This window comes from Athene noctua, chromosome 2 (genome assembly GCF_965140245.1).
Source record: "Athene noctua chromosome 2, bAthNoc1.hap1.1, whole genome shotgun sequence".
In the NCBI taxonomy this organism is placed as follows: domain Eukaryota; kingdom Metazoa; phylum Chordata; class Aves; order Strigiformes; family Strigidae; genus Athene; species Athene noctua.
In genome coordinates this window covers 110717193-111870625 of record NC_134038.1, presented here as the reverse complement: position 1 = coordinate 111870625, position 1153433 = coordinate 110717193, and the positions used below count along the sequence as shown (strand labels likewise).

General features: G+C 41.0%; 3 protein-coding genes across 8 annotated transcripts; 1 reads left to right on the top strand and 2 right to left on the bottom strand.

Moving 5' to 3' along the window:
* Positions 1-98540: 98540 nt before the first annotated feature.
* Positions 98541-100559, bottom strand: HTR5A (5-hydroxytryptamine receptor 5A). The gene is made up of 2 exons (XM_074897948.1): positions 99822-100559; positions 98541-98873 (listed from the first exon to the last, which is right to left on the bottom strand). Exons 1-2 carry the CDS (start codon positions 100557-100559, stop codon positions 98541-98543), a joined length of 1071 nt encoding a protein of 356 aa, XP_074754049.1.
* Positions 100560-121679: 21120 nt separating this feature from the next.
* On the top strand, positions 121680-156997 carry PAXIP1 (PAX interacting protein 1). The gene is made up of 21 exons (XM_074899914.1): positions 121680-121782; positions 127204-127338; positions 129307-129350; positions 134050-134113; positions 135099-135212; positions 138954-139598; positions 142443-143166; positions 144002-144096; positions 145063-145158; positions 145495-145632; positions 146923-147044; positions 147607-147791; positions 147926-147969; positions 150507-150574; positions 150967-151069; positions 151893-152061; positions 153835-153935; positions 155175-155309; positions 155393-155468; positions 156010-156074; positions 156517-156997. The coding sequence occupies exons 1-21, from the start codon at positions 121696-121698 to the stop codon at positions 156526-156528; spliced, it is 3222 nt and encodes a 1073-aa protein (XP_074756015.1). The 5' UTR covers positions 121680-121695; the 3' UTR covers positions 156529-156997.
* A 46277-nt stretch (positions 156998-203274) lies between these two features.
* Positions 203275-771109, bottom strand: DPP6 (dipeptidyl peptidase like 6). 6 transcript variants are annotated; one of them, XM_074899909.1, is made up of 26 exons: positions 770880-771109; positions 385694-385808; positions 377207-377305; positions 353611-353705; positions 350419-350493; positions 330887-330939; positions 313523-313604; positions 294742-294862; positions 264660-264814; positions 263451-263548; positions 258424-258547; positions 257495-257533; positions 247017-247124; positions 246343-246434; positions 244714-244761; positions 242472-242590; positions 221670-221717; positions 217020-217118; positions 214601-214670; positions 212434-212628; positions 211653-211707; positions 210659-210764; positions 209728-209786; positions 207164-207236; positions 206991-207064; positions 203275-205484 (listed from the first exon to the last, which is right to left on the bottom strand). In XM_074899909.1, exons 1-26 carry the CDS (start codon positions 770937-770939, stop codon positions 205338-205340), a joined length of 2409 nt encoding a protein of 802 aa, XP_074756010.1. In that variant the 5' UTR covers positions 770940-771109; the 3' UTR covers positions 203275-205337. The 6 variants fall into 6 exon arrangements, with proteins under 6 accessions (XP_074756010.1, XP_074756012.1, XP_074756009.1 ...); XM_074899911.1 differs by lacking the exon at positions 770880-771109 and adding an exon at positions 706104-706293; XM_074899908.1 differs by lacking the exon at positions 770880-771109 and adding an exon at positions 621960-622898.
* Positions 771110-1153433: the final 382324 nt, after the last annotated feature.

The window sequence follows — 1153433 nt, the reverse complement described above, 5'->3', positions numbered from 1 at the left end:
CAGCTCAGAGCTGCTGTCAGGGGCTGGAGCCTGTCTGGGCTCTGGGTTGCTTGAGTGTGACCAGGAGGACTAGGAGAGATTTTCTACTGCAAGCTTCAAAGAATGTGTGTCCCTGATAGGAGACAGGGCATCCCCACACTAACTGCATTTGGATTCTACATAGATAAAAATATAAGTTTGAGGTGGTGGCAGCATCTGGATTTTGTGCTCATCTACTTGGAGTTAGGAGAAATGAATCCTGGTGGGAGCCAAATCAAGTGGCTTGGCATTTGGCTCCCATGCCTTTGGCTTGGTTGTGTGTCCCAAAAATGAAAAGGTGAGCTGGGCTGGGTCATCATTCTGCCTTTTGATGCACCAGACTTTGGTGATGTCATTTTTATCAGCCATACAGGTCTGCACCCACGAATGTCATCATTCGTGACTGATCAGCTGCTCATGGTGTAATGTAACATGTGCTCCATATGCAAGGAGCAAAGATGCTTTTTTTCCCCTGAAGACATCTGAGCTCAGCTCATAGTGCAGCATTTGCTGCTGTGCATCCCTTACAGCTGCCTGCAGTGGCTCTCTGGCACAGCTGCTGCGTCTGTTGAGCTGATGCTTCAGTAGGAGTGTTTAATGGGATAAAAAGTGGCTTTCCATTGGGGCACCACTGCTCCTCTGTCCCTTTGGACATCCCAGAGGGAGTTGTCTGACACGCTTGACAGCCTCCATTGCAAGCTGAGGTGATTGCTTCATATTGCCAAGGACAGTTAGCTTTCCATATAGCCAGGACCCTGTGTGCACAGGGTTTTGAGCAGAGTTACAGTTCATACTCTTGAGAATGACAAGGGCTACTGTGGTCTGTAATTGAGTTCTGCTTTGCACTAATCCATGTGCTGTCAGGGCTGTGAGGTCAGTCATGAACAGTGTTCTCCACACAACCAGAGTTGAGTCAACTCTCAACATTGCCCCAGTTCCACATGGAGACCATATAGTGTGAGTGTAGCTTTTCCTCATGTCAGTATGAATATATTCATGCTGTGAACTAAGGCTATACCGCTTTCATATCCTTGCCTGGCTGGTTGCAGAGCTGTAAATGATAAATGGCTCTATTGGGGTTACACTGAGGTGATGCTGGGCAGAGAATGGCACGGATTACTAATTCTGAATACAAATGCTGGAGATGAGCAGAATTAATGGAGTACTACATCCTACACTGATCAGGGGAGAGGTGGGGACAGCAACAGGCTTATTGTGTATTTCAATTCTGAACAGAGTCTGTACCAATCTCTCAGAATTTGAAACAAGTCATAATCCTTTTTTTAGGGATTTTCAAGAAGCATCTTTTATTAAAAGTGCCTGCATGGAAAAGAAATATATTAACGTCTGCTAGGTTTTCCCTCTTGCTGTACGATACGGACTTCTGATTAATGGCAGCAGGCTGGAAGGTAGCTAAAGGCTTTCATGTCAGTTTTCCACCAGTTTGCAGGCTAGATCTTTTCCCTCATGGCACTGCAGAGGGGAGGAAGGTCCTGACTGCTGCAGGCACTCAAGTCACACATGGGTCTTGCTGTCCCCCATGTCAAGCTTTGAATTTTCACATGAATAAATAGGTGTAAAAAATGAGTACTTTCATTCAGAAGCAGCTTGTATTTTCTCTGCATGGACATAGATGACTTCATCAGGGACACTGATGTTTTATCCCTGCACATTTCCTGCCCCTGCATGCACATTCCATTCCATCCATGCAAAAAGTCTTTTCTTCCCTCACTTATCTGTTGAAGATCTTAGGCAGCAGGTACCACAGTAATGAAACCTCTCTAATCACCACAACAGACTTTTTTTGAGGGCTTCTCTTCTCCAGCAGCCTTTCCAAAGGATCTGCAATGAGTGCAAGGAACCTTGGCAGAAACTGGGTTTTCAGTGCTTTTTTTATGCAGCGTCTGCCACGTTGAGGCTCTTAGGTCTTATCACAGTACAGCTAATGCAGGAAAAATAAAGCTGCTCCCAAGACTGACTGATAGACTTGTCATGATGATAGTACACATTTTTGAAATATTATGGCTGCGTTTCTGAAAACCGTAGCTAGGGTAGGCTGTTTCTTTGAGTGCATGTGGCAAAATAACACCTGTGTCATGGTTTAACCTCAGCCAGCAACTAAGCACCATGCAGCCACTTGTTCACTCCTCCCCCCCTCCCCAGTGAGATGAGGAGGAGAACTGAAAACAAGTAAAACTCGTGGATTGAAATGAAAATAAAATATTGTAAAAATAATAGCAATAATAATAATACTAATAATAATGAAAAAGAAGATAACAAAAAGAGAGTGAAATAAAACCTGAGAAAGACAATTGATGCACAGTGCAATCGCTCACCGCCCACTGACCAATGCTCAGCCAGTCCCTGAACAGCGACCCGCCCCTCCCAGCCACTCCTCCCAATTTATATACTGGTCATGACATCATATGTTATGGAATATTCCTTTGGCCAGTCTGAGTCAGCTGTCCTGGCTGTGTCCCCTCTGAACTTCTTGTGCCCCTCCAGCCTTCTTGCTGGCAGGGCATGAGAAGCTGAAAAATCCTCACCTTAGTATAAACACTACTTAGCAACAACTAAAACTTCGGTGTGTTATCAAGACTATTTTCATACTAAGTCAAACCCACAACACTATACCAGCTACTAGAAAGAAAATTAACTCTATCCCAGCCAAAACCATGACAACCCGCTTTGCAGACAGTGGATTTCACAGCTGGGAAGATACAGTGTAGGCGTCTCCAAGAGTATGGTATATTTTTGCTTTGTACACTAAATAATATGATTTGTCATGGAAAAAAAAGCAGGATGAGATGCGAATTCCTAGGTACAAGGGGAAGAGTGTGGTGAGGGATTACGGCTCAGTGGAACTAATAAAAACCATCAGCCATGCCTCTCACTTGAAAGTACATCACTCATTTCTCATGTTCTGCATGGGTCCTGTGACCTGTCACTTGTGCTTCTCACTAGGACTGCTTGACAAGGTCCAAAATAATGTTGCAAAATGCAGCACTGGTTTGTTGAGCCTGAAGTGTTTCATTTTTGTCTGTGGAGACGTTTGCTGGATCTTAATGCAGGCTGCAGACAGGGTTCCTGGTGAGCATCTCCCAGAGCCTCATTTGTTGCTGAGCCCCCTTGCATGGCTTCTGCAGCACTGCCTGCAGCACCCCAGCGTTGGCATTGCTCTGCAGTCAATGGCTGCAAACTCCAGCTCCTTTTAAGAGGGTGCAAGAAGAGGCGGATTTGCTTTAGCAGGGTAGGCTAGGAAGTCAAGGTGTTGTTCTTCCATTGCTTTCTAGAGAGAAGCCACAGATAGGCCTTAGGCAGAGGGTGGAAGAAACCAATTTCTGGGCTGGAATCCACTTGCTGGTTGTCACATTGACTGCAGGAAATGGTGGCATTGCTTCACTGCTCAGAAAACCATCAAGGCATTAACCTTTCCTTAATTAGTTTGCCTTGGTGGCTAATCACCTTTCCCATGAAAAAAATGTGTTCTTTAGTTGACTGGTAATTGGCTGGCTTTAAAATCCAACCAGTACTTCTGGTTTCTTGTCCTCTTTCTTCTAAGGATTTCCTTCCTTTAAAGGTATTGGTGTTCTGTGATCAGTTTTGGATCTTCTTTTTGAAGTCAAACAGATGGAGCTTCTCAGTTCTTGTGCTAGTTAGGCATCTTTTTCACTTCTCACATGTTTCTGTGTTTCTTACTAAAACCTCTCCCATCATTAGACATCCATTCAAAAATGTTGCCATTGAGAACTATATTCAGTATTTTAGTTTCCCTACCTAATCCTACCAATGGTATACATATAGAGGTAAAAATTACCTCTCTGGTCTCATATATTTCCATACTTCTGTGAGGTTTTTTTCCACATAGCTTAAGAAATATGATGTTAAGCTATTTATTCACTGCAAGTTATAAATTCTCGTTACATTTTTACAGGATACAACCACCTATTCTTTATATTTGACCTGATAGCTGTGTTCCACCCTCTATGCATTTAGTTTTACTTAATTTGTTGGTATTTAGATAAAGCAGTTTTATATAAATAGAAATAGTTTGCCAAGAAATCCTGACACCTCTGTATGCTATTGCAAATGCTGCTGCTGTTGTGTTCCTCCCTGATTTCTCCTGCAGCAGCCACCCTTCATGTCTTTCCTGAAAATGAGATGTTTATTTGAATTTATGAGCTGAAAAATACTGGCAACAATCAAGATGCTTTCACAGAGAATAACTCTTTCTTACGTTAGTTTGACAGTGTTCTTTGGTGAGTTTCCTGATGGAGATCAATTGAAAGCACTGTAGTTGTGCTTTTTGAGTGTTATCATCACATGGTATGCTCTAACTTTGTTAAAACTGCATAAAAACTATCTATTAAATAGATTAAAAACTATCTGGCTAATCTCAAAAATTAAGCTAATATTTCTAGTTACGAATTATCAGCTAATTTTTTCATTTGGCATTATACCTCTGCCCGAGACATATCTATATATTTATCATAGGATCATAGAGCTATCATAAATTAAGAGTAAATTATAAATGCTTGGTGAAAAATATCCAGATGACACAGTGATTGTTGGCATGATGATAGGACAGACATATCATTTATATAGCAAGACTTGAATCACTCCATAGCTTGAACAGAATTAAAAAGATATTTTAAGGCAGTAAAAGTAAACTTGTAATTTTAGAATTTAAGAATATATACCATGGTGACAAAACAAGGGACTGGATCCTGGAAAAGGTGAGTTCCCAAAAATGTAAGAGAATTAGTGAAGTCATCAGTGAGTCTGTAGGCAGTGTGTTTCAGGTGAGACAAAGAAAGAATTTAGGTGCCTGAGTTCAAAACTGTTCTCCTCAGCAGGTAAATTGCATTTTGGTAACTTGGAAAGTTCTCTACTTATTTATTTAAAATATGACTGTCTTAGGGTGAGAATAGAATAAGGACTGTATCAGGCAAAGCATCACCCAGGCCTGTACCCCATCTCCAGCAGAGATACTTCTAGTGGTAATTCCCCAAAGTGCTTCTCACTGTGCAGTGATCTGTGATGGGGACCTTCCTAAACCAGAAGGAGTGCATTTGTGTCAAATGACACATACACGATTCTTCTGCCATGCTCGTGTCTGCTTGCCCTTGGAAACTTCTGGTACCTACCACACCCTGTGGCCAACCACAGTTTAATGATTTGTTGCATAAATAATAACCTCCTTCTAACCTGCTGTCTACTTGTTTCATTCAACTGGTCATAGTTCCTGCATGGGAAGGGTTGTTCCTGCTCCATGTGCCACTCATACAGACCTCTGCCTTCCCTCTTACCTCGTGTCTTCTGTAATCCCAGTGTTGGGATTGAGACAAGTTCCTTCACACGAACTCCCTCGCACAGTGCTCCCTGTAGATCCCTCACCCTTGGGGAACATCTAACTGACAGGATGGGGCTCTATAGAATCAGCAGTAACTGATTTCTTTTTCAACATGACTGGGAAAAGGAAGTAGTAGCTGTGCAACATCTTGCTGCTTGGTGAGCGGAGTAGAATACGGAGCAGCCTAATTCAGTTCCTATCCCAGCCCTTTGACGAAGTGCTACAAGCATTTATATTATGTGGGGTGTTGCCTCACTGTATCCTGTTGTGTCTTATGAGAAGGAACAACCTGCTCAGTTCTTGAAGGCCAAACACACTCACCACCAGGGCAATGCTTGGGGCTGCAGACCTTAAGTTGAGTCTTGTGGGCCTTGTGTCAGGTGCTGGAGGTGAGGGAACTGTCCTCTATATGGACAGGTTTAAGTAGCTTAAGTATACATAATGCTTCTGATGACCTTTAGGTTGCTGAAATGAAGATCAGTGCCTGATGCAATGTGCACTTTGGCATTGCTGGAATGACTTCATAAGGTATCAGTTTTGCCAGACCTCCTGATTTCGGGCTGTAGCTCTTCCTGTCTCATGCAGACAGATCAACAGGCTGTTTGCTTGCTGGTGGTGAATTGATGCCTTCCCATGTTCAGACTCAAGGCTGCAAGAGGGCTGACCCTAGCATTACCTCCATAGCTCCTCGTGATGCACAGGCTCTCATCTCCTAAAATAAGAAACAGAGAGCAGTTCCTTGCCCTGGGCTCAGCAGGGGAAGGTGGACTCTGTATGAGAAACCTTGGTACATTGCAGGTTAATTTTTCAATTTGAAATGATGACACAAATATTGGTAGAGTCGAAAAAAGGATTTAGGGTAATTCCTCTTTTTTGAAGCCATAACTCTGGGGCCTGCCTAGTCTTGCCACTAAAATATTAAATTAAATTAATTAACAGGTGCCAACAAGACATTAATTTAATGGGTTTTGTTCTTTTGAGCCCATAATTGTTGTTTTACAGATAACTCTGTATTCACATTTAAGATACATAGAGATTAATTAATGATCTCATTGCTATTTACCCTTGTCATTATCAAAGTACCTGGAAGCCTCTGTCAAACACATGGACTTCATTGTTCTTCCTGCTGAATGCACAGAGTTGGTGGAATTTACCAACAGCTTCAGGTCTAAGACTGAGAAAAACTAACATGCAGATGAGAAAATAAAGAGAAATGGTTTTAGCAAACACCTAGGTAAAGGCGGAGAGCCAGAGACTACTTACAAATACTCGTCTCCTCCTTTTGCAGAAGAGTCCTCCATACCACTTCATTTGCAAAGTTGGCTGAAGTTGCTAAGTAACAATGCTCTGACCCAGCACATGACTCGCTCCAAACACTGTGGGTGAAGACAAGGTGATGATGGCTTTGACATGTAATATTCACAGCTGTGGTACAGAAGAAGTGCAGCGTTTCCCTAGGAGAGCCTGTGCTGGGATCATCCCACTGTGCCGGGATGAAGCTTGGCTAGTTCATAGCCCAGAGGCACCTGCGAAAATGCAGTGCTCACTTCTGTTTACCAATCCCATGCCACTGTGCCGCTGCAATGGACACATCTCCCACTTGCAACAACATTGCAACTTTCCCCACACGGCAAGACAAAACATCAGGTTCCTCTTCATCCATCTCCGTTTCCTTGTTGCCTTTCAATTCCTCTGCTTCTTCCAAGCCAAACTGCAACTCCTTACATTCCTTCCTACAGGCATCATCTACTAGCTCCACCCCTGCTCCTTCCCAAAGCACTAACTTCTGTGTCAAGCTGGTGTTTGTCATAGCTTGTTTGCCATGGCGTTGCTTCTCATGATGAGCTGCTGACCTCCACGCAGTGCCTGAATGCATCAGCCTTCTCCCTCACCAACCTGTCTGGTCATTAAACTTTGTTTTCAAATCCTGTTGCCTCTGAAGTTATAACTTGATGGTAGAAACACAAGCCAGGCAAGAATCTGCAACCATAGATCCAGAAACACTGAATTTTCTTACGGCATGTGACAATGGTGGTCACTTATAGGAAAGTCCTGGGTTTTTTTCTATCCCAGCTGAATTTTGCATTGGTCTTTATGCCATCCTCAAGCCTGAACTCCACAGACATCTGTCCTGAAAATGTCAGAGCTCAATCACCTTGGCTGCTATCCCCTGTAACTGTGATCTCTGCATGGTTCTGAGGTCAGATCTCCTCCTGCAGGATGTTGGGAACTGACCCTTACACTGCTTCCTTCCTTAATGGGAAGACTAACAGTTGCAACCCCATGGATCCCTGCTTCTCCCTCCAGGGAGGGACTCAACTTGCCAAATAACACACCTACGCTGAGGTGTCATGTAGGTGTTTCCATGAAAGTTAGGTGTCTCATCTCGCATTTCCTTCCATCGAATAAGCCAACAGACCAAATGTAGGTGTTTATTAGCTCCCAAGTGGATTGAAAAGCTCTCCAGAGTCAAAGAGAGTGATTAAAGAGTTGAAGGCAGTACTGACACACACACTTTAGTGGCTTACTCTGCAGTCTGAGTCTTACCCTCACCTTGTAAACCCTCCATGATGCCCACAGAAAGAGATAATCACACCAGAGGGGATTCCTTGAGGGTTTCTACTTATCATGGCCAAAAGGGAGTTGGAATGAGTGCTAATAGTGCCTTCAAAAGCAGTGAGGGTGGTTTTGCTATGAGCACCATGGTGTGAAAGAGATGGCACTTGTGGTTGGCCAAGCTGAGGATGAACTGGAAGTGGATCCCAAATGTGAGGAAATGTTCCTGAAGAGACTGCAGAATGGCTTTCTGGTAACAAGACCTTGTTAAAGGACTTCGTTTCTCTAGGATGACATTCAAGGGCAATTGTTTGAAGTAAACAGTTTCTTCTCAAGCTTGCATGGGAAGCAAGCAAACAGTATTGCTGCTGTGCCATTGTTCTTCATCCTCACCTATCTACTAGATAAAGCAACAGTGGCCTCATAGATTTAAAATTGCAGGAAGTAATAATAGTGGAATATATTTTTATTTCAAGGTGGACAAGAAAATTTATCCTTTTGGACCATTCTCATAGCAGACCACTGCAGTATTTATGTACCTTTCATATATAAGCTTGATTGTTACAAAGTAGGCAGTAAGCGGCATGTTCAGAGCTCTTGTCTTGGCTGACAGTAGTACAAGACTGCTCCATCAGCAGCTCCTGCAATTTTGCTGCAGTAACAACACGTCAGCTTAAATTGAAAGGGACTATTCTCAGCTGAAGCTTCTCAGAGTTGGACTTCCATGGGAGTTATTGCTAAGCAAAATCTGCAGAGAACACCCTAACTCTAATTTATTTTAAGTAATAATAAAGTAAACTCTCATTTATTTTAAGCAATGCATTACATTTCCAAAGAAAGTTTTGTCTGTACATGCCAGCAGCTTGATCTAGACTAATGCTGAGCTAGCAAGTGTCCCTCTGAAACAGTAGCATGATGCTTTTAGGCATCTTTAAGCTTCTAGAACACCCAGTTGATTATGTGGGTTACGTGACCCAACAGCAGATGGAGACGAGAAACAAACTTTGTGTGATGAGCTGCCACACTGTGGGCTACAGCAGCTGAGATGACACGGGAGCTGGCTCCTCACTGTTACTTGTTCTCATGATGTTTTTCATTCAGTAGGGCCTTTCATAAGCCTTTCTATTTGTCAAAGAATATCTCTAGCTTTCAGGTATGCTCTCTGATACAAGGTCCAGTGCTTTGGTTTCGGAGCTTTTCAGAGGAAGGAAACCCCTCCCTAGTTCAGCCGATGAATCTCAAGCTGAGACCAAGGAAAACCCCATGCCTCCTCCAGATTCACGGACATGGCTTTAGCGTTATTGGTCCTGAAGTGAGAAAAGATCCTCACAGCCTCCAAAGAAGCCATTCATTTACAGCATGCTCTGTTGTAGACATGTGCCATGGCTTTCTGCATGGCTTGCGAGTTGCTCCATGGAGATCACAGCACTCAGTGACCAGCTAAGGGGGCAGGAGCAGTACTGGGAGATGTGGCTGCTGTTGAAGTGGTGCCTCAGGAGCACCTCTAGCTTGCAAAGTCCAGATAAGCAGCAATGGCCAACATATTTGGCAGTACCCAACAAGACCACGGGGGTGCTCAGGTGCCCTGCATATGAAAGAAGCTGATTAAATGAAGCAGCTATTTTAAGTAAACCTTCCCACTGTTATCTGCTCTTCTCTCAGTGGGGCTGTTCATCCCAGGGTATACAGGTGAGGTAGGTAGGTAGGTAGGTAGGTGGCTGGGCAGGATGGCTAGTGTCACAGTGAATCTTCCTTGGACAGGCAGGTATTTCCACATTGTAGCTGGAAGGAGATGTGTTATTGCCTCCATGACTGCTTTTGGGGCTAAGGAGACGACTAGCCTGCAGTGAGGCTGTGTTTTGATGAATCCAGCATAAGTTGCTTTGGCTGATGAAGTTATCTTGTGACAAGATTAACTACTGATTAGATTTTGTCAGGACCTGGAAAGAGTGTGAATGGTAGGGTGCATTTTAAAAACACTGTGCAAGGAATTACGTGCAGGAACCCTGATATTATTTAAAATCCTTAATTCTCTGCTCTTTCCCTTGTCCTAAAGACTGCACAGTGAATTGACTAACAGGCCAGCACTTTATTTTCATGTAGTGATCATAGAAAGGATATCATTGAGTTGGTTTCCCAGTTACATTACACAAGAGACAACTGCATCAGTGCAGCAGGTATGCAAAAGTGTTTGAGTGAGCTCTACTTGTCAGCAGAGTCATGTGCCTGTAAACCTCTGTGCTGGTTTTGGCTGGGATAGAGTTAGTTTTCTTCATAGTAGCTAGTGTGGGGCTATGTTTTGGATTTGTGCTGGAAACGGTGTTGATAATGCAGAGACATTTTCATAACTGCTAAGCAGTACTTACACAGAGTCAAGGCCTTATCTGCTTCTCACCCCATGCCACCAATGAGTAGTCTGGGGGTGCATGAGGAGTTAGGAGGGGACACAGCTGGGACAGCTGACCCCAACTGACCATAGCACATAGTGTCATGCCCAGCACATAAAGCTGGGGGAAGAAGAAGCAAGGCGGGGGGGAATGTTCAGAATGATGGCATTTGTCTTCCCAAGTAACCTCTATGTGTGATGGAGCCTTGCTTTCCTGGAGATGGCTGAACACCTGCCTGCCGATGGGAAGTGGTGAATTAATTCCTTCTTTCGCTTTGTTTGCGGTGCAGCTTTTGCTTTACTTATTAAACAGTCTTTATCACAACCCAGGAGTTTTCTCACTTTTACTCTTCCAATTCTCTCTCCCATCCCATGGGGGGGGGGGGGAAGTGAGCAAGCAGCTGGGTGGGGTTTTGTTGCCAGCTGGGGTTAAACCATGACAATCTCATGTGACAGATAGCATATCGCAGCATCAGCAGCACCAGGAAAAAACGTCAAAATAGCCAAACTGCAAAAAGGTGAGAGACATAAATATTCAACAGCTCTCTGCCAGGGACCCAAGTGCATGGGAGGATGGACTTTAGGGAACACAGGAGCAGAGACCAGCTGCAGCACTGAAATCTGATGCAAAAGATAATAAATCAGTAACTTTCTCCACCAGTGACTGGCACACTGTAGTGGAGACAGGGCCAAGGCAGTGTTTTTCTGCCCCCATCCCCATACCATCCTCGGCTGCTTCCTCTGCTGAAATGCTGGGGTTTCAACCCCAAGCCCCAAATAAAGGTTGACATATTGGTGGTGAGTTTCCCTTTAAGCTCCCCTCCAGGGTGCGGCCTTGCAGGGAGAGCCATTGGGTAAATGAGCCCCAGGTGTCTGCATTAAGTAACCAAAGGTCAGGGGTCCCACTTAGGGATAAAAGCTGGGAGCACTTGCAGGCAGGGGCGGTGTCTGTCTGTGAGGTGGATGCACTGTGCAGAGTTCTCTGTTGGGGAAGGACCTCCTGCCTCCCTGGGACTGGGCTCTGGTCAGGTCTGGCCTTTCTAAACATGAATTGTGTAGAGATTCATTATGTGGCTTCCTTGGTCTTATGTATGTGGCTTGTTGACTCAGTTGTCTCCCATCCCTTCTATGGGAAACTGCATTTCACCTTTTATTCCACCCACTGTTGGTCATGTGGTGTCATTGTTGGGGTCAGTGGGATTGATGTTGATTATGTATAATCTGACTTGTTTCTACCCCCAGCACTCACCTGTGTACTGACCCTTTTGTATCAAATACAATTTGGTTATTGGTTCCTCTTTATGCTGGCTGTGTCCTTTAGGGTAGGCCTAATAATTGGCAAAACACCTGCCTACATCAAGAGGAGCAAATCTTGGTGGCATCTCTCCAGCAGTCTCTGTCTTTTGCAGCCTTGGCTGTGTCCCAGGAGGGACAGACATCCCACCGGCTGTATAAGTACGAGGGCTGGGCTGAGACATGAGCTGTGCCCTTTTACCAAATGACAAATGGTGTCTGTCACTATTTCCATTGATAGCAGCCCCCAGTAGCTGTTGGACACATACCGTTTTGTAAATGTGATTGTGTTTACACTAACAGTGTTTTATGAGCCTCCTCAGGGTGCAATGCAGATAATTTCTGCAGGAGCTGCTCCCAGAGGAGTGACATGGTGGAGAGGCCATGAACACTCAGCAAATACAAGCTGCAAATGAGTGTGAGTTCATGCACGTAATCCTGGAAGGAGCCAGAAAATAGAAGTGTGTCAGAAATTAGACAAAGAAGACTGAAGAATTTGGCAAAAAACTTCAACCACCAGAATATCTTGAAAGTTAGAATAGACATATAGATTTCAAACTAGGCAGTGTATCTGCCTGTTCTCTTACAAAAATAGCCCCTCACTTAGGGAAGGGAACTGACCAGCTGGCATGAGATTTTGTTTGAGATTCCATTCCATTTGCTCATAAAGCAAAGAGCTTGTGTTACCTGCTGTACAGGTATGGTTATCTTGCTATGGATAAAATGGACTTTAGTTGTTGTATAGCCACCTCTTCTTTGGGTGTGACGGGGTTATGATAGGGGAACAGCCCTGGCACAAGCCCTCTCCAGTGTCTCCCAGGGCTGACCTCAGAGCACCAGATGAAGGTGCAGAGATGCAGAGTATTGGCTGTGCTTGCTCTCAGCCCACACCTCCAGCATGTTTCAGCAGAGTCTTGTCTCCAGCACACTGCTGGCACACACTGGAACAAAAGCAAGATTAAACTTCAGAGCAAATCTCATCTTGAACATCATGAGAAACAGAGGAAAACTCCAAGCCTACATTATAAAATTTTGAATACCACTTTGTTTAAAGAACAAAAGTGTAGCAACAGTTTTCCCAGTGGCAAAGCCCCAGCTGGTATTGGAAGCCTCAAGGATGTACTTCAGATGTAGACATTTCTCCCCCAAGACCAGACCAAATTCTCCTCTCTAAGTCATATCATGAATCCAAGCAAATGATAGTGCTTTGTGAATTTGAACCAAGTCCATGGCATTAAACTGGGAGGAAATCCTGAGGGTATGATCCTCCATCCATGCAGACTGTGCTGCATGAAGGTAGTAGTCCCATCAAACTATCTTCCTGAGCTGGACCCCAAACATTTTTTTAGAAAATAAGCAGGAAAATGCTAAGTCAAAACTTACCTTTCCTACATTTCAGTCAGAGGTGAGATGAATGCCCACCACAGGGTAGATCTTGGTCTCCCTCTAGTGATAGACCTACCAACAGCAATGAAAAACCTAACTCCAGCCTCACAATTCCATCCTTTGTCTCCATTTCTGGCCTTATGTGGTGGTGGCTCAGGATGGCTCTAGCCCTTCACACAGAACAGCCAAGGTCTCCTCACAAAAATAGTTCTTAACATCTTTCCACCACACACCAGCGTGCATAATTCCCTGTGTTTGTCTCATGGGGTAACCTGCAACATGGAGCCTCCTCTCAATGTGTTTGGGTTTACAACTGTGCTAATATTTCATATGCAGATTGCTGCATCATGCAGGAACAGGAGTCATGGTCTTCTGCCTTTTGTTGCTGGAGAGATGTCATAGAGAAAACCCACCACTGCAGCCCCATGGTGCTTATGACCTCAGGGGAAGGCAGAAATAACCATGACACACAGTTGTATGGCCCTTCAAGAAAACATGGGGACATATCCACACTGCCAGCATATGTTCTTTCCAGGAGTATTCACTTGCAATGTTGAATGCTGGAGAAATTGAAGGTGCTAAAGCAGCTGCTCTGATGTCACTTGAGGTAGGAGCCCGTGTATGCAGTGGTCCTATGGAAGTGACATGGGGCACCTTGGGAGGTTCAGAGTACCCACAGTCACTGGCATTGGGTTATGAAGTAGCTGGTTATGAACTCCATAAGGATGCACATGAAGATTTTGGGCCACGTGTTGCAGGCCAGTTTCATTGGTAACCATGAGCTAGATGTGCAAGGACTCCATGGGCTTGGTGACGTCAGATGTAATGTTTCCTGAATTTCATATCAAAGTCTTTCAAGCCTGTCACTTTTCAGTGACATTGTCTCTTATAGCACTTCTAATTTTCTATTTGGAGCTTTGTTGCAGGACGTGATTAAAATTAGGAAGTTTCTGAAAGTCATGCTCTTGAGAGGAACAGGCAAGGGGAAGATGCCCTGAGCAATGCATCAGCATGATCTAAAGAGCCGGTTGGGAAAATAAATGAATAATGTTGTTTAATTATCCAAGACATATTTTCAGCCTTTTTTATTTTCTATATAGATCTTTTAATTTTTAATAATTTTGCCTAAAGAGTTTCCTAGTAGAAAAGTATCAGTAAAGTTGGTAAAAATAATTGGATGCCTACCTTGAAACGAGAGCTGAAGTTGATATGATCTCTCACCTAAACAGCTTCAAGCCAGAAACTTGGAGAATGCTGTAAAATTAAAAGAGATTTTATAATCTGGAAAATTCAGAAAATAAACAATCAGGTTTTGTGGGCTGGACCTGCTATTCTCCTGACACAGAACTGATTTACCATGACAATAACACTGATTTTTCCTTATTGTCTTTCTTGCAGTCAGACTGCCAAATGAGAGGGTATTAAAAAGTTAACAATTCTGTAATTCTCCTAGTTTTTATATGCTGAGATTTTGAATGTTCAAACTCTAAGCATAGCTTTAAATAAACCTCAAATGCTTAATTTTTAAATCAGCTCTAGTGGCAGGAGTTGCTAAAGGCACTGACAGTAAAAATTCATAAACAGGTTTAAACTTCTCATTAACGAAATTAAAGTTACTCCAAGTAAGGACAGCACTCAAGATATATTTAAGGGACTCGTATCTATTGAACACTCCTCTTTGCCTGATGGTCTATCACATTTTTTCTGTTGTTCTTTTCTCCTGAAGAGAAGATGCACAAAGGGGTGTCCAATACTCAGAATTACTTGTTGAGACGGCTCACCCATTGGCTGAAATATTAAGAGGAAAGTGTGTTGTGTCAGAGAGTTACATGGAGGATGATGTCTTCATTACCAAGCAAGCTGCCTTGGCTGCAGTTACACCAATAAACTGTTTATGGGTGTTTTTAAGGACTCCTGTTTTTGACAGAGAAAGCTGGAAGAAGAGTACGACGTTTCACACCAGGGTCGAGCTGTTCTCTGTCAGACTGAAACCAAGGCCTTTCAAAACCCTTCATAACAAGGCATGTTAAGTTTAGACCAAGTGAAAAAGATGGTGAAAAAACAAAGAGCTCTCAGGGACACAGACTGTACTTCAACTATGAAATAAAGCAGCCACCTCCAAAGCTGACAGCTATGGCAACGCCACTGTTGTATGTGTTGAGATGCATGATGAATTGGAACATAGGTCATTTCAGTGTTAGCAAAACGTCTAGTGTCCTCAGGATGTGGTTTTAAACCTGAGAAACCCCTTTAGCAGCTGGGTGTTTCTCCATACATAGCTTTGGATTTGAGAAGCTCTACATGGCCCCAGCTTTGCTTTTATAATTAAAGTCACTCTTCTCAAAAGTATCTCAACTTTATGTCATTGCTTTTTTTTCTGTCCAAATCTCCTGGTACCTAGAGAAAGGGAAACATGAGCCTGGCTCATTCCTTCTTCTGGTGCAGCCTTGTTGATCTTCAGATCAATGTGGGAATAAAGATTCCGAAGACACCAAATAAGACCCTAGGGAGCTGATTCAGTGGTAACCTGATGGTGCTGTTCACAAGGATTGATGAGAGAGTCTCTGAATACAAATGCTGGAGCCTTCAATGCCACCTGTTGATAAAATAGCAGTAAAAACCATGTGGCCACCCAATACTTCATCACTGTCAGTACCACAGTAGGGAGGGGTAGTGTGAATGAAGGCCCAGGTCCCATCTCCTGAGATATGGATGAAGCAGAGCTCATGAACAGGGACTTGACCTTTAGCTGTTGCCAACAGCCAACATGATGCTCTTCGGACCTTCTGTCAGGAAAAGCTGATGTGATGGTGCATGAACTACTGAGTGGCTGAGCCAAAGGTGTTTTTCATGCTCATGTGCTTATTCAGATGCTGATTTGCTGCCATATACACTTAACAGACTTTTGATCTTGCTTGACTTCCTAAACAGTATGTGAAACCTTCCCTTGCATATTAATTTATTTCTCTTTCTCAGTTTATTAGAGGAATTAAAGAGAAGGATGATAACATGACCAGAAGGACCAAACAGGAGGATGAAGCAGCTGATAACCCTGCCAGAAGCACATTAGACATGTTCTAACAGCCAGATAATTAAAGAAGAAGATGAGAGACACAAAAATCAGTCTGTGTTTGATCAGAAACTATGTTTGCTCTTTGATCCTGATAAACTGTAAAGAAAAACAGTTTAGGAAAAGAATGGAAGAATATCCCCTGTTAACATCAAATAGGAGAACCTTGTCAGGGCAAGGAAATGAAATGTGGATGACAGATCAAAGGTGTATTCTGCAGAAAAAAAAATTATGTAAAGCTCTACTCTTCTAAAAGTTTTTCCCAGGCCCTTTTGAGAAATCTTCAGTGAATTTGGGTTGGGGAAGGAACTAGTAAGATATGAAAATAAAAATATAAGAAAGTACACCCTGGAAAGGCAGTATTTACAGAGATGGTCAGAAATTGTTTTTCCTTTTATAGAAACTTGAAGGTATATAATAAAAATTTAAATACTGATCATTTCTTTGCCTGCAAATCAAGTAACCTGTTAAAAATGTGGCAAAGTCCATCAGCAGACCTCTCCTTCTCAGCACCCCCAACAACAGCAGTTCTGTGTTTGCTCTCCTTCCCAGCATATGCCAAGGTTTCCCTCCTGCAGCACCATGGCTGACCTGAATTTATCCCAAGAGCCCATTTATTCACTCCTATTGAAAAAAAGGTGCACGGACCTTGCACACCTGAGTGTTGCCAGCAGGTGAGCTGCGCTCTCACAGATGCACAGGGCTGGAGCCACTCTTGTTTCCAGGCAAGGGTGGATCCCAGGCTAGGAGCCCCAAAGATCTGCAGCCTTATAGCCCCACTTGCAGCCAGATGGGGGTGCCTGACCAAACAGGTGCTCTGCACCCAAAGCATGTGCATGCCAGACCTTGCAAAGCATGAAATAAATGCTGACTGTTGGCATGGACACCTCCTGTCTGTTCTTCAGAACATATCACCCTGATGAGACTGAAGGACTGGTTAAGCTTCACCTTAAAAATGTAATTCATCTTGGTTACCATAATTTACTTCGTATTGCAAGGTTGGGATCTGAAACAGCATCAGACAAGATCCAGACAGAGAATTCCCTGAATAAAATGGGCTGAAACTGCTTCTGCCAAGATGACAGAAACCGCCTCAGCTCCCCTTTGGACAGCCCAGATGCTCTGTGGCCATCACTTCCTCCAGGACCTGGAATCACCCCAGCCAACAAACACTATCTCACCCATCACCAATGGAGGTGATATGGCCCTTCCTTTGGGGGAAGGCCATGAAGAACTGGATTCTGCCATTATAATTCTTACTAGCCACCTTCTTCCCGTTCAACAAACTTTAATGATGAATTGACAGCTTAAAGTTTGATTCCAACTTTTTGTTGGCCTGTGTTGTCTTAATGTTATATAAATGCTGATTTTGGCATTTAGTAGTCTGTAACTCAGAGCTACAATAAACTCAGGCCGATGTAATAATGAATGACATGCTTAATAATGTAACAAACCAGGAGCTTAAGTCAGTCTCCAGGGTTTAATAAAGCTGCTAAATAAAAAATCATTATTTATGTATTATAGTGCTAATAGCTTAAAATGTTGCTGTGAACAGAGCAGTGAGAAATGTGGATGAGGGAAAGGCTGTGGATGTAATTTACGTTGACTTTAGCAAGGCTTTTGACACCGTTTCCCACAGCATTCTCCTGGCAAAAATGACTGCTTGAGGTTTGGACAATCGCACACTTCGCTGGGTTAAAAACTGGCTGGACGACCGGGCCCAGAGAGTTGTGGTCAATGGAGTTAAATCCGGTTGGTGGCCGGTCACGAGTGGTGTCCCCCAGGGCTCGGTTTTGGGGCCACTCCTGTTTAACATCTTTACTGATGATCTAGACGAGGGGATCGAGTGCACCCTCAGTCAGTTTGCAGATGACACCCAGTTGGGTGGGAGTGTTGATCTGCTCGAGGGTAGGGAGGCTCTGCAGAGAGACCTGGACAGGCTGGAGCCATGGGCTGAGGCCAACTGGAGGAGTTTCCATAAGGCCAAATGCCGGGGGCTGCCCTTGGGCCACAACAACCCCCAGCAGCGCTACAGGCTTGGGGAGGAGTGGCTGGAGAGCTGCCAGTCAAGAGGGAACTGGGGGTGCTGATTGACAGCCAGCTGAACAAGAGCCAGCAGTGTGCCCAGGGGGCCAAGAAGGCCAATGGCATCCTGACTTGTGTCAGCAATAGCGTGGCCAGCAGGGACAGGGAAGGGATCTTACCCCTGTACTCAGCACTGGTGAGGCCGCCCCTCGATTCCTGTGTTCAGTTTTGGGCCCCTCACTACAAAAAGGACATTGAATGACTCGAGCGTGTCCAGAGAAGGGCAACGAAGCTGGTGCAGGGTCTGGAGCACAGGTGGTACGGGGAGCGGCTGAGGGAACTGGGGGTGTTTAGTCTGGAGAAGAGGAGGCTGAGGGGAGACCTCATCACCCTCTACAGCTACCTGAAAGGGGCTGCAGAGAGCTGGGGTTGAGTCTCTTTAACCAAGTAATAAGCGATAGGACAAGAGGGAATGGCCTCAAGTTGCACCAGGGAAAATTTAGACTAGATATTTGGAAGTATTTCTTTCCAGAAGGGGTTGTTAGGTGTTAGAATGGGCTGCCCAGGGAGGTGGTGGAGTCCCCATCCCTGGAGGTGTTTAAGAGTAGGGTCAATTTAGAGCTTAAGGATATGTTGTAGGTGGGAACTGTGCTAGGCAAACGGTTGGACTAGATGATCTCCAGGGTCCTTTCCAACCTAGATGATTCTGTGTGATTCTGTGTGTGAAATGGAGTCAGTGAGGGTTTTTTCTGGGGTTTGATGGGGATAAAACTGCTTGTCAGTTTATTTCCAGGACAGAGAGTTGTTAAGTTTCTTTTATGCTAGTGTAGTTCTGTTGACTTCACAACAGTTGCTTTAGATTTGCTAGTTTTGTCACCATGCATGTTCATTTTTCAGGTTTGTTTGGTCAGGGAAAACAGGGAAGGTGTGGGATCACCAGCTTGTGAAGAGATTTTATCTGGAAGGGACATTTGGAGGTTGCCTAGTCCCAAGACACACCTAGGTCAGGTGGCTTACCTGTACAGTCAAGCTTTGCTTATCTCCAAGGGTGAAGACTCCCCAGTACCTCTGAGTCCCTTCACACATTCATTGTGAATCTTTGTTTTTTCCTTACATCTAATTGGGATTGCCCACACTCCAGCTTGTGTCTGCTGCATCTTGTCCTTTTCCTGTGCACCTTCAAGAAGAGCCTGGCTTCATTTTCTGGTTGCAAATGCAATCCAGTATTCAGGAGGCCTTCTTTGCTTCAAGGACATATTGCTGACTTCTCTTCAACTTGATGTCCACCAGGACATCTGCAGACTTTTCTGCAGAGCTGCCTTACAGCCCTCTGGCACCAAGGTTTTATATGGAGGAATACGGTGAGGGTTAAGTGAGAGGCAACCATTTCAGATAATATAGAAGATCTGTTCCCATTTTATTTCAAGGTGAACACCTGGCTGCCAAAAAAATCAGATCTGAACTTGAATGCAAACTTCTTACATGTTACTTTGCTGCTTCTGTAGTTTTACTACTATGCACAGGTAAGGAGAGGGATCAGTAGTAAAGGTCGGGAAGAGCACCTGAAATTAGGATATGCAATAGTTGTTGGAAGTGTTTCCAAAAACATCTACAAATGTTTCTGTTTAACACTTCTGGTGCTTGAAAAAACTGTTTTAATAAAATTCTTGGCATGTCCCAAGGAGGTGGAGAGATGAAAACTAAAATCGGATCCCTCTTTTGTCAAGAGGGAAACACTACTGGAACAGAAAAGAGTAATAAATAATATCTTAAAATGTGCTAGATCCTAAAGGACATTCCTTCGTAGAGAAAGACAGAATGACCTGGGAAGAGCAGAGAGATCTTTGATTATGTGGCAACCCACATGAAAAAAAGAAAGGTGAATAAATCCATCAATATCAGATTAAATACAGATAATATGACTGCTGGGACAATGAATGTAACAAAGTCAGAACACCTCAAGACCTCCATTTTTTCCAATAATTTTCGACATCTTAATGGTATAACACTTCCTTATACTCTTCCATAACAGACCCTAATACTTTCTGATCCATATTTCACAGTAGACAAATCTGTTGCCTCTTATGACAGAGCTAATAAACTAGGTTCTGTGACATAACCCATGTCTGAGGAGGGAAGTTATAATATCATAATCATAGAATCATTCAGGTTGGAAAATACCCTTGGGATCATCGAGTCCAACCATCAGTCCTACTCTGCAAAGTTCTCCCCTACACCATATCCCCCAACATCTCATCTAAACAACCCTTAAGCACATCCAGGGATGGTGACTCTACCACCTCCCCGGGCAGCTGATCCCACTGTCTAACCACTCTTTCTGGGAAATTTTTTTTATGTAATAATGTTTTTAATATGTAATTTCCAGAATATCTACCAAACAATCTGAAATTGCATTTCAATAGATACAACAGGAAATCAACAGACCCTTTGTAAAATGACATTAGAGCCTTGGAGATAGAAAATGTTGCAATTATAAAGTAGACACACAGGCGTCACATTTCTCATAAGCATCATTAAAATTAAATTAGAAACAACGCTTCAAAGATAACAGATCATATTTTGCTTTAGAATTATCGGTTCTCTAGGGCTTAATAATTTCCAAAGAGAAAATGTCTCAGATCCACCAAGCTTTCTGGAGTTTGTCCTGTGGTACTCAGCAGATACTTCTGGTCTGAGTCACTGACCACATGTTTTGGGTCATAACCCCTTGCTCTTTTTTTTCAGGCTGTGTCACAGCAAAATCAGCAGGGGCGAGCAGCTGGAATCTTGTAAAACTTAACACAAATGCCCTCACAGATATGCCTATGACCCCTCCTGAGCTTGGGATCAGTGGCTACACAACATGTGTTTGTGTTTGTGCTTTAACCTCTGCCATCAAGAACCTCCCCATCCAAGCAGAGCATTCAGGTAACAGCAATTCTTGCCTTCAGACAATCTCTTCAAATAATACAGTATCTTTAATTGCAGAATTAGAAAAACAGAGGGATGATTTACACCAATGTTCACCAGCTACACATCTCATGGCTTGGTCCAGAAAGAACTTCAATTAGGACTGATGGCAGATGTTGAAATAGAGGCAATTAAAAAAAAAAAAAAAAAAAGAACCTTGGTGGAATTAAAATGAAAATTAAACTCCAAGGAGCTAAATTAAGTAACTGTGAGACTGTTAAAAAGATAAAGAAGTGAGTAGGAGGCATTTGCAAAAGAGTTTGGGTGACTGTTGGACCTGTACAGTCAATGAGGTGTTACAGCACAGTCCTGAAAAGCAGGAGGGAGCATTGCAGCTCAGCACCCAGTTGTGGATAAACACAGTGCCCTGGCTCAAGCCTGCCCTTGGGCTGAAGGGCCACATCCAGGCATGTATCTAAAGAACTGTCTCCAGGTGCAGATAGCAGGAATAATAGTTATTCCACAGGAGGGGGAATCCATAAGAAAGGTTGGAACTGCTGAAGAAGCAGGAGTGGGAAAGAGTATTTGGACTCAGCTGCCTGTTGCCAAGCTGCACAAGGAGTCTCAGTGGGGTTGAAGTCCTCAGGGAAGAGTGCTCATGGGGCCAGAGGGAGTGACTTCAGATACCCCACAAAAGCAGGCTCTGATCTCCTCTGCATCTGGGCCAGCTTGCTCCTCCTCATCCTCCCTGGGAACGGGATGTGGGATGGAGAGGCAGGGCGAGGTGGCTGTCTGCCCTGGGAAAGCTGGAAGTGTTTACAATAAACTATTATGATTTTTGCATTTTTATTTTAATGGCAGGTCATGAGTCTGGCCTTTGCATACAGTGATGGTTTGATTACCAAGTGTTAATCAGACCCTGAACAGAAGAAAGTCTTAAAAAAATTTGCTTCCAAAAAAATGTTTCTACTTTATTTGATATTTCAGACAAACTCCATTGTCAGTAAAAGACAAGCAAAATTCAGAAGCTGATTACATATATTTTTCATCCTTAGAAAGAAGAAGATTATGGAATAAAGCAGGGAGGAATGAAAAATAAATCAGCATATACACCTGATAGAGGTGCAGCCTTTTATGGGTTACACTTGAAGCAAGGAAAAGTGAGTCCTCTTTATTTCATTGACTAAGACTTTTTCTAGCTCCAAGTTGCATATCTTGTAAGGTTTTGTTTTCCAGTCTCTGGTTTATCAGTCTCTCTCTGCTCACCTGTGCCATGTTCACGCTGATGTAGCATTGCATTTCTGCCTTCCTCTCCTGCTTTATATCAGCCTGAAATTCTCTCAAACATCTTTATTGTGTACAGTAGACATAGATTTTCTAGTCTGCCCTCCAGGCTCAAAGCATTAATGAGATCAAAGCAATAAACCTCCTCTTTCTTGCAATAAGAAAACTAACCTGAGTTTTTTGGTTTGGACCTTGCTAAAGGACTACGTGTCCTCTCAGTCTTTCCTTGGAGACAGAGGCTAATGTCCACTTGAACTGAATGACAAGACATCTCCACTGATAGCTATGGAAATGTTTATGGACAAGTCTGAATGTCACCTCCCTGTCACTGATTCCCAGAGAAGGGTCAGCCATTTGGGCAGCTGGTGGAGCAAGCAGTGAAGAGGTGCATATCCTGTCTGGGTCTTCATTGTCCCTGCTCATCTCTGCTTTCATTTGTCGGTAAGGCACAGCAGCTGTTGCTCAGACATGAAGCAGCTCCTTCAAAATGATTTGTGTTTTGCATTTTCCCTCTTTCCAAAATTGAAGTCACCACATCAGTGTACCTCCTGTTGCACACAGAGATAAGCCAGGTGTTACAGGGTTTCAGGAGTGATATTTATACCTGTTCTAGGTTTCTGAGAGGACAGTGTTGGTTTTGGTCTCCTTCTGAGATTTATTTTATTTTTTCCTACAGGTCACATTCACCCATCTCCTGTGCAGCTGTGCTCTTGCACTGGAAGCCCTTGTCCTCCCTCCTGGTGCAGAGTCACTTGCACTAATCTTACTGTATAAGCTCATTTCTAATTCCATTTTTGCAATCCAGCTGATAAATATTGTAATGTTTGGTGCTTGTCAACCATTTGGTCTGAAATGATTGACTAATCAGGCTTTATCACTTGAAGTAAGAGGCTTAGCTCATGCATACAGAAGTTGCGTTATGCAGGCAGGGACACTGTCCTTCATGAGGATGTTGCAAGAGCTGTATTCAGAAACTGCGCACATTGCTTGCAGGTATTTTATCAAATCAAGTTTTATTTACTTATTCTCACATGGTCCTTATCACTGCTTCTGCTTGAAACTGAAATCAGAAGTAGCATCTGTCATGATGCTAATTTTGGCTTGTAAGTGAAATATAGTTTTGGAGGGGGAAAATCTGGAAAATCTGAAAAATTATTAAACGCTTTGCTTGTCTGCTAGAGATTTTCTCTCCCCACTTACAGCATGGCCAGACTAAAACTTAAGAACATTTGAAGCGGGTAAGAAGAAGAAGAAGCAGCTGAAGAAGGAAAAGGAAGCATGGTGGCTGTGGCTTCCCAGGCTGGATTCCCATGCCATGTGTGAGGGAGCATCCCTGTGGGGTGATCCCATCTCTGCTTGGTGTCTCCTGGTGGACCAGCAGTTGTCTCTTCCATGGTCAAGCATGAATTATTGAGAAGACCTGGAGGTGGAGACTAAGATGTGGTAATCATATCAGACAGTGACTTTAATTTCCCTGTATAGCCAGTGGAAGGGAGATTATTCGAGGGAGAGACTTGTGTGAATACTCTGACACCATCTCAAGCTATGGTGGGTGCTCATCTCTTTCTGCAGATTGTAAGGGAGACTGGCTTAGAGAGGGGTATCTTGGGTTTAGGTGCTTCCGTGGGACACCTAAACTCTACCCCACAGGCCAGTGTTGATGGAGAGTGGGGAAGAAATGCAGCAATGTTTGTGGTGGGATAGAGCCATTGTTTGAATGTGGGTTTTTTTCCATTTCTGTGCCAGTGATTTTATTTCTAGAGCAAAGTTACTGTATTTCTATGGAGGTGTTCAGACATCAGAGATGGGTGAAATGTGCCGTGGAGAGACATGCTTGGGCTCTCTTTTCAGCAGCTGCAATGTGCATGTAGTCCCCTGAAATCCATGACCTTTGCCCATCTATCCCAACTCCAACACCTCTCCCATTTTTACATAGTTATGTTCCTTATTTCCCTCTATATGTTTTTGGACATCTTGCTCACATCCCATTCATCACAATTTCCCCTCCTTCCCTTCCACCTTGCAAGAACACAGACACTGCTGGGGGAACTGACTGCTGCACTGTTCAATCCCCTGTCAGCACACATCACTTTGCCATTGACCTTTAAGACGTGTCCTCTCCCAGTTACCATCGCCCTTTCGCCTTCGCAGTCCGGCTGGAGATGGAGCAGACGAATGTGCCGATAGCAATGTAGGCACCCAGAGGAATCCCGAAGAGTGCAGCAGTGGCAAGACTTGATTCACCGGGAAGGATTAAGGCAGAGTTTCTATTACTGTGCAAGATATGTAGGAATGAACAGCTGCTGGAGTTGATTAAATGCCAGCATGAATGTATAATCAATCACAAAAGCCATTAGCTGCAAGTGGAGGCTATCGCCACCGCAGCAAACATTATTTCCCTGCAAAGGGGGGTCTGACCTCTTCTCTTCTGCAAGGTGGAGAGGAAGCACACAGGGGCCAAAGCCACATGTGGGAAGGTGAGGAACACCCCTTGGTGTGTTTTGACTTGATCTGCTGGCCTGTGGTACCTGCCACACACCAACCTTGTTATCAAGAGCCTGAGCCCACCCAGCTTCAGTGTCACCAGCACTCCCTAACCCCAAGAGCTGAGGATTCTTTTGGCTAGTAATGGACTAAACACAGGCAGAGCAGTCTCTCATGGGGTGCTGCGGTGCAGGAGTGCAGACCCAGCAGTGGGCTTTGTCCATCTCTCCTCCATGAGGTACCTTCTACTGTTTTGGGATGAATGGAGGAAGAATGGTCAGAAAGAGAGAAAATGCTTAAAAAGGATTATGTTCCATCCACACAGATAAGGCAAGGGACTCAAGCTGCTAGTCCTGCTGGGAAAAAACAAGAACTCCCCCATGGAAATGGGAGAGTTTGGCCCTTATCCAGTTCCAGTTTAAGTGTTTTGGCCATTCTTCAAAAAAGCTCAGACAATAATTTAAAAGTTGTAATATTCAAAGTTGAGTTAACAGGGCAAGACCATCCATCTTGTTTGTACATCTAGGACTTTTGAACACCAGTTATCTGTGCTCTGCTAGCTGGATCGTGACTAGCTCACTAGCTCATTTCTTTCTTATCTTCTTTCCAAACAGGCAACGCACTTTTGTTCTTACTGAATTTATCTTAAGAGAAATGGTCACCTAGGGAAATGATCCCTGACCCGTTTTTTCCTCTGCTTTTTTCTGCATGCAGAAGGAAACCTCTGGGGTTTTGAATTTTTATCTTGCATCCCAAGTTGTCTCAGAGCCACATGGTGAGGACAGGTGGGATGCAGCCTGCAGGTTTAACCAGGTAGTTGGGGGACTCTTCTCCCTTCATCTCACATTGGACTGTGATGCCCACCTTGTTACACAGATGGGTACAGGTGTTCCAGTCAGCATGATGTAACACGTGCTATCTTAGCCAAAAAAAAGAAAAGCCATTCAAAAAACAATTTTTGATGAAAATGTCTCCCTATGGGTGTAATCACCAGAGGTGCCAGCCTACTGCTGCATGGGCAATGAAAGCAATGGAATATCCCACAGGTATGTATCCTGCTGGTGATGAGCTTCCACTGTGGACTGTGCTTCTGGTTGTATAAAATTGATCTGTGATATTTTAATTTTTTTCTGGAAGTTTTACATCCATCTGGAACTTTTATATTTTTCTGGACACATTCATACTGCCAAAAGTGGTTTCCTCTCTTCCAAATGGCATGTTCCTATGTATGCTTCTGTGTTGTACATCCTTTCCAAATGATAGAGGAACCTATTGTACTGGTACAGGAGATGTTTGGTTTAGAAAGATGAAACCGTTCTTCTATAATGTAGAGACAATTTTCAGCCAGCACCACCAGAAGTAAAGTGCAGGCACTTTGGGAGGTATGCAGACTGTGTTTCCATAAGGAATTAGGTCAAATCCAGACTTGAAACACACATGAGGTCTGGACAGAGGCACTGGCCCCTCTTCATCACGTAGTTCCATTTGGATGCATGATGGCAGAGGCCACCTTCACCACCAGGTGCACAGATAGGGGACAGGGAGCGTGAAGGCTGTAGGAAGTGGGGGTGACACAGGAGCTGGGGACACATTGACTCACTTGCTCTGGGACCATCCCTGAGCATGTCTAGGAAGGGATTATGCCTGGACAGGAGATGACCACGCTGGAGTAGTGGTCAGACATTGCTTCACAGAGCAAGGCACACCTGATCATGTCAACAAAACTGTGGCATTTCAAAAAGTGTCAGCACTTGGATTGCTGCTTCCTAGTCACATCCTTTGCTATTTTGCTGCACAGGGTGAGACATGCTTTCATGAACAACACAAGTTTCCACTAAGCCACATGAGTTTTGGTTTGCTTGGTTACTCTCAAGAATGAAAATTAAAGGTAAATTAGAAAAGCAAAAGCCAATGTAAATAGCCTCATGTCTCTAATTAAAGTAGTTTTGATCGATCTTCTGCTGAGCATTTATTTTAAGACACTTCTATCATATTTTTTAGAGATAATAAAACATGATTTTTAAAAGCCATGGGCTGACTGCATTCATGCTGCTTTGCTCCTTGTGGGGTGGCCCACACCAATTCCTTGGGTGCGATTCATAGAGCTGACCATATGCAAGCATAATTTAAACTGTGTTTCATTTCAGAGGAAGGAAAAAGGTCAAAATTATATATAAAGTGATAGGTAGCACTCACAAATTTCATGCAAAGGTTAGAGCAAAGGTACTATTGACCTGGTTGTTCAATAGGTGGTATTGCCCTGTGGCCACCTGAGCCCCCAGACACAAATGCAGCACTAACACCCAAGCTCTTATGCTGCTGTGTTGGCCAGAATAAATAAGCTAAATTTCCACTTCAAGAGGCAACAAGAGTGGTAAAGAAAGCACAAAGCCAGAGATGCCGAATCAGCCACACTTTCTTAAACATTGACATCTAATTGCTGGCAAGATGTGGTGTAGTCACTTTATGTGATAATTTTGTGAAGCAGCTTATGAATTCTGACTGATGCCATGGCACTGTGAAATTGCTACCTCTCTTTTTAGTTCCTCTGCAAATGCTCACCAATGTGGCTGCCAAGGATGGTGTCTCTGGCTCCCTGTTTGGACATTGAGAGGAGCTGTGAGCACCACAGCTGGGTGTGCACCTGGGCAGCATGCAGGCTAACAAGGTCAGCTGAGGTCTCTCCCCTGCCTCCCCTGGAAGGAGTCCAGAGCATAGACTGATGGATAGAAGATTCTGTGTGAATGTCCCAGGTACCCAGGGCAGGTGTCACATCTTGGTGTTACCTTCTTTGAGGTTCCAACATCTCCAGAGCTCCCCATCCACTCTTCTCCTCTCAAGTGCCACATCAGACCCTTGGTCCCAGGAACCTGGCCTGGGTGAAATTTGTGCAGCCCTTGGAAACTTGTGATGCCAGAGGAGTGGCAAAGGTGCTCCTGAAAAATCCGGGTGTGTAACCCAACCTCAGCCTCCTACTTTTATGCAGGGGGCCCACCTCTAGGTCTGCAATGAACACAGAGGAAGCAGAGTAAGACCACAGCCTTGGGACTATCTGTGGTGGAGTTTCCATGCCAGGCCATCAGTATTTGAATTACTCATCTATTTGTCCCTTTAAAGCAACTGACTCTACCCACCACCCTCTCACTGTCACAACACCCCTCTTTATGCCTTGAAGCTCTCGGCACTGTGCCTGAATTGAGTACAGAGTTTTTCTCACTACATCTCAGCCATGGAGTATATTTGCAAATATCAGCTCTCATGAAAGCTGGCACCTCTCCTCTCTGTCAGTGCTGGTGCCAGTCATCATACTGGAAATGGCACTGCGGATCACAGGAGCACTCCAGCATCCCGGGGCGAGAGCTCACAAGTCAATTCATTACTGCCTTAATGCTCTCCCCTAATCTCTTACAGCGAGCACTGTCTCTGCCCCTGGTGGAACTAATGTCATTTTTCATCCTTGTGGTCACTGTTAGCAGTCAAGAAAAAAGTGTCAGTTTTAATTACAGCATTTATTTACACATATCTTCTCTGCTTTAAACTGGGAGACAGGCTCCCCCTCATCACACAGGGCTCATACACTTCTGTTAAGAGAAACGGGTGTAATTCTTGCCAAACTGTGTAAATCTCTTAGTAACACCTGCTTATGTTTCTCCTTGAAGCAAAAAGCTGTAATCAGTGACTTATTTAAAAAATGAGAAAATAGTTGGGTGTTTGGGGTTTCTTTTTTTTAAGAGATTTCAAGCTTGCTAAACAGGTGCTGTAGTAAATCTGGCATGTCTTTAATATACTGCTCTGGTAACCCCTGTTTGTTTTTTTATTTCCACATGTATTGCTTGTTTTCTTTATGACCACAATAAACAAAAATGGTGAGAGAATAGCAGGCATCTCTGGAAAAAAACACTCTAAGAAGTATTATCTGAATTATGTTTCTTTAAAATTATGGTTGTGATCCAAGATTCCAGCCACTTGGTTTACCCATGGTCCCCTGAACAGCCATCCATTTGCTTGTCAGCATTTGTTTTAATCTCTTAGTTCATCTGATACTTCTCTTCTTTTTCCTATCCACTTTTCCTGGCACTCCTCTTAAGTGCCATCAGTCAGCACCAATGAATTGTGGAGGATCTCACATCAGATTTCGTGTTTTCTCTGTGACTGGAGTGGCTGGTGATGGCTGGTGGGGAAATCACTGAGAAGTTAACAGGTCTGTTCGCTTTTTTGACTTTATGCATTCTCTGACTGCTTTCTTTTGAACCTCTGACTAAGCAAAAGGCTGTTCTGATTCAGAGGATATGTAATTAGGTCCATCCCGACTGATTTTCTTGTGTTAGCCTTAGCTTTGCCACTTGTATGGGATTGTAGAAGGTGAAAAAGGTGAATCATGGCTTTTTAAGTCTGTCTGGTGATTACAGTGTAGAGAATGATCTGAGTACAGAGTATGTCATCACACCCAAAGACAGACAATCCCAGGCCTGGGGATCAGGCTGGTTATAAATATTTATGCTATATACAGAAAGTCAACATGGTATCTTGATTTATCTGCTTATAATATACACTTTGTAAAAATACTCACAGCACCTTATTCAAGATTGACACGATTTCTCAACATTTTGAAGCACAAAGCAGTTTGTCTGCGTAAGCCAGTTACACTGTTAGCTGATATCCAGTGATACTGAGCAGTGATTGCTTTCCTTCATGAGAAAATAGATGAGGAACATCTTTGTTAACCAGTGAAATGAGAAACATCCCAATGCTTTAGTGACATCATCCACTGAACCAGCCTGAAGGAGTCCCGTTGATTCAATCTGCTGGAGCCTGGAGAATAACTTTGGGAGTGTTTTAAGAAGTGTCAACAGAGGAATTTCTTTTTAAATTGAATGGAACCCATGGAGAGCAGGAAAGCTGTTAGGGTTTGGATATGCTAAGAGTATGAGATACAGAAATGGTCTTCTCTCTTTCCTGTTAGCATGGGCAATTGCTAGGTCTAAAATCTTCCTCGTGTCTGGCTGTTTTCCTTGGAACAAAGTTCAACTTTACTGACAGTAAAAGCCTCAGAAACCAGGAGCATCATTTTAGCAGGCCATGAGGATCGTATCTAATTTCTGGCAATGCTGCTAGAGATCAAGGAGCTATCTCAGTGTTGGTGATGACCGTCTGTGTCTGAGGGCTGGAGTGTCTGCTTTCTCATTGCGAAGCCCATCTCGCCTTGAAACTGAGCATGCTGTGATGGGGCCCTGCTAACAGCTCTCAGCATCACTCCTTCAAGGTGGAAAGTTCTCTTCCAGCATCATTTTCCCTGTTAATAGGATGACCTCTGCTACTCAACATTGGGCTGCAATTCCAGAAAAGGTCAGGCCTTTTTCACGGCTGCTCTTTCCAATTAACTTTTTGGTGTACTCGGGCATGGGTCTATTGCCCTTCAAGCACGGGAGATGCTCAGCATGCCATAAAGCTCAAAGAAGCACAGGGGGCTAAATGATCCTCCCGGGAGGCACCTGACCTGACTGTTAACTCCAGTTTTACTTGGCAGAACAAGAAACTTCCTCTCTATTTTCTGTTGTAAAGACAGAGACAGTGCTGCAGTGAAGCAGCTCTGTGGGTAAACGGAGGTTTTCTGTTATCAGCTACAGTTACATACCTTCAGGTCTGTTACCTGCTTGGCCTAATCCACACCTCTGATGGAGGAGTCATCACCTTCAGTAGGACAGAGCAACTGCATTCAGTATTTCCAAAATATGCCTGCAGAGGCATAACCATTTGGACTGAAATCCCATAAATAATTTGTGACAGCTGACTTATATTGGTTTTCTATAACATACACAAGCGTCAGTCCACTGTCTGCCTGTTCTCACTTTCACCATTCCTCCTCAACATTTGGCCACGTTTCAGCAAATTCTGCAAGTGAGAAGTTCAAAAATAAATTATTTTGCCTAAACTTGGGGAAAATGGGTGGCCAGAGGAGAAAGATGCATTGTGGACCTTTTCCAAAAGGACAGTGCAATATGTGCTCAGACTGTGCCAAGTGCCAGCAAATTCACAGGGAAAAAAGCCCTTGTAAATATCCACACAAAGTGAATAAGATCCACTGGAGTGTGAAGAGCTTTGATTTAAGCTCACACTCTCTCTAAGATCAGTGAATCAGCTATGGGATAAAACACAAAAGGCACCAGGCTCTGAAAGTTCTGGTGCTCACCTTTACACCTCTCAAGGAGAAGTTCATCCTTACCTAAAGGGCAGGCACCCACCTCTGCTCTCCTTGTGGCCAAGTTGCCTCCTGTTTTGAAGGCTGTGTGTTCCTAGGTGTTCAGTTGATGCAACACACCAGGAGATGAACCACAAGCCTCATTTCTAACATTCTGATCTTTCTGGCTTAGTGCCTGAACCACTCATCCTCTGATACAAATATGTGGTCATTGAACAAGAACAGGTTTGGATCGGGTTTTTGCAAGGTCCGCTGGATTTCCCATCCTTACTCCTTGGCACTCCAAATTAGCGGGTACTGCTAGCAGCTATAGCATGCACAGCAAAAGAATGATGAAGCTGCTGAAGGTGGTAAGTGCTGTGGTGCTGGATCCACTAACAGCAGTGAAGCTCTGAGAGACAGATGAGAGGGCTGTGGACACATACTTGAGAATGGGAGCATTTTTCACTGGGTTGTGCAATGGCATGGTCTATGCCAAATGCCTGGGACACGCACTGTACCTGGTTTAGCTACATCTCCCTTGTTGTTGCTCCCCTTCTCCCTGCATGAACATTATTTTTGCAATGTCCCTTCAGCACAGAGGAGGTGGAAACAAGATTTCAGTGTCCAGCAACTGGTCAAGAGCTGGCAGGGCTGGAACTGCAATGTGGGCATTGCCTGCCCTCTAAGTGCCCAACTCTCTAGCCTTTGAAGCCCTTTTGGGTAGCTTGGTGTTGTGCTGTCAGCACCACACACATGTCCATGTCCATGTCCATTCCCTTACTGATCACTTTGTGTGTCCCCAAGGCTCCTCTGACCTCAGGCAGTGGGGTTTATGCCATGAAGAACCAGCCAGCATTCTCCTACTCTGCTTCAGCCTGGAGTATTTGACTGTCTCACCAGTGGGAAATATTCATTCACATAAGAATATCAGTGCAGTAAAAATATTAAGACATAATTCCCTGCCAATCGCCTTGTAAAATCTTGATTTTAGAAACAACTAACAAAAAATGGGAATGCTGGAACTTGAAGTCAATGGGGATCCATAGCTAAAGATTGCCTTTATCAGTAGGGCATCTGTCACTGCTTAATTAAGATGCAAATCATAGCTGTCTCCATAGTGATGAAGTCACTTTTTTGTTTTGATGAAATAGAAACATAGCTAGATGTGCCCAGCTGAACTAGCTATAACCTAAGGAAAAAATGTTGGGGCTGGCTACATCTCCAGCAGCCAAATCCTGCCCTCGTGTTCCCACCAGCAGGCTTCTCTACCAGATCTCTGAGCACAGCAAGGTCCCAGCACTCACATTGATGATGAAATACAGAGGTAAGTACTTAAAAGGGTGCAGTCAGTCAAGAAAAATGGGCTGAAGTGAGTTGGTTACCACTTGCTCATGGCTGAGATTCACCAGCATCACTCGTTTTTTTGTCACGAGTATCCATACCCAGCCAGGGCAGCGGCTCTGCAGAGCCATACACATGAGCCACAGGCACATTGCTGTGGGTGGTAAAAGCCATTTTACCCAGCTTGCAGGGACCAAAAGGACATTAATTATGGGTGAGTGAAATAATTACACAAGCCATAAAGAAGTTTATGAGACATGCCTTCAGGATGGACATGGCAGTGAAGAACATTTTCTACCCTCCAGCTGCCAATTTGCCAGGTCTGTGATGAAAAAAGGCTAATTGCCTAAATCTCTTCTGCTGCACTCACTTTCCAGCTGGGACATACACTGAGCTGTTATACACCCAAAGTGGACCCAAAATGAATGAAATACAAATATTCAGGCAGAAGGCCCAGAGCTGCCAGCACTGATGACTGCGATTTGTGCCTCTGGGTGTCAGACCGTACCTCAGTCCCTGGGGCTGGGCTTGTCTGGGCACCCACAGCTGCAAAAAACTGATGAAAACGGGGCTCTTTTGAGCATCAAGGATTCACAGTAATTTTTTTTTACCCCTATGACTTCTTCAAGCCTATCTCCTGGAAAGCTGTGCTCCTTGCCTGGTTTATGTTAGTATTTTGAAGCAATCATTACTGGTAGCTGCATGACCCTGTTACTGCCTCTTGAGGGACTTTAGAAACTCCTTTGACTGTTCTGCCTCTGTTTCCTCCTACCTCAGTGCTCAGGGTTAATAATAGCAACCTGACCAGAGATATTGATTCTTGTCCCAGCACGTAGCCAGGGCATCTGTGGAAATTTTGGTAGCAAATCATTCTGTTGCTTTGGTGTGGGCTCTGCTGCAAGAAATGAAGCAGATTTTCCTGCACAAATAAAGTCAATGGTTGCCCATTGCACCTATGACCTGGTGTGTGATGTAGCCACCGGCCTTGTAGCTCCTCATGCAGGTGTGTGTGGGCAAATGTGCTATGTAACCACCCAGACTTTATCCTCCAAGTAAATTAGCTTTTTCAACAGGAACAAACTGCATCCAGAGTGAGGGGTCAGCCCCATCTGAGCTCCAGCAGGAGCACGGCTCTCGAATGTAAATGAGCACTTAAGCATGCTTAGAAAAAAAAAAAAAAAAAGAGGCTTGATTGGCTCCCAAGGCAATGTCTTGAAGCGATGAGGAAAGAGTAATTTAAAAACCAGCCACCTAGAGGCAACTGTGGCAGCAGGAAAAATACCCCCTGGTAGCAGCTGAGTGGCTAATTGCTCCAGTTTGGGATTCATGTGATCAGTCATTAGCTCTCATTTAATAAAGATTTACTCCGCACTGATGTGGAACCCTTAATCTGCTCGCCCAGGCAACTCTACAAATATCAAATCCATCCTGAGAGCACTGGAAAGGGGGATGTTGAGCTCTGGGTCACACCCGTGGGGAAACTGAGGCACGGGAGGGTTCAAGGTCCTACTGGAGCCCAGCGGAGCATCCTCTACACCGCATCTCTGGGCTTCCACCCTCCGCACTTTCCCATGCCTTGCCTAGCTTTTCCTGAAGAGCTGAAACCAGAAGAAAGGAGCAGAATTTCTGTGTGACAATAGTTAATCACAGTCATTCCCACCTCTATAAGCTCCTGCAGCCCCTATATCTTTACTGTTAGAAAAGAGGGCAGGAGTAACATAGGAAAACCATTAAAAAGAGGCTGGATGAACAGGTTTAGCACACACACTTTATTTTTCAATGGAGGCTCTTACGAGATCCTCATACACATCTGTCTGCTTCTCCATCGCTCTCTGAATGCTGGTGGGTCAAGAAGTACATTAAAAATTGCACTGCACGATGCTGCATTGGACTAAATGAAAGAACCAGGGAAAGAGAGACTGACTGCATGGAGAGGACTCCAGGCCAGCTTAGTCTGCACTGGTGTCCCACAGCTGCCAGTCCCAGAGGTGTGGGTCTGCTGTGGGGTCTGCAGGGATCAGTCAGTTCAATGTGGGCATCTCAAGTGCAACATCAGTGTGCTGGACACCGAAACAGTCCCCTAAATTAAGGAAAAATTAATTCCTCCCAAAGGGACCAGTCGTTGTAGAAAAATTTTTTTAAAAAATAAAATCAAAACAAAACAGAGGCAAAAAATGCAACGGAATTCATCAGTTAGTGTCAGAAACCTCTTCCTGCAAATGTGTAATTCGACAGTGGAGAATGTTTACTGCATGTGTATCAGTACTCACTGGTAAGGTCCATCAGACTGTGTTTTAACAAGACAATGTGTGTGTTGTATTCAGTGAAAGATTTTTGTAAGACACTGTTTAAAAGTTCAGCTTTTTTATTCTGCCTATATAAAAGAGCAGAGAGTTCTCTGGCTTCCCAAAGATATAGAAAAGAAACCCTTTGCATGACACTGGCAAATCCAACAAACAAGGGAAGATTGAAATTACCTGCTCTTGGCAGACCCTCCTGCCCTCTCAAATGGGCAGAGGCACTGTGTTAGGCTGTTTCCCATTGGGAACCCATTTGACTGACAACCTCTTACCACACCTTCATAGGTTAAATAGTAAAGCTTTTAGTTCTTAGCTGAATTTTACTTTTTCTGTCAGTCCAGGCTAATTCACCACTCTCTGGAAGCATTTGTTCTGGAGAAAGCCATGCCTTGCCTTCCATTTGAAGCATTTTCCACTCCGAGTAAAGCAGCATGCAAGGCAACATAGAACTGCTATGTGCAAAAAACAAAGACGAAGGTAAGTGTTTGGGATTTGCACTGATATGCTGGTTTGCCAGCTACTGCAAAAAGAACAGGAGACCTTTCCCCCTTTAACCAAACTGGAAGGTTGCCTTGGTGCCTTCATTACAGGTCTCATTCCCAGCTTGAGAACCAATGAGCAGCTGGAGACCAGCACCATCCATTTCTACTCCTATTTTTCTCCTTTCAGAATCTTGCAAGCCTGTCCCAAATTTGTGTGTAGTTCACCCACAGGTATCTGAACATGCACCGCTGAATTTTTTGTTATGTCTTCACACAGTTTAAAGGTAACTACAGGATTCACAGGACTATGAATTTTTCCCTCTGCAATGTAGAGGTGGGAGAAGGTCCCTTTGCTGTGGTCCCTTAGCGGGGTCTCTTTCTAGAAACACCCCATGCAGGCGGGCTCATGTGGGGTGGGAGATTGTCCTCCAGACCTTTCTTTATCAGGGTGGTTACAGCTACTAGGTGGGAATGGCAAGGAGAAAACTGGAGCCACTGTGGTGGCCAGCTCTGCACTAGTGATGCCAAAAGTAAAACTTTCTGGAGGGGACACTCTGCTTCCTTCATCTTCAGAAGTGCCAGTGGAGGGGTGGTGGAGCCATCCCTTCACTGTCACTCTGCAAGGCAAACAGGAGAACAATTTTCTGTTCCCTCTCCTACAAAGGAAAGGGCACTGGTGATCAGTGCACTTATTTACCTTCCCAGTCTCTATTGGCAAAACCAGCTGTTCCCAAGCAGAGCCCCAGTCACCATCTCCAGGTACATAGACTTCACTGCTGGCATGGCAGCCTGATAAAGGAAAAGGGAGAGATGTGGCCATTCCTCTGCTATCCTCAGCTTTCACCGAGGAGTCTTGGGTCATCTAAGCCACAATCATTCTTCACCAGGCCTGTGGGGACCTGGGTCACAGCTGAGCCTGTGTCACAAACATGAGCATGCAAGCCTTGGGACAGCCTTTGGGATGGCCTGGGACATGCATCCTGCACTTGGTGGAGATGGTACAAAGGCCTGGGTCTATCACTGCAAACCTCCCTCTGCCCCTCAAGTCAGTCACTGCAAGCACATGGTGCTCTGGGTGTTGGCCTCAGCAGTTTGCCAGGGGTCACCCACAACCAAGGCAAAGACCAGCTGGGCGGTTCTCTTCCTGGCTGAGGCAAGGGCTTTGAATTCATTCCCCTCCAACAGCCCCACTAGACTAATTTTCTGTCCATTTTCAGTCTTCCCTGTGTGACTGATGATGAATTTCATGCGATCGCAGGGTGTCATCTCCATGTTCACCCACATACCAGTGTACACAGAGATTTCTCTTGTCTACTTGGAGGCAGATTAAAAGCAACACCTGCTTGCCAGAGAGCTTTCTGCACTGATCTAACATAGCTAGCCTCAGAGAGGGGTTTTCTCTCCCACAACATTCCCACAGCCAAACTTTATGCTCCTGGCCTGGGTAGGAGCAACAGAAAAATGTCCCAGTGAAAGAATTTCTTCCGTCAAGCTTCCTGGATGCATCAATGCTCAGAGAACACATCACACCGAACTGGCTGCTGTGTTCACCTGGGCCTCTGGTGTTGCTCAGTGATGGTGACACCCAGACACTGAAGGTAGGAGCTTGAAATTACTTTGCAGAATGGTTTATAGACCTGGTATTTTCAGGATCATCTTGAAAGCTCTTACCAGTGGGAATAAATAATTTTATCAGCTGAACCACATGGTGGCCACCACATAGCTCCACAGGGCTGTGACTCATCTGCCATTCAAGCACCACTTTGAACTCAGGAAGTTTATACCTCAGCCTGGTGTTACCCAAAAAATATTAGTGCTGCTTAGCTCAAACGATTTTCAGATGACCTGTCCTATATACATATGGTGCTAATTTCCTAGCATGGCCTGGCACCTTTGTGCTACGCTTGCAGAAGTGCCTTCAGCTGGAGTGTGCCTGCACTGGAGGGCAGACCCTGGGTTGTGCTGGCCGCAGCAGTGGCTTTTTGGAGCTGGGTTGTTTGGTTTCCTCCCGTGTTTAAGTCTTGGGAAAGCACAGCACTTTTCAGAAACCCAGCAAGATGGAGCATTTGTCTCTGATGGCACATTGATGTTCTTCCTAATTAAAGCCAGGTCTTTGAAAAAGGCTACAGCTATAGGTATTACACCTGTGCCTTCATCCCATCACTTTTGTTCTTGTCTTTGACACTTTCAGCTGTTATATACCATCTATATGATCTGTGTCCAGATCACTAATGAATGCCTTGTTAGAACAATAATTGGCTTCTTATTTAGTAGACTCATAATGAGTATAACTGAAGTATATTACCAGCCACAGGGCATAATCTATTTTAAACTGCAGTACACAGGGACTGAGGTTTATGTTCCTTGATGTGATTTCTTTTCTTTTGTAAAAGCAATTATGTGCATTTGCCTGTATATCGCTATTGTTGAAGCCTTTTACGCAAGACTTAGTTGTACACAGAGCAATTTATAAATAGCAATTCAAAGAACAGGCAGCAATACAATGAGACCAGCAAGTGGGCGTAACCAGAAAGGAAACTAAACACAGGAATTCAGTGTGCTCCCGAGAAATTATCTGCTTTCACTCTCATGATGGATTACATTGTCAAGAAGTTGTATAATATTCAAGGCAATATCAATAACTGGTTGCGTTTCTGTATTCCAAATGCCAGCAATACGGCTTAGCAGCGTGTTGATGAAGTTCATGGCTGGGTGATGCTAACCTGGGGGATTTAAGCAACATTCAGGGCTTGGGGAATCCCTTTTGCTGCTCCCTGCATGGATTGTTGCTCTCTACAGTTAGTAGGTAAAAGGAGGTGAAATAGAGATCTCAGCTCTGGTCATCTCTCTGGAAGGTGTATGTGTAATCCAAATAGCCCAGAAGGTACATGTACAAAGGACTGTGGCATCAACTCTTACCCAGCTTCCTTGGTTAACACAAAGCATTAAATACACTGAAAAAGTTGTACCAAGGCAGAGCATTCACCACACACGCTTTAGAAAAAGATACGTGAAGGAGCAAATGGACTTTGTGGGATGGTTTTGCTCTTTAACTATACCAGATACTCAATTTCCAAAAGCAGCTGGAGATCTGTGTGACTTAATTTTTGGCTGCTAAACTAAAAGCTCTTAAAATAAGTTGTCTGACAAGTAGCAAACATCAATTTTCAACAAACAGGCTTCATGAAAGTCTGAAAAGGAAATACAGAAAATAATTAGTGGCTCTAAATCTTAGGTTTGACAACAAAAGGTGCTTGGGCTTGAGTTTCCCAAGAACACTGTCCTTTAGTCAGTTTTCTCCTAGTTTGCTCATCTTATCCATGTACCTCTTTAGATAAAAAGTTAATGGCATATACAGAATCTGAAAAAAAAAAAATTGTTAGAAAAAAAAAAACAAAAACCAAGGCTGAGCTTTCAGTTAGATGATGTTTCTTATTTTTTTGGTCATCTCTGTAATCATGACTTTGTTACTTCTGATGTGCTTCAGGCACATATCTTTTGTGTCCCCTTTTGGAAACTCCTGCTTCCCTTGCTCCATATTTCAGTTTCCTTTGGTAAAATGCTTGAAAAGGTGACGTACACCAAGATGTGCCTTGCTGTTAAGAAAAAGGCTTTCCCTAGCAGAAATAAATTTCTCTGTTCATGTGTTACCTAGGAGCTCTGCACATAGGAGTTTTTGATATGGATAGAATCTTTGTAGGCTGCAGCGGGTCCAACAGGTTTCAGAGGCATCAGACCATGTTCTTGCACAGAAAACATGTTTGGCTTCTCCAGAGAAATGCAGAGTCCTTAAATCCAAACCAGTGGTCATTCTCCAGCAGCAGGAGGACAAGTACCTGTGGGGCACAAGCTGTCTGGGCTCCTTCTCCCATCTGAAATAATCAGAGCTGAGTTAAAACAGATGATTTTGCAGGCTTTTCAATTTCCATCAGAAAAATCTTCATCAAGCTCTTGTTGTGGATTCTAGGTGGCTGTGGATTCTAGGTGGCACCAAGTAGGTACTGCAACCTGCTTAGACAGTACTAGAACAAGGGGGTCCCAGCCTTGGATGGAGCCTTCAGATGCTGCTGTGTGGCACATAAATAACATTAACATGGGGAATGAAATACTTTACAAGGGTTTAGCTTGTCTGTGAGCCTCCCCTTTGGTACTTGTTACAAAAACTAACATGTTTCCTGTTTTCTTTTGTGAAAGTTACTTTAAACCTCCAGTTCCCTTCTAATTTCTCAGAATTGCGCAAACTTCATTATCTTCCCCAAGGCACTGGGAATTGGGATTTCCCATGTTTACTGCAAATGCCAATTACCAGTGCCAAAAAAAAAAAAAGCCCACTGTGTTCCCCTGAAAGCACCATTCCTAGGAGCTATTTGTTTTGAATGAAGAAATGCTACAATAAGGGTAATTAAATTAGAATAGAACTTAATATCTAGAACTTGTGGTAGGAAAGAAGAAGAATGGGAGCCTTAATTATACCTGACAGGGGTTTGTGTCAGCACATCCAAGCACAGTGTGTATATTTTTCACCTGTTTAATACATCCCTGCCCAGTTTATGGCATGACATGCAAAATTTTGATTAGTTTCAGTGGCTATCAGCAAGTCTGGATAATGAATGTTACAAATTCTTGGGTGATTTTCTTGGTGTGTTTTTATTTGTGGGTTTTTTCCCAAGGAAGAAGAGTCTTACTTCTCTTGAGAGCTAGGGTTGGCTGCTGGCTTCTCCACAGGTTTCTTGTAACTTTGCTTTTTTCTTTCTGCTGAGGCAAGAAAAAGACCCTTGGCTGATCTTGGAGGTTAAATCCCCCCAAATAGCAATCGTGCACCCAGAGGGCACTGTTGTTTAATAAGACTTCATTGCCAAGAGGAGGGCCACTTCTCCTTTCCAGTCAAAAGGAAAAACTGGAGATAATGCTGTGCAGACTCTACTGAGCAGTTCTTGGCTCGCCGGCAGCAGACGAAGCTGCTTGCCAGGAGCTGGAGGAAGAGATGAAACAGCGCAGAGCTGGCCAAGATCACCAGAGAAGAGGCTCAAAGCAGGACCAAGGGTTGGGACCCTGGGACCATGGTGCCTAACGTCCAGCTTTGGGACACCCAGGGCCACCTGGCCACTAAGTGGCTCTGCACACCTTGTGCTTGATGGATGTCCTCAAAAGCAGTGTGAAGAGGAGGCATTTTGGGTCTGGCTCTGCCAGAGGGAGCCATGGACTTTGGTGCAGTGTCCAGCCAGGACAAGGACCATGAGTTTCCCAGGATTTGTCCCACCTGTTACTCACAAATCAAGAGATATTTTGTAGGAGACGCAACTCTGACCTCTGTCTTCAAACCAAATAGAGATCCTGTTTCCACCATGTTTTCCCAAGTCTTTTCTCTATCCTTAGTGAGTTTGGAGAGTTTTAGGCAGTATTTGTGCTTTCTCATCCCCCTCCCTCTAAAGTTTCATTTATGCCAAAAGCTTGCCAGATTCCTATCTGCTCCATTACAAACAGCTTTATAACCTTGTGTGTATCCCATCTACAGCTAATCACGCTGTGGCCAATGCATTTCTACTGTCTGTTCATATTTCTCCAGAGCAGTCTTGTTTCTGAGCATGATGCTGGGTTCTGCTGTGCCTTCTGAAACAGAGGAGGAAAGATGTGTGGTCAGGAAATGGAGATTTTCACTATCTCCCTGTTTTTATGCTTTCGGGGAGATGAGGACAGAGTCACTCGGTTACAACTGGAAAGGAAAAAAATTTCCATGTGTACATTGATGGTGGAGATGTTTTGCAGGCAGCAGAGCTGCTATGGGAGGGGGAGCAGACTCCTGCATTTTCTACCTTTGGTCCTTGTGTTCAGCCCTGGCCACCACTTCTCCTTGACTCTAGCAAGTCAAGGCAAGCTCTAGATCAGCATCTCCCAGCTCTGTGTGCTCCACAGAGCACCTGCTGCCTCTCTGAGGCTGGAGAGTGTTCAACATGTCAAAAGATTCAGTTAATTGTCCACTTAGACCAACTTTTGATTTTCCCCTGTATTAAAAGGAAGATAGACAAAGTGGCCTCTCTCTGCCATCTACAAAAATACTCTTATTTTTGTGATCTAGTAATTTAACAAATAAGGCCATTCTGAGTAACTCATCCTCCTGGCACAAAGAATTACTGAATTATTCTAAAACACCATTACTGCCACTGTCTGTTGGGGTCACGCCGGCCTCTGTAGGCACAATAATGACATTGCTCCTTCTGCTTTCTTCTGGCACAGCAGCACGTCTCCCTGAACACCCTCTGATCTTGGTTTTCCTGCTGGGAAGGAGGCAACAACTGCTCGTCTCAGCCTGATGGCAACAGCTCCCACAAAAGATACTGTGGCCTAATAAATAAGGCACTGGCCACTGAGCAAGGAGATCTGCTCTGAGGTCTCCTGGGCAGTTCTGGGTGCAAAACTCTGACTACTATTGGGAAGGTCAGTGTAGGTGTGTTGGTCATGGTAAACGCTGAATTATCCATGCAGTAAGGCTGGTGGGAGCTGAGAGTCCCGCTGCACTGCCCTGCCCAGGACTGAACTGCTGGGTGAAAACCCTGACTCTGGGCTGCTGTTGAGACCCTGCTTTGAGAGGAGGTTATATAAAAATATACTGAGGAAAGTTAGAATTTAACACTTCAGCTACAACTTGTCTTTCTGTGCAACAGCTGAGGACAGGAACTACAAGGAGAGACTGTCCCCCATTGTAACTGCAGAATATGGACATGGAGTGGTGATTCATTTTTAAGAGTAAAGGACCAGAAAGGGCCTGCTAATGTCTTTGAGTTCGTTACTTGGTCATGAGCAAAGGCATGCTATGCTTTCCATAAAGTGGTCAATCTCCCTCTTGCAGACAAGTAGGTTTCTCACCACTATTCCTTGTAATAATATGTAGCCAGAAACCTTCTTCTGTGCTCTAATGTGTAATTATTTGTGATAGTTTGTGCCAGTTCATTCTTCTGACATTACCTTGCCAGTTAAGCCCCTTTCCTTCTTCCCATCTATTTACTCCTTGTGCATTTATAGGGAGTTGCTCCAGTAGCCTGTTTTTCCAGCTGATCAAGCCGAGTTCTTTTAGTCTCTTTTTATATGAATGTCTCCCACTTGCTCTAGTTATCGTAGTGACCCTCGTCCACCACCCTTCTTGGCTGCATCTGCCTTTCACTTGAACCTGGATGATTACAGCCATACGCAGCACTCGGATTGGGGGGCACCAATGCTCTGTCATGTTTCCTACCTCTGCTGCAGAGACCCTTCGCAGTCCAGCCAAGGAATTTTAGCCCCCATCCCTCGTGGGACTAAGACCACGTTTCTCCTTTTCTTAGCTGCATTATGCTGATCATTCTCTGATGAGCTGGTACTCTTCAGTCATCTCTGAGTGATGAACTACACGTTTATATCAGAAGGCTGCATTTTTATTTGGTTCCCGAATGTATTACCTTGCATTTCACACCAGTGAATTTTATCTCTCTGCTCTTACCTCAGTCCTCAGGATCATGTGCTTCTGTTGTTATCTCTCTCCACTTCTATATTGACATTGCCTCTAGATTTTGTCTTTAGCAGATTTTGTCAGGCATTTTCTGCGCCCAAGCAATTAATAAAAATATTGGTCTCAAGACTGTTTCTTAAGGAACACTTATTTCCCTCCAGCCTGATCCTTACCTTTGCAGTAGTGTGTGTTTCCTTCTCCCCTTCACCCAGCAGCACATCCATTTTTTTCATTTAGTTTCCACCATCCCCATCTGATCTAATCTCCCAGATGGTATTTAATCAAATGCTTTCTTCAAGCCAGTGTGGATGAGCTCTATTGCACGCCCTGCATCTATAAAGCCAATTATGTTCCTGAGCTAACTTTGATAAGTCCATACTGCCTGTTACATCATTTATCTCCATTATACTTTTCTTCAAAATCTGATCTTAAATCTTACATGTTTTTGAGATCAGACATAAGAGCATTTTACTCCTTCCCTTTCTTCTCTACCTTTTAAACTTGCTTTTCTCCAGACATATGCCATTCTTGGCTAGAAAGATTAGCTTAAAATGCTTGTTGCTGCCTGGAGGTGCCACGGGGGACTCAGAAAGGGAAGAGGGTCCTTCCAGCTGCTGTATGTGAATTTCTGGAGTTTAAGGTCAGACTGACTCTGCCATGCCATGTCCCTGCTCATATTTCCATCTCCTCTTCTTTCTGGCCTATGGGCAGCATCAGAAATACCTTACTGAAAAAGGAACAAGCATCTTGTGGGCTTGTGCAAAGCATTTCACACTGACCTGCACAGCATCCTTGTCTCTAAATTGGAGACATATGGATTTGATGGAAGGAACACTCGGTGGATAAGGAATTGGGTGGATGGTCGTGCCCAAAGTGCTGTGGTCAACAGCTTGATGTCCAAGTGGAGAGCAGTGACAAGTGGCATTCAGGGGTCAGCGTTGGGACAGCACTGTTTAACATCTTTGTGGGTGACACGGACAGTGGGACTGAGTGCACCCTCAGCAAGTTTGCCAACAACACCAAACTGTGTGGTGCGGTCAACATGCTGGAGTGAAGGGATGTGCCATCCAGGGGGACCTGGACAGGCTTGAGAGGTGGGGCAATGCAATACTCATGAAGTTCAGCAAGGCCAAGTGCAACGTCCTGTAGATGAGTTGGGGCAATCCCAGGCACAAGTACAAAGGCTGGCTATGAGCGGATTGAAACCAGCCCTGTAGAGAAGGACGTGGGAGTAGCAGTGGATGAAAAACTGACTATGAGCCAGCAATGTGTGCTTGCAGCCTGGAAAGCCAACTGTATCCTGGGCTGCACCCAAAAGAAGTGTGGCCAGCAGGTCAAGGAAGGTGTTTCTCCCTTTCTACTCCACTCTTGTGAGACCCCACCTGGAGGACTGCATCGAGTTCTGGGGCCCCCAACATCATGACACGGACCTGCTTGAGCATGTCCAGAGGAGGCCATGAAGATGATCAGGGGGCTGGAGCAACCCTCCCTTTGAGGACAGGATGAGAGAGTTGGAGTTGTCCAGCCTGGAGAAGAGAAGGTTCCGGGGAGACTTTATAGCGGCCTTCCAGTACTTAAAGGGGGCTACAGGAGAGATGGGGAGGGACTCTTCATCAGGGAGTGTAGGGATAGGATGAGGGGTAGCTGTTTTAAACTGAAAGAGGGTAGTTTTAGATTGATACAAGGATTTCTTTACTATGACGGTGGTGAGACACTGGCCCAGGTTGCCTCCTCCCTGGCAGTGTTCAAGGCCAGGTTGGACGGGGCTTTGAGCAACCTGGGCTAGTGGAAGGTGTCCCTGCCCATGGCAGGGGGGTTGGAACTAGATAATGTTTAAGGTACCTTCCAACCCAAACCATTCCATGATTCTATGATCTGTTGTGCAGTTTTATTACCATGCCTCTTGTTGCCTGTTTCTTTGTGATTATGTACATGTATGTGCCAGAAGAACATTTTTATGCTGGATTTGATGTTTGTAATAAGGCCTGGCTAAATATGACTGGCAATTTTTCCTTTAATCACTACAGCTCTTAACTTTAAAGATATGGCTTTCTTCTCTGGCAGCTCCTTTATATCACTCCTTGTATCACTGGTTGTTTCTGTTACTGTTCTTGAGGTATTTGGAGTAATTTCCTATGGACATTTTTCTGGCTGGGGGGACAGGTTGTCAATTTTCCTGCAATACAGAACAAGGACGTCTGAAGCCTTCACCATAGTCCGCTCAGATTCTCTGAAGAAACAACCCATCCTAACATATGAAAGATATGTTCTTGAAACAACGAAATTTAGTTGCAATGGTTTTTTGCCTTATCCCTCCTTTTAAATTTATTGACCTATATTTAGAGGTGTCCAATGTGTTTTTTAGGTTTCCATCTTATCAATGCTGGCTGTACTCTTCCTTCTCTTCTCTGTTACAGTACTCTCCTCTACTTTCCTGCAATATTTGAGACACCTTCTAACTCTAGTGCTAGAGTCTCAGGTAGTCTAATGCCACAAGAAATCTCACTTCTACAGGACAAAATCTTCCTTATAATGTCATCTTTTCTAACTAATGCCTTCTCAGGGTAATTGAAACTAGGTCAGCACTGATTTTCTAATAGACTTCTCATAATTTTTATGCTTTCACCTTGGGACAACATAAAATACAACCATAAAAAGTTGAATTCTCAAACTCTGACACTGGAAATCTAGCCTTAAAAAACACCTTCTATGTCCATAATAAATTTAGGAGTACTCTTGTGCCACTGTGACCCCTTGGAGGAAAGCAAGAAGAAAATGTGTGTCTATGCTTTACACTTTTTTTAGGCCCCTTCTTCTGTTAATATGATGAATTGTCTAATGGTGTCTCAAATACGTGGTAGGCTGTTGATAAGGAAGTCTAGAAGATCATCGGTAAGGATGTCCAGTTAATACTGGAAGACTGAGTGGGATTCATGTCAGAAGTTAAGGCATCTATATTCAGGTGTCTGCAGGTCTGTATTTCTTTGTGAGCACTATGGATAATCCACCATCATAGTCTGGAAATTGAGTCAACAGATCCTAGAAATCCATCCAATTTACACTATGGTGCACATCCATGTGGGATTCACAACTCTAACAGAATTGTCTAAAGGTTCTGGAGATGCCCTAACATACTGTGCCTGACCTCCAAAAAGTGGTGAGACCCTTTCAGGTCTCCTGCTATATCTATCTGCACCATACAGACCTCACAGAAGCCTGATGCTTACAGCTAGACAACTGTACATTTGTTCTGCTGAATCACATGAAAATCTCCCAGATGTGAAGACCTTTGGTTTACATTATTGGTGGATCAGCAGATGCTTGCAGCTGGAGCAGCTAGGAAGTTTCTGATGGCATATGTTGATTTTGACATGCTTTGTCTGAAATGAAGGTGAAAAAAAAAAAAAAACAGCAGCAGCACTACTCCTCTGGCAGCCCAGTGCTCTCAGAGTTCCCAGCTCTTCAGTTGTAGGAAATGCTGGTAGGAGAACAAATGGGTATAAATTGACCACAAATACATTTAACCTGGAAATTAATCAGAAGTTTCTAATTATTAGAACTGTAATGTTCCCACAGCATTCCCACTGGAGCAGTGCTGAATGCTTTTGAGATAGATTAGTTTATTAAACTGATCTGAAGACAAGGTTGTTATGACAGTCAGGGAAGGAGCTTCATGATGTGGGAAGACTCTTTAATGTCTTTGCAAAGTGGGATACACAGGACTTCTAGGTTCTGTGTTTTACAGGGCAGTCTGGGGAGTCACAGGGTCAAATGGCAAATATGTTTGGGGTTTTTTTTTAAATTAATTTTGTTCAGTAATTCCTACCTAGATAGAAAAATTGAAAATTTATCTGCTTTATGAATCAGAAGAAAAAATTATCAGAAGTGACAAAGGTTTTATGTAGCAGAAACTCCAATATTTAGCTTGTTCTAGCTGTAACCACAAAGAAGAAAGGATGGGATATTTCTGTGTTTTCTCTGCTTTCAGTGTAACTTGCTGGCAAAGCATTGAGTTGACTCGTTCTTATATATCTACTTGATACTTCTCTGTTCCTGTGAGTAGAATCCACTACTAAATACTAAAAATGCATAAATTAAATCAGTTATTTTTGTGGTTCACACAACTTGTGAGTCTTCTGTGGTGTCTCAGAAATCCTTGAGAAGGGCTTGCTTGAAGTGGACGTAGTGGAAAGAACATTCTGAAGGATGACACTGGCAAGTGGTTGTACAGGCGTTCTTTGATTTCAGTTTCTGGGAGTACATCTCATTCAGATGAGAATGGAATTGAAGATGAAAAAAAGGAAATTATGTTGTTAAAGAGGTTCTATGGAAAGTATGAATTCTACTGTCAATGGAAAGGTAAATAGCAAATGCTTCAGTTATCTTCACTAAGATTTTTCTTAAATGGAGTTAACTGCAAATTTCAATATTCTTTCCACATCACGCCCATTATAGAACTTTTTGAACACATTCCTGTCTGATTCCTGTGGTATTATTGCAGCCCACATAATTTTCTTCCTTGCAAGGCTCGTAAGAGGTAGCCAGGAACATTTTCCCTGACCTTTTTGCAGTACCATGCACCTGCTATTTCAATAACATTTAATAGCAAAATGTGTTGTTTAATGCAGTCATTGATTTCAGAAAGACCCCAGACAAGCAGGAGTCCTGCACTGAATGTAAAATTGGTTAAATATTTTTTCATATGGAGATACTGGACAAAAATTAAGGTGTTCAAAAATTAAGGTGTTCAAACACTAGTTCAACTAAAAATTATCAACATCTCAGAAAAAGCAGGGACCCCATATCTCTAAATTTCTCTGTTTTTTAAAAATGAAGGAACACAGGCTAAAAAGTGTTTGAGGAACAGCTTGCAAAAGGTATCAAAATAACAACATATGATAATATTTTTTTAAATACTTCAGGACAGGAGGCTTGACCAAGAGGGATAAAGCCTGTAGAAGACTAAGGTGTAGAATGAGATCTTAGATAAGGCCATTACAAAAAAAAAAAAAAAAAAAAAAAAAAAGGATTAATTTTTTAATATATTCTCTTCTTAATGTATCTTGGGGAGCAGCTTTACTTGGGACTCATTAGAGACTTCATCCCAAACTGAAGTGTTGGTAGAAAATCTTATGGAAGAAATCTGCAATATGAAGAGTAACACTCAGGTGATATTAATCCAGGACCTCAGTGGTCCAGGAAGAAACAGCTGAACTGCCAGCAATGGTGTAATTTCCCTCCTTAAATATGCCTCATTATCAGAAAACTGAGAGCTGGTGAATTTAATACCAATTGTTACAAAGGTTGCTGGGGAGGCCAATGCAATAGTAAGTTTAAATCTGAGTGGTGAAAGTTAATAAAAACTCACAGTTTCTAGCAGTCCCATGCCCGCTGTGTCCTGAAGGGCAGGTACATTACCTGCATGTCTTCTTCAGAGCCATCTGCAGATCCCTGGCAAAACCAGCTCAAGCCCCGCAATTTGTCTGCAATATCAGGGGCTCAGTGAAGTCTCCACTTGCCCAGCTCATGGCTGTCTGCTGCCCCTCTTCTACCTGCTGCAACAGCATCAGCCCCGGCACCCATCTTTCATCCTGCTGTCCTTTGCCTTGCACGCACACACCTTGAGCTTCAGATGCCAAGAAAACAGCAAGCCTGGGAGAAGGTCACTCAGTTTTGGGAGCTACAACTAGCAGAAATATTCCTGCAAAATAAATTTTAATTGCTAAGTATAAATAAGTGACAGGGTGTGTGACCAGCATGAATATTTCAAAATAAATATTTTGGGGGCATAAAAAGCAAGTATTATACAGAGATCATTTAGAAAAATGCTGATTAGTTTCAGAATATTAGTGAAGCAGAAAATTGGCTTGGAACATGATTGTTAGCAGCTATCTTGAGAGCTTTATCCATTTATATCACTATTTTCTTTACAAATGAGCTGAGGGATTAGCTTGCTCTAAGTGAACTAAGGACACAATAAATTCCATTCAGGAAGGAGCAGAAGAGTTTTTCGATGTCTTAAAGTGGACTTTCTTGTTAATTTGGCTGTTTCCAATGAACAGCTTCCTGGAACCGCACATACTCGTCTGCTCCCCACAACTCTTCTCCCTAAGAAAAACTTTACCTCCCAGTGGGGAGTTTAACCAGTGGGATCTGCAGGAAGGATGTAGGAAAGGCAACCCTTCCCACCATGTTTGGTTTGACATGTCTATCTACACCCTTTTTTCACTCCGTATCCAGACACTGGTTATAAGTTTGCTGTCTTCCCCTCCACGTGGCTCCAAGTACAACGTCTGTCACATAGTGGCTGTGTACTCTGTGCATGGCAAGGTACAGCTGCCTTAGAGAGAGATGCGTGGGAATCCTGTTATATCTTTAGCCTTAGAGATGATAATTTGCAATCACAGTAACATCCCAGCCAAGGAGCTTTGCAACATTCATTTGGAAAGCAGCCGTGCTGTAGTTTGTGAAGATCACTCATCTTCTTTTAATTACTATGTCAAATCCTTGAGAACCTTTTAATAATTCTTTGTTTACAGTTGAAGACAAGAACATTTGGGCACAGAGTCCTCTTTCAAGTAAACAAGCCACTAATTAAGTTTGCTTTGAATCTGAAGGCACAGGTTTTCCAACCTGATAGAGCACCCTCATCACAACTGTTGTATACTCAGACCCAAAGCAAGCCATTGCGGTGTGCATGGCACAGGACAATGCTGGTATGTAAGAAGGGGAAGGCATGAAGGGAAATCTGAGAGCTTTTTCTAACTTCACCATGTGTTTGCCATGTAAGCCTTGACTATCACTTATTCTGTGCTTAGTTTCTTTGAAAATTGGCATTAGCAATACTCACCTGTTTTACAGGGAAGCATGAAGCCTGTGACTTGATTCAGTGGCCTCAACACTGTTGGGTTGAAATGACTTGGTCATCTAAAGCTTTCCCATGGAGACCATGGCATGGCAGATATAGCACAGGTCCTACAGGAGTCCTGCACCTTTCCAGAGGGGAGGTAAGGCAGGACACTGAGGGTGTTGCAAATGGTGCCTGTGTTAAGGCAGTTGAGGTGACAGTGTACTGGGTTTTATGCATGAGAGATTTTCTAATATGAATTATGTCACCATATTATCAGCCTACCAGCAACTGCATGAAGCAGTTTTCACCATCTGACACAGTCCTATTCAGAAATTACCCGATTGCATCTCGGATGACTACAAATACAAAGCTGTATACAGTTCAAATGCTTTGCTGTCATTTTCCTCTGTGATTCTTCATTCCTGCTCAGAGCCTGCTGTACTCCTCTACTCTTCATCTGTAGGGTACATAAATTTAATTCATTTGTTGACCCATTGACTTTTTTCCCATTGACCTAGAAGCCTGAAGAGCCAAGACGATTGAATAACTGCATGCATGTAAAAAAGGCTGATAAGCAATCAGAGCAACGTATAGAATATGCAAGTAGCTTCTGAGAATAGCAGGGGGAGACTTGCTGCCTTTTCACTGCAGGTTGAACTGTAAACTCCAACTCCTCATGTGCCTTGGTTTTTAGGATGCAAACAAAAATTACCATCTTCAAGCAGAACAGCTCTTATTATTGTAGCCTCTGGGTCAAACAAGACCACAGTGCTGAGCTATATGGCTCCAGCTAGTCATTCTGTACCGTGTATATGTCTATATTGCAGAATTGACTGGGTTATGTCAGTGTCTCCAAAGTGGATGGACCTTCTTAACAAAGGGTAGCATATGAGAAGGAGCAAGGAGAGAGGTGGTTTGCAATGTGCTGTGAAAGATGCATTTACTGGAGTTGGTTCACATTATGATACCCAGGGCAATAACTTCCACCTGGAAACAATATAAAAATAAGCATATTTGGGAGCCCTGTCAGGCTGCTGATCCTAACAAATAAGAGGGAGAGGAGCTATACAATTTCTGTAGGAGGGGTTAGGGGACATAAGAAGTATTACGCTGCATTATGTTTTATGGGATATGAATAGCTGTATTCATGGTCTAAATATCCCAAAAACGTAAGAGAAGCTAAATTACATTAGACAGCCCAGCCCAGCAACCTATCTCAACAGAAGTCAGTAGTGAACACCTCAGGAAGGGCAAAAGAACCATACATGTAGTAAGACTTCCTCAGGGTGCTGTCCTAGACTCCAGTTAGTTGTGGCTTGTGGAGCTGCTGGACCAGAGATGATGACCTTAATAAATACTGCTTATTATTTTTGAGATGACTGTCATAGATCCTCTCAGTTATTTCTCTCCCTGGTCAAAGAGTCCTTGTCTATCCAGAAATTCTTTATGCAGAAACCTTACTACATATTTGATGATATCATCACCCTTCTCTTTAATTCTTCCATTTCTACAGTATTAATTTTATGTGATACTAATTTTCAGCAAGAGGATCAGATTCAATGTGCTAGTGTAACATGTTTTCTTTATGTTCTGTTTTCTAACCATTCCCAATGCACTCTTTGTCCCAAGCTGATGGTTTTGTAAAACCATGTATTATAAACCCAAGATTTTTCTCCTTGTTGGTAATACCTCACAGTCCATCATTATACAAGCAAAATTAGAATTATTTTTCCATTTGCATCACTTTACATTTATTTACACAGAATTTTGTGTGTAATTTTATTGCTTGGACACCTAACGGCACAAAGTGCTTTTGCAATTTTTCACAGTTAACTCATACCTTCTAGCCTAAATTTGTCATCCTAGTTATTGATCTAGATCGCCTTTCTAAGATTTGATTCACAAATATCCAAAGCATTTTAATTTGGATGTGGCAGGTCTGATAAAAGAGAACACAGATGGGTCTGTTCATCACTTACACTGATCCAGAGGCAAAATGAAAAGTCTCAAGCTCTTAAGACCTGTACCTCACCTCTGACACTCTAGATTTGTGCTTCAACTTCAGTATCTCATGATACGAACAAGATTCTTGTGATCAACATGTGGCTTTTAGACAATAATATAAAAGACCAAAAGGCTTGGACCAAAACCATTCCAACAAACCCCGTGTGAGATTCACCTCCAGCAGAGAAACTTTTCCACTTTTCTCTGGATACATCACAACAAACATGCTTATTTTTGACACAGCACATATTGTCCCCTTATTCCCTTAGATGTGTTCATTTTCTTCCTAAAAAGCAGTAGTTGCTCTTTTAAAGAAAAATTGATTTCAGTAGATTTTTTTCTTCCAAATCTGTCTTAATCTGTTGTTGTCTACAAAATAAACTACTTTAGCAGTACTCCCCTGACCTCTGAGATTGAAACCTCCTGTGTATTCATGGCTGCCCCAATTCAATAGCTGTCAGTTACTCCAGATGCATCTCTTGCTTACTGTTGTACTCGGATCATGCACAGCCTTGTTGTTTGGTTTTTTTTTTTTTCACCTAATGGTTGGAAAAAGCTTTGTTTTCTCTTCTGACAGGGCTTAAACCATGTCAGTATTTATCCATCACTCCACTTTTCTGGGAAATGTAATATGAATCTTCCTCTCCTATGTAGTATCTTCAGCCAGAGCACCAGGGATTTCTGGGTCATAGCAGATCTAGGATACATTTTTTGGCTTCTCTGCTATTCTTTGTGGGATGTGAACTACTGCTGGTGATAAATGCACTCTCTCCTCTCTAGATATGAGCAGTTTGATATTTGAACAATGGAGTATGTTCTCTTGGTCATTTCCTAAACAATTTCTCTGATGAAACTGTCAGGTCTTAGCCTCTGTTACCTCTAAGCAAACAGCAGCCTCATTCAATTTCCACAAGGTATTATTTTCCTTCCTTTGAAATGCCTTTCTTTGCTTACTCTCATCCATCCCCTTTCTCATTAAATAGACAATTTCTATTATAATTTCTCATCCACTGTCCTTCCATGCATAATGACAATTTTATTACAAGCCCCTATTTCACCCTGCTTGCTCCAGTGGCTTGTCATATGGTTTTGAGGTTGCTGAAACAACTCCCTTCTCCTGCATTATGATCATGTGCTGTATTTCATTTGTCTGAAGCCTGGCACATCCTGGTGATTATTCTTAACTGTGTATGGATGTAGGGTTTGTACAAAGTAGGGCAACAGATGTCTAGAATGACTGTAATCCCTTATAACTAGCAAAAGCAATGCAGGAGATGTGTATCACTTACGCAATGCTATCGATAACTCTCAAGAAAGTAGTGGCTGAGTCCATTGAAAACGGTCTTGATTTTGCATCCTCAGAGACCTGCTGTGGGGAAGAGTGGTTCCTCCCTGGAAAGAACAGAGACAGAGATATTCGAGACCTATGTAAGGGCTGTGTGCGATACAGAGATGTGGATCATAGGGCTGGAATTGTCTTCAAGAGAGTACAGAATTTTTCCCACTGCCCTGAAAATGGATCAGCTACATATAAAATACTGGAAGATGTTCCTAAAACCCTCCAAATGGGAAGACTTCACTGCCTCCAGGCACGCACCACCCTGCAGCACTGCCCTTGCCACTTGCTTGTTCTTCCAGAGACACATAGAGCTGATAATTATCCCCTCTTGGCATTTCAAGTTGCACTTGAAAATTTTGTACAGTCATACAGTTTTGTACAGTTTTCCAGCTAATGCCTTGCCAGTGCCTCTCTGTAAAGTGATGGGCACTGGCTGATGTGAACATTGCATCATTTTCCCATAATCAAGGTATGTGAGATCACTTCATGGCACAGAAATACTGAAGGCAGCACTCAGTGCTCTGGGTGGATGTTTTCTTCTTCCAGGAGCTCCTACTCTGCCAGATTCTAGCTGTCCATCCTGCACAGCTCAGGGGCTCAGACTCAAACAAAAGCTTTCTTTCCTCTCCTTTCAAGCCAGATTGACTTTTCAAAGCTGTCTCTGGAAACTCGTGGGACAAATTCTGTGATTTTTCAAGCAATGACTATGAGTAGGCTGATGAAGTGTAACAACCCCAAAACTAAAGATGATGAGAGCATCAGTAACTGCTTATGCATTTCTTCAGGGGGTGGCAGGTTGGTATGTCTGTGCACCTTGGACTGTATTGATACCCTTGGACGATGCTAAAATGTGGCAAATCCCTCAAAAAAAAAAATAAATAGAGGAATTCTCTTCAGAAAGCCCAACACCTATCAGAGAAGATGAATTGTGCTGCTGTCTCCATGGGGGCAACAGTCACACTGCTGCAGAGGTAAAAGCTATGAGCTGCAGTACCAAGGCAGAGACCTGTACTCCTGTGTCTTCTAAGGCCCCTGACTGCTTCTGTCTGGTTTTCTCTTCCCATCTCCCTTATTTGGTTTAATATTGATGAGCTATGCTATAGCACAAGGACGGATAACAGAATTCCCCTACTAAGGGAGAGAAACTCCTTGTGGTTCTGCCTAAAATTGCTTTCTCTTCCTAAGTTCCCATGAGAAATGTACAGAGGTGATTTACGTCCTGTTACTTCATTTTAGCTTGGAGCTGAGGGTGCTGATAAAGCCAGGAGTGAGATACATGATGGCAGCACTTTGTCATTTTGGGATGTGCTGCTCTAATAAAAGTGCCTTTCTTGTGTGCGAGCCAGCAAGTTTTAGCCTTTGTGATGCCACCAGTTTGCAAGGCAATCGGCCATGCCAGGTGGAAACCAATAGCCCCACAAGTTTATTAAATTGTTCAGTTTGGGGTTTAGAGCTGGTCTAGTGTGGGTTCAAAACCCCACCAGATACCTTGCTCCAGTGTGCACAGAGATGATTGGATGGACTCAATGCTGCTTGGGAGATGGATGATGTCCTGGAAAGGCATCCACCTGAGGGCCACCAGCCGAGCATTTTGGTAGGTATTGTTTCTCTGTCATTCGCACTGCTGTTAGCTGCTTTAAATATATTGAACCAGACATGAGAATGAGTCTGCTGTCTGCTGGTTAGGTCATCCCTCTGTATGGCAAATCTCCTGTCCAATAGGGTGTGTGCCTCACAGGCCACCAGATCAATGAAAATTTGAATCTGAAGATGAATGAGGGAATCCACAGAATGCAGCTACTTATGCTATAGCCCAGCTCCTCAAAGCATCTCAGCACTGTGCAGTTTCTCCCCTAGGTCTTGTTGTACACAGCATCGGTACAGCCCATTTGTGCTGCAGCAACAGCTGGATCTTGGTCGACATTTCATCTTGTACTGAGCTGCCCACTAGTTTTGCTCAAGGGACAAGGAGCATTTCAGTATCTGTCATAACTGCATCTCCCTTAGTGAGGATGCAGGTAGATTTTCAGTAAACACTCCTCCAAGTTGGCTTAAGTGACTTATATTAACATGCTAGATGATTTTCAGACAAAAGTTCAATAGCACAAGGTTCCTTTTTATGCAGAAGATTTCAAGTGTATCTGAATAAATTTTAGCTCAAGAGGTGCCTGTGTATCTTTCTTTGGTCTGTCTGTGGCAGAGCTGGGAACTGAGTACAGGCCTTCGAAGTCTGAGGCTAACTATTAACTGTCAATTTCTCTTTTCACAGGAAAGCATCTTTCCTCCAATGACTGCCTGGCTAGATCATGCTGGCAATATTTTCAACAGAAGTGACTTTAAACTGAGTTTAAAACTGTTCTTAGAAACACACCTCAGATCAAAATGCAGGTAAGTCTTTAGCAGATATAAAACTGTATGCATGTTTTATGAAACTGTGGTGAGGAGCCTTACTGGACCCCATCAGCAAGAGCATGAGCAGAAGACCTCTTCTCCAACCCCCCACTCCCACCACTGCATTCTGTCTTCTCATGCTGCTCGACTTCATCACCTTGGGGCATTATTTTTAACTAACACTTTTAATGCTCCGATTTCTCAGGTTTCTGGTATATAATTAGAAGTCCTGACATCCTTCTCTTCTTGCTCCCTCATGTCATGGGCCTGCCGAGAGAAGGAGAGAGGCTTTATTCCCTCTCTTGTAACAGAACCAGTGGCAGGCCCTTTGTCAGGACAATACATCTGTCAGACTCTGTCAGCCTCCCTGTAATTAGCTCCAAAGTTAACTGCTTTCCATCTCCCAGAGAGGCCAACACCTTTGTGTTTACTTCTCACTGGAAAAATTCCTCCCACAGCCACCTGAAAGTGTCTGCAAGGTGCCTGCGAGCTGAGAAATGTGCAAATTCACAGTGATGTGCAAATCTCCCCTCAATATCCCTCAATCTGAGATCGTGACATTTCCTAAATGAAGCCTGTCTTTGGCAGGAAAGGCAGTAAGCTGTGCAGCATTGCCAAGACAAAGGGCAATTAATTTAGATGAGTTTTTGAACAAAGTCACAGCACGAGGGCTGTGTTTTTAAAATTCGTGTCTTTCATTTTTCTCTCCATGGAAGGAACTATTGCAATTGCGTGCAGTTATGAATAAAATGAAAAATAATTGGGGAGTAGGAGGAAGTTTCACACAACAGAGACAAATTTTCAAGCTGAACTCCAGGCGCTGCACAGCCCTGGTCTGGAGCCCTCAGTTTCTGTTTTCTCCCCTTCTTTCTGCGAACGGAGTTAGTCCAAGTGGCAGAGCAGTTTTACTTCTGCCACCAATTGCAGGAGATTGTAAACAATGACTATGGTTTTCAGACATCCATAAGACTTGGACAAAAAGGTTTTAACTCTTTTTTTTATTATTTTTTTTTATTTGAGGGGGTGGGGTGTGGCTGCTGTAGGACAAATTATTTACAGCAGTTACTACAGAGCAACTGAGCTCCCATCAGAGTTTAATGAAAATTCTACCATTGACTTTAGGACAGCAGAACCAACCCAGAAACAGGAGCCTTGTGTCCAACGCCTACCAATGAAAAAACTTCCCCTGACTCTGAAGTGACCGGATTAGACTGCACATTTTTATATTGTAGTTCTTAACAACATTTACTCACAGGATAACTTATTTTTGTTGTTCTTAATAATTGCCTTTGTTATTGGGTTTGGGGTTTTTTAAACCCAAAATGACATTTCTTCCCTCATGCCTCTTTGTGTGTATAAAGCAGTACAATGCTGCCTGGGACAGATAATAGTGCTGTTTGGAGGGGCTATAGTGACTAGAAAACAGGTAATATAAGGAAGAAAGTGAAGGCTGGGTTTGGGATTTAAGGTTTAGGGATGCTCTCTGTGTCCTGTGCATAGGAACAGGTCTCAGTTTGATGAGTGTTCTCTGTGCCAGATGCCTTACAGGACCAGCACAGCCATGGGGTTACGAAGTTTATGCCTATTTTGCCCTTGTAATACCAATGACTGTGGAAATGAATGACTTGGCTTTCTCCAACACATTTTTCTTGAGCCTGGTGCATTAATAATCCTTTTTGGCTATAAATCTGAGCTATGCTGAGATTTCAGCCCTGCTGAAGATCTGCGTGGAAAGACCTGTCATGCCATATCTACAGCTCCTCTGAAGAAGACTCCTTTACTTTATTTGAATTAATGAAAGCTTTGTGCATATTTCTTTTAATGATTGGGGTTTATATTGACTTTCCACTGTGCTTCGGAAACCCTATTTTCTGTGTTTATCTGTAATAGGTTAGTGGGTGAGAGGGTGGAGGTGTAGGACCACATTTGTGTGCATGTGTGCCTGAGAGGGAGGAAAAAATAGTTATGATGTTGCTGGGTAACTTGATCTAGCATAATTCATGGGTTCACTGGTAGTATATTTCCCAAGACCATCAGAAATGTCAGCATGTTATACAGTAATTTCTCTATTCAAGTATCAAAATCTAAATAGCTGTGAACTATTTAACAGTGATTCATTATCAATTTCCCCACTTTTCCAAGGCTGGCTTATACTTCTACACCAGAGATCCTTCTTTCCCATGTCTTGTAGAAATAACCTTAGTAAAGTAATCTTTTTTGGAGCTGTGAACATTAAAAGACCTTTGCAGAAGAAGACTGGTTCTATGGGCACAGCAGCAGCAGCTTGGCTTTATAACTTGAAATAGCTTATCTTCTATTTCTATTTATTCCCAGTAAACAACAGTCCAACTTTCAAGGGCTTTTAGAGATAATTACTATTATTACTAGAAAACACAGCTGTCCCACTGAAGGACTGATTAATGCTTAGTTAGATTCCTGGGAATGTTCACTTTGTATTTTTAGAGGAAAGCTATGTATCGGGAGCATGTTTGAGTTCTTCAAAAAGAGTGAATGAGTGTAGGGCAAGATGGATAATAGACAATATCTGAATTTCATGAAGCTTTTGGCAGGACTTTTCCCCTAAGGTTTTTAAGGAAGGTACACTAGTCAAAAAGGACGCTCCTATGGCCAGGGTTGTTAGAAGAGCCTGGATGCATCTGGTGCCACCTTGATATCATAGGTGCAGTAGGTCCTGATTTTACATGTAAGCACAACAAAAGTGGATGGTACACTGTGTGTAAGAGTTCTGGCCACCTGCACAACTTTGGACCTTGGCAGAATAATGTATGGACATACTGTCCTTGGGTATAATAACTGTCTTAGCAGTGAGAAAGGAATGATAGGAAGAAATGCTGAATTTTCACAGTAGAGGAACACTACTTGTGCGATCTTGTGCAAGGGATCTGTGGGATCTGTGCTGGGCCTTGTGCTGTTCAAAATCATAAATGACTATGAAAAAGGGAGCACAGGGGGAGGTGGCAGTGATGACTAATGCCAAACCACTGGCATTGCAGTTTGTCTCACCATGTCCTCCTGAGTGGCCAGGTAGTGAAACAGCCGTTGAACTCAGCATCACTAAATAGATAGTAAAGCACATGCAGGGAAAAGGCATAAAAATTTGCACAGACATGGGTAAATAACATTGTTAAATAAAGCAGAGGAGTTGTCACATAGGGAGGAGGGAGCCCAATCCTGTCCCTACACCTCCTGAGAGTGGTTCCTGGTGCACCCTGGCCCTGGCCCGTGGCAAGTGGAAAATTGCACCCTTGGACCCTGTTGTATTGGCTAGCACAGATGAAGGTTTGGATGGGCTCTTTCAGTTCTACACTCAATCTAAGATTGTTTTCCCCTAAAGCATAGGATTATATTTTAGCTTTCATGTGCTTTTACCAGTCAAAATTCAGTCCCAGCCTGAGCAATTCTGTAATGGGAGAGCCTAACTACAATTTTTAAGAGAACCTGGGTAATTTTGGAGGCTAGTTCCCATCCTATCTTCTATGCTTTATCCTTGAAGTGCAGATGATCTTCATATATAAGATGAGTCAATATTCCCTACACTGCTACTCAGCAAACCCGAATGCTCTGAATTTCAGAATGAGTCCTTGTGTCTAGCATGTGTTTGATCATAATAAAGGTGCCAAAAAAATTTCTGTATTATCTTGAAGTTTTGCCCTCCACTTGTGTGATTCCATTGATTTCAAGACCGCTAAGGCAAGGGAGGAAAAAAATCCATCAAGCTAATTCTTGAAAAAATGCACTGAATATTCCTAGGCAGTAGCCAGCCTAACAAAGCTGTGCCTGCAATGTAATCAGTATTGAAATTTTGTTCTAAAAGTGGATTTTTCTTTTGTTAAAATAGCAAGATACAACACCAAGTACACAAAGGAAGTTAAAACCACTGATGAGCTGAAGATTTTGCTGTGAGCCTTTGGGAACACAGCACTGAGAGGTTTCTGACCTTTATTTCAGTGCAGTTTGGATCTTCCAAACATATATAACCTCCAAGAGATGGTACACAAATGGTGGTACATTTACTCAACATGTATCACATAGTTTAAAAATCATGGTCCTTTTCAGAGAGAAAGACCAAAGAAATGTTAATAAACTGGACATTTAATTTGTTTTTCAGTCTTTATACAAAGGAGCAAAGGAACAGGAGGGACCATCAGCCAGGAGACATCCTGAATATGGGGATAGATTTTCTTTTCTCATTTCCACCTGGCTCATTCGCTTCCGAACTTGATTCTAAATCTAGAAAAATGCTGCAGAGGCAAAGACTTGAACATATGTGCATGGTTATAAAACAGGTTGTGTTATTACCTTTTGCATGGGTATTCCAGGCAGTGACTTACCTCACAGGCCTGTTCATGAGTGGGGAGTACTCCAGAATAAACAGGAAAATATTTGTAAATAGTTGCTTTAAATTAGTATGTGTGACAATTTACATGGGAAACCCAATTTCTACTTGGCCATGACGAGGCTGACTCACTGCTACTCAAGGAGTAGGGTGGGGAGCTCTCCATGCTCAGGAATCTGGCCTGTGGAGACATGGCAAGAGGGCTTTATGAATGCTTTACAGGCTGTCCTCTCAAAGAAAAACATATTTGGGTTCAGAATCCCAGGGTGACTTTCCATAGTATAACCAATGCCCTGAAAAACCTCGTTCCAAAGAACAGAGCTGTCACAGGGCTTCTTCACCTTTCAGACAATGGGGGACTTGGTACTCAGCTTATCCTCATCCCTCTGTTCTGCTCCTTATGGCATCACATTGACCTTGGCTTAGGTGAAACCTCAGGCCCGATTCCATTGGGGCTGAGACTCAGTAACCAGCCAGAACTGCTCCCCGCCAAGAGCACTGCAGCTATCAAGCACTGGAAACAAGTCGTCAGCATTACTGACGGAGCTACAATTACGGGTAGGAAGTAGCTGAGAAATAATGTCAAATCAGTGTGATACTGTTTGTGCCACACTCCAATCTGCAAACAAAACAGGAGAGTAATTCTTCAAATAAATGATTTATTTAATGAATTATTCATCCAGATTTAATCTACTCAGTCAGTCAGCCAGCACCACGGGACATAAATGGACTAATGTTTTTTCACACATCCGTATGGAAGGTAACTGCTGGTCAGCAGCTAGGACAAGTACTTACTGTTTCAGGCTGTGAGATGTGTTCCTGTATGTAGCTGAATCGATGTCTTAGTAAAGCACATTTCAGCTATCCTATATTGAAAATAAACCAAATTCCTTCTTCCCTATTTATTTATCTACCCTATTATATCTCTATAACATGTGGGCAGCCATACAAGGGCCCGTTGTGTAACATCAGCTTGAGATTTGAGGATGTGCAGACAGCTGAGCTGTTTTACACCATCCACCTGAGAAGGTAGGTGAGAGGCAGAGTCCATCATTCCCTCCTTGCTGCAAGGCTCCAAATCATTCCTCATGCTTAGCTTTTGTTTTGCAGGAACTTGCTATTCTCCCCTACCACAATAACCATGCACCATCTCATCATTTACAGTGATATTTACATCCCACCATGAACTTTCTGGAGAACAAAAAGGTTCACAGCTGCTCTGTTTGGAAATGGCTTCTCCTTTTCATTAGAGACTGAACAAGCCATCTCATTTGCTCCTATTTGCATGGCACTTTCAGTGTGATAAATTACCTTGGCCATGCAGAACTTAGAAAACTATCCCTCCTGCTGCTTAACACTGAGGCTACGCCAGCTCCAAACACCATTCTTAGTCTGGGCTTGTGGAGTATTAGACCTGCAAAGTGCATTTACTGTGAACACAACAACATGACTGTATTTTATGCAGGCATAGGAAAAACTTTACGAGGGTAAGAAACCACATCACTAGGAGTGCAATTTTACCAGGATGATGCATTCACTGCCACATTTCCCTGGCAGAGTGCTGCCGATAAGGCTTCAGGGAGGTGTAATGATGGGCTGACACAGATGCCAGCAGGGATTGGTATGAACAGGTAGCCAGGTTTTGGGTTTTGTGTTACACCTGGAAACTTCGGTGCAGCTTCAGTAGCTCAAGCCTGCTCAAGCGCGCTGCTTAGTTACAGGAGAACAACCTCATTTTAACACATGAACAGTCCCGGTGTGAGGGATGCCTGCAGTAGCCAGACAGCTGTTGCTTGTTCACCTTCACAAAGCCAAGAGGCATGTTGTAATCTTATGTTTACCTGGGGATTAGTTTGGGTATTGCAGCTATTTAGGAGAACTCAGCTCCAGACGGAGATCCTTACAGATGCTCATAATGGGCCCAGGGTCTGCAAGTCTCGCTCATTTTTCAGTGAACTGAGGATCATGGAAAGATATCAGGCTCTCCTGAGCATTGCCGTGGGCTTGGTGCTCATTGAGAAGCTCATTAAGTGATGTCAGCTGAGGACAGACTGGCTGGGTCACTTGCAGCCTCAAACCTTCAAATGACTCACATTCCTCTGCCAGATTGAGGGGTGTTCATTGGCTTGTTTTTGATGGTGACAGTCCTGGGTCTTATTACCTAGGGAATATTTTTATCAGCTCCAAATTGTGCAAGGACAAACCAAAGAGAAAAGCAGCCAGGAGGAAAGAATGATCAGAGATGGTATCTGAAGCATGGAGATGTGCATCTCTGCCTTTGTGATTGTCAGCAAACCCAATTACTGATTGACTGGCAGTGAATCGGGGTAAATCCTTTTAGCAGGGATTAGATGGAGGTGGTTAATGAAGTCTCTGAAGGTAGATGTTAGATGCTGGTGTTGACTGGACAGACAAGGGTGCAGTTGGCTCCTGGCTAGGGGTGTATATCTGCCTTCCCTGCATCTGTAGAAATTACTGTGGTGCTTCCCAGGTTGGGCAATGGAGATATGGAGGACATGCAGATGGAAGAAATGGGGCCAGGCAGACTCAGCAGCAGTGCAGGAACAGGGCAATAGAGGCAGAGCCACTGCAGCAACCAGGGTCTGAGTGCTGCAAGCTGAGTTTGTGGGTTTGAGGGAAAAGAAGGAGCTGAGGAGCCTTGTTTGGAGCTCATCTGATCACTGCAAAACTCACAGGGAATATAAAATACAGTCATCCTGCAAACAACTCTTCTGGAGCTTGGAAGAGATGTTCCAGTTCCCTCAATGTTAGGAGCACCAGTGGATGAACAGCCTCTGACACTCCCTCTAAAGAAATTTTGCAATCTGAACCTGGAAAAAATGATGAATTTCAATTGGAACTTGTAGTTTCATTTATAATTGTGCTGAAGCAAAATCTCTGCTATAAACCCCAAAAGAGACTTTTTTGTTTATAACAAATGGGGCTAGATTCTCCTCTCTCTTTCACTAGTACAAATCAATAGTTACTGTATTAAAGCCAGTGAATTCACATGGTACAAAATCAATGCAAAGCAGAAAGCAAACAAAAGCATGTGTTAAAGCAACAAGTGGTATCTTGCCTCTCTTCATATTGTGGGTAGTATTCTGTATCAAAGGTATTTTTCCCCTGCTGCTAAGCTCACTCGAGTATTCATGGTTTGCTTCTCATAACCAAAAAATGTATTAACCTTTTAGATTTTCAAATGCAGCTTTTCAAGATGTTCCTGCAAAACAGAATTTAAGAACTTACAAGTTATCTCAAACTTCCTATTTTTTTGTTGCTTAGCAGGTAAAAAAAATTGGCAAAACAAGATGCGATGCTCCACAGTAAATATAGAAAACCATTCATTGGTACATGATGTGCTCTCAGCAACATGAACAAAGCCATTGCCTCTCTTTATTGCTCTCAAACATTCTTAAAATAAATAAACTTTTATGTGAACAGTTTTCCCTGTCTGGAAAATAGGTGGAAGAAAAGGGAGACAGCACAGAGAGCACAGAAATGAAAACAGAGAGGGAAATATGTGTTGCATCCGGGGCATGTTTTATTTAGTTATGTAGAAATGACCGGTGGCTTTGGGACCTGATTCATCTTCTGCTGAAGTCAGTTGCGATTTAGCCATTGCTTCTAACAGGATAATTCAGTGGTTCGGTGCTGGTGATACACTCAGAGCATCCTCCTTGCAGCCACTCTGTTGTCTCTGGCCATGGCAAATGCTGTTGTGCTCTGCTCTCCCACAGTCTGGTCTGTGGCTTTGGTCCCCTTTGTCCATCTTCATGTCCCTCTGCTGCCTTCTCATGTGCGTAGAGCTGGTGCCTCTAATTTTCCTTCACTTTTTCAGCCCTTCTCTAGCACACCTGCCTCTTCTCACGCCGGCAGGCCACTGGCCAAAGCTGAGCCCATCAGCGATGGTAGTAGTGCCTCTGTGATAACATATTTAAGAAAGAGTAAAAACTGCTGCACAACATCAGCTGGGAGAGGAGTGAGAATATGTGCGAGCAACAACTCTGCAGACACCAAGGTCAGTGAAGAAGGAGAGGGAGGAGAGATGCCCCTGCAGCCCATGGAGGTTAACAGTGGAGCAGAGATCCACCTGCAGCCTGTGGGGGAGCCTAGGCCAGAGCAGGTGGATGCCCGAAGGAGTCTGTGATCTGCACTGGAGCAGGCTCCTGGCAGGACCTGTGGACCCATGGAGAAGAGCCCACGCTGGAGCAGGTTTGCTGGCAGGACTTGTGACCCCGTGGGGGACCCGCACAGGAGCAGTCTGTTCCTGAAGGACTGCAGCCCGTGGGAGGGACCCACACTGGAGCAAGTGGAGAGTATGAGGAGGAAGGAGCAGCAGAGATGAAGCGATATAAACTGACCACGGCCCCTATTCCCTGTTGCCCTGCACTGGTCAGGGGGAGGAGATAGAAGAGTGGAGAGTGAAGTTGAGACTGGGAAGAAGGAAGAGGTGGGGAGAAGGTGGTTTTAGATTTGTTCTTCTCATTATCCTACTCTGGTTAATTTGCAATAAATTAAATTACTTTCCCCAAGTTGAGTCTGTTTTGCCCATGATGGTAATTGGTGAGAGATCTCCCTGTCCTTATCTCAGCCCATGAGCCTTTTGTCATATTTTATCTCCTCCTGTCCTGTTCAGGAGGGGAAGTGATAGAGTGGCTTGGTGGGCACCTGGTATCCAACAAGATCAACCCAACACAGTGCATTTTGTTCAATTTATTCTTTTAATCAGATGTTTCTTCATAATTACTACTTCCAACAAGAAAGAGAAGCAATGGCAAACAGTTTGTCCCGTAACATCTTGTGGCCCTCTGGACTCTTTAACATATACCTGATGTAGACTGAAAGATTTGGATGTTGGGGGAAGTTTGTGCCAGTATGAGATCATTAGACAAATATTTGGACAACAGGCATGTCCAAAGTGGGCTAGAGCTGAGTCTCTCAACCATCAGGATCTCCTTTTCAGTAAAGAGGTGTTTTGGTCACAGTCTGTGAAAGATCAACATCTTTGATGTAGCAGAACAGAGCTGCTCCCGGAACCTGCTGCCAGGAACATCAAAAGATCCTGCAAATAAAGTGAGAAGAATAATTAAGAACCAGAGAGAAAAGGGTAATGTTGGCTTCTGCATAGTCTTTCTGAAGAGCTATGGGTACAAACAGACCCAAGTCCAAGCACCTTTCTCTTTCTTAACCTGTGTATAAGGGTTAACAGCAGGCAGGCGTATGCTTTCGTTGCCTCTAATGGGATGTTTGAGAGGTACCAGCAAATGTTCAGAGGGATTGGGAAGATGAAGCATGGCTGTTGCTCTGCACAGAAATCTCTTCTCTTTAGAGAAGATGCTGCGTAATTCATGTGGCTCTTGCACATCAGCCACACATTTCTCAGAGGTATTGCATGTCTTTCATCTTTGTATTTTTAATAAAGAACAAATGAAAAAACCCACAACCAGTGAACTCTTTTAGTCTCCATCATTTTTATCTCCATTAGATGTTTTACCTGGTTACTTAACCCACATTCACTTTGATTCCTTTACCATTATTTTTCCTATATTAGTCTACAATCATTCAATAACAAGCCAGAAGATGAGCCCCAATCTCCTCTTAAAGTCTGGGCAGCTTTAGTTCTCTGTAGTGCATATATGTATGTACTGAAATGGCCTTTTCATCTCTGGGTTTGCATAAGGAACAGGCTCCTGCTTGCTCAGACAGTGATTATCCACCAGTGTGACAGTTTCCAGCATTTCCACGCCCAGTTATCTCTGAGCTACTCATGGTTTTAGCAGCAGCTCACCACTGTCAGTGCAGAAGCCAGAGGGATTGCATGGTCCATGCTGAAGTCCAGGTTATCCCGTGCTCAGGCAATGCAAAAGGGATTCGTTTCATGGAGGGCAGAACAAACACTCTTCAACAGCTCTTTGCTTAAGCTATTAGAAATTGCAATTTAAGCTCTGATTCTCATCAGTAGGATGATCCCTCCGCTCTGTTCCATCCCTAGGCATGTTCATGGGCTTTATCTCTCTTCCAGAGTGCTTTCATGCCCCTCGAGTAGCACATGGGGGAGGGACTGGTGCAAATGCAATCTCTAGCCCTGAGATTTGTGGTTGGGCATCATCTATATGAACCACTGCTGGCTGACCATGCTCATTGCATGTCTGTAGGGTGAAATTCAAAGCCATGGACCTCATGGTTTTTACTTTGCTTCTTGTTCTACAAGCAAAAAAAATTACAAGTTAGGAGAGGAATTAATCTAAGCACAAAAGTTGTTTCCCAGATGGTAAAAAAATACACAATAAACCATGCCTGCCTGCTTTCTACAGATTCAACAAACTCACAACTGTTTCCCTTGGTCCTCTCACAGTGCTTATTTCTTGTTCGTTATTTCTCCAGAATCAGTTCTCTGTTTGCTTGCCAGTGATTCCACCCACCTTTACATCCTGTCCTATGTGTGATGAATTTCCTTTCATCTTTTCTTCTTAGATTAAGCCTAATAAGATGTGGGACAGAGATGTTCCTTGCTTCCCAGGAGTAAATTCTTCTTCCTCTCACTCCTTGAGCTGTCTATACTAGCGTGCTGCAGCTAAAAATCTCCCCATTTGCAACTGACACACATCTAGAATTTCCTTAAGAATATTTAATGATGCACAGAAGCATTCACTGAGCACATCACATCAATTCTGCAGTAATTATTTTCTCACAATTATGTTTGGTTTGTTTTTTTTTTTAGAAAAAAAGGCAGATAGTCACTGAAAGTAAATCCATTTCTGAGAAGACTTGAATGTTCCAAAGTAAAGACTAGAAGCATCATATCCTGAGCATTTCTGCTCTACAGTCTCTTTGTTCATTTGAGTTCTTATTTAGAAATTATTTCTAATTTCAAAATGCAGCAGTGAGTGAAAGTTCCCATCTGTTCTTGGCTTCATGGTTTCTGCTTCATGAGATCATTTCCAGAAGTGCATTAGTTATACATTCTTGCAGAGCAAGTGTGGGTACTGTCTGCAAAAGCACTTACTGTAGCAGTCACTGAACATTAATAAACATGACACCTCTCCTGTTTTCTTTATGCAGTGAGGTTTCTGCATTAAGTCATCCACCAAATAGGATCACTGTTTCACAGGTACTACTATGCAATAATTATCGGGCAAAAGCATCAGTTAATGAATTAACCACTCTTTGGAACAGCTGATAAAAATTGTAATGCAAATCCCAACCCTGCATCCAAAGTCAGTTGGGTACTATCAGGCATACTTATGCATGGCACCCATTGGATGCCAGTACAAATTTAGCAACAGGAGCTGGATTTCTGAGCAAAGACCTTGTACCCTTCCACATCTGGATCAGCATGTGGGCTGGGATTAACAGAATGATGTGCAGATGACTGAGGCTTTATTCTTTTCCTTTACTTTTCTTTAGGACCAATGTCATGGGAAAAGATCTAGTACCATCTGCTGAATGCAGAAGCAGACCAAGAGATTTACTCTTTGATGAGATTCCTCATTTCTTCCAGTTTAGAGCTATAAAGCCTTTTCACAGCCTTTTTCCTGTGCAGAGCCAGTAGGTGGATACACATAATGACATATTTGGATCTGCATGACATTCAATGGCATGCAATTTTGTTTGCCATTTTAGAAGTAGCAGCTGTAACTTCACCCTCCAGACCTACGGCTCTTCCCAGATGGGGCTGGCAGAAGGAACAAGGGTGCTAGACTGAGAAGCAGCACTCAGACGAAGAGCTCTTTCCAAAACAAGTTTCAGCTGCATTCCTGAACTCAAGATCCTGATGGGATCAGAAAGGAGTGATGCTGTGTATATGGGACAATGCATAGGTGAACTCCAGAAAAACATGGTGGCTTTCACATGAAGATCTGTGCAGAGCTGACCCTGGAGCTGAAGGGGCTGCATTTCCAGTGGAAAACTCTTTCCTGGTCATTGTACATGTGCTACCGCTCTCTGGAAACTCATGGTCCTGAGCAGGGATTTGTGATGGATGCACAATCTGCTCCTCAAAAACACAACCAGTGTAACACATTGGGCCAACCTTGGTCAGACAGTTAGGTTGCTGATAGCTTTGGATTCACACTTATTTGCGGTGGTATGGTTGATGGCACCATGCTTTTAATATTAAATCACATGTTATGGCCTGGAGTTCACTCATTAAAAATTTAGGGTCTCTTGCCTGTTTTTCTAAATTAAGATAGTGAGACTTCTTAGCCTGGAAGGCTCTTTTTTTTTTTTTTTTTTTTTTTGGCATCTCCAGCTACTATGACAGTCTTACCAGGTGTTTGGGTCATGGAGAGGAAGTGACTAAGTTCTGTGAAGCAGACTGAAGGGTCAGAGCAGTGGTGCACTCAGGACACTGCTGGTCACTGTCTGTAAGGTCTGGTGCTGCTGGGCAAAGCCCTTCTCTGATTTCAGCTGTATCGAGTTCTGCACATCTGCGCAACGTTTGCACAACATCTCCCTTCTGTTGTGTGCAATCAAGAGCAGGAAGCTCAGAGATTTGTGGGAAACCAAGAGATGCACATGTAAGTGACAGTCATCAGCAGGACTTCACCTTGGTCACTTACTTTGGAGACTGGATAGATTGTTATGGTTTGCATAGGTTATTGTTTGGTTTGCTTTTTCTTTTTTTCCCCCAAGCATGTAGCACACACCGGCATGGCACAGAGCCATGGTTCTGTGAATAGCACGGGGTGATTTCAGTGACCTGTAGCTCTCATGTTATTTCCACTTGCATTTTATGTGTTGGTAGAACAGCAGGTGTTGATTAACAGGAGAATTAATTGCTAATGTCTTCCAGGCTTGTGCAGCTTTTTCACCTTCAATACACAGACTGTCTGACTGCTCAGCCCTCCTGGCACAGTCCAAGCTGCCTCTATCCGAGTCTGGAGTTTGCAGGGTACTTGTAGTTTTGCAATCAGTGAACCAGGATCTTTCAATGCACAGGAGGAGCTCTTCAACACAAATGTAAGATTCCTGTTTTTTTCATTTAAAATGTGAATAGAGATTTAAGTAGTAAGAAGCATTTAATTTTGCAAAATTTGAAAGTTACTTTGTTCTTTCTGCAGGGATCCTCAGGATCATTGTGAACCACCATACCTCTTGGTGGCTGCACAGAAGTCTCAGGAGCTGGGTTGGACCAGCCTCAGCTAACTATGAGCTCCCACAGGAGAGGTAGGTGTTTCCCTGGCTAGGTGGAAGCAGCAGCAGCAAGGTTTAGTGGTAAATGCAGCACTCTCACCTGAGTGAGTCAGAGGATGTGGGGTGGGTAACCTTGCATTTGCTGTACATGCTGCTGGCCAAAAGAGAGGAGGATGTGAGCTACTATTTTGATGGACTTTCCTCTCCAGCAATAACATGAATCTGTGACCACCACCAGCTGCCTGGGTGTTTCCATTCCTTTATCATAGTCTGCTTGACCAGTACAAGGCTGCGCTATGCCTTCCTTTCACCCAAGCCTTCTCCACCAGCTTTCCACCAACTGCAAGGTTGCTCCTCCCAGGCACTTCCCATTACAGGGGCTAAGAAGGAGAGACCTTCTTAGAGACTTTCATTAAGTCATTAAGTATCTTCTTTCCATCTGCCCACTCTTTTCTTTAGCTCAAGGTGAAGAGCAGTTAGTATTGGTGTCCTAATGAAACGAAACTGTTCAATTTCTATGGCTGGACACTGAAACACTGTTTTTTCACCCCATACTTCTGGCATTTAATTCACACTTCTTCCCAGTTTTGGGAGCTTTTGGACCTAGTGAGTCCTTTTCTATAGATTTTTTTTTCACTTGTCTTCTTGAGCTGTAACTCAGGGAACTTCAGCTCAGCTGAAGTGGTTGACTGTCCATAGCACTGGCTGTGCTGCATCAGGGCTTTGCAGGGTTGTAGTTTATATTACCAAGTCTATGCGACGCATCTAGTTCGGGCACTGATTAAGAGTATCCCTGGGACATTGTGGTCATGAACATGTTTGGCTTCCACATTTTATAGAGTGGGAGGCTGACCTGGGTTATTTTCTGAATTTCCCAGTTGTTGATGTTCTTGAGAGTTGGATCTCTACTTGTAAATGCAAGAACTATGATTCCTGATGAGTTTCAGTGAGTGTTTGTATTTGCTCTTCCACAGGTTGTCTGAATACTGGAGATGTGTCCCTTGTTTCTGCAAGGTGTTATCTCCAGATAGACAGCTCATCACTGCAATATGGTTTTCAATTTACTAAAACATATCAGAAGTGGTTAAAAAAAATCTGTCTTGATCAAATTTATACTAACGGCTGCATATATTTCATCTGAATGAGTTTCCTGCACAACTGAACACGCTGTGTACTTTCTGACAGAGCTACAAAATGCTTGGCTCTCAGACAACACATCTTGATGCAGTGTTAGTTATTTGTATGAGGAGAGCACAGCCAGTGTCCAGATCTGCCATTTTATCTGCAAACCCATAACATTCAGTGTTTCCAAAGCACCAGGTCTTGAAGTAGTGGGAGTGTATGAACAACTTATCTCTCCCTCCTGTAAAAACCTCAACTTAATAGACATAAAGGAAAACTTCACAGGAAAAAATACAGGTTAAAATTTAAAAAGGAGAAATGACCCACAGCCAAAATTGATAAAAATTGATTGGTGTATACATGCTCTGGTTCTGTGAACTGCAGTACCTGTGTATAACACTACACTGGGCTAAGTGACTCATCATGAACCACGGTCCGTGATTCAAAATGTTTAGGTACTGGTTTTTATTTTAAAACTCATTTTAAGCAATTGCTATGATTTTTGTCTACTTGAGGTAGTTATCAATGGTGATGCTAGTACCCTCAGTGGAATTGGGCTGCTGCTGACACCTGGAAGTCCTGAGCTTGATATCCCACGATCTCATGCTGAGGTCTGCCATGACAAAAGCCCAGCAACCAGGCAGTGAACAGCTTTGTACATGTATTTGGTGTGCTAGTTCATAAGATGCATCAAGGGTGTGAAGGAAAAATCATTTAAAGTTGAACAAAACCACTGAAAATGTTTAGAAAGAGAATAGAAATAACAACTCCATTAATTTCTTGAGGTTATTGTAATGAAGTAAAATTTAGAAATGTCATTTAGAACTGCAAAATAGAAATGTAGCAAATGTAGTTTTGTGGAGATTTTCCCTACCAATTCACTCTCCAGTTTCATCAGTTGATTACAAAGCATTGTCATCCCCCCAACCATGCATGACACTGTTTGGAACGAGGATGTTGTGGCCAGTGCTGTGTTGCAGGATGTGGTGTTGAGTGCTAGTTCTGGACAGACAGGCAAGGACCCTTGGAGTGGCCATGGGAAAGAGTAAACCTACAGTTATCTGGCTTTCCCCTTCATTCCATTGTGTGCAAAAGCCACCTCACCTGTGAGTGAGCAGGAGGGGATTCATCCAGGTGCCTGCTGCAGTGGGAATGGCAACTTTGATGCGCAACTGACAGCTATCTCTGATGGTCACAGACCTTCACAAGAAATATTTATGGGTTCAGGGTTCATTTGGGGTTGCATAGTGTAAATTGCCAGTCAAATCCTCTAACTCTTTCCTCCAGAAATTTCTTTTCTCTGTTGACTGCCCAGACCCCACTTCCCTCATCAATGCAATGTGTGGGTGGAGCTGCTTTTCCAACCTAAAAGAGAGAGAAAGAAAACCCTTTAAAAATAGCCCAAGCATACAAAACACATTGTGGACTTAGTCAGTTTGAAGAGAGGCTGCATGGTGCCTGCCATGGCACTGCTGGGAAGGGCTCTTCTTCATCACAACAGTGCGGGAGTTCAACTGGTCAACTACTTCAGCAAGAGTTGATCCTAACAGGAAGATTATCCAGAGGAAAAAAGATTCAGCAGTTGTGCCTGGTCAACTTTTTCACAACTTTAAGTAGGAAGGTTGTTTTATAAAGGGCAGGAAATTAAGCTTTTTATGCTTTGACCTTCTAGTTTGGGGATTTCTGCTAGTGAAGAGAGATCCAAGTGAGTAGCCATGGCAGAAAGCTGGCATGATACAATGGCTCTGAGGGTCCCAAACTCTGTATTTTGTGTGTCAATAATGCTTTCATACTAAGGCAGGGCAGAAGAGAAAACTTATTGCATAAGTGATCCAGGTATTGTGAGCTGGGCTGTAGGGGGAAGTGAAATCAAACTTGGACATCCTGTGAGCTGTGTAGCGATGGCAAACAGAACTTTCTCCTTTGTTGTGGAAGTATGTTGGGAAGAATCGTTGCAGAGGGGGTTGGGAACTTCATTGATAATTTATAATTTTTCTTAAGAGGAAAGCAATCAGAACTTGTTCAAGTATTAATTTTTTTTTTTTGTTAGATATTCCCTTGCAGGACTCTTAACATCAAAAGAATCACCTTGAGAAGTTAGGGTTGCCACAATTGCTACATATGTTACACTATAAGTCAACTTTACCCTAACTGTCCCTTGCCTGCTTCTGCTCACGTCGGTGTTATTTTTCCCATGGTGACAGAGTAGTTGAAGGAGTTCAGTGGAAGAAGGCTGCTGAATAAAGGAATAAATCCAAGAAAGTTGTTACAGGGATGACTGAAGATTGGCTTCTCCGGGGAGAAAAGTCAAGGTCGCTGGTGCTGTGCTGTGCACTGACTGTGGCAGTGGTATGGCATGTGCTTGGGGGTGATTTTTTTCTAAGATGGAATAAACTTCATTGGAAGTGAGATGTTTAATCAGCACCTTTAATGTGAGACAGTGTTACAGACAATTAAGCAAGAGCTTATACTCATGAAATCAAATATGAAATTACTCAGGAGTGCCAGCAATTTGGGAGGAGATTTGCAGAGTGTGGCATTGGAAGGAGCATGAGTCGGTGATGAGAAGCAATGCAGGTAGCAAAGAAAGCTTTAATGTCTGCTGCAATACCATGCACCTTTGAGACTGATGTTTTGGACCACGTGCTGGATGAATGGGAAACGGTGAAATTCTTTGTGGTTGTTGGTTCACTCCTATGCTCAGCAAAGTAGTGCTCTGGATATCTCTGTGCATAAACACAGTGATGTCAAGGATAGATGACTGTGCCTCTCCTTCTGCCTTGCAACCAGAATACCTTGCAGGACTCCTGATTTATATCTCACTAAAATAAAAAGAGGTGATGTATAAGACAGCAGAGGTAGCCAGCTTTTTAAGGAGAATTGTGAGCTGGTCAAGGCAGAGAATGAAATAGAAAGGGTCACAAACCTGGACGTGACAAAAAGGATTTAAAGCCCAGAGGCTTTGCCAAAGGAGATAAAAACAGATCTCTGTCAAGAGGTGTCAGTTTTCCTGGAGAGACTAAACAGCTAGTAAGCATCTTTCTATGAAGAACAAGTGCTGAACATCTGCACATGTTGGGAGCCCATCTGCAAATCCCTCTTTTCGGAATGGTGAATGAGCTCAAAAAAATGACCCACAACCAGCTATAGAAATTTTCCCATAATGTGGTGGAAAGCAAAGAAATATTTGCTGACCTGGCATTTGATGACAGATGTGAAGGGCAGCACAGAAGGCAAAAATTCATCACCAGAAAGGACTCAGTGTGAGCCAGAGGTTTGGCAATGAAGTTGGTCCTGTTGGTGTAATTGGTAGAGACATGACTTTTACAACAGTTCTGTAGAGCTTTGGGTCAAAAAGGACCTCCGACAATCAGAAGTCAGGTCAGGTTTCCTACAAGCTTTCCTCATTCCCCTTTGGGCAACATGGGACCTCACAGAGTTTGGGGGAAACACAGCAAGAGCAGCTTCTTTCCATTTTCTTTTTCTGATTTTTGTTAGAAAGCAAGTTGTTAGTAGAGCATGAGCTCCCTGTACAGCTGTGTTTAATATGCATGAGGACAAAAGTGATCCTCAGCTGGCTCATGACATTACTGGATGCTTAGAAAAAGTCATAAATCCAGTCTGCAATACTAGGGAAATTAGTGATTGTGAAAAAAATAAGGGAAACTGTTCAGTTAACTGCGGGAACAGTGGAAAAATTGGCAAAAAAGGACTACCACAAATATAAGACTACGCAGGACAAATTAGTTTAAAATTGAAATTACTCCTCCATTCTGTGAAACAGGGACACAGAACAGAAGAAACAAATGTTAGAGGTAGAAATATCACCTCTCCATGTGTGGTTTCCATCTGGGTGGGTTAACAACAACAACAGGAATTTGGCTCCTTTCATAATCAGATGTGTGACGGGAATGGCATGCTGAATCCCAGATGAGCTGTCTTTGAGATGAGATGAGCTGAGCTGAGCTGAGCTGTGGAGGTCAGTGAATGGATCTGATGGGCAGCCACCTCCGTGATGTCCACAGGGAGGACAGGGACTACCATTCCAAAAGAGGTGGAGATGGGGCTGCGGGAATTCAAGCAAGGAGCCTGGCTCTGATGAATGCCTGAGCAAGTCTTGGTGGGGGATTCTATTCAGGCAGATACAGGAGGATCTCTTAAACACTGCTGAAGTGTCGTCCAGCACTTGCTAAGGATTCTCAGCAAATGGTCCAAGAGGCATTTTGATCGGGAATTGGGAGATGCTCTCCTACTCTAACATGGATACAACTTTGTTCGATACAAGTTGTACTGCACTGGTTCAGACAAAAAATGGTAACAGATGGCAGCAAACAAAATTAAGTCACTTTTAAGATTCTTATCCATTAACACAGACATATGGCTCCCTGGAGTTTATAGCAGGTTTGGGTTTGTTTTTTCTGTATTAGATTTTAAATACTGCAAATAGAAGTGAATCCAGAAGATGAGGGGAAATCTGCCTTTGGAGCAGGACAAAGACTGTGGTGCCTTAAAATTATGACTTTCAGCCTGTGCATTGTTCCTGGCACATTGGGGAAGCTCATGGAGAAAGCATTACACTGCATGCTTATTGAATTTCAGATAAATATAAAGCACCTAAATTCCTCTCAATTTATTAATGGAAAATATCTTTTACATTTTCTGCATATCAAACCCACTACAAAATTTAGTTATATCAACTCTAGTTGGAAGTAACTGCATTTGCCTATTGGATGCTTTGGTGTGCAGTATTTGAACACTTTGGAGGGATTGAATAAGTGTCTCAACAGGCAAAAGCAGCACATACATACCTGAGAGGCAATGTAAATTGAAATTTTGATAGAGGGATAACAGTGACACCAGGAGAGTCACAGATATGATGGGTAAACCTAAATGTGTTCCAAAAATGGAGATTTGAGCTTAAAGAGCGGCTATTTTCTAAATTACTACTGTCTGCTTGATTTAACAAATGAGACTCTTATTCCCTTGATTGATTGTATCCCTAGTCCTTGAAAGGCCATGTGTCCATGTTGTCTTTGAGTGTGCTTGATTCTTGTAACTGGACACATGCAAACATTCAGAATTGAAAGCATCCTCCACCTCTTTATTGGCTATACATTTGAAATTTGGCTTGTTTTCTGAAATTAAAATTTTGCTCCTTTTTAGTGAATCCTCCCCTTGTCTGAAAACAGTTGAATTTGGAATCCCAGGGTTCAGACAAACACCCATCTGCGCATCACCAGGCATGCATACATAAGGCTGTTTTATATTATTTATAAATGTCAGTAACATAGGAGTGCTTTCTAAACAGCATAGCATTCTTGCCATGAAGAGCTCGCACACCAGTTGGGCAGTGTTGTATGGAAACAGTAATGGGCATTACTATATATCTTGTTCTGAGGTTTATGTACTTTGCACGGCTTTCAAGGCAGCCCTCCTGTTAAAAAAGGATTTGGGGAATGAATATATGCTAAAAAGAGCAATTTAGAACAGACGAGTTAAATGCTGCACTGGGTTTACTAGTTGGCAGAATTGTTCTGAGGCAGTACTTCATACGACAGGTTTAAAAAGTATTATTTAAAATGTATTTGGTTAAAATTATGGATATTCAGCACTATGAAACACCCTCCAGCAAATTTGATCCAAGGTTTTTTTTGTAATAGCTTTTCACATAATAGATAGAGCCTGCCTCAGAATCTTCAATAGCTGATTTTAAATTGCCGGCAAACTGTGAACAAAGCGGATACAGCATGCAAAAACCCACACACTCCTTACTACAGAGGATTTCAATCCTTTTCTGTCAGAAGATAGCTGCTACTATGAGCAGTTCTGGACAAGAAATTACAGCCCCTAGGAAAGCAGTGGGATACAAGGACAAGTTGAGTGAAACGTGCAGAGTGATCTCTGTGATATTTATCCAGACTATCCGAAACATTTTATGAGGACCAACTGAACTAGTTAAAAGGGTTGCCACAGATGTATGTGGACTGTTTCATGTGCCTGGGGAAGGTGGTCTCAGGCAGTTTCCTCCTGCAATGATATGACTCTTTCTCATTCACCAGGTAGGTTAGAAGAGTGTAAACAGTATGTACCTTTTCTATGTTCTATGCTATTTCTAAACATGAATGGAACTTAGATACCAAAAAAAAACCCCATGTAAGGAAACTGATAGTGCCATTTAAGTGTCCATTGCTTCACAGGACCAGGGCTTGTGTACAAATGACTGCATGTGGATGGAAGATGTATGTGCAAGCGAGCATGAAAACTCAGAAATTTTAGGTGTGTGCAGATTCCGTAGCCATTAGAGACAGGCAATAAGCACAGAGGACCACAATCTTGGTCTGCAAGGCTCCTTCCAGCTGAACTGGCCAGCCTTCTGCCTTCCCGAAGGTGTGGCAAAAGCTGCTGGATTCTGCAGTTTCCCCTGGAGAATTACACTGCAGAACAGGAGGCAAGGCTGTCTGGCACATCTTCTGCAGACGTGGGAACTGAACCCCACCGGCCTTGATCATGTTTGTAACACACAAGTGTGTGTCGTGCAACCTCGTGTGAAAGCAGACCTTTCTCGCAGTGAGCACAGAAGATGGTTTCCCTTCTGGAAGGGAGGCAGGGGAAACATACTGCTGTCTAGATCTGAGAAAAGAGCTCAGCCAATGTGCTATAAATTGCTCTGTGCTGTTCTTACTGTGCACATTTCTCATAGCAAAAGAAGACATAATAAAACTGTTTAAAAAAAGATGAGTGTTTAGGAGAATGGGAAGTGGGAATTGCTTCTCTCCCTCCTCAGATGACAAATTTGATTGTTGATGTGAGAAAGTCAGTTTTGTAAAAGCAGAGTGCAGCTGAGAAACATCACACAACTTGAAAGGCAACAGATTTCTCTGAAGGGCCTTCCCTACCTCTGCTGGCATTGGGATTTGGGCTGAAAACCCCAGCACTAGCAGCACTCTGCTCCAGTTTGGACTGCTTGGTCATGTTTATATTAAAACTGATTTGTTTACCCATTCTTTTTTAAAAAAAATATTTTTTACATGAATCTGATAAAATCACACTAAATGTTATAGCCTTGAAATTGCTGGTGTGTGATGTTGGGAGTCGCTGCTATGAAAAGGCAAAGTGGAGGGATGGGAGCTGCCAGGTGTGGATCTCAGTACACTTTACAACTAGAAGGGATTCCTATTCCCAGGCAGTCCTGTAAGGGAGCAGGCAGGTGGAAACAAAACATGTGCTATGTTTTCCCATTGTGCCAGTCCTAAAGACAGCACCAAGGACATGGGGCAAGCTGCCTTGTGCTAAACTGCCATGGACAACTCTGCCCAGCCCTGAGCACAGTCTGATGGAACAGATAGGAACCTGGCTCAGGTTGAGAAGCCAACTATCCCATCCAACACCCAGAACACATGTCCAAGCAAAGAGCTGTCTGACCCCACCAGGGCCAATCTGTAGACAAGTTTGATGAAGAAAATTTTAGTGCATTTAAGTCCTTCAACTCCCTTGTACAATAGACTAGAGTAGACTAGACTAGGGTACTTCAGTTGGAAGGGACCTACAATGAACATCTAGTCCAATGGACTGACCACTTCAGGGCTGACCAAAAGTTAAAGCATGTTATTAAGGGCATTGTCCAAATGCCGCTTAAACAGGCTTGGGGCACTGACCACCTCTCTAGGAAGCCTGTTTCAGTGTTTGACCACCCTCTCAGTAAAGAAATGCTTCCTAATATCAAGTCTACTGTACTTCTCAGTATCCACAGCAAAAGGTCATACATACCACAGGAATGTAAGTTATGAACTGATATCCCCTCTCCTGCATCAGTACTCTGCCCCTTGTTCATCCTCTGCAGACCTTTTACTATAGAGACAGCCAGCCCTAATTAATGAACTTGCAGAACTGCAATGATGCTGGTTTCTTCACAGGGATCTGGAGATGGCCTTCTCATTTATCTAAAATATTCCTGAGGTGGTCAGAAAGATCAGATTTAAAAAAAAAAAAAAAAAAAAAAATAGGAGCTTTTGAAATGTTCCTTACTTCCAATATTGTTACCAAATGCTACAGAGCCTAGTTCAGAGTGCTGAGGGGCAGGTCTGTGGCTGGCATCAACCCATCTTTCTTTGGGTGATCCAGACTGACTTTCTGTCTAAGGTGACTTGCTTGAATATTTAATTAAATGTCTTGGTGCTTTAATTTCAGTCTGATTAACAACATTCTATTCCTCAAATTGTTGCTTATTGCTGTTAAATTTAGGTGATGATAATCAAGGAAGAAGAAACTTTTATCACTAATAACTATTACTTAAAGGAAAAGTCAACTGAAATGTACTCTAGAATATCTCTTTGGTATGTAAATTTTCTGAAATGTGTTTTAGAATCAGAAACGATTGCAAAATGAAAATGTGTTCATTTGGAGGCAATATAATTGTAAGTGTATTCAGAAAGATAGTGTACACAGACTGATGGATCTCTTAAATGGAAAATTCTTCTTGCTGAAGACTTTACACTGGAACAGGAAAGGAGACACAAACCACAGATTAAAACAGCAACTCATTGCTTAATTGAAGAAAGTCATTCTTTTGCAGACATAGCGTATAAATAAGAGACTTCTAAATATTTGATCTCTGTTTTCACCAGGGCTTCTTAGGCATCAGCTGAGAGCCACAGTGATCACTGTATATCTGCAGTGTAGGGAAAAATGCAATTGAAAATGCCAAGAAATTATGTTCTAGACACTTTATTATTTTTAAAGGTAATTAGAAGTCTGTACCTGGACTGGTTTATGTGTGATAATGACCTAAGTGAATGCTATTGAGTATTTCCAGACAGGCCTATAAATCTATAAAGTTCATGCTTCTTCAGGGAAGGTTTGGGAACACAGCACACATTCATCTTGACTTTATTTCTCATTTAAACAAAAATAACTATTTCAGATAAAGATACTCTTGCTCTTACATAAAATTCTAAACTCAGCCTCTGGTTCTTTTTACGGTGTGTGTAATTTATCTAATATGCTGATAAATGAAAGACATTTATCTTATTAATCTCTTTTCTAACCAGGGTAACAAGCTCTGACAGTCTAAACCAGCCATCTAGGGTCCCCATGCAGATACAATGATGGCCACCAGGCAGGTCTCCAGCAGGTCCCCAGTGACCAGGCAGATCTGTGACTCAGACAGGAAGGTGAGGGTCAGCAGTAGAGGAAACCCATGGTTGGAGATGAAGCTGCAGAGCCCATGAACCTCACCCCACCCCTGACCAGGGAAAAGATTTCAAATGAAAAGACTCATCCATGAGATGCCCACACAAGCTCATGTTTTCTGGTGTTTTCCAGATTTGTATCTGCTTTTAAGGCCACTTCTTCTGCCGCTCCAGCAGGACAGTAGCTCTTCCAAAGAATAGTGAAAGAAATTGTTCTTTTTTTCCAGTCTTTTTCCTCTCTCATTAGTCTTATCTTTAGCACAATTCTGAGTGCATTTTATTTCTTTGTGGCCAGAGAAGAGCCCACAACTGTGGAGCTCCAAGAGCATCTCAGATACAGCTCCTTGATCATGGATGCAGTTCACGTATCAGGACGTAATTAAGGGGAAAAAAGGTGATCCCTGTTACGTCAACGGATAGTTTCTCTTTTTTTTTTTTTTTTTTTTTTTTTGGTAAATCACCTATTAGCAGTGAGCTAATGTGCCAGTTTTCATCTGTATCCCAGGCAGTAGCTGACTCTGTCACAGTGCTTTGGCTTAACACAACCTGACAGGCGTCCTTTTGGGTGATTTGTGGGGAGTGCAGCCAAGGCTTAGTGATTAATTGTTCTAAATGGAGAGTGAGCTGTAAACGAGTTTCCTTGGCTCCTACACAGCAATGAGCATTCCCAAATTTTTGAGTTGGATTTTTTTTAATAGTTTTCTTAACTATATCTAAATTTTAGTAGCAATCTGAATACTGACATTTGGATTTAGATTAGTATCTTCTCTGTAGCTTTCATACTAACATAATGAACAGTTCGTGGACCACTGAGAGTTTGTTCTGGGCCTTGAAACTATGTTTCAGGGGCAGATAAGATCCTGTCAGTCTTCAAGTCTTTAATACATCATCTCTTTGTAAGAAGCCCCAGACACTGCCCAAATCCAAACATTGCTGTGATGTGGGTTTCTACTCCTAGCATTAACATGCCTCTGGGCACTTGTTCACCCTGGGATGTCTCACTGCAGTTTTCTCAGTGCATATCATCAACCATTTGGATCAAGTGAGTGGTTTATTGTGGGGTGGGTTTTTTTGGATTAGCAGGCTAGGAGTCCAAGCATTAATGTTAATGTGAGCATCTCTCAGATTCAGTCTTCAGGGCAGTAATTTTTAAATATGAGGGAGTATCAAAGCCAGTAGTATTTGAGGGAACTAAAATCAGAACTATTGGGATCATCCCACAAGACACCCTCATTATAATTTCTATAGGTTTTCACCCGGGTTTCCTTCACCAGCCTCAGGCCGTCTGCTTCTCCTGGTCTGAATCTTTTAGAAAAAACAGTTATTTGTTTTTAAGTAAGGGTAAACTGCTTGGATAGCTCTTCCCACGGTTAACTGACCTGGCAAAATTTGGCTTCTTCATATGTGGTTGAATTTGACTTCGGTCCCTACTGAGGAGGGTCCTTGTTGTCAAAGCCTCCATGTGAGAGAGAAAACAAGAGAATGTAAAGCAGACAGTGGGAGAAGCTCTGGTCTATGGTTTGCTACATGAAAGTGATGGCAAGAGCTTCATGAAGCTTCACAGTGACCCTCAGGGACCTTGTATGAAGAGAAGGTGATTTTTTTTCCTCTATCAACCTTGTATCTTGATGTGCAAACAGGGCTTCCAAATTGCAGGATGGCAGTGATCTCACTGTTCAAACCCAGATCTTCTGGCTTGCAAACAACCATGGCTGACACACGAGGAAGGGCAACACAGATCCTTGAGGAGGCAGGGAATGTGTTGCTCCACTGTACTATACTTAATCATTACTTGCTGGGATGAAACTGTGAATTAAGTGATTCCACTCAGTGTAATTCGAGGAGATATAAACAGCTCAACACAACCCCAACAGAGCACATGCTGCAATACGTCTCCATACCAAGACTTCAGCTCATTTCCCACTGAAATCCAGCGTCAGCCCAGAGCAGGAACATGGATAAGTTCAGCACTGAACACTGAACTCAGATCCTTAACTAAAACTGCTGCAAACTCTCTTAATCTTTCAAACTTTTCTCCTAAGAAAGGAGCCTACTAAGTTATGGTGACTTGTTTTTCCGTTCAGCCTGAAGGTGATGTAATGAAGGTCCTTGCATGAGAAATATCCACAGCTGGTTTACTTGCTGCATGCTGCTCTGGTCTGACTGGCCACGTGGGGCTGTTTTCTTGTCCCAGCACTTTTCCAGCTGCACTTACAGAATGGCAGGAGAGGTTTCTTGCCCCAGTTTCCCTGAAATCTGTAGAATGTTTTGAGATCTCAGAGAAATTAAACAAATTCAACTGGGTGTTTCCTTTTTAGGATGCTTTAAAAATATGAGCACAATTGTTCAAGTCCCTCCAAATTCTGTATTTGCTGATTTTTGAAAATCTAGATACTGGACAACAACTTGCTAGTGCTCCTGTCACTGCTGCCTACATTTTTCCTCCTGCTGATTTAGCCTCAGAAACCAGTGGACCATTCAAACAGCTCTGACTACATTTTCTCTTTGACTTCTTATGTCAGAGTCCTTTGGGGTTTGCAGCCAAGAGCTGATTCAAAGGAAGACCAGCACAGCGCCTGACCGATACTCTTGCCTCTCCACCATTTCCTAAGGCCACATTGCAGGGATACCTACGGAGCTATGCCCCCTCACGATGTGTATGTGGGTCTAAAACAAACATTTCCAGGCCTGAATGAGAAGATCCTACTTCTTTAAGAATTAAAGTCCTCTGGCATTAGGACTCACTCCCTCTGTGTCCATTTTATTTCTGTGTTTATTTCTGAATTATGAGTAGGACCAGGCTCCACCAGGTCTATGGGTGGGTGAGTGCCCAAGCTGGGATCACCCACTTACAGGTTATTTCCATTCCACAAAGCCACCACTTCCCCACTCTGGGGTGGGTTCAGTGCCCTCCACTCTGGTTAGAGGGCCAAGTCCTTGATGACCTTTACAGCTTCCCTCTTTCTTTGTCCACCCCGCACCTTTGTCCTTTTCCCCACTTTTAAAGGCATTTCAGATGAGTGGGTTTAAAAAGCATTTATATAATAAAATTTAGAATTATGAGCTCAGAACAGCCCATGGAGAAACAGCTGTGCTGAGAGCTCTTCTTGTTTGTGGGTTTTGGGCTTTTTTTTTAAATGGAGCAGTACCTACCATGAATCTGAGCAGTATACCTCAAGTGCAAAAATCGTCTTCAGAAATATTAAAGGCCATCTGCTAAGTGTGTCAAAAGAGGACAATTAATATTCTGTAAGTCTGCAGAGCTTGCTGGAGTATTACTTCCAACATCTATACTACAGGACAGAAAATTTCCCGAAAGAGTGACCCTGTTCTGCACTGAGACATCGCTGCTTAATGTCAGTGTGTGCTTCAGAGATGCACACAGTGGTGACTGCAAACTTTGGGCAATGGGAACTCACTATTTTCACAAATAGGTTATTCCTCAGAGAGGAATACAGTTTTGCTCTGCCCCTTCCCCACTGGTCCAGCTCAGAGAGACAGGTCTGGGGCTGCACTGAGGAGAGGTTACAGCACCATGAGTGCTGGGAGATGAGCTCCCAGCTCTCATTTAATGGAAACCTGAACTAAAAATGCAAAGACTGTTTTGTTCTCCAGCATTGCCAGTCCAGCACTAATCACTGAAAACTGTCTGCACTGAGAGCTCCTCCTCTGAGCCTTTTTTTTTTCACTTTCACCTCCCATAAATCCTTTTGGCACCTGCGGCAGGGAAGCAGCAAGAAGCCCTAGCTGGGATCACAGCCCTTTTGAGGGAAGAATTTTACAACAGGTAGTAAAAGAGTAAAGGACATGGTGCATGTGCACAGATCAAAGGCAAGATCCGCACTGCCTATCTGCATACTTTATGCATTTAACTGCAATACGTAAAACAGAAGGCTGATGTCTGGGTATCTATGCTTGGTTCAGCAGTGATGGAAAGGGAGCTCAGAGGAGCAGCCCGTGTCAATGGCCAGTGGGGAATTGCAGAACCTTCAGGAAGCTTCTGAACTGCAAGCTTTGGCCAGCAACTTAGAACTTGAAACTATATACATAAATATATAATCTATACTGTATATTAACCTCATGGGAAGTGGGAAACTCAGTTCTAAACTCTCCCCTCATTCAACAGCATTTTCCTAGCAAGTGCTTTCAGCATCATCCCAGTGACACTGGGCATCTCTGTGGGAATGGGCTCAGCGATGATCCAAGGCCAGGTGGGTCAGGGTTGGGGTGGGGGCCCATATGAAGCCCATGGCCAGGCAAAGGAAGAGCTGCAACAGAAGAATAGCACCAACCCAATGGACATTTTCATGCTTTCAGACCATAATATGGGCAATAAGGTGATTGCTTCAGCCAGGTACCTTCTACCACTTTGCTGTGCAGAACTTCTAGGGAATTACCTGACAACAATTAAGTGTTGCCAATAGAGAACATTTATCTAGGTGGTGACTTCCTGCTATTTGCCTGACGGATTTTCAAAAACCAAATGAGAACCACATATGACCTATTTAATACCAGTTGATAGCAGGCATGTTTTGAAGCACTGTTCCCACCCATGAGCAGGGTGTATACATGTCTCACTTCTTGAGAAGATTCTCAAAAATACAGCTGGTAAATCCAACATCCATTTCCATTGACTACTGAAGGGAAAAAAAACCATAAACTCTGGAATATTTAGGATGGGTGCTTTTGACCTGAAACTGTGGATTGGAAATTCAGCCTACTGTTTTGTCTCCAGGCTCAAAAGTATGTGTAACACTTGCAGTTGTCAGTGGTAAGGTTTTCTGTATTTACTGTAATACTCAGCTGCAAAAGAGTGATTTCTTTTCCACGGGAACCATCACTTAAACAGTGTCAATATTTCTGCCTTTGGACATTCAAGTTCTTATTTACAAATAACAGCCAGTAACCAAAGAACTGGTGCATCACCTGTTAAGAAACATACATTTCCCTGTTGTCTGGTGATGTAGCTGTGGTAAGTTTCCTATTCTACATGGATTTTACAAATGTACTCCAAAGAGCTATTTGACTAGCAAAATCTTGGGCTAAAGAAGAAAATCCCGCTGTGCTCCATCCTATCCGGTCAAATGAAATAACCCCAAGTAATTAGTGCTTGAACTATTCCCAAAACAATGGTTTATATCATCTAAGTCTCATCTTGGATGAAGAGATGCTTGTATTTCCCAGATCCTCTTGTTAACAGATTTATGGAGTGCTTTCTCATGCCTGAGATGTGCACCTGAGCTCTGTATCATTGCAAAGTCCATTTTAGCTGCCTCAGGCAGAAGCACCATGCAACAAGAAAAGCAAAGCTCTGCCAAAAACTCTTCCTGTCTGACTGGATTAACCTTCATTTCCATGAGCCAGCACTGAAGTGCCCCAAGACCCACGCAACTGTTGGCAAAGATGCCACACAGCTGCTGGGTACGTGGGGCTGCCTCCTTGGTGGTGCACGGGCGTGGCTGAGCATTTTTGAGTTCCACAAGGCATGAAGAGCATGAAGGGTCTGAATACAGAGCAACCCGATGGCAGAATGGTAGCTTGTCATCTTCCCAGACAGATCAGCCCTACAGCAGCAATCGCAGAGATACATTGCAACATTGGCCACAGCTGAACATTACTGTCTGTCACCTCCACATTTCTGGCTTTTCTTTAATCCTCAAACCCTTGACTTTTTCTAGAAATGCCAGTCAGATGAACAATTTAAAGTGATGTTTAAACTGTGGGCAAAACTCCTCACTCTTCATTAGCTTCCCCATGGTGTTTGACATACACATAATACACCCACACACCACCAAACACTTCCATGCAACTCACAATATTTTTTTCTAAAGGAAGAAGAAGAAGAAGAAAAAGGCTATTATATGTTTTTCTACTTTAAATACTTGTGAGACATGTAGCTACAAGAATTCTCCAGATGAGCCTTGAAGGCAATAACAAAAGAGAGAAAATAAAATTTTTTCTCTATTAAAAAAAATAGTTTCATTAATTCCTACAGTGCCATAAGTCAGAGGCCAGGCTATATCCCTGCTTCCCACATGCAATCAGACACTGGAACAAAGATTTAACTGCAATAGAGGATATGAATGTGAAGAGAGAAAGTTAGCTGTCATATTGCTGTCCAAATGATATGCTAGTCCCTGCAAGTTTTTCTGCCCTGTTAGTGTAAAGCTAAATACCTTTCAAAAAAACCCCAAACCTCACACAGGTCATTTTGATAGGTCTGGATTAACAGTCAACTCCAGCTCTGAAGTCACAAGCCACTGAAAGTAAGAGTGAATTACACAGGTTACAGAACAGGGGATGGAGAAAGCAGCTTTGCAAATGCAATACTTTTACTAATACTCGTTTCTGGCTCAGAGTAGAATTTGAAACATCCGTGGTCCAAGATACTTTTGTTTTTAGCCAATTGCTCAGACAGGAGCATTATGAATACTTGTTCAAGGTGTAACTAGAGAGCTTAAGACTCAAACCACATGAGTCAAAATATTTTCCTAGAATGCAGTCGTGCATGGAAGCAAAAAAGATTAAATGATGAAAGTTTATAATGGCAAAGAATAGATGTGGGTACCACAAGTTCAGTAGTGGCTGCTACTTTATTGCTTCTGTGGCATCATAGTTGTAATATACATTGCTACCTGCAATGATTTGGAGACATGGCAAAATTTGAAGATGACAAGTTTCTTTAGGTTAGCTGGAGCCTGAGGAGCCTCAGAGAAAGCAAAAAACTTGGAAAATGGATGGCACAGCAGCAAACATGATACAGCAGTAAAAATTGGTTTTCACAGCCCAGATGCCCTAGGCTCACAGGACCAGAACTGACCCTCCACCTACCTCCTTTTTTTATGTGTGAGAGGAGAATCAAAAGAGGGAAGAGGAAAAAAAGCTCTGCCAGCCTCCTAGATTTATCCAGTCATCAGAGACGAAACCAATGTAAACTAATTTTCTGTACTTCTCTTGGTTTTAAATTAATTCATACCCCAAGCAAGATTTATCTCACCTACCTAGAAAAGTCTTCAAGTTTAATGTTTAAACGTGAGCTAGTCTCTGTAGGCTTTTTTCATACTCAGTGGAAAAACATGTATTTTTAACAATACCTCAATTCTTTTGAATGGGAACTTAGGCATCAGTATGCTGCAGAAAATATCACTTGGTGATGACTGTGTTCATCAACTGTAGTGTCTACCTGGACTTCAGTAAGGCCTTTGCCACTGCCTCCCATAAGATCCTCACTGAGAAGCGGTTGGTGCATGGACTGGATAAGCAGATGATAAGGTGGATTGAAAACTGGCTGAATGGCCAGGCCCAGAGAGTGGTGATCAGTGGTACAGTCTACTTGGAGGGCAGTGACAAGCGGTGTACCCCAGGGGTCAATACTGGGTCCGGCCCTGTTTAACATCTTCATTAATGATCTGGATGATGGGGCAGAATGTACCCTCAGCAAGTTTGCAGATGGCAACTGTACCCTCTGCAAGTTTGCAGAGTGGCTGATACATCAGAGGGTTGCGCTGCCATTCAGAGGGACCTCAGCTGGTTGGAGAAATGGGCCAACAGGAACCTCATGAAGTTCAGCAAGGGCAAGTGCTCAGAGAGGTTGTGCAGTCTCCATCCTTGGGGATACGCAGAAGCCATCTGGACATGGTCCTGGGCAATCAGCTCCAGGTGGCCCTGCTTGAGCAAAGTTGTTGGACTAGATGACCTCCAGAGATTCCTGCCAACCTCAGCAACTCTGTGATTCTGTGAACTCCTGGTCGCATTTCTTAGCTCTGTCTATACCAGCCTCTGACTATAACGTCAACCCTTCATGCATAATGATTAATAAAATAGCACTCAATCCTTAGCAATCAGAGTGATTTCCAAAACATTTTGCTAATCTCCTCCAGAAAGAGTTCTGTAAATGTTTTATCTCTTCCAATCACATATAATTGATGCAATAAAAAAATTCATCAAGCTAAACAAAATTTTCCTTGGTGAAAAATAGTTTACCTTTGATTCACCTTTCCTTTTATCCTTGATCAGAAAGAGGCTTTAGTAATTATTTTTTTGCTGAGAGAGATTTTTGTCCTTCATACATTTGCACAGTCTTTCTAGTCAAGAGCAAAATAACCAAAACCCAGATAAAATGGTTGATGCAGCATGAAAAAGAAGCGTGCGTGTGTTCGTGAATGTGTATGTTTTGTAGGAAAATTATGCATCTGTGTTGACATTTTCCAATGTGTGTGGGCTGATCATTGTGCCCAAGAAGAACATATTTCCCTAGGTATGCAGTGCTGTTTGCTTGGTGGGAGCACTCAGAGCAATGAATCTGGGAAACTGATGTGTGTATGTGTTCACATGTCTCTTATGCTGCTCTGCTAAGGAAGCAAAAAACAAAAGAGGTTCCCATACTCACATGTCTCTTTAAAGTCTTCTAAGGACATTTGGGCATTAAAAAGTTGCATCCTGGCCCCATAAAATAAATCAGCTGGTCTTCAGAAACAATATCACCCTACAATCTATGTAATTCTGTTTTTCTTGCCTAGTCAGTGCTCTGGTGTGTTTATGTAGTATCTGGGGCAGCAAGGCTTGAGCTGCACAGACATCGTGAAGCCCATGGCTCTGAGCAACATGCATCACCTGGGACTCTGCTGGCAAGAGCCAGGCTGGGCAGCTTTGCCTTTGCATGCAATAGAAATGTTAGAGGGTGTAAAGCTGGATAAAGGAGTCTGCAAGCACAGTGCTAATCCTACTCTGAAGCATCTCAAAATTCAGAGCACTCAAAGGGGAAGGGGGACAGTGGATTGATCTGATTCAGAAGGCTATTATAACAGCTGTAGAGGGTAAGCAAAAAAGATGTTTTCCACTTACAAAAGGCTGTAAGAAGCTGAGCATCCAAGTGCTGAACAACATGTACACATAGCTCATTTTGCACAGTATTGACACATCTTGCAAAGCTGGAGGATACTTGCTCGGCAGCAGAGAGTGCACCTTTCCTTTCCTTCCACTGTCTGCACTAAGGTTTGGGTTATCTGGATTATTTAGGTGCTTCATTGTCATTCAAATGAAAAAAAAAAAAAAAAAAAAAAAGAAGTCTAAGCATCTCACCATCTCAAAGGACCACACCTGGGAACAATAAAAGGGATATTGCGCCTTTTTCCCCCCTGCATGGCAGCTGGCAGAAGGAAATGAAAAATAATCAGTCTCCTTCTGCCCCATGATGCCACCCTCAAGCAGATAAGAGCACACTCAGCCCTTGACCTCATGTCTTGCCAAACAGACTCTTATCTTGCCACAGAGGAGCAGAAAGGTGAGCAGGCCAGATGGTGCTTTTGACCTCATCTCCTTCCCTGCAAGCTAGCAGAGTCATCTTGCTGTCTGCCTGCTGCCAAAATCCACGGTGGCAGAGCCAGGCAGAGTGTGCTGTCTGTCGCCTGCTCCTGCGGGGCACAGCCAAGCCACAGAGCCTGCGGGAAGCCAGCCACTCTCTCCTTACCCTTCTGCCATGACTCCAGAGCCGCCTCATTTCTTTCTGGCAGGTCCACATCATTATGTATGAGCTGGGGTAAAAGCACGATGTGCTTCATCTTCTTGGTGGCATTGATGCTGGGTGCCTGCGATGATGGACAGGGGGCCTGCTGCATTGCACAGGGTGCATGCAAGTCCTACTGTAAGAAAGGGTGTCCTAAAAGAAACAAATGCCTCTGCCATTAACAGCATTGGAGAGCTGGATTCTGGGGCTGAGACTATTCCCTCTTTTCCTGAAAAAGCATCCCCTCTGTGAGGACCATGCCTATTTCATGGTTTTGAAATGCCTAGAGCCCATTGCAAACAGGCATTTTAGAGGGATACTAGTGCAACTCACCAGCTTTTTATTACCCCATTTGATCTGGGGCATGGCTCATTCAGTTTATGGCGTGATTATCTTCACTACACGCCCTCGAGTGGAGAAGCAGCCCTGACTCCAGGAGCACCACCATGACATCACAGAGGGAACCAGGCTCTGCCAAGCCATCAGAGATCTCCTCTGGGCATCTCCGAGAGCAAGAAGGGAGCCAGGAGAAGCAGTGTAGGGTGGGAGCTTCCACTCAGCTGGGGCTGCTGGCTGGAGGGATGAGAAACAAGAGGGTGAAAACCAGCCCAGCTGCTCCACACCCAGATGAATTACCCAGTGTAGCCAGCCCGACAGCCAGGCCATCTGGGGACAGCAGTCTCCAGGGCTGGAGGTGTTGCCTTGCACCTAAAGCTGAGGAAATCAGGGCATAGCCCCGTGCAGGACAGTTACATGCCAGTGATTCATGAATCACCCAGGGAAGATGCTTTAGTGCACACACGGCAGGTGGGTACATGCTGTCTTGGAGACATGTGTGAATAAAAGTGGTGGAGAAGTTGATCTGAGGAGCAGCAGCAGATCTGCTGTCAAATAGGTTTAATTTAAAAGTTATTTGTTGTGTTCTGCATGCAAACATTGGCCACTTCTGGGGTTTCAGAAGGAATTTAAAGGGTTTATGCTACTTATAGTCTTCTCCAGGTGCCTTAAATGCTCATTTTAATAAGAAACATCCCTGACACTCATTTTGGTTGGCAACTATTAACAGCTTATAGAGTAGCCCTAGGGCTTTAGTCAGGGTAATGTGCTCTGAAATCCCTGGTAAGGCTGAGGAATGTGCTGCAAAACTGCGGGAAGCAGAGGAGTGTGGCTGAGTGCTGCATCATCTTGTCTCGGCATCTACCTGCCTCTTTTTGAAAAGCCTCAGAAAAGCTTAATTACTTAATACCGTAGGCTTGCAGTTTCTTTTTCCATTCAAATTCCAGATATTGAGTAACCCCTTGTGCCAGCAAGTGTACTTGCACTTCGCATCTGCTGTACTCCTCCTGTCTGTTTAATATTCACCCCGACGCCGTGATGTGCGGGTAGAAGGTCCAAGACGCACGGCGGGGGCATTCTGCCTTAATGCACCTGGAAACTTTGGCACCAGGAGAGCCGCTGAGAAGAGAAAAAACATCGCAGACCTGCAACTCCCAGGCAATTGTGCGAGAGGCTCCATATGCTTCGGTGCCCGCCAAAAGAGCTGAGTTTGGCATTGCATCAAAATTATTTCTCCTCGCTCCTTGAAAGCAGGTCTCCATTTAAACTGTGAAACTACGTGACCATGAGCTCTGCTTTTACCCTATGAAGCCTGCCTGACAGGAGCGCAGGTATCCTGTGGGGCAGGATATAAGGCTCTTAGAAGGGGGCAGCAAGGCGATCGCACTAGTTTCCACCATGGTCTATGTGCCACAGGCTCTTTTTGGTTGTGCCATGTCAGGGAAATGTTGCAGAGGCAGCACCCTGACCAACGTGTGAATGGCCTCCTGATGTCCAGAGATCCAGTGCAGCATCACTGCATGCAGGAGAGCAGTAGAAAGGTGGGACATGTGATGGAACTCAGCAAAATAAGCCAGACCAGGCATGGTTTAAGCTTTGGCTGCCCAACCAGGTGTCTTGTGAAGAGCCAGGTGATTCAAACATTGAATCATGGTAGCTCAGGCAAGAGGAAGCAGATCTTGGGATTTTGTGACACCTCGACTGTTGATTTGGCACCTTGAACCCAAGATGAGGGGGTTTTCCTGGCAAGTAAAGATGCTAATTTTGAAGGGTTACCCTCCTCTGTACCAGCAGTTGAGGCTGATCGGACACGTGCGTAACCGCAATTTGGTGATGGAAAGGCAGAAGGAAGAAGCACTGACCTTAGGTTGCAGCCCTGAACTGATGAAAAATGTAATGTTTCAGGCCAGAGCTTGAACAAACTTGGGGACCTGGCCAGCAGCAGATAGCTTTGAATAATACAGAGATTTCCACCCTCTGCAGCTAGCAGTGGGAAGGGGATTGAACTGGGCAGGGTGGATGCCTAAACCATGCAGAAAATGTGTCCTCTCCCAGAGAAGCAGTTAGGGCTGGGGAATTTTTTTCCTGAAATTAGGGCTGCAGTGGATTGGGGAAACTTTTTCCCCTCCCTTTTGCATTCCTGCAGAGATGACCAGACCCATGACAGGGGCAGTCTGGCCAGGTTTGGTCTCACCAGAAGCAGGGAGGGCAGCTAGAAGCAGGATTAGGGACTGGTTTGTCAAGAACGGCTTCAGCAGAAATCTGGGATGAGGGTATAAGCTCCTGTTTTCTCTTTCCCCATCCTAGTCGCTCTCAGAGAACAGTGGTGGAGCAGCACCTGCTCCACAGACCAACCCCTGGAGCTGCACCCAGCCCCGCTCAGTCCCATCCACTGAGCAGGCAGCTGGGGTTTGGCATTGCAAAAGCTGATATTCCCATGGCTGAAACTGTTAGTTAGACAGAGGAACAACAGCAATGCGCTGGGGGATCCAGAGAAAGGGCCCATCTGTCTTGCTTTTTAGGATGATTAGGGAAAGTATTTGACTTGGCCAGCATGGGAAATTACACGGCCAAGAGAATTGCAATGCTGAGGCTGACTGCCTGGCAGCAGCATGGAGGGGGAAACAGTGAAAATGAATTGAAATCGTAGCCTCCCCTCCAGTGACCAGAATAAAATCCATAGCTGGACACAGACCATGCAGAGGTAAGAAATAAGTCTACTTGTCCCCAAAATGCTGAACAGTCCCGTATGTTCAGCTCCTGATGCCCCCTGATGCGGCAGTGCCTCCCTGCCTGCAACAAAGGTCCCATCCTGCTACTCCTGGGTGCGTGCCTTTCCTTCACACTGGGTTAAATGCCCCTGGCTGGTTTGCAACCTCATTTCTCTGTACAAGTGACTTAATTTTCTGTATTTATACATTTTCTAGTCCATGAGTCATTAGCAAATATTGAACCATTTGAACCTCATACTGGTTTCTTCTTCACTTTTTCATGGAAGTGTTAAGTGTTGTCAAGTCAGATTCATTATTGAGGAGTGAACACTTTGTATCACCATCAGCAATGAACCATGCGATGCAATCAAAGAAAGACATCAATGTGATTTATTTTAATTATATTTATTTCCTGTAATTTTTTATTCATTGAGTTCTTTATCAGCTGTTCCACATTTTTGCCAAGGACCAATTTCAAGCTGTAAATCAGTAACAGCATTAGCCTTATAAATACTTGACTCTCCCAATTTGCCCTTTTAAAATACTGGCACAACTTCAGCTCTCTTCTGCAACTTCCTCAGCACTTCAGTGCTACTGAAAAGAATGGTGATTTAACGACCTCTTTGGCCACCTCTTAAATTCGATGAATATTCTGGAGGTTTTGTGATGTTCAGCTGGGGCGTATCACAGTGGGGATGCAGATTTTGCCATAGATGTTTTACCCCACTGTTCCCACACAGAGTGTTAATGATGCCCATATCATGTTCACCATGACTTTGCTGGTGTCCAGTTTTGCTGCTGTACTAATGCAGGCAAAATAAGTGATCCAAGAATAAAATGGTGATGAGCCCTTCACGAACAAAGCAGGAAAATCACTACTTTGCAAAAATCACTTTGACACTTTATCAGTCATACCTCACCACAGCAACCACTGGAACTAGTAGTTATGAATTACCTTTGTCAGGTGAATTTCTTTAATCGCCTGCAACTTTACTTCCAGGAAACTCCTACTTTCAGCTGCTGCTGCTAGTTTAAAGGCCATGTCTCCTAGCAGTAATTTTTAGGAAAAGTCCAGGAAACTTAACAGGGGATGAAGGCATGCGTGGCTCACTTCTGGCTGTACAGGATTGGTACGTGTCCTAGAGTCACCTGCCTGACCTGCCTGCATTGAGAAGAAAGGTCAGTGGGATGAGGTGGGGGAGCAAGGTGGTCAGCCAATCTGTCATGTAATCCAAGGGCATTCTTTTGTGACCTTTTCTCCTCCCTAAAAAATAAAGGGAACACGGTAGCAGACTGCCTGGAGAGCTGCTGCTCCTTGAACCTTGACAATACACATTCAGCATTGCGAGGAGGCATTCAGCAGACAGCTTGCAGCATGCGCTGTCATTGCCCTAGCTATCAAGCTCCCATACAGATGTTCATTGAACTGTCAGAGCATCGAGAGGAAAATAAATTAATTGTAAGTGGAAGAAGGTTACTTAAATCTTTTCTGGAAGTATTATATAGCCATTAAATTGCATAGGAAACTCAATTATAATGGGTAATAATGTTCTTCGGAGGAATTAAATAGAAGCCCAATTTATAATGCTGCTCGGCATTCAAACCAGAGTGTTCCACCTTCCAGGTACATGATAAACATTTACTAATTAATCCTCACAAAGCCTCGATGAGGCAGATCTCTTCACACCACTGATTCTGTTTTATAAATGGGAACACAAAGGTACAAGATACATCCTTTGAAGCTGGGGTTGTGCATGTCTTCAAACATGATTTGGGTCTCTGGGAGCCCACTCAGCACCTGTGTTTGAATAGTGAGAGATATGTAAAAAGCCTGGGAGCCAGGATCAGAAAACAAGGTTTCTTTATGTCCCTTCACTGTGCTCAGACCTTTGATTCTTAGGCAGAATCTCCAGAATACTGGTATTTTTCCTTGCACGGTCATATTACATTGCAGGAATGGTATTTAGAAGAAAAGCCAAAGGTCTTAAGTCTCAGGTAAGAGCTGTAGGAAATGGCCCATAACGCAGCAGCTAATTATGTTGTTATTCAAAAGAACAAAACTTATGACCAACTGGAAGCTGCTATTTGCAGAAGATCAATACGGATGGTATGGGATGTGGGTTGTCAAATAAATGTGGATGTAATTTACACCAGGATGGTGGACTATCCATGACTAGAGACAGATCAGAATTATCTAGTGTCATTTAAAAATTCTCTCTTGTTTCTCTGTCACCGTTTAAGGCATAGCATGAATAAACACAGGGTGTAATGAAAGGGAGCTTCATCCCAGCACCAAGCTGTAGCAGAATTAGGATCTTTCCCACTGATTTCAGTTTAATTTTTGTCTGCTTACACAGGATACTAATTTGAGTTTTCAGTTGATTCCATAGCTTGCAGGGATTCCACACAACACCGGTAGAGAATTTGCAATACTCATCAAAGAGCAAATAAAAATGGGGATGGACACAGCCAGGACTGAAATGGGGTTTTGCAGACATGATGTTACGTGTTAAATGGTGAACTAAAGACCAACTTCCCAGTTAATCCATGCTTCAGTGTTTAAACTGTTGCTGTGGTGGCCTAACAAGTAGTCTCCTAATTTCAGGCACCACCAAGCTTAGCTGAAGGTCTGGCTTGGACAAGGAAGCATCTTTTCCAACTCATTTGTGACTAAATGGTTGAAGGCCATCTAGGGTGCAGTGATCATGATATGATTGAGTCTTCGATCCTTGGTGAAACAAAGAGAGGAGTTAGTAAAACTGGCACCTTAGACTTCCGCAGGGCTAACTTTGACCTGTTCAAAAGACTGATTAACAAAATCCCTTGGGAGGCTGCCTTGAAGGAAATGGCAGTCCAGGAAGGCTGGACATACTTCAAGAGAGAAATCTTAAAGCCACAGGAGCAGGCTGTTCCCATGTGCCGAAAAACAAGCAGGCGGGGAAGGAGACCGGCCTGGCTAAACAGGGACCTTTGGCTGGATCTCAAGATCAAAAGGAGAATCTATTGCCTTTGGAAGAGGGGGCAGGTCTCTCATGAAGACTATAATGATGTAGTGGAGTTATGCAGGGAGAACATTAGGAGAGGCAAAGCACAGCTAGAGCTCAACTTGGCCACAGTTGTTAAGGATAATAAAAAATGTTTCAATAAATTCATTAACAGCAAAAGGAGGATTAGGGAAAATCTCCCTCCTTTGTTGGATACAGAGGGAAACAGTAACAAAGGATGAGGGAATGACTGAGGTGCTCAACACCTACTTTGCCTCCGTCTTTAGCAGTGGAACTGGCTGTTCCCTGGACACCCAGCCTTGTGAGCTGGGAGATGGGGAGGGGAAGCACACTGAGGTCAGCACTATTAAAGAGGAAGTGGTCAGAGACCTGCTGCACCACTTGGATGCACACAGGTCGGTGGGACGGGATGGGTTACACCAGAGGGTGCTGAAGGAGATGGCAGATGTGCTCACCAAGCCACTGTCCATGATTTACCTGAAATCATGGCTAAATGGGGAGGTCCCATTGGACTGGAGGTTGGCAAGTATGACACCCGTCTACAAGAGAGGCAAAAAGGATAATCCAGGAAACAACAGACCTGTCAGTCTGACCTCAGTGCCAGGGAAGGTCATGGAGCAGGTCATCTCAAGTGCCATTAAAAGTCATATAATGGACAACCAGGGGATCAGGTCCAGTCAGCGTGAGTTTATGAAAGGCAGGTCCTGCTTGACAAACCTGATCTCCTTCTACGACAGGGCAACCCACTTATTGGATGAGGGAAAGGCTGTGGATGTTGTTTACCCTGATTTTAGCAAGGCCTTTGACACTGTTTCCCACAGCATTCTCCTGGCAACACTGGCTGCTTGTGGCTTGGATGGGCACATGCTTCCCTGGGTAAAAAACTGTCTGGATGGCCGGGCCCAAAGAGTTGTGGTGGAGTTAAACCCAGTTGGTGGCCAGTCACGAGTGGTGTCCCCCAGGGCTCGGTTTTGGGGCCACTCCTGTTTAACATCTTTATTGATGATCTAGATGAGGGGATCGAGTGCACCCTCCGTCAATTTGCAGATGACACCAAGCTGGGTGGGAGTGTTGATCTGCTCGAGGGTAGGGAGGCTCTGCAGAGAGACCTGGACAGGCTGGAGCCATGGGCTGAGGCCAACTGGAGGAGTTTCCATAAGGCCAAATGCCGGGGGCTGCCCTTGGGCCACAACAACCCCCAGCAGCGCTACAGGCTTGGGGAGGAGTGGCTGGAGAGCTGCCAGTCAGAGAGGGACCTGGGGGTGTTGATTGACAGCTGGCTGAACAGGAGCCAGCAGTGTGCCCAGGGGGCCAAGAAGGCCAATGGCATCCTGGCTTGTGTCAGCAATAGCGTGGCCAGCAGGAACAGGGAAGGGATCTTACCCCTGTACTGGCACTGGTGAGGCCGCACCTCAATTCCTGTGTTGAGTTTTGGGCCCCTCACTCCAAAAAGGACATTGAATGACTCGAGTGTGTCCAGAGAAGGGCAATGCAGCTGGTGCAGGGTCTGGAGCACAGGTCGTACGGGGAGCGGCTGAGGGAACTGGGGGGGTTTAGTCTGGAGAAGAGGAGGCTGAGGGGAGACCTCATCGCCCTCTACAGCTACCTGAAAGGAGGCTGAAGTTAGCTGGGGGTGAGTCTCTTTCATCAAGTAATAAGTGATAGGACAAGAGGTAATGGCCCCAAGTTGCGCCAGGGAAAGTTTAGACTGGATATTAGGAAGCATTTCTTTCCAGAAGGGGTTGTTAGGCGTTGGAATGGGCTGCCCAGGGAGGTGGTGGAGTCCCCATCCCTGGAGGTGTTTAAGAGTCGGGTTGACACAGCGCTGAGGGATCTGGTGTAGTTGGGAACTGTCAGTGTTAGGTTAATGGTTGGACTGGATGGTCTTCAAGGTCTTTCCAACCTAGATGATTCTGTGATTCTGTAAACAATCCTTGACACAACAAAAGGATTAACTTCCTGAAAAGAACAACTTTGCATTGGTGATGGACGGCCCAGAGAAAGCCATGCAACCTTTATATCCTCAGTAAAAAAAGTGGCTTAAGAGTTTATTACAATTTTTGATACATCAGATATGTTACTAATAATACTTTAAAATACGTAACAAAGAAAGAAAATGCTCTTTACTAGCTATAGAGAGACTGGTTGATGGTTAGCACAGATCAGACTCTTTCAGGGGAGTTAGAAGATTGCTCCCATCCCACCTGTCTTCTTGAATTAATTAACATTAAAACTATGGTTTTACAAGATAAGACATGCTAGATAAAATTCTGATTTGCTTGAAAACACTGCGCATTTGTCCATTGCTTTCAATGAGGGCTGAATTTTACCTAATATTTCTAACAGACTTTTATAAAAGAGTGTCAAAAAAGATCTCAAGGGCCATCCTATTTCTCGTCCTGCCGCAAAGATGGATGTTTGTCTAACTGGTCCTGAAAGAGCTGCAACACTTGATAGCACCTTGGGCTCTGCTTCCATTTTCACTTGTCCTGAGATATTAAAAGCAGAAGGACTTTTATTACCTAATCTGGGAGGACTTTTGACTGGTTTAAAGGACAAGCAACAATTTTAACATCTGATGTCTTACAATCTGCTAAGGATACAAACTAATCCTACCCACCCCCAGGGAGCTTTCCCATGATTTATCAACATTTTTCCCTTTTATCTTTTCTTCATGAGATTTCTGACATGAAATCCTGTTGTTCTGATTCCCATCATTTCAGTTCTGGTCTAATTTTGGTGGCTGCCCCATACAAACTGATAGTTAAAACTAGTGCTTTTCTTTATCTGAAGGCCTGTCAGTCTTCCTGTGGTGCAGTTTAAAGTGCATAATTCTAATTCTAGGAGTGAAATGCCAACTACCATAATTATGTTGGCAACATGGAAAGGCAGGGAGGCAACAGAGCAGTAATGACCAGGCAGGACAGGAGATGTAGAGAGGAGGAAAAGGAGGACGGGTGGGCAATAGAAGAAATAATTAAGTCTGGTCCTTGCAGAAGAGCACCTCTACGGTTTGCTTATGCTTCCAGAATGAAACACCACTGGTCATTAGCTTCCCTTTGCCTGCAATCCAGTGCTCACAGAATCAAAGCAGGGTCTTTGGTTTCAAGAAGGCCTGAACTGCACTCAGAAATAGTAAAACACAGCTCCTCATTGACAGGCAATTTGAAATACACTGCTTGCATCCCCTGCAACTACAGGAAACCTGCCCCACAGCTGCCTAAAATACACTTATGGTTTAGAAAGGGAAACATAAAGATTGACATTTACAGCTGGTATTTTTGAAAGTAAAGGTCTGAGGCAGATGGTCATACATAGCAGTCAGAGAACGAGAGGTGGACTTCCCATGCATTCTCTCTCATTCCAGGTTACACCATGCATTAAGCTTTCACAATAAATATATATTTTTTAAAAACTTGCTACACAGAATCCAATAGCAAATAGCACAATTTATTCTTGCTAAAGCATGTGAGAAAAGACTTTGTACTTGGAGTCTGCTCTTAACCCTTACTGAGGGTTTTATTCCCCAAATACAAACACTTAACAATCTCTATCAGCGAAAGACAAGGCAAACAGTCTTTTCAACCAAGCCATAAAATATCTAATTTCAAATATAATCACAGAACCTCCTGACATTAAAGTGTCCCAGCTTTGCACATGGGGCAAAACTGATGAATACTTTGAGAGACTAGCAGTGGCCAAATCAGAGTTTCAGATATGCCTCTTTGCCAGAAGACTCCTCTGCACCATTTTCTGCCACCAAACAGACCATCACTAGGAAGGCGGGAGGAAGGCAGTGGAGAACTGGGGGAAGAATGCTTTACTGCTGGCCAGAGAAACCCTCACATGCTGTCTGCAGGAAAAATAACAGCGGCTGGGATGGAGAGTCTGCGTAGGAACCAGGACTGTTGCTGGCACATACGACCCGTGGGGATGCGCCTTTAGCATCACCTCTATATCTGTGGCTTTGAATTTCCTCACGAGTTTGGTAGGCTTCATTGAGAGTTGAAATTCCTGGGGTAGACAGGAAAGATTTTTCTGCTCAGTGTTGTCTAAAGAACAGGTTCCTGAAGGCATTGTTGTAGTTTTTGTTGAAAGCAGTGTAGATGAGTGGATTAAAAAAGGAATTTGAATAGCCTAGCCATAGAAAAATACTCTTCCAAAGGGGTGGGATGTCGCACGAGCAGAGGGGGTTGATGAGCTCTGTGATGAAGAAGGGGATCCAGCAGAGCACGAAGACCCCAATAAGGATGCCCACCATGAGGGCAGCTTTCTTTTCCTTCTGCTCTCTCCACGTGTCTCCATCCGTCTGGAACGTAACAGTGGCGTGACGGACAGTGAAGACCATCTGTGGCTGCTGGGCAGCTTCTTTTACCTGCCAAACACAAACACAGGTTGCACCATATGTGCCTCAGTCAGCTGATCCCACACAGCAGGTACTCAACCAAACTATGCAAGTGATGGCCAGAGCTCACGGGGAAACGCAGGTCATCTACGTCACGCTCTAATTGAGGGGAAAGTGGTTGTATGAACCTCTTCTGGGTAACGGAGATGATTTTGAAGTGAGGCTAGAAACTAAAGAGAGTAGTGACATATGGACACATGGAATTGCTCACACAGGATCTCAGAAAGATTATTTCCCCATTTACAAGCATATCAGTAGCACAGACACACACCCACATGTCATGCATAGAAGTCTCCTTGCTTCCTCTGAACCCATTGAGTTTAAGAGTCCTTGGTAGGAGAGGCAAGAAAATGAGCACACATTTCCTTCCTCCCCCCAAGTAGTCTTTACAGCGTGCAGTCATTGTGCCTGCGATGAACTGGCATGATGCAACCATGATGAGGAAGGATTTACAAGGACGTTCTGCACGTGTGTCTCCTGTGTGGGTAAATTCACAGCCTCCCCAAAGCCACAGCTGCTTGCCAGGTTATCGTCTGCAGCGGAGATGGGATCCCATCCATTCACACCCCCAGACGCCTCCCCCCGGGAGGAACAGTGACCCCTTACTCACACTTGCGAGCACTGATTCAGCATTCCATGGGGGGACGTCTGTGAGTCACCGCACGCCCACGTGGAGCTCAGGCTCGCAATCTGGCCCAAAGTTGCTTTAGCTACACCTTGCGTGCTCACAGCTGAGGACTCGGAAGGAGTCAAAACACTGGGCTTGCAAAGCTTTGTAGTCAACTTTCCCTTGAAAGCTGCCGGGATTCACAGGGCTTTGGTGGGATGCACACTTTAGCTCTAAGTTTCCCCCACTGCTTAAAGGGCTTGGCTGCTACCAGCAGTTGCCGAGAGCAAAATACAACTGAGCTGACCTACCTCCAGGGCTTCTGGTGTAATGGGGGTGATGGAGTTGCTCTTCCGAGATCCAATTCGAAACTTGGCGGCCTTGTAGATCTTCCAGTATACAAAGAGCACCACACAGAGGGGCAGGTAGAAGGCGCCAAAGGTGGAGAAGATGGTGTAGGAAGGCTCCTGGCTGACTTGGCATGCCTCACTGTCCTCTGAGTAAGTCTCTCCCCAGCCAAAGAGCAGCGGGGCCAAGGAGATGAAGGCAGAGAGTGCCCAGGTGAGGGCAATCATGATGTTGGAGATGCGGCGCCGGACGCGGAGCGTGTACTCCAGGTGGCGCGTGATGGACCAGTACCGGTCGAGGGCGATGGCCGTGACATTCCAGATGCTGGCGGTGCAGCACAGTACGTCAAAGGAGATCCACACCTGGCAGAGCGACCGGCCCAGGCGCCAGCGCCGCCCAGACAGCTCGTGCACCAAGCTGAGGGGCATGACAAGGGCGGCCACCATCACATCAGAGATGGCCATGGAGGCCACCAGGTTGTGGGGCACCCGGTGGAAAGTGCGTACCCGGAGGATGGTGGCCAGGACCAGCCCGTTCCAGAGGAACGTGGCCACCACCAGCATGGCCAACAGGGTGAGGACCAGCACGCTGAAGACGGAGAGGTGCACCCGGCCAACGTCCAGCCCGGCGGAGGACCCGCTCCGGTTGCCGGCGTTGGGCGTCGTATCGGCAAAGCGGCTGAGGTTGAGCGGGCGCTCCATGCCGGGGGGCTCCGGGGCACTCGGGCTCCTCCGGGCGAGGCGGCGGTGCTCGGCGCTGCCCACTCCCCGCGTGGGGTGGGGTGGAGTGGGGAACGCCGCCCTACCGCGGGCGCGGAGGGTCCCCGGCCGCCCCCAGCGGCGCCGGGCGCGGCGGCTCCTCGCTGCCCGCCGCCGGGGTCTTCATCCCCGGGAGGAAGAGCCCTGCGTCAGCCGCCGACTGACGGCAGCCCCCGGCCCGCCCCGCCGCGCCAGCCCCGGCGGCGGGAGGCGGCGGCTCCGCGGGCGCGGCGGGGTGCGCGGCTGCGGAGCGGCGCGGCGCGGCGGGGAGCGGGGCGGCGCTGGCTGCGGCCGCGGCGGCGGAACCCGCGCGGAGGAGCGGCTGCCCCCGCGGAGGAGTCGGCAGGTGAGGGTGAGGGTGAGTGTGTGCGTGTCCCCGCCGTGCGCGGGTGCGGAGTGAGCAGCCTCTCGGCGGGGAGCGGCGGGGCTGGCGAGTTCGTGCTTAGTCATTTCAGTGCGCGGACGGTCCCTGCGAGCCAGCGCCGGCCGGAGCGGGGCGAAGGCAGAGCCGGCAGCCGCTGCCCGCTGCCCGCACCGCGCGGGGCGCAGCCCCGGCGTTGTCTGCTCGGGGTGGCTTCTCCCCCGTGGAGCGCGTTCCGCATGAGAAAGTTAGCATCCCTGTGAGACTGTGCCCGGGCTCTTCTCAAAACGCGTTAGTGAGGAGCCACGGGAATTCTGTAGGTCCCACAGAGGCTAGGGTCCGCGTCCAGCACACCCGTTAGGAATTCTCGTTAATCTGCGTAGGGGGGATGTGGCAGGGGATTATTTCTCTGAGAACTTCTGCTCTGACATTTCCCAACTTGGTAGCGATTGGCGGGCCTTTTATTAGAAATAATCTATCGTTTGGCTGCTGTTATTAATCATTAAAGCAATAACATTAGCCATTAACGATACGTTTGAGCATTTCGCCCGGTTTTTATTATGCTGCTTGTGATGAGAAGTGGGATTCTGGGCCTTATAGCGGAAGGTGGAATTTAAACCCACCGAGCAGCAGCTCCACGCAGGGATGCCAGCCAGCTCCAGCCTGCCAGCCTTGGACGGCGCTCAGGCAGGGCCGTGCCGGCGCTGGCACCCCGCTTCTCCCGACCATCCCGGGATAATGGGTCCAAAGAGCTCTGGGGCTGGAGGTGACGTGATGTGAGAAGCCGGCAGGCACTGCCATAGGGCTCACGGTCTGCATCTCTGGAGGGGAGAAGGAAAGAAGGAAGGGCATCAGCGTTAAGAACCGGTGACAATGACACTTGTCGGTGAACTGCACTTTCAGAGAGTTGGGGGAGAAAACACAAACGAGAGAGACATTCAGGGGAGCACCCGGTGCAAACTGTGCTCACAGTTTAGGGAGGGTAAAACCAAACTGGGGCTCTCTGCCGTCTCTTCCGAATCTCTCTGGACTTCTTCATGAAGCACAGCAAAGGAACAATAACAAGGGCTAAAGAAACAAGGTGTTTTCTAGTGCTGCTACTTGTTTCTCCATGCTACCGAGTGAAACACAACGCAGCATATCCAAAACAGGTCCAGGACCTTGGTTTGGTGGAAGGGGAATTTCCCCATACGGACTCATGCTGTGCTGTGATATCTGTCTTCAGAGCCAGAGGACAGTCCTTGACCTGTTGTAGTTACTAGAACAGATGTAGTCTTAGAGACTAGAACATCATTTCGGAAATATACTGGCATCTTTTGGGGGGAGAGATAATTATTTTATCTTTTATACACATGAATGCTGACAGTTTTGGAATGGGTAGGTTTTTTATTTACAACTCAAAGGACAAATGAGGTTTGCAGGCTTTCATAAAGCCTCCTGATTTAAAATTCCTGGTTTGCAAGGTGCCAAACATCCTTGACTGCCATTCAATTGATCAAAACACTTAGCAACTGCTAGGACTGAGAGTTTTTTGTTGCGTGGGCCCTCCCCAGAAAAGTCTGTGAAGCCCAGAATTAACAGAATCAACCACAAATTATGGAATAAATGATGGGATATGTGCTCCTGAAAAGATATTATTTTTTGCTTCAGGAACAAATAGACAAAAATTACATTTAAAGGGAAATGAAAACTCAATGTATTAAATCTGAAGAAGCAAAACTAGATTATGTTCTAATGAAAAAATTATTAATATTTTCATTATCTTACTGGACTTTTTAAAATATCTATTAGCAGATTCTGGAGTTGTATGGGTCAACTAAGCACTACTTGGAGACAGAAAATGTAGACAAATACATATATATATATATATATATATATATATAACCTATATGGAAATGCAAAGGTCTGCACCCGGAAGGGAAGAACCCTGTACAACAGTACAGGCTGGGGACTGACTGGGTAGACAGCATTTTGCAGAAGAGGACTTGGGTGGCCTCTCGGGCAAGAAGATACTGTCTGCAACGTGCCACTGCACATCCTGGAGCATCCTGGCCAATGTGAGCAAGAGTGTGGCCATCAGGTTGAGGGATGTAACTATTTCACTCTATCCTACAGCCCTTGGAATTTTATGTCCCATTTGGGGTTCCTCAGTACAAGACACTGACATACTGGGGGAAGTCCAGGGGAAGGTCATCAAGATGGTGAGCAGACTGTCATATGATGTATAAAGAGAGGGAGAATGCAGTTGATAAATCTTAAAAAGAGAAGGTTGAGGGCAAAATCACACTGCTGTCTCCAGCTACTTCAGGGGAGGGTGTAGAGAGGGTGGAGGCAAAATCTTCTTAGAGGTGCACAGGAATAGGACAAGATGAAATGAATGCAGGTCACAACATCAGAAATTCCGATTAGAAATTATGAAAAAAACATTCACCTGGAGAGTGGTCAAACACTGAAACAGGTCCAAAGAAGCTGTGAAATCTCCATCCTTGGTGATGTTCAAAATTCACCTGGACAACACTGTAAGTGACCTGATCTAACTTTGATGTTGTCACTTCTTTAATAGGAGTTGGCCTAGGTGATCTCCAGAAGTCCCTTCCAACCCAGAATCATTTCACAATTCTGATTCTGCAATCTTTAAGCACACTGGCTGAACGCACTAGATTCTGGAGGTGACTGAATGTTGTTATTTTTAAGGACAAAATGCTGTTTACTTTGTACAGATCAGTAAGCCCATTGATTTCCTTAGAACTGTTGATATTTATAAAGTGAGTGGAAGGCTGGGATCTGTAGTGAGTGGGTAATGTTTGTGGAATGATCACATCTATGAAAGTCTCCGAGAAAAGGATCTACACTACAATGTCAGGGTTATCTCACATTCTCATTGGTGGAGACAGAGGAAGAGGAATTAAAAGAGACAGGACTTCCCTAGATTTAGCAGGGTCCCTTCCAGCAGAGGCATTAAATGCCGCTTGCTACTAAATACCCTTTACCGGAGGTACCTTCCAATTCAAAATATGTAGCTGATAGTTGGAAGTTAGGAGGGCATTCCCAACATAATCAGTGCCACTGCCTACGTGCACGTTCAAGTAGAATCTGCTCTGGGGAACAGAGTGAATGGACTTACCCTGTGAATCTGCATGCAGATCTTCTGAACATCTGCAGAGGTGGCAGAAGTGGCAGAAAAGGCAGAGGAGATGGATCAGGAGGTGCTTTTGCTGGGCATACTTAATGAATGAATGAGAATTTCAGTCTACAGGGTAGGTGGAGCTGCTAGCTTAAACAAGGATTAAAGGAACATGTATACTCACTGTATATACACACCAACAGTGAAAGCTCTGCTCAGTTGCCAGGCAGACTGCTCAGTAAGTGTGCATCCTGTCAAGGCAATTTCTAAAACTCAGGTAATCATCACTTAAATTGCATGTAACATTCATCAACTGCAGCTCACACTTTTTACATGCAGACATGCTTTTTGAACACACTTGCAGACCAGATCACCCACTCCTCTCCTATAACATCAAAGTGTTCAGATATGAACACAGTTAAAATGCACAGACTGTGAGGTTGTTCTCACACCCTCAGAGCCCATCCACACTTCTGAGTCTCACTCTAGTCTTCCAAAATCAGGGGTTTCAGGGGTGGACAGTATCTGCCCTGTGATAGACTCTCATGATGCCCCACCTCTGACTCAAGTGTCCCGTGGTGTTAGGACTGTAGTTTTGGGAGCGGAGAGGGGGAATGCTGAACCAGAGCTCTTCACAGACACACACCAGCTTTTATGAAACTCATCTCTTTCTCTAATTCATCCCATAAAAGCTGTCTCAGGTGCAGGGTAATAGCTCTAGCTGGGAGGAAGACTGAGTGATTCCCTCTCTCTCCAGGGGTCTGTGAGAGCATGTATTTGGGGCATAAGGCAATCAAGGCTCAAAGCATCCCAGCTCAGGCTACGGGCTTGAATCATGATACCTCATATCCCATGTAAGCATTTGAATTGCCAAGTGGCTGAGTATTCTGAGTAGCCCTCTCTCAGGTTTCTTATGTTGAAGGTGGTTAATAATCACGTATTTACAGGAGCATGGATTTACCTAAGTTTTTCTAATATCCCAGCCAAGTGCCATACAATGGAAAGATGGAATCAGCCTTCCTCTCCCAGTAACATGTAATTACTTACTTCAAAGTGAAACAATTCCTACTGACTGAGAAGCAGAGGTTAATCCTGCCGTGTGTTAGCAGGACACTCGGCAAGACTGTCAGAGTATGTCAGATCAGGAACAAGGAGGACCTGAGTGCCCCACGTCCCCAGAATGCCCCAGTGACTGACCTGTTTGCCAAAGTGGGTTCTCTTGCTCCAGATGCATATGAGGAACTTTGAAAAGTCTCTCTGTTCTGAGGCAGAAATGAAAACAATGAGTTGAAATCCTGTTGTCTTTTTATTTTTATGGTTGGAAAGCTATTCCTCAACCAGCCTCTAACAGCAGGTCTCATTTGGTTTAGGGCATGCAAGCTTTCCTTTAGGAACTGTCACCAACTGCGTAACTTCAGTGACACAACTAAAGTATTGTTTAATTCTGCAATAGGAACAAAGCAGAACAAGGATAAAAGCCGTTCAACACAGCAGCCTCTTTGAGTGTGTCTTGCCTAGAGCATAGTCCTCTCTTCTGTAAAGCCTGTGGTATCTCAGTCCTTGTGTCTCTTGAATTTGGCCACAGTCTATTACACAGCCAGCCTAAAGGGAGGATGGACTCTGTTACCTCACGTTACTGTGTATGTCTCAGTAAATGGCCTGCCAGAAGTGTTTATCTGTCTTCTTCCCAACATGAATTAACTCCTACTGGAATTAAACCCTTCATTCCTGCATAGCCAAAAACATGATCATGGTCAAATGACCAGATGGAACGTAACTTAATAAAGTCTTAGGGCAACTCTGGCATCATTCACTGCCACAGTTAAAGTTGCACTCTCTGTAAAGAAATGAAATGTAAATAATTTTATCACTTTGTTCATACCTTAAGGGACAACATTAATCATCTGTGTAATTTCAGGGGAGTCAGCAGAGTTATGCTAGGTGTCATATTGGCTTTTAGTCAGAAGTGCTTTTCAGTGAGTAGTTATGACAGTAACGCAATAACTTGGAGCCTCCCTCAGGGGGTAGTGCCCTCATAAGGCATCCACAGTGTTCATTTATTACTCTGGTGATAGCAAATACTTAACACATATATACACCAGCACCTGTGATCTTCTTTACTCATGGTCAGTCGCTGAGAAGTAAACCTTTCTCTGGCCTCTGATGGAATTGGGCTCTGCAGGTTGCTTACAAACCACAGTGGAAAATTATCCATGTTTCTGATTTTTTAAAAAATGTTTAAAAATATCAAAATACATTAGGCTTCTGGGAGTACATGGTATCCTGTAGTTCTGTCAATCACCTAGAATAGCAGGCCTATAGAAAAATAATAAGAAACCCTGTGTGGGAAGAACTAGGTAACTCTAACTTAATACATGAGCTTTGGCAATCAAAGCTGCCAATGAAAACTATCAGGATTCTGCCAGGGAGACAGACGGCACGATGACAGCAAATGGATGGATCTCTAAAACTCAATTACCATTTCACTTCAAACCCTTTTCCCACATGCCAAGTTGTGGAAGAGCTTTGTTTATCTTGAGCTTTATGCATTTTGGCAGATAATTTGCATAGGTGTGAAGCTATAGGGAAGGCTGTGATAGTGTTAGGCTGAACATGTTTTTTTCTGTTGTGTGTTGTTTTCCAGGTTACCTTTCTGCTTCCTTGCAGGTGGTAGGTTTCTGAACCTGTATTTACATAAATTCATCTGTAGTTTTGAAATGTTCTTTCAGAACTCCAGAGGCAAAATGTTTTAAGATCCATTTACCATAATAAGGAGAGAAATCACTCTAAACAGTTTTCCAGGCCAGCAGTTCTTCAACGTTTTTTCTTATATCTCTTTCCATACCCATTCTGCTCCCTTTGTCTCCTTAGCAGTGTGTTCCCATGTCCACGTCTTCCTTGGTTGGAGCACCTTATCCTCAAACCACCATTAACTTTAGCATTCAGGACTGGTTTTCTAATTGTAACTAATTGGCAATATGTGCAAAAATGAAACCACTGATGCCCGTCATCAGGTGATGTCTTCAGTGGGAGATTCTCTTTTCTTCTTCCACCCCAATAGCTTTGTTTCTTTATATGCTGTTGGTTGCTGCCTTCTTTCCATGAGATTCTGAACAGCCACAGCCACATCTCTACCTGCCAAAAGAAGCACTGGCATAGTTGTGCAGCCTTCTCAGCTTGGGTGTTGCTGATGACTGTCTCAAATTCATATTCGCATCTTGTTTCCTTCCAGCTGTGGAATTTTTTCCTCCCCCTGATTATCTGGCATACCTGTATGTTACCCTGCCCTCGCCTGCCCAGGTCATGCACATCAGTAAAACTGCGGTTAATTTAAGTCAGGTAAATTCCCAGTATTTTCAAACTGTGCAACATGGCAGGTCATTAGAGAAACTGGGAAAGCTGTGGAATTTTAGTTATTTTTATTTCATATGTGTGTTGCTATTTAAGCAAGTGAGAGGCTCATACAAATGAGAGGAATTATTTGCAAGTTAGAAAAATGGTAGGATATGACCACGTATTTTGTTTCTGCAACTAAAATGAGTCTGCTCCCATGCCTGTGCAAGAAAAGTGTCTGCAGACATCTCCCATAGGCTGACAAAAAGCCTGCTTCTTGTTCACAGGCAAGGAGGCAAACTTTTCCAGCTATTTGACCAGAGACAGCCACTTTTAAAGGACCCCAGACATAATTTCTCTAATAGAATTTGGCAGTATCATGTTACAAATACTTTATTTCTGTTCCTTCTACCACAGCAGGCACCTGATCATGCCATGTCTTCTTGCTACTGCCATAAATTCTCTGAACCCATGGGATGAAAGTAGTTGTATAAATGTGTTTAAATGTCTCTCTATTTTTCACAAGGATTTTTATTAGTACCATCATTATTTTTGACAACCAGTATTCACTACTTTGACAGCAAAATGTTGTCAGACCTTTCTTAATTGTCTAGCAATGCATTTTATTGTAAAATAGCAGATTTTTTTTCTGTCTCCTGGTCTGTGAGTCAAGGTTGGTAGACTGTAACTCTACAGGTAGTAGCCCAGAGGTTTGTGATCTGCAGCAGTTCACCAGCAGTTCATGTTCAGCTCCCACACCGGGGACATGACATGTGACAGTGGGAATTTGCTCGTGGAAGAGCTGGTGGTGGGAAAAACAATCTAGCAGGAGCAGCTGAGGGCAACATCTTCGAGTTACCCTGGGGTACAGCTGTGTGCCCACCCTTGCCTTGTTCTGCAGTGAAGTTACCAGGCTCAGAGGGAGCTGCTGGCATCTGCTACCAGTGAGTTTCTCCTTTCTTTTCAGAACACTCCTTTCCACCTTTCTTCAGGTGCCTCCAGGTAGACTCAATGTTATCATGTAATTCTTGTCCCTCCTCCTTGCAGAGATTTTAGTATGTAACCTGAAAGGAAAAGGACTTGGCTGGCCTTGTTAAGCTGGTGGCTTCTGTAATTCATTTTCTGTAGTTCCTTGTTCTACCTCTTCTATGATTACCTTCTACTTTCAAGTTCCAACTGTATCACAGTGAGTTCAAACTCAGCTGCTAAAGGAACCAAAAATGTGACTTCCCTATTGGAATTCCAGCGTAAATTTAGTAAAAGTCTTCCATTTTGATACCACTGAATTATTCAGGGTCTCATATGAGCATACTTCATAGGCTGTCTTCATTAAAGAAGGTGTTATCCATCTGCACAGAAGGTGGCTCATGTATTACTTTGAAAGTTGAATCTCATTTTGGAAACAAAGAAATCACGATGTTTTAAAAGGACTCCTCACCTGACCCGATACATCTTCCGAGCTTTCTGGGCAGACTGTCAGTGTCCTTTCTCCTCCACACATTTCACCACCTTCACTGTATGTTAATGCCTCTCCTTTCTTCTATGCTTTATTAAGCACTAGAATAGTTAACATGGTCAGCTTTTAAAACATCGCCACTAGCAACTGACTTGGCAGTAGAGTTATAAATTCAATTTTGTAACCATGACCAGTAATTCAATATAGAAATGAGAAAATAACTTTAACATCACTTAACATTTTCGTGTTTTAAAACCTTTCACCTATTCACACATACAGCATTTCCTGTCCCTTAGCTTTGACTACTAGCACTATTCTCAGTGAATAGCTGCCCACACATACATGCACTCCCCATCCCTCTTGTTCTGGTCACACTCCCGCCAGTCTAGCTGCTGGTGCTCTGTCCTTCTTCTGCTATCATCCCGTCTGCAGCATGGCCACACCTCAATGGGAGTCTGTAACTGGAGTCCAGGGCTTGATACATTATGAGGAAGATGCACAAAGACAAATGGTCTCTGCCACAATGCATGTTCTTAATTTCAAGGAGGTTTTCTTGCCACTCTTTTGTTTTTATGACATCTGTGACTGTAAGAAACCATAAATCCCTATGTCCTTGCCCCAGACAATCCCTCCTGCCCAGTGAGAGGCATGCCCCATTAAACACCGCATTACAGCCTCAGATTAATGACAAGTGTTACAAAAGAGCACCATGGGTCGTGGAGAACAACAGGGGTGTTCATTGGGATGCATCTTGCAAACAATTACTGATAAACATCCGGCTGGACTGCTTTATACAGGTGAGGTTTAGTGCAAGGGCTTGGGTTGTGTAAACAGAGTTAGCTATCAATATGCCTAGCATTTATTATAAAAATTTATGGCAGCTGCTTTCTGTGAACATCTGTGAAATAGGTAAGGAAATAGATTTTCTTAAGCAATCTATGGCTCTGGGTGCCTCTCTTCCATTCATCTCAGGGAGGGTTATTATTTTTAAATGTAATAAGATTTTTTATAGAATTTGGATGTCTAAGATGTAGGTATCTAAATCCTCTGTACTGCTTAGTAAATCTCAAAAAGACATACCTATCTGAATCAAGCTTTCTTTTCTTTATCTGAATAATAATATTATAGTAGCCTTTATATCCTTTATTCTTTCAGAGTCAAGCGAGACATGGTAGAGCTTTTGCTGTACAAAAGCAAGACCAAATAGTCTCCAAGGTATGTTCAGTAAGAAATCAAGTCAGCATATTATGAGAAATTCCCTTCTGCAAATTGAGATGCATTAAATGATGACATATATGCTTCTGGTTTTGTCGGCTTAATCTAAGGAGAGTTACATTTAACTCCCTGCATGGTGCTCTTCCTTCCCTTGCCCTGAGCCAGAATGGGAGTATTCAGACAGAACCAGTGAGAGCATGTAACCGCTTGATATTTACCAGCTGGATTATTTATGAATGTGTGAGTCGAATTCTGGTGTGTAGGAGACCCACATGGTAGCTAGGCTCTTCTAGGCAGGGTGGCTCTTCGTGTATTCTGTGATGGACCCTAAATATTTGCATTGATTAGATCCCAGTTTGGTGCTTTTATCATTTAATTTTTATGAGCACTGTACAAATCATAAGCATGTACATATAAAGCATAAAATATGTAGAGCATTACAACTAGCTGATGTGTATGTTAGCCATTGGAATGTGCCCAGTAGGTCATTTTTAACATGGACTTATTTCAGAAACACGTCCTCATTCACGACTGTGTTTAATTTCAAGTATGTGCTTTAGTCCTACCAAAATGAGCAGGGTTTGGGGATATTCTTAAAGCTAAGAATGTGGTTTTGGAGCATCCCTGACTCAGAGACAAAGCTTGGGAAAATTGTCACAAAATATAGGAAGCAAAAAGCTTAGACTGTAGAGAAATGGAACTATGGAAATGTCCCTTCCCTTCTAGGAAAAAAGAACAGAAATTTATTCAGTTCTCTGAGTGCAAGCAACGCTAAGGAAAATACTACACTACACATTTAGAATGAGTTAAATCAATTGACAGATATCCAGCCACAGAGAAAAATAATGTAATTGTAACTGTGAGCAGCAAAATGGTTCTGCCTAATAGTTAAACATCAGTAAGCGCCACTGTGTCGAATAAAATGCAGATCTCATTATCTGTTTGTTATGTGCATCGGGAGATAACTTTTCAAGTTGAAAAGTATAAAAATTTGGTTTAATTCACTGACATTTTGGATACAAGAGGGTCAGGTTGGTCTTGTAACAAGTAACAGCTTGGGGCATATGGAAAGGAGTGTAATTGAAGATAAGGCTCTAGCAAGATGAGTGGAAAATGTAATAGAGTTCAAGGATACATTAAACAAATATATCCTGGCCGTCACACTGTAATCACCTATGTGTGCCATAAGGCAAACAGCAAATGTAATTTACTCCCTGAAGGAAGATCATTACAGCTTTGGTGCTTGCTGCCTCATGCCACAATTTCTTCCATTTGCAATACTGAGAATTCAGAGTTGGCAAGTCCTGGGACCCTGAGGCTGCTCTAATTTATATAGGGAACTCAGAAAGCTCTGAATAAACCCAGAGAAGTTTTCAGTGGCTTCTTTGAAGGTTAAACCTGTATCTGTGAGTGTCTACCGTGGTATCATAGATTAAAAATGACCAACATTGACATGAATATGGCAGAAGCCTCAGTGATGAAGGAGGAGGACAGTCCTTTAAGGAGGAAGATGGTCCTTTAAGCCCATAGGAGAGCTAACACGTTCAGGCTCCAGTATACCAAAACCAAAAGAGGCAGCTTCTTTGTAGCCTGGTGTCCTGGAGAGGTTCAATACAGTCACATTTTCTTGTGTGTGGTATGTCAGTTGTTTCTTTTCCCCAATTCCTGGGCAATTTCAACCATACCTGACTGGGTTGTAGAGGCATCAGGAATATGATAGGTGTGAAAGACCTTGCTAGACACAAAAGGAGCCACACTGTGAACTTAAACCTTATTTGGGCTCAGCCAGTTCACAGAGGAATTAGACCTTGAGACATAAATCGATTGTTGTCTTTCTTCATTCAGAGAACTACTTGTTCATATTGAGGGAGCTTCAGCACATCACAGCATCTTGCAAGTAATCATAACATTTAGGGACTTATAGAGCCCTGAAAAACTCATGGAAACAAAAAAAGAGAGTTAGAGCCAGGACTGGCCTGAGTATAAGCAGTATGCCTGCATTTGTCCTGAGCTTAATTCTAATGAGAGAAGTCTTGAGAGTGAGACCTGTTTCTTTGAATCCCAACTCCTGGTTAGTGCTGAGTAGTTGAGATCATTAAAACAGACTTACTCTAGATGCCAAATCAATAATTCTAATTTTTTTTGCATTGAAGAGTGTCAGACAATTAGGGGCTTAAATAACAAATGTGTTACTTCATAATGTTTTCTGCTTGGCATACTAAAGAGGCAGAGAGTTCTAGATATCAATCTCTAATTAATTAAGCTGGCTCCAAGGTCATGTTAAAATTATTGATTGGCTAAGAGCAGCAGTGGATTCTTCATCTCTTGATGTCTTCAGATCAAGATTCAATATCCTTCAGGAAGTTCCACTTTGACTGACCAGTCACTCAGGATACCCAACTCAGAGCAAGAGTATTTTGGATGAAATTTAAGGGCAAATTATAAGAAAAGCTGACCAGAAGACCTGCTGATTTCTTCTGGCCTTAAGGCTGCTCTGAATGCCCTCAGAACATATTTTTCTAGAATGTCAGTGTAAGTTCTTAGTTTCATTTGAAAATATGTGACAAACAGAAATTAGGTTACTTCCACAGAAAAAGGGGTAACCCAACCCAGCAACAATAACTGCTTGTCTGCATAGTACAGTAACATCCACATGTAAGTACTGTGAGCCTCCCAAAGCTGCAAGCACCAATGTGTGACAAATGCAATCAACTTCTCTGTACTGTACCATAGGCAGATAAGTATGTATACTTCTGTGTCTGTGTTTAAGGATGTGCAGGCACATGTCTTTTGGCTAACCTGAACATGCTGCTCTAAGCTTCAGCATTTGGGAAAGCCATAAAGCAGAAATATGCTCCCAGACTGGGGCTGTTTTTAGAGAAAAACAATGGAGTGATCAATTCTGTTCCCTGTGCTTCATGTAAAAGTTTAATCTAAATGACCTTCTGGCTTTACACTGTAAGTTGGAGGAACTGCTCCAAAGATGATGGAGTTGCTGTGAATTTACGTCAGCCAGGGAGTTTCCTGGCAGAAATATTCTTCATTTGTGTTAGTGCTGAGACCCGATAGCTACATACAAATTTCTCTGGTGGCACAGGCGGCCGGATGGGCTTGTGTAGCTGTTGCCCTCTGTCTCCCACTCTGTGATCCCTGAGTTACTACCTATGCCAAGCCAGCACCGGGTTAACTGAGTCAGGAAAACGACCTGCAGAAAACCAGTCATTTTTAATAGTCTGTTCTCAGCAAGATCCGTGTGGATCACCCCCGAGGCTCTGAAACTTCTGTGTGAGTGTAGTGCTGAAAAAAGTGCAGAGGCAGAAACGAGTGATCAGAACCAGGGCAGGTTTTAGGGTGGTTTAAGTCAATTTAATTGAGATTGCAGGTTGGAGAACCTAAGTTAGTAGCGGGTCCTCCTCTCATCTGAACAGCATGGAGCTCTCCTTTATTCTGCTTCAGGCCTTGCATAAATCCAGGCTCAAGGAACTAGACCAGATGATTAGCTTTCAGCGACTTCAGCTCCGTGTTGGCAAGATAATAGACACAACTTTTTCAAGAGGAGCAACAGAAGTATGGTGAAAACCAACCAGCCAAACAGGCTGCCATGGAAAGGAGGGAGGAAACCTGCCCCTCTTAGCAGCAGCAGCAGCTAGCCAGCAGAATATACAGCTGGGTGTGACGCCGCATCTTCAGGCGTCTTCCCTCTGTTCCTCTTTCCACATGAGTAAAACAAACATTTAACTTTCTGGACAACATATAGAGAGTGATGTGGATGTAAAGATTTTAGCAGCATGAATTTAGGATTTTTATTCTACTCATAAACACAAAGTCATAAATGAATAATGAAGATCATCTCAGAAAAGTACCCAGACTCATTCTTCATATTGTCCTGTAACATGCTCTGGAGTGCCACCAACTTCAGTTGCCGCCTTCTGCATTTATGCATTAATAATGTAAAAATAAATACAAGTGTTAGCCTCCTTTGGATCACATAATAAAGATTTGGCACAAAAAACGTCAAATTTGTTTCTTTGTAGATAAACTCATTTTAGTAACTCCAGGTTTCATTAACATTTTTTCAAGCCTGCATAAATGGAAGGCCAGGCTTAAAGGAAAATTTCCATTCTCTATTGTTTGGCAGATACTAATTTACTCAAATGGAAAGCCTGTAAATGAAGGAAATCTTGACAAGCTACAAAGAAGGGCTATAGCAATAATTAACCTCCTTGTTTCACAAACATTTTTTCTCAAACTCAGTAAATATACAGAAATTGGTGGATATCTTAGTAGGAGCAGAAGCAAAGACTTCTGCTGAGATGCAAAGATTGGAGCCTATAAATTATAGTATCACATTTTATTCATGGCAGAATATTTGTTCTTGCCCAGAGCACTGGGAGGACTTCCGTTCTTCTTTCCTCGTACATTACAATCAGGTCCAGAACTCCTTAAGGAAGTATTATGATGTTATATAATTTTTTAAATATAGATATATATATTTATATATATATGTATATAAAAGTCTCTATGCATGTAGCTAGAAAATTAATATAGAGAGGGTTATTGGTAGTCTGAGGAAATATAGAAAGAAAGAATCAGCCTCATTTACAGAACAGAAGATTTAGATCAGGTATTAGGGAAGATTTTCTAATGATAAGGAATTTTTACAGCACTAGAACAAGGTATCAGGAAGGTTGTATAGATGTTATCACTGGAAGTTTTAAAGGAGAGGGATTAACTAGGGGTTCCTCCTGCTCTCCCCCATCCATGCTCGCGCCTCCTTTCAGCTGTACCTGCAGGAGACTCTGCAGTTTTGAAAAGCCCTGCATCAGTCTGCATAATTAATTCCTTTATTAGCTAAAAACTACTGCGCAGCCCTCCCAGTAGATCTACTTCAAGCAAGCCCTGTAAGGATGTGGTGCTATGTTACACTTGTTGGAGAAGATCCTGGAGCAGGAGTGGCTTTAGGCAAGTGTAACTAGTGCAATTACTCGGTGTACCATTCCACTAGCTATTTTGATAAAGGTATACCCAGCTGTAGCTTAGGGCTGTTTTTTTATCCTTGCAGTGTGACACACAACATCTCATTCACCTTTCCCTGTGGGCTAATATGCCAGATATATTCCTTAGAATGGAACAGAAAGGCATGTATCTCACCCTTTAATACTATGTCTCACTTCTGATAAAAAATGCCCCTATGTTAGATGTGCTAATGAGAGCATTCTCCTACTCTGCTCATTTATGCACAGCTACAGTAAAGGTACACCTTGTTACTTGTCACTTGCAAAACATTTTGTAACTATTATATTAAAAAACAAAACTGTCAAGCAAATGACAAGGCATTCTCCGTGCAGTTCTGGAACTGGAAGAGAATTGAAAATGGAACTACCAGTTCCAAGAGAGCCTTTCAGGATTCAGTAGTAAAGATATAAAGATTTTAATTATAAATTGTATCTGCCGTTGCAAGTAGGGAAAGAGGAAAAATGCACAGACAGTTCATGCCAAAGCAGAACCATCTATGTACTTGTTTTGCATATTTTGGTTCAGATTATAGAACAAGGTTCTTATTCATGTTAAGAAATCGGTATGGTGATAATGCAGGAAGCATGCCTTTTGTGACTTCTCAACAACTTTCCAGACACATTGAAACTAACATCAGCTTTCTGTATAAATCAGGTACTTTATGAAGTTGTATTTTATTTGAAAAGTAACATCTAGAGAGCCAGCTGCTACCAAACGAGTATGTATTGTTAACAAAGGACTCAGAAAGCCTTCTGCTCACCAGAGTATAACAAATATGCAATTTAATCTGAGCTCTGAATTTAATTAACTGCAAGAAAAAAAAAACAACACCACACAACAAAAAAACCCACATTGTTTTTTCACAAGCAATTATGCCTAAATATGATATCGTAGGTGCATATGAAGTTTTCATATAGTCATTTGTGCACACAAATAAGGCAAAGACTAATTGCACAAATCTTGTCAGCTCACTGGGCTTTCACTGTGTGCTACCAATGCTTGGTTCAAAATAAGGATCGCTTCACAACTCTTCTGGAAACATGGTCATAAACTTCTATGTACAGAACTCTCATAGTTAAGACATATTAGATACTGTGCTTGGTATGTTTATAGTATGGATAATGTGCTGTTCAGATCATTGTGGACTATGGTGATGTGCACAGTCCATGTTCAGTCTATTCGCTAGAGTAACTAAGCCCAGAAATAAATTCATATTAAGGCATAATTGGTCTCTGTGAGTGGCTGCTCCCATGCAATTACAGCATTGTGGCTGCATCAAAGCAGAGACTGTACTTAAAGTAAGAGTCCAATCTTGGATGGTTTTTGGATAGCTTAAGGTTCTGCCATGTGCTCAGCACCTCTGCAAGAGTAAAGTTCCTTTGAACTCATCTCATTCCTGTGTGTTGTGATCAGACCTGCCAACAGCTGCTTGGCTTGACACATGAGCATGCCGCCGTGTGACTGAGCATCCCGTGTTACGTGACAGGCACAACTCCAGCAATGTGACAGGGAAAAACTGCACACCCTTCTGAAAGGATGGAATGAATGGGGAGAATGAATACTGCTAGAAGAAAATGTGTCATTCTGGATCCTACAGCCCAAGAGAGACGAGGCTGCTGCTGCTCCACGTCTCCAGGTCCAACCAGTAGCAAGGCTGAACACGTATTCCCATCCAGTACACACACAGAAGCACACATATACACTACAGACATACATACACACATGGCCAGCCACACACATCACAGACACACTCAGAGCGCTCACACCAACACAGACAGCACCAGTTGCCTTATCCTGCTCCCCCTCTGGCTGGACAGTATGGAAGTCCACTAGTGAGAATATATATCTCTATCTATACACATACAGTGCAGCTCCCTGCAGCAGCTGCTCTCAGACACTCAGTCTGCCCAGTAGCTGGCCGCTCAGTCCCAGTCTCCGTGGTCGCTGGCATCTGGATGTACGAGCCCCAAGGCTGCAGCCCTACTCCAGCTGGTGATACAGAGCGTCAGACACACACAGCTGGCGAGGAATTCTCAGGTCCCACAGGTGACCCCCTGTGCTCTTGCCCTAGAGATACACAGGTGCTGTCACACTCAGAGCTGGCTCTTAGAAACCCACTCACACGCTATATTTCACCGACTGGTCCAGCTTGATCTGGGGCTGATGGCTCTGCTGGGACAGCCCTGAGAGGTGCCCGGACAAGGTGGTGGTACCTTGGTTTGTGTTCCCGCAGTGTGCCCCTGTGCTCCTCCTCTGGCTTGTGCAGATGGGCCTCTGATAGGCTGATGGCCCCAGGGATGGGCCTGGGAGCAGCCTGGCAGGGTATTATGTGAGTCCCCCTCCTGCCATTGTCACTCTGAGCTCGTGCAGACGAGCTTTATCTCATAATCTAACAACTCCGTATTGATGCTAGATATAGGTGAGCACTTTGTTCTACCCCTTGCTATGACTAACCAGTGGGACCAGATCACTGATTCGACGTAGTTCTGTGTGCTGACCTGTAAGCAGAGCCCAGAATTTATTTCTGGCAAACACAGGAGATATTTTTCTTGTTCAATAACATATTTTTTCAATCTAGTTTTCTGTTCTTATGGTTTGTAAAATAGATCACACACACACAATGCAGAAATTGGAGCTATTCATTTTTGTTAGAAATAGTCTAATTACTAGAATTTAAATAACTTGTTGACAGGTGACTCATGAAATACATAAAGAAGTAAAAAAATATGTTCGTTAATTTAATTCTACTGCTTATTTAAAAGATAATTAAGGGGAAGAATTTGTGACTCATGTGAGTAGTCTTTTCTCCTGGGAGTGGTCATCTTAAAGCCAACAAGACTGTGGATTAAAAAAAAGATACTGCTGTGTGAGAAGATTAGTATCACTGCTGGTAATACAACAGCCACTCTATGTGACCCAAAATCCAATACTGAGATTTACAAAATTACTTCTCAGGGGCCACTAAAAATGTTAGGTATCTAAACTTCTATCAGGCAGGTTTTCTGTAGACCTGTTGCTGCACATTGTTTCATGGCACATACAGAAATTCCTTTGCTTCGGCTGTGCTGCACAGCTGGTTACCGACATGACATCTCCTTCAGCTCAGGCAAGATTTTCCAAGTCCTTCTTCTTTCACCAAGTACAGTTGCAGGGCTCTGCTTTCAGGGCTAATTCCTTTGGTGGAAGGAGGACGTGATGGTCTCATTCTTCCCATTTTTGTCAAAAGCTCTGTGGTTAAAGAACATGCAGAGGGTGTAGGCATCCAGTGGCCATACCTACCTTGTGTATCCATGAAGTTGCTTCTACTCCATTCAGAGAGAGGACAGACCCAAATGTCCATGTCACACATCCCAGGTCAGGGCTCCAACAGGGCTCCAAAAACTCTATCTTTGATTTTCATGACTGAATTTATAAAAGAAACTTCTTTTGGTAAAGCTATTTCAGTTAATCCTTAACCTCTTTTTTTTTTTTTTTTTTTTTCCCCCCACATTGCATTACGCTTCCACAGTGTGGATGAAATAAAAGTTTATTCTTAGATTTTTGTCATAATTAGTCATAAATAACAATTCTGGTTAAGGTTGACACCTTATTAATGGGTATCTTTTTGTGGAAAACTGCTTTTGCAATGAATTTCAGTGATTTAACACAGTAATCTGACCTTGTATTACTAATATAGAGTATATTGTAGGGAATTTTCAAATTGTTGAGATTTAAAATACTAAATTTATCTCGTATTCTTCTGATTTGACTAGCTGAACAAGCAGAAGATCCAAAGTGACCTCACTTGATGCTGCAATAGCACAATTTCAGCCGAAGGTTTGGGAAGACATATTATTATTATTATTAAAAATCCCATTCAAAGTGTGCTGGTGGTTTGCATTATGCTTCTTTGTCAGTACTAGCATAGCACCTGGTTGAAATACTTGTAATCTTGGAGATGTATGGAGAACTAAAAATAATGTGCCTCTGGTAAATCCAAAGGATAGGAAGGCCAGGGGTACTCATTAGAGTAACAAAGAAAATAGGCTGAGCAGAGAAATCAAGAGGACAGATCACTTTTTTGGTTTTCTTTGTGTGGAGTGGAAATATGCAGCAGCATATGAGATTAGATGTAAGGAAAGTACTCTTGTGAGAAGGGGCAATTTAGCAATCCCACTGAGAAAGAAGATGAAGCCAAGTAATGAACGACATCATGAAGAGAAAAGAACTCAGAGAAAAATGTGGAAAAGAAACCTGAGCGACAGTGATATTTATGAAAGAAAAGAGGTGAGAATTACCAGTGCTGGAAGATGCAGATGATTACAGAGGCACGGAAATCCAAAAGGAAAGGAAACTCAGGAAGCAACGGTGTTAATGGTATCTGATAGATCAAGAATAACAAGAAAAACATTTCACTGCAGGTGAATGAAGATTTTGGTCAAAGTAGTTCTAATTTAGTGGGAAGAAGTCAAAATGGATCAAAAATGGAGTTGAAAAGTGTGAAAGTTACGGAAGAAAGAAAGTAAGGGCTGGACCTGGGGGCATGGACAGCAGCTATAAAGGAAGGCAAGGCTCAGGCAAGTATTTTTCAAAGACAGTCCAAAATACTTGGGGCAGAAGAAAATTACCTTAGATAAGGGTTATTAGAAAAGACAGAAAGTGAGATGAGGATATGAATTATTGGATGAAAGGGATAAACAGATTGAAAAACAGATGTTTATTTCTACTTTTTTTCCTGCACTATGAAAAAAAAAATATCATAGAAAAGTTTAAGGACTTTTTACCTTGGTTTTCATTAAAAAATAGATTGCAATTGGAGGGGCAATACAATAGAACCTGCAACCAAATGGTGAGATCTCTTTCTGAAGTACGACAAGAACAGGTGATAGGTTGGGTATTTCTTATGTAGCTGGAGTAGAAAGGGGTAGATGTTTTGTGGAGGTCCAGGAGACCAGAAAGGCAGATGAAGCACCTTTGTTGAAAAAAGATGAGTAATGTTAGGAACTTGTATACTACAAATTTAACTTCAACTCCCCCCAAAATACTGGATAAGTAATAAATTGCTTGTAAACAGATTAGTAGTTTCTACCCGTTGTATTTCAGGAATAACTCAGGTTAAAGAAATCTGACTTTCTCCTGGGAAAGTGTGACAGGCCTTGTAGATAGGAGGCAAACAATAGTTGTCCTGTATTTTAATTTCGGTAAGCCTTTTGATGCTCTTGTAAGTATGGAGGGAAACAACTGTCCGAAACTCCTTTAGAAAGAGTAACGTGGGATCAAAATTTATCTGACAGGGCACAAATGTTTAAAATACGTTGGATGAACCAGGCTCTTGAAAGTGCTCATTTCTCTCTGTGGACTGTAGTGGTCATTTATATAACGTGATTATTTCCGTTTCCTGATCAGTTATCTAACGTTAGGTAAGATACATCCCCCTCTAGGATTGAATAGTTTACCATCAACACGGAAGGATGCTTTGAGTAGACTTTTGAGGGAAAAAGTACGATTTTGGTAGTAGTCAGTAGGTTCATTAACAAGTTGGATGATGGAATAGGTATTACACCTATTGGATTTGCAGACTCTCCCCGCCGGAAGGGGTAACATGTTTTTTTGGGGAAAGGACTGGATTTCGAAAGGTTCTCGATGAATTGAGAAAATGGTTTGAAACTGGCAGGTGCAAAATATTGTCACTTATGTACAGCGTATATAGCGTATTGTTTGTCACTGCTTGCAGTGGTGACTCGCTGGCTGTTGCTCAAGTTCCCCCGATGAATAGAGATGAAAGCCTGAAATAATGAAGAAAATGGGAGTACCGCAGCCTTGACTCCTCGCTTTCACCGCGGTTTGGAGGATGAGGAGTGCGGCTGCAGCCTCGCCCGGGCCCTCAGAGCCACGCAAGGCCCAGCTCGGGGACCAGAACTCGGGGGGCGCACGGAAACCTGCCTCGCGAGGGGGCCGCCGGGCGTCACCCGCCGCTGGCCTCGGCCCTGTGAGGGCCCCTCCGCCCGCCGGGGTGTCCGCCCGCGGGTGCGGGGGGAGGCGAGGCCGAGCCGGGGCGGGAGCGGAGGGCGGCGGCGGAGCAGAGCCGTAAGGCGGCGGGAGCGGGTGGCGGCGCGCGGGGCGGCCCCGGGGGGCGGGGCTGGCGGGCGGGGCGCTCCCCTCCCCCCTTCCCTCGCCCGCTCGCCAATGGGCGGGCCCGGGTATCCCCGCTGCCCGCCTCTGTCGTTCGGGACGAGTCCACTGCGTCGGTGCGGGGGGGGCCGCGGGCCCGGATGCCGCTCCCGGTCCGGTTCGGGGAGAGCGGGAGGCGCGGAGGCGGCGCCCGCGGGTCGCAGCCCGGCGCCGTCCGGCGGCGGCGGGGGCGGCTGCCGGGGCGGGGGGGGCCGCGCGGCGCGGGCGCTGTCCCCTCCCCCTGCCCCCCCCCGCGCCCCGGCGGGGGATGGTGCGTCCCGCAGCGCGCGCCTTGCTCGCGCGGTTCGGCGGCTCGAGCGGGGGGAGGGGACGGGAGACCCGGGCCCCGGCGGCGTCTCCGCGGTGAGCGCGGGGGGTGTTTGGGAGGGGGCGCGGGGGGGCGGCGGGGCCGGCGGCCGGGACCATGTCGGCGGACGAGGAGGAGCTGAAAGTGCCGGAGGAGATGTTCAAAGATGTCAAGTTCTTCGTGGTGGGAGACATCGACCCCAAGGTACCGGGTCACCCTCCCCCGCGCCCCCTCCCTCGGCTCCCTCCTCCCTTCCCGCGCCCCACGCCCCGGGGGGGGCAGTGGCGGATCGCCCAGCTCCTCTCCCCGCGTCCCCCCCCCCCCCCCGCCCCGACACTTCCCGCGCGGGCTCGACGCTCACGCGCCGCTTCGCCGCACGCGCCCCGCCGCCTCCTGGGGAAGGCGCGGGGGGGGGCGGGCGGGGAGCGCGCGCGCCTCTTGGGGGGGGGGGCGGGATAACGGCCGGTATCGGCCGTGCCCGCGGCCAACGCGCCGCCACCCGCCATGGGAGGCAGCGGCCCCGGCGCGCAGGCCCCGCAGCCGCCTGAGCGGAGGAGGGGCGGGCCGCGGGACTTCCTGTTCCAGCCCGGGCCGGGCGGGCAGCCGCCCGTGGCGCGGGGCAGCGGCTCTGCCGCCGCTCCTCCGGGCCGGCCGCGGGCCGCTCCGCAGGGCCGCGCTGGGGCCCGTCCGCCTGCCCTCGGCGCCCCGCGGTGGCAGCCCCGGCCCCTCCCGTCCCCGCCCCGCCGCTGTATCCGGATCCAGGACGGGGACGGTGGCAGGCCGCTCTCGGCGCGGGGAGGCTTCGCACAGGACGGCTTGGCGGGCTGACCCCTCCCCACACGGACCTGCCTGCCCGCCCGTTCCCCTCCCGCCGCGGTGTGGGCTCAGCCCGAGACCCCCGGGGCTCTGGTGCTCGTCCCGGGACCCTTCGGACCCGTTGGGTGTGCAGAGGTGCCGGTGTGGTTGAGGCGTCATCCCCGTGTTTTCCCTGCCCTCACGCAGAGGAGGCAGGGAGCAGAAGGTGCTGATAAATGACCATCCAGCCCTCTGGCCTAGGGCAATGACCTGCACGACAAGGTTGGCCTAACTCTGGCTTAGGGCAATCCCCGATCTGATGAACCTGGCCTTCTAGTTAATATCATCCAGTCACGTTGGGCGAAGGTGGTTAAAAAAAAGTTTCTGTGGCATGTCCAATTAGACGAGTGTTTGAAGTGTACCGTATCTAGCTTTCGGACAGCACCTTCGTGCAGATTACTACGCATGTCACAGTCAAATGAAAGTCTTTGCTGCTCTGGTAGTTGCTGCAGTTGAATCGTATTTCAGCATCGGGTTCATTTAATCTCATGTTCTGGCATTCAGTGACTCTTCCAGGCCTTTAAGTGAACTTGAGACGTAGGCACTGACCTGTCGAGATAGTTTTTATTCATAGGAATAGGATTATATGCTAAAAGAAATACAGTCTAGGAATATAGTTAAGAACAAGAAAAAAAACCCAAGGTCTTCAGACACAATTTTTTTGACAGTGTGTTAGAGCTTGAATAACAATTCCTGTATTAAAAAAAAACCCTATAGCAGCAATATTACTGTGTGTAGGAAGATGAGTGCAACAAAACAATAGGACTCTCGTATATCGTTTATCATACAAATAGTGTCCCAAAAGGCATGTAGTTAGTTCTGTGTTGACATAGCAAGACAATCAGTGGTATTCCCATAGAGTGAGTAAACAAGAGTTCTGTTAAGCTGGTTTTCTTCCTTATGTTAAGTTTTAGTCTTCTTAGCAGTTAGTGTCATTGTCTTAAGGCTTTGATTTGCTCTAAATTAGGTACACTAAATTCTCCTCTGTTTGTGGATGGCTTCTCTGGGTCGAAGGCAGACACCTAAGGTGGCTCTGGTGGAGTTGCTGGGGTCAGGCACAGCACTGAAACAGAACTGGCTACGCTGCTTCCAAGACCAGGTCGTTCTGGGAGCTCTTTAGCCCCTTTCTCATCATGAGCAATGCCTGGGTCTCAGTCCTGTGGCTCTGAGCTGTTTCTGTGGCTGGCTGGCCTGTTTAAACACTGTTCCCTCCGGTGCTCTGCTTTCTGAGATGGCTTGCTGGCCTGCACAGTGTTACACGGAGGCCAGGGCTCGCTTCTTTCTGTCTGCACTGGTGCTTGCACTGGTGCTTGCACTGGTGAGCCCTCGGGAGCACCAGGCACCCGGGAGGCAGAGCCCTGCCTGGGCTGAGTTGGAGAGCCCATGTCGGAGCGAGGAAGTATGTTGCGCTGAGCTCGGGGCCAGCTCTTGGCCGGTGCCTTTGTCCTCCCTTCTGCAGGTGCCCTCTGTGGTACACTGGGAGCAACCTGAACAAGAGGAGTGTTTACCGGTTGTGTTTTGAACTGATAAGGCAGAAATTCTAAACTCCACAAACTGCTTTTAAAAGCAGTTCTTCTAGTGTTGTTCCATTAGTAATATAAAAATTAAAAATATAGTCGGGGCTCTTCTTCATATACAAGCTGATGCTAGTTTGATTTTGAAGTTTCCTCCTTCATCTTTTGGGGGAGGAGCATGCTTTGATCGCCCTAATTTTCCAAATGGTTTAATGGAAAACCAGTTATCTTAATAAACATTAAAACAGGCCTAGCACAAGTGACCACTCTAAACAAAACAAATCCAAGAGTAAGAAGAAAAAAAAAAAATTGGATATTCAGGTGGATGACTGCATACCGATTACCTACTAAAACATATGCAGCATAAACTAGAAGGGAAACAAAAGTCTGGAATTGTGCCTAGATGTTCTTTGGCAAATGAGAGGGAATTAGGATGCTGGCTCTCAACTTTAAATCCATTCCACTGGGATGTGCATTTGGCTGCTCACACTTTACGGGGGGCGATGAGTTGTTATCAGCTATTTATTTTTTTTTAATGAATGTTTTTTCTACTTTCCTAAAAGATGTAAACCCAAACCATCATGCTTTGGTAACAACAGTTAAAATCAGTATTTCATACAGAAAGAGATAAAAAATAATGCGATGCAGCATAAGGAGTTTGAGCAGGATATTTGGTTTCTGGTTATCTCTTGTTTTATTACTACTTTTTTTGTTTTTAATGCCTGTTCTTACTTCTTTGTTTTGAAATATTCCTCTTGTTTCTTCTAACATCTTAGTGGGAGAGAACAAAGATAAAATTTATATGCCCCAAAAAAAGAAATTTCATTTAATGGGTATGAGCTGACACCTGAAGTGCAGGATTTTTTACAATGATCATATTAGGGCTTTTCAGCATTTTATTTTCTAGTTATAGGTATATGGTTGATACTAGTATAGGTGAAGTTCTTTAACTGTGCCAGTACAACTTTTCTGTCCAGGCACTACTTAAACTGAAGGAGTTGTGTTCTAACAGGAGTTTTGAAGTTGACATGAGCTAAATTAGGAAAAGTCTTTTTCGTACCACTTCAGATAATCATATGAAGTTATTTATAGTGTTTAAACTTAGGACCTGAAACTAGAATAACTTTTTGTATAAGCAGACTCTGCACAAAGTCTTTAATGCAGCATTGTTTCGATATAAAAAAATTCATGCTTCCAGCTCATTAGTTTTAACTTCTGTCTTGTGCTGTCAGATTTGGGTGCTCAGCGTTCATTACATTCACTCCTGTCTTTTGCTTTCCCTTAAACAGTTGAATGAGGCTTGTGCTCAGGGAGAGCTATGTGAGACAAGAACCTTGTGTGGTGTGGCTGTTCTTAAATATCTACTATTTTCAAAAGTGCTTTATTTTGATTTAGCTTTTCCTATTGGAATTATAGCATCTTGTGTTACCTTGTGGTTAATGGGATTTCATGCAGGAAGGTATCCCATGGTTTCGGAGATTGGTGTGTAAAATGAAACATTCCCTCCCATTCCTGACTGTGCGGTGGCAAGGATAGCCAGCTTTCATTATTTTAGAATAATTCTTCTGTAATTTGATAATATCACATATTCATCCATTGCAGAAAAACGTTGATTTTTTAAAAAAAATGGTGTTTTAAAGCCAGGTACTTCAGCCAGGAAATGCTGAAAGTGCACCCTCACTGAGTGCCAATTTTTTCATCCTTGTTTTTCTGCTTAGCAGAGATGCTTCATAACAGCCTTACGCTATGTTTTGAGTCTTTTTTTCAGTGCCTTCTCTGTCCTGTTTAGTGTACAGAGTAATTGCATAAGGACCAATAACTTCGTATTCTGTTTGATGAGCGCAGTGCCTTGCTCTCTACTGTTCGCTGTTGTGGAGAGAACATCCTGTTATAAAGCGAGTATCCCTGTCCCCAGCAGGTTTTAAGAGATAGACATCTGTCCTGAGCAGGTTTTGGAGAGTGAACATCATACCAGTTTGGTTCTGCAAAATCATTATGAAGTGAAACTCTTACTTATTTCTGAATAATAAAAGGAAAGAATAGTCTTAACTGGCATTTTTAACATTTGAACTCTAGACCATAATATTTGAAGACGATTTTTCTCTTCCTCCCCTCTACACCCCACTATCTTCTCTGTTACTTTTATTCAAATAAAAGTGAGTCCTGTTTTGGGGGGCAGGACTGGATTCCTCACACAGACCTCTACAGTTGAGCTAGGAGAATGCTGAACTCTTCACCCAACATCTTCTCCCATGGGCCTTGCAAGAACAGGAGTAAGATGTGCTTTGTGAGTTGTGAGGTGTTTTGCATTTTCTGATGACAGAGCAATGAAGTGAGACATTTCAATTCCAGCTTTTTAAGGTAGTAACTTCACAAGCATGTGGCCTATTTTATTTTCTTCCTTATTTCTCTAAATCTCTTTGTCCTCTGTCACTTCTTTTCCCAATAAGTCAAGTCTTTACTAGAAGGTCTTCCCTTCTCAAGGCAGTGCTTGCAACTTTTTTTTTGCTTACAGATCCTTCTAATACCGAGGGGGTATTAGACATGTTCTTTCCTCAGCTCTTCTGTCTGGCTGCACTGTTTTGGAGCAGCTGGATGGCTTTTCCAAACTTAATCATATGCTCTGGGATGAGGTATATTGATTGAATCTGGAAATATTGGAACCAAATGCATTTGGTGAAGATGGAATTCTTATCTATTAAATGAACATTTACAGAAGATGCATGAACTTTCCTCCCCCCATCCAAGTAAATAACTGGCCAAATCTGGAAGAATTCCTATGAAGACTGCAATGTACAGTTACGATGTTACCTTTTCTAAGGTAATTATTGGGTTACCTTTTTTAAACTTCAGGCTCATCTCTTAAAGTATATTCAAATGCTTCCAAAGCTACCATAGACAAACACTGAGAAGAAGGGTTTTCTTACCCTGCCTGAGAGAAAATTGTTTTGAGATTTTTTTTGAGGAATATGTGTTTTGACGTTTTCCAGATTTCTGGCCCAGCCTGAATTATTTTGGAGAGTAAATCTTTAACTTGAATGATTAAAATATAGCAGAGGTGTAAACCATTGGCAGTCAGGTTTTAAATGGGATTAATCTACTAACTTCAAAAAGAGTGCTAGCCACTTAACAGGAGGACAACCAAGACAGGTCATATTCGTTCAGCTCACATGTTAGTGTGTTCTTGTGTTAACATTTTTTTCAAATAAAAGATGCTAAAAATTGTTGACTTCTTCCTCTTCTCTTTTGGGTTTAGGTTATTCAGCTTCTGAAAGCTGGGAAAGCAAAGGAAGTTTCTTACAATGCACTGGCTTCACATATTATTTCAGAAGATGGGGACAATCCAGAAGTTGGAGAATCTCGTGAAGTTTTTGATCTCCCTGTGGTAAAGGTGATGACTCATCCATGATATTGATCAAGTACTGGCATGGATACTTCAGTGTTAGAACAGAAAACATTCCTGTTAGGATGATGACCAAATAAAACATACTTTTAAAAATCTTTTATTCTTGTTACACCAACTTTTACCCTGACTGACAGACTTACATTAAAATTCTCTCCTTTCTTGCATTGCTCTGTATCTGTCAGTGGTTTGGATTTTTTGTTGTCCTCTGTTTTGTTTTTTTCCAGATTCTTCCTTCAGTCATCTGAGATGGTGTCCTATTAGCTGTACTTTAGAAATGTTTCTGATGGGAAAGTTCTTGCAAGCTTCTGGTGATGGAAAACCTCAATTTAGAATAAGAGTAGACTGCTGAGGGTTTTTTTAAATGCATATAATTGGCAAGATGCAAAATTATTTTGTTGATTCTGCGTATGTGTACTACGCTAATTTTAAAGAATAGGAACTTGTAGAAAAACAGATTTTTTTTTTTTTCCCTCTTGATTTTAGTTTTTCAAGATTGTGGGGTTTTGGTGTTTGTTTTTTTTTTTTTTTTTTTCCTTACTCATACCGGAATTACCAGTATTTTGTTACTATCTTGCAATACTGTCTTATGTTTTCCAGTGCAAGATTCTGGGCTTCATGTTTAAAAATGTGAACTTGTCACTCTGCAAGTCATGAGAGTAATTAGAAGAAAAGGCACCTGTATTTCACTGCCAATACCTTTGGATACCTGATTTTGTTTGGGTTTTTTTTCATATAATTGCTGGTAGCAGTAGAGAATTTGGATAGTTTGTCATGAGAGTTTAGCTGACACTGTAGAAGTATGAATTAATTTCAGAAAATAAAAGGTGTTTAGCTGGAGACCTTATAGTTATGGTGGGTATGCTGTTTAATTTTTAATTCCTTTTTCTGAAGTGTTCTATGGCATAACTTTCATCTTACAAACAAGAAGACTGCTGCCATTCTCATGTGAAGGAAGGACATCAGCATCGTAACAGTGCTTTCGGCTTTGTAATGCCATTTACTTAAATAATTTAATTTTCTAACTGCTGCTAGCTAAACTTTTTCATTTGCCAAATGAGAGCAAGTCTTTCAGTAATGCCACTTAGTTTGACCTGAAAACATCACAGCATGTTCTGTAATCAGAAAGATTAGACTCAGTATTAAGGGAATGGAAGTCAGAGGCAAAGGTAGCTTGTTACAGAGAATAAGGAAGAGAAAGGAGGAGAATCACCCATTTGTTTTTGCAGAGGTCTGAGGAGTTACGCATTAAATGGTTTTAGGTTTTTTCGGTGGGTTTTTTATGCCTTCTAAGGGAAAGAGAATAGCAGGAATTGGGCACCATAAACATGTTACTACAATATTTTTTGTTTGTGTTTGAGGAGAAGCAATTTCATACTGAATGTGATGCCACTCTTTTCCCTTCTTCCTTACATGCTGTATTGGGACCACTGTCCTAAATCTCTTCCGTTCTTCACCACTTCCCTTTATCCCTTTGAGCCCTTCTGTCCCAGAATGCTGTCAGTTAGGGGCCATTACCTGTGTGCTTAGCATCCAGCATTGCTTATGTGCTTCAGAACTTCTTTCTGGGTGAGGTTATGGTTCCTGACTCCTTGGTGATGAGTGTAAGATAGGAATTTCTGTGGCGTTTTTTTGTTTATTTCAGAGCAGGGAAAACTGAAAAAGGGGAGAGTATGAGTAAATACTGTAAATGGTTTTCCTGACACAGTAGAAGGAAGAGAGAAAGGGGTCTTGCTCCCATATCGCTGTATATCCTTTGAGCGGTCTTTATATTAACTCTTACAATTAAATCAAAAGGTTTTTTTGTAAAGACCTAAGTAAATGTCTGTGAAACACTTAGACTTTCAAAGCTGGGGGATATATTTTGAAACTAGCTATATTACAAACTTGGAAAGTAATTCATACTTCATACATGCAGACCTAGGTTTTTAATGTCTTGTGGTTTTTGTTTTTCAGCCTTCCTGGGTGATCTTGTCTGTTCGCTGTGGAGCTCTTCTGCCGTATCCTTTAAGTTAAAATTTGAAACAATTCTATAGGAAGCATGTTAAAATAGGTACCACTGAGGGATTAAAGACTGTTTCAAGTACATACAGCTTACATTTTTTAAATGACAGGATATGTTTTGCCTGCCAAGATTGCAGCGTGCTTGGAGCTTCTTTGTCTTACTTGAGTTTTCTTGTCCTTCTGGCTATTTTGGATGCATAATAGGCACTTGCAAGAAAACTGTCATCAAATGGACTCAAAACATTTTAGCTGGAAGTTGATAATTAACTGTGAGGATCCAGGAAACTTGCTTGAGTGCAGTAAGGGAGTAAATGATGGTTCAGAGTAGAAGAGCCTTATCTGCCTTTTCTAGAAGCAGAATTAAATAAGGGATAAATACACAATAACTTGTATCAACACTGTATCTGTATATAAAGTGTTATTTATATTAGTGTTAGTATTCCCATTTTTGGGATAGTCTGTCCTTGCCTTTGGTAGACCCTTGTTGTTTGTGTTTGGCTAGATCTACAGTTCTGAACTTGTTGGGAACGTATATTGCATATGGATGCCATATTCCTTCCTTTTCCTGTCAGTTACTGCATCTCTATTTGTGTTTGCCTCAGTTTTTTCTTTGGATCACAGGAATGGTGACAATGGCTGTTATTATAGAGAAAAAAAGTGCATTTTTTCTCAGGCAATTCACAGTAAAGATTCTGTATATAGAAAAGCTGAATCAGAGCAATACGTTTCAGTTACAGATACAAGTGGATGGTTGCCACAAAGAATGCCAGGCCTAGGGAGGTATGCTGTCAGGCACGAGATCTCATTTTGGAATGAGGTTAGCAGGTGATTGTGTGTATAATGGAAAACAAGAGGTGGTAGATGCAGTAATCTAGGTGTTTGTAATAGGAAATCTGGTCTTAATGTGCTTCATTGGTTCAGAATTCATGTTTTATACCCGGTATTTCAAGGTATGTGCCTTTGCATCTTGCTGTGTCTTGACTATTAGGGTAGGATTCAGCAGTTAGTGTGAAACACTTGCCATAGTCATGGATAGTCTTCTGACCAAAGCAGAAGAAATCTTTTCCTGAAAGACTTGGCTTCCAAATGGAAAAAATGCACCAAACATTACATGGCAAAACTCAGATTAGCAGAGCTACTCCTGTATTATAAGTTGATTATTGTGATGTGATCTAGGCTGGTGATTTTTGTCTTTTGCATCTGGGAATAATAAATGTGTTCATCATCCTTTCATCATCAGGATGGGAGCGTACAGTTGCTTATGTCACACATCCGTAAACCTTTTCCCTGTTCCTGAGGACTGGTTGAAAAATATAATAAAATAGCTTGGTATTAGCTAAATTTTCAGGCTTAAGTAACCTAGGATTGCATTGTTAGTGTTGTTACTTCCATGAAGAAGTTGCACTATTAGAAAATTGGTCTTCTGTCTGAAACTAGGGATTTTGAAGAGGGTACTCTTAAGAGCTGCTGTTATTACACAACCAGAAGAAAATCAACAGATAAAACCACTGAGTGATGCAGTCCATCACTAAATTGCAGCAATAAATGTGGGAATGTAGCCCTCAAGGGCTGTTGCTTAGGAAGTCTTTATTGTGGTTATATAGGAATGGCCAAATGAAAAGACCAGTGAAAAGACCAGGTCTCAGTAGTATCATGTTCTTGAGTTGTGTGGAAGAAGGAAGTTTGGTACACCTGTCAGCAGTAAATGTGTCCTTGGACCTTTGACTTTATTCTTTCTAGCACTTCATGTCCTTAGAACCTGCTGGTTTTAGATTTTATTCTGAGCCTTATAGTGTTCCTTAAAATTGGTTGTTAAGTCTTAACTTTGTTCTGTTTCTGTCTCTTTATGACTTCTAGTGCAGTGACATTCAGCCTTTCATTAGGGTTTTAATTACTACCATAATGAAAAAAATACAGTAGTTAACAGGAATTAGCTTACAGTTGATTGGTTTTGGACCCTGTTTAGGTAGAGGTTTGAGATTCTACATTTTTGTCTTTTGTTATGTTTTAATTTAGAGTTTTAATGCCCAAAGTGGTCCTTGAATTTCTGAAAAAACAAGTTCTGGAAACATATTTTGTCAGTGATGTTATGAATCTACTAAGAGCCTTAAAGATTTTATCTTGGCTTAACCGGTATGTATTTGATGGGCATTTGCCTGTCAGTTGTTAAAGGTGAAGTTTATTAGGAAGATTTAATACAATATAAAAGCATAATAATTTTGCCTGTTTCTCATAAATACATTTTAATATTCCACTGAGAAAGTTGTTTTCACTGGGGGGAACTTCAGAAGGCAGAGTGTTCTTCTGTTCCATGTGAACTGATGTTTGCAAAATGTGACTAACCTGCAGTTGAAGTGAAGTGACAGAAAAAATAATCTGGAAGCAGCCTTTGTGAAGAAGAAAAGACAGTTTTGTGCATGAAAACCTCAGTTATAATGCCGTAAAGAGGGCTGGTGTTTTCTTTCTTAATTTCTCTTGATGGCAGCAAAATAAAGTGAGGAGGAGTTATTTTTTCATGGTCTTGTACAGATGAAAGAGGGCCAGAGCACTTCTGAATTTTGGTTGCGGGGAGGAAAAAAAGTGAGTTTTGTTGCATTCCCTCCTTTTTGTTTTCCAGACCCACTTGCAACGTTATTGTTGTGATCCTTCTAACTGTTATAAGAGGGTCTATTTCACTCCTAGTCTTTAGAGAGTGCAAGCTGCAGTCAGACTGATAGACCTATTAAAAGTTAAATACTGAGCTGTTCCTGCTTTATGTGCTAGGAGCAGATGTTAAGGCAGGGAGTAGACAACTGTACACATCTGAAAGATCCAGTACTGAAGCTCTATCTTAGATGACATACTGAGCAACACAGTGAAATTTAGGATGTTCATCAGACTTGAACTTCTTGGAGTATTCTGGATAATGACAGTAATCTATTCTTAAATTTTAAAGTGCTCTGGGCTTTGTTGTCAGATTGCTGTGTGTTGTCTCTTCTGGGTCACAAAACAAAATTTAAGTACTGCTGGTGCATCCGTCAACAGCACAGGGAAGGCAATTTTATTTCATTTCCAAAATCTCAGTGTGTACTTGTACCGCAGTATACATCGGTTTCTGTAGTCATTTTTACCAACAAGATATGTATGTATCTTCAAGACAAAATTGTATGAAAGTGTAGAAAAGGGAGGGAAGTTACAGAAGTCAGATGGTCCGTCTGTCTTTCTCAGGTCAACTTCTGTCAAACCGTTCTCTCCTGTTTCACAAGGCCCTTCCCATAGTGAAGATTTCATAGTCTCACCAGTCAATTTACAGTGCATCACTATTGTGTTGTTAGAGTTTAACCCCATTACTGTGCTTCAGTCTAACCCTGTTTTGATTTATGTGAGCCACTCTGAAAAGAGAGAACAAATTAGTTCTCTTTTCATTTGGCAGCCTTTACAGGATTTGAAGATGTGTCATCTTAGCTTCTTAAACATATCCATTCTGGTCTTTCAGTTTCCTCTTTTAAGTCGTATTTACTAGGTCTGTAAAAATTCTCACTGCTCTTTTTCACATACTGTTTCATTTATTTCTTTCATGCATTTGAAAACAAATATGCATTACTACCAGAGATCTTGTTGAACTTCGAAAGCATGGTGGAAAACTTCCTCTTAGTTTCAGGATGTGCTTCTGTTTCTACATCCCAGTGTGGTTTTCTTCTCCATTTGTAATCTCACAGTAGCTCCTAGATTTCCTCCCCATATCTGTTGTCTAGCCATCTTCCAATGCAGAGTTATGCCTTAGGAGGAAAAAATCTGTAGAAGATCTGATAATTGCTTATACTGACTTGCCTCTTGGTTTGGTTTGTTGTTTTTCTTGATATATGAGCTTGTCCCTTGACATCTTTGTTGTTCAGTGCCTTTCATGGACTTGATAACCAGGAGACTTTTTCTACTTTTCTGGTCTTTGAGAAATTGCAAAGGGCAGGTTAGGTTCTAAAAGAAATCTTAAGAATTTTTCAACCAAAACATCTACTATTTGGTTACCAAACTTAGCCATTTCTGAAACCTCTGGGTTCTGTATTGCCTTCTAACACATTTTCTTTCTTTCTTTCTTTCTTTCTTTCTTTCTTTCTTTCTTTCTTTCTTTCTTTCTTTCTTTCTTTTTTTTTAAGGCTCTGCTTTTATTTCTCGCTGGTTTTAAATGAAGTCATCCACCAGATTGCCATCTTTTTTAATAAGTGCAGAAAAGGCACTTTAACTTTCTCACAGGTGTCTGCTATTAGCTTTCATTTTAGAAAAACACACTTTTCTTGGCCTGTCGTGTTTTATCGAATTTTTTCAGTTGTGCATCATAATACTTTGATATTGTGACTGTAGCAAAAACTTCTTCAGATTCTCCTGTATTTTTAAGCATGGAAGAAAGCTCTTGATAATGACTGGACTCCTATAAGCTAAACACCCTGAGGTGGGCCTAGGGAGATGTTCTGGGAAGAGGCAAGTTTATAATGTTATCCACATCGGTCATAATATTAGAGGTTTCCTGATCCAGTTTGTGCCTTAGTTTTTTTCTTGATGCATACAACTTGAATTGGAAACAGACAATATGCTTTTAAAGATAAAAGTTTCTGAATCATAAAATACTTGATAATATCTGAGAATTACTATGCACACTATTTAATTTTCTTCTAATGTCCCTCAGGAAACTCTTTTGCATCCTTGACACCTGCTTTCCAGTGTAAATGGCTTTTCTCCAGAATCATGTCAGATCTTTTTTGGAGTCACTGCTTGTCTCTCTCAGGTAAGAAGTGAGCCATATTTTAGTCTACTCTAATGTACAATACGTGTGCGATGCTTTGGTTTTTTGAGGAGAGATATCAGTTTTTCTAGTGTATTATGACTTTTTTTCTGTATGTTAGGTGAGTTATCACCCAAGACAGTTTTTCACTGAAAATGAGGGCATGAACTGTGAACGTTCAGTCAGTGATTCATCTTGTATTCAGCTGTATGGTGATTCTAAAGTGCAGAGTGCACTAGACTATAAAGTCTTTGGTCCTATTCTTCTGTTTCTGCATTAATACAATACTCAGTCAACACGTTTTACCTACTTCTGCACTGAAACCTTAACAAGGGTGCCAAATAGTAAAGTAAGTGGAAAGATGGTGGTTCAGTTGCTTGTGTTCATAGCCAGCTTTATAGATCTGTGACTAGTGTGTGTGTGTGTGTGTGCAGATGGACAGGATAAGGCCCTAGGTGCTGATGGAATATATGCATATATGTGCTTTAGACTTTTTAATTAATTCTTCCTGTAAGACTATCACTAACTGAATGGTAGTGGCTTAAATACATGTGACTTTCTTGACAGGGGAGGGGGACATTTCTGTGACATAAATTGTTAGAAATAAATGTTTCATGTGTTTACACAGGCTATTAATTTGGTCTGCTTGTTAAGATTCTGCTTAATGAATTTAAACAGGTTGTCTAAGATACTTGTTTGATGGCTAATTTTTTTTCTCTTGTGAAAAGTGATACATTAGTGTTGAGTTTTATAGGAGTGAAGAATGTTTTTCTCTGTGCAGGTTAAAAATGATTGCTTAATGTCTTTTCTTGTTGCATGTCTCTGTCACCCTTTTTTCTCCTTAACTTTCATTCTAATTTGGTATTTAAAAGTGATTGGTAATACATTAGCCAGACTTGTAAATGGTATGTCATGGATTGTACTAAAATTCTTTAAGCAGAAGGCAGCTGGTTGCATGGAACTAAAAGGCTTATTTACTTCCTTTCAGGTTTCATCTGAAGACCGAAGTACGCTGTGGGCTTTGATTACTTTTTATGGAGGGAATTGCCAGCTGAGCCTCAATAATAAGTGTACTCATTTGATTGTGCCTGAGCCAAAGGGGGTAAGAGTTTATTACATGTACAATTCTTCTTGTTGTAGCTCTCATTTGCTTTTGAATAATCAGAAATTTTTCATCTCTCTGAAGTTAGGATTCTTAAGACTGTTTGTTAGTCTAAAACAGCTCAATTCAACACAATTACACATTGCAGCTATTCAGTTCGTATTTATTTTCTGCATGGCTTTAAGTCTGTTTAATTCAAAAGATGTCCAATTTCATATTGATATTTGTATTTCTGGTTGAATAAAGCATTTTATTCTTTATTCCGTTTGTCTTAACCTAATTTTGATATCTTATAATCATTTATGATTGTGATTTGTAAATCTATAGATTCAGAATCAGTGAAGAAAATGAAGGACAGGATTGTAAAGTGCCCTTCAATGTTATGAGGGAGAAAGGAATAAAGAGAACAGAAGGAGGAACAGGGGTTTTGTTGTTTTTATTTTTCTAAAAGAAAACTCTTAAAGAGAGATGGTAGGATAAACAGTATACAGTATTCCTGCCCAACTGCTCATAAAGTAGTCATACCTCAAATCACTCCCATTGTAGCATCATAGCTTATCTCCAGTTGGAAGGGACCCGTAAGGATCATTGAGTCCAACTCTGTCCTCCTCTCAGGACTACATAAGACTGAACCATGTGGCTAAGAGCATCATACAGATGCTCCTTGAACTCTGACAGGCTTGGGCCTGTGACCACTTCCCTGGGGAGCCTGTTCCAGGAACTGACCACCCTCTCAGTGAGGAACCTTTTCCTAATGTCCGATCTGGACTTCCCCTGATGCAGCTTCATGTCCTGTCACTGGTCATAAAAGGAGAGGAGATCAGCGCCTCCCCTTCAGCTGCCTGCCTGGAGGAAGCTGTAGACTGTGATGAGGTCACCCCTCAGCCTTCTCTTCTCCAAGCTGAACAAACCAAATGACCTTTCACCATCTTGGTCGTTCTCTTCTGGACACGCTCGAATAGTTTGATGTCCTCGGCTAAACTGAGGCTCCCAAAACTGTCCACAGTACTCCAGGTGGAGCTGCACCAGTGCAGCATAGGGTGCGACAATCATCTTCCTTGACTGGTTAGCTGTGCTGTGCTTGACACGCCCCAGGACACGCTTGTTGCTTCTGGCTGCCAGGGTACACTGACTTATATTCAACTTAACATCAACCCAGGTCTCTTTCTGCAGAGCTGCTCTCCAGCCTCTTGTCCCCCAGTTTGTACACATAACCAGGATTACCCCATCCCAGGTGCAGAACCTAGCACGCGCTTTTATTAAATTTCATACAGTTGGTGGTTGCGCAGCTCTATCCAAATCTCTGAAACGCCTCTCTACCCTCAAGATGGTCCACAGCTCTTCCTAAGTTAGTGTCACCATTTGAGTTCCTACTCCCATGTAGGAAGTCAAATGTTGCTGTCTTTATGGAAATGGAGAAACGGAATCAGAAAGATCAGGTAACTGGCTAAAGAGAGCATTAAGCACAACAGAATAGCCTCCTCTACTAAAATGCTGGTAATGCTTTGGTTGTAATAGTTTACTGAATCTTCATGAAGTGTTCAGGTACTCCTCCTGAAGAAGAAATATATTTGTAATTGATTTAGTGTGTTTTTTCAGAGACTGAAAATACTTATAATAACTGAAGCTCACTTAAAAATGATTGCTTGGATGCTTTTAGTTGACATGGTTCATAGAGCAAGTTCTTGGTTTCATTTTTTGTCCTTTAATAACATAAGCATGTTTCCATCACCTTTTTTTTTTTTTTTTTAAATTTGAAATCAGTGGGAGAGGTCACACAGTTTAGTTATTTGAATGTGAGTAACTCCAAAATCAGGTTCTATATACTAGCTCCTTACATAAACCGTGAAACTTTGTCAAGTCTCTGATGTTCTATACAAATTGAGTATATTTTCCTGCCAATTACTCCTCTCATATTTTGGAGTTAATGTAAGCTATCTAGTACTAAGATAGAGAAAAACACGTGGCTAGTAGGGCGACAATAGCCTTATGTATGCAATACAAAGAAAAGTGCCTTAGAATAAAACATGGGCTGGCATTGGAGAAGAGAAGGTGCAGACATGAGAAATGCTTGCTTTTTCTTCCCTGTTTCATTTAAAACTACAAGGACCTTTGTAGGTTTGGGGGTGGTGGTGTTGGTGGTGTTGTTTTTTGGGGTAAGTGCATGATCTTCTGTGGAAGATTCAGAAGGGTGTACCGAACATCCCCCTAGTTGCGTCCTCCATCACAACAGAATGTAATGCTTGGACAAAGAGCTTTGCTACCTAACATGGTGTTTTTAAGAAGCAACGTTATACATTTAAGAAGTGTTGTCTTAAATCATGAGCTTTTCAGAGCAAAGGATGTTGTCTTGAGCTTACCAGTCAAGAAACTGAGAGAAAACACATTAACATTTCATATCTGTAGGATAAAATATCTATCCTGTTTAATTTACATAAGCATTAAATGGGAACAATTTTATAAGATGATTATTTAAAATGCTTTAGTCCTGCTGATCTGACATACTACTACAAGGGAATCTGTAGCAGTTTGTAATGAGAACAGTTTTGACACTAGTAAAAACTTAAATGATTGCTTTGACTAGACACAAGATGATAAAACAAGATTCTTCATTCTTTGTGGTGAGAATTATTAAAACTCATATCTGCAAATAAATGTGGTTTCATCTGTAATCTCTTTATTGTGTATGAATGACAGTTTCATTGTAGGAAATAACTCTAGAGAATCATTAAATTAAATTAATTTCCTCTGAGTGTGCTAGTTGTTAATTTATATTGTTTGACATACAAAGAAAATCCCAGTTCAATCACTTCTAAATATTAGATCCTGAAATTACTTTCAAATCTTCTAAAGAAAGTTTTCTCTTTTTTTTTTTTCCCGTCGTCTTGGTATTTGTGAGGGGTTTCCATGAAAGAGGATGTTTGAATAAATAGAGCACTGATTCTGTGTCTATTTCTGTTTCTTAGGAAAGGAATCAGTGAAGTTTTACTGTTTGTATATATCTTAAAATGATGGAATGATAAGGAAGGAGGGAGGGATAAAGTGTTCTACTTTGACAACTTTGTAACCTCTCATTGAAATGGATTTAGCTAATATCTGGACAGAAGTGTAACTTTGAAGTTGAGGGCAATATTACAGTTTGCGGCTTCTGAGAAGGTATATGGGAAATAGTCGACTGCGTTCTGATTTGTATTCCAGCTGAAATGCTTTTTTTCAGTGATCACCTTGTAAATATGTCTCTTGTGAAATTCTGATTTTTCCCTAAATTCTTTTTCATGGTAGTTATTTTTTTTTTAGTGAAGAAAAAGTAAGTATAAACTGTATTTAGACTCACCTTAATGTCCACCTAAAAAATGAGCTGCATCTTAGTATTGACTGTGATGTTCCCAGCACCTGGAGTTCTGAAAGCTTTTCTGGAACCAAGTTTCATTATTTTTGAATCCTTTGGTGACTGGGTTTGAGAAGAATTTTGGGAGTGTTGGTTTTGCAAGGGAAGACTTAATCTTCTGCAGTTGTGTCTTCTGAGTCCTTTGTATTGTAAATGTGGAGGGATTTATTTTAATCTCTTGGAACTTGTGGTTATTCACAGTAGTGTAGTTTGTTTGTCCTGTCGGTTCTGGGAGAGATCACTTTCTGTTACTGGACACCACTTGTGATCTGCCTCTCCATGCTCTCGCCCTACCCTCAAATAAGTTATTTTGGATTTTTGGTCTTTCAATAAAGTCTTATTTTTTTTCCTAGGAAAAATATGAATGTGCATGTAAACGGGACAGCATTAAAATTGTGACACCAGACTGGGTACTGGATTCTGTAGCTGATAAGACTAAAAAAGAAGAGACTCCTTACCATCCTCGTTTAATTATATACGAGGAGGAAGAGGAAGAGGAGGAGGAAGAAGAAGAAGAAGCAGAAAACGAAGAACAAGATTCTCAAAATGAAGCTAGTACCGATGAAAAATTATCGAGCCCAGCATCTTCTCGAGAAGGATCACCAATTGGTGATCAAGTTTTTTCACCAAAATCTACTACTGCTGATAAGGCAAAAGGGGAACTGATGTTTGATGATTCTTCAGATTCCTCTCCAGAAAAGCAAGAAAGGAATTTGAACTGGACACCAGCTGAAGTCCCACAGGCATCTACAGCAAAGCGTAGGTTGCCTCAAGGGAAAGACTCTGGGTTAATAAATTTATGTGCCAATGTCCCACCAGTGCCAGGTAACATTTTGCCTCCAGATATGAGAGGCAATCTAATGGCTTCAGTACAAGGTGCCCAAAGTTCTGATCGACAGGAAATGATGACTACGTGGAGTCCAGCCATGCGGACATTAAGGAATATTACTAATAGTGCTGATATTCAGCAGATTAATAGACCATCAAATGTAGCACATGTAAGTGTTGGATTTTTAATTTATAAGATATTGGACTTTTTCTTAGGAACTATCATATCCAAGAACTTCAATTTCCTTTTATTGTTCTATAAATGTTACAGAGGATTAGAAGTTCCCTGTATCAGAAGTTGTGGCCAAATTAGTAACCTTCCCATAATAAGTAACTTCATTCCTAGCAGGTTCACGGAAGTAAGAATGCATCCGGAAAAAATGTTTGGAAGAGTAAAGCTGTGTTTTTAATTATAGCATGGTTTAGAGTTTCACTACTGATTTCTTGTTCAGAGAAAAAAAATAATTCATTATTTTAGAATTCTTTGACTAGTTCAGGAAACCTGATTTCATACCCTTCAAGCTTTTGCTTCAGTGCAAGGAATTATTTGTGTTATAAACACATAAAACTGTGAAATTGATTGTTCTCACAATAGGTTCAGTTCTATACTGTGTTGTTCTGCTGGTCATCATTAAGTTGTTACATAGTATAGTCAGGATTATGATGGAGAAGTCCTAATTTACAAGTTCTTATGCCACTCATACAGTTGAAATAATTGCAGCTTTTGTATTTAATTTATTTTTAGAAGAAGATAAAAAGTGAGTGAGCATGCACTGAAATAACTTGCAGCATTTAAATTCTTAGATGTTAATGGGAAGGAAACATGAGAAAAGTAGGTGCTGGTAAATGTTAAACATATCTTTTTCTTTAATAATTTCACTGGTGCATTTATTTGGATGTTCATATGATGGTAAAACTTTCAAAGGTGCCTGAATAATATAGAAGCTTACAGCTAGCACTTAAACAACAAAAAGTCAAGTCACTCAGAAATATTGGTTCTTTGTTGTCTATATGACTTCTGAATATGAAATAGAAATACAGGCTTCATTTTAGAACTGAATCTTAGATTCCTCCTGTTGATGCCTTGAATTGTTTAAGGACTGAGACTTCTGGGTAAGACTGAGCAGAACTGCCAACATCCTGGTCAGTTGACCAGTGCTGGTAAGTTGGCTGATGCTTTCATGTCTGAACACCACATCTTCTACAGCCCAGCCATTGGATTATCAAATATTATTTAGTGGTGTCCCTGTGTATGTATTCTTCTTAAGTAATATTTATAGAGCTACAGAGCAGTTGATGGTATCATTCTTCAGCTAGACTTTGTTCTCCAAAAGTCTGTTAGAGACTTGACTGTGGTGTGCAAGGACTGTTCTCAGGTACTGTATCAGGCTGCTGTGTAGGCTGTTGTGCTAGCTCCATGTGGAGAAAAGCTTTGCATTTTAGAGTTGTGAATCTGCTCTTTCTAGAGGGAGGAATGCCAATTCTACTTTTTTGCTTAAAACTTCCCTCTTGTTAGATTAAATTGCACTTCGTATCCTGCTTGGGTACAAGTCTTGGGTGGATTCCACATCTTGGTGCAAAATCTTGGAAAGTTGGTGTTTACTTGAACCTCAGATTTCTGCTGAATGGCAAGATCTGTAATAATATGGCATTTTGTAGATACAAAGGTACTTTCTGAATATAGCACTAGGATACTTTTGAAAGTTTTATCCCTTTATTTTGAAATATGTGTCCTGAAGCTTCTGTAATTTGGACTTTTGGGACTTTTTTTTGTGGAGAGCAGCATGAAGCTATCTCCTCATACTGAGCCATGGAAACATTCTTTTTGTGTATAGTTATTGAATGTTTATACTGTGGTGCTGTCTAGACATTAGTGATGGGTAATGCATTGATAATTGTGGTTGTAAATGTATGCTATACCAACAGTATCAAAATTGCTTAGATGAAACCTGAGATGTTTTGATTGTAAAAAACACTTGAGCTGCTTCTGATGAAGAGTTGATGGACATCTCATTGAGAGGATACAGTTAATTGGCGTTGTGTTGTAGTGATGTGCTTTGATTACTTACTCTGTCTCACACACACACATCACTGGAGTTTACACCGTATGTGATGAAATAGTGTGGGTGCAGTAAACAAGCTTCGCAGGATTCACCAAAGCTGATTTCACAGTTAAAACACTATGGATGGCAAATCTAGAGTTTCCTATTGCTCCTTCTAATTTTTAATAGGTAGTTTATAGTAAAATTCTTCAGTAAATATGTAGAACTCATCATAATCTTAGGAATTTGCCTAATTTTCCCTTTTCTGATGCTTTAAAAACTTTCTTGCTAACTTGTGTCTGCTTAGTGTGAAATGTTCTTTTCTTTAATGACGAGTTCTGCATCTAAAAATGAAATTGAACTCCAGATTACTTTGGCACTCTGTAGAACCCTAAAATCGATTGTTCTTAGGTACAGGTGGGTAGGGTTTTTCTCCCCAAGAAACTATTAGTGCTCAGCTCATCGATGTTTTTCTTTGTATTTTGGGATTCAGTTTAAAAAAATAGAGCTAAATATTCCTGAATTGGTTCAAAAGAAAGTGAGGTTGTATTAAGTTACCATGTTTCAAACAGCACTATGATTAGTAAAGGCAGTATTAGCAATTAAGTTGAAGAAACTTTGAACTTAATGAGCCAACAGGAATGTAAAATTAGTATTACAGTTGAGTGAGTTGATCAGTGTAATTGTTAATAGTCATAATGCTATTGGAGATATCATCAATAATACAGGGATAGGTTTTAATCTTAAATTTTGCTAAAATGTGCATTGCCTTAGGAGCTGTGTACCTCCACGCTTTTCTATGTGTAAGTCCTGTGTTTTCATTTTGCTATTAACAGTTAAAGACTTTTGTTTAGCTCACAGTATATTTAAGCATAGGGTTCTTTTGAGAATTGTATTTTCCCAGTAGTTTTAAAAATATTTTTAAAACTGAATGACAACAAAAAGATCACAAAACTAATCTTTGTTTTCTAGATATTACAATCACTTTCAGCACCTACAAAAGGTTTAGAACAACAAGTAAATCATAGCCAACAGGCACATCCAAATGCGGTGCTGTTTAGTCAAGTGAAACTAACACCAGAGACACATTTATTACAGCAGTCACATCAAGCACAGCAGCAACAGCACCATCCTCTTTTACACCTTCAACCTCAGCAACTTATGCAGCTACAACAACAGCAGCAGCAGCAACCCCAGATATCCCAGCAGTCTTTCCAACAGCAACAGCCTCATCAGTTTTCACAACAGCAACAGCAAGTTCATCAGCAGCACCAGTTTGCACAACAGCAGCTTCAGTTTCCACAGCAGCAGTTACACGCTCAACAGCAGCTACACCGACCTCAGCAACAGCTCCAGTTCCAACAGCAGCATGCTTTGCAACAGCAACTTCATCAGTTGCAGCAGCAGCAGCTACAACAGCAACAGTTGCAGCAGTTGCAGCAACAGAATCTGCAACAACAACAGCTGCAACATCAGCAGCAGCAAATGCAGCAGCAGCAGCAGTTACAGCAGCAGCACTTACAGCGATTACACCAACAGCATCAGCAACAGCAAATGCAGAATCAGGCAACACAACACTTAACTCAGACATCTCAAACACTACAGCATCAAGTTGCAGCCCAGCAGCCACAACACCACCAGCAGCAACAGCAACTGCAACAGCAGCCGCTTTTTGGACATGATCCAGCAGTGGAGAGTTAGTAATTATTGCCTTCTGATCCTGGAAAAAAAGTGGCTAATGACATGACATAATGTGGGTTAGAATAGAAAAAAATAATGCTATGTTTATGGTATGGGATTGTTAGACTAAGAAATGCCATTCATGGCTCAGGACCTGTATTACTAATTTTTAGGCAAACAGATTTAAATCATAACTAATGATCACTGTAACTAGTGATACAGAAATCTGAAAACCAGGAGAGCACTGACGAGGTTCTCTTTTCAAATATATGCTTTATGCCACTAGCATATAAATTATGAGAATAGTGTTCTCTATGCATAGTATACATTTTTAAATTTTTTTTTTTCTTTGGATGGGGGGAAGGGGAAAGCTTTCAGACAGCATAACAACTGGAAAGACATCTTAAATTTTGGAAATACTAGTAAATTAATGAGGATTCAGTATCAGGTAAAGGTTCCCATGCCCTGCTTTGAATTCTGTCCATGCTAGTGGAACTGAAAGCTCTTTGATTGTTTTGACTGTTTGTAACTGATTTGTATAAAAGAGTAAGTTGTCTTACGTTTTCCTTTCAGTGCCCCTTCCTTCTGCCCCTTTAGCCCTCTTCCTCCAGGAAGAAACCCACCCAGAACAGAAAAACCCCAAACAACCGGGGTTCAACTCTCTCTTTAGATGTGGCTGTCAGCTTTGCAGTTTTGGATCTTGCTTTTCTCGAGAAAGATTTACTTCAGAATTGAATGATGGTTATAACCTGGTGATAGGAAAGATTAGTGTAGCAAATATGTTCTGAGATGAACTCTTCAGACTTGTAAGTATTTAATTTTTTGTTCTTTTATGTGCCAAACTATTCCAGTTCCAGAAGAGTATTTCCTACTGGGCTGTGTCTTTGCAATTGCTGATTACCCAGAACAGATGTCTGACAAACAGCTGTTAGCGACCTGGAAACGGGTAAGATTCTGCTGTATTTTTAAAAAACTGATAGAATAATGTCATAGTAACTAAATTCAAAAAGAAATCATTGGAAGTATTTTAGCAGTGTTCACTTTTCTTTAGGTATCCTTTTGTGTAATGTTTGTGTTACAATCTAAAAACCGTTATTCAACTGCAGCTGACCAGAAAAAGTAATAAAAATGCTTTAGATGTGCAGCCTGGTTGAATTAGGTCTTTAGTCGTAACATTAGCTAAATAAGTTATAGCCTTAAGTATTTCCTGATGATTTATGCTTTTAATCACGCAGTTGTAGTGCAGCAAATGTAATACAGCATTACTATCTGTCTTTAACTTGATTGTATAAAAAGACTTTTTTCATATGATCTTGGCATTTAGTAGCCTGTGAGCTATCCACCTGAGTGAATAAGATGGAGGAATAGAGTGTTTCTATTTTTTGCCAACTTCTATTTTTCAGAAAAATCTGATTGTATCCTTTCCTAAATGAGAGGACTTTGATGTTCTTCAGAAACTTCTGATGGATTTTATAGTTGAATTTTCCCTACAATTTTGCATAATCAAGTAAGCTGTTGACATTTTTAACAGCACTTGTGTTTATTGCTGAGATAGAATTGAATAATTCATGAAAAATTGTTTGATAGTTAGTCTGCAAAAATAAAAAATGTGAGAAGGGTTATTTTTGTTTATATATCTTTATTTGGGTATTTTTAATTGATTCTAAAAAATAGACTTTTTGTAGCTCACTGAAAAGGTGCATATTTAATTTTGTTTTCACATTTTTGTTTTTTTCAGAAATGTTCTTAAGCTAGGTATCAAACCTTTTTTGGGGGGGTAACTCTTCAGTGAAATGGTACTAATGGTGGCAAGTGTCCTAAAGAGTAGGCTTTCATATCAGACTGTTTGTTTCTTAGGGTAATTTAAAAATTGTTACATATATTAGAAGTTCTGGGTTTGTTCTCTTACCAGATCATTCAAGCACATGGTGGGACAGTGGACCCTACCCTTACAAGCAGGTGTACACATCTTCTCTGTGAAAGCCAAGTCAGTAACATGTATGCTCAGGTAAGCAAACTAGTGCCGTGTATTCATGCATGCTTTCGTTTTGTTACTGGAAAGGTCAGGCTTTACGGTATGTACTTCATGCTTAAATTGCAAATATAAAATTAAAGTTTTTCATTATGTGCTTTTTTATGGTTTGTGGTTTATGGTGTAACAAACTTTTATAATGCCTGTAGTGAGTAGATTTATTCCAGAGAACACTAAAAAAGATGCTTTGAGAAGGAGAATCCTGAAAAAAATACAGAAAAACAAATGAAATTGAAGCTTTGTATCGTAGAAAAAAGTTTAAAATAAAGATGTATTTTGGTTTCTAAAAGCAGTTTATGGATGTATTCATAGGCTTTAAGAGAAAGGAAGAGATGTATTACAGCACATTGGCTGAACTCAATCTTGAAGAAGAAGAAAATGGTACCACCTCATCGAGCTCTTCATTTTCCAGTGGCATTTCCACCAGGAGGAAAGCCATGCTCTCAACATGTAAGATGAAAAAGTTTATTTCTAAAGAATGCTTGCTTCATTACATGAGCAGTATTAAGATATATCTAGAAAGTGCTTACTCAAAGCAAAATGCACATTTTGTCTGTCTCGGAAGAAAAGCTTCTATTAATCTTAAGGTTCTGTGTTGATGTGGTGCATAATAGTGGGTGATGGAGTGTTTTGCAAGTCTTACCAAGTTCTGAGTGCTGAGGTGCAAAGATTGCCTGAGTTATACATAGGCATAGTATTCCTATGTCATAGCAAGATGACAGGAATCCAAGCTGTGTAGTTTTTTACTAACAGCACATCTAACAGTATATAACCCAACATTTTGAGGGGATTTTTTGAGGGTTTTTCTGGGTCAATACCTAGCAAATACCACAAAAGAAAGCCTGTGCTGTTAATCAGGGAATAGGAGGTCACACTTCCAGTAGCCTGTGCAATGAGGAGCCTGGGAAAGTTGAATTTTCTGGGGTTCAAAGGTAAACTTGCAGTTGAATTGAATGCATCTTGAAATGCACTGTGCAGTATAAAACAAGATGCCAAAGTATGTCTTGGCATTGTGTTTCTTTGTGCTGGATGCAGACATATACCCTTGCTACTAGCCTGTTCTAAAAGACATAAAAAGAAATACAGGTTTGGGAAAATCAGAATATAACAATATGCATGTGAGCACAGTGGTTAGTAGTAAATGTAATATATAATGTAATAAACGTCATTATCAGCAACAAAATTGCTGATGCCTTTTCCTAAATAAAAGGGGAGAATGGCAAAAATTAAAACTTGGCAAAAATAAGGGTAAGAATGGAAGAAGTGGAATTACAGTTCACCACCTATAATCAGTTGGCACAGGTTATGTGGCTTTGTGGCTGGAGACTTTTAAAAGTAGAGTAGGGCAAGTGGGTTTAAGCATTTTTCTGTTTCCTGAATATAAACAGCAGCAGAAGAAAGGTGAGACGTGGGTAAAAACAAGCTGTGAGTTCTTTCATAGTAAAACTGCAGTCTTTGTAAATGAGAAAAGGCTGACCAGAAGAATGAAAATGGTTCTTCCTGAGTCAGAACTAGTGCTAGAAACCTGAAAATTTTATGTATAAACAAATCACTTCTAAATTGTATTGCTATGTACCCTACAAGCCATGTTTTAATTAAGTGCCTATATGCCGTGGTCATGATACTGTATATTTTCGTGTAATGTAAACAAGTTAGTAACAGAAAAATATTTTCAATAGGAATATTTTGTAAGTACCATCTATGTTCAGTTATTTGTTAACTGTCTCTTTCTGTCTGCAGATAATCTCTGTGACAGGATTTGTTGATAGTGACAGAGATGACCTCAAACTAATGGCCTACCTAGCAGGTGCCAAATACACAGGCTATCTGTGTCGCAGCAATACAGTTCTCATCTGTAAAGAGTAAGTGGTTTATCTCTGCAGTACTCACATTCTCAGTTGCCTATTGCTTTTCTTAATGTGAGGTGCTAGTTACATCTCATTATAAGAATGTCAATTTTAATCAATTTTGCAATTTGATAGCAACAAACTTACTGATGACTTTCTTGAACTAATCTACTGCACACTGTTGCATGATAAATTTTGCCTTCTGTAGACAGGCAAAAGAAAAGTTATTTTTACTTCCACTGTTCTACATTCTTTTATAAAGGATGCCAATACATCATCTACAAGTAAAATACCTGGGGTTTTTTTAAAAAAAAGAACTATTTTAAAACATTGGGGGAGGGAAAATTAAGTTAAATCTGGGTCTAACTCGATTCCATTTGAGGCAGAAATTCTCCCCTAATTGACTTTACTAACATGTAAAGCAAAAGTATTTTTTCAGAGTATATACTTCGTCATGGTTGAAATAGATAATAGGCAAACACAGAAATAAGGGTATTTTAGGTTTATTATTAGAAATTGCTATTTTATCTATTTTACTGAAATACCTTATTTTTTTTCTTCATCTCTGAACAATAAGGCCCAGTGGCTTGAAGTATGAGAAGGCTAAAGAGTGGAGAATACCATGTGTAAATGCACAGTGGCTCTGTGACATTCTGCTAGGAAATTTTGAAGCTTTACGGCAGATACAACACAGTCGATATACAGTATTCAGTCTTCAAGATCCACTTTCTCCTAGTCAACATCTAGTTTTAAACCTTCTTGGTAAGAGTTTTGGTCCCAAAGTTCTGTGTTCTGCAGCACTTATATATGTACCCATTGAATGAATAGAAACATGTGTCTTCTGTTATAAATAACTTTGCAGTGGTTTAATTTTTCTTTTGTTCTTCATTTTCTAGATGCTTGGAGAGTCCCATTAAAGGTATCACCAGAACTTCTAATGGTATGTGGAATTATTACAAATATACAGCTATTTTTATAAGATTACTCTTCAGTGTTTTTGATGTGTGAGCACTGTGTTATGGTGTGAGCAGCATGCCAGAGGGACTTAACACAGACCTGTACTGAAGCTCCTGACTGTACTTCCTGCTAGCGTTCTCTCTGCTCTGAGAAACCATGTTTTGTAGAACTAAGAACTTGCACGTGATACACAAAATCAAGTTACTTTTGAGACATCTTGGGCTAGTGTTTCAGTCTTCAATTTTTACATCAGACCTTTAGAAAGGGCTTAGTATTTTTTTGAGTCAGTACATGAAATCAGGCCACATAAGGGTTTTAAGGCAGAGCACCAAAAATCCATAAGAATTTTGTTAAATATTGACTAAATTTTTAATAGAATAGATAATGTAAATTAAGGGTGGAACTACTTTATATTATCTCTTTGAAATATCCTAACAACTAAAACCATGGGCATATATACCATATATTTTATAATTTAAAAATATATCTTGCTTTAAAAAGTGTAGTTGATAACCCTGGAAATAACAACAGTGTAGATGAACAACAGTAAGGACATGAAGAAGGTACCTTAAAAATACAAAACATTTAGTTCTTACCATGTAGTGTATTCTGTGAAACATGCAAACATGAGACAGGTGTAAGAGCTGAGGTGGAAACTGCAACTTATTTTCTGAACTGTTTCCTTGTTTTGAATATGTAGAAAATTTTTCAGTTTTTGTATTACAAATTCTCTTCCCATTTCACATTTACACTTGATAACTATTTTCACAGTGTCTGTCCTGATGAAAGTAAGTCCCAATTTGACCTAGTGAGCTTTCAGTTCATTTGTACAACAGATGACTTGTCAGATAACATTTTATATTGCACGAAAACATTTTGCCATACCACTTTTGTTCTGGTTCACTTCTTATCTCAGTCATTTTATATCCTCTTCAGAAAAGAGGAGCTTAGTAAGTGTAATAGCTTAATTTGAACTAATACTTTAAATAGGGTTTGGCGCAGTGTTTGTTGTTTAGAAGTAGCCACTACTATAGCCCTGGTCATAAGTATGAAACCTTCTTACAGACCCCTGTGGAATTGTTTTGTGGGCCCGTAGTAAACTAATTTTAGGAAATTAAGTACCTTCAAAAATTTGTGTGGCAAAATGAAAAATCCTTGAAGATACTCACTATGCACTATTAATATTTAAAATAGCTTTTAACTGTTTCAGTTTTGAGTTTGTTACCATCACCCTTTGTGTTCACACTGCAGTTGAGTTCATCTTAGAATTGGGAATATGCCACTTTTGTGTGACTCAAACCAGGTGACGGCCCATGTTTTGTCTTATGTAGCAAATGAAGAGAACTTAGAGGTCAGAAAGCCTAATTTAGTACCTCCCTTTCTGTATTTACTATATGGGACCCTTCTTGCCCATGTGAAGTGAGGGTCTTGTAACTTAACGTTGAAAGGGACTTCTGAAGGTAATCTGTCCAGCTCCCCTCAGGATGCCCACGTATGAAGAATATGATTTGGTAATAGAAAATGCCAGGCATGTGGAAGTGTCAGACAAGGTACTTCACTGCCTTCACAGTAGGCATTTCTGTTTGTCTTTGGATTTAAAGTATGGTGTCCTCTTTTGAGGACAGCTGTCTATCAGATGGTGTTGATGCCATCTACATTTTGCATTTTCATAGTTGAAATGTCTGTCAGAAAGTGAGTGCCTGCGCTTTTCTTTCAGCTGCTCTTACCAGTGATTGCCTAGCATAAAAATGCATGTCCCTGAGAATAGGGAACAAACCCCTGTGGCCTGTTCCTCCCAAAGGACCATCCTCACAGCGAGGCTGAAATAATGCTCCCTGTCGTTCTGGTCATGTGCCTCTAGTATTCCTCATTAAATTTCAGGTGTAGATTTGAAGGTTAAAAATTAATAGATGTCACATGCCTCCTGCAAGTGAGAGCTGTGGTTTCAAGTTACTTAGGCCAGGGAGAGCCTAAAAGCTACATTTCTCTACCCCTGGGGAAATGCTGTGGTGGCCGATCTGGTTCTGGGGAGGCAGGAATGTCTATCCAGTGAGTACCATAGCATCCTATGGAGCATCTGTTTAGGTAGTTAGGGAACTTAAGTGTTTAAAACACAGCTGTCAGTATTTTCTGTTGATATTTAAACACCTGGAATAATATTATAGCCTTCAAGTATTTAACAAATGGATGGGTTTTCCAGTCTCTCATTTAATTTTGGGGGATTTCCATTGATGATTATCAACTTTATTTAAAGAAAAAAGTCCCACAGTATTTTATTTGGTGTACACTTAAATAGTTACAGAACTTTGTGGAGAAGCTGTGGTTAATGCTCAGCTTTGCTCACATCAGTTGTGTAAGCAGTAGGTGCACCAGTATGCATTCAGTAGTGTGTCTTTCTCATTTGTGTTTTACTTTTCTTTGATATAGTCTCAAAAGATCAGTGTATAGTTTTCCTATTTCAGAATAAAGTTTGTTTCCCTGGTCAAATCAGATATAAACATGTAGATGATCTAATTTCAGGGTGTGAGGTTGCCTTTGAAACCAAAGCAAAATGAATCCAGTCTTCAGCCATCTTCCAAAAGAGCAAGGTAAGAATAGTGAGCAATCAGTGTCATAATCCTTAATTTACTTTTCCACAGAAGTGTCAGCTGGACATCAGTCTGGTTCCATCCTTTGCCCTGCTAATTGAAATAACTATCAACGTTTTTTGCATATTGCCAGCTACTCAACTGGCAGGAGTAAAGTAGTGACTAAAGAGTGAAGTAGTAAGAGGACTGGGAGAAAACAGGAGAAAATGTCCTGTTCTCAGCCTAGTAATTTTTTCTTCAAAATAAGAGTGATTGTGCCTAGTTCTCATTCATCCGGGTAATTCAACTGGTAAAAGTTGCAAGAGTCTGCTTGTCTAGTTTTAAAACAAAACAAAACAAAGTAAACTTCAGGCCAAAGCTTCTCATTCTGCTGTATTTCATATATTTTGTAGGATTGAAGACCTACCACCACCTACTAAAAAACTCACCCCAGAATTGACGCCAATGGTACTCTTCACAGGATTTGAACCTATGCAAGTTCAACAGTACATTAAGGTGACTTTCATGCTTATCTCTTATGAACTACATTGAAACATCTGTTAACTTTTTTCTTCATGTTGAATTTTTCCTATCTAAGACTTGATTATCGTATTTCTAATGGATAAAACCCCATACTTAATAATTTTTACATAATTTTTGTGAAATTAGTTTTATTTGGTAACTGTTCTGCTTCAGATAATTGCGCTTTTGTGGTACTTGTTTTTTTCTTTCTCTATGATTGTTTTGAAAGGCAAGAAGGCCCTTCTACATTTGTTTTTAAATGAGAAAACTTCATGACCAATTTTAGGTGAGAAAAGTGGTGATGGTTGTACTGGGTAAGACCCAGGATTTTTCTAGTTTAGTTGCTGTTTGTAATGCCAAAAGAAAAAAGGGATAGTTGCTCAGTATTGTCAAAAATACATGTGGAACTGGTGTATTTAAAGAATACATGTTTTTCATTCAAAGAAAAGACTGGCAAATCGAGTTTACTGCAGTGTACCTTCCATAGAAAAGAGGAAAATTACTAATCTGCTTACTTAAATTTTGTGTCCTATAGTTATTTCCTTGCTTAAAAAAACCCAACCCAAAAAACTGCAGAAGCAGAATGTAGCTTTCAGTCCTGGCAGATGAGATTTGTGTCTGGAAGTACCTGGATTTTCAATGGCTTTAAATTCTGTCCTTTAATCATCTTTAGTAAAGGAATGATTGTAACACAGAAATCTCCTATATTTACTGTTTCATTAGGATCTTGAATTTATTTGATGGTGATGATTCTTCATTTTTCCTCCAGTTTTTAGAGGACTACTCCATTCTGATTTGTGTTTTGTACAACTTTCAGAAACTCTATATCCTTGGAGGTGAAGTAGCAGAATCTGCCCAGAAATGTACCCATCTAATTGCCAGTAAAGTGACCCGAACTGTCAAGTTCCTGACAGCAATTTCTGTAGTCAAGCACATAGTCACTCCAGAGTGGTTAGAAGAGTGTTTCAAATGCCAGAAGTTTGTTGGTAAGTTTAACTAGTATCACCTTCTATAATAAACTTAAGGTTCATTGATTCAAGTATGGGAAGATAGCATGCAAGTTGAAATACACTTTGTTGTTCTGACTTCTGACTTTAGTGTCTCTTGCCAGTTTTCTAAAGAGTTCAGTTTTGAAAGCAGAGATTTTAAGTCTACAGCAAATTGTACTAGCATAGTTCTTAAGTGGTGTTATGTTTAAGCAATTACACTAGCAGCTAGTTTGTATTTCACTTGAGGTAGAAGGTTATGTTGGAATTGTTAAATAAAGCTGTCACAAGAATAATCACTTTTTTTTTTTTAATTGAGTGCTCTTTCAACAGAGCATTTTGTTTAATTTAGTTTTCATTTGATTTAATACAGTTTCTTTCCATTAAATGGAAATAATAAATTAAAAAATACTTTAAAGGTTTGCTTTAGAGTGTTTAAATAGTTGGATGTTGTTAAGCACTGTATTTGTTTCTCATATAAACATTTGCAGATTTTTACCTATGGTTACATTACTTTTTAGGCCCCAAATACTTTTGGTTTCAGTAATTTTTCTAAAATAGAAGCTGTAAGGAACTAAGCCACTGTTGGAAATACACACAAAAATCATTTGAGTAATTGAAGTTAAGTAGTCTAGTACCTTAACAGTGTTGGAAGAAACTAACTTTGTGTTTACACTGTTTTTCTGTTGACAGAAAAACAACATAGATAGTTTTGATCTTTTGACAAGGATGTTGGATCTGAAGAAAATGTTCTTAAAGGCTGATTATTTGTTTTGTGATTGTTTTATTCTTTGTATATAATTTGCTTGCAAGGAGCAAATGTATAATACACCTGCCTAACCATCACAAAGACTTCAATCTATGGATAATGAACCAATAAACGAGCAAACATTTTTATAGATCTAGAGAAGGCAACTTGCTTGAGCATCAGTGAACTGGGGAATCAGTACATTTGGAAACTATTAGAAAATAAAGAAGGCCTGGGAATTTAGAAGGATGACTGTTTTGAAATACTTAATCTACTGACATTTAGTGGATTTGTAGATAATGGGCTGCCTTCACTTTTGTACCTAGTACAATGATGGCAAATATGGCAGTTATTTAGAAAAATTGTCCTAATGGCTTTCTTTTTCTCGTGGAAAAGTATTAACACCATCTTCTGCAGGTTATCAGAACTATCCTTGGAAAGACCAATTTGTTCTCCATCTTTTTTTTTTTTTCTTTAAATTTGTGTTTTTTGAATAAATCTGATTTAGAAATGTGTTTGACATAGTTTTGTGTGGAAAGATGAAGTTAAGACTGAAATTCCATCCCTGATTTAAAAAAAAAAAAAAAAAGCCCCTGCTGAAGTAACAGGACAAGGGAAACAGATGGAAAGTTTGCTCTGTTAAGGCTGCATGAGAACTTGAAGGCAGTTTTGGGCCTCTTGTAGGTTGTCACAGTGGTTTGTGCTTAAACTTAATCATTCTGTTCCTTTGTAGAGAATCAATAAGTAAAAGTTTGCAAGTTCCTCCAGTAACTCAGAAAAAGGGACTTCATAGGATGGTGGTTGTTGCTAGATACACAAGTGTGAAATACAGTTTTATTCTCCAAGTAATCGCGGGTCATCCTTGTAAGATGCCTAATAAAAGGTAGTATTATACTCATGTTAAAATTAGTAAGTGTTTACCATTTAGAGTCCCCCTCTTGCCAACATTTTCTAATCAATTTAGATTCTGGGTTACGTGAATGTTTTTGTCTTTGTGCATTACATCATCAGTCTGTCTTTTTCAGATGAGCAGAACTTTGTGCTCAGAGATGCTGAAGCTGAGGTGCTATTCTGCTTCAGTTTAGAAGAGTCTCTGAAGAGAGCACAAGTAGCTCCACTGTTCAAGGTATGCGGTTTAAAAGGACATTTAAATACTCAGAGCTTTTCAACCTAAATTTTTCAGCACTTGGACCACAGCTTTTGTAGCCAAGGGCAATAAAACAGACTAGCGTATAACATGAAGCATTTGTTTTAAATTTTATTTTTTACTTTATGCCCATTTCCTGCCTAAGCATTGTTGGGATGGATCTAAGCTCTCTGAGTGACTGGATCCTGTAGATGTGAACAAAACATACTTAACAGTATTTGTTCCCTTACAAAATTTAGAACATTGCTCCTTTATTTGTAAAATGCAGCTTACAGAAGGGACTTTGGTTGGTTGTTTTTTAACACCAACCTGGTAGTCAAAGCACTTGTCCATAGAAATAAGGGCCTGGGAGTAAGTTTTCACTTCAGCCAAAGGGAGTTATGCTCTGATTCTCCTTGAAAACTGCACTTACCACCAGGCTGTTTGTGAGGAGGGTGCAAGATAGTTTTCACGCCTCCAGTTAAAATGTCACACTGCAAAGAGGTATATGAAGATCCAAGTTGCTAGAGGTTTTACAGTGTAACTGAACTTGAGTTTTTTTTCTTGAGTCAAACCATCTAAAAAGGGTATTTTTACAGCTTGTAATGAATAAGATTCTATATCTTCTATTAAGTCTACATACTACATTTCACTCACTTTTGCATTCTAAAGATAGCAAGGTTATTTGTTTATTCCTAGCTGATAAACAGAGATTATCTACTTTGTGATCTGATCACTTGTATTGCTCTCAGAAAAGTAGTGGGGTAATTTTTGTCAGAAAGTAATATATTGGCTATTAATTAAGAGATTAAAGTTCTTTTGCAATACTTGAGACGTCCCTGTGCTTGAAGAAGCAAGGAGCATTGATGTTCTTATATGTATTACCAAGCTGCAGTTACTTTTTTTTGTTGTTTGGTTGTTTGTTTTTAAAACCATAGTTTAACCTAGTGGTCATTTGAAGGTTTCCTAGTTGTTATTTTCCAGGTGTTGAAATAAGCACACCTAGGCTGTTCAAACTTAGCAAAATTGTGGGTTTGTCCCTACAGGGAGAACATCAGTGGTAATTAAGGACAACTCATCATCTGACGAATTTGTTGCCATAAGCTGTGATATCTAACACCAGCTTACAAAGCCTGCCTGTGATTGTCTAAGAGAAGAGTCACATGATAGTAAAACTTAAGGCATTGCAGAAATCAGTTAACAAACTTCTTACTCTTATTCTTTCTTTCCTCTTTTTAGGGAAAATATTTTTACATTACACCTGGAATTTGTCCCAGTCTTTCCACCATGAAAGCTATTGTGGAATGTGCAGGAGGAAAAGTATTATCTAAACAACCTTCTTTTCGAAAACTCATGGAGCATAAGCAGAATAAAGTGTGTACAGTGTTGCTTTCTAAAAATTACTGGTAATCTCTTACTGTGTTATTCTGAGTTTACAATGTATTTCTTCTGTGTAGAGTTTGCCGGAGATAATCTTGATTTCCTGTGAAAATGACCTTCATTTATGTCGAGAATATTTCGCAAGAGGCATAGGTATGTATAAATGATCAATGTAATTGGAACAGTATAGCTGTTTTTTTTTCTTTTTTAAAAAAATTATTTTACAAGAAAATAAATCTTTTGAAGCTTTCAGGTAATAGTAGAGGAATACATGGTCTGTCCTGCAAATCATGGAGAAATCTGAGGCAGCTGTTTGCTATTTCTAATAGAGGTATTTTAGGCCACCGTAAATCTCTGGAAGGGTAGGCTTGAACTTGGGGCTTCAGTCCTGGATGAGGCAAGATTATTGTCTCAGTATTCATCAAGTTAGTTAAATATCTGGGATTTTGCACTTCAGCGATTTTCACCTCAGTGTAGAACTCCCAAGACATGCTGTATTTATTATCAAAAACATGCATGGGGAAGTCTGGTATTTGCGGTGTGAAATGTGTGATGGGTAACAGGAGGGGCTTCTCCCCTACACCTTTGTGTGAAGAACAGAAAGGTACAGAATGGCCCCTCCTGATGCACATGCAGATTGAGGAAGAATGCCTTTGTAGGATGTGAACTGTAGGTATGTTTTTGGTATTTCCAGATGTCCACAATGCTGAGTTCGTCCTGACTGGAGTACTTACTCAAACACTGGATTATGAATCATATCCTTTTTGTGTAAAGGCTGTCTACTGCTTAGGGAAGTGTGGTTTACTAAAAGTTTTTCTTAATTAGGAAGTAATTATTTATAATTTTTTAGGATGTGTAATGTTTACTTGATAGGAGGGTAGTTTAAAACCCAGAAACCTAGCTTAAATTCAAAGTGGAATTACTTTTTGGTAGGAAATACTTCAGTGGTGGTGGGAGGTAGGGTTGTGAGAAAGTAATAGTAGTAGAATATTAAACAATATTTAAACAAACACTGAGAAAAGTATTTGTCACGAGTTAATTGCAGCTGAGGAAAAGAGCTTTTTACTGAAGATTATAAACCATGTTTGATAAACACAGTGGAGGGGCCCAGTAAGGGTTCTGTGTCTTTATACATGTTTTTATATAAGTTCTATTTTGCAGTCATTTCTTAAAATTGTTCTTTCTTAACAAACATACATATAAATTTACTTGATGGATAGTGAAATGCCTTACTGCTTCGGAATCCTTGGAGCATTAAATCTAGCTGTTCAGCCATTGTATAAAGCAACTAAAACTTCCTGTGGATGCTGTTTTCCAGCTGTTTTCCTAGGGATGATGAGCAGTTTAAAGCAGGAAAGCAAAAATAAACTGCATCTTTTTTAGGATGTGTAATTTTATTATGCTGAAACATAATTTACTATGTTTTGTATTATACTACCATTTTAAGAGCCCACTTTAGGTATCCTGATTAGCCCGTTTTTATGCATTTTAACGTAAATTATGGTATTTCAGCCAAAATTGTAATTTGGATGTACAAATAAAAGGGCTTGCTATCTATTAAATTATGGATGTTGAAGATGAAAATGTTTTGTACTTTATTTTTATTTCTTATACTCTATTTTCTTTTATATTGATATTTTGCCCACATTTTAAATAAATGTACTTTTAAATGTTTTACTCTATATTTTAGTGGTGGTTCATTTTTTTTAATACTGTGCAACAATGGCACTCTGGTAAGAGTAAATTACTCAAATCTTTTCCAAGCAATGTAAAATTATTTTAAGCTTAGTTTACCAGGTATGTTTTAATATATGAAATCCCAGTGCTTTAAAGGGAAATTGTTGTAAATGTCTATATGTTTTTACTGAAACAAAGAAGCATCTTGAAGGAAGGAGAAGCTATAGCCCTGCATACTAAACTGTTGTGATAACGTTTGTTTGTATAGTGAGTTTTACTAAATAAATACTAAAAACAGTCTTCTGAATCTATATTCAGTCGTATTTCCTAATACTCACAAAGTTCTCATCATCTGACTTTCCTGTTTTTATCAGTTTAGATTCTAGTAAATGAAAAAATCATTCTAAAAGCATTTATTCTTTGATCAGCAAGCCATTCAACTGGTGGGACAGTGCAGATACTCCCTTCTCTGTACAGCATCAAGTATATTATAGCACCTTGTGAACCATTCATAGACAATTCAAAGTACAAGTTAGAAAATTACTTCAAACAATAGCTTGTCACACTCCTTTTTTGAAGCATTTTGTGTTTTTATGTGAAACAATTTTACAGAGAAGCTTTTACAAATACAGTATCATTAAACTGGGGTAAGCTGCTATTTTTAACTTAAGCAAACCTTTCTACAGAGAAATTTCAAGTCTTTCTTTTGTGCCGGGGCTTAAAATGTAAATCCACCTGATACCTGACCACTGTTTCTGTTGCCTTTCTTCCCATGCCTCAGTTCAACAAAGTGCTTAAGCAAATGACAAATTCAGGCTGTAAGTGGTAGTAAATTTGAAGATGAGTGAAGTCCTGTGGAGGTCAGTACTGTGCCTGTTGCCTGTTGCTGACTGTGGGTTCCTCAGCTGTCCCGATCTACTCCTGTATTTGCTGTTTCTGTTGTCAGCAGTTAGGGGCGACATGATGATAACAAGAACGGTAAAATTTCTGTCAGCATGACGTTTGGTAAGGTGACAAAATATAGTAAATGAGAGTATTCTCCTTTGGCTCAAGATGGTTTTAGGTGAATTGGAGATTAAAGAGCTATAGTACAGGGTGGGAGACAGGTACTTTTTCCCAAATGACGTTTACCTGTAACAACAGTTATGTACTTTCTCTTAGCGTCATGTTCAGCTTTCATAATACAGTTTCCTCTTTGTTATGAGATAGATTAAGAAAAGGTCTTTAACGTGGAGACCTAAGGTTGGAAGTTGATGACATGATCTTACGCTTTAACTTTTAAAAGTAGTGAAAAAAGGAGAGACTGCAGTGGGAGTTAATTGCTGGCTGATGAGTTATGCAAATTACTTAAATTATTCAGACATGTAGGCCTGGCAAGTCTGCTCTCCTTTTACTGTCTGGAGGGAGAGAGTATCTGTAAAACCTGGCTTACTTAAAGACCCCGGCAGAGAGCACATCTCTTAGCAGTTTAGCAAACTAGTTTAGTTATCTACATCTTCTACATCACAGAAAATAGGTGAGATGAATCCCGCCCTACAGAACTTCAATACTGCGTTGCATAAATACTATTTTTTTAATAGAGAAAAAGTACACTTTTTTATTTCCCCTTCAAATGCACTTTAGAATGTGTAATATTGAAATTATCTAAAGCTGTGTTAATCTCTCTATGGTTTGAGACTTTCTTCATTGTATTAGTTACCACGTTGCAGAAAGTTTTTGGATTCCTTTTCCTTTAAACCAAATATCAACTGTTGTAGCTCTTCAACTTTGGAAATGTTGTGATACACAAAACTTCCTAACTCAAATCCTTCCTGCCTGTCATGCATTCACCATGTCTTCTGTATGCCTTACGAACGATGAATTGCCATATCAGATACAAACACTGGTTTCAGAAAGAGATACGCGCAGGTCAGTGGCTCTGCCTAATTGCATGAAGTCAAACACAAAGCATATGAATTTGCAGGACTGGATTCTAGAACCTAACTTGCTAAAACAGCTTTCTGCAAAATGAAACTTGGCTCTGAAAGAAGAGAGGCAGAGAAACCAGGTTTGAATATGTTAGCAGTTTCTGCCTTGTCAACATGAACTGCTAGACTTGATAATGCAGTTATGCCTCAATAAGAGTTCTCACCTGTTCTTAGGATTAACTTCAACATTTTCCACAGTGGAGCAGTGTTGAGGATATATAATACCTTTGCCAAAGACTACTAGAGTTGAGACATGTATGCAATAGCATCTGAAATGGAAATTTCCTTATGAAAACTATCCAAAATGCTGTCAGATATTGCATAGAGAAGCTTAAGAAAACCAAATGCAATCATGGAACAAATGAACCCCCTGGGAAATGTGAGTGGTAATGCATCTGTTTCATCATCAGTGGAGACAGTGTGTTTATTTAGCCAACATACAAGTATGACTGATTTGATTAACCTTTCAATTAGAGTTAAAAACAGAACCTGCCAAGAAATAGTCTTTCAAGAACCACAGGAGCTGTCCAGAGCCAACTGGCTTGCACAGATGTTACTGTGCGTGTGATTAGTGATAGAGAACGGGTTTGGTGAAGTATTCTGATACTAGGTTGCTGTTATGAACATGCTTTTCCTTCCATCAAAGGTTATAATACTTCAGTGTCTATTTGATCCTGTCTCCTGTACTCGGGAAAAGATAAGTACCTTTCATGTTGTTTAGTTGCTTGCAGAAGCATAAGGTCCATAATACAAGCTTGTGTTCTTTGTAGAAAATCGGTCCTAATACAGCAGTTATTTGGAGATTAATACAGATCATGTCTGTAACAGCAAAGACATTCCATCAGTTAGGATGCTGGAAGTCAGGGAGATGTGGTCTCCACTCATGACCCTGCCACTTTCTTTGCCATGAGTCATAAAGTATAAATGTAGAACAGAATTGTAGAAGTATGGCTGGAAGAGACCTCTGGAGATCCAGTCAAGTTTTCAGTATCTCAAAGGATGGAACTACCACAACCTCTGTGGGCATCCTGTTTCTGTATTTTGCTACCCTCAAGGTAATGAACTGTCTTCACATCTAATGAAAATGTCCATTGTTCTACTAATTTCGTCCCATGCACCTCCAAGAAGAGTCTGCTGCTTGTCATCTTTCTGTCCCTGTAAGGCAGTTGTAGACAGCAGTAAGACCTTCTGCTCTTAAGGCTGAGAACACTCAGCTCAGCCTCTCCTTGTGCACTGTGTACGTACACCCCCTGTCATCTTGATGGTCTTCTGCTGGACTTGCTCAGTAGGTCATTGTCCTATGCTATGGGGGAGCCCAAAACTCTGAAAAGAGAAAAGGTACTGGGTACCTTGGCCTCTTTCATGTCTTTCATTACTATGTCCCTTGCCATGTTGAGCTGTAGACTTTCCTTTTTCTTTTCCTTTCCTTTTTGCTGCTGATCTATTTACAGAAGCCTTTCATGCTGCCTTTCACATCTCTTTCTACTTTCAACTCTGGCTGAGCTCCTTCTGAATAAAAAAATCAGCTGCGCCGTTCAAGATGTGTAAAACATGAGTGGAGAGATAAGCACCAGAACGCATGTGTTTAGGAAGGTTGTGCATTTAATCTTTACGCAGCTCTACTATTAAAAATTCATCAAACATTTTCTAAGCACAGTTTAGTTAGTTTGCCCTACCTCAAGGCAAAAGGATAGACAAGAAGATGGCTCTGTTGATGTTTCAGTATTTTATGTTTAAATATTGTGATGCCTTACAGCATGCTAGGAGGTTACATAGGAGGTACATTAGGCAAGAATTACCCTTTTTATGGATGAATATTCGGATTGAGAGAAATCTGCACTAGGAGTGATGAAGCAGGGAACAAAACCCAGGCTACCTATATTCAAAGTTCACATCTTGACAACCAGTCAGAGCCCGTTCTGCTTCCTCTTTCTTGTGTCTGTCCTATGCTGCTCACAGCAAGAATAAAGAAATATCAAAGCAGTGGAGCTAAGGAACAGCAACAGAAGAATGAGAGCACACACCAGTGAAATAAGGAGAGAGACTCTCAGGCTGACCCCCTCAAAGAACAAACTTTTACAAGTAACTCCAGGGTTTAATAGGGGTAATTTTTCCTAGAATTTCTATAGAATAGTGGTAATGAATAAAAAAATGTTAATAAGGAAGTTGCAGATGTGTTCCATCTTACCTGCAGGTCTAGGCGATTGCAAGAGATTATCTCCAAAATGTTTGCTAAAATTCATTCTGCAGGAAGCAGTATGGGCTACAGGTGCTTTCCTGTTGCTTTCTTAATCTTTAGAATCTGTGCTAGTGTTTAAGAAAAAACATTTTCAGGTTGTTATGGTTCCCAAATGTCTCTGAGCCTGACTAGTACTGGTCATGGACTAGCATTTCTGACCCAAGCAGTACCTACCCAACCCGTTTCGTTCTGATGCAAATGGTGATACTTTCAGAGTCAGCATCGTGAGCTTGCTGCCCCATCCAAGCTCTTCAGAAGAGGGAGTATGATCTGTGTACTGGCTGTTTGGTGCAGAGCAGGTTACACTAGCACCGGGCAGGTGGGTTAGGAAGGTGCCTTCCTTTTCTTAAAAAAGCAATCCAGTGTCTTTGAAATGCAACAGACCCCTCTGGAGGGAAAGACATGCTTGAAAAGCTTCCTCAGTGGGATATAGGAGCTTTCCCTGGAGGAAGGCAAGGGGAGAACGACTGTCTGAGCCCTTGGGAGATGCTTGTAGCTCTGCCAAGGGAATTTTAACCTACAGAATACACATGCAAACAATTGTGAAGAGTGAGTGACGCTTGGAAAAATATTCCTACCCTTATCAATAGGGTACATTTGTTTGATTCTCAAGCACCATTTTGTCAGAAGGGGACCAGGCTGTGCCTGCCAGGGAGAAAGCATGGTAGTCAGGGGACACCCCAGGTCAGGTAGACTGGACACAGCTTTGAATGGGCCTGCCTAGGATGTTTCCTCATAGTAAGCTATGCAAAAAGAAAAAAAAAAAACCAAAACAAAACACTATTTTAAGCTTAGGAGGTCATATTTTATTAGCATGTCAACTAAAACACTTTTAAATTAAGCAGTTACGTCAAAGAGAATGGAGATAAGACAGAGGTTTCCCTCCCAGCTCTGGCTTTTAAGGGCTGATCCTCACCTGATTTCACTGAACACAGGGTGTTTGGGTTGTGGGAAATTGCACAGTCCTTTCTGTTTCTCTTTCCAGATCCTGCAAATACCTTGCTAAGCAATGATATCTCCTCACTGTTTGCATGGCTTTTGGAATTTGACATTTAAATTTTATAAACTCGCAGCTTTTTATGGACAACGCTTCTGTCCTACAGTCCCTGCCTGCTGTACAAAGAGACTTTGTGAGAGAAAATAGAGAAATGGATTTGTCAGAAAATATCTGCATTTCAGCTACATTTGGGAAGTCAGGGTTAACCCATGTGGATCAGAAAAATGAGCCCATCGGCCTTCGGGAGCAAAGAAAGGAAGAGGAGCTCAGTGATATACCAGCCAATAGACCAGGCAAAGGCAGTTAGGCAGTTAAGTTAGCCTTTCCAGGAAGAACCATCTGAAATAAAATACAAGAGTATTTCAAACCTGCTCAACTTGTCTATGTTCTGTTAAAGCAATAAATAAAATATTTTTGAAGGAGAAAAAAGGGGAGAGAAGAATTTGATTTTTCATGTGATGATGGTGGCTTCTAGCCCTGCATGGCGAGAGGCAGACTAGAGCCACTAGGACAGCTTGGAGAAAGAGATGAATTGCAGATGAGTCAGAAGAGCTTAAAAAGTTCTGGAGCGCTGGCTAGGCTGTGTACTCCAAGGCTGTGACAGATGGGAAGTAAACTGGCTTTGTTCTGTCTGCAGTGAAATTTTGCTGTCTCACCTGGGTAAAGTGCATCTAGAGTCCTTCTGTGGTAACTCACTCCAGTGTTCAAACTTGAATATTGCTGAAGCTATAGAAATACTGCAGCTGAGTGCATTTTTGCATTCTAAGCCCAGCTGGAGAGGAGCCTGTGGGAGTGGCCCTGCAGACATGACGAAAATGAACTGGGTGGAAAAGAAAGGAATCAAAACGCAGACATACTCTTCCAGCATCCTTTAGCTGAGAGGCGTGACAGCTCACATCACCTAAGGGGAGAATGGAGAACTTGGAGGAACTGTGGTCTGAGGCATATTTAAGTCAACTCATTAGCAAAGTTTGAAACACAGCAAGCACATCTCCTATTTCTGACTCTACCTGGACTGAACAAGACTCCCATCAACCTGACAATACCAGTATCTTTGAGTTCTCATGCAGTGTGGTTTTCTGTCTGTGCTTCTTACTCTCCCATTTCACACTGCTTTACCCCCTCAGCTCCTTTTCCCCCACTGTCCAGAGAAGGCAGCAATGGCCATGTATTCACCTTTACAGACTTGTGAGCTCTTTTTGGGCTGAAGACTGTTTTATGCCACCATCTTTCTGATAGAGAGCCTAGAGCAGTATATAAACCGTTCAGGATATTAAAAACTGAGGGCATTAAAAGTAGTAGATTTTGTGTCCTTAGACTCTAAACCCTCCAGGATGCTGTCTGCAGTGTGGGCAGCAGCTCTCATTTCCTTATGTTCTCTTTGACTTGTCTGTTCCTCACATGAGCGTGGGGTCATAGCACCACTCTGGAGAGGAAATCAAGCGGTTTGCTCACTAGTAAGTTTCCCAGAGTTTCTCTGCAATGAATTCAAGAGTGTGTTTTAATAGAGTGTTTCCCTCTTGGTCAGCACTGTCTGATAAGGCTTCATTTCCTCTCCTACCATACCAAGAAGTTTTTTTATTGTGAATTGCATTTCTACTTCCATGGAGCAGATAATATAATAAAGTGTAGTTATTAAAAGAAGTATCTCTCTTGATCTTGGAGACAGAAGTTAGGTAGAAGAAAACAACATTTGTAAACTGCTCTGATTTGCTTTGCTGTAAGGTAGCGAAATACCTGAAATACAAATTGATCAAATGCAAGTTCCATTAAATATCCATTCATTTACATTTGTAGTGAAATGCCAATATTAACAAACTGTTGGAAGCACTGTTACAGCTGTGATGATCCAGAAACAAGGAGGGCACATATCTCTTTCTAGGCTAGCTGATATGGATCATCAAAGTGGACAAATTCTGGATGATGTGTGCATCTGGAGAAAGGCTTTTGTGATTGAAAACTTCCCTGTTTTACCTGGTGATATCTGATTAAGTGCAAGACATCATCCCTTCCAACACACTTGCTCCCCTACGTCAGTGAGCTGGGCTATGTGAACCCCCGGGAGCATCAGTCACTCATGAGCAATATGATGGCAAGAGAACACAACCTGCCCAGGGGCTGAAGTTGTGGTACTTCTCTCTGCAGATCATTTCAAAAGATAAACTATTTACACAGCCGTTATAGAACCTATTTTCACATGGGTGTAAGGCCCAGGGACTTTCTAAGAACCAAGAAAGGTATAAGGGCTAAATGAAATATCAAGCTCAGTACTTGGGTCAGTGAGAACAAGGGAATGCAAGATGCAATGATACATGCTGGGATGACTCCGAAGAACAGAGTCACTGGTCATCAGCCTGAAGCTGGAACAGCTGAGCATCCTATGGAGGCATACCACTACCGTGCTTGCTTTGAAAGAGATGCAGGGGTAATACCAAACAAGAGTGGAAACTTCATGCTAGTGCATCTGAGCAATGAAGGAAAATATACCCTGCCCCCCAAAAAAGATGTGTGCAGGGGATTTCATGAGGCTAGGAGCCTCTGGGAACTGACAAGTTAGTAAATTATGCAATTTAAATTGCAGTATTTTGCAAGAAACTGTCAATGTTGATGAAACTAGTTTGGGACTTTTTGACAGGCAAAATGAATTGTTAAAGTATCAACTGATAAAGTAATTGGAATGAAACTAATTGAGAAAACAAAGCAGAAACAAAATATTTTATACAACTGTAATCAAACGTGCTCAATGTGGGGAAGCTGAAATGTGAATTTGCATTTCCAGTTTTGCAGCAGCATCGCTTGATAACTGCTGAAACCATGCAGAAGTCTTGCAGTTTATCTAAACACTGAACAAATAAGGAGAGAAACTTTTCCTCAAACACAGCACTAGGTGTGACTGCTTACTACCAGCTACTTCTTGTAGCACCTCTGATGAAATTGCTAGCACATCATGCAGCACTTCACGCTAGTTCAGTCATTTATTTAGGTGACCTAACTAATGTTAATTGTTTAACCTTCAGTTACACAGACCTCTAGAAATTCATCACCCACCCTCCACACGCAAGCTGCCAACAGCTGCGCTAGCCCTTACTGAGTGAAGTTTCTGTCTTAAGCATCTTCTGCATGATTGGGCTAAGAAAAAAGAGGGGCAGAAGTATAAGGAGAGGTGTGTCCTTCAAAGGACTATCAGGAAAATTACAGCTTTGATACCACTATCCTATAAACTTAAAAAGCACAGTGTGAGAAATATAAAGGCAGAAACCAAGCTCCTTTTCTACCTATAAAGAATTTAATCCCATTTCTTCCCCTCTGAAAAACACCCATACCAAAACCCAGCTTGCACTCAGTTATATTTCATAGTGGAAAAAACATGATTCCTGGGATCCTTATCAGATTTGAAAATTACAAAGGAGGTTGAAGGAGCTGTTGTACTCAACTGCTTTGCTTTGCTTTTTATTCCAGCTGGTCTGTTTTGCTTTGCTGTGGTGAGTATGGCTCCTTGGATTATTAGCAAAGCAATATACCCATTTGTGTCATTAAAAGAGAATTTGTTAGCCAAGGCTGAACTGCTCTCCCTGGGTTTTGCCCTTTACCTGCTGAATCCAGTGAAGAAAGTCCAGGAAACTTCAGTCCTTGGAGAATGAAAACACATTTAACATGAAGCATGAGAGTAAATTTACTGACCTCTCTTCCAGTTACCACCAAACTTAAATCTACACCGAAAGCACTGAAACTAGGGTTGACCAAGTATCAGATGGACAGCCTACTCATGAGAAACACGGACAGAGCCACAGCCATCTATTCCCACCCTTCTGCATCAACACCACTCACTCCTCCCCATTAGTTTTACCCATCATGGCAACTTTCTTCCAAGATGTGTGTTTTGTGGCTGCAAACACACAGAGGCAGACCTCTGGTTTCATTGCTCACCTCTCTTCCAAATCCATGCTCTGCCATTTTGCAGTGAATCCCAATTTCTGCATGGATGAAAACTCATAATAATAACTCAGCAGCATTAAAGAAGAAGAATAATGTCTGCCTTACTTTTTCTGCCTGTGAAATGCACAGAATATGCAGCTTGCTTTAATACGACAGTGAATCTGTGTGACAATGCTAGTTATTGTGTCTGCATAGAAGAAAATACTGATAGCCTGTACAGTGTGCTGTTCTTTAACTCCTGGTTGAGTGTTTGCCACCTGTCCTCTTCCAGACAGTAGTTCAAGACACATCCTTGGTGTCTGAAAAATTCTGTGCTGTTATCCATCACCTGTAGCTTCAGCCTCTTTGAGTGATATATCACCAGTTAACACGTGTGGCAGAGATTTCTGCCATAATTATTGCTCGCAGCTCCTCAACATGCTGTTTCTCCTACATAAACAGGTACTGCCAGGACCTTGTAAAAACAGGTGACAATAGACAGAAGCAAGACAGTATCACCGAGTGCGTGTTACAGGCACACCAGTGTGCTCCTTTCTCAGCAAAACTGACTGCAGTTTCAGGGTCCTGTGACACCTAACAGGAAAAACAGGATCATTTGTGCTCTGTGATCACGTCAAGGACAAGGATGCTCCCTTCTGGAAGGAGGAAGGGAATGGTGGCAAGTCTGTCTGCCATCTGCCGCCTACACCCCACCTCTCCTCCCAGCTGTGCTCTTCATGTTTGACTTGGTGCTCCTCATGCAGAAGTGTGTGCAAACTCTCAGCATTAAAGAGAGCACTGAACACAAGAGGGTTTTTCTTTAGGACAGCATGGAAAAAAGTGCTTGGGGGGGACCAGATTGTGTAGTCGAGTCTTGCTCTGGCGTGGCTGTAACAAGGCTGCTAATGCTGATTTACTTTGCTGATTTTCTTGGGCTCTGCAGCCTGGCAGAACACTGTGTTCCTGATGTGCAACTGATGCTTCGTGTTTAGAGTAAATTGAAAGCTGGTGAGAAGGAAGCCGTTTACAGACAGATTTCTTAAATTAGATTTATTGTTTATATATACATCATCTCAACATTAAGTGTGTGATGTTTTCTGGACACAAATGTCCCTTCTGTAAGAATATATTTATTTATATCTAATGCTAATGATCACTGAACATTTATCTAATGCTGTATTTTTAACTCTAATGAGCTGCTGAGTCATTTGTATGCTGAGCCTTCCAAAGTCACACCCTTGTCTCTCATGTTTGATTTCACCTGCCATACATCTCTTGAGCACAAAGCCATGACCCAGTGATGGACAAAAGCATTGTGAAGTTTGTCTGGACCCTCTTGTCCTCTGTCTGGCAGCATCATGCAGAAGGGGTTGCCTGTGCAAGGACCAACCATGTGAAATTATGTGGTTCGCTTGAATGACATGAATGTCAACACTCACTGATGCCACCCCAGAGGGCTTAAGATCCAGAGGCTGATTTTTTATGATGTATCAAACATATTTTTGATATCTAATTTCAGGGAGTTTCACTGTTAAGTATATTTTCAAGCTTTTCTCATTAGCCACAGGGTTAGAAACATGCTTTTAAATAGGGAATTAGACAACTAAGGAGTTTGTGTTATTCTTAGAATCACAGAATGTTTGGGTTGGAAGGGACCTTAAAGACCATCTAGTCCCACCCCCCCTGCCATGGGCAGGGACACCTTCCACTAGCCCAGGTTGCTCAAAGCCCCGTCCAACCTGGCCCTGAACACTGCCAGGGAGGGGGCAGCCACAGCCTCCCTGGGCAACCTGTTGCAGTGCCTCACCACCCTCATCATAAAAAATTTATTCCCCTCTTCATAGGAGAGATGTTCCAGTTTTCTGGCGATTTTCATGACCTCCCTCTGAACCTGCTCTAACAGGTCCATGTCTTTTCCTGTGCTGGGGACCCCAGAGCTGGACACAGTACTGCAGGTGGGGTCTCACAAGAGCAGAGCAGAGGGGCAGAATCACCTCCCTTGACCTGCTGGTCACATTTCTCTTGATGCAGCCCAGGATACAGTTGGCTTTCTGGGCTGTGAGCACACATTTCCACCTCATCATCAACTTTTCATACACCAGCATCCCCAAGTCCTTTTCCACTGGGCTGCTCTCAATCCATTCAGACCTCAGTTTATTAATACTGGGGATTGCCCCACACATGGTGCAGCAGGACCTTGCACTTGGGGACTCCAAGGAGCTGGAGCTTTAGTTGAAAATAAAAGTGCCACCCAAGGCACAGTGAGTTGTGGAGATGCCAACTCTTGCATTCTTATTATCTACTCAGTGTGCCAGGCCAGAAGGAAAGCTTTGAAAGTCTGACCCTGTGTGCTGAGCTGTCACTGCCTAGTGGTGAGCTCTTCATAACACAGAGAAAGCAGGATTCATGATTATAATTGAGTTCTTCAAAAAAATCCTGTTGTATCCTGGGTATGAAATGCCTAATCAAATCATGTTTACTGCTCAGCACTAGACTGCTAATTTGCTTTGATTTAGAATTTAAAAAGATAATTGCAGATGCGTGCATTTGCGTAGGTTGCTGTGAAAAGGCTTTCCTCTCCATTTAATAAGCAGCCCATTAATATGGACTGCGTTAATTTGACTTTCCTTTTTCAATACGATTGATTTTAGTCTGTTAGAGGAGGAGATTGAAACAGGGAACATCATGTGCTCGTACCAGTGGTACGGAGTGGGAGACAAGGAGCTGAGGAGCAGCCTCCTCTCGTGGGATCTGTGGGATTTCCCTTGCCTTAGAAAGACCCTTCCAGGAAAAAACAGGGACAGATACTCATGCTTTACAGCTCTGCTCTTAATATTCTTGGCAGCAGTTTAACAAAGCCACTTAAACACTTAAATTTACCTCTGTTTTAGCGTTAATAAAAGTGGAATGAGATGAAAGTTGCAGGTAAACATGGTATTAGCATAACACAGAAGATAACTCCTGTTTACCAAAAAGATTCTTTGGGCTTAATTCCTACCTGCAGATGGTCACAGGGGTGAATCCCTGCTCCCATTTGCTTGTGCCCTGATACTGTTTGTTGCCAACACTTTGCAGTCTCTTGCACAAAAAAGCTGCCCAGACTGGGCTGCAGCTGCATGCCTGGAGAACAGGTCATCTGCCCTGTTTTACTGTTTATTTTACTCAAGGATGACTCTGTAGATCACCTTTCCTTGACCTGCAGCCAGCCAAGGCTGCCTCCCAGGCACAGGCACCTACCTGGTAGACCCCTGTGGTTTTTGAGTCCAATTAATCAGATGCTAAGCTTTTAAAGGTGAAGGAGTCAAGGTAATATGAGATCATGTGCCTGGCATGGGGAGACTGTGCACTAGTCTGGTTAGTCTGGTTACTCTTTAGTATCCATGTCTGCAAGAAAGTAATAGGCATGAAAATGCAACAAAGATGCTGACTAGATGTCTGCTCTTTGCAGCTCCTTCTTCCCCACTCATAAATCCACACCAAAGGTCACATCAAATGGGCTGGTGCAGCAGCACTGGGGTGGGATTGCACCGGCTGTGCATTGTTGCAATAACCCAGAGTGGAGCTCAGTCAATGTTGCTTCTGTGTGCGCTGACAGCAAAGGGCATATTGTAAGGGACAAACCTGGATTTTCCCGTAACCTTTGTCTGTCCTCTCCTTCTCCTGCCAACATGAATCTTCAGTTGTCCATACAGGCAGCAGCACTGCTGCCACCTTTTTGCATGGGCTTAATCACATGCAGAAATATGCATTAAAATTCAGAGATCTTCCTTCTGATCTTGCTTGCAAAGAGACAGGAATCAGTTTTTCTGGTCTTCAGGGATGGAAACTTTCTCCAGAGATAGTTCTTGTCATTTTTTTTTCCACTCATGGAAATGGTAGTGATTAACTAGTGCAACTCTCCTGAACTGGTTTAAAATTACTAGCTGTTCTGGAATCCTGTTAAAAAACCCCACCAAGTCTTAGAGTATTCCAGGAGAAATCTCACCATCTCACAAATCTCAAAGTCTACTGATCAAGGCATAAACCAGGATGGTGAGATCCAGCTCCTCTGTAGAAACAGCAGAAGAAGGGTGCTGCCTGCCAGAGTCCTTCAGCCTGTTTGCCGTGATGCCAGGCCCCTCCCAATCCCTGCTTCAGAGCTCTCATGTGGAGGTTTATGACTTCTAGACGTGGATTTAGCAATCTGAGTTGTGGGGTGAAAGACTGTCAGAGTTCAGACTTTGGTGCAACTGCTCCATTTTTAGCTATTACCTCTCCCTGTAAATGATGTTTTATCTAAGCTGGTTTTGTACTATCATTTTATACAAAAGAAGCGTTATCCGAGGAGATGTCTTGTGCTGGGTGGTTTGGTCTAAACTCTCAGCTGTCAGCTGTGTGGGGTTTCCATTGGGGACTGCTCTTGTCCCAGGAGCTGCAGAGAGTACCCCGAGCACAGGGAGGCAACTCAAGGCACAGCACAGACAGGGTTGCAGCTGCCAATCCCAGGGACATCTTCTGTCATCTAGACAAGGACACAGGGAGCAGAGTCCAGGGTAGGCTCAACAGGTGGAAAGCAAGATGTAGGTAGCGGTGTAGATTTTGGGGTGTGAAATTTTTCCTTTACCTTTTCTTCTGTTCAGCTTGGAACATCAGGAAACACCAAATACACCATTTACAGTGTCTCCTCACTTCAGGCAACGACTCTGATCTCAGCCTGCATTAGGCAGAAGTTTCATTTGACACTGGTGAAAGATGTGCAGAAACAACTGTGTCCTCCAAGCCTGGAAAAGAAACACTGGAAAACTCACCTCTTCACTTGTAGTGAACATGTACTCAAAGGGACAAAAGACAGGCCTCTGGAGGGGACAGGTCAGCCGTGAGTGGGTTTTCTCTGGAGAATTCACTTGCAGGAGCAGATTCACATGTCCCACGCATGGGCAGAGCTGATGACACCAGACAGGGCTCACCTTCCCCTGTGCTGCCCCTTCGCCACAGCCTGATGCCAGCCCAGAGGTAAGGCAAGGTCAGCTGTGGCCAGCAAGGGATGTCCCCAAGCAGAAAAACTTGTTCACCGTCAGTATGGTTAGGAATTAAGAGTCTCCTCTGACACAAATTCAATCCCTGAGTTACAGCAATATTTGTCCCTTGAATTTATGTTTCTCATGTTCACCAGCACAGCAATATTTCCTAAGTTGTTTTCCTCTGCGAGTATGTTTTACACAGGAGATAGATCACATGAAGTAGTTTTCTGGTATGATGAGAGGATGTTTTGCATACATTCCTTTAGAGACCTATTGCTACACCTCTGGGGATCTGTAACACTATATCTAATAATACACCTTAATTAAAATAAATAGTGCTCCTAATTATGTCTTGTCACACAGACCACCTGACCAGGAAGACCAAGTGGATGAGGCCCTCTACAGACAGATAGGAGCAGCCTCACATTCACAAGCCCTGTTCTTCATGGGGACTTCAACCACCCCGATATCTGTTGGAGGGACAGCACAGCAGGGCAGAAGCAATCCACAAGGTTCCTGGAATGCATCAGTAATAACTTCCTTCTCGCAAGTGATAGAGAAGCCAACGAGGAGAGGTGCTATGCTGGACCTTTTTCTCACCAACAAGGAGGAACTGGTGAGAAATGTGACGCTCAAGGGCAGCCTTGGCTGCAGTGACCATGAAATGGTGGAGTCCAAGATCCTTAGGGCAGCAAGGAGGGTGCACAGCAAGCTTGCTACCCTGGACTTCAGGAGAGCAAACTTTGGCCACTTCAGGGTCTACTCGGTAGAGCAGCATGGGATAGCCCTGGAGGGAATAGGAGACCAAGAAAGCTGGTTAATATTCAAGGATCACCTCCTCCAATCTCAGGAGTGATGCATCCTAAGAAAGAGGAAGTCAGGTAAGAACGCCAGGAGGCCTGCATGGACAAACAAGGTGCTCCTGGACAAACTCAAACACAAAAAGGAAGCTTACAGCGAATGGAAGCAAGGACAGATAGCCTGGGAGGGATACAGAGAAACTGTCCAAACAGCCAGAGATCAGATTAGGAAGGCCAAAACCCTGATGGAATAAAATCTGGCCAGGGATGTTAAGGGCAACAAGAAAAGCACGAGACACCACGTTACCTGGGATATGGAGAAGGTACTCAATGACTGTTTTACCTCAGTCTTCACTGGCAAGTGCTCCAGCCACACCACCCAAGATGTAGAAGGCAAAAGCAGGATCTGGGAGAATGAAGAACTGCCCACCATAGAAGAAGATCAGGTATGAGACCAGCTGAGGAACCTGAAGGTGCACAAATCCATGGGACCTAATGAGATGCATCTGCAGGTCCTGAGGGAACTGGTGGATGAACTGGCTAATCCACTGTCCATCATATTTGAGAAGTCGTGGCTGTGTGGTGAAGTTCCTGCTGCCTGGGAAAGGGAAAACATAACTCCCATTTTTAAAAAGGGAAGAAAAGAAGACCTGGGGAACTACAGGCCAGTCAGTCTCACCTCTGTGCCCAGCAAGATCATGGAGCAGATCCTCCTGGAAACTATGCTAGGGCACAGGGAAAATAAGGAGATGGGGGAGAGCTGAGCATGCACATGACCAATGTGATCAAGCAACGCCTGTTTATTACAACTAAGAAAGCCCTTTTATAATGTTCTCCCGCACACAAGAGTAACATGCAGTACAAGTCCTCAAGATCGGACAGTAAACTTAGCCCACAATTTAAACCTTCTTATGATTGGATAAGAAGTCCCCCATCAGCCTTGCCAGGCTTCCTGCCTTGTGTAACTTCCTCTTCCATCCCAACCCCTTCTGGGGGTTGTTTGTCTCTTTGAGTTTCTCCCCCCTCATTCAGGGTCACATCCTTATCACATTCTTGCTCGGCTGAGGCTCTTATCAGTCTTGTTCTCATACAGGATTGCTCACATGTCCATTCTCTCACAGAAAGCCCTCTAGAATCCCAACAAGGAGATGATTAGTGACAGCCAACATGGCTTCTTCACTAAGGGCAAATCACTTGATTAATTTGGTGGCCTTCTATGACAGGGTTACAGCACTGGTGAATAAGGGAAGAAAAACCGATGTCATCTATCTGGACTTGTGAAAAGTATTTGACACTGTCCCTCATGACATCCTTGTCTCTAAATTGAGAGACATGGATTTGATGGACCACTCGGTGTATAAGGAATTGGCTGGATGGTCACACCCAAAGAGTCACAGCCAATGGCTCAAAGTCCAGGTGGAGAGCAGTGACGAGTGGCGTTCCTCAGGGGTCGGTGTTGGGACCAGCACTGTTTAACATCCTTCTGGGTGATACGGACAGTGGGACTGAGTGCACCCTCAGCAAGTTTGCCAATGACACCAAGGTGCATGGTGTGGTCAACATGCTGGGGGGAAGGGATGTGCCATCCACAGGGACCTTGACAGGCTGGAGACCTGGGTCTGTGCAAACCTCATGAAGTGCAACAAGGCCAAGTGCAAGGTCCTGCAGATGAGTCAGATCAATCCCAACAACAAACACAGGGTGGGCAATGAGTGGATTGAGAGCAGCCCTGTGGAGGACTTGGGAGTATTGGTGGATGGAAAACAGACTATGAGCCAGCAATGTGTGCTCACATCTCAGAAAGCCAACTGTATCCTGGGCTGCATCAAGAGAAGTGTGGCCAGCGGGTCAAGGGAGGTGATTCTCCCCTTCCGCACCAATCTCATGAGACACCACTGGGAATACTTGTCCAGCTCTGGGGGCCCCAAGCAGATCCAGAGGAGGCTGCAAAGATGATCAGGGAGCTGGAGAACCTCCCCTGTGAGGACAGGCTGAGAGAGTTGGGGTTGTTCAGCCTGGAGAAGAGAAGGCTCCGGGTAGATCTTATAGCGGCCTTCCAGTACTTAAAGGGGGCTACAGGAGAGATGGGGAGGGACTCTTTGTCAAGGAGCGTAGGGATAGAATGAGGGGTAACAGTTTTAAACTGAAAGAGGGTAGATTTAGATTAGGTATCAGGAAGAAATTCTTTACTATGAGGGTAGTGAGACACTGGCACAGGTTGCTCAGAGAGGTTGTGGCTGCCCCCTCCCTGGCAGTGTTCAAGGCCAGGTTGGACGGGGCTTTGAGCGACCTGGTCTAGTCGAAGGTGTCCCTGTCCATGGCAGGGGGGTTGGGACTAGGTGATCTTTAAGGTCCCTTCCAACCTAAAGCATTCTATGGTTCTATTATTCGATGAGTTTGTACCCTACAATTTACTAGTGCAATGCAGCTATGATAAAAACGTTTAAAACATATGTAATTTTACCCATACAAAAGTACTGCTGTGGTGCTTAACAGATTGGTCTCAGTCTTTTATGAAGAAGCTCCATGTCACATTAAGGTTTCCTTAAACTATGTTTTCATAACTTCAAACAGTTCTGCTTCAAGAAGCAGTTTTGTAACTGCTAAGAGCCACAAGAACAGAAAGGTCTAACAAAATACAACCATGAAATGAAAATGGGAGAGAAGAAAATGAAGATAAAGGGAGTTGCAATTTATAGCTTATGCCATAAATAAAGCTTACTCTAACAGCAAGATCAACTTTCACAAGAATGAACATCTTTGAAGTGATGAGAGAATATTTCAAGGGGAGCTGGGAATGGCTGGCACTTCTGTCTTCAGCAAGTTGTGGGTTCATCCTGTTCATGTGCATCTTCGCAGAGTATCACTTCACATTTGGAATCTCTATAAATGAACACCCACCCTGTACCTCTGAGGCACAGCAACATCCGGGTCACTGCAATTGTTTGCTTTTATTTGGGTTTCAGAGTCAGTTTTGATTCCTCAAAATTCTGGCTATCTAAATCCAGACCCATATGGCTTCTTTCTATATAAGTAAATTAAAAAGCTCATTGTACTCGTTCAGCCTAAAATGGAAAATGAAAAATCTTATCTGTCAAGTATTTTGTCCCTTGCTAGTCCTCTTGTTTGTAGAGAGGGGGGGACTCTTCAATTTTCAGAATCACCAGGATTAGTTTTTATTAACTTTACTTGTTTAGTACTCAAAGTATGCACTCTACTAGCCACAGCACAGCAGCCTTGTATGCAGTACAGATGCGATTGCTCTCTCAGATGAACCAGGAAGTCTGTAATCTCCAACAGGCTGTTGCAAAGTGAGAGTTACGCAAAAGACCTTACCTAGTGTGCACTGTGGCTGCTTGAGGCAATGCACCACAAGAAGAAAGGATGTGCTCCAAAATTGACACCAGTGAGGAAAAAGGAGCTGGATTAAATAGTGCCTTAAAAATGTAACTGAAATCTGCTTCTCGGGAGGAAGGATAACAGTAAAAGAAACAATAAAGTCAACTGGTGTTTTCATTGCATCAGTCATTAAGTTCTGTGGTCATCTCCATGGAAATGCCACTCAAGGAGATAGCTGGATTTCTGCTTAGCAGCCCCTGCATTTGGAGCTTAGATCACAAATACTAGGAAAAAGTCTCTTATTTTATCCCCCACAACCCCCCTTGACTGAGATGGGTTTTTTATTTTTTTTATTTTATGATAGGAAATCAAAAGATTCACGGGTATAGGAAGTGCTGGAATTTGTTTGGACCTCACTCAGGTCTCAAAAGACAATGCTGTGAAGTAAGGGCAGAAAAATCACAGCACATAGGCCTGATACCTGGATCCAGACCCCTGGAACTCTCACCAAGGGTGACCTGTAGAATCTCAAAGCTCCTATGGGCCTGGTCTGGAAAGGGCAGTGTCTTTATGGATGCCTGCTGAGCTAAGGCCAACAGCCTCCTCTGCCAAGGAGCCAGGGGACACTGCAGCAAGGAGCCTGCGCTGCATAACACTGTATTATGCAGAAACAGGTGAAAACGCAGAATGTATTTCACTGCTGGGAAGCTTTAAACTGGGATCTATTGCAATAGTCTGTGTCCCTCCTCGCTGTTCCCAGCTCTCACAGTCTGTGTCCCAAATACTTGTCCCCTCTAGATTCACTGCAGGGCAAGCAGCACGGAGCTCGGGGAGTGTACCCCCTAAACAGATGTGCATGGCTGGTCCAACAAAAAACGACTGGCTTGAGAAAAAGAAAAAAAAACCAAACAAAAAACTCAGGAACACAAATTCCTCTCCAGATGTTCGCTGACGGCTGGACCTGGTGCCTGTCCTGGGGAAACCTCCGACCAGGCTAGAAAGGCCTTCGTGGGAAAAGCTCCGCGGGGGGGCGGGGAGCCCTGGGGGGTGCCGGGAGCCTTGGGGGGGGGGGTCGGGGGTCGGGGGGGGTCGGGGAGCCCCGGGGGGGGGGGTCGGGGAAGCCCCCGGGAACGCGTCGGTGCCGGGCGGCCGCTCCGCGCGGCCTCTGCTGCCACCTGCCGCCCGCAGCGACCGGCTCCCCCCGCCCCTCGCCGGGCGGCCCCACGCTGGATTTTCGTCTTATGAAAATGAGGAAAGTTGTTATTTCCCCACGCCCCTCCCTCCCCTCCAAAAATGCTGCCGCAGTTTGCAGGAGTTTATGTGCAGGGAATGCCTTTCCGAGGGAGCGCTGAGGGGTGGCTCTGCCACCTGCGTGCGGGAGCGACCACCTCTGCCCGTCGACAGAAAGGGCATCTTGTCCTAAATCTGCTCACCCCAAGGGAACTTGGACAGTGTGAGGCATTTCTCCATCAGGAGACACAAAAGCCCAGGCCACTGGTAAAGCTGAAAAAAGAAAAAAAAAATCCTGCTGATGCCTCCACCAGCTGATGCTGTTTCCAGTTACAATTTTGTCAGGGTGGCATTCAGAGAAGTAGCTGTGTTTTGGAAGAGGGGCCCCACAGAACTGCTGAGAGTTCTCTTCACTTCTCTTCAGTTGAGAAGGCTGAACTGCCTTCTGAGAGCTGCTGGCACAGCCTCTGCCTTCGACGATGCGAGTGTGGAGCAGGAGCAGGGGGATCTGATCCTATCCCCATCCCTGCTGCACAACCCCTGCTCAAACCTCAGCTGAGACTTCTTTTCCACCTGTGTCTCTCTGGAAGTTTTCCCAGTGGTTGCTCAGGGCTCCCAGTGCTTCCTGTGGAGGGCTGGTGTGAGACTCGCTTCATTAACATGTGTGCATCTCCTTGAGGAAAGTGCTATATATTGTAATTACAAAGTGCAGACAGAGATGACAGGCTGAGTCACTTCTGCTGTCCTCACGTAGGTCCCCTCCAACAGCACTGCAGCATCCTGGCGTTAGAAAACTCTTTCAAAACATCAACATCCACCTCCCTGTCAGGATGCTGGGCACTGCATGAGCTGTGTCTGTGAATTTGAACCTTTTATGGTAAGACTGAGCCTTACCCAGCTCTGCTGACCGTGAGCTAGCAGCCCTTGCACCTCTGCACGGTCTGGGACATGGGGAGAAGGAGTTTATGAACCAAACACCAATGTGAAATTTTGTCCATGACTTTGGTCCTTGTCTGACTTCTTCCTTCCTATTTAAAGCTTGAGTGATGGTACTTAGCCAGGTAAAAGCTAATCTCATCTCTCTTCTCACTTCATGGGAAAGAAACATTTTCTAGAACAGCAGAACAAACACCACCTGCTTTCCAGGGACTTTCTCATGTGTAACTTCACAGATATGCAGTAAATTAATAGTCTTTCTGTGAGGACATTTATGGCTATAGTTCGATCCAAGCACCTGTTTTGACACAACTCGTAGATCAGTATCTTTGGGACTGCTGTCTCTGCTAACACTGAGCAGTGGGTTAAGGAACAATCAGAGCTGGGGAAGGGAGCAGGACAGACAAGAAAATCAACATGTGCACCAGCGAAGAACAATTATGTAAGTCTTGCTTAGCTAAAAATGTGAGTAGCCCCACATCTTGGTTTTCCTCTTTCTCATGCGATTTCTCTCAGTACTTTTATTTTTAGTGGACTAGAAAAAATTTCTGATTCTGTGGCTGCAGCAGTTTTTAACAGGTTTGTCTGGCTGTTAGTGTAGTGGTGGAAGTTATAGAGCAGCCAGTGGTCTTAAAGTCTTTCTTTCTGATCTAATTATATTTTTTTTTTCAGGATTTTTAAGTAAAAATAACAGGAAATCTGAATATTAAGGGCTAAACTTAGTAGGGAGGTGAATCCCCAAAATGGAAGGGCACACTTGTGGAAGGTGGAGAACTTGCTGCTCAAATCCTTGCCTGAACAGAAGCAAGGCATGGTTTGTGGTTTGCCTGCATTGACATGGACCAGGAGCACACGATCCTCGAGTTTAGTGATTTCGTGACGACATTCACAGCTATGTGACTGGTAAAATCTTAATCCCTGCTTTGCTTCTGCCAGCTCTCATGAGCATCCTCCTCACCTACCCAGAGCATCTGCGGGTGCTGCAGCAGAAATGAAGGTCGGATTTCGGCTGCCTGCGTCCCTTGGCCCCAGCAGCAACGTGAAACCTGCTCGATGGCTGGGCTGGAGCCTACTCTGTGTCACACCCCTCGTGTTTCACAGCTCTGGTCTTGCAGGGGTCCTTGTGCTCCCGGAGTCCACTTTGCAGCAGGTTTCCACTAGATGGAGTGGTGTCTGAGCGCTCAGCAAAGCCGGGGAAAAGCTTGGATGCGGTTTTAAAGCAACTGCAAGGGAAACAGCTATTGAACCTAAAAAGTTTTCCTTTTCCTAAGACCTCTTTATAAAAGGAAAATTTCCCAGCTGAGATTTGTGAGGAAGAGCTCTGTTTCCCTGTAGGGAAATACAGCTTTTCTCCTTCATCCTGGAATGAATTGACTTCCTGACAGCCCCCAGTGTGGGAAGAGTAGCCAGTGGCACCGGTGACCCTGTGTCACAGGATGGTGACATCCCTGTACCATGTCCCATGTCTCCCTCTCTCTATCCCCATCCCAGTGCACCGCTCCTGTGTCCATCCTCACAGCCAACACGCTGGACCAGCTCACAGCGCCTCCCTGGGTTTGGCTTGGCTTTTGGCACCTAGATGTTCATGAGAGCCTTTTGCCAACCAGCTGGAAGCTCTTGCTTCAGTTTGAGGGTCTGAGTTCACCCAGGCTGCAGCATAAACTGATTTCACCCAGTTGCATGCTATTTCCTGCACAGGCAGCCTGAGGAAGACTGGGCCATGTGGCAAGCCATGGGCAAGCCATCCTGGACTTCAGGTGCCCAAATGCTGCTTCTCCTTGAGTCCATACTGGGGCTGGAAATGGAGACACCACCCACATCTCCCTCCAGCATGGTCCCTGGCCATAGACAAGGCATTTATCTGCATGCAGGAGATCAGATGTTCTCCCAGGGCTGGTGCTCAGGGCCCTGCTTGCCTGGATCAGGCACATCCTCCCTTCGCAGCTTTGTTGCCACTGAACATGCAGGTGCATTTGCCAGAGTGCAATGACTGCACGTGGCTCTGACCTGCATGGCCTTATGCTGCAGGTCAGAGGTGCCAGGCTGGGTCCCCGCTGGGGTCCATCTCACTCATTGTCTCTTCTGGAGTGGCCAGTGCCAATGGATCTGGTGGAAGGTGCCAGCAAAACTGCCCTGTGCTGGAGGTAATATGGGAGAGCCTGCCCCTGCATTTCCTAGCCCTGCTGATAGCCCCATATCGGCTTGTGCTCTGAAGTCCTGACACATCCACGCGCAGAGGCATCCTGCAGTGCGTGCATATGTTTCAAGAGCTGCAGTGCCGGGTGCTCATGCAAGGCAGTGTGCATCTCAGAAGGGGTCTGTTGCAGAGATGCAGACACAAGGCTGCAGAATCCCAGACCCAGTGCCCCACCATCGTGCTGGTGTGAGGTAAAGGTGTGGATGGTGATGCTTTCATTTGACAGCAACCTTTCTTTTCTTAGAGATGCACTGTGAGAGGAAATAGGGAGGGAGTGACAAATGGATGACCAAAGATTAAAAATAAACAAATTGGGGTGAATTAGAGAGGCACATCCAGCTGCAGACCAGCAGTGAGCCTGATCTGGCTTTACTGCCAGGTTTCACTGGGCAACGCTCCCTCTGTCACTTTGAGGCATTGCAATTCTGAATAACGTTGGGTTTTGTAAGGCTAAAGGCTGTACATGTCCAGTGCTGCAGACAGTTCTTTCCTCTTTAAAAGGCAGTGGTCAAAAGATAAATCCATCTGTGCAGCAAAGAGGGTGAAAACTGCAGGTAGCCTTAGCTCAAATAGTGAATAAGGAATAACAAGAGTCTGAGCAGCCTCAGGCAACATATTTCAGAGCTGACAAGCTGGAAGACTTGGCTTTCTTCAAACATACCTGGTCTCCCCAGTGAGTAACGATAATAGGATCCAAGCAGGGAATCAGACATCAAGACAGGCTGAAGGTTATGGCACACTATTCAGATGAGCTGGGGCCCTAGAGAGGCGGCCGCTTGCAAAAGCTGCACAACTTTTGTCAAGTGCCTTTTGAAAACTTTAACTGACCTTGAAGGATTGGGATTGAAGAAACATTGATCTGTGAGAAGTGGGAACCGTTTCTCTTGCTCTGCAATGCTTCAGTTAATTACTGGAGCAGAGCTTTGGACCCATGGGCCTTTCAGTTTGATGGCCTTTCAACTCTTGTTCCAAAGACCTTTTATGGTTTTTATGGATGGGAAATGTTTCACCCACCAGGAAAACACAGTAGGTTTGGGGTGATTATTCAGCAATATTTGGGTGACACTGATATTATCATTTTTGTCATTAGAGAAGGACATTTTTTAGGCAGTGCATTCAGACGGATGTAAGAACATGCCTGAGAAACTAGGATGACCGTTCCTGTGGTTCATCCACATTTGTGGGGTCTGTTCTGGTGTCTGTCCTGGAGGTACACCCTCTGAACCCTGATGGGATGATCCCTCCCTGCAAGACATCTACTCATTTCGGACGAGATGTGTAGCAGAATCAGGACTTCCAGAGTGGCTGAGTTTTTTCATTCGGTTGCAGACCCAGCTGAACTTTGCTGAATGTTTTACCTTGAATCCTAATGTAGAGAGAAAAAATGCATAATGGAGAGCTTTTCAGTCAATTCACAATAAATTTACATACTTTAAAGCTTTAAGTATTGATCAAGAAATCCATCATTTGATAAAGGAATGTGCATATTATCTGACTAAAACTCAGAAAAAATATCTAATCCCATCTGTCTCTTAAATTTAGAATGAGGTTCACTTCTAAGTGTAACATTTGCTGTGATTCAGCCCTTATCTGTGGCTGAACTTCAACATCGTGGCAGCATCCTGCTCCCAAAGAATCCTTAAAGCTGAACTGAGGCAAACCAGGGGGAAGGGTTTTCCATAACAGCAGCCCTCAGATCCTGCATGGGTACTTTTCTACCATTAACCTCTAATCCTTTCCTAAAAAGCAGTAATTGCCGTTAGGGGGGTTGCTCGCTGGAGGCCTTCTGAAGACCCTTCTGTCCATCCCAATGGTGTCAAACTGTGGTTGGTGTTATTTAGTTGTGCCTGTGAATAAGTTGAGTGACAGACACTGTGAAATACTCTAGAAAGGTGAAAACACAGGTGTGGCTCCACTCAGCACATTTGCTTTTAACCTTACCATAATGATATGGGAGAGCAGACCTGCACTAGCAGGATGTAAAATAGGATGAATGACAGGACAGTTTCCCCACCTAATTCTTGGGCTTCCCAACAGGGTTGGCTGCTGTCCTCCTGTTCCTGTCTCAAACTACTAGGAGGTCTTTTGTTGGCTCTGTAGGTGATGCCAACCTTTGACTTTGTGTTTTTAGAAAAAAAAAAAACTACTTATAACTGTTCAAAATATGAAGTACCTTAACTTCTTGTCCAGAGTCCATCACACTTTAAGGGTAAGAAAGGCACCCTGGGTGTGGGGGTGTGTGCAGATAGAGAGAATTATGTTGATCTATTGTCCTAGAGTTATTAGCATACAGCCATGGAGAGCTTAATTTTCCTTAGCAAAATTGCTAAGTAATGAATCTCTAGCCACAAAGAGCCCTGCTTGGTTACCCATGAACCAGAAGAAATTTGATCTGACTTCTGTGGTCCAGGTCTCATGAGCAGGGTTGTTAGATCAGAAGAATATTTCCTTGGTTCACAATCAGAGCACGCCTGATCGGCAGTCACTGAAAAACCATAAATGTGAACACCCCCCCCCCCCCCCCCCCCCCGTCATGTGTAGAGAGTGGCCTTTTTTCTGAGGGCTACACATGATGGTGCTTGTGCCTGCAGCACTGTGCTGGGGCTGTGGGCTGTGATCCCTGCATGGGGGTTGCTCAGAGCTGAGCCTCAGCCTCATGTGCAGCTGACCCTGTGCCTTGGCTGTCCTCTGATTCTGGCTGCACTTCATGATGGGTATAGTGTAAAATAAAGCTTGTCTTACTCTACCCCTGTGTCATTTTTCTTGCTGCTGATGGGAAGAGTTTTGGCTAACGTGAATGCAGTGAAATGCTGGTTACAGCTCAGTTAATTGCTAAGTAAGCAATTTCATTAGCTAGTAGTCAGTCTGCAAGATAATTTCATTAGTTGGATGCGCATCATTACCTCTCCATTTATATGAGAATTATAAATTTCATTTGGATGTGTATTTTTTTCTTCCTTTTCTGTTTACAATTTCTCCTCCCTGCTTCCTTTCACTGCCATCCCCCCCTACTTGCTAATGATATCTTAAAGTGAGCTTTGAATTGTCCTAAATCATAGAATAGAATAGAATAGAATAGAATAGAATAGAATAGAATAGAATCATTTCAGTTGGAACAGATTTTACAATGATCATCTAGTCCAACTGCCTGGCCACTTCAGGGCTGACCAAAAGTTAAAGCATGTTATTAAGGGCATTGTCCAAATGCCTCTTAAACACTGACGGGCTTGGGGCATTGAATACCTTTTCTACCTGTTTTCAAAGCATCTGGCTTTTGGATGTACTTGTGCACAGCCATTTATGTAACCATGCCAGTGCCTTGCCCTGCATAAAGTCTGTGCCAAAGTATGTTCTGAGTTCTTGCCTGTCTGCTCTCCCAACAGGTTGGGATGTATCTGTGGTCGTGTGACTTGAGGCATAGATAGACTGTTGAGATGTTCCTCTGGTGATGCCAAATGTGTGGCAGCCAGCCTCACTAAAACTTGTCTTATCCATGTGCCTTGTACTTTGCACTTTTCAGGGGAGGGTGCAGATATATCTATGCTCCCTGACAGGGACTAAAGAAGTCCTGCCTTCCTCACGCTCCTCTTCTTCCATGCTGGATGAAACTTCCCTGGACAGAGGATGCTTGTGGTTTTCATGTGGCTACTCTCTGTAGGAAGGCATTTCTCATTGACCGTGTTCATGGAACACATCCATCCATCCATCCATCCGCGCACCACATTTCTTCCTCCCTTCTCTTCTCTGCTCCCTGTGACCATGACACTGCTCACTCATCCCTACTACTTTGAACCCCTTTTTTTTTTTTTTCTTTATCAACCAGGGGCTGCTGATGGGGGCTTATTTCTGGGCTATGTGCTACCTCACCTGAAGTGGAATAGGCTGAGACATTCAGAAAGTAGAGACAAATTGTTTGGTGGTATTTTACTTCTCTCTGAAATTTAAGATTTGCTTTTGGAGGCTTTTTCAAAAGCTATTCATGCACTGTTAGATTGAAATTGTATTTGCAATAACTTATTTCTGGAGCTTTTCTATTGTGCTGTTTGTGCTAGTAATTAATTATTGAGGCCACTTATTTACAGGTGGTGCTTACTTTCTTCTAGCACCTCCAGTGAGATGTGAATAGCAACATTCGTTGTTGCTGGTACAGAGTGGTAGATATATCCTCTTTCAGGGCAACACTGTAATCTAAGCAATAACTCTGAGAGAGATTAATTCTTTATTTAGAAAACCAGAAAGAGTCAGAAATTCAGCCTTTGTGATCACATGTATTGGTCAGTAACCTTGCACTTGTCTGCTGCTGCTTTTTTAAAGTTTTGTTTGTTTGTTTACACTTTACATAAAAGGAAAGGTTGCTCTCAGCTATTCCCATGCTTCAAGGTTGTAGTCTCCACAGCCCTTGCATTGCAGCACTTTGCAGCAGTCTATTAAAAATCTGCCAAATGTGAGTCCTTCTTCCTCTTCTGTCCCTTGTCCCTGGGAAAGACACATGTGCAGTGTTATCACTTGGTATGATAGTTCAGTTACCTTCCAGCAAGCTGCATTTTGCTGTGCTGCTGCAGGTTGGGGACAGTGTGCTGGCTCCTTTGTCACCCCTGACACACAAGAGAAGCTGGACAGAAAGTCCTTGTGGATGTATTTAGCATAAGCCTTCTCTGTCCCAGAGCTCTGGATGATCTTCTGTTCTAGGCTGGGGGAAAAGGCAGGACTTGCACCGTCTGCTGCCTGGAAGGCCAGTGGGGAAAATATCTGCAGTCCTTGTGGGCTTGTACAAGTCAACATGACAGAGGTATGACCCATGGTTTCTTTAAGAACTGGTTAAAAATCAAAACCACACTGGGATTTGTGATTTTTTCTTTTTCTTCATGGTAAGTAGAAGTCATCCCATCAAAGCCAAATCTGAACCAACCAAAACTCAACCTGCATGAGCACTGGCATTTTTTCTACTATTTCTTCTTCTCTTACCCTTGTGTCTCTCTGCTTTACTTCTTCTTAGAAACTTTAACCAAGTAGTCACAAACCCATCCCCTTGAGACACCAACTGCATTTTTTCAGTCCCAGTGACAGTCACGGTACTGATGAGATCATGGCTGTAACCATGCACTGGAGGTTCCTGATTCTGCTGAGAGAGATTTGGGTGATGCTTCTATCCACCATCTTCCCCGCAACTTGGTGGGATGAGAACCCCATGGTGGGCTCAGTACCAGTTCCAAGTCTGGCTTCCAAAATTGCCATAGTGCCACCGTGGACTTACAGCTGGACACTGTATCTGCAGGAATAGGCATATGGGCTGCTCTGCAAGCTGCCCAGGCATTATGTACTTCCTTAACACATGATTAAGAGCTTTGCAATCTGGCATGTCCAGATTCAGGCATGATGCTTCTCTCCTTTTGTCAGTCTGCTCTACGTTTATTTATGTCCAAACATATCACTGCAGTATTTAAGCTCCCTTAGTGCCCTGTTTTGGAGCAGGGTACATGGGCCTGTCACCCAGCAGCAGGCAGGGCCAAGCAGATACTGCTCCAAACCAGCTATGTGTCCACATGAGCACTGCCAGGAGCATGTCATGCTCCCAGCACCTGCATCAGGGCACAACCTGGCCACCCTGAGTCCATTTTTAACAAAACACTTAATTCTTCTCCCCGCCTGCTGCTGAAGCTGGTTGGGAGTGGAGCAGTGGGAAGCATAATGCTTTCCAGAATCCCAGTCCTTTCCAAAAACCTTGCCTTGCCTTGAGTGACAGTGCAGAGCTGTTCCTGACACCCACCTGGACCCTGGGCTGCCCAGCCTGTGCTTTCCAATGGTCCTTTTTCTTCCTTTGGATGGTGCCTTTGGCAATGAGCAGAACACTAAAGTGAGATCCCTGTGGTTTTTCCTGCCCCACTCTTCAAAATAACAAGTCTCCTTGGAAGGCTCTTTTTTATACAAACAAACACCATTTTATCCTGTATTTTGCTTCTTCACAGCTGTGGCTCTGAGCTCTGGCACCTGCAGGACAAGGGCTGCCAAGAGGGACTGCAGGGCACGTGTGTTTTCACACTGCTGGTGCTTTACCTGATGCTTTGCCTCTGGCACCCAGCTTGGCTCTCTACTGAAGCATGTCCCGGGGCTGTTCTCTCTCCCTGCATTTTAGAAATGTGTTTTAAAATAAAATAAAAGCTGCCCATGATGTCCCAAGGAGAAAGATGCTGGAGAAAGTCCACTGCTAATTTTGGACAAGCAGGAGGACAAGTAAGTAGTTCCAGCTTTTATTGAAGTCCATCAGCACATGCTGCAAAAGGAAGCATATTCTGAAGAAGGAGGCTCAGCTTTCTCACTGTCTGCACATCTTCACAGATTTCCTTGGCTCAAACCCTACAAGGACAGAGGTGTGGATAAAAATGTGAGGAGCAGGATTAGGCATCTGCGTATCAGGCCCCCAAGTCCATACTGTTCTCTACTCTCTCTCACCATTTGCACTCAAGCACAGTGGAGATCATTCATATCAGTCACAGTTATATGCTTTTTAAACTTATTTTTCCACTCAGTCTCAAAAGATGCTGAGCAGATGGAAACCTCTGAAAGATTCAATGACCTTTAGCAGGTTTTGGGTTGAGCCCCGATGCCCATCATGGGCTGTAACACTGGAGAATATTTAAACGTGTTCCTGCTATTGCATGGTGAGTAACTCCACTCACTCCCAGTCCTCCCAGGTCACCTCACTTAGGTACAACTGGTATTGCTGACTCTGAATGTAGTGCAAAGCACTTAATCCTTGCCATGCTCTGCTTCCCTGCCTGTAATGTGGAGATAAGGGGACTCCCCAGCCTCTGGGGGCCGTGGTGTGTGCAGGTGCAAAGAGACCTTCAAAGCACCGCATTGCTCTTGATGTGCTCTCTGCAGCCTCCTGAAGCCAAGCTGCTCGTGGAGGTAGACTAGGACCATCTGGGAAAGAAGCACTCACCATATAAAGTCCTGCAAGTCCGTCTCTGCTTCAGGTATGTGTCCAGCTTGTGTGACTTGCTTTGACATTTGCTCCAGTGATTTATGCCCACAGGGTGGAGCAACGTCATCTGGAGGAAAGGGATTTGTCTTTGTGTGTGCAGAGATGTTGAGGTTTAGTGTCTGAGAAGCAACAGGGGTTTCAAAGCCATGCTGTGAATATTTAAATAAATAAACAGCCAGTTGGCATTTCCCTGTCCTAATAGATCTGAAAATGCTGCATCCAGTGCCCGCTGAAACCACTGCATGTTTCCCCAGTGATGAGGACTGTGGTCCAGGCTGAAAGTGAGTGTGCTGGGGTTATCTGGCAGCTATGGGAGATCTGCAGATCCATAGCATGAGGCAGATGCTGACACATTATCGTAACTGATTGATGCCATCCATCAATGCCTGATTAAAATGAGCAGAAATGGTTTTTTTCTTCCTCTGCAGCGGAAGAGCTCTTATGCAGAAAGTGCTTCTCTTAATTACCACTCTGTAAACCCTCAGCAAGACAGAGCATCAGCATTGTAGCTTAATTCTTCTCTGCTGTAATAACCTTCTAATTTCATAAGTGCATAAAGCAGGATAATTCATGTGGGTTTTGGTGGGGTTTTGGTTTTTTTGTTGTTTTTTTTTTTTTTCTTTCATTTGTATCAGAAGTGTCCTTCATTCAGATGGAATTGCAGAAGATGTCGATAATAAGACAGCTATTCTTACAGTAATTAGAGGCAGAGCCATGCTGTAATCTTTGGGGGGTGGGGGAGTTCAGGCTGAGATTGCAGATCCAGCTTTCACATCTGGCTTGTTTCTATTATTGGCCCATCTGAGCTCCCTCACTCAAATTCTAGGTGAAACGTAGTCTGACTGATGTCAGTGACAAAACTCCCATTTGCTTCAATAAGGTTGAAATTTCATCTTTTTTTTTTTTTTTAAATGCCATGACATGTTTAATTTGAGTAGATAAAGTTACTTTTTAAAGTCTTTATGGTACAGGTATCTCAACCATTTAAAGAGGAGTGTCAATGGGTACCTGAGAGTGTAACCTCATTTGCAAAACCTGACTGTGTCAAGGAATCCCATAGGAAACTTAGGCATGGTTGGCACTCTTATATAGCAGTAACAGTTAAAGGGCATATATCAAACAGAGAGGAGTGTCTAGTGCTGTATGGTGAGATTTGGACAGGATCATGTGAGGGGGAGAAAGGGATGGGCAGATTCGCTTAGAAGACACTACGCCCCTGAATTGCTGGCAAGCACACACCAAAAGGTATTAAGGAATTTTTTAAATCAAAGTTAAAAGTTAGTTTTGTCTGGGATAAATGCAAGAGAGTGAAGGTAAAATAGAAAACAAATGCAAGGGAGGGAAGGTAAAATATAAAACAATGGCAGTTGCAAGAGAGGCTAGAGAGCAGGCATTGGGGGGAGAGAGGGGTAAGAACCACCTCAAGTGTCCCCTTTGCTTTGCTGGCTTATACAGAAAGTGGCAAGTGACTCTTCATAATGGTTTTCTAGATGCCTACTGGGTTAAGAAGGGATTATTTCAGCCTAGCTTGGAGGCTGGTGTGGCAGCAGGATAGATGAGCACTGTGGCACCTTGCACCATAGCCACATCAGCAGGGATGTGGCTGCAGTGACACAAAGGCTGTGTCCAGCCCCTTCTCAAGCATCAAGGATTCTTCCAGGGCAAAACCCAACAGAGCCAGTGAAAACCAGAAAAGCCCTTTTGCACTTAAAATTTGCTTTTTTCTCCTTCCATTGAAAGCAGTACAAAGATCTAGGGAAGGCTGGTTTAACAACCCAAGGCAACAAGGAAGCAGTGAGCCAAGAATGTGGAGGCAGGGGCAGGCAGAGCAGGGGCAGCTGTAGCAGGCACAAGTGGAGTTGCGGTGCAGGGTGGGAAGGCTGGGAAGGTGCCCAGTGTTCTGCACTGGGTGACGGGAGGTTGGAGAGCCCAATGTGTGAGGCAGAGATAAATGCTGAATAAAGCCTTGTGCATTACCATTAGCAATTTGAGCCTTCCTGTATTGTTGCTACAAGAGGTAATGAATGTCTACCCATGTCAAAGTGGGTTTACCTGACAGGTTTTTATGAGGAGAATAAGTATTGCTTTCTAAATCTGTGAGGAACAATGCCTGGGCAACCCAGAAAATGGTCAAGGATCCCCAGAAAGCCAGGAGCAGAGCTATAACCTGCACCCAGTTACCTGAACCTCAGGTAATCCCAAAACCCCCAAATCAGCCTTTTGCTCCACATTTTTTGGATGTGGTTTTCCTGATAACAAACCAGACAAATCTGGCCCCCAACCAGATAGCTGTGGCAATTTTTGAGCATCTGTCAAAGTTCCAGTCTGGAGAGCCACAGTCCCTTCTATGTATTGGTACCAGGGCTGGTCCTTGTGATGAGAAGCAGAGTCGCTCCTGTCAGGCTGACTGGGAGAGCAGTTGAAGAGCTGGCTGTATGGTTTTGCTGTGTTAAGTTTCGTGAATCTTTAGCCCTGCAAATGCACCTCCTCTTGGTTGGTGCACCCAAGATGTTGGTTCCTTTAGAAGGGAAGGAGGACTTGTTTTTTCTTCTTTCCAGGGAGACCTCTCTGAAGTCTCCACCAGCATACCACCATATCCAGCTATAGCCACATCCACCCGTGCATGGTGGTCAGAGCTGGGGACAGACAGGGCTCTGACCCAGGGACACCACTGGCATGAAACCACAGCTGCAGCACCAATGCCTGTGTGAGCACAAGAAGGGCTGCTGGCACTGCATGTTTGTGCGCTAAGGAAATGCAGGGCATGGACAGCCAGTGCAGTCATGCAGGGCGGGAAGTGGTTCAGAAGGGTGGAGACAGCTCACTGAGGGCGTCTCCATTCAACTCTCTGTCCAGGTCAGGAACGTTCTTTGGAAACCATAATCCTCATTGTCTCCAGTTACCACCACACTGGTTCTTGTCAGAGGGGTCTTGGGGCACATGTATGAAACAAGTCCCATGCCACTTGCGAATATAATATTAAATCCTCGTGGTGTTGCAAAGAGAAGACCCGGCTTATGCAGCCAACTACTGTCCTGATGTGACAGACTAAGGTTTGTTCAAGCCAAGGTTTACCTTGAAGCTCTTGTAAAAATGAGCAAATTAACAACCTGGAAAAAACACACACCACAAATGACTCTGTGATCAGTTTTATCCAATTCTGATAAGAGCACATTTTGGTCAGCCATGTATGAGGCACAAGAGATTTGAAAACCTCAGGGAGAAGAAGCACATTTTATCCCCCAGAAGAAGAACAGGCTGTTGCAAGCCGATAGGAAACGCAGCTCCCCAGGGAGATGCCTGGAGGCATAACTGCTCTCTGAATGGTGGCTCTGGCTTACCTCAATTTGGAAATATTAAGGTTGCAAAAAAATCACTTAATGGCCCCAAAGCCCAAATAATGTGTCATTGGTGTTCTCTGTAGATTTTTAATGACTGACGATTTTGATGAGTGAAATCAATTACCTAAGAAATCCCACCTTAAATTCACAGGGACAGCTATTAATTTTTGTATGCCTTGCCCAGGACAACTTGCAGCCCACAGCTCAGTGTCTCGTCTGTGTCCTCCCTCCCTTCTCTTCTGTCCAGCTTCTTGCTCCTGCACCATTGCTGTTTGAAAAACTTCAGAAAAAAAACCCTGCAAGAATTTTCTTGTCTTCCCTTCTTCACCCTAATTTCTAGACATGGTGGTTTTTTAACATTTAATTGTTCTAATTGCCTAATTATCTGTCTCACACAATCGTGATTCACAGCTGTAAAATGTTTCTGATCTTCTAGATGAACATCTCATTCAATTGCTCTCATGGAAACCAAGATGAAGTTGTTTTCCTTGGATGGGAGGATGGCCAGTGGCCATCAGAGCACCAGTTTCAGCTTTAAAACTGAGCTGTATTTGCTGTAGTTTCTGTTCCTGTGGAGATGTCCCCAAGACCTCACGGGCCACAGCTCTGTGTTCCACCTCTGCAGGCTGGTGGAGATGCAGAAGGGAGAAAAGTTTGGGTGCAATAAGCAGGAGACAACTGCAGTATCCCTTCGCCTCCTGGCAGAGTCAGACCTCCCTGTGCAAAATTTTGGGGGTCTACTGTCTATAGGGATGCAGGCACAAGCTGCTCAGGGCTTAAGGAGCAGAAAGGTTCCAGAAGGAGTAATTCCAGAGGTGAAAAAACATGAGAGCAGGCAGAGCTGAGGTCCGTCATTCCTTTGTCTTCTCAATAAAGTCAATATCCAGCTAAATACCCAACGTTCTCTTCAGCAGCTCCTGAGGGCTCCATTAGCCATTTGAGAGACTTTGTACTGCTATGACTCAACTTATTTCAGAGTCTGAATCATGACCTTCTGCACCACAGCACAAAGGGTACATTAGTGTGGATCATTGGCAAGAATGGTGTCCAAATCTGGTGGTTTGTTGTGGTGTTGTTTGGGGTGGTTTTTGTTTTTTTTTTTTTTAATTATTCCAAATGTTCCTATCTTGAAGAAAATGTTTGCACTGGGTAACAAGTCATTATCAATGCAAATGGCAGCAACCTTGTGGGACTGGCTCATCCCAGCAGCAGGGACACTTCCCAGATAACCCAGATCATCTGAACTGTGTGGTTGAACCATAATCCAGCTGTCACAGTTTTGTGATGCTTTTAAAGAGCAGAGTGTTTATCTGCTCCAGCTGACTGTGTGCAGTGAGGTGTTTGGCTGGTGACAGCAGAGGTGTTTGCCTCTCTCCCTCTATATACTATTCAAGTTAAAGCTGTCAGAGTTGTACATAGAAAAATGGCTGTTTATAGTACTCGACAGAGTGAGCAAGTTACGAAGTAAAAGCAGACAGTCTCCATATGTTCATGTAGTGACTAAAAGCCTGGGAATTGCTAGACTACATTTTTTGTAGTAGGCTTTCCATATTTATGTTTTCCTGGACTCAGCAGCTAGACTCAATGTATATGCATTGGATTTACAGAGCTTTTGCAGTAAAGAAGATGCTGAGAATCCTTGGCTCAAAACTGTGGGGTTTGAAGTGTACGGTAGAGACTGAATATGGCAGGTGTCAACAAATGTACTTCTTAAAATGTGAGCAAGCGGTCAGTCCTGGGGAGGCACATGGCAGAGGGGTTTGTTTTTCCATGCTTTTCATCTCTCTTTCAAAAACATGATTACTTATAAGTTAAATAAGTTGCCACACAAATACACCAACACTCTGCTATGTAGCTTATGTATACGGAAACCAACCCATAAACCTTGTAGCCTGGGAGTGCTCAGCAGACGAGAAATGTCCATGCCAGGATATGACTGCACTTGGAGAAAGGGCAACACTAACATGTACAAAATTTAAAGCTGGCTTCCGAGTGACAGAGAGATGCATTTGGAGGATTTGAAATTCCAGCAAGGATTCCCCAGGCAATGCCCATGCCTTAAAGCAGGCCAGTGTCCTGTGTAAATGAAATGCTGTAGCACTGACCTGCCTATCCACTGGGGCATGTGGGGAGGGAAGGTTGCACAAGAAGCCTTTCACTTCAACACTGGCACTTTTTTTTCGCATGGATGCGCACTGGATAATCTCTTGCACACCCTAAATGTCTTCCCCTTCTTCAGGAGGACTAGGCACATTCACATCCAGGAACACAAGAGCTCTGCTCTTGAGCCAGCACTACTGATGCTGCTCCTCCCTTTCCATACCAGCCCCATGCAAGGGCTGATCTCACTTAATATGCACAGAGCCAAGGCTGGGTTCAGAGCTGCCACATCCAAAGTGCCTGAATAGGAAAATGAGACCCTTAGCCACTCTGAAATATGAGTCAGCTCCAGAAAGTTTACTTTTTATTTCCTTTTTAAATTTTATTCATGAGAAAGAAGGAGAAGGCAGAGCTGGAGGGAGAGCCAGACTGTGTAGCTGGGGAGCTCTGCCTCTCGGAGACCACTAATAGGCAACAGAGTGGATGTGACAATCCCTCTTTCAAAGATGTGCTCTTGCTTCTGTGCAGCATCACTGGCCCTGTTTGTGGAGCTACAAGAAGCACAGCCCTGACTCAGAAAGGGTCCCAAGGGACTGGGCTGTACAATGTGTGTACTGGGAGATGCCTGAGCTACTGGCCTTGCACAAAACCCCAGGATACCTCTGTGCACTGACTGAGACGCCTCTCCTGCATCCCACTGGGTAGCAGGCATCAGTCCCATCAGCGGCTGGTAGTGGTTGTGTGCTTGGGTCAAGGCCAACCAGATCAAGGGAGGTGGGTCATGAAGCAGGGTACACAGTGCTCGCCTGGTTTTAAGGAGAGTGGGGAGGGCCCGAGATGCCATTGCTACAGTCTATGGGGATGTGTGGGGCTGATCCAGGCTGCTCCTTGGGCTGTGCAGACATAGAGTACACAGCTGTGTGGTATTAGATTCATCAGAGCTATATCAAGAGGCCCTTTTCAGAGCCCCTTTGTTTTTGATGCTGTGCAAAAGCCACCCCCCCAAATGCACATGCCAGTTCCCAAAAGACTTGGGGAACACTCATACTGGGCAAAGAAAAAATACATTGAAGAACTTCGCTGCTTTGAAAATGGTTTGTAAGCCTTCTAAGGGAAAAAAAAAATCTTTCTGAAATTGGTACCTGATATCCTGATAAATTGGTACTGATATCTCTATTACCCTCATGTTGCATCACCATGAATGAATTTATGACCTAATGTGTTTTTATGTCTTCTTCAGCACAAGTTTAAGAGCAACATTTATCTCTGATCTCACCAATTCTTGGGTCAACTTGGTGGCAAAGGTGGTGTTTGTTGTCCTCATGCCAGAGACTCCACTAATGAGGCCGAGTGTTTTATTCATTAAGGGCAGGGAAATCTGGAGCTTTATTCAAGAGGTCCCAGTGGGAAATTTGCATGAAAATTTCATGCTGTTCGTTTGCAGGAGCCCTGCCCAGCAGTATATGCCCTTCTGTGCCACACTGCCCTTTCCCTTATTTCAGGAAATGGCCTCGCTTTGGTTCAGCAAACCTTTTAATAGAAATATAACATACAAAGGGGTTTTTTTTGTTGTGTTTTTTGTTTGTTTGTTTGTTTGTTTGTTTTTGGTTTTTTTTTGTCTGTTTGTTTTGCAGAAGTCATGGGACTGGGAAGCTGTTGTCTGTTTAAAAAAAAAGTAGACCTGAACTTTGGAGACCTGGGAGGCCTTTTGACAGCTCTGGCCGCGTTGAAACACCAGGAATTTGCTCTACTCTTACTAAAGATTAAAAAAAAAACCTCCTACAAGCTTTGAAGATGCAGAAAAGCAGCTTCCCAGTTCTGGAGCAAAGGAGTGGACCAATCTGGGCCAGCAGGTCTGTAGTGTTTGGACATGAAAATAAATCTGAGTTTAATTTACAAAGTTTGGCTTCAGATTGTCAAATGGGATTTGCTGAAGCTCTGGTCATGCTTGCATTTTATCTGACTGTGTCCTGCCTACTTGACTAAAGGTACTGCAGGCATTGACCAGACTAAATCCCTTTCCTGGGGTACACTAACATCTATTTCAGATAACATTCTTTGCTTTGTTTCATGAATGATGTGGGAAACTTAAACCCATGCATGTGTCCAGGCTCTATGCTGCTCCATGCTGTGCTGAGCACATGATGGTGGCTGGACCCTGAGACTTTCCTTTCCAGCCCTGCCCCTTACCCCTGACTGCCATGGAAAGGAAAGTGAGGTATAGGTACAGGTACCAGATCTCCACTGGCCACAGAGAAGCCAAGGGGACAGCTGCACTGAGATGTTTATCCACAGACATGCTTGTAGATAACTCAAAATCTACACTGAGGATTTCACAGACATGAGCAGCCATAGGATTTTTCTCTAAACCCTCTGGATAGAGGACTTTACCTCCTCTTTTGTTCCCAGTGATGCCTCCTGTGACGTTGGACCATTCCATCGTTATCCTGTGGGTCGGGCGGATGGTGACACTGCTGTGGTGGTGCACCTGCATGGTGCCACGACTGTCTCAGAGCACAAGGGCACTTCAGACACACTCAGTGAGGCTGTGACTCTGCACTGAGACAACCTTTAGGGTTACTTTTGGAGGGAGGAGGTGATAATGAGGAGAGAGGGTTTTTTTTACATCATTACATTTTATAGTGATGACCATAATCCCTGTAAGCATGATTTTCTGTGAGACTGTGAGCAATACCAGCTGGACAGTGGGTTGTGGATGTTTCCCGCAAGTGCTCTCTGCCATGAAACACAGCCTGGTGTGAAGGAACTGCAATTGCAGTATCCAAAACAGTCCCAGAAATTTCCTTCAACATCAGCAGATGTTCCTCTGCAGCAGGAATACACTCTTCTGTAACATTTCAGGGGAGACCGGTCCTGTGTCCTGTGTCAAACTTTTCCTAGATTTTTATTTATTTCAATGTTTTGAAGCTTGATTTCCTCCTTTGCTCTTGGAGCCCCCAGTCATTTCAGACATTGCTCCTCTGCTCTCATTTCAGAAGGTCCCTTTCCACCTCTCAGACACTGTGTCCCCCAGGGAGCTCCATGCTTTCTCCTGCCCCTTCTCTCATGGGGACAGAGCCAGGTCAGGTTGCCCTGTACGTGGGGGTTCACATCCTGGATCTCACGCTACAGAAAAGTCCCCACAGAGCCCAGTGAGTAAGACCTGCTTTCCTTTCTCTTGTGTTTTGCCATCAGGCTTTTCCACATGGCTTCTTTGCTGTCTCATATAGTTCAGCTCAGCCTTTCCTCTTGATGGAGAATATCATCATCATCTCCTGCTGGATGCCTGTTTTTCTGAAGTTTGCAAATACCCAATTATCCTTGAGACTCTCTTTTTCCAGTAGCAAATGTCCACTTGGTATATATCTTATTCTGGGTATATACCTTATAATGGTTGAGCATTGGCGATATGCCATCTGCTTCTTCAAGTACCTTATTTTCCTGTTCCCAGTGCTTTGCAGGAGGATGTCACAGGATAGAAGTTCGAATTAAACCAAGTTTTCTTTTTTTTTTTTTTTTTTTCAGTGGAAAAAAGTATTGGCCCATAAAACACAACTATCAAACCAACACATGGTCATTGTGATTGAACCAGTCCAACCTGGAAGCCTGGCTTTAAACAGAGGAGATGTGATGTATGAACCCCAGTGGAGGGGCTGGATCTGCAGTGTGAGCGTGGACAGGGATGATGTGTGTGGGACCTGAGTCTGTGCATTAGCCATTGTGCCATCTGGCAATTGTAACCCCGACCTCAACCCACCAAACAGCTGACCACAGTCTCTGGTCTTGTCTTCAGCATCCAAATGCCATTGGGAGAGGGAAGTGTCTTCAGGAAGGAAAGCCCAGGATAGTTTCAAATGGCGGTTCCTTGCTGGAGAGGTGACTCAAACTGCTGGGCTTTGTCACTTAAGCAAGTCTAGCTTGTGTCCTGCATGGAAGGTAAATTTAGGAGTGCAAGCTTTTGGAACTGTTGATTAATGATTGTTCTGGCAGCCTCTCAGAGTGAGATGCTGAAGCAGAGACTCCTCCAAGGGTTGTAGGGGACTGCACATAGCCCCTCTGAACGTTGCCACTGAGCTGCGTGCATCCCTCCCTGTGTGTGGCTCAAGGCTTTAAGCTATTTTTGAGGGAGAAGCAATTTTTCTTCTTGTTGGTGCTCCCAGTGCTCCCCATGCCAGCTGCCCCGAAGGCCTGGCTGGCAACTGCGCTGCTGAAACTCCTAAGTAATTGATACCTTCTAAAATTGCACCTTCGAAGCAGTTGACTGGCTCCTGCTATGAGCTCCTGAATAATTGAAGCAATATTGGTGGGTTTTGCACTGAAGTACTAACAGCTGTGGTATGTTTTGATATTTATGAAGCCCAATAAATTATGGATTAGTCAGTGCAGTGAGCCCAGCGTGATGCTTATTACTGCTGGAGTGCTGGAGCTGATGATGTGCTATTCATCCCATTTTACTTCCATTGTATGGCTGAGGATGACTGGTATCTATTACTGGACTTAATAGAGCTTGCTTGCAGGTTTAAGTTCCAGTCCCCGAGAGCCAGCAGTGTGTTTTAATTTGTTCTTCACTCTACAGATTTTAGAAAGACATGCTGGGACTATATTTCAGGGTCATAGGGTGATCACATCGACTCACAGATCATATCACATTGACTCACAGATGTGGAGATGATTGTTTCTGCGGTGGTGAAGATGGGTGTTAGCAGAATTAGCAGCAAGTCTTGTCATTAAACTGGAAATTATACAAAACCCAATCTTCTTTGCAAGCTGATCTGAGGTTAAATATCGTATACCTTCTCTGGGATGCCTCTTTCATTGCAAAGCTTTTCTTCATAACTGAGCCAGTGCCTGTGAGATTCAACTCTTCACTCCACTTTCTATTATCTGGCAAATTTTGTATCATGGGTGAAAAAATTTTCACTTTGCAAATTATCCAAACATATTCCAAATTTCCCCCCATCGGCACAAGCTGCCTGCTGCGAATGGATAGGAAGGGAGGAAATAACCGTTCGGAGCAGCAGATGGCATCCTACCACTCAAAAGCTTCCCTGGCACTGTGAAGTGTAATAAATAGATAACAGCAAGTGTCTGTGCTCTGCTTATAGCTGCAGTAAGCAATCTGATAGAAAATTGAGGGGTTTGTTCGTTTCTTAAAAGTCATTCCTTTACAGATCTAATGCTTTCTTTGCTTTCCCTGTCTCCTCTGGTAAAAAGAGGTATCTATAGCTGATCTGCTCACCCAGATCTGCCTGGTCCATGCAACCCATGCAGCACCTGTCATCCCAAAGTGGGCATCTGGAGATGGTGGCTAGATATATTGTGCCCTAAAGTGCCTATTAGTCTTCTGCAAAAAAAAGCTATAAAGAGGGCCTAGACTGGATGTCTAATCTGTGGAGATGTTCAGTGTAAACATCTACATTTCAGTCCTGAAAACAGCTGACACTTGTCCAGAAAAAACTTTGTCATGCTAACTTTTTCTTAAAAGCATCTTGGTACAGGTAACCCAGAGACTTTGCAGGCAAAATGAGCCTTTGCATCCAGTGAAATGCTTCAGACAGGGATTTCTTGCTCTTCTTTACTTTCTTTTCTGAAGGTGCTGAATGAGGGAATGAAGGATATTTTGTCTTTAAAATCCTGATGTAGGAAAGGGCAGTGCTTTTCCAACTGCTATTTGTTGAGCCAGAGTTGCAGATTTTTTCAGGGAAGTTTGGGCTGAGTTTCTGGCTGCTGTTGCTGCGTTGCATGATAAATTGTTTACAGTCTGCCACTCGAGGCAAGTGAGAGAAGTTTCTCCCATCCCAATTTCCTTGAAAATTATATAATTGCAAGAATCATCACAGTGAAAACAAAAGTCTACTGGATCGCAGATAAATCCTACGCAGTTAATGAGGTTTGAATTTAATGTTTCCAGGGCTTCTATCTTCAAAAAATGCCTCTTCAAGAAGAACTGAAGCCCACTGTGCAGAGTCAAGAAGGGTGAAAAATGCTGCCATAGCACTGGCTCTGGTTTCCACTCAAGGCTGGGACACTAGTTGCTCTTTTCCCCTACAACACCATCACCACCAGCAGCTGACAGATGCCTTATTGCCAGCTCCAGTATTGATAACTGCGATTTTTGTTCCTGTTGCAGCACCAGACCCTCTGTGGCTTTCAGTACAACTCTTCACGGCTGACGTGGTTACTGCTCGTATTGCCACCACTGATTTCCTCTGTGACCGTTAACTTTCATGAACACAAGATGCAGGATAAAAATGCAGGCATGGCTGGCAGCTTTTGGGTGAGAAATGTGCCCCTTTTTGTTCCCTCCCAGCACTCTCATCATCATCATGGGTGCAGCACTTCTTGCTCCTGGCAGCTCTGAGAGTGCAGGCTGTGATCAGCTACTCAGAGCCTCTGCCTCAGGGGAACAGCTGGGAGCCAGATCTTAGCTGTTTTCAACTCACTTTTTGATTTCTATACTACTAAAGATTTCCCACTGAGGCTTGCTAGCTAGTAAATTTAAGATTATTGGTGTTAGGTTTGCTTTTCTCATCTGCCTTTTGTGGACCTCTATTAAAGCACAGACCGAAAATGTCTGAGATGGAAGGTCTCTATGTCTTTCATGGGCATAACCCTAACCGTATCAGGGGAGGGACCCCATCTCAGGATGGACTATCTCATCGCTGGGCTCTCATCTTTCCCCCTTCCTCTGCAACACTTTTTAATAGGTGGCAAACTTTTGGGTACATGCCAGACTCCTGCGATGGTTACATTGCCTCATGTAACGGCTATGTTGTTTTGATGAAGAAGGAACCAAGTACAGGTAAAAGAGCATCCTGAATTTCCTGCTTTCTGTGCATCCAAATGTGAATTTACAGGGAACAAAAGTCAGCCAGAAACTATTGCAAAGGACTGCCCTGCTGAGCTCCTGAGTTTCCACACTCTTTTCCCATGGTGTTTTGGAGCAGAACATGGAGCAGAGGATTTGCCTTGTTCAAGTTTTGCTCTGGGTTTGGTTTTCCAGGTGAAGGACTTACCCCACTTCAAGGGGCTCCTAGACAAGATGGTGGGAGCAGGTACTTGGGAGCTTGTGCAGGCTGGTTACCAATCCTCACTACAAATAGTACAAAAACGTTACTGGAAATACTCAGCACAAACTACATTTCAGGACATTGAAAACAACTGTTGCAAAGACAGTGTAAGGCCTTTTTCAGCAAGGAAGAGAGCATTCACATCAGCTCAAAGAGTTGTTTCTTGCTTTAAAATGACCGAAAAGGTACATTTATTATGAAGGAAGGGAAAAAAAATGAAGGAACCTTGCTATTCCACAGGAATACTGAATCATTATTTACTTTTGTGCTTTCCTGGGGCCTCGTTACATCTATATTTGCCTTTTACTTTTCTCTCTTGGTCATGGAAATGGACATTTTGATTAAACCTGTTATCCCAGTGAGGAGGCAGAATGTAGCTTCATTTAATATGAGGCTTTTAATGAATGTCTTGAAGCAAAAAAAAAAAAAAAAAAAGAAGAAGAAGAAAAAAATCCATTTTACAAAGGATTTTTGAATCTTCCTCTTCACAACTTCTAGCACCACAACTGCTGTAGCAGAAATTGTTGTTTACAAAGGACATCAATTACTGTGGCCAAATAAAGGACCCAAGACCACACTGGGAGGGTGATTTTACATTTGGTCATGGGATGGGGAGAAGCTGGTTCCTCCATCCTGGGGCAGTTCCAAGACTGGGCTGTTGGAAACCTGTCCCCTTCTGCCTCACATTGGTGTGAGAGTGGCAGCAGGGGTAGTTTCTCCTCTCCCACTGGTCCCTGTCCCCAGAGGTCACTCCATTTTCATTCTGTCCCCTTTGGAGTTGGTCAGTCAGGGTGATCCCAGCTGAGGGTGCTCAGAAAAAGGATGTCCTCAACCCTTCATTTCTTCAGCTGTGATGGAAAAGTCAAATGATGTTTTAAGGTTGTTACAATCACACCAAAAAAATGCGCAGACAATAGGTAACTTTTGGGGCTCGTTTTGGAAATGAAAACTCTGGTTCTTCTCTAAACACCTGAGTGCCACACTGGGATGTTTTAAGAATAGACACAGGGTTACATCAGTGTCGTGACGTTGAGACAGTTGAAGATTTTCCTCTGTTAATGCTTAGCAAAGACATTGGCAGCTGCTCCCAGAGAGCAGGATCATTGCTTACCCAGTTTTCCTGTCATGCAGACTAGACATGTCCTTATTTCCCCTTGGCTCTGCAGCAAAATTAGGTGGAAGATGTGAAAAAGAAGGAAAGCCGAAGTCTTGTTTCCACATACATGCTGCTTGCTCAGTGGCTTGTGGAGGTGAGCTCCTGATACCTGCTGTAAGCAATGGGTGATGTCTTGCTCAGGGCTATTTCAAACTGATGGATTCTTCCAACAGCAGAGGCATGGGCGCCCCTGGGTTTTAGAGTCCCATCTGTCTGCATCAGCTGCAGTGAGCAGTGGAAGGGTAAGGTGGGATGCTTCACAACTTGAAACACCACAACTGGACACACCGACTGGCTACAGGCCTCTCTATGCTCAGCCTATCCTTTGTCAAAACATGAATATTGCGATATGGTCTCCTATCCCTCCCAAACACCCCTGCTTTTCCCTCTGTGAGCTGCATGATTCTGCACTTACCACAGGCTGCGAGGTGGATGGAGGGCTGGCTGGCTGGTGGGAGTGGGGAGAGCCAGTCCAGCACATGTCTTTGTAGCAGGAGGCCTGGTGCAATAGGGAGGACAAGTAATTAATCTTTGGGATCTTCTCTTCCTTATTCCTTCACAGCAAAAGAATAAGCACCAAGCAAAGGATGATGGCCAAGTATGAATTAACTATTAGAACAATGAATTTATTTTGGTTATGGCTTATTGGGAGAACTCACCATGATGCTTTTATACTTGTCTCTTTCTAGTTTCCAAGGGGGTGCTGGGTTTGCTCTCAGACTGTAACCATGCTGAAAGGGGACAAGACAAAAAGATGGAGGAAGAAGAGACACGTTTTAGCAAGTGTCCTTAACTCTGCTCTGAGCCTCCAGCCTGAAGCTTAAGTTGGGAGAACAAAACAGAAATAAGAAAACAGCTGCCTCAATAAGAGGCAATGATTAAGGAATTGGCAACTGAGATCTTAAGCTTTTTCTGCTACCTTTTCCATTTTTGCCTTTTCCTCTTTTGCAAATGGAAAGCAGATAAGTTCAGGGAAGAATGAGCACCAAGGTGAGCCAGCATTTATCCAGGGCAAGGAAGAAGGTATCCTCAGCACTCACAGAAGCATGGCTGGAAGCTTCATGGCAGCAAGCTTCATGGCAGCCCCAGGAAGGACTGCAGGGCAGATGTGCCCTACGACCTGGTATGCGAAGTTAAAACATGCAGTGCCTTACCTCTGTCAACCTGAGCAAGATTTGGAGACACAACATGAGCATGACAGCAAAAGCACCTCTCCAGGTACCAGCACAGCTCCACAAGGATAACAGCATCAGCCTCATTCTTTTGGTCTCTCCCACTAGACACCGATTTTTCCCTGTTGCTAACAGTACTCTCCACTGGTCTTTCCATGGGAAAGGTTTTGTGAGCATCCCACATACCCTTTCTCCTTCACTCTTTTTTTTTTTTTTCCTTCATACCCGTCAGAGATTCGGCATTTATTTGGCCCAAGCTCGTGGGCAGAGCTTGGATGGATTTATATGCTCCATGCCTGAACCCATAGATGATTACAAACATGGCTGGCTGCCTGGCTTTGTTAATTAGCTACCAGCAATGCCACATTTTTCCCTTTGTGGTTTCCTTCTGAATTAGTAGGGCACTGCTCATTAGTTCCCTTCCGCTTTGGGATGCCACAGTTGAACATTATGGCATCCAGAAATGCTTGATTTGTTGGGACAATAAAAAAATATTAGTTACATTTAGGTAATTAAGCAAAATAACAGCAAAGCTATTTTGTACTGGTACAATCTGCCTGCCCTGGAACAGCGCTCAAGCTTCTTGCTTCCTGATTTGTTGGCAACAAAGATTAGAGTAAGTGTCCACAACAGTTTCTTGGTTTTGCTGTGAAATACTAGATCTCTCTTCCTGTGAATCTGGTTCAGTCAAGTTGGTATCAGCTGATGGGCCATCACTCTGGACACTGATGAGGTGCAGTGAGCCAGCAGGTGCCATTGGAAAGCATCCTTGTCACCCTTGTACTTCCAAGTGGCAGCTTAGCTTCACAGTCTGGATGCATGATTGTCTTTTAGGGTTAAAAGGTATTTTATGTCTTTATTAGGCCTAGAGATATGGGTGTTTGTGCAGATTTAATTTTTTCCTGAAGTTATTACTTGAGATGAAGAGGACAGTGTATTGTAGGGTACAGTCATAGCCAGGATTTTAAATTTGAACAAAAATCTCCATTTTCCCAGGAAATCTATGAAATGAAAGGATTTCCTTTCCAGGTGTAAAGCAGGTGTAGGAACATCCAGCTGATCTTGCAGTCCACAAAGTGCTGTTACAGACGACAGCGAGAGATGGCCCTAACTTGTCCCCCAGCTGTTTCATTCTGGGATAGTCACTCCTGTCTTCACAGCCAGCGGAGTAAAATGGGCACATATTAAAACTGCTGCTTGTTCAAAGGAGGTGTCTGAGGATGGCACTGGCAGGTATATGGCTGTCCTCTTGGCTTGAAGGGGAACAAATAATCTGAATTTGGGTGGGATGACTCCCTCCTCGTTTGCTCCTTTCCTGATAGAGAATCATCTGCAGAAAATCTGCTATGAAACACTCAGTAAGTTTTAGTGCTTTGTTCCCACTTCATAACCCATAAGTGACCTTCGGGAAAAGGGACACTGGATGAAATGGCAAAAATCCCTTCGATAAAGCTGTTGTGTCTGACTGATGCCCTTAGGATGCCCATGTGCCAGGTCAGCAGGCAGAAAGGGAGGAAAGGTGCATTTTTACCAAAGACTAGAGGGTCATAGGGGTCTTCTCATGAACTGCTACTTTGGGCTTGAACTCACTTTGTGCTACTTCATGATTTCCTCAAAAGCAGCCACCATTTACCATGGTAACACCATTTATCAAGGTTACAGGCAGACTAAATGGTGATGTGTATTCATTTATAAAAATTGGTTTTAATTTTTCTGATCTGCACCCTGGAGTTTGGGCTCAGTTCAACAGGAACAGCATTTCCAGCAATTTGATGCTTATTTAAGTACTTAACACTAAATAACAGCAGTAGCAACCAGGGTGGTAAAATAATGTTTTATTCCATGAATGAAGAAACACTACCATGCCACATCCTAAAGTTCTTTCTACAAAAGATTGTGGACAGAGCAGATTTTTACATTTCTCAAGTCAAGTTCATTTCAGGCTTTTGAGCCTGTTCAGTGTAGCAAAATCTGGACACGCAGCATTCTCATTGTCTATTTGGCATTTTGCCGGATAAAGCAGATTTATACTGTAGTTCTTGTTCACACAATGTCGATGCACTGTAAATTAAAGAGGATAATCAAAACCAAACTAGGTAATTTCTGTGGTTTATCAATATATTTTTTATGATGGTCAAAGTACAACCAACATTCAAAGCTTAAAATAAAGATAATAAAAAAGACACACTAAAAGCCACAATGGAAACATCATCATTGCTGTCAGGATGTGAGTTTACCCACAGTACTATGTAAAAAGTAGAAATCGGTATTGACATTCAAGCTGTCAAAACAAGAAAAGAAATTACATTAATTGTTATAATTCCAAGCTAGTACTTCTAAAGAGTCCTGATCAGCAAAGAAGTGTTATCGCATGCATGCTGAACACAAGACTAATATTGGATTGGGGACCTGACAAATAACTGACTTACATTCCTTTATATACAACAAAATGAAATATACAGTATTAATACTGGCTGTACATTTGGTCAGAATATTTTACAAGGAGCGACACTAGTCAATTTTCTTATGATGTGGTAAGTGGAAGTGAATGAAGGTTGGCTTTCTTTCTGGGAGTTGCATGTTTTCACAATAAGCTTTAAAAGCTGCTTTGCACTGCTATAATGAAGTGTTAGATATTTTAAAGCAAAAATGCTCCCTTTTTTTTTTTTTCTTTTATGCTTAGCAAAACTAGTGTGAGCAGAAGAGATAATTAAACGTGTTTGGAATGTGCTAATCATTGACCTGGAATAAAACTAAGCTGCAGAGAGCATGTGCAATAAATGTCTGCACATTGGTTTTGTTTAAATGGCTTTATGAGATGATTTGCGAAGTATCTGGTACAAATTCCTGCTCCCATAGCCTCATCTAGCCTTTTTCCAACAGGCTGCCAACCAATTGTTCCAACACTAAACAAAGAAAAAAAAAATTGTGACTGTCGCCTATTTTTCTGTTATACAATAAAAATATCTCAATGTTAAGCTGATTTAGCTTATTGATGTGCATATTTTTCAAGGCTGCCAAAGAAAATACTCAATCTTGTAGGCAAAGGCTGTGCCAGGAACATGAGAGTGAGATTTCCTTTGCTTTAGTCTAATAGATTTTTTTAATGTCTGGGTACCTCAACCCTCATTGCCTCTTTTAGACCCCTAAGGTCTAAAATGAGTTGGTTAATTCAGTGTATGTTTTTTCCCCATCCAGAACAAGCTGAGAAGCTAATAAGGTAAGCATGAAAACCAATGAAAACAGAAGTAAAAGCTATGCAAAATTAAGAAACAATTACAGGAAGGTAAAGATCGGTGTAACTATAGTGATATTTTGTACAATTGAATTGGTGTGTTCTGTAGCAATGAGAAACCTTCTGAACATGGGAAAGAGCAGGCAAATATGTATGAATCAGTATCCTTCAAAATAATTGTGCTATAATCTTTTCCATGTATTAGGTTAGATTTTTTTCTGCACAGTGCGATGCTAACTATAGTAACCGTAATATGGATGATGGATTTCACTGTTACTGCTTGGTTGCTTGAATGCAAAGAGACATTAAATCTTCCAGTCCTCAAAGCAGTTTCTTGGGGTGTTCCTTCAAGTTCAATGTCTTGCCACTGTCATGCTAAAAGTCACTTTGTGGCCAACAGAACCAAAAGAAAATAAAGAGAAAAAAAAGAAAAAGAAAAAGAAGATGTTGGTTGTGATGGATTAATTTCAGACAGCAGTTTCTGCTGAGTTCACCATGCTGAATGTTCTTCCATTTAGGAAGGAGTTGCTGTCAAGTAAAGCAGATGAGCTGCTTTCAGTTTTCTTTAAATACATGCTAACAATGTAACATCTCTTTCTTCAGGAAAATGATCCAGTTGCATATTGTTAGAGAGATCTGCCTTGTGCTTAGCACGGACAAGAAGGGTTAATCGTCATCCTCCTCCTCTTTCAGTGGGGCTATTGGGAGTTTGTCCTGAACTTGGAAACATTCTACAAAAAAGTTGATGATGGAGTTGTACAAATGCTGCTCTAATGCTGCATTGCTAAAGTAATGGCTTTCATCAGGGTAAATCTGCAAAGAAACAAGGAAATACACAGCATTAGGAGCTTAAAGTCTCAGGACTGACCACGTGTATCTGCAACTTGAGGTGGCCTGCAAACCCTTAACTCCTTGGCACTGCATGTCTTCCCAGGGAGGCACATGAGCTCCAGGGTAATACAGGAACCACAGCACTCTCTGTGCAATTTGGAACTTCCTTCAAAAGGAACTTTTCTGGGGATGGGTTTCCCATTTAATTCCATTCTGAACAAGTTCAGACTAAGCAGAACCAGAACACACTTAAAAATAATGCTTGCTCCCTGTGAAGACTGAAAAAATCCCCAGTGCAAATCCGTGGAGAGAAATGGCATCAGGTTTTACTGACTAAAATGAGGGTTTTAAAGAAAAAGTAATTAAGTAAAAAATTAAAATAAAGCTTACTGGACAAGTAATTAAATAGAAAAAAATGTGGGAAGCTAGAAATGAAGTAGTTTAAAGACAACAGGTAACTTTGCACATGTTGAAGGAATGTGAGAGGATCATAATGGGTTGTCTAGACGGGGATATTGATGGGGGGAAAGAGTTTCTAGGGCTGGATGCTTGCAGACAGAACTGAGGTGCCCTGAGTACCTTGATACAAGATGTAGATCCCTCCGTTCAGTCCTCAACTAACCTCTGATGTGCATCAAGCACATCTGTGCCTTCAGGCTCCTATGTATAACGCTTCTGCATTGGGGAACGTACCAGGGCACCTCAGTTATTGTAGCGCTGACCAAATCTGTGATGGGCTCATTGCTTAGGTCCTGTGTCTCTGCTCCATCCTACCTGTCTTTGGAGCATGATGGAGCAAGCACACCCATCATATGAAGCTCTGCAGAAATGCAGCCAGAGGGAGCTGGTATTCAGTAAATCAGGCATTAGGAGGACTTGGTCACTGCAACACAACCGTCTATACTGTGAGCTGTAGCACAGCTCCTGGCATGGATTGAGTCTGAGCTAGCTGCAGTCTCCTGGTTGTGGCTTGGGATGTAGTAGAGGGTAGGGACCCATGCCCATGGCTGGTGGATGTGTTCATTTAGGAAGCTTTAATAGCTTGGACATGGGCCATTCAGCAAACCAGAGATGTAATTTGGTGGAAAGGGGCTTTCTAGACCAGAGTATGCTGTTTGCAGTGGGTTGCCAAATTTGACATTTCTCTCCTTAACTTTCCTGGTTGATTTAATTTAGATCCCTGTTTCCCTGTAATTCATACTGAATTTGGTCTGTTGTTCCCAAAGAAAGTCAACAGGCATCAATTCCCTAGAGATATGTCTCTTAAAATCTAAGTTACTGTAATTTAATAACTGTTCTACAACTGTCCAGACCAAAACAGTGGTATCAAATAAGCATGCGAGTATACAGAAACACATCATGTGCTGGTGCTATTTCTACTGCCAGGCTGTGTTTGCAGCTGGGTTTTCAAAGCTTGTTTCATAACAGCAGTTTGAGTTCAAACTGGGAAATAACTGTTCAAATTTTAAAAAATGAAACATACTGTACCTGCAAGCTGTAATTAGCCTTTGCCCTAATTAGGTGTGTGATAAGGTCTGCAGTATGCTGAAAATGGATTTTTTCTGTAAAAACAGATTACAATCATTAAAGAGGCAAATTTAATTAAGAAAAATCAAAGCCAAATCAAACATATAATGAGCTCAAATGATGGGCTAACTTACCATCAGCAGTAGCATGAATGATCAAAAATGTCTGTTCCTTCAGTAATGAGACTCTGTGTGCTAATTTGGTGATCTGTGAAGGTAAAGGTTGCAATAAGATTAAAAATCTCTCTAGAAATTAGCAATTTATATTGGAGAAAATAGAAACACTTAATTCCATTTGATACTTCATCACAAGGATAACAACCAGACACCAGTACAGCATATTCTCTTGGCTACTTCAATCAGTCTGGAGGTAAAATAGAACCCACCCTTCCAGGCTCAGTATGAGCAGCAGGAGAGGTCAGAGACCCTCTTCTGTTCTGGTAACGTTCACCAAAAGCCTGAACTGCAGAACACATTGAAAATGTCAAAGGGAATTTCCAGTGAATACAAAACACCGATGAAAAGTGTGCCCAGGTGCCTATGCCCAAGAACTCTCCTGAGAACTGAAGTGGCTTTGGTATGGTTTGAAAGCCAACCTCAATGAGCTTTGACAGCCCAGGGGAGGATCTGATACTAAATTCAAGTGTCCACTGCTGAGAATGCCTTTGCCCCTAACTGTCTTTCAGATGCACAGGGGAAATACAAATCTGAGTGATGGCAAATGGTACTGGGTAAGAGAAATGAAGGACTTCTACACTTTTTGCTCCATTATTCAGAAGAATGCAAGTGTCAAGGAGACTCCAAAAGACTCCAGAATAGTCTTGGAGTGGAAAAAGATATGTGTGTCTCATAATCACAGATGTTACTGCTTTACAGGGGGGCAGGAAAGAAGCTGTCTCAACTTAAATTCATGTTTCCTTCACTGTTTAAATGCGTGTGCCCTAGCTCTGGTTTGCTTAAATGACAATGTATTTTTTAGTTAAGACACCCTTTCAGCAATCCTATCTTTTACCTGTTTTCATCTTCCCACTCTCCTACGTGGTTTCAACAGAAAATAGACAAGTGCATCTCCAAGAGCAACAGGACCTTCCATGCCTGGCTATGGAGGTCAAATTATCTGGCTAAAAACGGTGGCATGTATAATTAAGTTATGGTCACTGTCATTTTATATTACAGGTATGTGTATCTCTCTTTGTTTAAAAGATAAAGCAATTCTGAACATTAGAAGTGGGCCTGAGTATTTCCTTGGTGCTAGAGGTAAATTTTTAGAAATTTTGGTGGATGCAGGCTTGTTCTGGCTTTCTCGAAGCTCCACACTCTGTATGGACTTCGAAAGTGTTTGAAAATTTTAAAAGGGTGCCCTCTTATCTTCCCTCTATTGCTGGACTTCATTAATGAGTTCTCTCATCCTCAGATTGCTGGCTGCGATGCTTAAGTCTCATGACAATGTAGGCACATATCTTGCACTCTGTTCTCCCCTATATGGCTCCTTCCTTTCTGCTACTTCAGTTGTAACCTGCCACACAGCAATACAGCTTTTTTGGAGTCTGCATCAAGTCTTGAATTATGTGACCTTCAAACAGTTCATGTCAGGTCCATGGTTAGGAACAGTTCTTCTCCCTAAGCAACTCATGGCTCAACTGTGGCATGTAGGAGATATGTTATCAGTTAGGGTCCTACCCAGAACAGTGCCATGCTCTGCAGAGAGCTCAGGTGCTGTTCCTAGCAGATAATCCCAAGTCAACCAAAAGTACCACTATTTGCTTTGGTCAGCTTTTTAATGCACAGAGCGTGTGGCAACACAAAGCTCTCATTCTGGAATATTTTCTCTTGCGTTCACCTCTTCTGACCTGCCTTCAAATTTCTAAATGGATTAAGAGAGTTTGCAACAATCTAGAGATCATGAGTGCAAAATCTGAGAGACAATGAACTCAGTATTTAGATAGCCAGGAAAAGCTTCCCCTGCAGGGGCAGAGGGTGCAACCTGCCTTCTCTGTAAGAAAACAGTTTCAAACCTTTGCTGCCTTTGTGTCTTCTACCTGAAGACAAGGCTTAGTAGGCATTACCATGCTTTCTGTTTAAACAAATGTTGCTTGTGTGACTGTTCTTTATTAGGTTTTTCTTCCATGTTATTGAAGGAAAGAAGACATGAAGCAGCCAATCCTATCACACATATTAAACAATATCTTCATTAACTGGTGCCATGTCTCCTTTTCCATGTCCTGCTCAACTCTGGCATAGAGTTCTGCCTACCTGAAATATCACATCTGTGCTTGCATTGAAAAAGCCAAGAGAAGCTGATCTTCACTTGACTTTGGGTCAAAAATTATACCTCAGAGAGAATCAAATTGGCAAGACCATTCGGATGAACTTTAAAGGAGACTGTGACATTGTGTTCACTTGGGTACATGAGAGTAACTCAGCTTCAGCTCTTTCAATCTGTAAAACTGGAATAACTGTATTTACCCAATTTAGAGAGGCAGACACGAAGGCGAATCAATAAAAAACAAATCCATCATTACTATTAACAACAAAAGCAGTATGCAGGCTAAAGGACACCTTCCTACCTTTTAAATATAGAGTTTTACTAGTGAGTGCATCTTGTATATCCCTTTTCCCTCCCCAAAAGAGAACACATTGAGGAAGAGTTAAAACCCTGTTCACATTTTATTAGGGAAATGTAATGTCCATGCAGTTACCTCATATGCTCTGTTATCAATCCCATGCAAACCCAAGTATCTTTCAGAAAAGGCTGAAGCTTGAAAAGGAAAAAAAGAAAACATCTCTTTCAGTCGTGAGTACACTGATGCTTCTGAGTCAAATACTGCAAATGCTAAAAAAGATCTTCTTTTCTAACATTGCCTTAGTTACATAGGACATATTTCTAAAAGTTTTTGAAAATGCACTAAGAAGATGTACGATACTATGGTCTTTCATTGCCACCGTGTACTTACAGTTTCTAAATAAGTCACAGAAGAGCCTTTTGGGTTTTTTTACCTAATGCAACCCAGATATGAGAGAAGAGCACTATCGTGTTGTGTCCTTTCTCTTTTAACATGGGACCATCTCCATCAACAGTCTACTGCAACCTCCTGTTGGGCTCAGGGTTAACTGTATGGGACCTGAAGGCTGTCTTAACATCACTGACTTTCCTGGCAGTCCCCCGATTTTCACTGGCACTAAGTGCAAAGGCAACTGGTGTCCCTAAGAGAAAGGACCATCATATGCAGTGGAGTATTGCCATCAGAGAGAGGATGAAGCCGGCAGGCTGGACCACAGCTCCCACGGATGGATGGTTCAGGCAAAAAAGAAGCACATTCAAAGCAGTGGTACAGGTTGGTGTCCTGTACCACTGGACAGGCTGGAGGTGTTTAGAGCTAATTCACCTTTATTTACAAGGAGTGAATAAGAGAAGTTATTTTATTACTCTGACCACCATGGTTGGTCCCCCTGGTGCCAGCAAAATTGCTCTTGAGTGGGATAAAAAGCTTTATAGCCCGTCCTAAGAACACATACGTAACAAAACAGGCAAGATCTTGCAGAGGGAAGAGAAGCTAACTGGGAAAGGTTAGGGCAGAAACATCATTTGCGGTCAGCAAGAGGGTCTGTGGGCTCCGGGATGGGGTTTACCATATAGTCTGAAGTCTGTCAGTGGGGAAAGAGCAGCTCCACAGGCGAACACCTGGTTCTCTTCACCGGCTGGAAGCATGTAAGTGCTCAGGTAGCCACCATAATCCTGGAACACAAAGGGGGCAGGGGCATCAGCAGTCCTGCCATGAGGCACTGCGGCTTCTGGAGTCGAAGGGCAGCCGAGACCTTGCAGCAAACTCTCAGCCATTATAGAGCCCTTAATACCTTGCCCTGAAAAAACACAAAACAAGGGACACCTCCCTGGCTTTGGCAGATGTGGCTGAAGATGAGCTCTGTACTCACTGCAGTCTCCTGAAGGCAGCAGGGTTGTGTGCCCAAGGGCTTGCCTCTTTGCATCCCACTTTATGGCTGTTGGTCTAATCAGATATGTTACCTCTCCAGAATATTAACCCAGTCTTTCATTATTTAAAATGGACATTACAATTTCAGAGTCTGCCATCAGCCTGTTAACAATTTCCTGCAGAGATGCTGCTGTATGTACAGATCTTTTTGCCCACTCTAAGCCTGTATCTCCCACAACAAACAATTTCTACTTGCAGGCCCATTCTCATTTCAAACGCTCTGTACTTTGCAATTACTGGGTGCACACTGGGGTGTGAATCAGCCTCAGAAATCAATGTTGTTGTTGTAACTTGTAGGACATGCGCTAGATCTACCTACATCCCCATAGACCTTAAGGGACAAGATGAAAATGGAATTAAAGTTTGGAAGGGGAAAAAATAATTAATTATCTGACAGCGTTTTTTTGACAAATACTCACTTTTTGTACTGGGAAGTTAATTTAAAAAAAAGACGAATACATTGATAAAATGAAAGCTTTCATCTTTAACACCTCTGAGCAAGAAGCAGTCTATCTCAAAAATAAATAATAAAAAAGAAGTCACCACTGACATATTCAATAAATCAGGATTTAGATCAGCTGCTTAGTCACATCAGCCAACATCAGCACAGAGCAACAACAGGAAAACATTACCTTCCCAAACACACCGACTCGCATTTTATCAACGTAATGCTCCTTCAGCATTGTCCTAGAACATGAGAGAGGAGAAACAATGAGTTAAAAATATTTTTCCCTTAGCTATAGCAAACCTAGTGTGACTTTTATCATCTTGAATTTGGGGTGGCCACAGAAAAACGGTGTAGACAATCTATATTCACACTGCTACATGCTGCTTTCACATGAGTCTCTGTTCGATTTAACCTTGCAACCTGTTGTGTTGGATTTGACCAAGCAATGGAAAAAAATAACCTGCACTACCTCCGAGTGTCATAATAAAGCTCATGCTATTGCACTATTCTGATAGCGGTTTTAGCATGACTATGTGCAAAATAAATCAAATATGACAGGACTTAACATTTAGGGTTTTGCACTGTTTTTTCTGTTTTAAAAATTTAAGGGTTTAAAGATGGATTTTTTCCAACTACCAGAGCAGCAAAAAATTAATGTAGGAGTTGATATTGAAGCTTACTTGTTTGTAGCTGTATGACTGTACAGAGCTAAAAATAAATAGGCTTTGAACACGTGATACAGTGCTCTAATTTAGCTCTGTTTAAGGCTTGTTTTTCTCCCTCTGCACTGTCTGGCATGAGCTCTCTCTCACAATCCATCACTTGGTCACAACTGTATGACTACATTGTCCTTCCCTCCCATCTCCTTGCTCTACCCCACACACCACTAAAGCAGTCAGGACTAATGACAGTCTTGGGTTAATTATGATTAATGAATTAATTTCTTTGATAACAGTGTCATTCACCGGACAGCTTCCAACTGATCCTTCTCTTCCAAAAGGCCCAGCCTCCTCTTAACCTCGTGCAATAGCTTAGTGCCTTGGAAGCCACTCCCGCGGCCGTCGAACTTCAGCACGATGGCATTGTGAGAGCTGACCATGACGCTTTCCCATGTCACCTCAAATCTCTCTGTTACGATCTGGCTGCCAGGCGTCCCATCTCTGAAACAGAAATAGGCATCAAGCAAAGGCAATGGCACCAAGCACGGGCCAAATCCCCTCCCTGGGGCCAAGAGCTTGCTGTGGCAATGGGGACCAGCAGCTCCCGCATGCACCGTAAGGCAGAGAAGATTTCAAGAAGGGGAAACCAGTCTCTGCAATGATGATATGCAGAAGGCTGGCTGTGTGGGATAGGTTTTGAGGCTGGGGTGGAGGGTGCAGGCTGGTTTCTGCCACCCCCCTTGCACAGCAACTATCGCTGTGTTAACTGAGTTTTGAACAAACCTAGCAAGCATATCACTAACCAGGCAGGATTTCTCCTGTGAGTAAACCAGGGCAGTGACGCAGAGGTCAGATGATTTTTCCTCATTTATGCCTGCTCTAATCTATAGCTGTTTTCTACAGGGATTTTTTCTGGTGGAGGGGTTTCTGTGTGGAGTCTGGCTTTGGGGAGTGCTGGCACTGCCAAAATATGTTGGATGAAACTTGCAGACATCAGTTCTCTTTTCCTTTACTGGCAAGCACTGGGGTTTCATTTACTGCCCACATTCACCCAGTCCAGATCTTCCCTCTCCAGTGGGCTTCTCAACAGTGGCTGTAGATGGAGCTGCCAATCACTTCTGTCACCACTGCTTCACACAACTACAGAGGGAAAGAGTGCTTTTAAAGTGATAAAACTAACAGCTTAAAAATGCCCGGGTTGGCACAAAATTGGTGGGTAAGGGTAAGGGTAAGGGTAAAAGGGGTGCACAAGTCTCACTCTTCACCCTTCTGCTTAGAGCCCAGTCCCACACAGCGGAACTGTCTTTAGAAATATTGACCCCACTTCACCAGACAGCTAGGAAAAATGAAGAGATGATAAGTAATATTTTAGGACGGGGATTACTGTAGAGCCACTGGCACTTCCATCTACTTCTTGTCCTTTCTGGGGTTCTTGGAGACATCAGGCAACTCACTGCAGGATTTTAATGTGCATGTGACTTCAGTAATTTGCATTTATTCAAGTGAGACCCAGGCACATCCAGCTTCAGAGGCAGCCTAATCAAGTGCTGTTAGCTTGATGAGTACCAATCTTCCTCAAGCACTTGTATAATGAAGTACATTTTCTCTGCAGTAATTTTGTGATGTAACGACACACTTATTGCAGTGTTTTTGTCCTTCATGGAGGGATGTGCAGGATGGTATTCAGGCATTCATCAGGGATCCATCACTCCTGCACGAGGCTTCTCTCTCATGGGGTGCTCCCTGTCAGGGAGCAAGTGATGCAGTGGGACGAAGCAGGGCCAAGCAGGTTCTTCCAAGGTCAGTGACTTCCCTTCCTCAGCTTCTTTCCAAATTGCCAGAGAAAAACTCAGTAATGTGTATTATTATTACTAAATGTTGCATAAAGAAATACTCATCTGCTACGCCTTCCAGGAGAAAATCCTACTGACCTAATATAAAAGCTAACACTGTGGAGATCTTCAAAGGTTTCTAGCTCTCTCTTTACTGTCACTTCAGGGAACACCAGCATGTACGTGGGAAGGATTGCTGCATGAGGGCATCTAAAATTTAAGCTGTAGTAAGGCTGACTGCATCCCATTCTAAAACTACCTGTTAAGCCCATAGTGAGTGCCTTAAGCATTGTAACAGAAAGTCAACATCCACCTTTTATTCGTCCCTCTCCTGTTTCTGCCTCCAAAATAATTGAATGGAGAGTGTATGTGGAGCAACTTTACAAAATCCTACAATTTACTCTTCAGGATTTCACTAGGCACCTTTTTGAAAGCTCAAACATGGGAGAGAGAAAGGACCTATGCACAGCCTGTCCCAGCTCTGAGCTGAGATAGGGGTAGGGGCCAACATTCTGGACTTAGGTGCTAAAGTTGTCGGGCATTCATTGTACAAAACATATCTTCAAAGTCTCTGATCATGCCCAAGGTTTCCATGCTGCCCTAATAATGTGAACAGAAAGAAAGGACAAGGGAGAACTTACACAACCAAAAGCAAGGGGTAGTGTGCGGTGTCTGAAAAAGTTGCTGGCTTTAAGATCTGCATTGGCAATTCTAGGAAAAAAAAGCACAAATAACAACATGTCTTCAGTGTGGGAATGCCGACATAACTAATAGATTTTTCTGGTGTTTTGGCCACTTACGAGCAGGAACAAAATGGCATTTCATCAGAGGCACTAGTAAATAACACCTTAGAAACACAGATGTTGTCAAAGAAAAGACCCATATTATGATAGCCGAGGTGACAAGAAATGTAAATCGGGAGTACAGCGCGAGCTGTTCAGTCATGCATCACTTTTACAGCATTCAATTAACATCTGGCAATAGCTATAATTTTCCTTTTTGGCAGCTGGATGAGTGACGCAGCCAGGAATCAATATTTCAGGGCAGCAGAGAAGGGGGAAAATTGGTGATGAAAATGATAATTTAAAACCTAATTAAGTATGGTGGCTGGGGGAGAATAGGATTATTTTGCTATAATGGTGTGAAGACAGATAGAGAAACATATATTTTAATCCTAACTTCCAGAGGGCTTAATTGTGCTGTAAAACAGGAGGTAAATTGTGTTGAAGCCCATGTCGTTATATTAGTACGGAACCAATGTAAGTGAGGGACATGCACACCAAAACTTCATTTAACTGCTTCCTATGGCTTCATATCAATAGCCAAAACCACTGCCATACAAATGCGTTCCACATTAATGAGAGAACACATTTATTTTTAAAATGTTAACTACAATCCAGATTAGCAAAGACCCAACAATTAAATCAGTATTAGGAGCATTTTCAGTAGATTAATACACAGATTAACCACGCTGTTTAAGTGGTTTGCTTTGCAATTATTGTCTGACACTCCACCTAATTAGTTATTTCATCTGAATGCTAATAGCTGCAAATTGGATCAATGGCCCAGGGACAGCCAAAAAGGCCATCGCTTGACTTTAAATATAACTAAGCACTATGTGCAGTGTTCCCAAGGCTGTTCAGCCCAAAGCTTTGAAAATACCGGGAGGGCACAGAACAGCTACATGGCTGCAGCCAGCTTGTATTTATTACACATGTATGTATATATTTTACGTTGAATGACCAGAATTGCATTTCAGTGATACCTGCAGTTAAGAAATTTAGCATCAGGCTGAGTTATTCCTAATAAGATGACAATGCCACTAGGGATTGGCTCACGGTGGGGATAGATTGTGATCTTTATGACAGGCTCTTCCCCCATCTTTTCCTGCCCATAAGGCCTGGAAATGCATGTCTGTTCTTGTTATTTCATGCACTGGTTTATGTTCCTAATGCCCATGTGGAAGCAGAACATTGTAGGGCCATTATCTGTTTTGAATGGCAACTGTCTCTCAGCCTTTGCTTCACACTTTATAATACCTGGTGTTGGTTGAAATTAGTAACCTGCCATCTATCACACCTCGCTGCTTTCATTTCACTGCATCCAATCTGAGAGGTGTGCTCCTTTTCAGCATGGGAAATACTACAGGTCATTCTTTGAACCCAGGTTATTTGTGTGGTTTTTTTTTTTTTTTTTCTTTTTTCTTTTTTTTTCTTTTTTTTTTTTTAGAGTTGCACCATACACAGAAACTGGGATTTTTGGGAGCCATTACACAAGTCTGAGTATGTGGATTTTCCACGTATAGGTAAGATATCTGCTTACAGCCAGAGGAGATGCTTTTTAGGTTGTTTCAGGTACAAGTACAGAGACAGTCGGAAAATGTTTACACTTTGGCTGTTTGCCACTAGGCTTTTCTCTCTCTCTGTCATACAGATATATGGGGAATGCTTATACAAGTGGTACAAATAATGCACCAGCTGCGGATATAAACTGCTCCAAGTTTCAGCCTTCTTTATTCCAGGTGAAATCTCTTTTGGCTTTTCGCATAAAGCTGTTTTTTTTCAATCCTATCAAATGATATGGCTTTCTCAAAGAATCCTGAAAGGCTCAGATGGGCAGTCGTTGGCGACTCATCTTCATCCACTGCAGTTCTGTATTGTATACTGAAAGGCAGCCACAGCTGTAGCCAGCAAGCACATACTGTATCCCACTTCAAACCCATCTTAAATAATACACCAGTCCTGCTAGGGCAAATGACTGAACAATGGGGGCACCACACCATGTCATTTCCCAGTGTTTTTTTCTCTATGAACAAAATGTTAAAAGGAAAAAAAATCCCAACCCTATCATTTTGCCTTTTTTCAACAGCATTCTCATCAAATCCTGTCTCTGTAATAACCTCCTTACGTAGCACATCTTAAGAGAGTGCTTTGCAAAGTGTGTGAGTTTATTGAGAGCCAAAGTAATTTTTCCTCCTGCCAGTCTAGCCAAGATGACTGTATCATTTCACAGCAACAGCAGTGAAAAAGAAAAATAAGAGAGAGGAAAGGTGCTACTTACTGTAATCGTCTATCCTGATTTCCATGTATTCTACCTTAGGCATTTGCCTGTCATTTACAGTCAGCTGCACATTTTCATTTACCTCCAGCTCAAAAATTTCTGAAAGCAAAAGGACAAGATCACAGAAACTTTTGGCATTGTTTATGAAAAAGCATTTTAACATTTTATAGACACCTTAGTATTTGTTACACAAGTTTCCTTATGAAAGAATTTCCTTCTAGTCCTCACAGACATCTAATTCAGTTAAGTCTTTGAAACCTCTCCCAGGTTCTGCATTGGCAAAAAGCTATATTTCTGAAATCGGTGACATTCAGCTGATTTACAGCAAATGGGAATGTGATCTTCTGTGCTGAGACAGATGGGTCCCAGTCAGACATATACCTGTCATGCAAAGCTAGACATCAAATGTTATCAAGTCTGTGCCCAAATTACACATAAAGAATGGGGAAAGGGATGAGATTGTGGAGGGCTTCAGGACAAGGTTGTGCTGCTACACAAGAGAAAATCCATCAGAAGGAAAGCCATGGGGAGAGAAGAGTGGACAAAGATCATACCAACCTGCAACGTCAGGTTTTGGAGCAGTCTTGGCTTTCGGAGTGTTTCAAGAATTGTTCATTTTGCTTGTGTGTCCTACCCAAGAATCTTTGGGGCTGAAATAGAGGATTCCTTCCTCCTTTCCAGGGTTAAATTGTTATTCCCCACATCCTGGCCATGTGCTCTAGCCACTGAGCCTCTTCTAGAAAAAGCAGCCACCTCTAACATCAGAAAGAACAAGTCTTTCCCAGCTGGTAAGGAAGGGGCCCATCTTTACGGGACATTTCAGGTTGTATGTCCTAGGTGGTGGGAAATGTCTCCTGGTGATGGTGAGGCTACTGAGCCCCATGAGGGAGGGCATCAAGGGCTGGGGGGATCCCACTGTGGTGATGGTGAATCCTGGTCTGGGGAGCCCACTGCAGAGCTCATCCCCATGGCATGAGGTTGGGTTTGAGTCAGGGGAATCCAGGGCATTTTTTCTGCCATGTGAATCCAAGGAGGGTTTGAGGTTTCACACCAAATTATGTGTTTTGTTGCCTCTAACTTCCCTTTCCAGGCACACTGATAAATAGATGTGTAACCCCAGCTGCTCAAATACTACTTAGGGTACCTGGTTATCATGATCTCATTGCCCATCTCTGCTGAATAGGCAGGCACAGCACAAAAACATGCCCTTCCCAGTTAATATATTTCACAGATCTTTCAGCAATAGTATATTGATTCAATGACTATTCACCCTGCTTCTGAAAAGCCTGGCTCATCTCTATTGAAACTACAACCCCCACAAAAGTGCCAAAGCAACAGCCTATTACGTTTAGTTAAATATTAAGATTCTCATTTAATTATGGCACACACAAGTAGCTTTATCAGCAGAAAGGGGCTTGCCACGTAGGGGAATTTAGTCAAGCCGTTTTATTTGTTCATATAATTGCATTCACATAAAGCCAGGAAGACTGTGGATGAAATAAAAAAGATTGGCATATCTCCTAAAGGACTTTCTTTTCTGCTTTAGGACCACAGGGAGCTTGAGTCTGTGGAGTACAAATGGTCATTGCTTAATTAAATGTAAGCACGCTATAATATTCAGTGCAACTCACTATTATCAGATTATTGCAGAATATAGAGGCAAACTCCCTTTATAGAGTAATGGGCTCATATTAAATAAGTAAATTCAGTAACATGCAACTGTCAGTTGCCCTTTATTCAAAAGCAGAAGAATGAAGGTAAAAAAAAAGGAACCAGGGGAAATGCTAATCATATGCAGAAAATCATGAATTTCAGTAGCGTATGTGTTCTGTGCATGACTAGATCAAGTTCTCTATGTAATAAATGCTACAAATATATATCTGTCAAAATAAGGTGTTACTTTTTCAAGCCCTTCATTTGCTGTTTTTGTTTTATAGTATCTCTTATTTTATTCACCTAAAAGTATCTTACCAAAACTGTACAGGAGGCTATAACACAGTCCATGAGAGCACTACCCTCTACATGGTGTTATAACCAGTCAGTCATCCCCACGTCTATGGCAAAATTAAGGCATTGTGTTTAAGGGGGAGGAAAAAAAAGAAAGTTACTTTGGAGCTGCAGGTCAGAGATAACTCTCCTGGCCCTGTGGTAACATCCTCTGTGGGTGGAAGACCCTTGTGGGCATCACCAGGGCTGCTCTGGAGCTATGTTCAGCAAGGGCACTGCCAAGCCCTGGTCTGCTGGGAAGAAGAAGAGCTGACACACCCTTGTGCAAAGACTGAGACATGAATGGTCACTGGTGCAGAAAGATTGAAAAGCTAGGAGCTTGCAATTTGCTCTCAGTATTATTAAAAAAGCAATACTTGCATTTTTGTAGACAAGAATAGCTACAAACGCCAACTTCTGCACATTTATATCAAAGAGTTTCACAAGGGATCACATCGGCACATGGAGCTATACCCCTATCCCACTATTGCCAACAGCAATAAACTTGGCTTCACAGAGAGAGTCCTCCTCTGGACAGCAAAATCTGTCAGCTCCATCATGGCAACTTTTATCCAGAAATTATAGACCAGTGGGGAAACTGAGTCACGAGGAAATGAAATATTTATTTCATGGTCATCCTGGTAAGCAAGATGATGGCAGATGGTCTAAGACATGTTCTAGGGTACACTGATGATACCTCTAACACACTCTGCAACTACCTGAAAGGAGGTTGCAGAGAGCTGGGGATGAGTCTCTTTAACCAAGTAACAAGCGATAGGACAAGAGGGAATGGCCTCAACTGCGCCAGGGAAGGTTTAGACTGGATATTAGGAAGCATTTCTTTCCAGAAGGGGTTGTTAGGGGTTGGAATGGGCTGCCTGGGGAGGTGGTGGAGTCCCCATCCCTGGAGGTGTTTAAGAGTCGGGTTGACACAGCGCTGAGGGATCTGGTGTAGTTGGGAACTGTCAGTGTTAGGTCAATTGTTGGACTGGATGATCTTCAAGGTCTTTTCTAACCTAGATGATTCTGTGATTCTGTTGTGCTGCTTTGCTTTGGCAGCAAAGATTTCTCTTGCTGCCCTTATAGGACAGTCATGCAGCAGTATATTGCTTTAACCTAACTTGTTCCAGGATGCTGCTAAATTTTATGCATGTCTTCTTCTGCAAAGGAACATTTTAATTGGAAAAAAAATATGGAAAACAATGGAAGGATAGATTACAGTTAAATGTACAATACACCTCATTAACAATATAGGACACTGTTGACACTAGATGAAACACTACTGAGCATTTCTATTTCAATGGCAACAAATCAGATCTTAAATTTGATTTTAAAAAACTCCATCAGAATTTGGGATTTCACTCGACAGATCCTGCTTTACAAGCAAAACTGTTCTACCTGGGGTAAGGGCTTGAAATGCGTGTTGCCAACAGAAACTGAAAAAACAGAATAAAACAGGGAACACACAGAAACTGTATAAAGCAAGATGGATCCTATGCTTCTTTCTTACATGTCCTGGTGCCACAGGATTCCTTCCTTTGACACGTAACATCTTCAGTGGGAAATGAAGCAGCTCAGCTTTTCACAGAAAACCTTTAGTTTGAGAGCTAAATTCTCTGGTTTGCTCTGCTCCTTTGCAGAGACAGCAGTGTGTTGTAAATCCAGTTAAGCTAAACTGATACCTGATAAACTGGCCAAATATAGAGCAGCCATAATAAAGGTGTTGCTTATTATTAGGGTACTAGCAATGCCTGAAGTGTCTAACTGCAGGTTAAGTCTGGGTTAAACGCTACATTAAAATGAAAGGTAAGGGTCAAAGTGACGGGAGCAGGTAAATCGTGCTTTCACATAAGACTCAGTCCCACACCCTGCTATGAAGTCTCCTGAGATTCTTGAAAGAGAGAAAGGGGCACCTTGGTTTAAGACCCCTGTAGAGAATGAACAGAGAAAGGCTGTCTATCTGAGGCTTCCTGCCACCCTGACTTGGGGTAAAAACCTGATCTTTCTGGATAATTTTTATTGTTACAGGTGTGAAGGAGGAACCTGAGAAAATTCATGGCTCACTGGGCTCTACAGAGAGTCCTAACCAGTCTAGCAATGGCTACAGCCAGTACCAAAGATTTTGAGGGAAAAACCCCTGTATTTGGAATTATTCCAGCTTCACACTGGTGTAGATGTGAATCATTAGCATGAAAAACCTTACCAAACAATAAGTGCTACAATCCCATGAACAGATCAGGAAACCAGGCAGAGGTACAACTTGTGGGGGTCACTCCTCTGTGTTATCTCTTTCAACCTGGTAATCCATATCAGAGTGATTATTTTTGAAAATTATAGATTAAGCAAAACATTTCTTATTTTTGAGTAAGACACAAATGAATGTTTGTGAAAGACTAACAAAAAGAGAGAGAGATCTGGACTGTGCAGTTTTTAAGAAAGTCGATAATAAACATCATTCCCAAACCACTGTTTTCACACCCCAAATAGAAAGCTTTTGTGATGGCAGCACAATAGCTCTGCAAGTCCCTCTGACTTGCAGAAGACTTGCATTTAGGCAGACTCTGGGCTTCCTGCTAGTCTAAGTTTACCAAACAGCAGCTACATCTCAGTGTTCTGCTTGGCTACTTTTCTCTGAAGAATTGCAAGGCTCAAGCCCATTCTTACTCTGTGCATCAGTTGCGTTGTGAACAGTCACCATCGGGACTCGGGGACCTTGAAAAGAGGAAGAAAAGAACTTGGTTAAATATCTATCGAAGCACACACAGACGTATATGAACCTGGTTTTGAATTCCATGGAGCTGAAGACTCCTGAGACTTGCTTTCCATGCAAGAGTAATCTAAAAAGCAAATCACCCTGGTATTAGAGTCTATGAATAAATGACAGTACTGTAGACTCGAAGACATGCGAGGTTTCAAAGCCCTTTCCCAACGGACCACTAAATGCATCTTTCCCTAATTTGTAAACATTAAAATTAGCACAAACACAATTAAATCACTTGATTTTAAAATTATTCTGATGACAACCCAAACATCACAGCACAAAGCATTTACATTTTTTATGCTATGAATAACTGTTGCTGTTTGGCAAATGCTTTGAGTTTTATTTTATTTTATTTTTAAATGAATTAAACACCAGTTTTGATCCCACATTAAAAAAGACTACATATGCTGTCCTAAAATACACCATTTGGGTATCAAAATCCATCAGTATTATACAAAGAGGATTATCATTACTATGCAGTGTGCATGTGTGAACCAAAGAATTCACTGCTGTAGGATGCTACAGTCTTTAGGATGCTATAGTCCTTACTACAGGGTGCTAAAGTCTTCAGTACAGGATGCTGTAGGATGCTACAGTCCTTAGCACAATGGTCTGGATTCAGCTTCTTGTTCAGAAAGTCACCAAGTGGCTGACCAATAGAAAAATGGGATGGTACATGAGATTAGGTTCATTTTGTATTTGTCAGCTTCTTTCTCTCTGTTTTCCAATTATAATCTGTTAACTGCTCTGGGAGACAGGACACTGGGCCAAGATGAGCTTCAGTACAGACAGTCATATACACTACTGTACCTGTCCATAGCTTTTCCAGTGAATTTGACAATACTGCTCAGGAAGGTGGAAGAAGCACTACAATGATGAAATGGTTATTTCTTAACCTCAGAGATAGTGGTTACCTTACTTTCCTTCCCTTCCTCTATAATGTAATATGAGGAAGCAGCAGCAACCATAAGCAGCTGGGGAAAGATTATGGGGAAAGGATGTGTATGCCCAGCAAAGATCCCAACAGCAGGGCCAGACGGCTCCCATGCCATGTGTGGGTGAAGATCATAGAATCATAGACTCATAGAATCTTTTAGGTTGGAAAAGACCCACAAGATCATTGAGTTCAACCATAAACCTAACACTGACAAGTCCACCACTAAACCATGTCCCTAAGTGCCACATCTACACGTCTTTTAAATATGTCCAGGGATGGTGACTCTAATACTTCCCTGGGCAGCCTGTTCCAATGCTTGGCAACCTTTTCAGTGAAGATTTTTTTCCTAATATCCAATATAAACCTTCCCTGGCACAACTTGAGGTCATTTCCTCTTGTCCTATCGGTCATCACCTGGGGGAAGGGACAAACACCCACCTCACTACAAACTTCCTTTCAGGTAACGGTAGAGAGTGAAAAGATCTCCCCTCAGCCTCCTTTTCTCTAGGCTAAACAACCTCAGTTCCCTCAGCTGCTCCTCATGACTTGTGCTCTAGACCCTTCACCATCCTCACCATCCTCATTGCTCTTCTCTGGACACATTCCAGCCCCTCAATGTCTTTCTTGTAGTGAGGGGCCCAAAACTGAACACAGGAATCGAGGTGTGGCCTCACCAGTCCTTTATGGCAGGACTTCTCTTTTGTATGCGATGAGGGGGTGCAGCTGGTGGGAATGGAAAAATTTGGAACCATCCGTACAAAAGGCCATGGAGGAAAGGTTGTTAGATGTGTTTACGACTTTCTCAGGCTCCAACAGTCTGGTAGCACACTGCTGGCATGCAAGGGAAACCTGCCATTGAACTACATTGAATATCAAAAAAACCCTTTTTTAAGCTTCAAGATTAAGACAGCTTAAAGAGGCTTGATATTCACTGAGATGCAAGCTTCTTTAAGATATTTTGAGTCCTTCAACCTAGAAGAAAATCCTGCGTGATGACCAGTAATGTGCACCAGCAATTTGTGTAGGGCTGGCTGAGAAAAAGTCCCTGAAATGCTGTAACTGATAGTGTGCACACAAATGACAACAGGCTACTGTGAGCCATCCATACTGGTTCAGTAAGTGAAATACATTCCTGAGAGCAAGAAAGACTTTCAGGCAGTATAACTGTGACAACGGTTTTCCCCACGCTGCCAAGAAAGCACATCCCATTGCATACAATCAAGAATGTTTAACACAGAGCTTACCTATACAGAGGCAGAAAAAGGTTTTATTTATAATTAAGCTGACCGATGGGGCAGCCTGACTTTTGTTTCCTAGTGAGAACTTTCTTCACGAATAATCCAATTCCTTTGTTTGCAGCATTTTCTTAGAATGTAGATAGTGAGTATAATGCACAGAGGAAAACCATGTTTTACTCACCAGGATTTAGCTGAATTTATCTTTCTACTACCAATATACATTGATATGCTGACCATATTTATTCATAAATCTGCCCTGTCTTTTCCCTGCAGTCCCAGAAGCCAGTATGCTGGAAAAGCAACAAACCTAATAAACAATTCATCATGGGCCTGATAAAATCATCACTGAAAATAAAAGGAATCCTCCCAAATGACTTCAACTGGAGCTAGACCAGTCCTTTAATTAACATTAAAATGCCCAACAAAAAGAAAGGGATAAAGTAAGAAATACTATGCATATAATAATTTTATTTTCTATTTTATTCTTCCTTTTTGTGTTGGCACTGAAAAGAATGTGGGAAACTAATAAATAAAGAAAAAAGCCAGTAAGTAGTTTATAAAATTCCATGTATTACACATTGTTTCCTTAGTCTCTCACTACCTTACTGTCATTTCCCCAAATCAATATTTTAAAGGTCCCATACAAAGTTATTCAGTTTGAGATAATATCAAATAAAAATATTTTAAAATATATATCAGTATCCTTGAAAAGGTAGACTTTTGCATTTCTCAATTTTTATTTTTCAACAAATGAGGAAAAGTGGCAAAGACAGAAATCTACAGAGTAGAATCATCAGGTTTGTGAGAAAGATTACTCTTGATATTAAACATTTCCAGTGATGACATTCCAGTTAAACAATGCATTGCACTCGTGACTAGGTTGGAAGTCATTAAGAAAAATCACTTTTTTATGGAATTATGTAAATTGCTTATCTCAATACCAATTTTTAAAGTAAAGCAACCTAGTTACATGCTAGACTCTATGTTTTAGTGCACACACATCAAAAGTCTTTCAACACATACAAGTTGAGTGCCTAACACCTGACAGGGATAGAACAAAATTCTTGAAATTAGGAAGTGTATATTCATTAGCTGCCTCCCGTACTGTATTTTTAAACCTATAACGGTGTGACAGCCCCATTACACATGCCATCTGGTAAATGCCATCCACTGTCATTTGTGGATCTGAGAGTGAAACCTAATTTGTTCAATGAACTGCTGGGAGCTGACAGAAGCAGAGCGAGGACATCCTCTGCTCCATGTCTCCTCTCTCCAGAGCCCTTCTAAACGGGCTTTGATTGGGACTCCCGAGCCCTGGCACATTCTGCTGCTTCTGTTATTTAATCAGCACTGATGAGTGCCTGTGTCTACCCGTCCCCCTTGGAAACTTCACAAATGCTCTGCCTCTAGCTTACAGAGGTCCTGAGTGCATATGAGCTTCAGGTGCAGGCTGGATTTAAGCATTTGGTTTTGCTCCTTGCAGATTAAAACACAAAGTGCTCTGCTTTAACAAAGTAAAGCAGATACCAAGCTGCTTTGCCCCTGATGTGAAAAGGTAAGAGAAACCCAGCACATACCCCATAACCTGGGTGACTTTCCTGCATGATGACAGGATGGTGTTGATGCTGTTGGATTTATTTCCCTGGCTGCGGATGTATAGTGGTAGTTACAAGTAGGACTGTGATATGCCCCAAGGTGTGGCACCTGGCACTGCTGCTCCCTGCCACCGCCCCCAAAATTTTTAGGATGCTGGGTGACACCATCCAGGCTCTGTAACCTCATTATCCTTCTCTGCATCCCTCTGACAGGAGCGAGACAGGGTGCACTGGAGTGCTATCAGCTGGAACTGCTTTACCTGGCTTGCAGGCTCCACTCCCCTCTGCTCAGCTCCAGCATTGCACTGGCTAACCCCAGTAACTTGACAGCAGTTTTAATGCTGCTGCTTTATTTATAGATTAAGAGAAAGGTCCAAAATGACTGATAGGAGAACTTCTGTGTGTACAGACATACTTCATACATTCCTGGATAAATGCATAGTTAATAATGGTGCATAAATCTCTAGTTACAGGGATGAGATTTTCAATTAATACAGCTAAAGGTCTGGCTTTGTCATAAGGCCTTTGACTTTAAAAACGTTACTGTTATTATCCATGCTAGAAGTAAATTAAGCCATATCAGTATGACACAGGCAAATATATCATCAAGGAAGTGCTACCCGCCGTGATCTGAAAGTGCACTGTAACTCAGTGCCTCAGTAACTTGACATCAAAAAGCATTGGCTATGGCTTGTCATCAATTTTTTAAGCAGCTTTCATTATTATTTTCAAGAGGGTTCTTCTTAAAGACTATCAGAAAGAAGCAAGTCTAGATATTTAGGTGGTAAGATCAAGATTTCCAAAATAAAAATGGAAAATAATACAACACTGAACAAAATCTTTACCAGATATTTGTTTTGTAATACTTTTAAGACAATATTCCACGGGATTCCCCATGTTTTCATGATCTAAACAGTATAGGGAATTCTATCAGTTAGAACTTTAAAATGAAAGTAGTAAAAAAGGAAAAAGAAGTAAAATTGCAAAAAATGTAATCAAAGTTGTATATATTTAAAAAAAAAAAAAGAAAAAAGAGGAATTGTCTTATTCTTCTCATCCATATTCTCAAAGGCTTCAATGTGGCAGATAATTTGAGACCAGAAGCTAAATTCACAGTGTGTAAACAATGAAAATTCAAATGCTCTCTGCCAGCACCACCAGCATATCTCTTAAGCACTGATGAATGATTTAAAAGAGCAGCTGCAAGCAATGGGAGCTGAGAGGTCTGGCTCTGCACAAGTGAGATAATTGGTAACAGCCATCTCTGTGTACAGATTCCAGATCTCTTTATTTGCTAATCCATGAATTATTTATATGTGCTGCATAAAGTTCATATGTTGGGGTGATATTATCAGCCTAATAAATAAAGACATGGGGAGTTCTGTGAGCCACTGCTTACAATTAAAGTATTTTCCCATTTACAGTATTTTCCAGTCTATGCTACAGACAGATGTTCGTGATGTTTGCTTTGGCAACCTTGTTGACACAAACATCAAACAGATTTATGCTGCTATTCACCCTCCCCAAGGCATTTAATTCTTTAATATAATCTTTACTTCCTCAAATGTAACTTGTCTTGTAAAATAATCAATACCGTCTTGTTCTTGGGCAACGTGCAGGATTGCACAAACCACACCAATGGTACTGCCCCATCTGAAAACAGTAATAAATTTTATGCTTAATTTATATAAAGCAGAAATAAATCTGGTTGTTCTGACATGGTATCACCTTGCAGTGTCTAGAGAGCAAATGAGTAAGAGATTTGTCCTTAATTATACTACACAAAATAGGTCTGATGAGTTCTTAAAAAGGTTGCTCAAGTGAAAAAGCATGGTCACGTCCTCAGTACATTCCACAGGCTTTGGAGAGGTACCTACAAAGAGAGGTGTGGGAAACTGGGCTGATGATAATCAGCTCCATCCCACTGTGTATTCTGTGGTCACTGAAACACAGAAGGACATGGGACCTCCGTGTCTGAGAATACCCTCCCTTGCTTCTTCAGGTAATTGTGTATTATATAAGTTTTGACAAACACCCTCTATATATAACTCTGTTTTCACTGATGTAATTCCTACTGGTGTCTTGCTCTCCTGATAGGAGCTGCCTTCTAACTTGAAGCTACACTGGCTGTCACTCCAATTTACACCTTTCTGGGTTTGTTCCAGCAACCTCTTTTCTTCTAATCATGAGTATTCCCATTATAGTTAGAGCAGTCATGTGTCACCAAAGCTCTCATCCAGTAGGATAAACTAGATTATTTTAGCTCCCTTTTTTAAGAGACAAAGTTTATTTTTCTCTTATTCTTTAATGCAAAAAGATTCAGTTCCTCCTTCCTGAACAGAAATGACCAGGACTCTACCCCTGCTGCAGAGGACATCTTAACGGGTCCTTATACTGGGAAACTGTTTGCCTGATCCATCCTAAAAGAGCGTTTGCCTTTTCCATGACCACAGCCATTAGATGGTTTGCAGTCATCCAGTGATCAGCATTGTATGTCCTGGCACTCATCCGCTCTTCTGATGCATTTGTAACTTCTGAGCTTCAAGCATACAACACAAATTCTTGCCCTGAGTCACCGTGTACTTAATTTTGCTCTTTGTGCTATTAATTTCTCCTACTCCAGCCCGGCAAGACAGTCAACTTCTCTAGTATTTCTCTCTGTCTTCTGACGATGCTTAAAAGCTTTGTGGCCTTAACAAATTCCATTAGCTGCATCCAGCTTTGGGTTCACAGGCTGCCAAGGAACAATCTAAGTAAGGTCATTCCCAAGACCAGCTCCTAATGAACCTTGCTGCTGATCTCCAATTAGCCTTAGATTTCTCTTCATCATAATCTACTGCCTTCTTTCATTTAGCTGGTACTTAACCTTCCTGTACAATTCTTTTGCTAATCCCCATCCTCTGCTTCTTAATTAATATAATCCAATGAGGTATCACATCGACTGGACTGAATGAAAGCATTTCCTTTCTTTCATGAGGCTTTGGCTAAGGTTTTCAAAAGCTAAATGCAATAACGTATGTGGACGGTTTCAAAGAGAAATGTGGAAAACCTACAACCTTCAAGAAACATTGCAGCAATTCATCCATTATAGTGGTAAGATCAGCTGTAGAAAGGAAGTAGGTTAGGAGAATTAGCTTGCAGAGTTCCTGAACCTGGTAATTCACCATGACTGTATACCCAGAGACGTAAATACCGGAGATAGGAGGAAACCACTCCAGCTCATGTGGGGATCACTGACTTCCCAAAAGGCTAAGGTGTTTTGTTCTAGTATGCTGGTTCAGATCTATGGTTGGAAGAATGAATCTGAACAGAGAAATCCCCATAACCAACTCTCTTTTTTTCAATTTGTTTTATTTCCTGTTATTTCTAATTGAATTCTTCATTAATTCAACTTCTTTCACTTCAATTTTATGAAAACTTTGAAAAGGGAAGAAAGCAAAATTTTAACACTTGTCCCTATTTTTAAAACGTAGATTTCTTACTGGATTAGTAAATGCTAATCCTAAAAGAAATACTGTATGTGGAGGAACATGCCTGACATTTTCTGTATTACCTGCCTACCTTGGAAAGTCTCTGGATAACTCAGGATGCCCAGGAAGACTGTGCACTCCCCATCCCTGGAGACTCTGAAGACAAGTCTAGACACAGCCCTGAGCAACCTGGTCTGATTTCTTCTCTGATGCTGCTTGGAGCAGGAGGTTGTACTAGAGACTTCCTAAGGTTCCTTGCAACCTGAATTCTCCTATGATTTTGTGATTCCATGATTAAAAAGTATCACAAATGGCAGTACCATCATGCTGGAGAGACTGTGTAGCCATGTCCTGGTAAAGCTGTAGAAGGGGAGGAAGAGCATTGCAGTCCCTGTTACTCCTCCCAGCTCCTCTAATAAACATACATTCAAGGGAAAAGGATATTTCCTTGTAATTGCAGCATGAAAGAAAACACTCTCTTCTCAGTGCCTTTTACAACTCATTAACACTGACAGAATAAAATCCCACTTCATATTTTCTGTTTATTCCACTAAAAGCCTAGTATAAATTGATTTCGATAATCTTAATTTCTTCTTTTTCATAAGTAAAATTCTCTTGCAAGAAAATAGTGGTATCGTAGCTAGTTAAGTAATAACTGATGCTGGGTATTAACTTTAACAAAAAACCACCATACAAATAACATTGCTTCACATTTTCTAGTTATTAAGCTGTTTTACTCTCATGAGTTCTCAGTTTTTAACATATCCTTAATGTACTGACTGCATTAATAAAGGACTAAACAAGTATCATGCGAACAGAAAACAAAAGCCAGCAATAAACCTTACAGCTGATCCAGCTGGCAAACAAGGTGAAAGAAGCAGTTTTCCTTAGAGGAAGCTTTAAATCTTGTGGGATGGTAACATCTGTACTATCCACTGCAGAATAATGAGTTCAACCAAGGTCGCTCATATAGCTGGAAATAACGCACATGCACCCTAGACTCAACATGCAGGAGGCCACTGCCTGATTTGTGAAGCTTCATCATTTGAAGCATTGGAGGAAGCCTGTTGTCGTGGTCATTTATCTCCTATGAGTGGAGTTCAGATAAAATTTTATATGTGCAGAATGACCGAATGACAAGAACCCTGGCTGCAAGCAGATGATAGATCACCGTCCTCTGGGCAATGCCAGACAGCTCATATTTATGAGCAAGAGTCCAAAAGAAAACAGGATCAAAGCATGTAAAAGCAAGGAACACATAGTGCTTTGCAGAATGAGGTAATTTTAAAGGCGATAGGAGTTTCACTTTCATTCCACAATCGGTGTTTTTTCCATGGTACGATCCGTTTTTTTCCAACTGGAAATTACAGGTGTTTTATTATTAAATACTCATGCATATTTTTTTCCACTTGCTCTATGTCACTGAGTATTTATGGGTACTTTACACCTCATTAAAGATGTATAACAATACAGTGAAATATTTTATAACATAAATGAATGGTCTACTTAAAGGAAGACAAAATGTAACTGGACACCCACAAAAGCCACCATTTTAATTAACCTCAGACCACTTTACTAACGATGTTGTTAACAGCTGATAGAAAAGAACTTATCTTTCAAATTCCAAACCACTAGTAGCATCGTCTCTTTTTCTGGAGAAAAAGCTCTTGTGGTACCTTCTGTTTGCGTAAAAAGCATTTTTCATATCAATCTGCTATTTTGAAGTCCTACGATCATGTGAGGGAGCGAGAATGAGCTCTCCCCACCCCAACCTGCCTTTACTCATGGGATTTCTGACCCGTGAACTGCACACAAAAGAGTTGAGATGCAAGAGCCAACCTCGGCTGTTGAGTAAGAAAGGGAGTCAAGTGAATGCAAATGTGAATTATATAGTAATTATAATATAAATAGGACCCAGAGATTAAGTCCATGCATGCTTTCAAACAGCAGAAACTAATTTAAGCTTCATAAGCCTCAGGAAAAGTTCCAAAAGGTCACAGTTTGCCTGGAAGCACTAATTATAGCCTCCCGCTACTGGGTATACAAAAACCCAAGTGTTGTTGTAATCATGCATGTATAGGAAACCATTCTGGTCACAACAGATAACAGTCACCCAGTGACCTAATATGTTCTCCAGTCCTTGTGGACATACAGTGCTGTGGTCCTCCAAGATGTATTGATGGAAAATGCTCTAAAGCGCTTTATAGGTGGTTATTGCAGTTCATAGCAAGGCAAGGTGGTGCACAGAGAGGCACAATCAGCCGGGAGAGCAGGTAGAAAGCACACCTTCCCCTGAGCCTTCTCCTCCTGGGAGCTATCACCACCTGGGAGCTATCGCTTATAGCACCTGCAGTAAGGAAAGTATTTAAAGTTGGCTCCCAGCCTTGGCTGGGGTCTTCAGAGCTCTTGATATGACTATGCTGAAGTGTGGTGCATACCCCATTGGTAAAATCTGGGAAGCAACCTTTCACATTTGTTTAAACCAGAGCATGCCTATTGCAATTCTCTATCCATAGGCTCTTGACTTGGTTAATAAAACCCCTTTCCAGCATTAGTAGTTATTTCAGCATCCAATTAAGTCTCTTCAGACTACCTCAACAACGTAATTTACTATGATCCCCACCAAAGGTCACCTGAGTTGCCAGGCTGTGGCCCTCTTAGTAGGACCAGCTGCACTTGAAAAGCATTTACTTGAATTTCAGTAGGAAGTTCTTTGGAGACTCTAAGATGCTTTGTCATTAGCATGATGGGTAGTTTTATGATATTATTAGTTGACACTAAACCCACATACTTCGGAAATATTTTCAGGCAGCAGGCTTTTACGTAACTAAGTTTAAGTAGGGATTAAATGTAGGTATTTCCTCTGTGTGCATTTTATTTCCTCTGTGTGCATTTAATGTTTGTTTCAGGCCCTGGAGTGAGATACTTGTATCCACAGCAGCAAGCTTTCCCCAGACATCTGCCAGAGATGCTCCAAGCCACGCTGGAGTGGTTACGTGGAGAGGCTAAATAGGAGCTTCAGCTTCTTCACCTCTCAAAAGCGAGAAAAAGAGTTTCTACCATTTTAACCTGGGTGTTATCAACAGAAAACACTCCTAATAAACACCGTCCCTGTAGTGTTAGACAAGCAAACACTTTTTTCCCTGTTCAAATCCTTCTTAGAAGATCAATACTTTCATATCACCCACAAGGAGCAAACTGCACGTACATACATATCTAAGGACCCTCCAAACCAAAAAAGTTGCAGGATGATATCTCCCTTCACAGCTGCACTGTGTCTCCTAGTTCCTGACATGCTCACAGTGCTGTAAAAACATATAATACATAACGACATCCTCTAAGCCAAAATGGGTTATTATATTTTTCATAACTGCTTTACTGCTGCTATAACTCAAAATTCAATCCCTTCAAGGGGTTGTTGCCTATCTAAAGACACTGAGCAATGCTACGGTGGCATGGGAGGTTGGTCTTGCTGGAGTCCCATCCTGTGACATGCCAAGGGGCTCCCTTCTGCTGCTCTGGGTACCTCCAGCTCCCGCTGTGGTTGGTGGGATTTAAGAGCATTCAGCACCTGGGAGAACTGGCCCTGCACTTATTAAGGCCTGTGATGTAATTACAGACTAGTTATTGAATTGCGATTGAGACGAAACATCGCGCAGTGCTGTGAGCTAACAGCAAACGTGTGCAGCCATGCCTTGTTAACTCTTCACTCCGGTATGATTTAATCACTTTACATGCTGGTTTTGTTACGGGAGTGCTCTCCTGCACACTAATAGCTGTGTTTCTGCTAGGAAGGTTTCTCTGCAGTGAATAGATTGAAGATTCACTGAATCTTTCAAAACCACTCTGGTAATTTATTCACCTAGGAGCCTCTATGCCCCTTATTGTCACTGCACATCTGAGCATTGCATTGCAGTCAGTAATGGATTTTATTTTCACAACATCTCTAGGAAGCTGGAATTACAAGACTTGTTTGGGATCTCTAAAGGAGCTTGTGACAGAGAAAAAAATCTAACGTGTCCTAACTAGCATTTTGCAGCCAGTTAGGACTTCTCAGACCACTGTTAACCAAATGTGTCTTTGAACTCTCCATGTCTAGATACAGACCAACAAATTAAAACAACTCATACAAAACCCACCTATTTGTAAGTATATGTATCATAGGTGTCCACATTCAACTCAGGATTTAGAGAATCCAACAGTGCTATACAAATGACATTATTATTTTGTTATAGAAAGGGAAAACAGAAAGCAATACCTCTACTTTTTGCAGATACATTTGCCTAAATATTAAGTTGTTTTATAGTCCATAAAGAGCCAAATAGATCCAGGGAAAAGCTAAGCTGTGTGCTTTCTTTATTGCTTGTGCTGATGGTTACCTGAGCATAACAACTACTAAGAACAGTCTGGTTCCAGGAATGCTGTTGATGAGACTGTGATATGCAAGATTTCTATGTGATATGTAAGGCAATACATGAGCAATGTAGTTAGGTTTTATGGACAAAATGTTGCTTTATGAACTTGTGCTTTATGAATGGTAGACCTCTCACATCCCTTTATGGCTCCTGGAATCTGCTTGTCTATAGTTAGGATAAAAAATCCTTCTCTCCAGATTTTCCATTGCTTTCCAGGGATGGTAGGTCTGGCCCAAATGGCACAGGTTAAAAGGTCTGATTAAATGAAGGAATTGAGAAAGATGTAGACAGAGGTTCATTATTCTCCTGCCCGAAGGCATGAGCCAACCTCTTATTGCAGGAGCTGGGCAGACATGTCCCTGATGGGTACATTATCGCAAAAATCCTGAAGAGGGTAATTATGCACCATCCACTGATGGAGACAAGCTACAGAGCTAGAAACATTTCTGGTCTGTTCCAGTAGCCAATGTGCTTTTCCTTGGAGTGCTGTCTTGCAATATGAGGAAGGAAATGGGGGTCACAATACTTGACTGAAGATGTGGCCATAGGCGAGCCACTAATTCTTGGTCTACCTCTGCTCCCCACTTTGTAAAAGCATGAAAATGATCATCTGGGGCAAGGTTGCAAAGGGCTTTATACATCTTTCCATACCGCAAATTAAACACTTCATGCAGTATTTATTTTACCAACAATAAAACTTCTACTCCCTCTTCCCTGTATCCTGATAAATCTCAATATAGAATTATCCTGAGATATTAAGGAATATTAAGCTCTTCCTGTTCAAAGAGACATAGATGTACATATTACTGCCAATAACATCTCTGCAATGATTCCATGGCCCCCTCATACTAATGGAGAAACTGAAGCAAAATATGATTTGATTCACTCATGGTGAAAGACAATGTCATGATCTTCTTTACTGAGGCAGAAAGGATTCACACACTTTTATTCAGAAAGTAAGTCCCTAGCAGTAGAAGTACCTGTTTTTTTGTGATGAATATTACAGAAAAAAACTCCTCATGAGTGTTATTTTAGAACTGATACATTTTTGTGAAGAAATTTGTTGATTAAAACTCATACCTCTAGTATTTTATGGGATTTTTCAGGGGAAAAAAGTCGCCAAACTCTGCATTATAGAAAGTGCAGATGAAATGGACTGATTCCATGAGAAGATGGGCAAATTAAAATGTTACTTTGTTACAGTGAAATTCATCAACAAATCCAAGCACTTTATCGGTTTTAATTTAGCTTTTCTTTGGAACACATTCAAGCGTTCACAATCCCATGAGAGAATAAAAAACTAGATTTTCCACAATATCTATCTCCTCAAAAAAGACAAAATCTTCATGCAGTAATGGCATCTAAGTATAGCCAAAATACTAGAATCAATGCCCAGAATTTTATGTTTACCCACATTAAAAAAAAAAAAGAAAAAAGATGGGGTTTTAAATCCTTGAGCTGAACTACGTCAATGGCAATGGTGCTGGATGCTCGTGTTTCAAAGGATGTTGGCTGGGCTTACCTCATGCTGTAGATATGGGCTATAAAGCACATAAGACAGCATTAATGACTCAGTTTTCCCACTTTTCTGACCACCTCCAGCCTCCTTTAAAAGTTCTTCTGCACAGGAGTGCTGGGTAGTGTTTCTCAGTAAAAGTCCCTTGCCACATTATTACAAGAAATCAGAAGAGGTGCTAACTGGATTTAGAAAGATTGCACTGATCAAGGGCATGAGCCCTGTTTTGAATCCTGGTCCCAACAAGCATAAATGCTGAGCTGATGCATTCTCCTAAAGCAGCCCTCATTATAAATTAATGATTTCCCTTAATGTCTTTTGTAACTTTGACTAACCTACTCTAAAAATTTCTGCGTATAGGGCATCTTTCAGAAGTGTAAGCATACATTTCAGACTTGTATCACCTCTGTGGGTAGGAGCCTGTGTTGCGACCATATCAGAGGGTAGCAAAGTCTAAATTTGTAAAATTATTCCGAAACGTGGTTTTAGACCTCTCCATAGTGGAAGGGTGAACTTTGATAAATCATGCTCTGGATTCTATGGTGTTAAAACGTGATTAACAGTTAGGTCAGGGCAACCTGCCACAAAGCAGAGCCAGATGATTTGATGAAACTTGGTAGTGAAAGACTTTACTTACTTCAACAAAAGTCTGGAAAATAAAATAAATGTAGAATAATAAAAGCACTTTTTAATGCTCAGAATAAACCTAATAAGTGAAAGCAGCAAGTAATGCTCCTAAGTGTTCTCATGTCCAGATGGTGTTTCCATATTCCACCAAGAGGGAGAAAAGATGATAATTAAATTCTCAAGAAACATTTTGAGGAGTTGAGAGATTTATAGTTATGTGCTGCCTCTATAAAGAATAAACTTGCAGCACTTGTCTTTAAAACTCATAAATATACAGACAGAATGAATTACATGTACAATGGTATGAGGAATTTGATTCAAATTATTGCTAATTTGGTTGTGTTTCTTCTTCATTACTATGAATCGCTCTCAAAGGGGATCCTTAAATTGCAAAGTTTTCCTACAACTTGCTTTTGCACAACTTGTTCTCTGTTTATGGGACTGAACCAGGATTTTATCTGGCAGGACCTAAGACTATACATCCTATTTTAAAAGATTCCCCAGATCTATAGGCATCCTTCAGTACTGTAGAGCCAGAAGTGTAGTTACATAGCTGTTGTCTTCATGGCTGCTGGCTCAGAGGACATACCTGAGGAAAAGCAGACATATACTCAGATAAATTCCTTTCCTGTTGCTGCTTTAGGTATTTTATCAAGCACAGCTCAGTTACAACATATCATTTTGCTCTACAGCTACAAAATTTCCTGCTAAAAACAGTAGAAATGACTTCATTCCTGTTACCTGTGATTACTGATCCACAGCATCTAGGCTAAGCTACTGATAACCACAGTGCTAGACAGGACATCCAAATCAGGTGATAATACTTAAAGGTTTTTATTAGGAGACTCTATTTTCCTTTCTTCAAAGAGAGAGACAGGTTTGAAGAAATTTGATTTGCACAATGCTGACAGTCAGGACTACCAGTAAACTACAAACAGAGGTTCCAGTAGAGATAATCTTCAAAGAGCTAGGACAAAGTATAGTGATTTTATGGTATTTTGAATCAAAACAATCTTACTGTTTCTGGAAAAGGAGGAAGGACTTGAGACCTGTAGGAGAAGATATTGTTCCCTGTTCTGTTACACTGTTGTCTCTTTGCAAAGTGAAATCTGAATTTTCCCATATTGGTCAATGAATGAAAGGATAATACACAGTACAGTGGTAAAGGCACTTCTCTATCACCAGCAACCATGCCAAGCATGAGATAATAGTTTTCTCTTAGCCCTCATTACAGTTCTCTCTTCTCTGTGTAACTACCGATTTTCTTTGTGTTATCCCTAAAAATGATTAATCCCTTCCTGATAATGCAAGATTATGGAGAACTTTAATTAGCAGGCTGGTAGGCATTCCAGTGAACGACACCCCCCCTATCATTTTCATCATGTATTAAATGGCATTAATGGCAGTAATGTATGCAAGTGCCAGAGGTCTTCTCACTATTCTTCTTGTGTCAGAGCTAGAAGGCATTAACCCTTTGTGGGGCAGCTCACACCTCCCCACATTCATTGAGTTGGCCGGGATCCGCTTATGGCTGAGGTCAGTTGATGGAGACTGACCAATTAATGTGAAGAATGCTACAATGCCGCTGTCTGCAATAGCGAATTGAACCCCGGGATCCAGAAAATCTTTGCCAGTTCTGTGTGTTCAAGCAAAAGTCTCAGTGACTTCACAAATTTTTTAAGAGAGTTGAGACACTGTAACCAAACTTGCTACATGGAATGTCAGAGTACAGGTTAGCCTGCAACAGAAATGGTTGCATGTCCTTTCTTCCTCCATGAACAACCTCCTTAGGACTCAAGTTTTAATAGTGATGGCAGGTTACACTAGGGAGCAAGGGCAGGAGCCATTGAAGACAAGGTACATCTATTTAAAATGGAAATTCTAAACCATTACACAGCTGACTACAGTGGTAGTTGTTTATAAGGCTTCATCCTTCATATGAGAAGGAGCTATCACCTAAAAATGGTCTTTAGTGCTTTACTGGCTCAGTGTCATTCAGCCTTGCATGGTTGTGTTGGTACCATGGTACTGCTGAGTAAAAAACTGTCTGGATGGCCGGTCCCAAAGAGTTGTGGTCAATGGAGTTAAATCCAGTTGGTGGCCGGCCACGAGTGGTGTCCCCCAGGGCTCGGTTTTGGGGCCACTCCTGTTTAACATCTTTATTGATGATCTAGACGAGGGGATCGAGTGCACCCGCAGTCAGTTTGCAGATGACACCCAGTTGGGTGGGAGTGTTGATCTGCTCGAGGGTAGGGAGGCTCTGCAGAGAGACCTGGACAGGCTGGAGCCATGGGCTGAGGCCAACTGGAGGAGTTTCCATAAGGCCAAATGCCGGGGGCTGCCCTTGGGCCACAACAACCCCCAGCAGCGCTACAGGCTTGGGGAGGAGTGGCTGGAGAGCTGCCAGTCAGAGAGGGACCTGGGGGGGTTGATTGACAGCCGGCTGAACAGGAGCCAGCAGTGTGCCCAGGGGGCCAAGAAGGCCAATGGCATCCTGGCTTGTGTCAGCAATAGCGTGGCCAGCAGGGACAGGGAAGGGATCTTACCCCTGGACTCGGCACTGGTGAGGCCGCACCTCGATTCCTGTGTTCAGTTTTGGGCCCCTCACTACAAAAAGGACATTGAATGACTCGAGTGTGTCCAGAGAAGGGCAACAAAGCTGGTGCAGGCTCTGGAGCACAGGTCGTTCGGGGAGTGGCTGAGGGAACTGGGGGCGTTTAGTCTGGAGAAGAGGAGGCTGAGGGGAGACCTCATCGCCCTCTACAGCTACCTGAAAGGAGGCTGCAGTTAGCTGGGGATGAGTCTCTTTAACCAAGTAACAAGTGATAGGACAAGAGGTAATGGCCCCAAGTTGCGCCAGGGAAGATTTAGACTGGATATTAGGAAGCATTTCTTTCCAGAAGGGGTTGTTAGGTGTTGGAATGGGCTGCCCAGGGGGGTAGTGGAGTCCCCATCCCTGGAGGTGTTTAAGAGTCGGGCTGACATAGCACTGAGGGATATGGTGTAGTTGGGAACTGTCAGTGTTAGGTTAATGGTTGGATTAGATGATCTTCAAGGTCTTTTCCAACCTAGACAATTCTGTGATTCTGTGTTTAAGCCCCACTAAAGAAACTGGAATAAATTGCTTTCCACAACCAAACCTTGTCATTTCTTACCCTTTTCTCTATGCAATTGAATTTTACATCTCATTCCAGATGAGAAAACCCCATCCCCAACTAAATTTATGTAAAAAGTAGCAAACCCCTTCTATCCAGATATTATTTCTGTTTATCTTAGAGGGAATCAGTGGTAGTGCCTGTGCTGGTTTATGAGAGGAGACAGAAGTGTAAGCCCATATTTTATGATGAAAATGACAGTAGGAGTGACCTTGCTCTAGCACATATTGTTTTTTCGACAGTGTCTAGAGGAGACAGACAATCTAACAGCAGTCTGCAAAGCATCATGTTTCCTTAGATCCTGCTATGGTAATTCAATTATAAGCATATAAAATTAGATGAAAAATAAGGTAACTAGCCTTCTGGGACTAAGTGATTGCAATAAATGTTGCCTCCTGACAGCAAGCATTACATTGTCCTCTTAAAAGAGAGGTTACTTTTTATTACAGCATACTTCTCTCATTTCAGTCTGTGCTAGGCACAGTCTGCAGAACAGCAAAAAATCCTTTAAGACAATTATATGCTGCCTCTAAGGTACCAAAGCAGTGAGTAGAAAACTTCCAACTCTCAACCTTTGGGATCAAATGAACAATGGAACAATGCCAGACTTTTCTTATTTGGTTGTAGGGGTTTTTTTTCTAAAGATATGTTTTTGCTTTCCGTTGCCTTTCATTTAAGTATCACTGAGTACTTTATATGCATCGGTTGCTTAATCAAATCTTACAAGCCTTGCTATCCGTTTTAGATAAGTTAATCTGAGCAATAGTTGTGTCTGTGTCTCTAAATCTAGCAAAGTTTGCAGCTGATCACAAAGCAAGTTAATAAAAGCAATGGAGTGAAACTGAGGTATGGTGGAGGTTAGTCACTAAGTGTCAGTACAAAAATTCTTTTCAAACCAGAAATATTTGCCCATGCATCTGTCCTGTGGACAGCTGAGAAAATACAATTTTTTAAATTATTACAGGCTTGACTGTAGTAAAATAATTTATATTTATCTACCTTTGAAGATACATATGTGTCTGATATCAAGTCATACAGCAGTTACTCCTACAAACACACACTTTTGTAGACAATCACAGAGTATACAGCAAGCTCTGGGTGCTTTTATACAACATAGGTGGAGAAGAAAGCATCAAACAGCAATAGTACTGTCTGCTACTGTCTGATCATTAACATTGACTCCAACTGTGATTTTCTGGGGGAAGCAGAGGTGGGAACTCCTGGCAGAAGCCCCTGGGTAGCAGATGTTGCAGAAGAAACACTTGTCCAATCTGGTGGGCTGCTGCTGCTCTACCTGCTTGATCAACTGCAGGGTAAGCAGGGCTCCTTGATATATGCTCAGAAAATAGCTTTTTCATCTATGTATTGTATGTGTCTATGAATAAATAGGTTTTTCTGCTAATCAAAAAGATACTAGAGTATGATGGCTTATGAACAATAAAATAATACCCTGAGAAAGTGAGGCAAGACCAAGCTCTGTCTAAGCAGCCTGAGGAGCTGTGGAAAAGGAAGTCTCCTATTAGTGGATCCATCAAATCACAACAGCTCTACCCTAGTTCTATGACCAAAGTCTGATGGGATGATTACTTTTATCCGGAAGTCTGCATTTCATCCAGAACAGATATTTCCACTGACATGACTCACATCAGCTGTAACAGGAACGAAAGGGAGTTGTCTCTGCTGTAAATGTACCCATAGTAGGTATCTGACGTTAGACGGATCCTACATGAAAAGTGCTGAAAAGAAATGGTGTTTCTGTAAACTGCTTGAAAGCAAAGAAGTTGAATGATGTCTCACTTGCAGTTATGGAAGTAAGGAATAACTCCACCAAATGTAATGGACTGATATTTTTGTAAAGTCTTTGAAAACAGAAATCTTACCAAGATCTCTGTATTTTCTCATCTATACATATTTTGCAAAGGCATCTGAATGGAGGCATTGAAATTAGCTCCATAGTTCAAGCTGTGCTGTGTTTATGCTACTCTGAGATTACAGTTTGACAATTTAGTCCTGTATAATGAAAATTCAGACAAAGATATACTCAGCAGATGTAAACAGATCTAAGTCTAATGACCTTACAATGGAGGTACTGTTTAGAGCATCTGAGAATCTGGCCCACAGTTTGTTAGGCAAAATCATTATGTTCTATACTTGGATTAATGTAGACACTAATAAAACTCATGAATCTCTTCAGGTATCACTACAGGTTTTTGTGAATGAAATATAATGTTATCCGAATACATCACCCCATAATTGTTGATAAGACCCTTTAGAAACCTTTATCTTGTTATTCAAAAATGCTTCTAATTATGGTAAAGCAATTATCTTGGTGCAAAGGCAATAGACACTGTCTCCAGTAGCTACTGACAGATTTTCTTGAAATGAAAACAAGAGGAAAAATGTACAGGTTTTTTTTTTTTAAAGAGACAAACTTCATAAACATAGTAATATTTATTATAGACCTGAATTTTTTGGGGGAAATGACATTCTTCTGCCTATGTCTGCCGTAACTACAGATTCAGAGATTTACAGGTAGTCTGTTGAGTTAATTAGTCCATTGTACTGTTAATGCTACTTTTCTGTACTGTATTTCCAGGTATTTTTCAGAATACCTGTAAATGCCCCCAAAATACAGTCCATGTTCCCTCCTTGGGGCAGAACATGTTTTTACAAATATCCATGTCCAGACATTTTGCTTGGTAATATGTTAACCATTCTACTTCTCCATTTTATTATCATCATTTTATATGTTCACCACAAACAGCTACTGGCACCAATGAATACTTGCCAGTCAGAGAAGCGGTAGTCCATGCATTGCCAAACAGTCTGATAATGTTCAGCAGAGACATATATAGCTGCTTCTGACAGCATATATTTTATGTTACACACACGTTTGTTTTCTCCTGAGCTGTTGAAAATAAGGCGTTTCTTGTTGGCTTGCTGCTTTGCAATGCTTGTTTTAGAGGGCATGCAGCTATTTGAGCAGCTTCAGTCATAGCAGTGGACAACTGGTGTGCATGCATTGCGTATGCAATTTAAGATAATTAAGCAGAATTAAATTATGTAGGATTAAAGGCTACGTAGTTCTGAATTTATTCTTAACAGAGCTAGAGAAAGCTGACTTTTATGACTCTTCTGAAACGTCCCCTACCCTTAGCCTTTTGGATGCTCTAAGGCATTTTCAATGAAATCTCTGTTGGATCCAGAGATTACTCCAAGTTAAGGTAAATTTATGATGAACGAGCAGTGAAACACTAGATATCCTGTACTCACATTGTCCATTAGGTAGCTTTCTGCAAAATGCCTTTTCTTGGCATACTGTCTTTTCATTGTAACTTACTCTGAATCCTCCTGTTCACAGTACTGGTACGAGCGGATGCATTTGGAACTCAGTCCTAATCAACCACAGTTAATCCCACCTCACTGGTCTATCTCTCTCAAACTTTATGATGCTCTATGGCCTCTAGGTTTTGCTGTTACTTTAACTTAAGTACTCCGGGAGTGGCTAGAGGAATGTACCTCTACCTTCAATAGTCAGATATGCACACATCTGCTTTCTAGTTAAAAATAAAAAAAAAACCAGAAGAAAAAAAAAAAGAGTTAAGATTAAAGCTTTAAAAGCAAAGTGACACAGATACTTATGGCCAGTCTTTCAAAGCTGCGCACAGGAACACACGATATCTAAAGTTATCAATTCTGGCTCTAATTCCCATCCTTAGGCACAACAAGTGCAATAGCAAAACCCAACATACCTTCACATGTCAGTAGGAAGTATTCCAGATTGTGACTGAAGGATGCACTGAAATAAGTACAGTTTTCAATCAGATCACAAGACAGACACCGTCTGTTGAAGTTTCCATTTGTGCTTGCACTGAAAAAGTTAATACAAGTCCATGAAGGTCATTGAGTAAATGTTATCTGGAAGAAACATTACTTGAACCTTACTGTACTGTACAAGAACATAAATATAATCTGTCCAACATTACTAAGAGACAAAGCATTTCCATTTGGTTGAGATTAAATAGCAGTAATGGCTTTTTTTTTTCTTCCAGAATGGAGAATATATAAAAAGATACTGATGTCTTCTTTTTTGCAAGGTCAGGTGGTTATGAGGGAAATTATAGTTTTTAAAAGAAAATGATGGTTGCAATTCCACAACAGGAAGTAATTTGGTGAATGAAGGCATGAAACAATGGAGAGGTATTTCTACACCTACAGGCAATAAAGAGCTGGAATTGTTTTCTTTAAGTTTCCTACTGGTTGCCTCACTGGTCTGATTTGCTAGCAGCTGCCTCACAGGCCAAAGCCCATTTTGGTTGATTAAATACATGCTCTTATAACATCCAGGTAGAAAGGAAAGATTGTATTTAGGGATCTGTTTCTGAAGAAGGTAACATGGCAACATGGCCTCTCCATATGCTCAGAAGTGCTTTCTAAGAGTTTACTATATACTGAAGAATGAATTACAGATCATTAGCAAATATTAATAAATAACATTTTTGCACTGCTAAAGCTTCAAAATGCTTCAAGAATATTAAATAATAAATCTTTCCAGTATTACTGTAAAGAAGATGAGTGGGTTTTGCTACCATTTCAAGGTAGAAAGAGATGAGGCTGAGCAACCTGTTTAGGGCTATCGACTGAGCTGAAGAGCTCTCGTGTTCTTGTTTAGGGTCAGATCATGTCTCTGACTTAGAACCCATTTAAGGCTTCTAAATCAGGCAAAAAAAGAGAAAAAACCCAAGCAGATCTTCATCTGATATAAGCTGTCAGAGCTCCAGTGGAGCTTTGTCAATGAACATATGCCAAGGTTGCTGCTGATCTGACACCCTTGGGCTGGGATGAGAGATGGTCAAACTACCCAGCACAGGAAATCAAATACCTGATGTGAGGCCAAGATCCCTGTGTCATCAAAGTAAGGTCAAGGATGATGACATGTTGGGCATCTCTTTCCCTGTTGCCTATGTGGGGAGGTGAGGTTAATGCGGCACCAGAGTGAGCTGCATGCCAAGATGCTCAAGGAGTGGGAAGCACTTTGACTCATGCCAGCATCTCTTGAGCAGTTCTGCCTAGACTCAGCTTTTAAAATGAGATTTTCTTCCCATTTCAATAGAAAAGAATGGTCGATACTATTTTTGATTTTTTTTCTTCAAGAAAATAAACATTGAGCTGAGCTACTCTCAAATCACTGTGGAGTGCAGTGAAAGGAAAAAATGACTGAATTACATGTAATTTAGTTCACTGTAGTTTCCTTCCCACTGAGGGAAAAAAGGTATGACATCATGTTAGAGTAGAAAAATGTACTGATTGTCCCTTATCAACTGATGTTATCATCAGCTCTGCCCTTCATTGCAGATGGTGAGATGACAGGGGAGTGGTTGAGAAGAAAAACAGGACTAATGCAATAATTATTCCAAAATAATTATTTAAAAGTTTGGATTTCCTCCCCTTTATAATCTGCTCTCACGATACCTCGCAATAGCTACACTACCAATAGCTTACTATTAAACTAGCCTTTTACTTATCATACAGTTAGGGAGAATACTAAAGTCATCTGGAATTGAAGAAAACCATTTGCAAACATAACATATTGTTATTTCTTTTCAATTTTGTGAAGAAGTGAGGTGCTATCAATTTTCCAAGAAAACTGCTATCTAGAAGTATGTTTATACCATTAGTTTATGTAACTCTGAATTCTTTCAAGTGCTAAGCAGTTCTGTCAGAAAGTTTTGGGACAGTTTATCAATCTTGAGACCAATTTAAAATTTGCAATAAAATGAGAAAATTGCTAAATGTAAAACATTTCCAAATGTCAAGCGTTTTGTTCATTATTGTTATGCTCTTCTGTCTATGCCAGTGACACATTGCAAGATATTGCAATACCATTAAAGACAAACACATAAGAAACTGTTTCTATTGCAATTGCTTATATAATGATTCACGTAAGATTGAAAAAATGGGAAATTCTCTTTGTGAAGTTAGTAAAACACAGACCTGTATAAATGTCGCCTTCTTGGCAAATCTTCTGTGCTGTGGAAATAACTGGGGGAAAAAAAAATCAAAAGGCAATTGTATCATTAGAAGGGTGTTTATTAACATCTTAATTCACATCACCATTTTCCTGATTTTGTAAATGCAAGCAAAATTTCAACTGAATTAGAAAAACATACAGAGGGACACATCACTGCAGAGGCTCAAGCAAATATGTTGCAGGCTGCACTGCAGTTAAAACAAGGATGGAAATGTTTGGGTCCTAGACCGGCCAAGTTAGTGGATAGAAAAGGATCAAGTGATTATACGAAAGACCTTCACATTTTTACCTTAAGATTTATGGCTCAGAATTTTCTTTAAACACCTTTCTTTTTTCTCTAGAACCAGTTTTTATTTTTCTGACCACCTTTTATTCTTTGCCCAGATAGACAGCTAACTGAGGTCTGATGTGAAACTCACTGAAACATCCTCTTTGAAAAAGGGAATTGGACTTCCAGGGAAGACAGGGTATGAAGTACTGAATAATACTTTATTGCCCTTGTTTTGTGCTGAGACTGTGGTGAACTCCTTTTCTGGCTGAACAGCGAAAGCCCTGTTGTGTGGTGACAGGTTCTGAAGGTAATAGGTACTGCTGGACGTGGCCGGCCTCAGTCCAAAATACAGGGTCCAGGTCGATTCCCCAAATGCATTTCATGTGAATAATGACAGACCACAGGAGCAAACATAACATTTGTGGGTTGAATAATGTCAGGCAGAATATTCAGCCCTGCCAATTTGCTTCCAATAAACTGCACTTGCCTAGATGTATATTTTGACTGCACAAATTGTACGTCGTATTTTCTGCTTGACTGGCCAGCTAAAATGCAAATAAGACTTTGGTGCTAGTTTGCTACTTAGCTCTGCCAAGTGCTAAAGTCCCTTATATCCTACTGAAGTCATTGGTAATCGAGAGCATTCAAAGCCTTGAAGGAGCATTGTGCTCTTAATGATCATTCAAAGTTTGTCATATACCAGAGAGCTTTTACTCAGCTGTTCAGTGACCTGAAGAAACTGAGAGATGAGAGTATTGTATCCACTTGAAACTTTGCCTGGAAAGGAATCTATATGGTATTTGACCCCAGAGAGCCTTCCAAACATTTTCTTATGTAATTTCTTGAAATGTATTTTTAAAAGTAAACATTTACAGAAGTTATTTTACAAGCATAAAGGGCAAGTCTGAAGAAGTGGGGTTGGTTTTGAATTCTAACTAAATACTTCTTTCCTGGTGCACTGGTATTTTTGCAGGTCAATAGAAGATTCTTTCTAAACCGGACTATCTAGGTAGTCAGTGAAAACAGACTCCTTTCTTTCAGAGGTTAATATCAGAAGTTGCAGAAAGAGAAACCACTCCTCTACACAAATGTATTTCATAGTCACAGAAAGAGAGGCTTGAACTATGCAGAGAAAGTCAAAAGAAGACAAGATATATCTAATGGTGTGAGAGGTTAAGACAAAATGGAGACAGCTTCTCCTGCTCTCTTATCTCCATCTCCTTATGCTCATACATCTCAGATGCATCACACCATTGTAACTAACTCTATAGTCCAGGGCTAAACAAAGGAACACTGATATGTCAGACCAAAGCTTACTTACATTTTATGCCTCTTTTCATCATATGCCAATAACTTTGTCACATCCCAATCGCCAGATGTAATAGACTTTAAGTTGTCGCTGCTACTATTGGGCTGCCAGAAGGAAAAGAGAATTAGATTACTTTATGCTTAAAAGATCTCTGAGCAAAGCTTCTCTTCTGAAGAAGGGAGCTCTTTTTACTCCATTGCCTATTAAAAATAAACCATGCATCTGCAATTTCTCCCCCTCCCCCTGCTATTTCTTTGAAACTGTAGGGATAGAAATAATAGAGTCAGAATCACCTTAACCATAACTCCACTGAAGATAATAGGATGAATTCAGCACAGAATAGCTTCAAACCCCTTCCTCTAATCCAGCGTGCCCATGAGATTCTGATTAATCCTTTATGGCAGTGCAGGGATTTACTTATTTATGTACAACTAAGGCGACATTAAAAAATAAACCAAAGAAATTATATTGTTTAGAAAGAGACGATTGGTTGACCTGTTTCTTCTAAGTATCTCACTTGGAAATTCATGTTATCTTATGCCCAGTAAAGCATCACTGAAGGTTTGTTTTATGCAGAAGACTCACATTCTGCATTTGCACCTTCCAGTCTTGCTGGTACAAGCACAGATACTACTTTTTATTGCTTGCTGCACCAGGTGAGGCCCAAAGCAGCAGCAGTGAGTCACCTGTGATGATGACATGGCGATGTGGTAGAACTTCCCACGTCCTCCCTGGGGAATGGCTCGGACAAAGAAGAACTTTCGACCATCCTTGGAAAAAATTGGCTCTTCATTCTGTAAGCAGCAAATTTAAGGGTTGTATTACTGTTAATTTATTGTATTTTAAATTGCTCAGCCCTGCAAAGCCCTGTGAAATTAATTCACAGTGAAATAGAGAGCGCTCTTCAACAGCAACCTGAGGCAAACAAAAAGCCCACTGAATACTGGAGAAAGTTTTTAAGATTATTGCTTCTTGCTCTCAGGAAAGCAGACAGCTTTCAGCTGTGGAAAGACAGGGAGACGGGTAGCAAGGAGAGTTCCTTGCCTATAAAGTCAATTCCTGTTTGCAAAGCAAAAAGTACACATACAGCTGACTTCTTGGGGCAGTTGGAATAAAGCCTTCAAAAATGGTTTGAACCTCACTGACACAAGTATGACAGAGCCTGTTTGCTCTGCTGGAAGAACTGATCTATTCCTGTATTCGAGGAAACACAACTAACATCATCTAACTGCTGTCTTTTCCTGTCTTACAAATGCTTATTTCACTGAATTATTTAAAAAGGGGAGGATATCTTGCAAAACTCTCTTTGACACAGAGCTCCCAGGTGAACGTGATGATTGGCTTTTATTGGGTGACTAGAACTTTCAACCAGGGATAGAAGAGACTCAGCAGAAGGAAATCAAACACCACATATGGTAAGCAAGCACTTTCTAGAAGGGTCTTCATTTTCTTTTTGTACAGGAACCCTGAGGCACATGGGAAGTCTCCGCTGCAGGAGTTGTTGAACAGCACATTACAAGGGAAAGCAGAAGGATGGTCCATATGGTGTGACACAGTAGCACTGTACCAAGGGAACTGGCTAGATGACACTCCTCTACTCTGAATCTTGAATAGCTGGGACTAAAACAAAAGCTGAACCTCTGCTGAACCTCTCCTGTGATATCAGGCTTTTCTGGGGACTGGATAAGCCCTGCCTTCCCTGGCCCAGCTTTATGTATCCTTCAAGGGCAGTTAACAGGGAAACTGTTGCTCTGCCTCTTCTGGGTCCTCCTCTGGGTCAGTGTTAGTCAAACACCCTGGCTTTCTGCTTGGCATGTGTCAAGATACCACACTTGAGCCAGCAAGAACTTAGTTGTGCAGGGAGATTTATGGCTAATGCAAACACCTACAGCAAAGAAATAAACATTTTTATTTCTCATAAGCTAACACATTATTTTTACTGTAAGTTACTTTGCTTCCAGTTCTTCACTGATTAATTCTTTTCCACTATTTATCAGATTTATCAACACTGTATTAGGTGTTCAAACTGTTTGGTTCTACTTTTATTTTCCCCTGTTTAGGTTTTTAATATATTTTAAAATATGCCCGTTTACAGCCTGTTGCAGCTCTATGAAATAATGGTTTCATTTGTTTCTCACATTGATCTTGAACCTGAAACATGAAACTCTGTATTATTTCCAAATGTCTTTCAAGACAAGAGAAACCTCACTAAAAAACCACTGTGATTGATAACTTGGGTAAACCTTCTGCTCGACAGGTTTTCCTTTACAGAGGTATTAGCAATGAATTCACCGTACATTTCTATATCTGTGCCTACTTCATTATATATTCTAGCAATACGTCTCTGCCAACGAGAGCAGGCATCGTGCAGATTGGTTTGAGCTTCATTCAGAGTTACAGGAGAAGGAGGGACATGGCACAGATGACAGATGTGAGGTTTTAGCACTCGGCTGATGTAATGAGACAGCCTGTTTGCATATTCCTGTTGCTGCAGAGAAAATGCATTAATACAACCAGAACTTTGTTTAGATCTTCACAGAGATGGTGACTTATCCCAGATGGCAAATGGGGGGAACGCCAGGCTGAAAGGCTTTTCGAACAGGTTTTTATACTCTAGGGAGCTACACTGGGCACATAATTAAATATTCTGCATGTGATACAATTTGAGCCTTTGGTTGACTATTATCAGTGGCAGTCTGGTGAAGTTCCTGCTGACTGGAAAAGGGGAAACATAACCCCCATTTTTAAAAAAGGCAAGATCATGGAGCAGATCCTCCTGAAAACTATTTGGGGTACAAGGAAAATAAGGAGGTGATTGGTGACAGTCAACATGGCTTCACTAAGGGCAAATCGTGCCTGACAAATTTGGTGGCTTTCTATGATGGGGTTACAGTGCTGGTGGATAAAGGAAGAGTAACTGACATAATCTATCTGGACTTGTGCAAAGCATCTGACACTGTCCCACATGATATCCTTGTCTCTAAATTGGAGAGACATGGATTTGATGGATGGACCACTCGGTGGATAAGGAATTGGCGGGATGGTTGCACTCAAAGAGTCACGTTCAACGGCTTGATGTCCAAGTGGAGAGCAGTGACAAGTGGCATTCCTCGGGGATCAGTGTTGGGACCAGCAATGTGTAACATCTTTGTGGGTGACATGGACAGTGGGACTGAGTGCACCCTCAGCAAGTTTGCCAACAACACCAAGGTGCATGGTGAGGTCAACACGCTGGAGAGAAGGGATGTGCCATCCAGAGGGACCTGGATAGGCTTGAGAGGTGAGCCTGTACAAACCCCATGAAGGTTAACAAGGCCAAGTGCAAGGTCCTGCAGATGGGTGAGGGCAATCCCCAGCACAAATACAGGCTGGACAATGAGTGGATTGAGAGCAGCCCTGTGGAGAAGGACTTGGGAGTACTGGTGGATGGAAAACAGACTATGAGCCAACAATGTGTGCTTGCATCCCAGAAACCCAACTGTATCCTGGGCTGCATCAAGAGAAGTTGGGGTTGTTCAGCCTAGAGAAGAGAATGTTCTGGGGAGGCCTTATAGTGGCCTTCCATTACTTAAAGGGAGCCTATAGGAAAGATGGGGAGGGACTCTACCAGGAAGTGTAGGGATAGGATGAAGGAAATGGTTTCAAACTGAAAGAGGGTAGATTTAAATTAGATATAAGGAAGAAATTCTTTACTGTGAGGGTAGCGAGACACTGGCACAAGTTGCCCCGAGAAGCTGTGGCTGCCCCCTCCCTGGCAGTGTTCAAGGCCAGGTTGGACGGGGCTTTGAGCAACCTGGTCTAGTGGAAGGTGTCCCTGCAGGGGGGATGGATATAGATGATCTTTAAGGTCCCTTCCAACCCAAACCTTTCTACGATTCTATGATTATTGACTGGATCCCACAACACTAGAACAGAAGATCCCTCCTTGAAAATCACAGGAGATTGATTTAATGCTGGTAAAAAACCCCACCCTTTCCTACATAGCATGTAGGGAAATTCTGGAAATTTTTGACACAGGAGGCTTATGGAAGCCTCTAGTATCAGAAGGTGTGAAAAGCAACTGAACAAACTTATTATTCATTAGCAGATCCTAAAGGGAATAGACACAGGTATAATCTCAAGTATCTGTAATCTTTTTATTTTAGGTGGTGGTGAAATATGAAAGGACTAGACTGTGGAAAGCAGACAGCTCACACACTGTCCTTAAATATCATCAACTGTTGTGTCTGTTAAAGGCAGAATGATGGAGCAGAGGAAGCAATGGTGAGACTCGGTAGGGCACTTCTTAAGTTCTTATGGCTCTTGTCTTTTTTGCTCAGCTAGATGTCTGTATTGAGACAAATGAATTCTATCCAAACAGTCAGGGTCAGTTTCCAGAAATCCTCTGCTCTGAAGGCCAAAGCTGTCATCATGTCAGCTACATGTAGCAATAACTCAGTGCTCTCAGACTCAGGTATAAGGGGAGAAAAAAAGTAAGGTAACTTTTATGATAGGACATCAGCTTAAATAGAAGCTTAAATCTGACTAAGTAAGTGTGGGTCCCCAGTCCCATTTGCCTTTCTGATGCCTGTGTGAACAGACAGTGGCCTGGTTCAGGAAGCAGATCTATCCAGAGCTGCTCACCTGAGATGGGTGATTGCCCCTGGATGGAGGAGGAAGGAAATAGGTGGTTGGAGCTGAAGACTACACAGTCATCCTCAGAGTTGAAGGAATAATCACTAAACAAAAGATGACCCTGTGGCTGGAGAAGGAATTTGGGTTAACCAACTTGCACTGCTATCAATAACAGAAAGAGGAAGCAACTCCATTTGCAGCAACCTGTTTATTGTTATGTATCAAAATGATGCCATCAAAGACTTCAGTTTTGGTGGAAGAGATAAGGTGATGGGAGGCTGCTGGAGAGCACTGTGACTCCTGGAGGGACCAGTGCTGGAGTTCAGAATTGTGCAATACAGGTCACTGCAAATGGTGAGGAGAGGAAACCAAGGAGTGCCTTGGAGGTTTATCCCAAGTTTGGCAGAAACAGGATGAATGAGGGGACAATGCTAAATGCAGTCTGAACTTCTACAGGTCTTAGAGAAGGGCATGAAGTCCTGGAATAAGGAATAATAAAAAAACCCAACCAACCAAACAAACAAAAAAACAAAAAAGAGTGTATTTGGTTGTGTTTAGAGAGGGATCACTGAGCATCACTGGATCTGCAGCCACCTGAGAAAGACTCCTTTGGTGAAAGAAGGAAAGGCAAGGTGCATGCAGGATTGTGGGGAGTGCAAAAGTATCTCTGATCTTGAGGATTTCCATGATCAAACATCCATTGGGACAAACATTAGAAAAAGAAATTACCCACTTTATGGTGAGTCAGAGTGCATGAAAGCCACGTGGACCCATAAGTACAGCACCACCAAAACCACCCACACATTAACATGGGTCAAATACTCATCATATTGCAGCACCACAGGCTGCAGCTCCAAACTGCTCTGTCTGTGCTCCCATGGTTCAACACACTCCCTGCCTTCTGCTCTTCTAGAGTACAGTGCTTCACATGCTTTTGGCTGAACCCCATGTGTTTCCTCACAGAAACTGGTGGGAAAGCAGATTCTTTGAAGTTTGGTTTTATTACTGACTTGAGAATTGTATTTCCACAAGAATTATGTTTTCCTGGTTCATCCTCGAGTTTTAAAAAGGAAACCAATTAATTTGAATAACTCAATCTTTTTCTCTGATTCTCTGATGCATTTTTCCTTTCTCAGCAGTCTCCTGCCCTCTCTGTCTGATCCACCTTTGCCCATGTTCTGGGTTTGAGTGAGTGGTGGGGGTTTTTGGAAGCAGGAAAGGGGGCTACAGTGGTGGCCCCTGTGAGAAGCCTCTCAAATCTCCCCTGGCTCCGTCAGACCCACCTCTGTCCAAGTCCAAGCCAATTAGTGACAGTGGCTGAGCCTCTGTGATAGCATATTTAAGAAGGGCAACTTGGGAGGAGGAGTTGGAGTTGTGAAGAGAACATCTGTGCTAACACTGAGGTCAGTGGAAGGAAGGAAACACAGAGAGGAAGGTGCGCTGGAGCAGAGACCCCCTGTAGCCTGTGGTGAGATGGCAGGGCCACTTCCCCTTGCCACCCATGGAGGTTACCAGTGGAGCAGATGCCTGCCTGCAGAGTGCCCCACACTGGAACAGGTGACTGAAGGAAGCCGGGACTCTGTGCAGAGAAGGTGTAGTTCGGCCCTGGGAGGACTGCAACGCGCAGGGGCGACCCATGCCAGAGCAGCTAGGGAAATGCTGCAGCCTGAGGGAGTCACTCACGTCAAAGAAAGTTTGTGGAGGACTGTCTCCCATGAGAGGGACACCACACTGAAGCAAGGGAAGAATGTCAGAAGTTTCCCCACTGCAAGGTGGAAGAAGCAGCAGGAATGACTGCACCCCGCATTCCCTGTCCCCTGTGCCACTGGGACAGATGAGGTAGAGATATTGGGAGCAAAGCTGAGTCTGGGGAGAAGGGAGGGGTGGGGGAAGGTGTTTTCAAGATGTGGTGATGCTTCTCATGGTCCTACTCTGTCTGTTACGTGTTGTTGTTAGTGTCTATATTAAATTTATGTTCTTTTTATTTTCCTAATCAATCTGTCTTTTGCCCATGACTATAACGGGGGAGTCATCCCTCCCTGTCCTTATCTCGATACTCAATCATTTTGCTTTATTTTCTCCATCCCAGTGCCTGGGGGGAAGGGGGGAGTGAGCAGCTGTGTGGTGCTCAGTTGCCCTCTGAGCTCAAACCATGACACCCCAAATCCCAGAAGTAATGATTTTGCTCCATAGGTATTTTTATTTCAGGGCAATGTCCTGATACTTTAAGTGTCACAGGGCCATAGTGCTGATAAACAGGTAAGTGTGACATGAATCCTTTTAACCCTTTGCAGTTTGGTAAACACTTCACTGAAATCTAATAAAGTGTTAAAAATGTGCATTGGCTTTACTGCAACAATGAAGACACCGCCTCTTTTGGGCACAGGGGGAAGATCTCTTTCCACCCCCTGCCACACTCAGCCCCTGGGGAAATGGGGAAATGCTGAGTTTCATCCTCCATCCCTGTCTCCATGCTCATATGTGGTTGGGTGCATGACACCAATGGCCATCTCTGAAGCCAGGGTACCTGTCCCAAGACACTGGGTCATCAAATGGAGAGGAGCCCATGCTTCGGGGTATCAGTCCTCTCCAATGGATGAAATCAGAACTCTTCATTTAAGCACCAAAGACTCTCTTTGTAGCCAGAAGCTGCTTCGTTAGCTCTGGCAGATGAATTCGGATGTTTGAATTATGGGACTCCATGTCCTATTTCTGCTACATCTTTTGTCTTTAAAGTAACATTAGGTCAGTTACAGGTTGTCACATGATAAAAGGGCTTTACAGGGTGAAAAAGTCAGTTTTGTTTCTAAGGTTCTCTGAACTCTGTTTTTATTTTTAAAATCTCTTTTCATACTACCTATGTGTAAGAATCATTACTGGGTTATCATGCTGTCAGAATTAAGGCAAGCAAGTTGTAAAAGCAAAATGGTGTGAAGTTTTCAACATCTCAACCTTTTGACAGAGAAAATATCTTTAGTTTCAGACTGAGGTAATCTGAAACACTAGGGAAATAGAACTGGAAAGAAAAAGTCAACCAGAAGGAATTGTTATCAGGGGAAGCCAGCCAGCCCATGAAGGCAGTTTTGGAGGCTTTATGTCTCTGAAAAATTTTGTGGTAATCTCCTGGTCCTGCCAACAACAGTGTCAAAGCCTATAGCCTTTGACAGAGTTGGAATTGCACCTTGGTGCAATTTGTTCAGGCCACATTCACAATTAAATAAATAAACCAATTAAAATACCAGTAAAGTTTTCTTCAGCAGGTGCTCAGAAATTGTCTTATTTCTCCCTTGCTGACTCATTGTCTGCATATGACCATCACTGGCACTATTGGAAAATGGCTTCTTCACAAAAATTGAAACAAAATTGTTTACAGCTATAATTACTGTTTCAAAGAGTTTGTATATTTAAGCAAAAGTACGAGTAAAGTTCAGTCTGGCTCTTACGCTCAGAAGTGCACAAGCAAGTATATAAATAAAAGCAGTAAAAATTTCCAGAGTCCCTAGTCAGTTTCGGTGAACATGTGCTTGTTCTTATTTGTGCATAAGGTTTGAAAACACTGGCTATATCATCTGACAAGGAGTGACAGATACTTTCTAGCAAAACCTGTGTAAATTCTGTATATTTCTCATTATACTTTGAGTAATTTATCCTATTTTTCAGCTACACAGACAGTGACAGCAGTATTTTTCTTTCCATATGCTGGAGAGATACTCTCCAAATATTTTGGACTTGAATAAAATAAATTCATGAACTTAAGCCCAAAAGGGAACATGAGATCATTTACTATGATCTTCCATACACAGACTATTAAATGTCACTGAGTTACCAAACTACTGCAACAACAATAAAATTGGAATTCATGGGTCATATGCCCTATCTCAGAACTTTCAGTATTTCAGACAGATTAAAAAAGTCAACCCTGTCACCCCTGGAGACTCCTTCATGTCCCTGGTGAGTATCACCTGATGCTGATGCTTTTCTCTTCTTGTCTCCTGCTGCCTCCCAGTCTACTGCGAAGCTTGCTCCTAATCCAGGAAGACCACACGCTCTTAAATTCCCAAGAAAAAGGTAAAGGTCCTGTATGCTTTTCAAACCAGGTGTATGGATACTTTGAAGAAGTACTCTAAGCAATGAGGCAAGCAGTTCAATTCTTCCATCCTAGTGATTTGAATTTGGGGTACTTCTCAGAAGGAGGTTTGGCCAACATAGCAGAAAGAACAAGTTGGCTAACCAGGCAGTGGGTGTTTCTTCATAGTGGGCTGAATTATGCTCAAGGTCCATTGACTGTGTGATCACACTGCTCACCATACTGGCTGTCTACAGAGGGGAATTGGGTACCTGGCTCATATGAATATACCTATATTAAAATGTCTCAACCAAGGAATCTTCATCTTGAGCTGAGTCACACTTCTGAGCTCCTTCAGTAGCTGCCTAATGTGCAATTCATCTCCTCTTTAAAGAGGTTAGGGGATTCGCACTAGCATTTAACATTTTCACATTGTTCTCATAGTCCGACACACATGCCATGAAAATAACTTTCCAGTTATCTAGATTAATGTGTCACAGAGTAAAAGGTAAATATATAAAATACAATTATCCTAGTAATTTCATATTCAATCAAAACTAGAATTTTAAGTAATTGTGTATTAAGTAATTGGTGTCAGAATACAGGCAAAAGAGCTCTGTAATTCTTCAGACTCTTACAAAAGCTTTTGAAGAATACTATCAAATGTCTCCAAAGTCCATAGCAAATGCTCTCTTAGTTTAGTACTGAGATGTCTGACTCATTTGGCTGTAATGAACACCCTTCTCTAACCTCAAACTCAGTATATGATGTTTGGAGATGCAGTAAAGCAAACTATATTTCCCTGGAGCAGGCCTGTTAGAGAATGACAGATCAAGACAAAGCACCAAGCTTGTCCGTGTAATAGGTAAATGACTAAAGAACCACAGCAGTGTAAAAACACAAGGTCTACTCTATTGCGTTAATGGAGGTCCCCGTAAATAGCAGTGAAAGGATTAAAACTATCCTTGGATTTATGAAAGAAATGAATCCTGTGAAGTACTAGTTTTTTAGATATAAAATATGAGCACTTTCGTTTTCTCTTGACTTGGCTTGTCTTTGAAGCTTTTCTTTTCTACTCAAGCCAAGGCTGCTCTTATGAATGTAAAGAATACTTCAGCAGCATTTTTACTCTATACCTGAGTATACCAGCAAAAGATTATTTGAAATGGTTGGAGCACAAAATCTATTTCCTCAGTAAAATAATTTTTTATCTGGATCAGACATATCCCATTGCTGTAGGACAGCCACTGGAACAGAGGAGATCATTGTTCTTGCTGTGAACTGATGTACTATAGTTTCTACAGGTTCTTGGATCCTCTGAACAAGCTGTGACAAAAATATGAAATGCTTTAAATCTGGACTTGGAAGAATATAGTACAAGATCTTTATCTGACAAGCTACTCCCTGTCTGGCATTCTCATATCCCATAAAAAACAGTTCACTGTCGTGGCTGAATTGGTATCAGCAGCTTCTCTCTAAAGAACAGCTTTATCAAATCTGAGGTCACTTCACAAACTGACTGCTGGGGAAGTGTTATAAATGATCTTCCAGAGATAGACGTGCTGGAAATCTAGAGGTTCTATATAGACACATGTTGAAAAAAAAAACCCTTTTCAAAAAAAAAAAAAAAAAGTATATAAAAAAAGAAAAATCCCATAAATTGAAATTTGTTGGAGGTTTAAACTGTTTCCTATTTTCTTTTTTTTTTTTTTTTTTTTCCCCCCAGCATTTATTTTCATCTTTGTTCTATTTCATTTGGGGTATGGGAGCACATAGTGATACAATGTAATAGTATTATGTGCAAGGTATGGTTTCAGAAGAATTATGTTTCACAGCTGTCTGTTAAAACAGGGTATTAAACTGCACAGTTTCTCTCCATTCTGTGCTCCATGTAAGATCTCATTGTTTCAATTGCCCCATCAACTCGTTAATTTTATTTTTTACCTTTCTTACATGTGCAAATAGCTGCGGAGTAACATAGATAATTTTGTCAAATTGAGCTTAAATGACTTAAAAGTCCTATCTGCATGATTTTGTCTCTAAACAGACATAGGCACATTTAATAAAATGACCTCTGATCTTCTGTTTTCAACAGTGGACTTCTTTCCTGTCTACAAGACCGGAAAACAACTATTGTACTGCTTAAAATCATCATCAGTCTCAACATATGGTGTGAAGGACTACCTCTGAGGCTGACAAGTCTCACACAGATACTGTCAGTGGGTGAATTTCCACCAGCATCATTTTTCACCTCTTTTAAATACCATAAATTGCAGGCAATGAACAGTGGGACCTACCAGAGAAGATGGCATCTTCAATAAGAAGAACTTGTATATTACTGTGAAACTGTTTTCTATAATACAAACTATGCCATCTTCCAAGTATCTTTCTCAGGCCTGGAAATCAGTTTTTCTCTTTGCGGGAAAAACAAAGAAAGAAAAAAACCTACAAAAAACTTGACCACAAATAGAAAATCACTATTACCTGTCTGTGCAGCCAGCCTTCACTTTCATCTTCATGTTTCTAAAACAAAACAAGATCATTAAATACCATACTTCATGTGTATGACATTTACTTATCAGTGCAGGAAGCAGTTTGATTTAATCTGAAAAGTTATGCAGAAGCACAAAGAAAACTGCTTAAATACGTGTTTAGGAGTATAATCCAGTGACTGCTATCCTTGGCTTTCCTCTCTGATGAATAAGCAAGCACTCATTCAAGAAAGCATTTTACTCATACAGACAAAACACATAAATTCACAAGAGATATTATTCTCCAAAGAAATATTGTTAAGAAGTAAATAAAGGTTGAAATAAAAGTCGTTAAGAAAAGATTCCGCACTGTGCTCTATGCACTGTATTGCCTCATTTTTTCAAGGGATAGATATATCAGAATACTCCTCTACTGTGCAAACACCTATGGCAATTTAAAAGATGGTATCTTCTAATACTTACACAGGTTACATCAATACACCCTTTATATTAGTATGTCTATAGAAGGTGTATTATTATTAACTAAAATGAAATCGTGGGTAGATGAGTATGAGACATTTTTAATGCCATTAAATATATATAATGCCATTAAACTGGAATGTTGCAAAAATATTCAGGTTACGAACTGCTGATGTGTGTGTGCTTGTGCATGTATACAGTTATTTCAGGACAAGTAACCACTCTCTTACACACACACATGTACACACACAGTGTGTGCAGAGACATACCATTCCTGTCTTTTTAGAAGGTGTAAAAAAAAAAAAAAAAAAAGTAACTATTGCAAACATTGTTTATATTCTGTGTCTGTCTAAGTAAATGAGTGCCAGCTGACTTGTCATCATGTAAGATAACTGAAATACTTTCTCCTTACATGGGTTATGAAAACTGATGGTGAGTGACCATTTGGCCCATCTCTCCTACCTTTGTGCAGACTCCTGTAGTGGCATCGCAGAGTGTCAGGATAGACACGTTCTGGGCCCTGTTCAGCCAGTTCACTGCCACCTTGGTGCTGGTTGCCCATTTCACCATGGTTATGTAGTAGTCCCTGTAAACACAGACATACATGAAAAAAATCACAATACTGACATCCTCGTGAATTGCCACATGGCAGAGCAGTCAGTCAGAGGCTGCTGCAGGCAAACGGTCCAAGAGACATCTCTGGTTATTAAGAATGTTACATCTTGATGTCTCTAGGCTTCCTTATGTATGGATTTCAACCCCTAAAAATGACATTTTTAGGGCTGTGAAGGTGTTTTATCTGCCACTTCTGAAAGTCATTTTCAAAGAAGAGATGAATGCAGAGATAAAGAATCTTTCAAGCTATTCAGTCTTCCAAGAAGGACTGACATGCCTGGAGCTACAAATTTATGCACAGGTGGAAAAGAAATTGCAAACAATTTCCATTCTGAGCACACTAACTGGCTGACTCAGACCCATCACTGCCAATGGTTGGATTCTTTATGCTTATGAAGAGTTAGTGGCCTCTAAATATGCCTACTACACACCAAAATATCTATAAATGTTGCATTAAAAGGAAAATAGCAAGAAGGATCGAGTTTAGAGAGACATGGGGTTTTTGTAAAGCAGATGCAGCTGGCTGTCATAAAGACATCAGCAGAGATGTGACAGTTTACACTGGCAAAACCACCGTCCCAGACTCCCTGCACCATCCTCTACTGCTGGACACATTCAGGTTGTGATAATACTTGGAGGAAATCACCAGTGTGGGCTGCACATTCCTGTAATCAATGTCTTGCTCAAGAAAACATGGGAAAAGGCCTGTGCGATAGTGAGAAATGGAACCATCTAGGCTGGGCTGGGCTGGAAAACATGCGGTCACAAATAAATACACCAGTGGTTGCCTTCTCAGAGCCAGTCTGCAGCGGTACTCACAGATGGCCACCTCTGCAGCAATTCAGGGCTTCAACACTTACCATCTGTAGGGTAAAACTCTCCCTGAGATGACAAAGCTGGTGATGTTATAATATACTCTGGGCTATGTGGGCCAAAGACATGCTTAAATTATAATATGACTTTTCACAGCATACAGTCTATAAAAAATTTATTAGTTCATTTGTTTGCTATAAAATATGTATAAGAAATTGTTGCTCTCATTGGAATTAATGTGCTGTGTCACTGGAGAGTACTTTGTGTTCTGGCAAGCACTCCTGCATATACTAAAGAGAAAGGGCAAAAGCAACAAAGGACCGTTTGTCTAGCAAAATAACAAGTTGGAAATTGATTTTGTAGTTTTCAGTAATATTTAGTGCCTGAATTTGGCTGGGGAAAAATAACAAAAGATCTCAATGACTGCATCCACTGCACTGGAGGGAAACTTACTTCCAGGTGAGACAACAGCAGTCTGAAAATTCAGTGCCTGAAATAAAATTGTAATTTTACTCTTTATCAGCAACATCACTGGCCCTAAGAGGAAAAAACCAACAAAGCAAAATTAAACTGTATAACCATCTCTTCTTTCTCTCCAAAATTAACTGAGCAGATTCAGCCTCCTCAGAAAAGGAATGTGAATTTTGGCTTGAAGCCTTTTTTCCATAAATCCAATTTAAAGTTTGAAGGTAATATATTAAATTTGTACATCCCTCTCACAGTTTGAACACAGGAGCCACAGTTCTTTTTCGGGAATTTTTAATTATTATTTTAGGTCAAACATTATCTTCCCTGTCACCCCAGAGACGGGCATGGAATCTCAATTTCTCTCTGAAGCCTCTCCCAGCCATCAAGCCCATGGATACCTCAGCCAGCAGACAACTGCAGATACTTGTATAGCTATTATTCTAGTCTCAGCATAGTGTGGAGTCTTTAATTCACATCTCTTCTGTAGGACAACCAAGTTTTATGCTTCCCATTTTGCAGAGGAAAATGAGACAATAAGGTGTGATTCATCTCAGTTAATTTAAACATCTGCAGCTCCAACAGCTGCACTGGCTGAGCAGCCAGCAGAGAGAAACAGGGATTCAGTGCATTTCCCAAGCTCTCTTCCCATGACCTGTCCCAGATGTTATACAGAGCTGATTTGAGGAGAACATGTTTCTTCCCACAGAGTGAAATCTAAATCAGGTGCCCAACAAGTTTGTGTGTAGATATTCACATCAGAGCAGGTTACATCCTCCCAAAGGAAAGGAATAGCTTGTCTGAGTCCCTTCAGGAAGGGTGCAGTGATGCTGAGCTTTCAAACCCATTTCCCCATCCCAGTAAGATGTTGATGGTTGGGTTTGTAATCATCCGAGACTGGTAACTGTGTATCGCCCTTATGCATACCCTAACTTTACTTGGCTGCTTTCTGGAAGTATGAATTTAAAATATGAATACTTAAATTATGACAACAGTAATAAAGTCATAAACACCACAAAGAACAGACAATGATATATTATGTGGCCAAGTGACAGGCAGCAGCCCAGCCCGCGGTCCCTGGGGCACAGCTGGCTCCTGCCTCTGATCCACACTCGAGTTGTCTGAGTTTCTCCATTATTTATTTGTTTATGACCCATGCAAAGGCCAGTGCTGATTTCTGCACATAGGGAAGATAACGTATTTCTTCAGTTTGCCACCTGGGATGCAAATATGACATGAGAAATAAGTTGAATCATGGTCTAATTCTGACCACCTGCTGATTTAAATCTTGGGGTCCAATGGTTTTTACCAATGCCTGTCAGGTATTAAGTGTTACAATACTTTTTTCTTTCCCCTGCAATTTCCACATGTTCCTTTCACTTTCTTTTTCTCACAGAAAAGCATGGAACTGGAGAAAATCTGGCAAAAATGCTCAGATTGACAGATTTTTGAAAAGGAAAAATTATCAAAATTGTACATTTTTCCCAAAAATGTTTTCCCATCATCAGGTTTTGTTTGGTTTTGTTGTTTTTGTTTTTGTTTTGTTTATTGGGGTTTTTTTTGTTTTTTTCCCCACTGAGAAACATCCCAATTCTGTGGAAAATTTTTTATTTCCTTTAATTCTGAATGAAAAAAGACCCTGGCATATCTTCATTTTATTCTCAGCTTTATTAATTGTACTAAACCACTTTGCTCCAGATAAAAAGAACACAAAGAAGTGCTGCTCTGTCCACATGTCATCTGCATTAACAGATTGAGCACACTGAAATGCTTCAGATAGGAATGCTCTGCTTGAAGATCCTTACCACCAGCTTCCCCTGCTTCTTCGAAACTCCCTTCTGTAACTAAATGTACGGTACATCCCTCTTGTCTGTTTTAATGAAATGTTATCACACTAATCCTCTCATTTCAGAAAACATATGCATAATGAAAATGCACCCCTATTGCTCTAGCAGCACTACTTATATCATGCCTTAGGGATGGAAACTGCCATGGTTTTGATGAAATATAAAGATACTAATTAATTATGATATATTTGGCATCATTTTACAATATTGATTGCAACCAAATAAATTACAGCCACCCATAACCACATAGGACAAATTTATTAACAACACTTGGATCCCGCAGTCTGAAGTTACTACTGTAATTAAAATGGTTTTGAGTCTCTGTGTCTACAGAGTATGCTACCAACAGAGAAATTATATTGCCCAGGAGCCGCAGTTCTGTGATCGGACGCTGCGATGGGGATACCATGATCCTGAACTGCTGCCTGCTGTATACAGTTCTGAAGTTGTTTTTTTTGAAAGACGAGTGCAGTTATGCCCTTTCAGTTTGGTCACAGGTCATACATCTTTTGTTGCATAAATGGATTTGGAGTATTTTAGAATTACTCTGTGAAAACATTTTCTGAGGTTGGCACCAGTTTTCCTAGCAAAGAAGGGCAACTCTCACCGTAAATAATTCCACTAGTTTAGTATCCTCTCATCGGATGACTACACATTCTATGCACAGGCCTTATATATTTACCATGCACAATGAAGAGCAACCCTGCACCCTCTCCTACCCTCCAAGCTGTCCTGTTTCATTAGCTCTGTGCTGCACCTCTACCTTTATTGGCACTGGAATTACAGATCCAGCAATCTAATTTAGCAATCAGTAAAAAAAGGTGAGCATGCATGTTGGTTGGATGCTCCTATACGAACAAGTGAATTGCTGGGCGGATTATTTTGCAGCATTGCATTTGGAGGGGTCACTATGGATACTTGAGATTTCATTGATACTTGAGACTTGATTTCTCCCGGCCTTCAATAAAGCTATTTCAAGTTTAAATCAAAGTTACAGAAATCTGGATTTGGATTCTGATTTTTGCAGGGGCGAGTGCTATGCATTACCTAAAGCTGCTTCTCTCCTGAACAACGTGATCCTCCCTTCAACTGTCGACAGACCCATAAATGTAACTCAAGCTTTGACCACATGCTGAAGACCAAGCCAAACTTTCAAACTCTTGCTGAATGCAGACCTAAGCACTTTTTTAATTAGAAATGGGTGTCTAAGTAGTTGGCTGAATTGCAGGCCAACTTCTAAAATACGCTTGCCCTAAAAACAGCAGAGAGCTTGCTTTATTATTTTTAATGAAGATTGGGCAATGTATTTGCAGAATGTCTGCTTAGTTTCATTTCTATGTTCCCATCACAAAGCTGTGAGCTCATGTTTGCGGTGTTATAGAGCTGTCCTGTTTCTGCTTCACGGTCTTTCATACAGGCTGCGGACAATATCCCTTCTACAATGCCTGTGATTACATATGAAATGAATGTGTTCTTATGGATTTGGAGACATTCTGCCAAATTCTCTAATAACCCTAATCTGCAGTCAGTCTGTGTCACAGCAATTTCAAGTAAAAAACTAATGTTCGATAAAATACATGTAAGAAGAAAAAGAATTTGAAAAATTTTAAGCAGTGTTACACAGAATGAGACTCTTTGATAGTGGCAGAGAAAGGTACTACCGTAAAACGATCTTGAAAGAAGTCAGAGTCTGATTTAAAGTCCCATGAGAATTGGGGTCCAGCATATCAGGGTTAAGAAAGCACCTACCTCATTCTCTGATCATCCGGGGGAGTCATTTCCAGGTCATGAGTAGGTCCGTTCAGACCAATCACATGCAAAGAAATAGTTGGATTTTCCATTCCAGCCTGGATTTTAAAATAAGAATAAATTACGGTATTTTATACAACATAGAATGGTTTTGCTTTATTACATCCCCCTGGATTGTAAAATGCATTCCCACTGTATGGGGTTACAGTCTGGACTGCTGCGGTAGTTCACAGGGAAACTGTGACTGTAGTGCTGTGGCACAGAAGTGTGGAAAGGTTGGCAAGCACATTGCAAGGGGTAATTTTAGTTAGAACACCTCTACCCTTGGTAAAAAATGCTATTTTTCATGGCAGCTAGAAATACTGCTATTTTAAGTATCTTTTGATAAAAGGTTGTCTAACAGGATGATGGTAGATATAGTAAAATACTGATTCATTCTGTATTGTAGGAAAGGGCATCCCCTGCTGAATCATTGTTACTTTCCACAAAACCTGCATATATGTGGATCTCTCTCCTGTTAAATTATGGTTCAATTTGGACCAACATGCGAGGTCTTAGGTAATCAGTGCATAAAACGAGACACCCAGAAGAAATGACTGCAGCACAGTACACTCCTGTACTGTTTTATAGCAGAAAATTACAGCAATAACAGCAGCAGTGTATTAATACCGTTAGAGAGCTGTGCTGGTGCTGTGTACCCACTGCAGGACTTCTCTACAGGCCTCTGCAATCAGGGGAAGATTGGTTCTTAAGTCTTCTCTGTCTTTCACTGTATTCTTTGAAATGCTCAGGCACTATGTGTCTTCAAAACCAGACTATTTCTTCTGACATTAGGTCATCTCGGATATTCTAAGGAAGCCCAAATACTACATTTTCCTTCTGTAGAAAATAAAATTTATCTAAATGCAGAAATGCTGGCTTCCAAACTCTCAGACTTCTATCTAGCATGGAAGCACAAAACAGAATTTTTAAATTTTATTTTAATTATATTTAGAATGACTAATTCTCAAATCAGAAAATGGCAATTTTATAAAGGCAACTAAAGTGTAATGAAGACAACATTCACTGAGGAACAGTTGATCTTCCCTTAGATCTGTTTATTTTCATTGCTTATGAATGTGCACTATTACACAGTCTCCCGTCTGAGCCTACTGGAAATTTTTTTTTTTTTGATAGAATAACAGGACTGTTTGTTTTATTTTCCCTTACCTTTGGATAATGATAGGTTTTAACAGTAGGGTAAAGGCTGCCAGTGTATACGGGGATCTCCATGGTGGGGACTCTGGAGGCATTAATTGTTGCATATGCTAACCTGGTGCCATCAGGAGACCACCAATGAGCAATATGCGTCTTCAAGATCTCCTCTAATTAAAAAAAAAAAAAGAGAGAGAGAACAGAAAAATGGCTATTAGACATATATTACTAGTTATCAATAAATTAAGCAGCTTAGATATGAAAATCCCAGTCTAATCACAGCACAGGGAAGATGTCTCAGGAATATCAATTAAAAATGCTCATTAAATTATGCCATATACACAAATGAACACAACTGATAACAATTACTCTGCATATATAGGTTATTAAGCATAATTATCTTGCTCAAGAAACATCAAATTATTCATATTAGTACACATATTCATGACAGCATAAAAGGCTCTGCTGCTCCCACTCTGCATCCTGTACATGGATATGTGAACATATACAGATGCACACGTTGGCAGAGCTTGGATTCCTACCTGCCTGATGGTAACACAGTCGATGCTCCCTCAGGGCTAACAGAGCATTGTGATGACTGAGGTTTTAGTTCTCCTCCATAAAGAGTTCACAAAGTCATACCAGACACATATCAATGGATTCAAACAGCATTTATACCTAGATGCAAGTTCTTCGGCTACAATTTAAACCTTCCTAAGCTCTGTTGCCAGTTAGGAATAAACAAAAATAGCAATTTTCTATAAGTTATGCAGTGCTGGAACTTTGTAACACTGTACAAGGCATCAGGTTTTACAGTCTCTGGCCTGGATATGATCTTGACTTTTATTGCTGTTTCATGTAATTAATCACTTTTGCAAAGCGGTATTACATAAATAGCCAGGGTCAAAGACTGATCTTTTTTACCACTGAATCTGGGGATTCCAGATTTTCTGGTGATTTGAATAATGTAGTTGCTATTGAAACAGTACTCAGAAAGATGCCAATACAAATGTGTCAGAGTTCAAGTATTTAAGGAGAAAACAAGATTGCCATCACAAGAAATTATTTTGAAACTGGCAGAATCTAATTCTCGTTAAGCACAAATTCAGACAGAACTCTGAATTTCTAATATCTTTTCTTATAATTTAATATTCTTCATTGCAAAGATGACCTCAGCTTATAGATATCCAGAAAAGCTATAAAATTTACTCTTTGTCCTAAGTGTTTTCAGTTACTGACATTTGGAAGACACTAACTTGGCTTTTTAAACCTCCCATTTTGTGGAAGGCAATAATGTAATCCGTTTTCATTAAGAGCCTTAATATCATGAGTCATTCCTATTTAAACCATAGCAGAAGGACTTGCATATGCTGTACAGATTGATGGGCAGGAAGACAGGTCCCATTACTTTAATATGAGAATAAAAGAGGCTGCAGAGTGTTCCCAAGCCTTCAACACTGAAGTCCTGCTGAACAAGTCCAAGCAGCTCCAGTGTCTGCTGTTATCGCTAGTCATTGCAAAAATGAATGAGGATTTTCAGAGTTCAGACCCACCATGTTTGTACACCACCCTATAGTGACCCCTCGATCCAATCAGAATGTCCCTCTGGTCGGAAGAGTAGAAACTCACCAAAGACTGTTTTATTCTTTTAAAAAAATCCTGGATGAGTGATCATTGGAGAATAGACAGACAATTATATTCATCATAAATCAAATGAACACGTTTGTTACTCCAGACTTTGATATAGCATAGAGATAAAACTCAAGGTAACATTAGAAAGGGTGCAAGGGAAAATCACCCTCAATAGTTATGCCCACTACAAATAACAAATTAATACTTCATAGTAACATCTAAGTGAGATTCTGGAAAGATGTCTAGAAAGTTGCAAATATTACATGGGAAAGCACATCTCTGGCAAATCTGCTTTGCTGCATTGTCCCACCTGTTGTGTGCACATTTAAAAATGCTGCTTTTGACTTTTGTTGTTGTTGCTCTTTAAAGAGATAATTAAAGAGTATAAAGGAAAAGGAGCAAAAACGGTTGGCAGATGAATCCTTGACATTTTAACATTAATTAGGAATGACTTTATTCAGCAAACATTTTCTTCAGGATCTCAGACTTAATGAAGCAGTTCTCCTGAAGGTCACATGCCAAGAAAGGGTTTAGTGCAGGTTTTGTGGTCCTCTGTTAATAAGATTTAATTGTGTGAACCTTTGCCTTGAAACAAAGCCAGGACCTTGCCATTATTAGAGAAATCAGTTAGTTTCAGCAAACCAGAGAACATCCTTATGAAATATAAAATGTATTAATACCAGGAAGTTTCAGCTGAAAGTAAAACACAATTTGTAGACAAATCGTTCTTGGGGACACTTTAGTTTCTGCACTTGTGTTTACCACATGCTCAGAAAAACAGTTGCATCAATACTCTTGGGTCTTTCTAAAGTCAGTTCAGAACCCACTTCACATATATAAGAAAACAGTTTCTCCTTAAACACCAAAGCCCCTCTCTACATATAGCCTCCTAGTATAATATAATTATATTATAATTGATCAAATTATAATATTATAATTGATCAAAACTTTGTCTTTCTTCCTCAAAGCTTGCAGTTGCTTGGTGCTACATGATGTAGGGATGCTGTGAGTGAGCTGCAGAGATTCCTCATAGTCTGGTGGCTCACAGCCTGGTCCCAGAGTTGATGGCTCTGTGCATCTTCTCTTTCCATAGCTTTGTTTGCCAGCCATCACACTGGGGTGTGCAAACCCTAAAAATAGTGAGAATGAAGTGTGCGGTTGCTCTAACTGAACAAGGACTGTTCACTCTGGGTGGCTGGAATCAGCCACAGTGTCTGAGACAAGTCAATGCTTATTCCACTTTAGCACATTCAATATTGAATCACTCTGAAACATTGGATGACCTTGCTTATAAGGTGTGACTTTTTGGTGGGGACATGCATTAGACAGCTGGTAATCCAGTGAAATGTTTATGCTCAAGAAGCGTTACAGTATGTGTATAGCTGAATAAGACTCAGTTGAATGATCATTTCAAAGCTGTGTGAAACAGTCTTCTAAGTTAATCGACCCTCAGGAGGAGCATTTGAAGTCCTAGGTTGGAGTATATTCAGTGGCAATTGGGTATATATCCATTTTAGAGACTTTATTTCACTGGATGAGAAAAGAAAGGAGACAATAATACAGGTGTGAGAAGAGGCATCTTCCCTGAGCTGAATTAAAGGTTACTGCATTCAGCGAGTTACATAGGTGGTAGTCTTTGGTATCAAGACCTGAATTATATCCACAGTGAACCAGGGTGCCCTCAAGCAGGAATGCCATCTCTTCAGAAGAAAGTGTTTCCTGATAGATGCTTTCCTGACCATCATTAGGAAGCAGAAAGGAGGAGTCCTTTGCTGTGGTTCTCAGCTGTCAAGTAACAAGATGTGACGAACCTCAGTTTAACATGTAGCATTTGGCTGTGATACCATAAGGGCAATCTCTGGATGGACTGCACAGTTGGTCAGATTGCATGGACGCTTCTATCAGGTGTGTTATCTAAAACTAGCCCAGCACGTATATACAAGGAAAGGAAGCATCTGTTTATTTCAAACTGTGAGTTTATGCCAGCAGTACTTGCAAGAGCAGTGAAATGGGCACTTGTATCTTACTTTAGGTAACAAACTTCTCAAGGAATCATAGTAAATAGGGCTGGAAGGGATTTCAAAATATGATCTGGCTCCCTCCTTCATGGACAGTATCCATCCCAATCATGTAAGAATCTTCGCAAGTGGATTTTGCTATTCCTTTTGATACTTGCATAGCAACTTTAGTGGAGGTCTGGCCATAGCAATCAAACACTTAATTTTCATTTCCACCTCTGTTTAAGCACTTAACAGACCCACTGGAGTGCACCCAAACCTCTGCCTTTTCTTACAGAGTCAATGCAGGGAAAAGCATGAGCACTTTATGTTCTGCAACCTCAGCGGCAACCAGCAGATTCTGGATAAAACCTGTCATATGAACCACATTTGGAAATCCACACAGATGGTTTTAATATTCTGAAACATAATCTGCCATTGTGGTATGTCAACAGACATTTCTATGATAACTCCACTTCTCAGGCTTGTGCCAAATTCTAGACTGGCAGAGATCCTCTTTGTTAATAGGTACATGTAAACACCATGGCCATGGGGTTTCTTCATGCATTTCTAAAAATCTAACTAGTTCTTTGTCCATCCCGAGTCATATTTGAGAATCAGGCCTTTCTGCTGAAGGTGGCAAAGTTCTCGCTTGCTTTTAGGGAAATGCTAAAGCCTTCACCAATGACTGACTGGGAAATCCATTGGTAGCTTAGTGGTTTCTTTCAGTTTTTGAAGTCATCACAAAGAACTTGTAATTTGCAAGTGTGAGTTAATGGAAACAGAGACTAGCACAAGAAGACAAGGATGCTTGGACAGACCAGTCCTCTGACAGGTACTATTGCAACCCCTTTCTATTACTTCCCCAAGAGAATGAATATGATGATAGGAGGAAAAACTAAGAAAAAATAATAAAGAAATAATTTTCAGGTGAAAAAATATATTTGTTTTTCTGTCATCACAGTTAACAGAGGCATATAGCTGTATTAGCCGTATAATTTACCCACCAAGGCTATACATCTACTAGCATCAATACCCCAGTATTGTACAATATACAAGAAAAACAGCTGGAGACACCACCCTGATCAGCCACTTTCCTTTGGCTGTCCACATGCTTCTGCTCTGTACAAGGCAGGATCCTGCCACTCCACAGCCATTCTCCAGATGTGCCCGTGCCCATGTGTCCATGTTGCCACTCCTAGTTGGGAGAGCAGTAGTGCTCAAACCAACACAGCCCCACCGTCAGTGGTACACAAAGCCTTTCTACAGGGGTGAACAAGTCAGTGAAAGACTGGTCCTAAGAGCTTTTCAATCTTTAACTGCTAACATCTTCTAATAAGAAGGCACAGGAAAAATATTACAATGAATGCAAAGAAATTAACCTTTTATCTTCCAAGAAAAAAGTTACTCATACATCCATACTGCAGTTAAACAAGAGATCTTCTGGAGATCTGAGTGGTGTGTCCACCCTCGGTGAATCCCCTCGTGTTAGCTGATGAGCTGCAGTTAACAACTGCAGTGTCATTAACTTCAAAAAAATAACTTCCATTTATAACAACTGAGGAGGTGTCCTTCGAGACTGAGCAGGAAGGTTTTTTTAACTGCATCTAGAAGAGTAGAGGCTTTCTGCATCTCAAGAGGTCAAAATAAGGATGTAATGGGTACAAGCACTTAGGAGGTTTTACCTATTAAATAAATCAATTTCTTTTGTACAATTAAAATTCTGTTCTTGTTCCAGACATTGCATTTTCCTCTTCAGTATGAAATCAAAATAATATTATTAATGTTGTGCCCACAGAAGATAAAACCAAATAGTAAATAGTCTGATTCTCCTCTGAATAGATAAAGATACATGCCTACACACACACACAAACATCTAATTTTCTGTTAATAGACCCATTAATTTCAGAATACTTTAATTTTAAAAAAAAGTATTATGCAAGATTTTCTCTGACAGAGGGAACTTCCCCTTCTATGTTATTTATTGCTGATGTGGCAAAGTGCAGCAATTCCAGGAAGCATAATCAGTGGTTTAGTTTGTGTGGTGTATTGAAACTGGTGCTCAGAGCATTAAGTATTTGGTGCGCTGAAGACATTCTGCTGTTTTATTAAAACTGTTAATAAAAAGGAATTTTAAAGAAAATGAAATTAAAGCCTAACATAAAGGCCATGGCTTACATCAGGAAAGAAAGCTCAAAAGAATTTGTCAGTAGGAAGCGTCAAAAGAACATAAGAGGAAGAGAGATCAGAGAACAGGAAGGGGGTCTAGGAAAGGAGAAAACAAAGACTTCTGAGATAGCAAAACCCCAAGGGTTCTCATAGAAACATCAAATAAATACAAATGCTTATTTGACAGCTGCCATCTGTTTTAAAATCAATTACTAGATCATCTCAAAGCACCAACCACACTTCCAAATTGATTACTATTGTATAGTTTGAAAACAAGTATTTTTACCCAGTTAGGGAAAACATATTGTTGATATCGGCCTTCACTGACATGTGTTTCAGGGATGGCTTTAGAAGACCACTGTGCCATCTTTCATACAGACGCAAGCAAATTTTTCTCTCAGTTGCTGCAGTGTAGATCTACACCAATTTCCATTACGTCATTGTAATAGGTATAAAATGGATGTAAAAGTAGTTATGTGTATGCAAATAGTATAAAACTGGTTTATATTACTATATACAATCTATATTTGCCTGTGTTGACATTATTTTGTGCTGGTGTCAGCAACAGCCCTGCAGCACTATTGATTTCAGTGGAATTAATCCTCTTTCACAGTTGTCTAATTGAGTCAGGTGGAAAAAAAGTAATTTTGCAGGGCCACTAAACAATCCAACAACCTTCTGTGGAAAAAAAAAGTATTTTTTCAGCTGAGCCCAAACTCCAGGCTCAGCCCAATCCCACAGCCCCTGCATGCAGACAACAACCATTCTCAAGTTGTTTGTGCCATCATCCAAGAGATCCTTAAGAAAACCTGAGCTGCAGCACTCACACCAGTGACCCTTCACTCCTACGTGAAACACATGGCCTCCTCTGCCACTGACAGAGGACAAGCTTATGAAGAGTAAAGTACTACTTGCTTCTGTGGCATTTTTGAGGACATGCTTTAGAGAGTATGTTTTAAACATGAAATCCTTGATCCAGGAAGCTCACCACCTGATGGCAGCAGCATTATGCAGCCATGGAGCTGAACAGATGCGGGAAAGAAGTTCCCATGTGTTCAGCAGACACAAAGAAGTGGCAGCCTCTCATCCTGGGGAAAGGAGGCCAGTCAGGAGATTTGCATCTCCTCAAGCACAGGGAAGGTGTGGGCTGCAAGTGTCATTAATTTCCCCTTAGTCACGCAGTTTAATTGCTTGAACACACGTTGTTTTTCGCTCACGCAGTCGTGCACTGTGTTGAGACAGCGAGAGAGGGTTTGGCCAGTGCTTTCTGACTCCCTCTGCCCAGATGCTGAGGACCTGGAGAGAAGCTCATTTCAGGGGGCTGGTTCATGCTGGGCACTGAGGAGGACACTGAGGACAACTGCATAGACTCTTCATGTGTTCTGCATGGTCAACAAGGTCGTGTCTTACCTCCACATCTCTTATGTAGGCCCCAGAGCTGCTGCATGGCCTGAGCCAATCCCAAGCTCAACAATCATGAAAACTCCATGAAATCTGAAGGAAAATGGGCTGTGCCCCACCTTTGCTTCTGTGAGATGAAGGTGGCCCTGTGTAACACCACCACAAGCTGCCATGCTCCAGCAGAAGACACGTCACCCCTGGATGATCTCTGATACCTGACAAGGATCCCCGAGGGAACAACACAGAGATGGGGAGTATCCAGCAGAGCCAGAGCATGCATACCAGAGGCAACTCTGCCAGCCAGCCTGGCCAAATCCTGACTAATCCAACCTGGGCTCCTTATCCATAGTCCCAACTACCAGTAATACCCACCATTGTTTCTCCGAGGACAATCTTTAGGACATCTCTCCCCATGGAGGAGGACTGAGATCATGTTAGTATGGCATCAAGCTACTGACACACACTTTCTGAGGCTACTCATGTCACCGACATCAAAACTGCTGGTTTAATGCTTGAGGTTTTTTTTCCTTGGTCCATTGATTCTTCTAATTTGTTGTGTTTCCAACACTAAAGGATTCTGTAGTTGTTATATGAGTCAGGGCACTGGGGTGTTGTTTACAAGGTTATTGACAAGTAGCTGCCAGACCTTCTTTGCTCTCTGAGTGCTTGGAGGCTTCAAAATGCTGGTGGTATTGACTACCAGCCTGATTCTGTCCTCAGTTACATCTCTGCAGTTCCTACCAGGATACATGCAGGAGGCCAGGCTCAGGCTGTAATAACTAAGAAACCACAAAAGTTTAAAATCTCCCTCATTCATTCAAATGGATTTGTTGAAAAGAAAAAACAAAACAGATTCACTCAAGTGTGTGATGTCATCTGAGAAGTGCAGGCAGATTCTCACAAATAAGAGAAGAATTCAGCTATTTGGAAATGGCCACTGGGGCTGGGGGCTCCTCCAGGCCATCTTCACATCCTGACACACTGGGCACACTCAGCTGTACAAATCCCACTTGAAGTGCAAAAAGCCATGGAGAGGAACCATCCCTCAGATCTCACATGAACCCTGTGTCTCCACCAGGAACACCGAACAGCTTCCCAGGAGGTCTGGATCTCCATCCAGAGCAACAAGGGCAAGAAGGCAGGGTTACCACATGTCATAGACAGTGACATACTATTCTGAGGACACATCAGTATTTTGGGGCCTGTTTTACAACAAACACTGTCCTCTTTAGACAAAGATGGCAGAACAGCACTGAGTTGACTCCACATCCTCCTTCTGCTCTTTTCAGAAGTTTTCTTCCCTGTGATTCTGTCTTTTTCTCTCCTGTGCATCATCCTTAGCAACCCTTAGTTGTTTGCTTTCAAAAGCATTAAAGATTAATGCTTACAATAGCTACTAACAATTACCAAGTTTCCTCCTCTGGTGGTGTGAGTCAATCTTGGCCACAGTAGAAACCTCTTGGACCATGCTGGCTAGATGGACATGCAGACATTTCATCAACACAGGCAAGTATGTGATCTGTCAGAATGTCCAGATGTAATAATGAAAAGGGGGACTGAATTATCGAAGTTGAAATATTACTTAGAGATCATATTGTCAGATATTCCTGTTTCTAACACTCACTCCAAATTGCAAATGCATCTAGAAAACCTGTCCACAGTGTCACACTACTGTATGCCACTAATGCATAATAAGAATGTATTTTTCCATCACCTGGTATAAACATAGACCCACAGCCTGTTGTCAGCTCTCCATGAAAGCCTCTAGAAACTTTTCCTGGCAAAAGCCTTATAAGTAATTTGCACTGTAGCTCATTGCTGTGGGAAAATGTTCATTGCAAGGTCGTGTCGTCCCTTTTCAATTGCTAAGGACCTAGACAAGGTAGAATTCATGTTGCCCAATTGACTGGATGCAGTAGGGCTCCTTATAGTGAAGTCCTTTTTTTTTTCTTTTTTTTTTTCTTCCTCTGCCATTTAACAGGTTGCTGTGGGTGGAAATACAATTTGCTTATCTGTGCAATGCAGTGAGACAAATCAAGGCTTTCATTATATGCTGAATATTACTCTATTCAAACCTGCTCAAGTAGCTTCCACTTCACCTTTCCTTTAAATTAAAAGTTACAGGTTATTCCCAACTAATCTATGGGTTTTATGATAGGAGGAAGACGGACAGCCAACCTTGACACAAGGGATCCATTTCAATAGCTACAGGCGTATCAAGAAAGTTAGTGATCACAAAACCCTGTGAATTTGACTATCAAAAATTCATTAGATGATTGCAATAGTTCAAGAACACAAGTGCCCAAAAGCAATCTCTTTTAATGTTTCATAAAGAAATATGAGAGATAAGAAGACTGAACAGGCTGACATTGTTATTAAAGAACTTGATTCTTCAACCCTATGGACTTTTATCAGCACTTGTGCGAGTTGTCTTTCTCTGAATTACTTGCATGATTTATTCACCCTGAGCAGCACCTGCTAGTCACCTAGCATGAGTGCTAATAAGCATCTGTTAATATTGCAAAATACAGCCCTGGTTTACAAAATGAGAACTATGGCACATTGGCTGAATTTAGTTTATCTCCAAATTTTTTATGCAGTTTAAACTGTTACAGTCATTGAACAGTCATTAAAAACCCACTCAGAATTTATATTGCCCAACTATGGCAATATTCCCAGAGGTTTCAACCTGAACAGTGTTTCAGGATCTGGCTGTCTGAGAGATTTAGCTCAATAATGATTCAGAGGATGAATCTGATTTTACAGTACTGAATAATCAGAGGAATCTCTGAGATTAATAGAGTTACCCAGGAATAATAAAAAAAAGAGAGCAGGATAAAAACAGAATTCAAATTAGCTTATAGCAACATTTCAGAAAAAAATATTCTTATTAAGTAACAGAAACATTTATTATTAATGAAGGTAACGGCATATAATAAGGCTATACCACTGATGGATCAGTGTGGTTTGACTGTATTTATCAGAGTGGTGGTACTTGCATGTTGAGCAGAAATTCTGCTCTTTCCAGGTGCAAGTCCTGAGGGACCTCTACTATGGCCTCATGTAAGCACACACAAAAGACAAACATACCTGTACGATTATGTCCACCTATCAAAATCTCTTTTATCTCTACTACCACAAAATACTTTTTTTTTTTTTTTTTTTTTCCCCCAATATTTTTGAGCTGTGGACTGCTGTGTAATAATTCTAAATCTATTGGCAAAAGCTTGCATAACCACCTTCCTTGGACCACTTGCAATTCCTCACCTCTCTCCAGGGAGCTGCAGACTTCAGGCTAAACCCCACTAATGCTCAGAAGATAGTTACAGATGTTTTGGGTACAGGTGATGTCTTCAGCTGCACTATCACAGGAGGGAAAGCTGTGTGGTATCCTGCACCTAGGGCAAGGGCACCCAGTCTGTGTAATTCTGATCGACATCCACAGCACAGAAACTCTCATAAGTAAGTGAGATAGATAATAAATAAAACTCAAGTGTTTTGCATATGCATCATGCCTGATAGGGAAATGCTGGCAAACCATAAATCAGTTTGCAGCAAACGACATTTCTGCAACCACTGCTTAGAAGCCCCTTTACGTTAAGGTGATAAGCACATGCCCAGACAAGGAAAGGCAAATTAGGGAAACATCTCTTCTAGTGAGGTGGAAGGAGTGGAAAGAAAGCTATTGTGTTTCCATTCACATTTGCAGAACATGAAGGGTATGAAGGCCTTCAAAGGCCCTGAAGGGGCACTGGTGGGGTGAGCAAGGTGGTTATCACCCAACTCTTGCTCATGAGAGGGGAGCTGCCAGGAGAGCACAGAGTACTCAGTGCCTTGCCCAATGAAGGTCTGATCCCTGACATGTTTCTCATCACAGGCACTAGCCCCCATATGTCTATATTCACTAACATTTTTATTTTTGAATTTATGACAATTTTAATTTCCTTGGAGAGTCCAAAGTTTACGTCTCTAACGACTACTGGTTTTCTTTAAAGCTACAACAATTAAAGTCTTCTAATGAGAGTTTTAATTGGAATTCCAGAGATTTAGAATTTTTTTAAATTTTATTGTATTGGAGTTTTCTACTCCCTATTGTATCTTGTTTCTCATAGTTGTACACTGATTCCATTATTTTCAGCTTTTTAATTTCAGCTGATAAAAACCCCATCCATAAACCAGCATATAAAAATTTCTAACCCCCCCCCGAAATGCATAGAAATGTATATATAAACACCACACACAGAGCCACACAGTAACAGAAAAAATAAATTGACTGCATAATTGGATCTAGAACTGGTATGAAAAAAGCTTATTAGAAATGAATAACATAGAAAGGCAATTAAAAATTTTAAGGAAAAAAACCTGATTAATTAACTGCAAATTATAAGTATTACTTTGAATTGCATTGTACAGAACAGTATCAAATTACTAATTATCCTTGCCCGCTTTGTTCAAAGATCATGAATGTGCATTTTAATTTACACTGGAGTAAGCTAAATATACTGAGAACCAATATATAGAATTTTTCAGAAATCGCTGGGGATGAGAGGAAACTCCCCCATTACCATATAAATGACATGCACAGAGTTATAAATGACACACACTAGATCCAGCTCGTATTGTTCCTTAGGATGTAGCAGGCAAATACCAGAAATTATAATAAAGCTTATAACCTACCAGATAATAAATGTAACCCATACCTCATAAATCCCCATCTACCAAAGATAGTTTTGTCTGCTGTTTTTTGCTGATTAAGGGTGGCTTCATAAAAAAATACTCTCCCCCTTTCCCCTCTTTATCTGTTGCATTTATTGGCAGGATGGAGGTGGCTCCATTTTTATCTACCTAACAGCTCACAATAGCTAACGTAGACTAATCTTCATTTCCAAGGCCCTCATAGCCTGCTTACCCTTAAACACTTCCTATTAGTATCGAGGACAATTCCCACATAAAAAAGACTCATTACAGCAGCTCCTTTTTCCACTGGTATATTTTTACCATGACATCCACGATGTTAGCAGCACTGCTGTGGTGAGATCACAGCTGACTGATACTATTCCCTGCAGCGGTCTGGGGACTGGGTCTGGTTTTACTCAGCACTAGACACAGTCATGCCATAGGACATACCAAGCTGGAAAGTACTTTCACACCACCAGACTATGAAACATGTGTTTTGAAATGCCTCAAAATGTTTGGAAGGCAAACATTATCAAATTGCAAAGAAAATACCATTGTCCTTGTTGAGTAAGACCAGAACTGCTGAGTTGTACTCCTCGCCCTTTATTATTTATCCCTAAAAAAAGTAATTTTCTAAGTCATGTTATTCCTGGAGTATTCAAATGTGGGCGACACTCAGAGATGCCAATTTTAATATATAACGTCCTTTCCTTCTAAGACTTCCTTGGATACCTTTAATCTTTTGTAACTTTCCCCCTAGAAAACACAGCAGCTCTGGGCTGGCTGGACATCCCTTCCCACTGATGACGCAGAACTGCGGCAATCCCTGAGGTGGGTACTCTGCCCTGCTCCTGTGGGGACAGAAACCCACGTGTGGGAACGCCCATCAGAGAGGGAGGCTGTGATTTACTCTTTGGGCTTCTTCAGAGTGATGTACCTCTGTCATTCCCTCCAACCCCTGAAGATTGTGTGCTCCAGTCTGTGGCTATAAGTCACAAATAGGTTGTTGGCACATTATGTGCTAGGTTTCATATTCATCAGGCTTAGCAGGATTCCCCTAGTATGTGAAAATACTCAAAGTATGGTTACAACATGAGTACACAGTTTTTTACTATTTTTCAGAGTGAAGAGCATTTCTTTAAGAGTGATACCAGGATGTCTGGTTTCTGTTCTGCAGATCTGCATTCAAGAACTGAAAAAGAGACCATGATATACTGCTATAAACACAACCACCTGGCTGGCTAATTGCCTGTGAATTACCTTTCTGTGCCTTGTGTACTCAGAGAGCTGGCTTAGTGCAGTTTTAAGTCCAAATCCATAACTGGTAAAAAATAATGCATCTAGTGATGCATACTAACTAAGGATCTACTTCTTGATTTTCCGTATAATATAAAGAAATGTAACAGTGTTATGCTTGTCCACTAAGGATTTACATGTTCAAAGGAGACAAACCTACTCCTTTCATACCTGTGAGTGTACTACACGATTCATTATTTTCCACTTGAAAACAAGACCAGACATTTACTCAGGAAAACTGCAGCCAAGCAACTATTTTATGCTTTCTGCTGAACACTTGAAAAAGGGAAAAGTGCACACTGTTTCCACCAATCTAAACTACAAGCTTAAAGTGAAGTGAAGTCAGACAGGAGAAGTGACACTTGATCTTCAGGCACATTTTAGCTGCTGCATTGAAGGCAAAGGGCTAGTTTCTCCTCTAAACCATCTCTCAGCTGTGCTTTCAAATGCATACTTTCTCCTAGAGGAGAACAGGTCAAACATGAGAGAGCACTGGTCAGGGACAGTCTCTGGATGTCCCAGGAATGTTATTTTGCTGGAACCAAAGCCAAATGCTTTGTGATCTGCTGTTTACTACCAAGCACTTAGTGGACTTGAGTCTGTAATTTCTACACAGTCCAAGCAAATAATTCATGCAGGTGAACACCAGTTCTGGAAGGGGACCAGAAAGTTTGGCTGTTTTAAAATCAATATGCTTAGTTAGGGACAGTGCTTGGGCTTTGAGCAACATGGCTACATCCATCACGTTGCCAATTTCCTCCTCTCCCTGGGAAAGAAGCTGTGTCAGGACTGGATTCTGTAGTTGCCGTTTTGAAAACTCAGTGGTGTGGAGGAAAACATACCTCTTGGCTTCTCCACTCTTCCTGCAACTTCCCTTCAGGCTGAGGTGCCATTCAGCAGTACTGTGCTGTGTGATCTGCTCATTAAAGATAACCTTGGACCTCAGTAATGGATGGATCATGTACTACAACACTTCCGAATGGCAGCTCACACTAGAAGAAAATTGTTATTACGTCTGCATTTCTGTCTTACTACTCCCACCTCTCATCTGGCACCGCATGCTATCTGCTAATGAAGCCAGAACAACACCGTTAATGTTATCGTTTCTCCTTTTTGGAGTTATTATTCTGTCTTTCATAATTTTAAATCTCACAAAAGCATTGAAACATTTCTGATGCATATAAGGCTTTCCTGGTTCACTATTTGCCAGGTCAATATTGAGTTCTCACTAGCAAGGTCAAAATCAGATGCCCAAAATTCACAGGTAGGCTCTTAAATAAGAGATGTCTCATATGCAGATTCAAGGTGTTCTTACTCAAACAACATAACATTTCAATTGAGTTCAGCATTTCCACGAAAGCGGTTTTTAAAAGAACCCTGACTTTGTGAGTGGGCAGAAGTGAACTTCTTGTTCATTTCAATGTGTTGTCACCCGAGCTGCAGAAGCAGAAGAATGCCAACTTCTCCTACCACTGATCTAGGTCTGGTGTTTATCAGCAGTGCCCATGAGCCAGAGCAGCAGCCTCACTGACAGACCTGGCTAAAATGAGGAACCCTCCCATCCCACCAGTTTTCTTTTATCCTCAATAGCTGATGCAACCTCCACAGCTGTACCAGATGCCAAATATTAGAGAAAAGAGCTGAGAAGCAGGGAATAAATACCTTTATTTGGCTAGAAAATTATTTCTCCTGGGTATCATTGCACATAATACAATCTGGGTAAGTGCTAAATACAAGGGATTTTAGACCTTTATCAAGAGCCTGCACACATATAGACCTTTGAGCAACACACAGTGTTGGGGGAGAAGGGTAGAGAGGAGAGAGAGAGAAAACGAGATAATGAATTAATCTTTTCCCTCCTCGTGGGCTGCAACTTTGTGCCGTGCCTCTGAGGGGCAGCACAGCCTCAGTTTTCACACCTGAAACTGTTCAGCTATTGGGGGCACAGCTTTTACCTCCTGTTTTATTTTCATGATTTCTAACCTGCTGGTGATACTCCAGAATAATACATAACAGTCTCTGGGTTAGTAGGGGTCAGTTCAATAATCAAGTGAAGTTTAATTTTTAAAATGAGATATTGAATCTTTCAAGTCATCTCTGTGCCTACAGTCTGAGGCAGACTGGAAAATCAAAACAAATGCAATAAATACAATGATCTTCAGATTATTCCCATCAAGTAAGATTTATTTCGATGTCTGATTTCAGACTGTTGCCTTCAATTTTAAAAGCACAATAGCATGAAAACCTAACGTTTTGCTTTTAGGAGCTGTTTTTCTTCAGTTCTATTTCTTACCAGTTTCTCAAATCTTTAATCTAGCTATCTTGAAAGCCTCCTTTAAAGAACTGCTCTTGATCTAGTCTTGCACAGTAGCAACCGATGCTGGTGGGTTGTTTTGGGTTTTTTTTTTCTGCTATTGTTGTTAAATCAAATACAAGACAATGACTCAACTTTGAGGAAAAACAAAACTAAGTAGGAGGCAAATGTTTGTGAGTCATATGCGTAAAACAGGAAAGGACTGAGTGATTTGCTCCTATTTTGTGGGATTTGCAAGTCAGGTAAAAGCCCATCAGCCCCTCCACGATGCAGAACAGAAGTAATAGCCTGCAGAACTGGGGCAGCTTTTAACAGCAGATGTTTGCCTTCTGCTCATGGGGTGCCCCATGATGGACTGGAAAGGTTCCTGCTCCTGTTGAAATCACTTGGGACCAGGCCAGCCTTCCTGCAGTGACTCACATAGACAAATCTCTCCAGTTGTGCATCCCTCATGCCCTGTGACCAAACCTGAAGAGGACACGCCAGGGGTCAGTGCTGGGGGTGATCGCAGGTATGTGCTGAGAACAGCCAGATCTGGGTCTTTGTGTGATGCTCTGCATTTTATTTGGTGTCTGGGGGCCAAGGTGAGACGCTGACCTCAGTTTTGTGGCCTAATTTCTCTCATCTCCTCTAAAACCAGGTCAATAATTGTGCCTCAGTTTGCCTGTTTCTAGAAAGATGGTAATAATTCCTATGCCACCAGGACATTATGTGAAGTTTTATTAATTGATGGTTGCAAAAGGCATTAAGATCAAGACAGAATAATTGCCTCAGTGAAGGTCATAATTAGACATGTACCAAGAGATACAGCTGAGCATCATCTGCAATGCTCATTTCATTCTTGTATTTCAGCTACAAGTGTGTGGGTGCTAAGGAGGAGAGCTGCTCTTACAAAGGTGACTGCTGTATTTAGCATGAAGTTTAAGCACTTTGTTACACTGACACCTGAACAACCCTGTGCAAGTGATGTTATACACATCAGAGATGAGAGAAAGTTTCACACTACAGTGAAGACAAGAGACATACCTTTCAGTGGAGTAGGACAGATGTCTCTGAAGGGAAAGCGAGTGAGGCCACCAGCAATCCCTGGTCTGGGAGGACAGACTTGCCCAGCTCTCCTTGGCTGCGGGTCAGCTCAGGGGCCAGCATTAATCTGATCGAAAAGGGGATTGTGAAAAGCTTATCCGACTCAGGCTGTGAAATCATGCTCTTGAATCCTAGTAATTTCTACAGTAACCTGTTGTCATGTCAGAAGAATTGATCTAAAGTTGGGGGGAAAAGAACAAGCTGACACACTTTTGTGAATCCCAAATCCTGCTGTAGGCAGAACTGGAAGACTTCCCGTTTGAAAATACTTATATGTCTATATAGTATGCCCTAAAAAGTTCTTTGTGAAACACTAAGGCTTGTATTTCTAAAGGTGACAGAACTGGGAAGCATCCCAGGATTATCAGAGAATTTGAGAAAAATGAAAATTAATGCAGAAACTTTGGAGATGATTTCAAGAAGACATGCAGCAGAATGATGGATTTTTGTACTCATAAAAGCTTATAAACGACATCATTTTAAAAAGAGAACTTTAAAAAAATTCTTTTCTGCACTCAGCTCACTTTTCTTTTTCACTGAATATTTTATGTAACAGAGTATTGAATTAAAATTCAAGTCAAACAAATCCCCCCCAAACACACCACCAAAGAACCGACCATACAAACTAATCACAAGCAAAATGGCATTTCAACTCACACTGCTTCTCTCTCATCAGGATGTTATTTGCATACTATATTTTTCCAGCAAATCATGCAGATTTCTGACTGCTTGCAGCACTCCTATCGAATCCTGATGGTGAAGGTAGCTGCTTCTAGGTCTCCATACTCTTACCACATGGTGGCAATATAACTTCCACCTTCCTGCTAAGGAGTTGAGCTGCCTCCGATTTCCTCCATTACTTCTAACTCACTCTAATGATTATATTTGTAGGTGCCAATTACAGTCTTCTGAGTTTCTGCTTTCCATTTCCTCTATAAATTTAATAGAGTATTGTTGGGTTTATCCTTCAAATAAACTCTGCAACATTTCCAAGGACATTAAACCCTGTTCTATAAGAATTTTTCTTTCAGCTAATGCAATATTGCACGTTTCTCTGATCTCTAATGAAGTTTTGAAGACCACTCTGGAATAACTCCTTTTTGCCGACAAGCATTCATATGTCCTTCTCTATTAACTCTTTCTCTCCAAGATAGTACCTCTCTCCTTTAGTCTACGTTGCTTTTGTTGTCTCATTGGAATTGGAAAGAAAAAAAAAGTCTCAAATGATTTAAAATTAGCTTAAAAAGAATACGTGAAACACAAAAAAGAAAAATTAGGAGTATGTACATAACAACCACAACAACAACAACAAAAAACCAGTGAAAGATTCAGCCTGGAAAGGAATTACTGATGCCTAAGAAAAGGTGATTCATCAAGAGGTGATTCATTCAGATCTTTGTAAACCACACTAAGGACTAAACTTGTAGTTTTCATTTTAAATGACTGTGCTACTGAGAAAATGAAAAAAACCCCACATCTATTTGCTACTACTTCATTTTAAAATCAGTATGTAGAGATAGTCTAGATCTAATGTATGATGTAAACCTTTTTTCTGCATTCTTGAAAAAGTATTGATACTTCTCAGACTGGAATACAACTATTACTATTACAAAGTCTCAGTAGAAAGGTATTATTCTCTTGTCCCCAGCCCAGGCACCACAGATTTAAGGCTTAACTGGTTATATGCAAAAATACAGCACTATATAAGTCAGTGGAAACACTCAAAAAAGAAAAAAAAAATCTTGAAGCAAAACTCAGAGAAATTTAAGGATTTAAGGATCTACCTGTTAGAGGTATCAACTTCTGCTTAACTGTGTAATTTTGCTCTGGATCTAATATATAAATCAGAGTACTGTACTTACTAAGTGAGATTGTAATTGTGAATTTTATATCCACTTTTCTGGCACATTTGTGTGAATTATGTGAAATACTTTTGTGCTAATAAATTGGAATTCAAATACTCTGCCCAACAGACTGCAGTGGTTGCCCTTTGCTGTATAATCACTACCAGGTGAGACAAAGAGTAAATGTTCTCTTGGTGAGGCTTTCATCCATATGGCCATTACAGTTGCAGAATCATCTAGGAGACCTAGCTACATCACAGGAAATTTTATGGATAAAAACAGAGCACTTGATAGTTTGCTTTGGTACTATACGCTGCTTCCACTCATTAAAATCTCAAAAATGCTTTAAAAGTGAAAAGAGATTCCTTCAAAATCCACAATCAAGAAATTTGTTAGTAAGAAGCATTTTAAATAATTATAAATAAATTACAGTATTTAGCTCTTAGCAGCATTTTGTGTTGCCATGCTGTTTGATGTGATTCAAAACAATAGACTAAAATTTTCCACTGCAGAGTGACATGCAAGAACTTTCATGGTCTTAAAGCTTCTTATGTTTGGACATTAGGGCATGACAATTTTTCATTCACTATCCAGAAAAAAATAAAGAAAATAAAAGGTAGTCTAATCTTAATTTTCTGGTATGCAAACAATAGCTTGTCAAGCTGGTAGCACAAGTTGGCTGAACATATGATCATTCAGCACCAAGATGACACAGATGAATGTGGAAATGGCCATGATCCTTTTAGAAGAAAAGAACCGTGAAGAATGGCATCAAATCCAGCTCTACAGGGCCTGGCTGTGCTGTGGAAATATTTCTCAAAGTAGGAAACACAGTTTGCAACAGAAAGAGGAGAAAGCAGACAAAGAGGCTGGGGAAAACATAAATGGTTGGCACTGTTTTTGCTGGAGGTGCAGATCTAAGCAGATGTAGAAACACTGGTTTATCCCTCAGTCTTATCCCCAGTGCAGTAGCTATGGTCTGGCTCTGCCTTGGTGGGCCACGAAACATGGCTCGTGACGTATAACTTCACCTCCAGACCCTGAGGAATCCCAGTTTATGTGGGCAAGGGCTGCAGCGAGACAGGAGCAGGGTGCAGGTTGGAGCAGCGCCTGCCATTGTTTGCCATGGATTTGAAGGAAAATATCTCCTACTGGTTACAGCATTGCTTGGTCTCTGCAGTCCTTAGCCTGCATCTCAGGACACCAGGATGTGACTAAAGGTTTCTGTCATCCACCTGGATTTGTTTCCTGCTGTCCCACGCTGGATGCTTTGCACCACTGCGGACCAGGAGCAGCTGTAACCTCTGCAACCCACCCTGCTGCAAACACATGGTCTTTGCAGGCACCTGGTATCCCCAGCCTGGCACACAACAGCCAGTACATTCCTGGCCACTTGTACTTTACTACTTACCCATCTGAAAGTTTTAAGACAATCTTTAAAATATGCTATTTACCTCCACTATTCTAATTACTGTTAACTCTGTGGCATAGTTTCCCCTGTAGACCTGTACCCATTGAAGACTGGAAAACAGCTGGTGCAGAAGCTATGCCATACGGTAGTTACTTATAGCAACATAAACTAATTGACTGTTGAGGGTGATATAATCCCCGGGTACTTTATCTTTTAGAAACTGCTGGTATATCAATCTGATCGCTTTAAAGAGCTGCCCTAGTTCTTCAGTTCTCCTGATCCAGAGCAAAACCCAGATAGAGTCACCTCCATGTCCTGGTTGGTATCAACATTGCAGTCACCACTGGGCTTCTTCACCCCAACTTGAAAAATACCTTGTACTGTAACACCCACATCCCTCGTGTCTGAAAATTCTGAGGTCCAGTGGAGAGCCGGTAGCTCAAAACACTGGTGCAAAAAAAGTCTTGTTTTTCCAGTACCAGGATCTGAGCACATTGGTTACCATTCCTCATACAACATCCAAGCACATGCAGCACAGATAGGAATATTGAATGTTGTTTTTCACATACCAAGATTTAACCTCCTGCTTTTTCTGCTAGAGGAAACAGTGGACTTCAGCTCTGTGGGGACATCCCTCATCCCCAGCCAGCCCTCAGCAGTAACACCCTTCTGTGTTTCACAGGTCATTTCCTCCTCTGCTCTTCCAGGCAAAGACCCGCTCTGACCTCTGACTGTTTCCAGCTGGTACTAGGATCTGGAGTTGTAGTTTTTTAACTGCACTTAAGTTTGGTTTTTAGTCTTTTTTATTTATTTTTTTTTTTTTAATTAGGAAAGATGACATACACAAAATAAGAGTGAAATCTGTAATTATTTCTGATACTCTCTTGATTTTTATGCTATTATACAGCAATGGATAGGCCAACTCTCTAGTGAGAATCACATTATCTCAGCAGAATTTTCATCCCTTTCATGTAGCTTTTACACGTTCTAATTTGGACAGAGTACATTTATTTTTGCTTTTTTTATTTCTTACAGCAGATACTCTTTATTTAGGCCAAGGAGCAGCGAGACAAAGAGGATAGCTATTTAAACAGCCCATTGTTTTTGCACTGGCCTCTGAATTTCCATAAGCAAGAATATACCAAGGAAGAACCAGTGTGGCAAGAAAAAAATGACTAAAATTTACTTTTCAGGTCAAATTGATAGAATTATGCACTAACATACAACTTCTATGGATTTCTTTTAATTTGACTGTTCTTTCTGTCCTTTTAATAGCTTCTTGACTGCAGCACTTTAAAAATACTAACCTTGGTCTTTTTTCTTCAAAACATTTTTCAACAAAAAGTTCATAAACACCCTCAGAAGAAGAAAACCACCAACTTCCCTTGGGGGAGTAATGAGGCAAATGTAAATTTATCACGATAGAAGGCTCCATTCTCTACACCTATCTTGTACAAGCAGTTTACGTGTGTTTACCCTGTTGCATATAAAAACAGGTATTCTGTAACTTCTGAAGGGATATTCTAAAAGCTCTTGCAGTCATTTTGTAATCTCAGAGCCAATATATCTAACTGCAAAGAGATCACAGAAAGCCATCAAAACTACACATAATTGTAGGTCTAGAAGAAGCCCAAAGAAATCTTATAATCCCCCCCTTGCACTGAAATAGACTGATGTTTATCTCAACAACCTATAACAACATTCTGTCTAATTCACTCTTAAAAATCCCCCAGGACAGAGATCCCTGCAGTATCCATGGGCAACATGCCCTAACAGATATATTTTCCTCCAATATTAATGTACATAGTTTTCATACAAATTAATGCAATTCTTTTAATCTTCTACAACATTCTTCAGCCTGGAAGATTCTTATGTATGTCACAGCCCACAAGCTCAGTTCTACCTACACAGAAATTATGCATTTTTGTTTTATCTGCAGTGAACCCGATCACCTAAATGTATTCTCTGTGCTTTATCATATCAAACAACAGGTATGATTTTACAACGGAAAAACATAGCTCTCAAATTTGAGTGAATTTGCAAATACTCTTTAACATTCACACTATTTTTTTTCTGGGAATAATGTCAGTTTAAGGTTGCAACCCTGATAGTGGACATAAACCATGAATATTACAGTGAGACATTCAGCACCCGGGTGCAGATCCAGAGCACCACCATTAAGTTCTGTGGAGTTATTCCAGACTTCAGATTGGCATGGCATAGGTCAAAATCTATTCTGCAATATTTAAAGTGGTGGTATACTAATTACTTATTAAAAATACCAGCCTAATCAGAAAATGGGAGCACAGATCTCCAAGATAGTATTTCACCCACAGCTACTGTAAATGACTTTGGTGCAGAGAAACAGAACTCACATACAAGCAGAAAACCATAACAGCTCTGTTACACAACTTTTAATACACAATTAAAAAAAAAACAAACTTGACTCTCTGATACACTGTCTCTTTTCAGATACCTACCAGGTGCTACTTTCATACTCTGATACTCTTCTACATATTTTATTTTTCATTTTTATACACATACTCTTGCTTCAGTAGAACAGTAGCTAACTGACTGGGTTTAGTTTGGTTGCAAACTGGGTAGCTCTTTTCTCACATAAGGTAATTCAAGAGGTAACTGTATACCTGACAAAGCAGTGGCAGTGAAATAACAGCGGAAAGGAGAAGAGATTCTACCACAGCAGCTGGTTAAATTTTGTGGAAAGCTGCACATTTCAACTAAATTGCAGAGATCAAAAGACTTACTCTGGATTTACACTGCTGTAACTGAACACAGTTTGTGCTCTCATGTTTGCTATATAGACCACAAATCTGTTTTCAAGAAAAGCTTCATATAAATTTCAATAATCTCTTTAATCACATAGCCAAGCAGACCTGAACAAGTCAGTCACAATTTGTTGCAATGCAGATGAGTGTTGCCTTTCTGAAAAAGATTAAAATACTGGCAACAGCAGAGTATGACATTTTTATTTTTACTATTACTGCAAGTATATAGAAATCATCGAGTGATGATTGGATGATTTAATCCAACAAAGAAACAATTTCATCCAGCAAAGAATGAATTGCAAGAGACTGCATTGAACTATAAGAAACTACCTAAAATATTATAAAAACATTTCAGACTTATTTGAAGTCTTCCCTCTGGCTGTGACCAGGCTGGCATTATATCTGGAAGCATAGTACCTAATTCTAGAAAGGAGAATTTTCTTTTCCCTTATCAGCCTAAGCTATGCTAGCATCGAAGTCCTGCCTCCAAGCATGATGCCAAGAGAAGCATCAAGGCTCAGAGCTCTTCCTAAAGAAATGCACTTTTAATAGGATCTCTGTGAAAGAAGAGTGCAAGCTTCCGGGCAAACACAAACAAATTTGCTCACTGAACACCTCTTGACTTAGAGTACTGTCAGCTGCTGGCTGACCAGCGACATCAGGACGGACGTCTGGCTTCCTTCCACCACCCCAAGGAGATCAGTAAATAACACTCTGTTTTCCTTCCAAAAGCCATCCTGAAGCCTGAATGATGGCAATCCAAAAATTAGAGGATGACAGGTGTTGGGGTTGGCTGGCAGCCCCTTTCCAAACAACCTTCTGGAGAAAGGGAAGGTTAAAGACTGGGCTAGAGCTGGCAAGGTTTATTGTGGTGCGGTGCTGGATCTTGAAGCCAGTCCAGATAACAGCACATTTTAAAGTTTTCAGGAGCTTGCTGATTTCTAGGCAGGCATTCTCAATGTGCATTTTAAATGGTTCAATTTTTCCTGACCTTAGCCAACTGAGAAGGGCCAGAAGCCTGTTCCTGGTGATGCAATCTATAATACGAGTTTCCCTATGGCAGGGGAACCTCTGCCAAAGCAAGAAGGTGAGGGAATTTCTACTAAACCTTTCATGACATAATCTGGTGAAATTTAGGGGTCTCTTTTCCTCTGCTTTAACATGAATAAGGCAAAACAATGTTGCATCTAGTTCATCTTCCTTGCAACAGAATTAGGTATGGTGGAAATAGCCACTTCAAACACATGGCTGAGGCCAAGAGCTGCTCTTCATTCTTATTTTGACTGCAACTGAAATGGCCAGATGTTATGCACATTTGGTATAAATGGGCATGCAGATAAAGGTGCACCGAAAAACAGTCACCTACATTTTCAACAGGCAGCCAAATAATGGCTCACTTGAACTGTATGGCCCCAGGTGCTACACAACAGCTGCATATACTGAACAGGCAGCACTCAGTGACGACCGATATGCAAAACAGAGGACAGCTTTCTATTTTAATATGATGACAATGTCACTGAAGCACCACACTGGCTTTGCTACTTCACCTGAACAAGCATAGAAGTGAGGGAACAAATTCCATGCAACTTCCTCAAAAGCCCTGAATAACATCAGCATGTACTTGAGGACAAACTAGTGAGTTTTAGACTTGGGGTGCATTTGTGACACTATCTGATGCCATTACCCAGTTCCACATGTTTCCCTACCCACCTTTATGCCATAGCAGATGTGTATAACTGCAAATTTATCCATGTCCACGATTTTCTCTGTGACTGAATACGTGCAAGTTGTTAAAAATGAATTAAAATCTGCATTCACTGTCCTAATGATTCTTCACATTTTTCATCAAAAAGGAAACATCTGTAGTCCTATTAGTGCTGGCCCCTTTTTACTGTCTGGAGCCCTGGCTTTAGCATTCTTTTGGCAAGAGATTTGTTTATCCAGAGTATCTTAAAAAATTCAGTGATAACTCAGTTTAATTCTTCATTTCATCCTCCCCAACCAGGCCTTGGAGCTACTAGTTACTGGGAAAGGTTAGCCCTATACTGTAAAATACTAGGATATCTGATCTCCTTCTCCAGTGACACTGAACAGGAATTTTAGGAGTTACTTGCTTTCAGCCTAATTATGAATGTCCCTTTTTAAATTCAGGTATAATGTGATCATCAAAGTTCCTGTTTCCAAGCAGAAGTTCAGTGTTCTCATATTATACAATGAAAAATTGAGCACACAGACGAATTAGGTAAGGCACCGTTTCAGTAGACTTATCTATCATTTTCCCAGTATTAAGATCACTTCCAGAGTCACAGGATTAGTACTTCCAAACTTAAGAAATATATCTACATCACTTGCTTGAAAGACTATAAGCATAAAAGATACTGCTCAAAATAACTGCTATTTGATTTGGCAGCTGCTACCAGTCAATGCACCTCTGAGACCAGCCATACATGTTCTAAATATACCCTCTGATTTTTGTGAGTTGCTGATTATATTATGGAAAAGATTTTTCTTTTATTGTGTTCTCTTTCCTCTCTTTATAAAGTCTAGAAAAGGAACAGAACCACTATTAGCATGAATCAGCCGGTAGCTTTGAATGTGTAGTTCCCATAAGCTCAGGAAGAGTTTCAGGGAAATGCATGTGAGGGGAAATGGGGAGCCTTTACTAGATCTTGCAGCAAAAAATTCTGCAGTTTCATTGTCTTAATGACGATGACATCCTGGCCTCTCCCACCAGGTGTCACTGCGAAGTCACATAAGAGGGTCTGTTGGTGATAACGTAAACGCAGGCCGAATGAAGATTAGTAAGGCATACATGTCATTGCTGAAAAAGAGTTTCTTTTCACTCATCCTCTTGCTCCCTAGCCAAAAATAAAGCATAGCAGCACTGCTGTGCCTTAAGCTCAACAGAGTATTAATTTTAAATTATGGATACATATAGCTCATGTTGCATAAGAGCTTTAAACGCATGCCGTGTGAGCTGGGGCTGGTGCCTGGCTGCCAGATGTGGTTCTTGCTGATGTGAGGTTGAGGAGACATCCAGATGTGATGTCACAGCCATGGTGTCAGGACTAAGTCTGGAATGGGATGCTCACTTTGAGATGATCTTTAGACTTACAGGACAAACCTTTTCTGATTGCTCTGACAGTGACATGAGATGAGGGAGTAACTCAAATTCTTCCTTTTGCAGTCAAAGTCCCTAAAAACCAAAAATGCGTTCTGCAGAACAAGTTGCAAATAGCTTGCGTATTGATGACACATGCCGCAAAACACAAAGAAAACCCTGTTTCACACTCTATGAATGGGATAAGCCCACGCATAGGTGAAAATCCTTCCTTCCACTCCCACCAGTGGCAGGAGCACACACCAACGTGTCACATCCCGCTCTCCCATGATTTCCAAGCGCACACTTAGCAGAGTGTAACTCCAGAAGTTACGTACCTCTATCTGTGAACACAAACTTGCTCAAAGGAGATCATTCTAGGACTTGATAGTAGCGCAGCCCAGAAAGGTCTGTGTCCTGCTCAGCAGAGTCACGTTAAGGGACCCTGAATTACCCTGCTAGGGTGTCCCTGGTCTGCAGCACCGTGCCAGCACAGAGGAAGGTCCTCCTGCCCCATTACCTAGCATTTATCACCACACAATCCCAAACTCAATGAGCTTCCAAACTGCAAAGCAGAGCACCACAATCTTTTCTTTGTCATTTAGCAGGATCACCTCTGGCAGACCCCCTTGCTGCCATCCTGTCTCACAACATCTGAACAGTCTCTCCAAGTGCCTGTAGCAAATTAAGATGCTTTAATTACACCATGACAGAAATAATTTCTGTTGAAGAGTGCTCTAACAAATTAAATGAAATGAATTTTACTTGCACTTCACTTTTAAAAATGTACATTATTTCTATTAAAGTACTATACTTACAAAGAACATATAAATACTCATCCTATCTCTTTGAAAGTACTTTGTGCTATACCACCAATTGCTTTAAAATTATCTTTAAGACTCATTGTTTCTAAAATGTATTCTCAAACCAACAACAATCATACAGCAAACTGAAATATAAAACACTCTTTTCTGGTGCTATGCATTTAAATGCTTAGCTGTTTTCAGCTGCAGAACTTTTAAACTCTCTTTTATAGGATATTACTCCATTTTAGTGTAAGCATCTATCAGGCACAGCTCTGAAAATGTTAAGTCAGACTATGAAAACATTGTCAACGCTTATTTTAGTAATAAAAGCCATGTTTAATCTATGCGTTCATGTTACAGTAATCTATGTAGCAATCTATAACCTTCCAGCTAAATGCACTAAGTAGATTAAGCTCTGATTGATTTGAAATGTTTTTCACTATATTACCAAAAGTCTACAGATCAGCATAAATACCTCAAAGAAATTTTTTGCCCTTTGGCAGATTTACAAAAGTAGAGCTTAACTGGAATTGAAATGAACTTCTGCATTTTTCCAGGGCAAAAAGCCTGTCAAATCTACTCTGCTTCCAGACTTAGTAAAACCTGTGATTAATAGTACAGTGCATCTATTCTGTCGTGACAAAAGCAATCACGTTATGAAGAAAAGTGTTCCCTCTGGGTCTACCATTCATATGTAGTGTCAGGAGTTACCCCAAATGGTGGCACTGCTGGGACTGCCATCTGCATAGTGTGCTGTGCAAACAGCTCTTGCAAAGGGTGGGACTTTTGTTGATGCCCTCTTGCCGATTACAATAAAGGACTTTAAAAATTGGCTTCCTCAAATAGAAAACACCAAGTTTTGTGGAGGTTTTTTGTGCTGTGTTTAGGGAAAGTGAGAAGCAGGTCGTGAGCTGTCATAGTAATCTGGTGGGCGCTGCAGGGAGGCTTGGCTGCCACTGCCAGAGGTGGTGAACTTCAGCAACAAAAAGACCATGCATGGGAAGAGGAGTGCGCTGAACTCTCTGTGATCCCGTTTCAGCATTTCTCGCAGCTTCTTTGCAGACTATGTGTGCTGGAGACGGCTGCACAGATGGAATGAGATTTCTACATATGCTCAGTATTCATCTCGGTAGCTCGCTGAGACGGTGACAGTGCAAACAAACATGGGTCTGAGCATCCTACCCAGCTCTGTTAGGGAGGCGGAGAAGACACATCTGTAAATGTCTGTGGGAATGGGGGAAGAGGAAAAATAGCCTTGAGGTGGTAAATTCCGATCCTTGCCCAGATGTCAAGTGATTCCAATCAGGTAAATCTGGATTTAAAATGTTGTTTGTTTATCCTACTGAAGAGAAGGCACCCAAAAAGATGAGAGAATTTGGAAAAACAATGGTGCCAGTAGCAGTGTGTCGGCAGAGCATCCCAGCTGCTGCTAGGGTAAAACTTCAGCCTCACTAACAACAATACCTGGATTTCCATGTACTCCAGTGGGGGGATGGCATCCATCTCCCAGGGGTCCTTACCCATTTACCACCACACAATACTCCATTTCTTCTTGTATCCCACTCCATCCATGCATGCAGAGAGCCAACATCTGAACACTGCAGACCCATCCAATCCTGTGACCCCACAAATTGTTCATGCATCTGCCATGAGTTCTCAGTGCTGATTCTGGTCCCAGATTTACCTCCACAAGGACTGCCCAAGTAATGTAGTGCAAGAAAAGGAGCTCAGCTCACACAGTCCAGCTCTGGATTTAATTTTGGATTCTGCACCCCATCACTTGGGAACATTTATATGTCAGGTTTTCCTGTGGGCCCTTCTACACCTTGCTTGTGAAGAAAGAGAAGTTTTATTTCGATATAAACTGTACTTGGACACAAAGTGACAATTCCAAAGGGCTGTTATATCCTTATTTCTGTAAAACGTACTCCCATGAATAGCAGGTTCAGCGGTCCTACTCTACACGCTGCTGAGAGGTTACAGAACCTTGCTTCATGCATTCATTTCTTATCCCAACACATTAACATAAAGTTAACAAGGAAGTTGTTCAAGGACAAACCTGAAAGACAATGTCAGCCACAAAATTGCCTGAGCAATCCCATAATTGAATAAAAATATGCCTCAGCAAAACAAGTGTCATCACAGGCTTGCTGGCGTGCTTGGAGTACACCAGCTTGACAAACTCCTCTCAGCATGGTGCTGTGTGGGGACTCTATGACAAGACCTTATGTACTAAATGATGTTTATCAGCAAAATACAGGTACTAATACGCACATTTGACCTACAGAGCGAAACAGGCTTGCCCACAACTTCAGCAACAAATTAATAAATAAAAATTAAAGAAAATGAGCATTTTGTAACTTCTTAACCACTCCTGTGGTTACAACATCCTTCACACGGAGGACATTCACTTGCAAATATTCTGTGGTATAGTGTAAACACACATGTAAATATCAAAAGTAATCTAAACCATCTTATTTTTCAACTGATGTGTTTGATGAGTTTGTATACTGGTTTATGGGACCAGCTTCTCTGGGAGAGGTAAACAAAATAGTTCATTTTAATTCCTCCACTTTTGAGTCCAATGGCCCCATCTTAGCTGTGATACAGAGTAATTTATGGAGTGATTCATATTTTTACACCATTTAATGGTGAACAGCATTTCACAACATATTCTGTTCCATTAAGCCTCAAGGAAGCTGGGAGCAGGCAACAGGGCAGAGTTAACAGACGTATCCAGACACTTCTTTTTCTAGAGGTAAGAAAAGCTTGGGACTGTGCTGGGACCTACAGGAGACCACTTTAGCGGGAAAATGTTTCACAATGCGTTGTGTGCATGTTTCATGTATATATATGCTATATATTTTTTAAAATTTTAATTCAGATAAAGTATTAGCTTAAAAGCCTATAATATCCCCCCAAAGAACTGAGGATGGCTGGGATCCTTTCCTAAGCTAGTGAGCAGGTGAGATTATTTTGCAAGGAGCTGCTCACAGACACCTAAGGGACCATTTGCCAGCTGAAAGGCCCAAAGTGAAGCAGTGCTCCAGTGATGACCCTCTACACCATCAGGCCCATTTTCAAGGGAAAGAAGCCAATTACTGTGAGGACCTGTTTGCTTTTTAAAAATTTGTAGGCAACAAGATCTGAGCATCTTCCAGAGCCCACCTAGTGCTGTAGAAAACAACCAATCAAGTAAAATTCTTTTCTCGCTTCTTCTTTTAAAATAAAAGCTCTTTTCCTCTCCATTTCTGTTCTTTTCTGTGATTTGAAACTGGCCCGTCTATGAGTGATTGCAGGTGCCATTAAATAATGAAGCAGTTCTGTTCATTAAAGCTTGGTGATTTATTACCTTTGGACTAAGGGAAAGAAAAACAGCCTGAAAACAGAATTCTTACATCATTTCACATTATTTCCAGTCCAGTACTTCAGACAACTGTCAGAATAGCAGATTTTCAGCTCCGAGGTCCACCAGTCCCCAGAAATGCAATGCTGAATGTCTAATTCCAGCCAGTTCTGTAAATCTAGAGTATAACGTAAACTCATAACTAACTGCTGCCCTAAATGTCATGTCCTACCTTCATACAGCCAGTCGCTGAGCCCATTGAAAATAACACCTTCCTTTCCTGTGGAGACCACTCGGATGGCTTGTTTCCCCACATGGGCACAGTAATAGATGTTATTCTCAAAGATAAATATCTGATTTGAAGGGAAAAAGAAAAAGAGAACAGCATTAAGCAGTGGCTCCATTATAAAATGTTGCATTTTGTTTTTACAATAATTGGCAGTACAAAATCACATATCACATTTTTATAGCGTATTTTGTCAAAAAAGGATTTCCACAGCTTGCTTCCAATGCCATCAACTAACAGAAAGATGATAATTTACAACAAACTGAAGCCTTGATCCTTTGATACAAGCTTTATTTTTCTTGCTCCTGTCTTCATTTCAGAAATTGAACAGTGCAGTTAGAAGGCATGAAATGAAGAATGCCATTGCTCAGCATTTTGAAGAAGTGGTCCAGGACACAGTAGCAGTTTGCAGAGCTGATGTTGATGCTATGTGGTGACTGAACTGACTGCTGGAAATTGCTTCTTGCTTGTTTCCAGCTGCTCCTGCTTCCTTAAAACACAGCTGGCAATCTATCAAATAAATCTGAATCCAATTTTTAATGCAGATCCCACAAGACAACATGTACTATTGAATAGGGGGCAGTCTATGTGACTGGAGCACACTGGCCAAGAAAGCACAAGAAGGCTGGTGTTTCAGCTGGGGAGCAGGTGCCACATGCTCCATGGACCCAAAGCGATGTGCTAGACCTTCCACCCTGCCCCAGTCCCCAGGTCACCTTCCTACAGGAACCAGAGTGGATGGGAGAAAGGCACCCTTGGGGTCTCATCTCCTTGACAGCATGGATGCAGCTGCCATAACTCCCAGCCCATCTTTGGAAATCTTTCCCCTCCTGTTGTAAAAATCTAGTGGATTCAGGTTGCTGAAAGATTACATAATCAAAATGTTACAGGACCTCACAGCTCCTCAGGAGGGCAAGGGCAGGTCCACACCAAGGATCACTGTCAGGTACCTGAGCCTGTCTCTGCAAATGCCTGCTCACACAGCTGGTGCTGTCTCTGGGAAAGAAAGTGCATCTTGGAGAGGAATTTATAAATTTCTTATCAATCATAAAAATTTCAATTCAAGATTGTCAGGAAAGGAACCTACCATAAGACTCCCAAATAAGCCTTATGGGTTTTTTTAAAGCTAATTTCATGCAAGTCATTGTATCTACTGTTATGAGAATGCTTTCAGGAATCAAGCTGTTTATTTAGTTGTTGAAGTGCTGATCAGTGAGAAAAACTTTAACCAGACATTTAAAAGAATATTGTTCCATGGCATCAGTCTTTATCATCTGGTTAAATGCTTTATTCTGTGTTTTGCTGTCATTGATGACACAGATCCTGTCCTCCTCTCATCCCAAAGTGAACTGCATCCTGCTCAAAGTAGCACTCTTGTTCTAAAATATTTTTAAACTCCATTCATACTGCAAAGAAGTACTGAAGAGGGTATCAGAAAGCCATTTAGACTGAAAGAAAAAACATTAATATTATTTAGTAGGTATTTACAGATGGGGTTTTATACACCTGAAGATATTGGAATTAATGTTAGGTATCTTTACCATGATACTAGAATGACATTTCTCATGTTACACTTACGACAAGACAGAATTGGGAAAAATATTTGCTTTCAGCTTCTGTTTCACATCCTGTTATGGTACGTGTTTCAGATAAAGATGAGCTGGAGAGATTCCAGAAGAAAGTACATATCCTAATTGAATTTTGGCAGCAGTTATAGTGAGTTTGCCTAAAGGTAAAAAGTGTGACTGAAACTGTAGCTTGCTTTTATTCCTTTTAAACTAAGAAAAATTGCATCCAATTAATATTTTTTGAAAGCAAAAACATGTTGTGGAAGATACTACATTCTCCTTCCTATCTTGATTTTCAGTAAGCAAAGGAGCCAGATGAGGGATGCCAAGTAAAGAATGTGTTAGCTAGTCTGCATATGGGAGGGTTGTTGAAGCTTAAATGCACATAAAAATCAGGAGGACTAAACAGAGTTAGATACTTTGGACCCAGACAAATCCAAATCTGTGTCCAAGAGGTAAACATGCTGGAGATGCTTGGGTGGGGGCTCTTCTGTGACAGGCACACAATCAAGTGGAGTTATTCAAGTGATGCAACCCTTCCCTTGCCCAGATTCTCACAGCAAGTGAGGGTTTTGCAGTATTTTGCACTGTATTCAATTTTAAATTAATTAACTGGAAAAATAAAGAAGGTGATTGACAACCTGTTCCTGTCCTTCATTTTGTAAAGCATTGCAATGTTTTCTGTCTTCACTGTTTTGTCTTTCAAAGCTTCATTACACTTATCAGGCTGCATAAGGTATCCAGTAGCTGCAATGGAAAAATAATACAGTACTCTGACTTCAAACTGTCTCCCATATAATTCGGAGTCAAACTGCAGCACCTCATAGAGAATTTAAAATTATCCTCCCAACTACAGTGCCTTGTACCCTAAAAATGTCAACCATAATCAAGATAAAAGATAACTGAAGCAGCATGAGGAATATTTCTGTGTAATGTATCTTATAAATTAAGAAAAAGCTTTTGAACTTGCGTTATTCATCAAAATGAAATGTCTTTGGATTACATCACATTCTGGGTTAGAAATACCTACATAATATTTTGTACTGCTTTGGTTTTATGACATCAGAGCAGTGCTTTCTATCAAATGATCACAATCCTTTCAGCTAATGAGAGGATAAGAAAATTTAGCAAAGAAAAATAATATTAAAATGCATGGACATCACTTTCCCATTATTTTATGTTTGCTTTAGTTCTAGACTGATGTAATATGACAACAGAAGGGGTCAAGCTTAGTTTTATGCCTCTTTGTACAGGAACAAAGACCAGATCCAAAATTTCTGGTGTCTTCTCTTTTGGTGTGCATGTTTGAGCAAGACTTTCCCCCCAACATTCTTGCAATATATATGCCTTTTATCATGGACAGCACATGAAGTCCAACACTGCACACAGCTAATGGAAAATACCGTGTCCGTTTTCATCAGGACACTTTCAATGCAGAGGAAAGAGAAGATATTCTGAAAGAAGTAAGAAGGATGGAAACATCCATGCATAGATTGAAAAAACTGAAATTGCTAGTTCCATAGCATAAACAAGGAAGACACAAGCTCTACAAGATAATGCAGAGGAAACAGAAATTTCTCCAAAACAACAAGGAAACCAATGAAACCTAGAAGAAAGCTGCTTGAAAGTGGATAAAAATATTTTTCCTAATGAAATCAGAATTCACGCATGGAACTCCTTGCCACTGGATGTAACAGGAGACAAGAATTTCACTCTGGATGCTGTAATAGATGCCCAAAAGATGAAATACCTCACAAAAATAACTGGAACATCCAGGGGGATTAAGATAAAGTTGTTGTTTGGTTGGGTTTGTTTTTTTTTTTTTTCAAATGCATTCACTTAATCCAAGGGTAATAAAAATCAATGGGGATTTTGCTGTTGGCTTTATGTGGCTCAAGATGTCACCTGAAACTTCCAGCATAAGATATAACCCCTTTAGCCTCAGGTATCAACACATCACTAACTCATGTGAGCTGAGAAGAAATCTCTGCCTGTTTGCAACTTGTACTAGAACTGATTAGTTCAAATCATTTGACATTCCTGTGTGACACAACTAATATTGGAGAAAAAATACTAGACTGGTTGGACCACAATCCTGAGACAGGGAGAGAATTTTAAGTCAAAAATTAAATATTTATCCAGTAAGATAAATTTCTACAGTAAGGTAAATGTTTAAACTAACAACAAAATAAACTTAATTCACTTAAAGTATACAAATGCCTTAAAAACACTGATTGATTTAAGGAGGATTAATTTAAAATGTTTTTGCAACTGCTTAAGGGCTTCTCAGGTAATGTTCTCTACCGAACTGACCCAGAGTGGTATTAAGTAATTATGCTACAGTAATAAAAATACTATTCCTTTTAAATTGATTAATTTATGGACCTTTTCAGGAATCTAGTGAAAATAATCTCTTTAAGACCACTTCAAAAGTCACAGTAACCAAATATTTTGAGTGGATGAATACTACACCTCCTTTTACAGTTCAACACACCTTCCTTCCAGCCAAAGAGGTGAGTGAAAGTCCTATTTCTTCATAGACCAAGAGAAAATAAATTCATATACATTAACCTGCATTTTTACTCCTTCTATTTATTTTCTCACTGTAGGGTGGCATTCTAAGTATATGTTCTCTTTACCCCATCATTTCTAACACGTATAACTTGTCAGCTGAACGAGTGACATCACTCAAACTTAGCATCTCCAAGAATAAAGTTAATGCCTGGATGCTTACTACTTTAAATTATTAGCACATTGCAGAAGCATGAATGTTTCCTACACATTAGAAGGCAGCCTTCCACACTACAAGGCCAGCCCACAGGATTTAACTATGAGAGAATAGCTAACATGGAAAGGTTGGCCATTTAATGTGAAGAGTTTGGTCAACAAGAACTGGCCTTCATGTATAGACAGGAACAAAGTCTTGCCTTGACACTGTTTTAAATTCCAAGCCAGTCCAACCTTCCTTGGAGTCTGAAAAAAACAGTCACAAAATGTGGGGAAAGTGAGTGAGGAAATGTAACTACAAATCAACATGCCATTCTCTCCTCATCCAACATAATGCACTTCATTGTCTCATGTTTTTAATGTTAAAGCCTTCTGGTTTTTTTGTTTGTTTTTTTTTTTTTCTCCAAGAGTAGAAGTCTGCTCTTTTGCTGGTAAACCAGTTTTCCTGAGGGCATATTCTGCAGAACAAATAAAGTAACAGATTCATTTTATAATTCTGTGCATCTCTCAGAAATGCTTATATTTATCTTGCAGAATCTGTAAGAAATATCTGTGTAAAGGTAATTATCCATGGACTTCACTGTTGAACAAATGCACAGAGAAGACAGTCCCTACCCCAACAGCACATCATTTTAATAGACAGAGAAGTAGTATTGTACCCATTTAACATGTAAAAATGAGAGATCAAAGATAAGACTCAGTTGTCCAAACATAGAGCCATTTTAAGCCCCTTCATGAATCTAAAACATCTGGCAGATATGATACAAGATATATGGGAAACCTTTGCTCTCACAGAGTAGCATCTAGAAGCCACATACTTTTAACACTCTTCAGCTGAGTTGCTCTAGGAACCTATGTTTAACCAGGCAAATCCTATTTTAAATATCACACAGGAAGACTGGCAAGACCATGAGTCAAACTTGGGTAGCTTGAGATCAGTTTCAAAGCCTTAACCATAAATCATCCTTACTGTAATTTTTTCATATCAGGTAGACTATTACAAGTTTGTGAAGACTGGGAGAGAAGAGTTCCAAACTGTGTATTGTCCTGCCATGAAGTGCATGTCTAACTGATCCATTTATTGGCAGAGTCACGGTCAGGTTTAATGTGATACTTACTTGAACTCCTATCTCCTTCTGCAAACGCAGACTACGGCTACTGTAAAATCCCTTTTCCTGAATAATAAAGCAAAATAGTTCTTGTATGTATCTCACTTTGCACTTCTGCCATTGCATATTCACAATGTACACTGGTAGGATTCAATACTGCCTCATCTTGTGCAGGACTTTCTGTGGCCTTTTGCAGATGGCATCATCTAGTCTGCCTTAAAGGCCAGGTAGACTCAGCAGAGATGCAGGTGCCAATGAAGACATAGAGGAAAATAAAATCTCCCTAACTTCAGGGATTATCCTCCAGCAGCTTTTGCAGTGTGCTGGGTACTCTGAAGTCCAAATAAAGTCAGACAATGCAGTTCATCTAAGTTAGGTATCTTATCTACCCCTTCCACTGAGTACAAACAGCCAACAGCCAATGTCAGATGCCTTCATCCACTCAAACTCTGCTCCATTAGCTCTTTGAGGGTCACAAGCATGCATTCAAATTAGACCATCAGTAGATTAACATGGGAATAAAAAAAATAAAAAGCATGGTGAAAACAATCTTGGAGAAAAGACCATCCTCCCTCCCAGCTTTACTGACTCTGGCTTCCTCATGCACATCCTTCAAAGCCTCCGAAAGCCCTCACCTTCTGCTGCAGGCCAGTACAGCCCCAAAAGCAGGACTGTAGCATATGTTCAATGACTATCACCTTGATGCTGTTGCTCATAGTCCCAACCCCATCCAAGTCCTTGGGCTCTTCTATCTAAACCCCAATCACATCAAATTTCTTAAGCAACAGCCACCCATTTCACCACATAAGACCTATCAGAATATATGTGGGCAAATTAAGTTAATCATTTTAGGTAAATTCAGATTTCTGTAAGGTTAGGCAGTCCTTGAATGGTGCACGACCACATCAGTCTGATATATAAATGGGGATTCAACTGCTTGAAATCAATCTACATGCAATTTAAGGTTCCTACCTACTTTCTGTCAATTATCTCTTCAGTCAAGAGTGCACGTGAATATTTGTATTGGGTTTACATGTCAAGTTTTGGTAGCAGCAGGGGAAGGAGGGCTGCAGGGGTAGCTTCTGTGAGAAGACACCAGGAGCTGTCACCGTGTCGAACAGAGCCAGTTCCAGATGGCTCCAAGACAGACCCACCACTGGTCAAAGCTGAGCCCAACATCCACGTTAACAGTGTCTCTGTGACAATATATTTATAAAAGGGTAAAAACACTGCAACAGATGTGAGAGAGGAGTGAGAAAATGTGACAGAAACAGCTCTGCAGACACCAAATTCAGTGAAGGAGGGGGAGGAGGTGCTCCAGGCTCTGGAGCAGAGATTGCCCTGCAGCCCGTGGTGCAGCCCATGGTGAGGCAGGCTGTGCCCCTGCACCCATGGAGGTTAATGGGGGAGCAGAGATCCACCTGCAGCCTGTGGAAGCCCTCACGCTGTAGCAGGTGGGTGTGCACTGAAGGAAGCTGCAGACCCTGGGCAGCCCAAGCTGGAGCAGGCTCCTGGCAAGACATGTGGCCTGTGAAGAAGAGCCCAGTAGGATTTCTGGCAGAACCTTAAAATTTTTTAACTTCTATTCATTTTTTTGTGGTGTCGATAGGAACGTTTTGTGCTGAACTGTGCATTAACTATCTACATATTTATAAGGTGTTAATATATCACATTGGTCTGAAAGCCTCAGGAAAATACACACATTTAGTTTCCCAATATGTCCAGGAAGTAGAACAGTGTTACCTCTTTATTTATATGCTAAGTAACTAGTTGAGGTCCATAACAGTCACAGCATGTCACCCGGGTTTCGAAATTTCATATCATGACTATAAATCGTTTTGAGCACGATCAAGCTCTTCCTGGAAATGGACACAGAGGAGACCTCTTCCTTCTCCCCTCCATTTCTAGTGCTCTCTAATTCCATACAAATATTTTAGACATAGCCCTTCTCAAGCCAGTTTTGTTCTTCCATTGCCATACGAAACCTGGAAGCTGAGGACAGTGAAAATGAAAAACTGCAAAGAGAGAAAGATTCCCTGCTGTTTTGTCCAAGTTAAATCTTGTCCTTACCACATGGAATTAGCATGCCCATCCTTGTCCATGCAGCATCTTGAAACAGATATGATAATTGTGTTTTCACTTTGAAATATCAAGGAAATCTGAAAGCATTGTACCGGAAAGATCTTGGCATTTTGCAGTTATCATTCTTACATCAACTGCAGCAGAAAAATGTGTGATCAATTCAAAATCACTTCTAAAGCTTGTTGCTGATTGACTATGCATTATTTAATGAATACTCTGCCAATTTCTTCTTTTGAATCTCATAAAACGAAAAGTTTGATGTTCAAATAGCTAAGTTCTTAAAAAAGGGTAATAAAACCATAAACTGCTCCTCACCATCTTACATAATAAGAGCTAGTATTTTAATTAGGCTTTTTTTTTTTTGTTGCCATTCAAATATAGCTTGATAGCAAGTGGAAAAAAAAGGTAAGACAAAAAAACTTCAAAATATTTTCATTTTCTCTATCAAATGGTTCATGTTTGCAATTTAGGAAAGAGACAGATAACAATTATGATGGAGGAATGAGATGTAGAATTTTTAAATCAACTTTTTTTCTTTGCAAAACCAAAATGTCATTATTAGAAGTGGTGATGAAGCAATAAAACTCTTCCACACAATCAACACTTTGCAGAGAATCACATCTTGATAAATTATTGACAGAAAAGGCTACAATTTCATTTTTTCATACCAGGGTTTCTTTAATTCAAAGAAAGAAGCTAACTCCTTACCAAGCCAAGGATTTAGAAGACATAGCAGTTTCTGAAGGTATGCAACAAATAGGTAAGGTTAATTTAAATTCATCTTTACCCTGCCCAGGGATGGGCAAAGGTGGCATATAGACCAAAGCAAGGCCTATATCAGTTTTAAAATGATTCTGCAGGAAGGCTTTCAGGACAAAGAAACTGAAAACACCCCAGCGGACCACTAAAACCAGAGAATACAGTAGTACAGCTTGATGCATGTAATAACTGTGCTGATCCATAAATACATCAAAACCAGTATTCATGACTTCTCATTGGAGATCGAAGGCTTGTACACATCTGGTATCAGTAGTATAAGAGATTAACTGCATGGAAATCAATACAATGAAAGGAAATGTAATTGATTCTGCAACGGAAAACTGTCAGAGTTACTGTAAAAGACAAATGAAAAATCTGTTGCCTTCCGTGGCTTTGATTGCATATCTAGAAAAAGAGGTGCAGAAGAGTCATCACTTGTAAATTGTGGAAATCTCCCAATTTTAGCCATCTATCTTGGAAACTGCTAATATGCCTTGTAAAATAAACATTAAGAACTTAGTTTTGCTTTCATCACACATGATCAGCAAAGACACTAGGGAGTCGGAGAGAATGGAAAAGCATTCTTTCATGCATAGAAATATCCTCTTTTTGTATGAGCAGTGTCCTGGCCTCATTTAAGACCTCTTCAGAGAGGATATAGCTCTCCAGGTTGGGGGTGACTTCTCTCTGGGGCTGAGGGAGATGATCACCTTGCTTGCAGGAGGCGGGCATGGATAGAGTAAGTAAAGGAGCAGTAGGAGAAGGTCAGAAGACTGCAACATCAGAGGAGTGAAAAGGATGTTGAAGAATCTTCTCTGAGACTCTTCACGAAAGAAAGGGCAGGCAGAATATGAGCTGATTGGGCTAAATGGAGACTCCTGGGAAGGTGAAGGCTGAAGGCTGGTGACATCAAGCACCATGATGAGGAAGGGTCCTGCTCTGCTGACAGATCTGTGGCTACAGACCAGGTTCAGTCCCCCGGTTCTGGGGCTGGGAGCTCTGTCCTGCCTGGGGAGGAGAGCTTTAAACTCAGAACAACAGGGGAGGGAGATGATGGACCACAGTCAGGCAAGGAAGTGGTAGACCAGGCTGGCAAGAGAAGGAAGATGTGGACAAGAGAGACTCTGGTGAACAGGGGTGAAGGAGGCTCACATCAAATAACACACAAAAATAAGGACAAGATGAGCACACAACTCTGTGGGGAATGCTTTCATACTTCTCCTGGGAAACCACCACAGCTGGGTGCCTCTCTGCCTGTACACTAATGCATACAGCATGGGGAATAAACAGGAGGAATTAAGTTCTGTGTGCAGTTGTAGAGCTACAATTTCAGTAGGATCATGGAGATGTAATGGGATGAATGTAGTGCTGTGCTGGATGGATACAGGCTTTCAGAAGGACAGGCCAGGACACTGAGTAGTGTCTTCTACTGACTGACCAGTTAGGAAAAAGTAGATGAAGCCTTCTTCATACAACTGGGTGAAGCCTCACATTCAAAAGCCCTGGTCCTTCTGAGAGAACTTAACCATTATCTCCTTTAGGGACAACAACTTGGGCACAAGCAACCCAGGAGATATGTGTAGGGCATTGATGACAGTGTCCTGACAGAGGTGATCGAGGAGCAAATGAAGGAAAGTGGTCTGTTGGACCTCACACTTTCAAACAAGGAGTAACTGCAGGGGAAGGTGAAAGCTGGGGGCAGCCTTGGCTGCACACGCCATAAGGTGGTGAAGTTCAGGATCATGAGAGGGTATATCATGGCAAAAAGCGTTAAGTCCTCAAATTCAGGAGAGCAGACTTTGGCCTGTTCAGGGATCTTCTTGGAAGAATCCCATGGGATACAGCCATGGAGAGAAAAGGGGTCCAGGAAAGTTGTTGGATTTTCAAGTATGACCCCCTCCAAACTTAAGAATGTTCTATCCTGATGTGTCAAGCAAAGCAGACAGGAGGCCTGTGTGGATGAGCATGTTGCTCCTGACACAACTCAAACACTACAAGGGAGTATACAAGAGGTAGAGGCAGGGACAGCTGACCTGGGAGGAATATAGAGGCATTGTCTGATTGTGCATGGTTGCAGTTAGGAAAATCAAAGCTAGTCTGGAGCTGAATTCAGCGAGGTACATGAAGAGCAATAAGAATGGCTTCGTAAATCAGCAGCAAACGAAAGTCTAGGGAAAATACAGATCTGCTGTAAGTAATATTATTTAAGTATGAAGCATGTTCTCTAACACCTATATATTGCAATTAGGAACAGTTAAGGTTTTTCTAAGATTATCATTCTTACTAAATCACGTTTGTGGTGTGTATACAATATTTAGTAAAGTCTGGAAACCTTTTCTCCAAGAAATGATAAAGCTCCCTTTGGAAAGCAGAAGAGTTTGTAAGATCTTGTGGTTTTTAAGGTCTTTAGAGACAATCCAAAATTGGCAAAACCGATACTCGAGATAAAAGTCCCATACAACGGACTATAGGAGTAATGACTGAATTCTATGATCTAGAGTCACATTCCTTTTAAATCAGGCACAGAAGAGATTTTTTGTCTTGCTTCTCCCAGCTTAAGTCTTTAAGTGCATTAATATTCTTCTCAGTTTTCTACAAGCTTCTCTACATTTTTGACATTGCATCATTACAAATGCTGTGTATTTCCATTTGTATTCTGTGAGCAGGCTAGCCCACAACATGTACAGATTCTGATTGCACCTAGAATCTGCCAGAGTCCAACGAAAGAAGCAATTATCATGATTCTGGAGATCTGGAGATTTAAAAATATATGTTTCAAAACGTTGTCCTATTTTCTGTTCTTCAGTGAGAAGAGGGTTTATTTCACCTCAACAAAGAGAACCATGTCTTCTTGGATTTCCTTGCCCTGGATTCTAATGGGGTTATTTTAATTTATAACTGCCTTGATATATTAAAGACTGTATCAGTAAATGTACCATTTAGTATGGAACTCCGATTCTGCTTTTAAATTCTGCTTGATGGATTACCTTGTATTCTGTAACCTAGTATCGCTGATGGTTATGTAGGGCATCACTACAAATTAGATTATTTAATGTGAGATGACACAGTCTTTCATTTTAAATATTTTATTGTGTTATAGAATGAATATCTGGCTAAGGAGAGCAGATATTACTTGTCAGCATAAAGAAACTGGCAGCTGAGATTCAGGGTTCCTCCAGGTACACATCTGACCTTGGACAGTGAGCTAGTCAATGTAATATTCCTTTTTAATACAATGTTTAGTAACAGGAATGATCAACATCTATTCCAGGAGCTGAAGAGTAGAGCTAACAGAACTATTCCTGAAGCTTTCTCATGGGTCTGATGAATGGCAGTTTCTGGGGAAGGAGAGACCACCGCCACAAATGAAGGTGAGCTCAGGTGGCATCTGTATCCCTTAGATGGCACTGCTTAGTCCTGATTGTCCTGCATCCTAACATGTATCACATAATCATACTCTCACCAATTACTAAAGTAAAAGGTAACTATTTTCATGGCACAAAATAGCACATTTAAAAAAAAAAAAAAACCACTCTTCAATAAGCACTTATTTCAATGGACATCATCTACCAACAACCATCTTGTAAGATGCCAGAAACTCTTCTGCACAGACCTAAAACAGATGCTTCTAGCTGTTAGATCTCTGAAATGAAAAATGCCCTTAACAAAAGATACAGGTTCAATATCCATAAAGTACAATTGAAATTAAAGGAATATCAACATTTTAGACCTCTGTAATAGGAGGGAATTATTTGCAGTGGAACTCACCCTACACTAGAGTTGCCCTCTTAGGAATTTTGGATTTTATGCAACTGCAGTAGCACATAATGAAGTGTGGTAACATATAAAGGAAGAGAATTCAGCACTTGCCCTATAGTGCAACGAAACAATTGCTCTAAGCTAGGAAGTCCATCAATGCATGCATCTCCTGTAGGTACATACTTGCTTTTCTTAATGCAGAGTGTAAATGTCCACAACATTTAATATATTAATGCTGTAAATCCACTGTAAGGTAGGAATACATTGCCATCTTCATGCTGTAACTTACCCAGAAAACAAGGTGACATGTATGAAGTCACAGAGGAAGCCTAAGGCACTCTGTCACCTCCAGGGGCAATGTCTTACATCCTACATCATCCTATGTCTCATATTTGGATGTAAAAGCAGTAAATTTCTCTGATTTATTGGTAAAACTTCTATAGCAAACAATAAATTTCATTTTTTCCTCTGAAATCTTTCACACCCACAAAAAGAGCAACAGCTTATTTACAAGAAAATCACCTATATCTTCTTTCAATAACGTTTATTGTAGCATCTTCAGTTATCTTGAATATTTTGCTCTTTTGTCTCTGATGAAAATGCAGTACAAAGAATGCTGAGATGGGAAGGGACACAACTGCTCTCAGCAGAGCTCATAACACTGACTAGGCCAAAGCTTCCCTTTGGTGAACGAGGACCAAACACATCAAGCCCACTGATGCCAAAGGAAATTACAAGGATGCGCAAAAATAAATACAGGACACTATTGCCACTGTAACCAAAGAGCAGAGCATCAAAGGAAAAAACACGGACACAACACTTTTCCAGTGGAATTCTTTGAAAAAAATAGGAAGAGAGAGAGGAGGGGGAATCCCTAACCAGAGTAACCTGTCTAGGTATTCAGTGTAAGTGTAATATGTCTTACTGGGGTTTCCCTAAAAAATATATTCTGACATTGGAAGAGGGGATGACGGGGAGACAGCACATTGTTATTCTGAAACTCCTGTTTTCCCAGAATTCAGGGACCATGTAAAAAGCTGCCTGAATATGCTTCACTATGCTTAAAGAGGGCTTATATAGACATTAGGAAGGGGGTCTTTTTCTTCCTTGAAACTAGCAAGATAACCAAGCCAGAATAATTACATACAGCAGACCACAGCTAAATATTGATTCAGATGTCATTGGAAAAATGAAAAGGTGAGAGAACAACAGCTTGAAAATAATGATGTAAAAATCTATGAAATAATGGTGGAGACAAATAGACCTACAGCAATTATACACACAGCAGTTCAAAAGTTCTGTTGGATTAGGAACAACAGCAGATGATTCAGTACCTCCTGTGAAAATGGTTCTCCTCACTTTATATCTATGCAGCCCTTTTGCCTAGAACTAAACTGGCATGACAGCCAGGTCATCAGGTGAGGATAAACCTGCTAATTAGAGGAGTCGCTTCAGGTGTCATCACTTAATCAGTTTTTTTGCATCTAGATATCCTCGTTGGCAAGACATTTTTCTTAACTGTATTGCACTTTTAAACCAGTAATATGTATGACAGTAAGCTGTTTACCAGCATGAGCATTCAGTGTTTGATGGCATCAGCAAAGCCCTAACATGGTAGGGGCTGAAAGACTTGTTCCTCCTTTTTTTCCCAGCATTTGCATTTCACTGAGATTGAGATTTCTTAATGTAACCTCTGCACCTGCTGTGAAACATAACTTCTATTACCTTTGAACCGATTGTACCCTTCATTGCTGCATAATCTACAGGAATAAAAGTTAGTATTGCTGCTCCAAAAGACTTGACACTGGAAAAGGTTATTGACTATAAATGCAGGAGAAACCCATTTTGACCATTCTCTGGGGTTGCAGTCAGTGCTAGGGCCTACAAAACTTTCGGCAACTATGATCCTCTTCATGTATGTTTTTAGTACTTTAAAGAAATAGGGGAAACAGTAAAAGACTGACTTACCAGGAGAACCTCAAAAAACTGTTTCTCTTTGCTGAAGAATAAATACTATCATCTATGAGAGAGATTTTTTTGAATTATAACTGCTGCCTCTAAAGTTGTGCAGAACTGCTTCTCACAGCATCTGATGTGTCACCTTTATCATTAGTATCTGTCAGGGCTGTTACAGATTCTGATTTAGGAAAAAAAAATAGGAAAATAGGAGCACAGCAGAAGTTCTTCTGCTTTTGAAACTGGAGCTCAACAGCTCCTGTGAACTGCACTTCAGTGCTGACAATGCAGGCAAATATTCACTGCACATTATTAGAGCAGTCCTACTGCTTGCTCCTTCTTTTTGACAATAGGGCCCACATATATAACTAGTTTGTCCTTACAGTACATATTTTGAACCTGGATGTGCTCGTTTTGGGATAACTTAAATAACAACCTCCTGAAAAGCTTCAGGTTTTTTTGATTCCTTGAGCACTTCAGCTACAGATAAGCATTAGACAGTAGCAGTCCTTGACTTCAGCCATGCTGCCAAGCAAACCAGCAAAGGAAACCTCTTCACACTGTACTTATTTTTCTTGATAAATAGAGGGGTCCAAGACTGTCAGCCACACAAGTTTTGTGGAAACTGAGTTCAGGGTCATAGTAACTATTAACATTTGCGTTGATATTATTGGGGCAAATGTACCACAGAAAACTCATGTGAGCCCTCTGCATGTGGGCAGAACCTTGCTCTAAAAGATGTAATGTGATGAAATTGATAAAACATTACAATAAGATTAATTAACAGAAGTTTTTTTGTGCCAGAATTGAAACTCCAAAAGTGGGTAGCTGTTGAGTCATAAATGGCAAGATGAGAAAAAGAGAGGAAGTCTAAGGAGTCAAGATTTTTACAAAGATAAGCACACACAAATCAGGGCAAAGAATTAAGCTTAAGACTGCTTTGCAGTTCTATAATGCCACCAACATCCTCATATTGCTAGAAAGTATCCCACAGAGGATAATACAGCCTATTCACTGAAAACCACCAAGCACCGTGCTGAAGGCCAGTAAGCTGATGCCGTCGAATACTAGGGGGACACTGGGCTGTCAGGGCCACCATGAAAAGGATGGGTTTTCATAGACATTTTGCATAGTCATTTACACCCACAAAAAAGTGACTATATCACACTGTTATTCCAATTTAATTCACTCATTCTACAAAGGCATAAATGATGGCTCACGTCATAGCACAAATGAGAGGAATGAGCCTTTTAATAATAGCCACATTTAAGAAATGTGTTCCCTCTTGCACTGAAGCTAGTGGCTCTCCTTCTGTTGACTCAGGAGCTCATACTGGTAAGGGCCCAATTCTTCCACCAGTTTTGGAAGATTTAATTTGTTAAGACATTGACTGAGATCTGAGAAAGGCTGAAGCATTTTTCTTAGGTGCCAGAGTGAGGGATTTTTTGCATTCTGATCTTCTGACATAGATTTTCTCAGATCCAATATCTGCCATTATTTACACAGCTCTGTTGGCATGTGTGGCATTCTGCAGGATAGTAAGAAGTCAAGAACCATGCTCTGAGGAGTTAGTCATCAAAAAATTGGCATATAATTTAATGAGTAAGGACAAAAGAAAACAAGATAAACAGAAAATTGCTCCTGGGAAAGTTCCATCGTTTATTTTTAATCACAAAGAATGCAGATCATTCAGGCTTCTTCTGTTTCAGATTTGTTTCTTTTTTGAATGATTAGACATGCAAGAAAGAAAGAGGTCAGACACAGTGACCAAAAGTTTCCCTAGGAAGAATGAAATAGAATTACAAAGGGAATAAAAGATTTTGGAACCAAACCCTGTTACTCTCCTTTGTTTTGCCGAAGAAAAACAAACCAGGAGATTTCAAGGGGAAAGCTTTTTGTTTCCTGAAAATTTGGGTATCTTCAAGGTGATGCAAAACCCACGCCCCCTTTGCTCCCACCTTTCCTGGGAGATGTAGCATGCAGTTGGGCTACAGACTGTGCACAGAGGGCTGCTGCTGTGAGCAGAACTGGAGCTGACACATGCTCGCATACCTTAGGTGCAGTTGTAGGACCACCCTCATATACTCCAACATGTGTTTGACCCTGTAACCACTTAGAACCAGGGAAGCTGACATATAGATCCCAGCACATTACTCCTTTCCATTCCACTTGACATTTTTTCCCTCCTCCTCCAACAGAACCCAGCCTACATTTAGGAAGCACATTCACACTATCAAGTTTAAACAGACTTTAATTTTTCTCTGCCTTTGCACTCGATGTTGTTCCCACAGAAGAAGACACAAATTTCACTGGAAATTATATTCTGGGCAATTAGTCCTGAAATACAGAACAGTGAGCACTGTATATTTTCTCTATCTCATTTATAATGCTTGTAGATATTTTTTTTAAAAAGTTTCGTTCTCCTCTGTCAATTATCTGCTGATCAATAGCTACAAATAGATTATACTGATGCATGCATAAGCCTGCTTATTTTATAAACTACATTTGTAATTTTATTTTAAGGTAAATGACTGGCAAAGAAAAGAGCAAAAAGACACATATGTTAGAGGTATGTAAGAATGCTTAAGATACCAGTGAGGTTCTCCTCACCCACCCTGATTCCAAATGCAAGAACAAGGAATACAGCTGAATTACATGCCAACAGATTTACATATTTGGAAGCTAAAAAAAAAAACAAACAAACAAAAAAAAACCCCAAACCAAAAGAAAAAAAGGAATATACAGAACAAATCCACTGCTGGAGGATATTTCCAAGATTCATATGGAATTCAATAGTAACAGGAATCTCTGAAGTTACTTCAAAAAAATCTGCCATGAGTCACTCAGAAGGGACATACACTAAACTTGATGTCTTAGGGAATTAAGTTTTTTGATGTATATTTCTTAATAAAAATTGGTGGAAGGGGCTATCAATTATTTCAGCATTAAAGGATAAAGCTGGGAGTGAAGACAACTTCTCTTGGACTGATTATACTGTCCTGTTGTATATATAATTTGTCCATTTTGATATGAATATTTTTCTTTTCTATATAGTTATGTTACTTTGGTAGAGATGTCAATGGAGGAAGTAAATTGGTGATCTTAACTTTGGTATGAAAAATGTTAAATCTTCCTTCCAAGGTGAAAGTTAAGTACACCCATTCAGCTTGGTAAAATAACATGAATGTGAATCAATAACCTGCTGTGACTCAAGGTGCTGAAGGCAAAACTATATTAAATAGCAAACCTATATTAAATATAGGAAGATTCACTTGTGAGATGTAAAAAATCACCAATGCAACTCAATACTACCTTTCAATTAGCAGGTGTAGCTTTCACTATACATTGTGAAGCTCAGTTTGCTAGACTTAAAATAGAAAGAGCTAGTGAACAGTGAATGAAAAAATGCTGGTCTCTTGCTTTCTCTGCCATGTCCTAAAGGTAGTCTCTAGTTTTGAACTTAATGTGCATTATCATGAGTTGGCCACAAGCCCAATGACAATATCACATCGGTCTTCACCAATGAATAGAGAAAAAAAGAGTTTGGTTATGATCAGACCCCAATCCCTGTGAATCAGTACAAACTGCTCAGCAGTGATCTGTCGGGCAGCAGACTAAGGAATTTGAAATAGCATATGTAAGAGGATGAAAGTGGGGCATGTATATGTGTGCAATGAAAAAAATTAGCTCCTCAGAATTCATTTTTGCATAGAGGTAAAAGCTGCTGCATCTCCATTCCTATCAGATTTGAGATCAATGACTCTCTCAAACCTGATTTTCCCAATAAAACAGAGACGTTTCCTGTTCCTGTGTGTTATGTTTCCTCCAACCTGACTTGCAGATCAGCAATTATAATGTCTCCTGTTGCTGTTTTTTAAATCACAAAATTTGAAAACAATCTAGTTAAGGACACAGACAAAAAATCCCCAAGAGGACTGGGGACAGGAGACATGCCAGATTTTATCAGATAACAAACTTGTAAAGCTTATTTCTTGGTATAAAAATTCTATAGCAAAAAAAGAAATTGCCACTTTTTCTTTTCTTGTTACAGTGGAAAGAGTGTTTGGAATATGCAAAACCTTAATACTGGATTTGCACCAGGAAACGAAGCCAGGGGATCTGGCCAGGAAATATGTGCTCTAAAAAATGAGCAAATCCAAGATGGCAGTGGCTGAGGGACAAAACATTGGAGATTTCAGGATTGTTGCAGTATGAAGGGCTCCATGAAACACAATGAATCCCTGACAAGTGGGGTTTTTTTAAAGCCAACTCTGAACACTTTCCAGAATACACTCCTGCTTTTGTCTATTTCACAAACAACTACAAGGCAAATTCAGGGCAACTCTGTTCTAGAGAGGTGCATTCTCCAAACAGAGCTGCTAATATTAAAATATCCCTAGTGCCAAGTTTGCAAGTCTGAAGATGCCCTTGTGAAGCAATAATATGCTAACTAAATCATACTGTCTATTATGTCTACAATCTGTCCTGTGTCCAGCACTGGGAGAAGCAGTTGCATCCTCTCATAAAGTGTTCTTCCCTTCCATAAAGAGTTCTTTCTCTGCATTTTTAGACAGAATTACTTTGTAGTACATGTGTGTATTTGGGAATTTTATAAATAAATTACATGATAAAACAATGCCCAGAAAGGTGCTAGAAGTTACCACACAGATTTCAAGAAAATAGTCAATAAAGAATTATTCTTTGTTTAGTTCAACATCATAGCAGGATGGTCTCTAAATTCATTTGCACACTTGTTCTTTCTCTTACCAGCTGTTGCCCTTTTGGACCCCAACCAGCATATTGAAGCTTTGCATTGCTGACCTCAGGGGGATACAAATTCTGGGGATCCCTGCAAAAAGAAAAAAAATAAGATTTCAGCTTCAGAAATGTCCTTATTTCAGCTGCTTTGGAAATCTACCATGACCTCATAAGGTGTCTTTCAGCTGGAATCATCTAGTATTTTGCGCCAGATCTCAGTAGAATTTTTTAGCATAAGGTAAGCACTATACCACTAGCAAGCATTGGTAAGATCAAGTATTTAACTGACAATTTCTGTTTCTTATTAAGTTAAACACATTAGTTCCACTGCTGACTTGCCTAAGCCTTAAGAATTAGTCAAGGGATGGCAAACAAAGTAATTGTATTTATCAACACTGATGGCATCCACAAAGGATAAACAATAATTATATTTTTGAATCACACTGCCATAAGAAAAATATAATTTCATCTTCTTCACCCCATGGCTTTTATGCCTAATAATTTTCCTTTGAACATGACGGTGAAAAGTTTAGCAACTGTATAACAACTGCTATGCAGCCTGCCTTCGAAGGGAAAAGCTCCTATTAATACCAAGTACCTCATTTTTTTGGAAAAGAAAATAAAAATGCTTTTCTTGTTCTTTCATTCATTACATTCATTTTTAGCAGAACTTCAGTGAGACATAGCAAATGCAATATAGAAAAAGGAGGCATTTTTGGTAAAGGTCAGAGCAGCATAATGTCATTTTATCACAGACAGCATTGCCTTGACTGTATTTATACTCAGCACAAATAATTACATTACATATTCTGAATTCACACTGCTATAACTCTGTGTATAGTAATATTCTACAAACAAGAACACTAATAAAGCCTGTATACAGTATGCCTCATTAGCAGATCTCAAACTGCTTTTAAAAGTAAGGATATTATCATCACTGGTCTACAGATAGGAATAACAAGGCAATTTCAGGCCAACATGACCAAAATCAGAGAAAAGAGCCAAAGCCTGCCTAGCCCTTAAGCAAAAGGCGTTCTCTGCTTGTACAGTTTATTTCTTCATTAAAGGGAATGTTTTCCAGATCATATTTTCAAAACAGAACAAAACTAAATGCAGTAATGAGACACTAACTGAATTCTCTTTATTGCCTGTTTTGTGACCTGGTACTGTACCACAGTTACACTCCAGCTCTGCCCTTTCAGACAAGAACTCCCTTGGCTGCACATTCCTGCTGCACCGGGGCTGTTGTGGCAAGTACAAAGACAGCAGCAAGAGGAATGTTTAGAAATTTATTTTGTGCAGTTTATCCAATGTGCAAAAACTATTTTTTCCTGTTAACTCCTGTTCAAAGGCCAGCTAAAATCAGGGCAGACCCTAGAGGAGGACACCAATATCTATAGTTTCCCCCTTCCGTAACTCCTGCAGTTGAAACAGCAACTTCTGCTCTCCTGCTAGAATATGTGTATCAGTGGTTATAAATCATAACCCATAATGTCTGCAAGGCCCCTGAGAAGGGGTCTGTGGAGCCAGTTAAAATTAAAGTGGTCAAAATTACATCTTTGATGCAGATGAGATCCATTAGGAATGTGGAGGGGCAAGAGCAGTTTGTTAAGGGACTGACCCTTCAAGTCTGAACGTACTGCAGGGTGTCCAGATAGGCTCTATAGGCGAAGTGTCATCCACAATTACTGATGGTGGAGTAAAATGATATCTTTTCTTCTCATGGTCTTTAACTAGAAGGTGTTTTTGTGGGTAGCCTCAAGTAATTTTTTTAACATACGGACAAGAGACAACATAACTCTCATACTGTACTCCTACCAATAGTAGTCACAAATTCATACTCCAGTAAGAATAGCTATACAACTTCTCTTGGATCTGTTCAAGCCTGTATGCATTAGCTACTTCAGTTTCAAGTCAGCTATTCCTGTTAAGACTCTCTGGTTAGCTGTCTTGATTATCTTAACAGAGAGTAACCTTTGAGTACAGGAGGAAGAGAGAAAAACAGTGAGTCAAATCAAAACCTCTTATGGGAGAATAAAAAAGTACTTCACTATTTGTCAAACAAACTATCTAGTTCTTGGAGTTTTTTTATCTATGGTGAAAAGAAGAGCAAGACAGGCTGAGAGAGTTGGGGTTGTTCAGCCTGGAGAAGAGAAGGCTCCAGGAGATCTTATAGCGGCCTTCCAGTACTTAAAGGGGGCTACAGGAGAGATGGGGAGGGACTCTATCAGGGAGCATTGGGATAGGACGAGGGGTAATGGTTTTAAACTGAAAGAGGGTAGATTTAGACTAGATGGAAGAAATTCTTTACTGTGAGGGTGGTGAGACACTGGCACAGGCTGCCAGGAGAGGCTGTTGGCTGCCCCCTCCCTGGCAGTGCTCAGGGCCAGGTTGGACGGGGCTTTGAACAACCTGGGCTAGTGGAAGGTGTCCCTGCCCATGGCAGGGGGGTAGGGACTAGATGATCTTTAAGGTCCTTTCCAGTCCAAACCATTCTGTGATCTGTAATTCTATGAAATTACAAATAGAGGGGAAAATATAATCCCTAAATAAACAGATTATACAAACTATAAGATTTCAAACCTGTAATGCTTCAGATAACACAGGTGGAGCTAAAGAACAGATAAATACAGCCAATAATTCAGACCAGAGTCCAGACAAGTTCTGTTTACTGCATCATCTTTCAGAAGAGAAAAACTAACACAATGAGAAATGCTGCATAAACCAGATTTGGTAGCTGATAAGGCAGAAGGAAAAGCACTCCATCCAATCTACCAGCAAAAAGTTCTGCTGCAGGCAAAAAAAGCAAAATCATCTTCCCTTTCTCTGGTACGGCTGAGGAAAAATAGAATTGCATCTCCTGAGTTCCCTCTTAAGTTGTTCAGAATGGCTGAGAAAACTGTTTTGTAGCAAAATCTTGTTTGTTTGCCTTGAAATCTTTTGATAAATATGCAGATAGAAAGGCTGACTGATAGAATTGCATATTGTCTGGAGGTGCCTGATCTACAAACCTAGTTACCATAAACTGCCCCTATATTCAGCACATAACAGCATGAACATCCAGGTTGTGATGTAGACCACTGAAAGTAGGCGGTAGCCAGGCACCCATCATCACACTGTGAGTTACTCTTTTCTACCACAAGCTATGATAGCAGTCTAAGATCCTAGTTCGCCCCCACGAACACTCCTGAAAGATGGACATTTTCCTCTTGGTAGATTTTGCCTTGTTCCTCATCTCTTGTGAAGAGAATCCTCTTCCCTAGAGTAGCAACATTCACTCCCCCACCTGCAGGAAACTTCAGCATCATTTGCAAGGGTATTGAGAAGACATCCCTCCTTGCCAAGACTGATCTAGCAGGCTTCAGAGAAACTGCAGCAACGATCTGGAGATGGGCTGTCTTAGCAGTGGCCAGGGGAGACTGGGCTGTCAGTAAGCCTGAAGGTGGCATGAAAATAGAGTTCACCTACTTGTGAACTTTAATGTGAAAGACCAGATTCCCACGGGTTATGTTCCTTGGGCTATGTCAGGTGCACGGTCTGAGGTGGAATACATGTGGACTCCTTCCCTGGCAGCCCCAAGCAACCCCTTTACGAACCTGTTATATCACCTACAGAGAGGAGAAGGAGTTGTCTACACAGTTGCTCCAGTCAGGATGGCCACAACCCTCTACTGCTCTCCCCAGGAAAGCTCTTAGTGTTCCTCAAACTGAGAAATCTGTTTGGAGAGCAGCTATCAAACACATTTCCAATTACCTTGTACTATTCTGGACTTTAGCTCTCCTTGGTAAAAATCCCTTAAGGGAGTGAGACCAAATGCACACCTATATCCTAGAAGAAACACGTCCATCTTCCAAGTGCTGCATAAATGGGATCACATGGTGGTCAACTCCTTCTGGGAGGTATGTTATTGCTGATAAGCTATAATCCTCCATAGCTATGCCCTTGCTTCTCCTCCAAAACAGCCTGATTAAAATTCCTCTCTATTTTTTCTTGAATCAATCAATATTATGGATCATCTCAGCCTCTCCAAAGAGCTAGTACTCCTCACAGACCCTCATAATTGGGGCTTGTTTGGATCTGAGGCTTCCCCTTGTGAGCTCATTTGTGCAAGGATGCTTGCTTGGAAATGGGTTATTCTGAAAGCATTCTCTATCTCCTGGTTTTGGTTTGCATGAAGAACTACATCCTGCATCCTCACACCATTTTCACTATTTCCTTAAGGAAAAGAACCTTAATCTTCATTCCCAGCCAAAGAAATGGCAAGGCCTTATTAAAGGGCTGCCATTGTTTCTATCATCTCTTAAATTGATTGATTTTAAACCCCAGGAAAGAAGGGAATAATAATGTTGTTTTAGGCCAGACAGAAGATGGAGCAGATGCTGTATAAACTCTTCCATGTTAAGATGACATTGTCTAGACCAGAGGCTGTTAAACTGTTCCAGACATGGGCATGGTTTTATTAGCGCAATGTTCAAAAAACATTATTGAAGTAGTAAATTGTGAAATTTGCTCATCTAGATGAAGTTTCTGCCAAAAAGTCTCCCCTCAAAATTTCCAAATAAGGGAAATTCTTGAGTGCAATTAGTGTGCTGTCTGCCAAATCATTTCTGCTTGTAATTTAGCTCAGAATATATATGTTGAATAAAAGAAACTAATCAATTCTATCAGGTTGCCTGGTTTTAACCTTAAAAAAATGCCATGACTAATGAGGAACTAATTTTAAAGAGATTGTATTGTTTCTGCTGAATTTTTTACATCTGTGTGTTCTCTCTTCTGACATTTTCTCCTATTCTAAAGAAGACCAATTTCCCTCAGAGACTTCATGGCACTGAGTCTCTGAGCACAAAAATGACAAATTGTTCTATATTAAGTTCTTCGGAAGCAACTTAAAAAACAACAGAAATGTTCCACTGTAATTGAGGGAGAGTCTCCTTTTACTTAAAAAAAAAAAATATATATATTTTACAATGCCAGACTGAAAAAGTCTGAAATTGAAAAAAAGCGGTTAAATTCTGGGGTATGGTACGGGATGTTCTTCTAGGGTCTGTTTAAATAACCTTTAAATTTTAATTTTAAATGCAGAACAATAGGATTTGTATGGAAATTCTTTGTGTGTGTGATTAAAATTAACAATTTGTACCAAAGGCTACTCTGTTGTGTCCATCTTCTAAACAAATAACCAAAACTATGGATATGAGCTGGAATTAGTTCTTACGAAAAACTTTGAACCCCCTTGCTTAACTGTGCCATAAATTTGGAAAATATAGAAAGTATATTACAATTTCATTAGTATAGACAAAGAAGTTGAAGAAATAAAGACAATTTTTAAAAAGTGTGTAGAAGCCAAAAATATCCCCTCTTGTTATTTTGCATCAAGCCAGCACTATTTCCAGCCCTAAGCACATCAGCTCACAGTACTTTAAGCCTTTTTAGTGGTTAACTATAAAAAACTATATATCTAATCTATCTGTCTCAGACGCAGAATGTGGTGTCTTCCCATTTACTTCCAATAGCATAAGATCAGACACGGGCTTGCACAGATTTCTTCTTCCTTAGAAAGAAGGAAAGAAAAGAGACATAAACCACCATGTAGAGAAGAAATCTGGAAAGGTTATAAAGAACTGGAAGCTTCATAATATTTAAGATCTTCTGATATGTGATAAGAAAAAAGTGCACTGGAGAAAATTTGTGAAAAGAAATAGAAGTCTGTAAAACATATGTGTTGATAAATGTACACAGAACCACAGATACGTACTTGGAAAAAGAGGGAAAGATTTCCAAGAAGCAGGAATGCTATTTCTTGAGAAACAAAAATGCATCCTTAAACAATTAAATGACTTGTTTACTTCAGTATTCACCAAGGAGAAGAGGAGACAGGTGACATTAAGAAAATTGCTTCCCAGGAGATACACAGAGACTCGCAGTGAGATAGAATAAAATATAATACAAATGGGAATCAAAGACTTGCCAGAACAGATAATCAAGAAATCAGACTGTCAGAAGATGCAAATAAAAGAATCCTTCTGGAATTCTAATAAATGTGCTTAAATAGATGGGTAAGGCTCTTCCATTCATCTAGGCTTGTCCGCTGTTGAATATTTAATGCACATACGCACACATTCACATATTTTCCTTACAGCACTTTTCAGTGAACAAAAGTAGAAGATAATGAAAGCAGTTTTAAACTTATTAGTTTCAACTCCACATACACTTCACATCATTCAGTTGTTCTTAAAAACAACTGAACTTACCAGCCATTTTGTCCAAGATGAATGAATTCTATGGATTTAGAACATAAAAAAAAGGCAGGGGAATCTAAAACATTTGTCCATAATTTGGCAATGCAGTCAGATTCAAGCCAACAATATGAGCTCAGAGATCTTTTTGATTATAGTCTGCCTGTGTCTGTAGAGCATCCATCAATGTAATAATTGGTACTGGGCTCGCAAAATCTTGCACAATACTAATACCACTTTAAAATCAATCACTTGTCAGAAAAGGAGCCACCAACTGCCATTGGAAATTATGTAAAATGATGGCACAGGCTTGCTTTTCTAGAGGTCTACAAAAACTGATTTAAAAATGCATCGAAGTCTGGTACACAGCTAGGAGTCACGGTAATGGAGGCTGGAGGACTGCAAGCCGTTGATCAAAATCTCTAGGTTTCCCTGAGTAAGCAAACAGTGGAAATGGTCCTTGGATACTGGTAGCATTACTTTTAAAATGATGACATTATCATGTTTCTCATGTGACCCCTCTAAATCATAGATGACAGAGTGAATTTTTACTGCATTTTTTTAAAGAACTTTTGTTCCTGGAGTTGTATTTTGTTTCCTAAAGAGACAATGAGAGGTGATAGCATTCAGGTGATAAACAGAACCACTTAAAAGTAATTTTCTCTCATGCTATAGAAGTTTCTCAGCCAGCTCTGATCTCAGAGCTACTCAAGGCACTGGATTTATCAGGATTTCAAGTCTATTTACGTACAACAATATTTACGTACAGGCATGGTAAAACAAAAATCTAAATATCTGAATGCCATCAAGAATGCTATTCAGAATTACAGCTTGCCAAAGTTCAGCCATCTAAGTACCAAAAAACTACAGGTTGAAGAGAAACAGCCCAGTAAGTACTGAGAGGTTTAAGAATGAACTGGGAAGATCTCAAGAATAATGAGCCTGGGATGAATGCACAGGGTTCTTCAGAGCAACTCTGCCAGTCTCCAGGAAAGGATGTTTCTGATGAAACCTTGGCATTTTCCATCCAGCTGACCTTGTCAGACTTCCAAACCCTAACAAAAATATAGCACCATGATGTGATGCCTGCAGAGAGCAATATGGGATTATTAGTACATAAAATGAGATACAGCTGTGATCTCCTACTCTAAGAGCCAGCAGAAGTGCCTCGTTACAATATGACTTCACTGGACACTGGGTCACACTTTTAATTGGGGCAAGATTGATTCTTGGGCTTGTGCTCTAAACTAATCTAACAGTTTGTGTTAGTGGGTTTCAGACAAAACCAGAATGACTCAGTATTCTCTGTATCTTTTTGAAAACTAAGAGTCTTTGAGCAAATCTTATTTATTCTCATGTGAACAGGATGAGCTCTTGGAGGCTTGTGTGTAGGTTCTGAGGAATATTGAAACACAATACACTGCTGAACAGCCTCTCTCCACATAGACCATGTCCTCATCAGTTAAAATTAACAAGGCATACACTTAGTAGAGACATTATTTCCATTTCTCATCAACAGAGATATGATCACTTTTAAGCAATACCACAATTAGTCTGATTTCAGATACAGTTTAAAAGTGGATTGTAAAATACTCTCCTTATTTAAAGGACTAAAATATCACTCCAGCCCTACAGTTCTGCCCCATAACAGAGATGCATAGACTGCAAGTATACGGGTAAGAGGAAATGCTTATGTTTGAAATGAGGTGTAACTTTTGCCTTCATAACTCTGCATATGGAGGGTCCTTTCATTCCTCTATTTCCTTATCATGTGTGACATGGGAAAGCAACCTTTTCTATTCCAGTCTTATCTCCTTAAATTTGTAGTGGAGCATTCAATAAATGGAAGGTTAGGATAAGGGATGAGGAGACATCAAGGCTGATGTGACACAATGTGGGCTATCAGCCTGGGATTATATCATCTTTGTTATACCAGTGGTTACTGTATCAAGAAAAGCCCTGGCTGTAGCATCCTTTCTCCACCCAAAGGTCCTTTCTTGCATTTCCTAAATTTTCCCATTCCCTTCTTCCCCATATGTTCTGAGCTCCCCAAGGGCATAGAATTCCTGTTTTGGGATAACAAGAGATTTTCAGCCTATTAAATTTGATTGGTGTCTACCTGTGAAGTCATCACAGAACCAGGTAGCAAGGAGGAATGGGAGCCCCAGGACACCACTGAGGTGCACAAGTGCTATGGCAGAGACTACTATATATTGCTCAGAGGCGGGGCACAGATTACTACACAGTCCTCAGTGACAGGGCACAGGTCACTATATAGCCTGAGCCTAGGCCCCATTAAACCCCATGACAGTGAGAAAATGCCCATAATCTTGCATGTTTGGGTCCTCAAAAAAAATTTTTTTTTTTTCAGGTGCCCACAAAAAATATGAGTCTGTGTTTTGTAACACGCAGTGCACATTTTTTTTTGTAATGTGTAATCAAACGACAACGCACTGGGTGTTTAAGTAGGCTGAAAAAGTTTGTTACCCAGCCACAGCAACAAATAGTCAAGGCCCGGGCTGCAGGGTGTCTCCACTGCTATCATGGCCCCCTGGGGAAATGCATGTTTCTTGTTCTTATTTTAGTGGAAATCTCCCCAGAACCTTGAACATTAGGACAAAAATGCAAACCAAACAATTGCAATCCCCACAATGAAAATCCACCTACAGAACAATTTCATTTCTGGGAAGGTGATGCATGAAAACAGCAACTGTACAGGCTGCGGTTAGCTGCCTATTTGGTACTATGTACCACCATTTTATATGCTTTCTTTTATCCACCTTTATTTCTGTTTTCTGTCAAAACTGAATGTACTTCTGTCAAAACTCAACCTTGTTGTATAAGAATAAGGAGAAAAACCCATGGGTATTTGCCAAGTTTTGGTGGTGGTCAGGTTGGGATGTGAATGTGGACTGCATCAGTGTCTGTGGTTTGGAGGATGAGCCTGGGAATTGGAGAGGTTCATTCACACTGGGACACGTGAACATTTCCAAATCCAGCAAAGAATATTTACTCAAGAATAGAATTTAATAGGAGCCCTGCCTTCATTTCAGGTGATGCTGCCTCATGCAAATACTATGGGAGAGTTTGCTTCAATCCTTTCTTCTTTCCTTTTTTTTTTTTTTTTTTTGCTTGATGAGCCATAAGATATTGACCTTTTCTGTAACATAAGGAGGTTGGTTGCTGGGCTTTTCTCTGCTAAACTGTTAACATCTGCATGTAACTATTAATTACCCAAGAACTTTTTTTTTTTTTCCCAGTCTCAGCAGTCATTACTCTAATTCTTAATAGCAAATTCTCCCATCAGGGGACTATTCGTTATTATTATTGCTATACATGGTTTCTAAGGTGTCCACCCACATCACAACTGATTCAGGAAGAGAGAAGCATGTGGTAAGAATTGCTTTGCCTACACAGGAAAGGAACATTTCACAAAAAAAAAAAATGCAGTGACCAACATGGGTGAACAAATGGCAAATCCCCTCAGGAAATGATATGGTGTTGAGCTGCTGAAGTGGATTTCCTCCCACCGGCACAGCTGAGTCCTGCCTGAATTGTCTTCCAAGGCTGAGCTGCTTTCAACATGCCACTGCTTAGAAGTGAGTGATGCTCAAATAACGGCCTTGCTTGATAAAATGCTGGCTCTTTCTTCTTAAAGAGGTACAAAATGTGTTTGCAAGCAATAAGCCAGTATGTGATTTAACCACTGTTCCAGTGATTTACAGAGTGTTTAATTCAGATTATTATAAAATGCAAGAATCCCAACGGCTCCAACAGGGCTTGAGCCAAATGCCAGTAAACTCAACTAAAAGATTCCTATCCACTTCAGAGGATTTAAGGTCAGGTTCCACAATAAAGCTATCAAGTGTAACTATTTCAAGGGCCAGTCTTCTGCTGTCAAAATACAACTGAAAAAGCTTATCACATCATGAGGATGTTGTTATTTATAGTCTAGCATAAAAGCCACCACACTATGTAGCAGAGGTGCCTTAATTAACTATATAAACTATCTCAAAAAGATGATAAAAACTATAGAATCATAACTGGTAAAGAGGGATAAGAGAAAGACATAGCAATAGCAGATTGTGAACTACAGAATACATTTTTCTACTTTTTTAACAAATTTCAAATTGTTTTGGTTTTACATACCTTTTCATAAGGGTTTATTTCAACCTCTATTTAGCATTGTTGGGGGAAAATGCTCAGCTTCTCCAAGTACAATTTAACTAGCTGAAAACGGACTATTAATTACAGTACTTCCCTCTTAAAATAAAATGGGGGTTCTTGTACAAGTTTATAAATGTTAAAGAGTGCAGTTGTGCAGCACTCTCTACAGTTATTATTACATATTGCCTCTGTCAGGTAAACAATATTTCTTTCCTTGCTTTGCAGATGGGGACACTGAGGCACAGGAAGTTTCTCTAATGATATAGAGAAGGGGCATTAACAGGCCAGAACACAATAAAATATAACAATCTTGGTCAAATGGACAGATATCTGCAGCAGAGCCAGTTTCCTGAAGTTTTTTTAACCATAATTCTAAATAATGAAACACATTCTCTCACTGTGAATATGGAAATAGGAGCGTGTGCAAGGAAAACCTTGTTGTCTTGCAAAACATTATACAACAGGGTATGTACAAATCTGATTAAGTTTTCTTTAATTAACTTTAACCTCTTTCCTGCCAGTAGCTCATATAAAAGAAGAAGACAGGAACATTAGTGAGAGCTCTCCAGAGAGATCTACAGACACCACTTTGAAAATTTACTTACAGTGAAGCACAGGCTCCATTCCTCCTCCTGTTATCACTTCTGTGGATCTCCAATGCATATTTTGCACTCATTCAACCCACGGGACTTCTCTTGAAGCTACTGGGAGTTCAGTGTAGGAGATGCATGCAGTATTTTACAGACCTTAGGAGAGCAGGCAGGAAGAGCTGAACTCAGCTCTGCAATTGCTCCTGTGATCCACTTACCATGCTCCTCTGACTACACCATATAAACTTGTGAAAAAATATGGATTCTGCTTAGGAGTAACTGTGTACAATTCCCTCCTTCCCAAACAAAAAATCAATGAGGAGTGGGAATAACTCCTGATTTTCTCACTGATCCCTATAAGCATATTTGGAAGCTCCCATTGACACATCCCAGCTGGGTGTGCTAACACTGCTCAGAGCTCATACAAGGGGGTCAGCCCTCATCCCTGTCACCTAGCTATGGTCAGAGGTAAACAGTTCATGCAGAACTGGGTGAGCACTAGGAGGTCTGAGGAAACACATGTTTTATGCTGGGCTTTATTTTGGGGAATGCAAACCAACACAGAACTGTAAAAACATGTAATATTTCTGCTGGTCAAAGCAAAAAGTTAAAGGTAGATGTACCCCCTTGAATATCAATCCAAAATTAGCTCTTGCTTACGACCTGCAGTGCCAGATCAAACCAGTGGTCCAGCAGCACACACTGGTGTGAAATAACCTTAACACTGGTGAGGGAAATCCTGCAACAAGGTTAGGGGAACACTCTGGTCAGTCATGGCCTGACCATGTAAACTCTGAACAAACTAATCTTTTGTCCTTATTTCAGTGAAGGATGTGACTGACAAGATCATCCACACTGAACTCAGTAAGAGCAACATTATTAAAACCCACCAAAGAATAAACCAATTTTCGGTGGTTGGATTTCATAAGTAGGTTGTTGCTTACATTGTATTGCTAAATTTTAATTTTCCCAAGTTAAGAAAAATAATATTGGGAAATAACTCTATATGGTATTTGTGTTCCATTTTTTCCCAGCACGAGATCAACCCATTCCACATCTAGACCTGCAGATGCTATTGCAGTACCTATAAATTGCAACTAGCTGGCAATTACAATGTGGCAAGTGCAACTATGGGGTTATGAGAGGAGCTCTGCGAAAATATTTATCAGCAGATATATCCGAAAAGCAGCACTGTTCAGAGGAAAGCAGATGGGACTGTACAAAAACGTTTGTACCAGGGACCATGAGCAGCAAACTCAGGGGCTTGTTCCACTAGATGGCACACAACACCAGCATCTCCTTTTTGGGTGAACAGCAGGAGAGAAATGGGTGACATGCAGGAAAGCTGAACTGAACATAACCCCCCTACACACCTCAGCCCAGGAAAATGAGATCTGCGTGTCTTAGCAGGCTCCCCCTGTGAAAACTAAAAACCATGGGCCATTGAAAACAGAAGGCAAACGTGGCAAAAGCGGTAGGGATTTCTACCCTGAGTATACCAAGAGACTCTGAGGAGGCTGAAATAACAAAAAAGAATTAAATCTGTGCAGTATCCCTGCAGGGATATTTACTCTTTCTGTTACTTCATGCTTATTTTCATTTTTAAATAAAATCCATTGAGTCTATGTCATTAGCATATATTAGTTGTCCTATAGAGAGACAAATCGTTTTGCTACTCCTTATGTGGGGAGTTCACTTCCACAATAGCTCTGACGGAAAAATGTTGCAGTGCTGCACCCTGTATAAAATACCATTTGTGAATGTATGTGCTAAGGATGTGCCCAAATTGGCTTGTCAAACTTATGAAGAGCTCAGAATGAAATCTGGAAAAATGACGTTATGAGCCCCTTTTGACTTCAGACACAGCCTGAATCTGGAGAGTCTGCAGAACACAGCAAAAATAATTAGATATTTCCCTTTAAAAAGCAATTTAGGCTGGCAGATTAATGTCACGTTATTTAAAAAGTGATGCCACAGTTAGATTAATTGGCTTCCTTATTAGTTAGGCTCAGCAGGGGTGTAGCAAGGGCATGAGTGGGTACAAGGCCTAAACCGTCTGGCCTTTCTGATGAGGCAGATCATAGTTGAGGATGAGGAACAAGGTAGAGAGAGCACAGGGAAAATCACACTGTCACAGCCTGCTTCTAGAAGTGAGTGACTGATGAGCAGGAGGGATATTGCCAGGGGGAAGTGAGTTTGTTCCCCAGCAGTCACTGCTGATTTGGAGGTATGTCGAGGCACCCTCGGCATACACTGACAGGGTGTAAAGCTCGTGTCTACTTGCAGAAGAGAACTAATGCATGAAAACAGCATTTGTAGAAATGGCAAAGGGACTGTTGCTCAGTGTCAAAGGCTTTTGACACTTGTGTTACGGTCAGGTGGAAGGCAAGGATGATGCCTGTGGGTTGCAAATTTTGTCATTACCATAGGACTTGGAACGTCAAACAGAACTGAATCTTGTGCTGTGTCCGTGTGCTTAGTCCTGCCCTCAATAATCTTCATCCACACACATCTATCAGAGCAACACTCTTGTGTTAAATATGAAATAAATACATGATGAACAGATTTCTACCCCTTCACCCAACAGAGGCTCTACTTTCAGCTGCAGTATTTCATCACCTGTTACATCATGTTTACCTGCTACACCTGTCCTCTTTCTTTATGCACCACCCTAAAACATATGTGGAACTCCAAAGGCACAATAAATGCCCATGTTCTGGGGAAATGGTAATGCACCACCCTTTCCAACACTCACACGCACTATGATCACCTGAAAGATCAGTGCAACTGTTACTGTACAATGTGGTTTGCAATGGCTGTATACCTACTTACAGCCCAAACCACTTCATAAATCATTCCTGCATCAACATGAAACGCAGCAATCCTTCCAAACCTCCTCCTGCCAGTGGTCGCCTGATCCATCACTATATCCTGCTGTGGGACACCAATGTCTGACACACCTGTGTGCCTTCTGGCACCCTCTCACTTTCCAAATCTTCCCCTTATACTGGATACTCTCCTCTGACACATCCAACCCTCCAACTGCCTGCACCACTGTTCAACCAAACATGGAGAGCAAGGCGAAACACAGCTGAGACTGCAACATAGCTGAAGCTTGGGGGAACAGAAGGTTGGTTGTCAGGGATGAAGAAAGATCATGTAGTAGTAGCAAACTGCCTGGACCACTGTATTGTTCATTTTTAGCGTTTTTAATACATACTATGCATGATACTTCTATTTTTTCCACCTCTGTTTTGTCTGGAATAGAACTATGCTGTCAGTCAAATGCTTTTGCTCTTAGCCAGGTTTACTGCAGATAAAAAGCTTATGTGCTTATGCTGTGTCTTCATCCTGTTGCTCAACACCCTTTCAGACCACAAGCTAATTTCAGATATATTGCCAGAAAGATGGAGTTTTCAAAAACTAAATAAATCCAATAAGTTCCTGGAAAAAAAGAAAAAAAAAAAAACCAAAACCAAAAAACAACCAACCAAAAGTCAAAAACAAAGACCAGATTGAGGCGAGGAAGGAAAGAGACTGAGGTCTGAAGTGTGTCACACTGGAAGACCAGAGCTTTGACATGGATGATGGTGAGAAATCTCCCAATTCCTATGTTCCAACTGTACATGGAAATAACTTAAACTCAAGCTCATAATTTTTTTGGTGAGACAATCACAAGATACAAGGAAGCAGGCTTCACAAGCTCCAGGGCTCACAGATTTTAAATCATGTATGTGTCTGCTACAGATTTTTTTTGTACAAAGTATTGTTTCTCTGTTGCTAGGTAGAAGCCAAAGAAAATTACTTCAGTTTTTTGTTGTTGTTTGGTGGGGTTTTTTTGGTTGCTGGGTTCTTTTTTTTTTGTTTTTTTCTGTGGTGTTTTTTTTGGGGTTTTATTTGGTTTTGTGGGGTGGCAATTGTGATGAGACAAATCCTTGAGGAACACCTGAATGTAACTAGTATTTTTAGGGGGAAAAATGCTGAGAGATGCATTTATATTTTGCCATTGGATCTTCTCTATTGTTAAATCCACTGATGAGTATACCAAAGAAACTGGATTGGAAGGAAAGCACGGGATTCAAAAAAGTAGGTGTTGCGATGTCTGACTTCTAGGACTTTTGCCCTTAAAACACCATTCCTGTGTTAAACGATGATGTCCCTCCAGTGGGAAGGCTGCTGATCCACTGTACACAGGCATAGTCAGGATCCTGCCTTCTCTCCGGGACAGGCACCCATGGATGCAGAAATCAAAAGGACTTTAGGACCTGCCCCAGTGTTCTCCTAAATCAGAGACACTAATCCATTTAATATGGTGGTATGAGTGAGAGAGAATGGATATAAACTGAAAGGGGAGGTTCAAGTTAGATATAAGGAGAAAGTTTCTCCCCACGAGGACAGTCAGTCAGTGGGACAGGTTGCCCAGTGAGGCTGTGCAGTTTCCATCCCTGCAGGTTTAATCAGCTTTGAGCAGGAGGTTAGACCTTGGAAGAGCCTTTCTAGACTGAGTCATCTGGTGATCCTATGATCATCCTGTGTATAAACCAGGCAGATTTTTTTAAACTTTACAGGTCTTGCCAGCTATTGCAAGGATGCAAAACATCTACTACCCGTTTAGCCATAATGTACAGAAATGACAGCTTAGTGAGAAAGAATAGCAAATACTGAAATTATGTTTTATAACCAGAGTTGTGTGTATGTTCTATGGAAATGGCAGAGCACAACTATACTGACCCTTTTTACTATTCCTGCACAGTTATCACCAATATGATACTTAAAGCACACAGTTTCCTGGCTTTTAGCTTTGTATTTACTGACAATGATTTCAGGAATTTTGCTGTGCAACTTATGCATTTCCACTGGTGCTATGTAAATGTCACTCTGAAACACCATGTATCATCATATGCCTGCATGTGTCTTATTGGTACGGTGGCATTCCATTCCTGATCAGTTGGGCCAGTCCTTAAAGTATATATAAAAAAGATATCAAGGGAAATGCAGGTAGAAACTATGGGCTAAACTCTAGAAAAACAAGACAAGTGAAATGAGCTGCAGGGTGATGGAGTTGGAGCTGCAGGTAACCTGCAGTGCCATAAAGACGAAGATGAGAAAGGGGGATTTAAAAAACTGCAACTAATCAAAGCTAGGTGATAAGAGCGAGTGCAGAGGAGGGCAATGTAGCTGGTGAAGGGCCTGGAGAATAGATCCCATGAGGAGTGATTGAAGGAGCTGGGACTGTTCAGTTTGAGGAAGAGAAGGCTGAGGGGAGACCTCATCACTCTCTACAGCTACATGAAAAGACATTGTAGAGAGGTTGGTGCTGGTCTCTTCTCACAGGTAATTAGTGACAGAACAAGGGGGAACGGCTTTAAAGTCCAACAGGGGATGTTTAGACTGGACATTAGGAAAAGATTTTTCACAGAAAGAGTGGTCAGACAGTGGAATAGGCTGCCCAGGGAGGGGGTGGAGTCACCATCCCTGTATGAGTTTAAGGGTTGTTTAGATGAGATGTTGGGGGATATGGTGTAGGGGAGAACTTTGTAGAGTAGGGCTGATGGTTGGACTCAGTGATCCCAAGGGTCTTTTCCAACCTGAATGATTCTATGATTCTATTCTATGATTCTAAAGAAGGTTCTCCTCAAGCTAATTGAAGCCTATGTTAAACACCGAGCCTACCTCAGGACCTCCAGTGGACAGAGAGACCTAAATGAGGAGGCACTGTGTGATGGAATTTTGTTACTTGTAATGATACAAAACCTTTCATGCTACCTGCTTTAGGTAAAGCAATATCCTTTCATTAAGTTTGGAAATGCTGTGCAACGCCTATGTGGTGTTCTTGTTTGTCTGCACTTACCTCACACTCTTCTCTGAAAAGACAAACTATAAACCTGAAGGCTTGCAGCTTCAGTATAATTGTGAGTGCGTGTATCTAAGCAGCGTTGAGATCCTGGGAACAGACTAATGGTCTATCTGCCTTCAGATGGGATTCTAGAGAGAGCATTTGTATCAAAGGAATCTGCCAAGAGACCCAAAACTGAAGGGCGATGCCCCAATTCTGACCAAATATAAGGGACTAAACACTCTGACAGTGCTCTGGTGGGTGGCCAATCGCAGCTCTCATCCAGACACCAACACATCTATATTCCAGACAAAAACTTGAAGACTGGAATATGAAATTCATGTAGTCTGATTCTCCGGGGAAGCTGAGTACTTCTGTTTCCAGACTATGTCATCTTTTGTACAACGCAGCTCAGTGGATGCTATAGCTGAATGCCAGACCATTGCAAAGGGCTGTCACAGGAAACCATTTGTCACGATATACATTATTTTGCAGAATTCTTAATGGCTGAGTTTTTAAACGAAGACATTGAAAAATTGCTTACCCATGAGGTATTTTGCTGAGGACATAATATGCCGTATATGAATGTTGATACACCTGCAAAACGAAATTAAGAAACAAAACAGAATTAAAAAAGATATTAGTAATTGTCACCTGTGTTAATAGGGCTCTTTTTCTGCAAAAACAATCTAACATTTATGGCTGGGGAGCTCTTATAAACACTTCAAAATCTGTAGTAGAAAAGAACAATCATTAATTCACCTAACGTTGTTGTGTGTTCTTTTCATCTTGCACTTTATTACAGTGTTTGGCAAATCGTATACATCCAGATGCTCTGTGTCGTTACCATGACTACCAGGTCTTTGATTAAACCAGGGGCACATGGTCTCTGCAAGGGCTAAATATAGAACAATCATTAATGAGGACACCTTGGTCAGCTGGAGACATTCTCCATCATTATAACTAGACAAAACAGGGTTATAATGCATACTTTTTTGCTTTATTCTCACATAAATAAAACAGGGAGTGATGCTGGGTGATCTCGGACCGGGTTGTAAGACCCCTGTCAGTCATCAAATAAAGCCTTATAGACTTAGGGCGTAAAGCTGACCTCGTGTTTGTTTGACCTGCTAAGCTGCATCTTCATATCAATTTGCATTCTTTGAGCCTTGGGAAGCAGCTTGTCATCTTGCATGGCAGATCATCTCAGAAGGGAGAGTTCATTATTTATTTTCTAAATATCAAATAATAACACCAGAGTCAAGGTCAGCAGTTTAAGAGCTGGTGATTTTCCACTAGTGACAATGAAATCCTTAACAGTGATCTGTGGTTGCCCAAGGTGAGCAATGCTGAGCAACACGAGAGTCAGAGCACTAGTGTGAAAGGCCTAAATATGAATGACTTTATACATATTTATATAGGCACTCACTTTTGCAATTCTTTCCTGTTACTGTATGCTACTAAATAAATAAATAAGTACCCTAACAATCATTTTGTTTGACTTCTACTTGAATCTTTAAGTCATTTGCTCTCCAGTAAGTCTCATAAAGCATCCTGTCCCAGAGGACAAAGGAAGAACTTCTTGAATAGTTGCTTCACCAGTCAAATTTGTCTGTTCAAAATTATTTTTCCTAGGTACCTCTGGTTTTGCACATTTTATTTTACGTATGCCAAGAAACTAGAGATGCCCTGAACGGTGCTGCTGCCCTCAGCAGTGGCCATCCCAAGCACATCACTAGTATTACAGACAAGTAAGCACTCTCAAGGTCAAGCCTGCATAATGGCCTCTGGAACAGGCTTACATCTCTTGTGGGCTCAGATAAACACAACACACATCATCCTGTAGATATTAAAACAAACTTGTCTGTTACCGTTTAAATCCAAACACACTAAATTCTTACACCACTGCATGGACCCCCTGAAGAAAGCTACCACCAGAGTACAGAGGGGAAAGCACTGGATTTCTGCCTCTGAAATGCAGAGACTGATGTCGGATTGATGTGATTCCTTTCTTCTGTGCAGTTCACTTCATTACAAGGACACCATCAGGTTACATACCAAAATCATCTCCTTTTAGCCATTCAGATAAATAAAGACTCCACCAGCAAGGTGAGTCTTTGGTGTATCAATATCAGGAAAGGTCTAGGAACACAAGCGAATTTACTGCGAGCTAGCATTTATTTTAGTACAGGTGTCCTTTTTAGATCCACCTGTTTCAGATGATGTCAAATAAATTACCATTATCTCATCTACATCCAATCATACCAAAGAGCTCTTGAATCTTATAATTATGATGTTGGAGACCTGGCTGATGCATGTGGCCTTAGAATTTATTCCAGCTTTGGTGAAGCTTTAAAATTGCTAAAATTTCTTAAAGGAAATGCACTGGAAGACTAAATTTTGTCTACAGAGCTGAATAAAACTAATAATACATTGCTATTAAATACTGAGCAACTTCTGTCTTCAAATATACTGGCAGTAGATGCAGAAAAGAAAATTATGTAGATATATAAATTATGATCTGAGGCAAGGACTTGTGTTCAAGGTAACAAGCCATGCTGTGTGGTCAGGTATCAGAGGCAGAAGCCAGCCCCAAAAATGAGTTATAAAGAGACAACTTCAGAAGAAAATAGAAAGATGTGGCAGGCTGGAGGGAAAAGAAACAACCAGGGAAATTCTGAGCAGGACATCTACTGATGCCCCTACTTATGGTACAGAGTCCCCACAGCCATGCTAGAGAGTTTAGAGCTGTCTTAGAGCCATTAATGGAAAATAAAGTAAAACATTTTCTTTGCCAAGAGGGCACAGGAGTGGGGAAAAAGAAAGTTGCAAGACTAAAAGAACTCCTTTATTTTCTGAACATCATTTGTCATCCTCTTGGGTCTTTAGCCAGACTCTAAAGTATCTCACATCAACTGTGCCTGTAGCATGTAGTCTTCAAAGGCTTGCAGCTGGCAGAGTTCATTCACCGGGGCAATACTTCCTCAGATAAATCCTTAAAATCAGTAGGTTTGTTCATGTAAACAACAACTACTTGTATGAGCAAAGATTTCAGGACCAGACATTTATTATTATAGTTCTGAAGGACAAGAGCACATGCAGCATAAAAGTCCTTCTTATCCCTACTATTTCAGACCTGTTTAGAAAAACACACTTGTGAGCAACCCTTCTAAGCAGACAGGAATCCAAAAGAAACATCACTTAATGTCTTCTGAGAAATGAAATGGCTGCTCTCCTCTTACATATGAAAACCAAATGGAGTTATTTTAACTTTTCGAGAGGATGGCTATGTCTGCTTAATATTTCAACTAAAATTTCTGCTGGGGTCAAGTTAAATTAGTCCATTCACTTACCAGCAGAAAAAAACCACACCAGGGAAAAGTGCAGGAAAGAGACAAGCATTCTTCTGAAAGCCAAAGCTAAGCCTCAGTGCTTACTGGACAGTGCTTAAAAGTTAGTATTCATTACATTTAAACTCTCTTTTTCTGAGGCTTAGACAACAAAAATAACTGTTCTGTGTTCCCCCTCTATATGCAAGGAGTGCGGTAAAACCCATTGTACTTATTTGATGCTCTTAGCCCTGATTTTTGGCTGGATTCCAGAAGCACACAGCTCCTCTCAGTATAGAGGCATATTTGAAGGTAGCAGAATTTCTGCTGTTCCAGAAACACTCTTCCACTGGGCTTTTCATCCCAGGTCCCAGCACAGATCTTGCTTACTTTCAATATATGTTAAGCTCAGCAACATATGCGTGTTTACACTGAAACCATAAAGGGTCTAAGAGACAGATTGATCTGTTTCCGCTTAAGTCTTGGAAAGGCAATTATCTCTCTAAAATTCAGAAAAATACAGGACTAATTATCCAGGACAACACCTGAAGCCACTGACCTCATTTTATGTAATCAACAAAACAAACCTGGACCTGACCAGATGACAGCAGAAACGCAAACACTGCAGCACATACAGAAGCAGAGAAGAGTATTCACCTCTCTCCTGCTACCAAATTTCAAAATAACAAATAAATTGTGGTTCTTACAAGCTACAGAAACAAAAAGGAAGAAGCAATTTCTGCGCCACATCACTGCAAAGTATGGTGTGAATGGTAGAGTAATGTCTCCTTGAAAGCACTTGCTTCATCTCCAAGGATACAGGTCCTAGTCCAGTGGGGTTTACTTAAATAGAAATCACATGTTATTTAATAATATAATGGATCTGGACTCATTTATTCATTGTAACTATTCATATACTTTAAATCAGAAGCCATAGCTCTTGTTCTTGACCCAAAGCAACTGCACAGATACTTGATATAAGACCAAAATGACAGACAGGTTCCTGGTTACCTCCCTACATCTCCCCTGGTTTTCACACAGACACAAGCTGGACAAACAGAGATGCTGCCTTCATTAACTTCTTGTTAAAAGTTTTAAATAGTCTCTACTATTTTCAGTTTGGCACTGCTGGTTCAACTCACACAGGATTAGGGAAAGGTTTTAGATGGAAATTAGGGAATTTTTAGAAGGAGATTGTGCAATGTGTTTTGAGCATATTTTGGCTAGTATGAAAGATTGCACTACCTGCTGAGAATTTATCACTAACATCTGAAAAAAAGGAAGAGCTTAGTTTACACTACCATCTTCTGTGCTGGTTTCTGTCACACTTTGTGACATGCTAGCACCAGCAGTAATCAGCATTTATCAAAAATCTTTCTTGAATATTCATATGAAAAGGTGCTGAATTAATACAAAGAGTGCACATGCAGACTTTCTTTCAAGAAGGTTTATAAGCAAAGAAGGAGGGAAAAAGCCCTTAGAAGAAGACTCCCCAAATCAGCCCAATGCTCTCATCTTCCAACAGGCTGTTCTATCAAAACATCTAATTTAGGGTCTTTACACTCAGCATATTAAGCAGTTCACAGATCTGAGATTAAACCCAGGTGGACTGGCTGTCATGATCTCATGATTCTTACTTGATAAACAGAGGAATAACACATCCTTTGCATCCAATTTCTAATCACTTCACAGAACCTTCATTCATAGGTCCTTCATGCAGTAGTGTTATTTGCACTAAAGAATTATCTAGAAAACTCACAAAAAGGCCCATAAAACTTTAGTTTGAAAGGAAACAGTTACAGGACAGAGTAGAAGTGCAAACTGTGTTATAAAGCAGCTTGCAAGGCTTAATACAAAATTTCTAGTACATAGTGCCTTTCTTCTTTTTCAAAATGACACATTTAATCCAAAAAGTCATCCCAGTACCCCTAAATAAAAATGTCCACTCTAAATAGCAATCAGAAATAAAACTGTACAATGGTTGGCTAAAGTCTGAAAATAGCAAGAATATATTTTAATGTAATTAATTATAGAGCACTCAGTAGTTGTCTGGGTAAATGGAATAACTTCTTATTCTCTAACAATAAAGTATATCTCCAGTAGATCCCCTCAGGATTCTTAAGAGACTCAAATTGTCTTTATAATCTATTCCCTTTTACAAACAGTAAGACAATAAAAATACAGCACCAGTGGCCAGTGGAACAGGAACTGCCAGATCCATTAAAAGGGTTTCCCAAGAAGAGTCTCTAAAAAGACATTTGCTGGAAGTAGATCACGTACAGCCCATTTTCTGACCCATTCCATGAGCAGACAAATCCCCAAATGCACATATGAATGTCAAACTGATTGAATAATCACAAACATTTGACATAATCACATACTCCACCTTTCAAAATTGTCCTGGCACCCTTAAACGGTAACTCATGCTATGATGCAAAATATGCAGGTAAAAGATGATTTGCCATTTGGCCTTTAAAATCTGTGATATTTAAACAGGCTCTGAAGTTGACAAATTAAGAGGGAAAAGAGAATGAGGTAGACTGCAAGAAGGCTGATGCTCTGCATTGGCAAACAGCTCACATACCTGGTACCCTGTTATCTAACAATGACATGAAAGGGAGGGAAAAACAAGGTCAGAAGGAAAATCACAAGCAAACGTTAGCCAGAGGTTGTGTTTCCTTCTATAACATGCACACACCATGCACAGTAAAGCATGACCCAAGTCACTACCACGCTGTCACATTGATTCTCATATTGGTCCATCACCAACAAGAAAATATTGTGTTATCTTTACAGTTTAACTATGCCATTCATACAAGTCTTCCAGTAGAGAAAAGGATAATTATTTGACTAAAAATACCTCACTGCCATACTTCTTCATGGTATTCTGTGGAGAGTTAAAGCAGGTCACTGTACCTGTTTGTAGAATTTTCTCCATTTTTGATGAAAGTCAACATCAAAGACCAAATTTTCACTTAATGAGTCAACTTCATTTGCCTTGATCAAAAATCTTTATGATTACATCGGTATTGTTGGGGCCGTACAACTTGAAAACTGATTAATAACTTGAACCCTTCTGTTCTGTTCAGAAATCTTTCTTTTCTTATTACTTGTGGAACTGGCCCTCCAAAGGGATGAAAAATCCATTCCTGTAACTGACCACCAAATTTTTGGTAATGTTTTGTTCAGTTTATGATCTTTCGTTCTCCCATGTATTTGTGATTTAGAGCATAAGGGGTAACTTCTGGTTCAGGCATGGTCTGTGGGGAGTTAGGTAATGGTCTTTTCATTTTTTTCTGTCAGTGGAGACAGACTGGTCAGCAGTATTCTCCCCAGCCCAGCTACTTTAGCAAAGTATTACCACCATTTTATTGCTAATAGGCACTCCATAGTAACCAGCCTGGAATTAGATTCTCTGAAAAACCCCATGCTATCTATTCCTTTTGTGTCGCTGTAATAAAAAAACCACACCAAAATCCATACTAGTATTTTGTACCCTACACTCAGTGAAGCTCGACTGCTTGAAAGAACCAAACAAATCAATAAAGCCATATAATTTGAGGTCTTTTCAATATTCTCACCTTTCAAATTCATTGCGATACTGACCTATTTTGTTTTCTTCTGAGACGGCAAATTCTCTTTTGTCTGTACACTGAATTATCCCTTTATACTTTATCACTTCCCAAGTAATGTACCTCTAATACAGTCTCATGCCGTGTGCCAACCTGTTTCTACATCCCTCCAAGGAACACTGCCCATTTCTCTTTGTGTCTCTAATAAATTAGGAAAACCATAATGAAATGTTATCAACAAGCATTTTCTGTGTATTGATTCAGCTGGCAGCCAAATAACCCACAGCTGTTATCAAACACCTGATTTGGGATGCTCTTGCCCACTGCACCACATCCAGCTGAGCAGCCACATGTGTAACATGGCCACAGACACAGAAAGTGCACACTGAGAGTGCTGTGCCTCTTCGGGATGGTCTGGGGAGCTCAGGAAAGGACAGAGACAGGGGAAATAGGTTTGAGTAGGAAAGGTGATGAGAAGAAGGGGTCTCTGGATCAACTGACATACAGAGCATTTGGCAACTGGTTGCCTTTGCTATAACTGTCTCTATTCCAGAGGAACTAACTTAAATTAACATTTGGGCAAAAGAAGAAAGATATATACCTGGGGAGTGCATATACAGTTGCAGTTATGGGAGGAAACCATTTTTCTTGGAAATAAGAGGGAACAATCCCAACCCAACATCATAACTCGATGAAATTACATTGCCAACGCTAAGCAGTTAATGTCTTGGAGAGACCCAATGGGTCAGTGCCTCATCTCAGCCACACCAGTGTGAATAAGGAGCTGCTCCACTGCTACCAAATGTTGTAGGAAATCAAGGATTAGCAATTGGGTATCTCCAGAACCAGGAAAAAAAAAATCTAGCAACTGATATGGAAGAAGGGAATAAAATGTTATGTACAAGGGATGGAGAGTGGAAGAACACAAGAGGCAGTGGATCATCAGGAAGAGTCTTTGCATGGTTTTGTTTTTCAAACCTTTTAACAATTTAATCTCTGAGATTGACAATTAAATCAGTGCAATACGAGTCTGAAGAAGCTTTTCTCCATAGGATTGTCCTTGGTGCATAGAGGACAACCAGGACAGCAGTGCTGCGAATACCCTGTCACTCACACTGGAGAGGCTTCCTTGGAGCAACAACAATCTCACATCAAGGTGACATCAGGAAGGGGCAGCACATTCATGCCACAGGGACTTGCATTTTAGAAGCATTTGTAACTCAAGCTCAAGCCAATTGCAATAGGGTCATGTGCTGCAGGCAACATGCATGGTTAATATGTAAATCTCTCCCACAAACATACAGGGGGAGTGCTGGGATTAGAATCTGATTTTCCAGCCACCAAACCAAAGGCTTCTGAACCAGCAAAGCCAAGGACTTACTCCTTCACAAATAAGTGTCATCTCTAGTTTGCAAAATAACCATAAATAAACTGTGATGACAACATCCACTACAGTAATAGATGGATTGCAGTGTTGTAAGATAATGCTGTTACTTCATGTTCCACAAACTGATTATCTATCTCAGTTGTTTCACGATAATAATTCTTTATTAAAAGATTTGTTTCCAAATTACACTTTTGAGAGCCTTATACTGCTGACAGAATTTGAAGGCCAGCTTTAGGATTTATCACTTTGTGACATGGTGGAGGTAAAGTGGATGCTCTTTTTGTTACAAATGCAGCTCCAGAACCAACTTGGGTTACTGGTATTAACATACAGTTCGTGTGCCAGTTCTCACCCCTAGGAGAGCGTTAATCCAATCTGCCAACTGCTGCTGCACTCTAATACAGCTCTGCCCTGCCAAGCAATTACAAAAGCCTCCTTTTGCTCCTGAGCCACCTGTCCCTCCCAGCGCTCCACTGGCACCAGCAGCACCAGCAAGCACTTACAGTCACTGGCTTAAAGGACAACTGCTCCATTTTTAACTGGTAAATACAATGGCAGCTACAAAACTTACTTAGCAGGATTTTTGCACCAGCCTTTGTGCACTTGTTGATCAGGTTATTGGAAAGCATCTGCAATCATGTTATTAAGAATTATGAGTGAGGGTTATGAATAATGAACTCATTTTGTTGTTGATCTTGTTTTCAAACTTTTATTGGTATTCACACCGCACAGTATAAACTCCCAGGTTCCCCTCCCACTCTGCAGCAGGTGTAGTGTAAGACTAATTCTCCAAGCACTGTACTTCCCTGTTTTATAGGCCTGTTCAGAAACTTGGAAATGAGAATTAAATTAGCAAGTACAAAGTTAATGTTGTAATTCTAACATACCAAGCAATGTTTATCTTTTCCTTAAAGATAAACAAACAACATTATTACGTAACAAGTACAAAAATAGCCTGGGGCCAAATAAAAGTTTTAGAAGGAGACAACAATTATCCCAAACCCAGGAAACACAGAAAACCTTCAAATCCATACAAACATACACAAAACATACAACCCTGATTCTCTTGTAATATCTGTGGTCATGCTAATACCTGTATTGAGTCAGACTCAAAGTCCATGCAGTTCACTATCCTGGCTCGGACAGTAGCCCGAAGTCGACTCAGAAAGAAGACTGGAGTTAGCTTATTTACAGTCATCCTTCCCTCAAAATACTTTTCCAGGCTCTCACAGTTTGCAGCTTGGAGTCACTCTCCTTGCAGCTGTCTACCTTGAGGGGTGTCCCTGCCATTGACCTCTCCAGTCATTCTTTACAGGCATTTATACTTTTTGCACTACAACCTCATGTAGCAACACCCTCTTCCCAGACAATGATGCCAAAATCCTGTTTGGGGTCTGATTCCTCCGACCAGTCTTTGGTGTCTGTTTTAGCCTTAGATTTACACCCTGGAGTACACTGATTATAAAGACAGTCCAGGGTAGATGATGCATCTACGTTGTTTACATCTACATTCCCTTGACTGACGCTCAGCCTCGTTAACTTTGGAGTTGCAAGTCTGAGGGCTGAAGGACAGCATGAGAAATCAATGCTTAATAATCAATGCTTTTAATGAAACATTAGATAATGCCTTCTTTAAATGAAACATTTCTTGAGCTGAGCAGACCAAATGTGGAAAGATACTAAAAACCTTTTCTGTTAAGTTTACAATGCAAATGGTGCAGCTTTGTAGCAATTATGTGAGAACCAAGCCATGAAAATGGGCTGAATGCTTAGTATATCTAATTAATTTATTCACTTTTAAATAATCCACTTTAGCAGCAGAAATTAGCAACTACAGAACCACGGCATATGTTCTTTGTATTAAAATTTACTCTTAGCATATAAAAAATGCTTTTTCTACTACAGCAGTTGAGAAGGTGAATGCTACAAAGAAGTGAGCACTATGATTGAAATCTTTTATGATGGTCATAGGCTCTGGGCACTCTTAGAAGACTCAAAGAAAGGAATCCAAGACAAGAAAGATTAGACCTTCAAAAAGCATTAGAGAGAAGCAGTTTAAGAGCACTGAAATGGATGAGAAAGGAGAATGAAAGTATTCAGATACATGCCAGGAATCTTGGTCTAACATCCTCTATCTGTTCAGTGAAAGATTCATTTTCCTGTTCTGTATGAGATCAGAAGACCCTGAGCTGTATCTCAATGTACATGTGGATCTGAATCACTGGAGGTGGCATTTTTATTTTCTGACATAAGGAAAAATAAACTGAAATCACATATGAAACAGCAGGACATTTTGTGTGTCATCCTTGTGATGCTGTGGACATCTTCCAAGGGGTAAATGGCCTGTGGTGATGATACGCATCTCTTCAGAAAGTAAGGGGAGAGCAAACTGGGCAGGAAGAAGCACAGAGCATCCCCTGTTCCTTGCCTGCTGTACAACCTTTCAAAGTACCACCATCAACAGCATTACTGTACGGGTATTCTTCCACTCTTGCACACAAAAATATGAGGACTCACACTTTTAAAGACCTGACTAAAGCCCTATGATTCATTTCTCTTTTCAAGAAAGAGCTTTTTGAGCAGAGAATAGAAGAAAGGAGATTATAAGATTCCATTTTAAAATCTGGGTCATTAGCTGCCCAAGGAGGGATGTTAATTATTGTTTTTAACATAGCCCTGATAAAAACTTCTGCAGGCAGCTAAAGAGGTAAAAGGCACTTGTTTAGGGTAAACACAGAGCCACATACTCCTTGAATTTAGGCATGTAACTCAGCTAAAGAGGAGAACATTTGCATCAGAAGATTTGCATTTCTGAGTACAGGAATTTCATTGGGGTGCTCTGCTTAGTAAGATCTGATTTTCCAGAAGAGGGCACTAAATATGTTTTTTTTTTCCTATTTCAGTGATTAAAAATAAATAAATAAAAGAGACTGGAAATCAGAATAATTAGACTGTAAAACTCCTGCAGGCTGGGACTGCTTTATATGTTTCTGCATAGACACCAGAATTAAACTTTCTGATTTTGCTTTCTAATGCCTTTTGAATCACTGTTGTTTTCCCATTTTGCATTCTATTCTTAATATATTTCTTTCCTTGACATTTTAAAACAACTGTCTATACTTATCACAATCCAGCACAAAATGGGATTTTTATTGTCCCTAGAAACATAGGAAGCAAAAATATGCTAAAAACAGGAACACACCTCTATGTAATTTTGAAGCTTCAGTATGTTGCAAGGAACCTAGTCCATTATTAAGTTCTAACTTCTTTTAAATAATTTTTATATAGCTACATTTATTTCATTCCTCTTAAAGAAAGTTCCCCTGTGTTTCACTAAGATGGATTCCCATATGTGTGCAAGAAAGAAAATGCAATAATTTTACTGCTGACTGTCTATCTGATTTTGACTATCTAGGAGACCTTGTACAATCACCTTACCTATGTTTTATTCAAAAATAAATTGCAGGTTATTTTTAAGATATTTTGTGAATTTTGTTAGAACATTAATCTCTACCAGTCTGTCTGTTCAAGTTAGCTGATCTATACACTCAGAAAGGTAGAATGAAAAATCTAATCTCATCCAAGCAAAGAAAAATTGGTTATTTTTGTATCATAGTGTTTTGTCTTGAGTCTTTTTATTTTCCCTTCTCTGTTTGATGAAAATCTCATTTGCTAAAGAAAATATTTACAGAGAAAAGACTGCTGATAGCTGATACCAATACATAATATACCTATGTACTCTTGCATGAAGGCTAATTATTTCTGACTTTTGATATTACTCTAGTCTTCCCTGGAACTGTGGATTTGCTTTTTAGTTTACTGATAAAATAATTTGCTTTTTAGTTTACTGATCTGTGCCGGTGAATAAATGTAGGATACAGGTTGTCGGCCTCTGCTGTCCAACTTGGTTTGAAATATTTTCACTCAGTCATGTCTGTGTTGAAGTCTCACAGCTCAAATCAAGAATTTTAAAGTTTAGTTCTAACGCCATTTATCTATATTATCAGAAGAGTTTAATCCCTTTTTTTTAAATAGAAAATAGTTAAAGCTCAGTGCCCAGCAGCTGAAGTCAGCATACTCAGTTTTTAATGTACTCCATTTCACAGAGTAATTTTTTGCAATATTTTTTGCAATAAAAACACTAAACAACACTCCCTGGAATGCGGGCTCAGTAAGAAACTGAGATTCGGTGCAGTTTTAACTGAAACCACTGCCATAAAGGGAGCGTGCATTGGCAAAACTGGAATGTGGAGACTGAGGACTGCAGGAAGACGGGCTGGGCACAGCTTTGCTTCCTAGCTCAGGCAAATACACTGTATTGTGTTTTATGAATGAAACATTATTTCAGAAGCACAAACTTCCTGTTGAAAACATCCCCTAGTAACAGGGACCAACAGAGCTAAAAAAAGGACATCCCAATGGGGTTTTATTGCTTGCTCCAGGAAAGAGCTGCCAGCCACAAGTAAGCATAGTGGTTACCCATGGTAAATGCAGGGTCCCCACCAGTTCCTTCAATGATTCCACTTCTAGAATACCTGCTGAGGACGTGATGCTGGGGTGAGTACCCATTCCTTGCATTTAAGGGGTGCAATTCTATGGATAATAAACACATGAAGTCTTCACCCACCCATTCCTCTTTGCTGAATTCAGTGCCTATCATTTCCCCTTTATTAAGAATGAAAAATAAAGAAGTATGCACATTTGGATATGTCATTTCACTCCACATTTTTTGTTACTGCTTCTACCCAGAGTTACAAAGACAGACCCTTAAATTTAAGTAGAAACCCATTACCCCATGGCCCAAGGAACTTAACTACCAAAATATTCCTGCAGTTGATGCACTTGAGTGCCTATCCTCACTCTAACTCCTTGTTTAAGCTGGAAATTTTTCTGTAATTAATTAAACTGAGCTGTGCCAAAGCAGAAGGATTTTTGCTGAGAGCAAAGAACCATTCAGGCTACATAAAGGAATGCATTTTCTGATGGAGCTTTGTAAGGATTTGAAATGAACCATGAGGCTCCTCCAAACCAAATAAAATAAAGAATAGGTTTGACCTCTTTTCTTCCCCTATGTTAGTCCAAAATTGGTCCTGAAAGTTACCAAGACGAAATTAGCTTCTGTAATTTCTTCTTCAAAAGGGAGCTCTAGGATTAAACTTGTCACTAATTATTGCTCCACTGTACTGTGCCTGTGTCCAAAAATTTCTATTCTAAACACACAATGTGGCAGAAATTGGACAGAAAGATGACTGCTGAGCAGTAAAAACAAATATTCCCACCACCTGATAAAATGTTTACTCAATTAAAATGGGTATCCACCCTCCCATAGCAAGAATTAGTAATTTTGTAAGCATGTGCAGCAGAAAAACATTTGGCATCAAAAGGGCTCTGCTGTCGAAGGCACAACTGAGGACACCTGAGAAGACAGTGTTTGCACAATGCTGTAATAGAGTTTTGAAAACCCATAAATCCCTCTAGAGTTGTGTGGCAAACTTCCCTCTCTCTGTGCCACTGCAGATATCAAATATTAATTAGGCTGAACCAATTACTGATACCAAGACACGACAGAAAAACTCAGCACGTTGGTATGTCTGACAGAGATACTGCTACTTCTGCCTAAACTGAGATTCATTGTCAGGAAAACCTCCTAGCTGCTCAGACTTTGTTTATTAGCAGCTTTGGTTTATTTAATGCAAGGTGACCGCAAAGTCCTGGTGTCCTGGGTGAGCTGCACAACTCCAGGTCTGACAGAAAAGCAAATGGAAGTGTAGAAATGTTTTTGAATCAACCTTCTCTGATGCCTTTGAAAATCCTCTTTTGTCTGTCTTGTTGCTGTTCAGCCCACAATGAAATCGGCAGATTAGGGAATTTATTCATGGTGATTTTGAGATTAGAAAAGATAGGCAGTCTTTCACAAAGGATATTTTAAGTAGACCAGATTCTTAATTAAAAAAACTCCACAGCACTCTCCTTTTAAAATAAATTATATCCTCTACATTTTGTCAAATAATAACTCTTGCTTCGGTTTCAAATCCAAAGTAAACTATCACCCAGAAAATTAACCTCCCCTATGTTCTCAGTACTTTCTTGTTAATGCAATGCTTCTGGACACACAAACCTTAGCTTTTGTTATGTAAATATAGCCGGATCATTTCTGTTCTCCTTATCACTACAAATAGGATAAAAAGCACATTATTAAACAAGGATATTTACCCTACTGATCCTGGATGTTGTAATAATATGACTCAAAATAGGACTCAAAAATATGTAAGAAGGAGCAAAAAAGGTGGCCCCCACTTTCAGCTCCGGAGCCCCAGAATAACCTTGCTAAAACCCACACAGGCATGCTCATAAAAATGGTGCAGTTTTCAGAAGTTGTGAGCACTTCACTGAAATATTAAATATTAGCTGAATGGTATTAGCAATATTTATTCTATTCAAAGCAACCGAATATGTTGTTTTCATGAAAAAGACCCAGGATTTAGAAAATCATCAGATTTGATGAGTAGTAGATCTATGTGGTTCCACTAATTCATTAATAACTTGACTTCTGCTCATTACAGAAACACTGACCGACTACAGTCCTCTGGTGAATTGAGAAAAGAGAAGATAATTTGCTTGAAGATACATACAGATATAATAACAGAAAAACATTTTAACTAATATAGACTTACATTAGTAGGACTGACTTTTTTTTTTTTTTTGTAGGAAGGGAAACTACAGTTATTTAGCCTAATAATGGGTAACTTAATTCTCATAAGTAAACAAAGTTACAGTGCTTTAGGCTTGAACATATTGGGAAAATAGTTTTAGTCACTAGCGTTTGATAATAGTCAACGCTGCCCTTATATTGTGCACTTTTACAGTAGAGAAGGAGTCCTGGTTTATGAGAAACAGAGGTGCAAAACCGCATCACATGAAAAAAAGGATATGAAAACTATAAACATAAGCTTTTTCCCTCAAAATGCTCCACTCAAAAATTCTACTGGTTTACAACAAACACCAAAAATTAGCAAATCATTTCAACCACGTAGCATTATTTTATGGTACAAATGTTCTAACTGTGCTCACTTTACATAGTGTAATCACTATACATTTTCATTGATCTAGAAAACAACATTGGGAGGAATGAAAAAAGCAAATTTGAAATATATTTATTGCCGCAGAAAGAAAACAGGCTTATGCAAATTTCTAGCACTGGTAAATCCATTTCAATTAAGTAATAAATATCATAGCTACAATATTAGCAGTATTAGTGATGATAGTTATGACAGTGTCTAATTTTCAGAGGCAGATTTATCATAATAATAGTTCTCACCTAACTCAAAAGGATGTTGTGAGGATTCATTAATATTTATACCCATTAGTGTTTTGGAAATAACAAGCATTATATTATTTTAATTTTTACATGACTAATTAAAGCAGTCTGAAGTTGTAATTGGAACCATAAGCACAAAACCTGTTCATTCCACATAATCAGACTTGGACAAATATTAAAAATAGTAACAACAACAATAATAATATTCTACTTCAGATTAATGCTTTTTTGCTTCAGTCATGCTCTAAATACAAAGTCCAGGGTTTGGACTGGGTTTTCTGAGGTCTCTTTGATGTCACCACTCCCCTGAGATCTATGACAACAGGTAGGGAGAAAAGAATTACTAAACTCACCACATAAACTAGTCCAATAAAAAAAAAGTGGGGCCTGTTCTAATTACAATGATGATTAATTCTTTGCAGCTTTCAGCATTATAAAAATGCATTCCTTTAACTGCAAAATAGGTAATAGCGTTTGTTGTATCAGCTATAAAAGTCTCTAAGCCCTAATTGTTGTACAGAAGACTTAGCAGTTTGGTCTGTATTAATCAGCCAGGATTTCCTGTGCGTAATTGCTCTTAACTAGCTCAAACACAGTAATGGACTGGTAAATTGGAAATGAAGAACAAACAGCTTTAAGAAGATTCTCGGCCACTTTATTTCCTCTCACATTACAACGACAGCTATTCATAATAAAGTCAATTAAATATTCTATTTAATGTCTCACCATGTCACTCAAGAAAATCACTTTTCTTCTCATTTATTTTCCTCTATTTCTTCTATTCCCATTACACAAACGCCACTGGTTAACTCTGAGTACCACAGAAAGCTACACGAGCCCGTGTGGTTTGGTTACTCATCATTGTTCTCACCCCATCACTTTTCCAGTTGCAGAAATGGTACTGAATTTAAGAGATGGTTCGTCACTTGGCTACTTGGGAAATCCCTTTTGGAGACCAGAGAGACCCACAAATGTGATTCCAGCCCAAACACCACAGACCTCTGTGTCTCCCTGGGATGTGTGCAGGGAGCATGGAGCTTGTCCAGCAATGCTGGTGAAGCCATGTGCTGGGCAAGAGTGGCTTTGACCTGGCACCACCAGAGACAGCCTTGACCCTCTGCACACCTTCTGCTGAGAAGTGGTGGCTAAAATTCAATTTGCCTATGTGTTTTGGGGTTACTGAACTCTATAGCCAGAGCCCCACACACTTGTTTTGGTGAAGGATGATTTAAAATCAGTTTCTCTATGGGTGTGTTTATTCCCCAATGCTTTCCCAAAACTTCATCCTGTGGTTTCAGCCTCAAGTTGGACTCAAGCCTCTAGTATAAAGAAACAAAAAACAAACCCACAACAGAAAAATTGCAAGAATATTTTAAAGACAAATAAGCCTGGCACCTTCTCTATGACCTTTCCAGAAAAAGAACAAATTTTCTGTGTTCAAGGTTAGAAAAGCTCCTTATTAGCACAAGGCTTACCCAGAATATTGCTGCCTGAAAGATTAAACTTCTGTAAATATAAGCACTGCATTTAGAATGAAACTTGACAGCCCGACTAGCCACTATGTACCCATGCCAGTCTCACAACTGCCTGCCAAGTTTCCTGGGAGAAATATATTTTAAGGATCATGCTTTAATTCATCCCCTAAGATGAGGAAGTGATACAACAGGAAAACACACATTAGTTGCCTCAGTATCTTTGCAAAATAGGTGACTGTCAGTTCAGGGCTGCGTTATTCCAATGTGGGTGTCAGTGCTGTTACCCAGATCAACACTAAGCAGAGATGTTTCTGTGCAAATAAAAACCTTAGAATAAAGCTATTACTGGAAGGAAATGTCTTTGTAGCATTTTCCTTAAAAATATTTCACTTAATTGGAATGACACACTATGTTTTTTCTATTTTGATTTTTATTCCTAGCTGGTATTAAAAATAGAGGCTGAATCCATTCATATTAGAATTCAGATAAATTATTAATTCATATGATGTATATTAAGATATTATACACATACGTAAATGCAGCATAACTCTATAGTGTTAAAAAATGAAAACACCTATACTCATAAAAAATTAAAAGACAGCTTGTCATCCTTTTAAATGGCAAAAAAATAAAGCAAAACTTTGACACCTGTAAGTACACAATAGTTTCAGTAAGTTTCTTCTTTGAAAGTATTTGTGGAATTAAACTTTAAAGAAACCTTTGCCAATAGATTCCCTGAAATTTCCTTCTGACTTTGCAACAAGGACAACTGCCCAAGGCTTTGCTAATCAATTTCTAGTGTTGCAGAAAACAATGTAATTTGAATTTTATCCAAGAATACAATTTGAAATGCAGAAAATGTGAAAAGCTAACTAATATGCAATTATTTGTAGCCACAGTCTGAATAACAAGTGAGAAGAAAGCTGAATAAGTAATTTAACTGTTATTGCAACTTTAATAAACAAAGAGCCACCCATATTCACCCCACTCCAATATTCAGGAGTGAATCTTACTACCCCTCTATTAGTATCCTTCTTCAAAAAGATATCTTTGTATCCTTTATAAGCATCGACCTTAAAGGAAAAAGGAGCGCATTTAGTTTAGTTTAGTTTTGTTTTGTTTTGTTTCAGAAGTCTACGTCAGGAACTCTTGCTATCATAAACTCATATATGAATACTTGAACAGATTGCAATGCTTTCTTGCACCAAATACATTTCACATCCTGAAATATTCCCGAAGGTCATGTTTCCCGCTTGTCACCTTATGTCTTCCTTTCTGGAAGAAGACATGGTGTCAGGAAGGAGCACCTGGCTGTGTGCTGCTCTCTCTTCTCCATCCAGGCATCTCAAGCACCACAAACTCCGTTTTGCCTGTACCTCAAACCCACAAATCTGCAAGCATTGACATGCAGAGAGGAGGATGAAGAGGCAACATATCCATCCCATCCCCTTCCATCCTCCTCCTCCTCCTCCACTGCCTATATCAAGCATTCCTCTGCAGGCTGAACACGAAGTCCGGGCTGCAAAATCTCCTGCAGCTTTGCTTCTTGCAGATCTGGGCATGCAGTCCTTTTGGTGGATGAAGGTTGAGAATAAAAAGTGAATTTCTTACTACTGCTTTTTAGGAATGAAATTTTAAAGACATTTTTCTTTTGTTCTCAGAGGAACTGAGGAAGCCCTCTCTCCTCAGGGCTCTTCTAGACTGTCCAATGCATCTGAGCAGTGTTGGCACAGGGCTACCACAGCCAAAGCCCAATCTCCACTAAAAGAACTGAATTTTACAAAACACCTCTGGCAGACAAGACAGGAGGGCTTATAGGCAAGGGCTTTGCTTGCTCAGTGGCCATTAGTCTGTCTTCCCCATATTTATATTTAACTTAACACTTCTACATGCATCTGTTTAGAACTCTGTTAAGTTTCAGGCAAGTGAAGTTGCACCAGTAATGATATCCCAGTGAAAAAAGTCTTTAGGAATTACCCCTAAAGTTTCTGATGCAGATTTATTTGAACTTTTTCTAACACCAGGCATGGTTGTCCTGACTTTTATAACACTGTGAGTCAGGAATAACTCCAAAGATAATAGCAGATAAATCAGATGAGCAACAGAACCACAACCTCTACTACGTAAAGGACCAACAAATTTCCTTTGGCTAGCAGCTGAAACTAGATTTATTTTATGGAAGAAGAATTACAGCTGCCGGTGAATGAATTATTTTCGTTTTGAGGAATTGGTGCAATTCTAGATTATAGAAACAAAATGTATAGGGTTATAGTTTATCCAAGCAGCACAGCAAAGCTATCATTCAAATATTTAATGTCTTATACCATCAGAATTTAAAAAGAAAATAAGTATAATTCATGCCAAAGAACTGCTTCCCATGTGTTTGACTCTATAGTCATCATTTAAAAATGACTCATTACACTTTTCTCTTTTGAAGTTTGGTAGAAAATTCACCCTAATCTAAAACTTAGTAGTAACCCAGTGGTGATTTCTTATAAATGATTTATACCTAACACTCTGAAGAAAAGGATTTATAATGAAAGTGATAGCTCAACTCTAACTGCAGCACTGGGAATGGTGACACCATAATTAATGTATTATTTCAGTTGTGGGAGACACTGACAGTTGCTTTTTGTTCTGGGGAAGAAATTTATAGTGCAACTGAAAAAAGCACCATGGAAAAAAAATTCACAGAAGAGGAATAGAAATCCTTGTAGCAAAGACATGTCCTTACAATCCCCCTCCCAAAGACTATAAAATCCTGGCAATGACAATGTTTCCTCTACGGTGCAATTTATACCGTTCTCCTCTACTAGATGGCAGTATGACATGCTCTCAGAATATGTAAGTGCTGGGGGCGGGGGGGGGGCGGGTTTCTTTCTTTGTTTCATAGGAAGCAATTAATTTAAAATATAATTTTACCGGCATAGAAGTGACCAAAAAAAAACAATCCCGCCACTGGCTGTGTATTTTGAAATCAAATCTATTTACTTACTGGTTCAACATTAAAGGCAAAAAGTGCATATTCCCGGTCAGGTGATACTTCATATCGAATAGCCTTTAAGGAGACCTAGAAAATAAATCAAACATTGAAATAACTGTTTTTCAGTTTTCAAGCCAATGACATCTGGAACTAATTGTTAAGACCATCTTTCTAATGATAAAGAATATTGCTGGACTAAGTGTTTTCAAAAATAACACATCACATCTCTTTTCAAAACCCAAAAACATTATATCCCATAAAAGAAAGCGTAACGGCATTGTGACTCAGAGCAGGCAGCTACCTCAAAAATCAGAAATTTCCTTACAAAGTTACTGCACAGTGGCTGGTGGGGCAGCTGTGGGCAGCAAGTAGTTGAAAACTCTGATAAATGTTAATTTATTATTTCCTTCTTATTCCCTGCAATCACTGGCCAAAGTGCAGCACATAACAAACAGTAAATACCTGCTGAGGAAAATCAGTATAAAACACACCACTACCTCCCCCAATTAAGACAACACTGAGGAAAATTATCCCATTTTCCCCAGTTACAAAAGTCTTTGGGATGCTGTGGCGATCCATCTTTCCAGGCGCACCCTGACCTGCTTTCTGCAAAAAGCTACACAGTCTTACTAAGAAAAAGAGATGCCAAAATATCTCAGTACTTTTTCCCTCCTCCACTTTTCATTTGTATAGGGCAGGCATTTCTCCTTTCCAGTGTGTTTCCATACAATACACTGCTGGCACACATAGCACCAAGGTCAAAGAGAGGTGCCACTAATGTGCCACTCATCCACTGCCTTTTAAATCTCACCCTCCCACCTAACAAATTAGATACAACTCCTTCAGAGATTCCCATGAAGCAAAATGGAAGGGGGAATTTGGGCTGCGGGGAAATGCAGAGCATCTCACTGGGAGAGTCCTCCCCAGGGTCAGCAAGGCTGGAGGCGGTGCAGTGGAACTCAGGGGACAGCCAAAGGCAGAGGGGATTGATCACAGAATGTTGGAAGTGACCTTTGAAGGTCATCTAGCCCAACCCCTCTGCAATGTGCAGGGATATCTTCAAGTAGATCAGGCTGCTCAGAGCCCTGTCCAGCCTGACCTTGAATGTTTTCCAGGGATGGGGCATCCACCACAACTGGGCAACATAATGGGTTGATGGCCCAGGTGGATCAGTAGGGGGGCACCAGGGTAGAGTGAAAGCCAACAGTGTCAGCATGAAGACAGATTTTATTTACTGTTATATTAATAACATGGATAAAGGAAAACATGCAAGGGCAGCAAAAGATTTTTCTGACCCAGGGCTGGGAAGGAAGAGGACAAAATCAATGTGCCTGGATGAAGTGTAACAGTGGTTCTTGTATCAGAACTTTTTGGATTAATGTGGAGGTGATATTATTAAGATTTATTAACGAGAACTCAGAGGAGCAAGGGTAGAACAGGCAGTAGGAAGGCCATGGCATGGTAAAAAAAGGATTATCTTGTAACACTGTGCTTTTCTTACAAATAGCAAAAATTAAAAAACACGGGAAGAAACAGAGATCAAATGGAGGCAGTCTGACTTCATCAAAATTCAGCATTGAAGGAAACCAGCCCATACCTTCACCCTTAGCAGAATTGTAAAGAAAGGGGTTACACTCTGGTAAAAGAGAATTGCTTATGTGATGTGAAGATGATCAGGGGGCTGGAGCAATCCTCTCTATGAGGACAGGCTGAGAGAATTGAGGTTGTTCAGCTGGGAGGAAAGAAGGGTCCAGTGAGACCTTATAGCAGCCTTCCAGTACTTAAAGGGGGCTACAGGAGAGATGGGGAGGGACTCTTTATCAGAGAGTATAGGGATAGGATGAGGGGCAACAGTTTTAAACTGAAAAAGGGTAATTTAGGTTAGATAGAAGCAAGAAATTCTTTACTGTGAGGGTAGTGAGACACTGGCACAAGTTGCCCCGAGAAGCTGTGGCTGCCCCCTCCCTGGCAGTGTTCAAGGCCAGGTTGGACGGGGCTTTGAGCAACCTGGGCTAGTGGAAGGTGTCTCTGCCCATGGCAGGGGGTTGGGACTAGATGGTCTTTAAGGTCCCTTCCAACCCAAACCATTCTATGATTCTATGATTTAATGTAGCAAAGGTTGATGGTTAAATGGCAGCAAGTAATGTTTAAGGTTGGGTCCTGCAATAATAATTCAGTGATGAATTATTTCTCTCATTAAAAAAGAATTAATACTGTACTTGAGCTTTGCATGAGTCATATAGTGCAGAATAAAATCAACCTGGAATGTGGTCTTATAGTTTTATTGTAGATTTACTTTTAGCTTGGGTTTCTAAAGCTGTTTTCTGCAGATCTTGGATCATTAAAATAAGTATCTGTTGGCCATCCTCTGCTTTTGTAGCTTTGCAACGATACAGTACCACAAAACCACCTCAAGTTAGTAAAAATTTCGTGTTTTCACCAACAGGTGCTGCGTAAGTGACAATTTACCAGGACGAAGTGATTCATATCTCATTGTCAGAGTAAACATAAGTGTATTTTACTTCAGAAATTAACTTCTTACAGGAAATACTGAAAACACTCTGACATTTAATGTACTAACTTCTGTGACAATGCTGGCTTCATCTACTACAAAAACCAATGCTGCAAAACACTTTAATCATTATAAATAATACTCTGTATCAGCTGTGAATTTATTTTCTTTTCATTCATTTTAATAACCACCTACTTCTTTTCCTAATAATTTCTTAGGGTTTCTCTCATATGCAACTCCACTTCCATTCATCAACACTATTCATTAACAACACTGAAATTACATTCCAACCATTAGGCAAGAAAAATCAGCAAATGCACAAATTAAAAAATAAGTATTTGCATGGAGGAACATGGAGAATGCTACCAATAAGCAGTAAATTATATCAATTGTTTTTTCTATGAAGCACACAAAGATGAGAATTATGCATCTTTCAATTATATATAATATGCAAGACTAGCTTCAAATATCTATATGGTACTTTCCTGTAGTATGAAAGAAACTGAGCTTGCAGAATAATAACAAAAGCTGGAGTTCAATTTCACATTATCAGTCACTGCGTAGCCCATAGTATTACCGCTGTATTGCTTTTCCTTGACAATACATGAAGTTGAAACTCGTCATTTTCTGCTTTACTGATCCAAGTGCAAGAGAACTGTGAAATTCTGCTACTTATTATACAAAATACTTACAATTTTTTTGTTTTCTATTAATATTGTTGAATTGTTAGTTTCGACATTCCTCAGAATCACTGTGCCATTCTGGTTTCTATAAATGAATTCATTATCTGCAAGAAGAAAAAGAAAAGAACATTAAGGAAATCTGAAATTGTCTGTTTGCATAGAACCTAATCATCGATTTGAACCAAAAGTACTGCTGGGAACTTCCCCTAAAGAACAGAGATTTATTAATTTTTTTAACACACATTGCTGTGATGTTAAAGTGGCTTCCAGGACAGTCATTAAACAACATGTTTTATGTTTGTCACATGTTTATTCTGCTACCCTTTCCCAGAGCTGAATGCAAGAGGATGACCTGTTTTGAATGTACATATACAACTTGCTATATTGTTAGTGTAGAAAAAAAACAGGTTGAAAAACATTCCTTATGTTTAAAGGTTTCCATGACCCTCTGTGTCTGTAGGAGGTTAATAAGCCAGGTGCTTAGAAGGTCTCTGAAAGTTAAAGGCAAATCACCCTCTAACAAAGCAGATTCTGGAATCTATTATTGTGCAGATCTTACAAGTCTGCCATTTGTCCTGCAAATTTATACAGAATGATATGCATACAAAGAAATTGCCATTTTCACATGGAACAAGACTAATCAGCTTGTCCCTACTGCACTTTGGGACTACTCCAGCACTCAGGACGTCTGGACAAGGACAAGAATCCCCTCTGGTAGCTGTTGCACAGGCAGGTGATAGTCCCCAGCTCTCAAAGCTCAAAACCTACTCGACAGAAAGGCTGGGGTAGACATATGAAAGAAACTCAAAATGAGGGTTGGGTGGCAGGTCAAAGGTTCAGGATGAAAAACATTACAACAATAAAGGGTTGTCATCCTGTCAGATGTCATAAACTGAAGTTCAAGTCTGATCAGTGCTTACGTGCACTGCCCCACAGATAAAACATGAAACATACATCTCAAGCACACTGCCATTAAAAGATTCAGCAGCTTTTCTTGACACAGGAGTAGGGTTACTGTTTTTTTTGCAACCTGGCTAAACTAAGATTGGGAACTGATGGATCCTACTGAGCTTCTGCCTCCAGTTTCCGTTAGGGAAACAATTCCTCACTGCCTACCTTTACTATGACTGCCCCAGTGTGGTTATCATGGTGCATCCCACAAATGTTAGGGACACATGAATGGTTAAACATTACACATGGGTTGTCCTGGGATGAGTCAAAGGTGAATTTAAATCCTGCAGGATTCATACAAACACAAACTCAACTCATTGTAACCACAGAAAGATGCGCACTGCCTGGCTCTGGGTAACTGGGACAACACTGGGTCCAGAGACCCACTTCTTTCAAAACTTTGGTGTACAGACCTAGTATACTCTTCCTTATCCGTGTTTTAGGCATCTTTTATTTCCAAACTGATGATGACAATCCTCATCACAGTCATTAACCGTCTTTGTAAAATGCTCTGAAAGTGCAGATGAAAAGTTTCTACACTCTACCTATTACTATCAATAAAAAATCATCTCCTACATGTTACAGTTTTATATGTAAGCATGGGAAAAAGAAATCATTTCTAAGACTGGGAGAAATCAGATTCTGTGAGGCCAAACTGTTGCTGCAATACAGATTATCCTTGCCAAACAACAAGATTTTTGGGTTAAGATTCTCAGTGTGCAAATCACAGCATCAGCCCTTCAGACTCATAGGCAAAGCTCTCAAAGAATCTCTTTCTTTAAATTATGGAATAAATTTTATCAACACCTTTGATCCTGAATAAAAAATGCAGGATCTGAATTAGATTAAGACTTGCATTTGAGACCAGATTAATGAAGGAAGTTCCTGTTTGGATTTAACAGTATTAAAATTTTGTCATTACTTCTGGAGTGTTGTCCAAGGGTACGGCATTTTCATAAGCATGTCTGATTATATTCAGGCCTTTAAAATATTGCTTCATACAATTTATGACTGAAAAAAACTAAGATTTTTAAACCTAGGAAAGAACTGATTGAACAGAACTAGGACAGAAGTCAAAAAAGTCATAAGCAGCATGAAGAAGAAAATAATGAATACTCATTCCTTGTCTTTTCCAAGATAAATATTGGAAGGCACTAAATGACACCAGCCAGTGACAGGTACACACAGAAGGTAAACAAGCTGTGGAAGTCACAGTCCCAGAGTAGAGCAGATGCCCAGACTGCATGTGGGTCCAGACAAGAATTAGAAAAATTTAAGAAAAATCCATCAAAGATTATGGGTCTTGAGGGGAAATTCTTTTCAGAAATCCCTTGAATCTGTGATTGTCAGGGACTAGAATATCCTGAGTTATCATCTTGAGAAATTCACCTGCTTTTTAAAATCCTCCCTGAGCATTTACTCTTGTCCTGGGCCAGACAACAGAAGAGACGATCTGAGGTCTGATTCATGACTGACTGATTTATAATTTTAACCTCCAGCTTCTGTGTCCATATCCTTGAGAAATGCTTTCATGTGAACAATTTAGGAAATGATAAAACAAAAGGTACTAATGCTTCCTCGCCTTTATATCCTTAGGCCATTAACGCTGAAGCATCATTTGTTGTATTAGGAAAGCACACAGTCCAAATTTTTACTTTCAGGTATTCCAGAACAGGAATAACTAAACTGAGAGACAGAATATTACCTAATTATCAGACATTTTGAAAAAGATTACTGCTTTAATAATCACCTTATGTCAGTAACACAGAATGTTTTCCAATTACATACATACTAAGTTCTAGACAGAAAAATCACATTTTAAATATGGCCAGCAAAGCATTTGGATAATTGTAAGACTCTCAGGATATTTCCTAATTACAGAAAAAAAACTAGCAATGAAACTCAGCTCAAAGTTCAGTACACAGGTAAAGCAGCTTATTAATCTAATGAGTCTGTGGAGCTGTTAATATTTGGTAGCTGTTTCTTGAGCATTACATGAACTGATGGAAGTTACATTACAGCCCATAATGATATTGCTACTAAACTTTTATTGCTCCCTACACTCCAAAACAACATAACATTTTAATAAACTGTGAAACTTCAAGATGATTATGTAAAAGTTGCTCCATAGTTGGAAGTAGAAAATGAAAGACTTTCCCATTATTTGTTAAAGTGTAACAAGTTTAAAATCAGGTGCTAATCTGCTGCATGTACTTCTGGTATGAATAAGGAAGAATAAATGAAGCAGTGCTGGTATGTTAGGGCTGTAAATCTTGCTATTATATTCAATACAAGCCATCAACACAGCATCTGAATTAATGAACAGAAAATTGGTCTGCTTAAGAGAGAACAAATTGATCTGCATTATATTCCAAGCAAAACACTGTGAGGTTTAGATGGTCTGTAAGTCGTATTATCTTAGTCCTCAAAAGAATCAATGATAATATTCCTGGACTTCTGTTTTGAAACGTGTGATTTGTTCCAGTGCAAGAGCATTTATTTAAACGAGACATACCTCAATCAAAGACAAAAAGCAATGCAGCAATCTCTGTCTGTAATGAATTCTGTCCAGTGAGCTGACGAGAATTTGCAGCCTGATTTATAGTTGTCACCACAGCTGATAAAGGTCATCACTGCATCTCATTTTTTATACTTGCCTTTCTTTGGGGCTGCTGTTCAGTGTAAATGATGCTGAAAATTGTAACTTTCAGGCAAAAAGCCATTTATTCTATTTCTTCAACATCAGAGTTCACTTCGCCAGCTCCTCCCCTTCTTTTAACTTCCAGGAAATTGTCTGGTTGGTAGAACATATTACGTGTCTGTGAGTGTAGACACAGATATGTAGTCACGCTTACAAAAGTGACTGATTACAAAAAGCAGTGATTACTAGAAATAACGGAGCAGCCTTGGTGCTGTACAGTCAGCATAGAGGAATGGAGGAGCCTTGGCAGAAATTTTTAAAAACCTGATAAGCAGAACAGATGAAATCAGAAAACCCAAGACCAATGATATACTTGCAGTGTCAGAGTTTTCCAGCTTCTTTGTGCACAGCTTTTTTAAATTCAGTCAGGAAATATGCATGCAGAGAAAACAGATCTAATGACAGAGAGCTCAGGTCCCTTGCAGTCACTGAGCTCTCACCAGGAACAGCACACATGTAGATTCACTTAGCCGGGCAGCTCTGCCCTCTGGCCTCTTTTTTAGGGTGAAACAAGATAAAATGGTGGCATTTTTCTTAAGAAAATAATGCATTATGCACTGTGGCCCCAATGCGGGTTTTGCATTTTCAGGTGTGCTACCTTGCCAACCCTTTCCAAGGTTTTACCATCAGAAAAGGCATGGGGTCTCTGGAAACTTGCCGACTGGTGCTGCTGTGGTGCTGAACCTGGAACTGGCAGTTGAAACTCAAGAGAAAGATCATGAGGCCATCAGAAATATCATTTGGGACTCCAAATCATCAGCTCAATATGAAGAGGCAGCCTAAACAGCCAACAAAATGACGGACACCATCAAGAGAGCAAGACAACATGGTTCCTTTGCCATGATATAAAACATGGGAGGACAAAAATTCATGGACAACTGACAAACTGACAAATATTAAAGGAAATAGGTGGGATATATCATCTATTATCCCTAATGCAGGGCTGCCTCATTATGGACTTCTAAAAGGGGCCAGACTCAAGTACAACACAGCATCAGCTATTCCTGTGGTTAGACAGCCAACACTGGGCTCTTGTCTGAGTCAACACGGCTTTTTACATTGCTATGTGTCAGACTGGGCACGAGGATAAATAGCTCATCACAGTGGACTAGATGGTCTGGGACAATTTTGCTGCTAGAAAGACTAAGTTTGAGTGCTGACGGTGCAAAGAAGCTGAAGGAATTACATCCACCTACAGGAACACAGATTTGCATTAGCGTCAGTGCTCATGAATTTATTGCTGTACAGCTTCTCTGACAAGACTAAGTACAAACTAGAGACTGGTTTATAATAGCAGGACCTACGTGCTTTTGAGGAGAATTTTCATTATTTGTCTGAGATTATGGAATGCAGAAAGCAGAACTATGTGATAAAAGATGGGAAAGAATGAGAATTTAAATCCAGGTGTAAAAAAGAATTTTTAATGAAATAGTAATTTTCTATCAGTTTAGCAACTGATGAATGAAAAACAGAGGGAAAAAAGTTATAAAATTCACATGCATCAAGTCAGTAGTAAAAGTTAATGAAAGGCAGAAGGCAATATCAGGACTGTTAGGACAGCTCCACTCATTTAGAGCCACAGACTCAAAGGAAAAGGCAACTTCTCAAGTACTGTAGTATCAGATCAACAGACGTGAAAGATAATTGAATGAGTCTCGGTCTGATGAAAGTCAGCATCGGGGGAATTATTGTTCTCAATCCCTAAGATTAAGGGAGATTGGTGAATAAAAGAAATTTAAATCCTAAAGTTGTTCCGAACCCTTTCAGCTAAATGAGCCTCCAGATACCAGCATGACTGACAAGGCTGGCAAACAGATTATGCTGTGTCAAGAGACAGAAGGCAGCATGCCCCGTGAGAGCCTGCATTGCTCCCTGGGGACCGAGGTCACATTGCACCAGGCCATGTGCACTGCTGAGATGGAGCTCTGTGCTGGCACAGTGAATGTCACGGGGCCACCAAGAGAGGATTGGAACTCTTCTGTTATTTCTCATCCCTGCTGCTGTAGGAAGGTCCTTGCTAGACTTGACCTTGGGCATGACCCACAGCAGCTGGCTGGCAGTTTGCATCTGATGGGCTTTACAGTGGTGTTAGAAACCCGGAAAGAGTTCTCTGAGCTTTCCAGAAGTGAAAATACTATATCCTATTCAACCCCATGAAGCCAATTACTGCAGCTGGAAACAAGCCAAGAGCCTGGTGTTATCACCTTCTTTCTTCCAAAAACCAAAAAGCTGTTGTGGGGTTTTTAACGATCCAAAGCAGTCAGAATTTTAGGATTTCATCTTACATCTGAAGGATGAGCCTTCCACCAGCCCTGCAGCACTGTCCACTGCAGTGCAGGGCATCACTCAGCACTCAGCCAGGCTGACACCCCTTTGCTGATGCAATGGCAGTGCCTGAATCAGCTGAGGGTTTCTTGGAGCCCTCCCAGGCAGGTATTGATCAGACATAACTGGTTAGCACTTACCAGATAACAAGATAACGGGCAGGAAGGTTGCAACAGTAGGACAGGTGTTTTTTCAGACAGAGTTGGTATTTTTAGACTGTCAACGGCATGCACTACAATCATATTCATTTGGAAAAATACGTGAAGATGAGGCAGTGGAATTTTTAAATTTTAAAAAAATCTTCTGCTTCTTTAGTATCCCAGAAAGTTTTCCTAAAGGCCAAGTGAGCCCCAGCACAGTGGATGGCGATTAGAGGTGAGGAAAGGAGTGGGTGCTCCTCAGGTGGGCTTGGGCATGCCACAGCCCTCACCCCCAGCACACACACACTGAGGCCGAAGAGAAGGGTCTGCCTCTAGGAAGCAGACCTGTGTCACACAGGAAGAAAAACACTGGCTTACAGCAATTACCCACATTTGCAGGATAGGGAGAGGCTTCCAGTTCACACTGAAATACAGTATGTCTCTGTTGGAACAGCATCATGTCTGAACCGGGTACCCAGGCAGGCTGCGGGCTCAGCAGCAGGGAGTGTTCACCGCTGTGACTACCAGCATTCACCCCTGAAAGCCAGCCCATGGGCAGCAGAGCCCTGAGGAGAGAGATCAGCCCGTCACAGACAGGCAAAGCACAAGGCGTACACGTTGAGTACAGCCATCCATGCAGCTCACGTGAGTATCTCTCATGGAAAGGAAACTGGGGGGACTTAGGATTTCCTGTAAAAAAATGCTTTCTGAGCAAGACAGGGGAGGAAATAAGACAAGGTGAGGTTAACAGGCTGCTGTGTGTGGGGCCAAGACCTTAAAAAAAAACACTAATCCTGCCAGATGCAGCAGAAGCACAGACTTGCTATCTTCAGAGATGGGTTTTGAGAGAGAGAACCCAAGGCTTTGGGAAACAGTGGAAGCAGAGAGCAAAATGACAGAACAGGGTAAATTCACAGAGGAAATAAAAACTGTGAGGAAAAAATGGCAAACATTAACAAGAAGCACCAAAGAAGAGGAAGAAGGTTGAGCATGATATGAGCACGAGAAGGATGAGCACATACAGGCTTAGAGAAATACTTATTTTACTTTGCTTTCATAGAAGGGGAAACTGTATCTTAATTAGTAGGCCTGCCAGATTACTGACCCACTGAGGACAACGTCTGCCTAACTGGAGTTACATACCTTTTCATGACTATGAAAACGATCCTCCCAGGACCTGCACTCCCTTGGGCACGTATGGTTTACTCCTCAGAAAAGCACAGGGAATAGATGTTTAAGAAATGCTAGGACCATGCATGCTCACTAACTGCTGTAAAATGTAACCACGTAGAACATAACGCAAAATAAAAGCACAACTAGTCCCCGATGGAAGCCTTTTCAGGTGTCCAGACAGGTGTAATCCCAAATTCAGGTGGAAAAGAAGACCATTGTGATGATGCATTTAATACTATGATCTGTTGTTCTTTCAAGACATACTGCAGTGCATCCATTTGATATTTATAGCATGTATCTGAATCTGAAATTTCCTCTCTAAAGCAGAAGCCAAGCTTGTTTTGATACTGAGCTGCTTCCCAGCGAGAAAATGAAGGGAAGGCTTCCCATCCCCTGTCCCCTAGTGCTGCAGTAGGCTGCCTCTGGGATAACAGAGAGAGGGGGAGGCACGGATCATGACTGGTGAAGAGCAAAGAAACCCCGTTTCCATACCCACAGCTTCGCCCCACCCTCAGTGAGAGCTGGTCCTTAGGAGAGTCCCTGTAGACCTTGGCACTTCATTACTCATTGCAGCCCCCTGTCACCACCCTGCATTTTGTCTTCAATGCACCTGCCCGCACCAGCAACTCCTTTCTCTTCAGCCTTGATACTCTGCAATGCAGAAATAAGTAAAGAGTCTGTTATACTTCGTGATGCTGATGCAAGGGAGCAACAGGGGACGGAGAACAGCTTGCCTTTAACAACATTGCTACAGCCTTTAATTCCAGGAGACAACTGAAATCCCATTTTTATCTTTCTGGCATTATGGGTCATTATCCTTTTACTGTTTCCAGCATTTTTTTTTTCAGATGAGAGGCTGAAAGGAAAACTTCTTTAAATAGGTGATTTACCGTAATTTAGCTAAATGCTGTATAACACATTGCATTGGTACATTAAGTAAGTGCAACATCATAGAATGTGCTTTATTATGCAATAAGTGGTTTTAATTGCTCATCACCTCAATGCAGTTGCACTTGGTGCACCAATATGGCACTTTTACAGTAGTACCAGTAAAACAAAACATAATTATAGCTCAGGAAAATTCCCATATCAATGTGCATCTCTAGCAGGCTTGTAAATTAATTTGACAAAATCTTGAAGAAGGCTGAATTCTGGGAAAACTCAAAACTGTAAAAATGAGTAATGCCAGTCTGTTTCTATTTTTTGTCTAATCCTATATCTTTCAAGACCCAAATTGAAAAAAAAGCTTATTCAGTCTCATTGAGAGAAGACCTCAACACCAAGCCTGAAATCCAGGCAGAGCACACCTTTGAAAATTCAGTCCCAAATTTGAAACTGGGGACAATTCTGCTGCTGCTTCTCATTTGCGAGACTGAACTCTGCTTCAAAGGGCCCCTATCTGGGAACTCTGTAGGCTCAGATCATGGCTTACTGGCACTGGCATGAAATGCTGAAGTCCGTGTGAGAAACAACTTCAAATAACTCCTCTTCCCTGCTTCTACCTGCTATTATAATACATGGAGGGGGGGAAAGAGAGACACTAGAATCAGGAAAAAAAAAAATACAAAATCCTCTGGAGTAAATCTATTTTGACTCCATACAGGGCAAATCATCCCAATTACAAAACTGCTGCAAAATCCTAACAACAACAGTGAAAATGTACATCTCGTTGCTTGCTGCCCTCAGTTTATCTCTGTAACGACTGACAGCAGCATGGGGACATTGCACCACACTGAGCTGACTTTGGTGTATTCCAGAGCTGAGAAATCTTCCTCAAAAATTCTCTACCATCTACTTTTCGTGTTCAGATGTGCTTATGCCTGCCATGTGCTCTTCAAACCCTAGATGTTATAGCAGGAAAAGTGTTGATGACCCCTAGGTTACCCGTGTCCAGATAGGTGGAGATACTAGATTATATTTGTCCCTTTGATTCCCTGCCAGAAACTTCCCACATTCAGCACAGGCCAAAAGCAATTTAACCCCAAACAACTAATTTCCCAGGAAATGGTCTCTGATGCCTTTATTCACACCCCTCATATTTTTTATGGTCTCACCATGCATCTGAGCAGCAAAACAAAGCGCAGACAACAGGTTGTGTGTATCAGTTTATCCAAGCTCCGCAGTGTGACCTGCATGGGCGGTGCAGCCCCAAATACACAGTGGCACAGATTTTACTGGGAGTACAAAACCCCCAGGGCTTTTGCCACTGTAGTTGCTAGCTCATATGAGAGCCAAAGCTACCATTCTTCCTTGGTCATCCCTACCTTGCCTGCTCTGTGCAGGTACACTCGCACCAAGCACTCTCTGGTTGTCCCCCAGGCCAGAGCAGCATTGGTCAGTGCCCTCCCTCTTCCCTGCCAAATGCACTGGACCTAATCTGCCTCATTTAGTTTGGCTTCACACAGGCGAGTGCAAAACCCCAAGTGTTACACATAAATGTAATAATCCATTTGACACTAAGAAGAAAAGGAATCCATTAATAAATTTTCATTGTGACCCCGTAGCTTGCTTTCTTAATTCCTCTGTGCATTTCCTTGACTCCTTCTCTTTGCCTCCAACCAAATTACACTTGTTAGTGTACATGATGAAGAGAAAGAAAAAGTAGGGTTTTTTCCTTTTCATTATTATTATCGTGGGCAGAACACTGGAATTTCAGGACAGACTGAATGACATCTTTGATTATTAACAAGCATATTTGCTGTGTATACAGATCTGGATAAAGGTTTAATTATCTTTGTGTGCAATATTTCACGATCACTTTTACAATACTCCATCCTTTCAGATGTGTCTGGTGAAGTATGACTGCACTGAAGTCTCGCTGTAAAAGGGGCCTGGCAGAGCCATGGCCATCACCCTGACATCAGGTTTTTGAAAATCAGTGCAGGTAAGACATGAAAACCAACGTACTACACACTTTGGTTACTGGTGTGTGATTACTGGTTTTGGACTGGTCACAAGAGGGCACCATATTACAGAGCCAATGGAAACACTTTCAACACTTGGAAAGCACCATTAATAAATAATTGGATGAGATGCTGGGCAGTGGGCTTGGCAAGTAACATTACTTCGAGGAGAACAGAGGCTCCCTGCACCCAACTGCAAGGGAACTGCTATCGCAGGAGCAGTTTGCAATTATATATACAATCCCATTGGTTTTAAACTAACTGATAAGGGAATTAAAAAATTAGTGTCATCTTAGTAAATAACTTTCTCTTAACATCTCAGATTGATTTGCCTGCAGTGACTGGGGCAGCTCCTGCAGGGAGCCCCATACCAAACCCTACAAATGATCCCTGAATTTCTTATTTCACTTGTTCTTATGTTTATTTCTCTCTCCACCAAGGAACTGACATCATTCATAATTTACTGTCTTGGGTGATTTTGCTCTTGAATTAGAAGTGGTTGGCTGCTAAAAGGGCAAATGTGCTGATGCAGGTGCTGAAGCAAAAGCCAATATGAACAATGCAATGAATGAAAATTAAGTGCAATGGATGAAAAATGGTTACAAACAAAAGAATGACTGGTCCTTTCTTGAATTGTGGACAACCTTTTGTCCAAAAGTATCTTCTCAATGGGTTAATAACTTTCAGCAGATGGCACTGAAATCAAAGAACGCCCTTATTCAATAAGAAGAACTTCTTCAAATTTTTCTTTATTTTCTATTCTTACTTAATTTCTTTGTTACTCAGGGCAATTCTTCTTTTTATTGTGCATTTCCATGCTTCTGTCATGGCCTTTATCCTTCTCTGGATCATGTCTATTCCCAGTACAATCTATCTTTTCAGGATGGAGCAACCCAAACTCACTGTAGTGAACAAGGTGATAATGTCCCTCAAACTGGATAAAAGCATGCTATTTTCAGTACTGTTGTCTCCTGAATATAGTCCAATATTGTTTCCCCTGATTGCACCAGAAAATTGATTATATGTTCTGTTTCCTGCCCTAGCAGAAAGAAAGCAAATATAAAATATGGAATTCTAATTAACTCTCTCCTGTTTTTCATACTTACACTATTCTGGCTTGATAGTTTAGCCATATTAGCCATTCTATGCCCATTAGGAAAAAAACCCAGGAATATTACAATTACTGGTATATAATTCTATTTATAAAAATATCTTCCTTTGTGAGGTATTAAAAATAGAAAAAAAAAAAAAAGAATAAATGTTAAAGGTTAACTTGCTTTAAGGATATATCTTATGTATGGTACTGAGTTTGGTATCAGCTAAATGCTTCAAGATAAAAGGTAGCAGTAAGCTCTCACAAATGCCACCCCTGAAATTGAAACCCAGAAGAAGGAAAATACAGAACACATGGAATAAATATCTATATGTACATATATACTCTGGGAGATATTTTAAAAAAAGGTTTAGGACATTTTTTATGTCACAGTTCACAGCCTGCACTCCCACTGGGAAGGAGAATAAGGAAGTAAAAGATAACTTAAAATTTTTAATAAGGGTCCTGGCTTATACACAGGTCTTCCAAGAAATATGTCTTGCAAAATGAGTCAGTCCATCAACTGAAGCAATAATAAACAGCAGTGAAAACAGCTTCACGTGGCCCAGCATATGTGCATTAACCCCATTATGGTGTGGACGGGCCAGCTCAGCCCCCGCTGGCTCCGCTCCCTGCTGATACTGCCAGCCGGCTGAGCATCACTGCCAGCTGCAGGAGCAGGGTTTGGGTATGGGCTCCTGTCCACTAGGAAATGGGAAAATTGACTGCTGAGCAGAGAATAAGTGTTTATTAGATAATAAATTAGACCATTGGAAAAATTTCTGGACACTTTTTCCAGGCAGAAATGGTGGATTTTATATGTTTGTCCAAGACCTGATGGTCTTCTCAGCCTGCCCGAAGGTACCACGCTATTCAGATATTACTACAGTGCATGAGTGGCAAGGCCATCACTTCCAAGCAGCACCTGGACTGACTTTGCATAAACGACCACACTAAACATAACTGCAATGAGCCCAAAGTCTCTTTGAACTACTGGATTTACCACCCCTGCAACATACAGATGATTTTTCACCAAGTCCAATGCATGCCAAAATAACCATCATTTATCCAGTACATCTGAAATTTTGCCCTTTATGGGGAAATTGTTTCTGAGATGAAACTTTTTTTTCTCCCCTTGGCTTGAGCTTTGAAATTTCCCACTGCCTTTTTACTAGACTTTGTTTACTTTTTTTTCCATCCATGACATTGAAATCTGCCTTCCCTGGAAAGTGAAAATGCTTTGAAGCTGATTATTCAGATTTTGTGAATTATTACAAATCTTAATCATTGACAAATCAGGTACAAGGCTTCAAAAGAACCTGATATTTTTAAAATATCTTTTCTAATGAAATTAAACATTGGATTCTTTTCATTTACCTTCCAAATCTGTTTAGCTTTTGAAGGGCCATTTATATATAACTGTAATAATATCTTTGAGTATGAAAAATTGTAAGATTTATTTCATTCTCTTTTTAAACCAAAGTAAGTAATTTTCTAAGTCACCTATCCCCAGAAGCTGGGACTTTAGGTCAAGTAGAAAAATGAAAATTTGGCATCATACCCTGTTGGCAGTTTTGTGAATGCAAACTCCCTGCACAGCCATACATACACAAACCTGGCTACATGTTCCATTCTTTCTCTCCATCAATCAGATGTTCTAGGGAGTTCTCTTCCATTCTCCTTTTCTTGCATTTTGTTTTCCTTCTTGAATCTATTCATACTTATCTTACCTTGAGTTCTTTTCTTGATAAGCATGAGACTACTGATAAGCATGAGACTAGAAGTGGGTTTTAAGAGGTGTTATACTCTAATAATCAGGGATTGTTTCTCAGCATGCACAGACACTTCTCTCTCAGGATCATTTACAGGATCAGAGATTATTCCTCATTACTGGCAATGGAAAGAGATGTCAGCAAAGTAATCTGTTTTAAAAGTTAGGAGCACGTGCAGAGACCCAGCACTGGTTTCACATAAAGGTGTGAAAATCCTGTTAGGGACCTATATTGCATAATTTTATGGCATCATGATAACTCAGTGTAGTATAATTTGGTACCAGGTCCATAGATTTTCACTCTTAACACAGCGCAAAATCTTCTGGTTTCTCTTTGAGGCCAAACAAATTATATTACATGCATGCACTTGTCCTAAAATGCCATGAAACGCAAATAATTTGAACACGTTTGAGAAGCCAAACCTGATATCCCTCTGTAATCCTTATGTGTAGTTCCCATCCCATCCTCTCTTAAAATTACTTATTAGAAATGGAAAACATTCAAGAATTTACAAGGATGGTCCAAAGTACTGATCTAAGGCCCATCAAGCAAAGCAAATAGGAGCAAGCTCCCAAGTAAGCAAAAGGAAGCAGTTCCTCATGCAACAGCTCTTAGGCCAGTGAAACTAGTTAACAAAGGACATGGTGGATTCAAGAGGCTCTGGAGGACACTTGGCAAGTGCCTCGGAAGAGAAAAACATTTGGGGTTACTCAACAGAAAAGCTACAAGAGGATGTGATAATTCCTTGACCTAAAAAGTGCATGAATCTCACTGCCCTCTCACTCATCCTTGTGCACACACATATTGCTGCTCATGGAAATAGGATTTTGGGCTGGGCAAACCTTTGGTCTCTTCTGTTCTTAACTGAATTTTCACTAATGTGAGATTTGTATGTCTACATTTTAAAGTATAATTATATGCCCTTGATCAGTGATAATTATCTCACTTCAAATTTATTTCAATGAATTATAAAAGTCTGGTACTATTTCTTGTAAGAAAATGAAAAAAAGTACTGCTTCTTACATGTTCAAGAGCTTAACGCAGTCAGAAGATCCAAATTCACCAGGGACTTTCTTCTTAGAGAAGTAAATCTTTGCCTGACAAATTTTCAGTTACAAATATCTGATCTAAAGTTTAATCACCAGTATTTCCCATCTCCAAATTATGAAATTATAGTATCTCATCATATATCTATTTAATGTTCATTAAAAGGAACAAGTGGAAGAATGTTGGGATTCTAGAGGGCTTTCTGCGAGAGAATGGACATGTGAGCAATCCTGCGTGAGAACAAGACTGATAAGAGCCTCAGCCGAGCAGGAATGCTATAAGGATGTGACCCTGAATGAGGGGGGAGAAACTCGATGAGACAAACAACCCCCGGAAGGGGTTGGGACGGAAGAGGAAGTTCCACAAGGCAGGAAGCCTGGCGAGGCTGATGCGGGACTTCTTATCCAATCATAAGAAGGTTTAAAGCACGGGCTAAGTCAACTGTCCAGTCTTGAGGACTCGTACTGCATGTTACTCACGTGTGCGGGAGAACATTATAAAAGGGCTTTCTTAGTTGTAATAAATGGGCATTGCTTGGTCACCTTGGTCGTGTGCGTGCTCAGCTCTCCCGCAGAAGAATACATACTGCTCTAATTAATCTCTGGTAAGCACTCCATGTTCATCAAGTGTCCAAGAGCAGTGGAGCAAGCTTGGGGAAAGCTACTGAGTTAGGAAAATGTGCTTTGCACCAAGTACAAATTTCATAAAGGAATCAAATTTGGGCAGGGCAGTGTGAAAAATGGAAAACTGCATTGGTGAAAAAAAAAAAAAAAAAAGTCAGAAAGTTGCCTCTTGCAGAATAGAGGGCACCTAAAGACGGACTGTATTGAAAGACACAAACCTTCTAGAAATCACTATTAAGGTACAAGCTGTATGTATTAATTGGGATCAGCTGCTTACCAAGAGGCCCAAACACCCTGAAGACTTCTCCTTTCTCCATCATCCCTTTACAGTCCTACCTTGAACCGTGCTTCTTGCCCAGCATATCCTGCAAATATGCACCTCATTTCTTCCCTCTTTCTTTCCTAGGTGTTCATCTCCTAAGTGCTCCTTTCTCAAAACTTTTCCATTCTTACACCTGCCTAATTGATAGGAAAACCTTCAGCAAATTCATGCAATGCCTCATTCTCGATCTTCTTTACCTACAGTTCAAAACTGAGTTCCCCACTTGTCTACCCAGATTTTCTTAGCAGTGCTGGATCTAAATGAAATACATTTCTTACTCCCTCCCAAAGCAATTCTCCTCATGGTGAGACACTGCCAGCTCCTGGGCAAGGAGAGAGACTATCACCCTCTGCTGCATCCAGCTTTCTCCATCACCCAGGAGTATGGTTTTCCTTGTTTCTCTCCCTCCTCTTTCCTGTGTTATACTTCTCCAAAGAGGCAAATGAAAAAAAGACCACAACTTTATTTTAGTACAAATTCAACCAGGTGGGCTGCAATTATGACCACCTTTTTAAAGGCTTATCAAAGGCAATTTTTGTCACAGCAGTACCCCCTTCCCCAGGAGCTGGGGACAGCTAGGGGCTCACCATTACCCACTTACAGGTGTCACCTGGGGAAGCACATCCATCAGTGTCACACTGTACCTGTAGTTGTTCATCTGGATATTTTAACTAACACCCACTGAGAGAACACCTAATCCCTCTCCCAGTTAAACCCCGGTAAAACCAGTGCCTTTCCTTCAGCTCTGAGAGCAGTGGGTTTTGATTTCAAAGCACTTTGAACTAGATGATAAAAACCCAATCCTCTTTTAACTGGATTCAAACTGTTAAGCACATAGGCAGAACTGCCGCGTGTATTTCTTTTTTTCCAGCAGCAGAAACGCTGCTGATGTGAGCCGCATCTTCAAAAGTCCCCCATGGATGCAGCTGCTCCCCGTGGCAGCGTGCTGTTTCCTTCCCATTTCCAGTCCTGCTGTTCTCCTTTATTTTAATCAAAAGGCTCCCCTCTGTGAACTGGGTGCAGTTGCAGTATGTCTGCCTGGCTGGCACAGTAAAAGGACTCAGCACTGAATTTAGCAGCTTTCCATTTGCCACCAGCAATACAGAGCACAGAAACGCTGCTGCGCACCTTGGTGTGACATAAAGCATGATGATGCAGAGGAGCAAAGAGGGCAGCTTCTACCTAATTCCCATGGATTTTTACTTCAAATCTGAAAACAAATCTAACATACAAAGGAGCCCAAGTGGTCCTAGTTTTCACACACCTGTTGCAGTTTCAAATTATTCCCCAAAGCTACTCCTTGCTAGCAGACATAGTCATGGCAGGAGGCATTGCCTTGCTTCTGAGTGAGAGAAAAGCACTAATTTTAGCAGAGCTGGACTTGAAAGGGAAATGGGCAATCTGTTTTTGCTAATGGCTGTAAAAAGTATAGGAAACCAGCTTGCTGGTCCAATGTGAGAGTGTGACCATCATGTTGCCTGTTGGGGGGAAGCCTACTGTTCCTGCTTTGTTTTAAAAAATCAGTGGGAACAGAATTAGGCAGTTATGGGGAAGAGGTGTTAGTAGAACCCAGACAAGAAGAAGTCAAAGGACTTATCCTGCCTCTTCCAGCCTTCTTTCATTTGCTAATTGTTCCTTTCAATATTACCCTAGCAATGTGTTTTCCAGCTCTTTATCTTGAGCCATTATGACATTTCTCAGGCAACATCACCATATTGACTTCCAGGCTCATTTTCACCTTTCGAACAACTCCAGCTCCTGCTCCTCCTTGCATACCACCAGGATCCTCCCCCTTTGCCTTGCTCCCCGGAGTGACTTTGCAGCCTGTCACACTGCCAATGCTCTCCTCATCACTCATTCCCTTTCATTTAATTTCTCTCAGGTGACCTTCAATCCCACCAGCCCTGTCTGTGGACTGGACTCTTCACTCAACCTGGCATGGTGCAGGGACATAAATATAAAGCTATTGCATTGAATGTCTGAGGCCACTTATTTTGGTACCTCAGGAGGATGTTTGACTCACGAGACTCAACAGCAGTCGGTGACACACAGGGGAACGGTTAGAGTTCAGCAGGCTTTGGAGAAATTAGGTTACCTATGGAGGCTCCTAAATATACGGTTCGGCACTTACAAAAATCTTGACCTCCTCAAGACATCAAAATACTCAAAAAAACAACAAACAAAACCCTCTATTCGACCGTTACAATGTTAGTTCTTCTTTTCTAGGGCATGATATTTTTCACAAACAAGACTTTCTCCAGTACGTATCTCCCTCCAAATTCAGATGTTGCTGTACATGCCAAAGGATGATTTTCTCATTCTGACAGCAGCACGTGTGCCCCACCAGCAACTCCAGTGCTGCAGAGAAGCTGGGCACTGAGATGCTGCTAAAGCCAAGGTACAGAGCTTCTCCCCAGCTTGCTCCTGCAGAATATATTAATTTTTAAAAAAGCCAAATTGATTTCTCATTTCATTCTCTCTAACAGTAATGAACAAAACAGCTACATGGCAGAAATGCTCTCTTCTATGGCCTATTACAGTATGTTAAAACGCCATTAATTCCCAGGTTTTCTGTCTTTAGTGAATAGGTTACTGTCACCGCTGAACTTCAGCAATTGCCCAGCAGCTGAAAGTCAGGAGCAGGGCAACTTCTCTTCAGTGCTCTCAGAGTACAGGTATGCAGAAATCTCTGAAGAAGATGATCCAGGATGGGGTCTAAAATAAAAATTATGGTTCAAATGGTTTAACATTTTTCTTTCTTATTGTGGCAGCTGTGAAAGAGCATGAGCCCTTCTCTATTCTGCTTTGCCAACATAGGATGTCTCTTCATGAAGGCATTTTGATTAAGAACAGTAATCAGCCATCTCTAAAGCACATGGACGTTTCCTCTGACACCAACACTACCTAAAAATTGTGCTTATTTAACTACCATCCATGTATTCATGAATCACAACAGAGGGTTTCCAAAGGCCATCCCCAGAAAAACATCCACATCCCTCATCTGACAGCACCTGAGTTCAAGCGTGCCTGAATGGAGGTGCAGCCTCTTCCTAAAGCAGACACCAAATACACAAAAGACTGCAAACTGCATTGCCCAAGGAAGACAACTTTGTTCCTCTGATGACAAACAGAAGGATGAGGGTTTTTTTCATGCCAACAGCCCAACCTTGCCAAGGGAAAGGCTCCTGCTGCCTTACGATTTGGATGGTTGCTTGGAAGCAGTCAGTCATTTGGCCCGTGGTTGATCAGCCCAGAGAAGCCTGCACTCCAGCTAACCATGTTATAGCTGTTTAGCAGCGCAATTTTAGTCTTGAGGGCTGTCAAAGCAGTACCTTAATGCAAATCTTTTTCACAATGAAAAATATTAGCATTTACAAAGTTCTTAATATCTATGCAAAGCAAACTATAAATAATTCATTTACTCCAGAAGCATCTGCATCATTTGAAATGCATCAGTGCTTTTATCAATACAGTGCAATAGATTTACACTGCACAGAATAGACTTGGGGGCATTTGGGCTATCCAAGTATTGTTGATCTGAGCATTATTTACTAAAGGTAAACTGAAATAAATTACCTCAGTTACTACACAACGATTTTTTTCAGCATGGTAAATAAAACTTATTAGTTCTAGGTCATTAAATTCAATATTAGACTTTAAAAGAGCCTAGAGATTCTATGATGTTATTAGTAAAACATGCAACAAAACATATGTGCTTCAGTATTAAAGATAAAAGAATTACTCTATTATATTTAGATTTAGTTATGAGTGCATTTTTCAGAAGGACTTTTGAGATAAAAGCCTAGCTGCCATTCTCAGATGCGAGCTAAGCACGCAATGATTCTGGCTCTCACTGAGTGGCAGGTTTCCAAATAACTAAGCCATTTCAGAAAATGTCATTCAGAACCTTTTGCTAATTTACCCACTATTCCTCTTCGGATAAGAATAAATAGTATTTTGTTAGTGTTGCAGGTGAAGCAGGTGGGCAGGGACCTTGGAGAGTCGGGCTTGATTTTCAGAATTTTTAAAGTCAACTTCCTATGACCCCAAAATGTGTCCTTTGGTGTCCTGTGCCTCAGTGCTCCTCACTGCTTGAATATATTGTGCTTTTCATTTCAACCTTTATTCTTCTCATTTGACTACAACCTCTCTGCAAGGACTGTCTTGATGTGTCTGGCCAGTGTCTAGCACAAAGAAGATGCACTCCTAGTTGGAGCCTCCAGTCACTAACACACAGCCAAAAATCCTGGCAACAGCCACTGCTACATACACTCTGTCTTGCAAGATGCCAGCACCAAGGCTGGGAAAACATCCTCCAAAAAGTAACTGATGACAGCACACTGCATCCAGTCAATCCAAATAACCATGGGCAGTATATTATAGGCTGCTACTATGTTCTTCTAACTACAGTAGCAACATTTCGATGTGGGCAAAATGTATTTGCCATTAAGTACAAAGACAGAAGATAAGCATAAGCCTTTACAAGTGGGATATATGACTCAGTCTCTACTGCTTACCTTGACGTTGGGCATGATGCCGCCTCCCCATTAAAAAGCAGGAGTACTCCCGAGATGCTGGGAGGCAGATTCACAGATGATGGGAATCACTGCAGCTCCATAGGGCCACAAAGTCAGCACTCCTAACCCAACCAGCTTCTCAGGCCAGGTCCAGGTAATGACTAGCACTTTTTGTTTTCAGAAGAAATCAGACAACTGAGCTGTTCGTCAGCATGAAATGCCAGCACCTTTCTTTATGCTTTTTCTTTGTCCACCGTTACACTGCAGCATCCTAGCAAGCTTTTCAGAAACCTGAGGCAAAATCCTGTGTGAGAGAAACTACAGGAAAAGCCCTGTAACTGTGAAGCCTAATTACAAAGTAATGCAGAGCTTGAGAGCAGACCTGCTAAGCCGTTAGAGACTAGACTAACGAGTGGGCCATCTGTCCTTAGGGAGAGGGCTAACAAAAGGCCGGCAAAGGACACACCTGACAGTGTATGGAGGAGGATATGCAAATGAGGAAATGTCCAAATACAACATTTAAGATACACTGTACGAAATGAGCTGCTAATTGGAGCTTGTATGCATGCTTAGCATACGGACAACATAATTATAGTTGTAGAGGAAAGGGAAGTTCACAGTGGAGGATGGTAATAGAACTGGTGCGGAGTGCAATGCACCGAGTGATGAGCAGCAACGTGCAAGAGGATGCACGGGATGGAAAGCGCTGGAACAGAGACACAGTTCAGACTTCGCAGTTGGACTGCAGGGTAGAAGGATGCTGTCTGAGCACCAGTATAAGCTCAAATTTCCTGTACTACATTGCTATATACCTACTATACTACACTACTATATACTAAGTTGTCCTGAAGAGTGAAACCTTCACAATAAATCCAGTGTTTACTTATGCTACAGGGCAAATGTAAGTGATCGCAGTCCCTGGAAGTAGAACTAGAACCAAGATCTGGAGCAATCAGTTCTGGTCTACAAACGCGTTGCTCCCCTCTGGAGTGCTCTTAATGGAGTCAACAACAATAGCTGGGGCAGTAGAAGACAGTGAAAGCAGCAGCTAATTGAACAAAATATTATTTCCTCTCCTTAAATCACTGGATAAAAATGCAAACCAGAATTTGAAATTACAGGTGGCATTACAGAAATTCTAAGAGGTTCAAAGTTCCACCTTTGACACATCTCTCACTTAAGTAAAATACATTACAATTCAAATATAAAAGATGCAAACATAGCCACAAATCAGCCACAAGTTGTGATTGAAAGCTTAGAGAAAGCCTGTAAGCTTTGCATTGGAAAAGTAGTTATGTCAGCTTTAAGACTGGTTCTCCCTTTTTTCTTTTTCCCCCTTTTTTCCATAGCTCCTTTGAGATCGATGGAATGACAGAGCTATTCATCATAAATATGTTATTTTTCCATTTGCCCACTGCAAAGCAAGAAAATGCTTAAGCATAAGCTCATCCCATCAATTTCAGTGAGCTTTCAGCATATTTTTAAGGGGAATCCTGAATAGAAATACTTTTTTTTTTTTTTAATGATTATTTTAAAATTTGCTGTAAGACTCATTCAAGTCAAAAGAAAGATCTTGCTCCTATGGAAGGTTTGAATCAGATGCTCCCTTACTGGGAAGAACACAGATATTTTTTACTGGCTGAAATATTTTGGAAGCAAATCCCTCACATGATTCAAATACTCCTAAACATGCAACACACTTCATCTTTGGTAAGCTTATCAAACTCGCATCTTCTGCAATAACAAAGAGGGAAAGGAAGAAGATAGAGCTTTGAAGAGTCAAGAGGACTGAATTTTGCAGATCTCTGAATGACCATGATATTTTGCCATATAATTAATAGGAGAAGAAGGGGAAGAAGGACTGAAAACAGCTACCTATATTTTAACAATTGTGTGGATTCCCCACAAAACATCAACTCATTTTGTGAGCTGACATCCAATTTTAAATGTGCAATTTTTAAATATGTTATTTTTCTGCCAAGGCATTCCAGCACTCTTGTAAGTTTTATTAGTTTGGCTTAGGCATTTTCAGAGTCTTTCACTTGCATTTTAAAATCTGAGAATAAGAGACCAATAGGAATGTGTGCTTGGGAATCAGGCTACTGGTCTTTCATCTTGCTTACCAGGGACCTTAATCAAGATTTCACCACTTAGACAGCTAGAGAGAGCTGCGAAAAGCAACTATAATGTAGAAATGTAATTAATGTTCTAAAATTACTTTGGGTCCTTGGTTGAATGACATTGCAGACTAGCATCTTGCCCTTAAATGTGAAGTCACCCTTGGGTAAATCTACAGAATCTATTGGCTTCATAAAATTTCTCTAGACATATTAAAACCAGTGTCAGTGGTATGGGTAGCACAGCAACAGAACAAGTCCTCCTAAAATATCTGTGCAAGTTTGCACAATACTACTTTCTGCTTTGTCCTTTACAGAAACAATATTTTAGCAATTTCAGATCAGGCAAGACTGATGCTAAGTTGAGCTGGAGTCAGTGAGAGTACATAATGTAGGGAGATGGAGTTTAAAACACGTCAAGATCAGAGTCTTAATAAGAGTGTATAAGGCATCAGTATGTGATCATAACTGGAAAAGCATGAGAAATACTGTTTTTTCACAGAAGACTGCTGTTTTGTGGAAAATATGCCTTACATTCATGTAAAGCTATACTCATCAAAGGGGCATGTTATACATAGCTCCATGGAAATACTTCGTTTTCCGTTCCTGCAAAAGTTTATTTAATTCATTATCATTCCCTCGTACTCTAGCAAATAAAAACACACGCAGTTGGGGTCTCAATCAAACACCTCTTCCTTCATTAGGGATATTAGGGATATCAGTGCTATTAAAAAAAAGGATCCTAAGCAACTAATTCTGAACTGCAATGCAGTTAGTATTTCTGTAATTATTATTCCTAGTGAGTGGTTATGGGGAGCATCACTGCCCCAGATTACACAACCTGAAGAGCAACTGTCCATCGGCAGGTGTGTTTGTGAAGGTGCATATTGCCTGCAACTGCTTTCCCCTGTAGCTGAATTGGTGGGAGAAGTTGGAGACAGCTGTGCTGAGGGCAGCTGGGGAAAATGTTCACTCAGCGCTACCCTTTAACACTCTCCCTTTTCATTACAGGTATTAAAATTGTTCCCAACGGGCATAACAGACAAGGAAGGCCAAACATGAGGAAGAATGCTATCCAGTTCCCCATTAAATTCAAAAGAAAAATTAATAACTTCAGTGATAATAGGAGTTGGACAGGAACCCACATGAACAGCATACCACAAATCATTTTATTTTTGCCAAAGCTTGTTCAGACTGCAGCAATTTCCAGTGAGAGCTGGAATCTACATCCCCCAAAACAGCTCTATTCCAGCAAATACTACATGCATTAATTCAAGTATTATTTGGTTTTCCCCTGACTAGAAAATATAAGGCAGCAGAGGATAAAAAGAGCACATGGCTTGCGTGCAAGGACCAGTCCAGCTGCTGCTGGACCACTGCTTGTTGCTTAGCAATGCTTCACCTCTCTGCCAGAAAAAAAAAAAAAAAGTTCGATGACAGAATATAAACCTGAAGGGTTTTTATTTTTTAATTTTATTTTTTATTAAAATAGTGACTGATAGTGCTCCAACCACTTCCTTCAACCATGCCCTACATCACCTACTGAATGCTGGAAGCTCTCTGGGACAAAGGCTGTAGTTTTCAATGCCTACCTATGAGCCCATTGGAGAGCCCTAAATAAAAAAATTATAAAAACAGAGCAGTGCTGTTTGCATATTTATCAGGAGGAAAGCTGGAATAGAAATCTGGGGATTGAATTTTTGGGCATGGTTCTGAGCAAACAACTCCAGCTGCCCTTGCTTGAGCAGAGAGTTGGACAAGATGATCTCCTGAGATCCTTTCCAAACCCAACCACTCCTTGATTCTGCAGTTCCAGGAACAAAATAAAGAACAGGAGGAATAAAGAAGGAAATAAAAAAGATACACCTAGAGAGCAAGGAAGCAAAGCAAAGACACAGCAACACATTCATGCCTCACTCACCAGTTATCCATTTAGCCTCTGGGTCATGAATTTTGAATTCATCACTGAAGAGATCTTCCACTGTTATCTTCTTCTTTTGAGACAAGCTGTTATCTTCAACTGTAAAACATTCAAAACCAAACTGCCATTACTTCAACTTTTAAATGTATCTGAAAGTACAGCAACAGTGAATAGTGCCATGTCATATATCACTCAGAAATGGTCTACATTAAGCTTTCTGTCACACATAAGCCCCTTCCCATTGCCAACATTATAAAAGTACCATCTAGTGGTTCACAAATAGAAACCTCCTAGTTGTTTATGCCTGGACTCAGCAACTACACAAAGACCAAGATACAGTCCAAAACACACAGTTTCAGACATAACCTGATCAAAAAAGATTTTAAGTCATGAAAACACAATTATACATGTCATAGTGCTATATAATGATGACTAGTCTGAAGAATATTAAAGCTACTTAACACTAAGACCATTCTGAAATCATTAGTTAAATTTTTAAAAAAGCAGTTAAAAGTGACCAAGTTTTTATAGCTTTTTTATTTCCTTAAAAACTGTCACACACAAGCACAGTTGGAAAAGTATTTAGCCTTATAAGGGTAAGCCTCATAGAAATTATTTCAAGAATTCACAAAAAATTTTCCATGGGAATCAAGACACTTGGCTGCAGAAATGTTTTTGAAAAATCTATGAGACATAACCCTAAATCCTTAGATGCTGCATAACTAGTCCATATTAATTTTCATTTTTAGTGAAAGGATATAGAGTTTCATTTGCAAACATGGAAACCTGGACAGCTTTTACACTGAAGAATCAGACTGCCAGTTTAAGATGTTGTAAGATCAACTTGCAATAAACAGTGTCCTTCATTTAGTTCATTCTTCCTAACTCTACAGTGTAGCACTCCACTTTCCCCACAAATACTTGCTGTATGTCTTCCTCTGCTGTCCTTCATACAGTCCTCTCCACATTTCTTGTGATTCAGTCAGAGATTGCCAACAGATTTCTGATGCAAAACACAACCTGATGAATATCCAGAACTGATTTCTTTCTGCGTATGTATTATTGTTACAAGGAAATCTGTCTCGTCTAGGATGTCACCAAGACTAAACACCCAAAGCCAACTGAATAAAACCAAGGCACAAATTTAACCACTTAAAATTTGCTGCAGCTAGCATCTTCTCCTATGAAAAATTATACCTTTGCATTTCTATCACTACCTCTCCACTATATAACAATTTTCATAAGCACAACATAGAGGCTCCTGGGCCTATAACTGAAGTGTGCATGTGGAATCAATGGATTCTTGGACCTTACAGATGAAGAGTATATATATATATATTACATCACAGAACTCTATAGTGGGTGCTCAGTTAATATGAAAATGAATGTTCATTTTCTCAAAGCTGAAACTTAGAAAAAAACTAAATCAAACAATTTTGATTAATATATTCCTTCATTCCTTTTTTTCCCCCAACAGTATTTTTTTTTTTGTTATGACAACCAGTCACCTTCCATGAATAATTTGTTTTCAACATTCCATTTTTTGCTGAAAAACTATTTTCATAGAAACCTTTCAGTCCGTTTTAAACACATTTGCTCTTTAAAGGAACACGAGGCCACATTCCGAGTATTTCCACAGCAGGATTTTGTGCTTCAGCATCTCTCCTCACTACAGAATCCTCATGCCTGAGGTCTATTGATATCATGCAGCCTTAGCTATCTTTTAACATTGTTTAGTACTAAACTTTTTATATTGAACACACTCATGATTAGGAACAGTGGAATCAGACTCTCTGAAGCCATTTATTAGAGGAAATATGTCTTCTTTACTACACTAAATGGAAGCCCCTGGGCTACCTGAGACCACTGACAATTACATATGAGCAGTGTTTTGTTCCACTAAAAGATGTTTCAGTACAAACTATCATTTTTAACAAATTAAAATATATTCTTCAATTTTCGTATTTTTTCCAAGTCTAACTGAGGTTTCAATCTCACTGCTCAATGTGGCTTCCAAATACCAAGACACATTAATACAAGCCCTCAGCCAAATCCCTCTGTGTAACAGTATTGTGCTGAGTTCTTCTGCATAATTTTATTTATTAAAATTGAAAATACAGGTCAGAGGAACTCCAGGAAACGGTTCCAGTTAGTTCTCACCATGGTGCAAGGCCCCAGCACAGGATACCTGAGGAGATGAGGCAGTGCAGAGCAGGAGGTCAGAGTCCACATACAGCCCTGGACTTACTGTTGTTTCAAGAGCCACTTCCCAAATGTCACCCCAAGAAACATGAACACCCTCTTCCCCACCACGAGGGCATCCAACAAACATGTTGGCATCCAGCAAACCTCTGTGCTAGAGATTTGGGAAGGGGCGGGCTGGGATGTCCTGCTCATTCCCTCTTTCTGTGCAGGATGGGGTCTGGGAGCTGCCCCACCTTTATATCTCTGCAGCACTGCAAACTCCTCATAAGGGACAGTAGGAAGAGGGAGAGGTAGCACCTGAAGCATGCACAACCAGGAGCCTCCCTAAGGCATGCTGTTGAGACTCCCTCACTGTGTCCTGCAGTGAGCTGTAATAGCTGAAATAGGTCCCATAATGAACCACGGACAACATTAATCTCAGCCATAGTGCTGGGGAGAAAACAAATAACTAAATAATCAATCAATCAATCAATTATTTTTTAGTAAAAAATTCAGATTTACTGACTTGTCACCTAACACACAGGTAAATCAGAGAACTCCTTAAGAATGCCTACTCCATTCCTTTGGCCCCAGAGGAGACATTTATGGTGGAAGAAATGCAATTGCAGGATCTCAGGTAGCCCACCCTGTCCTGAGCAGCAGTTTCTGAGCATGTCTTAAAGCATCTAACTGAGCTGGTGGACACAAATTGTGTCCACACCCAGCTGCAGAGACCTTGATGCCTCCTTGGGTTTATGGAAGGAGGGGATCAAGCATGTGCCACCACCTCTTTTTCACTCATGTCCCCTGCCCCCAGCAGACCCAGATAGCAGCTGCCAACTGGGGACTGACAGCACAGCGGCATGGCACGGTGCAGGTGCCACAAGGACTTGTGGTTTGAGTGCCAAATCAGAAACCCACCATCCAAACAACAAACTTACATGCTGAGAAAACCAAGTGAAAACCATGTCTGTTTAATTTTTCATTTAATATTAAAGGCATGATGGGAACCCTGTGTTGGTCAGACCTTTTCGGTTCATCTTTCCGCACTTCATCCTTGAAGTCAGCACACCCAAAAGAACATGGGCTGAAAACCTTCCTCTCCAGAACACAAACAAAACAAAGATCCTCCAGAAACCCAGAAAACTCAAACAGAAAAGGCCTATGAGCTGACCTCTCCCTGCCTGTTTTGCCTCTGCAGCACCAATCCTTTCTTTCGAGCTCTGTCTCACTTCCAGCAATGCTCAGAGGCTGCTTGATGGCTTAGAAAGCTTCAGTCACCTTTGGGTGCCCACTTTCTTTCTGTCATCCTTGGGGCTCAGCTACAGGTCAGTGTCAGATGCTTTTTTCACACACCTCCTGGGCTATTGTGCATTGCAAGCACATGGATGAGTGTACATCCGTGAATGTCCACCTCTCAGTCTCCAGCACACCAGGAACTCCCTTCCCACCTCAGCATACCTGCTCGAACCCTGGGCAGACCTAATTCTTCTTTTCCCTCAAAGGACCTCTCTGTACCCAAAAGGCATTGGCCACAAGGCAAACAGGGAGCCTTTCTCCCTTCTGTAAAATCCCACTTTTTTTTAATGGCATATAATATATAATAAATTATATATATATAATATAATAAATTATATATATATAATTTATATATAAGAACTGTGAACAAATCGATTATACTCCTTCACAGCTGGTCACAGGATATCTCCTTGCTCTTCACAACTAACAAAAGTCATACAAAGCTTTCTAGGCAATGCATTTGGCTATCTGACAGCATGCTGTGGATTAATGCTATGCAATGACTACCTCGGTACCATCTCTGAAAAACATTTCCTATGAATTCTGTAAATATTTTAATATGGAGTTGGGTGTACTTCTTTTTTTCAGCTAAAGGTCAGATTTGAAAGGGGAAAACTTGATGTGTATCTCCAGAAAGCTTTAAATATCAGGAACAGATGTGCAGGAAGTCCTTGTTTGCCTCCATTTCCAAACAGAGGGGACTAGAAAGCATCCTCTTCCTCAGCAAAATATCTAATGGAATTTGGCGAAGGTTTTCTTAATCAAAATTTCTGTATGATTGGGTCTTCAGCTTTGATATGTGTGTGTGTGCGCAAGCACACGTGCATATCTATAAACTTTTACATATCTTTATATAAATACACAAACAACATTGCTAGGATGGGAACTCATACAGGTGCCATATGCTGTGACAAGTGAGCAACCACCAATTAGGAAAGGCTCAGTCCCACACTTTCATCATTTGTATAAATAGGTTCACATTTTTCAAAGGTGGGTGGAATGGCAAGACTCACACACACATGAAATCAGAGTCCCTCAGCGTAGGCAGCTGTGTGCATACGGTGTACTATAGTGTAATTAAATGCAAAGTTTCAGCAGTTACTGCTTCTTTTGAGAACAGTGCTCTAGAATACCAAAGAATATAGAAATCACAGAAATGTTGACATTTTATTAGGATTTTATAAAATAAGACCTAAACATTCGCCAGCAATAAAGCACTGCTACTGTAATTATAATGTCTGCTGAATGCAAAGAGCACTCTTCCCAGTTTATGAGCTAATCTTAAAGCCGGGTGAGTGACCTGCCTTTGAGAAACCCATACCAGTAGGGATTTCAGCCTTTCTGCAGCTGAATCCAGAGTTAAAACTTTCTTTAAAGGTTTGGGCTGATTTGCAAAAGAATCTTGAAGATATATATAAATCCCTTTTTTCCTCAAATATTAAATAGCTTAATCATTATCTGTTCTGATAAGCAAGCCATCCCCATTCCCCACTCTAACACTCTCGGTTTTGCAGGAGACTACCCAGGAGACTATCCCAACTTTCACAGTATTGGGAAATACTACCATCATGATGCAAATTATGGGTCCAGTTAATCACTCTTCTTTGTCTGAATACAGATTACAAGACTGCATGCTGCACTCTATCTCATATATGTCCCAAAGTACTCTCTGTAGGCACTGCCTGATGTTCAGCACTGGGTTTAGAGCATCTCTGCTCTGCCTGCCTTGGTATTGCACTGCAAAACAGGCCTTCAAACTAACAGAAAAGTTTGAACTAACTAACAAAACTACTTAGAGAAGAACGGTTTTCCAGCCAGGTAGATGGCCAAGATAGGAAAAAATAAGGAATTCCGAGGTAAAATGCAAAATGTTATTTGTACTAGTATAACAGTGTCAGGCTGGACTCCAACATTATAATCAGAAGGAAGACTTTAAAATATTTTTATTTTATTTAAACGTATTTTCAAGCATCATGCAGTGTCCATGCCAGACTGCATCACCCCACTTGAGACATTTCCAGTGAAGAAGGTTTTTTTGTAGGTTTTTCTTCTGATGTCACTCTCACACTTGGCAGCAGCTACCCATGAATATCCACAAAACTGCTTTGCCTCCTCGCTCTGCTGTCCTCCTGTCCCTTCTTCGCTCCTGTTCAAACATCCATCCATCAATTATTTTTCAATATTGCTACCAAAGAATAAACATTTCCTCTTCCAGTGAACTGTTTATGGCAAGGAAATGCAGACTCTGCTTCTTCTTTCAGATGGGCTCCTCCATCTTCCCCACATCTATCTTGTTAGGACGTGCTATCCCCAGTCAGGATTAGCAATGTAATACTTCTTACATTTGTCAAACCAGCCTCAATGTCTCACTTAGCCCTGGCTGGTGGGAAATGCCTGTGAAATGAGCCTCCTGTTACCCTCTGCCATAGTGTGTCCTTGTGACAAGCTCCAAGCCACAGCAGCAACCTAAGCTACCTATTTTACCCTTGGCAGAGTCTCACCATGACGCAGTCTGGATTCATGATAAAAACAAAAGCAGTACTGAGTTTAGAGATTTTGTATTTGCATGCAGGGGACAGTTTTGAAACACCAGCAGGGGAAAAAACAACCCAAACCCAGTTTATCAACAGATCGGGTAATTAATAATATCAAAAAATGCGAATGGAAATTTTAGCATAGAAAAGGATTTTGCATATTCCTAAATTTTAAGCACAGAGACTCTCAATGGTGCTATTTGGAGTTGTTGCTAAGTACATACCAAAACCATATGTGTATACATATGTGTGCATAGGTATCCCAAACAGGGAATGTCTTTGTGCATGCATATACAAATGTAAACACCCAAATACACTTGTAAATTTTATTTATAACTGAACGTGGGTTCACATTCCTACTTCATACTACGTAAAATAGAAAGACATCATAATAACACATATTTACTTGTGTCTTCTTAAATTAGAAACATTAACTATAGGGTCTCAATGCTCAGTACACCTTTTCTGTCTAGGCACTTACCTGGATAACAGCACTGCAGAATCTCTAGTCATAATAGTCATTAGTGGATTTTATGTTTTATTTTCTCTATGGAGAAGTGGGAGCAGCATTCAGAAGTCATAAATGAGGACTACAGTGGAGCCCAGAATTGAAACAAGAGCTGCTAAATCCTCATGAGATATCATTCTCACCATCCTTATAAAGTAATCTTTATTACAGGTGATCTTGTGAAAGAAAAGACTTTGTCTGTATTTAAGAATGTATAGGTATGCTTATGCTTCTCCCCATGTATCCATCTATATGGAATCCTACTCTTTGATGGAAGTGGCATCCATGGTCTCATCTATTCAGTGCAAGCCACTGACAGCTTCTTGAAACCCAAAGGTATAGGTTTAGGAATCTAGGCTTCAGTGTGCTTTTCTGAAAAGTATGGGACTGCACTTCTGTAAAACAGAATGTGACATTTCCATACCTAATGGGTAAGGGATGATATTTTTCACTGCAAATAAGTGGTGCCTGATGTGAGTAAAGTCCACAAACCATGCCCCAAAATATCTCAGAGGTGAACCGCACTATCCAAAGGTGTTAGATCTGAACCCTAGCAAAAGTAATTTAAAAAATGATCCTTAATTAAGCTTAACCTAAATTAATTTAATTACTTAATTACTCTGGCATGACCATGTGCTACTTACATTTACATTGAAAACTTCAGGATAGCATGACATAAACTTAGCATGGCATGACGATAAATAACCAAAAGGATAACAGTGATTGTTTCATTCATTTTCAGATTAATTCAGTGCAGTCCTGTATTTCTTGATTTACCCCTGTCTCCAGTCTACCATACAGCAGGACTGTGGGATAAGAATTATGCCAGGGAAGATGGCCTAGACCTGCTGAACTGCATGTCAGTTCACACACTGTGAGCTAGAAATTTCTGCCACACAACTTCCATTTCGTTTTTCCACTTCACCATTCTGTGCTCTTTCATTTCTTATGGTTTAATTTCTCCCTTGCCTCCATGCCTCTCCTCAGCTCTGTGCTCTCTGTCCTGCTGTCCCCTAGAATCACTCGCATGTACTCATCCAAGAAGGATCCCCTTTCATCTCCTCTACTTCCCTCTGCAGGGGACCGTCTGCTTTCTCCTGTGTTTTGTAGCTCCTCACCCTTTCTGACAATGAATTATCTTTTCTATGTCTTGTTTCTCATTTGTTTGCCTTTTTGTATTCAGATCACAGTCTTCTCAGGGCCATGAAGGCGCATTATTTCTATAAAGTAAGTAGGCATGGAAATTTACAGGGCTGTATAAATATGTAATAACAATAATCATAATGATACCACATTAACATTCAAGCCTACAACCTCTGCAGCTACTGTAAGAGAAGTAACTTACAGAGGTTATGTGCACAGAACTTTGCTGAAACATGGTAAGGGGATTAATTTAAAGATTCCCTTATTGGGAAGTTACTGATTACTTGCTGTGATTAAGTGCTATCTGGTACATAGTTATCTGGAATTGCTTTGTAAAGCTGAAACACTGTGGTCTGATCTAAAAATCAGTCCAGCTGAAGGGGATGGGATTTAGGTGCCTAAGCACAGGCATCTAATGCCATTTTAGCTGGTCTAGAATATTCCACCCAACTGACACGCCCCATGCTGCTCCATGTGGCATGAACTTCAGGAAGTCCTGTGTCTTAACTGACTGCCCTATAGAGATGGCTCTCATATCCAGGCGTATGTAAAATGATACTCCCTATCTATGTTTAGGCAACCAAGTTTCACATTTGTACCTTCAGCTCAGCAGCCCTGATCTGTGAACTGAAATGTAAAACTCTAAAACAATCTACCTAAGAATGGCCTTGAACTCACTGTCACACCAAGATAAATAACAGGAAGGATGATTCCTTTGATGTCGACTTTGCAGTCAGTTTGCAATCTCTTTATCCTTGGAAGTGTAAAATTACAGAAAAAAACAACCCAGAATGAAAGTGAGTTAAAAGTTATAAATACCTGGTGTCAGGAGTATAACAGAGGTGACAATCAGGGAGCAGATAACGAGAATAACAAGTAAGGCAATTGCAATTCCTTTCCAGTTTCTTTGAGGAGGATTACTCCCCACCAGCTCCTAGAAACATCAAAGGAAAGTGAACATTCAGAAAAGACACTTAGCCAAGGAAACAAACAGCAGAATCGAAACAGCAAAATACATCTGCAGAACTACACCATTCACCCTGCGACCATGGTGGGTAAAGGCCATAAACCAAACAGAATTCATGCTGTTATGAGACATTGTGGTATTAACTGAATCCATCCCAACTCATATTATACAATGAATAAATGTGATGCACCCATAGGATACTCAGTAGTGTAATGCACCAGTCGCTCACACCAGCACTCATCCAAACTCACTTATCAAAAGCCAATTTCCTACCAACTCTCATTAAGTCTGGGAATAAAGAGCTATACGGTAATTTTCCAGAGACTTTTATAAGATGCCAGAGAAGAATACAGGAAGGTAAAAATTTCATAGGGGCATGTATGGAGATAAAAATCAATAAGGATATTCTCATGGTGTTTGCCTTCCCAAAAAACATCACCTCCCCTCAGGGCACTCTGCATGCATTTCTATGTTGGTAGGTCTAAGGACATGAAGACAGGATCCACATCTAGCATATACATTAAGTTTAATCACATCCTTAAAAGTTTAGAACAAAAGCTCCATCACTATTAACCGATTAGCTTTGACTTCACTGTGGTTGTATCGTATGTTCTATCTACAATGTATAAGACATCACTGCTCTCGAGACTGAGGTTTTCATGAGGCGCTGTGTTCACATTCACAAGATCCTAAATATTTATTGCACTTCATCCCTTTCATGCTTTTTGCTGGATTCCCCTTAGCACTGTGCATTAAATGTGATTTCATGCACACACCGAAACATCTCCGGGAACTGTACAAAATATCAGTGCACTCCACTTTCCTGGAAGACTGAATTCACTCAAGAGATCTGGCCTCACAGCCAGAACAACTCTGTATGCTCCTCCTCCTTGTCAGCCTCACCAATTTAGAATTTTTGCCTCATTTCCTTTATTATGAGGGATGGTGGGTCTAAGACAGACCTGTCTGTACTTCTTTAAAAGATTCTTTTACTTTTTTTAATTTTTTCAGGAAAACAAAAAACTTTATAATAGACTAAGTTCTTCTGTAGTTCAGGGAGTTTGTTTCACTTACTGTAACTTTTTCTTAGACACAAAACACGACCTGAGCAGGGAGGTCAGGCAAAACTCACAGTTTTGGTTTCAGAAAAGGCTGGAAAATATTTTTCAACTTTTTCCCTATCAAGAATCCATTTCACAGAAAAATATAATGTTGAGACTCCCTTCCTGTATGTTTGGAGATATATCCATTACAAAAGGCTATAAACCTGCAATGGAAAGAAGCCAGGTTTGAGGCATTAAACATTGGAGGTAGCATCTGTATTTCATTATTATTCCAGTTCTGGAAAAGACATGATGGTTCTCTTCCTTCAGGCAAAGAGGGGTAGAGGTTAGCCCACCCTGCCCACCTTGTCTTCCCCTCATTTGCACTTGGCTTTCTATTTGAAACGAAAAATAATTGGAGGAACAAATTTATAGTTTATTATTCTTACTGGAGAAAAATCTGAAAAGTAGGTCAGGAGCCTTGAGAAATGTAATTTTGCCAACAAGCAAACAGAAAGAATATAAATACTTGCATTTTTACAGCATCTTCACCCTAAGCACAAATAAAAATGTTCATTAATTTAGTCTTCTAACACCTTTTTTAGGAAACTGTTATGGTCCCCATTTTTCAGATGATGCAAATAGGCTCAAAAGGGAGCCTGTGACTTTCCCAGGGTCACACACAAACTGAGAAATAAAGCCAGGAAAGGAATCCAGGGCTTTTTAGTAAGTGGCAGAAATATTCTTCCTTTCACATCAGAGCACAGTGGGACCTAGAGGGATGACAGGAGAACGGGGGAGAAGCAGCTGAGAAACCACAGTACTTCTACCCACAAAGCCCTGACAGTGTCTAATGACAGAAGGTAAGATGCAGGCAGCAGTACAGTACTGATGGCAACAGTCACATTCCTGAAAATAATCTAACAGCCCTCTCCACCCTGAATGGTCAGAAGCTTTAAAATTGAAAAAAATAGTTCACAGAGTTGAATTAGATCTATAAACCCAGAAGTAGTTCAAAAGCTTAATAAAACCTTGCATTAAGTGAGGTTTCCCCGTCCATGACTCCCAGTGTGATAGAAACCCACACATGTGCTTAAGCTTTCAGGATATCAATACTTCCACTGAATCCATTATCACATCATAATCCCATTAATTCTTCAGTCAACCAACCAATATTTGAGCAAAATCATAAGAAAAAAGAGTGGGGATTTCTAGTGTATCAAGAGGAGGAAAACTATTCATAAACAAAACTTTAGGGTTTAATACACTGCAAGGATGCAGAAAGGAACATTTTCACTTTATTTTCAAAATTCTGTCAGGAAATTTCCCCTGATAAAAAGAAAAAAGAGATGACATTTCAAAGAAAGGTAAGCTTTATTCAGCACAGGTTTGGAAAGAAGCTTTTTTGTTCTTCTCAGCCATTTCAAGTCTCTTTTGATGGAATCACTTACAGTAAAACTGCTGCACACGCATCATACCATAGCACCACCGCCTTAGAGCTTATCTGTATTTCTGTTAATTTCAAAGAGATGTTACTATGTCACTGTAACCAGCTTTTACTTCCAGGAGTTTACAGCTTCACCACTGGTCCATGATACCCCATGTCCTTGGAAGCAAACTCCCACCCCTTGAACAGGAGGAGTTCCCACAAGCAGACATCAGCTACTTATTCACATTGCTCAGGAAAGCCTCTGTGCTTGGCACTGAAGACAGGAAAGTGTTTAAGCCCTAGGCAGATTCAAGCACACAAAGAAATGTTCTTGAAGTGGTACCTCAAAGTGTTTTTTTCCAAGGCACAGCACAAAGCCATAATTTGCCCATTCCTGAAAGATCCCAGCTTGCAGATGTAAACACAGAGATCTAAACCAACCAGCAAGCAGATACCTTTCCTGAACCATGGCTGTTAATCCTAAAGATACCACTTTGGTTTTAATACTGAAACCTGAGCTTATTACACAAATGGAAATAAACAAAGCATGCTCAATTTCTGCTCTGATGGAATGATTCTACTGGAAACAGCATAAAAGGAAACATTAAAACAAAATCACTAATCAGTAAGTCACCTGCTCTATGCTTTTCATGAAGAACTAGCACAATGCCTGCATGACCTCTGCGAGCTAGCTAAAGCCCTTCAGCCTGCTTTTTCTCCTTTTTTCCTTTGCTGTTTGTTTTCCACCCCCTTTTTTCTCTTACATAAAACCTTAATTGATTTTGGATTAGGAAAGTAAAACAGATGTTACCACAGGTTTTAACATAAGCACACTTCATTGATGCTGCATATTAAAAACTGTAAATGTTATCACTTTCATCTTCATTTATGATTGAAAAATAACGCTACCCACCTGTGAAGTTGACTTTGAAGCCGTAAATCCAGACACCTACAATATTTTAAGACTCTAAAATATAGATCTGTGATGACATATTTTCCTGTCTGTGAAAGAATCACTGTACTGATGTGTTATGGATGGAAGCTGGATGTGCTCTAATACAAGATGCTGTCAACAGAATTATTTCTGGCATGTTTATTTGTAACCTGACAAAAGTCTGCCAGCATGATGGCCATATTAGAGTAATATAATAGCTTCTTAAAACAAAAACTCATCATGCACAACTTTTTTTTTTTTTTTTTAGTAGTCATGTCTATATTGCAAAATGAAAGAAGGACAATATAGACATCACTCGTCAAGTTATTGGTATTATTTAATAAAAGCTATAGATCCTGGGCCAAAATCTCTGAAGTATCAATAGCGGGATAGTCATGGTAGGCCTCTTACTCCTTTTCAACATGGAGTTGCCACTTTTGCACAATAACAATAAAATCTAGGTGTGTTATAGTGGAATATATACATTCCAGACGTGTGCTGTATGTGAGGGCCCTTCCTGAAGCAGGTGACATTGGGCGACAGCTGGAGACAGGAGACTGAGCTCTCTGTTATGCCAATGTAAATCAAAAAGAAAATTTAAAAAAAAAAAAAAAAAAAAAAAGGAAAAACCAAGAAATGAATGGTATGAAACAAAAGCAGGTGCAGGATTCCTTATTGGCTTCAGAGGTGGTAGGATGGGGTTTACAGCAAGGGTTTGTATGGTTTCCATACCTGCAATTCTTGAAAGCTCTGCTTCTTGGGGTTTTTTGATTTGCTTCTAAACTTTAACTAAATTACCTGAAATACTACACACTCACAAACATAATAAACGAAGAATCTTCTAGCAAGCTTGTCAACACAGTTAATCAGGAATATGTATTCTACCTTCACCTCAGGCTACCTTGTTCTAAATTAAAACTTTTGCCTGATGACATAACAGTGAGTGCAATGTCTCTGGCAAGTCAGAGACCAGTTTCAGAACATGGCTCAGAATAAAAACTTTGCTGAGGAATTAAGGTATGGAAACACTGTTGTCCCTGGCAAAAGCTCCGATAATGTTCAGTAAAAAATAATCTTGCTCCTAATTAGTTCTTATAATACAAAATTGCTGCAGATTGTAACTGCTAAACAGTACAACAGTACAACAAATGAGATAAGAGTAGGTAACTCATACGGTTAGATTATTAACTTTGTGTTGCAAAAAAGAAATATTTATTGCAATAATAATGGCAGTAAACTACATCCATTACAGTCGTTACAGCAGGAGGTTTGCTGAGACCTCTGGTTACATTGCTGATCGATACTGCCTTACTGTCTCATTGCACTCCTCCGCCTGTCTGGATCCTCTGCCACTCTCCTGACTTAAATTTAGGATGGAGTTTCTTCGTGGGCAGGAATCATTTTTGGTACCCTGCCTGGCACAGTGGAAACCTCAATCATGAAAGAACTTAGGCAGTATAATAATATGGATAAACAATAATAAGAATGTAACTGCATCCTTCTCATCTCTGAATTCAAGCTGAGTTACTTTTGTTTGGGTTTTTTAAATTTTCTTTTCTTTCCTTCTCCTCCCAACTCACCTCCCTCCCCTCCTGCTGCTGCAGAGCACCCTATGCTGTGCTCCAGCTGAAGTGTGATGCTGAATAGCAATCGGTTTGCAGATAGGCTCAGAGAGCCTAAGCCTGAGGCTACAGTAAATTCAGTTGTTCTGATGCTAAAGGTGACATTTTAGATTGAGAGGAATAAAAGCTTGGTTTATTTTTACAAATGAGGCACGGCATGCATGTGGGCTTTCCTGCAAAACCCCAACAGAAAGATTCAGAGGGATAAAACCATCCTGCCCGTCACAGTGACGAAAGACAGCTACATTATGTTTGTCTTACATCTTCTGTTGATAATAAATGCTTTTGCTAATAGGGAGCAATGACTTAACAGCAGTTAACATCTTTGCTGTCTACTCCCCTGCACCCTGAGTAAAATCTTTTACCCTGCACACAATGCAACACACTATCCTGCCCTGCATTTCTGGGAGGCTCTTATATGAATGCCCTAAAGCCACTCCTTTTGGCACTGTAGCACCATCTCCTCTCACAATTTTCTGCAAAGTGCACATACGCAAAAGCTTTGAGGTTGGGCATTAATGGAGTGTTTGAGAGTAAGCGAGGAAAAGGCTGTAGCTGTAACACTCAGCCCTTTGTAAAAATAAACCTTGCATGTTTTATGCTTTGATGGAGCTTTCAGTCTTACATGTTTCTATTACAAAGCCAATAGGAGAAAATGAATGCCATCTGTACCTTACACCTAACTGTTAGCTTTAACAGATGATGGGTCTTCCACAGTTTTAGAGCAGAAGGCACCAGATCCTCAGATAGCACTGACTGACACAGATCATTGGCTCCACTGGAGCAAAGCCAGTCTGTGTCAGCTACAAATGAAACCCAGTGCTACTTCTAAATTAAAAAAAAACTTGTAAAAAGATCTAAATACAGTAATATCTGGGATTCCTAGTTGTACTGTATTGCCGAAATGGATATTTAATAACATCCCATCATTTTTATGAGCATTATGATGAAACAGTCTTGGATCCCCTCCATAGCTAGCAGCACTAAAAGACTAATTTAGCATCTCTGTATTTTGAACTGGCATCTAACATGACTTTTGTACTCAAGTATCGTAACTACACTGCAACATCCTCCTACCCCCTTACAACGTACAAATAAGCAGTAGTGCCATTTGAAGCATTCCCAAATTATTCCTAGTGCTTAGTGACAACGTGGCTACATGGAATTTCCAAAATAAATTCCAAGTTAGGAACATGGATTCTGAAATCCTGTCAGGAGCCTATCTCAAGGTGACAAAAATTCAAGCTGCAAACAACAACTGGACCTGTTGCACTAAGTGTGGCTGCGGCCAAGGGCATGGAGAAAGGAGATGGCAATGTTGTATGTGTGGATGACACACAACATACGTTATTAGAGATACTTTTAGCCTAGAATTGTGATGGTCATGATTTAATGTCATCTTATTAATCTTCTTCACTTTCCCACCATCAATTTGGTTCATTCATTGCTGTAACCTAGATGTTTTTATAGCACCTGGCACAGTGGGACTGTAAATCCTCACAGGGGCCCTTAGCTGCTACTGTAATTCAAGTCATAATTAAAGAACCATTCCCAATAGTGACAGAGCCCATAAAATCAACAGCATTTCTTTGATTTTATTTCAGTGTTTGATATAAGCACACACATCCATCCACTAAAACAGAACCAAATCATCTCCTCGGGTGAAATGTCTACCATAGCACCAGTAAAACTTGGTTTGATGCTTAGAATTTTATTTCATAGGAGTCTGTGTTATCATCAGATCTGTGAAAAGGCTTGGCAAGCCCAAATGCCACAGATTATATCACTGATCCCAAGACCCCTGTGTGCCACAGCACTTGCTTAGCTCCAGTTTTTCCGCTGTAATGCTCTGACAGCCTGGCTCCCTCCAAACTGAGCTGCAACACACACATGCGAGCCTTGAAACAGTTCATACCCACACAGAAAGCATCTGTAAAACGTGACGATGCCAAGGATGACATCTCTCTACTCTATTTCTTGTAGAATTACGATCTAAAGAAATGGGAAAAGATGCTTCTCTGCAATACTTGAGAGCTTGGCAAAGCTTTGTCATCTCCCCTAATTCCAAAAAAATGCCATTCTGCTTACATTTGTAAACAGGCAATTACATTTTTTAGTGAAACTATATTTCAGAAAAAAGAAAATATCATTCAATTTACGACTCCGAACAGCAAGGAAGAATTTGTGATAAGGGAAGTAGCGAGGTGTTTAATCTCCCTGGGTAGAAGACAGCATTACAAATTCTGTTTAATATTATATTTTACTAACTCCTAGGCATTTTTTTTCTTCTGTAATCTAGTTTGTAAATAATTTGTTTCTAAATGGTACAGGAAGGAAAACACAAGGTGAACAGAATTTAATTCCTAAATAATTTGTTTGGGAACAATGTGAGAAAGAGCTGTGAAGACAGCCAAGTTTTGAGGTCACCACACTGCAGAGACAGTGGGAAGAGGAATATGAAAACTGTGTGTACAGCACGGGGGGGAAGGAAATGGTTTTATCAATTTCATTTTGCACTCTCCTGAGGTGTCCATCAGACTCAGGATGCAGAAACAGCACTGCGTGCTAAGAAAGTAAAAATTACCTTGCCAGGTTACCTGCAAACGCTTCTGTGATACAGTAATTATTATATTAATTCATGTGTGAATTAAAGCAGCTGGGGCTAGGGGAGGGTCGCTCCTCCGTTGGTTGACATATATAACTCTCATTAAGACACAGCAAAGCTTGATGCATGTATGGGAAAATAAAAAAAAAAAAAACAAAAAACAGAAAGAAAGAGAGAAGCACCCTCAATACAACCTACCATGCCAACCATCATCTATTATTACTACCTGAAATGCATCAGCTGCTTTTTGTTCAAAATATATTTCTCTCATCATCGCTTCTTACAGGATGATGGTGGACTGGGGATTTCAGATGAGATCCCTGGCTGGTGTGAGGGCTGCAAGGTGACAACTCCTGAAGATCCCATGGCCATGGGAGCAGCTGGGCAAACCAGGTCTGAGGCGGGATTGACCCTTGAGTCCTGGAGTTACATGGGGAGATGGGGGACACAGACAGACCAAGGGGCAAGAGGATGGTGTGGGACTGCACTGTAGGGAGGACAAGGCTGCACTGACAATTCAGAACTTTTTTGTGGGAGAGAACATTTGATCAGAGCCCATAATAATGGGGTTTCAAAAGTAATGACAATTACCTGAACCTCCATGATGAGACACAACATAAAATGCTTTTATGTACTGAAAAAATAAAAATGTCCAACCTAACAAGCATGTGATGATAAAATCTGTTCTGTATGCTCACTAAAAGACTCGCTGAATTTAGTAAAGGACCAGTAAAAATTGCATATTTCTCTCCTTGGTGGGACTTCAGCAATATCTGTTTTTACATAAAAGCTGAGTTCAGCAGGAAAAAAATAAAATTTCCTCAAATGAGCCAGTAGGATCTCATGAGAGAGAAAAGTTCCTCCCTGTTTCAAGCCAGAGCCTGCCCTTACTGAGGTCAATAACATTTTTAGTAGCATGCCTTAGTCCTTCAATCTCTTCCATATATCATAATTAATCAGATTATGGTGCTGGATTTCTCAAGCATCTGAATATCCTATTAAAATCAAAGTATAGTATAGGAGGTGTGCAAACTCCAGAGCTATCCTTGATGCTAAAATTCACAGATGATTTTTGTCTTTTACACTACTTTCTTTTTAAGCACAAGTCATTTACTGTTTTGAAAAGAAATTATTTGATGTATCAATATTTCAAAGACAACACAATTGTATTATTCATAATTGTAGCAATATTTGTATTAAGACGCTACTTATCTTATACTTCTACCTTTAAGAGAATCTTAACTTTTTGTTGTTTCTAGGATCAAGTTATATTTCATGTGTGGGTCTCTAGTGCTGTTTCCATCTGTAGTATGCAGCCAAGATTTTAATTAAAATTATAGAAGGAATATTCTTCTCTGTTACAAATTTTAACAATGTTGAGCAAAGGAAAAATATGTAAGTGTGGACCTGTATTTTACACAATGCTTTTAAATTAAAAGACATTAGCAGTTCTTGGAGTAGCATGCAGCATGAAGGCTTTTTTCTCCCAGCTAAGTCCCTTTCTCCTCAACCTGTACAGCCAAGATCTTTTTGCTTAGTCTCTCTCCCCTTCTCATCTCCCAAATCTTTCATTCCTGGTTTCATAAGTAAATACAAACCAGTAAATAAAGCATACCAAAATCTGTTCTCTTGTCCCAAGGGCAACTGGAGAACACACCTCTCATCCACAACAGCCAAATCCTCTTACACTGCAGTTCAGCATGACTGTATGACTTCTGTACCAGAGCAGTCCCTGGCCCACTCTGAACCCCAGGCTTTCCTGCAGCATTCCTGTAGTCCTACTAGTAATGGGCCAAAACCATGACTGGGAGCGTGCTAAAAAACCACACCTATGCTTGGTCCCCTGCACCCCTCCAGGTTACTTCAAAATATAAATGAAGCCCTAAACTCCATCTGAACCCCAACTCCAAAACCTACAGTCCCCAATTCACCCCCAGTTCTGCAATTCTTACTCTTAAGGAAATTAATTTGCTTAAGCTCGAACCATTACTCACACAGGAGAAAGAAGCAAGGGACACAACAGCGAAAGGAGGCCTGTCTTCCATTTTTATAATGTTAACTATTTCTTTCTGGCTAGCAGCAACCTGTGCTGATTTCTGTGAGCACTGCTTGGATGATGAAGCAGGGAGCAGAGTCCTCAGGCTGCAAGACTGTCGTCAAAATAACCTGGAGTCATCTCAGTTCTCCTAATGGGATTTGCTTGGGCTTTTCTCAGATATTCTTGAATCAGAAGCCACTTCATGGATCTCCTGATTCATGAAGTTAAAAAAATAGAAGTCTTAATTCTCCCTGGCCCTCCTCCAGCTCTAGCTTAGGAAAACTGTAGTTTGAAGAATTACAGATCTTCGAAGGGTACTCAGGGTTTTGGCGTGAAATGCCAGCAGGCTGGCTCAGCACCGACTGCTGCTGTCAGGCAAAGTGACTCCAAGGTCTCCAAAGGTTTATGACTCTTATGCTTGATCTGTTTTAATTGATTTCTATTTTTACTAGGGTTCTCAGAGCACATTACAAAGAGCTTTGCAAAGTAATTTATTTTCATTTTCAAAACTTTCTGGGTGGCAGTAAACACAACTAACAAAGTAAGTAATTTTTCCTCGGGAAAGCAAGATGCCAACTTTCTTTCCCATACTGAGCTGTGTTAACTGTGGCACAACACCACAGGAGCATGACTCCTTGTATCAAAAGAACACTTTTCTTGCTCACTTTTAATTTGAAAGAAGTATCCTTAATTCAATACAATACTGAGACTCGGTAAGTGGATTACAGAATGGAACGGAGACATTCACATTCCCATTCAAAAGAAAAAAGCAAAAATGACTGACACACAAATTGCAATTTTTTTCTTGCAGAAGATCTATTTCACAAGGGTCACGGCCACCCAGCAGCAAAGCCACTGCATTATCATGATCATTTTTAATCTCCCTACACAATTCATGTTAGCATCTTAACAGCACTGACAAAAGCACCTCTTCTCTCAAATCATGCTGCTGGTTTATCCGTCTGCTTTTCACTGGCTTCAAGCTTTAAAGTTTCTGCTGTAATCAAAATTCTTCCTTTAATTTCGTGACATTCTCATTTCTGATGTCAAAAGTAAGAGAGTGTGGGTTAGAAAGGTCCCCTTTGCATTTAAAACTAAAGTTAAATGTAGAAATATCATATTGATTTAAACATGCTGTAGGATTTGAAAAGAGAAAAATCACCCAAGCTGGCAATACAATGACTTGTGTGTGGCAGTTTCATTGCATCCCATGAAAAATCCACCAGAGATGGGAAGGAAAAAGGCAAGTGTCCAAGATAGTTTCTTCTCCACAACTCACCAACCTGTTATTCTCTCAAGAAGTAGGGTTTGGCTTCTGAAACTAAGGGGTCTTAACAGACCAGCAGGCAGGGAGTGCCATTTCCACATTTCCCTACAGTGCTCAGCAGAGCTTCAGATCAACTCCTGATCTAAATACACATAAAAGGGTTCTCTATCTTCATCTCTCTGTCCATCTCACTCACTTTACAAGACTTAAAGACATACTAAACTCATGTGATGCTGCGACAAACCTTCCAGTACAGACTTCCCTACCAAGTAACCCCATCTAGCCCACTCATGCATGCTGCAAACATGCCCAGTCCAATGTCCTCCGAGATGTTCAGATTCTTAATTACCTGTGGCTTCACCAGGATCCAGGCACAGAAGCACTCCTGAGGACCTGGGACTTGATGCCTCTCTTCTCCCTATCTAAATGCAAAGATAAAACTCTTTCATAACTAATGAGAGTTCAGAAGTGATCAGATTAGGTAGCTGTGGGAGAAGGAAAATGATGGGGGCTGGAGCATTGGTATTTTTAAAGAGAGAAGAGCATTAGCACAGCCAAGATTTCATTTACCATGTGAAAAATCTGTCCAGAGCAGAATGGGAACTCTACCAATTAATATACTCTACAGATGCATCTCTCCAATAAGCAGAGTTACTGGGATCATTTTTTGTTGACACACACCATAAGGGAATGAAAAGGTTAATGTAGTGTATGTGAGTGTGTTTTTAAGTATCAATTTAAGGGAATTTTCTCTGCTGTAAATTAGGCTCTGGCACCAGGGAAAACCATTAAACTGAAATTTTAAAAAAGGAACAAAATAATTTAATTTAAAGCTACATTATGATTGCATTGCTCATTGGTGCACACACAAAAATCAGCAACATGTATTTCATTTTTAACTTCTTTGATTACAAAAAGGCTATTATCAGTGAAAGACAATGTTGAATCATAACTAGAAGCAGAACTCTCCCTCCTACCAGCCTGCACAGCTCAACATTTTCTGTACTGCAATATAAAGTAATTTTGGTTAGAAATCCCATTTGTCAGCTCTTCTCATATTCAGCAGCTTGTGACCCTTCTACCTGTGGTCACACACACTTCTGTATACTCAGAAAAAGCAGGGTTTGGTTTCTGAACTCCAGACTTCCCATTCAGCAAGACCTTACACCGGCCTAGCTGCAGCTGAACACATGAAGAAATTTAAGGGTAAAAATGATGAAGTTTTTGGACTCGTGGGATCTGTATAGAAGATCTGAACCAAAGTTTTCAGGTTTCCACTAATGTTAACTGTCAGGAAAGCAAACCTCAGCTGAAAGCCTGCTTTTTCAAGAGGGCTAAACCAGTTCTCATAACTTCACAGCATTGTCACAGGCTCTCAGTTTCCCATTATCTGACTTGCAAACTATGGACTCATATTCACAACAACTATACATAGGGCATCTTCTTTCCCTGGAGAGAAGAGGACACACAGCACTACAGTGACATTCACACTCAAAGGTACAGTAAGAGCATGTCCTCGAGCTGACACAGCTCCACATGATGTTTCCCAAAACTATCACCAGACATAGCCCTTGTGCTTTTCTCAAGTGACATTTTCTGTCACCAAACTCAGGAATTGAAAGGCAGTGCTGAGAACAGCAAGATTTTATGACATGTTCTGCATCAATGAAGTGAAGAAAGAATATGACACAACTGATCTGTGCTCATACGTTGGCCACCGTGCTGGTTGCCAAAAGATATCAGCAGCACAATGAAGGGACAGACAGGTCGTATGAGCTACTCCAGATAAATCAGCTGTATTATTTTCCTTCCACTTTATTGACATAAATACCTGTGTCATTCCCCTTGTGTATTCAACAGCCTTTCATCTGGTCCATCACGGAAACATCCCTCTACAGAAAACAGATAATTGTCAATGTAAAGAATCTGATAATTAATGATGACAGATGAATCTTCAGCCATTGCCAAATGCTCTCTTGAGGAAGAGAGGTCAAGGCTCTTCTGCTCTTGGCATTTTACTCTGCTGCAGTGTCCCCCACAATGCTGAACATGCCCCACACTGCCCTGTCTGTCCCTTCACAATATAATGGGATTTTCTACTTCTCTCTCCAGAAATTCTTCACCTGTTGGTAAAACATGTCAAGAGTATGTGATTATATGTTAGTCTAATCTTTTATATCTGACCAGGCTACTATAGACCATTTATTCCCTCCTCTTACAGATAGTTGAGCTATTAATGAAGGGAGTGTCAAGTGCTAATCTTTCAGTTGCCAGGATAAAACATAATGGCAAAGCCCAGCACTTCACCTAAAAATTGAAAACAAAGCAGCAAGGCACAATACTAAAATATTACAGTTCTTTTGTCACATTCATTTGGACAAGAGGAATGATGAAGGCAGGATTAAAAAAAAGGGAAAGAAAACAATTAGACTTGCACAGATTCTTTCACTGTATTATATTACTACAACAGAGAACTATATATATGTATATTTACACACACACACACCCCCACCAGTTTTTTTCTTTCCATATCTTGGCATGGGAAAGCAGGGACTCACCCCCTGCACACACAGCTATTTAGCTCTCTACGAGAAGTAATTTCTTTTTTATCCATTAATTTTCACCTCCTTTGAAATGTGAAACAATCTGCCCTTTAGTCAGCTAAGTGGAGCTGGACCTTGACTCCTCTGAGGAAACACCTTGCAAGTCAATAGCTGCAGCCCCTTCCCTGTTGGGTAGGACCAAGCAAGGGTGGCAAACTGCAGCAGAGATTCATCGTTTCAGCTAATCCCCTCCCCATACAGTGAGGGACTATACTGTAGTAAATAATTAATGAAAGATATGTCTGATCAGTAGTTCAAAAGAATCAGAGGAATTGCAGAAGTAAAAGCTATTGGTTTGGGGTTGTTTTCCTTTTCTTTCTTTTCTCCCATGGGCTTCTTTGGGCTCACAGGGAAAAAGAGACCCTTAAAACTGAAAGCACATCCCATCACCATGTGTGCTCCTGAGAGCATGGTGGCTCTTGTTGTGATATATCCAGTGTCTCCAGTAGCTGACTAGGGCACCTTGAGCCACGCTGTCTTTGAAACATGGATCACAGTGTTACAGTACCTGCCTGAGAAGCTGGGATAAATGCTGGGGCAGTCAGCCTGGGCTAAGCTCTTGCAGCCACAAGCTCTTGGGACCCCAGCAAGCTAATTTAAAGCTAGGACTTGGGACAGTGACTGCAAAGCAGACATGCTCTCATTTATTTTTTAGTAGGAGGAGGATGGAGGAGGAAAAAACGTATGTTTTATGACCTCTCCTTGTTAGCAAGAAATATGATAAGGCTGTGCCTTAGTACCCAACGCTTTTTTGCAGTCTTGAAATAGAAAAGAAAAATCACTGCTTTTTTGTACATAGTATTTTGCCTTCATAAAATATCGCTATCATAGCCTTATAATGTAAAATTAAAAAGCCATATTATTTTCAGGAAATCTCATAGCAAACTAATGGGGCACTGCAAAACTCAGATTGTTCTTTTTTTCATTTTCTTGGCATGAATTTAACAAAAAAAATCAGAAGCTAGTTCATTCTCTTACATAACCATTTGTGAAGGACTCTTAAAATTCACATCAACAGTATCTCATTCCCACTCTTCCCTTAATTTCCATTTTGTTTAATGGCTTCATCACTATTTGTTTGTGATTTCAGTATTTTTTTTTCCCTCCTGAGAGAGAGGAAAACTCTTCTGGGTAATAGGACAAAGATCTGGAATCTGTCTGCTGCTGTTGTGCTTCTGTAAAAAATATAATAACAAAAAAATTCCCTTGCAGGGAATAAGCCCAGTTCTACTTTTTTACCTGGGGTCTGGTAAAACAATTCCAGGGATGCCAAGAGTCAAGATGCAAGTGTCACAAGAGGAGGTACTCTCAGCACAAGTTATGCAGCACATCCCCTTTGCAGACTGAAGACATGAAGTGTAAAATAACCAGTCTTCCAAGGTCCTAACAAGCCCCTGTGTTACAGGCTGTGCCATGCAGTCAGCTTCTAGAACAACAAAAAATGTCTGGCACAGATAGAAAAGACAGCTAGAGGCTTGTATTAAATTTCTTTGTGAAATTACAGGAGGCACTTAACCTTTGTCCTGTAACTTTTCATGGGAAATGAGAACATTTGCCATCCAGGCAGGAAGTCATTATCCCCCATGGGAATGAAAGATGTCTTGATATAATCCTGATCCTTTGATAACAAGACTTCTGAACCTGGACGCCCTCAAAATACGAGTCTACAAAACATCCATGCTTGGGTTCATGCTGAGCATGGACTTCCCAAGACCCTCCTGTATTCTATGCCATTCATACTTTACATCCTTCTTAATTACAATTCAACGAATTTCTTACTTACCTTAAGCCTTATATTAAAAATTCAAATTCCTAAACCAGCAAATGCATCTGTTGCAGAAAGAAATATGTGGAAAAGTCCCAGTGAGAGAAATGGCTGGAAAAGTTAAATTTGTATAGACTTTTTAATGCTTGTACTAGTTCAATTTTCTGATTTTGATCTAATTCCTCTCCCCATCAGTCAGTCACTCCATGGTAGAAGTGACTAACCATGCATGGTGGATGCCCACAGTACAGATCCGTTTTTTGATCCAGTAACAGACAATTTGTTAACCTCACTTAGTAGTGATGTTAACGCCCTAATCTGCATCTTCCTACCTCCTCACTGGTTTGTAGCTTTTGCTGCCACTGTTTTCCCCATAGTTTTCCTTTTCACTCTAGGCACAGAAATCTGGGGGGAAAATGGAGGTTTTTACTAGGTCATCTATACAAGATATTTACACTGAAAGCCACTAAATTGTTAAAAGCCATTTAGATGCCTGTTTTTTCCCAGTTTCCCAAACACGTGTAAAAATTGATGCCAATTCCTAACCATTTGAGATAGCACCCTTTAAGAGCCATATTCCTATGGGTTTCCTGCTCACATACAGAGAAAAAAAATCTCCCACAAGGGTTTTGAGGCAAGGGCGTAGCCTTTGAAGGTTAGCCTAACACATGAGAGGTTTGTTGGCCAGGGCAGAGAGCAAGGGTGCAGCTCCCCTTATTTCTGCTCAATGAGAGAGGCCAGAGCTGACCCGCAGCACAGCAGCCTCCCCACTCTGCTCCCACGTGCCAGCGGTATCTCCTCTGAAGCCATGGCCAGATAACAAAACACATAGTCCCACGCTGCAGCTGGTCTTGCATCCATGCCCATAGGCGGCACATCTGTGGTGTGAGCAGCAAGGGGAGAGGTAAGAGCATCATTTCAAGTAAGAGGAGCAAGGCAGTTACAGCTAATCAACTGTCTTCATCACCTTGTCAGGATAGGAGCATTTGATCTTGGCTTGAAGAATACCATTGGGCATGCTATTTGTTATCTGCTGTTCTACACAGGTACGCGCACTCTGTATATTTTATTAGCTCCTGTTACGCTGCATGAATGGATACCACATATAGTTCCAGCTTACCGCTTTCATTATCAATTATTAAAACATTTGTCGCAGAGGGAGGAAGAATCCCGTTTCTCTCTGCTACTACTGGGATGATCGTAGCAGTCACAGTAAACTGCCTGAGCATCCTTCACGGAGTCTGATTCAGCAAAGACCACTGCCATGAGTGGACATGGTATCAGCAAGAGGTGGGGATGCTTGGCCTGCCTCATAATGGGCCTGCACTTGGAATCAGCCTCCAGAAAAACGCTTCCCATGTCCATTAGGGATGACATTTACCTTAGTCCAGATGGCACTCGTCACCCTCTGTGCACCATTTAAGCTCTGAGCTCAGAAGGAGGGTGTGTGATGTATGGGGATGATGTGCGTAGTTCTTCTGAACTGCAACAACCTTTTTTTTTTTTTTTTTTTTTTTTTTAAGGGATATGTGGGAAATTAAGCAAAGGAATAAAAAATATGTAACTTCCAAAAAAGCAAAACATGACTTTATTATAATTAGGTTTTGTTTGTCTGTCTATGTTTTATTAAGTAACTGTACAGTGTGCCTTGGAGTATTCCTGATTTCTTCATCTAAATATAAATGGAACACTGCACATTATGGGAAGCTCCTAAAATCAGTAACTGTATTTAACATTTTACTAAATCCTTTTGATACCAATTAAGAAATGATGCTGTCAGTTAATGCATGATACTACACTATGGCTTTTCTGCCTCCTTTCTGATACGATGCTCTCTTTCTTCCACAGGGAAAATAGTGCTGTGAAAGGGCCATGGTTTTCTTTGGCCCCACATGCCCCATCGGCTCAGCTGTAGATGAACTCAGAAAAGCATTTCACAGGATACCTTTCTGCAGTAGGGAAACAATTTAAACTTGTGCTCAAGTCCCATGGGCTTCAGGTGGCTGGAGATAGGAGTGCTTAGTCACTTCCTAGATATTCTGCTATATGATTTACCAACATAAACACCTGCTCTGCAGAGAAAGGCCCAAGATACAACATAGGTGGCTATAATAGGGGTATCCTTTCCCTGGCAGGAGGATGTCTGCCCTGTGTACAAACTCTTATATCACCTCCCTGCAGCAACCAGCCCTCTCTGTGCACAGTGTGGGGAGCGAAACATGGGTGTCTGTCTCTAAGTGGATCTGGCCCTTAATCAGAAAACGGAATTAAATACTATGGTGTTTCACATGCTAATCACTCAAGAATATAAATTATATTTGACACAACATATTAAACATCTCATAAAACATGGCAGAATATATCCTGTGTTTTCCTGCTTTTTAATAATTGTAATAAATCAGATAAAAATGATGCCACAATGTTACAAGAAAAGATTATCAGGAGTGTAAAAATAAGAAAAACAGTCTGCTACCACACACTTGGAAGACAAAACACAACAAGGTCTTTACAACATTGGATCAGAAAACAGAAACTCCAATTAAGTTTTGATATGATTGATACTGTAGATTTAAGTACTCCATTATGCAAAGCAAACCAGTGAAACTGTGGTATGTTTCCTTGTCTTGCTTCAGCCTGCATCTCAAGGGGGCTTGTAAATAGTTAAAGCTATATCAGAATTCATCAGTTTTTAGAGAAAAATTAAACCTCAACATTGGTAACTATGATATAATGACTTACAAATCAGTGTATAATTAATCTTGATATTAACTTCATACCCTTGTGGTATATGATTTATTATGGCTTATTCATCTAACTTCTTCTATGGGTATTACTTCATGCACATACAATCAAATAGCTTTCGATGCAGTAGCAGGTGCTGCTTCATAATAAAGACGTTAACTGTTTTGGAAAAAGTACTTTTATATCAATTGATCATACTCTATTTTCACTTCTCTAATGGATTTGATAGTGATTAAAAATTAAACCTGAAATATAGATCTCATACTTCCATCTTCAACCTGACCGCGTTTTTCATGAGGTTGCATAGTATATTTTTATTTCGAAACCACGTTATATCTCTATAGTTTCACATACCTACAGCCTTCTAAAATGTATGCTTATTCAGGGAGGATAACATCCTCTATTGTTTCCTCTGATTAGACTGGGAGTTCCCTAAGAGGTTTAAGCATTTCAAGAGGCAGCTCATTCAGTTTGACTAACACAGCTCTTCTGGATGATGCCGTAACATGTTGTAGGATACAACCATTAGTTTTATTTTGGTTTGTAGCTCTAAATTGTCTTTCTCCCTACGTGAACCCCAGCTACTGCAAGACAGGTAGTTACTTACACATCAAAGCAGCTATAAGAGAGACAGTCCCTGAGATAGCCAGACAGGTCCTTACTTGTCTTTGAGGAATGTTTCCAGACAGAGGTAAAAGAGAAATCCCAGCACACAGCAAATAATGTGAAAAATGCTTGGAAATAAATGCAAAACTAACAGCATTCCTGCAGCAGCCAAGAAACATACGGGAGAACAAAATGTAATGACCAGAATAGAAACATAACTATTCAAAAAGAAAATTTCCTATATTACCACTGCTTCTTCTTTCTCAGATATTATTCCTCCTCAGACTTATCATTCATTTATAGACTCCTCTAAATTCAGCCAGCCTCCCAGTGAGGTAATGGGATGACTGGATAAATTGGCAATTACAAGCAGAAATGCTGCAGCATCTAAAGAAGATGGCGATGTTTATGTTGGCATTGCATGGGGATGGTCAGGTGCAGGCAATAGACATACTCATATATCCACAACAAATAAAAGAGATTTTACCTGTAGTGACTATCATTCTGATAATAACCAGATTTTCAAATTCTCAGCAGTCTTGACAGTGGACCCTAAAAGTTCCCATCAAAACTATGACCTCCCCATATTAGTAATTGTCCTAACATTACATGTAAAGAGCTTAATTAAAAGAAGCAGTGTTGGCGCTAAAGCCTCTGTTAAGCAAATCACTGTTGACAACCTGAAATGTTTTATTAGTGTACCTCGGAGACAGCCAGCAGCTGAAAGCCGACATTCCCTGAAATTGTTAAGGTGCTTCTCCCAACCCTGTCCATAAGCAAGAGCTCTCAGAGTCTCCCTGTCCCTCTACATATGTCAGAGAGTTAGTTTGTTAATATAAATCAAATTCACCTGAACTGGGATCTATTTCAAGAGGCTCCATCTTCTGCTACCTAATCCTGCCTAAAGACAATGCCCTGCAGCAGATTCACACCTAGAATTGCATCATTCTGGCCACAGTAAAAAGCAACTATGCTCACCATATGTTTACTGGTTAAAATAAGATTCTTGCATAGATGTGATGGATATCACCTTTGAAAGAGACAGTGAGCTACCACACGGATGCAGAAGCCAGTAGCAGTCAGTACAGCACCAAAGTCCAAGCAGGTGGCACTGCCTGCCATAGTGAGCGATGTACATTGCACCCCAGTTCAGCAGCGTGTGTTCACACACAGAAATCAGGCTCTGTGGGCCAAAGTTACTGTTTCAGGTGAAAACGCACTAGCTTTCCAAATTGCTGTAAAGTCATAAGCCAGATCCATGCTAAGATAGCAGCTGTTTGCACATGACGCCCTTAGAAAGCAGCTCGCCATGCTGTCACTGCAAATAACAGAAAGCTGCTTTAGTTTGGTCTTCCATAATCATTCCCAGCTATGCTTCATAGTTTAAAGATCTAATCCTGTTTGTAAAATTCAATTAGGCTTTACAAAAAAAAAAAAAAAATTAGTCATTAAAGTTTTAGATAAACAGATCTAAGCTAAGAACAAAGCTGCACCACTACTACAGTGAATTTCAGGATTAAAGAAAATCAATATATTGTATCATATTTCTGTAAAATATTATCTGGGGTATAGCTTGTTTTCTTGTTTGTGCATGAAGTTAAAATTCAAGTCTGATTTTCAGTGACTGCTATTATGGTGTAAACATTAAATAAAAAAAGAAGAAAAAAATATTCACCTTCCATACAAGCATGCCTCTTTTACAACAGGTGGCCAAGTAATGCCCTGCCTTTTTGGAGTGGCTGAGGAGGCAGAAACCCTGGGTCTGAATAGCCTCCCAAAGGGAAGGCAGCACAGTGGCACCTGCCTTTTACTAGACATCTAACATAGCAGTGCAATGACAATTTTCATTTGCAATCAAATAAGAATTAGTCAAGCTATTTTTTCACTTGCTATTTTGCTTTCCCTGTTTTTTTGCTCTCACAGATATCTCAGGGTGAGGCCAAGAGGAAGTTATAGTAGAAGGAGAGGGCGTAAGAGTTTGCAAATTTTACTTGGACTGGTGGTATCTTACAAACCCCAAGTGTAGAAATGGCACAACTGGTTTTTGTCGCTCTTGTAAAGCAGATTCTTGTAAATCTGTATATTAAAAAATGTTAATTTTATTCCACTGTCTCTACAAGGTGATTTTCAAATTTCTGTTGATTTAATAAAGAACTTAGGTGTTCACCACTTGCAAAAACACTGCCGTTTAGATAGACACCTTCAGACAGATTTTAGGTATTTAACCTGAAGAGTCAACATTTGCAGTTTCCCAGCAGGATTACTTACGTTTTCAGGGCAAACTTCTACATAGTCAAATGCGCTGCATATTGTGCTAACCTGGATCCTTGCCTTGCCTCTACAGATGTGCCCATACTAAGTAATTAAACATGGCCTGGCCCAGGCAGTGGGACTCAGTTGTCCATACCACAGCAACTCCATGTCCACACCATAAGCAAAAAACAAATAAATCTCAGAGGAAAGTTTTGAGTTCAGCCCAGAAGCATCAAGTGGCCAACCTCATCTGCAGCGTAAAAGAGCTGAACAGTGTGGAGGTGTTGGAGCATGTCCTGCCATCACTGAGCAGGTCATTACAGTGTTTAGATTATTGGTACAGATGTGAGGCTTCTGCAAACTCAGGAACAAACCCTTAATGAGCCAGGAAGAAAGGAAGAAGCTTTTTAATATTGTACTGAACATTTGTTGTCCTTTCATACGATTCTGGGATGCACACTTCCAGAACCAATGTGGACTTTATTCCAAGAACAATTTACCTGATAAATTCCTACAGAACTGGCAAGAAAATCTTGGGGAGAAGAATAAAAACAAGCGCTTTTTTTTTTCTCAAATATTTAATAGCCAGAACCTATAAAGAATTGTTGAAGATCTGCCAACATTTCCAATGATTTTCAAAGTCATACCATTTTTACTTGCTCCAGAACTGCTGATACCAGCAAGCATGCCCTTCTAAATAATTTATTGGCATTTCTACATAAATTAGGTACTTAAAGGTGAAGATGCCATGAACCTTGTGGAGGCTGAGTGCTCACTACATGGGCTATAATCCATCAACCCAACAGACAGATTTCCAAACTGGCTTAAACCCCAGCAGGCTTACTTCTTGGAAACAGTTCAAGGACTCCAGAGACTGCAATACGCTATTGAAATGTCACTTGTAGTAAAAGCACATTCTACACAAAAATAAATCACCATAAGATAAGGTATAAACCTCAGATAGTTATAAATTGATCATTTAAATCACATGTTAGTTACTGCTTGCAAAAATAAGCAATGCAAAAATTATGTTTACTTCAGCTAATGTATTATAAAAGACAGGGCCGTTTACAAGGCAGAGCCATCAGCTAAAACATGTATCTCCTCTGTGAAGTTTAAATCCTTCAGTAACACACTTTAGTCCTGTCTATCAGTTTTTAAAGTCACCATGGGCTTTTTTTTCCCCAAACCTATATAATAGCAGATGACTGGTTTGCAGGATTTGGCCACTGGAAAATGTTACGTTGGTATGTTACCCTGCAACTACTATACTTATAAAGACTCCCTGACAGCTAAGAAAGAAACAATCTGATGATGATGAAAGATATTTCAAGATGAAAATTGAGGATGAGAAACCAGCAGACAAAACCCATTGCCCTAGCAAGGAACAGGTCAAAATCTGAAATCACCAAAACTTGTTTTGAGATGAAAGAGAAAAATAATTATCAAAGGCGGCTCCCATGCTGGCTAGAGGACCGCTGCAGCTAAGGTTGTGTGGCTATTGTTAGGATGAATCCATTGTTTGGATGGATCCCTGAAATAAATTAGTATGAGGGGGTGAGAAAAAACAGTGATGAAGTAAATGCTAAAGGATAAGGAAAGATGATAAAAGCAGCATTTCTACCAGAACCATGACAGCAGGAGTGGTAAACTTGCTCCTTGAGATAGAACAAGACTAAAAATGGAAATAAGGAGGACAATCAGCACTAATATCTCAAGGGATTAAGTTACAAAGAGTAAAAAAAATTACCATCAGGAGCTCAAAATAGTTTAGTGATGAAATCAACACTGCTGGCCTAAAAGTTATGGAAAGCCTGAGTTATAGCAGGTGAAGGAGGAAGGCAGCTGCTGACACAGGACATAAGAAGTGAGTGTCTTTTTTATCTCCCTGGTCTCTGGGTGCCTAACCACAGACCACCAAGAGATGGGGGAGTGCTCAGCCCTCCGTGTATGAACACAGGTGCAAGTGCAAGAATTTCTGTGTGAATACAAATCATTGTTTGCATTTATTAAACACGCTGCTGTTCTGACCATTGAGAATTCACAGGAATGGACACAAGGAAAGATGCCAGCATAGTGAACTTTTCAGCTATTAGCCAAAAAACTATTTACAAGTGGGGTTTTTTTATCTAATTCATAGCACGAACTCAGACTATGTGGGGGCCCAAACAAATTAATAGACTTAATGGATGCTGATTAATTAAACTAGGGAATTTTCAAGTATAAATAGAATTTGTGGATTCTGGGTTTTTCTCCCATTTATTCTTGAAGTCCGCTTTGACAATGGGTTAAAAATGTTTCACTGCCTATTCTTATTCAGTGACTACCAAAAAAAAGGGAGAAGATTAGACATTTGTATACTTGCTGTAAACTATGAGTTTTGCATTGTTCCCTGGCTCTATGTTCTTTTCAGTATTTGTTTCTGACTCTGACAAATCAGCTCCCTAAGCACTATCCAGACTATAGTTTCGAGGACAAATAGAAAATAAGGTATAGCATCATCTTCCTTGTGAGGAAGATTTTCTGTTAATCAGAATTCATTCACCATAAGCATTTAAACCATATTTGACTTCCTACCTTGCTACTTGCCATTTCTAACATTACTACCTGTTAGGATGAGACACCCAGAAGAAATGGGGTTCTGTGTTCACATTTACACTACACCATTACTTTATCTTAATGACTAACACGCCCTGTTTAATAAAGCCCTGGCATCAACTTTATTACATCCTGCAGTGCTAATGATTTGGTAGTCACCTAATGCATTAATCTTGATTCATGGCTCACTTGAAATATTTATATAGTACAAAATGCTTAAGTGAAGGTCAGTTGCATATAAAGATTCGAAGAATAAATTGCAAGACTCTGTCTTGCCTCTAGCTCCTCCTCGGGACAGCACAGCTCCCCCCGCCCCTGGACTAGCCCCCGTTGTGCCCCCACACATATCACCCTGCTCTCCCATGCCAGAGAGGGCCAGGCACTCCTGTACATGGTCTGCTCCTCTTCCCCAGCTACCTACACCTAGCTACAAACCAAGACATACAAAGGACTGAAATTCCTTACTCTGCATCCACCCCACATACACTGAAGTGTCTGAGGCCCTAATCTCAAGCAACTAAAGTTCCCTAAATATAAAGGAATAGCATCATTTGAGGATACTTAGGAGCCAACCTCAAAAGGCCTTTGCATCATGCGATGGATGAAGCAGAAGCCCCTATTACTAGAGTATTAACAAATACATGGTGACAAATAAGGTGTTGATATAGACAAGTTTAGAATTGCTGCTTCATAAGCACATCAAAAGATATACAGATACAGTTGAAAAGCACACAATGGCACCTACAACATCAGTGGGCACCAGTGACCCTGGCAGGCAGGCAAGAGCTGGGTTTAGGAGATGGTCGAGCTACTGTGGGCAGCAAAATGAGCCATATGGGAAAAAACACAACATTTTATTACTGAAGGAAGAATTTTATTTTCACTGCTTTTTACATTCATAAAGGAACATGTACAAATGCTTTCAGCTGGTTTCATCATCATTCCTCTGACATTAAAAGTACATCCTGGCCCAGGGAAATTCAAGACATAGGACATAATGTGGACAGGATGGGATCTAGAATACAGGCAGAGAGATAAAATCTCTGAAAAGGCTGGATAGGCCTTTCTCTAAGTATAAAAGGACTACACTGAATCCCAGCCATAAGTGCTTCTGCAAGCCTATTCCCAAGCCACACCAGGCATGGTAGACAATACAATACCACAGGCTGCTATGCCTGTAACCAGCTTTTTGCCACTTTTCCAGCATATACCTCAAAGCACACAGGAAATGTCAGTCCTCTGCTTCCAGCAGCACTCACTTCATGTGCTACTTCTGTATGCGGTATGTGGTTTTCTACTAGAGCATTTCAGCATGGGTTGTTGGCTGCAAGATGTTGTTGAGGCTGAAAGTTAGCTGTAAAAGCTGAGGTTGGTGAGGAGGAATACTACACAGCCCTTTACACTTTGTTCTCTTTGCAGCTGTTTTTTGTTCCCCGTGCACTCTCTGATGATATGAATCATGAAACAGAAGGAACAGTTTAATCAATAAAGTGTTTAATTGCTAAAAATTATTCCGCAACCACAAACTCACAGCCAAGAGGCCACACTATCTGTCACTGAAGATGCATTGTGAGGAAGAAAGAAAGAGCTTTGAGTGTCATTAGCAAAACAATAATAAAATAACCCATAAAAAATGAAAATGTGACCCAGAGAGAGTGTATAAACATAAAGCAGTGTGGTCTCCAAGATGGAATCATCTTGCATTACAGATAATTCCGTATAATGTGGTTTAAAATGGCAAGCTACATTTGTATTTTAAGGTGTGCAGACATGTTTATTATGTGCAGTCAGTTTATTCTACTGCTTCATGAATTCAAGGAAAAATGGAGTTTCCATCAAATTGAATTACATTAAGTGGTCACTGCGCATTGAAAAGAACAGTGTATTACTCTCAAGTGAAAGATCTACCTGGAAACATATGTGAGATCATTAATTTCTAAATATTAGACATTGTGTCATATAGCAATGATTAAAATGAATCTGTTGCAGTTCTGATCCTTCATATACAATGCTTCCTTTAATACTTACCCACTCTGCTACGAAGATACATGTAAAGAGCCCAGCAAAATAATCTGCCTCAGCACTTCTGTTGTAATTAAATGCAGTCACATGTTGGCACAAGTAATGACCACCATCTGCTCAGATCCATGGCTAGTCTGTCCTTCACCACAAATCACAAATCTCCACATGTCCAGCAAAATGCCCATTACCATCTGATTCTCCAAAGTACCATATGAATAATCTGAATATGCAACATGTTTGTTACAGATGAGTGCTAATGTATTTGGCCTCTAAAAATGCTGGCCTGGTTTTGGATGCTTTAATACTAATAACATTAAATGCTTAAAAGAAAATACACTAAATGACCTGGGTTGAAAAGGCAGGTTTCAGGCATTAGAAAAAGCCAAGGCTTATGTTGCCTCTTCAGGCTACAAGCATTTACATGCAACATCATATCCTGGTCATAAAGTACCCTTGCCTATAACTGTATCTCCTTTATTTCACAAAGTTTATTTCACTCTGTGGGTACGCTCAATGCAACTCTTTCACTAATTATTTTTATTCTGTTTGTATCTCCCACCTTTTTACTACTCACCACTCAAACCTCGTTACATTTAAAGATTAACTCCCTTGAAAGTTTCCCATCAGCATTTCTACACCCTCAGATGAGGTCTGAGCATTTTGTGAAGTCTATAGACTCTCCCACTGTTCACATAGTGGATTTGCAAGCACATACTCTGCAGCAGACAGCCTCTGGGACAAAACTCAGCATTTCTGCACTACTTCAAGCTCTCATTTCTGTCTGGACGGACTGGGCATGGTTTTGTCAGAGTGTATCACATCCCAGCCTACTAGTAAGTATCTGGACACCAACTCTTCCCAGCCTTGCAATGGTCAAGATTCTACTACAAGGTGTCAATGTTGACAGGCCACATAGCAGCTGTGGATGTAGGTGTGAACAGCAAAGCTGTGAGCCTGCTTTTCACCCAGCAGTATGGGCATAGTGTATGGTATTCATTAGTCTAACCCTTCAAGCTTTATCCACTTAAGGAATTTTTATTCCTAACACTTTTTTTAAGAAAGTGAGAACTATTATTCTCTTTTGATAAATGTAGGATCAATGCTTAGACAGATGAATGTCCAAATTTACTTCTAATTTGAGATGCCTAATGTAGAATTCACTATGTCTATCTCAGCTTCTACAACCGATCTTAAAGATGACAACTTATTTCACTACACAGCCTCAGCTTAATCTCTGAAGTCAACAAGCCTGGTGACTGAATAGGATAGAGGGTCCAGTGAAAAAAAAAACACCCAGGGTGCTCATATAATTCAAGACAGTGCAAGGATACCTGTATATGCAAGAGACACTTTATATTTGCATGCAGCCTGACTCTGCTAGTCAATCTACAGGCAATTTCTAAATGAACACTGCTAATGAATGGGAGTCTCTCTCATGCTCCTGATTCTTCTGTTTTTTTTATAGACCTTTGATGAACATAGATATCTTGGTAGCTTTTGCATGCACAGCGAAGTACAAGTATAATGGCCACAAGTTGCAACATGGGGAATTCTGATTAGACATTAAAAAAATCATAATAGGAGTAGTAAAGCATTGGAACAAGGGCTGTTATGCCCACCCTTGAAGAATTTCAAAGCTGGACTGCACGAAGCTCTGAGCAATCTGATGTAATGTAGTCTAGCCCTGCTTGGAGCAGGTTTGGGCTAGGTTATTGTAGCAGTACCTCCAACCTAAGCTTTTCTGTGACTGTCCTTCTGTGATGTCTCCACACAGCTTATGCTGCACAGTGGGGTTAGTGACTTCTCCCCACTGCCCCATGGACACGTTCATTGTTCCAAATGAAAAGGCAATAAATGGAGCACATTCCTGATCCACTTTATTTTGAATCATACTCATATATGGTAGGTTATTTATGCACAATTCCTTCTAGGCCTCCTTATGACTGAGCAAGCATCAAACAAATGTATATTTTCCCAGTGAGATGCCACAGTTTGGCTCAGGCAACTGGATCATCATTACTGGAAATAGCAATGAACTATATTCTATGTGACATAAGTAAATTCAAGGGAATGAAATACCTAGTTCCAATTATAGTGTCATCCGTCTAGACTTTCTGATAGTCCTGGAAGACAGATGGTCTAGAAAATGGCTGTAATCATCATATGGATATAGTTTAATTCCTAAGACATGTTAAACCAGCAATATTTTCAGAAATATCCACCTGCAGATGTGAATGGGACCTTCTGATTGGGTAGGTTCAGTGAAATACATAAGTAAAATTTCAGAGAACTCTTCCTTCAGATATTCTTCACTTTCAAAAAGTATTTTAACAAAAAACTTAAACATGACCACTATTAACTGATTTACCATTAGTAATAATGAATATTGCAAGCTGAGACTCCATGATTCTCACTTTGAAACAAATCTTCTTTGAGATGGTTGGAAGACTTTCCAGGATATGAAAAACACAAGACCAACATGTGCATCAGTAAATGATGTTGAAAAGCTACATCTTAAATAAAAAGGCCAGAGTTCATTCTATGTTTCTGAGGCCAAATAACACAACTGCTCCTCAAATCAGGATGGTCATGTTTGAAAGGGTCATGGGCCACCTGGTTCCCCAAACTGTGCCTCTGGTGTTCCTGTGACTGATTGTCAGGAGCCAAGAAAGTGTTCAGAAGCAGCTAATAGGAGCAGTAAGGCCAGTGCTCAGGCCTCAGTCCAGCCCTGCTGTCAATGCATATATTCATGTATGTGTTGCAATGTGTAGGTATATGAATATATGTTTCAGGGAGACACATTTTGGTGCTTTACAATACAAACATAGACTTCCCCAATACACAGTTGTATATATAACAAGGTTTTTTGTATTGTATACAAGTACAAAACATGATTCTTGACATTCTCAAAGTATTATCTAAATTTATCACCTAACAACTCTTAAAACAAATAATCCAAATTAGTTCTCAAAACAGGACCTCTGTACCATAGTAATTTTAAAGAAGAGTTTCTGGAAGCACATACTGTCTCTGAAAGAGAAAACCAAAAAGATAATCCCGATGTGATTTATTATCCCCTTCATCTCACGCAATAATTCGATTGTCCTTTGTGTCACGGCCTGATCCTGCAGTCCTTTCTTTTCTGAGTTGCCTTGGTTTTAGCAAGGGGAGGAACGGCTACAGGATTAGGTCTGACCCCCAACCAATATTCTCCTCAAAGCAAAATGATACATTCTGCCTGCTCAGAATTGCCATGATAGTTGGTAGCACAGGGAAATGTAATATTTCTTTGGTAAATAAGGTTAAGTTATATTGCTTCAGTTTTCCATTTGAAGAGAGCTGAGAATTTCCTTCTCCCAGTCTTACTGGATTCAGAAAGTCACACATGAATAGAGCATGTGAAGACGGGATGCAGAATATCTGTGGAAAGATCCATACGGCACATGCAGATGGGATTAATCTACTTGTTCCCTAGATGTAATTGCAGTTTCACAGAAATTCTGCTAAAAACACATTTATCTGGCAGTAAATAAGATGCCTAATTGCAAAGGATAGCTGCATATAAATTCCAGACTGAAATTTTTGGCACATTTCTAATTGTCATATAAAAGAAAATGACATACTCTCTCAACTCATTTTTCCTAATTAAATGCAAAATATTACATTATTCCTACTACTCTTATTGATGGAAATGAAGGCAATTTCAGTTTAACTATCAAATGCAGCATATGGTTCCCTGATTATTGGTAGACTGTGCAGCAAGAAGTCCTGGGCAGATGATTTCAGGAGAGGATCTGACCATGACTCTTACTGAGACCCGTATAGATATTCTCAATTCAGACCTGCAAACTCTTCTGTATAGAGTTGTTATGAAGGTGATGTGGCCCTAAATTATTAACTACAGGATTAGGGTTTGTTTGGTGTTTTTTTTTTCAAAGTTCTCTAAATAAATTTTCACATACATTTCAAACACAAATTTTGTATGATAGTCAAGGTGTTAGAGCCATCACATGCTGATGGCTTATCAACAATCTTTGCTTGCCTCTGACCTGTTTAGAGCAAAAGGCTACTACAAACCCATTACCCAAAGTCACATAGGATATATCTGGCAGAAGAACTCAGATCTTTTGTGTTCAAACCGACTCTCCATATAGGATTTCTAACACTGTAAAGAAGGCTAAGAGAAATTATGTAAAAATTCTTTGCTGCCAGCTTTGAAGAATGAAATAAAAAATTCCTTTAAAATAGCATACAAGGTAAGATATTCTAGTATACGTAACATTAAAGAAAACCAACCCTACAACAGCAGCACAGTGCAAGTCTAGCACAGAACACACATGTTTTAGTAGCACAGCGGGAATTTATTGTTGCTGCCTTTATCTGTACACACAAGAAGTGCTCTGTCATTCTGTCCACATAATAGGATGCAAAATATGCCGTTTTATTAATTGATTAATATCTACCAAACAGCACAGTATTTCCCATGTGGGAAAACACATGTTAAGAAGAAAAAAATCAAAAAACCCCAACCCAAACCACATTTAAAGTGCAACATTTCTCAGCACTGGACATAAAAAAAATTCAGTAAGAATGCAGTTGGTTGAACATCGTTACTTGCTCTGACTGTGAGTCCCTCTTTATGCATGAGGATTCTGAAGTCTAATGAGTATGCACAGGGCATTCCCACTGATTCACCAAGACAGAGGAGAGATTTGGCTGGGATTTCATACAGAAAATAGCTAAGAAAATAGAAAAATACAGGTATGGAGAAGCTGTGCCGTGCTCCAGGATTCTATCTTCCCTTCGTAACAGAGCAGCCTCCTATAACTGCAGCTATTTTCCCTGCCTTTCTGCACACAAACCGTCCCTAAAGCATGCTTTTGACATTTTTCCATTAGGAAGTTTTTCTAGACCCAAGGAAAATATTCTGCAAGGGCTCTTCCTCACAAATCTCATGCACTGAACTCCTCTGCTCTGCACAAGAGACGCAAATGTCTGGATACCATGGCCAAAAAAGACACAGAACACCATTCTCCACTTTTTTTTTTTTTTGATAACTGAGCACTGCCAACCCTTCAGTAATCAAAGAACATGAGTCAGACTCATAAACACACCAAATTATGAGATTACTTGAAAAGCCATGAATATTTTCAAACAGAAAACCTAAACTGTATCATTAGCTTTCTGGATTTGATCTTCCAATACATTCATTTCAAGGGCTTTTTTGTTTGCATATTTGATTGCTTTAAGTTGAGGTCTGCATATAGTCACTTGCTTCCTGGAGTAGGGACAGTAAGAGAAATGCCAAATATTGTGAGAACTGTGATAAAAATAAAATAAAATAAAAAGGGAGAAAAGGAGAGTTTACAGCCTTTGGAAGAAGGGGCTGGCCACTCACTGTGATTACAGAGAGGCTGTTAGGCTATGCAGGGTGGAAATCAGAAGGGCTAAAGCCCAACTGGAAATTAATTTGGCCTCTGAAATCAAGGATAACAAGAAAAGTTTCTATAAGTATGTCAGTAGCAAAAGAAAGTCCAGGGAGAGTCTTCATCCCCTACTAGATGCAGGAGGAAATATGGTAACAAGTGATGAGGAGAAGGCTGAGGTGCTTTAATGCCTTCTTTGCCTCAGTCTTTAATAGCAAGACTAGTTGTACTGAGGGAATCCAGCCTCCACAGCCAGAAGACAGAGACTGGGAGAACGACCCCCCTGCAATCCAGGAGACAGGCAGTGACCTGCTGCATCACACAGACACACACAAGTCTATGGGACCAGATGGGATACACGTGAGGGTGCTGAAGGAGCTGGCTGGGGTGCTTGCCAAGCCGCTTTCCATCATTTACCAGCAGTCCTGGCTGACTGGGGAGGTCCCGACTGATTGGAAATTGGCCAATGTGACACCCATATATGAGAAGGGTCGGAAGGATGATCTGGGAAATTACAGGCCTGTCAGCTTGACTTTGGTGCCCAGGAAGCTGATGGAGCAGCTCATCCTGAGTACCATCACACAAAACATGCGGGACAACCAGATGCTCAGGCCCAGTCAGCATGGGTTTATGAAAGGCAGGTCCTGCCTGACAAACCTGATCTCCTTCCACGACAGAGCGACCTGCTTATTGGATGAGGGAAAGGCTGTGGATGTAATTTACCTTGACTTTAGCAAGGCTTTTGATACCGTTTCCCACAGTATTCTCACGGCAAAAATGACTGCTCGAGGTTTGGACAATCGCACACTTCGCTGGGTTAAAAACTGTCTGGATGGCCGGGCCCAAAGAATTGTGGTAAACGGAGTTAAATCCAGCTGGCGGCCGGTCACGAGTGGTGTCCCCAAGGCTCGGTTTTGGGGTCACTCCTGTTTAACATCTTTACTGATGATCTAGACGAGGGGATCGAGTGCACCCTCAGTCAGTTTGCAGGTGACACCCAGTTGGGTGGGAGTGTTGATGTGCTCGAGGGTAGGGAGGCTCTGCAGAGAGACCTGGACAGGCTGGAGCCATGGGCTGAGGCCAACTGGAGGAGTTTCCATAAGGCCAAATGCTGGGGGCTGCCCTGGGGCCACAACAACCCCCAGCAGCGCCACAGGCTTGGGGAGGAGTGGCTGGAGAGCTGTCAGTCAGAGAGGGACCTGGGGGGCTTGACTGACAGCCGGCTGAACAGGAGCCAGCAGTGTGCCCAGGGGGCCAAGAAGGCCAATGGCATCCTGGCTTGTGTCAGCAATAGCGTGGCCAGCAGGGACAGGGAAGGGATCTTACCCCTGTACTTGGCACTGGTGAGGCCGCACCTTCATTTTTGGGCCCCTCACTACAAAAAGGACATAGAGTTACTCGAACATGTCCAGAGAAGGGCTACAAAGCTGGTGCAGGGTCTGGAACACATGTCCTATGAGGAGCAGCTGAGGGAACTGGGATTGTTTAGTCTGGAGAAGAGGAGGCTGAGGGGAGACCTTATCACCCTCTACAGCTACCTGAAAGGAGGCTGTAGAGAGCTGGGGATGAGTCTCTTTAGCCTAGTACAAAGTGACAGGACAAGAGGGAATGGTCTCAAGTTGCACCAGGGAAAGTTCAGACTAGATATTAGGAAGCATTTCTTTCCAGAAGGGGTTGTTAGGCGTTGGAATGGGCTGCCCAGGGAGGTGGTGGAGTCCCCATCCCTGGAGGTGTTCAAGAGTAGGGTTGATTTAGAGCTTAAGGATATGCTGTAGGCGGGAACTGTGCTAGGCAAACGGTTGGACTAGATGATCTCCAGGGTCCTTTCCAACCTAGATGATTCTGTGATTCTGTGTGATTCTGTGATTCTGTGAAAAATTGAGGTTTACAACCCAGCAATGCCTCCGCCTCCACCCATGTTTTGTTGGAGGAAGCCAGGTAAGACCCACAGTGGCTGCTCTCCAGATCTCACCTGAAACTTGTGAAGACACTGGTGGCTATAGAGCATCCTTGATAGTGGGAGAGAAAGCTGTAGTATTTGTAGCAGCCGTGTGTGGTCAAGAACTTAATGAGATGGGTCAGGAAGACAGGCAACAGGGATTTGATGAGAAACAGGCCACATGGGGACTGATGAGAATATAATCTTTGACTGTTTTTCCATCCTCATGAACACATCTCAGCCTAGCAATGCACCAGGCCATTGATTCATCAGTGCCAAAGACAAAATTTAGGATCATGAGATCCATGTACTGAGCATGGTTACAGTGACAATCCTGAGATGCTGGCTACCTCTGGAAATTTCAAAGTCAGAACCAGTTTCTTCAGCTCAGAGATACATATCTCCTTTCATTTTCTGTCGCTTAAGGAGTGTCAGCACTGACAGGACTGCAGGACACAAACCTTAGATGTTATTTAAATATATCAATTTAGGGGAAAACATCAGCAAGATATGGCAACAATATGAGCAGTTCTATCAGCCAGAAATATTTCATATCTAAGCCTCGAATTCTTTAGAGAAATCTTCAGACTCAGAGAAACAGCAAATGCTGTATAATTCGTCTTCATAGTCTTGATGTGTGATTTTTATCACTGACATACTACTGCACTCCTGGCTTTTACTGAAGTCTGATTCCTGCTAAAGGTGTCCATTTGGCCTTGTTGAGGTACAATGCAATAAAATCACCTTTTCCTGTTTATTTCTTCTGGAGTCAGTGAAGGACTCAATGGCACTCTCCCGCTGGAAAGCTAATAGCTAGACCTTACATTTGTTTCAGCAGTGTAAATCTATTTCAATACCACTGATTTCAGTGACATAATATGTGTTTACATCTAGAGAAAGCTATATTTGGTGGTGCAAGTCCTTCTCCACAGATAGCTGAAAACAGGAAAAGTGTTTTGAGAAAATACAGCTGTGCCTTTGCCCTTTTTTATATTCTCTGTCTGACCTCCTAAGGTCATTCTTATGTTTTTTGTGGAGCAAAAGTGCACCTAGCCTACTCATTTAGACTGTTCAGTTACACCTCAGAATCCATTTCTTTAATTACATAAAATATTTGGATCCTTTTGTTTAAGTGGATCCTCTTGTTTAAGTGGAGATTGTAAATAATGGACTGTTTAATACATTTTAAAAATCACCTGGTATCGACCAAACCATTTAATCTAATTTGGTTAATTTGGAATCGATATTATAATTAATTCTCTACTTCATCTGTCTTTTGAAGCAGTGGAACAAAAGAGCTTATATCAGTTCAGCCCTGTAGGACTGTGAAACACTGGGACTGTATTCCTTCTTCCCCCTGCTAAGTAATATTAATCAGCAGAAGGGCTTCTTCCTTTTAGGAATGCTGTATAGAAGCAAATCATGTCAAAATTTTTTAAAAAAAGTTTCACAACTTCATTCTTCTAATCTAGTGTCTGATTTGATTTTAAATCATTAGTTGGGCTGAACTACACCACTTGAACTTTATGTAAATTGTAAGGATTTGTCCTCCCTGCATTCCTGTGAAATGGTGAAGTACTCCTGGGCTCACTTTACTTGAAGCTCAAGGTACAGAGAAACAGTAAAAAAAATCTGTCCCATTGACTCCAGTGAAGGAAAAGTCCAACCTGCCAGACTCTTCCAGTGCCACCCAGTACAGCACTCAGGTATCCATTACTATCACAACCACCAAACATAGCTTCTATCACCCTTACAGAGAAAAAAAAAAGCCTGCCAGATTTATAATACAGTGCATATTTTACATGCCAGCAAGGACAACAAATCTACTAGAAAAACAGGTTATCACCAACCCTGTCACTCTTTTGTCTGACAGTGACCCAAATGCTGAAGGATCATTGGAAATCGTGATAACACTTAATACATTTTCTTAACTACCGGTCAGCCAGACATATGACCAGAGGGAACAGCAATGGCTGAGAGCTCTCAAACACAGCCCACATTGCAAAAAGAGCAACTGCTACAGAAGTTAATTCTCCTGCAGCAGAGAGCTACTCTGCAAAACTTCAATTCCTTGTAACGTCCAATCCAAACATACTACACATCATTATTTTTTAAAACCCTTATCGAAGAAGCATTTCTGTTATCTGTCTCTCTCCTAGAAGAATGTCTTTCCTACCCCACAGGACTTGTGCTGTGAAATGGGAATCAGGACAGGCTGGAAAAGTCTGTTTTCCACTTCTACCCTGAGAGCAACGTTGGGGGGGTCTGGTGCTCATCCAGGGGCACTGGTCCCTTCGTTTGGTGTGGTGCCAGGCAACATTGTAAGTGAAGATCAGAGATGAGTAAAAGAGCCAGAAGCCTGTAAATAAAATAGTTAGAAAACTTATGCCACCGTGGAGATACCAGAAGGATTTAATGATTTAAAACTTCCTTTCCAGAGTCTTCCTATTCCCATGACTCTTAATGAGTTTTATAAGAGCTGTGAGCATGCAGATTTACTCACCAGTATTGGCAAACTCTTGATACTTCCCTAATGCCATGGGTTTAATAAAAAATGCTTCTTTTTAGGAAAAAAAAAAAAAAACAACACAAAAAAACCCACAAACTTTTATGATGCAGGGAAAGTTTGTTAACACAACTTGAATGATCCCTTAAGACATTCAGAAAACCAAAAGATAATTCAAGATAACGTAACAGTTCAAATTTCCTGATTTCTAGGGCAATCATTAAATCAACTCAAATCATGACTTATAAATCCCTGATGCCAACAACTCTGCAATGATTAAAAAACCTTTGTTGTTTTAGCTGACCAGCACAGTAAACATGTATTGGTACCTCAAGGCAACTACCAGTGAACACTGCCCTGGCAGCTGGGCTTTCTTTGGTGGAGCAAAAATATATAGAAAAAGAAACCTCGCATGTAACAATATCAGTTCCCAGCAGGGTTAACTGCAATCTACTGGTGTGCTGAATGTGGCACAAGGGACAATATTCAATCCATCTCTCACTACGAGTCATTTCTCTGATCCCTTCTCTGGTTGCTGACCCAGCAGCTGGACTTCCCGGGAGCCCTCTGGAAATTGTAATGTGCTGCCCATAAGTGCAAGTAGGACAAGTGAAAACCAAGTGTGCATCTGAATGACTTGCAGATTTTGAAGGCTTTGTCCTTAACGTTGTGCTCCTGGCAAAGTCACACTCCGAATGCAAATGACCAGCAGGGGTGACAAAATCACAACAGATCCCTGATTAATACTGTTTGCCTCATTGCCCTTTACTACATCTCCAGTGACAACAGCCAAATGCAGGGCTGGCGTTGGGGAGCAACTTTTAACCCAGACTGCATTAAGAAACAGATTCCCCCTTCCCCTGAAATTCCTACTTGTATGGCTCAAAGCTCTCTGTAATAATTTCCATCTTCCCATAACAGATGCCCCTGTAACACATTTGCTCCTGCAGGTTTACTGATTAAAACAGCTCAAAGAAGAGCCTATGTGATTTGGCTTTTAATAATTCCATTTAATAAGAAAGAAAAACAAAACAAAACAATAAAAAACCCCATACTTTGTTTATTTGCCTCACTGCATAACAATTTTTGGCAAATGCTGCTACTCAGCTGAATTTAACAGCATACTAAGCTGTTGCAATACTGACAAATACAGAGCACACTTGTTATAACCATGTTAAAACCAATGACAAGAATCCAAGCTTTTCTCTGAGGATTACTGGGAATCTTGTGCCCTTTTCACAACTGAGATCCCCAGAGAAATTGCCCTGTGCCTTTCCCAGTTTAAAATTTTAAGATGACCTGCAAGAGTCAGCAAAAGCAGTAGTCAAATGCTGTTCTTCCCACACCAGCCCCACTAGCTTCAAAGAAGGTGCACAGGAAGCAGAGAACAATTAAGCACAGTTTTCAAATCATGCCATCTCAATATAGAGCATCACCGCTAAATTTTGTCCAGTAGCTAATTTATAATCTCAGTTACAGAAATTTTGAGAGAATTATGAGAAGCAAACTGGGGACAGAACAGCATCTCAAATATCACCTTTGATTATTAATCTTTCTGAGACCAAAAGGGATCAAATTCAAAGTTGAAAACAACTGAAAGATAAGACTATTAGTCCTCTTTGAGCAATATTTTTAATTTAGTTTCTACTCCAGTGGGAATGCCAAGTACAGGTAAGTCTGAATATACATAAGAAGTTGTGTCATAATAATGATTTGGTATATGAAAAATTTCTATGCTCAAAGTGCAAAAAACAGAGCTTTGCTCCTTCTTAATGTATAACCATGCAAACCTCTCCAGTGTCATTTTTGGACATCTGGTCCTTCTTGTTTGCTTTTTGAATTAGGTATGACATTTTCATCACACCACATTCCTCTCTTCGGCCTTTTTGCACTACATGTGCTGATAAAATAAAGGGGCTTGTGAGCTCTTCTGAGACAGCAAACAGCATTTGGATACCCAAGAGCAACTATAATATATCTGGACAGAGAAATAGCATATTCTATGTCCTGTGCTAAGAAAGCATCTAGCAACTTGCAAAAGGTAACATAATATTCAACCTCCAAGTAAAAAGGACAGAGTAAGTTAACAGGCATATATTTTCATGCTTTAGCTTTCAAGGTTCATCGAGGGGAAAAAAAAAACTGTGGCAGGAGGTCCATTTGAAGAAATATTTCTAACGCTTTGGAGCCAGTCAATAATTTTGAAATAAACATCTTGAACCTGACACTATGTAGTCACTGAAACCAACACTTCTGCTGGGAATGTGTTGATTTTGATGAAATCATTAGAAAAGCTGTTTTACGTTTCGAATGGTTTGAACATGAGAGAGACCATCAGCAATAACAATAAAGAGGGATAAAATATAATTGGGTGGCCAAGACAGGCAACTCAGAAGTAGGTCAGAAAAGTCTACCAGTCTCAGAGCTGAGAAATGAAGTTGGCCACTCATGTCCCTGGTGAGTGGGTTTTTTTCTCCACATGGCCAATCTGTTTTTCTAGCCCAATTAATATTTAATTGTTTATGCAGCTGCAACAAGACAGAGAAAACCAGCCCAGAGCAGCTAACTGCTGAATGGTTAGCACATTCCTTGGGGAGGTGGGAGAATGGCAAATATCCTCATTTCTCTGCAGTTTGCTCTTCTAAGCTCTATTTTTTTTACCAAGAACTTACTCAGTTCTTGGGTTTTCACCCACACAAAACAGGAAAAAAGGAGCATATCTTGAAAAAAACCACACAAACAAACAAAAACCCACAAACCAACCACAAACCTGAGCATTTTTGTTAGACAGAAACATTACTCCCCATACATAACCACAAATAAACCACAAATAGTGCAACTTTAGTCCCTCTATGGGCTCTCCGAGTTGATGAGACTATCCCTATTTCTCCTTTTCAGGAAAACATCTAGTTACTCCCTCCCTTTTGCAGACATCTCACAGCAGGCTCTACACCAGTAGTACTTACACCCAGAGCTCAGCTGGGTTTGGTACCAACACACTTTTCTTTCCAAAGATTGCAACTCAAGGTTAGAAGTGATCGGATTGGTCAAAGACTATCAAATCTTAACAAAAGAAAAAAACATCAAGACTGAATGGAAAAAAAAAAAAAGTTTTAATACAGACAAAAAGATCCATGAGGTCTAATTTACTCAAGCCTTTTATGTAGGTCACTCCTACACCCATCCCCTCTGAGATTGGGCAGCTGTTTTCTTCTCTCCTTTTCATCCCAACTCACCTGCCCTTTTGAAATCTTGCCCAAGGTCACTGTTACTGTCTGTGTCTTCTCAGCCTCTTCTGCAGTGTCAGAGGTGCACATCAAAACAGATGGCTCTACATTGTCTGATATCCCTTAAAACATCAACCAGGAGGTGTGATACTACCAGCTAACACAGTTCTCCCTCCCTCTCATTCTTGGTTATTTTTTATAAGCAAATTAAATATTCAATACGTGCCCTGATGAAATCACTGCAGTAGTTACTCAACACATTGTATGCGTTACTTATCACAAATGTTTTTCCTGCCATTCTCATCTATCAGTGAACCACAAGCCAAAACAGAACAACTGTGGATAATGTATGTTTTTCAGAAGTTGTTCAATATACTGAAGTTACAAAGGGATCTGTGGGAGCTGGATGATTCCCACACCTACCACAGTGCTAAATACCAGCTGTCCATTGCTTAGTTAGGCGTTCCAGCAATGGGGCACTTTCAGATGAAGTAGTCAGTGATATCTCTGCAAGAAATGTGAGCTATGTGGGGAGCTTCTACACTGCAGAAATTAGACACTGATATGTGCATGTAATGAAAAAAATGGCTCATCTTCTGGCACTGCAATAGTCAATGTACAATGGCAACATTTATTGACCTATCCATAGCTGTGACACAATTAATGGCAATTTGGTCCCAGAAAAAAATGCGTGTGATTGACCCTACTTCATTAGTCTGGAGATTATTTTACAAACTGAGAGCAAAGTGCTGTGATTTAACAGATGAACTACAATAGCTGATTCATTTAATCTTATTTCAACTCCAACAAAACCAGTCACCTTTCAGAGATAATATATTAAAGGAAAAGCCTCTATACAAGTATTGGTCACAGATTAAAGAAAGCAAGTGTCCTTTCTCTGGATTTGTATTTCAAATGGATCTTCATGTGCTTAACTTTATTGATTCAAGCACTAGGTATGCGATTAGACAGATACATAGATGTAGTGTTTCAACTGATCTACATTCATGACACCACACAAAAGCATTCAAACAGCATTTTAGCTTTAATCTCAGATATCTGACTCTGCAATAAATTCTTTTTCCAACCTAGAACATCAGTTTATGAAGCCGCATCTGTAACAATGATATGGAGGACTGCAGGAAACCTTTGCTAAGGAAAGACACCCTAAATACCTTTTAAGTCTAAGCTGTGGTAAAACAGTAAATAAGGGAGCTTTCCCTAGCCTCCTGCACTTTTATGTGGTGCAGGCACAGACAAACCCTTGTGTTTCCTCAGTGAAGCACTGAGACTGCAAAGCAGCCTTGACATTGACTTGAGTGGGGCAGGACTCAAGTCCCAAGCAGCCTTGACATTGACTTGAGTGGGGCAGGACTCAAGTCCCAAGGGGCAGGAGCAAAGCAGACCTAGAGATAGACAAAACCTGAGGGGCAGAATATTAATATTAACACAATATTAATAACAGCAACAACGAAAAGGGTTTCTGATGAAACATATGATTAACAGAAAGTTTATTTTTTTCCTTGTGATACATTCAAAATGAGTCTGTTCTTGTGTCTTTTCAAATGTATACTAAGCCACAAACCAACAATATTTTTAATCTGGTTTAATTTGGTTCAAAGCTATTATTTTCTTCCCAGCCCTTGGGGAAGAACCGTTTTTCATTTTTCCTTTGGGACTGATGTAGAAAGAAAAAATGTTCATTTGCATAGCAGTGTGGGTGCAACAATTTGGGGAATGGGAAGGAGCAGGGGCAGATTCATGGTCCCACGGCCTTTCCATACCCTGCAGATGCATCTGGACAGCATGGGGAAAGAAAGGAGCATGAACTGCACAGTGGAAGAAAAACCACTAAGTACATCTGGTATTTTCAAAACACCAAAAAGAAATTAGGCTATTTATGAAGTTGCCGAATTCCTCTAGGCAATGTGGTAATCCCAGCTAGACTACAAGAGTGAAACAGTACACAAAGAAAACTGCCATCCCTTCTGGGTCTGGCTCATTTGGGATAGCTCAGCATCTCCACAGAAGTCACAGCTATTTTGCACCCATTAGGAACCAGCCCAATATTATTAATTTCAGTTTAAAATGTTCAGTTATCTGTATATTTTAAATGAAAGGAAAATCTAGGTCAGATCACGCAGTTTATATGAAGTAGCCTGGTGATACAAAATCCACTACCGGACATGATCTGAATTAAGAAACCTGTCATTCACCCTGACTTGTCATTGATTACACCTCCTCTAGAGACTGAAAACAGCTGAGAGGAACAATTTATGCTGAATAGACTTCCAGAAACCACCAGCAGCGAAAACCAGCATCAGTCCTTTCAGGGCTCTGGTTCCTGCAGGGAGTGAGAGGAGGAAGAGAAGCGGTTGGCACAGATTGAGGCATGCTGTTGCTACTTGTTTTCACCTATCTTCTCCTTAGGATTTGTGAAGACGCACTGTCATTTCTGTCTTCGGCGTTCATTCAACATATCTTGCTGGGTTGTCTTGCTATGTGCTTTATTTTCTAACGGGTGGGGGTGGTTCAAACCCATGATTAGCCCTCAGGTTGCTTGAGTCAAAGTAACAGGCAAATTAGAAGCCTAGAGGAATTAGGAGCAAAAAAGGTACTTGGAAATGAACATTGAAAGATATGCAAGCTCGACTCAGACCCTCACACCTCCTTCTTCTGTTGCAATAGTCAGGAGGAGATTGTTCTATTGTTTTCTGCAGCTTCCATTTTACACTCCTGTCATACATCTTTCTTATCTATTTGCTCAGTTGTTTGGGGTTCTGTTTAATTTTCTTTTAAAAATTATTTTTATTCTTTTTTCTCTTGAAGATAATCTGTTTGCTAGAGAGAAGTCCAGCCTCTGTTGATTAATTCAGCAGTTAAGTGTCCTTTTGTTTTTCTTGTGAATTTTAAGATGTAGACTGGATCATCTTGAATCAATGATGTTATCAGGATTGGTTTTTATTCTAATGCAAGCAGTAGCCTATTGCTGATTTCCAGCACAGAATCACTAGTCATTTCAATACAGTTCAGCTTTAATAGACTGAATCATTGGCTGTTTTTGTCTCTTACATAAAAGAAGAATCAGCCTCAGTAATCAGAGCTAAATCTCAATACTAGGCGGAAAAAAAAAAAGCCCACTCTACTTCCCAGTGCCAAAAAATGCACATGCCCACTGCATAAAGAGAGCACTGTTAAAATCCCTTTAGCCAATGCCTAGTAACCAAAGATCTTTTAATCTGGTTAGATATTTTACCAGCTCTTTGATAATGAGCATCAGAAGAAAGGCATACTTCACCCTAGTAAATTACTATGAATTTGTCCCTAAATTGTCCTTACGAAAATTCACCTGATAGTTTCAGTCATTTTCCATTTTGTACCTTTTACTATCTAAAAATGTTCAGATACAGGTTCTTCCATGAGACAAAAGATATTTTTTCTCTGATCCTATAAACTTTCTTTTCTGATTACTGTAAGATATTAAAAAACTGCCGATTTGCCTTGCTCTCAAATCCATCCTTTTCCATACTCAGATTAAGTGTTTTACCTATAAAAGATATTTCTGATGCATTTCAATTACATTGGCATTATGAGACACACATCTACATGACAGACAGATGCGTCCATTTGCATGTATCATCCTGCTGCAAAATATTCTCTAGCAGATAAAGGTTCATGACCTTATTTCTCAAATACATTTCTAAGTAGCATCCTATTACAACACCCCTAATTTCAGCAACAGGGCATAGGAAAGGACAAGAACCCCAGGACAGGGTTGGAGAGAAAGCACTATCTGTTCATTGGGATGGCTCTTTCTTAACAAAGGCTCATATTCTCTGAAACTTGGGACAGTAATTTCTGAAATCACTTCTATACACAGCATTCAGGAAGAGAAGAGAAATGAAAGCAGCCTACTTCAAAAAAAATAATGGTTACAGCTCTCATTGTTAGTCAAAAGGACAAAGTTAACAGTGGTCCCTGCTATACAAAAAAGATGTGGACAGACTGGAGAGGGTCCAAAGGAGGGCCACAAAGATGATCAAAGGACTGGGAAGCCTGGCATGTGAGGAAAGGCTGAGACAACTGGGTTGTTGTACCCTAAGCCTTGAGAAGAGAAGGCTTAGGGTAGGCCTTATCACCAGTTTCTGTATTTAAAGGGTGGCTACAAAAATGGAGACTCCTTTTTATAAGGGGTCACACTGAAAAGATGAGGGGTGATTGGTACAAGTTACTTCTGGAGAGATTCCGATTGGACATAAGAGGAAAATTTTTCACAATGAGAACAATCAGCCACTGGAATAATCTTCCCAACACTGGACACTTTTAAGATTCAGCTGGAGAGGGTGCTGGGCCATCTTGTCTAGACAATGCTTTTGCCAAGAAATGTTGGACCAAGTGATTTTTGAGGTCCCTTCCAAGCTGGCATTCTATGATTAGGACTTCCTACCAGAAGTGAAAAGCTCACTTATCCCTGGCAAGGCAAGTTATTGTTATTCATGAAGACGCTCTTAAGTTATGCTCTTGTTCTGGGAGTCTTTTAAGTGCTTTTAACACATGCAGTTGTCATAGCAGAAGAACCAGTTGAAATTCAAGCAAGGCCAGGCATGAAAGACTGCAGCAAGCCAGTTATCCAGCTCAGGACTGTGGCACAACGGACAGGTAGTTTCTTCTGTCTCCCATTGACTCAGATCTGCTGGAATTAGCTCTTCTGAGAAAATACGTATTTGTTACTGCAGGACATAACAGTTGCCCACCAGATGAACTCACCTGGAAGACCAGAGGATTTGAGGACAAAAAGATTAAAAGCTTTGCAATACTGAGCAAGAAAAAGGTGTTATGCAAGTAATGGATTTTTTACCCTTTTTCTCAGTCTCAGGTTTCTAAACAATTTTGCCTGAAAGAAGTTTGTATCCGCAACACATTTACAAGAGTAATCAGTGATAAACAATTCCTAGTGGCTGCAACTTGCCAAAGTAGTAAGCTACTATTGCATAATTTCAGTCCTATTTACAGAGAATCTAGGTTGTATTAGAAGTATTGGGACAAAACCAAGCTGGCATGAGAGCACTGATTTACATATTCTTCTTCATGGTTTTCTAGAAGGAAACTGAGTTGCACTGCAGGAAGAAATGCAGACACACTCCCTGCCCTCCAAATAGCCAAAACCTCTCTAGGCTTTTCTGTTGGGCTGAATTGCCAAAGGAAGCATCAGTATTTCAGCCTCTCAGAATTACAGCAATTATTATCTATAGAGCAGATAAAGCAGAGATGCAATTTTACAACTGTTTCTGTGAAAAATGCAAGTAAGTGTTAAGGAAGAGTAGACAAAAGAGTTTCTTTGGTACCTAATGACCAAAACCATTTGGGCTTCTATTTGCTGAATATGAGCAACTGACCCAACAGTTCCTGAAAAATACAACCAAATGGGTGAATTTTAAATTTTATCAAATATCAAAGGAAACCACTGCAGAGAAATACAGCTGGGAAAAAAACAAAACATTTCTTTAAAAGATGCTGAGCTCACCTCTTGCTCCCCATAATAAAATGAATGAGAGCTGCCTTCTCATCCCAAAAGGAGAACAAACACTGTAGCCTGAAAATCTGTCACAAAGGATCCGTTACAATACCCTTTCAATGTTTTGTACATATCAGAGAGGTTTCCACTGCATCATTATTTCTATTGCAAAAAGGCTCTAGACAAAACTGCTTTCACAGTTTCAGGCATTGCAACTGATGCATGACCCCAGCTTAAAGACAAGTAGAGGGTTTTTTTGAATTACATGAAATGACTGAATATGGAAAAGAAAGGAAGAAAGAACAAAGGTACAGGAATAGAACAACACAGTCCCATAGATGCACAATCTGACCATCTTCAAATTCAGTGTCAATTTTATTATAGAATCAGGTAGTCAAGACATTAATTTCTAAGAGTATCCATTCTTTTTGGCTACATTAACATTAATGGACAGAAAACCATAAGGACTTAGCCTTATATACACTCTCTCCCATATCTAGTTGGGGTTCAGCTCTGAACACAGAAATGTTCACCCAAAGACTAACTTCTGCTATTTGGGCTTCATAGGCACGATCTCTGACACCTTTGGTGAAACAGTTCCCAGCACAACAAACAGCATAGCTGTTGCAGAGACATGTGAAGTTTTCTTGAGGGCACTGGCCCAGTTAAGAACTATACAAACCACTGAATAGTCATCAGAAGAGACTCTGGTCACTGAGGATTGTACAGTTAAACTTACAACAGTGGAATATAGATTAAATGTTAGAAAACACAGGCCAAAGAAATTACCAAACTATTTTTGCTGGGTATTTTTGTATGTACTGTCTATTTGTATTTCTGAGTAAGTTTTGCTCTCTGTAACAAATGTTTAGACCTTTAAAATGATGGGATTGCATAGAAATAATCAAGGGTATCATCAAGCTTACATTACATAAATGTTTTAACATTTTCTCTGTACAGGAACAAATTCTGTTCCACCTTGATTTATGTGGCAGCACAAATTTTCAAAGAGGTATACACAGATGGTGTAATAGCTTGTGTCATGAGATCATTTAGTAACCATTAACAGTATAATTTCTGGGCACGTTAAGGCAGTGTTAAGCCTAATTCAGAACTGCATTTCTTTGTGGATCTTGCTGAAAACTTTTACTGTTTTCTTATTTAGCTTTGTGTAAGCAGAGCATGATGATACGTATCTACTAAGAGAACATCCATTCACCCTTACTCCAAGGAGAAACAGAGAAAGGAATCACATATAGGGAGTTGCTTTGATATCATTCCAGTTTCTATTTCAATGACAAAACCTATCTCAAATTTTGCTCCCTTGTTCTCATGGGAGAGCAATTTCAGGAGAGAGCTACCAGTAGCCTCATTGTATACATCTAAATACCATGTTTTATCTGCATAAAACTGGCAGGATTTGAAGATTTGAATATCTTTTATAAAGCAATTGATACAGTTTTGGCTGAAACAGAGGCAGCCAGCTTCAATCTCAATACAAAGTGAGACACACTGTTCTGAGCTTCATTTAGTTATGTTAATCAGCTAAACAACTTGAGAGAAGAGCATCATGAAGGGTAACCAAAGGGAGAGGAGATAAGGCTCATTTCCTTATCACTTGGACAGAAGGTGGAACAGAAAGGGTTTATCAAGAAGGAAGGCTTAGAAAAATCGTAATTCAAAATAAAAATGAATCTGTTGCGACTTTAGTTCTAATATCCAGCAAAGTTAAGCAATTTATCCCAAATCGCCTCCCTCAAAGGTATTTTGTATATCTCCCTTGAGAGCCAGGCTCAGCAAGTCAGAGATAAAGTAGTTGTTTGCAAGAAACCTTCTCTGAGTACTGGCTTTTCTGTCCTCTTCCAATTATGAGTGTAGAAGTATTTTGGTGCAAAATCACTGTTTCACTCACATAACTCCAGGAGGGTATTTGGTATGTTAGAGAAAGTACATCACACTCTAAGGTTTCCATCTGTAGAGCTCACTGGTGATTTGGTTGTCAAGAACAATTTTTTTGTTATGGCTTTGGTGTTATTTTGGCAGCTTTTGTATTTGTTGTTTTCACACAACCTGATTCTATAAAGCTTCTGATAATCAGTTTGGTGAGGTTTGGGAGAGCTGTTTAAAGGATAGAGGGGAAAGGATCAACATATGTTATTTTTCTAATGCAGAAGGTAATCATGGAGTAATTTTCTGTATCCCATATGCGGTACTAGCATAAAGCCCCGAGATATTTTCTAGTAGTGTGCTTAAGTGTGTTGTTCGGGTGGTTCATTCAAAGATGTAATTATTTCCATAGAAAAGTACCTTGCTGCATGAAAGTTGTACTTAGATGGCTGAGATGGGCTATGTGCTTTTTCCCTTCAGTGCAGATGCAGCGATGTCTAACTGCATCATGAGCATGGGGTGTGTTTTGAATAACAGCTTGGTGTAGCAGTAAGAGCATAGGTTTGTGAGTTTTCTATGAATGCTTTCCAGATTGCTCTTTTTTCTGTTGAACATGATACTTAGAATTTTTTTCCTGTTATAGGAATATTCTTAAGACAATTTGATGGAGGACAAAGTAGTTAAGGAATTTGTGCTAAAAAGACAAAGAAGAGACTTATTACCTGTCAGACTGGAGAATTACATGTCCTACTCCTTTCAATCACATTAGTAAGTGGGTATATACTTGCCTGCTATTCCTACTGAAAATTCACTGTGGATGTCCAGCTGTGATTTTATGTTGCTTTACAAAACCTTATCAGCTATTAAAGTCCATTTGCTCTGGGGATTTCATTATGTGAATATTTCAAAATCCATTTGTCAATGAGTAGCAGAATCGCCAGTCCTTTCTTGGGGGTCAATTCACACTGAGTATTTGTTGTCTTTCTACTGACAGCTGAATGACAAATCAGTGCAAGCAGAACTATTTGAAGTAATATGAAACGAACTCATTTCTATGCTAATATGCTTGAAACACTATGTTTCTCTGACAATATCAAAATGTTGGAGTCTATAAAATGTCTATACAATATTTGTTCTGTTGCTGTGTTAATAAACAAAGATTCATTATTCTAATTTTGTCCTTGATTCTCTGTAACCTTTGTAGAAAGAAAAAAAAGGCTCATAAATAGCAGTAGTGATAAATTAGCACAGCGAACTAGACATATTTACATGGACATAGACTTCATATCGAAACTCTTATTACTGCGGGCAAATTTAGTTTTCCCTTTAATCAGATTTTACAGGTAATTAGCAGTCAACTAAGATTAATCACAATTCATTTTGTGTTAATGTCATCTTTTGGTCACAGAAGGTTTACACAATATTTTATTTGCCAGATGTAAAAGCTAATTCTTACATAGACATATCAAGGTTACACACGTATGTTTTTAGTTCACCACATACCTCTTACTTGTCCCAGAAATACACTTTTGCATGAGATACCTGTTAGGTCTCCAGAGAGGCATACAAGATCCCCAGCAAGCCATCCAAAACCCCATAAAGCTCCAAGTTGTTCCACACAACCAGACCTCTGCATTATACAGCTGCAGCCAAAAGGGTTATCAGACCTGTTAAGTTCAGTACATTCAGTGTGAGATCATACTTTCGTATCCCAACCCATACTTCCATGCAGTTAGATTTAGGCAGTTCTGCAGCCTCTCTCACACTCCTTCCCCCAGTCCCAGATACAGCCGCTGCTGAGTCCTTCAGCTGTTGTGCTGTACTGCACTGTGAGGGTAGGATCTGCCACAGGTTCAGAGGAGCTCAGCTAGCTGGTGGGCTTTCCAGTTGTATCTTAGTACTACAGTCCTTCCAGTCAAGCAACCTTGTGCACCCAAAGGATCTCACACCATGGAGAAAAAGGATAAGCCTGGGGATATTGCCTGGGAACTGCCTTCAGGGCAGGCTGGGAATCTGACAGAGACATCGGAATAACAAAGCAAGCCTGTAGATTTATGGCCAAATCTGGTTTCAGGAAAGATCATAGAAAACTCAAAGTATAATTGCTTTTCAAAAATGCAAGGTAAGACCTTGAGAAGGCTGTAACTCTTGACATGGAACCACGTTGCACCATGCCAAGATGCTCTTGCCTGACTTCCTACCGAGACAAGTCTATCGTTCTGGTTTGCTTTCCTCTCTTCTGTTGCAATCCGTGTGTTGTAGTTCATACAGGAGACTCACTGCCCGAAGAGCTAGTTCTCCCAGGCTGAATCAATCTGATACACCAAAGTTTACTCTCAAATTAATAGAGCCACCAGTTTCCGTTCCCTCTCAGGCCACTTTTACAGCGATGTATCAAGTCCCCATCTTACCTCATGCCCTACTGCATCAAATAATTGAGCTCACATTACAGATGTTATTCTATACAGAACCAAAGCACCTCCTGACCTGTCACCATTCAGGAATGTGAAAATGGGAGAGTAAAGGGAATGAGATTTTAGGCCTCATCACAAATAGACAGCAGAGCTGCTACTTAAACCAGAAAGAATAGAAAATCACATCTGAAAACCTGTTCAGATAGTAAACTGTAAAGGTCAGACTCAAAGCTCATGGGCTCCAGCATCTCAGAAAGCATCAAGGCTTATTCTAAACATCCCACTTTCTGGGAGTAGGACAAGTGAAAACAGTGTTTTGGGTATACCTCACATACTCAGAACTGAGAAAACATCTACCAAATAACAGACAGAAGCTGAAAGACAGAAAGCATCAACAAATAGTTCCCAGGGGAGCCACACTGCCTCTGTGCAAATGAAAAGGGTGGCCCTGAGCAAAACTCACTGGCAAGAAATTTCTCTAAAACATAGATCCCTCTGTGGAGCACCACTGGCCCCCTTTCACACAGGCTTGATCTCATTCAGATCCTAACACACAGTGATTCTTTTTCAGCTGCCCCTAAGACTTCATAGGCATGAAAAACTCTAGGATGTCAATGACACCAAGACTGTGTGAATCAGTGGGGACTCAGTGTCATAGTCAGATGGAGGAGACAGGGGCAGTGAAATGCTGAACTGAACTCTCCTCCTGTCACATGCAACTTGTGCTAACTTTGTGCTGGTGTCAAGTGAGAAAACACTCATTGACAGGTTTTAATATTCCTCTCTAAACCAAAAGGTTTAAATGTCATAGTCTGACCTCAGAGAAATAAAACCAAACCAACAGAAATCACTGTGGGAAGTCACACAGACTTTTTCCTCTTTTGTTTTCCCATTGCCCTCTTCTCATCTACCTCAACAAAAGAAAACCAAGAAGAACCAGAAGTATACGATCCAAAAATGAAGAAGTGGATGTAAATTTACCACGACTATTTAATGTCTCTGACTGTGAAGCACTCTGAAACTGCTTAGCCTGAATGAGGAAATAAATCTGATTGAGAGGTGAATAACTTGAAGTATTTCATCAAACTCACTTGAGGCAGGAAAGCAGAAACACACGTAAGGTGTGCCCTCTGCAAAGACTCCAGCTGCAGTTACAAAACCCACAAAATTCATTTCTGACTGCAAGACCCGAGTTTGAGGAATTGTAGGGGTTCCCTTGCAACAGCATGGAAAACTCTTTTCCATTATATCAATTCCCTCCTGCTCAAGTGGAAAGTTTTTTGCAAACATCTGCCCCAGATACAAACAACTCAAATGCCTTCAGACCATCAGGGCAGGAGGATGCTTATCAAGTCTTTCTTACCATAGTACGACATGGCCTTTGAGTTTACCGTGCAACTGCGATAATGCAATCTAGAGTCACGACACAATTTGAAAACAGAACCCATTGGCACCCTATGTTTAACTTCTCCGGATGAGTCATTTGGCAGTGTAATAATTTAACAATACTCTGCACTGATAACCTGTTTTCATCTAGTAATTTCAAAACACTTTACAGTACTTCACAAAGCTTAACCTACATTACCCTTGTGAACTAAAAGCTACTCTGCAGAGTTCTTTTAGAGGAAAAAAGTGAAAGAAGGTCCAGGGTGAATAAGTGATTTTACCAAGGCTACTTTAATAATCAGTGATAAAATTGGAAACAGGAATAGGAACACTGATAGTCCAATTTTCATACATTAATCTTGGAAGAGTTCTCTCTCAGCAACTGTGTTGCAGAGGTGATCACAATGACTGTCTGTAGCAGTCAGGTCTCCTAATAGAAACAATTCTATTAAAATTAATAAATTTAAAATTTAAAAAATTCATTCAGTGAAAATTAATTCTACATGCACATCAATTCCATCTTTGTATTTCCTAATTAGAGCCTGAAAGTTCTTTTGTTTACTGATCAAACATTTAGAGAACTAAATACAGAATATCATCACTGTCTGTCACCAGAGCAGTTGTCCAGGTCTACGTTGGCCTCTGCAATAATCATCTGACTGTGAGGTCTGTGAGTGTCCCAGCACTGTTCTACCATGACAAGGCTAGATCAGACATGCCCTGTTGGTGTGAGCACAGGACCAGTGTTACACAGCTTTGTGCCCATCACTGTGCAAATCTTCTCTTCTCTCATTAAAGTAGATGGGTGTAGAGGAAAGACTTTTTCTTTCCAGCACTTCGGTGCTCAGCACAACTCTTTTATTAAACTGTAGAATGAGAGCTCTAGCCAGACTTTATTATCTGCTTAATATTAGGAGGATATTTTTCCTGTCCCCTTTACCACACAACACAGTGATCCATGCAAGTAGTGAACCAGGTGATACAGAAAAACTAAACCTACCACTCCCACTCAAGAAAGCTGCGCTGTTGAGGTCAATACAAAAGGACCTGTTACCCTTATTCATGCACAATCCCCACTTGAGGACATGGACAGACCTGACAAAATGTTTTCAATGGTCCCAGCTATTCAAAACCTTGAATCCTACTCTGCAGGGTTCAAGGGTCTGCCCTTGTTGCTGCTGAGCAGTAATTATGCTACCACAATGTGGTTTCAAAGGAAACATTTTTTAGCTGAAGTTGATGCATGTGTGAAACTAAAGTAAAGAGTTTGGCAAAATGAAATTGGGGCTCATCATCACATTTGTGTGCTTGCACAGCACCTTGCACCAGTCCCGTCCAGGGCCTTTGAGTACTACTGCAGCATTAATATCAATGTTCTATACAGACAGCAAGTTCATTAAACCCAGTCAGGAAGCGAAGTGAGATCAGTAGACAATGGAAAGACCAAAAGACCAATTAAATGAGACCTTATACATAATTCATGGAGGCTTCCACCAGAATTCAATAAAACAATTCTGCTTCAGCAAGCTAAGCAAATCATTTATCAAGAGAAAATAAAAAAATGAGACAACTTTCAGTACTTACATATGATAAAGTATTTAAAAGTATTGTTGCAGTTTATGCAATACTTAAGGAAGGATACAGAACCTAATTTACATCAAACTTCTTAATATGAACTATAGAAACTTCAAAATCAGCAAGAATTTATATGAGTTATGTCTCTCTTCACAGAGAAACTTTTAATTCTTTTCCCTTTTCAATATTCTTCTATAAGTACTGCTCTCTGAATTCTTTATTCTCTAAAATCCCTGAGGCTATAGTTTATATTTCTCCAAACAGCATGTTGGAGCATGCCAGTGCTCGCTTTTATCTGTTCTACAGGCTTCTCATCTTCCATCCAATCCAGAGCATCAATGCTCTCCATTGCCGCACTCCATTTTCTTTCTGACTTCATTTGTACCCTTCTAATGCAATATTCGTATCCTTTCCCAGTATCTCCTTATGACAGAAATGCCTTCAAGAGCAGACGAAATAATTGAGGCACTTCTCCCTGATTCTGAGTCACCTGCATCTATTCTGAATCACTATGAAACACTGCATTAAGCTCTATACTTAGAATATGTTGCAAATATAATGGGATTTGAAATACATTTCAACAACCAACTCATGTCATATATCAATATGAGCAATGAATCAGGAGTCTGCAACTACATAACTACGTAAGTACCAAAATCCTGATCCTTCATGTAAACTAGGTGAGTAGGAGAGCAAGTTAGCTATTCTAAGTAACTGCAGGAATCTACTTTTGAACTACATTTTCATAATACTTTGAGAAGTCTCATTCTTTAACTTTAGAGGAACGAGCATTTCATGAGGTATGACTCGTCAGATAATATCTTGGCTCATGAATTCCCAAACTATGGTGCCTGGCAGTGTATCTCAATGAACAGTCTTTGGGCCACTGCAGTTCACAAAATAGCCTCCCAAAAGGTAACATAATATTCCACATGGGCAAATAAGAACACAAATAAACCAGAGAGAAATACCAACAATAAATGAAAATTAGAAGTTTAGCGTAAACTTTATTTTCCTATGCAATTCTGCACAAGAAGGTTTGGAATTATTTTTTGAAAAGTATGTAATCCTTGAGTAAGAAAGGTAAAGATACTCGTCTATGGATCTGCACAGAGCATTCACAGAAGCAGATGGCCACATGGTGTTGGTGTACCTCTGGTTATCGTTCATTAACCTGCATTTAAAAAAAAAAACACTTTACAAGAACCCATTGAGAGCTTGACTCCCTATATTTTGCAAGTTTCCAGCATATTAAGAGATAGCTAGAAATATCTACAGTGCTTTCTCAAAGCTACTATTCTCTGCAGGTAACTGCTTTAGCTGCTGCTTTCATGTAGTATAATCCTTAATGGAGACAGAATATGACCACGGTACAACTTTTCTCGTACGATGTAGTTCACATGAAAAGTCTTCATATAACCCCTCTCGGTTCAACATTTGTAAGTAGTGCCAGTCCAACTTTCTGCAATCATTAATGAAAATATCAGGCTGGAATTTCCTTCTTCAGCAACAATACACAGCAGGAAACTATGCAGCATGACTGAAAGTGATTAATAAGATTTCCTTGAAATAGGACACTGACAAAATTCTCCCAGTACTTTCAAACTCCAGTCAAGTAAAATCAAACTGAACAAAACCACAAAGTGAACCCTTAGATTCTATATTGAGGATCAGAACGATGCTCTAGCTGAGTGGGTACCCTATTTCCAAGTGTCACTAACACTTTTAACCTCAGAGAGATGCATATGTGCTTCACAGACAACTACAAGAAACCCTGAACAAGTAGGACTCTTTGATAACAGCACATTTCATTATAAAGAGCTATGCCTTAGAGAGCAGGCAGGATTAGATAAGCAGAAATCCTGGCCTTGTATGGGCTTGTTTAAAACTCCCAAACTGAGTGAATACTTCAAATAATTTAGTAACATTATTTATTTTGATAAAAAGTAGATACTGCAGCCTCACCAAAGGAATATTTCAGTATGCTTATGTTCTTAGGCCATTTCCATCATTTCAGTTCTGATTTTATAATGAAAGTTAAGGACTAATCTCAGGTCAGAGACATGTCCTTATTAATCTGCTTGCTGGGAAGGGAGGTTATGTGTATTTATCTTTGTGTATTAAGGTTAACAGTACCGTTATTTAAGGTTATGAGCCGTCCCCTTGTTCGCTCTTAGTAAACTAGGATAAAATTTCATCCTTCATAATGATGATTTGCTTCATCAAGAGATAATTCAGCAACTGATAGTGACACCAAAAAAATATATTTCCTAAGAGATGACATAGAATAGTCATAACTATTTTGCAGAAGGGAAGAATAAAATGCCAGCAGTTAAAACTGAGAGCATTACCACGGAGGGAAAAAAAAAAAAAAAAAAGTAAAAAAGTTCTCATCTAAAATGTGCTGGGGGTAAAGAAATAATCTCCAACTAAATTATGCACACAGAGATGCAAAATACCATTCTCACCTAATCACAACCCGTTTGCTACTGCCAGCTCAATGAGTGTCCTGAGGCCAACACCTGCTGCCTCCGTGAAAGAAACCCAGGCTACCATAGTAAAATCTTCCCTCTTGAATCAAAATACAGCTTGTAAAGGGGTCTTAGACCTGGACAAAACTATTAAACAAGCAGTAAATAAGCAGTAGAGTATTTAAAATAGATGTCCCAATCATATAGCATATAGCAAAGTAGAACAAGTTTAAATAATAATCTACATTTATAAGACTGGAAATTCTCTATGCAGGGAAAAAATCTTGTGCATAATACATAGGACATAGGAAATTAGAGCTAACATTTCTATAATGCTGCACGCAAAACATATTCATAAATGTGTACACATGCACACACATACATAGACACACACATGATTCCAAATTCTTTCACACACCAAGGCATTTTACCTCCACACTTTAGTTACACTTCTTTCTGGAAAATAAAAATTTTAAATGGTTGCTTCCTATTCCATTACCCTTTCTCATCCTCTACTTGATACAGGTCCTTCTGTTTCATGGTGACTATGATAAATAGTACATGAAAATATGATGCATTCTATAGCTATGTGTATTATAACATCTTTCAGTGACTACCTACAATTTTCAGTAAAGGAGAATTCTGGGATAGATCCAATAGCCTGGACTCCCTTTTAATAGAATAAGAGACAGCACAATTGACTTTCTGTAGTCCTTCAGAATAAGAAATCAAAACCTAGCATTCTTGATGTTTCAAACACTTTCTAAAAATGCAAAAAAAAGCAAGTGTAGATATATCTGTGCATAAAATAAATGGTCTTCTATGTTGAGCTTACATGACCATTTAAAATAAGGTTTGCTTTTCCTGCAGTGGATTGTTTCCCTTGGGTTGCAGACAGCAGGGAAACCTGGTACAAAAGAACTGCAGACCACAATATACTGATAGTGATGCAGGATTTAAAGCCCCAATATTGAGAATCTATGGTTCTCCAACACTTCATACAGGGAGGAGAGTCAGAGAAAACAAGATCTGTTTTCAGGTACTTCTAAAATTGAGTGAATATTGACAGACAAATTCTGAGCTGAATGTCATTGTTTGATCTGTCATTATTATATGAACAATTTTTAATTAAAAGATACCTCCTCTAAACTTAATGGATCTACTCGCATGAGTCAGGTGTGCGGGTTTTTCCCATAAACATGACACAGCCAGTAATATAAAGGCTTGAGAAAGTAGTAACTGCAATAACAACTTATACTTTATTCATTACAGATGCATAATTAATAAGTTTATGTAACTAGAAATGGAGAGAAGTGCAAAAGATACGGGTGAAAAAGGGGGCATAGAGCAGCTTTCTATTTAATAAATGCATTAGTCTACAACTTAAATCATGTATATGCTTAACACATCTTAAAAACTGAAGCTTTTTGGTGACATTTTTATCTGGCTCTGAAGTAGCTATAAGTTCTTTGTCTCAACTGCATTTGGAAGAAATCAGAAGCATTGTGACACATAAGGAATCACAATAATGCATAGGAAAACAGATATCCTCTATCATGTTTGTCTTCTTGGAGATAATAATATTTATTTGTTATTGAATAAATTCTACCTCTGACTGGAACTATTCCACACTTGGTATTAGTCTTTATTGTGCTCCTATTTACCTCATTAGTAGTTACTTGCTTCTCTTACCCCTCGGTACTTCCTACTGTTGCCCATCTCTTCCACATGGTCCATGTTGTCTTTCAGACAACAGCCCTTTGGGGGCCATGACTGTTGCTTACTGTCATTCTTATTTATGCCCAGTACAATACAGCTAAATTGTTCCTGGCCTTCAGGTGGAATTTCAATATGCATATTAACGTACAACAGTAAAACATCTGTGTAGGATGGGAGTATCCCGGATGCTTTACAGAAATCAACAGTAATACAGATCACCTCCTGAACTGCATATGACTTCAAATTCTAGTTTGCCAGCCTTGTCTCCATGAATACATCCTGTGGGTATACATGAATCATAGAGGAGGATTAGTGCCATTTGTAATAGTTGTTGCTCAGAGGCACAGTTTCCTCCATGCAGAGCCCTAGTGAAGACCACATGGTGCTGTGTGGGCACAAACATCCAGTCTGACAGCAGCCAACTACAGGAAAAAGATCTGGGGCCATGAACTCTCCCAATCAGTGATTATCAACTTGCTGGCTCTGGGAATCAGGGAAGTCTGAATTTTCAGGAGCAAAGAGAATGACACACTGACCTCTGCACACTCATTTGAAGGCCAACGTTAGTCTTCTCGTTTTAGCTGCAAAGCTTGGACACAGGCTGTAATTTGATTGTCTGGATGATACAAGCAAAGCTGTTACCTAACGAGGACTTTATGTATTAAAAACAGCAACAACAAAAGGCTATAATCTATTTTTAAAAAAGAAAAAAGAAGCTGAATCAAAAATCACTAAAGAATTTATGATGGGGAATAGAAAAACCAACTTAAGAAAGGCAGTGTATCTCTGTTACAAGAATGTGGGGAGATGTGTAGATTAATAGAGAAGAAACAAAGAAAATTATGGAAATTAAGGAAAAGTAACATTACAACTATAAATCTCAAGTGGCTATATTCTGTTTGTGGATTCTTGATTTGCCAGGCTCTAAAACTTTTTCCCTATTCAGAGCTTCACAGGAAAGAAACCCATTACTTATGCTAATAAATATAACACTACCCAACATAGAAAAAATGCACATACATGCAATTCCAGCTGGAAGCCATTAGTCTGCCTGGATTCCTTCAAGCAAATTACATTCTTTCAGGTGAAGATTTACAAAGCTGTTGAGTCCTTACTACATGAGTTTTCTCTCTGATGTATCCGAGACAGAAAAGTTTTCAGCTTCACACGTCATTTGTGGCAACATATGCTATTCCCTTGGGAATTAGTACAGCCACTGAGGATTTAGACCACTTCCCAACCTGCAACACTCCTGTCACTAAGCTCTATGAAATCTGAATTTCTTTGCTTGCGGAAAACTTGTGGGACAAGTGCTAAAACCTACAGGAATCCTGAGGACTGCAGACAAACCAAACAACTTCCAACACGTTCTTGCTCAGAACCTCAAACTTCACCTTCTAGACGCTTTTTCAACATCAACTCAATGTTACAGTTTATGAATTCTGGTTGTCTTGTTCCCCTGAAAGTTGATGTTGCTGAAAAGGGAGTATCAAATCTCTTCTAATCCATACAAAAAGGGTCAGGGAACTTTACAGCTGTGATCTGGACAGAGTTACAGCCCAAGTCAGAAAACTGGCCATGGAAGAGAAAACTACTCTGTGTGCTGATCAGCCAGCTGGCAGGACAGCCAGATCATGTGACTGCTGAGCTCATCCTCCATCCCTTCCCCGTGTGGCGGCATCAATCTGAGTTTCTTTATTCCAGTACAGCCTTTAATTTTTGTATTTGGACTTAGTACTTTTGAGATCACTGTCCGCTCTGTCACATTTGGCTGAAATCAGCTGCTGAAATCCACAATTATTGGCAGAGATGGACAGAAAAGTGAAGGCATGGACAAAGAGCATGATTGTACTTATCTTTCCAAATCAAGCCTAGAAGTGTTTTTTCAATTACGAGTTTTTGGTATCAATACGCAAAGACTTTGCCCTACCAGAACGTATAGTTTTAGGTATGAAGCAATCCCGGAAATAACTTTATTCCATTTTTTTATCATTCTAGTGCTTTCTAATTCTTCAGCAGCCACTATTCTCTGTATTTCCTGCTGCATTCCTGAATAAATAGTAGTTCTGGAATTCTGGGCTTTGAAATTATACTAGAATTACTTTTATGATCCTCTTTGGTGGCATGCTGTCTTACATCTTAGTTTCAGTGTGAGCAACTGAGAAATTTCTTCTATATAAATTACAGCAAGTAGGTACATAATCTTTTGGCAATTACTGATGTACTTTGCTGAGACACACAAAACAATTTATGCCACCATTCCTGCAAAATGCAAAAATTATGCTTTCTAAAGGACTGCATAAATAGTATGTATTTTTAACTTAGTTCATAATAATTTAGTGTATTCTGTCTACATTCTCTTGAACCAAGAGATCTCAGATACTGCCATTCATATATGAAACACTTGAATAGAGAAGGTAGTCCTAGCTGTAATTCTTTCAATTAGACAAGAAATATTCTGCAAATGCCAAGCAGCTTTCTTTCCTTTCAGTGGAAGTTTTAATCATGTCTGTATATATAATATCAAGACATTTGTTGTCTTTAAGTCATTCATAAATGTATATAATTATCTGAGATTAGGTATACAGAATTTAATATGAAACTACAGTTATGGGATACAAAAGATACTACAAGAAAGGCAACATATAAAATCTTTAAGAAGAGCATTAGCTTCAACAGTCTCCTAAGAAACTAAATGCTGCTGAAGTGTTGTGGATCTGGAGGATTGCGTGGAAGGCAAATAACATTAGCTGATAGAGAGCACTGCAGGAAACCAAAAAGAAATGAAAGGTTACCAAAAAAAAAAAAAAAGACTAGAACTAAAAGGATAACAGTAGGATTCTGTTCCCTAATCATAGATGTCACATACTATTTTAGATGTCACGGGGCATTCTGTTTGGCTTCCCTCTGCCACTCCAGAAAGATGCAAGTCTTAAGTTCTCTGTATATGGTAGATGTCAAATTTGGGCAAATGTCTTGGACAACAAAGGGCATGAAAATGGCATTAGGCTTTTATGTTTTAATAATCAAAGCCATTCTTAATGCTAGGAAAAAAATGCCCATAATTCTATCTGAAGTCATTTGCAGACACAATGAATAACTGTGAGGTAATGACTGCTTATGTGCAATATTGTTTTGGCCTAACTTCAAGCTTTGACTTAAGGTCAAAGTATAAACATGTCTGACATAAACGCTATCTTTCAATGGGACCAAGTTCCAGGTCTTAGAAATAAGAAACGCTTTATGCAATAAGTAATTATCACAGCATTTCACTCTCCAGTTTAATTCCTACTGGAACAGTCTCACATAAGTTTCTGTTTATATTTGTTTGTAGGCACTCACTTCTAACTCCCTATGTAGAAAAAAAAGGTAAATTATTTTTCTGTAATTTAACTATACTGTAGGTCCATTAAACAAATCATATAATTTAATAATGACTCTGATGACTAATGACATCCATCCCCACTTAAAACCAGCAATGACATTTCTCAACATCACCCTTGCCTTGGTATAGTAAGGCTGTTAAGAAGAATGAAAATTAAATGCTTGAGGATGTTTTCAGGTTCATTGGCAAAAGGGGTTGAAGTGAGTAATGATTGTTTCATGCTATTTCAAATAGAATACCTTTATCAGAAATAGAGAGTTCTTCCAACACAGCGCTTCAAATATGCTCAAGTCACCACAAGTCTATTCCTACAGGAACTTAATTCAAGCAAATTCATACTTTGTGTAAGCTTTTACTTTTTTACTTTTACTTTTTTACTTTTTACTTTTTTTGTTAAGCCAAAAGTATCTGTCAAGGTTCATGCAATGCTGAGCAGCCATTTTTCTGTTTACAGGTATCAAACAAAAATATTAAATACCACACATTTTCTAATATTAGTAATAAAACTTGACAGAAATAACTCACTGATATGCAGTGACTATTTGTAAGTCTTACACACAGAAAGTTGCAAAATATCATTATAATAAAAGGCAGCCACTAAGCATAACTAGAAGTCTGCATATCAAGAGACACCAATAATATCTTTGATGTATCTAAGCTAAAAGCAGGACACTAGGAAGTATTTTCTCAGAACTACATAGGGAAAGGTTCATAATGCATACAACAAGGGAAAATGCTTCCAAGGCGTTCATTCCCGCACATTTGCCAATAGAGAAGTATGTACAATAACTACAGACATGGAAATTGCAGACATAACAGTTTATTTCCTTTTTGTCAGGAGCAGACGTTGCCCCAGCAGACACAGAGAGGATGTCTCACCCAAATTCACCATCAAAAAGATGTCTGAGGAGGAAACCACATGAAGGAAATGCAGTTACCAACAGACCAGAAAATAGTAGATGCGGTAATAGTAAATGTGTAATTTAAGATTTATTGAAGACCTCCCATAATTCAGGCATACTTCAAGCAAAACTGAGCCCAGAATTCACTGTTAGTAGACATTTGTAAGTAGATTGCAGACATTTTCCCACATTGATATGACTGGCATCCTGAGCTCAAGAAAGGAGCAAGGAGGGATGAAAGCATGAAATAATGTTAAATCAGAGCTCTGCTGAAAAATGATTCAGAGAAATACTAAAAAAAAAAATAAAAAAATCCTGATTTCAACTAGCTTTGCACCCAGGAATTCCATAATCCTTTGCTTTTATTGCTCACAGTATTTCTCAGACATCGTGTCTTTGAATAATTTGGATATCAGATGAAAAAAAAAATCTAGCCTGTGGCTAAATTCTGTAAAAAATATGTCATCTAGAGCAGATTGCTAAGAAATAGAATTTTGCTGAAATATCATTAGATCTGCAAGAGTTCATGGAAGATAAATAACATGAGCTTTTAGCAAGCATTGTAAGTTCCTGGGAAAGCAACCAAGAGTCACAAAAGAAATCAATATAACTAGAAGGATAACAATGTTTCAAGTAGTAGGGTTTAGTGCCTCCAAGTATCACTTGCCTTGTAGGTACTTATAAAATAATTCTAACATTTCAGGAAGCCTCACGAGCAGTCACTGGTTATACTACATTCTCTTTCAAACAAACAAACCCAATTTTTAATTCTGGTAACTGGGATTACTATTTATAGTTTGTTGTTTAAATAGTTTGGTTATAATTGTTTTCTGTTATGATTTGGAGAAGGTTGTAACTGGAGTATTTATACCAATTTCTATAGATAGAGCAGACCATATCTTGTTCACTTTAATAAAATAATCCCAACAATGGACCCATTTGCAATGGGTCATACAGATGAACAAGTACTCTGCAAAGAGTAGGATGGTCCAGGTCCTTCAATGGACCAACCTGCAGAAATGGAACAAGCTCAAGAACTGCAGAAGCCTTCTAGCAGCTGACGAAAGTTATTTCCTATAAACTTCTCCCAAGAGTCATTCTGCCACAGTAATGATGAATGCTGTTCCTATTCAACGGAGGAATAGCTTCTCCATCCAGCTCTAGAAAAACAGCTGAAGTCTCAGAGGAAATGGAATATGAAAATACATTAGTCATTAACTTCACTATTAAATGGAGCTTTGTAGTGCACACAATAATTCAATTTCTGGTGAAATCTCATTTTTGTATGTTTTCTTTATCTTACAGAAATTTACTGAGATCAAAGTTTTTACTCTCTCTCTTGGTAGATCAGCGAAGTTGGAACAAGGGGCTGATTTTTTTCCTTCAGAGGAACAGACAGCAATCTCACAGATGCCCACAAAACCATAGGTGTGCAGTAGCGCACGGAGTTTGCTCTCATTCTTTCAGCAGTATAATCTTGCTCCTTGTAAGAATAAATCATGGGGTGTGATAGAGGAGTGAGATTTCATGCCACAGAATAACAGAGACTTCCGAAAGTTGACTCATCTCTTACAGATGGGCTTACATGAGTGAAAACCCATGTGAAAACCCCACTGTGCTTAAGAACACATTTAACACATAATATTAGAGATTTAGTGATACATTCCTGTTGTGTAAGAGAATGAAATCTTGTTATTCCTAAAACTAATTTATAACTAACATTTAAAATCTCATCATCATATGGACTGCTACTATCTCATTAGGGTTGTTAGAATTTTTTTTTTTTTGCAATAATAAACACAGTAAAAAATAAAACAATACAGAAATGCAATTTAAACCAAATTTAAAACATATAGTTTGGTACTCATAAAACAGAAAGAGATGAGATACTAGGAGAGAAGAAATAATGAAATAATTTTGTTCCAATTCCCCTCTGAATTGGGTTGCCAGAACCACTGCAGGCAATAAGCACTGCAGAGTCTCTCTTTTGTGTCACTATCCAGCCAGGCTTGTTGAGCTGCAGGCTGAACTTCCCTCCTGAATACAATGGAGAAGGGATTCCGCTTGCAAGTGCACTTTTCCTCCCTTTCAGAGTCCCACTGATTATCAAAAAGTCCCACTCTTTGGGGATGATTCATTGATCCTAGGTATTATGATGTGCTCAACGTATAGTCCTGTACTTTAGGATCCTTATCAAATCCTAGGAAGAAAGTGACCTCATCATCAACATGATGTCTTGCTTTACACCTAGATCTTCATTTCCTTGGAAATAGAGACCGTCATAATGACCAGAGTTACTAGATATTATTACAATATGAACAAGTATATGATAACCTAAAAATAGGAGTTAGATTTGCTGGCTAAGAGAGAATAAAGGGTGTTGGAAAGTCAATTGTATTGGAAAAAATAGGCAAAAATTTAGAGAATGCTTTCCCAATAAAGGATAGTATCTTCATCTAGTCTAGCCATCTCTAGATATGGTCATCTCTAAAACAGAATTCATCAATATAGACCTGTCCAGCATGGTAAAGAAACATTCCTCCATGATGTGCACCTTAGTTTGTACCTGGCCGTATCTGTGCTACTGAAAGATTATTATTTCTATTTGATATCACAACTCACCACGGCAGGTGGAACCCATGCAACAATGGAAAAAAGATAGTGGGCTTCCACGGGGGAGAGAGCTGACAGATGTTATCCAAATCACTCCCTTAGTTTGTGAAAGTGGACAGCTTCCTGGAGTTAAGACAGGTATTGCAATTCAATTGCTAGCTCACTTGAAGTCTCACTGTGAGGAATACTTCCATTTGCTTCTGCAACTTCTAAGGAAATAATGTTTTCCCTGTGAGGTCCCATAAATTGTGGCAGTTAAAATGTTTCTTCTTTACTGCTAAGAAAATGTGCAGGATCAGGGCGTCTATGCCAAGGGTATGGTAGAAAATTATGCTGGTGGTGGGAGGAATGCACTGTAGCATTGAATTCAGTACACTCTGATTTCCAAAGTCCAAAGGAGACAGGGTAGGTGCTATGAGTAAAGCTGTGATGAAAAAATTTCTCTTTTGTGGAGGAAGACAATTATTTGCTACTAACATAAGACACTGCGTATGTAAAAGGGATAGAAAAAGTCTTAAAAGTGTGGAGGGAAAATAAAAGGCAAAATATCAGCGCACAGACTGGAAAACTGTATCTGGAAAGGAGAAATTAATTAATTCTGCTAAAATTACAGTTCTGACCTAACAACTCTGGATTCTGCTAGTGACCGTGCTAAGGATGTTCTGTCTGACTTTGAGGAAGTCTCTCCTCTTCTTCAGTGAGTGTAAAACAAGTTCCACTCCCTTCAGGCCAGACTCTGCCTCCTATGTGTGTAAAACAGGAATAAGACAATTCCACTTAATTTATACTGCCAGATCTTCATGGTACTGTCTGATAAGAACCTGACACAATAGGGTTTTGATCTCTGATGCTTGCCATAATATAAATAATACTAAAATGTGACTCTAGGTCATTTAAATACCACTTGGTACATGTCAGATAAAAACCTCTGTAGGTTACCTCAAGGTTTCTGATGTTCAGAATCAGGTCAATGAAATTCTACATTCAAGGTTAGTAAGAGAAATAGTGCATACTCTTGTTATGCACTAGCAAACAACAATAAACACTGCCAATACCTAATTTTAGCATCTCACATACATGGTCGTTTTAATAGAAAAAGCTAACAGCCCTCGGGAATGACAAGAGCTTCAGTGAGTTCAAGCATTAAGTACTGCATTTTTTTTCCCAGGGTATTTTTCAGACAATTTGCAACATAAATCAGGGTTTGTGACTTAAAAGTACTCAACACTGGTCTAACTCTGCTCCCACTAAAGTCATCCATGAAGTCTTGTTATCTTTACTGGCAACAGACACAGGACAGAGCCAAGTGATTTTGAAAATCTCAAGTGTATTCAAAAATAACAGACAAAATCTACCTTAAGGTTAAGGTTCACACACAGGCAGCAAGTTGGGAAATGTCAGATTTAAGCCTCAAGGTCCACAAGCTGTAAATCAGCCCCTTGTGTGTACGTATTGTGCTAGAGTCTAATTATATATCCTACACACTTTTAAATGCCTCAGCCATTGCACAAAGTGACTGGTGCTCACATGTAATGAGGCCTCTTCAATATTTCATTTGATCCTCACATCGTGTGTGTGGCCTTATTTGCAGCACACAATCCCACTCTGCTTTAAAGGCAGAGTTATCAATTGTCTCATAGCGGTTTCTTTGGAACTCATCACTACAATATATGAGTGCTTCAAAATTCATCACTTTCTTTCCACAGCACCTCTGCATGGTGAAGAGAAGATATTATCCCATTGCACAGATGGGGAACTGAGTCAGAGAATGATTAAGGTCAAACATTTTGCTAATTTAGGGTGTTCAATTTCAGACGTCTGAGATCAGATTTTTTTCAGAGTAATTATCATAATTGTATATAGTTAAGTATAGCTCCTATCTAGTTCAATTGTAGCTAGAAATGTCTAGCACTTCTGAAAGTCAGGAAAAAAAAAAGATTAGAATCCATAGTCTTACTGAGCAAATACATTCAGCTGAGCACTGGAAAAAAAATGGGACAAATGGGAACTGTGAAACCTGTGAAAACTTTGGCTAAGGGGATCAGTCAGGATCACAGAGAAACTATGGCACAAGGGCATGAAGGGCCCCATGCATGATAGCATTTAACCTCCTCAGCCACCAGACCATCTTTCTTGGTCCCTACATCCCATCTGATACCTTCAACAACTGAACCTGAAGTCCTAGATAGTAAACTCATCAGTATTACACTCCAAAATTCACCCTTAATATCGAGGACTCCTTTTATGAAAGACCTTAAATTACACATTTGGGCTTTTTTCAAGCTTCATAACATTTGGTTCAAGTCTTATTCGGTTGCTTCTCTGAATAGGTGGTTGGTTTTGGGTAGGTGGGTATGTCCATTTACATGTGCATGTTTGTATTTATTGCTTGATAATACATGGATGTAATGAAAATAACAGGAATATTCTGAGTAGTTTTCCATATTATGAATTTTTACAAAGGAGTCAGTCAACCAAAAGTATATGTACTATAGATATGTATTTACTTATATATAGTGTATGTACTATAGATATTTAAATTTGAACTATTAAGCCAAGGAAGGAGAGCAATTTGAAATCATTAGATGCAAAGGGCTATCTTACTTAATTGGAAAATATTTCTTGAAAACAGCATTTATTGCACTCAACCAAGTGCCCAAGTCCTTGTCTTTTGAAAAATGCAGGACTGTTCAGCCAGCTCTATACTACTAACGCTGCTAGAGTCACAGGGAAGGGGAAAGCCCACTTGGAGTATTTCAAGACACAAACTGTAGTTTCAGATGCAGAATTGCTGGAAAGAACAAGAAAAAGAGGGTGGTGATGATTTATTTTACTAGTGATTTCTCCTCTTCCCCACATATATATTTTTAACACACTACTATATCTATTTTCAAGGGAAGGCTTCCTTTACTCCAGCCTCCACACTTCCTCTAGGCCCTCCTTGTCCTCATTAGTCGTAGCTTACTGAAAATGCAGTTTCTTTGTCATGATATGAAAACCAGAAAGAGAGAAATTTCAGGGATTTTCCTGAAAACCTCATCATATTTCTTTTTCCCATGCCAATGACCCGTGGCCACAGAACTATCTGTCCAGTAGGACAGCTAAAAGCAGCACTGTTCACATGTCCCTCATGCCATTCCTGTTGGCCCACTAAGGAATGACATATATTCTGCCCCTCAAGGGAAGAAAATATATTTGCAGGTTATAAAATATACTCTTGTCACTGTTGAGGACAGGAGATACTGAATTTTCTAGGAGAAAGTCTAGTTTGGTGATGGAAGCACTGAGGACTTGGGAGGCAAGGGTTAAGTGCTGGGACTGACACAGAGCTGGATCATCTCTTTGTGCCTCTATCCTCCTCTCTCTGTGAAAGCAGAAGCACGAAATAAAGGTAAGTGTGCAGCCTGTGATAGTTAGGAAGACTAAGCAGGTAACCAGAATGGTCTGTTCAGGCTTCATAAACTATGCCAGCATCCCTACCGCTGAGGTTGAATTCATTAACAGTTGCAAGGCACTCAGATACGAGAGGAGGTTATACCAGTGCATGCGATAGGCAGTTAGTTCTAGGGCTCATTTTCTCCTGTCACTGCAAAGCATTCACCCACAGCACTTGGATTTTTTTGGACACAAACCAGCAGATATCAAGAAATTCTTCCTTCAGGAACAAATAACGAACCACTTCAGATTTAAAACCATATGCAGGGAAAGGGCACTATTCTTTACTCTAGAGATGATGAGACATTTTTTGAGAGTGGTGTACCAGTCTTTTTTTTTTTTTTTCCTAAGTCAGTTATTTTTCAGGCCAGTAGAAATCCAGTGGGAGATGGAAAATGTTGCCTCTCAAAGGGAAGAGATACTGCCCAACACCCTTCTGAAAGCATCTTGGCCTTAACGCTGTGATTTCTTGCCATCAGGTTCAGAGTTCAATGGGTGCTGGCAGCCACAAGGATTCCTCTGATGATTTTCATGGTGGGGTTGTATGCCTGTGTTATCTGTGTGTGTATGCATGAACTTATACAATCATAGTGTGCACAAGTTCTCCTGATGGAGTGTTAATATCCACAGTTACTTGTTAAGAGTCTGGTTTCCTTAATGGCTGTCAAATCTCTAGAGGTGCCCATAAAGATCCAAAGACCCAAGGGTGTCTGATCTTATTTAAAAGAACCGAAACCTGAGCAATTGAAAGAATGAATGAATGAATGATTGTTAATATTTTCAAAATGCTTAAGCAACGTAGGATAGGTCTACACCTTGCAACAAAGTGCCTGAAGCCAGCCATCGCTGACCCAAACTGATAGTCCCCACAGCACTGAACAACATCGCATTGCAGGGGCTCCGAGGCTGAAACACAGAAGCAGTTTAGCCCTGGGCACTTAAGTCACTTCTGATTCTCCTGTTAAGCTTCCCTTTCTGTCAAGTGTGGGTAACAGAGTTTATCGACATCACTGAGATGTCAGAACAAATATTTTTAAAAGCAGTTTGAGAACATAAAGCATGAAGAACACATTAGGTATCACTATATGTGGAAAGCACCATTTTAGCAACACACACCTTTCTGTAAGGAGGCTATATTTAAATAACATAACCCTATAATTACTTTTCATTATCATTAATAGTATAAATAGTTATTTTAGAGCATCTCCTGTCCTGAGGTCTTTCAGAGTCTGTTATATTCCAATTAAAAAAGAAAACAAACTATATTCCATCACTAAAATGGCAATTCAGTTCCATTATTATCCCTTGGATGCAAAGAAAAAGACAAAACTCATCAGGATTATCTAATGCTCTAAAAGCTGAGAAACTGTACCTTTTTCTTCTTAATACTGGCCAACAGACCACCTTCAGTTTCCTGGAATTAAATGCCATAATTTGACTATGCAGCAGTTCAAATGTGTTTGTTTCAAGTGTGGCACCTTTTTAGATGTTTTCAAAGGAAAACAGAGGGAAAAATAAATGGCCAGTAACAGCAGAAAGCTTTTAAAAAAACCATCCTTTTTATTACACAAGAAAAGTGAGCCTTCAAAGCCCGTGCATAAGCACCTACATAATTAGCTGGATTTTCAAGAGCACTGAGCTTTCAGTGGTCCCCAGTGAGACCAACAATAGCTTTTGGATGCTCAACAATTTATCACGACTTAACAATTTTTCCCCTGAGCATTATTTGCCAACTATGTGGTATACAGAAAGCTAAAACATTTGAGACTGTCATTTTGGGTTGTACTTGAACACCTAACTCTATTAGGCTCTCCTAAAACATCCCCAAGTATTTCCATGTTTTATTCCTGGATCTTACAGCCAAAAAAATCAGACTTAATTTAAATGAACACTGCATACTAGGACTCAAATGTCAAAACTGTATCATGCTGGTAAAGGTTATGTAAAGTAATGATTAATTAGTCTTTTTCCCCATTGAGGTTTTACTTGTCTGTCAATAAAACACAATAGATGATTGCCTGGGCAAAATATGCATTATTTCCAGCTCTCTAATATCATTGAAAAGCAGGTAGCAGTTCAATTTGCCAGCAAAAATTTATTATGTAGAATCAAAATTCTGCAAGTAACCTCTTCTCATCTGTTACTTTCAACTTCTCCTAGAACTACTTGCTTTTCTTGCTAGCTTTTCATGTTAACTGACCATCTCCTGACAAACCCCAGCTATATCTAGATAAGACTCTGCACCTTGTTCAGTATTTATAGCTGCATTTCATGCATGCAGACTCATTTCACAACAAACAGGACCACATCTTTCAGTGTGTTACTGAGACAAAACTCAGGAAGATATTTTTCCCAAATGCTCTAAAAAAAAAGCAGGAACTACCCCAGCTTTTTAAAAGCTGAATACGTGGCCAAAGTTTGAAGCATTGCCCAACTGCCAAAAAGAGTAAATGGCTAGCAGGCACTGAAATCTGCTGCTAAAAATGGACGGGAGCTTTCAGTGTCACCCTCAGCCATCTGCCTGTGCTGCGGTGTCAGAGCGCTGCAGCCGAGGCACCGGGAGGATGGATGCTGCAGCCAGGCAGCGGGAAGCCACAACCTCCTGTCTCCAGACCCCTTTACAAACCATCTCCCAGACAGCCAAGAGGGAATCAGAGAGACTACCAACAGCAGCAGCTACTTCTGCTAAAAGCTTTCTTCCCTTAAATCCGTAATTTCTGCATGCGAGTCACAGATGGATTTTCTTTCTTTCGTATTTTTTTGTTTGTTTGTTTGGGTTTTTTTAATTTGTTTAAAGAAAGCTCCTGGTCCTCTCTTGCTCACTGGAATTTCACAAAGCAGACCTCAATAATTGTACTGGTCTGTTTGCTTAATCTAATAGTCTGGTTTAATAAATGGTTTTTTGTGTATCCTCTCCTCCCTCACAGGATATGAAAGCAAAATGAAAATGTAGTGGTAGTTAATATTTGCAAACACAATTAGCACAAATGGACAAATGAATGCCACACCTTTTTCAAACGGACTTACGTCTTCACTTCTGCACACTTCCAAGACAACCAGTCCTATTCTTGTGTTAGCTGTATTATCCATGTTGATGAATAATATAAAAAAATCCTGTTTAACAGGGTTTTGGCTTGCAGCCATGAACTAATCTTCATTTCGTAATTGAAAGCTTATATGATGGAAAGAAACTCTATGGAAACTGTCAAGAAAATGAAAAGTAATGAAGTATAAACATCCAAGTGTCACCTAAATTCAGTCTTCTTAGAGCAACTGTCATCTCTTGTTTTATAAGCAGTTTCAGCAATACAAATAAAAGTTATGCATTACACCCAACGAGCAGTCAAACACACGTAAAAGTACAAACAGTAGTTGGTGAATAGCTTCCAACAAGTTAATTCCTTTTTCCTCACAAAAACAGCTTCTCTTTGACTGACACAAAGCATTTACTCAAGAAATGGGCCAAGGAAAGACAAAACATAGATTCAGTGGATATTGGAGGCTGTGTTTCTTGCAACCCATAGGCATTTATGATAAAAATATAAGAGCCTGGATAGAACAGAAGGAAACATAATCTGGAACATGGTTCAAAAAATGTGTATCAGCGTCTCCCTACACAGTGATTCCCCAGAGAAAGAGCACACTCATGTAGATTTGTTATAAACTCTCATTAACCACTTCCCCAAACCTCTGCCAAATCTGTTCTTCTTTGCAGGATTACACACTCTGTATTACAGTAGACTGTGCTGCAGCAATTTAGCTGAAGAAAGAATTGACTCTTGCTCAAACTTCTTCATAGAGGTCAAGGAAAAATGACAAGCTATTTGGGAAACAAAAGCAAAGAGAAATAAGCTCTAGTTTCAGTGAGAGGACTAGAAGTAGCATGAGCACTGAGCATCCCACTAGGATTCATTTAGGCTTATATTTTTAGCCTCAAGTACATACGTTATTTCTCATGTGTATTTTACATGGCCTGTTGAGCTCAATTACTTCATATCTTTGTGTACATAAAAAAGTATTTTCAGAATGTTTTATTACAGAAGTAGCAACCAGCCAAGCCATCTTTTCTTTCCTAGAGCAAGATGGGGAGGAACTTTCTGATCTGAATTGAGGAGTGTAATTAACTGCAGTTGTATCACAAATTGGGACAAAAATTTCAGTTTTCAGATATTTTAAACCCCAAAGAATAAAACCAGCAGTTTATCACATATTTTGGCAGCAGAAAAATTTTTTAGAACAATAAGAATTTTTGGTTTGGTAATTCGCCATCTCATATAATCTCAATTTCAATCTTTTTTGGTTTTCCATTTTAATGTAGATGTATATAAATTCTTAAGTAAAACTAGGTTTGTGGTCCAAACAAAGAGATTTGAAAGGTTTCCCCAAAATATTTTGAGTTAGATATTTTAGTGGGAATATGCCTGCATGAATGAGCTGCATTTTACAGAAAAAATCCTATGCATCATTGTTTTATACAGCTATAATTTACAGCAGAGTGAACACTGAAGACTTAAAATCTGGGCTTTGCCTGTGACAGTGCCTGTGTGCTACTGATCACCGTAGTCTTTCTGGAATTCACACCAGGATGATGAAGAGCAAAAAAAAATTGCTCCCTTCTGGCTTGGCATACAGGATGAAAATTTATTTACTGACCCACCTAGATACTAAAAGCATTATAATTGACTAGAGAAGTTCTAAAATTTATAGGAACTTACAGGAATTTATAGAAACCTACAGGAATTTATAGGAAGAACAGTATCTAGTATGGAGGTTTGGCAGTGGACCTACTTGGTCCCCAAGTGCATTCTAGTAACCTCTCACCTCCAGGTCAGGAGAAGACCAGCGTGAACAGTATTTCCTCACAAGCAAGAGGATGGGAGCCAACGGGTGCTAAAATAAATCTTCTGAAACAAATGATGAGGAAACCAGGCCTGCAACCTTATTCCAGCATGTAACATGGCCTCATTTGTATTGTCGTCCTAATCCTAAAGAGCATTCTCAGACAGAGCTCCAAGAGAATTCACACATCTGAGGACCTAAGAGAAATTTGACTTCTGAAAGAATCATTTCTCCCCATCATGACAAAACAGTACAAAGAAGAGCCACCTACAGTATCAGCTTTTTATGTCATAAAAGCCACAGAAGTTTGTTGCTCTTGTAGATTTAGAGCCTCAATTTTCTACCTAAGTTTTCAGACTAGTGCAAGATAGTATAAGGGACAGTTTTAGGCTTGATGAAGTCAATAGATTTATTCTCAATTTCACTACTTGCTCCCAACATCTCTTCATCATATTTCAGATACACGCACTTTCCAGAATTCCTTAAAGTTCTCTGTTTTATTCATGGATAGTCTGACAACATGCAGTCCAGTATCAACGCTGAATTTCTCAACACATTTGAGCAAAAGATGCCTAGGAGATAACAAGACAGTCTCCTAATCTCCTAGAATAGCACTGCAAAGCCCAGGTTTTAAACAAGGAACAAAACCAAATGAAGACATCATCTATTTACTTACTATCAATCTTAAAGATGTTATGGGTAGGAAGGTAACATTTCTCAAGTAGATGAATAGTAGCTGAAGTCAGCTAGTCCTACCTCTTAAGAGACAGGTACACATTCAGGACAAGAGGCAATGGCCTCAAATTGTGCTAGGGAAGGTTTAGACTAGATATTAGGAAGCATTTCTTTCCAGAAGGGGTTGTTAGGTGTTGGAATGGGCTGCCCAGGGAGGTGGTGGAGTCCCCATCCCTGGAGGTGTTTAAGAGTCGGGTTGACACAGCGCTGAGGGATCTGGTGTAGTTGGGAACTGTCAGTGTTAGGTTAATGGTTGGACTGGATGATCTTCAAGGTCTATTCCAACCTAGACAATTCTGTGATTCTGTGATTTGTACAAGAGAGAACTGAAAAGCCTTCAGCAAGGAAAGTAAAAATATTTCCTAATCAATATATATTTTACTAACGGACAAACCTTATGTGCTAAGCACTAAGTACTTTACAGGGCTATTTCAATCAGTTTCTCCTTGGATTTTGCTGTCCCATACATTCACAACTGCTCTTTGTTTTATCTGGCTGGTTTAGCTTGCGTTGTTGGAATAAAACTTCTAATTATAGCATGATTTTCAACAATGAAGTCAAGCATCAATATAATCCATGTAAAACCACATATTATAAGGAAAAGATCATGGAAAAGAATTCAATTTAATGCAGCTGAAGCCTCTAATGACTAAGCTCACATACTCGTTAGATTCAATGGATCAGCATTCTCAGCAACATTCATAAATTAACTTCTACAACAAAGATATTGGACATGAAAATTATTAAAAAGGAGGCTCCTAGTATTACTAGATTCTACTAAACTGTGAAGTGCCAGGGTTTCTTAAGTAAAAGAACCAAAGTTTAGATACAATTTTCCAGCTACTGGTACTAGTCAATGCTTATTACACTTGGTGTAATGGCAACTACAGAATCTGAAATTTAGGTAACAAAAAAAAAAAGAAGTTTCATTATCCTTTCCCATCTTAAGCAATTCTCCCTTTTTATCTAGTACCACATTATCTCAGAATAATGAAAAGCCTGAAGTTTTTGCTTACTACATCCTTCAAGCTGTATCATCTGTTTTGCCACAGACTGTTTTGTACATTAAAACACTCTCATTTTAACATGGGCTAGTTGCAATATATTTTCCCTGTCCATCCTTGAGTTTCTCTCTGCCAGTAGTCAGAAAATGCTGCATATGCATTTGAAAATAACCTGTTTGCTCCTGGCCATGAAAACAGAGATATAAAAGTGTAAGGTTGTCAGCATACTTAAGGATGGTTACAACTTAATGTACCATTCATTAATTCCTACAACCACATTAAGATTAAGTATCAGACCCCTTTAAACTCTACACAAAAAGAGTTGAGAGGTTGGTCACAGTGTGTGATTAAGCTAAATTAAAGACCCGAAATGCATTCCACATAATATGCTACTGTATACATTCATCCCCAGTCAATTACATGTTTATTATGGTATCTCTGACAAGCTAAATTAACAATAAATAAATGTCTAAGTTGTGATTTCACTTTTCACAATAATATACTACAACTAAGTCTTAAATATCTGCATGTAACTATTCGGCTACAGACATAAGCGAAGGTAATGGAGTCAAAAACTGCAGACTAATTGCTTCAGATGAAGGCTTATTATCTCTCCAATTTCAAGCTCAGCAGCAGTTAAGCAGGAATATAAACTACTTTAGTCTAGGCATTGTGAATCTTTATATAAAATTTACTTTTATTTTTATCTCAGTTTTTACAAACAAGAAAAGCAACGGCTATGTGTTTTCACTGACAAAGGTAAGGATTTAAGATGAAGGATTAAAAAAACCCCTACCAACCAACAGTTCAGCCTTCAAATTTTCTTATTTTTACCATTTCACTCAAACTCTTCCTCTTCCCCTTTCTAATAGGTTTTTGCACAATCATTTCATGTATAAACTCAGCTTAACTCCTCTTTACTAAGTCCTTCAGCCTGTCTTATTCTCCTTCATATGACACATACTTAGGGCTTGATTCCCCACTCATCTTAGACTTGTGTATTCACACCTGTAAAAGCAGATGCAATGACATCTACCACAGGGGCAGTGGCAGTGCAAATGCCCACCAAAGAGCTGTGAGGGACACACCAAGTCTGAGGTAGTGGTAGAGAGATGACGTCTAGACGTTCCTGCTCCCTTGGTGACTCATCAGGATCCCACCGACTAACTCTCTCCATCCCAGCACATGGCAGTTCTAATGAAACTAGACTACCCTCTGCACATGATCATCTGCAATTCAGCTTTTTTAAGGTGGTCATGGAGACAAGGAAATACGCTGTCCAACAGCACTCCTCACTCGCAAGTATGCAGGGAGATTTCCTCATCCTTTCGACAGCCTGTTCTGCCAAGGCCGCTGAGCCTGGAGGCACAGCTATGACAATGGCACTGCAGGACTATTTAACAAAACAAGATCCCAAAACAGAGTCCCGGTTACATCTCTGTGACCAGATCTCGAGCAGACTGGGACAAATCCCACTCTAAGAAATTACAGTCTACCTGCACTTTTCACCTGCAGTTTCCATCACAAAATAATATCTCATAATAGTAATAGCCATACCTTGCTTGCCAGTTACCATACATCATACGTACAGCACACAGGGTGTCTTTCAAAAAAAAGCTTTACTCCAGCAGCAATAAGGGAACAGGCACCCAGGGATGGGTAATACAAGGGACAATGAGGAAAGCAGACCTTTTCCTCCTCTTGTTCTGAGAATCTTCTCCCCTGGCAAATACAGCTGCTGCTTTTTCCCTAATGCACCCAGCCCATGTGACAGAATAGAACTCCTTGCTAATACATTATTAAGTACCTATTCTGAAGACAGGGTGTTTCTGAGGAGACATGGGATATCTGAAAGCTGGCAAAAATATAGCCATCTTCACTGCTTCCCTCAAGGCAGGCAGGTAAACAGTTGCCAGTGAGTTATAGGATAAAGATACTGAGACAAAGCACTGCCCAAAGCCACAGCAGGAATGCTCAGCAAAGGCAAGAGAAGAGGTAGTGCTCTGAACTCCCTCTATCACACAGGGTTTACAGCTAGTCCTTACCCTACATCTCATGCCTGTGTTGGTGCCACCACATCACCCACACGCTGCACAGACAGTAGCCACGGTCCCTCACTGTGAGCCCTCAGGAAGGCTGCAAAGCCTGCCGAGATCTTCCATTGAATGCACTCCTGGGAATGACAAGCATCACTGCTGCTCGGTGCAACTTGGTTGTTGTACAGGGGACTGTTATCCTAACCATAACCCTGTACAACATGGCCACAGCTGATTTTCCTCCTTACCCTGCCTCATCCATCGCTTCTGCTTACAGCTGCCTGTGGGATGGGGAAGGGTACTGCCATGTGCTCCCTGCTGTCTTGTGAACCAGCTGCCTACCTGCAGCTTCTTCCTCCACAAGCATCTTTCGCCACCAAATCCAATCATACTTCTGTAATTCCCATAACTCCTCCAGAGAGCTAATGGTTACTCTCTAGCCCATTCATCCTCTCTCTCATTTTTCTTGATCTGTGGAGGATTTTCACCAATGCTTGTAGGAAGCAGCCATGTTCTCTTCACTCCAGAGCTCTCTCCACAACTTCCACAACTTTTGTCTGGGCTTTCTCTCTATAAGTGCGAGGCTCTGGGCTTCAGCCTTGGCTCGTGCTTCATTCTGACTTTCGGGAGGGTGTTCTCCATCAACCTCCTGGGCCCCTAACTTCAGCATCTGGTTTCCACTTCTGAAAGGTTTTGTTTTTACCCTTGATCACACATATCCCTGGCTTGGCAACCCTCCATTTACCATTTACTTTTCCATTTCATCTCTATGGTTTCTAATTACACTGCAGTATATCTATTGAAAAAAAAATAAAAAAAAATTATTCCATCTGGGAAAAGGTCTATTTGTATTATGCAACAGAGAGCTGAAAGATGCATCTCTATCCTAACTCAAACTATGAAATTGCTTCTTCCCAAAATCTTAGAATCAGATACAATCCCAAAATTCTATGTATTATCTCTCCCTCATTTGCAAGTTTGCTTATAACTATCTGAAGTCCTGCCAGGATTTACCTTTATCTTGATCTTTTCCTGCTGAAATTCTTATTCATATCTAAGTCTTCAGAATGAATTTTAACTTTCCGGTTTTCTTCTATGACACTTCCCCTACCTTCTCTAAATGTCAAGGAGTACACCTCTTTGATATCTCAGGTACTTGTGAAGCCTGAGTTACTACAGTATGTCAGAACTTTATATTTCATGTACTTATCCTCAGGAGACTCCCAGGTCTTTTTTCCCCCCTTCCATCTTAAGGTGACAATGGACTCTCTCAGCAGAAGAACAGCTGCTGGCTGCCACCAAGGACCAAAGTCTAACACTCTTGCTCAAAGCCATGATGGAAGTTTGCAGCACAAGAAGCACTAAGTTTCATGCTCCAGCCACTGAACCATCACTCAGAGCTACTCGATATTCCCACTCAAACTTTACTCTTAAATCAGAAATTAATACTAACTCACCTTTCCGTTCTTGATCACCTTTACTGATTTAAAATATAGGTTCCTCTCAAAATTTCTCTTTAACAAAGGTTTTGCAACCTTGATCGATGCACTCTTCTCACTTCTGCAGTTAGTTCTTCACATCTGCAGCAGACCTTTGGTGAAGGAGTGTGCTCACCTTTCCTGTTCTGCTGCTGCCATCTCTCTCATTTCTCTGAATCTATTTTATTTAAATCCCACTTCAGAATCAGAGATGGAAGGACAGAAGCAAGAATGAAAGGAAGGAAAAAAGAAAGGGCAAAAGAACGAAAGACTTGAATGCAAAACATACAGAATAAACTACATAAATAATAGATGTTACTGTACTCTACATCATTTTAAAAGTGCTACCTTCTCTCACATCATCCAAAGTGACCATGATCCACCTCAACTTAATGCATGATAAAGATCACAAAGAAGCAGCATTAAAGGCATAAGAACTGAAAGCAGGTAAAACCACTGTTCACGAAATGACTCTAGCAATGCATAGCACTGCTAATGGACCACAACTGGAATGAAGCATCAGATGCTCTAAGATAAGAGCTAATAAAAAAAAAACCAAACAAAAAAAAACCCTGTGTTTTTTTCTTGTGGAGTTCAAACACACTCTCATGACCCCTAGATAACTGGTGAACTTCAGATAGAAATTATTCTGTTTTGATCCAACAGCAAAAGAAAGGCTTAATGAGAAAGACTGCAGCAGAAGGTATCTCTGCTAAGAATGGAGGGAGCAGCAGTCCACCAGCACTGTTCCAAGGACAAGTGGCAGAGTACATCCCACTTAACCTGTCAAAGTATAGCCACACACAATTCACAATCATATATATAGCCACACAATTCACAAAGCGGCAATCTCAAGCGGCACCTTATGGGAGTATACGACCCTTAGAAGCTGTGTGCTTAGAAGATCACCAATCATAATGCAGTCTTGACACATTTGAGGCTTTCCAGAAGCACTTCCATTTCAGTACTGAACACCAAAAATGCTTTACTACAGCCTTCCCCTTTCGAGACTCCGGTTTTATGCCAAACATGCTCCTTTCCATCTCTGTCCCTCCCTCCCCATTGCTTAGCTGCCTGCATTCCTCACGGCAAATTAACAGCTTCAAAAGACTGCCAGTTTGATGCAATTTCATGTTCTTGAATACAGCGTTCTCAGGAGCACTATTACGGAAATTTAATCTCTTGAGAAATAGATCAGATACCATTAACAGAATGAAACACAAATGTTCTCTATGACTTCTTACAGAAAGCCTGCGTTGAGTCTACAATAAGATGTGCAATTTACAGAGTTGTTATCAAGAAAAAAATGTATTGTCTCTTATCAACAATTTTATTTTTAAAAAATTATGCACTAAACCAACTAACACTAAACAGTCCCATTAAAACTGAAAAAAAACCCCCAACAACCCTTTGTTTTCTAATCAAGGTAGAGTCAGGTTTCTCTCATTTCCCTTCTCTCTGGCAGACACCTTCCAGAAGTGGACATCACAGCTCTAATAATCAGAGCCAGAGTACTGAAGCAAGTCAGCGAGAATGATTCTCACAAGCAGGGACTCACCTTTGGGATATGATAGTTTTCAGCTCCAGCCAAGAACGTAGGAGCTCTTGCTATCACAAGTCACTGAGATAATACGCTAAATTAGCTCATCTCCTGGGAGACTCACTCCCACCTGTTCAACAGCTCCAGGCCAAGCTCCTTTCAGCCCACTGTCGAATCTGGGTACCACAGAAGTATGTCACGGTGCTCTTCAGTTCCTCTGCGTGGATTTTATGCCACTGGGATGCTGTGGTGGGGAGTCTGACTGTGCCAGCTAATGGCACTGTAAATCAGGGCTTTCTTGTAATGCATTCACAGCACAATCTGCTTCCAAACAAAAAGTTACAATGCATAAACTTGAACCTTGCTAAGAAGACATAAGAGGATTCAGTAGTGACTCTATATGGTCTAGCATATACCAGGGATGGTACTGACAAACAAAAGTCCCTATCCTTTTTCCAGAGATGAAATTCACAATTTATAATATGTGCCTGGGCCTGCTGTACACTACAGCCTGTTTACAACATGAAAGGATCCTTCGCTCTTTGGAACCAACTGTATTGCTCACATGATGTAACAAGGCTTTAGTGTCACAGAGAAGCAGGATTGTTGTAGTCTTTCAGATAAAGCATGTTGAACTAACTGAGACATTTGGCACCTAGGGATGATGATTTTCTGGACAACACTCAGGTGAGCAGAGCAGATCTGGAATGCTTTTAAGTCGCACCTCACAGGAAAAATAAAAAATCACATCAATATTTATCTTCAGATACAGGAACATGAAGTTACATTTATTTAACTGCACCTCCTCATCCCTACTAAAGACATGTGGGGTGCATCTAGTACTTTTGTTCAATTCAGAACTCAGCGGTACCCATCTATCATGCTTTAACTCACATTTTATAGTGGCCTCAGAGTGCACAAACTGGCTTCCTTTTGGATGAAGTCAAATGAGAAGGTGCTGTTCAACCACTAATGGACATTCACACCAGTCTAGAACTAGCCTGAAATAGCCCCCTATCCAAAATGTGTATTTGGGACCTCAATACCACCTCTCACCCCCTCATGGGTTGGGTCCATACTACTTCCCATTGTCAGTACACCCATATTTTTTTGTTTCGTCTACTCTGGGAAAGAAGTAACAGCATAGGACTCAGCTCACAAGGGTGGAGAATATTCACGACCTTGAAGGAAGGCAGCAGGGCAAAGAGGAATTGACATCCCTTGCTACAGGAATCCCAGAATTACCTGAATTATAACTATGTAGGGGAAAAGCCTGCATAATGCACTAAAGTGCACCCTTTTTTTCTTATTTGGATAAATTTACTCAAATAGAGGTACATTTCAGCATAGTATATTAGATACTCCAACTGTACTCCCTCTACCAAGATACTACAAGCTATTTCTGTGCAGTAGAGTGGCAGGGGAACATTAGGAACATGAAATATTAATCTTTCCATCATTTTATTTCTGTGTCTGGCCTAAGTTTTCCAAGTTAGATATGTTCTCTCTCCTCTTGAAGACACCTATTATTTGGAATTCCATCTGTTCTGTAAAATTCAAAATTGATTACCTTAATGACAGCTAATAGGCAGAAATGTTCTATTGATCTGACTCCACTCCTCCACAGAGCCCACTTCAATAAAAGGCAGCCCTCAAGATATTTTGCTTCATTACTTAATTTTTGGTCTTTTACATGGAGCTGCATGCAAGCAATCATTAACAACCTTGTCTAGGACATGTGCACATTTCAGAGTAGGATCTGGTTCCCTGTAAGTCCATGACAGTTCTTCTCTATACAGCAAAAGAAATGGGAACAATCATTTATTCTGAGTATTCAAGTACCCAATTAACCAATCAACACTTTAAATATGATTTATAAAAGGTGTTCTTTGAGAATCTGTGATCCTGTTATCCCTGATATACTGACTCATATTTAAAATGCTTAAAACTCACATTTTAGCATTATGCCTATTACCACATTTTCATAAAAAAACAGTCTCCTTATTTTTATGTATGACTCTGAAGCTATTTGCATTCCCAAGATATACCAGGACTTGGGCTAAACTAAGATAACAAATTTACAGGCGTACGTTAAAACACAAAGGTCTTCAACCAGTGTAAATTACTAAAGCACACTGACCCAGTACTTGACCTGCTGTTGTGATTTGCTTCTCCTTTTTTAATGGAAAAGTGGTTTTAATACTATATTCAAACATCCAGCTAACAACTCCCAAGACAGAGAACACTAGTCCTCTTGAGCCAGATCCCAAGTCTGTTAGTGTCTGCAGGCTTTTCTACAGACTTCTGAGCATTGGGTCTAACAGAAACCCAACTGCAATCATTGTACACTGCACGGTTTCCATCTCCAACCATTTGAACAAGAAACTAAAGCTGTGTCAAAAGCACCTACGCATACAGAGGCAACTACATTCTACTTACATCTTGATCAAGCAATCACAACTTGACAGTAAGAGACAGTATTACATATCACTTACACAATGTTTTCTGTACATGAAGCCCAAAAGACTTAAAGTTCAGACTCATGAAACAGATAAACAAGGAGATAAATGATTAAAATTCTGAATGGTTCAACTGTCATGGAGGTGAGCAACATTGCTTATCAGAAAGAAACCGTATAGAAACATTTTTAATTAACAAAGGGAAGAAAAGGATGATTGTTGCCTGGCTTCAAGCAGGTAAGGCAGTGCGTTGCTTATCGCCACATCCCAATCATTTTCTAATTATTATAATTTTTCTAAATAGCAAGACAGAACATGTCTTCATTTGCATATAGACACATGGGTCTGAATTAGATTTTTAAATTTATGCCTGCAAAGCTTCTGCAGATGTTTTCAAACTTTCTCCATTCTGTTCCTGCAGTGTCATTTCACGCCCAACTTCTGTTTGAGTTAGCATGGTAGGACACAGCATAGACTTAAGTGACACAAGTCACTTGTGTCACTTGCCTGCCTCTGGATCCAAGGAATGTCACAGTAAGGAATACAGAAAAGGGACAGTCACAGTCTCTTACGACAGCAGCAGCTGCTTCCGAAAAAGACTCAGTCCTCTACAGACAGACTAGCACTTTGCCTTCAATTTTCTCCCAGCTACAATTTTCAGTTTCTTGATCAGTTTTGAGCAAGAAAAAAATCTCAGCAATTCTTGATATGCATAAGCCTGGAAATAGAATTTCAGCTGGAAATAGAATTTGGATAGAGCCTTTGTGCAGTAATGAACTTTTTAAAATAAAATAAGGGTTTAGATCTGTTTCTGGTGTTGGAAGATAAAAGTGCACTCAAATCAATGGACACAGATTGGATCTGACCCCCTACTTGTCAAGCTATTTTACTAATAATGTATTGTGAAAACAAACAAACAAAAAAATCATGGGAGTGAGCAAAGTTGCTTACAGACTCAAACATTAATATTCATCAATATCATTGATATTTATATATGCTTGATATTTCTATTTCATGCTCACACTAGGGCAGAGCTCAGAGAGAGTGTACTTTCAGAACATTTAAGTGTACCATATGGGTATAATTGCAACTCAATCAGTTAAAGAATATATTCAGTCAAGACTGTGCATAATACTAAAGACCTATTCTGGGCATATTATACTTCATATGGGAAGAGCAAAGTAGCAAGACATGGGATGCCAGCAGCAAAATGGCATTAGGCAGGTAATGCTACTTGAAACAACACTGCTCCTTTACAAAAGGCAACAGACTTACACTTCCTGACTTACAAAATCTGACACTTTTATGCAGCTTTAAGAAGGAGGAGGGGACAGCCCCACAGCTCGCTTTGTTCAGAAAAGGCACTTACACACCCCTGCCTCCCAGAAACACAGCTAGACTAATTTTAATCTGCAGCAAACAGTGACAAAAATATATATTCCAAAAGCAATGAACAAAGAAACAGAGAAGTCTGACAGATGTGAGGTTAGATGAAAGCACAGTTTCTTTACCCTCAGTATCAAAGTTGTTTTCTTCTTGTTTTCACTGAACCATTGAGGCTGTTTTGGCCATTAGTAAAATGTCACCCTGAAAATGCAGATTATGTGATGCTACTTGTGGTGCCTAGTGTCTTCCCATGCTTTTTCTTTCCCCAATTTCCTAAATCAAAGCACCAAGGAAAAAAACAAAAACAAAACCAACACACACAACGTGCAAGGCTCTCAGTCTATCATGCCAGGAAGAACTATTTTAAGAATTAATTTGTGCCCTGGGAGATCTGTTTAAATTATCCTCCCATTCTGTCCTAACCAAAGATTAAAGCAGCGAACTCCCAGTGTCTTAAGGAGAATACAAAAATTGAAGAACTGGAGCGTACAGGCTTCTCCGCCATCCCCCCAGGCATGGGGCTGAGCGCGGCGAGAATGTGGGGCCAAAGAGGATGAAGCTGCTGATCTGACAGTACGCCAGGAGCCCACAAACCTTTGACATTCTCAGCTGGAGCTGAGAGATCGCAACCAGACTTTCCCTTACGCCACCACTTTTTAACTATGCCTATCCTGTACAGCTGAGGATATGTCCTCTTTTTCTGTCACTCACTGCTTTTTTGACAGGGAAAGTTTTTACTTCATTCTGTCCTGGTAAGTGCAGTCAGATAGGAATACCCTCTAAAAAACAGGCATAACAAAGAAAATTAAGTCTTTAACTTTCTGCCTCTACAGAAGCACATAAAGCACCTACCAAGAGAAAGAAATTAATCAAGTTCAGACATGGTGAGAGCCCTGCAATTTTCCCCAAAGTCAATGGGAGTTACACCTACTTACAGCTGCTTTTTGCACCCCCCACCACCACTGCTTGCACACGCACAGCTGGAGCACACGCTGTACTCTGAAGTGTCCCTCCAAGAAAATGTCAGACAAAAAAAAATCCCTGAAAGTGCATGACAAAGTATGAAGCTGAAACCTACTTTTGCAATTTTATATCCATCTGCAGAGGGGCTCTTAAAGAGCCTTATCCCCTTCCTCTAGTGAGAAGGGGCCTCCGTCCCAACATCCTGCCCCCCGCCACGCATGTAAGGGACAAGTTACAGGACAAACCTCTATAGCCTTCAGCAAGAGGTACAGGCTATTAAAAATAGCACAATTTCAGCTTCGCCCCCCCCCAGCCTCTAAACACACCGAGAAAGCAGACCTTGAACCTAGCTACACAGTACTTTCCTCCTGCCACTGACTGGTGACTCAGTTGACAATTTTAGGAATGCACATCAAGAAGATTAAAAAAAAAAAAAATAAAAATCATACAATAAACACAGAGCCATACAATGCAAATCTGTATTTGTTTGAAATTGAGGAAAATAAGCATTACCTGTTCTTGTTGTTGGGCTTGTTTCCCTGATGCATTTTGCTCCTTGGCTGTAGTCATGCTCACCTATTTGTGCCCACTGCAGTGGCAAACAGGATTTTACAGTGTGTGTGTGTCTGTGTGTGTGTGTGTAAGCTTGTCTGTGTGTGTTCAGACATACACGCGCACACACACACACAAAGACTAAAGGGATAAGGATGAGTAACTAGTCCATCACTTAATCACCAGCTGAGAAATTTCCCACCCCCACAAAAAGAAATAAATAAAAATGCAATGCAAAAAAGCACTAGTCTAGCTGTCTTCCCCCTTGAGCCTCTAAAATAAAAGCAGAAGCAGGAGCAGAGAGAAGGATGCTGTGGGGGCTTCTTCAATTAGCAACAGCCTCTGCAATCGTCACAGAAACAATGATAACTGCTTGGCAACCAGCAACTGGCAGCTCGGAGCCGGGAGGCAGCGATGTGGTCCTCGCTCCCCACCTCCACGGCGGCAGCCCGCGCCTTGCGCATGCACCCGCCGCCTCGCAGCACAATGTGCCGCTCGCTGGCGATGTGCAGAGCCGGAGAGCAGCAGTCAGCTCCCCTCCCGCAGCCAGGCGAGAGGGGCCGCAGGCACCCGGCGCTCAGGAATGAATTCCCTCATTCCCCACGATGCCGGCGCCGGGAGGCCCGCCGATGCGGACTTTCTGGCAGACGCGCTCTCGTCTTCTCCCAACTTGGAGAGGTTCCAGTGCCCCGGCAGCCCCTGGCTACGAAGGAAACCTGTGCCAAGGGCAGCCTCTGCCCCGCTGCCGGGGCACTTCTGGAGGACGCCGTGTGCGCTCGCTCCCAGGGAAGCAGGTTCCCACCGGTGGGACGCAGACAGCACCGCTGCTCCCCAGGCAGCTGCTTGCCTCAGTGGCACGTTCACCAGGATGGAACATGCTCCCAGCCTCCCCCAGCCCCCTCCGTGTCCCTGATGCGACAGGGGCCACGTTGCATTTCTGCCACCGTGGCTGCCTCCTGTGCACTTGGAGATGCCATGTAGGTCACGTTGCAGGGTGACACAGCGCGCTGCTGCTCCACTCCACGCTGCGAGCGAGCTCCCTGCAGACTCCCTGCCATCACAGAGATCTCTCCAACACGGCAGAGCACTCAAACAGGCCTTCTGAGCCTGCTCGCCCACCTTGCTGTCAGCATGGGGTGACACGGGCTGTGCTTGAGCAGGAGGCATAAAGCAAGTACCCCTCTCCAGTAACCCTCAGGGGAACTTACATAGCTGGACAAAACTTGCAGCAGTATGAAGGTTGTTCAGCATTTGCTCGGGACTGATGCAAGCTCTAGCTCACCTCAGCATCAGGCAACATGAAACTGCCATGTTGCTGCTTTTCCCCTCCTCACCTCTTTCCCAGCACACCCAACATACTGGGTTGGATTGAGCCCATAGCTCGCCTCTGTGCACTCTGTAAAGGTAAATGTTTGCTCACTCACGTGATCCTGGGGTCTCGGCTGAGTCTGCAGATAACCAGCTAAGGAAAGGGAACATCACAGTATTTATCTGACAAGGAAGTGATTATGCCCCATTTGATCCTCAATTTGACAGCACAGATTTATTATGCAAGGTCCTATTCACCAGGAACGTAACTCTGCTAGAGCCAATGTCTCCTTACACCTGGGATAAAGTTGATCCTTGGTTCAGGGACAGATCAACTGCAGGCCAAGTTTTCCTAGAGATTATCTACTAGCCACTGCTCATACCTAAGAATGTCTGCATTTTTATCACTACGTATCACATCAGTTCATAGAAACTACAACATAAAAGATTTGCAACATGGAATTGTGCTGGAAGGAAACTGGACAACCTTGTCTGGTCCCAGGTGTCAGGATCCAGGCAACAGCTCATTCAGAAAAAAAAAATTGAGTAGCACCTCTCTAATAAGAAACAATAATCTACATTTAAATCTAACCGTCCATGCCAACCTCTTGCTGGGTTATACTATGACACTGTCCAAGCTTACATTGCAGTTTCATCTCTTTAGTCCCAATAGCTTTAGTCACAATATTTTGTGTATGTTTATAGTGAGGTTATTCTTGCTCATACATTTTTCCCTAGACATCAGAACAGAATGTCTTTCAAGGTCTTTTATAAGCGGATCCGTTTGAATTTTCCAATTGGCTTGGTCTATTTTTCTACCTGTTGTGGGTAGTAATGAAGGCTTGCTTTACTCCACATTTTTGCTATTTTTCTTTCTAAGAGTAATTAAAATGAAACAAAACTGTATTTGGGGGATTTTTTACTTCTTTATAGTACATCCTGGAAATCTCTGCAAAGCAGATCCCTTTCAAAACATAGACCATTGACTGTGTCCCCAAACCCTCAGTAGTTACACTGGCAATCACTGAACATAACTGCACTCCTATTGAAAAGAAATGTATTTGTACCTGTCTTTTTACCTTTGCACGTCCTCCCCATGTGTATTCAATTCTTTCACAGTTAACAATTTAGAAGACACAGTTTTCACTAGTTTTCTGGAAACGACCACTCTTCCTTACAATGTAGATTTTTTCCACTAAGCTTGTTGTTGGACACATAAGAAGTGCTAATTAGTCCAGCAGTTAGCTATGCAAATGCATATGGCTTAGCCTCATTACAGAGGTGCATTAGGATACTGACTATTCTTGCTGCACCTCCCAATGTTTTGGCACAGCTACCCCGGTGTTACTGAAGTGACTTGATCTCTCTGCCTGGTGGTACCTCTCTGTCACCCCTGACCTGTGTGAGTAGTTTCATACTCTCAGAATGCCACGAGCTGCTGCTCACTGATAGGAGGAACATGAAGCGGGGACAGCCATGTCTTCCGGCTCTCTGCAACCATCCTTCCTTGATCAAAGGGGTTCAGAGGTTGCCAAAAACCTCCTGGGGAGATGCTAGAGGAGGAAGCAGTGTCCACTGCCGTTCAGAAATAGTCATTACTAACAGGCATAGAATAGTCTGCTCACATATTAGCAGGGCTGAGGCCACCCACCATGACCCATGTGCTATGTTAGGGTACCAACTTTATTGCTTGGCTGAGTCATCACTTATGAAAGGTTAATACATCCCTATCACAGGACAAGAATCAGTATCTGCCAACCACAGCAGCTGGATTTATACAGACAGTCCCATTTAGGGCATTTGCAGGAGGCACTGACAGATAAGGATCATGGGAATACAACCTTCCTATCCATCGCACCCCACAGCACCCCAGATGATCACAGGGATACAGGCAGCACATTGTTCCTCCCTGCCAGGTTTGAAGATGCATCAGGCTGTTCATCCCCTACCACCCATCATTTGCAAGAGGTTTGTCTCCACTGGTTGCCTGGGCTATGTGCAGGGTCTATCACCAGGCTTGCTCCCTGCCACACAGGCTGCACTCCCATCATGAGCAATGCTCCATTAATCCATGTAGTCCACACTGTGCCACCACTGAGACAGCTCAGGAGCACCACTGTGACCACAGACAGCTCTCCCTGTTAACCAAGATGCATGTTCAAAATGACAACTACAACCACTTGAATGGCATCCCCACACTTGACAGAAATTATCCCCTCCAGCACCATGACAGGACACACAGCCATTTACCTCCCATCAGGAGAGGAAACAGTGACAGGTGAAAGGAACTGTTCCCAGCTTCTCAACTCATCTTCACCCAGAGTGCTTGTTTAAACAAAATCATGCAGTGCTGCAGTAAGACAGATAATTTTTAATTACCTTGTAACGAAGTAGTCACACATGTCTAACAGCCTTTCCTGTTAGAAGGGAAGTGCTTCATTCTCCTGAGACTGGCACAACAGGACTGTGGGCTGGGTTCATTCTCTAAATGCTCTTTGGAGTTCTTGGAGGCCATCTCTACCACCACCGCAAAGCTCCCTCGTGATCAAAGACTGCTGCAGGCCTTGCATGTTGCAAATGGAAAATAATGCCACAACGGCTCTGGAAGACAGGATGGACTAAAACCTTTAAAAGTCATCGCCATGAAGACCTACGAACTCTTAGGAGCTAAAGCACAATAACTGTTGTTTATGACCACGCATTACAGCAACACATGCTAAGGAAAGAAGCAGTCTGCTATTGTTCCCAAACATTTTTAAGCATATCAGTTTACTAAGACCATCCTTGATTTTGCCCCTCCGTGTAGACAGAGGTCTCTGCTGCTGGTGGACGCAGAGCAGCCCCTTCATGGGAAGAAGCAATGGCCTCTCAGGAGTCAGTGCTGAGCACTGCCCTCTCCTCCATGTTAGAGGCCAGATCCAACAGCAGCCTGTGCTCACAGGGAGCCTCACAGCCGCACAAGTCTGGTCAAGGGAGTATAGACTAAGCAATGGCAGTAATAAGCCTACAACAGCAAAGGGTATAGCTATTGGATGCAGAATCCTACTGCTTCTTTGAAACCTGGGGTTCTGGCTGTACCACATTGGACTATTTATTCCCCCTTCATTACCACATCAAGGAAGTTGAAGCCAGCGGGCAGAGTGGGTACAAATGAATTCTACTTGATTAACTATACCTTTGCACAGTCTGCTAATGTCCTCCCCTGTCCAGATAAAGACCAGATCCCATGGAGAGATACGTATCTGAAATTTTCAGTGGGTCTAAACCATTAGTACCTGGGGTGCGGTAACGTGCTACCTCCAGCAGAACAACACCACAACATCTGCTTTTGTACAGCCAGTCCCTCCAAGTTTCACACTCAGTTCCCATTGGTTCGGCTCTTTTACTGTCAGTTCAGGAAGGACAAATGCCCAGGAAAGCATATGCTCTAGCAAGCTATGACAATGGAAAAACCTACTCACAGGTAGGTTACAAAGGAGAAGTCCTAAGGGCTACAGTTTTTTTAGAATACAGTGTTATGGAGGTAGTAGATGTTAGTAAAATAACTTGGGAAGAGAGACAGGCTCCAGCACAGACCAGACATCCACTGCAAGCAAGGTGAGATCAGCCTGTAAAAATGTTGGTAGTCATGGATTTTAGCATTCAGTTATTTGAAAGGTGACGGATGTAGCTTGGATCAAAACAGACCCACAGGATGCAAGTGCTCAGTATGCATCAGTGCTGCTTTCCAGGGGGGAAGACAGCAAGGTGGGGACACAAGGCTGACAGCTCCTGGCAGCTCCTGCAGCAACTATCTGAGAAGAAGGTCTACCTGACTCATGCTCTTCTAAGACCAGTGGCACAGTCCCCAAAAGATAAAACTATTTAATCTCTAAGTCTGATTTAATACATTTGCAGCTGCCCTACTGCCCGACCATTCCAGCTTTCCTAGAAAATTTTGAAGAGTAACAAGAGGGAAGGGTCTGTACAAAGCAGGTTGTGCATGGTGGCACCTTCATGGTCCTGCATGTTCCAAGGCATGCTGGTGACCAATTCACTCTCCTCAGTGCCAGTGCCAACTTTTCATACACACAAAGAGCAATGGCACAGCCTCTCTTCATTCTGCACCTCTATGGCCCAGATGGAGTCAGGGGGATCTGTGCTCCTCCACTGTAGATCCTTCTGGAGATTAAGCACTCCCCATATAGGGAAGGCCAGAGCAGAACAGAAAGCTGTAAAACCATGAGGGTGGCATGGTTAAAAACTCTCTTTAGAGGAGTTTATGCTTTTAGATGCTGCAAAAGCAGCCAGACATCCTGGCTGTTCATTCTGGAGATCTCTGTTCTGTGCTCATCTGAATAAGCTTTGGAAAGGGAGAATTTAATTCTGTTTTGTTCTGAAAGCACAGTTTGTGCCCTGCCCCTCTCCAAGAATGTGACAACAGTAATATCACATTATTGCACAGCAATGTCCCCAGTCAGAATTGGGAATTGGAAGCACTTAGACGGTAGATCAGCTGACATCAGCCCTAGTCCTACAAAGGCTGCAGAGCATCTCTACTGCTTACATACCATCCCCAGCACTGCTTCTCCACTTTGTTACTATTAAAAGACCACAAAAACAGTTAATCTTGTTCCAAATTAATCCCTGACTTCTCAGTTTGTCAAAGAGCATCCTCAAAATAATTTTATTATAAATGGGGAAAAAGCTTTGGCCTTTAAGGATATGTACTAATTAGCTCTATCTTGCACCACCCCTGCTACTGTCGCCCCTCTCCGGTTGTCTCCAACATGTTAGTTCTGCCAAAGGTTAGTCACAGGGGAGTCTCTATGTCCAGTTCAGAGGCTCTACTGGGGACCTCTGCAGCTTGGTGATCCACTTGGATGATTTTTCAGATCAAAAGTTCTGTGTACATGCTAAAGGCAATAATAAATTATGAATACAGTTACAGATAAAAATATATTGCATTTCCACTGCCCATGACCAAGATCATTAAGAAAGCAATTTGGTGTTGTATTTTCATTTAACAGATCAAATCTAGTTTATTTAGCCAATGTTATTAGCTAGTTATTTGCACGAATATCTGTTCCTACAGGGGATACACTTCAAAATGTTTCTACAAGCTTGAGAACTGATGTTTGAGACAGCAGGTACATGCAGCAGAGGACACAGAGACAATGGGCAGTGCAAGAATGACTTGTGGCAAGAACGACTGTATAACAGTCTTGTATTTGCACGTTACCAAAACTTTGCTAAGTTACTTTTTTTAAAAACAAAACAAAACAAAACAAAACACTTGATAAGGTAGTTTAAAGTTGTTATAATAGTTTTATTTGAAGCACTGTATTCTGCCACTTCCTGTTTCTTGCTGCAGCTTCCAGTTCCAGGACTCCACAGTTCATGGTAAACAAATAACACAACAGTAGGATGCAAACTGTGAAGGAGTCTGCTTGCTCATGCGCAGCTAGAGCTATTTTGCATAGCACTTTCCTGCGTAAATTGGAGCGTGACTCTGGGGACACAGCAGGTACTTGTGCCCTTCTCGCCTCTGGATTATGTTTCCACTTTGATTTGCTCATCCTAAAGATCAAGTGTTTGTACTGATAGTCAGACTTCCCTATTTAAGTGGATTATATTTTTTCAGAAACATTACTTTTGATCCACTGTGGGGTTATTTTTTGAGTCAGCATATGTATTTTAATACATCATTCCAGCCTCAAAGGCACATGATTAGCAGTGCCATAGTTGTTTGGCACAGTGTTATCCCTGCAAAGAATACGGACCATACCACTGGCTTTCTTCTTCCTCTCTGCCTGTTCCTGCTGGTGTGACCTTGGCAGCTGTAACGCAACAGATGCCTCTTTCTCACTTGTTTATCTGTGCGAGAGAGACTTCTGAGGCCCCAACTTCAGTGCCAGCTGTGAATCATCTCCAAATTGGTTTTTCAAAGTTTGCTTCCTCACAGTCTGGCTTAGTATTTCTGCTCCCCGCGATCTTAGGGATCAATCTTCACTGACATTTCTCTCCCCTCCTCTGGTTATTTCTGGGTAGCAGCTGAATCCCTTCCTTATTGATTCAGTATGGGCTTTTTTTGACTGTTGTTTTAGGAGTGGAAGGATTTATTTCTTTGTTCCCTACTTTCTTCTCTCTTTATTTAAACATAAGTTTTACAGAATAGCCACAATATATATTTTGTAACTGAAATATCCAGGTCAGAAAATATAAAAGAGACCACCAGTGATGAGAAAAGAGAGAGAACAAAATAACCCCCCCCAAATTACTGTCAAACAGAGAAAACCCATCTTCAAAACAGCTGCAAACATATTAGGCTATTTAGCAGCCTACTGCTTTGGAAAGGGAGAGCCTGATCTTCAATTTTAGCTGTAACAGTGATTTATAGGATGAATAAATGATCTGCATATAAGATGATGACTGGTTTAAATGTAAATGTTGTGAAAGACTTCTTATGTAAGCACATACAATTGCCTGAGAGATCTTCATACATAAAAGCCACAGCTGGAGCAAGTGGCTTTTTAAGCATTTGTTTTATGAAGTACACTTTTCATTGCAATGGTTGTTATTTTTCATTTACTTTTATATCAGCTTTAACCAAAAAAAGAGAAAAAGAATACTTGAACTATACAGCACGATCTGTACATTTTCAATAGTGAGGATATGTAAAATAGTGACACTCTTCAAGCAGATAGATGCACATAACATACATCTTAAAGATGTCATATTTAGTTGGAAAATATACCACGACAACTGATGACGTCTCACAAGTGATGCAGGCATAAGGACCAAATGTCCTCAGTTTCTGAATGTAAAACCTGACAGGTGGCTGAACTGGATGGCCCATCGTACACCATGGTAGCCTCGTGGTTAAATTCTCACAAATGTTCCCAAACAACACCAAGAGGGGCAAAGGTGTCAGCTCTGGCACCTGCACTAGTGTTTTCACTGGCCTTTATTGCCTCCCCAAAATGCTCACTGGAGCTGGATGGCTTGTGGTGGTCACTGCCCTCAACTACTGGTGAGGAGTGTGATGGCTGTGACTGTTTGTATACTAGTGTGTTTTTTCTCAAGTGTTTCTAGATCTCTTGGGATTAAATCTGTTACGGTAAACATATGTTGCTGTATTCCTACTAGCTCTATGGTAGATAAGGTTTTCCACCACCCCAAAATAGCCTTTTCAAGAGTCTGAACAATGAAGACACTGCAGACACTTGTCTCATCTAAAAGAGGCACAAAGGGATCCAAGACCCTTCATGTCTGCTTCACATCTTTATTTCTAGAGAAAGCAAACCCACAATATTTTCAGATTCCTGTACTCAAGTCTTTGAATGTGTAAGGAAGAGGCAGAAAACAACACTTGGGCATAACCACTTCACTGGATGGATGAAACAAATGGTGCACAGATTCATGTCACTTCGCTCACTTTGCCCCTCTGTGCCACTGTAGGCCCCTAGCGTTCACCCCTCTGGATTGCAGGTCTGGCACGGTACATGTACTAAAGCAGAGAACACCTAAAACTTCTTACCAGTATTTTGAATGTCCTCTAATGGAAGTGCTGTTTATGGAAAATGGGCCAATTGGAAAAGCCTACCCAGCATCCCTAACACAGAGGTAAAGAGGTAAAGAGAAAGAGGATAAACAGAGTTGACTTATTACTAGTACAACTTTAATAGTCCACTTTCCTTGAGAGGAAGCAAACAGAAACCAGAACAATGCCTTGCTCTAATTTTAAAAAACTGACCAGCAGTTTTGATGTGCCACTTGGAACACCTTTGAGAGGTTTTGTTTTCAGCAGATGAGAGGTGCTTTTTGAAAGAGTGCTCGCACTGTCTTTGGTTTAGCTGCCTCAGTGAGGTACTCTTCAATTCTGCACCAAACCAGATTCCCAACTCACCTGAAGTCAGATGACACAGTAAAGAAAGAAATCTTGCTGTATGATATGCAAACACATAAAATACATAACTGCCTGAATACAAACTTAAATAGCATAAGTAATTCAAGTAATGTAGCGGCAAAGTCTTGTACCCACCCATTTATTTGACCTGCTTGTAACACAAGAGAATTGGTGCAGAGGGGATGCATAAGATCTATATATCCTATACATCTTACTGAGTTCTGGAGAAGAGTAGGGCTCTGGGCACAGCATAAGACCTCTAAAAGGAAATAAGACATCCTTTACTTAGCATTGATAATGTTCATTGATTACAGAGACATAACAAGTATTCAGCAATGCCACCTCAGGCACTCAGGCAGAGCTGGTGCGAGGGCAGCTTGCACAGTGCCTGGTGTGCTGCAGAGGTGTGAAAGCCCTCACATCTCTACTTGAAATGACAAAGAATGCCTCAACTTTGCCCCCACCTGTCCAAATTGGAAGCAAGAACAAGGTTTTAGACGTCTGCGACTGTCAGCAGCACAAGAGCAGCAGCAGCAGAGGTGGGATGTCCAAAATGTACAGGGAGCGTAAAAAGTCTCTTGCCAGAGTTCAAGACTACTCCCTGTGTCTTCCCACCCGAAATGTTTGTTCCTTTGAGGTCTAACAGCCAGGCAGAGGAACGGTGAAGCAGCAAGAGTAAGTGGTAGTGATCTGAGTACATGTAATTGCTCTGGATGTCTAAGTGCTGCCATAGGGTCCCAGGAGTGGTAAGCAGTATTCATAAAGGACTGAGGACTTCCGCTTAACGCACATTGATTCAACATGACTTTGAGATTGTCCCATTACATTTGCAGGGCTTCACTATTTTTTGTGAATATGAATAAAATACAGCCTCCCCAAAACATTACAGATACTTAGTGTGATGTAGCTAATCATACCTTCCACACACACAACTCAGATCAACAAATGCATCCTTTCTATTGCACTCTCCAGGTGAGTTTGTCTTCAGTAACACAGTTTTCACTATATTATTGTTCGATATGCTATCTGTGACCTTTCCATTTTACCATATTCTGGAAACAGCATAGAAGAAATAATGACACAAACATTTCAAAGTAGCCTACAGCTGCATAAATGAGCATGTCTGAATTATTCCATACAAAAAAAGAAAAAAAAAATCTGTGATTTCCTTTAGTTTAGAAAACAGCACAAGGATTGGAATTTGAGATATCTGGAGACTAATGGAAAGTTCCATAACACTGCTAGGCAACCCCTAGGCAAATCCTAGGAGCTAAAAAAATGCTATGCAAGAATGTGTATTTTTCCTCCTAAACGCATATCCCTTAGGAAACCATGCAAGTATGAAATTTGAGCTTGAGTGTGATAAAGCGTACTAGACAGAACCATACGCTTGTCACAAATATCTAATGCTAGTCTCATTCACATACTTCTCAAACTGTATGTAATTACACACATATACTATGCTCATCATATATATACATGTACAACATCAGATCATATGTACATCACAGATACAAGTGGCACATGTGATTGCCTACATACGCTGTAGCACAACATCAATGTCCACAAAGAGACAAAAGCTAAGGCCAAACCTGTTTCCAGTTGTCAGCCAAGTTATCCCACTCTATGGTCTAGTTACAAGAAGAGATGGCAGAAGGACTTAAAACCCACCGGCTAAATGTCAGCAGTAGGAGGCAGTAGCAGATCAATACCGTGTGCCTGGACCAGGCTTTGCTGTAAACAGTGTGTTCTGAAAGTCCTGGGTCGTTGCCCAGCTCTACCTGTGAAATATCTGCAACTGCAATGTGTTGCATTTGGAAAGCTTACAAAGTCTCACCTTCATACATGAACTGACACTAGAAAAAAGTTACAACACCCATCACTGCATGCTCTGTTGAGCACATCAGACCTTTTAAAACAAGAAGGGGCAGATTTCAGCACACTCAAGAATATTATCAGCCTTTTATTGCAAATATCACCCAAAGATAGTCTTTTGAACATTTTTTCCAGGGATAATAAGGCAGGTTAGGGCTTATATTTATTCATGGAATCAGCAGTCTTTTTATTTCGACTGTTCTATTCTATAGATCAAGACTTCTGCTGGTGTGGGAAGTGGCTGCAGAATGGGACATTTAAAGGCTTAAGCTGCAAGAGCTTGGAATAGCAGATATAGAAGTTGTCCAGTGGGGAAAAAAAAAAAAAAATCAATTCCATCTGCCTTATAAAGCAATCCAGAGCACTGAATAGTTGGTTAACTACTTTTCACCTTGTGTTGTAGTTTGGTGATATCAGAACAAGCAACAGCTACTCTGAAAGGATTAATACCAGGAGAAAGCATAATAGATTGATGGGAAAAGTATACACATTCAGGCTTGCCAGTAAGTCTGAGCTCAGCATGAAAGGGAAACTATGGTACAAAGCTTTAACAGACAGGATTCTTCAACAGTATTTCACCTGATTGCTTTGCCCCTTCCAGTCATCAAAGAAAAGTCAAAGTAAATGGAAAAATTCTAACCAACAGATCAGGCTTTTAATTACATCCAGAAATTAAGTCAAGAAACAAGCTTTCTGAAACAGACTAATCTATTTTCAACATTTTTTTCCCCTTCATAGATGCCAGAGACAGCCTGCAAGCAATTAAAAGTTACAAAACCAGCAGAACAGTCAGCTATAGTCTTGAAAGGATGCTTTCATTTTGGTATTTTATTCAAATTGATTTCACTTCAGATAGTATTGGCAGCAGAATGACATACACCTGATTCAACAGTTCATCTTACCAATTAGGTAATAGCCTTAGATTGTTGGACCTATGTGGTAGTTGTAGAAGGCAAATAAATATTTATTTGTAGTCCATCCAGCATTACATTTTAATGCTTTCTTATCAACTGGTTCATCAGGATGGCATGAATTGTAATAAAAATGAACTCTTTGGTATCTCCTTGCTAAATAAACTCTGCAGTATAATTTTCTTTGGTACAGATATATTCCTTAGCAACACAGTGAGAAGATTCAAGCAGTCCCTTACAGAAACCTTTTTTAAAGATTTAAATTTCTCCCCAATAATAGTATGGCATGTTAACAGAAGTTAACATTAACACAGATGGTAGAATAAACCCTTAGAATACATGTAGACCTTTGCTGAACACACTGTGTTATGGAGCATGGTACCAGAACGCCACTTCACTTCAAATTTCTTTCCATGAGGAAAAAGGGGTAGTTAATCTACCTGGGATGAATCCTTTTCCAGGAGACAGAAACTTAAGTATATTAATCAGCTTTTGCACTGGAAATGAGGTTTAAATTTCTATAATCAAAGATACCTGATTTCTTTAAAAGGCTGATAGAGCTTCCATCCTGGCAAAATCCTATGCATCTTCTTCTCCCAGGCACTAAAGCTCCTTGACATTACTCTGGCTCTGTAAAGTGGCTATAAGTGGCTTTAAGTGCAATGCACATCAATTTTAAAGCCTCCTTATACAGTCAGAACAGTATAAATGAAAATACATTTTTGTGTGCTGAAGTCAAAAACCAAAAAGCATCTATTCATAAAACAGTCCTGTGGTAGAGTTGCATGCAATCAATATAGTCAACATATTAGAAATTCATTGTAATGAAACTAAATAAAAATTAACTTATTTATTTTTAAATTATTTGTGTTACAGCAGCACCCAGGAGCTGCACTGCCCAGGGTTCCCTGTGCTTTCGGCTAGAGATGTTTCCAGCAGAACAACAGACCCTGCTGAAAATAACTTACAGTCCAAGAAGAATATTCTGCCTGCCATCTGCCCAGCATGCTGCTGCCTATTCCTACAGAGACCGTTTTTACTATTAGTGAGTTTTTCTGTCCACACAGGACAGACATTTCTTTTTTCAGTACTCACTTCTAAGGTACCCTGTTAAAAGACTCTTTCTGTGTGTGCAGCGTTGCATCTCTCTCCATCCTTTCATAGACTTTTTCAAAGTACCCTTCCTAGATACAAAAAGCTTGGATGGTCCACATCATCATTCAGTAGCTTTCGCTGATGTCACATCTCCATTTGGGTTGAGCAGAATTTAAAAGATGCAGTTCCCTGCACAAGTTTCCAGCCTCTGTCATTCCTCCATCAGCTGTTGAGATTTGATGCAACCTCCACTGAGCATAACATTGTGTTTCCACTTGCAGGGCTGGGCTTGGACACAAAGACCACAGACTTGCTGGGGACTGGGACCTGGACTTTACCCTGCAGCTCAGCATTACGGAAATGGACAGCTTTGTGCTAAGTATCAGGACGTAATTCAAAGTACAAGGCTTTTTTCCTTTTGTACAGTGTACATTTAAAGAATCATTCATGAATAAGACTCCTGATCCATACATGGTGGGACACAATGGTATATTTACAGTCCAGAATCCATTACAGTTAATACTGCACTATTTACACTCATCTGCCATAAATCTAATGCCATTGTTAGGGCTGTGCCATTTAATGTACTCTAGGAACGCCCTTCAAGCCAGTATCAATTACATTTGTAAGTAAACTAATGCTTTGGGTTAAACAAAGTGAAAACACACTCTGAGAAATTTAGTACTTTGTATCTGCAGTTATTCTAAGCGAACCTTGCGTTTTATTCAATTAAGTACCACAGAACATTAAAATGATCCAGAAAACATTAAATGAAAACATTGATTCTACAATAATAATGTTGGATGAGCCATGAACTGCTACCAGTAACATAATCATGACGCATCAAACTCGATTACAACTTCAAAATAGTCCTTTAATTTCACAGTAATTATTTGCTGTTATTTTCAACTTTACTCTTTTGCCACTGACATTTGCACAAAGCTGTCTCTAATTTAAAGGCTGGTATTTTGTGACCTCAGCCTAGACACCTGGCACACAAACTACAAGGTAGCATGAATCTTCTAGAATAGTATGTGTTCTCATCCTCTTCCACTTTGACATTACAGTTTGCAAGACTAGATCCTGCAGGCATGTCAAGCTGCATGCTTTGTACCAAACCCAGACATACATATTTCTTTGTATTTTACAATCCTATGGGTCCCTGATGATGGTCTGGATTGGCCAGTCTAAACCTTACTGAACTCAGGAAAGGTTTCAAAGGGAATGTCGTTGACTCCTTTCTCTTCTGTACTAAAAAACCAACCAATTCAAAACCCAATGAAAGCCCAAACCCCTATGTTTGAAAATGAGATACAGGAAGAAAGAACTTCCAACCTAATCCATTGTGCCATCATGGACATTTGATATAACAAGTATTTTTTGCAATATAGCGTACATAATGGGTATGACTTTATCAGATGTATTATTCCAGTCTCAGGACGACAGTTTGAAAGGCAATACCAATTCTCATTAGATCCACAGCACAGCTCTTAAAATGTCACTTTTCCCTTACAGATCAGGAGTCTTTCAGGCAGCCTTCTTTATAATTATGTTTATTATCAGCATCAATTTCCATTTCACCATTCAACTCAGAGGAAGAGCAGATGCCTTTCAACATTTACAAGGTAAACTGACAATAATTGCTTTACCCACTATGGAAACACAGTCAGTGCTGGGGTGAAGTGAAGCAGCTCTTTCCAAATCACAACAACCCCTAACGACAAGTTAGTCAGCAACTAAGAAAGAGCACCAGCCAGTTTTTTTTCCAGGATCTCCTTGAGTTATCAACCTTTTACTCAGGGCTGAACTACATTTGCAAAGAGGGAAAGTATTTATGATAAAGGATAGTGCTTACAGGCAGGTTTGGAGAGGTTGCTAGAAGGTGCAACTAAATCTTCAGGAAAGAATGATGTACAGAGATTGCTTTAAACTCCTCACTCAGTGAGGCATGTGAGAAGCCCAAATTCTATTAAGAAGAAGAAAACAATCAATTTCTGGCCTTCCTGAAGAAAAGGAAAAGCCTGACTTCATTAACACAAAAAGTGCAAAACCCAGAAGAGAGATAAAGAGGCTCGAAACTGCATTCCTTTGTAAAATGCCAATGCCCTTCTTTATTTTAGATGCCGATACTCTTTTTCTTTTCTTTTTAGTATGGATTATTGCTTCTTGAACATTTAGGTTTGACAGTACAGCAGCTTGTCTACCCAAACATTTAGCAAACTTGACAGTACTTAGCTCTAATAACTTCAAAGCCTGAGAAAGCACAGGAACATCATCATTTCACGCATCAGATCTGTTTAAGAACAGATACAAAGTACAGTTCACAAACTGTAACAGAAAAAATATTGTCCCAGCAATAAAACCATGGAATGGAAAAATCACAGATATATTACCCATTTTCAAGTTTCATGAAAAAAACAATCAAAAGTGAACAAGATTTTGGTCATGCTGCTTTCACTGAAGAAACTCTAAAGGAAAAATAGTTTAACATAGGGTAATGAAATTATACATTTTCTCGTCAGCTTGAAAAAGACCACCTGGTCAAAAATGAATTTAAACTAGTTTTCAATATGTAAAATTTTAAGTTTTTTTCTGGTTTTGTAGTTAGCTTTGCTATTGTTATCTGTGATACAGCAATACTAACTTGAATGAGTGCATCAATCTGTCAAATATTGTAATAAAATTGGAGCCTCCAAGTACAGACACCTTACAGGTGAGGACATTTCTGAATGAAGGATATCTCTGCATCAGCAGGCAAGATAAAAATCACAAAACACATTACATTGGATCAAACCGATGAGCAGTTCAGCGCAGCTCATAGTATGACAGCCAGAATCAGCCAGAGTAAAGTGCAAAAAGACTGTCACAAACCTGCTTAAAGGCACAAATTTTCTGTTGTTAAGAGATAGTAATATTCCAGGAGTTCTTTTATAGATTTCTAATCTTTATGCTTATAATTGTGAATGCTTTTTGTTTGTGTAAACACAGGAGCACAGAGATCACCTGACTAGAAAGTACAAGCGGCTGAATCAATTATGTGAAAAGCATAATTAATTCCAGAAAGCATAAAAACCTGGAATGATGCTGGGCTTCCAGCTCCACTTATATCTTCATCCCTAATGTTTAGAATTTGACTTAAGTCATGGAGTTTCACTATCTCTCCTAAAGTGTGCTACTGCTAATCAGAACAGCAGTATTCTTAGTTTTGATACAAGTTTCCATATTCTTCCCAAACCTGGAAGAATCCTTCTCTTGACACCTTCTTGTGGCAACAAGCTCCATGGGTGAAAATAATGTTCTTGTATTCAGTTGTATTCAGCTCAAACACTGGAAATGTCAGGCCTTCCACTTGTTCAGTCAGTGGCTTTTGGTTTCCCTTCTCCAGATCATGACTTGCAGCAGAACTTCCAAGTCATGCAGGGAAATATTTGGAGGAAGTGGGTAAGAAGGAAAACTATTTAGCAAGAGTCTGAGTGGAATATCTCACTGCTCCGGTTTCTGCTACCCCATTTTCTTCCTCCCTGTAGCTTCTTGTGTATCTGTTCAACAATGGTCAGAGCCATTTGTCCATCTGCATGTGAAGAAGGGGAAAAGATGTCCTGATAACCTGTTTAGACCCATCCCCTTCCTCCATCTTCTTCTACCGTGAGAGAAAAGGGCTCCAGACTTCCAGGTGACTTAGCCCTATGCTCCACACACATCCCTTCCTTCTCCTACCCTAAGGTTATTTTGTACGTGCCCAAGCAGAAACACACCTCTTACTGCCTGACTGCTGAATAACTGTTCAGTTTTATTTGCTCAACAACCTGGTATGTCCTTCTACAGGACACCATTCATTTCTGCCTGACTCCTTCAGACCTCAACACCTCCCACTCACTCAATTCCCCCCATCCCAGGACCTTCCTAACCCCCTGCCTTGGCACAGGTCCATTTGCTGCATCCCTCTTTTGCAATCACCCTCCGTTCCCCTAGGTTTCCTTATCACCCTAGGGACAGGCAGTGGTATGACACATTTACCTCTCCACAGTGCCCTCAGCTCCTCATTCATCATTCTTCATTCTCCTCATGCATGGGGTAAAATTGGGGATGCTGATTCCTGGCAGGACACTTGCATTTCATGGGCTAGATCTGGTCCACAGGTTGACAGATGAAGAGCCCTGTGTAGCAGTTTGATATCCTCTTTGTGGTCTCTTTCCCAAAACTAAATAAACCCAGTATTTAACTAGATTTAACACAATCCCTATGCGTTAAGACTTGCTCAAGCCTCAAAACATGCTCATCAGCCATCTCTGAGCCCAGCCCTGCATGCAGAGTTCCCAATGCAGCTACAGTGCTTACTTATATAATTATATTTATATAATTACATTACAATTACCCTCTGTATTATCCTCCATCCCATTTTTTATGCATTTTAACATCTTGTTTGCATTTTGTTAATTCCTTTTTTTCCTGAATCCTGCTAAGCTCCTGGCCTCGGTGATGTATTGTGGTGATGTAGCTCCAGAGGTGCACTGTCATCCAAGCAATTACTGTTGTCCATTATCAACTAATTTCCATTGTCTGTAGAAAAACTCAAGGTCACACTATTCCACTGCAGCTTTGGGCTGATCACCCAAAAGAATATGCCACTAATAATTACTATTTAAATGCTAGAATAGATGAATAGCAAACACATTAACAGTGGTTCAAATATGAAGATTATGCTAGAGGAAGAGATTACCACAATGCCATATCCCTGAAGGTGCTGAGTACTTACAATTCTTGTTTTCATTCCTGCTGAGTCAGTGCAGGAGGGCTGTTCAAGACAGAGAACTGCAGTGGAGGCATGCATGAAAAGTGTACTCCCCTTACACCGTGGGACAGATCCTACAGTGTCATGGTCTGACTATAGTTATATCTGCTTTGAATAAAAATCTCACCTGCAAGAAACTGTTACAGCTTTTTCTGTCTGCAAAAGAAAGGAACACCCCCTGAGAAAGAAATGCACATAGCCAAAAGCTGGGGGGGGGGGGGGGGGAATGTCCCTCCAGTCCCCATCTTCCAGTCCCCATCTGGTGCCTCGGTCGGGACACAGAAGGGTGGACATAACATTAACTTCTATCACTTTGAAACGTGAGGAGACAAGCAGAACATCACACACAGGATAGGGATGGATGCTGCCCATCACTGTGGCTTCTGGGGGCTCCCGTCTCCAAACAGGTGTGGGAAACCTCTCTGGGGAAGGAGCCCACCTCAGGGAGAAATGTTGAAACTATCATACTGCATTCTTCATCTTCTGTTAAACAGCATTACATTCAGCTGTGCTTGAAACAATCCAGTTTACCATCATTAATACTTATGAGACATCACCCCCGACAGAGCTGAGCTCCTTTTGAATAAGGAATTGTGCCTGAAGGGCAGCCTCTGCTAACAGTGGACATAAGATTTTACACAGACTAAAGGTTATCATGCACATCCTTGAATGGCTTGTCATGGGCCTGGCCCTTACTGAACCTGAACTGTGGCACAAGGAATGACAAGATTTTCACCTTTTCCCTCCACAATATTTTAAGTCTAACGTTCAAAACAATGCAAAAGTTGCACAAGAATGTGTAAGAGACCACCTAACACTTGTCAATAGTGCACAATGCATGTTCGCTCTCACTCCCCAGTTCTCTTATTCCTCTGTAATGTTACTGACACTATTTGCTCTTCCTGAGCTAATTTTTAAGGAGATAATGTGCGTTTATTAAGTAGATCAATATATTGCATTCTATGCTTTCAGTAAAGTCAGATAAATTATAGACTTTGCTTGACATTTGTCTTCTGGTGCAATAATGTGTTTCAGAAACTCAAGTAAATTTATAAGCCAAGAACTCCCCTTTCTCGAGTCCAAGAAAACAATCCTCCATCATGTGCTTGCAGAAGTGAAACATATTTCTCCCGTATGTTATTTTCTTACCAAAGAATTGCACAGACACTGGATTTTTTCATGAGCATTGCATATATATAGCAACTGCATTAGCCCCTCTGCCCAATCCTCTTGAATCACCCCATCCTTGGAGATAGATCGAAAAATATCTGCCAAGGCTTTCAATTCCATTTGCTGCTTCCATCTCAGTTCTCAGATGTAACTCATCAGGACCTAGCGCCTTGTCAACTTTTAACAGCTCTAATTGCCTAACTATCTGCTCTGGCATAAGCATAAAACCTTTCAGCATTTCGTATTGCCCCCAGGAAAATGTATTCTAGTCTCTGATATGACCTTCAGCTTTTTTTCTTAATACTAATAGCAAAGAACTCGTGGAGGCTCTTTGCAATGACAACCTCATCTGTCACTCCCTACTACATGTCTCTTAATGCCCTCATTGACCTCTGTATTGCTACATTGTTTGTGTGATATTTAAGGACATTGTTGCTGTTTATCCATAATTCAGTTACTGTCTAATTGGCCCAGCTTAATTTTTGGATGCATTTTTCTTTTCTCTATGCAGATTTTTAAAAATTAAGAAAAAAACCAAACTTTTTTTTTTTGACAACGATGTAACAAGACTGAGCTGCATTGAAAGAGAGTCTAAAATTTTTTTAAAGGAAAGGCATAATTAAACATTCCCTCACTTTCTTTATACATGTGCACACACATACTCATTTCAGAATTTGTTTTGGATGTGTTCTAGTTTAGATAGGTAATTTTCTTAATTTAAATCTCCAGCATATTGGGATGTTGACAAGGGGAAGAGGAAATAATTTGAAATAAAAACCTATGAGTGTTTACATCCAAATCTTCTGAGTCTCTGATATGTCTGATCCTTGTATTCATCTCTACAGAAAGGACTGAAAACACTGAAAGTAACCTGCTCTCAGCAGAGACTGTTAGGGCCAGAAGGGAAGTTAAAATAAAATGAGGATGACACCCCTTATCTTCTATGTCATCTTTCCCAGCAATTCATTTCTTCCCTACTGCTTTTTCCCCATATACTACACAGACTCTTCTGAGCAACAGGCTAAACTATCCATTATACATGATCAGCTCAAGTGCCTTATTGCTGGTGCCAGTTTCCCTACTCTTTGCATGCGTTTTCAATGCATTTTCTCATGTATCTTCCCTTTTGCCATAAAATTACCTCTGTTTTCTCCGCTGAAACCTATATCCACAGTCTGCTCTGTGCCTTGGGTTAATCAGCCAATACAAGTTCTTTTAATCCAGTCTCACAAACCAGTTCCCCTTCATCTTCATTCACTACTATTTTTTGTGTATATTCAAACATCTCCTTGGTAGCAAAGCGCACAGACCACGAGCAGTCAAACAGAGGGGAGACATTCCCATGTCCCACAGGTGTGTGACCTGGTCCAAAGAGGCATTCAGCTTTTGGGGAGTAATACCACATGGCAAACATAAATCTACTATGTCTCATGAAAGGCTTTTAGCTAGGCCATTTGTCTTAAGCATATTCCCTTCCTTCCACTTTGCCCAAACACATTAATTTGTGTTACACAAAGATGGCATTAACTCCATTATCTGTGAGTGTTTATCATCTCTATGTCTCTTTGTAGTCTTTTTCTTTTCTGCCTATTACTCACAGTTCCTCCCTATATAGCATCGCACACAAATTCATTAACAGGCTGTTTATTTCCTCTTCAGGATCATTAAATGAAGATACTAAATGAGACCTGACCTAACAAAGACAGATGCAGTAAGAATTTCCTTGTAAATAGAGTTTTTGCTATTTATCAAAAACTTTGTACTAATTTTCAGTCCACTCAAAGTTGTTTACATTGAGGCAATTTCTACAGGTTTTCAAATTTAGACTTGGCCCATTATTTTACACTGACATAAGTTAGTAAAGAAGGTCCATAACACAAACCCAAGAGTTCTTCAAGATGTTAAACTGATTTCTGCAGATGCTCCCCCCAAATCAGTAAGAAAAGCTGAATACAACTATGGAGCCATCAACGGCATGAAACAAAATTGGTGATGCTTGGTTCTCTCCAAAGTTGGAGAGGTCATGTGTAGGGTACCAGCCGCACTCAGCCCTAGGCTGCTGAAGGACACAAATCTATTGGAGAGAGTCCAGAAGCAGCTCACAGTTTTCCAAAAATACATCATATCTGAGGAAAAACTTGAAAGAATTCAGATGGTTTAATTTAGAGACACAGCAGCCAAGGAGATGTAACATGTCTCAGGAACAGCGTGGGTATAATTAAACTTGCCTTTGGACAAAAGGGTGAACTAGATGACCTTTAGAGATCCTTTCCATTCCTATTTTCTCTGATGCTTTGATTGCGTAGGTTGCCTACCCAAACTTCTCTTACAGATAGGAGCCAGAAGTCCTGCAGCCCTGAGCCTTGCATTTTAGACCCAAAACGCATTCATTGCTGCTCTGGGGTTGCATCTCCTCTCAGATCCCATGGCTGAGACAGCAGATGCTCAGTCCCATGCCAAATCTGCATTTCAAGGGCAGGAAATTCAGCAAGAGCCATAATAAGTGCAAGTGCTGGAACCATTGCTCCTCAGGATGCCAGGGCCAAGGTGAAAGTCCTCCCACTGGGCACCAGAGAGAATCTCAGTTCTGGATGCTCCTCTGAGACACTCAACAGCCAGTAAATCACTTCTGGAAGGGTAGATCTCAGTGGCCCACTAAGGACAGGGAAGTTGCTTGCGGCATTGTTGTCTGTTACATGATTCACTCTGCCCTTCATTGATGCAGGACATTCCTCAAGTCCTGCTGTAGTTATGGTATTGGCATTTTTTTTACTTCTAACCATCCTCTTGGCCTCTCTAATGAAGAAGTGTCCTGATACTCAGCACAATTTATTACCAGAGATAACCTGCCTCAAAGGACTTGCCTCTAGTCTTTATTTCTGCTAATACTCAGAGACAAAGTTTTTCCCTCTTTTTTCTTTTCCTTAACAAACAAGGCCATGCATCATTTTCCACTCATCTCTCCTTAGCTATCTCACTGGGTACTAGCCCCCACAAAACCCTTCTGAGCCAATCCCAGCATGCTGGCAAAGGAATATTTACCTTCCTACATCTGTCCCCATCCCCAGAACAGCTGCTTTTTATGCTCTCTTGGATTTGTGAATTCATACAATCTATGTACAGAAATACTTTAATAAGTCTGACATGTTTTCTTTCATAGTCATGCCCATAAACCTCAGATTAAATCTGCTGCTTAATTAATTTTCACTTAAGAGTGCCTGTCTCTCTTTCCTTTCCTCGGAGCAATGCTTCTGCTCTGGTTTGGGCTCCCTGCTGCACTAACCACCTCCCCCTCTGCTTCCCTGGGGATATTAATTGCTTCTTTTTTTCAGGTATAGCCTTGTCTGTATGGGCTGCATACAGCTGGGCAAAATTTACCATGTTTAGAAACAACTGTTAGCATGGGCATTTGGAACGGTGAATATCTGGTTTTAATCAGACACTTTAGGTAACTTTATATATCTTTTCTGTTTGATCACTGAAAGGGAAAAACTACCTGTGTTTGCTTTAGAAATCTCTGTTTGAGAGTTAGTTGTGTAACCCATCCCAGAGAAGAGATGCAACTCTTGGTGAAACAAGCACACAAAACCTTTTATTTGATCACAGAGATTCATGTAATGCTTTCCCCCCATTCCCTCTGCTCATTTACCTACAAAACATGTTCTCCCCTTTGGCTCCTTGCAGCTCTCCTTCTGCCCTGGCTCTCTGCCGAACCTCATCACCCTTGTGTCCCCAGACCAGGCAGGTCACCCCGTGTTTCCAAGAAAAAGGGGAGACTATTTCCAGTTCAACTTTCTCCCCAACGACCCAGACAGCCAAGTGCTTTCTACACTTTCTGCACCTGGGAAAGCAGAGAGACTCTAAAGGCACCAAGAGAGTAGAATTGACTGTAAAAACACATCCCCTACAACACCCTGCTGGCTGATAACAACTGTATAGCTCCCCTCCACCACCAAAAGACAGAGGAGAAGAGTATATATGCAAAAGCTGACATTTTCAAGTGTCAAAGAGAGCAATGTTTCTTGTTGTCTCCTTTCCCACCCGCTGCCATGCATTACTGGCTCTGAGAGCTAGTGGGGCATCAGTAAAGGAGGTTAGATTAGCAGTTAGCACCTGTGAGCAGTGACCCACATATAGGAAAACACAAGCACTGAATAATTACAGAGAGAAGAGAATAGATTCAGGAATACTCTGTGCCAGTTTTGCCAGAGTGCAAGGAGAAGGTGAGGTAGATATCCCCTTTTGCCTGAAAAAAAACCCACCTCCAAAAAAAGAATCCTTCCTTTTTTTCCACCCAATATATAAAATCATGCCCATTCCTATTCCAAACCATTGTTTCCTTCTGGAGAGCAGGGACCCTGAACACTGCTACACCATGGTGCTGCCCGCCTGTCACGATACAAAGGTCCATGGAGAGCAGGACAAGTTCCCACAAACCACAGGTTGGACACTGCCTGACCAGACTTTCACTGGCCTCAAAACCTGTCAGCCCCTGCCAGAACCTCCCACAATGTTTAAAAGCTACCCAGGACTCACATTTGGTACCCAAAGGGAATGCTAGGACCGCTTTGGAGACATGGCAACTGCCCTTATTCAATACTATATATACATATATGCACACACAAAAACTTATATGTGAAATTTTCTGTAGTGGTTGGTTGACTTCTAGTACAGACTGCTTGTAAATCTATACACAAGAGCCTATCTAAGCAGCTCAGTGTTCCATCTGTATATATTTCTACCAGCCTGGCTACAGCCTGGCTGTCCCCTACACCAGGTATTACTTTAAGGAAATGCTAATACTCAGAAACAGCTGAGCAAGTGTCTGAGCAATCAGGTAGCAAAAAACTATCAATGAGTTAGAGAATGGATTGCCTAGATCCCACCATACAGCATTCAGAAAACTACTTACTAGATTTTATTTTTCCCCAGTAAAAATACTGCACTCTGTAAATCTCTTTAAGTTAAAGGAAACGAAACAGATAAAAGAACCAACCCCAAGCTTGAATATAGTTGGGCAGTATCTTAGATGAAATCAATTTGCACAAACTGTGAGAAATGAATGGGATTATAATGGATTATTTTGGTACAAGCTTTTGATGTTTTGTGTAAATATTTTTGGTATTTTTTTTCCAAGAGGGATGTTTAATGACAACTGCTGAAAAAATCTATAAAATGCAGTACTTATGAGCACCGTGTGCTGTCTTGAAGTTGTGAGTGAAATTGCATGCAGAGGATAAATATATACATATATTCAGCTTTGAGGAGAACTACTAACAGAAGAAACAGTATTAAAGTATTTCTATTCTATCACTTTAATACTACAAATCCAAGGTGAAATCTTACTATAGCCTTACTATAGCAGGCATAAAACTTGTGTAATATCCAACCCAAAAGAGAGAAGTTTGTGGAGCAGGAAAAAAATGCTGGCATACTGTGAAAATGTTAATTATGTCCAACAGTGTACTACAGACAGAAGTATTCAACCCTGTAAATCCTAGAAAATATCATTAGCATGCAAAAAATTTCATTACTCCTTACATCTGTGCATCATCTTTGTCTTCAGCCATCTAAGAGCATCAGAGTTTTGCCCAGTGCACTGAAAAATATATCTACATCCAGAAATGCAAACAGAGAAGGAAACACCCACAATATTTTACATTAACAGAACTGCCTCCTCCTTGCCAGCAACCTGCCAGAAGTCTCTTTCTGAACCAAGCAGCTCAACACAGTGAAAACTTTCCAGGTTCACGATATTAGTGGATGAAAAACTGAGTATGAGCCAGCAATGTGTGCTCTCAGGCCAGAAAGCCAACTGTATCCTGGGCTGCATCATGAGAAGTGTGGCCAGCAGGTCGAGGGAGCTGACTGTCCCCCTCTACTCTGCTCTCGTGAGACCCCACTATGTTCAGCTCTGGGGTTCTCAACATAAGAAGGACATGGATCTGTTGGAGCAGGTCCAGAAGAGGCCATGAAGATGATCGGGGGGCTGGAGCACCTCCCCTGTGAGGACAGGCTGAGAGAGCTGGGGTTGTTCAGCCTGGAGAAGAGAAGGCTCCAGGGAGACCTTATAGCAGCCTTCCAGTACTTAAAGGGGGCTACAGGAGAGATGGGGAGGGACTCTTCATCAGGGAGTGTAGGGATAGGACAATGGGTAAGGGTGTTAAACTGAAAGAGAGTAGATTTAGATTAGATAGAAGGAAGAAACTCTATTGTGAGGGTGGTGAGACACTGGCACAGGTTGCCCGGAGAAGCTGTGGCTGCCCCCTCCCTGGCAGTGTTCAAGGCCAGGTTGGACGGGGCTTTGAGCAACCTGGGCTAGTGGAAGGCGTCCTGGCCCATGGCAGGGGGGTTGGGACTAGATGGTCTTTAAGGTCCCTTCCAACACAAACCAGTCTGTGATTCTATGACAACCTCAACCTGATCTTACCATTCTGGGCTCTCCAGAGAGTCTGGAAATAAAAATGAGCTACGTACTGCATGTCCTCTTTTCCAAGGCAGACTATATGAAGATTTCAAACAAAATCCAAGTGATACGAAGGCTCTTCATTTAAAATCTCATCAGCATAATCATCTCTCTTTTAAAGAATTAAAGAAAGAAAACTAGTGCCCAATGATGACTTATGGTCACTAGAAGCCATTATCTTTTCTTAGTTATGACTACAGTTGTCACTATATAAATTGCATAGACCAGTTAGGTTATTCACATTACTAGAGGTATAACAGCTAATAATACAAATACCGCTTCAAGTCCTAATGATACCTCTGCTGTGGATTCTAAGACAGTACTTGTCTTATTAGGTGATGAGTGGTTTCTTGAGTTTGGTTTCTATATAAAAACTAAATACATGAACAGAGCAAAGAAAAATGTTATTTATAATCCTAAATATCATACCATTCCCCAGAGTGACAAGATCAATATTGCAGCTTGGCACTTGCTACTGTGACAGATGGTGCTATTAAAATACTGAACATATCTTTTCTGAAGGAAAAAAAAAATCATAAGCGAGGACATTATATGTTGTCCTCATCCAATTTGCATTTTAGGTTACTAAAGAATGGTAAAAAAAAATAGAAAACACTTATGTGTTCCTCTTTCAAATATAACAGAACACTAAAAAAGACTATTATATCCTTTTTGGAACAGAGAAGTGAGGGATGCTTGCAGCAGTCTAAAGACTGTCAGAAAAGAGTTTTCATTATGTTCCCAACTGTATTTTGCATTAATTTCACCAGGGCTCTTTCATTTTTAATACAAGTCTGTACAAGAACAGATGAGGTTGGGAAGATTACTGATGTCTTTGTGAGCAGCTCCATTCTGTCAGCTGGGAGCTTTTTGCAAAACGCACCTGAGAAAAGCTTGGGTAAGAGTCAGTTGTTTCCTGATTCCCCAGGTATTTTAAATGAAAATTAGTTTAGATACTAACTATGGGTCAGCACTCACATAGCTCATTGTACTGCTGAAGATCATCCCAACTGAAATCCCCTAGGCTGAAAGCCATCTGCAAGTACTTCAGCAATTGAGATTACTCACTGATAGAAAGCTCCCCATTTTTTATTTCTACCTATTAGGATTTCCAATTTGTTTTAATTACCTCCCCTCATCCCCATCTCTAGTGTTTAATTCTCCATTGTGAATTTCTCAGAGTTGCAACAATTGGCTTTGCTCTAGTTATTTATTTATCTGCTCATTTAGATAGTTGTACTTAGAAGAAGAGGCACTGGAGGTTGAATCAATAATTTTTTATATTAATCACAGCTTTGCAGAAGATTTTTTTGTGTTAACCTAGACCTGACATTTCCTTTCTCATACTCTTAAGATGGTAACTTTTCTCAAGCAAGTTCTGTTCATTATGTTCTTTTTACTCCCAAGGAATTCTGGGCATCTAGGTAGTTCAGAAATGTGGTGGTGTTTGTTGTTTTTTTTTTCTTAGTAAGAGTTGGCTGGAAAAGTAAGACATTTCCAGTGGGAGAAAACCAAAAATCCACCTACTGAAAACTTTATCTTTTGCAAGAATCTTCTAATGACAGGTCTTTGAAGTAAACCAGGGCAAACTCAATGCCGAGCTTTCAACATTTGCATTAGCAAGTAAAAATATTTCTTCCTGCCCTTTGTAGCCTCATCTCTGCTGCCCAATTTCTGTTGCTATTGTTGTGGAGCAGAGCCCCATCGTGCTTCTCCTGACCAGAGAGGTTTTCCTGCTGATGGGTCACATTGCCCCTGAGCTGTGTGCACTAGCCCCAGATTAAACACGCTATCTCCACACAAGGGGTATTGTATTAGCTATGCTCCTAATGGTAAAATGAAACAATTTCTGTGTTTGGACAAGGCCACAGTCTTGATATTGAATTTCTATTATGTCACACAAACAATACAAGAATACTTCCCATGTCAGGTGCCTGTGTGTGGTGGGAAGGAAGGTAAGCATCTTGACCAAAGAGAAACCTTTTGGAGGACAAAGCCAACACAACTGGACAATTTAATTCACTATCTACAGGACATGTGCCAGCTACTGTTTCTCTCCACAGTGAGTCCACTCATTCAAATGCTGGATTCTTTAAAAAAGGTTTCTGTGGGTTTCTGTGATCCTTCAGTAGTGCTGGACAGGTTTGTGTAATGACACAGAAGTTTAGGGATGGCTGCTGATGTCAGTTTCCCTCGTTTCTACACAGGAGAAACTAGATGGAGAATATGTTTTTAAGGTTTGAAAACTGGGCAGTGAATGCTGGCAATAACTGCTGGTCTTTTAATGTAAGACAGGAATTGTAGTCTCGGGAGTAATAATGAAGAAGGGGTTAGTCCTAGTGAATGTAGATTTTTTTAAGAAAATGTAGTCTAAAGGGCAGTTCTAATACAGCAGAATCTAAGAAATAATAAAATCTCACAATAATGAAGTATAAAGTTCAGTATAAAGCATATAGTCATTATATGGAATATAAAAGAGTGCAACAGAAGACCACATTGGAGCTGCTGAATATATCATGTCAGAATCAGGAACTCTATTCAAAAATTGGGGTATAAAAGAATTGTGTGAACTTCCCTAGATAACCCAGTATACAGAGAGGTGCTGATCAATGAGAACTATTTCCATCTAATGCAAAGGACAAAGTCTTGCTCTGTTTTAACATGTCTTTTAGCTGATGCTTGACCCAGCCTGCAAGCCTGTTCTGATATCGAAAAGTGAAGCACTGTTTTCTACTTGCTCCAGCAGGGTAAACTGCCAACTGTTGGTTTTTACAGAGGTTTAAAACAGATGTAGCTAACTAAAAAACAAAACAAAAAACCATAATTGCATTGTCTCCATGTGTTAAGGACATGACAAGGTGGAAGAATCATAGTTAATGGTTAACTTAAACAGGCACCAAGGAACTTTTTCAGGATGGAGCCTATTAAGAAAGCTTGATTTACAGACCAAACAAAAAGTGGTGCATGCTGTTGGTAATGAAAATAAATATCTGAGCAACTGGTAGAAGAGATTTGGTAAGTGGGGGAAAGGAAGACAAAAGGTGCTTGGGAAGAATCATGTCAGATGATTAATCCTACAAGGAGCAGAACTATATATTTATAGGGATCAGATGTGTCTTTTAGATGTTGACAGGCAGAGCTAAGAAAGGGTAGTCTAACAACAACAAATGCAAGAATCCTGAGAAGTTAACCCTGATGCTGCTTAATACAAAGTAGTCGATCCTAATGTCTAAATCTTGGAACAAATTAGATGTCTAACTTAAATCAAAAACTGCTCCATGTCTATAAATTTCCATTTTTGCTGAACTGAAAAAAAGAAGAAAGAGTTGAGATTTTTAATGCCAAGAACAGAATGTAGAATGAAAATAAATAAAATCAGTAACAGAAAAATGAGGATATGACATGAATTCCAGTATTACAGAAGCACTGACTCTGTAATTAGAGGTGACTGAGTCAACAAGTCAAAGCAGCCACATTTTGAACAGATTTATTTTGAAGTTAGATTCTGCTAGAAGTAGCAGAAATAGTGCTCTTGATATATTCCTTTCTTGTGTCTAGGTAAATAGGGGAAAACAAAACATCCCCAGAGCACACAGGTGGGGAATACTGGAGCCCTCCATGCACTGCCCAGGAGAGGGAAAGCCCTGCACTACCAGCAGTAATTCCCTTCCTCTTCAAGTGGTTTAAAGACACAGACCTAGAGGTTTCTTCATATGAACAATGTCTACTTTTGTTTACTGACTTGACAACCCTCCAGTAACTCCAGCAAGGTGTTCCTTGCCTACTGGCATGCTGATTTAAGACACTTTTTGTTATCCTCTTAAATTTTCCTTTTAGAGAGTTTCTGAAGAGCAAAGTCAGTCACAGTAAATTCAACCTCCAGACACCCTTGGGAAAAAAAAAAAAAAAAATCTTTGTGCCGTTTAATAATGAACAACTTGTAAGAATCCAGGATAGTCCACAAAAATAAAACAAGAAAAACTACCAGAGAGCTCCTCTGCTTTCCCCAAATACAATTAACCAGCAGGATGCATAAGATCAGGCCAGAAAAACATTCAGGCAAAGACAAGCAAGTAATAAAGTCACATACATGTGCACACTTACTTTCTGCATCTACTGCAAACTTCCTACTAGAGAGATTAAGAAGAATTAACAAGACTACGAAGATGAGCAATAACCCAGTTCCCGGTTCACCAGTAGCAGGAAGCCCACAGGAAAGTTTGTTAGCAGCACCACTGTGGTGTAAAAGTGGCAATCAAAGAGAATGAGAATGTAAATGATTCACTCCAATAGAAGAAATACTAAATGGATTTATTTTCATGTGTCTTTCTCTTCAGAAGGTGAAGGGGAAATATTCATCCCAAGGTGACACTTTATAGGTAATGAAGCCGAGGCACTCACAAAGGCAGATGTATTGATAAAAGAGGTGAAAGAACAGTTCAATAAATTTAAATGCAATAAATCACTCAGGCTGGTTGGTATCACTCCAAGGGTGTAGAAGAAGTGAAGGTGAGTAACTAATGTAAATGTATATTTTAGCATTAAACCATTTTAATCACGGCTTCAAAGTGGGAGGGGGTGGCCAAAGCAATGTCTGTCTGTTAAAAAGGATGCTAGAAGGTGAGATTGGGCTACAAGCTATGCATGACGCTGCCTTGCCTCAGTAACAAGGAAGGGCAGAGGGGACACTGAATGAGAAACAAAAGGATGGGAAAAACCAATTCAGTGCTTATTATAAAGAATGGGCAGATATGGCCAAACCCACAAACCACTAGTATTTACCAGAGCAATTGAGCCTAATAAGATGAGAAGGGGTCAAGCCACTAAGGATATTACTCTTTCTCAGAACACACATAACAAAAAAACTGAAGAATAACAGTGGTTTTCCAAAAAGACCTTCCAGACAGACTGTCCTTAGGATGATATTCTGGTAATAACACAGGGATGGAGGGGAATAGACTTCTGTCACACTTTAGGAAAGAAAGCACTATAATAGATGTACATTTATTCTTGGCAACACTGCAGGATGATGGCAAAGAGTCCTAAAACCAGAGGACTTCAGTTCCTGGGCATGGGCTTCATCTGACTAAAGGAAGATACCCACACCTGAGCAATCAGTGGCTTTCTAGTCAACAGCTATTTGCCAATATATTCCATGGGAAGCCTAAAGGAACCTGGGTCAGAAATCCCATCCTTAAAAAGTGTCATTTTCTTTTTTATGACTATGAAGAGAGCCTGGAGTGACTAGATCAAATATATGCCCAGATACTAATTTTTCTGGCATTTATATTTCAGAGAGAGATATCCCATACAGCCCAACATCATCGCCTTTAAGGCACCATTCTTGGTTTTTTCCCACTGCAAATGTGTATCAAACCTGTACAGAACATGTGAACGTTGCAGACCAGATTCACAGCAGAACAGGGTCCTCCTTAGAGCACATTAGCCGCTCTATAGTATTGAGGAACGTCAAGTTTATGGACCAGCTGTTTCAAAGGCACCCCTTACCCAAAATGTAAATCAAATCTCGACCTCCTCAGTGCAGGATCAGCTGCTAATTACAGAAGTTTACCTCCTTATGGAAGAGCAGCAAGCAGGTTTTGCAGGGAAGGAAGACTGAAAACACCAGACTGCTGGAGTGCTTTCCTAGAGAGCTATTATCTGCTCAGCCAGGGATGAAGCTCCAGGGGGGACACCAAAACCTTCTAACCTACTTTTCTCTCCAGTCAGACATTAAAATGCAGCAGCTGTTTCTCCGTGGAAGGCAGTACTGTGAGCATAGCTGGATTTTCGCTCCACAGCTGAATCCTGCTGAGGTCCCAGTCTCCCATGGAAGGGTAAAGAAATGGATTCTCTCACAGAGGTCAACCTAGCTCAGAAGTTATCAAGCCCCCAGGCAAGCTGATTGACAGGTTATGTGACCATTATTTACTTTGAATAATAATTTAATAATTAAAAAACCCTGAAAAAAATATTTTACCTGGTTTATTCTTGCTTTCACCTGAAAGATCACCTTTTGCTGACCCTATTTTCTTAAGGTGGGCACAATCCTATCAAAAGAATAGATGTTGCAGTGAACTCACTGTATGTGATAAGGCTATTTTAGCTGACATGAGTTTGGAGCTTGCAGAGGAAACGATGTGACTCCAGTGACAGGTTCAGGCACCGGATCACCCTGTTGACCACAAACCATGTTCTACGATATAAAACCCCAAAGTGGATGGTACAGCCACAGCATCCATCTCCGATCTTGCTGGAATTTCACAGACATGTAAATTTACCTGTCTCTTCCCCCTCGATTCTCCTTCTCTAAATTTAGGATTCAGACAAACTAAGAAGCCAGTAAGATTTTTTTTGGAAACAACTGCCTTACATAGCTTCTCTCCTAAATTTCTGAGCAAACAATCCTTGCACTCCTTTGGCTGCTGGCAGCCAGATCTGTCAGGTCAGGTAAACAGCTTGAAGGGGTCAGGCCAAAACTCACAGTTTAATTTAAATGGTAATCCAACACCCATTGTACTTTAGGGGTGAAGTTCACCACTTGCTGTGCTGCTCTTAGCAATTTCGGTCCATCGTTTTAGGAACCCCAGACTAGAACCAAGGAACCACCAAGATCAAATGCTCAGCTGGGACTCTAGGATGTGCAGCCTCTCAGCACTTTTAGTCCTCCAACTCCAATCCCCAAAACACTCTGTGCTGAGCAGATCTCAGATGCTACAGGAACCTGACAGATTTTGTTAAGATCCCATTGCAATATCTTGTGAGCCTAGAGACACCAGCATAAGATGCTGACAGCTACTGTTCTGCACTCAGGGAGGAAACGAGCTACCCCAGGATCCTGAGATGTCAAAGAGGATCACCTGGGGCAGATCTGACCGGTCCTCTGCATAGGTGTGCTACTTACATTATTTAATGAGATCATCCCCACAGCAGGCTGGGGTTGAGGAGGTTTAGGCGATAGTTTCTCCTATTCAATGCAGCTGAGAGCACTTGCTTTGCTCATGCAGGAGACTATCTGGCTGTTTGCTTTGCTCCTGGGGAATTCTCTGGCTGTCTCCCACACAATTATTATGGGTCCCATTTGCAATCCTCAGGTCTTGAGAATTTATGTGTAGGCCCCAAGGACCAGAGGGATACATGTTAGAGAATTCACAACACTTTTAAACTGCAGTCAAGCTTGACTCACAGAAATCTATTTACAAAATCTCCTCTTAATCCCTTACATTTATCACACAAACATATACAGAAACCCAAAAATATGCAAAACCTAAAATTGCTTGATATTTGGAGTTGAACTCAGTTTTACCTGTGCCAGTGGGAGTTTAGTCATACAAAGAATTGTATAAGGTGAGTATATTTATAGGCAAACCTATACAATTATGATATGGTTATATAACATTTTTTATTTTTTTTTTACTGTGTGCACAGTTTCTAGGCATACCTTTTCAGACATCGAAAAGATTGCAATACTTCAACACTTGACATTTCTTTATCATCTTTCTTGCAAAGTTCCCAAAGCAATTTAAAACAAGTATGTCTCATAGTACCACTATAAACTCCATATAATTATTTCTATTTCAGCCACTGGGGAAGCTAACAAGTGACCTGCCTAAAATAAAGTAGCAGCTGAACCTGGAATAGAAATTTGGAGTTCTGGTTCTGAATTCTGATCTATTAAATATTCTGGCTCCTCTATGGATTCAATAAACTTTGCAGAAAGAAGGAAAAAGAAAAGAAGCCTACTATATTAGGAACTCTGTTTTCTCATTAGTTCTCTTTTGGTCATCAGAGAAACCAGACTTCAGCGGATAGGGTGGTGAATTTAAGACACCCAGGTTCATTCTTCCTGTTCCACAATTATTCCAAGGAAGCCACAGTCTCTGTGGCTGTTTCTTTCCTGAGCAATAAAGTTAACGGTACTGTCTTATTAATCAAGCATATTGTTGGAATCAACCCACTGCTTTAGTTGGTGCATTGCTACAGATTAAGTACTATTGAACATCTACATGCTAGGATGAAGTTAAAATTAGCATTTTCTTTAGCTGAAGTTATCTCAATTTATCAGCAACTACTTCTTGAAGCTTTCCCTCTGTAGAGCTTTTTTCCTCAGCACTCTGCAGCTCTGCACTTATGCTTAAGTGAAATGATTGTATCCCACCAGCTCTTTTGAGCAGGATAATTGGCAATTACTTATTTTTGACATATGCAGGAAATCTAGTAAAGCATAATTCAAATTCTGTTACCAGTGATGAACTCTTTTTGCACAACAGTGCATTACAGTGCTCATCTCCACTGCCAATATCCCTGGCAGTTTTAATTCAAATCTCAGAAGTATTATGTGCAGCACATTGTTTCTTATCTGCAAGTTCCATGCTAGAGAAATTCTTTTGTTGTGTAACCTTGAATCCTTTTCCTACACTTTTTGAAACTCCTGCAACACTTGACTGGTTAAAGAGAAAACAGAACTGATTTTATCTTGTTCCTCTTTATTTTCATGGCTGAAGCTTTCTGTATAAAGTGTATTAATTATCTCTTGCTCTTGTTATAAACAAATATATCTAGCTATGCAAATTGCCAAACAGCAGCTAATCTTACTAACGCATTTTTTTAATGAGAGTATGAACAAAACTGCCCACAGATATGCCTGGTGGAACTCTACCTAGAAACCAGAGTAATAGGCTCATTACAAAAAGATTACACATTAGATATGCTGCTCCCTCAGTGGGCACAATATGTGAGTGAGGATTATCCGTGCGCATTTAGAAAAAATAAATTTGCCACCGGTAAATTACACCTTAGGCCATTGGATATAATGGGTATGCAGCGCATTACTGTATTTTAGCTGCATCCAAACCTTGATGGATTATCCCAAGTATTATATCATGCAGTGGCTGAATAAAAACTCATTAGTGGGTGTTTTACTTTTGTAAAACTGAAGTTCATTTAGAGACTGTGGAACAGAAGGAACCTTGGATAAAGTTTTACTATTAGGGCTTGTTTCCAGTTAGTAGAAGTGTTCTTGGTTTTGTTTATTTCTGAAGAAATTAAGATAATAGTTTGAAAATATTGGAAGTTACATTGAAGAGTTTTTAATTTTTCTATTTCTTCAAGTCCCAGTCTTAAAAAAAACGCATGCAAATCCAAGTAACATTTCTAGGGAGAAGTTGGTGCATAGATTCAGAAAAGTATTCCACCCAACTCCAACTGAAGACAAATAAGCAAGACTAAGTAGAGATTACTTTGTCCTCAGTATAATGTGTGAAGAGAGATCCTCACTCTTCAGGAACATCAGGGCAACTTTCAGAAGTACATGCAGCGCAAGGTAACATATAATTTATTTTAAAATAGAGTACCATGTTTCTAAAATTAGTGTTTATTGAGAATTTCTGTACAATTTAATTATGTGGTGTGTGAAGTTATTGATCTGGTCGTTTAAACACTTTTTAAAAAATTCACTCAGTTATAAGCTATTGGATTTTGTAATGATGTCACTCTTAAAGCTTACCATTATCAGTGCAATAAAAGAGAAGCCATTTCTAATTAGATTTTCTTAATGGGATACTGTTCATTATGGATTGATTTTCTCTTTCCCTCTGCTATTTCTAAATGAGTTAGGTGAAGTTTCATTTTTGTGCAAGCAGAGGTTAATTTTCACTGGCAAAGAAGCAGAGATATTGTACAAAAGGTTTATGAAAACCTCCTTAGGCGACTTTGTCAGATCACCTCAGTGTTAAGTTTCAGTACCATTACCATTCAAGCCCCAAGCTTTAGGTCTAATAGATGTTGAAAGATTTGCAATATTACACAAACCTGTGGTAACTCTGAAACTTTTTTCTTTAATGAACACAGATTGCACTACAGCACAGCACTGCCGTTCAGCAGCAGTCCTGTTGTAATGAGGTGATTCACAAAAATTAATGACAAAGTGATTTGCAATAGGGATTTTAGTGCTGGTAAGTAGAGATAAATGAAGGACCTTTGATTGCGGGACATTCACGAGGTTATGTTGGGAAGACAGGCAGCGTGTGCATCCCATCTCTACATACTTGCCACCCCTCTCAATCATTCACAACTCACTCTGGGAATGGAGAAACACCATGAGGGGTGAGGACTCCATTTGTTCTTAATTTTCAAATTTCAAATTTGTTTTCCAAGTTGCATGTGTTCAGCAAGTGCCAGTTGCTCAGCGCACACTGGCTTTCAGTGCAAAAAGGTCTAAATGCCATGTGCAGTTTGAGATGGGACAGCCAACAAGCACGTGAACTCTTAATGGCTGTCCTGGTTCAGCTAGGATAGGGTTAGGTTTCCCCAGCAGAGAGAGAGGGGGAAGGGATCTCCAGCCAGGTTATTCATACCATGCTGGCGTCAGGGCCAGGGGCAGAACCTTTTTACCTTGCTCTTTGGTGGGCTTGGTGGCGGGAACCTGTTTCCGTGACCAGTTAGCGGTATTTCTCTGTATATCGTTTGTCTTGTTCACTGTTATTGCTGTTATAATTTATTGTTGTTATCATTGCTACTGTTGTTGTTCAGATTGTTTTATCACTCTATTGTATTAAATTTCTTCTTATTTTACCCCAGGGTTTGTGCCTCACTTCCAGCCTGACCGGCTGCGGGTGGGGGAAGGGCAACAGCAACATGCTCTCCGGTCCCGGCAGGGCCTAAACCATTACAATGCCAAAGCACAGGATAATGTTGTCAGTTAGTACACTGAACTGGTACAAACAGCACACTTCCAACAGCAACTGGACTGAGCCAACTTCCTTAATCCCATTTAAATGAATGCCTAAATGATTCAATAATTAGATCCAGGGCAAAATATGGAGAGTTCTCATTCAGATAAGTGCTCTTGAACACAAATACACAGACACACAACAAGAGTTAAAGCCCCAAGCTCATTTCTGTCACGATCTGAGACAAAAGTCAGTTTACTAAACACAGTGACTTGGCACAAGCCATCCCTTTACCAATACACAACTGGTAAGTACCTTCTTTTGCCTTGTTAACTCTTATGTACCTCTAAATCAATGATACCATCATTTCCTTTACCTAGCTTGCTGAGGCTGAATTAGTTAAAAAAAAAAAAATCCACCTATATTCCATTTTTCAGAAAAGTGTAGTGAAAGACTTTGAAGAGAGTTTCATTACTAATTTTCCTCTCCACATGGAAACATCTTCCCCACTGCCACATGTACCACATGTGGTAAGAACTGGGAACAGGAGAGGAGCTGCTGCATCATGAAGATGCATCGTGTATCTACCACTCTATAGCAAAGGTAAAGTCTTAAAGTTCAGATTTCTGCTGGATCTTCCCCCACTTTATTTAAACCAGTAGATAATTTTACAATATTCCTTGTGGATATCACGACTTTAGAGCCTTGCAGAGAAGCATGTTTCAAGGTCGACTTCAGTGAAAACACAGGAGTTATTGGGCACAAAGCAGAAACAATCCCACCTCTAAAAAGTACAGGGAATACAAACTCAAAGGTTAAAGAAGGGGAAGAAGTTTCATGACATCATGTTGGCATCGCAGATTGATCCATCCCATTTAGCCAAGTCAATTTGCTGGAGTTCTCTGTCCTGCCCCGCGCTGTTCAAAGAACAGTGAAAGAGAAGTATTGATTAAACTGCAGCAGAAGCTGCTGTGCAAACACATCCTGGTGGCACCCTGGCGTGCATGAAAATTTGGAAGGGTTAAATGTAAAGACAGCAACTCCAGGCAGTTGCTAGGAGACAGTGTCCTGCCGTGACATCATGCATCAGCTTATGACAGGCTGTTCCAACAGCACAATAATGAGTCACTAGTTGTGTATGCCTTCGCTCCATGTAGAGAAAACAGCTCTCACCCAAAGGTGAAGCACTCTCCAGCCCTTTCATGTGTTTTCGCAGATAAATTAATTTTTTAAAGTTATTTAATGTGGTTTCCTTCAGGATTCAGTAAATTCTACAAAACCCAGCAGAGCTGTAGAGATCATATTTAGTTATGCAAAAAGAGCAGTACTGTTGCAGTGCTCATGGCAGTCTGGAGGAAAACTACTCTGAGCACAAGTGAGTGTTGGATCAAACTGTTTGGCAGAATTTCTGGTCCAAAGATCTTGAAGCCTAAAAGCACAAAGCAATGCCAGGCAATATCAGGAAGCCATAAAAAATGAGTAACATATGGATTATTAATAGCAGTGCCTGCACAGTGTAAAGCAAGCCGCCCTTTGAGAAAGATGTCAGCATGAACAAGGTTGTGGCTGGGCAGAAGATGGGAGGATGTGCTATACCAGTGGGTTAGTCCTGTTAATCTTTTTCAAGATTACTTGCTGTCGTCTTAAAATAAAGTCAGACTGAATGGCTGCAGGTTGTACTACTACTGCTAAAGCTGGCAGGAAAAAAGATTCCTGTGAATAAACACCAATGGAGGAGCTTAAAGAAAGGAAATCACTTACACTAGTTGTCATTGCTTATGCTAAGAGAGGAAGCACAGTCTTGTCTTTAAGAAAAACACGACAATTCTAGGCGTTTTGTCTCAGTCCTGCTTTACCACATTTGACAAATCACTTCTCCTTGCGGCTCTGTTGTTCGTCCGTAACGCAAGGATATTGATGTTTCCTTTCACATTCTATGTCTGACCTTTTTAGATTATAAATTCTGCAGGACCAGGACATTTCTTTATCTTTACCATTAATGTAATATGCCAGTGCTTTAGAAGCTTTAATGGATTATATCTTCACTGCACCTCTCATGCTAAACACTAATAATAATCTCCATTTTGGAGGTGGAGAGTTGAGACACAGCTCAAATTAACTGATGTACCCAAGGTCACACAAGAAATCTGCAGCTAAACCAAGGCACTGACCCCAGGTTTTGTTCTACATTTTTGTCAAAATAACATAGAGAATAGGTGTGGAAAAGCCTGGGAGAGGTTATTTTGTCTAACTGTCCTTCCAAAAAACTAAGTAAACTCCCCCTAGGCCATTCCTGAAAGGTGCTTGTCCAGGATGTCCTGAAACACCACCAATAATGGGGATCCCACACTACTGTTATCTGATCCTATCTCCCCTTTGCTTAATGCTACCATTATTTCCTAATGTATGATGTCAATCACTTATCACTGAAGCTGTAATTTTTGTCATAATCACAATAAACCCGTGATTTGTAACATTTTTTTCCAACAATTTTAATTGAGACCTCCTTACCATACTGTTGTTTCTCATGGGAAGAGATATTGCACAATGATTTAAATTAAATTCTACGTCAACTCATTAATTTCTACTGCTGTAATCTGTGTCCGTGCCCTGTCATCCTTTTCAACTGTGCACCTCCAAGAGGTGTTGCATCTGGCTCTTCTCCAGGCTGGACAAAGCCATCTCCCTCAGCCTCTCCTCACACGGCCCCTTCCCCAGCCCTTGATCATCTTGGTGGCCTTCCTTGGACTCACTCCAGTTTATTAATGTCTTCCTTTCTCCAGGGATCTCAAAACTGGATAGAGTACCCCCGATGAGGTCTCACAAGTGGTGAACAAAGGGGAAAGGCCAGTTATAAAGAACAGAGGAATTGTACAGAAGTTAAAGGCAATGGGGGAAAAAAAATCTGCCTCTGGCCTACCTGGAGGAGTCTGTTAAATAAATAGTCAGCTGATCAGAATTGTTTTGATGAGAAACTGTTTTCAACATAACGCAAATGTTCTTAACAGATTTCTCCTTTTTGCAGAAAATGTTAATACCAAATGACTGTAATAATAAAATGCTGGTTGGACTAATGGAGGATTTGCCACTTCCATAGGTGACCCAGTCTACCTACAGTAACCAGGTGATTTATTTTGTGATGGACATGACCAGAGGTGCTCCTAAATCCAAGAGAGAAAACAATACGTAGTTCTGCCAGGGAGGAGAAGGGAATATGGAGCTCAAGAGCTATGTCTCCTATGAAGCATTATGGTGCCAATTATAAATACGTATTTTGGTTTTCACTTCAAAATATATGAAAATGCACTCCTCACCCTCCACACACCAAAAAAAGAAACTAGAGTGCCACGGAATTTTTTCTAACTCATCTTTTTAAATAGTATTAGGCAAATACAGTATCAGGCTAGTTTTTCTGATGAATGCTTAATGGTTTTGGCTCATGATTATGCCTCCAATGCCAGATTAAGTCAATAGGATTAGGCCCATTATGTCTCTCACATCTCTGTTCTGCACAGTTCAACTTCAATAAAATATATTTAAAGGATATTTACCTGTCTCTGAGGGGTGGTGTAAGGATAAATTCAGCACAGTACACTGAAAATATATCTGAAATTTTCAAAGCCACCTGGTAGATTTTGATGTACCATTCCCATTAATGTCAGTGGGAAGTGTGTATCTCAGAAATCTCAGCTGTAAAGCACGGCAATACATGAAGAATAATGACGAACACAAAATTTAAGTAGGGAATGTAAGAAGATACACCTAAATCAGTATTCCACATAGACATTTTATTAATAATTTTTATGTCCTTATACAGACTATAGGAAATTAAATCAGTAAAATGTGAATCATTTTTTCTAATTACCCTGTTAAAACAAAAACTAATTATTTTTGGAGATCAGATCTTATGATTGCCTCATTGATATTCTCTCTTCTACTCAGGATGACCACACTTACTTTCTGTTTTTATTAAATTAAGGGATTCTAGAACCTATTGTACAAATTGGCCTAATCTCCTTAACAATGATTCTATACACTATATTTGGGAGATTCTGCAATTTACATCTTGACAGGAAAAAACTTGCGAAGAGATTAGATTTGCTCTCCTTGAAAAGTCTGGCTGTAGTCTTATATTTAAAATAAATTGGAGAGTTGAAATCCACAAGTCTTGGCTTCTGTAAATTGTTTTCCCAACAAAGAAAGCTGAGAAGAAAGAAGCAGCAAATGGAAAAAAACCCAACAAATAAATTCACATTGGTTTCAATGTGAATAAATGTGTGACACATGAAAAGAGACAGTGACTAGCCTCTACTGATGGATTTAAGGGGGCAAGTACACAGTCCCTCTACTTCTTGGAGCAATAGAATATCTAGGAAATTGCTTTCCTAACCATGTATTGCTTACTGGTCCTGAGTTTTCAGAGATGCACAGCTCTCTCCATCATTTGTCCTTCTGTAATTCTACAGTTGACCTACCTGAAATTTTACTTCTAAAAGTGGATGAACAGTTGAAATTGATTCTACAAGGTCTCTTCTTTCGGGTGAGCCTAGTTAATCAGGAATCAAGACAAGCAAAATCTAAACCAGATGATCTTCAACACCCCATTCCATATCCTGTTCCATGAAAAATTACTTTTCAAACCTATTATCTGACTAGGACTGGTCCAAGCAGTGATTTCCATGAGAAGGTGGCAACTAAGAGAGTACAACGGGGTAAATTAAATTTTCTATCAAGCTTGTGCCTTTGCAGAAGGTCTGGCTACACTGACAGTCCTAATGCTCCAAGAGAAGCTTAATGAGGTCCCTACTCCTCTTCTGCTGTTACATTCTGAGCTATAACATGTTCTGCAGGGACAAAAAAGGGAACAGAAGGGGTAAATCTTCTCAATGAGATACATGCTGACCCTTCTCTGTTAAGAACACATGTTAAATGTTCATTACGACTGACACAGTGGTTATATTGTGGTCCTGAACCACATTATGTCTTTGAGGCTTTATCCTCTAGAGCTTAGCATCTCCACACTTTTCTCAAACTCAGGAAGCTGTGCAACATATGAACTTGCAGCTCTTGCCATATAACTACATCTCCATGAAAAAAGTAGAGGGTAACATCAGACTGCAAATGATGTGAATGGAGAATTCTAATTTAGGAGTATGTAATCCTATATCTTCCCTAGTGTGAAAAGACCACTCAAGTCACAAGGCAATGCACAAACAGGTTCCTAAACTAGAGTTTAAGGAGTAATCCTTAGTAGTATATTCTATTGCACTTGGAAATATTTTGTAGATTAATAAGCATAACGATTAAGTAATATAGAAACAAGGCTCCCTATATTAAGGATTAATTGAATAATGATATGTTTTAATAAGTGCTTACATCCTGATTCGCAAAGTTTATGAAGATTTGGATCCCCTCCAAAGTTGCTCATCCATCCACACTCTTAATTTAAGAGAGTTTAATAACTACACTCTGATGACTTTTAACCAATGGCTCCCCTGGAAATTCAGAAAAGCTCTGAAATTCTAAGATAAAAATTAAGGTCTTTAAAAAACAAAAACCAAGACAAACCAGCATTTTTATAACTTTTTCAAAAGTAAAAACTATCTCTTGCAAGTTTTTCTGGTAATTGTAGCTCCCCAGAACTATTATACTCAAACGACTATCAACTAAGTTACCAGAAAGAATACAAACCAATAACAAAAGGAAGGATAATGTGGCATGGAAGGAGAACATTTTCAGCACATCACTGAGAAACCACTAACAAAATAAAAAAATCAGCTCATGAAACGTTAACACACTCACTGTTTTTCAGCTACTTAAAAGCTTAATTCACAAGTGAGGATAACCAGGGATCCTCAAGAATGGTATCATGCTATTAAAGGGATCCTTTTAGTTTATATCAGAGTGAGAGGTATGTGAATCCATACAATAGGAATGGGAAAAGCTTAATAAATTAACCTGGATGGTGCCAGTGGAGTAAGAATTCTGGTTGTCTGTATGAACTTGAAAGAATGTACACTGCAAATCCTCTTTGGCTTTTAGTTGTATTTCAGACTGCTCCCTTTTTCAAAAACTAAGGAAAAGCAGCTCTGAGTTAATTAAGATAGGCTCGTTTGAATCCAGATGCTAAAAATATTCATTAACAGTAATTGTTTTTCATTTATGCAACCTGAGGCCAGACTCAGCTTAGGCTGGAGAATTCACAAAAATGCTTACAGGACATTGAGAATGAATTAATAGTGTTGTACAACTGTTTTAGTGCATTATGTTTTGGGGTTGTTTCCCCTTTAGTCTCTTTTCTGAAACATTACATATTGATCATTTCCAGAGGCAAGATACAAACCTAATAGATGAACACCTTTTTGACAGGAACTAGCAAACCAGACACTAAGCAGGACTCAGGCTGGACTTGGAACATGGATTTGGTGCCAGGCTCAAGCTGAACACAGCTGCGGCAAAATTAGAAATGGTGACTGTTTTCCTCTGTGATTCAGTTACTACATATGCAACAGGACATCCATCTACTAAAGTGCCTCTCAACAATAGCGTTAAGGGTAGCATACAGTGCTAGCACCAAAAGGCGCTCAGGTAGCTGTGAGGAAATGTATCCTACATACGGTAGAGAGGAGCATGACCTAAGGATCCAAACAGCTATGGAAATGTCCAAGATAACAGGCTAGAGTCATAATTATAAATTCCACATAAAAGGTAATCTCACTAATTCAGAAGACGGTTCCTGATCCTGCCTCTGTTGTTAATTCAGGTATTTTTGTGGCTGGTACTTGTTCTCTAGGGTCACTGTTTCTTTTGCTGTCTCTGCTGAAATATCTATTTCCACTGAAAAATCTCCTCAGCATACCTGAGGGATACATATCTGCCACAGCAGCCACATTTTGATAATAGATATTTTCACTAAGACGAATGATGCTGTGGTCCCAAAGTGTTCAAATACACAAGGGTCCACTTTATATACCCGAGGCAGAGTTAGCACTGTCAAGTGTATAGGAAGAGTGCAGTAGAGTTTATGTCATTCAACAGTTCCTTTGAATGCTGACCTTTGAGGTGAAAGATATACCCAATCTAGCTGGGCAAACACAGAGTTCAAGAAGAATTCTACATCAAGATGGCCAGTAGAGAGGAGATACAAATCTTAATAAAGACTGAGAGACTGCAGCAGTCAGTCTGTTAAGACCCTGCTCATGAAAAATGACAATGAGCAATTCTACCTTGTTGGCAATTGTTTCCAAGGACAAGTGTGAACAACTCAAAGCAAAGGGCTTAGTCCTGCTGAACAGCCATGGTGCTGATGTCTCTGAGAAGATCCAATAGTGCAAAGTGCCCCAGAGCATAAATGAATACTGTTAACTCAGTTACTAATTGATGATAAGCACTTGAAACTCCATATTGTATTAAAGCTGCTTGTTAATTACTATCAATCAGCAATGCCTGACTGGGGACAGGTGTGAGGGAGCTACTGCCTCAGAGGATCTGGCAGAAGGTAGCTGGAGCCAGCTACTGTGCCACCTTCACATCACATAGGACTCTCTGTGTTTGCAGAGTCCTCCCTAAATCACCTTGGCTCAGTCATACTCTGAACAACACATCAGGAAAGTAATGAGCAGGTACTTCCCAGCGGGAACCTGTTCCTAACAGACACTAGAAGAATGGATCTTTTGTCCACTTAGCAGCCTCAAGACACCACATTGACCAAATTAAGTAGGTTCCCTGGAAAGATTCAATATTTTGCAATGGAAGACTTTCACGGTTGTTGCCTTGGCAATGTTTCCATCCATAATAAACCTTTTGTGTTACAAAAGGAAGCAACAAATGTTTGTAGTCCTTTAGATCTTCTGTCTTTTTGGGTGAAAAACCAAGAAGGTTGTGCTCTTCTCTTTTTCCTGTTTTTTTTTTTTTTTTTTTCCCTTGTGGAAAGGGGAGTTAGGTCATCAGTTTAGCTAGAAGTCAACATTCACAGACAAAAACTCACTATTATTATCAGGTTTATTTGTTCATATTACAAATTTAAGAAGCTCCAAATAGACTCTGAGTACTATATGCTTCCAGGTTAGATATTTAGATTTTCACTGCTTTAACAAATCGGTCAACAACGTCAGTTCTACATCAACATATACAGCAATAGTTCAGAGGCAATGTATTTTCAGTGAGTTAGATGATAGTTTCACTGTATCAATTATCTTTAGATTTGTGAAGTAGAACAGAGGAAAAATGATGAAGCACACTGTACTAGCTCTTAATGCAGAACTACAGAATGTATAATTTAGCATTTATTTTATTGCCAGCATTATCCATATAATGTGTTAGTGCACAAAATAGCCTATCAAATGCATTACCAAACAAAAGCTATATAAAGACTTCTAGAACCAAAAGGCAACTTATGAATAATTCACATGCATTAGGAGTCATCCAGATAAAACACATAAAGTGCACTTAACTTGTCCCAAAGAAAACTTATAAATTATCTGAATAATTGTACATAACATCAACATAATATTTCAGTTACTTTGAAGGATAAAGTTGCTTTCTTGGATGACTTTGAAGACAATTTGCAAGCTTGCTCAATTTATGCTGACAGTAATTGCTGTACAGCTGCCTGATTTAGACAGAGGGAAAAAACCAGCATGCACTGTGAAAGTTACAACTACAGAAGAAAAGCTGCCGGGCTACCTTTTGTGGTAGCTTTTGTACTCACTAACAGGACTAGTGCCAACTGTTCAATTACCTGTCCAGAATATTGGTAACTGTATTCAGAAATAAAATTTAAAAAACCCCAAACCCAAACCTTTTGATCATGTAGTATTTAGCACTGGATAAACACACATTTATTAGATTAATATGGAAGATTTTGGGAGTATACCAAAATCATGATTACAAAAGAAATTGCATATTTCATGCCCAGAAATATAAAAGTTATCAAGAAAGTTATGGAGTGCTCTGATTCTAAACAATTTGTTGAGTCATGCCTTTACCTATTTTTGGTTCATTACCATTAATGAAATAACATCAAACTACATGTACAAGTCTGCAAATACACAAACACAAAAACCCTCATGCATTCACAGAATTAGCTCTACACATTCAATTTTAGAGGTGGTTTTTGCTTCCACACTGAAACCCCTGCATTACCATTGGATAGACTAAGATGCAGCAGCCACAATTCATAGCATCATTTCTATGGCTTTCAAATTTTGCCAAGAATCTTCAAGCAAAAGCCATACTGCAATTGTTAACTGATTAATGACAGACATATCAAGTCATCAATGTAAATGGAGGGCAATGGGGTGGACAACTGTGATTACATGATTTAACCTTAAATGGAGGTCACACAGTCTAAATATAGAAAGTTCCTCTATTTATGTTTTTTGTAGCTACTAAATCTTGGAGAAAGTGTAAAGCATGACCTAAGATGTAAAAAGGGGCAGAATTTTGGCATTTGTGCTCAGCTGGTAAGTACTCAGACAGAAAACACTGAGAACTCTGGTATAGGCATACATCCTCCCAGACATGTACAGGACTGCAAAGCATTAACATGCTTTTAGGTAATCACTGTTGGGTGCAAAATTTCTTCAGGAGATATTGCCATTATCCTCAACTTATTCTCTTCCTTAGGACTGCAGCTGACTAATTACTGCAAAATTATTTAGAAACAATTAAATCATTTCTCATTGCTTGTCATTTGACTGAGAGCAAGTTTCTTGATGGAGTAATGAGCAAAGGCATACACTAATCACTCATTAACTGGCAGGGTGCTTAAACATCATTTCATCTTGCCCTAGAAAAGGTTGTGTGCTGCTTAATTTAGTGCCTTTGGTTTACAGGTTGGCTCACAAGTGAAGGCTGCTCAAACCGGGATCCATATCTCTATTTAGTTGAATCTCATGTGATATGGAGCACATTTTCTTTTGACTACAAAGATCAGAGATTTATGCTTCCTCTTCCATCTTGTGGTCTTTTGGGAGGGGTATTTGTGCTCTAGAATGGGTGTAACAAACTGCAAGTCTAAGACACCACATACACAAGTTACACAAATTATTTTCACACTAAATATTTGAGCAAGGTTTTCTATATGCAACAATCAAGTCTAGGTCCTTTTTCAGGATATAATTTTGCTGTGCTTTACTCACAATATGAACTAATGCTGCCTCACCTGCCCTCAGACTCTTAATTTAGGGAAGTAGCTCTGTTACCAGCAAAGTATGTAAAGGGGAAAAGAGCTTTGCATGTCCTCTCTTCATGTGACTCCCAGAAAACAGAAGGCGCAGAGCGAGAGGGCCGACACGGCACCATCTCCAGCTTTACCTCACTCCCTGCTCAGACAACTTCTGCTCTACTTTTTTCTTTGCCATATCTCCCAATCTATTTGCAGAGAATCTGCTGCAGAGGATCCTGAACAGTTTATGAATTGTTACCTAAAACCCCTCTCACTGTTCTTGCTTCTGACTGTGGATGTCAACTCTGCTGAGACCCTGCAGAGCATCATCATGTCCTCAAAAACCTGGAAATGGGATTCACAGAACTCCTCACTGGCTGCTTATTTTTAATCTGATTTTTTAAACCTGGTTTTCTAAGGAAATAAATCTGATGTGACTATGCTGTATGTGGGTTTGCCCTGCTCACTTTTGGACATGTGGCTACTCAACAAAATTTGGAAAAGTTAAGTTCAACAAATATACTAAAGGTCCCAGAATTTTTGTGGAAATGGGCAGCCCAGTAGGGAAGATGGATCAGCATTAACAGCCATACGGAATGAAGTGATAGATGATGAACACAATCATGTTAGTAGGCACTGGAGAATCTACCCTGGAGACCATTCACAGCAGTCAGGATACAGAGAAATCACTAACTGCAGAACAACGTTTTTTAAATAAAGAAATTCATTTTTGCAAGGTTGCTCAGATACACAAAACTTTGCTGGGAAGATCTGTAATCCTCTGCTGCAAATAAAATATGCACTTAACCTTTGCAGAAGACATTTCACTTGCCTTTACTTTGTCAGTGAATCAGACTTTCAGTTAGGAGATCAATTTTACAAATTACATAACCACAGAGTAATTGCTTGGCACTTATTATAGAGTGCAGAAAACAAGACACAACTGGAGCAAGTCTCAAATAGTTCAGTGAGATATTCAGCCAAGGGTTTTTCTTTTTTTTTGAAAAGTGCAGGATTTGGAAGATGGTGGAAGGCTCTAGGTCTGCAAAAGTAAAAGCAACACACATATTATAGGATACTCGTTAACAGTAAAAAATATTTTTAAATCCTTGGTCAGTCTAGGAGCTTTCTAGTGAGTACTTACATATAACTGGCAAGTATTGGTAGGTATGAATATCATATGTAAGCCAATCAGAAAAATAGGCTTAATCCTAGAGAGTATGTTTTTTTTAAAAGCTACACTTCTTTGTTAGCCCTGTTATGACTTGGTAGACATGGGCTATTGACTACTGACATAGGCTATTGCTATTGACTTGGTACACATAGGCTGGGGTTAATTTTCACCTCCATGTCAGTGACTCCCACGGACATGACAGCAGGGCAGATGCTGTATTCCGTTTGTACCCCAAACCGTTACAGAAATTCTTCTGGCCATCAAGCCTTGAAACTCTAATTTCCTTCATGTTTGCATGGGAAAAGTAGCCCTACTCCACATAGTCATTCTGCAGAGGAATTACAGGATCCCTTGAGATGATCATAACCTTTTAGTCACCCAGCAAGACAAAATGAGATCATTAGGCAAGTCAAATTTTGCTTTGAGGCAGAGATTATTCAGGGTTGTTTCACTGTCATTGATCTATGCACAAATTCAATCTTAATCACTGCTGTGTCTGAACACTTCTCCCTCCTCAGTGGATATTATCTTCCAAGTATGCTTGTGCAGTATGGAAATGTTATTGTATTTTTTTTTTTTTTTCTTAGAAAAAAGGGATAATCAATTTGCAAGGTAAAGCAAACACTCGTCAAAGCATCTGTGACTAAGGAAGTAACTGGGTCTGGCTCTCAAGTTGTGCCTTGTCCAGGAGACGGTCCTTTTCAAACACTTCTCATGGAGGCATAGAGAACACTTCATGTAACACATCCCAAGAGAAACATGGGGGTAGAAGAGGCACCATTTTTATCAGGGGGCTGTAAACTCTAGGTAGCCACTCCCCGCAGCCTCCAAATAAATGTTTGGTGTAACTAATCCTGACAATATTGTAAAGATTTGAAAAGGGACCTATAGCCCACTGGTCTGGGAAAATGGTCTGAGATCACAAAACTGCAAGAAGGTGGTGATGACTGCAATACAAGCTTAAACCAAATACTTCAAGAGTAGGCTCAAACCAGGAATGACCTGTTTTTGTCGATGAAGTTTTGCAACAGCAAGACCAGACAGAATTTCAACGTGAAAGCAGCTGTCAGGAAAATGAAGCTTCAGTAAGGATTTCAGTGAGGCTGTAGCTGAAGCAGTTTTAAAATATTTATAGGACATTCACAATTCACAAGTTATAGGACATTCAACCAATCACATTGTCAAACTCTCTGAACAGTCATCATAGTGTGCCTTCCATTTCATACATACGCAGCAGTTGCTTTATGGTAACAGTTGAAGCACAAAAAAAAGAAACAATAAAGGGTTATTTTCTCCCTGCAGAAAAAATGTCTATCTACCACAAGTGTGTAATAGTACCTTTACCCAAGTGTTATTTTACTGTCTGTGCAGGTATCACATAACCTGAGCAGCCTGCCACCATCCTTTCATCTTGATTAGATTTTTTGAAATTTGGCTTGTGACTGCAGTGGAGAACAGCTGATAAAGACAGACACAACACTGGGCTTGCACATCCCTGGGAAATGTAGCCTTAGGTCTCAAGCACAGTCTTGGTGCTTTGGAATGGGACTCTTACAAGTGCCTTGTGCCTACGGAGATGGGATTAGGAAGGTGCTGGTACCTTGGCCAAAGGGACTGCTGGGGCCCAAATCTATTGCAAAGAGTTTTGCAAAACCAGCAAAACCAGAACAAGAGGGTTTCTCTCCCTTAAGCAAAAACCAGATAAAAACTTCATCTGGGTCAACTTCTCTTCCCAATTAAGTTCCCTATGAATTCTGTCATGCTCATGCAACCCAAACAGCACCACTCAGATATCTGATCTCTGCTCGTTGCAAGACTTCTTTGTGTCCCTGGGTTATGAAGCTTTTTATCCTCTTATCATGGCTGCTCCAGTTCTGTGTCCCATGGCCCTTTACATTGTCAGGGTGACCTTGTGACACTGCATTTGATAGGCAACTCCACAGTGCTATGGCATTAGCTGTATACTGACATTGGGGCTGGAGAAATGCACAGTATAAAGAGAGACCGGCATACAGCAATAGCTCGTATTATACAGTCGCACTGATTGGTGCTGGTGGGTATCCTTTATAGGCTTCTCATGGGCAGGTGGTTTTCACACTTCAATCATTCCCTCACAACGTGCAGATTTCCACTTCAAAGATTTGGCAGTGTTGAAAAGAGGTTTTTCAACCTACGCAGAGTTCATTTAAGTTAAGAGAGGTTCATCTTCCCCAAGTTTGTACTGCTGGAATGTCTTTACCACTACAGTGTTCAAAGTTCTCTCTAAACACCTTTTGGTGAAGCAATATAGCCCTCCTCCCTGAGAATGACTACCATACGTGCACATCCACAGCCATGGGTGACTATGGCATATATGGAGTTTGCATGTCTGCATGTATGAGTAAATATATATTTATGTATATACGTAAAAATAGAATAAACAGATTTAGAGAATCTGCTTCTGAATTCTTTTGAATGACACCAAGTATGTAACTTTGTTGCCTTTTTTTCTATTTCCCCACCCTGTATTGAGTTTGTGATGATAAGAGGAATTCTTGCTCCCAGCTTTGGGCTTGCAAATGAGGGGATTTTGTTGTTTATGAAAAGCTCTTTTGCACGAAGCATCCCTCAGCCAGGGTTTGGCTGAGTCACAGACAGGATGGTGCTTCAGCTTTACTCCACTGCAGGGAGGCCAAAGGAGGGATTATGGTTGGGAAGTAAATAATGGACTTTGATACTGTGTTAAGCCATGTAGGAAAGTTATCTGAGCATACCAGGAGCTTATAAATTAAAGAACCTCTCATGAACCACTTCAGAGGTGTGGGAAGAAGAGACCTGTGAGACTTAATGATTCAAAGAAAACCTATCATCTACTAGTTAGGAGATGAATCCTTAAATGACTGACCTAAATCCCAAGTAATGCTGAAGAATGGTAATGCTCAGAAAGACTGAGCTAAGTGCTGTCCTATCATTTAATCTTAAATCTTTCTGTAGTCTTATGTTAGCAAAACATAATACAAGGAACAATAATAACATATCCAGAATAACGTACCAATACATGAAGGAGCTTAGCACAGACAAGTAATAACTGTAGGCTTCATCTGTTCTGTTTAGTTATGCTAATAGAAAATAAAGATTTCCAGAAAACATTAGAAGTAAAGAGATTCAAAACAAGTGGCCGCAAGCTTGTTACAGGCAGAAGTCAGAAAGCCAGCTGAGTTCCAAATCAGTGAATAAATATATTCATTACATTACAGAGTAAAATAACTTCATATTAGCCGTATGGATATTTGTTTACCATGCTTGTATTAAGATAATTTAATAATACCATATTTAGTTGCCTTAGAGAAATTAAGCTAACTTCATAGAAGTTATAGGATAATAAAAAGCAGATTGGTTTCGTACCAAGATGGTGTTCCTTGGCACTGAACCTGCTTTACATTAGCAGACGGCCTGAAACCTCTCCTGAATCTTAACATATACCACTGAACTGAGGTAAGTCAGGAAAGATTTTCTCCCTGATTAAGTTACCTGCCTGTTACTGTTCTTGTTCTGTTTTGATTTTATAAAATTCTCTTTTTTACATTTATTTTCTTTATCAATTCCTGACCACATAATCACACATTCATATATTCTCTATGACTGTAATGCATGAACCTGTCACATCATCTCTGTGTTGCCTTTTACTAAGTATGTAAAATCCAAAGGTATTTGTATATAGTACCGTAAGAGTTCCATTTCTTTGGAAAACGCTCTTCCTTTGAGTTTTATGGTTCCCAACTCACATCTGGAGTCTACACAGCAAATTGCATACTAGTGTGTTATTGTGAATGGTGTATATATACTTCCATAATGCAAAACATGATTACGTTCTAAAAGCTTTGCACAGGTATTACATCTTTTTACTTCCATTATGGCACAGCTTCGCATCAGGTGAAATGCTAACCCAGACTATTCTCAGTGCCGGACCTCTGGGGATGGACACACTTAAGCCTTCAGGCGAGGAGGAGGTCTGCACTGGTGTGGGTAACAGCCAGGCCATGGAGGATGTCAGGGCTTTTACCATGCAGGCCTGGGGAAGCACCATGGCCCACGGACCTGCAGTTCGGGTCCATCTCCCTCTTCTGCCCAGTGTATATTCAGCAGGGACAGCTTCACCCAGGTTGTGAGATAGTCAGATGCTGCTGAAAAACCTTTGAAAAAACTGCTAGCACTATAATGGGTGATGCCTGTTTAAAAGTAAACAAGCATAAAAGTTGAAGGAAGAAGCTAGCACTTTACATGACAATGCTGACTTTGCCATAAGTTTGGACTGGTGTGTAAAAATACAGTTTTCTAACCTAGAAGACCAATGCTAGGCATCTAAGCCCATTTGTAGGCACAAGTAAGCTGGTTTTGAAAGTTGCTGAGTAACTCCAGCATATACAGCAGTGTATATTCACGTCATGCCTCTAACTCTGAGAGTGATTTTATGTCTTTCTGAGGAGCCTAGCCTGTAAAATGAGGATACTGATGTTTGCCTGCCTCAGAGAGCTGCTCGAGAATTAATTACTGCTTGTGTAATTTCTGTGAAATTGTCCTGTGAAATTTCTAAATATTGCAGAAGGGCTGCAGAAGAAATTTTGCTATAGGTAGTCTAACAAATTGTTTTCTCTGGGCCCGTATCAACCATACTGCACAGACACCATTTCTGCTAGAACAACATTAGCACTTCTAAATTAAAGCACTGCTGGTGCAAAAAGGAAATAAGAAACTTTTTTATTTCTCCCTAAGCAGCATCAAGCTAAAATATAATATAGTCTGCAAAGCAATTAGATGTGATACCATCATAGCCTCATGAAGGCTGGAACTCATTGCAGCAGTTGCTGTTTATCCTCACTTCATAGCACAAAACCTAGAAACTACATCTCTGAAATTGTTTACCCTCTGCAGATCTTGCAAAATTCAAAGACCACTGGATTCTGGGAATTAGTGATGGAAAACAACCCAACCATTAGATCATTCAGACCATCTCTTTACTGATGCAAGACTGTTCTCCTAAATCAATATTTTAGTGTTTCCTCTAGGTCAGTTGAAAATTTTCATATAATGGCAAAGGGATTTAGCTGCATCCCCTGGTAACTATTCCATAGCTGAAGAGATGTTACAGGCAGGAAGCTTTGCTTTATATTCAGCATAAATTATTCCATTTAAAATTTCATTCCTTAAATGTAAATTAAACTCAAACTTATTATGACTAATATTTTCTTGTTTTCCTTATATTTACATCTTTCATAAATATGTAGACTGTTATAAACCCATCTCCACATTACTCATCATTAAATCAAAGCATTTTATACATATTTTACTGTTCTATCATATACTAATTGTTCCAATCCTTTGATCATTTTGTCTTGCTCTGTATGTAATCCTGTGAAAGAGTGCCGAAGGAGACAAATTAATTCATAGCAGAAAGCAAAACAAACAGGGGTAAAGCAAGTATGATTTCTGGATTTGATATGGTAGGAAGAGAGGTCAAGGGGATCTCTTCAAGATATTCTTAGAAACACTTTTATCACAAATCAGGAGGTAGAGTCCTCTTTACAACATCCTGCTATACAACAGGCAGACAAGAGGTGAGGAGAGAATGAGGAAGGAAAATAGGCACGGATTACAGATATCTGAAAGGAACCATCTGCAACACACCCACCTGCATCCCCTGGGAGGCAGAGCACCCTAGGCACAAGGCTGCACCCAGACCTGCTGTACCCTGCAGCATGGAGCAAACTCCTCAGGAGACTCCCACAGGTCCCTGAATGCTCAGTTACAGGGAAGCAGGAGCAGACTCACCATCAGGAGCAATCCCAGTGGTGAAAGAAGGAGCCTGAGAGTTTTTAATAATGAATTGCATAGAGCTCACTCTCTCTGCAAAACCTTCATGAGCTGTGTATCTGGCTACTCAGATATGGTCCTTGGAACAGACCTGTGGTTTCAGAGTGCTTATAAGCAGAAACATTAAAAATACTATCAGTTTATACAGAGGCATGACTAGAAGTAGAGGGGAGAAATGACTACAGGATGACTTACCACATAAGGTAATAGCTGGCCTGAGCAGTGGGCTGTGTCTTGCCAAAAGAATCATAATTCCCACTTTTTGGGTAGCTTTGTCAGCAGGGCACAGCTTCTGCCAGAGTCGTACCTAGCATTTAGATACCATGGTCTAATTTAGGTTGTCATCCAGAGGAGCTCCATGCACAGGACAACTAGAGCCAACTGCACAGACTTTGAACCTAGAGTGCATCATGGATGTGCTTAATGGGTGACTTGTATGCAACCCCACTGCAAAATGAAGTCTGTAATCTCCAGTGGTCAAAATTAATAGGCATACATACCTAAGATGCAAATTCTGAGGCAATCATCAAGCCTTAGAGGGATGGACTGGGAAAGCAGAGTCCTTTGCTGTACTTAATGTCTACAGTTTTCATGTATCAGCTTTTGTGGTATCAAGATGACTAAATCAATCAGTTCTAAACCAGCAAAAGCTAGTTCCCATTTACATGGCAAAAAGTTGTTGAAGAAGAATCCATAAAGAATTTATAAGTCATCACAAATCCTGTGATTTGTAGGGAGACATCCATGTATCTTTCAAAAAAAGATTTCAGCTTCACTTTATTATTTTATTGCTTTTAAAATAAGCTGAATTTATTCTAAGTAATATATGCCATTACTGCTTCATTTTCTGAGCAAACAAATGATTCTGGCAGAGCTGACAGGGAACACAACTGAAGCTGAGAGCTGGAAGTCTCTGTGTCACATCTCTTTGCAGAGTCTCTGTGAAGAACAAAGTGCCAAAAAACTTCATTCCACTCTAGTGTGGTTTTTAGTTGCAGACATCCATCAGTCTCGATACAACTCAGGAGGGATTGCGCTTCACCAAAAGAAAGACAGTAGGATGATGTGTCCTTCTGCAAGAGGACTTTTTGCCCTATCAATTGCTATACATAGCCTGAAACTGTAGCAGATGTTGAAGAGAGTAATATCCCATCTACTTATTGTCAATCAAGTTACTATTTGAGAGATACTTAGTTTTCAGGAACAGCTCCACAGAAGCAATAAAAGCAGTGAAATTTAGAAGGCAGCCATAAACCTGTTTCATTCATGTGGTCCAGCAAGTGCTTGCTCCAAGCTCTATGGGAAGCAACAACAGGATAAGAGAAAGAATGGCAAGAAATACTAGAAACCCTTTCCACACTCTGTACAGATCAACTCCCAGCTTCAAACCAAATGATCATAAATTCTATCATACTTCCAGCTAGGAGTCTGGCCATATTCCCAAAGGATCAACCAAGTCAACTCTAAGGTCTCCCTGTATGCAAGGCCTCAGCTTTGTACAAGTCCCAAGTCCAGATGTGAATACCATCTTGGGGTAAGTCAGTGTACCCTCCTCTGAGGCACTGCACCTTTTTATTCTCTGAGAACATCTGTGGGAGGTAGCTTTCCTACTCTCAGTGCAGCTCAGCTACTCTAATACATTAACCCAACAGAGACATTCAAAACAAATGGGTACTCTGAATGATCAAGTGCTTTCAATAACAAAAAAGGCTTTTCTAGGTGGTTGAGACTAACATTCAACTGATTAAAAATGACCTTTTTTCTCCCCTTCTCAGTCTCTGAGGATGACAGAATTAAGCTACACGCTCTCAGATGTACCCTAGCAGGTCTCCATCCACCCTCCTGGTTAAATATACTCTCTTGGGCAACACAAGGGTCCCTGCTGGCATCACTCAGCTCCAGATGTTGTCCTTTCTTTTGTGGAGAAAATTGAAAGGGCATTTCCTTTCCACCAATGAGCAAGAATAACAAAATTAAAACTGACCTTAGAAGGGTGCAAGAGACTCTCTTCTTCCCCCTTGTAGGCATTAGAGCAGAACAGAGTCAACACACAGAAATACTTTCCCCCCTTGCCTCATGCATGAGTTATTTGGAAGCCAATAGTAATAAAAGGAAAACCAGCCCTAAATACAACAGTCATATGTCTCAAGCAAAGACAAAACGGATCTGGGACTTGCTCTGGTAGAGAGAGGGAAAGAAAAATTATTCTCTTTATTAACCTCTGGTAAAGCTGTCCAAAATTCACTGGTAACCACCTTCCTGACCAATCCTCCATTTTAGGATATCTTCAGCCTAGGCTGGAGACCACTGTGATTTTTCACCATAGGATATGAGGTGTGGGCAAAAGCCAGTCATCCTGCCTGAAGACATGTATTAATAACTGAAGGCAAAAATCCATCTTGTCCCAGAGCACCCAGTAAAACACTTAAGGGAGCAACTCCTCAGAGTTCAGTAAACCCCAAAGTTTGCATAAACAAATTCCTTATGAGCTGAAAGACTTGCCATTTTGTTTACCGCCATCAGAATTCATTACTTTTACATGGCTTTTACACTCACCAAATTTGTGTAATTATGCAAAGTTCTGCATTTGCAGAGGCATTCTGAGCTATTAGCACTGTTTCTCTAATACGTGCAATTTTTTTGCGAGAAGGACACCATACCATTAATTCTGTACCCTCTCTAAATGCAGCAATTATCTACCAAATAGATATTCTGCGCCACACTTCAAGGATACTTTCACCTTCCCACCCTCCAGTGCTGTTGCTGGGCAAAGGAGGAGAAGTCACCATCACCCTCCAGGGAGACAGGGTCAAGAGAAGTCCCAGTACAATCTCAAGAGTTCTTCAAGAAGAGAGAAAAAGCAATAATAAATGATTGTAAGTAGGCCTTCACTGACTGTGTTAACTGCCATTAAATTCTCCACATCAGTTTGCATGAGTATAACCTATAAAATTTACAGGTTAAATATTCAGTTTAGCACAGGGCACATGAAAGATTACCCAGCAGCAGTGTTCCTCAGGTGGCAACTTGGACCAGGCTCATGCACTTCCTTGGTTATGTAAACTATTCCTCATATCACAGATGCATGAGCCCCTGGGTAATAAACACTTGCCCTCCACTTGGAGGAGGCAAACTGTAACTGAGTTGTGTAAGAAAGCCTTTGTAAGAAGGGCATTTCTCAATAGAGGTGCCAGCAAAAGGGAAAGGGCTGCTCCTTGCTCAGCGTGTTGCATTGGAGAGGGGGACCAATGTCACCGGCTGTGGTACCGGTGAGCTCTGTCATGACACAGCTCAGCTCCCACAGTCCCTCTAGACCCCAGGGAGCCCTCACTGCTTCAGGTGATGGGGAGGTAGCATGTCCCAAAGAAGATCTGCCTTCACACTGGAACCATGGCACAGGGCTGAGCAGGATAAGCCATCTGTCTCGACTGGCCCTCCGAGGACCATGAAACCGTCAGTCAAGAGTGACTCAGCCCACCTGCACTCTGTTCTCAGACAGAGAAACCCCTGAATCCTGCTAGCAAGGAAGTGATTTGTAGCACTGAAAATGTGTGAGATGGGAGCTTTCATTTTACATTAGCATTTTGTCAATCCTTTAAGTATGGACAATAAAAAGTACTCTTTTTTTGGTATAAAAAGCTATTTTTTCTGAAAATAAATATATACATTTCAGCTTCTCCCTCATTAACACTTTTGGAAAGACAAAACTGTTCACAGCTTTCCCCCTTTTCCTGCCTGGAAAGAGACGGAAAAGGCTAGATCGTATTTAGTAACTCAAACTGGGAGGATTAGACTCAAGCTCCTATATCCAGTAATGGCATACAGACCTTTTATTTTAACAAACCCCAAGAGCCTACAAAGAAGATCATTGTGGCTATATAAAATGAATCAAAGGCCAAGTATCAGCTCCTCATCATTGTTTTGTTAGTGCTGAAAAGCTCAGTCCATAGGCCCTAAACACACACTGATGAGGGCAGTTTCAGAAAAGAACAAAAGGAGACTGAGCTGTGGTGGGAAGAGGTCCCTCCATCCTGGAGGTAAATAATGCAAAATCAGAGAAGCTGCTTATGTTGTTCCTGAATAGGAGAGCTGAATTCCAGTGCTGTCCTTCCCCTTTCCCCTCTCTTTAGAATTTAAAAATAAATTAAATCAATTAAGAATATGTTGCATGTCATTTAAATAAGAGCAGAATATTTGGAGCTACCGAACTGTGCAAGCAATGTAGCTAAGGCCCTGTGCCACATGGCTTGTTAAATTAGATGCCTTCACCCAGAAGACCCTCAGTATCTAATTCCTGACCTACAGAAGCTGGTGGAAGTCTTCCAATGACTTCAAGCAGGCCAGAATTTTACTCCAGAAACCTCAGATCTCATCACTCACTGTGAAAAGGCTGACTAGAAATGTTAAAGTAAATTTTGTACAGCATGCTGTCACTGCTAGCAGTGATTACAAGCAGCCATTAGCACAGCATCAGCAAGACTGACTTCCAGATAGACATGAAGTCAACCTCTTAGCATGTTCTGTCCTCCAATGAGAATCACAGATGAAAAGTGATTTACAAAAAAAGTCAACACTTTATTTAAAGTTTTAAATGCATATTTTCATTTGCTTGCTGAATTTTCCATTTTAGCTTTACATTACTGAAGTGTTTGAACTGCAGTGTCATCTTTTGAGAGCATTATTTCTTCTGCAAAATTTTGTTTAAAATGTTGTCCCTATGCTAAAGAGATTCTGATGTCATTCCTGGTATGACTGTAATTCAAACTGAAACAAAGTTAATAAACAAGCAGCCTCTCCTGTATCTTCAGACAAAATAACCTCCAAGTGAAAGGAACTTGCTAAGACAGCCAAAATGTTGGGAGCAGCCCTTTCCCCCCAGGGAGGTCTCCCTGGCAGTGTATTGCCAGGGTCATACCTCCCACAGGTGAAGGAGATGAATACACAGTCCACCAGAAGACCATGCTTAGGATCCTGACCTGTGTAGCTATTGATCTGCTTAGCTACATTACAGTCAAATCTATACAAAAACCTCACAACATTGCCAGGATAGTGAACAGCTAACTTCATTAATTTTTTAACAATGCAATTCATTAATTTTGTCTGATGGTAACATTTGGTAACATTTGGTCTGATGGTAGCAGTAAACATTTATAGATAAGTTTAATTTTATGAGCAATCCCCACAGAAACTAAAAGCACTGTTGCCACAAGTGAAATCATTTATGTGAATAAGGGTTTGCAGGACCAGTGGGTTAAGTTTCAATATTGTTTTTTAACTACAGGGGTTTGCAAAATTCAGATGGAAAGCAAAAGCATCATTTTACAACAGCGTGTGCAATTTCATTCATTCTATATTTTAATCTAAAGTTGCGATAGGATATATTTGTAGATTTTTTATAAAGTCCATTAAAAAAATTAAATCAAGTAATTTAAAGCCTGATCACTGAGATTTGTAAGCATGTGTAAATTCTCTAATCCAGTTTACACTTAACAGCTTTACCATACTTCGGAGTCCCTTACTGACCTTGGGGAATGAGCAGTGATAAATCTAACATTTAGATATGTACTGAATTAAGTAGTTCTCCTACATTAATTACTTACATTAATAGGTAAGTGTAATTAGAAACATCGTAAGAGTTATAAAAGTAGCAACACATAGCAATATCTGTAATCTACATTTCTACAGTTTTATAGTTTTTTTCACTAGTTTCACAACACAAAGGACAGGCCCTGAATAACTAAGACTAGTTCAAGTAAACCTATCTTTGCAGGGGAGACCTTTGTAGCACTAATTGCCACGCTCAAGAACATACTAAATTTTTTTCCATTATTATTTTAAATCAATGCAGCTTGTTTTCAGCAATCTTCAGCAGCAAGATGCATCACACCCAGAATAGCAGTGCTGTGGCCGCCCCAAGATCAGCATTTGGACATTTTCAGTTTCATAAGCACAAAGTAGTAAGCGATTGATTCACATTTATGCGCAACCGGTTGATATTTAATAGTTTTCCTGGTTCGCTTGTCTGAGCACTTTCCAAACGAGTCCTTTCAGCGTGGCTGAGCCCTGGGCCAGGGTACAATCCACTGGTCTGGAGGGGAGAATGGCGGAGCCTCCTGACTCAGTCATGGGAAGTCCTTGAAAGAAGGGGACTCACGGGGACACAGGGACTACAAGCCACGTAAGTCACTGTTGCTCCTTACCTGAGGACAAAGGACTCTGAAGGACAGGAGTCGGTCCCAGCAGAAGCAAAGGTGGTGTGAGATGCTGCATTCAAATCCCTCCTTCCTCCACCAGCACATCAACAAAGCCATCAAAGGGGAGGAGAGAAGAAAGCAAAGGGAGGCCCACAAAACCAGAAATCCTGACTCCTCTGTTGCCCTGTTCCAACACAATTATCAGTTCCCCCAACTCACCTCCCACCCCTGTACCTCAGATTTTGGGGGTCTCTGTCACCCTTGTGCCTCTCAGACCCCTGCCAGCACTAACCAGATCGTCATCGGGAAGGTCCCCGCTGCTCATGCTGCAGGAGGGCTGCTCCAACTCCGCCCGGGCAGGCACCCATGGGTGCTGCAGACTCATTCTCTGCTGCGGGAAGGCAGGAGGTGCTCAGCCAGGGGCCAGAGGCTGCCCAAGCCCTTCCCTGCCTGCCAGTGCTGAGGGTCATCTGAAGACTTTCAGATGCCTCCTCCCTCTTCCCCACTCTTCTCCCAGTCATTCTTTTCCCATTAGTGCCTGCTGCAGAGGATGAGAGAGGCACCCTTGAAAATGGAATTGGGGGGAGGAGTGCTAATTGACGGGCTTTTGCACTCATTAGTCTCCTGTTAAAAGCTACCGGAGGGAGAGGCAGAAGCCATCGAGAAACTTCCTGAGATGCATGCTCCCTTCCCAAATCCATCTTTGTTCATGCAAATCTGCTGCGATCAGCTTTTACTATGTGCATACACTTTCTTGGGCAGAACAGGCAGAGCCCTGCAGGTTGCTATGACATAGCACAACCCAGAAGGAGCTGTCCTGCACACTGCAAGGAATAAATGGCATTCTTCAAAAAGGTTTAAAGCTACACCATATTGCGGCCTGATGAATGCGCTATGAAGAGCAAACAGAATGTATGAGGCCACGCTTGCTGGAACTTGCCCTAATACCCTATGCCTCAGCAATGAAACTGCAGGTCACTGCCACTTCAGTGAGGGTGAAAGCCTTTTTATCTAAATGTGAGGATTACAAGACTCAACATACATTCTGTTAACAGGTTTAAGCATTTCAGCCTTGTTGCTTTTGGGGCCGGGGGGGTCAGGCTATAATTCTTTAAAATGTTAGCGCATTTTAAAAGCACTCAAATAACACATTCCTTTTACATCTCAGCCCCTATGCATACTAACACAAGCCACCTAAAATAATATTTATCAAGATATGTTTTTAAGAAGCAGCAAGGCAGAGAAATTGCTCCAGAATCAGTGCTTTTATACCAATTTACAGCCTAAAATACACAAATTATGAAGTAGGAAAGTACAGCTTCCTGATGGAATCAGTGACAGTTCCAGAAGCTGTTCCTGAAGAGAAAAAATTGCTTCAGCCCACCATGATAAGCACTTTCCAGATCAAATTATAGGGATTTTTAAAAAAGGCATATTTACGCCTAACATCTCTTCAAATACTTGGCATGAAGGACCGTAATAGGATTTTATAGCCTTCATAGTCTATTGGGTCAAAAATCCATTTAAAAATGGAGCTTATATACTTATAGGTATGATGGATCACAATAGGGTGTACTATTGAGTAAATAATGTGTGCTCTAAACATTTTCTAAATAAAGGTTTACACAAGAGACTCAGTGGCTTTGAAGTAGCCATTATATACTTTCATATCAATTTTCATGTTTCCATGACGATTGCTTTACTTTTTTATGACTAACAAAACTTGGCACAGTGTTCCTTCTAAGCTTTGTGCAAGTGTTAACCAAATATCTCTGCATCATTAACAACTATTACAGATGAGCTCTCCAGACAGCTCAGTATGTAAGTTAAATATTATAACCTTCAGTCCTCACGATAGCCCAGCATGCCCATTAAATACTGTAATCTTCTTTATAATGACTCTAGAGAGACTTTTTTAAGCAAATGTACTCAGAATTGAGTACAGAATGATTGCTTATTGTTGCTGCCAGTGTAGACCCTATAATTAAATTTTCCTGGTTTTTTTCCAATAAATTTGACTTTCTGTCCTTAATTACCTGAGTTGTCCATATCTTCAGGAGTGTTTAGTTACCAGCCACTTCACCAGCAGGAGTGGATACTTGCTGAACACTTTGGAAGGTTCAGCTGTCAGTGATATATGCCAACGCTTTGGACATAAACGTGGAACACAGGCCAGATCAAGAAAACAATCAGAGGTTTCTCATTGACATCAGAAAGCACTGGAGAAACAAAAAGTGAAGTTTCCCTGCCTTTTACTGAAGGACATTCTATTTGGTGTGGAAAATAACCAATACTTTTCAAGTAATGCTATCTTTGAGTGTATATAATATTTCAAAAAATCTTGAAAGTTTCATATTTTAATAAACAGTTCCTACATCCAGTTTTTTATTAATATGTTTTTAAAAGAGGAGTAGATAATTAACAGTATGATCCAGATCATCAAGCAGGCATAAATCATCATAGCTCCACTGGTTTCAATTTATACGGCTTGTGAAAAAGGCTCTCTATACCTTTCTGGAATCACAGAGTGAATTCATCATCCCCAAATAATTAAGGATTTAATTTAATTATCTGTTAATCTCTTCATTTTATGACTGGATTCTGAAGGATGGCAAGAACTATGGAGAGCTATTGCAAGGGATGTTAATGATAAGTACATTGTAAATCATAATTTTGATATATCCATAAATACTGAGCAAGTTAATGCCGAGAGTTAAGTGGAGGAAGGGAGCGTGTGCCATATCATAGACATATAATCTCTTGCATAAATATATTATGGCTTATTATAAATGCACACTCTGCACCATAAAAGGTCTACCCCTTTTGTTTTAATCCCAACCATAAAAGCCCTCTTTGAGATTTTGACATACTTCTATACAGAATAGTCTGAAGTAGGAAAAAAGCAACAGTAGCATTCAAAACTGACATTTGCCTCTGCAGAAATTTAATTTTGAGCTATATTACCCTGAAATATCAGGTACCACAATGATGGAATAGGGACAAACTCTTTAGGGACAAGAGCAGAAAATGCATCAATTAAAGGATGCTTAATAGCCTGCAGTTTTATAGCTTTTACAAATAGGAGGTAAAGGACAAAGTGTTCAGCTGCACAACAACAGACACAGCTATATGCAAATAAAATGTTTCTATCCAAGAAGGACATTTTGCCTCTTAAAACTAAACCGGTCCCTGAGCCCATTTAAGTACCCTGCTTTGACTACAGTAATTATCTCATGTCACTTATTATGATATAATATCTACTTATGCTTCATGGATATGTTTTAATTTCTAAGAAAACTGTGCCTGTTTGCACAAATGAAACTTGGACGACGATTAAAATATAATTTTCACTCAGGCAATAACACTTTTCAACAAACAAAACCATAAATAGAGACATTACTTCTATCTGAAGACAGACTTAAAAATTTGGAAATCCTCTACTACTCAATGTCCTGACTATGAATTGCTGTTAATTACAGAAATCAATCATTTCTCATCATTGATGGATTTTCAAATCAAAGCTACTTTTAAATACTCAAATCAATATTATCAGGAAGCAAGTCAATAGATTTTCAGATCAGGGAAAATACCCATTATTTAACTAATAATGCAAGATAATTTATGTAACTTAATTAACTGATATCAGAGCCCCATCTTCTGAAAGCATACCAACAAATTTATTTAATGCCTTTAAAATTACTTATAAAATGACTACTGTTTGTGTCATATTTATCAATGAGGAAAACTGACACCAAACTTTCCATGAAAACCCATAAAAAACAGTTTATGAAACATTAGAGAGACACCCATTTCACTTGTTGCACCAAGTTAACTTCACATTTGGTAAATAATCTTCTGCTCAGTTTCTCTCTGGTCTTACTTTCAGCCTGTAAAACATGCAATTGTTTATAATGTAAATATGCCCTTCTATTATTATTTAGTTCCTCTGACCATCATGCAAGATTCCAATGCTACATGGGCTCTAAGTACATTCCATATAGTTCAGGGCTACAAGATATCTCAGCTCTAAAATACAGCCTGAGGGGAAAAGAGGGTTTTTTTGGTAATGCTTTTTTTATATTCATCCACCCTTAAATGGCATTTTTAAAGGCCACGGAGGAAATCGGTTTAGCTTAGTTTCCTCAAGGGTTTTTACTGTATAAATGTTGTTGCTGTTTCAAATTCTCTAAAACTTCTCAAAACTCAAATTAACCTGAAAGCTTAATGTCTCTAGAAATTTGCAAAGATGCAACTGATCTGCAAAACAATAGACATACAACCAAACCCTGCAACAAATAGTCTGATCAAATATCTAGCATGCATGCAGCAGGACAGCTTGTCCTCAAACATCAAAATTATCTGCTTGTAATTTATTTGTTACCATTGCAATCTTTCTAATAGACTAATGCATATTTTTCACTCACCCTCCATAATTTTTTTAATCTCTTCACTCTGGACAATTTGGATTTGTTCATCTCTGATGTCTGCAACTCAAATATGTATCCTATATGGCTGTAAATATATTCTACAACCAGACGGGTGCCTAGTGATAGATATTCTTAAAAACAGAGGCACTCCCTGGCTTTTAATGCTGCTTCCAATAACCACACAGTTCACAGCTCAGCATAAAGTAACCAATAGCCGAACATGACATTAAAAAAAAACCCACAAAATCCCTCCTTTGAGATCATAGAGGGAGAAGTCTTGATCCATCCAATACTTGATTTAGGTCAGTGAAAAAAATAAAGATACTATTATGTCAGCCATCCAACTTTAAGACTTGTGAGCTGGCAGTCATGGCACTTTAAAGCACTGTCATGATGAGTCTTTACAAAGGGATTGTTTTAATCCTGTATAAAAAACCCCTGAAAGCTACTTAAGAAATATAGAAATCACATGATATTACAAAAACGTCTGCAATGTGATGCAGTGGAATGATGCTGAAAAATAACTCATGTACTGTTTTATACTTCATTTTGGAGGTTTCCTAAGGATGTAAGGTTTATATGATGGTGGGAGTGTGCATATCTGTCATTCCTCCCAAATGATTTTTAACCCTTTGACCGTTTTTAAATAAAAATTTAAAAATCATGTAAAATAGAAGCCTCAAAGATGCTAATTTTTAAGTTTCCTGAAAATCAATGAATGATTTAGAATATTGTACTGATTCTTATTCTAAGGGGAAAGGTGCCGTGAGAGAACCTAGCCCGGAGGAAGATCCCATTGAAAGTCCCAACCCTGAAAAGATTGATCACAGTTGACGTTACTCAGCTCACCAGTTGCTATAAGAGAGAAGAAACATTTAGTTTCATTGTTCATATATCTGTGCTTCTTATATTCCCTTTTATAATTTCAGGAAATGGAAAAGAAAGCAGAAAGTGTGTGAAATAAATCTTTCTGGTAAAACCCTACCATATTGCAAACCCATTTCAGGAATGAGAAAATAAGTTTGTCTGACAAACACTATGACAGGTACAATTGACCTCCTGTGGTACTGATCAAAGCTGATCTCCTGGGGCGCTGTGGTGCACAAGGAGCCATCTCTATGGATGTGACTATGTAGAGGACACTCTCTGTGTCAGCTCTAATTGGAAGCCTGATAGTGTAACAACCCAGGTGGCTGGAAGGAAGTAATTCAGGAGAGATACATAAAAGGGTTTTGCTTCGAGTACCTGGTATACCGAGTGGCTCTCTCTACAAGAATAAAGGGGTGACCATGACTTCCTCATGTGAATGATACTACTTGCTTTACCACAATGTGCTACCCTAGATCTTTACCTTGGTGTTATGGCATCACAAAGACCTTCTCTTCCCATCTTAAAATAATGCGCAGTGTGCACTTCCTCAGATTACACCGCATATAAGGCCACATTTGATATTACTGGTCAGTACTGACACAGCCCTTATGAAACTTGCCTTCTCTTTCCCTTCAAGGAAAGGTCTAAACAGAAGTGCTGTGGGTCGGAAGTTGCAAGGTTCAACTTATGCAATGTGTCATTGCTTACACAGTATAGCAAAACCCTCACGGGGATGTGCATTGACCTGTAATTCGGGACTTGACCCACACTTTCTAATGCTCATGAGATGTTTCACTAAATGTAAAGTTCCATTTCAAACATGGATACCAAGTTTAGTTCACACCAAGAGAGCCATTATGTACTATTCTCAGACCTGACAGACTGATCTTAGGGATCTATTTGACCATTTTATTCTCACATTTGATGTCAAAGTCCTAATGTTGTTCCACTAGGAGCATTTCCATTTATTTTAATTGCAGTAGAATCTGACCTTTGTTTAATAAAGAAAAAAAAAGTGACTCACGTCTTGTTTTTATCTAAAAGGACTAGCTATATATACCTCATTAGATTTTCTATAAGCACTTCATTCCCCCTTAGTAATCAGCTTCTCAATTATCTAACAACAGTATTCCAAACTTTAATTTTTCAGACTTAATTTTCAGTCATTACGACAATGCGCTCTTAATCTGCCTGCCATTGAAAAGACAGATAAGAATATTTCAAACTTCCTAGTGTTTATTGTTAGTTAAATTAGTTTAGATGTAAGAAAATGTCTAGAAACCCTTCTTGATGTTATTTTGCATTAGTGCTGAGGCACCAAGCACTTGTAGTTAAGCTAAATGCGGACAAGTGCTGTTATGGGAGGAAATACAGTAACTGTAGGTGCAGTTAAGGTGCAGTTGTATGACTTCTGCATGTAACTGTGCCTCTGACCAAAACAAGACTGACAGCTTTATGCTAACAAGTGCCTGCCCAGTAAGAGCTGAATCAGTATCTTAGTGCTATTCTTCTCTTTCCCATTTTTGTTTATGCACCACAAGATACCTACTGCTGAAGGTACATTTTCCTAGACTCCAATAGTACTCAAAATGACATGGAGTCATTCCTTGAAATGGTTCCTCTAAGCAACAGAAGAAGAATCTGATTTCTCTGACCTCCAAACATTTACATGTATGTAAAGCTTCTGGCTTTTCATACTATAATAAGTGAAATTGTTCAGGACATTCCTTTCACTTGGCATGATCGGGGCTTATAAGTAACACTGCATGTGCAGGCCAAGTCAAACGTGACTATACCTTGTGTCTTTCTTCTTTGTGTTTTGAATGTTATTAGAAGCCCAAAAAATATATATCTTCTGAATTAAACCCACCTCAGAATCATTCAAAATGCTTTCACCAATTTAAGTCTCTTGACATTGTAACGTGTTGAAAAGTGGCTTCCGGCACATTTTTACCATGGTTTCAGGATAAAATCCTAATTCATAAATAAACTGGTGTAGTTCATTCACTACACTCATTACACTGACGGGCGCACTTCAGGAAAACAGCTTCTCCCTATCAAGTCTGAAGCCCACAAATCTCAAAGCACTGGTATTTCCAAGGTATCGCTAACAAGGTGAGGAAGCTGGAGGAGGTCAGAGTACAGCCCAGCTACTAATGACCAAATCACTCTCTCATGTCCCACAACTCCTTTCCATAAACTCTACCTCAAAATAAACCTCCTTAGAACAAGTATAAGGTGTCAGTCTAATTCCTGTCCTCTCTTCATTGAACCGTAGAACTTCTACATAAACAGTGCTTTGTAAGAAACAGTCAAATGAAGAAAAGGAAACAAACACAGGTACAAAAAAGTCATACAGAAGTTTTGTAAAAAAAGCAACGGAACACTTTGGACATGAAAACTACAAAATTGTCCTCAAGTTCTTACAGATCATACTTTAATATTAACTTTCTCCATTTGATTACATTGGTGGGTTACACACTAACAAACTCCTTGTGCCATCCAGCAGTAACTGCTGCTGTGGGTTTTGCCGCTTTGCTTCCAGTAAAGTGAGACGCTCAGCTTTTACCCAGTAATTCAGTTAAACATAATGGAGTGAAATCATCCCAGAATATTTACTGCAAGCTCAAAATCTCACATCAGATGCATTTACTGAGAGCAGTAGTGCTGTGTGTGTTCCTGTAAGTATAATCAGGTTCCTACAGCAGCTCTCAAATTAACAGAAGAGGAAAAAGATTTGAGTGTACTAATCAATCACAGGATTATAAACCACCAGTGTGGAAGCCAGTGAAGAAGAAATCTGCAATGCCAGAAGTTACTGAGAAAGTCTTTACTTTCCAGTAAGGTCTGAGAAATATTAGTAGGAAATCACAGAGTACTGCTGACACCTCATTTGGATAGTGGGTACAATTTTGGTCACTCTTAATCATGAGAAATGAAATGAAACAGATGCAAATAATGGCTGGCAGATGATTGGGACAATGGAGAACTTGTCATATGAGAGAAACTACAGAAGCCCTATTAATTTTCGCACCTAGACATTTACCCTATCTCTCCAGCCTAAGCTGCTCATTGTTGCCCCCAAAGATGACAGCAGCTTTTGGCCAAAAACTCAGAAAAATGAAATGCTCCTTTCTTCCCTTGCTGCCAGGACTGGTTGCACTCAGTTTGCCACTGACAGCAATGACTCTGTTGGCATGCTTAGAGGCAGAGCTTTGTGTGGCAACCTTTGCCAGTGCAGCAGTGAGAGAAGTCATCTCCAAACTGTATTTCCCTGCTGACTGCCACTATCAGGAGACTAATGAACAATGTGCCCACTGCCTACCCCACATCGCCCTGTCAGATGGTCCCTATGTGAGCTACAAAGATGGCTGAACATGAAATCCTGTTCACTTTACTTCAGTAACATTAACAGACAAAACCAGGAGATACTTTTAATGATGTTACTCCTTTAAATGTGAACCACACTGCAGCGTGCGGCCCCCTCAGTTGTTGCAATGCAACTGCTTGTGGGGTCACGCTGTGAGGTGGATCAGAAAATTCATCTTTTCTACCAGGTTATTTTCAAGGCAGGTCAGTTCGCTCATCAGCACATTGATCTGGCTCACAGCATGGCTGCGCAAGCAGTTATACTGGCAAGATCAGGACAAGCAGCTCCGTTTGCTGGCACTACTTTCCAGCCCCTCATGCTGGGAGCTGCAGTGAACTTCTCAACCTGCCCTCTGCTCCTTGGAAACACCAACCCTCGCAGGGTGAGAATCAGCCATTTGCAAGCAAAAAGCACTGGGAAGAAGTCACAGTACAGCAGTGTGAAAGTACTGAAGATCGTTAGCAGGAGAAGATAATGTATATTTAATGGTCTTTACTATTTGCATATATATTAACTCAAATGAATACTTCAGCCACATCCATACACTGTGCTAGAGAAATATGAAAGGAAAAAAAAAGTCCTTCCTCATATATGAGTGTGCACACTTGCAGGCATGGACCCTTCGCAAAAAGTAGCACCTATTGCTTAAGTTATTCAAAGCCACACTCAGTAACTGACTTCCAGTCTGCAGGAGATGTGGGAGAGAAGCCTTGAAAGCAGCATGTGCTCTGGGTGGAACAAAATACTTTGAGACAGCCTGCCATCACCACTGTCTGTCACAAAATGTGCCATTTATTATAGATTTTATATTTTTTGCAAGCAGTGTCTTCATCAAACTCAGCTACACAGATTGTAGGGTTCCAGTATGAGGCATTTAATAAGGTCTCTTTCCTTGTATTGCATATGTTCTGCGTCTCAGCATATATAAAAGCTGTTGAACTCAGAGAATAAAAAGCAACAACATTCTCACATCTCCACCAGTGTGTTTAGACCATGGTATCCAAGATACCCAATGCCTTCATGAAATTCAGTCCCAAGAGGCAAAACCTTCTTACTCATATTTAAGGTAAATAGAATCAGTAATTAATCTCTTTTTTTATTTTATTTTGTTTTCTAAACTACATGAAAACTTTCACTCTCACCCGATGTGGCAGTTTTACAGCAACAGGTACTCTTGATTTGCGCCACTGGGTTGAGTGGAAAGGAAGTCCCAGTGCCTTCACCAGAAGCACCGGCGTTATGTGACATGCTGTCGCATTCAGAAGTCCAATGTCTTGAAATTTGGGACTGCAGAAAGGACTGGGAGAAGCAACTCCTGAGGACTGTGAGGTCTACTGTCCACTTTAAGAGATATCTGGGAGAACCACTCTTCTTGCTTGGGAGCAAGAGGGCTAAGAAATTGAGTAGGAGACAGAAGTGGATAGACAGAAGCACAGACAGAAGCACAAAAGAGTGCAAACCTCAACTATCCTGGAATTAAAAGGCTAAATTTATCACAAATTGGCAAATATAAATAGACAAGAGATCTGTGGTCCACGGAAAGATGCTCTTGTCTGAATTACCAGATCCCTCCAAGCATCTCAGCTTCCCAGGTACCCTGCAGTTGGGTCTGTCCAGATGAGCATTAACTCCAGGGGTTAGCAAGCAGCTCCAGGGCTGTCATCTACTGAATTTCTGTAGTTTGACGGAGCTCAAAAACCAGGGCACGTCTTCTACATATAACAAAATGCAGTGAATTACATTCCACCTCGTTGTAAGAAAGTCCTGATTCTCTGAAACAAAATTTAAAAAAACCACCTTACATAGCAGGAGTAGAGGGTTAAGCCCTTCCTATCAGATATTTGTCCAACCCTAGTTTAGAAACTTCCACTGATGGAGACCTGACAACCTTCGAAGGCAACCTATCTCAGCCTCAACAGCTAGAAAGCTAATTTTTCAAGCTTGTTATTCTACGCCATGCCTACACAAGATGTAGAGATAAATAAAAACTGTCACTGTGTGTCCTTGTGAGGGAAGGTATTAAACAATACCTGGTTTTATACTTTACAAATTAATTTCCCATCCATGGTGTCGTAGTCATTCTCAGACCTCATAATATGTTCTTTTATAGAGGCAATTTCAGTTTCTCTCCCTTATTAGGTATAGATAAAGATTTCCACATAGTATTTAATGGTGTGTTGCTCTTTGGGGTGTGTGTTTTGTCTTTATATAGTATGTTGGTCTCTGACATTGATTGGTGATACAACACTGTGCCTTGCAGTTTTCTGCTTTTCGTTTCTTTACCCTGTGTAGGCCTAGGTTGTTAGGAACAGTAATGGGTTTCCAGCCCTGATATTATTTCCATTAGAGTTGCTTACCCACCTAAAGACAGCCAGTCCCCAACCATGGGAGACAAAAATTTATAAAATGAAAGATCAACAAAATAGACTTAAATACACAGCAAGCTAGTTTCTACCCTAAGAATATAACCTGCATTTTAGATAACCGAATATTGAATTATAAATAACATGAAATATAAAGCAATTAGGACAGACACAGACACAGTGACTTTGGAAGACACCAGATTTGGAGAAGGCAGGTAACTCTCTGTACATCTAGTGGTTGTGCAACCATCCCCTCAGGGTTTTTCCACCTCCTTTAAAGGACAAACTCTAGAAGGGAAATAGAAGCCCAATCACTGTCCCTGTTCAGACAGATTTTTTCTCTGAAGTCTCCACCAAGGTGACCAATTAATGTTAATCCAGAGGGCACTTTGTGTGATCAACCATTAGCGATGCAATCAACCCATTCATGGCCATCTACTGCTAACACATTTTGGTCATTATGAAGACAGATCATTTTTGAGCTGCTAGTTAAAAGTAAAAAGCTCCTTATCCCACTCCCATAATCATCTAGACTCCGTTAAGATGCAATTACTGCCAGGCGATAAGGGAGACTAAGGAGAGGGGCAGACTGAAATATGTCCCCAAGTGCCTTAGCTATGTTGGATCTTAATTCTTTAAACCCCCTTATCGTTCTAAAAATATTAGCTTTGCCACCAAAGGTGGGACTCATCTGGTGAAACACCAAGATCTGCCCTGTAGAGGTCTCCATCGGAGCTAGCCATCCTGGACTCCTTTTGAGGTTGGTGGAGCTCAAGTCAGCGGAGTCACTGTCTCCTAAAGAAGACACCTTCTGGATCTGGAACTGCTGGTATAGCTTTTTTGATTATAAAGGGAGTCTAGGGTGCCTAGATCAGATGGAAATGTCTTAGCTTGACTAAAACAAATTATGCCCCATGAGCTCCTGAGCAACTTTTCACCTCTGACAAAATCCATTGCATTTCAACCCTTGCACATCTTTTGCACTTAGAGAACAGGATTTGTGTGTGCATCTGGATGCACATGTGCACGTGAGGTCAGGAGGAATGATAAATGCGCAAAGGGCTGAATATAGCAGATACTGATATCCCACAGGGAAGTGCATTTCTTTGTTCTATTTACTAGAAAAGCAGAAATGCTGGCAGGCTCCTTCTGCCACTAGATTTCCTAGCAGCTGCCCAACAACCATGTTAGTGGTTGGTTAGGGCACTTATAGCACTCTCTAGATGTTTAATATTTTATTCCTCCCTTGAAGCATCTGGTGTAAGTCACTTCTGGAAACAGAACACTGGACCAGATGGAGCATTAGTCTGTGACATTCTGATCTGGTAATTCCTATGTTAATTTTCACAACAATTTAGATAGGCATTGACCACACAGCCCAATCTGAGTCAATTTTACTATAGTAAAAGGATGCCTTAACACCCTCATCCCTTCCTATTGAGAAGCATTTTATTTTTTTAATGGAGATTTTCACAGTACCTGGAGAGAAGAAAGGGGCACTGCAGATTTCAGGAGTCAAGAGCTAGGCTCCCATTGCTACTTCAGACAAACAATGAAAAGGGGAACATTTTTCACAGTTGTTATCTGAAGATCTGGCAAATGTCTTCTAAACTTTTTGTGAGCTTAAGGACTGCATGATATGTACCAGTAAATGCAGTGGTTAGTAGTATTACAGTCAGCATCATACAGATGCCTGAAGGTTCCCTTATGAACCCCAGTTGTGTTGGCTGGTGCTTAGAGAGATACAGAAAAAAAAGACTGTATTACAACATGCAGTAGACTACGTCTTTAGAAATTACCAGTAATCCTGAGCGTATCAGAGTCCAAAAGGTCCAGCACAAGTGTTCACAAAGGGAACTGATTTTCACTACATTTCTGAATATTCTTTCCATGTTACATTTAAGGATAAAGGCATCCCAAACTATCCAGCATCATTGAAATAACACTGTAATACCAAAGTCCGCACTAAACTGCAGAAACACAGTCAGAAGGTTAGGCTGTGCCCCCACTTAAGGGCAGTTTGACTGATCAAGGTCAGCTATGTATAATACTGACAATTTTATAGCCACATAATTTTCTCTAATTAAACCTCCAGCTTCTATCTAGGTACTTCTCCCTTATGTTGTTTTTGCTTGTACACCCTTATGATGCCAAGCTGTGAAAAATTGTATGGGTCATACAATATTGTCATTGTTCTGTTCTTAAATTAACATATTAATTCCAAACAACACAGAACAAAACTATGTACAAAAAAATGTCATGACTAAAGTAGTGTAGTTAGATGTGTGTCCTTGCAGGCATTTTAGAGATTAGCAGCGTAACAAATTATTAGTTCCTCTAAATATCTAGATCTGGATAAAGAAACTGATCATACAAAACTGAATCACTAGCCTTTGGCAAACTGCCTCAGTTTCTGTTAGAACAGGCTGGTACAAGTTGAGAAATTGAATGAGGTTTTTTATAACACAGGAAAGTAGATAATTTTCACCTGTTAATTTCTATAAAATGAGTAAGACCTGAAAACAGCCAGTAGAAATAGATTTGTTGTTTCCCTGTTGAGTTCATGAAGGATTACTTGTTTCTGTATGGCCTTTTAAAATATATACTATGGTTGCACTCAGAGGTTGATAGGAAAATTCATAGGTCATTTTTTGGCCAGTTTTTGTTCCCTTAAGTTACAGTGATGAAATGTCAAAGTGGTGACTTTGCCAATGAGTTTCAGAGGGCTGCACCAGCAATGACATATTCATCACTGATGAAATGGAGTTTGTTGCATGAACTTACTCTGGGGCTGGTTTGTATCAATAAGGCATCACATTGAGTAGAGAGGACACAAAGCTGGTGACATCAGACATGTAGCTCTCCTGCCCATTTGATGCTGTAGACGTATAGCAGAGCACTCTGGTGCAGAGGCAAATGTTACCCTTGTCCCTGACACCTGGAGCCCAGAGAAGCCAAGCTTTAGAGGCAAAGGGGTCCTGTCATTTCTGTACATCTTATGAAAGAGGGACTCATTGCTCAGAGAGCTCAGACAGAGCATATTATCCTGCTGAAATGCCTCTTCAGCTCACCCCTCACATCTGTGTGACCTCTCTTCCAGAACAAGCATTTGCCAGAATTGTTTTTCTGCTTCACAATAGAACCAGTTGGACTAAACCCAGTCTTGCAAGAGTGCATCTGCACCAGCAGTCCTGAGCGGGTGAATGGCATCCAAGAGACTGTTTATCTCAGAAATGTCACTTTGAGAATTTTTTTGTGTTACCTGCATAGCCAAGTGTCTGGTTTGCACTGAATTGAATATTTTGACTACGTTTTTTCACATAAATAAATTAGCTTGACAAAAAGGCCTGAACAAATAAAAGTCTCCACACACTTCACAGCAAGCCCCTAGATCAGCTGTTCCAGCAACTGAAGCACCTGAGGATGAGGAAGGAGCAGAGAATGCGCACACACACACACACACAGAGCCTGTATCTGGCAAAAAGAAACATTCACGTCGAGGAGGACTTTCTGCAAAATACAGCATAAAGTTTCTGGTTGCCTCATTATGCCACCCCATACCTCCCCAAAACCACCTTTGGAGCAGCAGCAAATTGCCAGTACAGAGGGAAGGACAACCAAGGCTGCAGCGCAAGGCTGCTGTATTTGAGAAGTGACAGGAGTGCTGTTCCTGGGGCTGTAAATGTCCAGGTTGGGGTGTGTGGGGTACACTCTGGAGACACAGGACCATGCACTGTATGGCTGCCTCTACCTGAGCCTTCCCACAGAGCAGGGAGGGAGAGGAGGTCGAGAGAAAGAAATTTATGAGGAGGGATAGGAAGGTAAGCCTGGAGCTAAAAGATATGGGATAAGAAAGATCCTCTTAGAGCACATCTGAGGGGATTGAAGGCCAGGGAAAAAAGAAATAAAGAATCAGTGATAAAGCAGCCTGGTGAGAAGGATATGAATAAGCAAAGGTTATGGGAAGAGGACATTGCTGAAAGGTGAAGAGAGGTGCCAAGAGGAAAGATACTCGGTCCTGACAAAGTGAAGACAGACAGAAGAAATGTTGTTATCTGGGACAGAGTAGCTCCCAAAATAGAACATAATCTTCTCCCCTATTTAGGGTAGGAAACGACGATTCCTATCTATAGACATGTTTTAACAACTTCCGTATTTTTTCCTTTATTTTCCCCTGCTGCCTTCATCAAAACCTTCAACTGTCTGAAGTCACATTAAGCAAGATCAAGATTATGCTAATATTCACATGGAAAAATACATCACTTGTATAGGGTAATGCACACTTACAACACTGCTTTCACCTGCACACTGGTGTCAACATTTCTGTGGGATGAGAGCTATCTTCTCTGAGCTTAAGTGCTTGTGAAGGTCATCAAAGTTCAAGGAGCAATCCATTAGTTAGAAAGGCTTGTTTTGGAAGAGTCCTGGCTGTTTTGCCAAGACAGATGATTTTTCTAAACTGATTTCAGAAAGATTAAGCCTCTGAGAAAATCATTAATTCCATCTTGGATACAATGAACAATAAGGGGAACAAAGAAAAGGCAACGTCCTGCTGAGTTCTCTGAAAGGTTATAGATTTCATTTTTTTAAAAAGATAATATCAGAAGCATTACTGGGCAATTTTTACCACTTTTGTTGATTTTTACAAGTATCAAAAGATGGATGCAATCTATTCAGTACATAAGCGGGATGAGTAAAAAAAGCTTCCTTGTTGGATCTCTTGGCCAATTTGTTTCTTTGAAGCTGACACTCTTTTGTTACCAATGGAATTTAGTGAGCTAGTACAAGATTTTGGGAGTCTCTTGTGTGTTTATCAGAGATAAAGTTGAAGTAGTATCACCAATCCAGGCAACTTTCCGTGAGAAAGAGGATCCTAAGAGAGATCAGTTTTGCCATTGGAAACTATAGTCCACACTGCTCTCCCCCCATAAGTGATGAGTTGCAGATTGGCTCAGAAAGCCACAGAACACCTATGCTCTATTTAAACCCCAAATTTATATTGCATACAAACCAGTGAACAAGCAAATACATGTTCAGGTTGGATTCAGTTACGTAAGGTCTAGAGCCTTGTAGGAGAAAGAGGACATGGGCTTCACCAAATAGCTTTCTGACTCTGACTCACATGGCCCATGATACCTGGAGGTATCATCAGATAGCAAGGTTAACCAGGTAAGATGAGTGACTTCCTACCCAGAAGGGCTCAACACCAGAGACTTGCAGACAGCTGAGACATAGCTATTTGCCTTGTAGCAATACGGCCTTACAAAACCTGGAGATGGTGTGTTGCCATCTCCCAAGCTCAGCCCAGCACAGTGGCAGGAGGCAATGCAAGGTCTAGATTTGAAAAATGGGGAGTCAAAAGAATGTCTAGGTCTAGCTGCATCTGTCAGACCCCAGTGAGGACCCTCTTGGCAGCCATCACAGCTGAAGTGTATTTCCCATTTATTGAGAAGGAAATAAAAGGCTTGTCGCTACAACAGGCTGATGAACAAAATAGCCTGTCTTGAAAATATGGACACTGAGGAGGAAAATCAGGCCGAAGCAATTCATATTTCTTCAGAAGCACTGTCCTAATATAACACTTCCAATAAAATTAAAATAAGGGAAAATATGACAGAGCAGCAAAGTTTGATAAGCTGATATTAATGGCCCTGCCTCTTGTAATAATCAGAGAGGGAACCATCTACACCAGGAGACTTATTAAGTCTTTGAGTATAAGCAATATCTCCTTGCGATAGCGAGACGCTCAATTAAATAATCTGAAAGATTTTTTTAAAGTTTGGCCAAGATATCTTACCTAAGGGAGACTGCCTCTGAAACGAGCCTCCAGGCCCCAGTGGAATGTGCTTGGCTAAAAGGTAGCAAATTCCATCAAAATCATAGTATTATCATTAACGATGTTACTTTCTGAATTCTGGAGGACGAGGGATAGCCCTTGGCTCAGAAGGACCAGTGGTGAGATTAGCTGAACAATTACTGGCTCTGTCAGAACAGTCAAGCTTCTAAAAATAACGTTCAATGTTTTATTCATATGGGTAAATTACTTAATTTCAAGTCCCTTCATGGTGTTCAGCTTCCAGCAAGTCAGGGATTTGCGTTCTGCCATACAAATGCCCCTTGCCTTCACTGATTCACACATGCCTCAGAAAGAAACCAGTGAGAAGGCAGTGCTGAAGGGAAACTGAGGCACAGGGGACTGCAGAGGAGTGACAGCAGAGGGTGCATAATAACTATTCGGTGTCCTTTCAATACTGACTATTTAAGCACACTTATTTATTCTAAAAATAGGTAATTTTTTCAAAGTTTGTTGATTTATTCATTCTCTCTTTTTTTTTTTTCCTCTGAGGTTCAGATATTAATTTCCTGTGTATAACTGATCTGTGAGTTAGATACATTTAGTAAGTGACATTTTTAATCTTCTTTTGGTTGTATACACATGCATCTCATGTCGACCTCTATACATATACCGAGGAGTCCCATATCATCAATTACTCATATATTGCACCTGACCACTCAGTAAAGTCAAATGCTGTAAATTGGTTGGCACAATGACGTATCATTGCAGATTTGTGATAATTCTTTAAATTTTGATTTGGGGGAAGAGTGTGAGAGCTCATTACACATGCCAGACTATCATCAACTAGTTATACATCTTAAATATTAGTTATAGTTCCCTTTGTTTATTTTCCTCCCTCATAGTGCAGTTTTTATAAGGCCTTTCTAGTACTATTCACTAGGCCTGAATAGGCAAAAGATGTTAGGGGGTCTGGTTTTATTTTGTTTGCTTTTTTGCCTTTAAGCTACTACCTTTTGCCCTAGGAATTTATTTCATTGTCATTAGGATGCTATATTAGGGGCAGTAGGAAATCTCCGAGTTTAGAGTTTCAAAGAAGAGCAGCTCTAATGTGCTCATTATTTGCATTTTTTTCATTAATAATTGCATAAACGTATGGATTTGATTCAAAAATGCACATCCTTGTACCTTCTTCGATATCAGAGAAGCAGTCATGTGAGTCAATAAAAAATACTCCCTTCTGATATGGGTTAAACTCTTGAAAAAGAGTGAAAGCAGTGAAGAATGCATTAATAAAACCATCGTAGATTAAGAGAAGCATACAAAAAAATCCAACCAGCAGAAATGAGATGAAAAGTAACCCTGCATCTTAACTCATCAGAAGCAAAAATGTTTCCATGGTAAGAAAAACCAGTATTTCAGGCTGTAAAATAACCTTTTTGTGTGTTTCACACAAAACAACACTTGAAGATATTCACAGCAGAACCGGACAAGACATAGCACAGTAGGGGATACACAAACCAAATAATCAAATAGATATTTTCCAATTCCAATGCTTGATGGCTTTGGCAGAGGAAAAAACCAATTGTTTTAGTAAATACAATAAATCTCTTACTAATACCAAGTAATAATGCATCAATTAGTAAAGGTCATGACTTTAATTAAACAGCATTATTTATTTTATTGCCAGTGCCTCATTTTCTATTAAGTTAGATGCTAACCCAGCTAACAGCCACCCTTACATCTAAATTTTTTTTCAAAAAATCATTCAGAAGCTCTATTGCTGGAGATTTTAGCCTTTTTTGCTCATGCAATACTTAGAATTTGCATCTTTGCACACAAATAAAACAATACATAATACCTAACATTTTCTGCAATCTCAAGGTTAGAATTAATTTTCAGTGCTTGCCTCTTTGTACTTCTAGCTGTATTCATTCATTTTTTCAGTATAGGCATATTCATCTGAATCCTACTTGCTTGTCAAATCCTCCAAGTCACATTTTGTTAACAAATCTCATCTATTACTGAAAGTACAGAACAAAATCATGATGCTATTTTCTTCCATCTAAATTATTTCTTTTTAAATGTTGGGATGGGGACTGTTTTCCACCAGATGTGATGTGACTACTCATTAGGAGACTTTATGGTATTATTTTGTCAATTGCTACTTCTGACAACCATATTTGTGCTACTGTTGTTCAAGGTCTTGATCTTCCACTCTGTACCTTTTACTCTCTTTGTTTCCCTAAGGTTTATCATAGAACTACAGAATCATTCAAGTTGGAAAAGACCCTTGGGATTGTTGAGTCCAACCATCAGCCCTACTCTACAAAGTTCTCCCCTACACCATATCCCCCAACATCTCATCCAAACAACCCTTAAACTCATCCAGAGACGGTGACTCCCACCCCCTACCTGGGCAGCCTATTTCACTGTCTGACCACTCTTGCTGTGAAAAATTTTTTCCTAATGTCCAGTCTAAACCTCCCCTGTTGGAGTTTAAAGCCATTCCCTCTTGTTCTGTCACTAATTACCTGTGAGAAGAGACCAGCACCAACCTCTCTACAATGTCCTTTCAGGTAGCTGTAGAGACTGATGAGGTCTCCCCTCAGCCTTCTCTTCCTCAAACTTAACACCCCCAGCTCCTCGTCCTGTTTACTTGCAGACATACATGGAGTTTTGCCCTAGTGCTGCAAAGGTAACCTGTGGATATGAAATTCACATCCTCAGCTTCCCACTAACAGCTGATGAAAAGTCATTAAAAATTCGATGTGCAGAAGAGCCTCAGCTAGCATGGAAAATACCAAGAAAAGGAGTGGAATGGATGAAACCCATGAGTCCTACAATGTGAGATACATAAACCGCGTAGTTCCACACTGCCAAGGTGCCTGTCGCTCTGCTCAAGTCCAGCAGCAGAGTTTCCAAGGAGGCTGTCAGAGGGCTGTTCCTGCTCTAGATTTTGGACTTTGGAGCTTATCTCAGCCTTCCTCGTGGATTTAATCTGGAGCTATTTACAAGTGGAACTGATCTAAAGTGAGGATCAAATACTTGCTCTGAACTTGCTCAGTTTAATGGCCAACAGTCTGGGTGCTGAGCGAGCAGAGAGATTTCCTACAGACATTACAGATCAAAGTTTTCCCAGAACTGCAGTCCTAAACCAAACTGTCAGGCACAGCATGGCCCTGTGGTCTTTTCCCTGAAATGCATCTTTTAACTTTCCTGACAGTCATACTATTCAAAATGTTTTCTAAGTGGTCTCCAGCCACAGTGTGTTTTAGGTTTATAATCTCCATGTGTTAAAAAGAATAATTCAGCACAGCCAGAGATGACAAAACCCCGAATTCTCAGGGACTTGGCTGCAGGGACAGAACATCATCAGACATCACAGAGGAAGAGAACCAAAAATGTCAGAGACTATGAGATAAGGAGACAGATGAGGCTGGAGAGACTGTAGAAACACACTTGGGCAGTGCAGTCTTACAGGTAAAGTTGAGGATGGAGAGTTCTACGTTACTGTCCTCTGGCAGAGCAAGTCAGGCTGACCTTAAGACTATTTTACCATTTATTTTACAAAAAAGGAAAAAATACTACACTGCCATGGGTTTGGTGTGCATAAGGCACTGCAACACTCTGTACATAGTTGAGCAGCACCCCAGGCATTGCAATTTGGACTACCTGACAGCTGTGTGCTGTACTCCTTCTGGACCAGACAGAACAATTGCTAACTTAGTAGCACTACAGAGCTAGTAGCATTACATAGCTTTTAGTTACATCACGTACTGCAAATATTATGACTATTATTATAAGCTATAGAAAAGACTCGCCTATTTCAAATGTTTATCTCAGCTAAACTGAACGCTTTGAAGTCTCTGAATCCCTATTTCTCAGCAAACCTTCAAAGACATCCATGGACATGGGAAAGGGAAGAAAATGACAGATCTGAGTTTCTCTTCTGCTTTTCAACACTCACCCTGTGAAATAGATTTAAACAAATTGCAGTATCCAGGAGAGCTCAAGAGTTCAAGTTTTGCAACTTGAAATTCCAATGCATCGCCCTTCTATCTATTATCTGCATTTCAAATTGTATTTACCAAGTACTTCAAATTTTTCTTTAGAACAGGTTATTAATCTGAAGAGGATTTTGCAATTCTTGTGCATTCAAATTCCTGCATAGTTTAGCAGATACATCTGATCTTGCTATTATCCTTCCTTTAGGAGATTTATACAGCATTCCTTCTTTGGAAAAATCATTAATTAGCATGCCAATAGAAAAAATGAAATTGCCTGCCTTCTCCTATGTAAATGCTTCCCCATCTGTTCCTTTCTCATTTTCTCTGCATACACTCTACCAAAGGTAGCTTTAGTTTTTATACTGCTCTTATAAAATAGTCCATTTTTTGTTGTGCAATTTAAATCTGTTAAATTGCGTTGCATTGTGAAATGTGGCTCTATTAAAATAATATATAGTTTCATGCAGTCTTTCAGAATCTGAGCCAACTTGCAGCAAAGTTGGTGGCTGTCCTTTCCATAACACCTATGGATTCAATTTAAGGTCTAAGGAATCAGGTTTTGGTATTTTTCCATCTAAGACTGCTTCCAATAATTTTAAAAAAATAATCTGCAGTTATAGCAGGATTCCAGTAACGGCCCAGTGAACTCTGCTGGAGTTTCCACATGGTACTGTAACACCCTCCACAGCTCTTTGTTCTGCTCTGTTAAGAGAGTCATAGGCTTCTTCTTAGTCAAAAAAGCAACTACATGGAAGACTTTTTTTAAAAAAAAAATGTGTTAGGGATGTTCAGAACTGATTTTCAAAGAGACTAATGTTATTTTAGTAAATATTTCACAAAAGGTGCCAACTTTGTGTAGCAAAAAGATAAATGCCCATCTTTTTCCTTGAATTACCAAGTAGCCCAGCAGTAAATGATTTAAGGGGAATCCAGAATAGTTATCTTTGGCAATACTGCTAGGGAGCCAATGGAGATTTGTTGTTCAGTTGACTCCCATCCCAGATGTTTCGGACTACCTCATGACATACAATGGCAACAACTTCTTATGGCTTTGGCTTGTCAAGCAGACAGGGCATGAGAAATTCTGGCTGACCTCATCACTCAGTTCGAAACAGTAGGGCACCTCTGAGGTGGATCCCTTGACAGTCCTCATCACATCTTGGTGAAGGCTAGGAAGCAGGTCTAGCACAACGAATAGATTCCTTCTGGATGAAACCAAACTGACAGACCCACTCCAGATGTGCGCATAATGTATACCAACCATTAAGGAGAGCATAGAGGTCCAAACCAATCGATTGTGAAGTCCTCCAACATATACCGAGCACTCGTTCCTCAACATTATGTTCTCAAACCACTACAAACTCATGCAGCACCCAGAAGAGCTTCTTGCACAATGTAAAAGGCCAAATGTGTCTGTCTCTATTCATAATTGCTGTCCTTCATCAGGCGTCATGAGGCTCTGCAGGCCCATCACGAAACTAGATGCTCTAAGTGTTTCAGTTACTGATAGAAGAGATGGAACATTGATGGATCATTCTCCTCAGAAGAGGGAGGCAAAGAGACCACGACAAATCTGTCATTTCACTGTGGAGTGAAGCAGAGGGGGGCTGCCTTAAGACTGTGCCCCTCTGTCCGAGAAGGTGTAGGGATCATCTGGTTTTGCCTCCCTACTACTCCACAACTCTCACCCACCCAAGGTGGTTTTCAATCAGAATTTCATATTTGGATGTCCTTTAGAAAACAGACATATTTTTCAGGGGCATGGAAGAGAGCGAGCCAACCCAAGGACAGCAATACCCATTACATTTAAAAGCAATGATTTTCAGCTAGAACATTATCATAAATGTTTCTGATTTGGGAATCCAAGATTTAGCCTACCTGATTGCTCATCACTGCCCACCTGGGAATTGAAACCTTGCATGATCAACCCAGCATGTTGCAGAGAAGAGTCTTCCTTTGCAGTGTGGCTGTGTGCTCTATCTTTGCTTTAGATTTCCTCTTTGTTTCAGATTGAAAACAGTTTCCTGCTCACTTGTGTTCAACAAAGTTTTGCACCATATTTCCCATGAATTTTTGGGACATGGAATTTAAAAAAGTAATTAGCCAGATATATTATCAAGTTGTCTTACTCATAAATATCAAATAGTAACATAAAAGAAACATATGCTGTTGTGATTCTCCAACTGGGTGCCAGATGGCAATACTAAGATTTAGACAGACTCTGTGTTAGAGTGGGTTGGGAATATACCACTTAAATAACTTCTTCTTTGCAGTAGGAAACACAATTTCCAGAAAAATCAACATTTTCCATGGAAGACTTCTGCTCACAAATTTCAGTTTTCCATATCTGCACTACTGAAATATGACATTTCAGTTTGTCAAAATGAATATAAACATCTTCATCTGGGTTAACTACACTCTGGCCTGTTCTCACCCTGAGCTGCTGGAATGCTCTATTTGTCATAGCTCAGATGCCTGGTAGCCCCATTTTCATCACAGACCTGGTTCTCAGGTGTCACAGACTTGGCTACAGTCGATACGAGCACAACACCCACCTAGGCAACACCCATGGATATGTCCTCTATGGCCTCTGAACAGCATGTTCAGTAACACATCTGAATAAAATTCACTTAAGCATCTGAAACAAAACTGGTTTAGGGACACTGAGATATTTCCCTTCAGCCAAACAAAATGTCTTTCATGTCAAATCAGAGATATCAGAGATTCTGATTTTCCAACCAGGTGTACATCACTGCTGAGAGAATGGGAAGATTCTTCAGTGTTTATATATCCAGGCAAGACAGGATGTCTTCCTGGATGACAAATTGCACAAATTGCAGGGTTTGACCCAGAGACAGGCGAATTTTTTTTTTAAAAAAGATTATACGATCCCATGGTCTTCTGTGAATTTAAATCCTATAAAAAATAGGAACTTGAAAAACACTACACATAAAAAATGACAAACCGTGAACTGCAAATATCCTGCAAATAAAATGCTCACAATGTTTTTTTGTAATGAGGTTTACAATGTCACTGAGCCTATTCCAGGGTGACATGTTGCAGACACAGTGACAAGACTTCCAATGTCTGATCATAAAACTGGCACCTCCTGGGCTAGCCACCTTACCTTGTCTGGTACCTGGCTCATTAGGCTATTTACTATCACACTATCTGAACCCAAATTTTAGTTCTTAAAATTACCGGGCAAAGTAATGGATTGGGATTCTTTAGTCATTGTAGTGTCACACGATCACTTATTAACAGAAGTTCAATGATTTTGAGTTTCCTGCCATTTTGAAGAGTTTGTACATTGTTTTGTTTGCCTTTCCCTGTGCAATCTCTGCCTCTACTTGCAGGTAGCATTTTCCTAAAAGTTTAAGACCTAAACGTTTAAAAGTTTAATTCATGTTCATTTCTAACTTCTTGCAAGCTCCGGTTTTCCAGAGTGAAGAGGGGAGCTCTGTCAGCTACATACACAATGTTGCACCAGGTTTCTTCTCTTTCTTACCAATATTACAAGAAAGGTACTTCCTGCTGCTATTCATTCTCATTTTCAGTAGCTTACTTAGAAGCTTAGAACTTCATTTGAGTGGTTAATCACTTCCATTTTCTTTGGTCCCCTCCAGACACAATGTTTTGTTTTGAGTAAGAAAGACCAGCACAGTCTTTATGAATTTAAAATCAATTCAAAAAAGGGCCTTATATTTCAGCTTCAGTCCCTCTCACCAAAATCAACACTGGAAACTTCAAGGAAGGAGATCCTATTAAAGTCCTTAAGAATGCCATTCCTTTAATGTTACCTCCCATTTCTCCTTATCAAAGCAAAGAAGAAAAGGTTTTGATTTTGCAGTGAACAAACTGTGTTTTTATAATAGGTTCACCAGAAAATTAGTCTACATTTCTACCATAGTTTGTTTTGCATATCCTTGATTTCCTTAAGTCCTTTACTTAGAGAACGGAGAAAGTCCGACTGCCCATCCTTCCGAGCTGGCTGCAGCCACGACACACCATTGTGCATCTACACCATGCAGCGTGGCTGTGAACATGCATTCTGCATGCAGAGATGCAAATATGTTGGGACACTGCTCTTTAACCTAGCCATATAAATCTCCACTTTCCTTTTCACCCCCAGACAGAAGAGCCTTCAGTAACTTTCGACCCTGGAATCCTCTATAACATAAAGCAGTCTGCTTTCAACAGCTCACTCTCAACAAATAAAACAAACAGGGATGGAGTTACTGAACCTTCTGTATTCTCACATAAGTAGAAACCAATTAGTCTGATTTGCTGAAGAATGGGGAACATCAAATAATCTCAGATGGTGTCGACAGACTCTGCAGAATATCTCTAGAATGACAGCAGTGGCAATCACAACGCATCGAGCCCAGCCGTTCAGCTCTCATGAGATACTAGAGTAGCCCTGGAGGAAGAGATCAGATCTGTACTGCTGCTACATCAGAATAAAGATGCTATATAGTGTTTTGTGCCATCTGTTCTCCTTGGTTGTTCTCTGAATGTCTCATGAAGATATAGCAAAGCATTCAAAGGAGTAATACAGTGTCACCTTTCCTTCATAACTGCACAGTGGTTTTGCAGAAGCAGGAATTAAAACTGAGTTCTCCTGAATATTTTAGATACATATACAAATAGCATTGTGCAGTGTCTAATAAAAATAAGTAGTATATTTTATATCTTATATTTTATAGGGTGGGTTTTTTTGTCTCTTACTAAGTTTGCATTTGCATTTGGAGCAAAGGTTGTGTTTCCAGAGTAGCATGGCACAAGCACCAGTCTAACTTTCAGTTGAATGGGACTTCAGCACATACATACAAGAAAGCAAAGGCCATATGGACTGACACCAGACTGAACTGTAGAACTTGAGACCTGGAAACTTCCTTTGAGTTAATGCATGCTCTCCACCTAAGAGAGCAACCTTCAACAAAACCATGTGGCCAGCTTGACCACAGAGGAGGACACGTTGTCACCTCTGACTCATTCATTACAGCAGCAGAGTGACAATACCAAAAAGATCAGCTTCTGCATAGAAAGTACAGGAGTGATTTGTGTCTCTCTGCTTAAATTCTCCACACTGAAATATTGCGAGGAAAGAGTAAGGATCATCCCTGCTTTTATTTAACAGGCTGGGATGTCACTGCAGTGGCCAAGACATCATTTTTATGCTACACCCAAAAGTCACAGCTGAGAAAGCACACGGCAAGGGGCACTCACTGCAGATGCTTCAGGAGCATCTGTAAAATCCAGCATCGTGCAGTGAAGACATCATGCATAGGCAGTCTTGCAGATAACTGGGAGGCATGCAGGGGAAATGCAGCAAAGGAAAGGCAGGTTCCCCTCCCCAGTCCCCTCAAAGACTGGGACAGTTGGTACCAGATGCCAGTGGGTCCAGACCAACAGCCTCTGCAAAACCTCATCCCATTTCCAAGGGTTTGGCTGCCGGTGCTTGAGGCCAGCTCAGATGCAGCATGGCTGCAACCTGGGAGCAGGCTGCTGGGAAAAGAGCTGGGAGACAAGATGGGAGAAGCCCCTCCAGTGCCTTTCCTCCATCTCTCTCACCAGGTCCTTGCCAGAGCAATGCTGTAGCTATGTCTGAGCCTGGACATGTGTCCTGATGACTTGAATTCTGGCTAGATGACCTATCTCATCCTACAAACATGTCTGGAGACCTGGCCTGTTGGCAGGCCCTGGCTACTATCCCTGGACCAGCTCTACTTGCCTTGCTCTACTCTGCCTTGCCAGATCTGTTGGCTCCCTGGCTCCTGGCTGACCTTCGCTAGCTGAGAAGACCCACTTTTGCTTCTCCCCAACATACCCTCTCTGACAGGATCCCACAGACATGCCCTGCTTAAAACAAGGGATGAACCACTTCAGGATGGATTCAGAAATTATCTAACAAGGTATAAAAATAGCTTCTGTACCTTAGAACTGCATTTCTAGAATTCCCAAGCACCTGGCAATTCAAATGCCCGTTTACATAAATGCCACATGGTAGTCTGACAAAAAATCACTTACATTTGTTTCCTCTCTTCAAAACTACCTCAGAGGCTTTAGAAATTCACCTGCCTACCTCACATTCAAAGAAAACAATCCCACAGGTATATTGAAACTGAACATTTTGCTCTACTTCCCCATTCAAAAGAAACAATAGATGCCAGAGCATGCCAACGTGACATCACAAAACCTCCTCTTGCCTGCCTTTCAAGGACAACTAGAAACAGCTTGGTCCCTTGCTGACCTCAATACTCAAAGGCTGAAGAGAACAATCACAGCCCTGAAAGCAGACCAAACAGTTAACAACAAAGAACCTAGAAAGTATAAAATCAAACACTTTTTCATAGTGGTCACATGCAAATCAGAAGTCTTTGATACTCATAGTGATGCTTAAATTCACTTAAGCATTTTGGCCATTAGATTTCAAGTTCCCTGAATGGGAAATCCTAAAAAAAGTGTTCAGCATCACCTCAGAGTCCCTGAAATCCTTACCTCTTGCTAGACTCACTGTCTACTTCATTGCAGGGTTGCAATGAATTTCGGATGAGGGGACTCAGTATCACCATGATTATCACAGAAAAAGCTTCTGGTTTTCAACTGAACTGAGTTCAGGTCATGTATTTTCACTTGAATCAACAGTGCCTAAAAAAATAGTAATACAGAACTAGTAGGATCTTGCATTAGCTACTGTATCTTTCAGATGCTCCAGGGCACAGACTCTTCTTGTTGTTTATTTTTTTTAATATGCAAAGGTGCTATTATTTAGCAGACTGATAGTTCTGCAAACAAGCTACTCATCCAAAAATGTGCAGTTACTTAGGGAAGAGATAGTTAATGATCCTTGTAATTTTGCCTGCAGGCCTTTCTGAAATTAGAGCCTGTGGACTAGTTGTCGTGTAAACATCTACCTGGAGGCACTTCTTACCATTAAGTACTACCATTAAAAAAAAAAAAAATCCATACAGAGGGCTGGAGAACAAAGGGACACCAAATGAAGTCACTTCCCAAGGACAGCTGCAGAGCATATGTCTCCTGCAACCCAAACCTTCATCTTCACTGCAACCTTTCTTTGTACCCTATGTAAATACACATTCTGGATTTTGAGCAGTTATTTCATTCTAACATCATTATTGGTAACTGTTGAGAAGCCTAGAGCACAATCTGTTCCTGCTGAACTTTCCTTAATTGTCACTAGATATAGTCGTAATGGATTGACTAAAAGTGTCAGTAAAAATGAGAGAGGGGACTGCAGTTCAATGAGATTAAATTTAAATTAAAATCTGGGCTCTTATAAAGGATCTGAGAAAGACAGAAAGGTTCACTCTTTCCTGTTTTTACACTTTTTAGTTAAGCATGGCTTGAAAAAGCATCTTGCACCACCTTTGAGTTCCTCATTCACTTACTCTTCAGGCTGAACTGAGCTTGCAGGAGAGGTAGTGGGCAGTTCAGGACACAGCAGAAAGCCAGTGGCCACTTACCAGGCAATTTAAGGATGAGGAGAAATTTGCCCTTGTGCCAAAAGCCCTCCAAGCCTCACAATGAAAACTCTGAGAGGCAGCCATAACGCTGCAGTGCATCGAGCAGCAGGATGGCAGTGCCCAATTGCTTGTAAATGGGGAAAAAAAGGATGAAGAAACAGGGTTTTTGAGGAGGAGCAGAACTGTGACTAACAGAGACTGAGATCCAAAAGTGTTGAGTTTTGCTGTGGAGTCAGTAATTCTCAATCATCTGCAGACATTTTTATAGCTAGAAAAAAGATCCTAAACAGGTTAAACTACCTACTGTGACAAAAGGAAGCATTGCTTGAAACAGGGATAGCTTATTTTCTCTCCTATACCTGTTACTTTCACTGGAGTCTAATCAATATTTAATACTCTACCAAACAGGCCAGAAATAATGCTTTTCTGTCTCATATCCCTAGGCAGAGTTGTGATTAGTGACGTTTTCAGGTTGCTGTCACATTCATTTCATTAACATGAAATAGCATTGCATCTTTAATTTGGAAGTGTTGTTTCTAGCTGCAAGGGCTGTGAAGAAAACCTAGAATGTATAAGCTAAGCAAAAACACTGAATTCCTCCTCAATGTACAGATAGCTGTGAAACAACAGAGAGTGTGAGGAGGAAACCAGTATGTTCCGGATCTCCTCAACAGATTCTCAACCATGAACTTTAAACCCTGAACTGAACAGTCACTTCATTAACTGTTTCCCTTCTGATGATTTTTACATGAAAACAGCAATTTAAATTATCATACAGTATCTAAATCCTTTCCAGGTATTTTTTGAACCAAATGCCCTATTTATTTTGTGTTAAAACTCGCCAACCTCCACAAGTCTATAATGAACAGCATATGCAGAGTCTCATGCAATGCTAAAACCAAAAAAGGTAGAGAGCATTACACACCACTTAGGGTGGGACTGGGCTTGCAGACTTATGCCTGAGTGTGGCCATGCAAGCCATGTCACTGAGTTCCCACTACAGACAATGGAGATCCAGTCAATGCAGCTAATGGAGTTTCAGGCATAGTTCAGTTCATGAGACACAGATTTCTGTCTTAGGGTGATCTGCATTCTTCTCAATCCACTAATTTAATTAACAGCCTCTACTATTGTGGGAACTTAGTGGGCCGGCTCACGTTTAGATGCCTACAGCTTAGATCCCACCCTTGGGGTTTGTTTCAGTTGCCTAAACACAGGTGATGGTGCCATTCAACAGACCATAAGGTACCAGCAGAGCTCCAGCTGTCTCCTGTGAAGGGCTTGTTTTTCTGAAGGTGGCCTTTTCTATTCACTTACACCATTTAAATATCCTGTGACATTCCTGATGCATTTGTATCAAAGTTATCTGTTGTTTGTTTGGTTGGTTTTTTTTTTAAAAAAAGACCTTTTTCAGCACTCGGACCTGTAGCCAAATGTTCTCCACTGGGTAAAGTAAGACCAAAACTTCTGTCCTCAAATTTTCGGTCTAGGTGAAGCACAAGCCAATTCCAGGGGAGGTCAATGGCAGGATTCACCTACCAAGGCACCAAAAAATATGTGTCATAGTATTATTTTGTGTTGCACCATTTTTGTATTTGTATACTGAGTTGTACTGCTTGCCTTTTGTGTATTGGCTGTATTGTTTTCTTTGTATGAGTTGCAGAGTTATTATTACATAAAGCACTATGTAAGTGACTCTCAAACTATAATCTGAAACATGCAAGTGGTCTGACAGGTAATGCTATGTGGTTCACTTCAAGATCTGTGACTCTGTCAGTTTAAAGGCTGCTGATAGGGATCTGTTAGAAAGATATGGTTTGTCAGTGATCCCTAACTTTAGAAACTGATGCTCTTTCTTAATCCTTATAGAAAAGCAAACAGAATAAAACTCCTTGCTATGTTTGCCCAGCAACTGAGGAAGACAGCTGGGCTTTCTTAAAGATCTGTGTTCCTTTAAATACTGCTCTACATCAAGAAAGAGTTAGGTAATATGGTAACCTCAATGGTCAAGGAAAGTTCATGGGATAAAGGCTCACCGATTATGCACCTTAAAAAAGACACGTTCATAAAAAGACCTATTGAAGACTACTGTCAGGAATAGTATCAATATAGGTAATGCTCTGGTCAGATACAGTTGTTCTTGAAACATATGTAGATAAAACACATTTTATCTGGTTAAAATGACATTGATGCTCTCTGTCTCTCTGCTTTCTCTGGAGATGTGCCCAAGAAATGTCACTATATCATTTGCAATGATATATAGTCACATAAACTCCAGTGTCCTCAAGCTTATCCTTTACAATAGTAAAATCAGTCTGAAAGAAACAGCATAGTCAGTGCCTATGTTTTTGAAAAATAGGCATCTTTTATTGGCTGTCCCATTGCTTTGATTGAGCTTGTTACTTCTGAAAAAACTGACCTTCAGTATCTCCCATTGGGCCTCAGAATCAGAGGTTATTTTAAAAGCCACTTGTTCTTGTCTTACTGCAGAACAAGTGACTCTGTGCCTTCATTTGTTGACTTAAGTGAGGTGTTGAGATCAAGTACATAAATGAATGGAAAGACATCTCCTTTTCCTAATAACACAAGGAGAAAAAGGAGAAACTGAAAAAAAATGTAAATTTTCCAGCTAATAGGTTATGTTTACAGTCCTACTGTCAATGGCTGCTGCCTGTACATTATTTTCTTCCCCCGAGCAATGCCTTATTTCTTCTAAGGAACTTCCAGGATGAGAAGTTACCACCTAGGTGGAAGCAGGCAGCAAACTTGCACTGCTGGTAACTGGTAGGGTCCAGATAAACTTCAGTGTGTTCTGCATTATTCCGTTGCATTAGGAATATGGAAGATGTTGGTATCTCATAAATCAGTATCTGTATAAAGGAACGGTGCAAAAACATACTCCACTTACAGCAGTGCAGAGTACACCTCACTTTTAAGTTTGTTTCAGTGATCACTTTTTGAAAAAGAAATGAGAGGATGGTGCTACAGGAGTCAAAACAAAAAAAAATCAGAATAGAGCCTTTGGAGAGTAACACTTTTCTATATCCTAACAAACAAGCCCATCAAGAAGAAAGGCATCACTTGAAAGCAGATGAAAGTATGATAACTTTGACCACCTCGGAAGTTTTTATGTTTAGTAAAGTGCCAGCACTGTCACTAAAATATTTTATAAAACTATTATTTCCATTCAATTGAATTATATAACACAATTGAGAGAATTTACTTCCTAGTTTCAGATGTTATGTGAAATATATTGGCTTTTATATTAGAGTGATTATTAAACTATACTGATTTTTAATGAACCTCTCAGATATGTAAAATACTTTAAAAATAACAGTTATCAATGTTGCCACTTTTTCTATAAAGAAAATCCAGTTCATTTAAGAAAATAATAAAGCCAGGGGTCTACCAGCCTAAAACCACCTGAAACAAAATATAGTAAATACAAATAAAAAACTCAATAGGAGATTATTTTTCCTTATGGTTCAGCTGAGGTTGTAACTCCTTAGAGTAAGCAGCTGAAATAACAACTACTTCCCTCCAACGTGAGCACTGATGAATGGTGATTTCAAAAGCCCTTTTTGCCCTTCAAGATGACTGTAGGCAGGCAGACTGGCTAAGGACCAGCGGCAGAGACACAGCTAGGACAAGCTGATTCCCTGGTCTTCAACCACAAGAAAATGTTCTGACCTGCCAAACTATGTGCCGCAATGATGTTTAGTTAGGACTACGTAGGAAGCTATTAAAAGTGAAGACTGAGTATTTCACATCTGGAAAATGCCTGGCACACTCTGGGGAGCTGGAAAATAATGTTGAAATTGCTGCAAGGACAGTATGTTTCTTCATCTCCTTTCTTCTCCATAAACACAGAGTTGTTGTGTTACTAATATGATGCTGTCCTTGATCTCCTGGCAATGTCACTTGTGCTGCTGCACTACTTCTGGTCTGGGGAGCAAAGTCCCTTTTAATAATAGTATGCTGCTAAAGAGGAACAGGCTGAAGGAGGTGGCCAGACTCACTAGTGAGGGCAGAGATAATTAATGATCTGTAATATCAGAGGTAGAAACAACTCTGTGGCTTATAAAGGCAGGTCTTACATGATTCAGAGCTTCAAATGGGGAAAAGCTTTTGTTCTCTTCATCTCCTTGATCCTAATGTGATTGGGAAGCTGTGCCCAGAGCCATAGATTCCCTGTCGCTCCCCAAACGTGGCACCTGAAACAGACAGCGCCCAGAGCCACACGTGAGTACAGTGGGATGGAAACAAGGCTGAAAATTCCACAGCTCCTCCAGGAAATCTGTGCCTGGTTATTGGGGAGTGTCACCAGATGGTGACAGGACACTAGAGGTGGGATTCAACTTGCAAATTAGAGTACCTAAAATTAAGGACCTACACTAGCCTGAAAATCATCCTTCGTTTTCGAGGCACAATTGACTATATTGGCTAGATCTGCATAGGATGTAATGAGAGCTTAGACAGTCATGCAGACACTGATATTTAGGTGTCTTAATCTGTGAATTTAAGCCACTTCCAGCAATTTATAACACTACCAAATGGGCTGACATGCACATGGCATGCAGTGGCTGTTCAGAGCAGGCAGCCAGGAAGGGTGCAATGACCGGAGAAATACCCTATTTGCCAATTCTTTTTAAATTCTGTAAGAAAATAGAAAAGAGGCTTGTTTAAAATACCTCTACATAAAAAACCTGGATAGGTTTTTCCCATCCACATCATCACATGGATAGAATACATGATCATATTTAGTCCAATTACAAACCAGAATTACTTAGCTTTTTTTTTTTTTTTCTAAAACATTAGTCCTTAGACCACAGCAAAGGAGCTATTCTGCATCTGTATTTTTCTTCCTTGGTTTTACTCTCCCCAGTATGTTTTAAAATCCCCATCTACTGAAGGTCACTGGGATAAATACAGAGATGTCAGGGAAAAGTTTAATGACCTCTGCATGCAGGAATTCAGATGGGACAGTCCTTTCTGACTTGAACATCTATAAATGTGATTATATTAATTCTGAATCATACACTCAGTTACAGCATGGGGAGGCCAAAAGTTGGCATATGGTCTGGGACTCACAAAACTAGTTGACTCTGAGGTGTTTTCTCATATCTTCAAAATACCCTTCATTTAATTTGAGGACAATCTACATCTGCAAGCTGCAAAATGGATTTGATGCTTATGTACCATTTTTGATGGAAAATCCTCTGTCCCACTTTTCAGACATTCTTACAGAAATGTATAAAGAATATTCAGAGAATGCCTTAAGTCAACAGGATTAAGAACTGTCAAGTACATTGCTTAGAAGGTATAAATCCTATCTACGTCCTAAGGATTTTATTGTACTTTCATGAGAATATTTGCACTGGCAGTTAGGGATGTCTCTAGGGTTTAGCTTTCTTTCTCTTTAATGATAGCTAGGGAGGCAAAATAACTGCCAGTTGGGATAAGAAATTGAACCCCTGCCTCCCCAGCTCTCCACAGTCAGTTTAATTGAATTCATTGCATAACCTTTAATCTGACATCTTTTACACTTAACACTGCATCATTTCACTAACCCTCTGATTATCAGTGTGTACAAGTGCTGATGACTTTGACCATGGTGACCATGAATCATGCTGCTCCCTAAGGAAGCCACCAGAGCGCAGGGAGATCTGTGACTTGGAGAGGCTGGAAGGAATGATGAGAAGGTGAAGTAGGGAAGAAACTTGGCTTTTGAGGACAGATGAACCGAAGGAGGCAGCAGATGTAAAGAAAGCAGAAGAGTGCAGCAGGCACAGAGGAAGACTAAGTACTCAGAAAACTGGACAGTGTTGGAGAAACAGGCAGAAAACAGGGAAAGATAGAGATACAGAGTTAAGAAGAGAAACAAGCTGATAAACAAAAAGCCTGACAGGCACGATCATGGCTTTAATGAATCCCACTGTTTGGGTGTGGTACAAACATAAAGAGCAAATGATGCAGCCCCGGTCCCAGTGAAATGACAATTTGCATTTAATTCAGACACACATACATGAGTATGTAAAGTACCTTCTGCAGATTGGTACTCTACAGCCTAGGAGTGAGTAGGGAACAAGGACTCACAGTGGTATCTGCTGGAAAGAGACATATTAGACTAATCTTGGAACACCTCAACAGACAAAAATAAAAAGAAAAATTGAAGCAAAAAGATAGAGCTCAAAAAAAAATCCACTCACAAATTTTCAATATAAGTAGGGTTTTTTTCTATTAAAAAAATATTTTTTCTGTGCTATTTTTTTCAGAGAATAAAATTTTAGAAAATATCTAGAAGAATCATAGCAAAAGTTTTCTTTTTTCCACTCTCTTCCCTCTGCTTTTACTGTCTTCCTCTCCTTCCCTCTTTTCCAGTAAATCTTAAAGAAAGAAAAGGCACAAACCCATCCTCATTTTCTAACCTCTAGAGAGGTAACATCAGAGAGAAAGGAAAGACTAGGACAATGGAACAAAAGTGCTGTGGGAAGTTTTGGAAAGGCATAATAATTTATGGTCAAATCAAGTAAAAAGGATGGGAAAGCGAAGAAAAGGGAGGAAATCTCCACAACAAAATGCAAGTTGTTTCCTTCATATGTTTCCAGCCTGTATGAACTATTACTCTTTGGAGACAAAAATAAAGCTTAATTAATTAATAATAGATAGCAACTCTGCTAATATTATATCTGTGTTTTATTAATATGAATCAGTACAATTGTAGATCTTACAATTTACTCTACATCAAAGAGTAATTTTCTATAGTGGATTAGGTATTGAATGTTTCTATCTCCATTCAGAAGGCCAGTTTGCTTGCAGATGAGGAGTAATGCACCAGACAATTACCAGATTGATAGAGCTTTTAGGGGATGCAATAACAAGGAAGGATTGCATTGACTCAGCACCATTCATACGCTGAAAGAGTTCATAAAGTAGTACTGGCTTGTGAAAGAATAGAAAAAAAAAATCAAAAGTCCATATGAAAGAAGCTGAGGGAAGGAGGGGCTAACATGGTCTTCTGGCCTGCCAGTGCTTATGTTCAAATCAGAGAAAACAAAGTCACCAGGAGAAATGCAAAGTCTCAGAGTCCAGCTCTCCAGGGCAAGGACCATCTGTCAGTTTTGTGGGGTCTTTGTTAAAAAACTTTAAAAAATAACATTGTCTTTTTAGTTGAAGGTAATTTAGAGGTCATATTTTGGGAACATAGATGGGTAAACAATGACTTTGCCTGCTTTATTAAGTTAGCATGGCCATTGCCTAATGGCTCTGGCAGCCAAGATTTTCCTGTTCTGGAAACATCTGCATTTAAGCAAAGGACATGCCATTTACTGGGGCTTTAATGTTCTATAGTAATACAAATCAAAGCACAATGGTGTTATTGTCTTTGCTAATTCTAATTAAACTACCTCTGCCCAAGTACTTTGACCATGAAAAAATTGCAGATTTCATCCTTCTCAGCTGTTATTACCAGAGATGGAGAGAACTAGAAGAAAAATCAAAGAAACAAGATCTGACATCTATGAACCACAGAAGAAAAACTAAAGGGTTGTATAGTCTGAGATGCCTTTATCTAGCTGCCAACTTATTTGATGAGTTCACTCAGAGCATTTACACAGAACTGGGACTGAAGGTTTTGTTTCTTAAACATCCCCTTCACTGAAGACAGACTTTCTCAGTGCAGTTCTCAGTTGTGCCCTGTGGTATAAGCTACAGGTTCATTACCAAAGGAAGAGGGAAGGAAGTAAAAAACCTCCCACTGTCCCAATCTGAATTTAAGACCCCTTGCTCTTCTTCAGCATACAAATGCCATAATGTCTATTTCATTCTCTTCCCATAAAGACAGATGCTGACCATCACAACACATTCAAAGACATCAAGAATGATGGGCACTATATTGAGTTGGAATATAATTAAAAAATGCAAACAAGGGAGAGTTCATCCTTGTGTTGTAAATGGCCAACTTCGATATTGTTTTAAACATGATCAAGTATCTCCAGGACTCAGGAGGTCATAAACTGGAAAATGTTTTGACCAACAATATTACATGGATTATAAACATCTTAGCAGAATACACGAGGGTGAATTTGTCTCACCAGAATTCCTGGAATAGACAGTATAATTATGCTGAAAGATACAGAGTGCTCTCATGAAACTTACTTTTTAAAAATGGATTTACAGTTTTAAGGACAAACAAGTCTTACAGAAAGGGCCAGCTAATCCAAATATCTGGTAGGCAAGTCAACTGAAGACAACTGAACTTCGCCCATGTGTACTGCAGAGCTCTGTATGTCATGCTGCAAGACAGTGGAGCTGCTTAGGTGAAGCAGATACAAATGCTGAGGAAGTCCAGTATTCAGCAAATCTGTCAGAAGGTAAGATATGGAGCAAGAAGCATCCAGGGGTGGCCCCAGTTTCTCTGGCAAACACAGAAAAAACCAATCCATACATCAAATGAGCTGTTTGCACAGGGTGAAATCAGGTGTTCATTTTTTGCTTCCAATACATGCTTGTTCTTCATCTTCAGATATCCCAGTCATGCTGTTAGAGGAAATCTGGTCAATCAGACTTTCTGCTAGTGGGACCAGAGGTTTGTACATTCTGGTTTCACATTCTTTTCACCTTTTTAAGTTGAAGACGACAAAATAATAAGGCATCAGCAATGGCAGGCTTAAAATGGCACATTATTTCATCAGACAGAGGGAGGCTAACTGACCTGATAGGTGGGTAGTGCATGAAGATGAACCTATCACATAGTGTTTCAATTACATTTTCCCCACATAACTGCCTGCTGTATGAGGTTTAGAAGTTTTTCTGAATACCTGAAATAGATCCTGCTGTGGTTTTTTTGTGGTTTTCCCAGTTGTTTTTTTCTTCCAGAAGGAATTATTTATTCTTGCTGGAATAAGACTACACTAAAATTTTTATGAAAATTATTTCCTCATCATTAAGATATGAGGCATAAAGTATGGGTCTCCAAATTAAGTATCTGCCATAATCAGTGTTTTTTGTTACTTCTGATTCTTTATTGAGCTCATACTCCGAATGCAAACATCAGAAGTCAGATCCATGTGTTTATGTTAGTGCTGCAACAACTTCTGTGCCTTGACCATTAAGTGTTATACAATAATGGTCTAAGAATGTTCTCTACAACAAGAATGACAAACCTTAAGTGACAAAAGAGATTACAAAAAAAAGAAATCCCTTCCTATTTTAGAGGAGGCACAAACTACTCATCTTGTGCAAACCCCAAAACCAATTTTGTGTTGGAAGTAAGGACTTCTAAGTCTGAACCAAGAAAACACTTTTCTTCCTTTACTTTTTTCTGAAGCTTTCTCCACTTCGATTCTACTAAAAGATATGAGGTACGTCAGTCAAGCCTGAGTAGAAATAAATAGATCACTGTGGCCAAAGTGCTTCAATTTTGATGAGTGTATTTTTCTGACCAGTTGCAGATGGGGGAAAATGACAATACCTGCATTTATTTTGATCAATAGCACTGAAAAACTTTTAAAAAACCCTTCCTTAATCTGAGCATGACCTTGAATGAAAAAAATGTAATAAAAGAGGAATCACCTTCTGTGAAGAAGGAATGAAATAATGTTCTTTATTACTTGTTCAACCAAAGGAGATTGTGACCTCTGTATCTCACAGTCCATTTTGGATACTTCAGACAACATGTGTGTGAACGTGTCAAGCAGACTGTGTTTAAATATCTGTCAGGCTCAAAAGTTGTAGTATAATAATGATAATGATAATAGCATCAAAATAAAAAGGTTTGGATTTTTTTTTCAGAAATAGGAATCCAGAAGCTTAACTGTGTGCATTGAACACCAAAGATACTAAACACTGATACCAAACCATACATATTAAACCATGGATAGCATTCAATGAAATTAAAACATAAGCTTAACAGAATTAAGTGTATGCTCAAATACTGTGGATTTCAAGGGGACAGAAGCCTATTTTCAGAACTAAGTAATTTCCTTAATTTGGCTTATGATTACAAATGCATGTTACAAATTCATGATGTACCAGGCTCAAACTATGTTTGTGAAAGGCACAACTGTGAGTTTCAGTGTATTTCATTTCATAAATACCAACTTCCCTTGATGCATGTGGAAAATATTTAGCAGGCCAAGAACTTCATCTGATCAAAGATGACCATGTAGTAAATCAGCAAATCAATCAATGATACTGAAGACCCTTCTATAATGAGGCTTTACAGAGATTTCTCTTTAGTGATTTATATCTCAATATCAAATTGTGACAAAAGTATGGAGTCTAGATCCAGGCTTTAATGTATGAAGAACTAAGGGTGTTTTCATAGCTATGCTTAAGTTTAGAAGAAATGATTGAGTGCATGACCCAAACCCATAGAGGCTTTCTGCTTTCAGTGCTCTGAATCATTTGTCCTTCAAGGGTATTAAATTTTATTTGTTAAAGTTTACTAGTGAGAGAATGAAAAGACCTAATTTATTTCCACATTTTTCAAGCTCGTATTTAACTTTTCAGAATAGCATACAATTTCTGAAATGGAATGCATTTCAATTTCAAATAGAATTTGCACCATACGGAGATCTATGTTGCATTATGCATTTGTTGTCTTATAAACAGGAATGTTAAAAAAGGGACATTCTACAAATGGAATTAGTTTTCCTTCTTTAAAATGTCACAAACCCCCTCACTTTCTCAAAGTTTAGTAAACACTGTAGCCTGCAGCTAGGACCAAAGCAACAGAACTTTTTTTTTTTTTTTACTTACTGATCAAATATAATATTTTTGATACAAAACAATTTTGGATCAGAACAGGTTTTTTTTCCCCCAAAAAATCAATGTATCTGTTTCAGTGTATGCTAAACTCACCAGGGACTAGTGATACACCTTTCCCAGAAAATCTCTCTGTAAGACATCAGTAACATGCCAATAGTTTTTATCTCTGATAATTATTAATAGTATATTACCTACTAAGAGCACAAATATACTATAAACTTATTTAGATTTAGCCCCATGCCTTCCCTGTGTATATAGTGGGGGGGAAAGAGAGACATCTGTCCCTGGGTGGAAGGGCAAGGTTAGATCTTTAGCTTCACTGAAATATTGCCTGTGACCTCTACACATCTCAGTAAGCAAAGACTGCAAGTGCTGATCATTCTCCAACATCCTTCACATGTCCTTCTAGGAACAACAGTGAACTTCTCCTGCCAGTGACTGGAAAAGAAGATCTGTATTGTCTCAGTATAGTGCATCCCTGCATCCCCAGGTCTGACAACCATGGGTGCTCAGACTGGGCATCTATTTTGGGGATTTCAGGCATGGCTGTTGTAACATACTCTTATTTCTAAGTTTCAAACTAGATGCATTTCATTTATTTTCTCTATTTCATTTGGTCCAATTTTCCTTTCATAGAAGGCACAAGAACTATGACCACTGATATCAGTAGGACCAGGGTTTCATTCACCATCTTTGGCACCTTACAGTTCTACTCATGCACATCCACTCTAATGTTCACAGGCAAATGGCACTGAACAGAGCTAATTATTATCTGGAAACCTGCAGTGCAACCTGCCCTCATTAAATTATTTAAGTCAAGTTCAGTGTTCAGCATAATACTTTGCATTATGATGTAACAGTATATATAAATATTACATGCAATATAACATGTATAGTTGCATTGTGTTTTGAATTTTTTTGTGTCTGTCATTAAATAATCATTGAGCATCGGAAATCAACAACTGTGGGTTTGCTATATGTTAAATCTGAGACACTGTATGGGAACAGCCAGCAAAGAGAAAGAGGAACCTGACCTTTTTGCAGGGATGCACCTGATGAATTGTAATCTTTCCCTAGATTTGAGGATGGGCAAAGAGCGAGTCACAGAAAAATCAAAGCTGCCTTGGTCAATGAGTTGTCGTTACATCACAGCCCCAATGACTGCAAGAATTCCTGAGTGGTAGATAGTGAAAACAAGAACTAAGTTTCTCCAGTACTATTAAAAAGCATCACCAGTTTGGGCATAATACCCTTAATCAGACAAGGTCATATTTCCTATTTCTGCTATCAATCATTTCAACCATGTTCCGATGTTTAATTATTTTTAGAATCAAAGTTTTTTTTCTGCTAATAAACTTAAATCTTTCTACTGAAAATTAAGTTCATCCACTCTTACTCTGTTTCTGACTGACTGCCATCTATTTTCTAAGTTCTCCTGCACTGGAGATGCCTTGAAATCCTCCCATTTTAAATCAAACAAATCAGCCTTCCAGCAGGGTTATTTTATTTTAAATCTTGTCATTCTTCTTGCTTTCCCCTGGATTCTCTTGGATTTGTGCATATCATTCTTAAGTGTGGCTCAAAGCACAAAAAGTCTATATAGCAGAATAACTATTTCCTACATCCAGCTCATGCTATTCATCCCCACATGAAATTCCCTTACATCTTTACAATAGCATCAACAATGTCTACTTACTTTATGATACACTCTAAGAACAAGTCCCTACGTGCACTGCTGCTGCCCAGTGAAATACTCCCCATTTTATATCTCTGCATTTTATTTCTCTTCCTTCAGTCTTGTAGTTAGTGTTTGTGTTTATTTAACTTCATTTTAATGATTTTAGGCTATTTGGCAAGCATATCCATGTCACTCTCTATTCTAATCCTGCATTTCAAAGTGTCTGTGACCCATCCCAGACGGGCATCAATAGGAAATGTTAGAAGGGTAGATTATCCTCCATCATCCAAATCACTGAAAATATTGACAACAACAAGGCCCAGCACTAGATGCCTTTGTAAATTTCAGTGAAATGCTCACCCAGCTCATCAGCAAACCGTCGATAGGTTACTCTACTGCTTGTCAAGCAGGTCTACACCCACTTCAAGATGATTGCACCCTAATGCATTTTCCTCTATGCCACTCGGGAAGTGTCATTTGGAACACTGACGAAAGCCTTATTAAATTCACAATGTATCACATCTACCACTTTTTATCCACTTGGCAGTTCTTATTCTTTTATAGGGATGACAAAATTTATACTTCACAAATCCACATAGTCTATTTTTGTCTCCATATTATGCTCTATGGATTTATTATTGCACAGATCCATTCTCCTTTGGGCTATAGGAGTCAGGTTGACTGGTCAACCATTCTCTCAGGCTTCCTCTTCCTCTCCTTGTGGTTCACTCCTCAAGTACTCAGTCAATTTTAATCAGTCACTCCTGAACTAAATGTGTTTGACTTATCTACATACTTTCTAGCCTTTTCTCCTCCCTCTTTTAACCTGGTCACTTGTCTTCTTGTTAATACTAATCACTTTAATAATAGGGTCACAAATTTATTTTAGAAGAATGAAACAAAGGACGATAAAAATTTCAGCCTTTTCTGAGTCATCTTGTTTTGTTTTCTTTCCATATTAAGTAACTGCCTTTCACTTTCTTTTGAGTTCCACATTTTCCTAATGTATTTACAGTACTTGTTGCCTTTTAGGTGACCTGTTTGCTACAAGTTATTCTGTGCCTCAGCTCAGCTTCCTCTCTTTCCAGATTCTTGTGTTAGCCCTTCATGTCTGGCTTTCTAAGTCGCCTTTTGAAACAGTCTGACCTCTGAGAGCTGAACCTTATGTAACTTGTTGCCTACACTAGAAAATATCAGAAACCATCATGTCACACAGTTTCCCCCACAGCATGTTGCTAGCAGTTGCTCAGCTGCATGAAGACCTATGACCACACACATCCACTGCAAAGAAGATTCAACTATTTAAAAATCTGGTCCAAAATGTGTATACTTTTTTTTCCCCCCAGTGTGCCCACTTGTGCAATTGCCAAGTCTTTTGTAAGTCAAAATACATGATGAGCCAAAGCCACAAGGAAAGCACTAAATAAGCTATCATTTGTGGCTTTCACATACCACTCTTTATTTCAATAATACAATTTTAAATTATAGTGGTGAAAACACATAAATGTCAAGTATAATAGCATTTACTCGAGAAATAAAACAGAAACGGGCAATCTAATTGTTAGGCTTTGCACTGAAGTCCTGTCCTACCTTTTTCTATTCAGCTTATATAGCTGTTGCAGAAGGCTGTCAATACAGTTGTGTATTATTGTCAACCTATTTGTCCTTTCGATAAAACCGAAAGCAATTTAGCTTGATTGCTATGCAGCTGGAGTAATTTGCACCCTGCTCTCTGATACTTTCGTGGCAGCTGCATTTCCATGGCTTACTGCAGCACACCTGCAGAAGGACCACAGTCCAAGTGCTACAAAACACTATATTTTGACCATACTTATGGCTGAAGTGGAACAACTTAATTACAAGGGAATTGGGCATTCACTGAAAGTTGGGATGTTACCTGATATGAAAAGATGAGTACTGCTGCTTCCATTGCAAAGAAATCATTCAGACTACTTAAAGTGGTGGTGGTTTTTACTGTATCACACCCATACACTGCAACCAAAAATCCCAGCCTGAAACAGAAATTGAAATTCAAAACTCCCTCCAAGCATCTGTGTGCTTCACTGCACCTGCACATATTCAGTCAGAAAGTGTTTGATTGCAAGGGAAAATCCTGTGCTTGCGTGTTATTTCTCACTTGTTGGTATCAGAGCAATAATACCAAGAAGTGCTGTGAATCAGTGCCTAATTTACTACCCACTGCTGAATGTAAAACGTCATAGGATTGCTTTGAAGGGTAGGTACTTACCTTTTAGTTGGACTCTCAAGCAACCTTCTGGTCACACAAGGGCACTAGCATCTTGCAGGGAGTAGGGCATCTCTACTTTAAAACTGCTCCTGGGTTCCATTATTGTTTTGAACAACAAGAAAAATTAACCACATAACCTGGACTTCCTTGCACACAAAGGGAGATGGAAGCCTATTTATTGAGAAGTCTGTGGGAGCAGCACAGAAAGAGGGTTCCCAGGGATTACAAACATCCACTGGGTTCACAGGAATTACTGGCTGATACTTCATTGCTGTGAAATAAAATGCTTTGTTTTTACCAAACATCCTTGCCTTATGCAAAATGAAAGACGAACTTGAAAGTGGCTCAGAGGAACAGTTTGTAAAACTTGTTAATAACAGCAATTGGTTTAGTCCACATATCAGCAACACTGCAAGAAACAACAGCCTGACTTCAGTGCTATTTACCTTGTTCAGCCAATTCACGTATGACTATACTTTTAGGACTACTATTCCTTCATGTGGTTTTACTCTGCCCAGTGACAAACCCCTGAACATGGTAAGGGTAGAAGAAGAAACAGTTCAAGGAGGAAATAACTGAGTTTGATTTTTTCAAGCCAAACAGTCCCAGGTAACAGGTTAAAAAAAAAAAATAGGGGGACCTGTAATTATTTTATGTGTTGCACACATAATAGACTTTGAGGCAATTATTAAAGAAAATTCAACAGACCAGAGTTCATTTCCCATGCAAAGCTCCCCCTCCCCTGAGACTGCAGGCAATTGGGCTACGCAGCCCCGAGCATGAACCTCAATAACACAGTCTCGGAGGATTTCAACCCATTCGATCACTTTAATAGAAAAAGTGATGTGACACCTGTTTGTAATCACAGGGGTTTCCTTATGTAAGCCATTTGCTGCCATACAAGAGGCATGACCTCACACACTGTTCCAGTTTGCATGTCACCCTGGGGTTGTGTTTTGCCAATTATCAGGCCTAGCATAAAGGACACAGCCAGCATAAAGATGCACCAATAAGCAGACTGTATTCAATATAAAAGGGTCAGTACATGGGTGAGCACTGGGGATACAAACAGGTCAATCAGGTTATACATAATCAACATCAATCCCAATGATCCCAACAACAACACTGCACAACAATGGGTGGGATAAACTGTGAAATGCAGTCTCCCATAGAATGGATGGGAGACTACTGAGTCAACAAACGAAATACATAAGACCAAGGAAGCCACATACTGAATCTCTACAGAGCCCACATTTACAAAAGCCAGACCTGACTGGAGCCCAGTCCCAGGGAGGCGGGAGGTCCTTCCCCAACAGGGAACTCTGCACAGTGCATCCACCTCACAGACAGACACTGCCCCTGCCTGCAAGTGGTCCCAGCTTTTATCCCTAAGTGGGACCCCTGACCTTTGGTTACTTAATGTGTGATGCCTGGGGCTCATTTACCCCATGGCTCTCCCTGCCAGGCCGGCTGCACCCTGGAGGGAAGCCTAAAGGGAAACTCACCCCCCCTTTGTGAAGGGCTGTGGGAATCACCCATATGTCAGCCTTAATTTGGGGCTTGGGGTTGAAACCCCAGCCTTTCATGTTGCTACTACTTATTAAGGGTTTGATCATTTGAGAGACTTTGCATCTCTCACTCTCAATATATCCCCTGGAATTAAATAATAAAATACTCAGCATTTCTCAGGAGAAATCTTCTGATGCACAAATACGCACCATAAGCTTTCTGCTCCCCTCTTTTTCTTCAGTATCCAAGACCTGGGCACAGATCTGAGAGAGAGCAGCTGGAGCCCGGATTAGTATTAATACTGAGTATTTGTAATGATAGTCCATTGGATCTACATCCTTTGCAAGCTCTCCCAGTTGTAACAGGCTTCTAGAAGGAGGCTAGAAGAAAGGTAGGTTTGGGCTTGGCAGAATGACAACTGTCAAGAAATGAGAGGTTGTTTAAAATAGAAATTACTCCAGAAAGAGCTGTTCAAGAAAAGCTATTCCAAATAACTCACCATGTGCACAGTCTTATAAAGTGTGTCTCAAGGTTTAGTTCTTGGACCCACTTTGAAAGTGAACAGCACCACTTAACCCTATAATAAGCAGAAAAACGAACTCAGTGATTTCAACGCATCTCTTTTTTATTTTTTTAATCCACGATCAGAACTATGCCCTGAGGCCCAGCAAAAATCAGTGCCACACTGTGCTGGGCCCACATTTAAACAAAATTAGACTTACCAGCTACTGTGTGTCATGAGAAACTCAGAGCTCCAACACTGCAACTGCAAGCATGTGCATGCCTTGCCAGGAGCCTGGCAGATTCCCAATGTTTTTGTATGCGCATGATCAACTATAGGATGAGCAGCTTGAGTTGAAGTTACCTGAGAAGCAAATGGTAGGTGCCACAAGAGAAGTCCACTGCTGTGATGAGAGACCACAGAGAGCCAGGAACAGAATTCCAGCTATGGACCATTAAATCTGAGCACCTTCTCCTTCATGCCAGTGTGCCTACCCAGATTACATGGACGACAGCTTCTTTGTGTATCATACTTGTGTAAGGCTGGCTGTACCTCATAGCTGACAGGAAAATAAACTGCTTCTGCCATTTCTTCATTTCATTTTCCAGCTATTTTCACCAGTATACGTGGGAATTTAAAAGAGTGACAAACTCATTTTGGGTTCATGCTGCAAACCTGATCAGCTGGGGTTCTATACACATATCACTACTGTCTAAATAGATTTGCCAGAGACTCAAATCCAGCTGGGGCTGGATGGAGCCTGGGTGAGTGATGCACTTCTCGATTGACCTGATAAACTGGCAATCTTGAACTGCCACATTTTGACTAATTTGCAGGAACTGCGATACAGAGCTTATAGGAATCATAAGTTCCGACTTTCTGGAGTCTTTGGTTCTACAGGTACCTGATTTTGCATTTGGACTTTTCTTCATGAAATGCCACATTTCTCTAAACCAAAAGACAACATGATTACAAACTGGTAACTGTAAAGGAGAGAAATAAACTGAGACTAGTTTCCATAATTGAACACAGGAAACATAACTGTATATACAGCAAGCACTTTTCTTCAGTCCTGTATTTCCCCCTTTGAATAGTAAGTTTCACAAGGAAGGGACTCTTGTTCTTCCCAGCACATTTTGGAAACCATGAATAATATGGATCAATAATCATAAAGACTTTATCTCTAAATATTTCTACACTTCATGTTAATTTTCCTGCCTGCTATAGATAGATAATTTTCTATCTGTGTTTTACAGCTCTTTCATCCTTCTTCTTGCCCACTGACTTGGTCCCTACCTGCATTTATACACTGTATTTCCTTATTGCTTTCATTCTTTAGATGTAAACTTTAGAATTGGTCTCTTTGTATTTCTTACCATCTTAGAGTCACATAGAAAACAGCAAAAGCAGTAGAACTTTATTTCAGAGTTTCAATAGAGCTATTTGGAAATTTTTAAACATTTTTTTTTCTGAGAAAATTCTGATACATTGCCACCCCGCACTTCACATATTGACATAAAACCTCCAGTAGCATCTGCTCAAGGGGAGGCTTAGGAATAAATGTCTGGTTTAAAGAGAATGAAAAACCTGGTGGCAAGGACAATCCTTCAGGTCATGGCTTGTCTCCCAGTAGCTACCTGACTGGTAACCCTATTTTCCGTGGAGGGAACTTCACTGCCCAGACTGATGAGATGACCCAACCATGCTCAAACAAGAGAGGTTTACATTATATAACTTGTGACAACACTAGGCCACTTCTAGACTTTAAGACACAGAAAAACTGTAAGATGAGCAAATTGTGATGCCTTCTCCAAGAGGCTTCACCTTGTACCTGCTGATGGTTGATGCAATAAATATCGAGCATTTCATGGAGAACATGACAGATGAGCTGAGGGCCCCTGTGAACAGGCCTTTGGGTTGATTGTAACACATAGGTCATGAACTAGTATGTCCTATAATTTAAGGCAGTTATTTGGCTCCAGTTCTCTGGTATTTGACTGTCTCACAATTTGCAACATATTTATTCTCTCTGTGATGGAAGGGACCAATATTATTTAATCTTTAAAGGATGGAAACCAAGGCACCAAGAAACTAAGTGCATTGACCAACTGTCTGTAAAAATGCTGAAACTGAGTACAAGGACTAATCTACTCATAACAGATTTAACTAGCAGTACCTCTATTCATTTGCACAAAGAAGAGGCATTTGAGCTGTAAGCCCCTTCTTGCAGGAAGGAGTCCTGAGCAGACTGTTCCTTGGAGGCTTGGCACTTGTTCCCTCTCCTTGTGCATCTCAACTGGATGCCCTTCCAGCAGGCACCCTGGAAAAGCCTTTAATGTGGACAACTGTTGGAAATTAAGCAGAAACCTCAGAGAAGAAAAAACATGCAAGGGAGTAATGATTTTGTGTATCTTTGATTTATTGACTAGTTGAGGTTATGTATGTATGGTTAATGCCACTGGCTGGCTGAGCAGAGTTGTTACCTAATCGGAGTGTTTAATGCTGCTGAATGGTCATTATGTTGCTTTAAGCTTAATTAACTGGTGTGTGGTCTACAGGTTTTAATATAGATGGAAGTTTTTTTGTTTTTTAAGAAGAGAATGTTTTATTACTTGCCACATTTTTTCATATTGTCTCAGTATTGGCTATAAAACATGTCAGAACACAGAATGAAATCTTCCTGTTATGGTCTTTCTTCTTAATAGTCATTTTATTTTCTTACACTATTCAGAAATATTCCATCCAAAGCCCTAGCCAAACATACTTTTAAAAAAGTATTTTTGAATGCATTTATGGAATCAGAGCCTTTCACATTTTTAGTTGCTATCTTTCAAGATTTGCACTGAGCTGATTTGATGGTGGAGTTTTAGTCTAGCCAACACACACTAATCTGAATGTGTTCTAGGGCATATTCAGTACAAGTGAAGTGATGAGTTTGATGAGTTGACAGCCCTCTTCGATTTCCGATTTTCATGTTTCTATTCAAGTGTGTGACTCAAGCCTGTATTATTTCCACAATGACCCATGTCCCTGTGACATCTGAGGGACAGTCACTCAGACTGCAGGTGCTTTGTGATTTATGTCAGAACAAATGGAGCTATTCAATTTATCCTACATCCAGGACTTCATTACATAAATCCTGAACTAATCTCCTCTTTGTCAGAAATTAGACCCAGAACTACCTATCTGGAGAATATCTGCCTTTGCAGCAGCGGAAACCAGATACTTGGAAGAGATTTTTTAGCTGCTAAGGTATGTGGAAGGTCCTAGGAAACAGCTCAAGGAATCTTTCTCTCTCAAAAAGGCAGGCACAAGTAAGTCTGATGCAGTGTCCCTTCAGGTAGATGACCACTGGTCCCCTGTCTCTCAGGAACTTCACTGGCTGACTCACAGGAGCTATAAAGAAGTCTCATGGCATGTGGATAAGCTTGTGCTTTATTCATCAGAAACATTGGCTTTTTGTAATCCAGGGAATTCTCTCATCACAACCATGATAATGATAAAATCACACTGTTAAGAGGTGGTCTAAAGTCCAGCTACATCTCTTCACTGTAGTGCTCAGAACAGAATAGTGCCTCCTTTTCAACTGTCCCCAAGGGAGGGCAGAAACCAAAGGGACTGTCACCATCTTCCTTGAGGCTGTTCTCTGGAGGACAGCAGGGATGACCAGGACATGCACACTGGAGGCACAGAAGCAAGATGTGAGAAGTCCAGTTTCTCCATGAGACTAATCTCTCCACAAGCATCTCTGGACTGGCTCCACACAGTCCTCATTGCTGGGCTTTGTTTCACTGGGTCTCAGTTCAATGTGTGGCTCCTAATTGTCTAAGTGAGCACTAAAATCTCATAAAAAGATCTGAGAAAATACTGGTCCTTTTTATACAGTGTCACTTCATTTATTATTATGTATAATTTAGTATTATGTATTTACCACTAGTGCATTCAATGGCACTTACTCTGCTACTATAGACATTTTCTATTACCTGCTTCTCAGTTGTAAGCCACTCTTAACAGTGCAAAAGGTGCCAATGAATCTGAGTTTTGACCCATAGGAGGTCTCTTGGAAAGCACTGAAGTGGTTAATTTATACAGCTCTGGTGAGAATCAAAGTGCTTTAAAACAAGAACATCATATAAACTCTCCTAAATGCAGGTATTTAATTGAGTCTTGCAAAGTCTACTTGCCTACTCAGCTGGGACGAGTAATTATTTTTGATGGACGAGTAAAATGTCATTAGTATTTCCATCCTGCTAAAGCTGGAAGATTAGTCTTTGTGGCTGAGCTGATAAATTTCCATGACAGTTTTGCAAGGCTGAATGAATAAGTAGATGTAGCTACGTTTTTAAAACTACACACAAAGCCTGTCCCGATAGGTACAGACACAACCCTTACTCAAACAGCAAGCCTCTTCTATAGGCAACAGGTGTGAATCCTACAGAAACACTGACACCTGCCCAGCTTGAGGTCTTGCTTGGTCTCTGCTGTTTATTAAGGTACAGTCATTATCTGAAATTCTACGTAAGCATCTAATAGCTGAGTAACATACCATGAGTACATACACCAGGACAGTATTTGTTGTGTGCCTAAAACTCCTGTTTAGCTTGTTCCCATATGAATCTTGATCACATGAATCACTTCTCCTTAAGCTGCCTATGCAGTATACATTGTCTCCGGAAACCCCTCTCAAATCATTTCTGCTCTTTCCTGAGTTCAGTGTTAACAATTCCAGGAACCCAACACCCAGCTGAATCCCTGCACACAACAGATGTGGGATACAGCCGGGCCACGTGCTGGAGAGTCTGTGCAAGGCTGATGGAGGACACAAAGCCTTTCCTCAGAAGAACAGGCCAGAGAGGTCATTGACAAGGAGCTGATTGCAGGAGAAAGATTTGAAGATTGCATTACTCTTCAAAACTCTTTAAGGAAAAGTCTCTTCAAAGGAAACCTTTGGCTTGAGAAATAGTAATAAGCAGCAGTCCCTAGGATTACATTGAGACTTGAAAGGGAAAGGGTGTCACAGCAGGGACAGCATGAAATAGCTGGGAGAACTGACATTAGGTGTTTGATTACATGGGGTGGACATACTCTTGCTGAGACACATCCTCCTGCAGACTCCCACATTTCCACCAGCATTCACATGCACGGAAGAAAGCTTTAAATAAAAGACACAGTCACATCCATGCCTTGTGCATCTGAGGTCACACCACAATCCTTTGCCAAGACAAGGGTGTACACTGGAAAAGGCTGCTTGCACAGTAAGGTGAGATGAGGGAGTTAACACCTTTCCTCCCATGCTGACTTTCTCACCCCCGCTGCTGACATACCTACACCAACAAGTCCACATGTCTTCTGTAAGGACCCAGTGTATCCTCTGCTAGTGTAAAGGTCAGCTAGTTACACTGACAAAAAGCTCTTGCTGAGTTTTAAGCTACATCTTATGCTAGAGGGCTCTTCCAGGAGACCTTTTTTGTAAAGCCCTTACAGTACTGATGTGCTCTAACATGCCAGAGAAAAAACATCCTTTTACCCACCGTGTTTCTTTGTTCTTCTTTGTTAATAAGGAAATGTTCTTCTTTGTTAATCAGGAAATGGCTGCCAGGTTTCTCATACCCTGGTTAACAAGTGGATGTTGTGACATTGTTAGATTGCTAAATAAACCTTCAGTCTGAATGTAACCTGAGACCCAGAAGGACAGAAATATGTACAATGCATTTATCAGATGCACTGAAAAATGGCAAGAAAATCTGCCTAGCAAAAAAGTCTGATCAGGATATTATAGCAAAATGCAGTTATTAACTAGATTTTTAAGCCACTACTACTGATAATAATAGATACAGTAGAGTGTATGTCAGAAAAGATTCTCTGTGAAGTATTTAATGCATAAATTGTAGAACAGTATTTGGGGAGAAAATTAACAGTAATTTTTAGCAGCTCCAAGTCCTGTCATCAGGGGAAAAGAAAAAAAAAAAAAGTAATCCCTGAACCCTAACATGCTCTCTTCCCTTTTTGTAGGCTTATTTCATTGCGTCTTCTTACCCACTATGATACTATCCTACTAACTTAGAAAAAAGCAGGCTCACATTCTTACATATCAATGTCCTGGCAGATAAAGTACAATATGGGGCACTAATGCTCAAAGTAGGAAATGAACCTTTCCTTTGAAGCAAGAGGAATTTGGTTTCACGTGTCACTGTAGAGTGATACTGTGCCACTCCCAAAGCACAGTGGTGGAAACCCAGAAAGAGGCACAGTACCACGAGCTTTTTTGCTGTGGGATCATAGGGGGCAAAAATTACTACTTTTTCTGCTGACTTTCAAAGAGTATTAGGTACCTGAATGCCTGCTGTGCTTCTGAAAAATCTCCCTTAAGAGTATTTTTAAATCATAAGGCAGTCTACCGGGTTACAGTATTTATTAACAGCAAGATTTAGTGAGCAATGGTGTTAATGCAACACGCATCAACTACATAGAAAAGGGGACACAGATATTCCCTGAAGTTACTGAGTTACTGTTAAAAGAAAGGAAGTTTTCTTGGTTTCTTCTTAATAAATAAATCTATGTTTGCATCACATCACAGATGCAACCTAAACAAGTGTGAATGGTTCCAGGCTTTGAAAGCGTATGCACTCTCCCACCTTCATTGCATTTCCTGAAGCCATTAACTTTCATATTCCTTTCACCTTGTGAATTCTCCAAACAACTGCTCACACATCTTTATTTTGACTTACCAAGGTAAAAACTCATTCAGCCATACCTGACCTAGGGAATTTATCAGCTGGTGGAAGGCTGCAATTCAAGACATAAAAACACAGCAATATTTTACCTGACACCTTTTCCAGCAATCTATGCAAATATATACATTGCTCTTTGGGTTGTTTTTGTTTTTGTTTTTTAAATATTATTACAACCAGACACAGGAAACTATCACAGTGGCATCAAAGGCACGAAGAGATACAATCTAATAAATGCTGGATCAGAATTGTTCTGACAAGATTCACTCTAATAAATATATGATTAAAACAACACCTTGTTAATCACCAAAACACATTCCCTTACAGACACCAAGGGTTAGACTGGCTTATGGGCACCATACCAGGATTTGACAAAGCACTGAAAAAAGATGTCATTAGTTTCCCAGAACCATAAATCTAGCATGTCCAATTTTCAAACCACTGACAAATTATCTCCATACAGTAACTAAATTTTTCAGATAGCATCATCTCCCAAGGTCTAGTGGTAAAAATGCAAGAATCATAAGAAGAACCCCAAAATGCCAGTTTATTTTATGATTTATTATATAACTTGTAACAAAATTATTATCTTCCTGAACAAAATGACTGCCTCTGTGATCATGCTGCCAGGAAGAAAATGAATACTATCAACTACTAAATCAAACCAACAGGTTAGAGACCACGTGGAAAGGGAATTTAACATGGCATGTGCAGGGCACATGTCCCTCCCAGTGACGTCCTTGTGAATGTATTCATCAGCTTCAGTGGAACTAGGGTTAATGGTAATAACTGGCTCTAATAACAAGTAAAGACAGAAGAGCCAACATGTTCCAGACACTATGTGGGATAGGAAAGGAATGACATTGAGATTTGCTCAAGCGATTGTCACGTCGTCTTGAGACCAAACCATCAATGATGAAATGACCTACAAGAGTCCAATGTAAATACATGTAAGTGATGCACAAAGGAGAAACAATCCTGAAGTTTACATAGACAGCTTGGGTTATAATAAATACACCTATGAAAATGTCAGCTTAGGGACCAGGAGCAGTCAAGGATGCAAATCAAATGCTGAGAATTATTAGGAAAGAAATAGGGAACAAAACAGAAAAAACATACCACTGTATAAATCTATGGGACATCCTCATTCTGAAGTCAGCGTGCAGTTCCCGTCCTGCTCCTTGTCCCTAAAAGGATGTAGTAGAAATGGACAACATATAGACAAGGGCACAAGGGATGACTGAAGACAGAGACTGGCTTCCATATAAAGAATAGCTATATAAACTCAGACTCTTCAGCCTAGACAGGGACAAGAGGATAAAGGTCTATATAAGGAGGTGTGGAATGGAGAAGGTGAGCAGGGAATGTTTGCTTATTCTATCTTTCAACATAATAACTATGCAACATGACATAAAATAGCCTAAAAGGTTACATGGATTCAAAAGGTATTGGACACAGAAGAAAAAATTCATTTAGGACTACTACATGCATGGAGAGCTCTGGCTCGTGAAATTGATGGAAGTTACAAAGATGTTCTTGAAAATATCCAAGAGTACATTCTTGAATCCTGAAAATCTATGAATTTCAAAATGTTTACTTATCTAAGCGACCAAATCAGAAAAGACCATGTTGGTTTTACAGTATCCTTTTTAAAATTTATTAGTGATTCAGCCACAGAACAGGAAAAATGCTGTGGTCATAATTTGACTGATCTGCAAACAGCTTGAGAATAGATAAAAGGGACAAGTTAATTGGATAAATGTATTTTAATTGCTCGTTGATCCAGCTCTAGCGATACCATAATACAGCATTCTCTATTTCCTCTTACTTTTATTGGGGATATTCAAACAGTTTGATGTACTGTCTTGATTGTACAGAAGATGAGTTGTTGGTAAGGCTGATTTTTTCTTCAGGAAAAAAAATATTTGCTAGCTATATTCTAATGGCTTTAGCCATTTTTGTGCTTTATACTAGAGTTTTGGATTTTCACAGAAACAGATAATCCAGTAAAACTCCATCAAAGTGATCACAACATGCATGACATATCAGTGTGCTTCTTAAAATGTCAGTTTGCTCTGTTAAATCGTGCTTAAACTGTAACAACCTCTCTTCTCAGCAGAAAGCATTAAGAGTTGTTCATGTTTTGCCTTATAACCTTGGCAAATATCACCAGACTTAGCAATCCAAGAATATCAAACTACCAGCAGCACCCTCATTTACTTATTTTCATTTAAGGATTCTGCTAGATACTGACTCACCAGAAAAATCCTTTGCCTGCTACACAAGAGCTATAGATCTTCTTGAATTGGCTAGGCAGATGACAGCTCTCGATCTCTGATTTTGTTTACTGGAACCCATAGGGGAATCATTTTCTGTTTAGCTCTTCGTCTGCTAGCCAAGCAGTAAAATCAGACCTTTTCAGCAAAGAAATCATAGCAAAGCTTTCTCTGACTCACCCTCTTATTCATGTGTCCCCTACCTCAATATAAAACACAGTGAAATATCCTTCTTTTAGTCAAAAGCTGGGAAAGCTCTAAAATAATGATCATCTCTGCAAGCAAATGTCTCAGTAGGTAATTTTGCGGTAGGGACAGGTTGTTATTTAATGATAGAGAATGTTGTTGAGCAATATAAAATCAATCACTTGTATCATTTAAAAAAACCAGAATTCTTCCAAAATGGACATTTATAAAACTCATGTTTTGTTAGTAAGCTGTTCATCTGCAGTAGTTATAGGAATGCTTCCTTGGCACTTCATCCAAAGGAGAACAACACAGCAGTTTTTGGTTCATGAGAAAGTCACCACAGCTAAGGGATGCTATGCACTGTGACTGACTCCATGGGACCGTATCAGTAGCATGTACGTATGTCTTGATTCTGTATATCTCTTCTATGCCACCATAAAACTCCTCTGGAGCACAAAAAAATTTTGGGTTGGTTTGTTTTTTTTTCATAGCACATAGCATGTACTTTCCATAGCTGTAAGATCTACAGAAAGATGCCACTGAAGAAGGCCCAGGAGAATTTCTAGTCCCTTCCAGCACAGATAAACGTTTCCCAGCCACCACTGACAGATGTTTGTCTTCACTGTTCTGAATTATTCTCTTCACAAAAAATACTCCATAATCTTTCCAAAAGCCATGTAGTATTATAAAGTTTCTCCTAAAATTTAACCAAAATCTCATTGTTGCAAATTAAGATTTCACAGAAGAAACCGTTATTACAAAAAAAAAAAAAAGTCTTTGCATAGCTAAGGCTGTTAAAATTGTTTCAGTTTTCTCTTTTTTTCAACCAAACAAATACAATTTTTTCAAACTCCTGTCATCCTTCTCAATGCTTCTGAGTTCATCTGGACTCCTTGCAGTTTCCCTAATTTTCCTCCAATCATTAGGCCCAGTACTCAATTTCAGATTTCTCTGGTACCAAATAGAGCTGAATAATTACTTCCCATAACTTAAATACAACATATCTGCCAATATACCCTGGAATGAGCATTACTACTTTTGCAACTGCATGCATTTTGGATCTATATTTAACTTGTCATCCACTATATACATAAGCCACAAAACCCCTTTTCCGCAGAGAGCTGCTTAGCCAGTTACTCCCCATTTTGTCCTGGTGTCATATGACTTTCCTTCCAAACTACAATACGTAGCATTTTTTTAATTGACTTTTAGTTTATTGATTTCAAACTGTCATTCAAATTTATCATGATCATCTGAAATTCTACACCTGTCCTCTTCGAAAGTGTCTGCAATTACCAATTTTGAAAACTTTAATTCTACTCCTTATTCCATTATCAAAAATTCTTACAGAACAAATACGTAACTATAGTGCACACTTTCTTCTCCTCACGTTAATATATCAGCCTTTGTAAAAAGAGTGCAGGCATGTGGAAATCTATAGTAAGATATAATTGTCTTAAGTAAAGCCTTTCCACTAAAAGAAACACCAAAAAAATTCCCCAGTTCAGACTTTGACCAATTCAAAGCCACTCTTCCCCAGCACCTCCTTCCAAGAGTACTTGTAAAAGAAATGGCCGAAGGTAAGTAACCCTTTGTAGGGGTCCTACAGTGCTCTTTACATGCTGACACACCACTCCCAGGGAAAACAGGCAATTAAACAGGGCACTTTCAAAGTCATAAATTCCAGATTGGCACTAACATTAAGCTGGAATCCTATTCTGCTTGGCAGCCAAACATCTGCATCAATGCAGATGAAAACGAGCTATCCAACACAAAAGAATTGCCCATACAGACTGAATTATGAGCTTATATCTAAATCACTCAAATAAATCTGCTTAAAGAAGTGGTAGCCTATTACTGATGTGCCTGCTTCATTATTTAACATAGGAATATAACTCCTCACTCTTCTGACGGTTACTGTCAGTTATCCATACAGAAAAATTGCCAAGCTCAATGTAAATTTACTTGCCAAATTAGTTTAGAAACAATGGGCTTTCAGTTCAAAGAAGAGTCAGGAAACTTGATGTGACTTTGAAAAACATTAATCTTCTACTTCAAAATATTAGCATCGGATGAATGTCCTGGACATTTCTTCTGAAGCTACTGAGCAGGCTCAAATTCTTCAGCTTCTCTAATCAGAGACACAGATAACCCTCATCGAGTTCAAAACATCATTTCAGGCATGAAACGAACACAATCTACCTATTTAAGGCCCTTTTATGTAGCTGTGGTCCCACAGTGTCTGGGAGACTCATTAAGTATTTATCCTCGTCACTTCGCCAGGAAGTAAGGAATGCTATTATCCCCCTTTCAAGTGAAGAACTGAAAGCCCAATAGATGAATAACTGTTCATCCATGCAGCAGAGCTCAGGATAGTGACTCCCTAAGTTGGTGCATCCTGAGTCTGACCAGAAGCCAGCTGACAAATGTATTTTTGGATGAACCATCACTTGAACACAACATCCTGCTTTGAGAACTAGTCCTTGCATGACCATGACACGCACCGGCAACATCGGATCCAGTGACTCCCATTCACTGTACAGATTTCTCCTGCACTCACAGGTTTATCTGTTGGCATAGGATATTGTGTGCTCTCAGCTATTATTTCCCACATGCTCTCCCTGGATTAGGATCACTGAAAAAGTGCAGCAGATTCTGATACTGCCAATGCAGCAGATGTTTTTAGAACTTATTCGAATAGCAGCAAAACTCAGCCCACATTCCCAATGTGGTCTAAGAGAACAGCTCATTTCAAAACATGCTCATCAGTTAAAAAGTCAGTTCAAATAATTAACATTTATTTAACATTGTTTTCCACCTTGAAAATCTCACTTTGAACAGTTACATCTTAGGCAACAACCCAGATCAATGCTAATGTACAACTCTTCAAACACCGCTCCATCAGTATGGTGGAAAGAGAGACCAGGTAACTTTTGCAGTTGTCATTTCTCCTCATGAAGAAAATGCTCCCCAAATCAGGTTTGGCCTAAAGGACCTGCAACATTAGCAGGTCTTCTGCGGTACTGTATCCTTATGGTCAAACTCTACAGCATTAACCAGCTTCAAAATTCTTCCCCACACAACGATTGCTATAAATTGTTTTGTGCAAGGATACTGCTCGCCCAGAAATATGCCTATTGAGGGCATGGCTGAGCAAGAAGGTTAGCAGAGGTGTAAACAGCTAAAGAGTAACCAACACACAAAGGAAAAAAAAAATAAAAAAAAGAAGAAAAATAGGAATCACATAGGAAGAAAATGTTGCATGTCAATATAAGGCAGAATGGGCAAATCTGGTCCTGATGTAACCCGTACTGCAACGATGTCCTTGGTTATCTGTATCCAACACAACGTGAAATGGAAAAGTCAGAGAAGAAATAATGCTGCCGAGAGACCCCTCTGAGCACGGATCAGTGAAACACCCATCGCACCCAGGCCTGCAGAGGAAACCTCCAGCCCGCTCCTCTCCTTTCCTGCTCCCACAAGACTTCAGAGCTTCTCTGTTCAGCATCATTCCTGCTGAATTCCCTCCTCCCTGGAAGAGAGAGCTCTGCTTACAGCAACACCCTCCCCACAAACAAAACACAGAGGTTTCTTGTCACCTGGGGAAGTTTTTAACCTTTTCCTGGCAGACACTAGGGCATCTTCATCCAGCATTAGAGGTTGCTCTCAGCCACACCTGATGTGTCTCTGAGAGATCCTATCATCCCTGCTCCTTCACAGGTAGCAAGAGCTTGGAAGCTGGTTGGAGCCTAGGTCTGTTGGCTTTAAATACTGCCAGCCATCACGGCATGTTCAGGGTTCTGAGCGCCCACCCCAGCCCGCCTACCTGTTCCACTGGAGCTGCCTCCTCTACAAAGAAGTCTTCCATTGCTGCAGCTGCTCACGTCTGTGCGAGGAACCGGGGCGAGGGGCGGGGATGGGGGTGGAGGGGAATCCTGGAAACTGGCACAACCTAGATACACAGACTGGCAGAGCAACCAATGTTTAAAAAAATCTTAATTAATTACACAGAATCCAGCAAAATTCTGAACCACTGAGCTGACTCTCGGGTTGGGTTGGTTTTTTTTAAGCGCTCATTACTCTGATGAGGCAGAAGGTACTTTCAAAGGCTTTTTGCTCTTTGCAGAAAAGTAAGCACGGATGGCTGCCATCCTTTGAAGAAGACACACCACCAGCAGCTAGCAACGTGCCTTGGCACGAAGAATAAACAAGACCAGAAGGTGCTTTTTATCAGCAATGGCACCTAAAAAGGGGCAGTTATTTAACCATTTCAGTGCTACAGTGGGGTTTAGAAGAGCTATTGGGAGTGCAAATGTCCCTCTGGAGCAACGGCAGATGGGAAAAGGAATGGGGACAGGTTTTGCAAAGGCTGATCATGTGCCACCAGTTGTGGCCCCACACAGGTCAGTGGCTTTGAGTGACTCCAAAGGGAGGAAATTCCTACCAGGACCAACAGCTGAAGCACTGCCTTGTCTTCACCTGCAAAAACGCAGCAGGCTGCATCCATGTGGCTGGGATACATCTCCGTAGCATTACAGGCAAAATTCCCTACTGATTCATATGGGTCAGGATCAAGCCGGCAGGCATGACAACAACCCTCTAGTGAACCCCAGGTCTTGCTGTAGTAGCTACAGGTTTTCATAATGCACAAGGAAAGTATTTAAAGTAATCCGAACAGTTGTAAAAAGCAGCAGAGGATTCCTGAAGTAATAATAATATGTTCCCCAAAGAGCATGGAATTGGAAAAAAATTATTAATTGAAAAGTAAGTGATGTGGGATGGAGAGTCATATAACTGATGAAGGGGAAATGCACTTCAGATCTTCACAGAAACAAAATGAGTTGGAAACTTTTTCAGTTTTTCACATCACAGCTTTCTTCCTAGCAATCATATAAGACTTTTTTTTTCTGATGTAAGTAGAGAAAATAGACTTTCAAAGTTCAAGAAACTCCAATGAATTCTATTAAAAAAAAAAAAAAATTGCTCAGAAACTTGTTTTTCAAACTACTGCAGGACAATCAGACACCAAAAAAGAACCTTATTGTATTCATTACTAATTAAATGACCTTAAAAATCTACATTTCATTAAATGTGGTACACACTAAAACACCACAGGAGAAACAATATATTTATTTAGTAATATCAAAAGCTGTCATTTTGTGCAACAACCTCAGGCTACAGAAAAGCATATTCCCATGAATAATTAGCATTTGGCATTAAGAAGTATTTTATTAAGAAAGCTGCCATAGCTGTAAGTAGCACAACTAGAAGTGCTGGATAGCATTAATGAAAGGTTAAGGTGACTGTTGGTCTTACCTATTAATTTGTCTTTGTGGAGTTAAAATCAGAACCTTTTCACTATTGTCAAATTTTGTTTTAATATTAATGAAACTAAAGCCATATGAAAAGTTCTGTACAAGGAAGAAGAAAAACAGATGGACAATATCAGTAAGAAAAACAATTACTTGCAACATTCTGACTTGAAAATGGCCCTTTTCTGTGTAAATAAATAGCCCAGTTCAGGGAATCACATAAGCAAATTCTTAATTTCAAGAATACAAGCCTTCTGGTACCACACTCGATGCTTCCAAAACTAAGCTGCTCTCTACATTTTAAAGGACAGACATTGTCACATTTTACTGTCTGTAAGAATTTTTGCTGTAAAAGCAAAATCTCATGATCTTTATGGCTTTTTTCACCTGTCTGCAATTAAAAAATAGTTCCTTTCTATTTCTGAAAGCTGGTTAACAGGAAAAAAAAGAACACAGTTTATAGTACATTATCTGCTGGCATTTCTAAAGGACTTAAGCACAGGAAATTACTAGGCATCAGCTTCTCTGCAATAACTATGCACATATCCGCTTTTATGACCTGGCACTCAGAGGTAAATGTAAGGTAAGCCGAGTTAATCAAGCCTGGACTGATTGAATGATACCTTCAGTAAAAGAGGGACAAGCTACATCAAGGACCTGATGGTGGAGTAAGGCAGATGTATATCAACAATCCTGAAGCAGCTGTCCTGAAGCAATTCCTGTAGCGCAATAACAGGTTCACATGGCAAAGCTTTCACAAATCAGAGAGATTAATACATTCATCAACTATAAAGGACATTTATAGTAATTTATGCAGAAATCCTGATGGCTGCAGGTCTTCTCTGAATTTGAATTCTATTTGAATTAGACAAGTCATTAGTCCTGACTAAAAAATCTCTGAAGATGAAGTTCATTATAAAAAACTCTTGGAAAGTTTTTCAGCTGGCAGGGTACACATATCTGCCTCATTTTGAAACCTTTTCCTACCTCCAGTTTCCTTCACTATGCTCTGTTTACATCTTTTTTGAGCAGATCAGAAAGATGCAATAGAACCCTGAACTTTCACTTCAGTGAACTAAACACTTCAAACTCATTCAACTCAGCAAGGCATATTTTTTCTTCTCTTATTCAACATCAGAGCTTCTCTGGATCTTCTTCATTGCATTCAACACTCTTTTTGAAACATGGACACTAGTCACTCATGTAATTTTTAATTAAGGATCCTACTAGGATCAGTCAAAGACTTACCGTAATTTCCTTCTTATTGAAGGGTCAAATACATGTGAACATTTTTGGACACATTAATGCACAGGGAGCTTGTCCTTCACTTGTTATTCCTCAATGACACCAAGTCTTTTATTCACAGATACTGCTTCCCTCACCCCACAAATATGACCCATATTGTTTGTTGTCTTATGTGACTTTCTTCAAATAGATGGGTTTTGTGTTCTTTCAGCTTGGAACAGATCCCAGCTGTCCTAGGTCTCTCCTATTATCTTTAGTATTGACAGAAAACTTTGTCTGCCATTGCTTCATGCATTCTTATGGATGGTTTACACAAGCTTTAAGATGGTGGATCAAGAACCAGCCCTTGTAGAACTGAGAAGCGTATTTGCTCTGAAATGATTCTCCACGTATAATTATATTGTGAAATAGTAATTGGGCAGATGATAGTCTAACCAGGCTGCATATGCTGAATTAGTGCACTTGCAGTTTCTTGAGTGTTGTGGAGGGCTGTGGTACAGAGCCAGCAAACTCTCAGATGTTATACCCATTACACAACTAAGACTGTTCTTGGGGGAAAAAAGGTTATATCTGACGAGACCTGATCTTTAGGATGTTACCATCTCTGGTTTTCCTTACCAAAGGTCTAAAAACTCAAATATCTAATTTATTATAATGATTACTACTAATAATTTTTTCTTTGCTTCCATGCTGATTTAGTATTTTTATATTTGTAATCCCTTCCCTCTTTGCATGTAAAAATCTCCTTTTGCTTTTTCTCTAGAACAGATAGGTTAGAAAAGAAAAAACAGAATTTTTCTTTCTAGACTGTGGAGCCAGGTCATTTAGAGAACTATTCCCGAGCAGAACTCACCATAAGAGATCTTCTTGTCAAAGTTAGGGTGTCTGAAACTTTCCTGAGCTTCAGTTCCCTGAAGTCCATGCCTTTCAGCAGTTGTTGAGAATTCTGGATTCAAACCAACAGGCAAAAATCACAGCAAACCTCTGCCAAAGTTGTCCGCTGTTGGTCAGACTTTCTCTTTTGACATTACGTCATTTCTACTTGATTCCTCTGTGAAACTATAAAGGAATCCTTTATTGAAGAAATCACAACCCTTAGTCAACCTTCAGAGGAATCTAGCCTTAATTTGGAGAAATTATATCCAGGAAAGTTTGACTTTCCCTTGGCCTTTCTCACAAATATTCTGCACAGGTCAGATGATGAGCAACATGTGTGTATCACACATTGTCAAACACCTTGGTGTGCATTCAGGAAATAACAGTGGTAGTCTTCCAATCATACTAAACTCAACTATGGAAACACAGCCATGAGAAGATTCTGATAACTTGTAATACTCTTTGCTTTGTTCAAGCTACAGTGCAGACAGAAAAGAATCATAATCTTTTCCAGTCCTCTTTTCAGCAGTATTTCTCACTTTCCTGCCTTTTTCCAAGTATTTGGATGAAAATTATAATAATTACTTTCTCTGAAAAAAATCCTCTGTGATTTAGTGATCTTTGCATTGTAAACATGGAGTTTAGGACAGAGGAATATTTTGAAAAATCCAAATAGCACAGCTCAGTTTTATTCCTTCTTTGATACTGTTCTTTTTTATGTTGCTACGGTATGTGTGCGCCATGAGAAAGTGAGGTTGCTATGGAAACTACTCATTATTTTTCAATAGTAGGCTAGCTACTTAAAAAAAATCCTACATCTTTTTAATCCCTAGAGAGTCCTAATTTATCCAATACACAGACTTTCCTTCTTGACAGTTCCTTTAATATTCACTGCACTGCAGTGCACATTAATCTGAACATGTCTAACAAATCCACAACTTACTTCTGAAATCAACTTTCTAGCAAAGTTTGGTTCTAAAAAAATGTTTCAGTTCAGCTTTTACCTGCTTATATTCCTCTGAAAGATTGTAGGTATGGACAGCAAAGCCAAGAACAGACCTCTGCAAGAGTCTCACTGCTTAGAGAGTCAGACATGATTAAAAAAAAAAAAAAAAAAAATCCTTTATCTATAATAGATGGTAAAAGCTGCAGGAAGGGAGGATGCACCATGGTCAGAAGTGCTAGCCTGAACTTTGCAGTTAATTCCTTCTGATGCCACAGGCTTCCCCAGCCAGCACAGGCAGTGCTGCTCTCTGTTGCTTCTACCCTCAATTCAACACCTGTAAAATGGCATTTGGAGCCCTCCCAATCTGACAGATTAAATTCACCAATGATTGTCTCAAGCATTAAGGTAACAAACCACATCAGCACAGTCGGTGGGTGGGAGTCGTGAGACTTTCCAGAACTCCAGGCTGTCACCATGTGGTACACCTTACCGCTTCTCTGCTTAGACATCATACTGTCCCTTCTTTTTTTCTTTTTTTTTTTAAAAAAAAAGAAACAAATGAAGTAACTTTTAATGATTAACTCATTAACTCCTTCCTACCCAAATCCTTCTACATTTTTGGGTTAAGTGAGAGAATGTTGTTGGTTGAAGGTCCCAACTTCAGAACATCAGCTGGTGCCTAAAAGAGGCTCCTCAAAAGGACTAGCCTCTCCCAGACAAAATATTCATTCCCCCCTGAGGATGTGACTATTCCAAAATATTCATCCCCCTCCAAGGATCTGACTATTACCACATTTCTTACTCTGTATTTGAAGTAGAACAGTGGCATCTCAGTGGAGCAGCTCTCATCAGAACAAGACAGAAAACTAAAAAAAGCTAATTCCTTTCCCTTCTGTATTTTGCATGTCCGAAGCATCGGGAGCACTTCCTTAGATTACTGCAGAAATTAACTGCTTCGACAAATGACAAATCTCATCTAATAATATACACTGAACAGCAAGAGGAACTCCAGAGTTCAATGAAAGCAGAATAAGGCTAACACAAAAATAAACTATCAAGTATTTCAGAGATTGTAAACAACATTTACATGGTTTTCACTGTCACTCCTTTTTTTTTCCCAGTGAGATTTTCCTTTAAATAACCTTGCACACATTTAGTATGTGCAATCACATGTAAACCTTTTCAAATTTCAGCCACAGATGACAGCAGCTAAACAGAAACTTTAAAAGTTAGCAGGTCCAGATCTAAGTCTTCCTATATATACTCAGCTTCTCCTGGGGTTTCTGAAAGGAACCATTTTTCTTAGTCACTGCCTATGACTCCCTGCACTGTACCATTTATTCTAATTTTAACAAAGCAGGGAAAACTTTGGGGTTTTTATGTAGTTCAACAAACTTTCCTACTAGCACACTGCTCACAGGTATTATATATGTATATCAGATGACATAAATAGCTCAATAACTTGCTACTCGCAGTCTGGAAGGTTTAAAGCTTCAAATGTCTTTATTACCAATTCAGGTAAAAGATTGCTAACATACTTAACATTCTCCCTAACCTTTTTGTCCGGTACTTATTACCGTGCTAGGACAAGAAAGTCTAGAATTTATTCTTGCTCGCTGTAATTGAAACTCCTTTCTGCAAGAGTTTTTGGCTTTTTCCTGACCTCAGCTGAGAAAAAACTCCCTGTAACTCTTTCTGTATTGTAATTTTACTTTGTTGAATTCTACCACTTTTTTAACATTTCCCAAAAGAGAGAATATGGCCAGCGATGATTTTCAAAACTATATTTACGAAAATTAAAACACAGTCCCTGAATGTATAACATTCATTAAATATATCCTATATAGCTTAACTGAACCAAAGAGTTAGTGGCATGTTGTAGGTGGAAACCCAGGAAGAATTACAATTTTTTTTCAAGCAGATCTAAGAAAACCAAAGCTGAAACTGAGAACAGCTGAAACTAGGGGGGTGGGGTGGGGGGGCGGCGCAGAGTAGAGTGATGGTAGTGTAAGTATTGATGCAATGACATCTTCAAAATTCCTCCTTCGGGGGCTCTGGAGCTCTTTCCTGAGCCTCATTTCTCTCAGCAGAAAGAATTTCTACTCAGCAAACCCTGCCCTCTGCTGACGAAATGCCATTAGTGCCATACCTATACACACATTCGCTTTTTTGCCTATTTGCACATAGATTGTAATGAAAAATGCAAGCAGAAATCCATTCAGTGGCATGTTTTGGATTTTGTTTATTCCCTCCTAAGGTCTTAATACAAAATATAATATTTTCTTTACTTTTGTTACAGAGAAATGTTCATGTTACCTCCCCTAAAGATCACTGTGCATTACATACATAAACAAGTCATATTGTATTCAGCCCTCTTCTATGTAAACAACCACTCTTTTCAGATTGATCACACAGTACCACAGAATTATTGTCCTGCCTTATCCTTCTGCCACTCAAAGAGCAAATGTCTCAGCCAGTTAGGCTGCTATATAGAAGCCCCACATCTGCAAAGCTGAGATACACTTTTACACACTGGGCACTGCTACTTTGAAATTATTATGACACCAGGCAATACTGGTAAAAAAAAAAAAAAAAAAAAAAAAATTGAGACAATAAATGATTGGCATAATCAAGGTCCTAAACTTAGCACATTTGTACAATCAGAAACTGATGCCTTCCACAGACAATGGGAAAATTGTGAAATCCAGATAGGTACATGATCTTTGCCAAAAGCCTTCTTTTACACCTCATATTCACCAGCTATATTTAAAGCCATCTGCTAAATTATTTTTCCAAACAGGCATCAGGTTAGCACAAAAATGTGTTCTGTCTGTACCATATAAGCAATGTATACCTCTCTCCCACTGAGCAAAAAATTTACATGGTTATAGCACATATACCTTTATGATTGCTATAGAACAAAATCCAAGCATTCATCAAAACAAAATAGCACTTGAGGGGCAGAGATCAGCAGGTCACTGGATTTTTAGAGTGGTGGCCAGAGTTTATTGATGTATGGCAACACTGCTGAGAGCTGCCAGGTGCATTCACTGCATTTCTCTCTTAAAACTGAGGAGTTACCAGAATTTTCAGTGGGGTTTTTTTTCCTCTGCAGATTGCTAGGCAGCAGCAAGGCCTGGCACAAAGCTTGTCATGCTGGGACACATCTGGATGTGGAAGTAGAAAGGTGGGAGAGAGGCCCATAAATCACAACTTCTTCCCTGTCCAATGGCTCCATGCCACAACCTGCTGGTCCCAGACTGGGAGCTGTACTGTGGAGGAAGAGCTGGGTGCCAAGTTGCAGAGAAGTCTTGAAAACAGGCTCCAGATGACCCACAGAGCACTTTGCTGGGACTGGACAATAGCTGAAAGACTGAAAACAACTGGGAAAACTGAATTTCTACTGCTCTCATTATAGCAGGACCCATTAGCCCCATGGTTCTAACCCTGTAGCCACAAAGACGGCTTGAGAAGGTATTAAGCTGATACCACAGCCAAAAGATGTCCTGCCTTCTCCATCCTCTGCCAGTGACACAAATGTATGTGGGGCCACATGATGACACACAGTGGTGAAGCTAGAAATCACCCCACCAAAGGGATGAAAGACAAAATTTACCCTGTTTCAAAACTTGCCCTCTGCTTCCAGCTCAGCCCAGGGGCTGACAGTTAACTCTGTTCATTTTGGTTCCCCATCATTGCTCTGAGAGAGATCCCAAAACCAAAGAAGACTCTTAACCCTCATCCGGTGGATGGGCTACGGAGAGAAAGGCGTTATTGCTCAGCAATGAAAGCTGCCTGCTCACTCCTCAGGCCTATCATGCAAGTTGAGCAAGGCTGTCCACTGCCCTCAGAGGATTCACTGGGAAAGCAAGACACCTGCAGAGACTCAACTCCACAGGAGCAGTGTGAGTCCTCCTGCTGCTGCTGCGGGGATGTGCCCTTCTGCACAGCCTAAGGCAAGGAGTGTGCCACATGCAAGAGCAAAGCCATCTTGCTAATGCACAAGGTGAAGGCAAAGCAAGCATGTAAAAACAAATAAAGCAGTACAAACAACAGCTCAAAGCACAATCAAGAGAACAATTATCAACCCAAGAGGAGAGACATTTTATGCCCTGCTACTCTCTCTCAGTCACAGGGCTACCGCTAATTAGAACAGATACAATTTTCAGGCAGAGTGTGATTTTCAAGTTGATAGTGTCCTTAAAAACGTTTTCTGGCTTTCATTACTATTCATGGTACAGCAGTTTGCTCTCACTTACCCTGACTCAGCAAAGTTCTTATATGTGCTCGGTTTTAAGCACATGCTTAAACCAGTATGTTGTAAGAACATGGGTCTTCTACTGAGCCAAGAGACCCATGAAGAATAACTGGAGCTCCTGACTGGGAGGCAGCGTGTCCAAGCTGACTTCCAGCAGCTGCACATGGAGCACACAAGGGTCAGGTGGGTCTCTGGGGGTGTGAGCACGAATGATGTGTACTTAAGGTAGATGTGGGCATGATTGATGCGTGCTTAAGGGAGGTGTGGGCAGAGGCTCAGAATAAGACAATGTGACATTGTAGAGGCTCAGATCTGCTATGGAGCTGAAGAAGTGTCATCAGTTAATAGGTGCCAGGGAACTAGCAAATGTGGGGCACAGCTAGCACTTGGAGCAGTGAGAGAAGACAGAGCACCCTGCCATCAAAGTAGCCGTTACTACAATCTTGGGCAACTTGAGTTCAGCACAGTTTTCTACAGAAAGACTCCATAGCAGGAGGATAAGTCATTTTACTAGCCAGTGAGATGGACTCTGTGCCTGTCAAATGCCTTGAGGATGATGAAACATCAGGAGGCAATCAAAACACAATGTTCTTCTAGAATCTTTTATGTGTGGCACCAGTCTCCCAACAACTAGAACTGAAATTGTACAGCAAAAGGGCCCTAACAGCCAATGTAGACAGTAGCTCAGGCCCTGAATTTGCAGTTACAGTACTTGCAGCATGGCTTCATTACCTCATGTAATCCACTACTGCGGACAGCAGTGCCCATGCAAAGGAGCATTTCTGCTGCTGCAATGATCATCAAATTGCTGATTTCCTGAAGACATGCTGAATGGCTTGGAGACACAGAGAACATTTCTTTGCTGCTGACAATGCTGAGTCCTGTTCTTAGTACTAAAGTAATGGAAAGGAGGGAGAAAAAAGAAGACATAGCTTACTTGTAATTGTCTTGTCTCCAGTTCTGGCACTTGGTTTATATTCTTGTTTTTGTCTCCTCATCTGTTCCTGCCATAAATTTCTGGCTGTGCTTGTAAGGTCTTTTATTGCACATCAGCACCCAAGGGATGCAAGCCATACACAGGGTTTACCTTCTGTCACAGGGTCTCCGGAGGGCACAACCGGAGGGTCCAAGGGAACACTGTGATCTTCATTTCAGTGACACATCCTGTTCATGCTATTTTAATTGTGGTTTAGTAGCTTACAGCCAAGGCAAGGAGTGAATTTCAGGGCAGAAAGCAGACAGCTTTTTACTTTCATTCCAGTCTCTGATATCAGACATGGCTTCAAATCACCATATAGCTTGAAAAATGCATTACAGTGCACAAGCATGCCAGCCTGGTGGCAAAGCCACTTGGATGAAAAGCAGTGACACACATCTATTCATTTCTCATTTTTCTATGCATTGTCCCTTACTCTCTCAGTTTGTCTTCCCTTTCTTTTATCTTCCTCTCTTCCCCTGGAAATTTGGAGAACTTCTACAGCAGCTTGAAACTCCTGAGAGTTTTACACAGTTCTCACCTGGGACCTAAAAACCAAAGTCAAGTCTGTGACACGCTGCTTAGGAGAGACTGGTGCCTTCTCTCTCCACTACGGCACAACCTCACAGCATAAGGGCAAGAGAGACAGAAAAGCTGGGCTCAAACACACCTTCTTGGGAAGCGGCACGTTAACTTCACAGCAACCTCATCTGCCCTCCCCATCTCTACTCCCCGCGCCATGTATTCCAAATGTACTGCTAATGCAGTCCAGAGACTTCCAGAACATACAGACCTTTGCTGCTCACCCTCACTTGGGGAAACTGGCCAAGTTCTTCACCTCAATGGTAAATAATAATACGCTTCTTGCCTAGAATAGTTTGGCAAATTTATTGTGTTGTGCCCAAGGATTGCTCTGACTGGGCACAAGGTCAACCTCTGTCAGTCCCAGGTTCTCTCACTTTGCCAGGCAGTAATTTAGACTGCAGAGGGAAGTCCTGTTCCTTGATATACTGAGATAGGATATGAAGGAAACTATTCCACTGTGTCCCAAAAAACTACTCCACTGATATCTCAGAAAGAGAGTGGATAGGGGCTGACCAAGTCATATGTGGAAATACAAAACGGATGGCTTAACTGCAGAGGTAGGGCAAGCAGTGGTGAAGAGGGATGTCAGGGTTCAGGTATACAGGAACAGCAATGCCACTATTATTTTCTCCCCTTCTTACAAAAGACCTCTTTATTTCTTTCTTTTCCCTTCCCAACAGCAGATAGCTAAACTGTGTAGCTTGTTCCTCCAGGATGCTGTGTATACCACATGTTTACATGTGTTTGTATAAAAAATTCAGTGACACAACCTTGGGCACAGAAACATCCTCAGCCACAGACGACTGGGAGGACACACGGGAGGGAGCTACACAGTCTACTTACACTAGTCTAATTCTCTTTCTCTAGGCAACCACTATTGACAATTGTCAAAGATATGAAAAAATAAACTATTTTGACCTTTGGTATGATCAAGTATGCAGTCTGCTATGTTTCAGTACTGGAATTTACTTGGTGACTTCAGCTTTCTTTTAGAACCCCAATGCCTGAAATAATAGAAGCAAATCATAAAAGGACTTACAAAGACTTAGAATTGTTTAATCTCCTGATTATCTTCAGCAAATCTCAAATTGCAGAGTCTCAAGTTTACACATGCTGGGAATCAGTAGTACTGATGCTGCACACCTCCTGATTCAGTACTTAATCTGCTCCATTTCTCCATGATAGTACATTGCTCAACTCATAAAGATGTCTTCTCCTGCTGTCCTGTGCTAGGAGGAATCTACGAGGCAGCAGTAACAGAGGACTTAAGCTATGCATTGCTCTGGATGTTCTTCTCAGCCTGTGTGTTTGTGAAATGTGTAACAGAACAGCCCATGCATATCCTGCCATGTGACATACCACCTGGTCTTGTGATGCAACAGGGATCATGATGTGAATCTTCCCATTGCCTCCATATCCTGTGCACCTTCCCAGCATCAGCATGGAAGCAGAAGAGTAAAGATTTGGCAAAGCTCAGCCACACTTTGATGTTCACTCCCAGGAAGGAAAGAAAGCTGTTCCAGGTGGCAAAACACATGCACAATGAAGCTGCAAAACAAGCCTCGCTGACCTGCTGTAATACCACTAACTGATCAGTGCTGGGTCCAGTTCTTCTTTGGGGATTTCCATTATCTTAGTTCCTTACATTGATCTGGAAACTGGCAGTTGAGAGGAAAGGCAGAGTAATGCCAAATCACAGATCATGCATAATCCAATTAATGATGTCTAAACACAGCAGCTATAACCTAGGCTCCACTGTAACCAGTCCCCCCTGTGGCTCTCACAGTGTGGTACTTGCAAATGCTTATAGATAAGAGTTTAATGCACACATGGCCAGCTGGTTTGTTTTAAGCTGAGATCCACAGCTTAGATCACAGTGTCATGCTCAACCCCTGTGACTGGCCATGAACAACTTATATTCCATGGTCCATAGCCTATTCCCAACCAGCACACACAGCTCTCAGAGGCATGCAGCAGGTTTTGTTCTGTGAACTGAGGGGCTCATTGAGATTCTAGTTATGAAACAGGCTACTTCAGGGATGTCCATAGTTTGAATAACTTAAAGTCAAACTGGACAAACACAAGAGTGTACTATGGAGAAAAGCCTGCTCTGGAAAGACAGGAGATAACTTCGTTGGCCTCACCTCTCTCCTCATCACTTCAACTGTGTTAAGAACTGATGCTGGAAAAAGTTTTGCCCAGTGGAGTAACATGGTCATCCTGTGAAGCATCTGTTTAAAAAGCAGAACTAAGCACACCAGGAAAATCAGCATTAGCTGCAGTGCTGAAGACCTGCAGATGTATCTAGTGAAGCATCGGATCTCCACAAATCAGCTTCTCCAGCAGCTGTGAATTTCAATTTAACCACACCCAAAACTATCCAGGTTAGTTTACTATATACCCTCACACTGTCTCAACAGGAAGGAGAAATTAATCTCTCCCTCTCCATTAGTAGTGGCTCCTGTCAATATTTTTTCTGCATGTATTCCTAGCCTATTCTCTTAGTCCTTTTACTACCGTTATTGTATTTTTGCTTCTGCTTTTTCTCTCAATAGGCTGTTGTGTTTCATTATACATCTATAATATATTTTAGGTAAGAGAACCGGCTGTTCCCCTCCTTACTTGTTCTTCTCCCCCTTTTTCTTTCTTTTATGCTTGAATTTCATTTGGGGTCTACACATAGAAACCATAAATCCATCATTTTGGTGCCCAAGGCACAGGATTCTAGGCCAGCTCCACAGAGATACTTAAATGCCAAAGCCTTGCAGAGCTCTGTTCTTTCACATAACCAGACTTCAATGTTCAAGCAAATTATTCTTATTATTTGTAACATGTTTTATCATGATTTTTAAAGAGCAGTACATTCTAAACCTTTGCTTTCTGTTAAAACTATGACAGATACTACCAAAAGTGAACTTGTTTATTCAAACTTCAGTAATAAAATTTCACAGAATTTCCATTCTGATCAGTCCCACGAACAATAAACAGGCAATTTGATGACTCCTAAGTGGTAAGAATTAATTTGAATTTCATGTCAAGAGATATGGATCAGAGAGAAATAAATTAAGAAACACAGTATATCTTCATACTCAGTGATTTGTTCTAGCAAGTTCAGGTTGCTGGAGCAGTTCAGCCCCAGCAGAAAGTTCAGCAAGGTCGGCCATGCAAACACAAACTTCTTGTCTCTGGCAGCCATGAGGAGACCACACTGAGGTTTGTGCTGCCAGGACTAAAACTCCTAATGGCACTTAGTCAAAAGAGCCTTTTCTCAGACATGGCTACACCTACAGGAGTAGCAGTTCTACCTCCACAGTTGCAGTAATTCCATTCCAAACCTTTGCAGCACTAAGTCAAGGGTATTTTCTGACATTAAATGTCAAAGGTAGGAAAAGTGAAAAAAAGGAAGTGACATTAGCACAGACCCATATATATCAAGCATTAATTCCTTGTCCTACCATATATTTTGAATGATAGAAAGTTTTTCAGCCTCCCAGCAGAGATCAATGCTTGAAATCTGAAGCCAGACAAATTCAGACAAATTCAGGTGAAAAATGAGGCATGCAGTTAAGAGTAAAGTGATTAACGACTGCATGACTTAAACTTCTCTGTCACCAAGGCATGTTCGGATCAGACTGGGTATTTTTCTCTGATTACACTCTATCTCACACAGTTCCTCAGTGCAAAGCAGGCATAATTCATGGAAGCTCATGACCTGCAGAAGGAAGTTGTCAATCAGACTTCTGAACAATTCAATCTCATGCAGCCCTTGCAGTTTTGAAGATGCCTTTCAGCCACAACCAGCAACCAATACTCCATGCATTGCTAGACCACGCCTGGACAGGATGAGATATGGCTCTGGCTCCATCAACATCTGCCACACAGCCCTGGCAGCAGCAGCTCCCCTATTCCATAGGCAAAGAAGTGCAGCATTTCCTGAGCAAGCACCTCCCTATTGTCTTCAGTAGGCTAAAAGAGATGGATGGATGGACCACATCTGATCTGTGAGCTACCAGAAGGACCACAACAGACTAGACGATTGCAGTGAATTTAACCTTCTAGTAGACAAGCACATCTGTATTAAGCGCACCATTTCCTAACTTATTAAAGTCCAGTCTAGACTGATACAATGAATTGCCATGCCAGTAAAGTATCCTTATGAGATTTGGTTGAAAGAGAAATCTTGCAGATATAATCTGCACAGGGGTATCCAGACATTTGTTCTGGGAAGGTATATAAAAAGTGTGAGCTGATCAGCTGCAGAGATGAGAGACTCCTACCGGTCTCAGGGAAAATGAGAAACAGATCCCAAATTAGTGGCATGTTAAAGCAATACTTCATCAATAGCTAGGAAGAACAGAATAGGAAGTATAGAATAGGGACAGGGATACTGATGCTTTATGCACTAAAAATTCAAGTAAAGATCACAACTTTAGACTGAGATTTGAAGCGGCACAGCAGACATCTCACCCACGCTGATCAGTGCATCACTATATTGTCATAGTGCTACTCACAGATCAAGACACCACTGGACAAGGCACAAACAGGCTGTCTCCAAAGAATAGATCGTTCCTTGGGGCTCAGGTGCAAATAGGCAAGCTACAACAATCAATATAACTATCCCTTGGCAGCTGAGCTGCAATAACTTTCTTTGTGCATACTCTTAGCCTATGGCAAATGTAAGGCAATTTGGATTAGTTTAGTCTTTACAGGGCACTTACTGCCTGACAGCTGCCACTTAACAGATCATGTGCCTAGACTCTGTGATTTCTTCTTTAATAGTTAGGTGCAAGCTCACTGCATAGATCGGGCATGCAAGCTGCTCTTGTCTACATTAAATATGCCAGCACTTTTCCAGCAATGCAGCAAACTCCTGCTCTTCCCAACAGAGGAGCTCAGGATGATGGCAGAATACTGAATGTTATCCGGTGCTCTCAAAATTACAAGCTCTTTGCTGGTTTGGTAAATGCACCCAAACCCACAGTTCTAATGCAGCAGAATCTTGTGACCTGAAGATCAGATAAACTGAACCTAATTATGGAAAACACTGAAAAGATCTACTTTATTTCTCCAGGTAGTTCAGAATTACTCCTTTTAGCATAGGACATAGCACCAAATACTGTTCCATTTGATCTTAAATCCATAATTTATTGTTCCTGAATACAAACTACCAAATATTTACAGGCCACAAACTGAAATTGAACTTTCTTTCCGGAAAGACTTAACAGTCTCAGGAATCTCACCCTTACTAAGTTTTCTTTCAAAGAGACCACACCTTAAATTTGTTTTCCTCTTTATGGCCAATCCTATGCAAATCTTCTTCACAAAAGACATTTATGTCCTCAGAGCACACACAGGAATAATTTCTTATGCATTCATTCATAAACCTGCATTTGTTTCTTTTAATTTTCCTCCACAAATTTAGTCCTTTGAACCACTCAAGACACAGGAAAATTTCTACTTTCCAGGTACATGAAGTTTCTCCAGCCTCAGAGAATCTGAAAACAGATCTTTTGTCATATAAAACAATAAAAAAAAAAAAAAAAAAATCCTGTGGTGCTGCATTTCTCTCTTAGTAGGAGGACTACTGTTTTCCATTAAGCAATGATGAACGTTTCTTTCTATTGACACCAGGAACTGTTCTAAAAACCCTAAGGATGCTCTGTTTTATTAAAAGTAGGAAAATCCTCTAAGGTATGTTACACCATCTCTGAAGTTCTGCCTAAACTTAATGTAAATGTGATATCCCACAGAGCAGGAAGATGAATGGGAGGCAGATTTCAATTAGTATTTCTCAGGAATAAAAACACTGAAGAAATAAAATGTCTCTTGAAATGCTTCAGTAGAAGAAATAAATTGTATGCAGTAACAACTAGAATAATATCAAATTCCAGAAGAACATGCATAACAAGAAGGAGTGTGAAAAAATAGCTGTACTTTATGTTTTTGTGGACACTGCTTCTTACAGCTTAGTTGGCTTTGTTCTACTGGTGGACTTCCTGGAATTTCATCATCTCTCAGGATAAAGATTTTTGGAAATATGCTGGGAGAGGATACTGTCATTCTTTTCTACATGAGCTGATCCACTTTGCATGGAATACTTGAATTATTATGTAGGTCAGAGAACAATAACAATTCTCTACCATGGGGTCTAACATACTCTCTTGGGAAATCAGATACCTGGCTTTAAAACTTTGCTCCTGGGAATGTTTAATTATCTCTGCAAGGGGGTATGGCTTCTGTAAGTGTCCTGGTTTCAGCTGGGATAGAGTTAATCTTTCTTCTTAGTAACTAGAATAGTGCTGTGTTTTGGATTCAGTATGGGATTTGGTATGAGAAGAATGCTGATAATACATTGATGTTTTCAGTTGTTGCTAAGAGATCGAGGACTTTTCAACTTCCCATGTCCTGCCCATGCACAGGTGCACAAGAAGCTGGAAGGGAGCAGAACCTGAGCACTGGACCCAAATTAGCCCATGAAATATTCCATATCATGTAACTTCATGATCAGTATATAAAGGAGGGGTGGCTGGAAAGGAGGGGGTTCTCTCTCGCTTCTGGGATTGCAATTGCAGGATCTTGGTACTTTGGAATTGCTAGCCAGGAACAGGTATGAGTCAGCGGGTGGTGAGCAATTGCATTGTGCATTACCTGTTTGTACTTTCTACTATCGTTTTATTCTATTTCAATTCTTAAACTGTGTTCATCTTCAACTTACCAGTTTTTCCCTTTACCTCTACACTTCTGTCCCCCGGGCAGAGGAGGGTGAGTGAGGGGCTGTGTGGTATGTGGCTGTCAGCTGGGTTTAAAGCACAGCAATAAGGCAGACTCATAAAATCCTGTGTCTTAGTGATTAGGAAACTTTCTGAAAGGTGATTTCACTCATCTGGACAGATTGTTACAACTCCCTTCTTCTTCTTCTTTAATTTAGGCTAAATTAAATTTTTACTGCCAAAACTGTCCATAAAGTCAGGAAAACCTTGTCAGTTTCATGAAAACTAAAATTACAGATTTTGGAAAAAAATTACAGTTCATTTGGAAAATAGTTCCACTAAGTTTACCTAACTAGCCCAGCACAAACCACATCCTCTCTGTGCCAGGAACTGTATAAATACCAAGAGAAAGGTAAGTTCTAACAAAAATAATTTATTGTTAAAGCATGATATACAAAAGACAGATAGATGCATACAAAAGGAGAACAGATAGTGGAAATGCGTCAGAACACTTGATCTAATTTCTTAATGAGACAGGTAGAAATTACCAAAATATGTCCTTTGCTATCAGAAAAGAATTCATCACTCTCAAGTCACTAGATATTTCCAGTGTTCTGACAGCTTTGAAACTACAGAGAAAAGATGGACCTATTTTCCCACAATAGCTGATTCTTAGAGAGGATGAGAACAAAACTATTCTCAGTTACTCAACGTTACTTAATGTTACTCAACTCAGTTACTCAACGTTAACAGTCTGTGGTCACACTCTCCTACTTCTAACCTACTGATGAATCACTGCCGACTCCGTTTGCTGTCATGTAATGTCATCTCCTGTTTTCTGCTTGCTTTTCTAAGATGGGGCTTCTGTAGACCCCGTGGACGTAACAGACAAGGTTTGTAGGAGGAAGTGCCATTAAGTCAACTGATGTAAGAGGAAAGACTTCAAATCTGAAGTGCTCATAGCTTCAAAGTTTATCTACCCGCAAGACCAGTTACCCTAATAAAAGTTATTACTTTTCCCTGCAAGTCTTGCTTTAAAACTAAGTAGGGCACAATATCAGGGTTCTATATAGAGCTGATATAAGTCTAATGCAGCCTTAATTTAGCCTTGTCTTCTAGTACACATGGATTTCCACTACAGAGGCCATTGCCTCATGAGGGAATTAGTATGGTCCATGGTAACATGCATGGCTGAAAATAAACAGCATGCAGTAAATGAAGCGCTGAGCTGGAAAGAAAGAGAAAGGACAGTTTCATGACTAAGCAAGTAGACTGACACCCTGAAGACACAGATGATTTCCCTGTCTCTCATACAACCAGGTTTTGTGATGCTGGGCAAAACATTTAAGCTGAATTCTGCTAAGTGAGCACTACAGCGTTATTTACTTCACAAACATTCACCTCTGGGACTTCCATACTATTTGTAGAAATGCCAAGGGTCAGCGTTTTCACTGAGGTCACAGACTTGTGTTTTGACTTCCATAAGAACAGTATGGAACAGGAATAAACCCCTACTCACACTCAGCAGTAGTCCTGTGAAACCAAATTCACCAGGTTTTAAAACACATTCAAATACTGTGGCAGTAAACGCTAAAGAAGAGCCCATGAGAAAATTAAACAGCATCTGAAGAGAGTGCAGATTAAGGCCTAGGGCCATACATTAAACAACAGGGGGAAAATGAAATGTTTAAGAGCTTTTCATTAAATCACTGTGAGCATGGGAAGAGGGGTCCTGTGCAAAAAAAAACCCCACAAAACCACAACACAACAACATGCAGTCATTTAATTAAAGACTATCATAAGTCACACAAGGAAACTAGAGTAATGAATACAAGAAAAAGTTGAATGAAGGGATTCACTAGCAACTTTAAGTCCAGCATTGTTTATATTTTTTGACTGCCTGACGTGGTGATGATTTCTCTGATGTATATTGTAATACCATGTAGAGATATCTAAAGGAACCCTGAACAACCGCTATCAGCAACTGAAAGTTTACAGCTGTGGGAGTAATCAGTGGATAAATTAGTTCTGACTAATATGAGTGAGCAGCAGCTGAAAGCTGGCACTGCAACAGTGCATCATAGTGCTGGTGATACCCTCAGCACCTCCACAAGAATACGGCACTGGGCCACGCACTCATAGCCTTGGTGTAAGGGATGCTCATCCCTTGGGCACACATGATCCCAGGGAGGCACTGATTTAGATCAACTCTGTGTTTGGTGGCATGTGAAATTCCAGCTCAAATAACCATGAAAATCCTGTGTCTTCAACATATATTAACACTTTCAAGCAGTATAAGCTTACCACTTGATCTTTGCTGTCTTGAGAAATAGAAAAAAAGCCAGGAGTTTTAGTGCTTCACAGTTTGGACGTTTTGTTGGGTGAATCATTTCTAGCACAATGCCTTTTAGCCCAGGGCTTAGAAAAATCATCAAGAATAAAAAGCACGAGCAGGATTATAGGATATAATAAGAATGCTTCATCTTAACAGCAGTGTAGAAACAATATCAGATGGCTTTTACGCATAACCAAAATCTTCTGGAAAATCTGCCCAATGCCACACAGGGATTTAAAAGCTCCTGAAAAATTAAATGGCATAGACGAATAGAAGCCAGCTTTCTAACTTTCAGTCACATGCTACAGCCATGGTGTTTGCAGACTTACTGCTCGCATGCAGCATGCTTTCCCTCTGCTGCTGGGATGAGTAACTGGAGATTATTTTGGCAATTCCCACCACATCAACATACCCACTGTCCTGTACACCCAAACCACTTCTTCACACTTGTGAGAAGCTATCATCTGCATCCCCTGCCTCTAACCACACTGATATTGCATCACCACCTCTCCCTCAGCACTCATTAGTGCTCAGAAAGCACTATTCCTGCATTGTCCAAAAAGGGAGAGGGCTCTTCTGCCCATGTTGGAATAACTGGTAAGAAATTTTCTGTCTTAAAGCAGTCTTGCTACATTAAATATGTTCACACATATGCCTCTCATCGCTTTATTTGAAGAAGTGGCTGCATTAGTTTTAAACAAGTCTGTGCTGTAGGTCAAATTTTCAAAAGTGCTCAGGGACAGATGCAATAAAGGACACTGCTGCTTATAAGCCCGGCATTGCCACTCCTACTTTGTCAACATTTTGAGCCCACTGTGAGCTTGAAAAATCAGCATATTAGGGGTATTAAGGGGAAGAAGCTATCATGAATTGCCTGGCATGTGTAGTATCCCTTCTTGGGCATTTTTTACACCCACATCTGCTAAGGAGCAGAGCCCTACCTCTCAGAGCTCTTCCAACCAGCATAAAGCTGTGTTTGCTTTCCCTTGGTTTCCTTTCCAACTCACCTGTCTCTTCTGTGTTCAGAAAGGACAAGAGACAGGAGAGCCTTTTTGAGTCTTCAGCAACAGCCAAGGGCTCATTCTGGGAGAAGGGGTTTTGAATAAGGCTGAGAACCAAAGCCAGACTTCTCACTAGATGAACGCCACAGCTGCTAAAGCATCATGTGGGCAGTTTTGCTTCTTCGAGGCAGAGTTTCTAAAATTATTGGTGTTTTATAATGGACTCAAACCTTCCAATGCATGTTAAACACACTCTGAATCCACACAATGCAATGAGCCATTGAAGGGCACCAGGTGTGTTCCCAGATGAAGTGAACTCTTGCTCTGACCGTTTCTGATTCACAGAGAGACTTCGATGGACTTGGGTGCTTACAGCTGGGCAATTCTCTCAAACAGCACTGCTCTTGTGGCCTAGGGATCATTTATACTAAAAAATGGAAATATCCAGTAAGGTTGTTCAAGCCCTGAGCTAGTTTTTTCAATCATCTGGATGTACTGAGCTACTAAATTCTCTTTAGATACCCAAATCTTCAATTTACATAATCTGGAGATAATTTGCATTCAGATTACATTACAGCAGTCCTATAACACAAACCAAACTGTCTGATATTCTTCCAATAGTTTCTCAGCTGCAGGCTTTCCTTTGCAATCTGTCTTTGTTATGGAGATAGGCAAAGGTACTGTTTGTAAAGGACTCTGGGACTTTGTGTAGACATGCTAGACCAAAGCACTTTGACGAAACAAGAACATACAATTCTACAACAACAAGGGAAAAACAACTGCTCTATAAAATTTGTGCACACAGACTATTCGCAACTTAAATGCCTATAGATGCTGCTGCCCTTGTAGTGACAGACCTCTTAACATCTTGCCTCTTGAAATGGAAAAGTGGCCTACAGGGCAGGTACCTAGAAGTCCTTAGAGAAATATCATGTACCTGATACAACTGACACAGATTGCTTAAAATGCAACAATCCAAGGACTCTTGAATAAACCTGACTGAACAATCTTAAAAATATGTGCAAAGGATAGATTCAGCCCTGTATAACCCATTTTACTTTTTTTTTTTTTTTTTTTTTTTTTTACAGAGTATAATAAACTTTACTCATTCAGGAGATTCTTCACAAAGTTATTTAGCCTGCATAATTAAAACTGAAGTTCCTGTTACCTAGCTGGAGGAAGAGACCTCCTCACTGGCTGCATGCAAAATTTCAATAGGTTTAGTTGTATAAGGGGACCTTACATTTTGTCTGCTTGCAAGGGCAGGTATAATCCCATAAAAGTAGAGTTACTGAAATCTATCTTAAAGCTAGATATGACTTTTATCTCTGCCCAGTCTTACTGGAAGACTGTTCCAATACTTTAAAGCTCAAGATCTTAGAAATATTGTAATTTCCAGCCTAAATCAATTTATGGAGAGATTACAGCCATCTATTCATATTCCAACAAATCTTTTATCTCAAAAAACTGTACTGGCCCCCAGAGAAGGGCCCATTGACCTGAATAAATGAGAAGCAGTGATTACTGAAGCTGACCAAGAAAAATGCTGGGAATGCCTGGGTCTGACAATGAAGCTTTCTCTCAGCTACATATCTTGAGGATGGACAGATTCTCCATTTCCACCATTGCCAGCAAAGGGGAGAGACCAAGCCATAGAAAATTCTAAGCTTTGATAAGAGATAAGACCCATTAAGTATAAAAAGCCTCTTTGCTTCTTAGCAAGCACATGATTTACATTTAGAAACTCTGAAGATTATGTTATTGTGAAGTAAAGAAGAGATTTTGGTGCCATACGGGGCTGAAGTGCTCTGAGCTCCATGGAAAGTAAAGAGAAGTAACCACTAAGTATGACAGATATCTATTCTAAGTTTTTATCAGAAAGTTTAGCAATGTCAATAGACAAACTCAAATAACCCATTTGACTAAAAGTAATCACCAAATTTCTTCACCCAATCTTAGAAATTTTGGGTATCCAAACTCATGGTAAGAGTCTCAGTTTACAGATAATCTGGTTGCCCATTCACCCCTTAACAATCCCTCTGCCTGTCTTTCATGAAAATAAATGAAGCAGAATAGTAAACCAGAAACAGTCACATTGTCTTGTCTATTTGGAAAGTCACAGCCAGCCTGTATGATAGGGGGAAAAGGGAGAAAAGAAAGGCAATCCCTAATGCCCAACATGTATTTTGCAATGAGCCAATCAATCATTCTTCTTCTGTTTGTAGAAATGCCTTGAACAGAAAGGTCCGGAAATGGTTCATCACTCACAAACATTTGATGAAAAGTGGATTCAGTTTTTGGTTTATGATACAGCATGCTGGAGGAGATGAGTTTTCTAGATGAGATACAGGCAGTACACATAAAACCAATCTATTTCTTTCTGCTTTCCAGTGCTGTGCAAGGCACTGGGTTAAAGAAAAACACAGGAGTGGGCTGCTACCAAAATCAGCCACATGGATCTCACTTATCACTGTTACAGATATTGATCCTTGTACAATTCATCTACATGGCATTGTGGCAAACTGGAAAAACCTCTGTCACACACATGCGCTATCATCTGTTCTTTAAGGTATTTTAAGCATAAAGCCTTGCATTTTATTAGTGTTCCCCTCAATTAATATCTATCTCAGCAATCTGCCGTTCAAACAATGCTCACCAAACCTTTCATAAAGGTACCTGAAGCCTGCTGATTGAGTTGTCTCACAGAAGCCTCGATAATAATATACAATTGGAGTGCTTTTAATCATTTTATGAAGTTAGGAAATTCTCATCTATTGAACTCCAGTGGACCACAGAGAAATTTTATGGCTCATCACCAGTCGAGATCAGGTGAAAGAAATGCAGAATGGTGCTTTCAAATTAAATTACAGTTTTTCAGGTTGGACTGGCACAATCTGTCTTTAGCAAAAGAGGAACCTTTTGTGGAACTTTTAGAGCAAATTCAATCCTCTGATTCACACTGCTGCTCCCTATATTTTCTACTAAATTACACAGTTAAAAAGCTGACTATGGCATTCTCACGTATCTTTCCAGCCCAATAGCGTTGTGCTATCTGCCAAAGGCCCACTTCCAGAAGAGCTTCAGTTAGGCACAGGCAGGAAAAAACAGTGAAGGAACATGGTTGTAATTTGAGGGATTTCGCATGCAGATTTCCAGAATGGGATTAAACTTGCTTTAACCTTGCTCTTAACCTTCACCTTCTCTCTCTAGTGCCATGAGGCACTTTTTTCTAGCTTGTCCAAGGAGGAGAGCGCCACTACAGAGCTGTGCAGTTGCTATAAGCATCCTTGTATCTGGGAGTGAAAGACAGTATTCCCTTATGACTCAACATCAGAGAAGACAGCTGATTTCCTCTCTTCAACCTCCTCTAATATGAAGTTTGCCCAGCATCTGGAGAAGAACAGCTTATTGAGTAGCATATAATTTGCTATTGACTGAACTGTAAAAACAAAAACAAAAAAATAGCCACAGAAGTAATCCTTTTGGCCATATTTACATATGCTCTGAATTTGCATCCTGGGAATGTGATAAGTGACCTACCCTGAACAATCACAGGATGAGAATTTCAACCCACCCTGAGCTGAAATGCTCATAGACAGTGAATGTTTCAGTGATGCTTTCTGAAACGTTTCTTAACAGAAACCTACCCCAAGTCCATGCTATGAACTCCATTCTTGCAAACCCACATAGACAGACCTGGACAAGAGTCTCCCAGAATGACTGACTGAAAGAAGAAAGGGGTATAGAAAACGTGCTTTTCAGTTACAGATCTCCTAGCTGAGCAGGCACACATAATGGTGAAGGGTCAGGAAAGATGAAGCCTCATCCTGAAAAGCCACATAACTGCAGTCGTGTCACATAATGTAGGAATGTGGACTGCACTGGATGGTGGTAGTGTGGGAAACCCTCAGCTCTTATCTGTAAGTGAAGGCCTGAGAATATAAGGAGATTGAGACCTCTCCAAACACATGTATGAAACACACGCTTCTATACAACCCTGTAACACAAACACTGTTAATCCAGGTTAAAGTTACACCAAAAAGGGATATATTCTGGTATAAATTGAAATGGAAAGGGACAATGTTTTCCAAGTGCCAAAATATACCTTGAATTTGTTATCCACAACGCAAACATTTCATAAGGATAGTAATTTTTTTTCTGAGATTGCAGCTGTAACACTACATAATTGGTCACTAATTATTCCGTAATATCTTCCTAAAGACATTACAGAAGAGAAGAAGATGAGAACTATACACAACCAGCTTTTCTGTCAGGCATTTTATAAAGATATGAAATACCTGGTGCATTATAAAGAGAAAAAGAAAAAAATGTAGAAGTTATCATAGAACCAAAACATAGGAGAAATGGCTTCCAACCTCTCCCCTCTAGGGATATCAGAACACTTCAACAGAGGTGGAATAATGGTGGGAAAGACATTTCAGGAAAAAATATGAGACAAAAAAATCCTCTTCTCCCAGATTAGGGAGAACCTGCCCTCCTGCCCAGAACTAGTTCCTGGATTAGGCTAAGTGGAAGGAAAGGGCAAATGTGGAATATTCTGTCTCACCCATGAGAAATAGTTTGTCCTATAGAAAAAATATTTTAGAAGCAAAATTCCTTGGCTTCCAGTATCAGAACTGTCATCCAGCTCTGTGCATCACAGCCTTCCTCTTTCTTCTTTCCCTCATTGTCCCTTGTCTGGTTTTCATCCCCTTGCTGTTTTCTCCTGCTTTTGGAGTCTGCCTCATTCTCTCCCCCAGTGGGAAATTAAACTGAGGACACTGCTTGAAAATTTACATCCAGCCTCTTAATCAGTGTATCATGGCTGTATCTCCTCTTGGGCAAAGAAGTTGTCTCAGAAAGGTTTTAACTCACTAAAGCTGCCAGAATAGCTGAGACATCACACAAACAAGGCAGAGAGTCTTTGAAAACAGGAAAAAAGAAACCTTACCGACAGCAACCACAAATTACTCCATTCTGCCCATCTTCCTTTCCACATTTGCTTCCTTTTTTTTCCTCAGTGGCCTTTCCCACCTTACCAAGTACATGACTTTTAACCCAGACAACCCTTCCATCTATCAAAAGCCTGACATGCATGTTTTTACTCCCCCAGGACTAACCTTGTCACTTTACCACATTAGCTCATGTTTCCATCTCTGACAACTTGTGGCATGTTTTCCCTCAACCAACAACCACTTTCTTTTATATGACACATAGCACTTAGCAGCCAAAGCACAACAGTCTGATAACTGCTCATCCAGCATCATGTATCTTCTTATTATCTGCTACATTATCCTTATCTAATTGCATGCACTTTGGCTCAATCTGACATTTTCAAAACTACAGATGCTTATTAGCTTTTCTTAGCTAAAAGAAAAATGTGCATTATAGTGATTATCACCTCCTGGCACTGCCTGTGGAACATTGTAATGAGAGAGACCTTTAGCCCACCATAAACAAGCACAATCAGCCCTGTTTTGGTTATTAGCAACACTCCCACAAATGTTGCCACTGTCAGAATTAATGACTACACTCCTAATTATTAATAATCTCCTGTTTCTATGGGTTCTTCTTACCCCCAAAGCATAAATTATTTAATTCTACACCACTGCAGTGAAGCCACAAATGAAGTCACAGCCTTGATTCCTTTACGGTACCCAACAGATGCAAGTCCTGACCCACCATGATAAATAACTAGCTGAAGGTCATGCAGCAGGTCAGTGGTAGACCCAGGAATGACAAGACTTCCCTAACAGCCACTCCAATGTTCTACCACAGATCCATGCCACTTGGCATGGAAATGTGCCCAGAAATCAATGAGAATTTACCCACTCCTTGAAAAAGCCTCTTCCAAGCACACCAAACTCAGACACTGACTATAAACAATGCAAATAAAATAGATCAGGTTACTGTGATCCTAAGCCTTGGCTATGTCAGTCTTTATCAATTACTCTCATTTGCAGTGGACCACTGTATGTGTTTTGACAAGTGGTGTTTGTGCTGCAGTTCACAACAGAATGAAGAAGCTGCTTCAACAGCACCCACTTTATTACAGACACCATTGTGAAGCACTATAATACCTTTAGTGTTTTCTCAAGGTGCCTCCTCTTGTATCTGAGATTACCAACACCCAAATTAAAAAAAAAAAAAAAAAAAGTTAATATAAAACAGACAGAGGAAATGTATCAATAAAGTGCTTACATTCAGTATGCCTGGCAGGAAAACTAGTAAAAGTGGAAATCTTTGGTTCACTATAAACCATTTATGTCTCTATGGCAACATTGTTGTTGATTTCTACAACCTCCCTATCAACAATGTAATAGATGCTCCCTCTTTTAAATATTACCCTTCATTTCTGGCACCTAAAGTAAATAGGAAAAATGAAAACAGAACCAAACCATATTTAACATATTCAGAAACATGAGTAGGGATTTAGCAATAAATGACAAACAAATAAAGATAGGATTCTGCAGTCACATGTAACATAATCCCATGAGCAATCTGTACAAATCTGAGAGCTATGTGTGCAATAAAGTTATCTTGGGACAACCAGTCTCTTATGCAAGAGGTCAAGCACTATTTAAAGCAGATCCAAACATCCTCTTTCCTCTCTGCTCATGGCTCCTTGTGTTGCTCTGGACTACGAGATAACCTGACCTGCCTGTCCTGAGAAGAGACCAGGAGAGACAGGCAGCAGCTGAAACTTGTGTTTTGCGGTGCCAGAGGGCATGTCACTATGAAGCAGCTGGAGAGAAGCCATCTAAGGTTTTGCTGGGAGATCCATCTTTAGGCGCCAGGGCAGAGACAGATAAAGTTGCCAGCAGCCACCTGTTAGACAGGGAGGAAGAACTGACTCTTGGCCTACCAGCAGTACAAGTAAGTTTTTCTCTCATGACGTAGGGCTGGGGAAATGGAGAGTGGAAGAGCTGAGTTGTGCTTGCAGTCTCTATTGCTTCTAAGGAACTGGGAGGTCTTGGGAGCAAACAGGAAGAGCCATCCACTCCAGAGCCACCTCCCATATCACCCACTATACCTGCCAAGCGCAGCAGCAGCTGCCACCAGACTGCTTTTCTATGACTCTGACACAAGCATAAATGTCTGGTTTGCTACAGTCAGCAGTTCATTTCATACTTTTGCCAAAGGCTGGCCTTAAAAATACAAGCCTTTTTTAGCCCACCTTAGCAAGAGGTACTGCAGGATACTTGAGTTCGTCTTCACAGACACAAAGTCTACATGACTGGGCTCTGCAAACCACTGCTTACACCCTTGAGAAGGGACAACAGGCAGTAATAAGCCTCCTGCTGCTGCCCAGATGCTGGGCATTATTCTCCCTCTGCCTCTGTCACAATGGGAGGAAAGCAGCAGGAACAGGGATCCTGTGTAAACCTGCTGCTGGCTCTGCTCACCAAGTGTCTTCAGATCTACAGCTTGGAGACTGCAGTAACATCTATAATTGCTCAGCCTCCATGGGTTTAATTTCTCCTCTGACCAAAATACCACAACTACTTTCTTTTATGGAGATTTGAAGCTCATTTTAATGGAAAATAAGGAACACACATACTTTTGTCACAAACACTTTAAAATTAATGACTGTGGTATAACTAGAGCTGAGGTTACCAGGCATTTCCCACTGCTACTTTTCCGTTTCATGTAGCTCTGTACATCGAAGATAGCAAGCCTGGGGAGAAATTTGCATTCGCTTTTGAGGTTTGCCTAGAGTGAAATCTACTTGAAATGCTGGAGCAGATGCTATTGACAAATACAAAAAAGAAAAAGAAAAAAAACCACACCACCCCCAAAATATTATATAATGAAAGTATTAAGATACTCCTATCGTCCCCGTAGGATGTTTTAAATCTCCCTTCTCTCAAAGCAAGCTCCAAACCCTTGAACAGCAAGAGGAAAACATCAGACGTTTGAAATGTCACATGAAAACTGTCACTAATGAGTGCTAGATACAGCAAAGTCTTAAATGTGCCAGACTTCACAATTAGTTTTACACCTGTAAGGATATCCTTACAGATAACTGCAATAATTTAATCTTAAAGCCCCTGTGGCCCAGGACCAGAAACTGCAATAGCTCAGAGGGCTGAGCCACAGCAAACCATCACTGCTGTGGAGCTGAGATGCACTGACTATGACATGTGTCAATTCAGCCTCCAATTTTCCATCTGCAAAGTGAAGATAATAACGTTAAATGCAGTTTTAAAAGACACAGAGACTGTAACTCATGGAAGAATCTGTGTAATAGCAGAGCTCTACTAACAAGCACCTTGTTTAGAGGAAAATAATTTACGCTACACAAATGACAAGCAATTAAAAAATATGCTCAAATGAAATCTGGTAAGATTTCATCAGCAGAGATTCACAATATTGGCCTTTTTCACATTACCTCACATACCCCATTAGCTTTGCTTATACTTGCTGCTTGCAATGTGGATGAGTGTCAGACCCCCTCTTCCTCTTTGCCTGGCTCCACATTACAAGTTCCCTGAGGCTTAAAAACTGTGTTAATCGTTGCTGGAATCTTTGGGAAGACTTTCGAGTGTTATTTAAAAAAAACAAAGTATGAAAAATCTCTAAATTGAAGTGCTTAAAAGCTGAGAAGTAACTAAAACTCTGGCTGAATGTGGGAAATGAAGGTTCACAAGCACAGGTGAAAATGTTGTGGACTTGTGTTTCCACTACACAAAAGTCACAGCCCATTCACCCTTCGAAGCACATTACTGGACTGCATCACCACTCTCCCTTTGTTCCCTTTTACACCACTCTGTGCTGCAAAACTTACATGTGCCCAGTTTTACTCTCATTTTTAATGACATATGGGCAACAAAGACTATGGGACACTACATCTCTCCATAAAGACTAATGCAGAGACTCAAAATATGTTTTAATTAAGTTAACTCACCCACACTGAATGTCATCATTTTCAAACACCTGCAATTTAATGAATAGAGATAACATTTTCAGAGGCATATAGGTGAGTAGGAACCGGATCCAAAATAAGTATTTATGCATCTAATTAGTAAATAGATTCCAATAAATATTTTTGGATTTGACCACAAATATCTTTTCCAAAAAACCCTGAATTTACAGACCTAAATTATCTGTTTGGGAAGAAACTGGTTTTTTGTTTTCCTTTTGGAGAAAAGAGAAAAAAATGCCCTTACAAGAAAGATCTTCCCCCATGCTTGAATACGGGACCATTTAAAACTGCTGTGGAACCATTTTTTTATGAGCTTTGAAAACAAATATTTTTCCCTGATGGTGAAAAGGAGATTTACAGAGCTGTCATCAATTCAATCAAACCTAGAGAAAGCAATAAGGAGTTGAATATAACCCTCATGTGTCGGCATAAGTATGTAAACAAATGGTTGGTTGGTGCTTTACTATAAAAGCAATGAAATGCCAGACGCTCTATAGGAACAGTGTCATCAAGACACGCTGCCACCCCTTGGTCACAGGATGAAAATGCACGTATATCCCGGCAACGTGCTGGGAATCATTCAGCACATCAGGCAAAAATCCCAGTAAAATCAACTTGTAGTTAATGAATAATGGGAGATTTTGATGGACCATCACAAGCATAAATATATTAGCCCAAATTAATGCAAAGGCTTTTCTTTCAAGGTACAAAATCTTCTGACTCCCAAAGAGCACTTTCAAAGTTGTGATGGACACTGTAAGACCTGTCTTCCTTCTGGCCTCTTCTGAAACAAAAATATACAGAGGAATTGAGAGCATAACATGCTCATAGATTTTTTTCCCCACCCCCTATGTCTTTGAAAGCCCTATGAAAACCAGTACAAGCTGCTCTGACCCTGGGCTCAGTGTCTTCTTTCTGCACTTGAGCTACTAGCAGAAGTAACATGAGCTGAGTTTTCTAGATGAAGTATCCCAACTTATTGCACAGTTCACTACTATTAGAGAGATGATTCAGCCTCTTCACACAGTTATTCCTGAATACTTAAAAATACATTCTCTCTGGCAGATTTTTTTTAGGGCATGTATCATCACCATGGCTAGTAAAGATTGCAGAAAAAGAGGCTGATTTTAAAGGCAGCAAATATCAGAAGGTGTTTAATTCTAAATATAGCTAGAAAGTAAAGTATAAAAAACATTGCCTCCAGATCAGAGTGTCCATCATCCAGTAATCACAAAACATATGATGGGCTTCCACACAAATAAACTCCATGATTTTTAGAAGGTTTATAACTATTTCTTTTGAAGGAAGCAGGCTGTAATTTTTAATAATTTCTAAAGGTGATCTTACAGAATGTCAGTAGAGCCTAACTATTTCCACTGAAAGAACTAGTCCCAGCTCTCTACATCTTAATGGCTGCAGGATAACTGAATTCAACATCCAAGAACTCACCAAGAAGAGACATTAGAGGAGATTCTTACAGACTTAAACACTAGTTTCTGTCAATAAGCACAGCAGTTTAGATCCATAGACAGACTTCTAGTTACAGTTCAAATTACTGTAACTTACAGTAAGGCTATGACTCCTGCAGTCCTACAAACCCTTCTGTACAATCAAATCACTCATCTCTTTGGGAAAAGACCATACCACTTCTGAAATGTCTGCTGTCTGCAGTTCAGGCCTCAACCTCTCTGAAACCCTGTCCTTGACATACATTTCTAGGAGGCAATACCTCTTCCCATTAGGGAAATAATGAACTGAAAATTAACACTTTCAATTACATGCAACAGCAACTCTGACATACCAAATTAGTTTTTTTACACTAATGGCTTTGAGTCTCACTTTCTCAGGCTCACTCTATTAACAAATGATATTTGATTTACTTAATCCTTAATTTATTCAAGCAGGAAACACAGTTTTACTGAAGCATTTCAAAATTATCGTTATTTATATTTGAACGAAAAACTTCTCAAAATGTAAATCAATCTGAATAATCAATTGCAAAACTAGTAAAGTATAATATATGGCCAAATATAGTTTTAAGCAAATGCAGGAAAGAAAGAAAAATTCAGAATTTACTTACGGAAAGAATATTCACAGTAACAGAAGCTTTTCTACTTTGGGTCTGACCATTTTTCTATGGTTATGTCTCCCATTAAAGCCCATAAGAGTTCTGACTAAGTAATGAATCTGTAAGAATGCAGTATATAGCTCTTTATATAGAAAAGTTCTATGATGTTTCAGTGGAGGGTTCAATATTCTTTACACATAACTTATCATACAAAATTTAATTTAAAAACGGCTTCTCTGGTCATCATTTTGTAGTCAGCGCCTTATAAAATAGATCAATATTTGTGTTACAGAAAAGTGCTGAATTTCTTATGCACCTGATTAATGCATTGTTATCATCCCAGTAATTAAAAGGAGCAGGGTTATACACAATCAGCATGATACATCTTACTCAGCACCTCCTGGCAGTTGCCTGCAAAAATTAAACTCATTAATCACTGTGATGCCAAAGAACAAAAAGCTTGGGAAAGATGAAGAAGCTCTATTTTATGAGAAAAAAAAAAAAATCTCAAGTCAACAGCTAGGAGAAAATCCCTTCCACCGTACAACATGGAAAGCATTAACCTCATCAATCTAAAAATGATAATTGTGTTACCAAAATTCATCATAATCTGCTATACCACCGCACTAGGTTTTACTGAGTCTTCACAGATATTTCCTTGTATCTAAATAAATGTAGTCAAAAAGTAAACCTATAACAGAGTAAAAACATAATCAGAATTTTGTTTACAGCTGTTGCAATAATTAGCTTCAGTATCAATACTGCCACAGAGTCAATTACGAAGTGGTTTTCTGGGATCATTTATACAGAACCTACTTTCCTCATTACTCTTCCCATAAATAACATGATTGTCTCATCAGGCTAATAATTAACAAGAAAAAAAAGAGAATATTTAACCCAGATTTTGTTCACAAGTTAGGTCTACTATACACTTTTTCTCATATACATACACTGACTTGAAACATAGTAAGAACTTATTAAAATACTAAAAAATGTTGTGACTTCTGCTTTGCTATACTTTCGTGTTACAAAAACAATATTCTCAAGTCCATCTCAATGGTGGCTGTAAAGTGAAGCGAACAGTTGTCACATTAAATCACAACTGTCTTTGTTTTCAATTTTGTTTATTATAAAATTACTGTTTCCTCTTCAGCTTCATATGGGTTTCACCTAGTATTTTTCCACCAGTAGTACTTCCAATGACAAAATGCTTACTAACAATACTGTGACCTTCAAAGGAAGATCTTGTGTTTCTTTCTGTTTTGTACTGCATTGAGGTCTGTACTGGTGCTTAAAAATATAGTACTGAATGCAGCGCACATATTTCAATAGGGAAAGTCATCACCTGTAACCCATAAAAAACCCGCAGTTCTCTCCCGATTATTAATCACGTGACAAACTTAGGAACAGAACGGTCTCATTCTCAGGTTTGTTTTGGTATTTCTAAGTGTGGCTGGGCAACAAAACTTTGGTTCTATATGTTTAAGCTCTGCCTTTTCCTACTAGATTGAAGGACAAAACACAACGTGAATGCCGTGCTATAGTATTTTTGTGAAACACAAAGCAAACATCTAATCATTTTACAGGTTACCAATGCCGCCTTCCCCGTGATAAGCAGCAGCACGTGGTCCTGGCACCCTACACAAACAGACCCCCTCTTTCTGCACTTCTCCCATAGTCCTTGCCTGCTGCCTGCCTCACTTTTCCCCATGCCCGGGGCTGCATTTGCTCGTCCTGGGCGAGCCCGCCCGCTGCCGCCGGGGGCGGGAGAAAAACTCCTTGTCTCTGCCAGCATCTCGCCACGGCCAAGGGCAAGAGGCCGCCGCCAGCTCGCCTCGGCGCCGCTCTGGGGCGGGTTCAGCACGGCGGGCAGCTCCGCCGGGCCTGCCCCGTCGGGTTCAGCACCGCGGACAGCTCCGCCGCGCCCCGGAGGGGCGCGGTTCAGCACCGCGGACAGAACCACCGTGGGGTTCAGCACCGCGGGCAGCTCCGCCGGCCCCGCCCCAGTCCCTGCCCGTGCGTGCCGCTGCCCCCCCCCGCCGCGGGCAGGAGCCCCTCTTCCCGCAAGGCAGAGGCTTTAACGGCCAGATCCTCACGGCCTCTGCCTTCCCACCCGAACGACGCTCCGCCGGAGACCCCCCGCGCAGGCTGCCCAGTCTCTGCCGGACGGGAGCACCGCTGAACCGCCCGACCTGGTCCGCCGCACTTTCTCAGACGCGCCGCCCCCTGTAAAAGTAATTCACGCGGAGTGCCCACGTGCCTGTTATAAGTCACCCCAAATCCCTGTGTTCTGGCCATGCTTTTTGCACTTCATTGCGGGAGACACCTAGGCAGGCACCTTTCCCTCTACAGATGGCACCGCCTAAAAATGCTCTGCACCCACACACAAACCCTGAGGGAAGAAAAGAAAAAGAAGGAAAAAATAAGACAAAAAAAAAAAGGGGGGGGGGGGGAGAGAAAACAACAACCAACCAAACCAACCACAAAAAAACCCACCCCAAACTCGTCTTTTAGTAGTTGAGCATTACGCTTATTAGTAGTATTTTGGAGCCTGTCAGCACAAATCACTCGCACACACTAAACTGCGTCGTTCGCTTCCAGACTCTGCGCTTCTGGCAATCATAGAGGCGGCTCCAGACATCTGCCGTCTCCAAATCCAGGAAAGCAAAATTAAAACAGTCCAATAATGAGGAAAGCGTGCCTGAGCCCAGCCCCGCGGCGGCGCTCCGCTGGTTCGCAGCGACACCCAGCGCCCGGCGCGCCGCCGGGAAGGGCCCCGTGTCCCCGCCACGCCGGGGAAGGGTCACGGGTGGGTGCGGGCACCCAGTCACAAGGATAGGTCCCCTCCCGCAGCTGGCCAGGGCCGAGGAGCAGCGGCGTCAAGCTCGCTGCCGGTGAACGCGGCACAGGGCAGAGTTAATTCAGGGTCCCGCCGCCGCTGGTCCTTGTGGGCCATCAGCGTGGCAATCACCTCGGGGAGGTTTAGGTCGATTTGCCTCGTCGCTGGCAAAAGTGCACTTGCTCTACGGGCTGCGAAAGTCTCTACGAAGAGACTGGTAAAGGGACAGGGAACTAAAAGAGAGCTCGAGTAAGTTTCCCTGCGAATACAACTCCCCTCCGAGTGAGACAGACAGACCCGCTGTCTCGGCTTCAAGCGGTGCCTTTCCTGGGAAGGCTCCCAGAGCCAGAGCTGATCCCTGCCGCAAAGCTAACGCGTCCCACCCGGGCAAGAAGTATTTTTAACAGACATAAACATTACTCCCAACTGCAGCTACTTGCTTCCCCTTGTGCGGACTTCCACGGAGACAAAACACACTTAAACCCCTCTGCAAACCTAACACCACCCGGCGATGGAGACACACCCGGTTTGATCTGTCGCCGGCCTTTCTTCCTCTGCCCGTTTTCCAAATCCCCCCCCCCTCTCCCCGAGAACTAGGCGCGATCGACCCAAGCTAGTTTAACTCCATCAGGAACAGCAGCGAGCCGGCGGCCTGGGTGAGTCACTCGTTACTAAGGCAATATGCAGATGCACCCTTTGAAGTCGCTACTCTCCGAGGCAGCGCGGGAGCGGAAGGTGCGCGGCCGAAGTTTGCGGCTTCCCCGCGGGGGCTCGCCGGGTGGTGGCGAGGAGGGAGGGAGAGAGCGCCCCAGAAACAGCTGCTCAGGGGTTAAAAAGTTTCCCCGCTGCCAGGCTGGGGGGAGGCTAACGGGAACACAAAGAGGGAGGGACAAGGTGAACACTTCTGCCCCGGGGGAGTGTTAAAGGGTAAAGCACGGAATAACAACAACAACAAAAATAGGGGGTGTGTGGAGGGGGGGAAGCCTTGTCGCCTCGCATGGCGCGAGACGGCCGGAGCTTGCACTTGCCGTTTCCAAACACTGATCCCGCGCCCCCAGCCCTGCCCCGCGGCAGCGGGGAGCCGCGCACTGAGGCAGGTGAGGGGGGGGGGGGGGCGGGGGGGCAGCGCGGGGGCTCCCTGCGGGTTCCGTCCCGTACTATCCCCGGCACTTCGGGGGAAAGAAGAGAAGCGCAAAGACCCACTTGGCAGAGCGGACAGACAGCAAGAAACCGCCGCCAGCCTAGAGGGCACCCAGGCATCCGGACGAACAGGGGGGGCGCAAGGGGGGGACACCCAAACCCCAACCCAACCCAGCGCGAAGGACACCGGCGCTTACATCCTCCTCCTCGCAGTCACTTCGCGGCTGGTACTGGAAGCGGGGCCGGCTGCTTTCCTGTTGCAATGGACGCGAGGTCTTGCCGGCAGCGCCGTCCTCCTCGCTGCTCTGGGCGCCCAGGAGGTGACTCGCCTCGGGGGGAACGGGGAAAGAGCGGGAGGTGTTGATCTTCCCGCTGAACCGCTGGTACAGTGAAGCCATGAAGTCAATCCCCGGGAAACGAGGGGGAGGGAGGGAAAGAGAGACGCTTCTCCCTCTCTCTCTCTCTGGGTTTGGTGGTTTTTTTTTTTCTTTCTCTCCCCCTCCTCTCTTCTTTTTTGGCTACAGCATGCTACACGCGGGCAAGGCTCAGTCCCACATCAGTGGAAAGGAGAGCGAGGGATCCTGCTCCCCGGTCCTTTGCACCGGCACCCGGAGAGAAGTGGGGGGGATCGAGAGAGCTGAGAGGGGGGGAGTGACAGGGGGGGAGAGAGGAGAGAAGATAGATAAATAAATAATAAAACGCAATCGAGCCGTAACACCACAGGCCCCAGGAATGTTGCACCATCCAGTGTTGGAAAGGAAAGAAAAAAAAAAGAACAACAACAAAAAAAGAGAACAAAAACACTCCACGAAGACGTACCCCCGATAATGGCGCCTGAGTGGATCAGCATTAAATGTGCTTTGGGGGTGTGCGTGTGTGTTTGCAAAAGCAGGGGAAAAAAAAAAAAAAAAATGGAAGGGGGGCTGGCTCAATCGCTGGCTGTCAGCGGCTCCCCAGGCAGAGGTGGCGGAGCCGTCGGCTCCGAGGTCGCATACCAACAGTGTGCACAAGCCAGAGGCAGAGTGACAGAGTGTGAGACGGAGTGGAAGAGGCTGGGAAGCCTCATTCAAAGCACGTTGCTCTTCTGGGGAGGGAGGGCTCTTCTACAATCATCTCCTTTTCGGCACCCTCTTTTCCTTCTTCCCCATTTCTTTATTTTTTCCCGGGGAAACAACTTTAAAAAAAAAAAAAAAAAAAAAAAGAAGAAAGAAAGGAAAAAGAGCAACAGCAGCCACCTGATCGCCAGCCGTGAAAGAGAAAGAGAGGTGGGGAGGGGAAAGGCGAGGCGGGGAGGAGGGAGGCGGGCCCGGCAGCTGGAGGGGTGCCGGGAGGCCGGTGTGCCCGGAGGCCGGGTGCCTGGAGCGGCTCGGCCCCGGGAAGGGGCATGCGGAGGGAGGGGGAAGCCTCGCCGCGGCCGCTGCCGCGCTCCGGGGACAGGCTTTGCCCGCTCCCTGTCCCCTCCGTCCTGTCCTCCGCCTCCCCCCGCCTCCCCGCGGCCGGGGAGAGGGGGCCAGGGGGAGGGGGGGGGGGGGGTTGGAGGTGGTTGTTGTCGCTTTTTAAAAGAATCCGGTAAATTGTGTCTCTTACTATTTTTGTATTAATTCGTTTTTGCTGCATTAAAACGTGCTTCAGCGCCCCTCAGTGGAAATCTGCCCAAAGTGGCTCCCGGCAGCACCGGCCGGGGATAAACAACCGCGGTCCCGGCGCCGGGGGCGGCCGGGCCGGGGCCAGGTTGGGCCAGGTTCGCCCCCGGGGCCCTCCCGCTGCCGTCGCCGCGGCCCTTGCGCGGCCGTCGAGCGGCCCTTGCGCGGGGGCGCCGGGCCACGCTCCCTCGGCGAACCGCGGCCGCTGATGACCCCCCCCGGAGGAGAAGACGGGGAGATGCTCAGGGAGGAGCCGGGGGAGCTGGCAGCGAGGTCCAGCCTCTCCCAGCACGGCTGCATCGGGACAGAGGGTGACAATTCCTGTTGCTCCAGCATCAAGCTCCGGGGGTTTCCATAGCAACAGATGCTTAGGTTTAAAGGGAAGTGGCAGTTACTGTCCCCTCCTCTACACCTCGAAATCCGCCTCCTCTTTGACCTCTAAGTTTGCCAGAGATGCTGGGACTACCGGGCATCCTCTTGTGGGAAACACACAAAGCATAAACCAGAGTTTGCCCATTCCCAGTGAGAGACTTGCTGGGGAGTTCACAAACTTGATTATACATCAGCAAGTGGATTTGATGGGCTGAGATGTTTCTATACACGGCTCTTACTTAAAGTTTTACCTGTTAAGAAAATACCATCTTTGATATATATAATTTCATCAATAAAAAGAAATCCCATCTCAAGTAGATCACGTATACAATATTCTAAAGTGCAACCATCCCCCCCTCTATGATTTCAACAACTGCCTGATCAAAAAATCTCTTTACATCTGAATAGTTTCACCCGCTGCTTTTTATTTGTGTCTTCAAAGACAGGGATGAAAAGTCTTAACATTTAGATGAAAAGGGAACCTTATCTCATCAAGAGAGAAAATAAAAACAAACGCTCTGTCTCCTTCCTGATGGAACTTGAAAGAAGGAATCATTTTGATCTTCCCAACTGAGATCCTGACATTTAATTAAAAAACAAGATGAGCACACAATGCTCTGAAGCAGAGGTCTAGCTTCTAAGTCATAGCTCCATACATCATAACAGAGGTAACTTTCCAGAAGCCACTGGGGCACCTCGTAAGTTATGTTTCGGACACAAACTGACTACACGCTACCAAAAATCTGAACAGTTAGCTCAGCTAAATTCCATCTTGAACTGCACTGAGTGACTTTCTGACTATTTGGAACTGGTGACAACTAGCACTGAAAAAAATTCAAAGAAATAATACATTTTTAGCTTCTAAGGAAAATTAGGATACAAAGGAATAATCCAAGAAAGCCACAAAAAGGCAAGATGAAACCACCAGGCAGAAAAAAAAAATAACCCACCAAAGATTAAATGTCTGAATTAAAACATCTCAAAGAAAGCATACATTCTGCCTCACAGTTCAGAACTGAAAGAGCCACTAAGGACCAATTCAGTTCCAAATACAGTCAGTTTGTAGTTTTAATTCCTAAGAACTAAAGATTTCACATAACCGAGTTTGTCCAGTCATGCGCGCACACATTGTGCATGTATGTGTATACACAATTAATGGAAAAATTATATTAAGGGAACATAAAATTGCAATGTCAAATACTTTAAAAGCTCAGTGAAAAACAACCAGCCAAATTGTCCTCATCCACCAAAAAAAACCCCTGATCATGCAGCTTTGGGCTGTGATTCATTTGGCCTGAAATAAATAATTACAGCTATTTAAAGGCCTTCCTGATTCCAGTTATCCGCTCCATGACATACCAGGGACAGCAGAAGCAAAGTCATGTCATGCTCTGGGTATCGCGGTGAGTGAAGGAAGATGGCTTGCACCAGTTGGGAACTGAAAGACACATTTCTGTAGCCCAGCTACAGTGAGACCGACCTTGTGTAGAAGGGCTGAGCAGGCAGCTGGAGGCAGAAATGTCTTGAATAACTGCCTGCAATAAGCTTCACCAGAATCAGTCTGTTGATGCCATTACTGAAAGCAGGAGGATTTTTTCTGAGTCATAGGGGACTCAGATGATTTCATTAGGGACTCTGGAGAGCACTTCAGTCTGCCTGTGCACAAGTTATCTCAGGATGTAGCTTGTCCCCTACAAGTATGTATTATGGTAGTCCTGTCCGCCTCTCAGGGAGGGATACAACCCAGCACTCCTGAGTCACAGCTCAGTGCTGGAAGTCCTCTACTTTCTGCTCACAATTCCACAGTTAATTTGCTGTTCATCTGTGCATGACACAGAGCCCAGAGTCCTCTGCAATGTCCTGGTTCTATGACCAGGTACTGTCATATAGTGTGCAGACCAACAGGGCATGGAAAACAGGAAGGAGCCTAAGAAAGAAACACAGGAATCATTGAGACATGAGATCAAAATGGCAATAGACAACACTGTATCAGTAACCAGGGTTTCATTACAGCAAAAGACCTTTTCAGCCTATGTTGAGATTTGAAGAGAAGAAAGCAACCTGCATTGTGAAATATGTTTAAAGAGGCAAAATATTTCAGAAGTACAAACGTAAGATTATTGTCTTTAAACACACACCTTATATGTAAGAAAGAGTCTTTCCCTAAATCCTGCAAACAGATCCCAAGATAAAAGTCAAGGCATTTCAAAACAGTGTTCTCAAGCGTCTCTTAGTTGAATATTTAATTCAGTATCCAAAGTTTTGCAAGGAGGTTTGGTTCCTAACTAGTGACATTTCCATCAAAATAAAGTGTGTTAGCTTAAGATATTTTCCCTGCAGCAGCAAAGTAATTATGTTTTACTGACATTTTTAAAGCATACAGATAAAAACGACACTTGTTTTTTTCACGTTGTATAAATAAACAGCATCCCCACATTTCAGCACTATTAATGTAACACTATCAAAAGCAGGTCAAACCCAAGTCCTACTGCCTTTAAAACTATACATAAAAGATTTCTTTTTGGACAAGCCTTCTCAGAATAATACTGACAAAGAAACAATCCAGCAATATTTCTCTCTGACGTTTTTTTAAAAAATATTCTGTCTGTCAGGGAATTCAAGCATCGTTATTCATGTTCTACTGTTCTGACTAAGCAATTTATGTTTGCTTAAACTCTGAGCTTGTCATCTAAATAAGGTAGTTTGTTGCAGAGCTAAACATGTTTCTAGTTTTCCTGTGGTGATAGTTATAAGCAGCCGATTAAGGAAATTTAACCAAAATTAATTTTTCAACAGTTCAAGTACACTTTTTTATTATTTAAAATATTGTATTATCCTTTTCCAATGAACTTTAAAAGGAATTATTCTATAATTTCTTGGTTATCTTTTCATATATCTCCAGAAAACCCCAAATTAACATTTGTTCTTAAAATGACTGTATTTATTAATATAATCCCTCTGATTTTTTTATAATAGCAACACTCCAGGCACTACAGAAACAAAGATATGCTATTTTAGCTCCTCTTACTATTGTTAGCCAGGATAAAAATGTCCAACTTGTGAATCTCTAATGGCCCCAGGCTTATGCCATCTATACATCTGCTGTCTGGTGTCATCTAAAAACCCAACCAAAACAGAACAGAAATTCTCTTTCCTGTGTCAAATGCACCAATTCAGCAGTCCCTGAGGATACACTTGATCATTCATTTTGATCTAACATGTGTGCTGGGGAAAGCATACCATTGTGTCAAGTAACACTAGGGCTGCTGAAAGCTGAGAGGTATTATATACTGTGGAATTAGTATGCCGATCTCTTCACTTTCTTATGTCATTATTTGTGCTCATAGCATCTAGGAGCAAATTCTGTAGAAACACAGCACTGGACTGTGAGTGAGCTTGGGACACAGAGAGGCATATTTCACTCTGGCATCACAGAGATTATTAAAAAAACAATACCTTGCAGGCCTTCCAAAACAAACCCAAACCCTTAAAAAAACAACTAAACAAGCTAGCTGTCCAGGCTGGGCTAAGAGAAGCATTGGAAAAATCAGTTTTCTGGGCACAGCAAGAATAAATCAGTCTTCCACAAGTGGTTAAATAAAGGCTCTTTGTGGGGAAAAGAAAACACTGATACTCTAGTACGAGGAACAGTAGACAAAGATGGCTGTACAGGATACAAGATTTTGAAGAAAAAAGAAACTAGGCTGGAAGAAATGGCTCTTCAGGGGTAGAGATGGACCCGGAGGAAGCAGTGAAGAAAGAAAAACAAAAGCACATAAAAGAGGCAGGGACACAGTGAAGTACCAGGAGGGCTGAGAGAGAAAGGAGATGAAGGCAAGTGAGGTCAAAGAGGCAGAGAAGAAATGGACCAAAACTGTCAGAGACAGAAAGCACCAACATGCCTGGAGAGTGGGGAGACAGGCTGGAGTGGTACAAGGTTAATTGGAGCCACACAATGGGAGGATTTTCAAAGCCAGGGAGATCAGCTCCTCCGGAGGGTACTTCTGGCACCTGGAGGAGAAATGTTCACTCAGTGGTTATCAGACAGGTGATTTTATCCACCAAGAGTCTTGATACACACCTAGGCCTAATTAAATGCAATCAAGAACCCATAGTTGAATATCGGCAAGTACTTCCTAGTAGCATGAGTAGGACCATTTCCAAAGGAAGTGGATGAAAGTCCTAACGCTGAGGACATTGATAAATAGTCTGTATGTGCTGTAAGGCATAATCCTGCCAATTTGTAAAAGGGTAGACCACATGACCATATGATTTTTTGTGATTCTGGAACTGGTGCAGGGGTGATAAAAGGCAGAAAAAAAAACCAAACCACAGAAGAGAGCACTCAGGAACAACGGTTGTGCAAGTTTGCTGCCAGAAAAGGGAACTGTAAAGCCTCAGTAAAAGAAGGTACAGATGCACATGTGTTTGTACAGCACATTGGGGTCCTGGCCCACCACTGTACTTAGAATTGCCATAGAAGCAAATAGGAATTTATGCTGGAGACCTTCTTGACTTTATTAATATTCTGTCTTTGGAAGGTTTATCTGAGAGAAGTTAGGATGAGATCCCAATTCCATGTCTTCAAGAGAAGCCAGAGAGTTAAGCATTAAATTTACAGATAAATACATTTTGCTTTGGATGCCAAGAGCAGTTGGCAGCCATGCAAGACTCAACTAATGTTGCTGAACTGGTGTCCACTACACATATTTGTCTCCGCTTTAGAACCTGCCAGTATTTGATGCTCAAGTGAGATGTGCCATGACAACAACCACTTTGTTTGATTCATATGATCTCTCATGGGGGTTTTCAGTAAGAAAACAAAATAAATTTTTCTTCATAAAGGCAAAGTAGGCTGTTGCAGGTCTATCAAAAAAGTAACCATCTTGCAAAAGTATCCACTGTTCCTTCAGTCAGCTACTTCAGATGGAGTGGTCTTGAGGCAAGAGATTATGTTCAGCTCTGTATGTGAAAGGGATGAACAAGGTTCCTGCTCCATCTTAAGTGCCTGAGTCACATCTGCACATCTTCAACTGCACATGTTGGCCAGAGCTGATACGATTCCTCCCTAATTCAGCACTATAAATTTGGTAGCACACAGAAGCAGCATACCTTGGAGAAATTCTAAATTTCCACTTGCTGAAAAGAACTTGTACAGGCAGAATCTTAGAGAAACAGGAGGGATTTAACCAGTCAGCATTTCAAATGCATACCACAGATTTCAAAGGGAGCAGACAAGACAAAATACTTTCATTTAAAGACTTCTTTACAATACAGAGATTTTTTTTTTTTTAAACAGATCTGTGACTCCTCGGACTAGCTGTCACTAAATTGACAGCTTTCTTGTTGTTTGGAAGAGAACTAAAACCTACATTTAATAAAAAACCCAGGAGATGTAACAACGCAATTTTAGGTTTTGAAATCCCACAGCGAAAGGAAAACCCTAGAGAGAAATATGAATATGCAGAGGAAAAAAAGCATATGTAGAGAGATGGACATCTCAAAAAGGCTAGCTGCCATTAGGCTAACAAAATATCTTTCTACTCCTTTGTTCTCATTCTGGCCCTGCCAAACATACATTTCTTCCTCCAGTTTGGCGCAGCTTCAGCATGTTCAAATATTCTTCTCTTGCAGCCTTTTACAAAGAAAGGAGCAACGATGGAGGTTTGTAAAAAACCCACCCTGTGAGACAGCATGTTGGATATTCTCTAGGAATAAATACTGGATCAGGCAATACTGAAGGCTGTAGGTACAATTCAGTCCAGTTTCTGTCGCCTATCAGGATAACAGAAAGAGGAGTTTTCTTTAGATGTCTTCACAGAGCAGTTCTGAATGTACAAAACTGCCACTATAGGTACTTCAGGAAGTTTTCAGACTGAACAGAAAAGCATCTGATGAATGCCAGTCATCTGGAGTTAGGTGGGCTGTAAGCAGGGACTTAATGGAGCACCATTCTAGATTAGCTGCCTGAAGTCCCCTGAAATCACTTAAAGGTAAATAATTCCTTTTTGGATTTGGCACTAATTTGAATTGGTAGATGTTTGTGCTGCTTAACTATTAGTGCTGGTGCATGTTCTTTCCTGCCCATTTGTCTTCATAAATTGATTAGGAAAAAAGCTTACCAGTTCACTTATAGTTTTCTAAGTACAAATTATCCCGTTCATCCAATTCACCTGTCTTAGTAACATAAAAGTCTAAAACAACTGAGGCTCTTGGAAGCTATTTTAAAGGTTTGCTAATGCTTTTGGTCAACTGCCATTATGTAACAGTGAATATACAGGATTATAAATAGCTGCCCAAACAGTGGATTCATTTTTCAAGAGGTGGGAGACAGAAGGACAAGAATGGAATACTGATAGGAGGATTACAAATTATGTCCTTACTGATTTAACAGAGGTTTATGAGCACAGTTATTTAGGATCAACAAAGAAGCCAACTAAAGATTCATAAATACCTCTTGGGATATGCCTTGATTTAAGTCAGCAACATAGGTGCTTCCTTTACCACACTCTTTCAGCGTACATCAAACAGAGGCACTGGCACTAAGGTCAGCTCTGCAAAGGTATTTAACAATGTGAAGTACTGGAGTACACACTGAAATTATCAAAATCAGATCAGTGATGGTGTAATCAATATGAGCTGCTGCTTTGGAGAATTCCAGTGGATATTTGCATGCATCTTGACATATTCACTGTATGTACCTAAATTTAGGGCGTTTGATTTCTAGTTGCTAGTTAAGACGATACAGATCTGATTGGCTCACTAAGTAATATCTTTAAAAAATGAATAAACACAAAACTTTATGAAATGAGACATACACATTTCTAGTCCCTCCTGACTTAGAGGTAGATATATTATGTGTATTTATTTACATATGCCAAGGAAGCATAAAAACATGCCAAGTGAACCGAACTAAAGAAAGTGTGAAAACTAACTTTAGGGATGTTCAATAATTTTGCCACAAAGATACAAGCAATCCAGGACTCTGCTATGCAAGAAAATACAAGCTGCTTCATCATGATCTGAATACGACTGTGACAAAGGCAATCCTGTGAAATTTTGACTGCAACTGATACTTTCAAACCTCTGAAAGAAGTCTGATTTGCTCTTCCAGAGAAAAATAATCTAATTCCCTCCAAGATATGCAAGCACACAGCAGTATTCAGATCCTCTTGTTCCTCTCTACAATGTAGGCAAGCAGCAACTAGGCAGCTAAAAATGTCACAACAGGGTTCCAGGAACCAACCTTTGAGTCCATCACAGTTTCTGCAACAATGACATCAACAAGACTTCAGCAACACAGCTAGAACTGCATTTTGTAAAAGCACCAACACTGAAAGCAATTGTTGAAAAAATGAAGCCACCATGACTTAAGGCAGTAACGATTTCTGATGAAACACCACTTGCCACACTAGCTGATGCCCCCACTCCAGGAATACTATCAGCAATGAGCAGACAGAAACAGCACCACCATTTATCTGGAATTTAAGGTTCTTGATAATCATTAAATTGTTTCTCAACACTACATCTTCAATGTTTTCATATAAATAACCACACTAAAACCTTCTCCAGTTTCATGAGACTGAGCAAAGTTTACCATTTCTCTGTGGGAACTGTTTATTCTAGCCATTACTCACCAATTTATATATGTCTTTGCCTATCTAGTAACTCACTAAAACAGAATTCACTACTGATTCTGGGGATAATAAATTTCTTGAAAATATCCTTTACTGAGAAAAGAGTATCTCCATTCAAGGGAACATATCCTTGTCTTGGTATTTCTTGGTATTTTTGGAAGTGGATGACACCTCAAAAACAATCAGCATGGCCTAGTTGTGTCATCTAGAAACATACGGGTCCTTCAAGATAAAGCACATGCAGTACTGATATTTACAGCACATTATGACAAATGCAACAACAACCTGTCAGAGGTGGAAATATTTGCTGGATAACGGAGATGACATAACCAGAAAGTGGGACAGTCACCCCAAAGAGGGGCAAAACTGTGTTTTGGCTAGAATTTCAGACATCATGTTGGACTTGCAAGAATTTAAATTACTTGGGATTTTCCTACCACAGGCATCTGCCTCATCTGGAAACACAGAGAGCCTTCTTTGTGTTAAGAATTTGCAAGGAGGTATTGCAACCTGGCTTGTATCAGAAATAGCGTGGCCAGCAGGACTAGGGAACTGAATGTCCCCCTGCACTCGGCACTGGTGAGGACGCACCTTGAATGCTGCATTCAGTTTTGGGCTCCTCATTACAAGAAACACACTGAGGTGCTGGAGTGTATCGAAGGAGGGCCACAAAGCTAGTGAAGAGTCTAGAGAACAAGTCCCTCCTATGAGGAGCAGCCAAGGGAAGTGGGGTTGATCAGCCTGGAGAAAAGGAGGCTCAAGGGATATCTTACCATTCTGTGGCAGGTGCACCCACCCAATGAAAGCAGAGCTTCTTGGCTGCTGAAGGGTAGCAGCTCCTGATTGCCTTTGTCATCAGGGCTTCGCAGTAATTGGGGTCTTTGATCAACAGGAGCTGCTAGTGACTACAGGTCAGATTCGGCCTGGGTACAGATGGAGTCCCCTGGGGAAGCCATTTTGAGCTTGTGCCCTGGAGCAGCACGCTGCTGTTGAGGACTCTCCCCTTGAGTTGGGACGCTGCCCTTAGTAGGTCCTCGAGGTTGAGAGCCCTCACTTGTTAGGTGAGCGACAGAGCCTTTTGGGTTCTTAAGCCCTAGGGAGTGGTGCTTTGTTCTATGTTTTGGGCTGCTTAAACCCTAAGGAGTTGTGCTTTGTTATGCATTTTGGGTTGCAGTTAAACCCTAAGAAGTTGTTCTGTTCTCCTCTCACAGACATTCGAACCTGTAATTTACGGAGAGCTAGTTAATTCTGTTAATACTAAATTTTTAATTTTTGGTGGTTTATTTGAGAGCCTCCGTAACATGCTCTCTACAACTACCTGAAAGGAGACTGTAGTGAGGTGGGTGTTGGTCTCTTCTCCCACAAGACAAGTGATAGGACAAGAGGAAACAGCCTCAAGTTGCACCAGGGGAGGTTCAGATTGCCTATTAGGAAAAATTTCTTCACTGAAAGTATTGTCAGGCATTGGAACAGGCTTCCCAGGGAAGTGTTTTGAGCCATCATCCCTGGAGGTATTTAAAAGACATGGTTTAGTGGTAGACTTGGCAGTCTTAGGTTTAGGGTTGGACTCAAGGATCTTAAAGGTCTTTTCCCATCTAAATGATTCTATGATTCTATAAAAGAAGAAAGAAAACTCTTGCAAGGGGCTCAAACCTTTAGAATTTGCTGGTCTCTTAAGCCCAAAATAGTGTCACTTTCAGAACACTCACCAAGGCCTATTTCTAAATAAATATACCGGCAATGATTTCATCTTTGGCCTGCTTTTTCCAGGGAGCTGTAGAGAAGCACTACTTTATCTATAATGTACCTGTGTGTTGAGTTTATGATCCAGGGCTGAGGGGCTCCCTGTTCTCAAGGATGACTCTTGACTGGGATTCTCATGCTGAGCTTCAGCTCCCCTCTCTGCTGTGGGCAATTCTCTAGCCAGGCCACCTAGTTTAAGAGATGGCAGAAGCCGCACATCCTGCCACCTTGCAAGCCCCACATGTGCCCCAAAATGTTTTAAAGTAGGTTTGTGGGTCAGCTGCAGTGTGGGCTGCTGGCATATCCCAGCTTAGTACTGCAGCCATGGTGGGAGAGATCTGATTGCACCTTTCTGCTTATTTTAGGAGCAGCCAAAGGCAAGTTTACAAAGTAATATCTCTCTCTTTTTTGTGTTACCAATAGTCCCTCTCTATAGAAATTTTTTTTTTTTTTAAAAAAAAAAGATACTGATATATTCACAGTGTGATTTCTAAGCTGACAGCAGGCCTTTAAGATGAGAGCACAGACATTATATTAAATGTGTTCCATCACACATAATTTTTGTCTATTATCTAGTTCATATTAGAAAATAGTTGTCATTTCTTTATCATATCCCTTTGGAAACTCACTACTGTTGGACCCTGCCCTCTACTGACATGCTTCTCTTGCAAACACAATGCAGTCTGCTATATACATGACAACCTAGATGGCACACATTAAATGAGATGAGTCTTTTATGGAAAGAGAGGGGAAAAAAAAAAAAAAAAAGATGTGAGGACAAAGCCTAAAATGCTAGCAATTTCTGTTTCCTATGTCAAATAACTGGGAGAGAGGGCAAAAAATTTTTCAGATTTTTAAAATAATTATTAATTCTTAATCATAATCTGAAGATAATTAATTGGGATCAATACGGTTTTATATATAAGAGTTCGGATCACCTTCTATCCTTCAGAAATAAAATTGGTTTGTTTATAGTGCTTGTCAAGCCTGTTCTCTGAGTTTGATACAGAAAACATGCCAGACCTGGTAGAAGTTGCAGTGGCAAACAAGCAGCTGTGCCATTCTGCTAACCTGCAGCATTAACACATATGGCACAAAGCAGTGCTGGTGGCAAGGGAGCACTTCTGCTCCCACCAGTCTGTGCCCTCTGCCCAGCACACACTATTATAAGAGACAAGAGAGTAAACATTTTCCTATCTGTTTTCACTTAAGGCCCTTGAAGTGGAGACACCATCCATTAAGATTACAGTAAACTTCTAAAATAATACTCCTTGTTGGTGTTTTACAGATGAGACCAGCGGAGCCAAGTGATTTGCTCATGCAAGTCTGCACTGTGGGCAAAAGAGTGCACAGACTTCATCCTGTGGCCATTTATTTTGCGGGGTGACGACTCTCTTTAGATCGAGTACTGGGAAAGCTCAGCAGAATTAGAAGGAGGTGGAGCATCAGGGCAGATGCCACTTGCTAATTTTGGAAGCAACAGGCCCCAAACCAGGGCCATTCATCTGGTCCCGGTACACAGCTGCTTGCTTAAAATAGGCAGCTAACAATAAAAAAGCTGAAGTCAGAGAACTACACCATGAAGATAGTAAAATTTCCCTGAGAAATAGCATTCTTCCTAAGTCATTACTACAGATGTCACTGGTGTGTGCGTGTGCCCTCAAGCAATTGTGCTCCTTACGCCACAGTTGTTCCATGCTTGCAACTGCAGTCCTGAGAAAAACCCTTAAGTGCTGGCTTCTCTATCTGTAGGGTTCTCCAGTTATTTATTCCAGCCCAACTGACAGAAAAGCCAGAGTTACTGCAGGCACAGAGAATGCTTTACACCCTCCATAAAATCATTTGACAATCCAAGGAAAACTTTCTCAAGCCTGTTGTTCAGATTCCAAACATGATTAATTGTATTCAGTGGAAGCTTTACTTGGGTAAGGACTGCTGGGGTCTGACAATATCTGAGAAGGTCAGCTCAAAACATTAAAATGATTCATATCCCTAGAAATAAACATTTGAAAAAAATATATCTGTAAATACAGATCAGCATCACCACTTGAGGGTGCTGCAGTAGTTCTTAAATATTAACTCAGAGATGTGCTACCAGGCAGGTACTGTACACAGAGCTACACAGCAATAATTCACCTAATTACTTCCATGGTGGCACTCAGAACATTTGGAGCTAAATTTGCACAAAATACAGCTGAAGGAGATCTTCTGAAATAAAGGTTAAAATGCTAAAACCTTCCTAGCTAACTAAGGTGATAAAATAGGATTCTCCTTAAAAAGAGATGGAAAAAGGAAGAATTAAGTAGAACAAAAGAGGACTCTCAATTACGCAAGCAAACGCGTTTCCAACTTCAAAAAATTCATTACAAGTATAAATTCTCAGTTCTGCACGCACATTTCCTTTGACTGTAAAACAAGTGAATGTTTTCCAAGGCATATCAAATTGATTTTGCTATAAACTATTACAGGATTATAGTCCATTTGAATAGTCTTCACTACAGGAAACACACAGAACTAGTCTCTGTGGGAAATATATTGAATAGTCAGTAAAACACAAAGCAATACCAATAGAAATTGGTTTAAAAAAGCCACAGCAACCTAAACAGTTGCTGAGTCAAACATTATCTAGGATTCTCCTATTTTGCAGAACCTCTCTTTTATCATAAAAGACATTATTTGCTCATGAGGATATAAAACCACAAAAAAAAAAAAGAATAGACGATAATGAAGTTAAAAGAAACTTGTGAAATCACTATATATGTGAAAACATGGTGACAGCACATAAAATGCACTCTCATATGGAAAGCCTGTCCAATTAGGTTCATTTATCTGACTCCTATCAGACACTCAAGAGAGCTGGTCAGGAACTATTTGATGACACTCGTAGAAAAGGCTGATCCATCAAAGTTAAAACTGCTGGTGAAAAAAGGGCTGGTTTAAAAAAAAAATCCCAGTTCAGAGACATTCTGGAGGGGGATTTACTGTTTAAAGTTAGAAGATATAAATGGACCACTTTCAGACTGAAAATAAAACAAATCTATTTCCAAAAAATGAAGTGATTTTGAAATCACGATGAAGAATGAAAAAAAAAAACTAAAACAACCCATAAGTCTGAAATGAACCAAACTTATTTTATTCTTTGGCTTGCCACAGAGCAGACATTTCCAAAATAGATTACCCATCCCAGTTCATAGCAGCAAAGTTTCTGAAGCCTTGAAACCTGAGTCCTTCTCAACTCTTAATCTCTTCTCTGGGTGTCTACTAGGACATGGTACATTGAAAGGCTTTCTAAAAAGATTTAAAAAGATAGTGATTACCCGGACACTGGTCTTTAAGTCAAAGTACTGTAACCAGCTAGAAGAGTAAGACTGCCCTAGTACAAGCGTGACTATAATCTATGAACAGCTAAGTACTAGGAAAAGCCCTTTGCAATGAGAGGTAGAGAGTCTCACCCTCCTTCCATGTCTTCTCCCTTAGGTGACTGTTCAACAACATGCTGCTGCTGAAGTTGATACCACCCATGATCCACAACATGCATTTCCCAGGGCTGTGCTCACATAGATAAGGAACTGATCCAAATTTAAAAGAAGACTGATTTAACCCCATCTTTACACAGTACATATGCACTGCTCAGCAACTGCTTGTGCCTCACTTTCTTAGCAAAAGACGACAAAGGGAAAGCAATGAGATGAGGGTGAATATGTCAAGGAGAGGTGTGCAAGAGTCAGAAATTCATTCTGCAAATGGTACGATTAGCTACACACTTCTTTGGCCTTAGCCCTCTAATTGACTGGAATCATTTGGCCCCTACCCTGCAATACTCAGCATCAGAAAAAGAGAGTAAAAGCTACTGTAGACACTTTTCAGAGACAGGAATAACCCCTGAGCCTACGTAGCGAGACATTGTTTTACAAGGGCATCTGAAATTAGAGCCAGTATGTCAATATTCCCTCTCTTTATAAAAAGCGTGTTAGAAATACGCAGACAATCCTGACATTACATGGGTTTTTCTATAGCCTATTCATTTCTACATTGCATTGTTCAACTAGTTATTTTTAAATTTTCATTACTTTGCAGACAGTGCCCTGATTATTCCCCTGAGAATGGTAACCTTTGAAACACCTTTATAAATGCCTTTACACATGATTAACATTAGTGCAAGACCTACCCACTTCCCTATACCAAGGTCACAAATACCAGATGAACATTTCCAGTGATCAAAATAAAATGTATGTATAATTTTTACAAGCTAGAGAACTGCTTTGAGGACACTTTTAAAGACAAAAATAGCAGAAAAAGGCAGAATACCATCTTGGCCTCATTTAAAACATGAGTCCATCTCAGACAGGTTTACATGGAGCTCCAGCTTGGCCTGCAAGTATAGGAAGAGTCAGCAAACAGGCCACAGTCAAGAGATGTGGCTGTTGGATGCACAGACATGAACTCCTCATTACTGACTTGCATCTTTACCATGTGGGAAATTATGCTCCCAGCAAAGTGATGCATTTACCTCCTATTAACTTCAACAATTTTGGGCAAACTGCTCTTACTCTGTTTGTTACCCCAGGAATAAAATGTGTGCATAATAACCTCCACCTACCCCAGATGGGGCTGTGAAGATTAATGGTAGGAAAGTACCTGGATGCCAAGGACAGGCATTTGTCCTAGTTACGTCTACATATGAAAAATGATCAGACTCTTTGGTCTCTCAGAAAATGGTCACAGTTACTTTAAAATACATATTCAGGCTAACAGTCATGAACTCAAAGACCAGAATAGTTGAAATTATTAACAAGTAACATGTAACACTGTAAATGTATTTCACCAGGAAAAGGTCAGCATTAGAGATGTAAGACAGCCTTTTACATTAGAATAACCCATATTGCCTTCTCTTCATCAGCCATGTATTTCCATAACTCTGTGCTTTCTTTCAGTCATCTTATTTAACAAAAAGGATTTATGTTTTGTGGAAAACAGCACTACAGAAAAGACATATTCATTAAGTCTGCCTGCCACTGCAAAATCTTTTGTATTAGATAAGTGTTAGCAGCACTTTTTTTTTTTTCAATAAATAGTTTTATTATTTATTGCACACTCCTACCTTATATTTCATTCAGTTTAATTATATCGGTAACATGCTGAGTAACATTTCTAATTTTCCTTCTGTAAATAACTGGTATCATAGCAGATGCCTGTAAGCACTCATTACAAATGAGCAATGCTTGTTACTCATATTAAACCACTGTGGTTTGCTATGCACAAACGTTCTTAAAACATTCAAATCTTTGGGCTGAAATATTTCATTCAAAGGAGCATGTGGCTGCTTTGTGTCAATGTACATAGGAAAGAGTGACAGCTGTTTAAACACTGAATTATGGCATACTGCAAACCAGCCCAAACTTTTCCATAGAATCTCTTCAAAAAATCTGCCCTCCTACAGGCAGGCCTTGAGCACTGCATTTTGTGCCTAGCAGGGTCAGGATCTACCATGCTTTTATTCCTGTGCAGCATGCATAGAAAAGGGACAACAAAGTGATTTCATTATTTCTGCTTCACATTCTCCCTTCATGGCTTCACTAGATGAGCAGGAATACTGCTACTGTTGTGATAATTAGCACAGGCAATTAGTAAGAGATTGCTAATGTTTCACTGAAACACAACAGTAAAAGATAAATAATTCCTCCCTTAAGATCTAAACCAGAAGAATAATTAACAGCTGTAGGGGAGGAGAAGCAAGAAGCTAGAACACGCTCCAGAACTGCAATCTGCTATCCATTTTTTGCAGGAAAACGTTTGTGTTCCTGCATTATATCCTATACTCAAGCACCTATCCTGCATCAGCAAAGAACCTGAAAAGTTCTCCACCGAGTTCAGTGATGGCAGGATTGCACCTGAAGTTGGAAACGCTCATCCTTAGAAATGGGTGATCCTAACAATGTGATTATATGGCCCAGTCCTCTAAGAAATGTTGTTCAGACTGCACAGAAATCTTTGCAAGATCAGGGCTACAGCTTTATATGTCGGTGGCAACACTGTGAACAATCACCTCATGAACCAGGACCTTTACTCTGTGAAGAGCTACAAACCTTCTTTCACTCCTTGCTTTCTCCAGCTCTACATTCTCTTTCCTGTTAAGGCTAAAGCTTGACTACTTCTCAATATTTAGTAACAACTTCTTTTGTCCCTCAGGGGGAGTGCAAAACATGCAAAGTATAATTAAGACTTATCAACAACCCCGTGTTTTAATTCAGGACCCCTACGAAAAGCAGCTGAAACTAACCATTCCTTCCTTTCTTGCTGCCCCAAGTAGTGCCCCACCTCATTTCTCTTTAGAAGACATTTTTCCATGCTCTGGAAAGATCTTGCCCGTGCTGCCCTGTTTAGACATAAATGCTTATTTATGTTCTGCTTTGAGACATTTTGGTTTGGAGCTTGTGTTCGGGTGTGTCAGAGAAAACTGTTTGCTGGGCAAATAGCTACACACTGGTGATGTTGTGTGCAAAGAAATCACTGCCCATCATTGCTGCCATTTACGTATCTCCTCCAGAGCTCTGCCAAGCTTCTGGACATGGCAGAGGAAGATACATGTGCTTCACCTTTACACACAGCAATTCTGATTTACTGTGTATCAGTACAAGGACAGAGAGGCGGGTTTCCCCTTTCTTCTTTAGGCAGCAGATGAGCAGGTTATGTGGCTAATAGCATGTGACACATCTCTCTAGCTTCCCTCGTACAAGTAGTACCATATGCTCTTGCTTTCAGACTGTCTCTCCACACAGAATGGCCAGAGGGCTCTCCAATCCAGGGCAACGTAACACAGGAAGGCAGGAGTATAGAAGCAGTGTTTCTATGCCCAGCTACTTTGCTGTTTCTAGGATTACTGGTGAGCTGAGGAAGTATGGAATGATACACATCCATTTCTTAAAATCATCAAACCAAATCAATAAGATGCTTTCTGTCTGCAGCACTGAGCAAATGGGAGTTCTGGAGGAAAAGGTAATTTATAAAGAACAGAATGGAAATACTGCATGTGCTAAGACAACTTATTTATTTAGATTTAAAATGATTTACAAATTTGTCTCTCCATGGGTCTCAGTGCCCTAACATCATTAACCACTCAATAAAATTTTAAAGTACTCAGTTTTACAGAAACCCAGTCAGCCAGCCACTTCCACAGCTATCACTTGCTTCTGTGCAGCAGGAAGAAAACCAAAGTCCTCTCTGCCGTTTGCAACATACTCTAATTCTTTAAATATGGGCTATTTCAGATCTGTGATTAGAAGCACATTCCAGAGTCCTAGAGAACACTCTGCTAATTACCTTAGCTTTCAATGGTCATAAAGGCCACGCACCCTTCTGATCTCAGCTTGATGATGCAAGCATGATCCTTGCACTGAGAACGCTCCAGGCACAATAGGTCATGACTGGCATCTTAGGCACCACCCATGACTTAAAAATAGCCAGGGGAGATCCTGGGCTGAACATGACAAGCAAAATGTTAACACTCAGAAGGAAAATCTGTGCATCTCCATAGCTGGCCTGTGACAGTGTGACAATAACCTGGCCATAGATGACCAGACATGGACAAGGCAGCTGGAAAGAAAGGCCAGCAGGTATTGTCCAAAGGCGATTAGATGTAATTCCTTCTTTCTATGGCACAGATAATACCTGCTTCCTCATCCTACACTCAAGACCTTCATATTGCTATAGATGAAGTTCAGGTAGCTCAGATGCATCCACACCCAGACATGACTAGAGAGAGAAGTTAATTTCCAGCACTCCAGATTCACTTTTGAAAATGCTAGCAAATGCGTCAGTGTGTACATATACATTTGCGGACACAGACACACGTACATACACAAAGCACTGGTTTGGCACAGTTTGGAACCCCAGTCCAGACAGGAGACATGCAGGACTTCCAAACTCTTGACAATCTAAAGCTGGAACCCAGCCTTGATCGAAAGTCCACTAAAGACAATGGCAGTCTTTTCACAGTTTCCAGACATCAGGCCTCTGTAGTGAAAGAACAACTGAATGCCCCCAATACTGGCAAATTAAACCCAGACAGGTACTGGCTAGGGGAGTAGAACATTTGTGAGATACTATGCTCACCCCTGGGATTCTTCATATGTGAGGAACCAGCTTTTTGGTTTATCTGTACAGAGAGTACAGTCACTGCACGCTGTTTAAATGTGCAGTCTTTTGATATTTCAGGAAGCATTTCTATTTATACAATGGGGCAATATTCACTCTCCTCCTGTACTCTGAATTTTGCATGTGATGCCCTTGTCTGTACACATCTCTCACGACTGGCACAAATGAGTACCACAGACATTTCAAAGCACCACCAGTCATTTCACTAGTATACTACAACGCAGTAAAATATATGGCATATTACAACTACAAAATACATTTTAATCTTTCCAAAACCTGCTCCCTGTTGATGGCTCATATAAGGGAGAAGTTCAGAATACTATTTCATTGCTTACCTTCCCTGCCCAAACTCCTACATTACAAACTGAGAAATACTATGAGTCTGAATTAACTGACCATCTGCAATAACCAAATTTCTTCCTATTATTTGAAAAGCACATATGCACAGGAAAAGCAATAACCTTCTATATATGTCAAAAGGGCAAAAGAATCCTTAAGTTCACTGGTCTATTCATATAATATCAATGCCACAAACTTGTATTAAGTGGGCACTGTTCTTTTCCAGCTGGAATTACTTGTGGTTTTCTTTTAGCAAAGCAATGCAAAAAACTAACGCAGCACAAAAAGGGTTGCATTAAAGCAATTTCTGATACCACCCACTTCGTCCATTTCCTTACTGCAGATTTCCTTCCCATTTTTTACTGTTTCAAATCAGAGCAGCAACCTTTGCTTTCTTAGATTAGCACAGTGACTTAATGCAGACACTTCACATTCACCATTGCTATGATTAATGGTACAGATTTGTTCCTACTTCTTAACATTAAACAGCTGAAGTCAGGTTATATGCTAATTTAAACTTCAGACAACCCTACTGGCATCATGTATGGAGCAAAATGTTGCTTCAGTTGCATTTCTGTCTCCTGAAGCCTTCCATTGTATCTTAACATATGTCTTTGGTGATGTTCTAATGGGTACATAGCAATGACAGTCTTTCACAGCAGATGGTATTTTGCACTGCTGCTCACAGATTGCAGTACTTGGATTTGCCACTCACATAACAAACAACTGGCCTAAAAGCAGACAATAAAAGCAGGAGATAAAAATCCAACATGTATTTTTGTGGAGCAGCAGAACTAGTGAAACAAACTTTTCTATCAAGACATAGCTAATGGTTAGATTCTCTAGTGTCTAATGAGGTATCATCTCCAACAGAAATTTGTCCTGCAGGTGGGGCATTTCATAACAGGTCTCCCTTTGTAAGACCTCTAGTGCTTGATAAAACCAAATATTACACTGCAATCTCCTTTCAAGGGTCTATGAATTATGTCTTTTCTTACCAGACCACCTATTTTCCAAGAAAATTGTGGCAATATAGATTTCTACTCTCACATAGCGTTGCCAGAGTTGGTTACAAAATTACTCAAAAAAGGAAAATAAGAAACACACAAGTATGATGGTGAATGCCTCACCTTCTTTGGCAACTGGAAAAAAAAAAACCAAAAAACAAAACAAACCAGGAGAAAGTATTAGAAAGGTATATTTACTATTTAGAGTTGGGGTGTTCAGTCAATGGAATGAAGCATGCTTAAAATTTACAAGCTCTGAAATCATGTGGGAAAGAAGCCACAAAACCACACTCTGGAAAGGTATCCTCCTCTCCATTGACTACAGATTCCTTCCTAAGGTACCTGAACCAACTGTCTAGAATGAATATCCCATAAGTTTGCAGTTTTGGAGAAAAAAAGCTCTGTGGACCTAGTGGATCCTCCAAAACATTTTCCTCCATGCAGTCAGGGAGTTTCCTTTGAAGTGTGACTGTCAAGTTTTAATGGCCTCTGGATATTAGATCCCACAAGCACTATGTGCCAAAGTTCATTCTGAAGGACTTTTAGGGAGAGAAACAACTGGATCATTTAGGCTGAAGCACAGCTGGCACAAAACAAAGGAGTGGCAAGATTTCAAAGGTACAGAGCTTTTGTGAGACTGTTCTGGCATAGACATGACACATCCTCTGGGATATTCGTGAATATTAAAATGTGGTGTGATGTAAGTACTGTTTCAGCAAGAGAAGGATGCTGCATTTGGCCAAAACAATTGCTCTTTACATCAGTTCGATATGCACAAAACAAACCAAACTGCAACAGAAAAGTCATCATCATTCCTGCACCTGTCACTACTGGAAGGCCATTTGGGACCACATCTTCAACTTTATTTCTGGTAATGCTCCATTCAAAGCTCAGCTGCAGTCACTGGGGTTCTGTTCTGACACTGGCAGAATAACAGGTAAGCAAGGACTACATGCATTTTCTGAAATGTCTCAGCAATCATGTCAAATAACTGAGCACAACTAGGGAAATATGAAGAGATGCAGAGTTAGAATTAGTGAAAGGAAAAGGAGGTTTATTGTTTATATTCCAGCAGCATGTAGAAACCCCAACTGTGATCTGAGTCTCAGTGTGCCAGACAACATATAAACATAGAGTGAAAGCCAATTTTGGCTCTGAAGAGCTTACAGTCTTCAGAGGCAAGACAGACAGAAGGTGAGAAAAGAAACAGAGAGAACAAACATAGACACAGAAAAATCAGTTGCAAAGCTGAGTAAAACAGTTTCCCTCCAAATACCAAAGCCTCTCCTCTGTCCAGTCTGTCATACTGCCTGCTAATCAAAACAGTTTGACATCTTGAATGCATTCACTCTCCATTAGATCTCTGCCAGATAAGCTATGAGAAGTCTCAAGCAGAAAGTAAGCTGAATCACACCTCCAGAAACCAAAATCATCAGTTTATTCTGCTATAATTCTTCATGAATCCACACTAGGTTATTGCTCCTTTGTCCTTTACTTCTCTTTTACCATCTTTTACCATCTTTTTTTTTTCCTAAGTAGGTCACCTCATCTCCTGAAGTATGAAGCCATAAGACTATGAAAGCATAAAGGAGATTTATTCCTCTTTGTGTGCATGATCTTCTCCACTGAAAGAAGTATGGGAATGACTACAAGGTTCATCACTGACTTCCAAGAATAGACAAATGCCTTTGTTATGCTTCTGTGGCATATCTAAAACACAGGCAGGATGAAACCTACAGTTAAGACAGAACTCTTGCCATTAAGTTGTCCACTAAAACATTTCAGCATGGTCCAAAGGTGGTAAAGGGTCAGAGACTAATTTCATCTGAGAATTTTAATTTGCTAGCCTTAACATAAGGCCATTAATGTTTTTTTTACCTCTCAGTCTCAGACCTCTCTGCGCTCCTAGATGCACATTATAGTAGATTTATGATTTACAAGCATCATGATAGACTGACCTTTGCCTACCTCTTAAATGGCTCTCAGTCACAATGATTCTTCACATATGATGCTTTATTATATTTTATTAAGTTGTTCTTGAGAAAATAAAATCCCCAACAAGTGAAGCTGACAGAAATTTAAACCCTGCACACGCCTAAAACACAAAGTCTTTGCAGAGTAAAATCAAGCACTTTTTTTCCCCCTCGGTAATCTCATTTTGCATGTTTTTTTACTGATTTCTGTTTGTAGTAATTCCAGAGGTCTCAGTTCACACCACCAAAAACTATGTTATTCACAACAGATGCTTGTTCTCAGGAAATTTTTCCACATAAGACAAGGCAAGATTGAAAAAACCCACAGAGTAAAGCAGGGTGGTTTGCATTCAAGCTGTCTGTAGTGAAGGAAAAGCTTGTGGCTATTTCATCAAGAGTCAGAGGCTGATGCTATAATTCCAGGATTATTTATGAATGTACTAGACAGCACACACATGCTCACATATGCAGATAAACACAGAGTCAAGAAGAACCTTGATTTACAAGTGCCCATTTAAATAAATATACTGCAATACTGACATTTCAATCTTATGGAAAATGCTTCTCACAATAGCCTAATAATGTATGTCCTTAAGAAATTAATTCTGTAATTCCATATCCAAACATCTCTGAAATAAGCAGACTCTTTTCAGTATATAAGAAAAAAATTATGTGGAATAGGAAGATTTCCTTAGAAAAAGCAGAAAAGGTCACATTAAGAATCTGAATCTTTTAAGATGTTCTTAACACAAATTTTCACTTAAATTAAAAGCGCACTAGCTTCCCTAAGGATCAACAATTGTTGGGATTCAATGCCTTTCCAAGGAAGTAACTACAAGTCCATTGTCTCTACCACCACCAGAAATACCACCTACACGCTTCTGCATCTATCCACTTCCTCAGCTCGACACATTTTTCAACTAGATGCAGCCCTGGGCATTCTTTATCAATGCTTCCTCACTTCTGACAAAACACAGAACAAAACATTCAAAGAAAGAAAGCTTTTATGTGCAAATAAATCAATGAAGTTTACAAGACGCATTAGGTATCTAGCTATGTTGAGATCTGATTCCAATGAAATCAGAGGCAACTATACTTGTGGAGGGTCTGCTGACATGGAGTTTTCATTAGATCCACAGGAAAATTTAAGCTCTTAAAAACACTTGTTAATTATGCCAGATGACACAGTTATGCAGTTATCTGGCCCATTAGTTTTGCAGTTTACAACCATTAGGAAGTGGTTTTCCCACACTCTGAAAACTTTTATGAAAAATAGTATTTACAGTAGAGTAGCTGGTAACACAGTGCTGATAACAGAAATGCTGCTCAAGTCCCTCCCTTGATTATATCCAGGACTGGAATACAGGTCTCTTCTCAGAGTTAGGAGAAGAGGTTAAGATCCTGTCTCAGTGTACGTGAGAACTACTAATGTCTCCAGTATGTGTCAGTTCAGGTTCCTCACATGTCTAGGGTGTTTGAAGTCACATTATTTGAAGAACAAGATTTTTCACACAGTTTAGTTGTTGCATCATGCTCCAGGAAAACTGTGAGCAGAACCACTGACAAAGAAAGGACACACTGAACATCCACTAAATTTTGAGACTTCATTTGACCTGTGAGAGCAGGTAGCTTAATAGTGCTCCATCCATTAGTATTACTGGCCAAGGCTGCTCAATAAAGGCTTTACGATGAAAGCATAACAACCACAGTAGGCATAATTCTTAGTGTTCCTGTGGACAATGACTAAATCAATACTGAGTACCAGCCTCAGAGTTTCCAGATAGCAACACGGTAAGTCTTCCTTCTTCATATAACTTCACTAACTGCGTGCAATAAACCATTCAGCAGGCACAAAAATCCTGCATTTCAATACAACAGTACAAATTTTCTCCTTCTAGATTGTCCTCTGTTGTGGAAACAGGATAGATAGGACAGTGTAAAGTATGCTACCTAGACATGCATTCACTTCTATGGATTTGCTCCAGGACAACGAAACTTCTCTTTTGTGATATTTAGATGAATGCAGAGTCATATAGCTCCAATGCACCACAGTTGCCCATTTTCAACCTGCATCCTCAGTTATGTCTGCAAGGTCATACAAGAAAAACCTAACAATGACAGAGAAGGATCTCAAGCCAACAGTGTGTCAGACTTTCCCTAGAAACCAAGTGTGGAGTCCACAGTTAACTCCCTGTTTTCCTGTTACATGAGCTGTTGGCCATGCTACACCCTCACTGTACAAGATGAGCTTTCTTTCACACCTTCAAGCACCTACAATTTAAATATTTATAGATCGGCTCTAGTTACATAAACTCCCTTTATATGTAATAACCACTTTAGGTTAGGAGTCATTTAATCTATTTCAGCACCTATTTCATACAGAGATGAGTTCTGTACAAGCCTCAATAAGTACACTCGCTAGATCCCTACAAATTTCAGTAGGAAAATTGGGATGACCAGCTCAGACATAATGTGTCTACCCTGCATATGTCTACATTTAATCAGAAATCCTAAATCAATCATGAATTAATCCTACCCTGTGTCTGTCAGTCTCCTAAGCAGATCATAACACTGTCCTCTCATAAAAATACTGTGAAGAAAAAGGTATTAAAGACTCTTATATAAGTCTATTATGGCAGTGTGGCCACAGAAGGACAAGACAGAGCTAAGACTGAATGGCCCTCAATAAGCATATATTCTGACACCTTCTTGGGGAGGATTTAGGTATATATATAAGGGGAGCTTTCCAGCCTTAGGACACAGAGAAGCAGACACTACAGCTGTTAAGCAATGGGTACGCTTGGGGTCTAACCTGAATCGAATCTAGCCAGCACTCTCTGTGCAACATTTCTATGTGCATTAAATCATTTTCAAATATGTCAAAAGCAAAATAAACCAAGTATGGTTTCTTAATTGCATGCATAAACACTTGTCTAGTATATATGTAAATAACATAAATAAAGGCAGTGCAAACACATAAGAATGTGAACAGATATTCATTTTAAATGTCTGCAAAAACCCAAGCTACCTAGGATTCCTGGCCTCAGTTCCATATCTGAGACTGGAGAGCAGAAATGCCTTTGGTTTTCAACCATTAACTCACTTTTGAAACTGGGATGCACAGCCCAATAGACTTGGGAGTGGTGAAAAGTGCAAGGAACATTAAAGAAAATCTGTGACTTTACCTACATGTGAAGTCACTCACCAATAAATGCAAAAGGAAAAACAAACAGAGCTGGCCCCAGCCACAGAGGTGATGGAGAGGGTAGGGTATTGCCACAATCAACTTCTTTCACAGGAGAAGTACTGTTTTCTAGTTTAATCCTCTTTCACAATGGATTAGCTAAAATGGAAAAAGCAGTGGAGATTCGTATCTGTATAACTGTCCCAAAGCTGCTCCATACATAGGCAAGCATCAATGTACTTAAACTCCCACTGTCAGGCCACTGAAAAACAACTGTTTGGCAGGGTCTGCTATACTCCGAATCAAGTGCATGGAGAGGCCAAGATTAAATCTACAGAGATATTCATATGTGGAGTCTCTCTTCTGTCAGATGTGGATATGTCCCTATGCATCACAGTCCAATGAAAGAAAAGAACCATGAAGCCAGGCTGCTGTTGGGGAGCATGCATTCTACAGGGTCACAGCACAGAGGAGAAACCACTCGTACTTCAAAGGCAAGATGCACAAGCCAAGGGGCTTGGGAGTGTGAGGTGGAAGCCAACTGTGTGATCTTATACTTTATGTGTGAGGCTTGTCAGGCCTGCCTACAGCCTTACAAAAACACTCACAAACCAATACTCAGCCAGCTAGTTTGTATTTTCATTGTATTTCCTAGAGGCAGAAAACAGTCTGCCCACAAACTGTATTCATATTCTCCTTGTATAAATTTCATTTTTCAGCACAGTTATGATGGGTTTAATTTCACCTTGATTTCTTTGGAGGGTAAAAGCATTACAGAAAAAATACATTTCTTCTGCTTTGCCTTCAGCCGAGAATGACAGCAACATTCTCCCCGTAAAGAAACTGGTAATGCTGCAGTGATTTTTATCACTAGCACTTGTATCTCCTGGATATTAATAGATGTTTGGAAAATGCTGTAGTATCTCATTATTTATAAAATATAACTGGGTATAATTCTGCAAAGAATTGAATACCTCTGTATCAGAAGCTGAGCAGATTGCTTGTCTTACTCTGTATTTCACATCAACGGACCACTAAGGTTTGGCTTGGAAAAGTGATGTTAACATTACAGACCGGACAGACCTACAGTCCTTATGCAACCAGCATCTACCTTGTCATGACAAGGATAAAGCTGTACTCCTCCTACCCATTGCAAAATTAACAAATGTGAGTGCATCACCTCTAACATATATCTCTCCAGCTCATAACAGTGCACAGGTATATCTTATTTTGGAATAAGCTGACCAACTAACTGCTGTATTAGTCAATGACAGAGTATCAAAATTCAAACATATTTTAAACTGGAGAAACAAACAAAAATGCAACAAGGACAAGAAATTACATTTCAGTGAGAATAAGTACCCAAATATGGTTTGGGGAATTTCCAGATAGATGGAAGTTCCGAGAGAAAGGATCTTGTATTAAAATGCATCTTAAACTCAGTATGAGACAATAACATCATGCTTTTGAGAAGTGCACATACTATGCTAGGACCAGCAAAGGAGAGAAAAGCTTTTAATACACTTCCAGTAAGATTTTTACTTGACTTAGCATTAGGGGTTCTGTGCCCATTTTGCAACTCAAAATGTAGATCAGTTTGGAGAGAGCATGGAGAAAAACAAGGAAAAACACTTACACAAAAGGTAAAGTAACTGTTTAATTGAGAGCGGTAAAAAAGCCCAACAGCTTTTTATCAGCCAGTTATAAAGGAAGTGGCAAAAATTGCTGAGTCTGTGGTAGACAGAACAGATAATACAAGTTAGGAAGGTAAGAGAGGGAAAACCTTTCTAAGCATAGAAAACCTCTCTGAGGATGCTGTAGTAACATCCAGAAAGACTGTAAAAGCTACCATATTATAATTTTCAAAAAGATAAATGGACGCATCCCAAGAGTGACTAAGGCAAAGTTGACCTTAGCTTGCAGCTGGGCAACAAACTAAGTAAAACCTATTGTTCCCTTTTAGCCCTATATTTCTTTTTGTTGGTGGTGGTGGTGGTGAGCTTTGTTTCTTTTGTTTTTCTTGTGGATGAACAAGATAGAACATCCACAGTCTGGCTTTCAGTTCCTCATGGGAGATTGCAGGTCTTAAACATATGGAAAAAAACCTTTCTGTTCTACAGAAACTAGCCATGTTTGAAACTATATAATTCAGCAAAAAACCTTCAGAGCCTTCAAACCATCATGCGTCAGAGTAGGTATTTTTAAGATGATTTCATTCTGCAACACATCTCTCACCTGATTATATTCTGATTCTATTCTCACTTTAGCAGGCATCACTCCTGCTAACTTCGATGGCATTATTCCTCCTGTTTTTTCACAACACTAAATGAGACTAGACCCAGCCCTAAAGTAGTAAAATGGATTTGGGATTACAAGTGCTTAATGTTCTGGGGCTTTTTTGCAATCTACTACTGTCCTCCAGGTTTCATTTATGTCTATAAATTGTCCCTTTGATGGCATGAATGTATTTATTTAAGACATTGCTTGCTTCCATAAACACCAAAAGACAGATGAACCCCTGCAGAACCCTGCAGCTGGGGCTAGATTGATCTGTAACCCAATCCAGCAGTTCTTAAATACAGGTAACATGAAAACCTCTTCAGCAAGCTGTGGAATAAGGCAGTCTGTTTAAAAACAATAGAAGTGACTGAGTATATTCATCTCATTGTAAGAAAAGGCTCACAGAATAAGACAAACTTCCTCAAAAGGCTGGGGTTTGGTTAATTGCTGTGACCGCATCCCCTCATGAGTTGCACTTCTGAGTGCATGAGTGCAGCAGCTCAAAGGAAGGAATACTGAGAATCTGGGGCTCTTTTTAGACCTCAGTCCACTCCAGACAAAAGCCTTCAATATTTTACACACAAGCTGGATCTGAGGAAAGGCTCACAGAAGAATTACCCCAACAACAAGTTTAACAACTTACAAGTTAAACTAAACTGAAAATACTCTGAAACTATATTCTAGTAAGTATTCTAAATTTACATTTAATATTAAAATACTAAAATCCCCTCTAGTGCCGCATCATTGCTCAAGTGGGCATCTTTCACACACAAATTTCATTTCTGCAGACATAAAGCTACTCCAACTTCAGAATATTAAACCGAACTTGTAAGATTTGAACAGAAAACTCTTGAATGAGATCTTGCCATTGTATATCTCAGAGAACTTGCTGAAGAAGACTACGTGTGAAATAACGGCATACCTATTCAGTATCAAGAACACTGGACTGTCATAGATAACATATTGCTGTGACTGTCCTTCCTAAAGCCTCTCCAAGAGTAAATAGTCCTGATATGCAAAAAAATGTTCCACCTCTAAAGGTTCTACAGAAGTCACAGTAGATAACTTTTAGTTTGCTTTTCTTCAAACACAGTTGTCTTTTAAAGAATCAAAAGGGTAAAGGGTCTAATTCTCAATCAAATAAAAGCTAGTTTAGGTCCTCTTCCAAAATAATATTTTACCCTGGAAGATAGCTGGCATTGGTAAACTGTATGTTTTTAAGGAGCCAGGAGACCCCAAGTTATATGATATGTCATGGCCTCTTTTTGTTGCTAAACTCTTTCAAGAAGACTAAACCAGAGGAAATCCACCGTGCTGATAATCATCAAGATTATCTTCCCTTGCAGGCATAAATAGATAAGGTAGAAGTGTTTTTCAGGTGGAAAAGAGTTTCATTACTTTCACAGCAAAGGAATTCTGCCTGTCTAACGACATCTTTAACATCTTTCTTGTAAGACAAGTCATTATGGTGACTTTTACAAAGGAGAATTTCTGATTTCTCACATGATATAAGCAGAAGATCCTGGAATCCTAGATGAGAAGTAAAAAGGAAGTGCTTAAAATGGAAGTAAGACCATGAACCCCAGCACCTGGAAACCAATCTCTGCTCTAGAGCTGGGGTTAACTAAGGACACCATGACCATTTCTATGGTTCATCAATCAAGATGAAATGACTCCAAAAGAAATGTTTCACCTCTCCTCCCTATAAAAGAGCTCCTGCTGTTTCTCACATCGTGCACCATTGATGGGAAGCCATTTCAAGAGAGAACTGTTCCCCTGATTGTGCAGACTGTCACCAGCTGAGAGGATCTCTAATCAGGTAGTCACAGAAGAAATCTTGAGCATTGTCCTGTCTCAAATCTATGATAATTCTCCAGGTCAGAAGTCAAATCCTCTGGCAATTAGCAGAATAAATTAGTTTGTTAATCACCTTGGAGGAACAAGTACCTAATTAATGGGGAGGTGTTGTGCATGCATGACTAAAGATATTCACATAATCACATAGCTAGAATGACCTGGTTTTGAATGACACATCCTACCCAAAATAGCCTGGGGCAAGAGAAGTGCTGTTGACAAATGGTAGCTGAGTAAAGCTGTTTGGGTATGCAAGAGTGGTATGTTGCCTTAAGCAGTATAAATGGATCTGTGCGTACAGCAGAACTACATCTTTGAAACTATCTCAGAGTTAGAGTTGCAAGAAGCTATTCAGAAAAGAATGAAAAAAACAGGTCTGGTAGTATCAATCAGAAGTTCATGGCCCTTCCACTGCATGGAAAATTGGGAAAAACTGCACAGAACTGAAACCAGGAGAGCAAAGCCATGGAGAAATCAACTGACATAATAAAATCACCCACTGGCTATGTCCGGCAACTAGACTTTCTCTTAATATCACTGTATGCTTTGCTTCAGGAAGGTGTTCACCGTTTACTAGCACTAATAAAATTGTGTCCTGAATGCAGGGATCAGGGTATACTCAAAACTTTCCAAACAGCAGATCTGGAGTTTGCTCTTACTTTAAGATGAAAGGTTACAATTCATACAGTTTTTTAACTGGATCTTGTTCTTACACAACCTTTAGTAACCAATGCCATCCAGAAGGACCTTGACAGGCTTGAGAAGTGGGCCTGTGCAAACCTCATGAAGCTCAGCAAGGCCAAGTGCAAGGTCCTGCACATGGGTCGGAGAAATTCCCAGTATCAATACAGACTGGGGGATGAATTGATTGAGAGCCGCCCTGCCAAGAAGGACCTAGGGACACTGGTGGACAAAAAATTGGACGTGAGCCAGCAATGTGCACTTGCACTCCAGAAAGTCAACTGTATCCTGGGCTGCATCACAAGAAGTGTGGCCAGCAGGTCAAGGGAGGTGATTCTTGCCCTCTACTCTGCTCTTATGGGACACCACCTGGAGTACTGTGTTCAGCTCTGAGGTCCCCAGTACAAGAAAGGCATAAATCTGTTAGAGCAAGTCCAGAGGAAGGCCACAAAAATGATCAGAGGGCTGGAAAAGTTGTTCAGCCTGGAGAAGTGAAGGCTCCAGGGAGACTTAATTGAGGCCTTTCAATACTTAAAGAGGACTTATAAGAAAGAGGGAGAGAGACTTTTTCCAAGGTCTATAGCGACAGGACAAGAGGCAACAGTTTCAAACTGAAAAAGCACAGGTTTAGATTGGATATAAGGAAGAAATTTTTTATTATGAGAGTGGTGAGACACTGGAACAGGTTGCCCAGAGAAACTGTAGATCCCACTTCACTGGAAGTGTTCAAGGCCAGGCTGGATGGTCTTTCAGTAACCTGATCTAATGGAAGATGAAACTCCTCATGGAAGAAACCCCCCATGGAAGGGTGTTTGGACTAAATGATCTTTAAAGGTCCCTGCTGACCCAAACCATTCTATCATTCTCTGAACTTTCTGTGCTTCCTAAGCAGTCCTTATTGCATTCAGTTCTGGACAAATATTATTCTTCGAGATCCACAGAAAGACACAGAAAATCTAGGCAGTTTCTGTGAAGCAAAGTATTTACCCAAGGAAACTATGGGCTATCACACAAGAAGGATTATATGCACTCTCTCTTACCAACAACTTTTAAGAGAACCCAATGTCGTCTTCTAAATGCCCCAATTACAAAAGCCAATGATTCAAGTTTTTCTTTCCCCTTCTCAAGACTGTCCTTTCTACTATTTCCAAATTACTTAAAGTTCCCTTAGTGAGGAACCTCAGTCCAGACCCAAAGTCCTTGGTTAAAGTTTTATCCACTCAGGACTTTGATAACATTTCAAGATCTTTATCTGTATTTCTCTTCTATCTTAAGGTTCTCTAGGGTTATCAACTTCCTGTAGGAGGTTAAAAACAAGTCTCCAGTATAATAAGCAAACAGGCACAAGCTCATGCAAAAATAACAGAAAGAAACCTGCCAGATTTCTCCTTCCTCATCAGATTCTTTGAGCCACTGGCATGGACCAGAAGCCTAACATATACTGGTGCCCAATACAAGCATAGAGCAGAAACCATTCCAGTCTTATGTAAAGTAAGAGGCAATACATTCTGCAAGTAAAGTCTGCCAGCCAAACCAGCACAGAAGCTTTACTAGGTCCCCTGTGGGCTGGTGTTGGCTAGAAGCTGTGATTAGGTTATCATCATGATCCCTTTTAGGCCACAAAATCTATGATTCTTTCCATAATCTGAACTAGCACATTATCAGAGATAATTCTGTAAACTGATGTCAACATTAGAGAAACTCAGATTACTACTCGATCAATACTCTGAACATTAAAATAAATTCCTAAGAGTCCTTATGTGTATCTACTGCATTAGTAACAGACTGTAATATTTGCAGAACTCAGGGAAAGTATCAAGTCTATTTGCTTAGTCAAACAAGAGCCCTCTGAATTTCTGGTAAATTTCTCTGGCTTAACTGACATTAGCTAACAGTTACACTCAAAAATCTTACTGCTTTTATTAATGAATCCAAGGAAAAAATTCTGGGATATAACAACAGGACCAACCTTAACCTCCTACACAGAAAAGATTTTTCAATAGCTTTTCAAAGAACTAGGAAACCTGCTTTGGAAACAAATCAGCAGACATCAGAGCTGGCAAGACATCAGCTTCCCTAATGCATTCCTGATATATTTATAGATATATATTTTTATATCTATTGTATCTTAATCTCAGTTTTATTCTTAGAGACTCTAAATGTACACATTCATCTATAAGGACCCTTGCAATGGACAAACAAAATTTAGATAATCTCTTTTGACTCACCACATCAGGCTTGTAAGTGAAATGAGGGTGGGGCACTGTGTGGTGCTGTCTTTTTGGCTAAATCATCCATCAAGAAAAAAGTCAGGAGAGAAGAGCCACCTACTGAAAAGTAAATGTATACCAGTGGGAAAAGGAGAAGCTAAAGCTCCTTCCCCTTCTCATCAATACATAAGGAGCAGTAAAAAATCAGGCGTCTAGTCACAGTCTGATAACCCGCTCTCAGCACACTTCACTGGCAGAACACCTGGGTCCCTCTCCTAGCCTAGCACAAGCAGTAGCCCCCAGCCCTAGAAGCTCCCTACAGGCAGAATGACAAAGGCCAACATGCACAGGGTTTCAATGAGCAGCAAGAACTACCTGAAAATAAGCCATTACTTGGTTTACATAATAGTCTATGTTGCTCTGGATCTCTTTGGATAATTGAATTATCTGGAGAATAAAAAAAAATTTCACACATTCTCCTGAGTGTCTTGCCCAAAAATACATAATCTGAGACATGTAGATTGGTGCATAATGAGCTGCTAATTCTGAACTGGTAACTATAAGCTACTCAACCACACTAGGCACCAGAGTGAAAAATGCCTCATAGTCAGATGACTACTTCTCAGACGACATGCTTAACTCTCTGATGTTTACATTGGAGAAAAACGCTCTGCAAAACAATTAATTTACTACAGTGGTTTACTACACAGCAAGTTTCCAACTCAAGACTTCAAAGAGGGGGTTTTTTTGAGATTTTTCCACAGAAAAGAACAAGACTAGAAAATGGACACACCAAGAATCAAGCCTTCTTCCTGCCCCACATCAGTACTTCTAAGTATTTTAACTGGTTCTTTTAAAGTCCATCCTGACTGCTGGATATTTATACATATAACAAAACTCAACATCCTGGAAAGGTCTAATTAGTTCTCTTGGAATCTAGAAGACAAATGAAGGTGAGAGAGAACATAAAAAGCCTTCTTTCACCCCTCAGCACAGCTTCCAAAATTTATGGAGGAGTTCTTTTAAGATGTATATATTTGTTTCGTTGTTTGGGTTTTTTTCATTGACAGACTATAGAAGACAGTTTTTTGACCCCACCTGACAAAAAGACATTAGTTCTAAGGTCACATGGGAGCCAAACCATGAATATCTCCTTAAAATTGTACCTCTCCTAAGCTGTAGCAATTGGTATCATGCATAAGCCAAGAAAAGGCAACAGACGCACAGCTACTGCATTTGAAGTCTGGTATTGTGTCAGAAAATAGTCTAGAATTTCCTAAAATAAGTCTCAGAGCATAAAGTATAGCACTAGACTCCTGCAATGTAAAGTCTGCCAAATCCCTTCAAATCTGAAAAACTGTAAGTGAAAGGAAGTGAAGCATTAGGCAGTTTTGGTTTTCTAGCCTTGCATGTTCACTAAATGACTAATTTTTATCTGCATATATACATATACACGTATATATTCCTGACAAAAGCCTATGGTGGGCTACATATTACAAATTTTAAAATTACTGTATCCTGATCATATTTCTCATAATGTATTTTCTAAAGTCATACCACCATCTTTTAAAAAGGCTGTAAAATGAGGACGGCAAATTAACGCCTAAAGCCAGGAATATAATCCAATCAAGATATGCCATAAAAGTGTTAATTAAGAAACCTTAGGAAGGACAAGGAAAAGATATTATATAATACTGTCACAGTACCTGTGACATCCCACTGTCAAATCATAAGTAACAAAGAAGTGAGGTCTTGTAAAGGGATAACCAATCAAGGCTAGATCACTGTCTCTTATGTTGAAAAGAAAGCAGGTTGATTTTTAAAGACAGAAGGAAAGGAGAATATCAGGTCTGATGGGTTGTAAACATTAATTATCTGACTTACTTGGAACAGGTAAGGAAAATCCCTATTGCTAAGCATAATGCTAGAGACATGTTTTGGTCTGGTATCTCTTGCTTTTTTATGTCTTTACTATGCATTTATTTGACTTTTTATTATTAAATCTTCTGTAATGATAAAGTAGATGCTCAATAATCAGATGCCTACCACATGGATTCTTTATTTAGGTACAGACCAGAAGAATTAAGACAGGGTTTACTATCCACTCAACTACCAGTTCCAAAAGCCTGCTCAAGTTGTCAGGCTAAAGAGAGGCATCTTTCTTAGCACAGTAATCTCAGCTACTCTGACAAGCAGTGTCAACCATCATATTACCATCATTCTTGGTTCTTAACCCTCACAGAAAAAACAGAGTTTAGCAGGAGGCCCAACCTAAACTATTACAATCAAGTGAAATGCTTCGTGAAAATCAAACACTGAGTAGATCTCAAAGCCTTAAAAAAATAACTGTTTGTCCTCTGTACAGGTTCTTTACACACTTTATGACCAATCTCCTAGGAAAAAAAAGTGAAGTCTCACGTATTTCTGAAGCGTGAAGACAATACTGACAGCCTGAGCAGTGGGATCAGGAAGTGCACTGCTTTCAGGGATCCACTTGCCATTGGCATCTATAGCAAGCTACAGAAGTATTACATCTAGCTTACTGTATGAAAACTATAAACTAGTTTTAGTAATGCAAACCCATTTTCATGCAAATTTTTAATAGATCTTGTTTTATTAAAATTCCTCTTGTAACAAGAACCGTGTGTGTCCTTGCCCTCTATTTACAAGCAGAACTAAGAAGTAAAGAATTTCTAAATCTCACCTTTCCTTGCTCAGACCATAGTTCAGCAACGTCTGTAAAGTGTCTGTAAGGTTCACAGAAACAGAACAAAATCTTTTAGCTGTATGACACAAAACGTTGCTCAATGGAAACCCATTATGCTGGTCTGAATTCATTACAGAAGTATGGAGAAGTTGAGGTTGTACCAGCAGGCTTTTGGTGAGATCAGGTATAGTTGTGCCTTCCACACCAGCCTTGAAAGCCAGCATGCGTGCTAGGGAACCTGACAGAAATTTGGGCACATGCCAAAACCCAATTTAGAACAGTTCATCTTTCTGGGTGATCTGGTAGTCCATAGATGAGTACAAATGATTTTGAAACCGTGACTTCTGTATTCTCCAGGGAACACAGATAGGCCTGTCTATTCTCACCAATCTGTACTGCTCTTAAGCTTTAATATAGTTTGAAAAGCTTCAACAGCAACGGTACAGGACAAGAGAAAGTCTGGACCACAACACAGCACAGAACAGCAAAACCACCTTTGTTTACAGTGTGTCAGCAATTCTCGACAATTCACTAATTCTAACAGAAGCTCAGAAATGCAAATCAAAAGAGCAAAGGCAGAAATAATACCCACCTTACCATTCCAGAAGCTTTCAAATGGCTGAGCTCTTGGTTAGTTTTCTAAGTTGCTGAGGGTCTAAAAAGTATAAGAATACAGACACAAAAGAACTGTTTCTGGTGAGGGTACTACCTTGTGAAAAATCTTGGGAGTCTGATTTTCTAATGAGGCCAAAAAAATGTTCTGTCTTTGCACATGCAAACTTCATAAGAATGATGAATTTTGCAACTGAAAAATCATATTGCTTCTTGGCAGTACACACAACAAAATACTGGTGCAAAACAGCTATAGCTGCATGCAGCCTAATAGCAGGCCTCTTCTGGAAGGCAGGCCCAACAGAACTTCTCCATTACCAAGACATCAAGGAGAGAGGGACCTGGGGGTGCTGACTGACAGCCGGCTGAACAGGAGCCAGCAGTGTGCCCAGGGGGCCAAGAAGGCCAATGGCATCCTGGCTTGTGGCAGCAATAGCGTGGCCAGCAGGGACAGGGAAGGGATCTTACCCCTGGACTCGGCACTGGTGAGGCCGCCCCTCGATTCCTGTGTTCAGTTTTGGGCCCCTCACTCCAAAAAAGGACATTGAATGACTCGAGCGTGTCCAGAAAAGGGCAACGAAGCTGGTGCAGGGTCTGGAGCACAGGTCGTACGAGGAGCAGCTGAGGGAACTGGGATTGTTTAGTCTGGAGAAGAGGAGGCTGAGGGGAGACCTCATCGCCCTCTACAGCTACCTGAAAGGAGGTTGCAGAGAGCTGGGGATGAGTCTCTTGAACCAAGTAACAAGCGATAGGACAAGAGGGAATGGCCTCAAGTTGCACCAGGGAAAGTTCAGACTAGATATTAGGAAGTATTTCTTTAAAGAACAAGTTGTTAGGCATTGGAATGGGCTGCCCAGGGAGGTGGTGGAGTCCCCATCCCTGGAGGTGTTCAAGAGTAGGGTCGATTTAGAGCTTAAGGATATGCCATAGGTGGGAACTGTGCTAGGCGAATGGTTGGACTAGATGATTTCCAGGGTCCTTTCCCACCTAGACGATTCTGTGAAGCAGGTCATAATGTTATCAGTCACACTTCAAGTACTTCTACCTCATCAATGATGCACAGCACTAAACACTGGTTGGCTGCACTCATTTTTTGAGGGGAAATAAAGTACTTCAACCAAAAACATAATAAACTATTTGATAACTCAGTCATCAGCAGAAGACACACAAACACATACTATACAAGTCACATTTAGACCAATGTGTTGCAATAGAAATGTCCTTAACCTGACATGATTTGTTGGCAAGACTGTGTTTTTTTCCTATAGTATTTTCACAAGCAGGAGACTGAGGAATGTTTGCAGCTCTTTACTCTGTTTTAAGAGGTTTTGATGTCTGAAATGACAGAAAATGAGACTTCTGCACTATTTGGGCCTTGGCAGTTAACTAAAACTAAAATTGATCCCCAGATCTATATTGAGCTGGATATTGGAACAAACACCACATTTCACTAATACAAGCAAACAGCCAGTACTCCACCCATTATGAAGTACTTCTGAAATACTATTCCTTATGATATTGGTAGCTTTTAAAATGAGCTGCAGCTGAGAAGTTATTTTAAGAGGTTGAGGTCAAACATCAATTGGCATCTGACAACCAGGGAGACATGGGAGAAATGCCACATCTGTTAAAGGTGTCCCTCAAGATTTTCAGTATCTTCACCAAGGCTCATTCCTGCACAAAAGAACCTATTTCACTGTATGGATTTTTCCTACATGTGGTTATCCTAGCAGAGAAGGAAATCACCATACATACTTCTATTCTAAGCACCTGGATTAGGACTCTGTGCAGTGTTTGCACAGCACCAAAGTCAAAGTTCTGTTTTGTGAATAGGGTGCACAGGTACTACTCAACCTGATTTAGTATCTTTTTAAACTGGGTGAACACTTCCATGTAAATAAGGGAAAATGTAGATAAACTATCACTTTCTGCCTAACTGTACTTTTTAAAATTCTGCTAATGCTGTGCCATATGTCTAGTGCCATATGTAACAACCTGGAATTAATGAGAAGATATTTGAGGATCTATTACCTTTTTCATAGCACCTACTGCAGTTAAGTTTTAGAACTCTACTGAAGATTTATTATGCTTCTATAAAGTGTGTTTTTCATATGGGGATTTTTGTACTGGAGGAAAAGCTGGGGAAAAAAAACCAAACAACCAACCAGTGTTTTATTTGCTCTGTGTGTTCATGCTTGTATATTCTTTATACTTCATCCAATTTATTAAGTTATTGTTATTCATTACATTTCCAAGTAGTACCCAGAGCCATCACTGAATATATGATAAAAACATACACCAAGTCAGCTCTGCAATTTCTAAACAGGTATGAATTATTTCCAGGGCAGACTTCCCCAAATACTGCAACTAGCCTAAAAATCATAGGGTCTAAATATTATTTACTCACAGTGCTTTTATTTGCTGTTCACTTCAAATGACTAAGATTTCTATTTGCAAGTACCTTCATAAGCACCATGGACAGAAACTGCCTTTAAAAATACTGTAATTGAATATTAGATTTTCCAATAAACACGACTGCAAGATTGTGATGGGAGAAAGTTCACTCTAAAATGTTAAGCAACACTGACATACTCTCAAAAACATGTAAACTGGTAATACAAAGGCTATTACTGCCTTAATTAATGAGAGTACAATACCCAAATATAACAAAGATAGGAGAGGAACATAAGGTAATATATTAAGACCACAGCATAAACAGAAGATACATTTGCACTGAAATAAATATTAATTACATCTCAATCCAGAACATGTACATCTATGCATAAATCACAAAAGTAGCTTAGTCTAGTGTTTTTGCAACATATTAATATAAAATGTCAGTAAGAACACAGAGCTTCTTTCACCTCCCAGTAAATTTAATTAACGCAGAGCTCTGCTGGAAGACAATCTAAGTCAGTCTGCCCAAACTGGGGCAGTGCACACGCAGTGATCGAGCATCCAGCTCATCAGTATTATGCTCTGACCTTTCCATTAAATTTCTGTGTTGCTAATGCTTGTAACCTGCATGTGTAAAGGTAACAGACAAACAAGAGTGCTTAGTGACAATGGATGTGTTTCCCTTGCCTTAATGGCAAGGGATTGCTGCCTAAGCATAGGGGAGGAAGCCTATCCATACGCCAATGCCAAGCTGAGCTGCTACTTGCAAAATACAGAACTTAAATGCAGCTGGTTTTGTGAGGTCCTTCTTAGACTTGATTACAGGCCAATCCTCATACATATTTCTGGAGGAAGTCCCACTAATCCCCAACTAAGCCCTGTGCTAATGGCTACAAAAGGTATTCACTGGATTTCAGGATCCCAAGGGAAGAAGAGTTATCAATGCCTATGCACAGGTGGTGGTCAGACATAAATTTGGTGCAGTTTTATGACAACTTCCTGGGGTTCCTAAAAAGCAAAAGGAAGGACAGGGTCTGTTGCTACCCGATGTATCACCTGCTTCAGTTTCTAGCTTAGGTATGGTACTGAGTCTGCGCTTCTCGGAAATATATGAGACTATGTAACAAAATTAATAACTGCAGAAGAGTGAAGTATTTCAGTATGCCACTCTGTACCTCTCAACGCCCTTTACAAAATGGGGGTTTACTGCTTCACAAGTAGGCAGAGACACACAAAGCCTCCAGGATTTGCCCAAGGTCACAAAGATCAATGCCAGTGCAGACAAATCAAAGCACTTCACCAGAGGTTATTTGCTGTGTTTATAAAATGCTGAATTTGTGATTTCTCTCCAATTTCTATTTGCAACAGACTAAAGCGACACAGATCTGATTAAGGAGTCTTAGTTAGATCAGGTGTGGAGAGAATGCTTTTTAAATATATGTTGTGGATAAAGGTTAAACAAAGGGGGATTTTAGAGAGCCACTGAAAGGAGTAAATTGCTTTTGCACACATCTCTCCTGTGCTCATTTTTCTCCTGTATAAAACTCCTCTTGCAGTTGAGGTGCTGATTTTTTCAAGTGTTTCTATTACTGCAAAAATAGCAAGGTAAACCGAGAATTTCCCTGGCCTAAGGAATATTTACATTTATTTAGTTTTTGATCTGACAGACACAGTTTATCACCTGACTCGTTAGGACAGGTATGCTATTTAAAAATACAATTAAAGAAGCCATCCAATGTCAGTTTGAAGGACTCAGAGCTATAACCAGTAACTGTTTAATTCAAAATACATCAACAGACCTAGAAGCAAGAATGAGAACCCAAGACTCCCCATTCAAAGATAAGCGCTTTAATCTGCTGGCCAGTGGATCTTGTGGTGTCCCTTGTCCCATGAATCCCAAATTGCATGCATGCCAGCCTTTTAAAGGACAAAAGGAAAATTCTCTTCTACATCCAGGAAGGCGCATGTGGGCTTGAGTCCACTCAGGCAGAAGGGTCTCGTGCTTTATATAGGGGAAAACTCTGACCACAAGATCCTACAGAAAAAAGACAAACAATCCCTCCTCTATACTGGTCCACCATTCTATATGAAGCAGCAGCCATAAGTGGGGTTTTTTTCAGTAAGATTTGATGAATGCCTGGGAAGTACACAGTGGCAGCACCTACTAGAATAGCCTTGATGAGACTTGGACACTTACTCCTGACACAGCACAGGCCAAAGGCTGTTCCACTTTGGAAAACAGAGACATATCTCAGCATACAAAGAGAGGCTGTCCAGGCACTTGGCAGACTAAGATTAAAAAGTAAGATATTAAAGTCATGTAGGTAACCTGAGTTTTAAACTGTAGCTGAGCCAAGGTTCCCAGGACTGTAACTCTAAATTTACATGCCTAAATTCTTGACAGCTTCAGCTTTAATCAGCTGAATCCTAGTTTTGGATTAAGTTTTCACTCCCTACAATAAACATGTCTGTATCACAACTTTACCCATAGTCTGTGCAAAAAATGAGACTGATGTGGACTGAGGAGAATCAGAGGTCCAGATTACCACAAGATTATTACTCGAGTCATGTGTGAAAAGAAAATAGTAAGGACATGAAAACTTGTAAAATGGCCAATAGCAAAAGCCTAGAAAGATGAATACCCAGAAAACACACACATGCAATGGTGGGTAACAATCTTAATGAATTAATTTTCACTCCAGAAATTACATAGTTTTCCATTGCCTCATATATTGCCGAATTATTTTTCTACCACATTGGCCAAACACCATGAAAACAGAATAAAACAGATCTTGAACAGAGTTTGGTGAAGATATAAGATGATCAATACATTTTCACATGGCTTTTTTATTGCATGCAGCATTTTCGCAAGTATTTCTCTAAAGAAAAAAAAAAAAAGTCCAGTTTTAAAAATGGGAATTCTTATGACCTAGCAACTGATATGAAAAAAACACAGAAATGCAGCAAAGAACAGAGGGAGAGTGACAGGACAGAACATCATTTATGAGAAACTAAGGCAGACAGATGAGGATTCAGATTTCTGCTTGGCAACTGATGGAAAGCAGTTTTCTACACAAAACCTTTGCACAAACATGGAGAACAGTGAAAGAAAGAACATTCTGTACTAACAGCTAACTATCAGGAATAAACATCAGAACTTTCATAATATAATTGTGGAAAAAAATGAAAGGCCTATGAGACAGACTTGCCAGGAATACTGCCTCAAATCCAGTAACAGCTAGTAAGAGTGTTTAGTAAGTACCAACATTCAAGGAAAAAAGAAAAAAGAAAGGGAGAAAAAAGCCTGGCAAGAAATACCTTTCTTCATATAGTCAGAACCAGAAACAGAACAGAGGGGTTGGTTGTTGCTGACCAAGCACTGCTGAGCAACTAGTGCTGAGGAGTCATGCCTTGTAGTAAGTAGGACCTTTCTGTAATCAGCATGTGACTCTATAAGCATCAGAGATTCCTAATCACAGAAATGTTTGGGACATTTGATTCTATCATCCAAAAGAGACACTTGAATTGCACCTGACCTTAGAAAAATGGTTGCAAACAGCAAAGGTAAGTGATCTGACAGGGAAAAGGTTAAAACAGTAAACAGTACTGAAGCCCAAGGTAGAAAGAAAACAAGAAGCAGAACCAATACACATGCACTGGGGTCCAAGATACATGGAGGGGGGAGGGGGTGGGGAAGGCAAAAGGCATGTCACATGTGCTGAAAATCACTACCTTTTAATTTTAAAAAGCCACAACCATTCAAAGAGGAAAGAAGGCAATGTATGCAGTGATTGAAGATGTAGAGATTTCCAATTAAACAGAGCTACACAATGTGACTTCAGGAAATCCAAGGGCTATCAATGTGTACACACTAAAGGAAAAAAACTGCCAACAATTCAATCACCACATTGGCAAGTATGCTATTAAGTCAATGACCAGTTCTGTTCCAGGAGGATTGAATAGCCAGCTGCAATGTTATCCCTACAACACTGACAAGGCAGTAATAGCAGACCATAATATTTGTGAGCAAGAGCTGACAATAGACAATGAAGACATGTTGAGGCCAACGGGCAAATGTAGGATGTTGATAAGAGATCCACAAAAGCAAGGCAGAGTACTGCATAAAGCTCACAGCAGCTGACATTCAGGACAACCAAACACTGCTGGGAAGAACAAGCTATGGATTTCATTGCAGTACAACATCAAGAAATCTTAATGTGACGCAGGAGGGAGAACTGTCACCAGAGGCTTTATGCTGCATTGTATTACAATCAAAAAACATATTTTGAGGTAATGGGCTAAAACATGTCAAGGTAAAGCTAGAAACAACAATCCCATACAGCCCAGGAGGCTAGTGAAATACAGAATTCATGGGAGTCATTGAAAAAGATCATGGAATTAAGAGCATTTCTGCACCCACTGAAGGACCACAGAGCTGATGATCAATGGCAAAAAAAAAAAAAAAAAATCATTTATGAACACTGACGATTGTCTTTGACTTGAATCCACCTTCTACAGCACTTAGTGGGGAAGCATCTGCTCACAGGTTACTGCTCCAGTTTCTCCAAACTGAGAGTTCTGGAAGTGTTCAAGCATGGACTGTAGAAGCAAAAGAAAAGTTTGCCATAGGTAGCACATCTGTTGTGCGGTGTTCAGACAAAGGGCTAAAGTAGACGGCAGCCAGACTTCGGGGAAACCTGGAAGTGTTGTTGGTGCCAGTTCTTCCCGTTCATGCATGCAGGAAAGCAGAAGCAGCAGTAGAGAAAACCAAGACACTAAACAGCAGAAGCAAGAGTGAAAATATGGACTCCCTATTCAAGAACGTTGAGACACAGTAATTATCTCCTTCCACAGGACAGAGTCAGGATTCTGCTAGGTCTCCAGAACAATTGCAGCCTAGCAGAAAAATGATCATCAAACCAAGGAAGCATCTAGAAGTAGTCCAAACCAGGGAGGAATCCTACTGAAGTAAAGAAGCCAAGATCCTAAAGCCACTGCAAACAGCCAATCTGGGGAGCTTCTAGCTCTGAAACAGCCACACAAAGGAAATAAGCTAAACTGCAATAGAAAACACACCAGACTAGACAGCTACAGACTCAGGGAAGCCGAGTGTAGGGAGAGCAGTGCAGAAGGTAACTAAGCAGTGGAAAAGGTAACTAAAAGGTAAATGCAGAGAAATGGACCAAAACAGGTGATCACGGCAAGCAAAGAGAGACTTCCACATGCTTTACTTTGAAGGGGCAGAACTCAAGCTTGAGGATCTCTACAGTGTCAGCCAACAATAGTCCTCTACAACAGCAATAAGAAAAGACTGATCAGTGTTTACCAGAGCACAAGCTGTAAGTCATCCAAAGGGTTTGTTATTAACAGCCACATCCAAAAATGTATTCCAAACTGGCAACCATGTGTCTTGAATGCTGCCATGCAAGACACAATAATTACATCAGACACTGCATGGAACTTGCAGGGTGGTGCACAGGTAACAGCAGAAAAACTAGAGGAGCAGCAGAAATTTAGTGTGTTCCTCTATGGATAGAGTATCAGTCAGAATTGTCACATCAGAGTAAAAAAGTTCCCTTAACCTACGGCCGTTTTACTTTCAGGACTCCCATGTCCTCTCAGGTTATTTCCCAGCATGTGAAATGATTTTCACTCATGCAAAGTGAAAGTAAATCACAACAATTCAGTTGTGGCAGAGGGTTATTCCTCCTTGCTCAGGCTGTTAATGACTGCCTCAAGCACAAAGCATTCAAGAGGCAGGCTGGAAATTATAATGAGTTAAGTGATCAGCCAAACATATTAAATACTATGATGATCTAATTGCACTTAATTAGCATATTTTGATAGACATGTATGTTAATAAATATTAATATAAATGCTCAATATGTGAAATTCTATCAATTTGTTTTGCATGGATTGATTTTCCAGAAATCTGAAAATATCAGCAAGGTTCAACTGGCAAGTCTCTTCTCAGGGCTTCGTAACTGTGAGCACAGTTGCCAGGTAAGAGCTGGCATTTTCTGCAACATTACTAAAAGCTTTACTTATTTCTTTTAAACACAGCTTCAAGTATGACATCACATCCATGATGAGTTTTTCCTGTCTAGAATGAAATTCCTTGCCATGTCTTCATATCACTTGGAAACTGTGAGTTTAAACACCTTTTCCTCTACAGCTCTTGTGCCCTGGAACCACTTCCTGCACATCGCTATCTCTGTGCTTCTATGCACTAACCAAACTCCCCCAAGGAGCCATGACTAGACCTCTTCCACTCCTGCTGCTGCCAAATGTCCATAGCATCCACAGAGCTATACTGTGCTTACAGCTACTCTCCTAAAAACATAACTAGGCACATTTCTCTTGCATTATCCTCTGCTCCACCTACGTATTCCATTTACCTTTTGCCTCTTGTTGTCCATCAGGAACATTCTGTACAACCTGTGTCTACCACACCTGGCCCTTCTTCCAGGAGCAGAGCCCACAGGTGTTCCTGGAGTATAAATAATCACATAAACCATTAATTCTCAAATCTCACCAGGACACATTATTCTGCTCTTGCCTGCAGCTCTTAATTTGCTTCTGCCTTTGCCATTACTTATGATTAAAAGCCCTGACTCTGTTATTTAACTCCGTGAAGCATGCAGCTTGTATGAGATGGTGTACAACGCAAGCTGAATCTTACAACTTGAAACACTTCATTATATTAAAAAGAAAAAAAAAGCCTTATGATTAATTTTGATTTCAAGTCACAAATGAAACAGTTTAAAGCAATCTTAAACATATTTCTCACAGTAGGAAACCCAATAAACCAACAAAACAAACATTATAATCAACCCAATTATTACCTTCTATTAGCCAAGTGCTTAAGGGATGAAAAACACCAGCATTCTAACTCAAGTGAAGCATTACTGAGACATTAACCTGGGGAATGGTTTCCCCCCTACTTTCAGCTTAATCCTCAAAAAAAATTTGCCTTTCTCTTAAGGGCATTCAGGTGATTGATCTTACAGGTGTGCAGGTGCTAAATGAAATTTTAGGACGAAATTTTGGTTCAGTGGTCTTCACATCTCTAATGGAAGCGCATCAGCAAGAAAAACGAGGGATACTGCACGATATTCCTTCCTTTATTAATAAAAAAACCCCACGTACATAAACTAATTGCAGTGCACTAAACCACAGTCTGCCAAAAGTATCGGGAGGGGAATCCAAGAGGACCCATCAAGCAAACAAATAACCAGACTATCTGATATGGCCCAGTCTGGCAGTGGGCATGGCTCCAGGTCACTGGGAATAAAACTGCCTCCCCCTCCTCGCCGGGGTTTAGAGGAGCACATTGGCCGAAATTTAAGCTTTTTTTCCTCCTGGGAGACAGACACAGCCCCACACGCTGCCAGCCGGGCGAGCCGAGGGGCTCCGGGGTGCCTCAGCCCAGCGCCCGCTTCCCGCCCCGCCGCCGCCATGACCAGGCACCGGCTCCTCTCCCTCAGCGCTCGCCGGGGGAGAAGGATACAGGGCGTCTCTACCAGGTACCGAAAGGGACTTGCTCTCCTCGGCGGGATTTTCTCTCCCCTTTTTCACTCTCTCCGCCTCTCCCCACAGTGTTTTAACAGGCAGCGTGCAGCCACGCCGCGCCGCCCCCCCGCCTCTTTCCGCTGACTCCGCTTTCCCGCCCGAAGAGAACCGGGGCGGGGGGAGCCGAGAAAGACAATTTCGATAGTAATTTGTAGGCCGCTGAAACAGTGAAACTGCATCGTGGAGATTAATTTATCCCTCTGTTTTACGACGCGCGCTCTCAGCGCCCGTATTTAAAAGCGGCTCCAGCTGACATAAGTCACCCCCTTCCCCCCACCTCGTCTGAGGTGCCTCCGCCGAGCGGGGCCGGGCGGCTTCGGCTGCCCCGGGCACCTAGAGCGGGCCGGAGGGGGAAAAGCTGCTCCGTACGCAAAGCCCCGGCAGGTTTTTCTCCTGGGTGGGCAAACTCGAGGGAGGCTCTGCACGCCCTGTCCCGGGAGGGCTGCGGGGAGCCGGGCTGAGGAGCCACGGAGGCTCAGGGCTGGGGTGCGAGGGCAGGACACCTACCAGCTGGCTGAGAGGAGTGGAGGCCAAGGAGAAGGAGGAGGAGATGGTTGTCACCTTCTGCTGAGCTGAAATCATAACCGACATTGTGGCAAAGATGGTGGGAGAGGGAAGGAAAATCCCCCTTCCCAGTCGGGTCAAAGCCTGCCCCGCTCCAGGAGCCTTCTCCAGCTGAAGGCTCCGATGGATCTTGCCCCCGCACCCTGGGGTCTTCCCATCAGTTTTCTCATCAGCCTCTCACTGCCTTCATCAGGGCTTGATCAATCACCACAATAAAAAAAAAATCACCATTTCCCCCTTTCAAGGAAACCATCCTCCTTTCCCCAGCTGTGTGTGGTAGTGGGCAGCACTGGTCCAGTTACAGCCATGCCGAGACACTGCTGCCTCGAAACTTCATCCACTCAGTGCGGCAACAGCTCTCAGCTCTTTTATTTCTCCTCTACGTTCTTCAAGACCACCCATCTTCCACAAGCCTGAAGTGGTTTACCGTTTGGTTGTGATAACGAACTGACGATATTTATGCTGGTGCCAAGCCTACTGTAAATTACAGCAGCTCCCAGGAAAACAGCCCCTTTGGCTCAGCAGAGTATGCCATTTTATTTATGTTGCACTTATACACCTGAATATTGAACTCTGTATTTAAATGGGACAACAAATCAATACTACATACGGGATGTGTGTGGGGAGGGGAAACACAGAAATCTTTAGCTTTGCTCCCAAAACAAATTCGGAGGAGCAGGAGGAAAAGATGCTCATGAGACTGAATAAAACTCATCCAAACACACTGACCACAATCCTTATCTCTGGAAAACAATTACTGTTACAGATCTAATTAATTCTTGCAGTGTGTTAAAATGAATCAAACAGAATGGAAAAGAATGGTATAGATGATTTTTTATCAAATTTGAATTTACTTGGCTGATTTAGGAATAAAAAGTTGATTTAAGCTGCTCCATTTTCTAAAATCTAATGTTAACTATTGGAATTGCAGTAAATTGATAGTTATTGATTACTGAAGGTTAGGATTATGAGACTAGTTTATGCATACCCAAGACACACAGAAGAGTTTAAAAGATACCTATCATGTATCAGATCACATATCAGTTTTTGTTTGGAGTAATGAACAAGTTGGTTTGAAATACTGGTGAATGCTATACAATAAAATGAGGATTTGGCTGTTACAAAGCAATAGAAATCACTATGGGCAATAGCACTCCCTGGCTAGATCCTGGAGTCAACTGTGATTACAGCAGGATCTTTACCTGAAGGAATATTATAGAATCAGGCACCTTTATTTTTGTGCTGTACAGTAAATCATATCACAAGCATCAGCATTCTGCAAAATTACATGACTGATAAAGCAATACTGCTCTGGTGTTTTTTGTGATAGGCTGGTGATGACGGTGATGTCCAAATTAAAGGCCGCCTCCCCAAAGCATAGAAAATACACATATCCTCTACAGACTCTTAAGAAGATGTTAAATCACAGAGTGTTATAGCTTAGATAAGAACATAGAAAATGAATGTGGAAAAGGAAAAGTACACCCAAAGCCAGAGAAATGAGAAGTCTGATACTACAAATCTTTTTAAAAGGAAACAAAAATACAACTTCCTAAAGAGGAAGTGATTTGCTTTCATTTGTTTATATTCTGTTCTTCATTCAACCTTTAAAGTGACCATGAGATTTTATTTAAGCAATGTGAACCATATCATTAACGACAAGAAGAATCATGCTTTAAGAGTTTGGTAAATGCATTTAGCCATTTCATCATCTGAAGTTCCTCCCACCTCCACCTTCAAAAGTCAGTGATGGATACAAGTTTCGACATCCATTGAGAGCACCCACTGAATGAAGGTCATCCCTTTCCGCTTCCCACTAAGACCTGCAAGTCTTTCAAGTTTCAGAAATCACCAACATGAATTCATAACCCTATTAAAAGCAACAGTTTCTTGCTATTACTATTTCCTCCTCCTCCTCTAAGAAGGTAAAATTGAATCTAAAATTTAGGTTACCCCAGCCACCTTTGAAAGGAATCAGAAGTTCTGATGAACTTGAGACAGGTAATCCCTACCTTGCTACGGCAGACACAGTATCTAGCCCTGTTTTACTGTTGCCCTGAAACGTTTTCCACTGACTTAAACGGGGGTCATGAAGAAATAAAAACTGAGTTGTGTGAATCCCTAATTTTCTGCTAGTGACTGATTAGAGAGAAGTAGAGAGCATGGAGGTGAAGGTTTTAAGCAAAAATTTGGCTGTTGTAGCTTCATAAATAAATAAGAATCAGAAAACATTAAATTTTGTTTTCATTAAACACATCACTTGTGCTTTGGGATAAGTAAGTACATGTAGTTTAACTATAAAGCAAATGCTAAAGGAAAGTGTTTTGACTTATAAGTCTTCTTTTTCCCTTTCTGGCGGTCAAAGTGATTTGCCAAATTCAGAGCAAATTTATGCACAACTTTTGGCTGACCTGAAACATACGCTGTTGCTTAAGCTCACTACTTGAACAATTTCATCTCCTCTAAACCACAACACAGTACAGGGCAAGATATGTAGCGTGAAAGTCCTTCAGCCTTTGTGTTGCACCAAGTGCCTGTTGACAGCTCATTGATCATGGAATTACAAGAACCTTTTCTGGAACAGATTTACATAGGACATGGTAAGCACCACGAGTGGTCACCCCCACTGAACCTGCATTTCATACCTCTGAAGAAGCATCACTGATCAATGGTAAGCATTTCCAACAGGACCAAGAGGATGCTTTTATGGTTACGATTGAACACAGGCTTTTACTGCCAAAATGTTTTAAAAATATTTTCACTGAGTAGATTTCTGTGTTTCGTACTAAGGCCATATATCATTAAAGAAACTCTCAGAATAAAATTTGACACTGGCAGATTAATTCTCCATGAATAAATTAGCTCAAATTTATGGCCCTCGGATCACATGTGAGATTAGGTATCCACACAGTGTCAACAGGCTCATCAGAACTGTCCTGACGGTTTAAGTAACACCTTTTGTCAAACTCTGCACCTTTGCTCCTAGCCCTCTTTCCCTAAAGTCAGCAGGAAATTCATATCATAGGTTGTTTTCTTTTATAATATATTTTCTTTTCTGGAATTGCTTTGTCCCAATTACAAAACAGTACAAAGTTAGGTAATGTGTATATTTTTTTCCATAATCAATAGATAATATTTTTTTCCCCTCAGATATTTCCTTTACAGTGACAGTCAAGAAATGGAGCCTGTAAAAACTCTGTAACTTTTTTCTTTTTTTCTAAAAATCACTAATAATATGAGGTTCCTACCCCATAGTCCACAACAATGAATCTCTTTCTCTGCAACAGACTATCAAGGCATTGTGATCTTGTGCCCTCTGGCATTTAATCTACACAGGGATGTGATCCTAGTCCTACCTGGGAAAAGCTGAGTGATGCACAGGGTTCAAGGAAATAATGTCACAACTTTAAGTCCATTCCAAACCTCCTGGGAGTTTTTTGCTAGTAGTTAGAGTACACAGTAGTAGGTATGTTGCATACATCTGAGAACAGTGGAGGCGTAAAGCCTAGCATGGAACCTCTCAGGCCTTACTCAAAAGAGGTCCTGGATATACTTATCATAAACTAAGCATACATACTTTTCATAAACTAAGGCTACAGCTTACTGATTTTCTTACCTGCTTCTAGGTGGTCACTTGGTTGCCAAGCACATTATTTATGCCTTGTATCACCACTCGTGATCTTTGCTATATATTATTTACATAGTCTAATAATTTAGGTACCAATGTGTACCATGAACAACCATTTCTTGAACATCCATTGCTTTTTCTATGCCATAACAGTCTGGTTTGCTTTCCCTTAGAGCCAGTTAAAAGTAAAGAAATGTAGCTTATTGTTCATCTATAGAGGGGTTTCCATCAAGACATCTCAGAGTGCCCAAGCATCAATTAATTCCTACTGTCTCATTTGTTAGTCCATGAAATTTACAGTAAGTCTATTGTTTTACACTAATAAGTGTAAGTTCCTATCAAGCTGCAGTCTCCCATCTTGTTAATCAATGCAACTCCTGCTGACTTTTCACAGGGGTCAACCATTACCAGAAAGTGGATTATTATCCATCAGCAAAGTTTCAGCTCTTGATTACTGACCCAATTATTCCATTCAACATATGTAACTCAAAGGGACAGGATAATGTACAACTGTTGGGTTCTACAAGTTCAAACCATTTTTGTTGTAATACTCCAGGCATGCCAGACCAGTGTGTCTGTGTGCTCTGTTACAGGAACCTCTGCACAGTTTTAGCCTATTGGCTGTAGCTGATGATCTGCTTACATCAGGAAGCAGATAGATTAATATTTCTTTATAAAAGTTCTAATTTGGGGGTATGTAGATAGTCCCTTTTCCCAGCTTGCCTAAGAAAATTCATGGAGTCAAGAGTCACAATTGCTTTTTCATTGGCACAATTATTTTATAGTTGTAGAGGTAAAACCAAGACAATCATAATTTGGGCAATATGTACTAATTTTTTAAAAATCACCAATAAAAATGAATAATCACTCCTTGTACAGCCTTCTCAGCACAGAGTATTTAATCAGGCTCTCAGAGTAGAATACAGATCTAAAAGTAATTTACATATTCAGTTACAATCCTTTGCAATTACCACCTAATGTTTATCCAAACGCCAAACTCCATAATTAGCAATAAATTTACATGTATATGGTCCCGGAATTTGCCTTGAGAAATTATATAGTTTGATATAGTTGATAAAGTAGTGGTGTAAGACTGTGCTAATTAAATGTTTCCTTCTTTCTCAATATCCTCTTCTGAAAAATATCCTTCGTAACAGCAAAAAGGTTTATCACCGAGAGATCCACTTCATTAAAAGACTAAATATGTGACCAGTGCATTTTTTTCAGAGAGTCTCTCATACAGAAATGCTGAAATCCAACCCCAGACCAACACTACTTCAGAAAAGCATCTGTACTGACTAACATTGAATATCTCTTCTGTATCATATACTCCAGAGAATAAAAGTGCCTTCTGCTAGATGCCTATCAGAAGCTGCTTTTAACAGTGAGGTGACACGTAAGTAGTGGTATTATCAACTTGTTCCCTGGGTTGCAATGCGCAGGGAGAATGAAAGCTCACATCAGTTAAGGTTTGTCTCACATTTCAAAGATTTAAAGTGATATTTGCAGTTTTCTTTATTGCTAAGGGATCCATCATTTTGAAACAATATCGTCAAATGAGATGGATTCCTTTGTGGTGACAGTCACTGGCATGAAACAACTCTGCATTTAAGCTACCAGAGAATCCCTGCCTCGATTAAATACAGCTCTAATTATTAGCATTTATAATTTTTACCACAGCCATACCTATGAGGTCTCACCAAGCTCATGATTTTACTGACATTTTGTAGAAAAGAACGAGAAACCGTCCCTTCTCTCAGAACAGAGTTTTCTTATGCACAGCTGTATGTGGGCCAATATCGATACACATTTTATTATCTGCATTGATGTAAAGTCCTGAGGCAATAAATACTACTGATACAGGCCTGTCTAATAACCTCCATTTTTATTCCTCTGCCACTGCATGGTAACAGGGATACAGAGGTTAATGACGATGTCTTGTTTTTTTCCTGAAGTGATGATTTATATTGGGGTGGACCAACCAACCTTTTCAGGTGACTAGATGTCATGCTTAAGACCCCTCCCTTGCAGTACATGAGATTATTACTGAAAGTTCACAGCAGCAGGTGCTATGATTCATGCAGGGGTGTGGAGCAGTGTGTAGCTGTTGAGAGTCACACACTGCCCTAGAATGAAGCCAGTGTGGCAGGCCAGAAATTATCCTCCAGGTTACTGGGAACAGCTGTCAGAACTGGGATTCAGGTTTAGTATTTCTTTCTTTGCAATATCATCCTAGGATCAGTCCTGTGGCACGTGTTGTCAGCAGGACTGCAGAAGGTGTCATGTCAGTCTGAATTAAAAAAGAATGCTGTAATTTTTGATTGGGATGCCACAGTGATTGCCTTGATTTCACTTAACACCTACAGGTCTATTTTCTAATCTCTTTCTTTTGTCTGTTATCCCTAATAAGGAGGATGCTACCCATGAAATTACACAGAACTAACACTGTCAACATTACCAACAACTTTACATTCCATAGTCTGTGCAACAACTAATGAAAGGTGAAATGATAGAAACACTGCTGCAGTGAACAAGAAGCAAACACCTGTTTTACCAGTAAGCCAGCAGCAATGCTACTTGAGATTTTCTTATTACTATCAGATGGGGAGGTGGATCAGAGAAAGACAGCAACAGTAACGTGACATCTACTGAGGATAACTTCTCTCTCCCCTGATCCAGGAACTGAGCAGAGGATATTTTATTCACTGTCTTCCTGGTGTCTCCTCTCCAGCAAAGAGCACCACGAAAAGTGGCAGAAAGTCTTTCAGACACCCCAGAAAACAGAAACAATTGTGGAAACAAATACATGAAGAGCTTCTGACTGTTCACAGAATCACTTGGAGTGCTGCCTGGACTTCCTCCACTGTGTACTAATACGCTATGTGCTCAAGCGCTCTCCACCTCTGCCTCTCACATCTTCTGCCCCCAGGCTTCACTTTGCACCTGCTCCATTGCTTTGCTTTTAGCCAAGTCCCAGCTGAACAAGCAAAACCACTGTAAAATGTCCCAGAAGCTAGTATGAAAGTGCACTGCCCTTCTCTGTGCACATAAGATTGTCTTAATGCTTTCTGAAAACTAAAATGTGGGCTCCTGACCTATTCCCCACAAATCTATCTCATACAGACCACATGCTTTTAGGATAAGAGCTGCCTATTCTCTGTGTCTACAGTGTCTAAGATACCAGGGCACTCTCCTTGGTTACTTGGTAATAAATGCAACTTTATTACTTTCTAACAAATGAAACTGGTAATAATAAAGTTCTTCCCGAGAGACAAAATATCTGTTAAATCTACTAGGAAAAAATGAACAACCTCATTTTAATATCCTTGTATATAGAAAGACCTCCTTAATCAGCATGAAGCTTAAATGAGGTACTTGCTTAGCAGGAACACCTACACAGGAACTGATTTTCAGCAAATTGTTTGAGATGGCCCTCTACTCTGGATAATTTTCAAAGTGATTACTCCATCATGCCCGAGGCTGAGGAGTAGGACATTACAGGTACTAACAGGTACCTGTGTCCTCTACATTACAAGCTGTGACATTCAGATCAATTTTCACACTGTATCACATCTCACTTGCAGCTGCATTTGGGCTTCAAAGCCAACCCATTTCATTATTCAGCTACATGGGGAAATTAACTGCTGTGGCTACAAAGCAGGAAAAAAAAACTAACATGGCTACAGATAAATTAATATTGTTCCAGTGCATGCACTCTAATCTGGAATAAAATAATTTTTATTCTGAAATAATATTTATTCTGAAAGGCCTATGTAGCAACAGAAGTATAATTAATCTTTTATATTTATATTGCTTTTCATCTGCAGAAAATTAAAGTCCTTGCAGCACTGATTACTACCCTGCATTGATACAGTGACCAATTAACCACTGATGCATGTGTCAGCATCCACCCTGGTTGGTCCCAAGGCAGCCACACTGCTCACTCATTTGGCAGCTCTTGCTTATTTTTTCTTCTTCTGTTGAACACCCTTTATCTGTGAAACAGGCAGGAAATTGAGGCATATGCACAGGTCGTGCACCCATAGCTATCTAGGCTGTTGCCACACTGCACACTCTGCACCATACATACCGTGTGGGCTATCGTGAACTGAGACAGTTTCTGTCTCCGTATTACCACCGCTAATTTTCCCTTGCAAGCACAACTAGTAGTTCATTAATCAAGTAAAAGTACAGTTAAAGAACACAAACGAACAAACAAAAAATCATCATCTTTAAACCCAGAAAGTTCCCCTTTCCCTTCATTAAGCCACATTTAAGCTCATCTAACACCATATCACCACTAAACAAAGAGGTTCCTTCTTCAGCTTCTTTACTGCATGCTCCTTGTTGGCCCAGATGTCATGCTGTGGCTCAGTGAATCTGATCAGTTTGTCAACCAGGCAGACCCAGCAAAAGAAAGTAAGATTCAGTTTCAGCTGGACTGGTGAGCTGATCTCACTGAATATTAGCACTACTGCTGAGCAAGGGAAGGCAAAGTACCATCCAGCTGTGGGAGCAGAGAGGGGGAGCATGGGAGATAGTTCGAGACTGACTTGGACTGCAAAACTCTGTGCTGAGACTGCAGCCATTCAAACTGGTCTTGAGGAATCTAAAACTTCACATTTGGGACAGAAAAGGGAAGAATTGACAGGGCAGGAAAGTACTTGGATGTGCCATAAATGGAGAATGCAGCTGACTGCTTCAGTCAGTCACTATCACCCCCACTATTCCTCCCACCATTTCCTGTGCTGTGCCAAACACTGTATCAAAACTTCAAGCAGAGATCTGAAACAAAGATGGTCAAGTTCTTCTTCAGGGAGTGGGTACCTCTTAAGAGATGAAAAGGGTGATGAGTACATGAGAATTGATAATAAATCAACACTCCTAGTATGGACCTCCTGGTGAAGAGACACCCTGAGGTTCATGTTGTGATCAGCTGTATCACAGTTTCACCTCTGGGCCTTGAAACGCGGAGGGTCGCAAAGAGAGATGGGGGAACCATTCCCCAGTTTAGAGATCATTGGCAGATATCTATTTACCACATTTTATTTTCAGACTTGCTCCACATAAGATTTCAGTGGGCCTTGGCTAAGTGCTCACTATCCATAAAGGAAAACTAAGACACTGCAACAAATCACTCCAGAGAATTAAATACTTACTAAGGATTGGAATTATCTGATTAAATTTAGATATTGCAGACTTCTGAGCTGGCCATCCGCAGCTTCCTTGACAGCCAACAGCCTGTGAGGCAGGATTCCTCTCTTCCTAATGTAGATCTCTGAAATAGGTCAGAGTAATTGTACCCTAGATATGCCAATTTCTCTCCACTGACTATAAAAGCAGCCCAGAATAACTAACACGAATGGAGACATTCACACTGTAGGTGACTTGTTGGTACATGACTTGCTTGGGTCACCTCTTTGGTGACTTAGTTTCCCTGTCGCGTAGCTGGAATGAAGTTATTTATTCTCCTTTGAAAGCCACTTTTATCTCTGTGGACAAGAAATATCACAGAAGTTAAATCCTTTTAAAAAATTATATTTTCTGTTCTACTAAATGGGCTAAAATTAATTGTATCTAGTTAAAAGAAATTAATTTCTTGAAATCTAAACTAAATTCCTCACAGGAATGATTTAAATTATTTTCATAAATTGGTAGTCTGGCGACCTTTTGCCCACAGCAGATTTCAAAGTTGTTTCTAACATGTAATCAGCATACTGTAAGAACCGAGTAACTCCTGTTAAAAAGGAGCAGTTCAAAAAGACATCTGAGTTGCTGAAATCACAAAGGAAGTCTGATGACCTTTTAGTTACTTCTGATGTAAAAAGAAAATCCAGATTTACATTTATCCCCTAAACTCTGCAGCTTTTAATGGACACGAGTACCAGGTTTGAGGAGTCTAGTTCATAAAAAATATGGAAATAAGTTGTAACTCACCCTGCTGGGGACAGGCTTTTATTAGACAAAGACAGTGTCATGCCCCCAGGAGACCTGTGCCAGAGAGCCCCCGGAATCCTTCTCTAATTTATATTTGAGATGACAGGCTGGGATTTCTGCACCACACTGAGCAGAACCACCTGCTTCAACCACGTTGGGATCAGCCACTGTCTCTCTGGGCTTCTCCATCTTCCAGCACTCTTAACACAACAAGAGTAACTGCATTTGACATCTCTAAGCTCCTCCACTCAAGGGATATCTAAACAGTGAGTTGACTAAAATGACTCTAGGACTTCAGCACAAAGCAGTATTTAATCAGACCTCCAAAACGAACATAGAGCAAAAGAGGAAAGCAGTAAAAAATTATTGAGTCTTACTCACATTTATTCGCCTCATTTAGTGTTTTTTTTTTAAGTTCTCCTCAGTTTAGCTAATTCCAACCTGAAGAAGCAGACTGTCCTGCTTCTAACATGTCCTTTCTACATCATTCTTATGAATTTGCCAGTCTTTGTTCACTCAAATCTGTCCCAGTCTCTCTTACCGTACTGAAACATGGTCCCTTACTAAGTCAAGAGGACCATGGCACTAATTTCTAAAATCGACACAACATTTTGATCATGGAATATGACTGGCCACACAGAGGATTACTGTAGAATAGTGAGCAAGCTTTCTCTTACCTAGTAGCAACTCTGCAGTAACTCCTCTTTGTAAACGTGCTCTGTGTTTTCTCCTTCATTGCCAATTCTCAGCATTGCCTATGCAGCTATTGTATGCCCAAAACTGGGCCAAGAAATTAGTCCTTCAGGGCTTTAGAATTGGTTATTTTGTTCTAGGTGTCTCCTTTATATCAAACTCCTTCCTAAATCACCCCGCATCAATTTATAATTTCAGTAAGTTATGAAAAAATAATACTGACATTTCCTACTTAACAGAGACATCTTCAAAGTTAGTGCTGGTTTGCTGGAATGTATTAAGCTGGAACAATCAGATCCTCATACTCTCCTCTTTTTGTTGGATAAGGCTGCAAGCATCTTTAGAGGACTCAGATTACAGTACTGAATAAAGCTAATACCTAAACTATAAACATAGCCCTTGAGCCCCAAGAAAGACAAACTAAAGCTCTGATGGTCCTAAAAAACACAGTGAGAGAATGCCACTTAACCTTTAGTTGTGACTATATCCGGGAAATTCCATCCCCTCTGGGCCATTACTGCTGTGCCAATTAGACCCACTCTCAGCAGGGTTGCTCAGGATTGTGAATTAAAACACTAGTGCCAGCCCATAGTTTGTAGATGAATGAGTGAGACACTATTAGATAGTCCAGTGGAGGCTAGGTCCTTAAGGTTGCTTTATAGCTTATCAGGAAGGAAGGGGGGGGCGGGGGGGAACAGCACTTTTACCTTCAGTGATACAGCACTCTACTCCCCAACAGGAGGCCCAACCTTGTGAAACAGACTGTATGGAAAAAAAAAATTCAACTGTCACTTGAAAATGCTGAAAATTAGACATTAATGCTGGGATAGAGAAATGACATATTTCTTTAGCATTTTTGTACATCAGACTGAAGTTAATCTCATCAGTCAGTTGGCTGAGAAATGAAAAGCTGGTTTTGAAATACTGAAATGGCTTAATTTTAAAATGTTTTAAATGGCTTAAAAAATACATGCATATATTTACATGTATACACATACACACTTAGCAAGCAATATTTAAACTTTTCAAGACAAGAGAAAGTAATTCTCAGCATTTTCCATTTATGAAAGTAGATCTAGATACTAACATGCTGGAAATAAGTAAGTATCACTAATTTCGATAATAGTTGCAATGACATGATTATTTTTTAAACTTGCAAGATTTTTGATTAATTTGAACTTTGGAACATAACTTTTTAAAAGAAAAAAAATGTAGTTTGAACAAATCAGAACCAGACACAGGGAATATTTAATCAACCACGATTAACAAAGCATGCTTTAAAAAATTAATTTACAACCAGATGTCTAGCTTCAAACTAGTAGATTTCTTATTAGACCTGAATTTGCTCAGCTCTCATCTGTATTCAGAGTGATGACTTCCCATTTCCTTGTGAATTCTTTTTCTGACACCACAGTAATTCTGGAGACTAAACTTTGCTACCAGTTGGACTATAAATCTTAAATGATGAGTTTTTTGGGGCAGTGACCATGTTTTTATTCTGCTCTAAGCACCATGGGAATCCTGGTCTGTAACTTAGGCATCACAGGCACTAAAGTCATACACAGTCATTCATAATTAAAGGCAATGATTTTATCATGTCCCACATCTCACATCTTTGCTTTAGCTCAGCCTTTAGTCAGGCTCACTTGTTAAGAGAATTTCACTGAGCTCAAAACAAGAGCTCTCCCAGCAGTATCCAACACAGTAGGCAGCTCCTCAGAACTCTACAGCCTCTGACACCCTGTGCTGGGTGGTGGAGCCTATCTTTCACCATTATGTTGTAGAACTGTCGTGATTTAACCTCAGCCAGCAACTAAGCACCACACAGCTGCTCACTCACTCCTTCCCCTGCCCCGGTGGGATGGAGAGAGGAAATAAGAACAGGTAAAACTTGTGGATTGAAATAAGAACAGTTTAATAATTGAAATAAAAATAAAATATAATAATAACACCACCAATAATAACAATTAAAATATTATTAGTAATTAAAAGGAAGATAACAAAAATAGTGAAACAAAACCTGAGAAAGACAAGTGATGCACAACGCAATCATTCACCACCCACTGACCAATGCTCAGCCAGTCCCCAAGCAGTGACCTGCCTCTCCCAGCCTAGTTTATATATTGGGCATGACATCATATGTTATGGAATATTCCTTTGGACAGTCTGGGTCAGCTGTTCCAGCTGTGTCCCCTCCCAACTTCTTGTGCCCCTCCAGCCTTCTTGCTGGCAGGGTATGAGAAGCTGAAAAATCCTCACCTTAGTATAAACACTACTTAGCAACAACAAAAACCATCTGTGTTTTATCAACACTATTCTCATACTAAATCCAAAACACAACACTATATCAGCTATTAGGAAGAGAATGAACTCTATTCCTGTCAAAACCAGGATAACAATCCTTCTAGAACAAGCAGTGAAGATAAGTAAGGACTTGTGGTTGAAGGACAGAAGAAATCCCACAATCAAAATACAAAAGGGGCAACTGAGGAACTAGATGGACTCAAGACCTTTATCCATAACACTGGGAACAGATTGGACCCAGTGTGTGTGGCAGCAGGAAGGTTATGGCAGCCACTGCTGGGTTGGGACATCTGAGCGCAACACTTAGATCTGTGCCCTACTGTGCTAGATGCTCTACAAACCGCTGTCAAACTAGTAAACAACTGCCCATATGAACAAATACTCATTTTGACTACTCAAGCAATGGAATATCACAGTACATGCCTACTGTATCTCCTCCCAGATGCAGATTATGGAAACTTTGCAGAAAATAAACTTTAGGCTGCCAGTGCAGACTCATGAAGGGATCATATGACATGGTGGTCTGCCATGGGTTCAGAAGATGGTTTCTTTGCTTAGAAGCAAATTAACCGATTGTTACATTTTACTTTTTTGTTTGTTTGTTTTGTCTTTCTAAGAACACACAGCTGACAAAAACAGTTCACTCTAACAAAACCAGCTAGCTTGTTTGCCCAAACCTTACACTGCACTCCACAGAGCTCTGACATGGTTTTGCTGTGAAATTGGAACTGTGCTGAAAGAGAATTTGGATCCCAGGATGGAAGTCAAATCAGTGCATCAGAGTGATAAAACCTAACAGCAGTGAATAAGCTTCTGCGGTGATTTTACGAACCTATGCTGTGGGCAAACTCTGCTCCAGTTTCAAAAGTCTATTGTACCAGTACTGAGTGTGGAAACTTGGAAACAATCCACAAGACTTGTGCCCTTATTTGCATTTAACCCCTAGAATGCTTTTCCATGTCCCAGCTATTTCACAGCTTGCAGATAGCAGTGTCAACTCTGACTTCAGAGTGAAAGTTCAAGGCCTTTGCTTATGCACTGGCTTCTTTCTAACATGCAAAAAATGATACTATTTCTTTCCCCACATTTAACTTCTTTGGCAACACACTTGAAGTACAGTGCCAAAAAAAGGCACTGGTTGCAGATCTCCGACAAATCACACCAAATTTTGTCATGCTGAAAGAAGATAAATCAAAAAGCGTCTTTCTCTGAACAGTGCATAAAAAATGCTCAAAGCTCAAAAATGCAAATGAAATTGTATTTGTATGAGCCTTCTGATTACAGGCAAAAAGCAAGAATCTTCTGTTGCATAACATACTGCAAGAGGCCCAGACTCTTTACTTTCTCTTCCTTCGAGAATTCTTCTTGTCTCAGAGTAAGCTGGCAGTAACTAGGGGAGCAATGACAGGGTGCTGCACTTCCCTTCTACTCTTTCTTTTAGCTCTTATTTACTCTAGAAAACCTGGACTGGCTAACTTGAGTGCCATGGCCTCCCACTCACGGTAGCAGCGCCAAAATACTAGGTGAAGGTGATGCTATGACTTAATAACCTCAGAGGGCAGGTGCTTCTGCTTTCCAACTCCCAAGGGTCTCATTAGAGGATCTGTTAAATCAGGCTTGTATAGTCTGTCATTAACTGCAGAATTTAATTAGTCTAAGTTTTCTCTGATTTGCATATGAGAAAGACTGAAAGCTTCCTGAGTTATTGCTGTTATCATGCTGCATTTATCTTTTCCTCTGTTTTCTAAGGGGTGTTTTACAGTACAGAAAGGTCAGGGGAACAAACATTCTTGGTGCAAAGCCACTCCTGAAGATGCAGTCATACTGGGGACTTAAATAAATGCTTATTAGTAACAGAACAGACTTGGTAGCAATACTGGAGTATACCTACCCCACATATCAGAACAGCCAACATTAGAACGGTATAATCAAAACAAATTACAAAAAGGGCAAGATGATGGAGCTTTCACATTGAGACTCTGAAATGCACCCATGGGACATGCATTTGCAAACTGCTTATTTAAAACATACAAGTTCCCCATGCCCACAATGTCACTGAGAAATGCCTGCTGACTTCAACGGGAGCACTGCTTAGCCTGACACTTTTGGTAATCACATCTGTAACACTGAACTGCTGATCAAGCTTTTTGCTGTCTTTTAACTACCTCACCCTGGATGAAGATTTGATAAAAAACATCCCAGAGTGTTCTCTCACTTTTAAAGTTTCAGTGATACTGCCTGCAGTATTAATATGGTTTATATTCTGAGTATTGGCAAAAAGAAGTTATTTCCTTCAGAGTTCCTGCAATATCTCTGGAAAACAGGAACTCTTGTGCTGTAGCAGAATGTCTCATTTCCCACCTCACAGGGTCTCCACAATGACAAGTTCCCACTTCAGTTTTTTGCACAACAGATCTGAGAAGCCTGTGAAAAAAATTTTTCTATTCTCATTCTAAACACAGCCAAACATAATCACTCTGTGCCAAAAGGAAAAGACTGCAGCTGGTAAGGAAATTAAATTTACTCCAGATCTTCCAGTAATGCATTATAGCATAAATGATGGAGGGATAACAATCAAGACATGCATAAAAATGTCTCAGAGAGTGCTTTAAAAGTTTAGGGCTTTATCTAAAAGAGCAAAAACCCATCTAGTAACCATGTCTCTTTTTCTTTCCTCTTGTGGATGGATTAATAAGATGAACAATGTATTAACAGCACAAATACAAAGTTTACTTACTCTCTAGTATTCATTTATCACACAGCTCCTTTGAATCCCAGTACATGCTAGATCTTTTGCCATTTTTTTTTTAAAGTGGAAGATTGTAATTCCAAAGACCAAGAATTCCAAGACAACTCAGAAATTTTTTCTTCAGTGCAACCCACTCCTTACTGGGTCTTATTTCCCAGAAGTGCAGAGATCCTCCATCAAGAATCTTTAAAATGTCCTCTTTAACACTGGAAAAACAAAAGCCTGCTAGAGAAATCACTCCTGTAATTCTTGCTTTCACATCACTGTAGTAAAAAAGTTGTATATCAAAACATAAAATGAATTGTGCCGCAGTTTTTTTTAACCTTTGAACATGCTTTTCATCTGAATTTCTCAACTGAGCCTGCATTAAAAAGCTCAACCAAAAATCCAGAAAATCCAAATTACTTCACTGTCTTTGCACTCAAATAGCTAAATTCATACTCAAAAACATTTTGAGGTTTCCTATTAATTGAATTTTAGGTCTACTGGAGAAACTGACAGAAATTCTACAATATGAATGATTTCTGGAATTTTTTTCACCCTCTCTAAAATTGCTTTCAAGCACGTGGAATGCATTGCTAAGCACTATGCAGAAATGATCCTGTTTTACATATTAAAATTCAATTTATATCAGAGAAAAATGCATTTGTGAAGTATTTATATACACAAAGAAGCATAACATTAACTGCACTGTGGAGATGTTATCACTTACAGCCACTGAGTGCCTCAACTACAAATTAGAGGATAATTAATTTCAAATAGTCCTGTACTAAAACACAGAATAAAGTAGTTAAAGGAAAAAGCTGTAATGGTTCCCATGGCAGAATTTTCTTTATAGGAAGGACATGAATGCTACATCAATTTACTTAAAAATGAAATATTGGAACATGTTGTAACGGAGGGTTATCAGTCTATCTTACACAATAGAGGGCCTTAAGTGAGATTTAGAGGCACAGCTCTATGCTAATCCCAATTTTGCCTCTGCCCCATCTTGAGGTCCTGTTTTACCTCCAATCTCTACTGCCTTGTTTCCTGCCCCTTGACATGCATAAGTCACTAGCTCCGCTTTTACAGGGTTACAAGCAATTGAAAATGATTTGATAAATGCTTTGGAATAAGAGCTCTAACACAAGCAGTTGTGGCAGAGCCACAATCCCTGAAACTGGGAAAGGGGGACAGGTTGGACTAGTGCAGTTCCAAACACTCGCTGCATCACTGTTGTGTAAGACCTGCTCTGGTGGCCTCCAAACGCTCACTCACATGCACATCTCTGCACATGACACACTCTCCAGTGAGATTCAGGTATGAAACGCGACACAAGTTGCTCATGTGCTTAAGCATTTACAGATTCAAAGCCTTGGCTTTTGCCTAGGCCTCAGATGAGGAAAATTATGCCTGGGCAGGGCCAGTCTGTTTCAATTGCATATTTAACTTCTCAGTAAGCAAATATTTCTTATGGAACAGATTTTTTTATATATATAATGCATTTGTCCTTTTAAATTTTTTCTTTATACATCTGTGTAGAAACCCATTGCAAGTTTGCAATTACAATCAAGAAGTAACTTCTGACATGGAAAGAATTTGATTCCTTCCAAGCTCTTAGGAAAATACACTTGGTTTTGCGATTTAGCTTCCCCACCCCCCATTTACTGAGATACTAACATATGTTTATTTTAGGTTATTAACTTCAGGCTATTAAAGGTTTTTCAGCGTATTCAAATATATCTGTAACTTCAGTCCACACACTTGGAAAAAATACTGTATCTATCATTAGCAAATAATATATATCCATTAAACAAAATTCTTGAAGTATACATCACGCTTCCTAAAGGCCCACTGACAGATAACTCATATCTCAAGTAACTGCGTTCTTTGCATCTGCTTTGCAGTATTTTGCAGGAAAGCTAGGGACACAAACTAGATGTTTTTGTGCTATTCCAATGACACTGAAGAGAGATTTTCAGCTGTCTAGGTAAATTCTTACAGTTATTCATTTAGTTATTTTTCATCTTAAAGATGTTCTCCTTAATTAAAAAATGTTATTTTTAGTTTTAAAACTAAAAATAGGATTAATGATGCAGGATTTCTTTACAATGGCGAAAATATGTGAATTTCATAGCAATTATAAGGTACTGCATGATTTCCCATAGCTTTCCCCAATGACTCCTTTTGCATCATTATTTCCCCAGGAAATATTAATCTGTGCCTGCAATAAAGTACATCAACAGCTTTACATTACTTCACAATAGTGTTGCTATTAATGTTTTTCACCTCCTAACGATGAAGACAGACTTCCTGTAGTAAAAGCTGCATGTATGTAAATCTAACGAAATTAAAATTGCTGGAAAGCACATCACTGGTCTCCCAGGAAACTAAAAAATAGTTTAAAAATATATGAGAAACAACTTTAATTTTAAAAAGGGGTTACGGTCCAGTGCTCCTGCTGCCTATAATAAAGCTGTAATTGGTAAGCAACTTCCTGCAAACAAGTTCTTATACAGCCAGGATTCAAATTTGCAGAATGATTGTATCATCCAGACTGATATTAATTCTGAAGAAAAATTGAGACTTCTGAATTATTAAGGAAGACTGTCATTGAAGTTTTCATTGAATAACCGTATCCTGAAGACATATAAATGTCACAAAAAGCCACAGCACTTTGGCTCTGATTCAGCACAATTCTTAACCAGTCAATCAAACCACCTTTATATTTAAACCTAAGCATGTGCATGGTGTTCCCTGCTGAATCAGGCTTCAGATTGCAACTTCACTTCATGAATCTGTGATTACCATGTTTCTAAGCAGAACCTAGCATCATAAATTCCACAGGAAGATGCTTGTAGACCACAACAGAACCTGCTTTGTCTATATAGAGGGAAGAGTACTTCAAATTAAATTAGGATGTGAATTTATAGACCATTTGCTGTTCCACGTCAATTTCCCAGGTGAACACTTGGTGCCCTGGTTCATTATAACTTTGAAGACTTCCAAAGTATACTGTTTAACAGCAAATAAAGCTTTTCTTATTAAGGACTAAGGACCTGTTTACACTGAAATTCTCTGGAAGATATATGTAAATTTGCTTAGTAGATGGATGAGTTATGCCACATTAAGTATCTGAGAGGATAGTCCCCTATGGAATTAAAACACCATTAATTTAATTTAACTTAATTCACTTAATGAGTAAAATAAATAAAATCAAATGAAGGCTATTTTAATTCTGAATGAGAGTTCCGTGTGGCTCAAATAGCCATCTGCCAACTACTTAGTTAATTCCAATGAGCCTTGCTCAGGACCCCCTAATAGCTGAGCTCTGACAGTGTCCAAACAGAAATCAGATGGGGCAGGTGGTCTTTTATAAATGTTCTCCCTCATATACCACACTGATACTGGACAAGGCGGAGAACAGTTGTACTGTGTTTTCAGACTGGCTCCTGAACATGCTGAACATCCTGAACACTGGCTAACTGTGGCCATATTTTAAGAAGATGCCATTCTTGTGGCACCTCTGGAGCAAGCCTCTGTGTACAGCTCTTTGCACACAGGGTTCTATTGCAATCACTTGTTCTTTTCAAACGAATCCCCGTGTGCTGACCGGCAAGAAGAGGGCTGAGACCAGCGGGCTATAAACCAGGGGGAGGGCAGGCACTCATCCCTCCCTGTGCTAAGCAGAGCGTGTGCTGAGCCTCCGCCTCCGCCGGCGGGGCAGCAGCATTCAGCACCACGGACAGCCCCCACCTCCCCGGCCGCTCCACTTGTCAGGATTTTTTAAGCCTTGCAAAAGGCCCGGCCAAAGGTGCCTTTGGATCGAGATGCAGAGGGTAAGCCAACAAAGCACAGGTCATTCTGAAAGCGCGGTGTTCAGGCTGGGATTTTCCAGGCCGCTTGGAGGATTATTCTGTTTCCTGAGAACCAGGCATTCAAATCTCATCAAGGCTTTTGGAAAACGTCCGACTCAGCAGCAACATTAAGAAGGATGCTCATAACATCACTCAAAGCTCATTTCAGTAACTAGTTGATTCTCTGATTCCAAATGACCAGGCCTGAAGGAAAGAGCAACTGAACTACAGACTTGGTTTTCTTCTGTAAATAAAGCCTGCTGAGGAATTCTGATGATCTTCAGCCTCGATGTGGAAGCACCTTCCTGGTGTGCCCTGCTGTGACTTAAATCTACTTGGAATTAGGTGGCTTTACTCTAATTTCTAAAGGCATCGTGTGTGTATGCATGGGGAATACAAATACCGATTCTCAAAAGCAGTGAGCAAACCTGCTTTTTTTTATAGGAGCAGAGTGCTGACATTTTGGTATAAGTGTTGAGCTGGACTTAAAATGGAAAAGAAGAGCAGTAAAATAGCGCACAGAATCTGTGCTCTTCTGTAGTGCCTGTCATCCAAGGATCTTTAAAAGCTGCTCTTCAGCAAGCCTTACAATACTCCCATGTGATAGCCAAATGTTAAATTGCTCACTTTACAAATGGGTAAATACAGATATAATTAGGTCAATTAGTTTGCTGAAATAAAGATTTTTTGCAGAGTAGCTGCAACAGTGCAAATCCCTGGCACAAATATGTCACAAAGCAGCAATATGCCTTATTCTTCAAAATAGGTTCATACCGCATCAGCAACAGGCTGCATACTGAACTGAGCAACCGCATCTACCCTATGTTTCTCCAGAATACCCAAGTCTCCAAAAGAGCCAAAACAGATATCTCCTCCACACTTGACTGACAGACAAGCAGACAGCTTTGATATATGTGAAAAGGAGAAAGAACATACTAAAGTCAGCTCAGAGATAGGTAAAAAAAATGCACATAAAGACACACTGAGAAGAAAAAAAGAAATAGAATAGAATAGAAAACCCTAAATTACCTTTGCTGTCTCACAAAACAGGGACCCAATATTAAATTTGTTCAGGTTTGCAAGTCTATAATAATAACACCTGCAGCAGCTGTTTTGGCACCAGTATTAATACCTAACCTTTAGACAGATTTGAAAGATACTGTCTTTCCCCTAGAGATAGTAATTAAACAAAACAAAAATACCCACAAAAAAAACCCCATCCAAACCCTCAAATGAAGTAATTCTTTGATATAATCTACCCAATGACTGCTTGAAGTTTAATTGCTTTCATTTTTAGCAATGAATAATAGCCACCTATACAACAATCTGATTAGAGAGCACAGATTCCATTTGTTGTAATTAAAAAATCTTGTTCAATGTCTTTTGCTTCATTGGTCCTTTGGCTAGAAAATGCAGAGTCATTTATGCAAATGATAATCAAGGTCATTTATAGGATCACTCCATCCTACTCACAGCTCCACAAGTCTCTGCTGTGCAGTGCTGGGGCAGCCCAAGTGGAAAGGAAACAAAACCATCCCTTGCAACAAAAACATCCTTTAGTCTATTTGGGTCAATTTGCTAATACCACGAATTTTCATTATTACAACGGAGAAGACTGCAGATAGCATGGCTAGAAAGAAATGGACCTGATGCACTGCAGCTTTGAGATAAAGTATTGTGTTTGCTTTTAAAAAGCCACATCACTTCATTCTCAATATCAGTTGGCACCCAAACTCTGTGACAGCTTCTGTGTAGAGAAATATGCAACTACCTTGCTCGCAGCTAAATCCAGTGCTTTGGATACAATATTTATCAGTTACATTTTGCAAAAATATATATAGAAGTGCTCCTTGCCACATTGCTGAGTGAAAAAAAAAAAAAGGAAGAAATAGGAACACCTCAGTGTAACATCCAAATTCTCCCCTGGTGAAGTTCAAAGACTGTCTGCCTCTCCTGTACATCACAGCAAAATAAAGACCATGACCTAGATATACACCATAACCCTGTAAAGGTACAGAGAGATAAACCATAAGGAGGGCATGACTTTAATCTCATGGTACACTTGCAATCATAGGAAAGGCCTTAAGGAAGGTGAGGGTGGAAGGTACATCTTTCATGCTGGGGAGAAAATCAACCAGGTTAGGACTGCAGTTAAAAAATTTGTTACTGATGCTTTCACAGAATTATTTCACATGTAGTCCATCCAAGAAGTAACAACACTGTAAGAACTGAAACTGTATTTAAATGAATAATCCTTTGCAAATTAGCTCCAGTGAATTCACTGAGTTCTATGCTTCAGCACTTTTCTTCTTCTTTTCTTTTGCTTCCTTCTAAAAAAGCTCACATGACTTATAGTGTAAACTTTGAGGTGTCTGCTTTATGAAAAAACAGCAAACCACTGGGCCAGCTTTTGTGCATAACTCTCTTCTGAGTCAGTTGGCACCATTCTGTAGATAGTTGCCATCTACCGTGGGACACTGGGATCTCTCACCTCAAACTCACACTCCTGAGAATACACCCCACACTCTATCAGCCATGCAAATCTGCTACGTAATAAGGATTACCTTAAGCAATAACATTTCTCTAGGAGCTATTTGTCTAAAGCCAATACACGCATCTCAGCAAATTTGGCAAGGCAAACAAGGACAGAATAAACTGTACTTCGTAAAAAAGAACAGAGGGAGGATTGTGATCAAGGGCAAGTTTAAATGCAGTCAGTGTGTGACAGCAGCTTTACTATATCTTTACAAGTAGGTCTGGGATGATATTAGATAGTCATGGGAACATGGTGCTTCACACAGCTGCCTGACCCAGAGTCACTGTCAGTGGCTGACTACTTGTAAAAAGGATGAAGAGTGCCTTTGTGTGCTGTGGTATCACCCTGGGCATCATTTCCTCTTCTGTGCTCCTCCTAAAAGGCACAACTGCATGATATGCATGAAGAACCAAAATCTAAATGGGTGGCACTGAAACCGGAGTGAATAGCTAGTGTGGGGTTTGGATGCCATATTCAGCTAGGCATGTTTGAAAGTTTTGTCTATTTGGAGATCTTAGAACAGTCTGCTTGAAACCAGCCCATGCTGTATGCCAAAGACTTTAAGGATGCCTTCAACACTCATCAGTGCACTCAGTAATGAGCGACGTGGGAAGTACATTTTTACAGGAATATCCATGGCTGCAAAAGACCTATTGCTTTCTTATTGTAAAAGCTGTAATGACTGCTTTGGAATCGTCTCAGACCAATGGGACGTCAAGACAAAACAAGCTACGCACACCCAACAGCAAATGTCTGTCTGTCTGATGAATATAGAGAAACAACACGTTTCCATCCTGTAGATTACTCTAGACCCATTCCTGCTCACTTGATTTATACAAGCAGCCTGAAAGAAGTCAATTCATGCTTGAAATACCATGCTGGATATTAGAGGTGCATGGAGATTGTGGTCTTGCATAAGCAAAGGATGAATTAAGCACTGACTAATGGCTTCTGTCTAAATATGTTTTCTTCGGTCAGTTCAATTTACAATACATTTTTAATGGTACTGATAGATTGTAGATGGATCGCAAAATTATGTGCTAAAAAGCAAAACCAAGGTGAGGAAAGGAAATTAAATCTCCATTTAGCGTTAAAATTATTTCAATATTTGTTTTCCTTCCCAAGCAAGATGAAAACAAGGGCTGTTGAAACTTTCCAGTTTCCATCTATCAAAATGTCTCAATCTATTAAAATCAAAATAATTAATTTTCCACGTATTATTTATATAACATAAAAGCAAACAACCATCAAGGATTAAATTTCAACATTTTTTCCAGATGTCAGACTCTGGCAGAGTACTTCAATTCCTCTTTTTCTAAACAAAGCAGTATCAAAACCATGATGTTTTTACATGAGGTTAATGGTGCAAATACAGAAAGAAATATTTGATCTGAGAATTTTATACTAGATTCCACTATCTGTGAGAAATTTTTAATCAACTGAAATAATACCGATTTATTAATACGTAGGATATTGCCTGATCCTGTAAAAAAAGTTAATTGCTGTGCACCATCTGTGACAAATACTGCTTAGATTCATAAGAAAACCCTGATTCAGACACAAATGTGGATATAAATAGAGACCATTTACCTCAGTTTTCTATGTAATTTAGAATAAATCTGTTCTATTTACAAGTGTAGCTCAAGCGCTATTGTACAGATTTACATGTTCCTATCGTCTCTTACTGAATGTCATACCTTCAACAGATCAATGACATTCGTATCATTTAATATAATGCTAATTATAGACAAGTACTTAGCACAATAAGACATAGTTTATACACTAAATAAATACAGATGGATAGTATGGCAGCTTAAAATACCACAGTAAAAACATAGAAAGAAAGGAAATGGAATAAATTATCATCCCTATTTTACAAATTGGGAATGGAGGTAAAGACCAGTGAGAAGCTCCAAGGAGGAGGTGCTAGAGCTGCCCTGGACTGACACAGCTATACTGTGCATGTCGAGAGTATGAGATTTGTCCAAGGTCACGCAGGAAATCGGTATCATATTACCTCTAAATTCAAATTTGCTGCATGCCAATCCAAGCATATTCACTACAGGACAGTGTTTCTCCTCAGAAAACACATGACATGCCAAAGCCTGCATGAAGGTGATAAGCTGAGGATACCACAACGGCAACTGCTCAGCATGGGCTCCTGTGAGCATTACACTTATTGGCATTTAAATATGGTTTCTGTTTTAATTTTTTTTTTTTTTTATGACTACATCAGATGCAATGCCCACCAGTTAAATATCACACTCTCTCAATCACATACAAAGTCCCTACACTTTCCATTTTAACAAATCACAGTTGTTTTACACATCCTGGAGCCTCCAGTAGTCAGGGAACCTTTAAAGCCATTTGACTCTGTGCAGCTCCAGCAGGCAAATGAAGTGGCAACAGTGAAATGTAACCACACTCTGCAATCAAAATGGACATCAAGGGCAACATATACTGTAAGAAGAAAACCTTGTAGACTATGGGGCTCAAGTGACACATTCATATAAAAGATTTACTATTCAGATTAACATGCTGAATTTTGATCAGACACTCTGCATTTCATTACCATAGGTTAGTCCTTCCTTTCGTTTATAGTCAAATCTCTAGACTTGCTTTTCTCCCTATGGCAGGACACATTTGCATTAACAACTTCTTAAGTTGCTCCATATCATAGCAATGTGGCAGACTTTCCAGTCAGATCGCGTGACACATACTTCCACTTCAGCACAACATACACAGGACTGCATCAGTATTCTTTTGCTTCTCACCCCAGTCTGTCCTCGTTACAGCTGAGAATTGTTAGTGCCTTTCTTTTCATCATCGAGTTGTTTCTCTACAGAAACATCAATATCATTTTTGCTTCTCCTCCCACTTTCAGCATACATTCCTACTGCTTGCAAATAAAAATAAAATGTGTAACAAACAACGCCACCACTTTAGGACTTTCACTAACATCAACTTGCTCTGCCTCACACTCTCCTGTCCTCTTACGGATGCACGCACTCTATCATTTTATTGATACCACAGAATCTTGAATGGACCTTCTTGCTGATAGCACTTTGTCTCACCTTGTATCACAAAGTGGCTCCCTGCATCTCCTCCGTCCTTGCTGATTTTACTCTCATGACTTAGAGCATTTACAACCAGCCTTAAACTAATGCCCTGTTTTCCCACAGAAATTATACAGCTTGGCTAGTCTCCATTTAGAAGGACTCCTGCTAAGACTGGAAAAGTAGTAAAGCTGATATGGGAGTCAATTAATAAAGAACTAAAGGATAGGAGTATAATTGTTAGTCTATATAGGTTTCTGGAAAATACACCTTGTCAAACAAACCTGATTTCATTTCTTGATGAAATTACAAATTTGACTGATAAAGGTAATGGTGTAGGCATAACAGACTTAGACATTTGGAAATGCACACGGCTTAGTTATTTGAACACATTCCATCACTGGACTCTCACAGCCCCCAGTCCCCCGGCTACCATCTTTTCTAGTCATGCCTTCCACTGGCACAGTTGCCACCACATGGTTGTGGAGGTCAGGAGATGTGATCTTCCCCCATCCTCACATCACATGTGACCTACCACAGCATACGGATCCTTGCTGTTAGCATGCAGTGAACAAAAGGCATCAATTCCTGAGTATGTGTGAAATCAGTGTAACAGGCCTCGGTGCAAGACCTCGTGGAAGAAGATGGTATTTATTAACAAAATCTGAATATGCTAGTTTTATCCACTCACAGAGTTCATTCATCACACTGTCACATGCACCAAGATATGTGCGTTCAGGTGGTCTGGCTGAGACTATTTGTGTGTGCCACAGTGGACAAGGGATATCAACAATATTACGTTCTTGTAGAAACACTTGTTTTTTCTTGACTGGCAATGACAAGCTAGCTTTTTAGCAGGTCTTTTATTACCGTTTACGAGCCAACAGTTGAGAAGGGGTGGTCCTTTGCTTCAGTATCTTGCCCACTTAGGCATTCATAAGTATTAGCAAGGTTGCAGCTCATTATCTGGCTTTGCTTGTATGGAGTGTGTCTGAAAAAATGCACATTTGTTTGGCTACAGTGCAGCTCCTTGTTGGCTTAAGAGGAAAAGGAACTTGTGCTGGAGACATGTCTGTACTGTGGCTTTTATCAGAGACCATGCCTTCTGGGCTTGACAGTGCAGCCCATTCCTCAGTTTTACTGCTGGGAACAATGTTCTTTATTATCAGTACATGACATTCTTCTCACACTTATTTCTCTATTTTTTCCAATGTTTACCAAAACACATTTGCATCTGTATTTCATTCATACTAATCTTAACAGTTCTGTTACAATTATCTACACGTTTAGTTATGTGAGAGGAAAAATGGCTTACTATGAGAACCTCCAGAAAGAGAAAGCACAAGATACTGAATCTAGCAGAGTGGATGTGCCAGTCTGATGCATTTACAAGGCACAAAAGAAATAACTGAATTCACTTTTCAGATAGTAAATGTGTTTATTGGGCTTAGCTTATGTGATCCAATGGACTCTACTAGCCTCAAGCACAATATCTCCTATGTACACCAATGACAAAGACACTATGCTATTACTTTAGATAGCTGGGAACTAGACTCTGTATCCTCCAATCCAACACCTAATGCGCCTGTGCATGAATTCACCAACTGCAGCATTCTTTGACATACCGACTCTAACCGTACGTGGAGACTGCATGTGTCCCGACTACAAATTTAACTCACTCTTTATTTTGCTCCAGGAACCAGGACGTAAGCGTCTGTGCTTCATACACGGCAATTTCCCTCTCAGCTGTTTTCCAAGCAACCCTGCTACCACCCTGCAAAAGGCACAGTTCACAAAGATAGCCCACTCCCCACAAAGACAGTGCACTTAGGTCACATCTCTTCCCGTAACTCTCCCTCAGCTTGTCTCAGTAGACCTTGTACTTTTAACCCCTGCATGCAGCACACACACATTTCTATGTCACAGAACAGAAACATAATGCAGAAGAACTGAATCCTGCCTTTTGAACTGAAAACATACATGGAAATTATTTTAATTACAGTAGCGGGACTGGGGGATTCCTGCCAAGTGATGTGCAACATGGACTCCAACAATCACTTCCAGAAAGTGCCTGAGCAACATGGTCACAAGCTGGTTCACAGTGATTACTCATGCAGCTGGGGCTCTCTTCCTTCTACAGCATACAAAGATTAGCAACCAAGCAATGAATGCTAGCAACCATCAATAACTATCAATTTAGGATAGATCCAGGCTGTGACTGAAGATTGAAAACTTCCCCATACCAAATGCAAACTGCCCAAAGCCTTCCGATCTTTCAATTTTTTACCTTTCTTTACCTGCATCTATTCATAACATGTCTTTAATATAGTAGGAAGCAGAGAGCTCAGGATAGCACTACAGCCATTTGTCACCGTTCATGGATTAGCCCACTTTGTCTCAATGTTTTCTATGATGTCACTGTTAATCTGCAATGCTTCACATGGATGTAACTCCTTAAAAACTTAAGAAGTTAGATTAAAAAAAAAAAACAAAACAAAACAAAAAACCAAAACCACCTGAATGTGAAAATTAAATACTAGGAAACCAGAAATCAGCGATTCAAATGTGATAGAACTGTATAATCTTTAGAGGAAACCAAGGCAGCCTCTCCCTGAAAATACTGGAAAGCTAAATTTTGTGCCACTGAATTCACTAAAATGATCATACTTCTCCTCATCTATTTAAGTTCTCTCTAAAAACGTGTGCTTTTTCTCTTCATTTTAACCTATCAGAACACCTGAATGGCTAGTATGATTCTCACTGCTACATTTTCTCACCTTGGCCAGTTGCTTCTAGGCATACCATGGGGTCATTTTCCTTTCTTCATTTGGTAAATAACAACCCCCTTATTTCTACAATGGGACTCCATCTCATTTCATTTGCTTTAGTGAATAGCCAGAGAGATCACCTTTGACTTCATGCAATTTTGCCGTTTCTTGCAAGACTTCGGAGCATCATGCTTTCTTTTTTCCCCTCCTGTAGTGAATCAGAACTCTTTGGACTCCAATGGGGTTTTTTTATTGTAGATACAGACATGATGGACTCCGACTAATATTGCAAAGAAACCTGTAAGGACATTACATTTTATGAAAAATATCTGCAATTTATGCTTAAAGCCAGCTTCAAATCTTAAACACTCCAAATCACAGTCAGGTGAGGTTTAGGGACAAATACATGAATAATTCATGAAAGCACAGCCATTATTGGTAGCTCTATAGAATAAATAGTCCTCGGTAGACACTGCGCATGTGAAGGATGAACCATATTCACGCTAACAATATGGAGCCAAATTGATATTTATGGTGTACTCACAATCCATTCAATTCTGTTTCCATTTGAACACACTGGTGAAATACAGTGCAATATTCTGTTTCAGTTACTAGCAAAAGATACACAACTTCAAGCAGAGCTCCTGATAGCCAGAGTGAGCAGAAGAGCTGATGACTGCACAGGGTGCACTAGGGATCTTGTTATGCCAATTTAATTAACCTGGAAAATGCTCAGCTAGCACCATGCTCTGGGCTCGCACACAGATGGAAAACGGGCTGTTCAACTATTGTGTGTGCAAGGCAGACTTCTCATAACTCCCAAGTCAGCAGAAACATTTAAGCATATGCTTACCATTAATGTTAAACAGGTGCTTAAGTACACTGCTGAACAGGGAACATCACAAGGAACATGCCTCTGGAGTACGTGATTTTTGCTTTAATTGCTATTGCATACATAAAGATTTTATTTATTTGTTGCCCTTAGATATAACCAACAACCTCCTTTCGCTACCAAGACTGCAGATCTGTTAAAATCTTAATGACAAAATGGTGAGAGATGCTCTCTTTACAAAAACCAAGGTGTATCTGTAAAGGTATATCCAAGATACTGGAATAAATAAGGAGATAAGTAAATTTTATTTTTAAAATTTCTGGAGTATTTTATAGATTTTTATTCCTACAAGTATGTCCAAAACCAGCTGAATAGTATATTCCGTAATGAAGTTTTCAACAAATTATAGATGTAAACGTACATGATTAATTCAAACAAATTAAAATGCACAGAGAATAACATAAAAACTACAGGGAATATATCATGAACTTCCCTTCCTTGAGAAAAACTCTCAAACAGTGAGATCAAGAAAGGTTCAGTCATACTGATACGAGCTACAATTAATTTCTGAATTACTGCTCTACCCACAGCATTTTACGTATCCTTCATGTGGACCACAGATCCGGCTTTTAACAAAGTCAATAAACTCAGAACTCATGAATAGTAATATTCCTGCATTACAATCATTTGCTTTACAAACTAGATCTTCATAAGAGGTACTTTCAGCCCCCTCACAGCCGGATGAGGAGGCATTAATATGAGCATATTTTTCACATCCTCATAATTAGGCACAAGAAAAGAGCAATACAAGCTTATTTCTTGGTTACTTTGGTTATATCATATACTACAGAAGAACTACTCAGTATTTACAGAAAACATGTCAAGCTATCATTTCAATTTTTCTCCACATTTTTAATAACTTCAGTCCCAAATGATAAACAAATAAAAACGTTTCATTTCCAGCATGTTTTCCAGTTTATCATCATCAGTGAAAACAAACATAAGCAAAAGAGAAAGGCATGCAGCATGCTCTGTGAAACATCTGATGGGATTCTCCATGGGGCACAGCTTACAAAATGAGATGGAGTAAAAACTCCAGAGTGCTTTTCTTAACCTGCAGGATCCTCTGGGATTACCACCTTGCTGCTTTTCTCCTGCTTGCTTTTTTACCCTGCCCTTCACTTTTTTCTTGGTCAACTCTAGTATATTTCACTGTTTGCTATCTTTAAAAAAATACGGAAAATCAGTAGTGACGCAGAACATGGTGGGGTTTTGTGCTGAGACTCAGGTCTGAAGGCACCTGAGCCTCAGACAAATTTCTTACTCATTTCAGCAGAGTAGTAAACCCATTAAATTCAGCAAAAGTTTTGCTTGAGTAAGTGCCGAATAATGACAACAGAATGAGGCCATCTAATGTGTGACTGGAATTCATGCCAAGTCTAACTGTCTCTGCACATGCCTGAGTTGACAAAATCTTCTGGTCAGTACTCCCTGTAACTTGAAAGGTATTTTTCACAGCACTGATCATTCTGCTTACCATCCAGTGCTTCACCCGGGCATGCAACTCACTACTGAAGCTAATTCCACTGTCTTGAATGGTCAGTTTTCTTATACTTGCTTTGGCTGGACATTTGAGTGCATCTCTGGGTAACCCCTAGAGTCATTATTTCATAGTAATTAGGGATGAGATGGTGGAAATATTTCTTAGTTGGTTATAAAGTGAATAAAGATTCACCCACACCACAAAACAGGCCTTATCACAAACAAAATCCTGCATTGGTTGCTGATGTGCACTGAGTCTGCAACTCTTCTACTGTGCCTTGTAAGCGTACAGATTGGGAACCTCCTATTTACAATCAAGGTTGAACTCAGATTCAGCTACACATGCTATAATTCTCCTCACTGGCCAAAATACCACAGGTGATTCCACTGCTCCTGTTCCTACCCTTTACTTCTACAATAACGGGATATCACCATCTATAGAGATCCCATAGGGAACATACTGAGCCTGGAAACCATGTGCAAGGCACACCATTCTTTCCAGTACACAGCATAAGCTTTACCACAGAGGTGCTCTAGGAATTCTCAGGACCTTACCGATATTACCACAGATGCACAAAGTCAATTTTTGCAAAAGAAGAATTTTAACATAAACTTAATAATCCACTCCAAGGGCAACCAGGACACCACAAATGCAAACTTTGTTTGCTACACTGTCCATAAAAGGGTAGAAAATCCATAGCATCTATGGGTGAATGCATGCTACAGCTGGGATACAGTTATCAATATACTGTGAGCATCTGGGCTCTAATGGTTTAGATTTATTCTGAAAATTAGATTTATTTTTAATTTTTTTTTCTCAACTGCAGCCTTTTCAAAGTGAACACTATGGGAACCTGATAAATGTGATGCTCCACTGGGAAGGAATGCCAAGCTTCCTCAGTGACAGCATTATGCATTAGTGGATTACACAAGATTTACAGTACATAAAACAATTTAATAAATAGACTTTGCTTGTTAATCTCATGTGAGTCACTGTTTAGTACAATACTGTACAGACAACATACATACAAACACACAGACCTAGAAGAATAAATGCATGTATTGCATTTGTGATTACTTTAAACCATTTGGATTAAGTCGTTTTAAAGCCAGAGGTGCATTATAATGTTCTAGGGCAGTTTGTAGACACACAAACCACAGACTAAGAGATTTGTGCAAGGTGGCATCTGGCTGAGATGGAGCTTTTCTCCTGCTGCAGCTAGACTCGGTTCTAGGAGACCCAACCTGCTTCTGCACAAACATTCTGGAACCTAGAAAGAGTAAAGCTCCAAACTTGCAGCTCATGTATCCCCATATCCTGCTGCAGATTCAGTTGACAAACCCTGGAAAGATGTACAGAGTAGTACCTGTCTCACATAACGGCAGAGGCCTGATGGGGTGCTTAGTGTCACTAGAATATCTGTGACTATGTTTAAGCAATGGACTCAAGATTTAGATATCTGCAGAGTAGATATTTATGGTTCAGCTAGTTCCCCATATTTCCTCAAGTCAATGGAGAGAAACTGGCATTTAAGAGTACAGGTCCTCTGACCCATTTTACCCATCTACATGAAGATGGAATGAGTCGTGCCCCAGACTCCACTGACTAAATTACAAATAGAGCCCAGGCTGACTTAGATGTTGATGTCTACACTGAAGAAACCAAGGTTTAGTCAGAGGAATCCAATCCCCATCTTGTTCTAATGAAGAACTTCAAGAGCTAGAGAAACTACCACACTCTCACAGAGCCTGCTCCAGTAGCTCATCACCTTCACTGTAGAAACTGGGCACTTTATCTTCTAGACCAAAATGCTCTGACTCCAACTCTTGTTCTGCTCTTGTCACGGCTACTTTAAAGAGCCTGTTGCTACTGGAGGTTTTGTACCAACTGGAGGCGTTCCTAGGCTGCTTCTCTATTACCTTCCCCTTTACATAGTTAGTTAGACCAATACTAAGTGAGTGCAAAGCTCTAACAAGAAATGTGACCTCCAAGATAGACAGAAGCGATACCTGGTGCAAGGGAACAAGCTATGAAGTATCTTCCGGCAGTTGAAAGACTCATTCCACAGTGCAGAGAGGGGAACCCTCCTCATCAAATAAAGCCTCAGGCCAGCAACATCTCCAAACCCCACATTTTAGGTATTTATCTTTAGACAGAACAAGCAAATTAATGAACAGAAGTAACCTCTCAAATATGGATGACTGCAATGCTGTCTTCCTGACTGCACAAACAGACAGCTCTGTGGCTCTGTTGCTGCTCAGGGCTCTAATGAATGACAGCTGAGTGGGTAGCAGTAAAATCATAACAGTTCCTCCAATTTCTCCTCTCTTACTGTTTGGGAAAGTAGTGAAGAGATTCTGAAAGGAAGGAGAGGGGAGAGACTATCCTGTGAACAGTGAAATGACTCAGAGGAGGGAGGGAGAAGAGACCACAAAAGTGTCCCTATTTTCTTTGCATGCAAGAGGATGCAGAGGAGCTGCTGGTTAATACTGAAGAGAGAGACGCAGGTGGGAGAAGCACCATCAGACTCAAGATTTCGAACCTTCCCAGTTACGAGAATTAAAGTTAGACCACAAGCCCCCTTCATTCTTACATTGCTAAAGAGCAAGCTAGCAATACAGACTACTTCACATGACTGCCAAGGTTATTCTGACACAGCCTGGACCCAGTATTACTCACAGGACTGGCAACTTCAGTGGATCTATTATCATTCTCCAATATACCATGGGCAACACTCTGCACTTCTATCCCCTAAATAAGGATGTATCTAAAGAGACACTCTGCATTAAGCAGACGATACGGAGATCCTAACGGATAATTCCTTGTGGAGCTCTCCACCATCCCACCTTAAATGCGCAAAGACATTTTATTTCCATCACAAGCAACATGACATTAGAACAGGCCCAGCAGATCTTACAGCTTTTCCACTGGGCCACAATGCAGCAATTCTAGTACTTCCTATGGATTGTATACCCCCTACTGCATATATTATCCTAACAAAGGGGAATGCCTGTTCGCCTTTTATGCCTGACCCAGAAAGGATACCAGACTCTTACAGTTCTTAAAATGCAACTTGCCGGTCCATAAACAGCGGCAGCCCAAAGATCCTCTGCTGCAATTCTTGCTCTAGTTTGGCAATTGAATTTCTGCCTGGCTTTAAATATCAGTTGGAGTCATGACAGCTCATCTTCCCCTGCTTTCAGCTCTGGAGGATACCATAGCTCCCCTGCTTTCAGCTCTGGAGGTCCCTGTGTTTCAGCTGAGGTAGTAGACAGCTAACTAATAGCACACAAAATCTGGACTGTGGAAGTCAAGTGGAATCAGAGACAAAGGGAAGGATAAAGTAGCAGGGAGTCAGCACTGGATCAGAAACTCCACCACCTATTTCAGCGTGAGAGTTTCAAGAGAAATTGATCCCTACGCAGCTCCTTTACCCCATGGTAGGACAGCTGCATTCTTGGCTGAGAAGCATTACACCATGTTTCAGTGCAATGTGATTGATCACTGCAAGTAATAAACCTCTGGGTAAAATACAGCAAATAAGGGAAATTACAGTGGAATGTCAATGCCTTTTATTTATGTTTTTAATATTGATTTACTGATCATGAGAGGTACCAGAAATACAAAATGGGCAGAAGCAAAGCTGGATTTTCTATTTGGCTGCACCAGTGTATCTCCAGGAAGAAGCAGGAGCGCTCCAAGGATAAGAATAGCTTAGTCTTCATGCCATTTGTGCCCCTGAGGTCTCTGAGGTCTCAGAGGTGCCAGCAGACTTCCTAGGGGATAACACTTGCCCTTGCCACTGGTCTTATGTTTGTTTATTATATGAAAAACCAAACCGCAGCTATTAGAGTTGGGATACAAATGGTCAAACGGAACATCTAAATCTCCAGACTATTCTACAAGTCCTCTCAATGAACTAGAACTGCTTCTTTTGCCCCATTCATAAATTATCACCAGATTAAAGCAGAAAAGTGACACATCCATCACAGTTTCTTGTGGTAGTTTCCAAACATTAGAGCAGCTGCTGGCTAGACTGCAATTCAGAACAAGAGGTTCACAGCAACACTCTTCTTACAGAGATACCTAGCTACAGCAAAGCGCTTGCTCCTTTTACTGACAACTAAATGTGCCAAAACAACAGCATGCTCACATATAGCACTTTAATTTCTGTCTTCAGTATGCCTATGCACTCTCACTAAGACCATTGTTTCCACTCACCTAATTGCCTAATCTGAAGGTAGTAGCTCCCTTCTATCTTTACTGCACCTATACCTCTACCACATTGAGTTCTCAGGATTTAAATGGGTGTATGTAAGAGAAGAATCTAGCACTACTCTAAAGGTCCTCTTCAAAACAGCTCTTTTTGATGCACTTGCTTGAAAATCCATTTAAAAAAAAGCTCATGTACATGATAGATCAGTCCTTAGGAAAACACAGGCAAGAGTAGAATAAAACAAGGGTAGTTGGTATTACTGTCCTTGACCTGACAACTGAACATGTAAGGAAAAAAACAGGAATATTTTAATGAAATAAATTATACAGCTGTACCTAAGGTTGGAAACAAATGTAAGTGCATTAAATTTATCTCCGACAGTGATAAACAGTTATCTCCATACCCTAGCACTGCATATTAACTTGAAAAAGACTGTGGAAAACTCATGGACTATGTCAGTTCTTACTAGAAGAAACCACTGTGCATTAATCACTCCCTACAGTATTTATGTAGCATTAAGAGAAATCCCATCGTAAGACCTTTAACTATTTCTATAAGTTATATTCCCCTGGCTCAAATGATGAATGGGAAATAGAGCAGTAAAATAAAAATAGGCACCTTTCCAGGTAAATGTTGTTGATTAAAAAAGCCAAAACAAAGCCCTGGTGAGATACTGTCACAGGGATAAAAACATTTATCTCAGCGTCACAAAAATGGCTTCGTTTTTGCTGGTCTAATTAGGTCATAAAGAAGTCACTGGTGTAGTGACTCCATGAGCTATCACCACACTTAAAAAGGGCCCACTGCATGGCCAGGGACCAGCGTGCCAGTATTATCACTTGCTGTCACATCATTTTAAGAATGAAATAGCTCAATTTAAGAACGATTTTTAAAGAGAAGAAAAATCAATACATAGTTAGAAGCTTGTCAAGATTCTAAGCAACAGCAAAACTGCCAGAAAACAAACAAACAAAAAAAGAAGAAAACCATGGTGGGCTTTGAATCTTTGATGACTTTTCAAATTCTGCTAGGCAATTAATGCAATGCACACTGTAATGCACCTCCTGGGACTTCACACACACCCAACCCCATATTCTCAGTGACTGCCAGGTATGTGAGAGAAGACACAACATTAGTTTTTAATATGACTAGTAGAAAATTCTAATTTTACTTGGAACAAAAGTGATAAGTAAAAGCACTATTTCTTTTACTGATTAAGGAGAAGGGTAAAGAAAGTACTAGTATTAACTTGCTAGAACTTCCATTGAAGGTGTATCTGAGATTTTGGGATGAGGTCCACTAATTATTTTGAAGAAATCTGAAATCTCTCCAAATATCGTAAAGCTCAAATATTCAGCTAAAATTAATTATTGCTTAAGTAAACTGCAGAAGCAGTTGCAACCACTGACCAGATTAACACAGAAACCAGCTGTGTGTGTTTTAGGTGGCCCATAAAAGCACCGGCATTAATTAAAGAAATCATCTGTGTCAGTGTAAGTTTCCTTGTCTTGAAATTTCATTGACAGTGTCTCAAAAATGAGTTCTTCAAGGGAAAAACCTTGCACAAAGGTCCAGAGAGACTGCCCCAAGTCACAATAAGAAATAACTGTGATTTAGCAGCCTGGGGGGGCAGATCCTGCTCTCATCTGAATCAGAGGCAAAACAGAGGCAGAAGGTTTTGAATTGTGGGCAGCCCCTGCTACACAGCTCGGTGTGCACACTGTTCACTCCAGCCTTTGCTCATCTCGCAGAGGTGTGGATATGCGGATCCATTTTGCCACGCTCAGAAACACTAGGCAAAAAACCCAGCAAAAGCTTCAGCCCTTTGCTGAGTGGCAGTGGGGGAATCCCTGCCCACTCATCATTCCCAGCCTTCAGAGAGCAGCAAGGAAAACGTGCGAGAGGTTTTTATTAATTCTGTGACATTGTGTATATAAATCAGATTAATCCTGTACTTTAATCGAACAATGTAATTTCGGGTGGCTAATTATTTTTTCTTATTGATAGAGAACATCCTAATCAAAGACTATGATGACCTCCAGCATCAGTAGCTTAAGCAAATAATAATCTAAATTTCCCCACGTCAAATAAGTTCCAGCATCAGATATTACTCAGGCATTTTAAAAGGCATAATGAAAGGAGCACGATGCAACCACACACGTTGTGCAATTCTCCTGGAAAAATGTTTGCAGAAGTTCCTGTTCAGTTCCCTTAGTTGAATTCACAGGTCACATAGCATTGCACCTTCCTCTTAAAAAATACTGTCGAAAAAAAAGCAGTATTACTGGAGTTGGAAAAGGAAGCATCTCCTTTAAAAGCCAGCAAAGCATTTTACTACGGAACTTAATTAAAGGATGGAGAATACTTCGGCCGCTGCTTGAACACGTCAACACAAGGCGTGAGAGAAACAGACACTACCTTTAACATTAGCATGTCCCCTCACAGGGGAGGCAGAATACGGATACGAGTGCTTTCCTCGAGAAGAGGGAGGGGACAGAAGACCAACAGGTACCCTTTACAAGCCTCAGGCTATTTGAAATAAGTTATTAACGCAAAGCGCCCTGAAGGCATCCCGCTTCCCACCTTGGGGTGCCCTCCGGCCCTGCCTCCCCCCGCGGCGCGCTGCCCCCGGCCACCGGAGCCGCCCGCATGCGGGGCGCCGCACGCCCCCACCACACCGGCAGCCCCCCGCCCCGCCGGGTCAAGCCGGCAGGCAAAACACACAACTATATTTCCATCAGCACAAGATGGCAACCAGCACTTCTTCCGGGAGAGCAGCTGGCTTTTTTTTTTTTTTTTTTTTCTTAAGGGGAGGAGGGGGGGGAGATGATTTAAAAGGCATCCCGAGTAGGATTTGGGTTTTTTTAAATGGCATCAAGACGAACGTTTCCACTAGGAATGCCGGAGGAAAGGCGAGGTAACCCCCACACCCGGCAGCTCACACACACATCGTGGTCATCAACTTGGCGAAGTTGGCCGTGCCGGAGCGAGGCGGGAGCGCAGCACGCCCCGGCGCTGCCGAGCCCCAGCGCTGCCGAGCCCCGGCGCCGGCGCCCCCGCCCTGGCTGCCCCCCAGCTCCCCGTAGACAGGGGGACGCTCCAGCAGCCTCCGCATCACCGGCGACCCTCTTCGGGGAGGGGGGGAGGACGGGCAGCAGGCGAAGGAGCAGCCTCGCCCGGCTCCCCGGCCAGCTCAGCCCCAGCAGCGGGGGCTCCGCACCCTCCATGCGGGGGGTGGGTAGCCCCGAGCCCGAGCAGGGAGCCCCGCCACTTACTTACAGTCACCGGAGGCGCCAGCAGCAGCCACTTACCATCATGTTTCCTTGCATTTTAGCCGTTTGAAACATTGCCTTTTCCTTCATTTTTGCCGTGTGTGTGCGTGCGTGTGCTGTTCTCCGAGAGTTACTTAATCCAGCGGCTGGATCACTTTAGTGAAGAACTGGCGTGCACTTGCGATGGCTCTTTTTGGTGTGGAGTGGAGGGGACTACGAGCAGCAGAGGGGGAGGGTGCCTTTTTTTTTTTTTTTCCTTCCCCACCCTTTCAACACATATTTTTCCTTTTGCCCAGAAAAAAACCCGAAAAAGGTAATAAAAATAAAACAGCCCCTGTCAAATGGGAAGAGAGGCAGGAGCGGCGGGGTCTGCCACTCTGTCACCACCCGGATTCAGCTTTTGCCCTGCGGGAGCCGGCGGGGTGGGGTGGGCAGAAGGGAACCGCACACACGTCCCCCGCCCCGGCCATGCCCGGCCACCGCCCCGGGCCCGGGCGGTCCCGCGGCCACCCCGGGAGACCAGTTGCAGAAAGAGGCGGGGGAGGTGGACGGGGGTAGGGGGACACACAGACGATAAATAAAAAGAGGGAGCTGAAGAGGGCGGAGGGGCGACTGCCCCCGCCTCCCCTGGCTGTGCCCTGCTCGCTGCTCTCCCGGGGGGGTGCACACGCTTTTTACAAACAGGAACCGGGGAGGGTGGGGGAAGAGGAGCCGCCTCTCCCGGCGTTAACTGTTCACCGGCTAGAGCCGGCGCGGCCCCAGCCAGGCCACGTCTGATGCAGGGAGGGTGGGGAATAGAAATAACGCCGCCGCGGGGGAGCGGGGGCCGCACGCCGCGTTTCCATGGCTGCGCCCCGGCCCCGCCGCCTCCGGCCCCGCTCCTGCCCGCTGGGTACGTGGGGCGCTCTCGGGGAAGGGGTCGCTTCTCGGGACCTGCCCCAAGGCCAGGATCTGGGAGCCGGGGCGAGCCCCTCCGCACGCCGCAGGAGGGGGCAGGGGGATGCTGGAGCTTGGCCCCACCACGGGGAAGCGCAGAGGCACAGCCCGCGTCTGCAGCTGAAGCCCGGCCATGCCGTTTGCTCCTTTCTAGCAGTGTCCCCGCTTTTTCTGGGGGGTCCTCCACTGCTGTGAGCTGCAGTCCCCCAGCTGAGCCGCCCCACAGGTGGCTGGAGCAGGTGCTGGAAGATGGTTCTCTCCCGCTGCCCTCCTCGCCTTGGTGCAGCTTTCCAGGGACACAGCCTTGCTACCCATCCCAAGGGTTTAAACCTCAGCCTGCACACGTGGCAAGAATCCTTGCAGAGAGCTGTCTCTTTTGCCTCTCCCTGGTGCACTAGAAGTAATTACAGGCATCTCCAGGAGATTCAGGTGCCCATCGATTTCATTTGGCATGAACAGGGCTGCTTCAGATGTTGCCTACTCAAAGTAAGAGAAGAAATTCTGAGAAGAAAGTAAGTGATTTGCTTAATAGCTGAGAAAGGAAACCAAGAAGAAAAAGCTGGAACTCTTCTTGTCATCCAAGGTTTAACCAAGCCAACAACTAGAGCAAAAGCTCTCTTTTTTTCAATAGAGGAACTGCAGACCCTTCTGTGGGTTCTTTCGGTGTGCCCATCTGTAGCACCTGGAACTCTGGTCCTGCACAGCTTGCAGTTACTTCAGTTCCCAGGCAATGGCTGATTACTAGAAATAGGACACAACATGTGCAACCTTATAGTGTTGCTCACACTACGTTTTTCTTTAAACCAGTCAGCTGTTGAAGGATATTCAAATACAAAATGTCCCACCTAGGATGTTGAGTATCTTGAAAATGATGGTAATGGGGAAGTGAGACCCCAAGACACTTGTGGGAAATGCCAACAGCAGATGATGCTGGTGCCCTTGACGATTACCCGTGGGAGCTTTTGTTCTACAAACATGTCACCCCTCACTTGCAGGTCTTGATTATTTCCTCCCCTTGGCTTTATTTTGGAACTGCTTACACCTCATACATGGTGCATTTTGAGAAGGAAGTTCTTCATTATGTTCCTCAAACTCCTGTCTCCTGCTTCCTTCAATTATGATGTTTTATCTGGCAGTTCCTCTTGCATCTCTGTATTTTACCCTCAGGTATTTTAATTATGTATGAAGGCAAAATATTTGTTATCTAGCTACTTCACAGCTAGTAGTCCCATTTGCCTCCTACATCACTTTATACACCAATAGAATTACTTACCATATATTGAATTCTGGTAATAGTGGGGTTTTGGATATTTTCCCCTCAGCTTTATCATAATGCAGTTACTGGGTTTGTCTTCTTATTTTTATTTAATTTTTAATTTACCAGCTATTGGCATAACCATAACAATTGCTTTGATTAAAGCAGCTTTGTTTAAAGTTGAGACTACTGGCAAAATGCTTGGCTTCACCTCTGATAGTATTCATTGTTGAGTTGGGTTTTTTTATTATAAAACACCAACCAGGGTGAATTTGGCCAGCATTTGTACATCACTGTGTGACTGTGACATCAGCTATACTTCCATCATCAAAATACAGAGATTTCACAAGAAATCAGACACAAAAGTCAGTGTTTTTCAGCGCTGTGCAAAATGGTGACATTGGGGCAAAAATATCCCATTATGAGAGAGCAATTCCTGATTTGCAGCTTTTAGTTCTCTTTTTTTTTTTTTTTTTTGACTCATTCAACACTTTGAGAAAACACGTAGTGAACAGTTTATGTATGAAAGCTCTATGACCAGAGTCCACCCTTAGAGGTTTCCAAAAACTGACTGGATAAAGCTCTGATCAACCTGGTGTGATCTCTGAGCAGGAGGTTGGGCTAGAGACCTCTGGGGGTCTCTTCCAGCCTACATTATCCTATGACCCACAAGATCACAACACTCCAAAACTGAGTGACCTTTTTTGTTACATGTTACAGCTTAATCTGTTTAAGAAACGACTGTTGTGTCACTTCCTAAGATGATTCCAAAACTGCATCCCTCATGTTCCCAAAGACTTCAGGTTCTGCAAATCACGACTTTGGCTGATATTTTTCATGTCTGAACCACTTTCATTAACAGCAGATGGAACAACTAAGACTTGCTCAGTGTGAGACTAAATCATGCTGCAGATTTGTACCCCAAGCTGTGGCCAGGTGATTCTGCTGCAAATAGTCAATGAAACTGTTATTCAGGTTTGGGACATTTAAGACAGCTACAAATGGTATTACTACATTACTCCCTCGAGTACATTAACCCCCACTGGACTCCTTCTCATCTAGCATTCAAACAACTGTTGAGCTTTTCTTCTCAATGGTTGTTCTCCATGCCATTTTAATGGAAATTCACTAGAGCAACAACAAATACTTACTGTCACTGACCAAGGAATCAGCTTTTTTGTGATTAGGAGGTGAAATGGTGAATGCAGAAATATGATCTGAAATTTCTTAATTTCTTCCACATTTTTGTAGGGAACATTTTTTACTCTCTTTGAATGATGTGGACAGATAGCCAATCTCCCTGGGACCCAATAAAGTAGTATGATTGCTGGTGGCTATTCTGTATTTAATGCCAAAGATCTGGCCCAGGAAACCTCAATAAAACATGAAAATGTTTCTTCATCATGTCAGGATGTTTATCAGAGAAAAATTGGCAAAATTCATTACTTTTGCATGGTTGAGTCTCAGTGCACCTCCTTTTCAGTAGAGTTACTTCTACTATAAACACCAGCCCAGACTCATCTGCATCTTAACAGTAGGATCTTAAGGGAAACCCCCGTATAAGGAGGGGTTTCTCTGAAATCTGTCCATTTCTATCCAAGGTGCATACCAGGAGGAAATCCCTGGGAACTCAGAAAGGTTTCGTTTTATATCTGATGTAGAAATAGTCTTCATATTCCAGGTACTATGACAGAACCAAAATGGCATCTTCATCCACCAACATTTTTATAGGCCATTTTAAGGAAATGTGCTTTTCTCATATTCTTCACAGAATGAGATATAGGGGGGGGAGGGGGGGGGGGAAGAAAGCCTTATAGATATTCTATTCTTTGTGGGTTTCAGTACTCTGAGGCTGACTTTCTTTATCTGAAAAGGAACACAGGCTACAATGCTTACATCCTATTCACAGTACTTTATTTAAAGCTATGATGATAAGAGAGTGGGAGAATTTATTTTATCAAATAAAACCCATTCAGTGCATTTGATGCTGGCTCTCCTTCTCATAGCCAAACAAGCCTGGAAACAGTCCTTCTGAATAGAAGGAAAGAATTAATTTCACACAGTATTAGCTGGCTGCACAGCATAGACTTTTATTTATTCAGTATTTTTAAAGAAAAATATTTTAAGGCTGTAAGACCACAGACAAATACAACAGCTGTTGTACTAAGTCAGTTCTAAGAGTATCAGGATTTCACTTCCTCTCCTTAATTTAAAGTTATTTTTTATTCTCCCCAGTAAAAGAATTTGTATTTTCAAAATGTAACAAATGAGTTTTTCTTCTTCGTCAGACCCTTTTGTGAGGATCCCATCTTCTTCCTGTCAGCCTGATTCAAAAAGCCTGTGCTCAGGCTGCTCTCCAGCCTGATTTCAAGACTGTGCTCTCTATGATCAGGCCAAGTCATACTACACCTTTGCCCTGAATCCTCCCCATTCCTTACATCCCATCAAACCCAGGTCCACAGCACAGTGTTTCATCATGCAACCCATGTCTTCTTCCCTTCACTGGGCCAGTAGGTTGAACTAAGGGGAGTCTGATTTGCCCTTTGTCATGCAACCAGGAAAGCTCATGCTTTTCAGTAGAAATACTGAGGAGGAACCGAAGCCAAATGCTTGACATCAGAAGATCATTCACTCAGGAGGCCTTTAGCCCAACCTCCTGCTCAAGCAGGGTCAGCTCTGATGTCAGACCAGGTTGCCCAGAGCTTTGTCAAGTCATGTCTTGAAATCCTCCAGGAATGGGGACTGCACAGCCTCACTAGGCAACTTGTTCTGACAGCTGACTGTTCTCACAGGGAGAAAGATTTTTCTTGTATTCAGTTTGAACTTCTCTTGTTTCAAGTTACGCCCATTGCCTCTCATCCCCCTGCCATACCTCACTGTGAAGAACTTGGCTCCATCTTCTTGATGGAAAGCTGTTGTCAGGTCCCCCCAAACCCATTTCTTCTCCAGGCTGAACAAATCTACCTCCCCCAGACTCTCTGCAAGGGGTAAGTGTCCCAGTCCCTGACCACCCTGGTGGCTTTCCGCCAAACTTGCTCCAATTTATATCAGTCTTGTACTGAGGGCCCCAAACTGGACCACAGATGTGGTCTAATGAGTGCCAAGAAAAGGACATAGTTCCTGAGGGTGAGATCATCTGTAGTACTTCCTTTGCTATTAACTTACACCATTCAAGAGGCATGGGATTGGTGATATCCCAGATAAAATGGCTGAGTGTTATATTGTGCAAACCTAATGGAAGTCAGAAACAGTTTCAGTAATAGTATTCCATAATGGCATTTAGGAGTACAAGACAGAAAAAACCAGTTACACCAAGCAGCATTTTTTTTTTCCTAAGTGGATCAATTTTGAGAATTCTGTTACTCAAGCCATGCTACATGTCTATTCTGAAAAATCTTCACTCATACTATGCTAGAACTTTGCTCATGTATTTACAACCATAGTGATTGCTCCTTCTAGTCTTGTCTTCTAGAGAGGCCTAGGCTTGCCTTCTGGAGAAGAAATTGGAGAGACAGATAAAGTAAATACACTGTTAAATAAATTTTAAAATTACTTCTGAGGATTGCTAATGCTTCACGAAATTAGAATAATGACAGAGTAGCTACTGTTAAAAAGTTAATATTTGCTAGCTCTTACTGCATGAGGGAACTTAAGCCATGTTAACCTAAATGGGACAAGAGAGTCTGAAAAAAAGGGAAATTATATTATGTCAGAAAGCATCCTCTGTTTCCTCTGTTTTCTGAGGAAAAAATGAATATGATGGGGACCATTGAATTTTAGAATGATTTGTCTTTGTACCATTAACTTTTTTTTTTTTTTAAGCCTTACCTGCATTTTGGTGGGTTACTGCCAACATTGTCAGTGCATGATGACATTCTCCTCCTCTCCCCATGTTCTCTTATTTCTTGCAAGTATGGCCATTTACTTCTCATCACTCCCAGTGAAACACAGGACTTGGCAACTTTACATGCTCATGGAATTTGCAACAGCATAGCTGAAAACTCTTGCCTTTGAGAAAAGACCTAACAATATGATCCTGTTACACCAGTAGGAATGTATTTTCCCAATTGTATAATTGGACAGTTTACTTGTCATGTACGAACTCCGTCTCGGGGAAAACAGTGGGGAGCTCAACACGTCTGATTTCTCCTGACACTACTTAGACACTAAATGCCCATATATGTGCTTTGACACTTAATTCTTAGAAAATGTGGTAATTTGTTACATTTGTCAGGGATTTGGCTTGAGACTCGTCACCTCTAGACAGCTACCTGGAATACAGTCAGCTCCCCATTATCCACGAGTGAATTATTCAGCTGCAAATAGACCATAATACTGGTACAGAGATTGCCAGCTTGTTTTCATATAGTCCATGATGAACCCAAGAGTTTACAGGCTCACATGGGGCACTGCCTTCTTGTTGTTATGCTGACACCTCAACTAGCCTAGACAGAAACTTCCACTGTGCCCTCATAAAAGCAGACCAGATGAGAGGTCTCATACTAAGATCCATAGCACTAATGGACATGATGTATTTTCACCTTGTTAGGTAGAAGTACCAAGCATGTATTTCAAATTCTGGGACTCAAAATGAGCCCCTGTCCACACGGAGCATGTCAGGTTTCTTCCTAAGACAGGCAGCAGATAGACTCCATAGTGCAGCCTGGGCATGAAGCAATGTTGACAGCTGCAGGATAGGACAGGAAGGCAAAAGGATTTTTTCTGGAGGATTTCTACTAGTACAGATTCCCCCTTAAAGCTTCTGGGTTTTTTCACATTTCCAGCTTCTAACCTCCATTAATAAAAGCTAAAAATATACAGTATTGAAATAATTACTTTGCCATGAATGAAATTGTTGAAGTTGCTATGGGATTCAGAGTAGGAGGAAAAGCATTCAGAATATACTTTCTGCATAATGATTGGGCATATGAAATTTAAATATATGGGAATGATAGGAAAATCTAGGCAGTATCATTAGACTCACTACTGGTAAGAGAAAAGCACTAAGAGGAAGCATTACAAGACTCCGCTTTTCAGGAAGGTACCTCTTCTGGTTAATCAGAGCTAGTATTTTTTTTTTTTTTAATTTAAGAACTACAAGTCCTGTAGTAGAAATGACATACACCTCATTAATCAATTCTAGCAAGTATCTGCACTCTTAAATGTATTTTGGATTTTCAGCTGGACTTCACCAATTCCAGTGCCTAACCAATGGATCACATTGTCTTTACTAAATTAAGACTATCCTGTGCTACCCAGCTTCTCCCAGTAGAAGTGAGTACTGCAGAGTTTTAAAAAACAAACACATAAAAATACACAAAAGCGTTACTAAAACATAGTACGCTAAAAGCAACATATGTGCTAAGTTTTTTCATTAACACTGAATTTAAAATATACAGACTTGCGTTAAACATTTGAAGGTTTGTTATGCAACAGATTTTATCCTCTAAAACAATTTTATTTCAATACCGTTGTGACAGTTACATTTTTTTAATGACAATTATGTTGAAAAGGCAAAAAGCATGAAGGTCTCCTTCACTCAAGTGTTCACTCCTGACAGTTGATTCCAGCCAAGTTGGAAAGATACCAAAACCACAAGTCCTAGAACCAAGAAGAACCTCACATATTGCCAAGAAAATGCCAAGTGTTAAGAGCCAAGCAAGCTCATCCCACTGAAATCAGCAGAAGTCCTGCCACTGAATCCCACAGCGACAGACAGGGTCTAGCCATAATCTTTCCTTCAAGGTGCAACACCACCATGAGTCAAGCTCACTACTGGTTTAAAATAGTACAGTTCCCGCTTTAGCCAAGTAGAAAATCTGGCCTCACAAATGCACCTTCTTTTTAATACATGCCCTAGTGACGACATATTATTCAGAAGGCATTCTGCCTTTGGTATATGTTATTTCACTATTTCAGTGCAGTAGTCTTGCAGATAACTTATTTTGTGAATATCAATCAATGTATTTCTATTTAATTCATGCAATTGTATAAGGTCTTTTAGGTAGATAATTTAATGCTTGCCAACTTCCATTAATTTTTAACTTAGACGTTCTAGCCTGGAAGACATACTGAAACATTCTAATTTCAGATCAGGTGGGTCTATGTTTTTATTAAAGACCCAATTTTTTTTCTTTCATTGTGATACAGATGATTAAATTTCTCTGCTAATTATCTGTATCACCTCAGAACATCCTGTGCCTGCAAAAAATATTTCAACAAAATATGACTACATCATAATCTTGCCTTCAGTTAAGGACTCAGTGCTGCCTAATACGGGGCCAGCACTTTTCCTAGTGGAAGCAAAAGAAGCTTTCGGAAAGTTATTACTAATTTTTCTAGATATCAGGTTAGGTTGCCAGCTTTGGGGTAGAACAGCCAAAGTTTAAACCTGCCTTGGACCTTGTTTTCATTAAAAGATATAGTCATAAACTCTATTTTACTTGGAATCGTAAAATTAATACATCATCTTAATTTGCTTTCAAAGGCATCCTATTGTGTCTAATTTAGACACAGTCATTTGAATCTGGGGAAATGGCTAAGAAAGGAAAATGGTGTTCACTGCAACAAATGCTTGAAAAGCAGCAAAGAACAAGCTCTAGAAGTCCCATCAAAAAGAACAAGGATTATGCCATCCTTCACTTACAAAAGCACATAGACATAAATGGATAAACCAAATCCACTGACTGTAATGGGTTTGGGGAAATTCAGCTATTGGCACTCATTATGGGGAGGTGAGTGGGACCTCTGTAGACTTTCAGTTACCTTAGGCAGATACAGTGTGTTTAAAAAAATAAATAACAATAACACTGTTTTGCTCCAATACAGTGATACAGAGAGTAGCTTGCTGAGGTATTCTACAGAATGATATGAGAAAAAATAACCCTTGCTCAACTCTTTGTGTCTTCCTCTCTGTAATTATGCCTGAGGACTAATAGCCCTGGCAGCTCACCAGGCTCCTGAGTGACCACCCTGCATGGAGGAGCACCAAAGCTTGAGCCATCCCTTCAGAGCAAAAGACTGTGCCCGGAGTCTGGGGGAAAAGAAGCATATGCTGTGATCTGATCCCTGCGTTGCCATTATAGTTCCTTTGCATATGGCACAGGGGAACATAATTTCAAACAGCCTTTCGGGTGCTACTACCTCTAGCAAGCACATTTCCTGGCTGATCCCAAAATCAAGGGGTTTTAAAGATGTGCTCCCCAAAGCAGCAGTGACTGAGGGATCATGGCCAAGGCTGTTCACAGGAGGAGACTTTGAGCTGTGGTCTTGGTGGACAAGCGAAAACTATGGCTGTGATGAAAAGCAGGATGTTTGTCTGGAATGCAGTACAGAGATTCTGTGATTTCAGTAGGCTTTCATTATCTATTTTGTTTCTATTTCAGTCTTAATTGTTCTCTTTCTTTTTTTTCTGAGAGAGGAACAGAGTTCAGTGGTTGGTTTGGCAAGAGGATATTTACGTATAATTTTTTTGCATAACAAAATATAATTAGAAAATGTAAATATAAACTTAACTCCATTACTGCACTGAACAATAAAATGACCACAACACAAGACTACTCTGGCTCTCCAATAATTCATCATCCACATTATACACCACATCTCCATTAGGCAGTCCTTTTCCACAAAATTCATCTTGCCTTGTCATGGCTGAAAAACAAAACCAATTTATTAAGTATCAGCACAAGTAAAACAATGAACTTCAGTGTTTGGAATACAGCAAGAGAAAACATTTTGAAGCACAGCTGATTAAAACCTTCTCTTACAGACAAGAATATATTTTACGTTGAAATTTTTTAAGAAAAAAATATTCTGCATGAGTAACTTTGTGTTGAAATGCAGTTGGTTTGCATCATGGGAGTTCATATGCCATTAACCCTTTCTATAGGTCCGGATCCTTGGTTAAATTGCATTTGCTTTCAACTACTGTATTCTTTACCAGGTGTATTATACACATCCTGGATATGGACAATGTGACTTGGAATATTAACCAGAAACAACAGGGGTGTGACAAGCCAAAGCATGGTTATAAGACAGCAAGAACTTCTTTCCCCCCTACACAAGCAAAAAGAAAACATGAATGTTTCTGTGGAAATTCTGGCCATGAAAACTTTTATTTATCAAAACCTGAAAATCGCATCTCAAAATTTTTTAGTTTGAAAATGTTTAAGTATTTATTAAGCCACTAATTTCCAGAGAAGCTGAGTCCTGAAAACCAAACCCCCAGTAACCGTTGTGTCAAATGCAAATGTAGAGACTGCTGAAAAAAAAAACCAGGCTACCATTTCTCAGGAACTAAGCTAAAAATATATTTTAAAAGAAAGACTTTTGTAACCAACACTTGCATACTTTATATAAGAAAAGCTATTGACTTCTGTGAGAGCTATCTGAAAGATGTTTTACAAAGTGAACCCATCTCAATTATCATTTATAAAGTTAAATAGAATGCATTATACACGTGGAATCACTGATTCCAAGGATGAATCAGTGGCAAATTTGAAATGTAAACAGCATGTTTTAACAAATTCATGCTGTAGAAGGACAGAGATCAAGCACATAGCACAATGGGCAGTGTCAGGAAAACATTAACACAGTAGTTCTTCAATGGAGCAAAAGGAATCAGGGCCAGTGGAAGACTTGGAGGGCTAAAGCAGGACATAAGTGGAATTTAGATTTTTTAGTCTAAAGCTGAAATAATAAGAATTACTCCTCAGCCCTCACCTCATTCTGATGTCTCTTCGGCTCCATTAGCATTGGGGTTTGTGACCTACAAAGCTGGTCTGGGCTCATATACACAAGTGTCCTGGTTTTGAGTAGCCATGGTGCTCCAAAGCTTGCCTGCATGCTTGGGTTGCCTGCAAACCAACATCCAGCAACCACTCTACAGCTTTGGGGCAAAGCATCCTCTCCTCAGCCCTTCCCAAATGTAAAGTCCTCCAGGGCCAAGAGCTTTAAGACACGTGCAGATACCCTGAAAAGCTGAAGAGAAAGACTGCTTGGAAGCAGTTTTTAGGCAGAAAAATGACATTAGTTTCTCAAGGCCTTACTGAGGGACAAAATTTATCTTCCTACATCTGCTACTGTCATTAGAAGTAGATTGAGATCCTAACCTTAGGCAGCCACTCACTCTCTCTTCTGTCTCCCATTCACTTCCACACAAATGCTTGCTACCTCCTTGAAATTCAAGTGTTCAGTGTTTTTACAGAATGCAAAGAAAATAACTTCTGAACTGAAAACAGGTCTTACAACTCTGGGCCAAAGTCAGAGTAGAGCAATTTGATGTAACTCCAAATGCTGCATAAGACTGTCCATTAGAGTTGTTATGTCTTACTCCCTCTTAAAATCACTGGCATTTTTTTAAATTAAATAAAGTAGGCAGTTTTTGGTACAAGAGATGAAATGGTTTCCCAGTCAGCAGTAAAATAAAACCTCTTAAAGCAGTTGTTCTAATACTATTTTCCTCTCTGTAAGAGAATTTGAAATCAAAGGTGCTTATGAGACAGGAGTTCAGAATATGTATTTTGGTGCTCTCTTTTTCCCGATGTTCCTTGGGCTGCTCTTGCCTATGCAATAAATACTCCATCTGCTCTGTTTTCAGCTGAGTCTGACTTCTGTGTGAATTTATGCATCTATCAAGTGAATAAAGTAGATGTGAGCTGAGATGATGGAACATAAGAGAAATTATTTTCTTTCCTTTATAACTCCCACAGATTCATTCTAATGTCACAGCTACTGTTTTTAAAAATAAAAATGGAAGACTACCAGTTGAGTTAACATGATAGCTCTGCAATACCTAGAGAACTGAGTGCAGAGCCAGGCTCCTGCACAACTAAAAATGGGCATAAGTGTTTCTTCTCCATTCATGTGCACAACAGAAAAATGGAGTAGTTCTGAGTCCTATATGAGGCACTGCACAACCCCCTGACCATTTCTGTGCAATGTGCTCATGACCCAGGTCCCCTTCTCTTCTCTCTCTCCCCTTCTACTCCCAAACTCCTTTAAATGGCTTATCTTTGAAAATGATCAACCTACCCTTCAGATTTGCTATCTTTTTCACAAATTATTTTCCATTGCTTGTCTCCATTTTCTCTGGCAAAAGTATATCTTTATTAAAATAGCCTGTGGTCTACAGTGGTCAGTTCTCAGGTCTGAGCTAACAACAAAGACTTTCATGTCTTTATCTACCAGGTTTATATTATAACAAAGTGGAAATCTGCATGTTGCCCCACAGATTGCATAGTTCTAGCCTCTAAATGTACAAAGAACTAATACGATGTGACATTTTTATGAATACAGAAGCAATTAAATAATGGACATAAGTCTGTAATTCTTATTAATTACAGAGGATTGATGCAGCACAAAAGAAAGATGGTTCAATGAAGACTTCTCATGTCTGCTGTTATTGCTCCATGGCCTCAGGCAAGACACAGGCTAGTTCTTGAAATGTCTATAAATGGCTGACTGACTTCAACAGGGCTGAGTGCCAGGGAGAAGCAAAAACAGGGCTGCTCCATGAGGGAGAATGAGCCAGGAGCCAAGGGTGACACAGAGCAAGCCCTTACTGACAGGGCGCCATCCCACAGCATCTGAGCAGGTCCACGGTGGTAACAGGTCCATCCACATGGTATAATGGTGGATCAGGTCTTGGTCTATTGAGCGAGCTCCAGCATGAGGTTAATCTGGAGACAAGCTACCAACACTGTAGGTTTGGGGTGCATCCTGGGAGGGTAGTCAGTGCCAGGAGAGCAGCAGACAGGGCTGGGCTCAGGGAGCTTGCTTGTTCAGGCAAGCCCTAGACACCTGAGCCCAAGCTTAAACAGAGCTCCTAGGCCATGAACAGAGTGTGGACAGTGATCCAAGATGAGGATGATCAGGCCAGTTCAGGCTTGTTAGTGCACTCACAACCCTGACATTAAGTGCCAAAAACCTTTGAGGACCCAGATGTTAGCTTTTCTGTGCATCAGTCCATGGAAAATTAGGACACCATTCTATAGCTCTATTCCAGGCTTATCCTTAGAAAACATGCACTGGTGTTCAGAATTTGTCCTAATAATATCACTTAGAGGCTGAAAGTGAAGTAATTACTGTCAAGAAAAGAGCTTGCCCAGCAGTAATGCAACCATTCAGATTTTACCTGCACACTCTGTTCCTGAATGTTCACTAATGAAGAGGAAAAAATTTACATCAAATGGCAAAATTTTTAGGTCTGCTTGTGCCCAGCAAACCTCATCCAGCTCTTCCTGGCACTGAGCAGGGTCTGTGCAGTGGGTGAATAGCCTGTGTGCTGCCTTCCACAGCCAGCTTTTCTCACGAAGCTTCCGAAGCAGAGCTGTATCATCTTCTCTGCAGAGATGTTCTGTGCCACTCAAAGAGTCCTGAAATCTCAAACTTCAGGAAACATGGGATTCGGGACATCCAGGATGGAACCTCCATGCAGTTCTACTTCAGCACAGAGGGGCTAGTTGGGAACAACTGAAAAAACCACAACCCCTAAGTCACAGAAAATCCTTACTTAGATGAGCTATTCTGTATGCAGTTACACATCCTGATTTGAGAAGTTTGGGCTGGTTTCTGCCTTCACATTCCTCAATGCAACTGGAATTTGTCCAGCCTAAGAAACCACAGCACAAAATTCCCACAGAGACTGAGGGAGAGGCTGACACATAGAAGACATGAATTACTGGGACAAATGCCAAGCTTTGACTTCACCTAAGGAGATTCAGAAATCAAAGGCTGATAAGGTTGACCGCCCTAGACTTTGGGAGAAACGTCCCTGGTCAAAGCAATTAGTGGGCTTTCCATTGATACAACAGTAGTCCTTTTCCACCTACCCAGCATTCAAATATCCAAGTGCTTTTTTTTTTCTTTTTTGTTCTTTTTAAAAAAGATTTCTTCCCAAACACAGGCAGCTGACTCTCCTCTGCCTACTTTGGAGGTGCTGCCCCTGAGATGAACTGCAGAGCCATGGGCACATTAATTTATCATACACCTTTCACCACTGATCATTTGTTGCCTATCCCATTTTCACAGGGACTTACTTTAACTCCAAAACTGATGGAGAAATAAATAGACAAATAAATCAGCCAGCCAGAAATATCTCCCATTCTATTACCTGATGCTCTAAGATATGTTGGCTTCCTCCTCACCTCCAAATTTAGTCTTAACTGGTGGGCAGCTCAGATAATATTCAATCTCCAAGCCTCTTTCAGGTTATCCATATATAAAACTATCATGACAAAAAAAGCAACCTGCTGGCTCTGGAAAAGCTATAGGACTACTGGAAAGAACTTTTTTAGTTTCAAGGCTTTCCAGCATAACCTTCTAGCACACCAGGGTGTGGATACAGAGCTTCATAGCAAAAATACCTGAGCTTTGTCAGCACAACAGCTCTCAGCACAGCTTTATGGTTCACAGTCCTGCTGGGGCCTCCAAGGAAGACTACAGGAGAGCTGTAAAAGGAGCCCTAGAAATTGTCATCAGCTGCTTGTAACATGTTATTGGCACTGCCACAGATAGTGACAATAGTGCCTCACTGTGCTGGACGGTGCTTTTTCAGTACCAATAAAATCTGGACACAGGGTCAGAACAAAGATCTACTGAGCACTGTCCAGTCAGCATTGATTTTCTTTTTGGAACTAATATATGTTCGACGTAGCATTTCTGGTAGGAAAACAGAACCTAGCAGACCAAAAAACGATGAGCAAGGACAGAAATTTGAAGTGGCGTGATGAGGCCAATAAACCTTCATTACAAGTCCATCAAACAGAGGAAAACAGCAAATGAGAAATTACATTAAAAGTGAGACAAATCTTCAGCCAGCAGAAGTCCATTCAGGTCAGAGAACTTACACTGATTTACATTAGATGAGCATCTGGCCTCATATACCTTATGATTCATTACAGCAGAATTACCTTTCATGAATATGACCTCATAACTCTGTGATCACTTTTGTAGAGCTGTGTCAAAATACAGTCTGTCACAGATGTATATGTTTGTTACTATTATTAAAAGCAAAAAACCAAATGAGCCTTAAAATCCCAGTACATACTTAGAAATAGGATGCAGCATCATTTCATGCCTTGACTGCAAGTAGCTGCAGGCACACTAAAAGCATTCAGTAAATCTGTGGCAGGCAGCCTGACTGGCAGAGAAAGAGCAGGAGCTGCAACTCCTTGGGGGCTATTCCCTGGCTGTGAATACAGCTTGCTGGAGACCCCAGGCCTTGCTAGAAACAAGCTGTTAGAGGTAAAAGAGCAGGTCTGTTTGTGCAGATGGCTCCTGTCAATCAGTTGTTAGTTTGTTCCTGATGTTCAGAATTAATCCCACTGCAGAAACTTTTAATCCAAAGAAAAAAAAACCAAACCACCTTATTCAAAAGTAGCACTGTATAGAGTCCTTTTTAAAAGGAACAACTCTTAACAAAATAATTCAGGGAACAGTTCGCACAGCAGAGGTGACTGACTGGAAAGATGACACAAAAAAATACATAGTCTTGAGGATGAAGTGTGTATGTGTTATATCATGTAATGAAAAACTTCCTTGGGAATAACAAGAATGTAACATCTCTAGCTGGTCATAAAGTCAGTGATGTAATTTTGCAATCCAGTAGAGGGCAAACTTAGCCTATATATTCTCAAAGTGTTCGTAAAACAGTCACCAGCAAATGTTCAGACATGTTTATCTTTCATTTGATAACCTATAAAGATATATAGCAACCTACAGCACCAGAACTTATAAGATGAAACAGCATCAATCATACCTATCATTCAGTGGCTCTTCAGCCAAATCATGTTTATTACAAAATCAACAGACTGATAAGGAACAATAGACGTTTTTCATATTTTCCATTGATGTACTGGTTTATCCCATTAATTCCAGTATTTTATTAATCAGTAATTACACACCTATTTTCTGGAGGTTGCCCACATATATGATAGAGAAATGAAGAACTCATCTCCCTGCTCTTAATACATATCAGCACGTCTGCTTCAAGCAGTTTGGTTTTCACTTTGCTGCTGTCTAAAAATTAAGCATCTGTTTGAAATGTGGGGTTCTGGGTTATATGGATGAACACAAGTATTTTTGGAGAGTGTTTTCCTGAAGAACCTCTTGCCTCTAGCACAACATCACGCTGCTATTATTGGCCCTGCACAGTGGCCACAACCTTCCCAGCAGTATCTTACATGGTCCTGGCCAGATAAACTAAACAGACAATTTTTCGCTTCTAAAAGACTATTTCACGTGTGCCCTGTTTCTTTCACGGAACTAATGGCTCACAGCCAACAGGTGGAGGTGCAAGAAGTTCAAATCCAGTTCAAACTCTTTCTATAGGATGACCAGCAAAATTAGCCCTTAGTGCTTATTCCTGATAGAAACCTGAAGGAGACTGATGAGTGACATCTCTTCCCCATGCCCCCACAACAAGCCTATGCCCACAGGAAAAGGTGTGGGGACATCATCCCTCACAGTGACTGAAGGAAGAAGGGGTCCCGCTCACTCTTTCCATCACCCAATAACCTTAACAGTATGAGATACAGAGACCAAGTGACAACTAATAATTCCTTACACAGTGACCTTTTATGATGGTAGCGCCAAAGGAACCAAAGCTGCACTGCAGTAGCTACCATCCATATGCAACAGTGGCTCCTCAGGGAGGCTCAGCTGAACTTACTGCCAAAACAGGCCCATGGCTCAAGAGACTTGACTTTTACTTGCAAATCTGCCACTGGCCTGACCTTCTCCATTACTAAAATGAGGCAAAATGACAGCCTGTATAAAGTGCTCAGATGAAAAGCACCATCATGTCTGAATTCTGGGAAATAATACTATTACTGTGAGCAGTCTTGCTCATTACAGTCTCCATCTTGCAAAAAGCTCAGCAAACTGATTCAGACCAGCCAAGCATTTATGCATGTGCTTTGACCTACAGTGACTATTCCCGTGCCAAAAGTTCAGCATGTTATTGAACACCCTCCTGGACTGGAGTCAGTGTGCTCAGTAGGACCCAGATTTCTGTTGGCTCTTTAGAAACCATCAGCGACATCCTCTCTCAGAAGGCCCTTAGCTTATCTAAGACCTTTAGGGAACCAATGATGGGATACACACACATGTGTAAAACTGTTCTGGGTTCGACCAGGATGGAGTTTATTTTCATTGGAGTGTTTCACACCATGTGATGCCATGCCCAGGTGGGCAGGTCAATCTCTCCCTCTGCTCCTCGGGAGGTGTTTGTTGCTGGGGGGGGGATGGTCGCTGCGTTCTATAAGCCACTGTTGCATTTTACCCATTTTCTTTTTTTTGAACTCACTATTATTACTGTTGTTCTCTTGTTATATTTAGTAAATTCTTTCTTGTTATTCAACCCACGAATTCTCTTCTTTTGTCCCTCCCCTGTCTCACCAGAGGGGGGAGGGGGAGGTGAACGGCCAGCCACATGGCATCTCCCTGCTGGCTGAGTTCAAACCTCAACAAAAACACACATATAAACATGCACAACACACTATTTAGACTCAGGCAAATCTCCCTAGAACACAGTCAATGAAACTGGTGTAGGAAAGTCCAGCTGAAAAGCTCATTTCTGCAAGAACAAACCCAATACAACCAGTTTCTGCTGTGCTCTTTCAGTAAATCCATCTCATGGTCTGCCCAGCTGATGTCCCTCCTAATCTAAATGAGCCACATGCCATTAATTAACCTCTCACATCATTGATCTTGTTGAGGACACCAACCTGTCTGTCTGAATCTGCCATCCAACCCATAAGCACCTTAAACTGACACTACTAAGTGTTACGTCCTCTTCCTTCCCCAGAGCCATCAGTAGTTGCCTTGCCTCAAGCTTCCCATGAAACAGACACCTTCCTCTGAAGATGGCTGGTATAGGCATTAAAAAGAAGAAATGTAGAGACAAAGGTAAAAAAAACCAAACAAACAATAGAGAAATGTAAGAAGCACAAATACTGTGCTGATCTAGGTATATGCTTCCCTTTTCAGAGAAGGAAAAGGCTGCTGCAGGGCTCGCAATTAGCTGAGGGTTTTTTTTCCCTTTCAGTATTAAGTCTAGCTGAGAAGAAATGTCTAATGAGAAAGTTAACCTCCTAGAAGCAGACATGGCCCACTATCTACCTATCTACTCCTCAGTTTGAAAATGCATATAATGGAGTCAAAACTTTCCATCCCAGAAGAAATGCTGCCGCAGAGCAATAGCTACACAGTAATAGCAAGGTATTCCAGGTTTCAGTTTTATTCCCACAATGGTACCCTACCACTTCTCACAGCCTCTGTTGATATACAAGTTAAGGTTACAATCCCCTTTTCCACAAAAAAGCCTCAAGTTTGGCCTCTCCTGCCTGCTCCTCTTCTAACCACAGATGCTTCCCTGCATTTTGGATTTTTCACAGAATCCTCTAGGTTGGAAAAGACCTTGAAGATCATCCAGTCCAACCATTAACCTAACACAGACAGCTCCCAACTACACCATATCCCTCAGCGCTATGTTGACTCTACTCTTAAACACCTCCAGGGATGGGGACTCCACCACCTCCCTGGGCAGCCCATTCCAACACCTAACAACCCCTTCTGGAAAGAAATGCTTCCTAATATCCAGTCTAAACCTTCCCTGGTGCAACTTGCAGCCATTCCCTCTTGTCCTATCGCTTGTTACTTGGTTAAAGAGGCTCATCCCCAGCTCTCTGCAACCTCCTTTCAGGGAGCTGTAGAGGGCAATGAGGTCTCCCCTCAGCCTCCTCTTCTCCAGACTAAACACCCCCAGTTCCCTCAGCCACTCCCCGTATGACCTGTGCTCAAGACCCTGCACCAGCTTCGTTGCCCTTCTCTGGACACGCTCGAGTCATTCAATGTCCTTTTTGTAGTGAGGGGCCCAAAACTGAACACAGGAATCGAGGGGCGGCCTCACCAGTGCCAAGTCCAGGGGTAAGATCCCTTCCCTGTCCCTGCTGGCCACGCTATTGCTGACACAAGCCAGGATGCCATTGGCCTTCTTGGCCCCCTGGGCACACTGCTGGCTCCTGTTCAGCCGGCTGTCAATCAACCCCCCCAGGTCCCTCTCTGACTGGCAGCTCTCCAGCCACTCCTCCCCAAGCCTGTAACGCTGTGCCTCCCTTCACTATGGATGAATTTTCTGCAGAATGAATGACCCCAAACCGTCCTATTTTTACACATTTTATGTAGAGAAATAAAAAGAAGTATGGCTTTGCTTTTACTTCACTACATGTAGGCAGATTACAAAAGATGTAGCTCTAGGATACATGCTGTATTGAGTCCTAAAGCCACTGGTGAATGCAGGTCACAGGTGTCATCATAAAAGGAAGGAACCAGGAAAAGGTCCTATGCAAGCAAAGCAGCAGATGCTATCAGGCAAACATCGTCATGGATCTGCTGAGGGCTGTTTCTGCAGGATGTGGCTGAACCTGATCACTTGGTAGGGGAGGCAACCCTGGTCAGGAGCAAAAGCCCTCGCAGCCAGAAACCGGACCAATAGTCATATCCAGTAGAGCCAACAGTATGTTTCTCATAAAGAAAACTGAATTCCTCTAGTAATATGAATTCCTAGAGATGCTAGCTATTAAATACTGCTAGTGGCTGGGCTTTATGCAACATCAAAGAGAATAATATTTTTGGTTTCATGTATGCACTGAAAAAAACCCCAACTTAGACTGGGTTTTCACAACTTAACATAGTTTCTTATGAAGCAGAAGTTAGCAATTTTTCTTTTTTAAATTGAGGCTGCTTAATCCTTCCTGTGCCTCAAACCATTCTAGACAACCAACTCAACTCTTTTCTATTTTGCTCTATTATTTTACACACATAAGCAATTTTTGTTGTAAAAACTATGCTCAAGGGAGCTAATACTGAGGAATTACAAATTCATTTTAATATTAGACTGAGTTAGCTAAGATCACAATTTAAGTAACATCAGAGCACTTCTCAGGGTGTCATGTGGAAGCTCTCCATGAAGACCACCGCCACATAAATCACTGCAAACTTCTCTGTCAATCTCAGCAGAAAAACATACCTACCCACAGATGTTACCTTGGCCCATCCCTGGTGAAGGGGACTCCACATCAGGCAACACACACCAAAGAACATCCAACTGCTCCATCACATCTCCTCTGGACACCATGGTATCACTGGTGAACCCAAGAACACTGTTTCTTCTAGGGATGTCTGTTTAACTTCCGATTCTGGGTGAGATGAAATGGTCATCACAGTACCAACTTCTCAAGCTGAAAGTACTATATTAGAAACTAAGGATAGTACAACTTGAGAATGGAGGAAAGGGTGATGGGAGCCTCTCCCATAGGAGCCAAGACACACAGTCCTAACACCATTTTTACAGTTACTTTTCAAAGGTGACTTTTACAGCATTAAGGGGCTGGGGATATTTCACTGTCAAAGATCTTAACATTTTAATACATTTATTTCATTTATGTACTTCAGAGACACACATGACAGCATGATGCTTTCCAGGAAGGCAAGCACAAGATGAATAAGACAGCTATTATAGTGAACTCTGGCTGTGAATTTAATTCTTCTGTTTGACACAGGCACACTTGCTGGAGTCTGCACCAGAGATGCATGTTTAAGCAGGGCACTAAATCAATATTTACCATAATTTTGAAAGATGTCTGAGCACAGCCTGGGAACCAAGGCAACACCTGATGCATAGCCATCAGTGAAATACAGGGCTCTCAAACTTTCCAGATAATAAACTGCTCACAGGGCGCTGGATGGCAAAGGCAGCTAAATCCCCATTAGAAGTACCCAGACCTGGATAGTGCCATTTCAGCCTTTCACACCGTGGCCTCAGCTACAAAACTTGTGTGCCACAATAGTTCACTTTTTTTGTTAAATTCACTGTCTGATAGCCTGTGACTCATCTAAGCTCCTTCAGCATGCCTTCCTCTAGCCTTTGTACCCTTGGTTCTTAGAGACAGTCTTTGAACCACCTTTCCCAAAACCCTCTGCTGTCCTCCACACAGTGAATCATCTCCTGCAGAAAGGCGTATCTGTAACTGCCAAGTCAGTTTTTTGGTACTCAGTGACATCTGGATGAAACCTCTGGTGCCAAAGGCTGCCTAAGCAGGACTGATCTGGATCATTTGGTAATAAAATCAAAATCTGAGGAAGCTTTATTCCCCACGCAGCATAAGAAATATGGAGAAGGGGCTCACTGCAAGTTTATTGCTGGAAGAAGGAAATTCTGAATTTGAAAGAAAAATTGACCATCTACATTTGTCATCATCACAAAACTCTAAAGAAAAAAAAAGCCCATCATAATACAGGAAAGTTCCAAATCCAAAGCATTATAATTAAATATTAAATATAAATAGATACACAATGAACAGCAATATGAACACTGTTTTGACTAACAGTATGACAGCTGAAAAAAAATCAGTAAAAATAAAATATTTTGTATATTTAAATGAAACAAAGCTGACACAATTCATTTACATTCATTCTCTATTTAAAATTGTATCAAAACTGAAACCAATTTGTTCCTGCAAAATATGTCTACTTTGATAAAGCTGCATTTCCTGATGGTTGTTAAATTTGCAATGGTTTTGATCATCTCTAATTGAGAGAACTCTTAAAGTCTAGCAACTGCTCAAAACAGAAAGAAAGTATCTGAGATGAGAAACAAAGGTGTGACTGGGTGCTGGGTATGTGAAATGGTCATTTAATGATGGCATGTGTCAGAAATTTTAAAGAGAGAAAGGAGTAACACATGATTTCAGAAATTTTTGTGAAATATTGTATACGCCTTCTCACTAGTTCCTACACGATCTCCCACACCTGAAGCAGCAGGTTTTAAATCCCTTCTAGAGTCCTACTTCACCAGTGAGGCCCATAAATGTCACATTTCTTAGTATAAAAGGAAGCGCATGTGGAGAGTTTGTGTAACTGCATTAATAAATCTCTGTTAACACCTTTTCTGCATCTCCCAAAGCACCTCAGCTGTGTGCATCTTTTAGGCTCTGACTCTTCAAAGGCTTTCACAGTTGCTTAACCTGAAGCAGATGAACATATATATCTAAATGTTACATGTATTTTTAAAAGACATATATTTTTTAAAGTGAAATAGACACCTAAATCTATTCAGTACTGAAACATCAGAATATAAACTCGCTGAAATTATTTTCATATGTATCTCATATGCTGCTGTCAACATCTTTGGTTCTTGTCCTAAAACAAACACAATGTGCTAACTACAATAATAAATAATGAAGTTTTCAGGGCATGCTTTTGGGAGTATGTGAAAGCATGAAAGAGAACTGTATCTGTTTGACAAAAGATGAAGGCACTCTTCAGGCTCAAGGGGCCAAAGTGAGGTCTATGCCCCGTGTGACCCTTTGCTGGCATGCCACATGTCCCAAGCCACATGACACATCTTTCTCCCAGCTTCTCAACCCTTTCTGAGCAGAGGGCAGTGCTCAGGCCACCAACCTGTGCACCGGGACAGGAGGAAACCTGCTGTGTTAGCTGTAATGAGATAACATGCTGCAAAACTACATAGCAGCTCTTTCTCCGGCATACAGGAGCAAATGAAGAAAGGTTAGAAAGGGGAAATATCCTTTCAAAGTCTACTGAAGAGATGTGGCCACACAGATGCACGAGTTCTCCGACTCCCCTCTGAGTCCACCCTAGACACTAAAAAGAAACCAATGGCCTGAAAAAGCACCTGGGAGGAGAAAATGTGAGTCACAAGTAGAACACCCCCCCATACTATTAGATACAGATAGTGGGGGAAAGCAATATGTAAACTTCCTAGAGCATGGAATGTTGGTTTTTTTTTGTTTGAAATAAACTCAGAATTCCATAGATGCTACCAAAAATAAGAAATACTGCCACCTCACCTACTGCAGGTATTTCCCATTTTTGATGCAGATTATTTCTTCTTTATTGAACCTTGAATAGAGATGACTACTCTTATTATCAATTATTTGCATTTGTCACCATACACATAGAGGTGAAGCAAATACAGATAAGACTAGGCACTGAGGAGAACAAAGAGGACAATCATGCCAGCACAGAGCATGTGCTGTGAGAAAAAAAGAAGCTTGTCTTGTTCAGCCTAGTAAAACAAAATCTCAGAGGGGATATCAATGTTGTCTATAAATACATCAAGAAATACAAGAGAGGAAGAAGAGCTATTTAAGCTAAAGCACAACATTGGCACAAGAACAAATGGATATAAACTGGCCATGAATAAATTGAGGCTGAAAATTAGAAGAACGTTTCAAAGCAACAGAGAAGTGGGGCTCTTGAACAATTTCCCAGTGGGAGTAATGGTAGCAAATGACCTAATTTGTTCTAAGATGGATCAGTTAATTAGTTTATGAAAGGGTTTATCTGACAGATGCTGGCTATGGCAAGGGGCTGGCCTCAGCCCCAGATGCCCTTTACAGTCCCACATTCCTAAGTAATTTGGGGTGTTAATTCAGTTCCATATTGAATGGTATATCATGATGGCTTCTTAACCCAAAATGATTTTTTTTTTCTGAGTGATTCCATTATGCTGTGCCACCGATGTGCATGTTGCTTTCCAAACACCAAGAAAAGGTCCCTGCATACAGGAGTTATATTTTAAGACACACACAAGCAAAGTGGTGTGACACTAAAATGCTTACAGTATAAGACATGGAGATGAAAGACAAAGGTAAGACAAGGTAAGAGCACCATCCTTGTGAAAGTGCACAGCCTTTTTTGAGGGAAGCAAACTATGGCCTTTCCTTACAACTTTTAATCTTAACATTTCCTTCTTATTTCATATTTTTATACACCAAGCATTGAGTGTTTTGATGAGACTTAAGCAAAATTGTGAAGCAAGGTGATTCATAAATTTCTGAGTGAAGAAGATGGAAATAAGTGGCACTCTGGATGACAGTAGCTGTTCTTGCTTACTCGTTTCTGGCTGATCACTTCTAGCTACCTGAGAAGGCAGCTTTCCTCCTGCCTCTCACTTTGGTGACATCTTTTCTTGGTACCCAGTCATAACATCAGCACTTGGTAAGTGCTGATGTCTTTATGGAAGTGTACATAGAAGAGCACAACTACATCTATTTTATGATCTTCTCATCCCACCTATTAATAGAATTTACTGCATTTTAAAAATTTATTTTAAGGATGGAAACACACTTTGGCCACTTGAATTACTGTACAAAAATGTGAGCCTGGTGAACTGTCTTATTTCCTCAGACTGTTTTCCAACATAAAGCATTTTATGAGGCAGGCAGGTTTGCTGAGAAATCTTGGAGAGAAGGACTCTGCTCTTTCACATGCTCTTAAATGCTCAACACAGTCCTTCCCTCAGGGTGCAGTCTCTCTCTGTTTTCAGTGTTTGGGGATTTTTTGTTGCATTTTTGGTTTTATTGCTTTGTTTTAGTTTTTTTAAAGGTAATTCCTTCTCGGAGGGAATTGAAAATGCACGTTGTGTGACTTAAGGGAATACCAAAAAATATTTTCAACAGATGTACCATTTAAGGACAGAATACAATTGCACTTAATAAACAGGCTTATTTTGGGACAAGGATGGTCTCTTGTCTAAATGTCACTCTGGTATTTAACATCTGTCGCTGAAAAGTGAAATCGTATAATTGAAAACTCGCTGTAATGTTGTGTTTTCTGTCTGAGGTCTTCATATAGTGGTTTTTGTTTGGGGTTGGGGGTTTTTTTATGTGAACTTCACTGTTTCTGGTTAAGTTGTGAAAGTGCAGGTTCTTCCCTTAAAGGATGCATGTGAAGGATCTCACCTTTCTCTTGGCCAACCACCTACACATGATGTCCAACTAAAAAGTCAACCATCAGTTTTAAAAGAACCACTGAACACCCTGCATAGATCATTTGGAGGATCAGCCCAGGACATTTTGTGCCTACTGAGCTGTAACTAGGAGGGATGTCTGGTGACAAAGACTGAAGGAGTGGACATCAAAACTCATTCCCATTTCCTTCTGTGCCTCTTAGTATCTAGTAGTCAGTGGCAATCCTGCCAACCTTTTCTTGGGCACTCAACTCCCTGGCATCCAGTTCGTGCATCAAATGCAACATTGTCTTCTGCATCAACCCACAGTGATACACAAAACTATGCAAAATACATGGCTTAGAACTGCTTGTTTTGTTACCAGTTTGCATAGTTATGTCTATGCAAAAAGATAAAATAACCCACTGAACGGTCTCCTGTCTGCAGGCCAAGCAATATAGTTCCATCCACCCAGCTGAAGTCCCTTGCTCCTCCAAACCAGGGAGCATATGCTGACAGCCCACTGGGAAAGGTCTTTAGCCTCTGCTACGGCTGGAGCTGTGCCCAAACACTTCTGGGGATAGCGACAGATAAAAACTGTGCCAGCAGCTCTGTTAACAGATTAACATCATGGACAACACAAGCAGCTGTCAGGCCCTGCCCTGGCCCTGTGTAGTTCACTAGCGCAGATACACACCAGGCATTTCAGAGGCAAGAAGTGATACCTCTTTAGTCAAGTGTTTTTGTAACAGAATGGACAAGACTAACAATGATATCATATAAATTTTATAATTTTTCTTTTAAAATCCTTCAGAAGATAATATGGGGAAAATGTTGGTTTTAATCCAAAGCCCTCTCAAGACAACGAAAAGATACTCACAGCAACTTCAGTCGGCTTCTGTTAGGCTCTACAGACTCATAGGCTGGGAGAGAAAGTAATGCCATGGATTAGAAACTGGTTAAGAATATAACAGTAAAAATACATGGCACTTTTCGACATAGTGAGGATAGGAAGAGGTTTTTCTTAAGATCTGTTTATAGATTTTGGAGGTAGCATTCTCAGAAGTGACAAAAACTTGCAAGAGAAAGCTATTTAGCTGTAGTCGGGCTAGGAGGTACTGAAAGAAACTGTATTTAGCAAGATGAATGACAGGATGATTAGATCAAATCTAGTATTTTTTCAAATGACCAGTATGTATGAGGCAAAATTTGATGAAATTGCGTAACTTTTCCTATTTCAATTTGGTTGCCAGGCTAATGCAGCAAGTAAAATAAGCACATATAAAACCCATTAACCATAAAGGACAGATCATCAATTACTGTAAAGTGCTCCTAAAGCCAGTAGACCTAAATTAATTTAGGTTACTTTGGCTACACTGTTGCGACAGCAGTGATACCTAAAAAATCTGAAAGAAGACTTAGATGAATTTGAATTGCTGTAGCACAAAAGGACACTTAGAAAAGAGGATTGCACCACAGAGAAAGGAATTAACAATAGCCTATCCATGAAAAAACATACAATACTGGTATATTCCCCCCACCCCACCCCACCCCCCCCCAAAAAAAAATAGTGAGCTAGCACTGTATGTAAAATGTTCTGCAAATAGATTAAGCTCCTGAATCTGTGTGGATACAGACCATATGCTATTGTAATATAAAAATACTGATATGGTTCTACTGTCTCACTGTAATGTGAGGATGTTATACTGAGGACACAATTTTTAAGATGAACAAATGAACTAAAGAGACAAAGATTTCCAAACAGGGCAGCAAGCACTTCGACTATAGACACAGAAATTGATCAAACAGTAAAAAAGGCATAAGGAACAAATTCTGATGCTGTAGGTGAATGCATTCTGAAACAGCTACATTTAGACAATGCAAAAGCGTAAGCTGGTTTTCCACTTATTTTCAAGTAACATAGTGACTGGTGCATGAAATGGATGAAGCAGAGTTCTTACACTAGGAATATCACCTGATTTACAAGTTCAGCAATACTGGGAGACAACAGACAGCGGTACTGAAGATGGAAAATTAGATAAGAACTAGCAAAGACATCAGAAACCAATTATAGGAATTTTAAGGTCAAAACCCAAAGAAATTAAAACTTCTTTTTGATCCAAATGCTTAGACAGTCTTTGAAGTTTTGTTTTGGTGGATGACAGTCAGATATTTCCCTAATATAATTCTGCTTATTTACAGAAAAAAAAATCACAAAATCTTTTTTCTTCTGGAACATATTGGGAAGGGAAGGTACTGAAATACAATTCAAAGGAGGAGTTTTCTGCTCAAAATACAGAACTTCCCCTTTCAGCAAAAACTTATGAAATAATCTGGAGTTTTGTTTTCATTAGAACCATGCTGTAGTCTCTTCTACTGTTCTTTGCCTGCTTCTGGACACTGGACAAGCACTGCACCAGCAGCTATGCCCAGATACCTGTGTCAGCATTCAGTCTATTTGCCTGACTGCTTCCACCTTTTCAACCCTTGCTAAACGAGGATCTCACTTTGGCCAGCTTGGCTGCAAGGCAGGCAGCGTGTACATCACCTGCAATGTGTTGTATCACTCCCACAACGCAAACACATCTTTCAAAGGAGGTCCTCCACCATCAGCACAGCAGTACAAAGCAAAGAAGAAAGAAGCAGAAAGGTATGAGAAAAGCTGTAGCAATGAATGGCAAGGTTCACTAAGTTACTCAAGTTTAGCCAGCATCCTTACAAAACTGAACCTGGCTTGATTTAAAGTCCATAGAAAGCAGCATAAACTACAGCCTGAAAGTCCGTAACTGTAACATTGTGATGGCTAAGATTAAATATGAAGGCTGATGTTGGCATTCATCTCATTTCCTCTGACACCCTAACCTCAGGCATCAATGTCAGATATTGTCAATGGAGAGAAATGGGCATTTCCAGCATTTTTCATCGAAATGTCTCAGCTGGTGATAAGCAGTCATGAGAAGTGTTTCCTTCTTCCTGAAAATCACCCCTTCAGTGACTAATTCACCCACAGAAATTAACTCTTATGGCCCTCAGTTAGGAGAAATGAATTGCATCCCAAACAAGAAAAGAAACCTGAAAAAACCAAGATGCTTGTGGTGTTTCATATATTAACAGTAGGCATTTCTGTTAGCCACATAAAAAGCTAATGTTCATTATAAGCTCGACTAGTTCCACTTAGTTATTTTAGCATTTCTTAGTTCCACACAGTATTGGAGCATGACTTTAAAAAACTGGCAATAATAACAAAATTCTAAATGGATTCTGTGGCCTTTTACCCACTTTTCTCTTTGCTGACAAAATGTCTTTTTGATGCAGGAATTTTCATTTCTTTTAAGATGGCATTGATTTCCTTTTTCTTTTCACAGTTACGGGGTGGGTTGCTAGGGGAGCTGTTTGAAAAAACTTCCAAGATTTCACAGTGTATGAAATGGCCTTGTCACGTCTTCCTTGAGATAGTCTGGCTATTGCAAAAATAATACAAAAGGATAATCTCCTATAAAGTCAAAGTTTTCAGTGATCAATGCTGCTAAAAAAGCATGATTAATTATCTTAATTACCTTTACAAAAATCCTCTGTGTTCTTTATTGCCCTATGCATGCCTGCCATTGTAAACTGATTTAAAAGTCAAGGGTTGCAGTACTTTGTGTAGAAATTAATTCCCCCCCTCAGTATTTACCTGCAGCTGTTGTCACATCAATCTTTCTTCAAAGTTTCAGTATCCCCTTCTGTGCATTTTTTTTTCAGTCTGATGCAATTTTATGACACCCACCATTTCCTCCATCTCTTGCAATTTTATGTGTCTCATTCAGGATGATCACTCTTAATAGAAATGAATTTTCCTTAAGCTGTCTTTTTAGTACATATGCTGTCATGGCACAAAGCTCACTCATAATGCCAGTGTCTCCTGTCTTCCCCCTTATTTTTACTTTTTTTTTCCTCCTCCACAAAATGCAGAGTTTCAAAGCAATAAAGTAAGTAATGGAAAGTACACAATAGTGGGGTTTTCTTGGAGACAGGGGCTAAAGATGCCCAATTCCACAGGAAAACATGCTGATTCCTAATCATGTTAACAGAGTTCAGTGCATTAAATATAGCCCCATGTCAGTATTTTACAGAGCTGCTGTGCACAATAGACAGTAATGGCTCTATAGAAGCTCTTAGGGCCTTTTATGAGAACTCTCAACATGAGAGAGTCTTTTATTCTTTTTGACAAGTTGATCCTTTAAACTACTCTAGTAAAGGGAAGAATGGAACAAGGCAAAGCTAAAATTTTAGCTTTTGCTCAGCATGTCCAGATCAATGCTAATTAAGACAAACTATAAAAGAGAGACTGCTAGGGATTTCAAGACTAAATGTAATTATGTGTAATATAACTATTAAAAACAGAGCAGAAAGCTGGACGTTGAGTTTTAATGAGTCTCCATTTTCCTCAGACTGAAACCTGAAGTTGTATACAGAGAGCTATCTGAAAAGTACTCACAACATCCCAAATTTAGACCAAATTCACCTGATTTTGTGTCTTGTTATGACAGCCAATTTATTAGAGTTGCATAATCCTTTTGCTGCTCTATATAGGCAGTCAGTGGAGTGAGCAGAGCACAGAGGTGATGTGATTTCAGTAATCCATGTTGCTGAGGAAGCTTATAGCTCCACTCTGGACTACATGATTTTTTTTCCTGGGCATAAAAACGTAATTCTTTTCAAGGTCAGATAACGTATGCTGCAATAATAGAGGTGGGAAGTACCGAAGGCGTTTAGTGTACAATCAAGCCATCAAGCCTGCATTATTTCCGGCAAAGATGACACACAGCTCCCCAGAGATGGGAAAGTAAGTAAGTAAGTGAGAGAGAGCGTTTAGGAAGGAAAACTCAAAACTGCAGAATCCGTTGACAGTTTGCCATGGGCAGAAAACTACCTTCCATTGATGAGGCCCCCCACATTTTTCCCTTCTGCCTCTCTGTTTGCGGCAAGAGAGGATATTTTTTTAGTAGACTGATAACACCAGAAAAACTGTCAAGTTTTTGGACACACAAAGACCTTCTCCAGGTCTGACACTGAAACGCTGATCTTCAAAAACAAAGAACAGCTGTTCAGAATTTAACAAAGTATCTTAATCAGTTAGACCATCTGAGAGAAAAGGCAGCATGCACCTGTGAAGCAGAGAGGGTTCTACTGAAGAGGTCAGGGTGGTGAAGTGGCTTGTCCTACGGGAAATGGAGAGCAAGACAGGTAATTCATCAGCAGTGCAACATGGAAGAGTTCCCAAGGAAAATGGAAAGTTTCCTACAGATATAACTTTTCTCAAGCTGGCACCTGGTTTCAGCTAGCTCCCAAACTGAAGGGACAGGCAGAGATCAGAGGTGACATGTGGGCTGCCACTGGAGCTGGGCAACCTCCTCATGGGACAACTGAGTTGAGTTATGCAGGGGGAGGGTGAGACTACAGCACTGTTGAAATCCAGAGAGGGTGGGGGGACTCTGTGTGCAGTCCTCAAAGAAAAGCATCAATCATTACGAGTATGTTCCTGGAGTGCTGCCACCATATCCTTCGGTAGGACAGCAAAACAGCACTGTCAGCTATGCTGAGCATTGCAGAGGTCCAGAACTGGGAATAAGAGTCTGCTTCTTTCCAGAGAAGCAGCGAGGGTGCATCCATCACTGCTCCTTCCAGTTTGCCTCCTGGCTTGAAGTCAGACTGCAGAATTTACAAAGCCAGTGTGGCCAAATCCAAGTTTTCTTCAGGTACATGCTTGAAACTCCACAGTTCCAGTCACCAAGCGCAATTCTTACAAACACTTCAAATTTCATTACACCATCCAAGCAACAAAATTATAAAGATAAAAATGAAAAGTGTATGTTACCATAGATTATCAGTGGTTTATAATTTTCAGGATTTTTTCTATCTACGACAGTTACAACTGCAAGCTATGTCTGGTACTGACAGTGGTATTTTCAAAAGTACCATTGGCATGACTTGGCTCTTGCCAAAGGCAAACTCACTTCAGTTAACTAGTAGTTACTGCCTTGCAAATATGTCACCTTGAGTTATCATTCTTCCACTGTACCAGGACACAGCATGAGTTAAAAAGCCCTGAGGACTTCTGGGCCTTGAAAGATATGCAATTACCCTGGAGATGAATACAACAACTAAATGCTTTACAAATCCATATTTTTCTCCTGGTGACTGAAGAAAAGGGCAGCAGAAATGGCTGACTGGGTGAAAGATGGAAAAGCATCTTTGTACCTGAACATCTGTTGTTCCTCTTCATTCTGGTTTTTAACCTCTCTAATCTGAGTTATGAATTTTGGGATCAGGAGTTAGTGGGAAATAACCAAGATAGTGAGACAGATGTTTGTTCAGGAGTACACTGGTATAGAAGCGATATTCTGCACCTATGCTGAAACTGTGTGGGCTGAAAGAAGCCAGTCAAGAGCCACCACTAAGAAGTCAAGTGTGAGTTCCTGCAATACACAGAAAAACCCATTGGAAGAAGGGATCTCTCCAAGGAAATGATCTACAAATTAAAGCTGTGAGATATTCAGAATGATTCACTCTGTCAGGTTGTTGCACTGTCTCTTAAAGACCTTGCTGCTGTTGGTTACTTCAAATTTGTAGCACCTGATCCAAAGGTTTTCTATAATGACTTCAAAGCTCATTCTGGACAGAAGCACAGGAAACATTTCTAAGTTAATTTCCCATGCATCTGAGATTTCTTCTCTAAGTTTTTTTAGCTGGGATGAATAGCACCATCACTGGGGTGAAATCTCTCACATGCCCATCTTTCACAAATACGTTCCCGGCTAATACTTTTTATATTAAGCAATAATTTAGTATTAAGCCAGAGACCGTGCAAAGTTTTGATACAGATTCATTTTCCTTTCTTGCTATAAAAACCAGAAAATTCTACCCATAATCATCTTGCTTGAAACAAGATGATGAGAGAAAATGTCCTGGGGCACTATCTCAGGTGCCAAGGTCGCAGGACAAAAATGTACTCCCATGAATAATAAAGGTAATGGCTGGTATTTTGAATTTAGTGTAATGTAGATTCAGTTTTAATTGAAATTCATCACAATTACTGCAAAGGTTCTCTTGTTCCTGATAGTGTAAATGCCACCAATATAAACATAGATGAGCAGTATGAAAAGGAAATTATTTGTTTCCAGAGGGAAATGGGATCAGTCTGCCTAGCCCATTTATAGCCCTCATGTCAAATGCTCATGTGGTGGTACAGTTCAGAAAATGTTAGTTTTCTTACACCGCACAGACATTTTTCAGTGTTTTCCTACTATAGCTCTAACATTACATTTTATCTGTTGATTTCCTTGTTTTCTCGCATCCTGTATTTTAACCCATCCAAAGTACTTGCAAAAGTCAAAACAGTCAGTCTGAAATACGCAGAGTAAGAGAACCTAAGTCTTGTGCTGAAGCTACCTGATATTTTTTACTGTTTTTCAAAAAAAAGCCAAAGGGCATGCCCTACAAATGGCCGTGTAAAGTGATAAATCCCACTCATTGAAAGCCCCACAGAAGCAAGAAAACTTTTCAAAGGCTTCCACTTGAGGAATGCAGGTTCCTGGACCTGAAACTGTGCTAAAATACCCAGTTCTACCGATATGCTTCATTCTCGGCTGCTTTGCACATTTAACATGCATTTTCAAAAGAAGTTGATTTCATATTTGCTTGTAACCTTCCCAAGATGATAAAATCACAATAGTACAGTAGTTTTTGATAGATCACAAAATTAAAGGTAATTTCCCATATCCCCACTTTCCAAACATCCACCATACACACATGCCTCTGCTCAGCATCACTGATGATCCAACCTGCCGCCCAAACCAAGGCTGCTGCTTGCTCTAATGCTGAAATAGTCTCAGATAATCCAGCTCCCACTGGATAAACGAGAACAAGAGTAAGCCCTGAGTTCACGATTACTATATGCTTACGAGAGAATGCTGGGTGGGCCTCTCCACCACATGGGATTAGATCATTAAGAGTGATGGGAAAATGAAGTTCAGATTTAACTCAAACACTGACATTTGCTCTCCTTACTCTCCTAATGCCTCTGCAGGGCTAGCACCTGCCGAAATACTGTCACAATGGAACCTTTGGGTTTAGGCCTATGGACATTAACTACGACAAGGAGAGGTCAGGACTGGGAGAAATGCCTTTGAAGCAATTCATATGAAAAAACTGCTCCCAAGTCGCACCAGCCAGGGTGCATCTGAATGCCCACTGGTTCCTGCCCCCACCTGCCTTTGCACTGACTATGGACTGAGTGATGGCTGTGTTCTATAAATAGAAACAGAAATAAAGAAATGAAATTAAATTCAGTCCCCTACAGATGGCTCTGTCACTATAAAAGCTGCCTGATTTCAAATTAACATTTGTTTATACATAAATTTAGAACACTGTAATAAATTAACACCCACCCAACAGAATTGAACTCTTCTGACTGGTTCTTCTCTCCCCAACGGATAGCAGGAAGGGGAAAATACTATTTTCCCTTGAAGGCATTCACAGCAGAAATTCAACAGCAGCACAAACTGGTGGAAGTATTATGGATGGAGTAAATGCTTCCCGGGTGCCAGCATTCACACTGAACAAAAGACCTGGATAGGGTTGGTAAGTTTGAAAATACTGACTTGGAGTACACACAGAGTACGTATATCAACCTCTCAAATCTAAAAAAAAAATATGCATCCAGGTATTAAATCAATAAAGTGTTCAAGCTTAAAGTTTATGTGAAAATGAAGAACAGGTCTTTGGGGGGTGGGGAAGGCAGAAAGGGAAAAAGCATGATAAAAATGACAAGTTTTAGCACACTGACCAGGAAAGTGATTTGGAGCTGTTTAAGAGATTAAGGATTTTTACTGTGAGAAAAAAATCCCAAAGCTGTTAGCTCAATATGCAGCTGAAATGAAGACAGCAAACAAAATGTGTGGTTGCTAGGGGAATATAACATAAATCAAAAGCACTGCTATAATTGCTATACACTGTAAGGAAGTGATAAGACCTCTCTGGGTATATTATACCTGGTCTTGGTTATCATATTGAGGAAAGATCCCATGCTTTTTCAAATAATGCAGTGCAGAGCTAAACAAAGTGAACAGCAAGCCTGCAAAATTTAAATGAATAACTACCAAAATAGTTTGGATGAGAAACTCACAAACAGCAAAAGACAAAAGGTGACAGATGTGAGTCTGAAAACCTACATTTAAAAAATTCTGTTGAGGCCTGTCAGCCCCGAAGTTTGATTATTTATTAAATTCTTGCCCCTTCTTGACATCAATGAACTACACAAACAGCTCTTAACCATCCTCGTGTCCACCATCTTTCTGAGGTTACAATACAAGCTGTTTCAAAGTCCTGAATCTGTCCTGGTCAAAAGTAACCCACCTTTGTAGCCAGTCCCAACTCATCAGTAAGGATCCCAAGCAAAATCTTATCTTATACAGACTCAGAAGGGAACCTTGGATCTCAATCCAAGCCTCCTTCCAGCAGAGGCCTCCTGAAATACTTTGGACAACGAACTTCTTCATGCCAGTTTCTAATTGCAGAAAGGGGCAAGGAGAAGTAACATGACAATGAATGCATTAAACAACAATGGAATAAATTAAATTAAACATTACTTCTCTTGACAAATTGGCAGATTCTGTCTCACTTGCCTCCAGACATGTTCTGATAGGTTTTAGAAATATAGGATGAAAAATATAGAACAGATGGCTCATGCAAAAGTCATAGGACACAGCGCTTAGTTTTTGCATCTGTACAGAAAGATAAAAAATGATCCAGAGTCATCCCACCTGACTTTTGGCTTTTGATTCAAGACACTAAGTTGGAAGTGCAGCTACCTCTAACTACAGTCTATGCCCAGGAATGGTTTCCCTCTATGAGTTCAGATATGGCATCTCCAAAAGAGGTCAAACTACAGCCCATCTGCCATGGTAGAGTTTCAATCCAACACTGTAATCACTCTACTCCATCATCAATGCTTAGTGTCAGCTAGCCAGTCTCTACCCTGGGTGATGAGCTCCCACAAGCCCCCTTTTTTCACTGCACTTCAAATGACTGCAAAGATCTTGGTTTGTGCTTCGTCATTTGTAACTCATATATCTCCATTAATGATCTATTGACCTTGTTTTTAAGTTTGTTAAATATACAGTTAGCCATATAAACTGCAGCAATGTAGTCATAAAACACAAGCAATACATCAGAAAAACTCATTACCAAATGCCTTCTTATTGTAATAGAAATCAAAACTATAGTAATGTCACTATTTTCCTAAAATACGAGTGTTTTGCAACCTTTTTCAGCACAAGAAACACAATGGCCAAACACTGACACTGCCCAGACCAAGGCTGGAAGCTCTGGGACAGGTGCTTGTGGAGAATGTTTCATATATCAGGTGGGAAAAATTACTTTTTGGGCACATCCATCAAATCCCACTGACTATAAAGAGAGCCTGCAGGGGACATGCCTTTTCCCTTCAATTTGTCAGTAAGGTTGGATGAACACCAGCACGTAACTCCCTCTGGCAAAGAGAATCAGGTCTGTGCATCAAGAGTGAAATGCTGCTGCTGTTATCCAAGCTACCTGTTGGAAGTGGGAGAGGATCCTACCATATGGATACAGTGGGGATGGAATTGGGCAGCTTATTACCAGAAATTATACAAATGCTAAAAAAAGATTCAAGAAATAAGGCAGGAACAGGAATCAAGACCTGATAAAGTGCTAGCCAAACTCCAACCAGGCTCAAGTAAAGAGAGAAACACAGTGAAATTCTGGATAAATGTCCGTTTTAGTTGTGGGGAAAAAGCCCACAAAATAAACCAAAAACCCACAAGCAACTCGACCTGGAAAATTCTTTATCAAAATGCTAGAGAGTTCACATTTCTCTTTTCATTTAAAAAAAAAAAAAAAAAAAAGTAAATATCTGTGTGTGCGTGTAAAGTACAACTCCTATAAAAGTAATACCATATTTTCATCAGGTATGAGCTCTGACCCATGGTGTAACATGCTATACAAAATCAGAACAGAAAAAGAGCTTATGCACCAGAAATCTCAAGCCAAATTCCAGAGAGCAGACAGCACATAGATATAGACAGGCAGACAGGAGAGAAACAGGGAAGGAAATGAAGGACAGTAAGGAGCAATAATGTGAAGGATGATAAAGGATGATAGTGGGATAGTTTCATGATTGCTTACACAGAGCTCCTCTCATGCAAAGGAATGAAGTGTGGAAGTCCTGATTTGAAGATGCATTTAGGTAAACAGCACTCACGTGTGCAATCACAACTTGTGAGTGTGGCTCAAACTGCTCATTAGCTGTTTTCATTACTTTTTCTCTTTCAATTCTTGCACACATAACCATGCTATTGAAAGCACCAAAAGACACTAAATCTGGATACAGATACTATCTTTTTTTCCTGCCCAACTGCTCCTACAGAGACTGCTTTCCTTCCATTTCCACTTGTGCTGTCACTGGAGTCATTAGTGCATGTTAGCTCAGCCTCCCCTGCGTCACCACAAGCCCCACAGACCTGGGGCTTTGTACAGGGGTCATTTGTCCAAGGAATCCCACCCCTCATAGTAACTCATTAGACATCACAAATAACCTGCTCACTACAAAAATGAGCAAGACCTGCGAAAAACTACACACTTCCCTTTTATCTGCTGGTCCTGAGGGCACAAGACACAGACTGTGTTACAAAAGGTCCATAACTCCATCATGGCACAGCCAATCCTCAGAGCAATAGCCGGTCCTCACCCACAAAGGGCACAATCTTTCCTTACAGCAGGAATGCCCACAAGTTCAAAGTCTGGTGTAGAGACCTGATGCTTCAACATTACATTATCGCCTCAGGAAGGCAGCATGCTATAGAAGGCAGTTTCTTTGCTAGTAGCTTCTTTGCTGGGCTGCTTTCCAGAAGTCTTAAGCAGGATGCCACATATTCTTTATTTTTTAGTGACCCATAGCCCTTAAAATAGCATTATATTGCTGGCTAGAAGAGCAGAGAGAAAGAAAAACAAGGGAAAGAAAAATAGCTCCCTGGGCAATGCAGCTACTGAAGTCTGGTCTTCCATGTCTCATGGTTAGATTCTCTGATGTCTAACAAGATATCAGCTCCTGCTGCTGCTTCTCCCTTGGCTGGAACATTCCTATTAATCCTCCTTTGTACAGTGCCTTCAGTGTCCCAGTGAGCAAATCCAGACTTTTATATGGTGAAGGCACAAAAAGAGTCTCTCTCCTCTATGAAGCCATTGATTTTCATGAAGCTTGTTGGGCCTTTCATCAGATCTGGTTGATATTGGCCAGTTAAATCAAAAAACTGATGGGGAGGAGCAGGAGAAGCAAGTGTGCATTCACACACACATCGTGATCACGTATCACCTTATTTCCCCAGGAAACAAGACTAAAGATCTTACTCTCTGTACATGCCATTGAGCAACCATCTCCACCAGAATGGAATTATTCAGACTATATCACAGAGGCAAGTTCTCAACATGCACGCTGTGCTAACTATGCTCAGTCAATGCAGAATCCAGCAGGTCCAGGCTCTGAATTAACATGCAGACCAGCAATACAAAGACCCAGTCTTTTCTGCAGTTTCAATTCATCAGTTCAAGCAGGGATGAGCGTACTTTATTCTTCTCCCCAGATGGTTGGAAGCTGCAAAGTAATTTAGCAGCCTACGTTCTTCTAAAAAATTATCATGCTTTTTCTTTCCTGGGTGACTTCTACATCCCCTGCTGACTGGTTTAATGGTACCAAGAGTTATGGAATGATATTGTTTTTATTATGTGCCTTCTTTATTTTTAAATTACATTTTGACACATAGTCTATCCATTCATGGGTCTTTAAAAAAGAAGCTCTGCCCAAGTGCCTCCAATATCTAAGTAACAGAATACCTACCTTGAAAAGACACTGAAAAGAAGCCAAGGTGCCTTTGGGATGCCAGTGTTCATTTTCAGTCCTTTCATTTTGCCATTCTCTAAAGATGCTATGAAACTACTTACTGACTTGCAAGAGTAAGCGAAGCACTTCAGGGAAGTTTTTCCTCTCAAATTTAGTCCTAGCTTGGAGCCATGTAGAAAAATCAGGAAATTGCATGATCTTAAGAAAAGTTTGTTCTCTTCACTAAGGTCTCACAATGTTGGCTTCTTCCTGTCCCTTGTGCACCCAGGAGCACTGGGCATGACTGTGGGACTGGTCCCCTGAAAGAAAAAAAGAGAAAGGGCCACATGTCTCTGTACTAATAAACTAACCAGTGTCAAGGACCATTTGTGGGCACTAGTACTGAGGCCTTTGTAAAATTAAATTTTTAACACAGGTACAAGAATGGTTTTGGCCCTTGTTCCCCCAGGCAACTCCTGGTGCGGTTTGAGAATTAAAACAGGTGCTAGCCCATCGCCGAAAAGCAACTGGCATCCTTTTTGGGAGGCTCCAAGAGGTTAGCAATAGAGATGCAGGCAGTTTATGCCAGATGGCTTCAGCATCTGAGAACTGTCCCAGGCACATTTAATCTACTGGAGTCAAGGCAGCTCATCAGTCTAAGGGAACAGAAATGTGCAGGCTGTTCTGCATGGGGACATCACGTACCCTTATCCTGTTGCCTCCATAAGGACCAGACATTACAAAAGAGACTACGTAGGGAAGCAGCAGCGGAGAAGGGAGCACTATGCCCAGGGATACCAAGGACAATTAATTAAACCCCACTAACACTCAACGCAAAAGCTGTTACTGGCAGATTACGGGGCAGCAATCTGAAGAGTGCTCTAACATGAAGAGTGCAGCACACAAAGGGACAAGTCATACCAGGACATCCAGCCAGCTGCTGGCACCCAGATTTTAGGCCACACCAGATAACAAAGAACCAACAGACTTGGCCCAGAAGAGATCATAACTCATTTAAGGTGATGGTCATTGTCTTGCCTAACTGGAGACTTAAAGCAGGGCCCTCCACTTTTCTGGTCCATACCAGAGACCTCAGTTGCACCAGGGCTGAGAGCAGCACCCATGTTTCTCCGTAGCTCAGCTGAAATCTGTTCTGAAATCTGCTCCAAGCTACATATTCCTGCCATTTCTGAGTTCAACAGCAGCAGCAGCCGCCAAAGGCACCTGGGTTGTCCCTGACATCCATCAGCAAGAGCTCTCAAGATCAAAAACAGCCCAGGAAAGCCAGCTGGGGCTCTGGCTGTCCCCTTCCAGACAGCAGCTACTGAGAAAAGCCAGTAACATCTACTACTTGATGGGAACTGGGGATCTACAAGACTCCCCCCACTTTCTGCCACTGACCTGCAATGAGATAGTGAGCAAGACACTTTGCTTCTCTGATTCCATGTTTCACATGTTATTTGTTGTTTATTTTGGGGGATGATGAACCATAGAGATGTTCTCTTAGTGAAGTTTTAAAAGCAACTAGCACATATCTCTAATAAAAGGCTCACTGAGATTGAAATGCAAAGCAATTCTGTGATAGACACCCTCTCAAAATATATTAGATTTTTGCTCCTTTCTCTCCAGTGCCACTTTTTATTTTGATTCATCTCTAACTCTGTTCATTTGCCTTAACCACAGAGGCCAGTATAAGGCAAGCTTTGGGAAATATGCAGCATTGTTTAAAGATTTATCCCTGCTGCAGCAAAATCCTTTCATGCTTCTGATTGCTAATTACAAGCAAATACTTTGATAGCTGTGGAAATCAGTTAACTATCCTTCCACATTTCAAGGCACTGCATCAAACTTGTCACTACATATGAATACACATCTTAATCCAGTTTGATCACAACCTGGAATGAATAAGCTAAGAACAGGCTGATGCAACTGAGCACATGAAGGTTGAAAACATTTGCTTATATTTGGGACTCCATTTCTATTTGAATTAATGAACAGGGTGCTATAAATATCTAATTTCCATGAATTTTAAATAATGTGGGAAGAACATCTGGGATGTCAGTGCTGGGAAAGAAGCACCTTTGCTTCTTTACTGCAGCAAACCAGTGACATTTCCATTTTAACTCAAGGCCCCAGCCAGGTCCCTGCAGGAACTGGGACTTCTTCCTGCCAACATTAGACGTTCCCTGGAGGATTTTTAGCCAGTGACCACTTGTGCTGGGAAAAACGCTACAGAAGCCAGCAAAACCCCACAAACTCTAACCTGCTTAACTACCTGTGTTAGAAATACTATTCACATGAACAAGAAAAAAAAACCAGAATTGAGCCAATAAGCCAAATTCAGCATTGCTGTTAGAAGAGACGTATATTCACGGTAATAAAGCATACTTCCGTGATTTAATCTGGCACATGTAATAGAAGGATGTATGTTAGGATGTTTGTCTTATCTGAAATAGATTACCTCTCTGAATGTTTACTATGAATGTGTTGCCTTCTACAGTGTTTTTTGTTCATCTGAGAGCACATTCAGCTCCCTTGATAGAAGATTTTGCATCTTGAGTTTGAATATGCCTCTTCATAGACCTACAGCTCTCCATCACAGACAATAAATGTTGTGGGTTTTTTCTTGAATCTAGTTTTGTATAACGCTTTGTTTGCTCCAGAGAAACATGCATGGCTACATATGTGCTAAAACTGTTTTCCCAGAAATGAAGATCAGTGCTCAGAAATGCTGCTCAGACCAAGAGCTGAAACTGGAGATGGATGGAGATACGTTAAATCACAAAACAGCAGTTCCTCTTCTTCTTGTTGTGGATTTTTTTAATTTTTTTTTTTTTTTAATGCACAAGCAGACAACTGCCTCATTTCTCAGTCACAACAGTTTTAGGATCCATATGTTCTTCAACAAGATTTCTACTGGAACAGATTTCCATCAGGAAAAGCCAGATTGAGAAAATCAGCTCTGTTTACGCACATACCAATTTTGACAAAATTTTGGAGGAAAGATAAATTCTGATTTTTAATCAGCTCCAGTCTCAGCAGTTGATTCATACACAAAAATAAGTACAGAACTGAAATGTTACCCTTTATAGATTTTTACATATCCTGGCTCCTCATCTAAAAAATTTGAATGAGCAGAAAAAAGGGCTGGATCCAGTTACACCATTAATCACATCTGCAGTCTGCTGCTATAAGAGTTGAAGTGGGTCTCTCTCAATATTATGAGGGAAAAAAAAAAATCTCTGTGTTACTACTGTATTAGATTTATATGCATAACAGGCCCATGGGTTGCTTCCATGCATACTGGTGTGCTTAGAGCAAGAGCAGTGCTGCAAGAAAAACTTTAGGACTGGTCAACAGAGCTCTGCCTTCAAATATTTAAGGCAAAACTGTGCCAGCTTAGTCAACACTGAATCACAATAATGCAGTGCATTTGCCTGCTGAGAGACGCAGTCTCTGGTCTTCCATTAGCCACATTAACACATGGACAGCCTGTATTACAGGTTCAGATGCTACAAAGCCCAACTTCCTTCTGCAGCTTTCAAACAGGTCTTGAAATTTTTCTGTTATGAGTGACATCTATGTAAATCCTTGAATAAGACATACTATGAACTAGAGAAGCTCCTATAAAAGGTGGCATTGAACCCACAGCCTTTAGTTCCCAAAGCACAAACCCCATCTCTAGAAACAAAGAGGATAGGTTTGGTTAATAGTAGCCCTGAGATCACCAGACCTGAACCTGTCAGCAATCCAAATACAGAGTAGATTAAGAGGGAGCTGTTAAAAAACAACAACCAACCAACAAACAACCCCCCCCCCCCTCAGACTTATCAATGAAGTCATGTCTCCAGGTCAACAACTCCTGAGCAAGTAACCCACATAATTAACCACCACAAATGTCTGTAATTAACCTGCAAAATTATACTAATTATGAAAGTGAGAAGAGAGAGTATTTGGAATGTCAGATACTTATTTTCAAGAGAGGATATACACTAGGACAAATGACAGAGGAACCCAAAACTTCTCTGAGGCAAGCTAAAGAGGACAATGTCCTCCAATTGTCCATCAGTACCTGAACCAGGCAGTACTTGAACCCTGCCAGCTCCATGGGTATCATTAGCCCCCAAAAAACATCAGGTAGGAAAACCTAAGAATACAAAGATGAACTAACAGTATCATAGAATACCAGGTTGGAAGGGACCTCAAGGATCATCTGGTCCAACCTTTGCTGGCAAAAGCACAGTCTAGACAAGATAGCCCAGCACCCTGTCCAGCTGCATCTTGAAAGTGTCCAGTGTTAGGGAATCCACCACATTCCTGGAAGATTATTCCAATGGCTGATTGTTCTCACTGTGAAAAATTTTCATCTGTGTCCAATCAGAATCTCCCCAGGAGTAACTTGTACCTAATACCCCTCATCTTTTCCATGTGGCTCCTTGTAAAAAGGAAGTCTCCATCTTCTTTGTAGCCACCCTTCAAATACTGGAATATGGTGATAAGGTCTCCCCTAAGCCTTCCCTTCTCAAGGCTGAGCAAACCCAATTCTCTCAGCCTTTCCTCACATGCCAGGCTTCCCAGTCCTTTGATCATCTTTCCGTCCCTCCTATGGACCCTCTCCAGCCTGTCCACATCCTTTTTGTAAAGCAGGGACCAAAACTGGACACAGTATTCCAGGTGTGACCTGACAAGCACTGAGTAGAGTGGGATAATGACTTTTTTATTTCTTCTGGTGATGCCCTTGTTGATGCAGCCCAGCATCCTGTTCACTCATATTGAGCTTGTCGTCCGCCAGGATACCCAGGTCCGTTTCCACAGAGCAGCTCCCCAGCCCAGCAGATCCCAGCCTGTGCTGCACTCCTGGATCATGTTTGCCCAGGTACAAGATGTTACACTTGTCTTTGTTGAACTTCATAAGGTCCCTGTTAGCCCACTCTTCCAGCCTATCCAGGTCTTCCTGCAGGGTGACTCTCCCTTCTGAAGTGTCCAGTTCCCCACTCAGTTTGGTATCATCAGCAAACTTCATCAGGGTACACTTGATCCTATCACCCAGATCACTTGTGAAGATACTAAATAGCATTGGGCCCCATATTGATTTCTGGGAGACCCCACTTGTGACAGGTTACCAGTTTGAAAAGAAGCTATTTCCCACCATCCTCTGGGTGCAGCCTGTTATCCAGTTCCTCACCTACCGCACAGACCACTTGCCTAGACCATAACACAACAGTTTCTCTAGGAGGAGGCTGTGGGAAACCATATCGAAAGCCTTGGAGAAATCCAGGTAGCCAATGTCCACTGCTTGCCTCACATCAACTGAGCAGGTTACATTGTCTAGAAGGCGATCAGGTTTGTCAAGCATGACATGCCCCTGGTGAGTCTGTGCTGGCTTTTCCCAATCATGTGCTTCATTTGACTTGTGATAGACCCAGGAGGATTCATTCCGGAACTTTCCTGGGGACTGAAGTAAAACTGATGGTCTTATAATTTCCTGGATCCTCCTTTAAGCCCTTGTAGATGGGCCTTCTTCCAGTCTTCTGGGATGTCCCACAATCTCCCCGACTTCTCAAGGATTATGAAGAGTGGCCTCACAATGACATGAACCAGCTCTCTTAACATCCTCAGGTTGATAATGTCAGGGCCCATCAATTTGTAGGGGTCAAGCTCCTGTAATAGTCTGCCTACCAACTCTTCCTTCACAGACAGTGGGTCTGTATTTGCATCAACCTGGATTTTTGTTCCCAAGGCCTGGAGCCCAGCAGTGCTGGCAAAGACAGAGGTGAAGAAAGTATTGAGAAACTCTGCCTTTTTAGCATTGTTGGTGACTAATTCACCTCTCCTGTTTAACAGTGGGCCAATATTTTCCTTCTGTTTCTGCTCGTTGTTTACATACCCAAAGAAGCCTTCTTTTTAGTTTTTGACATCTTTGGCCAATTTCAATTTGAGATGAACTTTTGCATATTGAACTGCATCTCTGCATAACCTGTCAATGCCTTTGTAGTTCTCAATGGGTATTTGTCTGCTTTTCCATCTCTGGTACCCTTCTCTTTTGGTTTTGAGCAGACTCAGCAGCTTGCGCCTAAGCCAGGACGGTCTCTTGCTCTGCCTACTTCCCTTACCTTTAAAGGGGAGAACTGGTTTTGTGCTTCCAGGAGAGTGTTCTTGAAAAACTCTTAGCACTCGCTAGCTCCTTTAGCCTCTATGAAATCCCTCCCAACTGAGCTCTGAGCAAGCTGGTTTGCTCTTCTAAAATCTAAGACATTTGTCTCAGTACTAACCTTCGGCATGCTCAACAGGATCTCAAACTCCGCAATATTGTGGTTGCTGCAGCCAAAGCTGTCACTAACAAAGATATAACAAAGCAGGTTTTCTTTGTTTGCAAGTAGCAAGTCCAGCAGTGCCCCATTCCTGGTTGGCACATCTAACGTTTGTATGAGGAAGCAGTCCTCTATTCATTCCAGGAACTTGACGGATGACATGTGAGCTGCTGTACTGTTCTTCCAACAAATGTCTGGGTAGTGGAAGTCACCCATAAGAACCAGGTTCTGTTGACCTGAAGCTTCCTTAAGTGCAACAAAGCAATATTTGGGTGAGACAACCCCTCTGATCTTGACGCAGAGGCATTAGATAGGGCTTCCACAATTGCTGTAGCTGACTCCTTAACACAACTCCCCGCTCTTCTTCCCTGCCTCTCTTTACAAAACAGCCTATAGCCATTCATCATGATCCTCCAGTCATGTGAGTTGTCCCACCACCTTCCAGTTAGTCCTGTATCATAACTTTCTAACTGGGCACGGAGCTTCAGTTTCTCTTGTTTGTTCCCCAGGCTGTGGACATTGGTATACATACACTTGAGGTGGCTGGTGTTCTGGTTCTGATCTTGGAGGCAGCTAAGGAACATTTGTTGCCGCTCTGGATGGCCTGGCTTATTCCCCAGTTGGCTGCAACCGCATGAGCATTGCCACTTTGGACCCCGCCCACCGAGTCCTTCAGTTTAAAGGAATTTTACAGCCTGAGCTAATGCCTGATTTTTAATATACAGTAGCAGGCTGTAATTACCTCATGTATGAAACAAAGAACACACATAATTGCTCTCATAGTGAAAACCTGCACTGATGAAAGCGAATCACCTCTTGCCTTATAGACTCACCAGTCTGCAAGGTATGTCACAAATTTGCATGACAACACTAAGCTTTCCAGGTTACACTTGTGTTTCTGATTCTGGAAAAAAAGAGGTTAGAAAGATCACATGTAGACAGAGACCTTCCAACTCCTGTCTGAGAAGGTACCTGTGAATTTTCTATCTTGGCTTTCCTAGCAGTTTTTCCTATGCATAAAATATGCTCCAGAAATGCAACATTTCAGGATGAACCAGAGAAAATCTGTTGTGTAGAGCACATATCTGGCCTTTACTGGACTGCTGCCCAGGTGCTTAAAGATAATTTAGGCCCCTGAGTCCCAGTGAAGTTGATCTGTATGCCTTTGGTACTCCTGGAGTAGGACCCATTAGTAGCTGTTTTTCTCCATCTTATAATTTCATTTGCTGGATGACTGGACTTTGCAGTAGATCCAGCCAGTCTTCCACCCCGTCTTCCACCCCTGCAGGCATTCTCCCTCTTGTGCTGAGCAGTTGCAGCTCTCAGCACATGCATGAGCCCTCTCTAGGGGTGTCTGACTGTTTACAAAGAAGCTGTGCCAAAATTTCTGCTAGTGTGAATAAGCACATTTCCACTGACCCCAGCAGTGCCAACACCAGCAAAGAATTTGCTCACATGTGATTCTTGCACAAACAAATAAAGATGATACAGTTGGGTATTATTCTCTATGTCTGAGTTACCAGCCAGTGAGCTGAATTAAATCCTATGTTCGTGGTCAGCAGGAGCATAGGACTGATTTCAGTAGCCACGCATCTGCAGGAAGTTGTTCACTCCTCTCAAACAGGTTCCTCCCAGGCAGCAAAGGATTTATGTTTGGCAGCATTTCTTATCAGCTCTGCACAGCTATAGAGATCTTCAACATAGCTTAGAGAACTTGTTTCATTATGATGGGAAGCATTTGCATTATTTTTTTGATAAATACCCCAAAAATAATACAGTAGGTACTGGTATGGGGGGGAAAAAAAAAAGTAGAAAAAGTAATCACAGGCTACCTTTATGTAAAAGACTTCTGGGATGCCTCCAGACAGCATGGAGAGAAATTACCCCATAACTGTCAATCTGAGGATAGAAGAAACCAAGGTCCTCATCTTGGTTTGCAGTAAGGAAACTGCTTAGGACCCAGGATCAAACCACTGTGCTCTCAGCCTGGTCTGCTGCAGCAATAGTCTTTCAAACTCTGCCTGTTTTCAAAGACAGATCTTCAGTTCACATCTCCTGGTTTTCTTGTATGAGCTGTACTATGCCAGTTAATTGCCTCTGTCTGAAGTGGCCTCCTTAGCATATAAAATCTCTCCGTGTCCTCTTCTCTTCCCTTCTGCAGTGCACCATGAAAGGAACTTTAAAAGAGAATTACAGAAGTAAATGAAAACCAAACAGGTTGCAACTTAAGCCTTTTCAGATGGAAAGGGGTAGGGTGAAATTGATGTCACAGTAAACGCTTTCCTCTTATGAAAGGGAGCTATTTTTAAAAAATATCTAAATAGAAGAATTCCACAGTGAAAAAAAAAAAACCAAACCACATATACTTTGGTTAGGATTTTTAAAATGTGATAAGCAGCTACCTAACTTTGCTAAATAAATTACTTTATTCTTCTGTGGGAGGCTAAAGCCCTTCTGGAAACAGTCTCCCCACAGGGGGAATATCAGGTTGGGAACGCAAACCCCTCAGATGTCAAGACAGCAATCAACGCATGCAAATACTGGCCATTCAACCTATCAAAGAGAGGCCAAGATCTGAGTTGAAAAGCTGAAGAGAATGAATGAAAACATGGAAACCCACCACAAGTGCTAAAGGTATCAGCACAGGCTACAAATCAAGGGACAGGCAAAAATGAAATAGTCAGGAACAATGTTTATTTTCCCTAGGGAAAAAAAATAATGTAGCTTCTCCATAACACAACAAAAAATAAAGAAGTTAAAGAAGAGAAAAACACAGAACTCAGTATACAACTTACTATTATATCTGGGTTTTATTAGAAAAGAGTTAATTTGCTTCTGCCAAGAGATAAAAACAAATTAGAACAGTCCTGATTCCCAGCCAGGCTTGAGACCTGCTCAGAGCAAGTGGAGAGGAGTCTTAAACGTAACACAGAAGGTGGATGGGTGCTAAATACTGCACGTCATGCAACAGCCTCTACTTGCCACTAGCATGTGAGGACTTCTTGACTTGATGCCCTGCAGATCAGGATCTCTATCACTGGGATGCTGTGAAACACAGGCAGCACAGGGAGCTTGCTAAGCTGGAAATGCATGAACATGCATTGCATGATACACTGTGGCAGAAGAGGGTTGCAATGTTTGGCAGTCATCCATGGAGTAAGAAGGACCCTGCTGATAAAAGCCATGTTGGCAGCAACTCCTCTTTGGCTTCACACTGCAAGGTCACCCCAGAGGAGAGGAGAAAGGGTAGCTTTCTGCTGGGAATGGCATGCCAGTGTTAGGTACCCCATGTCCCAAACTAACTCAAACATTTCAGTGTCATGAGATTGTTGAGACTCAACTGGTCCATTACTGCCGATCTCTGGCTGTTGCAGTAGTTTCTTGGGATTCTGGAAGCTAGTGCCTGCTTGAGCAGCCTTGGAGTCATCTCTGTTCCCTGGACTTTCCTCAGTTTCCCTTGTTGTATTTGGCTAGACCCAAAGACCAAAGTAAAAATATGCTGTAACTTCTCATATAACACATTTTCTTCTGAAACTCTGCCCTCAAGCACAGAGCACAGCTATGATCTTAAACAAGCAGCCAACTATTGCCAGCTATCAATCCATGAGTGCAACCAATGCATAAATGAAGATGACTCACACGAAAAGTAGATCACTGCAGCCCCCTTGTTCTGGTTCAATAAAACACGCTATTCATTCCTAAACAGTGTGGTTTTTCTCAGTCTGTTGCTCTCTTTCCAATCTTTATTTGAAGGGAGAGGCAGTTTTGCAGAAGCACTGTGCCTGGTTAGACAGCAAGACTCTTTGATGATGTATATCACTGCTCTAAAAATTTGAAATGCATTCCAAGCCACAGCAAGGCAAGAGGATACAAGTCCCCTTACAGAAAATTAAGCATGCATGTATATACGCATGCCTGTATATATCTTCACTGTCCTTTTTCTTTCATATAATGAAGGAAATGGGAAAACAGGATGTTACAAAGGGAAAAAAATACTAGAATCAAAATATTTTAAGGAGCAGCAGAGCAATCTGGTGATTAGCCCAGTGTGTATGAGTCCAAGTGAACAAAAACCTGGGCTTGAACGAGGAGAAACCAGAGATTCACCCAGAACAGGCAACTCTGCTTCCCCACCCACAAACAGGGCTGGGGAATAGAGGTTCTTTGTAAAAAAGTGTCAAGTAGCATTCAGAAAAAAAACATAGCTTAAAACACTCAGGTCACTATACAGTTCTAGGCTCCTCTTAGCTGCATGCAGCAAACATATGTGAAGAAAGCAAAGGAGGGAGATTCTCAGTGAGTTTTGTTCATGGCTTTGCAAACTGGAGCTAATTAAATGACATGGAGGAATTTTGCTCAGCAGAAGCCAAGTGAAGGATTTACGTCTTTTCACATATCATGGGCATGCCATGCAGAAAGCCATCAGACCTGACCAGATGAAACAGGAGATCCCAGAAAACCCTCTTTGCAGGATTGTGACCTTATAAATAATAAACTATTAGTAGTATTCTGTATTCCTCCCACAGGAGTTCTGGGCATCAGTGTTCCTTACCTGTGTAATATATATGATATATTACAATATGTAGTAAGCACAGGAAGACTGTTTATAATATTTAGTGTGACAAAACATTGGTAAAGTCCAAAATCCTAGATTATATGTACTTTCTTGCAGAAAATTAAGCACCTCAAAACAGGTTCTTGTCATTTTACTGCTCAGGGACTTCTTCAAAACTAGTCTGAAGCCTCCTGAAACTGCTCAGCAGCTAAGAAATGGGACATCTTGAATTCTGCACCCTTCTCTTCCTTGGGGCTGAGAGGAGACTCCCATCTGCTCTGTATTCACACTGCCCAGTCTTCCCCTAGACACATCAACATTTTTTTTCCTCACAGAGACAGGGAAAGCTGATGCCTTTCTTTTAAAGCATGTCTGGAAAGGTGTTAAAGGGAGAAACCAAATGTCACCTGTGTTTTAGGTATGCTTTTAAGCTCCTCCCCAATTCAGTCCCTCAGTGATTTAGGTGGACATATAGAAACCCTATTTTTCAGATCCCCACTGCCCTTCAACACACAGGAGGCCTTGAGTAACTCAGTCCTACCAAACCTGTTAAGTGGGTCCAGAGGAGGCCACAAAAATGATCAGGGGGCTGGAACACCTCTCCTATGAGGACAGGCTGAGAGACTTAGGATTGTTCAGCCTGGAAAAGAGAAGGCTCCAGGGAGACCTTATAGAGTCCTTTCAACACTTACAGGGGTTTTATAATAAAGATGGGGACAAACTTTTTAGTAGGACATGTTGCAATAGGACAAGGGGTAGTGGTTTTAAACTAAAAGAGGGTAGGTTCAGACTAGATATAAGGAAGAAATTTTTTACAATGAGGATGGTAAAACACTGGGACAGGTTGTCCAGAGAGATGGCAGATGCCCCATCTCTAGAAGCATTCAAAGTCAGGTTGGAGGGGGCTCTGAGCAACCTAACCTAGTTGAAAGTGTCCCTGCTCATTACAGGGAGAGGTTGGACTAGATGACCTTTAAAGGTCCATTCTAACCCAAACTATTCTATGATTCTATGATTATAAATCTCTGAGTACTAGTGAAGTCACGTAACTCATCAGCAATGCACTTTACTTACTTCCAGAGTTAGTGGCAGTGAAGCTGATGGCATTTTTGGACTTACGTTGCAAAATTTCACCTCAATACCACCGTGGAGCATCATCCCATTATCATATATTATCCCCAATTCTGACTACACAAAATTAATATTTACAAATGCCATCCATTTATTTGAGTTAGTTTTAAAATAATTCACAGGTCAAATTTAAATTTACCTGAAACCATAGTCTAAGTGTTTCATTTCCAAAAAATGGATTGTGTTTTTGATAGTTAAAAGATGGAAGCAAGGGACTGCACAACTGCACATGAAGCTGTTATTCCTGATGTCAGTAGATACTCCTAAATTAAAATCATTCAGAAGCAGTTTTAAAGGGCTAGAGCATTTGAAGTGTTTAGATGCATAAACCTACTGAAATCAATGCAAGATAGGAACCTACATTTCCAGGGAGATATAGGCCACTAGCAACAGACAGTGGTCTCCAGGGATGCCACTAGACCACCTGAGTACAAACACCTTCCTTCTGCCAGCCAGAGGAAAAATAATTGAGCAGTTGGTTTACTGATAGAGAACAGTGAAGCCTGGCTCCTTTCTTTTACTCTTCCACAGACTGCCCAGAGGAACCCAGGAAAATTAGGTGAGCTTCAAAATGACATGGCCTAAGTTTCAGGAAGCCACCACTGGGATGCTCAAAAAAGAAAGTAACAAACAAAAACAAAGAAAAAAAAACTCTACAAAGATCTCCCACCTCCCATGTAATGGCAGACACTTGTGCAGAGGCCACCAAACATCATGTTTTAGTACATAAGTGACTAAATATCTTTCAAAATCCAGTCCCTGCTGTCCTTGTGTCTCAGTTCCACTGTCTGCAAAACTGGAGTAACACTAATCTAATGTAATCTAATCCAGTCTAACAGCAATCAGTACTTATTTGAAGAAAATCTCATTAGAGGTTTTGAGGTGCTGAAACACTACAGCAATGGAGTCCACAGACATATCCTAGCTGATAACTGCCTCTTCCTTCACTGCTAATATCCTCTCCTCCGAGGATAATACCTCTAAGACATGGTTTACGCAATTCTGGCAGAGTTTTGAAAATAACTTTCTAACATGTCCACATTTTCTCCTAGGAGCTGACGTTTTCCCTGCTGATTTTTACAGATTATTCTGTCATAAAGTCATGTCTAAGTGGAAATATATATCTTCTTTAAAAAGCACAACTAAATTAAAAAAAAAATCTAAATGTAACAAGCCAAAGCTACCTACCAGAAAAAGAGACTAAAATTTGCTATGTTTCCCAAAAAATAACCTTCCAAATATTTGTTCATCTCAAAGGTCTACATAATTTAGATTCGATTTCCTAAATAAGAAAGAAGCAGGGTAGGATGCTAAGATTGTCAATATAACAAGAGGTGTTAGCAATACTGACACAGCCTGATTTTTCTTTACTGTCAACCATGTGCTGGATTAAGTCCATGAGGTTATGACAACAGGACTAAGGGAGATGTCACCATGATGGCATTAAACCCATGTTAAGGGAGTTCAGAATGAGCCTTGGCCCTTATTTTGAACACTGAAGTAAACACTCCATCTTTAGTTCTTGGAGCAGTACCGGAAGAGAATTGACTGTGCCAAATATATGGTATCAACAAAAAGCAGTGTTTTTTTCAATACAAGATCTCATTATTGATTAAATTTATTTAGAGTAACATTTACAAAATAAGGAATGGCCTGAGTAGTAGCTGTCTAGCTAATGTTTGTACCAATGCCCTACAGTATCCCCAAAGGACCTTGCAGTCAAAGACACCGACGTTGATATCATGCTCACAATTACAGGCAAAGCATGATTTAACCTTGCCTGCTTTATCTGTATCTGCGTTCCACTCCACATTGAGATTCATAAATCTTCTGTGCACTGATAGCAGCATTTTTGCAACCCTTATTCACCCATTTCAAAAGGATTGGCTTGGCTGGTCTAACCTTTAAAAAAAAAAAAAAGGAAAAAGCTATCTCCCAATTCATGTAAGTGTCCTTTTTCTCTTGGTCCAAACAACAGGCTGCCTCTCTAAGGATTAATCAGGATTGAAATGCAGACATCAACCTAAGTCTGTTGCCACAATTATGCTGATCAGAATAACCCAAGCTTTTCTGAAACCTGAATTTTAGGAAAATAAACCCAGCCATTTTTCCCCAAGCTCTGACTGCTGTGCCTGGTATTATTATAGATAAATCTATCTCAGGTATGCTGATTACACTCAAGTATTCAGCCATCTGTCCTGACCCACAAGAAATGTCCTGGTTCTTGGCAAATGGCAGGCAAGAATTTAATACCATAAATTTTACCAGCTTTTCTTACCCACACTGACAACTAGTAACACAGTAAACAAGGCTGATGCTACAAGAGGGATGCAATTCAAGATTAGGGGGTGCCTATGTTCGGTGCTTATATGAGTGCTAGGTGTCTAAACTATTATGGTCAACAGGGATCTGGTAAAAAAACCGTCAGTGGAGTATAAGAAGCAAGTCAAGGAGCAGTCAGCCCACAGTGACTTTTCATTGCTCTCTAGACTCTACTGTGTCCCATTGCCTACAGTGGGAGCTTAGGTATTGCCTGTCCAATCCCAGTGCCTAAATTAAGACACCCAGCATCATTCAAGATGTCCTGGCATCTCCAAGACATACTGCTGGTGCTGGCAAGCAGAACACAAAACCAGTGGGAAATTCCTATCCCTGTGGTAGAGCAGCTGAAAGGACACCTGGCACATCTCGCGTAGCACGAATGCAATGAAATCCTGCCCCTAGATTACATGTGAACAGAAATTAGATGCCTAAACATTGGTGTTATAATCCTTAAAACTGAGTCCTATCCTTCAAGAATCACCTTACACTGATTACCCAGTCAGTGAAGAGAGAGAGTTTCAGTCTGAGGACTCAAGTCAACACCTCTGCATCATTTTCATGGTATTTTTTCATCTCTGCAACAGTGGTGGCTATAAAATGGTTTTGCTTTTCCTTTCTTCTTTATTAAATAAAATTAAAAACCTTAGAAAATACATGAATTTTCATGCTTACAAATGCTGTTCTAGGGGTGCTTAAGAGTGCTGCTACAGTACACACAAACATGTAGTGAAAATGTGGACTTGTTCACATTTACACATCAGAAAGGTGCCTTTTCAGTGATGTTCCAGTATATCCTTCTCACTCATCAAAACAATCCCTTTTTTTGGCAAACACTACGACTTGAGCTCTGTGCCGCTGTTGATGAGCTCATGCATACTGGCTTTCAAATAGCTCACGGGACAGTATACACCTTTTCTACAACACAATGTATACATACACCTTTGCTTTGATCACCTACATTTTATCACGTTATTTTAGTATTTGGGTGCGTATGCATGCTTCAGCCTCTGCAAAGAACAGCTGTTTCTCACTTGGATACAGTCATCGTTCGTATCAACAGCGTTACAATCTCAGTTAAATTGCTAAATCTGGGAATAACAGTGGTAGGACCACATCGTAATTTGCTAGCTCTCTCCTTTCAATTTCTGTTTCCAAAACATGAGAGTATGTAAGTGACAGCTTCTACTGGATAAAATAATGATTTTTTTTTTCTTCTGGATGATCTTTATATCAAAATCCAAATTTAACAAATGCTTACAAGGAAGTAAGAGAGGAGCTTTCAAGAAAGAATAAATAATTTGTGGTAATGACTCTACAAAGTATAATTTAAAGTGCAGGAGGCCTCATTTTGTACAATAGCTAAAATTCTAAGCACCAGGAATTTCAAGCTCTTCATTACTGGGTTCTTCAATAGACCATGGTTTACACTGAAAAAGCTTGAGGCAACTCTTCTACCAGCACACAAGAGATTTAGGTATGTTGACATTACTGGAAGTTAGATGTGGATGTCTTCCCTGCACTTAAAACAAACAAACAAAAAATGATCTCCCTCTCTTTCAGCTAGTCCATATCAGCTGCCCATCAGAATTTCTCTGGTGCAAAATATGTCCTGTAAAATAAAATGAAGCTGCAGCAGGAAAGTACCTGAGGAAGGCTGAACAGTGGAGGTCACTTACAATATTTTGCTGTCAAAGACAGTTTTAACTGATATATTTTTATCATAATACTGTGATGGTGCACAACATTGATTACTTTCCATTAAAGTAATAAAAAAGCACTGAAGTTTCCTACTGTTCTGTAAAGAAAAGGGGACAAAAGAGGAAAAAAAACCCAGCACTTGAATTACTGCCATAGAGTTTGAGGGTCCATAAACAATTTCTTTCCTCCCTCCAGCCTTGGCTAATACTTTCACCACCTCCATTATGATCACACATGGCTAGAAATTCTAGGTGCAGTTTCTGAGTGGCAGCTTGAAATATCTTTGCAAAAAGACCAAGCTGCAGCGACCAAGAGCCATCACTACCTTTTCAGTATTCTGTGTGAAGGTATCTGTGTTTCAATCCGAATCAGTCTTTTGGTGTCCCCGAGTTGGATACATCAGCAAGGCAGTTTATTTTTCATGCTATAAATGCCCTTTATGGGCAACAATTCCCATATATCAATAAAAAGTCCAAGTAAATTTCCTTTACTACTTAAAGGAAAACCAGCTGGCTTTGTTCATCAGACAATATATTAACTTCTTTGTAAAGTGGAATATTCAGTGCCCTCCCCTGCCATAAAAAAAAAAAAAAAACAAAACAAACAAACAAAAAAAAAACCCCAACCCAAAAAAAACACACACAAAACAGTATAGGAAGGAAGCAGGAATGAACCCTAAATGAGGGAGTGAAAGACACAGGCAAGGTTCAGATATGCTCTGCAATACAGCTGCAGCCTTATGGAATTTTAGCAATATTAAGATAACTCAAGTGACTAAAGTTGGAACAAATCAGAAAATATGGAGGTACAGAGCATGGAGAGAGCAGCACCTAGGAAATTTAAGGATAGTCCTGATCTGCTGGAGAAGAGATCTGTAACAATAAAGAGTGGCTAAACTTGGGAGTCAGTGACTGAAAAACTTTGGTGGCCTCTCTGCTGGCAGATTAATTGTGCAACGGGTGGCCAGACAAGAGGACTGGCAGTGAGGCAACACAGTGTGTCAAGTAAAATGTATTATACTGTGTGCTTTCATTGGGCCCCAGATGCAACCCTGATTCATGTTAAGCCGTGTAAGAGAAGCCCCATGACAATCAACGGGATCACACACAAAAATCAATGCTAAGCAGCAAGAATATAAAGAGAAGAATAAAATCTTTAGTTTGAGGGATGGCCATAAAACAGTGAAAATATTTAAAATGTAAGTTCTTTGATGTAGAAAGCAGTATTATGCTCGCTGGCTGGAGAGCCTCTTGTTCAATTGAATTTCAATACGCAACTAGTGTTCCTATGGAGTGTTGCAATAGAAATAACACTGATGCGAGTCCCTGCTGCTGGACCTTTCCTGGACTTGCTACTTATGAAAAACTATCTGATCCTCCACTTTGGTGAACAGAGTTAGAGCAGTGGCAAAGGCTCTGTTTGAGGTCATTATCCAGCAAAACCTGACTTGAATAAAAAAACTTCACTAAAAATCTGCAAACACTAGGATGTTGGGATGCTAAGGGGAAGTCCAAGAAAAGTCAAAATCCTAGAACCATAAACTAAAATATTAAAAAATAAGCATATGGTGTATCTGCTGTGCCAAGTAGCAGTAAACTACCAGCAGCACACATCTGTCTGCCATAATTTCAACCTCTTCCTAGCATTCCAATTTTAGATGCCATATGCAAATAAGCAAGTTAACTGGCCTCAAAATGTTGATGTCTTGCCCTTTTCCAACTTGCCAGCAGAGCTCAGAGAAGCCCAGCACCTGCCACCTTTGTCAGTCCCCAACCCTCTCCCTGGGGTTCTCATGGAGGACAGGCCTTGGCTTTGCTGCAGTGTATTTCATTCTGGCTACTTGAAGGCACAACACCTAGGAGTGCTGTACATGCTCCCTTTTTAAATTACCCAAGGTTTTATAATTTTAACAACCTTTCTTTCAAGTGAGCTGAAACACTAGTGTGCTCCCCTCTTCTGCTCCATGTGTTCTGTGCTTGCAACACAACTCACTCCTTTGGGTACACTTCCCTCTAAGGTCATCTTCTAGAGCAAGGTTTGCATGTCATGGTATAGGGACTGTGCAACCAGGATACACAATCAGTATATCTCTGTCCCTCCTACATCTTTTTTCCTTCATTCCAAAGAAGAATATGTTCTTAACGATGTTAAAGTGTGCTAAATTCTCAGATTTGAAGCACAATAACATAAGGCAAACAGTAAGGATGGGAACCCCACGTAGTGGGTTACAAAAGATACTATCCTCCACCACAGCTCACAGAACACACAAGGGAAGTGCTCATTCTTACTTTTACCAAAAGAAAAAACTAAAGCACGGGCAGAATATTTGTCCCAGTCTTGGTGTGGTGCAACTACCACTGACTGTTGTGAGCTCACATTACATCCCAAGACCGTGCTTACAGTGGGAAGTTAAAAGCAGGTTGGAGAATGTTTTCTTGACAGCAGCCATGTCTGGCCTTGAAAATCAGCTGGTATCTATGATCAAGTGACAATGTTAAAATGTAAAGCCTACATCACATGTCCAGTATCCCAGTGTAACTCAAGACTTAATCCAGGAACTGAGACATTCTCCTTGAGTGCTAACACAAGCCTTTTAGTCAAACTTTATTTCTGGTAATGCCATGAAATGCAAATCAGCCCTACGTATACCTAGGTAAACATGGGGTAAATCAGTGCTAATTGATAATCAAACTATTTCATTCACCAAAAAAATGTCCCAGCATGTCAATCTGGCAATTTTGTTTTAAAACAGGCATAAAAATCCCCAGCATAATATAAAGATCATAAATATCAAACTCTATCCAGAGTAGGTGTGGGCACACTGCTTGAAAATAAATAAAAGCACTAAATGAATAAATGAATGAAAACAAATTACTTTTCTACGTTTACTTAACAGTACTAATACAGAAATAAGATAAATGTGTTATAGTGAACAAGAAATTGAGTCTGAAGTTAATCCCTTTTTTTTTCTTCTATAGCCTATAGGTCCTTTTTACTTCCATTGAAGTCACGGCTTCAGATGATCCATACAGTATTCACAGAATGATATTATTTCTATTTTATTGGGAAACACAATAATCAAAATGCTAAAATAAATTTTCTTCAGATTATTTGACTTAAGCATTAAAGTACTGAAATGGCTAAGATAATTTGATTAGCAGCCCATTGGGCTTGGTATTATAAATTAACCCCACAATTTTGACAGAGCTTCTAGCTACCTAATGCCTGAAAACGTGGTTTAGTTTTAGCACATATTGTGCTAAGATTTTTTTTTTTTATTTCAATGAATCAGTTCTGGCCAATAAAAAGTTAATATAAAATAGTTTACTGTTAAATGACATTGGCACTCACACATTTGCTCTGTCCTACACCAGTTAAAAAGCCATTGCAGACTCCAGTTATAGCGCTCAGAGCTCCGGCTGCATTTTTAAAGCACCAACTGTTAGTTAATTTTGTTAGCATAAACACCCAATAAAATTTTATGGTGTGTTCAGCTCTCATTAAAGATGAAAAACATCAGCAAAGAGCAGCACCCACAAATAAACAGGGAGCAGGACAGCTCTGCTGTCATCAGTCCCAAGAGTTCATTCAGATTCAGGACTCAAGGCTCCCCAAGCCGGAGGGCACTGCAGAGATACAGAGAATAAAATCCCACGCACCCCTGGAAACCCCTCAAACTCTGCACAGCCCTACCATAATGCTCCTGGCAAATATTTACTGGTGGCAGGACAGTCCTTCTCCAGCCCCTTTTCATGCACCCTCTAAAATCTTAAAATAACAGCTGTTCTAGGCAAAGTATATCTTTGCTTGTGCATACCTGCACAATGGTACAAAACCCACAGCTTCTTTTGCTCCCCATCACCCAAAATACCCTAGACAAGATGCTCTACCAGAACTAGAGAAGCCCACTTTTCCCCAGATTGCATCTCGCAGTCGGAATCCCTCCAGTCGGGGAAAGTGTGACCCCTGCCAGGAGGTTTTTGATCACTCACGTCATTTATGAAGTCAGCCTGGCCATCTTCCTTTGTCTTCCTATCCTTCAAGGGGCGTTTGAGCCTTCCACTGAAATTTCTAGTCTTGAATCTGCCATTACCCTCCTTGCAAAATTTCCTGTTAATGGGAACTTTACAGGACAGCTGACACTCAGGCAGTCCCAGGAAGCACTCAAGGGAACATGGCTGCAATTAACAGACAAAACCCATCATGTTTACAGCTAGACTTACAGAGAAAGCAGATTTCACTGTCTGAAATAATAGAAGGTCTGGTCAAGAACTTCCCACACCCATTACTCCTAAAATCCTTAAAGCTGGGTTGCTTAAGGTCTTAGAAGTTTCTAAAATCTTCTTTCCATTTATATCAACAGAAGCAAAACTTCTCTCACTAATACAGCACCTGTTCCAGATAATGTCAACTGAAAACTTACAGTTTACAAGAAAAACAGAGAAAGTGATGAAAATCAGTTTCAAACACTTCCCCTTACGTTCCCTGGCATTTTGTCTTGATTTAGAGTTCACCATTCCTAGTTTTGACAGGTTTTGCCTCTGCAGCTTTATGAAAGACCTGCCACAAAGGAGAGAGGAGATAGATGTTCTGTACAAACTACAGGAGAAAGAGTTAAATCAACACTACACAGTTCCACCCCATGTGCAAAACAAAACCTTCTTCCATAAGGAGCCAAACTAACTCCTGACTTCCTGATGAACAGAGGACCCAAGTCTACAGTTTTCTCCTTCTTTGCCCTTTTCTGCTGACACCTAGACTGCGCAAGGAATAACATGCTTCAGAGAGAGGGATATGTTGGTGGGATGTAAGAAGCACATGCTGGTGAGACAGATGGTTTTTAAATGCACAATGGCTAATATTGCCTTCATTTTCCATGGCAGACAATCTCAACTTCAGTCTATCACTCAAGCTATCCTGCAGTTTTCCCAGAATTTGAGATAATTATTATTCTGTTAAGCTTCGTGGGGTTGGTGGTTTACACCCAGCACCTTACTTCACTGCCTGTAAAACCAGAGTAATTTTCCCCTTCTCCCAGCTTTTTGTGTCTTATTGTCAACTTAAACCATAAACATCTAAAGGCAAAGCAATTTCTGTCTCTATGGGGTTCCAGCATCCAGCAGGACTGGACCTTGATCTTGGCTGGGGCTCTCATGCAATGCTGTATTAGATTACTCTGAAAGGTTAATGTTTTGAGATGGAAGTGTAATTTCTATGGGACTTCCCTCTGAGCGAGGCTGGATTTTGAAAATAGCTGTATGATCATGTTTTAAAGCCCTGGCTGCTACATCAAGTCATACTTTAATACTTATTAGGTGTGGAAGTCAACCTTGCATTCCCACTAGAGTATTAAAATTGGACAACTTGAAATTATACCGCTTAGCTGTGCCCATACATGGTAACTTACCACACGCAATAAAATACAATGTGCAAGTAAAACTGAACTCATTTCCACTTCAGCAACAGTACAGAGGAGCTACCATAGCTTTCTTATCTTCATTTTCTGCATCTGAGAGTGCCAGAAATGCTGTGGCTCTATTGCTTCCATAACTTTAGAGGTATTGAATCTCCTTGCAATTAAACCAACATAAATAAGTAGTAATTCAAGTGAAATCAGTGGAATTCATGAGGGGAATAGTTCATGTAAAAGAGAAGAAAATTAGATTCATCCAGTGCAGATTCAATAATCCTTTTCAGAATAAACAACGATAAAAAACAATCTCTCTCATATCCTATTAAAAGGATACTATTGACCTGTTGACCATGGCGTGAGGAACACTGCGCTTCCCCTTTAGATCAGGGAAACCCCCTGCAAAGATTCAGTTCTGTAGGAACACCACATCAGCAATCTACTTTTCTTATAGGTTAATTTTGTTCTTTTCAAAACAATGGGAGAACAACCAAGGGTACAATCAAAACTGTATTTCCAGTTCAGCTTAATTGAGTGTACTTTACTTTAACAAAGACTTTAAATTACTTCATTGAGTTGTTTTCACACCCACTTTCTTACATATCAGTATTTCTAATTAGTACAATTGTCTCTCCTTCAAAAGAAAAAAAATAATCTGTCCAAATGATTTGCTGTTATTCTTGAGCATTCATTATTGCTGATTAAAAATCAGGTTATTCAGTAGGATGCCCTAACCACAAAACTTTGATTCAACAAACTTTTCTTAATGCTTACATACTTAAAGCTGAGAGAGGAAGGGTGGTTGCTTAGTATGTGCTATAGCACCAAATGCATCCTGTAAACTGCATCGAGGAAATCCATGGTAGAAACACACACCATTTGCTCAGGTTTAACTCAGAAGTGTTTTATTTTACCATACAGCCTGAGTGACTCATCACTGCTGTTGGGACAGGAAAACACTTGTCTCCTACCCACACATTGGGATCGGAATCAGGGAGAGGTTAAAGCTTAGATCCACAGAAAGATTTAGATGTCTAATAAAACATCAGTGCAATATGGGTAAGAAAAGGACTGCACTACCCTCAAAAAACACATAAGCTATTTAGGTACTCATTAATGATGTGCTATTGGGCCATAAGCTGCATATGAGCATAAAAGTCAAGGAGGTGTACTGACATCTCACAGGACAACAGGTCAGAGTTAGGAGACCTGGCACAGAAGACTGACCACATCCAAGACTAAGCTCCACACAAAACAGCTACAACAGCTACAGTCATTCAAAAATATGGTCAGAGAGAAGTCAAAAGAGACTGAATCAGAAGCAGTGTTGTGTCAAGCAGTACGCACTCGTGTACAGCGGAGGATGCTGTACAGAGTTGGGGGTTTAGGCTGTACCCTCCAGATTGTGCATGTCAGCTAATGGTTTGGCTAAATACATTTTCATATAAATAAAGAGACAGTGCATCCCCTTCTCCCCAGGAGACACTGTGGCTTTCCAACTTGCCCACTCTGAAGAGCAGCTCTGCACTCACCTATCTCCAAAAGGAGAGACGGGAGGGCTCCTGCTGTGGAGCTGCCTGTCTCCTGGATACGACAGCCCCCCGAAGGATGGGAGCTGGTGGGTCTCTGAATCCCGATCAACGCTTAGAAGGACACCAAATCCACAAATCGTGCTTTATGAGATAGACACCTCCTTGCTCACTGTACCAGATGGAGGACCCCAAATAGAGCTGTTTCTAAAGAAATAAATGACTCTGAATGTTTCCCATAGATTGTCCTCCCTCAAGACAGATGAAACTGGGAGTCCTAACATGAAATAAATGGCCTTCTCACAGCATCTTCCTTGGTACTAATCTAAGAAAAGAAGCTAAATTTAAGACACAATTTCTGTGCCTTGCATTGGCTGGCATGGGGCTCTGGACTGCTAAATAAAAGCCAAAAGCTAGGAGCTGCAACATGCAGTGTTGAAAACCTTGAGTCCCCATATGGAGTTAGCCCTCATTACTTCCTTGAAGAAATCTGTCAAAATGTGACAGCTTGGAACTGAACCCCAAATTCTTATGCCAGGATCTGAATAACTTTCCAATAATGTGGGCCAAGAAGATGATCAGGGGGCTGGAGCACCTCCCCTGTGAGGACAGGCTGAGAGTTGGGGTTGTTCAGCCTGGAGAAGGTTCCAAGGAGACCTTATAACTGGTTTCCAGTTAAAGCAGGCCTATAGGAAAAATGGGGAGGGACTCTTTATCAGAGAGTGTAGGGATAGGATGAGGGGTAGTGGCTTTAAACTGAAAGGGAGTAGATTTAGATTAGATAGAAGGAAGAAATTCTTTACTGTGAGGGTGGTGAGACACTGGCACAGGCTGCCCAGAGAAGCTGTGGCTGCCCCCTCCCTGGCAGTGTTCAGGGCCAGGTTGGACGGGGCTTTGAGCAACCTGGTCTAGTGGAAGGTGTCCCTGCCCATGGCAGGGGGGCTGGAACTAGATGAGCTTTCAAGGTCCCTTCCAAACCAAAGAATTCTGTGATTCTATGAATGTGCACTTTCTTAATCAGAGTCAAAGCCTGCTCCCAGCCCACACAAGAGATGGGGTTGGTTTTGTACAGACACACAGAGGCTGTAGGGCTCATCACCCCAACACATCAGAAATGTTCCTACGATTAAGCTTTTCATTACAGCATTAGGGTGAATCCTCTTGCCTTCCTCCCACAAACTGTCTTAGGAAAGGCAAAGGGATTAGTCACAGGCAGGAAAAAAGAGCATTAGAAGCTGTATGTACACAAACTATTTCTCAAAAATAGTTCTCTCTAACCAATAAATCACAGTCTTTCAATAGCACTTCAAGTATCTTAGAGCTAGATTTTGGTGAGAAACAGCTAAAAAGCGTTACATAGAAATGTAAAAAAAATATACATGTTTTAGTGGGCATGCATTACTAGAGTTTGGAAATACAATCAAGCTATCTACTTAAGGGCTTTAATTGTACCCCTTCTTTAAAACGTTATCTCCCTTGCTCATCACAACTTGTGAAGCCATAAATCTTTCAAGGAAAATCTCAAGTCCAAGTGCTCATTGCCTAGCAAGAGGAAAACTCAGAGCAAAGCCAGGAAGAAAAGTGACCTTGCCCCAGTGAGTTGGCATTTTCAGCTCTTTGGGGGAAAAAACCCTAACAAGTTGTTTCATAAGCACTGTTTGAATTATTATATGATGTATTTTTGCTCTACATTATTTGCTCAACCCACTCCCTCTTGCAAATACCCCAGCCCTCACTCATGGTTGCGTCTCTTCCACCATAAACTTCCAATTCTTCTGGAAGTTCCTTCTATACTCCTTCCTTTCTCCTGTTCCCTACCAGTCTTCACAGAGCCTGCAATGGGCAAAGGACAACCCATGATGTTGTCATGTGCTGACTCAGTTACTGGCACAGTAGACACTTCCTCTACTCAGGTATTAAATAGTCCTTCACTATTAAGTGATTGATTTCCAGAATCATGTATAGTTGACATGTATAACACTTCTCTTGTTTTGTCAGTTGTGGTCAAAATTGGCTAGTGAATTCAAAAGTTAGGAGATTAGGAAAGCCAGTCAAGTCCTTTTTGTGGTTTTGTTGTTTTATTTTTGGTTGGGGGTTTGTTTGTTTTTCAGAAAGACATACAGATATTAAACATCTCACAAGCATTTATGTGCTTTAGAAGTCAGTCTCACAAAAAACTTGGCTATTCTGCCTCTTGTGTGCTCCATCACAGACCTCTTACAGATCATTTGGGTTTTTTCAGCCCTGTTTGATACACTCATTTCTGAACTCTGCAAGGTTTCCTTGCAACTGAGTCATGCATGGAGCTTTCTGTGTTTTAATTAAAAACCTGAAACCATCAATCATGTCAATCTTCTGACTTGAAAAAAATATATTTATTTCCAATGGAAAAAAATATCCACATCCTACAGCATTTGAAAATAAGATGAAGATGACTTCAAGACAAATACAAATGTATCACTTATCACGTGCTAAGAACATAGGCGCTTGAGCCCCATCTCTTCCTTCTGCATTCAAGTGTTAGGTCAGTAGCTTGATACAATAAATTTTTACTGATATGCAATAAATTCAGCTGTTCAACCCAAAACTCAAAGAAAACCAGAAAGTGCAAAGAAAAGAGGCCTGACATCGAAATTATAGGCAAGATCCATGGAGGACCTTTGATTTAAGGCCCTCAAATTATGCAAAGAGTTTATGCATAGGTTTAACTTCAAATATACGATTAGTCATGGAGCTAAGTAAATAATTTCAGCAGACTCATCTATCTAATCTGTTTGTGCAGTTCCACAGCCCTCATCGTGTTGCATCTTTTAATACTCACATAGCCTTATGATTAGTGGGTTTAATCCTAAAAAGATCACATGAGAGAGTGAGGAATAACTGTTTTCACTTTAGAGAAGAAGAGATACAAGGTAAATCTGTGTGCCTAAGAGTTTGTAGAATCGCATTTGCAGAATCGCGTTTGCACTGACTAGACATGAAGTACCCGACAAGGTGAGCAGCAGCACCAGCATTTCAAACAACACGACATCAGGTCTAGAAGATGGAACACAAAGTCAATATTAAGAGGTAAAATTATAAGGAAGTTAGCACTGCACCATTTCTGGTGAACTGTAAGTTTTGCATTTCTTTAATGTGTGTCCTGTTACCTAATATGGAAACGTGTCACTTTACAAAATGCTAGCCTCAAAAAGGCATTTGAAATCGTTAGTGGAGGGGGGAATCCACCATAAAACAGAGATACAAACACTGAAAACCATTTCAAAGAGTTGCAGAAGGAGCGTTAACAGAATTGCCTACAAGAGGGCACGTAACACCTACCCGGCTCCAGTTTTCATTGCAGTGCTGTAAAGGCTAATGCAAGGTCCATGTTCATAACTATCAAAAAAAGGTTAATGCAAATGAGATCCGGACCAGGTGAGAGCACCCAGTTTACATTTCTGCTGAACTCTGCAGAGTGCACAATAAGGTGTTTTATCCCAGGTTATTGGGGGGTTTTTAAATGCTGGCTACACAAACACACCGTAGCAAGAGCAGCAGATGCAGACACACCTGACCCCACGTAACACACTCGCACACGTCTTTTTTACCTCTGAATCGTTTCAAACCGTTTGAAGAAGGAGCGGGAGTTCGGACCAGGCCAGCCCTTGGGGCTGCGAGGCCGCAGCACCCCCCGTCCCCCCGCACCCGGCTCAGCGCCTCCCGAGGGCGCCCCGCTCTGCGCGGCGGGGCGCGGAGCGCGATGCCGCCTGCCCCGGGCACGGCGGAGAGGAGGAGGCTCCGCACCCCGGGCGGCGGCGGGGGGCGCGCAGGGAGAGATGCTAAACTTCGCGAAGCGATGGGCTAGCGGGGAGCGCTGCCGGGCGGGGGCTGACACATGCTCTCAGCTACAGGTTCAGGGACCGGGAACAGCGCAGGGAGGGGCCGGGCAGCCCCGCCGCTGCGCTGCGCGCCCCGCCGAGCCCGGTTCCCGCCGGGCTGCGCGCCCCGCGGAGCCCCCGCGGCCGTTCTTACCTTGGACCCTTTGCCGCTGGAGCAGCGGACGTTGTTGGTCACCCCGGCCGTCTGGTTCATGCTGGGGCCGGCGGGATGGCAGGAAAGTTGGGCTCCGGGCGCGGCACCCCGCGCAGCCTGGGGGGCGGGGGGGAGGGAAGGAAGGCTGGAGGGAACGGAGAGGGCGGGCTGCCCCCACACCGGGACTTTGGCCCCGGCCGCCGGGGTCTGCGCCTTGGCGGCGCTCCCGGCTCCCCGGCTCCAAAACAAAACGCGAAACACACACCCCCACCCCTCCCCGGCGCGGCTTTCCTCCCCCGCCCTCCACGGCGGAGGCGAGGCGAGGCGAGCCCGGTTCCGCCCGCCCCCCGCGGCCGCCGCAGCAGCGCGGAGCCTCCGCGCCGTCCCGCGCGGTCCGTCCCGTCCCGCGGCGCGGTGAGGCGAGACGGGACCGGCCCGGCCTCGCCCCCACGTCCCCCTCCGCCCGGGGAGCTCTCACTTCTTCCACATGATTTGGCCTTAATCTCCCCCTCCCCCGGCGTGAGCCGTGGGAAATCGCGTTAAAAACTGCCCAGGTTTGACCCGCTGGGGCTTGGGGTAGTTAGTCCAGCTGTTTCCAGTGAAATAAATGCTTGGTTGTGCTTTGATTGACAGATGTTTACTTAGTACCAAGCTGCAGGATTTGGGTCTTACTTTTTTGCATAATTCCTCTTCCAGGTGTGCTAGAGTTCAGGGTTTGGTTTTGTGCTGGTGAAGTAAGGGCTGCACAAACGACTCTGCTTTGCTGGTAAAAATTTAGTGTTTAAGTTTGGGTTTTTTAAAAAACATATATATATATATATATATATATATATATATAAATCCATGTCATGAGTCATTATCCAGGTACTTTTTTCCTACGCGGATTCCACCCTTCCACTTCAGCCCATGGGGCCAGATGCTGCCTCCTCTGTTTTTGCAACAAAAACTGTGTGAAATTCAGGTCCCAGAGTAGCAAAAAAAACCCCCAAACCAACCAATCTTATGTCTGAGTAAGAAGACCTGGATAGCCAAGGCTAAAAACATTCCCATTTTATCTTATCAAATAGGATTTTTTTCTTAGGGATTTATCTATCAGAATAGATTGGTTCAAGTATTTTTCTTATGTTTCTACAGCATACTTTAAAACCTTTAAATAAATAAAATTCTTTCTGGATGTGGCTCCTTTTTCAGGTACGAACAGAAATGCTCTGGTTGCTTGTCATGCACCAGAGGCAACACTGCTTTGGAGAATCCCAGCTCCTTCATTTCTGAAGGGTACATATCTCACCGCGTGCTTGACTGGCTTTATCTTCCAGCTCTGTGGCTAAAACAGATTTTGAGAGACCACCATAGAGGCAGATAGCAGAAGAAAGCGTAGTTAAAAGCTAAACTCTGAGCCACTGGCCTTTTAGCTCTGAGGCAGGAGAGAGGTCCCAAAGCCACAGTACGTTGTCAAACATCCCTCCCAGTCAGCAGGACACACTGATTTTGAGAGAAAAGCAGACATCTAAAGACTGGTTTGATAAGAGAAACAGGTCCTTCAGGGAGAAAAATGTATTTTCAGGGTCACTCCTTCCTCTCCAAGGAGCTCTGGTATTGTAATGACCACAATCTTTTCCTTAATCTTGCAGTGTCTGCTCCCCTTGCTTTACTAAAACAAGAAGTTTAGCTCAGAAGTGCTGCCACTAAATCCCCCTCAGGTACAAGTGTCCCACCAACCTCCATAAGCAATGGGTGCCAGCACCCTAGCTGAGCTATCAAGCATGCCCAGTCTCAAATACCACATTATTACTATTCCCTGCTACAGCCCTCTGATGGCTTTTACTTTTCTGTACTGGTTAAGATTTGAAATTTACTGCTTTGTCTGTTCCATGTTTGGTTTTCATATCTTCCCAAGAAAAATGTCTGCTAATAAATCCAATTATAGACCTTGAGTTGCATATTTGATGGGTCCTGGCTGCATTATAGCGTTTCAGTATGGTTTGTTGCCCTGAGACATGCAGAAGTCCCTGGAATTATTTGCAGTTGTCCAAACATGCAGAATGGTTTTTGTAAAAAAGAGATAGGCAAGCAAAATTGCCCAAAGAGATTTTTTAATCCATGGCAAAACCTTCCGGCCACTACATGAAGTAGGTGAAAAATCTGTACTTTAATCCCACCTCTAAAGGCAAATTCTTCAGGGAAAAAAAAAAAAAAATATCCCTGCCTACACATTCTTTCTCACACAACAAACTCTTCGTGTTACACAGACTGATCATGGAAGTGTTGCCCCATGCTGGTTTATTACAGTTGTCCTGGAGCAAAGCAGGATATGAAAGATGCCACTCCACTACCCTTTCCGAGGCGCATCCTCCTCTTCATTCTGCAGCCAGTCTGTTCGGGCAGGCGGGGAGTTTATTTTCACTATAGGGCATACTGGCATACTTTGTCTTATGCCCTGGAAAGAAAGAGCCAGGGAAAATCTCCTGCTTCCTCTTATTTTTCCACTTAATGCCTGCCCCACTCATGGGAATCTCCATTCTCCCCTAAAACCAAGACAGACCTTATGGCATTGGACCTCCCTTCTGTATAGGAAAGGGCAGCTTCCAACTGGGGTAGTGGGGAGAATTCACAAGAGAAGGCTTTTGTTTTCAAAAAATAGGAGTAAGCATGTTGATGTTTACTAATCCTTGAAAGGACACTGCTGAATGCATAGTGGAAATGCAACCTTTGAAATCTGTGAGGAATTGATTCAACTCCAGACTCTGCCCAGGCCTTTTTTCATGATCCTTGAGGGAAAAACACCATCATTACCCTCCTCTGCCCTTCAGTGCCCCGCCTCTGCCCATCTGGTCACAACTTCCTTAAAGCACAACATATCCATGAAGTCCTGAAGAGTATAGCATAATTTGGCCCTTGTTTCAGTGAAGGCCCCTAAATACTGCAGAAAAACAAAAGTGAAATCGTTACAGTCTTATTCTTTTAACAAAAGTGTTTTATATATCTAGAAAAGAACAGATAATGCCACAAACAGCACAAAGTTTCCAAGTGCCTGTGAGAAAACTAAGTGATTTATAGATTAGCATTCGCAGACTGTTCAGTAAAGTGTGAAGGAACAACAATATACTGTCATATAAACTGTAGCATATAAACATCCCTTGGCATTTTACACTTTGAAAAGGATTATACATAAGCTCAGCTGAGAACAGTATTAAAAAGGAATCTCAGTCATACTTTTTGGGAACATTTAGTAAGAGAGCTAATCTGTCTTTGGAGCTGAAGTAAAGCTATGCAAAATGAATGCAAGGAAACTCATGCAATCACGACACAAGATTTAAAAACAAAACAAAACTTTAAAGCCAAAATGATGTAATAAAACTTAATAATGTGTCTAGTGCTTTTTTGAGTTCTTCAAATTCGTATTTCACAGATAAGCTCTGTAAAATTGAGAGAAAATCAAAATCAAGAGCTTCATGTATTTATTCTGACTCCAAAAGTTGAGGCTTATGGGGGAACATCCAGTGTCACAAAACTCAAACGTAAAACAGCAGGACTGCCAACACTGTTAAATTCATCTAGTTTCAAGTTCCAGCTCAGACTTAGATGAGGACCTTTGAAATATCTCTCCATGTTTATAAGTTCTTCCCAGGAGCCTGTTTTGATCTAAATTTGAGATGTCTGGGGCATGGTATCAAAGTTCTATGAACTCCAGGGGTTTTCAGAATAATATGGCGGAAACACAACACCTGATTTCCTTCACCAATATTTTCAGTAGACTGAGATAGTCTAACGCTTTACCACTGCAATTTTTGACATCACTTGTGACTTAACCAGAAAGGTACACCCATTTTGTAAAGGTCAAAAGCCACAGTACAGGGTCACAGAAAGTCTAATGCATACTTGTGTTTGTACAGAGGTCAAAGTGTTGCAGGAGTCATCAAGGTTCACCTTGCTCTCCACCTTGGAAGAGAAATGTGTTTAAAAGCCTGGCATAAGGCAAAGGCTTAGAAAGATGACTAGCCAACATGCATCGAGTGTGGAGAAGTTGAGAGCACAGGAGACAAGGAGGATGTGAAAATTGAGACCACGGTGTGCTAAAGAACACGATTCTAAAAATCAATGCAATGATGGATCAGGAACGAATACAAAAAGCACAGCATGGGAAGGCTATAATTAGATGATTTAGTCATAGCCAGGAGCCTGACTGAGCTTTTTGAATCCACTCAAGTGGACACAGTTAATGCAGAGTTTGGCTTGATCGTTACAGTTCTTCCCATGACAGCAACACAGAGGAGGTTCACAGTATCTTTTAGTCTCTGTTAGGGCAATATAGGTAAAAACCCACTAGTACACGTAGGGGTCTCTCACACTACGGAAAAATGATACTTGCAGACAGGGCTGAGCATCTCCTCTTGCAGCTGTCCTGGAACCACCAATGTGGACTCAGCAAAATGTTGGAAAGCAGGAATAACCCCAGCAGCAGTTGGTCTGGTTCTGCCCATGCTGTGTTCAGTGGCTCTGCAGTGAAATTGCAGAGCCAGTCTCCACTCTCACTTTCCTTTCATTGCTATCAGCAGTGGAGATTAACCAAAGCTAATGTAATAATGGGGAAAATGACAGTGTAGACTAACACCGATGTGAACATTAAGCCTCCCCAGAACAGAGCCATCTCTAAGAACTTCCAGGCTTTGTGAACAGGCAGGGAAAAAAAGGTGATTGAATCCCCCAAAACCTTGATCATAAAAAGGAATCTTTGCTCAGCAGATTCTATCAGGGCATATCCATGCTGACTGTAACTTAGGGTGAATACCCAAGCTGATGATGCCAGCACAGAGCCCAGCTTGGTCCAATACCCTGCTCCCAAGAAGGATGAATTTCAGCAGTGAAGCAAGTGCATTCAGAGCTAGCTCACTGCATCTCTGCAGTCCCCTGCAGGCTGCACTGCTGAGTGGTGGCAAAACCATGCCTGAAAGAAGTTGACCCAGTGAGAAGTGTGCGAGAGCCAAAAAATGCCACACTTTCCTGGTATTGTTCTCCTCCTAGGGTACTCACAGCAGTTCTCACCTTGAACAAGCCTGTCCTGTCTCCTCAGTTACATTTACAACCGTTCTTTTATCTAGCCTGTTGTTCCCCCAAAATGTCATGGCAAAAGGGAGCTTAAAAAGCAAGCAACGATTAATTCCACAGATGCTGGACCTCTCTGCTTGCCCACAACACTCCCCCTGTCTTTCCCTGCCTACTTATCTCATTGCAATGCCATAGTTCAGGAGGAAGTGGTAGCTCAAACACTTGAAAACAAGTGTGGAATCTAGGATTCAAGCTTTGCTGTCAGCTCAGCTGCTGATCCATTGAGTCCTTTCAGCTCCTTGCATCATCCACATTTTCTTCCATCTACATGTCAGCCGAGCAGCTGCTCTAAGACCCTTGGAGCACAGGTAACATGCTAGATTTGGTAAATAACTTTCACAGAAGTGAAACACCCAAGTTAGTTATAAAACAGCCAACCTCACTTTTGCATTTTGTATGTCCCCACAGGCTCCTAAATTCACTGGGCACCAGGGATGCCCAGAAAGCTCCAGCTGAGGCACTCAACCTGCATCCCTCAAAAGCTATGAACTTGTCTGGCAGAGAAATCGAGGTTTATAAGGCTAGAGAGCACATGTCCAAGGTGAACATCATCTACACTCTGGCAATAAGGGTTTTTTCTTAGTATTTCTGGGTTCTGTGCCTGCTTCTGCAACTGCATTTTATTTTATGTTATGCATCTGCTGGGTAAGCAGTCCTTTAGCCGGATGCATGAACACTCCCAGGTGAATGCCCTAACTATTAGGAATGTTTTAAGCATGGCATTATTAAGTAATAATTTACTCATCCCGTTTAGTCTATGAGATCTCCTTATCAAGGAATTTTATTCATCAGTACCACTGTAGCTCTCATTCTAATTTATTTTTACTTAATGGCCCTTCAAAGACATCTCTCCACATTACTTTCAGGCACAAGAATATATATGGGATATTAAATCACATCATGATATATGACATGTTAAAAAAATATTGCATAATTTATATAGATTATAAACATAAGAAAAATCATCCAGTCAACTGCCATCAATGTTCTTAAGGCTAGATTAAGGCTACATGAGGACTTTTAATTTAATACATCGATGAGAAATTAATTTATTCAAATCTCACGTTTGCAGAAGCAGCAAGCTGTTTGAAGCAGATAAAAGATTGGTATATCTGTATTGAAAAGTGAAGGGTATGTCTCTAGCTAAAGCTCTAGCACTACCTTCTTCATATGGGTGAGGGACTTCTGCAGTGATGCCATTAATCCTGTTGACCACAAGATGGTGCAACATTTCGGCCACGCACGAGTTGGGTGACACATTCAAAGAGCATCGCTGACCCTTGCACTGGTCACTACTTAGATGTTTTGAAACTTAAGGCCACTTTTGACAGCTGTCAAACAGTGTACAAAATACAAACTAATAAAAAAAAAAAAAAGAAGAAAAAATCTTTACTAGATACCTCTTTAGACAAAGTTTCTCTTTAGAGCGAACTGAAGGGAGATTTTGCTTAGAGAGGAAAATTTTTAAAGGAGAAAAAAATAGAAAACAAAATTTTTCAGAAAAAATTCATTAAAAGTTCAAGATCTGTATTATGTCAGGAAAAAAAAAAAAAAAAAAGGAAAGAAAAGAAAAGTAGTTGGAAAGACTGTTGCAGAGTTGCTCATAGGAGCAGTAATTCAAGTCCATTTCCCTGGACATTTCAGTTGCTTTTCATCTGTCATGTTGTGAAAAGCGGTCTCTTGAAGAAGCAGCAGGAAGGCCAGCATGGGGTCTGCAGTCTCTCTGTGGATCCTGAACTACAGATAAGAATAAGGAGACTTGGATCCACCAAATTATAATTTTTAAAAGGGATAATAATATTTTGAAATCAGAATATTAAAACCTTCCAACAAAAAATACTGAAGTTTTCTCCCACACACTTAAGAAAAAAGTTTTTCTTTGACAAGGTGAGGAAATTTTCAATGGTCAATTTTGATGGAAAATTCCCAAGCAGCCTTAGTTTTCATTTTTGTTCTCTGTGAACTACTTTTTAGCATGAAGAATGTGCAACACACACAGAGTGTATATCCCTGAGGCAACTCAAGCATTTGCTTAGATGGAAAAGGAATATCAAAAAGATATTTTAAACCAAGATTCTTGAAAACGAGTTATTCTGAATGTTTCAGTTATTGGACAACCAGCCTGAAAGACCTTCCTCATTTCCACAAAGCGCTGAGCTGTGAGCTTTGACTCCCTAAATCAGGTGCTTTTAAGAAGACTTGCATTAGTCTCCTGAAGAAATCAATTAGCAGCTTCTGAATTCTTAATTGCATTTTCGACTGTTTGTTTGGTCAGCTTGCAGTGGAAATCAAAGTAGAGGATGAGCAACATATGACCCACCAGCTTGTGGCAGGTCCCTCCAGTTTGCAATGGTCTGTACCACAGTCCCCCAGCAGACAGTCAGTCCCTAGCACCTCTCTTTTGGCAGTCCTTTCTGGTTTGAAGGGACTTCACCCTCCCTTTACCCTCCTGTTCTTGATCTGGAAGAGAAAGTTTAAAAATTAAACAATTCAAAAACTTTTTCAGCCCCAAACACTAAGCTCATACAATTTGCTAGAAAATACTCTCTTTTGACTACATCAATACAATTGTTGTATACAACAATACGTCTGTTTGCCCATTTGTTAGAGTCAATGACAAAACCCATGTTAACTCCATGTAAAGACTGCCTGTCGTCTTCCAAGACCTGCTGTTCAAACCTCCAACTTTTACAAGAAAAAAAAAAAAAAGGTGATTTGAAGTCGAAATATTGTAAACTCCAATATTTTAAAACCACAGTCAGGTGTACAGAAAGAAATAAACTGGTGAAGGTGACATTAGCCAGTAATCCGTATTCCCTTTTTGTGGTATCTAGTGATGAAGGATTCATCAGGTCCATTTGGCACAGCTGTGCTGATGTGAGGCAAGCTGGGGTGGAAAATCCATTACACCTCATTTCAACACCGTGAAACAATTCAACTCAGTGGCCTAAGCCTTAGGTGGGACGCTGGGTTAGTGTCCTGTTCCCATCATGGCCACCACAAGCTCTGAAGAAATCAAAGAGCCTAAGAACATATTTCTAGAGAACACTGTAGCAGACACATGAAGCTACATGGCACTGCAATAATTGATCTGTCATGTAATGTTTATAGTGATTGCCCATGAATTCACTCTATCTTCCATCTACCATTTCATAACATTTTACCTTGCAGTTTCAATATAAATATCATTGGCTTGGATATACTTTACCTTATAATTATCACAAGATATATTGAATACACACACACACACACTATTTGTAAAGCAGCAACAGGAAATGTCATTGCTTACCACTGAGACTTTAGCAAAAAAACCCAAAATACAACAAAACAGCAAACACAGGAAGAACTCAGAGATACATGTTGGCAGCCATAACTGAAATACCGCAGACCTCTCTAATACCAGTGTTTTGCTTTGCAAAACAAATCCGTCTACTGAAAGATAGTGATGACTGCCGCAACCCGATGGACAGAAAAATCAGGAGTAAATGAGGTACATTAGTTTTATACAGAAAGGTAAAACTTCATTGAGTCTTCCTTCCCCCTTCAGCAGCAGTGCACCAGAGGGCAGGATTTAGCCTTGAGTAGATGGTTTGGGGCAAGTTTTGCTTATCTCCTGGGCAGGGAGGAAGCAATCAGAAGAACAGGACATTGCAGCTCTGCTGCACAGTAAGATGGAATCAGGGAGCCTCTAACATATGCAGCTCCTCCTTTGTGTTGAGGTGCCGAATTTGGCCTCAAAGGTAGACCCAGAAAGGCAGCTGGAGATGAGCCTAGTTTCACACCAGCCAAAATCTTTTTGTACTCTATGGTTCTTTTCTCACAAGACCTCCTGCAGCTCCAGAGTTTCAGGGCTGACCTCAGAAGAGTTCAAGCACAGCTTGTGATAGCAAGATTTAGCTGTTCATCCACCAAACTCCTTTGTGTATCTTATGATCTGTATTTTTCTGCTGAAGCCTGGTTTCAGCTCCATATTAGTTATGGTCTGAACTTAGATTAAATGTGGCTCTGAGCATGTTCTCCTTCAACTCATCCTCAGAGCCCATCCTTCAGACTCATCTTGCCTGACTATCTAGCTGGGTCCCTCCCTTCCTCTGCTCTTTAACTGCAGTCACCATCTCACCCCAGTGCTTCCTACCTGCAAACAGAAAGTTACAACAGGACATCCAACCCAGCCAGCTTCAGGGAAGGGTCTGGTGGTTCAATCAGGTCTATGGCCCCAGAAAAACTCGAGGCTGCAGTCAGCTCTTAGATTGTATGTACCTTAGATCAACCCTTCTGTCAATACAATAAGACCCTTCCATCAATACAATAAGGTGGCATCTTCAGGCAACCCCAATTAACTCCAAGTTAATAGTGTCTACAAAGCCTGCTGCCAAGGGCTCTCAGACATCTACAAAAACTATTATAGCTGAAAGTACCCTTATAGTGCAAAACCTGAAAATACACATTATAACATATTCTATTAAACAGGGCATTTCAGCCTCTACATCTATTATGGTTTAGCTGGGTTTTATTTTTTGTTTGTTTGTTTTGGTTTTTTTTTGTTTTGTTTTAAAGCAGGCGTTATTATCTCTCCAGGTGTAGCTACCCGTGGCATTGCTGCATGGGAACAGCTTTTAGTTGCCTGGGAAGACAAGTGCAGTATCCCACAGCAGGTACATTCAGGAGAACTCATAGGCAGCAAGAAAAAACCTTTGAGATGACAGATTCTCCCTGCATCAGGGGCAGCAAATGAAGCAATCCTTGCTATAGCAGTTACCAGAAGAATTAATCATGTATTGCTGTGCAGGTATAAGTACCTTTTCTTACTACTTTTTTTGCTTCCTGCATGGTGTTTCTGGTGTCTTTATCAAACCATGTACAGAAGTTATTTTATATGGACTCCTAAATAAAAGCGCGAATCATATAGGAGCTTAGAGAAAACTTGACAAGAAGGCTCTTGTTAACTTAAATAGATCAATATTTAACAGCCAGTTACTTTGAAATGTAGACTCTGTCTAGGCTGTCCCCCAACCTCCATATAAGAGATCAATGAGAAATAATTTGCACTATGATGCTTTATAGGAACTCAAAAGAATTCATCAATAAGAAGAAAAAGCTTGCGATGCACACAGACACTACCTAATTCTAATTAATATTAAAGGAATGCTGTGCAGTCTTTTAAACTAAAAACACAGTGTAGCTTATGTACTTAAAGTTGTAAAACCTCATAAAGAATGTGGTCTCTGTTAATTACAGTCTGTCTGAGAAGAGGGGGCAAAATTAAGTTGATCCTTTTTATGATTAATTATTAAAAATGAAAAAAAAAAGTAACAATTGACTGAAGCATTATAGTCAAGCCCTACACATTAACCTTGCACTACACATGGGTGGTTCTATAGCAATGCATGCATACTCTTAATTTGGCAAATAAATTAAGTCACTGGGGTGCTCTTGCTGACAGGTTACATTTAGAATTAATCAGTGCAGGACTTATTGGGAGGTAGTTATTAAGCTAGGTGTTCATTGCAAATATAAAAATCTAATTTTTTTCATTCAAAGTTAGATAGAAACAGCACCCAGCATTAGCAATTATTGCAAGAGCATGCTTATTTCTTGCAAAAGAACTAGATTCCAGTTGTTGTTTTCAAGTCACTGGGCCTGGTCTTATGTTCTTTCCAGGAAAAGCTTCTGGTTAGGCCGTCTCAGGATGGGTCTGTGGGATGGTAAAGGAAAGTAAAGGAGGGATCAGGATTTCTATGTATGCTGTGTCCAGTGTAGATGTGATCCAAAAAATATCAGTAGTGTGCACAGCTAACGTAAGTTTTATAGTCAAGGACTATTAGGAGTGACTCAGCAGATATGTTTCTTTAGTGGTACAAACACAACTGTTCTTACTATTTGTTCTAAAATGTTTATTGCGATAAATTAAAACACCCATTTGACATAAGGCCCATACCAAGTTCTTGAAAACGTACATCTTAAACTAAACATTAGAAAACATTAAAAAATGCCACTATGAAAAACAAACATGCCAAAACAAAAAGGTGAAGCTCAATGAAATAAACAATCCACCATATGAATTTATACCTCCAGATTGCTTTTTTGCTTCTGCCTTCTTTTTCTCCGCACAGTTCATTTTGATCCTTCGACAGAGTATTACATTTCTACTGTTTCCAACTAATTAAAAATCTTTTTATTTCTCTCATAACACACAGCACATCAAAGACAGAAATTTTACTAGTAGAAGAACATGGGGGAAGTCAGGGGAGAGCGAGCTACACAAACATTAAGGAAATGAAGACAAGGATTCAGAAAGGGAGCTTTCTGGTCTGCAAACCAGGGCAAGGCCCAGCTGAAGCATTTGTTCCAGCTGGGATGTTCATAACAGCTGTCCTTGATTTGGGTTCTCTAGTATGAGTTGGCTTCATGCTGCTGCCCTTTCCTGCGTGAGGAATTGCTACAGTCTTGATTCCTCCTCTTCCAGGCTAACTATTTACATAAATCTTATAATAACTCTAAGACTCTTAATTCTCCATCCAACCTGCTCAGAAATGGCCAGTTCCTGCAAAAGGTTTCAGGGATGAACAGACTAATCTATATGTATATACAGAGGTGTACACCCAGACATGCACAGTATGATTATATCTAACTGCATCTATATATTTAGCAAACTGAGTTGGAGGATCAACCACATGTCTGCCAGTGTCTACCTCATTTCTTCTTGAGTTGCTAATTCCTGATGGATGATGATGATATAGATTTATTGTAAGTCTTGCAGTGGGTGGTCTTAATTTCAGCCTATTAAGTTGTTACTGAGATACTTGTTCTCTGCATGACAAAGTCCAACCCCTTTTTAACCTCTGGAGGATAATCAAAGCCTTTATTCTTACTGAGTCTTACCTTTGGAGTTGTGGAATGGGTAGGAAATTTAAACTGCAGTTCATCTTTGGCTAGTTTTCAAGTTTCGTATAAAAAATAATTCAGATTTTAGAGCTAAGCAGTTTTTAGCTGTCATCTGTGACAGCTTGAGTGCAATGTCCAGCATTTCTGTGAACTTAGTAAACTTGGCTGGACAGGGCAGAATCTGTCAACTGAACAGGAAGTTCTTTATACTGCAAAAGGTTATTAGGGTACAGAAAAAGAAAGTTAAAGTTATGTAGCAGTCTGATTTTAGGTGAAGTCATAGTAGAATTTATGACTTTAAAGGGTCTCTGAACAGAAAAATAAATTAAAAAATAATAGAGATTACAAGGATTCAGTCACTCCTTTGTGTCAGCAAAAAATTGAAATTCAACAGATATTTCGTGCTGGACTTGCACCCTTTAGAAAAAAAAAAGGTACAAATGCAGTTTGTATATATAAAAGCACTGGCTTTACATTCTCTTTCAGCTTGTTTGAGAAGAAAGTAATACCATTTCAGAGGAGTGTTGAATTGGCTTGTTCTTTTTATAAGGTCTGGGAAGTGGCAGACTAGAATTTTCTCCAATCTAATTCTGTTTCTTCATGGTTTTGATTTGGTTTTCCCTTCAGATTGATTTTCTCTGGCAGCTAGATTTGCCTGGAATCTGATTCTGCCCAGCTGAGACAATACTTCAATTACCACCACATCTAACTAATCCTTGCAATTTTCTACCCTCAAAAATACTTTTTTCCCTGTTAGAGAGGGAGACATCCAGGACTAGATCCAGAGAAAACCTTAACACTCACTGCTGCCTTTTCACCTCACTCTGAAGGTAGTGAAAGACTGGACATCTTTAATTTGAATGTTAAAACCCTCAAAATGTCTCAGGTTTTCTGTGGGGGTAGAGTTAGGAGAACTGCCTGGAGAACATGGAGAAGGTTGTGTTTGTCCATCTGCCTCTCACGCCCTACACTGACGGGCATCTTGCTGAGGCTGACCTGCAAAAAACAAGCATCAGTTTTTGCATTCCTTCAAAACCTGGCTTGGGTTGGGTGTGTAGTCTCAATCTTTCAGAAATAACCAACATTTTAAAGCACTCCACAAGAATCTGGGGGACCTGTGTTCAGCTTTCTTTTATCATAGAATTATCATATGATGGGTGCATCTCCTACCTTGAGACTAAAAGTTAACCTTGGATGTGTATGGAGTTCTTTTTTGGGGAGGGAGGACTGAGAAACAAGAAAGTCACTCTCTTCTTGCAGTTTCTTCATTACATTTTGAATAAAGATCCTTCAGACCTAAAAGCATGGCTCAAGCGGCTGTTGGTTTAGGTACTTGCTTGCAGTAGTTGAGGAGAAGTAGAAAGCTGCTAGCTTGCTCACTACTCTCTATAGACAGTGGCTTTAATATGCTTGAACGTGATGTTGGTGCCTTATGGCTACCGAATTATCCAACACAGGGTATGTGTGATACATAAGCCTTGCCTCTACTGCTGTCTATCCTTTGTAAGGCAGTACTGATCTCTGCTGTATTTCTCAAGGAAAGAATAGAGCTCAGGAATTAATCCTGAATGGATGAAAGTGATGCATTAAGTGCTTAGACTTTGGAGAGAGTGGGACTTAAGAAACACATCTGTCTGCTGCATCTCTTATTGGGTGGTGCAGACACATTCCGACTTGGGTTGTGAACTCCTGAGGTGCTTGCTTTCCCTAGGTGTTGCATAAGACAGTGAGATTATGTCAGGCCAATTAGAAGTCCAAGGGCCAAGTATTCAAATCCTTCATGAGCCTAGTAGGTCAGGGAGATGAAAAGGATGCTCCCATCTCTCAAGACATCCTTGGCAAAGCAAGAAATTGAACCTGGCTCAGCACTCTCCCCACTAGACCTGTGAAAAGGAATCTGTGTAGCAGGCAATAGGCACTTTACAAGACAACGATTTTGGTGAAAGATACATCCATATAGGGTCACATTTGTTTAGCACTGTATCATCAGTGATTAGTACAAATATACAGAACCTTATCAGGATAGAGCTGACTCCACTAATACATAACCTTAATCCTTCTTTAGGACTCTCACAAATGCGTGCATGATAACTGTTAGAACTATACTTTGTCATGAAAGTTAAGATTTATTTCTGTCACTGTGCAGCTCTGCTCGGTTTAAATTACATTTATGCCTGTTATGTACTAGTATTCTAATTATTATAATTATGTGTTACAGGTTATTAGTTTGTATATTAAAAAAGTAACGGGAAAGAAATTGGGAAATATGTTACATTGCAAATCTTTCCTGTCCCGTATCTTTCAAGTTAGCATATAATGTATTTTACTCCTAATGAACCTATGGCAGTGCCTTTTTGCAGGGCTTCATTATCTATTCTCCACAAAGAGACATGGCCCCATCAGTCTTGTGATGAGATGCCACCAAATAAAGTTATTATGCCAAGAAACAATCTAGGGAAAAGTTATTATCTGGTTTTCTGCAAAAGCAGTTTCTAGTCTTATTAGCTTGCATTACATAGCAGAAATTGAACTTATATAGCAGAAACTGAAGTTAGGAGGGTACAGTGAAACATGCACGCCACCATTTTTCAACCTAACTGTAGGATGTTAAACTTCCTTTATAGAGAGCAGAGCTAATAGTCCAAGATCTTGAGGTGCACAATCAGCATCTCAGTTGAAGACAGTGGAAGAAGTCATGCAGTTATGATAGAAAGGATTATAAAAAGCCATGCTGCAGTCTATTTCTCACCCAAATTCGGTAGCAAAAGCCAGCAGGCCTGAAATGGGACCTACTATCACTGCACATAATTACAAGTGCCTTCACAAGCTGTTTATTTACAAGAACTATAGTCCTTGCATGCATAAATCTTATCATATACAAATGGAATTTTACATGTTTTGGCTGCACAGTGGTGAGCCTCCACATGCATAAATATGCATTAGGGCCAGGCTTCAGATTAGAGAAATTTGATCCTGCGAGGTCTTACTGAGCTCTGCAAAATTGAAAACTTTTGTTACCCAGATGTTGCTTTGAAGTATTTTGACTGAAATTTTGCCTCTGGGTTTACATGAGAATAAAACAAGAGAAAAATTTGTCCTCTTGGAGTGTTCTTACTGGGACCATCATTTCAGTCATATTACAAAGAATTGCTGTGATAATTTTTTTTGAGAATTTAGATATTGCAGTGAAATTCCAACAGAGGATTTTGTAATGTCCACCCAACATCAGCAAGTATTCAGATCTGAAGGCAGTTTATAAAGTCATGCACTGGAGACAGATTAATTTGAGTTAGGACAGAAAAATATCCAATCACAGGTGATTAAACATAAGTATTAACTATCAAGTTACTCAGGAAGAAAAAAGAGAAGGGGAAGGGAACATGAATGGGGAAAGGGACAGGAGTGGGATAGAATATTTGAAGCATTTTTGCCAGTTTAGGATTGAGATATGTTAGAACAAACTAGGTTTCATTCTTAAAGATGAAGCACACTCAGCAGTCTTGAGAAAAAAACTAACCCCCTCTCATATCTCTTCATGGGACTTTTCTGGTTAACAGCACCATTGATTGTACTGTGATTATTTTGTTCAGTCTCGTGTTTTGATCTGCGATTTAAAACTATGTTCCACAGGAGGGTCCTGCTGGTGTCCTGTTTTATCTATGATTATAGCCACTTGCAGCCTGTGCTCAATGGAGTGCCTCAGTGTTTGTTACAATAAATATCAGGCCACTGACAATAACATCTCTCTGTGTTAAAATTCTTACTTTCACCAGAACGACATTTAGAAAGGTGTAGCTTTGGGCTCATAAGAAAGGGAGTAAGAAAATGTATGCAGCTTTTGGAAATAGCAAAGCTGGAGAAACCTCACTGGCTTTCAGAAATATCACCATTCCAATATAATTAATGACCACTCATCATATAAGAAGGAAGTGTGAGTTTTAACCTGAATTGAACAAGTGTTTATACCCCTATCTGCCATCGTTAAGCTTGTGCTTAAAGGTTTTGACGTCAGCTCCTTTTGGAGCCATGCATGAACCCATCCTAAAGACTGTTTGAGGAAGAGTCAGCTCAAGACATCTGTCATCAGCCCACCATGCTGGGAGGCAGGAGATAGTACAGAGAAGGAAAAGGATTGCTGAAGACATTCTAAAATGTGAAAGGCTGTACACTGTAAGACTAAGTCATATGCATCTAGGCATTGTGATCACATAACTCTGTATGGTCATAACACTGCATGGAGCTATGAGAAAGTGTGAGGCTAGGATTAAAACCTTTAAGGGTCTGTGATTGCTTTGTGTTTATTTTGGCTTGTAGATAAACCCCATACTCTTCCTACATGAGCTTCCATGTAAGCACAAGTCTTCTGCAGAAGCCTGCTTGGCTGTGGTGGTTTTGACAGACAGCTGTAGCTCTGGGGTTGCTAAGGGACCACAGCTCTCCCTGAAGAACTGCAGGAACAGAAAAGGCAAAGTAGAGGGAAAGCCACACGTGCACTCACGGACAGACATCTGGGGAATGGAGAGAGGCACATCTTTGACCTCAGACTGCCCCAAGAAACTTGAAGGAGCAGATTGTTCTCCTGAAGTGTTGGCAGAGCAACAGAGACAGAATGAAGGATTTCACCGGCTCACAGTACTCTGGCATTGGTCACAGCTCTGGATGCTGCTGGTTAAATCTCATCATAAGCACATGTGGAAGGAAGCCCATTGCTCATGCAGAAAGGTCCTGTGCATATACTGTGCAGGGGAGTGGAAGGTGGTGTTGCAGTGGAAGAAGGGGTCAGGACTGAAATTCACCCTGAAATTGCTGTCTCAGGAAACTCACTTTCTCTTTTGGTTTTGGGATTATGGTGGCCAAGGAAAACTGCAGTTTAACACTCTGGCCCCTGACGCTACTCTTCAATCCCTCCTCTGCTGTGTGGATTTTCAGTGCACACTGTCTTAGTCTTCAAAATCACCTTCATAAGGGGACACAGGTAGGAAATAGACACGGAGGTAACAGCTTGTGTAGTTGCAAGGCTACATAATCAAAAGTAACACAACAGCAGTAAGTCAAAATACTTAATCACAGTGAACCCGTCTTTCCCTAGGAAGTCCTCTGGATGATACTAACCTTGAAGTTGACATTAGATTTACAGCTCAATTCCCTTGGGTAATGATGCTGATTACATCCATACTAAAAGAGCAAACTAAGTTCACTTCCTTCCCCTCTGTAGTGAGACTTGACTCACGGATGTCACAAGGAAAGCCTATGACAGGTATTTGAATTGCTTTGGACATTTGGAAGTTGCAGAGCTCTTTCTAAAGGGTAGAAATCTTTCCACTGCTCCAGAGCAGCTGACAGCTGAAGAAAGATGGTCAGCTAAAATCTTTGTTGTAACCACTTCATATACCAAGATAAGTAGAGTGATTAAACTGATTTATAGTGCTTGGATACCCAACTGCTTTTCTCCCCAAAATAAGATCTGCAGAGCAGGTACTCAGTTGCTTAATGAAATGAAACAACCATCCTTCTATTGACAGCAATATTACTGAAATATAAGCAGAGGGATCCCAATTTGTTGGTGTAAGGCACATTTACCTTTCACATGTGGCTTGAGTCAAAAATCCTGGGGCTCATTCTGACTGAATTTGCTGGGACAGGTATTTAGTATGGGACTCATGTGCCTAGCAGTAGCTAGCTACAGTAGAGTTATCTACCTCCGAGTTACACTAAAGGCTCACTTTCTAGTCAGTGCAGACCTCATCTATCACTCAATGGATTCTAAGACATGATAATCTCATTGTAGAATAGACATCGAAAATGTATCAGATTAATCACCTCTGAAAATGTGTATTTCTCCTCAACTTCTCTAAAACTGCACTTGTAGCCAAGAGTGCTGGAGAACTGAGAAAACTAGGCACATAGTAAATCCACTTAAATGATTAGCAAATCCTCCAGTTCCGTATCCATGCTGTTAGGCAAAGTTCCTGCCCTGCTCTAAGCTCTTTGACTAATTACTACATTAACAACTTGCACACTTAAATCAGAGGGTCAGTGGTCACCAGGTGAGTCATGAAAAAGGGCAGGGAGGAGAGCTTTTCAGATAGCTTTTGTTGGATATCACTAAAGTATTTATTCCCAAGGCCTTTTGATAACCAGGGTAGGGAGGCTGCTGATAATTTTCAATTACACACTAACATTTGAATTGAAACTGCAGAGCTCTTGGTTTCTTGGTGTTTCAGCAGGCATTTGACCACCAGCAAGGCTGGGAACAAGTGCAGCTGCTAAATACACTTGACAAGGAGCATTCATAATCAACACAGCTCAGCACTACCTTTAAAGGAGCATACCTGAACAAGATTGCCTGAGGCAATCATGTTCAAGTACATTTATACTCCATATAAATCTGGTGCAAGTTCTCTTCTTGCAATTTCTAAAGAGGCAGTGAGTTTAGGGGCTAGGTGAGACACTACTCAAGGCAGTTCATGAACAGGAACCAGATTAGGTCTCAGTCTGAGGTCTATGATACACGTTTAGCATGTGCCTTGGGCCTATGAATGTACAAGCATACCTACTATAAATGTATTATTTAGCATATATAATAAAAGCAGGTCAGGCAGTAACCTCTGGTCCCTAGTCCCTGCAGCACAGACTGGGTTGTATGCACACTGCTTGGGGCTAGCTCCTGTTAGAGAAAGCCAACAACATCCACACTATACAGGACCTGGCTCTGGGTTTATTGGAAGACCATTTTTGAGGAAGGGAACCTTGTCCATGCAGCCTCCAGGGCACTGTCTCTGTAGAGTACAGCCCTAAAACCATGCCAAATTTTGCGTTGGAGAGAGAAAGTTAGGGAGGCCCATGGTAGAGCCAAGAAGCCAGCCAATGACCAAGTGGAGTGGAAAATCAGAGTTCTATTTCTTGCATCCGTTCTTTCGACCTTATTACTTAGCTGTGTCTGTGAACTCTGAGAGGTCACAGTTAGAATTTCATTTCAGCATACTGATATAATCATACCTAATTCAGCATACCAATATAAGCATAGCTAATCTGGGAGTAATTTCAGTGATTTATACTCACTATTTTAAGTACATGTTTAAGTATCTTGTCCTATTGAGTCTTTTTGCGTTATTCTAAGAAAAAAGCTCAGTGTCTGAGATAACACAATTTATCGGTGCTAATCCACAGTACTTCCTCTCACATGCTTTGGCTCTCAATTTTAGGAGAGCCAAACAGCTTTCTTTGGGAACAGCAATGCAGCCAACTATTACCATATGCTGAGTGGGTTCCCTCTTTCCGCTCCTCAAAGGAACTGACAGCCTGGCCTGGCCAGAGAAACAAAACACTGTACTTTACACACACAGAAACAGATTTTGTTCAGGATCAGAATAAAAAGTGAGATCTTACAGAGAAAAGTTCAATAGAAAAACCTCAGAATAGCTCAGAACCTGAGACACTGGTGATCTGTCTTCCCACCTGAGTACCATTGGTTTCTCCTCTGGCCACGAAGCTTTCACCATTCAGATATTGGTTGCTCCAAACAAAGATATAGGTTTTATCCCTTTTTTTTAAAGAGTCAGCCTTTCTGTACCGGAGACATGGTTTTGACTAAGCATTTTCTAAGGAAAATCTTTTTTTTCCTGGTATTCTGTGAAGCTGAACATTTTCAATTACAGTAGGTGACTTGTGCACTATCCTCTTTTAAAAAAAGCAGTCAGCTTCCACTTAAAGATTCTCAGATCACCACAGACTCGATCCCACCACCTTTGCGCAAACATTCATGCAGCAACATCAGTGAGAGTTGTGTGAGTGGAGATTTGAAGAGCTGTACCTGTTAAATATCTCTATTGCTAAGGTGAGAGTGCAGTTGACTCTGGGCTACCTGGGCTGACTACCTGGGTTATGGGTTATCCATGCCAGAGCGTCAGAGCTGGCTCAGCTCTAACTGTGCGGTTTGAAGGGGCACGTGGAGATACAACTGTATAATCTCCAGGGCCAGAAATCAGGCCATTCATTTTTGGCCTGTGCCAACTTGAATTAAAAACCTGGTCAGAATAAAAGTCATACTACCTAGATCTGGCCCAAGTACTCCTCCTGTGTATTGGTTTTACCAAGGTCTGGACCCCCGCTCTATGGTTCCACATTCAATCAGCTCAGATTGAGCTGGGATTATTAGTTCCAACCATGATGGATGAAGACACATGAATCTTCCTAGTTCCTGCTAGGAATCACAACCAAGACAACAAACCCTCTGCCAGAATCAACTTCAAGACAACTGTGCAAGACACTGAGGCTATGAGTGGTCTCAGGAAAGCCAGGCTGTCATCTGGAGACTGGTTGGAGTGCACTGACTCCTGTGACCACGGGGAATGAGGGACAGGAGGGAAGGGTGCCTTTTGCCAGGTGGTACCATGCAGTCAGGATGCAAGACCGAGACTGGGAAAGTACTCCTGAATCCCTTGGTACAGGCATAACCTGAGCATCTTTACAGTAGTGAGCCTGGGTCCCAAACTGTGGGGTTTAGATCAGAAACGTCCTTCTAAATCCAAACAGGCTCTGCCTTGTTAGCTTAATTACAAGGCCAGATTTGAATTGGTCCCATACATTTGCACTGTGCCTTGGCTTGTAAGTGATTCCTCCAGGAAAACAAAGCATGAAGAGCACAGTGCAATGAAAACTACACAGCAGCCTGCCTGGGCCTAGGGTCAGCAGGGAACAAAACCATTATGCTTGAATGGCCCCATCCATCTCAGGGTATTGGTGCTACCTGGAATTTGCTGTTATTCAGAGTATTGCAACTCACCAACATCCCAGATGATGGAGTGGTGACTATGGTGCCATAGTCACACTCCAGTTAATGAGGTGTAATCGTTATAATCACACAAATCTCCACTGTTAATTATAAATATAGGCTGAGTAATAACTAGATGCTTCTTCAATCTCATACTTAGCAATTCATACAACAGATGCTACTATATTAGTCTACATGTAAATCTGATGGAGGATTAGAAATTTGCTTTTCCTGATAAATATACCACCTATTTTACTCTTTCCACCTTCAAGATTAACCTGTTTAGGAAAATGAATACATTTAAATCTCTAAAAGTAAACTCACAATGGACTTTTTGCCTACTGCATTTTTCTAAATACATTTTGCTAGAGCCACTTTAGTACAGTGAGGTGCATCACAGAGTGATGTTCACTGCAAATACAATGTATTAATTAATTTTCTACTAAAAATGTCTTCAGTAACAGATCTTTACCTGCATACCAGCAGCACTGAAGCAAATCAGCCTTGTTCAGTCTATATCAAAATGTGTGTATCCACTTTATGTATGCAAGACACGTTGAAGAGAATAATTTGAGTGACTTCTGTTTTGGACAAAAGGCAAGGTCTAGGGAAAACACACATCTAATTTTCTTATGAAGTTACAGCTGAGCTGCCTGAGGTTCTTCATGCAATTTTGCCATCATGAAGCTGCATTAGAATCTGTTTTTCCAGGCAGTTTTCCTACAGCTCCAATGAAGTTGATTTATGACCCATCTACTTCTACGTTTTACAGCAGCAATATAAGTCAAGCTTCTTCAGTACATATCCACTCTCAGACTTTCTTACTTAGATGAAATTTATTTACTCTATACTCTTACCTGGTCTGTATACACACTTTATTCCCCTTATCTTATATAGGTTAGAGGAAGAAGTTACAGGAATATTTCTAGGCAGTTTCCCTCACTTAGGTCTTAAAGTAATACTGCCTACTTTCCTTACAGAAAAAAAAATAAAGTCCTTCTCTTCAGGAGTGAAAGGCCAGACTCCTTGCTTTTCCCTCTCCCAAATTAAAGGCACTTACCTAAAGCAGCCTAAACTATAAAACCAATCGGCCAGCAATTCTGCTGTGCTTAGCAGAGCAGTAAGATCTAATGACTCCTGCACCAACTGTAGAAATGATTAGACTCCCAGAACATCTAAATGCCAAATTAGATAAGATTAATTCAAAACAAGTTGCAGATGGGGCACAACACCTCTCACTCACACCTGCAGCAGCTGATATGCTGATTTGTGTGTTGCCTCCTTCCTGTAAGCACATGACCCCTGGCTAATCAGTCAGCACCATTATCTGCCCCTGCCTGTGTGCTCTGCCAAGGCAATGGGGCAGTACTTCTCTGAGCAGGTAACGGGGAGTATGTCCTTTCCAGGGGGGTAACAGAAGAAAGGGGAAAGGATGCAATCCCTTCTCCTCCTTCCTATGAAGTTCATGATGATGAAAGGGGGAAAGGAATGGATTCCCCTTTTTCCCTTCTCATGGGAAATTAATTCCTGGTCTCTGCAATTTGGGACACCTGGGTGAGATTTCACTTGTACGTAGCTCATCCCTTCACAGGGACCGATCACTGAGTGAGCCCTAGAGTTGCAGTTCCAGTGTGGCCAACTTGAAATACAATTAAAGAAGGGTAGTCAAGTGACATGTTATAAATGGAAACTGCAGGCCATCGAAATAAAATGTCCATAATCTATATTTTGAACCAGGCAGAAAAGAGCTGTGGGGACATTCTAAGCATGAAATATTTTATCCAAAGTTGAAGAAAGGAGTCTGTCTGTTTCACAGTGTGGGCAAAGCTTGCCGCTGAAGGAATAATATTTTGGGGGTTTTTTTCCTGCATTGTGTGTTTGCTATTGTCACTTTTGAGAGCTCGCTTCTCTGTGTGGTACCTGAAACATCCTGCATGGCTTTTAGATATTGTGAAGCTGGTGAAAACAAAATAGACAGTGACAGACAAGAGCAGCAAAAAAATTGCCAGTGGTTTGCACAGAGAGGGGAGAGAACAAGCAATGCAAGAAAAGCTGCAGATAGATGTACCTCGATGATTTCTTTCTGATTCGGTTGATGCCTGATAATTGACAGAGCTGCACTCTCAAGAGTAAGCAGGGAAAAGAGGAGGGAGAGAGAGTGAGATAAAATTTGATGGAGAAGGCTCAGTTGTTATTCATTTCAATAATGTTCATCTCCCAGTGTTAAGCTTTTGTATCTTTGTTATTCTAGTGGTGATAGATGGAGAGGTAAGAACATGGAAACTTAAGCTTTATCATCACATATCTTCCTAACAACAGACAGGCAAAATAGCAACTTCCTTAGTAAGACAGGATGATAATGGATAACACTGGGATAAGTGGTTTCCAAGGACACTGCCTTCGGGAGGAGGCAGGTTTTGCAGTGCCAGCTTGGCAAAGACAATGCTAGGAAGAGCAGCAGCTCCTTCCACCCTCCCCTTGGGTCAGCAGCACCGTACATATTTGCTGGTCTTCACAGACGAGTGGTCTCACTGCTGCTCAGGAAGGTGATCCCAGTGTGGTTCATGCCTCTCTCCCAGTGCTGGAAAGCAGGTGGTTACACCCCCAGGGGCCTGAAGACAGTGGGGTAGGGGGTGGTCTATAGAGATTTGTAGCACTGTGCTGCCTGTGTCCAGAGGAGTGAGGTATTTCCACCAGTGGCTGAGCCAACTACTCTTAGACATGTTGATTTATTATTTTGAATGGAGGAAAGAGTTAAATATGAGCCTACACATGCTCTTGTTTCAAACTCTGGTTGTGATTGAGAAAAAGGGCTGAATACAATCTATCTTGGGACATGGAAAAGTCCTGATTCAACTACACTTTTAGGCATATACATAATTTTTCAACAGATGTAACATAAGCATTTGTTTAGACTTTTGAATTAGGGCCAAGTTTCCCTCTTGATGCTAGATTGTGATTTTTTTTTCTATTACAACCCAATGGAAAAAAGCAAGATGATATCTTTGTTAAACATATTAGAGGATCTGAGAACAGGTCATAACAATTCCACTTTGGTTTTCTAGTAGGAGTAAAAATGCAAAAAAAAGACAATGGTGCTTTTTATCTCCTCTAAAGTTGTTTGGTTTCTGGGACATATGCCTTTTTCTTTTAGAAAGTCAGAAGATGCGTTTTGAAGAATGGACAATATTCAAAGGGTTAGACAGTAAAATCTTACATTGCCAAGATGCATTATTTCAGTGTGGCATCTTGTTAAAGTAAATGGAGATGAAATGAGGACAAAGTCTTGGCAAAGTTGTGTTGACAGTGTCACTGACTCTTAATGCAGAAGACAGCCTAATGTTAGAGAATATATGTTCTTTTAAAAAAGTAGGAAATCATATTGGAAGTGGGCTCAAACTGGGATGAAATTCTTCTCTGATACCCTTTTCTTTTGAGAGCTTAAGCTGAAACCCTTGTTCACAGTCATGTCATTACCTGGTCAAACACGACTGCACTGAGAACACATTGTCCCTCCAAGGTAATGCCCTGTTTCCTAAAAATGCAATAGGCTGCTGAGTATTCCATACAGTGACAATGACCATCTGTTTAATTGCAAATAAATAATAAGGCCTGGTCATACAGTTGGGGCAACTCATTCATCCCTACGGCCCTACTGAAACCAGGTACAAGATCAGCTTCATGAACTGAGAGGACTTTAAGTACTAAATGGATTATTAGATCCCTTACTTCGACCTCTTTGGTGTCCCTCACCATTCCAGCTCACAAACAGATACTGTTGCTTAGGCCAGAAATTGGTGTTTGATTATAACATTTATTCCCGAAAGCTGTGCTTGCTTTAAGGACAAACAAATGGAAAATCCATCATTTCCTTTGTGATTTTTTTTCCAACAGTTACATTGTCATGCTGATACAAAATACATCCTTTCAAATTTAGCTTTGTTTTCACTTCCAAACACTGGTTCTTGTTATCCTTCTGGGTTAAAGAGCCCTTTCAGAAGCAGGACATTTCCTGCACATCAGCACCCCAACAACAACAATCTGAGTGGATTCTAATCTCTTTCAGTAGCTGAATGGGCAAACCTAAGTGTCCTGGTTTAGAACTTCTTTCTCTAACACTAAAATGATTTTTGTAGCTTTCATTTGCAAACCTGTTCATATTAATGCAGTGTGAAATATGGATTAAAAGAACTATCAGGAGCGAACTCAGTAGATGGAGAATTAGCTTCTCAATTTGGTGTCTGTCATCATCTTTTTTCTTTCTTTTCCTCTTGAGGAAATATTGTTTTAGTGAAGAAAAGTAAATTTATCCAAACCATTCAGATCTTGTCTAATGTGTAACACGACAATTGTACTACAGCACAGGCACATAGACTCTGATGTGTGTTGAACGTATTGCATCTACTTCACAATACACAAGATGTACATAGTTCAAAATCACCTGGATGGAAATATGAACCCTTGATTATGTGGCAGATGAAGCCCCTGCTTCTCCACTTAGACTGGGGCTACCTCAGCCCCTTGCAATTCAGCAGATGCATAGGTGTCTGCAATCTGTATGTTCATGCTATGGTAACTTGTGAGTCAAGATGGCTTATCCCTTCACAGTTTAGATTAATGAAGTCATTCTTGCTACTGGAAAGAAGTTGAATTCACTGTTTTCAGTCCTAGATTTCTGGTAATTCAAAGTTTAGTCCCTCAGCTTCTTTACAGGAGGAAGAGTTTTATTGAGTTGACTGAGAAGGAAGAGATCAAAACTTGATGCTGCAAGTTTATGACCTACTTTATTCACAAGAACTTCAGCAACAGCATTGGAGGAGAAACACACTGCTCCTTGCACAGGTGCTTAAAGATTATCTAAAATGTAGACTCCCTGTATAGACTCCATGTGAACAGCTAAATAAAAGCCTTTTGTCTTTGATATGTAAGAAGTAAGACTACATGACCCAATAGTCTATATCAGAAGCAAGTAGTAAGTCTTGAAAGGACTGAATTTCAACTCAAGGGACTGTTGCATTAAAAATCCTTCTGACTTCAAACGTTTAAGGTAAGTATGTCATAACTGATTTTATAAACTTACTAGTTCCTGCTGCTCCACTGTTACACAGGTTTTATATTCAGAGTCCTCAGCATAGTTGTGATCTTGCACCAATGGAGACCTTTAGGTGGAGCTTTCCTGTAAAGGCTGTAGATAAAAAAATTTCATTCTAAAAGGCCTGCTAAGCAGCCCATGTATATACAATGAGATCATACAGTAAAATTTTCCTGTCATTCACTAGTTTACCTGAGCTATTACCTACAGAGCTTCCACATCTTCCAAATATTTATTAAGCAAAGGCTATATTTTTCAGATGTTAATTTACTTGTTATGAAGCACTTAACTGTTTATCTTATTGAGGCATAACTATTTTAGGAGACAGTCAGTAATTTTGTGGCTCAGCAGTTTTTAGTTGTACACACCTTTTATTTCTAATACATGGATTTTGCAGAGCAAAGGAAAATTGCTAAATGGACCAGTGAATTGGTGAAAGTTCTGAGATCACAGAGGAGTATTTCTTACCTAGTTCTCCCCAAAACATCATTCCCAGACATCTCAAGCTTAGACTTCTGAAGAAAAAAAAAAAAAAAAAAAGAGAATAAATTAACTCAGTTGTGAAATATTATTGAATCAGCTGGATTTCAACTGCCAGAGAAGGCTCTGTTCAACTAAGTAACCTGTTCCATTATCTTTTAAAGACCTTTAATATGTATAATCCATGGATTTGAGACAAGATCTGCAGATAAGGAAAGCTACAGATGTAAAACCAGCATAACTGTTTCATACACACTTTCATCTCCCTGGTCCCCATTCAAGTTAAGAAGTCTGAACTCACTACAGCTTTCTGATCAGTCTGAATGACATTTTCAGAAATCACAGTGCATTTAGACCCTAGGAATCCATTGCTGCCTTGGTCAAGTTCTGAAAACAGAACATCTGCTCTACAGGAGACAGGTAGACCATCAACCTGCTGATCTCTATTTCTGCTCTCTGCCTCCCCATTTTAAAGCTCTGGCATTCCAGTTGCAGGATTTTCTAACTGGTGTTTCAGAAGCACCAGCTGTATGTGTCTGAAGGACAAATTACCTATTACCTGAACCATAATTTGGCTTTACCTGTTCATCTGTTACCTTCTTGCTCTGCTTAATCAAGTCACAGACATCACATATGTGTTGATTTTTCACCAATGTTAACTTTTCATAGAGTCACACCTGGTTTCCAGTCCAAGCACAGTGGCCCATGAGAGGGAAGGGACACTTGTTGCTATTCTGCTTGAGCAGAACTTCTACACACTGCAATGGATCACCTTCTGTCCAGGAGGGCTAGGATGGAGCAGACATTTGAGCACAGGCTGCAAAGGCAGAGGGGTGAACCACTCAACAATTTCATATCAGTGAAGAGTTTCTCTCAGAGATCTTTGAATTCAGTTGACAGATTAGCACATTCTGTTAAACTGTATATGTAACTCTCTAGATTATACAGTCCTTGTAAAGTCACTGTGCTTAGAGAATTATCTGACCAATCCCCTGTCTGAGTGACTGAGCACTCAGTCCCAAATCTGCCTACATCATTTTACTCTTTTAGCTTTTATTTTCATCTGAAAAGGTAACAAGCTGTCACGCAACTTAGAGAATGTTTGAATTATTTAGATATAACATACTCAGATACAAATAAAATGCATATTATTTACAAAAATATATTTTCTAACAGAAGGAATGCCAGTATGGTTAGAGAACAAGGTAAAGAAAGCTTCTAAAAAAAGCCCACTTTTTAGGTAGCTGAGGTTGTGGCCAAAAGAAAAGAAAATCCAAACATATGTTCTATCAGACAAAATGCACAGGCAGAATGCAAACCAAACCCCATATTAATAATAACTTCATATTCTTTTTGTTTAAATCTTTGAATAACCTTTCCAGATGCATCATTTGCAAGAAGCTTGGAGTTCCAAAAGATGATCAAGGCATAACAAGCACTCTGAGAAAAAATTAGGCCAAATAAGACCTCTGACCTGGTACAGTATAACTGTAAAGGCATAGACTAAATTATATTCACCAAAACCTAAAGGTACTGAAGTATAAAATAGGTGAGCTACTAAGTAATACCTAGTCTTTTGTTTGAAAGTGTTGTAATACCAGAGGAGTAGGTGATCATATGATCATCATATGATGGCTGAATATGATGCTGATTTAAAAGATGGTGGCAGAAGAATCCTTTGGGAAGGATGATATTCACACTGAGTAAATTGGTAGAAGCTGTCGTGTAGCAGAAAATTAGCAGGCACATGGATGGAAACAGGGATATATTAGAAAATGTCGAGACTTTTGTAGAAAAAAGATCATGCTGCACAAGTCTGTTAAGGAATCTTCTCTGTGGACAAAGAACTCTCATCAGATGTTGGATTTCCTTACATTTCCGAAAGGCTTTTGAGAAACTGTTTAACCAGAAATGCTTAAAAAAGTTAGTTGTTTCCATGTATGAATGAGAAGATCTTTGCATGGATGAGCAACTAGCTGAAAGGTAGAAATAAAAGGGCAGGAATGTGTGGGAGTGTCACCAGTGCCATCCTACAGACAGTGCCATCACATGCACTTCTCAAATTATATATAGAGGATGTGGAGAAGAGTCTTATCAGCGAGGTGGGTAAGCTTGCTGATATTTTATTATTTAGAGTAGTAAAAACAAACTAACTGCAAAGAATTGCAGAATTACAGTATTTACAGTATTATGTGATTACATGATAAAATGGCAGATGAAATTTAACACCTAAATGTGAAGTAATGCACTTTGTTTAAAAAATGAAAAAAGAAAAATCTTAATTTTGCATACATGATGATGGGCTCTGAGCTAGTTTTTACCACTCAAGAAAAACATCTTGAGGTTAGAAAAGTCACTTTCATACAAGTATTACCTGGATGCTCACTGGCAATCAAAAAAAAAAAAGCAAAAGAATAGAAAATAGAACAGAAAACATCATTATGCCATTGTATGAATCCATTAAATGTTCCCACATCTGAAGTAATGTTTGCAATTTTAATCCCTTCTCTTGAAAAAGATACAGACAATTGGAAAATATTCAGGGGAGGTCTCAAAGGTGAACAGAGGTACGAAATTATTTCCATACAAGTGACTAGACTTGAGTAGAACCACTGAGCAGAGATACAAGTTGTGAGTGTCACAGTGGAGGTGGCAAGGTGATGATTGCACAAAGTCCACATAATACAGGAATTAGAGGCCACCAGGAGACGATGTGAAGCAACAGGTTTAAAAAATAGAAAAAACCCAAAACAGAGTGGGTACTTTTTGCACAATGAATGTTTAAGCTGTGGTAGTTTTGTTGGAGGTACAGGTATTGTAAATGCTAAAAGTTTGCATAGACTTAAAGAAATGATTGTACTGTACAAGTTCAGGGGAAAAAACATCTATGAAGTGCTGTTGCACAGAGATGCCACGCCAGTGCTAGGGGTTCCCTGGACCAGGCACAGTGGGTGGCCTGTTCACATCCTCCTCTCTAGTTGTGTGAGTGCTGCACTCAAGAGCGGCATCAAAGGCATATTTCTGTATGTCTTGGAGAAGAAAAAAAGACATTGGCTGAGGCACAATTCATTCTTCATTCCACCCCAAAATAAGGAAAGGCTGTATATTTACTGTCTAGCTCAGAGGGGAGGTTTTGCTAAGAAAGCTCAGTAGAAAAGATAACTTGCACACCTCAACAAAACCAGAACAGAGTCTAAGCCTCCTGCCACCTTCTCCTGTATGGAAAAACTCACACTAAGCCTATCACCCTCACTAAGCCCTGGGAGGTGCACACAGTGGGGTGCTGTCACCATGGACTGCTCCCACTCACGGGACCCTGAGCCCCTCCTAAGGGTTGTGCTCCCAGGAGCTTCCAGCCTCACCTTCCATCTGCAACATTGCTGAAGTTCAGCATCTAGTCTGGCAGTGCCTACTGGGAATGTCTGGTCACCAGAGCTGTCCCCTTCTCCCCAGCTCTATGAAAGCTGGAAACTTGGTGGGAGCAAAGGTGAAGAGGTCTGGGCTGCTCCTGGTAACGCTCCTTTGCTCTGGCTAGAAAATGCCTAGGGGTCTTTAACATTAATGAAAATCAGGCCCTTTGTATTCAAAATGAGGAGGAAGTTGCTGCATGATTAAAATAATCTAATAGCAGGAAATCCGGAGGGAGTTTGCATCTTCCTCCATAGTTGATTTTCAAATACAAACACTTTAAAAAGCAGTAACGTAGCTGTATAATGCACAGCTGATTTACAGCCTAAGTGACAAACATGTTGGAGTTTAAAAAATAATCTCTTCTATTTCAATTTTCTCTGTATCCCTCAGAAAATGTATGCATCATAGCCAGAGAGGCAATACTAGCCCCGCTGAAGGATATTCTGATGAAACAGCCGCTGCAAACAACTGTATTACCACAGCAAGTAAAATAATGTGAATACAGAGAGGTGCAAAACAACACACTCAGCATTACCATATATATTTACCCAGGCTAGAGCTCAGTGTAAATAATATATAAGGAATGACTCTTTACTGTATCCTAAGGGAGGAACAGTGGTTACAACAGATCATCTTAATAGGACATAGTGTCTAGCAGGCCCTGGAAAATTCCTGCTGTAAAACCTCTGCCATAGTGTAAAGATGTGCTTGCCTATGATCTAACTTTTACAAATGTTTGGATCACCTATAAAATGCCTTTTCAGAAGTATTTATTTACAAATAACTCATTTGAAATTGCATGGAAGTGCAAAATTCACAGAAAGCTACTCAACACCAAAGCTCTCCCATAGAAAGCTGTTCCTCAGCCACCATCCTGTCTGGTTTTTGCGTATGGAGAATCAAGGTGACCATGATGTGTCTGGGATGCCAAGAAACACAATGGAGAGGTGGTAGAGAGAGCTGATTGCAGGACTGCACATGTGGGTGATTGCTGTGACCATGAAGAGAGGAATGGGCTTGGAATCACTTATAGAACAGAAGTGATCAGAGGAAGACCTATAAAAAAAGCAGGGGGGGGGGAAAAATGGATACAAGGATCATTTAGATTAGAAGACAGTTGTTACTACAGGAGACTATAGGCCATAAAGTGTTGGAAAAGACTGAGAAATAACATCAAAAGCCTAAGCATCAGGGAGGATGGGGACAGAACAGAGACCTAGAGACACGTCCAGGATATAAGTGGTCAGTGAGTGTTCTGGGAGAAGATAAAGTTGGGTGAAGAGCAAACCAGAAAAATGGCTGGGTGATTATAAACTTGAATTCATCGTTGTCATCAGCATTCTCAGTGAGTTGAGAGGAGAAGGAAATCGGGGAGGTGATAAGGTTATTAGGGAAGCGGGTGAGTACAGCCCTTGTAACATGCTGGGTGTCACAGCTTGTGGCTTGTAAAGTCAGCTTAGGTAGTGGAGTGATTCAAACACTGCTTTTTACCTCAGAAGTATTATTTGAGCATTGAAGGAGTGGCCCACTTCAGGAAAGGAAGCTATGAAAGAATGAGAGGCAGCCAATAGCTGGGAATGCAGGATTTATCAATGGAGAATAGAACTGGGAATAAAGAGCAAGCAAGAGACCTCAGAGTCACAGTGGGAAAAACAAGGGAGAATGAAGACAAAAAGATCATGAAGAAGGAAAAAATGGAGGAGGCTGCAGTTGTTAGCCACTTTGTCATGGTTTGCCAGTGTGGGATTCGGGAATCTGAAAACTGAAATCATAGCTGAAGGAGCACAGGGCAAATGCTTGCAGAAAATGCCTCCCAATGTCCTTGAGCCCTTGCTGGGTGCATGCACCAGCACAGGTTAATCAAGGCTGGAATGTAAAATCAAATTTTGGTAAGAGATTGAGCATGTGAGAGGAAAACAAATGGAAGAGAGAAGGGCACAAAGCATCAAGGACAAAGAGCAGATTGGAAAGCAGAAGATTTGGCCACTGAGCCAACGCCTCATCCTCCACAGAGAAAAGTGCCTGAAGACACTTGTTATGTTGTGGAGAGCGTGGCATGGGAAGTAACTGAGGGGGAGTATATAATCACCACAGAATCAGCATAAATGATGACACATATCCCCTCCCATGATCACATCAGCAGCTGAATCACCTTCTTCATTAGTCTGTGCTGAAAAAAAAAAAGGGAAGAAAAAGGATTTTTTTTATAAGAAGCTATTTTTCTGAACAAGCAATAAAATCACAAATAAGCATCCCAGAAGAGAGTTCCTGCACAGAACTCATTGCAGGTTAGTTGTACATCATTTTATATTAAGTGTTGGACATACTGTGGAGGGACCAGCTTGTTGCCATTTTACATTTCTCAGTGGAATGATGTTTCTACACTGACTCCTTTCTCTTGACAGCTGCGGTAATACTCTAGATGTGATGGGTAATGGCTTATAAATTCTGCTTAGGAAAAAGAAAAAAAAAAAAAAAGAAAAAAGAGTTTGCCTTTATTTTGATGTTGTGGAAAAGCTATTTTTCTTCTATTCAGACATGTATTTATGCATGTGGTTACCAGAACCCATCTGCCACTGCACAGACATGGGCAATAACAGGGCAAGGGGACATGGGAACTTCATTTCCTTTCCAAACCCAACAATCAGCATTTTGAGGCACATCTCTGAGAATAAGGGTTTAGGGACCATGAGGACAGTCACCTGCTCTGGATCCTCCTGCAGCTGTGAGATTGAAATCATGGGTTCTCTTTTTCTGTCAGTAGTAAGCTAAGGTTTCTCAGAACAGAAATGTCTCTTTGCTTTTTGTGTGTCATGTAACAGGCAGAGCCAGTAGCACTTTCTTTTCCATTAAAACCTGGTTAGACTACCAGTTTTCAGCCATTTAGGACAGTATTTTTCATTGCAGGATTGGAGAGATGGAGAGAATCAAGCCTGGAGGAGCCAGCAGCTTGTCTTGGCCTTCTGCTTCCTTCCCCAGCCTGGAAGAGGATGTCTGGCCTCATGTGCAACAGAGAAAGATACACCCATGAGCTCAGCAGATAGAGCTCACCCGCAACATGAATAATATCTCCTAGCATAATTTTCTAGCTTTTCTTCCCCTGTCCATCAGTCCTTTGTCACCGAAGGGCAAAGCTGATTCCAGATACCTCTGTGTTTTCCCCAAGGCTGTCATTATTCTTTAAGTAGCAAAAACTTGTACACACACAAGAAAGAGGGAGAAACAGAGAATAGAACTGGTGGGTACCATGCTAAGTTGTGTGTAGGGGACTTTGCTCTGAGTCCTGGATGCAGTAGCCCTCTGCAAGCAGTAAGTCACTAGTCTTGTATGTCCAGATCCTGGACATACACCATCCTGGACATATAGCACCAGCTACTCTCAACATTTTTACAAGAACAAAGAATTTAAAGAATGCAAAGCGTTTAAACCCTAATAAATATTTTACATAGGAATAAAACAGTTGGGACTAATTCTGCTTTTACAGCAGCCTAAACAAGGGATTGCAGTGATTAGAATGACTGCAGAGTTAGAATGGAAAAAATCAGGGTTTAACTTTCCATATATTCCCTTCCTGTCTGAACAACTCCCATCAGCCTCTTCCCTCTATTTGTACACCATGCTCCCAGGCCTTGCCAACCCCAAGTTTTCACAGCTACTTGTTTTATGCTATTAAATTAAAAGCTGGTTTCCCTGAGGTCAGCAGTGACTTTCCCTCTGCTTTTACAGCTCCCAACATAATGGGACACAGCCCTGAGTAAAGTTTTAAAGATGCAATGTGATGCAAAGTGCGTATCAGTAACAGCAATATCACATTTTCAGTCTCCCTCTTGAGAAATTATTTAGTATGAAAAAAGAATATCTTTAAAGCCAGAAGGGACTTTGTGTAAACAACTTGTTAGACCTCTGTGTAACATGAGTCCAGGGCACAGCTTCATATTAATTCATGTTTCAGGTACAATAGCTGTAGTTCAACTAGAACTACTTGGGGGGTGGGAGGGGAGATTTTCTTTTTGGTGAAAGGGTGCCTCTTAGTGCTAGAACATCCACCATATGTCTTGGCAAGAATGGGCATAGTCAAATGCCTTCTGCAACCCAGGAAGACAGAAGTACAGCAATTTAGGAACCATGGCAAAACTGCTCCCTAAGACAACTGGTTGCCAGAGTACTGTTGCAAGGTTGTGTGCTCACACACAAACAGGATGAGGTGATTGTGAGTGCAAATTACAGAGGTCAGTGAAAAAGCAATCACTGAAAATTTCTAATACCAATTTTCAGCTCACACTGATGGGTATGTGTTTGCTCAAGAAGCATCACACATGCAAAATCTCACATCATGGCCATCTGGACTTCCTCAAGGGCTGCAGCAGATACGTGTGTGCTTCTCCCGACTTCTGTTGTCCCCGTGTAACACAGAGATCACACATGGCAGAACAGGGAGCTGAGGTTACCGTAGCACACATAGCCTCAGATGTGTGCCCAAGCGCTTCTGTTGCACATTATGCGTCTTACTACTATTTCAGGTAAAACCTCATGCTGGCAATTTTTTTTTTTTTTTTTTGACAAATAAGCGGCAAGGAATGAATGGACATAAACAAAATGAGATTTTAAAAGAAAAGCTGGGTGATCCACAGGTCATGTAACTAGTAGGATAAATAACAGATGGGAGAAAATAATCTTGGATTGGAGGCTGAACAGTGACAATGCAATGGAGCGGCTTAAAATGAACTTGAAATATGAAACAGTCCTCTCCAAACAAGGCTCAGATCCCCAGGAGCCCTGACACAGACCCCCTGTACTCTAGCAAAGATTATGAGTCAGGAGCTGTAGAATCCAGCTCTTTCTGAATTGTAGCAGGAAATTGAAAAGAAGACAAGAAATAGACCTTTTTAATCCTGAGAAAACACCTGGGTCTTTAATTTCTAGACTTATATTGTGATATTAATGTTTAAAATAGAGTGACAACCCACCATTAAATCTGCTACAAACAGGAGTAGAATCATTTCAGGGTGACTGAATTCAGTGGTAGTCTAAATAGTCATGAAATGAGCATCTGCATGAATGTAGTGTTGCTTTTCTTTTCTTCAAAGCTATAGCTGTGATATTCATATCACTGGTATGGGAAGCAACCACTGTTTCTGGAAACAAGCCACATTATCAAGTATAGGGAACCTCCTTGGAAAGAGGCTCTTTGCAGTAGGAAAGGAGAAAGCAAAGTGAGGAACTACGGGCAGCGTGAGTGGTTGTTTATTGGCTTTGTTAGAAGCCATGTGGTTGCTTTGCTGCTTTTTTTTTTCCTTATGCTGTGTAAAGCACACTCCCTGGTGAAAGCAGGATTTACCATCTAGCTGAAGACTCTCTGCCATTCAAACTGCTTAATTACAAATTATGTCACATCGACTCATCTCAACCCCCATGCGGAAGGATTATAGACCTTTGGGGAGTCAGATGAGACTGCTAAGTCTAAATTCACTTTGAATATTTCATAGAGAACTACTAATCACGGCCACTCTCTTTTGAGCAAGATATGAAGCAGGGTCATATCTTATGTGGTAAATCAGTGCACCCACCTCCATTATTCTCTGGGTAAACACAGGACGTGTGAGTGAAGGCAGGTGACCTGGGCATCCTACACATGCAGCAAGCAGACTTTTTAAAATCAGAGTGAGTGTATCATGAGCAGAAACTCTTCAGAAAGCTATCAGCTGAGATATTGATTTACAGGAGTTCTAAGTCATTTGCAGGTTGGCACTGTAAGTCAGGTGCTTTGACTTGCATTCATCTAAATTCCCTTTCCACACAAGAGGAATGAGGCTTGCTGTCTGGAATTTTACTGCTGAAGCCAATAATTCAGTGTTGATCTTATTTATTTGCTGAAAGTATGAATCTGTTGGTTCCTGAGGATTTGGCACTGAAGAATGACAGCGGCTGATTCTGTGAAAGTTCCTCAGAAAGGTACAAATTCGCTTCTTGATTACATCAAAGCGGTACTGCCCAAAACAAAACCACAAAGGACCTTTCCTAGAATATTACTTACAGGTTTTTGGAGTACCTGTAGCTTCTCTAGAGTCTGCCTTTCTACCTCACCAACTCTCCCAGGAAATGAGAACAAGCTGAAAAACAAAAACTTCTAACCCAAGAAGCATTCTCAGATCTGGTACCATGATGAAAACACAAGCTCAGAGTTATTTGTTCATAGTTTGTAGCAGATTTTTTTTTTTCCCTTAACACATAATAGTTTGAAATTACGTATTTGTCCTTACTGAGATATTTTTTCTTGAAAAGATCAAGTAATTTTGTTTAATTTGCACTTGTTTTTATTTTGCAATTTTAAATTATATCCTGTATTACATATTAGATTTAATTGGTCAAACCACTGACCAAAGTGAAACCTTTGACTTTATAGAGAAAATCATCACTGAAAACCAGTTAAAGTGGTAGGATCTCAAGGAAAGGTTTTTACAGACCAAAGTGATAATGCAAGTTTTATATCATGCCCAAATACTTAACTGTCAATTGAGTTTCTGGCCTGCTCAAAACCGGCTCTTTTAGCCTCACTTTAGGTCACATTTAGCATTTTATAAGCCCTATCTGTAGATCTAGTGAAACAAGAGTAAATCATTCTGCAGGTTTCCAAAGGAACTGTTTCTCCTCATGAAACTCATGTGCTGAGAATCAGCACCATTAGCTGGTGTGGTGTCCAGGTGTTACAGTGATGTGACCTACAGATGATACAGGTTCAGCCTTACTCACTAGCTCAATGTGTGAGTAGTGGCTGAGAGAAATATGATTGTCTTAGAGTCTCTGGAAAGGCTGTTTGTATTCTTTATTTATAGAGCAGCCCAGATAATGTTAAATAGGCTGGATGCTGGGCAGTATGACTGTTGTTAAGCTGCTGAGCAGTGGCAGGCGGCTGGTGCATCATATGACTGCATTCCTGATTTCACCTCCTGTAGAGGCTCCTCTCTTGCTTTCCCCAGACACATAGTGAAATCTCTGTCCTTGGAGACATTCAAAACTCAGCTGAACATTGCCTCAACCAAGCAGATCTGAGCTGACCCTGCCTGAGATGAGAACTAGAGATTTCCGCAGGTCCCTTCCAGGTTAAATTATTCTGTGGTTCTGTTGGCACTTTGCAGGCTTTTGGCTTGCCTTCTCACCTCTTGCTATGACAATTTTAAAAAGAAAATACCTTCATTCAAAGTCAGATTGAATTTAATTTAACTGCTTTTATTAAACATTCAAACATTAAAAAGACTCCTCACACAAGCATTTTGTTTTGGATATAGTACAAGATTTTATCCAATGTGACATGAATTATTTGTTACTTCCCCATTTGCAAAGGTTTGACTTTCAACTAAGATAAATGTTTTCCTCTTTCCCACTGCTCCCTGCCCTGGTTTTCATTTTGGCTAATGAACTGAAAAAACAGGTCTTTGCACAGCTATGCTAACAAGCTACTGTGAACCCAGAAGAGACTCCAAAAAGAGATTTATTTCTGGAAACTCAGAGAGTTCCTTCTCTCCAGAAGCTGACTTGACTAATATGACACCCCAGAGCACATATACACAGCCTGGGTATCCACTGAGGACCTGATACAGATCCATCTTGGGGACTCACTCATGGATTTGTCAGTGAACAAAGTCCTCCTTGTCTGCCAGTGGTATTTCTGTGATGAGCAAGATCATCTGTGACTCAGTGCAATTTTCTTAGGTATTTGATCATGACCTTCCTGATGGTAGAAGCCAGACTCCCCTTGGTTTTAGCAGTATGGTTTCACAACCACAAGCAGATCGGAGCAAGGGCTACAATAGCAGCATTTTAGAAGCCAGCCCAGGGATTCTCAAAGCTGTCATGAACCGAGAAGAAAGTCTGTCAGGTTTCAAAGAGCCATTTACCAGCTGTGCCCCTTTTATCTCGTTGTGGAGATAGGGAAGTAAGTTAGTGATGTGTGGGGTCAGGCAGATCCACATCCTTTCCTATTCTGATGGCTTTCCTCCATCTTCTAAAATTGATATAAGCAAAATGGTAATGCAATTTACCTTTTGAGTGACACGAAAGCTGCAACAGAAGACATGTCCTGCAAGAGCAAGTGTACTTGGATATCTGGGCAAGAATACTCCATCTCTGAGAACTGCAGACACCTTCAAAGTGCACTAGCTGCTAGTCAAAGGTTCAGAAAAGCTGTACTGTTTAGAGTTACGACCTAAGGGGGTATTTTGTGTCTATGATTATTACTTATTTTTTCCTCAGACTCTCTTACCTTACACATTAATAATATTCCTTCCCCTTGTGTGAGTAAAGAAAGAACAAGCCAAACTGGGGAATATTCTTAAATACTACCCTGGAATTTATGTGTTAGAGGAGAAACTTTCAAGGAGTGAAGCAGCTTTATCATCTTTAGGTCTGAGTTGATGTGATATGGGGCCTCTGAGGAGCCTGGCTGGATATATTTAGATCTTAAGGCCTTCATTCAGCAAGGTCCTTAATCATGTGCCTTAACATTATGCCCCTGAGTACTCCTTCTGGACCTCATCAGGAGTCCTTATCTCTCTGACCTTGTTCTTGAATGTGTAGCTACATCATCAGGTTCGTCTGCATTAAGGACCTTAATTAGAAAAGGACTTAATCTGAAAGGTTTGTAGCTGAGCTGAGTGAAGGGAGGAAATCAGCCTCTGAAATCGCTCTCTGTGACAGACCTTAGCTTTAGATATTTGGATTTGGAGGTCTTGTCCAAAAGGGTGCTGCTTTCTGTCTACCAGCCATGGGAGAGCATTAGTGTCTTGGCAAATTCTGAATAATCTTTCCCAACATGATTTGAGGGCTGTAGCTTGAAGAGGTTCTGGGCCTCCTAGTAGGACATCATATACCACAATCAGCTAACCCAGAGAGAATAGCACTTACTGTAACATGGAGAGACTTGCCAGGGGAATGGAGGAATAACAGCCTCCTCATGCTGATGCATAGGCCTTTTTTAACTGCTGTACTCATAAGTAGTGAAGGGGAAAATCGGACACCAAGGGGCCAAGATAAAGAAGGAAATTACTCTTGGGACTGGAAGGTCTGGCTGCTTTCAGAAGGCAGCAGATCTCTCATCAGGCAGTGTTGCCTTGTAGTGGCTGTGAGTGAGGACAAATCCAATGTCAAACACAGGGACTGAGATTTCCCAGTTATCAGAGTGTCCATGTAATAACTTGTGTTTTCATAAAATGGGGCCAGGAGAACTGCAAAAGCACAGCACAAAGTGAACATTGACACTGCATAATCAAACAAGGTTCCCGTCCAAAGCTGTGATAAAATAATTTTACATTTATCATCCCACTTAATTGTGATGGGTCTAAAACTAATGAGCCTTACCTCTAAACTCCATTTAAGACAATAGCTAATTGCTTCATTTTAATAAATGTTGGCAGAATGGTGACTATAACAATGACTGAACGCTTGATTACTACCTCGGCTAGAAAATGAAGATATACAATATTAATGTTATACACAATCTGAAAAGCAATTAGGATCCTGAAGGTAGAATAGGCAATTCACTTAAAAACAGGATAATAAATGGACTTTCTTATCAAACATAAAGCCAGAAGAGGTTTCAAAAGCAAGAAAACTCATTGCCTGGTATTTTAGTTTGATTCATTTCTTGTTCCCCTCCTCTCTATCTGTGACGTGTTCAAAACCTGTCAACAGTAGTGTCATGGGAACACAAAAGAGACAAGCAAAGAGCAATACATTCATGCTGAACAGCTTGTGCTGTACAGGATGGATGTATTAAATGCATTAGAGAGCTCAGCTTTACAGCAGCACCAATAAAAGAAAGGGGCACACAGCAGATCTGGATATTGAGGGTCAGAAATGAAAAGAAGCACTGTTGCTGAAAAAGCCCATGGGAAAGCTTTGAACAGAATTACTTCTCGGCACATATGTTCTACACCTCAGAAACACAGCGGTGTATTTCTAAATCCACAAAAATGTGGTGTGTGGGGATGCTGTTCTACTCCCACTACCCATCTAAGTCACTATAAACGTCTTGCTTTCCCTGGTTGTGTTTCCCCTGTTGGCACTGAAAGCTCTCTAGAGCAGAGCACATCTTTTTGTAAGTGGTGTGTAACAGTAGTCATTGGGTCCTCAGGACATTTCTGACATCACCATGACTACACCAAGGACACCTCATAGAGCGGAACCTTCCCCAGCACGTGCTTTCTGAATATTTCACTTCCATCTGACCCAGTGTCCAGTGCTGCCCTTGTATGGCAGAGGCAGGGCATAGGATGGAGGGAATTTGGATAAAAGGTGTTGGAGGTGACTATATGTCTTCTCTCTTACACCCACCCATGTGTATTTTTTCTTAGAAGCAATGTTACCAGTTCAATGTGAGAATGTTTACATATATGGCCTTTTTGATCAGGCATTGAAGAACAAGTCTAATTTTTATTACAAGTCTAATTTTTATTACATTTCTTTATCATTCAAATCTTTGAGATGTATAATATTAGGCTTCATCTTTATTTTTCCCCATTAAGAGACATTAGATTCTTTCAAAAGCATAATGACAGTTACTACAGATGTCCTTCAACAAATACATTGTACAGAAACACTGCACTACCTCTCCTTTTGATTTACAAATTATTATATTCCCCAGCATTATAGACAAAGTCTTGTTTGCATTCATTAGTGAAGCTGCTGCCTGAACTCAGGACACCTTCTGATCCATTTTCTCTTTCTTTGACGCATCTCTTTTCTTGGCAGTTTGCAGCAGTAAATTTCCATTTTCACAATTGCTTTTTTGTTTTCTTGTTCTGTGACTGATTGTTCTCTGTTTATCTATATGTAATCACATTCACTATTTGATACTACTTCTGAGTGTAATTTCAAAGCCCATTATCATTTGTTGGTCTTTAGCATAATTTACAAACCAGAAAACCTTGATTTCACTGTCATTATACTCAGTGTTAATATAAAAAATAACAAAGATCACATCCCACAGCTGGCTTCCGCAGAGTCTCTCATGGTCATTAAAATTTTTTTTAAAGAGATGGTTTCTAGAATTAGCCTAATTCTCAGCACTGCACTAATATCTCATGGCTCTATAACTCTGCCTCTTAGATGTTATTTTAATTGGAAACCAAGGAATTGGGTTAAAAGCTTTATGAATATCCTACCCAGTGCAGTGATCAGTTTCATTACAGAGCCCTCTACACTGACAGTAAAACTCAACATGTTCTAACAAGCTAGTGAAGCATAACCCTCTTTTCATGAAATCACATGAGTTTTCTTAAGTAGAGCCTGTATCACACATTTTCTGTCCTTTAGAAACAGACCCCTCCTTTAAACCAGTTCCATTCACAGGAGATAGGGCATCACTGTCAGGTGCCATGAAGCTTTGGGGATTTTGTGCAGGATCAAAGGTGAAGCCTAAGCAAAGCACGAAACTCCTGGCAATGGCTGCTATTGCTGACTCTTTTTATTAGCATGGCTGTTGAGTGGAACTGCTTTTCTGAACAAATGTTTGCAAGATGAGACTGTTTCCACTGCTTTTCATTCTCCATTTTCTGAATCCCATCACTGAAGGCTTGCGTATCTTGGCTGGAGCAGGATGCCATACTGAATTAATCCTTGAAGCAATTCTTACTCAGCCAACTTTGACCCCTGTAGAGCAAGGTGGGTTTTGACTTTTCCATGGCCTTTTGATTCAGGGGCTCTGTCAAGGTATTACAACTGCTCACCTGATGGAAAACAACCTCCTTTATGCTTCTTGCCTTGTGAGCAGACACACATGCAAAAGGCACATACCTGCACGCATTGTGAGTGGGGCATGATTACTAAGGTCCCCATTTAATGACCTGCTTTCAGTTGTCTATAATTTTGCCAAACATCCATTGACTGAATAAAACCCATTACCATGTGTCTGCTTCAGGCTGAACTCACACAGAAACTCTCAGTAGAGGCACCACAGATGTTTTGAGGGAAGGCTAGAGAAAAACAGGCTGCACTGCTCATGCCAGGCAACACTTGAGACTTAGCAGCTTCAATACCTCTTCCCCCATTAGAAGCTAGGGAAGAGAGTTACATTTACGCCAAGGATAACTGTGCCAATCCCTAGAAAATCTGTTGAACTGAAGTTTTTGGAATTCACCTTTTTTTCCAGATCAATAGAGACTTCTGAATGCTTGACAGCAAACACATTCCAGGCCCCAGTTTTCACTGAGGGTTCTCCAGCCTTTCATCTCTTACTCCTCCTGAAATACACTTACATGGAGACAGTGACTGAGTTTGCTCTTCCTAGCTCCAGGGCAGACCCAGATGTTCTTGCAACACATTCCAGCTCCCCAATGTCAGGAGGAGGCCAGGAATGGAAACAAAAGTGTTTCTGTCTCTCCCATGGTTCCCACAGCTTTCTCTTCTTTGTTCCCAGTACACCTGTAGTATGAATGTGGGGAGGGGAATTGCTGAGCTAGACAGAGAGTCTGGTAAAAGAGGTAATTAAGTTAGCTAGAGATAAGGGAAGAAAGTTAGAGAAAATACTTGGACAAAGTGATGAACACTAGAAGGTAGAAGAGGAGCCAAGGAAAGGGGAGTAAAACTGGGACCAAGCAGGAGAGAAAGGAATGGAGAGACACCTGGTGCATTGGTGCTACAAGGTGGGCAGAAAAATCTCTGACCACCATGGATGGAAAAGAGGTTCAGACCTCCATCAGACTCTCCTGCCACCAATGGCAAGCTATGTGCCAGTCTTCACTGGAAACAGTGACCTACTACTGCTCTCCTTTATTGGTCCAAACAACGACAACCAAAGACCACTCTACTTATTTTGGCAGATGGACTAATTTATATGACACCATATGCTGAGATTTATCCTGTGTGATGGAGAGGTTCTGTTTAGGTTTTTAAAAGATAGAGAAACCTCCATGTTAAACAAAACTTTCATTAGAAGATCATTACAGAGACTGCAAAGTCAAACAGTCAAAAGTTAGGGAATGTAGGTTGACAGCAGAGATCTCTCATTGCTGTAAACACTTATTGTAACTGAGAGACATGTAGCCTTAAATCCCTCAGTAGATATAACTTCTGGTGCCCTTTTAATAAAATATTTAAAAACAGTGAAAAAATAATTTCTGCCACCAGTCATATCCCACATTCCTTTCCTTTGTGTCTGCAAATGTTTATAGCATATGGGTCAAAAAATAATTTTAGCCTTTATCTCTTTTTCTAAAGGAGAAGTAAAAATTTTTGCCATACAAAGCAGTGAGTAAAAGTTGGCCAGCTTTATCTGGAGATGAAAGTAACCCTATCAATGTTATTAGCTGCTTTAACATCTTTGAAGTTGAGAATTGATTCTTCAGCCCCTCAGGGCTCACCTGTGTGGAGGGAAAGGTGAAACAACAGAACAGAAACTGGCAACTTGGAAAACATTACATTTTCGAACTCTGTAAAGAAGCTCTGGTGTGTAAAGTGATTTACTTAACAGGGATGTGTAGAATCCTGGGAAGGGGAAGAAAAAGACATTTGAGAAATATTCTGCCTCCTCTGATATCCCACCTCATACTGATTAGTCCCTGCAGAATTCATTTTTATAGAGTCTATTTTATAGATATAAATGGCTAGATGGTTTCCCCAAGGTCATGCTGGGACACCATCCAGAACCCTACATTTCTGCCCTGAGGAAAGGGGTGATCAAAGCTGGGAGCCACTCAAAACCAAGAGTTTAAGGAGATGGAAGAGACAGATGTCACTTTGTCTATCTCTGGGCAGCTGATCCAGCCTGACTGTAAGCTGTGACTTCTCCCAGGCTGACTCCTAGAAAGCATTCTCTTTCAGTGGTTTTGATAACTTTCCAAGGAGAGCTGCTGCAGTCAGCACCTGGTCTTAGAGAGCAATACTTGAAAGGACAGCAGTAAAACTGACTTCTGAAAGTACCAACAATTAATAAGAATCAACTTCTCAAAGACTTATGGTATTTTATATTCCTGACAAAAAAAAACCTGGGACTGCCAAGTACATTACTTAAGCCAGGCTAACCTAGCTCATAAATAAATAGGTAATTCTAAGGAAATAATTATAAACCTGTCTTTGGCCACACATCATTTCTGAACTTTGCTTCAACTACAGTGCAAGACAAGATTATGGATGTGTCTAGGGATGAAAAAGAAATTTACTTCCATGTAAATAGATCTTTCTTATTTCCAGTATTTAAACAAGCAATTCAAAATGGATGGAGGCAATTTTCTTTGTAAAGGACATGGCTGAGAAGCATAGACACAGGTTTTCAGTTCTCCACCCTTCACAACAAAAGGTGATATATCATGCAAGCAGACTGATATACATTTCACAGAATCACAGAATCGTCTAGGTTGGAATAGACCTTGAAAATCATCCAGTTCAACCATTAACCTAACACTGACTGTTCCCAACTACACCAGATCCCTCAGTGCTATGTTGACTCTACTCTTAAATACCTCCAGGGATGGGGACTCCACCACCTCCCTGGGGAGCCCATTCCAACACCTAACAACCCCTTCTGGAAAGAAATGCTTCCTAATATCCAGTATAAACCTTCCCTGGCGCAACTGGATGCCATTACCTCTTGTCCTTGCTACTTGTTTGAAATAGACTCATCCCCAGCTCTCTGCAGCCTCCTTTCAGGTAGCTGTAGAGGGCAATGAGGTCTCCCCTCAGCCTCCTCTTCTCCAGACTAAACACCCCCAGTTCCCTCAGCCACTCCCTGTACCACCTGTGCTCCAGACCCTGCACCAGCTTCGTTGCCCTTCTCTGGACATGCTCGAGTCATTCAATGTCCTTTTTGTAGTGAGGGGCCCAAAACTGAACACAGGAATCGAGGTGCGGCCTCACCAGTGCCGAGTACAGGGGTAAGATCCCTTCCCTGTCCCTGCTGGCCACGCTATTGCTGACACAAGCCAGGATGCCATTGGCCTTCTTGGCCCTCTGGGCACCCTGCTGGCTCCTGTTCAGCCGGCTGTCAATCAACCCCCCCAGGTCCCTCTCTGACTGGCAGCTCTCCAGCCACTCCTCCCCAAGCCTGTAGCGCTGCTGGGGGTTGTTGTGGCCCAAGAGCAGCCCCCGGCATTTGGCCTTATGGAAACTCCTCCAGTTGGCCTCAGCCCATGGCTCCAGCCTGTCCAGGTCTCTCTGCAGAGCCTCCCTACCCTCGAGCAGATCAACACTCCCACCCAACTGGGTGTCATCTGCAAACTGACTGAGGGTGCACTCGATCCCCTCGTCTAGATCATCAATAAAGATGTTAAACAGGAGTGGCCTCAAAACCAAGCCCTGGGGGGACGCCATTTGTGACCGGCCACTAACTGGATTTAACTCTGTTCACCACAACTCTTTGGGCCCGGCCATTCAGACAGTTTTTTACCCAGCAAAGTGTGTGCCCATCCAAGCCACGAGCAGCCAGTTTCACCAGAAGAATGCTGTGGGAAACAGTGTCAAAGGCCTTACTAAAGTCAGGGTAAACAACATCCACAGCCTTTCCCTCATACCGTAAGCAGGTCACCCTGTTGCAAAAGATCAGGTTTGTCAAGCAGGACCTGCCTTTCATAATCCCATGCTGACTGGGCCTGAGCATCTGGTTGTCCCGCATGTGTTGTGTGATGGTACTCAGGATGAGCTGCTCCATCAGCTTCCTGGGCACCAAAGTCAAGCTGACAGGCCTGTAATTTCTCAGGTCATCCTTCCGACCCTTCTTATATATGGGTGTGACACTGGCCAATTTCCAATCAGTCGGGACCTCCCCGGTCAGCCAGGACTGCTGGTAAATGATGGAAAGCGGCTTGGCGAGCACCCCAGCCAGCTCCTTCAGCACCCTCGGGTGTATCCCATCTGGTCCCATAGACTTGTTATGTCTATGTGATGCAGTAGGTCACTGACTATCTCCTCCTGAAATGGGGAGGGTGTTCGTTCTCCCAGTCTCTGTCTTCTGGCTGAGGAGGCTGGATTCCCTCAGTACAACTAGTCTTGCTATTAAAGACTGAGGCAAAGAAGCCGTTAAGCATATCAGCCTTTTTGTCAGCACTTGTTTCCATGTTTCCTCCTGCATCTAGCAGGAGATGGGGGCTCTCCCTGGTGTTTCTTTTGCTGCTCACATACTTATAGAAACATTTCTTGTTCTTGATTGCTGAAGCCAGATTAATTTCCAGCTGGGCTTTAGACCTCCTGATTTCCACCCTGCATAGCCTCACAGTATCTTTGTAATCACAGTGAGTGGCCAGCCCCTTCTTCCAAAGGCTGTAAACTCTCCTTTTCTCCCTGAGTTGCAGACAAAAAGGAGCCAAAATTTCTAGAGGTTGTGCCCTGCTGCTTACTTCAGAAAGTAGAAAGAATGGTTTCATGGCAGCCATTAGACAGAAATGAAGAAGAGTGAGGGCAACTACTGTTTATTCTCTGACTATTGCAAGTTTTCCTGATGGCACTAGCAAGTGATATGCCCCTTAGTTTCTGTCTCATCTTCTTCAGGAGACCAGCATTCATCAGTACTTGTAGAGCAGTTCAGATCTTTAGAGGTTGAGGGCAGAACTGCCTCCTTACTAGGCTCAGTAGCTGTTTTGAGTCTACAGCAATTACCCAAGACAGTCTGAAAATTTGTATCTTTATTGATGACCAAACCAGAGAAGTCTCAAAGGTTGTTTTTTTTTTTCATGCATTGTACACTTTTCTAGATAACTAGGGCCATGATTCATCTCACCTAGCTTATGAACCATGCTAATCACTTTTCATGTTCACTGGAGAGACCATAGACACTTTTGGGGAATGATTTATCACCTCTATTTATGATCTCCACCTCAGGCTGCTTAGCTGTTCCCTACCCTCTGTGGCCTCCATCAACTTGCTCAGATATGGATGTCTACACTACAGATGAATTTCAGCTTCATTGCCTGATTTTTAGAAGAGCTAAACACCCAGCTTGTTTAAATGTCAGAGGTCTGTGAAGCAAGTTTGAGGTTTGGGGGCATTTCTGTCTAAGTAAGTAAGAGCCTACTTATGGTATTATCTTCCCCAAACTCTGTGACTTGACAAGATCATAAGGTTGTGGGGGCTCATGCAAAATATCAGCTTGGTACTTCCAGGACATTTTACCTTCAATAGACACATTCCAGGCAGGGGTATCCATTGAAACACCTCCTGCAAAATGGATGGGAAAGGCTTTGCCCTTAGCATCTCATCTTGGCAAACCCAGATCCCAGTTTTGCTCTTAGAAATTAAGGTTCATCTCCCCAGCGAGGCCAGGATCCAAAGCTCAGATGGGTTTTTGACCCTCTCTCAGCCATTTCAACATCAAAGTCTGCAAAAGACTGTCAGAAAGATGAAAGCAGTTAGGATTGAATGAGCCTCCTTCAGAGCAGCTGTGTTAATCCTATTTTAAAATTAAACTCATCCTCTCCAAAGCAGATGTGTTATTCTGCCCCCACGGAAGTCAGTGGAAGTTTTAGATACACTTCAACAGGGTGAGGTTTCAGGCGTTGCTCTGTTTTAACCCTTCCCCATGCATTTTACTAATCCAGATTCTCTTATTTAGCTCTGCTCAGGGGATTTGGGGAGAATCAAAATCTAAAAAACTGGTTTTCCTCTATAAAGAGGACACCAGCTACTTTCCCTGTGGATGTTCAGAAGTTTTATTAAAATGTTTGACAATGTCCAGAAGATGGAAACATTTATTTTTGTAGTTGTTTAGAAGCTACAGCTCTCCTAACTTTCTCTGGTGTTTTAAATACTATGAACTTCTTGAATAAGGGCTGTAGAGCAATTAACATGCAGTGCTGTGAGAGACTGAAATGTCCTATGGCTATCTCAAAGCTTACTTGTGTCTGTGCAAACCTCCAAGCGAAGCTGCTGTGGCCTGTGAATTGATAGGGGGATGCTGCCCAGAGAAGCGGGAGTGTATTGAAGGATGCACTCTCCACTCTTGGCGGTTGCATTGTCCAGACTCTTTACATAAGCCTCAAAGGGGCAGACATGGACTGAGCTGGCCCCATCCTGTAGCCCTTTGTGGCTCCATTGTGTAGGCCAGACCCCATGCATGCATTGCCAATGAACTGATAAGAGGCAAAAATTCCTGCCCCTGATGCTAGACACAAAACCCGTTGGACCAGAGGAAAAAACCCCAAAAAACTAAAGGTGAGCAGATATGCTGATCAGCTGGTATGATGAACTTAAAAAGGCAGCAGAAAATTTTTCTTTTTGTGCAGCTACCATTGAGGCCTGATCTGTGTGCATCCACCATCAAAGCCAGATCTGTGTGCACCCACCACTGAAGAACTGAAGGCTGAGGACCAACGGGACACCACTGGATCGATGGTGGTGACTATTCTTGCAGCCCTATCCTGCATCTTTGCTTTACTTCTGCCTTTTCCTTCTATTCTGTCCTATCGCTACCCCTCTTCACTTTTCTAATAATAAAACCCTGTTTTGGATATACAGCATTTGACCTTAGTCTTGCTCTTGGGATCGTATTGAAACTTCCCTTGACATTGGATCAGGACAAGTGCCTTCCAGCACTGTAACCACAATGTTCTCAAAGTTACTTTTTGGGACAATAACTTCTATTTCTCATAATTTATATTGATTTTGACATTTGAAAGAAATTGTATATTTGAGACAGCACTTAACAGAGATTATCCTTTTCTCTATCTTTTTTGACTGTTTTGTAACCAATTTTACAGGAAAGTGTTTCTATTTTCACCCTGTCTCACCTTTGTATTGAAATGCTACAAGACCTCTTGTTCTCACTACAGATTGTGCAGAGTACTTCAGCTCTCCAGATCTGAATTCTGCAGCCTGACATCTCTCTTTATTTTCCTAGTTTCTTTCTTGCTTGAGCTGTGGTTCATTTCCTAAGAACTAAGTTAATTAGTCTTTGATCTTTTCTTCTTCCTACACAAACCATCTCCTCTGATTTCAAAAACTAGTTTTCCTTATGGAGTTGATCTTAGGGGGCTACACAGAATGTGTGCAGACATCCCCATGAGAGACGGGGAGAGCAAAGCGATCCTTAAGCCCTCAGATCAGGGCTGAACTATGATCTTGCCTATCTCCCAAGTGTACCTACCCAATCAGCAGAATTTTTTCAGTACCCGTACACACACTCCCTACCAGTTGTGCAAGGTATTGATAGTTTGTGAATACCTATGAGTGCTTCATTAAACCCTGACCTGCCTTTGCTGGTTCTGCCCCAATTCATATTTAACAAGCTTAGATGTCTTTGCTACAGATGTTCACAGCCAAGCCAACTGGGGGAAGGATAGTTTCCTTCAACCCAGATCTGCAATGGTGCTTACATCTCCCTGCTCCACACTGGAATTAAGTGCCTAAAAGCCCCTGTGCATCTGAAGTCCTGCCCAGAAGAACACTGGCTAAAGAAGGACAAGGGATGTGGAGAGCAAAGATCAGGGATAGCAAGAACCTGTGGCAGTGAGAAGTAGTTGCAAACCATATCCAGGCTTGATGTGAGATCACAGGCAGAGCAGGTAGGGCTGGAGGCACCTTCAGCTCAGCTTGTGCTGGAGAAGATCCTTAGGGGAGTTCATGCTCAGGCTCTAACAGGGGCCCTTCAGGGATACGGGAAAATAACCTCTCCCCACTAGGATGCACCATTGAAACCCAGTTCTTCTGCTCTTGACCTTTGCAAACTGTAAAGGTGTCCGAGACATGAAACCGCAATTGAGCATGTGTGAGGAGAGATGTGTGTAAGCCCTGAGTTTATTGTCTGTATTAGTTCCTGATGGTTTGGCTTCAGTGAAGCAGCAGACATGAGATACCACATAACTAATCAGGGCTCAGCAGATCCCCAAACCAAGCAAGTAATATCGGAAAGATGCTTCCACATTTCTTCCTGATTAATTTTTATGACTTTTTTGCCCTGAGAAAGGGCAAAAGAAAGGGTGTTGGGATGAAGGCCTATGGTGATATTACTTGACCTTGAAACTTGCATCACATAGCAACTGAATAAGACTATAGAAGAGAAGAAAAAGCTACGAATAGGATCTTCAGGGGGAAAGCCCACAAGCTTAGGACAGAAATACTGCATTCAATTAACAGTCTGTGAGCCAAATTCTGGTGCAAGGAGTTCTGTCAGCTTCGATGGGCTTATTCTCAAGAAGCAGGGGAAAAGTATACATGCCCAAGTGCATGACAGATTTCAGGAGTTCGCTGTATGATATAGATAATTACAATTGCCCTTATGCACAGCCACTTACCTGTAATTAATTCATAAAATAATTATCACAAGAGTGCTGCTCTAGTTAAATTTCACATTGAACTCCAATAGAGAATTCTGCTGCTGCTGAATACTGAGAGCTAAAAGTAATCAATATGAAATAAGGGCTGCCATAAATACTGGATGGGACTGATTCACCCTACATAAGGAAAAGACAGGAAATAGAGTAAAAGGAACTGGTTCAGCATTGAAGGAAAATTGATTGAACATGAGTTGGTGAAGGACTGTACTGAAGATGCCTCCTCCTTCCCTTCATGTGGGATGAAAGTTCCTCTGTTTGGGCTTTATGTAGTGCGTGCTGTCACATGGTCCAATTTTCAGCTCATAAACTGAACACTGACTGCTTACAGATTAAGCACTGGGAGACACTTATCTTTTGTTTAAGAGTAAAGGCAAGAAAAAAGCCAAGAAAAAGTCAGCATCAGTTTTTTTGCCTAGGAGGATTTATGTGTGGCACCAAGACAGTGAGCCACGGAAAGTGCAGGTTTCCATTTTGCCAAGAACTGGGATAGGTTTAAAAGGATTTACAGTATTGACTTTTGTAAATATTCTTTCAAATATATTCATATCACTGCTATCATGGTTTATTGGACTTCGCTTTCACTGTGGTGACATTTCTTTTCCTTTTCCTTTTAGCTTGACTTATTTTATTAGTGATGTGTTGTCTGCCTGTTTATCAGTTTGTATTTATACGTGGAGTTAAGTGAGCACTGCAAGATAAAATTAAAGTTCAGCAAATTACCTTTGAAGGGTGTTTGCATTGTCTGTACTGGGTCCCTGCATGTGCACAAAGCCTATGGTCCTATTGCTGTTTTGTGGTATGTGGGCATCTCACTCATCAGTTCAAATATTTTCCTCTACTCCTTTCCACTGCCTCTGCCACTGCTCTGGCACAGGACATGCAAGGAAACCACATTGCACCACGTGCATATACACCACACACTGGCCAGAGGTCTCGTGTCAAAGGACAGACTTTTCCAAAGAAATATCTCCTAATGGTTTCAGGAGGCATCTACATGCCTTGTGTTCTCCAGTGAAGACACTTCAGTTGTCACACATACCTTGTACCAGTGATAGAAAGGATAAGGCATGTCTGGGGTTTCCATACAACATACCTGCTGGTGAGAGCTGGGAAAGGAGTCTGAAATGAATGAAATATGTCTTTTTATCTTGAAGTTGCAGAATATCACAAGACTCTTCCACAGCTCATTGGTAAGGCATTGATTTTTTAAAGTATCTTCCCGTTTTCCTGGGTCATTTGTGAACACACAAGCAACACAGACCTTAATAGAGATCCTTAATGTAGGACCCCATTTTTTCTTGCTCTCTAGTGTGAAAACAAACTGTTCATTCCTATCTTATTGCTTAATTAATTAATTATTGCTTAATTAATTAAGCAATTCCTAGTAAATTGCTTTCAGTAATTAATCTGGAGTAGGACTTCCCTGCTTAATCCCATGAGAACTCAGTTTCCTTAACAGTCTTTGGTAAGATATTTCAGTTTTTTGAAAGTCTAGCTTCTTTGCACTGACAAAACTGTATTTATCTTCATGTTCATTGCATGTAATCCTAAGAGATTTGTCAGACATTGTTTCTTTTTTACAAAAATCCCATTAAATCTTCACAATATCTCATATTTTCCTATCAGTATTTTCTAATTCTTTATTTTATCTTATTTTATAGCTTTTTGTCTGGTGCAAAAGACAGAACCACTAATGTCTAAAGCTCTTTTAAAGAGTAGTAATATATTTGCCACTGAGATTGTGTTTATGGCCCTGCATTGCTCAGACAGGAAGGCTCAGTTAAACACTACTTAGTAATTCCTCGATTTTGTATTTGAGAACTATTTGAACATGTGAGTTAATATCATCTGGCTCTAACAATCTGAACCTGTTTAATCTATTAACTCACTTCTAAATCTACTCTATAAACACTTTACTTTGAGCCACTTTTTCCAACTCTGTAACTGTAAAACATGGTTTAGGTGTAGGAATCTTCCAAATCTGTAGTGAATCATGAAGCAAGGATTTGATTTCACTTTTTTATAAAATAGCTAGTACTTCACTCTGTAGTCAAGGGTAGTTTATGAACATAATAAGAGGTCATAATATTTCAAAGTATTTTCTCAGCTTTTGTGGTCTGTAATAAAATATTGAAATAAAATTAGTAAAATTTTACCAAAAAATGCTTTGTAAATAAATCCTTCCAAAAACCATTAGAAGCACTATTGAAGGAACAGAACTGCACACTAATTTTTGAATTATACACATGTGACAAATCATGGAAAATCAACTACTTTCTGGAAGAAGTACTGACTTAATTCCCTGTTGGTTTGGACCTGCTGCCTCCTATCCCTCTAGGAACACCTCCTCCCTTCAAAGAACTCTAGTTCCTTAATCATCCCTGAGCATGAAAACCTGGAGTTCATTATCGCTGTTTGTTTGTTGTGTGGTGAGACTGACCTGCTGCTTTCTACTAGCCTGTATGCAAATGAAACTCAGGGAGATGTTTTTTGGCAGTTGCTGCTAAAGGGAAGGTGGTTTGGGGATTGTCAGATTTCTACAAGCTGCACCCAGAAGAACTGCAGTCGGTTTTGATGCTGTAGTATCCAGACCTTAAAATGACATGCACCCGTCTGTGCTAAATACAAATCCAGCCTTTAAGGTGGGTACCCTAGGGCTATGTTCCCCCTCAGAATGTCTTTCCCCATAGCATCCTGTGGGAGCTGTTCCTGGGTGAAGCCTGTAGGAAGCAAGATGTCTACCAGCCTGCAGGTAGATGTCTGCAGGCAGGGTGTCTATCAGGAACCAACCCTTGCCAGCTCCCTTCAGAGCTGGGTGTGTCCTGAAGCAAGTCAGATGGCTGATAATTCAAAAAAGCTCTGTAGATTTTTTCAAGGGACCTCCAAGGGTGTCGCCTGCCTTGGGTCTCCTCTGCCTGGCTGCAAGTCCTCTGGGAGCAGCATGAGCAACCAGGAATCCTGGGGGCCCTCAGGCTCCACGTCTATTTTTTTTCAGCCTGGCTTTCCCCCATTTCCCACCAGAGCAGAGACTGAGAGTGGAGGGGAATGCAGAGGAGAATTTCCCTGGATTTCACAATTCCCTACCCTTGGTGCTCTAGCCCTGCTGTGGAGGCTGCCCTTGCTCAGCACTGATACCATATGTCTGAGGGCGAGCATAGGAGCAAGCTGTCCCCGGGCAGCCAGCCAGGAGAACAGATGGCCATGTGAAGGCACTAAAGACTGTGAATCAACCCTGGATGTGGAGGGCACAAGTCAAACAAGAACATTTAAAGGTCTGCCCAGCCTGCACTCAGCCATCTGTGTTAATGGAGAAGAGACACCATTCGGAAGTAGTACTGGGGATTAAGTCATTCATAACGATATTGTTGTATGAGTCCCAGTTAAGGGGGCTGCTCCTTGGATCTAGAAGCTAAACGTGTCCTATCCTGTGCTGCTTGGAAAGAAGAGGCTCTCCTGTTCCTGAAATAATAGTCCATAAGGGAAACAGCTTTTACTTCAGCATAGCTGTTTGTCTGTTTTCTTTTAAAAGCAATCAATTAAAACCAGAGTAAATCACTCTAAAGAATCCACGATGCATCAAAGTGCTGTGCTGTGCTTGATGCTGCTCCAGATACAGAACAGTACATCCTCCCTTGGTAGGAACAGTCTGAGGCAGGGAAGTACCCTCTGAAGTTAAAAAAATCTGTGCAATGAGGCCAGCAATGCCTCTTGTTAAAATTGCAGATGACTCTTTTCTTATCTAAACAAGAAGCAGCGAGTGTCTGGGAAGTGATGAGCAAGTTTTTGCCTGCTCGACTGTGCTTTTTGGCCACCAGTTCAGGAAGGTGCTAAAATCTTCTGCAGAGGATATTTACTTCACAGACAGGATAAATCTCTGACCACTCAGATGAGAAATGAGTCCTCTTTGCTTAATAATTTTTGCATGCATGCTCCTTCCTCTTTTGATTAAACTTTCCTTTAAATTCATTGGTTAGAATGAGGAATTTTCTTTAGGTTTCCTTTGAGCAAAGAAAGCTATTTCCCATCTAATAGGGGTTTTACTATTATCCTAATCCTAACTCTGCACTAGTCATGCCCTGACTGCTTTAAAGAGAAAAACCCCGAATATTTCACTACATATTTTCTGTTGTTTTCTTGGACTAATTTTTGGAGCCAGTATTTTAGCATTTACAAGAGATAAATACTTTTTAAAAATTTTTTTTAATAAGTGCAGTCAAAAGTAACACTCACTATAATTAAAGTTTCAGGAGAGATTCCATAATAAAGCCTCCTAATTCCCAAATATAAAGCAACAGACTCTGTTTGGATTCCTTCACTAACATTGTTCACTGATGAATAATATTCATTTATAGAACTCATGGGAACAGCAGTTTAAAATGGCTGAAGGAAGATGTTTGAAGGGTTGATAATCACTTATAGAGTGCTAGAAACTCTGGTACATAAACACACCATTGACTGTCTGGAGCCAATTATTACAATTATTGGCACAGAGGAATGACAAAGGTCCTGGCCAGGCTCCTGCTGTGACACAGCCTTTCTGTGTGTCCTCATTACCATCACTTGGAGGTGAGCGGAATGGAGGTGCTGAGGCACCTGATGGCTGCTGCTGTGAAGCAGTGAACAACGTCTGTACACCGCTGCAGGTGTGGGCATTAGCTTCTTGGGGACACATTCCTGTGGTGCTGCTCCACCCATTGTTCTCCACTAGTTTGATAGCTGGTGGAGCTTCCTAGCTGCAAAGCAGGTTGTCAGCAGGGTTAAACTTCTGGAGGTGCCCACACTTGGTAGTAAGGCTTCTGGTTTCCTGATTATTTTTTTATGCAGGAAAGCAAATGTCCCAGAGGGAGGGATAGAAGTGAAATACTTCTCAGCTCCATGAGCACCTCTGAAAAATACAGTGGCTGGCACAGGAAGGTGCCTCACCTGTGATGGGCTGAGTTGTCCAAAGGACTTTTTATCAGAGTGCACCAGGCAGCTCAGCATCCACATCTGCCTGGCCAGGGAGGTAGAAAATCAAAAAGCAAGGAAGAAGCAGACCCTTTTTTCCTTCCAGCACAGCCAGGCTGGTGTTGATGGCTCTGGGCAGCAGCACCTGCATGCAAGTGCATAGACCTGAAGTCCCCTGTGTCCCATGGACTTTGATGTCTGTGCACTGGGGAGGAAGGCTAAAAGCACAAAAGGAATGAACAGTGCAAAATCAAGAGTCTCTAATAAATAGAAGTTGCCCCAGTCCATGGACAAGGCAAAAACTGAGGCTCAGTAACACCAGAGACTTCTGTTCAATCCATGCTATGTTTTTCTCCTCATTTTGGCTCTCCAAGAAGCACCAGGTGGCTTTGTGCTGCTCCGTCTTGGCTTTGGATACAGGAAAGGAACAATGATGGCTTTGGGCCTTGGCCGAGAGGGGCAAGCACCTTTTGCAGGATTCTGGCTCTCACAGGCCCCTCCACACAGAGCAGCCTTCACAGGGTTGTACAAGACAGCCAACCCATGGCTGTAACAGACTTTTAAAGATCATCATGCAGCAAGTGTGAACCTCAAACCTGCAGTATATTTGTATTCTACTGTGAGAAAATAAATCAGGGAATGAGTGCAAAGTTGGGTTTTTTTCTACTGGCACTTTTTTCCTTGCCATTTTACAGCAATGTGATATGAAGGAGGGGCATGGGGCTAATGAATTTCGACCTGTTTAGTCATAAAGTTTTATACCAGTGGCTTAGAGCTAATATTGACCAATCAAATGGTTCCCCAAATCCTGCCCATTTTATAAAAGTTAATCACACCCTCATGGCAGCCCAGGTACAAAATAAATTTTGATTTACAACTGTACTAAAATGATCAGTATTTTATGCTGATCATTAACAGTATTTCACACTGGAGACCTGTTATATTAGAAAACAGTAAAATGGTGTGTATCACATAACGATATTATATTTGGGCATCACACAGAATACCAAGGGCTTATTGAATTTGTGTCTGAAGGGGACATTTGTTAAAAACATGAGCATCGCAAGTGGGAAAAATGTGTATTATTCTCAGAAGTTTATTCTGATAACATGCAGTTGGTGCTAGCGTAACCTTTCTGACTTTGGTGCTATAAGTGATGCTGATCCATGTATTATTCTGCAATGACCATGCAGAGGGATGAATATTGAGATTTGATTCCTCATTGGCCTGTGGAACTTGCAGAGGATATTGGTGTGGGTAGGCTTAGATGTAATTTTATTCTTGCAGCGGAGCTAAGGTTGTAAAAATATGTCATTGATAGCTCTTTTTTTTGTTCATCTTGTTTCAAAAATTGTTTCCTGTGCTAGGGCTTAAAAACAAACAAGACTAACATTGGGAATATCTCCAGTAGGTTTGTTGATACGACCTCTGTCTTAATAAGCAAGACACAAGCACACAGTGTAACTGTCCCGGAGAACAAATGCGATACTCATAATCCTGACACCTGAGGGTTCAAAGAGGAGTTGCTTCCTAAAATATACATGTTCCCAGATCCTAGGGAGTTCTGATGAAGATGTTCAGAGAACAAATCTGATGGTGCATGGTCCAGCAAAAACACTGCTGAATCATCCTCCAGAAGCACCATGCAGAAGTCTAATTGCCCTTTCATTACTGTACATTTAAAATAATGCATTAAAAAGTGCAGGAGAGTGGGATTGAACAAAATGTCAGGAGGGCACTTTGTAGGCAGTGTGGTTTTCCTGCCATGTTGTTGTCTCGATAAGTAACATCTGAAAGCTTTGACATTTTCAACATTTTATGCACAGGAAGAAAGCACCTAGCTTTTAAGACGTGGCCACTTACAGAGGTGCCTGAATGAAAGTTGAGTTTTTAGCAGTCTCCTTGCAACTGCTTGTATTGCTGACCCCTCTGGAAATACCACCTGGGCTGTGTCTATTTTGTGCTGTTGTTTTAGGTGTCTGAAATTTTCATCTGAGATGGCACCTTCCCTGCGTTTCACCACAGAAAGGGGAGGTGTGACTGAAGCACTGCATCACAGCTCACTATTTATTTTATATTGTTAGGCACAAGATAGCTGCTTTTAAAAGACAGGACTTTTGTATGCAGCTTTCACTCACTGTTACAGTAGGAATTGCATTAACTTCCTGAAGCATTCACAGATACAGGAATCATCAATGCAGCAGGTCACAAATAAGGTACATTTCTATTGTATGTGAGCTTCTAGGGGGCAGAAACAAATCAAGAACTCTCCTCCCAGCTCACTCCTCTCCCCCATTGTATGTGCGATTGTATAAGTGCAATTGTATAAGCACTGAAAAAGAAGGCAATTTTGGTCTGTAAATCCAAGTAAATTTTAGGCCAGAGCCGCTAAAATAAGTCAATCTGTGGCAAGTCAAGTCATCCAGACTAGGGGAATAAATCCGAATCATGCAGAAAACCCCAGACATGATGCAAATATTCAAAGCAATATGGATCTGCTCAGACAGTAGCAATTATGCCCACAGATGAACTAGGGTTAAACCTTCCAGCCTTTCAAATGCCTATCTTTAACCTGCTTATTTGCTTATCATTTCTATATTTCTGGATTTGCTCCATCACATTGACCTTGAGCTTTGCTTCTCCTGTCATGTGTTCAGAGCCTAAGTAACACATTTTCGTCTATTTTTCAACAGCTACTTCCGAGGGACATAAAAACCAGAAAATCTACAAATCATTTAGTTGATCATTTTACAGAGCTGGCATATAGAGAGGAGATGGGCATCTGAATGCATTATTTGTCTTGTTTTAATCATAATTGTTATTGAGTTCAAATTCCTTGGATGGAAGGAAGGAAAAAACCCCATTGAATTAATGGTGAAAAGCTTGGAAACCAAGAGAGCTGACAAAGCACTTTAACAGCCTGCGGCTCCCTGAATGGCACCTGATAATGAGCATACAAACTTGTGACTTGTGAGAGCTCATCCATGAAGGGGGAATGTAAAAATTGCTTTTATGAGTTTTAAAACACTCATAACTTTATTAAGCTCCCCTTTTCACTAGTAAAATAAGTTTAATTGCCCTTCATGGCTGAGCAATTATGTTTATTCTAAAGTGATTCCTTTTTGTCTCCTGTTGAAGGGATTCTTTTCTTTTTGCCTTTTCTTGTTCATCTATCAGCTGTTAGCATGGCAATGAAAAGAGGGGAGGAAAAGGCTGTCACCAAAGCCCTGGCAAACCACTGGTGCTTAATTCCTCGTTTCCACCTGATGGGTTTATCCTGTGCCAGGTTCTCCAGTGACATGAAGGGAATAAGCTTTCCTGTTCCATTTGACAGCAAAAGCTGGGAGCCTCATGAACATTTCACCATGACAAGCTCTATAATTAAAAATAATTATAACTGAGCATTCAGCAGCAACCAGTCTTCAACCTATTTGTGAATGTTTGATTTTTTAGAAATAGTATCTTGTGCCAGTGAAAGTCACAGTCCTTGCTATACTAGTTGCATGCTCAGATGAGGTTTGGTCGATGTGCAGTCATTCTGGAAGGTTTTGGTCCATGATTACATATGTCCATGTTGTGTAGTACAGGACTTCCCAGAAATCATGTTGACTAAAGGACTGCTGCAGTCTGCTGTGGAAGAGTGTGGTGAGTTGACCCTGGCTGGATGCCAAGTGCCCACCGAAGTCACTCTATCACTCCCCTCCACAGCTGGACAGGGGAGAGAAAATACAATGAAAGGCTCATGGGTCAAGATAAAGACCAGAAGAGATCACACACCAATTACCATCACAGACAAAACAGACTCAACTTGGGGAAATTAGTTTAATTTATTACCAATCAAATCAGAGTAGGATAATGAAAAATAAAACCAAATCTTAAAAACACCTTACTCCCTTCCCCCTCGCTTCCTCCTGGGCTCAACTTTACTCCTGATTTTGTCTCCTTCCTCCTCTGCCAGCAGCACAGAGGGACAAGGAATGGGAGTTGCAGTCAGTTCATCACATGTTGCCTCTGCCACTCCTTCCTCCTCAGGGGAAGGACTCCTCACACTTTTCCTCTGCTCCAGCATGGGGTCCCTCCCATGGGAGACAGTCCTCCATGAATTTCTCCAACTTGAGTTCTTTCCACAGGCTGCAGTTCTTCACAAACTGCTCCAGCGTGGGGTCCCTTCCACAGGGTGCAGTCCTCTTCAGGAACAGACTGCTCCAGTGTGGGTCCCCCCCAGGGTCACAAGTCCTGCCAGCAGGACTGCTCCAGTGTGGGCTCCTGTCTCCATAGGTTCACAGGTCCTGCCAGGAGTCTGCTCCAGTGCAGGCTTCCCACAGTATCACGGCATCCTTTGGGCACATCCACCTGCTCCGGTGTGGGGTCCTCCACAGGCTGCAGGCAGATAACTGCTCCTCCACTAACCTCCATGGGCTGCAGGGGCACAGCCTGCCTTACCATGGTCTTCACGACAGACTGCAGGGCAATCTCTGCTCCAGAGCCTGGAGCACCTCCTCCCCCTCCTTCACAGACCTTGGTGTCCTCAGAGTTGTTTCTATCACATATTCTCACTCCTCCCTCCAGCTGCAGTTGCTGCTGCCCAGGTTTTTTCTCCTTAGATATGTTATCACAGAGATGCTACCACCATGGCTGATGAGCTTGGCCTTGGCCAGCAGCAGGTCCATCTTGGAGCCAGTTGGCATTGGTTTTATTGAACACAGGGGAAGATTCTAGCAGCTTATTACAGAAGCCATCCCTATACCCCACAGTACCGAGAACTATCCATGCAAACCCAATACAAAGAGTTTCTCAGATGTCAGAATCTGCTTGCCAATGTTAAGCCATACTTCATGAAATGAAGTTTGAAGGGCTCTTCTTCCTCTTCCTGAAGGTGGTCTTTAAGGAGGGAGAACAAATATTGGACTGACAACTCTAGATTGAGCACTGTCCTCACGATTAAGATGGCTTATCTCATTAATATGTTTTTTTCTACATTTTTAATGTTAGTTACCAATATTTGAAGTTCTTACTCTGTTACAGTCAAGATCTTATAATAAATTAGGCTGACAGTGAGAAGAGACAAGACCTGTCTGCAGAAAGACCTTGGAACTCCATCATGGACCAAAGCCCCTTTGTGCTGATTCCTGGGAAAACACTTGGAAGAGGAAGTTATTGCCATTTCTAAATGTGTGCAGTAGTTTCTTAGAGACTTTGGCATCTACAGATAACACAGCACAACAGAGATTAACTCTGAAGAAGCTGGAATTCAAAACTGAAAAGCAGAAATTAAGTGGGAAGCTTTAGTCCTGGGTAAGAAAATGAATAGACAGAAGGTGGAGAGCAAAACACTGAAGCAAAGGGAGCATTTATTAAGAACCTGGCAGACAAAAATGGTGATATTTTATGATTGCAGTGTCACTGTCTCCTGGTTGCTTGGCTCACTTTCTAGCTAACTAGCTTGTTTTGTCACAGAGATCTAATTTCCTGTACACACAGTATGCCTCATCACTTTCACTTTTTTATTAGTGGTGATGGAAAATCCCAGCTCTTCTTTTTTTGCATTTTCGCAAGATTCAGTAATTTCTTTAGCAGATTAACTGGCTGGTCATTGGCTGAACCATTGCTTTTTAAGTGAACCTAGCTGTTGGAGCAAGACAGATTTAAAGTCTTAGATTTCAAGTTTAGTGCAAAATACCTTTGTATTGGTAACAGCAGTGATTGTGGAGAGGCAGGGAAGTTTTGATTCACTGGTTGTAAGTACCATATGCAGATATAATGTTGTAATGTAGTTACTTACTCCAGCAGAAGTCACAACAGAGCAAAGGGAACTTCCTGATCAAGGTTTGCCATAGAAATAGGTACATCTCCTCAGTTCTTGCAAGCAGCCATTTCCACAAGGTCAAGCTGGTCTCTAGCGCCCATTGGCTAACAAAGATTCAGAGGTTTTTCAATTTCTCCTACATTTTTTTTTACAGCTATGCTGTTTCTAGCATCCTAAAAATGAGCATGACATTTCCCCTCCTCACAGTTCTACATTGTGAGGCAAGACCAAGGTTTTATAAAATGTGACTGAGATAGGGTTTTGTTCCTGCTCTCATTCCCAGGGATTTCTTTGGGAATTTCATGGACTCATGGTGATGTGACCCCTCTCTTCAGAACCAGGCCAAGAAAAGCAGCCAGTTTAGTATTCACAAATTCAGCCAAGATGTTCAAGTGCTTCTATGTCTTCTCTCTTATAAAGAAATAGTATAGGCTCCACCTAAGATAACATTACACTTCCGCAGTCTACAAGTGAGTGAGTCTGCCAAGGTGATTTCTTCAGTTCATGGAGAGAAACAAACATTATAAATTCATGATTGAAGTCATCTTTAGGATGAGATGAAATGCATCTTAACTTCTCTGAAAATTCCCTGGCCACACAAGGAGCACAGGGTAACTACTAACTCCTACACAGAAGTCTACATTTTATGTCTAAATTCGTTAGATTAGTTCTACAGTAATGATCACAGTGAGTCAATATTCTGGGCAACAAGGAGCTTCTCAAAACAAGTCTTTTTATTGCCCTTCTCTTCTTCATAATGCATGGTGAAAAGAATTTCCTTTTATTTTAATGTTGTTATTTTAACCTGGAAATTCAGATGAGTCCTGGCCTATTAAAACAGTTGTGACCATGCAAACAGCAACGTTGGTTTTGAGATTAATCAAGGAACTGGGATTTTGCTTTAAATTATGTTTCCTTTCTGCTTTTTTTAGGGTGCTTATTCTGCCCTGTAAGGTGAAATGTGTTAGGTTAACTGCATTAAGAAAAGAAAATGGAGATTTGTATTTGCAGGATCTATCTAAATACCATCTCACCCTTGATATTACAGTCTAATGGGATTTGAATAATGTACTGGTATCTAACCTCTGTAAACAGATTGAATCTAAATTATTTGTATGAAGGATTCTAGGACATCACTTTCATCCTTCCTGCTATTCCCTCTTGCCCAACTAGTCTACAGATGCTGAAGAAAACATTCCTACCTTTGAAACTGATGCAAAAAGCATTTCCTAGAGGAGAACACAGTATTACAAGCAGAACTCTGAGCTGATACAGGAGAATTTGCAACAGCAAAGCACTGCATCTCACAAACTCATAAATTTACCTAAATACTGTATGACATATCTGTTCCTTAACTAGGTAATTTGCTGTAGTATAAATTGGTTTTATGGGTTCAGATATGAATGTCACTTACCTTCCATCACCTAACTGTTGCATCAACAGAGTGTTTGACAAAAACATATTTACTGGCATTTTTGCAAAAGGTAATGCCAGCATGGAGTATCAAAACTCTTAAACAGTGTCTGGTTGTTGCCTGGATCGTGATGGGAGCCTGAGTTGGAAGCAGCTTTGCAAGAGTATTTCCATCTGGATTACATGAGAATCCCCAAAGGGCAGTTCTTATATCCAGCTCCTACACGACCACTACAGCAAGTGCACAATCCATAGTTATTTGTTATCTTAAACTACAGCCAAACACCTCTCATCTTAGTAAAAAAGTACAACAGTACAGAATAACAAAAACTTGTCCTTTGTGACCCTTTCTGTATGTGCAAGAGAAATTTCTACTATCTATTTTCTTACCTAGGTACAATTTGATCAATTTTGCAGTGAGAACTACCTCAGAGAGTCCAGATTCTCCAACTAGGGTATTAATCAACATGTCAAAATGTACAGATTGCTCTGAAACTTAAAAATTGGTCTAGGCACAGCAGGCACTGCCTGGAGAACTCTTCAGGGCAGTCCAAAATTTCTACCTGGAGTGCTACACTGAATAATGAAATGCTTTGTGTGAAAGGTGGCAAGAAGTGAAGTTGATCGCCTTGTTACAGGTTGGTCCAATGCTTGAACTTCAACCACTGTCTCACCTGTGCAGTTGGGAAGTCCTTGACCACACAAGGAATTCATAGCATAAGTGCATAGGATGTGCGTACAAGCGCAGCCCTGATTCCCCTCTGTACTACAGGTCAAACTGATTGACTTCCATAGCTCTTACTCAAGCACAGGTGGCCGCTCAGGCCTCCTGACTAGTGAACAAATCAAAATAGTCCACTGGGATCCAAGACACTATTTAGTAGTGCTACTTTTTTCCAATGACCAGGTAGTAAACTTGCTTCCAGCTTGGGTGCTCTGAGTGAATACTAAAATTAGACTGGATAAATACATGTTTCAGTTCCTTCATTGCCTGTGAATGGTTTCTCCCTGCTTAGGACAGCAGCTCCCGCAGAAGCAGACACCCAGTAGTTATCATCAGATACATCATGGTAAGGCATTCTGACAGCTTGCAAACTCTTTCTGGCCCCCATTCCCACGCTGGATGGTGACACAGTTGAACCAAAACATATACTGTAATAAAAAGAATTGAGGTCGAGGTAGAAATTATGTCTCCTTAACATTCAGTAGCATCTTGAATTGGCCACAAACACGAAAATCCTCTCACACCCCAGGGAGTTTCCAAGCAGGAGTGAAAGATCGTCTGTGGGGCTAGATTTCCATCTACTTCTGTTAATGCTGGCAACACAAAGGAAAAAAAGATTGCAGATAGTCCATGCAGAGACTGTATGGACCTTTTCACAGCTGACAAGATAGCAAGAAGGGCCAGGAAGAAAGTAAGAGGGTAAGTCAATCCTGAAGGTTCATGAAGTCATATCACTACTCCAGATGGAGAAAACCATAACATCTGGGTAGATGGAAAAACTCAGAACTCCTGACTGCACTGAACAGCCTAAGATGTGTGCCTCCTGTCCCCTCTACATAAATATGAACTAATGACTCATTGTTGTATTGCTTCTTTCTGTGGGCTCCTGGCACTGAGCTACAAATTTCAGATCCCGGACTTTTGGTAACAGCATTGGGTAAAGGTCATCCATTTTGCAAAGCCAGTCTCAAAAAATCATTGCGGCATTCTAGATAGAGTATTTCTTCTTCACCTTATGTGTGAACAATAAGAGAGCAAGGAGACAGTTCCAGGCAAATATATAGTCAGAAAACTCTAATCAAGGACTGACACCAGGATGAAGAGGTAAAGGATGAGTTTACCACTCACTAAACCTTTCTTTTCATTTAGCTGTTCCTGTTTGCCCTGTCTTTCCCAACTGCTTTACTTCCACAGTTGAAGATTTTGCACATTACTACTAGGCTGGACTGTTGATACTAACAGTTTATTGACATTATTGGTTCACGGTATTAAAAGCTCCCTTAGACCATGAAATTTTAATAAATTGAAATATATTTATTCTTGTGAGAAAAGCAGATGTAGGGAAAATGAATTGATCAGGAATGTCTGATAATCAATTTCTTCTGGTAAGCACACAAAATAATTATTCATCCAGACCCCACTGTTTAATTTGCCTCCTCTGCTCATGCATCTTATAGACAATCCATCAGCATTGCCCTGCTTCCACCAGAAGTAAAATGATATCTTAACAACACAGCTTTCAGATAAGGATTGTTCAAGTATTATGTGCAAAGTATATCACCAAAGCAATCCCCTCCTGAAAAATGTTCTTCCAAATCTTTAACCAAGTCCACAAAATAAAGATTTGTCAGGCTGAGAACATTCATTACAGATGGAGGCTTAAAAATAACAGCATCATTCAAACTAAGCAGTGGCTGTTTGAAACGATATTGCAGTCTCTTTTGTTATGGGTGTTTAAGATTTAGTGGTAGAAGAAGCAGATGGAGGTCAACAACACTTCTGATCTGACCTCTGCTCAGTTTGCTACTGCCTTGGGAATCCCTCTTCAGATAACAAACTGAAAACAAGTTGATAGAAATAACATGTTTATTATTGACCACAAGTTTATAGCAGCAGTGTGTTGATTATTGAATTTTCAGACTAGGTTTGTGTCAGAACTGGTGGTCTCAGTAAGGAATAGGGTTTCTTACAGTGACAGGCATTGTATAATGGGCAGAAGCATTGTCCTGTCCCCAGAGACCATCCACATGTGGCACATGTCTACAGACAGGGCTGATTCTTGAACAAATGCAGGTGTCTGGAGAAACCATGACATCCATTATAGTTACTGGTTAAATAAGTGCATTTAGAGTGAGCTATCTAAAATAAAGGTCTAACTGAGACTAGGTGAGTTACATACTGACTGTGCCTACCTACCCCCTGTAAGGATGGCTAGTTCAGATGGAAACTTTCACTCTGCAGACATCCCAAGTTAAGCAAGGTGATCCTATCCCTGAGACCAGCCCAAGGGAGTCAGAGAGATGAATTCAAGTCTCATCGGCTGCAATCCTAGCATGGCAGAGACAGATTATCAGTTCCTTTGATCACAAGTGCAATAGATCCTAAAGAAAGCAGTGATTACAGTTAAAAATAATCACTCTATCTGCTGTGCTGTACTGGAAGATTAAGATATTTCCTGAAAGGCCTGTAGTAGATGCCCAGGAGGATGAGGGAGAATCAGTCTCAAAATCTGCACCCAGCCAGTAGTGCCGGTTCAGACTCTTCTTGTCTGTAGGTCAAAATCCATGACCACACTCAGCAGTGCCACTGGGGCAAGCTCCTGGAGAGGACACCAGCCTCAGAGTTCTGGGTGGCAGCTCCATCGAAAGCTTCTAGGTGACACATTCCTCTTCAGCTGAAAATACATTCTACCATGCATCAGCCATCCTGGTCGGAGAAAGGGGTGTGTGTGGCTCCTCACTTGCTTTTCTCAAGGAGCAATGCAACAATTACTGAAATCACACTTTCAAAGTGCCCGCCCTCCATGAGCACTTCTAAGCTATGAAAAGAGAGTATGGAGAGAAAGCTGTGAAAAGTTTCTCAAACTAATAAATTCCTGCTGGGGAGAAGGAGTAGGGCGTTCGGCTCTGGTCATGCCGGGTTGCATAATCAAGATTGATTGCTCAGTTGAGCCCCATACTGGGAAGATTTCTCATTTCCCTTCTGGAAACATTAACTTCCTTTGCTTTCCTGTTACATTCACTTGTCCTAGAGGGAAATATTTTGCTGACTACAACAGTACTTTTCATACTAAATTATTCCACTTGTGCGCAAATCTGGCCCTACGATGTGGTCAGTCCTCTCTGCTCTTTCCAGAAATGAGTCAGGATGCAGAGAAGCTGATGGTTTGCAAAAGAATCACAAGATCTTCCAGGTTCATGCTCGCTGCAAACAAAACAAGGAAAATGTAGCCTCCAGTTGACAAACTCGGTAACCAAATATCAATGCTCATAAGAGAAATAGAGCTGGATTACATGATGGCTGTGATCTGTGAGAATTATTGGGAACTGAGTACATTAATAACTACTCAATGAGCTGGTAAACGTTGTATATACTGGGCTAAGAAAGGAATGTGTAATTTTACAAGAACACCTGCTCTTCAGGTCTCACTGATGGTTCTAGAAATATGCTTTGTTAGAGCTATCTTTTAACAGCTTTTTTCATAGCCCTTCACCAGAGAGAAAACTGTTGCATGTTTTCTCCTGTATCATTGCTCTATCTGCTAAGTATGGTCAAGCTCATCAGACCAGTGGTGTCAAGTTAAAGATGGATTAACGTATTATGAGACTGCTAGAACCAGCAGTAAAGCAGAGTAAAGCATTTCAATAATCAAATCTAAATTCTATCGTTTCTTCATATGAAAAAAATACTGATTCAGGACCTTGCCTCAGCATACTGATTTACTAGTTTCTTCATGGAAAAATCAATAAGAAATAAACTTTCTAAGACAATCATCAACTTAAAATTACAGAGGAGGCTCTGAATGGGATTTTCTTATATCAGAAATAGCTTGACCAGCAGGGACAGAGAAGGGATCTTACCCCTGTACTCGGCACTGGTGAGGCCGCCCCTCGATTCCTGTGTTCAGTTTTGGGCCCCTCACTACAAAAAGGACATTGAATGACTCGAGCGTGTCCAGAGAAGGGCAACGGAGCTGGTGCAGGGTCTGGAGCACAGGTCGTACAGGGAGCGGCTGAGGGAACTGGGGGTGTTTAGTCTGGAGAAGAGGAGGCTGAGGGGAGACCTCATCGCCCTCTACAGCTCCCTGAAAGGAGGTTGCAGAGAGCTGGGGATGAGTCTCTTTAACCAAGTAACAAGCGATAGGACAAGAGGGAATGGCCTCACTTGCGCCAGGGAAGGTTTAGACTGGATATTAGGAAGCATTTCTTTACCGAACGGGTTGTTAGGTGTTGGAATGGGCTGCCCAGGGGAGGTGGTGGAGTCCCCATCCCTGGAGGTGTTTAAGAGTAGAATCGATACAGCGCTGAGGGATCTGGTGTAGTTGGGAACTGTCAGTGTTAGGTTAATGGTTGGACTGGATGATCTCCAACCTAGATGATTCTGTGACTTGCAGCTTAAAGTAGCCAAAGTGGAAGTAAGTGAAAATAAGGCACGAACTTGTCTGTGTCCAGCCAGCTTCAAAAAATGTTGTAGATCAATAGGAAAAGTTACTTGATACAATTCTTTTTTGTTCTCTAAATATTTTATTTTAAAATACACAACTTAAGGAAAAAAATGGAAAGCCAGTATCACCAGGGTACAATAAAATATCTTGTTGAAAAACTGTCAAGGCAATTAATGGGCTGAAACTTTGTTTTAAAGGTTAGGATTTTTAAGGACTTCTGGACATTTCTTTTTAGGTTTGACCCATGTTTGAATAAAAATTTAGTTTTACCAAGCCAGTATTTGAGGCAAAGCAAGTGATCTAGTTTTCTAAAATGTACCCATTGCTTTTTACTTCACCGATGAATGCATAGGGTTTGCCAAGGATTAGTGAACAGAGGACTATGATGTTCAGACAGAAAAAAATGAATTTCCTCCACATACACCCCTGGGTGCTACTGAGAAAGACAGCAAAGTGCTGCCAAGGACATTTGAGCATTGCTGGTTTTGGAAGCCTATAGGCAGCAGCTGCAAGCTTCCTAAATTATGTATGGGCACTACATGAACCACTGGCTTTGCACTCATAACAGACGAGACTTTCAAAGGTCAGCTCTGCTCAGAATCATCAACATATCATTGCTGAAAGGTGTTTGCACAGCTTCTTCGTAATGACCTGCAAAGGTGGAGATGCTGGGCCCTCCCAGTGCTTCACTAACATTAAAAGGTTTTTCCTAATGCTTAACAAGAATCTCCGTTGCTGCAGTCTAATGATGTTTCTTTCCCTCCTATTCACAAGGAACATGGAGAGCAGCTTACCCCTTGTTACTTATAATAATTTTTTACATCTCTGAAGACTGAATAACTCCAATTAACTCCTCAAATCTTCTGCAGGTGGTCCACTTTATTACTGGAGTGCTCTGGACTGAATGCAGTGGTTGAGCTGAATCTGTACTGTATCTGCAGGAAATGGAAGATGACCCATGACACTATCTTTAAGCATCCCAGCGTGACCCCTAATTCCATGACCTCATTGATGCATTTGTCATAGCACCTATTCATATCTCCAAATTCTTTTCTGCAGCACTGCTACACAGCCCAGCACTGTCTAACCAGTGTTCTTTTGTTCAGTTGATTCCCTCCACCCAACTGGAACTAGACATTTCTCTTTACTGAGGTACTGTATATATTTTTATAGATAAATAATCTCCATAAATAATCTCATACAGGAGCAAGTCCTACTATAAACAATTGACAAAGACACATTTGGAATTTTTAGGATTTTTCTCTTTTTTGGTGCTATTATATGCCAAAATGACATTAGAAACTTACCAGTGTCAAAGCACCATCAAGTCTTGAGAACTTATATTTCCCCCCAGCCTTTTCTGCAGTTTGGGAGTGTGCAGGTGACTTTGACTCTGCCACAGGGTCACACATATGAAAAGCATGGTGGCTTATTTTAATATTGAAGAAAGTGGGACTGAATATGTTATTAGTCAGGTCTGTTATGCAGTTAGCTTGCACCTCACCCAGAAAGAGGCCTGGGTACATATTATCCTGAACTGTCACTCATGGTAGATGTTTCAGTAAAAGCTTCCATCCCGCCTTCTTCAGTTTACCTGAAGAATAATTTCCCTGGAATTCCAGTCCCTGAGAGCTTCCCTAGCACGTTCCTGTACACAAAGATTAGGAGATAGCATGTTGCTATTAAGGACACAAGGAGTGCAGAAGTGATTTATAGTCTGATGGGCTTTTACTGACTGAAAGAAAACAAATCTTTCCAAAACAAAAGATAAAATATAATGCTAAATAATTAAAATATAATCCTTGTGGAATGATAAAAGTAATTCAGGAGTCACTTAGCCAGTTTAAATTTAAAAGGTAGCATAAATGAGGGGCCCGAATTCAAGTGTTCATGTAAATGCTTTAACATTTCACTCTCCTGAACAGCAGCAGGCATGTTTCTGCACTCACATCACATTGCCATGCTCGATGGGAGAAAGGGCAAAACCATCCCAATTTCAAAGGTGCTGCTTACCATAATGAACCAGACTATGTAAATCACTTGGGGGCTTTCCATCTATGATCAGCTGCTATGAGGAACCCAGCACTCCCCTGATTCATGTGTTTCAGAAAGATCTTTAGCTCAGTCCTGCCTTCAATCCTCATGCTGAGCAGTGTATCTAGCACCCTGTCAATTTTAAGTTCAAGACACCACTCCACGTGAATGGTAAGATAGGGACTGCATGGAGTTTCACTGGTGGTAATACCTAGGGGACCAACTTATGAATCAGAGTCTCATTGCAGCAGATGACACACAAACACAGATCTTGCAGCTTAACAGAGACATATTGCTTTAAAAGCCTGATATTTCACATGTAGGTGCTGAGACAGTTAAACATGACCTCTAATGCATTACAAAAGGAACAGGAACAAAGCCTTGTGTTGCTACAGCAAACCATCCAGATCAATGCAGAGGTGACTTTATACACATAAATCTGCACACACTTTCTAATGATTAAATAAGTCAGTTCATATAATTCCTAATAAGACAGACAGTATTAGCCCACTAGAGCTCCCGCTCAGTTTTTTTTAAAAAATACAGGAAATATATTTTTAAAATCGCAAGTTGAGCCATGAAAATCAAGTCTGAATAATATTTATAAAACAAAATAGATTTGGGGTGTTTGTTACTTTTTCAGCACTGATCTGAGTTATTCATTAAGCTAAACAAAGCTTCTAGGGAGAGGTAGCATCTTTTGTTACAGTAACTGATTTATTTTGATACAGCAGATGGGTTTCAGGCTCAAAAGCTCTTTTCCAGGTCAGGAGTGGGTACACCAAACTTCAAAGGCAAGTATGAACCGAGAACAAAGCATGGAATTTAACTAGGTTCTCTCAAATAGTTAAGGAAAAATAAAAAAAAAAAATCAGTACCTGTGGTATAGAAGAAAGAATATTACAAAGTGAAAGGTGTCGTGGCAGTATCTTCTATTGGAAAGAGATACACAGAGCACAAGAAAGGAGGGAGTGAGAATTTATAGTTCATGGCACATGGGTTATTTTGCTGGGAAGCCAGTTGGAGTGGTGGTGAAAGGGAAGAATTATAACGTGTCATAAATGTTTGCCTCTGTTGATGCCATGAATTTTTCTTATCTTGAGTAATGTCTTTCGATTGTCACCTTTGGAAAGTGTCTTGTAGCTTTCTTTTGAGGAACAAGATTGATTGAGCGGCAATTGTGTGGCTGTATTGCAGAAGTTTGTTGTCTACTAATAACTGGACGGTTTTGCCCTTTTGCTTTGCAAGTTTTTTCTGATTCATGGCAGTTGTTTAATTTGTAAAATTTCTATGAGGACATCATGTAGTGGGTGAAGTATATTACATTTTGGAGGAGCAGGCAGAGGATTCAGGGATATTTTTAAGATTGGGAATATATTGACAATTTTCATACACATTATTCAAGGAATAATCTGATTCCACTTGGTACATGCTGTTCTGTGATAGTTTTAATGTTGAGGTTAGTGATCTGTGCTGCAGCTTAAGGTTTGGGAAGCAAATTTCTGAGTAAATATAGAATTCACATCATATTTTATTGTCTTCATTTAAAATATTTGCTGGGCAAGTAGCCTCTTTAGACTGTCAAGGGGGGTACAGTTCACCTTAGAGCAGATGTGGCAGTGTTGAAAACCTGATTGTCTATTATATCGTTCTTGATATGTTTTGGATGACTGCTCAGTTTGTGTAGGTAGGGGTGCTGGCTTGCACATTTTTATATAGCGTAGTTTTTTGGTTACCATTTTTATGCTGACCATGGTTTGCTGGACTTCGATACTGTTAAAACAGTGTTTGTTCAAGAGATAGTTTGGTGAAGGAATGAAGTGTACTAAATTTATCACAGAAACCAGTGAGGGAATCCAAGATTTCAGCCCAGACAATAAAGATGCCATCTGTGTTTCTCAGGTAAAATGCTGATTAAAGTTGGTTTCAAACTACGGCTGTATAAACCTCCTAAGTATTGAACCATGAAGTTGTGGTGTGAAACCACTTTGGTGCCTTCTGTTCATAGTCTGGAGGAACTGTGTTGCCAAGGGCTATTAAAAAGATGAACTTGGCAATATATTTAGGGCAGCCTAAAAGTTGGACTTATTCTGACAGGTTCTCAGTGCAGGCTGTGTGCACGCAGGACAGGCTGCACTGCCACCAAGGGTGCAATAGTAGTGTACATCCTTAGTGACTAAGATGGTAGCAGCAAGCTAGTTTACGTTGTATCATCCACTTAATTTAGCTTTGAAAGTGAGAGATTTGACTTTGGGCTGGAAGAAGGGCTTGTTTATCTAAAAGTTTCCCCATTTCAGCCAGTCATGACAATCAATTCAGAAAACCATTTTACATGCCTCCACAAAACTTGCTTCACTTACACCTTTGTTCCATCAAGCTTCAAAGTTTATAAATATTTCCATGACTTTTCAAAGCAGTGCTGTCTGATTCTCTGCAATCTGGACCAAGATCCCTGAGCCCCACCTGGCCACTTAACCTAGGAGACAGCTACCAGGCAGTGGCCTCCTCCCACCAGTCCTGGTTCAGCCACTCTTCCAATCACACTCCGGAGCAGTTTGTTTCTCCTGCTGCTCACTCTATCTGTCTCTCCATCCAAGCACCCCCAAGGTCCTGCAATGACTGCATTGGAAGATGTATAAACTGCTAAAAACCAATAACAATTTTATCTAAAGCCCACTACACATTACTGCACGCAAGCCAAGGACATTGATTGAATACATATGAAGAGGAGCAAGAACTTACTTGGATTTCCAACAGCCATGTAATGAATTGTGATTAACTATGCAGTCACCATTCACAGAAAAATTATAGACCGGAGAAGGAAAAGAAAATGGAACATTTGACAGCAAAATAATTATTTAGATCCTGCTATTCAGAGTGCTTAAGCAGAGATGTAGTGGCTCACTGAAAGGCATTCAAGGGGCAGGCGGGAGAGGCAAAGAAAGAAAGGGAAAACCAGGCTGATGGAGGGAATAAGAAGGCAGGTGAGAGGCAGTGCTGATTCATCAGGTTTCTGTGGGAAAAGAGAGGATGATCTGATGTATTTGGGAAATGCGGGAGGCTTATGCAGGTGATTTGTGTCTCCTGCCCACCATTAAGTGCAGTGCCCACAGGGCGCCCTATGGCATACAGTCGTCTGGGAGAGCACCAGTTTGCAAGCACAGTCAGGTCCTTCCCCATGCAAACCTCCGCAGTTTTGCTGACTGTCTCCAGGGAGGGCTAAGCTCACTTGCACCACTTGCCGACAGTCAAGGGTAAAGTCCTCTCATGCCTGAGGTCACCCTCCAGCACCAGTCCCATTTTAGCCCTCAGGGGAGAACTCGAGGAGGATGAAGAAATTGCTTACAGTGGGCAGTGATAGCCAGAAAAAAATTCTGGCACACAACAGTCAAGGGAGGGCACATGCTTAAACCCCGCATGTTCGTAGGGATTGCAGGCTATATTAAAGCTACTGTGGTGAGGTCTCACAAAGGATCAACAACAGACAAAGCATTCGAACTGGAAACCAAGGACCTCCTGAAGCCATTTCTGCTGCACTCAGCCTTGTATGCCAGAGCCCCATCACCTAAAATCCAGAGACCAACCAGCAAATGGATTTACAAAATCTCCGACTATGGCAGGTTGTCTCTCAGATGCTCTCCTCCATAAGGCATGGAGCACATCTCCTTGGAAATCAACAGGAGCTGAGTGGGTTACTCTGCTTCTCAAAGACTTACTCCCAGACTGCCGTCAGTTGCCCCTGTGACTGGCCTCTTGAGCTGTTCCTGGCCTTCAGGAAATTGTAGCACTTCAACAAAAATGAAGTACAGAAGTCATGTCATACTGTGCTGGGGCTGGGAGGAGCTGCAGTTACAGGCTGCTGTCTTAGCATTGAGTTTCATGCTATTAAGGATTTTCCATGACAGCTTTCTTCATGTTGCTGGCTCCTATGCTTCTTATAAATGACTGGAAAAGATCTTAACTTGCACTGCCAGTCTTCGTTGACAGAAATACAGTGGTCTGCTATTAGGGCCGGAGTACTGCACTTGCTGCACATCCAACTTAGACTCCGATAGCTTCCTTCCATCACCCCTACAACTACAGTAAGGCATCCAGATAAATCACTGTCTGTAGAATTCCAAACAGTGCTTGGCATTCCACACCCAGACAGAGAAGACAAAGCAGTTCACGTGGTGTGCTTTGTGTATATTATCAATTAGAAGACTTCTGTGAGCACCAAGTATATTTAATTCTCCTATGCAAACTGCTCATTGTGCAAAATTTCACACCTCCTGGGGGATGCAGAGGTGACTGGGAGGACTATCAGCATTGGTGAAAGAAGCACTGGAAATATTCTTTACTGGGAAAACTGAGAGTCATTTGGATTTGTTTAATTAGGTTTGCAACATCATTTAAACATCTCAAATGTCCTCCCCTCCCCAAATAATGAGGAAACCGAAGTAGTGTTCTGACCTAACTTTGGTTAATATACAACATTGTTTAGACAAGTGCAATCTTGGTAAAAATATAACCTACTCAGTACAGGTTGAGATCATGATGTTCGGAGAAAATTCTGTGAGTTCCAAGGCTAATTCTAAGAGAAAAGGTGAAATGTGAAGGAGGACCTTTAAGTGAATAGCAATCCAAGTTAAGCACATTTTAATGAAAGAGAAGAAATAGCTGTGTACTACTGTTAGCGCACCAGCTTTTCATCCAATAGAAGAGTTTGATGAATGTGTCTGTTCATTTCTTTATCAGTTTTGCACTCGACATCTCTGACCCAGATTCTCTGTATCAGCCTGTGGATTTAGCCGACTAAATGGAGATGTCTGTAGCTGAGCTAGTTACTGTAGGAACCTTTAAAGTCAATGGAGATCCAGTGAATGGGTACAGAGGTGGGGGAAAATCGTTGTACTGAGAGACTCATCTAAAATAGGTCAGATGACCTCCACTCTTAAACTACATTTTTCTCTCCATTGACAACAAAGAGCCCCACAGAGGCAGATATTCTGACAAGCCTGAGTGGGGAAAGTTATTTCAATTCCTCTGTGATCATACTTATGTTTTACAAAGTCCTTTTTACTCATATACCCTCTTTTTCTGGAGTCATCTCAAGCCATTAACAAAAATAATTAAAAAGGGTGATATGGTGCTGCGGTTCCTAATGGAGAGGCACACAGGAAAGCCATCTCCCTGAGACATGTTAGTGTAGCCCAGGAGTAGCCTGTGGTCTTTAGAGGCAAAGGCCAGAAGAGGCAGGAGCCATAGGGCAAAATTTTGCTTTCATGCCAAATGACCCCCTTTCTTGCATTTATGGACTCTAGACAACTAGGTAATTGTGGCTGAGGAAAGAAACCTGTCCATAATGATACTCAGCATGCAGTCTGTCTTTATAGGATCACCAAGCATCCATATGTGTTAGTAAGTATGAAAACCTAACACCAGCTCTTCAGAATTTGGCATAACCCACATGATTTCTACACTCTACACCACCTTGTACCTTCAGGATCTTTTCCACCTTGTAGAGTGCTAAATTGAGCTTAACTTGTCTAAACACTTACCACTCTAGGTCCTGTAGGACAGATGCCATTCCTACACCTGGCTTGCCTAGGAGTCACACTGCAGACACAAACCCACATTTAGCTGCAGTCTGGGGCATGATGGTTTTAGCACATGTACATGCATGCAGTCTGCACAAACACTGCTGCATTCAGAAGCTTTAATTTTCACCCCCACCCCTTGTTATTGTAGTAGAATTACTCTGTTTCCAGCTGTGTCCACACAGGTTTCACTACAGGGCTCTTGTAACTCAGGATCTTATTACTTTATAATTTAAGTTAGGACAGCCAGGGGACTTGTGTCTTTCTGTATCACTTTCAAAACAAGGATGTGCACTATCTCAGTGTGTGCTGGATGAAGGCACTTACGCAGGTCCTGGCAGACAGTCTTCACCACCACGTAACACAGCTCTTCCACATCACAAGGAGAATACTCAGGTCCTCAGTTAAAAGCATGAGGAGTGATGACAGCATCTGTGCTGTCTGACATAGGCTGTGGGAGGCCATAAGCAGCACAGCTACACTGTAGTCACTGCTGTTGCCCTTTACGGTCCTATTTTTCTTTTTATTCAGTTCATTTTATACCTCAATGCACATGATGGTTTTTGCTTTTCTTCCAGATTGCACAGAGCCAGTTATTGTTTTTGCAGAGATTTGTGCACCTTTTCCTGTTAACCAGCTTTATGCTTCCAGTTGCCAAATTCTCGCTTGTCAATGAGCCAGGCAGGCCACTTCAAAATCAACCATGGCAGCTTAGAAATAAGTGCATATTGCTAAGCAATGTACATAGGGTAGATTTGTTCCTTTGCTCATACCTCTGGTTGACATCCCCTGATAGACCATCCTCAGGTGCCTGCTTAGAATTTATTCCCAAGCCTCTGGCTTGCAGAAGGTCACAAGTGTTTGGACACAAATCTAGAGCAGATGTTCTCAGTGAAAACACTTGTTTTGACCCAGTGGTCTAATTGAATTCACCCTGAACCTAATGCTAGGTTTACCAAACCTTTCCAGCAGCTGCTGTGTGCTCTGAAGTAGTGACCAAAGCCATCTCATTTTCTACTTTGGGAATGGCGAGACTCACAGGTGATCCAGATTTCTCCGAAGTGAGGTGTGACTTTCTTACCCCATATTTAATGTACAAACCAGACTTCTCCAAAAGGTCCTCTCCCCTTCACCTTACAATTTTGTTGTCTATACATCCAAAAATGAGCAAGAGTCCCAAAAGTAATTGTATTAGAGTATTACAAAATGTGAACGTTAACACAGCAATTTTCTCATGAGCCTTTGGAGATTATTTGACACAGTCCCAGTTAGCAAGTGCTGCACATAATTAGAGTAAAAAGCAATTAAATCAAAACTCATCTGTTTTACATAAACTTATTTCCCAGTTTTACAACAGCAGTGTATAAGGGCCATGATGCCCCACATGAGAAATAAAGAAAGAATAGCAATTGGGATGACAAGTCTGAAAACAAAAGTTTTCATTTAAGATGATGATATTCACAGCAAGATGTGCTAAAAAACTGTAATGGCACTATTTCTAAAGTGTTCTCCAGCCACTAGACGCCTTTGTGCTTACAGTGTGCCAAGCACAGCATAACTAGTTAACAAGGGAAACAGAGCTGGAACTCAAGCCCTGTGGAAGCTTCTATTTTTTAGCTTTTGTAGCCTGAAATGGTTTATCTGAACATCTGCTTCATTAAGAGATATTGTGATGCTATTCACAACAGCAACAAAGAGCTAGAGAAAGTATACTTTTCCATCTCTTTTTCCTACCCATGTTCCATACCCCCTTCAAAACTTTTCTACTACGGATGTATGTCACAACACTTACTGTTGGCTTTCATTGTGCTTCCCCACAAACAATGATAATACTGTGCTTCAGGGGAGCATCTTGGAAAGCAGACCAGTGATTTCTGAGTGTTTCTGAAGTAACAATATAAGCAACTTTTTTGTTGTTTCTGTTGATGCAAAAGACCTTTAACTGGGAACAAGGGAATATCTGCAAGTAATCTACAATTACCCAGATGTTGTCAGCACCCTGCTTAGAATTAAGTTGAAAAGGCTGAATTACAGACATGGTTTTGAAATCCTGTGCTCCATTGACAAGCAGCTGCATGAGGGAAGCAGAATTCTAAGCTGTCCCTCAAGCAGGATTGGGAGCACTGCTTTTCCAGTATTTCCTCCTCCCTCACCTTCTTCGATACTTCATAGGAAATAATGAAGATTACTAGAAAAAACTGTATTGCACATCCCCTTTTAACAGGATAGCCCATTAGCTTTATGCTGCTTTGTTTTTATTACATTCATTCTTATTAATCTTGCTTACTGCTGATTTTGTCTTTGATTTTCTACTTGGTGGCCTCCTGCTCCATCCTTATTTGGAGAAGGCTGATCAATTTTTACAGTATTTTTAGGGCAATACCAAGGTTCTTCTGTCTCTGCATGCTGCCAGACTACTAATATGTTAATATAATATCTAAAACAGCCAGAGTGGATTGCAACCAAGACTACCCTCCCAAGTAATAACTGCAATATCTTAGGCAAGTGCTAAGATTACCTGATAGATGGGTGAACAGGGATGCAGGACCCTGCAGACCCAAGAAAACATTAGCAACACCACAGAATTCCTTTTCCTGCCATTGTACAGCACCTACCACATTGAGAACATGGATTTATGACTTCAGCTTCCAAGTGGTACAGCAGTGCAAGCATTAGTCCAGACAAAAACATAGATTTAAATGAATTTATTCACAGATATTTGCTTGTTGTTAAGCAGATAAGACTTACTGGAGTAGGATGAGTTGGTGTTGCACCTTGCAGACTGTTTAAAAATAAAGCAAGACATATCTTTAGCCAGTATGTGCCAGCAGTCATTCCTTTAATAATGTGGGCACAAACACAGTCACTCCCCCTTGACACAGCTTGTGCTGAGACCTACCAGTCATCTACTGTCTCCTAGGCCAAAAATGAAATAAGTGATATGGATATAGCCCCACAATGTCAAAATAGTAAGCAGCAAGGGTAGTGAAGGGTTGTTAAATGACATTAATAAAAATTGGGGCACTGTGTTGCTACACAGTCACAGAGAAATGTTTGTGTCAGAGTTCAGTGATGCTTTAGTGAAGAACAGACATGATGAAGCATCAGTTTTTACCTCAGCCTTCTCTACCTCTCTTTGCTATTGGGTAGAATCCTGCAATTGGGCAGAGGACAAAATTTAACCAGCTGAATTTAATACCAACTTTTTATAACACTGAAAGCCAGTTTCTCATCTCATTTATACTGAAAAACTCCCCTGACAATGATGATGTCAGATAGACTGCTACAGGTGAAAACTCATACGAAAAGAAGACCAAACCCCAGCAAGCCTAAAAGAATATATCAGAAGTATTCACACTCCAAACTTCAGTTTCCCAACACAGGTCTTTGGAACACAAAGCTTTTTATTTCACATGATTAATAGAAGTAACTATTTAAATAACAAGTTTAGAATTTTTGCCTGGATCCCTTCTTCTCAACCTCGACTTTTCATAATCTGTGTGATGAGCAAGTTATAAAAAATGTCTTTAGTGGAACATTGCTCTGCAGAAGAAAAGTCTCCAATTATGAACCAGTATTGCTAGTTCTATCAATTAACATCCTAATAAACAAAATACTTGATGCTTAAAGCTGCTTATCAGAGAGCTAAGCTTTCTGGTTTTTTCAATTGGAATTTTAATTATAGTATTTGCTGTATCTCTACTTCTGTTCTTTTCATTACAATATGAAAGAAACTATCCATGTTGTTTGTCATTCCACCACAACCTGCATGGCACATGAACAGGAGGGTCAAGTGCAGAGCTTTGGACTTTCCTAATGTCACTGTAGTATCTCACAGAATCATCACTGCCTTCTCTCCTCTCCCATTGAAGTGCACCACTTTACTGCCCACTCTTGAATCAGAGCCAAAGGCAGCATAACACAGATCAGAGAGCAGAAATTAAGCACATGAGAGGGTAGCCTGCGGAATAGCTTCCAAGTAAGAGGGTCTCCTAATTTATGGGATATTCTAAGAGTGGTCGAATTTAGATGTGGGCAGGATGAGAATGTACATAAGAAAAACGTGTCTGCAGGAGTTATAATAAATAATATCTTCTTCCTTCTGAAGGTTCCTCTTTCTGGAGCCCTGCCGGAGTAACTCCATGGGAAGAGATGACCCATCATCTGAATCTCACCATAACCTTTATACTGGAACAAGGTCTTCACCCCATGCTCCTCTGCCAAACTGCCTGATCTGGCAGGCACTTGGTGGAGCTCAGCAGGGTCTTTTTCATTTCAGGACATTCCTTGCCAGATGCAGCTGGTATGTGGGGTCCTGGTGAGCTGAGAAGCCATGGTGCTGTGTTGCAGACAAAAATGGCAAGGCTTTGTCCTCAGAGAAATGCCCTCTAGCTAGAAATTCGCATGCATTTCTTCAAATCTTCTCCCCAAACATATCAGTCTCATACATCACATTTTCATCACGTGAGATCGCAAACAATAAAAGACTCTTTTAGAGTGACATGAAAGCTCCATTGTGTGATCAAGTAGGTAGAAGATTCACGCAATGGAGTGCAGAAAGCTGAAAAGTCTGTTTCAGAGGCCAGCGGTCTGGAGGGATCCCGAGCAGCATCCTGGAAACACATTATATTCACCTTACAGCAGCCAACACCAAAGCTGGAAAGAGCCAAGCTGGGGTGATTCCTGAGATAGGTGCATGGAGCTGACAGGCAAGAGCCAGCCTCTGGACGGTGCAGCACTAGAAGGCTTAAGAAAGGAAGATAGGTCCATGCTGGCAGAAGAATGGCAATCTGTCTGGACTGCAACTGCTGTGGCCATTTTCTGTGCAAAGCACTTGAACCAGCATGACAGTTTTGCATTTGCACAGGCATCTGCACTCTCTGTCCAAGGACATCAAGCATTTAAGGTGGATCTATCTTTGAGGAGGTCCTTTTCTGTCCCCACAGTGCATGGCACATAGCCAGTACACATGTCAGTGGTATAGGTGAGTCTGAGCTTTGAAAGTGTGCCTGAGTGGATGTAGGTAAATATTGATGTTCCTAGGCCATTATTTTTTCAAAATGAACAATATGAAATTAGTTACCTTTATAAAGTACTTGAGGTTTTTTCTTTTCTCAGATCCGTGTGTCCGTGTAAGCTCCTGGGCATTGGCACATGGAAATCCAGACACTTACCTTGATTCCTGGATATGTATTTAGGAATTTAAGTTAAAAAATTGTTCACTATAGTCTCTGAAATTGATTACTGCCATAAGCACTAAAGGATGTGAAAGACATCAGGTGAAAAAAGAGGAGCAGGTACTTTACTGCTTAAAAGCATCCCCTGGAAGCACTTGAAATATGTGGAAGCTGTCTCTTCTGAGCAAACAAGCGAACAAAAACAAACAGTGAAGTAGGAAAATCTGAGCACTCCATTCATTACCCTCAACACAATGTTGCCCAAAGGACCTCTTGTCAGACAGACTTTGTTTCTGCTCTTTTTTCCTCAACCCTCATTCTTGGATACTTCAAATGTTAAAAATTAGTTGCTATTTGAAAAAGTGGCCTCACCTGGTGTAGGCTCAGCATAATCACTGTGCTGCCTCACACACTAGCACAAGAGCCCTCTTCTCAGCTGCAAACACAACTGTGGCAGCTCTGCAGAGGACCTGCACCCCAGCCCCATGCATAACAGGAAACAGTCCGGTGATGGACATTGCAAATGAATCTGGCTCCAGTCCCTTCAAGGAAATAGGACAGTCAATGTTTATCTTCGAGTTTTGTGTTATTGGAAAACTATAGTAATTATGGAAACCTCAAAGTACAATATTGTTGAACAGATACTGACCTCAGCTAGCATTTATGTGGATTGGGCAATGCAATGTTTTCCACTCAGAAATAAAACACTTTGTCAGGACCAAAAACAAATTGCTTACCTGCCCCTTGCAGGATGTTATACTCATTTCTGATTAAAAAATAAATGTATCTGAATATGCCAAAGGCACTCACATACAATAGAGCAATTAAGTGCTTCAAATCGGATCTCAGCTGCTCCCAAAAAAACAGCTCATAGGAAGGAGGATGCCAATATACAATTGCAGTCAGGATACAGCCAGCTAAGAGCAGTTTTAACCTAGGACATTCTGAGCAAAAGGAAGAAACTGAGGCAAAGTCCTTGGTCTACAGAGAGTACTTGGTGTGCATCTTCCATCTGCTACAAGCAAATTACTGCCGCACTCTGCTCCATGAGATTTAAAGGTGCAGTGTCCAGAAATGAAACCCACAGTAGCTACACACCTAAAAGAATGTTGCTATATATATATATCTATATCTATACCACCCAGAAAGGTATATCTGAAAATTCTAAGCACCGTTTTTGGAGCAAGCCTTAGAAATTAGACATGAAAGTTTTACCACACTCCCTCCTGTCCCCAGCCCACAAGCTGGTAGAGAGGGAAGGCTACAAAGGTACAAGTATGAGCACTGCTGTAGACTCACATCAAAAGCTGCTCCAACTTGAGCCATGTAGAAGTGGATGGGCTGGGGCAGCAGCCACATGTGGTGGCTGTTGCATCACTGGATCCTTGCGACTGTACACAAAAATAGCCGTGCTGTGACTCTGCTAGTTCAGGCAGGCTATCTCGACTGATCCTGGTCAACATGGGACTGATGAGACACCAGAACCATTTTTCTAGGCATTTTCAAAGCTCACATCTACCAAATTATTTTGAGTTGGACAAAACAAAGTACTGCATATACTCCGGTCGACAGTCCTGTAATAGTAAGGGGATGAATTAAATGACCCAATAAGTCTTCTCTATCTCCAGTCTCTGCGATTACATGAGATATATGAGAGAAGGTTTTTAGAACCAATAATATTCATAGATTAAATATCTTTCATCCAGGAAAGAAAGACAAAAAATGAAATGTGTTCTAAAAACCAATAGCTGTGTTCATAAATCAATTCATTCAGAAGATTTTTTTTCTTTTCCCAGGCATTTGGGTAAAAGTAGCTTACAAGAAAAGGCTTTAAAAATTGTGTTGGGCAATAGAGAAATACAAAAAACACTTTGCGGCTTCACTGACATGTTTAATAAAAAAGAAATTTAAACGTGATCATTTTTCAGCTCAACAGTTTTTGACTTTGTAATGAATACAAATTTGAGTAAAGAAGAAGAAGAAGGAGAAGAAAAAGAAAGAAATATTACATTTAAAAGTATTCCAATCAGAAGTCTGGTGTTCTGATGGGGTAACCAAGAGCATTCACAAGGTATATTTTTGCAGCCTATGTCTAGATTTATGAATAACGTCAAGGTTTTTTGCAAAATTAAGATGACTCTTAACAGATATAGATGAATGGAAGTTATGTCAAACAGCATTTCCCCCTTTTGGTAATGCTCTCTACATTAGACACCCAACTATGTTTGCTCACAAAAACTACATTATGGTTGCTGGCTCAGTTGAATGCTGAACCATGCATGTGAGGCACTGGGTACTGCATTTTGCCATAATTTAAAAAATAATAATTGTTCTTAGTTCAGTTTAAACCTCCAAAGGTTATTAATTTCTTGGTCACCTCACACTGGCTATTGGTCTGGAGAGGATAGTTTCCCCAGTTCCGGTGGTGACAGTGGTGAGGACAGACATGCTCTCAGGCTCTACCTCTCTCTTCATTCCCATTCTCCCTTTCTTTTGCCAGAAGCATCCTGGTGAGGATCTAGCCCACCCCATGCCCAGCATGGAGAGTGGCACAGAAAGAGTTACTTTAACCATGACTGTTGTCACCCTGAAGATGAAAAGACATTAGTAACTACCTACTGCTTGCAGACTTGCCTTACCATCAAATATCTTGGAAAAGTCTAAAACTAGGCACTGTATCAAATGCCAGCTTAGTCATGTTTCATTTCTTCTATTTAACAGTCCTGAGTATTATTTTTCTTATGGTGAGGTAATTAAGTGCATCTGTCATGTATTTGACTTTTAAGGTTATAGTCATTTGGTGAAACATTAAATGAAAACTGCAGTGATTCAGAGCTGTTGAATTTCTAATACAATATTAATCCTCACTCAGCCTTTTATGCAACACGCACACACACTCACATGCACTCTCACTCCCCCTGCTTGATTTTTCAAAATCTTTGCTTTATGCCAGTCATTATTTTAATAGGGCAACAGCAGAATTCTTCTGTCTCTTTGCAAAACAGATGGACAGTTATTTCTCATCTCCAGCAGGCAATGGAAGAATTTTAGAGTTTCCTGGAAAAAGGTATACTTTTCAGTCAAGGCAGTCTTTCTTTACACTATAGGAAAGGCATTATGAAAAACACTTGTGTCTCTTCTCCACCATTAGAGGCTGTAGTTGGAGACAAAATATTTCCCAAATATAAACTAAAGCCGTGTCTAAAAGCAGCAAAATTGTTCACATGGACTGAGACCCTTGCAACACTTCTGGTGTCAGAGGCACTCATCTTGGTGATGGAGAAAAGTAGTACACACTTAGGCTGCCTTAACTCTGTTGTCATGAAGGTCAAAACCTGGCTTACTGGAAGGGAGAATTAGGCCAGCAGCAACTGCTTTGATAAAACCCACCATGAGCACAGTCAGGTAAGCATTTTCCACACTTCTATCAGTGTAGGGAGAGCAAAATTTGGTTTCTTATTTCTCCATCCTCTGTAATTTGTTATTGCCTTCTCTGGAGGTGCTTCGCTGGCTCATAAACCACAAGCCACCAGCAGTGTCACTAAGGTTATTTTCATAGCTTCACGTACAATACACTTTCTAAAAATCAGTGGTTTATACCTTGTCACTCATGGAGCCTGGCAAGTGAGAGAACTATTTCTACAGAGTCAAAGAAAGGTAAATAAGAAAAACAAGCTTATTTTCAGTAGGCTTAAATTTGCTACACATGCATCCTCCTCTCCAGGGAATGGCTGCAGATAAAAGGATGGAATATATACATTTACAGCAAAGAGAGTTTCTAATAGATAGAAGAAAAAACCCCTTCTATTATACCCACCAAGAATGCATTCATTTGGTTAAATGTAGCTACCTGCACTTAAATATCTCAATCCACACTAGTCCCCCGTGGCTCCCTTAAGAGTCAGCGGAGATCCAGGCAAGAGAGTGAGCAGTGTCGGGGGTGGGGGGTGTCACCTCCTCTGAAAACAGGCATCTATAACACTGCTAGGTGTCCATTTCTCTTACTGATTGTAAAGGAAGCCCAGGATGATGCTATAGATGTCTAAAACACTGTGAAGTTAAATCCACCCCAAGCAGCTGAGCACGGCAGGGCTCAAGAGGTAGCTCTTCCCTCCCACCCCGAGCAGTGTGTGATGCCCTGTGCACCACGCTGAATTAAAGTCAGCAGTCTCCAGCTGAGGAGGGCTGCTGCATGCTCTTCACCTGTCCGGTGTGTTCATTCTTAGTGCCTTTATCTGCACAATCCAATCTGCCCCCAGGCATAAATAAATGGGCTTGACTCATTGGAGAACAAAGGGAAAGACAAATACATGCAAAGCTGAACTATCATTCTGTCAACAGGCCTTCTGTATCAGTATCAATATTTTAAACCGCCACCTTGGATCTGTTATAGAACATGTGCCACCTTCTTTGTTTTCTCAAAATAAATGCAATGTTTTTCTTTGTAATTTTCCAAAAATATCCTGCAGATTCAGATATCTTTACCGCCTGTGTACAAACTGAAAGAAAGAAGTGAACAGCAATAGGAAAAGAAGTTTGATATCCACAGAAATGGTTCTGCACAGCTCCAGAAGCTGTTGACAGGCTGTGCTCAAAAAATGGCTGGGGTAAAAAAAAGACTGGCGAGGAGTTTCCAAAGTGTGGAATTTCTGCTGAAATTATTCTTAAACCCACATTAGCCGTGGAGATGGTTGGTCACAGAAGGGATTACCCAAGGCTGTTTTGTTCTTCTCTCAGTTTGCATATAACTGCCAAATCCATGCCTGTGGGTAGGTGTTAGCTATTAATAGTTATTCATGATGAAGAGCTCAGCTGCAGGATTAAACAGATGATGCGAAGTGAGAATATCTTGCAGCTCTGTCCTTCAGCAGGTGAGACAGACAGCTGATGCACCAAGAACAGGAATGGCACACTGAGGGATGCATTCTGCCAACTGCTCATTTTCCTCTTAACTCTTTCTCCCCGTTTAGGCAAAGGACCTCAAATGCAACATGATTGACTGGATGTCTGTTTGTTAGTGACATGCCCGAAAAACTTCTCAGACTTTGATCCACTCTGGAGGCATGAATGACCTTTGAAAGGCTCCAGTGCCCTTCCCTATATTTTCTTAGCGAACTTCTGTGTGCTCTGGGTTCTGAACTAGACCAGTTGAAGGTCAATGCACAAGTCTTTAGTTCTCCCCGGCTTGGAGAGAACCAGACTGAAGACAGGAATCAGCTTCTGCAAAAGAACCAACCAGCCAACCACGGAAATCCCTGTTCCCATATTCTTGTGCATAGCCACCAACTGGCCAGTGTTGATGTGTTACAGTAAATAAATCCTGGGTGCTTGCCGGGAGGAATACATGGGAGCAATTGCAATGCATCTAATCAACTCCCAGCCTATTCTTTGATCTAGCTAAAGTGCAAATTAAGCCTCTTCCTGCTCCAAGCACATTAAAGTATTTTAAAAGTGGAGAGAACTGGTTTAATAATTTAATAAACAGTATTGCAGGCATTTCTGGCAATCTTGGTCCTTACTGTAATCTGTACACACATTGGAAGCACACATGTCCACCCTTTTCTGGTGCCCACCCCTTAAGAAATGCAGGTCCCACACTCTCTCCCCTTCTAGTAGATGATTAGAAAAGACAAAAAGACAGTGTCCCCAGTGGGAGCAGAGCAGGTGACCAGAGCTAAGCTGGTGCTGCCAAGGAGAGGTGAGCAGAGAGTGGTCTCTACTGCCCTAGAACAGGCAGATGAATTCACATTCTGCTGCAGACAGAGTTGAGCACTCTTCCTATGAGGACCAGCCTACTACAAGACCAGAATTTGGGCAGAGAGAGTGAGTGGCAGGAGGAGCTGTGCACAGCGGTTTGCAGGCAGGTGCAGCCAGGGAAGCAGCACATGGTGGGTAGCAAGCAGTGCATACTGTGGGACGAGCCCTGCTCTGTGCAAAGAGGGAGGGAGGTTTAGGAGAGCTGCCCTCAGGGGAAATTGAGCAATTACTGATGTTGGAAAATGATGTACAGCCTGCTTCTTTCCATCCATGTGTAGCTTCCACAGCCTACCCTCTAGTTCTTTTATTAGCTATAATAACAATACAACTTTGTAGGACAATGCAGTTTCTGGCACATCTCATGAGTTGGAGAAATTAACAGTTGTGATCCACAGCAAGGTATGGAGCAGGTAGATCTGCAGCAGCATGACTGGTCCTGATGGCAGATAAAAGAACGCAATGACTTTTTAGGAGCAGGCAAGTCTGTCTGTGACCCACATAGCGGGTAGAGAAAAAACATAAACAGTATTGCAGAGAGTTGTGGGAAGTACCTGAAAAATAGGAAAAAAATCCATCTCTGGTGCTCTCGTTTCTGATTTCATCCATTTAGAGTTTTGCTTATTTGCCTATAGAAGTGGCAGTGGGATCAGAGGTTCTACTAAGGGTCAACCTCCCTTCTGTTGGCTTCTTCTCCCATCCTTAACATCACAGAACCGGGACTTCATCAGAGTAAATGCTGGTTATCTCAGCTCCAGTGTCAGTGGGACCCTGTATTTGCAGCTGTATTGGGGTGCAAAATACACCAGGATTCATCCAGACACAGGACATGGCAACAAAAGGCTGCTGGCTGTCTTTGGCTGTGATTGTTATCAAACCAGAGATAATAACCATAAAGGATAAAATTAGCTATGCTCAAATATTTTTGTGATTAAACTATATTACAACAGCACTAGATGTTGAAATCATTGTATGCCGTTCAGGTACAAATCTACTTTCTTACCTCTTTTTATAGTCCCTTGTGCAACAGATCTGCCTCTCTCTTCTCCCTGGTGTGGGCAAGACTGTCTCTAAATGGTTCTTGTCCCATTTAGACAGAATGCTTTAGTTTGCATTATACAGGTGATCAATGACATAACCAGAACTGCTGGATGGGCAGCCTGGCTGTCATCAGCCTGGTTCCTGGAAACATTACTAGCCTGTTTTTGTGAAGGAGAGTGCACAACACCATTTCCAGCACCAGCAAGGAAACATGCATGACAGCTCAAAGCAAGCTGCAGAAGGTGTGAACTATAACATCACTAAACTTAACACTAGGTAATTTTGGTATAGCCTAAGGTTCCTTTTCTGGCTCTACCTCCCACTGACAGAAAATGCATTTGTTATCATTCGTATTACAAGCTTAACTCTCTGAACTAGTCAAGTGGAACTGATAGAGATTGCCGTTCTCATTCACTCAGTCTTGAGGCTTTCCCTGGAAGATCTCTAATGATAATTTCTCCTCTACCTCAGCTACTCTTTACAAAAAGGACAACAAGTGGATCCTCCCTTTTTTAAGTCTCCCTGGAAGAGTATATACTTGGAATTGCAGAGAACAGTGCATAATAAAAGACAGCTATTAATAAAGACTCTATTTGTGTCTAAATTTTGAGATGCAGAATGAAGATGCAGAGTGAGCACTGCAAGGATCACTTTTAAACAAAGTTCACAATCTTGTATGGAACCAAAACCAGAAACAGATGCATTTAAGACAACAGCTTTCTGCTGGAAGAGGAAGAAATGAAAGACAGACCTTCTATAACCTCGCCCTTAAACTTTGAGAATTTAATTACAAAGCTGTAGAAAGATTTTAAGAGAGAGAGATTCAGGAAATGACACATGCACGAAACATTAAACCTTTGAGTATGCTGGTCCCTTTAAATTTTATTTAACTGCAGCTTGAAAAAAAGGGAAAAAAAGCCTAGGTATTAAGTGAGGTACTAGATCCAAGGGAAGGGAGAAAACTTTTAGAACAGCTTTGATAACGCTTAAAGGAACTGAGAAACTTCTGTTTGAAAAGGTCTCTCTGCAGGTATTGACAGTTCACGTAAGGTAGTGTGTTAGGAATATTTAATGAAATGTAAGGTTAGTACAGGTCTTTGCACACATTTGGATTACTGCACAAAAAGTAACTAAAAGTTAATCCTCCACAGTACCATCTGCACCTGATATTAGTTCATGTTGCAGGTGGTAAAAATTAGGTTCTAATTAAGAGATTTATACACAGTCATAGCCACATGGTGTTAATGCCATCCCTATAACCTAACTACCCAAATCAATGAGTTGTCTGCAACTTACTCCCTTATTTATTTAAAGAGTTACTAAGGTTTTATTTGCTGCCTTCTTTCTGTAGGAAGGCAGTTGAATATATGTGAGTGTAGTATCTTCTTCATAGAGTTTGGTACAAGGGAAAGACAAAAAAGTTTCCAGAATACTGCTTTATAGTCATATATGAGATACACAGCTTTCAACAGGAATTACAATAATCATGGAGAAAGACAGAAAGATAGTGACATAGGGAAATGCTGGTAAAAATTAGCAACAAGTTTATGTTCTTCCTTGACTTGAGCAGGGTTATGGGAAAAAAAATCTTAGCAATAGTTATGGCTTGATTCCATTACAAATGCTGTTTCCTGGGGATATGATGAATAAAAGTTTCATGTCACAGGAATATCACGATTTTCACTGCTTTTGTGTTCATAAATGAAAAGAGGGTGGAAAACATCCCACCACTACATCCTAAATGCAGACAAGTGGCAAATCCAAAGAGCTTGCATTTCTCTTTGTACATGGCCTTTGCCTTCTTGTAGATTGTTGAACAAAAACGGAGTAAAAAAACCAGATTGCAAAGCCAAGTACTTTAAAATATTGAGGTGTATTAAAAGAAGCTGACTGTGATAATTCCTCATCTCTGTTTTCTGAAAGAGCAGAACTACTTTAACCAAAAACATTCAATAAATGCAGCTTGAAGTAAAACAGAGAAAGTAGCTCCTGGACCTGTGTCAGGTCAAGAGAGACCATGACATGGTTTAGGAGCCATCACTGTTACACAACTCACACCTTGGTACTGCTCTGCCTGGGTGTTGTAGGATGTTACACCAAGGCTGGGCATGACTGTTTTCTAGATTTTCACTACCTGACTGGTATCCTCAAAGTAATAATTTGATAGGGATTTGGGCAGTAGACCATTTAATCCCTCAGAGACTGAAAGTTGCTTCAGGCATTATCTTCTATTCAGCATTACTGAACAATGCTAAGTGTCCGAACACTGCACTTAGAAAAATTATATTATTTATGTGTGTTGTAGTAATGCTGCATAATCATTACCTGGGTTTGGGATCCTGCCATGGTTGGTCTGACTACATGCCCTCACCCTCTTAGTGAACCATAAATTGCCTACCCAGGCAACTGCCAGTCTGAAATTTGTTTTTTGTTTATGTTTTTTTCAACTTGTGTTTATTTACATATTACTCTGCTAATTTTAAGACAACTGCATTGGAATTATTACTGTTTATCTTCTGAGTTTTAAATTGTGAATAATGACATTTCCAAACTTTCCTCATTAATTGTAAAACCAATAATGTATTTGCTTTTAATCAGAAAAAGAGGAGAGCCATGAATGATCACACAGACCTAAACACTAGCATTTGAAAGAAAATGCGGAGCATTTGGAGATTTGTGAAAAAATTGGCAATGACGGCTAGTGCTTTATAGAGCTAAAACCTTTCGCACTGTTAAAGGTAGGATAACCACTTGCTACCAGCTGGTAAAGTCAACATGTAAAAATAAGTTGTGTAGATGTGTTTATGGTATTGCCTAGTTTCCAAACACCCTGCAGTATATTTATTTTGACCTGTGGCACCAAGATTTTTATAGAAATTTCTTACTGAAATGCAAAAAAAAAGCAATTTCTATGACAGAGAAAGAACCCGAGTGTCAGTATAAGTCAGGCTGTAGCATTCTTGCCTTTAATGCATTTGAAATTGGCCATAGAGTATAAACCATGCAGTGCAGCTAGAAACTTCAAATGCATGCCTATAAGCTTATTTGAAACGTCATGGTGCAATGTGGAAGAGCTGATAGTTTAATTCGGTGAAAATTCCAACTTTAATAACTTGGGGTCAGTCATTGGCAATGTCGTTAGTGGGTTTTTTTCCTTGCTTTTCAGTGTAAGTAGTCAGTTCTGCCTACTCTAGTCAGGCTCAAAACATGGTGGATGAGAATTAACTATCTCATTGCGGTTGGCTAACTCAATACATATTGATTTGTGGGTCCTGTGACCTAAAAAAAGACAACTATATTAAACTTTGAAATAATGTTAAATAAGATGGGCTTCACCAAATTAGATAATAGAAAACACGTCCCAGTAGCACTCTTGTGGTAGAATAGTTAAAAGACATCAGCTTCTGGAAACCATAACTTATTGACAGCGATATTCCTTTGGCTAGTTTGATCTCAAGCCAAGCTGGCTGGCTTGCAGGTGTAGAAGTCATCATAGTCATACCAATCCCTCATAATTTAGACAGAGCTCAGTTCAGCGGTAAATGCTGAAGACATCTTCAAGGACCTGTGACTGAGACTATTGACTGGTATTTAAGAGATTTATCTCCAGATCTGCAGTAGAGTTCACATATGGCAATTTACAAATCCATGCATTTATTTTCTGTGTCTCTACCTGAGGGATAAAGGCTTTGACCACCCAAGGGTTCTATGGCCCTGACGTCTAGATGGGGATCTACCACAGCATGTTGTGCGCCCTTCTGGTGTACAGATCTAGATTTCTTTCCGGTCGAAATCAAGGCAGAAGAGGCCATGGAATATCTGCATCTTCTCCTGTTCCTCCATCATGACATGATAAAGGCCTATGTCTGGACCTGGAAGCTGAGAATTTCCCTAGATCTGCTGGACTAGAAATGCCAAATTAAGCATCACAGGCCATCTCTACTGAGGTGGCCTAAAATTTCCCTCACCCGGTAAAATTACGTGAACCATGGAGGGAAGGAGAGGAGCCATGCAGATGAGGGGAGCAGAGATGAGGAGGGACTCTCCCTTTCAATGGAAGCCTTTGTTTAAGCCAGCTGAGAAATCACATTATACGTTTACCATCCAATATGTCTCACCGATTCAATTAGCCCTTGGCTCCATACACTGGGTTTCTGTACCCAAGCACACGGTTCTTCCCAGGTACCACATTCACCATCCTGTTTTATAAATAGACTATAATGAAAACGCTCATTGCCAGTGCTCCTGTTGCAAGTTACACTGGTGACACTGAGGACAGAATGTGGCCCTTCACTATGACGTTGCCTGTGAGGCAATCAGCAAGCACCTGTCTCTGTTCATCTGGTTTGATTTTTGCAGGTGGCATTGTGCTTCTTCATATCTTTGTTTTTTGCAACACTTAGATACTAAATTATGTACTTTAATGTGACATATTCAGGTGAAAAATGCCAACTAATAATGTATTAAAATAGTAATTTTTACTTCAGTAAAAACAGATGTGATATTAGATGCAGTATTTACTGGCAAGACATAACTGACCTAGTCTACCTTGTAAAGAACCTTATCTTTTGAAGTCAGGTATATTGGGAGTTTATGATGAAACAGAACATTGATAATTACATAAGAGTTTATTGTCAGATATTTTATTACAGCATTAAAATAGCACTGTTCCACCAAAAACTGTACCACAAGCAAATGCAGGCTCATCCAAGAAGCCACATGCAGAAGAGCTGGTTTTCCCCTTCATTAAGAACAGTAATGTGATCCTCTGCTGGCATTTATACCCACCCTTTGAGCCTATGAAAATCTACACTTTGGAGGACTGTATAGAGAATTCCAAGTAAAAATTAATTTGCTGACAGTTGTTCCTTACCAATGGGTAAATTGTTATGGTTTATCTGTAAACCAGCAGGCCTTACAAAACTTGGAGAGAAGGAAGAAGACTCATTCTCCATGTTCTTTCTCTCCCCAAACAGCCCTGTCCCAAACCTCTCTTGGACACATTTCCTTCTGCTCCAGGAGAATGATGCAAACCTGTCTGAATTACCCTGGGCTCAAAGCAGCAGTGTTACAGTCTCTTCGCTAGCCACTATACCCTAGTGCCATTCCAGGGTTAACAGAGTTTAGTGAAGTTTTTTAATGCAACTAAATGAAGACATTATCCCTAAATGGTGAGGAGGGGCAGGTTTCCAATAACTAGGGTTATGACTGGCTTGTGGAACATGTATCTTTACCTGTTGTATCAGTTCTCTTTTCCTATATGCTTCTCTTATCCATCTCATACAGATTTTTAGACTACTTCTGAAAGTGTTATGAAGTCTTTGGAACAGACTGTGCTTTTGTTACATTCCATCAGTTCCTAAGCCTACAGGATCGTGGTTCTTCAGACTACAGCTGAACTAAGCAGGGCTTGGGCACAAGCCTATGCTTGACACTGCTGGTGGCATCCTGGAACTGTTTTCACTTGTGACACCTCCCAGCCTACATCCACAGGGCAGTACAGCAGTACTGTTAGTCTTATTGTATGACTTAGTATACGATCCCCATATCATATAGGTTAGTGACTGGCTTGGGAAAGCCACTCTCTTGAGGAAAGGGGTTATATGGACACAAGCAGCACTGCACCAGCTGGCTTCAAGGCCAGAACACATGCCCTGGCATGGTTACTTCGTGGATAAGCCTCTGAGATCATGGACTAATAGCTCCAGTGTTTAATCCAAAGTGTTTAGAAGGGCTCGGGCAGTGCAGCATCTACTGCTTTCACTGGGAGATTATTTCCCACAGTGACCACACTGTCAGAGTCCATCCTCTGTCCACCACCAGTTGGCCGACCCCAGCTGTAGCAAAGATGGGAAGAGCTCCTTGGGTCTCTCCACTCGCCTACTCCTGGATTTATATTCCCCACATGTGAATGTCTCTCTGTCTCATCCTGCCTTCCACATCCTCTTCTTGTGTTGTTGCTGGATAACATTTGTGTGACACAGCTGGGGAGCCTTGAGCCAATTCTGAGAAGGAGCAATCCTCAAGTCTGACTTAGGCAGGACCTCATAGTCTCCTGTGCTCTGGAGGCTTTGGGTTCTTCCTGGAGACCTCAGTGGTAGTCTCCTTTCAGAAATACATGGCCTGAAGTTTACTGAATTCAACATCTTGATCCATTTCTATGGTGCACTTTTCCACTAAGCCTCCTAATATTCTCGCTTACTTGTATTTTGCTTCACTGTTCCCATGCTGATGTTGTACAAGTCACATTTAATACTCAGAAATTATGCTTCAATAACCAGAATGTCCATGGGCAGAAAATTGGGAGATGTCTGAAAGATTTGACAGGAGATAGGAACCATCTGGGGTTTTTTTATTTTTTATTTTTAATTTTTCTCTCCAAAACAGCTAGAACGGTAGGAACAATTTTATATTGATGTACAGTGTTTGGTGCGTGTTCAGTGAAGTTTTAGTGTCATTCTTTGAAAAGTTTTAACCACAAGTGAAGAGGATCTGTAAAAAGTTGAGCTGAAGGGCACAACTATCAAACACCAGCTTGTGAGCTGGCAGTGCAGAAGGATAAAAAGTGCTTGTAGAAGCAAAATATCTCCACTTTTGTACCCTGGCATTTAGCTTGCTACATTATGGCTTCTGACAACAGGTGATAGGAATTTAAAAGGAAGTGAAGCATTCACTCTCTTCCAGTCTGCTCTCACCAGTTTTACAAGCTAGATCATCAAACAAGAAAAAACCTACCACGATATCAAGGAAACACTCCCCACCACATTCAAGGACATATAAATGTTAATAGCGCCTGGCACCAATTTCCTGACACACCAGCTGGTAGTAGTTGCTAAGTGCTATAGTTTGGTAAAAAGAAAAAAGGTGAGAGAGGTTGAGAGACAGAGATTTTTTTTTTTATTTTAAAGTGAAATTAAATGAGGCCTCTTTCCTGGAGATGCTTGCCTCTCAAAAATGTTTTCTAAATGGAACTTCCCTTTCAGTTCTCCACAGGTTATTTCCTATCTTTTGATACAGCAAATTATATTTCCTATCACTGTTCCCAAAAACATCTAATAGCAAAGGAAAGAATCCCCCAGGCTTGAAGAATTCAAGGAGGATTTTTTAATCTGAGTTCCCAAATGTCTAATAAATCACGAGGTTTTTTTTAATACGACATTCTCAAAAAGTAGAACAGAATTGGACACATAAGAATCACACAAAGTCTTTCCTACCCCTCCAAGAGCAGGATGTGAGAACCTCGTGGTGAGACCCTCTAGAGCATCTGAATATCTTCAAATGATGCGTTAGAAAGCATTTGACACCTTGGCAAACCCATATGCAAATAAATACATGGCCCAAATTTTCAAGGTGTGTCTGAGGCAAAAATAAGGCAGACTGGGAAACACAGCTACTCCCACAGTGTTTTCTCTTCCAGAAAAGCTTAGATTGGTCCTGCTTATTTCCAGTCTTGGTTTAAATGTCTCATATGTTGTAAAGATCAATCCCTTACAGGAACATCTCCCAAAGTTACCTCTACAATATTAAGAGGATATTCCTGGCTGTCAGATGAGACTGTCCTCCCACTTTGAGCAGTTCTACTCCCTTACTCATGCGTATAAATGTGATTAACTTCTGAAAGTCCTGTCCTTCTCAGGGCCACTGTGGGAGGAGACACTCTAGTGTGGAGAGGAGCCAGACAATCAGTGTGGATCATTTACAATCCACAAGCCATCTAAATTGCAACTGTGTTGTCTGCTTTTATCTGGGTCATGCAGGTCAAGATGTTTATAGAAAGGTAAGATGTTTATAGAAAGGTAAGAGAGGTATTTATCAGCATTTTCTAAATCACCTGGCACTCATTGAAATGAAAGAAAAGTAGTTATCAAGATGCTCTGCAAACCCCATTCAATACCAACACATAAAAATGCTTTTTAATATCCAGCCTGCATTTTGTCTTAGACATAGACAAAATATATGTAATTTTTATAAATGAGAAAGGTACAGTTTAGTGGAAAATTATTTCCCCTGCTTCAAAAAAGGACCAGAGTTTCTTGTTTCTGGACAGCTCTGTAAGTCAGGAGGAGACAAATGAACTGGTGTACAACACTTCCCCTTCAAAAATGGGCTCAACATGTTGAGCTTCCCCACACAAATCTGTGAATTCAGGTCAAATTTGGCAAAAGATGAAAGGTGGGGGGAAAAAAAAGCACACCCTAAACTTTTCATTGCCACATTCTCTAAATGACACATTCTGATTTCTTCTTCAGCTGTGAGGCAACATTTGTGCTCCCACTGTTGACCTTCTTCCCAATACCCTACATTGACCAAAGACATAGAGCGGGAAATCAAAACGCACACAAGCAATGTGCCACATCAGTAATGTGCAGTGCAGTTCAGCTGCTGCCTCCCTGATTTATATATCTCCTCTAGCAGAGGACTTTTTAAGTACCTTTTTTTCTTTGCTATATACTTTTCCCCAGGTACCCTAGGAAAGCAACTGCAGCCCATGATGTGAAGAAATCAGTCCTTAAAAATGGGGTAGAGAAATCTTTCCTGGCCACTGAGATGGCCAGGAAGAGTCCCAAAGCAAGGGCATATGGCATAAACATAATGTCCATGGACAGCAAACAAATCGGGTTTTTTGTTTGCTTTTCCAAGTAGAGCTCTTGGATAAAAACTGTCTCCATTCCTCTAAAATGTAATGATTAAAAATTCCTCTGAAAACAAAATAGACCACCTCCTTTGGAGAATTATATTTTTTGCAATACTAAAATTGTTAAGAAAAGAAGTAGTTGATTTTCACTAATCTGATGAGAGTTGCCCTTCTCATGTTTGCCCTAACCACCACCACCAATCACCAGTGTGACTCTGGTCTTTGGGCCAGCATGCCTACCTATTGCTAGAAAGCAATGTAACATTGTGTGAGCTATCCTCCCCTCTCCTCAGTCCTTTGCTGATGGGGACAAGGAGAATGTTGTTGTTCTGGAGCATGACTACAACCTGAGAGATCTCTCCCTTGCATGTACCCTGAGGACACCTCACTGGGAAGGGGCCCCACCTTTACTCCTCCTTCTGATTTCTGTTAAGTTCTTATTCAGAAAAAATAGATATTGTTTTAAGTAGGAACTTTGTACAATACATGTGCTGTAACACCAGGAAAACACCAGGAAAAATTTCTAGGCAAATACATTTACTAGACCTTGTTGTCAATGGGCTGAAAGAACATACTTTGTATTATGCACATGCTTAAGTGGTGCTTGAAACAGCAAGGGATTTAAGGACTTGCATAAATGTGCTTAAATCAGGTCTTCATCTTGTGAAAATCTATTTCTTGGAGTCTGACGAATCTTTTTTTGCAAAGTGAACACTACGTATTTTTAATGTAATAGTATGTTAAACAAACAAACAAAACCCAAAAGATTCAACCAAACTTGCAGTGCTGTTCCAGATATATAAACTCATATGTTACATTATGTAGATCAGGCCTGCAGAGATCAGCCTTCAGGTGTTACAGTGATAAGCAATGCTATAAAATCCTATAAGCCTATTTAGGGCAGGGAGGATGTAAGCGATGCAGAATTTGTGTTGGATTCCTGTTCAGGGCTTCATATCACCCCTTTGACTTTGCCAGATTTCCCTCTGAACCACCAGAGGCTCTGGATATGCAAAGAGCAAAGCGTGTAATCAAATGTATTATTTGTTGGCACTCTTTAAAGATGACTTAGTTTCTCTCGCCATATATTTTCTAATTATTTTTCTGCTGCTTTAAGGACTGACTATGTTCTGCTTCTCTAAACCTTGTTTCCAGACTGCACACACTTTTGGTTTTTAGGCTGATATTTATCACTCTGTGTTTATGTTTAAAAAAAAGAGAATCCATTTCCAGTATTTGTTGTTATTAATTCTTTCGGCTCCTTCTCCATTTCTTTCACCTGCAGTGCAATGCTACATGGTTCATATTCATTATTGTGCTATTATTTGCCTCAAATATGTTTTGCACTGTTGCATGAATTATTTTTGACAGTTGAACAAAGGCAAGATGTTAATCCAAGGAAGCAATCTGCAGAACGTGCTATTAAACAAGAGTAGGAATGTCTGTGCAATTTACCCTATTCAAAGATGTACAGGAAAAACTGGGAATCGTCAGTCTGTGGAAATAATCACACTGATGAAGCCAACAGCACTGGGAAGTCATGGACTAGGTTGCTTTGTCTGCTTATCAACCATTTGGAAACCTTGATATTATATCTACTTTGAGCTCTGAACAATAAAGATGAAGTCAGTTAAAACACGGTGGGTCCCTCTGCAAAAATGAAGAGAGGCTATTTCTGCTCATGAGCCAGCAGTCTTGTGCCAGGGCACTCTCCTGACTGCAGAGTGAGAAGTTAGTACATAGGGCAACATTTGGGCATGACACCGCAGTGACCGAACCAGCATGCTCCTGCTTCTGGCCAAGCAAATCAGGGCTTGTCAGGGAATTTCTGCACATTGCTCAATTTCACAGAGTAATCATGCTGTTGGGCAAGGGTGAGTGTATGTATGTGTATCCTCTCACCTCACATCAGCAATCCAAAGTGCACAGAGGCAGGCACCCATGCAGTCACAGGATGGCTCAGAATAGAAGGCACCCCTGGAGGCTGCCTAACCCAACTCCACTGCTCAAAGCAGGGCCAGGCAGAGTGGATTAATCAGAACTGTATCCTCTCAGGCTTTGAATATCTCCAAGAATGGAGACTCCATAACCACTCACAGCAACTGCTCCACTGTTTGGCCACCCTCAAGGAAAAAAGTGTTTTCATATGTTTAAATGGAGTTTTCTGTATTTCAAGTTTTGCCCATTGCCTTTTGCAACATTCCTTCTAGTGCAGTCCAAGTGGCTGTTGGCCTTTGTTACAAGGGCACATTGCTGGCTCATGGTAAACTTGGTCACTAGAATGCTCCAGGGCCCTTTTTGAAATCTGCTTTCCAGTGGGTTGGCCCCCAACCTTCATTGGTATGTGGTGTTATTCCCACCAGGTCCAGAATTTTTCATCTGAGGAAAAATAATCTTTCTCTGATGGAATCTCCTGAAGCATAGCCTTTGATTAACTTCATGAGGTTCCTGTTTGCCCTTTTTTCCAGTCTGTTGAATTCCATCTGAATGGCAGCACAACCAGGAGTATCAACCGCTCCTCCTAGATTTTTATCATCTGCAAACTCACAGAGAGTGTACTGTGCCCAGGTCATTAACAAAGATGTTATAAAATATTTGTCTCCATAACAAGACTTAGGGCACACCATAGGTGACTGGCCTCCAGCCAGACTTCATGACACTGATCACAACGTTTTGAACCTGGCAGTTCAGTCACCTTTGAATCTACCTCACTGTCCACTTATCTAGCCCATATTTAATCAGTTTGTCTATGAGGATGTTATGGGAGACAGTGACGAAACTCTTGCTAAAGTCAAAATAACCAACATACGCTTCGTACCCAAGATGCAACATGCTGCTTCCCATCCACTGCCACCCCAATGTGGCGGCTTTTTTCCATAGTGAAATGGACATGGTGAACTCTACTTTGGAGGTATCTTTCTTTATCCATTGAATGTAGAAAAGACTTTGCATGATCTACTTAACTTTAACATACTTAGATTAAGTGTTAGGGCTCATATTCCAGTTGTTATTTTTTGTAATTTGCACAGGCACTTAACAACAAAACTCTTCCAAATACCTCATGCCACAGCCTTTTTGATATAGATCTCCTCACACAAGGCAAACAAGTAGTTAGTGAGGTCTCTCAGTCCTAAAAAGTTTAATAACTTGGTGAAATTTGTCATGCTGAGGCTGATAGAAGCTTTCCCAGAGTCTACAGATGCAGGATTTCAGTCTCCTCTTTCTGTCTGCACACCCATACCAGGAGATCAGGGAAGGGTGGTGGCCATGTGAGGTACAGATGCATGCCTGATTCACGTAGATTTAGTATGCTGTCAGCTTTTCATGGAAGGAAATTCTTCAGAACCACTAACAAATCACCACCACTTCTACCAAAATTTGCATCAAACTTTCCTTCAAAAGACTTGCTGACATGTTTTGGATGCTGATTATATGCCGCACATCCACATCCTTGATAACAGACCTATCCATGGCTTATGTTTTAGTCTCAAATCCCTGATGTATCACTCAATAGGTTTCAGTTCTGGAACTGTAGTCTTAAAACCCCACTTGCTCACAGGGCATGTAATAACATTCAAAAACCTCCATCATGCCAGAAAAGTTATCCTTTTTACTTCAGTGAACACAAAACTGTACTCTCTTTTAAGGTTGCTCAACTTTCAGCTGTTAAAACTGAAGTAGTCACTTATCAAAAGCTCTTACATACATCACAGAAGTCATAAAAAACTAATGTCTGTTCATTTATTTATCTTCTGAAAGGTGGCCTGAGTGCTAGCTCACTCAGCGCTGAGAGGTATGAGTAACTCTCAAGTATGGATATGGATAAATACATATATTATTGTTTATTACTGAGAAATGTACATGACTGCAGTAAGAGCAACAGGGCTCACTGTGCAAATGGGCAAGGGCCAGGACTTCAGTCCTGCTGAGGAAAAGTCTATTTGGTCAAAAGGGCTGAAGGCAGTAGAGCAAAACCAGCCTGATCCTACTCACAAATGGACAAAGCATCACCTTGTCAAACACACACCTTCCACAGCTCTGCAACCGCCCATGCACCCACTTCCCACATACAAATCACTGTTATTGACACAAATTCTAGCTCATCAATGTTGACTCCTATGCAGAATTCGTTCAGCTTTTTATGGGTGATCCAATCTTGCCATTCACAAATAATCACAGTGTTCAAACAACTAGGAAATGTCAAGAAAGTATCTGAAGTTTTCAAAGCAGAGACTACAAAATAACCACGATGTTCACTGCATGCTGGTGAGGTGTTTCTTCTCTCTGGTTTGGGAAGCAGGAAAGCAAGGTTTGGCCATGGAATCACTGTTGTCTAAGAAAGGGAATGCTGTAGGACAACCAGAGATACTGAGCTCTTCTCTGTGAAGTAAATGTTAACAATAGATTTGAGTAATTTTTAAAAAATCGTTTTATTTATTTATTTGAGTTGTTGTACAGATGTCCTGGTTCCGGCCAGGAGAGAGTTAACTTTCCTTGGGCTGAGAGTGAGCACAGCTAGACGACAGGCTCGGACTGGTCATTGGAGTATTCCACATCATGTGATCCCATGCTGAGTGTATAAGGGCATGTGTGCTCTCTCATTTTCTTTTCCTGGTTGGTTGGTGGCAGGATTTCTGGTGTGGTCAGGAGCACTGCTGGGGGCAGGCTGTGTGTCAGCTCGTGAGCAACTGCTTGGACTTACTATTGTTACTATTACTATTTTTTTTTATTCAAAATATGATTTTTTTTTTTTTTTTTTGTAACTTCCATGTTTCACTAGGGTGGGAAATTAATGACTGGCTACAAGGTGATTGGCTACCAGCCATGTTCAAACCATGACAACAAACTAGTGCAAGGTTTCAACCTTCCCTCAGTTGTAGTTTCAAGAAGTCGTGAAAACAATGCCTATGGACAGTGCATTTATTTTTTTTCAACTGATGAAATCCAGCCCACTGACCATTTTTCCAGTGGGTCACCACTTTGCCCTTGAGAATATAGATTAGAGAAAGACTTGTTTTCAATTACCTCAAGCTCTGAAAGAAGTCAAAATGGCTCCTGAAGTTCCCTATCCACTGTGTGCCAACCTAGAGAGCTGCTAAGCAGCTTCATACTAATTAAATAATCAGTGAGACAAATCCTTTTCTGATTTACTCCGTGTGGAAGATGGCTGAAATTTTTGAGTTGTGAAAGATATAAATCAGGGCAGGCTTCCTCAAAGTCCTTTCCATGTAATTTTTGGAGGTCTTAAATCAACAACTTGCCTGTTCTTGCACAAGGTGTGCAAGAGCACACCTGTGGGTGTTTGCAGAGCTGCTGAGGTAGGGAGTAGTTTCTGTGTATTCTCGTATAGCTGTTCCTTAGCTCCAACAGAAATGCCTCTTCACATCCTGTCTATTAAGGAGGTATTTGAAGCACTAAAATATGAATAATGATCTCCTGGGCCACTGCTGAAATCTGACATGAAGAAGCTGGCTGTCCTCATGTTTCCCATGAATTTCAGTTTTCTCTTTCCACCCCAGTGCCACTGTCCATCCCAGTTCACCCTCCTTGGGCTTTACAGAATGATCAGAAGGTCTGAGTTTAGTCACAGTTGCCCAGTGAGTTTTCTTGCATTTTTAGCAGTGACTCATGAGACTCTGGACAAGACAATCCCTTTTTCATCGATGTTAGTAGAGAAACAAAGTTTCCTTCATCACCATTCTAAGGGTACTTGGTCATTCTTCATCCTTTCTTCAATGGGCTGCACCCTGAAAATGTACCCATCTTGATGAGCTGTCCTTTAGCACTCCTATCTCAGTGCTGTGTCTATCCTATCATAGGTTTAATTAGAAGGCCTATAAACAGTCACCTCCACATCACCTCTATGTAGAAAAACAACACCAGGCTTAATTCATGTGAAGGAGAGTTGTGCTATTTTTTTCCATGTGAAAGGATCAGCTCTTTGAGCACAAGAACCAATCTCGATCTTCGAACTATACTCTCAACTATGACTAGGAAAGAGACTACACTATTCTGTCACCAGAACACATCATAACATCTGTGGTCATATTAAGTGGTTTCATCAAAAGTGGGAAAACAAAATAAAACAAAAAGACTTTTCAAACACGTCAATCTACTCTTTGATTTCAAGACTACAGAAGCTGTTAATTTCAGCGGTGCCAAACTGTTTTGCAGAGACAAGGTAATAATATCTTAACTTACGTGATGCCTTTGCAACACTTTAAAAAATATAAATTGGCGTGTGATAGAGCAGTCGAGGCAAAATGAACCTGGACAATATAGTCAGAACAAAGCATTTTTGTCTTATCAAAGTAAAATGAGGACAAAAAATAACTTTGATTTGTCCCTGACAAAATCTGTGAAAAATGGCACATTCTTAGAAGCATTTCTATTTAAGTAATTGTGATTTTTTTGTTAGACCTGACGGATCTAAACTTTTTCATAAGCCCTACTAATGATTCTCTCTTATCTTGTGGATATATAATAAACATAGTGACATAATAAAGTGATCCTTTGCATAACTGTGCCCCACCTATGAAAAATAAGGGCAGGAACATGAATTAAACCTATTATCTAATGGAAAAGATCCAGGGAAATGTGAGGAACACAAGGGCAATACGTTCTCTGGGACTCTTCTTCTGATAATACAGATTACTGGGTGCTGGAAAAGCCACAGTTTTTATCTGGCCAGAGATGAAGCATTTCAAGAACTGGGTAATTACACAAAATGGTCAGCTATTGAATTTTTCTGTTTCCTGTTGGTATGAAAAGTAAGCACATACTCTTTGCCAGGCAGAACAGTAATCAATAGGTAATGGAGAAGTAATTTGTTTGGTGACAACAACTGGATGCCAGTCCTTCAGCACCTCTATTAATAAATGTCATGTATCCATGCCAGCAGAACTGAGATGACATTGAGCCTTGAAGTCCATGAAATATTGACCATTAAATATTTCTAAAATAATGTTTCAATCAAACTATATTGCCAGTTTTTAACATGAGATTCTAGATCAGATTTGCCTCTCATTTCCACTAGCTGTACTCCAGAGCAATTCCGCTGGCTAACTCCAGTCTGAAATTAATGTTGCTGAAGGCAAGAAATTCGTTCACTGCATAAGTATCAGATGCAAGTTTAATGCTTTGCAAACTTCTAGCAGGGTTCTCACAGGTTGAATGAGCATCCTCCTGCTGAAGTCAAATTGTTCAACCTGGAGATCTACTTGTCTAGGTCAATGTTCCCCATGGGAATGGACTGATCCAGTGATAGCTTTCATCTCCTTAAAGTAGTTTATTCACTTTTTAAATACAATTTAGGGATTCAGGTTTCAGGCCAGATTCTGTTTTACCCATGCACATCTTCAGAGAGCTCTCAGGTCACTGGAAAGTGGAGTGGTAGCATCAACGATTAACAGTCTTAAAGGCAGAGGAGACCTTTCCTTACCTGGGAGACTTGAGAGTCCTGTAATGCTTTCCTTCCATCTTCCTCCTCATTCCATCACTTCTCACCTGAGATCTTGGTAACTTTGCCAGAGTGACTCCCACTTGCAGGAACAGTTGCAGTAGTTGCAGTAGCTGTGAACCCTCTGCTTTCTCTTTTTCACGTGAAATGGACTTTACCCCATGTCATTGTAATGTTTGCTCCAGCTGTATGTGCAAAACTTCTCCTGTTTCTTCCTCTCAGTTTTATTCCACGCTCACTGTTCTAGTCCTTCTCTTCACTGAGATTTCTTCTAAAGTCTCTTGCCTCTCATGAATTATTTTAGTTGTTCCTACACACTGTGATTGTATACGTTGTTATGCTGTTTATTAGTGATACTGTCTTTGAATTCAGTGATGCAGATTGTCTCTTTCACTAGCACTCAGGGATTTGCAGTTGTGAAATTAATGGATTCACTGACTGTTGACTTTGACAGCTTTGGGACAAGCCTATGATACTGAAAAAACCCAAACTTGTCCAATGGCAGTGATACAACAGCACAGCCTCAAAAAGCTCTTCCAAAATACATAGGCTAATTCAAAAGAAGTCCTTTGTGAAGGACTGAAACTCTTCTCATGGCTCCAGTGGGGGCAGGATCAGGGCTGCAAATTCAGAATGTAAAGGTATGATTACATCAAACTGTGTGTGACAGCACCCATTAACAGTCTGTTACACTCCAAAATCTGATGCAATTCAAAGTGAAGTGAGCAGATGTAAAACAACATGCTCCCAGCACACTCCAAGAGTCTCAGAAGAGCTCTGCCTCTATTCATTTTAATTTCAAAAGCAATTAGCTAATACAAATTAAGAAAAACAAGAGATAACTGCTAAATCTGGCTTTAAAAAGAACATTCTAATGCAATTGCCTTGGTGTCAAATTTTCACAAGTATTTGCTTTGGTAGTCCTGAGTCCAACAGGGGCTGTACACATGCAGTGAAGTAGTATTTTTTTTATATGAGTGAAAATGTCATATTCTTTTCTGACAGGCTGCCCACTTTTCCAAAATATGCCGTTTATACATAACATACTAGGTATGGGAAACATAAATTATGCATTATAGCTGATATCCAATGCATAAAGTAACCTGAGTGTGAGTGGGCCACCTACACTAAAATGTCCTTTCTTTCAGTTTAGTGAAGTTTCACCACAGTCAATAAAAGTTACAGGCATTGGCTATTTCTGAAAATCAGGCTGCTTTTATTTCAAGGATATCTCTGGTGCCCAATCCACTGACTGATATCCTATTGCCAAAGTCCCATGAGAAATGGAAAAAGACTGCAAGTGCTGGCACCTCCCTGGCCCAACCTGCAAGTGACATTGCTGTCATTCCCTTCTGCTTCTTTCATTAAACATGGAGGGGACTATTTTCTTTTCCTTTTAGACACCAAATTGAATGAAGAAATGAGATTCAGTGGGACTGAAATGCAGCTTTATGTGAGTGAAACTCCCTGCATTTTCATATCTAAATTCCAGAGCTTTTTTTTGCTTGTTTCTGCTGAAAAAAAAATTTAAGTATTTTAGAAATACTGAATTTTTGTCTCCAAGATTCATAAATAAATTCTTTCCTTTCTAACATCACGGACCATTTCATTTTAACAGCTTTCAAAATTAAGCCCTTGAGTTTTATCTTTCTGAAGCCATATTTTCCATTCAAAAACAGATCTAAATTTGAAGAACAGAGGAAAGACAGAAGGCTTTTACAGTCCACCCAAATGAAACTGAACATTTCAAAACATGTATTATGATTACAGTGTAAATACCTGCCTGCAAAAACAGACTCCATCACAACCAAAGAGCAGGCTGGAGAAAGAGGTCTGCCAAGCCCTGCAGCCTTCGCTGTGTGTCAGAGGTGATGCCCAGGGCAGTGGAACCATGAGGATGGAGATAAAGCTGGTGCATCTTATACTTCTGCTTGCCCATCTCCACCTCCTGCTACATTAAATCTCGTCCTGTGCCCATGGTCTTGCTGCATACCGCTCAACACAGCTGGCTGTTCTGTAGCACTGTGAGCTGCTCTCTTCTGGACAGAAATACAGACAGTCTGCCTGTGAAACTCAAGGATGTCTGCAACTCTTCCTACTCCTGCTGTGGCTTTGTGGTTTTTAACATTGCAGCATGTTGCAACTTTATCTTGCACTGCCTAAATGGTTCACTCTTTCAACCCCAAATCCATAAAGAAAATATTGTTCTTCTTGTGGCTGGAATTTAACTGTGGATCGTAGTTTTCTAGTTTGAGTTCTGGCCATACCTTAACGTATGGCTGGAGCAGAGGCTTACTGGTTGCTAACTGTTGAGGTATTTAGGCTGGCATGCAGGCCTCACTCCTTGCTTTGTATAGTCAGATTACTTAAAAAGAAAGCCGATTATTGGAGCTTAGCTGGCTGGAAACAAGTGATTCTTCAGTTCGAAATCCTAGCAGAAGCTGTACTTAGATAAAGAAAGTTTTCAATGTGAAAACATAGGAGCTATACTGCTCAAGTCTAGTGACAACTAGTTCATATCTAAAATGTGTATAGTTTTGAAACCTGACTAACATTTGCAGTGGTCTCATTATTCCCAAGGATGCAAAAAGCTTTTCTGAAAATGCCTTTTTACTTTTTTATTTGCCTTAAAACTTTGACAAGTAATTTAAATGTCTTGTGGAAGCTAAAAAATATGAGTTTGCATATTTATAAGGAATTATGCCAAGACCATCCTAGCCAAATAATCTGTAACCTGGTTCTTCAGGTCACAGATGTCAAGTGATAGTTGTGTAATTTACTGTGTGCCATTGCTGTAGAAACTGGCATGAGTCACTGTGTTAACCTAGATGAAATTATTTCTTGCTATTAAAAAAACAAAACAAAACAAAAAACACACCATGAAGGTGCATTCCTTACTTTCTGTTTTAACCATAGACTTGCAAACTAGTAATTACATTTTGTTTTCATAATGCTTTTCTCCTTGAAGATGAAGAAATGCTTGAATTGCTTTGCTAGGTGTGTTCATATATAAAGCTTAAGGCTGGAAAGACACTATGATTTTGACAGGTGCTGATCCCACTTGGCTACAGAATATCCTGGTACACCAGCGCTTTTCCAAACGGTTGTCTCTGTGCTTACCAGAGCTAAAATAGAGACATGGAATTGATTTTCCAAGGAAACAGCAAAATGGATTGAACAATTTGTGAACTATTTGGAAGCAATGAGCGTGACTGTTTTTTCTTGTCTCAAAAGGATTCAGATTATAACATGCTGGCAGTAAAATATGGTAGCTGTAGAAACAAAACATCCATGAGGATGAGAACACACCTACTTCTGGCAAATCTCCATAGAGCCTTTGGCCTTCAATATTACTTGAGCTGATGTTTACTACATCAATTTATTACCCTCTGCCCACAAGAAAGCATTTTTGGCAAGTTCCTCTTATGTTGTCCTCACATTACTCCTAAAAGGGGAAAAGTATCACTAAAAATTGAAGTGCTTTAAAAAGACATTTTATGACTATCTTTGTTGAACTACAGACATCTAAGTAATTCACATGTTTAGTTGCAGCTAATAAGAGAAGAACCAGAAGAGTTCAGCAATTAGGAGGGTTTTCTCCCTTAGCTCACTTTGAAAACAAAATCTGCAGTGACAGATCCTGCAAGAGCAGAAATTATAAATGATGAGTAGAAGACATTTTTTTCTTTAGCTTTGTAGTTTGGGACATTTGAAAGATGAGAGATGAAGCAATATCCTCAGCGTATTAGATGACAACTTTTCCAGTAGTGGAGTATAACTGAGAGGGATGTGTGATGCTGCACTGACCACAGGAGAGGGAATAAACAAGAAGGCACATGGTCCTGTAGCTAATCATGTCTCAAGATATTTGGTCCCAGCTCTTATACGTGTGACCTTGGATGAAGTTTTCCAGCACTCAGATCCTTTAAGTCCTTAAATCAGTGGAGTGAAATACCTAAAATATTTTCAAAAATAGGTTAACAAAAGAGAATATAAGATCCTAGACTTAGAAAACTTGCAGAATTGTCACATTTAGTATCCTTGTTCCTACTACCACCTATAGCTCTATCTTCTATATCTGTCATATCTACTTATACTATGAGGTTTCATCATCAGAGAAGATGATTGAACAGGGAAAAGCAAACTGAGGTCCTGCTCTCTTCATTACTCTATACATTAGCTGTGCAGCAACACAGTTCTGTGAGGACTGGAGTCTCTCATTTGACATCTTTTCTTGTGTGTGCCTGGTTTGGTCTTGAAGGAAGTACAAACCCTGACTCAGAATTTCTATGTTGGAGTACAGAAAAGGTCTCTTCTCTCTCTTCCCTTTCCTCTCAGTTTGGCACCTCTTCGGTTTGGGATCTCTGATACTCAGTATCATGGAAACTGAGTCTGCAGGCTTTAACTCATATGGGACAATTACAGACTTCATCTTGGTGTCCATTTCCACAAAACCTTTTGGAATTTCATTATTCTTGCTACATTGTCATTTCTCAATTTGACTGAAACTGGGCAATAGTTCAAAAATTATTACACATGTGCACACGCACACATACACACACACTTATATGCCTTATTATGCCTCAGGAGAGCAATCTAAATAATAATAATAATAATAATAATAATAATAATAATAATAATATCCAAAGGAGAAATACTTTCAGAGCAAGGAAAATTGGAAGAAGGAAACAATCACGCTAATGTAAGTGTTCTGTCATAAACTGATGAAATTGCAAAAGCAGAGTAATGCTGGTGACTTAGTGGGGGTGTGATAAATGTGGAATTGTTCTCTGTGACTAGGAAGGAAGGCTATCAAGAAAACCAGACTTCTAATTCTTATTCCATTTGGATGGGTCTAATGATAAATAAAAGGTATATATGTTTTGTCAACTACCATCGAGATGCTTGGGGATTTTCTTGGGAGGTCATGATGACATAGTATGAGAATAAAGGATGTGAAGAACAAAATCCTTTCTAACTGCGTTCAGATTCTGAGCTCCAATATCTCTAACCATTTCAGGATGTTAAAAAAAAGCAAAACAAATGCGGCACTCTCAAAATGGAAAAAAACCCACCACAAACCATGAAAGTCTTCTAGGCTGTGTGGTTGAGCTATAGATGTTCAGCAGATAGAAATTGGTTGCATAGGTCAATAGAAAATCTTGATCAAGGAAACAGGTCATACACAGCAGTGCCCTGAATGGCAACACTTATGCAGAAGAAGTATCTGATCTTGATATTGAAGGAGACAGTGATAAAACTTCAAAGGAAGCAGGACTTCAGAGAAAGCAGCACTGGAGCCAACATTACACAAGGCATCAATTTAATTTTTAATAAATTGTTTGTGGATCAATCAGTCTCTTGGGTTTAAGTTGTCACCAGTGATACACCCACTGCAACAGTGATTCAGATGTTCCACAACAATTATGATTCCTAGAGAAAGAGCAAATTCAGTGCACTTTATAATGACCATTATAGACTCCTTTATGCCATAGATGAGTAACTGCACATTTGTCTGAGAACTGCATAAATATCAATTATTCTGACTATAAACACAGCCACAGAGCTATTCTTTATTTGTAGGATCACACAAAGGTATCCTAAGTGCAGGGAAAATGTCCTTTTATATATTTTAAAATGAAAGAAATAATGAGCTACTGTAATAAAGTTCTGGTCCAGGAAAGTGCCTAGTTAGAAATGATGTGGTCAAACTAAGAGCTGGAGTTAAAACCAGATTAAGATGGCCACATTTTAACCTTCACATGTTGCAATCCATGCTGTACATCTGCCCTGCTTCCTAGTCTGAGCATGCTGCTGGAAAATAATGAGGAATAATCACTGGCCTGCCATGAAAATTCAACACATTTGCAAAAAGTATTCACAGGTGATTTTGCTTCCAGGACCTGGAGTTCCTCCCACTTATATCCATTCCAAGACTCCCATTGACTCACTGGAAGCAAATTAAAGGTAAATAAGAGCTCAAGTTTAAAATGCCTGTCATCCATGAAGCTATTATTGGTGCTGTTGGGATGGAAGTTGTCTGTGCACTCAAGAGATGGAAGCTGTAGGGAGCCCAGAAACATACGAGACGCACTCTCCAGCACCTCTGCTCGTTGGTTTTGTTGCAGTGATTTGCTGTGTGTGATCTGTAATAATTAGACCTGGCCACTAATTTTCAATTAACTTTACTTCTTCAATGACTCAGTGAAAAAAAAGGAGGAAGGCGTTGCTGGCATAGGGATCAGTGGAGTAGGAGAATTCTTCTTCCTAGGGATCACAAGAATAATTTGTATTTTCTGGTGGGAACTTTCAGAATTAAGTACTTCCTTGTGAATCAATATTTTGCAATACTGGCACTTCCAAACATCATGGTTATTTTCATAGAAACTGTGGAAAAAATCCTTTCCAGATTTTGAATCAATTTTTTGCAGAACTTCTGCAATTTTAAAACACAGGGTGGTTTCGTTTTGAGGTGCAAGCAAATATTATGGAATTGACATCTCCCTTAGTATGGAAATTCCCTTCTCCACATAGTTCTGGTTTAAAACATTTCTACCCCTGCTTCCTATATTCTGGCAAATACAAATGGAAATGTGAACTCAGATACGGGAAGCTTTTGTCCTTGTCATTGCTGTTCATGGTGAAATCAGAGGAAACAAATAAAAAACATGTTTCTCTCAAAAAAAAGTTCACTCGGCATTTCCTTTTATACACTTGTGTCAAATCCTTTGCACTCCTACCTGATGGCCATTCATGTGGCATCTCAAAGAGCAGTGAATTTGATGTGAACACTCTCAAACGTTATTTTCAAAGTCAAATTCTGGTTCTTTTTAAGAAGATACAAGACACAAAAAAAAAATCAGGGCACTGTGATTCCCCAAGACAAACCTCTGTAGATACTCCCACAATGTAAACAAATATCTCTGTCTCTGAGACACCTTGATTTTTAAGCTTAAGAAGTCCCTGCCTCAAATGTAAACTTGTGCAAGGGCTCAATTCTGGCTGGTGCTGAGCACTATCACTTTCATCTGAAAGAACATAAACATATGCATAATTTCAAGCATGGCAATAATCACATTCCCCAACTAAGGCTCAGGCTGAAGCAATTCTGAGAACAGGATCAAGTGCTGAGCACCTAGCAAAGCAAACTCCCAAGCTATGCTGGGCCTTAATTTCTGTCCAAATTACTGCTCTGAGATTTATGACCTAAGGGATGTTTTTTTTAAGGCATCTATTCCCCCTTGGCAATGTCCTCTTGGAAGTATGAGGAATTTGCACCCCAAAAGCATTCAAGTAGTTTAGACTTTATAGATCCAAATATCCTGTGACCCTTTCTACATCTCTTGGCAGTTTATAATTCAAGGTGTCCTTAATTTGTCTGTTGGGGAGGTCTAGAAGAGAGGTCTATAGAAAAGTTCAGATTTGGAAAGGATCTCTGCAAGTTCATCTGGTCCAATCCCTTGCACAAGGGGAGCCTCCTTCACATTTGTATGGGGTTGCTTAGGGTCTTGTCCAGGTAGGTTTTAAATATCTCCAAGGATGGAGAGTCTGCAACCTCTCTGAGCCCCTGTTCCAGTGCTTGGCCTCTTAGAGGCTTAGTCTTTGTGCTTCTGTCCCATACAACCTTCGGGCACCGCTGCATGACTCTGTTCTGCCTTTTAACATCTTTCTTGCATTGACAGCTCTTACCCTGGGGGCTGTGGATCAATCCCCACCAGAAATTTGTAACTTTGGGAAAATCATCCTGTGTTTTGTTTCCCTCCTGTACCCAGCATGGGTGGCTAACACCAAGCCCAGGAGCACTGTGTCTTGGTTACATCCATACACAGTGCTTGCTTTCCACCTCCCTGCCTGCAGTGCGCTCATATGTCTGAGGGTTAACTAACACATAGAGCAGAAAGCACCTCAAATTACATAACATTTACTGTGGGGTGAGAACAGGCACAGAGGGGAGGGTGAGATGCTGTTGTGTAGTACCTGCCACCATGCAGTCATGTACTCATGGTAAAGGGGTGGTCATGACTTTAGACCCCACTGAACAGGGTTTAGCAGCATTGTATTTTCCAAGGGTAGGAGTGAACATGAATGGTTCCCAGGGAGCAGCTGTTAAACTTGACAAGCATACTGTTATTTCCAGTATCTCCAGGTCTAGAGGTTGCTGAGTTACTAAAAAAGAGAGGGAGAAGAAAACAAATAATGTATGAAATATCCTTCAAGCAGTTTCAGAGAATGAATTCATATACTTTGAACATAAATACACTCCCTCCTAATTAATATGTTGTATTAATTTCTTCAAATGGAAGATGCTCATGAAATGTCTGGATTTATCCTGGCTTTAGTGAAACTGTGACTTCTCTGCCAGTGCCATATATTCCTGAAATATATGGATTCAAAATAGCTTTGACATAAATAGGTGATGATCTGAACCTGATTAGTACAGCCAGATTAGCACAGACTGTGAGATGAGAAAGCTTTCATTATTAACACTAAATTTAGTATATGACTTTGATTCGGTTTGATGTCTAGGTGAAAATTATTGTCTTGTATGGATGACAGGTCCTGAAGTGGATCCCAGAAGGTCTGATCTGCAGGCCTACAAAAGGCTTCCAGTGTCACCTGAACCAATTCATTTATTGTTCTCCTCCGGTGTCCACATGTAACCAGTGGAAAGTATTGATGTCCGCAGCCCAACTGCCTCCCCAGCATCTTTCTTATATGGATGTCTATTCCCCTACACAGGGCCCTTGTGAGCTTCATAACTTCATCTCCAATGCTAGCCAATGCCAATTGACTCCAAGACACACCCTCCCACTGGCCATGGCCAAGCCCATCAGTAACAGTCATAGCATCTCCATGTTAATGTATTTAAGAAGGAGGAAAAAAAAAAAATCTGTGCAGCTGCAGCTGGAGAGAGGAGTGAGAAGATACAAGAGAAACAACTCTGTTGACACCATGGTCAGTGAAGAAATTAGGGGGAGGAGGTGCTTCAGGCATCAGACAAGAGATTGCCCTGCAGCCTGTGATGAAGACTATAGTGAGGCAGGCTGTGCCCCTGCAGCCCATGGAGGTTAGTGGAGGAGCAGTTATCTGCCTGCAGCCTGTGGAGGACCCCACACCGGAGCAGGTGGATGTGCCCAAAGGATGCTGTGAAACTGTGGGAAGCCTGCACTGGAGCAGACTCCTGGCAGGACCTGTGAACCTATGGAGACAGGAGCCCACACTGGAGCAGTCCTGCTGGCAGGACTTGTGACCCTGGGGGGGACCCACACTGGAGCAGTCTGTTCCTGAATAGGACTGCACCCTGTGGAAGGGACCCCACGCTGGAGCAGTTTGTGAAGAACTGCAGCCTGTGGAAAGAACTCAAGTTGGAGAAATTCATGGAGGACTGTCTCCCATGGGAGGGACCCCATGCTGGAGCAGAGGAAAAGTGTGAGGAGTCCTTCCCCTGAGGAGGAAGGAGTGGCAGAGGCAACATGTGATGAACTGACTGCAACTCCCATTCCCTGTCCCCCTGTGCTGCTGGCAGAGGAGGAAGGAGACAAAATCAGGAGTAAAGTTGAGCCCAGGAGGAAGCGAGGGGGAAGGGGGTAAGGTGTTTTTAAGATTTGGTTTTATTTTTCATTATCCTACTCTGATCTGATTGGTAATAAATTAAACTAATTTCCCCAAGTTGAGTCTGTTTTGCCTGTGATGGTAATTGGTGTGTGATTTCTTCTTGTGCTTTTCTCAACCTATGAGCCTTTCATTGTATTTTCTCTCCCCTGTCCAGTTGTGGAGGGGAGTGATAGAGTGGCTTTGGTGGGCATCTGGTGTTCAGCCAGGGTCAATCCACCACAATCACCTTTGGTGCCCGATGTGGGGCATGAGGAATTCAAGATAAAGATAGTAATTTGGAGAGGTAACGAGCAAAACTTGGGCTGAACACAGCTAGAGAGCAAAGATCGGAATGATTGTGGGGAATTTATGTTGTAATTGTGGTGAAGGAACAAGGGGTGGATTGTGTGTAAATTATCCACTTTTTTCAGTGCTGTGATGATATAATTTTGATTTTGGTATGGGGAATTTTTTTGTTAATGTGAGTTAAGTTTGTGAAGTTTTTGTGATTAATGTGGATTTTAATGATAATTTTAAAATATGCAATTCATAGAGGTGAGGTTTTGACCATCAGTTCATCACACATTTCAGCCTCTCCTTTCTCCTCAGCAGGAGGACTCCCCACACTCTTCCTCTGCTCCAGCATGGGGTCCCTCCCATGGGAGACAGTCCTCCATGAACTTCTCCAATGTGAGTCCTTCCCATGTGCTGCAGCTCTTCATGAACTTGTCCTGTGTGGGTCCCTTCCACAGGGTGCAGTCCTCTTCAGGAACAGACTGCTCCAGCGTGGGTCCCCCACGGAGTCACAAGTCCTGCCATCCAGGAGCCTGCTCCAGTGCAGGCTTCCCATGAGATCACAGCATCCTTTGGGCACATCCACCTGCTCCAGCGTGGGGTCCTTCACAGGCTGAAGATGGATCTCTGCTCCTCCATTAACCTCCATGGGCTGCAGGGGCACAACCTGCCTCACCACAGTCTTCACCATGGGCTGCAGGGCAATTTCTGCTCTGTTGCCGGGAGCACCTCCTCCCCCTCCTTCTTCACTGACCTTGGTGTCTACAGAGTTATTTCTCGCACATATTCTCACTTGCCTCTCCAGCTGCAGTTGTGCAGGCTTTTTTTCCCCTTTTAAATATGTGACCCCAGAGTGCTACCACCGTCGCAAATGGGCTCGGCCTTGGCCAGCAGCGGGTCCATCTTGGAGCCAGCTGGCACTGGATCTAATGGACACAAGGGAATCTCCTAGCAGCTTCTCACAGAAGGCAGCCCTATAGCCCACTCCACCACCAAAGCCTTACCACACAAACCCAATACATTACTCCAATTGTAATTTCAACTCAGTATTTTTTAAACTTTTTTTGTTTTCTGGTGCTTTAGAGTAAGAAAACTACCTTAGGAGATGATAATGTATGGGAGGAAAGAGAAATCATTTAAAAATTAGACCTATCAGGAATTACACATTAAACCAACTGCCACAAGAATAATAGAGCTGTGCTGACCAGTAAGCACCAGCATTTTGAGCTCAAGGACATGAGAGGTGTTTAAGAGCATCCCTCAAAAAAAAAAATCCACCTTTGTTCAAACATTTATTTTGGCTCTGAATTGAAATATAAACATATGACTCCAAATTAGCTAAGCATAGCTGTGCTACTGCTGGAACTGTACTAGTTAGATAGCTTTTGAGTCAGTGTCTGGTTTTGTCCTTTCTAACATGCTTGTTGTCCTTCCTAGCATGCTTGCTGCCCTTCTCAACAGATCCAGGCGGGAGGCACTGGTAGCACCTCCACATGCCCTGAGGCTCTGTGCAACCCCCCTACACCCATTTTGGTTGCAGTGTTGGTCCAGCCCAGCTGTTCTGAGTTTTGTGGCTCTGACCCTTCTCATTCCTCTCCTGTCAGACTGCTCCCAGGAGAGGAGGGGAAGGAACATCACATAACAGTGGACAGCCTCGGGGTACGAAAAAGGTTTGCATGCCAAGGACCATTATCAGTCATGGAATCATGGTTATTAACATTATTACCATAGGTTACAGGTGCAGCCAGAACAAACGGACGCAGAGCAGTATGCCAAGCTACATTACATGCATTATAATGGCAGTCCAGCATTTCTCACACAGGCACTGCAGGAGGGGTGGCTCCCCAACGGGACTCCTAAATTTCAGCCACCGGACAACAGCAGATCATTAAGCACTGGGCATTTGCAGTAATGCAGCTTCCCACACACACGTGAGCCCAAGGTAAAGAGCTATGAGCAATTTTGGTGCTCCTGTCCCTTGTGATTCCTGGGCTGAAGAAATCTGTTCCTTGGGTTTTATTCAGACAGTTTTACACTCTTTTATGGAGTCACAACACTTTATTACAGAAACATTCTTAACGAAAGCTGATTCTAATAGCTCCCTCTCTGGTAGGAAAATTATTTTTTTTACCGGCTTTATAGCTCTTTAAATAAACACTGCCTCATACTTTTCCATGCCATGTATCTCTGAACTGTTAATTACACTGAACTTCTCTTGACCTCTTGCTCAGGAAGAGTGGAAACGAAGAGGTTGCTTAACTAAGTATGACCTGCTTGTCACAGCAGTGTTAACAACTTTGCAGTCACTGCAACCCTTCCTGCTGCCTTCCCACGATTTAGTGCTTCATGTCTGGACTAAGAAGTACTGTATCACAACTTTCATAATAAATGAAGCTTCTGTGTCCTGCCACTGCAGAGAGGATGCACTGAAGCTGTTTCTGCTTCAAATCTCAGGGCTAAATTAAAACATGAGAAGAGTTTCTTGTGTAGTTAAACCATCCCAAGCAGGGGGTGCAAAAATGAGCACCAGGTGATACCATTGTGAGCTTTTAAGGAGCTTTGAATGAAAAATCATATGGCAACACTGAATTGGAAAGAGATAGTCTTTGTATACCATAGTGAACTATCCCTCATTTGAACATGAACATAAGTCAGTTCTTAGAACCTGAAATATTTTTTATCTTCTGCAGATCAGATCTTCCTCCTGAAGTCTACAAGAGAATTGTTTTTCTTGATTACTAGTGTCCTTCTTTAAGATGACAAACTTCATCTACTTTCACCTAAAGCTGTTCTTGGAAATGGCCAAACATTCAGAGAGTTTCATTCAAACCCCAGGATACTAATTTGTGAATGTCCCTAATACCAGAATGTGATGTTATCTTAAGAAGTACTTGCCAAAGTTTCATTTCCCTGGGTGCAGTCTTGAGGAACATTTACAAAAGACTGAGAGAAGCTGTTCCATTGCCATCAGGTAGGACACAGGCTCAGAGCTGCACGTTTCTCCAGAAGGGTTCCAGCAACACAAATGTCTTACACTGGGATCTCTGATCTCCCTGCCTTTAGACAACCAGGCTAAGAATGAATGTGGTAGCTTTTGCAGAAGTAAAAAGACTAGTATAATGGCAGTAAAGAGCACCATAATCAACCAGGCTTTACCACAGGGAAGTTAAAGAAATGGAATGATTACAGCTGTGTTTTCCTTCCAGTTCTGTTAGTGATTCAGGGCATGAATACTGTCCTGACCTCCTCTTGCCCCATGTTCCAGCTCATCTGTGATAAACATTTATACCCAACAGAGGATCCACAGAGCTCAGTCCTTTAGCATTAGTCAAACCCTCAATGTTAACCAGCTGGGAGATGTGGGAATTAATATTGTAGTCTTTTTATGAGAATTCCCCAAATGTGTTCAGAGAAGACAGGGAATTTTTGTGGGTGTCCATCATTTCTCACAGGTCAGGCCATTTACATTTAGGTGTTTAAATGTGGAGTTAGCAGCCCAGTTTCAGCCACCTGGCTTTGAACCCTTTTTCCAACGGGAATTTAAAGGAAGTGCTGAGCACACCTGCACAGCAGTGGTGTATTATTAACCCAGTCCTTGACTTTCCCAACTCTATTCTTCATGCATGACAAAAAAATCAGAGAAAAGCTATCTGCACAGGCAATTGGAGGTCATACAATATGAGGACCCAGCCCAACTGATGTGACTGAAAGGCAAAACAGGATACCGTCCTAAAAGAAGGGATAAACACATAAAGCAAATGACACATATATGGCAGGATGTCTTTGCTGACACTGGGCTGAGTGACTAGGATTCAGTGACAAAGTAGCCTAAGTGTTTTGACATGTCGTGTCCAGAGGCTTCTCTCCCTCTTGATTGCGCACCTAATGGCTGTTTGCCACTTCTGTTATACAAGACAGTTCTTGTTGGCCTCCACTACCTTTTTTTTCCCTGAGTAGAATGCACTCATGCTCCCTCCATGTGGCTATGTAATGTGCAGCTTGCTGCTAATTTGAAGGGCACCCCTCCTCCTCCTCCCCTGATGATCCAGGAATACAGCAGTGAAGTGCCTTAATGGTAGCATCAAATAACCTTATGCCATACATTTTTAATTTCTAAAATGGTCCTCGTTAGAGCTTCAGAGTTCTGAGATCAAGTGTGAAACATTGCTAAAATGGATGAAAACATCTTACCTAAAAATAAACTATCATCCAATTCATGTTGCATCATCTCAGTCAATTACTGACACTTTTTCTGGCAACTAGTATGGCTCTATTATCACAGTATCCAAAGACCTGGTAATCATTAAGGATTTTTTGTCCTTGTAGCACCCTAGATATGTAGTAGTGTAAAATATAAAGACTTGAGCCATTGATGGTTGAAGAAAATGTGCAAGGACAATGCAGGCTCTTAACGCAGGGACTGAGATCATGTATAGTCTGAAGAGGATTATGAACTGCCACCACACTAGAGGCCAACTCAGCCACCACTGTCAGAAATGTTTATCAAACTTCAATATCTAGATCTGGGGCATGAGGAAGCTGGCTTAGCTGTCAGAGGAATTGATCTCAAGAAGCCTCCTCCCAATCACCTAGTGATAAACTTTGCTTCTTTGGCCTTCCATACTCTATCTGTCTGCAGAGCAGTTGGGCTCGATCTCATCACAGTCAAATAGGAAATGTAATTAAAGACTCCTTTTGAGTACCTACTCCTCCACTTAGAAAGACTATTTGCAAAGCTCCCTTCTTCCTCTTTCCTTTTCTGCTAACAGATGTAAACCCACTATTTCTAATCCTGCCCTTCCACCCAGAAGCAGAACAAAATGTATCACTTTTCTGAGCTTCATGAGAACCCTTTGGACAGTCCTTTATTTTACAAGGGAAGAAACTGAACAGATGATGCAAACTCTTCCAGGGCTGAGCTTTAGCACAGAAGTTTTGATCAACATTTGCTGTTATTTCAATTGCCCCATCCCTGGGGCTGTGGTGGTATCATGGTCCTTTATCTTTTGCTGATCTCTCTTCGCTGCAGAAGAAAACAAACCTGGTGTAATGATTCAGAAGAGAGCCACAGGTTTACGCTGACAGCTTTCAAAAAAAATTAAGATGCTACCCCAGGTCGTGATAAGACTCTTATCTCTAATAACATCAAAATTATCAGGATTCTTATTTATTTTCAAAGCCTCTGTATGAGCTACATAAAGCTGAAGCTAATCTCATTTGCTTGAAGTGCATTTGTTAGCAATGCAGAGACAGATCAGAGCTGTCTCACATGCTCTTGTGGTTCCATTAGGATTCGTGGTGGACAGCTGATCAATAACTACTGAGCTCTTAGGGCTGTCATACAGAGAGGAAATAAACTATATATAATCCCTTAAAGATCTTAATTAGGCAAACTCAAAATTATTATGTTAATAAGCCAGAAGTATTTAATATTAATCTAGTTGCAACAACTTCTGCCTGAGGATTGGGGATGGCCTACATTAATCACTAAATGTATAAAAAGAAGGTGATAGCTGATAAAAGAAACAAGGTAGGCAGCATCTGGCAATGGGATCTGTTTGGCAGTTTGTCTCCTTGTAAGCAATAAGCTGTGGGATGTTTTTGTCTTCATTTTCACTGAGCTTAATATTCAGAAACTCTTGATGCTCAGAAACTCTAAATGGGGCAATATTTTCAAAAGCAAAGCAGCCAAGGAAATACTTTTGAGTATCTGGAGGCTTTGTGTAGGTCAGAGGGTTTCAACCCGTTCAATGCTTTGAATTCATATCTCCAAAGGGAAAAGTTTCAACACATATTTTGTCTCTTCACTCTTCAGCATGTCTGCCTTGGATCTTCCTTGTTCCTTCTGCTGTATAGCTAGAAAGATGAGGAAAAGAGAGAAGAAGGGGATTTTCCTTGTGATCTTTGGATCAAGACTTCATGATCTAAGTCCTTAACCTCATTTGAGGATGTTGCTAATTAATTTGATGTCTACATTTGAACAGAGAAGGTATTATGCCCTTAATGAAAAAACTTCAGCCTAGAAATGCTGGGAAAAAAGCAATACATAAAAGCATAGGCAGAGCAGTTAGATCTGATTTGTGACTTCTGAGTACTTAAAGCTTCTTGCATTTAAGGCTTATATTGTGCTAGGAAGTAAACCAAAGGGTTATCAGTCTGGGCATGGTGAAAGGCAGCAAAAGGCCCAGCACTAGAAAAGGATTTTTAAGAAAAAGGAGTGCAGAAAAAACATGGAGGGAAGGAAAAGGAAAAAACTGTTCCAATTCATGGCTGCTTCCCTTATGGCAGAAATGAGCCCTTTGCACTGAGTGGTACTAAAAGCCACCTCTTCTTTGGAAATCACAATGAACACATTCAGTAAGCAGAGACCTGATTAACTGCCTGCCACCCCCAGGACAAACCTGATTTACTGCAACTATTTCTCCTGAGATATCTCCTTCTAACAGGGTTTGGATGGTGCGAGCTCTCTCAAATAGTGCTGCCTTCTCCTTTTCCCCACTGATGGTACATTCCCCAACCAGGAAGGAGAGACACGAGGTAGATGCACAGTGCTCCACCCTGGGTGTAAAGCATCTGCTCTGACATTCCCTTGATGCTGGAAAGAAATAGGCATCTAAGCACCCGGCAGCTCTGTGTGTCTCTTCCTGATATTTCCATATTTAATTATCAGCTTTCTGAAATTATGTCCACTACATACAGAGACCAGCATTTTCTAACAGTTTTCACCATCAGCCCTAAATGTTTCACTGAACTGTTTTTTCAAGAAACCATGCAGATGAGGTGTCTGTGAAGCTTTTTCAGGTGAGCATCCAGATAGCCATCACCAAATACCTATGACACAGTAACCATAAAACCAGCCAGATAACAAACCCATAAACAATTCAAGGCAAAAAGTAACAATTCCCCTTCTGAAATTTCAGCCAGCAAGCAAGACAAAATGAGACTTCATTTGGTCATTAAGGAAAAAAGCCTATATATTCATAAAATGGAGATGTGCATTATGTACTGGAGAGTACTGGTCCTCTCAGAGAGAGGAGACCCTGATTTTCAGAAACCAGTTTTAAAAACACTTATATAGAAATTTTAATCCCTTACATAGACTAACAAGTCAGTGTACACCAGTTACTTTGCCACAGCTGACCTGTGTTCATGCTTTTAGTCCCCAGTGAATGTAAGTTAACACGTCCCTTCTTCATTAAGTGTGTTAGTCCAAAATCCCTCACATTTACTGTCAAGTCCCCTAAGAGAAGTGTATGTACCTGGGTAATGATCATGAGGCAGCTGACACAGAGTGACTTACTACTCCCCAGGAGTGCATTCATACATCAGAAGGTTTCCATTGATAAACATTTGGAAGGACAGGCATATCAGAGCTCTCAAACTGTAATTAATGTACCAGTGGGTCTGACTAAAATATTTTTCCCTGCAATAACTTGAAGCGTTTTCCCAAGGTAGTGTTCTAACCACATTCAATTTTGTCATCACCATTTTCACAAATCCTAAATTCTGTTGGGATGTATTTTTTAATGCCTATTTGATACCAGGGCTGAAAAGGCTGCAGGGCTGCAGAACCTCGACTATTTGGGTGAACATCTAATTTCAGGTTTCCATAGTTGACATATAGGTTAAGGCAGTAAACTTCTATTGACTTCAACAGACACTGAGACAAGACTTCTTCATTAAAATGTTAACCTAGTTCAGTTTCCCCACTTCACTGCTAAAAGAGGGTTTATTCAGAAGCACAGTCTGTAGGACAGGTCTGTCGATTAAAGCAGGTATACATTCACATCTGCAACTTTAGCTGTCAGCTACCATGATGGCAACCACAACAGCTTCATCAGAGATCTGCTTATTTAGCCATCTGTGCATACAATGAGGGTACATACGCAAGAATCAACACAGGTCTGACTCCCCTTGCATCCCTGCCTGTTTGGCCTTCTCAAGTTAGGACACAAGAAATAATAACTCAGCTCATTTCAGCTCAAAGTTATTGCATTTTCTGTAGTAGTTAGAGGAGTATAAATGAGCCCCATAAGTATAAGCTACATAAGTATATACCTGAGAAGTATTAGGATTAGGAGATGGACATTTTCTTATAATTTACAGTATTACTTGTTCAGAAAGCATTATTGTGAACAGTAAATAGTATTTCGATTTTTATAACTGTTACAAACCAATAGGCCTGAGCCTTGATCAGCGTACTGCCACTTAATCTTTTGTTGTGTATTTTCTGAATAATCTGCCAACATTTCTATCAATACACAATGAGTGATTTTTTCTTCACTCAGAGAAGAAGTACAGTTTGTTGGGTTCATAACTAATATCTTAATTTAGATACTACTTGAGTTTATATCCTTACTGCCCAAGAAGGTTTGTATCCACTTGTAGCAGCCTGACTTGAATCAGGCTGTGTCACCTTAGAAATCTAACCTGTTACCAAAAGCAACAGCTTTGCTTCATTTATTTGTATTAGATTTGCCTCCTTAAAAAAAAATTTTGATCTTACATATATTACTAGCATGTTTCTCGTGAGACTCAAGAATCTACTGGTTTGCACTGATTTAAAGACTGAGATGTCAGAGAAAGACTCCTGCAAAGGTGCAGATAGATATCTTCTGCAGGAGGGGTGGTTAAAGAGACACCTTTAATTGGAAAGATAAATGAACTGGCAAAGTTATACACTGGCAAATCATCTGAAGCTGATAAGATACAAGCAGCTAATTAATAAAATCATCCACATTTTGTCATGTCCACTACAAACTATGTCTGGCTTTGGGACTTTTCAGGGGCTGTGCACTAAGCCAGTTGGAACTGCTTACAGAGAGCATAGGCTCCTGTTAAAAAAATGACAATCAGCCTGAATTAATTTTGTGAGCTTCTATGACAAGAATGGCTCATGAATAACATGAGAACAAAAGCAAAACTCTAAAGAAGAGTCTGGAGTACCAAAATGTGTTCTTACACAGAGATTCATTCAGGTTGGAAAAGACCCTTGGGATCACTGAGTCCAACCATCAGCCCTACTCTACAAAGTTGTCCCCTACACCATAACCCCCAACATCTCATCTAAATGACCCTTAAACACATCCAGGGATGGTGACTCCACTACCTCCCTGGCAGACTATTCCACTGTCTGACCACTCTTTCTGTGAAAAATTTTTTCCTAATGTCCAGTCTAAACCTCCCCTGTTGGAGTTTAAAGCCATTCCCTCTTGTTCTGTCACTAATTACCTGTGAGAAGAGACCAGCACCAACCTCCCTACAATGTCTTTTCATGTAGCTGTAGAGAGTGATGAGGTCTCCCCTCAGCCTTCTCTTCCTCAAACTGACCAGTCCCAGCTCCTTCAATCGCTCCTCATAGGATTTGTACTCCAGGCTCTTCACCAGCTTCATTGCCCTCCTCTGCACTTGTTCCATCATCTTGTTATCTCTCTCCTATTGAGGTGCCCAAAACTGGACACAACACTCCAGGTGTGGCCTCACCAGTGCAGAGTACAGAGGGACTATCACCTCCCTACTTCTGCTGGTCACACTATTTCTAATACAAGCCAGGATGCCGTTGGCTTTCTTGGCCACCCGGGCACACTGCTGGCTCATGTTCAGCTGCTTGTCAATTAGAAACCCCAGATCCTTCTCTTCCAGACAGCTCCAGCCACACCTCCCCAAGCCTGTAGCCATGCAGGGGGTTGTTGTGGCCAAAGTGCAGGACCTGGCACTTGGCCTTGTTGAAGCTCATCCTGTTGACATGGGCCACTGATCCAATCTATCCAAGTCTTTCTGTAGTGCCTCCCTGTCCTCATGCAGATCGACACTCCCGCTTAACTTGGCGTCATCTGCGAACTTACTGATGATAAACTCTATGTCCCTATCATCAATAAAGATAATAAACAGAAATGGTCCCAACACCGAGCCCTGAAGAACACCACTTGTGACCAGCCACCAGCTGGATTTAGCTCCATTGACTGCCACTCTCTGGGACTGTCCACCCAGCCAGTGCTTGTCCTGGCAGACTGTTCACTCACCCAGGCCATGGGCAGTGAGATTTTCTATGAGAATTCTACAGGTAACTGTGTCAAATGCTTTTCAAAAGTCCAGGTAGACAATATCGACAGCTTTTTCCCTCATCCAATAGTCAGGTCATTTGGTCATAGAAGGAGATCAGGTTTGTCAGGCAGGACCTGTCTTTCATAAACACATGCCGACTGGGCCTGATTCCCTGGTTGTCCATTATATACTTGTAATGGCACTCGAGATGACCTGCACTGAGGTCAGACTGACAGGTTTATAGTTTCCCCGATCCTCCTTTCTGCGTCTCTTGTAGATGGGTGTTACACTTGCTACCCTCCAGTCCAATGGGACCTCCCCAGTTAGCCATGACTTCAAGTAAATCATGGTTGAAAACCACTAGAAACATTGATTGTATCTGAAGGCAGTGCATGGCAGCAAAAGAAGTAAAAAGAAATAAAAGAGAAGTGAAGGATAGGAAAAATCTCAAAGAAATAGAAAATGCAGGTGAAAGATCCCAACTACCCTACAATTCCTACCCTAAGGTAGGTTCTCTTTGCCCTAAGGTGGCAGGTAGAAGAAGAGCTGGAAAAGCATATTGCACTTAGTTCTCTTTGCCCTAAGTTGGCAGGTAAAAGAAGAGCTGGAAAAGCGTATTGCACTTAGAAATTGAGCTGTTGACTCTTTCTCACAATATGGTAAGTAGGCCACAAGTCTGCAGAACACCATACCACAACTTAAAACGTAGAACTCATTGCTATGATATATCATACAAGCCGGAAGAATAAATGGATTGAAAACCAAATTAGTCATAAACTACATTAATGGGCAGCATGTCTACTAAGAGATATTAAACACAAAGGTTAAAATGTGTTGGTTAAAAGATTAAATCCCTTGCAGTTCCAAGACCTCTTGTTATTTCCTGAAATTCACTGCGCAGGTGAGACTTCAGTTCACTCTCAGGCAATGGCATTTCCAAGAGCTTCAGTCCAGAGCGTCTTCCTGGTAATGGTTTGCAGTCGCACATCTGTTCTCATTCCTTTAGACATGCCTTCTGTCTTTGATGCCCTTGATTAAGAGACTTTTTCTCTGACATATTTGGTTCCCAGTGATCCAAAGAGATTTCCTCCCCCCTCAGTTTTGGGAAGCTCTTGGAGTTGCATGAAGAGTGTCCACATGTCCAGGTGCAAATGCAGGAAGAGCGGGAATGATTTCAAGAAGTTGGTTGTGAGTCCAGCTCTGCTTCTCTGGCCACTTCTTTCATCACTTGTTGATTTTGGTTTTGGCCCACCCCATTTCAGGTGACACTGATTTAATCCCAAATGTTACATATTAAAACAGGGGTGTTATGCAGCTCCTAACAGACCCTTCTGCCTGCAGTCACTCCTGCTGCCCTGGTTCTGCCTCCACACAGACAGTACTGACAGACACTTTCAGTGCATTAAAACTCTTCTTAGTTTTAAACACAGGGAAAATAATGAGACACTGAAAAAAACATAGGAAGCATTGTAGAAGATAACTGACACTCTGCAGGTGAGCAACATGTTTCATTTAAACACGAGGCACACATACTAATCCCCCTGTGCTTGGCTTTTGCTGTTCCCTACTTGTTGCCTTTAATGCTAATGCTAAAATCTAATGCATCACTTTGAACCTCCCTGCCATAATAAAGAAGGCTCTGACTCACATCTCACAGTCAATTTAAGGATGGATGAAGTTTAGGTTCTCTACCTCCCTCCTCACAGTGATACTCAAACTGAGTTTATAGCTACCCCTGAACTGCTACTATTCACAGCCCCTGGATTAATATAAATCACCACCAGCTATAGTTTATATTAATGCCCTCGGCTTCAGCAGCCCTTTCTTAATTGCCTGCAAACCTGAAAACATGATTACATAGTCTGATACTGGCTGCTGAAAGTGCTGGTCCCATCCCTCTCCCTACCCCGGGCTGTGCAGTCCCAGAGAGCTGCTCTGTATGGAGCCGCTTTTATTTGGCATCATGCTAGATCAAGCTCCTTTGGCTCTCCCTGCTGTGCCAGAAGGGATGATCTGAGAGCATGGCTGGCTGCTGGGGCAGAAAGCAGTGCAGACTTAGCCTGTCTTAAAACAGCTATTAAATCACATTACTTATCTAATAGTTTTACAAGCCAACACAAGGAGAGACCAAAGCACCCCTTTTTGTCTGAAGAGGCTGTTTTCCTGGGGTGTGTATTTCAGACAAGCTCCAAGGCTGGTGTGTCTAGGTCTTGCACATGTTACAGTCAAAACCCCAGAGAAACATTTTTTTGTGGGTCTTTTTTTTTTTTTTTCTGTCCATGAGGAAACAATAATCTTCCAGATGAAAATCAAAACCAAATCACTCAGAAAATCCTGTAGAGACATCATTTTGCTCAGCTACAAAAGTGCAATAAAAAAAAAATCACCATTGCCAGAAAAACAAACAACACATATTAAGCCTTTTTATCACCATGTCTAATGTTTTACTAACTGTGAAATCACATTTTCCAGGATGAACTGTCTTAATACACTTCTGAAATATCCTGGTAGGGCTCAGTGGCCACTTGAAAGAGGAACTTTGTCCTGTGGCAGCAGACAGAAGTCAATGGCCTGGAGAACAGCACAAGACACGTAGCTCCATCGAGGAGCATACAGGAACCAGATTCAGATAGCTTTACATCCTCCACTTCACAACAATCCATCTCCTAAAAACAGGGTTTGGGCTTTTTAGGGGGTGTACATTTATTTTCCTCCTCCCTAAAATACATAAGAAATCTTTAGTATTAACACTGATAATAACAACAACTAGCTGTTGTGTACATCTTTCATTGCCAAGCAACAAAATGATTTGCAAAAAGAAAGGTAAGTATTACTATCTCTGTTTCCTCCTGGGGAAAATGAGGCATGGGGAGGTGATGACACTTCTCCATGGACATCAAATAGGCCATAGTCAAGAAAGAAAACTAGATCTCCCCACTAAATGTTTCAGCTACTAGGGTACATTTCTTTCACTCATGAGGAGTTGTTGCCTACTTTAAAGACAGTTGTGATAGAAAGAGAGAAAGGCTATGACTTGCCCAAGTAACCATGGGAAGGCAGAGGAAAAAAAAGAAACCAAACACAAACTCGCAAGTGTTGATAACAGTGTGTATGGGGGTGGAAGGAAGAGAAGAAAGCCCCGATTGTATCAGCACTCTTAGCCTGTTACCTTGGTTCCCTGTAATATTTCTCGACACAAAATTCACCCAAAGTGCAATCCTGGGGTTCTTGCTATTTTAGCATTTCCACCGATCTCAGATTTTCAAGGCAAGTATGTGAGGACCAGTTGTTCTCCACAACTGTGGAGAACAGTTGTTTCTGAAATGTATGCTAAATTCTTCATGCTGCAGAAGGACATTTCAATGCTTAGAAACAGTACCTGTCTATTAAATATGTATATAGTGCTGGTACTTTGGCTTTGGTGCACCTGCCCTGGATCATGGCAGAGGGATACAAAGACAGTTTTATCATTCCTATTAGATATTATTGATATGATAGTCAGGAGAAGACATCTACACTGCAGTGAGGTGCTTTAGAGCTAAGCAGTTAATCAGAGTTGTTGACACAAGGAGTTCACACCTTACATGAAAATTTAAGCCTAATATTTATCCCCTGTTTTGCTTACACTTTTTCTGGAATCAGAAAATTTCTCCCTATATCTGCACAAAGCCAAAGCGATTAACTCTCCCACTTCTTTTGATGCTGAGAATGCCATTTTAAGGCATCTGGATCCATTGAATCTGTTGAAATCAACGCATTGGTTCTGCAAAAATAACAAAATGATGAAAGATTTCAGAAATATTACAGTAGTGTTCATATAATAAAAAAGAAAGAAGCATGAGGACTGAATCTAATCTCACAAGGATACACAACAAAAGTTTGAAATAACTTTTCTCACTGTTTAGATGACTCAAACTGCAGAGTTCACTTCCAGGTAACTTGCTCTGTGACTATTTAAGGACTGTTTCAGGTCCTGGGAACCCAACAGAAGCCCAAGCAAAACCAGATTTGATTCCTTGTTTTCTGGGTTAAAGAAGCAGGGGCAGGGGCCCCAGCTTTCTTTTTCTTAGGAAAAAAAGAATCAAAATCTCAGGTCTTTGTATTGCAGCTACAGGACAGATGTTGCTACTGAGTTCCTAAACTGCAGTATAATAAGATGTGCTAGAGCATGATGCCAGACGTGGGTGTCAGACTCCACCATAGTTCTGTGCCGTGGGTACATCTGCTAAACCCTGGCCACTAAACCAGTAGACCCTCTGTAGCAAGGTATTGCAACAGGAGTTAGAGGTCTGCCTTGTGGTCCTGACAAGAAGTCCATCTCACTGAGTCTACAAAGTGACCTTCAAAACAGAAAGTCAAAATATTCTACTAATAACCAACAGATTGTAAACTAGGAAGAAAGATTTCTAGATATTTTAAAAGCAGATCAGGGTACAAAAGAATGGGCTGTCTGGGGAGCATATGAATCTTTAGCACTGGACATCTTCAAGAACAAGTTTGACAGGAATATAACATAGATAAAGGTGGTACTGCCTTGGGCAGTGGATGTACTGGCTGACCTTTGGAGGTCCTTTCCAATACTATGATGCTATGAATCTGAGAAATCAGATGACTTTTCTCAGCGATTCCTCCCAGGAGTTTATGACAGACCTTACCACTCAGTTTCCTTGAAGGAAATTGTAAGTCATATGTCTTCCTTTCACTCCATGAACAAATTAAAACAGCAGCACACAATTCATACAGTGCCTTTAACATCACTACTGCTGAGAAACCTCATTCACCACCCTAATGCTGTTCCTAATAACAATTCACCTCTTCTTTGTTCTTCTCATTAACTTCACATTTCATAATCATGTCACAAGTGTTCTATTCTAATTTATCATCAGAGAAGGAGGAGTTCAGCTTCAAAAAACATTTAGTTGTAACATTACGGAAAAAATAATTAAACTGAACCAAGGAGCTTATTAGAGGGAAGAGACAGATATCTGCCTCTCCTCATATGATCCTTCTGACACCCTTTATGCTGATTTTGGCAAATGTAATTCTGCCCAGTAATAGCCCCACACAATCTTGACAATGTATTTTTTCCAACCACTTTGTTTCTCTTAACTCTATGCATTTTTCAATCACTTCATCAGATATCAGACTCTTCACTTGTCTTTCTGTGTTCTTCAGGGTCTATCCTCAGCTTAGACTTTGCCTATTTTTTACTGGAGAGATGTCATTTGTCCCTCCAGCTGGCCCATTATCTTCCCCTACCCACACATTGTATTTACAGACAAGTACCTTCATCTCTGTTTTAATGGCAGAAGCCAGAAGTCACTGAGGTCCTGTCTCCACCTCCACATGTAAACAAAGATAGCTTTTCTTCCAGAAACTGCAGGGAACATGAGGCCATTTGGCCACTCTGAACTTCTAAGACATTTGTCAACTCAGAGTGTTTGAACATGGTCCAGGTGATGAGAGACACAGCACAAACCCAACCTGTGCAGCATTTTCTTGGCATTATGACTTCCATGAAGGCAATGATGATCAAAATAACCTTTTTCATGCAACAAGCTCAGAAGTGCTTGAATCAGAGTGCCTTGAAATAGAAAGTGCTACTTCAAATAAAGCAGTGAATCAGAAACCTCAGTGGATAGTAAAGCTATCTCAAACACTACAGCAATTTATAGAGAAGAATCAATTAGTGGACGTGGGTTGGAAGGACATGAATCTTTTGGAGAAGAGCTAACTTTCTTTAGCATTTACCCACAGAAAGCTAGCGAGCTGCAGGCAAAGGATCAAATTCTGCTCTCTAAATCATGCCAAGCCATTGCAGCTCACAGGATCTCTATATTTACAGGAGTGAAAAAGAAACAGATTTAGCTAATACATCTCATTTTTATACACAAATGTGTATGTGTAGTACTGCAATTAAGAGACCGATAAACAAGTGATCAGTGGTAAGAATTACATAAGGATAAATTTAAAAGAGTACTGGAGACCAAGTTTATAATATCAAAATCTTATATCAGCAAGTTGATCAAATGGAAAAGAATAGAGTACAGACTGTACCAGGTATTATAGCAGCTGAAACATTGGAGCAGGATGTGTGCGATCTAGCAGATTATAACTACTTAATTCCCTAATGCATTTGCATATGGGAGGTTTAATCAGCCCACTCCAGATTTAAGTAAGTAGACTGAATTTAACCTTGAAGTAGCTTTAATAAAGTCTCCAAACACTATGAGGTTATGGTAGGTCTGAACATAGTCCTGTGTTAGAGAAGATTATTTTATCCTTCCTTCTTACATACAGCTCCTGTTTCCCGTGAACATGTAATAAGCAATAAAAATTATGTCTAAGAAGTACAAAAATTTAACTTTTTTTTTAAGCAAAGTAAGCAAAAATTAGTTAAAAAATGCCTTAAGACTAGACAATAGAAAGAAGGAATATAATTATGCCAAAATATAAAATCTGTATGTTTATAATACAGATTTGGTATTATGACACAGATGTTTATAACAGCAGCAGACTGACTTTCAAGTTTCTGTAAAATCTCCTTTGATGTTAAAAAAATTGTTGGTTATACTGCTAATGTCACTACTTTTCTAGCTGTGTATCAATTCTTTTAATGGAGAAATTCTTATTATAAAATCATGGAAAAGTCTCCTTCTACTCAAAGGCAGATCAAACATTTCCCTCCTTTCCCAACTCACCCTGAGATAGATTACTCTTTAATTAGTGCTTTACTGTTAAAATCTACTTGTAATGGTAGTATCATGGGCAGAAATTCAATCTGATTTTTCTCTGCATTCCCACAGTGATGTGGGAGCCTCACTTCATCAGAACACTTGACTCCTATGCATGCTCACAGAAGTTCCCCTCTTCCCTACTATTTTTCAGCTTTTTTTATTAAGTTACTGCTTATATAGAGTCATAGAATGGTTTGGGTCAGAAAGGACCTTTAAAGGTCATCTAACTCCATCTCCCTCCTGCCATGGGCAGGAACATCTTTCACTAGGTCAAGCTGCTCAAAATCCCATCCAACATGGCCTTGAACACTTCCAGCGATGGGACATTCAGAAATTCTCTCACAATGTGTTCTAACATCTCACCACTATCATAGTAAAAAATTTATTCCTTTCGTCTAATCTAAATCTACCCTCTTTTAGTTTAAAACCATTACTCCTTTTCCTAACACTACAGGCCCTTGTAAAAAGCCTCTCTCCATCTTTCTTATAGGCCCCCTTTAAGTACTGAAAGGCCTCAAAAGAGCCTTCTCTTCTCCAGGCTGAACAACCCCAACTCTCTCTTTCATAGAAGAGGTGTTCTAGCCCTCTCTGATCAAATTCATGGCCCTCCACTAGACCCACTCTAACAGGTCCTGCTGGAGGCCCCAGAGGTGGATGCAGTATTCCAGGTGAGACCCCACCATATGTATGTTGTCTAGGGTACCTACTTTCTAACTTATTTTGAAATAGCTAGTTTGCATCTTTTCTGCAGATCAGATCTCCCCTCATCTGATAGCTGTTACTCTTTTCAGAGAGACATGTTGTAAAACCATTTTCATCAACAGTGACTGCCAAGCCATCTCCATCCCAAGACAGTCTTGGGAGGCAACCAAACTGGGGTTGGCTGAAAAGTGCCAGAGGCAGTGCACTTTTGCTGCTCTAATTCCTTCTGATGAGATAATCCAGCAGGAGATAAACCCCAAGACCATGATAGAGGGAGTAGAGAGCCAACTTCATCCATCCCTTTGCTCTCACCAACCTCCCCCAGCAACTGTTTTAGCTGGTGACTAAACTGCAAGATATATTTTAGCTTTTTGATTACTGTCAAAAAGAATTTTCACAAAACCAAACAGATGTCACATCCAGAAAGCTCAATGCTCCAACTCCTTCCAAAGCCATGATCCTGTTGCCTTGAGCAAGGTTCTGCTGCAGGTAGGCTGGGGAGGGCTAAAGGGCTGGGAAATGCCTCTGCATGCATTTTCTCTTCTTGCCCTCTGTGGTCTCCTGCTATTAGCATTTTTTTTTTTTTTTCAACATGCCCCTCCCACAGTGGACCCCAGCTAAACAGACGACCCTGCAATTTAAAAAAAAAATAAATACAAAAGGAAGAAAGATTAAACTGTCTAATTCCAAGGCAAAACCTAATCTTTATTTTTAGTCCAATTTCCAAAGTGATCTTGAATGTGTTATTTTTACCCTAGCAGTCTAAATTTTGTTTAGCATTGTATTGATTGGGCAGTATTTGATGAAAGGCACTTGTGGGCTGTGGGTTTCTCTTACATCTTTGTCATTGGTTCATCTTTCACTGAAAAGTTTGAGCATTCTCTTAATCTTTTATTCCCAGAAAGCCATAAAAAGCTACATATTAACCACTTCTCTTCATCCACAGAAAAAGAGTTATCACTCTGATGTAGATAAACCATTTGCAATACAGTTTTTGACAGTGTAAACTAAGCCCAAAATGACTCTATATATTTATTTAAGTAATTGCAAACTCTGTCTCATAAGTTGATTTTCTTTTGTTTAAGTTAACTTCTGAATATTCTTGACTGGACCTTCACTCAGTGCTGTATATATTAATTTTCTATTCATTTCCAGTCAGTCATTCCACAAAATCCGGGTTGCCCTTAAGATCAGTATACCCAAAATGAAGAAAGGTAAGTCTTTCTCAAAGGAAATTATTTTTCACCAGGAGCAATACATTGTAGAGCCTGAATTTTAAATGTATATTTGGGTAATAAGTATCTCAGATTTTAGATATGTCTTTCTTTGTTGCTGAGTATGTATTCTAGAGCCAGATCCAGAGTTTAACAAAATAGAAGATCCTCCCTCAAAAGGGTCATTTCTGAGCCTACCTGTGAGACCTGGAGCTTGGAAAACACAAATACAAAATTTAAATCACCAGCAGCTTGGGACTGGACTTTTCAGCAGTGTCTATAGGGCAGAAGACAGTGCCAGGTTGAGCAGGCCAAGGGGGAACACAGATTCTTGGCTCTCCTGGAATGCATTTGCTACCCCACCCACACAGAGGTGCCAGGCTTGGGCCAGACTCTTGCTGCCATGGGAAGGGGACAGAGAAAGGTCACAGCTGGAAATGTGAAGAGAGTCCTGGGGAGCCCAATGTGCTGCTCATGATGGAGATGAACAACACTTCTTCCCCGCAGTGGTAACTGTCACCCACCCCTTCTTCAGAAGCTAGTACAGGCCTGGCTGCTGAAAGCAATTCTGAAAGTACACGGACTGTGACCACCTTCCCACACCAGTATGTACTGTAGTACCCCTTGTCAAGAAAATCCATAAACAATACCCACCTAATGCAGTGGTACTCTGAGGAAAGTGCCTTTAGCAAATCAAACTTAAGAGATGACTGTGCAAGAACTTAGGGAGGATTCAGAGGCAGAGGATGGAAAACTGTTCCACCGTGAACACTGCTGGAATTAGCATGTGCCACTGATTAGCTCATGGCAGCCGTTTGTTTTCACCTAGAGATGAAGGATGAACATTCTCTTGAACTCCCAGAAGACTGCTTATTCCAAATGGCAAAACAAAAGATGATTTGGGTTTTTTTAGAAGGGGAAAAGAAATTAAAATATGCGGAGTTATGAAGTGAAGATGAAAATATTCATTGTGTCGAATAATTAAAGAGCCTGAAACCATGTTAGTAATAAAAAGGGAATTCAAGCAGGCAAAATTTATACTCAGAACAGTAAACAAAGGCCATGATTCTAATTTCAGATACACAGTCACCTACCACCAGGCAAAGTGGGAAAAAAAAAAAATCAGCTTTTACACATTGGGCCAGTGAATGGTACAAGCTTCAGAATGATGTGATTTGAGTTGTTGCTAAACCAAGACAGTGAGACTAGAAAACACTTAAGGCAGTGGGTTAAGGCATTGTCCTTTGAACACAAATGAGTTCAGTTCAAATCTTACTGAGAACAAGTAAAAATTAATTAACTTACGCTTTCTTGGACAAACTCACCGTTTAATTTAATGTACAGGGCTGTAATTACCAGCCTCTGCATTGAAGAGCAGTGGAGGAGCTGACAGGCTTGTGTGAGACATATTCCATTTATTTAACTGTTGCTATCAGAGCACGTTGCAATCTGTCTGTAATGGACTCCTCTGCCCTTGCAGCATTCCTGTGCAGCAGGGAAATGCTCTTGCCTCTGTTTTCCAGCTGTGACCTGAGGGTTGAGGTCTAGTACACGGATAGAGGGGGGCACTGCAGGGTTCAATATCACCATAAGCCTATCTGGGGCGGGGGGGAAGCTCAGAGTGGTGCCAGCTGGAGTACTCATTTAAGAAGAAAGCCCGAGACCCATCACTCCCTGATGGTGCAGGGGCTCAGACCCTCAAACCACCTCTCTGGGCAGTGCAAGAGGGGAACCCTGTGCCCAGGTCCCTGATTCCAGGGTTCCCAAACCCAAAAGCAAGTATTCCTAGCACATCATGACACAGGTCTTCTCACGCTGGCTTGGTCAGAAGAAGTTGGAAGAGAGCTCTTTTTCCTCCTGGATAATCACATCGCAGAGCAATGTGCATAATTAATTATGAAATTAAAAGGCAATCATACTGCTTGTGCATAAATTATCAGTCTTCCCTTAATTCTAGTTTTCCCTAGCCTCTCTGTGCCTGATTTTGCAATCCTAGTGATGGTTTCAAATAGTTTTTACAGGTTTAACATAAATATACATTGCTATCTTCGTGCCATTTATGGCTTATATGGCCCCAAAGGATCATTACTATTATCTCGTTTGACTCAACCATCTGCTATAACACAAGCCAGAGAATGCTATGCGTTTTCTGTACGCATGCCCTAACTTCTAACTAGGACACTTCTTTCAGGAAGCCTTCTCATCGACACTTTTAAATTTTTGTACCTCTCCTGGGAACTAACTGCATTTGAAGCCTGGGTTTCCCAGACTCTGCTATGGGCAGACTGTTAGACTCATGAGGTTCTTTTCCCACATGGCAGATTTGGCAGGAACTGTTTTTAAATGCAGTATTGTGGGATGCAAGCAGCTCATTCACTAGCTTGAAAATGTGATGTTCATCAAAAACAATATGATAAACTTGTTAAAAAAAAAGGAACTGCAAAATGAACAATATAAAGAAAGCTTCTTGAAAAGATAATCCTAATATGACTCAGACAGCAAACTCTCAGATGCTCAGTCATAGCTCTGGCATCTTGTGCTTCTCTATTTAAAATGTGATCTCTCTTTACAGCTTTACCTGTGTTATTTGTCTCTAGCTAAAATTACATGCAGTCAGCTCCTTCTTAAAATCATGGTGTATGAACAAAACCAAGTAGTTAAAAGTGGAGCTGTGTCTGAACATGTCTTCTCTGTCCTGTCCCTTCACACACTTCTGTAAACAGATACAGAAAAGTAACTCAGAGATTTAGGATCCTAAGTACCATTGCAAAAGGTGACATCTGAAAACAGAGAGAGCAAATAGAGACACTGAGTGGCCTGAGGGGTTTTAGATGTTGTTTGCTTTTCATCTTTGGAAACCTCATGGTGGCAAACACATCACCACATTCCTTCCTCTCTATTTACAGCAAATAGACTCCTCTATCCTCTTTCTTCGCCCCCATCTTCAGAGGCTGATTCCAGGGAGAACTGATCATGATTTGCTTTGCACACAGCAAAACAAGTGCTTAGATTGTTAGCCCAATTTTGGAAAAGCTAGTCAAGGATGGCAGATTTATTTTTTAATTGCATGAAGTGTATTTATAATTAAAACCAGTGCAATGGATATCTTTTTTTCAAGTGCTGATTCCAGAGTATTAGCACATACTGTGTTCAAAAAGTGCCAGAAGTAGAACGCACATCAAGAAAACCAGTGTAAGTATCTAGGAACCACACTACACAGGCTGTTAGAGGACATTTCCAGAAGAAACCCAGGGATTTAGTAGCATAAATCCTATTACAACTGCAGTACATGTTCCTAAACCCCTTAAGTCAGTTTGTAAATCTCCTATTTATATCTTTATGGTCAAATTAAAGTTTGTTTTCTGTTCCATTTAAAATCTTTTCTGCTCAGAGCATTACCACAAATAAATATTTAGTGTGCCAGTATGATGCTAAATTATTCATGCTTTAAACTCACAAATGGGAAAGACAATCTTTCTGACTTTACATGCTCTCCAGAAGAAATGCGTTATTCATTGGTGATTTTATATTCATTTGCATCTTATTTGTCTGTCAGTGCAAAGCAGAGTTGGAACATAGGGGGAAAACTGACAAAACATTTTAGAGGTATTTAATTTCACCCTACTTCTTTGCATTATTCACAAAAAAAAAAGCTGTCAGCCCGACTCACATGAAAATACTTTGGATGGTTTTAGTGCTCACAAAATTGAGAGACATGATTAAACTGGAGCAAAGCACCACCATTTTTTCTCACTATGGTTACATCTAAGAGCCCTGTGGTGAGGTGCACTCCTCCGGGGCTGGATGCTGTCCCCACACCAACGGATAAGTTGTGTCTGCCCAGCAGAGCTTGCATGTCTCCTAAGGTGGGAGACAGAGAAATGGGAAATCAAGGAACAGTTGCTTGGGAGGGATGTTAAATTAAATGCATGTGTCAAAAATAGTGACCTTGCCATGGTGGGCTCTGGAGGTCTGATGGGAGCTGCAGTCTGCATGCCATGGAAATTAAATGGGATAAATGAGTGTGAAAGTGATAGTGCATCCCATGCTAGAAGGGCACTGTAATGTTATCTCTAAATTATTCCATTACCAATTAAGTTCTGTTTACAGTAAAGGGTTCGTGTTTATTCACTTTTAACAAATGACTTCTATAATCCAACCTGAATTAGAAAGGTAAATTGGGACCATCCTCTCAGAAGCATTAGCAAAATATTCAGTCTGTTAATGCTGTCAACAGGATGAGAAATGTGAAGAGTCAAACTGAGTTATTTCTGGTGAAAGAAATAAATATGAGGTAGTGAAAGCTGTCTAGCTATTAAAAGGAAGAAGAAGAAAAGAGGCAGGGCCTAAAGTCCTAGCAGGGGACTAAAGTCCTAGCAAAACATGAAATGAGCATTATGTTTCTTGTTTTAATATGGAGGAAGATGCAGGATTGCTTGTAAAACATGGATAATCAGAAGAATGGAGCACATGTAGTCATATCCCACATAAAAACCCAGAGATCTCAGTACAGTCAGGGGACTGAAAAATCTCCAACCCAGAATGCTGGAAAAGGCAACACAGAAAATCGAACCCCAATAGTAGGAACTATAAAAAACTTGCTGGATTGAGAATAGTCTCACATGACTGGAAAATAGCATGGCTGGAGGAGGAGGCAATTCAGCACAAAAATAGTCACTGTGAGCCAGGGATTTTCATATGAGATATTTCCAGTAATGGTACAGCAGGACAGGTATTTTTCCACAGGAATCAGCAAATCCCCATCTTTAATACTTCACTGTACAACTCTAGTCCCCTGTGATCTAGACAACAAACATGGTTTGGAAGAGGTGCTTGAGATTCGCTGTGCAATTCTGTGAGACAACAAGTCTGATCTCCTCCAGTCTAAAGCCTTTTATCTTATGTTTAACTTGTTTGGTTTCACAAATGGGAGATGATCATTCTGTATAATGTGAGATGAGGAACTGGGTATAAACCACAGAGGGAGGGCTATTAAAAGAAGTGTGGAACAGGGACTTTACTGTCTTTTAGTTTGGGCTGAGAACTGTATGGCAATTTCTGTTAGAAGAGTGAGAAGTTAAAATGCCTCACTAGTAAAAGTAATGGAGAAAATCTAGATGATTTCAAGATAGAGCTTGGCCAGATTATGAACAGGATTTACAATGTTTACTAATGGTGAAAGGTGTCTGGACTCAGTGACCCAGGGCAGAGTCAACCACACCTTTGTCCCTTATTCATATCCAAATCTACCCACTGCTTTGCTCACCCTTCAGGAATAAGTAGTCATCCAGATACCTTTGAAAACTATACGGTCCCTGGGAAGGTTCCCAGTCAACCCCTCCTTTAGCCCTAGGTTGCATTGCATCTGTGAGTTTAGAGACACAAGAAGCAATGATGGGAGCAGACTGGATGGATAGGATCAAGTCTATATTACAGATAGATGTCTGCACCCAGTTGTATTGTTGAGAGACAAGGGCAGACAGACTCCTGTATTGTCATACAATGAGGGTGGTGAGACACTGGAACAGGTTACCCAGAGAAGTTATAGAAGCCCTATGTTTTAAAGTGTTCAAAGTCAGGTTAGACAGGGTTTAAGCAACCTGATCTAATGAAAGATGTCCCTGCCTATGGCAGGAGGGTCGGACTGGGTGATCCTTAAAGGTCCCTTTCAACCCAAAAAACCCAGACCATTCTATGATTCTATGACTGTCATAGCTCTGATAACAAGTTCTGGTATACCATTATACTATCAAAACTACATGATTTTCTGGAGATAAGTAGAATAGAGTGGTTGATGGTTTTGTTATGCAAGTATTAGACATGGCTTTGCAGTGCAATAGAATCCAGAGCAGGATCCCTTAGGAAACACGAAAGTTTGATGCTGCTGCCTTGTTTATGCTCTTCTAGTATATACATGATGTAAGAAAATCTCTTTTTATATCGTGGCTTTTTAGGACAAATTGCCTCTTTCCCTCTGACTTCTTTATCTATGTCTCACCAACTGAAATTTTTTGATGCAGGGTAACTAGTTGTTTGAGAGCTCAGTGTGGAAATGAAACACAAAGTTGCACTGTTTTTCTTTGAATTAAGAGGTTTCTAGAAATCCTTTGTGTAATCCTTGTAAAATAATACTTCATACATACCAGACAGGAGCATGAGTTTCAAGGACATCATCCTTAAATGTTCCCAAAATGATGCCCACCAAGAGGCCCCACAAGCCCTTATTCACTGATAACCAAGATCGTACCAGAACTAGAAATGGCATAGATGTGTTAGCATCTGAGTTAATACATCCTGTAGAAATGCAAAATAAGTCAGTTGGACCATAGCCTGAGCAGCTTTATCGCTACCAGACCACACTGGGCATCTTCTCACAGTGCTGCACTCTCCTGTGTGTGGTGCTGGCATGGGTCACTTCTGGACCTTGTCTTCTCTGTACTCTATCCTACAGTTTGACATGCCATAATTTAGGATATTGAGGCACAAAACTGGCAGTGAAATCACTCTTCCAGCCTTGAAAATGTCCCTGGAATGAAGTACCTGTGTTTCAGGTCGCAAATTCTTGGGGACCAAGGCTGTCACTCAGTGCTTGCTTCTACTCAGTTTGTTCAGCACATGCCCGTGAGGCTCAGTCCCAGTGGTCCCCCAGTTATGGTCTATGGGACTCCTGAAGTCCTTGACACAGCTGGTCTCCACATTCTTGCTACCTTTGCAAATCTTTCACTAAGCGCATGAATGGGTGAAGTGCAGCTGGAGCTGTGAAACCTTTCTGTCGTCCAGAAAGTCTGAGAACCTTTTCTCCAAAATCAAATAAATGAGAAGAGATCTTATTTTGAGATACTCAAACTGGAGGATTTCATTCAGATTAATCTTACAATATTAGGTTCAGAAATAAGCCCCTTGTTTCCAAGATCAGGACCCAGAAACTGTGTTCATAGCTAGAGACAGTTAGAGAGAGTGCTTTGCAATATCTCTAACAGGTCAGGGGGTATCTGAGGTCCTACTTCTGTCAGTGTCCTTTGCATGATCATTTCAGTAGTGACTTAAAAAGTATTCACTGGTAATGCAAAAACAAACAAACAAAAAAAGGTATGTAAAGAGATCCCAACTACAGTGCAAAACCCCTGAAACCTCTTATTCCTGATGGAAGACCTTAAAAGACCCTGGCACTGAAAACTATAACCTTTAAAAGCTGAATGGAGGGATTACCTTACTGGAAAGGTAATTGCTATCACAGATGTTGCCCTGGGGCCCTCCAGTTAGTTTATTTTCAATATTAACTGTCTTTTCCAGGGGTTTAGAAAATGGTTGTAATTTAGGATTAAGAAGGACGTACATTTGATGAAGATGGATTAGAAATATCCATTCTAGCCAGCAGTCAATGCTTTTTCTATCAGTTCACTCCGTATTAAAGTTTTAAATACAAGTCTCAGGCAGCGAAGGAGATACGTAAAACCAAAATGGGGTTAACACATGGTACCCTTAAGTTTTATCCACAAATCAAGAACTGAGCCAGACCGCTAGGTCTGGAAAAAGAAGTAGAAAAAGAAGTTTGTTAGTATATGGCTTTTGCTTAAAAGCCTGTATTGGTAATAGACAAAAATACAGAGAAAACAATGGTCTTACATAAAGTTTATGATACTTCATATTCTGAAACAAGAATTGGCCCAGTGTATCAAGAAAACTAGATTGTATTTTTTTCTGGTGTAAGAAAACAATGGCCATTGGGGTATGATATCTGATGATTCATGGAGCTAAAAGTTACGTCAAATTTAAAAAAGAGTACCATAAAGTTGTAAGCTCTTTCCACGCAAGGACTGTCATTGACAGCTCTCAGTGCTTCAAATGAGAATATATGTAATCACTCACAGAAAGAGAACTGCTAAGTATTGACCATCTTCCAATCCCTACCTGCTTTTCATCACCCCTTCTACCTTCTACACCCCCTTCCTTGGGGAATTTCAAGGACCTCTCTCCATGAAGACAGTGCAAAACAAGACCATCAGTGGAGAATTCACAGCTTTCAAAGAGAACAAATATTCTACCTGACTCTAGAAGCACAAAACAGAGCAGATAAAAATAATGCTGACGTTAAATATGGAAATAGCAGGAGATTTTGCTGACTTAAAAGGGTTTGTTTAAAAATATTTTTGGCACAGTAAATGGATGTAGAATTTAAGAAAGTTGATTTGGGTGAAATTGGAAAGGATATGAATTTTGATGGTTACCCCACATTCTAGTAACCAATAAACTCTGCAAACATGAAATGACCTGTGCATGGGCATGGCTCCAGCAGAGCTGCTTGCCCCTAGCCTGCCTGTTTGGCTCAAACACTGCAAAGGGTACCCTGAACCCATCTCAGTCTTGGTTGTGGCTGGAACAGCAAGTGCCGTATGTGGCTTTACTAACAGTAAAATGTATTCTCATTGCCATTTGAAGGCTACTCTGTCTGCTTCTAGAGATAAGTCAGGTTTTGGCTGCTAACAGACCTCCAAGGCAACTTACTGTAGTCAGAGCATGCCTGGGCAACCCAGTTTCCAGCAGAGATATGGCTCTGCTTCATGTTTTTAATGGTCTAAGATATACAAGGAAGGCTCAGGGCAGACACTGCCCCAGGCACATTGCCAAGCAGCTCATATCTGCCCTGCTGGCACCCAGGTGATCAGTTTGAGCCTATACTCAGGAAAACTCTACAATGTCTTCCTACTGTCCTGAGAACCTCTTGTGTTTGTAAAACCTGAATGATCTCAAGCTCTTTGGCTCTTCAAATATGCCGCTGTACAGAAACACAACCTGAGAAATACTGCCCCCCTGCCCATTGAAAAACTGTGTGTTCCCAGTGCAAACCAGGTGTAATAATAAAACAAGTAACAACGCCAATCTTGCTGGCATTGGCCTCTCCTTTGACAATTGCCCCACATTCTGCACACATCTGTTAATTATACATAATGCTTTTAAGACTTAAAAAGCATTGGAGACTGCTTGCTGTTTTAGATGGATTAGCTGAGTCAAGAAAGAAAGTGTTCGATATGTTTCCTGTATCACACAGCAGCATGGGGATTGTTTCCTGAATAAAACTTGATAATCCCAACTCCCAGGCTTTTGCCATAGTCAATGGGTCATTTCTGTGGTTTACTAGAAGGTTGTATACAGGTCTGCAGAGTGGACAACAGAGTACACACATGGCCAGCACATACAATCAGAAGGAAAACAGCATCAGAACAAAGGAGTTTCAATATTTTGTAGTCATGCCATTGCTTTCTGCTCATTCACATTGTCCCACAGGGCTTTACTTCAGGAGCCCAGTGGAGATAGTATTGCCTTTGTCCCCTGATAACAAAATCACAGAGCAATGTTCAGCACAAGTCAGCTACAATTGTAAACTAGCATTTCTGTGTTAACTTGCTTCTTTGTTGAGCATTTATACCAAAACTAACTGTCAGTCTAGAGTTAATACTTCATGATCTGTCAGTAAGCAGTATGGTCACATCTCCAGTAGAGTATTTCCCTATTAAACCCAGAAGTAATAAGAAAAGATGAGAGTAGAGGGAGGGAAAGTGCTTTTCCTGTCTACGGGAAGACAAAGCATCATGTTCTGAAGAATTCAAAAAGCTGCAAAATCATCAGGAAAAACATGCCTATGTTCTTCAGATAAATACAAGCGTTAGAACATTTTAGAGGAGGAGTGGAATTGCCCAGTGCTCCATAGCTTTGCAATCTGTCAAGAAGAAGCTTTATCAATAATTTATTAAGAGAGGAATAGTTAACAAGACAGTACCTCACGCATGCACCGTACACTTAGTGATAATAAAGCACTGCAGGGAGAGGACCCAAGACTGTGTGCATGGCAGATCAAAGGAGGAATTTGATTAAAGGCCGTGGCATTGCCCTGGCTGAAGTGAAAGGGGAGCTTCAGAAGAGTGTGCTTTGGATTAGGTGGGAAGGGTTTCACACTGCTCTGCATGAGCCACTCTGAGCAGGAGAGACCCTTTCTCTGCTTTCCCTTATTGCTAGCTCACGGTTTGGACAAGAGGGTGCAGCCTTAGAGAAGGTTTCTGCACCACCAATTTTACTGAAAATGTGGAAAAACTGAAATCTGAATGGCCATATTTTGCTTCGTGTTTTGTAATCAGGGGCTGGGAAAGCTTCACTCCCTAATTTGGGGGCACATCATTGGTGTTAAGATTTTGACTGCTCCATACAGCAGCTCTATGAAGGGCAGCAGTGTCATGTCCATGTTAGAGAATGAAGGAACCCCAAGCCTTTACAGTTGCAGATTTGGAGGGTCACTTTTATACCTGTATGACAGCCCCAAGATTTATCTCTGATGTAAGGATATCAACACTTACATAAAGTCAGCAAAGACTCACTTCCATTCCCCTCAGCAATGATCATGGGGCCTGGCATTTTGCCTGTGCTCTGAGTTAAAAGAATGAGAAATATGTCATTGTTTTAGTCTCTGAAAATGATGATTTGGCATTTTGGTGGAGGGTTGTTTTCCTGCTCTACCACAGACTTCCAATGTGCCCTTGGGCAGCTGGCCTATGCCATGTGGGACCTGCTCCAGCCAACAGATACTGTATGTGAGTACCTGCTGGGGGAAAGGGAAAGGGAAAGGGAAAGGGAAAGGGAAAGGGAAAGGGAAAGGGAAAGGGAAAGGGAAAGGGAAGGCAAGACTTTATGGGGGCAAAAAAAGAAGAGTCGCCAAAACCAAAAAAGACAAAAACACTACCTCCCCCTACCCCTGCACAGATCAGCCTTGACAGGGCACATAACAGCTGCATCAGGGCAGGAAGCTGCCGGTGGCTCCCAAGTGAGGCTGCTTCTGCTTGGTGCTAGACAGGGCTTTGCGCTGAACATAATGAATTGGTACCACAATAAAAATGTATTAATCAGCTTAAACGGCTGTTATCTTTCCCACAACCTGCTATCCAAGTAATGACTACCAGTCAGCAGGACCATCCCCTATGAGAAGTGATTTCAACACTTTGACATGAGATGGGCAATGGAGTTGTTAATGCTGTAGATAGGGAGACATGAGAATTTGGAGAGGTTGGAGTGGGCTGGCACAGCCAAAGATAGGAGTTTAGATTAGTAATGTGGGCTCATAAATGAACCCCCATGGGAGAGAAGGAGGACATTCAGAAAGCACTGAAATGGAGTCAGTGCTGGGGTACAGGGAAGGGCAGAGGATCAGATTCCAGGAAAGAAATACAGAAACAGCAAGACGACAGCAAGGACTGCAGGCACTCAAGGGCAGCAGCAGCTAGTTTGGATCAGATCAGATCTATTAGTTCAGGAAGACTCTGAAATTGGATCAGGTCATACAAAGCCACCCCCTTCTTCCAAGCATGAAATGGAAATTCTGCATTTGCATTGCCATGAAATCTGCATTTGGCTTTGTCTGCTTAGGAGGATAGGTGCTCATTACTAAGCTTCAAATGTCATACCCCTTTGGAGATAAACCTTGAATAACTCTGTGGGAACTGCAGCTCACAGCTTCCCTCTTTTGTAGCAGAATCAAAGTACCTGACCTGAGTAGGTGTTAAGACTCTCACTGTACGTGTCCTTTTCAACAGGAATTTAAAATGTTCGGTGTTTCCTGGCATCTGGTCTGAAACCCAGCTTTGAGCAGAGAACCAAAAGACTGCAGAAATGTTTGATAGTGACCCAGAGGAGTTTACATCCCAGGGAGGAAAAGAAATGCCATAGGCAGGAAGCAGCACTATGTTTCCACCCTCGTTTTCCTGAATACAGAGACCTGTGTCACAATCATTTAACTCTGACAAATGGTAAAAAATTAGCATGTTATTAATTTAGGAATTTATTATTTAAACACGTTGGTTATCTGATGAGAGGAACAAGCATCTGCTAGTTGAGATGTAGAACTCTGTGAACTTCTATTCAGACCCTAGCAGGGAGCTGGGTTGTTTTAAAGATGCTCTAAGCTCAAGATAGAAGATAATTCTTTGTTGTCTTTGCTTTGCTTGCCGTCCCCTGCAGCTGGGCCAGAAATGATCCAAAAGACGAGCACAAATCAAATACCTCCACTCAGCACACTAAAGAAGGCCACTGAAGCAAGTAATTTTCAGAGATATGGGAAGACACAGGTATGATGAGAAGAGCCACAAAGTTAAGCCCTGATAACTGGTCAGGAGATGCATGTTGTCTGAGCTCTCTATGCTGCTACTGCAAAATGTTTTTGCTTGAGCATAGAAAGTGGACAAACAGATATTGTCAGCAGTAAGATGGTGAGAAGTTGAGTTGCATCCTTTAAGAATGTGGGTCACAGTTTCTATCCTCCAATAGTTCAGTCATCTTGAAATAAACTATATCACCAGAATGAATATTTAACTGCAGGTGAATTAGTGCCTGGACACCAAGTTCGAGATGAAATCAGCCTCATAACATTGACCAGCAAGTAACTATGCTGGCAAAAATTTATTGTGTAGAAGTCTAGATGTCAATGAACAGAGCTCTTTATTTCAGAAGTTATCTTAGCTTTCTTGGGTACTGACTACCCAAAGAGTGGCAAAGGAACTCTGCCTTTTTTCTTTTGACTTTACATATTCACATTTTAATTGAAATAAATTCAGATACATTTTTCAAAAGGCCTCTCTAAGTCTTACAATACTTTCATAAAAATGACCTTGGTTTGTACAAACTTCTCAGGTAAGCAGGTCAAAACAAGGAGTTTCACAAGTGTTCAATGCCATGATAAGAAATGATTGTTCATTTCCAGCAACTGTCTTCTGTTTCTCAAGTGATACTCCTGTCTGTCTGAGTGCTGTCTCCAGATAAGCACCAAGACACATTCACATCCTTCCAAATGAAGGTTGTGCCACTATTGGCACACTATTTAAGAGAATCACTGGAAATGAGGCTTGCTCTATTCAGTCTCTGTATCCTTAATGTCATAGCCTTACAAAATAAAAGCTTCCTGATCGTTTTTCCAACCATGGCACCACCCAAAGATCCCAATCTTATAAGGACCAAGATAGCATTAGAGTCTTTACACAGTGCTTGTCAGGAGTCTGGATTTCACCCAGCTGGTCTGAGCTTCAGGGTGTTTTTGCCCAGCTGAGCATGCAACACAGGCCATTAAAAGTTCAGATATGGTGGTGGCCTTGAAAGTGTTTGGATCCATTGCCAAGTTCAGGAGGTCATGTTGTCTCGCCAGATACTTGTGGAGCAAATGGAGAGGGAGAGCTCTGGGGAACATGTCTTTGCCATAGTCTGGCTGAGAACTGGGCACTAAATAATGAAATTGGCTGGGCTAGCAAGAGCAAAGCTCCGGCTCCTGGAATAGGGTTCAGACAGGTCTGGCAGCTCTTCTACCTGTCACAGAAGAGACAGTCCTATTTCCACAAGATGATAATCTTTTTAACTAGGGAAATCTTGAGATACGTCTGTAAATATGCTCTGAGACAGTGTATAAAACTAATATAAATCAAAATCACAAACCAGGCTTTGGCCATCTTTAATAGCTCCTTGTGGAGCAAGAAATCTGAAGCACAGCTTCTGGGGGATGTTTTGGAAGGGTTTGAATTGTAGCCCACTGATTCCAGCTTACAGAAGGAGAAGTCTCAGTGTCTATAATCTGTAAGTGATATTTGTACATTTACTAAAGGCTGAAATAATTCAGATATTACTTGCTTATAAATATCCCAGTACTATGTGGGGAGTTGCTAAATTAGATTTTGAATTTTTTTAAGGGTTGGGGTTTTTTTTTTTACTAAGATGGATGCATCTAGGAGAGCTCTGTTAATACACTGAGGAAGAAAATAACCTTTAATTTGCAGGTATCTGTCAAGAGGCTATTTAAAACACTAAATTAGTCCTGCAGGTCTCTAAATGGAATTGTATTTCTCTTTCATATTGCATTATTCAGATAACAGATAACTTTACTCTGTTGAACTGCAGAGATAAATGTTGTATCTAAATTAATACATAGATAAGCCAAAGACCACCAGGATGACTGTATGGCCAGACCTAATCATGCTGTTAAAGAGGTGGATAACTATTGAATTCTAATCACCAGGGTTTAATTTCTGTCCCACAGTCATGAAGATTTAGTGAGTTATGGTAGCAAGTTGTTTGTAAACCTCAGCTGTTGTATTAAAGACCAGAGGTTTTCTTAGAATTGATGGAGTGTGAAGTCTCTTCGTAATTGTAAAAGCAGTGCTCGACCCACAGTTTATTTTCTGTACTTTGCACACTACCTCTTCCCCACAGCAGACGCATAAAAGAGAGCATCTCTTCCAACTGCATATCTGCCTTTATGCCTCAATGATTCATTGCCTTCTCCCAGTGATACCCAGATCTTTTGGACATATCCTTGGAGGGTAGGATGCTCAAGGATGTACTCCCTGCTGGATGACATGCTTTCAGGGCTGGCGAGAAAGACGTGCAGATTATTCCGAAAGGTATTGCATCCAAGACTCAGTCAGCCACTGTTCAAACACTGCCAACAGAGCCAAAAAAGAACCCTCATCAGAAGGCAGTGAATAACAATTCATGTGGAGATTGTGCACTCACGACATTGCCCATTCCTCCTTAGCTTAGAGGAGCTCAGGGAAAGAAAGTATTCCCCAGACCATTGCATCTAGACCCTGCTGTTGCAGGCAGCCAAATTATGTGCCATCTTGAAAATAGTTTAGTCTTGTATCCTGACCTTATCCAGAAACTGTTCCACTCTAATGGTTAGAAATTTCTAACTGAAGATAATCAGCAGCTAGACTGTGTGTGTCTGTTCTTTCACTTGCATTAATCTTCTCTTTGGTGCTGTGTACCCATCCTGTGCATTTGCTTATCCTCACATATTTGCTGACAGTGGTCATACACTTTCTCATCCTTCTTTTGCTAGGCTGTAAGAGTTGAGTTCCTCTACTCTCTTTTTGTAAAAAGACATTCTTGTTCCCATCCACTCCACCTTCATGCTCCTGTCAGCTTGTGGTTAAGCTCACTTGACTGTAGATGGCCAGAATTTTATGTTTATATTTTATAAAGAAAAATGTTACGATATCTGTTGCCTGACCAGTGCCTTACACAGCGGTGCCACTACTTATCTACCTTTACTGGATGTGCTTCTCCCGGTGCAGCCTACAATGGTATTTGCCTTTTCATAGCCATGCCACATCTGTGGCTCATAGCCATCTTGTATAGGAAGGTATTTATCTTTCTTTAGCATTTCTTCTTTATTGTCTATTGCATGATCTTGCAAGGATTCTTGAGAAAGATTGTCAGTTACTTCCCTGAGACTGATAAAGCTCCTTTCTGTGCAACTACAAAAGCCTCCTTTTCAGTCATTTTCTTATTCACCGTACAGTTCTTGCAGTGGTCCTCATGTTTTCTGATTTTACTGATAGTTTCCCATGTGGCACTGTCTCAAATGTTTTTTGATTTTTTAATACAAGGAAAATCCCATGGATATAATCTGTTTATCAAAGGAAGGTATCAGGCAGCACGACATACTCTCCCTTTGATAAATCTGTGTTGTTTTTGAGTCTACTTTCTGCCTAACTCCATGTCTTTTATTGTTCCTTGCTTTCACATTGATTCAAAAACATTTGGTACAATTGCAATCAAATTATTACTGTTTAGTTGTCTCTACCACCTTCCCTGCTTTTTTTCTCAGTGACAACACTATTCTCCAACAGTTGTAGCATACATTCATACTGTGAATGCAAATTCACCCTTCTGGCTTTTGGTATTGCAAGACAATGATTCTCCCCAGGAGGAGCACATTAATCTCCTTCTGTTTGCTCTTCCCTCACATTTAGCAATGTTATTTTTCATCCATTCATTCTCACTGGCCAGCATGCCTTTACTTCCAGGTCCAGTCTCATCCACTTTTTTAAAAATTAAAGCTAGGTAAGTAGTTAGGCTTTGACCTATATTCTGTTTATCTTTAAAGGTTATAAAAATCTCCTTCTTTCTTTGTTCACCCACTAAGCTTGAGATCAAAAGGGAAGTTTAGTGGTCATCACAGCACAGGCAAGAGAGAAGGGAAGATGGCCAAAAAAGTGTTAGCAAGGCAGAGCTGCATTTAAATGTAATCCTCCCTTCCCGTGAACTGTCCTGTTTTACAGATGAAGAATGATCTGGCCATGCAGGATTTCATTACTTTTTCTTTGATATATCAGCACATTCAATGTTACAGCCCTCCCATCTGTCTTCTTTAGTTTATTGTCTGCCATTATTTTACAGTGCTAAGCGCAGTCTAAACTGAGATCCTCACAGCAGATACCTGCCATTTTAGAGGTCCATAAAGTGCTGTGCCTAAGAGGCTGTCTGAGTAAACTATAAGAATTCAATAAAGATGACTGTAGTGCAATTATAGTTGCTAACTCAGCTTTGAAAATGGCATCTTAAGTCAAGATGGTCCAACAAATAGACAAAGAATAGGCTGTAACTGGGAAAGCTTCGGCTCCTCTGCTAACCCTGCCCTGGCTCTGTGACCTTGAGCCACTGTTTCATTTCTCTAGTCATCCCTTTCCTCTCCTATCTTTCATTCACTTGTCTGTTTAGACTGCTGAATCTCTAAGGACAGAAGTGGATTTTTCTTTAATTTCTTTTTGGTGCCTGATGCTTCTCACAACACAAAAAATACACCAACCTCCTCAGGTCATGTTTCTGTTTTAACCCTCCGCCCCCAGTTGAAAGCTGAGCTATTCTCTTCCTGCCCTGACTTCCTGCTCTTCCTGTCACTGGCAGATGCACCACTTGGGAGTGTGAGCTTTCCTTTCAGCACACAGTACATTTACACACATGGGAGCAGGGCTGAAAATGAGCAAGGTGGCTGGCTTCTTCACAAGCCAAAACTGAAACTTTATTTGAAGTAAACCTCAGGGGAGAAAGAGCATCTTTTTCACTCTTTAAAGGGCTGTGCCACAAGGTACAGCACTCATTTCTTTCTACATCATGCCAGAGGATTTACAGTAGTTTTTCTCACTTTAACAAGGAATATGTATTCATATATTCTTTCTAAATTACTTAAGACTCTTCTGCCTACTATAAAATTTCTTTGGCTGCTGCTGATTACTCCCATACTGTCCATCTTTGCCAATGAACATCACAATGTGCTGCACATGCTGAGAAGGTACATCTATGCTGCTATTTCTTACCCCACCCTCTAGCCTTCATTGGGGCCCTGAAAGATATTAGAAAGTCCTTCGCAAAACTATTATTAGAAATAAAGTTCAAATGCACTTTTTTTTCCCATATATGGAAGTGAGCAAAAACTCAGCATGAGAGAAATGAGATAAATAAGTAATCACTGTACACTGACCTTATTTTTATTTAGTTATGTATAAAAATCATTGTAGCATCAGCTCAGGCGACACTTGAGGAATTTTTTCTTTTCCAGAAGCTTTCATGGTTCTTTGAAAGGGTATCATGGTTTGAGCCCAGAGGACAACGGAGCACCACACAGCCACTCACTCAGCCCTTGCCCCTCAGGAGTGCGAAGGAGAAAATGCAACACAAGTCTTGGGAATCAAAATAATGATAGGAAGGGATGAGTCACCTATTATGGTCATGGGCAAAATACGTACTTATTAGGGGAAGAAAAAGAACATAAATTTAATTCAGACACTAACAAAAACAACAAAAACACTTAATAGTGTAGGACAGTGAGATTTACCACATCTTAAAAACATCTCCTCCCACCTCTCCCTTCTTCCTGACATCACTTTTGCTCCTGATTTCTCTACCTCTTCCCCGCAGTGGCACAGGGGGAAGGGAATGGAGGGTTGAAGTCAGACCTGCCACTCCTTCATCCTCAGGGGGAAGACTCCTTGCATGCTCCCCTGCTCCAGCATGGGGTCCCTCTCATGGGAGACAATCCTCCACAAACTTTCTCCAACATGAGTCCTTCCCATGGAATGCAATTTTTCCCAAGTTGTTCCAGCATGGGTCCCTTCCATGTGTTGCACGCCTCCTAGCCCTGAACTACAACAACGCAGGCCTCCCATAGAGTCCCAGCATTCTCTGGGCATAGTCACTTGCTCCAGCATGGGGTCCTCTACAGGCTCTAGGTGAGAATCTGCTCCATTGGTGACCTCCATGGACTACAGTGGGACAGCCTGCTCTCTAACCATAGGCTGCAGGGCAGTCTCTGCTTTGGCGCACCTCCGCCCCCCTTCCTCCTCTGTTCTTCCACTGACCTCAGTGTTCACACAGAAGTTCTTGCAACTCCTCCTCACAACTGCAACTCCTCCTTCCAGATTCCCCTTCTTAAATATGTTATCACAGAGGCTGGGCCACCACCACTAATTGGCTCAGCCTTGGCCAGAGGCAGGTACAACTTGGAGACAGGGAAGATTCAAGAAGCTTCTCACAGGTGGCCACCACTGTAAGCCCTTTCCCCACCACCAGAAACTCCTGCCACACACAAACCCAACACAAAGGGAAGACAAGATGAATTGACCTGTGCCATCCTGCCCATGCATGTGCCCTTAGATCCCTAACAGCACATCTTCATATGAGACATGCATTAACTGTCCTGCCTTCTCCCTGCAGAGTAAACTACCTCACCACACTCTCTATTTTCCTTAGGAGAGACTCATGAACAAGTGCGAACAGACAGATGACTAAGGAAAATAGGAGCAGCCCTCCTTGAGGGTTTGGCTCAAGTCTAGATCAGTCAAAGTCTACATGTGCACAGAATGCTGAGAATCTCTACCCATTGCTGAATTATGTCAGATGGTCCCTATCTGCTTTCAACAGGTCTGTCCAATGTAGTTCAGCACTGATGACAATGTGACATTTTCATCCCCGCTAAAACACATTTTCAGATACAGCAGGGTGTAGAGATTGCATTTGCAAAGTCAGAAAGCTTCCCTTCTTCATAGTATTGCTTTTCAATAGATTACTGAGAACTCACTGGTGTTAAACTTCTGGGGTTGATTTCTGCCATAGATGTGTGAGATTTGCTTCTTCAAGAGTCATTAGCAAGGTTTGAACCCCTGACCTGTGAAGCTGAACACAGATCTACACCTCTCAAACTCAAAGCTGAACTTCACCAGCTGCATGACTCTTATCTTCTTAGACAACAGGGACGCATGACGTACACTTTGAAGGTACCTGTAAGTTCTCTTGAATCCAACTATCTGAGGGCAAGTATTTGGCCTCTCAGTATTTTGTGGATCGCCTTGCTCAGACCGGTCAATTAAAACACACTGACATTTGCTACAGTGTTTCCTTTCCAGCTGTCTTTTAGGGTTTTTCAACAGTCTTTGGTGCCCAGCAGGAGCTATAACTGGAGCAAGTCTCTGACATTTTAAATTCAAGCAGCCGTGACACTTGCCAGAGCAACCCTTCTGAAGTCAGTCACGTAACGTTCCCCTCATCCATCTGTCCAAGCGGGTCTTACATGAGTGAATGCTTGTGCTGACAGAATAAGTTTTATCTGGTAAATTTTTGACTTGTATAGCATTTATTGATGAACGTTGAACTGAAGATGAAACCAACATAAAAACTTTTCCATATTCATAGGCCCAAAGAGAGGCGTAAAATAATTAGAGAACACCATGAGCTTTGTGACTTAGACCAAGTCCAGTAGTAATATGACAGAGGACAAGGATGTTTTGAGCTCTGAATATATCAGGGTGGGCTGTAGAGGGCCACCAGACACCTGATGGTTTCTACTAGGTCAGCAGCACCCACTGGTGACTTCTCCAGTTCAGGTTTCCAGAAGCTTTAAAACACTAAACTTGGAGGGTGGGATGGAAGGAGAAAGAGAGGTGGAAATAGAAAAACACCACTATGTTTCTGCGCCTGCCTGGCTGGGGTGATGGTCCCGAACCAGGTGGACCCCCACTGAATGGTCTCACAACAGTACAAATTTTCCCATTTAATTGTACACTTCCTGAATGGTCACTGTGGTCCTCTTCAGTGCATTTCAGTACTCAGTCACATCTCAACTTGCTTTTACCTTCTGTCACAGCTGATCTGACTCAAAAGGATGCTTTGCTGTCAGGAGGGTTTGCCCTCTGGATGGAGACTGACACCTACAAACTGTGGAGCCAAGGGATTGAGCGGGGAGCATAGAGGGGACTCCACCTTATCTCCCTTTCCTCCTGATACTGACTGGATGGTTGTCCTTTTGCATTGTTTCTCTTGTTTGTATAGTTAAGTATTTCACCTAAGTAGGAATGGTGCTGATTCAGGCTGAGATCACGGGGTCTGGCTCCAGAAGACCTGAAGGGTCTGTCCTCTGCCTCACTATGCTGCTGGTCTCTTGAGACTCATCCCAAATTTATAAAGTGCCTCCATCTCAATCTCTCCTCACTGTGTCCCAAGAAGCAAAGCAGTACTTCTATCCTCTGTAACACAACAGTGCCAACACTTCTGGCAGAGAGCAGAAAAGTTAGGTGTTGAGCTGAACACAGAAAAAAAAGCAGAGCTAAATGATTGGTACATGTTCAGCAAGATACTCCTTGTTAAAAAATGATGAATCGACAAGATCCTTTGGTTTTGGTTTCTTTTTGTGCCCACAACACTAGGTCATTTTTGTTGAAGATGAAAAACCAAAATCCCCAATCAGTAGCTGAGTAGAGAAAGGAGACACACACCAATTTTTTCCAGTACGTGTTCATGCACAGTTTACTCAGAGTAGTGTCAGACATGGAGGAGAGTTTGAAAGAGCCCCTTACCTCTTAACAAGCCGAGCATCCACAGTGCATGCAGGAGAGGGACTTGACTACCAAGCTATTCACTCTCTCAAGTCTCCTCTGTTGCCCAATCTCCCTTCCTCATTTCTCAGGAAAAATAAATAAGTAAACACTAACATTTTGATAGGTATCCAATGCTCATGGGCTTGGCACAGCAAACTCCTTGAAGCTTCAACATTTTTTATGAGACAGGAAAATGGATTCACACTCACTTCTGGTGGCAAGAAACCACTTTCTGATCTGAGCAGTCTGCATTCAAAATGTCCTCTTAACATCCATCCTTCAGCCAGCTCCTGAAATATGTGTTCCTTCAAATACGTTTCTCTTGCATTTCTGATTAGCCCTGAAAGGCTAATCTACCTCATGAGAATTTAGTTGCCGAGGGTGTTGGTAAGTATAGACCACAGTGTGTTAATGTCCAAATAAAAAGCATTTTTTTAACATGAAATACAGTTCTTATTATTCCTTTTAATCATTTAAATGGGCTTGATGATAAGAGGTAGATATACTCTCAAACATCCAGGAATTATTAGTCTTGTTTGTTTATGCAGGGAAAATTGATAGATTCATGTAATATAAAACAAGAGCAAGAAAAAAGCAATTTTACATAAATGTCTTGTTAGTTAAGTGCTTGCTTCTATTTCACATGATTGAAGAGCACAAGGAGATCTGCAGAATGAAAAAGGTTTTTCAAAACTAAACATTTCTCCCAACATCTTCTCTCTGGTTTGGGTTTTTTTTTTTTTTCCACACACAGGAATTGCTCACAACAGATAGCTTTGTGGCATTTTAATGACTTTTGTTAAGCCTCTGAATGAGGGAAGGAAAAACTCACCCATAGGGAAGGCTGGCAAGTACAAAAATAACAGGGGGCCAGAGAGATTTCACCTAACTGAAACTTTTTTTGTAAGGCCACTGAACTTTTCCAAACAGTAATCTACTGCTTTGAAACAGAGAAACACACTGTCACTGCATGACCAGGGATGCTGCCGTGAAAGCAGGTGCATTGTCACAGTCTGCAGACTCCAGCATATGAACGAACTTCCCTTTTGGGGCCAGCACTCCTGAAAAAATATTATCACATGCTCTGTTAGAGCCTGTTCATATGTGGGGGCTGTCATATGGAACAATGAGGTCCTTCTTATGCCTTACAAAATATCTGCCAGCCTCATGCAGATGGCTTAAATGAGCAAAGATGTCTCAGATGACAACAGGTACGCCCTCAGGATCAGCCATAAATTAGAGCACAAAAAAAGTCTGCTACAAGTTGTGTCTTGTGGATCCACATGGCTGTGGCAGGAATAGATATTGCCAAATAGCATCTTTTCCTTAGCCATGTTTGTAGCTACCATGAGGAAAGGGCAGCCAAAATGAGCTCTTTTCCTGAGGAATTTTCCATCAGGGAAGGCTCTCCAGTGGTCTCAGTAAAGGGCAGCACAAAGAAAGAAGAAAAGCTTCAACCATGTGTCAGCTTGAACAAGCTGAGACTGTCACCATCCCCACAGTATTGGAGCCACTTTTGCTGACTGCCACTAGTAATATCTCTTGTTTCTTCTGAGGTTGCATTGCTCTCCTTCAGTAAAATGTATTCCTACAGTGGGAGTTAGAGCAGGGAGGACAGAGACACCCACGTTTTGCAGCACATCTCTGTTTATCTCACACCTAAGTGTTAAGGCTTGTCTTGCACCACACTGGCACAAGCCAGAGTGATCTAAGGAGCTTTAGCCAAGACAGTGACACACTCACTCCTGCCCTATTTGCAGTCTGAAGACAACAGAGGGTCCCAAACTGGGATTCTCCAGTACCTCCTGCTGTGATTTTCCCCACTCTGAATGGGTGCAAAGTACTCCCATACTGACTAATGAGTGTGCAAATAACTCTAAAGTGCAAAAGAGAATCAAGGCACTGCTTTCTCCCATTCAATCAAATGGTTCTGTGTATTTCAGCCACACGGGTACATTCCAGCCTTGGCCCTAGGGAGATGTTTTCAACTGGGCCAAGCAAATAAAAACTGTAAATACTCCCAGCACTCATCTGCATGCTGCCTTCCCTTCACAGAGGGACCAGGGTCTACACATGGCATGGGACCAGGGAGGACAAGAGCTAGACAGCATAGGACAATTGCACCAGTTCTTGTAAACCCAGTGTTTGAAGCGAGAAGAAAAGCCTGCAGAGGATCAGTCTCAAAGTAGTATGAACATGGTGAGGCCTCAAGTATAAAGATTTAAATAGGGACTGAGCCCGGCAGAATGAGGCATGCAAGTCACAGCAACCAGTGGGAGGAGCATTTTCATCAGCAAGGGCTGCTCGTGGAAAACGATGACCCTTATCTCTCCATCTGTCTATCTGCAGCATCTGATGAATCCTCATTTTCCAATCTTCCAATAAAATTATTACAGAATTTAAATATGCATTTGAAGTAATTCATTTCTAGACAATTGCAGAGTGTTAAATTCTGCTTAATTACCATTTCCCTTATTACTTCCATCATTATATCTGCAGCACGAATTTTATTTGTTTTAGGTAGATGAAAGACAAAAAAAGACATACAAACCTTCGAGTGATTCTCTGTAGCTTTTTTGTTTGGAACAGCAGACAGATGCAGGTTTATTTACCCTTCTCCGAATATGACCGAGTAGCATCTGAAAATTAGGTCTCAGCTGTTTCTATTTGTTCTAAATATTTAATTAAGCTGCCAGATAAATGTTTTTCATCATTAAAAATAAACTGTATTTCTACTTAATGGCATTAATATAAATGAATGTGTTTATATTATCTTTAACTTTTTAATGGCGTTTGTAATATATTTTTAGGTAGATATGCAACTTTAGATCAATCTTTGTTTGCCACTTTAATTTCACTGAGCACTAAGGTAAGAACTTCTGGCATAATGTAACATAGGAAATTCAGTCATGATTTATGAAAAACCTCATTTAACATTAATAGAGCTACAGGGACCATTTGCCCCTGGTCAGGGCTATATTCTTAAGGCAGAGCACAAAAATATCCCTTAAAATGTGCTTTGCAATACCACAAGAGTAAAGAGAGAGGAGTGGGTTTTCAGCTTTACTGCTCAACCTTAACTGCAAAACAGTAATAGAATCAAAATACATTGAGCAGTCTCAGGTAGGACTCTCTGGCACCCAAGGAAATGCAACTGAAATTCTGACAGCCTTGTTCCTGGGACTCCCTGGTTCACAACACATGCCCTGGAAGAGTATAAAAAAGGCTGTAAAAGGCAGTAAACAGAAAGACAGCAGAAAAGACCCCATGGCCTCAGGAGGAAGGGTGCAGGAAAGTCCCCATAGTAGAGAGTTCATATGTGCTCCATCCCTTTCTCCCTAAATGACCTACATCAAAAGTATTCTCAGATGTAGAGAGAAGGAAATAACATAGCTGTGCTGAGCTCAGAAGAGAATTCTGTCCTAGAGAATTACTAAAAAGCCATACATTTATCCTGCTTATAAAGCAAAATTATATCAATACACAAAATACATAGTATATAACACTACCACAGTTTTGAATCTTTGTCAATGTCTCCTGTGCATGTGGGTGTAAGAAATCAGGTAATTTTTACAGAAACATGTCTAAAAATGCCAAAGCTTTTTCTCCTTTATCTCCTCCATTTACCTTCCATGCTTTCCACTGACCTACTGGCAGTCAGACAAAAAATGTGTCATTAAGTAAGATTTCCAAAGGGAAAGAATGATCAGAACAGGAAGAAAAAGCCCACGGAAGATCATTTTTAATGGTTTCTGAACCAACAGGATGCTCAGCTGAGCAAGGTCAGGGAAACCATGCCCAAAACCTGAGCTGGGAGACTCAGGGTAATGTCCTCCTCAGTGTACTGAGGTCTGGATGCTGCAGAGGCAGGATGGCAATGGTTCCAGAGCACCAGACAGAACATTGAAGATAAGCAAGACAAATTACTGTCTCTGCACCAACTTGTGTCCATACTGGAGTGAGAAGAGCTGGTTACACATCTCCCAGCCATCAAAGCACTGGTGAAATCACACCTACTTGGCTGCTTTCGTGAGTACATGGAAATATTTTACAAACTGAATGGTCTAATTGCAGTAACCAACCATGTTGTGAGAGCATGAGCATACTCCAATATTACCCACTTGCTGCTTATGCAGGCTGCCATAGGGAATGGAACCTGCCCTCTCCCCAAATGACAGTTCCCCCTCCCCAGCCAGTCCCATCCAGCAATGGAGGAAGATGCATTCCCAACCTCAAAAGAAGCACACTTGGTCCTAACATCATCTCAAGGCATTTAGCTATAAATCTCTCATCAAGTGGCTCATTAAGAGGGCACAAAGTGATGTTGATCCTCCTCCTAAGCGCATAGAGGCTAGCAAACTTCTACAGCTCTGTCTATTGTGCCAGTCAGACATATCACTCCTTCACAAATCTGAAGGGCAAAAAAAGTTGTGAAGACATCATCCCTAAAAGGGACAAAGGATTTCCGTTTTCTTCCTATCTCCCCAAAAGCATCTTCACCTCTGAAGCTCCCAGAATCATTATTGCTCTAAATGCTTTTCCTCTCTGATTCATTTCAGATCCAATTTGCTGCCTTTGTCCCTGCTATTTAGTCTGTGCACATCTGTGGAGCCAGATATTACTGAGCTCTTCATATCTCCTGTACATAAAAAGGTTTGGAGTGATAAGTCCCATTGCAGTTCTTACAAGAGGGTATTCCTCTTAACTTCTGTCCAGTGGGCTTTTCTAGAAAATGGAGGGTGACATTACAAAACATTCTGCTCCATCCTAATCCTCTGAGCCACACACTGACTACCATCTCATTGCCTTCCTCTGTTTCTCACTCAGAGGTTTGATAGCCCAAAGGCTGAGCTTCAGAGAGCAGTTCCTTTTAAAAGCAAGTTACCTTTTTAATGAATCCTTATGACTGGTAATTATTCTGCTCACAACTGGATGACAAGCTATTGGATCTAGGGCTGGGTAACAATATTCTGCCTCATTAAAACCTCACTCAAATGTTCTGATTCTGCATCACAGACACAACCATCATCTTTTTCTGCCACAAGCTGTAATTTCACTGTAATCAGCAGGCTAAGTTACAAACTACTAAGTGTTACCCCCTAGCATTCATTTGACAAAAGAAACTCCTCCAAACACTTTCCTGATGCAAACAATCCCGAGGCAACTTTATTCTGCAAGAACATCACTGGAAGGTTGAAGCTTGGACTCATGCAACAACCAGTGAATACAGAAGTTGAGCATTGCAGCAGTGATTTGCACACAAGCAAACCCAGCAAGCAAATTCAGAATTAGCTTACCTATTTGCAGCGAAGACTTCTTAAACTGTTTTTTCTAAGGGTATACAATTTAAGCAGCTTTTTTCTCTATGTGTGTGTGTGTACATGCAAGAAACTGTGACAGTCCTGCTATAATAAAACCAAATTCAACAGAAGAGCAGAAGTCTCAGAGATGTTTCATGAAAATTGTCTGCCAACGAAAGCTTGTAAAGCACTAAAAGATGCAACATGAACACACACTTCATTAGGCACTAGACAGCCAACCACAAGATACAACCTAGAGGAAAACAGACTGCATTAACTCCAGTGTGTACAGACTGATGTGCTTTTAAAAGGGAGGCCTGAATAGCCAGCATCCCTGATGCTTTTAGTATTAAGTATTTTGTTTCACAACAGATTGGGAATAATAATTCCACTCAGTGGTGTAACAAATCCTCCCAGAAACTGAACTAATGTGTAACTTCTTTAAGTGTTAATTTCTGAGAAGAATTTTAAGTGAAATATCTGGAATGAGTGAAAATCAGTGTTTGTTGGCAGGCAGTCTTCATGTAAATTTTCAGATCAGTTCTTTACACAACTCCCATATTGGTTTTGACATCTGTAAACCCTTGAGATTTAAACGTTAATCCTGGCTCATGTTTACCTGCAGGTTTTAACATCAGTATATTTAAAGTTTCATTTTACAGAGGACCTGTGAATTTCTCAGGAATCTGAAAACACAATAGAAAATAAGGACATTTAGTGGAAAAAAATAACAATGCTGACACAGAAAATATAAACCAGTTAAATAATTACCTCAATTCCATTAAATTGAGATAGATAATTATAATACTTCATCTTTGTTCAATTTAAAGTACCAGTAAAGTGAACCACCAAGCCAGCAGAGCGAGAAAGAGAAGCCATCATGAGATGCCAAGATGGAAGCCATGATTTGATGTTATTGAAGCCACTAGTGATGATATTGCAATGCTGGTTTCTATTACACTCCTATAAACAACCACTTTTTCAATGGTGGTGTCAGAAATACTGGTGGGGCCTTCTCAGTCAGGCTAAAAATTACAAAAAAAAAAAAAAGGAGGGAGATATTTTTCACCCAGATCTGTTGTTTGATCCATCATATAGTTTGGCAGGCATAGCTGAAAGAGAGATGCTCCAAAGCAGGAGCAGGAGCAAACTATCTGGGAACTCCTTGAGTTATTATGGTGTCCACTTTTTCTGGGAGGTTTCCTCTGGGTTGATTGAAACATGAAACAAATCTCAACCCTCATTCTAGGCTAAGACTGACTCTTTCCAGATTGTTTCACTGAGAACCTCTTTCCTTCTGACAGACAGTCACTGTTTCAAGGGCAAATATTTGACTTTTCTACACTGTGCACCTACGGAACACTGAAGAAACACACCTGGTCCACAACTTTGTGGATCAGCAAAAGGGATCTGTACGTTTATGAAGATTTTAGCATGTCACCATCCTTGTCTACCATAAGCATTGTAGAAAACTTACAGGCTTCCATTAGAATTAAATGTTACCATAATTAGAGCAAAGCAAGTTTTCCACTGAAACATGTTCTCCAAATTTCCTTTCATTTTGAAAGGAATGGCAAAACAAAGTCACAACATGCTTTTCATTCTATACTGCTGTTTATTTAAGCACACTTTAAACACTATTGAGAAGTCGATTTCCCACTTCCCTGGCAGGAAAAGACTATGTAAATAACATAAATGCAAATAGCAGCATCAAATAACCATAGTTACGCTATCTGAAAAAAAAAATTCAAAATGAAAACTCAAAAGATTAACCACTAGACTAATTCCAAAGACAAAAAGATTTTCTCTCTTTTTGATCCAAGAAGCAACCCAAATGCTCTGTAATGCAGGGCAGTAGCAGCTGGATATATGCAGAATACACTACACATGAGCAAGCTGTTTGTCAAAACATTTGGCTTTGACACTGGAGGAAAAAGGCTTACAGATGCTAAGCACGATTTCTTCACCTTGCTGACTGCTAGACCAGAACACCTTGACATGTCTGGGCCAGTTAGGGAAGGTTATACAATGTTTTCAGAAATCATTATGTTTATTATAGAACATCAGCAGGAGGATGATGCTGGTAATTATTTAAACAGGTGATTATGCAAAATACTATTACCAAACAATTTGTATCTCTCTTCAGAGAAACCTGAAAAACACTTTCCATTAGTTCTGCTGCCATCCTTGGAGTTAACATAAGTAATAAGTAGAGTTAAGATAAATGCTTTGAGTCACTGTACAAAATCAATATGCCATCAGTGAATTTTGTATTTATGTTCCTACATAACGTCCCAAATGCTAGCTAGAAGAGTGTTTGTGATTTTAAAGGATAATCAGAGAGCAGTTTAGTGGCATCATATTCATTTATCTTACATAGTCACTCCAAAGGAGGTCGATTGTGATTCTTGTAGTCTTATAATTGCTTATATCAGTTAATTCTGTCTTCAGACATGCTGGGGGAAACATGCAACAGCACTATCTGAAGAGCTGTTCTGCTCTGGGCTGCAACCAAGCACTGATGGCCTAAGGAGAGAAAAAGGCATAGTGTTTAAATACTGCAACTACCACAGATGTTATGAAGAGACAGGATAACATACTTGAACAGTTTAGCAAATCCATTTTACTCTGATCTCTAAGCTGGACAATGACACCTGACCCATAGTTGTTTAAGTGGACAGCTTCAGTAGCTCTTTTGGCGGTCAGACTCAGGCAGTTGGCCTGAACTAAACTAGGCACTATGAGTCATTGAGTTGCCTATCACCACTGTGGATGGCCAAGCTGACCCTACTGCTTGGACAAAACTTTGGTTCATAAGTTACTAAAACTGTACCTCTTCTTCTCCCAGCCAGAAACTCTTGGATTTGGGGAGTTTCATTGGAGTTCACACATGACCAGTACAACAAGAAAGAAAATGAGTTTACTTAACTTTTGACATCTGAAAAATGGAGGGTTACATCACACCATCTCATGTTGGGCTCCCTTTATAATCAATGGAGAGAAATTAGCACTTCTAGGGTGGGTGTCATATGACCAATTTTAGATGTCTGCTTCAGGATGAGATGAATTGCACTGTAGATCCCAGTGACTTATACTGACTAAATCTCAATCGATTTAGTCATGGTGTAGTCAATGGACATATTGACTAGTTCATACAGATGTCTGCATTGTAGATATCTAGATTTACTCACAGACCTTTGTGTTGGGTCATAATTAGTTTCCTAAACATAGGTGTACTTGCCATGCAAAATGCCCTTGAGTATATGAGATGTGAGTCTTGAAGGCAAAACACAAGACCTACAGAAGACTTGTCTCCTGTAGTGATGCTGGTTGGGTGGGAGACTGGCCCCAGGTGTGTTTGCAACTGAACTGACCCACACTATATGCTGAAGAGAAAAGAATGACATTTTGAGACAAGGCAGGCCTCCACACGACCTTTCATGGTGACAGTGGCAGCAGCAACAGCTTGGGGCTGCACATGTGCCCAGGAAAAGGAGTTTGGCCATCTGTGTGCAGTAGTCACATAATGCTGCAGGCTGTCCTCTGCCAGCAAGAAGGTCTTTCCCAGGGTGACCTCTGCAGTTGCTGCCAAATGCAGGCACTTCTGCAGAGCTCCCATTGTAGTTACCACGTGATGTCATTTATGATGCAAACTTACTGAGCTCTGTTTCAAGAGGTGACAAGTTGCTTTACCCTTATTAAACTAACTGAAATATAGTTTTGTTGATTAGAGCAATCCAGTCTAAATGTATTCATTGAAAATTTATAGTAATTTTGTGTTTTCTAATTCTGACCTTTGGCTGAATCTGTGCTTTCTCCTCTGTTGTACTCACAGGCAACAACAGTTTCCTACAAAATCCACATGCAGCTTTTCTCCAGAGGGAGAAGAAAGCATTTGTTTTTCACCCTGGGGAAATGAATTAGTAGTCTCATTTGTAAAATAAAAGTGCTGCTTAACTAACCCTATACATCTCTGTTCAGTTCACAGCTGGAAAGCAACCATTTTAAAGTGCAAAATATTTCTCTTCCCTAACATTTGTTGGAGAGGATTAAGACTGGTCCTTCCTTTCTCCAGTTTGGTGTTACAGGGTTTTACATCTGGTAGGAGTCTAGAGAGATAGCTTTTGTTTAATTACATTGTTGTTCTCCAATTCCAAAAGGTCTAACCCTCTCACTTTCAAAAATGAACCTTGATTGTCTCAGATTTTTATTAAAGACTGTTGAGGGAAGCCAGACACTTCTGCCTTCTTCTCTCTGTGCTTTTCTCTACCTTTCCCTGCAGTTTAAAATACTAAAACATCAGTCTTGTTGCAAGTTGTGCACATGAGGAAGTCATAACAGATTAGAATGAAGCACATAAACTTGAATATGATATCAAATGCACTAATGGATAAACAATAGTGGAATAAAAATATAATTCTTCGGGAATCTATGAAATAAAACAACTTTCCATCAATCTGAAGCTGTGCTCCAGGAAGGATATCAGTCTAGTACTAGACTGCAACCCAAAATTGACCTTACTGTGAAACATAGTTGAACTGTGAGAAGAAGAAAACTGATGCCTGATCAGACAGAGATCCATGCTATATGTATTAATAGGTACTCTGCTATTTGACCTTATTGATTTGTTGGGATGGAAAAGTTCTGCAGAGATGTATTAGTTTTGAAGATGTTCCAGCAGAATGTAGGTTAACTGCCAGACAAGCTCTGCCTGCCCCACAGCTTTGGAAACCTGGTTTCCTGTCACCTTGTCCCAGCTCCTTGACCATTTGCCTGGTTGGTTGTCAAGAAACTTTAGTGATTTTCCTGACTCTGGTTCTCAGCAGTCCAGGCTCTCATGGCTTCTGGGGTGTTATTGCTGGCTAGGGGAGTAGTCAGCCTCAACCACTCATTACCAGTGAGGGGTTTTCTCCCTCTAAACAACCCTAATAATGGGATGGGACCACAAAGAAAGAAGACACCAACTTTTCCTATGACCAGTTCTGGGATTTCAAAGGCTCTGAAGAAGATGGTGTAGCTTGCATGAAGATCTGAACTGGTCCACAGACTTCACACCATAAAAAAGGGAGAGGAATGATGTATCTTTGCTTCTGTTTTCTCTGTACCTGTGGTAAATTCAGTTCAGTAATGTCCTTGGAATGAATCTGGTCTTGTGTAAATATTCATTGACTCTGGAGTGCTATACAAAAGGAAATTTATGTCAAAACTGCAATTTATGTCAAAAGCATGTTGTTGGTTGTCAACAAATAAGAGTTCATATGTATTCACTTCCTGACACGGCAATCAGCATGAGGCACAAGCAGTACTGCAAACCATTTGTATTCTCAGCAGGATGCAGACTGCCACAGGCTGAATGGGATATCATTAGTTTCACAGGATTTTTAAGTATCCAGTAGAGGTTAGAAACTGCCCAACGATTTGTCTGTTTTACTCATTCCATAAAATGTATACATTTATGGTAATGTTTCATCTCTGTATGATAACAAGTGAACTATGACCTTTAACAGTAATTCCATCAGTTGTCCATAAGCAGCGTGGGCTAAACATGGATCCCTGGGTTGTGAAGTCGTGTGAACTACAAGAACATAATCTACCTCTAGAATGGACTTTAAGAGTCTAGAGACTATAAAATGGCTAGTTCTGCTGAGCACTCTCCATGTGATGGCCCTAATGACTTGTGATGATTTGTACTGTTAAACCTTCAGTACACATTCTGTGTAGGATATCTGTCTAAAAGGAGAGATTTCAAAAGACCATACAAAAATATCTGCCCTCCAAAAATCCTTAACTTCTGTGGGTTCAGCCTAAATCTCAGCAAAGCTAACACACACTTGTCATTGATTCCAGTGGTGCTTGGATCAAGTCATTTATCCAGTTGTATAGAAAACACCATGCAACTGTTCAGTTCAGGTTTTGACAAACGGACAAGTTATAGGTCATTGTTGTGTGCTGTATCAGTTACCCTGGCAGTGGCGTGCAAAGCAAAAACACTAATTCCACTAGCTGTCAGAATGTGAGCTTGGCTCAAGAAAGTGCTTGTCCTCTGCACAGAGAAATGGATCCCTGAGTTTTTGCTGAGATAGTGTTGATCTATCTGTGATGCAAGAGTCTCAGATAATCATGAAATACACCCAAGTTCCGGAACCTGCCGTCTGACACAAAAGCTCACCAGAATCAACAAATGTTATTACACCAGTCCAAAACAAATGCACAGGGAAAACAGAAAGACTGTACAAGTATGAGAGCAAACTGTGTTCACAGCAAGCTCAAGAACATTATTGATAACTGCCTTTAAAATATCACACAGCTACATCCTGTGCCTGGGAGTATCTCCAGGAGACCTAATAGCACATTTAGCAGCAGTGCTATGAAATCTGTGAAGTTTTATGGCCCAGACTGGCACAACTGCTAATGTGCTTAGAGGAGAAAATCTAACTGGGCTTTAAGGATTACAAATTCGAGCCTGAACCAAAAGACTTGTCCAACCTGAGTTGGTAGAGCAGAACCACACTCAAGACATGTAGACTTGTGTGTCTTTGGCTTTGGGATGAAATCAAGAAACTGACTGAGATACAGTCCACACTTTATCTTAGCTTTTTTTTTTTTTTTTTTTTAATTGCATCAAAAAGTAGGATTTAAATATATAAATAACATGTATGTATGTGGCCTGGTTTTCTGAGGTTCTTCAGTGCTTTCTGCTTCTACTGATTTTAATGAGCATTGCTTTCATACAATAATTAGGCCACTTTGGTACTTCCTGGCATCCCATGAAAGAGAAAAGGCAGTTCTTCTGGTACCTCACACAGATCCTTTCCAAACATCAGGGCTAAGGCCAGGACTTCTCTAAAGATTTCTGTATTACGGGGATGTTTCAAGATGGGGAAAACAAAAATGTTCTCTTACTACAACTACCTAGGCTTCAGTGACACTCATAAACCTGCCCAGATTCACTCAAAGATTAGCATAGATTTATCCAGAGCTTTCAGTGAATATATACAAAATTTCAAGTTTGCAAAAAAACCAAGAATGTGTTTCTACAGTTTTCAGTTTCAGTCTGCAAGTTTCACAGCACTCTTGTTTCCTGTCTCTGATAAATGCCTTTTCAAGCGGTAGGGCTCCCTTTGAAAGCCTGAAAGGTGTTCCCCTTTGAAAAATGTCCTCTGTGTGAGATAGTATCCCTATGATCAATTTTTCATGCTGCCCTTTTTCTGTCTTCGTGAGATACTGATTCTCAAATTATAACCTCCTAGAGTCATTGCACATTTTATTTTAGCTGAGCTATCATTAAAAGTAACATCCTCATCATATCTCTCCCAGATAAATCATGTTATTTTATGCAGGACTTTTTTTTTTTCTTCAGTGAAAATAGTACGAGGACTTCTTTCACAGAGAACAAACTGTAACATTTTTCCTCAAAGAGATAGACATATTGACTAGAGCTGGCTCACCAGCAGTCAGGAACTGTGGGCAAATTGCTTCAAATTGTTTAAGAGCAAAGTTGAGTGATTGTCAAGATAAGTTAAACTTGAGACATTCAAGCTCAAATGCAGACCTCTGTCATTTCTTTTAATAAATCCATCAGCTGGGTGCAGTCTTTGGCTGGTAATGGTCGATAACTCAGATTGGAGTCAAGAAGCCACATAGACCTATATCCAGCTGCTGGAATAAAACCAGAAACAAGAATACTGTGAACTTTCATGCTTTTTTAAATTATAGTTTCTGGTTTGTCTATGATTAGAATAAAAATTACTCTCAGATTGATTGTTGTCATGATGTACCCAGCCTAGTCAGATCCAAAGTTTATCAAAAATCTTAGAAAAGATCTGCTTCTCTGAAATTTCTGGTGTGGTTTCTTGAGGACTGATCCTATAGAAGTCTCTTTTACATAAATCATGCAGGTGATTTGTGAGCCATGATTATTGTTACCCCATGGGTTGGCAGAATACTATTAGCCCAGGACTCCTATTTATATGAGACACAGAAGAAAGCCCTGGGATGTTTTCTACATGACTTGATAATAATATACAGTCCTTGTGCATGCACCATTCTTCAAAGTACCAGTCTGGGGGTTTTATTTTTCTTTTATTTATAGCTGATATGGCCTCTTTATGCACAGAGTATACTTAAAATTAGGTACATTTATTATGAATTAATAATTCATCATGCACTCTGGTAACACCTTTAATCCTTCAAGAGGACTTTACAGAGTGAATGAACAAAGCCTAACAACTAGGGCTGCTCGAAATATTTGCACAGGGTCTTGAATCTGTATGAGCTGGATCTACACTCACAGAGCCCAGTGTAACAGTCTCAAAAGCCTTTTCAGACCTAGAGCAAGGCTGTTTGCATAGCTCTATGAGGCAAATCCCACCTGGCCTCTTCCGCATTGAAGTTCACGAACTTTCAAAGAGCCCGCAGCACTGGACTGCACCATCAGACTGTGGAGTTCGCCCAGCTATGCTCTCGAAAGACCCCTCTGTGATGGGTGATTGTTAGGGCCTTCATTTTACAAAAAAGCCCAGAGGCACAGTTGAAAACTGTGATCAATATACAGACAGAATAAAAAAAGAAGAAAAACCACAAGCAAACAGGTCAAATTATTTTGTAACACATGATTCACTCGGCATCCCCTGAAAGCAAGCAAATTCATAGCAAAGTCTGGAAACATTGTGCTGTGTTCCAATGTTGGTGTATTTTAGTGGTTTTCAGCACTTTTTTTTTTTTTCCATTTTCAGACCTTCAGACATTTCTCACACAGGCAAGAACCCCTGGATAGTGAAGTTAGCCTGGTTTTTGGCTTTTTTTCCTAATTACTCCTTCAGGATCTCTAAAAAGTAAGCACAGATCCTCTTAGCCCCTGCCCTCATTGTCTCTCCAGGGGATCACAGATCATAGACTGAAAATCGGAATGCATAGAGCATAGAACCATAGAATGGTTTGCGTTGGAAGGGACCTTACAGATCATCTAGTTCCAACACCACTGTCTTGGGCAGGGACACCTTCCACTAGATCAGGTTACTCAAAGCCTCATCCAACCTGGCCTTGAACACTGCCAGGGAGGAACCATGTACAACTTCTCTGGGCAACTTGTTCCAGTGTCTCATCACCCTCAGTAAATAATTTCTTCCTTCTATCTAATCTTAATCTAACCTCTTTCAGTTTAAAACTGTTACCCCTTGCTCTATCCCTACACTCCCTGATAAAGAGTCCATCCCCATCTTTCCTGTAGGCCACCTTTAAGTACTGGAAGACCACTAGAATGTCTGCCTGAAGCCTTCTCTTCTCCAGGCTGAACACCCCCAACTCTCTCAGCCTGTCCTCGTAAAGGAGGTGCTTCCAGCCCCCTGATCATCTTCGTGGCCTCCTCTAGACCCACTCAAGCAGGTCCATGTCTTTGTTATGCTGGGGTCCCAAAGCTGGACACAGTACTCCAGGTGGGGTGTCACAAGAGTAGAGTTGTCATTGTTTATGCTCAGAGGGAAACTGAGCACCATGCAGCTGCTCAGTCACCCCATCCACCTCAGAAATGGGAAGGAGATACTGCAGAAAAAAGGCTCAGGATTCAAGATAATGATAGAGAGGAATGAGTCACCCATTACGGTCACGGACAAAAGACAGATTTAGTAGGTGATGAAAAAGAACATACATTTAATTCAGACACTTAACAGACAGAGTAGGACAGTGAGAAGCATTACCACATCTTAAAAACACCTTTCCTCATCCTTCCTTTCTTCCTGAGCTCAGGTTTGCTTCTGATTTCTCTATCTCTTCCCTGCCAGTGGAGCAGGGGGCAGGGAATGGGGGGTGCAGTCAGTCCTGCTGCTTCTTTCCTGGGAGCAGGGAGATCTCTTTACATTCTTTCCCTACTCTAAGAGGGTTCCACTCTCACAAAAGACAGTCCTCTGTGGACTTTCTCTGACATGAGTCACTCCCATGGGTGTGTGGGTCACCCCTGCATGTTGGAATCCTCCCAGTGCTGAACTACAACAGCAGGGGCTTCTTCCCATGGGGTCTCAGCCTTCTTCAGGCACCATCACCTGCTTTGGTGTGGGGTCCTCCACAGGCCACAGATGGATTTCTGCTCTGCTATGGACCTCCATCTGTCACAGGGAGAAGCCCTGCTGTCTCACCACAGGTGCACCTCCCCCCTTCCTCTTCCTTTAACCCACTGACCTCGGTGTTCACATAGATGTCCTCCTTGCAACTCTTCCTTACAACTCCAACTCCTCCTCCCAGGTTCCCCTTCTTAAACATGTTATCACAGAGGCACAGCCACCGTCACGAATTGGCTTGTGCTTGTTGCAGAGGCAGGTCTGACTTGGAGCCCAGGTAGCTTCAAGAAGCTTCTCACCCCTGGGGTTACCAGTGGGGCCACCACTATAGCCCCCTCCCCCACTACCAAAAACTCCCACCACACACACAAACCTGACACAAGAGTAGAGGGGGAGAATCACCTCCCTTGACCTGCTGGCCACATTTCTCTTGATGCAGTGCAGGATACGGTTAGATTTCTGGGCTGTGAGCACACATTGCTGGCTCATATTCAGTTTTCCATCTGCTAATACCTCTAAATCCTTCTCTGCAGGGCTGCTCTCAATCCACTCTTTGCCTAGCCTGTATTTGTACTTGGGATTCCCTTGACCCAGGTGCAGTCACAAGACATGTGATTGTATGATTGTATGATTATATGATTGCACTTGGCCTTGTTGAACTTCATGAGGTTTGCACAGACCCACCTCTCAAGCCTGTCCAGGTCCCTCTGGATGGCACATCCCTTCCCTCCAGCATGTCAACCGCACCACACGCCTTGGTGTCATGGGCAAACTTGCTGAAAGTGAACTCAGTCCCACTGTCCGTGTCGCCAGCAAAGATGTTAAACAGCACCAGTCCCTATACTGATCCCTGAGGAATGCCACTCATCACTGCTCTCCACTTGTACATTGAGCTCTTGTCTACAATATTTAAATGCAACCACTCAGCCAATTCCTTACCCACCGAGTGGTCCATCTGTCAAATCCATGTCTCTCCAATTTAGAAACAAGGATGTCATGCGGGACAGTGTTAAATGCTTTGCACAAGTCCAGGTAGATGACATCAGTTGCTCTTCCATTATTCACCAATGCTGTAATCCCATCATAGAAGACCACCAAATGTGTCAGGCATGATTTGCTCTTAGTGAATCCTAGATTATTCTGTATCTCTCCAGCTCAGACTGGTTGTAGCTCTCTGTCTATATGATGCCCTCCTATTTTCAGACCCTGTTCCAAATGCACTGAAAACCAATCCAGAGCAAAACAGGCTCTTAAAGTAACATGTTGAGGCTCATAGAGTTTGAATACTGTACAGCAAAATCAGAAATGTTCCATTTATTAAGATTTGCCTTCTCAGAATCACAGAATCATTTAGGTTGGAAAAGACCCTTGGGATCATCAAGTCCAACCATCAGCCCTACTCTACAAAGTTCTCCCTTACACCATGTCCACCAACATGTTGCTCAAAGCTGTTGGTTTTTTTTCTTTTTTGAAGTAGCTGGTGCATGGATTGATCCTTTCACTGAAAGAATGGGTCCTCTGATGGGTTCTCTGAAGGTTGGACTGCAAATATTTCAGTATTATTAGGAATAGACCAGCTTCTGCTGACAGGTGTCTGCACAAGGACTGTGTTCTAGTGTATTGCTCACGTCCTGGTCACAGCAATATGTCTCTCAAGCCATTGCAACCCAAATCACAGCCCCGAGAAATTGTTTTGTGCCTTGATCTGTCAACACATTTTGAGAAGAGGAAGGAAGCTAAGTCTCAAAAACTATAAAGCAGATCTGTGTGGTCAGCACATCTCATCAACTGGTCAAGGACAATAGATTTCTGTTTGCTTGTGCTATTACCCACACTCTTTCTCACATTTGCCACCATATCTCACTGAAAATGAGGGCAAATCCAACAGGGTATATGCAGTAGGCACTTTCTAAAGTTGATGGTGATTCTGGAGACCTCTTTTACCAACTGCATTACCTGAAACATAGTAAATCTCTCCAGAGAAACACATCAAATTCTTTCTCTCTGAAACATAGGCCTGTCTAGGTTCTGAATAAGGAGCAGCCTGAAGTCACTAACTCCTATTCAAGTACCTGGCTTAGGTGGTACTAGTTCTGCAAACACTATGTTCTCCTACTGCTGCTATTTGAATTTTATTGGTGCAATAGTGGGAAATCTGAAGACAAATGCTAACAAAGATTTTAGAGTTGTCCAGAAGGAAACAACAACAAAAAGTAATCATCCTAAATAAAATTGAGATATTCCTTTTGTGCAAAGTCCTACAGCCTACTTCAGAAACCCTGCTGGTACTTCTGTTTACCAGAAAGTTTACATGTGAGAGACATAATGCTCAGGTCCCCTGCAAAGTCAAAAGTTCAAAACCCAGCCATATATAATTCCCTGGGAGCTTCCTTCTGCCACCCAGAGCAACATTTCCTTTTCTCTGGGGTTACAAGGATGAAAAATCTCTGTCTATAAGTAAACTTTTCCAGAATTCTGTCACTTTATCAGCTAAGGCATTGAACTCACATGGAAATAAAGAAGGCACTGGGAAACTAGGAGTTTATTTAAAAAATAGAACTCTGTTCACTTGCCAAAAAGGCTCTAGGGACCACTTTAATCACTGACAAATATTTCTAAAGCTTTGCTTTTATTTTTGAAAGAGTGTGACCATGCCAAATAATTTCTGATAAAGGATCTGCTGGTCAGAGAGGACAGTGAAAATCGATCTTGGCAATTGTTGATGCAAAATTAAAATTACAAACTGGTAGGTAATGTGCTCAAATAAGAGAGAAGGAATGGCTGGGAAACTACAGAGTTTGAGGTACTTGATTAAAGGTGGCTTTTATCTTAATTCCAGTCAAAATTGCACATTACACAAATTTGGCTTAATCTGTTCAAGTAAAGAAGCAGCAAGAGGAATAAGTCAATATTTGAGAAGTAAAAGTGATGTTTTTATGCTAAATAATCTGAAAAACAAGGCAACCCTCTTTCTTGCTCCCTACACAGTTAATATGCTGAATTGTCTCCACAAATCACACTTGTCAGTGGCTCATAAAAGCCATCAGTTTAGCGCCTGGTAATGTCAACTCCTGCTCTAAAAAGTGTTTTTGCATTAATGTCAATGTGAGATCCTGTGTTTATTGTTTCTCAGTGGTTTACAAATGAAATGAACTCAGGAACCAAGTCATTTTCACATAGGGCTACTCCAGTCTTAAAAACTCTCTCCTGAAGGAGACAAAAGAAATGCAAAAAAACATACCGTGTGTAGCTGATGCAGCCACACACCATTCTGCAGACTTAAATTAAAGCTTTCTACCTGCATAGGGCCTCCTGCAGGAATCTCAAACTGAACAGAAATAAAAAAGTCCTCCCATGAGCCAGTACAATATTCTGGAGACCAGATAAATTTAAATATCTGTCTGGTTGGAGAGTCAAATCAAACAATCCAAGAAAAAGTGAGCCCTCCAGAACTAATGCTGGAGATTATGGTGGGCCCAAGACCAACCTAGATGTAGCTAATCTAAGATGCCTAGATGTAGCTAAGCTGCTTGTGTGCAGGATTGCCATCCAAGGAGGTACATATCTGCTCCTTTAGGATGCACTTTAGAACTGAAGATGAAAGTACCCTGAGGATCACACAGCCTGGGTGACCTTCACAGATCAAGAAATGTCAGAGGCTGGGGAAGTCTGGCACTCATCAGGCTCTTCATCATACCCTGTATTCTTGCTGAGAGAAAATATCCTTATTGCAAAATTCCTGTAACACATGTGGCCCAGGATGGATTTGGTTCAGGTGTACATGACGCCTCCACAAAGACAGGAGTTTCCATGACTTCCGTGTTCACACTCTGTGGTGTTTCTGAAGTGAGTTGTCAGAAAAAGGTCAACAAGAAGGTGTCTGTGATGAAAAGTGCATGGAAGACACGGGTGAACATAGGAGGGTGCAGAGCCTGTTGAGGTGCCAAGGAGGACTAAAGAGTGACAAGATTTAATGTAGATCTAATCTGGTCAACACTTTGACATCCATACAACATAACAGAGCTTGAGTACTGCTCAGAGCCCACCACCCTGCCAGGATGGCCAGCCAGGATGTGCTGGTGTTCAGCCTGAATGAGCACTACAGTGTGGATTAACGGGGAGCCAGGGACTGATCCTGAAGTCATCTGATGGTACAGGGATTCTTTGGTCCCCGACTAGAATGCCAGACTCGGTGCTGCTGTACACTGTCTTTCTATGCTTTCTTTTGAGAGGAAACTTTTCTGCCTCACTGGTCAGGTAGAACAGAAAAGTGGTATGATTTCAGCAAGACATTGACAGACTTGTAGGATTTGTATGGAACAACAAAACAATTGCCTTGCAAAATCTGATGAGTTGCATGAACTCAGACTCTGGCTTACGTGACCTGTAAAGAGAAGTCTGCTCTGTGTATTTAAAAGCACTGTCTTATTCCATCTCATGGATTATTTTGTGTGTGCAAGGCTTGAACTAAGAGTCAGAAATCTTAAATTAATTTTGCGGCAAATGCAAAAGTTTTTCAGTCTTAACTCCTTTCAGAAGCAGTTTTTTCAGTGCCATTGTTTCCAATTTGTCTTGCCTTTGCACAGGCACAACTTCTTGGAGACAGGAAAGAGATTCTGATGATAACACACACAAGGAATTGAATGTAGTTCATTGCCTCTTTGTTATGCAGTTGTCTTGGCTTCAACAGTAATAAAATGTATTTGTCACCAAAACCAGGGATTCTTCTTGAAATAAACATAGAAAACCACAAATCTATAGATAAGAAGGTGTCATATTTTTAAACAATTTTCTGTTCAGAAACACACTCTAAACCACTTTCTGGAGTAGTATACATTTCAGTTTAAATGATTCATATACTGGCTCACTTCACAGTTTGCACATGATGTATTTTCATTTTTAATTTAAATACAAAAGCTCCTGGCAATGTACTGATGGTGGGTAGGAAGAGTATACAATCAGTATTTGGGGAGCTGTTGCCAAATCACAGCTTCTATAAAATCTGTTTGTAGTGAAGCACTGAAGGTATTTCCCTGCCACAGCCACAAATGCAGGATTACATACATGCCATGATTTCAGAAAGTACTTGATTAAAGTATTAAGTCCAACACCAAGAGATATTCATTAATTAATCTCCTCAATACATTTCAGTTAGTTTGTTCTTTATAGGTACAGTGTTTTCATGGTAACCTGAGCCAAAGTTCCTTAAATTTTGGTCTTGGTTCCTATATGATAGATGACAAACATAAATAAATCTCTTCCAACACGGACATTATTGATATTTTGCTGAATATTAATGGACTAGTAAGATAAAATTTGCCAGTCATGTCATGATACAAGTATAAAATTCAAATATTTCTAGCAAGCTGTCAGTCAGAGAACTATAATTTTTCACATAACTCGTATTTGAGTCAATAATTTTCCTAAGTTAATATCAACAGATGTGATTGCAATGTATTAATTAAGGATAAACATAAATATGCATTTTTGTAAAGGATGTTTCATGAATAATACTCTATTTTTGGTTAGTATGAAACATTCTCTCACATCTACTTAAATTCAAGAAACACATTCCACATTCATTAGGTGTTCTGAGCCCGAGGGTCTGGTATTTATGAATGTTGTATTTCATGTTTATCTCAGTAGCGTACAAGTATGTATACTGCTCAAGGCTGATGAGATTCTCCGAAGCTCGTAAGCCCCTGCCAAACTTACTTTCTATCACATCTGCAGAGAAGCTCTGTGACAGAAATAATAATCTGCTGTGGGTCGATTATATTCACACTACCAACATAACTCTCCTGAATGGATCAATTAGAGCAAATGTTGCCAGTGAACCATCCTACAAATGTGGAATGGTTACCGCTTAATGACTATTTTTCCCTAAAAATTTGAAGGCTGTGGTAATTTGCAATGCATGCATTAGAAAAAACAAAATTAAACAAAACAAAATCATTCCTTGCAATTGCTCAGAGACCAGGTACTTCTCCAGAAGCTACTGTAAAAAGCAGTCCACTCTCTCTTTCAAAGTTTTCCAACCTACCTCAGTTGAGGTCACACTTCTGGCTGTGGATTGCTTCCAATTTCCCAGGCCCATGACCTTGAACATAAACACTAACTATTGAGTTTCTGTCAGGCATTTATAAATGCCAGGTATCTTTTAACCTATAAAGCACAATGGAGCAACCATACCCTGGGCTTGGACTTCACATACAGCAAAAAGCATGATAATTTAACAAAGTTCATGCCAAACCTTCTCCTTAGATTTGGCTATTTCTTCTGCTTGCCTGTTAAGTCCACAGTCTAATCCCCCCATCCTAGACACCCTTTTCTCCACTGTGAGATGTATGCAGGAGATGCATTTGGGAGTTCTGAGAGATCTGAGAGATGCTAAACCATCTTATGTTGCTTAATCCATTGATCAATCCATGGAGACACATAAGTTTGCTTTAGAGCATTTATTTTCTTTAGATTGTTGAGACTGATAAGTATTGTACAGGGAAAGAAGTTGCATACATTTAATTGCAGTGTTAAGTCATTTTTCTAAGAAGTCTTTATGGCCTGGTACCCTGTATGGTGGAAGTCATTTAAAGACAAATCATTTAGAAGTAAACACTTTCCTCATGGCATCCTTCTGTCCCCACTATTGACAATGAAACATCATTATTAACTGTAAAAATGCAAGCAGAATGCCATCAGGTCTTATTCAAATCCCACTGAATCTAAAAACTCAAGATTTCCATTAACTTTAGTATGGACAAAACTCTTCCCATTGGAGCCACAAAAATATTGTTGGTGGTTAAATCTAACCCCTTTAAAATGTCTCATTATGGAACTAGTATTGTTTACTATATCCTCAAAAAGTCCTGAAGAAAGACTGCCTATTTATACCTTGGGCCCTTCTGTAAAATTCAAAATAAATTAATGAAACAAGAAAGTGCAAAGCTCATAATGAGATGCTAACATTGTCCTGCTCCAGTTATCAGCACATTCATAACACTGGTACCTGTGTAGTCCCACTTCAGGCCTCACAGAAGACACTGAGTTGACCACACAAGAGTGATAGAGCAGAAGTGAACAGCTTTTTGACAAAGCCACAGTGAAATTTAGCTCTAGTGGAGCAAAGAGAGTTGTTGTTCTCCACAAACACTCCACAATAGGTTGGCAATAGGTTGACAACACTACCTTGCCAGAGTGTCTCTTTATGCCTGCTTGTTAGACAGTCATAGATTTTAAGGTCGTCAGGGACCACCTGATACTCAAGCAGAACAGAAGCCATCCCATTCCGTCTGGTTAGTCGTGCTAACTCTGATAATTGCTGCTGACTAAAGCTTGCCTTCAGGAAAGGCATCCAGTCTTGTTTGAAGGCTGCAGGAGACAGCAAAGCCACCACTTTCCCTGGTTAACTTATTAAATTTCTCATTTTCTTCACTACCTGGATCCAAGTCTGGCTGCCAGTTGTCCATAAAAGTAGCCTTTTTTATAATCTGGTGGTGTCAGTGCTGGTTGCAGAAAGGTGAAACCCAGCAATGTCTACAAACACAGGGAGTTCTACATTATACAGGTGTTTAAAGGTGAAACAGGTTGAGGAATGCAAAATCTTTAAGACTGAGTCCTTTAGATGCTTCCCTTCCCAGCCTCCAAAATGACAGCTTGCCTACAAATTTCCTGGTTTTACAGGGTTTGAATATGCCTGATCTCCCCATTCTGGGAGGGCAGGAAGCAAAGAAGTCCTGAATTAATGGCACCATTAAAATAACCATTTAGGGGTATTTTGGATCCAATGTATAATATGTGGGAAATTTACAGCTCTGCCAACTGATCAGCAAATACCTGCCAGCCTTGTAATAGGGCACAGCAAGGACTTCTGGCCTTCTAGACACCATGGCAGTAAGGCTCTTCCCCTTTACTCACTCAGTGTTTTGGTCACTAGAATTTTTCTACTGCCTTCTGCTATGGCACCTTTTCCTCTTTCAATTTTAGGCAATAATTTCCCCTAGCTGTGCTCCCTGAAATCATCAGTTTCCTGGCTAACTTGTTCTCTTTTTTTTTCCTTTCTGTTTGTGAAGGGCAGAATCTTTAGATCTCAGGTAAAATCTCACCTGAAACCCTCACCCCATACAGACCTTATCAGATGAGATAGTGTCATTACTCACATCAGCAGCCATATCCTACACAGAAGCAGCATCAAATGCAGTTAAGGTACACCCTTCCGTACTAGATTTGATAATTGTTTACTACCAACCAGAGATAATTGAGTCTTCAAAAACTGAGTTACAAGCTGAGTACACTGTAGTTGTTATGGTGCTGTCTTCTGCTGGTACCCACAAAGTATAATCTCAGGTATCCCATTACTAGACCTCTCTTATTCCAGACTCATATTTGATCTCCTACTCCCTTGCACTTCATAGGCCATGGTCCTTCTTCCACTCTACTCTCCCTGCTGCTGCTGGCCTTGGTTCTCCATATCTGATGAGAAATGTGTACAAACTGCAGTTTTTCAAAAGTTATTACATTAAATGGATGTTGACATATTTTTCAGAGGAAAGGCAAAAGCACAGATCTGAAATACAGACCTTCTAGATGCAGACTTCAGTCTTTGTCTCAAAACATAAGTGGCTACAGCTTCTCAACAGCATAACCTCAAAGAAGTCTAACAACTAACATGACATTTTTATCCCTAGATACATTCTCTGAATATTTTTAGTTGAAATTAGAAAATTAAAAATAAAGAAAGAGACATCATCCTGAGGTGGCATCTTGCTTGGAGAACTCACTTGAAACTGTTAAAATTTGACAAACTTACCAGCAAATGAAACTAGGAGTGAGAATGAGAAATGCCACGAAACTAAACTGTATGAGGCACTACCTGCCTTGCTCTGTCTCTGCTCCTCATGCCCCTATACAAAGTTCTTGATTTTGTCACAGAAGGCTGAACACAGGCTGGGTCCCCTGGCTGGACTGAGCTGCTGTCCAAGGACTGAAAGAATCTAACTCTTTCATCTGTTCTCTTTGCACCAACTATCAGTGTTGTCAGAGTGAATTTCAAACTAAGGCAGAAACAGAAAAATGCTCTCGGTACTTGCTCCTTACAATGAACCTCAGAGATGTGCACAACTAAATCAAAACAAATGGGGAGCTCCCAAAGACATTGAGAAGAGAAAGAGACAATCCAACACATGCAAGAGGGAGGAAATATAAAGGGGCTCATTTAATTGTAATGTCATATTTGCAAGAATTTGGTCAAAATGCTTTGTAATACTTACACTACCACTATTGTCCTTTTCATCCCTTTCTGGGACTCCATTACAAAGAAATAATTTTGGAAACAACATCACATTTCCCATTTTCCTTAAGTTAATGTTGTGTGTGTTTTTACTTTCTTGAGTTGAATAGGCAGCAACCTGGCCAAAGACTAAAGCTTGAGTTGGAGCATGTGATAAAACAAGAAGTTGTACAGAGTCTGAAAGCTCTGATATATAATACAGAATGTCACCAAGATTGGAGAAGGAAGGTGGTATGGCCAGAAGAAAGTAATAAGATTGACCAACTTATCACTATTAATAGTACTAGTCCTATGGATGACTCCAGTGCCTCAGCTAATCAATATGGCTGTGACAAGAAAAGTTGCTCTATTTTCAGGACCAGATCAGAGGGGTATCATTAAAAAAAAAAAAAAAAAAAAAAAAAAGTTTACTCTCCATGAAGTATCTGTTCAGTAGGTGATAAATCTGTTCCATCTCACTTCTGAAGTAAATTGTTCAAGGTCTTTGGTACCCAGCTGTGAGTCAGGCATAACATCAACATACTGGGCTTTGCATCAGAGGGATACATTCTGGCAAGAGAGGCTTTCAAATAAAATTTTGTTGATTTTCCAGAACATATGAAAAGCATAAAACTGTTTCCTGTGTCGATAGAACAACAATGACCAGAATAAAACAACCAAGATTTCTGGCATTAAAATGTTGTGAAGAACAATCTTTGAGCCTGGCTAGTCACAGCCTGCTTTTATGCCATACAAATTGCTGGATTTGAATAGCATAAAGCATGTAAAATTTCTTGAGCTTAAAACCTGAAGCATTCCTGGCTCTGTTCAGAAATTAGCCTTAAACTCAATAGCAAAATGAAAAATCCACGAATGAGAAACAAATTTAATGTATATCATAGAATCATCTAGGTTGGAAAAGACCTTGAAGATCATCTAGTCCAACCATTAACCTAACATTGACAGTTCCCAACTACACCAGATCCCTCAGCGCTATGTTGACTCTACTCTTAAACACCTCCAGGGATGGGGACTCCACCACCTCCCTGGGCAGCCCATTCCAACACCTAACAACCCGTTCTGTAAAGAAATGCTTCCTAATATCCAGTCCCTGGCGCAACTTGAGGCCATTCCCTCTTGTCCTATCGCTTGTTACTTGGTTAAAGAGACTCATCCCCAGCTCTCTGCAACCTCCTTTCAGGTAGCTGTAGAGGGCGATGAGGTCTCCCTTCAGCCTCCTCTTCTCCAGACTAAACACCCCCAGTTCCCTCAGCTGCTCCTCATACAACCTGTGCTCTAGACCCTGCACGAGCTGCGTTGCCCTTCTCTGGACACGCTCGAGTCATTCAATGTCCTTTTTGTAGTGAAGGGCCCAAACCTGAACACAGGAATCGAGGTGCGGCCTCACCAGTGCCGAGTCCAGGGGTAAGATCCCTTCCCTGTCCCTGCTGGCCACGCTATTGCTGACACAAGCCAGGATGCCTTTGGCCTTCTTGGCCCCCTGGGCACCCTGCTGGCTCCTGTTCAGCCGGCTGTCAATCAGCACCCCCAAGTCCCTCTCTGACTGGCAGCTCTCCAGCCACTCCTCCCCAAGCCTGTAGCGCTGCTGGGGGTTGTTGTGGCCCAAGGGCAGCCCCCAGCATTTGGCCTTATGGAAACTCCTCCAGTTGGCCTCAGCCCATCGCTCCAGCCTGTCCAGGTCTCTCTGCAGAGCCTCCCTACCCTCGAGCAGATCAACACTCCCACCCAACTTGCTGTCATCTGCAAACTGACTGAGGGTGCACTCGATCCCCTCATCTAGATCATCAGTAAAGATGTTAAACAGGAGTGGCCCCAAAACCGAGCCCTGGGGGACACCACTTGTGACTGGCCACTAACTGGATTTAACTCCATTCACCACAACTCTCTGGGCCCAGCCATCCAGACAGTTTTTTACCCAGGGAAGCGTGTGCCCATCCAAGCCTCGAGCAGGCAGTTTTGCCAGGAGAATGCTGTGGGAAATGGTGTCAAGGGTCTTACTAAATTCAAAGTAAACTACATCCACAGCCTTTCCCTCATCCAGTAAGCAGGTCGCCCTGTTGTAGAAGGCGATTGGGTTTGTCAAGCAGGACAGACATATATATATGTCTGTGTCCACAAGTAGCTGGGAGGTATGAAAGAAGCAAAGCATAGGAGCAATAAGGCAGAGAAGGAAAACAAAAGAAATAGATAATCATGCAGATCTAGATACTCAGGTGGGATAAATCATTGTTGTTCCATTAAGGTCAATACATCCAGACAATTTTTCTGTTTAATATAAGACCCTTTGGTTTCATCTGTGGTAGACCAATTGCATTTAAGCCTATACCAATTATTTTCAAAACTGACTGTAGGCAGAAGATATGATACTCACTCCTCAAAACTTCCCTAGTACACTCATTTTTAAAATCACATAATTTCATCCTGGCTGAGGCAGACATATGTATTTTTGATAAAAGGGGTTAATATCACCCCCAGCCAAAATTTGAAAGAACAATCGTCAGTGCCCCTGACATAAGGCAGTGGAGAAAGGCACCCACTGATGGCAACTTAATACTTTTCTTTCCCTCTATTAAATTGGTTCCTGTGGCTGTGAAAAACAGGTGAAGTTCTCCCAAATAACCTGCTGTCAACAAGACAGGGGTGGGGACCGCCTTGCACTTTCAAGGCAGGGACTACTTTTTTCTCTGCATTTGTACAGCTTCTTACATTCTTGGATGCTGGTTTAACACTGAGAGAATGTACGTGCTTCCAGGAGACATATAATAAACATTTGAATATATTTTATTGCCATCTGTTAGCAAACTAAAACACTTCTGGAATAACTGAGAAGTGGTGGGATAGCTCACATGACTGGAGTGCTGTAGTGGATGGATGCAGACTTTTCAGGAGGCACACTGTCCTGGTTCAGCTAGGATAGGGTTAAGAAGGAGAGGGAGAAGGGATCCCCAGCCGGGTTATTCATACCATGCTGACATCAGGTCCGGGTGCGGGAGCGGGGGAACTTTTTCCTTTGTGGCTTTGGTCATGGGGAGCACGCGAGCGAGCTGTCTGTATCCATTGTGGTATTTCTCTGTGTATCTTTTGTCTTGTTTACTGTTATTGCTGTTTATTGTTGTTATCATTGCTACTTTTGTTGTTCAGATTGTTATTTATCACACTGTTGTATTAAATTTCTTCTTATTTTAACCCGGGGTTTGTGCCTCACTTCCAGCCTGACCGGCTGAGGGCGGGGGAGGGGCAACGGCAATGTGGTCTCTGGTCCCGGCAGGGTTTAAACCACCACACCCACATATGGAAAATGAGGAGGGGATTACCATCTGTGTGAAGCAGCAGCTCAGATATGTGAAGGTCTTGTATGGGACTTGGTGAGACGTGAGAGTTTGGGGGTCAGGATTAGAAGACAAGCCTGTGAGGGTGATATTGGGGTAGGAGCGTGTTGCCAGCCAGCAGACAGGGTGAAGATGGGTGTTGTGGCTTGAACTCAGCTGGTAGCCAATCACCACGTGGCCAGTCATGTACTTCCCCCCCACCCCCCTCCCTAGTGAAATAGGGAAGGGACAAACAAAAAGAAACTCATAGGTTGAATTAAAAAAAAAAAAAAAATAGCAATAGTAACAAATACAACAGTAACAATAGTAAGTCCAAAACAGATAAAATGCAGCAGTGGCTTACCAAGCAGCGACCAGTACGCAGCCCACCCCCCACCCACAGCAGCAGCAATCCTGACCACACCAGAAAAGCCCTCCACACCAACCCAGAAACCAAAACAGGGTGTGAGAGAGCATGCGTCCGCCCAAATACTGAGCATGATGTCACATGATATAGAATACTCCAATGACTGATCGGGACCCGGCCCTCTAGCTGTGCCCCCTCTCAGCCCAAGGAAAGTTAACTCTGTCCTGTCCGGAACCAGGACAATGGGGATGAAACCTTCTTTAAGCAGCTCAAAGAAGCCCTCACGTCACAGACTCTGGATTTTAGAAGCTCAACACATACAAGTGCATGGGACCAGATGGGCTGCATCTGAATGTGCCAAAATAATTAGCCAATTTAATAACAAAGTCCACTTTTTATAATTCTTGAAAGGTCACAGAAATCATGGGAGGTGACCAATGAGTGAAGAAAGGCCAATGTTGAACCTATCTTGGGCCTGCTGCCCACCCAGTATCCTTGTATGATAAAAATGAATGGATTTGTGGACAAGAAGAGAGCAATGGATTTCATTTAAGTCAACTTTAGCAAGGTTTTGAACACCATCTCCCACAATATTCTTGTATCCTAGTTAAAATGTTACAGTCTAGATGGGTAGACAACCAGTTGTTTTGTCTGGTTTGAAGATAGCCTCAGAGCATCACAGTTAATCATTCATAAATCATCTGGAGGCCAGTAGTCAGTGAGCTACTGCAGGAATGTATCTTGGGAGATGTCCTGTCCTGTGACCTGGAGGAGATGGTGGAGTATTTGCTTAAAACTTTGCAGATGGTACCAAATTAGAATGATCAGATTATATACTTGAGGGCAAGTTTGCTATCCAGAGGGACTTTTTTCTCCATGACAACAGTAAATCAGTAGTATAGGTTGCCCAGTGAGGTTGTGCAGTCTCCAACCTTGGAAGTTTTCAAGACCTGACTGGATAAAGTCCTGAATGATCTGGTCTGACTTCAGAACTGACCTGCTTGGAGAATATTGGGCTGGACACTGTATTATCCAGAGATTTTAAAATATTTTCTTCAAAGATAAAAATATGTTTGCAGATGCCTGTAATAATTATATTTTTATCAGCTTTCTGAAAAGAACAAACTTAACAGATTGTTTGACATAAAGGAACCAGTTTATTTCCTGCCATTCCTTCATTCTCCTTTTTTCCCCTTCCTCTCCTCTCCTCTCCTCTCCTCTCCTCTCCTCTCCTCTCCTCTCCTCTCCTCTCCTCTCCTCTCCTCTCCTCTCCTCTCCTCTCCTCTCCTCTCCTCTCCTCTCCTCTCCTCTCCCTCTCCTCTCCTCTCCTCTCCTCTCCTCTTCTCCATTAAGAGAAATACTTTTTTTCACCCTTTTAATGTAAGCTTCAATACATTTCTCCAGATTCAGTTTTGTTCTTAGGTTTTCTGTACAGACTCTGGAGCACATAAGGGTTTTAAAATCACCTTCAGTCTGCTTACTGAGCTGAAGCTGGGAGCAACAGAACAGTCCTATTGAAATTGGTTGAGAATTTTGTGCATGCACTTTCTTACAAAAAATCACATTATTTTTTTAATGACACTTTTACCCAGACGTCTATAACCAAACATCTGCTTTAATGGGGTAAAATCAGGAGACACTCCCAGCCTCTATTAAGCTGAATGAATACTTCACTGTTTTTACAGAGTAGTTCTTGGAAATGAAGCCTGTTTTGCAAGAAACCGCTCTCAGGACTGAGCCCAGTATTTGTTTTGTTGTATTTATGTCATAAGAGCTCTCTAATAGGATAAGATGTATGTTATAAGTATCTACATAATGGCTTCCCTCCAAAAGGGCCATTACAGGCTGTAAAATAAATAGTACTCATTTAATTCCTTTTGTAAATATACACAGTTTGGAGACAATAATAACACAGAGAAAGTAAATTAAGCCACAGAAAACCACTGCATCCAAATGAGTTTATGAAACCAAAGGGAAAAAAAAACAACCACAAGATAATGGAAGAGTATCTTGTGGTCAAAGTCCCCAGATCAGCAAACACTTTAAGCATACGTTTAATGGAAGAAAGGACTTAGCATGGCCTTATGTATCTTGCACAATGAAGGCTTTAGTTGCATATAGACATATAATAAAACTAAAACAGGCCACAGCCACAACCTAGCTGGATGTGGGTTGATAAAACTTCATGAAGCCAATTGGATGGTCCCCTGTTTGATTATCTAAGGAACGCTTCAGCTCATCTGGTGACACCCCAAGCCAGGAGGCCACACTGAGTCAGTTTTATCCACCATGACCAGACTTTCCAGCGAATCAGCTTCTCAAGCAGCAGCCTCCGTCTAGCATCAATGCCTTTGTTCTTTGTTCGATTTATAACTTTATATTTTCTGCTGTAAAAGGCACATTGCTTGGCCAAGCTCAGTTTACCAATCGATTCAGACCACTCCATACGCGTCACCCCTCCTCTCATTATTTATCACTCCTCCAATATGACTGTCATCACCATGTTTTATCAGGAAGGATTTTATGCTTTCTTTCAAAGCATTGACAGAAGTGTTAAATAGCAATCTTAACTAGCAGTTCACCTGCCCAGTAACGATCCCAAATTTACAGGAATGTTTTGAGTTCTTCCCATTAGCAGCTTTTAATCAATTTAATGCATCCATGTTGATTTTCTATTCTTTTGTGTGGTACTAAGGCAAATGTTTTAGTGAAGTCTTAGTCCATCAAACTGATATTATTTCCCTTATCAGCACAATTTGTAAAGCCATCAAGTAAAATTATCCACTTCAGTTTGACAAGATCTATTTCCAATAATCCTAGATAGATTAGCATTAATTACATTACTGGTTTTTAATCCTTTATCATTCAAATCCCAAATTGAATGTTCCATTATCTTCTCTGGGATCAATGTCATGCTGAAAGAACTGTAATTACCCAAGGCATTCTATTTATCCTTTAAAAACATTGGTGTATTCACTTTCTTGAAGTTTCATGGCCTTGTTAACCATCATTTTTAATGAATCTAGGAGCACCTTGGATGGTTCCTTTAAAATTCTTGGGTGCAAACTATCCACCTCTGTTCTTTTGCAATCCTTTAACTTTTACAGCTACCTTAGGAGTTGCAACAAAAGCACATGCTTGTGCTGCAAGATGAGCAGCATTACTGTAGTATCTACAAGAGTCCTCCACAGAGACTGGGCTTAGTTTAAAGGCAGGAAGGGAGAGAACCCTTCAGAGCAAGTGACTTGAGTACCAGCCATACCAGCACACTCTCTGACATAGGCCCCAGGTGCAAAGATGTTCCAGGGGACTCCAGAGCTTCCACTGGTACCAGACTCTTCTGGGGAGGAGCCTTTCTCAATATAGGACAAATCTGTGTTCAGTTTGATATATGAAACAATCTATAGCCTGCTTCTAAGAAAGGCACATTTCCCAGTTCTGGGGGAAATTTTGTCGAAAAGGAGTGGTCTGAGGACTCTCTGAAATCTAGGCTTTATACTTTGGGAATTGCTGAAGGGTCAGACTGATGAACTTCTTAAACTCTTTAGGACTGGTTGGGGAGCAAGTATGTTGTGATCCCCACTATGCACTGCTAAGGGAACTGGAATTTTCTATCACTCAACTCTGGAAAAGTTTTCTTATTATATAATAAACAGAGTGGGTCCAGACACTGGAGTTCCAGCAGTAATTATGTTGAGAATAATTTCTTCTGTGCTTTTTTTGTGTTATCACTATAATGTGACTCAAATTTTTTGATTTATTTTTTGAAACAGTCTTGTAAAAACAAGAACAGTAAAGAAAGATTAATCCCTAATCTCCATTAAATCATGTTCTAATGCTTCAGGAACAGGTTTTCAAAAAGGACTGAAAGCCAAACACTGCTAAACACTCGGCCAGTATGATTTATGGGGTTTTAATTACATTACTACTGAATCAGTCACCTACTAAGTTTGTCTTACTGAATTAGCTGTAAGGTAGTGGGAAAACCACAGGATACATAATAAATACTAAGCATGACACTATGAGTTAGCAAAACATAAAAGGTTTGATTTACACTTTATAATAAAGTCTTTTTTACTTACCTTTTGAGGCAAATCTTTTTGACAGTCTCTTAATTTCTGCTTTGCTGTTTACTAAACACAGACTTGACAAATCATCTTGGCCTTGCTCAAAGTACATTTGGTTGTTTCCAACTAATTCTTTTCTACATTTGGAAAGAAGCCTGTATTTGGCACCTAATTTAATATAAGTGAAGAGGTACATACAGATAAACCAGTCACTTTGTCAGGGGATGTAGCCTGTTTATTTCCACAGCACTCAGTTGATGGATTTTGCCCTCAGAGTGGCTGAAAGACAGTGAACCTGTCCCTTGCTTCGTACAGTATGCTATAAAATATACTACAGTATAGTTTCCCACTATTCCCAGGCTCCCACTCCTGACATTCCCTGGTTATAAGGTGCAGATAAGTGCCAATATGCTACATATATACCCATGATGGCACGTCTGAAGAACTAAATAATTAAAGGCACCTCTACCAGAGGCTGAAGAGTGAAGGACTGCATGGGGTATCTCCAACAGAATCCTTTCTTCCCACAAATCCCAAACTTCCCACATTCCTCAGCACTCAGACGAGAACAAATCAACTCTATGGACTCATTGCCTGCAATACAAAAAGGGAAAAATAATTTTATTTAAAGGTTTCAGTGGAGTATGTGTTGGTTTGTTGCTGTTGTCATTTGCTTTTGTTTGTGTTTTATTTTAATATAAATCCAAAAGGTTTAGGAAATTCTAAACTATGAGATGACTTCACAGTGTAAAATGATGCATTCAGCAAATGTCAAAAGCAGAATGTTTTGCTGCCTTCAAACTCTTTCCTTAGGTTTTCAGGGCTTGACCATGTGTGATAGGGAGAGATAGGGTGGCTTAGAGTATTATATTTGCTTTGAGTAAAATGTTGTTGAAGCTGATAGACTCATAGAATGCCAGGTTCAAAGGGACCTCAAGGATCATCTGGTCCAACTTTTCTTGAAAAAGTATGGTCTAGACAAAATAGCCCAGCACCATGTTAGCTGAATCTTAAAAGTGTCCCATGTTGGGGAATCCAGCCCTGAGAATATTGTTCCAATGGCTGATTGTTCTCATTGTGAAAATTTTTACTCTTGTGTCCAGTTGGAATCTCCCCAGGAGCAACTTGTATCCATGTGGCTCCTTGTAAAAAGGAAGTCTCCATCGTCTTTGTAGCCACCCTTTAAATACCGGAACACGGTGATAAGGTCTCCCCTAAGCCTTCTCTTCTCAAGAACCCAATTCGCTCAGCCTTTCCTCACATGCCAGGTTTCCCAGTCCTTTGATCATCTTTGTGTCCCTTCTCTGGATCCTCTCCAGCCTGTCCACATCCTTTTTGTATAGCAGGGACCAAAACTGGACACAGCATTTCAGGTGTGGCCTGACAAGCACCAAGTAGAGTGGGATAGTACCTCTTTATTTCTGATGGCCATGTCCTTGTTGATGCAGACCAGCAGCCTGTTGTCTTTCTTTGCCATTGCAACACACTGTTCACTTATATTGAGCTGCTTGTCCACCAGAACTCCCAGGTCCCTGTCCACAGAGCTGTTCCTCAGCCAGGTAGATCCCAGCCTGTGCTGCACTCCTGGATTATATTTTCCCAGGTGTAAGATCATATACTTGTCCTTGCTGAACTTCATGGTTCCCCAACAAGGTTCTTGTTAGCTCTTCCAGTTTATCCAGGTCTTCCTGCAGGGTGACTCTCCCTTCTGAAGTGTCCACTTCTCCACTCAATTTGGTGTCATCAGCAAACTTCATCAGGGTACACTTGATCCCATCATCCAGATCACTTATGAAGATATTAAATAGCATTGGACCTCATATTGATCCCTGGGGGATCCCACTTGTGGCAGGTTTCTGTGCCAGATTCCTGCTTTGTGACAGATTTCTAATGATCACTTTTTAATACCTATATTAGGGTAAAACCATAATTTTTTGACAGAAAATTATAATAATAGGAAATTTCAATCAATTCTGGAGGCAGCCCCACCACTCATCTCCTCTGACACTGGTACTAAGGATCGCCAGGGCCAAATCCAGTAGTTTTAGGAATTTGCTTCTGCTTGTGGCTGCTGTGAGCCTAAACTCCCTGCAGACAAGGTGCTGAAGAAGGATATGCAACATACACTCAATCCCTTGCATCAAAAAATGTGTTCATGCCTTTTGCAATGCAGCATTTTCCAATAAACTGCTGAAATCACCTCCTCCTGGAGCTCAGATGCCAAGAATCCTGCACAACTAACCACTGTAACTCTGAGCACAAATCCCAGCCATGTGTGCAAACTCATTTGGTTCACAGAAATATTTGTACAGTTTATGGACACATACACTAAGTTCCTGAGCCTTCTTAGTAACACTAAATATCTTGCTATTGTTTGCTCGTGGCCTTGGGTAAGAATTTCTAAATGGGTGCTTGGCTTAACTGTAATGGAAAGCGGATATGAAAATAATAGGTAACAGCAATTTAAAGAAAATGATTCAAAGCATGTCCATTAAAGCATCACCATAAGCATCAGAGAAACAGTTATGAAACAAGAGCGCAGCACTTTCCTTCTTAGCTCTTCCTTTGTGCGAAAGGAAATGGATCAGGTAAAAGACAGAAAATCTATATCCATTTTTTTCTAAATGGCCTATTACGCCAGAGTAACACCTCCATATCATATTAGCAATTTTATAGCTTAGTGTATTGGATTCACATGAATTTGATATCTGGTTTTACTTGCTGAACACTACTCATTGTGGGCACATTGGACTACAGCATACCTGGTGAATCTGTATGAAGGTATCCCTGATACCTTGTCCTCCTTCACGCTCACGCCCTTCGGTGGAGCTTTCCAGCACACAGTGATCTTTGAAATTCACCTCACATGTAAGTGATTTTGGTTGTTTCTTCACTAGGGATCAGTTTCGTCAGGTATGGCAGAGAGTGACAAAAGCAATAGATCAGTTGTGGTTCTCTGGACCTCTGCTTTGATAGAGACTGGAGAAGCATCAGGTGTCTAACATGCGGTCAACAGTACTAACAAGGGATGAGAAACCCAATTTATTGGCTCCCCTGGAATGGGACACAGCGTCTATCCTGGGATGTGGTGGAAAGTATTGTAGTCTGGACACAGGGAGGAAAGCTGTATCCTGCGGGAGTCCTGGGCAGTGCATCACCCCAGTGGCTCTCCAACAGCCACCAGATGCAACAGGGACAGATCCTGGAGAGTTTCAGCTGCAGAAACAGAAATGCTCTCAAATGACTGAGTTCCAATTTCAGAAAACAGGGCCCAAAGCTAAAACCATTCATACCCCAGATAAGACTGAAGAGCAAATCCTGTAGGAAACTGCAATCTTGTGGCAAGTGGCAAAAACAGGATCTGTTTTTGGTGTAAATTAATCACTGCATATGCCTCAAATGGTATTAATAACAACCACTTTGAACTCATTGATAGCAAAAGGATGGGTTTGGATGATTCATGGAAAGCCTCCTGTCTGCCTTACATGTATGGACATCATGGGGCAGCAGTAGTCACTTTTTCATCTTCAATGGGCTTAAAATAAATCCCATTTGTAGGACCTTGCACATTATTTCACTATGAAAGAGTTCAATGCAGAAAAGGAAGAGAAACTGGAATGTGGACTCCTTCAAAGCTGTTCTTCATGCAGAAGTTACTAGTTACAGTTGTAGCTGTAACATGATGATAGTTGAACTCCCCATCCATTTCCCCCAAATAGACTCTCTAAACCTTCACAGTGGGATCCTCTCCTCTGACTGAAGTACAAAATAATGCAAATTCCCCCCTCTCTTGAGCAACAGAAGCAGTTCAGGTGACTCTAACAGGTACAACATATCAGCACTGGCCTTGGGGAGACATTGTGCAGAATGCTATAAAATGTAACTCTACTTTAAAATATACAGACATGTCCGTTTCCCTTGCGAAACACCCTTCTGCAAGCAAGCTGTGTCATACTGGAAATTGTTAACTCCATAGCTCCCCATATTAACCCTGATATAGCCACCTACCGAGACCTCCATGGACTAAGGAAACATAGCTACCCCTGTTCTCCAGTGAACAAACAGGCACAGGAGTATTAAGAGCAAATATTCAAAACTTTGACATAAAGAGTCTTTGGTCTCCTTTCTGACTGTAAGTTTGACTCCTTATGAACTTAGGTATTCCTTATAAATATGATCCAAAAGAATTTAAATACTCAGAAAGTCTGTGAGAGAAACACATAGAGTCATGCCCTGGGTGCACCAACAGGCTCTAACTCCCTGGAGAAGCCTGTAACCATCTTTCTGTGCAATCTTTCTCTGCAACCTCTTCTCCCATTCCCCTCCTAGGTGTCAGAATGCTTGCATTCAAGCCCTGTTCCCACATGATGCAACCCGTAATCTTGGATCAGATTTCTCTGAAATCAGCAAAGTTTGAGAAAGAGCGACAAGAAGTACAAGAAATTTCCAGAATCCATTCACATCCCATGCCAGCTCCACTGTCACGATCATCTCTCCTTTGCGCAGACCATTACCCTTCTTTTGCTGTTCCCTGATGTATAGACACCAAAGTTAATTGGTGCCATTTACAAATTTTACCTCCAGCACCATCTCTGCTGGATGAGACTGGAAACATAATAATGAGAATAAAAACAGATGTGTCTGAGCAAGAATTTAGAGTGGTCTTTACAGTGTGTCTGAGACTGCCACAGAGAGACAATTTGTAAGAGAAGACTGATGATGTGCTTGCAAAAAGCAAAAGTAATATTTTAAATGACAGTGAAGGTGAGTGGCAGATCCTTGCAGGATCTGATGAACAGCAGTGGCAATGCAAGGGGGAGGATGGAAATAACCAGCCAGGGCTGGGTAAATGGTAAAGTGGCACCACTCATTTTAACAGGCTGGCTATGTCACAAAATCACACCCCAGGGAAGTGCAGGGCACAAAGGTCACAAGAAGGTTTAGAAAAGTACATGGTGATCACTGTTTTACTGGAGCTTCGGCAAATTCTGTGATCTCTATGGAAACATCTGAATTTTGCTAAATCAAAACATTTAGAAGAAAAAAATGCTTTGTTGGTATTCTCAGACCATCTCAACAGGATAGTTAGCCTCATTAAGAATTCCCCTGTATTCCCTTCTCTTACATTTGATCTGAGTACTATGTGTATACTGGTAAATAAAATATCCTCTGACTCTAACTGGCTTAAGTTTAGCTAAACTCTGTTATTCTTCCCAAAAGCACAGTGGCTTGTCCTTAAAGCCTTGTGGCCTCTGGCACTCCTCACACATTAGCTGACCTGGGTCAGGTAATACTTACTAACATTTCATTGGTATGGGAAACCAACTTCTATGTCTTGGGTTTATACTCCATCTTTTCCAGATTTTCCCTGCTGGAACAAAGCTTTAGCTAGCCCCTTGAAGGGGGATAAGCCATGAAGGGCTAAATAAGAATGAAGAGAGAGAAATACCAAGTGAAGACCATCACTCCCCATGGGGCACGCCACCCAGATAGCTGGGTCAGCCTGAGACTCAGTCATCTCCCAGTTGTGCTCTACTTTTTTTGTGCAAGCTAAAAAGGGTCTTCCTTGGGGCAGATACAGGTGCCTCTGGATCTGTGTGCCTGTGATCAGCGCCCATCTCCCAAGCCCATTTTCAGTTGTTGCAGTCAGTCAGGGTTCATGTTGCAAGTGGGTTTTCAGCACTATCATATTCCACTTGATCTATTTGCTGTCTCATCAGGGTGCAGGACATTCACTTCGCAGCTGTCCAGAGACACCCTTTTCATGCACTGGCCACAAAAGCTAGTCTGATTCCCCTACAACCACATTGATCCCATCTCCATGGTGCCTGCTGGTGTTAACTTGGATCCGAATCCCCATGGACCCTTTGGAATCCTGCCTCTCCATCTCAGGAGTTACCTCATTAAACCCAGATATGTGTCTCAGCTTCCCTGCATCTGAAAGGTCATTCACATTCACCTCCTGTACATTTAACTACTCCACAACAACCTCCAGAGATGCAATCTTTTGGCCTAGGATATTATTTCTGATTGACTTGCCATCATTCAGGAATAGGTCTCACCAGCACACTTTTGCTTGGCGTGTGTATGCTGATGATATACTAGTATCCATTGAAACTGCCTGTTTCTGAGGTGCCCTCGGGGGTGTCTGGCTCTCTCTCAGATATTCACAGTTGGATGAGCAACAATTTTCCAGAGGTGAGCATAACAAACTGAAGCCACTGATTCCAGGCAGCTACATATGTTGACTTTTCAACCAAAAGCTAAAATCTGAAGTACATTTATTTTATTTTTCCAAGGAAGCTATGCTTCAGTGCTGCCTCCAAAATGCAGTATGATATGTATCTTTCACACAGTCCCATTCCTCAGGCTTGTCTGCCAGTGTTTTATTAGAAGGTTCTGCCTTAGTATAGCTGGGTTTGCTGCCTGTGTTGCTAGACTGACACCACTCTGTACTGCATTAACTGCCTTTGAAACAGCAAGAAGAAATTCATTCAGAGCAGGAAGAAAAGGACAGTTGGGGCAGAAAAGATTCAGTAAGGTCTGGCTCACATTCACTTAGACATGACTCAACCTTTGTCTTCATGCCCAGTTAAGAGAATCTGCATTATGATTTATCTCACTCTAAAGCAGATGTCTAAGCAATCGCATACATCATCCTCTGAATAGCTCCTTTCTGTTAATTGACTGAAAAAGGAGATAAAGTAAGATAAAATGGTTCCTGTCTCTGAGAGGAAGAACTCAAGTACTCAGATTGATCCCATTCTACCTGTCTAATTTAACCAAGTTTCAAGGCTTCCTTCATATTCAGACATGATATATCTGTGGGTAGAATCAATTCTCCATAGAAGATACCCACTGGGGGCTTAACCAGCCACTGTGCACTGGACACCCACTTGATATCTGGCAACAATGACACACAACACTCCATTCATTTCCCTGTCTTTTCTCCCTATCTCTGTGTAACAGTGGGAGTATAAAATACTAGTGGAGATGTAGGTATGGATAACAGTCTCTTATGGGGATATATTAATGTTATCTACAACAGATTGCCACCAGCAGCTGCTGTGATCTGCATAAGAGCCAATCACGATGCACAGATTTCCCCTGTTCAGAGTACAACCTTTCCAGCACACATTTATATTCAAGTCTGATCCTTGTTATGTGTCCCAAGGACATATCAGCACCAGCATTCAGCAGGAATAAGTTTTCTAATGTATTAGAAGTGTTTGATCAAGTGTTAGGCCAATCTTTCACATGCCTGTCACTATGTCCCTTCTAGTCCTTTCATCAGAATGGGCTTTTTTTTCCTGTTATCTTCCAATAATAAGCAAGTTTGCTTTTACCTTTTTGGGCCGGGGTTTATTTGGTAGAAATCAAATTAGAATGAAACACAAGTTGTATGTGAGACCCACCATCTATTTCTAGTGTCTTTACTTCTGCTCAGGTGACGGCTCAAGTTCACCATGTCTTGTGCTGTCAGCCAGTTCCATCCACATGACATCTGGAATTGCTTTTCTTATGCTTAAATATAACTGGAAGGTACTGTCATATTCCATCTCCCAAACTGATCTTTTCTTTATCTACAAGCAGCTTCTTAACTCTTGGATGAAATGTTGGAGGATTTCTTCAGAAGCTCTGATGTTTTTCTGCCTTAAAATAACTAGACTCATAAATAAAGCAAAACTGTGCCCTAGGAATCAGATAGTGCTGCTCAGTGTGTGATCACAGGAAATAGATGAAGGCCTCTGTGGCCTTGGTGACTCTCTGTGTTGAGTAGTTGAAGTGTTTATGGGCAAATAAGGCTAAGGAAACACCAAGTTCTCCTGCCAGTGATTTTTCTTCCATAAGTTTAAGTGATTCATCTGACCTGTTCTGGGCATCTTCTTTATGACAAGGTGAGCCATGTCTGGATCAGTGGTGTGATTCTTCTCAAGCTAAAGGTGACATCTAAAATAGGTCAGATCAGCCACTCCCTAAACACACCTGTTTCTCTCACTTGATTTGAAAGGGTGACACCTAAATTTCGGTGGAATCAATCTGGGCAAAGAGGTAGACCCCAACACAAAGAAAGTAAAGTAGGGAGTTACATAGCAGTTCAGGGGCTGAATGAGGAATAAAAAGCAGCTTCTGCTTCTGTCCCTTGTGACATTTTTGTTCCGTTGAACCTATTCTCAGAACCCGTAAGCAAAAACAGGTGTTCAAAACCTGATACTTCTGTTGAAAGGCCAGTGGCAGAATAGACACTGAGACTGCCTTTATGCATCATAAAGAAGCAATAAAGGGCGCAAACTTGTTTTTCTCATTTCAGCTTTGCAGTTCACTATAAAAAGGAAAAGCTCCCAATAGTGTACAAAGCATTCAGAGTTCGTAAGAGCACTTGTTGTAAGACCTGATGGAACAATGCCATCTTCTCTAACTATGGCAACAAAAAAAGCACCTCATAAAATTGTCTAGGGGAAACAATCAAATCCTAATGAAATTACAAGAGGCTGCAAATAAGACTGCCAGCAACAGCCATGTTGTCCCAGTCCTACGCACTCTTAACAAGAGTCGCATTGCAATGGTCTTATCTCTCAAGGCTTTATTTCCAAATAAAGACCTTGACAGATGAAATATGTGCTTTACTGATCTATCAGTGATTAAATATTTGTCATCTAGCAGCCCAGGGAAATACTTTGGGAATTCAAATGTGTGTTTTACTTGTGTTTCACAGATCTATGCATTCCTTTACGCTCCATTGAGTGGCCAAGCCTACAATAGGGGCTGTCAGTGCTGAGATCTGGTCAGTGAGATAAATAATTAAGAATGCACAAGCCACTAGACAAACACATTCTGAAATTATAATGCGTCATTAGGTATATTCATGGGTTTCTGTTCACTTGAGTTCTTGCCAATAGTGTGATGCCATTGCTAAGCTCTGTCCAAAATCAGCATGAGTGTAACTCAGTGATGGGACTTGCCTTTGCTCATAGTAAAAGGGAGACTTAAATACTTGTGATGCATCATTTTTGTGGCTGCTCTTGGTGCTTAGATTTTTCTTATTTGTTTTCAAATAAAAATTAATATTTTTCAGGAGAAGAATAAGGTATTCCTTCAGTTAGCATCTCTAACCTGCATACTTTCCTCTTGCTGTGAAGAGCATTTTGCCAGAATGGCATAGCCATGTCTTTAGTCCTTGATAAGTTTTCATCTCATCTAAATATATTCACAGTGAAAAAAATAAAAATGCCATAGGCTCAGCAGGCATCAGTCTACTTTCACCTCAGCTGTATCTGGAGCTAGTTTTGTAGCAGTGTTTAATAGCACAGGGTAAGAACCACTGTCTGTGGTGATTCGCTCCCTGCATTCATGATTTAGAAACATGGTTTTCTCTCCTGCAAAAACTACTCCAGCCCTGTCCCGTAATCCTGCTCCTCTTACAAACACTAGAAAAATTAATCACAGACATCAGTGCGTGCAGAATAGGGAACAGACACTTGTAAATGAAATTAGAATATCACCTTATTTCAGTGCAGAAAAAGGTAAATTCGATGTCAGCCAGTTCTTCATTCCAAAGCTTCTTCCTAATACCACTGACCCCGGAAAAAAAAAAAAAAAAAAAAAACCACAACCAAAACTAAGTAGAATACATATCTGGGTTATTCTGGCATATGCTGAAGATTTCCTGGAGCTGTACCTAAGAAGTGTGAAATAACAGGAAGAAACAGCATGTTAGGTTGTCTGTGCAAAGCCTGCCCTGTCAGGTTTGTTTTTCAGAGCTGTGCAGTGCCATATGGTACAAACACACCGTCAAATGCTGTGGTTGGCTTGCAGGTGGAGGGGATTTTCCTTCTGTGTCACTGTTAAGATCTCCTCCTCTTCATCTCACAGCCACCCTGCAGGAACAGGATATCTGTACGAGACTGGCAAATAGACCAAAGGGGGTGAATTAGGGAGCAGTGTTAGCACTACCAGCAAAGATCAAGTACTGGCTGCTACTGAATTGAGACGATTGGAAAGAGAAATTATGTTCCAAAACTCAAGAATAGCTCCCATTCCTCAAGTTATTCTCCACCCCACTGATGAAAGTTGGCTGAAATGGATTATTTCAGGAGCATGGTTTTGAATTTCATATGACTGCAACTCCCCTGAGTAGATCTTCTAAAACAGTGATTGCAATGACCTTAGTGAAACAGGAATTAGATCTTTAATGTATCAGGGATTTCAGTTGTCTGCAATAGTTCATTGGAGCAGATGGTGAGATGAAAAGCAACCCTTGCCTTGATACTGAGCAATGCACTGTATCTGATTCAAACTTGCACAGTGGAAGCCCTACATTTTAACAGTGACTAAAATGCACTTATATTCAATATCCTTACAAAAGCAACAGTAAAGCTAAACTCCAATAGACAGGTTCAGTAAAAAATAAGGAAGCTTGTTAAAATGGGCAGCTAAGGGAATTAAAACCTTTAAGCAGTATGAAGACTACTGAGGGATGTGAAACTGGAAGCACAGCACCAGTGAATGCCATCAATTAAGAAAGTCTTGGAAAAAAAATAAAAGGAAAACTTTTGTGATGATACAAAAAGAAAAAGGTGTTATTAGAATTAAGAAGACATCATTCAACAGACTGAAACTGTACCCAGATCTAATAATAATAATAGTGAAGTACCATAAATTCTGTTTAGTAAACACAAAAATAAAAACAGACACATGAAAAAACAGTTTGAGAATCAATCAGCTAAAAGATTAAAACAAACAGTAATTTCTTCCATTACACAGGAGCAAAAAGCCTGTCCAGAGAGTCTGTAGAGCCAGCTAGTGATCCCAATAGACAAGGAGCACTCAGGAAAGACAAGGCCATTGCCAGGAAGCTAATAAATCCTTTGTAGTGGTGTTTGCTATAAAAGAAACTAGGAAGAGTCTCGTATACCCTTTGGTAGCCTGCAGGTATGTTTGAGACTGAAGTAATCACAGAATAGGTGACAATACAAATAAGCAAAGTGAACATTAGCAGCTGACCTGGGCATCCACTCCTTCTAAGGCAGCCCAGCGATGAAATAACTGAATTACCAATGGCAACATTTAAACTTTCACTCAGAACTTCCTTGGGAACTGTAGAGGGTGGAAAACACAAGGAGAACAGAGGGACCTGAATCACTAACAGCACAAGACCTTGCCATCTGTACTAGGCAAGTTTGTAGAAGCTATAATAAGGAAAACAACCCCCAATGTTCAATTCAGTGTGATTTGGTTTAGACTTGGCTTCCCTCATGTTCAAGCATTGGTTGATTAGTCAGTCCAGAGGCTGCTGATGTTGTAGCCATTTCACCAGCACTGGTGGCTGCAGTCTGTATGGCAGCAAAGGTCTGGAAAACACAACAGAACTGACTAAACCCCTCAAACCCAGTGGTCATGATACAGCCATGACAGGTTTTCTGGAGCCAGTCCCTCCCCTTCAGGGTTTTGCAGTAACTGAGCACAGGGGCCTGGTGGGCAATAACAGGGTGCATTGCTGGGGTTAATGGACTTTTTATCTTGATTAGAATGGCCACTCATGTCCTTACACTCTTGTGGCATCTTACACTGGCTGTTTTCAAAAGTTCAAGCCTGCATTTTAGTGGTTTTTTTAATTCATTAGAGCAAAACTGCTGTTTCTTCAAACTAATACTGGGTATAAGCATTTCTTCAGGTAGAGCATCAAAGAAAGGATCTGAATTGTCAAAAAGGCTAAGGGAAGCTAAAGTTTTAGGAAGAACTTAGTGCTAGTTTAATTCTGCTTCTTTTAAAACCAGGCAAGCTTCACTGCAGCTTTTTTGTTCTCAGCCGTGTAGTAGAGTTTAGTTGTGCTAAAAGCTGCAGCAGTGCTACAGGGCAGCTCTGCTTGAACATACAGATGTAGATAAATGACCTCTCCACTCACCCCTGTTATTCAGTACAGCTCTGAAGTAGTTTACAGTTTGGGCATGTTTGTTATCCAGGCCTGGCCAGATTGTTTCTGAAGATACTGATTTATCAGATCACAAGACGTGGGGTCACCATCTGAAAGTACAAACATAAAGGTCTTTTTTTTGGCTGTTGAAAAGACTGAACATCTCCTCATGGTTGTTCTCCTCAGAGCTGTGTCTCGTCCAGCCTTCTGACTGTTTCTCACTCTGTCAGTGCCAGTCTTTCACAGCAAAAAAGCCAAGCTACAGCAAGGAAGACAACACCACCAGTCATGGAGTAGCTGAGTAAGTAATAAAAACTATTGTTGTGCAGGGTTACAAACCTGCCCACAAAGCAGCAAACACTGCTGTCTGGGAGAAAAATGAATCCTTACAGTCTTATTTGTTCCCCCCTCTTAGAAGCCAATGAGCTGGTTTGTGGAAATGTATTACTCAATGCTGAAAAGCAGAAATCTCTAGAGCACTGGTCTCTACAATTTTATTTTTCCCCTTAAAATTCATGCTTGCCTCAGATCACCACTTTCAACAAAAATATGTAACAAAAAGAGCCAAAGCCAGAATCCTCTCCTTGTTTTGACTTTCCACATGCAAGCACAGAAATGTTTGGAGCTTCTGAGAGTGATCCTGCATGCTGGTCACATTTATTTGGTAAGTCAATGTGACCAGAAACAGTATGTCCAGGCCTGTATATCAAATACACAAAACCAGGCAACTACATGAGAGATTTACCAGTTATTTCACACAGAAAAGGCTCCTTTAATTCTCTTTCTAAGTCTGCCACATGGGGTTTGCAGCCTGATAGTGAAATGAATGATAATCAGATAGAGTCAGAAACTGCTACTGCCAGTGAATTTTGCATGGTGAGTGCTAACGTATCATAACAATGGGCAGCAGCACCAGTTGCTGAGACTGATGGACAGACTGATCACCCTGATCTGAATGTAACAGGAGGACATAGCTTGTTCATTTGTAATTCAGGACTAATACACCCCATCCTCCTCTGGAGCACAGGGACTGCACACAGATCACCAACCCTCTGTTGTCATTGGGATGCGAGGTGCATCTACCTTGGAGAAAAATCCTTGGAAAAAGCACTTTTCATGTTGTTTCTGCAGTTTCCCCCAGAACGAAAATCACTTCCTTGGTTTTGTTATGAAATAAAAATGGGCTTTTTTGTATCAGTCAGCTAGCAGAAGAGTTTCTTTTTTTTTCCCTGCTTACTGATAGAATTGATTTTATCTTTTTATTAAATCTAGATCTTTCTAGCCAATCTCTACCTAGGCAGAGACCTAAGAAACACATGAACTGACATATATCTAAGGTATAAAAATAGGAAACCATATCTAAGGTGGGTATAAAAAGAGGAAACTCTGATTCTACTTTTGCCATAGTAAATCTAAACCAACTCCACTGATTCCAGTAGTGTAACTTCCCACACAGCTATCATCTCCTGTTGCAAGAAATGGTAATGCAGGAGATAGTAGGGGAGATCTGCAATTGATGGATTCTTCTGCTTCCTAAATTGGTGATCCATCGGGCTGCAAACTTCCTACAGGATATTTCTGTCTGCCATTAACTGCTTCTGCTAAGCAATTTATTCCAATTCTGTTCTAAACCACAGGACATGGACTGTTTCAAATAAGGATTTGCCTTTAGGACCACATAGCTGCACCATAAATTCAGACTCTCAGCTTCCATATATAGATGTATATCAGGAATCATCCACAATTTGAACATTTGGGGGAACTGGAGCCTTACTGATGAGGAATGTATAGTTTAGGAAATGGATCTGGATTTCAAACACCAACTAGCCTTCACGTACAGTAAGGCAACATGATGGTGTGACAAGAACATCTGGATGTGGTGGCTGGATCATCTTTTCCTCTCTGCAAGCAGACATGGGCATGTCACACAATTATTTCTTTGTACCAGCGTAAGGGGGAAAATAATATTATCTTTTTACAGCAGGACCAGATCTGGAGCTGAAAAGCTTACAGCATTATTTTTTTTAAAAGCTGTATAGTAATTTATGACAAAAACAGCCAATAAATAAGATCTTTTCCTTCCTGTCATTTCCCTCCTCATATGAGCAACCCTCTGTACAATCAACCATTTTGAATCCAGACTCCTTAACAATTAATCAATATTTAACCCTGAATCCACTCAATTATTCATTTAAACAACAGCTGCACATTAGTGTCAATAAAAAGCCCCAGAAAAGATTGAGAAAGAAAGCAAGCTGCTTGAAATCCTCATAAGCAATGAAGAAGAAAAAAATGTAAGGGATAAAGATGGTTCATCAATAAAGATCATCTTGCAGATCAAAAGCAGAAGTCACAGACATGTGTGTACACTACATTTTCAATTGTATAACTCCATTGTCTGCAAATTATGCCCTGAGCCCAGCTACAGAAATCCTACAGTCCAGCTGAAGATTTGTAGAGGGGCAGCTTGACCCAAAATGCTTTTTTTACTAGTGATGAAGAATAGGAAGGGGTCTCCAGACTGACTTCCAGATTTGAGTCTGAATTTGGACTTGATATTGGCAGAAATAAATAAATGAGTCATTTACTTACAAGACAAATCAATTTACTGAGAGGTCTATGAAACACCAAGCAATAGATTTCTATTTTGCAATCCACTTTCTCCAGCTCTCCAGAGTGTTAATAATATGAGTATTTTCCACAACACAGCAAGCAGTGCTCATGGGAACTTCTTGAAGTTATAGCCCTCCCCACTAAAGCATAGTCATATCAGAGAAAAATCAAGCATACATGATTATACATACACATCTTACTAGCTAACAACCATCTTTAAAATGCTCTGAGCAGTGGCACCCACATTAGGACACCTGCTTCACAATAAGCACTACAGCTTATAGATACTGCAGGGCCTTTCACCTGTGGACAGTTGCTGCTTTCCCCAAACTGGGGACAAGTAATTGAATCCATGAGGCTTGGGTCCCTCTTTTATGGATTCAGAAGTGCTGCCTGTTTCTCTGAAGGGCATTTCCATCTCCACCTTCCAGATGATGACAAAGTTTATGTCTTATAGCACCAGTGCAGTTTGTGACCATGAGGGAGAGCAGCTGGATTCTCACATCTGGCTCCAAATTGTTCCTTCTAATATCTGCAGCTCCCAACTGGACCTGACATTAGTGTACAGCAGAAACACATCCCTCCTTTAGCACTCTGTATATCAGATCATCAACAGGTGACAGCTGATGTTACACACACACCACTCTGTGTGGTAACAGTACTATATATGGATCAGAGTCCAACTCCATAGCTCTTCTGGTGTCAACATTATCTCTTGATATAAGCCCCTGAGTTTTTATATGATGGAAATTAGTGATACAACATTTAAATCCACACCTCACAATAGACTGGATGAATTTATGCACCCCAACCTGTTTCCATTCTTAAACATTCCTATGTCAGGTATGTAGTGAAAATGAGTTTGATAAGTGTGAGCACTGGTTTAGCTTCAGGGTTGCCTATTAAGGCTATCTCAGGGGATTGAGATAATAGTCTATAGTTACAATATATATATTTTCCTACCAACAAAAATAGATTTACATTGGTTAACTAAAGGACACATTTTTGTGGGACACCAAGATAGATTCTTTCAATGATTTTGACTATTACACCACAGACAGAAAGACTGAATGCTCATTTGAAGTCAGTAGAAAATATCTTTGTTCTCTCCTTGTTGTTGTTTTCTTTTGTGGTTCACTTGGTTGGTGGGTTGTTGTTTGTTTGGGTTTTTTTATTTTAAAGGTTTTTCTTGTACCCTGTAAACACTTTTTTTCCTGAAAATATTTCTACACTGTCTCTCTGGAGCCTAGGTGTAGAAACCAGATTTACCACTGAGAGCTCTCCCTTAAAACAAACCAGGAATATATTGTTCCAGTCACCATACACTGGAAGAATTAATTCTTTTTTGTGGGATCACACCTCCAGCAGTAGTTCTAGAAATGAAAATCCAAACGTTACCTGACTAAGCAAGATTTGCTATTACTCCAATATGTATCCTCTCTAGCTCTGATCTTTGCCGCAAAATGTTTATGTCAGATGGTCTAAAGGATATCTGAACCCACAAAATACAGATACCCGTCAGAGGATGTTTGTGAATATGCTTGAGCAATAGTGAATTATGACCAATTTTTTCTAATACTTAAAAATTTTAAGATATAGTTTTTGTTCCACTTATGTGAAACTATTACCCTTCTCTGACTGCATTGACATTGTTCTGCTTTCTGCCTCTGCTGCCCAGACCGGTAGTCTCCCACTTTTATCAGCCACAGACAATTGTGACAGAGCCACACTCTCAGTATCTCAGTCACTGCTGTGTAACATCAGCATTTACACAGCATTACATATGCCAGCTGGTGCTTGTGAGTGTCTTTTGAAAGCCCAGATCCCCACAAGGATTTAGTCTCAGACTTTGAAAGGCCAGATCCCCACTAGCATTTCATCTCAGACCCCCAAAGGTAGCTCAGTAAATAATTCCATCAAAATCAATGAGTGTTAGATGTCTAATTCTTCTCTGGACAGTTGTGTGCCTTTGAGAACCTGGGTCTTGACCCACACACCAATGTCATTTGGAGTAAACATTATGTCCCTTGATTTTATTTTTTTTTTTAATGAGACCAAAATTAAGGTTGTTTTATGATGTGAATTAAACATTATTTGTCCCTTTACAAATCACTAGTCCAAATAAATCTGGTAAGAAGATGATCTCTTCTAAAGTCTGTAAGTTCCCAGGGGCAGAATAATTTAATTTTCCAAAATACTTATCATAATTATGTTTTGTTCAGAGATTAGTTGAGCTATCCTCTTGGGATCAATTATGACTCATCCTAAAGCCAGAAGCAGAAAAGTTTTTCAGTAAATCCTATTGGAATGACTACCAGCTGCTCCACACAATAAAGTAGCTTTTTCCCGTATTTTAATATGCTAGTGAAGTTATTAAAATGTTGCTCTTGGTCATTCTTCAGCATTTTGCACAAAGCACTTGAAGGTCAGTGTGGCTGACAATTAGAGAATAGAATATGCAAAGGAGCTCTCAAGGAGCGACAATCCAGGTGCAGGAGTCTGTTTAATAAGAACATGTGGTTTGTGTAAGACAAATTAATATTGTTCTGCATTTTCTGATGAAAAGAAGCAGCAGGTTAAACAGTTAGAACAGAGCAGCAGAAAATAATTAAGGGGCTCAATTCTGATTATCTCATCATTTCCTACCTTCAGTAACTCCTGTGGAAGCATCTTTCTTGTGTCCCTCTCCTGCTCATGCAAAGAAGGTGGCAGAAATTACTATTAACTTCAGCATGAGCAAGCTGTGTTTTTATGGACAGCATAACTCTCTCCTTCCAAAAACTCCCTTAAAATCACATGTAAATGCTACCTGATACTTAGCAACTCAATTCTCGTTCCCTGTGATGCTCTACAGATGGGAAAACTACCAACAGTTTGAGTACTGAGCACAAATACATTTTGTCCTTGTTTAGAGGTGGTAGAAATCACCAACATCTTACCCAAGCCTACTACTTTGAAGCAATGAGTTAAAAATGCTCACAAGCTAACAGTCTCCAAACTCTTTCTGTCCCCCAGCACAGGACTGGCACAGGACCGTGGGTCCAAGCACATTTCACAACTGAATCCATGTTGCACAGTAATACTCCAGGCTTTAATTTTTTTTTGAGGCTTTTACTTTCAGAAAAATTTCATACATATCTGTATGCATTTGAAATCTTCTACATTTAAAAGATGATCCTGAAGATTATTAGAGAGGAAAATGAAAGAGCAAGTGGTTCTCCAACTTCCTAATGTAGCTCTGTCTTGATTCTCCATGTTGGTAGATTCCTTTCCAGTGGGGGTAAGAATCGATTTAGAAATTTCATGTGCACTGATGGACACACAGCGTAGGTAAACTCACTTGTTGCCACAATTGACAGACCTTTTAGAAGGCAATTCATGGGTATCAACCATGGCTCATATGAGTAATTCCTATGACTCAGTGGCATACTGACTAAAAGCCACCAACGTATGTCTGTGTAGGCCTAGCATCCACTCTCTTCTTCAAGCTGCTGCAAGACAACTGGAGCTAAATATCAGTCGACTAGACTCCAAAGCCTCTTTTAATTGTGATGCACTACAAAGGAATATAGTGCTACATTAGGTAGCAGACTGATAGAATCACACTCTCACACATGCCATATTTAGGGCAAAGAAGAGCTGCCTTTATGCACCCTGGGTGATTAACTCAGTCCTCATCCCATTTACTTCACCAGCATGTCTTGGAAAAGACTGACTAAGGGCAATAGAGCAGTCAAAGGGCTTCACCTTCCAATTGTGTCTTTCAACAATAATGTAATTTGCAACCAGCTATTAATTTGGATATCCTCAGCAAGTGGCATTACACAATGTAATTTCACAGAAAGTTGAAAAGCTTCACATCCTGTATCATTCTGCATTCATCGTCCGTCACTCTTCACAACTGGTTTAGTGAACTTGATGATTAGTTAAATTTACAAGACAAGGGTATTTTAGGGAGAACAGTATTTTTATAAGGAATAGTCTACTCATGACCAGAGAAAGCAGATTCAGTTCTCAGGAATTATATCTCACCATTGCAAAAATTACCTTTGCTTTTTATTCATTGTGACAGATCTCCTTTCTGTATCAGTTATCTATTTCAAAGAAGGATTTTGATAGGCAATTTATTTTGTGAACTTTGCACAAGAAAAGGATTTATCTGTCAGTTTGTATTGTGAATATCATCAGCCAATCGATAATAAAAGGTAAATCAATTGTACGAACCAAAGAGATCGATAAAAGATGGAAAAATTAATTTTGCTTAAGACCCTTTACAGGATATCATTTGCCTAACAAGGAGCTAACACAACTACATCAATAACATCTTAGGGTTAGAAAGACCTGCTCTAAGAAATAATTGGAAGCAATTATAAACTTCAGATTTCTGAATTTACAAAGATTAAAACATTGTAAAGTGTGATATCTCCTGTGAAAAGTTATTTCTTCAGTAACTGAAGAGTACTGTAAGCAGGAAGGAGGAAAAAATGTAATTTCCATTACCCAAAATTCAAGCCAGACAGCTTGAGAGACAGTGTTTAGAATACATATGATGTATTAATCTCATCAACAAGAGAGAAACATCGTTCAGGTTTTACTGAAAGTAAGTCTGTTATCAGAGTAATTTCTATCCTTATAGAGCACAGACCACCATGTTACAAATATTGTCACCGGCCTGCAGATGGCCCTGTCCAGGCTGGGAAGTCTTTATGTAAGAGAGTTTCCTCATGGGAAAAGACTTCTGCTCACATAATCAGCAACAGAATCAAGGTCTGGTGGAGATGGATGCTGTTATCACACTATGTGTCTGCTGTAGGCTTGTCTCTGAAAGACACCACTCACTCTCAAACTCCCCAAAGCTACACAGCTGCAGCAGCTCATTGACAGACCATCTGTATAAATTTATTCAGTCTGATTTTTCAAGCAAAGCAACATACCAATCTGACAGCCCCTTCCCCCAGAGCAGTACCTGGTTGTTCTTCCCATGCATTGCACAAGCACATAAGCATTTCGTCAATTCACAAAACTATCTGCACTGGCTCTGCACAGGATTGCATACAAGCAGGGCTGCATACAGGCAGATCCCACTGGATATTAAAATACAACACGACTTACTAAAGAGGGGTAAATCAAGCTAAAAGGACGTTGCTATGAGACCCATAATTCCCTCACCTATTTGAGACAAAGCTGGAATAGAACATCTCTTCACTCTTTTCTTGACCAGCACCATGCCCTTAGAAATCTTTTGAGGCTTCCTCTATCCAAGCAAGGTCTAAAGGAATGCTGGAAAGGCCTGAAAAAAGGTGAAGTTCAGTAAAAGTAGTCATGCAACTCAAGGGAAGGAAAGCTTGAGAGTGTGACTAATAACCAATTAAATACAGGACTAATGAGCAGGCTGCCTGTCGTCCATCAGAGGACTAATGAAGGTCTGCACAAGACATGTGGTATTTGTATGGGAGAGGATGAGTAGACTGAGAAAACTGGGAAAATGTTCAAACACAGCATTTAAAGATACATAGCATGAATTGAATACTTGGTGTTGTTAAAAACTGGTGCTAGTTTGTGTGTTAGGAGTATGGATAAAGTAATTAAGCAATAAAAATAGGCACAACAGATGCTTGATGAGAACCATTGGGGTGCTTTTCCCATTGCTACATGAAGTATAACCAACTGTTCAAATATACACAAAGAGGAACTTATCTTTAATACTTTGAGCTTGGAGCTTTGGGGACTTGAACCCATCCATGTATCCTCTCAGCAGCAGTAAAACTGTGTACCAGGAGACTCTGAATAATGCAGTGTGCTAAATCTAGTGCTGCACTGAGCTGCATGACCAGGCAAAGCCGTATGAGTTGGTCTGAAGAAGAGGCAGTGCAGTCACCAGGTGTTGCTGTCAGTACATGGCCAGTATACTTCAGAAAAAGTAGTCAAACTCTCAGGATTTCCAAGACCCTAAGCAAGGGTGCATATCATATCTATATCTCAAACTGAGTGTAGGATCTCAGGACAAGTCCTGAGTTTGCAACATGCACCTGATTCTGCCCCTTTGAGAGAAAAAAGGCCTCCATGAGCTGCTGCAGGCAAGACCCAGCACTGGAGCTAGGGCACTGACGTGGGAACCAGGGAGGCAGGGCCTCAGGGCACAGGGCAGGATGCAGGTGGTGCTCAGTTCAGATGCTGCCACTAGTGGCCTACTGCTAAATGCTTCTTAGTGCAGAACTCCTCCACAAATTAAATACTAGAAAAATAAAGGTCCACCTTGAAATTAGTCAAAAACTCCTAAGAAATGCAAGCTGAAAGGTTTCTCCAGAACCAACTCTGTCTTAGAGCAATAACTTACCACCGTGGCATGTGTGCAGGATCTCTTTACTGAGGCCTTGCTCCTGATTTTGTCGTTTTGGTGGAAGTGCTTCTGATCTGGGCAGGGTAAATGGGAAAAGAAGCAGTGTGTGTGCAGAACAACAGGTATTTCTAGGTGTGGTATCGTGGCTGTGCAGGTAGCCATAGTGGAACAGAAAGGAGAAACAGGATAATAAAGAGTATAGTAGGCTCTCGTGTGCACTGGAGCATTCCCACCAGGCTAAAAAGGACTGTTGTGTCTCCTGGTGTATGTCAGAGACTTAGTTAAGAAATGGCTACACAGACAAACAGGCAAAGAGAAAATCTGTCGGGAGACTGTCAGGGCAAGAGTGCATACAGCTGACAGTGACAAATCCAAGGAAAACACACACACAAAGAAAAAGCCCATTAAAGCAGCACAAGAAGATGAGAAAGGAAATTAGCCAGGCACCAAAGAGCACCCCATTAGAGTGAAATTCGGTGTTAACGACTGCTACTTATAGTCATCATATTGCCTTAATGAACGATTTGTCTTTGCCAAAGCCTGCTGTCCCTACTACAAGCCACCATGTTTGATGTCCTTTTAATGGTCCATGTGTTTCATTTGTAACAATCCAATTAACAATTGGGCTCCAATAGCCCTAATCATCATCTACTGTTAATATTGTTTCTGTACTGTAGGGATTTTCGCAGTTTGTTAAACCGCATTTTACACAACTGAGATTTTCAAACTCAAAGACCTGCTCAGCCTGTTAAAGCTTCTGAAGGGGAACAAAATGGTAAGGACAAAAAAAAAGAATAGAGCTACAGAAGAAGCAATGCCACTGAGCTCATCAAGTAATTCCTCCTTTTAGACCCTGTTCTTAGCTGCAAAGCACATATCATGTGTACAAACTATATGATACTAGGGCTGCAAGAGCCTATTGGCTGATGATCATCATTTAGAGATATTCTGAAAGGGAGAGAGAGTATGTTCTGATTTATTTGCCAGTATGCTGACAGAGGAGCACATACTGCTGAGTCATTTCAGCTGAGCATCACTTCTTCCAGATAAGAATGCCAGGAGGCCTACATGAATGAACAAGGAGCTCCTGGACAAGCTCAAACACAAAAAGGAAGCCTACAGAGAATGGAAGCAAGAACAGATAGTCTGGAAGGAATACAGAGAAACTGTCCAAGCATCCATGGATCAGGTTAGGAAGATCAAAGCCCTGATAGAATTAAATCTTGCCAGGGACATCAGGGGCAACAAGGAAAGCTTGTACATCAGTGATAAAAGGAAGACTATGGAAAATGTGGGCCCTCTCTGGAAGGAAAAGGGAGACCTGGTTATCGGGGAAATGGAGAAGGCTGAGGTACTCAATGAATTTTTTGCCTCAGTCTTCACTGGGAAGTGCTCCAACCAGACTGCCCAAGACACAGAAAGCAAGAGGGGACTGGGAGACTGAAGAACATTCCACCACAGGAGAACATCAGGTTCAAGACCATCTAAGGAACCTGATGGTGCACAAATCCATGGGACCTGATGACATGCATCCACGGGTGGATTGGCAGATGAAGTGGCTAAGCCACTCTGTTATATTTGAAAAGTTGTGGCAGTCCAGTGAAGTTCCCGCTGCCTGGAAAAGGGGAAACATAACCCCCATTTTTAAAAAGGGAGAAAAAAGATGACCCAAGGAACAGACCAGTCTCGCCTTTGTGCCCATCAAGATTATAGAGCAGATCCTCCTGGAAACTATGCTGGTGCACATGGAAAATAAAGAGGTGACTGGTGACAACCAGCATGGGCAAATCATGCCTGACAAATTTGGTGGTCTTCTATGATGGGATTATGGCATTGGTGGATAATGGAAGAGCAACTGATGTCATCTACCTGGACTTGTGCAAAGTATTTAACACTGTCCCACATGACATGCTTGTCTCTAAATTGGAAAGACATGGATTTGATGGATGGACCACTCAGTGGACAAGGAATTGGTTGGGTGGCCGCACTTAAAGAGTTGTGGCTCATTGTCCAAGTGGAGAGCAGTGATGAGTGGCATTCCTCAGGGATCAGTGTTGGGACCAGCAGTGTTTAACATCTTTATGGGTGACATGGACAGTGGAACTGAGTGCACCCTCAGCAAGTTTGCCCATGAAACCAAGCTGTGTGGTGCGGTCAACACACTGGAGGGAAGGGATGTGCCTTCCAGGGGAACCTGGACAGGCTTGAGAGGTGAGTCTGTGCAAACCTCATGAAGTTCAACAAGACCAAGTGCAACGTCCTGCACATGGGTGAGGGCAATCCCCAGCACAAATACAGGCTGGGTGATGAATGGATTGAGAGCAGCCCTGTGGAGAAAGATGTGGAGGTATTAGTGGATGGAAATTTGACTATGAGCCAGCAACGTGTGCTCACAGCTCAGGAATCTAACCGTATCCTGTGCTGTATTAAGAGAAGTGCGGCCAGCAGGTCAAGGGAGGTGATTCTCCCCCTCTGCTCCACTCTCGTAAGACCCCACCTGGAGGACTGCATCCAGCTCTGGGGCCCCCAACATATAAAGGACATGGACCTGCTTGAGTGAGTTCAGAGAAAGCCACAAAGATGATCAGGGGGCTGGAGCACCTCCCCTGTGAGGACAGGCTGAGAGAGTTGGGGGTGTTCAGCCTGGAGAAGAGAAGGCTCTGGGGAGACCTTTTAGCGGCCTTCCAGTACTTAAAGGGGGCTACAGGAGAGATAGGGAGGGACTCTATCAGGGAGTGTAGGGATAGGAAGAGGGTAGATTAAGATTAGATATAAGGCAGAAATTCTTTACTGTGAGGTTGGTGAGACACTGGCACAGGTTTCCCAGAGAAGCTGTGGCTGCCCCCTCCCTGGAAGTGTTCAAGGCCAGGTTGGACGGGGCTTTGAGCAACCTGGTCTAGTAGAAGGTGTCCCTGCCCGTGGCAGGGGGGTTGGCACTAGATGATCTTTTAGGTCCCTTCCAACCCAAACCATTCTATGATTCCATCCTACAAGTCAACATGGTTCAAACAACCAAAATCAGGGAAACATTGCTGCCCCAGACACGCAGTAGACACAAGTGTGCACAGCTCTGAGACAATCAAATTAAGAGGATCAGTCTTTTGTGAGTCCAGTGCTTCATCAGAGTTATTGTGCATTGAGCTGTGCAGAGTCTGTCCTTTCACCCTGCTCCATGCAGGAGCAGTATGCTGCTCTTCACCTAGGGGGGGAATTACAGGATGGCCCTGGAGAAGGGAGATGATTTCCTGAGGTTATTTCTTCTCCAGTGCCTCAGTTATCCTGTTTATGTTAACATCATAAAAGTGGTTAAAGTGTGGTCTCTAATGTGACATTCATAGTTTTGATCTTTTTGAAGTGCACTAATCCATGCCACTTGACTTAAACAACACGATCCTCCATGAATAGTGCATGAAAATGCCCAAATATACAAAGAGAATTTCAGTACCATACATAGGCCAACACAGAGGTGGTAGGGAAAAAATATTGATTCATTTGGGGGCAAGCTAGAAAGTCTGGCTATTTATATCTTTTCTGCTGAAATTATATCATATAAATCAAAAAAAAAAAACAAACCCAACCAACCCCAACCAAAACCAGCCAACCCCCAAACAACAAAACCCACAAAAACCCAAGCAAAAACCCAAACTCCAGCAGCTCATGAACCCTTTATATAGTCCCAATCACTTATGATGTTCACTGACACAAAGGACAAAATTATGACGATGTTGGTGTGGACAGGCTGCCTATTCAATAACAACACCTTTTGGGGGTATTTAAAGGTCTACAATAAATAGGAAATTAACAATTTTAGAGCACGCTTCATGTCATCTCATTATCTCCTTTGAATCTAATCCAGTTCAGAACAGCAGAATCTCAACTGTACCTTTCAATTCTTCTGTGTATGTTGAACATTGTTGTTTTCTTAGAAACTATACATGCACATAGTGTATTACAGAGACATACAACAGCTAACTTAACTCTATGTTTAGCTTTGTTAAATCCTGGGTGGTGTAAAAATAAATTAGAATTTCTGTAATGTCCTATTATAGATGCTGGAAGGACAGATCAGTCCAGCATCAGTCTTCTTTTCATCCTCCTTGTTGATTTATGTTACCTGATTTTTTGCATAAATTGGCAATATATTACTATACTGTGTAGCAGCAGATAGCTAGCAACCTGAAAAACAAGAAACTAACTTTCTATTTATAAAGAATAAATACCTTGATTTTTTTTTTGAAGCAGGTTATTTTTATTTTTGCATAAACAAAGACAGAAAAAACATTTAGAAAATCTTTGAGATTCAGAAAGATTGAGAGCAGGTTAAACTCAGAAAAAAAATCTGTATAAGAACAGAAACACAAAATGGAAGTCATCTCACAACTGTCCCTGTTGACAGCACTCATTTACGTTTAAGTGTAATGTACAAAAAATCATGATAGCCTGATATTTGATATATATAATTGAAACAGCAATGTCTAAATCCTCAGTAACCCTGTGCAAATCATATGTGGGGCTCATGGCCAGTGAATCTAAACAATGCACAGAGGCAAGTGTAACAGGGTTGACCGAGACTACCTGATAGATGAGTCCTATGGAAAGCATCTGGGTTTCTGGGAAGTATGTAAAGTTTTCCTGTGATAAAAATCAGCAAGGTGATTTTTACTAACACTAGCAGAGTTTGGCCTTAATGACAGAAGTAATTTTCCAGAAAAGACAGAAGAAGAAATGAGGATGTAGAAAGGGATTGATTTAACAGCTGCACTTAGACAAGATCAAACAACCCGATAAAATTAAGTATCTCTGCAAAACCAGAATCAGATCCAGAAAATCAGATCCTATTTGATTCAAGTAATAAAGATGTTGCAGCCAATAAAAATTTATGTGGAAACATAATACTTTAAACAGATAAAAACTCATTTCACCCAGAATAGTTAAGAGGTTACCAAATTACCCTTCTTTATTTTAACTTTATTTTAATGTCAGTTGTATTGTATAGCTTTTGTGACAGATCTCTGTGTACAGGTTGAGTTTCTATACTGTAAAATACTGAGCATCCGCATCACACCAAAAATCAGATATCAGCCCAAAAAGAATAAGATACATAAATGATTATTATTTTTCTTCTGGTATTACTGAGAGCCTTCACTGCTATTCCAAGACTAGTACCTGCACCAACATGTCAGGAAGATATTTCCTGCCCAAAAGATTTAATCAAGTAGTTGATCGGCTTCTTGTATACCTGGTGGAGGGACAGGTTGAAAGTGCTTTTCTGCACTGAGGATAGTGTCTTTACAGGGGGCTTCACACCACTCATCTTTATATATCTGTAATAAGAGCACTTATATCTGACCCATATGATCAATAGAAAGAAATAGGCACTTCTGGGGGCTTCATCTGACTCAGATGTCTGCTTTCAGGAGATAAGTCATGCCTTAGCAGTGTCTACTTGTCTCCACTGATATCAAGGCAGACTTGAGGTCATTAGGTCAAATGTGAATTTGATGAGACAGCCTGCCCACCCCTGCTAAGTGCACAAAAATGGTAATGTCAAAAAAATTACTGTTGCCCTAAATTTCATTTCCTTCCTTTTTATCCTTATCTCTTATCTAAACCAGCTCCCTAGAGATGTCACATCCTATCTAAACCAGCTCCCTAGGGATGTCACGTTGTTACTGGAGAAAGTTTAATTAATAGGCTGGTTCTCTGCAGCAGAAACTTAATGCTGTTCTCAAAAGAGCAATGTTCATCTTCAGATTTGGTGTTAGTGATGTCACAATCCAAGCTATTCTAGCTGCATACAGGGCAAGCAGAAGATGCTACAAAAACCAATAAACATATCCTATAGGTCAGGGTGCCAAAACAGCACACAATTTATGCCATGCAAACATGGCCTCGACTTCCAGACAATCCATCTTCCAACCTCCTCTCACTACCTTCTGCACCTCTACTTCTTTGGACCAAATGATGGCAAGGGACCCACATCAAGTCATGTGATAGGAGAAAGGTGGGAAAGAAGGAAGTTGCAGGATGGAGCCACATCCTTAGACATGTATCATCTGGCAGGGCCCATGGAAACAAGGGGACCCTCAAGGAGATGGTTTCTGGGTTTGTGCCATGGCAACTCCCTTACTCTGGTAGGAGAAAATAGAGGAGATGCAAACCAGTGTTTCCCATTCTGCACCTGCCTTCTTGCTACATAACACATGATTTGGCTGCTGTTTTAAGTTTCCAGTCTCAGTTGATCAAAGTATGATTTAGAGACCAATAATACAGTATGAAATGCATTCTCATTTCCCACAGTATGTACAGTAATTGATGCTGATGCCAGCTGACTGGAGGATGGAGAGGAAGATAGGAAAATTCAGAAAGCCTGGCCCCAAATCCTTGAAAGTTATTTCTACTCTCTGCAGATGGTTTTGGATGCAAGTCTCTGTGAGTCCTTCAGAGAGCCTGAAGTTGTCATCACTGTGTTATAACTAAGATACATTTTTTTTATTTAAAAGGTGAGTGTCTAATTTCTGATAGTTTTCCTTTATTTACAGAAAGCATAATGCTGGCCAGGTGATTTGTCTATTGTTATGACAAACTATGGAAGAATTTAGTTGTGCCAGTATTTCTATGAGTTTGATGCAAAGGAGAATCCGATACCAGCAGTATGTAACCTATAGCCATATGTCATGTAATGTTCACTTGGTATATTCTGTTGCCTTTTATAAACACATCAAATATATATTAGTCTCCACTACAGTAAATAATTGTGGCTGAAATATTGTACTATAGTCTACTGAGAATGTTTACTGATTTATAGTCTATACTTGTCTATACTACACATTTAAACCGATCCATCTACTGCTGTAGCTGCACAACTGCAGTTCCATTTGGATGGACTCTTTATGACATTTGACCACAATTTGCAGGATAATATCTTCACCTGTTTTCCAACAGGGTTAATTTCCACTGGTGGAATAAGAAGTTTTGGCTGCCACAATAAAGATTTGTAATTGTGCAGTTATACCAGCGGGTGGAAGTGGGGAGACCTGAGGTGTAGGCAAAACTGTAACATGTACACTCCCTTTTAAAGTCTAACTTAGTTGCTCATCAATGAATTGCCATGAGAATATATGCAAATGAGCTGGAGTTGTCAAGAAAGAAATACATTAGAAAATCGCCTGCTCTTCTGGAATATTTAAATAGGACACCAGAGCAGAGGACTGAGACTGGCTGTTAAACATAAGAGTACTTAGGGAACCTACAGCTCCGAAGTTTCCTAACTGTTGACTAACAGATGCTAAGGCATACATACAGTAGGACAGTTCTATATACAATTTACGTTGGTCTCAAATGTTTCCCGAATATCAGTGCCTATCGAATGTCAGCCATGGGATGAAGTCCTAGACAAACCTTTGGTTTGACTGGTGTGGCAATTCTTGTACACGGTAGTTGTCCTGTTTCAGCTAGGATAGGGTTAAGTTTCCCCATCAGGGGCGAGGGATCTCCAGCCGGGTTATTCATACCATGCTGACGTCAGGTCCTGCGTGGCAGCACGGGAAGCTTTCCTTTGTGGCTTTGGTCGCGGGGAGCGTGCGCAGCAGGCTGGTGTGTCTATTGCGGTATTTCTCTGTATATCGTTTGTTTTGTTTACTGTTATTACTGTTTGTTGTTGTTATTATTGCTATTGTTGTTGTTCAGATTGTTTATCACACTGCTGTATTAAATTTCTTATTTTAACCTGGGGTTTGTGCCCTACTTATGTCCAAGGGTGGTGGAGGGACAATGGCAATGTGGTGTCCGGTCCCGGCAGGGCTTAAAACTATCACAGTAGTATAAGTAGACCTAACAGATTCGGGTCAAGTACTTGAAGGTGACAGACAGCCCTTTTCCTGCTATACAAAACTTTTCTAAAACCCCAGTCTTGTCCTTATAAGAGCATTGACCTGTGGCAACAACTTCAAATAAATATTCAGACTTTGGGGTCTATTTCACATGGTCTGGGATTAGAAAGACGGGAAAATTTTCCATATTTTTTGAACAGCCTCAGAGTGCTGATTCATTGTCGATGGATTTTGGATTAGAGCCAGGCTACCTTCAGAGAACTAGCCTTCAATGAAAACTGTCACACCCACTGTTGTATGTGTTTAAGGTAGTCATAATGAAGCTCAGTGAGTGATAAAGCAGCAGATGCAAACCACTCAACTGATGGAGCTGCTCAGGAAGCCTCATAGGCAGGAGCTGTTCAATTAGATATGAATTAAATAGTTAAAGGAAAGACCTGGAGACTCACAGGTATAGAAGCAGAGAACAAATATGTGACCTCTCACAGATATAAGTGGCCCATGAACGTTCTGCAAGCAGATGGGGATCTTTCAAAAAAGTGTTTCATCTTCGCTTAAGTGTCTAAGATGTGTGGTTTACATTTTTCTGTGGAGCTGATATCACTTTCCATTGATTAAAGGGTGAATTTAATATCTTACCTAGAATAGATGACTGACTTTATAAGGCTAAAGTCAGTTGAGATGAGTTCCCCTCTCCAATGCTCTATTTAGAACTGTGATAAAATCTGTGGCCAAAATATCTGAGGAAGATACTCAGAGAGAGAAAAAACCCCATATATTCATTGCAGTAACAGAGAAAGAAAAAGCAGAAAATAAACCTCAAACAAATATATGCTGATTCTAAGAAACTGCTGTAAGACATGTGTTTATCAGAACTAGGATGGTCAAGTTGTTCAGAGCAACATAAGGAAAACTACCCACCAAGAAACTGTCTCAGTTTCCCTTCTTTGGGAAGGTTACTTTTGAGAACTCCTGTCTCTTCATTTCCTTTTACGCAGAAATCTCCTTTATCCTTCAACTGGTTTTACCCAAATTGCCCTTTATAACCCCCTGACTAAATTTAGCCTGGATTCCTTCACACATTTTGTATCAACCTCAGATAGCTACTCTGTTATGCTGAAAACAGTGTTTACATGGAAAATATATGTATATATAGAAGTAGATATAGAGATACATATATAGATATTTTAGAATCACTTCTTCATACTTCTTATACTCTGTTTAATTCTAGCTGGTATGAACAGGCTTACACATTTAGATCATGATTCACATCCAATTAAACTCAAAGAAAAGCTCACACTGACTTCAACAGACATTAGATCATGCTCACAGAGAGGATAATAGACCTTTCAGTAGAGGAAATGAAAGTGTAATAATATGCTGGCTTAGTGTATAATCATGTCTTCATCTAATAGTGAGTCCTAGTGTCCGCAATAGTCCACGGGTTTCTTACAGATAAAAGGCTTTCTTTTTGGCTCAGATCTTACTTTTTTGGTATTGATTTTTTGGTCATGAATTGATTTATAGGTCATGGATTCAATTTCCACTAATTTTTAGATCTTTGACTTTAGTAAGGCCTTTGACACTGTTTCCCACAGCATTCTCCTGGCAAAACTGGATGCTCAAGGCTTGGATGGGCACATGCTTTGCTGGGTAAAGTACTGTCTGGATGGCCGGGCCCAAAGATTTGTGGTGAAAGGAGTTAAATCCGGTTGGTGGCCGGTCACGAGTGGTGTCCCCCAGGGCTCGGTTTTGGGGCCACTCCTGTTTAACATCTTTACTGATGATCTAGATGAGGGGATCGAGTGCACCCTCAGTCAGTTTGCAGATGACAGCAAGTTGGGTGGGAGTGTTGATCTGCTCGAGGGTAGGGAGGCTCTGCAGAGAGACCTGGACAGGCTGGAGCGATGGGCTGAGGCCAACTGGGGGAGTTTCCATAAGGCCAAATGCCGGGGGCTGCCCTTGGGCCACAACAACCCCCAGCAGCGCTACAGGCTTGGGGAGGAGTGGCTGGAGAACTGCCAGTCAGAGAGGGACCTGGGGGGGTTGATTGACAGCCGGCTGAACAGGAGCCAGCAGGGTGCCCAGGGGGCCAAGAAGGCCAATGGCATCCTGGCTTGTGTCAGCAATAGCGTGGCCAGCAGGGACAGGGAAGGGATCTTACCCCTGTACTCGGCACTGGTGAGGCCACACCTCGATTCTTGTGTTCAATTTTGGGCCCCTCACTACAAAAAGGACATTGAATGACTCGAGCGTGTCCAGAGAAGGGCAACGAAGCTGGTGCAGGGTCTGGAGCACAGGTGGTACGGGGAGTGGCTGAGGGAACTGGGGGTGTTTAGTCTGGAGAAGAGGAGGCTGAGGGGAGACCTCATCGCCCTCTACAGCTACCTGAAAGGAGGCTGCAGACAGCTGGGGATGAGTCTCTTTCACCAAGTAATAAGTGATAGGACAAGAGGGAATGGCCTCAAGTTGCACTAGGGAAGGTTTAGACTGGATATTAGGAAGCATTTCTTTCCAGAAGGGGTTGTTAGGCGTTGAAATGGGCTGCCCAGGGAGGTGGTGGAGTCCCCATCCCTGGAGGTGTTTAAGAGTCGGGTTGACATAGCGCTGAGGGATATGGTGTAGCTGGGAACTGTCAATGTTAGGTTGATGGTTTTACTAGATGATCTTCAAGGTCTTTTCCAACCTAGATGATTCTGTGATTCTGTGGTATTGAAAGTCATGGATTTAATTCCCACCAGTAACCACAATGTCTGAAGGGAAGCAGCTGTATTCGTGTATGGAGGCAGCTGAGGATCGATGGCTCTTAGAGACATTTGTCTAAAAGAGGTAATATCTAACAGAATTTAGTTCCTGAATTCCTGAAACACATATCCTTCCTCTAAACCTCAGAGACTATAAAACCTAGGGATTTGTACTGGCAGCATATGTAACTGGCACATAACTCTTCAAGCTTTGCTGATAAAGTAGATTTTTGAGTACTGGCATTTGTGATATCAAAACATATGTAACTGTAAAATCTGTATCTCTACTACTAAGCTGAAAAAAACCAGACAACGTTCCCAGACTTTGAAATGCTGTCCATCCTGATACACTGTCAGAATGCTTCCAAGGGCAGATTTGACCAATGTCTTCCAGAACCTCACAAGATTCCTGGGCACAGTTGGCCATTCCCAGTAGATTACTTTGGAGGCTAAGAGAACCTAGCAGTATGGACATGGGCTGTTTGATGCCACTTGAACATTGTGCCAGTCCCAGGTAAATTTAATTCCTTGTAACAGTTGAACATAAAGGGTCTAAATCTGTCTCCTGGTATCTTCATCCAGCAACAGATCCAGAAGAAGAGTCCTGTTGTAGGAGACAGTTGCAACTGATATCACTGCATTTTGAAGAGTGGCCAGCTACAATGGAGTGAAGAGTATTGTAATTACTGGTCTATGTTTTTGTATTACAAAAACTACACTGAGGAGTTTATGACCAAAGAATAATACAGGGAAAAAAAAAAAACACAATAAAGATTTATATAAGAACATCTCCACTGAGTGATCATGTTTTCAACTGACATGTATCTTTGGTCTGTAGTGTATGTAGGGTGTGAAAAGAAAAACCACCATACTACTGATTCAGCTGTTGATAATGTCTTAGCATCAGTGTTGCAGAACAATGACTCATACAGTCATTGTGTAAAGCTTTTCCAGCTCATATCTGGATGAAATATTATTGACGTCAAAAAGAAACTACCCAGAAAGAAGGAAGAAAAGGAAAAGTATACATACCTTACATTTGTGAAAATCCCCTCTCTTGTATTGTCTGTCACTGTAAGAAACAGAAGTAATACCAAAAGACATAAAATTAATTTCAGGACTACGATAAAACTATATCGAGAAGGCTAACTCCAGCTAATCAATTTTGTCAATCTATCATCTGCTACAATATACCATGAACACTGTCTTGCGGGTTCCTTACAGGAAAGATAAATGGGAGTTTGGGACAAGAAATGCTCTCTAATGATGGATTCCAACATGTACAGGTTGCTAGGATCAGTGGGAATATTCCCAATCCATCATCTCCTTCACCTTGCCTTCTTCAAAGTTTCACTTTTAACAGTTTCCAAGGCTGTAATATGTCATTCCTTTCACAGATTCCTGCATTCGTACTTTCATTTCTATGTAGGCAGTTGTAGGAATGCAGATGTTACCTAGATTTAGCAGTAACCTAATTTTCAAGAAGTCTTCTGCCAAAGTTGCCAAGAACCATGATTGTCATCCTCATTTTCTGGTATTGTCTCCACTCCATTCCATTACCCATTAGTGAGACACGTCTTCATGTGCACTGAAAAAACTTCCCTTCAAGGTACTATATCCATTTACTCTAGTGTATAACTAACATACAGTAGGTTCAGCCACAACTATTATCAGGCCAAAGCTTCTCCAGTTCTCAAGTAGAGTATCACATTAGCACTTTATAACAAGTATATGAAACACCTGGGATCCCCGATAGGACTCTGAGCAAAAATTCATAAATGTCCATTTAAAATTATAAATACTATGTTTAAACCTGATCCATAAAAAAGCACATAGTCTTTTAAGTCAATAAGTACTTCAGTTCAATCTTCTAGAGATAGCTTCTCCTCCTTTTTCTGACCTAGAAAATAAATCATAGCATAATAACTCGTAATATTGTAACTATGACATAATATTATAGCTAATCACAATATTTTAATGATAAATATGCAAAAAGTATGATACTCTAATCATGGTGTTGATTTAGCTATTCCACAAACCTCAACAATACCATCACTGACTCATAAAATGAATCTAGCTTTACACCATTTAAGTTCTCCTGATGCCATATTATACATAAGACTATGTGTGTGGGATTTCATCTCCCTTTAAACATCTACAGAAAGGATGTCAGCTTCCAGACTAATACCTCAGTGTCTCTTTATGGTCAGCAGGAAGGATTAGATGCTTCAAAGTTGTAATTCATTTAAATTATTTTAGGATGAGAAGAATAACACCCTGCAAGTCCTGTGTTTTGACTCTGGTGTCTGTAAAGGAAGGCAAGGATGATCTCTTCAGACATAGACATCTCTGCAAGTAAGTCCTGTGCACAGGGTCTTGCTGTTCGAGCTTTTCCAAAAGAATACTGACTTCATTCAGGTTGCCAGACAGAATCTGAAGTATGATTCAAGAGACTGAGAATGTCCAGAAGGCTTAACAAGCTGTGCACTTCTCGTAATTTCTTAACTGCCATTTCCCTGCTGCTTAAACTTTTAAATACTCAGGATGATGCAGTCAATAAAGGTATGTCATTTTCCCCTAAGATAATAATTCACTGGATGGCAAATCCTCGTGGGTTAATTTTTGAAGAGTAATATCAAAAGGCCTGATTAAAAAAGAGCACTTGATTTTTATAATGTTTGTGATAACTATGAAAACCACATTCTTTGCAGCGATGAGGCTTTGTTGGACCCACTGTTTAGGGACAAAAATAACTAACCAAAATAAATTGGGAAATGCAAAGGAGAAGAGTGAACAAACACTACCTCAATCGTATTATTTCATCTCATTAGTGTAAGTACTGCAGCTTAGAGAAAATCAGCAATTCCAGGCTCTGCTGTGCCTGTTCCAGCAAGGAGCCATTAGACTCTTCTGTTAATGCTTCCAGAACTTATGCCCACACCTGAGAGACACTTAATGCCCTTGACTCCCCCAAAGCCTATCAAAGCTACGAATGCTCACATCACCACCAGACTAGGAATTTACCATTCTTGTTGTTCAGCTTACATACTCCAGAAATCTGTATCTCATAATATATTTTCTCCTTCCTTCTCTGACTATAATAAAATGGATTTGTTGATAGGTGCATGGTACTTATTCATACTTACCCTTTGAAACAGAAAAAGTGTAAAAGCATTCTTGATTTTGCTGAATTCTCACTAATTTAAACATTAAAAAAGTCTTGGTTTATTATGATTACCCACCATAACCAACAATAAAGCAGGAAGCATGGTGAAGACTTCTCTTTTGCGCCTTGAAAATTTGTTTATTCTTGTTCTTAGGACAATGAGGTAAGAAAAGTAATAAAAGCAGAAAGAATTTTTTAAAAAATATTGAGAGGAATCTCTTTTCAGCCACTTACTCTGACTGTGACCAGATATACTTGGAAAGCTCCTAAGATGACAATAACTTATGAGAGACTATTGTAATAAAAGAAAAATTAATAAACAAGAAGATATGGAACCCAGTAATTACTGAACAAGAATTTTTAATTAATACTGACTGAATTATTTATGACAAAAGATTCACTCATATAATTACAAAGCCTTTCAAAAGACCACAAGCAGCAAATTCATTTATCTATTACATTGGAGCAGGTTGCCCAGAGAAGCTGTGGCTGCCCCCTCCCTGGCAGTGTTCAAGGCCAGGTTGGACGGGGCTTTGAGCAACCTGGGCTAGTGGAAGGTGTCCCTGCCCATGGCGGGGGGGTTGGGACTGGGTGATCTTTTAAGGTGCCTCCCAACCCACACTGTTCTATGATTCTTGGATTTTACAAGTACTTCAGCGTATATCCTTCTTATAGGAAACATAAGATCAAACACAAGAAAATCAACACCACCACAAAAACAAGCTGAAGAATGAGAATGCTGCTTTAATAAAGAATAAATTGCTGATTATTTATTCAGTAAAATTATTTAAAACTACAAAAGTAGAGGAACTATTATTAATGTTTTCCTTACCAAGCAGCATGTCTTTGTTCCAATTAGGTTTATTACTGATAGCAAGAGGCTGTCACTGCCTGAAAGCCACTCTGTGCTTCAAATGACTCTTACAAGAAGGATCAGACCAGCCTCAGAAAAAAATCTGAAGAACTCAGTCTTCTTTAAACCAATCAAGTAAAACAGGACTTGCAAAGCAAAGAGGGGAGATGGTCAGCCCAGTGTTGTCAACGGGCCAAGATATCTGCAGTGTTGCTTCCCAGGCTCTCAGGTACATCAGTCTGTCATTGTCTATCAGAGTCTGGTTTGATCTGATCTGGTCATGGACTAGCACTCAGGCAAAATGCCTGGAGAGATGCTGGATGTTTGCCCACACAACAGCTCTGGGATGCCTAATCCCCAAGGGTGGGCTAAAACAGCCCCTTTTGAACATGCAGCACCTGGGTATCCTCATGACAGTACACAAATTGCAGCATGCAGGAGCATCCTGGTCTCATCCTCAGGATGACCAGGGACAGAGGACAATGACCAGGCACATGCTGACAGCGATTCTCTCTGTGAAGGCTGTGGGATTTTATAGCACCTGAGAATTGAAGCAGTAGTTTAAAGCACAAGAAATATCCTAGAAATTCATTAATTTCCCTTAAATGTATTCAAGGTGCAGAATGAGCCTTAGCTTGTGTTGTTTGAGAAAGGATGAAATACTTAGAGCTTGCTTGGGGTGTTTTTTGTCTGCTTTATGTTCGTTGAGGTGGGGAGTGGTTCAAACAGTACCTATAATTTAGTCCATCCCAAAAGAAAAATTATAGCCGTTCAGGAGGATTTTTTTGAGCTTGGTTGCAAGTTGTACAGAACAGACTTTCTGTAGTTCAGGAAAAATACGCTGTTGACTGTTGAGCCACCAGAAAGAGAATGAGTCTATCAGACATTGGACAAACAACTCAAACAAGAACTGGGATCTCCTGCTCACTGTTTCTGATCATCAGTTCTGAACTACAGAAAAGAGGTGATGCCAATGTTTTATCACAGTTCTGCTGCAAGCATCAGATACATAAAAGCATTTAAACAAGCAGGTGTGGGCTCCAGTACGAACACACAATGTATATGCTACAGTCTCAAGGAAATTTGTTTTATTCACTACAGTTCCAAACCATCAGATAAAATTTAATAAATGCTTGAACTGATTCACTCTGAACATTGACGAAATGCCGTACACGGTACATTTTTTTTTACTAATGCCCAAGACAAGGAGTCTATGCAAAAACTGGCCATGGTTGATTTAGTTACCATTGAGTACAATTAGAACTCAAACCTGTTGCAATAAGGATGAGGGTATTTGATTTACTTTGTTATGTTATAGGAAGCGCTGCTGGGTTTTTTTTAGAAAAGCACCCAAAAGCACAGTAATGATTTTACCCTTAATGCTTTCTTTTTTTTTTTAAAGTTGCCATTTGCAATCTATTTTTTATTTTGCAGCTATTAATCTGTAATCTTTGCAGCTCATCTGCCACCTTGTGGCCCCGTTGCAGACTTTTCTTGGAGCTGAAAAGGAAGAATGGATTCTTTAGCAAAACCTCTGCATCTTTTCTGTTCTTGCCAACCTGGCAAATACAGTGGCCTTCATTATTAGCCTGATTAGCCTTTCATTCCACAGTGTGAAAAATTAGAAATCCAAATATGAAACTACTCATCCAGCAGGCCACATCTGTAAGCTATTAATATAAATTGGTCTGTGAGCCTCGTATATGTGGGAATAGAATAAGTTACATCTATTAAATCCTATACAGGATGTTCAGAAACTATACATCATATAGCAAGATATATACATCTACAGAGTTATAGAAAACAAGGCTGGAAAAGACTGTGTGATGTCACCTAGTCAATCTTCTGCAAAGCTGGTCAGGTCTAACAGAATATTCCTGGCAGATATCTAAGCTTTTCACAAAAACCTCAAACAACAGAAATTGCCCAGCCTCCCAATAAACTATTCAAGTGCTAACCATCTTACTACTAGAAAACTGTTCTTTGTGTTTAAGATAAACCGTTGGGTTTAATCCCACCTGTTTCTGTCCTGTCCAACAGGGACATAATGAATAGTTTATCCCTTCCTCTCGCATACACATAAAACATTAATGAACTTATATCAGTTTAAACTGTTTCTCTGATATTAACTGATTCTGATACGGATAAATGATGGATGTTTACATTAGAATTATCTGGGCCTGAATTATTCACAAATAACTAGGGATTTTGTGTGTCCAATTTAAATCTCATTGAAGAGGCTTGATTTCTGAAGTGTCTCTTTGCAAAAATAGGTCTCTGTATAGTGGAAAAAAACTAGAAAATGAGAAACTGGGGCACCAGAAATAACTGGTTGGTTTTGAAATTCTAAATGCTGATATTGTGAAGAATGAATCAACATTTTTTATCTTATGGTGATAAAGGAGTTAGCTAAAGAGGGTCCAGGTGCTTGATCTTGGTATCTTGAGAACTTCCAGGCATTAGCACGGCTCCCCCCCAAGAAAAAATTGCCTGTAGTTTTTTAGATTTTAGCTCAATTTCAAAAACAATTTGCTACTCCATCTGCTGCAGCAGAATGCATTTAAACAGTTGAACTGCATGGTCTACATGCTAATACCGCTGTGTGAACTGCACAATTACTGTTCAAAGACAGATTATATCTACACATCAAAAGGACCCTACAGAATATGCCAATTTGAGGTGTTCATAAAGAGCAGCCACTTTTACAGCTAGTGCCATGCCTATTAAAGGTACTTATGTACATCACTGATATTACAGACATCCCTCAACATTATCTGGTTATTTACTGAGGTATGTTTTTACATAAAATGTCACCTGACATACAGTTTATTTGGCTGAAATGGTTTAAGAAAAATGTACAGCAAAAGACATCAGGGAGATGAAGTAATTTAACAACCTTTACAGTCTTTGCTTTGAAATGTCCCTCCCATCACCAGTTCTCTCATGGGCAGAAATTAAATATACTCTCTGCCTTCTGTGTTGTGGCCTACTGAGTTTTTCTCTAGTATTTGAGTCCACATTGTCTCTTACTCGCACACCAAAAGATCAAAGACAAGATGACTGACAAGATTCTCAGTCATCTACAAATATGGCAATATTGACCTTGGAGATAGAGACTCCTCCTTGCTGATAAGGTGTGCAGTTCCTTGCAACAGCTATCTTTTAGGCACTTTTGTTAACCCCTCAGTCACACTAGCCCAGAATGAGTTAAGCCTCATCCCATGTCAGTACATAGAAATAGGTGTGAAACATGCCTAGAGCATGCTCCATACATTTTCTGGCAAATGCACTGGACTTATATTTTTGGCCTCAAAACTGATTGTAATGGCAAGTGGATTCATTTATTCCTGAGCATCTCAAGTGATCAGAAAGCTTTGGCTACTGTTTATTGACAGGCAATGAAAAAGTTAAAACTCAAGCCATCACAAAGGGCGATGTCTGATCTTCCCTTGGAGGGTCACTATAATTTTTGCCTAGGGCAGAGCGTTGGCACTTGCTGAAGGCTATCCTCCTGCTGACTGATTCATGAATGAATCAATACCTTGGCTGGGGGTAAAGAAAGGCTGTAGAGTTTGAGATAATTTTGCCTATCTACAGCTGCCAGACTTGAAGAGGGTTGGAAAAATACCTGCCAGCACTGCGGCAGATGCCTCCCATCTCTCCCAGAGCAAGTCTGAGTACAAAACTGCAGCTTTATTTGATTGCAGCATCGCCAGTTGGCCTCAGCCTGTCTCCATGGAGGTGTTTGATGTCCAGGGTTAAGGCTGCCCCCAGCTCCTCCCAGATCTGCCCTGCTGGCTCTGGGGTCCCCTGCAACTCCTGGCTCTTCTCTATAGGAAGTCACCAGCTTCATAAATCCCAGCTCCTTTCTCAATACTATGTATGTGCTGTGAATGGAAAGGGAAATGTGCTTGGTGATGGGTGTTAGGTAAGGTGGTTCAGCTGTTGCTGGCTCAAGGGCAGTCATATGGAGGAAGAGGCAGACTGCAGTCACCATCATGCTTCAGTCTCTCTGCCAGCCCTGAACCCCAGTGGTGCCATTTCCACTGGCAGCAACTAATACCAGAAAGCCTCTCAGGTATCATATTGCCCTCAAGCAGGATAGCACTGCAGAGTCCAGCAGGCACACTCTTTGTTTTCCAACCATACAATGTCTATCACAATGCAGTCCTTGTCAACAACTAGCACACATTTTCCATGAGCTAGGAGCTAAAGATTTACTATACGTGGGCGCTAAGTACAAAGTAGGCTTTGTTGCTTTCTACCTGAAGTGTTTGTGCTGCAAAATAAAATGCTAGTGATCCCTGTTTTAAAAATAACTGGATGTAACAGGTTCAATTGCTTTTAGGGTAGAAATATAATGTTTCATTGTTGAGTTTCCACTTATGAGGCATATTGCAACAGAGTGATCTCTGCAATTGTGTATGTCAGCACTGCTTTCTGGAAATGGAGAACATCCACCTACTCCACCTGTTTGATGGACAGGACTGTTTGATGCTCAAGGTTGTTTAAACTTCTTGATGATAGGACTTCATGGAGAGGCTGCAGGAAGAGTTTTTGTGTAAGAAACAATGCTGTCCACCATATTAGAAGTACAAGTACATATTACAAGCCAGTACACTGGCTCCTTGCAGATCAAGCAATAGCATGAGTGTGTTGCAGAGGCCTCAGAGCAGCCTCTGCTCAAATACCTTCCAACCAAAAAACACTCTAACAAGGCTTAGAGATGATCAGAGTAGGGAACAGAGAAGACATTTTCCTTGTGGTCACTGAAAACAGACTGCAAACGAAGAGCTCAAAAGCAGTGACACAGTACAACGGAAACAAAAGTATAAGCAAGCTGACCAATGATCATATTTTTATCAAGGATGTCTAAGAAGAAAGAGGCAAGGGAAGATTAAATAAGGTGGGTAGAGAAGAAGATGAAAAATATTTACCAGGGCCTTTGCAATTGGAAGAGAAAGAAGGAAAAATAAACTTTACAAGTTAGATAGCATCCCTGTAGAGCATCTGATGAGATCACAGCTGGGTCCAGTGTGCTACTGCTTCTTCAAATTTCTCACATGTGTATATAAGACCATCTGCATATATTATTTTCTATTTCAGAACTAGCCCAAAGAGCTCCCTTGAATAATACATTTTTTATCTATACCAATATTTTAAAACAAAGCAGTTCTGCATTATCTGTTCCAATCTGTCTGCAGTTTAAATTATGCGGCAGCAGAATGTTTCAGCATGAGTTGCATTTGAAATATAAAAGTGTTTATGCCGCTTTTTCCCTCTTTCCAATTGAAAACAACCCAATGTACCAGTTGTAATGGATTTTTAAACACATTTATCATCTAAGAATCTTTCCAAGGAGGAAAAGCCAATAAGTGAAACACAAACGGACATTCCTTACAACATTGCCCTGTGGTATGGCTGTGTACTGTATGAAATATGATACCAGAAGCTTACACCCTCTAATTATATTTTCTTTATATTTGTGATGAATCAAATTCTCAGCCTAAAAAAGTAACAAATTCTTTAAATACCATAATTAAGCAGAACATTATTTTCTTCTTGCCTTTCTCAACATGGCATTCCTCCATTATGTAGGAAAACCCAAACAAAACTCTTGAGATCATGGAGCGTTCCCATCAAAGGACTTGTCTTTTCTCATTAAAAAGCTCAAAGATAGTTATTTCTCAAATGAATAGACCCAGAAATAGCTAAGAACACCTCCAAAACCCCAAGTTCAACTCATTCTAATTTTCATAAAGTGTCAAATGATGATTAATTATTTGCCTACCTACCTAGCACAAAGAGCCTTCTTCTGTTCTTACTGTGAGATGCACTAAAAGTCTCTGTTACACCTGTATTTGTAACTTCTATGAATGCAAGAGTGTTGAAGAAAGGCCATATTGTTATAGCGGTGATGGCTTGCTTCTGGGGATGCTCCAACAAGTAGGGAGTTTATTTTACGATTTAATTTGTCCAGGTAGACTGAATTGTGAATGGTTTTGTGGTTGTCTAGAGTGAGTATTTGATTTGTTTTTTCTGAACATCTCCCTACACAATTAATGCATTATATAAATTTTATTCAGAACTCACGTTAAGAAAATATTTAGACTCCATGCCATAGATATTTATTTTAGAAGGAATTTACTTCCAAGGCTCCAAGATTTCCATAGTTTATGGATCATAAAAAGTATGCCCTTGATTCCCCATTGGCTGCCTCAAAAGAAAAGTTTCTTGAATCCGTACTGTCACTAAATACCATATCCATTAGTAAAACAGACAGAGATGCATGGGTTTTCAGCTCTAAATTACCCATCCAAGGGCACTGTTACAAAAATGTTAATAGTTAAGTAGAAATCTTCATTTCAACTTCAGAAATAGCAACAAAGTGTAAATTGCACACCACATTCTAACAAAAAGTATTGATAATTATGGAGAATATAGGTAAGTAGCATCAGACTTATTAGTTATAAAAAAGGGGGTTGAGCAGGATTTTAGTCATCTCTAAGAAGCAGCTGAAGATGCAGGGAATGGCAAAACTGAACATGTAAGTTGACCCCAAGATGTAAGAGTGGCTGGACTTTTTCACAGTGTTGCATCGCTTGTAGTAATGGCTGTTGTAATAGTTCTGTGGACCAGAGGAGAGAAGTAATTTATCCAGCAAGTCCAGGCTGTAAGCTAAACTTACAGTCCTTGCAACTGTGAACTGAAAACTTGTGTTTCGTGTGCTGAAGCTCTGTGCATCTTACCACACACACCACTTTCACTCTTGGCTCTGTGCAGAACGTAGCAAAGATCTAATTTTACCCTCAGACAGGTACATCTACCCCTCAAAGACTTCAGACAGTCTTACCTGGCCATATCTGGAAATGTACTGCAGCTTAAAGCTCCAGCAGCACCCACCACCTTGCTATATATTTCAGACACACATGCATCCCTGTCAGGAGTCCTGCTACAATGCCAACTGACAGCTCTGCTTCTGAGGAGGGCTTTCTCAGGATGGAGGACCAGTAAGCCTGTGAGGTTAGCAGATGGGTAGGGTGAGTATTGCTCAAAATCTTCTTCTTTTTTTTTTTTTTTTTTTTTTTTATTAATAAGAACTACAAGACTTTGGTATTTTGATTATTCACTGTAATAGACGTGTCAGCAGGAAGGACTGTGTTTGTCAGGTGTTTGACTGGCAGGTATGAAGATATTATCCCTCCACTCTACTCCACCAGGGATCAAGGAGAAATCCTGAATTCTTGCATACTTCTGATAGGTTTGGGGGTCTTTATAGATCTGGTATTTGTATTCAGACATTGCCATGTATTACAAGAGCACACTGAATTTGGACTCATTTCACATGGAAGACACTGTGGAGCATGATCAATAGGTTGTTCTTATCCAGATCTCTTTCTGAACAGAGGTTCACTTGAATCAGGTTGTCAGGGCTCAGCCCTGTAAGCTTTCTTAACTTTCAGAATTTCATAGTTTACACACAGTGTGACAGAACACAGTACATCTCTGATATTTCATTGCCCATTTCCTGTCACTCCCAGAACACTAGTCCAGGAATACCTTTGATGAGGTTATGTTTTACCATGGAATCACAGAAAATAGACTGGGAGAGACCTTTAGGTACAGATCAGAGGGGCCTTTGCCATTTCTGACACAAGCTTGTCCATCTTGTCTTTTGTTAAAACAACCAGCTGTGGTGATTCTTTAATCTCCCATAAAGATAGCCATTTTGATCTGAGAGCATCGGGAGAAGATTCAACGTTGAGAGAGAAAACAAATGATTAAAAGATACCTAAAACTTGGGTAAGTGACCCTGTGTAAAAAGATTTACTTTCTTATGACATACTTGTTTTGTTTAAAAAAATAAACATTAATTGAAATAAAACAAAACCAACAAAATGTCTCTGCAGTTGTAATGAAACAAAGAAATGGAAATGAATGTATTTATAACAAGGATGCAATCAGATGAGGCCAGTTTCCTAAAACCTCTTTTTGTATAATCACAGCTGCATGAAATATGTAGGCAAAAGCCTAGTGTTTTTCTCAGAAAACAATTTATATCTTGCTAGGACAGTAAATCTTGCTCACTGCTACTTTTGAAAAAAGCCTTAAAGGGAAAGGGAAGAAATCACATATTCCAGAGACCTCAGCCCGTCGGTTCTGACTGCACCAGGTGTTGTGCTCATTGATGTCTTTCCATCTTTATTGCGCCTTTAATACACATCGAGTTAATGTGGCAGACAAAGCTTAACTTCTTCCTGAATTTGCTCTAAAATATCTTTGAAAGCAATGGTGCAAAAAATTTCTCTCCCTCTCTCTCCTCCCGTGTATGTGGGGGTATGTGTGTGCGCATGCCGGTGTGGACATACACGTGTCACTCATGCATGTATGTAAGCAGTATTTTTTATGCTGGGGTGCTGAAACAGCTAGCTAACATAAATATCTTCGTGATTTATTTAGGTATTCAAGTAGCAACAAAAAACACATTCTTACACTTTGATGTCTTTCCTTTCAGGAGCGCCCCCAGGAACTTCATTTGGACCTGATGTTAGCATAGACTGAATGCTTAAGAGTCTGCTTTTCATAAGGATTTGATCCTGAGGCATATTTGAAAATCTCAGTAGCAGTGGTGTGCCACCATTTCCACATCTCATGGCCAACCTGCTCTAAAGGACTCGGTGAGATTTCCCTGTACTCTGGAGAGTATGGGGTCTGCCAATTCTTGGTCAACATGCACCTGTAATAAATGAAAAGGCTGTTTTAAAATCTTTAGAGTTTGAGTTTACTACATGGTGAGTATACATAAAAAAAAATATTCTTGCTTCCACTCATTTTTATTGATATTCTGCCACATCGTACTATAACAGAGCTACTTATGCTTTGCAAAGTGCTGCACAGTTCTGACCTCAGAAATTTGTGATAAAAATAATTAGATGCTGAATTGGGTGGTGGTACTTCTGCTGGTAAGGGTGGAGTAAGGTAAAAGGCAATAGCTAGAGCAGGTCTCTGCTACTTCTTTTCTCACATCATACACTAAAAGAACAGAACTACCATCAATATTATTAAATCATTGCTATAGACACATAATTAGAAACCTCTGCAATTTGCAGGTTTTACACCTCTAATTTGCCTCCAGCTATTATTTTGCTATGCAAATATAAACATTATAGGTGATTATTATTGCAAAACATGTCCATACCATTTAAACCGCCCAGTGCTTCATCAGTGCTGGAATGACAATTCCCCTGCACAGTTAAGTTTCACTCTTAAGACCACAAAATAATACAAGACAAAATGCAGGATAACAGATCAATAGATGGAAAGTCTGAGGGTTGCTGACAGAGAAGAAAACGGTCAGGGGAGGATTTTAAGTGATTTTAGAAAGTAGGAAGAGGAAATAAATTAAAAGAGGCAGGATAACAGATGTGTAGCACAGGAAAAAGAAGCACAGAGAAAGGAAATGTTGGAGGAGTAGATGAAGTTCAGCATGCAAAAGAAAATGTGAGCAAGCAAGAATGTAGGCAAGAAGAAACTTTGCTTAACAAATAGTTATAAAAGAAATGGTTCTACCCCTAGTCTTCACAACCCTAACAGAAAATGCCCAAGAACAGGGATGTTTCCATCCCAATCTGTAACACCGGCTTACCTCCTTTTTTCACCCCTCCACAATGAAGCCCATCCAGCCACCTTCAATCTTCATCCCAGACACATTCAATCTGATGAGAAAACTGTCCTCTGGTGAGAAATCACCCCAAAATCTGTAGCTTACTAATGCAGGTCACTGGTGATGTTTTGCAACTTCTTTTTCTCCAGCTCCATCATGATGTCCTAAAATAGGGACAACCTCCCCTGTTGTCTATGGAGAACCTAACCATAGTATGGGTAAAACACGAATTTAGCATCATAAGCAAAAATAATAGCTTCACATCCATTCATTCCAATATGGTGCTAGGGAAGCCTTACAACACAACAATTGGCAGAAAAGTGGAATGGCTGTCAGGGGATGGTTTGTTTTTGTTACGTTTTGCTGTTATGTTATTGCACATAGTAAGTAGTCTCAAACCAACAAAACAAGACAGTCAAATTCTATGTTAGACACTTCCTAGTTTTCTGAAAACACCATTTAATATGATTCAGATTGTGATCAGCCACATTATCAATCATTCAGTTCAGATGCACTTTCTTACTTCAGACCACGCTGATCGTTAGAATCAAATATTCAGAAATCATTAAAAGGACAAATTAGAATAAACCCATTCCTGTATGGGAAGAGATCACAGGAGAGCAGCAAAATACAGCAGAGTTATCTGACAAGAGAGAAGGACAGAAAGGTCAGAAAAAAAAAGAAAGAAAGCTGCTGCAAGAGGAAAACATGTGAATTGGAAGATGCTGGCTTTTAATTTCTAGTTTTGACATTTTCTTGGGTTTTCAGTGTTTTTTCCCCACATACAGGGTAGTCTTACCTATCTTTTGGCACAGCAAACCAAACCTAGATGAGGGTTATAATTCTTTCTCCTAAGAGACCACTTCCCTTCACCCTCATGCCTGGCTCCCCTCAATGCATGAAGAGGCAATAGTCCTCATAGACCTCTGTAGCCCTTTGCACTATGGACTGAGGGAATGGATCTGTGACGGCTCGGGTCTTTCTCGTTAGACCCCAGTTGATCACACATAACTGTTCCTTTAGGCTTTCCCCTAGTGATGATATACAGTCCCTGTTCTCTTTCTGCCATCTCCCCATCCTGCTTAGTGTTCCCCTGAAGGCATTGGAATAGTATGATATATAGTAAAGTGTTAAATAATTCATAATGAACAGCTCTGCAACTTCAACCATGAATAAACAAAAGAAAGGTTTTTGATGATTTTTAAAGATTAACTGCTGTGTCCCAGACAGGGCAAAGAAAGACTGGAGTGATGCCAGTTTAAGGGGGAGAAACTCCCAGGTGACTTATCCCAGCCATGTCTGACATCTACCCTCAGAGTGAGATGGGTTAACAGCCATGCTTCAGAACTCAAAGCTATCCCTGGATATTCCTGCAGTGATAAAGTCAACTCATTTCTACAGCACATCACGCTTTCCTAGCAAAGGTGAACCTGGACCAAACAAACTGTGATTTTGTGCCCTGAGAACAGGCTATGGCAGTTCAGACTTTTTCTTAGGGACAGAACCTAGACCCTGCAGAAGGCCAGAGATAGAAATTGCTGGGGACAGACCAAATGGCAACTCTAGACTTCTAATCTGCTTTGCAAGTTGGAGAATGAATGTCCACATAAAAACTCTGACTGTCTCTTTCCCATCAGCAGCTGCACTGTAGTTTCTAGAACTATAAAACTTTTGTTTGCTATTGCCAGCTTAGACCTAACAAAAGGAAAGATCATAACTGGGCATAACCCAGTAAACTCTTATCACATGGGGCCTGCCAGTGGGATATAGGGGGTGAGGGGTGTTATTGTAGCCAACTACAACAGACATCTATAGTATAGATACTGTACAGGTGAACTACTGTCTCTTATCTCCCTTCCTAGTAGATGGAGAGAAAAAGACGTGATGTATCTGATTTAGTTTAAATATCTACTTCAGAAGGACAAAAATCTTATCCTGTACTGTATTGACACCATGTCATGATTTAATGCCAGCCAGCAACTGACCACCACCCAGCTGCTCACTCACTCTGCCCAAGTGAAATGGGGGAGAGAATTGGAAGAATAAAAGTGAGAAAACTGGTGTGTTGAGATAGGAACAGTTTAATAAGTAAAGCAAGAGCTACACATGCAAGCAAAGAAAAACAAGGAATTCAGTCACCACTTCCCGTCAGCAGGCAGGTATTCATCCATCTCCAGGAAAGCAGGGCTCCATCACACGTAACAGTGACTTGGGAAGACACGCGCCATCACTCCGAATATACTCTGCTTCCTCCTTCTTCCCCCAGGTTTATAAGCTGAGCATGATGTCGTAGAGTGTGGGATATCCCTTTGGTCAGTTGGGATCAGCTGTCCTGACAGTGTCCCCTCCCAAATCCTTTTGCACTCCGAGCCTACTCGCTGGTGGAGTGGTATGAGAAGCAGAAAGGGCCTTGACTCTTGTGTAAGCACTGCTCGGCAGTAACTAAAGCATCCCTGTATTATCAACGTTGTTTTCAGCACAAATCCAAAACGTAACCCCATACTAGCTACTGTGAAGAAAAACAACTCTATCTTAGACGAAACCAGCACACACCATTACCTTGGGCAGCTTCAGCCAACTGGTTCATCTGCATTGCAGTGTCTACACTGCGTCAGACATCCTACTGCTCATGGCTAAATTACATATGGACATGGTAATCGCTAGTCTATGCCTCAAAGATGCCTTCTCCCCTCTTATCAGCTTGGAAATGGCAGGAGAAACAAATAAAGTAAAAAATGCACATCACTGTAGGCAGTATGTTTCTTGAAGGAGAATTAAAAATACATATGAATTATAGAACATAGGAATGAGCTACTATAAATTCATCTGAGGTACCATTCAAGCCTTAGCAGGTAACAAGATTGATTCACCCCAAATTCTCATCATAATTTAACAAGTCTTAATGCAAACACCGCCTTGTGTAATCACTTTCTTGCAAAGTTGTCTTCTGGCTTTAGGGATCAAGTCTCATTTACACCAGGAGGGAAGGCTGGGAAAATGAGATCAACAAGGACATATGGAAGGAGGTAAGCCCTACACTTTAAAAACTCCCTGCTGGAAGGGACTCAAACACTCTCAGTGCTTATGGGAGACCACTGGAGCTAGGTATACTTTCTGTGGCTCCCACAAAGCACTCAGGATCCTGTGGGGCAAAGCCTCTGGTAGATGTATTTCATGTGGAGGAGATCTGAGATGTAAAACTGCAGCAGCCAACTACCCTCAGCAGACAAGTAACAATGAGAAGAAAAGACTTCTCCTGAGCACACTATGCATTGGACTACATATGTTCAGGATTGAAAAGCATTTTAATCTCCAGATTAAGACATAACAGCTGGCACCTGAAGACAGAGAATCAGGCACCCATATACACCAGCTAAGAACAGGTCCCTAAAGTCCAAATTAAGCTCAGAGTTTCCCCAACAGGAATCAGAAGTAACTGCAGAATTTTAAAACACCTATTTTTGGTGTAAAATGGTAGCATGAGCTGGAATGCCCTGAAATGATTTTAAGGGAATATCATTCATGTGTTTTTAAGTTGTATTAAAATATATTATTGTGTTCTATTAATATAATTAAGCTTCTAAGTACAGTCACTGAAACTTAAAAAATAAACTATACATAAAGACTGTCACTAAGGAATAGGTGGCCAAATACGACTCACCAAGCTGGACTTGTTCTCACTACTCTGGCTATCTGAAAGTCCACTCTTGGGCTCCTTGAATAGCTGGTGGGGAGAGGGGTGTCTCAACAGAGCCATTCAGCCCAATTTAAGGTAGATGTCAGAAGAATCAACATTAATTTCCTTCACAGAATAAATGGTGTTTTCTACATGGAGTATTTTCCAACACATGAATCACACTGTGATTATACAGACAACATGACGGGAATTCATTTCAGCTAATAGTTACTGTTTAGCTTGGTTAGTTGTCTAGCTTTCCACTATAATTAAAGGAAAGAGAGGCACCCCTTGAAAGTAATACATGCCCCTTGCTCAGACATCGCTGTTAAAACAGGATGAATTACCTTCTGGGGATGCTGTTCACTCCCTGTCAGCTTCAGTAGGACCATGATTTTGGTGAGAGCCTCTGGATATTAATACATGACAAACAATATATCTGTGCTTAAATGTGGAGTACAACAATAGTTCCATCTTTCCTGTTGCTAGTGGGTGTGGATTCTCCCGTATTTCACTGGTAATACACAGTCCCTTATCAGAGAAACAGTGAACCACTCAAAAGCTGAACTGGACCCTGTCTGAAAAACTCACAAATCAAATGGTTGTGCTGTTTGCCAGGTCTGGGGAGAAGCAAGCCAAACATTGTTCCATTAAATCTAATTACACCTGAACAAGTACACAGAGGCATGCAGTATTCAAGTACTCACTTCTCACAGACTGAAGAACATTATCCCACATTATTTTCTCCCCTCAGAAGAAAATGTTAAGAGTGCATTTGATTGACAGACATCCTAGCCAGAACACCAGAATAATATAGAAATATGACAGATAGCATTTAGCAATATATTTTAAAGTCATGCCTAAAAATGTAGGCATAGAAGTGCACTTGAAAGACAGCAAGGTGACTCAGACACCCAGCAATTACATTGTACTTAAAATGAGTGAGAAGGTTGCTGTTGGGAGATTGTAGAGATCGCTTTGTCAAGCAGTGTTAAATGAAGCTGTTGCCTTGTGTCTTTCTTCAGGGCTGCTCTGTGGAACACAGCATCTAGTAATTTAAAGGTGACATGAAGAGTAAGACAGAGAGTTTTCAGAAGAAAACCTGGGCATGTCCATTTGCTTCCATTTAAAAAAAAAAAAATAAAAACAGACAAGAAAAGCTGAAAGATTAATTTGCATGTAAATCCTTTCACTCTGCATGCTCCAGCTCTCTGCTGAAGAGTGAAGAGGGACTCTAAGGGTCCTGTGCAGGATCTTCGTACAGCAGTGGGGCTTGATATCATGCACTGAAGTTTAATTCTGGCATCCACTGAAGGGCAGAGTAGTCTGGATGTTGAAGATGTCCCAGTTCCTCCACTGGAGTTGTGATGCTGTTATCAAAATCATGATGCAGCTTATATTATAGATACTATTGTATACAGAGTGAGATATTCAGGACATACAAGGACTGCCCTCGTGTTTTCATCCCCAAAATGTATTTTCTTCAACATTTTCATCTGAGCTCAACATTTTTTTTGTCTTCCTTTAGTTTTACTGTTTCTAGCAAGCAATACGAGAGCAACAGACAGAGCTCTCCCTTTTACACCTATCTCCTGCAACCCTGATGTGAAGTCCCAGCGGCAGTTTCTGTGAGGTGTCTTCCGTTTTGTCTGATTCCCTGATCCAGCTACAGATTTGTTAACCCTCTGTCCAGTATTCTGGGGCTTCCAAAATTCTTGGGTTCCCCAAGGGTCTTCTTCTGCATGCACTGCAGTTATATTTAATTTTCCTTCATCAAACAGCAGCACACAAGGGCTTCGCACAGTTTTCCTTGGAATAGCACATATACATAGCATAGTGATAGCCATAGTCCCAAGAGACAAGAGTCTGAGTGCTACTGATTTCCGTGAGAAAAGGATGTCCATTGTGAGAGTTACACTGCAGCACAGTTTAGCATATTTAAACATCACTAACTTTACGCTGAATACTCACAGAGCTTAAAGAGCCACAAAAGTTCTGAGCTGACCCCCTAGTTTGTGACTGCAGTGGAAGCACACGATAGCATTTACCCTTTAATGGGATATCAAAAGCTTTTAGAATCCTTTAATAAAATTTTAAAAAATTACAATCAACAGAAAATAAAGCTGCACTTTCAATTAACGAGGACAATTACTTCTAATTGTAAGGCTCATGCATTTTTCAAAAGAAGAGATATCTTTTTGCCTTAATTGCTAGGTGCGTTGAATAGGCAATTAAAAACGCATTAAATTTGGACTCACAGATAACAAGGAGCAAATTTCTGTCCTGAGCAGATTACAGTTGTGAATGTGCCTCTGTTTTCACTTTAAAACCAATAAAGAGGCTCCCGGAGCATATTTGATGGTTCCTCCGTTATTGTCACTGCAGATAAGATATCAGCATTTCCATTACAAACAGCTGATTTTCAGGGGTAGTCAACTAAATGTTCCTGCAGACAGAAGTGTGCCATCACTCAGCCCAGGAGGGCTGGGTCTGTATTGCTTTAAAAGCACTGGGTTGCTTGGGCTCCCCTTAGCCGTGCAGCGGCTGCCCTCTGTGCCCTGGGGGCTGAACCTCAGCAATTAAACGGCCATGGGGACTGTGCTAGTTCTGAAGTGCAGATGCTCTGAAGGAAACCGGCTATCATATTATATCCATATATCATATTATATCATATTATATTATATTATATTATATTATATTATATTATATTATAATATATATCATATTATATAATAATATAAATCATATATATTATATGATATAATATGATATATAATATATCATATTATACCATATTATATCCATATGTCCCCTTACCCCCACACACACTCGTGTATGCTGTTAACCTGCTGGAGGGACTAGCTCTCAATTGCACAAAATCGGTCGAAAAGAAGAATTCATGTGATTTCTCACTCTTGCCTCTGGTCTCACTCCTGCAAACACTGAGCACATCAGCCAACTTTACAGAGGAACTTGCTAGCCCCTGAACTGAAGCAGGCAAGCCCTGGCGAGCCATGTTCTTTTCTGCTACATAGCATCATCATGGGGCAAATTTACATGTGAATCCATTTGTGCTGCTATTTATTTGCAAACCAAGAATCACATATGCAAAACAACAGTCACAGCTGAATGTACTTTGCAAACTAGGATAGCTTCTGTATTCCAGCTCCATTCTCATTGTTCATTTAAATCCTGCATCTCTCCAACAGCCTTTCTCAGTTAAAGAAACTGAGGCTCTCAGAGGGCAGTAATAAGAAATATAATTAGTAATTCCCAGAGATTATTAAATGTTGAAAGGGTGTTAAGTGTAAGATAGCCTCCAAGACCAAAAGTTATGGCTGTCCATCACTCCAGTCTGTAATGCTGTAGAGGCAGCAGAAGGGTAGAAAGCTGCAATCCAGACCTTGTTCATTGCAAGTGTTCAGACCAGCATTCAGAGGAGATGCTTGAAGATCCAGACTGCTGTTTCTGATCTTTCCCCAGCATTAAAGCAAATGCGCATTAGAAAATTCTTCTAGTTATTTCATGCAGCCCAGTCACTTTTAGTCATACCTGAAGTTAATAGGGGACATCACTATACAAATATACAAAGGAGTTTCAAAGCAAAACCAAACCAGTAATCGCTTTTTTTTTTTTTTTTTTTTTTTTAGGTCTATGCTCAGGAAAGCACAAAGCACAGATTTCATTTATCACGATTTACCATGCACATAACTTATTCCATCAAGACTTCTTTACCTGAACTGCTTGCATGCCTGGAGCTAAGACAGCAGAGGGCTGACTAGAAGTAAAACTAATCAGATGCTTGAAGGTAAGCCTATCTAAGCACCTGACTGATCTGGGGCCTCTAATGAAATCTGTTGTGGAAACCTAATTCATTAGGCTTTAGTCTTTATTGATTTCTTGCCAGGACAACTTACAGAGTTGCAGAATTCACAACTTCCTACAAAGATTCTTGTAGAACTAGTAGAAGAGTGGAAGACAGTTAGAAAGGACCCTTGTGCTCATGGATGAGCAACTCTCGCTCATGCCTTTCTCCCAGAAAGCTCATTTAGTTCTCCAGAAGAAGAGATTTAGTGATGTGGACCCAGAAACCACTTACAGATCAGTCTTACCTAGGTCCTGGTGGCGGACTAATGCAGTTAATAGAATGTTATTTTCTGGAGATGCGAGAGCTGCGATAACAGACCAAAACAGAGGGGGTAGAGAGAACAGTGAGTTTGCTTCAGGGACTCTCTGACCAGCCCAGTGAAAGTATTGCTACGAGTATTGCTATAATATGAGTCTTTACAAATAATGCTGCTTCTCAAGCCCATTTGCACAGCTATGTCTTTTAAATGCTTTCCTTCTGTAACATCCGAGGCAAACTTCACACTAATGGTCAGAACAATTACTGTAAAAATGAGAACTTTGATAGTAAAAAGCTCTAATTTATTTATTTAACAGAGGGGCCTAAACTTTGGCTCATTTTACAGTATTGCATTCACGGTATTGTGTCCTCTCTTTGATGATGACCACTCTCAACTCTTTACTAAAGGACATTGGTCATTTTGTATTTTACAAGCACCCATACAAGAAGTTCCTTGGTGCCATAATGAATCAAACCAGCAGGTCCCTCTGAGTGTCTCAAGCAAAGATCCATGGCAATGCACCTAACCTGTAGGGACAGTGTGGTGACACATGTGAGTTGCTTTCAGTCCCAGATGTTGATGGTGACTCCAAAAGCTGCCCAGGAAGCAAAGTGTGCCCATGTTGCACTGACTATCACACTACTGTGTTAGCTGCTGACTCTGGCTGACTTCAGTATCAGTGATGCTGCTTCTGAAAGGAAGATCCTCTGATTTCAGACCGCCACTTCCAGCCACCAACTCTCAAGAGGCACCTGCCAGCAGCTAGATCTCTCCCAGAGAGACTTAGATACTCAATGGCAAGTGGAAATTAGGACTCTCAAGTCATGCCTGATTCACCTGAGAAGCATAAAGAAAAAAATCCTTCACCTGGTGATGGGAAGATGGGAGAAGTCCCTGACTGATGGATGGCCAGAGGAAGCCTGGATGTGCAGAAGGGCATTACATCTCTTGGTGTTCCCCCAGCTACTCCACCTTCCACAGACTAGCACCCCCAGGGCTGCTGAGCATTGCCAAGCTGTGCAAAGGGAGGAAAGAGAATAAGAAATATGAATAACAACCAATAGGAATGAACTGTGTAAATAAGGAGAGGTGATATTACTGAGAAGGTTCCCTAGGGCTCCAATGCATTTGGGTTCTGCATCCATGATATTTCTCATCATTTTGTGTGTAAACAGATACAGCACAGATGGAGAAAGAGAATTGCAGTGCTTCAGACATAGAGCATGTCAGTAGAACCGGTTGGGAATTTTCTGTTTAAAGGTTTCTGTCCTCAGGAGGAGAAAGTTCATCAGAACAAAAGGTATTTGAGGCAGTCAGCTCACTGGACTTGAAATAGAATATTTCTCTGTGCTATCAGAGAAAGGGCAAATAGTGAACCTCTTGTTTTGCATCGTATTTGCATCTCATGTTCAAAAGTATTATAAATGAGGATTTTAAAACACTGAATTTATTTATACATCGGACAAAAGTCCTCCAATATTAAGGTGATGAAAAAATATTTGCCTGAAAAAAGTTGATTTGTACAATATTAAAATATTCCACGTACAGCAAGCCGAGTGGACCGAGTGAATATTTCATACTTGGAGTATGAGATGCATACATATGATGCATTACATTAGGGAGTGCTAAGATGTATTTATAATTTGAAGGACTTTAGAGACTGAAGCAGCTTCAGTGTGGAAGATGAGATACCAATAAAAAGGGAAGTAATCTTGAAGAGAGCTGTGCGTATTCCTAGGAAAGCAAGGCAGCAAAAGATAAACTGTGACCACAGTTAGTTGCTTGCCTTTGTACGTATGTATCTGCTAAAACCAAGTACATCTAGTATATCTGTCTCAATATTTATGTAAAAACCTAATCAATATGAAGGATAACAGTACAGGTTTGGTCTGGCAAATGCATAGATGTTGTAACATATGGATATATTAATAGAAGTCTGGGATGATAATGAGTGTATGGATACTTCTATAAATACAGACACATGGTCTGTTTGCACTGAACTTTGCTCTTATGGGCAATGCTGAAGCAGCAGTTTGCCATTGCCCTTCCTGATTGGGTCACTGCTAATCAATACCCTTATAAATCAGTGCTTTTAGGCCACTGCCAGTCTGATTCCTCATGTAAACAGTTGTCAGGTTCAATTAACAGCCAGCCAGGTCTGCTGACGTCCCCTCCCCTTGTCTTGCTGTTGCACTTGCTGCATTTACTGAAGTAGCTGTAGTTGTTCTCTTCTGATGGTGATTAACAAAAGAGAAAGATATCACAACCTCCTTTATCAGTGGGATTTCTAAGTTTGCTGATCTACTCCTAACTCCACTAGCCTTGCTCCCAGTTCACTCCCATGTAATCATCAGGGAAGGTCTCGCTTTGTGAAAAAAACTCAGCTGAAGCAGAAGCTTGTGAATATGGGTGGGAAGCAATGTAGTGCAACCACAAACAAACCAGCCAAACAATCTCCTTACAGCTTAATACAAATTTAAAATACAAGAAACAAAAAGAATAACAGAACTTCATCAGAGTGAAGGAAAGTTGCCAGGGAAGTCCCTCAAGGATCTGTCCGAGTTTGTTCAGCTCAGCATATTTAAAAATGGTCTGGAAAAGGGAATAAATAACACAAAATTATTCAGAACAGTCAATTCTGTGCTGATTTCAAAGACTCACAAAAGGATCTCGCAATGCTGAGTGACAGAATGATAAGATTGTAGTTGAATCTCAATATTGATGAATACAAAATAAGGCATTTGTGGAGGAAAAAAACCCACATAACCACGCATACAAAATTACAGGTTGTAGGGAATTATAGAGAGGCAAGAAAAGCATAGGAGAGGTCTGTATAGCTAGGAACTGTGCAGACAAGAAAAACTGCAAATAATTATTCATGATGTCCAAGAAACAGGCAGTCTAAAATAAAATGATCAGAAAAAAGTTTTTAAAAAAAAAACAGAAATTACTTTTTCAGACACTTTAAATTGTGGAACTCATTGCCACAGGAAACTGTAGAGACAAAAGTAAAATCTGGTTCATAAAAGAGCTTAAACTCACTGATAGAGAATATGTTATTGCATATTAATGTTGCCTCAGAAATTCTTTGAACTGCTGTTTGCCAGGAGCTGCTAGGATATACCAGAGAAAGATAGCTTCATGCGTGACCTGTTAATCCTCATCCATGTGAATCATTGATTAATAACAGCGACAGGATTGGAGACTTCTTGTCTAGCTCAGGAAGCTGGTTCTTATATTTTTAATAACACCATTTTTTCCCACTTTTTCTTTTAAATAAAAGTGCCACCAAACCAAACTGCTGTACATTCATATGAAACCTAGATGTAAAAAAAACCAGGATATGGTATTTTTTTGATTGCCAGCCTATAGGAAAATGGATTATTTCCCTTGCTTTCCTACTTATTGGGATAATATCTATATCTTAATCAGCATCCCTTCCTCCCCATCACTCTGACTTTCCACAGACATGATTCTTCAAAGCTGTTATCTTGCACAGCAATATAGGGACTGTCAGTCATGAACAAAACATGCCCTGCTTGTCAGTAAAGATTCACAGTGTGGCTTCAACCATATCAAAAACTCAATCTATACCCAAAATAAACATGAATGGTAAAGGTAAAAAAGCCTGTTTTCTTGCAGTTTTGTGTCCTACATTCTACGAGTTGTTTGCCTTCTTTCCCATCCACCTCAACCAGTACTTCTAGCTCCTTCCAGTAGACTTATTTGAGTCATACGTGACATGGCTGGTGTAGGCTGGCTAGGTGGCTCTTATCCCTTGAGATATATGAGCTTATAAATTCCTCTTTCAGTGGATTTCACTGAATTCCTTCTTTGGCATTATTGTCCTTTATTTACCTAAGTTTAAAATATATGATTAAGATCTTTAATTCTCCATCAGTTTTGAGTAAAAATGGCCAACTGCATCAAAAGCTATAGGAGGGGAACTGACAGACCAAGAGCTCCATTACACAATTTTGATTCCAAGACAAAAAGGTCACATAAAAATTGTCACATATCACTCTTTGGCCATTTGTCTACAGAGCTGCTGAAACTTCCACCTCTGGGGATATAGTGATTAAGACAGAATTCCACCATGGATTAAAGGAAGTCCACCCTTTTCCTTGTTATCAGTAACAGACAAAAAATCTAACTTCCAGGACATTTTCATTTATAAGAATATATTAGGGAATAAAAGGGCTTTGCAAGAGGTGGCCAAGCCTGTGAACATTTTCAGTGTTTTCTGTTTCACTGTGGAAAGGGCAAGCTAGCTTTTTCCTCCACAGTACTTGATGAAACAAAAAAAGACAAACACAACCACAGGATGGAAACAAATGGCAGACCCCATCCAATTACACAGTTCAAATGCTTAAATCATATCAGCTACAAGTCAAGCATTTCAGTTCAGTTTAGTTCAGAACAAGAAGAAAAAAAAAAAGAATTCTTTGAAGAAACTCATTTCATCTGAAAGCAAAACATTGCAAGCCAGCCATGAGCTGTAAGTTCAAACACCTTTGCTAAAAGCCTATTCATTTGCAGTTTATTGCATAGCATGAAGCTGCCCACTCTGGTTATATTCTTTATTTAAATGCTTGAAACAGTAAAATATAAGATTAATCATCTGCAATATATATTCATTAGGTAAATATTGAGATGCTGAATCAAATGGATTACTTTGCATAAAAATTTCTCATAAAATATGAGTGGGCATCATATTTAATAAAAATCACAAACAAATGGAGAATGATTGCCCTGCATGCCAAAGCAATATAAAATAAAGACCTTCATAAGCAACAGTTTCACCACTTACTTCCAAAACCTATTCATATATACAAACCATTTATAACAGTAAACTGGATCTGGATTTTGCAGTTTTACAATTATTATTCCCTTGAGAGAGGAAATATGAAACTTTATGGCAACTTTTCTTTTACTTAATACTGCATTTAAATTATTGTCAGGTCACGGGGAACAGAATAAGCAAAGTCCCAATTTTTTTCTACTCCTTCTCCCCTTCTTTATTTATTTATTTTTATTACTTCTCCTTTTGAGAAATGTTTTCCATGAGAACATTTCCTTCCACATTAAAATATAATCACTATTTTGGGGAAAAATGCGCTATAGGTCAAGTTTTATTACTGCCTGTTAAGAGACGTGTCATTGCTATGGAAGAACAGAAAATCAGCTATATTTCAGAATCAGTACAGCACTGAACCAGATGAAAATAAATTATTTGAGAAACGAGTGCAGTTTGTTGGAGCAATACAGAGGTTCACCATAAAACCTTCTTTCTTCACATGGGTGAATGCCAGGAGGAACATGAGAACAGTCACTGGGGGCCACCACGCAAGGCTGCCCAGAGCCTGCACAGCACTGGAGAAGGGCCACTGTCCTACCGTGCAGGAGGACAATGCCTATCCCAAACTCCCTCACTATAAATGACAATCTAACATAGTCAGTGTCCTGACTCCTAGATTACATCCCTCCATATAAGAGAGCCCTGCATCCCAGCACAAAGCATGGCACAGAGGTCAGCAACCAATGCTATCTGGAGCTGTCTAACATCTGGAATTTGTATAAATCATTGCTACATGAAATTTTAGTACAAATACATTTCAAAGCAATAAAACAAATTAATGGAGAAAGGAATGTTAAAAGCAAAGACCTACCACCTCTGGTTAAAGAACTTGCTGAGCCACGTACCATGAGAGGCTGAAAGAATACGGTGGGAAGTATCACTCCACATTGCTTGGTCTTATATTTCATCTACTATTGCCTACTCTCAGAGACTGTACTGAGCAAGATGGACCTCTGCGCTGACCTACAGCAAGGTTAAGTTTCTGTGCTGCAGCAGCACTTTCAAGGAGTCTAGCAATTCTCTCCATTCAAATCCACTACTGATGTTATTGCTTAAAAATAAATATATGTGTTAATAGTCTGTATCTCAGTTTAGTAGGGGAAGTGTATGAGGGAAGAGATAACACTGGCCAACAAAAATGTAACCTGTTATTTACACTTGGTGGTTTGCAGCTAGGACACCATCCCTCCAAGAGTAATGTCTGAAGTGTTTCTAAACAGTAATGTATTAATTGCAAGTAGTAAAATCTAAGAGTTTCTTAATAGTTGATCAAGTATGGTTGGACTCAATGATTTTAAAAATCTTTTCCAATCTGAATGATTCTATGATCTTCAGATCTAATCTAAGCTAAGCATGTGATTCATATTCTTCATCAAGTAGAAGTAAAAGCTTGAGTATAACTGTGTATTTCTGGTGTAACATACTCTAAGGAGAACTCTGGAAAATTAAGCAGTGAAAGAGAATGAAGACAATATGCTGGGCAGAGAAAAGTTGCAAGCATAGGATGCAGCGCACACCTAATTATCACTAATGGCAAATGTCATGGAGTCAAATAAAAGGTCATAACATTTACTGAAAATGAGCACTGATACCATCCTGAACTTATCAGTGCTGTGCATCATTTTTACTGACACTAGGCAAGTCAGTTTTCTGAGAAGAGTGGTTTTTCCTTCCTTGATGCAAGCAGCCCAGTGACACTACTTTAAGGATAAATAGTAAAGGCAAGATCTTGTCAGAGATTGACATTAACAATTTTGAAAAGTCGTGATGAAGCATAAAATGCACCTACTATTTTTCAGCCCTGCTCATCCTGGTTTCAGTGGAAATCAGCCTCTCTGAAGTATGCATTTAGTTTTAAATAACAATCTGCATTATGCTTTTTAATTTAACATAGTAAGTTTTCAATGTTAGTAGGTGTAGGAATGACATATCTTACACAACTTCACTAACACCTTCAAGAGGCTTGGATTGTTAATAATTCACTTTTCCCGTGATTAGTCTACACTATGTGGTTTTTACCTTAACTTATGGAGAATACTTTTGAATGTAACAGCCTCAAGGATTTAGCTCTGTGTTTCCATTTGTGTTAGTAGAGAATTGTCCAGGGTACCCAAAGGCTGGGGTTGGCAGCTCTTGATAGAACTATAAATCCAAGTTAATACTGAGTCAATAGGATAATCAGTTCAAACTTCCATGTGCATCCCCATCAATCCAGACAGTTTCACCATTCACAGGCACATCACAGAGCAGATTCACAGCTAACAAGTCTCCAGAGGTACTGTGGTGATTTACACTAGATAGTCTGTAGGTTCTGAGTTTTGGACTTTTGCTTTCCATGTGGATAAGATTCTCTTAAAGTATGAAAGTAGAAAATAGGAAGCAGGATATTAGGAGTGAGGGAAAATAAGGTGTATTGGAACCCTTCTGTCAGAAAAAAACCTCAACACAAGCTCTCGGAGTATCCATGAGGATGAACAGGCTGAACTGCACCAAACTGCAGCTCTTGTTCAAAAAGGATTGAGCTCACCTTGCTGTGCTGTCTGTGTTTTATTGTGTTACCAACAACGTCTTTCTCTTTTTCCTAGTGCCTTATTATCATATAGCCTCCCCTCCTAAATCTACAAATATACAATATTTTGTAATGGCATCATCTGTCTTACCAAAAGGATGAAATTCTACCATTTGAATTAACATGAGGAAAACCAGCATGGATTCTATCTTATCAGACAGAATTACTGCTTTAATACATCATGCTGGCTACAGTGGTAAATTATGGTCCAGAACTGCTCAGAGACCACTTGATTTGCCTTTAATTACTCATCACACTGATGCTATGATAAGAGATAGAGTATGTTCTTGATTTCTACATGAATCACATTAAGTCAGCTGTTTGGCCCTGATTAGCGTAAATATTATAAGAGACTAATAAGAGTGTTATTGGAAGAGATTATGTCAATATCTTCCCCAACAGAAGCAAGAGCAAGCCATGCTTTGTAGCTTAAAATACAATTTTGCTTCCTCCCTCTTAAAACTTTAGAGTCACAGCACCTAGATACTGTATTGCCTTGCATGCTTTTACAGCTATTTGCATTTGTAGTAGGCACTTTATACCTAGGTTTCAGGGAAGAAGTGGCTGCATTGCAAAAAGATGCTGGAGAGTCAGCTCCAAAATGTCCATAACTGATTTGAATATTCCATAACAATGTTATTATTCTTCTTCTGTCTTAGGAACCAAGTCCTGCAGGCTTATCTGTAAAATATGAGTACCACAACTGGACAGCCATGCAAAATCACACAAAAAACCCATAACCCTCCTTCTAGTCAAACCAAGTGACACTATCAGTTATTAACTTGAGCTATTACACCATGATGGTGGGAAATCTGTTGAGGAAGTCAGAAGCAGGATTAAGAAAAGGAAGTACTGCATTCTTTAGCCATATATATAAAAACAAAAGCAAGTTGATATTATTTTTTCTTCTTCCCCAGGTACCACACTTTTTGACAACGCTGAGATTAACAGCCTCACTCTCAAAATGTGTGGCCAGCCTTTGCACTCAAAATAACACTTTATGGCTTCATTCCCTGGTAGGTCTTGATAAGGCTTCTGCAGAATTTTTGATTCAGAGCATTATTGTGCTGCTGTGGTATTGATTGATCTACTGTGAGATAGGCAGGCAGTGTTCACATAGGCTCAAATCCCCTGCTTGGGTTTGCAAATAGTTCCCCGAGGTAAGATTTATGTTACTGAAGTGTGAAGAAGTAACGAAGAGTTCACAGAGATTTTAGAGATGTAATTCCAGCTCCTAAATAGTTTGTATATTTTAAAACATATGTGTAAAAAAATGCATATAATTTTTATATTCATTGTTCACAAATACTTTGTCACTAGAGATTTCTCAGTGATTATGGGAGAAGGCTAATCTTCCTACTTTTCACAACACAGCTGTCAGGTTTCTCAGGCTATGTACCACAACACATTTTAGGATCGTTTTTAATTGGTGCCCGAGACAGAGCTGTAGTAAATCTATTTGATACTACTTCTGGCCAGCAGATAGCATGAAGTGCCCTATGAGCTCAGAGAATAGAGTTGCATTTGCTGAAACTATTAGCTCAGGGGAGCTGCAGTACATGATAGCACAAAACTACATCCGAGAAACAGGACACAACCAGGTGAAAATTCAGACAGAAACAGATATGCAGATTTAAGAAGACCAACTTCACTTGCAGGATTCTTGTCCTACTGGAGGTTGTGAAGAATGACAGCTGTGACACTATGGCTTACACAGCAACACTCAGCATAGTCATTGAGTGAACAAAACAGCATTTTGATTAAATTTTTTAGAATACTTCAGTCACTGATTTGGTTTCCTCCAGACTGAATTTTTTTTTTTTTTTTGATTGCAAATTGATCTAGATGTCCAGTTCTCTTATTCTATCAAAGCTCATGCTGTGATAATAGCAACCATGAAAATGCAAGTGCTGTTCATTACGGAAGAAGATAAACAGGACATAAATTATTTCCCTATATTAATTTCCATTAGTTACTAGTTACCAGTAGTTAACATCCTCATGCTCATGCAAAGAAGAGACAGCAGGAAGTTCCTAAGTCTCCTACATAGCTTGGCATGTGAAAAGAACCCTGCTGTAACTCAGCTCTAATTTAGAGCTGGTGGGAAATACTAGAGTTCACCACTTCAGCCTCAGAAAATACCAGAACATCAAATTCCAAATGTTTCTACAGATGTCAATAAAACTCCACAAGAAAAAGTGCTCCAGTTCTCCCTTATCCTTTCAAATCTGAACTTTGCTCTGTCCCAAAATGGTTCCATGTCAATTTTTAATGGTATGTACATATATTACACATGAATAGGATAAAAGATGCTCAAGGTAAAGAAAAATTATATGTTTTTTTCCAAATTTCTTGCAGATACAGACACACTCTTCATGGGCGCTAAACCAGTTGGAAGTACAGTGAATATGGTTATCATATCTATAAACTAAGGCTAGTATGTTTGCCTTTCAGTGTGAAGAATTGATAAAACTATGCCCTTTGAGAAGTAAGGAATGTAATCCAGAGCACAAGTGCAAAATGGGAAGCATCTGGTTATGTGGCTATTCTACAAAAAGGATTTGGATTTTCTAGAGGATCACAAAGTAAACAGAAGTAAATGTCAAACTTTGTAAAAACAGAAGAAAGAAAACAAAAAGCAAACTATAAAACAACTCTTGAAATACAAACAGAATCCCTCCTTTGCAGCTCAAAGCTGATCAAATTAATAAGAAAGCACTATGGTTTGCTTTGAGCATCACACTTCAAGGAAAGCATGGATCAGAGAGAGCAGAGAAAAACAAGAGCTCCAGAGATGTGACCTATAGGAAAGACTTAAATCATGGGGTCAGTTTAGTTTGGGAAGAGGAGGCTGAGAAAACAAACATCAACAATAGAAAAATATATATACAAAAAAGTCAGAAATAAATCCTTCATGTCTGCTATATCTAGGAGAACTAAAAGGTTTAAGCTACACAAATGGATATTTAGACACTGGGAAAATTCTCTTACTGTATGGATATTTAAGAGCTGAAACAGACAGCAGGGAGGGGTGTAGACTGTCACCATTAGAGGTTTCTAAGAACACGGTAGCGAAACTTCATCCTGCAGCAGAGAAAAAATATCACTCCTGGTGTCAGCTTTAATAAGCGCATACCCATTTTGTCCAGCAGATAGCCATCATCCTTCAGATCCAAAGTAAACAGGGAAAAAAACTCTAGCTTTCTTGTGTTAGAGCAAGGCTTTTGGCCCATTTCTAAAGGTTGGTCTGAAACTGCTAATTAACTTACATTTGTGAAATGTTTTGAGATGCTCTAAAAGTGGGTTTGGAACATGAAGGAAAGTAGATAGGGCAAAGACAAATGCAAGCACAAACAAAACCAAATAGTAGATCAAATTCTGCTCTTGTGAGTCATGCTGGAAATCCAGGGGCAGTTTTCCTTAGGTTCACGTGGGTGCAACTAACAGCAGAAATTCACCTCCTTTGTAGCACAGGCTAGTTAAGGGTGCCATTTGTATCATTAGCACCCAGTTACTCTTTGCCTATCAAAATCTTTACGGGACATGTGAAATAGCCTGCACATGAGGTGTCTCAGTGTCACATCTCTGGGTGTCACAGTCTTTCAGCTGCATGATTTGATTGCTGATCTTAATGAGAAGAATGTTATTGTGTTATAGTAGGACACAGAATTGGAAACAAGACAACTTTTTTAACAAGAGGTTCAAAATGAATCCAAACTGGATTAGGACTTCCTAATACACATTGCTTCTGGGCCAGCTGAAGAAGAGTGGGTCCTCCAAGTACTTGGGGTTGTGTGAGGAGGCAGTTTTCTCAGTCTGCTATTTATACACCTCAGAGTATTTCAGGAGATAAATTGTGCATTTTTATTTCTCCTTCTTTTATGAGTTTCTCATTAGTTTATTCATGTTGACATTGCTACCTTCCTAGCCCCTTCTCCAGATACTTGTACAGTACCATCCAGACCTCCTTCCTCTTGATCTCCTGTTCCAACAGCCAGACCCTGCTCTTCACATGGGCTTGTTCTCTTTAAAGCCTTATTTCCCTCTTAACTCCTGTGCAAAGGTTGTTGGCTTCAGTGATTAGTTACCCAAGAGCAATCTAAGGTCCATAACTGAGAAATCATCCAGTCCTGAACCTCTTCAGAGTGCTGGCATATTGTAGATAGCACTAGCGGTGTTCCACCACCAGCTGACAGCAGCAGGTTTGTAACTCATGGGCCACTTCAAGTGTCTCTTCACGTGGAGCTGTGCTGGGGTTAGCTCATTGCAACCCGAGGTTGCTCTTTGCATACCTGCCCCCTTGGTACCTGTTTGGCCAACCTCCAGCATGCCCAGCACACTCAAAGCAAAATGTTGCCATCAGATAAGGCTGCATGTCACAATCCTATTTCTCAATCACTCTGTGACTAACGAGCTGCACAGAAAGTGTACCTGTTTTCAGTGAAATGAAGACCAAGAAGCTATTATTTTACCATATAAGAACACACCTACACCCATTATTACTGAATTCATGCAAACAGTTAGGAAGAAATCAGGAGCAGGCTGAAAATACATGTCATTATAAACATTCACCATACTTTCTGCTGACTAGCAGTTATACCTGAACTGGAAATATTTCTGTGCCTCAGAAAGCAGTCAAACAGGACTCTACTTGGCATTGTACACTTAAAAGTATACTCATGACGCACTCATGCCTCTTTGCTAAATAATCCTGAAAGGAAATTCAGGTGGTAGCCTGGAATATCTATCAATGGCACATATTTCCCACAGCCTCCCCTCATAGTCAGTAAGTGCAAAATTCACTTTAGCTCACTCCAGCCCAGATGATCAAGGGAATTTAGAGATTGGATCATGCACATGCAGGTGTGCAGCCATGTGTGTGCATCTACTTTAACATCTGAATATACTGCTTGTACTGAGGAGGGTCTAACTCAAGACTGCAGGACTTGAACAAAACTTGCCCTCTCATTGATCCTTCTGCAACCACATGACATCAAAGGACACAAAAAGAAATGGGAAAGCTGCTGGTCTTGAAACACAGAAATAGCAATTCTGTGAAAATTAAAACGTCAACTATGACTACAAATTACTAAGGTCAAAACCATGACGGTGTATGCCCAAAGTGACCAACTTGAACAGCTTTAAATGTGTATGTATACGGGTAGAGAGCAAGTTCTGCATGGTTTCTTATAACAAGAAAAAATTGAAGTATATCCAGTATGTCTTTTAAAATGTCCGGGTGCAAGTTTTATAATTCTATGTAGTTTGAAGTATTTTGTTTCAGCATTTGGCAACACTTCTAAATCTCTGGACCAGTGTATTTTCACTTTACATATTCTTTCTAAGCCAAGGCACACTCTCTTCATATATACCCACAGATAAGACCAACAGAAGTGCTATGAACCCTGCTTTGAACATAAGAAAGGAAGCTACTACTGGAATATGCTCTTTGAGAATACTGCAGCTGGTAATCTTCATTTTCTTTACTTCCAAAGGACTCTAGGTCTGTTGTTCTTGAGGGCACATGAAAATCCCTTTGGAGAAGGTCTTTACAGGGCTTCAGAGATCCAGGGTGTGTGTTTGCACATAAGGGTTGAGATGATCTGAAGGAAATATGAGAAAGAGAAATGTGGTTTTTGCAGATGGCTATTTTAATGTCCAAAGTTTCTCCTAGCTTACTAATGCTCTTTCTTGTCTTAATTTGGCTGAATTTTAAGTATCTGGTAGGTGTCTAGATCCAGGAAAAGTGCTCTGTTAATGTGCATGTGGAAATTGGGAGTGAATAAATAAATAAATTGCCACCTGAGGTGTACTATTATCATCATAAACTGGATGCCTGACATGTCTTACTGCTTAAATTAACATTAAGCACTTTTTACAAGAGCAAGCTTTGTTATTTCACACAAAATCAACATTAGAAAGGATTTTTTCTTAAAAAAAAAAAAAAAAACAAACACCAACACAAAACCTCTTATTTATTCCTAATTCTTCTTTTGGCTAGGGTTACAAGAAGCAATTTCTTCATTCCTGAGGGATGCCACTTTTGCAACACATTGCAAAAACAAAATTCCACCCCCACATAACTAAGAAGAACACAGTGGTAGATAGCACAGTTAGACTCTTTCTACTCTTGGCATTCATCCTTTGCAAGTTTTGCCACATTATTAGAGACATTAGTGGTTGCTAATACACATGGATGCAATTAGAAAGAGCAAAGAAAGGATTCATAAACGAGCAGATAAGCCTTCTATTTGGAGACAGTATAAAAGCTGAATCACTTATTCATTTTTCTCTTTAAGCTGTGAAAGGAGGGTTAGACAGATCAGTTCAGGGTCTTGAAGCAAAGCTTGTAGCATAGACATAAAAGTGAATTAAAGAGGGAAATTTCTTTTACAGTTTGTGTTGGTGGAGGAATATGTTTTCATTTTGATCTATATAACAATGTCATTGACACAAAGGGCATAATTCTACAGGCCACTGAAGTCATCAGAAATTACTGATAAAAATAATTCAGTGCAATTTTTTTTCTTTTTTTATCTCAGCCCAAGAGACCTTGAAGATTTTCAGCCAAAATTTTACTAAAATAATTTAATTTCCTGATAACCTACTTTTAATCTATAAACAGCATCTATGTTCCCTCTTTTGGAGAATTTCCATTTGTGTATATTTCCAGCAGAACACTGTAAGAGCCTCACTGGGAATTACCACATAATGAATAAATGCCAAAGCAGAGCTGAGATGCTGAGTTTACCTCCAAAGCTGTCTCTTCATGCTTTCCAGGGACACTGACACCATTCTGGTTTTACTTGGAACTCCAGAGGAAGCCTTGAACAGAATTAATTTAAGACAAGAGATTCTCCCTTGTGTACTACCCAGGAGCCTCAGGATTTTTATTGAGGTCACTAGGCACTAGGCTACATAGGCACTTATATCTGTGTTTTCGCTACTGAAGATGAGGAGTTCCACATATTTTATGTGGGATTCTGGATAGAAAGAGGCTTGAAGGAGAGCAGAAAAGAATACAAGCCTGAATTCTCCTTTGCTTCTCATTACAAGCGTGTCTTCCCTGGATACAGAGATGAGTTCATGTAGCAACTCAAGCACACAAAGTAGGCTGAATCATTAAGTGTATCTCAGTTCAGATAGTAAGGTAGGAGCATGGGATGACAAATCTAGCTATAGATGTCAATAATTCAACTGTCTGGAGGATTTTCTCTCCTCTTTCGGAAGTGGGTGCTCAGGAAGATGAATGGTTCTTTTCAGGAGCAGTAAATACCCCTTTTTCCAATCCAGTTTTTTCAAAGCTACTTGAGGGTGCCCTTCATAGCCACCTTTTTTGAGATATACCATTTGCATATCTGGTTATATATCCTTTAAAAGGGGGTGAATAAACTGACAGTAAAATCTAAACATTGTATGCTAATTTTGGAGCTAATATGGACACTTAATTCTAACCATGTGAGCAGTCCCATTGAGTTCAAAATGCATTAGCTCAGTAAGACTCTGTCTTGACTTAATCATACTGAAATATTGTTCTTTATCACTGTTTGAGCAATTGCTGTGAATTGGTGGATAATTGTAGGCAATTTCAACAGTACCTGCAAACTGATTCAACTCTTACAAGCAAACGTCAGGAGGGAATAGCAAGAAACATTTACTTACCAAACTTCTCAAGATTTCCTTTAAAATGTTCAGATCCAAGCACCAGTGGTTTTCATGAAAACAAAAGCTTGATTTTAAACACAGATGTGTCAACAGGAGCTCTCTGGTGACTACCAAGGGACCTTATGTCCCTGCCCTAAATTTTGGGGTCTCCAGCTGCAGTGATCCTATAAGCTCTGAGTATATCGACCCCATCAGAAATAAGGGAACATTTGGGATCTGGACCTTTTCCCTGCAGCGCTGCCTGAGAAAAATTTTCTACGGCACCAGGACTAACAACTTGATAAGGAGTTAATTACCACTGCATTTAGTTTTACTATCAACAGGAAACTAAGAGGTTTGTAGTATGGCGTGTTTTGCTTCCATAGCAGCTAGGAGTAGCCATGAAGATGCTTAGGAGTGTTCATATATTTGAATTACAACATGTTTCCTAAACTAATTAAGAAATATTAATCTGAATTATTTGGACTCTGGCACATATTCCATGGTCATGTCAGCATTATATCTATTTTCCATCTGAACATATGCAGTATTGACAGACTAGTTTGCAGGCATATGTATTACACTTGCCTGCCTAGCAGCCCCTAAATGAAAAAGGACTAATTCTCTAGAGATGTTTTCTCTATGGATTTGTATCTTTCCCCAGATTATTAGATCTTCTTCACCCCCAGTTCATAATATCTAATTATCCTATTAGCCTGTGCTCAATTATTTAAAGCCTAGCCTTTATTTATTGAATTTTATAGTTTAATATTAGTAGATCAGAGGTTAGCTGGTTCAGTGTTACGAAAGAAGTCACTGGCTCAGTAATATAAAAGGAGTCAGGATTATGTTGAGCTCCCCAGTATTGGTAATTGCACTTTAAAGAAAGAACAGAGAGCAACAAATGCCAGCCACAGCTGGATACAAAGGAGAAAGTCAATATTTACAGACATGAGTCTCCTACCTGAACTACAGACAGTTCTGAGCAGGTTCTACCACCTGTTGAATGGTTTTCACCTGGAGCAGGGCCAGTGAAGAAATAACAAAAAGGCAGTATTTTACCCAATTTAACCTGAATACTCTTAACGCTAAAATAGATACAGTATCATTAGATGACTGTCCTAAATGAGTGGGCAGGAATGTTACAAGGTTATCTTCAATCAAGCAGGAATGATAAGGGGTTAATTCTCCATTGCTCATCTGTTTCCCCTTGCATTTTTTATGTGTTAAGGATATGGCAGTAATAATGCTGTAGGCTTTTAAGGATACAAGGGAAGTAATACGCACAGGGCAAGATGACTTTATTTTTATTATACTAGCTGATATAGTCAGAAAAGGCATAAAAGCTTTTGATCATCTGTTACATACCTATGGGGTAAATGGGCTGCTTGCCATGGTATGAGAGGGGAAGACAAACTAGACAGCCAGCAGCTTTGATCTTCCAGATAATGATAAAATAAAATCCCAGTCCCACTAGCCCTGGTGCTTTATGAAGAGTTCAGAGCCCTTTCTTTTTTTTTTTTTTTTTTTCTTTTTTTTTCAGACGTACAGTCAGGTTACTGACTGAGGAACGGCTACCATGGGCTAGCTGAGCCTTGGTAACCATCCACAGGCACTGCTGCCCACAGCAAATACAGTGTAATACAAGTTACTTTCATCTCAGCGGAAGAAGCTTAAGCCTCATTATCTCACATTTACCAGGACTTAGAGTGCTCCCAATACGGTTCTATTCTTGTCTTTTGAGATGCACAGAGTAACATCTTATGCCTCAGTCATGAACTTAAGTTTAGACTGGTTTCCAACAGCCCTTTACTTGATTTTTTAGGGAGCATTTTTGACAGTTTGGATTAATTTTACACAAGAAATCACTTTTTACAGTAACTGTAAACTGCATCAGCCTTCTCCCAACATGAGTCACAGAAGTAATTTCTTCCACTAAGCAAATAGCAGTTTCACTATTACTGAAATCAGGATTTCAGCTCATGCTTCTCTTTTCCTTATAAGCATGAGCTCAGCGTAACCAGTCTCTTAATAGAAATTGCTCTAAAGACTCTCAAATGGTGGGACTCACACAAAGGTTATCTGAAGACGAGGATTTAAGAAGTCAAATCTCTTCTGTGACTCAAATCATTAGGCCAATTATTCTAAAAGCCAAAAAATTCCTAACCCTGTCGTTCTTAGTACTTATTTTCCAGGGTAGGAGCTCACAACTGTATAATAAATAAAATCATTCCCTGTTGAGGATGATCTCTCTATTTGCAGAAATCAGTAGCTTTTAGGCTTTTAAAATAACCATGCTCCCTCTAAACCAAACAATTCCAATTACTCTTATTAGCTCTAGTGTAATTGCTTGCAGTATCTTTTTAACACCCACACTGAACACAGCATTTTGGCACTCTAACAATAGCCTTTTACCTGGCGTTTGCTTTTGAAGGTGTAAAAGCTTTGAGGGGAAAGGTGAAACAAACAAAAGAATAGTTTTGAATTCATGGAAGAGTGTTAAATCAAACTGGATCATTTCAAGAAGCTGAGTTCAGTGATACTCAGACTCAAATATCTGCCAAGAGGTGAACCTAAGCTTCCCAAGATATAGAGCATTCGTTCTCCCAAACAACAAGCCACCATCAGTCTGTATGAAAACTGACAGCAAAAGAAAACAGTTCTTGTGCAGCAGACAGTAGGATTCAAAGCACTTTGTCCAGCTCTGAGGGCTGAGAACTAACTGGGTCACACCAAGATCAGTGGTTAGTAGCAGCCAAGAGCAGAGGTGCAAAGAGGAGGAATTAGCTTGCAGGCAGGCAGCATTTGCCACAAGGATATTCTTGCCCCCATGGAGTCTCCCTGTTTTCATTGTGAACATTGCCTCTGTGTGCAGGGTTTTGTGCTAGTATTCTCCAGCCTTTCTTCCCTCCAGCAGAAAAGCATCAAAACAAAATACCTCCGTCACAGAGTTGTTATTGCCTCTCTCCTCAGCAGAGGCAGAACCGCTATGCGTTACCTTAAAAATGCCATCAAAAATCCAAGGAAAACTACTGAGTTCATTATGCATTTTTGGCAGGACACCCTCAAGTCTGCAACCTTCCTGGAACCTCAGCACAAGGAGAAATGGAGATGCTTACCTGACAGATAACAGCCTCTGCTGAAGAGGAGCACAGACCCAAGACCCTGGGTCATGATTGGCTCAAATAAAAGCAGGCTATTGGCAAATCACCCTCTGGGACAGCTGTTTTGAAAAAGATGAGCAGGGAAAATCCAGTCTGACTTCTGGGGTTTTTTGCACTTACCTCCATGTCTGCCCCCAAGCTGAGCACCATGGAGAATTGGTCCTTGGGCTATTGAGGGCCATCCCCTAGGGCTGGCTCAGCCTCCAAATCCTGTGGGAGATGACGGCTGGTACCAGAGGCACATCATGGCTCTACAGGCTTCTGTAATGACACTTGTACCCCCAACATCCTCTGCCTCCAGTTCCCCAAATCCTCAGTTGCATTTGCAAGCTACAAGCCCCTTATGATCTTGGAAATGGAAATGTCATGAAATAAGATTCACCTTTCATGACAGTTGATAATTGCAGGAAAAGATAAGTATTTACCCAAAACCATGAGTCCAGCTTTGATTATTTAGGTGTCTTTTGCCTTCTCATCTGAAACAGAGTCCTATACAAATCATAGCTCCATATGTACAGACACAGTCCCTTATACTTCCCCTTCTATGAAAGGATGGCATTCTTAGATGAATGCCATCAGCAATGCCAAGCAATATTCTTGTTGGGAAAATATTGCCTTATTTCTGAGGAAACAGGTTTGCCTTTAACAGGCTGGGATGGTTTTATGTAACCACTGGCTAATATGAACAAGATTTCTACAATAATTATCCTCTTTCCAACGCTAATTTCCAGGAACTCCACCAGCAGCAATTCTTTATCAGTTTATATACAATCACTGATGAAATTTCCTTCACGTCAGCAACACATACCTAATTATTTTTAGTGATCTCATTATATAAAAGACTTCAGTGACCAGGACCTAAAATTAACAAGATTTTGGGGAGCCAAAAAATAAAAGACCATCGTATCTCATTTGACTTCACTGAACTCAATTTACTTTTATGAGATTCACTTTTTTAAGCTATCATTTTTACCCGCTCATTTTATTATTAATTTTTTTGAGTTAGGAAATAATTCACGTTGTGAAACTGCCACCATTTTGCTGACATAAGTGCTGACAGTATTGCTGGAGACGTGCTTCTGGTAGTCTCGTGCAATGAGATGATTCTGTCATCAGTGCATTTGGACAGACTTGGATACGCTGCTTCCAGGGCTGACCAACTGAAGGTACTTTAGTTCGCAAGAGGCAGTTGGGATATTATCAGACAATTCCTGGTCCTTGCATAACATCACACAACAACAATCCCATCACACAAGTGCTCCATGCTGCTCTGTGGATAGCTCTGCTTCCAGTATGCCCTAATCAAGCTGCTCCATCTATGTAATATCACTACTTATTTCAGCTGCTGTAGCTCATGTGCAGAAACAGTGAAGGAGGTACAGACAAGGACCCTACTGGCCCTACTGCTATTATTCATGGATGTGTACACCAGTAAGTTATAGTTAAAATCCTCAAATGGATAAAAAATATTTATTTGCATCAGAGTACTAGATAAGTAGTGAGAGAAAACATAGAAATACAAACAGGTTTTTATATCAGAGGGATGAATATGATTTCTGATGTTTGCCTAAAGACTTTAGTCTGTGAGCAGGTAACTTACAGCCATTTAGTCCTTCCCCAGATTGAGAGATAATCTTAACAAGAGCTGAAGAGTAGAAAGTTTAGTAAGAGAGATCCCAGGGGAATCCAAGAGATTCCTCTCAAACCCCCATTTCACAGCACCACTGCAGGGAAAGACAATCTATATTTTGGAAAGCATGGGCCAGACTCTGAACTGTTTTATAACAATCTCCTCAGATAACAGAGGTGGGACATCAGGGGAAAGAAGTACCATGCTAAGTTATTTCTTTCTATCACTACAAATCAAGACACTTATACATTTTTCATTCTTTAGTGATTACTTATGCAGCAAAACCTAAAAAGAAATGAAATCCAGTGTCTAGAGAAAGACAAGCAAAGGACAACAGCCCAGCAAAATCAGTAGCAACTTTTGAACCAGGAGGCCTATGTTCATCTGCCAGGCTTTTTGAGGCTAGTCCTGGATATAAAATGGGGAAAAGCAGGAAAGAGCCCTCATCCACATTGGGAGACTGGAAGGCAAAGTGGGACTTGAGGCTAATTGTACCCCTAAGGAAGTAGAAGCAGATTTCATGGGAGAGAAAGTCTGGCTCTTGTTTTATTTGCATTGTGGCTCTCTCCGCATGGTGTCTGCCCTTGGTGCTAATAGTGTAAGAAGGGACAGGCGCCTCCTGGAGTTATCTGTTACATCTGCTGCTGATTGCTCCAAATTGTCTCTCATTTAAATTGCTGGGTTTCAGGTCATGCTGAGCTCCTTGTTTGGAGTTGTCCTGTGCTTAGGATCAACATCAGTAACCACAATCTTTTTCAGGGAAGAAATAGTGTGTGAAGTTTGGGTGAGATGTGGGTCTCTTCCTCCCTCACCACCAGGCTCTTCACATGAGGCCCTGAACACATCAAACTAGTGATGCTTTTTGAAAGATGGCACCTCATGTTCTGAAGTTAATGGAGTCAGGTGTATTACAACAGAGTAAGAAAAGTCATTTTGCCTGATTTATGTCTACCTCTGGAGTAATACCAGTGACAGCAAAAGATATGGGAGGAAGCAGTGTTGTTTACGTTTCTTCAGCGCACCTAGGCACTGGAAAAGTACCAGGGCTCCTCCATGATAAGGAAAGACAGCAGTACAGGAAAGCAAAGTGAATGCAAATTAGACTTGCCCCAAGAAGGCAAGATATCAAAGGATAAAGCAGCTTTGCTGAGCTCATACAAAGGACCGTTAACTATGAACTGTGTAGGTCCAGAAGTACTGTCAGAAGATTGCGAGTTTGTTGTAGTGGCTCAGGGGAAGGTGTAATTAGAAAGACCATCCTTCTCTAGCATTGGTCTACAGACAGAGGGCTTTGCTATCCCACTCTGTTGCCAGCCCTTTCTCACACACCCCTACACATATATATACACACACACACACTGTCTCTCCAAAATATTAGATAAATTCAGCCCACTCATCACAGGGAGCCTCACAACCTTCTACTAGGCAAAACCTCACATAGTCTGAATCACCCACTGCTCTCGCCCCTGGTCCATGTGGACTTCCTCCATGGAACCACACAGGAACAAGACACAGAGTACCTCAGTGGGAACAAGAAAAGGCGGGATATCTGAGGATAATAGGGAAATCTGTGATGATAATGTCTTCTCTGTTAGGGGAATATCACACAGAATGTAAACCAGGAAATATCATTATTCTAGAAGTTATTTCATTAAATTACTTCACTAATACTCCCTTCCAAATATTATTATTTTTGTTCACATCACACAGAGCCAGGATATTAATTTACCATCTTGATAAGCAGTGCTATAACATCACATAAGGAGATGGGGATGCAGCCAACCAGACCAACAAGAGGCATCTGAACTACTGGGTTAGACCACACAGAACCAGCAAATCTCTCTTTAAATAAGAACTGGAATAAGGAGGCAAGTTCCTTCATGAAGAGAAGTAGTGCAAACAGCTAGGTTTTCATCAATGGAGGAAGCAAGCAAGGGTGAAAGAAAGAAGAAAATATCACTTTTCTTTTTCTAAAAGTAGGTAGAAATCTTATTCCATAAATAACTTAGATGCTGAGAAAAGGCATTAATGCACAAAATCGTAAATACCACTGCATTCATCAGCAAGGAAAATAATAGTTGCTTCCACATATGTTACAAAATATGAGGGATAACTTAGTCCCTAAATGGGCTCCCAGATAGTAGAGTGTCATTAATAAGGATGGGTTTCAGTAACAAGCTGTACAGAAATGTCCTCTGGATTTGAAAAACTGTGTCTTTTTCCATCTGGATCAAGGTGAATCACCTCTTCTCATTCTCCAAATTAAAATGGATGGAAGAGAACAAAAATCTTAATGTATAGCTTAAGAGATGATACAAATTCCTTTTCTAAGGGAAAAAAATAAGTGCATGAGAAAGTTATTGTACAAATTGGAGATGAGAGTGTCTCTGAGGGGAGCAATACAAACTTTCATAAAAATGCAAAGAGACTTGAGCAGAGAAGTTTTGCAAGAATAATTTCAATCAGGTGGGCAGAATAAAATACAAAACCAATCCATAAAGTACAGCAAAAAGACCAACACAAAAAACAAAAGCATGCAGTGTATTATCTGCAGGAGCACAAAGAACAGGAAACTGCTATCACGGAAAAAGGAGTGAGAGTTATCCTTAAAGCAGAACAGGACCAAAGTCAGCACAGGTCTGGAGCTTTATGTCTTATTAATAAGATTTACTTGAGCATGAGTGACTGGCAAAAGCAGATGAAGTAGGAGTGAACTGTTACATGAACCTCAATAGAATTATTATTCAGCTGCAGAAGACTGACAAAAAGTTCTCAGGTTCAACTCAGTTATGATAGCCACAGACTCAAAAGATAATTGTGACCCAAAATTTTGCTAGTAAAAAAGAAATTATATCCTGACATTTAAAAAAGTAAAAAAATAAAACAAAAAAACCCTCAAAGCCTACCATTTGTTTTGCAGAATTAAAAAATAGGGTTATCATTTTCATCCTGACATTTCATTGAAATAGCCAGGTCAATTAATAATGCTAAGAAATAGAAAAATAAAAGGCTGCAATAAAAATATTGCAACAGTAGTCCAGAAACTTTTTGGAACAACATCAGATAACCTATGCATAGAGAATATAACAAGGATATGTATCCTTAAGTGCCTCTTAGATCTAGAAAATTCTCTCTTTGATCTGGAGAAAGTTGACTTCACAAAGAGAGAAAAGTATTAGTGAGTGATGATTTGAGAACCAGGGGTTTGTGCTTGATGCCTTTTGAATTCATGACAAGGAGAGCCTCCCCTGTGATTTCATGAAACCTTGCTGAGAAAGCTCTGAACATCCTTCACTTAGTCCCTAGTGGAAGACAGAAAATACTTGGCTTCAACTCAGTTTGAAGGAGGAAGGAGAAATCTCTCTATACCTTTTACTTTTACTAAAGCTGGTAAATTTAAAACTCAGAATGGGCTTTTAAGCAACTCAGCAGAGGGCTGCTGAAGGTTACTGTTTCCCCACATATGCCATATACTACATTTATCCATAAGTAATCAGAATGCACTAAGAGCTTGAGACTCTAAGTTGTAACACATTTTTTAAAAAAGAGAAATAAAGATAGTTAACACAGTGTAAACATTAGCGGTAGACTGCTTATAGTTATTTAACTCTGCTTTTAGTATAGTCAATGATTTTGAAAGTCCCTCCCAAAACCAGGAGAAAGACTTGTGGCATTTGGGAACCAACCCAATTTCTATTGCACTCCCTGTTGTTTCAAGGAACAGCAAATGTTTTCTCAGGTCAGGTGTAAAGCAGAAGAATTAAAACTGTATAGACCAGCTCATAGAGGGCAATGAAGATAGATCCATGCAGGGCCAGCTGCTGCACTCAGAAACCCCGAAGTAAATTCACTTTACCACCAGCTGCACCAAAATTTCTCTAAATGCTCACCAGTTCAGAAAGGAACAGAAGAGAGTCCAATTCCAAGTACCAGAACTGTATTTTTCTAAGGGGGGACAGGGGGGACGGGGGGGACGGGACCTGAAAAAAACCCCAAAACCTACATCAATGGGTTTTATGACACACATGGATTTCAAACTTGGTCTGCAGATTAATACAGAAATAGATACCTGACAGAGACACGCTCTTTACTCTTTCTGCATGCAATAAGAAACATGCTGAGCAATAATGCTTATACCAAATGTTAACAATTGGCCATTGAAGTTTCAATGAGAGAGCTGTAAAGTGGGGAAAATGGAAGAGTCCCTAATGTCTCTATGATAGGTCTCCCAGGGACCAACAAAACCAGAAGGTGCTGTTGTACTTCCCTCTCCCTGCAGAATCAGCACAGGTGAGGGGAACATCCAGGAATAAACCAGGCAACACAGCAAAACAGGCCTCACAGGGCAACTCCGCGTGTTGCTCCCACAACAGCACAAACACACTAAAAAGAGAATCCTATTGAAGGACAGGGTGGAAAGAGCCTTTTCTGGTGACAAGAAGTGCCGATCTGTTTCTCATGACCTTCAGCATGGGTGACTGAGTATGCCCTCTCCACATGTCCTTGCTCAGAGTTGCTGAATGACATTTTAAACAAATCAAAACCAGAAGAATCTCCAGCTGCTGAGAGGACCTGAGACAAGCTTCTTGTGCAAAGTACTGTTCCAAAGAGATAATCATTCAAAGCTTAAATGCTGCAGGAACCATGACCTCTTAGCTTTCATGCATGAGCTGCACAGTAATTCCCACCCTTCACCTGCTCCTACTGAACATTTGCAGTCTTTTCCTCCAACTCTAAATCAAGTGTTTGCCTCCACAGTCTCTCAGAAATCAAAAGCAAGCTATGGAGCAAAGCCATCATGTTTTGCTGAGGTTGTACAACTGACAGCCCACAGTCTTCACAAGACCAGAGGCACAAAACTTTAAAGTATCTTGTGAGCACAGTGTGATCATGCTTTGATCTTGCTGCTTCATGTTTCCAGGTGAGTGCATGGCATGTACAGCAGGAAAGGGTGAGATATTGCATCTAAACATCCTGGGAACAACAGTATGACATGTGCCAGTGTTAAATCTTGTCGCTTGAATAACTGATGCAGTTGCTTAGTGCTTGTACGCATCTTACCTCTCAGACCAGGTCTTACCTCTCAGACCAGGTCTTGACTCTCCATCAGTTTTTATACGACTTTTGGCACCATTTTGCAATCTAAGAAAGAATTTAAAAATAACAGCAGGTGAGATTTTCACAAAGGCTGCTTTTCAGTTAGGAAGGGGAAAGATTAGGGGTAAAGTAGATTGGCAGGGGTCCTTGAAGCCATTCTCCCTATGCCCCAGCGGTGGCTAGGTAAGAATGAGGAAACCTCTTCTGTTGACTGCCAGTGGATAAGAATGTATGTGATGTCCTTTTCTGTTATTTCCTGATTTATATCCCAACCCAAGGTTTACTACCCAGATCTCAGGCTCCCCTAACCCATTTCTGCATTCTTGGTACATACAGGGCAAATGGGTGGAATGGCTGTCAGCTGTGTGAAAGGGAAAGTTGGATTCTCCACCAGTTCCTCCCTGTAGCCTGTGACTTACCTGCTGGCCACAGGGAGACCAAGCACATCCTTCAGTAGAAATGCACTTTTCTTAATTGCCAAAGACTGGCTTTGGGTTGAATGTAGCTAACTGAAGGTAACATATAGGTCAGTGCAAGAGAAAGCAAAATAAAAGTAGGACAAGCAGATTCAGTCTAGTGGATCTACAGGTTTTTTAAGTAGAAGCTAACCTCCTAAACATAAATTTTACTTTATGAAATCTATTTAACTTGCAGAAGTCCTGAATGTCTGGACAACACCAAGAGAAGAAGATGAGAAAGCCTTGGGACAAAGACACAATCACAAACAGGAAGGCACCCGGACATGTGGCCCCTAAGAGAAAATGCATCAGGCATTCCACTGTGATTCTGTATCACTGATGGGTGAGGTAAGATCCTCAAAATAAGTGAGGAAACTTCTAGGAAGAGTATAAAACCTTTTAAAATCTTTAAAATGTAAATATCTCTCTGCCAGTTGAGCAACTTGACCAGATATCTGCTTTCACTGCTTTTAGGAGGAAGATGTAACCAGCACAGAGGTTATAGCCAATGAGTCCTCCTTTGTAATTTAGTCCCATGTCTTCCCTGGGAAAAGGACAGGTTCAAACTGCCTCTTGTTCCTCTAGCAAATGAAATACAGGGCAAATTTGCTGCATTCTTTAGAATTGTAATCCTTTTAAATTAGACGAAGGAGTACTTGAGAGGACACACTCTTAAGTACTTTTCCTATAGTTGAACTTTGTTTTCTTTTTCCCTTCATAGTTTACAACAGCCTCATAGGAGCATAAAAACACACATTGCTTCATTTTCCTACCAAACATGTCTTTTTCCATTTGTCAAACACTAATTCCCTGCACCCCCTGTGTTACTAATTAAGCTTAAAATTAACATGTAAGTAAACAGATAGAACCTCATTTGTGTATCTGCATCATCAGAGATGACAGGAAAGGAAATGTTATGTCAAGCCCCTATACTCAGAGCACATCTCTCAGAGCACAATGATAATAAAACCAGTGAAGTTTTGAGATCTGCTATTCCATATGGGTAAGAGTAAACAATGCTAGATCTTCAAGGCAGCCTTCACTGATTCTCATATGAAAGGAAGGGAGAAAGACATTGGCTTGGAAAAGTCCACAAAAAGCTACCAAAAATTCCATCTGGCATTTCCTTCTGAAAATTCCCTCTCCTCTGACTGATGTATAAAGAGAAAAATATTTACTGCAAGCCAACGGACCAGCAGTGCCCACCCAGGGAAGGTGCAGTTTAAAGTATTATAGGAGAAGGAGGAGGTTTTAATGGTGTCAGGAAAACAGGCTGTTGCACCCATTTGTGCAGCACAGCTAATGAGCTGCCATCATATAGGGAAATGACACTATTTCATGTCCATACAGTAGGCTTAAGGGACAGAATTTTCCCCTGCTCTGTATGTCATTTGTCCGCATGTTGAAAGGTGAGAGCTGAGTACAGTTTAGAATAACAAAGTTTACTCTCATCTTCCACAGGTTTAAAAAAATGGGCAAAGCCCCAAACAGGAAAATTAAGTCCAGTGTTATACTGGTTTACTTACTTGTAAATTCCTTTTTAAATACATAAATATATAAAACTGCAAGTTCTAGTCTGACTGACTTGTATTGGGCATAGATAAGTCCCATTGGCAACAAATTTGCCAACCATTTGAAAGCCACATTTTTTTTGAGAACAGAGCAAATTCCTTTTAGTCAGTAAAGGCAGGGTTCATTCCACTCCAAAGGAAGCATCTGGACATGGCAAGGTCAAGGCACATGTCTAAACTACTCTACTTATACGGAGGACATGTGTGGACATGCTGCTCTCCACCAATGAGACACCTATTTTTAGGCAGATGAAGCTCATGGGAGGTCCCAGGGCTTGTGTCATTGATGATGTCTGAAATACAAAGCAGACAGATAGAAACCTGACCTGGAGGTCTCCTTTCTCCCTCTGATAATTATTTCCTCTTGATACTCTAAGAGGAGCAGTGGCAAAGGCTGTGATTACATGCATGAAGGAATCTCGTAATCCCTCTGATTAGAAGTTTACTTTAATTGTCAGATATTTGGGAACAATTCCATCAACATTACTGTTCCTACCTTTCTCCACTACCATAATCTGATTTCACTGGGACTTATCCACAGAACAGAGAACTGAGGCAGTGGCTCACAATAGTATCATTTCAGAAAGAAATAATCTTTTACCAACAAAGTGATAGAGATGTGACCTATGGTATGTAATATCTTTTGTATTTCTGAATTTTTCACTAAAGTTACAGCAGCTAATTGGAAAGGGAGAAGCATGGAAAGGCACGATATCTTAAATGTAGATATTTTTCCTGTTTTGAATAAAACTTTTGATTGTTTTCCTTAACTTTTGACATTCATGGGTTCAGTTGTCTCCCAAAGCAAATTTCGTATCAGTCTTCTCCCTCTTCCTTCAGTATTCATGGATTGTAAGATCATATGAGACCAATTATAACATCGTCTCTTATCTCCTGTATTATCTGATCCCAGAATTTCTTGACTTTATTGAGATATTCCTGCATCAAGTTGAATAATTAGTGCTTGTCTAAACCTTATCCCTTCAGTATTTCATGTTATTTCTTAACTAAATACAGGATATTTTAAAAAGCCCTAAGAGGTGTTCTTTAAATTATCAATCCACCAAACCACTACAATCTTACATCTCCAGCTGATTTATGGCTGTTTTCTGACATGGAGACATTTCCTTCAGCTCAGAAGGTGGCTTAATGCCTGCATGGCTATCTGAGTGGCAATTCCATCCTTAATTAGAAAGTATTATTTCCACTGCTCCACGCGTCTGGGAAATGAACTGTTTGTAATATTTCCTCTGTACAGAACTGATGAGAAAAAAAAATTGGCAAGGGTTCTGCAGTTTCCTGCAACTTACACCAGAGGCTCGGGGTGGGAAACACAGTTGTTAGTGGAGCTGGATGCCTGAAGTGATAAATTCAGCCCTCATTCTACCAGATTCAGGATGACAAGGACAGGAAACCACTGTTATCAGCTAGGCAAGGCTGGGATTTGAACCTGTTTCTGCCAAAGTGCAAGCTGACATCCTCCACTCTAACTCCAGAGGTAATGCATATTCATTCACACTACTGTGTCTCCATTTCTATGCAGACTGCAGAACTTACCATAACAAGTGGCTCAAATACTATCACTTTCATTTCTCCTCTTGGAAACTGAATTGCCCTTAAATATGTACAGTTTCTATACCAAGAAGTGTATTTTCTAAGAGTTACAGTCACCCTGAGCAGAAGATGAAAGCAACAACAAACGCAGCTTCCCCATCATCATTTCATTACATACCTCAATGCCAAACAGCCCCTCTGTGATAGTATTCAGTCCATACTTCAAAGTCCATAACAGAGTTCAGGGCAGCCGTGTTTGACAGCAGAGATGCTGAGAAGCAGCCAGGGGAGGAGATGGTGAAGGAACAACAGCAGCATCTGACAGCCTCCATGGACAACATCTCCAAGAAGGTGATGTTAAGGGAGAGCAACGCCCCATGTAAAAATTTTAGAAGGGAAAAGGGCTCTAACTGTGTTTCTGGGGGAAGAAACCTTGTCACCTACCGAAAGCTACAAAAAGTCAAGGCGGCCAACTCTGAGAACCAAGGTGCGTTGAGCACTCAAAGGTGTGTTGTACACACAAGCTCAACAGCAAACACAAGGCTGGTTGTGAGGAGTTCAGTGGTCATAGCTTAAATTACTTATTTCAGGGATTCTGATGTGGTTTTAGTTTGGTTCATAGACAGTGGTTGTGTCAGCCTTGTGCCCCACAGAGAAAAAGGATTTATGAATGTAGAACAAGATGTTTAAGGCAGAATGAAGCAGGACATGGATCTGTTGGAGTGGGTCCAGAGGATGGCCATGAAAGTGATTAGAGGGATGAAAAGCTTCTATGAAGAAAAGCCGAGAGAGTTGGGGTTGTTCACCTTGGAGAAAAGAAGGCTATAGTGGGACCTTATTGTGGCCTTTCAGTACCTAAAGGGGGCTTATGAGAAAGATGGGGACAAACATTTTAGTAGGACCTGTTGTGATAGGACAAGGGGCAATGATTTTATACTAAAAGAGGATAGATTTAGACTAGATATAAGGAAGAAATTTTTAACAATGGGCATGGTGAAATACTGGAACAGATCGCCCAGAGAACTGGTAGGTGCCCTATCCCTGGAAACACTCAAGGTCAGGTTGGATGAGGTTCTGAGCCATCTGTTCTAGTTGAAGATGTCCCTGCTCATTGCAGGGGGGTTGGACTAGGTGACCCTTAAAGATCCATTCCAACCCAAACTGTTCTATGATGCTATGATTTCAAACTATAATAAGAAGCATATTTGGAATGGGGAGTATAAAATACTCATAAACATAGTAAAATGCTGGACTCTCCGTCTCAAGAGCTGAACAATGACTGAGTAACATGCTGAAAGGTGTTCAATAAAAGAAAATCAGCCCAAAGCATGAAGGTGATACAGGAATTTCTGAGCAAGACCATTTTCTCCGGCAAAGGATTCAGCAGGCAGTAAACTGAGACAATAACCCCTGTCCCATCTTCCACATCAGCTGTGAGCAACCATGTGTCCCTCATGCATCACCTCATTTGATTGATCAGGCAGACATCTAAGGAGCACTATCTAGAAAAGAGATGTAACAAAACACACAAGCCTTCAACTTTACTGAAAAGGCAATCATGCTGCTCCTCTAATGGTATCCAGTAAGGAATTGTCATTCTGTTATATTTGTCTGCTAAATTAATCATTCAGCCTTGCAAGTATGCAAAACAAGTAAGTATTGATCTCAGGATTCATTGTGATATATTGACACAGTCTGGGATGCTGCAATACCACTAAGCACAGGCAGCTGTTAATATTTCTGCATACCCATAGTCCAGAAGACTTTTTTCCCCAAGCATCATCTATTAAGATTTAATATTTACAGTGAATTTTATTTTTAGGCAGAACCTGAGTCTAACGTTCCTAATTTTTAATCCAGCTGAAACAGTTTTTACAATTCAATTAATATCCCATTACAGTGCTCCCAACTGCACGTTACAGCCTTGCAGAAGAGGATACAACACAGAATTCAGCAGAAGCAAGAGGAAGTCTGTTTATGGAGAATAGTGGCATACCTGTGAAATATAAATGCAGGATAAAAACACCACTACTTTAATAATTTAAGGAGTCAGTAGGCCAGGACTTGAAACCATGGATATGTTATGTGCAGTAGAGGAACTACTGGACAGTCCCAGAGCCAGACCTCATAACCACAGCATTTCTATGCCTGCTCTTACTGCAACTCCCTGTGTAGCTTTCCAGGCAGACCCAGCCTCCCTACCTGCCCAAGGCAGCTTTTTGGGCCCTACCCCAACAAACCATCTGCTGTGGTAAATTCAAAGGCAGAGCTGGGTACATCTCTAACACATGGATGAAACTGCTTTGTTCCCTTTTTATGGAAACAATATAAGATTGTAAGAATGTTATTTTAGAAAACTTGTTTTTTCCATTTGAATAAAATGACTCTGAAAATTTGGGTTGAGGTACCTGTGTCCTTTGTCCTGTCCCAGGTGGGATGTTGCCACTGAGAAATGAAATGTGTCAGAGCTGGAATGCAAGTTGTCCATTCACATAACATATATTTTTCATCTTTTTTATGACAACATGACAATGGAGGAAGAAGCCAAAACAAAAGGACAGAAGAATTTTCTACCAAGGTAGAACTGTTTTCTTTATGATCTCTGAGTCATTTCACAGTTAATATATACACAAAAGCATTTTTGTTCCTATTCATAAGCCCCCCCCACTGCTCTAACAAAAGCAGTTTCAAAGCCATTGGGTATCAAGAATGCCAAATGAACCTACCTTTTATATTGCAGCACATTATTTTCCATAGGATAACTGTATCTCACAGTGCCTTAATCTTTGCTAATAGATGCAGTTGTTTTACTAATCCAATCTGGCCAAAAATGGCATTTTCATATTTCACTGTAAGTTCAATGGCTCGTGGCAGAAGAGCTGGGACATAATTCTGCCTTTGTATGAGCTTTTAGTCCTCTTTTGGAAAGATTAATCAGTTTGCAGGATTCTCTTTACTTGCCCATCAAACAGAGACTGTTCTTTAAGAGCTTTTAGCTTTACAAAAAAAAAAGATGTTGATTAGCTGGCTCAAGGACCTCATCAGCTCTGTTATTGACTTTTCCATTACCCACACTTAGATCAGCCTTACCCCAGCTGCTCTCCACCGTCTCTGTGCTCTGGTCTCTCTCCATTACCTTCCTATCAGGTCCATATTTCAGTATATGATGGTCAGGGAATATAGGACTGTCTGGAGTCACATACAACAAGCCATAGTCTTGAACACTGCCCAGAGAGGCCCATAAATCTCCTTTCTACTGTTTGTCCAACTGAATCCAGGTATTCTTTTCCAATAGAACAAGTCCACACCTCCCACCTTTCTCTTTAAAGGTCCTACACAAATCTGCCTACAACATGATCTCTTTTCCTGCTGTTTTTCTCATGCCCCTGTAATCCACCCACCTTGCACCCCTCCCAGATTTCTACTTAACACCTGCAGCTTCACTGCACTGACCCTGTTGAGGCAGATCCCCTGCCTTGATGTTCAGAGCAGCTTCTTGCTCTCACAGATACGCCTGCTAACTTACTCCTTCTTTTCTCTCTCTTTTGTCTTGCTTACACGGAGTTTACCCATCTCCACTTTTTCCACATCTGAACTGATCTTGATTCTGGTTTTGACAGGAAGATTTGAACACACAGACACACTCCCACACTTCCTGGCTGTGAATAGGCAACTCACAGCCTGCAACAAACATGATGTAATGCAAGTTAATCTTATCTATGGAGAGAAAAGTGAAGTTAAATCACTCTGCCCTCATATTTTTTCCAGGCTAGGAATGTGTTAGCTGACCTTGAGATAGGTTGTCACTGTCATCCCCCAGGTAATTTGTATGTTTTTCAAATAACCTGTGTAGCAGGGCAAGGGTTTTAGGGTAGACTTGGGTCTAATGATTATGAAAGATCATTAGCAAGTTTAAAGTCTCTACACCACAAAAGGCTTGAGGCAAAGAGAATCTTAAAGCCTTGTCCAATAATGTCTTTAATGTGTCTTAGCTGGTGGTAGCAGATCTGTGTGTGTGTGCACTTGTGTTTTACACAGGGGAGGTTTGCCACATACCTTGCTCTGGCAGTTTGGGGATTGTCAGCAAAATGCCCCCCTGATGTCTGCTGCATGGGCACAAAAATGCACAAGAATTCTGCAGTGAGTGCAAACATGAGAGGAAAAAAATTGTCTTACAGAAACAGTTTGTCACTTCTGTAACTTACTGTGTCACAGAGAAAAGTGGCAATTTGAGCTGACCAGGATATGTGCAGCAGGAAGTTACAAAACGCTTTACAGGGAAATGGCCATTATTTTAGTTTTCATGAGTAACAACTAATTATTAATATTACCTGTGTAATGAATCACCTGTATTGTTCTTGTATTGTGCAATATTGTCCTCATAAACCTCTATAGCTTGGTCTATAGCGTGTCACTATTAAGACTGAACAGCAAATTAAGGTTTTGGCAAGGTTTAAAAAGTTCTGGTGGGAACTGACCCAACTATGTCCAGACAAAGAACTGACTGAATCTTGTCTCTGTTCAAGATTTGTAAGCTAGTTCCCAATGCAACCTAGTGAAGCAACTTTATAATGAAATAGCTCTATAATTAGCTACCATTAACTTTTAATAGCATCGATATTGACATAAGTGAAGCAAGGTCTGGGTTGTTTGTATTGCCAGAATTGCTGAAGCAGGAGGGGGTTTTTTGAGGGACAAGGCCTACAGCAGAGGTCTTTGTCACCAGTTGTTGATACAATACTTATTTCACTCAGCCGCTTGGTAAGCTGTGATTTGTGACTAAGAGCTGTGGTGACCAATGCTTTGCAGTGTGGTTGTGTTGCACATGTAATTTTGTCACTGTGCTGCTCAAGGGAAATGAATAAGCTGTAGCAGCAGAAACTTTTCCTCCTTAATCTAAGTTGTCTGCATTTTGCCAGTCAGATATTCATCAGTACAACTACCCACCTTCAGGTCTTAATCTTCTTGAAAGTCAACAAGACATCGGTTTTGAATTGAGCGTGCAACATAAAATTCAGCTCTGGTCTCTTCTGTTGCTTGTCACTTTTGACACCATTACTCATATCTTTTTTTCTAAAGTTCCTCCTAGTTCTATGGCTTTATAGAGAGCCAGTAAAAATGAACCACTAGAGCACTGGGGAGCCATCTGCACCTGAATGGTTACAGCATCCTGTCTCCTTCATACATCCAGGGAGGGAGTGATGCTGATAAACTCTCCCACAGCTACTCTGCCTGGCTGTTATTAACCCATTTTAACCTTGTGCTTAATCCTCCCTTCTCCTACATTCCCCTTTAGCATTGTCGTTTCATTTGCTTTTGTTAAAAAAATAGAAATACCACCTGAAAAAATTACCAACACAAAAGAAAAGCCAGACAATGTCCTGCTGCTCACACTTTGCTGTGCTAATTCCCTGAGCTACATGGCTTGTATAATCAGATTAAAATGTTCAAAAATAGATCACACTAAGACCAGGAATAATGAATGGTGGATGAAGCTTTCATTATCATAAAAACAGATAAATAGAAGTGAAAATGGAAAACAACTTGAACTGAGTATAAGTAGTAAATACTCTTCCAAAGGATTAGCTGAACACTGTTAACAATATGCCAGGGAAAGTACTTGATTGTGGATGCTGAGTAATAGCTCTGTAATTATGTTTTTCTTACCACTTTTTAGTTATTATTTATTTTTACTAAAAAACCTGACAACTGGTGTCAAGACTGAGACTCTGTTGTGCCTAGTGCTGCTCATTCCTAGAGATGGAAGAGGTTTCTCCAACAGTGTATTTTATGAAACCGAACCTCAGAAAAGCAGATCTTCTACAGACCACAACCAAATATATCTTCCAGGAAACTGAATTAAAATCAGCACCACGTTTCATAGCTGGGCCCTGGCACTGAAGCTTTGAGACATACAAAATGGAAAGAACAGGAAAGAATTAAAAAATTACTATTTTGTGTTATTGAGGCTACCGGTTAGAATACAAATAGGTAAAAATTAAGTGGAAAAATTCAAAGCAGAGAATTTAGGCTGTGGGCTTCAGTGAAAAGATGACAGGAATGATGTTTTTTAAGTCCATTTACATTAAGATTTCTGGCAGATTTTGAAACGCAGTTTTTCTCCTGCTCTAATCACAGAATACTGCAGAATAAATCTATGTGATGGAAAGAAAAACATCTTCTGGCTGGTCCAACTCAGCGAGACGATAATAATTTAACAAAGAAATAAAGCACATCAGCACCCAACCCTAATTTTGTATTGAATCAAAGTTATGTTTAAAATGTATAATTATATTCAGATCTGTCTCTTTCAACCACAGACTATATACAGACAAACACTAGAAAATGTATTCTGAAGAGCCTTGCCCTGGCTGGTGAAGGTGACAGTTTTCAGGACAGAAACTTTCTACCATCTCCCATTTAAATCTACCTTTTGCAGATCGCTTGGCAAAGCTGAGTAGCAAGTTCAGCTCATCTTGTGTTCATGTGCTTTGAACTATTTAACATCTTCAATAAACCCTATGGCTAGGAGCTCATCATTTTATGTACTGAGAGCTCCATTAGCGGAGGCTGTAAGTGACACTTTACATTACCCATTTGCTTGCAGGTGTACTTTTTGCCAGAGGTTTCATATTTGGAGAAGAGTGCACTAAGAGGCATTAATTACATTTCACTTATTTTTATATACACTGATTTATTTCTATTAGCTTTTTAAACTCAGAAGCAAATCTTGTACTCTTGCACATGTAGGTTCATTTGTTATTTTTATACATACCAGTGCAGAAAATTACTGAAATTATTTGCCCAGTTTTGATGCCTGCTCCTACATTAAGCAAGCTCCTGATTCTATGAGTAGCAGCAACAGCATCAAGATTAGTGTCATGCCTGGGTAGCGAACGTGATACATCATGTTGGACTATAAACCCCTGTAAGAGCTGGATTTTGGTTCTCTCTTGAAAAACTGTCTTAGTTGCATGCAGTGGTGATATAACAAGACAAGGCATCCCAAGGTATCCTCAACACACAACCTCCTCCTGCTGAAAGTCACTCTCTCCCAGCTCACCTTCAAAGAGACTATATTAGGTATACATGACAGTAAGAGACTTTTCTGCTTGAGTGAAGCCAGACTTGCAAACCACTGTAGTTTTAAAATATTTGTTTTAATACAAAACATGCAAATGGCATCCTGCTTAGAAAAGGATGACATGCATGTTATTTTCTCTCTCCAACACTTTCTACATTACTCGTGGAATTCATCTACCATCCATTTATCCATAGTCTAGAATTGGGAATTCATTTGAAAGAAAAGTTTCTGACCTTCCAGATATTATTCTGATTTTTTGCATTTTATTTCAAATGATAAATTGTTGTGACTTTTTTGTGTGTTTGTACTTCATTATTACCCCATTTGATTCAGTAATTAGAAAAAAAAGGGACTCTAGCAGACCTGTAGGCTATGTGCCAGCTGAGGATTTGCCATGCCTTAATAATCCCAAGCAATGCTTAGCTGAGTGCTTCTCATAGATCTCCAGTGATGGATATTGCACATCTCCCACATAGTTCTAAAGCTTTTCCAAGAAGACTTTTTCCTAACCTGAATATAATTCCAACCTGAATCTCCCTTTTTGTGAGTTAAACTCACAACTTCTTGTCGAGTTCCTAGAGTACTGCAAAATTCATATTTTCTATTTTCAGCAAATTGAAGACTTAAGCCACATTTTCTAGTCCTCTCCTTCCAGAATTCATTCTCCAGAGTCTCTACAACTGCTCAGCATTTTCTTTAAATGTTTTACCAATATATGTATATAACACTGCAGCAGAGATCTAATCACTGCTGACTACAATGTGCATGGATTTAAAGTCTCTTGCAAATAATCTTTTGTATCTCCCAGCCCAACATAAGGGTTTACAATAGCACAACACAGTACACCAGGGGTCATGAAGAAGTCACAAAAAGACAATACATAAAATCAGACTTTCCTTCTTTTTCTGAAATGTTAATATCTGAAAAAACCTTCCTTCTAGAATTTCACAAATTAGTTTTATCTAAACATTGCAACCTAGACAAAAAATTCCAATATTTTCAATTTTTCTGTTATGAATTGTCCAGTTTCTTTACTAGCTTGGATTGTAAACACTGAAGAAAACATCTTCTTGAGGAAAGCTGTCTTGAGGCCCCATCCTCTAGCAAAGTCTGCATCCCCCACATAAATCCATGTAGGACAAGCACTTTTGCTGCAATCACAAAACAGACAACTGCTTTTCTGTTCCCACTCCCTCCAACTCTGCCAGAATTATAAAACAGGCCAGGTTCTCTGTTGGGATCTGAGCTGCCTTTTTCATTCAGGGTTACACTGGAGACTGCTAATGCACAGTGCTTCGCTACCATAATTAGGTTAGTCAGGAGCATGATATGAAGTCATACTTCTAGATGACCAAATTAAGCTTGACAATAAAATCAACCCTGTAACTATCTTCACATAGTGCTGAAACCCCGCACCAGAAGATGTGGCAACTCTGTGCTACCATTGTATCCCTACATCTCACTAGTCAGTGGTTTCTAAAGTTTGAATTTAAATCTCTAGTCTTACTAGTTGCAAATGAATGCCAAGAATTCCTGATTTAGCCTTCTAAGCCCTTCAGTGATTGTTTAACTGTTCATGGCCAATCACCTGTTTTTCTGGTAGGTTATGATGCGTAAGAAATGTAATTGGGTGCAATTTGTGGTGCAGTTTTTCAAAGCCACCTTTGTGATGAGAGAAACATAACAATGCAACTTGGGAAGAATATGAAATAAACGGAGAGCAATCAAAAGAAAGTAAGTGGCAATATAATGTATCTGACAAGCAGAAATATCAAAGCTAATAAGGTGCAGCTGTGCAAGACACAGGAAGCTATGTTTGATTTTGAATCATTTATAAGAAGCCGTTCAATTGCCTGTCACCATATTATCATATTTAAATAGCGTTAATCTGCTTTCATCACTGTGATTAAAATTGCTGACAAGGATGGAAAATCATGATGAACAGAATCAAGCATAGCAAATAGTGGGACTGTAAATGGGCTTACAGAGGCATTAGGAACAGCGGCACGCCTAATACAACAGCAAAACCAGATCACAAAGAAAAAACTCAGGAGGCAACATTGCAAGAAGTGAGCATGTTTCAAAACTTTCTTTCCTTTTCTAATTTTATTTCACTCTTTGAATTAGATCATAGCTGAAACGGGTGTCAAAGGGGATAGAAGATACATGCATCATTCAAGAGACACAAGAGGTATTACTTTCCAAGCAATTCACTCAGAGGCAGCAACTCTGATATGTCCTGTACTGTCCGAGATCTGCTGATGGGCTGAGTTAGCTGGCACATCACTGGTTCTGCCAAAAATAACTGAGGAGACTGAAAATGCTCAAAAACATCAGGTTTCTGAAAGTATCTTTTGCTTTAAGAGTTCTTATTTTTTAATGTTTTCTGATCTTAACTTGGAAACTAGGGGAGCGTCTTAATTGATAACTGAGAAACACTACAAGTAAGGCTTTAAGGAAAAGCATTGATGGCTCTTGAAGAAGTTGAAAGACCTGGAAAGTATCTCCTTCCTGCCTGCCCTGAAGTAATTCAAGCAAAGACTAATTTCGATGCCTAAGAAGATAGGTAGTGGCAAACTTATTTCCACATTAAGAAACAACTGATGTGGTGCCAAAGAGTGTTCACAGTATAGAGGAAGTTCCTCTCTATTCCCCAATGTCTGCAAAAGTCTATTTTGAGTATCTGAGTTTCTGCAATCCCTCCCTGATGATGTTTGGGGCAGGAACGGCTGAGGTTTCTGGAATTCAAGAACTGCAGACTACAGCAGTACTGCTTTCCTGAAGGACTCCTTTCCCTTCAGGCACCACTGCCTTGGGCATGCACACTCAGAGTGAGATGACATCTGTTGCAGAGTCTCCTCCACATATCTCGATTTTTTTATCATTTAAGCACCCCAGAACATTGCAGTGTCCCCACACTGAAAACACACAGAGGATCTGCATATTTAGGCCTCCAAAATAACATTAAAAACCTGGCCTCTTCTAGTATCAATATACCAACACATTTTCTAATACCAGTATACAGGCATATATAGGAATTAAGCTCATGTACTAAATTTCAGGCTAGCTTCCATGAGACTATTCTTCTTCTCTAGGGTCTACAAGCCTTCAGAGGCTTGACAAAACCAGCATCTCTGTTTGTTCCTACCAAGAGAGGTTATGAGGCAATGTCCCCAAAGCTTGGATGCTTCCCCATGGTTGACCGCTTGTCACCAGGGACAATGATTAGAAGTTGGGAGCCTGTGGACCACACCCAGCATCTGCCCCTGTCCTCCCCTGTAGAATGTGGCTTTGTATTTATAGAAGTAGGTAAACTGCAGGAAAGCATGCTAAAGCTCAGTGGGAGGGTAAAACAAGCAGGGAGAAACCAACTGATGTGTAATCAGAGACAGAAGAAATACATACAAAAGAGATGCCCCTTATTTTTGCAGCTCTAACTCCCTTTGTATCTTTTTCACCTAAGCTTTTTCCATTGAAAATGACAGAAGGCAGTATGTCACTGAGAACAGAGATGACAATTGCAAACAGTAGGTGTTTTCACTAGAAATTGCCAACACAAATTTTGATGTCTTTCTCCCATGGAGTCCTTCGGAAAAAAAATGATGCCTTAGAGGTCTTTTTTGAAAAGCTGGAATATTGCAATAAAATATAATGCAGTACAAGGCTATATAAAATTTATGGGGAACCTTTTATGAGAACATCCCAGGGGGTTTCATATAATAGCTATAAAACAGTAAAACACATCATGGCACAGATTTAATTTTTAAAATGGCAGATTATACATTAATGATTTACCATCATTACTCTTCATCGGTGGTCTAAGAATGCTAATAAAATGGTTCTATCTAAAGTTGTTTTAGGTGAATGGCATTTAACATCTGAATATGGTTCATATTTTAATAAGTTTAACTGGTTGATTAAAACAATACCAAAACAAAAACAAACATTATGTGTTTCAGTCAGGAAGAGTTTCTGAATTATTAGTCACTGTAATTTGTTCACCCTTCCCTCAGGTTACCCAGGTCCATTCCTTCCAAACTCGCAAAAGCACAACTGAGAGGAAAGAAGCTGAGCAGAACACTTTGTTCATGCACCTTTGTACCACCTAACCTGTCAAAATGCCTGTACGAAGGATAGTATGTAAAACAGGAGGGGACTGGCAAGGAACAGCAAGTAAGAAAAGCAAAGGAAGATACATGATCAACAGCATTATAAATGTCTTGGCTCCCTTTCACACCTCTCCTCTGGCACTGCTATAACTTATTCCTCCTATCACCACCTGGACCACCTTACATATTAGAAGTTGACTCTAGCTGTGCAGTCCAGAGCTTTCCCTGAACTCCCATGGGTTATTAGTTACAGACACAGTTTTCTGCTGAATCTAGGTTTAAGTCCTTTTAAATGAGAACTAGCATGAGAACTCTAGCAACAAGATTGAACGGCAACTCTGTAAATGAGTTGTTTGAAGAAAGATAAGCCAAGCACAATGCAACACATAATTAATAGGCTGAATAAGTTATGAACTGACCTCGGGGAATAAAAATTAAGACAGTCGTGTCTGGTTTTCAGCTCTTTGATATAGAAAAGAGGTCAAAGCTGGAGAAAAAATCAAAGTCGAAGACCAAAGTGGGAACATGAAGTCAGATGGGACAGTAACAATTAAAAGCAGTAGCAGTTGTGAAAGCTCAGCAGCTGTATTCATCTGCTTCTGTACACTTAACACTAAAGTGACCACCAGCCCACATACTTAAAAGAACATACAAGGAATCTATAAGCATGCAGGGTCTTGAAATATCAAAAAGTAGCCTGGGAGTCTGCTGGGCTACTTATGTTGGCACTCTGTCTGGGGAAGGTTAGGTTGAAGAAATAGTGTTGCTTTGTCCTAAACTTTAAGATCCTTCATCCCACATTGGCAATGAGCTGAAGGATCCTTGCAATAAAGTGTCCAGGAAACACAAGTTCTAACTTTGAGGCATCTGTTTAGGGACAAGGAAAGTAATCTGCCATGGACAAAGACCATATTTACATGAGATGCACCCAGTGGCATTGAAGATCAACACAAAAGACAAGCCCACATCCTTGAATTTGATCTGATATTTCACAGTGTATCTGGGAAGGCTGGGCTGTGGAGATGCCTTTGGCAGAGAATCTGCTGAAACTGCCGCAGCTTTAGCTGGGAGGGGTGTGAGTGACAGCATTTCCACCTGAACACCCCTAGTACACAGACTGCTGCGGGTGAGAACAAATGTATCACAACAGCCAGGGATACCCACTGGACTGGAGAAGACCTCTTACACTCCTGGTACTTGGGAGGCAGAATCATATGCGGGATGTTTTTTCCTCCTCAGGAGGGGAATTCACAGTGATCTGACCCTCTTCATACACTTCTGACAATCTCTGTACTGTCTCAGAAAGGGGATATACAGATATACTTATCCCCTCTGTCCCCAGCTTCTGTATAGTGGGAATGCATTTGTTCTCTTGCCTGGAAACCACTATAACAGTGAAATGAGCATCGGGATTCCTCACCTTTCCCTTCAAACATGCTTTTGAAGAAAGCACCATATGAAGCCTGGTCTTGCACAAGGGCAGATCAGGGGTAGTTCTACAGTAATGTAGACAAACAATACAGCCAGTCATTCCCCAAGTCATCTTAGTATCTGTCTTTATCTCTGGGTGAAGCTGAAGAACACCAAGTCCTTCATATTAGTTAAACAAAAAAGCTTCTGATCCCAAAACTGTCTGTGTATTTGCTAACAGGGAGGCAATTCAATATCCAGTCACTAAAGTCCCTGTAGATGCCACACGGGCTGAGTGCTCTGTATTGACAAAGGACATACATTGCTCAAACCAACAGAAGCAATCCTAGCCTGTAATAGGACTTGTCAGCTGGGATATCACCTAGCAGGCTTAATAGCTCTGACTGATCTAAAAAGCTGTAAATGAACAAAATCTGTATGTTTTACAAAAATGGGTAAGTAATCAGAGCCCTGCAGTACTGAAATGATAAGCTGAAAGATACAGCATAGGAGAAAGCTTCTTATTGCTTAATCCTCAGCTCTCAAGCAAGCCAAGCGTAAAATCCCTTAATCAAATCTAATAACCTGGGATAATCTTCAAAATAATGACTGCAAGGAGTAACACATTCCTGCATTCATTAAATCCTGATATTTTTTAAAAATGGATTTTTGTTAGCAGTGGTGTTAAAGGTATTCTCACATGTTTTATTATGCATAACTTTCTACAAGTAATAAATATCTTTTTAAAAAATAAATTAATTACACATTCTGATTGTATTCAAACTAGCTTCATCAACAGAATACAGCTATTTCTATATACAGGAACAAATGACATGTAAGTGTAACCATATCAAACACTGAAATATGATGCTCTTTTTCCTGAAGAAAATTGTCCCATCAGAAGTATTCACAGATCATGAGAACAGATTTATGAAGAAAATTCTCATTCTTGTCAGTGTTTCCACAGAAGATTTTTAGTTGCCAGTCTCTGGGGGCTTTATATTCATATGTATTAACCAACCCACAGCAGCATTTATTTCTAGGAAATTCTATCTATAAATATTTTAGAGAACTGAGAGTACACAAGACAAACATATTGCCTCACAGACAGTTTTAGGGCCATTGAACACACTAAACTTTGTCTTAACATAAACCATCTAAGAGTCTAACAAGAGCCATCTATGCCTCCTCTACAACTGGTAGATGACGTATGATAGACAAATTAGTCGTAACTCCCTGGCCAGCTTCCATCTTTAGCAAGTATATTTTGCCTGTTTAAGATGTTCTTTCAGATTTATGCAATTCTGAAGCATAACAAACACTGAAAACAATTCTCAGAAGCTGGTAAAACTGATTTAACTTCATACTGTGAACCGATTTGTCTGTATTACAAAAAAATGATCACAAAAATATTTATTTTTCTGCTCACTTCTCAACTGTGAAGTGAGAATGTAGTATTTACACATTACACACAGAGTTAAATAGTTTTCAGTCAAAGGTTTATATATGAATTTCACTAGCTGTCTGTATAAAGTGAGCAGTCAGTCATGCCATGTGATATTACCCCTCTTTTTGTCAACTAGGTGTCTGAAATTAAAGGTAGGGCAACAACAAATTATCACTGTCAGCAGTATTCCTACTCATTCTCATGTCATTCTGTTCACAAGCTGGTATGGCATTAGTAAGAAAATTTTGACTTGTTTAGGCAACTGCTTGACAGAATCACTTGGGAGATGGTCCGGAAGAGTATAGGGGTGCAGGAAGGCTGGGCACTTTTTAAGAAGAAAGTCTTAATGGCACAGGAGCAGGCTGCCCCCAGGTGCTCTAAGAGAAGCCGAGGACAGAGAAGACCACCCTGGCTAAACAGGGAGCTTTGGCTGCAACTCAAGGGGAAAAGGATAGTTTACAGCCTTTGGAAGAAGGGGCTAGCCACACACAGTGATTACAGAGAGGCTGTGAGGATATGCAGGGCAGAAATCAGGAGGTCTAAAGACCAGCATGAAATTAATCTGGTTTCAGCTGTCAAGGATAACAAGAAATGCTTCTATAGGTACGTCAAGAGCAAAAGAAAGATCAGGGAGAGCCTCCATCCCCTGCTAGATGCAGGAGGAAACATGGAAACAAGTGTTGAGGAAAAGGCTGTAGTGCTTAATACCTTGCCTTCGTCTTTAATAACAAGACTAGTTGTACTGAGGGAATCCAGCCTCCTCAGCCAGAAGACAGAGACTGGGAGAACGACCTCCCCGCAATCCAGGAGGAGACAGTCAGTGACCTGCTGCATCACACGGACACACACAGGTCTATGGGACCAGATGGGATACACCCGAGGGTGCTAAAGGAGCTGGCTGGGGTACTCGCCAAGCCGCTTTCCGTCATTTACCAGCAGTCCTGGCTGTCTGGGGAGGTCCTGACAGATTGGAAATCAGCTGATGTCACGCCCATATATAAGAAGGGTTGGATAGATGATCCAGGAACTTACAGGCCCGTCAGCTTGACTTCGGTGCCTGGGAAATGGTGGAGGAGCTCATCCTGAGTACCATCACACAACACATGCGGGACAACCAGATGATCAGAAAGGCAAGCCCTGCTTGACAAAATTGATCTCTTTCTACAACAGGGCGACCTGCTTATTGGATGAGGGAAAGGCTGTGGATGTTGTTTACCTTGACTTTAGTAGGGCCTTTGACACTGTTTCCCACAGCATTTTCTTAGCGAAAATGGCTGCTCGAGGCTTGGATGGGCACACACTTCACTGGGTAAAAAACTGTCTGGATGGCCGGGCCCAAAGAGTTGTGGTGAACAGAGTTAAATCCAGTTGGTGGCTGGTCACGAGTGGTGTCCCCTAGGGCTTGGTTTTGGGGCCACTCCTGTTTAACATCTTTATTAATGATCTAGACGAGGGGATCGAGTGCACCCTCAGTCAGTTTGCAGGTGACACCCAGTTGGGTGGGAGTGTTGATGTGCTCGAGGGTAGGGAGGGTCTGCAGAGAGACCTGGACAGGCTGGAGCCATGGGCTGAGGCCAACTGGAGGAGTTTCCATAAGGCCAAATGCCGGGGGCTGCCCTTGGGCCACAACAACCCCCAGCAGCGCTACAGGCTTGGGGAGGAGTGGCTGGAGAGCTGCCAGTCAGAGAGGAACCTGGGGGGGTTGATTGACAGACGGCTGAACAGGAGCCAGCAGTGTGCCCAGGGGGCCAAGAAGGCCAATGGCATCCTGGCTTGTGTCAGCAATAGCGTGGCCAGCAGGGACAGGGAAGGGATCTGACCCCTGTACTCAGCACTGGTGAGGCCGCCCCTCGATTCCTGTGTTCAGTTTTGGGCCCCTCACTACAAAAAGGACATTGAATGACTCGAGCGTGTCCAGAGAAGGGCAACGAAGCTGGTGAAGGGTCTGGAGCACAGGTCGTACAGGGAGCGGCTGAGGGAACTGGGGGTGTTTAGTCTGGAGAAGAGGAGGCTGAGGGGAGACCTCATTGCCCTCTACAGCTACCTGAAAGGAGGTTGCAGAGAGCTGGGGATGAGTCTCTTTAGCCTAGTAGTAACAAGTGATAGGACAAGAGGGAATGGCCACAAGTTGCACCAGGGAAGGTTTAGACTGGATATTAGGAAGCATTTTTTTCCAGAAGGGGTTGTTAGGTGTTGGAATGGGCTGCCCAGGGAGGTGGTGGAGTCCCCATCCCTAGAGGTGTTTAAGAGTAGAGTCAACATAGCGCTGAGGGATATGGTGTAGTTGAGGACAGTCAATATTAGGTTAATGGTTGGACTAGATGATCTTCAAGGTTTTTTCCAACATAGATGATTCTGTGATTCTATGAAAAAGGGTCACTAACTATAAGGAGTTACCCACATAAAAATCTCATTCCCTCACACTATATAAAAATAGTCTGAAGGAAATCCAAGAGGGCATTAGACTGGTCCATCCATCTCCCTGCCTAAGGCAGGATCCCTACTGACACACCTGATGAATGTTTGTCAAACATACTCTTAAACCAGCTCTAATGATGGAGACTCTGCGACTCAACTCGAATCTTCCATGCTGCAGGTCAAGTCCTTTCCTTTTTCCATTTTCAGAATGCATTTACAGAAGATACTCTCCTTTTTTTCTTTAAATAGAGAAAATTGGAAGAACGAATAAGTAAAAAATAATGAGAAAATTGAATAACGAAGAGACTATGTTCTCTTCAGTGTTCTTTCTTTAGCTTGAAAAAGCCCAATTCTTTCAACATTTCCTTGTAGGTGATGTGTCTAGCTGTTCTCAGCTAGAGAACAGGTCATCTCTTTCTTGAAAACAGCACAGTTCTCCATTTAAGTCCATGCTTTTGCTACATAGGAGAAGTAATAACATCGCATTGCAGAATGTACTCCTGTTCACAGACCCCCTGTGACACTAACTGTTTGCAAAAGCTTGCTATCATTCACCTGTGTATAGTTTTCAGTCCTCTATAACTTCTCCACCCGTTTCTGAATGTCCAGTTTTCTTCTCATCCTATATTCACATACTTGGTTATTCCTACATAAACATAGTCATTCCTTATTAAATAATATCCTCATGTGTCAGATCATACCTCCATTCTGTCAAGTTGTTTTGAATTATGTTCTGTTTCACAGCATACTGATAGCAATTCTCATGACAGTATCCTCTCCATTGTGCAGGTCACTAACAAAAACACTGGGCCCAGCCAAACTTAGAGAAGGCTCTTGAAGAACTTCACTGACATATCCTTCATTTCAACATGGAATGCTTGTGTGCTATATTATTCTGAGAGTACTAATCAGTCTACAGTCATTTCCTCTAGACCATACTCCCCTAGTGTCAATCCAAATTCTACACCCACTGGGTATCTTACTTCCCTCCAAGAGCTCTCAAAAAAAAAACCTCAAACAGTTAAGGGCTGCTGAAATTGCTTTGACAAAAAACTTTTGCGTAATCATTTTGAAAACTCCTTCTGCTATGTTTCTCTCCTGCTCTAGGCTGGCATTTCACTCCTTGAGGGATTGGTATTAATAGTGCTGTCCACCTGATGGGAAGTGAAGATCAATATAGAATGAAGTATTCATCACTTTAGGCTTCTCCAAATCTTCTATTAAGTGACAACATTTGGACTACTCATAACTAATGCACCTTGCTATTTCATCTCACTTCATGTCTTGACCTTTTTAATTAGGTCACTGAGAGCTCTTACGATGCCTTTATTCTCCTTCTTAGTAGCCTGACCTAGTTTCTACTTTCTGTATCCTTCTCTCCTTGTGTTTGAAGTCAACAAAAGGCTCATAATTTAGCCAAGTTGATCTCTTATTGACTTCTTATCTCTCCTCCAAAAGGAAAGCACCTTATTAATATTCTTCTTTAAGGAACTGCCAGCTTTCTTAAACTGCCTATTCCATCAGGCTTGCCTCCCAAGCAACACCTGCCAACTTTGTGAGTGTTGAAGTCTTCCTAATTGAAACCCATTGTTACTGTTTTGCTACTTATCTTCTTTCAAGTCCTATGAATCATAAATACATCATTTCGTGATCATTCTCACCTAACCTGGTCTTTGTCTAGACATAGTCAAAGAGTTTCTTCCTATTGGCCAGTATCTAATCAACCCTATTCTAGTTATCTTAATCTTCTTTACCAAGGTTCATCAGAAGTAAGTTCAAAGAACTTGCTAAACAGACTCTTTCTGAAATACATTTCATTTGCAACAGATATATGCATAACAACCTGCATTAAGACTTACAGCACCTTCTCCTTATTCTTCATCCTTCTTGCATTACAGTGATTACTATCCAGTCCTATGACTTTAAAAAGAGCAACCCAGCCAGATTTTTATATCCATCATCTAAGTCATCACTGTTTATGCTACTTCTGGGACTGATTAATTCCAAGTCAAAGATCTTCACTGGTCTTCATTTTTGCTCATTGCCTTGTCAAACACCATTCTTGGCTGAAGAAAATAAAGGCCTCCTGGTACGTAGCCATGAATTTACTTCCAAGATACATATTGGCACTCCCTGTACACTGACCCCAGACTGAATGGGCTGACAATAACACGAGCTGTGCCCATGTTTTTCTCATCCTTGACTCTCCCAGCAGCATTATGACCACTGAAATGTTCACTGGAGAGACTAAAAACCCCACAAAACAGGAAACTGGAACAGGTCACTGAAATTGAAAGCTGACCACAGCAGATTGACTTCAACAGTTAAGTGGAAGTGTTTAGCTGCTGAAGAGAAACAGGATGATCCAGCAGCTGCACTATGAAAGGACAGAAGATAGAACAATGGAAGAGGAAAAAGACATTCACAGGGAGGGTGGTGCTCAGAGAATCTCCAGCTTTGGAGATTTTCAGACTGGACAGGACAAGGGTCTAAACCCTGAAGAGGCCAAAGTCTGTTCTTCTGAAGTTGTCCTGCTTTTTACCTTGTTCCCTCCTTTCATATTCCTGACTTTTACCATCACACAGTCAGTATCATCAAGGTTTCCACCAAACTTCATCTCGCCCAGCACTATCTCTTTGCTTGTAAGCATGAGGTTCAGCAGAGTACCTCCCCACCCATCAGCTTCTCAATCACCTGTGTCAAGAAGCTGTCATCAGTGCCCTCCATAAACCTGCTGAATTGCTTGGACCCTGCTGCATGGCCTTTCCAGCAGATAACATGGTGGCTTAAGTCCACCATGAGGTCCAGGGCTTGTGAACATGAGGCTTCTGCCTGTTGTTTGAACAAAGTCTCCTTTACTTTTTTTTTCTTCATTCTGTGAATGCAATGTATTCCACGAAAATTAATACAAAAACTCAGCAAAGATGGAAATGCATTTACAGATCCATAGCAGGTTTAGAACACTGTGCATTACTTATTAAGAAATTGCAATCAGGAGGAGATGAAATGAAGAGGAGAATTTAAGGACCTTTTCTTCTGAAGATGGGGTCATAAAAGATTTTCTTATTAAAAACTAGACAGGTCATAACTACTAAAAAACAAGTCCATGAGCTCTGCTGGGACAGATTTAACACTACTGAAATCAAGAGATATACAGATATGCATATATCAAGCAGAAAAAGAAACAGGTACACAGAACCCTAGAGAAAGACCAAGAAGATATATCAACACACTTTTGTAAACAAAATTGGGAAGCAAATTCAACAGATGTATTTGATGTATTTTGCAAAGGGTGGAAAGCAGGAAGCAATGCCAGTAACACAGCAACCAGCATGACTACAGGAAAGGTCCCTGATCTGGCAACTGCACAGGCAGTGGAAAAAAGCACTGTTGTGTAATGCTTATGCTCCAGTGTACTGAAAAGTCGGTGAGATGTATGTTTTAAACACAGAAAGGGATTTTTCAGCATTGCACTTAAGAGATCTTGTTAATTAAATAGTATTCTGATAACACATATAACACATACAAGGTGGACACAGAGGGACAAGTATAGCTAAAGAAACCAACGAAATTAAATGCATTGGAAACTGCTAAGTGCCACCAAAAGAGTACCCTGTACAGAGCCCAGAATACAGATATGACCAAACACAGTACATCAGTAAAATCACAGCAGTTCAAAAAAGATATGGAGCCTGTGGCATCTGCTGTACAAAAGCAGGATACATCTTTCAGAGAAGAGTCAAAACATTAGATCCGACTTCTCCTTGGTTACCCGTGAAGCTGCTGAAACTTCTTCATATAGGAGTTTTAGAAAACATGCTAGCCAAGTGTCATATGTAGATAGCCTGGCTGTACCTACACAACTCCATCAGAAGGAGGTGGCCCTCTAGCACATTTCCCTCGCACAGTAACTTCTATTGCAGTAAGCACCATGTTCTTCACCTTGGAAGAATTCTGGGCTATTTTCTTGGACTGCACAATTTTCAATTCTGACATGCAACTGGTCAACATTGTGCAGAAGCATCAAGATTAGTAAGAGAAGGAGCTTATCATTCTCCTTCCCTCAGGACAAGGCCATAGTATGCAACAAAGAACTCAAAACAAGACTTCTGCCACTTCTGTGCCATGAGAGAGAGTAAATTGGGACAGCTAGATGCTAAATCTATAAGCAGAGTTGAAGTCGTTACATCTGTGCCCACCTCACCATTGTAAAGCAGAATTTAAGCATTCTGTGGGAATATGTTTGTTTCCAAAGAAATCCCGCTATACAAAAAGCCAGACATTGTGCATCTGAGAAATGTGAAAGGGCACGTTGGATGACATAGGGATTTGAGCTGCAGAAAACACTAGGAATGACTGAAGCAAAGGGTCTCAAGCGATAGAAGACCAAACCTTACTTTCAAGCAAGAGCCATATTATTCTCAGGTGCAAAAAACCTTGTTGCATGAATTTTATTTTTAATTTATATTGCAAGTGCCAAGGCTGGAAGATAAAATGGTTCAAAAATCAGAGGGGCAAATCTAAGCTCTCTGCAAAGCCCATAGAACCTGTGCTAGATTAGCAAACAGGCGTTGATGCTACCGCACAAGAAGAACCCAATAAAAGAAGAACCTTTTAGCATCAGCAGCAAACACCAACTTTTGACCTGTTGAGAGACATCAGACTCTCTTCAAAGAAGCAGCAGGAAGAGCTGGGAGCAATACTGCTGGAGAATCATAGAGCAGGTTGTTTATTAGTCTCTTACACACCCACAGGTTTGAGAGCTACTTGAAGATGTGCACACAAACTGAAATAGATGGTACACATTGACCTAAGCAAGGATCTATGAATAACATTTCCAAGTTTCCTCTGGAGTTGCAGTTTCAAAGTAGAAAAATAATCACTGAGCACTGGCTGCAAGACCCAAAAGAGAAATTCTAACAGATATCACCAAAGAGGATTTTGCAAATATGGAAGTACTTCATCACAACTGAGGTTCAGCTTGGGTGCCATTAGTAATGGCACACTTTCAAGAGCAACTAATGATCTGAAGCAAGCAGTAAAACTGCATGCAAACATGATAAAAAGCTTTGCATTGAAGCTGCAAGTCTGCAAGATGAGCCAGAAACAAATCACTCAAGAAGAAACATTGTAAATAGAAGAGATTCAGTCTCTGTGCATATTTCTACTATCAAAATGCTAACATTTGTCTGGGGTGGTTTTCAGAGCTAAACAAACCAACTCCTACAGTGATGGAAAGGAAAATATGAGAATGAATACCAGAATCAGAAAATCCCAATAAAGCAAGATGTTTCTCTTTTGGCCACAGATAAATGGAGACATTAAAGAAACACTGATGTACCAAAAGAACAGAGATGCTGAAAACAAAACATTAAAAAAAAAATGAAGAAAAGTGTTACTACAGGTTTTTTGTAAAAGGCAAGAATTTGGCATAATGGACAATGCTAAGCCAAGCTATCACATTCCAGAACGAATCATTTCAATCACAGTTACTAATGAGAGATGAAGACAAGACCTTTAAAGTAATCTGGCTTTTGAGAGTCCTCAGAATTTGACAGAAGCAAGTGAAAGGGTCAGGCACCTGATAATCCCTGATTGGCAGCTCAGCAGAGGACTGCAAAACAATGGCTTAGAAAGACTGTGTCCCTCCTAAAACAGTCAGACATGTTAAAGCTACATGAAAGCAAAGTGAAGGGCCACGTCGATTACTGGATTCATTAGAGCTTACTAGTTTCATAATATCTTACTTAGAAAATATAGAAAGGAATCAAAAGTCAGAGCAGTAAAGAGAGTTCTCCATGAACAGAAGCCTCCTTTTCCCATAATTTCTATATCATATATTGTGTTTTCTGCAAGGTTTCATGTTCAAGTAAATCAAACAAAAACTGAACTTGGCCAGAACATGTTGCGTATGAACAAGTGTTTCATGACCTTTGAGGGTAGATTCAGACCAGATATAAAGAAGAAATTCTTTACTATGAAATCTTTTGCTAAAAAATTTTTTACAATAATGTTTAGTGACACACTGGAACAGGTTGCCCAGAGAAGCTGTAGATGCTTCATTACTGGAAACATTCAAGGTCAGGTTGGATGGGACTGAGCAACTGGATCTCAGATGTCCCTGGTCATTGCAGGAGGGGTTGGACTAGATGGTTTTTAAATGTCCATTCCAACCCAAACTATTCTATGATCCACTATTCTATAATCCTCACAAAATGTCCCTCCTTTAAATAAAATTGTCTTTGATAGTCAAAAGGTACAGACAAGAAGCCTTTATTTTCTGTCACTGAGTATTACACAAGAACCGTGCTTGCTAAACAGAATTCAAAAATTATGAAGAAGGGTAATTAAAGAGCTGTTTCACAGCAAACTACAGCACTGGCTGAGCACCACTCCTGTAGTCCAAGTCACTCTCTTTAGTACTCTTAACAAGAATGAGTTAAGTTTACATCATTCCTTATTACTGCTGCAAACATAGTCTTGAGATAAGATTCATACTAGCCGTTTTTTGCTCTTGTTTCATCATTCGTCAAGAAAATGAGGAATAAGAATTTCAGTGCCTAATATGCTCTGTGAGCTATAGGACTGTGCCAGGATTACACTTCAGCTTTTCTGATAGTGGTTCTCCATCCTACTTTTCTCTGCATACATCCACCTGAGATCTGCCTTATAACCAGCCATCACTTCACTTTTCTAGGAGGACCTTTCACTTCCGGATCTGACCAAGCTGTGGCACCTCATAAGCAACCAAAAGAGGGTGGTAAATCTATTAATAAAACATAGTCCAGCCATAAATCTGTTTCCAGCTAAATCCATTTTGAGGAGCTTGTTTCCAGCTCCCAGGTGAGGGCCTTAGTATGCATATAGTCCATTTGCAGGGTTACAAGGAGACAGAGATGTCAGGGCACAAGGGTTTGTACATGTGCGCCCTTTGGTTCTTGTGGATGAATCAGGTGAGGGGAGGAATATAAAGACATGAACACATAAGTGTACATTTATGTGGGTGTGAACACTGCTCCTCCACACAGAAATGTCTGAGGTATTTGGCACTTTCATTGCCTTAGTCTTTACTGGAAAGTCCTTCTCTCAGTCCTCCCACACCTCTGTGCTTAGGGCAGAGTCAAGGGCAGTGAAGTACCACTTGTGGTAGAAGATCATCAAGTTAGGGGCTATGTAAGCTTGTACAAAAGTATATGAGACCAGGCAGGGTGTATCCAAGGGTGCTGACTCATGTCACTAAGAATCTGCTCTCTAAGTCTTTTTAGGTCATGGTGACTGGGGACGTTTCTGAAAACTTGAAAAAGGTAAACTTCATATGCATCTTCAATGACAGCAAGAAAAAAGAGCTTGGGAAATGACAGGCCAGCCTCACCCTAGTCCTGGGAAGGCTATGGATCATACCCTCCTTGAAGCAAGTTCCAGCCAGTGTAGGACAGGTGGGTGTTTTTGATCAGTCAGCACAGATTTGCCAGGAGCAAATCATATCTGGCAAACCTGGTTGCATTCTGTGAGAAGAGGACAAGAAAAGAGCAGTGGATGTTGATTTAGCAAAGATTTTGGCAAGGTGTCTCATGATATCCTTATAGCCACACTGGTGACCTATGGACCGGATGGGTTGTGTAAAAGATGAGTTGGTGACTGAATTGTTAGGCACAGGGAGTAATAGTAAGAGGTAAAAAGTACAACTGGAAGCCTGCTGCTCATGGTACTACACAGAGGTTGATACTAGGGCAAATAGTGTTTAAGATTTATATTAACAACTTGGGCAAAAGCATGGACTCCAATCAGCAGCTTCACAGATGATACCAAATAGGACAGAAGTCAATACACTGGAAAGCTGCCATCTGGGGGGACTTAAAAGAGTGGAGAAATGAGCTGGCAGGAATTTCCCAGAGTTCAGCACATGCAAAGACCTGTACATGGGAAGAAACAAACCACACAGTGGCACAGGCTAGAGGCCAACCAGCTGGAAAGCAGCTCCACAGGTAGGACCTATGGGTCCTGGTGGACAAATTGAGTGCAAGTGAGCAGTGCACCTCTGCAGTAAACAAAAGCAACCAAGTACTGGGCAAAAGCACAGACAGCAAGTCAAGGGAAGTGATTTTTTTCCTCTTTATTTGGCACTTGTAAAACAGCACATGGAGTACTGCATCTCACTCAGAACTCCCATATATGAAAGGGACACAGACATACCAGAGTGAGTAAGCAGATGGCCACTGCAACGCTTCAGGGCCTGGAGCATGCAAAAGTACCATGGGAGGCTGAAAAAGCTGGGTTGGCTCAGCCTGGAAAAGAGAATCTAAAGGAGGATTTTATTACTATCTTTAACTAACTAATGGTGGGATTATAGAGAGAAGACACACCAAAACTTTCCTCAAATGTGAACATCAATAGGAGAAGGAGTTGCTGGTCGCTGTAGGATGCTAGTTGCCACAAGTAAAATTCCTATTAGATATAAATAAAAGCTTATCACCATGAGGGTAGTCAAAGTCTGGAATCAGTGTCCTCAGAGGCTGGGGATTCTCCATGCTTGGATATTCACAACCCAATTGGAAAAGGCCCCGAGCAATGTGACATAACACTAAAGTTAGCCCTGCTTTAAGCAGAGTCTTGGACCAGAGAGGTCTCTTCCAAGCTAACTCACTTCATGACTTTGTGACATAAGAGAGAGTAAGTTCTACATCATCTCTTTTCTTCTCTGCCTTTTCTTCAGCCTCACAAGGTTATTTGTGTTGCTGTCTCAAACACTCTCAAACGCACCCTCCTCAGGGAGCCTTCTTCCACATCTTTAAACCTTTTGAAGTATTTTAATGCTGCCAATAATTGCATTCTACCTTTGTATTTTGTATGGAAAGTGGCACATTGTTGAATATGAAAAATAAAGTCACTTGCAATGTACATTCTAACAACAGGGAAGCTTAAAGTGGAATTAATGACTGATGAAACTACAATGAATTGAGAAAAGGGTAATGAGCTCCCTGTAGCCTCCACCATGCTGCCCACGTTCCATTATCTGCTAAAATCCCTTTCTTCAAAACTCTAGATTAAAATAATATGTGAACTGAAACTAATGAAAACATCATCTTAATTAACACAATAGTGCAAAACAGTTTGAAAGTACCTCTGAATGGCAACAGAAAGCAGCCCTAGATGCAGACAGACATATGGATAGCTGTTGCAGAGAATTCTTTCCTGTAATTAATTTCTTGCATGGGGTTTGATTCCAGGAAAGTATTCATACCTCTTCCTTATTCAAGATATATTTTAATATTTCAAATTAGATGTTCCAAAACGTTCACATCAAAAAAAGATAATAGGCAGACAAAGTTTTCTGGTTTCATCTTAAACTTGCAGCCCAGATTCCAATGGAAACTGTACACAGTTTTTGAATATATTTGTGCAACTTTATGGCTTTCAGTCAAATTCTCAAGTTCCTGCAGGCCTTCCAACAGCTGCCTCCCACACAGACAATATCACGCAGGAGAATGAAAAACGGGAAAGCCTCTATCCTGCTCCAGGACACTTCTTGCATACTAAATTGACTCCCAAATGATACCACAGGGAATTTTTACAATAAAACGTATTGCCATCCTGTTTCACAGTCACAATTTTAGAACAGCAGGATGTCTCTGGAGCTCTGCTGGACTGAACAGTTGAGTTTAAACTATTGTCTGGGTTCTCAGGGGACAGATATTTACAGAAGAGGAGAGGAGGTTAAATGTTATCAGTAGCTTCGAGTCTTTGCTTAGGAAAAAAATGGTGGTTTTTTCACTGAATATTTTCCTGCTCTATGTTGGACTGATTTAGATTATTACCCAGTACCTGAGGCAGACTAACTTTTACTCTACTATAATTTCTATCTCTAGACACAGATTTAAGGATTTTTTTAAGAGAAGATTTTTTTTTCAAAGTAACTAACTCCAGAAAAACAGTCTGTATTGGGTGGAAGCCGACAGTAGGAGACAGGCTGTGTTAGCAGTGCACTGTGCTTCTGACTTCAGGGCTTGAAGTGGCTCAGGGAACAGTCAGGACCAGCTACAATTTGCTGGCACCTGTCCCTACAAATGAATCCTCACATTGCTCCTTCAGCGGTGGAACCACTGTCTCAGCTCACAAGCCCTAGCAGAGACACACAGGTTCCTATGAGGCAGCTGCTGCTTCTCCATCACACTTTTCCTGAGCTGTACTGGGAAAGACATAGAAAGCATCAAGGGCGAGTTGTGCAGAAATCACTGTCTTAGCAGAATATCTGCCACCCTTACCATGCCCTTTATAGCCTGGTGCAATAACTGCTGTCCAGGATCTGCTCCTGAGGGTAAACTCAAATTTAAGGACACTGATGTTGCCTATCACCACAATATTGCAAGGCACACAGCACCATGGTCCTTGTTACAGTGTAAAGTCAATCCTGGTATTCCTTCCCTTACTTGAGAGCTCTAAATTGTATTTGAGACTGTTTACCGGCCAGCTACTGTGAACTGGATTATGAGGCGCAGCAAAATAAAATAGCACAAATGACAAGGAAATGTGAAAAGATTGCTGGTAGGCCTCTTTCATAATCCCCTCACATTTACAACAGATTTCTTTAGCTTCCACTAGGCTGCAGTAATCACAAGAGGCCAAAAATTGCTATTCTGACCCAAACTCATTTTTGCTGCCTGGCTGGTGCAGGCTCTATGGCAACAGACGACTCAGGCAGCCTCCTTAAGATGGAGTTTCATAGCAGCAAAACAAGGGAAAGGAAAACATGCAGTGTAAATAAGTGTACTTCTGTGATATCTAGCTGTGTACTGTCTCCTTACCAGTAGGTTAGTCCTGGGGACTATGCGCTCTGCATTGAGTATCTTTCTTCCCCTGTTTGGATACTTGCTTCAAATGACTGAGATGTGCTAGACGCTGCCCATGAAACTCAAAAGCGGTCTGCAAGGTAAAAATAGCCAGAAGGCACTTTTGCGGCAGCTTTTCTCATATCCCATGCTACCTAGCTGTGGATTCACATAGCTCAGGGGGATGCTGGGTAGTGAGGGCTCAGCTGCTCATCCAACTTGCTGTATTAGTGCATGTAAATCATGCCATATCCTTTCACGGGCTGGGGACGGAGATAGCTGGGATGCGGGCTCAGAGGGCCTCTTCTGGAAGATATGCTTTCTCTTCTCTTGCTCTAAACTCAAATCCAAGCAACTATGGGTACCTGGTGTATATCCCAGGTGTAAAGCCTGCTCAAATGCAGGATACGTTCACGTTAATACAGGTACATTACTTTCAGATGCAGCTCAAGAGCAAAACAAGTTCATAACAAAAGACAAAACAAGTTCATCTACAAAAGACTTAATATACCTCTATTCTGCCTCCTTCAATATGAAGCAAGATCCTGACTTCATATTTCATCCAGCTCCCTGGAACAGACACTTCTAAGGTGCAATTCACCTGACCTATAGACTAAAAGGAGCACAGGTTGGCTGGGTTCATCTGCAAGTGACTAGATTATAGACATCTAGAGTTAAACAGGATGAGGTCCCCCTTAATATCTGTACCTAGGAAAAATGTTATGAACGCTGCATTAAGTTGTTCTGACACTGAACAGATGGAGCAGACCCTCCACTGGGGTTATCTGAAGCAATTCTGCTGACTTCTGTGGAGCTCCACTGCAGAGCATCTTTACTTTCAAAGACCTGGCTCTTTGACATGGTCTCACTGCAAACAGCATTTCTAGAGTCCACTTTAACCTGGAGTCCAACGAGTGCAACAAGGGACTCAATTAAAATGAAAGAGATTATAATCCACTTTTTTGCTGTAGTTGTTTCCCTTGACAAAACACTTGCAGATTTACAGTGAACAAGATAACAAAGTGTGATATGAGTTCTAGGTGGTAGGTCTTTGTACTTATGGTATGTAGGCTTTCTCAAAAAAAAATTATGTTTGTCACACACTACAGCTACTGTTGTATGAATCAGCACATGAAATATGACCCAAATTCCATCTTCAAAGCTATCACAAGAAATATTGTTTGTACTGAGGGTCCATAAAGTGCCTCAACAAGTTATTACATTTATAGTTTATTTTTAGCTTCCTTAAGATTTATCTTCAATTTTTACTCAAAAATCTGGGGCCAAAAAAATCACATTCAGTCTTAAAAATAAATAATCTCTTTCACTCATTTCCTCTCAGTTTGATAAATTAGTTTTAGTATCCAACTTAGAGATACTTTCTCCAGAAATGCATAGTCACTATACAGCCACAGTCTCTTAAAGCAAAGAACCAATATTTTATGAATCATTACAGTAAAATAGAGTTTAGAGTAGAATTTAATATTCCTATTTCCCAGCTGTATTGCAGCAATCTGGCTGCCTTCAGGAAACATCAGCAAATCCCATATCACCCTTAGTACTTGGTCTTTTCTTCCTGGTTTCAGATTAATGTGCCAACAACAAAACTCCATAATGAGAAAGTACATCTGCTTATTGCTCAGAGGAAGAAACTTAATAGCTCCCTGAACTCTGGTCCATTTACTGAAACCCCTTCTTGGATTGTGTTGTGCTGGAGTGCTTCTAAAAAAGGGAAGACTATTATGACCAGACCCAGAAGTCAACTCCAGGTTACTTCTCTCTGGAGAAGCTTGTTTCACCATGGACAGTGTATCCCCAGCATAGGCTGAAGCAAGAAAGACACTGCTTGCTATAGAGTAGAGGTCACAGAGACTTGTTGATACTCAAGCAACACTGAGAAACAAATATCTTGCAGTTGTTACAAGCCCGTTTTTCTCATTTGATTTCATTTTAAATCATTTCATCCCTGTAGCCCTTTGCAGTGATGATATAAGCTGACAGAGGCAGCAATCATGTGCTGTAGAAACTTATCTCCAGGCTATTGATGAACATGGAAGTGGCTTTGGCAACTCTGAAGTTGTCCTTCACAAGAAAATGTGACATATACACCTAGCAAGATGACTAGCAATTTTCTGACTTTAGGGTTGCGGATGGATCATTGTGTTTAATAGCCGAAAGTGGAGAAATTCTGTATGAAATCGTCCCATTCCACTTGGTTTTCACATTTCTCTGTTGCAACAAGTTCCATGGCTTAATCATATATTTGGTGGGTGGAAAAATGTTTTAACTCTACTGCCTCATAATACCAGAGTAAGGAACACACAATGCAGTCATGAGGAATATGGATTAGTTGCCTACTAGCTTTCTCCGAATCATCTGTGATTGCAATTTCATCAGCTCTTAGGACTTACCTGGGATACAATGAAGAGCAGAAAGCAAGACCTCTTGGGAGAATTTTCTATCCCTAAGCATGTGCTTCTTACTTCAAAAAGTTAATAACTGTGAAATTTTCAGATAAACAAGCAAGATGAGAGGGTGAAAAGAAAAATGGTATAGTACAAGTACCTAAATCAAAGTGAGCATGTCCCTCTGTGCTGTCCAGTAGCTATAAAAGCCATTATGTGTATGCTACCCACATAAGCACAATCTCTTTCAAAAGCCAAGCATACAAGTACCCTCTGACTGCTTAAAAAATCTGGATTTCTCTCTAATAATTTCCAAAAAGCAAATCATATTCTTGCTTTTTACATCATTTATACACTAAATTGTCCATACTTTCTAATTCTATAGGAGAACACTTCAAAAATAAAACTCTTTTAAAAGGGTAGGTATTTTAATACTGCTACAAAGTTCTATTTCACATTGTTTGCTTAGAATTAAACTGTCTTAACAAATTGTATGTAAAACAAGAATAAACCTTGTTCTCTACATCTTCTGACATGCCAAGATGGTTTTTAATGCATTCCCATGGATGATGGATGTGGAGAAATTTTTGGAAGATAATGGTCACATGGTCCTTGATACTGAAATGAACAATTCCCTGCTGTTTGCCTCTGTATAAAGAATTATTGTTCAGCGTTCCTCTCTGGCTTGCCACTGCATAGAGAGCTATTGTTCAGAAAATTCTTTTAACTAGAGATAAGGTGTGAAGTTGAAACCTCAAGTAGGAGGTCCATAGCTCGTGCCTCTCACGTGTGCTTTTTATGTTGTACCAGTGAAATATGAATTATATCATGTGGACAGTAGCATAGAACCAATCACAGTTTGTTTACCTTCACGTGATCACTCACTAACAGTATATAAGATGCTCTGTACTTAATAAAATGGGATCAAGCTTTCAAACCATATTGGTGTTATTCTTGGTACCCGGGCTCTATTCATCGACAGATAGATACTGACAGTATATTTGTAATTCACAGAATACAAATTATTAATACAAAGGATGATGTTACTGATGCTTTACAGAAAAAGACAAGCAGAGAATTTTGTAGGTAATCCTCCATCTATTCCCATAAGTAGGAAACTACTATCAGTTTTCAAAAGATTTGGATCAGGAGTCCTGCTCCAATAAATTTTCTAAAGTGGGTTTGATACAAAAAAGGGTTGGGCAATCACACTGGCTTTGTGTGTCCTCTTAACATCTGAACTGCTCAGCCAATTGCAGTGAAAGTTTTAAGAGATGAAGTCTTAAATGCATTTAGTCCCTAAAAGCTTTGTGAAAAGTGGTTCCAATGTGGGGGAGAGAAACTTAAATTAGTTCAGCATGAGTTTAATTATGGAGTTAGACATCAGAGAATCCCCCTGAGCGCAGACTGTTACAAATGTTGTTATAAATTCAAGAAAAGTTTCAGTCAGAGCCTGCGCTTAATTTGATGGAGAATAATCCAACCACACAATATAAAGCCACAGGAAACCAAGATTTCAGTTTCCTTAGTCACAGAACAAACTGCTGTATTTTTAAATCTGGCCGGATCTCACTTCTGCAGCTCTTCTCAATGCTCGCAGGCTCAGCCCTAGCGAGTTAACTCTTAATCACTCATAAGCCAACATTACTAATATTCAGAGTTTGCAGGTTAGAACACAAGAAAGCTATTCACCAGCAAGATCTTGCAGTTTAATGAATTAAGATATTAAGGAAAAGCAGTTTAGACTCATCCAGAGGCTGCTGATGTCAATGCAAGAAGCACCAGCCAGTTTCAAAAGGTTTTGTTGCAGCCTAGGGGATTTGTATTAGAGCTTTAGAAAATAAATGAGATTTAAAGAGTGACAAGAATCACAATTAGCACACAAGATAATGACTGAAAAAGTGTGGAGTACTGCATGAAAGGTAGAAGGATGCCAGAAGCAAGAGAAAGATAAAAAGAGAAAGTTGTGAGGTAGCAGGAGATATTGGCAGGCTCGGAACAATGTGCAGTCTCTGAATAGCAGGCAAATGATAAAGAACTGCTAAAACACATCAAATTGAGAAAAGAAGGCAAGACTGACTGGCAAAGACACTGACCTGCGCAATACCATATGAAGTATAACAAATGGTGCAAACTATCAGAAAATTCTGATTGCTCTGGCAAACATGCAACAGTCACCAGTTCTCCAGGAAAGGTGTAGCAAATCAGGTGAAGCTATTTTGCCTAAGGCCATTTTCACCATCATATTTATGTATATCTTGCAGTGCTTTTTCACAGCTCAAGTTTCATTTTTCATCTCCTCCAAGACATCAATTGTCTATCGATTTCTTCATTTCAGAATACATTGGCCTCAGCTTGAGTACAAAGGGGATTAAGATGACCATTGATTTAGCACAGTGGATTAAAGTCAGTGTTGGCACACTCAGTTACCTAGTGAGGAAACAGGACTACAACGTTATACACCAAACTTTCCCTGAAAACAAATATACAGAGTTGCAGTATAAACTGTCAGCCAGAGGAATGATCAAAATGTAAGTTCCAGTGGAAAATAATATTTCTATGGAATCAAAAGCTTTAGCAGGAACATTTCTCTTTTCTCAAAAAACATTTAATTCGTCCTCCTTCCATGGCTATAAAGTAAAACAAAATAAAATAAGAAAAGATAAATAATATGAACTCAACTTCTGTAACTACATTTTTTGGTGTTACTTAGTTTTTCAGTCAAAGTCTTCTCTCATTTATTCAAGCAAAGCCCCAGTGACTGGTCATTTAGACACCTTCATTAGGAGAGATGCTGTTCTTTACTTCACCCTGGTAAATTTGGGATCACTTCAGCAAAGCCAAGCCGTTAATTTTATTAAGAGAATTTATTTCGGATCCACACATGTGTAACTGGAATTGAGGCTTTTCCCACTGATCATAAACCAAAGATGTGCACATATTTCTTTAAACCATTAAGGTTTCAGTCAGATACAAGACTTCTTAAACTATGTTTTACATATTTTGACAGAAACTCACTTGTTCAGAATATTACTCTTTCTTGCTGCATCACAAGATCAGAGTTTAATACACTCAATCAAAATGTGACAAGAGTTTAAGATCAGGCTAGCCACATTTAATACACAATGGAAGCAAATGTCTGAGCATATTAACAAAGTTTGGGCAGGAGATGTGACACTGGCCGTTTGGTTAACATGATGTAACAGGCAACAGTGGAGGATACATACACTCAGAGGAACAGTCTTGTGCATTCCTATGACAAACAAGGTTTCCTATATGTTCTTTTTAGCTGACTAATCAAATTGTCATGATACAGTGCTCACACATGAAACTCTTCACACCTAAAGGGTTTAACTAGATTGACAAGAACTCAGTTCCATCCTTCTCATTCAACAAATTGGGATTGGGTTAACACTAGGCTAAATCCAGGAATAACACACACCTCAAGATCAGGTTTAGGTTGCCCAAACTTTGTTTTTGTTGGTGCTGCATCCAAAACCCCCAAAGCAAATCTAAAGCAAGCCTTCTTATTTTCACATTCTAATCAATGGCAAAACAAACTGAACACTTAAGAAGGATAAAATGTCAAAAATCTAAAAATATGAGACTGCACAGAAAGTGAAATGATTTGGTATGCCCCACTTAGCAGCAGTAGGTGCAGCAGATTTGAGACACCACTGCTGTTACATATTATTTACTGTATTTGTCTATAGAAAACACTATAGTAATCACTAATACTGCCTAAATCATGCTTCTCCACTGTAGTCAAAACAGCTGAGTAGAGGGAAATCATTTTAAGACAATGCATCAGCTGACTTGTGTCTTACAAGATGTTAAAACACGACTGCGCTCTAATTTCAGCTTAAGTTGCTTCCAAGATAGGGGAATTCCTATCGCTGCCAAATGGACTTCCCAGACTGCACTCAGCATGATGTGACTTCTGACATCTATCACTAATCTTACCTTCAGAGTTTAGTATCTGACACATTTTTTGTGCAGCAGAGTCATCCCTGGAAGAACTGTAGGGGGAACCTCAGGAAAAGGAGATCATGGCACAAACCAGTCACATTTATTTTCTTTGTGAAGCTGGGTCCTGGTCAGATACTTCTTCAGATCCACTCTGTCTTTGAAGACAGTCTGACTTCAAAGTTTCCAGCAATGGATAACTGTAACATTCAGAAGGTTTTTAACAGGATCAGACCCAAACAAGTATAGCTTTCTCACCTGGACTTCAAGGTTTGCCTCAACAGAATACACATGACCAACTAAATGTCATCCATAAGACTGTGAGTTAAAAGACCACAGAAGTGACTCACAGGAGAGGTTTATGTTGAGTGGTGGGTCTCTGGTTCCACTGAATCCTAGGTACACCGAGCCTGTGTAATGCCACAGTTACACAGCCAATCCTTCTCCCATAGCACTGCATGTCTATTAGGCTAATGATACTGCTGTGCTCTCCCCAAGGTAGATGATTGCCATTGCTTGGAATTTGGAAGTTAAAAACATGATACAGTCATAAAAAAACACTCCCCCAAGGAAAAAGGAATGCATGATAATTCACACCACCCAAGAACTGGACCCAGTAAGGTTTGAAGAGACACAAGCTAAAGGATAATCCACTGTTACTGTTTGGTGTATTGAATTTTCTTTATCTTGTCTGAAGCCTTCCTCAAGACCTGTTCTAGACACCTAGTCCTAACAGTCCTAAAGAAAGATGCCTTCAGAATACCTCTTGCAGGGATGGTCCCACTGTAGGCTACAGTCTTAGGGATCTTCTCAGCCTTGTGAGTATCCAGAAAGTGATTGACTTCCTTTCCTTGGAGACCTTCTTTCCTTGAGAGCCCTGTATCTCCAGCTGTCACTCTGCATCAGATTGGATGATGATAACTGAGCAACCTCTGTTCTCCAATTCTGAAGCCCTAGCCAACCCTGGTGCAGACAGGACATCCAACATACACTCATATCTTGCACATGTAGCTCTTCCACTTTGAAAGTAATACTTCCTGCTCTTTTATGTGTAAAGAGAAGCAAGGTGTGGAGGTATGAAGATGTGGCATTGTTTTCTTGTTTAAATATTTTATGATTTTTACCCTAATTGTGATGTTTGTTTTTTCATTTTTGTACCTCACCTAAATTACATATTTTCCGCTGTTCATTTAAGAAGTCTAACTGCATACCAATTTCATTATCTTCTTGGACAAAAAAAAAACTCAGAGAGACTAAGTAGGAGTGATAATCAGGTTCATGTAGAGATCTGCATCTGTCATTTTCTTTTCCCTGAGGGTGGATCCAATCATCTTAAAATATTTTGTTAACACACTGTTGTGGTTTAAACCTGGCCAGAAGCCAAACACCACACAGCCACTGACTCATCCTCCCCCACCCCAGGTGAGAGAATTGGAGGGGTAAAAGTAAGGAGACTTGCAGGTTGAGATGAAAACAATTTAATAATAGAAATAAAATTAAATTAATAATTATAATAATATTAGTAATACTAGAAAATACAAACGAGTAATGCACAACGCAGTTGCTCACCACCGGCCGGCTGATGCCCAGCCCGTTCCTAGCTAACAATCCTAGAGAAGAGAGAATCCTGAAACCACAATCCTGGAAGCAAAAGCGAGCTTTCCAATCAACCCTCCTCTATATACTGAGCATGACATTGTATGAGAAGGAGTATTCCATTGGCTAATTTGGATCCATTGCTTTGACTCTGCTCCCTCCCAGCTTCTTGTGCATCTGCACGCTAGCAGGACATGGGAAGCTGAAAAGCCCTTGATTTCTCAGCCACAACTAAAAACATGTGTACATTATGAACATTCTTCTCATACCAAATCCCATACTGAATCTAAAACACAGCATTGTTCTAGCTACTAAGAAAAAATGAGCTCTATACCAGTCAAAACATACAAACATATTAAATGCTATTATGAACTGAAGGCTAAAGCATTCTACAATCAGATAGACCACATTCCAAAGGGAGTTACTATTTAGGAACACCTACATCAGTATTTATTCTTATGTTGGAGGGTAATGGGATATTTAATAACAAAATCATCTCATTGATCTGAATGTCACATCTAATTTCAACTTGAATCAGAATAAAAGAAAATGTAGTTGAATTTAATTCATTATCTATTACATCATAATATTCTATGATCTATGGCTCATCTTTCATTGTTATTACCAGCATCATGGAAAGTTTCCATTACAACAATATTTAAGGTTAAAAAAATAAACTAAAAGTAATAATAAAACCCCCCACTTGATTATTTCTGTTCTAAACTTTCCATTCTCTATCTAAAAGCAAAAGACTAAGATTTTTCTCAGTGATAAGAGAACTAAACAGGAAACTTAAGGAGACCGGAAGAAAGTCCTATTAACAACTCACCTTAAAACAATTAAAATAGCTCTGCAGCTGTTTACGCTTGCTGAATTAAAGAGGGATTCCTCAAACATAGCAGAAGTATGATGGGGAAAAGCTGCTGTCAGAACAAGTGCAAGGAGACGAAAGTTTGTTGTACCTGCTAGCACCACATGCTAAAAAAATAATATTTTAGTAGCCACTAAATACATTGGACAGGGTGAAAAAATGCTACAAAGCAGCTCCCACTCTGCAGAAACTTCAATTATTTGCTTTAGTCCCATTGAACTCCATGGGACTTACACAGGGAATACACTTTACGAAATGCAGTGTATTTTCCTCCATGAGGATGGCCTGTTAAACTCTGGCCTAAGTGTTTGGCCTCATATAAGGATTTCTCATTAAATACCTGGAGCACAGTCATTTTTGACCTAAAACTAAGATCAATGTCTTAACTGACGCCTTCAAACCACACACTATGCTCTCATCCACATCATCCCTCCACCAGTACTGGGAAGATGAAGCAACATAACCAAAGCTGTATGCTGCACAATTCAGCCTTCCCTCTGTGGAAATCAGTAACAAAACACCCACTAACTTCAGTGAGACAGAAATAGACTTTCAAAGTCTGAGAGTTTGCCCTTAAGTACAGCAATGTTTAAAAAAAAAATATATATATATATATATAAAAATGACTTCATGGTATTTCCAACACGTTTACAATTTACGTTTTGTAAATGGTCCCAATAGTCCTTTGAAAACACAAATTAGGTTAGACCTGAGGCCACAGAACAATTGATATATGTCAAATAAACACGTTGTTATTACTTACTGATAGCAATGTAGTTTCTGGTCAACCCCCAAGAGAGAACTGTCCATGTACCACACATGCAGCATGACAAGAAAGAATCACAGAATCGTCTAGGTTGGAAGAGACCTTGAAGATCATCCAGTCCAACCATTAACCTAACACTGACAGTTCCCAACTACACCAGATCCCTCAGTGCTGTGTCAACCCGACTCTTAAACACCTCCAGGGATGGGGACTCCACTACCTCCCTGGGCAGCCCATTCCAACACCTAACAACCCCTTCTGGAAAAAAATGCTTCCTAATATCCAGTCTAAACCTTTCCTGGCGCAACTTGAGGCCATTCCCTCTTGTCCTATCACTTGTTACTTGGTTAAAGAGGCTCATCCCCAGCTGTCTGCAGCCTCCTTTCAGGTAGCTGTAGAGGGCGATGAGGTCTCCCCTCAGCCTCCTCTTCTCCAGACTAAACACCCCCAGTTCCCTCAGCCACTCCCCGTATGACCTGTGCTCCAGACCCTGCACCAGCTTCTTTGCCCTTCTCTGGACACGCTCGAGTCATTCAATGTCCTTTTTGTAGTGAGGGGCCCAAAACTGAACACAGGAATCGAGGGGCGGCCTCACCAGTGCTGAGTCCAGGGGTAAAATCCCTTCCCTGTCCCTGCTGGCCACGCTATTGCTGACACAAGCCAGGATGCCATTGGCCTTCTTGGCCCTCTGGGCACACTGCTGGCTCCTGTTCAGCCGTCTGTCAATCAACCCCCCCAGGTTCCTCTCTGACTGGCAGCTCTCCAGCCACTCCTCCCCAAGCCTGTAGCGCTGCTGGGGGTTGTTGTGGCCCAAGGGCAGCCCCCGGCATTTGGCCTTATGGAAACTCCTCCAGTTGGCCTCAGCCCATGGCTCCAGCCTGTCCAGGTCTCTCTGCAGAGCCTCCCTACCCTCGAGCAGATCAACACTCCCACCCAACTTGGTGTCATCTGCAAACTGACTGAGGGTGCACTCAATCCCCTCGTCTAGATCATCATTAGTGTAGTTGGGAACTGTCAGTGCTAGGCTAACGGTTGGACTGAATGATCTTCAGGGTCCTTTCCATCCTGGATGATTCTGTAATTCTGTGAGCTTTTTCCTAACAGGCCCAGTTATCTCCCTGTCCCCCCTCATATCTAGTTTAAAGCCCTGTCAATGAGCTCTGCTAACTCCTGACCCAGAATCCTTTTCCCCCCTGTAGACAGCTGCATCCCACCTGTCCCATTTGTTGCCAGCAGACCAGGTGCCTTATAAACCTCACCATGATCGAAGAACCCAAAATTCCAATGGTGGCACTAGTCTCTGAGTCATGTGTTAATCAGATATTTTCCACCCTCTATCAGTGGTTTTCCCTTCCACTTGGTAGATTGATGAAAACACGACCTGAGCTCCCGAGCCTTCAGTTAGACACCCCAGTGCCTTTAAGTCCTTTTTGAGTGACTTACGACATCTCTCTACCACCTCATCGTTACCTGCCTGGATAACCAATAAGGGGCAGTAATCAGAGGGCTGCACCAGAGCAGTGACCTTCCTTTTAATATCTCTAACCTGAGCCCCAGGGAGGCAGCAGATCTCTCTATGGTATGGGTCTGGTCGACATATGGGCCTCTCCATGCCCCTCAGAACAGAGTCACCTACTACAACTACCCTCCTTTCCTTCTTAATTAAAGAAATTGCAAGTTGTGGAGCTGAGGGACAAGCTGTGGATGACTCACCACATGGGTCCTCATTTCCATCTTCATTTGGCTTGCCATCTAGTTCCAAAGCCTCATACCTAATTGTATAATGACGAGTGGGAAGGTGAGCAGAACTGAGAAGGTTTTTGCTTGCCTTTCCAAGGAAGGATTTGACTCCATTTCTCCTTGTCCCCCACATGCCCTCCTTCTACCTGGTGAGAGGAGGGGAGGGAGTTCTGCATTTCTTGTAGAGCCTCTACCTGCTGCCTTTGTCTCATTTTCACACTCTTTTATCATTCTCAACCTTTCTACTTCTTCCCTCAGTTCAACCACCTGTCTCAGAGGATCGTTTACTTGATCACACCATGCACAAACGGTGTCTCTGACTCCCTCCGACTCAAGCGCCAGGCTCAGACACTCTCGGTAGGCAGAGACCTGCACAGCCTCCTGTTTGTGCAGGACCTCTGTCTGGGTTCCCACATTCCTCATCACACTGCCTCTGGGCCATGTTGTGACCATGGTCTTCTCTCTGGCCGGGAGGGAACCAACCCCCGCGTGCCTTTTCCCACACGCTGTGCTCTCGCATCCCTGCAGAGCTGTTCCTTCCCTCCCCTCTCTCCAGCACTGGTCAACTGCTTGCAGGGATCGAACATACCTTGTCCAGTGGCACACGCTCAGCCCTGCCCTACAAGCTGCCTCGGTGCACTCACAGTCAAGTACTGTGAGATCACCCTGAACCCGGTGGGCAGTCGCTGCCCTCCACAGGGTTCTTATCACCTGATCAGCAGTGGGTGGTGCTGGTTCTACCCACACTAACTCGGTACCCACCCAGCTCGTTACCGAGGGGAGGCATGTGAGCTGCTCTCCTCGGTGAGTGACCGTTGGTGTGGAGATAGTGACAGTGTTTGCTGTCCAAGTTATCAAAGAGTACAGCTAGGCCAGAGTCTGAAGTGAAGAAAAGGGGACTACATACCCCATAATCCAACAGAAGGTGACAGGAAGTAAAAAGGGGAAAGCTCTTGCTCTACAATTCTACAGAATTGGATGATTTTACAACAAACTAAAAAATAAGGTTTAGCTTCCTGTTTAAGCCTTCTGCAAATGTGATTTATTCCCAGTAAATACTACTGCATTCAGTAAGCAAATGCCACGCAACAGAAGGAAAACTCTGGCAGTTACCAATGAACCAACCTCAGAAAAAATAGTTGTTGCTGGGATTTTATGTGTTAAGGCAAACACTGAGAATGCTTTTTTAATATATCTATGACCACAGACATGGTTTAGGTATGATATCCTTCCCTGAAGGATAGCTCAGAAGCAGTATGGTAATCTGAACAGTGATAATCTTTAAACTTGCAATAAATTTAGTTTTGGACTTAAGTCTCACTACTTATTACGCAAAAAAGACATTTTTAATACATACAAGGAACTAAAAATATATATTTCTTTTTTAAAGTGACATAAATAAACCAATATTTTCTTCTAATAAAAGAACATCTGACGTATGGTAAGGCACTTATAAGACACTTGATATATACTTCAAACACTAGAGTAATTCTCTTTCTCCTTTTTATCTTCACTGAAATGATCCAATACACTCTTTTCGTCTTCAGCATCAGCCTTTTGATTGGTAATACTTGTGCATCACTGCACACTAAAGTACATTACTAATGCTCTTGCATTCACTGATTTGTCAAAAATGGAGACAGATGTATTTCATAGTCTCCTAAGCAGTTTTACATCTGGCTACTGTGACCTACCTAAACAAACTCCACTGGCATCAACAGCATAGTTGTCATGCCCATCACCGTGTTCCTACTGTCAGGAGCCTGTCCCAATTGCTTGCTTATGGTCTGAACATCACACATGCATGAATAGGGTGATTAGTGTCACATTCATTCCTTTTGGCACAGGAGGGTTAGCAAAGGCATTCACTGACAGACTTTGCCAAAGTTTTCAGTTTACCAGCTTTCTCTTACCAGCAAAATCTATCATAAGGTTCCATTTATCAAAGTCCCCTAAGAAGTCAAGCAGGAAAAAGTCTTTTCCGTGCAACAGTTTCAAAAAAAAAAAAAAAAAAAAAAAGCTAACTCATTATTGTCATTATTGTCAATAAACCATGTCCAAGTGTCTTAACTTTTTATACACCAAGCAGTGATTACCATTGTGAACACAAGGCGGAGAGCCCAAGACTGCCTGTTTCTTCAGCTCTGATAGACTGCTTTGTGTCCATTACCAGACACAAACAGTGCATGCAGAAAACCACTGGAGCAGGAGTTCTCAGGAGAGGAATGCAGAAGTTCTCCCTCCTTTCAGTGCTCTAAATTAACTGGAATCAGAGGTGCTCACAAGTACGATAAACAACTTGCACACCACAGGTTTCTAACATTTTTTTGCCCCTTTTTTTCTAGTTAGAACATGGTAAGGCTTGACTTGCTGATGAGACTATAGATTGTAAACTGCACCTGTGTTCTTGAAATAAATGTTTATGTTTAATCTCCTGTTTTATTTCTCAGCATCTTTAATTGATATCTCCTTGTAAATGCTGAGCACTACATTAATTCTATTACTTTCTGCATCTTCAGAACTCTTAACGATCAGAAATATCCCATTCGGCTAATGTCTTGTTAACACCACTCATTGTTTCAACCACACTTGCTCTATTAATAGTAGAGACCCATAGCCAGCAAATAGGATGATTTGGAGATATATGTGAACATGCAGAGTCTTCTTTTTCGGTACCTCTCAGCTTTTGCAATCTCTTCCAGGATCTGTAAAGAAGAAATCCAAAAACATTTTTCTAATACTGTTCTGCAGATAGTGTTGTGATGTTGACTTTTCTCTATTTACTCCTTCCAGTATTAACAGCCAGGTTAAAAAGTCAATAAACAGAGTTATCCAGCTCAGTCTAAAGTAAACACCCACACTCACCCACCTCTCCATTCTATTTATGTTGCTTCAAGCTGGAGTAGCAAACACACAGGATTAATATTTCTCATAAACACAACATGTTGTTCTGAAACAAATCTTAACTTCCAAAGGGTAAATCCTGTAGAAGAGTACAGGTAATTCATTAATTTACTAAGAGAGTGATGGTACCACTGTTTTTAGAAAATTCATATTAATGACCAGAGCAAAAAAATGTGCTCAGTAAAACTTTTTTTTCCACCTGCATTTACATAAGGCATCACTGAAATAACTTATTAGTACCTCTGTTTTGGCTGATGAATTACTTTTGTTTGTCTCTCTCAACAGTTTTGCAAGAACAAAAGATATGATTGACTACAACGTATTTCAAAGCAAGACCATCTTTTGTACTTCGATATCATCTCTTACCTATGAAACTTCAACTCATCCTTCTGTGAGATCTGGAGTTACAAAGACATTAGCAAAAGGTTTATTTCTGATGAATGCAACATTTTATAGTGCAGTGTATATATTACTAATGTTCACAGTATTCTACACTTCTGGTTTTGTTCTTCTTGATTTTACGTACAGGGATAATGACTACTGGGACAGGGACCTTATGTGTTATTTATATGGGCAACAGTAGGAATCCTTCCACCCATCTTCTTAGCCGCGTTATTTTCCACTTGTCCATCCTCACCTAACGTATTGCACTTACCCAACAGTTCATTAGTGCTTCATCTTTTCAAATACACGTTTTATTTCAGAGAGAAGATGTACTCCAGTTTATATGTTGTTAATGAACTTGCAGCCCATCTCAGTGATTTCCTTGAAGTTTCTCTCATTAGAAACCTAATGTGGGCATTATTAATGTCTTTTTATTACATTCAAAGTGTTTTTACCAGGAAACCCCTTCAACAGTTCTGAAGATTTTGAATCTGTGGTATTTCCTTTTTAACAAAGTTTTGGTGGCATCAAGAGATGGAAATGGTTGTGAATCCAGGAAGCTCAGAATAGCCCATTATATTGCATCCATTGTTGGCACAAAACTGGCAGTTAATAGTCTTGAAGCAGCAGTTCTGCCATGCTAGGAAGGGAACACTACTGACTCCTTCAGTGTTCGTATCTTGAGTTGACACATGATATGTAACCTAAAAATATCAATTACATTGTAGGCAGCACAACAAGTTTACTGATACCTTTTAAATAAGACGTCAGATGTATAAACCATAAAGGACACAGCCTAGGTGACTATCCTGAAAAAGCTATTCATCTGGCAATTAGATCACATACAAAAAGACAGACTTTAGGGAAGACTGAATTATATCCCTGAGACACTTTATTGTTCAATATCATGTCCACTACTTTTGATCCTAGAAAAAAATCACGTGTTCACGCAATCTTTTTAAGACAATGGATCATAAGCATCACTAGAAACTTCAAACCGATGAAATTTCAACCACTACTGACATGCCAAAAAAAAATATTAAAAAATCAACACTGAAACAGTTTCTTAGAATAGCTTCAGCCTGGACAGAAGAAAAGATTAGTGCATAAAGATTACCATATGCACATGCTCTTTAACTTTCCAAAAACAATTTCAACCATGGACTGACTGTTTATTGTGAGTACCAATTATACTTGAACACAGTGTATGAGAAGTAATGAACCAACACAGAGGGATCACAAGCAGACTAAATGAACTCCATCTCAACTCAAATCAGTGGATTATTTATGTATTTACAGTCGGTTGCATTAAAACCTCAAAGAGCTTATGACCAATACAGTGACAGAGATGTTAACATCCCATCAGCAAGGCGTTAGCCCTGAAAGAAGGAAAAGCTTTGCATTTCCTTAAATGAATGGAGATATCACTTTCAATGGATCAGTGAAGAAAGCAATAATTGCCTTAAGGCTTACTGCAGTTTATGCAGGCAGTTTCTCAGTTGTTCATGGTGGATCATCAGAAGTCAGCATGCAAATGGAGCACATCATAATAAACTTCTATAGCTTTTAAGAGCAAAACTTTTGAAACAGTTTGTTGCCAAGAACCTAGGAGGAGATAAAAAGTGGCAAGGTTACAGAAAGGATAGAAGTGTCCTTTAGCATTACCCACAATCACTCATATGGAAACCCCAAGAGGAACTGCAAAGGTAAGTGTGAATCTTGGAAAACAAAACTTAAAGATAACAGGATGCATCTTAATAGCTTTGTGCATGACCAAAAATTTATCAGCTTTTCCTCCCTATACCTTATACATATATATATACACCTTTCCAACTGAAAAAAAAAAAAAAAAACAATACATTAAATCGTTTTAAATAGCTTTTTTTTTTTCTTTGCAGCCACTAACACTTGAAATCGTGTATATTAAAAAATGTCACCAAAACCTGATTGTTTCTGTGCTTCAAAGGAAAACAATCCATTGTCTGATTATCTGCCAGGCAGCAGCAAAACTTACATTTAGGATAGTTGCAGATGTAAAAAGGTTACTGCAATCAAATAAATGGCTGGGACTTTGAAAATGCAACCTCATTTACAGCTGCTAATTTTAATATGTCTACTATTAAAAGAAAAACAAGAATAAATATTTGCTTCCAGCCAGATGCTTTGCTCCCGTATTGTGTAACACAGCAGAGCATGATCAGAAAATCATCCTTTGATCTGAAAGTGTATGTAAGGCAAGTTTTCAGTCATTTTTCATCTGCCAAGGGAATTTCAAAATTATAGGAAATCTGTTTGTCAGCCTTTAGTACAGCAAAATGTTGAGGCACACCCACGCAGATAATTACATATATATTGAAAAGATCTTAAATATTTTCCCACAATTATCACTTTCTTTAGAAACAAGGTGAGGGTTACCTTTTCTTTGCAGTGGCAAAGATGAATATAGTGCAAAGACACTTTTGGTGACTGAATACTAATTATGTGCTAAAATTGCATGCTAAAAATTTCAAGGTGCTGTCTCAGAAGTAAAATAGTCTTACCTGGGTTGTACTCAAGTCTATGACATAAAGAATTCACTGAAGAGCAATTTACAAAAAAAAGAAAAAAGAGAGAGAGAGAGAGAGAACAAATTCTTTAGTCAGAAGTGTAACTTACCTAAAAACATCTCAGAGCAAAAAAGAAAATACGGAAAATAATTTCATTCAGTGATATATGTTGACACTTGGATACCCAATTTCACAGCAAATAAGATAATCTTACCCTGGATCAGTCATTGTCTCGGGGAAAAAAAAAAAAAAAGTTGACTTTTAATGTTATCCCAAGTACTGATGGGCCAAACCTTAATAAAAGGTTGGATCTGAACTTTTTGTGTTAGAAATACCTTGTAGCTGGTGACTTTGTACAATGAGCACATACAAAGTTCCAGAACCTTTGACATGGGTTTTCTCAACTGTTTTAAAACTTGCGGGATTTATTACATCTTTTCCTATCTCTAATGCAGCAACAGAAAGAATATTTTTCTCTGTAAGTGTATTTGGGCAGATGCAGAAACTTGCCAAATACAGATTCTGCTATGGCTGAACTTCTATTAAAATTGTTGGTGGAACAGGCATGGAATTTTATGAGTGGGTTTATGAAAACAAAATATGCTGAAATATACGAAAAGTAGTAACATGTAGCATTTTCACTAATAAATTGAGGCTTGTGATGACCGACAGTACATTTGAAGGCAGTAGAAATACACATTTGAGACAAAAAACACATGATACACCAAGGTATATGCTGTTTTCCTGGAAAATTGTCTAAAATAAGGCCTTTTTCTGTACTTTTCCATGTTTCTGTCCTAGCTCTCTGACCTATTTCCCATGGCTGTGACCTGGTCACAAAAAGGTCGCAGGCTGCATTTCAGAGGACACATTAGACCAGTCTCCATCCTCTGGTGCTATGTCCAGAGCCCAGGGTGCATCTCAAAGCCTTTGCCTCTGGGAACATGGCTTTGCTGAAGGAACATTTTCAAAAGAAAACCTCGTTTTTCAACAAGGCTTTACAGATAACACCAGCCCCTGTTAAAAATCAAATCTACTTATTTTTAAATGCAACATTTATGGTTTGCTAGATCCACTAATTAACTATCTATATAACATTTGCTCTATTTTTTTCTTAATGTGCTGTTGAAAACGGGTAAAATCTTCTACAGTTTGGAAACCTTGCACCTAGCTAAGGCATCTCTAAAAAGCCCAGCTTAGAGATAACAAAAGAGCCCCTAAATTATCTTGAGAAAGCCAAAATCAAACTGCATGCAGATCACTCGAAACAGCAGCAGTCACTGTGTTACACCACTTTCAAACAAATCGTGTGTATTTTTTCTGTCCTGTGGAAATGGTAATTATTTACAGGAATAAGCCCAATTATGTATTTATTTTGCATATCATTAATGCCAGGAAGGTCGTACTATAAGAAATGTTTAGATATAAGAGTGAGCCAGAGGGAACTGAATCTACACGTAACAGATCACTGCAAATGAAACCTGTTTCAGTTACATTCAAAATATGTTGGTAAGCAATTCTCCTAGAAAGCTTCCAGGGCTTTGTATGTTTTTTTAAATACTACAGATTCCTAAAATAACCCAGAATATCTGTGGCATTGTACTGGGTCTGGCTGAGCCGGAATTGGTTTTCCCCTGTAGCAGCCCTCACGGTGCTGTGTTTGATGCTGGGAGCTGGCAGGGTGTTGATAGCACCCTGGTGCTGTGGCTGCTGCTGAGCAGTGCTTACACACACCGAGGCTCTTCCCAACATTTCCCCCAGTGGGACGGGGTGGGCAAGATCTTGGGAGGGGACGCAGCCAGGACAGCTGCCCCGAACTGACCAAAGGGATATTCCAGACCATGTGACGTCTGCTCAGTATAAAGCTGGGAGAAAGGAGGAAGGGGGTGGGGGCACCCTTGGTCCTCCGAGGCAACCCCTGCGCGTATCGGAGCCCTGCTCCTGAGAAGGCCCCACATCGCCTCTTCATGGGAAGGAGAGAATGAATCTGTTTGCTTTTGCTTCCGCGCGCTGACCTTTGCTTCACTTTGCTTATATTAAAACTGCTTTTGTTTTACCCACAAGGGTTGGTCTATCTTATTTTCTTTCCCCTCTTTGCCCTGTTGAGAAAACAAGGGAAAGGGGGGGGAAGTGATAGAGCAACTTGGTGGGTACCTGGCATTTAGCCAAGGTCAAACCACCACAGGCATAAACATCTCGGTATCAACTCAGGATGCTGGCTTTATAGGCTTAGTGATTATCCTACTCTTAATTGTAAATAAAAAACTATTTTTTTTTTTTAATAGAGCTCAGATTTTGTATATTATCCACATTACTGGAAGATGTAATTTTTTCTAATGTGGTTCTTATGCTGAAAGACAAACAACACTTTTAGCTTCTAGTAAATTGTCCTGAAGGTTTTCAGTACTGTCTGGCAGATTCAGACATAAAGTATAGCAGAAACAGAATTTCATTCCAACAGTGAAATTCCAATTTTATACTGTGATGAGATTAAGAAGGCCAGGTAACTCTTCAGACTAAAATATGGGTATTCAAAACTGCAGCATGCAAAACATTAGGCTACTACTTTATTATTCAATTATATATTAATACAGAATTAAAAGACATCATAGTGTGATTTTATTGTTAACCACATATGCTATCTTTTTTTTTTTTATAACCAACCACTGACTCCTTTCATAAGAAATTTCCTTTTTAAGATCTGAATTACCATGCCAAAAGGAAGTCTTTAAGAATTCAACAATCAACAATGTTTATTAATGGCCTTATAGTGGGAAATTGTGCTCATTCCAAGTGTTCTCTTAGGATAATTTCAAATTTTAGATGAAAAGCTTAAGCCACTGTAAATTAAAAGGCAGGGGGAGGGAGTGGGAGGGATGACGGGACAGGAGACACAAGACACGGTGCTGGGCAGTGGAGAATCTGTTCTGGTACTTGGGCCAGACCATCCCATTATGGGCTGCAGCTAATGAATCCTATAGAGCTTCAAGGTGCCTCAACCCAAGACCACAGCTCACACAGCCCAGTCATAAAGAAAGGGTTTACAACTCACCTCCAGTCCACTTCCTATGTACCATCATAACAGCTAACCAATTTTCTCCCCTTTTGCAGCCAAAACACAGGGAGGGTGGGAGCAGGTGGATTTATTCTAGTTAATGTGGATAGGGCACATGTGAAAAAACTCCAGTCATGTCTAATTCACAATGGTTGTGTCTGCATTAGGATGGGGGTTTGGTTCAAAGCAGCAAGGAGGTTTTGAAGTAAATCCACAAATGATCCTGACTTCCAACCATTGGTTTGGTCTGCAGTGTAGTGTTGGCATGGGCAAAATAAACGTTCTCTGGAGGAAACTATAGCAAAAGCTGTTCCCCAGGTGTTCACCAAATGCACTCCAAACCCCACTCCCAAATGGGGCGGAGGGATCCAAACCAAGGGCTGGTCCTTTGGACAGCTTCAAGCTACCTGTAAGGTGGAAATGCTCGCTTCAGAGCACCAGGTTAAATCTGGTCTGAAATAAAATCCATCATAGTATGTAGCTATAGGGGGGCTCAGCATCAGCTCCTCTGAGTTGTCTTTCCTAATGCAGACATAGCCACTTATTTTCAGATTTAACTCAGGCCAATAATTAACAGGCATATATGTAGTAGCACAGATCTATGTAGAAAGAGCTATTCTCACTGCTCTGTGATGCTCATATAAATCTAGGTATCTCCATGTACTGCGTTTATTTGGTGTTAAAACTGGTACATATGCACTGGTGTAAAAGCTCCTCAAAACAATGTGGAAATCAGCCCGTTCTCTCTTTGTCAGTGATAACCATCAGCCTGGGTATGAGACGAAATATATGCACAGCAGAGGTGGAGGGCCAAAAGCAAACCAACCTGCTTTCTTATCTTCAGGGAAAAGAGGGGCATCACTCCAGCCTTGTGCAGTTGTTTGGGGTTTTTTTCCCCCTAGAAGAACCAGGTAAGTCAAATTTTCTTGTAGTTCCCAAAGAGGCAGGAGTCATAAACTTTATGTTTCAGCATCCTGCATACAGTACAGACAGTGACAAGAAGAACAGATGTCATCATGCCCTCACATAGAAACTAGGGAGCAAACAAGTGGCCTGTGTCTTCTCTGCACCTGCCAGCCAAACAAGCGAGAGGCAGTTGTGGTCTTCAAACAAAATTCACCTTCCAGCTTCTGAATGGCTCTTAGTAGTACAAACCATTGCAAAACTGAGGCTGCACTTTAATGCTATACCATCTTTGTAGCATTGTTTCTGCAGATTAGCAGCTAGGAAAAGAAATGGCAGGGACAGCCACAGCCTGAGCTACACATTTACATCAGCTTGCGGCTTTGATGCCTGCTCTGGCACCAGGAAGGACCACTCATGGCTCACCCACGTGCAGGAGCAGCCAGGACCTCTGTCAAGAAGCAAACCTCCCTTGTGAATGGCTCTGAAAATGCAGAACATAATCCTTATACAAAGGACAAGAAAAGGGGGGGAAAAATATTTAAGAAACAACATAGGAAACTGGAGAAAATTCACCAAAGCCAAAGAGTAGCTGACCATCTTCCCTCCAGACGAATTAGGGCACAGCCTACATGTAGGACAACTGATGTGCTAGAAGTCAGGAGTCCCAAGCTGTGACCAGGCAGGCAGTCAGGAGGTAAGTCTTGTGAATATGGGTGATGAGGGTGATGAGGGAAGTTACGTGTTGTTTGTTGGAGAAATGCATGTCTGACCGGTCGTGTGGGACGCAGAAGCAGGCAAAAATGTTGAAGGAAAGCGACAACCAAAACACAGTCCTGGTGATGGGTTACAGGAGTCCTTTCTGATCAGTGCACTGAGTGGAAGAGGAGTTGGCACTGTTCATAAGGATGCAGGACTACAAGATACTATATAAATGAACCAATGTGATTCAGCAATGGGTAGTGTCTGTTCACCATAAACCAGTCATGACTGTGTTGGCTTCTTGGGCAAATCTGTGATTTACTCATTGCTTAAATGTTGCATTGTTAGTCACCAAGTATTGGCTCTGAACATCTCACTATATGTTTGTGCATTAAGATATTCAGAATGCAACATCATATACAAATCTTCCTGTGTCTTCTATAAAACCCCCACACATGGGTTACATTATACCCATAGCTATAGGCTTTCATTGGCCCCACACTTACCCGCAACATTGCAGATGACAACCTCTTGTGCGCAAGCTGTGGTCAGCTCCTGCTCTTTGCTTATCAGCGTCAGCAAGGGAAGGGACTAGTGGTAAGGAGAAGCTCTTTCGTTAATTTTCCCACAAAGAGTTTCTATTCTGGAGAAACCGCTTCCCCATTATCAATGTCCTTGTGAGATAAACTACACTGAGATCTGTGCCTGTCAGGAAAAACAAATTGCGATAGCTAAGAATGTGATAATAAATGCAGTGTTATAGCCTCCAGTATTAAAAATGAAGTCATGCCCTACGATATTTACCTAGAAGTGATGCACAACATTTCCCTCCAGGCAGTAAACAATAAGAATTAATCAAGTTGTATACAAGGAAAGGGCATGGCATCACCTCTGCTAGCTGTTCTGCTTTCTGTGCTTGACACACCTTTTGCCCATTTCAATTAAAGAGTAAGTTTTTAGGGCAGCTCAACTATTTCTAAGGTAATAACAGTGACTCAACAAGCAATATTTATCTCTGTGAGCAAGTGGTAAACAGGGGACAATGAATACCTAAATTTAGTATTTGTCCAGGCACCAAATGTTACAGTAGGAAGCGATATTCTCCCAATGCCAAATTAGAAGTGAGAAAGGCCATGAATTATTGGTATACCTCTTTGACTTTAATTTACATTGCACCTCACACTAAGGTCTCTGTGGCAGCCTGATAATAATGAAACCAGAACCAACTGGTAGTTGATAGGAGAGCTGAGCAAAGCAGAACATAAACAAGCTCTGTATTACCTAGCACCATTTGTCAAGGGGCTGTTATCAGCCTGAAATCTGCTGCAAGAGCAATTCCCAACTCTGCTTTTTGGTAATAACAGCATGAAGGAGAAGATATTGCATTGACAGCAGCAAGGAGTCAAAGTCATGCAAGCTCAAAATCATGCCTCATAAGCAAGTGTTGGGTTGCACCATCAGTCTGGGCATCTCAATGCCAGGTTGGGCAGTAGGAGTTCAAGACATTTTTTCAGTCTACATCAGCATGTATTGTCAGCTGAAAATTCAACTGAAAATAAAAGAGGTTTATGTCATTCATTGACTCAACTCACCTTCTGACAAACACAGCAGGTAGCTGGGATGCAGGGAAGAGAGAGGTCTAGGTCCTTGCTGTCTGGTACATCAAGATGCTTGCAGCTAAGATCAGGGATGAATCTGTTCAACAACACTTAGATCCCCTCTCATGGCAAAGCTGGGCAAAATAATCCCGTCTGGCTGGCAAGAAGAGGGGAGCAGCATACAAGTACTTGAGGAGGGGCATTTCAGTGGGGTACTACTGGGGACACACAGCCAGAGGACTGACAAGGAGCTGGGAATATCTTGCATAGACTGGCTACAACAGAGTGCATGTCTCTGATGGATAAAGCTATGCTCATTTACACAGACTTTTTGTCTTTGTAGGAGCGTATCAGAAGGGACACTCCAGTAAAGGAGACACGGGGACTGAAGGAACAGTGAGATTGTCACCAATCTGTAGCAGAAATCCCTGGGGTGCAAATCTGAACTGCTGGGAGAATTCTCACTGTTTGCAGAGCACCAGCATCTGCAGAGGTGGAGCATTCTTCAATGTTTTTTCTTTGCCCTTGAAGTGTTCTTAGTGACACGATTTAATTTTTATGGCAGATTCTGTAATCTAAAGTGGATGTCAAGTCACACATAGTGGAGAAGCAGCAGTGGAGAGGACCAGTTGTGCTATGCCTCTCATTATCTGATGGCAAGAAGTTAATAATTCACAACTCTCTAAACCTCATCACTGTCTATTCCCAGAAGTTTTGTGATTATCTATTAGCTCCTCAACTATCATTAAATTAATATTCCTCCTACTTTGTTTGCAGTACTCCCTTTATTAAATTTAGATGCCTGCCATTTGTCTTGTGTGCTTCTACTGGCAGATGTGATACAACTTTGAACAAAGGGCCTGGGCGGCTTTGCTGGGTGAGGGGGGCATGGAGACATCCCTGTACCCTGCCCACACACCTTCAACGCAGTTCCCACTCGTTCGAGCAGCGCTCACGCTTGGACACTAAAGCTCAGCACCAAAGTATGGGAGATGGCACACAGTATGGGAAATGGCACACAGTGAAGAGCGTGGCCCAAAAACTTTCCATCCATGCCGTGGCTGCTGGGCCCACTAGAACTTGCTGCAGCTGAGCCGTCAGCCCAAGATCCCTTTTCTTCCCATGAAAGGACCTTAAGAACACAATCTCTCTGGCTTTCTAGATACTTATTCATGACAGTGATCCAGTCTCTACTGCTGCATGCTGAACTTCTACTGACCATAAAGAGATCACAGGGGACTCCAAAGTTTCACACAGCCAAAGAAACCTTACCTGAAATGGCTGTGTGCTGCCTGAAGTTAGAGAAGAAAACACCAGCTCTAACAAGCAAGGATAAGATGCCATCACTGCCTGCATCTGTGCCTTACTACAATTTCTGCCTTGCAAAACAACTGCTTCCAGTTAAGGCAACTACAGTTCTTTGGATTGCAGCTTTCACCCTTTAAATTCCTGGGGGTGGGGGGGGGAGGGTCCCTTGAAGAACCCTGCTTGAAAATTACATCTTATTTCCTACCTTCCATTCTTCCATTTAAGAATTGCTTGCCATTTCCTTAACTTCAGGGGACTGTCAAAGATGCTTTGTATGCTTCTATGCCATTCTAACATCTGTTCCACCTTGTTCAAAAAAGAGTAAGTCCTGATTTAAGTTTATACAACATTCAGTAAAACAGATCTTCCCTTTGGACAAGATCACTCTTTATACTATAAAACTGAACAATTTTCTGGGAATCAGAATTAAGTAAAAGCATAAATTACTGTAACGGTCCTGTTTTAAAGACTGTTTTTCTTACTGCTTCCTGGACTTCCCTGATACAATATTTATTTCAGTTTTGCCAGATATTTAGCACTCTCATGAAGAGGAGCAGCCGCTTAATGATATTAAAATATTTATGTCAGCAGTATGTTCATAAACAAAGAAAAGTTGTGTAACCTCCTTTTATGCAAGCTGGTCCTACCAATGTATAAACACACTGCAAGAAGAGTGCTAGAAAGGCCAACAGAAAATTAATTTCATCTAAATTAATTAATTTCATCTAAACAACAGAAGTTATAATAAAGAAAAAAAAAGAAGAACAGCATATATTCAGTATCTTAAATGCTTGGAAATATAACAAACGTGGGAGAATTTGGCAAATGCTTTGTCTCACACAAGCTTCTCCTTTTAGCATGCAAAGCCATAACCAGAGCTGTGCCATCTGGCCTCCTGCCACTTTTCTTACACCAGTTTGCTGCTGGCAAGCTGAGCCAGTCCACATCTGGAAATACCCTCCATATAGTCATGCATACTTCTCCATATATTTGGGATCTGTGTTTGATTGTACATGGACTTTGGCTATGTGGGAGCTTACAGAGGAGTTTCAAAGCACCTTTTGACCAGAATGACCTTTAGTTGTAGACACACCCTGGGAGGTGGAGTGGGTATGTGCTGCCCCTTCCCATTGCACAACATGTAGCGTGCAGCAGCTGTGAGGACACGACAGCGCTATTCACTGGACAATGAACATGTCCAAATCTTCTCACCTCTTCTAGGTCGCCACTCAGGAAGTCTCAGCGCCACCTGAGGCTGTTCTCATGCCTTCAGAGGCAAGGAGGAGCATCCAAGGATGCTTTTGTTTGTAAGTGACCTGCAGGCAGATCTCCTTGGGTTGTGACAGCGTTAGGTCACATCAAGCAGTGGCTCATCGGGTCAGTCTTGGCTGGAGGCCCTCTAAGCAAATTCGAGCAGTGCAATGTATCCATTTTCAAGACGATGTTATTGGGGGGGTTTTGGGCATTATGGGTTTCTTTGGTTTGGTTTTCACCCTACAAAAATAATGCTTTCTACATTCCCAAAAGCTCGCAACACAAACACCAATATACAAGGTATGGTTGGTGGTAAATGCAACTGTTTCAAGTGTGAAGGCCATTCATAATTCTTATTACAGATCTAAACTTCCAGTACCTCTGACCCTGGTATTATATTGTTCATGCATGAAGCCCTGAAGTGCAAAACTTCAGAAGCCACCATGCAGAGCAACGGATCTTCCTGAAGGCCTGAACAAGGAGCAGGAAGAGCAAAAAGAGTATTCACTGTAGAAATATGAGAAAGGGTGTTTGAGTGAATTACAGTTGCACATGTCAGAAGAGAGACGTTGTGGCAGGTTTGGTGCATTCCAGATGACCCTTCGGTTCTGACAGCTTAGCAGGTATGGTCCTTCCCTGCAGAGGGGAAGACCTGATGAAATATCGCTTCTGCCAGATTTAGAGTGGAGCACTGATTTTGGATCTCTTTTCTCACAGAAAAAAATTCTCACTGTAGGACTTAGGTGCACAAACTAACAAAAAAATACTCCTCCCCTCATTTTGTGATGACACATAGATCCCCATGTAAACCTAATCCCTTGCTACTTAATGGCCTTTAGATTTATTGAAAGTAAGCCACATATTTTTTCTTATAAGCTTAAGTGAGGAAAGAGACCGTATTGTGGATGGACTGCTGCAGAATAAGAAACTGCTAGTAGTAAAAGCCTCCACTACTGCATACATCTATAGTCTTTTGGGGAGCAGGACTTGATTTTTGAATGTTTCTTGTAAATGAACAGGAAAGAAATATCTGCTCAAGTCATCAGCTCTCCCCCAAATGAAAAAAAAAAAAAAAAAAAAATCTTAACAAGGCCCTGAATATGGGCTGGTGGGATGAACCCCATGACAAATATCCACAGATGTGCCTCAGGCCAGGCAGACCCTTCCTTCCCACAAGCTTGAAGCACTGGCTGGTAGAGGTAGCAAGCTATACTTCAGAGCAACTGGTTCCCACTTTTATGGTGGGTGTTCAAAAGCTTTTCTTGTCAAACATCAATGTTCTTGACAAATGTAAACATCTCATGAATTCTTGCTTCACCTGTCTGACTCTTGCACGTGCTTAGATGTAGAGAGGACCTTGCATCCCCCATGGACTCCGTGGCCACAGGGGCATTAATATTGCACAGTCTTATTTCCCTGCACTACACAACACAGCACACGCTGAGCTCCAGAACCACATGAGAAAACTCAAACATCAATGCCTTCTCAGTTGCAAAGAAAAACCCATTTTTTCCTAACACAACACATCTTGCAAGTCTTCATTTGGGCTTTCTTCTGCGAGGATCACACCAGCATATAGACATTAGAGCTACCCTGTAGAATGATTGAGAGAAGACAGACAGCAGCAGGGAAGAATAGTGGTAAGCCCTATCCAGGGCTCGGAATGACAAATCAGCAGTTACATCCAGGACTCATTTGGAGAGCTGACCCATGCAACCTTAAGATCACAGCTTACACCTTCCTCAACAGTATCTCTCCTGCCTCTTTCTGCTTGTATTTCAGCATGGCCATCAAACACATACTTGCACTCTGATAGCACAAGAGTTTGTCTTTCTCTGTATTACGAGAAAGAAAACCAGCACAACTGGGTCTCGAGGAAAGATGCTTACTAAACATGCACCTTTTGTGAGGCTCTATAGCTGCTTTTAATGTAGTAATTTTCTAATGACAGAGCAGAGGGCTCAGAAATTGTTTAATGTCTTTTACTGTATCCAAGCTTTAGTGAGGGTCCTACACATCAGGCACTGGACTACTATTTAAAACTTATTTAAGGTATTATAATCTCTCTAAGTCATGCAGTGAATTTATCTTGTGCCACTAATTGTCAGCATGACTCTGACTAGTGGCTGAAAATTTACCTTATTACCTGGAGAAGCTCAGCATCTGACTAGAGGCTGAGAATTTACTTTATTACCTGTGGAATCTCAGTATCTACCAGCGATGTAGGGGCTCCTTGATTCCACTCAAGAAATAAGCTATTTCAGTGGGAAAAAACACTGAAGCTGCTTTTTGTCAGATCAGAGACTGCAATCACTAATTCAGTCAGCTCACAAGGACTCAGCGATCCAAATGTCTTTTTGCTTTTTCTATGGGCTTTGATGAAGCTGGCATTATCATGCTAAATTGCAGTTTAAGACTGCTGTGCATGTACAGATTTATTAGAAGAAAGCTATTAGATGCCTTCAATGCAGTGCCAAGTATGCAGTCCCTGACATATAATTAAATAAGGCCCCAAAGCATGTATTTTAATCAATCCCTGTTCAGCAGAGCACTTATGCATGCACACTTAGCTTCAGCACATGCACATAGGTCCTTTTGTTAGGAAGGAAAAACGTGGGAGCGGCAAGAACTGTCCTACCAATGCTATTGGGCCAGTCACTACAGGGATAAGATACTATACAACTTTGGTAATGGCTTAAATTTTCAAAAGTATTTCTATAAATCAGAAGCTAAGACCAGATTCTGGAGTGACCTAGTCATGGTGCTGTAACTATGGTGAATTAAGGACAAAACCACACAAGTTCTGGACAAAATAGTATTCTTTACTATATGGTATGTAGCTGGATAAAACTCGCAAACTTTAGGCAGCAGAAATCTTTCTTCAGCTCTGTAAAACTAGGATTCATCCCATTTGACCTGAGCTGGCTACAGGTAAGCTATGCTGTCTAAACAAGTCCCCCAGGATTTCTCTGCAGTCAGTAGAGATCATCTCTAGATACCAATTTATCCCATCCAAAGGTTTCCAAGAAAGGTAGGGTGAATCACCCTCTGTTTCTGTGTTGGTTTTGGAAAAGCCAACAAAACTAGTTTAGATTAAACACATTGGCTTCATCTGACCAAAGGCACATGGCCATCCAAGCTACCTGTCTCTCTGTATAACTAATGAAGACATTCATGTTGCAGACTACCATGCCACAATGTAGACATCTAAACTGAGATGACTTATGACCTAAACATAATTATTTCTCTCCAGCCTGGCCTACATTGACTAGTTTAGCTGCAGAGAGAGGGCTAGATTCAGTCCCATAAACATAGGTGCCTCTCACTGTTTTGGGCACTGTGGGTTATCATGTGTGGCCACCAGCTGCCCTCCCACAAGGGTGCAGGTCTGGAGTCACTCCCTTAGCACCACTACATATCATGGGAGCCTAGGGAGTAAGGTCACATGAACCCTACAGAACCAACACCCAGCATTACCTACTGTGAACCCCTTCCTGTCTTCTACCTTGTTAATGGCTCCGTGGGGTGCAGCAGATCTCCTTCTAATTGCCAGAGAAAGCAAGAAACAAAAACAGAGGTTAAAGGTCAGGCATTTACTCATCAAATGGGGTCTCTTAACGAACCTAAACAGCTGAATTCCACTGCTCCCACTTTCAGCTGAGATCAAGCATGGATCATTTCAAAGCAAAGTGGTATATCTTCCCAAAAAACAAAGAACCTATGAAAAATGTGTATTGACTTAGAAGCTACTGTGGAACCTGAACTGCAGCAGTGCAAGCCTCTCTCTAATCCATTACAGCTGTGCAAGATGTAATAAAACTACTACAAGGTGCTCTAATTCCATTTACTAATAATCATAAAAAGTATTTGAGATGTGTCTGATGAACCGTTTAGAAAATAGCATTTTCCAAAGATGATTTGTAGTCCAAAGAAAAGCCTTTAATACTATATAAATTAGATTTTATGTACAACAATACTTAAAACCATTTCAAAGGAGGTGTTTTTGTTGTTTTATAGTCACTGTTCAGTCTTCATTGACTAATTTGTTTGAAGAAAATGCTTGGCTTCTGAGTTCTTCCCAGTGAATCACAGAACAGGAGTAATATCATCATTTGTCATTTTTTATCTGCAGATGCCATTGTGCTCAGTGTAGCTCTACCTAGTTAATCTGCACAGCTTCTGATGAATTGCATTTAGTAAAATACACAAAATAATTTTGTGCTTAACTAACATCCTGAGCGGCTCCACTGGCAAATAAATTCCTACATGCTGCAAACACACAAATGTTTTACATTTCCAGAAACAGAGGCCAGGTGTGCTGGAGACATACATGAATAAATAAATCAACCATTAATTGTTCTGCAGTAGCATTGAGATCATCTAGCTTGCTAGGTTGAAAGTGACTGCCACATTTTTATTTTTGTCTTACCATGAGCTTTTGCCTCTCTAGGCACTCCCATGACATTTTGGAGCATACAGCTGGTCTCACTCCAAAGCTAGAAATGTGGGGGGATTTTCTCACACATTTGTTTTATGCCATCTTTGATCTGATGTTTCTAGATAAAGACTCCCTTAAAGGTACAATTTTCTCTGCTCCCATTTCCTCCAGGAGAGCAGGAGTTTCCTGCTAGCTTCTATTAGACTGTTTGTTACACCGAATTTTTCCATTCCACTAAAATACTGAAGATGCGTCCACTCTTTTCACCTGGCATGACCTTGCAAAACAAAGCAAACACTAAACATACTCCCTTGCAGCTATGCCTGACTGACCCCAAGCCTGCCTTAATCTCCTCTCCTCCAGCCCACAAAGTCATTCAAGAGAGAAGCAAATTTTCTTCTCCCATATATAGAATTTTGCACTCCCCATCTGCAAAGCTGGACTATGAATACCTGTCCCCCCTTGCCAATGCCATATGATTTAAATATTGAGTCACAAGTTAAGCTTTTCATTTGTCCACCAGAGTAAACAATATTTGAAAAACAATCCATAAGATACAGTGAAATAGAAAATATGTCTCTCCAGGACTTCTGGGCATCCAGAAAGTTTTCAGCAAACCACTATCTCACCATCAAAAGTCTCACAGAAGCAGCAGTGCTGGCTAACACTGCCAGTGACATGTGAGGTACATTAAAAGGAGCACAGACTCACACAAGATGCCTCTGACACCTCCATTAAACTTTCCCCACCTACAGCTTGTGCTTGCGAAAAAGAATTAGAGAAGGAAGCTGGAAATCTAAGCAGCACTGGGCTGCCATATATTTTTTTTTAAGTGTGTACCAAGACCTATGTGGTTATCAGTTTTGTTCCTTCTTTCCTTCAGTGGCACAAGGCAAATGCCTTACCTCAAACATCTTCCTGAAAAGGAAGCCTCTGAGGTCAGCTTTAACAGCAGCCAGGGAAGAAGGACACCTCTGAAATGAAACATCTCTCAATACAATGAGTTTAGACACTTTCTGGTTTCCAATAGACAAAAAAGTACCTAACATGGAAATATACCTTTCCATTTTAGCTCATTAAGGAGCAGCTTCCCATCTGAAGTTCAATATTATTAATTCAGTACAGATTACAGAGGACCATAAATCCACCACAGACCAACAGTGTTGGGATGAGACACAGAAATTTTGACAACCCTCTCATCCCACCCTGCTCCACCAAAGAAATGTTTGAGAAGGGTGGGGGAGGGGAAGAGAACAATAATTTTCCATTTTGAGGAAATTCTTAACTTACTTATTTCTTGAATGTAAATTTATACAACATCAAAGAAGTCATAATTTTCCCTTACAGTTTACACATTTAAAAAATGGCTGTGGAAAATCTTCTTTCCTGCCATGCTGTCCGACAAAGACATTACCAACTCCAGCTTAAGGATTTGCCTCCACAGTAAAATTTGATCACTATATGTTGAGCACCATGTAATTCTCAGTTACTCCCAGTTATATACCCCATAGACATGCCTACTCCAGCATAACGTGGCCTTTTTTCCAGCTTAGCTTTTGATTTTAACCTGTGTAAGCTGTGCTGAAAAAAAACATATTCGCTACTACAGTGGCAGATCTACATCGGAGTTACATCCTCATGGTTACATTTTCAGGATATGTAAGAATCTTTGCCACCCTCCTGGAGATCAGCTCTGCTGGGTATTGAATAACAAACATCCTCAGGAGTTTGGGTAACACATGACTAAATCCAGGGCAACTAGACAGGCCAGCAGTTCAGTAGACTCAGTGCCCACTTTCCTCCATCTCAAACATCAAATACGCATTTACACCATTCAGATCTCTGCCCATCACTTTCCCTTCCCCTATATAAACTACCTGCTCTGCACTGCCCAGATATTTCCACCCTCCCAGTAAAAGAATAAACTTGTACAAAACCTCACCAGTTCACTGCAGTGCTAGCAGCAGGAAGCAGATCAGTAGAGCAAATGGTGCTCCTGGTTTCTCTGGCCATTGCTTCACATCTTCTTATATTTGGAGCAAGACTTTAAATACACCAAGTTCAGCCATATAGGAAAATAACTGGTATTTCACTGCTATTAGAGTGGCGGATTTATGCCAGTCAAGTGGGACTTGGTCCTCTAACCTGAGTGAGGTAAACCCACATGCAGGAAATCCCACCTGCTCTCACTCCACAAAAACTCAAACAGAAATTATTCCCCGGCACTCCTGGCACAGTAAACCAACAGTGACTATACACTAAGACTTCAGTGAAGGTTTTGACTGGTTGGGCTCCAGACACCATAAACAATAAGAATAGGAAAAAGCAGCAGGGAAAATATTTCCATCTTTCCCACTTTGGTATTACCTCTGCTACTGTAAGTACAGCTTCTATGGTTTTCACTTTCCAGGCAGCAAAAACATGAAAGGACCTGTAAACCTTGAATTTCTGATTCACACCTAACATAAAACCTTTGGAGTCATCCACCTCACCTGCTTTTCAACCAGCTGCATCAGTACATCTTACTCCTGCATTCACACTCTCAGCATTCTGTCCTAGCCCCAGAGAGATCACATTGCACAGCTTAAGCTAAAAGAAATTAAGAAACTCTTATTCCACAACCAGAGTCATCAACATATAACTAGAACACACATCTAGAATCTCCCAGCATAGACCACACTTTGCATTACAGTTTGGTGCGAGCAGAAATATGTTTAAAACAAGAGATCAAAATCAGGGCTAGGAGGCAGCTGACAATTATTCAAAATCAGCGGGGAAGACTGAACAGCTGCAGGAGCTTTTGCCTCCTATAGGTGTAAAGCATGTGCTAGAAAATTGAGTGAGTTGATACAGTCTGAGGTGAAGTCTTGAAGGTTTGCATTTTATCTAATTTATTGCATAACTGCAAATGTACCTGTTTAGTTTGACTTATGTATATTTCTGTAGGAATAAGCAGTATTTTTCTTCACTGGACAAATGCTCCCAGTGTAAAACTTCTGGCAGACAACTAGGACAAACGTTTAACTTCAAATCTTCAGGGGTTTTTGTGGAAACACAGAAAGAAAACAGAAGATTTGAAAAAATATTTGAGAAGTCATGGCAGTCTGGTGAAGTTCCCACTGCCTGCAACAGGGGAAACAAAATCCTCATTTTTAAAAAGGGAAAAAAGAAGACCCAGGGAACTACACACCAGTCAGTCTCACCTCTGTGCCCAGCAAGATCATGGAGTGGATTTTCGTGGAAACTGTGCTAGGGCACATGTAAAATAAGGAGGTGATTAGTGACAGTTAACATGGATTCAGTAAGGGCAAATCATGCCTGATGAATTTGGTGGCTTTCTACAATTGTGTTACTGCACTGATGGATACGGGAAGAGCAACTGATGTCATCTACCTGGACTTGTGCAAAGCATTTGACACTGTCCCCCACGACATCCTTGTCTCTAAATTGGAGAGACATGGATTTGACAGATGGACCACTCGGTGGATAAGGAATTGACTGGATGGTTGCACTAAAACTGTTGTGATCAATGGCTCAATGTCCAAGTGGAGAGCAGTGACAAGTGGCGTTCCTCGGGGATCAGTGTTGGGACCAGCGCTGTTTAACATCTTTGTGGGTGACACGGACAGTGGGACTGAGTGCACCCTCAGCAAGTTTGCCAACGATACCAAGCTGTGTGGTGCAGTTGACACACTGGAGGGAAGGGATGTGCCATCCAGAGGGACCCCTGGACAGGCTTGAGAGGTGAGTCTGTGCAAACCTCACGAAGTTCAACGAGGCCACGTGCAATGTCTTGGGACTGCACCTGGGTCAAGGGAATCCCAAGCACAAATACAGGCTGGGTGAAGAGTGGATTGAGAGCAGCCCTGTGGAGAAGGACTTGGGGGTTAGTGGATGGAAAACTGACTATGAGCCAGCAATGTGTGCTTGCATCCCAGAAATCCAGCTGTGTCCTGGGCTGCGTCAAGAGAAGTGTGGCCAGCAGGTCAAGGGAGGTGATTCTCCCCCTCTGCTCCACTCTTGTGAGACCCCACTTGGAGTCCCATGTTCTGGGGCCCTCAACATAAGAAGGACATGGACCTCCTCAAGCAGGTCCAGAGGATGCCACGAAGATGATCAGGGGGCTGGAGCACCTCCCCTGTGAGGACAGGCTGAGAGAGTTGGGGTTGTTCAGCCTGGAGAAGAGAAGGCTCCAGGGAGACGTTATAGCGGCCTTCCAGTACTTAAAGGGGGCTACAGGAGAGATGGGGAGGGACTCTTGATCAGGGAGAGTAGGGATAGGATGAGGGGTAATGGATTTAAACTGAAAGAGGGTAGGTTTAGATCATATAAAAGGAAGAAATTCTTTACTATGAAAGCAGTGAGACACTGGCACAGGTTGCCCAGAGAGGCTGTGGCTGCCCCCTCCCTGGCAGTGTTCAAGGCCAGGTTGGACGGGGCTTTGAGCAACCTGGTCTAGTGGAAGGTGTCCCTGCCCATGGCAGGGGGGTTGGAATTATATGAGCTTTAAAGGTCCCTTCCAACCCAAACCATTCTATGATTCTATAAAAATCCCATGGGAAACTGTCCATAGAGATTTTTCAACTATTGCCTTTGTATCCATTCTTTATTCATCAGTCCTGAAAAATTCAAATACCCTATCAAAAGCATAGGTTACATTTTGAGATTTACACCTTCAGTGAGGTACTAACAATGAGTGCTGAAGTGCAATATATGGTGCAGCACAGCAGACACCGTGCCACCACCCAGACAGACCATTCACAGACTGGATTTACAGTTTGGACTGCCAGCACCCACATGCAGAATAATGTTTCCAGGATAGTTTCATCCAGTCAGGGAAAATAAAAATAACATGTGACTGACATGGATATTCCAAAAGCTGTCACACCATACACGTACCAGTGGAAAACTCGCTGATCATGTCCTCATGCATTATTTGTTGAAATTTTCTGCCAGTGACAACAATTTCCAGAAGAGATGGAACAAGGCAAAATGAAACCTCAGTTCTTATCAGAAGGGAGCCGATAATTCTTGGCTGGTTTTTAACCCAGTCAAAATACCCACTGTTTTGCCTAAAGGAGTACAGGATTATAGAGGTAGGAAAGTTTTAAAGATGCTGTTTAATTTATCCCCTTTCTCAAGGCAGAACTGATTAACATAACTTAAACACAGAATATGAACTAGACAGCATCTCCAAAAGAAACGTGCAATTCTTGAAGCATGAAAAAGATGTCGGATACTTCCCCAGAGGAATATCACAAACCAGGATGAGCTCAGCAGCCAAACTCTCATAAAGGGAACTGTCACACCTGTGTCCATTTCCCTGACTGTGGTCAAATCCCAGGCAGATGTAAACCCATATGGAACAGACTGCAGGACCAAAATGCTGTTTATATGGAAAACCTGTCAGTATGAAACAATTTTATCTGCAGCTGTCAGCTAAATCTCATTTGAGAGAATATGTCCTGCCAACCAATGCGGGCTGTGTGTTCATGAAAGGCAGGACTGGTACATTTTCAACACTGCTCCACAGTTTTTAATGCAAGGGCTAATGTTTCTAGTGTATTACCTTCCAAATGTTGCAGCATGACATGCTTTATAGGAACTAATGAATCACACAGTAAAAACTAATTGCAACTTACATACTGTTGTGAACTGAGTTTTGCAACATAAAAGCAATCAGCCAGCAATTAAAATGCTAATATGGTGCTGAACCTCACATAACAGTTTGCCAAAATCTAGTGCAATACAGTGCTTCCTGGAGAATTTTGAACAGATGGAAGTTAGTTAGTAGGTAGTCATTTCATCAAGCTTATAAACCTTACCATGCTGGAGGAGGGTCCCCAACATGATGGATCACTAGTATTAGAAATAGTGGTAAAAGATCATTATAAATTTTCTTCTTCTGGATTTTCTATTCACATGTAAATGATTAATAAACTCTTAGCAAGTCAGACAGGAGTGGTACATAACAGATGCTCTTTCCAAACACAGATGTCTTGAATTTCTTTTTGTTGTAATATAGATGGACTCCCAATGTGGTGGTGGTCATCGTCGAACCTACCTTTTAATTATAAAAGCTCCTTTTCACACATTCACTAATGCAAGATTGTGAATTGAATGAAACAATTACATTTTAATTGGGTTCACCTCCCCCACATCCACTTTTTCTTCATTACATTCCTAATACTGAGCAATTGAAATACATTAATTAATTCAAGTGGGGGATTATTAATTTTCAACATCATCAGCCTTGGAGAAATTACCAGTGGTCCTGGAACAAAGCTCCCAGGAAGGTGAGGAGCTACAAACTCTGCCCTGTATACAGTTCTTGCACCAGTCACGTAAGTCTTCATTTTCCCTGAGGACAAGAAAAGTCTCAGCAAGGTATGATCCTGGGGAGTTAGTGAATTATTCTAGCAAGCCTCGTTCATTGCAGGTTAGCCTTTAAGTTTGTTCAGTCATTATTGACAGCAACACTAGAAAAGCATGAACAAGTTCTAAGCTGAATTTAGTGACCCCTTTGTACTAAGTCCTCTGCAGACAGGAGCCAGGGAAGGAGACCAGTGTAGGCACTGGAACTAAGCTGTGTGTACGTGGTGATGTCACCCAAAGTCCTGTCAGCTGAACACAGGACATGGAAAGTCAATGAGAGACTCAAGAATGTCCCAGGTCTTGCCTACTTGGATGAAGCTGTCTTTCAGCCACAAGAAATCTTGAGCCAAGAGGCTCTCAGGTCCATGCACACCCCCAAGCACAAAATCAAGGCTGAATCACTGCCTGGTCTCAAGACGTATCAGACACAGGTAATTAATACAGATATCAAAAATAGACTGAACTGTTTTCTTCTCACTCATCAGTGGATTTCATAGCTTCCTTAAGGTCTTCCTTTCAAAAACAAAGCTATTTTTCTCACTTTGCTTACAGTCCCTTTTCCTGTGCAATACTCTCCAGGAGAGACACTGAAGGAGGAGGGTGTGTTCCTTGCATAATAATCATGTCTCTTCCTTGCCATTTTATCCTTAGCATCTCTAAATGTCCACTTTCCTCATCCCCTCCTCACTTCAGCCTGAGCTCCAGAGCAATATGCAGTTAATGCTCCCTGCTAAAGCCCAGCAGTAAAACCCCACTCTCAGCACACCCTTTGCCATCTGCACTTCCCTCCCATGCATCCGCCCTAAAAGGAAACAGGGCACAAAGTGCAGCTACAGTCTGAAGGCATGACAGATGCCTAAAACACAGAAGCTGTCCCAAAACGTAAGAAACACCTCTCCACCTGTTCCGAAGGATGTCAGATCTCCTAAGAGGAGATGGGTTGGTGTTTGCTGCTGTATTTCACTGCTGTAGCTCTACCAGCACATCAGAACAGGTGTCATTTTGAGCCTACTTTAAATTTATGAAGTAGTAAACCTATTGCTCAGGGTGGCAAAAGGTGAATCACCATTAAAGGAGTGACCTGCACTCTGAAAGAGGTCTGTCAACAGAGGAATTGGAAACTTAAAGCATGACTTTCCAAATTACTGCTCTGAGATTGCTTTGGAAAAGAATTGCCAGGAGGAGTGGGGGGGAGACAAAAGCACATTACAATAAAAGTGTCTTTCATGACAGTAAGATAGAGCCTTCTTTAGCCAGGCTTGGAAAGGAGCAGGTTTTAGAAAAACCTTAGTATTCATGGAAGTCATAGAGATTTGCCTCTACCTGTTTCCCTAGGGTACCCAAAAATTGGCAGGAGTGCTTATGATTCATCATCAAAACAGAATAACCCTGGTGTTCACCCTCACAGGCAATGCATCAGTACGGATACAACCTGTCTTTCTCAATGAGGTCTTTATGTTATAAAATAAAAAGTCCTCAGTACAGAAGAGAGGAGCAGTACCTTTATTTCACCTCAGTGAGCAGAGACTGTGGCTAGGTGAAGGATATGCCCCGAATCACACAACATCTTGGGTAAACCACCCAGTTGCATCATGCTGTTTCACTTAGAGAGCATCTGTAAGGAAACAGTCAATAAAACTCCAAGTCTGTCCTTCCAAACACGAATCCCCCAAGCCCACACACTTAACGCTCACCAATTTATGTGTTGACTGGGGCCTACAGCACCACCACTGGTTTTAAGTATTTCATTCATCTTGCAGTAGGTTCAGACAATCCAGTCTGACCCAATTATTCACAGCTTTATAAGTAACCACAGCCCTGACACCCATGCATTGTATAAAGGGGAAATTGCTATAAACAGCTAAAAGCAGTGGAAGTTGACTGATATTACAAACACATTAATGAAATAATGTTGGTTTGTATCTACTGAAAATCTGACCGTCATAATGTGTTTCTATATACATTTATGACAAGCTGTAAGCACACACGTTATCTATTTTTTACCAGGCAGAAATAGCCACAGTGCAAATTTGAAGCATAAATACACAGAATTTAAAGGTAAATAAATTAAAGCAAAGCTGAGATGTAAGTTGGACATGATAAAAAATGTTACTGGAACACCTTACAGTATTAAGCTCTGTCAATCCCCTCTGATGCCTTGGGATAAATATTGCAATAGGGTTGAAGATCTAATTTCATTGTGCCCTGGGAAGGGACTGGGTTCAATCTGCCTGCACTGGGAGCCTTAGAAAGAGACTTGCTCAATGACTTTGTAATACTTTGCTTTCATGCAAAGCTTTGGAATAAATGAGAATCTGAGCATATCTGAAGCTCTACTGTCATATTATTGTACCTGAGTGTACCACAAAACATCTCAATGAGCAGTGAAAGCAGAAAATTCTCTTCTGGTTTTAAAAAAAAAAAACAAAAACCAGTATTCTACACAGAAATAGTATTTTCAAGGAAGGCACTAAAGCAACCAGATAACAAAAACAGCTCTGTATTTTCTAAATTTACACTTTCTTTTGTTTTATTCTTATGTATCTTTCTAATAGCGTAACAGAGTGAAGGGAGGGAGGAAAAAACTACTTGTGTGGTTAGCAAGGGTATTGCAATAGGAGCTTAATGTTCAGGAAGAATATGAAGCAGACAAAGGAGTACAGTCATGTCAAAAAGAAAAAGTACTAAAAAGCACTTTCTCTCCTAACATAAGGTCAGAGGAGGAACCTGGCATGCCATGTTTCACTCCTTTGCAAGTGAGAGATTGAGCAGTAACTCTGTCATTGCCTCTGGAGCAAGACCCAAGTAAGAAAATAACTCAGGGAAAATTTCACAGTCTGTACCCTTGCAGGCTTGTGTTGAGATTGCACTAGCAACTGGCAAATTTACACATGATTTCAGGAGCCACACTCCCACCTAGAGAAATATCTCTCACTATTGGAGAGAGAAGCTCAAAGTAGTTATTGGAGACTTTCCCTGAGGTGGGGCTCAGCTGCAGGACATTGGCCCCTGGCTCCCTCTGTGCAGCGGAAGACCCAGGCAGGTGAGTTTTATGGGTAACATAAAGCCTATGGTATTCAGACATCCTTATGGCCACTTCTCACACAGCCAGACCAGAGGAGTGGAGCTCCTGGGATCAGTGATGATGCCCAACATCTAACTGAGAAACGAGCTGAAATGGGAATCAGATCATTGTGAGGAATCAGAAGCATGATTAATGAGTTTGAATTCATGCAACCTAGAAAAGATAATTGCCTAGATCCTCCTCACCTCTGAGATAGATTACAAAACCAGAAAGAAATTATACAAATGAGCATTTTTTAATAGGCTTGGGCTCCTGCAGCAGGTCCTCATGCCCAGATCTTCTCCTCTCATAACCTCCCTGACGTGGGGCATTATGGCAGTAGTTGCCAGTCACAGAATTTCTTTTTTTTCAAGAAGCACTAATGAGTTGAGTGGAATTAACATATACAGAGGCACCATGGACCATGGTATATTGGAATCAGTGGATAAAGCTTGCTTCAGTTGACCCACAGAGATAGGAGCACTGGCAACAAACCTGTTGAAAGAGGAGGACCAAGACGTGGACATAACCCAGAGCTCAATTCATATGAAGGGGCTTCAGAGCAAGAGGCGAGGAAGGTTGGAGAGGAGGAAATTGGTCAAACCCAGGAACTTTGAAGGTTCAACTCAATGAGAAGTAAACCTTCAGGAGCATTTCTGTGTTGTGGCTAACAGTCTTTCAAGTGGTGAACCATCATCACTTCCAAATAACAACTCAGAAATCACTCAGAAATGGAAGACAGGGCATATAAAAATGAATGTAAAAATTAGAAAGGGGCAAAAGGAAAGGATGTTAGCTATAAGCAAATCATCAGCCTTTCCAGAGAATATGACAAGATTAATGATGAAGGAACAGAGTAGAATGAAGAGAAAGAGTAGGAAGAGTGAAGATGTGAGAGAAATGCTGTGCCACTGTGCAGCTCCCTTCCATGCTACAGACAGACTTGTAAGAAGGAAAAGAGCACAAACAGAACAAAAATAGGTCAGGGAGTAAGGATGTGGGAAATTTAGGCTATCTGAAAGAGACATATCTATGGATTGTGACCTGACAGCAGTGGGATGAGATGGTGGGAAAAGAGATATTAGGAAGAGGAATGAGAGGAGCAGAAGAGGAGGTACCCAGGCACTGATGGGATAGCTTTCACCAGAAAAGCATTATGAAAACTTTATTAAATAGCCTTGTATGGGCATCTGAGGGTTTATCACAGCTGGGCTGTGGGTGTGGGAGAGTTTTTTACCCTTACTATAAAGTGTTGGTGTTTCCTCAAGCCAGGTCAAGGTGCACTGACTGAAGCCACTGTCTGAGTGCCACTGGTCCATCCATGTTCTGGTGGACCCCACAATGTCTGGGAGAGGTGAAGGCAGGGAAATGCAAAGCAAGCATGTCCTTTGTGCTTGGGAGTAGTCAAGAAAATGAAGCGAGACGAGAAGAACTGAGGTCCCCATGGAGGGTACTGACTTTGTACAGAAATAATGGGCAAAGTCAGAAAGGTGAGATTTGATGAGGACAGAGATGTCAGGTCAGTGAGATGAAGGCTATAATTGAATACAGTGAGGTGGTAGCAGAGGTAATTAGGGCTCAGTAAGCTGCAAAGGGCACAAATTAAATGAGGATAAAACAGAAGTTAAAGCACAAAGACAGTCAGCATGCTGGGTTTCTTTGCCAACGGCAATTTGGCTGATGAAGATCAATTAATTGAATTCAAAAAGCTGGGATGAGCCAGACCTCCTGGGAAAACAGAGTTTGGGTTGTAAAGAGGAAGAATAGAGCTGGTGAGAGAACACTGGGTGGTACCAAACAAAAGTAATTTGGGCTCAAAAGAAGATAAGAGGGAGCTGCCGTGAAAGGAGAAATTAGGAGACAGTGCTGGCAGCGCTGGGAGGAAAATGCTGAGAGAATTAAAGTTTGAAAAGAGGATCAGAGAGCAGAAAAAGTATAGAAAGTAAAGGAGAGAAGAGCGCAACAAGAAGTGGGAAGAATGAGGAACATAAATTAATTTGTGTTGTTGTCAAGTTGCCAGACTGGAGAGGTGGGTAGTCAGAGACCTTACCAAACCCAGCACCTCTCCTCTAGTCAGTGACCAACAACCCTTCCAATGAGCAGTCAGTGGAGAAGCACTCCATTCAACACTGTATTTCACCTGCTTTCCTTCTCCCTTTGTGCTGAAGCCATGAGGCATGTTAAAACAACCAGATGAAAAGTACAGAGTCATCCTTCCTGTTAAACCGCAGGAATTACCAACTGGAAAGCACGGCTGGTAGTTTTTAGGATTTCCCCATTCTCTACTCAGTCCTTCTGGGGTAGGTCTGGCTTTGTGGTTAGCAATCTGGCTGCACCAAGCTGTTTCCCTACCCTTCCCTGGCACGTGGTGTTCTCAGATAACAAGATGCAGAACACATCTCCTCCACCACCTGGTGCCAGGGAGAGTCTTAGGTTGATGCTGGGGAGATTGAAGGTGGAGCTCCTGCTGGACAGTATGGCTTGACCCCCAACACAAGCCTGGCCAGGCTCTCTAATGTTGTGTGAAGGTGTCAGGCTTTGAGAGGGCTCTGCCTCCATCTTCCACATCAAAAACACACAGAGGTCTTTGAAGCCCAAGTTCTGCACTTTGTCAGAGCACACACTAGAAGGAGACAACTTTTAGGTGGATGAAACTTAGGTCTTCTGGGCGTGATGGACCGGGGCCAGAAAGAAAACTGGCTGTAAACAGATCTGTCCCAGTCCTTACATGTTGAGTCCATTCCTCCCATCTGTATCATGGTCTGCTCCCTGACTCCCTTCAGATTTTCCTGGTCACCTCCTCTTCTACAGCCCCATTGCATGTCTCCCAGTCCCTGCACACTGCATCATAACATCAAGGGGTTTTTCCCCAATTAAGTGAGCTCTGCTGCTCTCTGGGAAGGAGCAGCTCCTGACCCAAGGTGTACCAGCCTGGACAAGGTAATGAGGCTGTCCTTTTCCCTGCTGCTGCACAGCTCTTCACACTTTACCTTCTACACCTAACAATAGACAAATGCAGGATTAATCCCAAAACTTCTTGAGCTCATGTTAATTAGGTTTGCAGTCTGGAAGGACAACACAGCAGCGGTGAGATTTTTCATAATCCTGATTCGAATAAAGATAAAAATAGCCCTTGAGAAAGATATTTTTACATGGATATTTACATGCTTGCCCACACTGTCTATCCAAGAGGTGCAGCAAATGGAATTGATCCTAATTCTGTCAAAGGCTCATGGTGGATATAGGCCAAATGCAGAAGTCAATTTACCAACAGAGCAAGAAATGATGGAGATCCTTCTGTTTGTTTTAATTTCTTGAGAGGAATCACAGTAGGTTTGTCTTGAAACCCTGTATGTAAGACCATAAGATGCTTTCCCACTGTGGCACTGTAGATAATGCTGATTAAAAAAAAAATTTGCCACTTGAATAGTTTATATCCCAAACAGTGCACAATAAGAGCAGAGATAAGGACAAATGGACTTCCGTCTGTGTTATTTTGAGAAAGAGAACATTGAGTATTACACATTTTCCTTGTCTGCAGACTAATTACTCCTGTACCTGACCGTGTTCATAAAGCCCTCTTAGACATGCTGATCAAGAGTTTTATTATCTGCATCAGTACCTGATCTTCACATTATTATTATTTAATTTTTGAGTCAAATGGGCTGATCTATAGCATAAAACCAACATGGGCATGAATGGTTCATTTATTATATGGATCCTGGTAACATGTAAATAGTCAAGAGAGATGAAGCTCCCACTAGGCCAGGAGCTGTACACATAGAGAGTGTGCAAATTTTACCCAAAGTGTTCCAAAAACCAGGAACTATTTCCTCTTTCTTTCCATTCTTTTTCTGTTTTGCAGTCTGGGAACTCTGGCACAAAAAGGGACTAAGCATTAAACTATTTGTTTAATGGTTGCGAAGCCTCCGCAGTGAAGATCAGGTAAGATAGAACTCCAAAGGAGAAGACAGCTAAGATCTGACCTGAGAAACATGCCAAACCAAAACAGACATTGCTGCTGTTCATTTGGCTGAGACTGCATGCCCACTGTTATGATTTCTGACTCAGCAATTACTGAGTTCATAACCAAAATTGGCAGGACTGGCACTTGCTGACTTCCCTGGAGAGTGAGAACCAGAGCCTTTCCATGGACTCCCAGCACAGCTCATCCCCTATAGTCCAAGCATGACTCAATGCCAGAGAAGAATTTTGTAGTGTGGACTTTTTGTCCACTATACAGTAGAAAATCTATGGATTGCATCTGGTTTTAATCCTCAAAACTGTCTTGGGAATCCACCACTACTTTGATTAGACTGGTCCAAGTTATGCAGTCAGTCCAATTTATATTCCCAGAACAAAAGACAGAAGTACTCTGACCGGAGCCCATATTTTCTGTCTGACTGCTTTTCATTTCACACTTCTTTGTTTTAATTACATTTTAAGATTAAATACAGGGACTGTAGTTAGTTGCATTCAATGGATATTGCAAAGGTTTAAGGGTCATAGGAAAAGGAAAGGAAAAAAGAGACAACTAATACCTCATTGTTTACTGTGGTTCCTATAACATGTGCAGTCAAGTGCTGAGTGAGTTTTAATAGAAATCTGGCTTGATTGTGATTAAAGGAACAATTTGCTGAATTAATTCTTCAGCTCAAAAATATGGCCTTTTAATTTTTTTACATGTATTGAACCTAAAAAAGCTGATTGTGCAAAGTTTTCTTGACCTCGCTGATTGCAACCAATTACAAGATGGATGGCCTGGATTTAAAAGTATCAGTATGCCACAACAGCTGACCAAGTATGTCTTAGACAGCTCAACAAGGAAGTGATGGGGAGGAAGGGGATACATTATGGATTTTATGACTCTTTTCATTAAGGCAGTAAAAATTCTGCTTGGCTAGACAATAAGCTCTTTCTATAAATTAATAAATAACAATAACAAAGCTAGTACTTACTTGCTTTAACATTATTTAATTAATATAATTATTAATTCTTTAAAAGCTGTTCCTTTTCTTTATTCTCATTCTCAATAGCACTGAGAAAGATTTGTACACAATCAATATGGTACCAACAGTCCCGCAGCTGCCTTTTTTTTCCCCTCTGGTACAGCTTCAAGAGAGATGCTACCCAGAATGGCCAGTAATATTGCAAATGGTGCTTTCACAGCTGAACTGGTAAGGAGCAGAGCAGCTCACAGTACATAGAATGGCTGAAGGAACTCGTGATGTTATACTTCATCTTACAGAGCTCTTACATTAGAGCTCATACATAATCTTTGCTATGTTGCTATGAAAAACACAATATCTGCACCCAGTAGAACAGATTTCAAGGCTCCAGAGGATGACAGAGTGATGCTCATGAGAAAGCAACAATTTCCAGTGTTCAGATCTTGTCCTGAGGTCCAATGGGTGTCATGCTATTGGTTACAGAGTTAACTTTATCATTTCAGCTTTTAAAAAAGAAAACCCTGTGAAATTCCATACAAAGCAAGCAGCCTTCCCCAGAAATGCATCATGATGTAATGTTTAACTGCACCTTCACATGGTTTTTTCCATGTATGTCTCATTAAATGATGCAGAAAAAGAGAGAGATATGACCATAATTTCACAAATTTTTTACATCTGGATTTGCAATCTTTAAAATTTCTGACATATCTTTCATGTTAGAAAATAGATAAAATAAATCACAGTGTCTTCTTGCTCCAAGTTCTCTTTAGACATAGAGATAGTGAATAATGGGAGCTAAATAAACTAATCAAAACACTTACAAAATCCATAAGAATCTAAATTAAGAGATGAATAATACCAACAGCTCTTCCTGTCCAAACCTTTGCTGATTGAAAATGTTTTTCTGACAGTGAACATATTAGCATTTTTTAAGAGCAGGAACCTGCTTATAACTAACTGGGCATTAACCTGCTCATAATTAACTGAGCGTTAGCATCACCGACCATGAAAGCCAGCAGTCTGCAAGCATCAGGCACCTTGGGGATGCTGAGAGTTGTCCAAATGGTTTGAAATATCAAATGCTTATGTGATGAGGCCCTCATTGCAAAATCTAATGAGAATGTCTAGTTAGATGTACTTCACTGGCTTGATGGACTATATCTCCTTTGACTATCAAAGGAGTAGAGGTTACTAGCTGTGCCATAAACCTGTCCACTTAGCTCCATGAACCCAACCACAGACACCAAGTGTCTTCTGGATTTCTGTGGAGGTGTCTAATTCCTCTCCCCTTTTCAGCTCTAATGAACAATTAGTTGATGGTATAAAATGACAACTCTTCAGCTGAGGAGGGAAATGAAATGTCAGGACAAAATACACAATTTATCATGCTAGAAGAAGAATATCAAAACCACCTTCTGAGTGTTATGAAGAATATGGTGCACTAAACAGGACACAGAATAATTTTTTTGTTGTTTTTTTAACTCCATCCCATTCAGGTTCTCATACCACCATTATTCCTCAAAATCTGAGTGTGAACCCTCAGATACATTTAGGCAGATGTCATGGATGGAAATACGGGCTGAAGAACCTTCCAGGCAAAAATCAGGTAATGTGGCCACACTCTGGGGTGCTGTCAGGATCCCCAGATGACAGAGATGGGATACCTTGTTCTGTGGTGCCTGGAGAGGAGGACATTCTTTACTGTCTACTCTCTGTACAAAGAAAGTTTAGTAATTTAGGGTGATTGCAATTCTTTATTCTCATGCCCTCAAGAGTGATGCACAGGATTCAATAGGCAGTTGTAACCTTCCTCTACAATTTTTATTCTGTACCAGTCTAGTAAAATCTTACAGAAATATTATTTTTAATATGTTCTGTAGTTTTTAGAGACAGTCCTACAGAACACTACTGACACCCAGCTCAGAGTGAGTGACCGGAATAAAGAATGCTATTGCTGAAAGTAGCACTCTTCACATCTCAGCCTAAAAAATAGACACAGAGAAAGTGAGGTATATGACATTTTCTCATCCCTTATTAGCAATCATAGAGCCAAGGCAAACTGTCTATACACTCTTGTATTAAAGGGTTACATTTCCTAAAATTACCTTCTTTACTTGCTACTTCTTTCACCTGAAGACCATTTCCCAGAACTAAACCAAGTAGAAAAGCATAATTCCACTTTACAAATGGCAAAACAAAAGGACCTTTCCACCTCTCACCCAAAGATCCTTCACATATGAGGTCTTCCAGAACACTTACTCCATCAGATCTAATGAACGGTGTGACTCATAGCTAATGAAGTAGTATCAACATTACAAAATAATAGAGCTGCTTAAATTTAGCAAAAACAGGGAGTTTACGTAAAGTTGCCAACTATCCCTACTAGAACCACATGTTCCATTAAACCAAGCATGCAAAGGTCTCCCAGTGGACAGACATCAGCCTAGTTTTGAACCAGGGCCCAAGGTCACTGGTGGATTATTTTAGCCCTGCACCCTTAGATTTTCAACAGGGAACATGCAAAGAGAAACTTCACCAAACCTTACCTCACAGCAGCAAGGTATATAGTACTCAGCTGCAGTGAGGAACATTCTTCTGTAGGTTCTGTGCTATGCATTTAAAACACAAACAGTGCTTAAACAAATGGACTCAAGTTAATTAAATCAATAGCCCAAGCAAATTACTTTTTCAAGTGTAAGTTTTATTAAGTATTATTTTACTTTACTGGGAGTCTATTACCAGGATAAGGAATTAGGTACGGTAGTGAGCTAAACACAAAGCACTCAGCCTTCTGGGAATTTCCTTTTCTATTTGCCCAATATGCTAGTACTAAACCTATTACTCGATTAAGTGCTTTATACAATGTCATCTCCCAGTTTACCTAAACTAATATAAAACAAGATCACTAATGAGATGCATTGCACTTAGGCTTTTATTTATAGAAATCAAAAAGGAAAGGAAAACAAACAAACTCCCCCAGAGTTAGAGCATTAATAGCTGCTTTTATTAAGACTACGCAGCCACATTAATACAACATGTTAGCTTACCTCATCAAAGTGACAGAGTTTTCACCTCTTTCTTCCTGTCTTGAGCAAGAGGTATAGATTAAACTCATCTTCCCTACAGGTCCCTCTCATTGGTCATGGGCCACTCCTCCAGGGAGAAAGAGGAGGCCACCCTTTCAGATGTGACTGACCAACTGAGAAGTGCAGACACCATACTTGTGGGAAAAAATGGGGCTACCAGGAACCAAGATTTTGTATGTCTACAGTGAAAGTCTTTAAAGATGAGATTATCACTCCACTGTCTTTGCATACTTAATGGACATGGTTCACCTAATCCACTCTGGCCATCTCCTTCATGGTAAACACCACTGAAGATGAAGAGACTGTAAGTACAAGAAGATCCATCAACTGTTGTGAGAGACAACTTGTAACTCCCCAAAAACAGGGCCTGAGAGAAACAAACCTGCGAGAACGAACAAACTGAGAGAGATAAGGGATGGGGAGGAGTGGAGGCCCTCCAAGCTGAGAAATGTCTCAAACACTCACAAGTAGCAAAACTATAGTTGCAAGGTGGGTAGTGTGAAGTCTGGATCTGATAAGGCTGCCGGAGTAGCACAGGATGCGGCTGGAGGAGGGAGCCCTGTGAAGGCAGGATGGTTCTGCTCTGGTGCATTTTGTAAAGTTTCAAGGGCCATCTGTCTGGTGAATGACCTTTGATCATTATCCATGAAATGCATATTAAAGTTGACAGCCCTGAATATGCTGATAAAGATTAACAAGATCATGCCAGTTACATCATCCCATGAAGCAACTTACCCCTCCCCAAACATAGGATACATAGGTATGTGAGTCAACCTAGAGGATAGACCCAAGGGAAGTGTGTATAAATTGAGGAGATGGCGAGGAGTGAGATTTAGAAAGAAAAAGGAAGACATGAAGAAGTGAAGAAGACAGGTGCATCCCGGATGAACTTGGATGGGACCAACACAGGAACCTGGACCAGTGATCTCTATTTCTCTATTTTCTCTCTCTATCTCCCTCCTTTTCTTTCTCCCCTTTTCCCTCACTACAATTAAGTAACACACAGCATACTATATTGCTCGACATAACTCATTATATACTTAGCCAATTATCATGTATCAAATTAGTACATGGTGGGAAGTTAATAAATGTCTGGACTTTGCGAATTGTCTCGCTGTTGTCCATTCTGCTGGGGATTTACAAATCTAAGTCACTTGTCTCCCTCGTCTGAGTGGTATGTGACAAATGTGCAGGTAGTGCGGCCACACAGAGCCCTGGAGGCCAAAGAAACCCAGGGACAGGGTCGAGATCCAGGAATACTGAGGCTGACAGGAGAGGAAACCCCATTTCATTCTTTATAGCAGATCAGTCATAATGCAATCATAGGGACTCATGCAACACAGTAAGCATTGAGGAGGGATACATTAATGAATGAATGACCATCACGATTCAGACATCATGATTCCCATCATGTTTAAGACCAGTTGACAGGATAGATGTTGCTTCTTCTCTTGTAGCATTTAGTATATATGTGGATTGCATGTTCTCATACTGATCAAATGTAGCTGCTCTCCCCAGTTGTGCACCCTTCAGAATAAAGTGAAGGTTAATCTGAAGAGAAGGATTGAGAATACATAGCTGTGGAGGACAGGAGGGAGAATTAAAACAATCAGTACTAGCCCTTCTGCAGGACAGTTGGTGGCCAGACAAATTTGAGCAGAAAGGATTTCTTGAGGGTGGTGAGGTTTTTCCTTTAAAGGTATTTCCTTTAAAATTACTTGCTCATGTTATCTTCTATAAATTTATCAGCCATACATTTTCTTCTCAGAAGATAAAACCGGGAAAATAGTTTGCCTTGACAGATGATTGCTTTCTTGATTTAAAGTAAGGAGTTACACAACTTCTCGCACTTCTTAGTCCTAAATCCCACTTAAGTGTTTCGGGTTTGTAATCAGGCTGTGTGGGTATAGGCAGTAAGCATGCATTTCAGATGTTCTTCAATCTCCAAGCAATCACCTTGCAAGGTATTGCAAAGACGTACACTGTTCAAGGAAAGAGCAGGTGTCAGGAAAACTCTCCAGATGCAAGACTGGCTCTGAATGGGACTGGCTGAGAATTCAGTCTCCTTTTTCGCTTCCAACCAGCCCCAACAGTATTTATCACAAGAATGATGAGCTGAAATTACCATCCTGTCAGCACCATCTCTTGTTGCAATACCACATGCATTCATGTCACCTGCTGAACATATTGTCAGTGTTATATTCATTTATTTTGAATCCTCTGGAATGTAGGAGTTGGGAAAAACCGAAGTCCAATGGAAAACCTCCTTATGGCCAATAAATTTGTGGCAGCAGTACCATTCTCTTTGATGGCACCAGCCCATCCTCTTTGATATGAGAGCCCCAAGAGACTTCCAAGAATTCTGTTAAGGGTCGATAGCATAAGGGTTTTCTGTAAACCCCAGAGTGCAAGAAAGATGGTTTTCCAGAAGTGGGAAAAGGAAGGATGAAAATGAATTTGAAGTGGGTAGCTGGATCTCTGAATTTAATACACTAGGGGTAAGGGCAAAAGTGAAATACAAATGTGCTGAGTTGCAACCCTAAGGAAAACAAGGGGTAGGGGTTTGGATGGATTTAGTAACCGCAAAGGAAGCTGAAGGTCACAGGGGACTTTGCTGAGGGAAGTAATGAATCTAAACTGACTGCGTGACTGCTTGGGCTGAAGCTCTAAGGAAAAATAACACATTAGAACTTAAGAAAGGGACACAAAGATCATAATAATATTCTTGTACAAGAATTTCCAAACACTCTAGTAAAATTCTTTCCTGGAATGGGAGGCAGTAGGGCAGGTAGCAGTGGAAAGACGGAGTTTTCTTAAATAACTATGACAATGTAAGAGCTAATTTCTTCCCCAGCTGCAGAAAAATAACTCCACAATGTGGGAAAGGAAGTTGGTCAACCATCCGGAGGTACTCACTCATTCTTTTTTGTGCTCTTCTCGTTCTTCTGAGTGGCAGTATATGAAATGGCTCATGCAAATAAAGTGCAAGCATTTAACTGAAATAGCCTCCAAGTCTAGTTAGTGTCACTCATGATATGCAGCAGTAAGTTTGGCAGAAACTCAGATCATTAACAAAATTTAACCCCCTACTACAGAATGCCTTTGGGCTCTCGGCAGTCATCATCATCTAATGCTGGCTGTATGCCTGTCAATAATTAAAATGCAATCTAAGAAATAATGGTAAATTACTACTTCTGGATGTTTTCCTGATAGCCGAGCACCAGTTGCCTTGTTCTAAGCTGTAGGAGCTGTCAGGCAGCTGCTACCCTTGAGCAAGGAAATGGTGAGGTTTGGAAAAAGACCCGCAGACAGGGAGAGGAGGCACACCTCTTGTGGACAGGTTTTTCTTTCTAGCTGTTGGTCTCCAAAGCTTTCCCTGAGGTTTGGTAACTTTGTGACCCATTTCTTTCTCCAAGCATGCCCAGAAGTTTATGTGCCATTGCCCCAGTGAGCAGTGTTTGATTAGAGCACCCAGGTAACTGGAGATAACAACCTCAACAGCTATAAATCAAACATAACCTGAGCTACGGGCTATAGGAGAGCAGGGGCAGTGTACAGCAAAACATTGACTAAGGAGATTTATACTGAGCCTCTGGAGAAATGGGAAGGGAGTTTTACTGACTCCCAGGAGGGGGAGGGACTCCCTCTTCATCCCACCTGGATGTGACTGAGAGTGATTTCCCTCCAGGGAGGAGGGATAGGGCACAGGCTGAGGAGTTGGGGGGTGGGGAGAATCTTAGCAGCAGTCAAGCATGCAGAAAGGGTTGTCTAGTCTTCATTAATGTGCAGGCTTCCTTGAAGTAAGGACTGAGGAAAGCCCTTTCTCACAGCATCCTTCTATTATGTTAAATGACACCTCTTTCTTTTCATCTGTATTTACACTGCTTTAATGTCAGGCTGTCATGGAGACAAACTGTGCAGATTTGGTGTTTAACTTTTCTTCATAAATCCTGCTGTACAGCCCTTATTATTATCTGTGCTTGAATTCTATCCAGTCCATCAGTGTGTCCTAGTTATGACCTGCCCAGGGAGATCAGAAAATTCAAGGCACACCAGCTCGGGCAGAGTGGAGGCAATGCCTTCTCATCCCAGGGCTCCCTGCCACAACACACATGCTCTCACTCCCAGTCCTTCCTACTACTCCTCATGCACTTGGTCCCTCCACTGAATATGGGGTTTGTGCCACGTTTTTCTTCTCTAAATTGCCTCTCATTTCATTTTTCTCTGTCCCATTTTCTGATGTCCCCAATTTGCTGTCTCAGAAGTTTTGTACAGAATTGTGAAATGTCACTGTTTTCTGGGACAGATGCACAACTCTGTGTCCCCCCCCTTCCAAGGGAGGACACAGAACTTACCTGCCTCTCTTATGAATGCTCTGGCACCCAAATTTGGTGCCATCAGGCACCATAAATGCTTTTGAAAATTTTTTTGGGGAAGGAGAAGTGCCAATGTGACTTGTTTGGGCTGTTCATGCTGTAAGATGCTTTGCCCTGCTGCTGCCGCCACAGTCCCACTGTCCAGCGTGGTTTCATTAGGTCTAAGCACTTTAAAATTCTGTATTAAACTCCTAGTACAGACTTACTTAACAAATGATTAAGGAACTAAAAGGAAAATGCTGCAACAAGCATTTTTTTTTCCACTAAAACCTCTATATAGAAAAAATTGGTAAGATGTCAAGTTTTTCCTTTAACCAATTTATCTTCCCTGCACCGTTAATAGTAAGATCATCTTGAATAACTAATCCACAGCCCCAAAGTAGAAGCTATCATTTATTTCTGCATTTGCATTTAAACAAAATGATATTAAAATTCAGCAGGACATGATATATAATCTAATAACCTAAGGTAATGTAATTCTAGTCCATGTAGCAATCATTCCAACAAATAATCTGGCCATACAGGACCAGAACAATTTATAGCAAGTTTTATTGTATTTACTGTTATGATATGACTAAAGTCAGTAATGAAAAGAATAAATGCTCCTGGCTTTAAAGAACTGATTAGTTGAATCTCAAGCATTCACTGGAGAAAATTTCATTTGCTTTAGTACAGCAGCTTTGTTATATCAATGCTTCTGATTTTTAGTGAGACACCAATGTGTATCTTTGACAACTATTTGAGGGAATTCACTACCAAAGTTTAGTTATTAGTGAAATATAATCCCTGGTAGGTCTAACAGGACTATCTTTACTCTTACAGAATATCAAATCAGTATCTTAATTCCCAGAGAGCCAGTCAAACCTATTTAGTCATTAATTGTATCTAAATCTAACCACCAAAGACCTCCAGGTCTGGACTTTTCCTGCAGAACGGGCTTTTTATCGGTGTCAGAGGTCTGCCTAGGGTTGACTTGCATTACTGATCTCAGTCTGATGAGAGCACCAGACATTTTTAAATAAATCTAGAGTATAGCTACTGACATCAGCACCATGATCTGTGTTTGTGAAGGTAAGAGAATAAACCACCAAAAAAAAAAAAAAAAGTTTATGGATAAGGAAACCACAGAGTGCTGACAGCAAAGAGGGTATATTGTCTGCTTGCTCTTTTGTTCTGCATTTTCCCAATGCAACCTTTATTGGCTGTGCCAAACACAGGCTTGGATGAACTTTTGATCTGACCTCATACGGTCATTCTCATGTTCTTATGAATTGTTCATTCAGTAAAGTTTATAATAAAAACTATTTCACCCTCCTTCATACTTATAGTCAGCATGTCTTTTCTCATATTAAGTTAACAAAACAAAAGATATAAATGGGATTTGGTTTTGTTTTGTTGGTTTTTTTTTTCTTTTTCAGAAAGCTCCTCTGTACATAAGGCAGCCATTTACACATGAAGTGATGGAGTTGTTGGGTAAGCTCTCCAGGGACTTTCATCTAGTACAGGGCAGTATGAAGTCTGCAAGACAATGGTAATCTTTAGGGAGTTTTCAAGCACCTTCAATAAAATGCTTTTCATCAGAAGACTACCATTGGCTGAGTGGGTTCAGGCATCAGTATATGTGAAAGATTTCAATTTTCTGCATTAGTCACCAGGAAGGAAAGCCATCAAACTCCTCTTTCCCTGGAAACAAATCCTACATACACAACCTCTGTAACTGTGTGCTGGAACCCTTTGCAGCATCTGAAGCTGGCTGAAGGCAACTGCCCATGGCTGCCCCAAGGGGACCCCAAAACAAGCCTGTTGTCATATACCCACGCCTGAGCTGCACATGTTTGAGAGAGAAGCTGAGGAAGACAAAAATCACCTATCCCATCCTCCTTGAACTGTCCATCCAAGAAATTTTCTCTCTAACTATTAATATGTGGAAAAGTTATGCCAATATGACACTCTTATAGTGGGACTGTAGCCTCAATGACAGAAATGTGTGAATACTGCAGGAGCTGCTACCTGTACTGAACAGTGATAGCTGCATCATGTGCCTAGTAGCTGAAAAAACTAGTGCATGCTGCCCATGCCAGACTGGCTCAGCTGTAACATCAACTGTCAGCACAATGTAGCTTTCTTCTTATGACTATTTCTTCATTGAATTGTATCAATGTGGTGGGCTCCATGACAGTTCAGGGCAATACATTTCACAAGTTAAGTATTCATCAAATTAATTCAGCCTTCAGGTTCACATTTTCTACCTCTGAGTTCCTCGCTGTCCTCTGTTGTTGAGTTATGAAGAGGGACCCACAATCATTTCATGAATGGGGCAGGCTACTGCTCATCTCATTCTGCAGGCTGAAGAAGCCCCAGAGGTGTATCAAGGTTACCCAGGGAAATAATGGCAGTCAGATCTCTGCTGATATTAGAAGACTGTCATATATGTTGCTCCTAAACCTTAACCTCTTCAAGTAATAAACTACTTTCTTTCTGCTTTATTGGCTATTTCTTCCAGCCTCAGATTCTTTACCTCAGGGCAACAATTCCTCATAAAACTTCATGTTGAAATTGCATTTGTTCGTGTACTTTGCATTTTATTCCTTGTCTATCAAGCTCTCCTTTGCCTACCTGACTTGTTTGACTTGTGCTTTACATCTGTAACTGCTCTGCAATTAATCCACACTGCAACAATTTTCCATCCCCGTTGCTTTGTTCTTTTTATTGGTTACACCTTTAAAACTCCCCACCTGATCTGTTATTACGTGCCTGTAAAAATGCCTGTCCAATTGTTGATGTGACAATATAACAGCCCTAATTTTCCAGGGAGCTGAGAACACAACTCCCTGTTCAGTTCCTGGGAACTGCCATGATTTAGTGAGTCTGAAAAGAATCTAAGAGTACATCTACACAACACCATGACAAAAAGAGCAGAAATACCAGAGCAAACGTTGACCATCCAGGTTCCAGAACAGCACAGCCCTACCTCTGAATACATTCGTTTTGCTAAGAGACAGATTATCAGCTTGGGTTTATCACTGTGCTAAGTTAACTGCTCTTAGGGTCTGAGTTAGTATCTCTGCATGACTCAATAGCCCACATGTTACGTGTCTGTATCAGGTAACTCCACATTAACCTGTTGATATTTGCACTGATATCTGTCATAAGGTGTAGCCATGACTAAAGGCTGGATAGATCAAGCAATAGTCTTCTACTGTAGCTTTGCATTAGGGAGGAGTGCAAGGGGGTTAAGGAGACATGGCCATTTTTGACAGCACAGGCAAAAATTAAGCACAGGAATTATCAGTCCTCTCCTAGATACCTGTGTCCCTGGCCCACTGATTGCCATTTATCAATGTAAATGAAAGGGTCTACTGTCACACAAACTGACTCTGTAGAATTGTCCCAAATGTGGCATTCAGCTCACAGCCCTGGGGAGGTTCGAGAGACTGAAATGTCAGTTCATTGTCTCAAAGCTTGCTTGTGTGTGTGCTTTGAGTCACAGGGTGGTGCCAGTAATGCCTCAAACATTCATCAAGGACCAGCTGTGGCCTTTGTAATTAATCTAAGGAATATCACCCAAGGAAACAGGAGTGTATCAAAGGACGCACCCCCCCCACTCCCTTGCAGTTGTATTAACAAACTCCTTAGATAAGCCTCAAAGAGGTGGCCTGAGTGAAACCAGGTGTTTCTCATCAAGCACAAGGAAGGCTGATCATGACCATTGTATAAGCCTGACACTTTGTCTGTATTTTGTGCACCAGATGCCATGCGTACCTTGTGACTTCACCAGTGAGGAGGTGATAAGAGGTGATCATTTTTGCCCCAGAAGCCGGATGATTACTCAAGAAACATGAAGTCAGCAGATCTGTGGGAACAGAGGTAAAAACAAAGGTGGGCAGGGCAAGCACAACCACTGATTCAATCGCTCATGGAAATGAGTTTGTGGTATACCTGCCTGTCTTTGGAGCTTAAAAGGTGACAGAGTACTTTGCTGTGTGTGCACCTACCACCAAAGACCAACAGGACACTGCTGGATCCATGTGCACCCACCACCAAAGAGGACCAACAGGATACTGTTAAATTCAGGTGCACCCACCACCAAAGAACTGAAGACTGAGGACCAACGGGATGCTGCTGGATCCGTGGTGGTGGCTGTTCTTGCAACTGTGTTTGAGATGCTTGCCTGACTTCTGTCTTTTCTTTCCATTCTGTCCTATTGCTACCACTCTTCACATTTAATAATTAAACTAGTTTGGGTGTATGGCATTTGACCTCATTTGTGTCTTAATTTTGCTCTTGGGATCATATGAAACCTCCCTCGACATTGGATCAGGACAGGAGGTCAGGCTGCCTGGGCACGATGCCTTCCTTGCATTGATGAAAATCTTCATAGATGCTTCATGTGGCAGCATGTCCACCAGTAGTTTGGCTACTGAAGCTAGCTAACTGGTAAGCAAGTTTGCAAACAATTCAAAACTGGGAGGAGTGGTTGATTCACCAGAGGGCTGTGCTGCCATCCAGAGGAACCTCGGTAGACTGGAGAAATGGGCCAACAGGAACCTTGTGCAGCTCAACAAAGTGCAAAGTCCTGCACCTAGAGGGGAACATCCCCATGTACCAGTATATGCTGAGGGTCGACTGACTGGAAAACAGCTTGTCAGAAAAGGTCCCAGAGGTGCTGCTGGACACTAAGTTGAACATGAGCCAGTTCAATGGCAATGTGCCCTTAGCTAAGAAGGTAAATGGTATCCTGGGCTGCATTATGAGGAGCATTGCCAGCAGGAGATGGCACAGTCCTAAATATGGATAATACAGGTCTGAAATGTTGCTTAAATAGGGTAGAAACATGCTGGCTTACTCAGTGGCCTCCAAATAGCCTTTCTCCACTACAACCCCTATATACGCTCCCCTGCAAAAAATGCCTGCCCGCAATGTGCTCCCTCTCAAAGCCAATGCAGAGCAAGTCAGGAACTGCCTATAGTGGACCTCTGCAGAAGCAAGGCTTCCCAGGGCTGGCAGGAAAAGGTGTATTTTTACAAAGAACGTGTATTTGCAATTCCTGTCACTGTGAACAAGCCAAAGGTCAGTTCTCACCTCTGCCTGTCTCCCCAGCATAACACAGTCTCTCTCCCCAAGATATGACCCAAAGAGCCTTCTCCACTTAAGAATGCAGTAGCTGCACCATAACTGCCCTTCAGTCATGAATTTCTTAGGTTCATAGATTTGTAATGCCAGAAGGGAACATTATGATCAGTGAGTATGACAGCACCATAACACAGGGCATAACATTTCACCTGGTAATTCCTGTATAATTTCTGCTTGAACTGAGTAAAGCTTACCAAGACAAATCCAGCAGTGATGGAGAATCTACAGAATCATAAGATGTAGGGCTGTTACCCTTTAAAAAGCTACTTTGTGTTGTTACCCTGAATATGTCCAGCTTGATGTTCCAGGCATGGAATCTCATTGTCTTTACCTGCTCATTTCACCAGTCCTCTACCTTCAATAATTTTTTCCCTACATAGGTGCTTACATAGGTGTCTGTGAGTAAAATGCATCTTTATTTCAAAGTAACCTATCTCTTGTAAGTTAGCTTTTTTCCTAAACTCAGATAGTTTTCAAAAAATATTTGTAGTTATTCTAGGAGTAATTATTGCATTGCGCTTTATTCAGACTCCAGGATCATTTCTGACCAATGGGCATACTATTACAGCAAACAGTGGTAATATTTCTTCCTTCTACTCCATTTTCCCCTGGCTCCCATTAGCTCTCTTAGGCACATGATTATATTGGACAATTGTTATATGCTGTTTATTGACCATGACCTCCCCTCGCCAAGTCAATGCCTTCCAGGAGGCAGCCCCACATCCTGTAAGAGCTATGCACATCTCCACTTCCCAGAAACATATACTGGCATTTGGTTACATTAACAGAACTTGTTATTTAAATCATTCCACATTACAAAACAATGTATAACTGTCATTCCTTTACCATTATTCACCACTGCCAATTATTGCTCCAAACTGCAGACCTTGCTAGTAATGAGCTGATCTTTTCCTTTAGATCATTAATAATGATCTGATTAATAAATGCATGGTACTGAGCTACACCCTATGTATAACTACTCACCAAGATCATCTGGTAAGTCAGCTTTTTAAGACATTTTGCCATTTTGCATGGTTTAATATATCATTTAATGTGAGGCTTAATAAATGGTTTAATGGTCATTTAATATCACTGGGCGCAATTGCGGTAGTACGCTCCCCAGTCATTGGCCCCAATTCATATCATCCCCAGGGCAGATACACCAAGGATTACTTTGGCCCCCAAGCATTTCAAGAGAGATATATCCCTCTCTTTTGGGAGGCCTGAGCTATGTTACAAACATCAGTACAACTTTAATCTAAAGCCAAAGAGGGCAACAGTACACAGCTACGTGTGTGCCATACACACCTCTACACACATCTATAAACACGCGGGACATATGCATTTGCCAGATGTGTTGGTATGCAATCTTCATTCATGTCTCCGTGCAGATGTATTACACCAACATATCATGAGCAGTGGCGCTCTGATTAGGACTTGCAGTGATAGATGACTGAAACCCATCACTTGGACTGTTAACAACTCACAATACTTCAGCAGATGGGTACACGATATCCTACATTTCTAGGAGAATGGTCAGTACTGGGACAGGCATAACTGAGGAGCCTTTAGCAATCTGTACTTTAAATATACAGTCAGAACTCCAGTCCTGTTTGGTGTGATTAAACTGAGAAATTCTCAGTATTTGTTATAATACCCCATTTTCTCAGGGTGCATCAGGTTCACAATCCATATTAAGGATACATTCACACTCAATTTCTAAAAGGTCATTCACATTATAGATGTGGCTGTTCAGTGTTACGACTTTCAATAACCCCTATCTGGCTTTTGCAATTTCTTTCTGAAGTTTGAAAGCCAAAATCAGCCCTTGGCAAGATACAACTCCAATGACTGCAATGTGGTGCTATCACCTCAGATCTCTATCTGAGACTCAACTTTATATTCTGTGGTAACGTCCTTCTTGTCAGGGTCAGGTGAAAATTTCAAAAACCCATTGATGGCTCAGCAGTATGAGTACCCATGAGTCACAAGTTGAAATTTTGTGGACTTCAACTGGGGTTCTCCTCTGAAATAATTTTGATGTTTTGGAAAATCTGCTCTTCCCAGCTGCCTCTTTTTTTTTAACAGCAGGATCCTCTGTTCCTGCAGAGGTTCTGTTTTGGTTGCTGCTGTTATGGTGCTAGTGAATATGGTGGGGGAGGAGTAAATGGCTGATCTGTTTATTTTGATGACTCCACTCAATGCATCTGGATAGAAAGATACAGGGAATTATTGTCTGATTACGTATTCTTTGTCATTAATCTCAGTAGCTGAAATGAAATGTTGGGCTATTATGAAGTGTGAATGAGCTTCTAATGTGATAAGGAAGGTTAAGATTTGAGCAGTGGCTTGGTTTTCTTGTCATTTATCTTCAGCATGCCAGATGGTGTGTCACTGGGCTTTTATTGGTTCTTTATCAATTTTATTAGCCATATGATTTGATTGATCTTATTTTGCCTGAGAAAAAATCAATTCAAAAAATATAACTCATGAGAGCAGCTCCCTATCTTAAAGAAATAGAAGGGCCTAACAAGTATAAAAATGTGTCAAAGATCAGCGTGCTTAGAGCAGCTCCAAAACATATGTACATCAACAGGCATGTTGTCAGGCAATGAAGCCACCAGGAGAGGGAGGAAGAAGAACATACCTCAACAGATTGAAGGAGACTGTTCCTGGGGATGCAGCCGACAACAGGCATCAAGATACAACAATCCTGCAGAAACAGCAGCGTAGCACATGCACTGCTGTGCAAACTCCATTGCTCAGGCAGGAAGCAGTCTGCCACACACAAAGCTCATGGCCTTTGGAAGCAGCAACAAGGAACAAAGAAACATGTCCAGGCTCAGGTTCACCTTAACAGCATTTCTAGAAGGGCTTTCTTTCAGATGAAATATGAGGTGTCTGGAGAAGGCAATTTTCAAGGTCCCTGCCATCCCTAGGGACACATCATAGAATCTTGGAATACCAAGTTGGAAGGGACCTCAAGGATCATCTGGTCCAACCTTTCTTGGTGAAAGCATGGTCTAGACAGGATGGTCCAGCTGAATCTTAAAAGTGTCCAGTGCTGGGGAATCCGTGACTTCCCTGGGGAGATTATGCTGATGCGCGGAAACAAACTCTACAACTCAGAGTTATAAAGCAGGTCTGTTATTCTGGCGCTAGGGTGCAGTGGGATTTCTCCACAAATCTTGCACACCAACAGCACATTTTACCATAAACTTATAGAATGTGGATATACATATTAATTGGATTACACAATACAAAAATCTATATGCATAAATAAGTCTGTGTTAGTTCAAAAGGCTAGTGTCAACAGTTTGTTATCTTTGTTGCGCCTGCGCATTGCCTCCTGGTGGTCGTTTTCAGGGGTCTTTGGAGGAAGGCTCACAGTCTTCTTCACTTTGTACTTTTCCACCCCATTCTTCAGAGTATGCGCAGATTGTCCTAAATAACTTATTGAACAAGAATGGTCCCAGCCAGTTTACTCCCTCTATCTTATCTAAAAGCACTAGCATACTAGTTTCTACTGTCCATACATGACTATCTTTACTCTACAAAGACTCAACTTGTTAGAACACATCTGCTTTCCAAGGACATGTCTCTTATTTTTGCCAAACACAGTAGCCCTTGGTAAGTTTCCACAAAACAGTCATAGCAAGCAGGATTATTAAGCAATATTCAGAAATCATTATAAGTTGCTATAAGTAAATAGGTGGCAAAGCAGGTAATCATTTCCCTGTATCGATGCCAACAGGTGATTGTTCTCATGGTGAAAAATTTTCCTCTTATGTCCAAATGAAATATCCGCAGGAGTAACTTGCACCCATATCACAGCTGCAGTCTGCAGCTAGGAGAGTAGCTTTGACATCCAGCACTGTCACCTCTGGGCACTAGATCTTGCCAGTGTCTAAATGGAGATGTCCACATGTGAGCTTCCATTATATCTCAAAGACAGCCAGCCCATACAGCTAGTGAGATCTAGGAAGTATTCATCTCATCCTATATTCATGCAGAGCTGAACAGCTCTCTGTATTCTGCTGGCTCCATCAACTGGATCTTCATGGATTAAAATGGGAGTTCAGTCACCTGGTTCACAAACAGCCACCTTGATCTGAGAGTTTAACCATCCCTAAATTTAGGGCAAAATGACACCACCACCCCCTCCCCACCCCCCTTCCCCCGAAGTTTCTGAAATCAGGACTAGAATATATCTCTTTTTTTCAAAGATACATCCCTTTTCCATTCTGTACTGGAGTATAGTTGGGGCAAATTTTTATAACATAGGCACCCTAAATTAGGGGATATAAACACCACTCAGACTAATGGCCATGGCTTTTCTATAGTAGAAAATGGGCACAAACAGGTACCAACACCACTGTGCTGCAACAGCATTGCTAACCCTAAAGCCAACATGGGGATTTATAAACTGTTACATAAACCTCACGCAGTGCTAGGAGCAAGCAAGTGCTCAGCTATGTGGTTTTATGCCAGAGTAGTGCCATGGAGCTGGAGGTTAGGGATGGAATAGTTTCTTTCACATTGTAAGGGGCAGGGGTTTTTCAATAGCACTTGTGAAAGCACATATGCTATTCACAGCCATATGCTCCTCCAGCATCCAAGGCCTTTTTGAAACACCACCTAACAGCTTCCTGATAAGAAAGAGTGTTTCATAGTCAAGGTTGAAGCAGGAAATCAAAAACAAGCACTGCCCCCCTCCCCACAGTCCAAATGGAACAGGGAGAGACACAAATAAAAACCCCAGTCAAGAGGAGGGAGGAAATGCTGATGAAGAGAGAGTATGAGTGAACATTATGAATCCCATTACACTTCTATCTCATGGAGCAGATTGCTTCAGGCAGGAATATCTGACATACAGTCTAACTTGCTGTAAAGTCTTATCACATATAAAATTGCAGTAATCATAATGCCAAGGAATGAGACAATGACAAATGAAAAAGCTTTCAGAAGTTAATGTTCACAACACACTGCCAGCAAAACACACAATCTATTTAATTAGTAAAATGCCAAGAGATACTGTCCAATTCTCCATTCAGAGACACTGTGAGTAAATATGCAGGAGTGTTATAATACAATGAGATGGGTACATTAAAGACTGAAATACACATGGCTGGTGAGATGCAGACGCTGCACATTAAACTAAACACATTGCATCATAAATTTAACACACTTGACATCATAATGCACAATGAAAACTATGTCACCTATGAAAACAGCTCCAGATCCTTTAGGATCAGTGGCACTAACTGCTGCAGACTCACATTGACTTTTCCAGTCTCTGATCTTGCTACTCAGGTAGTCTGAGGCCACCAGAACAGCCAGTAATCTAATGGGTCTTTGTTTGGACAGAAGGAATCAATTATTCATCTATGCTGTGGTGTCAATTCTCTAGTCACCTCATTGCTCCATTTTCTTGGCTCTTTGTTTTGCTCCACGCCTCAGTTTAGACAGCAAATTCCACACTCTAAATCAGATGCAATCCCACCAGCCCCAGCCTTTCCTAAATGCTCTTCCACATTCTTCCTCTCATGCCTGGGGACTAACACATGCCTTGGTCGCTTCCCAGTGGAGAGGTAACTCTGGTTGCAATCTCCACCAGTAGTTCCCTAACACTCCAAACCAGGAATAGTCATATATTCCAGTCTCCTACTTTTTTTTGCCACAGACTCTTTCTAGCATCCTCCAAGCTATCTCCATTGCTGAAAATGTTCTTAAAATGAGATTCACACTTCAGAAGTCATCCTGGAAAGTAGCCTCAGCCATCATGAGTTTCTCCAACCTACACAGATGCCAAGGGGCAACTTTTATTCTGGGTAAGATCACCTGTGCTGCCTTTCTTGTCCTGGGCCCAATTGACTGTGCGGGGTTCATCACAGCATTGCTGAGTTTCCCTGGAAATGGATGCATTAGGAAGAGTGGGTGATGAAAAGGTCACAACGGCAGACTCTGATGCAGTAGTAGCTACTGTCATCAATTAAGGTCCCTGTGCATATTTTCTGTTGCATTTTTCACATGCAGCATGGAATATTTAATATTCATGGAATCCCCTGTGGTCCTCAGAATGTCTATCAAGCAAACCATATATTCTGCTCTATAAGCAGTAACTTTGATTTAACATTGCTGGTGTCTCTTTCTAAATCAGTTTTGATGTCTCCAATTCCATACCATCATATGTCTGTTTCAGCAAGTGATGCTATGATTCACAGTGAGCAATCTGGTTCATCAAATAATCTATTCCCTCACCTCAGTAATTATTTTTAATGGGTGAATTATGCTTTTATGAGTAAAGCAGATCAAAAGCACAGCACAGCATATTTCAGTGTGTGGTACATATCTACTACTTTTAGGATGTGGATTTGAGTTGCTATGTCTTCCTCAATTCCAGGATTGACTGACACATCACAAAATGTCACTTCATTAGAAGACAAACAGAAATAATCCAACCAGAACAATTTTTATTGATAAAGTGGAGCAGAGAAATATCAGGGTCACTTATCATTTTGTGTGTGGTGAACAGGCAATGAAATCTTTATCAGAAAATTCTCTCTGACAGGAATGCACTTAATCTTGTCAGAGATAATACAGCCACAGTAATGTATTGCTTGATATTTATAATAGCTACAGTAGATAGCCCTACCCAAACATGCTGTTTCAGCATTTCACAAGGCTTAAACTACTTTATGTCAAATGCCTTTGAAGATTTCATTTTTCCTTTTTTTTTTTTTGGCCAGGAAAATCCAATATCCAAGCATTTCTTATGTGCATATTGCAAATTCTCAGCCTTAAGATAGAGCACAAATGGTGCGATGTGCTCTGGATCACACAGGTTTTGCTAGGACTCTAGCAGCTTCAGAAGCTGCTTCTGCATGATACAATGGTCTACAGTTTCAAAATGGTGGATGGGATTCCTTTAACAGGCAAAATGCTAGCAGAAATGCTCATACCATTTGTCTTTAAAGACAACTTACATTTGCTTTACAAATAGCTTAATCCTTTGAAAACCAAACTGCTTTTGCATTGCTCCAGAAAGACATGTCTCTTCTTGCTGTCACACCAGCAACCCCTCAGAAAAATGTAAGCAGAGTCAATAACATACCCATGGGGACCATCTCAGACTAATGACATCTCCAATTCCAGAGTGGGGAACCGTCTCTGTAAATGAAGCCATGATTTCTGTAGTGGCTTATACATTGTCTTTCAATTATATTACAATAGTAAGGTGACCTTAACTTTCAGTCACTGAACTGGAAGGAATCTAAGCCAACCTCCTCCGAGAGATATTTGTCTACCTGTTGACAAATACCTCAAACACTGACAGCTCTACATACTTCTCAGTAAATCTATTCAGTGTTTCATTACCAAGTTTTTTGTGATGTCTATCTTACATCCTTCTTGTTGCAACCAAAATCCATCATTTCTCATCTCTTCATATTTAGACTGAGTAACTGTGTTGTTCCCAATCTCTCCAGGTTATATTCTCTACTAATTTACAGCAGGATTCAGCTTCAGATGAATGAACCTGTATGTAAGTGACTACCTATAGCTCTATACATGGAATCCAGGTGTCTAAGATCCTAATGTAGTTGAAAGTCAGTCAACAGAGTTTAGAGAATGATTCCATTCAGTGTAAAGCAGACTACCCACTGACTATTTTGCCTACATTTTCATCATCTAGGAGAGCATAGACATCTGCTTTGCTTGCAGATGATTACACTGTAGCCACAAAATCTTTGGAATCTAAACCAGATATCAAATGATCCCCATAACATTTTCATTGTTTTTCGCTGAACCAGTGGAGTCAAACCTCTGGGGCAGCTCCAAGACTTCCAGCCTACACCAACTGGCTTATATCTCTCAACAATTGCATTCTAAAAATTTCCCCAAAATTAGTCATTTACACCATATATATGTTGTATACATTACACCACAAACAATTCAGAAGACTCCTATCCTGGCCTGAAAACATTAACCTGGCAGGAACTCTTCAGCCAGGGATTATTTAATGGCAGATGTCCCAGGTCTGAGAATTTTAAAGAGATTATATCTAGGGTCGTAGAGAAGTTTCAGTGCTTCACCACCCAGAAAACGATTATAGTGGTGCTGAGAATCCTCCAGACATTTTCCACATGGCCAGATGCATCGTGATATAAGCAGGAGGACCCCATAGCTACATAGTTGTGCCTTTATCGGGTGATGTGGGAATATGCTTCAGCATCTGGTGCTGATCGAGGTGGACTGTACCTTTCTTAGCCTGTCCCCTGTAAGTCTGTGCTCATATGTATGATCCACAGATGCAGCTGTGATGAATGTTGTCACAGCCTCTCTCTCGTACAGAAGAGTTTCATATGGGTACTGCTATCCACAGAACCTGAGCAGCCTCCAGAATGCTGCTATCATTTCTTGTTCTACAGAAATGCTGAGCCCTGCACAAACACACAGTGAGAGGCAGTCCCTGGGCAGGCACTTACAGGCAAAAGAGACTCCACAGCAACAAACAAAAGAGAAAATCATTGCCAGGTCCAGGGTCCCCAGTCTGGGATGAGATCCACAGGAAAAAGCATTCCTCCATCTCCCTATCCTCCCTCTCTTGCTCTATACACACATCACCTTGCAGACTCAGTGGCCAGTTTACCCACTGAGACCACCCCCAGCTCCTGGCAGCTGCATCCATAATGGGGAGAAGTGAAAGACAGTGCATGTTAACTGGCAGCATATTTCTGCAAGACAAGATTGGAAGTGACTTCAGCAATAGCTGCCAACTGAAGCATCTTTGACTGCAGATGAGGAAGAAAATTTTGCTTTCATCTGTACTCCCCTACAGACCAAACAGACTGATTGATGTTCCTAAGGAGCATACACAAAGCAGGTTCTGCAAGAAGGAAAGGGCAAACCACACCTCACCTTTCTAGGTTGTTGAGAAGAAATATTTCAAACCACGATTTTGATTTTCACAGATGACGTGCACCATCCCCCCTTCAATCTAGAGCTGCCCTGAAGACAGGGACTGGGATCAGAATGAAGCCTCCATAATCCAAGAGAAATGGTTAGCAACCTGCTACACCACTTAGACACACAAAAGTGTATGGGGCTGGATGGGATCCACCCAAGGTACTGAGGGAGCTGGCAGAATAGCTCAAAAAGCTGCTTTCAATCATTTATCACCAGTCCTGGCCAACAAGGGAGGTCCCAGTTGACTGGAAGTTAGCAAATGTGATGCCCGTCTACAGAAAGGGCTGGAAGGAGAATCCAGGAAGCTACAGGCGTGTCAGCCTGATCTTGGTGCTGAGGAAGGTTATGAAGCAGATCATCTTGAGTGCCACCACGCAACACATAAAGGACAAGCAAGCCATCATGCCCAGTCAGCATGGTTTTATGAAAGGCAGGTCACTCTCGACTAACCTGATCTCAGAATCACAGAATCATCTAGGTTGGAAAGACCCTGAAGATCATCCAGTCCAACCATTAACCCGACAGTTCCCAACTACACCATATCCCTCAGTGCTGTGTCAACCCAACTCTTAAACACCTCCAGGGATGGGGACTCCACCACCTCCCTGGGCAGCCCATTCCAACACCTAACAACCCCTTCTGGAAAAAAATGCTTCCTAATATCCAGTCTAAGCCTTCCCTGGTGCAACTTGAGGCCATTAACTCTTGTCCTATCTCTTGGTATTTGGTTAAAGAGACTCATCCCCAGCTCTCTGCAACCTCCTTTCAGGTAGCTGTAGAGGGCAATGAGGTCTCCCCTCAGCCTCCTCTTCTCCAGACTAAACACCCCCAGTTCCCTCAGCCGCTCCTCATATGACCTGTGCTCCAGAGCCTTCACCAGCTTCGTTGCCCTTCTCCGGACACGCTCGAGTCATTCAATGTCTTTTTTGTAGTGAGGGGCCCAAAACTGAACACAGGAATCGAGGGGCGGCCTCACCAGTGCCGAGTCCAGGGTAAGATCCCTTCCCTGTCCCTGCTGGCCACGCTATTGCTGACACAAGCCAGGATGCCATTGGCCTTCTTGACCCCTGGGCACACTGCTGGCTCCTGTTCAGCCAGCTGTCAATCAGCACCCCCAGGTCCCTCTCTGACTGGCAGCTCTCCAGCCACTTCTCCCCAAGCCTGTAGCGCTGCTGGGGGTTGTTGTGGCCCAAGTGCAGCCCCCGGCATTTGGCCTTATGGAAACTCCTCCAGTTGGCCTCAGCCCATCGCTCCAGCCTGTCCAGGTCTCTTTCAATTAAAACATTACCCAACTAGTGGATGAGGAAAAGGCTGTGGATGTTGTCTACCTAGACTTTAGCAAAGACTTTGACACTGTTTCCCACAGCATTCTCCTGAAGAGGCTGGTTGCTCATTGCTTGGACAGGTGCAATTTTCACTGGGTAAAAAACTGACTGGATAGCCAAGCCCAAAGAGTGGTGATGAATTGAGTTAAATCCACATGGTGGCCAGTCACAAGTGGTGTTCCCCAGGGCTCAGTATTGGGGCCAGTTTTGTTTAATATCTTTATCAACAGTCTGGACAAGGGCATCAAGAGCACTCTCAGTGAGTTTGCAGATGACACCAAGTTGGGTGGGAGTGTTGATCTGCTCGAGGGTAGGGAGGCTCTGCAGAGAGACCTGGACAGGCTGGAGCCATGGGCTGAGGCCAACTGGAGGAGTTTCCATAAGGCCAAATGCCGGGGGCTGCCCTTGGGCCACAACAACCCCCAGCAGCACTACAGGCTTGGGGAGGAGTGGCTGGAGAGCTGCCAGTCAGAGAGGGACCTGGGGGGGTTGATTGACAGCTGGCTGAACAGGAGCCGGCAGTGTGCCCAGGGGGCCAAGAAGGCCAATGGCATCCTGGCTTGTGTCAGCAATAGCGTGGCCAGCAGGGACAGGGAAGGGATCTTACCCCTGGACTCGGCACTGGTGAGGCCGCACCTCGATTCCTGTGTTCAGTTTTGGGCCCCTCACTACAAGAAAGACATTGAGGGGCTGGAGCATGTCTAAAGAAGAGGAACAAAGCTGGTGAAGGTCTGGAGCACAAGTCTGATGAGGAGTGGCTGAGGGAACTGGGGTTGTTTAACCTGGAGAAAAGGAGGCTGAGGGGAGACCCTATTGCTCTCTGCAACTACCTGAAAGGAGCTTGTAGTGAGATGGGTGTTGGTCTCTTCTCCCAAGTAACAAAACAAGTGGAAATGGCCTCAAGTTGTGCCAGAAGAGTTTTAGACTGGATATTAGGAAAAAAATCCTCACTAAAAAGATGTCAAGCATTGGAACAGTCTGCCCAGGGAAGTGACTGAGTCACCATTTATGCAGGTATTTAGAAGATGTGTAGATGTGGCGCTTAGGGAGATGGTTTTGTGGTGGACTTGGCAATGCTAGGTTGGACTCAATAATCTTAGAGGTCTTTTCCAAGCTAAATGATTCTATGATTCTCAGGCAGTTTGCAGCTGCACCACCTAATGCTGGGCAGAGGCTGGAGCCGGGCAAATTTTTCCAGACAATTCCCTTCTTAACAACAGAAATCTCTGTGGGACTAAAATTTTGCATGAGTTTATTTGAATCATTTTGAGGAGGAAAATGAGGTAGTTCTCAAAGGCTCCAAAGTATTTAATTCTGTTGTTTTCTAATTATTTGATTTTTTTGTGTGTTTAAACTAAACGTATTTTTCACCCTGAATATATTTATTTTGAACTGGAAACATGGAAATTATGTTTTGTCCTGCCCAGAGCAAATTATTCACTGAGAAAGAAGGCTCATGGCAATGGTGGAGTTACACAGCCAGTTTTTCCTGACCCTCCTCAAAATCAGGTACTTGACCTAACCCTCCGCCTATGACAGTCTTCCCAGCATCACCAGCTTCCTGCACAGACTGACCCGGCTGCGACATCACGTGTGGCAGATGGAGCTGAAAGAGTCATTTATTTAATCTGCACTGAAAAGTACTCCATGCTCCACTTGATTTTAGTGCTGCTTTTGTACAGGAGTCTTAGACTTGATACTCATTATCTCCACACACAAAAATGTATCCTGCAGCCTTGAATTATCATACAAATGCTAATAGTCCAGTTTTAAGACATTACATTTTTGGATCAAGTTACCAGCTTGCTGTAAAAGATGTACAGTTATGAATCTGTCACACACATCTGAGACATCTCACTATTGCTCTAGTTCAACAAACTGGATTTTGAGGTATGGGGCAGTCAGGCAGTTTGTTTTGTCTCTGGCACATTGAATTTCATGGAGGTACTGATATTCAGAAATAAAACAGCAAAAATCTTGACCAGAAAGAAAAAGGGTTGCAAGTTGCACTCTTGACACATGTGCAAACATCTAAAAGCCTGCAAGCACTGTAATCCAAGCCACACAGTAAATGTATGAAAACAGGAAGGCTTGGCGGCTCAGTGGCTCTGTCACAGAAATCCTGCATGTCTCAATGTATGCTGTTGGCTCATGCTACACTTCAGTTCCTACACTTGAAAACAGGGAACACCAGCATTGCTGGGCTCATCTTATGCTGTAGGGTTTATTTCCTTAATAGTTGCAAGATGATCTGAACACACAAAAGTGATAATTCAAGATTCAGAAAGCATCAAAATCTTTTTACCAAAACCTAAATTTGAGAGGAGGGAAAAGCTGTTATAAGAGAAAACCTACAGAGTCCTCACAAACCTTTAAAGAAAAGAGACACAGAATCCTTCCTGCACGAAGCCACATCTCCAGCAGAAAATAACTGGGGTCAAAAAGTAAATGAGTGTCATCCCACAGACAGCAAAGAGCTTTGGATCAGGCTGTTAAGGAGCAAACATGTGAGCACACGAGCATCCAGTGAGCAAATGTGCTTCTCACTGGAAAACACCACTTACATACAGCTCTACCAAGTTCAGATATTAAAAAGAATAAATTTTTTAAACAGTCGTAGAGTTATTTGCCTTTCCAGTTTAGCAGGAATTCATTGCAAGGGAAGCTGAAAAATTCCCCTATCAGGGTGAACAAACTTTTTCTGGAGATCAGACAGGCAAACAAACTCAGCAAAACCCAGTTTCTTATACAGAAAACCTATTCAAATCTTTAATTATAATTTAAAATTTAGTTTGGAAAACAAGACTTGTGACAGGTTGTTGATATTAAAATTACTGTTTAATGATGAGAAAAAGCAGGGCTGAAATGGCATGTATCTTAGACAAAGAGCTCCCTCTAGCTAATCAAGTAGTGTTCAGTAGCACAAAACTTTCTTGCACCACAGAGCAACACTGCATACACAAGTTGTACTTTACAGAAAATATTGCAGTATAGTATATATGCAATATGAAAGTCTACTTCTCATCACCCCACAGGTTAGAGAACAGCAATAAATATCAACAAGTAAGCCATTAAGTTCAGCTTCCTGAGATGTCACTTCCGATGTTACTACTTTAGCGTTAAATCCAATCTGGTTTAAAGAGGTTTTGCCACTTCTTGTAACTCTGTTGGCATCTTCCCCAAAAAGCAAAAAATAAATCACAGCTCTCAATATTGTTATGTCAATCTGTGTAATGCAGCCAAAGTTTTCTCTCCAGGTTCACCAGGAGGATATGGCTAAGCAGAAATTGTTCAATTATCTCTAAAATGCAGCAATTTTATGGAGGTGAGGCAGGACCTCTTCAAATTAATCTGGCAGCACTAGCCAAGGATGATTTCCGTTGTCAGAAAGCAAATGAGGAGAGTCAGCATTCACCCAGTAACCAACACACTGGAAAAAGATAGAGACAAGTACTTGTCCAGCAAAATAGACTCCTGGAAACCTAACAAGGGCAGTGCCCACACTTGCTGCAGCCATGCTAATTAACATCATTTCGCATTCCTCAAAAGATTAAATCCCCCTATTCAAAATTCATCTGAATGCTGATAAATTCAGGGTTCACTCCTGGTCTTTGAGGCAACCTACTGACCGACCTGCTGTCTTGTCCCCAGCAGAGATGAGGTACAGGTCTTAAAGCATCTCAACTGCCCTACCACCCCCTTCTGAGTCTGCAAGGACTCAACACGGGTCTGACTTACTGTCTCTGCTTCTCAAACACCCACTTGCCCAGCAGCAGCATCCTTGCACTGTGTTGGGTAGCAGCAAACATCCCACCCTGGCCCAATTTTCTCTCACCATCCTCAGGTATGAAGTACCAGAGAGGAGTTGCAATGTCTGCTAGAGGGGCAGAGGCAGTGGGAGAGGAGATGAAGATGACTGATTTTCCAGAGGGCAAAGAAGGTTACACCCCTGGAGAGAGACACATGAGGATGGGGTCACCGTCCCCAAATCTAGTACGTGCAAAGCTTAGACCATGCTGCCACAAATAATCATAGAATCATAGAAAGATTTGAGTTGGAAGAGACCTTGAAAGCTCATGCACTTCCAACCCCCCTGCCATGGGCAGGGACACCTTCCACTAGCCCAGGTTGCTCAAAGCCCCGTCCAACCTGGCCTTGAACACTGCCAGGGAGGGGGCAGCCACAATCTCTCTGGGCAACCGGGTCCAGTGTCTCACTACCCTCACAATAAATAATTTCTTCCTTTTATCTAAACTAAACCTACCCTCTTTCAGTTTAAATCCATTACCCCTCATCCTATCCCTACACTCCCTGATGAAGAGCCCCTCCCCATCTCTCCTGTAGCCCCCTTTAAGTACTGGAAGGCTGCTATAAGGTCTCCCTGGAGCCTTCTCTTCTTCAGGATGAACACCCCCAACTCTCAGCCTGTCCTCACAGGGGAGGTGCTCCAGTCCCCTGAGCATCTTCATGGCATCCTCTGGACCAGCTCGAGCAGGTCCATGTCCTTAGGTTGGGGTCCCCAGAGCTGGACACAGTACTCCAGATGGGGTCTCACAGGAGCAGAGTAGAGGGAGAGAATCACTTCCCTCACCCTGCTGGTCACACTTCTCTTGATGCAGCCCAGGATACAGTTGGCTTTCTGGGCTGCGAGCACACATTGCTGACTCACAGTCAGTTTTCCATCCACTAACCCCCAAGTCCTTCTTCACAGGGCTGCTCTCAATCCACTCATTGCCCAGCCTGTATTTGTGCTGGGGATTGCCCTCACCCATGTGCCAGGACATTGCACTTGGCCTTGTTTAACTTCATGAGGATTGCATGGGCCCACCTCTCAAGCCTGTCCAGGTCCCTCTGGATGGCACATCCCTTCTCTCCAGTGTGTTGACCACACCACACAGCTTGGTGTCGTTGGAAAACTTGCTGAGGGTTCACTCAATCCCGTCACCTGTCGACATCACACGTCACCCACAAAGATGTTAAACAGCACTGGTCCCGACACCTGAGGAACGCCACTCGTCACTGCTCTCCACTTGGACATTGAGCCATTGATCACAACAGCTTGAGTGCAACCATCCAGCCAATTCCTTATCCACCGAGTGGTCCATCTGTCAGATCCATGTCTCTCCAATTTAGAGACAAGGACATCGTGCAGGACAGTGTCAAATGCTTTGCACAAGTCTGGGTATATGCATCAGTTACTCTTCCCTTACCCACCAGCACTGTGACACCATCACAGAAGGCCACCAAATTCATCAGGCATGATTTTCCCTTACTGAAGCCATGTTGGCTGTCACCAGTAATTTTCTTATTTTCCATGTGCCCCAGCACAGTTTCCAGGAGGTTCTGCTGCATGATCTTGCTGAGCACAGAGGTGAGACTGACTGGCCTGTAGCTACCTGGGTCTTCTTTTTTTATCTTTTTAAAAATGGGGGTTATGTTTCCCCTTTTCTAGGCAGTGGGAATTTCCCCAGACTGCCACGACTTGTCAGATATGATGGACAGTGGATTAGCTACTTCATCCACCGTTCCCTCAGGACCCACAGATGCATCTCATTGGGACCCATGGACCTGCGCACCTTCAGGTTCCTTAGATGGTCTCAAACCTGATCTTCTTCTATGGTGGGTGGTGGTTCATTCTCCCAGTCCCTGCATTTACCTTCTGTGTCTTGGATGGTCTGGATGGAGCTCTTGCTGGTGAGGTCTGAGGCAAAAAAGTCACTGGGTACATCAGTCTTCTCCACATCCCAGATGACCAAGTCTCCCTTTTCCTTCCAGAGATGGTCCCTGTGTTCCCTAGTCTTCCTTTTACCACCAACGTACCTGTAAAAGCTTTTTTTGTTGCCCTTGACATCCCTGGCCAGACTTAATTCTATCAGGGCTTTGGCCTTCGTAACTCATGGATACATGTCCTGCTTTAATCATCTGCCAAGGACATCAATACAGCTTATGAGGAAAATAAAGTACAGCTGCACTGTAGTGCTTTATTAAGCGATAGAGAAACTGTTTTCTCAGTCAGCTGCATCTGTCTGGGGGTGATGTCTGAACAGAGAGCTGGGTCTGGATCTCTATCAGAGCTGGATAGAGCTGTGATAAAGACTGAGGTGTGTCCTACATCGGGAGCAGACAGCCTCTTTCTTCTTCTGCATCATGGAGCACAGGCAGTACCATGTGAGGCCATGATGGGGGGATGGTTGGGGGTCTGTAAAACCATAAATCTACACCTAGACAGTGCCAGGTACTTCAGCCTCTGCCAATTTTCACCCTTTGTTGAGTTTCCCCAAATACCGATACTTTCTCAGAAGTCATCATGGTTGTTCTTGATTTATGAGCCATGAACAAAAACTGATAAAGAAAGTAAATGGAAGTAAAATAAGGTCTTGAGACCTGTGTCTGCTGCCTCCCAAACCCCCATCAGATTCAATTCAGTATTTCTCTTCATTAGGGCAACACCTAATCAAGTAATTAGAATCACCACAAAACTTTAGCTTATGCTTTATATAACTTTCCCTGAGATATAAGTCCTACCTAAAGAGAATAAAGCTGGGGAGAATTTAAATCTATTCATCATCCCAAGCTGTAGCAAGACACTTATTTTTAGTTAAAGCTCATCCTCTGTATGAACATGCACAGTGCTCAGACTCAAGTTTGCATGTTTGCTTGCCTCAAATGAAATCCTGGTCAAATACCTACTCCTAGTCACAGAGAGCTTTATATCCAGAATAGCAGTTGGACTTCAGAGATTAACTGCAAAGAAGTTTCCTTCATCTAGACTTAATTAATGTGCATCCTTATCAGTTTTAGAAAATTGCTGAGAAATCACAAGTACTGTACAAAAAGGTTTCTAGAAGTATAAAGGTCTAGGATTTCCTTTCTGGTAGAAAAAAGATAAAAATTTGCATTCCTATATACTCTCTAATAGTCTAATAAAGTGTGACTATCTGATTTTCTATTAAAGGCCAAAAGGCACAAATTCAAATAGAAATGTCTTCTATCACTACGTTCTGTACATAAGTAATGTATCGATGCAATAACAAAGTTAATTGGTTTCATGTTGCTTGGAGTGCACATGGAAGAAAATTAAAAGAACCCAATTGCTATCTCTAATTAGAATTTCTGAGGAACAACACTGTAGAGATGGATTGTAAGCTTCCTCAGGCATTTCCTACTCATGCCAGTCAAATTTATGCACCCCCTTACCAATTAATACCTTAATTCCCTTTCCATAACTAAAAAACTAGTGCTGGCTCCTAGTTTATTTTAGTTCACAGATTACAGGGATGCTAATACCTATCTACCAACAAGCAGCTGGCTGATTGGGTAAAGGACTGCATTGCAGTCATGTTCAAACACTGCTACATGGTGTGTTTCTATTATGAAATTAAACCCATTATGATCATCACCTAGGAGGCCAGGGTACTTCTGGTTAGAGGAGAAAAGAAACAGGTGAAAGATAGCAAAAATGGTTTTTTTGTAAACAATATGGCTGTTGTAAAACATTCAAATACACAAGAAGGCTTTCATAAATACCTCTGCTTTACTCTCAGGGTCCTTCGGCAATTAAGGTGAGGTTTGGTTACAAAATACAGTCTCCTTTTACTGCATTGAATCCAAACAGGAGGCTGTCAAGTCAAGCACAGCATAAGCTGGGCAGAAGGGACAGCTGAAACATGGGGTAGGATGATGTGAAGTCTCACCCCTGCCAGGCTGTTCACATACGCTTTCCTGCCTCTCTTCAGTCAGATCAAAAACTAAAGTTTCTTCATTATTTCATAATAAGAAGATTCTACTTTAAATTACCATCCAGCATGATTGCCAATCCTACCCCGGGCTGCATCGAAAGAAGAATGACCAGCAGGTCAAGGGAGGTGATTCTGCCCCTCTACTCTGCTCTGGCGAGACTCCATCTAGAGTAATGTATCCAGCTCCGGGGTCCTTAGCACAGGAAAGACATGGACCTGTTGGAGCGGGTCCAGAGGAGGCCATAAAGATGATCAGAGGGCTGGAACATCTCTCCTATGAGGACAGGCTGAGAGAGTTGGGGTTGTTCAGCCTGAAGAAGAGAAGGCTCTGAGGAGACCTTATAGCGGCCTTCCAGTACTTAAAGGGGGCTACAGGAGTGATGAGGACAAACTTTTTAGTAGGACCTGTTGCGATAAGACAAGGGGTAATGGTTTTATTCTAAAAGAGGGCAGATTTAGACAATATATAAGGAAGACATTTTTAACAGTGAGGGTGGCGAACTACTGGAACAGGTCTGCTCAGAGAGGTGGTAGATGCCCCATCCCTGGAAACATTCAAGGCCAGGTTGGATGGGGCTCTGAGCAACCTGATCTAGTTGAACATGTCCCTGCTCATTGCAGGGGGGTTGGATTAGATGACCTTGAAAGGTCCCTTCCAACTCAAACCATTCTATGATTCTGTGATCATGCGTCATCCCTGAATATCAAACTATGAAAAAGTCAAACTTATAAAAAGCAAGAAATTAGAAACTAGGATATACAAACTCACATTCACTGTGTTTTTCCATTCCTGTCACACTTTCTTTATGCAGCCTGGCAAAGCAAATAGAAAACTCCTGCTGCCACTCAGCAGCCTTCCCAAAGCTTATTGAAATACGAAGGGATTCCTAGAAGGCTCGGCACAATTCTGATTGTGATGGAGACCACCACACCTTTCTTAGACAGAAGATCCCTCGGCCTGGGTGCCTGGATGAGGTGTTAGATGAGTGTGGTTTGTGGGTTGACAAGTAGCACAGGATGAATATATGCACACAACAACAGAGAGGCTGTTGAAACACAGTGGACGGTGTGTTCTCTTTGTGTCACAGACCAACAGACTCTAAGACAGGTGTAAATAAGAGCTGTTGGTCAATACAAGCAGGCAGAACTAAAACATACTTTTCTACACGTGTATTGAGCTATTTCTCCCTGCTTGTTTGGTGCTGCTCACCCTAACATTGCCCGTCTTGGCTTCAGAATTTTGAATTCTTCTAGATACATTTTACTGCAAAAAAACACACCACCCTGTTGCCTCTAACTTTTTTAGTGTAGGGTTTTCTTACCATATTGTTTTAACCAAAGACATAAATGCTAATTACAGACCAAATATTTATGCAGCCATTTCTGTGGTTGGGCAAAGGTGCAGTAGGCTGCATGATCTGTAGCATTTCTATGCATACATTGTGACCTAAATGGGATGTAAATTGTAGCTATGCATCAAACACTGGATTGTATTCTACCTTCTCCTGATTGCACTGACCAGAAGGTGCTATTTACACCTGCTAGGTTCAGGACCCTATAGAGACAGCCGAGAAGAACCGAGACCGCTCTCTCCCAAATAAGCTGCAAGATCCCCTTGGATATTGAACCCTTTTACCCCACCACCTCTCCTAAACTGTGCTCTTCTGCAGATGACAAAAAATAGAAGATGAAGAACAAGCAGCCTTACCAGACCCACATTAACTCACTGCTGAACATTATATTCTGCATTCGATTTCCAATGGGACAGTGAGCACTGGACAGTGGTAGGTAGAATCATTACTGAGAGCTGGGGATCCTGCCAAGACTGATGAGAGACACATTTTGACTGTATAAAGGGCACATAAAAATGGCAAAATCTGTTCATCAGATTCCCAATTATCAACATTGCCTGAAAGCTCTCCTCTGCTGACTCCCACTCACTTCTGAAATGGAGAAAGTAAATCAAGTCCAGCCTCTTGGTCTGCCTCCACACTTCCATCAAGTGCCCCAGTTAAATTTCAGTAAAGAGCACTGAGGTGAATGACAGATTTTTTTACCATCTTCAAAATCCTTGAAAAAGCACCCCTATTAATATCTGGCCATTTCAATATTCTGAAGTGTAAGTTATACTTTCAAAAGATACTGTTACAGCATACAGGGATTCGTAATTCAGCTCAGCAAAAGCTGTAGCAGAATTAAGCAGTACAATGCATTAAATAGAAATGACCTTGAAAAAAATAGTTGGCAATATACCAGAAGTCCTTTACCTACAGAAAAATCAGAGTAATGAAGGAATTTGCTGCCCAGTAGCTATGACTTTGCACCTTATATGCTAACTGCAGTGGTCCAGTTTAGTTTTGCTTATATAAATGTTAGCTGAAGAGTAAAAGCTTTGCATCAGTTAAAACTTCACGTAATGAATTGGCCAGAAGCTTGGATTTTATTTTATTTTTTTTAATTGTTAAGTGTAATGGCATGATCTCAACACTACAAGGATTTAAAACTGACCAGAAAGCAGAAACCGACAGGTTAATGGGTACCGTTCAAGACAGTGGTGGTAGGTGGCAGTTGGGAAATTTTTCATACAAACTTTTATCATCAAAATTAGGAAAACCAAATGTTTTCAAATCCTTATTGAAGTTAAGCGCAACAACAACAAATAGGCAAAAGTACATCAGCTTTTTAAAAATATTTGAACTTTTAGCATCTTCCCTAGAAAAAAATTAGAGAGCAATAAAAATACTTTCCCTAGTGATCACATGGGATAAACCGGTGTCATCTTCCCCCACATTATGAACCTGCATAGCAACTCAGGTTCTTGCTTAGGATTATCAGAAATACTGCTGTAATCAGCAGGACAAAATATAATGCTATGATAAACCTAGCAGTCTCCAAAAGAAGAGGGATACAGAATTTCACTCAGCAGGTACATGTACCTGTGAAGAAGACACCATCTCCAGTACCAGTGACCAACATGAGATCCTGTTTGCAGCCACTGTTGTTGTTCTTCTGTTTTCAGCTGGGAGTTGGGGTTGTTCAGCCTGGAGAAAAGGCAGCTCCAGTACTTAAAGGGGGCTACAGGAAAGATGGGGAGGGACTCTTCATCAGGGAGTGTAGGGATAGGATGAGGGATAACAGTTTTAAACTGAAAGAGGGTAGATTTAGACTAGATGGAAGAAATTCTTTACTGTGAGGGTGGTGAGACACTGGCACAGGTTGCCCAGAGAAGCTGTGGCTGCCCCCTCCCTGGCAGTGTTCAGGGCCAGGTTGGACGGGGCTTTGAGCAACCTGGGCTAGTGGAAGGTGTCCTGGCCCATGGCAGGGGGGTTGGGACTGGGTGATCTTTAAGATACCTTCCAACCCAAACCATTCTGTGATTCTATGAAAACAACAGTTGCTTGATCCTGGCTGCTACCATCTCACCAGTGCATGCTTTCTACAGATGACTCCTTTCCAAGCACCCCAGAGCTCCACCTTGATGCCAGAAACATCTATTGTCAAGATCCTCCTCAGCCAAGGACATAAGAGCCATTTGCCCCTGTGTGCATGCTGGTGTCTCACAAACTTTAACATTGCCAACAAATAACCAAATAAATTAAGAATATTCAGGAACATTCATCCATGGAATATTGGTCTGTTACAACCATCAACATCCCATAGCCATGGTGCACTCTCAGAAGACACCATTACAGTATATAGGAAATCCACATGATGGATTTCCAGATGTTCAGATGAAGAAAACAGTGTTGTCAACATAGACTACAAGGACCAACATTTGAGCTGTTTGTGTTGCTTCTGTCAGTCATTCAGAAAGAACAAGCACGGGCTGAGCTGCTGTGCTTCCCCTGGTACATTCACAGGCAAAATTTTTCTGCAATAAACCCAAAAGCCCCATGATGTGCTCGGCACTCTCAATCAATGCAGCTGAAGTTATCTCTCTTGCTGTAAAACCCCACACCCTCAGGAAAGCCAGTTTTATTACGACACCGTGTGGGTAGTCCAGCAAATCATTCATCTGTAAACAATTTAATTAGAAGCTTATCCTCAGAGTAACATCCTAGTACAATGGCAGCCCACAGAGAGAGAATATTAATAGCCCTGCTTGTAAGCAGGGGAAATGCTCCAGCCTGGGCTCTGAGAGGAGCCTTTGATACTTCCGCACAGCCACTGATACTCTGTATGCTATGCAGCAGGTCATTTATTGTCCTCTGCTTTGTTCCTCCATCTGTAAAGAGGCCATAAAAATATTTAGCCCCCTTGTACAATTCTTGACCTGCAAAAAGCAAACCCACATGTAAGTGGAAGGTGTTATTCCTGTGACATGGAATATATTGTTCTCTGTTACAAGCACGCCCTTTTTAACCATACAGTTCATGATGTGGTTTGAAGAGCAAGTATAATAGTACAAGTAAGTGTAGGTAACAGCACATGCCTTTTGCTTCTTCACAGTCATTTTTCATGGTTTAACGTACCTTCACCATTTGAATCATGTTGCGATGAGGAATTGGGATGCACCTCAAAATTCAGAGACCGTTGACTTAGAGCACTCTGATGTCAACGGCAATTATTGCTGTCCACTACAGAACGTAAGTGGATCAGACAGGTAACGACCTTACAAGAAGCAAACATGGCTGAAACAACAGGACACTTGGCAGTAATTTTCAGAGCAAGACAAATAGCTGGATATTGTGTAGCTGAATAGCCTGAATGATAGATGGCCACTGTATAATAACAAACATCATATGGCAGCTGAGAGAAGGGAATGGAAACACTGCATTCAGTTTTATAGCAACAATGAAAACATGACTAAGCTGTAGTTGTCCAAATGCCCTGAAAGGCAAGTGCTAAGCTAACCACAGGTGATCCTTCAGACTGGCAAAAAGTGATTTTTGAACTATTGGCCAATGAATTTGGCACTAGTAATTTACTTGTTTACGTGAAGGGAGTACTTGGGACTTTCAAGTTCTTCTTTACCTCTGCTTGTGCTATACCAACAGCTAACATGGCACACGGACTACAACAGACGCCACACAACAGAGCACAGTTGTTTTTTTTTTTACCAAGACCTTCAGCACCACATCACATGTTTTGTGGAAGAACAGGAGAAGGACACCTGAGCTGGGTATTGTTATTCAAAGCCCTGTCAATACTAGTCATATTCATCAACAATATCGTAGTCAATCAGAGATGTCAAAAAGAGCAGACAGCTGTTGAAAAGGCCGCATGCAGCAAAGCCACAGCATGGCTGTCTCAGGTCTAATAATTCCTATTAAAACTAAAATGAAAACAAAAGATCAGGCTCAAGGTAACAGCACCCCTTCAACCCTATGGCACGTTCCATCTCAGTATCCATTTAGCAAACACACAGTCATAAAACAGGCTCTGCTTGCCCTCCTTCCCTCCATGGCGTTGCTCAGGCTTTTAGTCCCCATCTTTTTTCAGAGTGTGTGTGTGTGTTTAAACTCTTAATGCATTGCTCTCCCCCTCCTCTTCTGTCTGTTTTTTCTTAGAAGCTCTAGTTCTTGTTTTGTAGAATGTTAACGCAATCCCAAATGACATGAAATTAATTCCTAAAACTATTTAGCAGTTCGGTCTTTGCCTTCAGTGACAACAGATACAGACCCAGGAACAGGAATTACAATCACTGATGAACGAACAGCTGCCTTTAGGACAGTAAGACAGAATCCCAGAATCCGAACTCGCTATTATTGAACTACAAAGCTATAAAAAAATGCCTCAGTTGATGTCCCTAGCACTTGATAAATCACAATATAGCAAGTCATTACAGGATTGCTTGTTAGAAGAAAGAGATGTTGATAGCTCAGTGAAGATAAGAAGCAAAGTAACTTCAAAAGCAGACTCATGAAACACAAACAAAATGGACCCAAGAGCAGCTACAGACCAGGCATTAGATGATTTCAGAGATATCAAAAGAAAATCTTTAAACATAAGAGGCACTGTCACAAACAGCAGCAACGTGAAATGAACCTTTGCAGCTCTGACACCGCCCATCAACCCAGCACCTTTGAAAATACGTAATATTCAGACTCACACAAATTACATCAGGCAGTTAAAATACAGCATCACAAAGCATAATTGAATAAGGTAGAAAGGATGCATGGAAAGAATAAACACTTAGAGTTTATCTGATCATGATCGTTACACTCAATTTAGTGCTACTATCAGCTGGTAATTGCTAAATGGATGTCTGAATTGATTCAAATTCAGGACAATGTGAAAACATTACCAGAAATGTCATTAAGAAATGTAGGGTCTTTCCTTGCTTCTAGAAGTAAACAGGTTTTCTCAGCCTTTCAGAGGTTTTAGTCTTACCCTGATGTCTCAAACTCAGGAAAAAACCCAATGTTTCTGAAGAAGGGTTTGCAAACGTCTGTTCTTGTCAGAGACTAGATATATCACCAGAGAATTTGAGCCCAAGCTTGTGACACAGATTTGAGGTTCTGGAAAGAAAACTCTTCTTACATAAGTTCAGCTATATATCTTGATCAGTGAAGATCTTTCTTCATGAAAAGAAATCGGCAGTGCCACAGAGTCATTCATCTGACCTATTTTAAACCTGTGTGAATTGTGCTCATGGGCACATAGTTCTCTCCTTGGATTATAAATGGAGCCAAAACTGATGAGCTCAGATTTAGGTATCTTTGAGAATCATAAAGTAGAACAAATGAATTCTGTCCTAAAAAATAGCACCTTGCCCTAGGATTATAACCCCATTTTCTCAGCATGCAACATCAAACGTGAGGATTGTTTTCCTTACATGAAAGCTGACACCTTCAGAAGGAATGGTTATAAACTAACAAGTTTTTCATACTACCTTCCTTGCCAGGTGGATTTGCTCACATCTAGCTCCACTGTGCTGCCCTTCACAGAGCTGCCTAGAAAGCTGAAAAACCAAGACAGGATGGTTGACAAGGAAAAAAGGAAAAGAAAAAAAAAAAAGATCTAAAGCAAAAGATGCTAGCATTGACCAGGCATGCTAGGCTGCCATATGTTTGCCTTCCTAGTTAGTGCTCACCATCCCCATGATAATATCAGAGATCATCTGGATTGAAGAAAATTAATATCTGCTGTTAATTATAGCTGTGAAGGTCTGGTAGCAAGCTGAGTGCATCTCTGACAGTACATTATCTTGGTCAAAATATTAGGTTTATTGGAGTTTTGCTCACAAAATGAAAGAGCACTTTGACCACACTTTTGAGATGTCTCAAATGAAATGAATACTTATTCTCAAAAAAACTAAAACAAAAAAAAAGGTGGGAAATAAATGGTGAGAAATCCTGGAAGAATTTGCCTTTAGTCCCAAAGGAAAGCTAAACCCCAAACAGAGCAAATCATAGTGCAAGTGCAACTGAACAGTGGTACCTGATTTATAACACTTATATGACCACCACTTGGAAAAGAACAATTTAAGTTTGGGGATCGAATTGCTTTATTTTACACACACACACAAAATTACTCCTTTCACGAAAAAGTGCTTTATAAAAATTTTTTTTGAACTAACCTTATCTGTCTGACAAAATGACAAGCAGTCTATCATGAATCTTCCTTAAGTCTTGTTCACTGAACTAGTACCACTTTGGGACAGTCAAATCTAACAGAGTTCTGCTCAAGGACAGTGCTTTTCCCATGATCTAATTGATTCCAGTTCAGCTCCCAGTTGTGCCAATCCAGAAATCATCCTCAAAGCTGATGCTGCCTGGATATGTTACGGGGAACTTCAGCAGAGCCCAGAATGGGATGAACAAGAAAAAGGGATTGTTCTAATTTATTTTAAAACTGTTTTGTTTAAAAAAAAAAGGTGGCTTTTACTTTGATGTCCACACTGTATGTGTGCTCTTGCCTGTCATGATCATTCTCCACCTCATGAGTGCTGTGCCTTATTACACTTCTGCATGATAATAAACATTATCCTTTACACTTCTGCATGATAATAAACAGTAACCAAGCCATTTTCAATGCTACTTTTTCCACTCCAGTCAGCCCTTTTCTTAAATGCATTTTAAAAAAATTATTAATGCTTAATTCAGGGCATCTCACTTCAAGTGACAGCTACTTCAAGAAGCTACCAAATTATCCCTCTGAAGGCAGCAGAAGCCAAAATGCAATCCTGAAAAAGGCAACCTGTGATCACCAGCCACAGTGACTGATCTCAGGGGGCTGCTGATCTGCCTGGTGATTTCTGGTGGTGGCTGGAACAGATAAAAAGTAGCTGCAAAGAGGCAGATCTACTTCCCTATAATTTATTATTCAAGTGTAAAAGTTTAATGTACCTAGTTGAACAATTAAAGCGTGCTCTCTGGAGCATAATTGTCTTTTTGCTTCTGAAGTCACAATAGCTCATGAATCAGTGCGTGCTATGGCCAGGACCCCAATGTGCATTTAATCACAAGTTACTTGTTTCTCTGTACACACCCAGAAGGAAGAAATAGCTTTAATAATAGACACTATTAAAGAAAGATTTTAAGAAAATTAGGAACCTCACACAAAACTCCCTGGGCTTCTGGGACAAATTTGCTCACAGCTGGAAGCCTAATATGTTCATGGGTGGCTGATCCTACTCTAATACAATTTTTATAAGATTTTTGCAGTCCCACTATAATAGCCTGTGGCACAAATCATGACTGGAACAAGCAGACCTTCCCTTGGGAAAGAACTGTGTGCAGTTTAACTGATAATAGTACTGATCTGTTGCCCAATTACATTTAGCCCCAGAAGAGGAAAGGAGAATTAATTTCAGTGTTACCTTCAGTTATTAAGACTTTGGAGTACTCATGACCCAGTGTCTCTAATTCATAGGGTAGATTTAAATCACTATTCTGTGAAAGATTTGCTTTCTTTGGTTTTTACTATGAACGTACAGCCTGGCCTACGAAATAAGCAAGCAATGCTTGACTTTGAAAAAAATTACATGACTTGTCATCTGCTGATATTAATTTATTTTTCAGTGCTATTCTGTATTAGGCAAACTACAATGGCAACTGCATCTAGCAGCATATTTAATTCTGCTTTACAATTTCATTAACTTTGACTCATTTGGAAATGAATAGGTTCAAAAGACTGCATCTTGCCAAATATGGGGAATTATATTCCTTGCTCTGAAAAATGTCTATGCAAAGAAACTATTTCTAGAAGAGTTGCCCGAAAAGTCTTCCACTTTCCAATGAAAAGTACAATTTTGTCACAGCAAATCTTTTTTGTTAATTTAATCATTTCATCAAAACATCCACACAAGCTTTTCAGGTCTAAGACAGAAGGAAACTGGGGCAGGGGACAACAGGGAAAACATCACACAGACATGAAAGGAGAAAAAATAATTTTGACTACAATTTCAAAGCAGCTTTTCTGCTTGAAGAGAAAGACTTAGGAGCTTTAATGTTCATGCAATGCACATAGCAGGCTAGTTCCGGCTGCCAGGCCTTATTTGTGGCAATACTCCAGAACAAATTGTTCAATTTATAGCTCCGCAAAGCCATCCAAAGAAATATAAAAGTCAAGCTGGGTTCTTTTTCCTTCTCATATGCTCCCATCAGGAGAAAAAATTCTCAAAGACAAATTAGATGCTAGATACATCTCTGTAATGACAGCCTTACTGAGGTTACATGATAGTAACTCATGCAAAATAGCGAAATGAAAAGACTAAGGAAAAAAACCCATTAACTGTGAAAAATGACAAAATCCGCCACCCCGAAAGTTAATAGTACAAGTTGACCCGTACTCTTTTATTTACAAATTATGCATTTAAATGTTATTCTAACATTAAAAACCGTAACACTGGCTTAAAAATTAGGATATTTTTTCAAAAGAAACTGGATAGGTTTTATTTGTCATTGTTATCTCACAGCTCAATGTTCACGTTTCTTCAGCAACTATAGTAGAAGCATTCTCCTAAAACATAAGTCATATTCATGTAAAAAACAGCATGACGAAGATCTGGAGACTTAAGAAAATAAAATGGCCTGTTATCTGAAATATATGACATCACTCTGACACGGAAAATACACAGGTTCGATTTATGCTGGTAAATTAAACAGCACCAACGAACATTCACAGGCGCTGGAGTGCCATTAACTATACTGTTAAATTGTAAGCATGATCCATTGCATCATTTCTGGCCATAACCAATTGTCACTGAGCCAACTAATGGCAGAGCATAGCTCAGGAATTAACATAGTCCAGAGACCAGCCCAAAAGAGCAGTTCACATGTGGTCATTTTACTGGCAAAATCAGTAAAAACAGGCTGTTTCATGCAAGTGGGTCTCAGTGCCAGAGAAGAATTTTGAGCACGTTTAGTTCACAAGCATTGCTACAACCATGCAGAACTGACACGGGAAGCAAGATGTTGCACTTCAAAGGAAATATAAGGTTTGATACTACTCTTAAAGACAGTCATCCAAGTTCACAAATAATTAAATGGCATTTAGTTTATTACTTGTCATTTGTCAAAAAGCAGCCTAAATTTCCCATTTGGGAATTCAACTGTTTTGCTCCTTCAAAGACGATCCTTAGTTACATTCTCATCCATTTTAAATAGCGTCAACATTGGTTTATTTTCATTACAACAGCTGCAGTTCTTCAGAGAAGCACTGATTGCAGAGGTTCTTAGAATAACTAACTTTCAGATACACAGAAATCAAATGTTTAAATCCTACTACTTGTGTAACATGCAACAATACTTCATGAAGACGCCCATCTTCATTCCACAGAGATGGAGAATCCAGAGCATCCATCCAGCTGAGATGTGCTCTTCCTTCACATCAGCGACAAGAGAGGAGCAAGTTTAACAGTGCAAGACTGTCTACCGAAGCTTGTCTGTTTTCACTGCTTTTATACTCCAATTTAAGGGTCTTCTACTCAAGATCTAAGCTACCCTGACTAGCCTCTGCATGATAAACTCAGGGTGATGGAGGGAAACAAGCATAACAAAAGACAAAAACATTCCACTGGACAGTATCCTTCAATAACATTTCCCATGAGAGGTCACTAGCTCCTTAATGCCAGTGAATTGTAAACTGCATATCCGTGAACTACATGTTACAGGAAACAGTTTGTAATCCCCCTATTAATCCTTGGCATCGGGGCACACACAGTATAATTATAGACTGCAGCAGAATAATTTGAAAACTTTATTCCACAGGGCCATAATTATATCCTAGCTGTAATCCTTTAATTGCCAATATCATCTAATGCATTATAGACATACCATATGACTAGATGAATAAATGTACTAAAACATTCTGCAAGCAAGCCACAGTAAGAGCAATAGCATAGCCAGTGAAGCAGGCTATTAAACAAGAAGCACAATTAATAAGCATCAGAATACACAGCAAAGAAAACATCAGGATTTCTACTCTCACTTTGTGTATTTGTTGCACCAATAGTTGGTTTTCTAGAGTGTCTTACTGGATGCACAAATTAAAAGTATTGAAAGAAATCTGTTATAAATTGCCACATATCAGCCCTTGAGCAAAAGGCAGAAATAGATTTCTAGCAATTCTTTGGAACAAAGTTATGAGGACTTAAAACTGCAGTAGATGCTGACCCAGTCCAAAAATGGAATGAAATGAGACTATATGTCCAAGTGCTACCAAGGCCTATTCTTCTGCTCATTTCTTTATATTCTCTACACTAACATTTTCCACATTTCATTTTTACCTTGGAAAATAAGAGCCAAGGAAGCTGAAAGAGTTTGCTTAAACCTTTTGCTTATCTACAGCCTAAAAGCATATATAGTATATGAGACCAGAAAGAAAACGCTTAAAAGAAAATATAATTTGGAACCTAGCTATTATTCTCGGGTAGGTAATGCAGTGTTCAAGAACCTCTTTACTGATCCAAGAGTTACCTGTATTTTTCACTACTACAAATGTCTCAACAGTTCAAATGTAGAAACTAGAACTTGCCCACTCCACTCCTGGATGCTAAATCCAGCCTCCTGGTGCAAGAGACTTCAGAAGTAAGAGAGGCCACTTCAACCTCATGAGAAGTTTCCTCAGCAGCTGTTCCCACCACAGATTTGGTACCTTAGAGGCAGCCATCAGTGGCCACATTAAAAAGGCTGAGCCTTGCCAAGTTAGTGAACTCTGAAGAAGGATAACAAACCTACCTCCCTCCCCCCACCCTTCCAAATGCATCCTGTTTCTGGATCCAAAGTGTCCCTAAAGCACTTTGATGCTCCAGAAAAAGGACCAGAATTAGGACACAGTCATGCCTAGTATTTCCTAGGGTCTGGCTGTGTCCCTGCCCATAAACTAATTCCAGGCACCCTAAGTGACTAGTCAAGATCAGGGGACCCTTATCACCCAGTTGCCAATTCTAAAGCTACTTTGTGGGCCAGGTAGGTACCCATCACCTCCACAAAGTATCTTTTATTTTGTTTTGACTACACTCTTATTGGAAATGACCCAAAACATCTGCACAAACCTGCAGATTAACAGTAGAAATAGAATTATAGGCAATACAGGTTTGCATTAAAAATCTCTCTCTCATACACAGTATCAACCACCTGTGACAGGCAGTGAACAATTTTCCCTTTGTAGCAGTGACTGCAACTCTTGTCATTACCCCACAGGGTGCCAGAAAAACTGCTGGAAAATTGCTTGAGATGAATGCAGCCTCCCAGTTAAACCACACTGCTCCTTTATTTACTGATGTACAACAGACATAATAGGGCAGCCCTTCCTAAAGTGCAGAGGCATCACAAACATAAGATGCACGTAAGGCAAACTCCACATGTATGGTAGCCATCATCCTTATAAATACCCTCCATTTTCTGATTTTTCAAATCCACATTAGCCCATTTTTCCCAGGCAGTCAAAGTGTTAGACACCTCCCACTACTGGTAGCCCTGCCACTGCCTCCCTCTAACTACAGAGGAAGATAAATTGAAAGGAAAATGAGGAAAAAAATTCCTTCATGATCTTCCATATATTCATTTATAACATGAGATGCCACTGTTTGTTGGGAAATGTAAAATCTTTAATTTTAGAATAGCTAATGTAACTGGGAAGAGGTAAAAGACTCCTGGGACCACAAGTAAAGCGGCAGCAAACTTCAATCTAGACATAGGTAAGAAACAGTGACTAATAATATAACCTAGTTATGTTCATCAGCTGAACTCAAGAGACTTTAAAGGGAAATAGCACTAGAGAAACAGAAGAGGTGACAGGGAGTCTGTTTAATTATTTACAGGTACTTATGAACCCCATGCCTCTGCTCAGTATGACACCTAGCTTGTATTGTAGCAGATTGGTAAAAAATGGAAGTCTCCTTTCAATCCCTAAGGAATTGCAAAGTGCTCCCTCTTCTTCCCAGTTCCACCAGAGGGAAGGTTGAAAAATAATCCAAACGTCCTGATTTAGCTTGACCTCTACTTTGACAACAGCTGAAGGCAGCAGACATTCTTAGGCCAGCTCCAGAGCCCTTCATCTGCCCAGCAGGAGAGTGCTGCAAGACACAAATGACACTGAAACTACACTGCATATAGTTGACAGAACTTCCTTCTTGAACAGTGTGACAAGTGCTGATACACGAGGAAGCCACTGCCCCACATGAGGTCTGTGTTGAATGCTCTGAGAACACAGCACAGCAGCTGGGAGACACTCCGTGTTTCTCCAAGGCACATTATAACTGCTGTGCACATCCTTACCTTGCAGGTGAATA

Bases quoted from the DNA above. Each gene is read 5' to 3' on its own strand.
- PAXIP1 (XM_074899914.1), top strand. From the start codon at position 121,696: ATGTCGGCGGACGAGGAGGAGCTGAAAGTGCCGGAGGAGATGTTCAAA. The intron at 145,159-145,494 runs GTAAGCAAACTA...ATGTATTCATAG, and splicing joins TCAGTAACATGTATGCTCAG to GCTTTAAGAGAAAGGAAGAG. The intron at 152,062-153,834 runs GTAAGTTTAACT...TGTCTTTTTCAG, and splicing joins CAAATGCCAGAAGTTTGTTG to ATGAGCAGAACTTTGTGCTC.
- DPP6 (XM_074899908.1), bottom strand. From the start codon at position 622,160: ATGGCTTCACTGTACCAGCGGTTCAGCGGGAAGATCAACACCTCCCGC. The intron at 313,605-330,886 runs GTAAGCAATTTT...TTCTTTTTGCAG, and splicing joins CTCAGCAAAATACCTCATGG to GGATCCCCAGAATTTGTATC. The intron at 257,534-258,423 runs GTAGGAGAGATG...GTTTTGTTTTAG, and splicing joins CTACAGGAGTCTGCACAAAG to AAACATGAAGATGAAAGTGA.
- HTR5A (XM_074897948.1), bottom strand. From the start codon at position 100,559: ATGGAGCGCCCGCTCAACCTCAGCCGCTTTGCCGATACGACGCCCAAC. The intron at 98,874-99,821 runs GTAGGTCAGCTC...TGTGTTTGGCAG, and splicing joins TTACACCAGAAGCCCTGGAG to GTAAAAGAAGCTGCCCAGCA.